The sequence below is a fragment of the Ostrinia nubilalis genome, chromosome 12, assembly GCF_963855985.1.
Source record: "Ostrinia nubilalis chromosome 12, ilOstNubi1.1, whole genome shotgun sequence".
Lineage (NCBI taxonomy): Eukaryota > Metazoa > Arthropoda > Insecta > Lepidoptera > Crambidae > Ostrinia > Ostrinia nubilalis.
In genome coordinates this window covers 4,928,783-6,057,273 of record NC_087099.1, presented here as the reverse complement: position 1 = coordinate 6,057,273, position 1,128,491 = coordinate 4,928,783, and the positions used below count along the sequence as shown (strand labels likewise).

At 36.6% G+C, this 1,128,491-nt stretch overlaps 21 protein-coding genes and 5 long non-coding RNA genes across 43 annotated transcripts; 11 read left to right on the top strand and 15 right to left on the bottom strand.

Annotated features, from left to right (window-relative positions):
* Window positions 1-158,450: 158,450 nt before the first annotated feature.
* Window positions 158,451-175,591, bottom strand: LOC135076492 (uncharacterized). Its single transcript, XM_063970949.1, has 6 exons — window positions 175,369-175,591; window positions 174,999-175,105; window positions 166,699-166,846; window positions 164,640-164,759; window positions 162,157-162,293; window positions 158,451-158,675 (listed from the first exon to the last, which is right to left on the bottom strand). Exons 1-6 carry the CDS (start codon window positions 175,402-175,404, stop codon window positions 158,507-158,509), a joined length of 717 nt encoding a protein of 238 aa, XP_063827019.1. The 5' UTR covers window positions 175,405-175,591; the 3' UTR covers window positions 158,451-158,506.
* Window positions 175,592-241,105: 65,514 nt separating this feature from the next.
* LOC135076834 (suppressor of lurcher protein 1) lies at window positions 241,106-422,782 on the top strand. Its single transcript, XM_063971304.1, has 11 exons — window positions 241,106-241,204; window positions 297,288-297,444; window positions 298,581-298,640; window positions 302,916-303,004; window positions 319,486-319,608; window positions 322,185-322,256; window positions 420,238-420,424; window positions 420,673-420,863; window positions 421,297-421,504; window positions 421,898-422,142; window positions 422,488-422,782. The coding sequence occupies exons 4-11, from the start codon at window positions 302,983-302,985 to the stop codon at window positions 422,556-422,558; spliced, it is 1,119 nt and encodes a 372-aa protein (XP_063827374.1). The 5' UTR covers window positions 241,106-241,204; window positions 297,288-297,444; window positions 298,581-298,640; window positions 302,916-302,982; the 3' UTR covers window positions 422,559-422,782.
* LOC135076832 (uncharacterized) lies at window positions 265,455-267,421 on the bottom strand. Its single transcript, XM_063971300.1, has 3 exons — window positions 267,312-267,421; window positions 266,609-266,785; window positions 265,455-265,604 (listed from the first exon to the last, which is right to left on the bottom strand). Exons 1-3 carry the CDS (start codon window positions 267,354-267,356, stop codon window positions 265,575-265,577), a joined length of 252 nt encoding a protein of 83 aa, XP_063827370.1. The 5' UTR covers window positions 267,357-267,421; the 3' UTR covers window positions 265,455-265,574.
* LOC135076491 (uncharacterized) lies at window positions 268,774-271,113 on the bottom strand. The gene is made up of 3 exons (XM_063970948.1): window positions 270,991-271,113; window positions 269,525-269,737; window positions 268,774-268,896 (listed from the first exon to the last, which is right to left on the bottom strand). The coding sequence occupies exons 1-3, from the start codon at window positions 271,033-271,035 to the stop codon at window positions 268,852-268,854; spliced, it is 303 nt and encodes a 100-aa protein (XP_063827018.1). The 5' UTR covers window positions 271,036-271,113; the 3' UTR covers window positions 268,774-268,851.
* Window positions 272,478-274,806, bottom strand: LOC135076490 (uncharacterized). The gene is made up of 3 exons (XR_010258272.1): window positions 274,721-274,806; window positions 273,948-274,148; window positions 272,478-273,238 (listed from the first exon to the last, which is right to left on the bottom strand). It is a non-coding gene; the product is annotated as an uncharacterized LOC135076490 (long non-coding RNA).
* LOC135076488 (acyl-CoA Delta-9 desaturase-like) lies at window positions 334,200-340,077 on the bottom strand. Its single transcript, XM_063970947.1, has 6 exons — window positions 339,854-340,077; window positions 339,449-339,579; window positions 338,755-338,960; window positions 335,366-335,548; window positions 334,888-335,074; window positions 334,200-334,437 (listed from the first exon to the last, which is right to left on the bottom strand). The coding sequence occupies exons 1-6, from the start codon at window positions 340,068-340,070 to the stop codon at window positions 334,228-334,230; spliced, it is 1,134 nt and encodes a 377-aa protein (XP_063827017.1). The 5' UTR covers window positions 340,071-340,077; the 3' UTR covers window positions 334,200-334,227.
* LOC135076831 (DNA ligase 3) lies at window positions 415,051-419,518 on the bottom strand. Its single transcript, XM_063971298.1, has 4 exons — window positions 417,702-419,518; window positions 417,329-417,482; window positions 416,630-416,893; window positions 415,051-415,830 (listed from the first exon to the last, which is right to left on the bottom strand). The coding sequence occupies exons 1-4, from the start codon at window positions 419,316-419,318 to the stop codon at window positions 415,097-415,099; spliced, it is 2,769 nt and encodes a 922-aa protein (XP_063827368.1). The 5' UTR covers window positions 419,319-419,518; the 3' UTR covers window positions 415,051-415,096.
* A 3,504-nt stretch (window positions 422,783-426,286) lies between the features above and the next one.
* Window positions 426,287-427,165, top strand: LOC135076487 (uncharacterized). The gene is made up of 2 exons (XR_010258271.1): window positions 426,287-426,333; window positions 427,061-427,165. It is a non-coding gene; the product is annotated as an uncharacterized LOC135076487 (long non-coding RNA).
* Window positions 427,166-430,711: 3,546 nt separating this feature from the next.
* LOC135076666 (cadherin-99C) lies at window positions 430,712-600,778 on the top strand. The gene is made up of 32 exons (XM_063971086.1): window positions 430,712-431,016; window positions 479,155-479,203; window positions 530,658-530,716; window positions 558,789-558,877; window positions 564,312-564,377; window positions 565,462-565,640; window positions 570,704-570,826; window positions 571,562-571,801; window positions 572,241-572,390; window positions 573,782-574,000; window positions 574,443-574,637; window positions 574,996-575,133; window positions 575,657-575,806; window positions 576,435-576,549; window positions 577,482-577,684; window positions 579,473-579,613; window positions 580,023-580,146; window positions 580,553-580,713; window positions 581,238-581,411; window positions 581,946-582,155; window positions 583,037-583,285; window positions 584,408-584,503; window positions 585,089-585,242; window positions 592,196-592,491; window positions 593,008-593,235; window positions 593,571-593,836; window positions 594,208-594,429; window positions 594,472-594,597; window positions 594,943-595,069; window positions 595,685-595,787; window positions 596,195-596,522; window positions 598,228-600,778. Exons 4-32 carry the CDS (start codon window positions 558,793-558,795, stop codon window positions 598,319-598,321), a joined length of 4,962 nt encoding a protein of 1,653 aa, XP_063827156.1. The 5' UTR covers window positions 430,712-431,016; window positions 479,155-479,203; window positions 530,658-530,716; window positions 558,789-558,792; the 3' UTR covers window positions 598,322-600,778.
* Window positions 439,524-439,895, bottom strand: LOC135076667 (uncharacterized). Its single transcript, XM_063971087.1, has one exon. It carries the CDS (start codon window positions 439,893-439,895, stop codon window positions 439,524-439,526), a length of 372 nt encoding a protein of 123 aa, XP_063827157.1.
* A 541-nt stretch (window positions 600,779-601,319) lies between the features above and the next one.
* Window positions 601,320-638,379, bottom strand: LOC135076833 (angiotensin-converting enzyme-like). 3 transcript variants are annotated; one of them, XM_063971301.1, is made up of 16 exons: window positions 638,246-638,379; window positions 637,886-638,028; window positions 637,508-637,610; window positions 636,930-637,056; window positions 636,566-636,713; window positions 622,205-622,409; window positions 618,995-619,159; window positions 615,795-615,879; window positions 614,974-615,108; window positions 614,370-614,546; window positions 610,305-610,402; window positions 609,937-610,225; window positions 605,789-605,945; window positions 605,041-605,217; window positions 604,638-604,751; window positions 601,320-604,551 (listed from the first exon to the last, which is right to left on the bottom strand). In XM_063971301.1, exons 6-16 carry the CDS (start codon window positions 622,400-622,402, stop codon window positions 604,377-604,379), a joined length of 1,770 nt encoding a protein of 589 aa, XP_063827371.1. In that variant the 5' UTR covers window positions 622,403-622,409; window positions 636,566-636,713; window positions 636,930-637,056; window positions 637,508-637,610; window positions 637,886-638,028; window positions 638,246-638,379; the 3' UTR covers window positions 601,320-604,376. The 3 variants fall into 3 exon arrangements, with proteins under 3 accessions (XP_063827371.1, XP_063827373.1, XP_063827372.1); XM_063971303.1 differs by lacking the exons at window positions 636,566-636,713; window positions 636,930-637,056; window positions 637,508-637,610; window positions 637,886-638,028; window positions 638,246-638,379 and adding an exon at window positions 636,261-636,288; XM_063971302.1 differs by lacking the exons at window positions 636,566-636,713; window positions 636,930-637,056; window positions 637,508-637,610; window positions 637,886-638,028; window positions 638,246-638,379 and adding an exon at window positions 623,889-624,032.
* On the bottom strand, window positions 636,561-638,295 carry LOC135076665 (protein TsetseEP-like). The gene is made up of 4 exons (XM_063971085.1): window positions 638,246-638,295; window positions 637,921-638,028; window positions 636,930-637,056; window positions 636,561-636,713 (listed from the first exon to the last, which is right to left on the bottom strand). Exons 1-4 carry the CDS (start codon window positions 638,293-638,295, stop codon window positions 636,561-636,563), a joined length of 438 nt encoding a protein of 145 aa, XP_063827155.1.
* Window positions 638,380-638,561: 182 nt separating the features above from the next.
* Window positions 638,562-639,227, top strand: LOC135076835 (uncharacterized). Its single transcript, XR_010258338.1, has 2 exons — window positions 638,562-638,757; window positions 638,945-639,227. It is a non-coding gene; the product is annotated as an uncharacterized LOC135076835 (long non-coding RNA).
* Window positions 639,228-639,882: 655 nt separating this feature from the next.
* On the top strand, window positions 639,883-642,814 carry LOC135076836 (uncharacterized). Its single transcript, XR_010258339.1, has 2 exons — window positions 639,883-640,152; window positions 642,713-642,814. It is a non-coding gene; the product is annotated as an uncharacterized LOC135076836 (long non-coding RNA).
* A 12,900-nt stretch (window positions 642,815-655,714) lies between these two features.
* On the top strand, window positions 655,715-685,331 carry LOC135076821 (zonadhesin-like). Of its 15 annotated transcripts, XM_063971274.1 has the most exons (30): window positions 655,715-655,877; window positions 656,940-657,125; window positions 657,608-657,796; window positions 658,322-658,525; window positions 658,994-659,167; window positions 659,352-659,537; window positions 659,829-660,023; window positions 660,296-660,490; window positions 660,990-661,184; window positions 661,939-662,142; window positions 662,514-662,687; window positions 663,793-663,972; window positions 664,304-664,507; window positions 664,881-665,063; window positions 673,890-674,087; window positions 674,497-674,697; window positions 675,800-675,922; window positions 676,132-676,308; window positions 676,648-676,836; window positions 677,406-677,582; window positions 677,876-678,076; window positions 678,626-678,817; window positions 680,160-680,330; window positions 680,813-681,001; window positions 681,156-681,353; window positions 681,694-681,888; window positions 682,704-682,847; window positions 683,471-683,656; window positions 684,005-684,208; window positions 684,886-685,331. In XM_063971274.1, exons 1-30 carry the CDS (start codon window positions 655,787-655,789, stop codon window positions 685,089-685,091), a joined length of 5,511 nt encoding a protein of 1,836 aa, XP_063827344.1. In that variant the 5' UTR covers window positions 655,715-655,786; the 3' UTR covers window positions 685,092-685,331. The 15 variants fall into 15 exon arrangements, with proteins under 15 accessions (XP_063827344.1, XP_063827348.1, XP_063827349.1 ...); XM_063971278.1 differs by lacking the exon at window positions 656,940-657,125; XM_063971279.1 differs by lacking the exon at window positions 657,608-657,796.
* Window positions 685,332-696,322: 10,991 nt separating this feature from the next.
* Window positions 696,323-701,274, bottom strand: LOC135076827 (venom peptide BmKAPI-like). 2 transcript variants are annotated; one of them, XM_063971296.1, is made up of 4 exons: window positions 701,155-701,274; window positions 699,608-699,799; window positions 697,411-697,593; window positions 696,323-696,931 (listed from the first exon to the last, which is right to left on the bottom strand). In XM_063971296.1, coding segments are annotated over exons 1-4 (438 nt in total). In that variant the 5' UTR covers window positions 701,216-701,274; the 3' UTR covers window positions 696,323-696,929. The 2 variants fall into 2 exon arrangements, with proteins under 2 accessions (XP_063827366.1, XP_063827365.1); XM_063971295.1 differs by lacking the exon at window positions 696,323-696,931 and having other exon boundaries at window positions 697,403-697,593.
* A 3,263-nt stretch (window positions 701,275-704,537) lies between these two features.
* On the bottom strand, window positions 704,538-725,386 carry LOC135076664 (zonadhesin-like). Its single transcript, XM_063971084.1, has 16 exons — window positions 725,301-725,386; window positions 724,960-725,112; window positions 724,497-724,688; window positions 723,942-724,142; window positions 723,417-723,605; window positions 717,789-717,814; window positions 716,869-716,989; window positions 716,309-716,452; window positions 715,772-715,960; window positions 715,081-715,278; window positions 714,525-714,722; window positions 713,430-713,576; window positions 712,810-712,998; window positions 712,270-712,467; window positions 705,413-705,610; window positions 704,538-704,753 (listed from the first exon to the last, which is right to left on the bottom strand). Exons 1-16 carry the CDS (start codon window positions 725,341-725,343, stop codon window positions 704,722-704,724), a joined length of 2,418 nt encoding a protein of 805 aa, XP_063827154.1. The 5' UTR covers window positions 725,344-725,386; the 3' UTR covers window positions 704,538-704,721.
* Window positions 725,387-730,065: 4,679 nt separating this feature from the next.
* LOC135076663 (zonadhesin) lies at window positions 730,066-734,083 on the bottom strand. The gene is made up of 5 exons (XM_063971083.1): window positions 733,960-734,083; window positions 732,401-732,598; window positions 731,861-732,058; window positions 731,364-731,561; window positions 730,066-730,091 (listed from the first exon to the last, which is right to left on the bottom strand). The coding sequence occupies exons 1-5, from the start codon at window positions 734,051-734,053 to the stop codon at window positions 730,066-730,068; spliced, it is 714 nt and encodes a 237-aa protein (XP_063827153.1). The 5' UTR covers window positions 734,054-734,083.
* Window positions 734,084-761,639: 27,556 nt separating this feature from the next.
* LOC135076486 (venom peptide CtAPI-like) lies at window positions 761,640-763,521 on the top strand. The gene is made up of 3 exons (XM_063970946.1): window positions 761,640-761,774; window positions 762,443-762,625; window positions 763,458-763,521. Exons 1-3 carry the CDS (start codon window positions 761,687-761,689, stop codon window positions 763,472-763,474), a joined length of 288 nt encoding a protein of 95 aa, XP_063827016.1. The 5' UTR covers window positions 761,640-761,686; the 3' UTR covers window positions 763,475-763,521.
* Window positions 763,522-793,319: 29,798 nt separating this feature from the next.
* On the top strand, window positions 793,320-904,150 carry LOC135076824 (suppressor of lurcher protein 1-like). Its single transcript, XM_063971291.1, has 15 exons — window positions 793,320-793,442; window positions 803,783-803,813; window positions 832,974-833,046; window positions 841,999-842,179; window positions 875,975-876,204; window positions 879,844-880,000; window positions 882,741-882,800; window positions 882,896-882,984; window positions 885,834-885,953; window positions 886,511-886,579; window positions 887,849-888,035; window positions 890,583-890,773; window positions 894,143-894,350; window positions 901,891-902,126; window positions 904,041-904,150. Exons 2-15 carry the CDS (start codon window positions 803,793-803,795, stop codon window positions 904,109-904,111), a joined length of 1,893 nt encoding a protein of 630 aa, XP_063827361.1. The 5' UTR covers window positions 793,320-793,442; window positions 803,783-803,792; the 3' UTR covers window positions 904,112-904,150.
* A 37,651-nt stretch (window positions 904,151-941,801) lies between these two features.
* On the top strand, window positions 941,802-948,128 carry LOC135076485 (collagen alpha-2(I) chain-like). The gene is made up of 12 exons (XM_063970945.1): window positions 941,802-941,886; window positions 943,713-943,732; window positions 944,222-944,246; window positions 944,605-944,624; window positions 944,708-944,755; window positions 945,387-945,440; window positions 945,823-945,855; window positions 945,930-946,008; window positions 946,335-946,436; window positions 946,605-946,792; window positions 947,361-947,567; window positions 947,951-948,128. Exons 1-12 carry the CDS (start codon window positions 941,835-941,837, stop codon window positions 948,098-948,100), a joined length of 978 nt encoding a protein of 325 aa, XP_063827015.1. The 5' UTR covers window positions 941,802-941,834; the 3' UTR covers window positions 948,101-948,128.
* A 629-nt stretch (window positions 948,129-948,757) lies between these two features.
* On the top strand, window positions 948,758-957,958 carry LOC135076818 (collagen alpha-2(I) chain-like). The gene is made up of 13 exons (XM_063971267.1): window positions 948,758-949,067; window positions 949,761-949,804; window positions 950,018-950,057; window positions 950,463-950,482; window positions 951,203-951,247; window positions 951,720-951,773; window positions 952,251-952,313; window positions 952,768-952,803; window positions 953,769-953,841; window positions 954,186-954,305; window positions 955,140-955,309; window positions 956,570-956,776; window positions 957,627-957,958. Exons 1-13 carry the CDS (start codon window positions 949,019-949,021, stop codon window positions 957,777-957,779), a joined length of 1,074 nt encoding a protein of 357 aa, XP_063827337.1. The 5' UTR covers window positions 948,758-949,018; the 3' UTR covers window positions 957,780-957,958.
* Window positions 957,959-1,013,231: 55,273 nt separating this feature from the next.
* LOC135076484 (uncharacterized) lies at window positions 1,013,232-1,019,905 on the bottom strand. The gene is made up of 4 exons (XR_010258270.1): window positions 1,019,642-1,019,905; window positions 1,018,883-1,019,097; window positions 1,017,955-1,018,182; window positions 1,013,232-1,013,745 (listed from the first exon to the last, which is right to left on the bottom strand). It is a non-coding gene; the product is annotated as an uncharacterized LOC135076484 (long non-coding RNA).
* Window positions 1,019,906-1,022,700: 2,795 nt separating this feature from the next.
* LOC135076662 (uncharacterized protein K02A2.6-like) lies at window positions 1,022,701-1,024,944 on the bottom strand. Its single transcript, XM_063971082.1, has one exon. It carries the CDS (start codon window positions 1,024,942-1,024,944, stop codon window positions 1,022,701-1,022,703), a length of 2,244 nt encoding a protein of 747 aa, XP_063827152.1.
* Window positions 1,024,945-1,029,957: 5,013 nt separating this feature from the next.
* On the bottom strand, window positions 1,029,958-1,032,680 carry LOC135076483 (membrane-bound alkaline phosphatase-like). The gene is made up of 4 exons (XM_063970944.1): window positions 1,032,137-1,032,680; window positions 1,031,661-1,031,853; window positions 1,031,139-1,031,311; window positions 1,029,958-1,031,025 (listed from the first exon to the last, which is right to left on the bottom strand). The coding sequence occupies exons 1-4, from the start codon at window positions 1,032,515-1,032,517 to the stop codon at window positions 1,030,120-1,030,122; spliced, it is 1,653 nt and encodes a 550-aa protein (XP_063827014.1). The 5' UTR covers window positions 1,032,518-1,032,680; the 3' UTR covers window positions 1,029,958-1,030,119.
* A 63,062-nt stretch (window positions 1,032,681-1,095,742) lies between these two features.
* On the top strand, window positions 1,095,743-1,097,199 carry LOC135076661 (uncharacterized). The gene is made up of 2 exons (XM_063971081.1): window positions 1,095,743-1,095,971; window positions 1,096,262-1,097,199. Exons 1-2 carry the CDS (start codon window positions 1,095,743-1,095,745, stop codon window positions 1,097,197-1,097,199), a joined length of 1,167 nt encoding a protein of 388 aa, XP_063827151.1.
* Window positions 1,097,200-1,128,491: the final 31,292 nt, after the last annotated feature.

Genomic DNA, 1,128,491 nt, shown 5'->3' with positions numbered 1-1,128,491 from the left:
CACCTGGAGGAAAAGTACCCTTAATTACTGTAAATAAAAAATTTTACTCAAAGAAAACATTCCTTCATTTTTGGGAAGAAAGAGAAAGTAACTGCATTTAAAGATTTTTGAAAATTTTTCGAATATTTACCCATACCATACAATTTTCTGTAAATAATTACAATAATATAAGATTTTATGGTTTTCCTTTCATTTGATTTATCATGTTTGTATGAGAGATTTCATCCTTATACTTAACCCTAACGATCGATGCAATAAAAATACAGGGTGTAATTTTTAACATATTTTAGTTGGTTCGATTCCCGGGTGTAGTAAGCAAATTTTTGGAAATCTTTGAATGCAGTTCTATTTCTTTTAAAAAATAAAGAAATGTTTTCTTTGAGTAAAAATTTCGTATTAATCGAGTAAAAAGTTAGTATTAAGAGTACTTTCCTTTCAGGTGGCATTACAAAATTCCACCCTGTATAGGACATTTTTTTTAACTATTACCTAAATATCAGGTATAACATAACAGGATAACCAAAGTAGGGTAGTGCTAACAGTAAGAGACCAAAACTCGCACATAAGCTATACTTCATTACTTATACGTAGCTTCTATCGCAGCTAGAAATCATAGCGTGGAATTACTCACGAACCTATTGATTGGACCCATCCTATTTTTCCGAAATCTCTCATATGCAGTAACAATAAGTCTTGGCCAAATAACGTTGCCTTATACTACAATATACCTATTCTATTTCCTTCATATTCATTTACCCTAGGGTTATTTGTCATACTCATAAAGCATATGATTGCGTCCTGCCCGATAAAGTACATAATAAGCTCGAACGCGATCTTTAGCTCGGGGTATTCTGAAACTAAATTCTGCGAAATAAATATAGGGTGTATGAGACTGGTTTTTGATTGGGACATAAAATTCACACCACATTTTGTGCAGTCAATAGCACTTCAGACTTAAATTGATAAATAATATATTGATGAGTAGACTTAACACACTCAAAACTCAACACTTATAGGTATGAAGCATATTATAATTGGGCCATTTGTTCATTACACTCTATAATATAATTAATATCACAATTATAATATTTACGATTTCAATAAATGATTGCAGTGGTCGTTTGTGCTTTAAGATAACAACTGACGCTCGTTAGTCGTTAGCCATTTGTATATCCCACCCACACAAAATCATATCACAGCAATAAAGCCTGATTACAGTTGCTGTAATAATCACCGCTAAAATTAGTCATGTCGCAAACTCCACCCTTGGCCTTGTGTTGTAGGGTGTATTACAGGAGTTATAATACGAGTTATGAAGTGAAATAGATTCAATAACACTCCTACATTATTTTAGCATTGGAACCCGGAACGTCTGAGAAACATAACTCGTAACTGGATACAAGATTAGGGCTGGCTGATATTGGTTAATATGATAGTTAATTTGACTGAAAATATACCTAGACATCTCTACGAGCTTGGGCTGAGGCCCTTGTCCAGCAGTGGACGTCATTTGGCTGAAACTAACGAACGAACTAACCTAGACATAAATGCAAACACTTATTTTCACAGAAAACGAATTGGCTAATAAAGATTCAAAGAAAGATTAGATCCAGAGTTCTTTCTACCAAAAGATGGCGTTGGTATAGAATAATTGAAGATGAAGATAAAAATAATCAAATTAAACAAATTACGAAAATAAAGATAAAAGCATTGAGTTATAATGTACTACGTACTAGAGAAGACATGTCAACGAGATTGTTTCTGGCACGCAAATTGGTCCGTGGACCGATCTTCAATTAGTATGTGCCCAGCGGTTGCTGTGACAACACGCCTGGGTGCAGTTTTGTTTTTTGAAAATATACCATCCTATACACGAAAATACTGTTCAAATAACTCCAGAAACATATTAAATAAAAATCAAGGAATGACTTTTAACCATTATGTTGTACATTTATGCACTTTAAAACACTAATTTAATTTTAATTTGTCAATTACAAGGCGTCACCGCGGCGGCAGCCATTTTACGAAAATTTCAAATATTAAAAATCGCAGACTTGACACTGACTCATAAATTACTATACGAAAGGAAGGTTAAATAAAGCAACAAAAAGATTTTTTTAACGATTATTAGCAATTTGTATTGCACAAATTACTAATAGTCCCGTCCAGCCCCTCGTGTTAAGCTAAATAAGCTTGGGTTACGAGTGGGCTCACACAATTAATAGTCGTGCGGCATCATGGATCAAACTTGTTCGAATCTCACTGCTGTTGTTCGTATGCGACTGGTTAGTTAGTAAATCACCCTAATTATTGACACCTAGCTCACGAGATAGGCTAAAATTATAATAATTATACAGTGAGTCTGGTCACCAGTGTCCGACCCGTTAGGGCGCAGTAATAATTATGATCAATTTTATCGACAAATCTACTGATAAAACATTTTATCCCTACTATTTAAAAATTACAGCTAATTTTAATTTTTTTATTTCTGAGTCCGGATGGATTCTTTTATTTAGCAAAATCTACCGATGTACACGACCTATAAATATAAAAGTGAATTCGTTCGACAGCTGAAAAAGTAAGCAATACGTTGTCATCAAAAAGTTTACCAAAAGCTCCCATTTATATTTCTCAGGAACACTTGAACGTTAAAAAAAATGATGCTTCTTTTTAGATTTCAATACTCAATACGTTTATTGCTTCCATAATAGTAATATAGGATTTTTCAATGTTACAAAAAAAATTAGAAAGTGAACTTACCTTTTTTCTATTTTTAGATGCACTAAGTCATTACCTAAAAACTGATATAATACCTTGGCTTTAAATCAACTAATCTAGGTGCTAGCTACACAGGAGATGCAGCGGTGTAAAGGAGAGGTGGGAATAGTCCCGTAACTTCTACCTCACTTTGTATAGAATTGAGGTACAGCTATTATACGAGTACTCAACCGCTGAGGAGCTCAATAGTTAACAATAGTGACAATAAAATAACTGAACGTCAGAAAGGTTCCGGAGTGGAGGCGTGGGTCATCTCTAGCTTTGTCCCTACCGTGACGAGTGGGAATTTTTCTAAAATCTCAAGATGGACTGACTAAAGATAGCAGGAAGACGCTGTGTGCAGGCCACTATCAACTGGGCGACGTGAAAATCATTGGAGGAGGCCTTTGTTCAGAAGTGGACGTCCAGTAGCTAAAATGATGATGACGATGTTTCCTTACAGTATCCAATTCAATAGGCAGAAACTAAACTTAAACGAAGTGTCGCCTCTGTAATGGTATCATTAGCTATAACTCATGATATTTCGTGCGCTGTTGGATGACAGTTTTAAACTAGAGATGGGTCATTTTTTTATCGAATTAGAAAATACCAGTTAACGATTCTCAAGGCGATTATCGATTACATTAGATTTTAATCGGGAAGAAAAATTATTAAAGGCTTAAGCATCAGTATGAAGCTCATACGCACTTGTAGCACAAGTAACACGATTAGCCACAATCCCCTCAGTTGTGAATTCGGAATCGCCAGTTGTAATTTTAAATTCGCATCACAGAGTGAAGTAACTAACACCAAAAAACGGCAGAGCGAAGTGATTTCGTTTCAACTGTCACGTTTTGTCACTTGTCTAGGAGGGCTAATATTAGTCTAAGGGAGGGGCGCTTAGATTACATTACAGGAAACGCACAATATAATAAAAGAAAATAATGTAAGTAGCTGAACATTTTTGCTATTGAGCACCATTAAAATTATAAATAACACAATTTAGTCGATTTGTTTATTTTCACAATCGATTCAAAATGTCTATGATGAGGCGACCGCAGGAACGTCACTATTCGCGCAATCCTAGCAATGAAGTACGACATTTTCTGGTGCAGATTTTATCGCCATAAATTATGAAACTTGATAGTCATGGATTTGACTGACAGCTGTCCGTCAAATTCCCGCCCCGCACCCCGCACTGCACATATTTTGTTCGCGATGTCTGTTCTATACGTAGTAATATTACTTCAATGGATAAAAGCTAAGCTTCTCAGATTAAAGTCATAGCATGTAAAATCAGATTAACTTTGAAGTAAACTGTAAGTACCTACGAACAAAACCTCTGTGTTCATCAATTAGATCCCGTTTTCCTGATTGCTACACTCCCCTGAGTCTGAAACCAGACCGTTGCGGCGAATGTCAGTCATACAGTTTCTTCTCTCACTCTCATTGCATGTAAACGGGACTATTCCCACCTCTCGTTCCCACCACTGCAACTCCTGTGTAGCCAGGATCTACAGCTTGACCGCCACAAAAACCCAACCAATGAAGGTCAAGTTTGTCGGGGGAAAGTTAAACTGTCATTTGACCCGCAACGAAATTAATCAGAAGAACATAGGAGGAGTTCGAAATTAAGGTTCGACTTCCCTCCATTGCATGTAAAGGTAAATTGCACAAAATCATTTCGAAATATCTCCACTGCATATTGTACACAACCGCAACCCTACCGCTGGCTTCGGTGGCAACGGTCCAGTGTAATCGACGGAGCAGCTGGCGCGTCACGTGGCCGGATATTGTGCCAGTTAGCCCGCGTCCAACTATCAACACTTACCGCCACACACGGGACCGCGGACCGCTTTGGTTATACAGGGTGTTTAGGAAGTCACTGATGAAGTCTAATTCATGGGTCTCATCGTGATATGCTATATTTCTAACAAATTGTTTACGTAAGAAAATTTTTATATGAGTTTTATATGACGTAGGTAAACGATTTTCGTCTTTATAAGCCTAGGCGCAGACCGCCTTCTGACCCACCGCACTACCAAACCACACTACCAGTAGTGTCGTGGGGAATATTTTTTCCCTTCTACACTACCAAGCCAGTAGTGTCGTGGGTAACTTACATCTTCATTCCCATCGACACTACTACCATAACTAAATATAAAAATTTTAAAATTTTGGATTGTTTTGTAATCATTTATGTTTATATGCAACCCTAACGTCTGTGCCACGGAATTTACTGAAAATAAAATATTGCTTCCCCACGACACTACTTGTGGTGTGGCTTGGTAGTGCGGTGGGTCAGAAGGGCCGCAGACCACCAACTTTTAGTTTAGTTGGCCGATATTTGAGTCGGGCTGTTAATTAGTATGGGCATGCATGAAAGTGTGCACATTTCACCGATTTGATATCGGCCGATTCTTCATACAAATTAAAATCGGGCCCAACTATCGGCCAACTAAAAGTCGGTGGTCTGCGCCTAGGCTTAAAGTTTGTAATTCTTCGTCTTCTTTTACGAGTAGTTGTATGAGCTGTAGCAGTCGCGGTGTCTTTTGAGCTCATATCCAGTCCTATAGTTTGTTTTATATAATAGACACACGATGTATTTTTATAGGATTTTGAGTAACATTATAACATTGAATCCAGTATATCCGAGTCGGGAATCTTAAACTGAAAATGAACACGACACAGTTAAAGCCTAAAGGTTGTTAAATCGTCCTTGTGTCCGTGTGTGTCTCTAGCAAATCGCGACGCGCGTATGTCCAACAGCACTATATTCAACGTGACGTGATGAGCGTGCTCGGCGAATATTGCTTGTTTTTACACCGACATGTTGCAGTGGAAGTCGCCTAGGGATGTGCGTGCATTCACACAATTTACTTCGACTATTACATTATCCTTCTGGCAGCAGTGTCAAACTTGCCGGTTTTTTGCTGAGATTATCTTTGTCGCGCTAGCGGTCAGTGGACGTAAACCCGTCAACGAGATTGTATCGCCGACGTGAAGTAATCGTTCATCAATTATTGATTAAAAAATAATCAGCAAAAGTATTTAAACATTATAATCCCCAGTTAAATTTCCTTGGACCTAATCCATAAAGTTTATATTGTGTGCAAGTTCATTTATTTGAGCACCATTAAACCTCAGAAAAGAAATCTATTAGAGACCACTGTTTTTTCTATTGATGTCTATCTATAGAAAAAACATGAGTCTTCATGTCATGAACGATTCCAGATTTCAGCACAATTTTTTACCATAAAAGTTAGTGCTTGTGACGTTTTTGTGTCATTGATCATTTGCTCACTACTAGTTCAACTATTTGTAAGTTCTGCCGTTTGCACAGCGTACCTAATGTTCTCGCCCTCGTTGTTAATCTGCGTTTTTTAAGCGTTTTTAACCTAAATCATTAACAATCTCTCAAATCTATCATTCATAAGTAAACAATTGAAAAGCTGAAAAGAGCCCGTTGTTACATTATACTACTTTAGAAATGTTTACGTTGAACTTAGCACTAAAGCTGTTTCACGAGATTTATCTGTGATTTCACAATGAAAGTTTCCGACACGAGATCACATTTAACACACGACCTCGGCTTAAAATTTTGTTACTTTTATCCAAGAACACAACAAACACTTACTCTGCACAACACAGTCACGCGAACAATGACGCCGCGCAAAATATTCCTCGCCAAAATGTCACCTATGTCGACTTTCTAACGTGAAACGTCGAAATTATGTCGCAAAGGCGTTAAAAAATAACACATTGTTGACTGCCCCTCCCGAAATAGCGTCGACTCTGCAAAAATGTAAAAGGCATTCGTGTACCTGCGGCTTGTTAGGCCTTTTACGCAAAAAATGACAACATTTTTTAAAATTCATTCCGAACGGTAGCAACTCGGTTTGTATCAGAGTTTAGGCAGTAAAATTTTGAATAGGGCGGTGCGGTACATTGTAGTTAATGAGGTAGTGTAAACCACATTTCAGTCTGTTTTGATATCAGAATTAACAGACACCACAATTCGCTTATTCAAAAGGTAGAGCGGATGTTTTAAATAATGAGCACGGCAATTGATATCATAGGTCAACAATTTCAATCATTTGACTAATGTTTTTGATTGTCTATATTTTATACGTGTCGATTTACAGTTAGTAAATCGATAATCGCCCTCGAAACCATGTCGTTAGAAGCAGATGTTATAATAAAACTTTATCACAGAAAAATACCAGTTTTGGTTTTAAAGCTGACAAGCCTTAATAACGTTTTAATTGTGTACGATTTACATAGTTTGGAACAAAAGTAGGGTGTATCACGCGAGTTTACTTTACAGCTTTTGAGTTTAGTCAAGCCAGTTGGGTGGATAGGTTCTTAGATAGCATAATTTCATTCGTGTCTTAATTTGTTATGTTCATTGGTGGAATGCTTGTAATTATGAACATGTTAATGATGAAATGACGTACATATTTTTCAAACAATGTTTGGTGATCGCTATAGTAATTAGCCAATACATAGTTATTGGCCAACTTGCCTAAAATGAACAGAAACAAGCGTAATGGAAGTTATTAAGACAGGAAAAGAGACCAATATTTTTTCTGAGCAATACGCAGTCCAATGTAGTAAATATTTTTGTCTCTTACAATATCCCAATAACTATGTATAGGCTAATTACTATAGCAATCACCCTACCATAAAAATAATCTGTTTCATCCCATTCAGAAATGTTAAGTTTCAATTTCAACTTGGTGGCAGACAACCGTCACAAATTTGGGAAAGAAATTAAAGTTAAAAAGTTCATATAGGTATATTTTGGTTACATGTTTAATTTAATACTAAAAGTTATCTCCCAAATCCCAAATGTTGTAACTACAGTTATCTACAATTTAGGGATTTCTTGACCAAAATAAATGTGTCGTTCTCGTGTTTGTAGCGCAAGTCAGAACACAGTACCCACATTAAAGTTTAAAATTAATCCCCTAGTGTAACGTATCAACACAAGATCCCTCTTTGCACTGACAATGTATAGGGCTGCCAAAAATCATGACTATGAAAATCACTATAAGAATGTCCAAATTGTATGAAGACTATAATTTTATGTCTAAAACGCCCCTATGGCCTTACACCTAACTCAATACCAAATTTTGAAAATCCCACCGAAATCAAAATGTTTATAAAATACATGTGAACCTGACATCTTGATAATACCATTTAGCTAAGATCCTGTAGAAGTGTTTGGCTTGCTTAAATTCATACTACGATTCAATCCATTGCTAAGAGCTACGATGCTTCGAGCTACGATGCTACGATTGTAATGAACGATGCTACTACCCTCTCTATTCGCGCTAAGTTTGCCGGTCCGTGGAATCTGCGTCTCTCCCAACCGCGATTAAACGCATTTAGTTAGTGATTAAACGCAATTAATATGTCTTATTTTACGCAAATACACAATTTTTATCAATAATAATAAATAAAAAATATTTAAAATATGGTTTGTTAAAGTTATAGACGCTACCCTTCGAGTGACGTCATATCGCCAGCGGCAAACTTAAAGCGAACGGATAGTACAATGCTTTTAACTCGTACCTACTAGTGCTTTTAGACTTAGTCGAGTCCAAAAAATTGTAGCAGGAATTTATTTATCAGGCAACCATACCAACCCTCGTGGCAAGGGAATCGTTCCCGGTCGTATTATGCTACTAAATAATCTACGGGACCTTCGTATAAAGATTATCTTCGTTCTAAGTTTTCGCCTCGGGCATATAAATAGCCGGGGTTGTGTACGTTCTGCAGAATATAAAAAAAACAGTCAAGTGCGAGTCGGAATAATTGTTTACTTGAGGTTCTGTACCTTCAGTCTTTTTATGGTCTCTTTTCATCGGTTCCATCTATTTTACCAGTTAAGTTTGATTCAAGAATTAATAAAATTGACTTTGTACTTAAAATATACTCTCTTTTATACGTTATAACTGCAACAATATGTTTGTAATGACAAACAAGTGTGATAATTACTTTAAATACTTACTTCGAGCCTTGAGTGCCCGAGCAACTGTACTGAGGACAATTTGATGAGTGCTGATGACAACGCCACTCTTGTGGCGGAGTTTTGGGCTGACACTGTGTAGGTTTGTTGTCGACACGAAAAGAAGAAGAATACTTACTTTACATAGCTTTTCTTGAATTTAGGACAGAGTCTACAAATTAATACATACGTAGTAACCAACGAAAGTACGACCATTGCTGCAAGGATAACAACAAAATAACTAAAACCCAGTTAATTTCTACGTAAAGTGTAATTATTTCTCGCTAATTCCCACTCACGCTATTGCAGAGTAGATTCGCTCCAACCCAGTGTTTGTAATTCGTTTAACTTTAGGCTTTGTGAGGGCGCAGTCAATTAAAAACAGAAAAATCATTGCCAGGACGAAAATAGATAAAGCGAGTGCACTCTGCTTTGCGAAAGCTTTCAAAAAATGATTACAGCGTACAATACCAGAAAGTAATTTACGTGAGAAAATGTTCAGATTATTTTAAAGACAAAAGTTGTTATTCAAACAATATTATAAATACTTTGTTCATTTTTATTACTCTACCTAACCGATTTTCAAAAAAACAAGTTTCTTTGGGAGAAGGTCTACTTTGACAATAATGTGACTAGGGCTTAGTTTAGTTGCTATTTACGTACTTTACTTAAACAGTGATAAATCGTACATAGAATTACGGTAACCTCTACTTGTATCTAACTGCTCTTAGATTTTAAATTTCTATGAACTATACTATAGACGATTAAAATAGTAAGACACGGGTTTTAACGCGTCTTACTATTTTAATTGAAATGGAACGCGAAAGTTTAAATTCTTATACTATACTTAATAGCCATTTTAGTTTCTGTTGAAATTACGGTGTTTAAACTATAAATGGGCAGGCTTTTCTAAATTTACTGTGGTAACGGGTGCATTGTGCAAAGCGAAACATGCTGTGTTAGTTGAATTGGAGAAACCGCCGTTTGCCAGTCAACTACACGCGACAAAACAAATTAGAGGCTCTATACGATGATTTTCAAGTATATTTTAACTAAGGATGAATCAAACTAAGTGAAGTTTGCAAGCAATTTTGCTAATTATAAAAAGGTTTTGACAATAGACACACATAGCCTTTATCGAAATAGTAGCTACAAAATGCACTAATGTTATCTGTATTAAAATTGCATCCTCCAGTGTCATGTGTGTTTGTAAAATTGTTTATGTTAATGTAATCTGACTTATTCTTCTTCAACTTATTTGTTTCGCTCTTGGCAGAGCGGTCGTGGTCGCGTTATGACGTTCACGTCGGTTGTAGAGGCGTATACAGGTCTGCGCACGATCTCCCGCCATCTCTTCCTGTTGAAAGTCTGCCTGGTGCAGTCAGATACGACTGATTACTGGATCGATTTCAAAAACATATTTTATAAATATTTTGGACTAATTCTTTTGTCCAACCCACCGACTAAAAGTCTGTAGTCTGTGGTCTGTCTAAAATCTACTATGCGAAAGCGCTGACCTTTGCTACCTTGTGCTAAGGGGCCGTTCAAGTATTACGTAAGCACCAAGGGGGGGTGGGGGGTCTCTGTTTTGCTTATTTTGGATGACATGGGGGGGTAGGGGGGTCTAGATGATGATTACGTCATCGTTAGTTATTTACGTTTTTTCGGGGATTCCCGCAAATAATACATATGCGTAGGCACTCGCTTTGAGAACTGATTAGGGGAATTACCGCACATTAGGGAAATTACCGTGCGCTATTCACTTGTCTAATAATTAACTCTCGTGCCGACACTGCCCATTGAAGTTTGAGAGTCGTAGTCCGCATATTATTACGCGAGGCCGGCCTCCCGCCGCGCGCGTGTTTTGTTTGGATACTAAACGTATTGTAAGCATTGAAAGTTATCATTTGTGTTTATGTTGATGCATAATTGATGCAATTATGTTTGTTATGTTCTTTTTTTCTGATTATATTTTTTTGTAAGTGCCGTGTGGGGACGGCCGGAAAGAATACAATTCCCCACCGCCAACAGGAGGCGTGTCGTAAGAGGCGACAAAATCCTGTAGCGCGAGATGGGCAGCAGCGTCTGCGTGCGAAACATATAAAAAACTGCGCTCGCCAACCCGCCTGCCAAGCGTGGTGAGTACTGGCAATTCCCCCACAATGAAATACACAAAAGCAACCAGGCCCCCAGTCTCCGGTGGCCCCGCTGTTCCTGGCTACGGTAGCGGTCAGGGTGACAGCGGGGCGGGGGGTGCTAAGAATCTCCGGAGGCGGACTGGCTACCCACACCAACGACGACTGGCCCTGGTAACGCATAATATACGCACATTGAGGACTGACGAAAGGCTTATAGAGCTGGAAGATGAAATGAGTAGGTTGCAATGGAGCATCATGGGACTATCGGAAGTCCGACGAGAGGGCGAGGACACGATCACCCTGAAATCCGGCAACCTACTCTACTACCGGGAGGGCGAACAACTGTCCCAAGGTGGTGTCGGGTTTCTCGTCCACAAGTCCCTCACTAACAACATCGTCACCATCGGAAGTGTGTCGAGCAGGGTTGCATACCTGATACTCAGAGTATCTAAAAGATACTTGTTGAAGGTAATTCAGGTATATGCACCGACCTCTACACACCCAGATGAGGAAGTGGAGGCTATGTATGAGGACATAAGTAGGGCCATACATACTACTAAAACCTACTTCAATGTTGTTATGGGGGACTTCAACGCGAAGCTGGGCATGCGAGGTGATGATGAGCTGAGAGTGGGGCAATTTGGATGTGGGCAACGGAACCCCAGGGGACAGAGGTTGGCCGAATTTCTGGAGAAGGAGGACCTCTTTGCCATGAACTCCTTCTTTCAGAAGCCGCCTCACAGGAAGTGGACCTGGATAAGTCCCGATGGTTCCACGAAAAATGAGATTGACTTCATCATGACCACAAAGCGACGAATATTTAGCGATGTCTCCGTGATCAACAGGGTGAAAACCGGAAGTGATCACCGAATGGTCAGAGGCATACTAAATATTAACGTCAAGCTAGAAAGGTCCCGTCTGATGAAGTCTACGCTCCGACCCTTAAATTCCCATATTCACTGCCCCGAGAGCTTTCAGCTCGAGTTATCAAATCGCTTTGCATGTCTGGAAAACTGCCAGTCAGTGGACGAGATTAATAACGGGTTCGTTGAAACTGTCCAAGCAGCTGGGTCTAAATTCTTCAGACCTCGTCGCAAAAACAGGCCGCAAAAGTTGACCGACCACACCCTCAACCTCATGCAAGAACGACGCTTAATGACACTGCAGACCTCCGTTGACGCTAAGGCATATAGGCAGCTCAATAGACAGATAAGGAAGTCCTTGCGACACGATATTCGCAACTTTAATACCAACAGTATTAAAGAGGCGATAGAGCGGAACCAAGGCTCCAAAGTGTTCGCAAGAGACAACTCTATTGGGCAAAGCCAGCTGACTAAGCTAACGACGGCGGACGGTAGTGTAACGTCAACAAAAGCCGAGGTTCTGGGTGAGATCGAGAGGTTTTATGGACAGTTATATACCTCAGTCACCAAACCTGTTGATAGCTCAACCACAGATCCAAGAGCTAAACTAACTCGACACTATACCGAAGATATCCCGGACATCAGCCTATACGAGATTAGGATGGCTCTCAAACAGCTAAAGAACAACAAGGCACCGGGTGATGACGGAATAACATCGGAGCTTCTGAACGCGGGTGGAACACCGATACTGAAAGTCCTTCAGAGACTCTTTAACTCCGTCTTACTCCAGGGAACTACGCCAGAGGCATGGAACAGAAGCGTGGTGGTGCTCTTCTTCAAGAAAGGTGATAAGACCTTGCTGAAGAATTACAGACCCATCTCGCTTCTGAGTCATGTCTACAAACTGTTTTCGAGAGTCATCACGAACCGTCTCGCGCGTAGGTTCGATGACTTCCAGCCTCCCGAACAAGCCGGATTCCGAAAAGGTTATAGTACCATAGACCACATCCATACGCTGCGACAGGTTATACAGAAGACTGAGGAGTATAACTTGCCACTATGCTTGGCGTTCGTGGACTATGAGAAGGCCTTCGATTCGATTGAGACTTGGGCAGTGTTACAATCTCTCCAGCGGTGCCGTATTGACTATCGGTATATCGAGGTGCTGAAGTGCTTGTACAAAAACGCCACCATGTCGGTCCGAGTACAGGAGCAGAGCACGAAGGCGATTCCACTGCAGCGAGGCGTTAGGCAGGGAGATGTTATATCTCCGAAACTGTTCACCGCTGCATTGGAGGACGCTTTCAAGCTCCTGGAATGGAAAGGATTCGGCATAAACATTAATGGCGAGTACATCACTCACCTTCGGTTTGCCGACGATATTGTGGTCATGGCAGAATCATTGGAAGATCTTGGCACAATGCTCGAAGACCATAATCGAGTTTCCCAACAGGTAGGCCTGAGGATGAACATGGACAAAACGAAGCTTATGTCGAATACCCATGTTGCGCCCTACCCAGTTTCAGTTGGGAGCTCAATTCTCGAGATTGTTGACAAGTATGTGTACCTCGGACAAACGATCCAGCTAGGTAGGTCCAATTTCGAGAAGGAGGTCAATCGTCGAATCCAACTCGGCTGGGCAGCGTTCGGGAAACTACGTAACATCTTTTCGTCCAAAATACCCCAATGCCTGAAGACGAAAGTCTACAATCAATGTGTGTTACCAGTGATAACTTATGGCTCGGAAACGTGGCCTCTCACTATAGGCCTTATACAGAAGCTCAAAGTTGCACAGCGTGCTATGGAGAGGGCTATGCTTGGTGTTTCTTTGCGAGATCGAATCAGAAATGAGGAAATCCGTAAACGAACTAAAGTCGCTGACATAGCCCGACGGATTAGCAAGCTGAAGTGGCAATGGGCAGGGCACATAGTGCGCAGAACTGACGGCCGATGGGGCAGCAAGGTTCTGGAATGGAGGCCGCGTACCGGAAGGCGCAGCGTGAGACGTCCACCTACAAGGTGGACCGACGACATCGTAAAGGTAGCAGGGAAGCGCTGGATGCAGGCCGCTACCAATCGATTAACGTGGAAAGCATTAGGGGAGGCCTATGTTCAGCAGTGGACGTCCTATGGCTGACATGATGATGATGATGATGATATTTTTTTGTTCCTTACTCTATGTGTATCAGTTAAACCTAATATTTTCATGAATTTTCCTATTTTAAAAATGACAATATAAAAAACATTTATAACAAAATGTTTACGTAAGCATAGGGGGAGGGGGTAAGTGCTTTGCTTACTTTTGATGACAAGGGGGGCGGGGGGGTAAAAAATGGTAAGAAATCTGTTTACGTAATACTTGAACGGCCCCTAAGAGACATTTCTATAACGCCCTTCATTTCCAATTAGCCGGCTGTATTATTTACGCTGTGGGACAGTTTACATCCTACATTTTTCCCAACCTGGCACGACTAGTTGACCTGGATTTTATGACTGTAATTAAAAATGAACTTAGATTGACTTGATAACGAGTTATGACTTGCCTTACTTTGAAGCCAGGTCTTTGATATTTTTATCGCATGAAACATACACATAAAAACTAACTACGCTGTTAATTTCAAATATAAGCAACGTTGCGGTGAACGGTGCACTTAATTAATTAAACAAGTTTAAGTAGGTTTAGTTTTGAAGTGAAAATTCGCGCTACAACACATTTAATATTTTAAAATTATTAACATCTGAGTTTGCTTGCTAACATTACGTCACAGTTTTTAATTAGGTACAAAAACTTGATTAAATAACATCTACTTTTAAAGAATAATTCGTTCAACAGGAAAAAATAATGTTTGTGGCCGTGGGAATCTAAATCGGGAATTTCGAAGTTTCATTTTCATTATTACTCTCACTAATGGAAAGTTATTTAGAAGCGTTTTGACCTACTCATTTGTATTTACTCTGCTTTTGCCTACGCCTTTCTACGTTACTGCTTTTTTGTGTGATTTATTTATGAGCGAAATTTTCCGGTATGAACAACCGGCAGGGTGACTCGTGTAGCTCTTTACGTGCTACACATCCTGTATGTTGACATCATTATTTATTAATTTATTTGAAACCTTATTGCACAAAAACGGCTACAAAAGGGAGATTTCATAATTTTGACTTAGATAAGTATAGATTGAACTTTAAAAAAAAAAGAAATAAAAAATGATTGTACTACCACCAAGTAATAACTTTGGAGAATGACAAGTTACTTTTGTCGCGAAAATTAAATTTTATACAGGTAAAATCGCGGAATAAAGCTAGTCTGCGAGCAAAAGCTACGTACTTAGTTCCATAAATGAAAGCATTTATTATTCTAATAATAATGATCTCGTCGAATAATAACTTATTCCGAAGTTCGTTTGAGTCGGTGTTTATTCTATTCCTGGATATAAAAGGGGTTATTTATAAATAGCTTCAGATCAGGCTTCGGACTCTCATCAGGGTGAAATATGCCGCGTCACTGGAGGGTCAGAATGAGCCTATTCGAAGATTTACAAGGCACCGTGACTCGTGAGAGGGTTAAGGCTCTATTAAGGGTCAATGTGACCGCACATTTGCCGTATTGACGGCTAAATTACCGGCAAATACGTGATTAGAAATTGAACTGATTCGGGAGCATGGGGTCATAGCGTAAGCATCTTGTGTGCTGGTGGGACGATGGGTGTTTTCGAACATAATAGCCACAAAATGTCAATGCAAGAATATAAGTAAGCACCCGTATTCTGGTATCGTGCGTTGCGCTGATGAAAGATAGATAAATCCAGTCAGGTTATAATAAAACTATACATAAAGGCTGGGTTGCACCATCTTACTTTAACTTTAACAAACGTCAAAAATCTGTCAAACTCCATACAAAAAACAGCGGTTAGCGTTAGCGCGGCATCGGCGCAGATTTCATAGAGTTTTGCAGTTTGCGGTTGCAGTTTGCGGTCTGCGACCCGTCTTGGTATTGTACCTTTAAAGTTACGGTCAAAGTTAGGTGGTGCAACACATTCAAAGACTTTGAAATGTTTACATTAAATTACTGATTTATTACTTTGACTCAAACTAACAAGAATGTTCCAGAATGTTCATTTCTATTCGCCTCACCATTTCTCCATCGGGCAACAACAGCGTTCCTTCTCTTTGAGTGCGGCCCTGTCCCGCTTGGGAGTGCACAGTACTACTCACAAGTAGGTACCACCTGCTGCTGGCAGGAGACGGGATGATGTAAAATGCACTTTATAGTTTATGTTATGTTTCTTAAGGAATTATAAATATATTCAAATTTTCATAAGTATCTACTCGTACTTGAGGGAAACAAACTATAGAACAGGCTTTATTTATGTGCGTTCCCTTCGAGAGGCCACTGTGGAAAACGAAGGTTTCGTATACATAAATATTTAGCAGAACCTCTAAAACAAATGTAGCCAGAATGATAAATTTGTAGGTGTTGTAAGTTGGACGCTACAACCCGCCGAATGTGGTCCCTCAGATGAACTATGTCAAATACCAAATTACTGAATCTGACCAAATAAGATGATTTTCATGAATGGTAATATTTAGGAGGTAAATCGTAGGGCTACATACGAAAATAAGAGCTCTGGATAGTTACTGCAAATAAAGAAAATCCAATCAGACGATGGGCCCTCAGTTCACCAGTGCACAAAATTTACTTTAATGCTACAAATTGGAACTTGAGACTAAGTTCCTTTGGTAAGGTTTTAATTTTAGCAGAAGTAGCCACAATGCTACCCTGAGAGTACAGGGTTTATATATTCTACTAGTACAGAATAAAAGCTCTAGTAAAGTGAGCCCTCGGAACACACGCTAAAAACCAATTCCATGATAAATATCTCGCCCAACTCATTGTTTGATAAAAATAGTTTACACCATTTTATGTACAAAATTTGCAGTTTAAAATTGTATTCAAATATGATTGCTGTATAAAGTATTTAAAGAAATATCTTGCTTCTTAAATTCTCCGTAATGATTTTGTGTATGTTAACCACATTGTCGATTTTTTTAGGAAACTCAAAACTAAAGTATAAGTAGGTATCCTAAGAGGTATTTTGAGATAAATCCGAGTCTATTGATTTTATTTTAATTAAATAGGTAAGTACGACGTAAAAATAATTTTATTTAAAGTACCTACGCATTGTGAGATACGGAATAGATTTAGAGCTGTGATACAACAAAATCGATTAATGCCGCGGTTCATTAATCAATAGCAGTGAATCGTTCGTTCGTTTCAGCCAAAAGACGTCCACTGCTGGTCAAAGGCCTCCCCCAAAGATTTCCACAATGGCCGGTCTTGTGCCGCTCGCATCCAGGTACCTCCCGCGACCTTCACCAAAACGTCGGTCCACGCCACGTCTTCCGGCTCGTCGTCGCCACTCAAGAACTTTCCTGCCCCAGCGGCCATCAGCTCTACGAGCTATGTGCCTAGCCCAAGCTGCCACTTGATTTTAGCTATTCTGCGGGCTATGTCAGTCACTTTGGTTCTCCTACGAATCTCCTCATTTCTGATTCGATCACGTAGGGAAACTCCGAGCATAGCTCGCTCCATGGCCCTTTGGGTGACCTTGAGCCTTCATAAGGCCCATAGTAAACGACCACGTCTCAGATCCGTATACCATCACTGGCAACACACACTGGTCAGTCTTAAATAAATAAAATAAAATAAAAGTATTTAGGTAATTCAGATAACAGAGATCCATAAATGTTAGTAAAAAATTAGGCTAATGTTAGTATCTTATTTCTAAAACCGACCTCGTCCTGCTGAGCATGTGGCCGATCAGTGGACAATCCCCACTTTCGGCTATCTCCTTCAGTACGCTGTGGCACAGTTCTTAAGACACTGCGGTATTTCGGACGTGAGAATATCGCGAAGCTTCCCGGCGGACGCTGCCCAGCCGAGTTGAATTCGACGATTGAGTAAAAATCGCCCTGTATACATGGTGATTTTGTTATCAGTATACTTTTTTTTATTATGTTCTATCTATAGAAATGTTTAACAGTACAACTTTATCTTGAATTTTTTTAATCATGGTATAGGTTGTGTAGGGACACTTTTTCTAGCTATCCATTAATTTTCTGATGTGTGGTTACCCTAATACGAATATTTTGTTCACACATAAATGAGTCCGTTTTATTTCAAGAAAGGAAATATTTACACACCACACAGATACTCAAGTTTGTACTACGAAATGACTACGTTTTTATATTATTATGTGTAAATTAATACACCTTCCACCTTGTCTCTAAATATGATAACTATTTTCTGAAACGTGTGGCCCGAGGGCTCACTTTACTAGAGCTTTTATTCTGTACTAGTAGAATATATAAACCCTGTACTCTCAGGGTAGCATTGTGGCTACTTCTGCTAAAATTAAAACCTTACCAAAGGAACTTAGTCTCAAGTTCCAATTTGTAGCATTAAAGTAAATTTTGTGCACTGGTGAACTGAGGGCCCATCGTCTGATTGGATTTTCTTTATTTGCAGTAACTATCCAGAGCTCTTATTTTCGTATGTAGCCCTACGATTTACCTCCTAAATATTACCATTCATGAAAATCATCTTATTTGGTCAGCTTCAGTAATTTGGTATTTGACATAGTTCATCTGAGGGACCACATTCGGCGGGTTGTAGCGTCCAACTTACAACACCTACAAATTTATCATTCTGGCTACATTTGTTTTAGAGGTTCTGCTAAATCTTTATGTATACGAAACCTTCGTTTTCCACAGTGGCCTCTCGAAGGGAACGCACATCTTTATTTACTAAAAATACCTTGAAGCAAAAAAAAAATCGATTTTCAATCTTTCATAAAAAGGTATAAAGTATGTACCACATGTTATATTCGATTTTCATTATGTACCTAAGGCTTCTGAATAATATCATGCAAATTACTTATAAATTCGGGTAAATGTAGTCAGAACTTTCTCGTTTCTGAAAAGAAAACCTAAAATTTCGAAAATAGTTATTTGGACGTGTGAAATAGTTTATGTAGACTTGAACGATTGAGTAAGATGTGTCAAACAACGCTATTCTATGTACCATGTACTTACCAGTTGTTTACTTGAGTCTAGCTCAAAAGCGCATTCTCTAATGTGTGTCTCAACGCGCGTCGCAGCTGTAGGCGCCCTCCCTGGAACGCTTGGAGGTCCCGGGAGTGCCTCATAGAATGTTACCGCTACTACGGTGCCAGTGACATTTTCACGAGTTCCTGGTTAAGATCTTTAACTCTAGTTTACCCATCTAGCTTATTTTTGCATTTTCACAGTCAGAAAATTCCCTTATTCATGAAAAGGCTTTATGTAAAGCTTCAACCACACCAACGCGTGCAGATCGCCATCGCCGGCGCGATCAAAGGCCAATGACAGGTCGCGCGACCCATGACAGTTCACGCGATCTGTCATTTCCCTAATGATCGCGCCAGTCATAACGATCTGCACGCGTTGGTATGGTCGAAGCATAAGAGATCAAGCTTTTAAAAAATATCTTTACTAAACAGTATTTTAGTCCAGTCATTTTAGTTTAAAAAAGCTAGTCAGCTGAATTCTCGTATAACCTTCATTTAGACGTTCTAAAAATTGTCTCAAAAGTAACATAAAATCTCGTGTCTACGTTGTAAGTTGTTCAAGGTCAAAGCATCAAACAAGAAGTTTCACTTTAGATAGTTTCAGGGATACGAGTTCTTTTCCTCATGGTACGGGCTAATGACAATACACCGTACTGACAATGCAACAGCTCTTGAATGTGTGCACACTACGTGAAATGAACAAGTTGCTCTTCTAAATCAACTTGTATAACACCATAGCCTAGAGCTGTGTGCAAACAATATAAAATTTAGAGAAACCGGCAGTCTCTGTGGCATTGTCAAGTCGAGAAAGAAATACAGGGAAATGGTATCACGATTTTGTATTGGTCGAATAAAATATAAGTTAGAACAAAATGGTTTTATATTGACAATCCATTAGAAGCAAGAATTCTGTAGAAATAAAGTTGTGACAGATCGTTATTTAAATAGCCTATTTTGATGTACAAACTGTAAAGTTTTATCAAAATACGATCAGTAGTTTCTCACCTTTTGAATGTATAAATATTAGTAGGATTAAATAGATATGAAAACGTACATCGATAAACTGTCAGGCCTTCAATCTTAACTTACCTAGGTATTTAAGCAGTTACTATAATTAGCCACTTTTCTTGGCTAATAACATGCCGACTTTATGCGTTTTCCGACTCTCACTTGGCTGGCATCTGTTGTTTTATAATTTCCATGAATTCCCAAAAGCTGACGTACGGAGTACGATTTCAATTTCAGGAAAATTCTCGTTACTGCGTCTGAGGTATGCCTGTAATTTAGACTTCTTTTGTTCTTTGTTTCTTAAATTTTAATTACGAGACATGAAGATTCTTATCACAAATAAAAAGATTTTTAATTAAGAAGCAGAGATTCCGAATCAACAAATAGGCTTTTATTTTAGGAGTTGGTATATTTTGTTGTCTTTTTTCTGTTTGATAACCTCAATTTGTTTTGAGCGAAGATATTTTATATGAGTACATGCCGTGGCATGATACGTGTATCATGTTGTCATTTTGAAATTGATTGTAACATTTTACATTTTAGGAAATAGTCGTTCTGTTCCAGCTCTGTACAGTTACATATTAAAGGTTTATTCCAGTTAAGGTCAGCGAAGATTTGCTATCTGTTATCTAGTCGAAGCTACAGCCAGTCCCATACACATTTCATAGAACTCGGAATCATCTTACAGACCACTTACCTTTATAGGTCATACTGAGAGTATCCCATTGATCGTTGTGAAACTGTATACCAATCTCGATGCCGTACAGTTGTAGGTACTCTGTTGGAATCGGTTAATTCCTAGCAAGGTATTAAGGGCAATGAAGCTAGCGTAAGGCTGCAGTCAAATGATGCGTTTGATAATTTTAACTTATGAATTCACGTTACGTCATGAGGTACAGTCACTAGCTGTGCTTAAATTTTTGAAGCAAGCAAAGTCACATTTATTACAATTATATTTTTATCTTACTACTAAATGTAATGTTAACTGAACGCTTCAGAATCATGACGCTGGATATTTAATTGAATCGACTTATCTATTTCAAATTCACGTTAATTTTGTCTTATAAGGTATTTGAGTAAAGCGCGCTGTGTGGTCGCAGCTTTACATAATTTAGTTAAGAGCCATAGCCATGCATTTACAGTTAAGCTTGAAACTGCATGTTCGAGTATGTATAATTGTTGTTTTGATTAGTGAAAATAAAACTCTTTATAATAGCTGCTTTTCCTACCAGGTACATTATTTGCTGTCATTCGACCTTCAAGGCGGGGCAAATTACCTGGTGGTACATTAATCAAAATACATAATAACCTATGCCCAACAACTATTTGCGGCATTAAGTCACAGCCTTTGTCACAACTTACCTACCTGTGTTAAATAATACTAAATTAATTAGTCAACCACAGTGCGTGCCAGCATACACAAAAATGGTTATAGTACTGACCTGCCATACTTGTTGTTAGTCACGCGAATGGCGCATAACTTACTTGGGTTGTCACCGAATTTTGGCCCTTATTGTTGGGGGAAATCATATTACAGAACATTAGAATTGTACAAAGGCTGCCACGAAAATAAAGCTATTGTTACAGTAGACGAAATCTTGAATCGTCGGGACTCGCTGTGTATTGAGATATATTCATTGGACGTTAAGTGTGGGTCACTGCACTTCATCCACTGTGCCAAGGATTAGCAAATCCAGATCTTGTTAAGTTGGAAATCATCCTACATTTGTAGTTAATATATTATTGCTATGGCGGGGCACATAGCTCGTAGAGCTGATCGCCGCTGGGGCAGGAAAGTTATTGAGTGGCGACCACGAGCCGGAAGACGTAGCGTGGGCAGGCCTCCCACTAGGTGGACCGACGATCTGGTGAAGGTCGCGGGAGGTGCCTTGATGCGAGCGGCGCAGGATCGGTCTTCGTGGAAATCCTTGGGGGAGGCCTTTGTCCAGCCGTGGACGTCTTTCGGCTGAAACAAATGGCTTTGCTTTAGCTTCACTCTCGTGGATTTCAATTTCAGTAAATAAGTACCTACTATTAATAATCGAAAGAAACACAGTCTTATGTGATACGGACGGAATAATAGCTTCCATTAAGTAAAGAATTTAGAAATGTAATATTTGTCAATACTTATTACTAGAAATACAACATTCTGATTTTGCTATTACTATCGAAAATGTACAGTTACTTACTTGTAATAACATTTAGCTTTCAAATCTCATCGCAATATTGCCACACTTTCTTATCATAAAAAGTGGTCTAGATTTATTATTAGAAATCGAACAGAATGAATCAGACAATTTTATTACATCGAGGTCCATTTTGTTCCGTATTATATTGCATTTCGCCTTGTCTACGATTTTCTCTCTAGAGAGGAAGATATTATGTCAGTGACAGGAACAAACAGAAATAATTCCTGTAACGTACATTCGAGACACGTAAAAGGAAATCTCACAAAGAACGAGTATTAAAACAATGAAATTAAAAGCCTTTGTTACAGTTTTTTAAGACGGTTATTAAGTGCTCGAACGTTACCTTATAAATTGTTTAAAATTACCTCTTGATACTTCTCAAGCACGAAAACGTTAAACCCGAACCCAGACTGAAAATTATGGTCTAAACTCAGCAATTTCATGTAAATTTACGAATAACGCAGCCTTTACAAAAATATAGGAACATACGGTTTGGATACATTAACATAATTCCATATTTCAAGAAATTGAACGAAAGTCAGGAAACAGAATTCCATTTTATTGGAAAGTCAAATGATTTATTGTCTTATGACAAGTAATTAAGTTATTAAAATACATTTTACACTAATGTAGTTACATTGTAAAAATAATTTCTTGAACTACCCACGGCTTCCGCTATGTGCCGTTGCTAACTAATTTTTACTTTGTCAATAAATCATTACAACATCATGGTAAAAAAGAACCATATGAATAATTTCCAGTTCATTGCGGTTAACCTGCTTTAAAAAGAAACCCACACAAACTCAAATAAAGCAAAAAAAATCCCCAAATCAAGCTATCATTTAGTACTTACTAATTTACCACTAGCGTAACCTTCTCTACAGCCTAAAGGGAAATCTTAAGTGCTCAAAAAGCCTACTAATAGGAGCGGACCGCGAGACCAGTCAGTCAGCCGCGGTTACTACGGAGGCCGGTCGTCTACGCCGTAGCCGCTACGAGCTACGAGCTACGAACCCGCTCGCGAACTTTATTCGACATTAAACTTAACTTATTATTTAACTACACTTAGTTTTAAGTAAGTATTATTTAATAGTGCGGTAAATTACAAGTTATTCAAACGTGAATGTTTAATGAAACAATGTTCAGTGACATTAGGGGAGGGCAGTGACTGAATAGTGCACACGGTAACCTACTTAAATGCATCGTTATAAAACGGAGGTAAGTAATGACTTCTACTATGTAGTTTGAAAAATATGACGGACATTTATTACTTTTTACTTTGACAATTTTTATTTTTATTATGCTGTTGGTGTTAAACACAAACATTTATTCAGATTAATACATTAGAAATGAAAACACTTATTCACAAGTCGTTATTCAAAGTAGCGTGTTTAATCTAAGAGTATTTTGAAGTCTGGTTTGCCTGCTTTTTCATTCATTTAGGCGGCATGGAAGACATGAATAATTCCGCTGCCTCTACGTTTTGTTTATGATATGTGAACATCATAACGCATTCGCGGAAGGACGTTTGAAGATAGACATGTTGACTAGAAATGTCTTGCGAAGAGAGATATTATGCATGTGGGAGGAATAACGTATACTGCGAAATGGACGTTAAAATTTTAGTTCCTTTGAATATCGTGAGGTATAATCATGTAGTTTCTATTCATGCAAATAAGATACATTTTGAGAATCATAGAGAAAAAGCTCTCAGCTTCCTACCTACTTATCTTAACATCTCGAGAAATCGTTCGTAATTCTTTTCCTAAATTAACCTCTTACACGTTGTATTGAAGCACAAATAACATACTAATTAAATTATTTATACAGGGTGTTAGGTAAATGGGTATATGAATATGATCCGACACTAGCCTATGTTAACATGGGCATATAAATGGTATGGTGAAGTCAGAAAATTGATATCTTCATTTTAATTATTTTAATTTTCATATAAATCGGATTTTATAATTTTTTTTGTATGAAAATTAAAAAAAATAAAATGACGATATCAAATTTCTGACTTCACCATACCATTTATATGTCCATGTTAACATGGGCTAGTGTCGGCTCATATACCCATTTACCAAACACCCTGTATAATCCGAGAATACTCATAAAACCCCGTTACCCGTAAAATGCGAACGTTACAAAGTTGAAATAATATTACGCCATTCCAAAGCACTCGACTCCACCGCGACAACAAAATGGCAAGCGACATGTCGTTAACTCGTATAAATTAATTACAACATGCACAGAGTGAATTACATTGAATTTATAACGGATACGATTTCTTGGGGGTAGATGGATGTGTGGCAATCTAATTGAGATCAAAGAGGGATGTCGTTGATGAAGTTAAACTGTTGGCTTCGGCAGCCAATGGATTGCTTCCGTGCCTTTAACGGTATTGGTGGCAATTTTGATGTGTCAAGCGATTTACTACTTTATTATATTCAGATCTAGGTATTCTTACTGTAAACTTCTTTGCAAATGAGTAGTTGCCTTAATTTATATCTGTATTGTAATGGTCTGTGGGCATTCTCTACAGTAGTATTTTTAAGCCTAGGCACATACCATCCACTTTTAGTTGGCCGATAATTGGGCCCGATTTTAATTTGTATAAAGAATCAGCCGATACCAAATCGTTGTAGTATAATGTACGCACGTCCATACATGCCCATACTGATTAACTGCCCGACTAATCAATCGGCCGACAACAAATCGGTAGTCTGCGCCTAAATTAAAAAGGGTTTCTGAATAAATAAACATGGATGACTCTAGTACTTAGTTTTATGAAATTACATAGTTAAACTATTAAAAAATCTTCAGATCGGAAAGGTTGTGCATCGCAATAAAACGAAGGTAGCTTGAAATATTTGCACTCATCTTTTGGCAGTAACCTATTGGTTATTGAAGATTGCTAGTCAAGTTCTTTATTTATAATTAAACTAGTTTTGCCCATGGTTTCATCCGCCTGAATTTCATTCTATGTTACTCAGAGATTAATGTAATATTCTAATTGTGAAATTATTTTCTAAATTCATCCAGTACTTATTGAGTTTATTCGTTACAAACATAGAAAAATATGAAAATGCCCTTTTTTATAATACTTTCAGTGACTTAAAGTTGCTTAATTGAGTGAGTGACTTAAAACGATTGATCTAAAAAAGCTGTGATGCTCACTTGTCATAATGTAAAAATAAGTCGTTACCGCTATGTAACTTTAGGTTGCATAGTTATAATAAGTTACGAACCGATCGCGATTTCAAATCGAAATCGAATGCTACCTTGTCTACTGTAGCGAGTAATTTTCTTTGGGTTTGTTTAAATAAGTATGTCTACTTATGTACAACTGGTAAGTAAATGTCCTCAAAGTTGATATGTACAAACGGTTATATCGAAAGGATATTATTTGCTTTCTTTGTGATAGTTAACAAACATTTTCACGCTCCAATGACAATATTACATCGATTGTGGCCATTGTATTCTAAATGTATTCGGGTAGATTACCCCGGTTCGATCAATATTGCGGTCGGTTAAGGTAAGGCTGATCTAATATTTATCGCTGGAACTAGTTTAAACTCCACAATTACGGGCTCCATTGATTTTATAATTAGGGCAACTCATAGCTTATGGTATTTATTCAAAATAAAATGATCAATTAAGCGAATAAGTTCAGAACGAAGGGAATTCCTCGGATATCTTCACGAACAATGCTTCGATCTTTTAAGCAGGGTTTCTTTTTAATTAATTGCCTGCTAGGAATCGGCCTATTTAATCTTCATTTGTAAATTGTGTTTATATTTTGGATGCTTTGTCCATTTTAATCGCTTTTCGTCCCAGGTGGATCAATTTGGGAAATTAACTTTCTGAATTAGCTTATCTTTCATGATCCTGTCACTGTTACGTCAGTAGCTTTTTAGGCCTGAGTTCTTTTCAGGCTATTGATTTTGTACTTATTATGTAACACCTTTACTATAAAATGTTACACACTTGTTGAACACTATTTTTAAATTGACATTTCCATACCAAACATCACATTAAAACACTGTTCAACGAGCGTTTAATTTTTATTAGTTAACTTACATTTATGGAGTAGAATCTTTATTAAGCAAAAAGTGCGTGCGATTTGGTCCGATATCAAGTTATGTATTAGTCAAATGGCCTAGTTGGGAATGGTTCCGTTAGCCGCAACAATTAAGGCTGAGTTGCACTACCTAACTTTAACGGTAACTATGACGATAACCGGTGCTTTTTGTATGGAGTTTGACAGATTTTTTACGTTTGTCAAAGTCAAAGTAACATGGTGCTACCCAGCCTAGGTTAGACAATTATTACAACGTTGTTATCTACTCAGTACTTCCGAAATCATTAGTCACTGATAGCCGTATAAAGATAGAAGTAAAAGGGGTGGTATAACAAAGATACACTGCAATCCCATGCTATCCACTCGTAACGTGAAGCGGGACAATATAATATGATCTATCGCCCGTATTCACAAACATAGGTAACCAGTTCCTCCGTGGTTGAGGATTCCGGGTGAAGTTCGCTTCCACCTTCGGCCTGATCATCACTCACCATCAGCTTCCTCGTTGTGGATAAGAAAAAAACATTACTATGAGGTCTCCCAGTGCGCGGAGATGCACAGGGTGACACATTAACCAATCACAGAGCTCTATTCAACGCTGTGCGTTCGCTGCTTCACTTAACAAGCATCGTTAATTGTGAATACGGGCGTAAGACTCTAAGCACTATTCAACGGGGCTCACTAATAAAGCGTTGATTATAACGACTTGAGTGACGATCGTCAAACATAAGTTATTTTCTGGAGTGCCAGTTAAAAATCGCAATATAAAGGCTGTTACTCGTACCCATTACTGCGCTAAATTGATATTGCCCACTGCATATTATGCATACGAGTGTTTTATAAATTGTTTTTATAACAAACAACATTTGGATTGTATGATCATTCCCTACAATGGGAACATTAAAATAAACGGTCCGTTTTATTGTCAAGCATAACCGGTTTCATTAATTCGGCAAACAAATAAACGAAATTACAGAACGGTGTACGAGACTGTCCTTAGATTCGGCACAGTAGAGGCGGATGCAAAAGGGTCAATTAAATTTAAGCGCGTGAAACGTACGCGAAACGTGTGATAAACATAGTGTGGAGTTATGTGAGTAATTAAAAGTAATAAATTCCGTAGTTGGGTAGATTAAGGAATAAAATACACTCGATTACTACTATAATACAATGTTATGTCTCAGAAACAAGATCGCTCATGCACTTCGTCAAGTTTTACTACTTGTTTTCGTTGGTTAATTTTATTGTAACCAAAAAATGCATAATAGAGAGGTGTAAATTTTCCTGAATAGTATCGTGAATATTATCATGTACACACGGTCACACTGTTAACTATCCATTTCTGCTCTCGCTCTCATCAAATGGTGATTATTTGCGATAGTACGAGATGACAATCATGACACGCAATGGGTAGTTAACACTGTTGCCGATAGTACCACAATATGTACGGTCTTTTTGTCATTTTATTTCTTTTTGTGTGACGTGATGTACCTACATGCGGCAGTATAAACATTGTGGTATCAATAGTAACAACTATAAATTTTGTGCCAAATGGCGGTTCCATGAAAAGTAAAGAAAATCTCTACTGTATTTTCTTATATTACGTAAAGTGAAGCTTCATTGCAATGTTGATTGTGATTAAACAATCTTGTTTGGCTTCGGTTTTACGTCGACAATGAGTCGAGCAGCACCAATTGGTTCGTAATTAACATTGTTTTGACTTCCTCTAGATAATTTGCTTGGATTTGTGAATACGCTTCAGATTTGCGAACGCGTTACGTAATTACGTCAGCTCCGGTGTTGCTATACGTCTAACGTCAATTAAAACCGTGTATTATCCCGGCAATAATTAATTAGTTCCCAATATGAGGCGTTGAATATTTCAGTAATGTTGGAAACAAAAGCAACACATGCTTTGTGCTGTGATTGAATACAGGAATAAAAAAATATGACTAACATAAAAAAAGTCATCAGATACGAGTCTAGATTAGAAAAATAAATGAAAAACTGAAACCTACCTTATCATAGGATACTTTATGTTGACTGACACTTTTTTTATTTTGTAATTATTTGAACATTAAATAAAAATCTTATACTTATACATTAAAACACCAAACACTGTAATTCCGAACAGTTTCCAAACTGCTGTAAACTAAATACACTGTAACGTATATCACAAACTGTTCCTAACCATAAACAGTTTAAAACTATTTTATAGCATAAAGAAAACTCCATTAAGCGTTGCATTTCTGAATTCTCGCGTACCTGCACCTAGGTTATTACGGCGGGAACTTGCAGTGCGCGGCTACCTGCCAATTACTCGTCGGCAGCGTTAACTTTGCGTGATACTATATGAGGGTAGGCAAATAATGGTTGGTAACTGTTACATTTGAAACTGTTATAAGTTTTCGTCTATTTTTTATTTTATTAACAGACTAGCTTTCCGCCCGCGGCTTCGCCCGCGTGGAATTTGTCTGTCACAGAAAACCTTTAACGCGCGCGTCCCTGTTTCAAAAACCGGGATAAAAACTATCCTTTGTCCTTTCCCGGGACTCAAACTATCTCTATGCCAAATTTCATCAAAATCGGTTCAGTGGTTTAGGCGTGAAAGCAAGACAGACAGACAGAGTTACTTTCGTATTTATAATATTAGTATAGAGTATAGAGGTATAGATTGACTCAAGCTAAAATTTTCGAAAGATGTCGGACCCAACCGATGTGGGAGTTACACTCATCAATTATGTTTAGACACGTCTCTAACTTTTCAGCCATCTTGTCTCCCACTTAGCTAAGGAGTAAAGTCTTGAATATTATTCTTCTAATTACATTCATCGCGAGTTCCAAAACAGTAAGCCATGCCGTCCCCGGGTCTACGTAGACCTACTCAATCTTCACTGGTTGGGTTTCACGGGATACCTAACTGTACCTAGATCCTGACTATGCAGGAAGTAGCGGTTGTGGAAAAGAATCCTGGTCTATACAATTGTACAATTGCAGGGTCCTTGTCCCACCACCAGCAGTGATTATACAGATATACTCGTAGATAAAGCTGTAACCACACCAACGCGCAATCATAGGCCAATGACAGCAGTGGCGGCGTAGCATGGGTTGGCACCCGGGGCGATTCACCCCCCCCCCATTCATCAGTCATTCCATAATAATGGCACCCCGGAATGGTCTGGTGCCCCCAGGATTTTTAGATAACCGATTCGAAGATGAAAGATGTTACTACGAATGAGCTATTGATGATACCTGTCATGACATATCATGACCGTCCATAACATGCAGATGCGGCGCCAGTGAGTACTAATCTGCGCGACTTTTGTCACCCCCTGATGCTTGGCACCCGGGGCGGACCGCCCCCACCGACCCCCCCTTACGCCGCTACTGAATGACAGGTCGCGCGACCAATGCCAGTCCGCGCGACCTATCATTGGCCCTACTCGTATAATCACGCTGGCGATGGCGATCTGCACGCGTTGGTGTGGTTGAAGCATAAGAGATTCCTATAAATGCATGTCGCTACTTTAGTCTTACATTGAGATGATCTCATTGTAAATACGTAGCCGTAAAGGTAGCTTTTATTGTCATACCTACAGCTACAAACCCGCCTAACTAACTTGCCGGCAACTTTGGATGTGGCAAAGCGGCTACCTGCCAATTACTCCAGGCAACTTCGGCTCATGCTATTTGTACCTCGGTTGATCGATCTGACTTGTTTTATTAGCGTGTTTTCGCTTTCCCTCCAAAAGGCTTCTGAACTTTTTATAGCAAAGGTGTAATGAAATTAACTTTTATTCTTCTAGTTGCTATGAGCACCAATTTTGTCTATCACAAATAAAAGAAGGGACATCTAATCGAAGGGATTCATTCAAACTATTCGGAGAAGAAAGCCGTAATCTCTATTCGCACAGAAAAGCCATTTTCCCATAACAAAAAACTGCGAAAACAAATATCCTACATTACAAGCACTTTGTTGAAACGCTAAAACAAGAGGCGAGCGAGACCAATCCACAGTATTATACCGTTTCCATTCCGTATTCATAGTGCGCCAAACAATTGCTGTAAAGAAAAGAAAACATGGCGATAGTGGTATTGAGTGCAACCGGAAGTTTGTTCGGAACTGCGCGAGGCTGTGACGCGTATCAGTGCTCGCATGATACTCGAACTTCCGAAGTGTGAACTGATCACACTCTAACTTGAAGCGCCAGAGGTTTATCCGCGATTGTTTAACACTTGATACTTGGTGCGGAACGTGTTTGCGTTCTGTGGTCGTATCGAAACACAATAGATAGAAATTTTGAAATCATTTACAAAATCGAGCTTTTAATTTCAGAAAGACTTGCCTCTACAGCGTATAATTAGTAGTATTAACGACAGTCCTAAAATACCTACTGAGTTAAGACATTGCAGGCTTAAATTAACTTTTTCACTGGCAAAACCTCTTACACCAGGGTTATAACTTCAGTTCTTACAACCCCCATGTCACGACAGGAGACGTTTTACTTTGTGTATTAAAGGTAAATAACATTTTTATGATATTTTTTTCTTAATGTAGAATAACCAAGCTGCAAAGCTGTTTAGCATTTGATACTCAACGCGGAACGTATTCGCTTACTATGCGGTTTGGAAACATTCGCGACTGGAATACCCGAGGAAATGATATTCATTTATCACGCCAAGTGGCACTGAATGCAAAAAGCATTTGTGTCTGTTAGCGTTGTGCAGTAATGTGTACGTCAGTGTCAACAGTCGGTGCAGATGCACTATTACATCACTAACGCCCGTATTCACAAACGCTGCTTGCTTAAGTGAAGCAGCAAATCGAAAGCACAGCGTTGAATAGAGCTCTGTGATTGGTTCGTGTGTCACCCTGTACGTCCACGCGCACTTTGAGACCTCATAGTAATTTTTGTGGATACGGGCGTAAGCCAAGTTACATGACCCGATTATTTTACAATACCTACTCTATTAGGATTATCAAAGGACGATGGTGATCTCTACCGTTAGTTAAGCGTAATCTGATTATAGATCTAATCACAATATTAATAATTAATAACGGATATTTCGCAAAAGACGCTAAATAGAGACGTTTATCGGGTAGGTAGAGGATGTCATTGATAGGTAAATTTTAATATACTCTTTGTCACACAAAACATTTAAAATCACAAAATATTTTTATGAAACAAACATGATTTGGATATAAAAATATTTACATTAGATCTTAGTATAAGTTGCTTTATTAAAACTGCGTACATTTTTCGTCTGCAATTTTTTGGGTTAGATCCACACGATGTTATTATCATTGTTTGCTCGTTATTTAAAATAACGAAGCATTCGCATAAATATTTATACAAAAACGCAGATCTAAAATAGCGTTTTAATCTGAAAACCGTTGATTAAATAGTAAAAACGATGATCGAGTGTACTGAGAAGTGTAACGATCCAATTAAGCTGTTATTGGATGGCACTGATCAGAACGACGTGTCATCAGAAACCTCATCGCGCCTGTCGATCGGGCGGATTGGGCGATTACACAACGAAATCATGTCACTTTCGTGTAAAAGCATGCAATTATTATGTGCATTCGATGTAAATGGTGATTTTGACTTATGGCACCCGATTCCCAAGTTTTTCTCGATCCCTAAAAGTGCAAGAGTATTTTATGGTGAAAAAGTTAGTAAAAAATGCTAAATCATTAATTTAAAAATCATCAATTAAACATTTATAGCCAGTAACTTTAAAGTTAACACCAATGAAAAAAAGCAACGACATCGGAAAATATACTTTCAGCTAATATCTACCATAAACACAATGTTAAAATATATATACTATGTTATTTTTGATGGATTTGTAAAAAGGAAGGAAAAAAGAAGCAACTCTCAACTTCGCGGCAGCAAGTTACGAGTACCTAGTAATAATTCTACTCCCAGCTTAGGGAGTGTCCCACACACCCTGTGTATCTTACCATAACGAGCAATTAACATGATTTCAGGTTAACCTTGAGAATGTGTTGACTTTAAACATAATTGAGGTCGGGTCTGATCGACCCCGCGTCGGTGACCAAGCACCTGGATTGTTTCGGACATGTTCGGACTTTGGCCTTCTGTTTGGACTTGTTCCAGCTTTTCAAAAGTCGATTTTTTAGTTAGACGATAAAAAGTAAAAACTTACGCCCGCTCTCAAAAGAAATCCGCGCGGTCTTCTCTTTTTACTATATTTCTCTCCAGTTTTGTCAGTACTTTCCAAAAAGATGGTTACCCTAACCTCGCGTTGGTAGCGTGTCGGGAATATTATTAATGACTTCTAAATTGCCTTCAAAGCGTGCTTCCGCGTGTGTCACTTACATTGGCAAATTGAAAATTTACATTAGCCGATTTGTTTACAAGGAAAATGATACTGTAACTCATTCGCGTGAATGTGAAAGGAGGGATTGTCCTTTGATTGATTCTTGTTTTTGTTTGGATAGGGTTACTTTTTCTACGTAAGTAGAACGGATGCGTGAGCCCGTTTCAAATATCCTAAGTCACAAGGAAAAAAAATCAAAGTAAATGTTCTGGCATTTTCAATACTGACAAATTTGATGACTGTCTGCTGTTAATGGGCTAAAATAATGCCACGTGTTTCGTACTAGTGCAACATTTCATAACTACGAGTATGTATTAACCCTAAAAATTCCACTGGAGGTGGACGATTACCTATCTCAGTTCTGGCCCCTTTTAGGTGTGATAATCTTACGATTTTCGCTCACTCGCTTACGTTCTTTTTCCACCGTATGTAATGTATTTTATTATGATTTTAAACGATGTTGACAATTTTGGAGAGAAAGTTTCAATTGGTCAATTTGACAACACTACTTTATTTCACCTGTAACGAGGACAACTATCGTAACTGTACTTTGGGTGTCACGAACTATTTGACGCTGACTGTACCTAGGCTCCCGTCCTGTCCTAATACCTATTTTAGCACCTTAAAATACAGCTTCCAACCCATACACTAAGGCCGCACCACCTTACTTTAACAGTAACTTTAACGATAACCGGTGCTTTTTGTATGGAGTTTGACAGATTTGTGACGTTTGTCAAAGTTGAAGTAAGATGGTGTAACTGGAGGTTTTACTCTTAGGCTTATGTATTCTGTGCTTAGGATAAGTGTAATATCTCGTACGTCCAGCTAACACCTCAATCGAAAAGGTTAATTACTTTCAGCTAGAACGTGATGTAAAAGCTTTTTGCGATAACCCGTCTCTCGAAAATTTATCCAATTAGATCCGATGACAAGTTAGGTTTTAAAAATTTGCATACGTAGATACTTGCTTCTATTTTAAACGACAAAGAAATATGCAGTAGGCATATTCATATTCCAGTGATCGCGCAACCTTATGGACGTTTGAAAAAAGTAATGATGAATTTGAGATATTTACTTCTTGACTCTAGCTGATAACTTCAAAATCCCCGAAAGTTACTGCGTATTACCACAGAAGTTTTACTTTGCGAAGGTATTTAAAAAAATGTATGCGTAATACTTCATTAATTTACCTCTTCAATGCTTTGTTTTATTGTCAAAAGTGTCCTTGCTTTCGTGTCTACTTTTGGAATGTTAAGAGTGTTTTGTCTAAAACTTCCAAATAACCAATTAAAATCAGGCGGGACAATTTGATTGAATAAATTCACAAATCAATTTTCATTTAACGAAACAAAAGACTGGGATAAACAAACTTTGTTAGCTCTGATTATTGAATATACAAATTGGGTTATGTAAATTGAGAGGCTTCCTAATCTATATTAATAACTTCCCTTTGTATTGTATGCTAATAAAATATTTTCGTCCCCGCAATTTGCGGTAAGGGGTTATTTTGAGTGGTATAATGCTTGTTATGACATGACTTTAGGCAATTACTTGGGTAATCTAAATAGGATAATTACACAAAATTAATAATAAATTATTCGGATGATCTCAAGAATCCATCAAAGGCAGTTTAGATGTATTTAGGTTAGGAGCTAGTTCAGTTCGTTTAGTTTAGTTTCGTTCCTTATTTCCTTGCAGGATTGTTCAGATAGCAAGGACTAAGTATCTGCTGTGACTCCTTTCTCCAGATTCCGAGGATATATTGGAATCTTGTTTCAGTGATCCATTGTCTTGGCTAAGACATTTTAGGAATGTTACTTAAGTGTTAAGCCATAAATCCATAAAAGTCTTATGGTGATGATTTGATAAGGAGCGTTAATTTGTGCAACAATAAAATACCTACTTAGAATATTCCGACAGAATAATTCAGATTCAGATTGGCCCATTACCTAAGTGTAGAGTTGAACTCAACGACAACGCCCCGAATAGAGCAACAAATGAAATATGACAATAACTAAGTTTCTCAATCGCCGCCACTTCGCAGCATGCCGAAACCCAAATTATCGCGGGAGTCACCGCGAGCGGAATCCACTTTTGCTTTGTTTCTATTATCATGCAAATTACTTTTATTTGCTCAATGGAACAAACCTCCCAAACCTTCATTTGCTTAGTAAGTCCCATTAATCAAAGAAATTCTTCGAGGGATTCCGTTTATTTGAAATACTTATTCCTTTCTGTTCCAATTCCCGATATTGCTAGAGCGTAATTACAGGAGTGGGGGGAACGGTCGTATGTATGTTACGTTTCTTTTATACCGTAAGGTGATGGAAGTAAGAATAAGTCAGGGCGAGGAAATTTCACTCGAGTGGTTTTCTTTTTGCTGAGGTATTGTTAATTTTGTGAACGTGTTTTGATCAGTGTCAGACGCTCGCGATGGATTGTTACGTATTTTCCGTCTGATGTAAAGCATCTTAGGGTAAATTGCGGAGGAAATTGGTATTGTGTAAAAAGATATAAGCAGTCATAAGCTCGATTGCGTCTTTTTTGACTTTCCACTTCTTTCTACTTGATTACACCAAAGGTACGTTCAAGTTGATATCCGACTTTTTATGGTAAGGATAAAATCATAATGATTATAACCGTTTGTAGGTATTTGCTGATTGACCAGTCTTTTAATACCTACATAGCCACTGACTAGATTTATTTTACTTACTGTGAAAGATACTTCGAAGAATTTATACGATTATAAGAAACCATCTTTGAGATGTAGGTTATCTATTTAAAATGAGTAAGTAAATCTACTTATAATCCATAATCTGCAGTCCGTAGTGGCTAGCAACCTGTAAAGATTTTACAAAAATAAACTGTATAAATATTATTCTTAAAGCTGAAAATAGATTTATGTGAATAAGTTTAGATCGTCACGTCAATGCCTCCCGCTCGAATATAAATGAAGTCACGTAGCTTTTTGGATAACGCATGCCAATTTTTTTATTGAAAATTTAAATTAGGGCTTTGCATATTTAGATATTTTTTACGGCAATTTTCAGCTTTTTGCTTTAAAAAATACTACGAGTAACTGTTTATTGTTTAGATCGAATAAACAAGGAAGTAACCACAAAACAAAATTGTGAAATATAAGCATTTTTGTAACACATTGTTTACAGCGAATTTCTTTAAAGTTTTAGAGGAAAATTCAGGAAAATCACTCAGCATATTACCTAGGTAGGCAAAGAAATTTCCACCTTTGATGCTCGCCAACGTAATGCATGCCACGTCCCCGACTCTAAGCAAATAAAATTTTCAAAGCATCACCGCTGGATGTGTTTACACATTAAATACCAGCATTTAAATTCTGCATTATTAAAGCTTGTAAAATTGATACAAGTTAATTAAATGTCGCTTAAATGATGGCTTATTAATTATTAACAAAAATATTTGTTGCGGTCGTGAAAGTGAAATATGAAATTGGCTGTTTAAAATGTAAATCACAAAGGACAATATTTATGACTTAATTAATTTATATTTTTGGAGTTTAGTCGGGATGAGATTTTAATACGTTGTATTAAGGCTGAGTTGCACCAACTTACTTTAACAGTGACTTTAACAATAACCTGTGTTTTTTATGTATGGATTTTGACAGATTTTTGACGTTTGTTAAAGTTAAACAAAGATGGTGCAACTCAGCCTTAAACTTCTAAAAATTAACGGTAACCATAACAGACATATTACGTTTTCAATATTATGACATTACCTATTCAATTTACCCACAACGTAATGTGACTGATATACCTACACTATGTAGGTATGTCCTGGGAATCCAACCCATACCCTCTGAGTCAGAGTTCAATTCTCTAACCACAAAGAGTTTAGTATCACTATGTAAATAAAGGCAGACCTATTTCTGTAGGAACAGGGATTTTATTAATGTCCTACAAATGTAACAAAACTTAAGGTGTGAATCTTTTTTCCTGAAACTTTCGCTTGCCATGGTCTACGCACGTTTTTGTTTTAGTTTCTGAAATTCGAGTAAGGAATTCTTTCTCAGAAGTCACCTTGTGAAGACATCGCAACATAATATCAAGGGAGGACAGTTGAAAGTGCAGTTTTATGACATTTCAGCTCACCAGGCTCTTTAGCACGTTGTTTTCTGGCATTTGGAACCCAGTTTGCGGTTGATTTGGCCCATAGCTCATTCGGAATTACGGCAGACGCGACCAACTGGATTCTACTCGAATTCGGAATCCTACGGGGAGCTGTATCGAATTCCTTGTGTGGTTACCGTCCGGTTTCCCAAGCCTTGTGTACAGTTTTGCTTGTTGAATAGTTGAAATGAATGAGAAACAGTATTTTCAAGAGATTCAAAACCTTTATTGGTGCACGATTAAGAATTTTATTATGACTATACTAACATGATACGTTAGGTGATCGTATTCTTTTACTCTTGTGAATAGATTGCTGAACATGCTATGTTCAACAGTGGACGTCCTATGACTGAAATGATGATGATGATGAGATTTAACCTTAGATACAAAAATTCAATTTATCAATGCTTAAATCGAGATCAGATCGTCGTTTCAAAATGTGAGTAAATGCAGCAAGTTTTATCGTATCGTGTCGTAATATTTATCGTAACCAACTGAACTGATCAGTTTACCTCACGTAATATTGCATTACAAGCCGATCATCTACGCCCTCCATTACTTGAATCTTACCACCCGACCGATATTCTGGAAGCGATCGCAAAATCGCTATGTCGAACGAGATATTGATATGTCACATTGTTGCGAGGTTCTCACTAACAGGATTAGAGGCACGTGACTCGGACGCGGCGCAAATCTAATTGAGAGTTCGCGTTCGATGATCGCATGCGAAAACACACGTCTGCTTCGTCTAACGAGCGCTCGTTCGCTGCCGTTTAAGAGCGATGCTGTAATTGGGTCAGTCCGGAAAGATGATCCAGACTGATTCGATTCTGAATCCGCTTGGAATTGAAAGTTAACGGCATAACGTTTTTTTTCGTTACAATTTTGGTACCCTGGCTAGGAATGGGGTCCGTTTTTACTCGTCACAATAAAAATTGGTAAGATAAAAGTAAGGACATTATTATTTTGTTTTACGACTGCCTAGTTTTGCTTGGTAGACTACGAGTAAATGTCATTTAGAAAGCATCTACCAATTACTTTTTGTATTTTTAGCTCAGATCAAATAATTTAGTCTGAGATTTTTACTTACAAATACGATGATTTATACTCTAGTGGGTGTAATCAACTAACAATATTAAAAGAACCTCTAAGAAGAACTTTCTGTAGCAATATTCTTCAAATTTTTACGTTATTTTCGTGTTTCAATATCATGATTCCTAGAACTATATTTTTCAGATAAAAGGCTAACGTTTCTGTGAAATGAAACACATTAATGAAGTTTAAGGCCACTTCTAAAGCAAAGTCTTTGACTAATATTACTTTAACTATTGAGATTTATGTTACGGACAAGTTTTAATCACGAACACGAAAGTTGGAAGAACCATTAAAAATATTATCACATAGATGCAATTCTATTTTATAATTGGGACGATCGTTTAATTTCATTATTTAAGCGAGCTTTGTTTACTCTAACTAAGGAGAAAAGAATTTGATCTTTTGCAACTTAATTACTTCGAAGTTTCTTAATTAGTCTCTTATAACTTTATACTAACTTACCTAGGTACTTACTAAAACTGTGAAGTCAAAACTGTCTAGCAAGGCACAAAACACTCCCTAAAAATAATTCTATTTTACTATTTACTCAGATTTACTACTAGATTGATGAAAACTTCCACATTTACACAATTCAGCAATAAAAATACGTTCTTAACGGGTCAATTTCCCAAACACATTTTTTGAGCGGCGTAGCTGAAAATCATATGTTTTTTATGACATAGAACTTTGATTTTTTTTTACAGGAAAATATACAGAGGTTCCATTTTGAGGACAACATTATTAATGAGTATTTTCTTTTACAAATTCGACAAAAAATAATTGAACTAAGCGTTTCTAATTTTGGTGCAGTGTCCACATCCTTAATTTCTTACAATATGTATTTTTTTAGCTGAAGATCAAAACAGAACTTAGGGAAAAAGTATATTTTTGGATTATACAATCTATCTATTATCTAAGATTACCAAATTAAGCAAGTTTCCCAAATAACTGTGATTAAGTCACGTCCTTAAGTTTTGTCCGCGAAAAATTTATGATTTTGGTGTCAATAATGAAATAGCTCGTCAGTTTCTTTAAAGATCAAACAGGATTTAAACACTCCCATCATTCGTTAGGTTTAGTACCGCCCCCGCGAGCAGTGACAGCAGACGGGTGCAAGACCTCTGCGTCTTCCCGCCAAAAACGTAAATGTGTTGTTTTTTTTTAAACGGACAACAATTCTGCAATTTTGGTGTTTTTTTGTATAAGATTTCTAAGCTATTCTTTTTAGTTGAATTCCTCGTATAATGTAAAGGAACTGTTTTCATACCATGTGTTAAAATGTTATTGTTATATTTAAAACAGATTTCATATAATTTAGCTTTTTCAACGAAAATCTAATTTTGGTGAGTCAATTTTGGTGTTTTTGGTGGTGCACCAAAGCATTTTTAACCGACTTAACTCCGTCAATTGTGAACCTATTTTCAAAATTCTTTTTTTGTTCTATAGGGTACACTTATGTGGTGGTCCCATTGTCACCAAGTCAGGATCTGATGATGGGATCCTAGGGAAATCGAGAGTAAACCTCAAATTTTGTAGGAATGCAATACGTTTTCTAAAGTTATTCAAGTAGTCATCATCTAATGTTAATGAAGTGATGATGGAAGGTAAAACTCCTTAACGCTTAGGACTTGGAGGATAATTCTTTAAGTATTTTAGGTAGGTATGTACATACAGTTGTATTATTTCAGGTATTTAAGATGAGCTGATGATGAAAGGTCAAACAACATAAGTTAGGAGTTAGATGATACTCAATACTCATTTGTTGATACATACATTGATACTTTTTAGTTGCCGATATTTAAAGTAGGGAGCCTGTATTTTGCTAGGAAGATTATTTACACTTGGATTGTGATTAAGACTATAATTTTCCATTACAAAATGGAAAATTATAGTCTTAATCACATTAAACATAGGTACTGTCCCTCTTCAGTGACAATAACAAGGACTAATCAACTAAAAAGCATGAAAAAAAATAATTTTAACAAAAAAATTAAACAATCACTTAAAAGTAGAAAATAAGTACGTCGTTATTTATTTATTAGGACAATATACCATGATTAATATTTTTGGAGTCGGTGCTGGTAAATTTAAAACCATTTCTTGAGCTTGGCACTAAGATATGACCGACTGACAGCATATTTTCTAATTTTGGTGCTTTAATATAAATTTTGGTGTTCTCTTAATTTTGGTGTAAGGAAAATCTAAAAAACTACTGGACAAAATTTAATGTCTTAATCATTTTAGAAACAGTATAAGTTTCCAATAAATTTGATCTATAATTAAAGAATAAAAATACACAAATAACAATTTCCACCAAAATTAGGCAAAAATATGCACTTGTTGAAATTCACCCTAACACACCTTTGTCTAACTTTTATTTATTTTAAGACGCACAATTCTTGCTTACCAGCGCAGAAAGGACTTTCAGGCTTTGTTGACCCAAAACTGGAGACAAATAGTCCTAAACAAACGTTTGTGACTAAGATTCGTTAACTGTCCTATCTGGGCCACAATTGTACTGGCTCATCATATAATATAAGTTCCTATATTTCAGTTGAGGGTATTATTTGAATCGCAACTATGAAAGCTTATTTACACATAGGCTTACAAGTAAAGTCCACGCCTAGAAATGATAATTATTCTTCTAATAAATAATGCCTAATAATATTAACGTCGTGCTTAGTAGGTAGGTATAGATCGTTTCATCCACGAAGACGCGCCCCACCATTCTGTTGCTAATGTTTGAGTGATAACGGTACACGCTAAATAATCCATGTAATGACGCTCGTATTGCTCGGATCAAACTCCCCGCGCTTCCCTCGACCCAAAATTGGTGGGGCGCGTCTTCGTGGATGAAACGATCTATAGATATCTTGTGATTGGAGTAATCATTGATTGTAAAGTGAAGTAAGCTGAGACTATAGACCTATACCTATCCAGGTTGAAAATATGATTATTATTATTATTGGTTTTTGGGCCTTCATTTGCGCCAGCTCGACCAGGTTTGATCTATTGTGGCAGCCCTTGTCTTTAGAGTTCACTGCTTAGTCCCGTTGAGTCTATAAATTTCCTGATTCTTTGGAGCGTGATATCTGCTATCTCATCCGGGTGCATGATGTGAAAATATGATACTTACATGAGATAAATTAAACACCATGCAATAATCTTTTGTGATGCCTCCAAATAAAATGCAGGATTTTACTACACTGATGAACATTGTTCAGAAAAAGTTCGCCACTTCTAGCTCGAGTGCTGCAGCAAAAATCTTCTTCTCAATCCTTCAAATTTTATCTAAGCATCCGAAGCCGAAATGCTTGAAGTTAAAACTTAAGAGAGATAACAAGAAAACTATTTCGTCTCTACGCTGTGGCGGTTAAACCACGCGGTTTTATTTTCTTCGCCAACCTTTAATGATTTCGAAACTTCGCTTGGGGTATTTTTAACATAGCTCTACGAATGTGTAGGAACGAACCTATCGAACTAGAGTGAGCACCTGGATGTCCATATGTTGATGTTTTGATTTGATTTTAAATAATAAATGTAAGTATTTTTTCAGGCTTTCTTTAGATATGATAGAAATTAATTGAAATAGAGACTAGACTGTCCTAGTGATTTTACAGAAACCCAATTCTTCTCGGAAAACTCTAGGAGTAAATACATTATTTTGATAGGAACATGTGCTCGAATAAAGCGCAAAGGTTTATTTTGAAGCCTAGAACGCTTATTTCTTACTTTGTGTACGAGTGAGAAGGTTCTGTAAAGGTTCTTAATAATAAAAATTTATTGAACTGGTTGAATGGATTTTGAAACATAATAACTAAGCACGTCAAATAAGACAACCTAAGCCTCCGTGAAATTTTCTCAGAATATTAACTTAAGTAAATTAAGCTTATTAGAGACAATGTAATTTGATTTAAGTATCCTGATAATTGGTTTTACTATTAATATTCAAGGAATAACCTTTTAGTTTCATTGTGAAACTGTGTAACAATTCAGATAAATTGTGTGTATAACAAAGGTTTGTAATCAATCATCATCGCAGATACATATTGGTAACAAAATTCAATTGATTTTAAACTCAATACTTTAAAAATTATATTCCAAACCCTATTTTCAATAATGAATTGTGAAGACGATTTTTCTACTATTTCCTATAATAGCTGGCTTGATGTATGTCAGTATGTAATAATATCATATTTTTCTCTACGTTTCCTTAACATGAATAGTAGTAATATTAGCGTCGGTTTCAATAAAGGTAATATCAGACTGATATAGAGCACGCCCCACTACTTTTATTCATAGAAGCAAAATTAATAGATTTTTTCTACCAAAATGTGTTTCGATAGCAACAGTGAATAGGGAAGTGTACCATCTATATTTGGAGGTCTAATATTTATTTATAGCACATTGAAATTAGCACTGATAACAAATAGTTTTTGGTCATCTTTATAATTTGTCCTTAGTAGGATTTGAACCAGTACTTAGTCCGTATCACTAGACCAAATGCCCGTCATAATATTGAAATAACCATATTTTTTACTTGAATAAAAGTGTTTTAGTAACTCCATACTGAATATAAAATTATTTTAGGTTTGCTTGTAAAATCAAAATGCTTTCAGCTTAGAAATATTTCAAACTAAAATTTTGTGGAGTTAAAATGTTTTGCATATGAGATAGTTAAGAAACATCTTGCTTTGTCTCATCAAAAACATTGTTATGAAAATACAGCTAGTTCAAACGATATTGCAACTTTTGAACGTTATTTTTTAAAGTTGTGCCAGTATTTATTAAAAGTTTCGAAAGTTTTTTAATAAAATTGAGAATTTTTTCCTTCCACTCTGTACTGAAAGGGCCATCAAATACTTGATGCTATCTTCCATGATTAATTGATCCAAGCTGACTAGTCGATCTTTGAAATACAAAAAACACCATAAAACCATAATAAATGTAAGTGCGTGACATATTGATAACCTTGTCCTTTTATTTCGTGATGATTGATACAAAAATAATATACTAGTAAATAAAATAATACATATGTATAATAAATATGAATAAATATTCTGAGCAAGCTGGTTTTATTAATAACACGTTTTAAATAATAGCAAATTGAACAAACATTGAAGCTTATGTTACTTTCATAAACAAAACCGTCACTGCGCCATCAGCATCCATTAGGCGGCCTATATCCATGTCGTGTCAGCACAGGTCAGTCTTTAGGTCACATGGGGCCCAACAGACAAGCCCACTCAACAAGCGTGTAGCGAAATTTTGGGCTGATACTGTGTAGGTTTGTTGTTGACACGACAAAAAGAAGACGGTGTCGATGGGCCCAGAAAATAGAAATCATATTTGAGAACCAAAAGTACAGTTTTAACCGTATCTTTACTCAACTTAACTTAAGTAGTTTAGAGAGTTATCTAGCGGCTGCTAATACAAACTAACCGAGAGCAAAGCGGAGATATCACAGACTGGTACACATAAGTATAGGCAAAAAGTAACTAAAAATAAAAAGAGATTCATCTGAACTGACTCTCTTTCTCTCTTCTTTTGTTATCTTGTGTCAATTACAAGATTCAAAATGTAAAGGAAAATGTACTTTTTACACTCTTTTATTTTACTAATTTTAACTTTACGATGGGGCCCCAAATTTGCCCCAGGGCCTCGCCATATATTACGCCGGCCCTGTTTGAGCACACTGTTTATTTAGCAATAAGTGTCTCGTGCAGCTATAACCGTTCCAGTTAGGCTGTTGTTAATCCCTTTAAGGCTTGGTATTTCTTCTAAAGTAGGTATTTCGCGCTGTCAAAATCTGCGCGCGCAATTCTTCGCCGAAAACAGCGCGTCAAAGAGCTCCCGCCACAATTTCCAGCTACACAGTATAGAAATACGCAGTTGGTTAGGTTACTTCCTTCCCTTCAAGCGTCACACTCACAACACTTTCTACTAGAAATCATATCCAAGTGATACAAATTAAAACACCTTTCAGACTTTTTGGGAATATATTCTAGAATCGAATAAATATAAAATATAACTGCAGAAGTAAACACGGTTCAAAGTGGCCGTGGCGTCGCCCGACCTTCTGGAAGTTCTGCGCCGGCTTAAAGAATTTCAAGATTACGTCACCCGACCTATCGGTAGGCCCTTGGGAGCTTGAGCGATTGGAATTTTTTATTATGATAAGTTACTCTTAGTAGCGATTATTTAGAGCTTGGATAATAAATTTAATTATAGTTGTTGCAATTCACGAAGCTTTGCATGTGGTTAATAACATTAATCAGTATAGGTACGCATCAATTTTGTTCAGTCTCTTTGTTTATTAATAAATAAAAATATCATACTAAAATTGCAGAAACATATTTGTTTGTATTGGTCTGGGTGTTTTCTTTCTATAATATGTATGACGTATGTACGGGGTTCTGTACCTATCGAAAATTGCTATGAGCATCACACGCGGTTACCTGCGTACCTCTGTGCACTCATGGGAGTTTAAGCAGAGGTCCCTAGAGTTTGACTTTGAGCTTTGTTTATAGTCATTACGAAGCAGACTGATGGGAAACTGCACTGTATTGAATTCGAAAGGGTAATTTGACGGTGTTTGGGGAATTCTAGGAATAAATACAGAGTCTCCTCATTGAGATTGAGACATTTCAATTTGAGATTTCACTTGACATTGAACACAATCTGAAATGGAGTTTTCAAACACTTGTAAAAATAAAAAGTAATTAAATCAAAGGCACTAAGTAGTATTGATATCAACTTCGAAGAAAATGACTGCCAAAATTACTTTCTACCCGTTCCACACGTCTTTCATGAATTATATTAAGGTATTGTTAAACTAAATTTCAAGTAGATTGAACCAAGGAATCACTTTGTCCCATACAAACTTTGCCCCCTTTTTTCACCCCCTCTATTTCATGACCCCATTTCGGAAAATCTTTTCTTATGAGATGCCTACGTCATAAAAAGAACACACCTTCCAACTTTCAGGTCTCTACGATATCCGTCAGTCATTTAGGACAAAGCATTTTTATTAGTTGTTCAAAACTCTATCGTTCCAGGTATGTCATTGACAGGAGGGCGCTACTATCTTAATGGGTTATTCATTAGTCCACTTGACATTTCAGAATCGTTTGACTTTAGATACCTAAGCGATTTGATATTCGGAGTCTTTTAATGAAATCAAGTTCTGAAATAACTTGAGGTGTTGTACCCGATCAAGCTTTTCATTGCAGGACAGTTAAATAGTTTTATTATTAGTTTCTTCTCTAAGTCTTAATTTGTCAGAGTAGGTAAAGGCTCCATGAGAGCAAAATTTAGCTTTATAATAGTTTTTAATTTTTTTCTTGAAATATTTGACGCCTTGTAATCTCTGGTTAATATAGGTCCACACAAATAAAGAATTTTTGACTTCGACTTTAATAATTATGCTCTTACATAATTATAAATAAACTAGCTTTCCGCCCGCCGCTTCGCCCACGTGGAATTTTTTGGTTTTTATATAACCTATTACACTCAGAATGATATAATGTGGCTTTCTATTGGTGAAAGATTTTTTAAAATCAGTTCAGTAGATCCCGAGATTACCCCTTACAATTTAACAAATATACAAACACACAAACTTTACCTCTTTATAATATTAGATTATAAATAGGTAATTTGAAACCCTATTTTGTTTTATTCTTTTTTTTATTTTAAATATTTCACGATCCAAACTAATATTTACTGTAAGTAAATGCTAAATAGTAAATATTAGTTTGGATTGTGAAATATCCTACTAATATTATAAAGGCGAAAGTTTGGATGTCTGGATGTCATGATGTCTGGATGTTTGTTACTCTTTCACGCAAAAACTACTCAACGGATTTTGAACTTTACAGTATTATTGTTTATAACCCAGATTAACATTATGACGATATGTGGCAAATAAATTTCAATAAATAAATAAAACGTGTCTAAAAGCGCCATCTATCGTCATTGGTTAAAATCTACAGCACTGGACAAACTACGGTATGACGTTCGTAAATATTCATTCGGGGGAAACCGTGAAACGCCATCTATCAACATGGGTAAAATGAGGTAAAACATCATATCTAACGGGGGTAAAACGAGGTCCACGCGAACGAAGTCGCGGGCAGCCGCTAGTTTATAATAGGTAGCTTTCCCTCCGCAACCTTATTGGTATTCCATGTATGTGTCTTTTAACTGAGTTCTGTTAAACATTTCATGTAAAATTTGTCCAATTATAACTCTATTTACATCTGCATCTGTAAGCAAGGATTCATGTTCTCCAGCCCAGATGCCGAGTAAACAGAATCGTCTTTCAGTGACGTGCAGCTACCCCTATATTTGACCCACTGACCTAATTTTTTATTATTTATTTGTGTCAGTGTGCTCTTCTAAAGAGTGAAGACGATTGTATGTAGGTACTATTAAAATGCAATTTTAACTCATTGGTTTTGTCTCATATTTGAGGAATGTACTATGTATCATGAGTAGAGTCTTCGTTTAAAAGGATGCCAACGATTTAAATTTCAATAGGTAGACAAAATTCAGAATTCTTAATTATCAAAAATTTTAGCTTTCTCCAGTAACACTGGTATTATTATACTGTGACTCATCAAAGTCATCATTGTCAAAAATATTGACAAATCGAGAACTGTCACGGCCAAAAAACTGGCACGCGTCCGTCCTCCGTAAGCGCCACCGCGCGACTGATTGAGATTGTCCAAGCCGTCATGGGCGATTTTTTCCACATTTTTTAACATAGTAACTAAATAAGACGCAATATAAAAATTTCATCCGTTAAAAGCCCTCAAGTTATTTCTGAACTTTAGTTTAGTAAAAGATTCAGAATCTCAAATCGCTTATTTTAAAAATAAAACCATAATTAGAAAACGAATAGAGGTAACTTTGGGAATTTATTCTATCGAGTCAACTTCATCAAATCGTGTTTCCATCCGTTAATAGCCCTAGAAAATATCCTCAACTATCCCCAAAAAAAATTTTAGCCTTTTATTTTACTGTTTAGTACCTCAAAAATGAAAAATGAAAACCTCATTTTCGCCATTTTCTCTGTTACCCGGCCTTAATGAATTTTAGCAAACATCCGGTTTCAGGAACTTGAGGCTAGCGTGTTTATATGTGCCATATATGGCCCTGTTTAGTGATTATTATATGAAATACAAGTTAAGTGCCACATAATGCCTAGCCTCAGAAGTGTTATCTCTTATGTTACACTCAATAGCATCTGACTGTACATTTTTATTGCAAAATGGCTCTTAATAAAACTACATAAGAAACTGCAGTGTTTAGCTTGTCGTGCTGTCATCTGTACACTTTGTTTGACAATGTTTTCTTCGTCATCCTAAGTACCTAGGTCGTCGGTCGTAGGTAGGTTAGTCGGTCACACTTTCCTGGATTTCAAATTGGCGAAGAAATACACATCTTTCGGGAACCAGGAAAATCTTTTTGTGTAGCCAGGATCTACAGCCTGAACGCCAATAAAAACCCAAGCAGTGACGGCTAATGCTAGTCCCGGGGGAGAGGTAGTGACGTAGTCTTACATTTTAGAAGTAGAACGTATAGTTTCTATAGACTTATAAAATGCATTAATCGTACTGATTAGTGTTTGATTAATTAATTAAATGTTAATAAAACTCCACCAACAGTTATACCAATACTCCTGTTATTTACGGAAAAACGACAAAAATATTCGGGTTTAAATATCGTAACAAAACATAATTGAAACGTCGAAACGTTTCATAAGGCGAGATTATGAAATTGGCGTAACGACTTTGTTACACACAAAATGGAATATTTTTTATTGGAAAAGGGATATTCTTTTTATTTTATCACACTCGGACTTACCCGTTATTTATTTAGCTGCCACATTCGCTGTGTAAAAATATATTTGTTTGGAAAAACCCATTTTACTCCCTGTAGTACCATGACCACAACTTCAGTTTTTAAAGTTTTTAGTAAGTCTAATTGATAAGTCAGGTCTTATCCAAAACATTTTGTGATAAATGTTTATTTGGATATTTGCATTTATAAAGCTAATATAAATATCTAGGGAAGTAGGTAGGTAGATATTTTTAAATGTGAAATCATGGTCCAAGTAAAAGTTTAGTGTTACCTACTCGAACGTATGTTTGGTATACAAAAAGTAACACGTTTCAAATTGATTAAATTTAAAAGGATGCCAAAGTTACCAGCACCCCTCTTTTTATGGGATAAATCTAACAAAATCAATTTCAAATCTCACCTTCCTCTTCGATTAAGATTATTAGGTTTCGCCAATGTAAATTTTGGGTCAATTTACGGGGAAAATACGTTTGGAAACATTGCAATCGAATCGTTTACCCCAATAATATGAAGCGTCAGATTAGAAAATTTACCATAGAAATCCTAAACTCAAGCCTTTTATATTGGGGAGCAGTTTTATTCGGGGTAATTCCAAATTTCCCCTTCGCCGTTCGAATTCGTCCGAGTATTTACGTATTTTGTTTGACGTTACATTTGAATCGATATTGCCGGATTTAAGATTTTACGACTCGGATTTTGTATTACAAGTGAATCTTTTGAGTACAAACTTTTCTATTGTAGTACTTATATTTGCTTGTGTTAATTGCTACCTACTCATGCGCTATGGTACGTATTTATTACTTTACAAAATGTTACCTTTACAACCTTTGAAAAGTAAGTTTAATGACATGTAAAAGTGACGTTACATGGTCTGTAAGGTGATTATTTTCACGTACCTTTCACCGCAAATGCTACTCATGTTCAAATAGAATCTACAATCGGTTGTTTTAATGGGTAGTAAATATGGACGACCCAAATTAATTTATGCTAACGATCTCATTACCCCAGACCAATTTATATTGCCCGAAAGCCATCAGCTAAACGAGTATTTTTCTAATCGGTATTAGTTTCTATATACTCATTTTCAACAACAAACACTGGATTAATGACGTCATTTGCGCGTACAAATGAGGATTGCATAGTGCCCCTACGCTGTGACATAGATGAATGAGAACAGCCAAATCAATACAAACAAAAATCCGTTCGCCAACTCTCGAAATGAAACTTATTTTAATAGAGACGAATGGCATCATGGTTTATAGACCTCACTCATTTTCTTTTTTTATGATTTAATGAAAATATGTGTAACACTATAAATAATTTGTTTCAAGTTACCCAACTTAGTGTAACCATGGTGTACAATATCATCAAATTACACAGTTTATCATCTCATCATCATCATAATTTCAGCCACAGGTCGACCAATGCTGAAAGGTTTCCATATTGACCGGTTGGTGGCGGCTGCATCTATTACCTTCCTGCTACCTTTATAAGGTCGTCGCGTCGGTCCACCTTGTAAGTCGGAAATTGCACAGTTACAGGGCGATATTTTTTGCGTGGGCTGTTTATTTTTCCTGCTCTGTAAATTGTGTGTACTTAATTTCAATCGACGACAGCGTGATATTTGAACGGGAGTCATTTCCTTTGAGAATTAGGATTATTTTTGCTTCTCCAAGAGTTTGAAGAAGGAGTACGGAACTGCCTGAGTAATGAAATTTCAAATTTCCAAGAGTGAAGGGACTTTACATTAAAAAGTAGGTTTCCTTGGTGTTTTTATTGAAGTGATACGAATATTCTTTTGTTTGTTTATTATTGCTTTTATAGATTTAGGCCCGATACATTATAATTTTAAGATATTTAAGATATGTACCTAATAAATTTCGTATTCCTATTCTTCTGACATATTTTTGCGCTAAACTTCACAAAACTGTACATTATTCGTTGAGTCTAAAAAAGGTCCACGTTTCGGCTAATAGAAAACAGGCTCGATGTAGAGACGACAGCACGTCAAGTTTAACACTGGTATCTTAAGTCGTTGTAATAAGGGCGATTTTGCCATAAAAATGTATAGTTTGATGTGCTTTCTCTACCTGAAGAGAAACAATTTGCAACTTTGTATAAGACTCTCGTGTTTTTCCTATTTCCGCGAGGGACGTGGAGTCTTGATTGTTTTTGTTGCCGTAAGAGGATTGCAAGAATTTGGGTGACCCATAATGCATATTGTTACCTTGTGTTCCGTATGATATTTTAATTAAAAGTGTGTAGCTACTTGCGGTCTTTGCGCTACCAGAATAGGTACTTATGCTGTTAAAAATTAACACTATCATATTTATTTTCATATTGACCGTTTGGTAGCGGCCTGCATCCAGCGCCTTCCTGCTACCTTTATTAAGTAGTTACTCGTATTTATTATCTGTTACAAAGTAATCAATCAGTAGAGGGACAAAGTTCATTCATATGAAAATTTCATACACTTGGCGAAGTCTATGTACTAGATCCAAAATGAAATGTTGAGCAAGAATTTTCTTTCTTTCCTTCAATCTTAATCAATTCAATAGATCCATTGACGTTCAGGAATGTTGAAAAGGTCTAGACGTATTCTATTCAATAATTTGGTCTGACTTAATTTTTCGGTTCACCACAAAAGCGGTAGGTTATACCAGAACCAGTATTGTCAAGCGAACAGAGATTTGAAATTAATCAAATTCCTCCCAGCCTGATATAAAATGTAATTTGCTTTATTGGTTTCCGTTGGTTATTTATGATGTTTACGACTATTTTATTAAAACGAGCTATTACCTGTTAGCCATTTATTATTTTCATCTGAATCACGGAACCTTATTTTCCTCTTCTATAAGAATGAAACGTATCTTTTTGCTACAAATAATTAAGTTTCATTAATACGAATGGGTTATAATGAGTAGGAATTAGGCTGAGTTGCACCACCTAATTTTGACCGAACTATAACGATAAAAGGTGATTTTTGTATAGAATTTGACAGATTTTTGGCGTTTGTCAAAGTTAAAGTAAGATAGTGCAAGCCCAGCCTTAGATTTTCTTATTACTTTTGTAGTTTGTTATGCATGAAGGTAGCTATGCCACTACTCTCTAATTCATTGGTTCCCAAACTTTTTTGAGACGCGCCCCCTTTCGACCATACAAAAAATCCGCGCCCCCCCCAGCGCCCTCTCCAGTCAAGATTATAATTATTTATTGGTCGTATCGAGCAGTTTGGAATGCATTCTCTCAGCGGTCGCAAGTTTTTTATACTAAGGTACACAGATGGCCCGCGCCTCCCTTTAAAGGGACCCCACTTTGGGAACCAATGCTCTAATTAGTGACGTTAATAGAACTCCACTAATTCTAGAATCTTCCACAATAGTTAAGTCAAAGATCCTATTCTAAAATGGATCTAACGTCCTTTGTCAGATTGTAAACTTTAAACACCAACAATTAGACACAAGTAGTGCAACAACAGTTAGCGCAGTAACCATTCCAGGGCTCCTAGTTAGTGCCTTCTTCTCAATTAGGACTCCTTGTTTTAACGATCTGGGTGTTTGCAGAGAGCCTGGGCAAACAGTTTGCCATTTAGCTTTAGTGGGTACGGATCTAATTCTAATATGCATTAGTTAACGACTGTTCGTGATTCCGTTCGTAAGGGCTTTGGTTTTTCTGAAAGTAATTATATCTCTAAAAACTGATCTCATGATCAGTGACTTCTAATTTTGTTTACCAAATGGAAGAAATATTTTCAAAATGAAAAATATGTTATCCTTTAAAAGTTTTATTAATACCTAGAATATAAGAATGAATGTTTTTTCACAGTCAGTTTCAGCTGTCAGTTGATAAGATTACTTTAGGGATCTTATACGAGAAACGTAGATGTAAAAAGTTACTTACGATTTTCATAAAAACGAACTCTCTTCTGCGTTTAAAGGTAGTTTAATATTGAATAAGTCTTGAAAGTATAGTCGTGTAGTAATTCGATAAGATTCGTTCGTTCGTTTCAACCAAATGATGTCCACTTCAGGACAAAGCCCTCCCCCAAGGTTTTTAGCAATTCTGCGAGCTATGTCTGAAACGAGCTCGCTTACTATGGGCCTCATGGGCTCAAGGTCACCAAAGGGTGATGGAGCGGGCTGTGGTCAATTTTGTCAATCTCGTGTCGATCAGTGCTGACATCATCATCATTTCAGCCATAGAACGTCCACTGCTGAACATAGGCGTCCCCTGGCTTGCATCTAGCGCCTTGCTGCTACCTTTAGTGCAATGCATGCTGTATAGTTTGCATTTTAAGTTTACACACAATATGGATCCAATGAGGGCTATCGTTTTAGCGCTCACCAGTTAGCGCCACTGTAGAGTAAGGTCCTGTCACTTGCTAGTAGCGAAGACAGTGGCGCCAACTTGTGAGCGCTAAAGTGGTAGGAGGACTATCGTATTTGCACTCATCAAGATGGCGCCACTGTAGAGTAAGGTCCTGTCAATCGCCAGGGGTGCCAACTGTTAAGTATAAAAACGATAGCCCTCATTGACAGTAAGGAGGTACTTTTACTAGCACCATAACATGTTGCTCGCATTCCCCGTCTCACTATTACAGTGAGTGGTGCCTTCTCATTAGCAGTCCTTTGTTTTAACGATCCAGGTATTAAGTCGCTGCCAAACGGGCTGCTTGCTTGTTTTATTCACTGTCTACTGCCCACACTGTCAAAAGAAGCGTCTCTTAAGTTTTTGGAACAGAAAAGTATTGAATAATTTTTAAATAAAAATCGTGAAAATTGAAGATTCTATTTGAATAGAAGAAAAGAAGACAATAAAATGCATAATCAATATTTGCAGAAATTAAGGTTAATTTAGGTAAAACAAAATACTTGCCATTATCATTTACGTAATTAGCAAACTTATAATGTAAACTAATTCAGGATTTAATAAGTAACTTCTAACGTACAATTAATCTATAAATCTTAGCTTGAAACTTGTTCTTTATCTTCATAATAGGAGAACAGTTACGCGAAGAGAATAACTTACTATGTTTGATCGGAAACTTTATTATTTGTTATAATTACTAATTGACGCTTGAAGGCAAGTCAGAAGTAGTTAGATTGGACTTTTCAAACTTTCCTGTATATGGAGGTAGGGGGTTTGAACTTTCACACAATACGTGGCTAAGGAAGGCTGAATAAGAGATGTAACATGTAACATTTCTAATATAATTTCACAATACATGGAAACCATTTTTTTATCTATAAAATTAAACTAATAAAATTATCGCGATTGCTCGAGTAGTAGTAATCGTGATACAAAAAGTATGGACTTTTTTATAAGATAATTTACATCAGATATTGTATACCACACAAAGATTGTTAAGTAATTACGACAATTAAAAAGTCAGAACGGACAAAACTTAGGCAGCCTTATCGCAACTAATATACTTTAATTGTTGAGTAATTACTCATTTCTTCTTTGTTAAGAAGGTCAAGGCCTCAGTCATTAGCGATAAGGTTAGTTCAGGCTGTGTTCTAGTTTAGTTACTCAATCAATATTAATAATTCAGGCTGCGTGTAAGTGAGCAGACACAAAGAAAACGATTCAGTGGAATCGGCAGACGATTTTGGCGAATATAGAACACGTAATAAAATAGAACTCACTCTATGTTTTGATTCAAATCAAATACCCCCAGGGGAAATCAAATGAAAATCCTTAAGTCATCTAGCTGTAACAGTTGCTTATAAAGTTTTAGACTTAAGTCAGCTATGTCATTGGAACTCACTTTAACTAAGAGGCAATTAAAGGTCCAAACTCTACTATTTTTAAAGTTTCAACCTCTAATAATTTCAGTCTATAAAACCACCACCTTCACCAAAAACCGACTAGTTTCAGAGAGGTTTATGTAACTGCCTACATAAACCCTCAATTCTGTGTGATTCTATGCTGAAATTGCTATTATAGTAATCTTGGTCCTTACTTAGAACCAATAGCTTTTTTCGGTCTCTATAACACGTGTAACAACACTTCTATGCGAGTAGAAGTTACATAAGAGCCCAGTAGTGGCCAGTAATCCCGTGTGCTTGTACCCGACCCTAATCGCCTTTAATAAGGAGTTCATTATTTATTCTTTGTACCACGCCTTTGTCTTAAGCTTTGGTTACTAAATTATTCAGTGCCCGTAAATATATTTTTCTTGCAAAGGAAATTTTATTAGGCCGTCAAATTAGAGCCTTCCAAGAAATATCGGTAACGGTAGTGCAGAATCAATTTCTACTTAAAGTAGGAACACAAAACGTTCTACGGAACTCATTATAATGGACTTAAAATGCAGTGTACAGATTAAATTGTCTGTCTAGTATTCTAGTACACTCAAGTGAATCTTATTATCAAACGAATGCATCGCCAAACTAAGTTAAAGCATATAATTTGGTATATTTATAATGACAAAATAGGAGAAGCTGTTACAGTTATACAGGAGGAGGTATAAAAAAAGCATCGAATTTTGAAACTTCAAATTATTTTCTTTTGATAATAAGTTTGACTTATCAAAACCTTTTCTACAGAAAATGTAGGAATTAGATCGTCACTTAATTTTATTCTGAAAAAAGTAATACTAAGTAAAAATCGACCCCAAGTTCATCTTCTTAACACTTTAAGGTTTAAAATACGGCAACTTTAAAAATTCATCATTCATCTTAACATTTCAACTCCCAGTGGTAATATACAAATGTTACGGCTATGTAAGGAGCAGTAATATCTCAGATACGACTTGGCCGGGGCGAGATGGTCTTGTTCCAGTATACATACAGGGTGTCCTTAAAAGAGTGCATCAAATCGAAAAGGTGCATAGCGGGGATCATTTAAATATTTTTTTTGACCAAGTAAATGTTGGTCCTATTTTCAAGGGATAAAAATTCATTTTTTTAAATCGAATTGAGCCTTATCTTAATAAAGATTAGATGGATGGATAGTCTTCATACAAGTGCTTCGTCTAAAATGGGGCAAAAATCATCATATTTTATCCAATGTTACATAACGCTTTCACTCGTGTTTGACTTTGTCTACTGTCAGAATGTATAGGATGGTATGGCTAGTTTTAATGCCTCACTATTCTAGCGATTTCTTATAAGCATAGAGCTAAAAAAATATCATTTGTAGCAATTTTTGTGACCAAAAATGTACTGCTGAACTTTAGGGACACCCTGTATATTTGTATTGTTGACACGATGCGCCTGTGACCCACAAAGTCACTGGTGATGCAGCGCGCCTGCAAGCGTTATGGACCACGTGGTTTTTAGAGCGGGGTGCCGTTTGATTAGATGTGCACTTCTTGTGAATAGTAAGAAGGAGCTTTTTCATATTTTGTTGTGGTGGCAGCTTCTACATATTTTATAAGAGAACTAGCGGCCGCCCGCGACTTCGTACTCGTGGGCTCCGTTTCACCTCCTTAGGGGTTGAATTTTGCAAAATCTCGTCTTAGTGAGCACCTACGTTCTAAAAGGAATCCCCATGCAAGATTTGAGACTCATGTAGACCCTTGTAGTTTCTTAGATTTCGTTATGAGTGAGTCAATCAGTCATAGATGTGTGGAATTAGGTCTGTTACAGAAAGCCTTCATTCTGTGATTTCTGTGTGGCTTATAAACTCGCACGTAAAACCGAGTTTATTCAGAAGCATGAGCAAATCGTTAACATTATTTTTTCATATTTAACAGTAAGATTTTCTGCAATTTTTTATCAATGGTAGCCACCGCATTTTTTTCTGCTTGACTGTAGAGAATGCCATCCAGCATTAAGTTCTCCTTTGTACAATATTTTAGTGCAAAAGTTTAAATGTAGGTTGGTAGACTTTTTTTCTGGTAGAACTTTTTAAATTTTTCTCAACACACATAATAAATTGGGTTCAGTGGTAGCAAATTCAACGGTGTTATTTTTTGCTTTGATACTAAACTACCGAATAATACCTATATAAATAAGTCCTACTAGATATGCATGAATCAATAGAGCCAGACAATAGTTACACAATGCAGTGCGCATCGCTGGGTCACAGACATACTAATTTCAGTTTGTACAATGATCTCCACGGGCGCCAAGTTTCATTCACTGAGCGTCGCGACCGTTCCAAGACACGTCGTATCTTAGGTTGGGTTGCACCATCTTACTTTGACTTGAACAAACATCTGAAATCGTTCAAACTCCATACAAAAAACAGCGGTTATCGTTAAAGTTACGGTCAAAGTTAGGTGGTGCAACTCAGCTTTAGTATTACGTAGGCGCATATTTCTATTAGAGTCGTTAGGAAGTTGTATTATCCACAAGCTTTAAACAAGCCTTGAAATAAGGAAGGACATGCCACATCCATATTTTACGCTTGGTCGGTCAGTGATATAATCGTACAAAGTGACATTTGGAACTCGGAAAATGTCACGCACGCTGTAAATTACTTTCGGAACATTAATAAAACATACACGCACGACTACATTTCTGTAAAACGATCTCGGAATCTTCAACGTGGAATGTGTTATAGTTATCTAGGCGGTGGCTGGTTCGAAAACAATATTAAAATGGTTACAAGTCACAAAAACAGACTGAAATTCACAATACAGGGTGTTTGGCGGAAGGTTAGACAAACTTCGTGGGTGTATAACTGTATAGGTAAGGTCATTTTAAGAATACAAGTTCGCCCATTAGACCCTAAGTGAGCTACTTTTTTTTTAATTGATATTTTTGATTTTATTTAATTTTTTCCGAAAGGATGATGGGCACTTTTCTATGGAATCTGGGCGTAAAACCAACAGAAATGTAACTACTATTATTTGTTAGGACTTAATATCAGAAATATATTTTCATATAAATAACTACCTAAAACTCCCGGGTTTGCTTGGAAATTGACATAATGTGTAATAGTAATAGGTGCTTTATTGCGCAAACAAAAAATATTATTAATTAATATACTTATCTACTTACATTTTGAACACATTAGTTATTTATCCATTATTATGTCCAACAGTTCAGGAGTGGGGCCAACAAATGGTATATTTAAACCATGTTCTACATTATATGCGTAGGACCATACCTAGGTACCATTTAGAGAAATGACATGAACACAGTCATGTTTCAATGGGATTTCTACCAGTTGTTGTGTTGTCGCATAATCGAACACGGATCGATTATTAATCGATAGTGCCAAATAACGATTTATCGATTAACAATTCAATTAATCGATTTTATTGATTACTATCATTTGATTGTTAATTCAATTCCTTATTTTCAGCAATGTAATGGATTGTTGCAATCGAATAATCGATTATGATTTATTCGGTATACATACTTACTAAATCGATAGAATCGATAGTAAGATATGATACAATACTCTCAATATGATCGATAAAAGCAATCTAATTGACCTAATACTATTTTTATTACCCTAGTGTGATGTGAAATACTATGGAAACTTTGCATATTCAACGACCTCTATCTCCGTATCCCCGAGTATTTCAGGATTGTTGTTATACTATGAAATGAAGTACTAGTATTAAGCTTTAATTTAGTATACTTTTTGTTTCTGTTGGTTTAACGCCCAATATGCCCATCATCCTTTGACCTAAAAACTGCTTCAATTTTTTTCTCGCCTCATTTCAACCGATTTTTTTATTTGATACTAATATCGAACAATCCTTTAGTCAAATAAAATAAATTTATACTCTATACATTTTTTTAAGCCATAAAAAGTTGTATCAATAATGTCGAACTCGTTGGTTGGCAAGATTGCCAAACTATAGGTGTAGCTCATAAGTCAGTATCTGCACGAGAGGGATAGTATTGACATAAATTGTGATGGTGCGTCCACACAGGGCGCACGGGCTCGCGCGGCACGCTGGTCATCCTGCTCACCTTGCTCTTGAGTGAGCAAGATGTCGAGTTTGCCGCGCGAGCCCGTTCGCCCAGTGTGGACGCACCATCGAAAAAGAGCATATAAAACTAAAGCACATTTGAAGTCTCGTTGACGTTTAACATCACAAAAAAGGTTCAGCCAAACCAACGCGATTAGCCGGCATGCAGCGATGGCGATCAGACTTAAGAACGTTTACGTCTAGGGGCATCATTGGAAATGATTCGCGCGCGGCGTTTTTTAATAGTTTTCAAATGTGTATAGAAAAATAATAACAACAAATTATATTATCTTATTCTTATTGTTGAAACAGGTACTGTGTTGATGTAGTGTCTGAGTTACCTCTACGTTTTCTGACGCTATCGTACCTACTCGCACCATTAGTATTATCAAATCCGAGCTCGTAATACGTCACGCACGCGTAACTCCCGCATCCATCACCCATGGTATAGATCTTGTCGAAACGTAAATCCTTACTATGTGACGTTTTTTGTTCAGAACGGTCGCGCATCACGCGAAAAGATAAAATATTAGCTTATTGCGAGCTTTTATAAACCACGTAATTTGTAAGTCCCACTGTTTTTAAGTAAAATGAACCAATTTAATTGCTATCTCATAATACAGTAAAATTAGTAAAATGTCACTGAAAAAACCACTTTTGATTTCAACTTGCATGTTCAAAAGAAAAGTTTTAAAATGTTTAATGTAATAGCAGTGAAATATAGATTAAAAGTCAATAATGGTTTAAGACTTATTAGATGTACCATAGTCAAAGCAATATCTTCATCACAACAACAAACAGATTTCAAAACTCAGATTGAATTTCTGTTGAAGGTCTAATTGAAACAAAACAATGTTACCACAATATTTTCGTAGAATCCAACTTGTCTAATTCGAAAACAAGAGAATAAGCAAATACTCGTAGACGAAGAAAACAAATAAAGTCGTTCGGCTATACATATACATATAGGGCTGCGGGTAGCAATAAAATGTAAATAGTACAGAAGTGTTAAAAGGAGTCGCGGTGGAAGTTTAGCTCACGCGAACTTAGCACTCGGTGGCGTCCCTTGGAGTGAGCGCGTGGTACAAGTCAAATTAAAATAATAGAAGGAACAATTATTATTTTTATGCACTTTTTTTAGATAGAGCTTTGATAAGGATTCGTTTAATGTACGAGTACGTAAATAGTTTTGTTTCAATCTTTCTAATTGGACTCAGTGTAACTTTAAAATTATGCAACGGCATACAAAATCTGACTGACGGAACCTGAAACGTTTAAAAAACCTTTTTCTCTAGATGTTTTAATATTTACCTGAAATAGAATGGATTTAATGAAATGATATGCTATTCAATATTAGTTTTTTTGGTAGTGGCACTTTATGCTCAGCTCAATCCGTCTTTGATGAATGTGTAGTAGTAAAAATAGACACATTCAAAAGTTCACTGCTCACTCTGTTTTTTCGGCAAAATTATGTTCAGTGGAGTGTTGTTGATAACAAATCCAAACGCTTCCAGTTTACAACTTGCACCAAACAGTATAAACGATTCCCGCTTTGCCGAGGAAATCCGCCGCAAATGGGCTCCGGGAGAAATATAAGTATCGGACTTATATTGGGCCGGAATTATGAGGCGCCCTTTAATAAACGTCCGCGCACATTTTCGTTTGATAGCGCTTGTAAATTAATATCCTTGATTTGAGATGTTTGAGTAAGAGGCTTTGCCTTTGCCTGTCTTGTTTCATAAGTTAAGTAGGATGTAAGAGGAAAAAGAAACAATCTGTGCGTAAACTTTCGGATCTTTGACGACATATTGCCGTGAGAATGTGAAAGGTGTGATATGAAGAATTAAATATGAAATGGGCATGACAAGTTCAATATGTACTGAGAAAATTATGATTTTGGGAACTGGTCTCAGATATTTCTCGTTGCTGCTTATTTTCGTTAAGATCTTTTAAAAATGTTAAGTTGTGTGTATGTAACGACTTATAAAATAAAAATAACGCCTAACAATGTAGTCTGAGTGGAAAGATTGCAATATGGATTGTGCCTTAAATTAACCATTTAATTAATGGTTATCCTTTCTGAAATTCTTCAAAACATATTTTCCGCATCATTAGTCTTTTATTTTGTTGTTAATCGTATTAATTAATTCCAGGAAAGGCAAATGCGTAATTGGAGTTTACTCATGCAGGGAAATGCAAAATATATCTTGGAACTCTAGTTAAAAATCCCATGATATTTTTGATAAGGCCTTTTTAATGGAGGATAACTTATAATGACAGGCCTAACAGTGATCATCATAGTTCGTTGATCGTTCGTTCGTTCGTTTCAGCCGAAAGACGTCCACTGCTGGACAAAGGCCTCCCCCAAGGATTTCCACAAAGACCGGTCCTGCGCCGTATCTTTACCAGATCGTCGGTCCACCTAGTGGGAGGCCTGCCCACGCTACGTCTTCCGGCTCGTGGTCGCCACTCAAGAACTTTCCTGCCCAGCGGCCATCAGCTTTACGAGCTATGTGCCCCGCCTACTCATCATATCTAAACATAATATATTTTCTTACTCTCGTCAATGTTATTAATTTGAACATATCAGAATGATTTTTGATTTTACAAGGTAAAGTGTCAACTCTGATTGCGAAATCTAAACATTGATAAATAGAATAGTCCAATATGAACTCAGAGAGAAATACTCGTAGTGACTAATGAAAATTTTGACTAAGTGACTTGTCAGGCGCATGATGTATCGGAAATAGAGTTGCCAACTAAACTTTTAAAATATTAGGACACTATCCCCCTTATTACAAAAACGTTTAGATACTAAATGTCAATTTAACCCAGAGTTCAACCAGTCAAACTTTTTGTAATAAGGGAGTTAGGTATTATAAAATCTTATGATCAATGTTAATTGCAATAAACGATTGAGTGTTGAATTTGAGTGTTAAATAAATTATCTAACTAATAAATAACTATAGGTACTAAGGTAACAATCAATAGTACTCGTAGGTAGTAGTTATTGAAAGTTACCAACGAGATGATTACTCGTAAATCGAGCTTAAGGTTTATTGTCAAATTAATGGAAAATAGGAGAGGATCTAATAATGCATTAAGGTAGAAGATTGTTCTAATAAAGGTGTTACATTATTATCCGAATCCGTATAGTATTACACAAAGTGGAACAAGTATCGTACCGAAAATGATGCAAGAAATAATGGCACTAATGCTCATTAGTGCTCCGAGCAGGATTTATAATATTCCCAGTTCTCATGCGGGAACTCGGTTAATTAAGGAAATGAACTGAACTTGTGTGTCTGGTTCCCTTCTGTTATTATACGAGCATAATAGCCAAAAATAATTTCCACCTAAACTAATTTTTTTCAAGTTAAAAAGCAAATAATTAGTTAAATTATTGACTACATTTGGCTTACTCCTAGACGCAGTCCTTATACATATGTATGTATAAGAGTCGTCTATCTTTATATTACTTATCCTATGATTAAAACAATAAATAGCCTTTAATAATATAAAATTAAGATAACTCTACAATCACAGGTCCGATTTTACAGCCCAAATTAGTATACTGACGTGATGGTTAAAAATTAATACCCACCTACTCGATCTACATAACATAGCAACAAGTTTTATCAACTTTCCAAACCCAAACCTTGAAGAAGTTGTATCACAAAATGCAGTTTTACAAAAAAAAGAACATTGTTTTTTCATTGTAATTTAGCCGTGCATCTTTGTGTGATGACACAACGAAAACAACATGACTCAACATAAACGATGACCTGACCAAGTGGGTAGGTAGATTCAGAAAATCAGGACGCATGGACATCCTACCCCAGCACCCCACTGGCCATTGTTCTCAATTTGGGCTGTGTGTAAATCCATGAAGCTAAAGATAAAATGGAGGGCAGAGTTGGAACAAAAACTTGAGTCAAATACCTACTTATATCTATCTCGCTCTCTGCGGCCCTACCTCTCTTTTTAGTGTGAACTGTAGTATTGCAATCTTCTGATTTAAATCTCCTTGTAAATTCTTCGAAATAGCCAATTCACTAACCAAATCAGAGGTTAAACAAATAAATAATTAATATTTGAAACTAAGATTACCTAGTTAAATAAAAAATCACAAAATTGTCGGCCATTTAGGCTTAATGTGTTGGCGAATCAGGGAATTACAATCCCAATTCCTGGGTAATCGGTACCATGTGGCAACATCGGCCCAATCCGGCCCATCATGGCGGTTGTTTACTATTTTGTTTATTAAGCAGTTAATTTCGTTTGAGATTGTTTACAGGAAATAATCATTGTTTTATCACAAGAATTGGTGCAAAATTTTGTAGTGCGTGGTTGCGGTAGTACGTGGTGTCCTGGAAGTGACATAAGATTCCACGCGTAAGTGTTTATTTCGTGATTTCCGACATTGGATCATTGTAAAAATTTTTCACATTTTTTACAGTAATTTCTTCCTAAAACGTTTTACCAGTAATTACACTTATCATTTTTAATGATACCTATGTCAAGAAATAAAGATTTTACATTGGTTTCATTGAATTTGAGCAATTTTATATTTTTTGTTTATTTAGAAAGAGCGAGTCTGCCCACAGAGAGCGAGATAGTGATACTTAGTTTGTGCTTCAAGTAGGTATTCGGAGTGTGGCCTCCATTTTTATCTGTAGCTTCATGTGTAAATCGCACCTAAATTGGTTTATTCTGTGCCATTTTTTACTTGGCAGTAATCAACACAATTGTTTACACGTCACACAAATGAAATGAAATTGCGAAAAATTTGCATAAACGAAGTTGAATTTTTCGCTTATTTGTGGCAAGGACGGGTCATTGTGAAAATTTGTAAGCGGCTCTAATTGCACATTATGCATAAGTGAGGCGTGAACGTTAACAAAAATGTTCAATTTAATTTAATTTAATAAATGTATCTTTCTTTCTTTCTTTCTTTCTTTCAATTTATACAGGGTTATTGTAAAACACCGACAGCCTCGTATGACTACATCTACTCGTACAATCATAAGCAACAACATTAAGTTGTCCTGACTTTTGGAAATTCTTTAGGTATTTTTCATACTAAAATAAATAATTATTTTACCGTTCTAATTTCTATACAATATGTAACAAAAACACCGTCCGATCCGAAAGGGTCATAAAGTAGCTTTAACAACATTACCAAAACAAGTATCAAAATTACGTAATTAATAAAAACAATTTTTTTATCGATTTTTAAAGTCAATAAGTTTAGCAATGATTTACCCTACAACGGGGAAATTTTCAAAAAGCGTTAACACTCTGTCGGCGCGCGGCTTTTTTTAAGACGCTGGGGGTCATGACCTTATGACGTCGCTACGCGTGCCGGCGCATCTCTACCCCTCCCGCGTACCCTCTACACTGCAGTTCGGATTGCCATGTAAGCTTTTTTATTTTTGTAAATTTTGTATTTATTTTTCATGGGGTATTTTTTTTATAATATTTTATGAAAATTATTACACAAATGGAATCTTAACTCGATACCTATTAACACCTTAATGGATCGGACGGTGTTTCCGTTACACATTGTATACACCACTAAATTTTTATCACCGAAAAAATTTAAACAGTTTATGTAGAAACGTGTGGAATATTGAAAGCAAAAGAAAAAGAAGTGGTTTTCATGAAGTTAATTTTTTTATTAAATTTTCGTTAATCCGTATTTCACGCGTCACAGCTGGGTCACTCCGCTGCTCGCTAGAGTAGTCGTACGCGCTCGCATATTGCCTCGATCTGTCTGTCTCGCTCACGCCTCGACCACGCTTCCAGTGTTATTATTACATACTTAGCTAACTTAGACCATTTTGAATTCTAATAAGTGTTACATTAGCGTACGTAAATAGTGCTCGCGACGCGTGTGTCAATAAATTACCAATTTTAGGAGGATATTTTGAGTCGCTTTATTTTACTCATTTTTTTGCACAAATGGGATCAGTATCAATAACTCATTACCCAGAATTTTTTTTTTCGGTGATTAAGTGGTGTATATAGGGCACCCGCGAGCAAATTTTTACAGTGCGCCAGATCATCGAGAAAGCGAGAGAGTTTAACAAGCCTACATATATCTGCTTTGTAGACTTCTCGAAAGCATTCGACTCGGTGAGGTGGCCAGTTTTATGGGGATTTTTGCTGGAAATGGGCACGCCGAAACATCTTGTCCACTTGCTCAGACGCCTGTACGAGAGCGGATTGGCATCAGTAAAAACAGATGAAACGCTGTCGAGTCATTTCTATCCGGATGCAGGAGTACGCCAGGGCTGCATTATTTCACCGCTACTTTTCAACATCTATACAGAGATGATAATGAGAATTGCCTTAGAAGATTGGACGGACGGAGTCGTAATTGGCGGTAAAAGGATCTCCAATTTGCGATATGCGGATGACACGACCTTATTCGCTACTGATGCTCGTCATATGGAAGATCTGCTGCACAAGATGGAAGCTACAAGCCGAGAATTTGGATTGAAAATAAATCGCACAAAAACCAAAATGATGATTGTCGACCGCGCCAATAACAACTTACCAGGGATTACACACATAGGGAATTGCGAGGTTGTTAAATCATACATTTATCTTGGGGCATTGATATCCAATGAAGGCGGGTGCATAGACGAAATCAAGCGACGCAACGCAGTCACTAGGTCTGCTATGGACAAAATGAGGAAGATTTGGGGCAACAGAAACATCACCAAGGCCACGAAAACCAGGCTCGTTTATTGCCTAATATTCCCCATTTTCCTCTATGCGTCGGAAACATGGACTCTTCGTGAAACCGAAAGGAAGAAGATTGACGCATTGGAGATGTGGTGCTGGAGACGGATGCTGGGAATATCGTGGACCGAGTTTCGTACCAATGACTCCATATTAAATGAACTCGGCATCAGACAGCGCCTATCAACCACGGTTCGGTCACGCATTTTAGCCTTCTTCGGCCATGTATCTCGGCGCAGTAATGACTCCATAGAGCGTCTCGTAGTACAGGGAAAAGTTGAGGGCACCAGACCACGTGGTAGATCACCAATGAGATGGACGGACCAGATCAAGGCCGCAACTAAGTGCTCGGTTAGCGAAAGTACCCGGAAAGCTGCAGTCCGCGAGGAATGGCGCCGTATTACGAGGAACATCACTCTGAATAGTGATTCAAAATGATGACCACGACCACTCTGACAAGAGTGTACCGACTGAGAAGAAGAATTTCTATAAATCTAAGCGCATCACCAAGATCTGAAAAGCCATCGTTTCCATCGTTATTTCGTAAATGAGACGCAGACATAGAAATAATTATCACGACAGTAGGTACTATAAAAACTTGGAAAACATTATTGTTGATTTATGTCAAAACTGCTCATCTTGAGATGTAAAACTCCTAGAACAACATTGTTGTATGTCAGTTATAGATATATTCTACTCCTGTGAGATTTTGTGTTTTAAAAATAACCCTGTATTTTCTTTTAGACATGGCTCTTATTTCATCAATTATTGCTCCATTTGGCCCCAGGTGTAATCTGTTTGCGTTTGAATTCGCAATAAAAAATATAGGCCATTTACTGGATAAAGGGTTTCGCGGAATTTATGAACAGAAAATTGACAACACATTCTTTGAATGGAAATGCTCCATTTCTTTATGGGTTGCTGAAAAACAAATGGATTGAAAATTTAAGGCTTAAATCCAACAAGATGTACAAATTTAAGAAAAAAATTTGGTGTTTCATTATTATGATACACTGCAATAATGTTTTAATTGTATATTTTATTCTAAAAGTTGCACATTTTAATTTGCACCATCTAAGTCCAAACTAAGCAAATGTAGTAGTGTAAGTTTAATGTAGTTGTAGTACAGGCAAGAGACAACAATTTTTTTTCAATAACTTCAGTGGGCCCATGTACCGCCATATCGTGTCTCGTTCTATCGCAAAAAATTACCATTTGATGAGAGCGAAAGAAAAAAAAACGGAAATGTATAGCTTGAAATGTACAATAATAAGAACACCTATAGAATAAAAATATTATAATTCACCATCTTTCCATACGGAAAATATTAAAAACAATTGATATTAACTCAACGAGAAAATAAGATTAATCGTGTTGAACAAAACACGATGTTAAGTTGAAAGCGACTGGCAAATTGGACAGTAGATAATAAAACCAGGTATTTTCAGGTTGCATCGCAGTTTTAACTCGGCTGTAATAATTTTATTAACGATATTAATGAGACGTGAAAGTTTAATCATAATGAGATTGGTAATGCTTGTTTATCCGTTTCGACATGTTTATAAATGGGGACAATAAATGGCAGATTGATAAGTAAATTTGTATTGATTCTTATTGTCTGTCTTTGAAGCACTTTGAGATAGCTGTAAAAAGCTGAATAGGTTTTTGTCTTGGAATGTCGTAATACTCGTGTAAAGAGTATTACCAAAAGTAAATATGAAGTTGCCAAAGGTAAGAAAATTCTAAGCCTTTTAACTGCTAAATTAGGACTTATGCAGTTAATTTTATCCATAGTAGGTAAGTATCTAAAATTTACTAGACATTATAAATTATCATATAAAGCCATTTTAGGATATTAAGAGAAGTAGAAAATTGATTTTTTTTTAATGAATACAGTAGATTAAAGCAAATACAATGTTATAATTGTTTTTAACTCTAGTGTTAGGTATGCTTCGTTGACCTGACATACAAAGCTTCGCAAATATCAATCGTGGCTCTCTGATGAAGCAAACAATTAAAATTTTCTCTCCAAACAACTACAGATAACTTATTTCCGTTTATTTGTTTTGTCAACTCGGCCTGTAACAGGCATCCATGTCAGTGAAATTCCGCAACAAAATATTGGGATGGCATTTTGGAGACCTTTATTTTTTTTTTGTTTGAGCGCTTTTGATGCGTAGTGCTAACAATTTTAAGCTATTTCGGGCTATTATTTCCAATTTGTAACCATTTTATTCTGTATTCTATTTAACGGGAGCTTCGATTCAATTATTGAAGTGTTATTGTTGTACATTTATCAATTTTACACAGGCATATTTCATTTCAAAAATAAATAAAAATAAAATAAATTAAACGAACTGAACACGTACTCTTTGCATTTTAAAAAGTTCTTCAAAATATTTGCTTTTAATCAAACTTAATTAAGTTTTCTCTAGTTTATATTTTCATTTTGCAGTCTTGGATTTCAGTTTTGATTGTTATAAGATGGAATTTGATAGCCTGTTGTCTATTAATTTGCTTGTTTGCTACTACAGAAACTTCACCAGCACAAATCGTAACTTGGATAGTTGTACAATTAAAATCACGAAGCCTTAATTGGATATCTTGAAGACTTCATTCAAAAATATAAAAGCCAGAAAGAAAGAATTAGCTAAATTAAAATAAAATCTAGCACAAAGCATAATAATGCTATCTATGCTCGTACTCTTTATCAATTCTATCTTCGTTAATACACGTGGTTGTCAAAACAGAAAATTTATTAATTCACATTCAATTTCGTATAAATATTCAACCAGCGACCTCGCAGATTAAAAAAAAGCTTCACTTTTTAGAATAGATATTTCCATAATGTCAATAAAAAGCGTCCAACTATAGACCGCGCTCAAATATTCTTCAACGGATTTCCATTCTCGTAGTTTTAGTTGTGAAGTGCAGAAATAGCCGGCTGTCCATTTTGCGTTGGGGAACGGCTGCCGCAATCGGAAGGTCGCAATTATATTCACTCGTTGACTATAACACCCGCCGGTACCACTGGTGGAAGGAATTGCTGGAAAAAGACTGGAATAGGCGTAGATTGTTGGATTGTAGCGGTTTTTGCTGAAGAATGTACTCGTAGGTACTTCCTACTTATGCAATTTTAAATCTAGCAAGCTCCCAGCATGAGTTTGTTTATTTCTTCTGTCCGCGGCGTCCCTTACGTAGACATTGTACACTTAAAAAGACTATGTTCATTTCTAGCAACGTAATTTTTGAATAATGAAAGAATTATGCAAATAAGTGCAATGCTTCCAGCTATTACCACTCTCAACTCAATTTAATCATAGGTATGCTTATCTTATCTCTTCTAACATACACCACCGTCAATTGTTTAAACTTACAGTTTCCAAGTCAAATTCATGGCTCGAGTTTCCTTAAGCGCATACTCTTATACATAATCCAAGAATGTATGAATAGCACTCATACAAGTGTGGTAAACTTATCTTCAGCTGAAGTATGGATCGCCACGATTCTATTAGCGAACCGAGAAACTTCTACTCTACAAACTAAATGGAACATGTAGTAGGGGCATTGTTACGCCTGAATGAACTCTCGCACCCCAGCGTTGACCGAAATAGCTGTAGTAATGTACTCCACTTTGAACCTTTTGGCCTAATTCTTAGATATTCTAATCGAATGAGCTTCGCCTAAATCACTAACTGTGCTAAATTGACCTTCGTACAGTCTTCACACTCGGATATTTTCATGGTGATTTGCGCTTGAAGTGATACCTCAGTTATGTTGAGAATGCCTCGCTTCACTTATAAAAGGGAAGAAAAAACTCACAGAATTTAATTTCATGGTCATTGGAGCCAAAAGTATTCCACTGCTGGATAAGCCTGCTTAAATATCACCAGAAAGCACGATTTCTTGCTGTTTTATACAGTCATCTGCCAGCTATCTTCAAACAAGTTCCTGGTCCACAGAGCAGGGTGGCCACTGCTGGACATATTAAACCCTTTTAAAAGTACTGAAAAACAGGGCAATGTCTCGCCGTTCATAGAGCCACTGCCCGCTATCTTCACAGGTCGTTTGTCAATTGAGCATTTATTTACCAAAAACATGTTAGAACTGGAAATTCCGACTTCGATTCGTCGAAACAAACCACAGGAGATCTAATCACGTACAGCGATCCGCAGCAATGTGCCGAAATATTGGTCAATAAATAGCGCCCCCACGAACGCTCGCTTGTTTACGAGTGGCAGTGGCCAGTGCGTGCACGAAATTGTCATATTATGTACCTACGCCAATATCGCAGCAATTCCAGCTGCAGTTTGTATCACCGAGGAAAAGTGATTTTGTGCTGCATTTGTCAATCGAAAAATACATTGGAAACGATAATGTACGTAAATTATAGAGTGATGTATTAGTAGAGGGGAAAGTAAGGATTTTGTAAATATTCTACATTCTGTAGAAGGTAGTAGCACAGATTGCTAATAAGATATTTTGTGTGCGTGTGCTTCGTGTCGATGAGAACTGAAACTGTGTAAAGGAAAGCGTAAGCTGTGATGATAAGATAATGGTTACTATGTTTAATGACGAAATAAATTGCTGCTAAATAGAATTTTCCAGCTGCCTTAATGATTGATCATTGGCGATTATTCCAATAATAAAGTTATTTCATCCCACCTGCTGCAATTCGGAGCACAGAACGAGAATAATTTTGTATTCCGTTTGTCACTCGCATTGACAAAATATTGGCCAATAAATAGAGCAGTCCCGATCGCATTGCTAGTCTAGGATAGGCTGGCGGTCTGTGGCTGGAACATGCACCAAATTATAACTAGCTAGTGCATAATATGCTTGCTTAAGTAAAGCTGAAAATCTAACGCACAGCGTTGAATAGAGCTCTGTGATTAGGTCCACGCGCGCTGTAAGACCTCATAGTAATGTTTGTGAATACGGGTATTACTCGTGTAAAGTAGTAAAAAGTAGTCTATGAAACATGTTATTTGTTCGATCGACCGTTTTTCAATGGGATAGGAGGCAAATGAGCAGACGAATCACCTGATGGTTTTCAGAGAAACTTACAGTTATGGACTGCCAACCATCTAAGTGATGCGGATGGAAGTGCTGTCGGGTAGATCGATGACGAAAAGTGGCGGCAGGGATAAGTCCGGACAATTCTTCGGAGCACTCTCCGTGATATATGCGATAAATTATATCATTGTGCTAAAACCTAGTGACTATATTTTGAAAGATTCCCCGTCTTCAAGCGTCCACAGATTTTAAGAAAACTGTGACGACGGGTAGGTACCTAATATCGATTTCTAACATGCACGTGAATTCCGATCTAACTTGTCCCTTTGTTATTATTAACTTGATCGTTAATGTGTCAATAATATGTTAGTAAAATCCGTACAATATCGATTTTATTCTACACAAACTTTCGCGTTTATAATATTAGTATAGAAGTATAACATTGAGTTGAATGAGAGATATACCTACATCAAGACCTCTGACATTCTTCTCAAAAATATAAACCACAACCTATCAACCTGTATACTATACCTACCCCTCACAACCGTGCAGAAGCTGTTTGCCCCGATTCCTTCCCTTTAACAATCCCGGTTATGGCTGAACGGCCATAAATAAAGGGAAACACGGCTGAACGTTTTATATGCTAATTGAAATCACTTTAAGGTTTTCTTGGCGCCTATAAAATAAGCTGTAAAACTTCTCAGTTCATTACAAAGATTTCAAATGGCTAAAGGGGAGTTGTTTTATTATTTGGATTGGGGAGACTTAAAGGGTAAAAGTAGAATGAATTAAGGTCATACAGTTTATCATCAGATTTGCTTCTGCTTATTTTTAAACCAAACCGAGCTTAACTAAATTAGTAGTCGCGTATTCTATAGACGAGAATTGATAATTTAGTTACTTTTACCTAAGCTTTCTAGCTCGTAGAACTGATGGTTGTTTGGAACAGAAAAGTTCTCGAGTGGCAATTACAGACTGAAGCAGACTTCCCACACGATGGACCGAGGATCTGATGAAGATCGCGGGAAGCATGTGAAATCGGGCAGTGCAGGAACGGTCATTGTGGAAATCCTTTGTCGTACAAAATTGCTAAGAATTTTGACCAACGTCCTAAAAAATTTTTAATGTTACAAAGAAATCTTGATAACCAAAATTCCAGTTAACGAAAAACAAATGAAAGTCATAAAAGTTAATGAACCCATCAGCTACAGTTCATGTGAAGATATTTTAATTGCCACTCCATCGGTGATGGTATCGCGGTGTAATAGCACAGTTTCATTTGGGCGGGCGGGGCACGCGATCCGCAACACTTGGAATAAAGTGCGTGAGTTGGGAATGCCCAGTGCAGTTAGAACAGCCAACTCATTATGCTTTGATACTACTGACAATAGTAAGTAGGTGTCATGTGTCTTTTGGATGTGTTTCGAGTTTTGTAAAATTACAATAAACGGCGATAAATTGATTAAAAATTATTACGTCAAGTTATAAATCAAAACTCTCTTTATCTCTTTTTCTGTCAATTATTTAATGAGTATGATAAGCTAGTTACATTTTTTATTGTAAAAAAATAATAAGAATTTTTTCGCCAAAATAGCAAACATGACTTCATTCATGATTCTGCTATGATTTTCAGTCCCAACAGAGTAGACAGAGGTTAAACAGTAAAAAACTAACAGTCCAGTGCTTGAATTAGAAAGAGTGACTCATTTTGATATTTTGAAGAAGGGCTGTTCTTTTTTTACTGTGTCTAGAATAAGGGAATTTTCACATACCCGCGGTAATGATACCGAGCACGCAACTATTCAGTGGCACTGCTGCCTAGTCTTCGGGTAATTCTTTAGGCCATTGTCTGCTAGATTGGAGCTAATAACTAAATAGACTGGTTAATAGGGTTTCTGCCAGAAAATAAATCAAATTATTCACAGATTTCTTCGCGATAATCTCTATTTTGGGAACTTGCTCGAGGAAAATAAACTAATTGGGGAAACCTACAAAATACGTCACAAGCTAATTTTAATAAAGGAGGTAAGGAAAACCTAACAATATTGATTCTGTGAATTAATTCATTTATCACAGTTATGTCAATGAGCTCATCATTTTGGTAAATGAATAAAAACACATGTCTAAAAGGAAATCAACCTACTGTGAGGCCATTGACAGCGCTAGTAGAATGAACTGATTTTTGTACAGTTCGAGTTTTTTTTTTAAGTTAAGAGAAATTTTGTTATTGCAATCATACCTTGTTTTGAAATTCCTGTCTGTGTTAGCGTTTTGCAACGCTGTAAAACTCTTGTAAAATAAATAAACAGAATGGTAAAATTACGAATTCTTTTTCCTCTAAGTATAATATAATTAATTTCAATTAACATTAGGTTACACATGAACCTTGCTTTGCCTAACATCAATGCGAAAACAAAAAGCATACAAAAATATGTTCTGTTAAATTTGTATCTGGAAATTATTTCAAGCAAAAACCGAGAGAATATCCCCAACTTTTATAATTGCTGAAAGTGTCGCCGGTGCATTTTTTAATTATATTTATTTTAATAATTCTGCGAGGGGCAAAAACAAATGAAATTAGCTTTCCGCTAATACGGCCAGAGTCAGCGAGGGGTAGAAACCGACTGTGTAATCACGTTAGGATCGTGTACACTGGTCTTTATTTATTCTGTTTGACGATTAAAATAAAGGGCAGACAGGTGAAGAGGCTATATTAACATCGCTCTTATATTTTGTTATTCTCCAGACTAATACACTTTAATATTTACAAAGAGATCGTTCTAACTCTATCTAGGTATTTGGATCCAGAATTGGAGCTGGAATTTGTTAGTTTAAACTATGTTCATGTCAATTAGTTTCAAGCTTTTCTTTGATGGGGACTAGACGGATGAAATTTGAAATATTATAAAAAAATATGAAATTATTTAACTTAGAAGTAAAGGAAATTTTAGGCAAACTACATTATACCTACTCGTAAATCATTGGTAATTACCATTTTTCTAATAGAAAATCTGCAAACATCAGAGCCCACAGTCTTTAAAAGCAGCTGTACTCTTTTTCATTAAAACGAAACATAATCCTGAAATAATTTAGTCCATTTAAGCAATTAATTAAATTATGTTAGGTCTATGGTTAACCATTAATTCTCGAACCTAAAAGCTAGCTGAAATATGAAAATTACATTTCATTTGATGCAAAGCGTATTTAAATGGATTAGTAAATTGAAATCAGAGAGCCTTTTAATCGTGAAAATCGGTAAAACCGTTATTTTAATAATTAATGCGACTACTTAGATCGTTTCATCCACGAAGACGCGCCCCGCCATTCTTCCGCTAATGTTTGAGTGTTATCGGTACACGCTAAATCCATGAGTGCACACGCACACTACAATAATGACGCACGGATTGCTCGGATCTAACTCACCGCCCCCGCTGTTGAGGCGCGTCTTCGTGGATGAAACGATCTATACTTATTTTAATTCATTCAGACCCAGTGTCCTCTCCATCAAAACGAGACACGGGAAAATTGAGACAATTAAGACCGTAATAAGTTCCTTAATGCAGTTAAACAAAGTTAGGTCCGGTCCACCAGTGTGCTCCGCCCTAAGTAGCTAAAGCAAATTCTAGCAGTAATTGGGTGCTAAAGTAAATATTTAAAAAGGTGGGCGAGAGAAACGTGAGGTTTTAACTTTTCAATTACGTCAATTAAGAGTGTCGGGCGCAGCTGTGAACTGAATTATTTGAAAAATAACCGCCTTTTAATATTAATTTTAGACTTTAGGGCGAGTGATGACGCAATTGAGCGTGATTTTCTTGAATCGTGGAGTTTTTACATTTACAGTTAATAAATCATGTTGTAGAGGGAAATAAAAGTCAGTAGTTTATTTGTATAATTAATATTCTTAATTGGTTTATTAATAAAGCTGTGGCAGGAGCAAAACTTGAAAAAAATTTTAGATAACATGTCAGGAGTTGTGAATTGAAAAGTTATTCTTACTTTCATACAAAACTTCAATAATATGACTGAAGGCATAAAAACGAAGGATTACTAAAGGTACCTACTATCTTAGGCTGGGTTGCACCATCTTACTATAACTTTGACAAACGTCAAAAATCTGTCAAACTCCATACAAAAAACACCGGTTATCGATATAGTTACGGTCAAAGTTAGGTGGTGCAACTCAGCCTTAGAAATGAATAGGTTTGAAGCATACACGTTTAAAAGGCACGCATCGATACCAAACTTTTTTGGTGTTTCGGGAATCATTGAGTGGTAGTGATTGTTTCGTGGTAGGTGAATGACACAAAATAGGTATACCCGTTTGACTTATTTATTGTAAAAAAAACATAATAGACAATCTCCTTTGTTCACCACAAAACTACAAAAGTTATAAACCTTAATCGACCTATTGAAAATACAAAGCGATCCATTTAAATTATTGACTAATCGTTCAACCCATAAAAGCGACTGTCGCTTTGTTGTGTTAGTGCCAAATTGATTTACATTTACATACAAAACGTTTTACCGCGATTACTTCGTCGAACGTTTGTAACTTTTCAAATGAGCCGTGAAAATATCACTTTAGGATTATTTTCGCTTATATTCCTTTAGGGATGTTCGGTTATGGATACGGTTACGGATATTGGAATAATATTATACCGGTTTCGGTTACGGTTACGGATATCTGTGCTAAGTATAGAATGCAATAGTGTAGATTCCAATAGTTGTCCAACACAGTTCATGCCTTACGAATAGAATGGGTACAGAAGATATTTCTTTGGCATCTGTCACCTTCTTTTGGTCTCACAAAAAAGCTTTTATCTTATGGGAAAAACTCATGTACTTTAAATTAAATCATTAAATATCCGAAAGTTACGGTTACGGATATCCATAACATCCCTGATTCCTATGAGGGTTATTTTTGTGGGTTGCGTGCAAACAAATAATTTGTCACGAATCAGCCTTCGAATTGCTTTCTTTAAATTAATGTAAGCGTGCGGGTTTGTTGACATGCTATTGAAACTTTGCTACTCGTATAAAATATTGTCTACTTATGGCATCATTTGGGATTTGATCTAATAGTATATTGAACGCCGTTTACGTATTTTGATTTTATAGGGTGCATATAATGCCATATATTTGTGCAAAAAGTTGGTTGATTCTTTTCAGTGAGTGTACAATTTTTAGCTATTTATTAAAAGCTTAAATATAAAAATAAATGGTCTCTTGCTAAATAGATATTTACAAACAGGGATGGCAACTAGACCTACAGTCAAAGGCACATTAGACTAGGTATACTTTATTGTTACAAATTACAACCTATTGCAATAAAATAAGAAACCATGTTTAACGCTGGAGTGGAGACCACGTACCGGAAAGCGCAGCGTAGGACGTCCACCGGAGGTGGACCGACGACCTCATAAAGGTAGCGGGAAGGCGCTGGATGCAGGCCGCTACCAACCGGCCATTGTGGAAATCACTGGGGGTGAGGCCTATGTTCAGCAGTGGACGTCCTATGGCTGAAATGATGATGTAGTTTAACGTGGTCTGCTGTCTTCTGTACTTTGAAAAAAAGAAAAAAAATGTTTGACTATCTATTGAAAACAGCTGAAGATCGCGACTCCTCGATACTATGCAAATTCTTCTAAAATGTACAAGTAGAAAAAACTCTTAGTTACAAGGACACGTCTAAAGCTGGGTTGCACCATCTTACTTTAACTGTGACAAACGTCAAAAAACACCGGTTACCAAAATCTGTCAAAAACACCGGTTATCGTAATAGTTACCGTTAAAGTTAGATGGTGCAACTCAGCCTAAGTAGTACGAAAAGGTTGCGCTCTAACAAACACTGGACAAGTGTAAATATTGTTCTTACAAAAAGAGCAAATATTTTCAAAGTACATTTTCCTGTGTCCTCTTCCGTCCTTATAGACTCCAGTGCAAATAAAATGGCCTTCACAAACACTTACACTTTTAGGAGAAAAATAGAGTAAAGTGAAACAAACTTAAACAAACAACCATATATTTCACATGCACATTTTAAAGGGATTTTACGAAACATGATTTTGTGACGATGCTTGCTATAAATCAGAAGATAATCTTTATGATAAAGATTTTGTCATGCATGTAAAAATATTCCATCAAAATAATTTAATGTTATCAGTCTCCTAGACTATAAATACTCGACGCAAGTTCGATGAAGCGGAAGCACTTACAGTAATGGAACGTGAAAATATCATTTGTAATATTCACACAAATTATACTTTTGTGTACATTTGCTGACAGTGATATACATTTCAAGCAGGTTAAACCACAGAATAATAATACTACGTACAGAAGTTTTACTTCGCGAAGGTATTTAAAAAAATGTATGCTCAATGTCATTAACAATATGGTGTAATTTAGCCTGTCTCAAGAGTCAAGCACCATTTTGTTGACAAACGTCAGTGATCGGCACTGCGCTGAAGCTATAGGGCTGACTTCGGTAAAATCATGTGACGTGAGGTGCCAAACTGCGGAAAATGGCGGAGGAAATACATGATTTATCATGAATAATATTAACTACTTATTTACCTCTCAGTGTCTTGAGGCAACTTAAAAAAGTACATTCTGTGTTTTTATTATTATTTAGGCAGTTAAATACTGCACAGTATTTAGTACACCATTTTCTTTATTTTCTTCCATCATACACAAGAATAGGTACACGTGCGTGAGTCAATGTTCGCTCGTATGTGAGGCCTTGTCGAATAGTATCCTGTAGGTGGGCCATCGTGCGTGTTTTGTTTTCGATGTAAACTCGCGGAGATGAACAGGCCTGGTTAAACTAAGGTTTTTGTATGCAATGCGAATATTTATTTGGCAATTTTCTTACGTTTGATGCTAATGTTTTCAAATTGATTTGAGAATAGGTATAAAAACGTCAATGAAACTATGAATCTTTTATTTTTTGTCATCAGAAATTTTGGAACACAATATTTTATTTATCAAGAGAAGAAAACAAATAAAAATGTAGTAAATTTTTCAGGCGAAAAACAAATTGGGTGTAATTGCGAAAATGATGGATATCAACATTCCCCATTAGAGATAAATTACATTGTCATTCTAAATTACTTATGATTGATGCTCATTATGAGAGACGTAAACAAAGGCGATGTAATTTTTCTAAAATATAATTGTCTTGTTAAACTTTTGCGCTCCTCTCAATTTATCATAATAATATAACATTTTAAAATAGGTGTGTTTTTTATAAGGTAATAACTAGAAGTCTTTAATGGCCATTAGCTAAACATCATTGTTAACCAAACATATTAGTTTAGTTAAATACCAATTTTATGCTAAAAGGCTACATTTTGGACCACCAAGTTGATTCAAGCTTGCATCGTCTACTAACCAATTTAGGATTGAGACAGGCCAGCTCTTGGCTGAATTTCTTTATTGTGAGATATAGGTACTTAGTATCCATCCTACATTGAACAATCAATAGTTAGGTATGTTTTGTTAAAGATAATGTAAAATTATGTCCAGCAAGACACCGACTTATGCAAGGAAATGCTATCAACCGGCTAATCTGGAAAAAAAGAAAATTCGGGGAGGCCTATGTTCAGCAGTGGAAGTCCTGTGGTTAATGATGATTTAAAATTATAATGTAAGTACTAAAAGCATAATTAACCGAGATATATTCAGTGATAAAGGCCCAGCGATATACGGAACGGACAGCTGTTAGCGATTAGGGAAATTGGATACACATTTTAAACTGTGACCGCTAATTCGTTTTAGATGCAACATTGGCGCTGTTTCGATAATTATAAAACCGAGTCTAAAGTTAGAACTGAAATTCCTAATGGGTAAATAGTATTTTTCAAGTTTTATCAGCTTTTTACATTACCCTTTTCATGAACTGATTTATGATTTTTCTTAATACAATAAACTTTGCCACAGCACGATTCTTGCAGTCACTGAAGACTAAAAATAATCTAATGATGATGAAAACATCTTCATTGATACATCGACGATCAAACGATTTGTAAAAGGTTTAAACCCGTTTTCACCATCAATTCCTAATTTTTAAGGGACACCTTTGAAAGCAAAATTCCACATTGTTACCATAGGGGTCACTTCATCAAAGTTGAGATTGATGGTGAAAACGGGCATTAGTCGAAGTTTTCATTACTGATGCCTACAAACAAAATCAGGAATCAATTCCAGGACATAAGAAGACACGTATTACATTACTCATAAAGTTCTTAATGCCATTTTAATGCGATGGAAGTGAGCATTGAAGCGTTTCTTTGTGTACCTACGTGCTTGTCAGTGCGCAACCCCCCTCCAAACAGATTTAAGTCCGTCAGTCAATACGTCTACTCAGCGCAGATAAATTTTATTTGTTCTTCCAAGTTGGGAAATTCTGAAAAATTGCCATCACAAGTGACAATGACAGCCAGCAAAAGTACGCGGGAATCTCTTCCTTTGGTTTTAGAATTTACTCAAGAATAACAAATGTAGCACACTGAATAAGTTGAATGTTGTTTCTACTAGAATTTCCAGACTTACGAACTGAAACAAATAAGGCTTGGTAAGCAATTATGTGCATAATTATCGTGTTTATAATTATTTTTGTCATTAATTTCTAGATCTTACATTTAAAATAAAACGTTAGTCTTGTAACTCAGTTTATGATTACTTAAAAGTGAAAACTTTTTAAGGACTAAGTATAGTCACAACTTCATCAAAATTCATCAAGTGGTCGCTGTAGTTACATCATCATCATCATCATTTCAAGGACGTCCACTGCTGAACGTAGGCCTCCCCCAATGCTTTCCATGTTGCCCGGTTGGTAGCGGCTTGCATCCAGCGCCTTTCTGCTACCTTTATGATGTCGTCGGTCCACCTTGTGGGTGAACGTCACACGCTGCGTTTTCCGGTACGTTCCGTAGTTACATAATTTAACCATACTTTCGTAGTTATTAGTCGAGTCCTAGTACTTTAGTTGGATTAATGTACGTAAGAACAACCCTGACAAGCGAGAGAGAGCTTCTAAACTTCTACGATTTTGTTTATATGTCAGCACCTACACAGTATTATACTATCTGTTTGTATGCTGTATTAGTATTTTATGTAAATGGCGCGACCTTTGAAATTCGTGAAAAGCTTAATGATAGATCGCCCGGTGCTTTGTCCTGCTGGAAGCTCTTCTGGAAGGACTGGTCTTTTGTTCTAAACGTCCTGCCAGAAGATTATCGCAAGTCCTGCCCGCAGTACGCAATTTGTACGTGTTTGCTTGCTGGTCCTTCCAGCAGTACGGTGACCTTCAAATTTGAACTCATCCTCACCAGAAGTAGTAAACACTTGGTTAGTGCTTATTAAATAAAAAGTCATGTCGTAGAATCATTTTGTTTAACCAGTATTTTACTTTTCTTAATATATTATAAACTTGTTTATCTTCTTTCAACTTAACTAATAGGAACTATAATAAGGAACTTTAAATTAATTACTTTGGTACGTCACTTTGTATTAGAAATTACACCTATCACTTACAAATACACTACAAATTAAAAACAAAAACAAGAAATAAATTATAAATGTTTGATTAGGCTGGAATACTTCACATTCATTATAATATTATCGCCAAAATGTTGCCGACTCCACGCCCGGCGCGTCAAAATGTGTCGCGCGGGCGCGAACGCGCTGCCCCCGTGTATACTCGTGCGCCATCGGGCTCCGACTAACGGTTAGTCGCGTTTTTCGATCTTGGGCACTATTGGGTGAAAGAGAGAGAAACACTCTATTTTTTCGTGTAAATTTGAAATTTGTACAATGTATACTTACGAAACTGTGATCTTTTAATTTTGCGTCCTACCGGAAGTACTTTAAGTCCTGCTGGCAGGACTCCGGGCGATCTATCATTAAGCTTGTTTCTCAATTCTCTTTGGTAAAACTTGAATGTGTGCGTACTTGAACAAACGACGGCACATCGAGCTTCACATCCTGGTTCTTATGTGGTTGTAATAGGTTCTATCTTGCAACAAAAATGTGTTGTCTGATGTGTAGCTGTACCTAAGTTGGGAAGAGATAAATAATTCGCGGCTTGAATGTATCAAGGAATACATTGGCGTTCAGATTTCAATGTAAAAATGTACACTGGTGCACACCAAGGTGTTTAAACATCTTTCTTTCTCTTACATTAGTCCAGTCATTTGGTACAAAATAATGGCTTTACCTGGAAAGTTTTCCGGGAGTAATGAAAATTGATATTTCTATAGATTTCGATGTGCTTTTTACGAAATTTCAACTTTGTACTGCCGTATGGTTGCCGCTCGCGCCGCCCATATTGGAAAAATGCTGCCTAGTAGCAGTTTTTATTTAATGTTTCCTTTCGGATTAATTTTCTGACAAAACATGCTTAAAGAAACTAAAACTAGTGATTTTTTTTTTAATGTCTACATAACCTTTTTGTGAAATCAATTGTTTAGGCGTAAGAAGTTTAGGTGAAAGAAAGATGTTGAAACACCTTGGTTTGTTGTCAATAATTTTTTTTATTAAAAAATATCTGTGATATTCTTTACGGTGAAATTGTAGAAAATACCTAATTTTTCACTTGATTGTTATCCATAGTTGCATTATTTTCACGGCTTTCTCACTGTACACTCAATTAAAAAAAAACATATTTAAATAAATGTTACTTTTGTTTCAGATACCTAGTGGATGATGTGATGCCGGACCGTCATGGGACGTCGCGGTAGTGTCATGGAGGTATGTAAAGTTCATATACACTCCACACCTTCTACGACTTATTACTTATACATTACTGCTTACCCGTACTGTGAACTATGGAGGGCACGATGGACAAATCCCTATCCGACTCCAACGTGAATCTCGCTGGTAGTACTCCTCCAGACACGACGCCAACTAACTTCGTCTCACAGCGACTCATTAAAAGGAAAAGATGTGGTGACGGCCATGAGGAAATGGACTCATTCAGGGAAGAAATGTTGGCAATGATTAAAGTACAGAATGCCCAACTAAGCAAAATCTCAGCTACTTTAGCAGAAATCCAAACAACAAATAAAAATATTGAAAACTCTATGGCATTTCTGGCATCACAGAACGACGAGCTAAATAAAAAAATAGATAAATTAGAATCGCAGTCGAATAAGGACAAAGAATATATAACATTGTTAGAAGAGAAAGTGGAAGACTTACAACGGTCAAACCGTAAAACGAACATTGAAATAAAAAATATGCCTAGGACACCCAAGGAGACTAAAGAAAATTTATTAAACATGGTAAATAAATTGGGAAAAGCTATAAATTGCGAGATTAACAAAGAAGATATACGAGATATATACAGAATTCCATTAAAGAAAAACGACAAAAATCAGAATACCCCAATTATTATGGAAATATCATCGACCATGTTAAAAACGGATATTTTGAAGATGATTAAGGTTTTTAACATAAAACATAAAGAAAAACTACGTGCGAAACACCTAGGGGCCACCTCCAACGAGGAAACCCCTGTCTTTGTCTCCGAACAGCTGACAGCAAGAGGAGCACGACTATACTTTCTCGCCAGGGACGTAGCAAAGACAAAAAATTATCGCTTCTGTTGGACTTCTTACGGACGTGTGTACCTACGGAAAGAAGAAAACTCAGCCATAATTTTAATTAAAAACGAAACCCAGGTACATAATTTAATGCTGTCAAGCTGACTAGGCAACTCTTACTGTTTGTATCTTAAAACACTTTTAAATAATTTGTTCTATAGTAAAATGTTAACTAGATATTTAAATATGCCAACAAGATTCACACATATTCCGAACACACACTCACTCGTTTATACTTTTACACACCACTCTGAGAACTCATACATATATAATTTAACCCAAAATCTAAATTACACACCTAAACTTGATTTCTGTGCACGCACTCACTTACATACTTTTTTACCATATCTAACCAAACTACATAATAATATAGTAACTAAAATGATTTCACTAGCTACGACTTCTAATTTTATAATGTTTTATTATGGATAGCTCTCTATCTAATATTAATGAAATAGACAGCACAGAAGTAGCGGTCTCTTTCAAGTGTCCAATAAACAATTTCTCACTTTTTCTAACAGTAGATGCATCGGACCTCACAGTAATATCTCAAAATATACGCAGTATTTACGCTAACTTGGATGACTTTCAACTAAATTTGTGTAATTTTAATTTTCTGCCCGATGTAATTATATTAAGTGAATGTAGAGTAGATCTTAACAAAAACATCCCACAAATTGCGAATTATGCATCATTTCATACAACCAAACACCTAAACAAAGCGGATGGTGTAGTTGCTTTTATTAAAAACACGCACAATGTTACTGTAAACGAGTTAAGCCTGACCCATGCATCTGGCTTACAAATTTGTGTAAACGATGTTATTATTATAGGCATTTATCGCTCACCATCCATCAAAAATGCAGATGAATTTATACACTCCTTGGGCCTACATTTAGAATCTATTGAAAAACATAAAAGCGTTATATTAACGGGGGACATAAATATAAATTTACTATTCAAGTCTGATGAGCCATCGCAAACTCGCTCAAATCGCATTCACTATTTAAATATGCTAGCTGTTTATGGTATGCTCCCGGGACATGTCCTACCAACAAGAGGCGAAAGTTGTCTTGATCATATTATAATTAATTTAGAACAAAATAAAACGGCAACCGTTGCTGTTCTTGATGCTACAATAACAGACCACTCCATGACATTCCTAAAATTGTCCAACCTTAGAAAACTAAATATTAATGAATTAAATACAGTTAAAACGTCAATTAATTTTAACAAAGCTTTGGAATCTCTTAAAACACATAAACTTAATGATCTGTTGACCTTAGCCGATCCCAACCTTATTGCAGAGCTATTTATAGGTACCATACAGAGATGCCTTAGGTCAAATACTATCACTACCCCAATACCTAGACAAGAACGAACTATTAAGCCTTGGATGACTGCGGGTGTTCTTCGCTGTATTAGGAACAGAAATGCTATGCAAAACAAATTGAGATTGGACCCAGGAAACCAAATTTTAAAAATTACGTATAGGCGTTATCGAAACTTCTGTACCAATATAATAAAGAAACTAAAGCGTAATTACGACAAGTACCAACTTGAAAAGGCTATAAAAAATCCTAGAAAATTATGGACTACCATAAATAATATTACCCAGCGTAAACCTCCAAAATCCCAAAACTCAGAGCTTTTAAATATTGCCAGCTCTCCAAAAGAATCACTGGATACAGTCAACGCTTATTTTGCTACCGTCGGTCAAAAATTGGCAGAAAATATCAACGCTAACATCTGCTTAACACAGGAAAATGAAAGTTCTAACATGTCCTTGACTTCGTCATTTGCCCTCATTCAAACGGACTCTGATGAAATGCTCTCGACTATCCTGTCTATGAAGTCCAATAGCGCCCCAGGGTGGGATAAAATCCCGACACGATTTCTAAAACTAGCAAGCAATGATATTGTGCCTATATTAGTACACCTTGTAAATCGGTGTTTTGAACTTGGTGTGTTTCCAACGGTTTTAAAACAAACTATAATTACACCCATACATAAAAGTGGTGCTAAGGATGATCCATCAAATTTTAGACCCATCTCTGTGATATCTGTGGTTGCAAAAATTATCGAAAAACTGATAAACACTAGACTAGTGAAGTTCTTTTCTAAATTCAATATCCTTTCTGCTTCACAATACGGTTTCCGTAAAAACTTATCTACTGAAGACGCAGTAATAGCGCTGACTTCCACTATAGTTGATAGCGTTGATTCTGGGAATAAGTGTTTGGCTGTCTTCCTAGACTTAAAGAAAGCGTTCGATACGGTCTCAATACCTATTCTCATACGCAGTCTTAATAAAGTAGGTATTCGAGGTACACCGCTTAAACTGCTTGAAAATTATCTCAGTAATCGGAGGTCTCGAGTCGGGGTGGGGTCGGAAATGAGCTCCGAACACACTGTAAACTATGGAGTGCCCCAAGGCAGTGTGCTGGGTCCAACGTTGTTTTTAGTATATATCAACGAATTATGTGATATGAAAATAAGCAGTGGCCATATCTTCTCCTACGCTGACGATACTGCAATAGTTTTTGCAGCCAAGGGTTGGGAGCGACTAAAAGTACTGGCAGAACAAGGACTAACTCAAATTGCGGGTTGGCTAAATAGTCACCTACTCACACTGAATGTTCAGAAAAGTAACTACATTTGTTTCACTAAATATGAAAACAGCCAACCGTCTTCGGACTTTAACTTAATTATTCACCAATGTCATTCCGATTCCGATGGACACTGCTCATGTGCTAAATTACAAAAGGTTTCCCATATAAAATACCTAGGCGTTCTCGTTGACCAACGGCTATCATGGCATAACCATATAGAATTGATTATAAGTAGAACTAGAAAACTCATGTGGACCTTTAAGAAACTGCGTCATGTAGCTTCAGAACATCTGCTACATCAAACATATCTTGCTTTAGCGCAATCAGTTATAACGTATTGCATAGCTGTATGGGGTGGAGCAAATAAAACAAGATTTCTTGACTTAGAGCGAGCTCTGAGGGCACTACTAAAAATGATGTATTTCTTACCTCGCATGTTTTCAACAGAGCTTCTCTTCACTGCTACAGGAACTCTATCAGTAAGGAAGCTGTACATCCTGAACATTGTCCTAGGAACACATAAAACGCTCCCCTATACGCCTGACACCAGCAACTCGAGACGCAAATTTAACGTTGCCAAAATACCAAAAATTAAATCAATCTTTGCTAAACGTCAACATGGAAACAGATCTGCTACCATGTATAACAAAATTAACAAAGAAATAAACATCTATCCATTAACGTATGCAAAGTGCAAATCAGCAGTCACCGAATGGCTACAAACTAAAAATTACGAAGAAATTGAATCTCTGATAGTGAGTTAATACAAAATCATACATACATTCACATATACATATATTACACATACACACACATTACACATACACACACATTACACATACACTTACATTACACATACACACACATTACACACTCGCACATTATATCTTTTACCTGGTTTCTAGTATTAATTAGTATTTTCGAATTAATTTAACTTTAATTTTAAAATTTTCACTTATAAAATTTTCATTTGTAAAATATTATAAAGTGTTCTTATTTATTTATTTTGTTCTATCCACACTAAACGCATTAAAAATTAAATTTGCCTACCTACTGTAATATTGTTATGGAAGAGCGGTGCTTCCTAGCACAAGTAACATCTGTTGCTTAACAGGAAGCTCCAACAACTTGTAACTGAACTAGGCTAAGTTAAAGAAATAAACGAATTTGAATTTGAATTTGAATTTGAATCTTCTTTTATCTATTGTACTTATAACAGCGAAATACCACTCACTGATTAATCACGAAAACTCAGAAACTATAACACCTACAAAATTGAAATTTGGCAGGTAGTTTCTTTATAGGGTGTAGGCTAAGAACGGATTTTACAAAACGCCACCCCTAAGGAGGTAAAAGAGACTCCACGCGTAAGAAGTCGCGGGTGGCCGCTAGTACACTCTGAATATACAACACTATATTACCGCAGTTTTGCAACGTCTGTGTGCATGCGCGCCCACAATATTTCTTAAAAGGACGATAAAATCTGGTTTAGTTGCAGTTTCTGGGCCAAAATGGCATTACACGGTAAGGACGCGAATTTATTCTGCTGAGAGTGTACTTTTCTGGCGCTCTAGATGTTATTAATAGAATACATTTTGATAACAAGTTTAATTATGAAACAATATTCGCTAAGTAAAGACAATTTCCGTCTATGCAGACAGATGTACTGAAGATAGATAGATAGATGATAGAATGGGGTATTTGAGACCCTTATTGTAATTTCATAAGTTATGGTTTCAAAGTAGAACCGATCTTTTAACAATAAAGTAGTCTTATGAAGCTTTAATAAAATATTCAAAAACATCTCACATATAATTTTGTAATGTATTTAGCGACAGTCAATAATCGATTCTGTTATTTATTTTGTATTGTGTATTAATTTGTAGTTTGCGAAACTTGTCAAATTGTTAACTTCACTTCTCATTTGTCACAACTAAGGGCGTTGAAAGAAAAACTTCATCATGGCATTTAAAAAAGTTTGAGGCGGAAAAATTCCGAAAACAAATTACATAAAAAGGGAAACTTCATAAAGAAGATGACAAAGCGGTTTTCATAGTTGTGACGTCAGTCTTTGGAACGGTAAAATATTTTGTTGCTGGTAATCATTTATTATTTTGACGACAAGTCACAATGCATTATACTTGTAACTTTCCAGAATAGAATAGAAAAGAAAACAAACAAGTTTACTTTGCAAAATTAGTTTCTTTATGTTTCCGTAACTGTAGTATGGCCGCCATTTGCTTACCAGAACTACCGCGCATCTGTGTTCTTGTCCCAGCACTTTTGTAACTGGGTCTGCGGATATTGTGCTGACGGCCGCTCTCGGCGGTTTATCGCGTTCTTTTTTCAAAACTTTGGAATGCTCGAGTGCAATGCTTATTATATTTATTATCTGTCCTTTGTTTTTCTCGTTTGTTTTTGCGGCCACTCTTGTTTTGTGGACGGTTGATGTTGATAAAGGGATGGGTCCCGTTGATAAAACAAATGAAATGCTGGCGACTACGGATTAGGACGCGTTTTTTATACGTTGGATGGTCTGTGGACAGATCTAGATTTGTATTTTATTTTGTTTGCTATTTTCAGTTTGTTCAAGTTGAACCATAAATAATGATTAGGCTAGTCTAATCATCTAGATGACAAAATTTCAATTATTTGTCCGTCAGACAGATAATTAGAAAATATTAGACTCACATTTTTTATTTTCTTTCATAATTAAATAATAACATTGCTACATCGAGTTGAAATGGCGCGATACGTCACGCTTGATAGAATTTTTACTCAAAAGTGACGTCACGCGACTAAATAGAATTTCGATTTCATTACCCAGTCATCATCCCTATTCACAATGTTCTATATTTAGAACGAACATTCCTATGCCTGTAAGATCAAGTTGTGATAAATGGCAAAGCTGTCAAAGTTTGAAGCCTGGCCATTTTGTATCGGTCGAATTGGACGGAGTCCGCTTGGACGATTAGTCCACTATTCGAAATATATCTCTGACGTATTTCAAAACTGGGCGACTGATCGGTGTTCGCAATCATTTGAGTGCTCGATGATGAAGCAAATGAGAGTGCTGCTCTGCAGTCAACTGCGCTTATTAAAAATATTATTAACAATTTTGTGATATATTTCTACTTTTATGTATTTTTCTTGTTATTTAGCTCTGTCTGCCCTTAAAATACGTATTTTATCTTAAATCCTGCAGATTTTCCATTCATTCTATTCTACCCCCGTTTCTCTGCAGCAACTCTATTGTTCACCCAAATTAATGTAACAATGTATAAACCCTGAAAACTATGCTAATTTAAAGTTTCCAGGAATTCAAAAAGGAAATGTAAAGTTAATATCACCAGAAAGTGTTATAAAACACTCAGTCAAAGTTTGAGTTCGGTCAGAATCTCATCGTGGCTGCATACAAAGTATATTAAACTAGTTATTCGTAACTGGCCGTTTTCCAAGGTTATTCTGCGGGCTTATTATGAGACAATGATCATACGTTTTTCAATTATACCGTTTATTTTTATTTTCTTTTGCGGTTTTCCGGCCAGGATTGTAATGGTTTTATGCGATTATTGTTTTTCTTGTTTTGGCTGTTTCGGTTAATAGTTTTACGCTATAGTGGTGTGGGGTCTTCAGCGATTTCAGATTATGAGTGAAAAACTGTAGAGTCGAATTAATAACATTTTGAAGAAACGTCTACAGAATAATATCATTTTTACATGACTTTCATTGAAATATAGCAGAAAATTGAGAGATATAATATTATAATGAGGGGTACGAGACGAGTGAACGGGGAATGGTTTGCGAACGAATGCAAGCAATATCTGGGTCGGGTGAAAAGTTATTGTGGGCAGTTAAAATTTCTCCAAAAAGAGTTCATAGTAAGCGGTCATTACTATTTTATTTCTATTGCTTATAATTATGTCACATAAATAATCTGCAATTTCATATCTCCACTACGCTACTGAAGTAGACTAGCTCACAATGATTAATAATTAAAGTTAAACTGGCAGGCAAAACCGTAAATTTGTAAATTAACGGTTCTATCTTTAAAGTAATCGTCCTTTAATTTTAATAAATATAAAAATACAGACTGATAAAATATGAAAGATAAATAAGTATTCACCGCAGTGACACGGTAAATTTGCCCAGATTTTATTTATTACTGCATGAATTAACAGCATTACGGTAAAATCATTCTTTATTAACGAAACCAACTGCATAAATGAACGAATGTATTTTGATCCGGTTTTTGTACTGCATTACAATTGACTTATATCTTTTTCCTTTTAAATTGCCATGAGATTAAAAGAGCCTTTCAGCATTACGTTTTCACTGATATCAATAATACTACGAGTATCATACAGAAAAGTACTTTTTTAAGCCGAATTGAAGTTTTCTTTTTACGAATTTTCCATCTTGTTACAAATTATAGCGTCAAGCTTTCAAATAGCTCTCTACGTAATAAATAATAGAAGTTTACTCAACCATTACGAATTAGAATGCTTGAATCATTGCATTTTAACGCCCGTATTCAGAAACATTACTACCTATGAGATCTCGCGTGGATGGCACATGAACCAATCACAGAGCTCTATTCAACGCTGTGCGTTCGATTTTCTGCTTCACTTAAGCAAGCATCGTTTGTGAATACGGGCGTAAAGATATTAAGTAAGTACCTAATTGAAACTCCAATCTTTCACTCATTGTCCAAAGATTTCTGATCAGGCAGTAGCGTTCCAAATCCAACTTTTTTCATGGAATGTGCCGGTCTCGATCCATTATTCATAGACGTTATGTAAAATTCCTCTCTATGTTATTTTATTTAAGTCCACCACTAACTCCGATATTATGTTAAGCACATTAAGCGTCCTTTGTGCGCTTTAGTTTTTATTACACAAAGCGGAATGTTTGGTTTAAGCTTACGGGGATCACGTATGCGATGCACATCAAGCCTAACATAGTGGAATCTTATGTGGTTGTAATACGGGCGATATTGCAACAAAAATAAATAGTCTGATGTGTAGACTGTACCTACTGTCGCATTTGTTTGTGGGAGATTACTTTGTTAAGCGATATTATACTTTTGAAATAGAGAATGTAGTTTAACTCGTCACGAATGAGGAACGTGCCGAGCGTTTAGATTTGCAGTGAAATGCATGTAAGTGCATGTCATAGTGGCTTCATATTACCTTTTGTTTAAGAGTATTCTTTGAAAAATGAAGTAGGTAAAAAGTTGTCGGTTAGAAATAAACATAGGCATTATCTTGGTGATAGAAAATTTATATGCCACAAGTGCTCGTTGCCACACTTGCCTACTCTATATTAGATAGAGCATTTGTACGGGCATCGCCAAGTCAGAGTTTTATGGCTAGTAAATAAATGACGCAAAATTAAAAATCTTTAAATATTTGAACTTTAAAACTAGTCTTAGTTTACAAATCTAATTTGTAATTATGGATAGTAAAAGTTAATAATAATAAAATTATACAAATTTAATCGTTAATTTAGTTAGACTAAAGACAAAATGTAGATATTAAATTGCCGTAAATTATTTTGGGGCGATTACAATGATTAGAATTAGGCGCAAACCGTCTGGAATCTTCTCAACTCCAGCAGACCGACAGATGTACTGAACTCCGAAAAAGTTTCGTGAATTAATTAAGTTTTAATTACCAGAGGGTTAATTATGTCAATTTGGGTTCAAATCAATACAAAGTTTTACGTGGGTTAAAGCTACGTCTGAATAGTTGAAAATAGTGAAATCTTAGACTTAAAAAGGTCTCACGGTCAACTTTGACCAAGTTCTAGTTAGACCATTCTAGATCAGCTCACAATTTATGGGATTTGCAATGCTTGATCTCTAAACAAATAGCTCCTAAAGGGAGCTATTGATGGTATTCATACATACTTATGCTGACATGCTTCCACTCGTCTCAGCAACAATAAACAGTTTAATGTTTCTACTTAAGAATTCCTAAGTACAAGTAAACTTATGGCTATCCATCCTATTGCCTGGTCATCAAGCCTTCGAGACCATTCAATATCAACTTCAGTAATTAACTAATTATTAGTACACTTAAATGGATAATGCCAGCACCTAACAATGTTTTCCAGACTCAATGTAAATGAGGTATTCCTGATAATTCCCTCTATTTATAAGTTCACCAGTTAATGTAATAACACACGCTCTAAACACCTTATTCCAGCGATCGCTTGCAGGTAATAACGCGGCATCAGCATATGCTAACTAATGCAATTCCAGTATTCCTGAGCATTACAACTGGCTCCGCCAATTCTACAGTTTGCAAACTAACATTACTATGCGAGAATAAAATTGTGATTATATTCATAATAAACGATCGAGTTGGATTTTGCGCTTACAAGCATCGGATTTTACGCCCGTATTCACAAACGATGCTTGCTTAAGTGAAGCAGCAAATCGAACGCACAGCGTTGAATAGAGCTCTGTGATTGGTTCGTATGTCACCCTGTGCGTTCACGCGCACTGTGAGACCTCGTAGTAATGTTTGTGAATACGGGCGTTAGACGTTTCAAAATTCGCGTAGAAAATATGTTTGTATTGAATTTCCATAAGATCACTTCCTGGCTTGAATCTAACCGTAAGTGTAAAAGCATACTTGAGCTGGTTTAGAATTAGAATGCGCCTGAGACGCATGATTTAGTTTAAATATTTAGATTAATCAAAGGACTAAATCTGCACTAGAGTTTGTGTAGTTTTGTTTGAGTATAGTCAAAAGTCAGAGTTCCATCCAATTTTGTATGGAATTTGTAGCAAGCACAGCGAGTGAAACTGTGTATGTGTCATGTATGAACTACTAACTAGTTGCGTGTTTAATTAATACAGCAAATAAGTTTCAACTGACCGAGCTCTCTGCTCATGACAAATTACACTTCAATTAAATGCAACTTTTTCCAAAACTGCAAACCCCGCGTATTTGCGAATGCTGTTGAATTTTCAGTTTTATTTGCGCCGCATTAAAGTCGAATGAAATTGTATTTATTTTTGGCGTTTAACAACGTTATACGGTTCACTTTCCCGTGGAAATTAACAGTGTTAGTGAACAAATTCCGAGCTAACTACGAGGTCGGAACTTCGATGTTGCATTATTCGGACACGTCACAGCGTGTGTTGTATCGCATTATATTTAGCGTCCAAATTGGTAGTTTGATGGATTTATTAATGGGTAAAACTTTTGTTTGAATTTGCGTGAAGTTTATTTGTGTTTGTATCTACGAGTAGGTACGAGTATATCGGTATCGCACGTCGAAGTCACTCTATCTATTCAATTTCAATGAGTTGTTTTGTTTAACTATGCTTTTTGATTTATGCCTGTGATTTAACATACAAATATGAGTATTCTGTCACTATTCCGTGTTTGATGACGTCAATAGTATATTTCTATCAGATGTGTTAGAACTGCTTACTTAAAATGTTGAGATAACTTATTTATCTGGTTTGAAACGTCGAGTGTTGCGAAAATAATAAAAGATCGTCGCCAGCAACCTTAAAACAAACAAATTAAACATTATTTAATATCGTATGAGCTGTCTGATCACTTTTGGCTTATCGCGCTCGACTAAATCTGTTCCAGATACTAATGCAAATAGCATTTCAGTGTTCTCAGCTAAGGAGCCCGTACGCTTGTCCGGCATTGCACAGTTTATGAATGGATGGCTTTGAATCTAAACATAAACGATTGGGTTATTATAGCAATCATTGAATACCTAGTCGACAAGAAATGTAGCTCAAACCTGATTTTGGCCTTTATCCATAGTTGACAAAATCGCTTAATCTAAAGATGTCTAAAATAGTGATCTGATTATACAATTTGGGCATCCCGTATTTTAGACTCACCCAAAAGTTTGAATTTACACGACAGAAGGTTCATACATCTTTAGTTAGAACCGAGTTTTAAGCACTGTCTCACAACGCGGCCTAAGTTCTATCAACTAGTCCCTTAAACTCCACAAAAGAATCAACCATTTCCCTGAAGCAATTCAAACTACTTCATTCAACCACTGCAAAGTAGAGCTTGTCCTTATTCCCGATAAATTAAGCGTCTAATCATTTGTATCGGGAATCTAGAGGTCCAATCTCAACCTTGGATTAAACTTGTCGGGATTAAGTAGTTTCTGAATTAGCGCGGGCCGGAATCAACTAAACAACTCATAGATTTTCTTCCTCATTTAACTTTGGCCTGAGATGTCGGATAAGTGGGGCTCTGTAGATGCGAGTTTGGGAACCGTTCGCTAACACATTAGTTCTAACTACTTAACTTAAAATCTAAACTACATTTAGAGCACTTAGTTATATATGTAGATCTTGATAAAGTTTGACCCCGAATACACACTAATCCTTAGGAATGATGGTCTTAGTTGACGAGTTGATAATAAGTATCTCATTATACGTGAATGAATGAACATTTTAGATACTTACTTAGTGTCTATCTTAGTTAGTTACATATCTGTTGATCGGGCCGCTAGTATTCAATGTCGAATGATAAGCATTAGATTTTTATTGACATAGGTAATTAAGTAGCAATAATAAATAAGCAATAAATAATTTGAATTTGAATTGTGTTGCATAAAGTCAATATAAAATTGCCATTGGAACCTATTTACTTATTGGTTTCTTCCAAATCATCAATATTTGGAAATAACTAAAGTATGTACGATATAATAATGTAAGTACGAGTTAGGATGTATTACAACATCATAATAGACCCATTAAAAGACAGCCGAAAAAACAAACCATGGCAAATCAGCAACAAGCGTTCGAAATAAAACAGACAATACAAGCTTTAGTTATTCCGACTGCACGATATTTTCGCTGCGCCGCAACTCCGAACGTGAGATATGAACGCCAGAGACAAGAAGACGTATGAAATATGGGATTTAGTGAAAACAATAACCGAGGTACTTTTGTTTTGTACCGTATTTAAAATTAATGACGTTCATTTACTTCATAGCTTACAAAAAAGCTCGGCATTTAACCGAAAATTCGAGCTGAGCTCGCGGCGGACTAAATGCAAACTATCTTATACATTTTGTAACAATACTCTAAAGTCTTCAGGAGTATTCAGTTTCAAAGAGTTATTTTGGATATAACAGTTTCTTTGTGGTCGCCAGGGGAAATTCGTTTTATGGATTCTGCCTTGTTAAATAAAGTGGGGCACGTAAACACCGGTGTATGAAATAAACAAAATTCATGAAAATATTTGACGCCCGTATTCACAGACATTATTATGAGGTCTCACAGTGCTTGTGGACGCACAGGGTCACACACGGACCAATCACAGAGCTCTATTCAACGCTGTGCGTTCGATTTGCTGATTCACTTATGCAAGCATCGTTTGTGAATACGGGCATTAATCTCTCTTGCGTTCAGTTGACCTAATGTCGTTAAGTTTTTTGTATTGTCACCGTACGATTTAAAACTTGAATCGTTAGTTAGATGTTAATGTTACGATTTGATAGACGATCTAATGTGCATGTATGATACATTTATGAATTTAATGTCTTTAAGGGAGTTTATGTAAATATTATTGAGCAAACAGTTAACTAGTTTTCCAGTCAATCGTCTCGTCAACCAAGACCATTATTCCTAAGGGACGGTGTGTGATAGAGGGTCAAGTTACATAACAAGATCTACGTTACTAAGTACTCGAAATGTATGTAGATTTTAAATCTATGTGAGTGAACGGTTCCCAAACTCGCACCCGCAGAGCCTCACTTATCCGGCATCTCGGCAGAGTAAATACAAATGAGTAGGTCATCTTCATAGAAACGCACCGAGCGCGGTTTGTATGTGAGCGCGCACGCACACACTGACAAAATTAGCGGGGATTAGCGGGGAGCTCAGATCATAAATGATCTGAGGCGGGGAGCCAGTCGTGGTTGCGCCGAATTTTGTCAGTGTGTGCGTGCGCGCCGCATACGTATATTGGCGCGCTCACATACAAACCGCGCTCGGTGCGTTTCTATGAAGATGACCTAGCTACTCATTTGTATTTACTCTGACATTACTAAGTACTCGAAATGTATGTAGATTTTAAGTTAACGGTTTGTGAGTGAGCGGTTCCCAAACTCGCATACACAGAGCCTCACTTATCCGGCATCTCGGAGACGGGCCAAAGTTAAATGAGGAAGAAAATCTATGGGTTGTTTAGTTGATTCCGGCCCGCGCTAATTCAGAAACTACTTAATCCCGACAAGTTTAACCGACCCGGATTAAAATTGGTCCGCAGATTGAACTAGCGATGTGCCGAGTGGATTTCATTCGGATAATCGTTTAAATGTTTAAATGACAATTTAATCTGCCGCTATTTGCATTATTTGGAACATTTTAGAAGATGGTATATTTTATGGTTACTTTTCAGAACAATAACATTTTTTTGCAATGACATTGTCATTTCAAAGGTATCATCATAATCCTCTAGAAGTCCACTTTAGTTAGACGTAGGTCTTCATAAAGGTTGACACTGGGCTATTTAACTTGTCGAGTGTCATCTTTCCACAGGATTCTTAAATGCTTTATCTTGCAGTCAGTGGTCGCCAATTAGATAACCTTCTTTTCTCCAAGTAATGTCATTCCTTTTCTTGGTAATAAAAAAAAAACATCGTGTACAAAAAATATCAAGTAGGTCACTGATCATCTTAAATAACTGATACTTATTTGCCGTAGTATAAAAAATCTAGACTAATGGAACCGGCTAAAGAATGAGAGGCAAATTTTACCGTTCAGATTTTCAATTGTTTCACTTGGTAATCGATGTGAGAAATCTCGAGAACATTTGGCACCGGCACAACACTATCGGGCCGATACGAATGGCGAGGCAATTAATTTATTGAGAATCCGAGAATGCGAGGGTACAGTCGACAGCATATTAGCTTATGCATTTTTATAGCAAAATTGCCAGTATCACCACAAAATATAACAGAAGACAAACTCCATACTAAACGCGCTCGAGCCACGCACACATAGACACCGCTCTAGCAAGACTGTCTTGGACGAATGCGAGCGCGACGTGGCGCGACAGACGTTCGCCACACGTTCGCTGTGGTTCGCTTGAGTCACGCGCCGGTCAACCGCCTGTGATATTATTTTGTTTGGCGAAATAAACGAAAATGAGTGAACAGAAAAAGTCGTATTATAATTTCAATTCAGAAATTCAGTTTGTCACAGATCGTCATAAATTATAGCCTATATGTTATTCTGGGTTATAAACAATAATACTGTAAAGTTACATCAAAATCCGTTCAGTAGTTTTTGCGTGAAAGAGCAACAAACATCCAGACATCCAAACTTTCGCATTTATAATATTATAGTTGGATAATAGTGTCAACCACTCAACTAAATACTAATTCCTTCTCGTGTATTTGTTTGCAAACTATTACTATAATAACGTACTAAATATAAATAAGTATACGTGGATATCTGTTATTGTCTTTCTTGCATAGTATTAAGAGTAACATTTTTCTATCATAACGAAATAAACGCAACACATGACAAGACAACCCTAGCGCGACGGCCGAGCGTGCGAGCGAGAGAGGTATGCAAAGCGAGGTACATACATGAGTTTACCTTCTGTTATATTTTGTGGTATCACGATGTGATAAGACGCCACTGTATTTAGTTTGATGTGCTGTCGCCTGTACTCCCGCGTCGTGTCGGCTCTTTTCTGCATGTTCGGGAAATTATTTAAGTTTGCCGATGTATGGAATGCAATTTACTTTTGAGAATGTTCTTGTGGTGTTTATTTTCTTTTAGAGCTAGAAGTACGTCTTATAAAACGAACTAGAGATAAAAAACGTTAAAAATTCAGAAGAAAAGATCATACTCGTAATATTTTATGTATAACTAGCGGCCGCCCGCGACTTCGTACGCGTGGATCCTGTTTTACCCCCTTTTCCCGAATTTTCTTTGCTATAAACCTCACGGAGCCCGAGACCTTTCCAACGAATGCAAAACCGTGGAAATCGGTTCGTGCGTTCTGGAGTTATAGCGTCAGGGAGGAAAACCCGACTTATTTTTATATAGTAGATTATGAGGGACAGGTTTGATTAATAAGGACGAAAAAGATTAAATTTTTTGCCGTGAAGGTACCACGGCGAAAAATTTCATCTTTTTTGTAACATCGTCAAAAAGATTTTGAAAAGATGTGATCGATATATCAATCGTACTTTATTAGACAAACAAACCTATTGTATAAGTAACATTAGTAGATATCACCTGAACAAACAGAGTCATTGTTTCAAAATAGGTACCATTTCGAAGCAATTCTGACTTAAGCAGTATTTTCTCACAGCTCACCAATTGAAAAGGAAAAAGTGACAATGAGCTCACTTTGATCTCATTTCGTTCCCTTGGGAATTCACATGTGTGAATTGGAAATGTACGTGGTCTGTGACGAAAACTTCGTGGTTTTATTAAAATTGTTGGGGTGTAAACGTGACAAAAAAGTATTAGATACTTTGGACATTAGTAATGAAACCTTAATACTGCAGCCTAGAACTCATTTCAGAATGTAGGGTACATACAAGTCTGTTCCTCACATTATAAAGACGCACAAATTAGACGGGGATTGTCTCCAATGCGTCAGTGTAAACTTAGAGCTTGTCGCTATAGAGGTTTCAGGATAACACTGGTTTAGGGTTGACATTTTCGTTAATTTCTCAGTAATTTACTTGTTAGGTACTGATTTTTGCATAAGCTTTTCTTTTTCACTAAGACACACTAAGTATCGCAGACGAGGTTTTTCTAATTGTAGCCCTAAGGGGCTCTCCCTAAGGGGGAGTACTAAAGGGGTAGAAGAGAAATATTTTTTATTGTTAATGGAAAAAAGCTGTTATTGCAACTTTAACCAGCAAACATGTTATTTCATTTTTCAACTAGTTTCATTGCGCACATTCTGCATTGTCTCAACATTTGTTAGTGAAATTAGTTTCTCTATGCAAATGGTAGTGGGAACCCTAACCGCAAGGCGGCGTTATCGCGTTGTAAAGCGGAGATTTAACGGCGCCTCAGGTACAGAGCACAGGCTGTAATAATATCCACCAGGACCCTCTGTGGCCTGTCAGGCAATGAATTTATGGACTCATACCTGAGAATTATTGAATTACCACATAATAGGGTAAGTGCCGCTTTAATTCATCGCGATGATGTCGCAGACGACAATGAGAAGAATAGTGTATTTGGTTCATTAGAATATACAGATGGTAGCGCATGGCAAGCACATCTAGTTAGCTAAACATTTTGGCATTTTATTTGGTTTTATTATAGTTTGCTGTCTTCTCTGATGTCCTGTCCACTTTATAATGGACTCTTAGGTATGATTATAATCAATCAAGTATCGTTCTTAAGCTCTTAAAAGTAGGCAATTTTCCCTCCCGAGCAGATCTACTGCAGCTTGCTGTTCCTGTAGTTGTAGCCTTCTAAAACCATCTAGACCTACTAGGTGGTCTTCTAGGTATACAATTTCCAAATACAGTTGAATGATTTTCCTAAAGATAGATATATTATATCGTTATAAAATTAGCAAAGAATTTTTTGTGTTTTAAGCATGAAAAAGAACGATTAAATTGTCATTCAATATTGGGCTGGGTCAAAAAGACCCAGTCAATGGTCGGGTCAAACGAAATGCTGATGAGTTTTGGTGCAAACCAAAGCTAGGCAAGATTTTGAATAGCCCCTTTTTAGGCCTCAGTTCTTTTCGGTTTTCCAAATTATATGGAAAAGATTTTTTATGCAATTCATTCGTAAATTGGATAAAAAAGTTTTCAACTTTGTTTTTTAAATGTTTTGATACTCGTATTGTCTCTTTTTAAAAAAATCAAAATATCATCTAGTTTTTTTGTATTAGCAGCAATGGTTTTGTACTTTAGACATGGTTCAAATGGACAGCCACAAATTATTTAAAGGATTTCATTCAGGTAGACTTGAACTAACCATATTACCTATCCACTAAAATGGAAACCACTACACAGTGAGTAATCACTGTGTGTTCCACTGTATGTGACAGATCAACTGGTTAACCACAGCACTACAGAGGCGTTCTACACTAGTGATAAGCCAAATTGTAGAAAGTACAATGTTCATAATCATGACTGCGGGTACAATTAACTCAGTTTCATCCAAGTCTTCATGTTCTGATCAGCTCATAATAAAGTCTGAATTGATAGGAACACAGATGGGAAAGTTTTATTGTTGACATATTTTTTTATAACAACTGAATGAATACCTACAACTACTACTTAGTTTTAATTAATGTGTTTATTTTATCAACAAATTGAATGCTACTTCCTGATTTATTCCTATTAATATTGTAAATGTAAAAGTTTGTGTTTGCAACTCGACGTTATCCTAAAAGTATTAATTGTTGAAACATTTAGCGGGGAATTGTTTGGGAACAATTAATTTGCGCGACCTATCGAACTTTTCGTTCAGCCATAAAACAAACTTGTTTACAATTACTCCATAGGCCTATTCATGGAGCAGACAATGGTGTAGACGAGTTCACGACCATCCAAAGGATAGCCGGAAGAGAACAGCCATTTCACGTTAGTACAAAGAAACAAATACAAATATAATAATTGACAGTATTAGTATTTAGTAAGCCTGAAAAAGTTGGTTAAAATGGTACAGTTTTATCCGTTCCACTTTTATAATAAGTCCTTTTCCTATGAAATTGGAGATTCAGTACCTAGCTATTATCATTAATTTTTATTTCATTCAATCATTCATTTTCTCAATCATTAATTTTCTCAATCATTCATTTTCTCAATCATTCATTTATTTATCATTCTCTTTTTTATTTGAGAATCTCTTTCCATCTACGAGTACGTATCTTTAGCGAGAGAGACAAATGAACGAAAAGCTAAATACTTATATGTTATGCGTTGTAGCTAATCGATGTTCCCACATTTCCACGTGGCTTACGTGAGCACTTCTGCTCGATTAGTTCCAACACCCTCGCTTTCCACGTGACCATTATAAAGCCTTGAAGATTAAGTCAGTAATACAGAGATATTTGTTTTAGCTTCCATTGTATCATCTCATCTATCTATCTTGGCAATGTAAATAATCAAAAATATAGAAGGTGTCCAGCAGTGGACGTCATTTGGCTGAAACGCACGAACGAATGGTAAACAGGATCCACTTCGATGTGGGAATCCGTGGCAAGGCCTTTGTCCAGCAGTGGTTGACATTTGGCTGAAATGAAGGAATTAATAATAAATATTGAGGACGGTGTCTGTTCTCTTTAGTCTTTGCCTTATCCTTCTGGACAAAGGTTTGATTTGGATCCATTATGGGAATGACAATTTGACCTGAACAGTCTTGGCCAATCAGGGACTTGATTTCCAGACATTTACTATAAGATCTAACTATAAATAGTTCTACTATTATCGTTTACGTTTAACGACTGATTGGAAGAGTTATAAGGAACCATTTGTGGTACCATTTTCTTAAGAAAATGTTCCTTATTTATTTATTTTATTTACTTATGTAGTATGCATTAATTTCATGTCTAACCCAATAGTAAAAGAGAGATATACATACAGGGTGTTAGGTAAATGGGTATATGAGCCGACACTAGCCCATGTTAACATGGTCATATAAATGGTATGGTGAAGTCAGAAAATTGATATCTTCATTTTAATTATTTTAATTTTCATACAAATCGAATTTTATAAAATTTATTTTGTATGAAAATGAAAAAAAAAATAAATCATGATATCAAATTTCTGACATCACCATACCATTTATATGCCTATGTTAACATGGGCTAGTGTCGGCTCATATACCCATTTACCTAACACCCTGTATACAAAAAATTAAAACAACAGTAACTATTAAATCGAAGTATTGGTAGTAAACACGTTACGGGACTATTTAAACCAGTGCAACTTCTGTGTAGTCATCTACAGCTTGACCGCCAATAAAACCCAACCAGTGAAAATTAAATAAAAGTTCCTAGGAGAGAGCTAAGCTGTTGTTTGACTCGCAACGAAAAAAGGAAGCGTTAAAAAATCCTATAATCTATCCTCTGATGTTTGTCTATTGTAATGTAAATTTTTGTGCTATCATTGAGTAGATGCCTTATTAATGTATAAAATTTATATAATTTTATAATGATTATTCCTATAATAAGCCCAGATAAGCCGACCACTGACCGATACCTTACCCAAATTTAATTAACTCCGATGGTAAAACTGCCTAATCCGCATCATTATATAAAAAGTGAGCGCAAACAAACACAACGGCTAATTTGATACGGGTCGGGACTTACCCGGATTCTTGGGCGTTCAGTGAACCCATAAAAGTTGCAGCCCATGGGACGGATCCCTAAATCCGGTATTATGACGGCCCACCCTGATTTATGAAGCAGCCTTTGAAAAACACCTTCCAAAGGATTATTGCTGATTTTGAATGCGAATCGGACGAGTTTTTGGATCACACATGCCTATTGTCAATCCAATGTTAATTTATTAAACTAAGGCTCAAATTACTTTAGATTAGAAAAAATAATAAGCAGCTTCATTCATTAATAGTATAGGTATAGGGTATATTACCTACATAAATGGGTATTATACCTAGGTAGGTTATCCGGTCTATCCACGTTGATATGCGTGAACGTCCGTCACGTAAACTCTTCCGAAAGGATTTTGATGAAACTTATAATGATATAGCTAAGCAAAATAGGGACATAGTAGTATTACATAAGGCTACTTCTTATCAAAACCTACTTGGACGAAGCTACGCAAAACCTAGCTAGCTAATAAAATGAACGCACCGTTAAAAGTAATCACGAACGAAACCGCGGCACCTTGAGTATTTCAGTATTCGCACAGCGTTAAGTGAACAGCATTATGCGGGAGTAAAGCATCGGCCAAACCAACGCGTTTAGCCTGCGTCCGCGATATATCCTTTTAGAAATTGTGTACTAAAGTTTTGGCGGTTGCCATGGCGATCGCCGTTTTGCTAACAATTTCTAACAATCGCTATTTTTGGCCAAACACAGCCAATGTGTTCACATTGACGCGTTCTGACGTTGGCCGCGACGTCCGATGCAGCGGCTGTGGCGATCAGATCGCGCTTGTTCTTCTTCTTGTCGGACAAACCTACACAGCGTCACCCCAAAACTCCGCCACAAGAATGGCGTCGTCAGTAGCCTTCATTAAATCTTCCTGCGTGCAGTTGTTTGGGCACGCAGGGCACGCGCTTGTTATTTTGACGTTTGTGATTTTAAAATGGTGGAATTTTGTCATGGTTAACGTCTAGAATGCAGTCTGCTATTGCGAACGCGGGTTGAACGCGTTGGTTTGGCCGAAGCTTTACGCATTCAGAAGGGCGCCCGCCCTGTGGCTGAGCGACTCATTAACTCATGCCTAATGATGTGCCGCTGTCTTAGTCCGTTAGAACTCTATTAAATCACTGCGAGGGATCTTGCGCGTTATTTCAGACCCTCCATCGAGGTTTTGCTGAGGTTTTTTAAAAGGGAACGAAGTGGCGTGTTACATTTAAACAACCCCTCAATGGTTATGCGGGTACCTTCTTCAACGTTAGATACAGAGACCTGATAATTTATTTACCTACTTATGTTCATACACAAGTGATATTAGGTGACGATTTCCATGAAATCAGATTGAGTATCTTGCTTCTGTATAATTTATTTTTACTTATCATCAAAATCAGTAGAATCTGGTGACACTGTATTTAAATTGTGTGGAAACGAGAGTTGCCAATTATTTCTTACCTAATTTGTACTCAGAATTTACGGTTTTATTTGTGTTGTTGGTTCTAATTCAGTTTCAATAACTGCTCCGTTTTTCAAGTGAGAAACTGAACATAAGTGATTCGACTAGTTTTTCGTGTGTCTAACTGAGCGTGCAAACAGTAGTTGCTAAAAGCAAAATAATATCACAGGAAAAGTTCCTGCAATCGGAAAGTGGCTGAAGCAGGAAACTTTTTCTAAACTCTCACACAAATTGCTACATGAACATTTGCAAGTATTTCCAGCTTGTAGGCACTAGGAAGTTTTTTCAACGTGTGTTTTAGTTTTACTTATTTCTTACGGCATCTTTCCCTTTGCAAAGATCTTTTTTTTTTTCATTAACAAGCACTTCTTTCTAATTAAAAACTTGATTTGGCCAATATCATTTGACGATTATATTAATAAATCTGAATAAATCTAGCTTGAATTTTCAATTGTTTCTTGATATGCACCGATTAAAAAACCATGATTCTGTGACTCGGAAAGGCACCTCAAGCTTTCAATGCAAACGTTGGTCAAGGTGTCTTGATCACGTCTAACAGTTATCCACCTTTTAATAATATTATAAGTACTACCTTCACTGGTTGGATCTTTTATTGGTCAATCTGTAGGCTACACAGGAGTTGCAGCAGTGGAAACGAGAAGTAGGAATCAGTCCCGTAGTACTGTGAAGCATTAGCCTAATACCTATTACTTTTTGGTGTATTTTTATTTCCTTACATAAACATTTTACTAGATTAATACATCTATACAGGGTGTTAGGTTATATGGGTATATGAGCCTACACTAGCCCATGTTAACATGGTCATATAAATGGTATGGTGAAGTCAGAAAATTGATATCTTCATTTTAATTATTTTAATTTTCATACAAATCAGATTTTATAAAATTTATTTTGTATGAAAATTAAAAAAATCAAAATGATGATATCAAATTTCTGACTTCACCATACCATTTATATGACCATGTTAACATGGGCTAGTGTCGGCTCATATACCCATTTACCTAACACCCTGTATATATAAAAGAAAGTCGTGTTAGTTACTCCACTTATAACTCATGAACGGCTGAACCGATTTAGCTGAAAATTGTCAGGGAGGTAGTTTAGAGCCAGGAGAAGGACATAGGATACTTTTTATCCCGTTCGAAATTAAAAAAAAAAAGTCTGCTTATTTATTGCCATTAAGGCGGAACAAAGTTCGCCGGGTCAGCTAGTTTTTGATAACTAAAGACTGATTAAAATAAGAGGAACTGCGAGCTCAAATAATTAAAATAAATACGTTTTATTGAGAATACTACGTGGCCGTGGACCGTAGTATCGGATTGGTAAATTTTTAATTAATTCTCTTTTACAGGAAGTTGTATTCGATACTTTTGCAATGTTCTAGGTTTAATACATACTTTACCCAATATCGAGTAACGTTATGGTAGCTTTAAAGCTGATAATACAAATAACTTGAGATAAAGACATACAAGTAGGATTTCTTACGCATAAAAAAAGGACACACAATTTGTACGTGAAATTATGCTATAGCCCTTGATCCTACCAATAATTACTAAAGGTTCGGACAAACCAACGCGTGCAGCGATGGCGATGGCGATGGCGACCACTGCGCGTGCAAAAGTTGTTTCACACTGCCACGACCGCGATGGCGATCACTGCGCGTGCAGGTTGTCACTGTCACCACAACTGTTACGCATATTGTCACTTTCGCTTATTGTCAATCACGCCTATTCGGCAAAATGGAAACTGAATTAAATGATTTGTTTGAAGCTTTTGATGCAATTGAGACAGTGGAAACACTTTTTCACTCAAGTTTATTCAGGCGGCCATATATTATAGAATGAGACAGGATTACATGCGGTATAGGTAGTAGGTATTGGTTACTCATAACCAAGTGTAACCAAGCTATATTTCTGGCTTCGTTTGTAGTCCCTAGAGCCCTAACAATACCTTTTAATTAGATTTAAAGAAAGGTTTGATAGGAAGGAGAACTGCACTAAGGCTTTCTTGGCCTCAGTGGGGGAAATGAAACACAACGCGGACGGTTGATATCTGGTTTATTACTGTTATGCTATTTCTATATACAAGATTTACATAATGTACACAATTCAATGTGTCCAGTCCACTGTGCCGTCGGTGTAGAGTGCCGACGGTGCACGTTCGTTCAGGGTTCATGGGCCAGTCGGCTAGTCGCGGTCGATGCTGACGTGCTCGTAAAGTATCATTGTGGGCAAGTAAGATTATAACCAACTAGCTGTGCCCGCGACTTCGTCCGCGTGGAATAATGACTTTGGGTAGGCACTTTTAATAATTTAGTCTAATTATTTTACAAATAGCTTTTGCCCGCGACTTTGTCCGCGGAGAAGTCGAAAACGTTCTCATTCGATTTTTAAATGTTTTTAACGTTATTATCTAAATGTTTGAATACTTATAAAATATAAAAATTTTAAAGGTTAAATTAATAAACATAAAAATAAAATTTTCTTATATTTTATGAATATGCAGCTCGGCCTTTGATCGGTGGTATTATCTTTTTACAACGAAATCGAAAACTACACCTACCGCAGTATTATTGGTAAACTTTTTTTTTATTTTCCTACAGGTGCTAGAATCACCAAGCTTCTAGCATGCCACTGGCCGTGGGAGAAGGAGCTTTTCCTCAAGACTACTCCCACTACCTCAAGGGCCTCCGCCAAAACTCTCGCGCGAAAATGAGTTTCTGTATACAGCGCAAGCAGGAGCCCGCGGCTTGACCGTCATGCATTACTATGCATTGTTAGGCGAGCGCACGCAGCGGGCACCAACTCCGAGGTTAAGTGGAGGCCCCTAGAGTATGATAGTCTTTAACATGACATGATTGTAAAAAAAATGCACTAATGAGTAATTAATATCAACTTTGAAGCAAATCACCACTAAACACCCTTTTTAACATAGTTAGGGGGTGCATTTCACTAAAATACGAAACACATCTTCCATTAATTCTGTTATAGAATGCTTATGCGAAATTTGAAGTAGATTGAATGAAGGAATCTCGTTATCCCATACAAACTTTGCCCCCCCTTTTTACCTCCTTAGGGGTAGAATTTTGGAAAATCCTTTCTTATCAGATGCTTACGTCTTACAAAGAATACACCGTCCAAGTTTCAGGTCTCTACGATCAGCGGTTTAGGCTGTGCATTGATCCATCAGTGGCGCGCGCAGTACTTGATCATTATTTTGCTGCGATGATATTTTAAAACTGCGATATCTTCTAAGATATTTATTGAAATCGAATGGTGTAAAGGCCAAGTATGTTTAAAATTAAATACTTGTGATGAATAACTTATTTATTTGGATAAGGATTAATATCATGTTTATGAAAAAACCTGCGCAAATAATGCATTAATTTAAAACAGATTTCTTTTGGCATAAAAAGGGTTACTATGAGCCAACCTTAAAAGATAGACATATGCTATCGCGGACTTTTTTTTAGAACTTTTAAAGGGGAACAATTCTGTCATACATGATTTTTGCGAAACTTTAACCGTTTACGCAGCGTCAGCTCTCAAAAGGAAAAAAATCACTGATTTGAAACATTCTTCATTGGTGCTCCGCTCCTATTGGTCTTAGCGTGATGATATATAGCCTAAAGCCTTCAGGAACTAACGGGCTATCCAACACAAAAAGAATTTTTCAAATCGGTCCAGTAGTTCCTGAGATTAGCGCGTTCAACCAAACAAACAAACAAACAAACAAACAAACAAACTCTTCAGCTTTATAATATTAGTATAGATTCATCTTTTTCCTTGAGGGAAAAAATTTGCCCCCATTACCTTTTACCATTGTCGTTCTTATCGTTAAATCGCACAAAACTACACAGAACTCAACAAAACATCTAGAGTGTTGTCATGCTGAACTGTCCCACCAAACTCAATGACAGGAGGGCGCTACCATCGTTCAACTATATGGTTTCCGACATGGCAAAAATCGGAACCAGCGATCCGGTATTGACGGTGGCGCCCCCCTGTCAATGTCATGCATAGGACAGTTCAGTATTTTGGAACTATATCAAAATCAATTTTCATTTTCATTTTTGGTTCAACAGTCATCTTGACATTTACTTTTTTTTAAAGCAAAGGAATTACATTATACACCCAAACCACAGAGTACATAATAGTCCAAATATCTTTATTGTCTTTAATAATAACTCAAAAATACAAAAAGACATCATTTTATTTATGAAGTTGAAGAAGCAGGTTCTCGAGAAAACTAGAATAATTTGTTTATTACATAAAAATAAATTCTGATATTGATACTTTATTCTAAAACCTTTTTTATTATTCAAGTAGGTCAGCCTAGTGGTATGTTATGATTAATTCATTTGTAATTGTGTAAAAACTTTTTAACAGATCCCTACTTACTATTTATTACATCGATTTTAAAAAACAGAAACGTCACAGTGACAAATGTCGCGATGATCGCTGATCGCTGCGTGCAGACGCTGCATAGATCGCCGCGACCAATGACAGGACGCGTTGATGTGAACTCATCGCTACAAATTCATACACGCTGTCTGGTCGCCATCGCCATCGTCATCGTGCACGCCGGCTGCACGCGTTGGTCTGGTCTAACCTTAAGTGTAAGAGAGAACCCTCTCTGAATTTGCACTCTCCTATCCTATTAGGGTTCGTTTCCACGGCAATCTAGTACAAAATGGACTGTCGTGTGAACACACATAAAGTGTGTTTGAAATTCGAATTAATTACAAATTCGAACGGATCGGCTTTTGGACACTGCAAACGGGATTTTCGTGTGAACGTGAATATTAAAACAGGATCCTTCAAAATAAAGTTCCTCCAAAAAGGGGATATCTCCGTGGGAACTAGCCCAAATAGGGGTACCCTCAACCCACTCTGAATTTGAACTCTCCTATTGTATGAGTTTGTCTCAAATAAACAAGAGCTACATCGGAGCTTGTTGCAACTTCATTACGTCTCTTTGCTTAACCAGACGATAATATTACTTAACCATTATGTTCAAGTCTTTGTTCTCACATAGAGTCAATAAGGGTGTCTCTCTACACAATACCGTTCGCTCCATTGTTGTAAGTTTACAGCTGCAGTAAAAATTTCCACTGAACTAGAATTATCCAATAAAACTTGGATGTCGCCTTTTACGTTAACTCTCGAACATTTTATAGAGTGTTTTGTGCGAGTTATGGACAGTTCTAGAACAATTTTATGCAAAGTGCTACTTTTTAATTTTTACTGTCTACGTGAATGGTAGAGAAACTCGAATTTTCAAATATTATCAGACTTCTTCTAACCAGCTTGCCTTCTAAATTGTGCCTGCTTTATATTGAACTACCTACTCATCTCGTGAAAAATGCTAAATGATTCTTTAGATATAACATAATTTATTTTTGTATTTTTCTTAATTCATCGTGTGCCGAAAACGCAGCGTAGAGTGAAAACACGCCCGATGGATAGATGGCTTGATGACTTTCGAACTACCTACTTAAGTAAATAAACAAAATCCATTAATGATGAAATTACGCTAACTTTATTTTAACACAAGCTCGGCACAATTTTTGGTCAGCCATCTGTTGTGGTTATCGGTTATTTATTAATTAAGTTTAAATATAGGTGCCATTAACTCCATTCTAGGTCTGAAGTCCCAATTGGAAATGCGGTTCACCATCAATACTCAAGCCGCAGACCGCGGTTTGATTCCAATTCAAATCTATGTTTACGATTGTTTTATCTCAATTAACTTTCTTTCGACAAAATAATGGTAGGTCAGTCAGGACTGATTTTAATTAACATAGATAATTGTACCAATTATTTTATCTAAGCCCGCGTAATTTCTGGACATTCTTTGTGAAAAATCTACCTAAGTGACAATCTTATTCTTTAGATATTTATCTAGTATGGATATGCCAGTCCTTTTTACTTTTCGTGTAGGTTAGTTAAACTGTTAAGAAATAAGTAGCATATTTCGATAAAAAATCCATATAATGAGAAACAATCTACAGTCTTTTAGTAATTAATATTTACGTAACGGGCATCCGTAATTATTTCATGATAATTGACTAATTTATCACCGATCAACAGCACGTTATTACCAGGCGTGTCATTTTAATTTGACAGCTTTCACGCCACAACACAGCCCTGTCAAATCGGAAGATAGTGTCACGTCACGCTGCGTCACACCACGACACTCACCGTGTTTGTTCGCAAAGCATTACACTCAACGTTAATATTTCCGATATCCGATGTGTTATTGCAAAGAGTAAAATAAATAAAACGATTTCCCGCCCTTTATTTTTGCGTTTCCTCCCTTTTTCCCAATAACGCGGGCTCTGGGCGCTCTCTAATAGTTTTTTCATAGCCGTCACGGATTGCCTTTGAATCTAACGGCTTTTTTTTTAACGAAACACGGCGCTACTGTCAACGAATGGGATTTGACTAGATTTTTTAAGGTATAGTATTACGGTCCGCCCCGGCGTGGCACGGGTAGATTAGTTTTTAAAAACAAAATCAGAAAAAATTTGGATTCACATGGTGAAAGAATTTTTCAAATCACATCACACTGTAGTTTTTGGGTTTATTCGTAACATACAAAAGTATAAATACTTTCCTCTTTATAATATAAATAAGATGTCAATTTAAATGTTCATTAATTTTATGCGAAGTAAAGATAAAATGTTTACTGTGTCCGCTAAAAATATTTTTTCACATTTTGAACGTGCGACAAAAATCATAAACGAGCCCCTCCATTTCCGAGTCCTAAGGTACACCGACCGCATTAAGAAGCATTAGCACAGCAACAAAGGGTGGAGTGACAAAGTGCCTTCCTCCGGGGCGGGGCACAATGGACTGTAGCCTGTTGTTACTGACTGCACGCGAGTCCAAGGCCGCAGTAAATGGTACTTTAAGAAAGTCACAATATCTTTTAGTTCTAGTAAGTAACTTCTTATGCAAGCAGACTAATCATCCATACCTACTTACAATTGGTTTCGGATTTGAGACTAAGCTTGAGAATGCTTTTCCCCTTCGTTTCGTTTTTATTCAGAATTCGAGAGTAATGTTATAAGTACAGCAGTAAAGGGTGATGTGACGTAGTGCCTTCCTCCGGGGCGGGGCACAATGGACTGTATAGCCTGTTGTTACTGACTGTACGCGAGTCCAAGGCCGCAGTAAATGGTACCTACTTTAAAAAAGTCACAATATCTTTTAGTTCTAGTAACGGTCCTTATGTAAGCAGTTAGTGGAGTAGTCATATTAACACCTTTGCTGCGGCAGTAACTTTCTAATACTTTCCATTCCTTCGGTACAAGGTCGGTAAACCTGGTATTAAAACTTACATTGTGGCGGCACAAGGCTTAAAGACCTTGTAATATTTAAGATATATTAATTTTATTTTTGGCTTCATGTTAATAGATATTGTGTTTTTTTTCTATGGATATTAATAATAATGCATTTATTGACATACACCTGAAGGCGTTCGTGAATAACTTGTTTAGTATAAAAATTATAGCTATATTCAAAATACAAGGCTTATGCACCCTGTGCCGCACTGAAGTAGGGAAGGCTGGTGGGTATTCTAGGGATGTGAAATACAAATATCGATAGTCTTAATTAAGTTTTAATAAAAATTTAAAAAAGTAACAAACAAAGATGTTTTAATAATTTAGTCTAAATATTTTACAAATAAGACATACGTGCATAAATACTTAAATAAGCTATATTTAAAGAAAACATATTATTTAATAACATTTAGTTACAACTTCAAATATTTGTCACGAAAAACTATTTAAATTAGCAATAAATCGTGTAGCAAATTAAATAATAATCAATTTGCAGTTTTGATTTTGTTTGTTTCTCTTGACGCCATGTCGACATGCGCGTTTCTTACGAATGCGAGGCAACACTGGCTGCACGAAGCTAGCGTGGGGTGCGGTACCAGGTGCGCAGGGTACAAGGTGCTTCGACCTGGTTTCGCATTGTGAAGACATTTTATTACTTCCGTGCGGTACCAGGTCTAAAAACCTGGTATTAAGGTAGGTACATCATTGGATTCTATTTTAAGAATACATCATAGATATATATTCATCACTTTCCTACACCGGACCCAATTGAAGTTATGCCTTTCGCACGACAAGGAAGACTATAATTTTCTTAGCCGCACGGTAAGCGAAACGTACACAAGGTCTATAGACCTGGTTTCGCACTCAACGTGTTAAGAAACATTAGTACAACAGTGTTGTAACCAAGCGCCTTCCTCCGGGACGTGGCACAATGGACTATACCCTGTTGTTACTGACTGCACGTGAGTCCAAGGCCGCAGTAAATCGTACTTTAAGAAAGTCACAATATCTTTTAGGTCTAGTAACGATTCTTATGTAAGCAGTTAGTGGACTAGTAATTTTAAGAAGCATCAGACAACTGTGTTGTGACCAAGTGTTTTACTCCGGGGCGGGGCACAATGGACTGTTGCCTGTTGTTACTGACTGCACGCGAGTCCAAAGCCTCAGTAAATCGTACTTTATGAAAGTCATAATATCTTTTAGTTCTAGTAACGGTTCTTATGTAAGCAGTTAGTGGACTATAATCATATTAATAAGCGTCAGTACAACAGTGTCATGACCAAAAAAATTAAGTAAAGATTGATGGAACCAAGTGTTTTCCTCCTAGACGGGGCACAATGGACTGTTATAATAACTGAGACTACATGAATTAAGATCAGTCACCTAACATTCATGTAAGAGTCCAGGTTGTACAGTGTACAAGGAGGCTAGTTAAGTAAAGCAATAAAATTTCTGTTATACTGTGATATACCGCTTTCTCCCTGTGGTGTGATACAAATTTACCCATTTGATACCCGCTATTAGAATGTCAAAATATTTATCAGTTAAATGTCTCAAGATAATGATGTAATTTTTAGGAGACTTCGTATTACGACAATGGGTGGTTTGACAAAGTGGCTTTCTCTGTGTTGGGTCACAACAGAGCGTCGCTTGTTATTCACTTCTATACACAGTGCAAGACAGTTAAGCACCCTGTGTGCGAGGAAGTCAAAACCATTTGTACAGACGATGTCACTTCACGTTAAACACAGTGGAATCTTAAATAATTATAAAAGGTGCGATTTTGCAACAAAAACGTGTAAGCTGATGTGCGTTCGATTGTAGTATTTAGGAAGTCGATTCAAATGATTTTCAGCAACGCAAAGGAACTTGTGGAAATCATTAGGGGAGGCCTATGTTCAGCAGTGGACGTCCTATGGCTAAAATGATGATGATGATGATGAAAGGAACTTCTATGAGCTAGGGAAAAATTAAAAAAAAACCTTACCTCAAGGACCATACTATAAATTGACACCCAAGTACCTATACAAAACTACGCTTAAGAACAGATTCAAGTCTGTAAATGATCTAAATGATGAAACTCAACTAATTAAAATCCTAAAACTATGCTTTAGGTCGAATATTTCATTCCATAATACAATCAAGAACCTTCAAAGAAAATACAACTGCGATTAAATCTTAAACTCAATCTACAAACAAACATCCGAACTCCGCAAACAAGTTAAAATATAACTTCATATCACGTGATAGGATAAATTGCTCATCTCCAAGGCTTTCCGGCAGTTAACGACTTAATGCATTGCCTCGTTACTTCTAGGAAAGGACGGAATTTGTTCCACCTGCAAAGCCTTAGGGGAGGTGTTAGCACGTATCTTCACCCGGTTTTTCTTGTAGCGTAATGTTTATGGCCATAGAGTTTCGCACGCTCTCTCTTTTTGCTCACGTATATTTTATCAAGTAACGTAAAAATGTGTGCAGTGTAAAAAGTGTAGATGTTAATACACAATAAATTTGATATTGAATTAAAAGATAGGTATATAAATTATTTTTGCATGCCAAGAGTTAATAAATTTATAAAAAATACTGAACTTTACAGTTTTAGATTGCGGCCTTTCCTGATGATGATGATCCATCCGACCGATTTCGGCCATGGCGACCACTCCGACTCCTAGCTGTCTTGGCGGCGCTGGTGTGCCCGAAGATGGCTTACGTAGCCTATTTTCGCGGTAAAATCCCTCGCGCATTGAGGGCATCTGAGCACGCCGCCAACATAGTTATAGTGAATGGCGGCCTTTTCTACTTACTTTGTTAACTCAATGTCAAGTTGGCGACAAATTGTAGCGACCACGCACATTGTTCGCTGCAAATCAAGTGAGGTAACTGAATGAGATGGCATTTGAAATGCTGAGAACTGCGTCATTACGCGCTGAAACACCATAAGTAGGGAGGCGAACTGAAAGTAAACAGCTAGCCACTTTTGTGAATTAGTCTGAAGTAATTTTGATGATAATTCAAGACAACTTTAAGCTGGAAATTACACGCCAAGGAAGTCCACAAATAAGATTCAGGGTACCGTTGTCACCTGGAAGAAAAACGCCCCTACATGTACGAACTTAAAATTAAATGCAAATTAACAATTGCGAATTACGCTCGCGATATCTTAGCGCAAATAAATAGCCATCCGAATCCCACTATTCGTACAAAGTGTTGGTGCTTGGGAGTTATACCGCAAGTTCGCTCGTTAAGCCCCGAGACACGGATAACTTTCAAAAGTGAAACACCAAACTTTCCAGTCTAAAATATATTGTCCGGGACAAATAGCAATTAACTTTTAATAGGACAAGACATGTTTGTGGACATTAATTAGAATGTATTATGGCTATGTAACATGGGTTAAGAGTTAAAGTCAAAGTCAAAGTCAAAATTTCTTTATTTGTTTGGACTAATAAATAGTTCTTACAAATCGTCATTTTGCTCTTAAGGAGCCTCTACATGTCTCATAATCTTTTTACCCTACCAGCGCTTCGAGACCAACATTTGGCAAGTGCTGAGAAGAAGCGCCGCAACAAACTCAGTCACCACTGTCTGCCTAGTTAGATACTATAGTCGCGCCTAAGTGAAACTCAGAGTACCTACTTACAGTTAAAGGCAGTGCGAATAATCTCAAGAGTATAATGATAAAATTTATTTGGCATTTGCCTTTGTTTACACGCAAAAGTCTGTTCCAAGTTTTACGAATTCTTGAACGTGGATTTAAGCCATTTGACAAAATTTGGCAATCAAACATTGGGTATATTTATTTCTACACGTGTAAGATGAAAATACTGATATATAGACCTTGGCCAAATTCGGTGAAGTCAATGCCAAGAAAGGACGAATTATTTAAATCTCATCTCACTGGTTTTCCTTGAAACATAAACGATAAAATGAGTCCACATTTTCCCGTCAAATTTAGGCTAAACATGTTTTTCTATCTGTATTGCGTCTATTAGGTCATTCAACTAGAGATAATTAAAAAGATTCGTTATCCAAATTGACTCGACTTCAAACTCAATGGGAATCCTCTGTGCCAGTTTCACGTCGTCATCGGGACGCCTAAATCCAAATGACAAGTCTAAGTGCCTTTAAGAGTTGCCCGCCATCTTTTAAGTAAGTATACATTTTTCCTCAAGAGCCATTGAGCCGATGCGTACTTCAAAGTTCTGTTATAATTAAATTCGGGGTTAAATTCGCTACGGTACTTTTTCGACCTTCGGACTTTGAGAACAAATAAATGGATCAAAGTTTACGACATTGATTTCGTGCTCAACCCAACCTTTTTGTGTTAAACTTGAACTTGGACTGTTTATCTAGAGTTGATGAAATAATTACCTATACTGATTGACTCGCAACAATTTTAAGTACGAAAGTAGGTAACATTCAAGTTGATCTTAGGAAAATACCTACACCAAGGATTACTAACATTGGTGGAATGATATACAAAACAAATACACAAATCTGTGCCATCTATTCAAGTATACCTAAGATCTAACCTAAGATCTACCTAACTAACCGACCTAAGATCCTGCCTTGTTATGCATTAAAAAAAACTAAAAAAAAATCTATACTCTAACTAAACAATTTTCTCAGTCATTGAATCATTTTTATTCTTATGTCATACAAAAATTTCAGACCCCTTTTATTTGATGGAAGATAAAATGAACGAGTAAACAAAAGTCTCTGGAAACCTCACCGTAATAAAATACAGCAATTAATCTAAACGAAGTCGGCGACAGTATAACACAATTATTATCTTTTATTATAGGGGTCAGTAAAAAAATTGGGCAATTCATCTTGCCCAGCCTGAATGAAATTTGAAATAATAATAAGATTTCACAGGCAGACGGTAAATGAAATTTGTTTCAATTTTATTATAATCACAGTTCAAAAGTTCAGGGACATTAGGTAATAAATTATGTTGAAATTTTTATCACCATAGACCAAGGTGAAGTTAACAAATTAAACGTTTTAACAAAACTTTACTGGTGTAATGAATTTTTAGTGCTAGGCTGTCATGTTATTTCGTAGCACTGTAAATAGATTCGTAGTAGTGTTTTAGACAGTTCGTAGCACTGTAGAGTGTTTTACATTTTGCTTGCAACCCAGCCAGGTTCTAAATGAGCTACTTCCGCTTTCTATCCTTATTTTCCTTCCTGACTCGAAAAGTAGATTCCAGTGCGGATATCATGCAAGCACCTCCATTTTGCAATCACGATTTCATTAACTCCTAGCTCTTTCTCGGCTAAAATAAAAAGTAGGTAAGAGTAAATCTGTTGTTCGCATAAATTACAATGTGATAAAGAAGGCAAAGTTGCTCCGTCTTTTTTAAGAATTGTCCTAAAAAGCTTGAAAGTAAAGTTAGAAGCGTGTCTGTGCATTCTTTAGCTTTGTGCATATTATGTTCACAATAAGAAAACTATGGGTAGTTTTGATGAACGAACACTAAGGAAAAAGTATCGTCTTTCAAAGTAGATAGCATTTCAGAGTCTTCCTGTGTTTCAATATTATTGGTGCCGACGAGTGGGGAACAGTCCCGATAGATTTTCATCTGTATCAGGTTTCAATTAGGTCAATTTGAAAAAGTAACTAATAATTGACTTGGGATCTGTCACCTTCTGAATATCAGTAAAGATGCCTTATTAAATAAAAAATACTAGACCATTGAGATGAAGTATATTTGGCAATTATTATTATAAATGTAATTGCTTTGGAAAAACTTAATCAGTGAATTACCGCCGAACCGTAAACCACCATTATTTTTCCCGGAAATGTAAGCCTGCGTTGGTTATTATACAAATTAATTAAAAATATCAAAGATGCGAAAAATCTCAAATTTCCTGGGAAGACCATTCACTAGTTTTTATTTAATGTAAAATTGAATTCACGCTTTCAATTTACCCAACCTTTATATAATAGGGGAGAGTTCGGTATATTGTACCGCCGGGTAAATTGTACCACCCTCATATTTCGTAAAGTATTTATTGAATGTCTGTAATTGCAACACTAAGCGATACACAACTAAAATCAATTAATATCGGCCATGTGGTTTTTGCCGTGACAACAAACACGTGTGTTTTATTTTGAAAAGAATTTTTTCATTGTTTTCAAGTAACTTTTGACAATACATGTTTAGTTTGTAATTTTGTTAAATTTAATCACAGGGTGTTTCTAATATATTATTTAGAAGCGTAAATTAGTGTGGATTACAATTATTTAAAACATTTTTCGGTATTTATAAGCTATATTTTTTACCGATTTTTTAAAAGCACTATCACCTAGTCGGCTAAATTGTACCACATCAAGTTGTATGGAACTTTACCAAAGGATTTTGAAATTTTTTTTAGTAAATCATATTTTGAAGTTATAATAGCGTAGTTATGTTTGACTAACAATAAATGAAAGCAAAAGACTGGCAAAGTAGATTAGATACAAGTGTGCGTTACGATAATTGGAATTACAAAACTTGTACTCAAAATCGTGATAACGTGTAAAACAATATTGATTGTCTATGTTATTAACTACTGTTCCTTTTCGTTTCCTAATTTGTTAAGAATGTATCGTATAATATTTTGCCATAGTTTTTTTATAGGCTTGAAATTTATTGAAATCCAATTTAGTAACCCTGTGGTACAAATTATCGAACCGGTTGGCTAAATTGGACCGAAGCTCTGAACTCGTACTTTGTTGATTTGTGCTAAATATACAACAATCATGTTAATTAATACTTATGAAATAGTAAGTTGAATAATGTATCTTTTATTATATTATACCATGAACATTAGCAAAAACAAAAGAAAACTATGTGTAAAATGGGATTGAAAAAAACTGGTCCAAATTAGCGGACTCTCCCTTATATCGTTCGTATATTCAATCTTCGATCATCAATTAAGAACATTAAAACAGATTCTCAAATTACATCTCGTAACTTCAAGACATAACTTCAAGTCTTAGTAACTCTATAAAACTTTTAATTGCTACCATCATCACAATGCACACTGACGGCTTTATTTCCATAGACATAAGGCCTCCATTCACCACCCATAGATTCGGATTAAAACTAGCCTTAGCTGTAGATAATAGTGGATACATGTTAGGTCACTAAATCTTCGTTAAGCTGGAAACGACATATGGTGCCCCTTGGCATTGCCACGAGTATAATACGTGCAGTCGCCAACACATCAGAGAGCATTTTCGTGGCAAAATGACACCTATGACCATAAGATGTAGCAATGTTCAAACATGCAGTGGCATTGTGCGTACACTTGCGGCCGCGTCCGTTATAATGAAAATGAAGGATATGACGCCAGTGTCTAGTACATGGTGGACGGATTAACAAAAGAATAGCGCTAATGAAAAAAGTATATTATTAAAGGATTTATCATAGACACAGGAAGTATTATAATTGACATTTAGATAGATAAATCCTTCATCAAGGCCTCACTTTAGTGTAAGTTTGTGTCTTTCGCGTTGCACGAAGTCTGAAGTTATTTTGATCGTAACATACTCGTAGCTGCTATAAACAGCAACAAGAAAGAGCTAAATATTTGACTTATGAAGGTTTGTGATAAAATTAAATGGGTTTTCATCATTTTCTTTTACCTGGCTGGAAGTTAATAATACTTTCTAAATCTCAATAACAAGTTTCCGTACTCAAAATATTAAGAGATACGAAACGAAATTAAATATCACATTACGATTAACCAGCTTAAATACTAGGTACCTCAGTATTTCATTTCCTTCCACTTGGTACTGCAGTAATATCAAATCTTTTTTTGTATCACAAGATCTAAATTACTCATAATATTTTATTGCCCCGTATCAGAAATACAACGAACAATCTCTTCATCAAAGTATCATTAATTACTGATATCAGTCAAGCCAAACAAAGAGACCTGTGTGCCTACCATGAGTTTACGTTAGGTGAGCTCGCTAGCGAATACGTCAAAAAATTATATGAAGATTTTATTTCTTTAAAGTAGCCGCTAGGGGCGCTGCACAATATGTCATACATTTAAATGTCATTTTTTTACGCAGTCGCTAGCGAGCACACCTAACGTAAACTCATGGTAGGCACACTGAACGCTAACAAGGGGAGTTACGCAAAAAATGTCCGGGCTTAAACTTTTCACGAGGCCTATAAATCCCGAGCAAAGCTATTACCCCCACTTTTACCCCCACTTCCCAGGCTATAAAGGCTGTTTGGTCACCGTCCTCCGTGATAAACCGACTTAAGAGCAAACTTGCTCATATACTTAAATTAGTGTAGGGGGCGACCGAACGTGTAGAATATTAAAACAAATGACGATTTATAGATCGGAAGACATTATTTTGTTTGTACAATTACTGTCTGAGACGTGACAATTGAAAGAGAATATTCTGGATACCTGCATAGAACCTAAATATCTACAGTGAGTCTTACTTACTTAGGCTAAGTTGCACCATACTTTGACTTTAACAAACGTCAAAAAGCTGTCAAACTTCATACAAAAAGCACTGGTTGTCGTTGTAGTTACGGTCAAAGTTAGGTGGTGCAACTCAGCCTCAGCGTGATCAGATATTGCTTTATGTAGACGAAAATTAAAGAAGCATTACAACAATATCAACTTAGCTTTAAATAACTAGTTCAGTAGCTACCGAGTTTAGTAAGTGATTTTCATTCCCAACTAGGTAAATAAATTAAATATTTTCTAGTATAATATCGATCATTTAAGAAATTAACATCACTAGCACAAAACTTGTTAGCTTAAAACATTTGAAGTAAGTCTGAAGCCAATGCTCTTATAATCTCGCCAAGTTCACGAGAATTATATAAATCTTGTTAATGCCCAAAAAGTTTCTAACAATATGGTAATAATTCCTTCCAACATGGCTCGCACCTCTTTCTATCTTCAAGTTTGTGTCAAGCTCAAATTAGACATAAAATATAGAATTTATAGCGTAATAAAATGTGCTGCAAGAATAATCATGTCCCTGCCTTGCTTCATTATTGTAAGTTTTATTATAATATCATCCACACAATGGCAGTCCACTGCTGGACATAAGACTCCCCAAGGATAGCCAAAGGGCACAATAAGTATCCACTCTCAGGGTTCAATCAGGGTTTGTTCCGGAGTTTATTCTCAGCACTTGCCATATTATGTTTGTCTCGAAGCGCTGGTAGGGCCCAAAAGATAAGGAGGCTGTAAAAGGCCTTTTTATTTTATTTTTTGACGTTCATAAGTGCCAAAATATTGGTCTAAACTGAATAAAATATTTTTGACCACCTACTGACCTTAAACTAGCAGTTATCTTCTTGAAGTCGCGTCAAAATATTTACTTTCTGAACATACGAGTAAGGTCCTCTCGTAAAATATTTTCAAATCATCATAAAAGATATTTCTAAGGCATAGGACCCGACGACAGGCGTTATTAAGCATTTAATACGTAGTAAGTATAAGTATTTTAGGATGGATAAATAGAGCAATTCTTGGAAGAAACTAGCAGCTTGGTGTAACCGTAGACGTTCTACCTAAATTGTTTCTATGAAAGTAACTAAAAATAAATCCTCTCTTGTTTTAGTGAGTGAGCTACCCATCCCACAACCACAGCGTAGGTTGCTCAAGGTCACTCAATTTCAATAAGTTCTTTCTATTAATTGCCTAATATTAACTCCAGTTCTCGCCAGTGACAGGTATTAGATTGTGCGTCCTTCGTGGGCGAGAAGATCTAATGAAGATATATGCCACTACTTCTGTGGAGTCAATAAATTAATTTGCTTTCCGTATTGCTTCATGCTTTGTATTGTCTAGTTGTTGAACTTCAATATTGTCACCCTAATCGAAAAGACATACGCACCTTTTTAGAGTGTTTTTAAACCCTATCAACTTCGGTAGAAAATATCACTTTTTGGAGTTCATAACACTTTGTATAAATATGGAAATTACTGAACTATGGGTCAAGGTGTCGAAGAGCAGATTCCTGACCTTTAATCACAGCAATTCTCAACTGCGACAGGTATTACTGGAGTGTCCTTCACTGGAGGTAGACCTAACGAAGATTTATATTCGCCGACCGGCTGTCGTTTAGCTCCCATCCAGTTAATAATTTAAGCCAGGGGTGGCGAACTGTGGAGAGTAAAAATAACTTGGTGGGAAATAAAAATGAATGAAAGTTACGAATAACTATAGTGAAAATTATGCCCTAACCGTAGTATGTTTATTAGAGACCCCTTCTTAAAGACGTTTGTCTATAGTTGAGAGACGTCGCACGTCTACATTAAGGTACAATCATGTAACAACAAAATTTTGGTATAACATTATCGGCACAAGTTAGAATTGAGCTGATACATCGTATTTCGCCAATATAAGAGAGTTGCAAGACATTTTGCGACTTGTGTTTTAATGTAGACAAGGCTTTATCAATAAGACGAAAAAAATTAAAATTACGCCCACAAGAAAAGTCTTCAGACTTCGTCGTCGTTCGTCGTTTTGAGAAGATTGCGGGACCAAATTTTATTATTCTTGAAATCGTTTGAAGTGAAGTGCTCCATGAAAGGTTACTAAAACCAACTTTGTTTCTCAGTTACATTTATTATCTACGTGAGTGGTCTTTAGTACATCAACGTACTCGTATAGTGTAATGGTCAACCCTAAATAAAAGACGAAGAGAGAAAGAAATATTAAGTAATCTAGATTTGTTAAAATAAGTACTAATTCTTAAAAAATTGCTTTTTACTAACACTGTCTCTTTCCGTTACAGTAAATATACTTTTGAAAAAAAGTGACAAAGCATTGATGCATTGATATGCTAACCGTGTTATATCTATGTAATTTATACGTATACAGCATACGGGCATGTGTAATTTTGTGTTAATCTCGTGCGGTATGCTAACGGTGTGCCACCCCTGATTTAGGCGATGCAGCGGCTGTTACCTGCCCGGCGATTTCCACCAGAAATTGTACAGACATTTTCTGTTTGTCCCCAAAAGTTTTTTGAGAAGTAATTTTAGCACTTAAGAGAACACTCGGGTCAGGCGGTTTTCTTTCTTTACACTATTGCTTAGACCTGTGGTTTTTTTGAATTCTAATAAATCTCGAGTGAAAAGAAGTTCAAGCTGAAAATACTCGTAAACATTCACAAATTGGAGATAAATTATATGATTGCCAATTAGCCTATCTGATGAACTAGAACTTTTGCTTTCACAGATATCAAACTGACAAAGTAACCGGTAATTACCAAACTTTATTTGTTAGATAGCGTTACAATATTGTCAGATACTTAGTGGCCCTTTATTAGTTGATTGCGGTATTGTTTAATAATTACGATTTGTGAATTATCGAGTAGGTACATTTTCAGCATCGAGATAAATGTTAAAATCTAATGCGCAACTTTTTTATCGTCAAGAAGTTGAAGTCCAAAGACTAAAGAATTTCTTCCAGAAAACAAAATCAACTTCTAACCCCTAAACCACCAATAAATCAGAGCAATTTTCCTAGTTCAATAGGTTTTCTCTAACTGAAAACAATCGGAGATAAGAATGTCACTCAAGACTGTCTTTCCAAGGCACTTACTCGGAGCACACATTTATTGAGTTGTCTTGGGTCTTTATTTGTTTAGTCCACCGCATGGGTGGAGTACTTTTTACCGCTGACTAAGGTTTTCTTGGCTTTGGATTGAACGATATTGAGAAAGATAAGTTATATTGACGGATCAGCAAGCTGAAGTGGCAGTGGGCAGGGCACATAGTACGCAGAACTGACGGCCGATGGGGCAGCAAGGTTCTGGAATGGAGGCCACGTACCGGAAAACGCAACGTGGGACGTCCACCCACAAGGTGGACCGACGACCTGATAAAGGTAGCGGGAAGGCGCTGGATGCAGGCCGCTACCAACCGTGCGATGTGGAAGTCATTGGGGGAGGCCTATGTTCAGCAGTGGACGTCCTGGGGCAGAAATGATGATGATGATGATGAAGTTATATTGCGTTGAATTTGAGACGTGGAATGTTGGTAAGGTTATTTTTGGAAATTGACAATCTATTTTCAAGCTTCTTCTTAGAATACTTGGTTAATTAGAATGACAAAGGCACCTTCCATTAATTTAGCACTTAGAGATAGGAGATAAGATATTATCATACCGAAATTCTAGTAAACGAAGCCGAGAACAAGGGCTTTTATAAATAGGTACGAAGGAAGCAATTGAGTACCTACAACTAATGATCCTTTAAAATAATCTACGTTTACCTTTATAAAGCTTTTGCTTTATGTACGCAGATTTGTAATCTTATAGTCATTATTATCAATTATTACATGTTATGACGTCACAAATCAAAGGTAATCAAACACAATACAAATTTCCGTATTATTTGATGACGAAGTAGTTAATATTATTCAGTTTTGACTGCGACTTGACTATTCTTCCTACACTTTACATTATGTTCTTTTACACGAGTATCAAATTACGAGGATTTTACTCTTGAGCTCCATAATAATTTTTGACTTAGTCCAAGATCTCACGATATACATTTACTAGCTTTCCGCCCGCGGCTTCGCCCGCGTGGAATTTTGTCTGTCACAGAAAAACTTTATCGCGCGCGTCCCTGTTTCAAAAACCGGGATAAAAACTATCCTATGTTCTTTCCCGGGACTCAAACTATCTCTATGCCAAATTTCATCAAAATCGGTTGCGAGGTTTAAGCGGGAAAGCGTAACAGACAGACAGACAGACAGAGTTACTTTCGCATTTATAATATTAGTTGGGATACTTATTCAATTTAGCATTTATTTACATGCGAACAGTTGCAAAAAGGGAGAAAAAAAGGTATTATGTCACTGAAGTAGGTGTCTTTTTTTCCAGATGTGTTTTGTTTCGCAAACATTTTTATCAATTTTTCATAAACGTTGGATTGTTCATATTCCCATCATTTGGCCATTTACTCAGCGGCATACTGTTCCCCTTTTATTGGTAAAGTTGCCTTCCCCGCCGAGATGATTTGTGGGAGGGAGGTTACGATACAAATTTGTTTGTACCACAGCCTGCTTAGTTCTAAACGGTTATTTTTCATTGTATGATCCTGGCAGTTGTTGCTTTTTAATTTAAATTCTGTAATATGCAGCTAACAATTTTTTGATTTTGTTTTTTGACAAAGTATCTTCAAGGGCTTTTTTTGCTTGAACATATTTATTATAGAAAATTACTTTCTTGTTTTCCAAAATGATTGCTTCAGATTAACTTACTCCAGTATTACACACAAGAATTACATAGCATCCTAATCATTGTTACTGGTAAGGGGTATTGGTATCCAATAATATATCTCGCCCACATATAAAAATCGTTGAGTATTTTAAAATCAAAGCGTTGGAGATCAGTGACCTAATTTTCCAGTCACCATGTCGACAGGAACCTCTCTCAGCCATAGCCTGTTCAGGAGTTGACCTACATCAGGAAATGAAAACAAACATAAGGCTATTATGATTAAAACTTTCCTAAGGCTATTGATATGATTAAAATTCTATAAAATGCTACGCATTCTTCTTCTACTGCGTGGGTGGGTTGCTGCGTTCCGGTTTAACAGTAACCATATATGACGCACCAATAGCAAACTAAAAGGAACGGCTTCACAGTATACATTGAATATACATATATGATAGGAGGAGGAGGTATAGGATTGATGTCACACTTTACATTGGTCACAATGTATATCGCAACATTATCCTTCATGAACTCGCAACCTAATGTCACAACTCATCTGACAGAAGTTATAGAATTAGTTAAATTACTGCAAGTCTACCTAATACCTAATGCATTAATTTGTAATTAATGGGTTAAAGTTACCCTGAAAAATTCAAATTTACCCGAGGTATACGCACACGTCTTCAATATACATTCAGGCATATATCACGTAGTAACATACAGGAACCCACCCTTACTGGCATGTTGAATTTAACAAATAGCTGCTATCTTTCTATCCCACCTATTCACAAGAACTGTTTAGATAAACAGCCCTCGACTGACGGCTGCCATTCGAAAGCTCGCTCTTTGTATCTTCGCCCTATCTAGGTCGTGGTTTTTATGTTTTGTTATCTTTCTTGTTTGTAGTTTGGTGGAACAATTGAAAGAAAATCATATTTTACACAATTTTTGGAACAAACGTCAATGAAATCTGAACATAATAACAGCTCTGGAAGATCGCTTACTCGCATTTTGTTATTAGTTTTCTTCGAGCATTCAATTAATGTAACTTAATCGAAGTAATTTAATTTAAAAGTTTATAAATAAAGTACTTTTACACGTACCAGAGTCTCAGTATTACCCTAACTCTACCATTGCTTAGGGACAATAAATGGGTAAGAGCTGAGAAGAAGCATCATATGAAATTCAGTCACAGTGTTATGTGAAAAAAAAAACATAAATTCATAATGTTCCTAGGAGCTACAATTCTAGAATTCAAGAGTTCACATATTCCAAAAAACATATGACGACAAAATTATTCAAATGAATAAAATAAAATTCAATTTCAAAGCGTAACTTTTGCATGTGCAGCTCGCTTAACATAAAATTGACTAGTGAAGGAATATTGTTATTCAAATGATGCCACTTCCACGTCTCAGGATCCGCTCCAAAGACATCTAATTTTACAGTCTGCCTGAAATCTAGTGACCTAATATCAAATCTATCGATCTGAACCAGAAAATGGCTGAACGAATACTTTTATGAACGCTTCTACAACTTTGTAGAAGTAATATAGAACTCTTTGTGGCTAAAGTCACCGCACTTAATAGTTGCCTGAAGAAGGTAAAAGTAACAGCAATTTTTTCTTGTGTAAAAATTTTACATGTTTAAGTAGGTAAAGTTTTACATACTTACAACCTACTACATGCATAAGTACTTTTGAATTACCTATTTGAAGAAAGATCATTTATTATTAGTATAGCCAGCTTAAGTGACATGACTCGAAGGGAGTTGTAGCTTAACTTACCTTGTTGTGTATCATCATCTGTAGTTGTAAGTACCATTCTATAAATCTAATCGAACAAAGCAATGTCCATCTGGATTTCATTATCATATCGTGCAGATGGTACTTGTCAACCTTCAAGTCAGTTTTTTCCATGCTTCAGAAGATACACTTTATTAAATCATTCAGTCTCTACAGACCCTCTACAATTTTACTAGAGGCAAATTAAGGATTTGGCTTACACTCCTCTTCCTAACCATACGAGGTGGGGAGACTCGATGACAGCATATTACTCTCTTAGTCGCCCCTTACGACATCAATGGAAGAAGATGGTCCTATTCTACGCCAGACTGCCGGAACCACACAACTAAAAAAAACGTCTAAACCAAAGTAACTGATTTATGTATCATGTCTGTCACCTTACACTTGAGACAAGTTTTTAACAACTTGACGTGTTCCGCTAAGACAATTTTATTCTTTCAGGATCCCAGGAATATTTCGAGGCAAATCGCGTTACAAAGTTTCGCGGCGTTGTTGCGCCCTGGTTCTGAATAAAGCTGCTGATGCAATTTCAGCTTTATAACCCACTTTTGAATTACTTACACGTCTCCATGATACATTGGTATTGCGAAACTTTTAGGGACATAGAGAGACCTTCACAGCGTTAAGGATGTCATAAACACCTGAAAGTATTGCAAAAATAATAAAAAAAATTCAAAGCTTGAACCTTATAATACGAATACGTGAAATATAATGTACTAAGGGCAGACTTGATGCTAAGAACATTCTCCGCCAGTCAACCTTTGGGTCATGCAGAAAGCAGTGAGTGTCATATAAGTTTAAATACGAAGTAGGTATCTTAGAACAAACAAGATAATTATCATTTGTTGATTCCTAGCAACAAAAAAATAACTTAACGTGATGTTTAAGCATCACGCTTTTTGAAAAATTTCGGCTAATTGATTAAATTAAGATTTAGCTTGATATGCCGTCATCCGCACATGGTAATTTCGGCCATGACGTACTAGCAGTGTAATATGACCGACCTTTGACGAGTGACGTGTGACATTATTGCAAATTAATTCAGCTGTTTGCGTTGGACAAACAGACAAACAGCCCGTGGGTGTCAAATACAGGAGAAACCTTGAAACTCATAATCAATGAACAGATATTACCCGGTATCAATCAATAAAGTTCAGACGATAGTACATCAAGCTAGGCAATAAAGTCTCTTATGTTGTTGGTTGTTGTAATAGGGGCAATTTTGCTGTTAACTGTAGGTACCCAAATAAAACTGACAAAGGTGACTGAGGTTCTTCCGCCACTTCTTCTCAGCACCCGTCCATAATGTTGTCCTGAAGTGGTGGTAGAGCATGCTATATTTGGGACGCGTTTTAGTGCCCTGAAAGGGGCCTGAGTATTATTTTGAATTTGAATTTTTTAGGGCAGGTATTTACATTCAGGGCATACAAATACTTAGGTAATTTTTTTCTGTAAATGGTTTTTAAATGAACTTCTTTATTAAGAATAAAGTAAATCCATTGCTCCAGATAAATCGTTCACTAACTTATGCAACGGTACTTTACATTATTAAATTATGATACCATCTTGTTCATTAACAACAATTCATTAAAACACCACCTACGTGTGTAACCATATCTCCCAAGGCACGTCTACCAGACTAATTCAAATTAATTAAACCATAATACCAATCTAGTATAGGGTAATCGATTATGGCCCCGGGGCTAGGGAACGTTTCGTCTCAATTAGAGAGACTGACAACTGGCTCCTAGAGTACGTGATCACGTCACTGAATTAGTTTAGATTTATACTAGTGACGTCATTGTTTGATTTTCCTTTTTAAAAGGGATAAATGTTTGTTGAGACTTTTTACTGGCTGGAAAACTTTAAAAATAATATTAAAAGGGTAATGAAGACTGCGAAGTGCAGCGCGGTGTATTTATTTGTAAAATGTAATTTAACTCTTTGATTGTGTAGAGCAACTTCAAATAAAAATATTAGTGACTTTTTGTAAAATTACTTAGGCTGGGTTGCACCATCTTACTTTAACTTTGACAAACGTAAAAAATCTGTCAAACTCCATACAAAAAGCACCGGTTATCGTTATAGTTATGGTCAAAGTTAGGTGGTGAAACTCAGCCTTACAGTCATGTTTGTAAAATCTTACGTTTGTAATATGAGGTTAAAATGAAAACAAGTGCCTATTTGTTCAGTAAATTACAAATGAAAGGAACTTTTCAATTGTTGTGTTTTCAACGAAGTACACCTATTTTGTATCTTAAGATAATGAACATTTTACGGTCTTCCTTGGTCCCAGACAAATCTTTATAAATGATCCTATTTTCATGCCTACATCCCTATTATAAATATGTCCTTAGAGAGATAATTATGGTATGATATCTACGTTAATTAGCCTCGACTTTGATTGGCTTCTATTGTCCCAGGGAATTGTTACAAAGATAATACGAATTGCGACATTTAGTAATTAAGCACCTCCTAATTAAGAAACGGTATCTTTCGGGGAAAATATTAGCTGTTGATAAGTACATTTATTGAAGGTCTTTATAAAATATATTTTTATTAGATAAAAGACAGAAAAAAATTTAGAAGAAATTCTTACAGCAAGTTAAAGATAACGTGTTTGAAATCTTCTTTAATCAATTTTACAATTTAAATGAAAGATTACCCTCGTAAACAAGGAAATCCTTTCCTAAAATGTTTATTGCTACTTACTTAATTGAGAGGGATTATTTAATAATGTTTTTCATTGCCTTTACAAGATTAAACCCTTTATAGCTCCACTCATGTTGCTGTCCCGGCATCGTCTTGGCAACGCCATGGCGATGGCATTGAGTTGCTACGGCGATGGCACGTAGAGCTCGGCATCATCGTTATTTATTTTGCTTTATTTCTTTGGAAAATTGACAGATTCCAATGGCGCTCACTTTGTTTATGAGAGAAACGTTTGACATGTTAAGATATGGCAAACATTGGCAATTAACTAGGAAGTTAGTTTTGTTGGACTTGGAAGATCTTTACCCCGTTTTGTGACAATCTTAGTGTACTTGTAAACTACTAGTGGCCGCCCGCGACTTCGTACGCGTGGATCCCGTTTTACCCCCTTAGTGGTTTAATTTTCCAAATTCCGTCTTAGTGAGCACCAATGTTCTAAAAGGAACCCCCATGCAAAATTTGAGACTCCTAGCATTTCGTGATGAGTGAATGAGTCAGTCAGTCAATCAGGCACTTGTAGTTTCTCAGATTTCGTGATGAGTCAGTCAGTCAGTGACCTTTCACTTTTATAGATATAGAAGATGATTGGAGATAATCTGTAAGATAGGCTATAAAATTTGAAATTTCTACCCAAAAGAAAGTTCTAATTAAAACAACCGTTCAGAAATGGCTTTTACTCGTAAAAATAGAAAAATCTGTGTCATGAAAGAATATTAGCGGGTTCCGTTTCCAAAGTTTAATAAACCTTTCCTCCGCATTTAAATCCTCCATTTAACTTTGTCCCGGCATAAGTCCGGGATTAATGGGAAGACACTGGAGTAGTCTTGATACCGTGCCCTTTTTAATCAGGATTAGTTGCACTAAATTTAAATTAAAACGGCTAAACGATTAGTTTATTGTTTATGATCTTAATTATTTGTGGGAATCAAATTGAGATTAAGGAGGTTAATTGTATAATTATATCGTTTTAAGGTTCTTCTTGAAACGCGCAGTCTTTACTAACCAAAAAGGTTATTAACTCTTTCAATTGAGCTAGCTCTTGATTTAAGCAATCAAAATTACTGCTTGACTCACTCCTGCCCTACAGCTTGACTTAGCTTTTGTGTATTTTGGTCTGTGACAATAAGTCTTTCCCACGTCTGATAAAATAACACGAACATTAAGGCCAGTATTCTCACATTTTTGCTTTCTAACATATTTTATAGACGTAGCGCTACAACACTAGCTCGAAGAAAGATTTTTTATTTGTTTCCTTCATACGGGTATTGGTGGTTCAATTACTTCACTTCAAACGTAACAAGCAAATAGACTGTTATAAAATATGTTCGCAAACATCAAAGTTTACCTTCTCATACCTCTACATTTATTAGCGGTGACATAATGTGCAGAACACCCGATGCAGGCGACGTGTATGGTGTCAACTAAACGGCACTTTGATTTACTATCTCAACAGTTTGAATGTCTAGGAAAATCTTTGAATATCTGGAAAATATTGTAAAGCTGTATCGTGAACTTGATGGATTTTGTGTGGGATCGGATCGTTGCCGGTCCAATGACAGTTTAACTCCCCCGGGACAAACTTGACCTTCACTGGTTGGATTTTTATTGGCGGTCAAGCTGTAGATCCTGGCTATACAGGAGTTGCAGCGGTGGGGACGAGAGGTGGGAATAGCCTGGTGGTAGTAAGTCAAACTGCTTGTTGTATTTTGTTACTTTATTGATTAATACTTGGAGTATTTTTTGTGTGTTGAGCACGAGAGTTGGCTCAGTGATATAGTATTCAAAGGATAATAAGATGATAAGTTCCGTCGACTGCTCGAATATTCGAATCTACTTCTAACACTAGCTTACTTGGAGGGGCTGGCAGGGGAATTTGTACAAAAATACTAGCTTTAAAAAACCTGTAATAAGTAAAAATGAATAGATTAGGACCCTTTTTTAATAAGTGGCATAAAGCACAAAATCGATTGCACGTTAGTAAGTAGTAGTAGTTTCTTTTTCAAGCATCCTAGCGCTCCAAAACATAAACACCGAGGACACATATTCGGAGACATATGGCCGGAACCCGGTGCACGTAGGTGTGTCAACGGGACGGTTTGATTTACGGGACAATGGATCCCTGCGGCTAACATGCTCTGCTCTAGGGATGTTATGGACATGTAGTTTCGGTCATGGATACGGTTACGGATATAGGAATAATATTACCGGTTTCGGTTACGGTTACGGATATTTTTTTACTTCGAATATCCGAAAGTTTCGGTTACGGTTCCGGATATCTGTGCTTTAGAAAACAATTTACAATACTTGTCCAACACGGTTCATTCATGGCCGCACACTTTACATCGATAAAAAGTAATAAAAAAAAATTGATACCTACTAGATGATTATAAAGGTAAATCAGGCTTTTATGCCTTTACATATAATGCTATACAAAAAACAATTTAAATTGCCTAAACCCGACACTATCCGAAACTTTTGAACGGTTACGGTTACGGTTTCGGATATTTTTTTATTTCGGATATCCGAAAGTTTCGGTTACGGTTACGGATATCCATAACATCCCTGCTCTGCTCTAACTCGCTTATGACTTAGCGCAGCTGGATAATACCAGTGCTTGTAGCCTGGAATGGGTATCACCTAAATATGGTGCACTTTATTGCGCTACTTCTATTTATTTTATTTTATTTTGTTTGGAAAACATACAACAAAAAATAAATGTGAAAGTCAAACACATCAATGTTTTGTAGTTTGGTGGATAGAACCATCGTGTGATAAATTAAAGGATTCGAGTCTCATATGAAGCAGTAACTTTTCTTAACTATTAAGTGAATAAGTTTAGTTGGAAATTTGGAATGGTCTTTAAACTCAAATATACGTTATCACCTACTTAATTAAAGTTACGAAATGCAAGTAGAGTTAATGACAACTGCATTTCGCTTTTATAACTGGAATGAATCCCTTGAGTGCCGTGTAGTTTCCGACTAACTTAGTTCATTAAGAATAGTGTAACTTTTTACTGGAGACGTAGCGATATTTTCATCCTAGACTGCACCTCACTTAACATCAGGTGCGATTGCCGTCAAATACCTGCCTTGTCATGCATAAAAAATAGGACTTCTAAAGGTAAAACCAAAATTGCCACATAGAATTCTAGACCAGACATACAACAAGTACGAAAGGTAATTTCACCATTTGTTTTTAACTTCGTTATCTGTCAAACGTAACGGTGAACATAAACTTCGTCGCGTTCGGTCTGAAATAAAACTAGAATTTGAACTAGCTGCTGCAACACTTTTGCCGCACATGCTCCTAAAGTTTGTTTAGAACTAACTCTGTCTAGTAAAAATGGTCAAGATAAAATATTTCCGATTTCCGAATGTTCTAAATGTTTACTTGAGCAAGTTTAATTTTGAATCATTATAAGGCTGGGTTTCACCACCTTATTTTAACAGTGACTATAACAATAACTGGTGTATTTTGTATGGAGTATGTTAAAGTTAAAGTAAGATGGTGTAACCCAGCCTAAGCAATGAGGCATCAGTAAAGCAGGATAATTAGTGTTTAGACTAAAACAGAGTTTGACTTTTTTTTATAAATAAAAAATATTTAGCCAGACCTGTTAAATTACATCATATTCATAAAACTTACATTTTCTTCCATTTATTTTAACTTCATACCATTCTTTCTAACTTAATATGAAAAGCAACTAAGATACCTACTCTGTAGAACTTAATAAAGAGTAATTTTTAAGTAAAACCTCAATCATAAATCAGAAACTAAACTAACAGTCTTGAATACCGACCACTCCCAGAGAATAGCATCAAGTATTTACTACCAACTAAATACATACTTTCCTCGACCCATAAACCGGAGAGCTACGTAAACCACCCAGATTATTCATTGAAAAAACCATGCTCAAGTCGGGATCTCGCGAAAATAAATTTAATTTTTCATTGTGCAGCACAAAGGGGAATTTTAATGCAATTTAGGAGATGCATTGTACCTGAGTGCTCGAGTTTTTAGTACACGACTTAAAATATGAAGGTGTCAGCGTAGGAGTGAATGGCGAAACAGGAATTGCGGGGCAAAATAGGCTTTAGCTTTGCGACACTGGATTTTTGCCTGAAAAAGCGAAATATTATGAAAGGTTTCTCTCAGGCATGTGGCGTTTTCGTGTTTTTAGTGAGGGTTGAGTACTAAAATGTTGTTACATTTTAGATTAAAAGGTGAAAAAAATGTGGTAGGAATTATTACGACAGCGATGGCGTAGTGTTTCGCACTACGGACTACAATCTGAGCAATTGTATTTCGTGCTCTAGTGAGGAATGTTATTGAAAACCTCATTTAAGTTATAGTCTATAGATCGTTTCATCCACGAAGACACGCCCCACCAATTTTTGGTTGAGGGAAGTGCGGGGAGTCCGAGCGTCATATTGTAGTGTGCGTGTGCACTCATGGATGATATAGCGTGTACCGATAACAATGGTGGGGAGCGTCTTCGCGGATGAAACGATTTATACGCTACTAGTAACTATACTGTGTTTTAATCTGTATTTTTTGTTCCAGTTATCAGCAACTCTGCTGGTTCTCCTCCATCTATCCATGAACGTCGTAGACGAGGGACACGCTGTCAACCCAAGTAAGTCAACGAAAATAGGTTTTGTTTTCTAAAATAAGACCTAATTGTTTATTTATACATTCTACTCACAGACTGAGAAATGTCACTGTCAGACTCTGACTACTAAGCCATTATTTGTTGTCTTAAGGTGAGTATTGACTAGAGCATTTACTTGTAACAGAACAACCCTTTCACGAACCAAACTTCGTACCTACATTTTACCTGTATTGTACCATTCGTCAGAACGTTACATTACATAGAAATGCTTTAGTCTATACTCACCCTTATATGAACGAGTAAGCTTTTGCGATGCGAATGTAGATTTGATAGGTACTTTAATTTTAACTTTCCCGACGTTATTAATTAAATGTTATTATAAAAAGTTTAGGCGTAGATTTCAGTGTATAATGCCCGTTTTCACCATCAATCCCTAATTCTTAAGTGACCCCTATGACAACAAAATTCATAAAATATAATGTGTTACCATACTTAAAAATTAGGAATTGATGGTGAAAACGGGCATAAGTTCCATAATAAAACATAAAACTTTATTGAAAATAAACCAATTCGTTGCTAAAGAGCAATGAGAGTACGTTGCTTCAATAAATAATTGAAACGCTGACGATAAAATAAATAAGAACTTAAAGGTTTCCTTTAAAAATAAAACCAGTCCATAAAAGAGACTTATAAAGTATATCCTCGAACAAATCTTTGCCGAGAATTCGCTTTCAGACTTAAATGGGCCAAGTCTATGAACTTAATTTAGTTGGAATGTTCATAATGGATAAAAATCTCAGGCAATGTATAAGCGTGAGTAGCTTAAGTTCTTGAAATTATTACGCCGTCTTAACATCCATCTACATAATTCATTACGTTATTGTTGCGTTTGTTAGTTGTATTACTTTTGTATTTGGCACGTTCATAGTCTTACTGATTATTTATTATATTGGAGCTAGAAGTTAGAAGAGTTTCTCGAAGCTTTTGGAAATTCTACTTGCTCTTCGGACTTATGACTAAACTGATCATACTTTAAATATCTCTTGCAATGATTTTGTAACAGATAACTTGTTTATAGAGTACTTATTCTCTAAAGCTAATTCCAGACCAAAGGTGATTCCATAATACGTCATACTAGATTTAAACTGTCAAATAAGATATTCAATAAAGAATTTATTATTATAGCCTAGAGTTTAAACTGTCAAATAAGATATTCAATAAAGAATTTATTATTATTATTATTATACTTTGTTTTGCACCAAAAAGTTCCGATACATTTTGGAGTTACCCATGTCCAATAAAAATGTCAGATTTAATCGCTTAAAGTGTATTGAACTCCACACGACCTTATTTCCAAAAAATATATGTTACTAGCTTTCCGCCCGCGGCTTCGCCCGCGTGGAATTTTGTCTGTCACAGAAAAACTTTATCGCGCGCGTCCCTGTTTCAAAAACCGGGATAAAAACTATCCTATGTTCTTTCCCGGGACTCAAACTATCTCTATGCCAAATTTCATCAAAATCGGTTGCGAGGTTTAAGCGGGAAAGCGTAACAGACAGACAGACAGACAGACAGACAGACAGACAGACAGAGTTACTTTCGCATTTATAATATTAGTTGGGATATTAGTTGGGATTATGCCTATAATATATCTGTCAGAACCATTCGCCTCATAAAGCTGTTCCATGAATTTGGGACGTGCAAGGTCACCTAAAAATACATTTTGTACGGAGTTCGTGAGGTACGAGTAACACGTTGGACGCAATATTTTCAGAACCATCACATTCAATTATCTTGATTAGAGAACTGCTCAGTGTAGTTAATATTTACTTTTATGAGAAATTCGAGAGCTGTTATTTTTGGTTGGGTCCATAAGATCTTAATAACTACCTTATATGCCAGGACGACATTTTCATTGACGTCCAAACTGTAGATGGATGACTGACAAATTAATGTTTTAATATCAGAATAATAATTACTTATTAAATAACCCCTACTTTAATTACTTACAAATTATTGCGTTGCGGTCCCTCCTCCTACCATTGTCATTGTAAAAAGGATTTGTTCCTTGTGGAAGCAATTCAGGTGAGCACGATGTGGCGATTGTTATAACGGGCGTCGTTTTGATTAAATCACCCTTTGCCAAAAGGTAGGTGACATCTATGCAGTTGGGATAAGGGCTATTTTGCAACAACAATTGCATGGACTGATGTACTTCCGTCTGTACGTGTTAGGCCTAGAGCTCATGCAATTACTTATTTTATAAAGGCTCTTTCAAACTCCTTTCATTTAGGTAGGAATGAAAGACAGGTATCGCATGTTTCGGATATTAAACTCACCTAAACGCCAATAAAACTAGTAAGCGCCGTTTAACCTTTTCCTCGCGGGCCGTTTGCGGTGTAAACGCCAGTGACAACTAGGCCTTAGGGTGAACTGTTCACGAATAATACTTACCAAAATTGTGTGTCAAACACCTAACGGTTTAGTTGTATTCAAGTAAACCCGCAGGTGGGGTCACCATGCGTCAGGATTTTTCCGGAATTTTTGACCGAACTTAGAACCCATTCGAGTGATTCCCTGGTTTGAAAATGTTCTTAAGATAGCCACATACCGCGTACCGGAAAACGCAGCGTGAGACCCCACCCACAGGGTGGACCGACGCCATCATAAAGATAGCAGGAGGCGCTGGACGCAGGCCGCTACCAACCGGGCAACATGGAAAGCATTGGGGGAGGTCTATGTTCAACAGTGGACGTCCTATGGCTGAGATGATAATGCAGATGATGAGCCACATAAATCTACACTTTCCTCAAGTTTGAACTAAGTTTTATTTAACAAGTGTGAATTACGCGAGGCATTATCGTCATCATTTCAGCCATAGGTCGTCCACCAGCGAGCAAAGGCCTCCTCTAATGATTTCCAGATTGTTCTGTTGGAAGCGGCCTGTATTCAGTAATTATAATCTGTCAAAAATATACTATAAAGCGTGTTTTTCATCAGGATTTTCCGTGCATATGGTAACCCTACCCGCAGATATATTGCTGCGGTCCCAAATTAGGTTACCAACGCTCATGGGTGACCGCCACGGCATTCCGTGCCTGCCACAACGGACGATTTATATGACGTATACGCAGGGTTGTTTAGCTAAAACAATTGTTTTAATTAATGATAAACATATAAATCTGACGTAATACTCGGCGTGTCATAACGTAGTATAATTTTAAATTATGTGTTAAACATGGTTTGTTTTGAAGGGCGATGATTTGGATATTCTCAACCTTGAATAAAAGTAAAACGTTCTTAAGCTACGAACTTATTTGTTTAATTCTTCATTACGCAGAATCAAGGTACAAAAGGTGAAATAAATGCCAAAGAGAATGAGATTATGATAGAATTAGAATTATATTCTAAGTAGGTACCTAATTAAATATTTCTTCAAATACAGAAATAAGTAAGTCAGTACTTATTAAATATGTATCTAAGCTAGATAAATAAATAATCAAAATACATTTTAAATTGTCTTCTTACTCACGTGTCCGTGTCCGTGTGTCCGTGTCCAACTATACAGGGTGTCCAGAATAAAATATTCAAACAGTTGTGGCTTTCGAAAACATAATAGCTTTCCCGCACGCACATTAGCGAACTTCCAAAAAGCTCCGTCAGAATCGTCGGAACGGGATGCATTTTTCAGTGGTGAAAAAACAAAAAACCTTTATTCGAGTGGTTCAGCGGGGGAACCGTTTCAGCTTTTTAACAGGTTAATGTTCATCACAGGAAACAAGGGGAACTGGGAAAAAAGGGAAAAAAGCAAAGTGCTCTTTGTAAATACAGCGGAAAGCTTTATACAGCTGCTGTTACTGTTTTCGGCCGTAGTTTTGAGTGGGGGCGACAATCTCGTTGAATGGAGTGGTGAAATGAACTAGTGGGATACCTATTGAGTTTTCACTACAGGTTTGTCGTGTTATTTTTGATGGAGAGTTTTTAAACTCTTTTGTGAAATAGAAAACTGAGGATAGTTTGAGTCGTGATGGATTGGTGGTTAATCTTTTTTACTAAATCACTATAATATTATAACAGTCACCATCGTGTTGATCCTATAAGAGTCGGCAGGACTTGACCTCTCAAACTTATCTCACCTCTCGTTTCATCCACTGCAATTCTCGCATTCTCAGGATCCATATTTTGATCGATAATGAAACCGAACCAGTGCATATTGAGCAGTCCCCAGGGATACCTTAATAATTTTGGAGCCCGCAACGAATTTATTCAGAAAAATAGTTCGAAGTCTAAAGTTGGTTGTATGTAGCTTCAATATCCGTCCACGCTGGATTTAGCAGGTACTTATCTAGTGTAGGTACAGTCAACCCCGAAAATGAGCGTACGATGCCCGCCTCTGAATAATGCATGGAAATGTGGCACATGGCTAAATAACGCAGTCAATAACCACGGATTGAGGGCACGAAAATTAACGTCTGTAATTTGATGGCAATGGACGGTGACAAGCGGTAACAACAATATGGCAGAAAATGAAATTGCTGGTCATTTAAAATTGTAAAAGTTTCACGCTGTAAACACCCTGTATGTTATAAACAATAAAATCCCACAGCCTGCTTGGTTGAGTATTCTCTCTATCTTTGATGCCCAGGTTTACACAAACTATTTTCCGTGTTACTTAAAATTGATCGTATACTATGTCTAGTATCGAATAACGTAACTTTATTATATCGTAGAGTTTAATCAATCGGATGTCGCAAGTTATGTTAAACCTATCATTTGAATAATAGAGAATAGAATAATGTTTTACTTAATAAATACGCATGAAGTTTTGCGAGTAAGTTTTCAGGAAGATTTAAAAACCCTAACGGTTAATTGTGATTATTAGTAGTTTTTCTAAAACATCCTGTCTCGAGCACTTTAATTAATCAACTCAGCAAATAAAACGGACTAATTTATGAAAGCTTTTTATACAACGAGTAAACTCACCCCTTTCATACTTTTTGTTGGGTTAGAAAACAGTCTTAGCGTTTTCACGTTAGCCATATTTTTCTAATTTCGCCGACCAAATTTTTGTGCTGCGTCAAACACAGCGTTATTTATTTGATTTATGTTCGAGCTAATTGCTAGTTCAATTCTTTGAATATCTTGAAGCTTAATTTCATAACAAATTTCGCAATTAAGTAAAAAGTTACTTTTTTCCAACAACCGTTACATGAGTCACAGTTTTATTTTAATTTAATATTGTAGTTAGTTATTCCTTCCTAACGATCGTAACGCTTGTACTCGTAGAATATGAAATGTAGTTATTTTGTTCACGCTCCATATAAAACCTCGTTTCATCATAATTTACATTAGGTATGATTGAGTTCAAACGCAAATTCGATATTTTTGTGAAAAAATAGCAAAAAAAAATTCTCGCCTTTCATTTGTTTACTACCACAATACGCGCTTCTCTAACCTCACTCATATTCAAGCAAAAAGTCCCCAAGCAGGCCCCGGTGTTCAAAGCTGGAGAAACCTGGCCCATCCAATGATCCCAATAAGAACTTAAGGGCCTTATTACGTCTCCGCGCAACCGGCGATGCGTGAAGCGGTGTCTAAAGTTAAATGTACAAGGGAGGAACACCAGATATAATGTATGTAATGGGATTTAGATACATATAAGAATAGACTCCAGCAACATTATACAATACAACAAAAGTGTAGGATGGCGAAAGAAAATTCATTAAAACTGTTCGTTCCAACCAAATGACATCCACAGCTAGACAAAGGTCTTCTCCTTGAGAATTTCCAATGACAATGACCGGTCCTACGCTGCCCGCATCCTTCAACATATCGCTTCAGTAACTTATGTTTTTATAAGAAAATTATAGTTGTTTTTAATTCACGCATTAGGTACCAATAATCCCGTTAACCCCTTCAGCTAAGCTAAATATTGCTTGTTAGTAGGGTTACGGATATTTATTTATTTCGGATATCCGAAAGTTTCGGTTACGGTTACAGATATCTGTGCTTTAGAATGCAATTTGCAATAGTTGTCCAACACGGTTTTTTCATGGCCGCACACTTTACATCGAATAAAAAGTAATAAAAACATAAAAATTGTTACTAGACGGCATTATAAAGGTAAATCAGGCTGTTATGCCTTTACTTAATAATGCTATACAAATAACAATTTATACTGCCTACATCCGAAACTATACGAAACTTTTGAATCGGTTACGGTTACGGTTATCGGATATCTGAAAGTTTTGGTTACGGTTACGGATATCCATAACAACACAACTTGTTAGGTGTAGATTCAACTTAGTCCAGCGGCAACGGTGTTCTAAAGTCGGAGTCGGAGTTCTTGAATCGGCAGTCCTGTTGACAAACTAACACCTTTTTTATCCTGTTTCGCGTTATAAACAACGGTAATCGTCTAAGTAACGAGTATCAAAATTACTTCCATTATGAATCCAAGATGGCTTTACAGCAGGTCATAAACCCACTCAATCGTACGGATCTGGAGCAAGTCGGTATGTGTTATTGGGCCAGTAGCCAAAGTAATTAGCCCTGGAAACAGATCTCGGAGATGAGCTCTAAGTATTATGTACGCCAGCTGTTACAATGTACATCAAGATTAATGCTGTGGCGTTTTATACGGTTGTTATAAGAGCGATTTTGGTGCAAAAATTTAAAGATACGAGTGAGTGATGATGTCTACTATACACTTTTAAATGGAGATAAATCCAAAATTCTTTTAGCAGCCTTTAAAAGAGTCCAATTACGATTGCGTAAAACGCGCAATAGTTGAAGTAATTATTAGTAGGTATATAATTACTGGTAGACTCTACTGTATTTCTGTATTTCTGGGAATTACCCTGGATTCAAAACTCCAGTGGGGCCCCCATATAGAAACTCTGGCGGGAAAGCTCAGCTCAGCGGCTTTTGCAATAAAAAGGATACGGTCATTAACCGATGTTTCAACAGCTCGCTTAGTCTACTTTAGCTACTTTCATAGCCTAATGTCATTTGGAATCATGCTATGGGGCAAAGCTGCAGATTTTGAAACAATATTTATTTTGCAAAAACGTGCGATAAGATACTTGTATAAAATGAAAGCAAGAGCGTCCCTTAGAGAATTGTTTAAAGAAATTGGCATTCTCACAGCCGCTTCACAATACATCTTAAACTGTATTCTATTTATTCAACAAAATATTAACGAATTCAAAAAGAAAAGTGATATTCACCAAATTAACACTAGAAATAAAAATAAATTGGCTATACCCGCTTTTAGACTTAATAAAGTGTTTGCCACTTTTATGGGACAAGGTTTTTATAACAAAGTCCCTGATAAATATAAAGAGCTACCGTATAATAAATTTAAAGGTATAGTTAAAGATCACATGCTTAAAAAAGCCTATTATACAACTCGAGATTTTCTTAATGATAAGTCATCCTGGGAGTAGGATTATGGTGCTCTCATGCTCGCACTAAAAAGAATTAAAATGAAAAGTAATATTGTATAATGCTTTCCATGTTGATCGATTGGTAGCGGCCTGCGTCCAGCGCTTCCCTGCTACCTTTACGATGTCGTCGGTCCACCTTGTAGGTGGACGTCCCACATCAATACCAATCGATCAACATGGAAAGCATTGGGGGAGGCCTATGTTCAGCAGTGGACGTCCTGTGGCTGAAATGATGATGATGATGAAGATTGTATAAACTAATAATAATTTCTCAAATGTTATAGTGTCATGCTTCTCAATCTGGACTGTTACTTAGCTTTATTATTAGTTTTTTTTAAAGAGATAACTTGGCATTGTCATTCTCACTAAAATGTCTCTGGGGTGGTGGCGTAGTGAGGCGGGTCGTTACATTCCCTCTAATATGGTCGAGTGAAGCGATGGCTGGTTCACTCGTCATGTCTGTGAACAGGCGCTGCTTTCGGGGACTGGTCAATCCAAGTTATTCAAATTTATGTATGCGAGTCATTTCTACTAGTACCTTAATATGTAAGTCTAGATATCAGCACGTCACTACCTTGTTTAATATACCTCGCAATCTTGTATACCCATTCTTATGATACACCATACAAGAATGCATGGTAAATTCAGTGAACTGCTCCTGAATCGAATGTACCTACTACTACTATTTCTATTTATTTATATTAACCGGCAGACAGTGGTGACTGAGTTTGTTGCGGCGCTTCTTCTCAGCACTTGCCAAATGTTGGTCTCGAAGCGCTGGTAGGGTAAAAAGATTATGAGACATGTAGAGGCTCCTTAAGAGCATATGACGATTTGTAAGAACTATTTATTAGTCTAAACAAATAAAGAAATTTTGACTTTTGACTTTTTTGACTTTATTATAATCTGTGTGCTTACCATGAGTTTACGTTAGGTGTGCTCGCTAGCGAGTATGTCAAAAATTTCTATGAAGATTTTATTTCTTGAAAGTAGCTGCTAGGGGCGCTGCACAATATGTCATACAATATAATGTCATTTTTTTACGCAGTCGCTAGCGAGCACACCTAACGTAAACTCATGGTAAGCACACTGTAATGTGGATAGATGTCACTAATCGAAAACAAACAACGAGAACTTTTTTGTAAAGTAGATTTACCTAGTAGGTGTAGGTAACATTGCTTCCAGTCTAAGGTCTGCAAAACTACATTCATGTTCCCATCAACATCCCTTTCAGGTTTGGCCTTGCCAATCACAGATGAATCGAATTGGAAAATCTAACACTTTTTCATATTCCAATTGGGCACTACAACCGTATGACGTGGAGTCTATACGTGTTGAATGGTCCGGACAAGCCGAGTCACGTCCTCGGCAGTTTTTAGCCGGATTGAGCCTTCGTCACATGGGATTTAGTTGACAAACTGTTAGCTTATGGCAATTAAGAGGAGTTAACTTCAAGTTAAAACTTTTGGTGGAAGTTATGAATGTAATTAGTGATGGAAAGGATCCGGATAGTTTGACCGGTTTCTTGGAATATGGGACGGCAATTATAAGGACTTACGTGGACAAATAGCCTCTTCTCATTATTCAAATATAGGTCGAGTTTGAAGCAGATAATCAGATCCTAGGTGTAATTAGGTTGATTACAAATATTTGCAGAGTGATTTGGGATTTAAAAAAACATAATTATTTTCGTTTGAATTCATCATGTCACAATACCATTACAATAAAGAGTTTTCAAAAAACTGTCAACCGGTATTTAAAAAAACGAGAGTCAACTCGGGAGTCTTGACGATCTAACGTTCTGGCTAAGTATTTTATTAAATTAATGTACTAAAAGCCACTTCAAAATTCTGGATTTAAAACGCGCCCTACCGCTGAATAAGTAGTCATGCCTACGAGTACAGCAGTGACAATGCCTATATGTATAACTAGTTAACTTGCAGACATATTACGTTAGAACTATATTTCATCTACGTGTATCCAACTCAATAAATAAAACAATATCACGTGCCGTGTCGTGTGTCGGATAAAACAAATGAATGTCCATAGCGCCGCGAAGTATCGCGCCTTTGGGACAAGATAATAATATGTAGGCGGCGAGCGTTAGCGCGGAAACGCATAGGTGTTAAATAATTTAACCCATTATGCTGTCCCTTTTTACAAATGGACGTTTTTAGCTTTGTGAATAAAAATTGAGCTAACCGATTCAGTTATACGAGACATGTCGGGCATATATCACATAAATGTTTCTGTAATTGAATATGATATTTCGCTCTAATGATTTCATTTAGGCCGTATACAGAAAGAAAGCTGGAAACTTATAAGCGCTTACCGGCGCTTGACAACACTGGTAACCTGCGCAGGAAAAAATATATATGAACGCGCGCCGATAAGCACTGAACGGCGCCGACAAGTTTCAACACGCGCTGGTCAGCGCTGGACGCTGCCATATATAATACCATTCAACTTGCTTCCTTCGTGGACGAACGGACCATCGCTGACAAGCGCTGGTAAGCGCTTATAAGTTTCCAGCTTTCTTTCTGTATACGGCCTTACAATGTGCAATGTTGGCGGCGTGCTCAGATGCCCTCAATGTGCGAGGGGGTTTGCTGCGAAGATCGGCTTCGTAAGCCATCTCCAGGCACACCAGCGCCGCCAAGACAGCTAGGAGTCGGAGTGGTCGCCATGGCTGAAATCAGTTGAATGGATCATCATCAACATTACAATGTACCAATCAGCATCTTCCAAAATGTTTTATGTTCCATCTGTGATAGTTAGATCTATAGGCACCCTAAGCTCAAACTTAGCAGAGATGATGAAGATAATTATACGACTGCTACACTACTTGTGTGTACTTAGTGAGATTTGAATCTTCAACTGTAAATAGCGTTGTAGTCCATAACATAAGTACTTAGGTGGTCGACATCATAAAAATGCCATTACGTATTATGTGTGCCATTACGTGCCAGTATTATTGAATAGTTTACGATAATTTTTATGTTATGGTACCCATATTGTTATTTATAAGAGCTCAATATCACCACGCGGCTCTACACTATATGCCTAAAGCGTACCCTCTGTTTCTTTGGACACATTATGCGGTCTCCAAGGCATTGTCTGGAGAAACAAATTATCTTGGGACAAATGGAAGGCAGACGTGCTCGGGGCAGGGCACCGACGAGATGGTCGGACGCGGTGAGAAAGACGGTAGGCGGGAGTTTGCATAGTGCGTGTGCGGTCCACACAGCTTATGACCGCAGTCTGTAGAGGAACACTATCTGTGGTCGCGATCCTCATCAGTGAGGGACCGAGGAAGAAGAAGACCCATATAGTATAATGACCATGATTTACATGAGCCAATTCAGTAACTTTTCTTATTTTAAGGTGCCTTTATAATACGATTACATTAAAGTTTTAATACATTGCGTATTGCGTACCCACTCTGGTGTTCTTAAGTAACTCTTCGTATAATCTGTTGATAAACAGAACTCAGTTCCAAACAAACAACTGCGAATCAACACAGCGATTGTTAAACTTTAGAAAGTTATTAAATTAAGGATTTATTTAATTTGGTAACATAATAAAACGAATCTGAGTAAATGAAGATAAGTTTGTCTTATAAAATTACAAATAATATATAGAACGGTATGAAATGTAACTAGGTTTTGTTAGTACAGAAAGAATTTATTTAACGATTCTTGCTTTATTCGATGTCGTTTAATTGCTTTAGGTATTGAATAACAGTTTAAAATGGTGGAAACTGCATCAAAATTCGTTAAATGGTTAAGGAAGGGTTAACAGATAAACAGACGGACGGGAAAAGCAGCCATGTTTTATTTATGTAGAGATACTAGAAAAGTAGCGACCCACCCTGATTTAGCCGGAATCCGAAAAATAGCTGTTTTAAGTAGGTACCCACTAACAACTATTTTATCTGACCAAGAAAACATATCAAAGGGATGATAGCAAAAATAAGTTTAATTTCTCTCTGTGAGAAATTAAACTTATTTTTGCTGTACCTACCTGTGGCAAAACAAAAGAAGCGAGCTGGAATGAACTTCAGGTATTAAGCTGAAGTGGCTGGGCTAAATTAAATATGAATGTCGTAACCTTAGCCTTTTCAATATGAGAAAGAACTGAGCTTTATCATGAAACTGCGATTTGGGATTAACTACATTTAAAGAGATTTTAAATTTGATAGAGATTTGGAGCTAATCGACTTCTATTATGTGGATTGTAACAACTGCTTTGACTTTGACGCTAAGGTCTGGACAGTTTTTCAGTTTCTCTATATTTTTTTAAAATTACGAACTTATAACATTATAACATACGAACTTATAACATTACAACATTATAACATACACTTATAACATACGATGATGAATCGTAATATCGGTTAAAGTGTCAAACACCAGAGATATTTTCATTAGAGGCTAGATTCAATATTTTACCAGTTCAATACTGAACCAAAACATAAGAACACTAGATGAAATAGAGATTCAATGTCCCCGAAAACATTTCCAAAGAAAAAATAACTTTGTCGACAAACAAGAAGTTTTCCCAGAAAATAAATCAACTGTGATCTATTTGATAAAGCATTTTCGTTAATTGAACAAACATAAAGAAATTACAGAAGGCAACATCAACTCATTTTAGATATTAGAAAACTTCATAAACCTCTTAAGATCTACCAAAATGAAACAAGAGCCCAGCGTTGTTTAATCTTACCATTTTTGCCGTTTCATACCGCTTTTATAGGGGGTTTTATTGCATCGGCGACGATCATTGCGACACCGAACTTCTGTCTTGCCATTAGGTGGCCATTTCCCGTTGTGTCAAGGCTGTATCGGAAAATCCTTTCGCTTATAGCTGCTATAAAGACTGCGTTGATATAGTTTTGCTCAAGGATACATTGAAAATATTTATTTATTTAATGAAAGAATCATACTGCTCTTAATATTTCATATAGGTACATGAAGAATTTGTTAATACATTAGCCAAAAAAGTTTCCAACGTTAGTTCGATATTGACGTATATTTTTGTAATTTTGTCTTAGCTAGGTACTATTAGTACAACGAAATTCAACGAATAGCTTCAGTTTTTGATGATTTAGTATCTCTGATACTTTAAACTATATTTAGGTCATAAAATAAAAGAGTCATTAAAACAAATACCGGAAATGCAATTTTAGTTTTCTTGAGACCACCACTTATAAACTCTCCATTTTTATGTCAAATAATAATCCCATAAAAAAAATATCATCTTTGGAGTCACGAAGTAGGTAATAAACTAGAAAAATGAACTTTTATCATAAAACTGGAACAAGGAAGTGCAAAAATTCATCATGTTCATAACACATAGCGCAAACAGAAAAGATATCTCAGAATTACTTGTAAAAACTTTTTTAATTTTAGTGGCCCTTTAATTAAAATTTGGTATAAGTATTTAGGAAATAAAAAGTCACGGTTTACCTAGTTCGGTATGTTAATGATGTAGAAAAAGATCCGTGGTAAAACTGACAGTAAATATAGCATGCTCAGTGTTTGCTGGTCAATTTGTACTGTCTGTTGTTTTTAAGACTGACTCTACCCAAACGTTTTTTAAAGTATTTTAGATCTCTTTATAGAGTAGGGTAGGAGACACATATTTTGTGCTAAGTGAAAAATGTTTGTAAAATAATCTAAATGCTAGCTTACTGAAACAAATGTCAATTTTCTTAGAGGAAGACGATCTTATTAATGATGCAGAAAGGTTTTTTCTTTGTATTTCAAATAAACGCCGATGAACCTTCATTTCCCAACAAGTAGGTACCTACTTAAATCTAAAGAAAACAAAATAATGCTTGGATTAAACAAATTTTAGTAGCGGTCAAACGCTACATTACGATGTTGAGCGCCACGATACTTACATAATAGAGTAAGTTAGTCAACAAACTGTTGAAAATAAAACGCGAATGAAAAGTGATGAACACAGTGCTTAGCGCCGAAAACACCCGCCAAATGAATGCAAAAATTCGTTATCCCGGTCACAAACAAAATAAATTATGCAGCTCGTGTCCATTTCATACTTTATCTTTGAGACACTGGTAACAGCCACGTGGAAATAAATTCGCTGGAAATACAATGTTTTGCTGAATTGGCTGGATCTCTCATAATTACGAGCTTTTGGTATTGAGAAAATGTAGGCTTTTATAGGACGCTGACTGTCAGACATGTCATGACACCCAAAGTGGCCAAAAAAATTGCGTCGTGAACGCAACCTTATTCCAATTGTGCCAAAGACGTTATGCGAAATTTTTGGCAATTTTGAGTGTCACGAACTATTTGACGCTGACTGTACAAACAGCATCCATCAAGGCATGCATTTCTGATCCTATTTGGTAGGTACTAAAACATAGGAAAAATTTAATCCCGGATTTTTAAAGGGGACACGTGCCCGAAAGTCTTCCTGTGACCTACGCGTGAGAAGCCACTATTAACGGTACTAAGCAAAACCATAACACTTTTTAGTACCCATTTCCCTGTTTGAAAACTAATTTAAATAAAACTTTATTGTCCTCCTTGTACAGTACAGTACAAATCATAAACAAAAAGTTTTTACATTTCCAAAGTATTTGTAAGTACATGTTTGGTATAATTTGCGACATAATGACTCGAATATTCAACGGCATAATTAAGGGAGAGTCCGCTAATTTGGACCAGTTTTTTTCAATCCAATTTTACACATAGTTTTCTTTTGTTTTTGCTAATGTCCATGGTATATAATAAAAGATACATTATTCAACTTACTATTTCATAAGTATTAATTAACATGATTGTTGTATATTTAGCACAAATCAACAAAGTACGAGTTCAGAGCTTCGGTCCAATTTAGCCAACCGGTTCGATAATTTGTACCACAGGGTTACTAAATTGGATTTCAATAAATTTTAAGCCTATAAAAAAACTGTGGCAAAATATTATGCGATACATTCTTAACAAATTAGGAAACGAAAAGGAGCAGTAGTTAATAACATAGACAATCGATATTGTTTTACACGTTATCACGATTTTAATTACAAGTTTTGTAATTTCAATTATCGTAACGCACACTTGTTCCTAATCTACTTTGCCAGTCTTTTGCTTTCATTTATTGTTAGTCAAACATAACTACGCTATTATAACTTCAAAATATGATTTACTAAAAAAAAATTCAAAATCCTTTGGTAAAGTTCCATACAACTTGATGTGGTACAATTTAGCCGACTAGGTGATAGTGCTTTTAAAAAATCGGTAAAAAATATAGCTTATAAATACCGAAAAATGTTTCAAATAATTGTAATCCACACTAATTTACGCTTCGAAATAATATATTAGAAACACCCTGTGATTAAATTTAACAAAATTACAAACTAAACATGTATTGTCAAAAGTTACTTGAAAACAATGAACAAATACTTTTCAAAATAAAACACACGTGTTTGTTGTCACGGCAAAAACCACATGGCCGATATTAATTGATTTTAGTTGTATATCGCTGAGTGTTGCAATTACAGACATTCAATAAATACTTTACGAAATATGAGGGTGGTACAATTTACCCGGCGGTACAATATACCGAACTCTCCCCTATAGTCCTGCATAATAATGGTCGATGGCACACATTAAAACGACCTTATGTCTATGACAACAAAGCCCTTGTTAATATTTTGTTGTTCGTTGTACGGAAGTACGGAATGTATTCTCAGCCTCTAGCGTTCTAACTTCCACACAAGTTAAATTTTCGCCTTGCATGTAAATTTTCTTAAATACTTGCTAATCTATGTGCGCGGTGACGCATGGAAACAAGTATAATGATTGAAAGTCGCTTAAAATATGATGTATGCAAATTAATGTTGTACTTATGTTATTGGTAACTTCACAAGTACCCTGTACTTCTATATAAAGTCGACAAAAACTAAAATACAAGACAAATAAATTTGTCCTAACTCAACAATTCTAAAGATTTTCCAATGGTTTCATAGCTCATTAGAAAAAGCAGTTAGACGGCTATGTTCGTAGATTCCCACACGACGTAGTAGATAGAGGTTGTTGATTTTTTTAAAATGTTAAATCTTCACTATTTTAATCAAATTATACATAAGACCCATCAGGTTTTTAAAATGGTTATGGTACCTACTCATTGAGTTCTTTTAACGTGTAAAGAAAGGCTTAAATTACTTTTGGTTTTTATTTTGTACTCGTATCAAAAGCAGGATTACCTTTTAGTCCTTAAACAGTGTTAAAATGCTACAGAAATCATAAATCAATTACCGTTATTCATTGAACTGTCAACAAAAATGGTAACTTATAAAATCCAACCTTAACCCTAGCATAATTCAAAAATCCCTCGATGGCAGTTATTCCCATTCTGCAAAACAAGTACCAGACCCTTAGCACTCTAAATGTCTCATCTAGCAAACATGTTAACACCACAGCAGGCTGATGAATGGCCGAATGGTCCCTAATTGAATATTAAATGCGGCTGTCTACAGCGGCAGACGGCATGACACGGGTTGGACCCCAAAATGCCCATGAAGCGGTATAATGAAACAGGGATTACGGTACAAGCTACCCCCGCTCTTATTAAGATTGCTACTGCAGGTGGGTTTCGCTTGCTAATTTTACTTAGCTTATTAATTTTGGCTTGTTCCAAGATGTACGGTACAAGGCTTTTTCAGTTGCTCATAGTGCTATGTTCTGGAAGATTGTTTTGTCTAACGATTTGCTGGAATTTCAAAACGTGATTCCAATACGAGGACTCTATACAGGGTGTCCCAGAATGGGTGAATCAAACTGCTAGAGGAGGTAGCTCTACTAATGTACTATCATATTTTTTAGGGATACACTCATATAAACTCTAACTTCTACTTCTTTACCATCTCAAGTACTATTTAGTCTACTAGTCATTACATGTTTGGAACTTAATCTAATTATTATTATTGTTAAGAAATAACAAAATCTTTTGTTTAATTTTCAAATTCGGTATTCTAGCTACTTAATCGTAGTTACAAAGTTATTTTCGGTGGTAATATAATTTGACGTAGGTTTGTCTTTGTCCACAAAACAATTGCTAAGCCCAAAGTCGCGAAGTTCCCAAAATAACAGAGCTCAAACTTATTATCAGTATCATAAATTACGGCAGATTAGTGAAATTACGTTGAACGTGCAAATTGCTCTGACTTTGCTTAAATTCTCCAATAAGAATTTCACCAGTTAAGGCCAAGTCGGAAAAAAAGTTTAATAAATTAAGCCGATTTTTTTCAGGCGACAAAAACGTTTTGAATATGTAGGTACTTACAAATCTAATACCTACTTAAAATAGATATCTGTTTTTATGTAGATGATAGAAGAAAATAATTCTAAGAAGCTTAGTTTCATGAAAAGGTATCTTGTCGCTAATCTAATAAAAACATAATTTTCTAATCCATCTCAAGAACACTTAATTCTTGGAAAAAATGTATCGATTTGTACCTACATTTTTGTGTCCCTCTTCTTATTTACTTTTTGTGTGTGATTATTAGGTCAACAATTACATGTGACATGCACTATAAATAACTAAATGTACCTACACATCTTCATAAGTCTTCGTTTCTCTAACCCAGAGATCAGTAGTTATCGATTCCAGAAACATTTTTCTTCTTTAATTGCCAATGAGCCTGAAACGTTCTGACAAATCCTTGAACCAACTCGTTGCGCCTTCCCCTTAATTCCATCGTTCTACCCACAGAAGCTGTTCACGAGCAAACTTCCATGTTAACCAGAGACTATAACCTCTAAGTGTGGGATTAACAATAACAGAACCCTAGACGCCATTAAAGCAATATAAGGTTCATATTGTTAATTATTTACGTGCTCCAATTTTGCATCCCATATGCTCGGGTAGATCATTTTATTGCTTTGTATAATTAGTTTTACTGGAGCAGAGGGAACATTAGTTCCTTATTATTTTACTGTTCTTAATTCATATTTTAACTCTTTATAACTAGTTTATCTAGAGAGTTTTAGTGACGATTTTTGATCCAATAAATTACATTACATCTATGAAACACCACCTTATGATCCAAAATCCAAGCCGTTAAAATTAGTTATGTCCCTATTTTGTGATGATTCAATTTATCCGCATTATTATTAGTATCAGTTCTTGTAACTCTTGTTTGATATTTAGTTACTACCTACGTAACATTTAGTAACGCTTAAATACTATTTCTGTAACTGAAGTACATCAATCGACTGTCATAAAGCCAGCTCAATTGTAACTTCTGAGTAACAACAGTCCTTTCAACTGTCAATAACTCGAATCCTCGTTGACCTGGGCTTGAAACTTTAAATGAAACCTATTTTGGATCTGCTATCGTAACCTGAAACCAATATCTTTAGGAGATAAGATTGATTTTGTAGGAACGGTATTAGTTTCATGATGATGCTCTACATTGGATATTTTGAACCAAAAAGACTTAGGTTACGCACCAAAGTCTTGGAGCCAACGTACAAATGTACTTACGTACGTATATGTATTGATCTTGAACCTAATGCTATTACATATCGCGGGCTTCAAGTCATAAGAATGTATAAGCAATACTAGGGCTATTTGCAATTTCTAAACTGGCAACTGGCAATTGCTTTTACACTGGCAAAGCCACCTAGATAATGCTTCAAAATAACTCTAAAAGCATCTACTTCATCTAAAGTATTCTAAAAACGAATGGGATAATAATATGTAACTACCAACGGCAATTATAGGTTATGAAATACCAAATACAGTAGGCTCGCTTGTTACTATGCATAGTGGTCATTGACACGTCCAGACCAATACATGCATAGATGTAAATAAGATCAACGCATACCACTGAATGAAGATGCTAAAGCCTGGTCCGTGAGCACGTAGAATTTTGTCCAATGTCGCGACTGTGCGACGGGCGCCCGCAGTGAGTGTGCGAGTGCGACAGCAACATAATTACGCGCGAGCGATAAGGATGGGTAGCTTGGTGTCATTGGACAAAATTCTACGTGCTCACGGACCAGGCTTTACCTGATCCAATACTTGGCAAGTAAGTACCTATTCGCTCGTGCCAAGAAGTTCAGGTGTTTGGGATGATATTGGAACTTCAGTGCCTACTGTTTGTCTAAAAAAGAGAGTAAAAAACCTTCTTGAGGATAGCAGAATAATTTGTTTCTGTTTTTTTTTATACAAGCATGCCTAGCTATCTAACCCTTAAAAATATGGAAACTAGCTTGATCAGTTTGGCCGATTTATCTTGTAGCAAAAAATGCTCTATACCAGTGGTTCCTAAAGTTGTCTGAGCTATGATGACTCATCTAATACAAGTTCCCAAACTCGGGACCCACCTATAGAAAATTTCGCCCGCTGTCCAGAGGTTGGATCGGTAGGGTGGTGTGTCGTTCTACAAGCAGGGCCCACACAATGTTCTTTCGTGACCCACCACTGGGTCGCGACCCATAGTTTGGGAAACACTACTCTAGATTTTTCATGACCGAAACCTAAATATCATCCAATTAGGTGCCGCGTGCAGAAGTAAAACAGCAAAAAGTTGTTAATACGCCTACTACAATCTGAACAAGGCAACGATTACAAAAGTTATGAGTGATGAGCCTTTATTACGAGTATGTCTAATTTTAGCAAAGAGCGAGGGACAAAGGAAGAAGACTGTTTATTTCTACTGTGACGTCCCCAAACTTCGCGCGAACCGAATTTGTGTTCGCAAACTAACTAACTAAAATTCGGAGATTCAGCCTACCATAATCCCACCCTTGAAACGGCTGCCGACAAAGATTAGTGTTATAACTTAGTTTAAAGTATCGTGTGTGCCCACCCTAACGCTGGGTTGCACCATCCTATTTTAACTTTGACAAACGTCAAACATCTGTCAAACTCCATACAAAAAGCACCGGTTATCGTTATAGTTACGGTCAATGTTAGGTGGTGCAACTCAGCCTAAGAGAAGTGCCCAATTAAATACCGCTAAAGTTTGGGACACATATCAGATTAATTCACAGGCGCGTTTCACCATTAACAACTAACGAAACTACCTACTTAACAATGGACAAAATTTTATCATTTCTCCTGTTTCATTATTTATTACTAATGGTAACATGACTATTATGCATTTTAGCTCACAGGTAGGTAATACAGTTTTAAAATAAAACAATAGAAAAATTACAATCACACATTGATTATGACAAGCTTAGGACGGAGAACAGAAATCAGTGGTATTTAAAACAGAGTAAACAGTTCTTATTCATAATATGTAAGAAAATCTCTACTAATGATGGTACATAGGAAAAATATAGGATTACAACTTAAAAAGGCTTAACACAATCTTCACCGAAAAAGTTCAAAATATCTTCAGAAGTGTATGATTTTGCGAAGTCAGCGATATCGTGCATTGAGTGTGCCCCATGATGATGATGAGCGGCGTACGGGCAAGAACCGTCATGCGTCATCTCCTTTATAAACGCCACGTTGTCTTTATCCCAGCTCAGTACGTAAGGATCGCCACCCCACTTGATGAACAGGAACGGATGAGGCCCAACTCCTTCCATGAATTTGCAATCAATTTTCGGTCTTGAATTTGTCACATCTCTTTTCACAACTCCACACTCGCAGAAAGCTGCCAGGAACACCGCCAAAATTAAACATGTCACCTTCATTGTCACTTGAATTGAGAGCACCGTTAAGTTCGGTTGCCAAGTAACTAATGTGATATTTAAGTAAAGCGAGTTTTATTTTATTCACAGCTAGATTACACGTGTAATCTACAGGTCACGTCGTGATATCTTTAGAAAGTTATTCAGAGATGTCACTATTGTCACTAATTATAATAATTTATTTAGTGTTTCTTATCATCTACTAACTACGCAATGAAAACAAATTGCCACCTTATCACCATTGTTGTTATAACAACTAAGAAATATTAACAATCATAATTTACTTCTAATTAGTAAGATATTTATTGCTTACATTTGAAGCAGATGAACATGATAGTAATGTAAAGTTACTCAAAAACGTTTCAATTCCTTATTCATCAAATCAAATATTATGACGACTGAAAGGTGTGAATCTTTGATAGTCTGCATAAATGTGAGTTTCACGAGTCACTATTAACTCTTCACTCACTATTAGCCGAGATTCATGCTGAAGTTTCTTCGAAGCAGTTGAAGGTGATAACGTTTTTAGAGTGAGTGAATTGGCTTCAACTGCGATGAAAACTCAACTGACAATTTTCACAAAATATCGGTTAACTTTCTCAACATCCTGGTTATATTAGTTCATAAAACCTAGGAAAATGTTGTCAAGGAAAAAAATATTATTTTATCTTGCTCATATAAAACAATAGTATGGGATTTCTTCTTAATTGATCAATCTCTTAATAGTTTTCGTAACTATACTATTCACGATAAATTCTCTGAGCGAATTTCTTATAAGGGTAGATCTACATTAGCACTTTTGGTGGTTCTATGTTAAACAGGCTGGATTTAGAATCAATTAGATTTTTCTGTCAACTTCTGTAAAATTAATCCTGCTTTAAGCGAAATAAGCGACACACACATAACACTGTTTATTAAAACAATCACATAAGGTAATTATCGATTAATCCCAAATACAATTAATATTTTAAAATTAAGCTAAAATAGCCACAAGGAAATAAAACAGACACCATTGTGTTTTCATATCCATTTAATCATACATTAAGACGGTCTTTTACAATCTTCGCGGAAAAATGACAGTACTTCTTCTGTCGTGTATGTGTCTGGTATGACAGTTGCATCGCTGAACGGGTCTAAGGGTTGTGATGGTGATCCGCCTGAGAGACCAGACCCTGGATAGGAATGGGTGACAGTGGGTAGCTTGAAGTCTTCATGTATTACCTCGATCTTTTCTGCAGTCCAAGTAAGGGCGGCGACTTGACCTCTCCATTTGATCATAACTGATGGGTACGGCTCAGCTACGTTTATGGTCCTCAGCGTGCAGACCAGTCTTGGTCTTTTATATTCAACATTGGTCTGTCCGCCTTCCACTTCAGCCTCGCTAGTAGCAACTCTGCTTTCGCAAAGTTTCGATAATAACAACACAAAAATAAAAATCGGTACTTTCATTGTCACAGCGGCACGACGTGATTGTTCTGTATCTACTCGCGAATACTCGGTTCACTTGCAATTTGTCAACATCTTTATAGAGGGCATAATGTCATGTTGTCTTTAGATAATGAATCGTAAAAGTCATTATCTTAATTAAAATAGCTATTAGTAAATTTCTTGACTGCTAAACAACAAAAAAAAATAGTTTTACACTAATAGGAAGATAGGGATTCATTTATTTTCATCGTTAGCTTATTTTAGTCTCCACTGCAGGAGGATGTCTCTAATTCACCAGATAGGTACAAAAGGGAGGGATTGATCCACACTCATTATTAATAAATTTCTTATTCTTATTCTTATTCTCCCCAGTCCTCAACCTATATAAGGGCTTGGGAGAGTTATTAGTCGCCTCTTACGACATCCACAGGAAGAGTGGGGGTTATTCTACTCTTCCGAAATCACACAATTATTTTTATAGCGAAAAAAATATCTGGCCATGTGTACTCCGAACCTTATTAAGTCATTTATTTATCGGGAAACTTGCCGAAACGTTTGCCTGGCTGGCCCCCAACTCTGTTTGTTTCCACTCGCCCTCGATATCTAATTGCTTTGGCTAATCGATCTTGACTTAGCACTTAAGTTTATTTGTTCGGGCATTTGTTTGCCGGCCGTTAATATTTTGTGTTAATTGACAAGGTATCGAGTCAATTTGTTTGGGATTAAAGCTAACAATAGATTAACTGGGTTTGCTAAAATTATTTAATGCTTCGAAGGATAAGCTTATTTTAATTTATTGCGAAATTGATACCTGTTTAAACTAAACTTTATCGATTTATTTTTGTGAGGAATCCTGTTTTTTAAACTGTGAGATTCTTTCTTCAATAGCCATGGTCAGAAGTAGGAGCTTCTGATTCATGTGTCACGAAAGAAGAAGACTTGTAGTTCAACAATTCTTGAGTTTGAGTTTTAGTTCTTGAGTGACGTAGGTTTGCACGCATTTTCAGTTTGATCGCTAACTTGTGATGACATGTCAGCATGACATGAGTGAGACATATCCTCGGTGGAGGAGAACCAAAAAAACATGCCTCGCATATCCTTGTCGTAACGCGGATACTACTCGTATAAACGGCTTTACACAAAATCACATTAAATATTTTTTTACCAAAGCAAAGTGGAGCGATGCGATTTGCTATATTTTTATGGGCTGGATTACTACTTACGTAATACGAAGCTCAAAGTTGCACAGCGTGCTATGGAGAGGGCTATGCTTGGTGTTTCTTTGCGAGATCGAATCAGAAATGAGGAGATCCGTAAACGAACCAAAGTCGCTGACATAGCCCGACGGATTAGCAAGCTGAAATGGCAATGGGCAGGGCACATAGTACGCAGAACTGACGGCCGATGGGGCAGAAAGGTTCTGGAATGGAGGCCGCGTACCGGAAAACGCAGCGTGGGACGTCCACCTACAAGGTGGACCGACGACATCGTAAAGGTAGCAGGGAAGCGCTGGACGCAGGCCGCTACCAATCGATCAACATGGAAAACATTGGGGGAGGCCTATGTTCAGCTATGGACGTCCTGTGACTGAAATGATGATGATGAATACGAAGCAAATATTTTCTAGCATCCAAAAAGACGGGCAGAGAGCAACAAATTGTTGTAATCCCTCTTCTTGAAGGAAATGTAATTCAAAGGCATTACGAGTGCCTTAGACGAGATAAGTAAACTAATTGTTCTAATTATGACCTGACTTTAGAAACAAGATTACCTAACCAGAGCGCCGTTTGCATAATTATTCGGGAATAAGATTAACGTGAAGAAATATAACGATAACGAGTTGTTACTTAATTTGCTAGGTAGGCGTTAACTGATAAAAGTCAAACAAAGTTTGATGTTGTTATGATAATGGAACTAACTTTCGTTCGTTCGTTCGTTTCAGCCAAATGACGTCCACTGCTGCTGTACAAAGGCCTCCTCAAAGGTTTTCCACAATGAACGGTCCTGCGCTGCCCGCATCCAGGCTCTTCCCGCGACCATTACCAGGCACGGCACCTAGTAAGAGGCCTGCCCACGCTACGTCTTCCAGCCCGTGGTCGAAACTCAAGAACTTTCCTGCCCCAACGGCCATCGTTCCTACGAGCTATGAACTAACTTTGGGTCTCGTAAATTCAAGGACAATTTCTAGGATAATAAATTATGTTGTGTTACCTTCGTCATTACAAATTACCACTTTATCCTCGTCAACATATACGTTCTGTAACGAACGTAAACGAATAATAACTTTAATATATTCCAGTACAATTTATTGGTTCTAATCTCTTAAACCTGGCAAGTTATCCACGGCCGGACGAGTTTCCCGGACTGTCCGGGGTGGAAACGTTCCAATTTCCGGCGACTAGACCGTCCGGGCCGGTGATTATTGACAATACCGTCCAATCAAACCAGATACTAATTATCAACGACGTCATTCTTATTCGAAATCCCGAAAATACTTGAAGCGAATTCGGTCTTTTCTGAATGCTTTAACAGTTTGTCGGGGATCAAGTAAATAATCAAATTATTTCCAGCGAAATATTTGTTACTATTCTGAGAATTAATAGTAGTCCATCAGCTATATTGTATCAAAAACAGAAGCTCTCAAGCCGAATTAGAATAGATATCTGAAACTTAACGCCCCTTTAGTGATTTATATACTGTCAAAACCAATCAGCTGGATTAGGGAGGAATGTTCGGAGGTAACTAAAGATTTCTCTTAAGATAAAACTCCATGTCAATTACAAGATGAATTTGTTGATCTGATTGAACAGAGGCCGTCGACAAGATAAGGCTGAATTCTGTTACGGCTAAATCGTTCTTGGAAAATGAATTTTGATTTGCCGAGTTCAAGTTTTCGGACCGCTTTGGAGTTTGGATTCAGTTCTTAAAAGATCACTTTAGACGGTCAATATTCCTGTCGGGCATTTAGGTGATATGTGAAACCATTCATAAATAAAATATTGATCAAAATAATACATTAAAATATTTTTTCTGTGTTGATTGAGTTTCTTGCGCTGCTTCTTCTCAGCACTGGACGTGTAAAAGTGCTTTTTAAAAGCCTATTTGCAAAAATAAATTAGTATTATAATGTAACTATTATGTATTTTGGATGTAGTAGTATCTTATGTTTTTGTCTTCTGAGTTGTAAAAATATAATTTATTGACCAGCAAACCTCGATGGCTAATCAAACATCAACCGTAATTCTCGGTGGTCAAAATTGCTTGTCAACAATTTTAACAGTCTAGAGGGCTTTACATGTAACCGTTTCTGGGTAGGACAATAATTTACAACCCAGTTCTGAGAATTACCAGCACATTCTACGTGTAACAATTTGTGGGGCACAAAGGTATCTGATCGTGCTGCCAGACAGTTTTATGGCAATGTATGTCCTTAAAACCTACTCTTGATTTCTTCAGAGGATTTAAATTCACGCAATAACAGATCTGCAGAACTCGTAACGAGTTAAAATTTAAAAATTAGTTTTAAGTAAAGAAATTCGAAACATATTAATTGAAAGAGGACCTTTCAGTACAATAGTAGGTATCTGTAATTTTATCTTTTGGAATTATTTTACTCGGCAGCTGCGATAAAAGCATTGTATGGAATGGAAGAAGATAAATTAGTTATTATTATGATTAATTTTATTTTTGTATCGTCGGGCCTACAAGTCAATGCCCTAACATCAGTTGCTATCTCTATAGCATATATACAGTCAGCAGCATCAGATTATACCTATTCTTATAATACTTAATAGCACTTATTACAAATACTTAAGGGTGCCACAGCGTTTCGCTCGATGTGCCGTCATCTGTAGGTACTATGTGTACGATAGATCGATTTTTCATTCTTCTTATGTATGATGACCCACACGTAACAATTTGGTCAACACCCTATTATCTTACATAAATATAGTACTTATAAACATATGCGTCTGACGTAGATCTATTGGATCTTCAACATAGGAAGATCTGCAAAAGTTTGCGATATTTTTTTTAGTTCAAAGAACGAACGAAACAAACCTAATAGTTGTCCCTTTCTCCAGGTTGCACGTGCATCCGCTTCACGTCTACGTACGGCAAAGAACGCGGCACGTTCAGCAGTCCCGACTACCCACGCCCGTACCCTGCTCACGTGGATTGTCTCCTCTACACATTCTTGGCCGCCCCGCACGAGATCGTCGAGCTGGTGTTCACTGACTTCGACATCTACAAGGAGCATCTCGAGTGAGTCAATAATACCTTTGTTTATAAAGCTTGCTTCAATCTAAAACATAAGAAAAAGAAAAATCGCCGTGCAAACACATAAATTTTCCTCTACACGTTCTTGGCTGTATTGCACGAGTTCGTCGAGCTGGTGTTCACTGACTTCGACATCTACAAGGAGCATCTCGAGTGAGTCAATAATATTTTTTTTTATCAAAGTTGTTTCAATCTAAAATTTAAGGACATGAATCTGCGTAATCGTCGTGAATAATTGACTAACTCACACATATAAATTTTCATTGTGCCGGCAATTACTCTCCCCGGCTGTAAAAGCTTTTCTTAGTAAAAGTTTTGCCATAGAGCGGGATGCACAGCTGGCTAAAATAATTTCAAATCACGTAAATAAACTGTGCTGTGCTCCTGTGGCACAAAACAGGTCACAAAACCGATACCTGTTTTGTGCCTGCGGTATGTCATGAAATTTTAAAATATCTTTCTGAATCATGAAAATGCCTGATACAACGTTATTAGTTTAACGAGATTGTAGAATCTCGTACAGAAAATGTTATGACGTAGTTTCAGGCAGCGTAATGTCATCATATACAAGCGCAGATTTCAACGACTTAATACCGCTTCAGTCGCTCGAGTAGTTCATACAAAACTATGTGCAAAGACTGTTAAATCGAACATCATCGTGAGCACGCAGCAGGTGGCAGGGTGCCGCGAGTTATCGGAAATATGCGACTGGCGTACCAACACTCTGGCTCTTGTTTTATCGATATAACCCCAAGTTGACTTTTGTACGTGAATACTCAGGCATAGTTGGAGAAGAACAGTAGAACATCTGTGTTACACATTGGAAAGGTGACCATGATTGTAAATGATTGTGTGTGGCTCAGTGTGGCTCGCACAGCGATACATCTACTGCACGAACCCTAGAATGCAAGAGATATTAGTTAATAGTTACTTTTGTATTTGATACAATTTACTCAACCAAATATTAAAAACTATAATAAAAACTATAAACCTATGCCCAAAATGACTACCAGCAAAATTAAAATCGGCTATCTTAACTGCCTTTGGACTAATATCACCTCTCACGTTACCATCACTGAAACTCCAGACTGAAAGGACTTAAACTTGGGTGTCACGTGTATGTTTTACTATTTTCTTTGAACTAGACTCTAGGTCAGCGTACACACATCGCTGCGCATGTGGTTCCCTACCATATATTTACCCAAGCCACGACTCCGTAAAACGGAGCTACTCCTGTATTCTGCATTAAAATCAACTTCGCCAGACTGAAACAAGCTAAAAATAAGTGTTTATAAATATTTGACGACTACAATACAGCTGTGAATAATAGAGTTAGTATATTTTTAAAGTTTAGAAGCGGTATGTCGGCTTCCCGCCGGCGAAGTTGAATTCGCAGCAGTCCGTTATTACTTGTTGAAACTTCTCTATTTCGCAAAGCCCATTTGGAAACACTCCATTTCTGAGCATCTCAACTTCGCTTTTAGAAAATTGCCAACTTCGAGTTAAATAATTAAATAACTGAATATAAATTTGGTATTATGACAGTAATCACTATATTACCTTTGCAAACGAGTTTTTAATTGAAGGCTCAACGCAAATTTGTGGGGCTTTATAGGATCCTGTTTATTGAATGTGGTCACTGAAATAGCGTTAACGGATTTAATTACCTTTTATTGCTTTAATGAGTTAGTTGAACAGGTGTATTGTTACTGTGGTTTTTTGTTTGGTTTTGGGAGGCCGGCGAGTTGGCTGCAAAAGCGTATGTAGTCAATCATTGTGTTGCCGTTTTTTTGGATGATGGGGGCATCGTTGAGCGCGTAGTCGGCTTCTTTTTCGGTGAAACGATCCCCGAACGTCATCAAGTCGTGTCGGATCCTGGAAAAAATACAGTTCATTAGTTATAATATTTTGTTATTCTTTGTACAGAAAAGGAGATTGAGGTAGACATTGTGGCAGACAGAAGTTATTTTGCTACAAAAATGCACAAGTATAGTTTGTTGTTTACAACAAATAAAAGATTTTCTCTACCCGTTTGAGAAATATATTGTAGCAACCGCAGAAGTGACTTGTAAAGAATGTATGTCATTGTTAAATAATGTTAATCCAATGATTGTGCTCCAAGTTATGCTCGAAACAATATCAGTAATTCAAGTGCCTTGGCTTGCTCCTATAAACTGAGGATTAGCAATGAAGACATGGTTATGGGACCGTTTGGTTACTAAACTTGTAAAGGGTATATCAAGCTAAACACGAGCATCTTATGTAGTTGGAATAGGAGTGATTTTGCATTAAAAAATTGCAGACTCAATCAGCTTATGTCTAATTGTTGGGAAATATGGGAAATTCCTAGTCAGGTTTGGGACATTGCATGCTTAGTTCAACCTCTAGTCCTAAAAATATGATTCCATGTTGGACCTAGGTCATGTTATCGTTGGTCTAATTGATGATCTATGTCAGACGTCAAATGTAGACGCCGATGGTCCTTCGAGCCGGATAAAGTTATAAAGCTCATGAGATCTGACACCAGGGCTGTGACCCCAAATAAAAATAAAAAAGGAATACAAATAGAAGTTAGACTTCTGTCCATTTAAGGTATGAAGCGAAATTATGACAGTTTATTTTGATCATCTCGTTAAAAGTTTTGCTTAAATTACCATACCAAAATATTATCTCTTGTAATAACTTGGAACTTTCGCCATTATTTTCAGTTTAAATTACGCTTATGAAACAGAAACTTTTAATTTGATGGACTAATTTGCTTCTCAATTATCTGCTACCAAATTACTAGGTATCTTTGAAATTCAAGCTTCTTGTAACTGAGGAATGTTTTCAGCAGAACAATGATTATTATTTCTTTTGTGAATGAATTCAAATGGCAAAGCATAAGAAAAACCGATTTAATTTTCTCTAACAACACTGACATAGGTAGTTCCACTAAGAGTATGCGCACACCGTTGATTTTTAGTTGGCCGATAGTTGTGCCCGATTTAAATTTGTATGAAGAATCGGCCAAATCGAATCGGCGTAGTATGCGCACTCCCATACATGCCCATACTGATCAACTGCCCGACTAAACTATCGGCCGATGAAAAATCAACGGTGTGCGCCTACTCTAAACGGGTTAGGTATAACCAAAGGCAAAAACAAAGCTTAAATTAATTCGACTTCTATATTGTTTCTAATCCTTGTCTCCTTAAAAAAATCCGAGGATTATCCGGGAATATTCCCGTCGTCGACCTAAAGTTGAGAGTTTAGCATAGTCCCTACTTCGGGAGACGAATTTTGTACTTTCGACTATCTCTCTCTCTCTCTCGATCTTGGCTCAATCAAAGTGTGAGAGAGCGAGACAAATAGGTCGAGCACGTTTAACAGAATATGACCTCAGATTATTCGGGAAATTTTAATAAACCTGCCCCTGAGATTTCCATGTACGCGACCGAGTAATCCGCTTTGTGCTGTCGTTTGATTTACTTTGAGAGTAATGTGACTTATATCTTGTGTCCTAACTATTTTGAAATATATGTGGGCTACCATGAATCGTAACCTGTCGGAATAAAATCATTTTTATCATCATCATCATCATCATCATCATTTATTCTTTAATGTTCTTGACTGCCTTTAATAGACTCGAACCCCCGACCTATTGCTTGCCATGCCATTGACAAAATTATTAAAAGTAATAAGAAAATCTTTATACGAGTATTGACGGAACGACACGACCCTAGTTCAGAGCTTAAAAATTTAACTTAACGTTGCGTTTCTCAAAACAAAATTGTGTTGGTTTTTAGAGAATAGCTGTGTCATGTAATTTTTCTTGCTCCACGTTACAAATTGTGAAATGTACAACGCCAGCCTAAATCATAGCATCTCAGGTTAACTGGCGAATATATCACCCGAATAGCAGAAAAAGTAATTTAATACCGGGCTCGGCTGGCGGCCGCGCCGTGTCGGCTACAGACTTTTTAACTTGCTACTGTTATATTAACCTTGTAACATTCATCTTCAATTGTTTTATTGGATACAAAGGATAATTATTTTATACATGTAGGTAATAAACCTGGATAGTCCTTTTTATTACTGTCATCTTTTTTCTTATAAATGAAGAAATCAATCAATGAAGAGGAAACAATTGTTCACTCCATTTTCGATGTTTTTGTCTTATGCCCGTTTTCACCATTATTCCCTAATTTTTAAGTAACTCCTATGAAAACAAAATGCCTGTTATGTGTTACCATATAGGAGTACATATACCATGATGATTATTGTGTAGGTGACCATGAAGTTTAAAACAATGTACCATAGCATTATTGTCTTATTTTTGTGTCAGTGCCCTATTCAAATAGAGATTCGTACAACTGGACAAGTTCGTAATTTCATCGCTATTTATTTACAGCGTTTTAAATGACATTATTTAATAGGTAAAATAAATAAATCTGAAATATTACTAATAAACATGTCACGTCTTGTGCCGTGAATTTCAGCTACCACTAATTTAACTTAAACAATATAATTAATGTAAGTTGTGTTATAGTTATGTGTATAAGTGGATCCTAGATTAATAAATTCAAGGGTGTTCGCTTCCAGCGGCGCACTTAGGGCCCAATGTAATTAATTTACGTAATCACCAAGTAATAACCACCACAAACTGCTCGAATAGGGCAACTTATCTAATCTCCGAGGTATTGGGTGCGCCAGAAAGTTTCCCTTCAAATTATTAACAATATGTTCCACGCCGTATCTCATGTTAGTTTACGCTAAAACTTTACAACTTTTGTTATTCTGCAGAGCTGGCGAAGATATTTGATCGAACTCAAATTAGAATAGTATTCTCAGTTAATACATAGCTGGTAAGTTTGAATTAATTGGTTTTCTCGAAAATGTCTGTAGTCGGTGTATCAAACTTGAGATCAAACCTGAAATCTATTCGAATTGATATTATGACCTAAAAACTATTATGATGACCTGTCCTAAAAATGAGTCCAAAATTGTCCTTTTCCCATTGTAAAGAGCTGCCACTAGAGTGTCCTTTGAGTCAAACTCATAAGTTTTGTGCCCGAACAGATTGACAAACTTGACAAAATCTCCTCAATTCCATTGAGTCAAGCTCTAGAGTTTTATACCCGAGCAGATTGACACAACAAACGCATCGATTATGAGACAAGGAATAGTTTAATGAAAACTATAATCACCTCTCCTCAGAAATAAGTCTCGAATTTTCCTTGTTCCATTGCGAAAGTGCAGATTCCAGTGTGTCCTCCGATTCAAGCTCGAGATTTTTATATCCGAGCAGATTGACAAATGTGTCGAAACGTCCATAATTTCGTTGAGCTATATAATAAAAAGCAACAATAATCACCTCTCCTCAGAAATGAGTCCCGAATTGTCCTTGTCCCACCGCGAAAGTGCTGCCACCAGCGTGTCCTCGGAGTCAAGCTCTAGAGTTTTGTACCCGAGCAGATTGACAAACGCGTCGAAATCCAGCGGATTAGGGGCCTGGAAAAAATATCCATTTATTTTACGCACCATTTAGAAGAGTTAGAATTTATTTGCGCTCTAACAACTTTCGGGTCGGGAAAATTTTGCCAGACATAATATTTACGTTACGAGCGGCAAACTAATGGCATATTGCTTTTAAAAAGATATAGAAATGCTATTGATAATATGGAAATATCTATAAAAAACTTTTTGAAATCTAATCAAAAATTGTTCGTTTGAGTTCCATTATCAGCCGTGTACAAACTCTTGCGATTAAATTAAGTTTAAGAAGCGGAAAAGGAAAAATACAAAACTGTTTATGAAACTCGCACACCCTAAGAAAAAGTAAATTACGATAACATTGTAAGGGAATTCCGAAAAATTGTGTCTACAACATGAATTGAGTGTAAATAACTTTTCTTTAGATTATTTTACTCCGCTACATTTTTACGTCGGAAAAGTTTGCACAATCTATCTATCAGTTTGTTGAGAGACAGCTACGAGTAGTTTCAGCAAAATATTATTTTTTATACGCCTGACTTGAGAATGATCGGCTCCCCATATAAAAAGCAAAGGACCCAAAATTAAATAGAAATCTGCAAAGCCTAAATCCTCTTAGGTATGATTCATCTCAATACTAAAATATTCATGCTGAAAGTTTGTGATAAATAAAGAGAAATAAATGTTTTCAAATTTACAAGTATTATGTTGCTTTGAATAAAAAAAAAATATATTTATACGGTTTTAGGAAAGCTTAAAGTAAAATACTTGACTTGCTTTTGCTGTTTAATATCGGTTGTTTGTTTAAGTAGAATAATGCTTTATTTATTACAATAAATAAATTAACTATAAGCTTAACTTGCCGAAACAGCAGAACGATTTTATGTTCAGTGTCTGTCTAACCGACCTTCGTCCAAAAGAAGTTCGTTCCTCGATGTGACATAACATGTTTTACTCTGCCGCGATGGTCGGTCGAAATTCGGAAGAATTCCGATAAATATTCTCTGTGAAAAGTTATGTATGCGACCACGTCAAAAAGGGAAATATCTGAATTATTAAATGCTTTCATTTATGAATTTGTGAAATTCAGTCGCCTCTGTCGTTGTTATAATTAAATAGAATCAAGGCATGTTTGGGATATTAAAGTATAATAATATTGCATTGTATCCAAGCTTTAAAATTTCAATATTATCTTACGTATTTTTCTATAAAAAACGGATATAATCTTTGTCTTATTATTTTACTAGCTTTTGCTAGCTGCTTCACCCGCATGAAATTTAGTTTGTCACAGGTCGTCATAAATTATAGCTTGTATGTTATTCTGGGATAAACAATAATACTGTAAAGTTTCATCAAAATCCGTTAAGTAGGTAGTTTTTCCGTGAAAGAGAAAAAACATCAGACATCCATACAAAGTTTCACGTTTATAATATTAGTAGGATAAGTTTTTTTTTTTTTTTTATGTGGAAAACCTTGGGGGAGGCCTTTGTCCAGGAGTGGACGTCATTTGGCTGAAAACGAAACGAAACGAAACGAAGTTTTATTTTTATTCATTTTTTTATGTATTTATTTTCACCAACTTAAGTTGTCTCGAAATTTATTATAGTCGTATATAGTGACAAACAAAAAACCAATTAAATACCAAATACACGTTGTGTCTATTTAATGACGCGTATCAGCGATTCAACTTTGAGCATCGTTTCATTGAGCCTTTGCTTAACCTTAAAAAACCATCAAAACACACCACTGTCTTGTGAAAATTCCGCTTAGAATATGTCTATGTAATAATGTTTGCATTGATCGTATCTATTTCAAAGGGTACCGGGTTCGATTTCCTGTCCCGTGTCACAGTGTAGATTGACATCGCTTTGGAGATAGGATGGTAATCCGTACCTTCTATTGAAGACGGTTACGTGCTTATCTTAGATTTGGTTTCAGACAGTGCTGGCATTGTGTTTAGATCTATCATGGTTTTTGATAAGTTTTATAATTTATAAAGATTCGTTCGTCCATTGCTGGTTATAGGCCTTCCCCAAGGATTTCCACAACGATCAGTCCTACGCCGCGGCATTTAGGCACCTCCCGCAACCTTCACCAGATCGTCAGTCCACCTAGTTATAAAGAATATTACACTTAATTGATTAATAAAACAAATATGCGAATAAAAATCTTCTCATCTGGCCAGGCCACATCAAGTAGTGAAAGCTAAATGCTTCATTTGTCTCTGGTGAATTACAAAATCTGGCCAGTGTGGAAATCATTGGGGAGGCCTATTTTCAGCATTGGACAGACAGCAGTCCTTTGGCTGAAATGATGATGATGAAATTGCAACCGATCCTGCTCCTGGTCAACTAAATGACCTACCTCAGACAGCATAATCCTCACAGCCTGTTCATCCACTTTTTCCCCAAGACTCACGAGGGTGGCACGAAGGTCGCTGTGGTCGATGCAGCCGTCTCCATCCAAATCGAATAGTAGAAATGCCTGCAAACACACATTCCAAGTAAAGTCGACGGCATATCATGCTGATCACTATATCATCAATGTAGTTATTATAGCAAAAAAAAATGCTAATTTACTACCAAAATGTAAAGGATTAAGATTTTGTAACAAAATTCATATTTTATTCATTTGGTTCTAAAACAATAAGGCTGGGTTGCACCGTCTTACTTTAACTTTGACAAACGTCAAAAATCTGTCAAGCTCCATAAAAAAGTACCGGTTATTGTTATAGTGACGGTCAAAGTTAGGTGGTGAAACTGCCTAATATGCCTAAACAATCGAAATGATCAAAATGCTCAGCTAATGCTTTAACAATTAACACTTATTATTGTGATTTTTTTCGACCTAATATTTCTAAGGTGGTAAACAGTAAAATTATTATTTTGAAGGCTCCGGTCGCAAGTACTCCTTAACGTCAATAAAATCATCTAAATTTCAAGGAAATATCTCATTTTACTTTGCGTAAAATCTAATAATATCATCAAAGCGTACCTAAGGATAGAAATTATTTTGTTCTTGGAAACAAACGTAAGTGGAAACTGTAGTCCGGATATTTGTCAAAACAATCTCAAGGTCTTGTTTGTGGTTCTTTCTTTGTTTCGGATTATCATAAGTACCTAGAAGGCTTTCTATAGTGTTTCCAAAAGATTTTCTTGGCTTATTATATCTACCACGGAATAATTTTCTGACCTTTTGGATGTTTTCCGACGGAAAAGTACCTATAAACTAAGCTACATAAATAACTGACTTTTCAGCTTCAATCTACAAAAATTTCATTTCCCAATTTTCTCTAAAACAAACCGCCCACCTACGCGTACATTTTCCTTTTATGTTAAAATAGTTGGAAAATTATAAACTTACGGAAAACTGATACATATTTTAGTAACTCTGCTACAAAACAATTAATTTTCAATTCACTAAATTAAGCCTAGATAGGTACTCTTTAAACAGGCGTTTGTAAAATATTTCTCTGTTAGTGGTGTTTTTTATTTTTAATAATCACATTAAGGCCTTTTAACTTTTTCCATTAAACCTGGTATTTCAGTATTTTAATAAGTCTTAGAATTACCTAACATATCGATATGGATAACCAGTATAAACTCGTAGGTAATTAAGACTTCATCATGACTAAGGATGTGTGTATCTGGATCAAAAAATTAAGTCTTTTGAAGCATGTATCTAAATTAAGACTGAAAGTCATCATTTCTATACTAGGATCAAACCTTCAATCGCTAAAGAACAAATATTAAGTTACTTACTTGTTACTTATATGTAAGCTCACCTTCCCATGTTCTCAGTAGGTAAATAGAAGCAGGTATCGTCTGAATAGGTATTATACTATCAGAGAGTGTAAGTAACTAAGTAGGTACCTAATAGGATTACAACGGTGTGAATGTAAGTACCTTCGGGAGAGGTGATACGGAGCCGTAGTTTTTAACAGTAAGAGAGATTTATTTTTATATGTTGAGCCTCTTTTTTTATGTCTCTTTCTCTTGATGTTGATGTTGATTTGTTTCGTGATGCATTAATAGTTACCGAATCTCTTCTGTTTTATTTATGAAAATGATGACTAATACCAATGTGGTATTACAAATTAGCGACCTGCATCCGCTTGGCATGGCTTGACTGGTGCAATGCATTATGAATCTAAATCTTCCTTCCTATTTAATCACTCTATCTATTGATGAAAACCGCATTAAAATCAGTGGCTTAGTTTAAAAATAAGCATACAGACAGAGAGATTTTTGATAGTAATAACATTAATCGTCTTTGATCAACATGATTGAGGTATCTTGATTACAGAATCTTTGTAGCTTCAATTCATTTCTTTCAGCGAATACGTTTGTGGATCTAGAATATCTTTGAGAACAGAGATAATCTATTAAAATATCCCTTAAGTGCTGAGATGTTAAATACTTACTTCTTTCAGCTCAAACAGCTTCGTTTCATCCAGCTCGGCTAGAACATTTGCGGGTATATGCAGAGCTTCCCTAGCCCTGGAGGCCGATCGGGACCGGGCTGGTTGTGGGATCGCTATTTCGTCGTACCCATTCTCGGACATTATCGTACTGAAAAGGACACAAATCGGATCAAATGAGAACTCTTTTACGACGAAAATTAACACTATCCAGAAGGAAATCTAATCCATCCACGATTGGGTAAATGAATTTGACCAAATAAGAACTCTTTTACGACCAAAATTAACATTACATCCAGAAGGTATCCACTATCCATCCACGATTGGGTGAATACTTGAGAAAAAAAATTGACATAGTCATAAGCTCCATACATTTTAAGTACTACGTCAAGTTTCATCAATCTCCAGGCATTTCTTAGATAGGTAGATGAGATGGTATAATAATTAGGCGTAAGATGATATTTTTGAATATTTCAGTCGTGTCAAAGTGTCAATTTATAATATCTATTTGAAAAAAAAAAATGATTTTATTTTTAATCGGCTTCCAAATAAGAATCAAAAACAATCTGAACAGCCATAGTTTATAAAAATCCTAAGCACTCCCAGATTATAATATTTATGGACACAATTTCTTGAAAAGGAAAAATATACCAAGCTAATACCATTAACTTAAGAAGTTTGTTACTCAAAAGCCGTCCTAAAGGAAGCGGAATAAAAATATGTTCGTCGTAGCGACACTATTCCTTTAAATGGAAGTAAAAATATCCTACTAATATTATAAAAGCGAAAGTTTGGATGTCTGGATGTCTGGATGGATGTTTGTTACTCTTTCACGCAAAAACCACTGAACGGATTTTGTTGAAACTTTACAGTACTATTGTTTATAACCTCGTCGTCGTCGTTTCAGCCGAAAGACGTCCACTGCTGGACAAAGGCCTCCCCCAAGGATTTCCACAAAGACCGGTCCTGCGCCGCTTGCATCCAGGTACTTCCAGGTATTAAGGTTTATAACCTAGAATAACATAAAGGCTATAATTTATGACGATCTGTGACAAAGTATTTGGACAATGTTCGTTCACCATACATTGTTCGCCTAAGAACCAACAATTTTGACATATTACTACCCGAAAGCGAAATAATACGATTCTGTGTGTAAGAACAATGATTCCTGATGGACACTTGCCATAAAATTAATGATTAAGAATATTAAATCACAGCGATTTTATAATATGTCGTTTATGACAACATGGCGTCTAATGTATTGTGTGAATGTATGAACACCGATTCGCGAAAAATGTTTTGTATTGTAGTCACGCCGAGTCGCAGCCAAATAGTATAAAATAATAGAACAAGTTTTAGAAATACAACTCGGCATTCCACTTTTATAATATGCCCACATATTGCACGTAAATAAACAACATGAATCGTAGGTTGTTTCCACCCTTGTCATCTGACACATGAAATAAACTCCTATTGTATTATAGATATCGAAGCCGAATCGTATATAGGTAATAATAGAATGGGTTTTGGAGATCACTCGGGGTTCCACTTTTATAAAATACCTACATATTGCATAAAAATAACACGAATCATGAGTTTTCTTTTCACCATTTACATCTGACACGAGATAACAAACTCCTATCTCCATGACTACCGTCGTAGTCTATGCCAAAGACTACAATATTTTAAGCAAGAAGTTTCAAACCTTAGCCAGGCCTGGCTCACTCCGCGCGGTACATCCGATAATTACCTACAGCGAAGCGCCCCGCCGGCGGGTATTATATCAGTCGAGTGTCACGCACGCGCCCGTCAGGACGCTGGCGTGCGTTGTAGTACCTAATTCTATGATCGAAGTATTATTACAAAATGGACATAAAGAGAAAGAAATATTATTGTGCGGCGTTCGGGTGTTTAAATTCGAAAAGAAATCTACCGGATTTATCTCTTTTTTCGCTTCCCAAAGATGCTGAAAGGTATGTTGGCCATGTAGGTAATCAATCATTCTTGGATAGTATAGGAACCTAACCTACCATGACTACTGCTCAGAATGCGTTCGTTCGTTTCAGCAAATTAATGACGTCCACTGCTGGACAAAGGCCTCTCCCAAAGTTTTCCATAATGAATGCGTACTTACCTACATAAGTACCTCATTACAAATAAGTATATTATTATTTTTTTACTAGACACTACTAGACAGCAACCCTAACAGCGTAAGAAGAGTTCAGAGGCACGCGATAGAAAGAGACAAAACTTGTAGGTGAATAAAATTGTAGGTACGTAGTGCTGTGCGAGCTGAATTCCACTGTATCGCGTCGTAGCAAGACTCGCATTTATTTAACACTAGAAGTGCCGAAGATTGCTACCCCCCTAAAAGCGCCGCTGGGTCAATTTTGTCCCAGCATATATTTTGTAACATTTTTTAGTTTCAGGCATGAACCTTATGGTTAAAACTATTTGTAGTATCCTTATAAAAAGGTTTATCTATTAGTTAAATCAATATGTATTTATTTCTTTAAAAATATAAATGTATTCAACTTTAATTTTGAATTATTAAAAGTTACATATTTTTGGTTCCTTAGAAAAATAGTCACATATTACATAGTGTTATACTGTATTAAAATTATGAAATTACTATTTTAATTATTTATTACTATTTTTGAAGGAAAAATAAATATCTTACAAATAATAGTGCACATTTTGCACAAAGTTTTTTTGTATGGTTTTTATGTCTCTCTGGTGTACTATGTGTTTAGGAATTTCTATAGGTATGGTTATTTTTCTGTTATTCGTATAAATACAGTGAAGTTTTTTACCAGTTACAATGAAAAGTATGTAGGTTTAATTTAAAAAAAAAATAAGTCACTCATTTTAAAAATGTATCAAATCATGCAATGTATGAACAGGCCAATGTCTAGAAGCCACCTTCCTACTAATATTATGAACGTAAAAGTTCATAAAGATTAATGAATTGAAGGATGGATGGACTGATGAATGGATAGGAAGGATTTATGGGTGGATATATGCCTTGAACTTGAACTAAGTGAGTATGGATTCATGGTTAGATTGATGGATGTTTTTTCACTCTTTTACGCAAAAAATACTAAGCCGATCTTAATAAAACTTTGCAGTTTTATTGTTAATACTTCAGAATAACATAATATAGGCTATAATTTAGAATAATATTAAGTTATTTGGTCAAATAACAACGATACGTGTCAAGAAATTAGGTCTTTCTATGATAAACTTAATTTCTCATGGGTGAAGTCACAGGCAAAAACTAGTACAATATATTTACATTTCTGTATTGTCACGAGTCTCCTAAATGCTCCTCACCTCTCCACTCTCGTATCTCTTCGAAACAAGGACTCTTCATCGAATTATTGTTACAAATACCAGGGTGGGACAAAAATGACCCAGTGGCGCTTCTAGGTAAAACCGATTTTAAAAAAAAATCTATGAATGTTATATTATCAAAAACATTAAAAAATGATAAAATTCAATAAATCAGAAAAAGTCAAAAAGTTTCATGGACTTTCGTTGAAAAATAAAAAAGTTAGAGACGATCAAACTCGCGAGTGGGACAAAAATGGGACGGCGGCCTTTCTAGTGTTAAATCGTCTTGCGGAGTAATCCTTCTGTACCTGTACTATTACTTATTCTGTGCCTTAGCGGCTACGGTAACCCCTGGGCCACATACATCATGATAACATTCGGTCGACACCGGAACGAAGTCTTGCGATTATGCAAAAAAGCATCGTATTCTAGTGCGGCTATATCACGTTCAACCGGGGTTTTAATTATATTATATTATATTATCCGTTGACTATCCATGAGTGTAAAAACAGAATCACAGAGTGGCTTAAGACCAAAAACTATGACGATATCGAAAACTTAGTCAAACCTTATACATAGTATTCACACACATTCACACACACACACACACACACACACATACACACACGCACGCACGCACGCACGCACACACACACACACACACACACACACACACACACACACACACACACACACACACACACACACACACTGACACGCGGTACAATAGAGATTTGAATAAGTTCTACTTAAATATTGTTAACACAAGAGCGGTGTTTCCTAACACAAGCAACTGTATGCTTAAAAGGAAACTCCAAACCCTGTATGTTATTTAATGTACTTTTGTAATGAAATAAAATATTTTGTATTTTGTATTATACTAAAACGTTTGTTTTTATTTGTATAGAGAACAATAGTGTCTAGACAAACCTAAAGAGGATTTAGGACGCTATTTGGATCAAATATGTAATTGCTCAATAATGAATAATAAATAAATAAATAAATAAATTCGACTAAAGTCCTGACTAAAGACTGGAAGAAAATACGCCGCATTGTATGAGCACTTCGTGTTCGTTAAAGCGGCTTCAGATCTAGAGCCCACATAGTTTTCTTTCCAATAATATCCGCAAGTAGCGCTGCATGATCTTTACAACAAAAACGGCAATAGTTATTAAGGTGCCAAAATTATATGATTACTTTGGCACGGTATTATACACGTTCGAAGATTTGTCATTTTCATTCATTTCATCATCATCATCATCATTTCAGCCACAGGACGTCCACTACTGAACATAGGCCTCCCCCAATGACTTCCACATCGCACGGTTGGTAGCGGCCTGCATCCAGCGCCTTCCCGCTACCTTTATCAGGTCGTCGGTCCACCTTGTGGTGGGTTGACATTGCAGAATATGACTTTTGATAGGTTCATCATAGAATTCGGCGGGGATATCCTCACGGAGGAAGTTCGTAAAAGGGCGGAACAAGATCTTATAGAGGCCGAAGCTGTAACGCGCGTGCTCCTACGTGTAATCCGGCGAGTATGCAATAAATAGTAATGTCTGGTAAATAGTGGTAATACGTATCGTTCGTTTGTTCGTTTCAGCCGAAAAGACGTCCACTGCTGGACAAAGGCCTCCCCCAAGGATTTCCACGAAGACCGATCCTGCACCGCTCGCATACAGGCACCTCCCGCGACCTTCACCAGATCGTCGGTCCACCTAGTGGGAGGCCTGCCCACGCTACGTCTTTCGGCTCGTGGTCGCCACTCAAGAACTTTCCTGCCCCAGCGGCCATCAGCTCTACGAGCTATGTGCCCCGCCCCGTCTATGTCTATATGCGCTACGATTACAGGGTATCATTTTGCATAGTCGCAAGACTTCACTCCGCTGCTGTCAAATCAATGTCGCATAATGTTATCGCAATGTGTGTGGCCCTTGGCCAAATCACAGAAGCCTATGCGAAGAAAGAGCACTTGAATGACAATGAAAATCAGGGTTACCATTTTATAAGATCTCCTCACTATTGAGGGTAACAAAGTAACATTAATAATCTAGCCATTAATTACATTTATTACCTATACGAGAAAGTAAAGCAACATGCGGTTTTATTTTAATTTGTAAAATATTTGTAACAGTTTGTTCCAAGTTTAGTTTTACAACAGTATTGCTGTTTCAGCTGTCACTGTGAAGCTTTGGGAAAATAAATAAATAGAAAAAATATTAACATAAATATTTATTTCAGTTTTTATGTTCAATATCATAATATGCCAATTTAAGTTACACTGTGTGACAGTCTTTGACACTAAACAAACTCTTCAGCTTAATAATACCTACCTACAGGGCGTTTTTATAGTTACTCTTGCTGATGAAACAAGAAGGGTTGATTCTACTACTGAAATACAACTACTTTTCTTACAGGACCAATATCAAATTCTCAAAAAAATTCACATCCTCGTGATGGTGATAATTTCTATGGAGAGGTTTTTTTTTATATTCGGTCTCTTGGGATAAGTTATTCCATTTGAGCAGTAGAATTAATCCTTTTTATTTGATCACATATAAAAATAACACAAGTGTTTAGGAAAACTTCTTCTTTGGTATGGTATCACTACGGAGTTATAATGTCGGCAACTCTGTACCACTGACTTGTAACTTTCAAACAGTATGAATAATAAGGGCACCACATTGGTTTTCTTTCTGAAAAAAGGCTTTCACTTTTAGTACTAACCCTTTAGCACTATTTCATTGAAATAAAAATACAATAAACGCACAGAAGACTGAAATTGAGTCAACTGACGTGACATTTATAATTTGTTGACATTATGACAGTTTGACAAGACTAGGGATTGAAAAAGTTTTAATTGAAAAAGTAAAATGACAATTTATTAAAACGATTCACAAGGATATAATCGATTAAAAATATTTATAAAATGTTCTGATACTTGCCTGTAGCGATTATCCAATCCTGGTTTCTACTGAAAAACTACCTCGTGGCAAGATTTTAATAAAATAATAAAATCTTTATCTTCTCTTTCACAATCTATAAAAGTTCATTTGGTCTATTATTATACATGTGCTATGAATGAGGGTTTTCGCGATTGAAAAATCCGCGAGATGGCAATACGTAGACGCGAGGTCCAAATGCTGCATGATTGGTGGATATCTGTCAATGTCATGTCAAAAATAACCAATCATGCAGCATTTGGACCTCACGTCTACGTATTGCCATCTGGCGGATTTTTCAATCGCGAAAACCCTCATTGGCATAGATTATGAGAGACTGGCAACTATACTAGGTTGATATATGTTTCTCACACTTCAACTGGCATTGGATTCAACATCGGATTCTGACACTTTTACAGTTATGATACCATGAATATCAGTTTATGGTCCTAATTATTTTTATTTTATGTACGACCTTCGACCAGTTGGACACTTTAGATAGCTTCTTGTAATAGTGTCAATATCTTTTTAGCTTTTAACGCAAATCTAGTCTTCAAAGCAGTTTAATCGATTTATTTTATTTTCAAAATCGATATTTTATTGTCTATGATGGCCGCAGGAACATCACTATACATGGACTCCCAGCAATAAAGTACGGTAATGCCTCGTACAGATTTTATCGGCAAAAATTATGGAACTTGATAGGTTTTAGACCATGCCACGCACCAAAACGTCCGGAAGTTGTAATAGTATTATAGAATAAACGTTGAAAGACTTATTTATTTAATTTTTCAATGCTTAAGTGTCCATTAGAATGAAAGGGTGCTTAATGTATTAAAAAAAATAGAAAATAATTATGATGGGTTAATGTTTTTGGGCGGTTTTTTAGGCGGTTTCTGACAATGTCCTTTCACGCGGGTGAAGCCCCGGGCAAAAGCTAGTTGAATATAATGCAATATACTTTTACTACGTAGCAAAACCTTGACCTACGAGTATGTACCTACTCGTACTATGAAACTTGAAAGAAAATGACATAGTAAAATGTTAAGACTTATTTTTTCATCATGGATATGGGAAAGAGTCGTTGACTATCCATAAAACTGCTATGAACGAAGTTACTTTAACATACAACTCCTTGAATTTTTTATTTCACTACGTACTTACATATAAATGTGTACGGAATAAGCCAAGAAAGCTAAAATAGAAGGAATCACGAATTAACGTACATAATATGTTCAATTATAATTAAATGTGGTAGTTAACCTTGATTTTTAAATTTAAGTCTACATGAGCAACCAGGGCAATGAACAATCTGGTGTACTCGTTATAATAAAAGTTCAAAATAATGTTTTTCATTTAAAAAAATATAGTATAAGTATGTTACGTAGGTACTGACTTACGGATTGTGGTTAGCCTATCCATTGAAAATCTTTTAGTCAAATCATTATTTAAGCAACTATCGTACTTCTCTTTAGGTGAAAACTTAATTAATTACTGTACCTAAGTGTATTAATTAAATCTCCCGAACTTAATTAAATCAACTCAAGTGTTCAACTTTACCAAAGAACCTGCGTAATTTCGCCACGCAAAAGCACTTGTTTTTTATTCCCAGTGGCAGAAGCGGGTAATGTGCGGGACTCCGGGATGACCGGGATAGGTCGGGAGCAACACTTTGCAGATTTGATTTATAGAAATATCTAAAGCTGTAACGGTGCACACTTTTTAAAATGTAGGTTATTTACAGATATTTACAGTAATTTGATTTAGTATGCACTGAGAGGGTCGCCCTCTTCAAAATTCAAAATTGGAAGTTTCGCCAAAGTAATTCTTTAATTTTCAACTTTTATTGAAAACTTATTTATATTGTAGTCTGTAGACAAAACCCAGGCTGTTTCATGTTCTGAATTATATTTGCATCTTTTTGTACATTCATGAGAAGTAAATAAATAATGTAAATGCGTTGAAAGAAAAGTTACCGAAAACATGAATTTAGTGGGTTAATATGACTATAACAACTATTGTACTTACTCTCCAGAAGCGACCGATTGCAGGAGGTTTTCCTTGAATTTCTTTATTTCATCTTTTCCTGAATCCATCTCGGGCTTGCTTCGTCGCCTCTCCCCTTTCGTTTTGTTCTGTTAAAATATTGGCATTCAAGTAATTGCTTACAACATCGCAATAACAAAATAACAGTGTACTAATAAACCGGAGCAAACAGGTATTTTATATTAAAAACGGGATCACTCTCGGAATGAGCCCTTAGAGTTTAATTGTCGACAAATTTTATTGGGCCCTTTCCTTCCCTTTGAAGATGCCCTTTGAACGAATATTCCCAACATAAAACACGAACATCAGAAAACACTCAAAGATGTATCGTAACGAGATACCCGACACTTACCTTCTGTTTCTCGCCATTATTATTTTCTTCTTCCATGTTTCGGGGGTTCCTATTTCTCTAACACACCTAAGTCTCCTTTACAGCACTTTCACATATGCGTGGTTTCCCACGACTGAGCGTTGCTGGCACTTAATATACGACATTTTAAATATGTTTGCGTTGGAAATGATGTTGCATTTGCTGAGATAATTATTTATTTCGCTCCGGTGCACGCAGATTTCGAGATTAGTTGGGATGTTTGCGTAGACTAATTAATCTGTGGGCAGAGAGAGACTGGTCTAAGATTTTCAGGTCAACGAATTGTTTGGGCCCCGTTCAGATTTTCCACTTGCCTGCAAGCGAAAGGGCCGCGATGGCCGCCGTCTGTTTGTCAGAAATTATGTGTTTTGCGCTTAATGAGTTGGATTGTTTCTGAATTTGGGAACGCCATTTGGTGGAACTCCGAAGGCTCCGCTGTTTGAGATGTAATTGCAAATATCTGGAATGAGACCGGGATGAACTTTTGTTATGGTTGGGATGAATTGTCATTTGTGTTGAGGGAATAGAATGTCTCTACGAAAATATGACATAACTTGTTTTTGATTCTTATTACTACGAAACAACACTTGAAAACTTAATCTCAGGCACAGATTGAGGTTTTGATTGACTGAAATTCAATATTTAGACCAATAATAAGCTAGAAAATACGAGCGAGATCTCAAGCCCTAAACACAAATTAAAAGTAAAGAAACGATAAAAAATTCTTCATTCCCTGACTTCCCGCACACATAATCACATTCAATTTGATTCCTCGCAAACGCAATCCCAAATAAACCTAGTCTTAAACCGCATTAATTCGAAAGTGCTAAGTGAAATTAGATTTCGCGCGTTTCAATAAATTAACCGGTAATGAACCGACGCAACGCTGGCTAAATTTACTAGCTAGTGCAGTCGGAGTTGAAGAATTTACGGTTTTCAGCTGAACGGTGCTTGGAAAGCAAACAACACAATTAGGTATTTAATTCTCTAGCTTACCTTTATCGTCTTTTCGAGTTGAGGATCGTTCTCATAAACGTTTAACTAGGTGTTGTATAATTGAATTTTACTGAACTTCAAAAATTGTATCACTTTTGTTCAGTGTTTGTTTTTATGGTTAGTAGAGTCACTTTGTAACGTCATATTGTTATCTAGATTGATATTCATGGCCTAAAACTTCTATGAAATATCATGAACTAAGTCTGCACTAAATAATCATTTAGGTCTAAGTCTGATGAATACTTTATAAACAAATTTATTTCACCGTAAGTTCCCGTCTTGACGTCTATGACGCAAGCGGCAGGAGTTAGTAACACTAATTGGGTAATTATACAAAATTATTATGTCGTTTCATTAATATGCGTACATTTCGCAAATCGTGTATCTCCCCAGGACTAAAATATTAGGATGAGTCACATTCATGATCCATTTGCCTAAGACTTTGTTGATTCAAAACTTTCAAAAGCTTACTACAAAGTTTATAATATTACTGTATTTTTCTTTCTGAAAGAGAAAAAAAGGTCCGATACATTTCGATCTGTGGAAATCTTACCGGGAAATCAATCAGTGGAAAAGTGAAGAATGTAGAGCGATAGACGTTCAAAAGTTCTTCATTATTTTACACTTAATATTATTCAACCTAATACTCCATACACAATTGAAACAATGAAAGCAGCGAACAGTATTTTAATTCAACTCATAATCCTTCCATTATCATTTTTATATCATTCAGCTCATTTCTTACTTACAAAAGCTGTTCAAATACTGCGACTGTTGCGCTGAACAGGCAAAATCTTATGAGCTCTTAGCATAATTGACAATGGCTTTATGTATCGCACTATCGAACTCAGAATTTTACATTAAATATTCAACGTCTCTACAAAAGCACGGGCGGTATCGCGCTCTATGCAAAAGATGGGCTTAGACCGGGCGCTGTGGAAACCAATGTGAAATCATTGAGTTTGGGAAAATGCATTTAATATTTTAGTAGGTTATTGGTACGAGTATAATGGTAGTTAAAACTTTTCTGGTGTGCTTTAAATGCCTGATGAAAAATGTAGAAAGATTCTTTTAATATGAAATTATTTTTTTAATGTACGATGTTTGTTGCTGAATTGGGTAGTAGAACTCAGATATTTATCTAGTCGCCATAGTATTATGTTCCGCTTTTCTGGTACTATAATAGTAGTATTTTTAATAGTTGGGACAGTTCAAAATCGACAAAAGATACAGACTGTCCCTAAAAATAGATCGGGTCATATTTTGAAGATTTAAGCGAGCAGCTTTTGTGCTACGACGTTTTAACATTGAATTTATTGGAATACAAATCTTTAAAAAAATATTCAGTATCTTTAGTGTCTAGTCTAGTCTTAGTGTATTTGTATTATTATAGTTGCTAAATGAACTTCAATCGATAAATTAGGAATAAAACCAAAAGTCTTTTAGTAGTGTTTCTAGAACTACCCATTTTGACAATGGTTTTCATTTAATTATATTATGAGCATAGCTATCACAGTTACGATATTACCTCCTAACGGCGCCTGAACATCAAGTTACAATATTCTCTTAATCGAAACTATATTCGAACATTGTCGCCATGTCATTTGGCGTAATTGCACAAGTAACAACCACTCCGACCTTCCGTTTTGCGTACAGCACTACCGTTGTTAACTGGCCAATTAAAGTAGACCCGCGACATCTGTACTCAATGTCTTTTTATCGCCATAATTTCCCACGACCCCATCGGGCGGGAGGTCTCCCTAAACTGGCGGACTATTCCGTTTCGGGACGAAAACGTTTCCCTACTCATTATCGTTAACAAAAGGGTTCGACTCGATTTACATTTCGTCGTAGTGTTCGTTACTATTGTGTCGACGTTTAGCCTGCCGCTCCCGATTTTCCTGTTTACGTATATTAATTAATCAAGTATTCATTACGTCTGAAGTCTGCTATTCAGAGGTTGGCCGTATCCAATAACCCTGAGTCAAATAACGGAACGTGCCGGAGCGTACGGTACGAAATTTATATTAGACATCGACATCGCTTGGAAAAGACAAACATTCCGTCTTTATGAAGCAGACACGGCATGTAATATCGAGATTTGTATTGAAGAAGAAGGATTAAGCAGTTATAATTATGCAAATGGCGTTTGGGGACGTTTGAGGGGATCGCACGTCATTGCTACCCATTCGTATTCGGGAAAACGGCATGATTTTATGATTTCCATTCGTCATATCGAATTCTTAAGCCGACGCCCAACCAGAATACCTAGAAAATTACACGAATGTAGGTAGTCTGGCGTTCAAAGGCAAATAGTTAATTTCGAAATTGGAACCACAATGATCTGTCAGCATTATCATTGCATTGAGCGTTATCGTCAGACGATTATGATTGCAATTTGAAGTGAACTATCATTATGGTACGTTTCTATACGTAGCGAGAAGACTGTCAAATTGCATGGAAAAATAAGCGCGCTGCGATCACTACTCACGATTTTAGTAAAATACCATTTTAACACCAAAGTCTTATAATCTCTTTTAATAAAAAACAAAATGGTGTTTGCTTCTTATTATAGCAGTTGTAATTATACCAACCTCAATACCTGGTTCTATGAAATTTAATACCCCCGACGATTATTAAGTTTCTGAGGACATTCTGATAAAATATTTTCGTGATATCACAAATTCCAAATATCTTGGTGTCAATAAATCATGCTCCGAATATTAATTCATGGCGTGAAAACTTTTCAACTTTGATGGAAAATTTTCCCTAAAAGAATAAGTTGTTTGAAGTGTGGGGGATGATTAATGTGTCTCATGCGCTACATTTTACAAAAAAAAAAGCAATAAAGATTATCGGATAGAAAAATGGCATAACAGCTATAGAGGTAGGTATTTATATCCGTTTGAAAAAGGTCGTCCTAGACTACTCACTTGTTTTTACACTGCCTATATAAAAATAAATATTCGAAGACGTGGACTTATAAGAAATGATAAAGTCAGAACCAGAAGTTAAGATCTGGTTTAAACTAATATCATTATCGTCGTACTATTCTATTCTATTTAGAAATTTCAAAATTTCAAATCATGATTTGTAAATAAAAATATACGATTTTATAAATGCATACTTATTTATGGTTACCTACTGCTGTTCTGGCTTTACCTGCTGTTCACCAGAATTTCTAGTGTCAAAACGTAAATTATTTTTTCCCGTGGCCTATCGAGTGCAGTTTCCAAAGATATATCAATGCATTTACCGTCCGTGCTCTCACGGCGTCCTCTATAAATATCTTCGCTTCCATGAGGGTTAACATTTTCCATTTTAGAGGACTCTAGCCCTGGGCATTAGGGACGAAATTCCAACTAACGATCTAACCACCCCGGGCTACAAGAGCTTAGTATGTTGTATGTTGCTGAAAATTATTCGATATTCCGAACTGTGGGTATTTGGAAAATGTGGAACGTGATCAAGTACTGAGGTCTAAATAAAAGTGTAAATATTTTTTTCCTTTTTATTTTATCAAAAAATTGTTATGTTGTACACCGCATAAGAACTGACTGTTTATTTTGAAAAAGAAAAATAAATACTGTTTTGTGTTATACACCACAGCGATTGAAAATGTTGCATCAGAATAATATTGCGTTGAAGATAATTTTGGTGCTAAAATGATGTTTTTTTTTTAGAAATCAAAGATCCCTCCGAATCGCGGGGTTCACAAATTGCAAGTTTTTCCTCGACTCCTTTTTCGACTTCAAACAAAAGAAAGGCTTGAAGGTAACTCAATCTGTCCCTCGGGTGCAGTTTTTGTACCCGACTGCGCTTGTTTAGTAATCCCTAATCGGGAATTTAATCTCCGCCTCTGCTCTACACTCCTGGTACTTAATTTAATAGAACGCCGCAACAACAATATTTAATTAGAATTACATTTTGTTACACTCCTTCGTTGTTCCCGTGGCCTATCGAGTGCAGTTTCCAAAGATATATCCTCCACTTGTTTTATGATTTGGAAGATCAATAGAAGCAATAGAAGTCACTGCTTGGGATAAAATATTGTTTTACGTAAATGTTCAGTTCATAGAAACTTGCATAATTAATCTATATCATACATCATCATACAAGACAGGTACATACTTATCACAAGATAATCAGTTTTTGGATTTTGCAAAACGTTTGGTGTTAATCGAGATTATCATACACCACAAAAATAAACATTAAGCTAAAGCAATTTTAGAAAACAACATTGGCATTTTTCTTCAGAGTCACAATCAATTTTGGAGTACAATCTTATAACCTTCCACTAATGTTGTTAATTCGACATAAAACTACCACTTGTAATAGAGAAATGGTTAAAAAATATAACCAGCAGAGCCTAAATTACTTTATCGCTACATCTAAATTAATGAGTCACGCGCCTTTGTATCTTGCGATAATTTAAAGCTCCATTTTGCAAGCTCATTTTTCAGGAAACATTACTGTCGTAACTGTAATATAAATTCCCTCTTTCCATAGTCCAGAGCCAGTAAAGATAATAAAAAATCTCGAGTCAAAATGGTAGACTGGCGATCCAACGAGGTCTATTTTTCTTTACTCCGTGGCTCTTAAGTTCAGTGCACACTTTGTTGTAACACTCGAGATACGAGTTATATGTTATTGATTATGATAAACAACCTGATAGAAGTATTTAACGTCGAAAATCCATTCATAGACGTTAAGACGTGTTTACTTAACATTTATAACGCGATATTTTTTGATTAATAATTTGTAAAATAAATGTAATAAAAATGTACTTATTTACTGAAAGTTTTTCATGGTTATATGTTTAGGTCTTTTTTTGGGTACCTATGCTTCATGGCACTCAATATTCGTCAAAACTAGAACACAACAAATGTTTTAAGATAAATATTTGTTGAAGACCACGAAACTTACAATGTAAACATAGAACTTTAAAACTTATACTCGTAGTTGTAGGCATCTTTGTGAACTTGCCTTTATTTAGCTTTGCTTTCTTTCTAGACCTAACCTATATTACCACGAGAACAAGATGAAAAGTTTCCAGATAGTTCTTTTCGGAGATTTCTAATTTTGGACGCCAAATGAAGATATGTAAAAATGTAACAATGTGTCAGTAACCGCTTAAAGATAATATAAGTGAAATCTAATATTTTTTCTGAACCAGAATTATAAAGTGGTGGGTGGTTCTTTAAGTTTTTCGTTTAATCCTTCAAGCTCCGCGAATCTAGACACAATAGATAATCAATTGTTATGACATTAATTAATGCCGTCTGGGACTCAATCGGTTAATATCTTATTGAACTAATATCATAATGCTTTCAAATAATTTAGTACAGACGCTAGCACATCAATATAAACGATGTGGTCTCTTACGTAGTTATAAAAGGTGCTCTTTATTACAAAATGTATAATCTGGGGGCGTAGTGTGAGTTTACATCAAATGCATTCGACTGCGTTAAAACCATATATTATTATGAAGATTTTAGTTCTTCAAAGTTTCCGTTTGGAGCGCTGTACAATCCGTCATACATGTCACTTTATCGGAGTCGATATCGAATGCGTTTGACGTAAACTCACACTACGCCCCCTGATTTGCTATCAACTGTTCTACTTTATGATAACCAACTAATGTCATCAATGGCGTGTATGCAGTCTCTCAGCATCCATATTGTATATACCACCTATAATTGCCACATTTCTCAGTTCTGCATATCAATCATAGTTAGCATTGTTCGGAACTGCATCAGAACCCTGGTTCCAACTTCCCAAATATCTCAATCCGCAACAATGGCGCACCATTAATATTGTGTTCTCTCTCACACAGCGTCATTAATCAGGGCTAATGACAGAGATAAAAATATCTCCCGCATACCAGTTTCATAACGATAAAATATTACGACCGTTTTCGGCTAGTTCTCTTGTGGTATCGCACTCTTGAATATAGGTTATGAGACATCATTGTTCTGGTTATGCAACGAACTTGGAAATGTCGTATATTACTATGCTATACATAATAGAGATAATAATAGGCTACATTGAAGCCATCATATTATAGTCATCAAACATAGAGAGAATAATAGGCGCTACATTGAAGCCATCATATTATATCCATCAGAAAAATGACAAAAAAGCACAAAAAAATCCATTCTGATTTTCTTCATTTGGTAAGTGACCGTTGTTATCATTGATTTTTAAGATGTTGATTTTCTCTATCATCAAATACCAATTCAGTAGTTAAGCCAATCTACATGTAGGGCATATAATTGAAACAAAATCAAAACATAAATCCCATACTATACTAGGCCTACCGAAAAAACTCAGACAGTCATTAATAGCGAGCCGAAAAGACAGAACCACAAATAAAAGCTGTGATATTTGGATTGGAGCGAGCCCACAACACAAAGTGGTTGTAATATTTGCTATGAGCCCCTCCACTTTATGTTCGATTTCTATTGCATCAAAACTTTTATTGACAAGCTTTCAAAGAGTCTTAGGTAATAGTTTCTTAGAAAACATTGAATATGAACAAAACAATAGAATTTAGAATTAGGGTTCTTTACTAGCTGATATCTACAAAAAAACCTACACTAAAAAGTAGAAAAATAATTACTAATTACCTACTTATTTATTAGGACGAATTAATATTTATGTAGGTATACCATGATTGATACTTCTGGAGTCGGTGCCAAGATTATGAAACATGTAAAGTTTGCCTGCACCGACTCCAAAAGTATCAATCATGGTATACCTACATAAATATTAATTCGGCCTAATAAATAAGTAGGTAATTAGTAATTATTTTTCTACTTTTTAGTGTAGGTTTTTTGGAGTCGGTTTTATTTTTTTTTTATAAAATTTTACTTATTTCTTGCTTTTTAGTTAACTATATGTGCCGGACGGTATGGGGTTGCAACCCTGTGCGGACCCTTGATACCGTACGCCGACACGGCGCGATGCGGGGTGCAGCGCGAGCGGGAGAGCGAGACGAAGGGGGCGGGGAGCGCAGAAATAATAACTCGGTTGTGGTTGAGACTGTGACCGGTTCCTCGGAGCAGTGGCGAGAGCTTGTTGTTGTAGCTTGTTGAGGAGAAAACGCGGAACTGACTGGGTCCGGATGGCACCCCGATATTTATTTACTTTCATTAGAGTGAGAAAACCTAGCTGCCTCTCGCTCTAATGAAACAGCAAATCTATTGCCCTCTCTTTCTAATTTAGACCCCCCCTGGGCGGCAATACCGTATAGAGAGCCTGTTTTTTATCTATTCGGTGACCTATTTTTTAACTATGACCTTGACCTAATTCTTATCGGATTCTAATTAGCTCTTCCACTATTCTTTGGAATCTATGTTATTTATTTTCAGACAAATTACTTCTTACTATTCGATAGGTAAATAAAGGTACACAGGTACGGGGTTAATTACTAATTAAGCATTTGTACACAAAATAGGGCTCATTTGGCCACACTATTTTACATTAATTGCCTTTATGGCTAATTAAGACTATCATCAATTAAAAGTAAATAACTATAAAGATCTACACATAATTATCTTTCTAATTTACATATTATAAACACGATCTGTCAACTATTACTAGGTGAAATCACCAATTTAAGTATCATACATAAACAAAGGGCTATTAAACTATACATTTTTAACTGTTTTCTAAAATAAACTATACATTTTAACTGTTTTCTAAAATAAACCATAATTTGACTGTTTTCTAAAATAAACTATAATTTATACATCTCCAATATCACATACATCTATTAATTAATTAATTAATTAGAGACTTTACACATTACTAACTGAGAACCAACTAAGAGAAAGTGGACTGTATTACGAAATTATCAAAATTAAAACTATTTACTATTTAACTATATAAACGAAAATAAAAAACGATACAAAATTGAAACAAAACGAAAACTATTTTACAACTATTATGTTTCGGAGGCCGTCCGTCGTGCACATTCTCCCGCCGTGTAGCGCTGGTTGACTCGGCGCTACACCTCACTCGGTGTCACGACGGTCGATGTGGGCAGCACGACGAGCTTCTTGGTGGGGCGGCGCAGGACTCCGGTGCGGGTGGCGACGTCGGCGGCGCGCACGATGCCATCGCGCCCAGGGTAGACTTGGACGACGCGCCCCCGGGGCCACACGTTGCGTGGCAGGTTGGAGTCGGCGATGAGCACGAGGTTGCCGATGTTGAGCGGTGCTCCGCTCCCGTGCGGCTCCCGCCGGTGTTGGAGCTCCGGCAGGTACTCTCGGACCCAGCGGTCCCAGAACTCGTCGGCTAGCCGCTGAGCTCGCCTCCAGTGGTGGCGGCTGGCGACGTCTGCTTCGGTGAACGTCCCCGGCTGTTGGATGCGGCCCGACCCCCCGAGTAGGAAGTGGTTGGGGGTCAAGGCTTCGGCGTCGTCGGGGTCCACCGACACGTGGGTCAGTGGTCTGCTGTTGACTGTGTATTCTGCCTCGCAAAGCAGAGTGGCGAGCGTCTCTTCGTGGGGGTGACGCTCGCGCAGGACGGTACTGAGGGCGTCCTTGACGGACCGGACGAGGCGTTCCCACGCCCCGCCCATGAACGGTGCGCTCGGCGGTATGTAGCGCCATCTGATGAGGTGGTTGGCGGCCTCCTGCCGGCTCGCCTGGAGGGCGGCCCGCTGGAGCTCGACGTCGGCACCACGCAGGTTGGTGCCGTTGTCCGACCAGATCTCTGATGGTTGTCCTCGGCGCGCCATCATGCGGCGCAGCGCGAGGACGGCGGAGTCGGTGGAGAGTGAGGCCGCGACCTCCAGGTGCACGGCCCGGGTGGTGAGGCATGTGAACAGCGCCACATACCGCTTCTGGTGTTGTCGGCCCACGGTGACTGAGAGCGGCCCGAAATAATCGAGGCCGGTGTAGGTGAAGGGCCGCTGATGGTGAGCGAGGCGTCCCGTCGGGTGGTCGCCTGTCGGTGGTACTGCGGCCACCGCGCGCCGAATTCTGCACTGCTGACAACTTTTGATCACGCTGCGCACGATGGGACGAGCTCGGATCACCCAGAAGCGTTGTCGGATTTCGTTCAGGACTGTCTCCACGCCGCCATGGTGTAATTTCTGGTGCGTCCATGCCACGTAGAGTTTGGTGTACTGGTGGTTTCCATCCAGCACAATCGGATGCTTCTGTTCTTCTGTGATGTTTTCTGCGGCCGTGATTCTCGATTCCAGCTTAATCACCGGCTCGCACGGATCGAAGGCCAGCGCGAGTGAGCGCAGCCGGCTGTCATTGGACACTGCTTCTGTCTTCTTTAAAGCTTCTAATTCGGCGCCGAACGCTTCCTGCTGCACGGCGCGCACCCACAGCTCCTCCGCCCACACGATGTGCTCGGCGGCCAACGGCGGTATGACGTCTTCTGTAAGGACGGCTCGGCGCGGCGTGGGCGGCGCGGTCGGCTTGGCGACACGGCGCCACGTCGGGTCGGCTTCGGTGTTTCGAGTTGTCCGCTTGTAACTGTTGACGTTGGCGCTCTGCGGGCGCGCCCGGCGCAGCGGGGCACGGAAGCGGTGTATCGCCTGGAGGACTCTCGCCGTGGCGCGTATCAGGCGCAGCCACGACGAGAATCTGTGTGGTGACGGTAATGCATCGGAGACTCTGGGCTCGACGATGCTTGATGCGACGGAGTGGGTCCTCTCTTCTCCGGTTGGGGCCGCCTGTTCTATTTTCTCGGCCGGCCAGCTGTCAGCAGGCTCATACAGGAACTTCGGTCCCGTGAACCACCGATGATGCTGCGTAAAGTTGACCGGCGCTCCTCTGGTGGCGTCGTCAGCCACATTCTGTTGGGTCGGCACCCACCGCCACTCCTTCGCCTGTGTGTCTTCCTCTATTTCTGCCACTCTGTGTGCGACGAAAGGCTTGAAAGAGCGGGGTCCCGCCCTCAGCCACGCGAGTACGGTTTTCGAGTCGCTCCAAAAGACTCTTCTGTCTGCTTTCAGCTGGTATTCGTCGGCGGCGGTGCGGGCCAGGCGGCAGCCCAGCACGGCGGCCTGCAGCTCGAGCCTTGGGATGGACGTCAGCTTGAGGGGCGCCACGCGCGCCCTGGCGGCGGCAAGCGTCACGTGCACTCTACCGTCTTTGTCTTCAGTGCGCCAGTAGACAGCAGCGGCGTAGGCCTTCTCGCTGGCGTCCACGAAGGTGTGCAGCTCGCGTCGGGTCGCCCGGCTGTAGCCAGGGTGACATCTTGGCAGGTTGACGTCTCGGAGCGCGGCCAGCTGCCGCACCCACTCACTCCAGCCCGTCGACAGCGGCGGTGGTAGGCGGACGTCCCAATCGACGCCTACGCGCCACGCCTCTTGTAGCAGCTGTTTCGCTACGATGGTGATGGGGGAGGCGAGGCCCAGCGGGTCGAACAGTGACATCACTGTCCGCAGAGCCTCCCTCTTCGTCGGAGTTTGCCCGCTGTCGACGTCAGGCACCCGGGCGAAGTTCAGATTAAATCCCAAGGTGTCGCAGGTCGGCCTCCAGGTGAGGCCCAGGACCTTCTCTTCGATGTCTTCAAGTGTGACGTCCCGAGTGGCGGCAGCTTCCGCCCGATGGACTTCTAGTACTTCGGAGCGATTCGAGGCCCACTTGGCCAAATGAAAATTGGCATCCGCGTGCACTGTGCGCACGTCGGTGCTCACTCTAACTGCTTCTTCAACTGTTTCAAAACTCTGGAGATAATCATCCATGTAGTGATGACGCACGATGGCTTCGGCTGCGTCCGGATGGTCGGCCCGATGACGCTCGGCGTTGTGATTCTTGACAAACAACGCCGTGCACGGTGAGCAGGCTGCTCCGAAGATGACCGACTTCATCCGGTACTCTGTGGGCGGTCCCTCCCGCCGGTGTGAGCGCCACAAGAAGCGCAGCGCATCTCTATCTTTCTCGTGAACTTGTATTCGCAGGAACATTTCTTGTATGTCCGCGGCGACGGCGACGGCGTGCTGGCGAAAGCGCATCAGCACCCCCGGCAGCGACTGCAGGAGGTCCGGACCCGACAGCAGGTGGTCGTTCAGGCACGTACCCTTCGTGCGAGCGGCGGCGTCGAAGACTGGCCTCACCTTCCCGGGCTTGGCTGGATGGAGCACCGGGAAGTGAGGCAGGTACCAGATGCGCCCGGTGGTCGATGGTGCGGTGGCGGCTTCCTCTGCGTATCCTTTTTCTATCAGCTGTGTCATCTGCCGCTCGTACGCCGCCCCGAGCTCCGGCTGCTTGTCCAGCTTGCGCTCTGTGCTGTGTAGGCGCGTCAAGGCCTGGTCGTAATTGTTGGGCAGCTCGGGGTGGTCGGTGGCCCAAAGTAGGCCCGTTTCGTAGCCCGCTGTCGGCAGCTTGATGGTTTCACTCTCCAGGATGCGAAGCGCCCGCTCTTCGGGGTCGGCGCGCGTTTTCTTGGGCGTCACGCCCAACGATTCGATTGCGAAATGCTTCTTGATCATTTCTTCTATTCTATTGTCGCTCTCTTCATTGAGCCTGTATACGTGGTGGACTGTGTGCCCCAGGCTCCGGCTGCTTGAGCCGTGGAGCACCCACCCCAGGGGTGTGCGGGACGCCACCGGTTCTGTTGCGGCGCCACGTCGTACCTCGTTGGCCAGTAGGAGTTCCCAATTGTCCTGCCCGATCAGGATAGTGGGCCGCGCCTCCGCATACCGCACTCGCGTTTCGATGTCTTGAAGATGTTGATATTTTGACAAGTCTCGGTCAATGTGCTGGGCCGCCAGTCGTAAGTTCTTGATAGTGCGGCCTCGCAGGGAGTGCTCTTCGTCCTGCCCTCGTAGCACAAGTTTCACTCGTCGCGAGTCGGTACGCGTGACTCGGGCCCCCGCTATAGCTTCTATGCTCAATGGGTCTATGGGTCCTGTAGCGCCCGCGCGCTTAGCCAGGTCTTCGTCTATGAGTGTGACTGTAGAGCCGTCGTCTAATAGTGCGAATGTGTCTATATTGGCCTTGGGGCCCACCACTGTCACTGGTAGAATTTTGAGGAAACTTACGGTTGACTTTCCAGATGAGTTTGCTGCTGTCACTGTTTCACTCCGGTTGGCTGGCACTTCGGGTTTCTTGAAGTGCAGTAATGGGTGGTGGGTCCTCTCACAGCCGTCCTCTCCACACTGACGGTCTTCACACTTATGCCCCCCTCTCCTGGGGTTCAGGCAACGGAAACATAGTCGATCCGCTTTCGCTATGCTCCATCGTTCACTGTTGTTCGCACGCACAAATTTTCTACATTTGTCGGCGCTATGGTTCGGTAAACTGCACACTGGACACTTTTCGCTTCTGTTGTCGCACTTTTCGCTGTCACTCCGACTGTTGTAGGCGCGCTGCGGCCGGTTGCGTGGCGCTGCGCGCTGCTGCTGCTCCTCGGCGCCGCCGACGAGCTCGGGGTCTGCGTACTTCCCGCACGCCTCCGCCTCCCTGGTCACGAAGCGGTGAAGGCGCACGAGGTCCGGCTCCTCTGGCGGCTGGTCCCGGCTGAAGTCGAACCACCGGTACCGCAGCGACGGCGTCAGCTTCTCTGTCACTTGCTTGACCACTTCCGGATTGTACATGTACTGCGGCTGCTGGAGTGCGCGGAGTGTAGCGACGCTGTTTTTTATTCGACTCGCGAACTGTATTATGTCCCGTGGCGCATCTGTAGGCTTCTGTACGTTGCGAAGTCGTTCGATCTCGGCGAGCGCAATCGTCTCCGGTCTGCCGAATCTTGTCTCGAGTTCGCCGATTATTTCCGCCGGGCTAGTGTTTACTATGAGTAAACTGCTAACCGCTTCCTTGGCTTTTCCTTTCAAAGCCCGTCGCAGGCGGGCTGTATTCTCGATTTCTGTGAAGTATCTCTCTGTTTCTTGATAGCCCGCTCTGAAGGCGAGCCAGTCGAGATGTGAGCCCCCGAAGGGCATCAGTTCTCCGATGAATCGCGGCGTGGCCCCATGTGGGCGCGCAGCCTGCGCGATGGCGGCCGCCAGCTCGTTAAGGTCGAATTGTCCCTCGGACCGATGATACCCCGTTGCTGCTGGCGGCGGCTTCGATGACGACGATTGCTTCAACTGTACGCTGTGCGGCGGCGCCACGCCCGATAGCGGCGCGGCGAGCTGCTGTGCGATCGATACGCCGGTCGGCAGCGCGTGTGGCGCGCCGGGTGGCGGCGGTGGTGCGTGTGACACGCCGGGCGGCGGTGCATGTGGCACGCCGGGCGGCGGTGCTACGCCTGTAGACTGTTGCGGTGCACTGAGCGGCGCGGCGGGCGGTGGCGGCGGCACTGTATTCAGCCACTCGGCCACTCGCGCCTGGCCCAGCGATTCACCCGATGCGACCGACTCGCCGTCCTGGCTGTCCTCCTCCAGGACGGCAAGCCTGGCCTCTTCCAGCTCCAGCTTGAGTCTGGCTATCTTCTGTTTAGCGCGCGCGATCCTTCGCGCACGGTCCGATTTCGTCGACGACGCTCTTGCTGCGTCGTCGTGCTGCTGTTGCGACGACGGTGCTGGCGGTGGTGGTGGCGCTTCCGACGGGGAGCCGGGCGGCTCGATATGCCGCACCGGTTCCGGCGCTGACGGCCTCGGGGCCGCCACTGACTGTGACGCGGTCGCGGGAGCGCTCTCCTCAGGGCGCTCCTGTGCCTCGATCGGCTCCGCGGGTCTGCCTCTACTCCGAGTCACCGGCATTTTACTACGCTCCCCTTGCTTCCGGTTATGAAGCCGATGAAATTTCCCACTCGCTTTTGCTGCCGAAGTGTCCAATCCGGCTCGAAGGACCAATGTGCCGGACGGTATGGGGTTGCAACCCTGTGCGGACCCTTGATACCGTACGCCGACACGGCGCGATGCGGGGTGCAGCGCGAGCGGGAGAGCGAGACGAAGGGGGCGGGGAGCGCAGAAATAATAACTCGGTTGTGGTTGAGACTGTGACCGGTTCCTCGGAGCAGTGGCGAGAGCTTGTTGTTGTAGCTTGTTGAGGAGAAAACGCGGAACTGACTGGGTCCGGATGGCACCCCGATATTTATTTACTTTCATTAGAGTGAGAAAACCTAGCTGCCTCTCGCTCTAATGAAACAGCAAATCTATTGCCCTCTCTTTCTAATTTAGACCCCCCCTGGGCGGCAATACCGTATAGAGAGCCTGTTTTTTATCTATTCGGTGACCTATTTTTTAACTATGACCTTGACCTAATTCTTATCGGATTCTAATTAGCTCTTCCACTATTCTTTGGAATCTATGTTATTTATTTTCAGACAAATTACTTCTTACTATTCGATAGGTAAATAAAGGTACACAGGTACGGGGTTAATTACTAATTAAGCATTTGTACACAAAATAGGGCTCATTTGGCCACACTATTTTACATTAATTGCCTTTATGGCTAATTAAGACTATCATCAATTAAAAGTAAATAACTATAAAGATCTACACATAATTATCTTTCTAATTTACATATTATAAACACGATCTGTCAACTATTACTAGGTGAAATCACCAATTTAAGTATCATACATAAACAAAGGGCTATTAAACTATACATTTTTAACTGTTTTCTAAAATAAACTATACATTTTAACTGTTTTCTAAAATAAACCATAATTTGACTGTTTTCTAAAATAAACTATAATTTATACATCTCCAATATCACATACATCTATTAATTAATTAATTAATTAGAGACTTTACACATTACTAACTGAGAACCAACTAAGAGAAAGTGGACTGTATTACGAAATTATCAAAATTAAAACTATTTACTATTTAACTATATAAACGAAAATAAAAAACGATACAAAATTGAAACAAAACGAAAACTATTTTACAACTATTATGTTTCGGAGGCCGTCCGTCGTGCACACTATAACTAATTATTACCTTGATGTTACCACTGAAGGTAGGCAGTACATTGACACCATATTCTTCATGTCTAGTGTAAAATAATATTCCCTACAAAATACAGGTTACCATATAGGAAACCTAAAAAGACCTTAAACCGTCAGCCCACCTTAAAAACATGAAAGAATACAACTGTTGGTCTATTTGTAACTATAATATTTAAATAATTATCCTCCAACTCTTAAGCATTAAGGAGTTGTACCTACCATGACCAGTTCATCACGATGAGATGATGAATATCTGATGTAAAGACTTGAATAACTTTAGAAACTATACTTATCTATAAAATTAAAAGAATTATCTTCCAACTCCTAAGCATTAAGGAGTTTTACCTTCTATCATCAGCTCATCAATATGAGATGATGATTTCCAGGAGCAAATACTTGAATAACTTAAGAAAAAGTTTGAAAAACGATATACGTGCCTATAAAATTTGAGGGTTGCCCTCGATTTCCCTAGGATCCCATCATCAGATCCTAACTTGGTGACAATGGGACCACCTCAGAAGTGTACCCTATCGAACAAAAAAAGAATTTTGAAAATCGGTCCACAATTGACGGAGTAATCGGTGAACATACATAGAAAAAAAAATACATACAGTCGAACATATAACCTCCTCCTTTTTTGAAGTCGGTTAAAAAATACAACAGTTGTGGGAATCATTTTTAAAACTAATTTGTAAGTAACTCTACTTTTTCTTGAAAACAGCGATAAAATAGTAAAAAATAATAAAGGTGAAAACTGTCAAAAGCACATAGTACTGCGTGTAACTTATAAAGCTCAAGCACCTAAAACCATTTTTGAATTTTGACCAATAAGGATTTGAATAATTTTCATACACTTAGGTTATTAATATGATAAAAATCAACAATATTCTCAAAAGAGAAAAGGGAAGGGAAGACGTTGGTATTTATAAGTTAATGCCAATAGATACGTAGGTAATGCATTAAGAATTAAAGATCACGAATCAATGAACCCTGTGTGCTTACCATGAGTTTACGTTAGGTGTGCTCGGAAGTCAAAAAAATTATAATAATTTTATTTTTTGAAAGTAGCCGCTAGGGGCGCTGCACAATATGTCATACATTTAATAACATTTTTTACGCAGTAGCTAGCGAGCACATTTAACGTAAACTCATGGTAAGCACACTGGTAGCAAAATTACTGCCTATAGAAATATACACACTGTCTTATTTCACCAGTAGGGTCACAATAAGGCTTTTAGCGGGTGGGGATGTCAACAACAATAAATTGTCAGTAACGCGCGAAGTTCATCTCGTGATGATGGAACTTGTTTCGTATGGTCATATCTTGTTATTAGTACCTAAAAGGGTTCTGATTTTTGCTGTAAAAGGTGTAAAAACAGAGATAAGATGGTTGAGATTGAGATGAGATTTTTTCATAAATAATATTTTTCGTAGTTGTATACAGGGTGTTAGGTAAATGGGTATATGAGCCGACACTAGCCCATGTTAACATGTTCATATAAATGGTATGGTGAAGTCAGAAAATGTATATCTTCATTTTAATTATTGAAATTTTCATACAAATCGGATTTTATAAAATTTATTTTGTATGAAAATTAAAAAAATTAAAATGATAATATCAAATTTCTGACTTCACCATACCATTTATATGCCCATGTTAACATGGGCTAGTGTCGGCTCATATACCCATTTACCTAACACTCTGTATATGCGATGACGATTTTTCATTATGAGCGTTTCTAAATATTTTGCTGGAATGCTAGCAAGTAAATAATTAGTATCAAATAAGTAAAAGGAGATTATTTATACTTTGCCATCTTAACCCTGAAACTTATTATTTTTTAAGAATTCTATCATACAACTAATTAATTAAAAATATTGTGAGTTGGCAAAATAAAGCCAAAATTCAGTGGAGATCTTTAATATTAAATATTCTTAGAAATTTAAGTAAAATAAAAATATAATATTCTGTCTTTTGTCTGATACAGACAGACAACTTTGTTAAAAACTTATTTAATCTCTTAAATCTCAGTTTTGGATTTTCGAATTTAATTTCTCAGAGTGCAAAAAGCTTTTAAATCCCTGAATCCCCAAACCGATCTTTAATACCGATTAAAACGGAGTCCAAAGGTTCACTTTGCAGGGGTCATTTGAAGATTTCGGACTAGATGGGATTGTATGCACTCTAGGGAGCTCAGTGCAAAATAAAACGTTCTCCGATTTACGTTAACATACACCACGTAGACCAAAAGCAGTCGTGCGCAGATTCAAAACACGTTATAGGGGTACAGGTTGAAAGAACGCCGTATGCAGCAAAGTGCAAAGAGAATTTATTTTCGTTTTGAAGTAGAAAATGCTGGTGAATCAATAGCACCTACCTGAATTTTTATAGTGAACAAAGTTGTAGAAGTGCTTGCAGTTATTCGATCCCGCATTGCCTGTAATTTTTACCAGATAGAAACTGGTTCTGTTGAATTAAAATCTCGGCCTATTGTGGACTGTGGAGTACCTATTAATAGCCCTTTTTTAAAAAGATGTAGATATATTTCGGTAGGCTCGTTAAGCCTTCACAATTTTGGAACATTCTAGTCTTCTATTAATGAACGGGTGCCTGATAAAGTCGTGCCCCGGGTGCCTCAGTCAGTACTCACTGGTGCCATCGTATGTACCTAGTTGTACTATGGCACTATTTCGTAACAAAATTGTTTATTGTATTGTGTTATCATTTTCGTGTGCACCTGACCCAGCTCTTACAAAACAATACAATTTGTTTGAAATTCTTGTTTTCGCCAAGTACTGGACAGCTATTTAAGTAGAAACTTTTTAAGAGACCGTAATGGAGTCTGACTTTGTAGCAAATACACGTAGATGGCGAAAGTTGTTGTTTTCGACTTTCGATTCATTGATCTTGCGATGTTATTATATTCTGGAAGTTTAATAACTGTTGGACTTCCTTTAATACTAAAATTTTAAAAATATTGCTAGACGATTCTCCTCAGTTAAGGATCCTCACGTATGTCTCATACGTGACTCATACGGGACGAGGAAGCGACGAACGAACTGTGAACGTTTGCGAGCGAACGCGCGCGAGCTTTTTGGTTCGCGAGCAAGCAATAAAGCTGGTTTAAAAAAGTTTCATAAATGCTACAAAATTTAAAGCTACTTTGAACCTTAATAATTTAAAAATACCGCTCATATTATCACTCATACCACACTCAAGCCTTGGAGGTCGCCAACCGAACGTGTAATGGAACATGTGTTTTTACGACAAACGTGTTTGCTGTGCACTTTATTAAAAGTGCTTTGCGCTATTCGGGGGAATATGCTCGACTCCAAGTGAATACTGGTTTCATTTTTACCTTCACTGTTTACAGGCCTCGGGGGACGCAACCGTCGCGTACCTTTACTCATTTTAACACATCTGCCTTATTAGAGATTGGTAAAGTGGGCTTGGTCCAAACAAATGAGTGACGTAGACGAACTATCGGCGTGCTAAAGAAGCACTACAACAAACTTAGTGTCAGTCGCCATTATATTTCGCTGTCTGCTCTTTTTGATTGATCTTTTTTATTTTATTGGAAAACTTATAAACTTTTTTATATCTGATGATTCTTCGGTCGATCTTGATGATTGGTTACTTAATTTACGCCGGTGAGTGCAGCAGTCATGGATCTACTGGTTGTTTTAGATGACGATTTTAGTCGCATTCGCATCGCTCGCGCTACCCTCTAAGTTCATTGTTTTCTCATTGTCTCTCAGGTAAATATTCAAAATATGAATATTATGGTTAAACAAAATATCAACTGTGACGGGTCGGGTAGAGCTGAAGGGTGAAGGTCAGTAAAATAACATTAGCAAGTTGTCCACGAGAGACAAAAAGTTTGGGGACCTCTGATATAAAGGTCTGGTGTAGTTCATTTCACGTCATGCAACCGCGTGAAATTTTTATGAACTTTTTTATGCCGAGTTTATAAGCGTATATTTTCAAGTCACTGAATATTTGATTAGGCACCGATGTGTTAAAGCATGAAATTGGATTTTCAGATCAGTTATTCGCGAGTAGTTTTTCTCACCTTGTAAATTCCAAGCTAACATTAATTAGTGTAAATGCTTTTTTTATTTAAATTTAATTTAAAATTAAATTTGTAAAGTAAAGTAAATTTTGAAAAATCATGTCAAGTACAAATTAATTTATACTTTTCCAAGCTTCCCAAGATATAAATGACGGAGAGGCATCATTTTACAGGCGTCCCTAAAATACACTACACCTTTAATTTGTCAGTGTGACATATTGTTAAGTGCACGTCACATAGCACCTATCTCATTACAGGCCCGTGTTAACAGATGGGGGCTACGATTTATGGGCTTGTTAAAAATTTCGCGAACACAGCAGTCGAGGGACTAAGGCCTCTTTCTAACTTGTCGGCGCGGCAGCGGCACGACATCAGCACGCTCGGCATAGATACGGTACCGAAAGCTTATCGAGCGCCTATATTTCAATGGAGCGTTCCTGATTGGCGCGGAATGCGCGGCAGCGACGCGGCACAGACTCAATCAGGAACGCTCCATTCAAATAAAGGCGCTCGGTAAGCTTCATAGAGTATAATTTTAGTAGGTAATCTTTGGCCGTTTCCTGACTTGTCGGTGCGGTAGCGGCGCGGCATCGGTATGCTTTGTATACGCTGTACAGAAAACTTACCGAGCGCCTATATTTCAAAGGAGCGTTCCTGATTGGCGCGGCATGTGCGGCAGCGGCACGGCACAGACTCAATCAGGAACGCTCCATTGAAATATAGGCGCTCGGTAAGCTTTCGGTACCGCGTATACAGAGCATACCGATGCCGCCCCGCTACCGCACCGACAAGTCAGGAAACGGCCTTTCGGTACCGCATTATGCCGAGCGTGCTGATATCGTGTCGCTGCCGCGCTGACAAATCAGAAAGCGGCCTAATGCTTCAGGAGACACTCGCCGGGAATGATACAGTTCTGAAGCAGATCATTTGTCTCTTGAACGGGAGAGAGATTGAGTGGTCTTATTTGTCGGGTGAATGTGATATTTTTAACGCGTGAAACCTAATGAGGCCAAAAGATCGGTTGGTGGTTCTGCTTTTGCAGAGTGAAACAAAGGGTGTTTTTGAAGTAGGCTACAAATGATTGCGAAATCGTAGGAGATTTCTGCTATTTCGTATTTGATTGAGAGCTTCAAATGTATGATGAAGATAAATTAAGTTGGCGAAAAGTTACAAAGGATCAAATAGTTTCACGATTTAAGCATCGCGGTGACTAATACCCCGCGACAGGGGAAACCGCGAACTTGTGCCTAGATTGATTTGAGTTTGAAACTTATGGTTCCGAATCTTGAATAGGCGTCAAAATTCGCTTCCTGAACACTATAATCTGGGCCTTTTCAAGGCGAGAGGCACTTGCAGGATAGATAATACCTATGTACCATCTTAGACTGCATCTCTCTTAACACCAGTTGCCTGCCTCAAATACCTGCCTTGTCATGCATAAAAAAACCTATCAGTCAGTCAATCATGAATATTAGGATTCATTCAGAGGGTGTCATCTGCATCGACCCCTGGAGAATCAAACTACACCTGACTGATTCTTCAAAACTTTTCGGTAGTTTTATTTGAAATATGAAGGCAAAAGGTTATGTTTACCTGCGCCTGTCCCAACAGGCCACGTGTGAATGTAAATACCACTTTTAGTACACAGCAGTACACGAAACTAGTGAACCATGAGGCAGTTTTTAGTACACGGGAAATAAGACCGAATTTTGCGGACGATTGTTTCAGTTGATGCCGCAGGACATCATGTACACATGGTGGCATTTTTACATTATAATAGAGGCTATTTTGCCACGAATTTGTTTAGTCTGTACTGTCGACTATACATGTGACTGGTTGACATTACGGACAAAAAGTTTTTCGGGTCACACGAGCGGTTATGTGCACGCGGTCCCGCAGGAAAAAGTGCGTGTAAAAAGATAATTTTATCAAGGGAATTGCTGGGCAGCCCGCATAATCCTTGTAGCGAACGGAAAAACTTAACTTGAAAGAAGTGTGATGTGAGTATTGTGAGTGATAGAAAAAAGAATTTTTTAGCGTTAAGTTAATTCTGATTTTATCAACAGATTCCTCATTTTAATATCAGATAACTTACAACTCATGACTTGACTTACTTGACTTATATGGTCCTACGAGTATGTCCCCTAGATGGGGCAGAGGGCGTCTACAACAGTCCTCCATAGCGTTCGGTCTTAAGCATCGCGTTTGATCTCGCTCCAAGTCTTGACGATTTTCTTCGCCTCGTCTGCTACAGTGCGCCGCCAAGTTTACTCGGAGCGACCACGTAGCACAACTCATACTTTCAACAAACACAATACTACTTTTTACTAAATAGCAAGAGTAAACTAGTGTAAGAGACAAATATTCTAACAATATAGTTACCTAACTTAGCCAATAACACAAGGAAAAGATACTTACAAAAGCCACATCGAGATTCGAACTAGCGACATTTCGCTATCACCCATCAGATCAATATTTGTCCATACACAGTATTAGCTACAGGGAACATACGTGAAACGCATTGTAATAGATACTCTCTTAGCGCTAATTGTAAAGGAGGTGAAAGGGAAGGCACAGTAAATAAACACAATCAGTAAGACATTAATTAAGTATTTAAACTTTATTGCACAAAGAAAAATGCAATCAACGGACTTCATACCTTACAGCAGTGTTTTTCAACCTGTGGGTCGCGACCCCCTGGGGGGTCGCGAAACCTCTATAGGGGGGTCGCGAGAGGTCGTAAAAACTACCTCAGTAAAAAAAACAGTAAAGTTTTAAAGCTAGAATTATCCGAAATCTAATTATGCAAATTCATAAATGTTGTATAGATTGAAGAATTCGGTCCCTAGGTACATCATCTTCGTAAAAGGCATGAAAACAAATAAGCTTGCCAACTGCGTAAAAATGATCTAAAAAGATAAAAACAAGACAACTTAGTGGTCACAAATGCAGTCGGAGACTGACTGAATCAATGACTAATTCTTTTGTTGGTGATATATTTGATGCCTCCGACTGCATTTGTGATCACTAAGTTGTCTTGTTTTTGTTTTTTTAGTTCATTTTTACGCAGTTGGGTTTTTTGTTTATTCAATAATAATTTTATTTTAATCCTTTTAGTCAAATAACGTGCATTTTTGTAAATTACTCAAAAAGCCCTTTATTTTGATACCTCACTCGATAAGTATAGGGGAAAAAAATTTTTTTTAAGACATTATGGATGGCGCCTAAAATCCGCCATTTTGATTTTTTTCAACTTTAACCTTTAACCGACGAGGTGCGGTCTCACAGACCGCTCCGGTTTTTGAAATTTCTTGATTGCTATGTTCTACTTACTCCCGTGTCCCGAGCGTCTCAGTACCTTCGAGTTTAGTTGCCCAAACGCCATTACAGGTAGTGGTTACATCGACGAGGGCAGTTTTAATAAGATAATTCGATTTAAAGTTCAACAGCGGTCTGTGGGACCGCACGTCGCAGACTACGTGACATTTTTGTACCATACTGAAACTGGCGTTTTTGTTTTAGACGACTAATTTTTCGTAAAAATGATGGATCCTGGGCCACCACAACCTAGGAAAAGACATTTCCTAATGATATATTCATATTTGCACATAATATTATGTAAAAGATGGTAGTCTGTAAAAAAATACCGCGAAACGGATGGTAAAGCAAACAGTGACATGTATTACATGCCAAATCAGCCTGATGTCATCGCACCAGCTGCAAAAAGACGTACATTTTAGTCCACCTAAATTGAAAACGAAATTATCTTACAGGTGTTACCTATGCATTCCGAAAATGTTTGGCATGCGGTAAAAAAAATGTCCTGATTTTGCCTGATGTTTTCCTTACGTCAATTTTTTTTTGTGCATGTAATTTACGTGTCATTTATTTTTATTTTATTCATTATGTTCACTATATTTAGGAAGATGTATAGTTTTTCTTGCTTTGATTAAAATTTACAAGTTATATAGGTATTATTGAGCTCTAGTGTAATTTCAATGAAATCAAGGGTCAAAAAAGTTTTAGCCATATTTAAATAAAAAATATACATTGATTCCTCGCAAATTATACGTATGTTTATTTGTAATACTATAATGTTCTCAAAAAATATAAAACCAATATACTTTTATACAAAAAAATATTACTTTTTGAGTAAACAGTATAGCGGTCCCACAGACCGCACGTCGCAGACGGCGTGACAAAAAAATCACGTCGTCGGTTAAAGGTTAATATAGCCAGTGTCACTCTCACGATTAAGACGAATCTAACGACACCACTCACGCTAAAATCGGTCAAGCCGTTTAGGCTGTAGGCCGTGCCAAAGAAATGTACATATACACTCGAAAAACATAACCCTCATTCTGGTGCAGTCGGGTAAAAAGCGAACGGTCGGGGGGGTCGCCAAAATTTTTTTCATGCTAGGGGGGTCGCGTCATGAAAAAGGTTGAAAAACACTGCCTTACAGCATTATCAACCTGTAATGTAGAGATAAGTCAAAAGTGGGCTTAATTTTAAATTATCACAAATATTATGACTGGATATACACATATACATATATACAAAGTAGATTTATAAATACGAATAGATAAATACTGAAGGAATACCGAAGGAAGTCAAAGGTAAGTGATTTTAATTTTTAACCTTTTTGCCGTTTACCTACTATGTTCTGATTACGATGGCTCCAACGTATACTGGCGTAAGTGAAAAAAAATAGATTTTACAGGAGAGCTATTTAAGTAGCCAGAACCAGACTGGCTACTGGAATTTTGTAGGTATAAAATCTACCTACTCCAGATTCTACCTTTACTCTAATCCTATCGAGTATAGGGATAAGTTACTGTTCACTTTCACTGTGGTCGCAAAGGGTCGGTGGGCCGGTATGCCCGTCACGTCGTAACTACTCGTCTAATGATTGAATTCGTCAGTTTTATCACACATCGCTATTCGAGGGTATACTCGGGCCTCCCACTTATTGGTTTGCTATTATATCGATTGTATTAATATTGCTTTGACTGGTGTAATTTCTTTCATCGGCATCTACGATTACTCTGTCTTTTAGAGACAATATAATTTTCTAAGACCTGGTCTTTGAATATAATTTAAAGCTATATTTAGCGACTCACTTTAGAACAATGCATGCTCTACCACACTTACGCCCGTATTCACAAACATTACTATGAGGTCTCACAGTGTGCTTGGACGTACAGGGTGACACACAAATCAATTACAGAGCTCTGTTCAACTTTGTGCGTTCGATTTGCTGCTTCACTTAAGCAAGCATCGTTTGAGAATACGGGCGTAAGGCTGGTTACACCATCTTACTTTAACTTTGATAAACGTCAAAGTCTGTCAATCTCCATACAAAAATCACCTGTTATAGTTATAGTTACTGTTAAAGTTAGCTGGTGCAACTCAGTTTTAAACTTAAAATCGTCAGTTCACCAATTTTTAGTCTCTCTACATTTAATTTAAACTTTAATCAGGTGACAATTATTCCCACTATTCTCACACTGCGAGAGTACAAAGTAAACAAACAACAAAGTTCCCACGCAGCACTAAAACTAAATCGAAGTAGACAGCTACATTTACGTAAACAGATGCAGTGGGTAAATGAAAAAGTTTTCATTCATTGAACGGATTCTTTCTTTCATTCAATTAACGTTCCGTTTCCCTCTGACCCCTTTTTCCAGTGGCAATTATACCATTATTCCATCGCAAATGTTAATCGCGCTTCGTTAGACCATCTTTAAAAATGTTTTATTCTTTATTTTACGATCGCTTGTAAAGGGTAGATAATGATAACTGCCAGCGTTTAGGTCCAACAATTGTTTTGAAATACGCTTTCGAATTGCTGAAGACTGTAATTTGGGATTAAAATATTAAGAAGTATGATACCCGGCAATTTGATGGCTCAAAAGATCTGGAGTATTTAGAAGTATTTAATTACTTATCATTTTTACTTGGAACGTCCACTCACAAGGTGGACCGATGACCTCATATAGCAGGTAGGCGCTGGATAACCGGGCGATATGGAAATCATTGAGGGAGGCCTATGTTCAGCAGTGGACATCCTGTGGCTGAAATGATGATGATTACATGGTACCATTCTATTTGACAAATGAAAAAGATATTATCGTGTGATAAAGAACTAAGAGTCATTAACCTTAAAATTCTTTATCGTCCATTAAGGTTAGAGTAGACTCTAAATCAATGTATACCGCTTACAATGGATGGTAAAGATCGTGGATCCATAAAATCCAGGCTTCAGCCCGATTTTCAACCGAACCATTAAGAAACTAGCGATTTATAGGACCGTTCGGAACATTATTTATATGGCGGATATTAGCAGTCACTTGCCAGTGATTTACATAAACTGAATGTTGTTATTCTGGGGCCAAACGCTTTGCATTTTTGTACGAACGGGTTCGCAATCAATCTCTCTGACAGTTTTATTTTTTATTTGTTCATAATGGCGCCTCGATGGCCAGGCCGTACATTTGAATATTATTATCATGAGCGGAATGATCTTTTGTGGTGATGTTCTTTTGTTTAGTGTGGAAGTTCATTCTTTCTCATTCATATTTAAGTCAGATTTAGATGTCTACAGTTCTCTACACACTAAGCCCGCTGACAAGCCAGCGGCTTAGTGTCGGCGGCTTTATTTCAAAAGAATTAAGTCGACGACAACTTGTACTTTCTAGTAGACTCATGTCGGCGGGTTTGGTGTAGAAGCAGGAAGTAGACTGCATTGTTTTACTTCACGGTAATTTATGCAACATAACTTTAGTAGGTGTATGATTCGTTATATTTGTTATTGAGCCTTAAAATTTGTCATAAATTAAACTTGGTTTATAACAGTAAGTTGAAAAGGGTCGACGGAATTTTCGCAACAAATAAGTTAAATTAGCAAGCCAAGTGGACCTTTTTGGTTTACAATTTATTTTTCTCTTTTATGACGAGAGGATTTCATGAGAGGTTCGTCGATCATTTTGATTGATTTAGAGGGTACAAGTACCTACTTAAGTTAAGATCGGAATACAAAAAAGTATTTGAAAATGTAACATTCCTTATTTTCAAAAGGCTTTTGTTTTTTTTTCATCCACAACGAGGAAGCTCTTGTCCTGCATCTCTGATGGTAAGTGACGATCAGGCCGAAGGTGGAAGCGAGCTTCACCCGGAATCCTCAACGGAGGATGCTATCTTACCTATAACTGCCGGAAAACAATAATGCTGTTAATATTGTTGTTATGCCGACAGACTTAGGTAAGATGGTGGTAGCTAGCCAGGCGGACTTAGAACAAGCCCTACCACCAACCAAACCGAACAGAAAATTCTGCTCGCACTGGAAATCGAACCCGGGACCTCTGCGTCTGAAGCAGGTGATCTCACCACTAGACCACAGTGGCGGTTGGTTGGTTGGTTGACTTAATGAAAAAATAACACCACGCATACCTAGTGGAAATTGGAAAAGTAATCACTCACTAAGAAGTGTCACATAAAACTCGCCCCAATCTACCTCAATGTCCCTAGTCTATAGTACCCATGTGTCACAATAATAGAAAAATTCCATGGAAGCCATAGCAACCACCATAAACCTGGCATCCATCTATTCAGGAGTCATTTATAACTCAATCTCCTCCGCCATTAGTCTTGATTCCGCGCTGACCAGCGCCTTCGTGCGTCTGAAATATGCATGAGTGCGATTACACGGGCCAGCTTGCATGGAATTAATATTATGTTACACGCTAAAAGGCTCTTGTAACGCTATTTGTCTGTTAAGGCGCGTATTAGTTAGTTTTGCCTGTCAGTTGCAGTTCACTGCTGTATATGGTTTACCCATAAACTATCACCCAATTTCTTCAGGTAGCTGGTGTAAGTTACTCCTAAATTGTTCTTCTTTTTCATTTATTTTGGCAACAATTTGGTTTTGAGAACCAAGATCTCGCCAATGTCACGTAAACAGCTTTGACAAAGTTACAGGGTTTTTCTAAATTGTTATTACGTTACGACCTATTGCCGGTTCTATGATTGTATTCCAGCTGTCTCCTTAACTGCTACATTTTTGGACAGTACTCATTAGGTTATACAATTACTTGGTCATTTTATTAGGTTACTTGGTCATTTCAGATCGAGACTAAAAGGATAAACCTTTCGATGGCTTTTAACCTTAGTAATAAATGTTACTCAATATCTAGTACCCTACTGCAAACATAACAAACATCAATGTTAACAGCATTGTTGTGTTCCGGCAGTTAGAGGTAAGATAGCCAGTTCCTCCGTGGTTGAGGATTCCAGGTGAAGCTCGCTTCCACTTTCAGCCTGATCATCACTTACCATCAGGTGAGATACAGGCCAAGAGCTTCCTTGTTGTGGATAAAAAAAAACTAAACATCTACTAAATAGTTACTCTCATTCCTTGCCGATAGCACAAATGTGACATAAGATCAAATAACCATTCATTAACATACCACTAGTTCCTCCAAAGTTTCCATAATCCAGCTGCCAAGATGCTGAGCACACGTGTGTACTAATTCTATTAGCCCATGCATCCGATTAATGTTGCATTAGGCGCCATTAATAAACTATGGCGGAGTTTGCGCGCTGCAGCGATTATCTTGAGGCATCCGCAGTCAGGTTCGAATAGTTTCGGTAGTTAATGAGCTTACGGTCTAAGCAGAGTTTGGGTTTTACGATATGTGTCAAAATGTCTAACTGCATTAGTTAAATATTGTTATTAGATTGAGTCATCACCTTATTTAACCGTAACAATAACAATAACCGGGGCTTTTTGTATGGAGTTTGACAGATTTTGACGTTTGTCAAAGTTAAATAAGATGGTGCAACACAAGTAGGTATGCTTATAATAGCTTTAAAGCTTTAAAAGTACGGAATGGATTTTGATGCAGTTTTTTTTAATAGAGTGATTCAAGAGAAAGGTTTTTAAGTATAATACATTGTACCTGTGCGAAGGGTAAGCGGTATATTTGAAACGATATCCTTTCCCTTCTTAAGATTAATCTTAAACGTCATTTAAATTATCATTCGATGTTTAGCAGTATTTTTAGGCTTAGCCCACACACTCTTGACATTATAAATAATTACCTTAATCCAAAAGAACTGGAAGAAGTGAATTACATAAATCTCGTAGTTTGCCCATTATTTTTAAGCATTTTAAGTCTAATTTGTCTAGCGACAAATTCAGAGCAAGTTCGTTCATTATTTATTTACTTCCTGCCTTATATTTATTCCAGCAATCCTGTAGTCGGGAACATTAATAATACAATAACGGGTCTTACACAATTCACCTACCCGGCAGGCCAATAACTTCTTCCTGCCTGATTTATTATGCACCAAGCTGTACCAGTAAAATTATATTGGGTTATACAAAAGGATTAGGCCTGCGTGTTCTAAGGCTTCAGCGTTAGGAAGCTAGCGTTGGTAATATTCTACTGAAACATACTAAACATTCGACTTATTTTTTGAAAAGCGACAATACCAGATTTTTTTCAGAAGCTAACAAGATTAAATGGATGCACCCACATATTTGTCCCGAAGCAGTGGTAGTTATTAATGGTAAAAAAAGGAATTTTGGGGTAGGTATGTAACTGTTATAAAGGCAACTTATTTCTTAGTTCTAAATGCTTTTATCTATCAGATCATTCTGTTCTGTCTGTCTCATAGTATAGTTGTAGATTTTTGGTAAACTATTGTAGAATTCAATTCGTAGGTTCTGAAATATAATGTGTATAGTTTTCTTTAAGCGAGCACAAATCTGAGAAAAGCAACAAATCACGTTGTAAACTTTCCTCTCAACACCATATTGAATTCTCGTGTAAAACTAACTGCAACTGGCGATAAATATTCGAGGAAAACAAAGATTTATCAAATTCAAATCGAATTTATCCGTCGGGTTTTCATTTAATCGTTTGCCCGCAACAAACTGCCGGATGTATTGGCAATTCTTTGCAGTTCTATTTTGCGTTTGCACACAACCAGTATATTCGTACATTTGTGATTGTTTCGTTTAGTGATGCTTTGTCATGAGTGTTGGCCTGTTTTGGTAATATTTCACCATCTGACTAATAAAAAATTACACATAAACTGAACACTGCATATAATGCGTGGGTCGAATCATGAAAAGGCGTACTTAACAAAATGGCGATATTGAGTTAAACACACCATGTTATTTAAAAAAACATGCATTTTATAATCTCACAAAATATCGTAACTGAATTATTTTTCAGGAAGCCAGTATTGACAGATAAAAAAGGCCTGAAATGAATTTTTCCATACTTCAAATTCTCTTTAAGCGTCGCTCCTGTAAAATTGATTTTAATCAGATAGACATTTTCGTGATTCGACCCACGAAATGTTGCTCTAAACTAGCGTCGAATTCAACGCCTGTGTAACTTTTATTAGTTAGGGATTGTGATAATTTGATGTCACGTTCGTTTTAGCCAAATGACGTCCATGCTGAACAAAGGCCTCCCCAATAATTTCCACAACGATTTCACATTTCATAAAATATTGATGTCACTTTGATGCCACATTTCATAAAATATCTACTGGATTTTAATTTACCAGCAGTGATTTCGATTTGACATAGAAATTCTCTATCTTTAAAATATTATTGTGTGATTGATGTCTTAAGAAAGATATGATTAAGATAAGATTGTCGGCCGTTTGGTGTAGTGGTTCAGAACGGACTATTATGCCGAGAGGTCTCGGGTTCGATTCCCGGCCGGGCAGAAATTGAAATGATGAATTTGAATTTCTGTGACGGGTCTGGGTGTTCCTGTGTATAATAAGTATGTATTTACAAAAAAAAGTATTTATATCCATTGTCTAGTGCCCATATGATAGTACAAGCTTTGCTTAGTTTGGACTAGAAGCGTAGTGTAAAATATCCAAGGATATAATATCTAATTCACTCTATAAAATTAGTACCTACTTTAACATCCTTTGTCTAGTTATTCCCTGACACCTAAGTTTATTTCATTTTTAGCTATGCAGGTAGTACGCATATTAAAGAAAATTTCCTTATACGACCCTCTCACCTGTAAAGCATAATATTTATCAGCAAAGGTTAACCGCAAATAACTGTGTGCCCATAACAAATTCACATCTGAAAATTAATCCGACCCGATTTCCCGAATTTCGTATTTATCGCCGGCCCGCCCCCGATTCGTCTATGCCGTAATATTTTTCGGTATTTCTATACAGGGTGGAATTTTGCAATGCCACCTGGAGGGAAAGTACTTTCAATACTGTAGATAGAAAATTTTACTCAAAGAAAACATTCCTTAAATTAGGAAAAGAAATTGAACTGCATTCAAAGATTTTCTAAAATTTTTCGAAAATTCACCACCATACCATACAATTTTCTGTAAATAATTACAACAATTTGAAATTTCATGGTTTTCCTTTCATTAGATTTATCAAGTTTGTTGGAGAGATAATAATTTTTAATAGATTTTAGTTAGTTCGATTCCCGGGTGTGGCAAGCAAATTTTTATAAATATTTGAATGCAGTTCTGTTTCTTTTCCTAAATTAAGGAATGTTTCCTTTGAGTAAAATTTTCTATCTACAGTATTTATTAAGAGTTACTTTCTCCAGGTGGCATTACAAAATTCCACCCTGTATGTAAAGAAAATCTACTAACATTCCTGAGTAAAATCTACGGGATATATTAGTTTTCTCGTCCCACGTGTGATTTATTTTTATTATTTTTTCCATGGTTCGTTTGTTTCTCGAAATGCTTTGTGCTCGGTAGTATCGATATTATTGTGTCTTTCATTATGGGGGTTGACATTAATGGCCAATTTCTTGGTACATCAAATAGAATTCTCTTTTTGATCTCTGCAATATTTTTCCTTCATATGTGCAATCGTTACATATAAAAATCACATCTCATCTTTTGATGTTTTTGTCAGAACTAACTTTTGCAAGCTGCTTTACCCGTATTGAGTTGGTTATTTAGTATGTTCATTAATAGGAATAGCAATCGTTAATAACCCTTTGATATTCTATTTATCAAAGCAAGATACACTTTTATTTTATGTGTTCTAAAACCAAACATGTATGCATTTTTCACAGCCTACTCCAATGTCAAATAGCCAACAAGCACAGTTTTTCCTTTTCTTATAGAAAGCTGGACCAAAACATTCAACACCATTGACCATAAAGCATGTCTGCTATCTATCTGTGCCCCGATCGGCCAGTGAACCCCCAAAAAGGGTCCCCAATTTACTGAACTTTCAATAAAGATCTCATTGATTTCAATAGCCCATAATATCCATCCGTAATATGGAACTTTATTGTGGGGCTGAGTCATATTTCCCTCTATTTATAGGGGTGCCTTTTGCGGTGCCTTGACAGTTCTTGGGAATATCCGATTGGAGTGAATTTATTCGATCAATCCATATTCAATACCTTAGGTGGGATAGTATAATATGGGATTTATATTGCTTTGATATAGCTAATAGGTATATTGGTTTTCCTTGTTAGATATATTTGTAGAATTCTCATTCAGCAATATCTAAAACACGTAGAACCACGTGAGTCCACGTACCACGAGGGAATGGTTCGTAATTGTTCGTTATTGTTCATTTAAAATGCCAATTCAGAGCTTTTACTATTGGCTCCAAAACGTGTTGTTATTTTAACTAGCAAAAAGCAAACTCAGCATTTTATAGAATCGTTTCTCGTCTTAACGTGAATTTTCCATGCAAAGGAATAAAAATCCGAAGCATTTGCAAGCGTTGCACTCGGCTGCATTCCTCCCTCGCCCATTGACGCGAGCTGGTATTCCCGCATTCTTCCCGTGACTTTACTACGTAAAAGATGTTATTGCTATCAAATATCGTTCAGAAACATGTAATTTCTATGCGTCTGATAGAGATTGATCATGTGTACACTGTAATTTTTTGTTTACGTAGGTAATATACACGAATCACTTTTTTTTTTGTGCAGTTTTATTCAGTTGAATAGTTGTTTGTCATCACTATCATTGACACTGGATGTAAATTAGTGACCGCCTAAAATATACGAAAACTTTCCATGCGTATTCTAAACACAAAACAACCGAATTTATGCCTTGACGGTTTTTAAAGGATGAAACTTTTTTCTTTGTAAAATTATGCTTAAATTTAAACGTACGAAAAGCTCATTTTTATGCGTGAACAATTTAAAATTGTTTTTTATTCGATTCATTAATTTTCTTTCAATTTATCGCAATTCAAATAGGTGCTCAAAGTCGAATACGTCTCTATTGTTACAATGTTATTTCATCATGAACTGGTCAAAACTTAAATTAAAATTATAAGTCCTGAGGCAGGTGATTTATAACGTCTTTCTTTGGGAACAAAGCTTCAATGAAACTATACAGCTTACCTTATTTAAACTTAAAACGAGAACCTTTGTATAAAGGGGACAAAAGTGCAAAGCGCTAGGTAAAATAATATTCAAAATTTCTAAAGAGTGAATAGCGAAGTCAGACCAAACAAGTACTTTGGACTGCCAATTTTATTCAGTAGGGACATTTTCATAGACTTTTGTTTAAATATTAATTACTTATAATAGTTACCTACTGCTATTATTCGCTGTTAGAATACAATTATTAAATGTTAATTTGGAGTTTTTAACTACACTAAAAGTTCAGCAGTGGACGTCCTATGGCTGAAATAATGATGATGATGACGCTAAAAGTTGTCTTTTTTGTGTTACTGAAGCGACCACTTGTAGTAAATAAATTATGTACTTATCTATGTTACTAATAATAATACTACAAAACGTAACTTTTGTAATAACAACTTAATTTCCAGAACTCATCTATAGGTAAGCATGTTCCTAAAAGCTTTTAATATGTTAATAGTGTTTGGATATTGTACTAAATCCGTGAAATATTAAATAACATTTTGATAACCATTGTTGCTGCTATGCTATGCCAGTAATACCACAATGAGTAGGTATATGTTGTGAATGTAGAACGAGATAATAATTAAAATCGTACAAAGTAAAAGTAAAGCCAAGTTCTGAAATGAACTGTGTCAGTTTAGTTTAGATCAACGATTGTTTAAGCCAACTTCTGAAATGAACTGTGCCACTTTAGAATACGACAGACTTAGTGAAGAGGTAGTTTCTGTTCCAATCGGTAGGACGATAGTGCTGGCAGTAATTTGACGAATGCTCTTGGAGCTCGACCAAATGGATAGCGCCTGCGTCCTAAAGGTAAAACCACACTTATCAACCCGGAAAGGGATCAACACCGTATCTTTTTTACTAAAAACAAGGCAGGTATTTGACCGCAATCGCACCTGATGTTAAGGGAGATGAAGTTTAGGATGGTACATACGAGTATCTGCCCTATAAGTGCTTATACACTCTCGCCTTGAAAAGGCCCGGATTATAGTTACGGTGCGGATAAGTGTGCGTTGCAGTACGAAGTTTGATACAAATACTGACCGTCTCGAGTTGACACGGTTACAATCCGTTTCCGAGTTGATAAGTGTGCTATGACCTTAAAACTGAGCACTTGATAGATTCACAACTCGGCGCGGGAACGCGGAGAATTTGTGCTTCGATGTGATTGCTTCGGAAAAGATTTGGATCGACGTCTTATTTGTTTTATTCTATTCTTGGTAAGTCAAATATCTTAACATTAGTTTCCTTTCGAATATTGGGTCTTATAACTTTATAAGACTCTCTTTAAAACCAGTGCAGCCAAAACTTCTGGTGTTAAGATCTAGGTGGCACTATAATACTACGTATCTTATGTTGATCTACTTGTTCATCAATTACTCCTTGTGTAAAAATGCCAATCTAATCATTAGGTATCTCTTGAAATTAAAGATACGTAAGATTAAAGAAACGTAGAAATATCATAACAATTTATGTAATGTATAAAGACCTATCTTGACGAAGTAATGTATCTACTACATAATATATTTTCTTATGTCTCTGACAAGGCATATTACATCGATCGTTTCAAAACCCATAACATTATTACGTATAGAAACATCACTATGCTATTTCCTATCTATCGACTTACAAGAGAAGACAATAGTTTCGATAGGATAGCACTGGCAGTAATTTGACGAATGCCTTTGGAGCTCGACCAAATGGATAGCGCCCGAGTCTAGCTGAGCGCTTGATAGATTTACAACTTGGTATGCGGGGATTTTGCGTGTTTTGATGGTAGTTTGGTTACGGTAAGGTGATCGGTGAGTTCCCTCTGTGTTGTATTGACTTGTTGAGATAACAAAGCAACTAGAATATCGCATTTAGGTGTAGCAAACCACGATTTTATCTTAGTGTTCTGTGATTGGAGTGATTGTGTTTTGTTCATTAATTACGAAATAAATCAATAAATATTTAAAAGTAACTCCCTGCAAAAGGATGGATGGAGATTCAGGAGAAATATTGCTTTTTCGTGGCAACTTAATTTATGGTATATTAATGTTTAATTGTTATTAACATCAAACCCTCGCCAAACGGTACTTTCATATTGAAAGGGAAATTATATCATAAATCATTGTTTGCATTTAGAGTTAAATCTCAAACCCAAACACTTCAGAATTTAACAAGTAACTTTATGTAAAATGTAGCTATTTTATGACACTCTATACCTACCACCGAATCCTCTTAGTATGTTGTTAGGAATAATCTGATTTCTGCGAACTTCTGGGAACACGTCACGTCACCGTAATTAGACTATTGATGATGTAGTTAGTGTTTGTCTTATTACAAATGACATGCTGCGTTAATCTGAATCTGGTTTCAGATACCTACTGTCAGTTAATAGAGTTATCTTCTGCTAGAAATTTAATACTATAATATAAAAATATAAAAGTATAAGTGGTTATCAAGTGTTATTAATTGTAAAATAATCAATTATGTAAACCCTGGTCTTCCTAATATAAATAAATAAATAAATAAAATACATGAACTAACGCCCAAAACTTTATTCAAACTACAGCATAGATCTGAACAACACATTATTGACTTAAATTCCATGATTGTAGGATGAATGTCAAAAATAGTTTAAAATTAAGACAACAAGGAACTGAATTTATTAAATTTTTTGGATTTATTTATTTAACAAGAAATAAAAAATAAGAGCGCCTTCTAAATATTTTTATCTACCTATTAAAATCCTATATCCATTTGGCTACAAAAATTGCTGTCAGTATTTTTTACTCTTATGCGAATACCCAGTTCATCCAAAAATTGAAACTAGAAACAAATTGCAGTTTCGCTCGCATCACAACTTCACAACTAAGCCTATATTTCAATACCAAATGCCAATTTGGTCCATTTTATCAAAGCTAGAAACGGTGCTTTTATTACACTAACCTTTATTATTAAAAAAACTGTTATACCATAAAAGCCTTTTGTCAAATATTATTATCTTAAAGTGAAAACACAAGTGAAAATGAGAATATCGGTCTACTAAATCTAAATGGAGAACTAAGCCTATACTAAATGCCAATTTAGTTCATTTTCGCAAAGCTAGAAACGGTACTTTTACTAACCTTTAATAAGGACTGGCCCTACGGACACATCCTGTTTTTAGTAGGATCCCGTTTATTAGTATACGTGTTTTAATAAGAACATTCACACGAACATCCCGTCTGCAATGTCCCGCAAAAACCGATCCCAATTTCTAATTCGAATTTCAAATCACTTAGGTGTTTGAAGATGCGTTTTGCGACAATCCAGTTTTGCGGGATATTGCATAACTGGATCATGAAAAATTGAATTACCGTGAGAACGTGCTCTTACTACACTAACTTTTAACATAAAAAAGCTGTTAAACCATAAAAGCCATTATCGCCGATTACCATAAGGGTGAAAATGGGAATTGAACTCTGCCAAATCCAACTGGTCCCAGAATTCCGCAGGTACTAGGCGTAGCGGAACTGTGATAGCGACGTCGGATGACGTATGACCGCTTTAGTGTTGAATTCCAGCATCCAGTTATTACCTAGATCCAGTTATTACCTGGTTCCCAGCGGCACAGTTTGAATTTGAATATTGCTAGATAGTCTCTGTCGTCTGAATAGACATTATGCTTACGACCGGAATATTATATGGGTTATCGTTTTAAGCTAGAACGGTAATTATGTGTAGATTTTCTCACGTGTCACTTGTAAAAGAATATTAAGTAGGCTTCAAATTATACAATGCCTTTTTTTAAGTCAGTCAACCTATAAAGTCTGAAATAAAACCAAAATAGAGGCTTAGTTAAAATCAAACAAAGTTGCATAGTAGTAGCGCTTCAGTACCATCGAATCGAGACAATAGAAATCAATTTGTAACTGCGGTCTCATGCGACCACTTGGGGTTCCATGATGAGTTATAATTTAACTATCAATTATAAAATATGTCATTTTGCCATTATTAAGTAATATATTTCCCTTAAAATACTGAATGGGTTACTTTCCAGTATTTGCTAATCCGTTCTCAAACGTTTTGACTTCAAGCTAAACGTGTTTATCACCCTCATCATAAATATTATGAAAGTATAAATTATCATGATTTAATCTCCAACGTATGAAAATTAGCACAACTATAAATACAGTGCGCAGGCGACCAAAGATTTATCTCGGAGGAATTCTTTGCTAGTGATTTAGGTCCGGCCATTTGGACGTTATGAATGTACCACGGTTCATTTAGAGATTTCAGCTTGCAAAAGATAAGGAAGACTGAATTAAATGACGGAAGTAATTGCAGTAAAACTAAAGAAAATTGGCATTTTGAAAGTGAGCACTAACTTTATAAAATTACGACTTTTAAATCTGAAAAAATATATGACGATAGAGTAGGTAGAGGAAACCTACATCAGGATTTATAAATCTACGTACGATTTTGTATCAACCAATTTATGTTTGAGAAAATAAACATACCTACTTAAAAAAATTAAAATTCTGTATTAAAATATCGTTCTAGCTACGAGTATAGATTGCTTTGTGACGTTTGTGAGTGGGACGTCCACCTACAAGGTGGACCGACGACATCATAAAAGTAGCAGGGAAGCGCTGGACGCAGGCCGCTACCAATCGATCAACATGGAAAGCATTGGGGGAGGCCTATGTTCAGCAGTGGACGTCCTATGGCTGAAATGATGATGATGATGATAGATTGCTTTATGTAGTTTCATTTTAGCTATAATAAAACGAAAATTTATCTAAAATAGCGATACAATACAAATACATCTAAAGTAGCGTGGTAGATCAGGGTGTTTTTCAAAAAGAACTCAGCCATTTGTAGAACTTGGCTGCCACACTACCGAGTGCTAACGCGGAGGTGCTCCTGTTGATTTCAAATCCACCTATAGGTGCCGCGTGCCTTTCAAACTGATTAATATTAATGATTTCCTCGCGGAACTAATTTGAGTGGTAAATGGATCTTTTTGTATCTGATGAAAAAGTAATTTGTAGACCCTCCCGACGTGAAAAGTGAGTGTTGAAATATTTTCTGGCTAATCATCACAACATGGGGATTATTAACCCCATTAAACCATTGCGTGGTTAAATCCCATTCCAAAATGAAGACTTTTAATCCGCCATTTTGTCAAAGTGAGCTTTGAAGAAGAAAAATGTAATTAAATAAGGAAAAGGGGGAAGTTAAGGAAATAAAATTATTACACTGCTTGCTTTTGCTCCAAATATTTACTCTTTGAAGACAAACTGGAGACCGTGACTAAATGTAGACATTTGATTTTTGCTTTCATTTTATAATGTAAGATTTTTACGGAGAATGCTGGTAAAAGAGACAAATAACAGACTACCAAGCTATTTCGTGGTTTAAAAAGATTTTGGCGTAACATAAATAAAGGAAAACTTAAATATAACTAAAGAAAACAAACTACGTCCACAAATATCCAAAGGAGACGGAAAAAAACTGCGACAAGCCACTAAATCAAACCAAAGCCACGCCAGTAACAAAGGATAAGCTGAATCTCAGCCGTTCTATTAGACTTAAAAGGATTTCGCGGGTAAACAGAAATTATTTTTCGATATCTGAACGATCTAAAGGCTTTGATATTTTCCACGGTAGGCATTTTAGTTTATCTTTGGTCTGAATAACGCATGATTTGGTAAATATTTATACATTTGAAGGCCTGATAAGGATCACGATCAAATGATTTTTGTAGGTCTTAGGTTTCAAAGCTAGCTACAATTTTCCTCTGAAATGGCTGGTAAAATATATTCTTGGCAGACCGAATGCCGAAGGTACTCGTGTAAAAGAAATTCTTAGAAATATAATAACCTTACTGCGTTATGTTTATTGAATGTTTCAGTGAGGATAAATAAAAATATAAATCTCTTTGATTTTTTAAACAGATATAGGGCAAAGGACTTCATGTGGGTTCTGATATTTTTCGAAAGGTAGCAAGAATTGGCATTATTTAATTTAATGTATCCGGATAAGAAACAATAACTAAGTTCTAATAAATCCAGACCCACAACATTAATGTCCCACAGCAATGATTTCTAACGAAAACACCAGAGCCAACAACAAAGTGTTGTTCAAAACTAAATATTATAACAAATATCTATTGGAGCAACTTTTCCAACTCAATATCTGCAAGTTCGGTCTCAATTTAGTTATGGATCCGGGACTTAACGTTTCGTCTGAGCTTTATGTAGGCGAGATTAATAGTTTTGCACATAAACCGAGTTCTATCGAAGTTGGGTTACACTCCAGTTTGCCAATTCGGAATTGAATCCATGCGGCAAGAATGAAAACTTGATATCAACTTTGAAAGTGTGGAACCAATGTAGCCTGCTGAATGCTTGATTTATCTCGCTGATTGAAAGTCAAACTCACACTTGAGAAGTAGTAGAGACCATCATTAGTAATAATGTCACTCACCTAAGAGTCTTCCAGCGCCTTGGCCCACTTTAAGCTTGGTCCCAAAACTCGACCAATCTTCTTTAATTGATGCTTACGTTTATTTGTTACTATTAGACACTTAACCCGCTTAACAGCTTCTATATCCTATTCTATGCCAAAAATTTCGCCACATTACGTTCTATTAACGGGTATGTAAATAAATGATTAGTAACAGTCTAAAGGACTCTACACACCATGTCCGCCGATAGTTTAGACAACATGTCAAAAGTCGACAACTCTTGTCGGCGGGTTGGTGAGTTTGGTATTTAGTCTTCTATTAATACTATGCTAGGTCACATTAACTAAAAATATTTTAACAGAAACATAATTTCACTTTTTTCCCACATAAAAACCAGAGTTTTCCCTGTCCCTTACAAACATTTTCAGCCTCGCTGAAACGAAAAAATCTCTCGTCAAAAAAGTTGAGATGAATATGTAGGAAAATCCTTTGTTAAGCGGAACGACAATAAAACTTTACGTATATTCTAAGTGATTTAAGTTGGAGCTCCGCATAAAGGCTGTGCGGCCGCAGCCAAGATCCTCTGCGTTAATGAAGGAATTCCGTTTTCATTATCCTGAAGTACATCCTGTCACATCCATCTTTTCTTCAGACCCTCGAGATGGGCCAAGACAAAAACCTTGAACGTTTTGTAAAAATAACAATAAAATAGGTACCTCATATTAGTCGTAACTCGTGGAAAATTTTCCGTTGATGTTGCTAACGAGAATAGCTCTTTTTAGCTCTCCCAAGTCGAATAAAAAACCAATATCACGTCTTTATTTTGTACAAAAATTTGTCTTCATTGTGTGTCAATTAAAAGTACCTACTTATCACATTCGTAGCTTTATAACTAAGAAATATTTATGTGAATCGGTATTTAGCTCAGTCTTAAAAGTGTGGTGTTTAGGCTAAGTAATTAATTGATATGAACATTTATTATTTAACGTAAAAGTAACGAGTTAAGTACTTTAAATACTACTTCCTACTATCCTACTAATATTATAAATGCGAAAGTTTGGATGTCATGATGTTTGGATGTCATGATGTTTGGATGTCTGGATGTTTGATACTCTTTCACGCAAAAACTACTGAACGGATTTTGATGAAACTTTACCGTATTATTGTTTATAACCCAGATTAACATATAGATTAGGCTATAATTTATGACGATCTGTCACAAACTAAATTTCACGCGGGCGAAGCCGCGGGCAAAAGCTAGTCTTACACATAATTCTAATTTACTCTGTACATTCTATTTCATAATAAAGTATTTTCATAAAGGAAAACATGCCCTCAAGGATAAAGTTAAAGTTCAGGCGATAAGCAAAACCCCGCTGTTCCCTCCATATCGGCTGACCACTAATACAATAAGAAACTTTGAATTTATAACAAACTTCACTGTATCCGAAGGAAAAGACGGCCAACGTAACAAATGCCGTCGGCGTTTTCCAGTTTTCTACAGATTTTTACTTGCCCCTTTTGTTGATCATCAAGAATTTTTAAAATATTTTTTATGCAACACAAAGGGCATCTGATGTTAAGTGAAATGCAGTCTAGGATGGAACATACCTGCCCTGCAAGTACCTATTCACTTTCGCCCTTGAAGAGACCAAACTATGAAAGCTTGTCAATATTGCATTACTTGTAAATAACTGCAAGAACTAAATTAACTCTGTGTTAATAATCTATCGAGTAATATGGGGTCTAGAAAAAGTAACATAGCGACGTGACAGCTTTAGACTGAGAGCCTGAGATGCACTACCTAACTTTAACCGTAACTATAACGTTAACAGTCTGCCAATTGAGAGAGATGGAGGGAGATCGTGCGGAGAGTTGTATCCGCCTCTACAACCGATGTGAACAACGCCTCAACGTGACCACGATCGCTCTGCCAAAAGCGTAACGAATAAGAAGAAGATAACGTTAACCGGTGTGTTTTGGGTATGGAGTTTGCCAGATTTTCGATGTCTGTTATAGTTAAAGTAAGAGAAGGTGCAACCCAGCCTTAATTTTCTCTGTAGAGCGATATCGGAAATCTCGGAGCTAATACCACTAATACTCTCATAAGTAAATATGTAGTAGGTAGTTTGTCTATAACGACAATATTCCCACCTCTCGTTTCTACCGATACAACTCCTGTTTCCTGTCAAGTTCCTCGTACTTTAGTCTAGGTTGCAGTCTTATTTGCTGCATTATGCAGGTAACCTATCTTTGCATAGACAATAATACGTCGTTGTAACTCCCAAATCCCACAGTCGTATTTGCCGTCAGCACTCAGGTATTTGTTGTATCTACTCGTATCTAAACCCTGTGTAAAGCGCTAGCCATTAATATGCAGCATCACAACTGTGCGATGTTGATCAAACACACGACTGATTTAATGTTTACTATCGCCTTTCCATACCTACTAGTCCTACTATACCAATTACGTAGTATACCTTCTCTTCAGTTAAATCTCGCTCACATCGGGATGGAGCCTTTAGGAAAAACTACATTGTGATGGCGAAGATGTGCTATTGTTGCACCACCTAACTTTAACAGTAACTTTAACAATAACCGGTATTTTATAGGTTTTTGACCCTTATTATCTTGGTTAAAGTAAGACCCAGCCTTGATATTATTAAGCGCTATGGAAAACGGTAAGATTAATAGCCACGATAGCCCAACGGTGAAGGGGTCGGAGTGGCCGACTCGAGATCCGAGGAACGCGGGTTCGAATCCCACCGCCGCTCGACTATTGTGGTGAGCCCACTCGTAACACAAGCTTATTTAGCTTTACTCGAGGGGCTAACGGGACTATTAGTAATTTGTGCAATAAAAATTGCTAATTAATCTTTTTTTTTAATAGTAAAATACTTATTTCAGAGTAACAAACTCTGAAGACATGGTCAGAATGGATTTCATTGGTCTAAGCATCGCTATCCATCCTCGAACAATCCACCAAGTCGAAGATCATAGTACTCCAGCTATAAGACTTATAAGTAACACAATGTTCCTAGAAACTCTACATAGTCCAGTCAATAAAGCATTATAGATGGAAATCCGTGGAACACAATTTTTGACTTCAGGACTTTATTTAGACTAGTTAGGAGGTGAACATAGCAAAAGTCCCCGCCCTTAGCCCTTGAGCCGCCGGAGAGAGGGGGGTTTAAAGGTACCACTTTTCGGTTTTTCGCTTAATCCTCGGAAACTATGCGTCCTAGTGACATGACTGCTATGAACTAAAAAAAGCTTATTCAATTTTCTACAGGTGAGATAGTCAAGTTTTTCTATATCTTGTATAGTTTTCGCGGCATCTGCTCTAGAAGGTCTGTAATATTGGAAATTTTATTTTTGTCTTACATGTTCCCATCATTAGAAAATCGACTAAATCAACATTGAGCTAATATTCTAGACATGCGGGAGCATGTTAGGCCTAGTTCCAGGGAGGGGACTGCACCGTGCGTATATTTAGACGAACCACTTGGAGCCACTTTTGACTCCTCATCACTCAAAAAGTACTGTGCATTAACACTTCAAATTTGGCTCATCTGTTGAGACTTGCAAGATAAACATCAGCTTCAAATTTCATAAACATACCTCAAACGGTTCTTTAGATATTGACGTCCAAAAATCTACATGGCTGACCTATAAGACCAAATTCTAACCACTTCTAGATGACCTTGAAGGTTCAAATTTGGCATCCAGATAGGTAGTTGTGTAAATACAAAGGAACAAATAAAAAATCAGTAAATTTTAATATTTCACAGGTGATAGATAGATTTTAGTGCCCTAAATGTCGATTTTTGAACGTCAATACCTAAATAACCGTTTAAGGTATATTTATGAAATTTGAAGCTGATGTTTTTCTTGCAAGTCTCAATACATGAGCCAAATTTGAAGTGTTAAAGCACAGTACTTTTTGAGTGATGAGGAGTCAAAAGTGGCTCCAAGTGGTTCGTCTAAATATACGCACGGTGCAGTCCCCTTCCTGGAACTAGGCTTAACATGCTCCCGCATGTCTAGAATATTAGCTCAATGTTGATTTAGTCGATTTTCTCCTGATGGGAACATGTAAGACAAAAATAAAATTTCCAATATTACAGACCTTCTAGAGCAGATGCCGCGAAAACTATACAAGATATAGAAAAACTTGACTAACTCACCTGTAGCAAATTGAATAAGCTTTTTTTGGTTCATTGTAGTCATGTCACTAGAACGCATAGTTTCCGAGGATTAAGCGAAAAACCGAAAAGTGGTACCTTTAAACCCCCCTCTCCCCGCCGGCTTAAGAGCTAAGGGCGGGGACTTTTGCTATGTTCACCTCCTAACTAGTCTAAATAAAGTCCCGAGGTCAGAAATTGTGTTCCATGGATTTCTCTCAACACCGTCGTTAAAGCATTCATTGACTGGACTAACAGTTGTATTTCAAGTGACCGCTAGATAACTTTAAAGTGTTAGTCGAAAGACGGAGAAGTGGCCGCGAACTTTGCGGAATAATGCGGAACTTAGAGTTTTCAAGTGGGTTTAAACCTGTATTAGTGGCTTCTACAGAATACCATTATTTTGTTCTGGGTTCTACCCTAGAGCATGACACATGCTGAGAGGTTGCCATTTTTGTAAAAAAAAATTCATGTACTACGCTATCTATTATTCTGATTTTAAACGATCTGGTAAAGATCGCGGGAAGTACCTGGACACGGCCAGCGCAAGGCTGGTCGTTATGGAAATCCTTGGAGGAGGCCTTAATCTAGCAGTGAATGTCATCTAAATGATTGGCTGAACGAAAAAATTTTCTTCTCTTTCTAATTTTCTGTCGTTGGTACAGTTATTTTTTCTTTAGGAATGTTAGCGGTAATATTTTTTCAACCTATAAGTAATATTACATGGCACTTCGCTGTTCGTCGCTTGCTGTACCTTTTTGTAGGGTAGCCACTTCTATCTTTTAAACTAGGAGGAAAGAGGGATCATTCCTCTCGAATTATATGGATGCCTCATGCAGTGTTCGAGTCCGACTTGCACTTGGGCGATATTTTTTACCAGAAATAAATCAGTAGATAGGACCAAGATTTTTTACCACTCTCGGAAGCTTTTGGCCTGCATTTCTATCAAGAAAGGGATAATCAAGCCAAAGATGGAAGCAAGCTTCACCCACCACAGCTGGCTATCTTGCCTCCAAACACAACAAGAATTATAATGCCAGAAAAAACTACATACTTTATTGAAATTAAAACTACTCTTCTCGATTCCTCATGGAGTTAATTTCAAGATACTGCAGTATTAAATTAACCGGCGCCATTCCGCTGCCGATACACAGTTTCATTTCCGAAACATCCGCCAGCGGCTGAATGCGACTCGTATTTTCCTGTCAATCGACTATCCTCATTATGGGTGTCACATGCCCACATTAATATTCACACTCCTATCACAGTTGCGAGAGAAAAGCCTGAACACTTCAGAGCCACCTCTAGTTCCTGATAATAACAGTCAGGCCTACGGGCAAGAGTTTGATATTTTATGCAGCATTAACATCTGAGCAGGGGAAATACCTTAGATACCGACATAGCTAAAATCAAGTGGCAGTTGGCGGGGCACATAGCTCGTAGACACGATGGCCGTTGGGGCAGAAAAGTTCTCGAGTGGCGACCACGGGCTGGAAGACGTAGCGTGGGCAGGCCTACTAGGTGGACCGACGATCTAGTAAAGGTCGCGGGAATAACCTGGATTCTGGCAGCGCAGGACCGTTCATTGTGAAAAACCTTGGGGGAGACTTTTGTCCAACAGTTAATTACATCTCTGTACCAGTAGGATTCCTGAAACCTAACCAATCTTTCATTACATTATCAAGAAAATCGGATCGCTAATCATATTTCTCTTCACTGATTACAACTGTCTACAGCATTTTTGCGCACGGGTTATGCATAGCTTATTTTTATTGTTTTAATACCTAGAAATAAGAATAACAACAAAAAATTGTTCTGAATTTGCTTTTATGTGTAAAAAATAGAAAAATTCATATCAATGAATGTATGAAACATGAAGATAGAGATGATTTTATTTGTTGCCAAATATATTTTTTTTCTTTCTTTTTTTTCACTCTTTCTAATTATTAAAACATACCAAGCATCCATTTAAGATTCATTCTTACAAGAGAAAATTTAAAATAGAGTCCAAATATTTATTAAAAATGAAAAGTTCTAATTTAATGTCATGTTCCATACAAGATTTTTCTCATAAAAATCTAACCCTATCATGCTTTCAGTTTACTGGCCTTGGTAACGTCGTCTCTCAAATCCCACTATATTTTGATGAAAGCGTGCCCCTTGTTCTTGCGAATTTATCTATAAATATATCCCAATGAGAATGTCACGTGCATCTTTAGAGACATTTTACTATAAAGATGGAAAATTCAAATCGCTGTAACTCTTTAAAAAGCAAATATTTTCGATTTGTAATCGCACTTTTTTATATAAATTTGCTTATATAATCAGAATATAATAAGTAAAATCCATGCGCAAAAAAAAATTTTTTTTTTTGTTGACCGTTGTTATTTGACACTTTTTAAAGCGATTCTTAACATGTCGGTACCTATATAATTGATGCCGAAAGTGCTTCTAATGTCGGTAAAGTTTGGTAAGTAATACTTATTGGGCAATCGAATGACTGTTTAATTCACGCTGCAGGCGACCAGAGAGCGGAACTAGCTCTTGATTTACCATTCACTATTACTGTGGTAATCGTAAATTTTGTATCCGTGCGGGCAAATAACGCGGCCATTTTAGAGGGAATAGAAAAGGGAAACTGCATGGCATTTTAGCGAAGTTGAAAGTTAAAATTTACCTTAATCTGTCTAAATATTTTTACAACTAATTTTACTATTAGTGCATAGTGAAGTGACTTACGCATCCTCATTGACGCAAATAACATTCATAGAAGAATTAAAACTCTTCTCCGTAGTTTAAGTTAGGAGGTATCTTTTATCAAAAGTTCTTCTATAATTAAAAATATGGCTGTTTGCATATGATGTACCTTTAATAACTGTGCTTGTTTATACTGACTTGGCAAATAACTATGTTTACCGCAACTTGTAACTCATATTTACCCAAACTGTACGAGTGTCAACAATCTCCTACAGCCATCCTCAGTAGTGGCATAGTAAAATGAAAGTAGTAAAACTTTACTTCAACTAAATCCTATGAATGCTCTAAATCACCGGCTCTGAAAATACACAAAAAAATACTAATTGTATTTTATCGCAAGGGGATACACGCTTGAAACACCGCTCACCGATCTGCCGCAAAGCAAAATTCTATGAGATTCTAAAGAGAAATAGCTTCATTCTTGCTCAAATGTGTCGTTCAAAATTGACACATTTGAGCAATAATGAAGTTATTTCTCTTGTATACAGATATTTCCTCATCAATCTATAGCAATCCACTGTTAGACATAGGCCTCTCCTAATACGCGCCTTTTTACCCTGTCTTTGGCTTGTGACATCCAATTTTTGGTCGATTGGTAGCGGCCTGCGTCCAGCGCTTCCCTGCTACCTTTACGATGTCGTCGGTCCACCTTGTAGGTACCAATCGATCAACGTGGAAAGCATTAGGGGAGGCCTATGTTCAGCAGTGGACGTCCTATGGCTGACATGATGATGATGATGATCCAATTTTTGCCAGTGACGTTTCGCAAGTGACCTTCCAATTCAACCTAGCAGCAGGGCTTCCTCTCTCTTCTTCTTATTCTTGCTAAGCTCTTGCCAAGCCGCCAGCCGCTTCTTCGATAGATAAAGGAAGATGTAGTACTATTATTTTTAGGGTTCCGTACCTCAAAAGGAAAAAACGGAACCCTTATAGGATCACTTTGTTGTCCGTCCGTCCTTCTGTCAAGACCCTTTATCTCAAGAACGCGTGAACGTATCAAGCTGAAATTCACATGAAATACTCAGGTCTATTGTCCCTTTAAGCTGTGAAAATATCAAACTTCTAAGCCAAGCCAATCAAAAGATACAGCCGATTATGTCGATATTTTCAACAAATTTTCGACACTCGCAAAGGAATCAAAACCTACAGGATACTTCCCGTAAACTCAGAATCTTGAAATTTGGCATAAAGCATTGTCATATAATGCAAATATAGGAAAAATTGCGAAAATTACATTTTTTTAGTTATATAATATAATAAAAATATTTTAATAAAATGAAACTTACTACCTTATTTCTCACGAACGAATAAAGGTATCAAATTGAAATTTATACCAAATACCTAGATCTATTGTCCCTTTAAGAAGTAAAAAAATCAAACTTCTAAGTTAACGCGATCAAAAGATACAGCAGTTTATACCGACACCTTAGACGAATTTCCGTCACACGCTAGGGAATCAAAACCTACAAGGTACTTCCTGTGAACTCAGAATCTTGAAATTCGGCACGAAGCAACGTTATATAGTACAGATAAAGGAAAAATTGCGAAAATGATAAATTTGAAAGGACATTGGGAACTTTAATATGAGAAAATGCCCCACGGCGGACAAAGATGAAACGTATTTTATTTCAAAGCTTTATACTTGTAGGTATATTCACTTAAAGCGCTATGTTGTGAGATATGGGAATTCTGAGATATGACGAGTCTAAGTTGAAAATATATTTGTCTAAAATGATTTGATATTTTTACATGTTATGTTGTTTGGCATTGCAGAGTAACCAATAAAAGTCAATAAAATAATATAAATAAATAAAAAATATAAATAAATTAATATAAATAAATAAAATATTATAAATACTTAAATTAATATTAGACAACATCTCATATATTACTCCAACCCAAAATAGTAGCTAAGGCATTTGTGTTATGGAAATCGGGAACGACGAACCACAACACACCCAAACCAGAGACAATGTGAAAAGATCGTTTTCTATATTATCCCGGTCGGGAATCGAACCCGGGACCTCAGGATTGGCCCGGCACACCTTGAAAACCGGTGTGTGCGCCTCTCCGCCACGGAGGTCGTCAAAAATGTTACCTAAATGTAAAATAAAATAAAATATTAAAACTTCATTTTCTCAATATTCCCATATAAGAGAGAAAAAAAAATGCACGGAAATTCATTGGATATTAGTATGTAGTATCATCTGTGATAGGTTTCGTTTGTGTCCGCTACTTTTCGAAAAGTGGGGCAAAAAGTTCCCAATGTCATTTAAAATATTATTTTTGCTTACATGACATAAAATATTTTTTTAATAATTATAAACTTACTACCTACCCTTTTTCACATGAACGCGTAGAGATATTAAAGTTGAAATTCATATCAAACACTTCTTAAATCTAATTGCCTCTAAACTGTGAGAAATTCTAAATCAACGCAAAAATTCAAAACGCTGAGGTAGGTACCTACCTATAATGCAAATATAGGAAAAATAAATAAATAAAAAATAATCATACCGCATATTTTTTTTATAAAACTCCGGACTTTGACGTAATTTTGGTTTAAGTGAAATGAATGGTGTCCATTGGCATAGCTACAGGTTTTACCTTAGAATTACTTGTTTTATATTTGTAGGTAGTTACCCTGCCTAAAAAAAAACCCTAGCTACGCCAAAGCTAGCGTTATTTGATAAGGATCAGATATAAACACAAAATAATCTTGCGTGCATACCAATGTTATTTATACCATTTTGCAAGGGGAAAGGGATTTGTGGTTAGCCCTGACTACTTAAGGACAGGAAAAAATCAAATGATACCGCGAGCTAACTACGAACAGCGCCATCTATTGACAACCGTGCGAACTACGTAGTGTCGTTGCTCGGTGATAGGTGTTGCTGATTGCAGCTCATTGTTACAATACTTTTTATTAAAATCGGATTTTATTCCGGAGGTTTTACAATTTCTTACTACTTTCGCAAATCATTACAAATGAAGAAAGGAATTTACGGTGTGGTACCCTCAATGTACAATTAGATTTCGAGCGATACCACTTTTGGGCATTCTCCTTTTAAGTAGTTACTTTCCCCATTGTAATGTTATGAATTTCATTTTGCAATAAAAATACCATAGTTATGACTCGATTGTCGTAATGAACGAACTTTGTAAACCTTGCAGGTTTGTACGGAACCCTCGGTGCGCGAGTCCGACTCGCACTTGGCCGGTTTTTTACTGTAGCCTTAGAGAAGCAACCGACTGTAATCTGAGCAGTAACCCAAATTCCTGTTTCTTATTTTCCCCATCGCCGGTTGTCCTTGCATTTTGTATGAGCCTAACAGGCAATTTATCTCGGGAATCAACCTCTTTCAGATTGTGGTTACATGGAATTAACCGGTCCTTTCGAAGCTTGATTAAATAAACGAGTGGGTTTTGTTTTCTTGGATACCATTTAATAATAATTACGACGTATTTTAGAGGCTTGTAATAAAAGATACCTTGGAATTCGTTAAGTATAAAATTTAAGTGGTTTAATTATTTTATACGTTTGAATTTTAATAGAGCGTAGATAAATATTTAACTAGCCGCTTAGCAATTGAAATAAAATTTAGTTCTTTTACACATTAAAATATACTTTGTTACTAAGCAAGTATAAATAAAGCAAACTGTGAACGTTTGAATTGGTATAAACTAAACCGGGAACGGGATTCTGACTTTCTATGTAATAGAATTTATTGCTCACGTCCTTCCTGTATTTGATCAGGTATTGTGTTTGTAGTAACTCCTGTGATTCTGTTTACTTAGAATACAGCAAAAATAATATTCAGACACAATTTTTACCCTGAATTATTAGCGATAAGTGAACCAGCTTATTAAAAGTTACTCACTCTAGTTAGTAGGTAGTTAGTACTAGAAAAGAAAGAAAGGACTTTGGCCAAATACTCTACACCTTAAGGCCCGATTTAACAAACTTTTATCCGAGGATAACTCCTGGTATAACTGGCACATTGACAGTTTCAGTATGGGAAATATACCAAAACTGTCGATTTATTCTGAGATTAATATTTACTCTTGTTTGGTCAATAATACACGCTAAATCGTTTTAATTTTTCACCAAGTCTTTTAAAATCTGAGGTACTGAAGACGGTAAAGGCAGGCTTTGGAGTTCTTACTCCAAACTTACTATTAATATTGATAGAAAAGTGGTAGGGTCCGCGTTCAATTTAAAAGTTATCTGTGCTTATTTATTTACCTTACCTACCAACATAACAAACCATTGACATTAAAAATATTATGCGCGTAACAATGGCTCGCCCGGTGTGTGACACCAGCCAGGGACAGCGTGTAACAATACCCGCTGTCAAGTCACTTATCTACCCTACAAAAGAATCTCGCCCACTGCCTTTACTATGGAACGTGTAAGTACAAATTTACTTTGTCTTTGCAAATAATGACTTTGTTTCACGAACAGACACGATTAACATCGATTGATTTCCGATTATTTAGGGCGAAAATTCATCGCTTCAATAAGAAAGGTTCTGAGAAATTTTATTCTACATTGAATATTACGTCAAAGTATTAAAACCCTATTAAAATATCCAATTTCACGGGCAGTGGACTCTCTTTGTTCGTTTTTTACGAAATGATCTAAACATTGTGCAATGTCATCTATTCCTTATTATTTTCAACATCCTGCCTGAGGAATTGGCACTATCAGAGATAATAAAGGTTTATAACTCGGTCTTTTCTCTATGTTGTATTTTTATCCACGAAAATCTCAAATATAAACATAGTGATATATGTATAAATACTCGTACACACATCACACCATAATTTGTCCCTATACGGAATATAAACATGAACAAATTGCGTTCTCTTACATTTTTTTATACATAACAGATAGGCAGGTATTTGACCACAATCGCTCCGTGTTAAGTGAGATGCAGTCTAGGATAGAACATAATATCTGCCGTGTAAGTGCCTATTCATTCTCGCTTTAAAAAGGCCCGGATTATTTATTAGACATATTATTATTTTCATAATTTCCCTTCAAACCCACATGTTAACAGCCACTTCATCCGATTAAACGCCATTATAATATAGGCTTATTTCGCAGATATTACACATAATTGTGCAATTACTGTGTGGCGGTAACATTGCCAGCGTTACAACGCACAGATTCGTGGAACGGGCACCGTTATGCTTCCGAACAAAGCACTTGAAGCTTCTACAAAGCTTTACAAACACTTGTCAGAGTCAATAAAACAATACAGGCTCTGTTTCTGAGAGTATCCCTCAACAATTTCCCTTGAAAGTAGAGTTTCATACGCTGTAAGACATTTTCAATAAGAATTTTGTAGAAAAATTTTGATGTTCAGTTTGCGGGTAAAAGCATAAAGGCAGACTTCGGCAAATCTAACAAAATCATTTATTTGTTTTATTCTCAAAAGTAATAAAATGGATTGGCCAAAAAATATTTCTGGCGATACTGAAAAAGGTAATCATAAGCTAATTCAATATCGTATAGTAATACCCTGGGTAAATGAATGACAGTGGGATATCTCCCTTGTCCATACCCTTATTCTTCCGGTCATAGATTATGCTGATGTATGTTATCCTGACCTAAACCAAATTCATGTCAATAAGCTAGACCGGCTCCTCAACAACTGTATCCGGTTTATATTCTGCTTGCGCAAATATGACCACATTTCCTCATTTCGGTCTAAGCTTCAATGGTTACCTATACCTTTTCGACGAAAAGTCAGAATCCTTCTAACACTTTTTTCAATCTTAAACAATCCAAATTCTCCTTCTTACCTAAAATCCCAATATACGCTCCTCAGTTCGACTCACTCTCGTCAACTACGTTCCTCTAATACGCTTCTTCTTTCCACTCCTTCTCATCGTACTGGTTTTCTTTCCAACTCTTTTCTTCTACATTCCATTCGTCTTTGGAACGGTCTCCCTGAAAACGTCAGGCAGGCTCCCAGCAAGTCCACCTTTAAATTTCATGTGCGCAAACATTTTCTCGCTAGTGTTTCATCTTCATGATTTCTGTTCAACCTCCTTTTTTTTCCCCTTTTTTTTCCTTCTCTTTTTTTTTTTTTTTTTTTCTCCCTTTGTCATCCATCCTATTATTATTATATGTATGTGTCTATGTATGTATTCATATGTTATTTATGTAATTATTATTATTTTTTTCTAAATTCGCAATTATTCTATACCGCCTACTTTATTCTCAGTTTGGCCCTAAGGTTGACTGGCAGAAAATGCCGAATGGCATTAAGTCCGCCTTATGTACACCGTTCTATGTGCATATAAGTTTTAAATAAATAAATAAATATCAGAAATTTTACGAGTTATTTGATGTATAAATAACATTTATTTCGGTTAGCATGCAAGATAAACAGAAATAAGATGTCCAGATTGAGATAGGTCAGTAAACGCAGCTGCCAGAGTTAATTAATGAGGGCAACCAACTCGCAGAGTGATATAATTAAATAAGTCATAATGACGCAGTGCACGGATGTTTAGAGCAATGTATCATGGAAGGTATTTACTCGTATTTGCTTATTTAACATTCTGGCTATGTATACTGAGCAAGAGAGTAAGAATTCGTGAGTATCAACCAACCCTGTATGTTTTACTTTAATTTTTCATTTACAATCGGCAATACGTGAGACTATACATTTCTGTTCAAAAATCGCCTCTACTACAACTACATAACGTGTCACAAGTTTACCTTAATGTGCCGTCGACTATAGTTAGGTAGTAGTAGTAGTCAAAAAGTGACCTAGAGATGATTGTTAAGTCCACGCGTGGACTCTATCAGCATGTGCATGTACAAGAATAAAATATTTCTAGATTAGAATATAATTTAAGCAAGAAATGATCATTATCATCATTTCAGCCATAGGACGTCCACTGCTGAACATGGGCCTCCCCCAATGCTTTCCATGTTGATCGATTGGTAGCAGCCTGCCTCCAGTGCTTCCCTGCTACCTTTGTGATGTCGCCGGTCCACCTTGTAGGTGTCCCACGCTGCGTTTTCCGGTACGCGGAGTAAGAAATAATAATGTCTAATGTGATTATTGCCAGCTACAAAAGGGTTAGCTGATGAAAGAAACTTCACGTTACTCCATTACGCATTGGACAGTGGAGTAAAAACAGCTGTCATTCGGAGACGTGTCATGTTCAGAGACGGACGGACGTGTGATTGATGAAGCTGGTCCCCGGGGATGAGGCCGATTGCAGATCAATCAAATTCCTTTGATTTTATCTCGGCCAGCCGTTATTTGTTATGATTCTTTGTTACTTATGGTATTTTAGAATTATGAAGTCTTCCAGTGACTTGGCCCACTTTTAGCTAGGTGGTTTTAAATATTTTTTGCTTCCAGCAACTGGGTCCACTCTAAGATTGTAGAGTAGATTTTTGTTGATATGGTGTTTAATTTAACTATTAATACAAACATTGAAGGTGAGTGGTGAAAAACTCATTCCAGCCACTTAGCCCGTGGACCAAGCTAAAATTTGGCAAGTGTGTGGCACTAGAAGACTCAACTCCGAGTCGAGTCGTAGCAATACGTGGACATAATGACATAATACATAAGATAATTTACAACTACAGCTACGGGACAATATTTTAATTGATAAAGAACTGAATCCAACACTGTCGTCATGTTGCAGTTTTTAGCATAGCAAACAAGCAAGCATTAAAATTACTTTCTGTAAAGCATCACATCTGACCTAAAAAGTGTGTTTAGAATACTTAAAGCGAAATTAAATATTATACTTTTATTGATAGAAAGCTACAATTCCCAAATTGCCAAAGGCTTCCTGAAATTTATACAGCTCCCGAGGGATACACGATAAAGTATTTCTTGGACAAAATGAAATCGAAGATAGAACAAAGGTTAGTCTACATTTCTACAATTTGTATTTCAATACCTTTTTTAAACAAGCAAGCAACCTGCAAGCTTTCAAGAGGAGAGCGTATCTTTACCTTAATAAAGGCCGGCAACGCACCTGTAACGCCCCTGGGTCTGCGGGTGTCTATGGGCGACGGTAATCACTTACCATCAGGTGATCCGTCTGCTCGTTTGCCTCCTATCACATAAAAAAAACAATAGATATACAACAGCACACAAGGATATACATTCTTGTGGCAAAATAGCACTTATCACAATGATATAAGATACCACAATGCTTAGCTTGATGTACTATCGTCTGTACGTTCACGTAAGCTTAAATTATTACGATGCTTACGAGGAACTTACCCCCCAATCCATTAGTTGGTACCTAAACTTTTCAATCTTTTCACAAAAACTAAAACGCTTCAGCGTAAGCTTCTAAGCAAGATGGATGGACGTTCCCAGTTCCATAATGCTATTTATTTTTAACCTCATCGCATTAGCCCTGGCAATTTCCTGGATCCCAAATGGAAATCTCAAAATCTTTCCCATCCCTAAAACGTGGAATACGCCCCGTTATTAAACTGTTCATTATCATTCTGGCTAGCTTTCTTCCAATTATTTGGGAGCACATTATGAGGGGTTATTACGGCATCTCAAGGATTCCAAAATAGCCTGATTCCATGTTATATCCGCTAATGTCGAGGGGAATGAAAAAATAGAGAACGACTGTTCGTAATAACGTTATGACCCTTTGTTGGTCTACGAGTGGATATTACTTTTTATTCTGATGATGACGCAATATGTCGATAGCATACCTACCTACTTCTTACACAATGGCATTACTTCTTTTGGCAGTATTCTTTACTGCCCATATAGTGTGGATTCAAGCTAGAAGATTTCATTAATGTATCCTAAGTACATCTTAGACACTGGCAAATGTTACACAAACTGTCACTAGCCAACGGACGGTAAAATCCGCAGTCGCTTATAAACCCACGTTTATGTGCAAGCGGAGCTGAGTGCAGAGCTCAAATTAAGTTTGATACTGAACTGAACTTTCCAACAACATGGGGGCATGTCAAATATTTTCATAATTAGCTAACTGTAACTTTTGTTTCTCGAATTGTTCATCATTATAAGCTCTCGCTTTATATACACGTTTTTGCAAAATAACTCATTATCTAGTCATCAGTAGTCAGTACTAAGATACATAATATGCCACCGTATACCGTATAGGTAATGCTCTCGTCCTTACACAACATAACCTTTTGGGGATTATTACAAAAAGATAAACACTTGTTAAATTGTAATTTAATAGTATGAAATGAAACCAATGTTCAACGTGTGCTTAACTTTTTTGTAATAAGATCCTTTATTTTTCCGCTCTGCTCTAGCTTACGCCTTACGCTTAGTTCGTGTGCAAGAACGTACCCTAAGCGAGCAGATTTCCCAGAAGCGTCGTTCGTCGCCACTCTAACAACTAGTCTAGTGTCGTCGAATGCTGAAAGTTCTTAAATCCCGCGGTGTGCCAGTTTACTGGTCTTATTTTAAAGCAAAGCCAGCTACATACTCTGCTATTAAAACTTAGTCAACTCCATAAAGACATTTGACATTATATTTTATTGCGATACAAAATAAAATCGATATTTTTAAAGCACATTCATGGCACGACTTACATTTCGACCGCAGCGACTCTTTTTTATATCCCAGCGATTTGTTGATGTTTCGTATTTGAATCAATTTGTTGCTTTAGAATAAATAACTATGGAACATAGACGTTAATAGGTACCTATTTTAGGATATGTATTATGTATGTATCTCGTATGTGACACGTATCCACGTCACCCAATTAGTATTCCGTGTACTTTTGTACACAAACCGTGTAACACATTCAATCGGGCATCGCTACACGAACGGTATGGACTGGTTTGCGACGAAACATTAATATGCATCAAGCGCAAACTATCGTCTCCTACAAACGGTATGCTGTTGGGCGACCGCCAATAGTCAGGATATTGTGTTATTGTAGGTACAGTCCTCGTAACTCTATATGTAGATGGATATTCGCACAAAACGAGAAAAAAGTGTATTTTGTATGCTTGCTTAAAAACAACAACAATACTTATGTGTTTTTTCCAAAACAAAAATGTACTGAATGATTGAATATCGCATAGTTGAAACCCCCCCAAAGAGCTCTCTTATGAAGTGTCTTGCTTTTCATTTTACACTCTTTCAATTTGCAGCACTTTGTGCAAAAAGTTGTTAATTGGACTCAGTTTTATTAATATCGTTAAAAGTGTGCGATTTCACCATAATTAGATCAACTCTTTACTGTAGACAAGAATTTTGTTTAATACAAAAGTTGCAATTAATATTTACTTATGGTCTTTACCCATACCAATGACAGTTTAACTTTCCCCCGGGACAAACTTGACCTTCATTGGTTGGGTTTTTGTGGCGGTCAAGCTGTAGATCCTGGCTACACAGGAGTTGCAGTGGTGGGAACGAGAGGTGGGAATAGTCCCGTTATGGTCTTTACCCAATGAACTCAATACTTAAAAAGCATTTTCTTTAAGTTGTTTGGTATCGTTGAATAAAAAAATTCATTTCATTTTACAACTGGATAGAACGGGACTATTCCCACCTCTCGTTCCCACCACTGCAACTCCTGTGTAGCCAGGATCTACAGCTTGACCGCCACAAAAACCCAACCAATGAAGGTCAAGTTTGTCCCGGGGGAAAGTTAAACTGTCATTGGACCCGCAACGAAATTAATCAGAAGAACATAGGAGGAGTTCGAAATTAAGGTTCGACTTCCCTCCATTGCAAAGCGGATGACAGGTGACAAATAAAGGTTTAAAAACCTTTAAGAAAAAGATTATGCACCACGGACAATAAATTAAATTAAGGGGGCCTATCTTATGAGCAATTAGCAACTACCTGCCAATAATATTTTTCACAAAATCGCTTAAAAGCACGGAAATTTTTCCTTGTCGCGACAAGATCGGTGTAATAAATTGCGGAAACAGATGTATGTTGTATTGAATTAAGCATTATATCACGTTCATGTTTCCAAAGATCACACTCCCACAAGATATGATGGGCAGACTGCTCATGACAGACATCATCAGTGGAACACTCGCAAAAAGGATAGAACTGGATAGAAGTACAAAAAGTTTCTTAGTTTTAGCCATAATATTTAAGATTTATTCGTTCATTAATTCATATTTTGGATGAAAATTAATCCTTCCTCCAAGTTTCTGGCATAGTTCCTACCCTACATAAGTTTTAGCTGTTGTTCTAGTCTAAAACCCATTACAGTATCTTTTTGTCTGCGGCGTTCTCCTAAACTGGATCCCTTATTAATATTCAACAGCTAACAACCGATCGAAGTCTGATCCGTGCTTATGTAAGACAAGTTTTTGTTACAGTTCTAGCCTTTCTGAAGGTAGAAGGCTTATTGACTGACAGTAAGTAGGCACTAAACATCACAAAAGCACTTCTAAAGGCTTTCAATTTAAGTGTTCTTAGGTATAGTAATGTTCTTGTGCTTGATATTCTCAATATTTTAGATTATCTTGTGTTGGGCGTGTTTTGTAGAAATGTAGGTGATTTTCCTTGTAATTTAAAGTAGGTAAAAGGTTAGCTATTCTTTCTTAAGTAAAAAAAATAACTTTGAATTATGCTGTAATTACAAATAGATAAAATCGTCACAACAAACAAACAACGAAAGACTGTTCTTTGATACTTGTTCTGATCCGATTTCTTTTTTAACATCATTTGGGAATAAATGGACTCGCTCAGTAATCTCAGTATTCCTGAGGTAAGATAGAGGATGAGGTTTTCCGAAAACTACATCAATGTTGCAGATTTGCAACAATGTCGCAGCGAATGTATCAAACTTGGCACAAAGAGATTTGTTAACTCAATTCTTGCTTAATCAAATGCTTTGCACGTGGATGACTCGACATGCTTCAATTTAAAGTTGCGATGTGATATTATTATGTAAAGTAACAACAAACTTCACAATGGTACTGTCAACTATTGCTACGAGTAAAATTTAACGAGACAGATTAGTTCGGTTTCGATACAATAGTTTGCTAATGCACGAGTAAACAGCAATGATTTAATAGTAATTTAAGACGTTTATAACGTGTTCGTTCATGTAGGTAGATCATTCTGCTAGTCGCTGCTCGCAACACGACTTGGTGACGCCTCTACCTATCTGAAATTTTCAAATTCTCACCTACGAGTACTTATTTGTTTGTCTCCTTCTTCAACTTTGAATGATTAACTATAATGTTATATTGTCTAAAAGCGTGGTAGCAGTTTTAATTATAAAAGCAGTGCCTGGCCAGTTTTGAAACTTGATAAGTATTAACTTTCCATTTAGACAGCGTTAATGATATGCAAGTAGTTGCACACATACAAGAAACAAATGGCCGTTCATCATTTGGCTCTCAGTGCGTACCCGAAATTGCTTCCCATAAAACAAAAGACAATTGCGCCGTGTTGATTGAGCCCGATCTCTGGACGCAAATTCCAGCGAACAACATGTTGAGCCGTCGATTACGGCGGCGACTGTGTGCCGCGCCACGCTGCGAATTGCAAATGTGATCCGAACTAGCAAGTAAATTCTAATAGGTACCTATTATGTTCATTTACACGTCAAGGTCAAAAATACGACGGTAGCTGCACACATGCAAGAAACAAACCCCGATAATTCATTTGGCTTTCAGTGCGTGCCCGAAATTGCTTCCCGTAAAACAGAAGACAATCGCGCGCACATTGCGCCGCGTTGATTGAGGTCGATCTCTGGACGCAAATTCCATGTGTGGACTCCAGCAAACAACATGTTGAGCCGTCGATTACGGCGGCGACTGTGTGCCGCGGCACGCTGCGAATTGAAAAAATGTGATCCGAACTAGCAAGTGAATTCTAATAGGTACTTATTATACACTATAGGTACACATACAAGAAACAAATCCCGTTCATCATTTGGCTTTCAGTGCGTGTTGCCCGAAATTGCTTCCCGTAAAACAGAAGACAATCGCGCGCACATTGCGCCGTGTTGATTGAGGTCGATCTCTGGACGCAAATTCCAGCGAACAACATGTTGAGCCGTCGATTACGGCGGCGACTGTGTGCCGCGGCACGCTGCGAATTGCAAATCTGATCCGAACTAGCAAGTGAACTGGGTTTCATTGTTACGCAGCCGTGAAATGCAGTTTGAGGGGTTAAGTTATGTCAAACTGCAAACACAAATGTGTATGGAAATGCAGCTATGTGATGCAGTGTAAACAGAAAAGCTTTGTGTTCAGGATTTGATAAATAAACTTCTCCTTATTTTTTATACTTGAATAAAACTAAATTCCTGACCTGAGTTAAATATAAATTCATTTTCTTTAAAATGGATTTATATTTTTTCATAAATGATCTCTCTTGGGCTAGGGCTAAGGCTTTTCGAAAAACCTAGGGCAACATTTATACATACTACATTAAAAATCTTTTTAAAGGTGATGTAAATAAAAAAATCTAAACAAATAAAGAAACTTTTGACTTGAATTCGCAAGCAGTCTCGGTTAAACACCCAACAAAGTTCCGCTCATAACAAACCAAAACAACATTCAAGCCATTTATACCACTCAATTGCGAGTGGACGGAAACTTTTTCCCGCTGCTACATAAAACATAAAGCGAAAAACTCAATCATTAATTCGAGGAGTTCCTTTAATAAATCATTTTGTTTCTACCAACACGGAGACAAAATTCTCACCTTGAGAACCATAAGTAACTTGTCATTTCTATGCGATTGAGTTATAGCCAAGGCACACGATCCGTTGCGGTGGCGCGACGATGCGACACGCCGCGGCCGGAGCGGTGTCGCTGCGTCGTCTTACATAGAAATATCTGTGGCGGATACACGAACAGTGCGGCGCCGCGCCACACGATACGGCGGAATCTTTGCGGTGCGCGGCAAAACGCATCATGTGCTTTGGCCTTTAGGTAGGGGTGCTCTTAAAAAATGGGCTGTCACCGGCATTACGATCGTCGATAAGATTGTACTAACTCGAGAGGCTGGGAGAAGAGGTTGTCTCTTTATTTTTTGCCTTTCAATCGATTTTGTGGCGCACTTTATTTGAACAAAGCTTTTAGTTAACAGCTTTGGTAAGTGGACGCTACAATGGAAACCATTTTTGTTTTAGGATTAAACTAAATGGACACAAAAATATAAGCCGGCCTATGTCGGAAAAATACAACGGTACTTAGTTATTTTATGACCATCGAGTTTATGTCAATCATTTCGGTTTGCTCATACATTATTAATTAATTAGAAATTTCCATTATACAACGCAAAACAGAAAATGAGTTTCTGATGTTTTTGATAACAAATTAGCGCATGCAAAGTGCGGAAATATGGATATTAATTGCTTTATAAACTATGCTTGCTACAACAGATATTAATAACATGTTCCTTTGTAAGTCAAAATTTTAAGCTAAATATTATGAGCCTGTAAACAGTACATACACGAGAATATAATCTTTTAGATTAGGTATTTTTAGGTAATGATTTTCCAAACCAACTGGCAATTTGATTCAAAATAGCACCATTTAAGTACAACTACCAGTTAGTACCTACTTATAGTCTTCAGAAATTATCTTGGTATGTCTTGGTGTACCGCAGTTTGTAAAAATAGTTGTCATTTTTCCTTTTCTTAATAACAATCCTCAACTAAATTCCAGTTGTGAAAGACCTTTTTTCATATACGTTCAAATGATTAGATGCAGGTCTCTATAAATCTTTCGCACTGAATATCAATAAGGGTGTCTATGAATTTTCAGTAGTGGACATTTTTTGCCTAAATATTTGCATTCAATGCGTAATCACGCATAGGACATAAGTCTACTTTATAAGTCAATTTTGTAATACAAAGTTTGTAATCCCTAAAAATAAAATAATTATAGGTGTTTATAAATGTTCAGTTATTGTACCTACGTTTTTTGTCACAAGATCTTTTCATGACTCTATTACATCATTTTTGACTCAAACTTTAAGTTTCTTATCTATTGCTGATTATTCATATTTTCAAAGGCAAATACTCCTTGAGGCATGAACCGTTCAACACCGCTTTTTCCGACCTTAACCCCTCAAGACAATCGCAGACAGAACATTCTCATATCACCCGCCATCAATCCTCAGATGTGGGTGTTTCTGACACTACCCGGGTAGTGCGGCTAATGGCCTCAATAATCCCTATGATTGCCCGGCCGTCACTAAGCGAACTTTATTTTCGGTTGTTCTAGTTATTGATTTATCGGACCGTGATTGATTAATTATTGTTTGATGGTGTGAGTTAAGTGAAGGTGCTTATTTTTCAGTATTAAGGTGGTAGGAACGATCTAATCTAATATGGCGCTTATGATTAATCACTAAAGTCCCAGGGTAGGTTTTTCTTTTTCGATTTGGTTGGTGGTAGGGCTTGTTTTAAATCCGCCTGCCTAGCTACCACCATGTTACCTCAGTCAGTCGCCATAATAACATTGTTAACAGCATTATTTTATTCCAACAGTTATAGTTAATCTGTGGTTGAGGATTCTGGGTGAAGCTAAAATCCTTCGGTTTGATTATCACGTTACATCAGGTGAAATGCAGATCAAAAGATTCCTCGTTAAAGATTAAAAACCATAATAAACTGGTAAAAGTCAGAAAATTTATTTGAGCGCTGATTTGCCACTTTGTTTAAGCTTAGTTACATAAACCTCCATCTCCAAGCTAAGTCTCGTCTTTAGAGCTTTTAGCAAATTTTGTAACAAGGCTGAAATATCATTCTTCTGAAAATAGTCACCAAAATAATTATGTTTTATTCATGTTTGTAAACATAAATTAATTGATAGAAGAATAAATAGTATATATCAATATTGAAAATTATAAACGGTCGGTTTACGCAGTCGAGTCGGATTTGCATACAGAATCGTAAATTGTCATCATTTTTCAGCCTTGAAATATTACAACCACCGGTAATTTTAGCCGCATGCATAAAATACATTTGCACATTCTGTATTCAGTATGCATATTAGACTAAGAGCTAGTGAACGCCAGACCTATGTCATTTTATAAAAGCGAAAGTTTGTCAGCGTATGCTCCCAATATAGGATATAATGTTGGTGAATTATGAAGTTTGGGTCATCGTGACTTTGGCAGCTACCCTAAAAAAACTGTCTGGCAAGGAGTTGGAACTGTCAAAACTGACTGGCTGTTGGGGAAACTACTTCTAATTGTTGCCCAAATATTATATATAAAAATCAGATTTTCCTATATTGATCCTATAGAGATCCTATATTGGGAGCATACGCTGACAAACTTTCAGCTTTTATAAAATGACGTCTGGCGTTCACTAGCTCTTAGTCTATATGAATTATCGATGGTTATCACAATTTAATTGTCAATAGACTATTGTAACTGTACAGAAAGTAATACATCTCTAGCGCTTAAAATTAAAATATTTCTCAAAAAATGATTTGCGTTTGACATTTGATGAATTTAGCAAAAATATTTTTAATAGTCTTCAAGGCTAAACAAATTCAGTAATGGTTGTAATTTCAACATTATAAATGAGTTTCATGAATGAGCTGACTTGAAATGAGTTTGATCAAGTTTCAAAGCGTTTGAATACATCAAAACAAAATTATACACAGAACTATTTAACAGGGATTATTCTTGAATAATGAAAACTAATTGGGAAAACAATATCTGTTTAGCTAGAGTACGAAATATTTAAACCCATTAAAATCATGATCTAAACATGATTTGCTCGCTCAGCTTTAGAAAAAAATTGTTTTACTTGTTACATACAACTGATAATTCTCTGGTGACAGGTTATTATGATCACTTTTATCGGCTAATTAAAAGCTCTAAATAAGCTATTAACTTCAGTGTGTATTCTACAACTTTACAATTTTAAAAGTGCTCTCGTTTGTTTCAATTTTCAAAATATCAAAGTGCATTACGGTGTTATGACGTTATTTCATAAACGAAGACTGTTTGAGTAACTTAGTAGTTTCATACAATTGTACTAGATGGCGCTGTTTGTCTTTAGCACGCGATATTAAAGTTTTTTTTCCGATCAATATAGGTCTTGAGAAATATTTGTACTTAAGTTTTGCAAGGTTGAATAAACACCTCATTTCGTATTCGTTCGTTTTATTTTTGGGAGGACCTCAAGTAGGCGGTTCAAAGACACTAAACCCTGCCTCGCGAGCGATTTTCAATAAACCATCCGATAGTGACGTTAATGCCTGTTCATTTTAAAATATTGTCCTTGAAGGCTGTGGGAATCCCGGGAAATTGTGAGTTGAGCCCTGAAATTCAATAACGAAATAGATTTTTAGTTTGCTTAGAATATTATTAGAGTCTAAAGAGTTTTTCATACCTCAATGGACCTGTGGTGAACATTGGTAACCTCAATCGAATTAAGGATTTTTCCATCTTCCCAATGGCATAACAAATGGTCATTTATCGTGTATGTCGTATTGTTTTGAACCACCACAATATCTAAAATATTACTAATGAATCATAATTACCTAATTTATTGTACTCAGAAAGAGGTTACACCAATTTTTTGTCTACTAATCTAATAACCATTTCCTTATATTTAATCCGTGATTATGGCGTATAAAACTGTGACTTGTGTTATGGCGTATAAAAAGTAACATGGAAGAAATCCCGTACATAGTTGTTACCTAACAATTGTAAAAACACAAAGGCTGAGTTGCACCACCTAACTTTGACCGTAAATACGACGATAACCGGTGTTTTTTGTATGGAATTTGACAGATTTTTGACGTTTGTCAAAGTTAAAGTAAGATGGTGCAACCCAGCCAAAGACATAAATTTTATTCAAGAAATTATCGTAGGCTGTCATTATCAAAATCAAAATGTCTATTCTGTCATTATCAAAAATAGTGTCATCTTTATATTAAAGCAAGGTGAACTTTCACAGACTCATTATTGGGCACATATTTTAATTTTCAGTCTGGCGACGTTTTGAAAAGGTCGTAGACTTACAAAAGTTTCAATCACAGTTGTTATTCAAGACGCTTTGATGGTCCAAATTAATATAGGCGCCTTTAATGAGTGTCGTTCTTATAACTACTTGATATTTTCAGTGCTAATTAAATGAAGATCATGTTTCTCTTGAGATATTTAAAGGTTCAATAAACATTTTATTGGGTACCTTTGTACCGAGTGAATTACAAATCTAAGTATAATTTTCTCTCCGGTGAGCACATGATTCTGAAAATGCTAAGCAAAGGGTATGATATGAACCTTTTTCAACGTCAGCCGTGTATAAAACAGGCACCCCGCTGCCTTCCTCTGTACCTTTGTTTTAGGTAAGAGATATCTCGTTGACTTTCCAAGGACGAATCTTATACATAGATAGTGCAACCTACGACGAAAATATCACGAAATTCATGTTACGTTCGAGTAAATCTTTTTGGAGAGACTCATTGACACTACTTATAAGTTACACTTCAGTTCTGTATGAAGAAATTAGATAAACCTATCAATAACTCTCTATCATTGAGAACCTTAGATAACCTAAGCATAAAAATGTGAAGAAAACTTTCTGGCCTCTTGGTGTCTTTCCCAACACTTTTTAGAGTTCCAGAGTCTCTTGAAAGTAGGAGTAAACTGCTATTACTGTGCAGATCTGATCTGGCAGATCTGTTTCTACTTTACCCCATTATCTATGTTACAGTCAAACCTCGTAATCGGTAAAAACCACTTTTTACTGCTAAAATCAGTCAAAAGTAGTTTTAACGGATGCTCTTGGTTTTGACCAAGGGCGTTAGTCAAAACCACTTTTGATTGCAAAAAATCATTCAAAGTGCTTTCGCCTGATTTAAAATTTTACCACAACTAACCTCCTTTTAATTGTTTCAGCTGCGTCCGCGGAGACTACCTCAAGGTGTACTGGGAGGTGCAGGGCCCAGGGCCCCCTGGGGCCGTCAGCGAGCGCTCAGCGTGGGCCCGCGAGCTCTGCGGGGGCCGGGCCGACGCGCCGCCGGCCCTGTACTCCCCCGGGCCGGCCCTGGTCTTAGAGTTCCACACGGGGCCCAAGCAGAACAACGCCACTGGCTTCGTGGGGACGTATAGCTTTATTGATAGGCGTGAGTACTTAGTTATTAATACATATTTTTATGTATAAATGATGCGGATGCGAGCAGGACCGTTCATTGTGGAAAACCTTAGGGGAGGTCTTTGTCCAGCAGTGGACGTTCATTTGGCTGAAACAAACGACGTAGAAATGAAGAAATACAATAGAATTTATGCATACTTCTGCCAAGGACGACTGCAATAGCTTCCTTTGGAGTTTAGTTTTAAATAGAGTAAACGTAATCCTAGTTCCTACACACTACTTTAAAATTTGTCTTTAGACCCTATCTTCAACTGATTTTTTCCACATGCCATGTTTTGGTTAAAATTCTACTAAACATTATAATATTAAACCTAAGCTACGTGCATAAATTAAATCGTAGCTATCTGAAACCACCAATATTCATATCAAAACACATATTGTAACGTATAAGCACTTTCATAACAGATGAAACTCATATACCTACCTACCTACATCATTATGATTTTAGTACGAAGCCTAACATTAAACACTAACATTTACCCAACGCCAAAATTTCTAGGAAATGACGGCTATAAATTATAAAGGCCACGCTGAAGTGTAAAATGGTTTCGATTAAATCTACCGTTGGCGGTGAAATACCCTGAAATGTTCATGTAAACATGCAAGGCACAATATAATGGAAAAGAGAAGGCCTGATTCAAGCTCAGAAACTAACCTCTGAATGCTCATACCACTACTGCGGCCGCCCGCGACTTCGTACGCGTGGACTCCTTTTTACCCCCTCCAAAATCCCGTCTTAGTGATCATCTAGGTTCTAAAAGGAACCGCCATGCAAAATTTGAGACTCCTAGCACTTGTAGTTTCTCCTTGCAAAAACCAAATGAACTACGGCAAATCAATACAAAACGTACAAAAACAAATGAACAAAGAAAAAAATATAATAGGAAAGCAACAAATCGATATTTTAACAAGTGAGCATCGAAAAGGGCACGGTTCGCGTCGAACTTTTAGAACCAAAGTTCATTTGTTTTTTTATTTTATTTTCGTGTGTAATCTAATACTGGCACAATGGAATTCCTATGCCTATAAAAGTAGCTGTCCTACTGCTCTTTCTTATTTATGATGGTATACCTACAAGGTGGCATTGTTGGAGTTCGATAGACGGAAATTTAGCTTTAAGGCACAAACAGTCTAACTAAGCCATGCATGCATATGTTGTAGGCTTTGGGGGTTATTGATGATTTCAGCTTGAAATACCTTAAATATTACTTGGTATTTTAGATTAGATGCATATTTTATGGTAGGTAGGTATACTTATTTAAAAATACTAGTACTTATAAAATATGTTAACCCGTAGAAATCAATCAATATTTTGTATTAATTATTACTCTGTAACTATAAAAAAAAAATAAGCAAATTGGGTACCTTTCGATAGAAATCTTGTCGAGGAAAACTAACCAACGCGATGTAATGAATTTCTATGCCCGAAATTATATCTAACTATACGTAATTACCTACATGTAAAAAAATATCGCACAAAAATATATTCAGCAAACCCGAACGATTAAGCGATCAATTCGAATTGATATTCGAAAATCAGCCGACCGATTATTCAATGATAGACGCGTGCCAACAATAAAGCCAATAGTGGCCCACAATTCTACTAGCCTTACAATAAATCACGCATTAAACGTCCAATTCGCTGACAATGCGAAAACTCAGCCAACGGTTGCGTATTTGTCAAATATCAATGTTCGTTAGGGTGTCGAACTCCCCACGGTCTAATAAACCTGCTCTAAAACTTGACAGAGATTCGCTTTGTTAGCCGCTGGGACAGGGCTGGATTAAGGGCTTAACCGAGGCCTAAATTGAGACTACAGTCTAACAAACAGGGACTGGGCTGCTCATACTCCAGTGTTATATCGAGTTAATTTTAGCCGCAAGTTTAGTTAGTTGTTCGTCTTTTCGTATCACAACCTGTTATTTTGGGTTAAATATAATTTGCTATAAATTATATTTATTTTAGCATAATTTTTAGTAGATTCTGGTTGGAAACGGTGTTAAAAAGTAAAAATAAGAAACATAACAATGATTATTATTACTAATACTACTAGGAAGGAATATAAAACGCTATAAAATCAAATGACACATCCACTCAAAACCCAAATATCCAGCGATATGGTTATAAATTACGCCTCAATTGTAATTGACTCTGCCTAAGTTCGAGCCTGCGCAATATTTCACGTGCTGACACACGCTTGGCCCAGTCCCTTGTCCAATCGCACGTAAGCTGATGAGACGAGGATTACACTTATGCGCGTTGTCATCTCGACCATTCGCCGACATTCGCAATGTTCGATTGAATCGACAATCAACTCTATGTCGTTTGACTTTATGCCTCTTTGGTTTCTATGGCAGGTGCAATGCTACATAACAGTGGATTGTCCAGTGTTATTGTTGAAATATGAACGCAGCCCTAAATTTGTTTCTTAAGTTGACACTAGGTGTCGCCACCTTTTTTTTCTCTCTGAAATACACGCCGCCATTGCTCGTAACGCTCCGTCTTTTATTCATAAATTCCCTATAATTAGTATCAGTTTAGCTCCTAATTAATACTTAAATAACTAGTTTTCATCAGGTTATGGGCCCAGACGCCCGGCTAACTAGGCTCGGTTAGGGAAAGTTGTAGTTTATCCGCGAAAAGTAATTTGAGGTTATAACCACCACAAATCCGACTCGGTCGCATATTTTAGGAGTTTTCAGGGATATTTTTTCAGCAAATGCTAATTATACATTAGCCATAAATAATGGCATCGAATGGAAATTTGATTAACATTGAAAAACTCAAAGGCCGTGACAATTATGGCACGTGGAGTTTTGCCGTGAAGACTTACCTAGAACATGAGGATCTCTGGAAATGCGTAGAGCACGATGACGAAACCGCCTTCACTAAGAGCGATGACACAAAAGCCAGGACGAAAATTATACTATTGGTGGATCCTATCAATTACATTCACATCCAAGAGGCAAAAAGTTCCAAAGAGGTATGGAATAACCTTCGCAAGGCTTTTGATGACTCAGGCTTGACACGGAAGGTAGGCTTACTACGAGAGCTAATTACTACAGATCTAGAAGGCTGTGGAAGTGTAGAAAATTATGTGAATAAAGTTATTACTTGTGCACACAAGCTTAGAAACATTGGGTTTCATGTTGATGACGAGTGGCTGGGTACGCTCCTCCTCGCAGGGCTGCCAGAATCCTACAAGCCGATGATAATGGCAATGGAAAGCTCAGGTGTGACTATAAGTACAGATTTGGTGAAAACAAAAATTCTTCAGGATGTCAAAAATGAAAATGACTCGGCAGCTTTTTATTCAAATTACCACAGAAATTATGCAAAGGACAACAAGCCTTCAGGCAGAGGCCCTAGGTGTTTTAAATGCAATAAATGGAATGGGCATATTGGTAAATTTTGCCGCACAAATCGAAGCTCGAGTCAAAGTTCTAATTCTAATGAACAGAGTGACAGGTCTGATGGGACCTCAGGATTTGTGGCTGCATTCCCTGCTTCTCCAGCACTGGAAAAGAACTGCTGGTACCTCGACTCAGGTGCTGGAATGCATATGACTAACAATAAAAACTTGATGTATGATTTTGAACCTGCTTCAATCAAGAATATTACTGTTGCTGATAGTAAAACATTACCTGTCAGGGGCTGTGGCAAAGTAAATATACAAAGCTATGATGGAGAGAACAAGAGATTTATTGGCACTGTACAGGTAAAAAATGTTCTGTATGTTCCAGATTTGGCAGTGAACTTGCTATCAATACATCAAATCACCAAGAATAATTGTGAAGTAAAATTTGATGAAAATTGCTGTAGAATATATCAAAACTCAAAGTTAGTCATGACAGGTTATGTGCAAAACAGTTTATATTTGATACACGGTGAGACATTTGCACTATTATCCACAGCTCATCTTTGGCATCAAAGAATGGGTCATCTAAACTTCCAGAATCTACAGAAACTTAATGAGTCTGCTGAAGGAATAGACATGAAAATCAATCAAGAGAACAATATGTCATGCAATACTTGTCTACAAGGAAAACAAACTAGACAACCGTTCAATAATGTTGGCACAAGGGCTTCTGGTCTTCTAGAGATAATACATTCAGATGTATGTGGCCCAATGGAAGAAAAGTCAATCGGCGGTGCCAGATATTATGTATCATTTATCGATGACTATTCAAGAAAGGTATTTGTTTACTTTATGTCTTCCAAGTCACAAGTTTTTGACTGCTTTAAAGAGTTTAAGAAACTCGTTGAAAATCAATTACAGGCCAAAATAAAGATATTACGAAGTGACAACGGCAAAGAATATGTCAATGAATCATTTGATAGATTCTGTAAAGAGTCTGGGATCAAACGACAGTTCACTGTACCCTATTCACCAGAGCAAAATGGTATGAGTGAGCGGATGAATCGCACTCTGGTTGAACGTACTAAATGTATGCTTATTGATGCCAAGTTGCCGAATAAATTTTGGGCAGAAGCTGTTTCCACAGCAGCTTATGTGATAAATCGCTCACCTACAAAATCCATAGATTATAAAACACCTGAGGAAATGTGGGAAGGCTCGAAGCCTAATCTGCACCACTTGAGAATTTTCGGCTGTCCGGCTATGATGCATGTACCTAAAGAGAAGAGACTGAAATGGGATTGCAAATCTAAAGAACTCATATTTGTTGGATATTGTCCAGAATCTAAAGGATACAGACTGTTTGATAAGGAAGAGGGAAAAATAATTCGCAGTAGAGATGTTGTATTCTTGGATGAAGTTGTAAGAAAGGATTTTGCTCTGATGCCGTTTAAAAATTCTTCAAATGAAGAAGAAAACAATGAAACTATAAATGAGACCATTGATAGTGAAGCAAGTTCATATGAAAGTATCAGCACAGTCAAGGGGGATGATAGTCTACCAATATTTGAAGATGACATTAATGATGAAGACTACATTCCTGAACGCAACGTCCACCTGAGCCCACCAACTTCTACAACTCATAATCTGAGACCCAGAAAGAATGGCACAATACCTACCTACCTGTGTAGTAGTAACTTGCTACATGATCCTCAGACTGTAAAGGAAGCCTTGCATGGTGAAAATGCACAAGAGTGGAAAAACGCAATGGACTGTGAATATAACTCACTAATGGAGAATGAAACTTGGACCCTCTCTGAGCTCCCTCCTGGTAAGAAGCCAATTCCATGTAAATGGGTTTTTAAAACCAAACTAGATGCCAACGGAAACATTGCTAAACATAAAGCAAGATTAGTCATAAAAGGATATAAACAAGTTTATGGCATTGATTACACTGACGTTTATGCACCTGTAGTACGTCTTACTTCTATCAGATACCTACTTGGAATGGCAGCTAAACTTCAACTGCAGATTGAGCAACTGGACGCTATCACAGCCTTCCTGCAAGGTGATATAGATGTAGAGTTGTACATGACACAACCACCATACTATGAAAATGGAGAAAACCATGTCTGCAAACTGAATAAAAGTATATATGGCCTGAAACAAGCAAGCAGAACATGGAATCTAAAATTAGATAGCTTTCTGTATCAAGTTGGTTTTCAGAAATCACAACTGGATCCATGTGTGTATTACATGCATAGTGAAGGAAACACATTGTACTTAACTCTCTATGTCGATGACCTGCTCATGTTCTATAACAATGTAGAGTTTGCAAACAATATCAAGAGGAAAATAATACAAGAGTTTAAAATGAAGGAGTTGGGAAAAGCTAATCATTACATTGGAATACGGATTACATATGACAACAATGGAATTTATATAGATCAAACAAAATACATAGAGAGTAGTACATTGGAACGATTTGGTATGGAAAATTGCAAGTCAGTGGGAACACCGATGGAAACAGATATTAAGTTTTCTCAATCCTCGGACAAGAACAATGTATTGAGTGAAATTCCTTATCAAGAAGCAATAGGTTGCTTACTGTATATCTCACAAGGCACACGTCCAGATATCTGCTATGCAGTGAATACACTCAGTCGTTATAATAAAACTCCAACTTTAGAACACTGGACTGCTGTCAAAAGGATTTTTAGATATCTACAGGGGACTAAAAATCTTCAGATATTATACAAGAGCAATGTAGATCATGAAATTACAGGATTCTGCGACTCTGATTGGGCATCGTGTACTGAAGAAAGAAAGTCCTGTACGGGATATGTTTTTATGTTCCAAGGTGGTGCCATATCATGGAACTCTAAAAGGCAACAAACCATCGCACTATCGACAACTGAAGCCGAATATATGGCAATCTCGGCAGCTACTCAAGAAGCTCTATGGCTGAGACAGTTACGTTGTGAATTGTGGCCCTCACCCAAGGCCACTATTATAACTTTGTTTTGTGATAATCAAAGTGCTATTAAACTTACAGGTAACTCTGCTTATCACGCTAGAAGCAAGCACATTGACGTTCGTCACCACTACATTCGTGACAAGGTCAAGACTGGTGACATCCACATCGAGTACATCCCTACCGGCTCGATGCTTGCTGACTGCCTGACCAAAGCCCTGGCGAAACCAAAGCATCACCAGTTCCTGATTGGCATGGGTCTACGTTCAAAGGGGGATGTTGAAATATGAACGCAGCCCTAAATTTGTTTCTTAAGTTGACACTAGGTGTCGCCACCTTTTTTTTCTCTCTGAAATACACGCCGCCATTGCTCGTAACGCTCCGTCTTTTATTCATAAATTCCCTATAATTAGTATCAGTTTAGCTCCTAATTAATACTTAAATAACTAGTTTTCATCAGTTATCAATCAATAGATTCATATAAAGTTTTTTATCTTTGCAGTATCCATCCATAGTGAGAATTAAAAATTAAACAGCAATATTATTTCAGTAAGAAGAGATAAGTAAGGGTAGTATAACTCCTCGCAGTTTGAAAATGAAGCGATATAATTACACAGGAAACATTTTAGTGAACATAATGGAGTTTTTCAACTGTTGCTTAATAATAATTAGCAGTTGTGAAACAAACAGAAACATTTTGTTTTAGTTTATTCAACTGCACCAAACTTTGTTTCAGCCTCTAAATATTAACAAAACATGGCAAGCTCCAACCAAAGTTGTCTTGCTACAAGTGCATTATCTATACCTATTATTTTGATTGTAATACTATTATTACCACTATTTAACATCAAGTTAGTGTGTCAACTACGATTTTGTGTAGTTAACAAATGTTCTTATTCTTAAATTAATTCGATTACCGCGGCAAGTCCCTTGTTCCAATTAGTCTCAAAATAATTATGGTGGCAATCAGGTACCTACTTACTTATAGGTTCCACCCATCATTCTACTGTCTATTAAGGGGAAAAAAATAACCCTTTAGGGTAGGCTAAAGCTAGGTTACACCATTGACTAACTTTAAACGTTAATCATCTAGCGAGCTTAGTTAGGAGACGGCTAAATATTTTTGTTGTACCTAACAATAATGATCTAGGAAATGAACATTCCAAATTTTCTTTTCTAATTTAGTATTTGTAACTTAACTCGATCACAAACTCTTTGTCAAAAAAGCCGGCAGTCTAATCTATTAAATACAACATCAATCACCTCCAAATTGACACCTCATCCATTCCGCTATAGTTGTGTGAATTATTTCATTACTGAAGCACTAGATATAATGGCCAGTTAATACGGCTATCATTTCTCGTTATGTTTATGATTATTGGCTCATTTGGGATTGAGTATAATTTATACGTAAGACCTTAATAGCTTGCTAACAGCTACAATAAATAATATTCAAGCAGCTGTCAAAATCACGCAGTAAAATCAGTTCTAAAATCAAAAATAATTTATAAAAACAATTGAACATCAAACATTTTCAGTTTTCTAAAATTAAATTCTAATTCTATTATTACAAGTGCATAGTTCAAATTGCCACAAGTATTCTACTGCACAGTGTATTGCAGTAAAATTGTTCTATTGAGCATTTTTTCCACAATTTTGCTATTGAATTGCGAAAACAAAAGGCGAAAGCCCTAAAAATCCCGGCATTGTCTGGATCTGTGCTAAGATTTCCTCTTTGAATAGAATAAAACGTCATGAATAATAAATCTTGTCAATTCAACGTTTAAAGCCAAAGACCTGCCCTAAGATACATATTTTAACTCGAAAATAGGGATGTAAACATCCTGGTTTTTAATTTTTGTATTTATTGAGTTATCCAAGCAAGGTTTACAAAGCAGTGCAAACGGTAGAGAGAGCTTACTAAGGCTGGTTTGCACCTTAACTTTAACAAAAGTCAAAATTCTGTCAAACTCCACACAAAAAACACCGGTTATGTTAAAGTCAATAAGGTGGTGCAGTTCGTTCAGCCTGAGAAAAACACTTCACTGGTTTCTTGGTGACCAAGGTCTTGAACGAATTCCCGAAATTAAAAAGATAAATAAGTACCAAGAAACAAATAAGCGTCATAAAAGTTATCGTTAATAATTTATAAGATAAGAAGAAAGATAATGAAATCAAAATACAATGTTTCGCAGTAGACGATCGTTGCTTTTATCTGTTTGAGGAATTTTTATCTAAATAATAGTTAGTTTAATAACAACTTTTATTTTCTACATAAACCTATCAAGCTATCAAGATTTATGTAAAACTAATTGACCCGGTAAATTTCGTACCGCCTAAGTTCATCAAAATTATTTCAGGATTCTAATAGTGAATGAATTTTTCAAATCTGTCCAGTACCTACTTTCGGAGCCTGTTCAATACAACCAATCAAATCTTCGTCTAATATTAGTTTAAAGTGTTTTTCTACCAATTTTCTTATCAATCAATCAACGTGTAACTAATATTTACCGTCATGTCACATCCCTTCCCTCAAATGTTATCTGTGTCTCAAATGCTGGATAACTCATTCATAGCCCAGTTAATGACATGATCAACAGCTTGAGACATTCATGACAGAATTGAAATTGAGCGTGCTAATCCAGGGGCTTTGGGCGAGCGTGTGTGAGGAGACGTTTCTGAAACTGGGTTGAATATTTAACAATTGTGATAGATACTCGTATGTCGAAAATGATTCCTATTTAATTGGTAGATATGCATTTTGCAGATGATGTCCGATTTTAGCTTGGTCCATTGGCCAAGTCGCTGGATTGTATATTTAAATATTTTTTCTCCCAACAACTGGGCCCACTCTAACGCCCGTATTCACAAACGATGCTTGCTTAAGTGAAGCAGCAATTGGAACGCGTTCACGCGCACTGTGAGACCTCATAGTAATGTTAGTGAATACGGACGTATGATTCTAGAGTAGATTTTATCGCCTTATTTCATAATCACATCGGTCAATCCTCTGTTTTTCATTCAGCTACTAACTACTACTATCTTTTGGAGAGTCGCGACTCTTCAAGTGTAGTGTAGAATACCCTCAGCTAGGTGGAGTGATGACTTATGAAAAGACGCTAGTAGCGATAAGCCGAAGATAAGTAGGGTATTATGACGAGTATTGGGAGAGTCCTATGTCCATAAGTAAACTGCTATAGATTGGGTGATAATGATATGAGTAAGTAGCGTTTAGCTTTAAAATTAGCTAGTAGTTATAATAGCTCCTTTTAATTTTCAATATTGTACCTATTACTTAAAATACAATACTAAAAGTATCGTAATGTAATGTACTATTACCAGTTGTTACATACGATTTGAGGTGTAAAATCGACACGCTGCCACATCTGTTTCCGCGCTAACTGAATAACTTAGCAAGTTTAAACAGCATTAACATGCATTCGACGCGTGCATCGCATTATCCAGAGTGCTAAGTAAATGTTACAAAGCTTTTATCTAGCTCGACACTTCCCATTCGTTTAAGGACACTTTTATAGTTCGTGTTTCACGTTGTTATTGAAAAAGGTCTCTTGGCATAAAGCACTTTTTATGAGTTGTCAAAATCGCCAAGTCTATTGAGTATACTATAAAATAGGTAGTACTTTTATTTGTTGCCAAAATTTAAAACGTGATTTCGCTATTGATTTTGTGACGTCACATAATATAAATAATTGATTTTCTCTTTATTAATTTCAAAGCAACATAATATCAAATTTTATAGTCATCTATGTTTAATTGAAAAAAAGCATAATACGTTACAATGATAGAAAATAAAAATTACTAAAAACTTATCAAAAATGCAGTCAATGTTTTTTACTATTATCACAGAATACAGAATAGTAGCAACTATTATACAAACTATGGTTAATTTACGGCTAGGTAATTGGTGTGATAGTTCAACATTTTATTATTTATTTAATCGGCAAATTACTTTGATTCTAGCAACACGCGTTGTGTTATATTGTTCGCGGTAAATACGCCCGGACCGATAGGTAACTTTAATCAACTTACGTTACTCGTAACTTAAGCTTGATGCACACCGAGCGCGTCATGAAATTTCAGGAAGAAGGCTGATTCTGGACATGGAATTAAAAAGGAAAATAATAATGTCACATTATGTTAATTCACACCAGTGCCATCATTTCTTTCTTGATAAACACTGATTGCATATAGCGGACTTTTGTTCTACGTAGTACTTCTGGACACATTCCTAAAATCGCATAAGCATAAGATGCAAGTATGTTATTACTTACTCCGAAAAAGCTTTCTGCCTTCATCTAGGCCTAATTTTTAGACAGTAGGTAAAACTTGAAGTCAAAGAATAGATACATAAAAATTGATGGTTCTTACTGCTACAAGTAGAATAAAACATGAATTAAATACATTACGCATTTACAATATAATACTATCTCCGCGGCGTTACTTTGATTTGTTCTTTTAAAAACATAATTATCTATATAAATAAAAATGAATTGATGTTCGTTAGTCTGATTAAAACTCGAGAACGGCTGAGCTGATTGAGCTGATTTTGGTTTTAAAATGTTTGTCCTAGTCCAGGGTAGGTCTAAACGGTGAGCAAATAAGTTTTTCTGTGACAGTCAAAATTCCACGCGGGCGAAGCCGCGGGCGGAAAGCTACTTTTTAATATTTTTGCGCCCTATGTGCCCCAGCCTTCCCATCCTTCAGTCCCAGCACTTTTGTTGGTTCTTGCCCGAGTTCGCCAACTTTTCAATTCGTTCCGTTAATGAGTTGACTCCATCCCGGCACGCGGTTCGTTTTCAAATTCCAAACATTATGTAGTTTGCTCCTTAGTGTTTATAACAAGGAAATTACGCGTAAGTATGCTGTTAGGAAATTGTTCGTAATTATTTCGTTGTTTATCTCTGAAGAAATGCTGGCATCAACCAAGTTTGATTCTTAGTGAAGTTGGCAGCGGTAATTTCACAGTGATTTCATTTATGTTATGCTGTGTTTGGTAAACAACGCGTCATGTCACCTTTGTTTTTAGTAAGTTTTAGGTGCAATTAACTGAAAAAGGCAACACAAGATTAATAAAATTAACTTCACCATAGTTAAGGAGATACTAAAAATAGGAAAACTAGAAATCTCAGAGAACCTGCACACACGGAATGCATGAGACTTTTTAGTTGCATTAACTAAAAGTTAAATTAGTAAGCCATTATTAAACCATTAATTGGAACCCACCCCGGTGGTTCACTGCCTATGCAATATTACATAGCACTATAGGAATAAGCACTAAAAGATTTCCTAAATTGGTTATGAATGAGTAATATACATTGTTAGTATCTTTACTCTACATAGTAAATACTAACTATCGAGGTAACAAAATGTAAATTAGTCTCATATCCAGAGACAGAGAACAACTATCTTTATTAACAGCAACTACATCCCTAAAGTAACAAAACGTTAGTTCTAGTCCAATTTGCCCAAACTGCTGTATAATGAGATGCAAAACTCCATAGATACTATCGCAGCACGTCACTATTCCACCGGAGTTTATCATATTGTGTCCGCTGTACAATAGAAATAATAGTTGAACCATTTTGTGCGCTGACATAAAATGTTTTAACTGTTACAACTCGGGAGTGCATGACAACTTTGTTTGTTAATTGCACCGGTTTTTGGGCTGCAAGTGCATGTTTTAGTGGAAAATAAATACGAGCTTGAAGAGATTGTTGATGCAAAATAAAATGAAGGCTCGAGTGTACTGTTAAACAGATTTAGTATTTGCAACGAGCATGTCACTTTTGGAAAAGTTTATTATACAGATGTCATGTACACATGGCATAGTTGTAATAAAAACGATTTTAGAAGACAAATAAGTAATATGATGTGCAAATTGACGTTTAAATATCGACTGTTTCGGTTGACTTTATGCACCTACAACGTCTTGCCTGTCGGGTAATTGCTAATCACTGTATTCACAAAATGAATAAATAAAATGACGTCAATCACACGATGTCAAATAAGACAAACGGCTCTACAAATCAGTAATGAATTTAACTTTTTTTGGATAAGAATTTCTAACCATCACCTCTCATTACCTTACAGTATCTTACATTACCTTACATTACCATACATTACCATACATTACCTTACATTACCTTACATTACCTTACATTACCTTACATTACACTCGTACTACACGTGAATTAAGTCGTGAACACATCCCAACAAATCAGCTTTCAATACACAATCGCACGAAGCAGTCAAAGCGAAAGGCATTCATGTGTGGAATCCAAGGAATCGTAAACGGTCCATCGAATCCGCAGAGGCACCCGCGAGCCCATCTATCTATATGATAATCGAACAATCGCTCGAAACTATTTGTATGAAAATTCCACACGACGCCAGGACAATGCATCCGAATGGCACATATACATGGACTAGATACTGTGCCCTATTTTAGTGACTTGAGTGCAAGAATAACTCTAGTTTACGTACTAAATTGATAGTCATTAAGTTCTAGAATATACCTCTGCAGCTCTGCAGATTACAGGAGATTAGACATTTAGACATTTTTCTTCTTTAACTTTAGGATTTAACCACTCGTTTTTATTTGGACTAGATACAGTACTGTGCCCTATTTTAGTGACTTGAGTTTTCTGAATTGACTGCAAGAATTACTCGAGTTCACATACTAGATTGGTAGTCATTAACTTCTAGAATATACTGTAGACTACGGGAGAATCTCAGACATTTTTCTTCTCTAACTTACGGGATTTTTCACCACTTGTTTTTATCTATAGCAATCTAGTAAGTATGTTACAAGCTAAACTAAGTTGCAAATTTCGATAGAAGTCGTTTAAGCTCCTTCATTTTCTTAAAACGTGCCTGAAGACCTTTATAAAACGTTTCTAAAATCAACCTTGAGGCTTTGTATTAGGAAAACATAGGTAGTTAAACTTAAAAGTGCACATTCACAACACTGTTAACTGTAAATATTTCACATAATTTTATTACCCACTAATTTGTGGCGGTCTTAAACAGATTTGTTTTGCATTCACCATTATTGTATGGTTTTAATTAAGGCATAAGTTAGTAACTACGTTAGAGTAGACTGTTACGAATTATTTCTAATTATTTCTTTGCTAATTATGGGATCTAATAAATGAAATTGCTGATTACTTAAAAACAAAAGTGAATCAGTTAAGTTGCGTGCTACACACTGAAAACTTTGTGTTACCATGTAGGTATTTTTAGTACCAATTTCCTAGTGGATGCGAACAAATAGAGCAATCTACTGGTAATGAATGTCGACACTCGTTTCCCGGTAATGAGAAAAGTTGGGCCCTAATCAAAGGTTACTTATACGAATATTTCCAACTTATCGTTCTGTGATATTCCGTAATCCACTTTCGTTCTGCGTCGTACTATAATTTTATTTGCTTGTTTTTCGGAATAGTAATGCATACAGAAAATTACTATTTAGTATGTATTCGAATCGGACGATAATCGTAAAATAAAGCGATAGATAAATTCTAACAATCGCAATTGCCTAAATCTAAACTAAACAGAGCGTGTGTATGGTGACTAGATAACGGATAAATATATTCCAATAGATGTACCCAAAAATATCTATGAACGATCATGAATTTGCATATTAAAACACGTCTCGTGCGAGATTTGAACCCGCGACCACAGCTAACATTACAATTCGGTACGCAAACCACCATGAAAATTAGCTTACTAAATTATTTAAAAAATATCATTAAAATTAAATATAAAATATTTTATGTCCTACGTAACAGACAAGACAGTGACGTGTTTCCTTAAAAGTCCAGTCCAGCAAATGTACCATCGATATTTCACTTGGCCAGGGCTCAATTTCCCGGCGGGAAATACTTTTCTTCCTTGTATCAAACCAAAAGGTAGAAAGTAGAAGTCCACTTTGTTATCCTTTCCAATAGAATAGTGCTTTGTGAATCCTCGAGTCAAGTCAGACAAATATTTGTTCAGGACTAGGGACGCGATCTTAACGAAAACATCGATGTTTTGTATAGACTAGATGTCCGGTGGAGCGTACAAGGGTACGGTGTACGGTGTTGATTAGATTTTCCAATGTGATATTACTTTACGCTTTTCTTGCTCTATTGTTTATTGTAGAGAATTTATTCACTTATTAATACTGAAAAATTGTACTTAAATTATGATTTCTTCTACGGCAGTGACTTGATTAGACTTTCACTTGAGTGGTCAAGCAGTCATAATAATTATTGAAATCCTAAAATTAACAAATAAAATAGATGTCATATTTTTAAACATTATCAAATCTATTGTTAATGTGACATTGCCTAAATTTTGTGTTTAAGTGCTTAGCCAGGCTGCACATGTGGCCCGGGGCGAGCGCAGCGCGTTGTACTCAAACATAATATGGAATCTTATTCTAGCTCTATTCCATTCACATAAATCTTTTTCCTCATATTATTTGTTTCGTCTTCACGCTATCTGCCCTAACACATTCACTCAGGCTTGCATATCCGATAATTATCTCGGCTCCTTAATTTAAATTTCGAACCCAGTCTTTAAATCGATATAAACATCGACGTTAATGACTCCTCACTATACGAGTTGGGCACCTGTGTCCGTCTGATATGTCACTGTCCGGAGATTCCTAGCGGTGACAATGATCGAACACGCCATAGATCTGGGCTGACAAGCTCCCATTGGTACCATTACTTATGACTAACATCGACATCCTTAGTTCTTATCCTGTAGGAATCCAAGGATTCTAAAAGTTCAGACACATTGATTTAGAAACAGCAGAATAAAAGGACTCATGCAGAATATACGTAAAGTCGTAAGCAATGGGTGGATAAGTGCATTAATTTATGGAGATTTATAAGTACGAGACTAATATAAATACTGATAGTAATTAAGAGATAGGACTACTTAGATATATAACATGTCGCGTCGCCATGAGTCCCAAACATAGCGTAACTTACTTGCACAGCTTATTTCGGACACGCAAATGTTTGTATTGTGGGGATAGAACCTGCGACTATGTTTGTATTGTGGGGATAGAACCTGCGACTTCTGAGCTAAATGTGAACAGTTGTCTAACAATCTTAGGCTGAGTTGCACCATCTTACTTTAACTTTGACAAACGTCAAAAATCTGTCAAACTCCATACAAAAAGCACCGATTATTGTTACGGTTAAAACAAGGTGGTGCAACTCAGCCTTAGGTAAGTAGTATAATTTAAGTGATTTTCATTAGAAAGTGTACAAATGTCCCATCCAACATTTTGAATTTAAATCTTCTCCTAAGACAAAATAAAGAGTATTTTATTCGTCCATCGAAACAGGATCTGGCATTATACATTTCCAGCCAGCAAATCTGTCCAAATAGGCTGTAGCAGTCCGCACCAAGCCGGCTTATCTCGACATGCATATTGAACGCTCTACCTTTCAGCTCCCTTGAAGATTTAGAAAGTAAGCCTTATTTGGCCTCCTATCGCTGTATTAAAGTAGGCAAGGCCAGAAAATCGGAGAATATTTAAAAATAATTTGTTCCATGCTAAAAAAATAACGAAAAAAAAAAGAAAATAAAGAATACTAGCAATAACAAACGTTATGACGACAAAATTAGTTTTATAATTGTGAAAGAGGATAAAAAATAATAATTTAGACGTGTTAACCTTTTACTTTTTATGACAGGTTGACGTACTAAGTAAGCCCTGCCAACATTAATAAACAAATACCCGTTTTCACCATCAAAATCTAATTTTTAAGTGACCCTTATGAAAACAAAATTCCTGTTAATAATTGTCACCTAAAAATTAGAGATTGATGGTGAAAATGGGCATAAGTTGAATTTTGTAAATAAGATTCTAGTTAAATGGTATAAAATCATCATCAACTTGAAAAGGGCAATCCATGATTTTCTATTCGATGAAGATAAATAAGTTTAACTTGTTCGTAATATCAATTCACCTGCCTGTCCACTTGGCACCATATTGATTTAATTTCAGGCGATAATACCCAATAAGCTAAAAGTAATAAGTGCCACAATGGCATGTTGGTGTAAAGCCGTGAAAATCCCACCTGTGAGCTCTCTACCACAGTAGATAAATCAAACAGTACGGAAGCTTCATACAAACGCTCGAAATCAGACTCACGCACACAGACGCACGCTTTACACGAGCTCTAAGCGAACCTCGCAGTCCATCCGTCGCGAGTGTCGCGCGCGTTGTGTTTTTAATAGGTAATTATTTTATTGCATGCTCTGTCCGCTGTATTTTTAAAAACATGCCACGAGTGTATTGCGTATTATACGGCTACGCGACTGCTTGAATACATCTTCAAAACCAGAACTTTCATTTTTTAAACTTCGTAATAATTCTGAATTGTAAAAATGATTAAATATTACTTTTTAAATAAAGTGCTTACATCTTAAATAACCTTCCTAATATGAATAAATAAATAATAAATAAATCTTTAGCTCATATATATACTGTGTCTCTACTTTAGACGACCCAACTGGATCAAGGTGGGCTCTAACGTAGAGTTGTGAATACCCTGTAAATACTCGATTAAATGGCTGAAACTCTAAAACTATAATTATAACAGTTTTGTTTAACAAACCATCTGAACTACAATGATTTTTGGGATGGGCTGATAGATAAAAATATACCTTTTCATGATGTAGGTATTAAAATATTTTTGTACCGTAGCTAAAAATCGCGTAATACTTTCAGTTTAATTTAGCGATCGCGTATAAAACACGTAACAGTTAAAAACTGTATAATTATCCGTATTTTATTTTTTTCTGTATAAAAATGCTTCTTTCTTCTAGCTTTGTTGCGTAAGGTTACATCATCATCATCATTTCAGCCACAGCCACTGCTGATCATAGGATCTAACTCCAATAATTTGTAAAAATATTTGTAAAAATAAAACGCTCTAAACTGTACGTTCTTCGTCGCAGATTGCTCGTGACTTTGGCTTTTCCTTTATTTGTTTTCTTAGTAAGATCTGTACCAGTAACTCAGATTATACCAACCCATTGTCCCGTAGTTACTTACTCGAACATGTAACTCAAGCTTATCCAGATTAAATAGTATTGTATTCGGCACAAAAGTAATTCTTGGTATACTAATAAATAAAGTGACTTAACTCCAAAATAAGGTCGGAATTCTGTCAGTCGCCATAATATGAAGCTGTACTGTAATTTATTTATTTATTGAAAGAGACCTACTACTTACTACCTATTTATAGAGTTTTTAATTACTTATTTCAAATATTACAAAGTATTGTTTGAACTGTAAAGAGTAGGTTTGTATCAAATAGGCTAATTTCCTAAAAAAATTTTTTTAGTCCGTAATGTTTAATATCAAAAAATATTGGACACATATATTTTTATTTGTCAATGTAACAAATAATTACATAGTTATGGTGCGTTGAAGTTCCGCACGACGTCACAACGTGCAGCACTTTTATGCACGCATTGACGTCACGGGCCTCTTCTTATGAACTTTGGCGCGCTTTATCTCTTTAAATTTTCATTAGTTTGAAAAAGTGAAAAATACGTGTAGAGTATTTTTTGATAAGTTAACTGACGGACTAATTAAAACTCTTGCTTTTTGACCCAGGAAACATCCCTATTGAAGCTAAAAAATGTTTGGAGCTTTATGTGGCTGGGTATAAAATTAAAGCTAAAATCTTGACAAGGCTAACTTAATAATACCACAGAGGAACTAATAGGTAGGCAGGCACCCACTCGGTGGGCTGACGATTTGATAAAAGCCGCGGGAAACACCTGGATACAGATAGCGCAGATCCTGTCGTTGTGAGAATTCATGACCTCGCTTTTGTCCACGGGACTATTCCCACCTCTCGTTCCCACCGCTGCAACTCCTGTGTACCCAGGATCTACAGTTTGAACGCCATAAAACCCAACCAATGAAGGTCAAGTTTGTCCCGGGGTTAAATTGTTTAAAGTTAAATTGTCATTGGACCCGCAACGAAATTAATCAGAAGAACATAGGAGTTCAAAATTAAGGTTTGACTTCCCTCTATTGCAAAGCGGATGACAAGTAACAGAAAATGCCAATAATATTTTTCACAAAATCACTTATAATTATGTTATTTAGTAAGTAGTATGACTTCTGAAGTTTTTCCAAATACAGCAGATCACAGATCCACTCGCGGGTCGAGTCGCGAGCGGCGCAAATGTGATTTCCGAACGGGATTGATCGTAGTCTAATTATATTTACACAGGAGCCTAAAATGTAACTTAATATTAACCTTCTGTGTATTCTTAGACTATGTTCCGTAAGTAGTATGACTTCTGAAGTTGTTCCGTATACAGCAGATCACAGATCCACTCGCGGGTCGAGTCGAGAGCGGCGTAAATGTGATTTGCGAACGGGTTTAATCGTAGTCAAATTATATTTATACAAGAGCCTAAAAGGTAATTTAGTAATTAGCTTTCTGGGTATTCCTACACAGTGTTCCGTAAGTAGTATGATTTCTGAAGTTGTTCCGTATATAGCAGATCACAGATCCACTCGCGGGTCGAGTCGAGAGCGGCGCAAATGTGATTTCCGAACGGGATTGATCGTAAATTAGTTTTTATTACGCAAGAGCCTGAAATGTTACTTAATATCAAGTCTTCTGTGTAGTCCTACACTATGCTCCGTAAGTAGTATGACTTCTGAAGTTGTTCCGTATACAGCAGATCACAGATCCACTCGCGGGCCGAGTCGAGAGCGGCGCAAATGTGATTTGCGAACGGGATTGATCGTAGTTAATTATGTTTACACAAGAACCTAAAATTTTACCTTTCTGTGTATTTCTACACTATGCTCCCTAAGTAGTATGACTTCTGAAGTTGTTCCGTATACAGAAGATCACAGATCCACTCGGGGGTCGAGTCGCGAGCGGCGCAAATGTGATTTCCGAACGGGATTGATCGTAGTCTAATTATATTTACACAAGAGCCTAAAATCTTATTTAACATTAAGCCTTCCGTATAAACCTACACTATGTTCCGTAAGTAGTATGACTTCTGAAGTTGTTCCGTATACAGCAGATCACAGATCCACTCGCGGGCCGAGTCGAGAGCGCCGCAAATGTGATTTCCGAACGGGATTGCACTGGAGACGGTTCAGCGTAACTTTATATCACCAACTCGAGGCTTATTTCGCCGTGGCTTATGTTTGCTCCCACATTTATCGTAACATTCGAGGAAATTGATTTAAATGTATTTTATTAACGGTAATAACATTATTGCAAGGTGGCACTTGAAATTTAAAATCATTATTCAAAATTACTTTATCTACGAGTATCTATCTACATAACAGAAATGCTTTATTTACGCTCTTTGGCTCAATAAAAAAAGTGTTTCCCACTTTTTCCTATTTTATAATATAACTCGTTTGGAAGCGCAGACAGAATGCATAGTTTCAGGCTTCTTATGCATTTTTACCTTATTTAAAGAGTGACATGCATTTCTCGAATTAATTAACATTCAACCTTTGTTCGGTACCTCGATTGTGGTTAACCATTCAAGCAAGCATTACGTCATTATCAAAGGTCACGTGCACGATAATAATTATTATTATGATCATAACCTTTGCCCCTTCTCATATCTCCGTGCGTGTTTCGCGATATAATCCCAGATAGGTGAACGTCACAGTCGACGAACCAGGGTGACCCTGTTATGTGCAAAAGGACAATGTTCGTTCTCCATACATTGTTCGCCTAAAGAACCAACAATTTTGACATATTACTACCCGAAAGCGAAATAATACGATTCTGTGTGTAAGAACAATGATTCCTGATGGACACTTGCCATAAAATTAATGATTAAGAATATTAAATCACAGCGATTTTATAATATGTCGTTTATGACAACATGGCGTCTAATGTATTGTGTGAATGTATGAACACCGATTCGCGAAAAATGTTTTGTATTGTCGTCACGCCGAGTCGCAGCCAAATAGTATAAAATAATAGAACAAGTTTTAGAAATACAACTCGGCATTCCACTTTTACAATATGCCCACATATTGCACGTAAATAAACAACATGAATCGTAGGTTGTTTCCACCCTTGTCATCTGACACATGAAATAAACTCCTATTGTATTATAGATATCGAAGCCGAATCGTATATAATAATAGAATGGGTTTTGGAGATCACTCGGGGTTCCACTTTTATAAAATACCTACATATTACATAAAAATACCACGAATCATGAGTTTTCTTTTCACCATTTACATCTGACACGAGATAACAAACTCCTATCTCCATGACTACCATCGTAGTCTATGCCAAAGACTACAATATTTTAAGCAAGAAGTTTCAAACCTTAGCGGCTACGGTAACCCCTGGGCCACATACATCATGATAACATTCGGTCGACACCGGAACGAAGTTTTGCGATTATGCAAAAAAGCATCGTATTCTAGTGCGGCTATATCACGTTCAACCGGGGTTTTAATTCGACTAAAGTCCTGACTAAAGACTGGAAGAAAATACGCCGCATTGTATGAGCACTTCGTGTTCGTTAAAGCGGCTTCAGATCTAGAGCCCACATAGTTTTCTTTCCAATAATATCCGCAAGTAGCGCTGCATGATCTTTACAACAAAAACGGCAATAGTTATTAAGGTGCCAAAATTATATGATTACTTTGGCACGGTATTATACACGTTCGAAGATTTGTCATTTTCATTCATTTCTTCATCATCATCATCATTTCAGCCACAGGACGTCCACTACTGAACATAGGCCTCCCCCAATGACTTCCACATCGCACGGTTGGTAGCGGCCTGCATCCAGCGCCTTCCCGCTACCTTTATCAGGTCGTCGGTCCACCTTGTGGTGGGTTGACATTGCAGAATATGACTTTTGATACGTTCATCATAGAATTCGGCGGGGATATCCTCACGGAGGAAGTTCGTAAAAGGGCGGAACAAGATCTTATAATAATGCAAGGCCGAAGCTGTTACGCGCGTGCTCCTACGTGTAATCCGGCGAGTATGCAATAAATAGTAATGTCTGGTAAATAGTGGTAATACGTATCGTTCGTTCGTTCGTTTCAGCCGAAAAGACGTCCACTGCTGGACAAAGGCCTCCCCCAAGGATTTCCACGAAGACCGATCCTGCACCGCTCGCATACAGGCACCTCCCGCGACCTTCACCAGATCGTCGGTCCACCTAGTGGGAGGCCTGCCCACGCTACGTCTTTCGGCTCGTGGTCGCCACTCAAGAACTTTCCTGCCCCAGCGGCCATCAGCTCTACGAGCTATGTGCCCCGCCCCGTCTATGTCTGTATGCGCTACGATTACAGGGTATCATTTTGCATAGTCGCAAGACTTCACTCCGCTGCTGTCAAATCAATGTCGCATAATGTTATCGCAATGTGTGTGGCCCTTGGCCAAATCACAGAAGCCTATGCGAAGAAAGAGCACTTGAATGACAATAAAAATCAGGGTTACCATTTTATAAGATTTCCTCACTATTGAGGGTAACAAAGTAACATTAATAATCTAGCCATTAATTACATTTATTACCTATACGAGAAAGTAAAGCAACATGCGGTTTTATTTTAATTTGTAAAATATTAAACCCCTCATATTTGTAACAGTTTGTTCCAAGTTTAGTTTTACTGTTTTGTTAACAGTATTGCTGTTTCAGCTGTCACTGTGAAGCTTTGGGAAAATAAATAAATAGAAAAAATATTAACATAAATATTTATTTAAGTTTTTATGTTCATTATCATAATATGCCAATTTAAGTTACACTGTGTGACAGTCTTTGACACTAAACAAACTCTTCAGCTTAATAATACCTACCTACAGGGCGTTTTTATAGTTACTCTTGCTGATGAAACAAGAAGGGTTGATTCTACTACTGAAATACAACTACTTTTCTTACAGGACCAATATCAAATTCTCAAAAAAATTCACATCCTCGTGATGGTGATAATTTCTATGGAGAGGTTTTTTTTATATTCGGTCTCTTGGGATAAGTTATTCCATTTGAGCAGTAGAATTAATCCTTTTTATTCGATCACATATAAAAACAACACAAGTGTTTAGGAAAACTTCTTCTTTGGTATGGTATCACTACGGAGTTATAATGTCGGCAACTCTGTATCACTGACTTGTAACTTTCAAACAGCATGAATAATAAGGGCACCACATTGGTTTTCTTTCTGAAAAAAGGCTTTCAGTTTTAGTACTAACCCTTTAGCACTATTTCATTGAAATAAAAATACAATAAACGCACAGAAGACTGAAATTGAGTCAACTGACGTGACATTTATAATTTGTTGACATTATGACAGTTTGACAAGACTAGGGATTGAAAAAGTTTTAATTGAAAAAGTAAAATGACAATTTATTAAAACGATTCACATGGATATAATCGATTAAAAATATTTATAAAATGTTCTGATACTTGCCTGTAGCGATTATCCAATCCTGGTTTCTACTGAAAAACTACCTCGTGGCAAGATTTTAATAAAATAATAAAATCTTTATCTTCTCTTTCACAATCTATAAAAGTTCATTTGGTCTATTATTATACATGTGCTATGAATGAGGGTTTTCGCGATTGAAAAATCCGCGAGATGGCAATACGTAGACGCGAGGTCCAAATGCTGCATGATTGGTGGATATCTGTCAATGTCATGTCAAAAATAACCAATCATGCAGCATTTGGACCTCACGTCTACGTATTGCCATCTGGCGGATTTTTCAATCGCGAAAACCCTCATTGGCATAGATTATGAGAGACTGGCAACTATACTAGGTTGATATCAGGTGATCCGTCTGCTCATTTGCCTCCTGTCACATAAAAAAAAAATATATGTTTCTCACACTTCAACTGGCATTGGATTCAACATCGGATTCTGACACTTTTACAGTTATGATACCATGAATATCAGTTTATGGTCCTAATTATTTTTATTTTATTTACGACCTTCGACCAGTTGGACACTTTAGATATCTTCTTGTAATAGTGTCAAACTGTCAATATCTTTTTAGCTTTTAACGCAAATCTAGTCTTCAAAGCAGTTTAATCGATTTATTTTATTTTCAAAATCGATATTTTATTGTCTATGATGGCCGCAGGAACATCACTATACATGGACTCCCAGCAATAAAGTACGGTAATGCCTCGTACAGATTTTATCGGCAAAAATTATGGAACTTGATAGGTTTTAGACCATGCCACGCACCAAAACGTCCGGAAGTTGTAATAGTATTATAGAATAAACGTTAAAAGACTTATTTATTTAATTTTTCAATGCTTAAGTGTCCATTAGAATGAAAGGGTGCTTAATGTATTAAAAAAAATAGAAAATAATTATGATGGGTTAATGTTTTTGGGCGGTTTTTTAGGCGGTTTCTGACAATGTCCTTTGCTATCCTGGTCCGTTTTACCATCAGTTGAGATAAAGGTCAAACACAAATTGAAGACGTATGCCTACTCCGACTGTACAATTTAGGCTGAGTTGCACCACCTAACTTTAACGGTAACTGACTGGTGTTTTTTGTATGGAGTTGGATTTTTGACGTTTGTTAAAGTAAGATTTAAAAGAAGAAGAAAAATATGGTGCAATCTAGCCTGAGTATTTAATTAGAAAAAAGCTTAAAGGTACGTTTGTTATTATGATCTCCTTGTGCAGCTGTCGATTTTATCTAAACCGCACGAAAGCCTAACAGAAAAAAAATTGTTGACGTCATCAACTTTACATACCTAACCAATCAAGCTGAATTCTACATATGACTTTATAAATAGGGATGTCTCATCCAACTCACCTTTGCGGTCGACTTGCGGTAAGTCAATATAGAATTGAAACAAATATAAAATACAGTATCACATTACATTTTTATTGTCTTGCTCTACAATTCCGATACATAGTTTTACAGCCTACGGTTGAGCTCAGTATGTCGGTATGGAGGCACATCAGTCTTTCATAGGAACATTTACTATTCTTTCTTGGGGCCGGCGTTGTCAATCTGCAAAGTAAAATAAAACCATCAGATATACGTCTAGCTTCAGCTACTACATTATTTAATTCTGTAACTAAGTCAAAAGTAGGCTTAATTACTTATTTTAACTCATCAATCCCCAACAAGCGGTCGCATATGACTTTTAACAATCAAAAAAATGTTGCCTTGCTTCAAGGGATAAAATGAGCTAGCATCCAGCAATATCTCCAAAAGTCCTGTCAAAATCATTCGTTCTCTAATCTCCCGGGTCAATAAACCAAAAGATGTCATGTGAAAATGTCTGAAAAACACATGTCCCAGCATCCTAAGACCTTTCTTATTAATCCCCTCTAAGTATTCTTTCGTTCACTAAACACTCACGTGCCGTGGAGTTACACGACTCAGAGCGTAGCTAGTTTTAGAAAGCAGTCTTTGTATGATAATCTGGCGACCGATTCATAGTCTTACGATAACTAATAAATTAATTAATAAACGGTTGTCGTACGATTCGTTACAAAAACATAAGTACCAAGATGACGAAATAAAATCAATCGTCTCCATCTATTAGTCATAGAATAAATCACTTTTATCGAAATGTAAATCTAAACGACTAAAGCTGGGTTGCACCATCTTACTTTAACTTTAACAACGTCAAAAGTCTATTAAACTAACTGTATAAAAGCACTAGAAAACCCGCAATTCAAACAGAAATTGAAAGAATGCTTGTTACAGAAATGTTTTTATAACCTAGATGAATATTTTAATAACTTTTGACATAATTTATTTATTGACATTTGTTTTTTATTATTATTTTAAATTTTATAATAACATATAATAATGTACATCTGAAATGGATAACTGTTGAAGCCACTAGATTATTGTTACCACCTTTTGTACACAGTTTTGACAATAAAATTATGATTATGATTATGAAAAACTCCATACAAAACCACTGGATAAGGTTATAGTCACGGTAATAAATAAAGTGGTGCAACTCAGCTTCAGTTATTTACTATTTTGCGATTACTTACAAATTTCTTAGTATTGTCAATAAAATCGTTGAAATTCTTCTTTATCGTGTCAGGGTCTACAGCCTCCTTCAATTTGCCGCCGATATCCTTGATTAACGCATCAGCCTGTTTTTGGATTTCTTGAAGGTAGTTCTCGTCAGTTTTCGCAGGAGCATCGCGTTTCACGAAAGCGTGAACCTGAAAAATAATTAAAAGGTCATTAACATAATCAAAACAAACGAAGATGCATATAAGGAAATGGATAAAGCACATTTTATTAGTCTTCGTGAATAGGTATACCAAAGTCATCATCATGAACATTCCATAACACTGAACTTTTTTTAACCACATATATTTTTCTATCATTTCTACACTATTTTTCTTTAGGTATCTACCAAACAATAATGATGATAATGTATTGATTTTGATTACACCGTGAGCTTCTACGACACGACAGCGTGTTGAACATTGCATCGTACCACGTGCGATGTCGTGTCGTGAACTTCTACAATATTGGTCGTAGATTTCCACGACACGATGTCGCATATTAAGATGTTATTTATGTTTTTAAATCCATAATGTTCTACCAAATCAAATCCAAAGACAAAGCTGTCAAAACGATTGGAAACTAAAACCGTGCTCTCGTCACGTTAAACATTCATGCCCGTACGAAATTAGTACTATTTTTTATCAACAAAAACAAATTGAAATTCAAAACACTCACGCTAATAAGGCACAAAGCCAAGAAGACGATCATATACTTGTTCATTGTTGGTCGGCTTTCAAACGACTGCACTGCTCAAAAACAAAATACGGACTGATGCCTCCAAGCGTGGGGTCACTTTTATCATACCAGATGTATTTGTCTTCCTTATCGTCTCCGGGTCGTAGTTCCAGGAATGCTAATTAACAAATGGGTTTGCAATCAACATTAATCGTAGTTTTGCTGTAGACCTATTATTCGTAATGCCTAGTTTCCTGTGACTACTTGCTCGTATGAATAGGCTATACATACATAATGCGTTATTGGTAATTAAGCTCGTAGCCGCGAGAGTGCTCCAGCCAAGTTGGGAGAAAAAGCAGCTCAATAGTTTTCTTAAAGACATTAAAATTTACCGTTTTTAAATTTTTGACAGCTTTTTACTATTAATAAGGGGAGATGGAAAGTAAAAACTAAAGGTTTCCCTGGGTCAAATCCAATATTATTAATATTGGTAGTCAAATTAGTTAGTCAACGATCATATTTATATTGGTTGAGTTGAGACCTAATTAATCGTTTAAATCGTCTCGTATGACATTATTTCCGGTAAAAATATTTATTGATGATAGATCCACCTTATATCTTGGGAGATATGCTTCTATCAAGAAATCAGCATAATATCCATAAAGGAACTAATTTAATACTTCCATACAATTTTGCATGTAATTTTAAATGTCATGTGCATCGTTGGAAGGAAACATTAGGAAAAGTTGGGAAAAAGCAAGATGACACTTGCAGAACTTGGTGCAAAACACAGAACGAGCGTGCTGCTAGTTTTTTCATGCATTTCACTTGGATAACGTAAAGTTTCTATAACTTAAAAAAAACTAATTTTGTAAGGTAATTAGGTAATGTATTTGTTGGTAGCTTGTTATTCCGAGTTACCGCCTCTGGTATGGCCATTGTGGCGATAGAATAATGATGGATAAAGACAAGAAGTTCTGTAAGGCCTGATTTTGCCGCCGTTGTCAAATTCTATAGAAAAATTAGTCCGCCCTACATTTCTCCGCTCTGCTCTGCTCCGCTCCACCTTGGTGGAAAGCGAGCCTAAAGATTCATACGAAGACGTACAGTGGCTCTTGAAGACATTCTACTATTCGCGTTTACTATGGTCAGGCGATCCGGTTAAGGTTAAAGAGCAGTCAATGAACTGATGCGATACATACAATAGAATGTTTGCTATCACAAATTCCTTTGTTCTAATGTTCATCAAATGTATAGGCACCATAAAACGTCGTGATTAGAAATTTTTGACTTTTGTTAATTATTAGAGTCACTGCCCTGCTTCCAGAATCAGTATTTATTACTATAAAACATTAAGGCCTGATAATTATGAATCATTCAATGACTGATGCTATTTAAACTGATTAGTTGGAAAATAATTGACCCTTTGAGATGTGAAAGAAAAAGATTTAAAAATAAAACATTTTAAAACATAAACATAATTTATTTCAACATAATTAACAACGTAGTTAGATAAATAAAATGGGTAATTGATTCTTGTTTACTTTTGAGTCGCAGGCTTGGTCGTCGCAGTTAAATCGTCGAACTGCAAAGAAAACAATTGTATTTAGAAATTTTTCTTAAATGACATGTTAATTATCGGGTGCAATACGAATAAAATGACAGGTAAAAGATTAAAAAACAAATATTATTTTGCGGTCTAATATCTCATCTCAAAAGATCTGAAAACTTCTGAAATCTCGGATTTAGAAAGCACCATCCGGTTTTCAAAAAAGTAAGTGTAAGTTTTGACATAAAACAATTTATACAAACTTTTGACATATTATCTTAACTATCTACTCGTAGACATCTAGTTTAGACTCAAAAGATCTGAAAACTTCTGAAATCTCGGATTTAGAAAGCACCATCCGATTTTCAAAAAAGTAAGTGTAAGTTTTGAAATAAAAACAATATAAACAAACTTTTGACATATTATCTTAACTATCTACTCGTAGATATCTTGTTTAGACTCGTAGATTTGTTTAGATATCTACGAGTAGATACTTAAGATAATATGTCAAAAGTTTGTTTTCCTTCATCCCTCTCGAAAATATAATAAAACATTATTATCCAAGCAATCGGAACTCCTCATGATCTTTAAAAACGTATTTTAGACAACTATAGACAGAGTTTGAGATTGATTATACAACCGAAGATAAAAATATATCACTTACTGCTTTTGTGAACCTGTTAATCGTATCCCCAACCGCGGAGAAGAGCGGCTGCAGTTGTTTCTCGTTGATCTGCCCCACCATGTTGGCTAGGCTTTGGTCTACGCAGTTCCGAAAGTGGTCAACATTCTTTTGCACATCCATAGCGAAGTTCTGGCCTTGCTGGAGTGGCTGGGCCATTTGTATGTCACGCTTGGCGATGGATGACGCTTTGACCTGAATGGTACAGAATTATTTTTTCGAGTTATGGTATGACTTTTTCAAATGTTATGATGATGTGATATCGACCATAGTATGAAAAAATATTTTGCGACCCCCCGACCGCTCGCTTTTTTTTAATGTTACAAAGATGTTGTAGAAAGCGAATATTTCAGTACATACAATATTAATTTTATGCATTTGCATAATTAGATTTCGGATAAATCTATTACTATACTGGTTTTTTTTTACTGAGGTAGTTTTTACTACCTCTCGCGACCCCCCTATAGGGCTTGGACCCCCCAGGGGGTCGCGATCCACAGGTTGAAAAACACTGTAGTAGAGGATCTATTATGGAGAAACATAGAACCTTGAGTCTTCCCCACCTATCTTCAGACAACGTTAAAAACATAATAGGTACTTAATTTGTAGCCACATTGTGGTCTTTGCTGTGGGCCTTAACCACTATGTATGTATTAGGTAGGTAATAACAAAGTTAAGGGAATGACGTGATGTTTTTGATAATTTGTACTAAAATGAAGTCGGTTTGTTAAGTAAGGTCTTACTGTTTCAAAAATGTTTACTTTTTATCGAAAGAAACACTTAAGGAAGTACTAAATTACAATTTAATTGGATGTGCACATAAAATAGACGTACATACATAGTAAATATTTTTTTACATAGAAGTGTAGTGTATTGTACACAGTAATAACATTGCAAAGAGTTATCCAACCAAAGGCATAATTTTTATAACCAATTAACTCCGGTAAATGCGGAAAAACTACATTTTTAAGCCCTGTCATATGTGATTTACCATAATAATGATTATTGGGTACAGCACAGTAATTTTTGTCCATTTGTTTCTCACATGTAATCTTGTATTAATTTAAGCCATTAAATGCGAAATTATTACATTCTACTGATCTATCTGCCTGATTGTAGTATAACTATTTTTATTAGGTACAGTTATTTTTATGCACGAAATTAGCACCCATAACACAAGCATATTAATTACTTACTTTGGGGCCAGATAGCGCTGTGTGAAATTGTCCAAAGATATTTATTTATTTATTATTATTCTTTCATAGTAAAAAATAATGGAATCGGAATAACAATCGCAATAATTATGACGAAAACTTAATTCAGGCTCAAGAATTGTCAATAAACATAAATAAAACTATTTTGAACTTTGTGATAATCTTTCCAGAATATAAAGAACAACGCTTCAAGGATTAGGTTCTCAAAAATAGACAAAATTTTATCACACTTACGTCAACCAGCAGAAGAATAGCACAAAGAACGATTATTTTGATCATTATGAATATTGGGTTTACTGTTTATCGCGAAGATACAAACAGAACTGTCCGACTTGTCGACAGTAAGTAGCTACTACTTTTGTAAGCATTGACGTATGTGTTATTTGCCTGTTAGCTTTTACCTGTATGGCAATAAAGATGAGCAGGTATACAGAAATGGAGCGAAGCGGATAGCGGGTATCGAAGATGAAATAGTGATGACTGAGTTTGTTGCGGCGCTTCTTCTCAGCAAATGTGGGTCTCGAAGCGCTGGTAGGGTAAAAAGATTATGAAACATGTAGAGGCTCCTTAAGAGCAAAATATTTGACGATTTGTAAGTACTGTTTAAATAGTCTACACAAATAAAGACATTTTGACTTTGACTTTAAAATGGCTGCGTCATTTACTCACGTGTATTTAAAAAAATCTTGGTTTTATTGTTACTCTTATAGCCTCTTACGACTTACGTGAAAATGACAGATTTCCGAGTTCAATCGCTATAATTTAGCCTTCGATTTATATCCTCTATTTTCTTCTTTTGACAAAACTTTTCGTGACTAATGTCAAAGATTTGGTGCTTAAGCAGGAAAGAATGAGTTTTTAACGAAAAAAGTCATGGAAGTAATTTCTTATTTGCTTTTAAAAATCACTTTTATACGATCCAATCAAAGCTTCATCCTATAATTGCTTCAGGAGAATTGCCCATATGCCAATGCATTAAAAATTAAAGCAGCCGTATTTCATTCCCCCTCATAGTGACACGTAGAATATCTCTTACATTATTCAGGTATGAAAAAATTTTATGAAAACTAATTATGTTTGTTTCTGTTACTCTAGAATCACCCTTACTGCCAATCGGATATTGCTGATCGAAGTTCATTTGAGTTTGCTCAGCATCGTCTTATTTTAGCTGTCTTGAGGTAATATGCATCACGTTTACTGGCCACAATAACATGTGAAACCTAGAATAATCGTAGATTATTATAACCCTCTAAAACATACATGTCACTCAAGATCTTCAAAATAAAACTTGGTCTAGAAAACTACTATGCGCAATTTTAGACAGTTTATAAAGTTCAATGATTGTTCTTCTCGAATTACATTGTTGAGCCTCCCAGGGGCTAAAGGGCTAACGGCGAAAGGGCTCACCTTTAAGTTTTTCGTGAGAATTATGCATAAATATTTTAAGACAACCTTTATGATGTCGTCGGTCCACCTTGTGGGTGGACGTCCCACGCTGCGTTTTCCGGTACGCGGCCTCCACTCCAGAACCTTGTTGCCCCATCGGCCGTCAGTTCTGCGTACTATGTGCCCTGTCCATTGCCACTTCAGCTTGCTAATCAACATGGAAAGCATTGGGGGAGGCCTATGTTCAGCAGTGGACGTCCTATGGCTGAGATGATGATGATAATGATGATTTTAAAACAAAAACACATCGCTTTGCTAAATTATTTATTGTCAGGCATATCTATAGCGTGCTATTGACAAATTATAAACTTTATTTATAGTTTAGTTATTTTGTTTATTATCTTAAAGGCTAGCTAATTTTATATCAGTAGCGGCAAAAGTTCTACCATCAACTTTACCCAACCCTCTAAAATCCAAATACCTATTCAATTCCAAATATTCAAGCACCAACCGTCAATTCTAGGAATGTAGATTGAATTCCAGTAAGGAAATTGGTCCTATTATAACAACCTCGGGCCACCTAGGGCTTGGTCATGATTAAGCCATTAGACCCAGTGTTATCATAAGGTCCAGGGCTGGCCACACAACCATTGTTCTTACGACAATCAGCACTTCGAATTTCTTTATGTATTTAATTTAATTGTAACTAACATTTTTAAAAAATATTTTGAGCATTATTTATTTTATAGTGATTAACATAAGTAAATTTGATAAACAATATTTTATTAAAAAAAAAAGTGTTAAAAGCAGTGGCACTTAAAAATGAATTAGTTGAATAATTAAGTACAGTATCAAAATCATCTGTACTTGATTAATGGTCAAATAATTGTATTTAATATTCGCGTAAAATAAAATATTATTAATTCTTACATTTAGATTTTGGACATTTTTAATTTGAAAACAAAAACAGCTTTAATAAAAGCCGGCTCCAAATATCTTCAGACTATTTCGCCTCTGGAATCGGCACCACTTCCACCAAATCGCACCTTATGTCATGAATATCAGTGCACATTTCATTTTCTTCCATTCCTTCAACCTGTGAAAAAGACAAGTTTAACTAACTACTACTACTGTATTCCAGTAAATAGAGGTGGAATTGTGTAAAGCAAAAAACTTAATCATTTGACAGTTCATAACGTACGATAAAGTCAGTTAAACAAAGCGTTTGACAGAATAATCGTACGTTATGAACTGTCAAATGGTTACGATTGCTTTACACAATCCACCTCAGGACCTCTAATTGCATGACAGTAAAGTTCAGTAGGAGAGAACAGCTACATTATACCTAGATCTGTTTTTTATTCGGAAAAGAAAAGAAAATTGGAGTCCTTTATAAGCCTATTACTAGTAAGTCTGTGTATTATTGTCATTAAGATAAAAACTGTGGAAATTCATAATTTTATTGTAACTTGCCCTGATGGCGTCCTTGTATAGCATAAATACAGGGTGTATTTATGCTCTTAGCAAGGTTTTTAGCTAAGTTTGATGTTAATATTTGCCGTTAATATTGTCAGCACTATAAATAGGAGCCAGTAAATATTTATTTTATTTTAGTGCCTGTTCAAAGGTACTAGAGTTATTCACCCAGTAAATACATCTACTATGTATAGTTCAAGTAGTCTTACAATGCTTTGAAAAATTTGATACCTTCACGATTAGGTACGTCATATTTCACATTTTTTCACACTGAACTTCAATAGATTGATTTTTAAAATTGTTTTATTCTAATTTCTTTCAATTCTTACCGTAAATGGAAAAGACTCCGAGTTTTCCAAGGCTTTTATGTCTTTCTCGTCCAAAGCAGCGAACAATTCAAAAATGGGGTACAAATAGCTCTCTATCGTTCTCGACATGTCGCTTACGAAATTAGCCATCGTTCTGCTAAACTCTTGCATTTCTGGGTAGTCCCCTCCAAATGATACATCTTCAGTTGGCTTACACTCACTCTACAAAAAGATATGAAGAGGGATTAATTCCTAAGATATTTAACGAAGTTTTCCCATCCCTATCACTCAAAGAGTGATGCTGGCATGAGTAAAAGTGACACATAGGGGAGACCGAGTTGAGTTGTAACAGAGGAGAGTTGTGACATTGAAGATTTTTGTTAACCTATTAACTATCAGCGAGCTCGCATCAGCGCGTATTTGTTAGCTCGAGACTTGAACAAAAAAAATGCGCACTTTTACGAACTCGCTGGTACATAGTTAATATGTTTAAAAAAAACGACAATGTCGATATGCTACAACTCACCTAGGTCTCCCCTACTCGTAGACCCAAACCAAAGTACACAAATAGTGCTAAAGGTGCGATGTTTTGTCCCATACTTTGGCAATGTGATTGTGCCTTTAAAGACTATTAATTTATTTATTTGTTTTGTTCATATATTTGTTTCTGTTTGTGTTACTTTAATCAACTACAAGGAAAGTAAACATCATTATTGTAATTGACATAGTAAATCGTCTCAAAAATATTGACATATTAGTAATTACGATGTAGTTAGTCAAAGGTTTCTACTTACTAAAGATAAAAGAGCCGCAAAGACAAACGCAAATTTCAAAAACATGTTTGTACTATTTACTCTCAAAAGACACAAAATAACTAAAAAATAGTCTTCCACCTGTTTATATAAATGGAGAAAATCTAGAGTTATTACTGAACTAGAAACGAAACAGTCACGTTTGTCTTGTTCATTTCGATAAGAGTTATCTTTTGGACGTGTTCAAAACCTGTCAAATTGTCTATGTCTACAGGTTTGTTATTTAGTTGGACTTTATTAATTGTATTGGTATGCTATACATTGTATTTGATTTGAACTTGAAAAAATCTACTGCCTAGGGGACACGAACTTAAAACCTTTCGCTTGCCGCGCGATTGCTCTGACCGGTGGATCAACAATCATAGTAAACCTGTGAAACCTTTAACTTTAAGTTTATTCTGATTTCAATAATGCAGTAAGTAGTTACCCTAAGTTTACACTCTAGGCTAGCCTGTTTTGAATAATGTAGTATTATTACTCTTTAAGACCCAACCGAAATATTTTTACCATCGAATCGAAACAATCGAATAGACTTAATCTTTTTATCTTCTTTCTTGATCAACCTTTGCATGAATAAATCTTGATAGTGTCGCGTCAACTATCAATTTATTCTAGTCCTCGTTTATTTTAGTCCTTTTCAGTCCAATGCATTTAATTTCATCGGAAGAAACAATTCGTCACGTCCGATATTACTAAACTTGTATTACACGTCGGATTCCCCAATCTTTGATATCGGTTCGAGTGCTGATGCTGGAAGAATACTAAGTGATCCTCGGTATTGGAGAAAAGTATTGCCAGATACTGTGCAAAGTTTGGCAATATTTTTTGTAGAGACAACAACTTCAAGCTAAACACTGACATTTAGAGCTGTAAATAGATGCTATTTTCCAACAAGTATAGTCTGATGCTATCGGTCTTCATTACATTCATCACTGAAATCTATTTATAAAGTAAAAAAATTGCTTTTTACCCGACTGCGCCAGAAGGAGTATTATGTTTTTATAAGCTTTTGTTTAGTTTCACCTGTCCCGATATTTATCTGTAATCAAATCTTTTTGTTATAAAGTTAATCAAAAAACTAGGCCCATACTAATTAAAGTAAAAACACCTAAATTAAGAAGTAATCGCGATGAATAAATAATTACATCAGAACTATCTAAAGAAGAGATGTGTCGTGACATTCCAACTTTACTTAGGTACTCCGAATTTTCTCAATTTGGGGAATGTTCCCGAAAGTTTATTAGCACAATTACACTAATCTAGAGGCCTTACTCTAGATATTACATATACAGGGTGAAGTAAATTATCCACGTGTGCCAATTTTGAAACCGCGCGCAACGGATAAAAATAATAAAATATGTTTTTTTTTTCTTAAATACCGATTCTGAGTCTCTCCTATTGGCAACTGTCTGCCAAATCACCCTGTATAAGCGTGATAAAACGAGACTATACCTAGACTAGTGGCAGTGGCCCTACTACAGCTGTTTCCCTTGTGCTATACCTACTCTCGGACTTGCAGCATGGCGATAAGAGTGTTTGTTGAATGACTCATTAAAACAACACGGTCTAATGGGCTCTTTGTTAGAACGTGATGGACACATGACTTGATAATGTACATAGTTGAGAATGTGAGAATCTATACTAATATGTATTATAAATGCGAAAGTAACTCTGTCTGTCTGTCTCGCTTTCACGCCTAAACCACTAAAGCGATTTTGATGAAATTTGTCATAAAGATAGTTTGAGTCCCGGGAAAGGACAAAGGATAGTTTTTATCCCGGTTTTTGAAACAGGGACGCGCGCGATAAAGTTTTTCTGTGACAGACAAAATTCGCGCGGGCGAAGCCGCGGGCGGAAAGCTAGTAAATAATAATAAATATCTTTGGATAATTTCACATAGCGCCATCTAGCCAATACCTTTTGTTTTAATAAATATCTATGCATTAACAAGGGTGCTAAACATGTGCGTTTTTGATATCTAAGATTACCTATGCTATATTATCACTTGTACATTACCTACTTAAGACATTTTTTATTAGAAAGGAGTCGAACTACACTCGCGAGCAAAACTATGGAATCACTTACATGAAGTTGTTTCCACGCGATCTTGTGTACTAACGAAATTGTTAGTAACAAAAAAAGTGATACCATTTTAAAGATTAAACTTTTAACTTTAAATTGATACCAAATTTATTTAAATCACATCAGTATTTAAAAAGATATCCCGGTTAATGTGAAAAAGTAAGGAAAAAGACATGTATCAACTCTTTGATACGTCGCGAGTTGCGGCCTATTTACCCCTATAAAAGCACATGTTTTCGGATTTTGCTTTTACACATGGATCCTTACACATCTCCGCTTCTTTTGACACTTTACCTGGGATTCTACACCTTCAGAAGCAGCACAAATCGTTGCACTATTGCAAGAAGAGCTCAGCCAGCAGGCTGTCGCACGTCAGCTCCACATAAGCCAGTCCTGGGTTTCGAAAGTTTTAAGACGCTTTCGGGAGACTGGTGGCTTTATCCCGAGACCAAGTTCTGAACAGCCCCAGTGAACATCGCAGAGGGATGACCGTTTTTTCATGTCAACCTCTCTATAAAATCATCATTTGACTGGTATCGACGTCCAGCAAGAGCTCAGAAATGTTCGTAGGATAGCTGTTAGCAAGTGGACAGTTCGTCTAAGATATAAGCAATAGAATTTGACTCCAAAAAGGCCTGCCACGGGCTCGAAACTGACGGCAGGTCACCGATAAGCACGCTTTCAATTTGCTCGTACACATCTCGATGGGAAGTCGAGCAAGCCACCCCTATAAGCCACTGTTTCAGCGAACCAGCACTGCACAAATCTCTCCCCAGGCCGCCTATAGACCCGACCTCTTCGACTGCTGCACTGCAAACACAGTCTGCATTCATCGGAGAACAAAACTCGCCTCCATTACTCGCCTTCCCATCAAAATAAGTGCGAGCTAATTGAAAGCGTGCTAGTCGGTGACTTGCCGTCAGTTTCGAGCCTGTGGCAGACCTTTTTGGAGTCAAATTCTATTGCTCATATCTTAGACGAACTGTCCACTCGCTAACAGCTTTCCTACAAACATTTCTGGGCTCTTGCTGGACGTCGATATCAGTCAAATAACGATTTCATAGAGAGTTTGACATGAAAAAACGGTCATCCCTCTGCGATGTGCACCGGCGCTGTTCAGAACTTGGTCTCGGGATAAAGCCACCAGTCTCCTGAAAGCGTCTTAAAACTTTTGAAACCCAAGACTGGCTTATGTGGAGCTGACGTGCGATAGCCCGCTGGCTGAGCCCTTCTTGCAATAGTGCAACGATTTGTGCTGCTTCTGAAGGTGTAGAATCCCAGGTAAAGTGTCAAAAGAAGCGGAGATGTGTAAGGATCAACGTGTGAAAGCAAAAATCCGAAAACACGTGCTTTTATAGGGGGTAAATAGGCCGCAACTCGCGACGTATCAAACAGTTGATACATGTCTTTTTCCTTAATTTTTTACATCAGCCGGGATATCTTTTTAAATACTGGTGTGATTTAAATGAATTTGGTATCAATTTAAAGTTAAAAGTTTAATCTTTAAAATGGTGCCACTTTTTTTATTACTAACAAATTCGTTAGTTCACAAGATCGCGTGGAAACAACTTCATGTAAGTGATTCCATACTTTTGCTCGCAAGTGTATTACAATAAACTCTTACGTTTCAACAGAGTAACCAATATCATGTTCTCATTCAAGCAAATATTGATCACATAATTTCCTTTCTATGTATGTGCTAATAAGCTGACATTCTTGGAATTTCAAACATCAAACTGCCATTATTCAAATATCGGATTATCAAATGCGTAGGCGGTTACCACCTAATTAATTCAAAATTATGATGAAAATACGACTTGATCCTTCACTCGAAGCCGGCCGACGCCAACTAAAAGATACAGGCTTACGAGCATCCTAAGTAAATAAAAACAGTGGGGCCTTGCTTAAATATTAAAAGGGTTTAATGTACGAAACGTGTGCTATCGTAGCCTCCGAAGAATTTTTGTTGTTCTCAAAATATGAACGTTGGAAAGGATTCTAACGTCGTTATACTGATATCTTTCGGTTACGCTTTGATATACTGGCCACTTGTAAATTTTTTATCTTTCTGTTGTGCTGTGAGTCATACTGGCCACTTATACTATGTTTTTTTTTTGTTTTTAACCGTGTTTTGTTTTAAAGGGCACTAACACTGACCATAACCATAAACTTCGCAGCTTTGGTTGGCGTACTGTCAAGGTTACATAGAAAAAGAAAACTTTATTGAGGCTTTTGAATAAAATAACAAAATGACTCTTTTATTGGCTTTCATTAACTAAGAATATCCCTCTCTTTCACTCAAAAAGAGAGGAATTAAATCATTACGGAGAACTCTAGTCTTACTTGGATATTTTTAATGTTGTGCCCTTAAGAAATAGACAGCCAACTGTACACTGTACATAATAAATAGTACTTATTTCTCGTTTAAACAATAATCCCCCGACGCTAAGCATCATTAAGTGAAATGAATTAATAACGGCTCCCTTGCGATTTTTCTTTGCTTTTTCTGAGAACCTGTAATGTTTTCATTCGCTGGTAAAAACGATACAATAGATCGCAGAATACTTTGGAAAGATACCAAATTATTGCTTAGTTTTTGGTTGTCTCCCTAGGTTCAGTGTGCTTACCATGATGTTTACTTGATGTGCTCGCTAGCGACTGCGTAAAAAATACAATGACATGAAATGTATGAAAGAGAAGTATGTAATGTATGCGCTCGCAGTGGTAACTTTCTATGAATCTATGAAGATTTTAGTTGTTGTCAACTCATGGTAAAGATGTGGTATAGCTACAGTTCATTCCTATTAATGTAAGAAACATAATTATTACATGATATTATAAAACATCGGATCAAATTACAGAAAACTGATCTGTCTGAAAAAAAATATATGAACAAAATCACATCCAAGTATTACGCCCGTATTCACAAACGATGCTTGCTTAAGTGAAGCAGCAAATCGAACGCACAGCGTTGAATAGAGCTCTGTGATTGGTTCGTGTGTCACCCTGTGTGTCCACGCGCACTGTGAGACCTCATAGTAATGTTTGTGAAAACAGGCGTTACTCGCACACAAGAGGAAACGCCCATAACATACGTAGCTAAAACAAAAAGTACTTCACTTTGCACTCTCTTCTCCAAGCATTAACAGCTAGCTACTAGTAATTAAAGAAATTCATCGAGCCCGTATGATACTCCAGCGAACCACTTCCAATTAACTCGAAGTCACTCGCAGGCGTACCCACTCGAGGAGTTTGTTCGATATTATCCTTAGGAAGGTATTGCATTTCTTTAGATACTTAATACGCTTTTTATGTTAGACGCTTTGATATTTTAAAGACTGTTCTGACATTTAATAATTTTTAGATAAAGAACAAAATATTCCTTACGTTCTGGAAATCACAGAATTTATAATCTTTTTTTTTCAGACATTATAATCCGATATTCATTTCTTGATAAAAATCAGTTTTGTGTTGTCGCTATAAGACCCGATGTCAATTAGGAAATCTTGGAAACGTTTTTTCAGGACCTTCAGAGACAACAAGAACGATCTAAAAAGTGAAGACCAATAGACCGAAAACTTTACTAAGCTAAAGACAGTAATAAAATCAATCATAGAGCATCATAAGATGCTTCAGATAAACCACTTTCAATTAACTTTTATGTCAATCACAGGTGTTTCCACTCGAAGAGTTTCCTCGAAAATAGCCTTATTATTTTACCGAAGCCTTTAAAAATGTTTGATCTTTTTAAATCTGTTACTGTAAAAAAATCTGTACTTCATTCTAAAAACTATCCATTATCATTCATTAAATCAAAAAGCTTTTTGTAATTCTCTCTCTGTATTTTTTGTACTAGTTCACAAAACAAGTTAAAATATTTAAAATAAAACCGTCCAAGTGCGTGTCGTGCCACGCGCAGTGTAGGGTTCCGTTAGTTGTCCTTCATTACCACATTTAATTTCAGAAGCAAGCAATTACTTCATCTAAAGTCACTTTTAATATTTTCTTCTAAGGAATTTTTATTAGGTATGAAATTTTATAATACTAAAACTAACTGATCTATTTTAACCGCTATAGTTTTTCTTGAAAGTTCATAAAATCACTAATATCATGAATTTTTCCAGAATTTTCAAGCCAACAGTTTAGATTTTAGAGGGGGGGCGTCCTACTCGAACAAAATTGACACTTTAAACTTTAACATTTTGCAAACGGATCCCTAAATCGAAAAATGGTCTTAGAAGCCATTTTAAAAGACCTATCCAACGATACCCCACACGATGGAGTAGAAGATGAAAAAAGAAATCATCCCCACTTTACATGTAGGGGAGCTACCCAAAAAAAATTTTTTTTCCAAGTTTTATTCTACCGTTTTATCGGCGTGATACCTCCACAAAATTACAGCTCTCTAGTGTCAGTATTTTCCAAGCAAAACCTCGGACAGACAGACAGACATATCGATTCGAAACTATAAGGGTTCCTTGTCTGACTACGGAATCCTAAAGAAACAATTACAAAATCTGTTGAATCAGCTTAAATACTTTTTCTTTCACAATATTGCTTTCATAGAAATTGAACTCGAAAGTAGATTTTCAAGTTTTGAATACTTTGTACCCTCGCCGTACACAGCTAGTTTTTCCCAAAACTATGCTACTAGTTTACTCGGTCATCTGCCAAACTCATTCGGGTCAAACCAAAACGAAACTAGTACTATTTTCGTATACACCACAATAGGGAACATTTTGGACTTGCTAGCTTTCATATTCAAAGTTTATATTCAGTAGACACATATCTTAGTAGCCGACGCGACGTTCTAGCGTATCAGTTCAACGTTTTGTAAGGGTGTAGTAAATTCATTATTGTTGGAACTTTTGACAGTTCTGACAAGCAAAGGCACTCACAGCTGGCAGTAAAACCTTCTCACAAGTGAAACTTTCTAGTTCTAACTAAAACAAGCTAGCACTGGACTATATTTCTCAGAATCCTATTATAAGTTAGTTACAAAACGTTTAAAAATACTTTTTATCCCTGACTAGCCTCAAATAATGTTCTCCTGATCAAGACTCGACCTTTTAATATTCTATTTATAAAGGAACAAAAAAAAAATCAGCCTATATCAAGGTGATGTCATCTTATAGGCTTTAAAAATAAAGTGGCATTTTCAAAAAATATTTCCAAGAAAACGGGCCCGGGAAGTTTATTATTATAAAAGCATCTAAAGAAGACGCCTTGGCCTTAGCCCGCATATCCTAAACAAGATAGCGATACTTTATGGCTCTATCTCCTCTATTGCATTATCCAAAATTGCTTTATAAAATCGTCTTCTTTTATATGTCACAATACAGAAATACTCAGAAAACTCGTAGTTAAAGGTATACTTCGTCACACCGCAGAAACTCTACACTGTGGCATCTAATGTATTTTAAATAAGTGTGAAGACTTTCAACGAATATAAGTAAGTGCTTTTCTCCATCCATATCCATAATTGAATCTTGCAAAAGCGAAAAGTCAGTTCCAAAAATTATGAAAAGTTGATGACTTTTTGCGACTTTTAACAGTAAAAAACGTGACGTTGTAACAGACGCCTGTTCCCTAAAAGTTCATATTTAGTATCTATTGTCAATTTTAAATTCTTTGGCTGAGGGTTTACGTGCACTAGTAATTTGGGTCTGCTCTACTTATTTATACTGTAGCCATACTGAGGCGAGCTCTGGAGCGCATCCAGCAAACTGTGTTGCGGGGCACAGGTGTGTTTGCTTTTCATTACTGGCTGCCTTCGGATAGTCACGAACTGGTGTTGCTGTTGATCGATATTGTACAGCGAGGCGAAAAAAATTCACTGTTTCGTACAGGCGAGAGCACAACACTAACATTTTCTTGCAAAATAACTCCTATTTTCAACAAGATAGGTGCCACGGTGTTGAACTTGAGGTGATCGTCTGTATTTTGCTTCTTGCGGTTCGAACTCAGGTGGTGCGGTGGATAGGTTGTTTGCAATTCGTTATTTTAGTGAGCAATCTTGATATTGCAATTGCTAACTGCAGGGGCGTGAAGTGTAAACAAATCTCTACGCTGATAGCAGAGTAGATCTTATAGCATAGCTTTTTGGCACAGATGACTAAAAGTTTAAGTTCTTTTTAAACTAAGGTTAACACGCATCAGCACGATGCACAAATGATACGTCTTAGGGAGTTACTCTGTAGCTCTAATCTTTTGTGTAACTTAAAATTTTTATTGATAGTTTTTCTTAATCTATACTTATAATAAATCTGTAGAGAGGCCAATTCTGTACATGAAATATATTTTCAAAATAAACTATCAGTGTGCTTACCATGAGTTTACGTTAGGTGTGCTCGCTAGCGACTGCGTAAAAAAATGTCATTTTAATGTATGACATATTGTGCAGCGCCCCTAGCGGCTACTTTCAAGAAATAAAATCTTCATAGAAATTTTTGACATACTCGCTAGCGAGCACACCTAACGTAAACCCATGGTAAGCACACAGGGGGTGATTAGTGATCGATACTGATGCCAAAAATGCAATCAGTAAAATTTTTGTCTGTCTGTCTGTCTGTCCGTCTGTATGTTCCTTATAGAAACAAAAACTACTCGACGGATTTTAACGAAACTTGGTACAATTATTTTTCATACTCCTGGGCAGGTTATAGTATACTTAAGAATTCCCACGAAAAAACTAAACCGCTTAAGTTAGACGCTTGGAATTTGGCATGTAGGTACCTTAATAAACTTAAAGCTTAGTTACAACAAGGAATTCCCGAAATTCCCACGGGAACGGGAATTAGCGGGAAAATCCTTTTGTATGAAAAATCTAAACCGCTTAAGTTAGACGCTGGAAATTTGGCATGCAGGTATCTTAGTAAACTTAAAGCTTAGTTATAACAGGATATTGCAACATTCCCACGGGAACGGGAGTTAGCGGAAAAAAACATTTGTATGAAAAAATCGAAACCGCGTAAGATACGAGTAGATGAAGGGGGTAAAACGGGATCCACGCGTACGAAGTCGCGGGCGGCCGCTAGTCCAATATAAATCTTGACTGTAAACCAATTTGGAGACATGCCTACTTAAAAGACCCGTTGAATATACATATTAGTTATCACTATGTGAACATTTCAATCCATAAATGTACGTTACCAAGTGGGTACCACGGGCAAATCTCGACACACAGGATCTATGTGTTTACGTTCCATTACGCACGCCCTACTCCGCCTACTCGTAGTGGCTCGCATATAGGTAGGTAGTACCTATCTACATAAGAAGGGGTCATTTTCAAAGTTGAAAGACTGAAATACGGATACCTAGAAGTTACAAAAGGCTGGAAAAGTTTCATTACCTTTCTTTCTAATGTGGTTTTATACATTTGAAGAACATACTTCGTTCGTTCTAAAACAGATAACTGGCTACTTTGTAGACTGAAAGGAAAACAGAACAATACTTATGGATACTCCAATAAAACTTGAAGCTAGGTAATTCAACTAGTGATAAAAAGTAGATTTAAAGAAATACATTGTTTGGTTTTGCTTGTTACGTGTGGTTTAGTCAATGTATATTACACGGAGTTGAAGTAACTTTGTTTTGAGCCTTTTAGTTTAAAGTCAGTATCTAAAAGGAGTGCTCTGGCAAATATATAAAGAAACCATACTTATTGCAAAATATTTTATTGATATAAAATATATAACATCGGTGAAAATATGAGGATTCAAAATCAGACATCTCTTCACTCTTCACTTCAAATGTGTTGGGAATTTAATAAGAAGTTTTGCTGAGTTACCCACGGCTATTATACAGGTGTTTGCGGTACATTATCACCCCTCTAAATGGTACAAGTAACTAACTGCAGTTGCATTATGTACACTTCGTTAACATAAAAGCGACGTATTCCACTTTGAGCAGTGCACCCGTTCAGTAGCTAGACTAAAACTAAAACTTCAACCACACCAACGCGCATAGCTGGGCATTAACTCGTTAATCCGTTAATCGTTAATTAACGAAGTTAACATTTCTGTTAACGGATTAACTTTTAAGTTAACTTTAAAAAATGTTAACGGACTCGTTAACTTCCGTTAAATTATCCTAAGTCCGTTAATCGTTAATCCGGTACCTACTATTTACCAAAAAGATACAGCAGGCACGCTCAAAAACGCGTTCTGACAAGTACGTTCGGGCTTTCATAACTTACAGAACAAAACAACAGTTTTTGTAACCAGATCACTAACGACACTTGTTAGTATGTGTGGGACAACTCTTGCAACTGAATTTAAGACCAGTTTTCCTGAACCGATTGAGCTGTTTGGTATACTTATGTAAGTACGATGACAATGCAATGTTATGGTACCATTGAGCTGGTCTGATGATGGAGTCATGAGGTGGCCATAGGAACTCCTAAATAAAACGGCGGCATAGCATCGAATTTGGGTTCGTTGGATTTGTCTTATCGAGCACTTTAGTACTAGATGATGTCCAAGGTCCTGATGATGGAGTCAGGAGGTGGCTATAGGAATTCCTAAACGAAACGGTGGAAACTTATCGAGTTTGGGTTTGCTGGATTTGTCTTTTCGAGCACTTTGGTGCTAAATTGTATTGTAATTGAACCAAGGCTCTGAGATTAAGATACTACAAAAAAGTGTAAAATAAAATTCATCATCATCATCATCATTTCAGCCATAGGACGTCCACTGCCGAACATAGGCCTCCCCTAATGCTTTCCACGTTGATCGATTGGTAGCGGCCTGCGTCCAGCGCTTCCGTGCTACCTTCACGATGTCGTCGGTCCACCTTGTAGGTGGACGTCTCACGCTGCGCCTTCCGGTACGCGGCCTCCATTCCAGAACCTTGCTGCCCCATCAACCGTCAGTTCTGCGTACTATGTGCCATGCCCATTGCCACTTCAGCTTGCTAATCCGTCGGGCTATGTCAGTGACTTTAGTTCGTTTATAATAATTAAAAAACTTTTTTAAAAAAGAAGCTTTTAGTCTGAAATGCAGTTGTACTAAAACGAAAAAAAAATTGTGTCTACTTATGCAAGGTTCAAATAATTTCGAAAGCTTGTAGCGCAAATATAAAAGAGGAATAAATTCCATGCGATACAATTATTTTTTTCGTTTTATTATCATGTGTTAACGGATTAACGATTAACGTTAACTTGCGTTAAATCTTGCGAAATGTAACGTTTTAACGTTTACCGAAGTTAATTTTTTTATTAACGGTTTAACGATTAACGAAGTTAACTATTTGATTAACGGTGCCCAGCTATGCCAACGCGTGCGGATCGCCATCGCCGGCGTGATCATGGGCCAACGACAGATCGCGCGACCCATGACCGTCTACGCGACCTGTCATTGGCCATATCCCGAAACTAAAATAATCTCAAACGTCGGCAATTTTATTGGTTAATATTAATTAACCCAGAACGGTTTAATGAAACGTTTATCTATCCGTTTTAAGATCATAGCACTCTTATTAACCACCTGGAAACGAATCAACACCGTATCGCTTTGCGTTGCACGGTCTACCGAGGCGAGGCGTTTGCGTTAGGGTGCGGATAAGTATGTGTAGCAGAACGGAGAATACTGACCGCCTCGAGTAGATACGGTAACAATCCGTTTCTGGGTTGATAAGTGTGCATTGTCCTTTAACGTACGATTAGTCGTAATGTTTTACCACATCTAAGGCGAACCTGTAATGTTTCTAAATCATGAAAGTTATTGAATCTCCGAGTTTATCTACCTTCAAATATCATTCTTTACTCAAATTGTACCATAAAAGTAGTGTGACTTTTGATGACATCCATAAAAATATTTAGTTTAGTCCACAAAAATATTATCTAGTTATCCTAGATCATACATATCATCCTATAAATGAAACGTAGACGTTGATATAAGTATCGCTATCATCTAGCGGTTCTAGTATGAGTGAAAGAGACCAATAAATAGTTTTCTGAGTAGACTCCTCATTTCTTCTAGACTTCCATTACACCTCAGGGAGTGGGTATTCCCATCAAATCTGACACATTAAATTTGTAGTAAACTCGAATCATCTATTACACACTTTATAGCTCGAGCAAAACACCTCTCGCCGTAAAGAGCTTTATGGGCAGAATAAAAATAAAAGTTTTCTCAGAAGCGTTAATTTGGGGGCGTCGTTACGAATAGTTTCACATTTAATACTCAAGTGCAGTAAAACAAAGCTACACAAATGGTAGAAAGTTTTTCTTATATCATTATTGTGTTGAGTTATTTTTTCATTAGGATACCAAAGAGAAACGACTTGTGAAAGCAGAAGTGTTTTAATTTTTCATTGTAGTACTTATAGCCTTAATAGCACCATCTTAACTTTAATCGTAACTATAACCTTAACCGGTGTTTTTAACTGGGTTTTAATGACTTTTGATGTTAGTTACTCGTATAGTTAAAGTAAGATGGTGCAACCCGAAGTTAGACAATAGACTTCTTTTTCTTTTATAATGTACCTAATCGAGTTTGATTTGTAACATGACTCAGTTATAACAAGGATTGTAAGATGCTTCAAACTAGCAATAATTAGGTATTATCCAAACCATTATTTTACGTTTTAAGTTGCGAAATACATTTTGTTCAATTTAATTGAAAGAATCACATATTTCAGGCTCAAATTAAAAGTGAACAAAATCGGATTACCAAAAACCAACGTATCCAACATTTTAACTATAGTAAAACAGTTTACGATCAAACAACAACATTTAATTTTTCGCAGACCATCCTAGCCAGGCCAACGGCTGCCATATTGAAAAAGTAATGAAAAACTCCAACGGCTCAAAACTCGGGCGTTATTGAAAAACTATTTCATTTCAAGAGATAAATTTCGCGTACACTGTCTCTTGGGTACTATTTATTTAGTTTTGTACGCTCATTCATTTGGTTTACACACGGGTTGTGCGATCTAGTATGAATTTATGCGGTTTTGGATTACATGGTCGGATTACTTCAATAGTTTGTTTAACCACAGGTTAACTATTAACACTGTGGTTTTGCGAATATAATATCTATATTGCGGTTTTACAAGTGAATAACTTTTACAGCAAATTAAAATAAATATTATCCACTTCATTAGTTAACTCGACATATTAAATTGAAGAATAAACCGCCAACAATTTCTAGCACCTAACACGGATGGACAATTTTCCATGATTTTCAATTCATTTTAACTTTTCCACCACCCATTTTTCGCACCCTGTATACGAGCAATGATTGTCACACACACACGAACAAAACCAAGACATACGTGACGTAGTTGGTCGAAATAAGAGGAAGTTTCCAGAAAATATCGAGGGCCAAATTGTTTTGAAGCTTTGTTCCAGTTTGTTGATGAAGTATCCTCGCGCGAGATCCTAAAGATGTAGATGGATATCTTGTTATTGAGATTCGTAACTTGTTATTATTATGACTGTGTTCGTTATATTTCCGAAGTCGTTAAGTTGCAAAAGTTGTCACCTAAATATAAATCATTTCATCCACGAAGACGCGCCCCACCATTCTTCCGCTAATGTTTAAGTGTTATCGTTACACAGAAAAAAATGTTTGGTTACTGCTTACCTACACAACAAAAGTGACAACCGAACACTGGTTATGAGGAACAAAATGTTGTATAAATTAAACAAATTATTCTGTAGTGAGCTACACTTAGTTTGGTTATAGTTAACACTTAGTTCGGTGGTCACTTTTGTTGTGTAAGCAGTAACCAAACATTTTTTTCAGTGTACACGCTAAATCATCCATGAGTGCACAGTGCACACTACAATAATGACGCTCGGGTTGCTCGGATCAAAACCGCATCCCGCGCTTCCCTCGACCAAAAATTGATGGGGCGCGTCTTCGTGGATGAAACGATCTATATGTTACGATTATTATGACTTTTTTTATTGATTAACTGTATCTACTACTAGATAAGTAGAAAATACTCCTTTAGATCAAGTAACAATCCTCGCCTCTTTCACTCGCCTCTAGTCTCACAGATCGGAGTCGAACAATGCCTTGGCTATTTGCTATAGACTCTACGGATGGAGAGCACTTACTTAAAAGCAAGGCTAACTTTTAACGTCATTTAACGAAAGGGAAAGTTTAAAAGTCTAACACTGTAGTCAAACGTTTTATTTGATTCCATATTCCTTCTTATGATCAATTTTGAAACTGTTAGTATGACTACTATTTTTCTGCTATGTATATTACTGGAAGAAAAGGACTCAAACTTACCTAAATTACTGGACATAGGCCTCCTCCAAGGATTTTCATAACGACCGGTCCTGTACTGCCCGCATCCAGGTACTTCCCGCGACCTTCACCAGAGTATCGTTCCACCTTTGTCCAGCAGTGGACGTCATTTAGCTGAAATGAATGAATCTAAATTGCAAATGTTTAGTTATGGATAGGTACATGTCTTGATACATATTAGTATTTGTACCATCACATTTAATTACCTAATTATCTCTATATCAAATAGCGCTGTTCCCTCTACCCCAATCGCTCCCAAGAGCCCTGATCGGAGGTGCGGAGGCGAACAATGCACTTAGAGTTTACTGTGGAGATTAGAGAGCACTAAGTTCTAACTCAGTCAGACCCTATCTCAGTAAGCACATAACTCAGTCAGACCCTAAGGTATAAGAGTGCAGGAGGGTGCTTTTGTTCCACGAGTATTTATATCGCTTCATTTCCACGGAAATCCCTAACAGTGTGCTTACCATGAGTTTACGTTAGGTGTGCTCGCTAGCGACTACGAAAAAAAGTGACATTAAATTAATGACCTCCTAGGCCCTAGCCTCTTGAAAGTAGTTTCAAGAACTAAAATCTTTATAGATTTTTTGACGCAGTCGCTAGCGAGCACACCTAACGTAAACTCATGGTAAGCACACAGTACCAGCAACAATTAATTCGTTTCGGTTGAAATTAATTAAGCTCCGTTAAATACCAAATATACATTGTTTCTGCCCTTTCCTTGTCATCCGTAGGAACACTTTAGTATACTAATAACAGAATATAAGACCTCTTATGTACCCTGAATTTGTAATGACGCACTGTTCTCGACCGTAATTACGACATCAAAGAAACTTTCATGTCATAATTATAATACTGAGATACAATTTGAAACTAGGAACTGTGGATTATACTCGTAAATGGCATGTTAACGTTAGTCAGTTGTATACGTTATACGTTTGTAAGTTACGTAAGTATTTCTAACTCTTGATCCTGTCACTTCTGTGTAGTCAGGATTTAGAGCTCAACAATAAATAAAAATACCTAACCAGTGAAAGCTAAATTAGTCCAGAAAAGTTAGTTAAAACTTTCATTAGAGACGCAACAAAATTAAGAAAACGCGGTGTAAAGTAAACAACAGATGACAAACGAAGTTATGAATATCAAATAACGCTAATTTTTAACCCTTAACTGGTATCGTGGGGGCCGCGCGGCCCCCACGCATGACGTTTTCTTTGATTTCTAAGAAGCTACGCAACGTGGGCAGCCAAAATTTTTGGTATTCTCATTTCGGCGCTACTCGCGTCTGGTGCAGGCGTTTCAGCAATGCATCATTCACCAGGACGGAAGATATGCACGTGTTGGGGTCCGCGCGGCCCCCACAATACCAGTTACGTTAGTTTTTTTTCATGACAATTTTTATTTGTTTTTTTGTAGTATTGATGGCTTATTAGTGATAAAACAATAGAAGATACCTAGAACGAAGTTTTTGATTCCAAATTAGTGATTAGTAGCATGTCAGAAGAAGGATATAGTGATAATAAAATTATAGGTCATTGTGAAGACCCAATCACCAATATTCGGTCGATAATGAGGATATTGATTCTGATTTTCTAGTTTTTTCTTCAGAGAGTGAAAATGAAGATGTTGTAGGACCTAGTCAATCCAGCTACTATGAAAAAATAAATACAAGTGGTCTGAAAATCCACCAGTACCTGCTAATGTTTGTCAACATAATATTTATGTTTTTATTTTTATAAATGCTTATTATTTTTATTAAACATTACATTAAAACGTTATTTATTATTAAGTTCACATTATTATGGATTAATTAAAATAATAATATTTTTGGTTATAACTTTCTAAACGTAGGGTTCATAGATATTTGTAACGTTAAAAAAGTATTACGTAAAAAGTTGTAACTATTATGTAATGTCTTGAAGTATTAATGTAATTAGATTCAATACAATAAAAACTAAATGATTACATAGAAAAAGCCTGATATAATATATCATTTATGAGCATTTATTCAAGTATATAGGTAAAACATGCTTGCTAGAAGCGAACATAGTATGGGGGCCGCGCGGCCCCCGCGATACCAGTTACGTATGTCCAATTTACGATACCAGTTAAGGGTTAAGTACTTCAGTCAGATGTTATATGATACTTACTCGAAACATATCCCCACAAATCGCCCAGCTTGCAAGGACAGGTCGTGCTTGTAGTGTTCCAAAACACTAAAATTTTCCAAATAAAAAAAATCGTAGTAGTGCCATAAACGTATGCCTTATTTCATAACTAAGAACGTAACTACTATCATCAGTTCAATTACTTCTTTTAAATTCCATACCCCTAGATAATTTCATAACTTCATTGGATAAGTGCGTACCTAATAGTAGTCCTCAATCTCATTACTTCCACAATGAATAACCTAAACTCAGGTTCTTTCATTCCCTATACATACAAGTGCCGTCTCCCAATTTTTTCATTTGTACCTATTTTTGTACAGCCGCGGGACAAAGAGCCCGTTTTGACAAAACTAGCCAAAGGCCGAATCTATACTTTTTCCAGTTCAATGGAACACGCGGACATTGTTTAATTAAACTTTTGTAAGGTTAGCAAAACAAAACTTTTTTGGGATATGACTGAAATAAATTATATGAAAAACTTATAAAGAGTGAAATTTTGGTTATTTCAAACTTTAATACTTCACTGGTTCATTAATACCTTACCTTTAAACGAGTTAGATTTTAAAAAATACTAGTTATTTTACATTGTTAGGTACATTTGACCGCAATCGTAACTGAGTGAGATGTTGTTTAAGATGGATAGAAAATAGAAATAAAAATACATATTTTCCATTTCATAAATATTTCAACTAGACAATTCCCTTAGCTCTACCATTAATAAATACCGTTTTTCTCTTCCAAACCATGTTTAAGAAAACTTTTAGGTATCCATCGAGCTCGATCTACTGCACCCACGGGAGATCCGACCAGTTTTAAAATTGTACTATTGTTGTTTTGCTGGCGGTACCCGCTGCGTCCGGGGAGGCAACTTGTTATAAACAAACTCAGTGGAGGACACTAGTTCGAATGTCACTCTATGAATAGGAATTTCAGACTTTATTTAGGACTCAATTGTTGTGTCTATCTAAATCTATTTAGTTACCAAAATCAACACTGTAAAGTTCAACTTATTAAAAAATCTGTTTGTAATTATTTAAATTTAATTAATTTAGAAGAGACCGTAGAAAAAGATGAAAAGAAAAATACATTAAACCAATAAGTACGAGTAGGCTATACCTACTTTTTCTTTGCGGTCCAGTGTAGTAAGTCTTACCTACCCCCTACCCTAGGTATTTATACTTTTCTAGCTCTTAAGATTTTCGCCAAAATATGCCGTCTTGTTTATGTATTTCTTTCTTGTCTTGTGTGGTGTACAAAAAAGTGTGTTCGATAGATAGAAAAAAAAAGATATCTACGAGTATTTACTACAGTTTGTTCAGATGCCTAAGTTACGGCTTTTAATATCAGCACGGGTATGCACGGATGTGTACGATACATAGAAATTGCGTGACATGCGAAAAATCAAATGTCATAGCGTAGCATATTGGCCATTTTCTAGGCAATAATACTCGTAGAGTGAATAAATTTTCCACCCAGTTGGGAAGACGGAATATAAATAGGTTTTTCTGTGAAGCGAAATTCAATCGAATGGTAAATTACAGAGAAAAATTAAAACATTAAGGTTTTGTATCTTAACGGCATCATATAAGTCAATTTAAAAATACAAAATTAATTCTTTTCACTAATAATATTGCTGTAATAAAAACAATGTGGTTAAAAAATTCTATGAAAATTAAGAACTTCAGTTGATTCATTAAATTAAGTCAACGTTACAATAAAGAATGTAATTATTCATTTTCGGCACCAACAATCATCATTATCGACTTTAAGTTTTACACCCAAACATTTTACTTTTATGCCACGTCATTAAATGAGGTTAATCCACTTTTTATTTCCTTGGCGGCCCGTTAAATGTTTATTTTCGATTTGATAGCACGCCATTAACTCCAGTAATGGATTTAACCTGTTAATCGTCAAGTGTAAATATCAAATCACGAGGCGCAAGGACAAGAAGGCTTTATACGGCCACTGTATAAAACGTACGTGGATTGCGTATACAGTCAGCAGACACCCCATATAAAATTGCCTTCGATTAATTTGGCACCGTAAACAGTATAAGTGAATCTACGAGATGAAAATAACGGGAAAATTTGTTTTCTGACAACCTGGCATATAGCCTTTATTTATTGTATTTCTTGTCTAAAAAAACTTTTAGTCCGTCAATCATAACAAAAACTATGGGACACAATGAAGAATGTTCACTAATTTTGTTTTTTAGCTTTTTGTATTCTCTGTTAAAAATAAAAAATACACGTGAAAGAATTATTTCGATACGTCAATTAGTTTCCAAGATATTGAATTTTAAAAGTGCGGGCGGCGGCCAGCCCGCCATTTTATGCGCGTGACGTCATATTACAGTGACTGGCTCATATTTGTATGGGTGGAATCTTGCAAGCTGAATTAAGACCCACTTCCAGGCAACCGATTAAGCTGAAATTTCGCAAACACATGTGATTTGGATGACCATGCAATATTATGATGACATGGAGCTGATCTGATGATGGAGCTGGAAGGTGGCCATAGGAACTCTATAATAAAACGACTTAAATGCATCGAGTTTGGGCTCGTTCGTTTTGTATTGATGAGTATTTTAATTCTATATAGTAATCAGGGTCTAATGATGAAGCTGGAAGGTAATTCGCAATAAAACGACACAATCGCATCAAGTTCGGGTTTGGTTCAATTTTAATTTCTGTGATGGGTCTGGGTGTTAATTAGTATAATAGGGTAAAGTTGCCTATATTGTACCAGTTAACGAACTTTACAAGTTGTCACAAAAACTATGTAACTTAAGAGCATTATATTACTAGAAATCAAAAGGTTGTTCTATTGGTGTTCATTTTTTATTACAAGAAAATGAAAAAATGTAATATGAAAAACAATAATTAAAGTTTTTAAAAAAGTCTGAAAAAGTACAATTTAGGAAACCGGTTTCCTTAATTGTACCATAGGTATCCTAAATTGTACTTCATGACCGAAATGAGGTTCAAGTGCCCTTTATACACTGAAATCAGTCTTACTAATATATCTTTATAAAAATATTATTTTAACGGGTTGAATATTAATAATGTAACTAATTAAAATAATCTAATCAACAACAAAACACAATGTAATAGAACTTTTATATAAAACTATTAAAGGGTTCTCTTATTCTACTTGAATCTTAATCAGTCTTAATAAAATCTTAACAGTTGGCCTGCCCTTGGAAATGGTTAGGATTTTTTCATATTTGTTTAAATTCTATAAATGTCTCTTTAAGGTGGGTTTAGGTACGTTGAAAATACGTGAACACTCGTTAATTCCCATGGATTTCTTTTCCAAACAATCTGAGGCTTTTTTTAAGTCATCTTGCGTCCATTTATAATATTTTTTATCCCTTCCAGACATCTGAAAACATTTCAATATAGTTAACAATCGAGTTGAAGAACCACCATACACCTAAATTGTACCGGTACATATTAGGCATACCCTACCTGGTACAAATTAGGCAACCCTAAGTTTTATTTTTATGTGAGCAGGTGCCATAACTTCAAAATGCTAAATATCAAAACTATATTCTCTGAAAAGTACACTAATATGCCTACTTTCCAAAAACATATATAACAGTTGCAGTGTACTTATCGTTGCCACAAGAAATCCTTAGGTAAACAACCATAAAATAAGATCAGGTCGCCGTAATAATTATTTTTATTTACTACACTTCACTCTGTTGTGACATCGAATCCAAAATAGCACTGATTGCGTCATATTGGTAGCCTTAGATTTTAGTGTTGTCAATTTAAAACTAAACATTACGGTTTGGTAGATTTTGAAGTGGTACAATTTACGAACCGGTACAATTTGAGCAACTCCACCCTAAGTTTGTATTTACAAAAAAAAATGTATTTAAGTATGTTTATATCCGTTTTCTAGTGAGCGGACACTGTGAATGTACGTCACGCGGGGTCACGTGACCGTCGGCGGGACTCAATATTTAAGCGAACTTTGAATGCCTATAAAATCATAACTACTGGGTATTTTTGAATGAAATAAAAACTAATGTATTTGTAAATGTAAAAGCTTAACTGTAACATAGGTTTCAAGTGATTTTGCATACCTAGTAACATTCTCAATTGCCTCCTGTCACATAAAAAAACATATTTTTTATTTGTCAATCAAATAAGTAATTACGAACTTAGGATGCGTTGAAGTTCCGCGTGACGTCCGAAAGTGCTACACTTTTAAGCACTCCTTGACGTCACGGGCCTCTTCTTTTGTACTTTAGTGCCCTTTATAAGTATCTTTAAATTTTCATTAGTTTGAAAAGTAACGTCGAGTATTTTTTGATAAGTTAACTGATACACTAATTCAAACTCTTGCTTTTTTACCCATTCCTATTAACCATCAAATATCAAATCATTCACATAATGGATAGATATGTTTTGACCAACTGCAATAATTTTTTACATTATGATTTTTTTATTACAATAGGTAGCAAACATTCTTTTTATGCAAGACAAGGAAGAGTGAAGCAGTGGCAATGTGTATTTTGTTATTCGTATTTTTAGTGAGCTACATTTGCATTTGGTATAAATTATGTCTATTATTTTGTGGTGTGAATGTGTATACTGGTGACAGACAGTGGGAACACTGAATTCATCTATGTTGTAGTCAAGTAGAGAGGTGAAGCTAATTTGCATGAACACAAGTCGTGATCATTTCCTTCCGATTAATTAATCATGGATGCATTGATATAACAACGTGTTAGCACGGCACTCGGAATAATCAGATTCTGTAACAATACATCAACGAAAACACCGTAGAGTTATGCAAAATAGCAGTTATAGTACTTGTAGTAAGTGCTGTTTCGGAAATATTTTTCCTAGACTCTTTGTTGACAATTCAATAGAATCGTCTACCATTATCATAATCATTATATCAGCTATAGGACGTCCACTGCTGAACATAGGCCTCCCCCAATGATTTCCATAATGATCGGTTAGTAACAGCCTGCATACAGCGCCTTCCTGCTACCTTTATGAGGTCATCGGTCCACCTTGAGGGTTGACGTCCTACGCTGCTTTTCGGTACGTGGCCTCCAGTTCTTTACGAGATCGTATCAGAAATGAGGAGATCCGTAAACGAACTAAAGTCGCTGATATAGCCCGACGGATTAGCAAGCTGAAGTGACAATGAGCAGGGCACATTGTACGCAGAACTGACGGCCGATGGGGCAGCAAAGTTCTAGAAAATCGTCTGTAACATGAAAGAATAAATAAAAGAAAGCCAACCTACTTATAAGATTGTCTTATATATTTGCGCAAATCTTCACATTAAATTGTTTTTTCTTCTCTGACAGATGTGATTACGTACATATTTTCAAGTTGGCAACTCCTGATTTTTTAATACAACCTGTAAAACCTTGGGACGTTGGTATGGCTCCTAGCAAATTGTCGAGCTTTCATTCTGGCTTACGTACACTGGCATTCAGCAATTAACCTGGAAACAACTGAATCGCCATAATTTAATAATACTAAAGGGTCTTTATGACCGCGCGGTGAAATGCTACGAAATGAATAAAGATTCTCCCGCCGGATGAAGGGATGAAGGTTGTTTCAAATACTACGGCTGTAATGGCAAACGGCTACAAATTAAAATTTAATAATTAACAATATCCAAGATAATAATTATCCCTTCTTTAGGGTTGTCACAAATACGTGGCGTTTTTCGCGTTTTTGGAGTCCCATTGTCATGATATTATTCAACTTTTATTTTCTGCACCTACGTGACAGTTAGTAGTAGGCACATCCATCAGAATGGATTATGTAAGTGTTATCAACCAACGACACTTTACAATCTACATAACTAAAAACATAGTTCTTTCAAACCATTTTTATATAAATATGTATTTAATTTCAAAGTAATCCCTCTGTTTCTACCTGAATAACCAAAGCAACTAACCCCACTAAGATGATAAGAAATTTTATAAGAAGAAGAAGAAAAAAGAGAAACTTATTGTACCAATGCAGGTTCCTCATTCTTCTGTTTCTTCCACAGGCTTGTTCGAAACTGACGGCGTGCGCGTCCCAGGAACAGAATGCGACTTCCAATTCAGCCGGTCCGGGAACCGGCCGACACACGGTCGGCTCTACAGCCCGCGATACCCGTCCATCTACCCCAACAATATTCGGTGCTCTTACCACTTCCACGCCAGGTGAGAACAAAATACTACAACTAATTAATTCAGTTAGACATTATGCTTCCTTAAAGGCGCCTGAAGGAAGAATCTCCCTTTTTATTTTATCCTACCCCCAAAACATAAAGTGCTCCTTACCATTTCCACGCCAGGTAAGTATAAGACTCCCTTTCATCTAAATGAGTCAACATCATCAACAGCTACAATCTAGACATAATGCTTCCTTAAAGGTATCTTAAGACATAGTCTCCCCCTTATTTGTTTCTACCCCAACAACAATCAGTGCTCTTACCACTTCCACGCCAGGTAAGAACAAAATACTTCTACTAATAATTGATTCAACATGAAGATCAGCTACGTCTGGACATTTATGCTTCCATAAAAGTATCTTAAGGCACATTCTCCCCCTTATTTGATTCTACCCCAACAACATTCGGTACTCTTACCACTTCCACGCCAGGTAAGGGAGTCTCCCTTTGATGTAGATAGAGAACGTCAAAATACAGTAAATAAAAAAGGTAGCACTTCACATGTCTCCTTATTTTTTGGGCCCTACCAGCGATCATCATCATCATGATCATCAGCTGAAGTCTCCTCTTTAATTGATTTTACCCCAACAACATTCGGTGCTCTTACTACTTCCACCCCAGATAAGAATGGATTGCTTCTTTACGACTTCCAATTCCAGAAAGTCCTGTGACTGAAATTATGATGGTGATGATGAGTCAGTGCTGAAAGCACAATTTCCACATTAGGTATTTGATTCTACCCCAACAACAGATCCCAATCTTAGCTTACACACACCCTAAACGCAAAACTTCTTCTTCTTCATTTGTTGATGGCGATGGACTTGTGTAACGCAAAACTTAAGCTGGGTTGCACCATCTTACTTTAACTTTGACAAACGTCAAAAATCTGTCAAACTTCATACAAAAACCACCGGTTATCGTTAAAGTTACGGTCAAAGATAGGTGGTGCAACTCAGCCTTAATATTATAAATAAATTGCCAAGGCAAAAAGATCCCTTTGAAATATCTGTTAAGTATTTGACTGGATATTTTTGATGATCACAGACTCGCAGCTCAAAAGCCTTTGATGTTTATTATTCCTAAGAAGTACCTACTTAACCGTAAACATAATTTAATTTATTTCAGACCAAAAGAACGCGTGAAAGTGGTTTTCGAAGAAGTTTCCCTGCAAAAAGGTGACATTAGGTAAGTTTGTTAACCTTTTAAAACTTTATTTTAGTATGTGTAAATAAATAGAAATAAATTGCTGGTGCAATAATTTTAGCCATCATATTTAATTAAATTGTAATAATAAAATATGGTTCTTTGGAGAGAAACAATTATAAAATCATCTGAGATTTTTCCATTTACGGAAAAAACTGAATGGTAATAAGAATTAAGCAAAACGAATTCTACAGAAGATATGCTACTCAGCATTTATGTAAATGTTTGTTAGAATTCAGATACAAATTATTGACATTTGGTCAGTACAACATCTGCTGGATCAGCCAGCACAATAATAACTTTAAAATTCATCATCCATTTTGCCTTCTCGTCTCTCTGAAAATAGGTCGGGCCGCGTATTTGCTTACCCTCAAGACGAACCCATTACGGGATTCGCATAAAATCACCGCCAATATCCGACGGCGGACAAAGCAATAAAATCGTTATACCTGCATGTCGTAATAGAATCCTTGATCTGAAATATTGAATATTACTCGACAAGCGCTCCCGCGGACGTTACCGTAAAATATGCCATAAAAATCGCTTCAATAGCTACTACAATGTACGCTCTTGTATGGATGGGTTTATGAAGTGGCCTGAGGGGTTTGGTTTTACGCGAAATTGTGCAGTTTGAACTACCTACATTTAAAGGAGTTATGCATTTTATAGAGCTTTGTTGGAATATATCCGCCGTACTTATTTGGGACATTGTGTAATATAGACAGATATCTTAAAGCGGATAGCCCGTGTAATTTTTAGCCGATAACTTTTCCACAAAGAATACTCAAAACAAGACGTGCGAGAGCTTAAAGGATTTGGTCGCCAGGTCAGGAGTTAAATAAGTACCTACCTATTAAATGTTAACTATCTAATCGTTAAAAACCCTTTTATCATTTGGGTTATAATAAGGTTAAACTGTACGGCAAACTTTACAAGACGCTATAGATGGCAGAAATGGCTCAATCAGAGCTTGACATATCTTTCAAAGTAGCCAATCGTATCTTTTTTAACAGTCTGGTTTATTTGGAACTTGCTATACTTATCATAATTAAAGTACTGTAAAGAAAAAATACAAAAAGTAATAAAATTCAACAATGAACCGCATAGACAGCTCTTCTTTTTTTAAAGCATCGCAACTGTAAATATTTAATGCGCAATTTTAACAGGTAATTTTCCGCACAGGTAATGGCGGTAGTAAATCAGGCATTATTAGAGGGAACGTGTAATTTCATGCAGTTTTCAACAACACTGAAAATACTGAAATATTGCCCGAAATAATACAGTTATTGCAAGATTCACAACGTTTATTTGAATTTAGAAACTTTTTACAATTAAAGTGAACTGCCTTGTTTTAAAATTAATAGTACGATAAGAATGGTTTGCGTAATATTCGATACTTTAATGGAACTATTAGGTGTTACTGCAAGCTACCCCGATTCTCACGTTAATCGTTTATGCAACTGAAATTGTGAGTGTGAAGTTGTGAGTAAATAAAATGTAGACTGTTTATGTAAGTAATGATTTCTTTCTGTTTGCTATTTATATCTAACTATTAAAATAAGTTTCAGTGCTAATTACTCTAAAAGCCTGTATGATTGATTATGTTAAACAATGTTATATCGTTTACGTATACAATTGGACTATTTGATAGAAATCGCTATTACTCAAATTGGCGTCTCATTTCGAAAATCTAGGAACTAGAAACATTAGGAACTAGTAGAAGTGCAGAGTGCTGATGGAATTAAGATTTAAAGAAAAAGAAGAGAGTGATGAGAGATAAACCATGTATTTTCAGACAGAGAAGTGAAGTGGCAGATATAAACAAACAGTATAAAAGTCACATTCAAATATAGCTATCAAAACATAGAATGTATTTCAGCCAGTTCTGGTTACTTAAAAAGCAGGTTTTTACAGAAAAAGTGAGATGACTAGTGGATAGATCCAAAAATGTTTGATCTATCCACCTTCAAAAGACTCGTTTTAGGGATTAGCCTCTGTTCGCTTTTCGTAACATCTAGTCTAACTCCAAACTAACCTCAAATTGTTCCCCAAACACCGTTCATCTAATTCGCTGTACAAACTTGACCGACTAATCACCTAAATCATCTCAAAATACCATTTCTCCGGCTAATGCCTGTCGAGTTAGCATAATTTAATTACGGGCATAATGGACAGCAACGCTACGTTAATGAGCCGGACCGTAAACTATATCTGCAGCTTAATTAACTAATAATGCATGGGTGCACTGCTCTGAATATGATTTACATTTCATCGGAAGTTATAGGGACTATTCAGTTTGAAAATTAGAAAGTAAATGAGTAAGAACGACTGGGTGTATAGCTAGGCTGAAAAGAAGATTTTTAATACTGTTTGATGTAATATGTACCATCCTAGACTGCATCTCACTTAACACCAGGTGCGATTGCGGTCAAATACCTGCCTTGTTATGCATTTAAAAATAAAAAACATCCAAAAAGTACTTAAACTTATATCAAACGTAGACCGTATAGAAGCGGAGTAGTAGAGCAAGTAACCTATATCTTCTAATAATACTAAGTCACTAGAAAAGCACATCATCTTCATGACAATTTTAGACATTGATAATTTTAGTAGTTACAGTGTTCCCTGTTTCATATAGCGCATTACAATTAGTAACTATGCAACTATAGCAAAGTGCCAGTAAACAAGCAAGTACAATAGAAGTTTTAACATTTAAGGCAAATTAACTCTTATTTTTAAGGCCAATTTAATAAACGTTTAGGGTTGCCCTAAATAAACCATTCCTAACTTCAACCCGTTCGTTTTAACGTAGAGCTAACTAAACCATATTTCGGGCTTAATTAACGATTAATGCACGAATGCGCTGCAGGATGGAATTTACATTTCATTGGAACTTTGGAAGTTTTACACGCGCGGTTGGATTTTGACTAAAGGCAACATTTTCAGTCGACGCGCAATTGACGGCTTCAATATGATGCGACACTTATTTATGGGCGCTGTAAATTATTAAAATAATTATTATGTAGGCTTTTTGGTGTAATGAGATTGAAATAATAGGCGGGACACCTATACCGGGACGATGGCCGTTGGGGTAGAAAAGATCTCGAGTGGCGACCACGGGCTGGAAGACGTACTTAGCGTGGGCGGGCTTCCTACTAGGTGGACCGACGATCTGGTAAAGGTCGCGAGAAGAGCCTGGATGCGGGCAGCGCAGGACCGTGCACTGTCAAAGCCTTGGGGAGGCCTTTGTCCAGCAGTGAAAGTCATTTGACTGAAACGAACGAGTTTGATAAAATCTTTTATTCCATACGTTGTACTGTCTAGGTTTGTGTTTAATTAAATTAAGTCCATGTACCTATGTTCACAATATTTAAGATTTTAAACTTTCGGGTTCCATTTCAATTAAAATAGAGAAAGAAACGCGATCATGAACGCAACATTTTCAGCGCTTTGTCACGTTGAGACCCTGTATTTCTCTATTATAAGTTTAAGTTTAGTTTGTCCCTCAATACAGTAGCAAAATGGATTTTCATTCGGTTGTTTCCTCTCCAAACACAAACAGGCATAGATAGGTAAGCATATCAAAGCACTCAGGATCCCAGTAAAACAAGCTAAACTAAAGCATGCTCCTAGCGCATCGGGCCCAGATAATCCTGTTAGGTCCCGCATACCCGTATAGTACCAAATTCTAAACCTGTAAGCTAGGAACGTTGTGGCTCTTAAAGATTTATGTGGAAATCTATCAACGAAATACGTTCAAACTGCAGATATTATAATGAAAACTTGGAATGATATCAGTTCTTTTATGCAAGGCAGGTATTCGCACCGGGAGTTAAGTGGATGAAGTTTAGGATGATACATATCTGCCCTGTAAGTGCCTATTCACGCTCACCTTGAAAAAGCCCGGATTATATCTTCGGAAAAGACAGCAGCAGGCAGCAAGTTAGGCAGGCTTAATTAAGTTTAGATGGGATGAAAATTCTGTAACCTGTAATACTTAGCTCACAAGTTCACACTTACTTAATATGTACATAATGTTCTGATAACTTAAACCATAACTCGCAGTTCTTGAGACTCTATGACCTTTGTTTGATGTTATCAAAGTATTAACTACCAATTTCTACTATTTTATCTAACTGTAACTTCTACCGATGTTCAAACGAAAGGTCGTGGGTCCATTTCAAATTATTTAAGTGAAAAATCATGTTCTAGGTAAGTAAGATCATAACATGATGTCGTTTAATTTTTTGTTTCCAGCTGCCTCCGCCGCGCTGACATCATCAAGGTGTTCGACGGCAGAGACACCACCGCGCCCGCCATAGCCATGCTGTGTAATGAGCTTACAGGTAACATTCATCATCATCATCATAATCATTTTAGCCACAGCACGTCCACTGCTGAACATAGACCTCCGCCAATGATTTTCCACATTGACCGGTTGGTAGCGGCCTACATCCAGCGTCTTCTGCTACCTTTATGAAGTCCTCGGCCCACCTTGTGTGTTGTCAGATAATATTACCATTTAATAATTTCTCATAAGGCAAGCTATTCGAACTCATATCATGTAATACTTCACATTTTAATGAAAAATACAAATCGGAGTAGGTACACATTTTTGGCACTTACTGACCTAACACCTATTTATTAGATACTCCGTTGTTAAGCTGAATGTGTCTTCAACATAAGCTATGCGGGATTACAATTTTACTGTGCGCTGATTCCTAAACGAATTTTGTCACCGATAAAAGCTTGTAACATTCGGATATTTCGGATAACTCCAATTCAAAAGCCATCTGTTCTAAACCCAGGTGATAAATTTTGGTTATCTGATCTTCTAAAAATAATGCCTACGATCAATCAACGGTAAAAACCCGTAACAGCACAATCGCATAGTTATCCGTACAAATGTACAGATGAATTCGAATACCATGCGGCTTCTATTCTGTTAACGAACTGTTAGGCCGGGCTTTGATAGAGTCTTTTTAAAAAAGGCCAGTTATTCTAGCTAAAATAAAATACAATGATTGGATTTGAAAGAGGCAGCCGTCACGCACGAGTGGTAGCGAAGAACTGGCGAGCCCGTGAAGCGGGCGAGCCAACTCGGGCAAAAATGCTGATGCCGCAGGATTTTCTGGGCATCAGGGGTTTTATGTACATCAGAGGGATGTAACACCTCCCCCCATCAAGAATAAACTTAGGGGTTAAATCTCCTAAGTTTATGGGTTTAAGTAAATTTATCTATAGATTCCTGCGAATTTTGGGGAATGAGGTTCCCGGGTTCTGTTCGGATTCAGATTCTACTTTAGATTTAATCGCGAGTTCGATTTGTTCGACATCGTGAATGCTGCCTGTTTTTATTTTAGTAAAATTATTATACTTATAGACTATTACAATTATTACAATTATGATTAGGAATAGGATAAACGACGAATAGTGTGCCCCGTATTTAATGATATGTGGTTCTTGAATAACTTTATTTAATTCGGTTAAAATATTATCATTAGTGTATTTTCCAAAATTTACTTTATTCAGATCGAGATCTTTTAACTTGATGTTGGGTACACCATCGGCCATTTCCTTGAATTTACGGATATTACAACAACTGTCATTAATCAAATTAAAGTCTAAGTTAGATGAAGGTAAAGTTATATTTAATACATTATTTTTTGGTATCAATTGGGTATCTTTACAATAAGCTTTACAAGATGTTGGAATTTCTATGATTCCGGTTCCTATAATATTAGTTTCTAACGTTTCGGAGTTTGAACAATCTATTGACAATTTACTCAAGGTGGATTGAACAAATATCCACTTATTATTCCGGAGTGGTTTCCAAACGTCCAAATTACCACGGATGAATTCCGTTCGACACTGATTAGGTAGTTTTGTTATTACTTTAGATAATAGTTCACTTTCACAATTGGGGTTTTCACTGGTTGGGAACACATTCACTGATTCACAGATATAGTTTTGTTTATTGGTATGTTTGCACTTTTCGAGGGAATCCAAGTTATTGTAGTGTAGTTTGTCCTTTGTTATAAGGATATACTTATGGCTAGGTATTACAACGCTGAATGAGTCTGGTGTTGTTAAGTTATGAGGAGTTGGTAACGGTATATTATTATACAAATAAAACTGGCGTGGACCTACTAGGGGCACTTGTAGTACAAACATTATCTTATTACTAACATAATAGCTAACTAAATTACTAAGATTTAAAATAACATGAATCAAATTTATATCTAAGTCTACGGCAAGTTCCAAATCACTGGGTAAGTGTCGGTAGTTATCGGCAAGCTCTCTATAAAGTTGTTGCGGAGTTATTACTGACGGATGAATGACATTAACATTACTAAATAAGATTGCATTGATTATGTCTTCGATCTGAAACGATAAGGTAAGCAAAGATGATTCTAAATTGGTGAAAATTTCATTTATTTCGGAAGTTATTAATAGACTATTGGTAGTATCAGAGATATTTATAAGTTTGGCTGAGAGCTTGTTGATAGCTGCACTGAGATTATCTTCGTTAATCTTAATTTTACTTAATGTTTCATTATAAGCGGATAATACAGATGTAGTGACTAATATGTGATCTTTCATTAATGAAGCCAATCTCTTTTGGTTGTTTTGTACATGTTTTATAGCCGCATCGTATTTGATAGCATCATCTTCGTCCAGAGTACCGAAGATCTGCTTCATAAGGGAGCCTATTCCGGGGATCCATGCGCTACGTTTTACTCTACTGTCTATTAAATGAGTTATTGAAGAATAATCTTTGATTATATCTTTAAAACGGATTGCAAAAGGTTGAAGGATGTTAAAGCACTCGGAATTATCTAGCGGTTTTATTTTTTCGCAAATGAATTTGACCTTATCCAGTTCCTGATTAATATTTTGTATATGCGGCCTTATATATGAAATATCTAATGGAATCAGTATCCTTAAATTTCCACTAATGATTTTGGCTTTTCCAATATAATCAAAATAGATGCCCGAACTTGTGGGTATCGGTGTTATGAAACTTGGCGTAGCCGTAGCCGACACGCTGAAAATAAACAAATTAAAAGTAAGTTCTAACGTCTAGTGATAACTAACCTATTATATTACTTAACTAAGGAGAACTGGGAAAGACGCCAGCTAATTTCACCTCGTCGCAGTGATGTTTGACGTGACGTCTATTGATTAAAAGAGTGAGGGTATTGTTGTTGTGAACAGCAATAACCTTGTATGGACCTTTCCATATAGGTGAAAGTGCTTTACGCAGTCTTACATGATTTTTCAAATATACAAAGTCTCCCACTTTGTATTTAACGGGACGAGTCTTGCTATCGTAGTATCCTTTGGATCTTTCTTTGGATTTTTCGATGTTTTCAACAGCCCGTTCCCAGGATAATTTAAGTCGGTGTTGGAGCATCCGGACGTAGTCGGGATAAGTAGTGAGGTCTTGGCTGTAAATGGAATCGGGAATAAAGGCCTTGTGCCCAAACAGTAGTTCGTACGGGGTGAAGTTCGTGGTACTATGAACAGCTGAGTTGTAAGCTAGGATAGCCGTGTAAACGTAACGGGGCCAATCATCTTGGTTCTCGTTAACGTAAGACTTCAGATATTCTTTAAGCGTCGAATGACTTCTTTCCAGAGCTCCTTGAGTTTGTGGATGATACGGAGTGGACCATATTTGTTTTATTTTGAGGAAAGAACAGGTCTTTTTAAAGAGGTCAGCGGTAAAGTTTGTGCCTTGATCAGTGAGAATTGAAACTGGGATGCCGAATAGGGAAATGAAATGGACCAGACAGTCGGTTGTTTCTTCGGAAGAGACACTACGTAAAGGATAAGCTACTGAGAATTTGGTTAGATCATCCTGTATTGTTAGTATATATTTAAGTTTTGCGGGACCTGATTCGGGAAGTGGACCTACAATGTCCAGGGCTATTCTTTGAAAAGGGCTAGTAGAAGTGGTGGTTATTTGCATGGGCGCCTTGTTTGTTCGTCTTAGGGCCTTGTTTTCCTGACAGGAAGTGCAGTTTTTAATGTATGATTCTACGTCGCTTTTCATTCCTTTCCAGTAATAGCGTTCTTGGATTCGGCTTAGCATTCGATTGCAACCCAAATGGCCAGCAATCGGGAGGTCGTGATTTTCTCTTAGGATTTTCTTTATTTCACTAAGGCTTGGATGAATTATATTGTTGTGGTAGATATTTACTGTAATATTAGTGTCGTGGAAAAGGTAGACAATGATGTTGTATATTTTAGCAAAAGAATGTTTTTGGAATGGATTTTTAAAGTCAGGTAATGCGATTTCGATTACGTCATCTGTTGATTCTAATAAGTGGTTTCTTACAGTTTTCAATGTTTGGAATATTTCTGGGTAAGTACACTCGTCAAAGTGGTTTACTTTAGGATAGATAAGATAAATTGATTTATTGTTAATGTCAGGGATTCTCTCGAATGAGTATAGTTGTTTTTCTGAATACAGTATTTCTTTGGGGTCTGTAGCTTGTTCAAGAATTTCGGAGATATAGGCATTCGATTCGTCTAAATCGATGGACGTAGGGACTAGTAGGATTTTGGCATGAGATTTCAATAGGGATTGATTATGTTCTAACACCTTTGTGTTATAATTTCTGTTTTTATTATTGATTTCTTTCAGGAATTTGGAGTAATCATCACCGAGGGCTACGTGTTCTGGACTTGAAGGTAAGTTGGGACTTAGGTTAAGTGTTTCAGGATCTTGCAGGGGAGAGTCAGGCGTTGGGAGGAGCTGAGGTAAGGTATCTTGATTTCCAGGTGATGGATCGGGAGCATCTAGGAGTGGCTGAGGAGGTAAGTTTTCTTGCATTTCAGGATTGGATTCAGCGGGAATGTTTTTACTTGTAGAAGGTGTAGGATCAGGAGTAGTTGTAGTAGGAATTGCAGGTTCAGGGGATTGAGTCGGGTTAGTTTCTTCAGGACTGGATGGGAATGTGATTTCACGATCATCATCTAATAGGTCAATGTTAGGTATACTGTCACTATCATTTTCAGAAGTATGCGGGAGCTGAATATTTAGGTCATCCAGCGTGAGCGGACTAAAAGGTAAGTCATTATTTCCGTTATCAGCGGATTGGACAGGATCAAGTTGATTTGGAGCTTCTAATTGCGGTGGAGAGTCGGTAGGAATTATTGGATTTACAGGATGTCGAGATAATGCGTCAGCATTGGCGTTTACTTTGCCTTTTTTATATTGGATATTATACTCGAACTCTTCCAGTTTTAGGCGCCACCGGACTAAGCGAGACCCGGGGTCCTTGCAATTAAAAAGCCATTGAAGGGGTTTGTGGTCTGTGATGATTGTGAAACGGGTTCCATAGAGGTAAGGTCGGAACGTTTTAGTGCCGAACAGGATTGCTAGGCATTCCTTTTCAGTTACACTGTAATTGCATTCCGCCTTATTGAGAGTGCGAGATGCGTATGCAATGGGACGGTCTCGTCCCACGGGACCTTGGGATAATATTGCGGATATCGCATAGTTGGAAGCGTCGCAAGTCAGAAGGAAGGGTTGTGTAAAGTCTGGATAAGCTAAAATCGGGGCTGAGACAAGTTTGTTTTTTAGGGATTCGAATGCGAGTTGTTGCTCGTTTTGCCAATTAAAAGGCGTGTCCTTTTTAAGGAGGGAAGTTAAGGGTTTAGCTAGTTTTGAGAAATCTGATATGAATCTCCTATAATAGGAAACTAAACCCAGGAAAGATTTCACGTCTTTTGGAGATTGGGGTACTGGAAATTCTGTTACAGCGTTGGTCTTGTCGGGGTTAGGCTTAACGCCATTTTCACTGATGATATGGCCAAGGTAAGCCACTTCCTTCCGGAGGAACTCACACTTGTCCGGCTGGAGTTTTAAATTGAAACTACGGATTCTGTTGAAGACGATTTTGAGGTTGTCGATTTGGGAAAATAGGTCAGGTGAGTACACGACGATATCGTCTAAGTAGACGAAGCATCGTGTACCCTGAAGGCCAGAAAGGCAGTTGTTCATGAGTTTTTGGAAGGTGGATGGCGCATTTTTAAGCCCAAATGGCATCCTATTGAATTGGAAATGTCCCTGAGGGACGGAGAACGCGGTTTTGGGTGCGTCTTCAGGAGATACGAGAATTTGATGGAAGCCAGAGGTAAGATCCAGAGTGCTGAAATATTTGCTCTTGCCTAGCTGGTCGAGGATTTCATGGATTTGGGGAATGGGATAGGTTTCGCCTATAGTGATGTTGTTCAACTTCCTATAGTCGATGACAACTCTCCATTTTCGTCTTCCTTGGGAATCTAGTTTTTTGGGAACTATCCATATGGGAGAGCTCCACGGCGATGAAGAGGGCTCGATAATATTTTGGTCAAGCATTTGGTTGATTTGCGATTCTACCTCCTGCTTATGGCATTCTGGGAATCTGTAAGATTTGGTGTGAACGGGTTCGTCGACTGTAGTTTTGATTTTGTGGTCGAGAGCAGTGGTGAAAGTTAATTGATCGCCTGGCAAGTGGAAGATATCTGAGTATTGGGAGCAGAGATCTACAAGAGCATCTCTCTCTTCTTGGTTCAAGTGATTTGCTCTGAGTGAATTTATAACTTCTTCAGTTCGTTTGGATGTCGTTTGTCTACTAGTATGGACAGGATACGCAGAGGTATGAAGAGGTTCCAGGTGAAGATTGAGATTTGTTTTGATATTTATTGGCTGTTCTGAAGTATTGGCGATTGTTATGTTAATTTTATCATTTTCCTTGACTTTTACTAAGCAGTTTGATATTAGTAGGTTCTGGGATATATGCTGATCTAGAATGACACCTTCTTTAAGGTCAGGATTAGAAACTGAACACTCTATTACTTTCTCTGAGCGTGCTGGAACGGTGTAATAAGGATCCGTAAAGAATAACTTCAGGATATGTTTTCCAAGCTTCAGGGCTTCGCGCGTGAAATCGATGCTGCCATTGAATTGGTTAAGGAGGTCGTTACCCACGATGCCGTCGTAGGGGAAATCAATGTCTCCCACTACGTGGAATTTGTGTTTGATGGAAACTTTGGGTTTGTCTTTTAAGTATAACGCCAAATTAAGTGAGCCCAACGTTGGGACGGATTCGTCAGCAGAGTTAAAGCCCTTGAGTTTGAGCTTTTCCTCGTTCAGCGGAGTTTGAGGTTTGATACACGACTTTTTGAGTAGGCTTATTGAAGAACCTGTGTCAATTAAAAGCGACAGTGGCATTTCAGAAGCGGCTGTGTTGATTACAACGTGTGGTAACGATTTGATTGAGGGATCAAATGATATTTCGTAAATTTGTGTGTTTTTTCCAGTTAGCGGAGTCGTCAGGGAAGGCCTGCGCTTGGGTGTAGTAGATTTTGCATTTGGTACAGTGGATACAGTGGATGCAGTGGATACAGTGGTCGCCTTTGGTTTGGCGGATACAGTGGATGCAGTGGATACAGTGGTCGCCTTTGGTTCGGCGGATACAGTGGATACAGTGGATGCAGTGGATACAGTGGTCGCCTTTGGTTTGGCGGATACAGTGGATGCAGTGGATACAGTGGTCGCCTTTGGTTTGGCGGATACAGTGGATGCAGTGGATACAGTGGTCGCCTTTGGTTTGGCGGATACAGAGGATACAGCGGTCGCCTTTGGTTTGGCGGATACAGTGGATGCAGTGGATACAGTGGATGCAGTGGGTGTCTTTTCGTTTGGAATCAGAGTTGGTTTGCGTTTTGGACTCGCGGGACACCGCCGGGAGTCCACTACTCGTTTAAATTTTCTGAGGGATTGAAGTCAACTTCGTCATGACCCTCGTCGTCCTCCTGTTGGTCCTGGTTGAAGTTGACCCTACGGAACTGAGGATTTGGGGTGTTGAATGGAGGCCTTTGACCCCTCATTCTGTTATTGTATTCTCGTTTTCGACAGACGTCGATAGTGTGCCCTGGGGCTTTGCAGTATCGACATACGACAGTGGAGTTGGAACCCGAAGGTTGAGGTTGAGATTGAGATTGAGAACTTTGTTGTTGGTTGTTGAAATTCTGTCGGGGTTTCGTGAATCGATTATTGTTATTGTTGTTGGGTCTTTGGTCGGGAACAGGTTTCTTGTACAGAGTCTGTTGTATCCTTTCTTCGGATACGGCGAGGTTTACGGCTTCGTTGAGGGTTGATGGTGAGCGACATCTCACTATATTGGAGATACGGGGATGTAATCCCATTAAGAAATGGTGAAGAGCGAGATCCTCCATTGCGGCTGTCCTACCAGGAATTTCTTTGATTTTAGTTTGCGACAACGATATCTCCGTCAGGAGTTGGGACAGGCATGTCTCGACTCGGAGCGCGTACTGGCTGACGTTTTCATTACCGCCCTGCTTACTCTCCTGGAGGTCCATTAGCAGGTGCGCATAATGTTTACGCTCACTGAATTGAGTTTTCAAGAATTCCTTCAATTGTTCCCAATTGGTGAATTCTTTTATGGAGCACGCGACTTCCGCTTTCCCTTGAAGTTGGCATAATATGTATTTAAAAACTATATGTTTTTGGGTCTCCGTGGCTAAGTTGTAGGCGTTGTTGCAGTTTATGATAAAAGAGTTTAAGGTTTCTCTACTGCCATCGTATGGCTTTATGAATTTTAGGAGGATACTGAGGTCTAAATTCATTGCAATAGTTGAGGGAGCAGGTTTTCTGCCCCTTTTTTCCCTTTGGACGTCCGCTACTGGGCTTGTGGCTCTATCGTCCTCCGACATTGGCAAGTCCACGTCTACCGGTACGGGGAGCACGTCCTTGGGTACTCTGAACTCTGATTTTGACATTTTGGATTGATGTAAAGTTAAACTTCTTAAACCGTAAATGATTACAAAAGGAATACACGATAAAATTGGTCACAACGCCACACAAAGAATTGAATCAATTGAATATAAGATAAGGTACAAAGAACAAAGGCCAGACTCACTACAATGTTACGCTCTAGTTGCGGTAAGCCGTGATTGCTTGCTCCATTCCCAATACCTAATATCCAGGTTTTCAGTAATGCTTTAGTGCAGAAGTGTTTATTATCTGTAACTATAGTCCGATTTTTAATTCGACGGAATTCTGACAGCTGTCATTTTTTGACAAGTCAGATGTAATAAGCCTTTTTTGCTTTGAATTAATAATAAATAATATGAAATGAAATTTCATCAAGTACAACTTACAAGAATGAACTATTGTTTGTTTTATGAATTCAATGTACACTAATTATTATGTACATTTTAGAGATTAAATAGAAAAAAACTTGTTTTTAACACAGTAAAACAACATATTATCATAAATGAAAATATGTATTGATCATCAATCATCATTATCGTCATCATAATCAAGTTGGATTATAAAATTGGCATCTTGTTAAATTGATTATTTTATGAAGCTAAGATTTTATTAACAAAATTATTTTAATAAAAAAGGTTTGTAACCCATGGATTATTGGCCAGGGAGTCCAGTAATAGAAAAATAATTTCCCAATTTTTTTTGTAACTTCGAAAATATGATAATAAAAATTCAAATAACCATTTTGAAATGATCAGTACATTTTTAAGACTTAGTTTTTCAAGTGAAACCTTATATTCAAGAAAGGATTATTTTTTAATTTGTGAAAATGCTCTCCCTTCTTAGTGGGAATGTTTCAATGTTGCCAACACTTCTGAAATGTCAAAAAATCAGAGTTTAGGTATAATAACATTTCAAAATAGAATTGTTTTTATCAATTTCAACGCTAATGATCCAATCCACAGTGTAAATCGGCAACTTGGTAAGTACAGTCAGCATCAAATTAACCGCCTCTGTGGTCTAGTGGTAAGACCACCTGCTTCAGACGCAGAGGTCCCGGGTTCGATTCCCAGTGGGGACAGATTTTTCTGTTCGGTTTGGTTGGTGGTAGGGCTTGTTCTAAGTCCACCTGGCTAGCTACCACCATAACTGTCGCCATAACAACAATGTTAACAGCATTGTTGTGTTCCGGCAGTTAGAAGTAAGATAGCCAGTTCCTCCGTGGTTGAGGATTCCGGGTGAAGCTCGCTTCCACCTTCGGCCTGATCGTCACTTACCATCAGGTGAGATACAGGCCAAGAGCTTCCTCGTTGTGGATAAAATAAAATAGTTCGTACCCAAAGTAGCCAAAAAGTACGCAACACGTCTGAATTAACGTTGTGTTGTCAACTTTTTGACCATTTTGGGTGTTACTTATTATTTGACGTTGACTGTACGTAAGACGTCACACTGCAGCATCTTTAGTATTTATATTAAGTGCTATATTGCAACTAAAGTAGCCAACTGTGCATGCCATGCACTTTTGATAACCGTAGAGTTCAAGGATTGTTTTTATCGATTGCAAGATGCATCGTAAAGGTCACGTCACGCGCAGTAAATGTTCCAGTGTGTTCCTATTTACAAATAACTATTGCAGATAACATTATCTACCAGTGTATATTGTATAGTAATAAATCGGTAGGTTACTTATACGAGAAGGTTAATGTTTGCTACCAAATAGTCACAGTATTTTCCAATTAGGTAAGTTTATAAATGAAGCCTTAGGAGGTCTTATCTTATCTTGGTTTCATTAGAAAATATTTATACAACACAAACCTCATTTTAAGCTACTTAGCTCATTTAGTCGTAAATGTATTGAAAAGTAAATTGTTTGGTATAATTTTAACTTGCTACTGCTCAGCTATTAATTAGTGTGTGTGGTCCATTAATAATGCACCAAATTGGTACTCGACACGAGGAATTTTTAGTTGCACTGGAGAGACATTCGGTTGACATCATGGCCATAAATGAGACTTGGCTCAGGGACGGTGAGGAGAAGCGGGCTCCTGCACCACCAGGCTACAGGCTCCGGCACATCCCGCGCCCGCCTAGCGTTCGAGCGCGCGGCGGGGGCGTTGGTTTCTACATTCGTAAAGGTGTCTATGCCCGACAAATCAAACCACCAAATATTAATTCAGTAGAACAAATGTGGCTGAGTGTTACTCTAAGCGGCCTCAAGTTTGCGATCGGAACTGCATACCGACCCCCGTGGCTTAACGTTGATACTTTTATTGATGCACTCACTGAGTCAGTTAGCTCTTTTTCCATGTTTGATCACGTTATTCTTATGGGGGATTTCAATATAAACCTACTTGCTCCTCACGACTCCAATACAAAGAAATTGACAGCTTTCCTTCAGTATTCTAACCTTGAGCAATTCGTTACGCAACCGACACATTTTACAGATCATTCCGAAACTTTGATAGACCTTATTTGTAGTTCTTCTAAAATTATTGATGTTTCTGTTGAGTCCATCCCTGATCTATCTAATCATGCTTTTATTTCATGTAGATTACGACATACTAAACCTAAAATATCTCCTAAGTGGATACATTACAGACCAATTAAAGACATTAACCCAATAGAATTTAACACTTTTGTAGATGCAATCCCCTGGGAAAAGTTGCTTAGTAATGATGTAAATGAAGCTGTGTCATCTTTCAATGCCTACATAACACATATCTATAACATTCACGCTCCATACATACGCTCCTGTGTTAAACATCAAAGTTACCCCTGGATAACACCGACAGTTAGGGAAATGATGAAGCTACGGGATAAAGCCCATGCCAAAAGTCGTCTTACAAAACAGGATTCAGATAAGAATTATTACAAAGAATTAAAGTCAATAGTAAACAAAGCAATGTATGCTGAAAAAGCAGCATTTTTTCAGCAAAATATTAATAAGAATAGTAAAAACTCTAAGGAATTGTGGAAAAATATCAAAAGAAACGTAGTTGATTTTAAAAGTAAGCATAATCCAGTTCCCCCTCATATTAATAACCCAGATCTCATTAATAATCATTTTCTTAGCCTTCCCGGAAGCAATAGTGTTACTATTTCAGACCTCACGTATTATGAATACAACCGTTTCAATTCATCAACATTTGGTCTCAAAACTGTCGATGAAGATTCCATTTTGAAAATCATTATGAATTTTACGTCCAATGCCATAGGTGTAGACGGAATCTCCCGTGACATGATTATGTTAACTTTACCACGAACACTCAAAGTAATAACGGCAATTGTCAATATCTCAATCCAGTCTGGCATCTTCCCCGATGTCTGGAAGGAGGCTCTTGTTAAACCAATCCCAAAAAAAGGCAATCCTAACGAGCTAAACGACCTCAGACCCATTAGCATTCTGCCTTTCTTGTCGAAAATCATAGAAAAAGCTATTTCTCAACAACTAACAGAGTTTCTTACTGCTAACAATATTTTACCACAAAAGCAATCTGGATTTCGAACTGGTCGCAGCACAGCCACTGCTCTTTTGGATGTGGTTGACGATATACTGGCGGGGCAGGATGTGGGATGTGGGTCTATTCTTGCTCTTCTCGACTTCTCTCGTGCATTTGACACATTAAACCATAACCTTCTGCTATCTAAAATGTCCTACTACGGTTTTGATTCTGGTGCATTAAGGTGGTTCTATAGTTACCTTCATTGTAGATCACAGCGCGTGGAGGTCAGTGATGAAAGTGGAATACCATCACTTTCACAATCTACCTTATTGAGGCGAGGTGTACCGCAGGGTTCCATATTAGGTCCAATTCTTTTTATTTTGTATAGTGCTGACTTGACTAGTAATATCATACATTGTAATTATCACATCTACGCAGACGATTTGCAAATTTATTTGTCTTTCAAGCCTCATGAAACTCTCGGCGCGGTGGGGAAAATCAATGAAGACCTTCATAGGATTAGTGCTTGGGCTAATAAAAATTGTTTAGTTTTGAATCCACTAAAATCCAAATTTCTTGTTCTTGGTTCCAACATACAAATAAATAATATTAACAACTTCAACCCTAATATCTCAATTAATAATGAGGTTATCCAACAGGTAACTGAAGCTCGTAACCTTGGAGTCCTTATGGACGACAGGCTTAAGTTTCACAGTCACGTATTGGAGACGGTTAAGAACTGCTATTATAGGCTCAAAGTACTATACCATGTACGAAATTACTTAGATGTGGACTTGAGAGTTAAGCTCTGTGAATCTTTAGTTCTGTCCAAGCTTAACTACGCCGATACCGTCATAGGCGACTGTATCTATGGTTACACTAAAAAGGTCATACAGCGGGTGCAGAATTCCTGCGCCCGATTCTGTTTCAATATCCCGCGTAGAGCCCATGTCTCGCCGTTTCTCAATCAAGGAAACCTGCTTAACATGAAATCTAGGCGTGCACTCCATTACGCGTGTTTACTGTTTGGGGTTGTGCGTACTAAAAGTCCGCCATATTTATATGAGAAACTTTTATTTTCCCATCGGAGTGTGAGGCTTGCTTCACGCCTTGGATGTCCAAGCCACAGTACCGCAGCATTTCGTGGTAGTTTCCGTTACTCTGCCACGAAATGCTGGAATAATATACCACCGCCTTTTAAAAATTGTCACACGTTAAATTCTTTTAAATTAAATTACAAAAAGTATCTTTTAAACCTTCAAAAGCACACATAATAGCATTATAGAAATACCATTCATATCATAAAAAGAAAATCGTAAGAACTAATTTCTGTGCATGAGTTGTTTGTTCATGGTTGTAGTTATTAATTTATATTTATTATTATTAGAATCTTAGCTATACATAAGTAATGTAATTAAATAATCTGTCTAGGCTATCTATGTTTAAAATTACTTGTTACGTTAACCGATTGTTCCTGGGCGAGCGCCCTTTACCTCAACTGGCATCCGCAGAATACCAGTGGTCGTGATGCGCTCTCTGCCGTCACGGCGTATACTGAGCTGATGCCATTTTGGTGCTTGTAGACGTTCTGTTGTCTAGTTTTAGTTATTATCTTGCTGTGTACCTACTTGCATCGAATAAATATTTTTCTTTCTTTCTTTCTTTCTTTCAAAATTATAACCAAAATAATTATTTAACCTTTGCATCAATTAGCTTAGTATACAATCGAACTGGTAATAACTGGTCTAATTATCATATTTGATATTAAATGAGTCTATTATTGCGTATATTTAGAACAAAACAGTAAGATAACCTATCTTTAGAACATCCTTACTTCCTACCCTTAAAGCTCATGAGTTTCTTATAGGACTAAAGGGCATGATAATACCACAGTAATATTTAGATAAAAATGGCAGCTATCACGTATGGCCTACATCGGAAAATAGACGTTATTCAGAGCACGTTTAGGGTGTAGGTATCTTAAACATCCGTTGCTGACACTAAGGATACCACACATGCCTATTTTTATAGGGTGACTCAGGTTCATGGAGATACTGAGACATTCTCATATTCTATAGTACCCACTACCCATAGTACAAACTTTGCCTAGTCTAAAACAAGACTTCCAATGTTGATTACTAAGTTCCTTTACAATTTTCTCTTGCCCTTAGAAGCAATAGAAAATCAGGCTATGTTTGTTCCAAAACCACTTACCTACGTAAGTACGTCCATCATACCATGACCGACAGTCATATTAGTACCTATAGTATAATACTTAGAAAATCATACCTAACGTATAGCTCTGATTTTTCAAGACTCATTTCTATGTTAATTACTACTACTAAAGATTCTAGAAATTTCCTCTTTACGTACAATATTGGTAGCTAGTACAAGCTGGTCAATAATATTTTGATGCAATTATTTAAAGCTACATTTTATTTGTAATGTTAGTTGTGCATGTTTACCTTCAATGATATCATTAATTGAAATTTGAAACCAATGAACCTCATTAGCGATTGTTTAGGTTACAATCAGTACATTCAAACAAACAGTGGTTTTCCATGATGAGCGTGAAATAATGCACTAGGTAGGCAATAAAGAGATATATGTACGTAGTACGTACATTTATTTCTAATCATGTATGAAAATATTAACGAACGCGGTTACATAATTAATAGGTAAACATAAAAAACATTTGCCACGAATTTAAGTTCGTAGTTAATATCTTAATTTTAAAAATAAACTTGATGAGTTAATTAATAGTAATTATTATTCAAACTCCAAAAAGAACTCAGTGAACTTCGCACTACTAATGGTATCTCCAATGGCACATCCATCGACGTTATTATGCTACACTAGAGGCCGCCCGCGACTTCGTACGCGTGGATCCCGTTTTACCCCCTTCATCTATCTTACGCGGTTTAGACTTTTTCATAAAATGAAATGTTTTTTTCTGTTCCGTGGGAATTTTGCAATATCCTGTTGTAACTAAGCTTTAAGTTTACTAAGGTACCTGCATGCCAAATTTCAAGCGTCTAACTTAAGCGGTTTAGATTTTTCATACAAAAGGTTTTTCCCCCTAATTCCCGTTCCCGTGGGATACTCATAAGTATACTATAACCTGCCCAGGAGTATGAAGAATAATTGTACCAAGTTTCGTTAAAATCCGTCGAGTAGTTTTTGTTTCTATAAGGAACATACAGACGGACAGACAGACAGACAAAAATTTTACTAATTGCATTTTTGGCATCAGTATCGATCACTAATCACCCCCTGATAGTTATTTTGAAAATATATTTCATGTACAGAATTGACCTCTCTACAGATTTATTATAAGTATAGATAAACTCTATCACCACAAAGTTAATTTCAGTATTTTCTACCCTAAGTTGGACTCTGAAAAAGCAATGCAGTTAGAAATCTCATCATCATCATCATTTCACGGACGTCCACTGCTGCTGAACATAGGCCTCCCCCAAGGATTTCTATAATGACCGGTTGGTAGCCACCTGCATCCAGAGCCTTCCTGCTACCTTTATGGGGATGTCGGTTCACCTTGTGGGTGGACGTAAAAATCTATCTCCAGCTAATTTGAGTATCTTCTAACTAACCCCTTATTCAGGTGTAAGATATGCATAGTCTTCGAAAACACAAAACTCATGGACACCCTACACCTTTAGGAAACACCACGCTCGTGTTTTGGCGGGCTTCTTTGATAGACTGAATTCGCAATGAGGATGTGTCGAACAAGGAAATCCGGCGGTATACGGAACCTTTGGATATTGTATTTCATTTTTGATACATTTACCGATGGGTGCGGGAACTGGGTCTTATTGAGACAGAAGGTAATTTCGATCTATTTGGAGAAGTAATTGATGCAGAAATAAACCTAATTTTCTAAGTACCTAAATAGCCTTTTTAAGTACCTAGCTCGGAGAATTGCTAAAATCAAGTGGCAGTGGGCGGGGCACATAGCTCGTAGAGACGATGGCCGTTGGGGCAGGAAAGTTCTCGAGTGGCGACCACGGGCTGGAAGACGTAGCGTAGGCAGGCCTCCTACTAGGTGGACCGACGATCTGGTAAAGGTCGCGGGAAGAGCCTGGATGCGGGCAGCGCAGGACCGTTCATTGTGGAAAACCTTGGGGGAGGCCTTTGTCCAGCAGTGGACGTCATTTGGCTGAAACGAACGAACGAACGAAGTACCTAGCTAGCCTTTCCAGTTGAATTAGGAGAAAAATTAAGTAATGTAAAAACCAATTTAAAGCCTGCGCCACTAAAGGATACCAAACAACGAATATAAAAAAACTTACCTACCTATAAGAATGCGGAATCAAAGCTGCAACCGCTGGCATTGATAATACTCGTAGGTATAGGTACCTACCTAGTCCAATATGGCAGATGGTCGTCTAATAAACTTTAACCACCTTCCCAATACTTAGAACAGCAATCAATCTAATATAGTCTAATAACTGAGGCATTTAAATCTCTGCGTCAAAATCTTCTCATTATACGTCAGTTCATAATATTTACAAAATCCATTAGCCTCAAATGTACTTGACTTTCACGAGCTTTTATTGATACCATATTTTCGTTTCAGGGTACGAAGTGCTGTCGACGGGCCCAGCACTGCTGCTACAGTTCACGGCCAACTCCGCCACAGCAGGGCAGGGGTTCGCAGCCACATTCCACTTTCAACCGCCTCCAGACTCAACAGCTGCTGGTTTGTAAAATTACCTTTTTAATTAGAGGTTTAACTTTAGGTGATCTTAGCGAATGAATTTCATTCGTTTCATTAAGACTACTCCCTGAAATGACTATGACAATTGACAAGAAATCTGTAACTCGCACTCTAACCCCCTCATTAATAAAAAGTTACACCTAGGATGAACTCTGGATTAAAATTACATTTCCATACTAATTGACAACTTAAGCCAGAGTTCAACTAGGTTGTAACTTTTAATAATAAGGGGGTAGGTAAGTGGATGATCAACAGGGACAAAAAGATTAAAAAATTTGCAAAATACTAGGGCACTATTTAAGTTGTGAGCCTCGACAACATAACGTGCTGTTAGACGACATCTAATACTTTTAATGAAAAGTTTGACATTTTTGACTACAACCTTATTTAAAACTTTTTATCATTTGAGCACGTTTTGTATTATTAACATTGAATTGAAAATTATCTTGACTACAAAAACGTGGAATTGACTTGCGGAAATTTTCGCACGAAGATTTATTATGACTTTCGACGTGGTAAATCAATACAAAACTGAAGCGGTCAGCTAAATTTTACTTTTGGCGATAAAGATCTGTTCTTTACCATTGTAAAACGCTAGTTTAAGAAGTATAATATTGTATGTCATTGGCTCACCAGTGAACTTTGCGAAAGTCGTCCAAAATGACTAATAGTGGCGGAAAACATTGGTGTTGTCAGAAAAATGGAAGAGAAACCTCGTCATGTGATGTATCGTAGGATTGAGATAATCCTAGGCATTAATTCCACTAGCAGTAATAAAATATTGTATGACCATATTATGGTTAATACGTTTTTTTCTCGCTGGATGTCACAAAATTTTTCAAACGCTCAATAGGACGCTTGTGTCGTTTAGTCCTTGGAAATGTTTGATAAATACGTTTAAAAAGCTTTAAAAGCCGTTTTTAAAATTGTGACAGTTGACGAATTAAGGATCTATACATAATGATCCTGAAAATAAACAGCTATCGACTATGGAGGTGTTTTAAGATGATCCAATTCCAACAAAAGTCCCATGCGCTCGGTACACTTTAAAACTTACGGTCGCTTATTTTTCCGAAATATCCTATTATATGACAGAAACGTCACTAGAGAAATTTAGAATGGTTAATTCTTAATAGTAAACAGCCACTTTTTTCCAAGTCTTCAGTTTAATAAGGGAAACTGACCAGCATAGTCGAATCGTCATTCGTAACGAAAATGTGAGCTTTTACACGTCTCGTCAAACAACTGACTATTTGAACACTCAAAATATGAAATAAACAGGTCCAACGCTACAAAATTCTTGCTTGGAATCTAAACACTTCTTTTGGTACCCATATATTAAAATTAAATGCGTGAACAGCGATTTATGTAGCCAGAAGCAACTGTCGGTGCGGTCAAAAACCATGCTTTGGAGGTGCCTCAAGCTGAGTGGAAAAAATGCTATAAAAAGTGTTTCGGACACATTAAAAAGTACATAAATCATGAAAGACAATACCAATAAACGCAATCAATACCATTTTAATAATAAACTACTTTGTTTTCATAGTTAGGCTCACAACTTAAATAGTGTCCCACGTATGTACTTAAAAGATGATGACTTTATCCATTTAGTAGCTATAGGTACCTGTCTGCCAATCATCCTTTTCATTAATCAATTATTGTTCATGAATCAGTTTAGTAAAGGAGTGAAATAGGGGTTATGTCGCTCTTCATGGGAATAACACAACAACTCGTTGGGCGCCACTTTGCATTATACAGGAAAGTGGCGCCCAACAAGTTGTTTTGTTGTGTTATTCCCATTATTCCTCTCGTAAAAAAAGGTTTGCAATCCAGATCATAAGACAAGCCTCAACCCTGAGCATGTAAAAAGCATCAGAATATGCTTTTTGATTGTCTAACTAGAGCTTCTGTTCAGAAATACAAATCACTAACAAAATATCCGTATGCGTGCTGCTTTATTCAAATTAATTTGTCGCGGCCAAGAATTATGATTTTCCCCAAATAAAATTGCCCGAGCTCTTTTTGGACGCTTGGTTATAAATGCGGCGATCCAGTTAAATTTGCCTAGCAGCCAACAAGGTATGAATAGAATCGTTGGCCGCCTTCCAGATGTTAGGCTGGCGCTTATTTCGTATGGCACTAGATGCCTATCTTGTTCCCACAATGTCACTTACTTAATACCGCCTAGCTTTATTGCTCTCCGGAAAATGCATTTGAATTTTGAATAAGTACCTCAGATCCTGCAAGATTGTTATTTGACTCTGGTAAATTACAAAGCCATACATTCATGACAAAATGTGTCAAAAAATACCTTAGATAATAAATATTTGCTTCGAAAAAAATAATTATATGAAAATATTATCAGCGCCATCTAGTCTGTTCACTTTGAACTCACGGAAGAAGCAAACTCATCTTTCACCTAGGCTAGGCGCTAGCACCAGCAAAATCAATTTAGCGCCATCTACATTTTTCTCAATGAACTACGTGAGTCGCTAGTCAGATTCCTCCGTGAATTTTGTGACTACCAACAGATGGCGTTATTCTATACTTTGTTTCAGATTCAGATCGTCTGCTGAAATTGAGCTTCGGAAAAGCGTTCGAGTCCCTTGGGCCTGAAGTCAGCGCCACAAGTAAGTGAATAGATATGATATTGATGTTTATGTATGTTCCAATTAGGTACTGCGATTCCAGAGGAAGTACCTAATTGATATTTCACGTGAAAGTAATGTTGATACGGCGTACACTACTCCTTTGACTACAAGGAAATTAATTTGTTCATTCGTCAACAAGATCGTCGAAATCCAATTTCAATATACTTAATATTATGCTTGTTAAAATGGCCTACCTATTTAAAAACATTTCTATGATCGTAAGAAGTATACCTACCTACCGTACTCAATGAAAAGCGACTTTTAATTGAAATACCTACGTGGGATGGGCTTAAAATGGTAGTAAATCTCTACGCCACTCCAATTAGTGTAAAATCATTCTATTTACTGTCGCCCACTGAACATAATTAATTAATGTGAATTTAAAACCAACCCTCACGATACCGAGTAGGTACCTACTCTCAGTTAAAAAGTTCCAGGATTAAGAAGTCTTTACAAGAGATTCAATTTGATCTAAAAACGTATTGAAACACGATCCGATCTTTTCAATTTACAATCAAAATACTCCAACGCCGACCCCCATTAAGTTAAAAAGGGAAAACAAGATTTCCCCAAATCGGGAAACCTTAGCTTCTCTAATAAAAAGACAAGAAAACAGAGATGATTTATTTGAAACGAATTCGGGCTCAACTAAAAGACCTTTGCCTATTTTATGCATAAGTTTTTTTATTACTTCAACAGAGTACTTTTAAAATTGACACAGAGAATAATAAAGTAGAGTTGTTCCAGTGAAGATGGGAGTGCATTATTACACTTTGTCGTATTTTCTTTTGTCATCGGTGTTTGAAATATCAAATGAACAAGATACGCTTTGTTCTATCATCATCTGAAAATATGCAAGGATGTTCAGGTTATAAAAAAAAATGTTCTTGTTACCTGTGTGGATGTCTACTTCTTTATATTTTATTCAGAAAACTACAATAGGTGCCTTTACTACACTTACGTATCTATTCTTTAATTGACGAATATTTTATGTGCTAAAAGAAAGTTACAATAGGTTTAACTTTAAGCCTCTACATACATACTCGTAGATACATTGAAAGACGTTTTTATTCACTGAAAATTGCTACCTACTTAATCCCTTTAGACACCTATCGATAGTAAAAAAAACTATCATAATCGTTTCAAAGCTTTTTTCTTTGCAACTTATTATCTTTTGTCGTAACTTCACACCTCCGCACTTTAAAGTTTGCTACTTAAAACTTATAACTAGGTCAGCGCTACAAGTTCTACCTATAGGGTATTACAGGAAAGTTGTCTTATCCAGTTAGTTTTAGTTTTCTTTTAAAATTTTCTACAAGCTTTAGAAGATACTCTTAAGAATTTGAAATATTTGTTACAGACTCTATTATACGGACTTACATAAATTATAATTAATACTTACTTAAAACTGATATGATAACTCTTAAGAGTTCGATCGTTGTTCATTAGTTTCAATCGAAAGACGAATCCAAGGATTTCCACAAAGACCGCTCCCGCGCCGCCCGCATCCAGGCACCTCCCGCGACCTTCACCAGATCGTCGGTCCACCTAGTGGAGTTCTGCCCACACTACGTCTTCTAGCTCATCTTACGAGTATAATAAAGCAATTTAAATTAAAAATGTGTGGTATTAATGAAAGTAATTATGAAAATTTCGCATTTATTTTCTTCTTCCTACTATCTCTCCCGCCCTGGAATTCAATTTCCTGCACTATTGTCACCACTTCCCTCCATATTGTGATAGGGTTGCCCCAGTTTAGCCTTTGACCTAATTAAATTAAATACGTTATGCATCTCATAACGAACAAACATGCTATTATATTCTTTTAACCGTATGGGTGCGGAGAAGTACAATAAAACCAGGTCGATGTCGTAAAAGGCGAATGACATATCCTCCCAACCTATCAGGCCAACGTGGGAAAGTGTAGGCCAAATCCTCAATTTGCCTGTTGTAAATTGGACCACGTGACCATGGGCCAGAAGACATAGTGTGGACAGGCCTCCCACTAGGTGGAAGGACGAGTGAAGAAGGTCCCGTCTGGGGAAGTACCAGGATGCGGTTATACTCCTGCAGTGGAGGCTAAATATTCTGATGATGGTCATTTTCTTTTATTTAGAACCTACTTCACTAAAACATTTTGTCGTATTAAAATATACCTACCTACAAGGAATTCTGTATTTGCCTAACACCCCAAACAAACTTCGACACCTAAACATCGAGCAAAATGCACGAAAAACGTTACAAAGTTAATAAATAAAGCAATTTCCCCGTTTGCAAGTTGCAGTGACGCTGTTAAATGCATCCCGGGCGGGTGACGGGGAATAAAACAACCGGCTAAATAAATGATCAAACGACCCGCGCCGGACGATGCGTTGCGGTGCGGACTGGTTAGGGTTAGCGATGCGATGATAAATCGTACAATTTAAACTTTATTTTTAGTTTTAGAACTGCGTCAGACAACGTTTGACCTCAATCACGTTAACGTAGGTAAAGATGATGACCCAGGAGAGACTGTGGTAGGTAGTGAAGGCTTTGGCCGGAATCCCACAGTTCCTTTTCAGTCAAAGCGAATAAAAAGGTAAAGATGATGAGATTCAACACGCATACTCATTTTAATTACGGATTATTGTTAATTACGCTTATTGCATTTTGATAATTATTTAATAGACAACCATTTAAGAAATTAGGCGATTATCACACTGCACCACACTCCGTCGTGATAATCGCCTTAAACTGCTTTGCTTCTTTAAGTATTTGTTGTAAAAAGTAGAGCCAGATTGCCTAGCGTTACTCCTTCTTAGTACTGCTCCGAAATAGTAGCCCTACCTAGGCTCTTGTTTAATACAGTGTTTTCTTAGTCAATTTTAATTAAATTAACGAAGATTTGAGCCGTGAAAAGTAAAGTTTCCGTAATTAATACTGTTCGCGCTGCTACATCAGCGCCACCACCGGCGACGCTAGCGCCCCCTATCATAATCAAGCATGCTCCATAGAAAGAAGTCTATGGAGCCGAGAGAATTTTTGTCTATGCGACGACCGCCAACCGAAGCGTCGCTTCCATTTTTTTACCGCCAACAAGAAAGGCTTTATTTTTCTGTAATGTACCTTAATATTGTTTAAACCGAAGTAAACCCCAATGTTCACCGAAGAATGGCTTATTATTGAAAAGGCCCCTATTTTCAAGATCCTACAAAACTACAAACTATAAACCTAAACTCCAACATGTTTTTGGCGACCGTGACAGGACGAACACGAAGAAAACTGCTGAAAAACGATGATTCCGATGAAGAACCGATGCTAAACCCAAATCCAGGCCTCCATCCAAGATTCCAAGCACCTATAACCTATTGCACGATTGTAATGCGCATGGAGTGTCGTAAAGTGTTTCATCCAAAGTTTTCATGTTAACTCGCTAAGTATATTTTCAAATTCTCCAAGCAACAGGTGGGTTCTTTTCTTGTCGCTCTTCACTGTCTTCCTGTTTGTGCCTTCGCTATTAGCTTTTGCACGCATTAAACACCACACGCCGAACTGTTTCAGTCTAATCGGGCCTACAACGTGGGGGTGCCTATCACGCGTGCTAACCTCTGAGCTGCCGATCTCCGCTTCTGCTGCGGGCGGCGTCAGGGCAGTTGTAAAGCTTCGGGGCATCGGGCTGAGGCTGCGACGCGCACGAGTTGCGCAAAGGACCGCTATACAAGTTTGACCTGCACATTTTATTTGCTTATTTCATTGTTTGTGCGCCAATATGTCTGAGAGTGATGACTATAACGAGAGTTCCGCCAAATTGGACCTCACTAAATTGTATAGGCAACGTAGTTCTATCAAAGGCCGTCTAACTTCAATTAAAAACTACTTGCAAACTATTAAATTGATCAACCCGAGTGACCTTAAAGGTGCAAAACTTAAGGAGCTCACTATTCGGTTAGAAAAATGTCAAGAACTATTTTCATCCTTCGATAAATTGCAAACTTTAATAGAAAATAATTCTGACAATTTAGACATTCAATTACAAGAGAGAGAATCAATAGAAAGTGACATGTACTCTGCCTTGTCTAGCTTCCAAGAAATAATTGAGTCTGCTACTCCAAATTCCAATTCAAAGTTTTGTGATGCATGTAGTGTTTCCAACGGCAGTCACTCACAACAATTCAATAATATCAAGTTGCCAACTATAAAATTGCCTACATTTGATGGAAATTACCTAAAATGGCTAGAGTTTCATGACACTTTTGATTCATTAATTAATTCCAATGATTCTATTCCGGCAATAAACAAATTTCATTATCTCAGATCATCACTAGAGGGAAGTGCTCTTGTTGTTATAAAATCTATTGAATTTACATCCAAAAATTACCTTGTTGCTTGGGAATTGTTATGCGAGAGATACAACAACAAAAATATTTTGATTAATAATCACCTAAAGTCATTGTTTTCAATTGAGATAATTAACAAAGAGTCTTATAAGGCATTACGCTATTTAATTGATAATGTCACTAAAAACTTGAGATCTTTAAATACTTTGGGTCTGCCCACCGATAGTTGGGATGCCTTGATAATATATTTAGTATCTTCTAAATTAGATACTTCTACCAATTGTAAGTGGGAAGAGCATAAGAGTACCTTACCAAGCTTGCCCACACTAGATAATTTCTTTCAATTTTTGCGAAATAGGGCTGCTATTTTAGAAACTACCTCTATAAATAAGGTAGAGAAGCCTGTCTATCAAACTAAAAGTTTTCAAAAGTCTAACAATAATACAACTAAGTCTTTTTCAGTGTCATTGGAAGACAATAGTGATGCAATTGCCACATCCTATACCCCTACATGTGTCATTTGTAGTCAATCTCATCCAACTTACCAATGTCCAACTTTCAAAAGGTTGTCTGTTGAAGACAGACTCAATGAAGTTACTCGACTAAAGTTATGTAATACTTGCCTTCGTAAGGGCCATATTTCTTCTCAGTGTAGATTGAAAGGATCATGTCGTATGTGCAAGTCAAGGCACAATACTTTGTTACATTTTGACAAACCCAATATTAAGGAAGCCGATAACATTACTGTTCCTTCCTTGCCTATATCTCTCTCAGCTGTTTCAGTTGGCCAAGTCCTCCTATGTACTGCTATGGTTGAGATTAAATCCAATAACAAATTGTACCAAGCGCGTGCTCTGCTAGACACGGGCAGCCAATCGTCTTTTGTGACTGATGCATTTATACAAAAATTAAGTTTGCTTACCGAGGACATCAACTCGATGAGTGTGTCTGGGATCAACAATGTCGCGTTTTCTATAACAGAACGTTGTAAGTTAACTCTAAAATCCAAAGTTAGTTCATTCAAGAAGCAGGTGCAGTGCTTAGTTGTGCCTGAGATAACTGGACAATTACCATCTATGAATGTCAATATTGAGCATCTTAACTTGCCTACCGATCTTGAGCTTGCTGATCCTCTATTTTACTGTCCCTCCACTGTCGATATACTTTTGGGGGCAGACGTTTTCTGGGATATTGTAGGTTCAAAGCGAATTAAGTTAGGATCCAACAAACCTATTTTACAACAATCCCACTTAGGGTGGCTAATTTCTGGGCCTATAAGTAATACCCAGCCTAATAAAGTAAACTAATTTCTGGGCCTATATGTGATACCCAGCCTAATAAATATTAATTTCTGGGCCTATATGTAAACCCAGCCTATAAATGTAAACTATTTTCTGGGCCTATAATGTAAACCCAGCCTATAAATGTAAACTATTTTCTGGGCCTATGTAAACCCAGCCTATAAATGTAAACTATTTTCTGGGCCTATTTAATACCCAGCCTAATTTATACTAATTGCTGGGCCTATAAGTCATACCCAGCCTATTCTACAATCAAATTCTAATGTTAATTGTTATTTCAGTAAGGAAATATATGATTCACTAAAGTTATTTTGGGAAATTGATGAATTTCACCCCGATAAGGTTTGACCTACTATGTATAGAGGAATATTTTGTGAAAGTTATTTTTGAAAATACTACTGACTAAAACTTAATTGCCTAATGGCCGATTTTCATTAAAAAGGTTACCTAATTTTAAACAAAGACAAGATATTTTAGGGGTAAGTTAGTCTCCTAAACTAGATTAATTGCATTTCAATTGATATCGATTCTAATTTGCCAATTATTAAACTTTTTTATGATTATTCTATTTTATGCATGACATGTAAATCTTTGACCCACTGGGACTATTATCTGCATGCACTATTAAAGCCAAAATTATGCTACAAAAGCTTTGGAGCCTAAAATTGGACTGGGATGATCCAGTGCCGCCTAACTTATCCAAAGATTGGTCTATAATTGCCAACAATCTAAATAAACTATCTTCATTATACATACCTCGCCATGTTGTTTGTAATGAACCCATATCAATTGAGTTGCATTGTTTTGTGGACGCATCACAGGATGCCTATGGCACCTGTATCTATCTGCGCTCAATTGACAAAGATAACAATGTTTCAGTCAAGTTATTATGCGCCAAGGCTCGAGTCGCGCCTATCAAACCTACAACTATTCCGCGACTGGAGCTCTGTGGTGGCCTCTTGGGAGCTCGCCTATGTTCTAAATTGATAAAATCTCTAAAATTGGATTTTAAACAAGTAGTATTTTGGACTGACTCTACAATTTTATTAAGTTGGATCAAAACACCTCAAAAATTACTAAAAGCCTTTGTTTCTAACAGAATTCAAGAAATTAACGAGCTCACAAGCGGTCACACTTGGCGACATGTTCCTACGGATCTCAATCCGGCTGATTTGGCCTCTCGAGGAGTCGAACCCCAAGACCTAGAACCCACTAGTATATGGTGGTCAGGGCCTCCTTACCTAGCACATGATTATGTAGAGTGGCCACAGCAACTTATTAATTTTTCTGTTGAAGTTCCTGAATTAAAAGTTCATTTAAATATTGAAAAACCTACATTTATTGATTTTGACAAATATTCGTCCTTTAGTAAATTAAAAAGAATATTTGCCTATGTATTGCGATTTGCCAACAATGTTAATAAAAACAAAGCTAAGATTACGGGCTCACTACAAGTTGAAGAGTTGAATAAATATCAAACATTGTTAATTAAATTCTGTCAATTTGAATCTTTTCATACAGAAATTAATGCTATTTCAAAGAGCCAACCATTGCATCATAAGTCTAAACTTTTACCTCTAAATCCATTCCTCGACGCAGATGGCGTCCTACGAGTAGGAGGAAGGCTAAAATTATCTAATCACGAGTTCGATAAAAAACATCCTATAATTTTAGATAAACATCGATTAACTAGATTGATTTTAATTGATGAACATTTACGTCTTTTTCACGCAGGGCCTCAGCTCCTGCTAGCTTCCATCAGGGACACCTTCTGGCCCCTGGGTGGCAGGGCGCTTGCTCGCAGCGTCACGAAGGCCTGCGTCACTTGCATCCGTTGGCGCGGCAAGACTATGCAGCCCCTTATGGGCCACTTGCCGGTCAACCGCACTAATGTGTCATTCCCATTTTATTATTGTGGCGCCGATTTTGCCGGGCCATTTCAAATATCCAGTCGTAAAGGACGTGGCAATCGCATCACCAAATGTTATCTATGTATATTTGTATGTCTTACAACCAAGGCTGTTCACCTTGAGGTGGTCAGTGACCTAAGTACTGAAGCTTTTATTTATGTCTTCGACGTTTTGTATCTCGCCGCGGCAAACCCCATACGATCCATTGCGACAACGGCACTAACTTCGTTGGGGCAAACAATGAACTAAGTAGAATGTTGCGGTCAAGTCGTCAGCCCGTATGCAATTTCACTAGTAGCGAAGGCATAACCATGAAGTTTATACCGGCATACTCCCCCAATTTCGGCGGTTTATGGGAGGCCGGCGTTAAATCGTCAAAATTTCATTTAAAACGGGTCGCGGGCAATAGTTCGTTAACATTTGAAGAACTTACTACGCTCTTCGCGCAAATAGAGTCAATCCTCAATTCCCGCCCCCTGTCACCTCTATCTTCCGATCCTCTTGACCTGATTCCTATCACTCCTGGCCACTTCCTCATCGGTCGTCCACTCATGTCGGTGCCATCTCATCCGCCTGAAGAACTGAAGTCTACCAATCGCTACCACATCATAGAGAGACTCCGGCAGCAATTTTGGGACAGATGGAGGACGGAGTACCTATCAGAGCTCCAGGTCCGAACGAAGTGGAGGACAATGCAGCATCAAGCCAAGGAAGGCGACCTGGTCCTACTCAAAGAAGACCACGCCCCACCTATGAAATGGCGCCTAGGACGGATTGTCAAACTCTACCCCGGACCCGACAATATCACCAGAGTTGTGGATGTCAACACGGCCAAAGGAATTGTCCGCCGTGCTCTCAACAAGCTCGTCGCACTGCCGCCTTCGAATGAAGTTGAAACCCAGTCACCTGCTTTCAACGGGCCCCAGTATGTTCGCGCTGCTACATCAGCGCCACCACCGGCGACGCTAGCGCCCCCTATCATAATCAAGCATGCTCCATAGAAAGAAGTCTATGGAGCCGAGAGAATTTTTGTCTATGCGACGACCGCCAACCGAAGCGTCGCTTCCATTTTTTTACCGCCAACAAGAAAGGCTTTATTTTTCTGTAATGTACCTTAATATTGTTTAAACCGAAGTAAACCCCAATGTTCACCGAAGAATGGCTTATTATTGAAAAGGCCCCTATTTTCAAGATCCTACAAAACTACAAACTATAAACCTAAACTCCAACAAATACTTCTCTATGTTAAGGGCATAAAAGTCAAAGGAGGCTTTTCCGTGCGAAATGACAAATAACTCCTTCTAACTATGCAAACAAGTAGATAGGTATTATAACCAGAACAAACAATAATAATTTTACGGTGTAACATCTTAGTACTAAACATTCTGGTTTCTAACTAGACGTCAGCGTATTCCTTTAATTATAAAATAATCATTAAAGTAATATCGTGCTAACCCTAATAAAAACAAGTGATGCAACATTGCAACCGCCAAATGGGAGTTTCGCGAAAGTCCCCGTAGAAAGTCGTTAAGAGCTGTTAATTTTCTAACAACTGACATTAAATTGCACCTACGTGCGCTAATATGTTGCACGCATATTATTAAAACTTTACCACCGCAGACAATGTTGAAATACTTAATTATCTACCAATTCAAATTCTTAAAATCAACTATTCCAATTATATTTTAACTAGCTTTCCGCCCGCGGCTTCGCCCGCCTGGAATTTTGTCTGTCACCGAAAAACTTAATCACGCGCGTCCCTGTTCCAAAAATCGGGATAAAAACTATCCTATGTCCTTTCCCGGGACTCAACCTATCTCTATGCCTTAATTTCATCAAAATCGGTTCAGTGGTTTAGGCGTGAAAGCAAGACAGACCGACAGAGTTGCTTTCGCATTCATAATATTAGTAGGTACAGATAAATACAGATACAGATTACACCGACTTAAGACAATAAAATTGATGGTAAAAAATTTTAAGGTAAAAAAAATCATGATTAAAACAAAAATTAAGTATTTAGTGTAAGGCAATTAGGCAAACTTAGAACATTGAGAATTAATCTTAGCTAGGTAGCTAACCAACAGGTTAGGTAACCTGATGAGAGAAAAAAATATTTTTAAACATTTTTTTTTATTTCTTCAATTACCTCTATCTCCAGTTCACCAATATTAAGTAAAGTAGCCGTAAAAATAAATTGACATAAAACAAAACAAAAAAGATTACCTTGAAAAGCGAAACACCTGTGACCTCAAGCTCGAACCGAAAGGTGAAAGAAAATGTGCAAGAATGTAGGTTACTTTCAAAGTTACAAAGCAGTGCCAACCCTAGTTTGTGCACACCGTTATTTTCACAGCGAATATACGGGCCAAGGATTTGTGGACCTAGGTGTTCCAGCAAAACACTGACTTCTGAATATTTAACTGCGACACAGGTTTGTGAACATTTTTCATACTGCTACATTCCGTGCTCGATTTATTTACGACTAGCTTTCCGCCCGCGGCTTCGCCCGCGTGGAATTTTGTCTGTCACAGAAAAACTTTATCGCGCGCGTCCCTGTTTCAAAAACCGGGATAAAAACTATCCTATGTTCTTTCCCGGGACTCAAACTATCTCTATGCCAAATTTCATCAAAATCGGTTGCGAGGTTTAAGCGGGAAAGCGTAACAGACAGACAGACAGACAGAGTTACTTTCGCATTTATAATATTAGTTGGGATAGTTGGGATTCGAGGGAACTTGGTCTACATCGACCTTGTGTTTGTTTAATGTATAATTCCAAGAAAGTAATCACACTAATCTTATAAAGGCATAAGTTTGTGAGTGTGTGAGTACATATGTTTCTTACTTTTTCACGTCTAAACGGCTGCTGGAGCGATTTTAATGAAATTTGATTTGGAGTTAGCTGACACCCACACCCTGGATTAACACATAGGCTACCTACGTTTTACCGCGGTTAACACGGCACATCTAGTGTTAAATATTCGCTCTAGATAACTTAGTGTAAATTAAAAATTGGTGACTAATTTTTTCACAATTCCATCCTCAGACTGATAAAAGTAGTCTTACAATAAAACAATTACCAGGTCCCTGGTTCAATACAAGAATAATAAACAGTAACATAACGGATAGCTCACAGATTTTGCAAATGTTTGGCTAATATCAGTGCACTGCACATTTGCAGATTAAAAATTCACTCAAAATCTAACATAAACTAGTTTGAGTGAATTTTACCTATTAGATAATTTAACCCAATGAAAAACACAAACTGCATCAGTGTCAGTGTCGTTGCTCCCCGCAAGTTAAATTGTCACTTTCTATGAATATGAAACTAACTAACAGAATTGCATTCTCGTGATACCTATTTTAGGAACGAACTATCATTTTAGTTGAAGTTCATTATACGTATTTTTTATTCTGCTGTGGAGATGATAAATTGAAATAAAATGGTTGTAGGTTAAGTATTTTAAATGTGTAAAAGAGCTTGTAGGTACCTACTATGGGTATTTGCGAGTGAGCTTTACATGTGTGGTGGCTCTCTACTGTTCGTTTTTTTTTTTTCAAAAGTTATGATAGACATTACACTATAGTTATGTGCATGTACACGTACACACACAAGTAAAGCTCACTGGCCTTCGTGAGTTGCAAGAACTTATACTTAACTTTAGTTAACTTCCGTAGCCCGATGTACCGTAGTGTACAAATGAGTAGCTCGACTAACAGTGCGTAAGTATTTCAAAGGCTAAGGGCAAGGGGGTGTTCACACTACACTTTGATAGGCGTTAGTGTTGAAGCTACAGGGTGTCCCGTAAGTAGTGGATTAACTCCATAATGATTATTATTATTATCTTACAGCGTTAAAAAAAAGACAAAAGAAATATGAAATTGAAACGACACATTTTTTTTTATTTAAGTATTTATTACATACCTATATTTAACCGTTACATTTTTTATTAAATAGTGTCTTAAAACCTCTAGCTAGAGGTTTGTCCGTCTACTATTGTTATCTATACAAATAGAATAAACGTTTTAGTATAAGCATCCACAACTTAATCTAAACCATGCACAATAGAAAATATAGGCATATACTCGTACCTAAAACATTATTTTAGTGAATTAAATGTCGGCCGTTTGGTGTAGTGGTTCAGAACGGACTACTATGCCGAGAGGTTACGGGTTCGATTCCCGGTCGGGCAGAAATTGAAATAATGAATTTTAATTTCTGTGACGGGACTGGGTGTTTTCTATGTATAATATGTATGTATTTACAAAAAAAAAGTATTTAACTAAGTATGTTTATATCCGTTGTCTAGTACCCATAGTACAAGCTTTGCTTAGTTTGGGACTAGCGGCGCAGTGTAAAAATGTCCAAGGATATTTATTTATTTCCAAGGATATTTATTTATATAAAAAAATATATATATACTTCAGCCAACACTTCTCTCTTCTCTCACGAGGTCTTCGCCGAATATAGTCTTCGATCCAACCACTCGTACGATTATTTCAGGGTCCTTAATGTTTCTGTAGGTGGGATTCAAGGGGTGCACTGGACCTACCGCTGTGACGAGAGACTTGCCCTCTTCAGTCCCAAAGCTGGGATGTGTTCCGTCTCCAACCATTTTGATTATATTTTTTACCTGAAAACGTATTAAAAGATGCAATAATCCAAAATTTCGTCAACGCGACTATTTCCACCTCTCGTTGCTTTTTTTGCTGGTAGCTTGAAGAGCTTTTCCAGCGTCGCCGGGCAGAGTGGGGAGTACAGAAGGTATTCTAGCCGTTTGGCGATCGTCGGTGCGCGTGCCGACGAGGCCGAGTGTGGGCTTCGCGAGGCTCTCGTTCCTATACTGCAACTCTTGTACAGCCAGGATCTAAAGCCGACCACCAATAAAAACCCAACCAGTGAAGGTCAAGTTTGTCCCGGGGGTAAGTTAAACTATCATTGGACCCGCAACGAAATTAATCAGAAGAACAGGAGGAGTTCGATGTTAAGATTTTTGTCAAAATATCGGCAGGATTTTTTTTATTCGGATTACGTACAAACAAAAGAACAACAATAAAAAAATCAAATTGTTATTTTTTCTTACCGTTTCTTTTGGGACCGTTTTCAAATCTGAGGCCAATCCGAGCTTTTCAAAAGTCCAAATAACAAGGGAAATAGCGTTGTGTCCTTCTGCACTTTTGTAATCCCACGGAAAGACGTGATGGAAGTTATGGCCTCCGTCACCCCAAGACAGAATGGTCAATGGCCACGAATCTATTGCCTGGAGATTTCTGAAAAAAAAACTTCAGTCTTAATAATAATAATATTTACTTACTTAGTTAACAGTCTAATCTGACATAGTGATCTATCAACACACAGCCCAAACCACTGGACGGATCGGGCTGAAATTTGGCATGCAGGTAGATGTTATGACGTAGGCATCTGCTAAGAAAGGATTTTACGAAACTCCATCCCTAAGGGGGTAAAACGGGATCCACGCGTACGAAGTCGCGGGCGGCCGCTAGTAGACAATTAATTTCTAAAACAGAAAAAACAGACTAAGATAAAAATACTGTACTCACTTATTATAAGGTCTTGTTCCAATAGAGTGGCTTAAAGCAACCACTAGCCCCGTGAAATGTATTTGAAACGCGTATCGGAAGAAGGAAGCCACCAGCACGGAGTTCCACCACGACTCGTCGAAATAACGTACCGGGACCCAGGCTATACTAGCATTGACTAACAATAATAAGGGTAAATAGTATCTGAAACAAAAAAAAAATAGTATCATTCACCGTAATAATAAATTTCATTTATTCAGATTACAAAGATCCAATTATGTTAGTAACAATGTTCTTACATCTATGTTAGTAGTAATATTTGACATTATTAATTATTTATATATATTTGCTCCTGGTTTATTAGAGCGGTGATCCAATGTCTTATCAGGACACTGTCCCACCTCCCCGCCAAAACCATTAGAATACTGTTGGGACTGTCGAGCATTCGGTTTTTAATGGATGTGATTTTGTTTCTCATCACGGCTTGGAACCCGTTTACGTGAGCGTCGGCAAACATACCAGACGCACTACAGAATCTCGGCAGTCCCAGCAGCACCCGGAACATATTATTATAAAGAACACGCAGAGCGTTGAAGGTCTTTTGTGTATAGCTAACCCACAGGCCGCTCGTGTAGAAGGACTGACAGTACGATTTAAACAATGCTATTTTTACCTCACTTGTACAACGCGCAAACCTGCGGGCCAGCATATTACCCCGTATCGACAACGCCCTGCGTTCTCTTCCCATATCACTGTCATCTTTCAAATCGCTAGTGACCACATGGCCTAAGTATTTAAACGTGGGCACTATGTTCAATTGCTCACCATTTAACCGGATTGGAGGTACAGGTTTTATGGAAACACCACGAGCCGCAAACACCACGATCTCGCTTTTCTTACAGTTGTACTTGAGCCCATGTGTTTTAGCGTAGCGTTCGCAGACACGCAGCATTTCTCTCAATGAACCAACCGACGGGCTCAGCAGCGCCATGTCATCCGCGTAACTAATGTTATTGATCATTTGACCATCTATGGAACATCCCGCATGCATGCTACTGAGCCCGACGATTAATTCATTAATATACAGGCAAAAAAGCTTAGGAGAGGTTAACCCCCCCTGCCTCACTCCACATTCTAACCGATACATGTCAGACGTCTCTCCTGCCCATTTTACACAGTTTTCCTGCCGTTCATACCAATATCTAAAGATATCAACAAGCTCCCTAGGCAAACCAGTAGTTTCCAGCTTCTCCCATAGGATTTCATAAGAAACCATATCAAAAGCCTTCGATAAGTCTAGAAAACAACCGTAAACTGGCGTCTTCCTGTTTGTGTAGTACCTGACGGTCTCCTTGAGGGCAAAAATTGCACTTTCCGTCGAGAGCCCGGCCCTAAAGCCAAATTGCGCATCATGTAATTGTATAAATTTACCCAGTTTTTGGTCAAGGAGCCCGTCAAGCACCTTTTGCAGTTATCGTGGCCAATGATATGGGTCTGTAATTGTTGATATCCGACACATCACCGGTCTTATTTTTTACAATCGGCACCACAACAGTTTTCATTAAGTCCGGGGGCAAAAAGGCATGTCTGATACAAAGGTTATAAAACATACTCGTACTAAGCACACGCGGGAGGTGGACACCTGCATGCTGTAAATGCTCAACGCTGAGGCCGTCATGACCAGGTGATTTTCCGCGAGTACTGCGTTTAATGATATTCCCCACTTCACGGGCTGAGAAATACACCAGTGTCCGACCAGACCCACCGTCGAGCACCCCCCTCCTAGACTCAATTCTATTAGTACTAACATTAGCTTTGACTCTAAAATGGTCCCTGAAATTATTAGCTATGCTTTTACTATCGCTGACATTATTTACACTAACAGGTAGGCTCGGCTTTGTGCACAGTCGTTGAGTGCTTTTCCAAAACTTTTTAAAATCTTTCTTTCTATGTTGTGAGGCTATAATATTCATTTTAATCTGATTTTCATTTTTGACACACCATTGCAACTTTGACAGTCTCATACATTAATTCGTAGATTTGACCTGACACTGGTTTCCCATAAAGTACCCATAAATCAAAACATCGCCGTGCCTCTGCGTGTGCTTCACTGACATGCAGGTTCCAACCTACCACTTTCCTTTTATATAAATTACCCTGTCCTTTAAAAGTCAAGATTGCAGACTCTGATAGAACATTAATTATTTTCAAATATAACTTATTTAAAATGTCTTTATGTTCATGACTGTCGCACATATGATCAGCACAATTACTAAACTCGGTGGGAAAATCAATATTACGTATACTTCGTAATAAGTAGGAACAATATCCCAACTAATATTATAAATGCGAAAGTAACTCTGTCTGTCTGTCTGTCTGTCTGTCTGTTACGCTTTCCCGCTTAAACCTCGCAACCGATTTTGATGAAATTTGGCATAGAGATAGTTTGAGTCCCGGGAAAGAACATAGGATAGTTTTTATCCCGGTTTTTGAAACAGGGACGCGCGCGATAAAGTTTTTCTGTGACAGACAAAATTCCACGCGGGCGAAGCCGCGGGCGGAAAGCTAGTTTCGTAATAAGTAGGACCTTTCATGTTCATGTTGCTTTGTAATATGTTTTCACACATGTTTATGTAAATAAATATCTTTATCTTTATCTTTATCTTTATCTTTATCTTTATCTTTCTTTTTAGCGGAGCCAACTGTGGGCTAAGCGTGAGTTTACATCAAACGCGCTCACTAGTGAGCACGTTTAAAAAATGTATGAATATTTTAGTTTTTGAACGTTGCCCGCTAGGGGCGCTGTACAATCCGACATACATTAAATGTCATTCTTTGACACGCTCTGACTAGAGCGCGTTTAATGAAAACTCACACTCAGCCCTCTGGTGCGAAAAACGATACACATTAATTTACGAGTTCAAATGTTTTACTTCCTTTACGTTTAGAACCGGATATATTACGGATGCTCTCTCTCTTTGATACTAACGCCCGTATTCACAAACATTACTATGAGGTCTCACAATGCGCGTGGACACACGAACCAATCACAGAGCTCTATTCAACGCTGTGCGTTCGATTTGCTGCTTCACTTAAGCAAGCATCGTTTGTGAATACGGGCGTAAGTTATCCAGTAACATAAAAATATAATTTTTCTGTAAAGCATAACTTTAAAAAAGTAGGAACCATTGCGAAAAACCAAGGTTTACACAAGAAAAGAGTCTGCTTTTTTCTTAAAAAGCAATTAATTTTAGTAAAGGTACGAAAAGTAGACTAAGCTTCAACGCCAACAGGCGCAAATAAGTAGTAATTTCTAGCTATTGTGTGTGAACCCACGTAACACAAAATAATTCCTAACTATTATTTGCTTCGCTAGAGTGGATTACGGAAAATTGATTAATTTCACAAACCTTTTTTGAAACATCACGAACTTATTCGCCATAAGGTCGCTCGTATTGACTTTTCTCCCAAGTTCCATCACATATTTGTTCCTCTTAACGCACAACCATCCGAAGTAGCAGAAGAAAAATCCACGTTTCACATTGTGAGGATCGGCGTCGGTGTCCGCGTACCGATGATGGAGCCTGTGGTCCGTTGCCCATCTGAAGACCGTATCCTAAAAATAGAAAATGCGTGGAAATGACAAAAAATAAACGAAGAAAACCTTAAGAGCAAATGCAACTAACAAGCTTCTTTCGGGTATCTTATCAAATTCTCGTTACAATAAGTTATTTCGAACTGTCTCTTTATTGCACATACATTTAAAAAAGTAAATCTACGACTTCTTCTTCTTGTCATGTCGACAACAAACATACAGTGTCAGGGCAAAAATCCGCTACAAGAGTGGCGTTGTCAGTAGTATTCGTATTCTTCCTGCGTGCAGTTGTTTGGGCACGCGGGACACGATATCATGTGCTTCGTCGACTGGGGAACACAACCTTTTAGGGTACAGTTGACTGCATATCGAACTAATAGTGTAGCCCTTCATAAAGTGCAACCCCGGAAGGGGGTGAAAGTACATGATAAAAATTGTTACAAATTTGTTAAATTTTTATTGATAAAATCGCCTGACCTTTGCATAAGATGCCGCAGAGTTTTACTTACTTGTCCAGTAATGGTCTGAAACACTATTAATATAATTTCAAGAAGTGGCGTAGCTTTGAACGATCTATGGGAGTAATATCTATGAACACCAATAGAGCTTCCAATGTAACTGAGATGTGCGATAGAAAAAACTGAAAAGATACAAAATTAAGAAATTATATCCATTATAAAGTCGTATCGTCATTTTCAAATATTTTGCTGTGCCTTCAAGTTTCATTGCGACAGTCGTTAATTTACCTTTAAAGTCTTTTTCTGAAGTTCAATCTCTAAATAAGTAAATCAGTTTAGCTGTATAATCGTGAATAACGTATTAGATAAACAGACAAGCAAAGCTGTTTTGACTTGCTAATCTGCTGTATAAAATGCTAAATTAAATCCAAAAGATAAATATTAAAAGTTACTTACTCCAATAAATAGTCGCTGAATAAACTTCTCCTTTCAAAATCTTTAAAAGACCCCATAATGCCAAGATATGAATTATCACCAGACGTCTAGTAATAGACCAATTAATCTTATGTTTATAATTAAGATTTGTTCCGATAAACTTTTCCACTATTTCAGTTGATTCAGCCTTTTCATTAATTAATTGAGAGTTAAAATTTTCGAAAACTTCGTTCGTCATGTTGAAAGATGACTAACTCTTTGAAAATGCCGTTGATTGAGTATTTATACTCGTACGTATGCAGCCAAATTAAAATGTACCTATTGTTGTTGTAAATATGTATGTACCTACCTTGGGTGCCTACGTATGCAAATGACATTAGAAATGTGTCCTACCTACGCGACGTCATCCTTTCGATATATTTGTACCGTGAACGGAAAAAACATACCTAAGTATATTTCTAATCAATCTAACATAAAACTAGTTGTTATTATGTTAAATAGGCTGAGAAGAACATACATAATATGTATGTACCTATAAAGCATGCTAATACTTCTGGTGACACTTCATAGTACCTATTGACTTCCTGGGCCCAAAACCGGAGACCCAGTGCAGTCGGTTTTTTTTATTAACTTTTTTATTTAGAGCCTCCACTACAAATCTTACCCAAGGGATCAGCCAAACCAACGCGATCACACGCGATCAGCCGGCGTGCAGCGATGGCGATCAGACCTAAATGCATTGATGATGCAACCTTAGACTGGGAAGAATAGTTATACAGGGTGTTAGGTAAATGGGTATATGAGCCGACACTAGCCCATGTTAACATATGCATATAAATGGTATGGTGAAGTCAGAAATTTGGTAACATCATTTAAATTTTTTAAATGTTCAAACAAAATAAAATTTATAAAATCAGATTTGTATGAAAATTAAAATAATGATGATAATATCAATTTTCTGACTTCGCCATACCATTTATATGCATATGTTAATATGGGCTAGTGTCGGCTCATATACCCATTTACCTAACAACCTGTATAGAATTTTGTACTCATGTGCCCCATTCGTTCTCTGTCGTTTTTGAACATACTCGTAAGTATTTCAAACCTAACTAAAAACTATTTTGTATTATGTTGCTGTACCTAAATAAATAAATAACTCTTGCAAGAAGTACCTACTCAGGTGTACCTAATATTTTATTAATTTTGTACTGAACATTGTTGTGTGTGCAATAAAGTCGTTAAATAAATAAATATAAATAAGAGTAACGAACCTACGAGGTTAGCTAAATATGAACCTGTTGACGTTATTGGCATTAATTTTCATACATTGGGCATACAAATGCTTTACGTGACTAAAAAACAAATCATATTTAAGGTAATTTGACAGTTAGTCAAACAAAGATAGAGCTCTCTTTTGCTGCTCGTTCCAAAGTTTTTGCAGTTTACTAGATGTCAATTTGTTACAAAATTCTTGTCAGATTCACACGAAGATGTCATGTTTTTAATGAAAACTCACGTGTTTTTTCCGGTGATGCGGATTTTGGCACGCGTGCGAATCTGCCGCATACTTGTAAAATCACGCTGCTGGTTGCAGGGATGTTTCGGTTATGGATACGGATACCGATATTAGAATAATATTATACCGGTTTCGGTTATGGTTACGGATATGAAATAATTTCGGATTATCCGAAACATTTCGATTACGGATATTAGAATTTTAAGAATGTAAAATTCAAATAGCAAGATGCTGCGCGACCCACATAGCCACTTTATGTACCATAACGACATCTATGATAAAGGTTAAACAGGCGGGGATATTAAATGGTGCCAGGGAATCCCAGACAAGTAACAAATATTAAAAAATATTAAAACTTTGACTCTGCCTTTATCCTTTTGAATCGGTTACGGTTACGGATATTTTTTTATTTCGGATATCCGATAGTTTTTATTACGGTTCAGGATAAAGATTTCGTATTATGTGCCCGCAAATCGCGTTCCGCATGCGTGTAGGTAGCCCGCGTAATAGGAAAACATGTATGAAATAATGAAATGCGGGCAGCCCGCATGCGCATGGGCGCAAAATCCAGGAAAATTACACTAAATTGACGATAACAGATATAGACAACCAATACAAGTTCCCTTCGTCCTTTAGAGACACAAAGCTAACAAATAAAAACTGAAACAGCATATTCACAAAACTGATCTAGAAGTCGCTGCCATCGCGTACGCAGACAATATAAACCAAATTGACTTCAACAGCAGCAATTGGCGTAAGGCAAGCTAGAAAAATTCAAATTGCATCAACTTGTTAGCCTATACAGATAGGTACAGTACAATTCCAAGCGCTTCTGCCATCGCAGATTCCGGGGTACACAATAACTCGAGTCAACAGTGCCACGGTGCATCTAGGTCGCTGCAGGTTAATAATTGAAATCACTGTGACAATACTAGTGAGCCAGTCAACATTCAAACTGGTTTAACTGGCCAAACAATATCATCTTAGTAGCGTCAGTTAGTAATCAATAAACATGTTTATCTTAACATGACTAAATCGATCGGTGACGAACTGGCCAAATCGAGGTCCGAGAAACGTGGGTTCGAACTCCGCCGCGGCGCTGGACTACTTTGGTGAACCCACAGTAACGCAACCAACCAACGCAGAAATAGGCTAGTTTCCTAAAAAAAATACTTTTAATCCATCAATTACATCATCAAAAATATTGGACACGTACCTATATTTTTATTTGTCAATCAAACAAGTAATTTCGAAGTTACGATGTGTTGCAGTTCCGCGTGACGTCACAAAGTGCTACACTTTTAAGCACGCCTTGACGTCACGGGCCTCCTCTTTTAAACTTTGGCGTGCTTTATCTCTTTCAATTTTCATTAGTTTGAAAGAGTGAAAAATACGTTTCGAGTATTTTTTGATAAGTTGGTTAACTAATTCAAACTCTTGCTTGTTTACCCAGGAAACATCCCTATTACCGGTTACTGATATTCTTTAATAAAATGGTTACAATACAATACACATTGGCAACTTGATTATCTCTTAGAATTCAGGTCACGCATCGGAGACGATAAATAATTGAAATCACTATGACAATATCTCATAAATTGAGTTATAGAGACAATAAATCGGGTTGTAGGTTTTATTTGCGGATTTTGGCACTCAGTTTACTGAATCCAATAAAAAATAACATACATACATCTATATACAGTACAATAACTACTTATAAATGTATCTAGGTCATGCTTCGACCATGATAATACAACTCTTCTAAAATAACACAATATTCAGGCCCTGAAACTGTAATAAAACATGTATATTTAGCATATTTGACATCGATTTATTAAATAATCAATTGAGTTGGCGAAAATGACGTCATAGCTTACAAACAAAATAATATGTCATTTTGACAGCTCTTTTGAAGTATATTGATAGCTACTGACAACTACCTTATTTCAAAGACAACAACTCAAATGACTCTTCAAAACATTGCCAGAAGGTTGAAAGTAGGTATGTATTACTTTTCATAAATATTAATTAGCTTACACCCGCTAATTACGTGGCTCATCTTCAAAATGTATGAACCGTGCCGTTTGGCCTGATGTAACAATTAGGTGACAAACCCCTCGTCACAAGATAATTTGCTTCTGAATGGTAAATTATTTACCATAACTTAATTACTATTTTGTTTGTCGAGTTCAGGGTGTTGACATTTTTGTGTACGTTGCAGCGTTGCGTTAGAACGTGTAGGTACGAACTTTTGCTTAATTTCGTAGAAAAATAAAAAATAGGTAGTTTGCTTGGTTTGATACTTACAAGAAGGCAAATATTATCTATCGAATGCATCGTCCGGTCTACATGTCCTATCTACTTCTACTCGTAATATAAACTCATGCATTTGATTTATAAACTCAAAAAATTACACTACAGTCTGGTAAACTAAAATATAGTTACAACAGTAAGAACTATAATAATATCATAGTGTTACAAATCATATTATTTTAAACCCAATCCTATTATAACTCAGGTAGAGACAAAGTAATAAAATTTTGTACCACTAACTTTCCACCAGGTGAAATGCAGGCCAAAAGCTTCCTCGTTGTGTATTAAATAAATAACTGTCGAAAAGTACAGATTCATTTTCATACATTTCTACCGTGCCGTCTTCAGTCAAAAATATTTTATTTCAGTATTAATCATTGCCTACATTTTCTCATTATTTTCTCTTCGAGTACAGAGCACTGTGAGAGATTTATGAATGTGCCCCGCTGCAAAGTGGGATTGATACTAGTACTGTAGATGGCGCAGTGCAACAGCATCAACAGATGTATAAATAATACCTCAAATAGACCAGCAAATTGAGGCAAATATTCCTCGTTGAAATCATTACTTAATAAACGAAGTTGTTACGTTTGATCTATCAAATCATCGAACAATTTTCCATTTAACATTTCTAAATTAAAAGATTTTCGCGCTCCAATACTTTATTATTACTACTTAGCTCCCTAGTATAAAATTATTGAACGGTCATATTGAAAAATAATAACATTACTCGTAAATAAATAAAATAAAAATTAATGTCTTCATTTATTCGATATTTTTTGTATATTTATACTAGGAAACTGGTTTGGTGTACCTATTAACTAGGTAATACTAGGTATACATATAAATTTCACTAAAAGTATTTGGTAATGAAATTAGGAAGAGCAATTATAGAAAAAATATCCGATTACGCGATCGCGGCATCGCGAAATACTCGTAGTTTGACAAAAATAAACTGTAAAACTTATACGCTTGAAACTTTAGAATAGCATCTGGCCTAAACACGTTATAAATTACACCCAAGTTCACTCAACTTCACCGCCATAACCATTTTTATCTATCTCATAACACTCGCACATCTGTCCTGATAGAAAATCCTCTTAAGCCTTGCCAAAGCCGTTTCGCATGGACATAAAACTATGAAAATAAAACTGCGCTCAGCGTATTAAATATTAACTTTGTCATTCTAAAATTGTTTATAAATTCAAAGGCTTTTAAAGCGTGTGAGTGAAAACATGGGGAAAGTTTAGTTTAGGATACAGGGTGGTTTTTCTGCGCAGCGCTTGGTTGCCATAGGGCGCAGAGCGGCGCTCAGTCCGGCCTCGGTGGTTGAGAGCTCGTGACCTTTAGGTTGCAATCTCGCAATCGACACGGCTCCGAGATCGCAACGAAAACGATGTGAAAGTGCAGTTCAGACGTTCAGTGGCGGCCTGATTATTATGCAAGTTGCATAGAAGCAATGATCAGGAAAACTTGCCAGGGGTTTTTCTTAAGTTTCATCTCGATCTCCTTCTGCTGCCAAATCACCGAAACTATGGCTAAGAGCGCCAGTAGATTTATAGGTAAGTAGTACTTTGATTATAACTTTGATTAATTGCGTAGCACTTTCAGTGATACATCTTCGTTCGTAAATCAAACTTGAGTGAATTTAGATTTAAGATAGAGCCTAAGTAAGTTACTTTAGATTGTAATGAATCAATTTGGAAGTTTTGATTGATTGTTTTTGTTACATTAATCTTTTGACTCTATCTTTGAGTTGCGAATAATATTGAATTAAATTACAACAACGTACTATAATTAATTTTAACTATCGTTCAGGTTTATTTTGACCCGAAATATAACAATTATTTTATTCGAAACATGTGCTCACTTAAACCTTTATAGCTTTTAGCATAATTTTGTCGTCTAATGGAAGCCTATTACTTTTTACAGCTGGTAATTTAACAAAATAAATGCTTTGACCCTTAAATAGACGTACTTTGGTGTATTTTTGGAGCTTTCGCGCACTTATTTTTTTCAATTAATTCAATGACGCGTTTTTCATGTTAAGTGAAAATAACTTTCCTGAGTGGTAACTTCTGAACATGATGATGCTACGCATGATGTAGCATACCCATACTTTTTATAGCAGTGGCTAATTGTTCCCTCCGCCATATTTTGAACTCTCACTCAGTGAAATAAAGTTAAAAGTAGTGGAAAATGTTTTTCTCTGTGCTGGATTAAAAACTTTCTCGCCCGTGTTCACAAACGATGCTTGCTTAAATGAAGCAGCAAATCGTACGCACAGTGTTGAATAGAGCTCTGATTGGTTCGTGTATCACCCTGTGCGTCCACGCGCACTGTGAGACCTCATAGTAATGTTTGTGAATACGGGCGTCTGTATCTGAATATCTGAATTATCGTGTTTTACTCGTATACTTGATTGTATTGTAATGAAGTTAAAAACCAAAGATTTCTGATTTAATTGCTGGTGTCTCCAAGCTTATTTGAAACGAGTGCCATAAGTTTCAAATATTACGACAGTATATGGCTATTCCTACTCATTTCCAGAGCAATACTAAACTGGCACCTAGGTACACCCGTTTATTACTTTAGGTACCCAAAACACATAACACTATGTCATAAAAATTGCTCGCAGTACTAGACATTCCATGAATTCACAAAAGCTACTGCAGTGGGTTACTGTAGTATATGAGTTTATTTACATGTGTATCGTATATTTGGCTGAAACGAACCTACATTTATACATTAGTTAGGGGAGCCTGAAATAGTATTGTATGTTGTATACTTATGTGAAGATTATTTTTTCACGTTTTTATCTATAGTTGTGCTAAAGTCTCTCTCGGATCCGTTCAAATATTGCAAAATCGGCCGACGTTTGCCTCTTCAAATCTTGGCGTATCTTTCCAAACCTTCGTGACGTGAATTCTTTCTCTACCCTCCTCTTGCATCGACTGACTTCGAGAGTCTATTTAGCAACCACTTAACCACTCATTCATATGATAATGGTGATAAATAATAAATCTAATATCTATAAAATCGAAAGACTCATCACGAAATCTCAGAAACTACAAGTGCTAGGAGTCTCAAATTTTACATGGGGGTTCCTTTTAGAACGTAGGTGCTCACTAAGACAGGATTTTATAAAATTCAACCCCTGAGGAGGTAAAACGGTGTCTACGCGTACGAAGTCGCGGGCTGCCGCTAGTTAATTATAAGTTTCAGTGTTATTAAGCCTAAAACTACGGTTTGTAGACTAAAATTAATAGATGCAGATGAACAAAGTTCGAGTTTCGAATTTGTACTGTTTTTATGCCGTACCATTAACCGTACTGTGAATTAGGTAACTTCAGTACACCGCTAATGGACGCATGCCAAACTGGTGTTTGCACTTAACAGTTAATGAGTGAATTTGTTATACTTACGAGCATATTCCTGCTGGAATACGTTTTTGATGGGTTTTGTTTGATTAACAGTTTATTTGTCCAGCAGTGGACGTCATTTGGAGGAAGGAATTTCAAAGAACTAAATTCTCCATTTTACACTATTAAGTCTCATACTCCTTTTCATAGACAGATAGTATATGTATGTATAAACCATATAAGAACAATAGTTATAGTTATTATATTTCCCTAATTTCTGATATTTATGTAGGTTTACAATAGTACAACATTTTCACCACCTTATTCTCTACCATTCACGTGCGTCTTCCTTCTTTTTTTTTTCCTTCTTTTTTTTTCAAGCAAGAGCTGAAAATCAGTGTTCTGCTCATTTCAGAGCAGTGTCTACACTGAGCTCTCTGCTTTTTTGCATCGCTGCGGCACACTTATACCTTAGCGCGCAGGATTTTCTTTCTTTCTCTTTGTAATGTACTATATCTTTCCTGCTACTCCTGTGTTTATTAATCTTACGTTTTGCTTCTAGTGTGTCAATGTGTTTTGCAAATAAACCATTTATCTATCTATCTATCTAAGGAACGAAATACTTTGGTAGATAAATTAATCTAAGTATCAATAATTTATTAATGATCATCATTACCATCAGATCTTTTGGTCTCCATTGCAAGAGCGCGACTGCACAGCAGTGTATACTGCAGTAAAGGTTTTAGCCTACAGTCCTCTCGGAACTATTCTTACCTCTCATTCCTACCGCTGACAATAAATCCCATGTAGCTAGGATCTATTGCTTGACCGCCAATAAAAACCTAACAAATGAAGGTCAAGTCTCCTACTATTAAGTATTTATTCAAAAACCAATGACACTGAAAAGTACCTACCTATTAATGAATATTCACAACTTACTGAAAACAATTACCAACAAATATTACTCATGTAAACAAATTAATATACCTACACTTCAAGGTGTATCATACAGGTGTCAAAGGCAAACATCGAGATACTATGCAACGTCAGAAATTATAATTGGCACTAATATTTGCCTCTGCTGATTGTCTACATAATTTTAGCACGTGTTCGTCTTCGTCAGCCCAAAACTCCGCTACAAGAGTGGCGTTGTCAGCAGCATTCATTAAATCCTCCTGCGTGCAGTTGCTCGGGTTATATTATATTATATTATAGCATGGGTTAAACGCCCACGTAATTTAGATCTCAATCTAGTATTAAAATGTGCAAGATAGGTACTGGAAAGCCGTACGTGTATAATATTACATTTAGTAACTTTACCTGTATACACGCCTGCTTTACATTCCCTGACTATGCTGCAATAATTAATATTTAGTTAAAGAATGAAATTCACGAAAATCTAAACTAGGTAGGTACTATAAGAAGTTCGATAGAGGCAACATTCGAGTAGTCCACTGCTAAATCGTACTTTTTTACCCAGTACGGAGAAGCTTTTGACCTGTTCTCATCTGATGAAAAATAAGAATGACAGTGACACTTAGGCCGCTTGTATACGCTAAGAAAAGTCGTCGAGCCTACACGTAAGAATTCGTGACGTTTTTAAACACGAACCGTTGTAGGTACATTACTCCGGCGCTGACCAAGAAATACTCCTTGTCTGCGCTAGATACGACAAATTTTCGTAGCTAGGTCCGACGAAGTTCTTGTCTTGTCTACGGCAGATACGGTGAAATTTCGTATTAACGTATGAATTACATCTGCGTTTTGTAAAAGATAAAGGGTCATTTAAACCCAGAAAATTTCAGTCCCTGAATAATGCACGAAGTTCGCAGTAACTTTGACGCATTTTATTTATTAATCGCTATATTATATCAAATTGCGACTTCAGATTAGGTGCCACGGTTATTTGAATGGCCCATTTCATCCCAAAACTTCGAGATTATATTGAACAGTTTAAAGACCGCTTAAATTAAAGGTAAAATTAAAGGTCACGAAGTCAAACATACTGATCCTGACTCTTTGTGAACTTTTAAACAATACTTTTGTATTTTTCTTACATCTTTTATATCTGAATAATCCGAAACATTGCCTATGTTTACTTCTTGCTCGGGAATTCTGTCTTAAAACGGGTAATAATCATAACTGATAAAAAGAGAAAATGTGTGACGCAAACTTAATTAACTTCAACCCGATTCGTGAATAAAAAGCAGCTAGAAAGAAAATAACAGAGTACGAAAAGATTTTAGTAAACTTTAAAAAGGTTGCTTGACACGAGCCACTGCTACTCGCAAATAATTTATTTATAAGTAACACTTGCATTTCAGATGCAAGTTTTATTACTTGACTTTTGTCCTTGCTCGAGTCTTTATTTTTTATTAGACCAGCTACTGAATAGAAAGATGGATCATCCACAATAACTTTAACCTTATTTTAAATTCAGCTTATAATTTTCTCTCAATAAACAAAAGTAATCAGCAGTTTTCGCAAGGAAATTAGCATTTAATTAAAACTATCTCACACCCCGCAGAAGTCCCTGTAAAAGCGCCGACAAAAACTTTATTATGAACGTCATTAGCTATAAAGGAGATGCCTTTGAAACCCACTTGCTTTCACAATGAGCCGTACTGAACAGACTTCAAGAAAGTTGGTTGCAGTTTAGAAATACCCGTCTTACATGTCTGCCCTAATGGCTAGTTTCAAGTTAACAGTTAACGATGCCAAATGTATCGTTTTGTAACGTTGACAATGGTCAAAGATTTTATTGCAGATTGAAAGTCTTTTAAATTCTGCTTGCACACAGCTTCAAACGCGACGCGACGATAAACGACGCTACGTAATACGGCTTTTACAGGTCGCATTTCGTGATTTAGTAGGTACCGTATAATGCTGAACGCTACAAGCAGAGGATGACGTTAATTTGGCGATTGCGACAAAATTAACGTCATCGTAGCGTCGCGTTTTTCGCTAATGTGGAACACTATGCGAATATTTGAAGCCGCAGAATACAGACTTTTTGTCGGCCATAGTTAGATTCAGCTATTGATCACTTGATCAGTATGACAATGTATAGGTAGAAGTGCGCACTCACTTCTATTTGGTATCGGCCGATTCTTCATAAAAAAGCCAACCAATCGACGGAATAAAAGTCTTTTACTCTAATCTGCGAGGAGTCTAAGGCAAACCAATTGCTGATTATGATTCTATCTTCGCCCTATTTTGTTTATGTTGTCGAGGGGCTCGTTTTTATATAAATTCACGGATTACTTTGTCTACTTAATATTATATTCTGGTTCCAATATCGAAGGCGCACTCCCATCTCATCCTGTTTGCATTTAACTATTCCAATCTTTTATTTTCCTGCTCAGAGGTGGATTTCGCGGTATTGAGGCGACTTAGTGTCAGATTTATCCGACAGGGATTAGTTTAAGCTGAAAGCTTCCTTGTGAAGAATTTGGGGATGCTTTAAAATAACTTGTCAATTCTTAGATATATAGGTTTTCTTGAGCTTGTTAACATTGTCAGAATGTGCTTACGACTGTTGGAAACTGTGATCATATTACCCCTTTTCACTACATGTTTGGTAAAAAAAGATATACAATTAAATGCCCAACAATAATAAACAGACCATCTCGTCAACTTTCCTTGTAGGTATTTTATCCTCGAAGTGTTTCAAGATAGAACCAACCCCGAGTGATAATCTTAACGTTACCTCTATAATAAAATATCAGTACGTTTCGCAGCATTTCAGATGCAAGTAAGGTGCTAATCGCTTAAAGATATTTGAAAAAGGATCTAAACTTAAAGCAACATTATACTCTACAGAAAGATAAATGGACTATCTTGAACAATTTTCCGTGTATTTTATTCTAAAGTGTTCAGGAACAGTGCTGCAGCGTCCGATAGAACAGAAAATGCGGGCCGTATTACGAAACAAAGCTTAAAACTGTAGGTCTAGCGCTTAGTAACTCAGTTCCGAGTTCCGGGTGTTTTTGTGACAGTCAACGTCAGCGAGAATTCAGATCACTTTCAGATTTTTAAGCTTTGTCACGTCATAATTTGTCAATGTCACCCCTCCCTCGCCGCTCACATACATCAGACACTAACCGCTGAATTTACCGCTATACCGGTGGAAAAGTGTTCTGCTTTTATTTGTGATACTCTCTACAATAATTATTGTGTTAATTTATACGTACTATATTTTATTTACAGTTATTTACAATTAATTACAGTGAACTTAAAAATTAAAAACTATATACAAACGCTATACCTATAAATTACCTAAGACCCAAGCTCAATATAACCTTTTAACCACAACACAAGTAGCTTTTTTAACCACAAGGGTAGATAGCTCTTGACCTGCATCTCACATGATTGAAAGTGATGATCAGGGCAAAGAAAGATGGTAGAATTTAGAGACCATGGTGAGAACAGAAGAGGTATATTCTTGGGTTCAATCGAGGATCGTTTCGTAATACAGGCCATGAACCAACCCCTAGGGGTGAGCTTAACGCCGGCTCGTCTTCAATCGAAGCTCAGTTCCACAGCATCGATAAAAAGTTCAGTATCGAAAACTCATTTTATTTATGAAACGTAGATTTGAACTTTGATATTTCTTCCGCAGAATGTTCGATAGTAAAAATGTCATCTGATATTCGTAAGTTTGTGGCTCAACATTTCCTTTTACGAGAAAGTTCTTAACAAGTAGGTACCTACCTAAATAAATAAAAATTAAATATTAAGTACGATATGGCCAGATGAATGACAAAATATGTACCTAGTACGTATAGACAATATCTTACGCTACATGGTAGATATAGGTACGACATAAATTAGTAGTTATTTAGGTACATCTGACAACAGTGGAAAGTGAAACGATAACGAACTAGGATTTATCAAAGTGTCATTTTAGGTGGACCGACGACCTGATAAAGGTAGCAGGAAGGCGCTGGATACAGGCCGCTACCAACCGTGCGATGTGGAAGTCATTGGGGGAGGCCTATGTTCAGCAGTGGACGTCCTGTTGATGAAATGATGATGATGATTTTTGCTAGCAAGGATCTTCGTCGTATTGTTAAGTTAAAAGTTTTTCACTGTGATTCAACCATCTAATTACCAACCTGAATTATTTTCCAGTTATCTTCATATTCCACACAAATGGAAATATAAATTGCATGAATCAGAAGTACCTTTTATGTAAAAACGAGGTCTTAAGTATATTTTTATATTCATAAACCTCGAGGATTTCCAACAAACCTCACCATTCACAAATCACCCAATTTTCGGGGAACACATGATACCCAAAAAACAAGGTCCATATCAGTTTATGTAATATTTATGCTGGCCCAATTCGCCCGTATAAGTTAGGCTTATGGCCCCTGTGAAGCAGATTTTGTGCCCAAATGAAATACTGAAGGCCGTTATTTAATTATGGTTGTATCCTGTACCTTTTTACGTCATCAAAAATCTCGGACTTTATCTGATTTACGCTTTTTAATTCTGAGTATTAAATGGATTTAGCCCTCTTATAGCATTTATGATACGCTGATTATGATACTTGGTCTTTTTTTAATACTGCCACTCCTCTGCAGACACTTGACCGATACTAAAACCAAACAGATTAGTCTAAGTACCGTAGATTATGGTAGAAAACATTCATTGTTAATAGTCCAATTAATTACTTTAACCAGTGACACTTATTGGGAGTCCATATAATATTTACACTGGTCTCTACTCTACTGGCAAGTCAATATCATCGAAAAACCACATGCACAACCACAAACATCGAATTTCAAACCGACTCTCCCGAATGCATTTGTCTTTGATACACTGAAATTGGATTTGGAATTAAAAGATCTGCAGCCATGATTAAACTGTCGAGCTCAGTCATCCATTGCCGTTAGAATATGTTTTCTTCATTTGTTTGGGCGGCCACATGAGCATTCGTGTTGGTTCGTGATGAAAGAGAATATTCAAGCGACAGAAAGGGCCACGACAGCTAGCAGCGTATGTTACCGCATTATTATTTCAAAGAGCCGACGACGCAATTTTCATAAAGCTCTAATTACAGTGCGGAAAGGAGAGGGACAGAAATGTGTTTACAACAATAATGCTAACGTTTCGCTTACGATTTCGCACGAGGTTTGAGTACCTTATAGCAACTTTGGCAATTCGTTAAAGTTGAATTAAAAACAGGATAACTTACGGGTCAGGTATCTGGGTTCAAAAAAAATAGTATTCAGTCTTTCGTCAAATGTGTGTGTACAATGAAATGACCAACGCATTGCATTTTACAAACTATAGGTTTTCCGACTCGACTTCCTAGAATTTACCTTCCTATTTTGTTGTTTCCTTCGATGCGGTATTACTGACTGAATTCAGTGTGCTTACCAGTTTACGTTAGGTGTGTAGCGACTGCGTAAATAGTGACATTAAGGCTGAGTTGCATCATCTTACTTTAACATTAACAAACGTCAAAAATCTGTCAAACTCCATTCAAAAACATCGGTCATTGTTATAAGTAGTTACTGTTAAAGTAATTGGTGCAACTCAGCCTAAATGTATGGATAGGGTACACCGCCCCTAGCGGCTACTTTATCGAAGGAAACGAACATCTTCATAGATTTTTTTTGACGCACTCGCTAGCGAGCTCACCGAACGTAAACTCATGGTAAGCAGTAAGCACACAGATGACGTATTCAGCTTTATACTCTTACTAGCCTGACCAACTATATTCCGTACCTAACGAAACCACTTCATAGGTATACCCTGTGTAAAATACCTTTCCAACGGTAATATTACAGCCATTTACATACATCTTTAAGTCTAAGGCTAAACAAAACAAGTTGTTGTTGCTTAGACGTTGGAAAGCTAACAGAACTCTTTGAAGGGGCTTTGTAGAAGTCTATATGAGAGCTAAAAACAGTATGTAACATTTATGAAACTCCTCCAGCTATTTACTATGTGGGCGGCGTGTTTGTACTTTCTACCGACAAGCATTATACTTATTATAGCGATTCCACGTTACAGAAACGTACCCATGTTTTGTTAATATTGTTTTCAAAGTCAGTAACCTTTTCGTGGGTGTTCCATAAGAAGCTTTCATGACAAGTGTGTTTTGGTCTCGTATCTTTTAAGAATTAATCAAAAAAATCAGTAAATAATATTACCTGCTCCTTCGTGGTCAATGCTTTATTTGAGACGTGTATAAGCGCCCTGGAAAGGACCTAAGTACTGAATAAAAGCTTTGATTTTGAATAATGTAGTATTTTTATCGAGTTAGATATAGGCATTGGTTATGTAAATATATTTTTTACATTGAGTTAAAGTTTTACATCAAGCTTAGATTTTTATGTATTTTGTCACCTTAATTTGTGGTCTATTCCACTTTGATCACCTGGCTTTGATCATCCAGGTGATCAAACAATTTGGTGTCCTTTGATCACCCATGGATAAGAAGACCTGGGTGATGAAAGTGGACTGCACATTAATTATTATTTTAGTTTCCTTTGATCATAAACCCGTTTGTTGCAGTTTTTAGAAAATATTAAAAAATGTTACAAAACAAAATATGAAGTACAACAGTTTGACTATTCAGAGGAGATCTGATTTATTTATAGGTGATCGAAGGAAACTAAAATAATGATTTAATTGGAGTTCACTTTAAAATTACCCAGGTCATCTTATCCATGGGTGATCAATGTACACCAAATTGTCGCTTAGAGTCCACTTTGATCACCTGGGTGATCAAAGCCAGGTGATCAAAGTGGAATAGACCTAAGTTGTTACTTTGATCAGTTAATACATTTTGTTACTTGTACTTATTATCTTATTAGACTTAGCGTTTGACAAATTAGATAAAGTTTAATGCTACAGAGGGCTGACTAGCAAGTTACAATGTCATTATCTCGCTCGTCTTTCAATATAACGACCTTAATTTTGGTGTCAGACTCAGTACAGCACATTGTGGCTAAACCAAACGTGTCCTATTCATTAGATATTAATCATTTTCAATGCTTCTTACCCATTACCTAACTATTCTCGTAGCTGTCTTTGACTTAACAAGCACTAAGGCTGAGTTGCACCACCTTTAACCGTAACAATAACAATAACCGGTGCTTTTTGTATAGAATTTGACATTTGTCAAAGTTACATTAAGATGGTGTAACTCAGCCAAGCCTTTAGCTTTTAGATGTCTGAATTTAGTGTGAAACAGAACCCAATTATACAAGCTACTAAGGTTAGTTAATTAGTTATGTTCCCTATTTTATGAAATTAATAATAATCAGTTTCTGAAAGTCTAGACTTGCCACGTTTTTGTTAATTAATAATTATTATATTTTCACAGATGTCGCTTGATAGATTTTACTTTAGAGCGACGCCTAACTAATTAATATTATTAATTAATTGATGGACATTAACTTAATTTCTAATAGAATCTTTAATTTAATAGAAATTATGTAAATAAATATACAGTTTGACAAATGGCACTACTGTCTGTTCGTAGCCTGTAGTCTATCTGAGACAAAACCTTTTAAAATCTATATCTATAAAAGCAAAAGGTCACTGTATTACTAACTCACTCATCACAAAATCTCAGAAACTACAAGTGCTAAGAGTCTCAAATTTTGCATGGGGGTTCCTTTTCGAACGGTGCTCACTAAGAACGGATTTTACTAAACTCCATCCCTAAGAGGGTAAAACGGAATGCACGCGCCCGTAGTCGCAGGCGGTCGCTAGTAAAGTAATAAAAGAAATTTTCCAATCTGTTCGACGGTCCTGAAATTTTGTTACTTACTTAACTCTTCACACACAGAACATACAAAATCTGCTCTTATACAGTCAGATAAATTTTAAATGAATATTAGCAAAGATACACAATATGTTTGAATATTTCAGTCACTGCAATATTGTAGAGATGTAAGGACATGTCGATCGCCGGTGTCCATTATTTCTCAGCAATTTTTAATCTGTCTGGCATTTGATAACATAAAATTTCATCCACGATAAAATTGCATTGTTTTTGGACTCGTATTCGAGTCCGAATGAAATTGATCTCTGGATAAATGTTTCAATTAGTTTCTAGAGCAGAAAATTTGGCTACGGCTGACTAGATTTAGTGCTTTAAGGCTGGGTTACACCATCTTACTTTAACTATAACAAACGTCACAAATCTGTCAAACTCCATACAAAAAACACCGATTGTTACGGTTGATAATATAATTGGTGTTTTTTGTATGTACCTAGTTAGTTTTGTTTTAATTGAGAATCTATTTTGCAGTTTTAATGGATACAATAATAAGTTTGTAGCTAGTTGTAATATTTTTTATGTTAATAAGATGTTTATAACAGCTAGATTTAAATAGTTCTAATATGTTTATAGTTCATATCTTTTGATCTCCTTACTAATAAAATACTTATCCTACGTCACTAATCACTACAAGCAATATTTTTACTTCACAAATTTCTAAAAGGCATTCCGGCTAGCAACTTAAACACGAAGCTCAAAGGTCTTGAAACTATTTCAGTCCACAAACACTCAGGAATTAGCTTCGCCACCTATCTACAGCAGTTTTCTTTTAGCGGGATTTTTTGATAAACCAGCGTTTTTCTTTAGACTTGGATCTGCAGTAAACCTTTTCTTGGTTTCTAAAAAGATTTAGAACGTTTTCAAAAAAGGATTTCGTGTAGCGCGAAAAGTTGTAAGATAGATAACAATTGAAAATCGCCGCGTATAGAAATTTTCTTAGTGGCCAGTTCGCACGTCTAAGGAACTTGATTACATACAAACTCAACAGTCTTCGTAAAGATTGTTGAATTAGTGTCAATTAACGCTATCAAAACCTTTACCAGTAACACAAAGGATTCAAGTCTTTTAAAAATGCTTCAAAACTTCTTCTAAAGCAGAAATATAGCAGCTAGAATACTTAGTAAACTTACATGTCCCATAGCAACAGAACTGTTCCTACGGTAATGTGTTTCTTAAGAGTTTGAAGACACAACAAAAGTCTACTTCGTCTTCATCTCAAGCAAAACTTTAAATCTTGTGCAGGCTGGCGCGACAGGCTGGCTGGAATGCCCACGAAATCAAAAATCAATTTAATTTGATCTCCAGTTTTCTTGCAGGAACCTACATATTTTAATCTTCCAGGAACTAGTAGGTACATAATTAATTTTGTACCTCAAATTGCTCTACGTTTGAAACACTTACTTATAAGTCCATTGATATTGTCTGTCCATTGGTTCTTTTGCAATGACCCATGACGACACGTCAAACTTAACACTATGATTGTGAGTGGTTAAGTAGTTGTATTAAGGATCATTTTGCAACAAAGATGAGAATACAGTGTGATATGCTGTCGTATGTAACTATGTATTACTCGTAACTCATTATGTTTTGAAACGCTCCCAGCGGTTTCGTTTGTGTGATTTGTGCACGCAGCGCATCCATAAATGATTGTGCTGGCAATGCTGGTGCCTTAATAATTTCTAGTTTAGCCATTTGCTCTGCAACATTAATGTTTGAATTTACGCTAATTATGAACGAAAAAAGAATAATTTATAAATTCTTTAATCGCTAGAACTGTACTACATACAACACGCATCTTGAACGACAAGTCAGTGAGGAAAACAATTGACAATAGCGGCTGAAAAAACATAAAAAGTTTCTTAGTGGCCAGGTGCGCGTCCAAAGAGTTTGATTGAAAACGGCCTCGACAAAGTCGACAAAGTTCGTAAGGATTGCCGTATCGCGCAACGAAGGTTGAGGCAAACACTATACAGGGTGGAAACGATAAGTGATCTCACTCGATTACTTCTAAACCATACAAGATATCGAAAAACTGGTTCCTGATCCTGAAAGTGCTTTACAAGCTCTTTCAAACGGCACCAATAACAGGTTACAGAATAAACTGGATCTATCCGAAAATTCAATGTTTCCGGCTTCCATACATTTGGTACAGCCTCATAATATTAAAAACTACAGAAGGTATCGTAAAACTGGTTACTGATCCTAAAAGTGCTTCACGAGCTCTATCCAACGGTATCAATATTAAGTTACAGAATAAACTGGATCTATCCAAAAATCCAATGTTTCCATCCCCCATACATTTAGTACTACCACAGTCATGGCACTCATCTCTTGATACTTGATACAACACTTTATAGCAAGTAAAGCCTAAAACTAATTTTTTCCTTGAATAATTTTAAATAAAAATGCAATTTACGAGTTTTTTTTAGGTTCATTATTTAATTTTTAAAAATTACACTTAATATTGTGTGGTTGGCATACATTTAGTATGGAAGCTGGAAACATTGAATTTTCAGATACTTCCAGTTTATTCTGTAACCTGTTATTGGTACCGTTTGAAAGAGTTCGTAAAGCACTTTCAGGGTCAGTAACCAGTTTTTCGATATCTTGTATGGTTTAGAAATTATCGAGTGAGATCACTTATCGTTTCCACCCTGTATATGTAATTTGAATGAAAAACATACACACAAATCAGAATACGCATTCCCGCTTCAAATTATTTGCTTGCATTGATCGCTTCAAGTCTTGCAGCGCCAATACCTTTACAATGCATAGAGAAGGCTAGAAGTATATACCAATACTTGTCTTTTGCAATACAAATTACTGATATTCTTAAAAAATATATTTATTTCGTCAAAAAAAGACTGCGCATAAAATAAAAGATATTGCAATTATTTAATTACTCTATAGGGTGCACTGTTGCATATTATGTGGAAGGAATAAGGATTAGGTTCAGCTATAGACAGTTCTAGCAGCTGTATTAATAATGGATTGTTCAAATTCTAAGCGATTATCCCTAAAACCGATCCCTTCTCTATTTTCAAAACGTATTGATATTTAATAACAGATTTTATAGATTTTAACCCAAATCCTCTCAAGAGACTACCCATCCAATCTGTTACAATAAATTTGGACCTCCGGCTACATTTGTCATTGTATGAGACGTTGTCCACCGCAGCAAATGGCTCGCATTCGGTCATCTCTCACGCCTTTCGATGTTACAAGAAAAGTTTTGCTACACAAATGGATGCTTGTTTGTTACGAGATATTGCTAGTAACGTTAGTTTAACACGCACCACTTACGCAATTTCAGCGATCGATACATCATTTAATTTTATCTTGTGGGTCGAACATGGACGTTGTATTGTAACCCTATAACAATCAGTTTAACAAATTGCTAGGTAGTTTAGAATATCACATCCCACAAATATAGAATCCACAGGAACAACTGGAAGCTTAGAATACTTATAATGGTCACAACACGCACAACTCTTACATTTTTAAACAAGGAATAGTGTTTAAGAATCTCTACATCATGTTATAATATAATCTGTAAAGAAATATTTCGTATTTTAAATAGTAGTAGGTAACTAAAGTATGTCGTCTTAAGTCATTAAATATGCGTAAAATACCTAGTCACATTTCAACGTGTGAAATTGTTTAGTTGTTTGTACAAATTGTACAACAGAAGATAAGTTACTTCAAAAGTTCGAAGGTTAAATCTTAGAGTAAACAAAACTATTGAGACTCTCTGGGGATTCGTACTTAAATAAATTATCTTTGGTCAAATAACTAAGTTTTCATATTGAAAGCAAAGTTTGATGCCATCTCCATTCGCAATCTCTAATGCACGTGCATTAGTCAATGAGGTCACATTCTGAAACCTATTATCCGTGGAGCCGTTAGTTTGCTTTTGTTAGGAAAGAATGGAACGAAGCCAAGCATTTACATAAACTAGCATTTTTCGCAAAAAAATGAAACTTTGAAAATACTGAAAATCGAAACGCTTCGCAAAATAGAACGCGTACCTAAGGCTGAGTTGCACCACCTAACTTTACTTTGACTTTAACAAACGTCAAAAATCTGTCAAACTCCATACAAAAAGCACCGGTTATCGTCATAGTTACGGTCAAAGTTGGGTGGTGCAACTCAGTCTAATGCCCGTTTTCACCATTAATCTCTAAGTAACAAATAACAGGAATTTTGTTTACATAGGGGTCACTTAAAAATTAGGGATTTATGGTGAAAACGGGCATAAGTATCGCCGCGTATAGTAGAGTTGCGTACTGCTAGTGCCGGCGCTATGTTTGACATAAAACTATCCTTATTCTATTTGTCCAATACTGAACCGTCCCAGATATGACATGACAGGAAGGCGCTACTATCAATACTGTATTACTAATGTTCCGATTTTTGTCACTTGATGTTTCAGAATCTTTTGACTATACACAATTCGGCGCTATAGCGCTACGTCAGGCTAACAATCTAGCGCGCGCTAGGTACGCATTCTATTTAGGGAAGCCTTAAAAAAATACTGCGTAAATACTGCTCCAAGAAAAAAAATCCTAATAAACATAAAAACCACCACGCAATCAAGAATCTTTCCAACAGCAAAGTTGTCTTCAAGCAAGGTACAAAAAATGTAAACATCAAATGAACTTTCCCTTGCTTTTATTCTATTACAAGACATATTGTAGGCTAGGCTAGGCTCAAGGTCACCCAAAGGGCGATGGAGCGGGCTATGCTCGGAGTTTCCCTGCGTGATCGAATCAGAAATGAGGAGATCCGCAGGAGAACCAAAGTAACCGACATAGCCCGCAGAATTGCTAAAATCAAGTGGCAGTGGGCGGGGCACATAGCTCGTAGAGACGATGGCCGTTGGGGCAGGAAAGTTCTCGAGTGGCGACCACGGGCTGGAAGACGTAGCGTGGGCAGGCCTCCTACTAGGTGGACCGACGATCTGGTAAAGGTCGCGGGAAGAGCCTGGATGCGGGCAGCGCAGGACCGTTCATTGTGGAAAACCTTGGGGGAGGCCTTTGTCCAGCAGTGGACGTCATTTGGCCGAAAAGAAAGAAGAAGAAAGAAGACATATTGCCTTAGAAAATGTAGGAAACTTGTGAAACTTTTGCGTGTCGCAAAATGGGAGTGCTTACTGTGCCCAATAAATAGTGGAGGCACAAGAGGCTACTCGTCCGCAAACGGCGACAACAGTGTAATAATGTAAATGGATTCAGTAAGTCTGCTCCGCAGTCATTTTCATTACATGTTTCTTGAACTGAATAAATAAACATATAATATTAACAACTTTTATGTTATTCAGAACTTGGCATCTTAGCATAGGCTGAGAGGAACCCCACACACATAATTAACCTACCCTATCACCGCATTCAATTTCATGCATTTTTTTCCCGGACAAAAGTACGGAACATCATATAATTTCATTAACAGTTTAAATGACAATATTTATTGTAAATGATGCGCTTTTCAGTTGGTGATTCACTTTTCTTTTCCAGTCCTATAATCCCCAAAATTTTTCAAACATTCGTGCTTCCTTCAAATCTTATGCCTACAACACATTTAGCAGCTAATATACATATATACAGGGTGGAAACGTTAAGTGATCTCACTCAATTATTTCTTAACTATACAAGATATTAAAAAACTGGTTACTGATCCTGAAAGTGCTTAATGAGCTCTTTCAAACGGTACCAATAATAAGTTACAGAATAAACTGGATCTATCTGAAAATTCAATGTTTCCAGCTTCCATACTAAATGTATGCCAGACACACAATATTAGAAGTGTAATTTTTTTAATTTAATAATAAATACTTAAAATAAACTCGTAAATTGTATTCTTATTTTAAATTATTAATGAAAAACATTGGTTTTAGGCTTTACTTGCTATAATATTGTCAAGAGATGAGTGTCATGACTGTGGTAGTACTAAATGTATGGAAGAAGGAAACCTTGAATTTTTGGTTAGATCCAGTTTATTCTGTAACCTATTATTGATACCATTGGATAGAGCTTGTGAAGCACTTTTAGAATCAGTAATCAGTTTTACGATATCATATGTAGTTTTTAAAATAATGTGACTTTACCAAATGTATGGAAGCTGGAAACGTTGAAGTTTCGGATAGATCCAGTTTATTCTGTAACCTATTATTAATACCGTGTGATAGAGCTCATGAAGCACTTTCAGGATCAATAACTAGTTTATTGATATCTTGTATAGTTTAGAAATAATCGAGTGAGATCACTTATCGTTTCCACCCTGTATTAATATTCAATTAAGGGTGTGTAGCAAAAATAACGCCGGTATTCACAAACATTACTATGGAGTCTCACAATGCACGTGGACGCACAGGGTGACACATGTACCAATCACAGAGCTCTATTCAACGCTGTGCGTTCGATTTGCTGCTTTGCTTAAGCAAGCATCGTTTGTGAATACTGGTGTAAGAGTATCTATCGTTGGTATAGAGGCGATTTTACTACAGAAATAATAGCTTCATTTTTGTCCTCGAAAATTACCTGAAATACAAACCACAATACTCTGTCTTTCTACACTGTGGCAGCAGTTTACATGAGCAACTATTTGTAACTCAGCCTTACGGTTACAAGGCCGCAAATCTGCCGTGTCTCCAGCATCGAAGTTTGCGCCGTGTAAATGTTTACTGGATGTGACTTGAGAACTTGACGATGAGTTAGGGAACGGTGTCACGCACACACATTTACATGAATTAACTACGCTGAATTGTTCAGTGGGACCTGGTTTAGTAACGCTGTCCACCAAAAAAGCAAACATTATGGGACTTAATACAAAAAAGTTCTTCCAAAAGTTCCATACTAATTGATAATTTAAACAAGTGCTCAACAATCGTTAACTTTTTGTAATAAGCCATTAAAAATCTTTAGATCTTATCATCTTTTGACGATTTTCTCATCTACTGACACTTTGAACTTGTGATAACTTAAAGAGATAGGCTTCGAATGACCTCAGCTAACTGTGTCTATGTTACGGTAAATGTGGTAAATTGAACCTTATTAATAATTACGAGGAAAAAACTTGTATTTATAGGTAAAAAATAGAGATTATTTTTTGCTGGGATTGTAAATAACTAGACTGTGCAGTATTATTAAACTCAAATGACAAAACAATGGAATATCTATCTTCTAACTACCTACGTAAACACATGGATTCGACAGAAATGTTTATTGTCATCATATTATTATCACAAAGTTAATTATTTAAAAAAAAAAATTCAGTTACAGCAATCAATCAAAAATTGTATAGGTACAATGAGTTACTTGAATAAATTATAATATGGCACGTTAGAATGTGCTTTGTTAAAAAAAATTAAGTTGTGACGTCATATTTCTGTCAACTCAATTGAATAAAATAATTTAAAAATTACAAAAAATCTAATTTTACAGACAACTGAAAACCAACTCGGTTTTCAGGGCTTGAAATAAGTGGTTTTGTTAGCTACTCCGTCCCTTCTAACTATAGTAAGTCGCTTCTAAGTCTGGGTTGCACCATCTTACTTTGACTTTAACAAACGTCCAAAATCTGTCAAACTCCATACAAAAAGCACCGGTTATCGTTATAGTTATGGTCAAAATTAGGTGGTGCAACTCAGCCTAAGTGTAGACATAGTTACAAACTAAATACAATGTGCATGAAAAACCGGCAATCCGTGTCCCATCCTAATGAACGAAGCATAGACAATAAGGTTATTCAATCGAAATTGATAGTCTCAAGTAGGTTTTGTCCCAATTGCTAGTCAATACTCATTACTTAATACTTTATTGCTTTACCACATTAGCACATTAACAGCACAATGCGGACCCAGTAGGGCACAGCAACTTTTGGAAGGAGGCAGAACAAATATGAAAAAATATCATGCTAAATCTTGTTAAATGTTTAAATGTCTGATTAATTAAAAATACGACTATCTTAAAAAACTCATTTATTTTTGCAAATAGGCTTTTAAAAAGCACTTTTACACTTCGGGACAATAAATGGGCCAGTGCTGAGAAGAAGCAGCGCAAGAAACTCAGTCACTATTGTCAGCTTCCTTTTCAAGGATTTACAGTCTTTAAAATATACAAATTATAGTCAAAAGTATTGATGCGAGCAAACATTTTTATCTTTTATGTAATCATCAATCTATGATTATCTATCATATACAGGGTGTTAGGTAAATGGGTATATAAGCCGACACTAGCCCATGTTAACATGGGCATATAAATGGTGTGGTGAAGTCAGAAATTTGATATCATCATTTTAATTTTTTTAATTTTCATACAAAATAAATTTTATAAAATCTGATTTGTATGAAAATTAAAATAATTAAAATGAAGATATCAATTTTCTGACTTCACCATACCATTTATATGCCCATGTTAACATGGGCTAGTGTCGGCTCATATACCCATTTACCTAACACCCTGTATAAAAATATGAGTCTATTCTAGATGAAATATAGATCCTAGCCCTTCGAAGCGAAAGCCCATAGTTTAGGGCGGTCTCGTTTCGGGGTCGACGTGTTAGTTATGCATGGGCTGGAGTCCCAGACCTTTGTTAATTATGACGTTGGTCGTACTCCACTCGAAAATTGGATATTTAGGGTTGAATAGCAGATTTTGCATTATTTTATAGCGCCCCTAACGACCTCACTTGGCCGGGTCGGATATGTTTTTCAGTTACATTTGTGTTAGGCTGTTGTTCCTATCTTTGAATGAAGAATGTTCACTAATTTTGTTTTTTAGCTTTCTGTATTCTCTGTTAAAAATAAAAAATACTCGTGAAAGAATTATTTCGATACGTCAATTAGTTTTCAAGATATTGAATTTTAAAAGTGCGGGCGGCGGCCGGCCCGCCATTTTATGAGCGTGACGTCATATTACAACGACTGGCTCATATTTGTATGGGTGGAATCTTGCAAACTGAATTAAGACCCACTTCCAGGCAACCGATTAAGCTGAAATTTCGCAAACACATGTGATTTGGATGACCATGCAATATTATGATGACATGGAGCTGATCTGATGATGGAGCTGGAAGGTGGCCATAGGAACTCTATAATAAAACGACTTAAATGCATCGAGTTTGGGCTCGTTCGTTTTGTATTGATGAGTATTTTAATTCTATATAGTAATCGGGGTCTAATGATGGAGCTGGAAGGTAATTCGCAATAAAACGACACAATCGCATCAAGTTTGGGTTTGGTTCAATTTTAATTTCTGTGATGGGTCTGGGTGTTAATATGTATAATAAGTTTGTATTTACAAAAAAAAAATATTTAAGTATGTTTATATCCGTTTTCTAGTGAGCGGACGCTGTGAATGTACGTCACACGGGGTCACGTGACCGTCGGCGGGACTCAATATTTAAGCGAACTTTGAATGCCTATAAAATCATAACTACTGGGTATTTTTGAATGAAATAAAAACTAATGTATTTGTAAATGTAAAAGCTTAACTGTAACATAGGTTTCAAGTGATTTTGCATACCTAGTAACATTCTCAATTATAGGATCACTTGCTTAGTGTACTATAGGCTTAATATACAGGGTGTTTGGCGCATCGTGTGCCAAAATGATTTGGCGGATAGAATGGGTCATTTCCTATATTTTCAGCCCCCATAACACGTTCCATGCCAGGCGGCTACTTTTAAATAATTTTTTTTAGTAATTTCACCAAAATACCCAAATCGCATCATTTAATTTCGATTAAAAAAAAACTACTAGGCGCAGCCCTAAAGTAAATATTTTGTTTTGACGTGCATTAATGTAGGGTTGCATCAAATCTAAATTTACTGGCAAATATCATCTAGTTTTTTTAAAATTCAGCTTTGAAGTTTTCAGAAAAGTTAAAAATGGACTGAACATTTAAGTTTACATGGGTATAATTTTCTTTTTTAAAAGAGATAGCGATCTTCGGATTTTATCAAAACTTCTCTAGTCTATCCTCATTCAAACGGTATACTAATCTTGTTTAAATAATAACAACAACTTCACAAATTACTTAAATTAGTGCATTGACTCTACTCGGACTGATTTGCGAAATTTGTGTTTATAGCCCCTTTATGTGTGAATAGCACGTTTAACACCTACAGGTAAAAATTATTTATCTTATGCAATGTAAAAACCTTTTCCCAATCGTTTTTCAATGTGGATTTCTTGAATTTAAAGACGAAAATAATTATTTTGATCGTTTATTAATTATTACAAATTTTGTTCAAAATGGCCTCGGCAACGTATACACTCACGACATCTTCTTCTAATTTTCTCTTTTTATTACTACAAAGGCGTTTTCTACTCGTGGATTGGAAGAGATGGCCCTATACAGTGGCCTACACGTTCCCCAGACCTAACTCCGTTCGATTTTTACGTCTGGGGACAAGCTAAAGAACTGGTGTACGTAACGGATTCAAACAATAGAAAAACTACAACGAATAGAAAACGCCTTATTAGTAATAAAAAGAGAAATGTGGCTGCATACGACAACAGTCGAAATTAGAAGAAGATGTCTTGAGTGTATACGTTGCCGAGGCGGACATTTTGAACAAAATTTGTAATAATTAATAAACGATCAAAATAATTATTTTCGTCTTTAATTTCAAGAAATCCACATTGAAAAACGATAGGGAAAAGGTTTTTACATTGCATAAGATAAATAATTTTTACCTGTTAGGTGTTCTACGTGCTATTCACACAAAAAGGAGCTATAAACACAAATTTCGCAAATCAGTCCGAGTAGAGTCAATGCACTAATTTAAGTAATTTGTGAAGTTGTTGTTATTATTTAAACAAGATTAGTATACCGTTTGAATGAGGATAGACTAGAGAAGTTTTGATAAAATCCGAAGATCGCTATCTCTTTTAAAAAAAAAAATACCCTTGTAAACTAAAATGTTCAGTTCATTTTTAACTTTTCGGAAAACTTCAAAGCTGAATTTTAAAAAAACTTGATGATATTTGCCAATAAATTTAGATTTGATGCAACCCTACATTAATGCACGTCAAAACAAAATATTTACTTTAGGGCTGCGCCTAGTAGTTTTTTTTGAAATCGAAATTAAATGATGCGATTTGGGTATTTTGGTGAAATTACTAAAAAAATTAATTTAAAAGTAGCCGCCTGGTATGGAACGTGTTATGGGGGCTGAAAATATAGGAAATGACCCATTCTATCCGCCAAATCATTTTGGCACACGATGCGCCAAACACCCTGTATTTTTGCTGAGTTGTACGAATTAATTTTGATGTACTCGCTTATCCTAACATCACCTATCCCACAGCTGCAGTTTCAATTGTAACAGTCTTTAGTGTCTTAGTTTTTGATATACAGCAATGGCTGCAAAATGCTTACTATGGTCATTCAATGTCGTCGGTTCAACGTTACAACATACACAATGTTGCAATGTTAATTTATTGTTGTGAGTTCTAAATATTACTACCTACGCCATTATTAGTAAAAATTTCTTTGTTTCGCCCGTTATTTATATCTCTATTTTTCATCTTTTATTAAAAAAGTCAGTACACAAGTAAATGATCAGAAAACCAATTAACTTTAATTTAGGTTTTAACTAAAGGCTTTCCGCCTTTAACATTATGTTCATAATTCAAAATAAAACAGTTTACATGATGCTGAACAAAGCTCTCGGATTAAATAAATATTGCTGTATAATATTTAGGTAGTTTTATTATAAAGGAATACAAATAACGTACGCCATTGTGTTCCAGGAACCCAACAGACATCAATGTCAGAATATTCAATTACAAATTCTGTGTAAACAACATTTCTATGTAATAAATACGAATATAAATTGAGTCCTATAGTTTGACGTATTTCCCTTGGGATTTAAACTATTATAATTCGTAACTTCAAAATCTTCATTACATCGCCGTGAACTTATCGATTTTAGATGTCAAAATGTATGGGAAAATTCGATAAAGTGGCGTGAAAACCGCTTATAGGCCTACTGTACACTCATTTGTATCACATTCACCATAAGAAAATAAATGACGGACCCGTAACTTTATGTGGGTCTACATAGTTACACTTATTGATAGTTAAGGAAGTTGCATTCAAAATCATCCTGATCTAAATCGTAGGTTACTACCATTTGCCGTATAAGCTACAACGTACATACCACAATGTACGGCCTCAGGGATGCAGGGATGCAACTCGCACATTTATCTTGTCCGCTCTACATTTATCTCGAAAAGCAGCGATGCAGAGACTGTATAAGCAGCGGTGAGCGTAAAGGTCATAGCAGACTTATCAACTCGGAAAGGGATCAACAACACTCGCCTTTCGCGAGCTGCCATCGCATCGCCTTTTGCGCGAGGTGAGGCATTTTACATTAAGTGTGCGATGCAGTATGGAGTTTCATATAAAGAATACTGACCGCCTCGAGTTGGTACGACTACGATCCCTTTCCGGGTTCATAAGTGTGCTGCGTCCTTTACTCAGCACCAGCCAAGTGAGCGACAGATCGATCTCAACTTGACTGATCCAGCACTATTCATAAACGTCAGTCAAGAGTTAGAACACATTTATTAGGATCAACTTCAGCTTTTTTAATTAAAGTTAAAAAGCGCTCTCCTAAAGCCTAATGAATCTAAGATTCTTTTTGGTACCACGACGGCGCGGCTACTTTTCTTTTTACGTTTAATTTGTCTAACTACACTGTGACTGTTGACTGTTCAAATTGACCCAAATAAGCTCGAAAAATTTTAACGAGTTGGGTATGTACTAAATCTCGTAGCAATATTTCTCATGGAATGACAAAAAGACAACAAAGTTAGACAGGTAAAGCAGAGAATAAATGTTAAAGTTAGTCGAGTGGGTGCTCATACGTAACATACGTTAGTTTATAAACTGGATCGTCACGAACATAAAACTTACACAATAGAGTGACGACATTATGAGCATAAATAACAATAGACAGGTGATACTTGTATGTAGATACTATCGAACATTCTTTATTCGTTTCAACCTGCTAGACAAAGGCCTCCTCCAAGGATTTCCATCGAATACCAAAACGTTACTTCTGAAGATTCTCACAAATACTTAATTTAGTATCAAAACTCAGAATATTAAATTAATCATGTAATAAATAAATAAGTATTTGAATTAAAAGTCACATGCTTTTCCTAGAGCTAGGAGTTACAGAGGTACTATCTAATCGGTTACTTAGTCTGTTGACATTTTCTAATGCTTTTAACGCCAACCAGGATCACCTGAGGCAGTTGATTTATCGAGTGAACATTTGTTTTATATCATTACTAGCTTTCCGCCCGCGGCTTCGCCCGCGTGGAATTTTGTCTGTCACAGAAAAACTTTATCGCGCGCGTCCCTGTTTCAAAAACCGGGATAAAAACTATCCTATGTTCTTTCCCGGGACTCAAACTATCTCTATGCCAAATTTCATCAAAATCGGTTGCGAGGTTTAAGCGGGAAAGCGTAACAGACAGACAGACAGACAGAGTTACTTTCGCATTTATAATATTAGTTGGGATAAATGCAAGTACCCCAATACTCACTGACACTCATAATATTAGTAACACGAACTTGCGCGAACTACATAGGATTGTTTCGTTTGTTCAAACACAAAGCTTTTCCTGAACAAAACGTATGGCTCTGGGCGTAGTTCACCAATTGTACACTTTCCTTTTGAAATAAAGTACGAATACGGTGTAATTACACAAAGGTACCGCAAATTATAGTACCTGTATTCAGGTAGTTGGAAATTACGAAGTAAGTGTGTCGCTGAGTAGATTAAAAACCCGAATAAAAGTTAAGTTACCTGAATTGGAAATAAAAGTAAAGTGCTGAAAGGATCAGGAACTGTTTGGGATCGATTTTAGTGAAAGCTTAAACTACATGCATCAACATTTATTTATTATATTAGCTATGCAAAAATGATATCATTATTTACTGTAAAAAATAATTCATATTTTATACCTAGCATCCTAGACATATTGTACCATCTGTGATTGCGGTCAAACATGCGTCCTTTTTCTGCAAAAAAAAATCACGATAAGAAACGGATTATTTATTTATTTATTTATTGATAAAGGTACACCAACAGCAATACACATTTAAGACATTCACAGTATACAACACATATTAGGGTTTTAGTTTTAGATATCAACAATTTTACTACAAAGTAGCAATGACAGACCGTTGTTGTGGTTTGTCATTCCTTTTCACACAACGCAAAAAACGCCATTGTGAAACATCGGAGTCACATCCCCTAAACGTTAATGGGAATATTGGCTATTTTAGTCCATTACGTCCCGAAAATTAGCGTCCATTATAAAGCAATAAAAGACAGTAAAAGCTGCTTTAACTTTGATATAGGCGCACGTGACTTAGCAAGTTAGAGGCGGGTGTTGCGTCACAGCTAAAAAGAAGCAGACAGATAATGAGGATTTCATATTGCGCTCGCCAGTTGGCGCCATTGGTTAGGAAGGGAACTTGCTTGTGGCTAAGACAGTGGCGCCAACTAGTGAACGCTCAATCATCGCATTTGAAAGCTATCGTTTCAGCGCTCACCAGTAGCGTCATTCAGGTAACAAAACTTCAACGACAACAAATTGCTGAATGCGATCCTATCGAGTAATCGTTCTATCGAAATGACCCTTAAGAATACGGATTTAGAACTTTTTTTCAATGGGACTACGTAACTAAACGTCAATGACAACAAATCGCTGAGTTGCGATCCAATCGAGTAACCGTTCTATAAAAATGACCCTTGTGAATACGGATTTAGAACTGTTTTTCAATGGGACGACTTCTGAACTTCATGCGTCAGCGAGATCTTGTCTGTCAAAATACGTGAATTAGGCCACAGTAATGTCACGGGTAAGGTCATTTCACTCACCAGTGGCGCCAACTGGTGAATTGGTGCTAAAAAAAAGGTCGTAACATTGAAATGCGTCCAAAAAGGCGCCGCCATTCTATACATGAATGAAATACTTTTTAATCTAAACTTTACCCATTTGGTTAAGTATGTCTATTTTCTCGGTGATATTTCTGTATTCCTTGAACTACACTGGCAGAGATTTTTCCCATCGCCCGACGAAAACCGAGTTTGTTGTTTGCCAGCAAACCTCCTCTATGCTTAACTCGATTTGGACTAGACTGTAATTTTTCACTCGCCGATTCTAAGTGAAGACTCAGTCTTAAGCTTTTGATAGCTTTCAGTCTAAAGATTTTACAGTTACATTAAAGTTGAACATTCTTTAGGATATTATATTTTTTAATAAGTCCGCATTCTTCACCTTATCTACAAAGTTAGGAAAATTATAATGACTTCGCTAGCTAAAGATAGAAACAGTTACAATTAAATGAAAATAATGCACCCACAAGGTGAACCGACGACAAGATAAAGGAAGGCACTGGACGCAGGCCGCTATCAACCGGGTAGTATGAAAAGCACTGGGGGAGGCCTATGTTCAGCAGTGGACGTCCTATGGCTGAGATGACGATGATGATGATGAATGCAAACAGGAGCTAATGTTGTGCATATTGGAAGTGCCAATCTAATAGACCTGATACAACCCCTGCTATGGACCGAACTCAAGAAGACAGCTGACGGTACTTCTAGTTGATGATAAAAGCGAAAGAGCGTGATTTATGGCGTTTCTTAAAAATAAAATTGAAATAAATTTAGGGAGGCCTTTGTCCAGCAGTAGACGTCATTTGGCTGAAACGAGCGAACGAACGAAATATACATAGGTAGGTAGGCATTACCGGGAATACACTTTGTCCAACAGAATTTCATTTAATTAAATAAAAATAGAATTTATTTTTTATTTGAAATTATGACTAAACATTTAAAATGATTCCTCGGACGACCTTTAAAAACTCCGATTTGTTGTTTTATAATTTTCTCGGAAAATTCACAATCACAATTCAGTATTTTATTCATTCTTGGAAATAAGAGTACAATTAATAATACCCCTGGGTAAAATTTTATTATAACTTTATTCAAAATTGACCTGTTTCCCACATTAATGTTGACCTGATAAATTGGAAATGACGCGTTAAAAAAATACTTGAATAAACTTAATGATTAAATATAAAACCATGAAAACCAAACTAAACCTGAAGGTTGGTGTTATTTAACATCCAGAGAAAGACTCCCGATTGTCAAGCACTAAAAACAACTCATTGAATATTAAAATAGCTAGACATTCGTCATCCAAAATGGGTTCTGACCATTTCTACGAACATTTTAACGAAAATTGTTTTAAGTATATCTAACTAAGGTCATGTCACAAAATGAATACAAAAATAGTAGGACCCTTCCTTAACCAGAAAAATGTCCAGCAAAAGAAAGCGGTTGCTTTATTTAATTATTCCCCGAGAAGGATGTTATTTCTAATCGGGAAATGGATTCGAGCACTTGAAAAATTGCCTTCTGGAACAGAACAACAGAAATCCTAATTAGACGATGTATTCGCATTGAGATATTCGTAGTATTTAGTTTCTTCTTCTTACTCGTAACCTCATGTCAAGTGTCTTTATAAGTATAGTAACTTATTTAATAATCTGGAGCAGAGACGGTAGGCAGCAGATTAACCTGGCAATGTCAAAATTTTCCAATCATCTTTCTTCTTCTCGGTCGTTACACTCTTGACAGAGTGGTGGTGGTCATCATGGGTATTTTTTGTGGTCAAATGTTGCTCGCATTACGATGTCTCACCATCTTTCCCTATTGGTGGTCAACTCGCTGCACTCGTATAGGAGAGCGCCCACAGCAGTTTTGATCGGGTTTAAAATCGAAATTTTACATGTACCATATTGGGTACCTATTAAATCTGATCTTCCGTATATTCTTTTCCGCCATCCGACCTGTGAAAGAATCAGTTTTACAAAACTATTGTATTTATTTATGCTGCAGTTGCACTAAATTCAATCCAAATGTAATCACTTTTAGTTGTTCCTCTGCAATGCCTAATCCGAACTCGCTTCATCAGATAAAACAAACATATTGCGATGCAATTAGTTGCCAATACAAAATATTCCATTCGCAGTGAATAGCCTGAAACTAAATGTTTGAATAAACTTTTAACTTATTCCGGCTATTTTGCTGAACAACTAAAAACATAACGTAAAATGCGCACATTTTGGGGTTAATTAAAAATAAATAAACTTCTATAATGTAAGATTTTTATGTGATTACTTTGTATAAAATGTTATGGGTATACGTCAATAAATAAATAAATATTTATTGCAGCAAACGTCATTAAATTACTTTGCAAACCACGAGACTGTGTAGAGACATAAAAATGCAGTAATTCTCAAGTAGGTAATAAACAATTCGTTGTTTCCGTCACTTTTCCCCAAATTAGGGGATCGCTTTAATAAAAATACTGGGACACAATAAATTTTAACGCATAAAACATTGTATCGTCGTATTTTCCTTTTTCTACCGCTAATTAAATAAATTACGAGCGCCGAGGGCAATTAGTCTCGTTCCACCATCAGAAATGACGGAAAGCCGGGAATTTCTCTTAAAAGTCCTTCCCGCGATCTGCATAAATAAACACAATTTGCGTACGACATTAGCGAGCAGAAATTAGCAAACTTCACTGTCTTCATTTTCCACTAGCGTAGAAGCTCAAATTTGTCAGAAATGGTTGATTGTGATTTAATTTTAAAACTAACGAGGGATGCATGCACATTGAGTCGATGAACACGTCATCATCAGCACTGTCACATTATAAAGGGCGTAGCAGGATAGTCTTGGAAAAAGTGCCCCCAAAGCCTGAAGCTCGAAACTGTGGTCAAACGATACTTCGTATAAAGATAGTATATTGTGCAAAATTTCACCCCCCCAACACCCCCCAGGGAGCCACGCCACCCATCTATACCTAAAACTGTTTTATTTTTCTCTAAAACTATGTAACTGACGAATTTAAATTTTTGCACAGGCATAGTTGTGTCTCATAGTAATAATATAAAAAAAACAACAGCTCTATAACTACCTTCCATGATGGAAAAAATAAAAAATAAAAATTGTAACACCCTGTATAATGATTTCCTTTGGTAGTACAATCACAGATTTTTTTTAAATGAGTGCCAACATTCAACCTACGTAATCCCAAAGTTTTGTCTATCTAGCTAAGGTGCAACATAGCCTAATTAATTATAAATAAAACTCTTAGGCCATATTATTTTGAACAAGAATCTTGTTTATTTTTCTTAACTTAAAAATTTTATTTAGTGGTGTTCTTATTAATAGCGACGTTTTACCTGAAAATAAAACGTTTATTAAACATACTTACCTTATTCGAAGCCTTTATAATGAGAGTAGTGTCTGTCTTTTCCTGTTTGAGTACTAGTTTTGACGTATAATCTGCCCACGTGACTTCCGCTCCGGTCCCCCACCGCCTAAGCACGCCTCAATTAACGACACTAGCGCCACCAACGGTAGCTCGAAACTAGGTTTCGATATTCTCGCCATTGTGTTTTATGACACCAGGTAGATTTAAAAAGTAGGCTTCGAATAAGGTAAGTATGTTTAATAAACGTTTTATTTTCAGGTAAAACGTCGCTATTAAACAGTACTGTACCGTTATTCGAAGCCTTTATAATGAGAGACGTGTCTATTATCTCCTGGTGGCGCTGTGTAATCGCCAATGTGATCAATTGAAGAATAAGACATTGATCAGTGAGAAATGTTATGAATTAGTTAGAACTTTAGCTTATCTGTCTACTGAGTGGTAATGTACTGTGTGTAGGTACATTATAATATTTTACAGAACGCAACCTGCATCTGCATCTCCGTAAATTCACGTCTAATGCATCGTTTATTAACAACTATGTAATAATGAACTATCGGTTACTTTACGTCATGTAAAAGGCGCAAAAGCTACGTCCACCCTCACTCACAGTATCAGACCGTTGGATGAATTTAATAAGCTTCGGTAGGAGTGAATAATTATTAGGTATGGATAAGAATATTCACTGGTACAGTTAAGGTCGCTTGCCGATAGCGGGCGTTTGATGATCTCCAACATTTCCCACATTTAGGTATCAGCTCGGATTTTAATATTTATAAACCTTTACAGGACCGTAGCCTAGGTGGACGGTGTAATGAATAGGTGACAATAGCTAGCCGGCTATGTATAGGTACGATACTTTTGTATTGCCTGAGTATTCCGCGTTATCGCTGTTCGCTAGGGATAGCGAAGTTTGAGTCGGAATTGATAAAATTTATAATAATACAGACTTTCCTAGTACAAACTTAGTAAACTTTGCGGTTTACAAACGTCGGTGCTGTGGTAAGACTGTGCGACCATTATCTTTAGGGCTAACAGTGATAACTTGTCAGCTAGATCAGCTTATTGACGGTTAGTCAACCAGCTTAATTCAGAGCAATCTTAATATGTAATTATGTATTATTGTAATTACAATTATAATAATAATGTTATAGGGCTGAACAAGAGTTTGTTTGCATCAACACAAAAACTATCTTTGTGTTGGAGTCCTTTAACCACGAATTCTATAAAATCATAATAACATCATTCTACCACCAATAGTAGCGGAGCATCAATAAGAATGTTGCGAAAGCGGGAAAAGTTATGCAAACGAAGTCGCAAGCACAGCTAGAATTAAATGATAGTTTCGTAGCCGATCTAAACCTTATCAGGTTGCATCAAGGCCCTTAGGGTGGGCATCGGATTTAATTTCGAATGATTTATTTTCATCACCCTGAATGCCGTTGGACGATCGCTCATTTGCACGATGTAATAATATTTATGTAAAAATATTTATGTAATGATGTTTGTGTAACACTAAGTTTTATATCATCGCCAATGTCACTCATGATTCATTGAAGTGTACATACTAAGTTGCCAGTAGGTAGGTAAGTACTAATTTTTTGTGACAATAGTCAGCAGAGACAAATTACTTTATTGACCTAGCGAGTCGGGTAGGTATTAGAATATTTCACGAGGCTGTTGTACTTAAAACAAGTTAACTCGTAAACAGTTGTGTGTGCCACAACATTTTGCTTGTGACTACCTTCGTTACAGCATAATAATTGATGGATTTAAATCACATCAAATACGAATTTTGTAAATTGTACTATGTAGGTAGGCGAAGGACTTTCGGCCCCAAGCAAAGAGCTTAAGAGTGCGGCACATTATCCAAAATTAATTCCAACCATGTTTATGTACTTCTGCGTGACCCTAAGGTCACAGTGATAATTGGAAAAATCAGAGTTAAATTACTTTCTTGGACTGAAGGTTTTGATTTATTCCCTTTAACTCCTCGTAAAAGTCGTTCATATTCATACGACAATTTTTATTGAACCACAGAGGTGCACAAAAGGTCGAATTAACAATATGACATGGTGTCATATGACATTAATAATAAATTATATTTATTTACTTAAATTAAGTAGACAAGACGTAGTCATTGACACTATAATAGGGCACACGGAAAGTTCAGTTAAGAGACTGAAGACTTGTGTGACTTTTGGTATGCAATCTTTTCTCCAACGAATGTAATGGCTTGTGTAAATGAGAAAATAACAAATTGTAGTAGGTAAACCTGCGCGGTTTAATATATATTTAGTAAGTACGGTTTACTAAAGTCACTGTTTTCGTTGTACAGTGAAATTCAATTGCGAAATGCGTTACCATGCAGCGTGTCCAATTTGTTTTAAGCTCAGATAAGCTTCATACTTTTGGTTATTGTGGATCATAAGTACTTGGTATTGGGTGCCATGAGCGCCTCAAGTTGGCGGTTAAAATGCTCTTTGCCTCACGCAAATCATGAATTGTAGTGTTATAACATGAAAATAGCCAATGCTTTAGGATTTGTAACGTTACGTGACTTGATCTGCATGTTTTTGGTAACCGAGACTCGGTTAGACCATTTTGTATTTATGGAGTTCACCTTTTACTGTTACTAGTTTGTAGGACTGTTATTATTTTGTTTATTTATTTTATATAGGTAAGGACCGACTTCATTGTGTTTATTATCCAGACTTGTATGCTTTTATTACAATAGGGGCATGGGTTATATCTAACCCCGAAGCAAGGATGGGTCCTGAGTTACCCCAGAATGAAGTCGTCCAATAGGTAAGGGCGCGAATGTCGCGACTCTTTCTGTGCGAATCAATTGCCGTCAGAACATTTGCATGAGTCTGTCGGTGTACTATAGGTATGTATAGGCAGAAAAATACTTATTTTAGTATTCAGTACTTTGTGGTACCCGCCAAGCGTCTATGGATGTATAACCTTATTTAAAAGACTATCAGGTCAATAGTTGTAACTTTACTATGCAGAGGCTGCATAAAGGCTTAAGTTTATTTAATTTCTCCAGGCGTTAACTGTTCGGTACCAAAAATTCAGAGCGCATAGCTGCGGCCCCGATTAATTAACATCCTTCAAGATTCTGAAGGTTTAGGGCGATGCCCTCGTATCATCTCGACAGTAATGAAATAAGCCAAATTGACACGAATCGAGTCATTTTTGCGTAATCTCATGATCTCTGTCTCCACCTTTTACCCATGGCAGGTCTTAAATAGCTTACTTTTGTCATGAAATAAAGCATTTTAATTAGGGTTCCATAACCCTTGAAAATTATGAGGATTTGGGGCGATGCCCTCATGTCCTCCCGGCAACATCACTTTAATTTTGCCGTGCAAAATAGAATTTCAGAACCTTTTATAGTTATGCGGATTTAGGGCGAAGCCCTCATGTCTACCCGGCAACTTTACTTATTTTCGTTTGCCGTGGAATAAGGCGTTTGGGTTCTTTAACTCTTCAAAATTATGAGGATTTAGTTTAGGACGATGCCCTCATGTCTTTGAACCGCAAATACAAACGAGCGAGGTTGCTTGGCTCGGAATGTAATGATCTGAGTCCGATTCTCCTTGGGTAATCTCCTATCCCAGAGGGATGAGGGATAACATGAGAGTTTAGAGCGATGCCCTAAGATCTCTCGACGTAAATAAAAATGAGCGAGGTTGCTCGGCTCGAAATGTAGTGATTTGAGTCCGGTTCTCTTTGGGTAATCTCCTATCCCAGTGGGATGAGGGATAACATGAGGGTTTAGAGCGATGCCCTAAGACCTCTCGACGTAAATAAAAATGAGCGAGGTTGCTCGGCTCGAAATGTAATGATTTGAGTCCGGTTCTCTTTGGGTAATCTCCTATCCCAGTGGGATGAGGGATAACATGAGGGTTTAGAGCGATGCCCTAAGACCTCTCGACGTAAATAAAAATGAGCGAGGTTGCTCGGCTCGAAATGTAGTGATTTGAGTCCGATTCTCTTTGGGTAATCTCCTATCCCAGTGGGATGAGGGATAACAAGAAGGTTTGGACCAATGCCTTACTAAGACCTCTCGACGTAAATAAAAATGAGCGGCGTTGCCTGGCTCAATATGAGACTCCTTGAGTGTTTGAGTTTTCTCCTATCCCGGTGGGATGAGGGAGAAAAGGTTCTGGCTCCTGGTTTTTCCCTGTTTGCTCCAAGAGAACTTACCCTCGCTACAGGATTATGCTGCTGCGTTTTGGTTACACTGCCATCTAGCTTGCCGAGTAGCCAGTTTGAGTTTTCCACTGTAGGTATTTATCATAAGGCGAAATCTCAGATCGATCTGCGGAGCAGAGTTGCGATCGTATTGCTGCCGAAAAATTTTCCAGACGCCGCTAGCATCAAATAAACTGCGTATCAGGCTGAATAGACGATGTTCATCCTTCACCGTTTATTACACAGACTCACTGTTTATCTACACAGTAACAGCATAGCGTTTTCCTGAAATCATAGTTTAAGAAAACCACAAAGGTGTTATTATACCTACGTACCGTATCCTAATAGGACAAACTGCACACTTCACTCTTGGGTTATAAGCCATGCGTTAGACTTCCATAATGGCGGTAGAATAAGTACGTCGGTACGCTACCCTACCTAGTGGAAGTTTTCATACTTTCCCCGGATGCATATTGATAAAGGTAGTTTACCGTTTATTTATTTTGTTGATTTATAAATCAACACAATCCGTCCGATGGAATTCGTATGTCTGAAATGGTATTGGTAAGTTGGTACTTACAGCTTATTGTAGCAAGCAATCACATCTTGCGACTGTCACATTACACCACACCATCCTTTGATTTGACCTCTACGCCAACTCTTGCTCCTCTTCTGCACGTGGACATAATATTTCCTCTTTCCTTTTGAAAATAAAGACATCTAACGGAAAACCCTTAGGAACAAACACAGCTAAAAAGGAGTGTTATACCGTTAGGAATGAACATTGCTAAAAAGGAATATTAGTTTTAAAACACATCTAACGAAAACCGTTAGGCACAAACATTGCTAAAAAGGAATGTTAGTTTTAAAACACATCTAACGGAACACGCCGTCAGGTACGAACATTGCTAAGAAGAAAAGTTAGCTTAAAAACATATCTAACGAAAAACCGTTAGAAACAAACATTGCTAAAAAGTAATGTTACTTTTAAAACACGTCTAACGGAATACCGTTAGGTACAAGTATTACTAGAGAAGAAAGATAATTATTTAAAATTACACTGAGTTAGATTGAATGCAATCTACCCCCGAACGGTAACACCGTTGTAAAAATAAATTACACTGCGAAATAAGTAATCACAGTATTTTTTTTTTATAAGTTTTCAGCCAGTACATAATAATTTAGAAGTACTTACATTATGATGGTAATATTTTACCTGAATCACGTCACGACTAGTACCTGTGAGATGGGTCGCGAACTAGCGGAGCTAATTCTACGACCGTCTCGAACGGGAACTAAAACACCAATGGCGAGAATATCGAAACCTAGTTTCGAGCTACCGTTGGTGGCGCTAGTGTCGTTAATTGAGGCGTGCTTAGGCGGTGGGGGACCGGAGCGGAAGTCACGTGGGCAGATTATACGTCAAAACTAGTACTCAAACAGGAAAAGACAGACACTACTCTCATTATAAAGGCTTCGAATAACGGTACAGTACTGTTTAATATGCGTACTTTTATGTTATTCGGGTGTATCGTTTGACCACAGTTTCGAGCTTCAGGCTTTGGGGGCACTTTTTCCAAGACTATCCTGCTACGCCCTTTGTATACGCTGATTGTTGGCAAAAATGTTTCATTTACCTCTATTTTCTTGTAGACAACTCGCCATTATACATTACTAGCTTTTGCCCTCGGCTTCACCCGCGTGAATATTTATTTTGTCACAGATCGTCATAAATTATAGCCTACTAGCGGCCGCCCGCGACTTCGTACGCGTGGATCCTGTTTTACCCCCTTTTCCCGAATTTTCTTTGCTATAAACCTCACGGAGCCTGAGACCTTTCCAACGAATGCAAAACCGTGGAAATCGGTTCGTGCGTTCTGGAGTTATAGCGTCAGGGAGGAAAACCCGACTTATTTTTATATAGTAGATATGTTATTCTGGGTTATAAACAATAATACTGTAAAGTTTCATCAAAATCCGTTCTGTAGTTTTTTCGTGAAAGAGTAACAAACATGTTGACATCCATACAAACTTTCGCATTTATAATATTAGTAGGATTAGTAGGACTACTTCGATGTCAATAACGTCAGAGCATCACCCTTAAATTATGCATTTCCGTAGGAAAATCCACAAGTCACAATACGCCTTTTCAAATGTTTTTAAAATATTGTCCAACTAAGTAAACCAATTTGTCAGAATTAAATGCAATTCGAAGAGCAAAATGGGACGTATCAAGTTTTATTTCGCTGGTACAGCCAGGTAGGGGAAGCCCGGGCAAGAAGCATAATGTGGGTAAGAAGAATAATCGATTTTACTAAAAACCTACAACACATAGCGCTACTGGACGTTTGCGGGTCTGTAAAACAGCAACACAGCCACGCCATGATAGTTCCACCAAAACAATACGTGCGTGAACTTTTTGTCAATTCGAAATCAAAAGTTTTTGGCTGTTTTCTTACGATTTTTGGCAAGGTATGTGTGTTGATTTCTTGTATTACGTATTAAGTGTTGACTTATAGACTCTGTTTAGTTGATTACATGTTAAATTAAGTTTAATTTGTGTGTGTTGCTTTTTTTCACCGGTAGAAATTTAACGGGTGGGTATACAACTTTGCAGACAAGACGGACGACGGATCAGCAAGCTGAAGTGGCAGTGGGCAGGGCACATAGTACGCAGAACTGACGGCCGATGGGGCAGCAAGGTTCTGGAATGGAGGCCACGTACCGGAAAACGCAGCGTGGGACGTCCACCCACAAGGTGGACCGACGACCTGATAAAGGTAGCGGGAAGGCGCTGGATGCAGGCCGCTACCAACCGTGCGATGTGGAAGTCATTGGGGGAGGCCTATGTTCAGCAGTGGACGTCCTGTGGCTGAAATGATGATGATGATGATACAACTTTTAAATATTGGTGCTTTGGGCAAGACGGATATGGGCAGAACGGATAGGTAAAGACAGCCATAACTGAATAGCAGACCCTAACAAAACCACACATCTGAAAACAAGAACTTCCAAACAAGACTAGTCAAGAGGAAAAATGACCAAAAACAAAAATCAGCTGAAGAAAACAAAACATTTTAAATGTGGTGTGCTCAGAAGAATACACTGAACCACCTACCGAGGATTGGATAGAGTGCAATCAATGCAAGAAGTGGGCACACGAGGATTGTACCTTATATTCAGGCATAGGCAGTTATTATTGTGATGATTGCAATGATTAAAGCAGTTATTACTGTACATATCCGTCTTGCCCAGGGGGGTCGGGCAAAATGGATAATTGGAACATTTTTTTTAATGACATTTTTATTGTAGAATTTGTTTAAGTTTCTAAGTTTATTCTTTACAATTCCAAAGATGATTACCTAAGATACAAATTATTAATTAATAGACTGTTGTTGATTGCATATTTATGTGGTTTTTTTGCCACTTTTCTTAAGGTATTCGTGCTGCCCGGGCTTCCCCTACATAAATATATGGCTGTGCCTAATGTTTCAAAATATTATAGCGCAATCAATACGTATATGATTTTTAATTTATGTTTGAGTTTGTATTGAAATAGGTACTCGTATGTGATCATTAAAACGCTAACAATATTTTGAAACATTGGCATTGCCAATATATTATTATGAACTCGACAGTACATTTAAAACACCCGATACGATGTATCAATCAAATATAAGCTAAAATTTTTAAACGATATGTTATGCTGAAAATGTTTTGTTTTTCTCCTTTTTCGTACTCGTAATTGGCGCTTTTTGAACACTATTCTTTCATATCAGCATAGGCATAACCTACATTATGAAAGTGTTTTCTATTTATAGAAATATTTACCGACATTTTCAATCTTTTGGCACTTATTTTCGCGCAGTTTAACTCAGACCTTCATTACTTCCATTTTCTCAGCAAGGAATCCCTTCCGTTCCATAATTTTTGCTCTTCTCAAAGCGTTGGAGATAGCGTTTCATTTATCACTTCTCATATTTACTTAGTCCAAACACCGGCAAGCCCCGCAGAAGCACCGTAAAAACCGCAGTTACACTCCCTCCCAAATACAAAGACCTGCGGAAATTCCTTGCACTAAACTGATGGTATCTATGTCATCGGGGTACAGTTTACTTTTGAATAACAAAGCGATACTAGCGCCAGCGGTCAGAGTTCCTATTTCGGAGAAGTGGCTAACTCGAGTAGCGAAATTGTCACAGGGCGGACTGCGGTAGTGAGGAAAACTTCGAAAACTTAGCCAAGTTGAGTTTCCAACCTCATTTGGGCCAATTGTAGGATCCAAGTGGATGTGCGGGTGGAAATTAGACTGTTGAATTACGCGAGAGACGTGACAGATATGGCTCGTATAATTTTAGACAATGGCCAATCTTCGGAATATTCTTTCTGGAAGGATTCCCGGAGATTTATGAATGGATGTAAACTTAATTGAATCTTTAAACTAAATTCCTTTTAGGTTGAAGAACAGACTACGGAAATGAGGGTAGCGTTATTTTTACCCAACTACGGCAAAGCAAAAGGAGGGTTATGATTTTGACAGGCTATGTATGTATGTATGTATGTATGTATGTTCATGTGTTCCCTCGTAACTTCTAAACTACTTATCAGAATTCGACAAATGACATATCATTAGAAGCGTCTTAATTGTCCGCTGGCTATATGGGGTTTCACAAAATCTAATGTGGCGCCCTCTAGCGGACAAAACATACAGAGTAAAAAAATAAAATTAAGATAAATATGCCGTATTTGGTATCATTTGAAAGCGCTTTACTAGTAAATTTTAAATATATATATGTTACGGCTAAAGATAGATGTGAACATAAACTTAAGATTAGCCGGCTAAACTTAAGTTTATCTTCGAGATGCGGCTAAAGTTCGATAACATGTTAGTTTGCGTCGTGATATTCCATCTTTAGCCGGCTAATGTGCACATTAGCCAAAACGAAACGGCTAAAAATGTATTCAATGGGCGCGCCAGGCCGGCGGAGGGCTTGAGGGGGCGGTGGGGAGACAACGTGCATTTTGTAATTTTAAATACCTACAGAAGATTCTGTAATGACCAAATGGTTCCTTATTATTTTATTTTAATGATTAGGTAGATATTGTTTTAAGTAATTAATATTTTGTTACTGTAATAATTGTAATTTTGAATACCTACATAGGTACATAAAAGTATGTGTAATGAAAGTGACTATTTTTTAATAAAGTTTTCGTGTCATAATAGTAAACATTATTACATTGTTTTCTTTTCCATTTCCTTCTACATTTTTAGCCAAGGGCCTGCGGTTACACTTAAGTTTAGCCGGCTAAAGATAGAAGAAACTAACATTAACACCTCATCGAAGATAAACTTAAGTTTAGCCGGCTAATCTTAAGTTTATGTTCACACCTATCTTTAGCCGTAACATATATATTACTAGCATTTGCTTGCTTGCTTGTGACTTTACCTGTATCAGGACCCTGGACATCATCTAGCACTAAAGTGCTCGAAAAGACAAGTCCAACGAACCCAAACTAGATGCAATTCCGCCGTTTCGTTAAGAGTTCCTATGGCCACCTCCAGACTCCATCCAGCTCAATGGTACCATAATATTGCATTGTCATCGTACTTACACAAGTATACCAAATTTCAGCTCAATTGGTTGAGGAGAACTGGTTTTAAATTCAGTTGCAACATTTATCCCATACTAACTAACAAGCGAAGTGCTTGTAAAAATGGTACGCCTATCTTTTTTGCGACTAGGTTTCTTAGAGTATTATACCATTTTGGAATCTCGGATAGTTGCGTCAACTTTATAAAAAACTTGCCGCAGTAGTGTTCATACATTTTTTTTACAAAACGATGAGTCAAAGTGGAGTGAAAGTAAAAATCGTTCAAAATTTTAGGGAAATAACATATTTTGATTAACTTTTGTGTAAAAACTGCAAGGATTCTGGGGGTTTTAAGAGTTGGGGTGGACAGCAACACTACTTAAGTTGCCGATACAAACAAAAAAACAGAATTATTTGAAAAACGGCGGTCGTGGTAATGTAAAATATCATAAGGGGTGTAAATTTTCGGAGAATTTCGTAATTTATTGTGTAACTTAAAAAATAATTGAGATAGATTTTTTTCCTTATTTTTCCTAAAGTAGTCATGACTATGTCCATCCTGCGGCGCCGGCTTATCCTTGAATTTTGGGACACGTTGTATAATTCACATCTTTTCGTTCGTAGCTTCTTTACTACTTATTAGTTCATCAATTTAACTTTTGTTAATATTATGCGCCACAAATACACTTTATCACCAAAATAATACAAATAATAAAAAGTAAAAAAACTAAAACCCAACTACGACAAAAAACGACGCTGAAAAAGTATAAAACAAGATTTTCAGAATACTGAACTCAACAAAGTTGCTAATGTAGTTGCATAGTAATTTTCATGTTTGGAAAGGCGTAGTCACACGTTACATATACCTACCGTAGCACTTTGACAACGTGTGACTGCGGTTTTCCAAACATGAAAATTACTATGCAACTACATTAGCAACTTTGTTGAGTTCAGTATTCTGAAAATCTTGTTTTATACTTTTTCAGCGTCGTTTTTTGTCGTAGTTGGGTTTTTTATTAGGTATTTTCTGTTATTAGTCTATTTTTTAATTTATGACAAAAATAAAGTAGGTATTCTCAAAAAACCTAGGGGCTTAGTGTAAATTTCAAGCGTATTCGATATCGACTGCGTAAAAAAATGACATTTAAATGTACGAATATGACGGCTTGCGTTCCTAGCAGATACCTACTTTCAAAAACTAAAGTCTTCATAGACTTTTTGACGTACTCGATATCGAATAGGTACGTTTGATATAAACTTAAACAGCCCCCTGATTTATTTTAATACTATTTCATTCTGAACATTTCCGAAATATTACATTGAATGCCATGATTTACTTTTCGAATATTATTGCTGTCAATCCCGTACTAAAATCAAATACCTCACATTCTTAAAAAATAGCTTGAGTTGTAGAAAATATCTTCACATTCGCGCAAGTGCTTTCGTCCATCCGTTTTCCGGAACTAATATGCCGTTTACGTAGTGACAGAATAGATTTTTCGTCTTCAAATGTATTATTAAGAGATCAGCCGGGAACGTGGGTGGTATAGAAACATCCACTACGGCACAGCCCAGCTGAAAGAGCCATACCGCCATCACTGGGAAACGATCTCTTACAAGTGGAGTTTTCTTATACTGAGAGAGTTTTGATTTAAACAAAAAGGAAATATCGGATTGACATTACAGCCTACAGCTTTAATTAATTAACAAATAAAATTTTTAAAAACTTTATACATGTGTTTTGCATCGTATACCTATAATACAAAAAATAAAAAGTGACTAATTTTCTTCCGCCACACATCTCAGCACCAGCCCATACGTTGTCCCGAAGTGGTGGTAGGGGAAGCTATATTTGGGACGTGAATCCCTGGAAAGGGCCTAATACTGAATAAACTTTGATTTTGAATTTTATTTTACACAAAAGAAAAAAATATAAGAAAGAGAACCAGGGGGGTTTCTGCTTATGCCAAAATTATTCCGCCAGCTAAGTCCGTGGCTGGACACTGATTTTCAGCGCCTGAGAAAAATGACTCAGCTTATTTCTGTGAACTACAACTGTCATCCCACGTCGTTACGAAATGCTAATGAAGTGACGCTTTGTTTTGTTCCCAACATGAAATTTTCATCTGCAATTATCGGATACAACGTGTATAGTTGTGGGATTTAAAGATACCTACCACAATAAGGAAGCTAGGGTGGAATTGCTTCCTTCCGAACGGGTGCTGTGCTCGGGTATCGAGGTTCAATTGTTGGTCATCTCGGTTTTCTATTTAGGCAAATCTTAATAGAAACTCTGATACCGCGATGCAGGGTTTGCAGGCGCGGTGGCGTGTGCCATAGTAAGATAGGTGTCAGCGCCATCTCTTGTGTGATGACTGTAGTGGCGTGTCGATAGCTGATGTCGCCACATAGTCAATGCAGATATTCTTAGTTTATGATTATGCGGATTTTGTTTGTTTAACTTTGTCCTAAGGCGTAAATGCTTTGAACATCCTTCTCTAGGGGCAAGTTGTAAATCATTTTTTTGTACTTTTTTACCCACCAATTAATTGATGGTCACTCTGTAAATGAGCTAGCTTATCTCTATGAACTACAACTGTCATCCTACTCGTTACGAAATGCTAATGAAGTGACGCTTGGTTTTGTTCCCAGAATCTCATCTGCAAGTATCGGATACGCGTGTAGCCAATGCAGATATTCTCAGATTATCATTATGCGGACTTTGTTTGTTTAACTTTGTTGGTACGAATAAGCATACCTAATCCCCAAGGCGTTTTGCTCTGAAGTGAGTATATGAAGCTACTCAAATTAAAAAGTTTGTATGTGCTCTAACAACGCAAATACACTGGACCGCAAAGAAAAGGGTTCGGTTAGAAAAAATTCAATATCTTCTAAAGTACGTGACCTAGCTTTATGAAACAAAGACTAAATTAATTCAATTTATTTGTAGTTAGTTTTTTCAGTATATTTTGTTTCATTTTCTACCCGACCATTTTTCTTTGCGGTCCAGTGTATTTGTGGTATTTTTACGCTTCAGTGCCTACTGGATAGGTATTCTTTACTAAAAGACTGTGATAAAAAAACAGTTTAATTTTCACTTTGAGTAATAAAAGTCGTTTGATCAAATTCATAAATCAATTACGAACATAGCCAGCCAATTAATAATGCAATTTAATAAAGTAAACATTTAATAAAATAATTTGACCTGCCTTTGATTTTGCAGGCAGAGAATTATTATATTAATGTATTCTGCAGTATATTACAAATTGTGCGAGCTTTCATCTCTAAAGCTTGTTAATTTATTTGGAAAGTAATTAATTATGTAAAGCAATCAGCGCTGCCCAAATATCTATGTCTCGCATTTCAACTAAGGGAAGTGGATATTATGGAATTCTTTCGACTGTATGAGTGTCAATAAGTGTCATAAGACACCACTATCTACCATAGGTATCAATCAATAGCAATGATAAGACGATTTTCAAGTAAAATAAGTAAATACCTTTGGACATTTTTACACTACGCCTCTAGCCACAAACTAAGCAAAGCTTGTACTATGGGTAGACAACGGATATAAACATACTTAAATACGATAATGCATTACTCACGAAACTTACAGCAAATGAAACAGCACATTTTTGATGAAAAATAGAACCTATCAAAACTACGTAAGGTAGCCCAGTATTTACCTTGTGATATCGTGAACACACGGTTTTTTTACTGAACTATCTCCTAGACTCAGACCCGAGGTGTCGAGGATTAAAGGATTACAGTTAATTTATAAGACCTCATATCGCGATTCCTTAGCAACTGCACTGTATTTTGTTAGGTTCACTCGGAATAAAGTCCTTAAAGTATTAAAGAGTGTCTGAGCTTCTCCTGAAAAGGTCTTGGACCAACGAAATTGTCGTGTTGCATGGAGAATTTAACGAAAACTCATTTTCAGTGCAAACTTAATTGCAGTTTTCTTTTCTAGGAATAAAAAAAATATATATGAGACAATATTAAGCTATATGATTAGTTATACCTACATGAATAAGAAGTTAGAAATTAATAATTAAAAAAAAAAATGATTGATGAAAAATGCGAGAAAATGGGGAAAATGTCCATATTTTCAGCACTGAAAATTGCTACCTGAAGCTACTAGTATACAGTTTTATTGATCTGAGGCCAGATAATTCAGATGCAAGGCGCGCTGCAGCTCGCCCGGCCGTGGATATTGCTTCCTTACCGCTTCTACCATATGTTACACTAATGACTTGGTAATTGTAATTTGCTTTGGATTTCGTATATTGTATAGCGAATAATATGTGGAAATTTGAGGAAAAAATCTACAGATTTATAGATTTAAAGCTAGAGATTCACTTCAAATTACATAAAACCTTAACCCCCTTATTAATAAAAAGTTACACCTAGGATGAACTCTGGATTAAAATGACATTTCCATACTAATTGACTAAGGCCCTAAGGGTTAAATATGTAGTTTGCATAATTACAGTTATTAACCAGACATGACTTAAAGTCAAAACATACCTATATCTGTAGACAATAAAAATTCAAGCCTGCAACGTCCTAACTAAATCAAATACACCAAGATATTTTACATCAATCAGTCAAATAACAGTTAAGTCAGAGTCTCACTCTTACCACTAGACCACGGAAGCTGTATGCAGTAACTATAAAATTCCAAAATTTACAGCAACTTCTGTACCTGGTTTATTGATTCACATAATTCTGATGCAAGATGCACCCGACAGGATTCGCTGTGGTGTTGAAATATAGCGGCGGCTACGTTTTATTGCCGACGCGATATTCGCAGCGATATTACCCTGTTGCTGTATGTTTTGATTATACAGGGTTATATCATGCGCTGTAATGAATGTTTAGAAGCGTACTGAAGTTGAGGCAAGCGCGTGTTTACCTTTTTCGCGGTGCCTAGGGCGGTTGGTGCATATGTGCATAGGTAAACCGGCGCTTACTGATGTTTGAAAGTAGCTTAACTTACCTAGTTAGGCACTAGGAAATAAAACGGCAATAATCGAAATATCCTTGTCTTATAAGCTACCTCACTTATTTACTTAGTACTGTACTTTAATATGGCAATAAAGACATTATTATACTTATCAGTTTATCGGATCAGTAAACGAGATGCAAAGATGATTAGCTTGCGTGCGATTGCGCTCCCTACTCTTGTATCGTAGGTCTAAAGTGTTTTTTCACTTAATTATACTTATTTCGTCACTGGTTTGATGATACTTGAATTTCATTAAGAGCGTTGTCACATTTTTCATGCAGAAATCGAGAATTTGGCAGATTTCGAAATGATTTTAATCATATAATTTATTGTTATAGCTTCTTTTGACTTATATCATCGTAATTATCATACTTTTTTACGGAATGTCTATTGACAAAATCTCGTTCAAATTGGATTTTTGCCTACGAAAACAGCGAATTTCGAAAGCCCGATTTCCAGGTAACTCGCAAAGGCACAACTTTGAACTAATATTACAACAAATTTATTTCTAAGTAAGAAGATAGAATGTATTCATTAGAATAAGCATACCCTGAAGAAGGAAGTGTATTGAGAAAATTTTGATGTTTAATTCATTAAAATGCATATTTATCATGTCTAAGATAGTCAAAATTCGAGAAAATTACTGCAAGAAAACAGGTCACATCTCATAATCTAAGTCATTTGGCGACATAAACTACTTTATACTTAAGAAGAAAGATAGTACTATTAATGTGTGAAAAAGAAAAAATATCTATCTTCAATCTTCAAATGAAAAATTAATTTGAAAATACTATAAAATCGGGTGCATCAAATGGCATAAATCAGTCGTGCTTTGGCACTCGTAGACGCGTAGACGCCGGGTCTATGTCAGTTGACTGCCCACTGACGTATATGCGTCACGCGTGATTTTTTCGTAAATTGTAGTATGATTGAGTACTTTTGATCCGCAAGTATTTTTAATTTATTTGTTTAGGTAAATCGGACTTGTAATTTCTTTCGTTTCAAACTTTTACTATTTTACTTACAGAATATGTGTAGAATAGACAAAAGATATTATTATGGTATCTGTTTGGTCAGGAAAAAATTAATGAGTAATAAACGACTTTAACAGGGTGTCAAAACATTATTTTATGCTATTGAGTTTCTACCAACATAAAATATACTCTTCCTTACTAATAAAAGTTGAATAGCGTCTTTTTAGGGTTCCGTACCTCATAAGGAAAAAACGGAACCCTTATAGGATCACTTTGTTGTCCGTCCGTCCGTCTGTCAAGACCCTTTATCTCAAGAACGCGTGAACGTATCAAGCTGAAATTCACATGAAATACTCAGGTCTATTGTCCCTTTAAGCTGTGAAAATATCAAACTTCTAAGCCAAGCCAATCAAAAGATACAGCCGATTATGTCGATATTTTCAACAAATTTTCGACACTCGCAAAGGAATCAAAACCTACAGGATACTTCCCGTAAACTCAGAATCTTGAAATTTGGCATAAAGCATTGTCATATAATGCAAATATAGGAAAAATTGCGAAAATTACATTTTTTTAGTTATATAATATAATAAAAATATTTTAATAAAATGAAACTTACTACCTTATTTCTCACGAACGAATAAAGGTATCAAATTGAAATTTATACCAAATACCTAGATCTATTGTCCCTTTAAGAAGTAAAAAAATCAAACTTCTAAGTTAACGCGATCAAAAGATACAGCAGTTTATACCGACACCTTAGACGAATTTCCGTCACACGCTAGGGAATCAAAACCTACAAGGTACTTCCTGTGAACTCAGAATCTTGAAATTCGGCACGAAGCAACGTTATATAGTACAGATAAAGGAAAAATTGCGAAAATGTTAAATTTGAAGTTATATAAAATTTAAAATATTATTTTTGCTTACATGACATAAAATATTTTTTTAATAATTATAAACTTACTACCTACCCTTTTTCACATGAACGCGTAGAGATATTAAAGTTGAAATTCATATCAAACACTTCTTAAATCTAATTGCCTCTAAACTGTGAGAAATTCTAAATCAACGCAAAAATTCAAAACGCTGAGGTAGGTACCTACCTATAATGCAAATATAGGAAAAATAAATAAATAAAGAATAATCATACCGCATATTTTGAAATTCGCCACTACTCGCAACGGAATCAAGTAAGTAATTTGATTTAATACGTCATAAATTGTAAACCGCTACGTTTGTACGGCGGAACCCTCGGTGTGCGAGCCCGACTCGCACTTGGCCGGTTTTTTCCGAAAGTCCAATTACTGACGACTGAATGAAAGAAATTGGTGCGTAACTATTCATCTGATATTAAACGTTTAGTAATAAAGGGGTAGGTCAGGTAAATGGCAAATCCACCAGCGGTCACTCGATGACACTTAGATAAATCTAAATATATAAAAGGAGAAACTGACTGACTGACTGACATATCAACGCATAGCCTAAACGGCTAAACGTAGGCACTTGAAATTTGGAAGGGACGTACCTTAGGTACCGTACAGGTGCACTAAGAAAGGAATTCCCGAAATTCCCACGGCAACGGGAATTAGCGGGAAAATCCTTTTGTATGAAAAATCTAAACCGCTTAAGTTAGACGCTTGAAATTTGGCATGCAGGTATCTTAGTAAACTTAAAGCTTAGTTACAACAGGATATTGCAAAATTCCCACGGGAACGGGAGTTAGCGGGAAAAAACATTTGTATGAAAAAATCTAAACCGCGTAAGATAGAAGGGGCAAAACGGGATCCACGCGTACGAACTCGCGGGCGGCCGCTAGTAGTTTTATAAAACGTCAACTAAGTTGCTTAGGTATTTGTATTGTAGATACTTATACAAATGAATATATAAAATTTCACTTGATTCTTAATTATACAAGATATCGATAAACTGTTTACTGTTCCTGTGAGTGCTCCACGAGCTCTTTAAAACAATAACAATAAATAGGTTAAAGAATAAACTGGATCTATGCGAAAATTCAATGTTTCCGAATTTCATACTAAATGTATGCCGCCAGCCATACCTACCATATTAGAAGTGTTAAATTTTTTAATTAAAATTTTTAATTGAATAATGTAATCAAACAACAAACTCGTAAATTGCATTCTTATTTAAATTATTTACGGAAAACATGATTTTAGGTTTTACTTGCTACAATATCATCAAGAGATACTAATTTATAAATACTTAATAAACAGATAAAAGGGACGGCATTAAGGCACTCAGAATTCTCAGAAACCATTGATTTCGTGTTTGTTTGCAACTGTATTAAATGTATGAAAGCTGGAAATATAGATTTTTTTGAATAGATTCAGTTCGTTCTTTTAAACATATTATTGATGCCGTTTGCTAGGTCTCGTGAAGCACTTTTTCAGTAAGTAACCATTTGTTCGACATCTTGTATACCTACTATAAGAAATATTCGAGTGAGATCACTTATCGATTATTTTCGTCATCCTTATTTGTATGAAATTTTATTAAAGTACTCTAAGGCTAAGATGCACCACCTAACTTTGACCCTAACTGACAATAACCGGTGTTTTATGTTAGACAGATTTTTGACATCAAAAATTTTGATGTCAATGTTAAAGTAAGACGGTGCAACACGGTCTAACAAATGTATCGTGGACAGTACTTTTTATTTTCTTTGTAAATCTTTCTTTTCTTCGTAAAGCTATCTACAAGCTTTTAATATATTTGACATCTGGAGTCGTAAAATCTTGCAACTTAAAATTTACTTACTTCCCGTTTTCCCATTGAGCTGAAATTTTACATGCCTACACAGGCATGCAAAATTTCGTTTCGTTTCACACTAAATAATTTAATTTACACGTGTTTTCATGCGATGGCCAAGTCAATATATTTATGTAAAACTTTAAAGATTTCCTGGACAGGACTTGGTATTACATGGATCTAACAACTTTTTACCGTAGAACAACTGAGTAGCGAGACTTGGTTTTTTGACAAGTATTGTTTTTGATGGGTTTGTATTACAGAACGTATGTGTACCTAATGGGATAACTGTTTAAAAACAAGATTAGATAAATTTTGCTCTATGGATAAAAATCTTAAAGTTACCACTGATTTTTTTTTTATAAAAGCATTATACGACCGTGTTTTATAATAATAAATTCTATAAAATCACAATGATATCAGTATTTACCTCTTTGATTTACTGACTTGTTTACAAAAACTAAATATTTATTATTAACTTTTTGATAATAATGTGAATGGCGCTTACGATGTTTAGTTACGAGCTCTCTGATGAACACAGATATTATAGATATCGTTTGAAAAATGGCACGCTCGTTTTCATACATTTCATTATATTTATATGGAAACGTCACAAAATCAGAATACATTTTAATTTTTGCATCCCTCTTCATAAAAACTAAAAAGTCAAAAGTAAAATTTAAATAGTAAATATTTTTCATAAACAAGCTTTTGATGCTCTAAAAAGAATAAAATAAAACATAAATTCTTTCAAACCCATCAACTTATTTACTCAATTTAAAGATTAAAAACTTGTCGCGGGATTTACTTGTGTAAAAATACATTAATTACGTAACTTGATTTTGCTAAAAGTCTGATCTGAGAAAAAATCAAATAGGTAAATTATACATTATTTCTGTATTATTATGTATGACGTACTGTCTTAGGTACGATACAACTACGGATTCAGATCGTTTAGTCGACGCAGCGTTGAAATTGTAAAGATAAATGCAGTTTGCGCACTCACTACGCGACGTCGAGCAATAAAAACCTAAAATTCGAACGCCAACTTTTTGCTACAACGCTCTTAAGAGCTATAAGTAGTACTAGGTACTTATGTATTTAACCTAAATTTCCAAAAAATATTACAGTAGGTAGTGTAGTTAGGTGACTTGCAAAAAATACATCTTATTCTAAAAAGAAAACGCGTCAGTATGCCAGAGAAAAGGCATTCAAATCTGCTATGAAATATTGTTCCCGCAGATAAACTGTAACATTGCGACAGTAACATGTTGAAGTTATTGATTCAAGACGTACACAGGAACGAATAATGTTCATACACAATAAGTTTGTGAGACACAATATTCGCATCTATATTACTTTGCCAAGACGATATGAATTCGGAATATTAAGCAACATGATTGTAGAGTGGGGAGATAAAAAATAAAATATGTTGAGAATTACGCCCGTATTCACAAGCATTACTCTCTCTCTAGCTACTAGCTCTGCGCGTTCGATTTGCTGCTTCATCGTTTGTGAATACGGGCGTTAGCCTAGCTGTCATTCTTAGTTCGAAACTTCTATTTCTCGGGCTTAGGTAGTAACAACTGAGATCACAAACCTTTTGAACTACTTATCACCTTTTCTATTCGGTTTGGTTGGTAGAGCTTATTATAAATTCGCCTGGCTAATTCCCCACGTAAGATGGTCTGTCGTCATAACGATGTTTCGGCAGTTTGAGCCTCTGGGTGAAGCTTGATTTCACCTTCAGCCTGATCATCACTTCATCATCAGGTGACATTTTAACCAAGAGCTTCCCGTTGTAGGTAAAAAACGGAGAATTCGAGTAAAATTTAGAATAATTAAATTTCCACATGGAGTCTGGGTTAAAAAAGAAAGTAAGTCTTCTATGTAGGTCATATTCTGTGTTAAAACTGATAGTTAAATTAATATGCAATTTAGCTTTGACGTGTCTGGTTAAATGATTAATTTTATACGACAAAGCAAAATATTATCAGCAATTTCGTACAAAGTTTTCATTCCATTTTACTTACTTTATTTTATGTTAGCGGTTGGCTGTATTTTGTTTAATTGATGGGTAATTGGCTTTTGCACGTGAATTTAAATGCCCATTAGTCTTCACGGTTTATGAATAATTTAAATGAATATGTCGCATAGAATCGCGTATGCAATAAATAAGTTGAATTTTGTTTCGTATTTAATATGGAGTCTACACTCCACGTGGAGTATGGATATCTTTCACTTCAGAAAGGAAAGTATGTGGAGTTCATAACGATGACAGCAAGTATTGTACAGATAAAACTAAATAGGTGAAAGTACAAGAATAGTGAGCTAATTATTACATAAAAACCACCCAAGTGAGAGTTATCTAGCGTGCAGAAGGTTAGAAACATTCCATCATGATGACATGGTATTAGTACTTCTACGGTAGGTGTCTATTCTTAGAGTAGGCGCACACCGTTGATTTTTCGTCGGCCGATAGTTTAGTCGGGCAGTTGATCAGTATGGGCACAATTGTATGGGAGTACGCACACTACGCCGATTCGATTTGGCCGATTCTTCATACAAATTAAAATCGGGCACAACTATCGGCCAACTAAAAATCAACGGTGTGCGCCTACTCTTAGATCATAGCAAAAAGTTTTTCAAAAAAATATGGTGGGGGGGGGAAACTAAAAAGAGAAAGCGTAAAATAAACTTTGTAGGTATACAAGTTAAATCTAATTTCACATCTGTATTTAAAGTTAAATGAACATTGTAATTAAAAAAATCTTTAGGTTATTTTTTAAAGATCACTCCAATTTTTTTTAAAAATAGACTTATTTAGGTAACACATCTTTCTTAGGCTGTTTCACGGTATTTTATTAAAAACCCTCTCAATATTACCAAAAATTATACTAATTTACGTAACACACCTTTCTTTTAGTTCTCGTTCCCGTCTTTTATAATGGTTCCACTACACAATTACAATTTGAAGCTAAATCTCCTTCAGTCCGAACAAATTGCTCTCCTAATTGATTGCCCGCAGATATTATTTTTCTAAATTAATTATAAAACCCATTTGTTTGTAGGAAGACTCCAGTATAATTGTTTTAGGTTAAAACAACATGCCTTGTTCCAAGGCTCCAATTATTTTCAGCAAAATATAAGCGTTACAGATATCGATACTCGTGTTTTGAAACGAGATGAATTCAAAACCATTCTTTGTTGATTTATGAGAAAAATAGATTACGCTAGTATTGAAAACTACCACAAATAAATTCAACGTTAGGGGACTCTCAATGGAAATGCATACTAAATTAACGGCCATATAACGGTATGGGCCGTTATACGGAACCTCTGCCAAAGGACTTACAACTAATGCTTGAAGACCGATATCGGTCCATCAAGCCCCTTATAATCTCCCAAGATGTATCGATTGGCTGAAATATTGGCCGAACAAGAGCCGTATGTGCACTACTTGATTACCACCAAACTGTTGACTGGGGTGCGATCCATCACTGCCGATGAGCTTACGATAAACAAACGAAATTGTTACTTAGCCGTGATGTATAGCATGATATCTAATGCATGAGTATTGTATGTATTTTTGTATTATTCATACGAGTTTTACTATATGCATAATTTTCCACAAAGTTTTGTAGAGTTTGACGATGACACTGGCTTCATCATCATCATCATTCAGTCTCTATTCTCTAAATCTGTCTTAGAGCAGTGAAAACAAGTACATATTTTATGTATAAGATTTCTCACGCTGGATGCGGTCAGCTGCGGTCAAGTCAAATTGATAAGTCAAGTGGATTCCTTTATATCTAGAATTGTGAATTTGCATTTGAAATATTGGTAGAGTTAAGTACACATCGTTTCAGCCAAATGACGTCCACTGCTGGACAAAGGCCTCCTCCAAGGTTTCAAATAAAGAAAATAAATTACTTTTATACTTTTCATGTATGTATTTGTCCTTATTTTAGTTTGTTTATTCGTTATCTAGTCATCAATATACAAACTTTGCTTGATTTTAACATACCTCGTTGGTAGTCGTACAGTGGACTAATGCAGGTTAGATGGATGCGCTCTACATGGAAAGCTTCCAAACGCTGCGTTGCAGAGAGCAGGTGAATTTTTAATGCGAATTAACTACCACAGAATGTAGTTTAACACCTAACAAATCACGTGGAGTCTAGTTGTTTAAAATTTGCTCCGTTTAAAGCTGAAACTGAAAAAGCACATTTTAAACAACGCTATGTAGAACAACTAGCCAACGTAAGCGAGAACGAGTTTATTTAATAGGCAATGATGGACATAGGCGTTAAATTGGATCATCATACGGGTACCAGTCAATGTCAGTCCTCTACTGGACGTAGAAAAGTCTCAAAGAGCGGCTAAAGAGCGATGATCCCCTGCTTTTTTCATTCAATTTAATGCCGATAATTTGAGGTTGTAACGGCTGATTCAATTACTTGGCTGAGACATTATAGTCGTCAATTTTACTTCTTTCACGACAAGTTGAATCATCAACATCTTCTTCAGTCAAATCCACTACCTTCTCTTTCGGTCAAGGTTTTGTTTTGGATAAAAATCCTCACTGACAGTTGCCGAGTTAAAAAAAAAGTTATGAATGTTCATCTAGTCAATTCTAGTTAGTAAGTTGCATAGTTGTGTAATGTAGGTCTTCTTATTATCAAAATAATGAAGGTAATTTAACATTTTAAATGTATCTGCCACTTTTCTACACTGCTCCGTAGCGGATTATCACATACATATTTCTCAGTGGCGACGGGTTTAAGGAACTTACGTGTGCATTTACGATGCCTATCGGGAAAATAAAGGAGTTTGATGTGCATAAGGACGATTGGAAACTGTATATCGAACGAGTGGAACAATATTTTGTGGTAAATGAAGTGTCGGACAGATTACAAGTGCCTACGTTAATAACGGTCATGGGGACAGAAAGTTACGAGTTGTTAGTGAACTTGTGTACGCCAGTGAAACCTAAAGATAAAACTTTTGGTGAAATCGTGGACATTATGGAGAAACATTTACAACCAAAACCTAGTGAATTGGCGGAAAGATACAAATTTAGACATCGTACACAAAAAAAGGGCGAGGGTATTTCGGAATACGTAGCAGTGCTGAAAAAAATGTCTAAATCGTGTGACTTCGGCAGCTGGCTTCAAGAAAGTTTACGGGATCAGCTCGTATGTGGTATCAGCAGTGAAAGCATTCGACAACGACTATTCGCAGAGTCCAAACTAGATTTCGCGAAGGCGTACAGTATTGCCGTTAGCATGGAAGCGGCAGAAAAAGACGCGGCCGCAGTAGAAGGTCATAGGTCACCGAGCGAAACCACCGTGGAATGCCAGGCGATGTCGGCGGGAACGAGATGGCGCGGCGCAACGGCGGCGGCCACTCCGGGACGCGACTACGGCGGGTCGGCACGGCAGGGCGGCGGCGGCGCGCAGCGCTTCAGGGGCGCGCGCGCAGCGACCGCGCCCGGGCCCACCCGGTCGGGTGAGCGGGCGCAGCGAGGCCAATCGTGCGGTGTGTGTGGAGGCTCACATGACGCTTCGAGTTGCAAATTTCGGCGTTACGTCTGTCGTGTTTGTAATCGACCTGGGCATTTGAAACGCATGTGCCCTAAGATAACGGACCAACACTGTTTGCAGACCGACCGTAATGAAGATAGTAGTGAAAGTGACAATAGTGAAGAGGTAATTTTTATAGACTTTAATAAAATAACCTTAAATGATTGCAAACCAATATTAATTTCACTCATGATCGATAATAGGTCAGTTAACATGGAATGTGATACAGGGAGTGCCGTATCTTGCATTAGCCAGGAAATGTATTTAAAAAAATTTAGCCATTTAAAAATAAAACCTTGTAATTTAGTTTTGAGATATTACACGGGGGAAACAGTAAAACCAATCGGAATGTTACAGCCATGTGTAAAGTATAAAAACTGTACAAAAAAATTAGATTTGTATGTAATTAAAAATGGCAAAACGGCTTTAGTGGGAAGACAATGGCTCGCTGAATTAAATATTCAGTTGCCCAAATTTGAATATAGTGCCTGGAATGTATTGAGCGGGGAGTCATTGTTGTCCGATCTCAGTTCCAGATTCTGTGACGTGTTTGCGGACGGCCTGGGCCGGTACACGGGCGGGCCGGTGCGCATCCACGTGCGCGAGGGCGCGCGGCCCGTGTTCCTGCGCGCGCGGCCGCTGGCGTATGCGCTGCGCGCGCCGGTGGAGCGCGCGCTGGAACAGCACGTGCGGGACGGCATCCTCACCCCCGTCGAGCGCTCCGACTGGGCGACTCCCATCGTCCCAGTTGTGAAGAAGGACGGTGATATCAGGATTTGCGCCGATTACAAAATAACGTTAAATAAAGTCATAGAAATTGACCGTTATCCATTACCGAGGGTGGAAGACTTATTAGTGCGATTGCATGGGGGTCAGCGCTTTAGTAAAATAGATTTATCCCAAGCGTATGCGCAATTAGAGCTAGATGATTCTAAGAAATACACTGTTATTAACACACATAAGGGCCTATTTGTATATAATCGTTTGGTATACGGCTTAGCGTCGAGTCCGGGCATATTTCAAAGACGGTTAGAGGAAATGTTTGCAGACTTACCTTGTGTGGGGGTATTCTTAGACGATATAATAATAACGGGTAAAACCACAGTCGAGCATACAGATAATTTATTTAAAGTATTTGAGCGTTTGCAAAAATATGGTCTTAGAGTAAAGAAAGAGAAATGTGAGTTTTTCACTGAATCTATTAGCTATCTCGGTCATGTCATAAGCAAGGACGGAGTGCATACTTGTCCAAACAAGATAAAAGCGATTTGTAATACACCTGCACCGTCTAATGTGTCCGAATTGCGATCGTTTATAGGAATGATCATGTACTATGCCAAATTTGTACCCAATGTAAGCACATTACTAGCACCATTATATAATTTACTAAAAATCGGTGTTAAATACGTATGGGGTGAGCAGTGTCAAAGAGCATTCGAGGAGCTCAAGAGTAGGTTGGTCAGCAGCGAAGTGTTGTGCCACTACTCGGCGGAGCTGCCGCTGGTGCTGACGGCGGACGCGAGCAGCGTGGGCGTGGGCGCCGTGCTGGCGCACGCCACGCCGACCGGCGAGCGGCCCGTCGCCTACGCCTCGCGCTCGCTCACGGCCGCGGAGCGCCACTACGCGCAGATCGACAGGGAGGCACTCGCTATAGTATTTGCTGTACGTAAATTTCACCAGTATTTGTATGGAAGGCGCTTTGTACTGAGAACTGATCACAAACCGTTAACTTATATATTGGGAGATAAAGTAGGTATACCGGTGATGGCGGCATCGCGTCTACAACGCTGGGCTGTTCTTCTATCAGGGTATCAGTACGATATTGAATATGTTCCCTCTAAGAAAAATTGCGCCGACGCGTTATCGCGATTACCACCGAATTTAGGTAAACGAAACACGAATAATATTTCCGTTGAAGAAATTACTTATAGTAATTTTGTAGAAAATTTTTTGCCAGTAACTAATGAGGACGTCAGGAAAGCTACCGCCACAGATAAAACACTGGCTAGGGTTAAGGTTTACATTGAGTCTGGTTGGCCATCGTCTTGTCCAGAGGAAACAATTAATCCGTATTTTACAAGACGTAACGAATTATATTTAGACAATGGATGTGTAATGTGGGGATATAGAATGATAATTCCCGAGTCGTTAAAATTAATTGTACTAAAACAACTTCACATTAGTCACATGGGTATTGTCAAAACGAAAGGTTTAGCTAGGAGTTACGTCTGGTGGCCGGGCATCGACCGCGACGTGGAGGAGGCCTGCCGCGCCTGCGACACGTGCGCGCGGGAGGCGGCGGCGCCGGCGCGCGCCTCTCCGAGCCCGTGGCCGTACGCGCCCCAGCCGTGGACACGTCTTCATATCGACTTTTTAGGGCCATATAGAGGGTTGTCGTACTTAGTATTGATCGATTCGAGTTCGAAGTGGCTCGAAGCTTTCGAAATGAAACAGAAAACGGCGGTCAGTGTCATTAAAACGCTTCGAAGTACTTTTGCCCGATTCGGTCTACCTGTTGAACTGGTGTCAGACCAAGGTCCACCGTTCACTAGCCTTGAGTTTGAAGTATTTTTGAAAAATAATGGGATCAGACAATCATTTTCACCCGCTTATCATCCGTCATCAAACGGGGCGGCTGAAAATGCGGTTAAATTGTGCAAGCGGGCAATAAAGAAAGCATTACGAGATAATGTCGATGTTGATGCTGCTCTTCAAACGTTTTTGTTAACATATAGGAATTCCATACATAGTACTACTGGTGAAACTCCCGCTAAATTATTGCAAAAACGTCAATTACGCTCGAGGTTCGACATATTACGCGGTCATTACGATGTAGAAGACCGAGTAAGACGAGCACAAGAGAATCAAATAAAATTTTCAGGGGGTAGGGAGCGAAGTTTTCAAAACGGCGAAACCGTATGGGCCAGGGGTTTTGGAACGCAGGATAAATGGATCAAGGGAAAAATAGTTAACAGTGAAGGGTCGCGTAGGTACGTAGTGGGAAATGGAAATGGTCAATTTAAAAGGCACATAGATCAGATTCGGCGCAGGTCTCGATTATCGGACGTCCCATTCCATGAAGAGCCGGCTGAAAATCGCCAGAAAGGCGTGGAGGGGGATGCCGTCATGGCCGAAGCTGCGGTGGTGGATGGGAATAGAGATACTGTAGTAATAACGCGCGAAGAGGAAAAAGAGGTTGTTCAGTCATCGCAAACTCTTTCCCCGAAACCTGCACCCGCACCTACCGCAGAGTTTGCGGAGCCAGTCGCTTCCCAAACACCCCCGCAGACCGAGCCTAGATACTCTAAAAGAGTGCGCAAACCCGTGGTACGTTGGGGTTTTGAAATAGATTGATAAGTAGTTTACTCATAAAATAATTAAGCTGATCTTTTGTTTATGTATGTTATTGGATATGTTTATATAAATGTAATATGTTTATAGTTATATATATAGTCTATAGTTCCAACCTGTAAAATTCATTTAAATGTGTGTGAGCTCTATTTAGAGTGGAGGTGTAATGTAGGTCTTCTTATTATCAAAATAATGAAGGTAATTTAACATTTTAAATGTATCTGCCACTTTTCTACACTGCTCCGTAGCGGATTATCACATACATATTTCTCAAGTTGTTAATTCGTATTAAAAATTCACGTGTTCACTGCAACACCCGTGTTTGGGGCATTCCACCCCATTCCAAATCTGTTTTTGGAAAATGGCCGTACATCAGGGAGCATGGTCGCTCTGCGGGTTGCGGCTTACACGGTTCTTTAGTAGTGACGTGCTGCGTAATGTGCCCGTGAAATACGGTGAAATAATTGCTTTTATTTTGTTGATCCATTATTACGTAAAATTGGGATTTACTCGTAGATCCCAATTTTTCAAGCGTCCTTTGTGTTACAAATTCAATTTTTTGTGGCTTAATCAGGTAACTTCTCCGTGGTCTAGTGGGCTTAGAAATTCGCTCTCCTGATCCGAGGATCCTGATTCATAAACAAATTAAAACTTTGTCTATGTCTCACCAGTTTGGTTATTGTAGGCCTGATCGTACCTTTGCAGCCTTTGACTGCCGACAAACAAGGTCCCACAAAAAGAAAAACTTTGTCACTAAATATACCAAATGAAATCCTGGTTGCCAACACTTCATTGTTTCCACTATTCAGATCAATGTATATCTATCTGATATCTGACTCTTGCTACTCAAGAAATCTTAATATTTTATGTGACAGAATTCGATAACACCTGTGTTACGAATATTGAAAATATGTGTTATAGATAAATCCAGCTTTAACCTGCGTAGGGCACGTACTATACAGTACCTACTTACCTATTTTAGTTCGCCGCGGTTCACTCGGCACGCGGATCAGTTATTCATGCCCGGGGCCGTACTTTGCAAAACGATTTCAATATGTTCTGATCTCTCACTTGCCTTACGAACTTTGAACAAGTGATAGAGACGCATGATATTGAAAAACTACAACTGTTACGTGAAAAGAAAAAAATGAAACCATCCAACTATCGTGTTTTGGGAGGACATTTTCGCCCGTATTTACAAATGACACACGAACCAATCACAGAGCTCTATTCAACGCTGTGCGTTTGATATGCTGCTTCACATAAGCAAGCATCTTTTGTGAATACAGGTGTTTGAGTCCTTCTAATACATGATGCTTTCATTTATTTACAAAGACAATGTTTCTTGCAAAAAATGTCTTGAAGCATTATCTATTAATTAGATTTACTAGGTAGGTATTTAGTTCGTCTTTTTTAAACATTTACAAGATCTACCCTGGAAACTGGAGACAGTCTTTGACAAGTCCCAACGACACAAAGCGACTGAAACCATTGGACGAGAGAGCTGATAAGATCTGTCTGTTAAGTCGCGTCTGACTTTGAGAGGCTTCATCCACGTTTCCAATCAAGAACTAACCAGACAGAACTTGAAACTTAGCACTAACATTTAGCAAAACTGCTGGGCATTTCTCGCGTAGATTCTAGTTCGTCACGTTTAGCCAGGGCAGTGTTTTTCAAGCTGTGTTTTTCAACCCCCCCCAGAGGGTCTTGAAGCCTCTATAGGGGGTCGTAAAAACTACCTCAGTAAAAAAATCAATAAAGTTATAAAGATTTATCCGAAATCTAATTATTATGCAAATGCATAAATGTTGTATGGATTTAAGTATTCGGTCCCTACAAACATATTTGTAACATTATAAAATGCATGAAAAAAGCGAACAGTCGGGGGGTCGCAAAATATTTTTTCATACTAGGGAGGTCGTGTCATGAAAACAGTTGAAAAACACTGAACAAGGGAAACAAAAGTAACGTAAAGTTGACTCTTCGACTTGTAGCGATAGCGCAAAGCGGCTGAGGCCTAGACAAGAGGGTCGATAAGATCTGTCAGTATGGCTTCAGTTTGAGAGGCTTTATCTAGCGTTGGCCGACCACGAACTAGCCTTCATCAATGGAAACTTAGCAGGGGCATAAACAATAATAAGTATAGCCTTTTTTCACTTATCTCAAAATAAATATGTTTGATGAAATTCGGAAACTGTGCATCACTCCATCTGCGAGTGAATTTTGTTATTTTGTATAATCCCGACTGATCCTGACCACGTTATACTAAAAATTCGCGGTATTAACATAACAGGAATTTCTGAAAATGACAGATAAAGATATTTCAGAAAAGTGCGCGTACAAAATACGTAACAGTAGTATTTTCAAATAATTATGGACATCAAACTTAGCACTTATGTGTCAGTGTAAGTAAGAATAACTTAGATCGCAAAATGGAAAACATACAGTCCAATCTCTTTAAATCACTACACTATACATATTATTTTAAAAAAGAAGTTGAACTATGAGACCTGCCCAAACTTTCTGGTAATAACGTTCCATATTTGGCAACACTGCAACATAGGTAAACCTCAGGTGAACAAGTTATATTAGTCACCATATTAACAAGATTAAAATATTAACAAGAGTGGTTCAGAACCCCTGGTGCAGTTCATATAACGAGGGGAGCACAACTTTCAGATTGAATCACTCGCACCATCGCTCACTAACGATGTGTGCACGTTGAGGTGCACGTATACTCGTATTTATCTATCTATCACTATTCGTTATAGTGTCACTCTAGTATTTTTGGAAGTTCGTGGAATAAAGCTACGGATAATTGTGCTGCATAACGCATACTAGTATTGTGTGAACTGGATTTTTTATTATTGGAATTCTGTCATGTCAAAAATGTAACAGTGACGCTTTTTCACGGGGATCTGTGAATAAAAATCCATTAGTTGTCCAAAATGTAAGTAAGGTAAGGTATTGTGTACTTATAACACCCACGTTTGACATAAAATGACACTTTTATTTCAAGTTAAACTGGACCCAATTGTACAATATTGGAAGAAATTTGGAGCAGAACAAAGTCTAAGGTCTTCCAACACAAAATTTATTTCCTGGGACAACACACGGACATTGTCCAGGGGCTATTCCTGAAAGTCCACACCGAAATGACGCAATAAATTTTATTACCCTTCTCAACCGGACATCTCGCCTAGATCCAACTCGAGATTGGCACAAATGGACTTAAAATATTGCTTATTAGAAATTACCTACAATAATTATGTGCTACAAATGATTAAACCCTCTTTGGTCATAAAAAGCTGAAACAGTTTTCATTAAAACGGTGTTAAGTTGTGTTTAAGACTTTTTTTTTTATTTATTTATCACTAGCTTTCCTCCCGCGGCTTTGCTCGCGTGGAATTTTGTCTGTCACAAAAAAACTTTATATTCAATAGGGACGCGCGCGATAAAGATTTCCCGGTTTTTTAAAAAACCGGGATAAAAACTATCCTATGTCCTTTCCCGGGACTCAAACTATCTCTATACCAAATTTCATCAAAATCGATACAGTTGATTAGGCGTGAAAGCGAGACAGACAGAGTTACTTTCGCATTTATAATATTAGTATAGATTTGAAAAAACACAGTACATTGTATTATATCGATAGCCTATAAAAACCACCTGGGTTTATTCTTAAGACTATCTTAAGATTATGAGAGGGAAATTAAAAAGGAATGGTGATAATTGAAGTTAAAAATAAATAGTTCATTATCCCTGAAACATTTTGTGACTCAACCTTCTGCTACTGCATTAAAAACTGTTGTACCAGGGCGGTTGTTTATTTTCTTTCTTTCAAAGGTAACCGTCAAAGGAGTTACTGCGAAAAGTCTAAAAAACTTCAATTAACTTTTTGTTCTTTACTCTTAGTGCTGAAGTTTAAAAGAGACGCTAAAATTTCGTGGAAATACATATTCACTTACTGACAAAATGCAAGCAAAACGTTAATTAAAACAAAACACATTTGCAAACTGCATTTCCTTTACTCACTTGCGCATCTTTTGCATCGGGCGGAGTTTTGATACTAGTCGAACTGCGAGTTATTTATTTCTTACTAGCGGCCGCCCGCGACTTCGTCCGCCTGAAATTCAGTTTGTCACAGAAACACTGACTTAGGCTGGATTGCACCATCTTACTTTAACTTTGATAAACGTCAAAAATCTGTCAAACTCCATACAAAATACACCGGTTATCGTTATAGTTACGGTCAAAGTTAGATAGTGCAACTCAGTCTTAATGAGGGCTATCGTTTTAGCACTCACCAGTTGGCGCTACTGTAGAATAAGGTCCTGTCACTTGCCAATGATGCCGCTTATAACGATAGCCTTCATTGATACTACCTTATCCCTGTGATTCGGCCAATAGACTCAATATGGCCACAGTTCATCAGAATAATAAGTTATTCTGATGAACTGCGGCCGATGGGGTAGCAAGGTTCTGGAATGGATGCCACGTACCGGAAAACGCAGCGTGAGACCTCCATCCACAACAGACCGACGACCTGATAAAGGTAGCAGGAAAACGCAGGATGCAAATTGCTACCACCTGTGCGATGTGGAAGTCATTGGGGGAGGCCTGTGTTCAACAGTGGACGTCCTGTGGCTGAAATGATGATGATTATTCTGATGTAACATTGATACCTATATCCATTGAAGAGTAAAAAGCATCCACCACAAACATTCGAACATTCGCATTTATAATTTTAGCAGGATTTTAACGTGAAGTTAAATCGCCGCTCACGACAACAATGCCTTTTCATCAGCTAACTAGTTTCGAAGCGATGCTATTATTAAGTTCTACGTTGTATCGATTCAATTAAGATCTGTTTAATAGTTTCGGCATCTTTGTGAAATCACTTGGAATATTGATGGTGTTTGCAATATCTTCAATAATTGAAGTTATTTGGCAACAGATCTGTAGGTGTAGCCAGTGTAACTACGAGTATGCCACAGAATACTTAATATTAGGTACAGGTAGCCGTACTTTTTCATTTCGTTCGATTCAGCCAAATGACGTCCACTGCTGGACAAATGCCTCCTTTATTATTTACATCATTATAATTTATACGAATATCTTAGCTAGTTTTGACTACCTACCTTTTTACACAATAAAGGTACTGCTATGTAGATTGTAGGTAGGTACTTAGTAACGTAAAAACATTTATATTCCTGTAAGGTATCCTTAAAAATTTAATTTATTTATCGGCCGACCCAAAACAAAGTAAAAACCATTTCATATTACAAAACGAATCCCGGTATTCCCGGCAAAGACGCAATTCCACGGGCGTCCTTATTCTGATAGTCTCCATTGCCCGGGACTGTCGATGGGGTAATTTAAAAAACTTAGGTACACCCTACGTAAGACGCAAACGGTATCTCTTATAAATATTTGATACAACCAAGCAGGGATATTTGCCTTCGCATTGGCCGCGTACCGCCCCCGGCGCTATAACCTCGAATTTCTGTTCCGAAGCTAATAGAATTTTCATTTCAATAGCAAATCGGCGAATGGGGAATATAGAGCGAATATAAAGCCATTCTCCGACTCGTGATATAATTTAGCTTTAATTGAAACGACCTTCTGAGATTAGTGATTGCGTTGCTTCATTTAGATCGACTGAATTGATTTTCAATATTTAATGAGCATAAACCTTACTGGGTCGGTTTGTTCCCATATTGTAACGTGTCAACAAAGCGCTAAATGTCGGATTGTGGGAACACCTAATTTTCCAGCTTAGTAAGCAAATGTAAATTGAGCCGATGCGAAGGTTTCGAACGTAGGTAAGTGTTCCCAGAAAGACCCTTTTACTATAATAATATAATTTATAGCAGATTTTCACTATCACCACACCTATTATAAAACAAAGTGCTTTTCCTGTCTGTATGTCCCTATGTAGATATGCTTAGATCTTTAAAACTACGCAACGGATTTTAATGCGGTTTTTTTATACATAGAGTGAATCAAGAGGAAGGTTTTTAAGTATATACATTGTACCTGTGCGAAGCAGGGGCGGGTCGCTAGTAATAAATTGGTGTTATAAAAGCTCTACTACGAATTACCTTACAGCAACTAAAGAGCAAACGGTGGCTTACTGAAAGCGCCAGTTAAACATTAATTTATTAATATAGGAAGGCAAAGTTACCTGAATTTATTATTATTAAGGTGAAATTCAGGCCTAACTTTATTAAGCTCAACTGAAACAATGCTCAATCGATTTTAACAATTATACCTACTCATAGATTGATTATATTCCAATCTTTAGACCAATCACCGACCTTTTCAATATTCATACTTACATACTACTGTAGTGTCGTTTCATCACCCGACTGTGCCAGAAACAGATTTATGTTTTTTACTCTGTAATCAAACTATCGAAATTAACTTCACTGAGCTACTACATACTAGGTACAAACTCGGGTAATATGTCGATTTTCGGCAGCAACTACAGGAGCCCATTAGCAGACTGAGGTTGGTATCTCAGATTACCTAATAGATTTGTTTAATAGTTAGGTGTAGTATGCTTCAGGTTGGAGAATAATTATGTTTTAACAAGATCCTGTCATTTTAGTGTAAACTGACTGTAATATTACTTATATTATAGGATTGCCATTATTCAGTAGATAGCATAGGTAACTCAGTACCTCTCTCGCCTCGTCTCGTCTCGTTTCAGCCAAATGACGTCCACTGCTGGACAAAGGCCTCAGTACCTACTATATTACGATCTTCATTGGTTGGGTTTTTATGGCGGTCAAGCTGTAGATCCTGGCTACACAGGAATTGCAGTGGTGGGGACGAGAGGTGGGAATAGTCCCGTTACTATATTACGAGTATAATAGGGGAGTAGACACGCTAGTTAATCATGATTTTATATTTTCATTTTGAGCTGTAGCTGTTTCACCTCACTCACCCATCAACTGAACGAATTATTTCTAATATAGGTAATAGAAAAAAAATATGTTTATTTATTTTTAGTCATTCAAAAGTCGTAGTTTTTTGTAAAACTTATAAGTGTGTAAGGTCAAGTTTAAAAAAAAAACTTTCCTCGTATTCGTAACTAACGCCCGTATTCACAAACATTACTATGATGTCTCACAGTACGCATGGACGCACATGGTGACACATGAACCAATCACAGAGCTGTGCTGTGCGTTCAATTTGCTGCTTCACCTAAGCAAGCATCGTGAATACGGGCGTAAGAGTGAGTCCCTCCAGCTCATCTCCTAAAATGTACAAATTGAAAATGTTTCTTTGCTTATCTGACTACATTTTCAGTTTTCAGCAATTTCGTTCGACGCGTACAAAAGCCGGACAGCGGAGTATGAAAATGTATTTTAATTTACTCGTTTACAATCTCATTCAAGGAGTGGCCCCGCATAAGTATAGTAATTAGGACGCTCTTTGAGATACATTTGGATGTGCCAGACACATTTTATCTCTACAAATAATAATATTTGTATTTTAACGTCACAGCTTACTTTATCTCTGCAAATGTTTGTATTTTAACAACACAGCTATTATTTATACAGGTTGTCCTAAAAAGTAGTGTCAAGCAGAAGGCCAGAGGTATAGCATCACTACAAACATAACTCGAAAACTATCAAAAGTAGTGGTGATTCGGGTAGCCCTAGTGATGCTCTACCTCTGGACTTCGGCTCGATGATACCTTTTGTGACACCCTGTATGTGGTTTAATGTGAGAATATAAATCATCATCATACGAAACTTCCACTACTGAACAAAGGCCGTCCCAATGATTTCTAGATTGGGCAGTTGGCAACGGCCGGCATCCAGGGCCTTCCTTATGAGGTCATCGGTGTCCACCTTGGGGCAATGTTAGAATGCAATTATTTTGTTGTCGGTGTATTGACTGTTCTTAATACACCCTTTACATTAATATGGTACACACATAAAGATAGTATCCCTATAAATAAATAGATTATACGAATGTAATTGGTCGGTAACACCTTTTTAACATTCATTGTTCAACACGGTTCCTTAATTAACTTGAACACGATATAACATTTTATTCGGTATTGTTTCAGGCCTCGGACCGGGCCTTTGTATTATTGTATCCGTTTTATTTTACATTCGATATAGTCATGATAATACCGACCTTTTACTTAATTTATTTAAACAATTGAAGGGGTAACTAGACAAAGGTGTTATCTGACAAAACTGAAGAATTGACTTTTTTGCATGAACAATTGAACATAGGTTTTAAGTGATGATAAAATCGACTAATGAGCTCAAAACACGCAAATTTTGTTACGTGTCAAAAATAGAGACCTTAACAAAGGTGTTATCTGACAAGAATAGCTATTTTGATTTTAAAATTTAACATTTTCAAACACTTAACTCATTTTGAACTTTTTGTTAGTTAAGACCTTTGTCCACTCAACCCTTCAATTGTTAATTGCAAACGTGCCAGTACTAAAGTTATGTAAACAGTCGCTAAAGCCTATTACCACTGAAAACTTAAAAAAAAACAGTTTCAAGTGGAGTTTCATTATAATCGACTCGCCTCACACATTATTCGTCATCCCAATCTACTAGAAACACAAACATTTGCTAGTAGTCGCTTTAATAACAAGGACAGGTAATAATCGCAATGTTTACCTAAACCGTTGCTTATTATACTTCCAGGTAAGTACATAATCCATGCCGACGTTCCCTCCAGCTGAGTGAGGGAAGTCGAGCCCGCGTGTAAATAATTAATTAGTTTTTGCACACTAAAGCTGGAGTACTTGGCCTGTAGCGGTGATGTTGAAATTTTAAAACGCAACACGATCCGCGCTCCGTGGAAATTCAGCCGCTTCAGCGGTTCGCACAGCGCTTGTGTCGGCCGCTCCACCGCACCGGGCCGCAAGAATACATAAATTATTAGGCCAGCTTATTTGTCAACTAGTTAATTTCACGTGCTGTATTATTACAAGAAAAGTAGGTGCTTGTATTAGGCGGGAGCAGTAAACTGTAGGAAAATTATAATTATAAAAAAATATTTTCTGTAAAGTTTAAGTTGAAAGATTTTATACTCAAAGTTTTTTAAAGAAGCCCTACTGCTATATGGATATTAATGAAAAATAAACGGCAGTTTTATTGTAATAGCATTAAGCTTTGCTTTGAACACTTTTAATTGTGAATTTTTGTAGAGTTTGTTCAATCGTTCAAATACTTACTGGAATTACTACGAGCTGCCACATTATAAATGACCTTTGATTTCAACTGCTTTAAATTTAGAGACTCGAAGTTCAAAATACATTGTAAGCCACATATTGCGGTGCGGTGACTGACGTGTGTGGGTAGTACGTCAAGTAGAGCTCCATGATACCACATTACGTGGCATTGGTTAGTTACCTTGCAATGTAACGAATTTAACAATTAGTATTTGTTTATTTAAAAAATAACAAGGTTACAATCCCTTACACTGCTTTCCGATGAGCATGGACTTTTATTGGATGAACCGACTTGTAATACAAGCAGCATAACTAGATTTTAGCTTAGGAGTTTTAGGAGAAACTGATTTTTTACTCATTGTAGGTATTTTTACTCCCGGTCACTTCATCATCATCATCATCTCAGCCATAGGACGTCCACTGCTGAACATAGGCCTCCCCCAATGCTTTCCATGTTACCCGGTTGGTAGCGGCCTGCGTCCAGCGCTTTCCTGCTACCTTTATGAAGTCGTCGGTCCACCTTGTGGGTGATCCCGGCCACTTGGCCACAAATTGCTTAATTTGTACACCACAAAACTGCTCACTTGACTTCAAAACGTACCTTCTATCATGTAAGATACCTACAAAGTACAGACATCTGGGGGCACGGCAGTGCCCCCGCCAAGTCGAGCGCGAAGCAAACACTGCCGTACCATCCTTTACTGGAACCATTTCGCCGCATTTTCAGGCCTCTATTTGAGAACCTCTGGATAAGACCAGAACCCTGAAATTTTTGTTATCTAGTAAGCTATAATCACATACTTAAAATCCAAAATTTCAAGTCTGTAGGTCATTTAGTTTCAAAGTTAAGCGAAAGCAAAGTTTCGCATTTATGACACTCACTCACTCACTGATGATCATCAAAATAGAACTAGTACTTCCCATAAACTCAGAGAGCTGAAATTTGGTACAGAGTTAGGGTTTAATGACTACATAAAGGGAAAACTATAAAAACTAGGAAAATCGAAGATCTGGAGTAACACCACATTCATAATCAATACTACTAGCGCCACACCGGCACCGTGGTGTTCGCCTATACCGCTCACCGCTAGATGGCGCTAGCGTGAGCGTCATTTTTCTGCACCGCGGTGTCCAGATATTTTTTCCTTTCTAGATCGCCCCGTCGATTAAGTTGAATGTTGTGTAAATATTTGAATTTCGTTGAATTCGTTTATTATATGGTGAGGTTGGCTAAGGTTAAGTTATTAAAACAACTTCTGCTTTGTTGTCCATTTTAAAGGTCGTTTAGTTTGTTTGTGTTTAATATCGTAAAAAAAATGTCGATAATTTTAAAAGAAAAGACGACGACGTTAAATAATTATGCCACTTTCTACAAAAAGAAGTGAAATCCCACCAAAAACATTCTGTAAAAAACTAGCCAAGTCTCGATGGAGCTGCTTGTTTATCTCTAAAAAGTAATGAAATCTAGACAAAGTCGTGCCAAGTCTATGGTTCCTTACTGCAATTTCTTTATTATTATAGTTAATGTTGTGTGACTTGGCCGTTGAACAATCTTTATAAGATAATCATACATAAAGTATTATTGAAATACGCAGCTTTATCAAGCCTACTTGATTAGTTATTGAATCAACGTTTTCAAAGTGGCAATTTTCCATCGTCAATGGGTAGCGGTTCTGGCGACAGATTGGTGCAATGGTGTCATGGAGCACCTGGTTTTGTACCCTTCAACGGCCAAGTCACACAACACTAACTATAATAATAAAGAAATTGCAGTAAGGAACCATAGACTTGGCACGACTTTGTCTAGATTTCATTACTTTTTAGAGATAAACAAGCAGCTCCATCGAGACTTGGCTAGTTTTTTACAGAATGTTTTTGGTGGGATATCATTTACGGACTTAACCAACCCACCCGAAGACGCCGCGGCGTCTTCGGGTGGGTTGGTTAAGTTGGTGGGTTGGTTCTGAACGAACGGCGCGCCGTTCGTTCAGAGAGCTCGTTTGCCAGACCATTCTAGCGAACTAAATGCGTTAGTTAGACTTATACATAGGTATTACAGAACTAGCGATAACATCTTTTAAAAGAAGGTCTAAGTCCCAGAACTGGTACTAAATAATGTTACAAAGTTTGTAGGTTGTCAGAACTTAGTTAACCAGCCTATAAACAGACTGAATTTAGTCAGAAACTTATAATTAAATATTGTAAATGCACCTACAGCGGCTAGGTGCGTATTAATTAACAAAGTTTTACTGGTTTCTAAAACTACTTAATTGGAACACTTATTTCGAAATAATATTTAATTATTTAGGTAGTACTTAGGCCATTTCTAAGAAATTACGCTCAAAACAGATTGAAACACTAAAGCCTTAGATTGTAGTTCTATAAATATTGAAATTCTATCAATCAAAGGCTTAAATCTAAGCCCAAGATTGAATTGCTTTGTTTTGAAGCCGTAGTTTATAAAAAAATATGCGTAGACACAACTAGGTCCAAGGATATTTATTTATTTAGTTTACTATTATTTACTGTCCTCCTACCTATATTGCCAACCTATTCCTTGTCAACAAATTATGTGGAACATTATTACTAATATTATTTTCTTCGTACGAAAGTCCTGAAACGACCTGAAAACGAAGTGATTGAGTGCTAAAATCTGGGAAAATAGTAAGGTCTCTACTTAGAAAATAATACAAGTGACGTAGGTACCTACCTATATAGGTACTAAATTTATTTTTATTTTGTTTTGTACTTGCATCGAATAAATACTTTTCTTTCTTTCTTTCTTTCTTTCCAATGCTATAGATAGAAGTCTCTAAGTACCTACCACCTATTAATTATTGAATACCTACTGATAGATAACTTTGAAAACATGCAAGTTAAAGAACGATGACGTAATGCATTGGACATTGGACCCTCTTATTATGGACCCCTTTTAGAAAGAAAAAAAAAAGACAACGTCTGCATTTTGAGACCTCTTTTATGTGAGGCAGGTGCTATGGACGCGTGACCCATAATATGCCCATGTAAAAAGATCTGACTGAGTCTAATTCAGGATATTTTCAATATATTGTGGATTTAAGATACATACGGGTATTACTGATTATCTCTAGTAGTTCGTAATTCAATTAGCGCTACGCTGACTGGGCTTCCGAAACGTCTAAATAGCATTTAGTAAAAAGTCGATGCTCCTAGCAAAAAAATAAAGGCAATGTTGCAAGATAGCAACATCACGAACATTTACTACAGTATCTTGTGTTACTTAATTGACAAGACGTGTATGGTGGATCAAGTTAGGTTACGAGTTTAGGTATTATTACATAATTTATTTCTCTAAGTACTCCAACTCACAAATAAAAATTTGGCGTTTCGTAAGGTCATTTTAATACGAATCTTGAAGTTATCCAGACTAGTCTCTGATATGAGTAATGTTAGTTGTTCCTAAACCTGAAATAACTTACAAGACACCCACTTGGGTAAATACTAGCAATGAGTTTCATAGGCAAAGATGTACGGTGTCTGCATTGCAGCGTTTGAACTGGGTGAGATAACTTAGATTCTTATCGGGAAATTGAGTTAAGAAGGATCCCGATTCTAAAGAAAGGCGTATACGATAGAAAACGGTGTTTATTTTGTTCATCTACGGTTATCAGTTGGTAGTTTTTTGGTGGATTCTTTTTTTGAGCAATGTTTGAGAAATAATCTATTACACCACGGTCGCGGGTTTGAGTCTCATACACATAGGCACTTAGTCTCTCAAAAGCATAAAACTTTAATAAATACTAGTAGGTATGTACTGATTGGGAGGCATATTGTATATTATGTCAGTTAGGATTGAACCCGGTACTTCCAACTCTAACCACTGAACAGTATTAGAGTTGGATATTCAGGGATTTGTCATACAAATCCCTGAATACAAGTTCCTAGTAATATTTTTTTTAATGACCACTTTCATAAATTAATTTACTCAGTCTTTAATATTCCTATCAATCTAACTAGGTATTTTTAATCTTACAATAAAAAACATAATTAAAAGTAAAACAATTTATTTCATTTAACACTAACAAGCTTTGCAATAGGCAGTCAATTCATAATTCCAGGAAGATTTCACAATTACATAGTATGACTAATTATTTCAACAATTTACATGGATTAGATACATTACAAACATTATTATCAGCATTTCTAATGATTATTTTCTTATCGATCACATAGAGATTCAGTAAAAAAATACTTATTAACATTCGATTTATGGTTCAATATAAACTGGATATTTTGCAGTATCATGCAATTCTACATCATTGATGCATTTGATTAACCAATATTTATTAACATGTCTCACGCCATCGGACATTTTATTTTTTAATTTTTGCATCTTTTTTAACCTAATTACGTCTTCACTGTGAACCAGGTAATCAACATCTGTTGATCTGATAGATTTGACAATCGTACCTCCATATCCTATCCAATGCCTCTCAAAATGCCATCTCTCCTTTTCGGAAAAGCTCAAAAAGTCTGGATAGAAGCCCAATCTTTTATCTTTGAAAGGATCAGGCAATGGATTTTCAGGGAACAACTCGCACTTAACATTTTCTTTGGAGTCATTGTCCTCGAAACTTGTATTACAACTGTCCTCACTTCTAGTCTCAGATTTGTCATTAGAACTGTCTAAATCTTCTTTCTTTACCTTCTTCTGTTTAGGCGATTTTTCTTTTGTGATGAAGTCGTCCATTTTCTTATTTTTAGTGCTTTCTTTTGGTTTCTTTTTGGGTGGTTCAGATGTAGAAGTATCAGACGCTACGTCTGCCAATTTGTTAAGAAGAGACACATCGGTCTTTTCTTTAGACGTTTTGTATAAGTGCTTCAGTTCTTCTAATGAGGTAGCTGTTTTCCAGTCTTTGTCATCTCTTATCCGCGTCACTCTAGGGAATCGAACCGATATCCCATCAGCTGTATGTAGGTTTGCTTTAGTTAACTCTGTGCCTGAAAAATAATATTGTAAATTGTAAGTATTTTATACACATCACCTTTTTTTTTTTTTTTTTTTTTTTTTTTTTTTTTTTTTTTTTTTTTTTTTTTTTTTTTTTTTTGAAGGGACGCGCGCTGGTAGCTTGAGGAGCTTTTCCAGCTTCACCGGGCAGAGTGGCGAGTACAGAAGGTACTCTAGCCGTTTGGCGATCGTCGGTGCGCGTGCCGACGAGGCCGAGTGTGGGCTTCGCGTAGCGAAGCCCAGGCTCGTCCGCGTCGGCCGCAGACCGACGTTCGCGATCGGGCCGTATCGAGCGCATAAGGCGCCCGATCAGTGGCGAACCCAACTAGAGGGTTGCCCACCGCGGTGTTGGACCCAAGTCCAGCCTACGGCGGGCTCACTCTAGTGGGCCCGATCGAGGGGACTACGGACGCGGCCTGAGGGCGCCACGGTAGGCTCGGACCTCGGCTCAGGCCGTGTCCGGGGGACGGATAGGGGATAATATGGGATACACATCACAGATTTTTACACCAGACAAATACAACTCGCAATACCTATGAATCAAGTAAATTAATGGTGTACTCTTTAGTATAAAATACTAGCTTTTGCCCGCGGCTTCACCCGCGTGAAATTTAGTTTGTCACATCATATTGTCATAAATTATAGCCTGTTATCCTGAGTTATAAACAATAATACCTTAAAGTTTCATTAAAATCCGTTCAGTAGTTTTTGCGTGAAAGAGTAACAAACATCCATCCAGACATCCAAACTTCCGCATTTATAATATAGTAGGATAATATTAGTAGGATTTACCTGTGATCTCCCAAACAGGTTGGTTCTTGGGGTCCAAAGCAACAAAATCGGGTACCATTCCTTTATTGCAGTCCAACCAATTAGGTACCCTATTATATTCCTGAGATATTTTAGTCATAAGCGGCCCTAGTTCTTTTTGTAGTCTTTCTAACGTACTGTCGTCATGGCCTGTGTGAACTTTGGTTACTGTTACCCATATGTTACGTTTTGTGTCCAAACAGCCCATAAGGAATACTGACATCATTCCACCCTTTTTACCAGTGCCTGAAAATGAGTAATAGTTTTGTGCATTGTCGATATATTTTAGGAATATTCATCTTATTAAATAAGGGGGATTCCCTACACTATTGTACCATCTAATAATAACTAAACCAATTTGTAAGTAAACTATGCAACGTCAGAAAGTTTCAGGTACAGTACAGAACCAGTTGTTCAAAGTTAAGAATCTAAAATTTGGTTGTAATTTTGTTTGCTTAAGTTTAGCTCTTCAATGAAGTTAGCTTGTTAAAGTTTCAGAAATATGTAAAGATACAATGATGTGGATAAAAGCCCAAATTAAATACAGAATAAATAAAAGGTAACACAAAAAATATTCGTAATATTATATTTAGGAGTTAAGTTCGCCTTTTGTACTGCAACTTTTTTTTGTATTCAATAATTTTTTTAAATTAATTAATTAATGTTACTCAGCATACTAACCAAACCAAGCTCCAAGTACCACAAGGTCTGCTGTGTCAGCCATAGCTCCATCAAACAAATAGTCCTTCTTGACCTTCAGCCAATGTCTTTTGCCTGGCTCATAGGTTGACTCCAAGTCTTTTAACACTAGGCCCTCAAGACCTAATTGTAGTACCTGGAATTACATAATCATTATCTTTTTAATTCAGTTTAAAAAAAACCCCTCTCAATTTACTAGAAGTGAAGTTTACATTAAAGGTTTTAATATTGTCTTGTTTGTGAACAGTGAATGGATTAATTGATATTTAGGTACTTAATCAAATTAAGCAGCTTATAGATTAGCTGAAATTAAAAATTAAGTTTATTTCTAAACATAAGATAAAGTTTTAGTTACCTCTGCAATCATTTTTGCCAAATCAGCTGGTTTTTTAATCAACTGCTGTTCTGAGAACATAACATGGTTTTGAACTTCAACCATATGATCATGAAGAATCTGCCTCCTCTTCCTAATAGGCAGATCTATTAAAACTTTTCCGTTATAATATAAACAATCAAACACAAATAAACATACTTGAGCATCCTTAAATTTGGATTGCTTGTGTATGCCTAATGTACCAAACGGTAACGGTTTCCCAGTTTTTACATCAACCATCAACACCTCTGCGTCCAATATCATGTCAACGCCTTCTGGGAATGCCTTTGGCAGGTAATCTTTAAAATGACTCACTTTATGAGGCATTACTGGTTTCAAAGCTCTGGAGAAATACTTGAATTCACTGCCCTGTTTGTGTACTTGGACTCTTTCTCCATCATACTTGATCTCTGAAAACATTCCGTTAGGACATTTTTTCATGGCCATCTCAACAGATTTACAGGCTTCAGCCAACATGGGCAATACAGGGGTCATCAACACCAATGTAGCCTGTACACTTTTCTGCGTAGCATCTTTATGCTTAACTCCAGTGTTGTCTTTCATAACTCTATCTAAAACCATATTCAAATCACGTGAAGTTTGAAATACATTGTAAGCGTCAGGGTGAACTCCATCTAAAATATGCTTTGGGCCAGCATTTATTCGAAGATCACCTTTTATCAACCGAATCAACATTAATATATCATCTGAAGTACATTTTCTTACTATTTTCTTGAATTGATATATTTGCTCCTCTTCTCTAGTTAGCCGTGATAGTTCTTCAAGGAAGTTTTCAACGTCATGAATAGTTAATGTACTATCGGTTGCTGGTTGTATCGTTTTGGACCGTGAAAAGTAATGCTGAATAGTTTGAGCAACGTCTCCTTGCTCTAGATGAGTTAGCATGTCATCATGATCACAGCCGAATATTCTTGAAAATAACTTGACTAGCTGCTTGCTTTTTAAATTGTACACCCTTTTTGTAACCTGAGGTAATAGTAATTTACACCACAATGCTAAATCTCCTTTGAAAGAGTTCCCATCAGTGCCTTTTCTAAAGAAGTTATTGACTGTTGAAGTTTTATCCGTGTATGCATCGACCCTGGATATTTTCTTGCATAATGAGAAAAATGTAGAAAACTTGTCATCATCTGTTTTGACGTCTTTTTTGGTATCACTGACACCTTTTTTAGCATTACCTGGACTAGATACGTTGGAAGAATTGGAAGTATTGGCGTGAAATGGCGATTCATTTTTCAAAACTTTTGCTGTGTATTTTCCACTGTTTTTCTCAGCGTAAACTTTTTCCATTTCATTAATCTTTTTAAGTATGAACTCTTGGTCATCTTTGCTCAAAGTTTGCCAGTTTCCGATGTCGTCTATTGAATCTATGCGCTTCGTCGTAGGCCGCTGCTTCAGAAGGATATTCATTAGACAATCGATGTGGTACCATGACTTCATTTGCTGGTTTTCTCCGTAAGGACTTGGAACCACTTTTGCCATACGAAGCTCGCCACTAGGACAGTTACCTTTACAACCTTTGCACGACGCCCGGCCTCCTTTTGCACGATCAACGAAAAAAGGTATAGATTCCGTCATTTTACAAGAATCCTTTTGTCGGTCTAGGAAAGTTACGTTATCACTGTCACTTTTTCACAATACGTTCTCACATTATTGTTTATTGAAATAATTTTACATGTGCAACATTGTGTATTATCTTCTACATTTTCAATCAAAACAAACAAAAACACGTTGAGGAGGAGACAACACACTCCATCATCATGGCATATTTGTCATTGTCAGTGTCAAATTGACATTACTAGTGCAACGACAATCACCCAGTCACAGTTAAAGGTAACAGTTTATATTCACGTGAATATCACATTACTTTCATGTATAACAAGAATAACAACACAAAATTAGTTATGTAAAAACGAATAATTTTATCAATCAAAATGACACAAGAGATTAAATTCAAGAGTTATGGAAATATTTAATATTCAAGTGTTAACATCGACATATTTTAGAACTCCACATCAAATCCTTACTCAATGCTAACTGATTAGAATTTAAATAATTTTAAACAAATATCCATCCATGTCACACACCTGTTATTAGAATAAATTTTTATCAACGTTAAGATTTTTTAATATAAAAATTACCCTGCTGGCCAAAGAACTAGTATGTGTATTCTGTGTCGAACAGCTAGGGGAGTGGCTCCCCTAGTTATTGACGAATCAAATTGACGCATGCGCGATGCGCGATTTCATATATGCGCAGTTCACGTGTTGTCAAACCATGCAAAACTTGTTCGGATACAACCCCCGTAAAGTTTGCAATACCAGAAATGTATTTTTTCTTTTTCTTTGTTTTAACTTTTTATGGTTCCGTACTTCAATACAAAATGAATAAATAATCTTTCATGTGTACAATAATAGTTTTTAATTATTACTTTAGTTTACAAATGTAAAACAGCTATTAAAATAGGTATTTAAATGATTTCTTTTCTTCTTTACAGCTTCATCATGCCACCAAGAGTTCAACAGCGACGGCACCAAACACGGGACCTTGACTTCGCCGCACTACCCGTCGCCTTACCCTCCTAACACTCACTGCCACTACGAATTCTTCGGAAGAGGAAAAGAGCGAGTTAGATTAGTATTTCAAGACTTCTACTTACATAAGTCAGCAGATGGCTCTTCAGAGTAAGTATCAGAACAATAACTGTCGGCTATTTAGAATTAAATTCTCGAGTCACGATTTTTATCCTGGTCAATAACTAAAAAGTCTTAACCCTCCTTCTGGCGCAGTCGGGTAAACAAGAATGCACATCGAGTTTTTATTTTTATTACTACATCAATAAAATATAAATTGATATCATCAAAAACGATCCCAATTTCACCTTATGGTAAATTGACTTCATGGTAATCAAAATCAATTTCGTTGATTCCAGCTGCACAAACGTGGATTCACTGCAAGCGTTCATCTACGTCGATGGGCGACTGGAGAAAGTGGACATGTTTTGTGGCATCAGCCTTCCCAAGCCTATCATGTCAAATGGGCCCAAGTTGATGCTAGAATTCCGGGGGACCCAGTCTTCGAGATACGCTAGAGGATTTAAGATATCTTATTCATTTGTAGAAAGTGAGTATTAGATTTAGAACTTTGTCGTAGTTATAGTGTTAGCGATACAAAATCGGACTATGTCACTTATGGTATACTATTACTTATTCTGTGCTTATGGCAGCAGAAAGGTCATCCCTTAGCACAGGCAGAAGCCTTAGCAATGTTCTCCTTTGGGTTGCGTGGTTTTTTAAATGCTTTCATCTGCATCACTTAACGGAGAGTCTAGTTAAAATTATCTAAAAAGCATAATTAGGAATTTGTATTAGAAGACAAGTGAACATAAGAGTAATAACATGCACACCGCTCAAGGAAAGCCACTGAAATCGACTTATTAGCAACTTATCTAGTCATCATTTCAGCCAGTGTAATGCGCAGCTGTATTATGTATTAGATCATTAGGTGCCTACTTGTCTACGATATTAATAATGATTAAAAATATTTTCAATTCCAGATTTCGGAATCAGTACAGGAAGGCAGCTGAAGGAGTTCCCGTGTGCGTTTGTGTACAATAGTAGTGAGTCGCGCAACGGAACCTTCGCCTCGCCCAACTCTCCAGGCCCGTATCCACGTGACACAGAGTGCACGTACTTCTTCCACGGCGGGGAGACAGAAAAAGTTCACCTGCACTTCACTAGCTTTGAAGTAGAAGGAGTTTCACCGTAAGTTATATTAATTAGTAAGTGAGCTAAATTAATTTTGTCGACAAAATAACAAACTGATATCATTCACGACAAGGGCAATGCAAGCAGAGTTATTCGTCGCTTCAGTCCAATAACGTCCACTGCTGCCCAAGGCCGCCCCCAAGGATTTCTACGACGAACGATCCTGCACTGCCCGCTTCCAGTTACTCATTCAAGCCAATCACATAACTTGTAGAAATAGGACTTGGGAGAAGTTCAGTCAACTAACATTATCTGAAATAAGTAGTTCCAGTTCCTGAAGTTTGTAGTTTCTGAGTCTTAACCCTCAAACGTTATTATATGTGTCTTGCTAATTCCGTTCTTTGATTATACTATAATATACATACAATGATGATTTATTTTTTGTTACAGATGTGAAGCCGTATCTGCTAGTGACTACGTTGAATTTTCAAACTCCATGACTGAAGATAGTAAATTTGGAAGATATTGTGGACAAAGGAAAGAGTTCCATGTAGAGTCAGAAAGAAACTTTTTCAAAGTGACGTTCAGGTCAAACGATAGGCTAGACGGGACTGGGTTCAAAGCTATTTATCAGTTCTTAGAAATAACAGACAAATACCAGGCGCCAATGCAAGAAGAAGCTTCAAGCTCTATGTGTAAGTTAATAAAAAAATAACATAATAATATATGTACCGTCTAGTGGTAAGAGCAGCTGACTCAGATCCAGAGGTCCCGGGTTCGATTCCCAATGGAAGCAAATTAAAACTTTCCGCTCGGTTCGGTTGGTGTTACAAGGGCTTGTTCTCTTAAAATTAAATTTGCATTAGATTCGATATGCTTTATTAATTTTATTTACATGGAGTCTCGTCGTCGTCTTACCTACTATGCAAGTTACAGTAGCATTTACAGGACTATTATTATATTATTTGACATAGGGCTCCTAGGTTAGTTAGGACTACTCTAGGTTAAATTAACCAACAATATATTTTTTTTATTCCCAGGTATACTTGGTCATCGTTTACTGCTGATCGCCGTGGCATTAGCGCAATTGCATTACCAATTATATCATTAAATAAAGTGATATTAGAATAATTGACATAGTGTATAATCCTGTATATTTTGTATAATAGCATGTGCCATACACCTGTAATTACGTAGAAATGCAATATTTTCTATAATGTTATTCTTTAAGTTTTTCTCTATACTATTACCAACTAAAGCAATACAATATGGAACACAATAAAGATTTTATTAATAAAGGCACGTCGTAACAATGAAATTAATAATTTGAAATTACGATGCATTTTTCATTTTATTTTCCTACTGCTTAAAATTATGTCCAGTATTATAGGTGGCTCAACGAAAGTTGAGGCGAACACGTACTCACGCTGATGTAATATTTGATTTTGAATACAACACAGTACACATTCAATTTCAAATTTCGAACTACCTCGCTCTTGTTTTAATGTCTGCAAATGAGACAGAAAAAGCACTTGTCAAGCTTTAAACCTACAACAGATACATCTTTGCTGTGTTGATTCAAGTCCCAAGTTTCGTTGCGCGACCAATAGAACCTAGTAAAACATAGACAGAAAATATAAAATATTCCTATTCCTCTTGTCTACCTATTAAAATAATTTAGCAAAAAATGAAAATATTTTTATAATCTCCGGCAATACTTCTTGGTAACGACAGTTGGGTTCGGTGGTGAGTATGTATTGTATCCGAACGTAATTTTGGCTGCAAATTTTTTTTGGCGGGAATTGAAATTGGACGATGTGGATCAAAGGGATCAAAAAATCGCCTGGTTGTATTTCACTTAATAAGTACGTGAATTCTCATTTAAGTACTATTTATCTAGTTGAAGTCTACAGACTACAGTTTAGTCTACTTACTTAATCAAAAGTTGAAATCAAAGTTTTTATTCGTGCAAGGAATGGAATGGACGTGTATAAAGTCATAATCACTTAACCTATGTATTAGTATTAGATAAGTATTATTCTGTATTTGTTGCAGTAGAAAAAACTCTTGCTTGGTAATATTGTTACAGTTGGTGCCGCTCCCCTTGTGTATGTTGAACTTGGAAGTAGTCAACAGTATCCGCCATTATTGTACTAAGTATTTAAGTCATTAAGCAAATGTAAGTAGGTATCATGAATTCAGTACTTGTAAAATGACAAAACAATAGTGAATAGTGTGCCGCTCAAATTGAATCTATTATCTGAGACTAACCTTCTGGCGCAGTCGAGTAAAAAGTACCTAGGCTATAATCGTTCCTACTTTTACAGTTCCTATTTTACAGTTTGGTTTTTCAAGGCGCGACGGCTTGGGTAGGTCCCATCCCGGTTTATTCCCGTTGTCCCCACCAGGCTTGCCCACTGGTAAAAATTTAAATTATTTCTTATTCCAATAGGGACACCATTGGCCGGAGGAGTGGCAACAACATGAATAAAAAAAAAATTAATTATTTTATTATGGAAATCCTTGGGAGGCCTTTGTCCAACAGTGGATGTCATTGGCTGAAACGAAGGAACGAACGAATTATTTTATTAAAGTCCGGTTGTCTACTGTATTAAATTATTGAGGGTGGGTCAAGTCTAACTTCGCCCGTCGACTAAGCTAACAGCGGGCAAAAGGAAGACTCGCAGGATCGAACCCGCAACCTCTGGCATTGTAAAAACTCCGGTGAGTAAACTAACTAGGTACCCCACCTACTAGGCCGAGTAATCGTTTGCTTAGTAAAAGTCGACCTAAATAAGCTATATTTTTTTAAATTTAGTAAAAACCGTGCTTGCGTGCGGGAATAAGACTGAAGATGAAATTACTTGATTAGAGAAATTAGACATGAAAATACACAAAAAGGTTCAAGTCAAGGTTGGTAACTAATGCAATTTAGAATTTATAAACTTTTAAATTAAACACAAAAATAAAATTTATGTGCAAACTGCAAACTTCATATAAAAATTAATCACGATAAGTGCATCACAAAAGTGATAAGAAAAGAATCGGAGGCGGCGCGGCGCACGGTGGTCCCGATTTAATAAAACATGGACATTGATGCTAGAAGCACGAAATTTTTTTTGATGGTTACTGCTATGATAACTAATAAGGCAAAAAAATATTACAATCCTACGACGTCTATTTCGTAGTAAAAAAAAATATATAGATATTTTTTGTATGGAAGAAATTACGTTTCTGTAAATTTTTCGAAATTCTTAAACGATGTCAAGATGCCGATCACACATGTTATAAAACAAGTGATTCTGAGTATTTCATGCGAAGATACTTGTCACTTATCTCTGCGTACTTTTGAGTTATCGAGGGTTGAAAAATCGATTTTTTTTATATTAAATATTTTCACGAAAAATTGCCAAAATTACAATATGGTGTATAAGGGACACCTTTGATGACACATAACAACGATTCGCACTTGCGCGCGCTCGTATGCATCAGCTTTTAATAAAATAAAATAAAAAATTAAGGGAAATACTTAATACAACGTTGTATGTATAGGTCCGCTGGCCGTCAAAAAGTAGCTTATACGAGAGGTTGCCCAATTTACAATATGTCCATCATTGATAACTCACACAAATATCATCTCTCTCTGAAGGATAACAAGTTTATTTTGTTTCCAGAAGCTCTTGATAGGATGGAAGCTCATAAATACTCTCTGAAGTGAGAATGAATCTCAAATTGCGATATTGCCATTTTGACAAATTACATGATGTAACTAGCGCTAACGTTTATCTTCAGGTAGACACAGTTTTAAGTTAAAAGATTGTCTACTATTTCACACTGTTTTTCGTTTTGGAACAGTTCTTTGATTATAGGTAGTCGTTAATTTAGTTTTGTTAGACTCTTTCAGTTTAGCACATAAAGCGTAAACTAATTCCTCCTCAGAATGATCTAAAAGTGTTAGAGAGCGCCTCTTCTTCTGCAGAAGAAGAATTTTGCATAAATCTTCAAAAGGTTTTTTATTTATACCAGAAGTCGATGGTTGCACATCTACTTCCGCAGTCTCATCAACTGGAGCGTCTTCCTCGGTGTTAACGTTGTCTATGCGTTATGTTAACTCGGTAAAAAACATTTTTAAAATCTATATTTTTACATTTCGGCCAGACCATTTCAGACTAAAATGACGAACGTATTGGCATTGAATGGACATGGCGCACAATTTTTGTTGAAGATGCCAAAAAAAACTACAAAAAATTAGAATGAATACTGTATTTTTACTTTTTTGATATCTTTAAAATTGACTGAAATATTCAAGCTCAAAGTGCGCTCTTCCGCTAGGAGCGATTTTCCGCGCGGATTTAGAAAATGTGACGTAGTAACATGAAAAGCTGCATGTAAGATATTATCTGTGTGCAATGGTTAGAATGGTTAGTAGGGGAGCCGAAGCGGGGATTTCGGGACTTACTAAAGAGTGGCAGACTAACATACAAGGAAATACTTTGTACCTGGTTGATTACCTCTAAGTATGAATTTTTGATATAAAACGGCATTAGTTCTTATGCCTCTCACCCAAAAAATACCTCAATTAAGCCCAAATTTGAGACCGCAGCCAAACTTTGAGTGACGATGGAAACTAGCCTAGATGGAGGTCACATGAAATTGAACTTCTGCTTCTTCATTGATAAAGACTTATCATTTACCATACCTTATCATTTTGTATTCCATTTTCAAGACACTTTTTTTTCGCTTACTGTTTAAACAAAACGTGGGATTTTTTTAAATCTCAGGTCTTTTGAACGCACATCTGAACGATGTCTGGTTTTAATATCTTCAGTTACTCCGTGACCATGGCGCTTGCAACAGTGCCGAAATATTGGAAACTCAAAACTAAGGTACATGGTAGCAATCCCGTCAGTAATATAATAGGAAAATGTCCTGAAAAATAAGTAAATCGTATATTACTTTATGTAACTAATTTTATTATGTATCATACTTATAACTAATCACTTCATTCAGAACTAGAAAACGATTCCAAGGATTCCACTTTTCTTCAATAGATGATCAAGATAAAGAGTTATTTATTATAAATTGCTCTTCCACCATTTCAATCATTCTATCTTACATCTTACTTGATGAAATATTTTTCAATTTTATTTACATGGTCATAACATTTTCACCATTCCTCTGCACCAATTTGTGAGGTACACCTGAAACCCCCGATAAAGCAGCTATTATAAGAATAATATTTAAAAAAACCTTCTGACGCAGTTAGGTAATAAACTAAATGTATCCAATTTCACTCCAACTTACTGTCAACTCAACGACGCACTTTAAAATCAATGATTGACTTTGAATTATGCCTTATTTTACAATACACATTGAAAACAATATTACTTGCTTGAGCTTTTTCGACTTTTTCACAAAAATAACAAATAGGCATGAAGAGATTACAAAATTTCTGCAGCGACTGACAGTTCACTTGATTTACGTTGACTGGTGACAATAAAGCCATAGACATTTGCCATATGAAAGACACACTTTTCCAATATTTTTTTTGCCATGAGATTCTGGTACACCTATACCTATCATTTAATGAAAAGATAAACTAAATTTTTTCAGCACAACGAAAATCTGCTTTGGCGCGTAGCAATGCAACGTGACAACTACAGTTCGGACTTCTTTATGCGTCCACTACACATAAAATAAAATTCGAACTATCGCACATTTTTTCTTTTTAATTCTAATTCAGTAAAAAATGTTTTTGAAACCTTCATTCAAAATTCAAAAGTTATTATCATAATGACAGAACTTATGACCAGACTATGTACATTGAATAAAATATTTTTCTTTTTATCATCAAGCTTAGCAGTCTAATAAGTTACTATGACACTCGAGTTAATCCACATTCAGCACCATAGCCTCCCCTTCTACAAGGCCCTCTACAAATGTCAAAACGTCACTTAACCCTTTTAGCACCAGTTCTTTTGTTTTTGAGAAGATGTACCCAAATTTTTATATCAATTTAATTATAGTCCAGTCGTTTGGTACAAATTAACGTGGTTACCTGGAAAGTGTTCCGTGAGTTTTGAAATTGGTGATTAATTAAATAGATTTCGCTATGCTCTCTGTTAGTCTGTTAGTTAAAAGTGTGATTGCCGCGCTCGTTGCGAAATTGGAAAAATGCTGCCTTAGAGAAGATTTTTGATAGTTACATTCTTTCCTATTTCGTGGTTCCAAATGACGTTCACTGCTGGACAAAGGCGAGAGGCCTTTGGGTTTTCCATAGGTTTTTCATAATGAACAGTCCTGCGCTGCCCGCATTCAGGTTCTTCACGCGACCTTTACCAGATCGTCGGTCCACCTAGTAGGAGGCCTGCCCACGCTACGTCTTCCAGCCCGTGGTCGCCACTCAAGAAATTTTCTGCCCCAATGGCCATCGTCTCTACGAGCTATGTGTCCCGCCCACTGCCACTTGATTTTAGCAATTCTGCGTGCTATGTCGGTCACTTTGGTTCTCCTGCGGATCTCCTCATTCCTGATTCGATCACGCAGGGAAACCCCGAGCATAGCCTGCTCCATTACCCTTTGGGTGACCTTGAGCCTTCTTATGAGGCCCATAGTAAGCGACCACGTTTCAGAACCTTAAACTTTCCTATTTATATCACGACTAGCTTTTGCCTGCGGCTTCATCCGTGTGAAATTTAGTGTCACAGATCGGCATAAATTATAGCCTACATGTTAATCTGGGTTACAAACAATAATATTGTACAGTTTCAACTAAATCCGTTGAGTACTTTTTGCGTGAAAGAGTAACAAACCAGAGACACAGGAATCTTCCTAGTTCAGGTATCAACCCACCAACATTCTTACTTTTTGTTTTTCCTGATTGTTTGTTATCATTATATTATCTGTTATGTTGGTGAGAAATAAACATTACTTTACTTTATTTTAAACTTCCAGACATCCAAACTTTCGCATTTATAATAATAGTAGGATACAATTATGTAATGTAGAAACAAACAAGACAAAAAAATGTATACTTCAGCAACGCGAATTTTTTTATACTTCAGCATATTTAGGACACCCGGCAGCGTGTCCTGCCATGATCAAAGAAAAAAGAACTCGCAATTTAGCAGGTACATTAATCTGAGTGTTTCACAACTCTAAATCTATTTAACTTACATTACATGAAATTTATCACATTTATCAAAGCTTCTTAGCTTGTCTATGTCCCAAAAATTATAAAATGAAAAAAGTAGTTGTCAAAAACCTTTTTAAGGCGGATTTTTTTCAATAAGGCGGGCGCGCGCGCAGCTTTAAACGAGGTCACAAAATTCGGAAAGAACATAGCGAAATCTATTTATTCACCAATTTTCAAAAATTCCGGAAAACTTTCCAAGTAAAATTAACAAATAACTGGACTATTTACTCGTTATTGAGCACAGAGACACAAACTTGGTTATTTTTCCAGAAAAATTATATTTAAGTGCATAAATGTAAAAATGGCTTCATAGTGCACAAAATTGGCAATAGGTGGCATAATAATGGTAACTTTTATAGCGCCTAGTTTGAAATGTGATTGAACGATGACAACTAACAACAGTTGTCAGTTAGGTAAAATTTTATTTTAGTTGGAAAAAGACAAAAAGTGGTAAATGGGTTAACGTGCGGGGGCTGCAAAATCATGTTGTGACGTCACGCGCGAATATTGGAAATTTTTGAAAATTTTAAAAAGTCCGTAAACTTCTCGAGGTTATATCTTCGGTAATACTGGATGGATTGAGGTGAAATAAAAACTAGTGTAATGTGTGTGATCTAAACTTTAAATTAAGTCATAATTTAACTTAATATTACAACTTATGCGTGTTGTCCATTGTCTTCCGAAGATTTGAGTAATTATCAAATTATTAAGTCGTAATTTTACAAGAAATATATCAAAGAAGATATGGTCTGCTTCCAGCAGAGCCCAAAAGACATTTTTGCACCAGAATTCGCATTGGCTAGACTCTGAAATTGTCTGGCCGAATTGTAAAAATATAGATTTAAACAATGTTTTTTACCGAGTTAACACAACGCATAGACAACGTTAATACTGAGGAAGACGCTCCAGTTGATGAGACTGCGGAAGTAGATGTGCAACCATCGACTTTTAGTATAAATAAAAAATCTTTTGAAGATTTATGCAAAATTCTTCTTCTGCAGAAGAAGAGGCGCTCTCTAACACTTTTAGATCATTCTGAGGAGGAATTGGTTTACGCTTTATGTGCTTAACTGAAAGAGTTTAACAAAACGAAATTAGCGACTACCTATAATTAAAGAACTGTTCCAAAACGAAGAACAGTGTGAAATAGTAGACAATCTTTTAACTTAAAACTGTGTCTACCTGAAGATAAACGTTAGCGCTAGTTACATCATGTAATTTGTCAAAATGGCAATATCGCAATTTGAGATTCATTCTCGCTTCAGAGAGTATTTATGGGCTTCCATCCTATCAAGAGCTTCTGGAAACAAAAAAAACTTGTTATCCTTCAGAGAGAGACGATATTTTGTGTGAGTTATCAATGATGGACATATTGTAAATTGGGCAACCTCTCGTATAAGCTACTTTTTGACGGCCAGCGGACCTATACATACAACGTTGTATTAAGTATTTCCCTTATTTTTTTTTATTTTAGTAAAAGCTGATGCATACGAGCGCGCGCGAGTGCGAGTCGTTGTTATGTGTCATCAAAGGTGTCCCTTATACACCATATTGTAACTCTGGCAATTTTTCGTGGAAATATTTAATATAAAAAAATCGATTTTTCAACCCTCGATAACTCAAAAGTACGCAGAGATAAGTGACAAGTATCTTCGCATGAAATACTCAGAATCACTTGTTTTATAACATGTGTGATCGGCATCTTGACATCGTTAAAGAATTTCGAAAAATTGACAGAAACGTAATTTCTTCCATACAAAAAATATGTACATATTTTTTTTTACTACGAAATGGACGTCGTAGGATTGTAATATTTTTTTGCCTTATTAGTTATCATAGCAGTAACCATCAAAAAAATTTTCGTGCCTCTAGCATCAATGTCCATGTTTTATTAAATCGGGACCACTGTGCGGCGGAGAGATTGGTTGGGAAGCTTGCTTAGAACTTCCGATGCACACCGCCACTTCACGATGGCGCTAGTTTCGCTTCGGTGCTTTGATTGTACACAGCCTTCGCGTCGACAGGTGTGGTGGCGCTACTCTCCCGTTCTTATTGGCCGTCGCACTGCCCCCTGCCGCCCCCACTCCTTCATTCAATTCGAATCCGCCGTGAAGTGTGCCGGTCGGTTGGTTGTCCGTTCGTTCCGATCGCGCGAAACTTTTTTACGCTAAAAACTACGCAAGCATCAAGTTATTTTATGTTTATTACAAGTGAAGTGAGAACCTTGTTGGATTAAACTTGGCGTGTGATACTGCGTTGTGTTCGTACTGTGAGTGTGTTGTGGTCACAGGTGTCGCATTCCATAGGGGACGCCGAACGCAGCCTCTGTACCCGAACCTGTAGGCAGGTGATCCGTTTAACTGCTCTATTTGTGGTGAGTACTTTTAAAATTATTTTTTAAATAATTTCAAATAAGGAATGGCTTATAAAATGAGGCTGTGCGCAGGTACGTAACCTGCGAGTTGAGTAAACTGGTTTTATGAAAACTCAGCGAAATGGACGAGGTTGATTACTTGGCTACTAGTTTTTTATGTTAGACAGATAGGCAGGTAGGTATGGTTAGTATTAACGCAATCTAGACATGTTAACAAATTTAAAAACCATAAATTAAGTAGGTAAAACAGTTAACTCTTAAGTAAGTACCTACCTAAATCTACTGCTTTTGCTTAACGAAGGTAGGTACTTAGGTAGGTACTAGTATCTACCTACTAAGAGACTAAGTAGGAGACCTAATAGGTAAAAATATTATTTATTATGTTAGAACAACGCAATCAATAGGGGAGAGGGGGGCAGCTTTGAACAATTTTCATACTTTATTAAATATCTTCCAAATTTGAACGATTTCATTATTTTTTTCTTCCTAGATAGAGGTCATGGTTATCACACAACAAAATAATGATGTTCTTCTTAATTATTCATGAACGCTTATTAAGATATTTAGATTTTTGCACAGACCTGTAAACGTTCAAAACTGCCCCGTAGTCGGGGCAGCCTTGAACACGCCTGGGGCAGTTTTGAATTAGTATTTTTTTTTTCAATGAAATAACACTGAATATTTATGAATGTGTATTTTTAAAATAATTAATAAACAAAATTTTAAATGATCAGTGTCATTTGGGATAAATTTAACATGTTTATTTTATTTTACATCACTCTGTACAAAGTAACACAAAACTTAGGGATATTATTAAAAAAAAGTAAATATAAGATATATCAATTAACTAAATAATAATAAACTTTCTGTTTAATGACACATCAAAGACAAAACTGCATAATTTAAAAAATATCAATCAACTACTAAAACTAGCTTTTGCCCGGACTTCACCCAGCTTGAAATTTTATCTGTCACAGTAAAGCAATCTGCTTATTTTTTATGTAAAAACCTTCTACGAAGTATTAGAAAACTTAAGGTTTCATAATACCACTTAAAAAAGAAAATTTATAAAGTTCAAAGGTGCCCCAACCATTTCGTTCAAAGCTGCCCCATGGGTATATTTCCAGAAAAAAACATAAATTTAATAACGTAACATACTTTTATATGGGTCATTCCATAAAAATCTGTATATTTTCGACGTCATTTTGTCCGTTACTTTTTTAAGATGCTTTTGAATACTTTATTAGTGTAAATTATTGTTTATTAATTAATTATGTTATGTCTAAAAGGGCCAGTCACTTTATGCTTTATTTTAGGAGAAATTATAATTTTCAATTTTTTCATACTACATTACTCCTATATGACTTCTAATAAAGTATAAAACTTTTAACCTTAACATTTATAGATAAGTTAATACACATAATGTAGTTGTTTTGTTATTATCACTATATAAAAAACATCATTCCCTAACTAGTAATTTAGTCCCAAGTGCCGTTTAAAGCTAGGGCCTGACGCTCTAGGGACTGACGATTTGGAGTAAAACTTAACACAAATGCAGATTAACTTTATATTATAAGATGCTTAATACGATGTGCCGAAAATAGCCAAAAAACTACACGTAAATACTATTAAATTATATACAATTTCCAATTATAATCAATAAAGCTACTCAACTAGGGACTGACGAAGTGACTGGATTAACACATGTTTCGGTAACAACTGGCACATTTGCACTAATTAAAAAAACGGCTACCGCAAAGCCAGTATGGTCTAAGGATAACTTCGTATCGTACTTTAAACTCAACTAAATGTCATTCACTCTAAATACATATTAAAGCGCAAAATTATAAAATCAGTGCGTGGCGAGGGAATGACGCTAAAAACTGTAGACTCTTTTTCAACTAAAGAAAATCAAATTATTGTTTATTGAAACCGCAAAATATTAATAGAATTTGGTGTAATATACATTTAAATAGATTATTCGTTAATTAAAACAAAGGATAAAGTTGATGTTTTTATAAATGTGGGTCCCAAAACACAAACTTTTGGAGTACGGACATGCCTAGGGAATGACGTTTTGGGTCATTCAAAAGGAATTTAAGATGTTTTAAAAATAGTTTCAAAAAATATAAATGGGTGATGAATAAAGCACATTGCGAGCTGTTATTTAACAATTTTGGAATAAAATATTAACAAATATTTCATGTGAAATGTGGCGCGGACTAAGAGTTGACATATTTTTGTGGAATGACCCATATCGCAATTTCTTATCAAATCTTCATTGAAACTATTTAAACTTCCATATAGTAAACAAACCACTCACTATTTTTTAAAACTACGTCCACAAAAACCTTAGAACCAAAATAAAAAAGTGCGAAATTGGCAGTCAAAAACAAAAAACCACTTTTGCCGGTTAACCTACAGTTAGATATTAAAAATTAGATGTGACGGCTATGCGCATCAGTGCTGGCAATATAAATTATGATTTATACCATTGTAGCCTAAACCAGTGATTTTTAAATTCATTTGTTCTAAGCTGCCCCTGTCCAAAGCTGCCCCCCTCTCCCCTACGTCGCACAGTGTTTTAGAAACGCTCAAAATCGGACATGATTAAGTTAATGCCATCAGTCGATAGCGTCTTATGTTTCAATCACAAGAGTGAAACTCACGTGTGCTCATTTTACTTGGTTTTTGAGAAAAAAATTGTGAAAGTTGGCCGTTTTTAAAATTCCTAAAAATGAAAAAAAAAAAAATTTTTTAATAATTAAGAGGGTTTGTAAACTTGTGATATAGCTGATTCGATTGATCATTAAAGGACGCATGTATTGTACTTTATTTCATTTCTACAAGTCAAGTAGTTCCAGAGATTTTAATTATTTTTCATTATTTAGACTTTATTTTTTTTCTTCCATCCTAAATGGAATCCGCAATTTTATTTCATACTGAACAATACTTTGGTATAGCCTCTATATAGAAATGTTTTTATCTTTCGTGGATCGTGTCTTGTACCAGAGATATATGAATTTCTTTTTTTTTTATTTTCGCCTATACCATTTTTTATAGCAATGTTTCATCGACGCATTGGAATATGATAAGGCGTTTTAAAGAATAATTACAAGGGGACTTCGTCGTCAAAAATACGTGTCTCCCGTGCCAAATACATTGTGTCGTTTATATTATTATGGACTTTTCATCCTCTGTACTGTGTTCGGTATCTCCAGTATCTTCGGTGTCTTGGTGTTCGTGTTGGCAAGGTTGAAGTAATGAAAGTACTGCTTTAGAGAAAGGTATTCTTTTCAATTTAATTTGCTAAATGGGTTTTAGCAATCTCCCTACGAGTGTGGACCCCTTCCCGTGCCACACACAACCCTTCATCGGAGTATAGTTAACGTCAGATTATATTTCAATGCGTAGATGAAACATTGCTATAAAAAATTGTATAGGCGAAAATAAAAAAAATAAAAATTCATACATCTCTGGTACAAGACACGATCCACAAAAGATAAAAATATTTCTACATAGAGGCTATACCAAAGTATTGTTCAGTATGAAATAAAATTGCGGATTCCATTTAGGATGGAAGAAAAAAAATAAAGTCTAAATAATGAAAAATAATTCAAATCTCTGGAACTACTTGACTTGTAGAAATGAAATAAAATACAATACATGCGTCTTTTAATGATCAATCGAATCAGCTTTATCACAAGTTTACAAACCCTCTTAATTATTAAAAAATTTTTTTTTTTCATTTTTAGGAATTTTAAAAACGGCCAACTTTCACAATTTTTTTCTCAAAAACCAAGTAAAATGAGCACACGTGAGTTTCACTCTTGTGATTGAAACATACGACGCTATCGACTCATGGCATTAACTTAATCATGTCCGATTTCGAGGGTTTCTAAAACACTGTGCGTCGGTAGGCTACCTACCTACCTAAGTAGGTACTTACTTCTTTAATAGGAAAAAACATACAACCTGCCGAAGCTACGATCGCGTAAATCAAAAGCACGGCTGTAAGCTAGGTTATGAATTTATCACTGTTCTAAAGCACTGCGTCGATCCCGCGGCCGAAAAGGTAAGCGAAGGGAGTCAATGGTCTTCGAATGTCGCAAATATTTTGGTAATCGATTTTCCATGCAGGTTTAATGCACAGACGTAGAATTCTTTTTCCGCGATCAGTTTGGTCATGAAATGGAAAAATTTCATTACTTTTAGTAGATGAGAATGAATAGCATAATTTAAATCAGACGCTTTGCTTGCTGCGGCTCAACTACCTAGGTAGGTAGGTACCTACCTACTTTACCTAGCTAGGACCTACCTACCTACTTGGTGACCATTGCTTGTTGTTTCAAAAGGAGTCTGATTGTTCGAAATGAGTAGGTACCTACCTACATGTTTAAAGAAGGAAAATTAATCAGTTTAATTCGGTACAAATAGGTAGGTATTTTGAAAATGCCAGCATTTTCGATTTTTTTCGCACTCGCGCACGCACGTTACTAAGTAGGTACCTATGTAGGTAGTTACCTAGTAATTAGGTAGGTAGGTAGGTACCTACCTACTTGGAAAATAATTATTTTATCAATGTGGAAATGCAAAGTAAAATGTCGTCATAATAAATCTCGCACTGCACTTGAATGAATGAATGTTGGAGAATAGGGTGGATACAATAAACATGACATCATCCCAATCAAATTCAGATATAGGTAAACCAATGACGTCACTGCACTGCTATTATTAATTGTATTCGTGTCGAATTTAAATTCATTAGCCTATCTATTGTCTTCATATCTATTAATAATATGAATAATAGCCAGAATAAAAGGGTATTTGTTAGACCGATTTTTTGCTAATTATTGTCTAAGTTAATACGCCTAAAATGGTTTAAAATAAATTGTAACCACAGTGTGAGAAAGCAGTTTGTAAAATAACCTCCGAACAGAAACAGAATTACAACCAATCAATTGACAAGAATTCTTCAACTATACTGAAAATTATGGTTGTTTTTAGTGACAAACAACTCACAGACGCAGTCTCATGTCAATTCCAACATTGGACCTCATCTATGACGATTTAAAGAGGGGTTAGTGCTGTCAAAGGCCAGAGAAAACAGAAGAATAAGTGTTACACATACGTTAATAAATGATTCGTTGACAGCGACTTCCACATGCATTTATTTCCTACAGCATTCTCACGAGAAGACTGATAAATGTAGGCAATTGTGCAAACAACACACATAATAGGTACCTACGACTTTTTGTCATTAAAGATAACAATACAGTCATCGAACAATACCAAAGTAGTGCCTGCCTTTGCTTCTTACTTCTGTAGGTAGGATATAATATACCAAAGAAATTAATACGAGAATCTTAATATAATGTGTGTCATAATAAAATTAAGCGTGTCTTGGCCAGAAAACCCTCATGCTCATGAATTGCTTGAACGATAGACCATAGACTCATTGGATTATTAGTTTTCGTAGACTAAGGCTAGGCTGCTATGTGAGATCGCTTCTTAGCTATAAGACCGCCTAAATTGCGCGGTTTCCATAATAATATATTTCTAGTTGTGTTGTGTACGGGTCATTCCACAAAAATATGTCAACTCTTAGTCCGCGCCACATTTCACATGAAATATTTGTTAATATTTTATTCCAAAATTGTTAAATAACAGCTCGCAATGTGCTTTATTCATCACCCATTTATATTTTTTGAAACTATTTTTAAAACATCTTAAATTCCTTTTGAATGACCCAAAACGTCATTCCCTAAGCATGTCCGTACTCCAAAAGTTTGTGTTTTGGGACCCACATTTATAAAAACATGAACTTTATCCTTTGTTTTAATTAACGAATAATCTATTTAAATGTATATTACACCAAATTCTATAAATATTTTGCGGTTTCAATAAACAATAATTTGGTTTTCTTTAGTTGAAAAAGAGTCTACAGCTTTTAGCGTTATTCCCTCGCCACGCACTGATTTTATAATTTTGCGCTTTAATATGTATTTAGAGTGAATGACATTTAGTTGAGTTTAAAGTACGATACGAAGTTATCCTCAGTCCATACTGGCTTTGCGGTAGCCGTTTTTTGAATTAGTGCAAACGTGCCAGTTGTTGCGGAAACATGTGTTAATCCAGTCACTTCGTCAGTCCCTAGTTGAGTAGCTTTATTGATTACAATAAGAAATAGTATATAATTTAATTAGTATTTACGTGTGGTTTTTTGGCTATTTTCGGCACATCGTATTAAGCATCTTATAATATAAAGTTAATCTGCATTTGTGTTAAGTTTTACTCCAAATCGTCAGTCCCTAGAGCGTCAGGCCCTAGCTGTAAACGGCACTTGGGACTAAATTACTAGTTAGGGAATGATGTTTTTTATATAGTGATAATAACAAAACAACTACATTATGTATATTAACTTATCTATAAATGTTAAGGTTATAAGTTTTATACTTTATTAGAAGTCATATAGGAGTAATGTAGTATGAAAAAATTGAAAATTACAATTTCTCCTAAAATAAAGCATAAAGTGACTGGCCCTTTTAGACATAACATAATTAATTAATAAACTATAATTTACACTAATAAAGTATTCAAAAGCATCTTAAAAAAGTTACGGACAAAATGACGTCGAAAATATACAGATTTGTATGGAATGACCCGTACAGTAAAAAGTACCTGTTTACTCGTATCTTATCTTTTAATGATATTTTATTAAGAAGACAGTGTTCCTGTACTTACCTTATAATTTCTGTTGGATATAAAATCGATCTCCAACCATTCCGAATGCGAACATTAAAGCGAACGAGGTTGAAGATTTATTAAAGCGATCCGAGTACGCTGAAACTATACAGCTTATCTAATCGCCGATTTATCCAGAGCTATCAAGGCATTCGTTGGGGAAGCGTCTAATGAAGGGCTTTGCAGGAAGTAACATACAGCATGCAGCATAAAACAGAGCTCGTAAAAGTTACCCTGTCCATTTAATTTCGATTAAGCGCTTGTTTCAAGAGTGTAAAGGCGAAAATCCATTGCGGAAAAATTATGGTTACAATAATTCGTATCCTCTTTCTACAGTATTACTTAATACTTAAATACTGATGTGGTTAATCTTCCCAAATGAATTGAACGGCAAAACTAGGGCTGTATTTAAGAAACAGATAAATGCTGCGGTACTTATTTATAATTTAAAACTTACCTGGAATTAAATGACAAGATTTTTTATTAGGTTAAAAAATTGCTTGTGGTCCAAAATCCGAATCAGCGATTGAATTCCTCATTCTCAGTGTTCGTCTTTTACTTATTTTCGAGTCTAGTATGTCATTTCGGTATCTATATAAAAATAAATTCGTTTTAGGACCGCAGAAACTTAATTTGGGATGCCTTGGCCATAAATTGTTAAATATCGCAATAACAATCTAAATAAAGAAACTTCTAAATGGCAACCCTTTCTGCCTAAGACGACGCAGGGTTCCGTTTAATCAAAATGGAGGGATTTCTTCTCGGGCAGTTTTTCCCTTCAGAAATAAAACGTATCTCTGTGTGGGACGCCGGGCAGTTATTAAGTAAATAATGAGCTGCGAGCTGAGAAGCAGCAAGACAAAAAAGGTATCTGTTGCCATATTATAAAACGCATTCTTCGCAGTGTTTCTTCACCTTAGAGATAATTAAATGCTAGGTTCTAAGTTAGTAGCATCAAGTGAGCAGCTTGGTAATGAGCGCTCGGGTTCTTTTTCTTGAGAGAAAATATAGTCAGGTATAGAATTCTGTAAATGTTTTGCTTACCTTTGAAAGAGGAATGTTAGTGTATTCAAATTAAGCTTCTATGTTACCAATAATTTGTTACGTAACTAACAAAAGATTTAATTGAAAATCTGTAGGTGGTAGGTAAAACTGGCTTGCACCATCTTACTTTAACCGTAACAAACGTCGAAAATATGCCAAATTTACAAAAACACCAGTTGTCGTTATAGTTACGGTTAAACTTAGGTAGTGCAACTCAGCCTTAGACATATTTTGTTAGGTTACCCAAGTATTTATACGCCAATTAAAAACCATTTAATTTTTTTTCTACTCGCTGCTAAATAGTTAGTGACATATCTCCTTTTTTTTTTTTTTTTGTACGTGGAAAAAATGCATAAAACTGCATACCCGCCGCTGTGGCCAGGCGACGGGTTATGTGGGGCTCTCCATGCCAGAAGGGCAAGGCCTACCCACTAAAACAACCACGAATGTCCTTCTTTCTGGGCATAGGGGAAATGCCGGTATAGCGAACCTTGTCCCGATTTCCGCCTATGCCCAGTTTGTCCAGCAGTGCGGACCCACCTTTTGTGCCACGGACATCGAGTGCGCTTTCGCGCATACTATGTACAGAACTATACAAACATACAGAATATATTTACAATAAGATATTATTTACAATAACAATTATTTACAATAAGATCCAGTCAACAGGTGTAAAGAGCCTGTCGACTGGCGCTCATTAGTCCTTTCCTAGTTAACTGTCAGAGACGGCGCGCAAAAGCCCGCCGCCTCTGGCCCACCCTCTTGCGGCGTATGGGATCGGCAGAGGGATCCTCCTCCCTTTCCCGTTCCGCCGCCTCCTTTGTGGCAATCACAGCTTCGCAGAAAGCCTTGACCGCGTCCCATCCTGGTTTGCTGCCAACCATGGCCTTGATCATTGCCGGCAGTGTAATGTCCAATCCGATTGCCGCTTGGAGCCTGGCTCGTTGCGGCGCCCACGCGGTGCACACCTCAAGCGTGTGCTCCGCCGTATCTACCGGGTCATCGCAGTGGTGACACGCGGTGGTCCTCTCGCGACCGATGCGGTGCAGGTATTTCCCGAAGCAGCCATGTCCGGTCAGTACCTGCACCATCCGGTAAGTGAGAGGACCCTCTCGTGTAGTGACATATCTCCTACCTCAAGCGTTTCAATGAGGGACATTTAATTACCAACCATTGTTGCACCTGTCACACGGTATCTGCAACTTGGCGCAATACTCCATTCTCATTTGTATTACTTAAAGCTTGGCATACATTCAATATTTTTACCATTGCGTCACATCCTGACATTTCAAAGCACCCAACCTTTAGTACTACAAACATCTTGACGTCTCGCGAACAAGTTTCGTCGCAGCATCCATTCCATAAATTCAATTACGGACAGTTACAATAGTAAAGTTCGAGTCGTGAACACCCGGCTTTAGCTTAAGCCGACCTTACTTTAAAGTCACACTGCATCTTGCAACAGGTTTCGAGTTCTTCCACTAAAAACAAACAGTTTATGATCTCATCGCGATGTGGCATGTCGAATTCGGAGACTCATTAAAAAGTTGATTTTAATTTCCATTTCGGGATGCAAAATTCTTGTTTAAGAATAAATTTACGTGTTAATAACTCAATCGACTCAGTCGGTTACTAACTCGATGATTTTAAAAGCAATGTTTCCTTCAATTTTATATCATCACCATAAGCCACTGTTTTTTAAGCACAGCATGCAGGTAATCAACAAATTCTTCGAATCATTAGGCATTTGGCATCGGTTGTTTGCTACCTTGGTCAGAGTTCTACATTACCTAGGATCGCCACGTCTGACTGGACATGTGTCCTTCCTTCACCTACATTTAAGTCCTCTACCCCTCACCACGGCTACGGAGGTGTTTTGACTTCATATGACCAGAAAAATCTTTCTGCCTATCACATGAATTCTTAATTTCGTAATTGCATTTTGTTCATCCCTATTTTACCATTGTTAAATGATAAGACATGTGACTTAAGTCCTCCAGCTATTATCTGTGGACATCGTAGCGTTAAGTAAGAACCACAACGACTTGTAATTACTTGCGTTTAGACAAATTACATAGGCGTTTTAAAATTTGCTTAATTATGTTTTATTGTTTAATTCCTTAGACAATTAACTCCTAATCAATTCTCATGCACACTTTTCTAGGTCTATGACATACTAACTGTGGTATTTGCAATATTTTGTACCCTTGCACTATAAAATAATCGTGATAGACAACAAAGCGCTTGATTATAAATTCTAATCTGACATCTCTTGTTAGACACGCGCTCTATTGAATACTTGAAATGACTTGAATATCGTCAATTTACACATCAATGTGATATGTTGGTATGGTATGGTGAATGTAATTTGGAACAATACGAAAGAACTGACTAAAATTAATTATTGAATGTATCATTATTGAAAAAAATGCTACTCATAGTTGATAGAATACAAAAACAAGTTTGGGGACATAAATCACTTAATAAAAAGACGCATAAGAAAAGTTTTACATTGAAATTACAGATAGCATAATAAAAGCAAATCATTTGCAATTGGATCATAAAGTATGGCTCGCGTATTGAAATTACCTAGAATTGTATCGACACAAATCATCCAATAATACTGGAGCACAGGTTCACTTATACCCATTTAAGTCGGCGAGCAAAACAGATAGTATCAAATGTACGACAAAAAAGTATCAACTTATGGGTTTCGAAACTGCTCGGGCTGCATGGCATAAAACTTAATTGTAACTTCTCTAAGTCCTCGCAATAAAGTTCATAATTGCAAGAGAAAAATGTTAACAACGCTATGAGATAGGCCGACTGTTCCTTACGTATGACTATCATTACATAGATAGTTTAGATAACTTTACTACATATGGGGCCATAGTAAGAACCGCTGTAGCACTTGAAACGGTTCTTTTCTATTCTGGCATTTCTAATAGGGTAGTTTGAGACTGAGTATGAGTTCAGTACTGCACTAAAAGCTCAGGGAAATAAACGGATAAGTGGAAAGAGAAAAGAATTTCTATCGTTTCGTTTTATTATTCTCTTCAAATTGCTTGTTAATGATCAGGAAGAAATCCTTGATACCACTTAATTGCATGCATGCGTTTGGAATTGTCAGGATTTTTGAGAGGACAATTAACTATTGTCTGCTAGCGGAACTGCAAAAATCTACGGAATACTAATGCATCTGGTTTCATCTTGTCAGCTTTAGGATGAACCATAGTTAATCCCAACTCACGGGAATTTAGAGTGATCTATGCAGTTACATGTGGTAGGTACTTAAATAGGCTTTATTTCAAAGATATAAGGATTATATTACGAAAAATGATGCTGGTTGGAACGCGAATAGAGGATGACAAATTGGATAATTAGTTTAAAATCACGATGCTACGTACACTGCGGCTTTTATTACGACATTCCTGGTGAGATTCGTTAAATGTCATTCGATGGTGATTATCACGAAACCGTTAAATAGGAGTTGAGGAAATTCCTTGCGTTTTCACGTTTTTGCACTAGGAAGTTTACCTAGTTTTGTAATGGTGACCGTTTATTGAAATTTTGCACTAATAGCGGAATTTGAACCACGCGGAGTTTGTCACTGTCAAATGCTTATATTATGCATTATGCCTACCTACTATGTTTTGAAAGGTACCGACCTCTACTTTGCCTTTAGCAGGAATTATGGATTCCGCATTTAGTTTAGTCTGAATGTGCTTTAGAATTCAACTGGACATGGCTTTTGATCTCGATTGAACGCCGTAAATCTAACATTTAGTAGGTACAGTTAGTGCTATAGAAGGCGGTATACCTACCTACATTTGCTGACGAGGTCGATTAATAATCTAGCCTCAGTATTATGCATATTAAATAACAGCCTTCATTGATCGGTACTACGCACGCAGCTGATGTGAACAAATTTAATATTGATGTGCTACTTACATTCTACTTTCACAAAAAGGCGTTTTTATTTTATGTCTAGATAAAATAATAAAAAAATGTTTCCATCTGCCAGGAAACAGAATTATCTATCACTTTTTTTGGGAAGGGTAAGACTCTGCAACCTTACAAAAAAGCTAATGGCATACCACGGAGAGTACGTCATGTCCAATGGTCGTGGTATAATCACAGGTGAAGAATTCGGCAGCGTCATATTGCGTCAAAAATATTGTTAAACAAATAAATTCTTCACACAATAAAATATTTTATCAGGTTCGACATGTCGTGACTCCGACTGAAATATGAGTTATGCAGGCTGACGTAAGTCTCCAAGTTAACCCTTTAACAGGCAGTGACCAGTTCAGAGGTTTATTTTCGACTTATAGGGTCATAATCGAAATATTCTAAGTAGGTGGCACGGTTTGCGCTAGACAGTTTGTGAAATCCATAATATTGGTCGAGTGGCCACCTTTGTTTCCTTGCGAAATACGGAACCTATGTAATAAATTCAGATTAAGTTGTATAGTTCAGGTTTGACTAATAATCTTTTCATTATAATAAGGAGTGGCACTAGATCTAGGAAAGTTTCTGACGTCATTATAAATAACAGATGCTGTCTCAAAACTTTCTGCTATAAAATTGATTTTTCACATTTGATTAAAACGACATCGTTTTAAAGGCATCATCATTGTAACTTAATTTGTATCAGACGTTAATCGAATTGGATTTTATTAAAAAGGGTATAAGAGTGCTAACAGGAAAATAGGACTAAAAACCTCCTTTTCGTTTTAAGTTTATTTTTGATCCGAGATTAAATGTAACTTAAAAGTAACGTGGATTCGAAGCTACAATGTTGCTCGATTGTGAGTTCGATTGGAACGTTCATCCTTATCGAGACTCGAGACCTATTTCACATTTTAATTTATCATCATCATCATTATCTTCATCCCACTTTTAACCGGTCTATTGATAGAGATAGATTCTGTCAAGCGTCAATGTACTCCGGCTTTTAATTCTTTATCATGAACGTCAATCCATTGCAAAATTATTATTCGACTGTAGCTAAAAGTTTCTGATTAAATTCGTTTACGAAACAGTCAGCTAGCTATCTCTAGGATTATTCAATCTTGGCTGAATTTCATAGGCGGCCTAGTTGAAAATTCAGGAGTTACAAATACAATAGTGAGAACGAGAAGTCCAGTTTAAGAAAGAGGGTTTTTAGATCATTATAATATGTATTTTGCTAAAACCACTTTACTTTTGTTTCTACATAAAAAACGCTTCCGCCAAGCCTTCTTTCTTTGACAACTGGCAGGACCCAGCACGTACTTTTGCCAACTTGCTTTCGCAGTAATCGGTCGGTAACTTCAAATAATATGACCATGTTACGAGCTACTATTAATGGTTTTTATACGCAGACATTGACATTTGAAACTGCTCACGACCGCGACATTGATCAGGCGACAGGCACAGCTGAAGGGTCATGACAAGAGCATTAGGTTCTATCCAGCATCAGGTAGGCGCGATAAGTATTTGCCTACGTGTATTAATTAACGTAATCACCCTTTGTTTCTTCGGTCATGGTTAACAATTTGGTGCAGTATCGAGATTTTCTCAGGAGATTCACAAGTACAATTGTTAAGATTTTGAATCAATGGTTCTAATCTAATTAGTAAAATAAAGTCCTGAAAGTACAGTCTACGCTACAATTTGAAGATCATCTTTGCAGGTTCAAGATGTTATCATTAGATGAAATAGTAAATCTGACTGAACATGTAATATTTACTAAACTTTGCTAAAGCTAAAAGTACATAGAACTTAATTTTATCTTTATAAGTTGCTGCTACATCATTTAGTATGCTGATAACGTGATCCGCCCAATGCCTCCACCTGCGGTATTTGACGCACAATCTGTCAGAAGTGACAGTGTACCGAACCAAGGTGTCAGACTTCTCAAAACCAGTTTTGCAACGAGAACGGAATGGGCTGTATCTAAACACCGACAAAAGGAATGTATAGACAAAGGCTAGATAGTTGTTGGCCTCAACACAGAGCGAGGACGTTATGTAGTGTGAGGACGGACTTTTACCTCATTATAAAGTATTGGTTTTCGACATTTTCTGAACACAATAGGGATGATGACTGGGTAATGAAATCGAAATTCTATTTAGTCCGTCAGACAGATAATTAGAAAATATTAGACTCATATTTTTTATTTTTTTCCATAATCGAATAATTACAGTATTATATTGAGTTGAAATGTCGCGTGACGTCACTTTTGAGTAAAAATTCTACTCAAGCGTGACGTATCGCGCCATTTCAACTCGATGTAGCACTGTTATTATTTAATTATGAAAGAAAATAAAAAATATGAGTCTAATATTTTCTAATTATCTGTCTGACGTACAAATAATTGAAATTTTTTCATCTAGCCTATTGTATTGTACCTACATTGTAACAACATTAAATTAGAAAGCTGATAATCGATTTCAATGACTGAAAAGAGAAGTGCAAAAAGTCCGATGTCGCGGTTTGTAATACGAAATGCAAAATACTAACGCGGCAAATTTACATCTGTCTGCTAGCAATAGTTGTTTCTTTTCCGATTATAATTCTCAATGCATTTATTTTTCAATAGATAGGATTCATAATTCAGGGTGAATCGTTAGTACTCATCTAAGTACTTCGTAGTTTGTGAACACCCACTCTTCTCTTTACACAGAATTATTTAATTACCCACTATAGACCACATGATTATTTTATGGTCATGATGATGATTAACACCGACCATGTTAATTGGAAACTGTTCCATGAGAATAAATTAACAATTTCCTATCGCCGCAAATGTTTCCAATCGATGGGAATAGCAATCACAAGGATGTTGGCAATATCCATAATAGTTAAATTCATACTTTTAAAGTCTACAGAACATCGCACTATTCAATTCTGTCGCAAAATAGCAATCACACAACAGCCCAAATCTGAAGTCCTGAAAAAAGGAGTCGGAAAAATATGCAGTTAGTGGACCAAACCCGAACTTAGATATAATATTTGATTGAACCACACGACACGGTTGAACTTTAAATAATAAATATTCTGAATAACAGACATAATTGACCGTTAATTAGTGTTTTTTTTTATAGTTTTCCGAGTCATTGTACCTACTCATAGGTGATCTCAAGTCAAACCAATTATACACGTATTTTAACGTCGAGCAAAACAAAAAGGTCAAGACATTATAGCAGGATACTGTATTAAAAACTAGCTTTGGTTTTTTCTAGCTTTGTGAGTATCATGTCCTTGTCAGCATCACACACAAATGGTTGCACACTGCATCACACTTGGTGACTTTAATGACAAATTAACTACACTACACTTTTTCTCTCTGCCACGATTATCAATTTTATTAATTTGTTCAGTACCAATTCATTCCAATCGAGTCTCACGTTAATTAAAAAAAAAATGTTTTCGTAAAAAGATGATCAATCGAATTCTTAGAGACTCGTATACTCGTATAACTTTATCTGTACGATAAAACGTTATTTAGCGCAAAAATATCTATTCATAGACGCTGTTAACGTCTTGACAGCTCTTGTGGGTCATCTCATACCACCTGTTCAAAACACCACCCTACCCTTTAATATTGGCTTAAGGAAATCCAGTTCAAAACTCCTTTTCATCGAGAAGGTTTAGTATTGATTGTGTAATAAATATAATAATAAACATAAACACATCACTGACTCATAAGATCCGTGATTTGTGAAGATTATAATTAGGTATCCATAATAATTTATCAATCATTTAAATGTCAACATTCAAATTGCAAAAACTTAATGAAAAAGTCTGCAGAATTAAAAAGAAACTGATTCGACCGTCTCATTGCTAGTAAGTTAGTTTCTATTCAACTTTTTGCTGAGAAATAAAATTACTGTCGAAGATTGGTTACAAAAGAATATTTGGCGGTTTGCTTAGCGTTATTGCGAAACTGAATAAGGTGGTTATTATTATAAATCATTTGACACGTCAAAAGTCTGTCTAACTCCATACAAAAACACCGGTTATCGTTATAGTCGGTGGTTCAACTCAGCCTTAGTTTAATGTTTGAATTTGAAGATATAATGACAATATTTTATGTAATTGGAAAGATGGCCCAGGCAGGACGATTGGTAGGTAAGTGGATTTCCCATTGAATGGAATGTAATAAAAAAAGTAATTTGTTGGAGATATGAAGTTGGTACGTTCACTCTAATGAAAATTTCAGTATAGTGACCAGCTCCTAATTAAGGGATGGACAACAAAAATGTTTTAATTGCCAATCAATGCATTAACTGTGAAACAGACGACAAATCACGTTTACAGTCTAGCGAGCAGCAGTGACCGACCAGTTGTCTTCTGGTTCATTGAAGTTTAAACCTTAATACCAGGAATTAAGAATAACAAAACCTGTAAAACCTACATTTTATGTCAGTCTGTACTCCGTCCGCTCCGAGAGTTCCTTGACGTTTGATCAGCTGAGCCATAGATCCAATAAGTTCTTAGAGGTTTCAAGAAATGTAAGGTTTCTAAATTTTAAACAATTTTTTTTTTTTATCCACAACGAAGAAGCTCTTGGCCTTTATCTTGTAAATTGTTTATAAACACGCGATGTATCGTTGAAATAGGGTGTATTGTTATATGTATTATTTTTTTAGGTTTCTTTATTGTAATATCATTTCGATTTTTTAACGTAAGTTAACTTATTTTGTATTTATTTTATTTTCGATTATGATTTTGCATGTAGCCTTAAAACTTTAAAGTTCTTCCTTCAACCTATCAGGTTACAATTTTTTATTTGTATTTCATTTCGGAACAATAAGAAATGGAACCACCTGTTCACGTCCCGTCTCTACCACAATGAACTCTATCCTGCGGCTTCTTTGAGTGCGTGCGCGCACCGTGTCGCATCTCCCCTCCCGAACCCGAATCCCGCGGTCATCTTTTGTTTGTTAAATGCACTACAAAACCAACAAGAACACGGAGTAGGCTCGGCTGTTTTCCTTTTTTAATTGAACAGGCGATCCATTGTGTGGGCGCCTTTATTTTATTACTTTATTGTACGAGAAAAAAGTGTGCAGTGAGATAAAGCGGTGGTATAAATAAAAGTGAAGTTTACGCGCGTTGCGGTAGTAAGTGTTTAATTAAGTTTTAATTAAAGTACATACTCCTAGCTACTATTTTAAGTTTATGAGCGAATGGAGACTGGATGCACATTTAAGGAAAAGACGGGAACAAAATAAAAGAAGTATGCTGCAGTTTTTTATGTCATTTTCTGAGAAACATCCAAACTAAAGTATTTAACGGGCAAACACGTAGTTGTTCTTAGTGACTTTGTTTGGTGTGATTGTAACTGTCCAGTGTCCAGTTTGGAAGAAACATTGCCTACGTCCCTCCGAATGACCGACGATCAAAAGAGGCGTTGGACCGGATAATCGATCTGCAATAAAACAGGTTTGCAATTTACCGCCGTCACCAATACTGAAATCGTTTGTCGACTCGTAATAATACCTAGCATTTCTAAAAAGTTTACACAGTTTCGTCAAGCCAGTCTTGTCGTTGTTAGTGTTAATGGTACTTATAGGCTGTAAACTGGTGAATAATTCGATAACTGTTACTGGTGCACAAGAAAATCATTACCCGATACCGTTTGAGTCGTCCATCGAAGATAATGTTGCAACTTGCAATCGACGGCTTTTACGATAGTAATTAGGAAACATTTGTCTTAGGAAATAGGCCTCTCAAGATATCCGTTAGAACTTAGAACGCCTTCGACTGCCACATCTAAACGCATCTTGGGCATAAATCACAAAATAATTTCGCAACATCGAGCCATTAGCGAAGCGGATTCTGGTTTGTTAATTCCGTTGACTAATTGGATTTCCGATTCAATTTGGGTGAATACTAATGAGGTGCACCTGTATGCCTAGCCGTGTCTGCCGATGACATCATGCTGGAACTGCTTTCACAGAACCGCGCCCTTGTGGGCGACGTATTATTTAATAAGAGCGTAATTGCTTAGATCCCTATCATTACTGCGCGGACTCATCGAGATAGCTCCCGGCGATGGGTGCACCATGGAATTTTTTGGTCCATAAAAAAGGTAAAGTTGGCGTGGGAATTTGAACGACTTTGTTTCGTTCCCTATTATCTGACGACTCAATCGGGATCGTCGATTGCTTTTCTTGTTGTTCCCTTTTGGACAGTTCTTGTGGTTGATACCATTGGATATCTCATATTACCGGTTTATGATACAAGTCACGAGGTAGATAATGTATGTATGTTTCAGATTATTTTACTCGCAAAATACTCCCTCTTTTTATCAAAATTACTAGTAGTCTCGTAGATACCTACGTAATTGACTGGGCCAGGAGGTCGTCAAGGTACGAGTAATTTCACGGGTCTATCTCAAATGCGTCTCAAGTCAACAAAACCGTCACCAAACATAGACTTGCATCTGTGTAGTGCAATACAAACCGGATGGTGACATTCGGTTGCATTTACAGAAAAGACTTACACCTGAGTTGATGCCATCTGATGTGTCACCTGGCTACTCTCCGGATGTGGGCTGAATCCTCACGTTACAACTCAGCTCGCAAACCTGTTTGGCCGACGAAACTTTTTTGTCTCGCTGTATCTTGTCCCATTTGTTTGCGATCGCTGACGGTTATGGCCATTAGGAGCTCCGGGGAATATTTTGATATAGCATTAGCGGTCGCCATCATTTGTATAGAGATTGAGCGGACTTGCCATTACGGAGAACTGCCTTACGTGGCCTAATGAGTTTTTGAAGTCGGCAGAAAATATGAACCATTAAAGTCTCTTAAACCTGATTAGTCTTTTGTTGTAATTAAGAACCCTTTCGAACTGTGCTTAGAGTAATATCAACTGAAGCCGTAGTTATTTAAGACTCTGAGATTTACAGATGTGTACCTAATTGCTTTATTACGAGTAACTTCAATGTCTTCTGTCATTGCATTGAACTTCGTTTCACATGTTCCATATTCCATCTCTCCCACGTCCATCAACATTAGATGCACGCGATGTTCAGTAGTCATATTATTCTACTTTTATACTGTTAGGTTTATTCTTTATTTGTTTAAAGCCTTTTTGTAATTCTAATACCGTTTGTAATAACAGTTTAAGAATGTCAGGTGGTTTTAATTAATTAATTCAGTATACAATAATTCGTAATTCAGTCAATACAGTGCTTGAGATCGGGCCGCAGATAGCGTGTTTATTTTTCTTACTTATCAGATTCATCAAGATTCATTAATAAATGCAACTTGAAAAAAGGGTCTGTTGAGAAAAATGTTACAAAAAGTAAATTCGAAAGCACAGGTCAGAAAGAACAGGGTGGTAAATCTCGTCATTTAAAATTTAATCGGATGAAACCGCTAGTAGACTCATTGAAATACAGCCATGCTAATAGAATGGACTGGTTTGAACATTTGAATGGAAGCAATGCCTTTGTTTAGATCTCCCACGAGTTGCGTGTAACGGAACGTTACAGCTAAATAGTGGTTAAGAACGTCGTTATGGCAGGGCTGCGGCACGCTCGGTGAAGTGGGACGCGTCCCGGTAGGAAATAGGTGTCATAATAGTAATGGTCGCAATTTTCTTCAACTCAACACAGTCTAGCTCCTTTTTTAATAGAGATACAAAGAATTTATAGAAGGCTCAAGTACATTTTATCTGGTGAAGGTCGCAGGAGGTGCCTGGATGCGGGCGTCTCAGGACTGGTCTTTGTGGAAAACCTTGGGGAGGCTTTTGTTTAGCAGTGGACGTGTTTCGGCTGAAACGAACGATATTTTGTTCCTTAGGCGAATAGAGAATGAGCATTGCTGAAGACAGGGTCGTTAGATCCACATCATACATAGCAGATGAAGCTGGCCTCCACGACTACATACGATTTTAATCGCATTACCAGTCATATGGGAAATTTCCATTGACCAATGTCCATCGTATATCGGGACATACTTGTCCCAATTTGTCCCTCATTGGACCGCCATACGTGCGAATATCCTCTGCGACACTATTACCTTGTGAGAAACAAATTCAATACTTTATGTAAATAGTAAACGCCAAGACAGATGAGTCATGTGTTTACAGCCTTTTTGTACCGACACAGTTTAATGACATTCAGCTTCTAAAGGTGATAAGTATTCAGGACACTTGCCTTGTACGTAAATGATAATTCTGAAAAATACAACTAACAGTACGACTGCAAACATACATATTGCAAATACAGTTACCTATAACATTAGCGAATATTAATCTTTAATGGCGTATATTTTTCAGATCTTCCGATCGGATCCGATCCGTGAAGTTTTTGTGACTTGTATCCGCATTCAAATCAAACTTAAATATTCATCAATTAACATGACTTATGTTTGTAATTAACAAACTGCCTTCCATGGTTCACAGAACCGAGGTAGGTCACATGCAAAACCATTAAAAAATATGGTTCCACTCTAGAGAAATCGACTATAAACCGTTCTGGTGTAAAGAAATTAATCGTCTTCGTGATTGTACCCAACCTTTTAACAATTAATTGCCATTTAGACAACAATAAAGAATTGAGAATCATCAGAAAATAAATAAAGGTGAAAGTCTCTAGAAAGTCGCACTTCAAAAGTGTCACAACATTTACTTATAAATCAGTGATGTACTTCCTTTGTCTGCGAAGGTGTTATTAAAACCAAATTATGAAATTAATAACCGCTATTCGAACCGCTTTGAAAATATTTTGGGATTTAGATAACTCTGCGGAACCAATCAGATAAATTGGTATTTGGCGAAAACTGTGATTGTATGGAGTTCCTGCTTGTCCCAAGGAAATAAACCTCGATTTGCTGTGAGAGGTTTTGTGGTCTGGAGTCCATGATGTACCTGCATGGTTCCGGGTGCCGTAATATTGGCTTTCATAACGGCGAACTGTACTTCTATAGTTGGATGACTGCAACTTATGTATTATTCCATTTATAGGTTTTGTGGCTATTTCAATTTAGTACGAACTACAGGACGCCTTTTCTTCCAATACATAGGTAGGTACGTAAATATCTCATTTATCCTTGACGAAACACCTTTTCAATGTACAATCAGTAGCACATCTGACTATACATTTTTGTTGTAAAACCGAACCTATTACAACTACATAAGAGGCCACAGTGTTATGCTTGATTTGCTGTCGCAATGACACCAGTAGCCTGTTTGTACCGGAAATATTAACCATGTGCGAAGTGCGATGTGCATTGCATGTAAATGAAACGATGGCGATAATGGTGCCCCATTTGTTTTACATTTCTTCCTGGTGGTTATGGGAAAATGGCTGTCGTTTACTGGTCTTTTAATGTTTCATAATCAGGCCTCTCTTTACTACTGGACTCGTGCACGTGCCCAGGGCCCCGCGATCAAGAGGGCCCCGTCTCTCAAAGAAAACCTTTTTCAAGATGAAAAGGGCCCGTTGATCCTGAATTGCCCAGAGCCCCTAGTAAGTTGAAGAGGGCACAGGCTCTTGGATCGAAAAGGTTTCGGTGAAGTGTTTTTGACTGAGTGATTAGTCTTGTTGATGCTCAGTCGATGAGAATTCTTCTATCGAGTGGGTTGTAACATTGAGTTCACTGCTGGTGTCAGATTTTATAAGCCGTAGGCTTATTATTAATAGACATAGGCATGTGACGTGGGTCAACCGGTCCGGGGGTTTAAGGTGACCATGAAGAGAATCATATTTCTTTTCAGAATATCAAGTTGTGTAAGTCTGCAAAAGCCGATGCAAACTGAATTGTATGATTTGTAATCGAACCCAGGGCCTGTGAATCAAAAGAGTCCAACGAAACTACGGATAATAATGTTGTATTACGAGATTTTACGGTTACATGAGATTTTGTTGTCAAAAGGCATTTTCTAAGCTCCCTAGGTAGATTTCAGATTTTATCTACTTGATGACAGATAAAATTGATGACTGCTGCAGTTGTAGTTTGATCTTTTGAAAACGTAAGTTATGTTCAATACCGCTAAAGGTATCACTGGAATGAATGTTCAGTATCTAGACATCCCACCGCGTCGTGCTGAGAATTGACTATTCCCCAAATATGGGCTTCGAAGCACGGATCCGCCTCGAACGATGCAGCTAATAGAGATATTATTAAACGGCAAGATACAACCCGGTTGCGTAAGCCTAATGACACGTTGTTCCATCAAAATTATCGTTTCGATCGGCCCTGTCGTAAGCATAGAAATACTATGTCATTTTCTATGCGTACGCCTGTTATTTCTTTGCGGTATGCGGTTATAATTTATTAAGTAGTTGGACTTAAGTTTTAGTAATGAAAGTAACTGCAGGCTATCATTTTAAATGATGTCTAACGGTATTTTATTATTCTCTTCTTATGTTTGATGACCCACCTGTTTGTGTAATCTTTTGTGTGTATTTGCAATGTTCCGTAACTCTTCTATTAAGCAGTCAGTCACCTTTACATAATGTTGGTAAGCATTAAAATGGAAACCTCTCGTGTTTTGTATTTACTTAACTCTAGAGTACAATGCTGTACCTGTAAGCAAACACCTAAGAAGGCAAGACATATTATTGTGCATGACGTTTATGTGCTATTTTAATATTGTTACAAAATTTCAGTTTCCCAAACATCGTTAGCTATTTCGAACCAAAAAACGCACCAGTGTTACGTCAGCTATCAGGATTTCCAAATAACACGTCATCTGCACCTGCAAATCGCGCATACATCCGCCTCAATCTTGTCAAGAAAGTACGGTAAATGCACACCTCCGAACAAATCGTAACACCAGCTCAAAGCGAGCTAAGGGCTCTATAAGCCGGCGTCTTTGTCTCAAACGGCTATACTTACCGCGCGGGATGCGGAAGCGATAAACCTGCCAGCCGAGAGGGGATCAGATTATTGGCGTCAACCGCGCCAAGATATTGCCCGAGCTGCCGCTGAATTATCGAGGCAATCGAGGTCTGCTTTGTTCGTTTTGTCCTTCATAAGCCCTCATTAGAGACAGGTGCTGTTTATATTTCCTTGCTTTTTTAGTAACTGAAATAATATAAGTTTAGTCGTTTAGCTCTAGAGGTAAAGTAGCGTACTTAGAATGAGTTATGTGTATTTGTATGCACTCGAGGGAATCAGATTATTGGCGTCAACCGCGCCAAGATATTGCCCGAGCTGCCACTGAATTATCGAGGCAATCGAGGTCTGCTTTGTTCGTTTTGTCCTTCATAAGCCCTCATTAGGGACAGGTGCTGTTTATATTTCCTTGTTTTTTTTAACTACATAAGTTTAGTCGTTTAGATTTAGCTATTTAAGCACTACTTTAATGACTTTTTGTTTACATTTCAGGTAAGTACACTGCTCACGCGTAAATAAGGAGTAAGTAAGTGGAACCTGCGTGCTTCATCCATGGTATAAGTGGGTGTTGTAAACATGGAAATATGCATGAAGAATTTCCAATTTAGGTCAACACCGCATATTAAGTTCCCATCATAAATCATCGTTATTGATATTCTTAATAATACTTAACTATCGACGTCGACAGACTATCGTTAAAACAAGGCCCGCGATACTATGATCGAGTATAAATCAACACCTGCTTCTTGATGGTAAAACGAAACAGAAACGTTTAAGTGTTGAAAATCTTACTAAACTACAAGTAAAACTAACTCACAAATTCAAAATTCAAATAGTTTATTCAGTACATAGGCCCTTGTCAGGGCACTTAAAATTATACACGTCCCAAAAATATAGCTTGCCCCACCACAACTTCGGGACAACATAATGGACTGGTGCTGAGAAGAAGTGGCGGAAGAAACTCAGTCACACACTTTAATTAATTCTGATAGTTCAAAAAGATGGCGCTGAAATGATGGTCGCCAACTCCATGATTGATCCTATGGGTCTTTTAACGACGAGATGATACACGTTTCTGATTCCATCAATATCCCATAAAAACGTAACTGTTTTAATTCAACATAACTGTAAATCATTTTGCCACATAAAAATGAAATAATGACACTTCATCCGTTCGCAGTGAGGACAGCTAGTTAGAGGAAAATCTAAGAATTGAAGCAAAAACAGAGCCCTCAAGTAAGTCGACTGAGCAAGAAGTTACCTCCGGCTGTCTACTGCGAACTGACACATCTAGCCGTCAGCATAAAAACTGAATCGATCATTCGATCCACTTCAAATGACCCATACTGAGTAAACCACGTACAATAGGGACGGTGGTATTCATAGTTGTGTCGATATCGATAAATTGGTTATAATTGTGAAATTGATTACAATTACTGATGTTTCTAATATCGTTAATCTTGCATCTAGAAAAAATGAAGTAAATTGAGCATTCACTTATTTTGGAAAAAACAAATGCATTTCTTTGTCTAATTTTTATTTTTATTAAAGTAAAGCTCTGCGTAAAGAATTATTTATAAGTAGGTACAAAATATTGTAAAAGTTATAGAGTAGCATTTACCATTTTATCGATAGTTTAATCTACTACAACGTGTGTAATCCCGGACACTTGCATTCGACGCACGCGCACACATGCGTTGACATGCATACCACGTACCACAGATAACGTCTACGTTGTTTTAAATTATGTACCTTTGATGTATTTATAAGGGATTATTGAATTACGCACTTATTTCTATTCTCTTCAATCGTTCATGTTTTATTATTTTTTAACTGTAAACCGTGTAAGTACGCTGTTTGAATTAATTCACCCATTTATTATCCAGAACATACTATTCAGTGTAAAGCCAAAAAATAAAATAAAAATTTGTTATCACAATATTTATTTGAACTAGCACAGTTGCGATGCCCTAAAAAACGCAAAGATTTGGTGATTGGTCTCAATAAGTTGAGGAAAGGCAGGCTCCTACAAAAGCGTTATTAAGGCGTCAATCTTAGATGACAATGTCATCCACGTCGGTATAAATGCGCTATGAATGAAGCCCGTTTCACGGTGCCACGGTTTGTCGGGTCAGTGCCCGTGAACCCGTGCATTTCCTCTGCACTGCATGCCATGTCCGAACATTATTTAGGGCGTGAACGAACACTTTCGACCATGTCAAATCGCTTGTAAACGGGGAACAGACATTCTGATTCATCTTTCTAACTTAATTGTTGATTTTAACGTCCCAGTTAAAGTCACGGACGTTTTGTGCAAAGTTTTCTCACAAGAAATACTTGTACAGCTAACTGTATGATTTTATCATCAAAGCCATGACCAAGTCTAAGAAACAAATGCATTCCGGTTGCATTATATTAGAAAGAAACTTAAGTTAATCGCAGAGGAGCATCGAGTGCCCATGTTCTCACGGAAAATAAACTGCAAACGGAGCGATACAAAGTTGCTTTAAATTGAGCACCTTACGCCTCAAATAATAGAATACTAATGCTGTTCAGTCGTGCTCTTCGCTATAAAGATGTTCTGCTTGGAAATGTCATCACCTCCGCATTCCGAATTATCGTCCAATTAAAGGTTGTGCTTCGGTAGATCGGGCGCAGAATCACTTGTGGTGAAACTTGTGCGCGCGACCTTTGGCATAACATCCAAGATGGCTGCCCTGCTGTCAAACTGAAAACTCTTACTTTCGGTATCTTCTAACGATCTCTTTTAACGTTGCCACTTCGGATAATAAATTGTGCCCAGCCCAGATGATCTATTGTCATGGTTGTGGGTTATATTTATAGAAGCAGCTTTTCAACTTGGGAGGTACAGATGACAGCACATCAAGTGAATACTGTGGGATCTTATTTAGTTGTATTAAGTGCGATTTTTCAACAATATTATACTCTCACATGCTGTCATTTTGTTTAATACAATAATGGGCAAATCGACTCGTTGAGCTCACAATTCGGATGTGTAACTAATGATTGATAGCGATAGCGAACACGTAATCGAAGTAAGTGAGCGTGTCTTCTCCAAAACCATATTTGGCCATGCTAAAACGCATTACTAATTTGTAAATAATGGCAGTTGTATCTATTGTTCCGAACGATTTAGATAAAGACACGGCGTATTATTTGCGATCATAAACGTTAAGTAGCGCGGCGAATCGGACACACTTAAGTTTAAATTGTTACTCGACGTGTAGGGAGGTTATAGATATTTTATCTATAGATTCGTTACATCAGGTTCCCATTATGTGGGTAATGTATTAGATGTTGTAATTTTGGCGTAGAGCATGTGTTGGTGAGAATAATTGCAGAGCTAAGTTATTATTTAAGTGCGAGATTTCTACATCTTCTCGTTTGAATAGGCAGGTTGCATTTGCTAGTTTCATGAATACATAAAGTGAACTTTAAAGCATGTAACCAACTGCACTAACCCCTTTTCAATGTAAAGCTTTTCAAGCGTTTGTGGCAATGTAGGAAATATCTTAGCTACCACATAACTTAGCCGTTTAGCCTCATACGCATATTGTACCTGTTCCGCCTGACTAAATTATTATCTCTTATCTACACTAACGCTGACACAAAGCCTGGTTAACAATTCGAACGGTCCGAACTCAGAAAGTGAATTTCCTAAAGTGGTAAAGGGAATTCTGTACCCGAGAAATTTTGTCAATGATTATCAATTTATAGATTATATGAGTTATGTTTCTGTTGGTTTTCATTAGAAAGAAGAACTATGTAGATAATGAGACAAGATAATAACATCCTAAACTTTGTTGTTGATGCCGGAACATTGGAAACTATAGGAAAAATTATACAATGTCATCATCACTTTTTACATCAAAAAATATTAATATTAAAATCGTTTCATAAATGTATTCGATTTTAGGAACCGAAAACTGAAAGCATATTTTCAATCGAACACTACACTAGTAAATACTATCGTGCACCACGTCTCGAGAAGTGGGACTCACTTTCTACTTTGGTAATAGCGGCCCCTCTGATGGTAATTGGCTCCTAAGTAAGGCGCAAAGGTTACCATAATATTGTTGTTATTCAGTCGTGAGGTTACACTTTAGTTCCACGTTTTGTTTTGATGTTTTGTTTTATTTTTTGACAGACGGATAACGCTGAGAATCGCCCTTAACGCAATCCAACGTGGGATGAATATTTTCTTGAACATATTTTATTATTTTGATTTCTCATGGCGTCTAGGTGTGTGAGGAAGCTTTTATAAAGAACGAGACCTGAAAGAATTGAAACCAGACTGGTTTTATCGATATTGCTGATTGACGTTTGTTACACTTTCTACGCACCTCACTATTAATTAAAAGTATGTAGGTCTGCGACACTCACTTTTGTTTGTGGTTGTTTATACCCAGTTACTGCTTGTTTATTTGTCTTCGTTATGAAATTGAAATCAAATTGTTTGCCCAATAAATTGCGCAAATAATCTTTGAAAAGGCCATATTAGATTTAGGCTTACTGGACAACGTTACGCAGTCTAAACTTCTTATCTGGGTTATTTACAACTTATCTATCTCTGGGAACTAAATCTGTACTTTCATAATAGGAATTGTGAGACTTGTAATTTCAGAAATTAACTCCTATAATAAAGTGTCATTTTAAACCCACTGCTTTAATAAAACCCACGTTTTATTAGTTGAAATAGTTGCCAATCTAGAGTCAAAACCCTCAATTATAAAACTAAAACAGCCTGTTAACTGTTATGAATACAACAATGTTTGTCTTATTTCATTCCAACAAAATAAGTTGTTTAGCAATATTTTAATTTTTAATTAAGATCTAAGAAACAGTTTGGTCTCATGGCATTGCATGTGAATAGGGATGAAATGCTGCAAATCTTCTTTTCTTTTTAACCAGAAGACGTCCACAGCTGGGCTAATGTGAGGCCCAAGAATTTGCACAACGTCTAGGCGCTTCCCGAGACCATCACCGGATTCTTCACCATCATCATCTTCCAGTTCGAACTGATGTCTGCTGGACCTCTAGGTTGCGACTCAAGAAATTTTCTGCCCAAGAGCCATCGGTTCTCAAAGCTTTGTGCCACTATACTGGAACCGTTAGACAATTTTTCGTTTTTCTAACCAACGTTCACAAATATAAAAGCATCCCAACAGCAAATCGTAAAAGAAAGGGACAGATCGTAAACAATATACTTTCTAATGGCTGCAATAAGTGGAGGTAGGTTCGATGTAAATAAGTGTCTCGCTCAGGGCAAATACAGGAGTGTAACAACAATGTTCAGAGTTATCGCTAGGGGTGACAATGATTTTGTAGACAAAGGACATTAATCACCTTACAGCTTAAATATACATTAAGCACTTTCGATAAAAAATCATTGCGCAAGAATTTGGTTTTTACATGGTAATAATTGATGAATTAATTAAGGCCCATTTGAATTCATAAAGAAGGAAGTGATATCCTCACAACAAGATAGGTATTTGCTTCTCGACTTCACAGACATAAGCCACTGAGAGGATACAACTTAACCTGACGGTATAAAGCTTGACTCGATATAATTGAATGACGTCGTATTATTATCAATCAAGAATTAAATACCAGTCGCCAAGTGAAAGGCTAAGCAGACAATGCCAAGTAATACCAATCCAAGGTTACAAGTTTATCATGCATACGCGATCCTGGCAACCCTACTTGAGATACAGGGAGCGTGTGATTTACTAAAAGACACGCCGCCCCGAGCGACATAGTTTCCAAGAAGATCCAAAGATTAAGCCGCATTGTACGGCTAGCAAGTCCAGCAACTGAAGTAGATTACCAATTTTCACCCTTATCACCAAGAAGAGAAGGGAACGTATAAAGCCGCTTTCTTGCTGACCATGCCAGATCAAGAACACCGCAAGGAAGGATTTCAGACGACGTGAAATCCAACTCAACATAACATTCGGCTTCGATAGAACTAGGGATAACCGAAGCCAAAAATAAAAAAGAAGCAAAAAAAAAATGCTAGATACGGCTAGTCTGCTAGCAGGAAATTCCTATCATATGAGTAGCATAATATCGCGTAGTCAATAGAAGAACCAAGCATTTGCATTTTAACTTTTATGTAGATAATATTGTATTACAGTGATTGGTTAATGATTGAATAAATTATGAAAGGTGAGGTTTTAACGATAGCGTTTTGTTACACATGTGGTAGTTAAGGATAGGACAAGGATAGAATTAAATGGCTCCCAGTGAATTAACGGTTATTAAGAACACTAAACACGGTAAATGACGATGAACATAAAAGTTGCCGTCATAGTTGGAGAGATATAATAATGTAAAGTCGTAAACGAACTTATCGCCATTAGATGCCAACCGTAAAATTTGCCTGTTATCAATTTACCAAGTATAGTACGAGAACTATGAAGCTGGGAACCAGATTCGTTATAATAGTCGATTGTCTGACTATATTTGAATTGAAATTCGTTATTTACATCGTAATAAAACTGATCACGGTTCAAATGTTGGCATTTATATCCGATGTAGTTTAGGACCCGAAAAGTCCTTAAGCGTTAAATTACTGAAGCGAATTATTCTACCATTCACCCTTGAATGGAGTATCTGCCTACTCGTTTGCAATAAACGAGAGCCATGAAAAAGACACTGTATAGCTTTAGGCCTGTGTAAACATAACTAGTGTAAATATTAAAATAACCAATTTACGACCTTGTAGCTGACTAGTAAATTATAATTTATCATTTTCTTTTAAGGCCTTATAAATAATCGTTATTTCTATTCCATAAACTTATCGGAACTTAAATAAAACTTCATAAATATCACTATTGCACATCCTTCGAGACCAAACGGTGATTGCAAGGTTAATAAATTTTATTTACAGAAATCCTTCAAAATTAGCAGCACATTTAAAAAAAAATGGATTTAAACAATTACTCTGACCATAATTAAAACTAAGACAATTAGTCGTATATCAAATTGTAAAGGTTAGTTGTCTGATTAAGATTCTTAACCAGTTCAATCTAGAGCAAAGTATCACAGTATATCTTGGCTGTAATTGCTTGCAACACCGAAGTGCAGCCATAATAAATCATCCAGTTATTCAACATATCACCTGAGTACCCGTTAGTCAGATCGGAGACCGCAAGTTGCAAGTTTTCGTTGGAAGGTGTAAATCAAATCCTGTACTTCCTTCGTTGTTCGCTGTCATACGCAGAGAGTGCGTCATGTAAATTCTATTTAGCACACCATATGTATAAGGTAGTTACATTTATCCGTTATATAAACAAGCTAACAGTACCTTCGAGTAGCTTTGCCGGCGCGGAAGTTTTCATTTCAAAGGACATGCCGACCTGAGTACTGAACCTGTTCTCAGAGGAATATTTTTAAAGATAATAGTCGTTAACACTATTTTATATAGGTATAAGTACTGACAGTTAAAAATGCTTTAATCCTACTTTACTATTTAAGTAGACGCAGCATTTAGTTGCAAAATTTTAGAAAAATTCTCACCTAAATTCATCATTCATTAGATTAACATGAATGAAGAGCCTTTGAATGGTATTGAAGTCCCTCAAATATCTGAAGCGCATCACACTTTGCCACATTCAGATAAGACAATGAGTTTATTGACTTTAACAGACAGCAAATATGTACGAAGTCTATTACTTTATAAATTAGCAAAACATGTAAAATGCCTTTTAAACTATTATGTTGCATTTTTTACTATAAAATTATCACTTCACGGGATTTATTGCCGGACTGACTGTACCACTGACGAAAATATTGTGCAAATGCGGGTGGGTGAAGAAAACTCATCGCGCCGGAGCGGACGACGCCGCATCTCTTCAGTCTGCCCGCGACCATGACTCGTGCAACCGAGCCGAAACGTCGGGAGGGTAAATATTATTTACCGTTAAAATAGATATTGTTGCAATAAATCCCGTGAAGTGATAATTTTATGTAAAATGCCATTGAAGATAAGCAAAGCTAAACCAGTATAGATCGTAATGACTTCACTAAGCAAATTCTAGTAAAGTCAACCTCTGACAGAAATGCGTTAAATCATGCCTATGTGCCGGTCAAAACAATAGTTTAAAATGTAATAACGCCGACGACAGCTGGCGAAACAGGATATTCCTCGGCCATCTCCGTTACTATCCTATAAATTATCCCTTTGCTTCCATACGGTACCGCTGCGCCGGAGTCGAGCGAGCGCTTTGGTGCAAGCGATAAGATCTTCCGACACGAATTTGATGAGTTATAATTGGCAACAGCACCTCAAATAAAAAGAAAACTTTTTGGCTAGATGATCTAGCAGAATTGGAAGTGTAAAATAATTTTCAGCTGGTATATTCGAAAGGTAATAAAAGATTTATCTTTTTCTTGGTTCAGAGATTCGTTTTAATGGATTTATGTCAATAAAGTTAACTTAAAATAATATGAAAAAGAGTAATCCAAAATGACAAATATAGAAAATTCAAAACATTGGTATTTTTAAACGGTTTTATTGTGGTTTTATTAAGCTTGCCCTGTTTGTTCACCAGCAAGCATTAACATAAACATGTGTAATGATGAGTTAATGATAATCATTATCATCATTACACATTCCTACTTGTATTGTCAATGTGAGAGTAAAATAAGAACAAAAATTTAATGTAACGTATTCATCATCTTACTCTTCCAAACTTTATAAAATATTCCGGATATCCGATTCATATCCTTGGAGACCATGTTCACGCCACTCTCACTCAATGACTGTGCAAATCGAACTTTTATTTTCAAATCAACAGCTTGTTACTTGATCCTCGCCACGTAACTAATGCACGCCCATTTGCTGTCAAGTCGTACATTGCGATAGGTGTGCGGATACTGGACTGGTTGACGTATGTACCCTATTAATTATAGCCTCAGAGCAGGAGTGTGTTTAGTATCAAAAGCCAGAGAAAATTAATGGTGATTTTGCTTACCCAAGAGAATCATAAGATGAGCTGCAATGCAAATTGGTAAGCTATGGAATTATGCAAGCAATTTGCTCGTGCACTTTACGTTAACACCGGAACGACGAGACTGTAAAACTTTAATGACGTTTTCTCGTTATAGTTAATGGACTCGATTCTGTGTATTGTACGAATGATGCTAAATCATTGTGTTTGCCAAATTGCTGACACTGAAATGCACGCTTTTATGTACCCTAAAACGATGTTCAGTGAAGTAATTTATTTATTTATTTATTTATTTTATGGAAAACAAACAGCATATATGTATTATTAATAGATGAGGCGGTTAAGATCAAAAATGCCTTACATAGTTTTCCAGTAATCATGCTTATTGCTCAAGACGGAGAATCCTTTAGTTCCACACTGCAATTGCCTTTACAATTCCAATGTAGGCTAGATTAGGGCCAACGTATTATAAACGGGCTCTCCTCTCGTACGCAACTATATCGAATCGAATTCATAACGATTATTGCGTTACCCACACGGATGTTCACGCCAGAAATCTTGCAACCTGACTCACCGATAGTCGCGTTTTCAAAATTGCTAGCTCGTGACACTGTTTCTTGTACAACAGCATTATTGTACTATTGCGTTATGCGACGTTAAATTGCTATGTGAAGCTATGATACATGCTCACGCGTGAAAATAGCTGTAGCAATATTATGTTAGCAGTTTAGCACTAATCTCATGTCTTATCTTTTGCAAGAATTTTCTAACGGCTCGTCAATTCCTAAATCTTCTTTTTATTCTATTCTTTTGACTCCTTATACTATGTATGCAAAAGCTTAACATTCTCATCACTTTTTTCAACGGTAAAGTCAATAGTATTATGAATTCGAAACAAACTACTTGCGACATTCGCTTTCGAGACCACGCGTTTTGCTTTCAGAACCATGCCATTATCATGAATTACTTAACGTTATGTTAACAGTACGGTAACGTCTTTACTTTTACTGTAACACCGGTCGATGGAAACATTTTTAGCATATTTAAAACAAAAAACAGTAGATTAGTTTTCCAAGTTTGTATTATGCATTAACCTAGTTTAAATTTTGCTCTGACATCATTGAAATTGAATCCGTTCTAAGCCTGCCATTTGCGTTAAACATTCACATTAAACGGTTGTAGATAAAATACTGATCCCGGATAGTTGACAGTCAAATCGCACAACCGAGATTGGCATTACATAAATTCAATGAGAGTTAGCGCATATTTCGCGATCAGGCATCTTTGTCCATTCGTCTTGTTTGTAGCCTTCATTTTAGGTATATCTATTAAATAAATCACCCTAGCAAAGCCGCCGCGAAACTTTTTACCTTTCGAGATATATCAAAGGGCTATAAACATACAATTTATTGTGATGCGCTAATCTGCTTGACACACAGCCGCCCGCTGTCCCCCGACTTTGTAAACTTACACATATAAATTATTAAAACGACTTCAGAACTTATTAGGCTGATCGAAAATCGTTTCTAAATCGAGAGTTGTAAAGTTGTATTTGAAATGTGAGCTAATAAAAGATGCGTCGTCGATGTGCGCGCGCGCCTGTTCCGTTAGCCGCTCACCTGCGCTTCTCTAGTTATGCTAATGGTTGAACGCGCCTTGCTCTTAGTACTAAGTAGGTACTGGGAAACATGAAATAGGTTCACTGGAAAGGTTTCCAGCGCATGACCTTTTTCGTACTTGGATTAGCAAATTGAGATACATATTGTTAGCAAGAATGGTTAGGTTAAGCAAAGCATTCAGTTTACCGACTGTTCGAGCGAAAAGTAATTTTAAATCGTTTATTATCCATATCAAATTAGGTGGAAATTGTTGTTCACTATTGCTGATCGATATTGAAGAACCCTCTCAAAATCCAGGACATTTCCACCCTATTTACATCCTACTAACTCCAGACTTTCAAATCATAGTCCGAGTACTACTACTGAACCTTTCTGCATTCGTTGATACGGGAACACTTAGTCCAGTAATTGCGCTGACTGACGCTATCTCGGGTCTGGCTAATTCACTCTACGTCCGTGTCCCGACGTATGGTAATATTCCACTATTTTCGCTCCAACGGGACCGTGGGTGGACGCGGGCTTAGCGGAAATCGATTCGGAGAACGTGCTTGAATCGAATTCTCGACATCGGGGTTAAATGCCTCGGTATCGAATGAGATGTTCCTTCCTAGTCCTTGTACGGACAGACCATAGATAGAATTTATACCGCGATGATAGTATCACGTAGAAAATACTGGTTGTGGCCTCAGGAATCTTTATGATACAATTCAGGTATTTGTAGAACTACAAATAACTCGGTGTGGATGGCGAGCAATTTCATTTCTGATTATGGAAATTCTAAAATAGTTAAAATAATTCCCTTTCGTAAGTTACAACATTACATATTGTGTAAAGTAAAAATAACAAGTATTAAGAAAGAAAAGAGCAAACCTATCATTTATCACGTTTTATTTAAGTCGAGAACTGTAAAAATATTTTGTAAGATTTTATATCAATAAAGATTTTACTCAACAAGAGTAATTCTTGTGACCTTTATGTCCTGTCAGGTTTACAAACTTGTATCGCTACTTGAAAATGCTTTAGCTAGAGACAAAGCCTTGTCTTATGTTATTGCGTCATTTCTTGCCATTTCCAACATATCGTCGATGGATGTACACTCTATTGAATACTTTTTAAATCATGACTAGCATATTCATTGCGTTGGTTTCACAAAAGTCTGCTTTGTATATGGTTCTTTGCTACCGGCGCAAGACCGACATCTTAATGGATCGTCGTGTATACGCTTATTGTCGTCGTATCGACATCACGAATCGTCTCTCGAAATCCATCATGGATTGTGTGTGCGAACACACATTGTGGTTATCGTGATGTAACATTTAACACTCGCGTTTTTATCGTATTACAGCTGACTATTTATTGTTACAAATGTTACCGTTATTACTGTTGGATCTCAATCATGTATGACTAGTGCGTGTATGTTATCTGCAGCATGACTTAATCTTTTGTTGTGTTGTAGCTATTGTATTCTATCTGTTCTATTGTCAAAAATAGTGTCGCAATCAACAAGATTTGAGCCTTGATTTTTTCGGACATCTTGGATTTCTTGCGATTACTTTCATCCACGGCTTTCCTTTGCTTTTGTATTTGATTCGATTAGCGGCATCATTGCTCTATTGTCACCGAAATAGAACCGTTGGATTTCGGAATTTGCTTGAGACACGACCGACGGCAAATTTCATGGCACGCTCATGAGTAGGTACATGACCGCTCCTACAAGTCCAATGATTGGAAACTATTATATTTAATTGAACCGAAATACACGCTAGATTTAGACGTGACTCGTCGTCTCTAGTTTTGATACCGTTATTTTCGTATTTGTGATTTCCATCACAGTCAAATGTTGTAATGACGAATGCCGTGTAATAATAACTTTGGTTACAATATTCGTAAGTATTTTATACGTCATTTCCAGTCTATTGCGTGCTTCACGGAAGCTATTATGATCGAAGGTTTCTAGTTTTTATAGTCTTGTTATCTATATCGCCGAAGGGCTGCAGTTAGTGGGTGCGGTTACTTTTTGCATTCGACTCGATTTTCTTAGGAATTTTGTAACAGGTATTAGGAATTTATAATGTTGAAATTATTTATCATAACCAGACTACTGTTTGATAGTAATTTGCGCAAATGGACTATAAAGATTATTCAATAAATATTGCGAATTGGATTACTTATCATTCGAATATAGTTCTCACTGCAACAAGCGGGTTGAATATTTAGTAGGAATTTAACGGCGAGGAGAATGTATGAGGCATTATTAATGGTAGCGCAGTAGATTTAGAAATTAAATGAAGTGGAAAATATTCTAACTAGATTCCTGTTCATCCAAAAGCAATCAAGGTACCTACCTACAATTATGAATTAAGATGATCTAAGATCGGACGGAAACCTCCGTCTACCGCGCTCGGGAATGTCCGGCAGGTAGTCGTCAATCATCGTGACTGGTTCGGGGATGTCGTGCGCGCAGCCCACCCAGCCTGCAGCTAACAGTATCAATGCAATGGTGCAAGTTAGGAACGATCTGTGCCGATGCTCTAATCTGACTTATTGTTTCATGCACCTTACCGTTAGATGCGGTCCGCCCAGGAATATCGATGCAATTGCTAATAAATCCGCGAATGGGAATAGGGTGTGTTCCAAAGCTGTTGCGAATTGCGATATATCAATCTTGGCATCTCTTTTGTCGCAAGATTAGAAAGAGACAGAAATATGTATTGTATCAAAAATGTTTGGCTGGGTACCTACAATAGTGAATATTAATACATTATAAGGTACATCGCAGTAAATATTTGTTGTGACAGACTTATCTCTCCAAGCAGCAAATCTCAGTATTATGCGTGCAAAAGCGATAAGCTTACCAAGTTCCTTCATTTGGTTACCTATCACAGTCCCCTGAGCGCTATCGGCGTGGGATGGTCGTTTCATTTTGCCTATTACTTCACAATTTATGACGTTATTTCTCTTCTCCGTTGTCATCTATATCGTTAGCCATAATTTTATTAATTAATTCCACTGCCGTCTGTTTCTTGGTTTCAATTCTATGTGTCAGTTGTCTGCTACGCATTAGTTTTGTTTAGTTTATTAATCCAACAACAACTTCAATTTGTTTACGTGTAATATTCATTCATCAAGAATGCCTTCGGGCATTCATCGTCGGAGAAATTGCATGTTCGAATTGAAAGTTGTATGTAGGTACAATGTGATATTGCATAGAATGATGTATCATTTATTTTAATTTGTTTCACTGGTTCTTTGATATGAAATTCTACTCGGTTTGTACTACTAGTAGAATCTTATAATGCAACAATTCCAACGTCAGCAGCATTTACATCATTTTGCGACGTATCGCTACCTTCTACGATCCATCAAGCTGATCAGCTTGATGGAAAGAACGAGTGAAATATGTGTACGAGACTCTAGATCCCGTAGCTTTGTGAATACACCTTTAAGGTTCAGCCCTCAGAGACCGGTTATCACCGCTCGTTCCTGGCCCCGTTTCAGAGCGCGTGAGCGAGAACAAAACGCTATGACGGATTTGTTGCGAATAAATTCGTTATTTATTACTGTCAAGAGTGAGGAAACTATTGTTTATGGGTTACTTGGTCATTTGTTAAGTAAACAGTAATTGTGATATGTGCCGTGTTTTGTCTGACAATGACTGATGATGGTTTGTAACCGAATGATAATTTTGCGGAAGTTAGGTGTAGCAGATCTGAGTTGTGTATTTCGAAGTAGTTTATTTTTAAGACCAAAATAAACCCAAACCTTTGCATTACCTATCTAATTAATTGTTCGTCTTCAAGGGCTATAGATGTAAAACCTACTAAAGCTTTAGTATAGTAATCATCTTACTCAAAATCAGACAAAAAGTTTAAACATACTGGTTAACGTTGACAAAACGGTAGTGTATAACCGTGCTCACAATTATTGGGTATTTTTATATGTAAATTGTTGTATTGTGGCGGGTTCACTCACCTCATCTGAATTAAACAGCTGCCTAATGTACTATGCAAATGGATCATCTAATTTATTCCAGTCACAGCTTCAACTGTAATTGTAGGATTCGATTGGCATTGCGATTTATATGCTAACTGTTGTATGTTCTAGGGAGATTTTGTTTAAAATATCCCTTCTTGAGACAGTACTTGACGATGTGCCTTATTCGTGAATTATTTAACATTATTACTAGGCGGCATGATAATAGCAGCAACGAGGCTGTCGACCTCCATTATAAAATCAAGGCAACGCAATGATATGTCGTTGACATTCATCCCGAAGCTGTAGGCTGAGTCGATCGTTTGCGTTGCGATATCGTGAATTTATTTCTTTTGGCTCGGTTTCTATAGAATGTGGAGAGGAGATCCGTTATATCCACATCACCTCTCTGCTCAGCTTCAGTTCGGAAATCTGATAGGTTCTCAGATCATAGAAGGGATCCTTCTATGTATGATCTGAGGATAGGTTATTCAAACATATGTATCTCTCTTCTCCGCTTTGGTGGAAACCGGGCCTAACGCCCGTATTTACAAACATTTGAACATTACTATGAGGTCTCACAGTGCGCGTGGACGCACAGGAACCAATCACGTAGCTCTATTCAACGCTGTGCGTTCGATTTGCTGCTTCACCTAAGCAAGCATCGTTTGTGAATACGAGTGTAAGTCCATTATTCCCTTTTATGAAAAAAACTGGGCTTCAATAACTTCTTGACCGACTCATTCTCGGTCATTCTACGTCTCATTTCTCTACGTTTCGCATCCAATTAAAAAGTGGAAAGAGCTGCGCGGCACAGTAGTTTGATTTTAAAAATAGGTGGACATACGATCGAAAGTCATAATTTCACCGAAACAAAAATTGTTTTGGATAGCATTTTGAATGCTGATCAACATTTGTCATTATGCATTTTTCGATAAAACGAGCCTTTCATGCTTAAAAAAAACATGACAAGAAAATTTGTATGGAGAAAAATCTTTTTTATTTTTTTTCTGGCTACTGTTGCAAACTGTAGCGGTCAAACCTTATGCAGTCGTAAGTACCTATGGTGCCTAACATTACTACATAAATATTTTTTGCGGGCACGCGCGGCGAAGCGAGTAATGGACATGCAAAATTTTAAATATTTTTATTTATTCATTATTGATTTTAATGCACTTAAAGTAATTATTAATAGATAAATATACTTAGTCTAACTTACTACAGCCCCCTATTACCTCATTTCACGCTAAAACCTTTCAAACTAGAACCTAAGTTTGTAGGTCTAGGTAGTCTAAGTTGTTTTTATTGTCATTATAATATTCACTACTGGTCTACTGGTCTACTGGTTATCGTGTAAGATAGATTAGGTAGATATCAACCCTTTACCTAGGTATATACCTACATCTTGGCACTTATAATACCGACATACATGATTAAAAAAAGTCTTCAAGCAAGAACCCTTGACTTCAATGGTTATGAAAGATTTTTTAACTTTCTAGAGTAGTCCTGAATAGATCCTTAAATCATTTTGACTGTCATAATCGATTACAGTAGGTAGCGGGATAGTTTCAATTTTGATAGAACTGTAATTTCCAGTTCTTCTGTTGAATAGTCTTATACTTTCGCAAAAATATTCTTTTTTTTTGGCTTCTTTAAAGTGGTGTAAGTTTCTTTCCCTTCGTCTTAAAAGATAACGTACATAACACCTTTATAAGTAGCCTCAAATATAAAGCATACCTTTACCCAATCATCGAACTGAGAAAAATCTGAAATCCGACATTTATCACCTTCTTCCATTCATGTCTTCAATTATTATCTTCGTTCGAAAAACAATCAAAAAAAGATATTTTAGCCTATTCACTTATCTTGATCAGAGTGTTCAAAATAATCAAAGTCACTCACATACTTACTTTTTCCGAAAGAATCCAATAGGCAGGTTTGCAGTACACCAAAATGTTATCACATTATCTGCACCATGTATCAGCAGTTTTTGTGTACGTTAGCTGGCATATAAAACTATAGGTAGAGGTGTACATAATGGATCTGCAATAATGTGTGGCAATACGGCTCGGAAACGTGGCCTCTCAATATAGGCCTTATAAATAAGCTTAAAATTGCACAACGTGCTATGGAGAGGGCTATGCTCGGTGTTTCTTTACAAGATCGAATCAGAAATGAGGAGGAGATCCGTAAACGAACCAAAGTCGTTGACATAGCCCAACGGATTAGCAAGCTAAAGTGACAATGGACAGGGCACATAGTACACAGAACTAATGGCCGATGGGGCAGCAAGGTTCTGGAGTGGAGGCCACGTACCGGAAAGCGCAGCGTAGGACGTCCACCCACAAGGTGGACCGACGACCTTATAAAGGTAGCAGGAAGGCGCTGGATGCAGGGCACCACCAAGCGGCCATTGTGGAAATCATTGGGGGAGGCCTATGTTCAGCAGTGGACGTTCTATGGTTGAAATGATGATGGATGATGAATAATGTGTAGAAGAGGGTTACGGATATTTCCATTTATGATGGAATTATTTGACTAACTGAATGGAGAGCCATAAAAATGTATTGTTTACTATATGGGTTGAAACCCTTACTAAACCCACTATCTACTGTAATCGATTATGACAGTCAAAATGATTTAAGGATCTATTCAGGACTACTCTAGAAAGTTAAAAAATCTTTCATAACCATTGAAGGCAAGGGTTCTTGCTTGAAGACTTTTTTTAATCATGTATGTCGGTATTATAAGTGCCAAGAAGTAGGTATATACCTAGGTAAAGGGTTGATATCTACCTAATCTATCTTACACGATAACCAGTAGACTAGTAGTGAATATTATAATGACAATAAAAACAACTTAGACTACCTAGTACCTACAAACTTAGGTTCTAGTTTGAAAGGTTTTAGCGTGAAATGAGGTAATAGGGGGCTGTAGTAAGTTAGACTAAGTATATTTATCTATTAATAATTACTTTAAGTGCATTAAAATCAATAATGAATAAATAAAAATATTTAAAATTTTGCATGTCCATTACTCGCTTCGCCGCGCGTGCCCGCAAAAATTATTTATGTAGTAATGTTAGGCACCATAGGTACTTACGACTACATAAGCTTTGACCGCTACAGTTTGCAACAGTAGCCAGAAAAAAAATAAAAAAGATTTTTCTCCATACAAATTTTCTTGTCATATTTTTTTTAAGCATGAAAGGCTCGTTTTATCGAAAAATGCATAATGACAAATGTTGATCAGCATTTAAAATGCTATCCAAAACAATTTTTGGTTCGGTGAAATTATGACTTTCGATCGTATGTCCACCTATTTTTAAAATCAAACTACTGTGCGCGGGAGACGCGCGCGCGTCTGATCTTGTGCCATTGACCCACTGCGGGTTTTTGTTCGCATAACGGTCTGGCACACTTGATGTTTATTGATACAATAGCCGATGATTTTGGACTGCACATCGAAACTTGTCCCATTGTCGTGAGTAATTAAATATTTTATTTAACAGTTATTCTGGACTGGACCGATTCGATTTTTTATCGAGTTGCAGCAGCATCGAGTCGATCGATGGAAACGATCATTCAAACTCGTCACGACAGTGCTAGTTGTCAGGTTTCCGACTGCGACACTTGAATTTCACGCTTCAATCGGGTTTACTTGTAAGTCACGTGGATGAGTGGTAACAGTGAGTGATTTACGTTTCGTACTTACGTTTGAGAGCATTTCAGACAATTCTTACTTCTCATAATTACAACTGTTGTATCTACATGAGCCTAGTTGTTAATTAATATAACAACCAGTGAAGGTTAACTTAGTCATGGGAAATAGTTTCTTTGGCCTGCAAATAATGCGGAAGAAATTAAGACAAAAGCTAGCCTCTACAAACATTTCTTTGGCCATGGGACATTCCCATTAGTAAAAATTCGAACTAAAGGTATGCGTTTATTTTCTCAAACAATTACATTTTTGACGAGCGGATGCACCTAATGGAGCTGAACGCAAACAATATCCGGAATTAAGGTTCGATTCATCAAAATTCACACGAAACAACAATAAATAACCAGTTTTTGACCAGTAATCTGACTTATTGCCGTTTTGATCGGGTTTAAACCTTAACAAAAGGAGGAGTAATCGATTATACCGTTAAAATCCTTTATAGATCGTAATAACAGTAAAACGCTATTACGATTACAAAATGAGTTAACATTAAATCGAGAATCGTAGAACATTTCGTGGTTATCTCAATGTTCCTTAGAAAAGATTTCAACGCACAATATTGAGTTATTATTCTTGTTGAACAAGTACATTTAATATGTGAACAGCCAATTGTGAGCCGAGCCAAGTGTGTTTTTTGTTGTTCAACTGTTATTACTGTCTTCTTTTAATGATTTTTAATAAAATGCTAATAATAATTAACTTTAGTAACAAAACTACTTTTTATAAGACTACTTCAAAAATAAATGAGTTTTATGAGGTTTTGAACAGTCTTCTGTAGTAGCACCAAACTCCAAAGATGGTCAGTCATCTCAGTATCATCATCTTCGTCGTCGTTCCATCCATTCAGCTGATAGCATGATCTCCACTAGAGAAGAGAACCCCTTTAATTCAATTTTCTATAGACAGACATTCTAATGGTGTAGAGTCGCAAAACAATTAATTTTCTGTTTATAACGACGCGACTGTGTGATCAGGGACATTGATATCTAGGTGTTCACAAAAGCCTAAGTGGTCACTTCCTCCTAAAATTAGGTGGTCGCCATTTTTAAACTAATTACAGTCGATCAAAGCAATAATTTGAAGCAATTTCCTCGGACTAGTATTACAAGCACGTGTTCGTACCTATAACTGTTATTATTTATTATTACACTATTTTTCGTATTTCTTGCCTCCAGACTGTTATTTTGATTGTTGTGGGCAATTAAAATGTTTGTCTTTATGTTCTTTTTTTTTTTAAGCGGGAATTTAAAACATTTTAAAAATTATAATCTTAGAAATGTATGTAGGAGTTATTATCATACACATCTACCTGGGAAAGTTTGGATAAGTAAACAAAAATATTAATAATCTTCCGATTTCAATAAGTTGACATGGTAATTAATTCAAATCGGAAGATAAATATACGAATAGAAATAAAAAACACGAAAGAACGCAATGAAAATAAACAGATGAAGAGTTTCGCACTGATTACATTAAAATATATTAATAATATTCCTGCTGTGTTATTTATTAATAAAGCTGTCTAAAGGTACATGTCGTAGATTATAACACCGATATAACACTGCGGTTTGCCCGTAAACCAATATGAGTGACTCAACCGTCATACAAAACGTCTAAGGTGTTATGTTTCGTTAATTCTGCGCTACCTTTCTCACTTTTGTCGCAAATGGCGCAATATAAGTACAGTCAGATACTTTTTTTTTGTAAGGAGCCTGTATGCGTAATTATTTCTAAAGTGTCTCTTTTCTAGAAATGTTGTAGTTTGTAGAAAAATGCTCTAACTTGCTAATTACATAATTGTAACTGAAATTAACTAACAAGATTTTCTTCAAAAATCACTAGGTCTCCTCACTAATTTGAACTCTTCTGTGAACACCTGGCTAATGGATGTCGTCTGATTTAATATTTTTCTTAATAATACAATATTATTGCTAATAGTTGACGTTAACAAGGTGTATGTGCATAATTTCGCACTTGACTGTACAATTATGCGACTCTGCAGTTAGGTAACCTGACCACAGACCCGATCAATACATTAAACATCGTATTACCGTTTTATGTTTGTTGGAAAACATGTTGTATATCCAATTACATAGTGTCTAATTTTAATTATGCCTTGCTAAGTATCGATTGGAAGTCAATGGAATGTTAATTCTATTATAAAAGGGATAGAACTGTTTTTATGTGGTTCAAGTGGCTATTGATAAATGGATCTCTGTGAGAATGAGATGCCCTGGATACGCGGATTTCCATGCAAAAAAGGTAATATTGCCTGTACCTACAGTAGTAGGCATTTCTTCCATTGTGCTTGACATAATTAGGTACTGAGTCTGACCATTATACTGCCTGAAAACTTTTTACAGCTTCTTGACCTCCACCAAAAAACTGGCAACTTGTTATCCTCCCATTAAAATCAAAGAAGCGTTTGTGATGATTTTCAAATGCTTTTAAGCCCTGTTAATTATGTCCGTCTAAGTCAGAAAACGGAGTTACTTCGAAACTTCCTACTTGTAGATCCCATAAAAAATACCTTCTAAGACCAAGGCTTATCGCCAACCCAATAGTGTGTGAAAACATATTTTTTGATCTCGAACCTTTCCTTCCTATTGTCTAAGAGCATTAATGCAGGAATTACAACAGTTGTGTATTATACATCATCGGTAAGTGTTTTTGCTTGTTAGAAGCGATCACAGATTATCAGTTGCACCGGTCGATATCATTGTTGTTTTGTTTTCTCATGTAGCTTTCGTGTTAGGTCAATTTATAATTACTGATTGAACGGGAAGGATGCTTTTTAGTCGCATTCCAACGATGTTCTAACAGTTTTGAGAATCAATTAATCTATACGATGCTAAAGAAAGAGGATAGGACAGTAATATTACTCGCTATTGTGCTTATTTTAGACATTCTTGAAAAAATCTTCATCGTCATCATCAAAAAGCTTAAAAACTTTCGCTTAATGTTCTGTGACTACTGAGATTCTATCATCAAATGACCTATGCTCTTTCAAATGAATCAGTATCAATGCAAAAAACCTATTATCATCGTATGTCTTCGAAACATAACCATTAGCATCGTATCACTTTCCAACAACATGCAAGTGAAATAACTTGAAAGTCTAAATGACCAGTCATCACTCATCACTGATTGCAGTTTGAACGTACAAACCAACATACATAAATACACTTGTCATAACCTTTACATAATGCGTTGCTTTACTTGTCTGACTGATGAGTGACCTGGCAGAAACCAGAACATTACGGTGTTAATTACATTAAGTTGAGGTCAAAAAAATTTTACCTTATAAGGTTGCAGGTAGGCGTTGGATACAGACCGCTTCGTCTACCAATTTAGAAATCATTGGGACAGGCGCTCAGATCATAGAAGGGAAGGCGGCAAGCCTATGTTCAGCAGTACATGGTTTCTGGCTGAAATGATGATGAGGTTAAAACAGATAATTTGTTCTACAACTCCTACTCTTTATGCGATTGAGTTACTGTTACTATATTACCTTATCTAAAGTATCTATACTATTTATACTTCTATACTATCTATCTATGGATGCGAAAGTAACTCTGCCTGTCTTTCTCACTTTCACGCCTAAACCACAGAACCGATTTTGATGAAATTTGGCATAGAGATAGTTTGAGTCTCGGGAAAGGACATAGGATAGGTTTTATCCCGGTTTTTGAAACAGGGACGCGCGCGATAAAGTTTTTCTGTGACAGACAAAATACTACGCGGGCGAAGCCGCGGGCGGAAAGCTAGTAGAAGATAAAGTAAAAAGTCAATAATCTCATTTACTATTTTCTTTGTATAGTGTAGTAGTGCCTAGTCATACAAACGGCATAAAATCTTTAGTGCCTATAAATTTTAAGTCTATGGCTATGCTATTGGCGACATATAATATCTATGTAACATCAACATTTCATATTTTACATTACCAATTATAATAATGCAATGAGTACGGGAATAATGTTACATACAGTTACGTTTAAAGAATGGTTTCCTGTTGCAGTCGTAAAGTATAGCAAGCAGACATAATAGTAAATCAATTAGCTGAAGCTGCACGATTTTAAACAATGTTTTTAAATGGCTATAAAAGTCAGATACATTGTTTTAAGTTTTCATGGTCGATTAAATAAATATAACTTGTAGTTATTAAGTTCACTTCTGTAACTTCTACCTCTTAAGTTTGCAGATAGATTTCTTCGCTACGGCTATCATAAACTTTTTCAACTTTTGAGGTTAGATTCGATTTATATTATCTATTCAGTTTCATTCAGTGTTCAGGATCCATAATATCCATAATTAAGTGTAATAATTAATAAGGCTGAGTTGCACCATCTTACTTTAACTTAACAAACGTCAAAAATATGTCGAACTCCGCACAAAAAAACCGGTTATCTTTATACGGTTAAAGTTAGGTGGTGCAACTCAGCTACTCAGCCTAAAACTATGATATTTTTCCTATTGCTGTAATATAGCTCTAAGCTGTATAAATATTGGATCGAATTAAACCTAGACATGGAGTCATGCAGTCTGTTGCAGTGTTGTTAATAACACAGACATTTGTTTACTGAAATAACAAAAGCACGAACTTGAATCACGTAACACGTTTTACGTTCGTCATGTTTATGACACTACAGCAATAATTATTATTATGGAATAGTTGTATTTACCTAAATTAGAATAGAATAGAAACACGTTTATTTTGCTGCCACATGGAAACACACACATAAAACACAACATATAACAGTCAACATTACAGAATCAGTAAAAAAAAAAGAAAAATTACTTTATAGGCGGCGTAGCAGCAGCAAAAAGGTCCTCGTCTCAGCTTGTGTCAAGTTCATAAACCACATGACATTATGTTCCATGCACATGACGCTGATTTTGCGCGTCGAATATTACGTAACTATTTTGGAAACCTTAGTAAAAAGCTCCAACTTTTTACTAATGTTAGTGGCTCAAATTTGGCAGAGAGAGAATGTCTTATTCCCATGGCATTGAGTTGGATTTTGTACTTTGTTTCTCTAAAATAGTTGTAAATAAATAAATAAATATCACTCAGCATATTAATTAATTGTGATCTTATCCTATAGTTACTGAAAGAGATATCAATCTGCAATATTTATGTGACATGCAAACGAACTGAACGTGTTCTCAAACTCGATTCTAACTCCAGTGATTGGATGAATTTCAATATTAATCTAGAGCAGTGGTTCTTAACCTTTAAGTCATGAGGGACCATTTTACCAAATTTCTGTCTTGTCAGGGACCACCTCATAATCGATCAAAACCAGTTTGACTGCAAAAATCAGTTAAAAGTGGTTTTAACCAAGGTGTGCAAGTGCACTTCGTGGACCACTTGGAATGTCTCCAGGGACCACCGGTTAAGAACCACTGATAGAGCTATCTCAGGCTTGAATCTATTCTTGAGTGGATATTAAAACTTGGATCTCATTTTAATAATAAGACAGACCATAATCTAGATTAACTGTATCTAGCTGTGGGTCACGTAAATAAACATGAAATAATCACTTCTATAACACCGGTCAACAAAAAAATTTTTTTTTTTTGCGCATGGATTTTACTTATTATATTCTGATTATATAAGCAAATGTATATAAAAAAGTGCGATTACAAATCGAAAATATTTGCTTTTTAAGAAGTTATAGCGATTTGAATTTTCCATCTTCATAGTAGAATGTCTCTCAAGATGCACGTCACATTCTCATTGGGATATATTTATAAATAATTGTGGGGGCTTATTTGCAAGAACAAGGGGCACGCCTTCATCAAAATATAGTGGGATTTGAGAAACGACGTTACCAAGGCCAGTATACTGAAAGCATGATAGGGTTAGATTTTTATGAAAAAAATCTTCTATGGAACATGACAGGAAATTAGAACTATTCATTTTTAATAAATATTTGGACTCTATTTTAATTTTTCTCTTGTGAGAATGAATCTTAAATGGATGTTTGTTATGTTTCAATAATTAGAAAGAATGAAAGAAAGAAAGAAAAAAAATATTTGGCAACAAATTAAATCATCTCTATGTTCATGTTTCATACATTCATTGATATGAATTTTTCTATTTTTTACACATAAAAGCAAATTCAGAACAATTTTTTGTTGTTATTCTTGTTTCTAGGTTATAAAGCAATAAAAATACTCGTAAGCTATGCATAACCCGTGCGCAAAAATACTGTAGACAGTTGTAATAGGGAAATTGTGGTATTCGCACCTATTACCGTCACTGCAATCTTATAACGGTCGTTACGGGTGCTATAAACCGGATATCTGTCCTATAGTGTCTGTATATGAGTATTTGTTCTGTAAGCCGCGTAATTGTGATCACGAACACACGACCAGGTTCCTCGTCTTGATATACGACTGCCATTTTGCAATTATTTTGTCATGACTTAGTTGTATTATTTTGTCAAAATTATGCAGTATACATTTTCATACTATTATCTAGGGTTTGTGTTTATGATGACGTAATCATTTATTGTATCAATCAAAGTTTTTACCCTAAAGTAGCTTTGTAACTTTCACAGAAACATTGAAATAGTTTAATCGCTGTTTTAGTAGGTTTGAAATTGAGATTGAGACTCTGTATCACAGAGTGAAATGAAAACTGACATACTTTTAAAATATAACTCTACTTATTATGATACATAGACATGGACGAATAATTCGTTCAAGTACATTCCCCAAGTATGATTTAAATACAATTTCCCCCCGTTGTATAGGCATCAGTGTGAGCCATATGTCTTCGTATGACGTTCAAAGAGAAACCAAAGCATTCGATGCCAAAGTTCGCATCAAAGCAATACTTGGGATACGTTTATTGCTGCATCGAGAATCTTTATGATTTATTAGAGGTACAGTACAAAAACTTGCTCCTTTACTAAAGGGCCTAGTACTTATAATGCACGTTGGAATTAAATGGTATGATTTACTTCAAATGCCATATAAGTTAGCACATTTATTCAGCCACATCTTTCCCACAATTCTAGTATTTCGTATGAAGCATGAAATTTATAGGTAATTTTATTTATATTGCTGTTGTAAAACGTTTTGCTCATAACGTTACATGTTTCTTTTAATTTTAATAGTCAACCTTTATTAACGTACATTCTGGTACAGATAGAATTATGTTTCCATTTGCATATTATGTGATTCTGATTGTTTTATTTTTGTTCTCAGGAACAATAATGGCGGTGCGATTATGAGGTTACCGGCAAACCACTTTCAGGTGAGTTTACTATGTAAATGTTATGCAGATACGTTAAGGCATAAGCACATAATGGGTTCATTCTTGCATTTAATCGACAGGCCGTATGGACGAACGTTGCAGTCAGTGTTGCCACACCGAAGGGTGTGCCAACGGACTCAAAAGGGGAATTAGTCTACTACCCACGCGTTAGCTCACGGAATAAGACATTAAATTATTTTGACGCGAACGCCTTGATGATTTAACTGATCTACATTCCTTGTAAGGGTATGTGTAGGTTAAAGCAATCGATGTTTCTAACAAGAGCTAATTATTTACTGCGGCAGACAAACCCAGTTGGTGGCAAGGTGTTTTGTTGCAATATATTCCTTGTCTTGTTACGGACTTGGTCTAAATTTGAATAATGAGTTGATATAGCTGACAGTTTATGTTAAATTACATTTCAGAAGTAACTTATTTTTCCCCAACCAACAATAAGTCGTAAGAAATAAGTAATGCCCGGGTGTACTGACATTTGAGATATTTCTTGTATGCGCAGTTCGACAGCATTGCCATTCAAAGCGGTGAAATGATAAGGTTGTAAATCGGTGCGTGCGCATGGAATGCAGAATCGAAGTTGCACAGATCTTCGCCCAGTTTCGAAATGTTCGATCGAACTTATGAAGAATAGTGAGGGCTATATCGACAGGTATCGATATTGAGAGTGCGTTTATTGAAGCTAGACTCAATTTATCGATGCTGTCAAAGAGCGATATATTCTTTTAAATAAGGGTTTCGGAGGCAAGGTATGTAGTTAGTCCCGAATTCCCGATCTGCTCTTCAATAGTTCTCGCAGGGAAAAAGCTTAATTTTTTGTCAGAGAGCCACAATATACGAGTAAATAGTGATAGAGTCGAATGGTTTAAAATTATTTACCATCGATACCTGTACTATCATCGATGTAATCTGACAAGCCACATCCCTGATCTAAACGCACCTTTTGTAGTCCATTGGGCAACCCTTGGCAGCTTTAAAGCCTACTTTGTAGCAGGTTGTTTATTGGCGCTATTTGCTGTCATAAACGTCGAATTTAAAACAACAGTGTCGTACATATTTATAGAATATTTATGATTTACGATAGGAACAATTCAAAGGCCCAACATATCACTGTATCCGCATTGAATTGGAATTTTCTGCACGTTGAATATGTTATTGGAATTTCATGACAGTCGTGTCGTGAGAAGTGTATGTGTTCCTCATAGATTCAGGTGTATGATTTGTTGTTAGGTTTGGTACAAGCGCGAAAACATTTGTTATAGGTCTAGGGGATAACTCAGTCAGTTCCTATAAGGTATGGGAGCGGCTAGGGTTGCCAAGTGTGGCTTTTTACGGTCTTGTCCGAACAAATAATATCTTGTCCGGCCTGTCCGGCTTTTTATTTGGCTGCCGCGCCAGGCGCCACAGAATAATATGAAGCGCACGCATCAGGACATTGGGCAACCGATGATGATATTACCTACTCATTCGTGAGCTATGACACTAATTGACCCCCCCCCCTTTATGAACTTTTTGTATTAAATAATTAGATTTCGACTACTGTATAGGTATAGGTACTATAAAATATTTGCATGCATTCTTTGATGAAGCAGAACATGAGCACATTTCAACATGTAACACCGATATTCAATTATGTATACCATGTTTTAAGCAAATAAATAAATATCTTATCTTATCCCCCCCGTCACATGTCCGGCTTTAGGGTAAAATGTCCAGCCAAATGAAGCACAGAGTCCAGCTTTTGTGTTTTTGGACCTGGCAATCCTAGGAGCGGCACGGCCATTTGTATACTCTGTCACGTCATATTATTATGTCAAAATGACCTCTCCCGTGCCGCTCCCATACCTCAGGCGCGCTAGACTTATAAATGCCTCGGTAAATCGTACAATCAAATAGCATCCTAAAGGTAAAGCCCGTCAGCACGTAGAATCCCGTCCAATGACCCCAAGCTGCCCATCCTTGTCGCTCGTACGTAATTATGTTGCTGTCGCGCTCGCACACTCACTGCGGGCGCGCGTCGCACAGTCGCGACAGCAATACATATGTATAATTACGCGCGAGCGATAAGGATGGGTAGCTTGGGGTCATTGGACGGGATTCTACGTGCTCACGGACCAGGCTTTAGAATCAGATCTGAATTCGAGCAGTAAGTAGCCGAGAAAGGATATCACAAGTGCAACCGTTAAATCTGGATGAAAGTTGGACTTTGGATTTATGAGTCATCCATTACCTGGAGCTATTAATATCTGTAATACACGATCTGTAAGGCTTTTGTTGCCAATAACATTAAAATTAAATATTTCCTCAATGCTAATAATAACCTTTATTGAATTAGAGTCGTGCTCTTGTAGTGGAGTCTAAATTACCTGACTATGATTATGATGATGATGATCAATAAAAATGGCTATTTATACAAATATGGAAATAATTCGAAGAGTTTTAAAAATCTAATTAAACACGATGTTTTTCGACAATTTCTTAACGTTTCGGAGTGTATTTATTTAGTTTTGATTTACATTTAGAAGTGTTCATTCGGATTCGTTGTAAGTTGATTACCTCTGGCATTTTTACAGCTTGTGTACACTAGGAATAAGTTACGGCAGCCTAACTTAAAACGCCTTTTGAATCACTAATACGAATCCACCATCAATATGCACATTTGACGATACCGTTGATCTTTACCGTTCGACGATGTTTCTTTGACATGCAAACATTTTATGGCTTACAAATATTGGATTGGCTAAAATTGGTGATTTATTTACGTTTCGGTGACAACTGGCCAGTGGGTGACATTCAAAGACTATCAAGAATAGGGAGACCATATTAATCTGATCAAAAGTTGACATTATTGGATATGGTGCCAATTAACAGAAATATAAAACAAGGTGTGTTTACCATAGTTATGGTAATAGCTGTGTTAGCTAGCAATAAACTTACAACAATAAATATACTTCGCTAATGTCAATGACCACAAAGTAGAATGCTCATTTACTGCAAAACTTGGTTATACATGCTAAAAACGTACGAACCATACGGGCAGAGACATAAATTCTAAGTTTATTCATGTGGCATTTAGCTGATTAAATAACATCGTGTTTCTGATGTCATAGGTCAGTACAAAAATATAGCAAACAAACCGGATTAATTACAATGTTTATGCATTAACAAACGTCTTCATCAGATTCATCATGTCCATTGACCATTAAAACGTCAGTAGGCAAAAATACAAGAGATCAAAGATCGGCTCGAAATAAACATTCTTATGCGCAATGACATTTGACTTGGACCATTTGATTTAGATAATCATTGCACAACCTGCGTGTTTGACCGGTTAATGAGCGCAAAGTGAACGTGGATAATTTGTGGTCAAACAAAAAAACATACAACTGGAAGTTGCAAAACACTAGTGTAATGATCATTTTCAAACATAAGTTTCCAGAAGATGTCCCAAAAATGTCTAAACCTATCCCTTTTTATCCCAAACAATTTCTATTTTAGACATCATTATGTAACCTTGCTAATGGTCATCTAAAAGGTTTATAAAATATCCAAAGACTCTTCAGATACTTCAACCATCGATGTAAACTAACCTGTCATGCAATTGGAAGATAAATTCAAAATCCCATCGACTGTATAAGCACTGACTACAATACCGTTAACAAAGGACTCATATTATATTCGAATGACTCTAAATTTTAGTTATCGCCCATACCGTAAAACCGCTGGCGCTGGCAGACGCATTGTGCATATTGTGATTGCTTAGAACTCGATTCAGTTCAATTACTTCCAGACCTCTAGGCGTTGAAATGTTTTAGCTAACCACTGTTTATATTCCATAAAATAACGATTATTACTGTATAGAATCATCAAACGTGTCAGTCTTGATTTAGACGTCTTACTGCGTTGCGTAAATCAATTTACTTTCTAGTAATCCATCAACTTCTTGTTTCCCCGATCATTGATTCGTTGCTAACGTTGTACTTGGCTTGTAATGTCAATTAACATTATATCTACTATTCTGTGAAAATAACACAGCATTCCGTAACATTCCGTATTCACAAATTCAAATGCTGCTGCTAAATTCGCAAAATCTTCTACTGTTTCTAACCGGTATATTGGTTTTACCTAAATAATTGGCTCATTGACTACCAAATCATCGGCCACACGTAATTCTACACGGTACGCTGAAATCGCATTAAATCTTCCGGGGCTACACGGCCCTTTGCAGCTAATAAGGTCTTTACAACGACTACAACAATTCCACCGGCGCGGGCGCTTTGAAAATATTAGACGCGCCATTAGGTTTTGCTGAAGATTTCGAGATTAAAGTCAGTATTCGCCTATTAAAGAAAATCGGATTGACGATAATATCCATCCAACTTAGATGTTGATCAAATTCTAATAAACCAATCAAAAATGATAAAGTCTTCAACCAAAATATGACAATGAACGATTTCGTAGAAGTAAAATAAATTGCATAACCAATTGATTTTGGCCGTTAATTTTAGCCTGACGAATTTTACTGTGTTATCTTCAAAGTGCGTGTAATTATATGATGACAAATAAAAATGTCTCTGAACTTTTTTGTGTTTGCAATTGCACAGAATTGTCTACCCCGCGTTTCCATTTTCAAGTTACTTTAAAATAACGGTATGATTCCAGTGCTGCCCCCATTCTGTAGTGATAATACCTTTGTTACACACAGTCCACTCGGGCAGGGAGCAAAGGGATTTTATAATTGGATCGATAAATTGATTCTAGAAATTGATCGTCTACACCGGGGCGGGCTGTCGTTGGGTAATTGAAAATTGAAGCGGATATCGTTATAGTTTCAATTATATTATTTGAAATCAAGATCTGGGTCGGTATAAAAGGTTAGTGTATTTGAATTGCACTCTTTGGTTGCGTTTATGTAAGAGACACCTATTTAACGAAATTGGGTGCACTCTCGTTGAATTGATCCGTATCATCGATTATTTTTCTTATAACGCCTTCTGTCACAAAAAGTGATAGTGCTCTGTTGATAAAACTCGATTACAACGAACTGTTGACATCTACCGTTAGTCCAAGAGTTACCTACATTTGTGTCATAATATATTTTATTACACACGTATATCGTGGGAGTAAAGCTGGATCTTCAAAGCTTTTGTGTCTGAAGATTCGCATCCTCGTTCTCAAGGCTTACATTATGAAATCTAATATATGTTCGTTCAGCGTGTGTCAGTATACGTCGTCTCTACAATCGTATCTTTTGTCTCTGTCAGGGACCGCCGTCATCAATTCTTTCGCTGCCACTCTACATCTCTAGTCTATTCCGACTTGGCTCCGTTTCATATATTTATCTGTATTCCTCACATGTTTAATGCCCTTTTCATTTCCTCGTGATATTCCCGTGCATTTTCAAAGTTCATTCAGACTTATGTTCGTTTGAAGTACTGTTTTATTTAGGAGTTAAATTCTTTAGGCATGTCAGCGTCTGATTGATATATCCTGTGGTTATCGTTTGTTAACAATCTTAAAATTGATTTATTATTATCATTACGTGAACCTTGAATACTTAGCTGACATTGTGCAAGCGCCGATTGTTTGTCTAAATGATTACTATGAAATCAGCCATCAACCGTTACTATGGCACGATCGATGGTTGACTCAACCGTTATAGTTTCGTCTCGTCTTGACGATTCATCTACCTGTTTTTAATTACGACAGCTACGAAATGGTTAATGACCCCTATTTCGATGTTTCTTTGATTTCCTATGCATATTCAGATCGTTCCAGTATCTAAATGATACTGAGTGTAGGGAACCGTTAGTGTCGAGTGTTTATAAAGATATCTCCCCGATAGTGTATATTTATGCGTCAGTGTACCCGTATACCCAGTTTACGGCGTGGTGGGTCACGCCGCGATCTGACCGACTGGAAGAATAGTTCTATGATTTAATCTTGAAATGTTGATATTGAAATACTGCTTATACCTACATCTGACATATTTACAGCAAGTTCGAGACTCAAAAGAACGAATTCGCTAAAGTTTAATCAGGTTGTAAAAAACCATTATCCCCAAGACAAGACGTAATCGAATGAGTCACCGACCGATGTCCCCAAATCGAATCGAACATTAAATCATCGTCCCGTAATCGTAAGTTGTACAATATAAACAATAAAGTGTTGATTTATCGATATCGATCAATAAGAATTATGTATATTGAAGCAAAAAATCGAGAATAATTGGCACGATTGGCTTCGATTTACGCAATCAACCGTTAACAAGACGTATAGTCGGATGCAAAAGAATAAGTTTACTCGCAATGAAATTAAATGCTGTAATTCTGCAGTAAGTGGGACGGCCGTGTGATAAAAATTTGCATTTTGAAATGTTTCTTTTTGCTTTAGTTCTTTAAAGTCGACTGTACCTGGGATCCAGATAATACTCAGTGTAAAAGTGTTTGTACCGTAATCGGTTGCATTACACAACGACCAATGAAGATTGAACAATCAACTTTCTTTCACCAACCTCTTTTATTAAATTTGCTACTAAATAAGTAGGCATACGCTTGATTGATTCTGTACAAAGATAAGATTGTCTTGTTCTTTAGTAACTTATTGGTTAATAATAAATTAGTATTAGTCAATCTTAGACTCTTAGGCTGGGTTGCACCATCTTATTTTAACTTTGACAAACGTCAAAAATCTGTCAAACTCCATACAAAAAACACCAGTTATCGTTATAGTTACGGTCAAAGTTAGGTAGTGCAACTCAGCCTTAGACTTAATAAATAGTTCTCTTCAAAACGGATTTACTAGCAAGTTGCTAAATCCCATCATCATTTGTCTGACCTTTTCACCTAAATTACTTCTTAGACACAGTAACCTTGTCTGGTAACTAACTACCTATCTAGCTTATTTGTTGGTAAATAATCCCTGTGTCGTGATGATCAAGCTCCACCAAGCAATCAATCATTTCGAACGGAGCCGATCAGTTTATTGGCCGTAATCAGCGACACGACACGACCGATATACAGTTTTTTCTTCGAAAAGTCGCTTTGGTTTTATAATTAATGCCGCTTACTGGCCCAACGAGTATTTGCGTCCCAAATTTGGAACAACCTGTACACTGGACCGAAACGACTCGTGGGTACCATTTATGGCACCCAACACGTGTTTTCATGCTATATTCGTTGCTGTATAGTGAATGAACCAGTTTTTGTTGGTATAATTTTGATAAGCTCTACAAATCATGTGCGTTTCAATGTGGAGACTGCTAAATCGTGGCCCTTAAGAGTGTGGTCATAAGTTTGGTTTTTATAACGGTATTAAAGTCACTAGAAACAGCTGTAATCAGTGTAGGCGTTGCTAACACAGCTTTAGTTCTGAAATCAAGTATCTCAGATTATTCTATAAATCTTAGGTTAACTACAGACCGTTAATCTTAAGATCAATAAAATTACCGCAGAACGTAAGACGTAACCTAAATCTGTGATGCTAAAATTCGCTGCAGGCGATCCGATGAGAAAATTCCCGAGTAACTGATTACCCGTAACTGTAAAACGGAACACATCTGACGAATTCATTGACCATCAAACTGATGGCGGGCCTAAACTTATCTCTAAACGGGCATTGTATGGCGATGCGCTGCATAGATTTCCTCGATAGCACCGCTAAATTCCAATCGTGGCCGTTTCGATAACGATAGGAAACGATCTCGATTGTCCAGTCCCGCTAGTGCGGGTCTATCGTTAAATTATCGCTCACGCTTTGCTACCGCGGCGCTCCCTGGCTCGGTGATAACGAGTGAAGTTAGCGAGGTGACACGATCGCGAGTACATCTTGATGTTCTTAGACTTTTCGGCGAAGATACTGTTTTTTTTGAGGAATTCAAATTTCCGATTAGTATTATTGATTGGTCAAATTGTCATATGCTTTAAAAATGGTTGTATTTTTCGTTAAATTATATCATTGTTAAATTATTTCAATAGAATGCGTTCTTCATCAAGCATTAAGTTTACTTCCTGAAATCGTGATACTTCTTGCTTTAGTTTCAAACACAGTTCTCGAGGGATAGGTTAATTAATTGGGGTATTTTTATCAAACTAGTTTCTGTTTAGTTACATCGTGCGTTAAAATCTACGAGATACGCGATTCGAAATTAAAGAGGAACCGTAGGGTAGAGATAGACGTTACCGAAAAGAAGAAGAACATGAATAAAAAGTTATTCCTACAAAACGTATTGGGAGCATTTGCCACAATCGAAGAGGCTTTACTTTGCTGAAACAAAACAATGCTGGTCAGGTTTCCAGTGGGCGAACCTGTTAAAATTGGCGTAAACAACCTCAGTTATCGCTGACGTTACGGACTTTGTTTTATTAGCCGTTACGCCTCCGTTGATTCGTAACGTTGATCCATTAATTCGTAACGTTGGGCCGGTAATTTGTAACGTCCCTGTTAATTTATATTACGCCGGTGATAACCGTTAGATGTTATTTGATCTTGGAACGTCGGATTACCACCGCGGCGCGGTCACGTAATATTGATAACGGAATCATTTTAGCAGCTTGTCATCGTGTGACTCGTAATGGGAATTAAAGTTCTTTTGAACAAGCTCCGAGAAAAGAAATTACGTTGTTGGGCATTGTGGTGTTGGCATTATAAGATAATATAATAAGTATTATAAAATTGTATGTACAGTCGCAGAATGAAAAGGTTCGTCACCTTAGTGTCGGTTTTCGCTTGCACTAGGTACTGTAAGAGTCAAACCTGCCAACATAACCGTGCAAGAAACAGTGCTGCTAACATTTAAATAAATATGACGTTTGCTAACAAATAAGGTTTTGCTTGTTTATTTTTCTATCCCATCAGTGCAATGCAATGATGACATTGACCAATTGACAATAGTTTTTTTATTTAATAGAAATAATAATGGCAGGTTGAACCAACAAGAAGGTTTTAGTTTATCAATCATAATAATCTTCTTGACAAGATAAATCGTCAAACAACTTTGATCTGAATAATTTTGAACTTTACTGACGAACAGTTAAAGATTATTTTCTCTAACTCGAGATTATTCTGTAACATAGTTTCAAAAGGTAATATGTGCTCGCGATTCGTTGAAGGAATCAATTTGAAAACTGACGAACCTTTTCATTCCGTGACTGTACAAAGAAATTTTTTTTACATTTCTGCAAAAAGTTGCTCGAATTCGCAAAAGCTTTTATGTCATAACTGTCTTGCTTAACATTTGACATAACTATCGCTACTGTCAAAACGTCAGATTTAAATTGATTGAAATTTTACTACTGACACTTATCGATAATTATCAGTGTTTAATACAAAAGTAGTGCAGTCGATTTCATGGTACATTTAAAAACAATTAAATAACTTTTTTCTTTTTTAATTTGGTAGTCGATTAGAAATTGAAACTTTACTACTTGACTGGTTTTTGAATCAGCGAGTGTTCAATTGCTCGAAACCAATTTTAAATCGCTCTAGTGATCGTAAAAGATTTATCAATCGTATGATCTAGAGACGGGCTTTTATTTACTTGGAGGTAGGCACTTCGAACTTAAAACAACTTACTCATTTTCATTAATAATGAAACATCTTTAGTAGCTCGCCTTTTTTGCTCTACGGCTGAGAGAGATGATTAAGCAAGGGTTTTCTCTATTTCCTAACACCGTTTCCTAATCCTTATTTTAATGTCTACTCATAAGTCACCCATCATTCTCAAATTAGTCATACCTACGGATATTCGTATTTCTTTTTTTAAGAAATCGAGGCAGGCTCTTAGTAGATAAAAAACATGGAGGTAGAGTACATTATACTTCAATATAAAGTGGTCGTACAAGTGCTTTTTTACAACGTCAAGTACCTAGTCAAGTGGTTGAGTGTTGAATGGTATTTTACTGCATTACTAAACAGATTTTGATGGAAATTCAACATGAGCACTACAGATTAGTTACTAGTTTAAAAAGCTCAGCAAATCTAAGCCATTATTCCACATTATCCCCACAATTTTGAGGTGATTAGCACAAAAGGCATGTAACAAACCACTTGTTACACGTCGGCCCTCATTTCCTTACGTGCATCATAATTGCATATTCAATTCGAGATTTGCATTTAGCGGGACTTCGATGTAAATCGTTGTATACATGCGCTTGCGCCGGGATGATTCACACGGCATAGACAGCGAGCATGATTCTAAATAACGAGCAAGTGGGTCGCTGTCTTCGCTTTCGGGCTCGGGTGCGTAGCCAATAACATACTGCGGTTAGATACTATGTGGATGTGTTACGGTAAGAATGAAATGTTTGTGAACAATAAATCTGTGAATAAAAAACAATGGCCACATGCCTGAAGTAAAATCACTTGCGAAAGGATTACATGAGGGACAAACTTGACCTCCACTGGTTGGTTATTTGCGGTCAAACTTTAGGTCCTGGCTATAAGGAGTTGCAGAGGTGGCAACTAGAGGTGGGAATAGTCCCGTTGCAAAAGGATTGACCGATTGGCTGTTTAATTTTTTGCTGTTTTATAATGGTCAGAAGAAGGTCACTAGATCAGAAATTCAGATTCAATGAAGAAACAAACGTTTGATAATTAAAGTTTCACCTGAAAAGAAATCATAAAAGTTACAACTGAAATGAAACAATGAACAACACAATACTGTGCTAGCATGGTGCCAGCCAATAAAACTTTTATTACAGATCATAAACAAATAGCCTCGATTACTTCTGTTCTTAATTTTATGAAGGCAGTAAATGCATTAAAGGTTATTCAAGAGATATTACGATTAAATAGATTAAGTATTTTGATTAAACTCCCAATTCGATCACGATACTGCGACATACTGACTCGAGTGTAGAATGTAAATACGCCGCTTATCCTCTGAAAGATATCGTGTCTCGTTTTGCATATCGCCAACGAATATCTAACGTTCCTGGCTGATCAAATATCTAATGAATCAATTGGCGATTTGATTTTGTTCCTTGTGGCCTTATACCATATGCAGAAGAGATAAGGTTGCATAATGCAAGTTACGTGTGCTGCAATGTTTTCAGCTTTCAATTTTAGGGATGAACATTTTCTCTTACACTCTACCTACCTCTTACAACAACTAAAGTCACAATCTCGTCACATCATGAACCGCAATAGTGACTGAGTTTCTTGCGCTGCTTCTTCTCAGCACTGGCCCATTTATTGTCGGGTCCATATTCGGTTGCATAAAAAATATTGTCATAATTTAAGCAGGGTTCGAGGATATATATCAAGGGATATATATCAAGATATATATCGGATATATATCCGATATATATCAAGCCGGTTTTGATGATATATATCAACTTTTAAAATTTGTTACTGTATTTGTACTTTTTGACATAAGATTTTAATTTTTTCAGTTGATTTTGCCGTATTTCAAAGATATTTTATGTTTTTGCTTTATTTGTCTGATTTTAAGTTTTAAAAACATTAAAAACATGTTTATGTAACACATATGCAATAGTATTCATGAATAATACAATAAAATAATACTATGGCTTTCATACAAATTTGATATATATCGGATATATATCATAAATATCCGATATTTTGATATTTATAATAAATATCGGATATTTTCGAACCCTGAATTTAAGAGCGCATAAAGTTATTTGGCATACTCATCATTTCGCATAACGTTCATACAGAATAAATGATAAGGCATAAATTTTTTTGCCATAACCACTTTTATTATAATAATATTTTAGTATATATTTTTTATGTATTCTTGTTTTTTTAATAACGATTTCTAGGCATAACATTTATTGGCATCTAAACCAATTCCATAAATATTACTATTCATAATATACAAAATACCATAATGTTAACAAATATGAAATATAAAAATGTTATACATATAAAATATAAGTTAACAAATATAAATAGACAAGCAAGCATGCAAACAAGCATGCAAGCAGCAAGCATGCAATCAAACAGCAAGCACACAAGCATGCAAGCAATCTGCAAGGAAGCATGTAAGCATGCATGCAAGCAAGGTTGCAAACAAGCAAGCAAGCAGCAAGCATGCAAGCAAGCAGCAAGCAAGCATGCAAGCAAGCAGCAAGCAAGCGGCAAGCAAGCATGCAAGCAAGCAGCAAGGAAGCATGCATGCAATCAAGCAGCAAGCACGCAAGCATGCAAGCAAGCAGCAAGCAAGCATGCAAGCAAGCAGCAAGCAAGCATTAGGATTGCCTTATCTCCGGCGCTGCGGGAAGTGCGGTCCTTCCGCTCTGGCGTACAGCGAGCGAGGACCGCACTCCCTCCGCGCCTCCGGCTTTTAAATTACACTCTAGTATAGGGCAGACTAGTACCACGTGGAAGAGACCACGGCCAGTCGGGATCAACATAATTTCAGACCAGGCAAGCTTAATGTTGTAAAAGAAATGTGGACTGTATAAGAGGGATTCGAGATCAAACAGAATGTATTTTCACGAGCTTAAGTTTTCTAAGAGACAGGTCAAAAATTAAGAACAAAAATGACAATGATACAGAGAATTTTAGTTTTTGCAAATCTATAGGCCGAAAGAGTATAAAGGTGGAAGGAGGATCGTTCGTAACATCACAAATACATAATTATTTACTCTTCAATGTTGGTTGCTCTTATAGACAATATTTTATGACATTAAATGTTATAAATAATTAAATTATGTTTGTAGTATTTTATTAAAAACAAACTTTATGTATATGAAAATTATGTTCTTTACATTTATGATTATTTAAATTATGGTATTGAAAATTAGATAAAGTTATTATTATGCCTAAGAAACCATTATGCATTTAGAAAACTATGCATATCAAAGTTTATGCGAAAAAACTTTATGCAAATACTGTTATGCCAAACTAAATTATGATGAAAAATGTTATGCGTCTGAGAGGGCACCCTTTATTGTCCTGAAGCAGTGGTCAGTTAATACTGGGACGTGTAAAAGTGCTTTTTGAAAGCCTATTTGCCAAAATAAATGAGTTTTATGGCATGAGCGTCTGACATGGTTCTAAATTGACCCGAAGGCCCAAAGACCAAAAATTTAGTTTGTCGATATAGAAATTCAGATTTTAGATTTTACACTATTTGATCCTACTTATTGTGTTTGTAATATAAATAGCTATACGAGATGATTAGTTGTACAACGAGGAATTCTACGCCGTAACCTCAATATCCCAGTGAAACTTTAGAAACCAAACGGCCAGATTTTCACAACTACGAATAAATAATAAACACTACACTATCCTTTTGCACAATTTAGCTACAATTAACCGCAAATAACTTCAAGATACCAGTAACTTTCTTGTAAATTATATGCAGAAGCAATTCCGCCACCATTTGCATTGTCAACACCTGTGAAATGTATAGCTTAGCTTTTAATCCGATCCTTTTTAGTGAATCTAAACGGGCTTAACCGCACGCCTACGTAGCAAAGTCGCTCTATAAATCCCACTTCGTTATAGACTCCGAAGGACAGGTGGGGTCCCCGACGTTTTCCTGTTACTCTGACATAATTGTGCTTCAGTCTTCCACATACCACTAACGGTCCCACTAATTAATACCGTTTCGAAACCAGTAACAACTAGATTTCAAGATCTGTAATTACAAACAGCAAATGCCTTCGCATTCCTAGAGATTGACAAATGGATAATACCTCCTCAGTTACCACCTTTGCGATATGATAATCCATTCACGATAAGGCAATTCCATTCCCCGCGCATATAAGGCGATTATATAAATCTCCCGTTTTTGTCTCTCGATATACGATCACTATAAACAAGCTGGGAAGTCTACCAAAAGGCGTAAGAATTAATTCAATGGCTAGACAAACTAACCAAATAACGTTACAGACCAATCCCCTTTTTCACTTAGCGCATATTTATTGACGTTTCTGAGGCAATCAGTATGGTTTATGACGCCGTTTGTCTAGCATTGGGAACCAGCATCGGCCCGGGCCTACAATGGTCTTCAGCTAAATAATGCTGATTATGTATAGCCGGTTGTCTAGTATTTGCGATATGCCGTAGGCGTAGTCAATTCTCACGGTTGATTTTGATAGGTAAAACGGGATATCGGTGCTTAGGATCTATGCATATTGGGTGTGATTTAAGGTGTTCGCACGTGCAGGCTATCTGAGTATGAATGTACAAGAATGCAGCTTTTATAAAGATGCCTATAATTTGAAGTGTTCGAATTCCAATTGGAAGACGAATGTGGGACTACTGACGTTTCTGTATTTTTCGGGCTTTCGCTGTTTCTCTGTCAGCCATTTTTTGAGTGAGAGGAAAATATGGATAAGGTTCATTTTGGGGAGCAGACTTCATTCAATTATGTCTTTTATTTGTCAATTAAGAGCACACTCTTACAAAAGTGAGTATTCTTACCACATTCTTAGAAAATCATTAACCTGTATAGAATTTGTGTTCAAGATAAAGTAGGTACGAAAGTAGCTATAGGATATAATAGGATCGTGCAAAAAACAAGTTGCGCCACGATCTGTAACGCCCTTTACTATCTGTAAATTGGCACAGGCGTTTTCAGATAATGTTGTAGAGGATAATGAACGGGTCTTTCTAAGTGTTGAACTATCGAGATTTTAAGGTTAGATAGGTCACTCGGATGCCAGCTAGATTCTCATTAATCTGGCTCTAGCTATTAGATCGTTTAGCATTGCTCTGGCTTGGGTGGAAACGGTCTTATCAATGGGATCGGTTAAGGCGATTATGTTATAAACATGGCTGAACAATATTACTGATAAAATTAATCAAAAGGTTTTGTTCGTTACTTTCACTTTCAGTTGAGTCTCTAAGTTATTCTAGTAAGTTAATTTAAAAAATTGAAGCCTAAAATAAGCAATGTAAATAAACTGACTTTAGCGTTGCCGGTATATAAGTTAAAGTATACATACAAATACTGTCTTATCAAAGCACAAGCCAAAAATCTTTGATAGTTTGAAACCAAAGAGCAAATGGTGTCTCTTTTTTTACTTTTATAACTAAGTTAATGTATTTCCATACTACAAAACAAGTGACTGTCGCTGTGAGACTGTGGTTTGCCAGTTTCCCACTCGCTATGGTTTGTAATAAAATATTTACTGTTACCACTAATAGTTTGCCCCTACATGGAAACAGAAATGCGTTCGTCTATTTTTATTCATATTCCTAGTGCGGGTCCATTGAATATGCATTTCTGTCGCTTCCAACCTCATGAAATGATTCATACCCTGCCCAAGTCACCGTGTTTGGTTAAGAAATTTAAACTGGGGGACTATTCTGAATCGATTCGATGTATCGTTTCTTGCATGCAACTCGGTAGCTAGGACTTGAACCTACCACTATCGATCACTTTGAGATTGTCTGCCACTTTTATGAAAATTGTTTTCTGTAACGCAAATCGACAGCATATCATACCATCCAGCTTGTTACTGCATCATCAAAGGTTCATCATCATCATCATTTCATTCATAGGACGTCCACTGCTGAACATAGGCTTCCCCCAATGCTTAAAGCTTAAAGCAATAATATCCTGATTATGCCATTTATACAACAAAGTGGAAATCACGATTTATCAATTCAGTCATTAACAATTTATTTATCAACCGAAATCACTCACATTTTTCACAACTTTTGAGTGTAAGAAAGGAATTTAAAATATAATTTACCCAAGTAAATCGCACTAAAACCATTTAGCATGGTAGGACTTGATTTGAAACCATTGTATGAATTCTCCTTATTACCATAGAAGCGGGACAATACATATTGTGTGTGTACTGAAATAAATTACACTCAATAAACCATTCAACTACCCTTATGCTTGCGATTCGACAGGTTTTCATTCGCAAAGATTTACGACTGTGAAATAGAAATAATAGTAGCCTTGAATAAATGCATCGGTTTATTCTGTTTCAATTAATTCCTTGATCAAATGCGACTTTCTATATTAGAGTTTTCCCATGGATCTAGTTCTAGATAACGTTCTAATAGTATCTTAACAATACCTTTTGTATGACCTTTTTGTAGCTGATATTTAGATTGCTTCACATTACTAACCTATTTTGCTATTGCTGTTTCAATAATATAACTTAAGATTGTCGTTTCATAACAATACTACGCTCCTTTGAATTGACGGTGCTTAAATAATTTAAACTCGCGAGAAATAGATTTTATTTGTAATACAACAAAGGTGGAATTTAATTAATTGTTGCTAATTAAAGAACGTGCGTGACTTAACATGGCTGTAAAGATACTTAGATTGGTTTATTTGATGGGTATTAGTTGTGTCATAGGTGTCCAAACTTTAGAAAAACAAAGATAGAGTTGATTGATAGTAGCTAGCTGCACCTCTTTTTAATTTAAGACCACATATATTTTATTGTACAACATTATCTCTGTGAATAAATTATCTTTGAATCTAGGTCTTATTATTTTAGAAATTGTCTATGATGATGTGTAAAAGTTTTAATTCTTGCTAAGTCACTGGTCTACGTCTCTTATTATTATGTTGTGATCATCTCTTATCATAATGTCATCGTTTAATAGCTGTTATGCAGTTTATATACGGCAAATCAGTTTCTATTGGACTAAATCAATATAATCCGAAGAAGACCTACATAATTTATGCTTCTGGCATCTGCACGACAGCTATGTGGCGTAGCATATGCGATACGTATTCGACTTTAGTATGCATAATTATGGCCTTTTAACGCGCACAAAAACGACGCTTATACGAGCTCTACGCTTAGGCTGACTTGCACCATCTTATTTTAACTTTGACAAACGTCAAAAATCTGTCAAACTCCATACAAAAAACACCGGTTATCGTTATAGTTACAGTCAAAGTCAGGTGGTGCAACTCAGCCTTAGAGTTGATCTACAGTCACGAATGTTGAGAACAGCTGAGAAATGCCACAGAGAAGTTAGTGGCTATGGTGGGCCCAGCGGGAGGCAATACTCATTGGCTGGAGCCTAACAGGCATCTCGAACAATTATCGTTATAATACACGGCCATTTGTCTAAAAACGTAATTAGATGTGGATTTACTGTATGTGTTCGGAGGTCCATTTGTAAAGCAAACCTGTATCGAAATTGATTATTTGTCGAGGTGCTTTTGAAGGCGGGAGTAGTGATCATCCATGATCGGGCAATGAAGAAAAAGCGGGTCAGAGCTAAATGTGTGTTTATTGATATGTATGATGATAATGTAGAGCTTAGAATGTTATCCAACTTTACAAGTTTAATCTTATCTTGTAGGAAAGACATATTTGGACTATGTAGCTTGAAGGCTTTCTTTTGTCATGTGAAATGTTTGTCTGCAAAGCGAATGTCAATTGTTTGTTAACTTTGTTACTTCATTTTGTCTCTTTTACCTTTTTGGCTTCAGTCTTCAGCTTGCAGATTCGCTTTTTCGGTCGTATCCTTTCATTTGCATTTCTCTTCAAAACTCTACTTTTCATCCCAAATTGCACCTTCTTTCGCTTTAAAAAGATAAAAAAGCTCTTATTCATTTATGAATAGTAAACAATTCTACTTCCACCGACGTATTTAACTAACATAACGTAACGAATAGCAGCTATTGCAGCGCTGATTGTCTCAACAAGAAGCAATTACAAAGGGAAATTATTGTATATTCCTGGTTTTAATATTCAGAACTGTCTCGACGCAGTTGCGGTTACTTTATTGGTTGGCTCGTTGACAACGTTTATAGCCTATGATTCTGTTAGTTGAGTAGTGAAATTCTAATCAAATATAAGGAAGATTGTCTGGGTACTAAAAGTTAGATATGTACGACTAGCTTTATGCATTGAGTAATACGGCTTACATCATTTTGAAATGCACACATAATATACAAACGTAATGCCTGTTTTCACCATCAATCCCTAATTTTTAAGTGATCCCTATGAAAACAAAATCAAAATCAAAAATCAAAATCAAAAATATTTATTCAGTTTAGACCACAAGTGGCACTTATGAACGTCAATAGAAAATAATCAAAAAAGAAAAAGGTAGCCCTTATGGGGCACTTTACATGTCTCCTTATCTTTTGGGCCCTACCAGCGCTTCGAGACAAACATATGGCAAGTGCTGAGAAGAAACGCCGGAACAAACTCAGTCACCACTTATTGCCAGGAATTATCTAACGGTAAGAATAGTCAAATTTAAGTACATCAAATATGTGCAGACTGTACTGACCACGCATCCTTGTCATCAATATAGTCTCGAACCTTGTAGTACCCTTTGGACATAAGGGTATTTTTTATATGTATCTTAAATTTGTTTATTGGCAATTCGACAAGGTTGTGTGGTATTTTGTTAAATATGGTAATACATTTCCCCAAGAATGAATTACCTATCCTATGCAACCTAAATGATGGAACAGCAAGTTTATTCTTATGTCTCGTGTTAAATGAGTGGACGTCACTTTTCTTAGTAAATAAATGTATATGTTTACGGACATACATAATGTTATCAAATATGTATTGCGAAGCCACAGTCAATATATTGATTTCTTTAAAAACTTCTCTAAGCGAGTCACGTGGTTTAAGACCGTATATTGCCCGAACAGCTCTTTTCTGTAAAATGAAAATTGATTCTATGTCTGCTGCTGAGCCCCACAGTAAAAGACCATAAGACATAATACTATGAAAATAACTAAAATATACAAGCCTTGCTGTTTCAACATCAGTCAAGTTTCTGATCTTTCTCACCGCAAAGGCAGCTGAACCAAGTCTTCCCGCCAAGGCAGCAATATGGGGGCCCCATTGTAATTTACAGTCTAGGGTAATACCTAGAAAGACAGTAGAGTTTATCAGTTCAATGCGTTCATTATTTACTGTAATATTAGTATTAACTTGTTTGACATTAGGCATAGTGAATTTTAAACATTTGGTTTTTTTTGCGTTTAATAGCAAATTATTAGTTGTAAACCAGTCTAATACTTTGGAAAGAGCATTATTCACGTCGTCAAATATTTCCTGACGCCTGTCAGTTTTAAAAATTAAAGAAGTGTCATCAGCAAATAATACTATCTCACAAAGGTCCTTTGAATAAAAAGGTAGATCATTTATATAAATCAGAAAGAGCAATGGTCCCAGTATTGAGCCTTGGGGCACTCCCATTTTTAGGGGGGCGCCCGAAGAGTTAGTTCCGTGAATATTTACTTTTTGTAATCTGTCTGAGAGGTAAGAGTGTAATAGGCTTAAGGCCTTGCCTGATACGCCATAATGTTCTAGCTTAAATAACAGAGTTTGATGATCAACACAGTCAAACGCCTTCGATAAGTCACAAAATACACCAATAGCATCTTTTTTCTCCTGCCAAGCATCGAAAATGTGTTTGATAAGAGCAACCCCTGCATCGGTCGTACTTTTCCCTTTTGTGAACCCATATTGTTTTTCATGAAACAGTTTATTTAAGTTAAAATGAGACAGTAGTTGATTGAAAATAATTTTTTCAAATATTTTACTGAGCGCAGGTAGTATCGATATAGGTCTAAAGTTGGATGGGTCACTTTTGTCTCCTGCTTTAAATAATGGTATGATTTTACTATGTTTCATCAGGGTGGGGAACTGACCTTCGTTAATACATTCATTAAAGATATGAGCTAAATGGGGAGCTATAAGAGGAATGATGGGTTTTATTATGTCTGTTGATATGCCCCATATATCCTCTGTCTTTTTTATATTTAGTTCTTTGAAAGTTTTTATAATAACTATGGGGTCTATTTGTCTAAATTTTAATGGGCTATTGCAAACATCAACACAACCCTCGAGAAGAGACATTGCCTGATATGAACATGAATTAAGATTGCTTGTTGTTATGATTGGTACATTTGAGAAGTAACCTTCGAATGCGTTTGCTACCTTATCATTGCATTTAATATACTTATTATCAATTTTTAATGCGAATGTGTCATCCCGAGATATAATTCTACAAGTTTCTTTATTAATACAATTCCAAGTAGCTTTAATTTTGTTGCCAGAGTTTTTAATTTTGTCACGTATGTAAATAGATTTTGCCATAGTACAAACTTGTTTAAAAACTTTTGAGTATTTTTTTACATATTCTATAAAGTCCGGGTCGCTACTATAGGCTTTTCTACCATATAATTCAAACATTTTTTTCCTACTAATATAAATACCTACTGTAGCCCAGTCACTGAATTTAGTTTTATTGTTTTTAATAATAATTGTTTTCTTAGGAAAAATTTTATTGAACTCATTTTTAATTAATTCAAATAATTGCTCATATAAAATATTTATACTACAGTTAAAGTAATGCAAAAGTGGGACCTTATTAGATATTTGAGATTTAAATTTGTCTTTCTGGGATGCAGTGACTGGTCTATATTCTATTTCCTTGCTCGATGGCACAAAATGGTGTTGAAATGACGCTATTTGACCGCAATGATCAGAATTAACAAAATTTATTATTGATTTCTCTAGCACTAAGCAGTTACAGAATATATTGTCTAAGCAAGTAGCTGATGTTGGAGTCACCCTAGTTGGTTCAGAGAAAAGATTTAACAAGTTAAAAGATTTGAATAAATTTAAAAACCGTATTGAAAGAGAGGAATCTTCTATTATATTGATATTAAAGTCTCCACATACAACTACACTCGCGAGCAAAACTATGGAATCACTTACATGAAGTTGTTTCCACGCGATCTTGTGTACTAACGAATTCGTTAGTAACAAAAAAAGTGGCACAATTTTAAAGATTAAACTTTTACCTTTTAACTGATACCAAATTCATTTAAATCACACCGGTATTTAAAAAGATATCCCGGCTGATGTGAAGAAGTAAGGAAAAAGACATGTATCAACTGTTTGATACGTCGCGAGTTGCGGCCTACTTACCCCCTATAAAAACACGTGTTTTCGGATTTTTGCTTTACACGTTGATCCATACACATCTCCGCTTTTTTTGACACTTTACCTGGGATTCTACACCTATAGAAGCAGCACAAATCGTTGCACTATTGCAAGAAGGGCTCAGCCAGCAGCCTGTCGCACGTCAGCTCCACGTAAGCCAGTCCTGGGTTTCGAAAGTTTTAAGACGCTTTCGGGAGACTGGTGGCTTTATCCCGAGACCAAGTTCTAAACAGCGCCGGTGCATATCGCAGAGGGATGACCGTTTTTTCATGTCAACCTCTCTATCAAATCATCATTTGAGTGGTATCGACGTCCAGCAAGAGCTCAGAAATGTTCGTAGGATAGCTGTTAGCGTGTGGACAGATCGTCTAAGATATAAGCAATAGAATTTGACTCCAAAAAGGCCTGCCACAGGCTCAAAACTGACGGCAGGTCACCGACAAGCACGCTTTCAATTAACTCGCACTTATTTTGATGGGTAGGCGAGTAATGGAGGCGAGTTTTGTTCTCCGATGAATGCAGACTGTGTTTGCAGTGCAGCAGTTGAAGAGGTCGGGTCTATAGGCAGCCTGGGGAGCGATTTGTGCAGTGCTGGTTCGCTGAAACAGTGGCTTATGGGGGTGGCTTGCTCGACTTCCCATCGAGATGTGTACGGGCAAATTGAAAGCGTGCTTATCGGTGACCTGCCGTCAGTTTCGAGCCTGTGGCAGGCCTTTTTAGAGTCAAATTCTATTGCTTATATCCTAGACGAACTGTCCACACGCTAAACGCTATCCTACGAATATTCCTGAGCTCGTGCTGGACGTCGATACCAGTCAAATGACGATTTCATAGAGAGGTTGACATGAAAAAACGGTCATCTCTCTGCGATGTGCACTGGCGCTGTTCAGAACTTGGTCTCGGGATAAAGCCACTAGTCTCCCGAAAGCGTCTTAAAAATTTCGAAACCCAGGACTGGCTTATGTGGAGCTGACATGCGACAGCCCGCTGGCTGAGCCCTGCTTGCAATAGTGCAAGGATTTGTACTGCTTCTGAAGGTGTAGAATCCCAGGTAAAGTGTCAAAAGAAGCTGAGATGTGTATGGATCAACGTGAGAAAGCAAAAATCAGAAAACACGTGCTTTTATAGGGGGTAAATGGGCCGCAACTCGCGACGTATCAAACAGTTGATACATGTCTTTTTCCTTACTTCTTCACATCAGCCGCGATATCTTTTTAAATACTGGTGTGATTTAAATGAATTTGGTATCAATTTAAAGGTAAAAGTTTAATCTTTAAAATTGTGCCACTTTTTTTGTTACTAACAAATTCGTTAGTACACAAGATCGCGTGGAAACAACTTCATGTAAGTGATTCCATAGTTTTGCTCGCGAGTGTACTTTCTTTGAACTATTACACACTCTTCTAAGTACCTCTTCCATTGTGGTTTCAAATAATTCATAGTTACTAGATGGGGGTCTATATACACATACAATAACATAGTCGTCCAGTTCTGCACATGACAGCTCAATAGTTCGCTCAACAGAGAGAGATACAATATCTTTACGCTCTTTACATTTTAATTTATCATTGATTAATATTAGTGACCCTCCACGAATAGCTAACTCTCTAGTGAATGAACTAATAAGCTTATAATTATTAATGCTCAGCATTAGTTCATATTGCCTGAGCCAATGTTCCGTTAAACATAAGACATGAATATTCAATTCTTGGATAAATAACTCAATTTCCAAGTCTTTGCCGGAGAAGCCTTGTACATTCTGATGCACTAAATTAAAACCGTTAAATTTCTTTGTACCCGAATTTTGTATGCCAGAGTTATCCTCTATTGTCTTACGATGTAATTTAAATTATGATTTGGAACAGATTCCAAGGGTCGAACATCCATGGTCTGCTCAATAAAAGCAGTTTGGCTAGCCAAATTAATGGCTAAATATTTAATAAAATATGATAGCGAATTCGCTATTCGTCTTTTACAATATTTATTCAGATAATTATATTTATCTATTGTCAATAAACATTTATTTTTTAAATAATTGTTAATGTCAATTACATGGAATTTGCATTGATTATATGTCAGTGTATTCAATGTCAAATTCAATTTATATCTTAAATTATTTTCCTCCTGTGGCAAGCTTCTACTGTAGGGGAATGTGAACAAAATTATTTTATCTACATTAAGTAAACATAAGCTATCAAACATATTTAGTAGGTCTTTTTTGCCTACATTGCCCCTATTTCCTATTAAAATTACTAATGTGGTATTTATTGAGAACGAATAATTTGTTATTTTTCTCATAATTTGTAAATAGGAAGCACCAGGTAAACAATGGTTGATCACACTTTGTCCCAAATAACTATTAATCAGTTGGCCCATATTTTTGCCTAACTCATCACTGAACATTACCATGTTGGTTTTTTCAATATTTTTAGTTGGGGAGCCGCTGGTAAATGTGTGTGATATCCTAGGACAGTAGTCTTTGTTTAGGGTGTTTAGAGTAGGTGGTGACTCACAACCAGACTGAAAACTATCTGTACAAGATTCATCCAATAGGATAGAATTTTGACAGTTGCAATTAGATATAAATTTTTTCAAAGCCTGGAAATGTTCATCACACTCTTTTTTTGTACATTGATACCGTTCAGACATTGTGTTCAAAGATTTCTTAAGATTACCTAATTTATATTCTAGGTTTTCGACATCATGTTCATATTTCAGTACACTATTCTCTAACATTGTGGAACATATGTCAAGCTCATTCTTTAGACGCTGTCTCTCATTTATATAGTTTACTTTGTTGTATAAGCATTTTTGTTTTTTAATCAACTTATTTGTTTTTTTAATATAATTACTAATTTTTACATACTTTTTAAATTTATTTTTACTGCATCTGACAATCTTACCACATACAGGAGTATTGTTTAAAGTATTATCACAAGTTAGGTCTATGGTAATTAATTGTTTGTCAGATGCAGTTTGGGTCAGGCTGGGCGCACTACCGACTAACTCGTCAAACATGATTTGGGTTTTGGTGGCTGTGCAGGCTTCTCTTTCAGCTTCCATTAATTCGATATGGCTGTGAGCATCATAAAGGTCTTGTTTCATGATGGTCATACGTCTGAGGTTGTGTACGTACTCTTCATTGCACTCACCAAACCCGTCAATGATTAATTGTAGCCTATTCCGTTCCTCTACAATTGTCTCATAGTTGGTGTGCAGCTCAGCCATCTCTTTCTTTAAATGCTTGTTTTTATCCCACACATCCATCAGCTCCCTCTCATTGTCCTCTCTTTCCCTATTTAATTGCTCAATCAAGTCTTTGGCTGCCTTCAAATCTCTCAAAGCCAGTTGGAGTTGGGACTCCTCCCGGCGAGCGAAGGCTTTACGTGTAAGCATTGTTTCTTTTGGTAAATAAAAAAGTATTAAAATGTAAATGCCAAAGGATCAATTGATCAATAATTGGAGGTTAACAAAAATGTAGGTAAATATAACCTCTTACGCGGGTGACAGTATAAGGTCACAATAATAGTATTTCGTTTCTAAAATATGCACTACTGTTGTAAATATAAAACAAATAGGTACCTGTTTCGAAAGATAGAACAATGTTAACAAAATCCAACGTAATATTTTCGTAATTGCACTGTCAAATCGGTCCTAAGTATTTGCACAATTTGCACCATAAACACAATGCAATACACAGATTTAAACGTTATTTCACTTATAATTACATAAAACAGTAACAGTGATGAGTTTAGAGACCTTTTATGATATTAAATTAAATAAAAATCAGTAAATAAATTGGGACAAGTTCAAATCAGCTGTTAGCGGTAGTGTTGCCACAGGAAAAAAAAAAAAAAAAAAAAAAAAATTCCTGTTGTGTTACCATAGTGGTCACTTAAAATTATGGATTGATGGTGATAAGGGCATAAGACACAATTTTTCGACGATCCGAAGATCATGTCTCATTATAAGGTACCTCTGTCTACTAGGCTATTGAGATATCTATTGTTTTAATTATTCGGCATTTTATCTTTAAACAGTGAATCGTATAACTAGAGCGAATTTAATGCAAAGATCAACAAATAAATCTTACACAATAAAATAAATAACAGCCCCGAGAAAATGAAGTTACAAAGGTGCGGAAGACCTAAATGGTAACGTAACGCCTATGATAGGTACCGTGACTTGTGGTAGTAGGGTCATTCCATGACAAATGTTACCGAGGGTGAAAAACTAAATATGTTCTTTTCGCATTAAATCTGATGAATTTTGAAAGTAAACATTCCAAATTATAATGTGCAACAAAAAAAATCTCCAAGAAACAAGTAATTTTTAAGTTATTAGTCTTCAAAGTCTATACTTAAGTCAACTGTCGAATGATCATTTTCTCTCTAATTATTGGTAATACGATTTAAAAAAAACTATCAATCTGTGAAACGTTTTGCCACTATATGATTCGAGGGTATTTATCATAGTACTGGTAGATAGCGTCATAGTCCCAAAAAAATGGATAATTATCAAGTTTTAAGTGTGTTTTCTTGTTACTTCGGCGTTGTAACACCCGAAACAGAAAAACAGGTATTTGTTTTATTGTTGTACCTTGCACATGGATTAGGGTAACAATATTTGGTAAAAGTAAGGTCATGGTAGTAATGATTTCAAATACTAACTAATATCTGAGCATGATACTAATTTAGTATGTTTCTTTCTTGATTAAAAACTGTAACACCCGAAACGGAAAGGGTATTACATTTTTATTTATGTGTCGATAATGTGTGTATATTGCTTGGAGAAGTAAAAAAGTATTACTGTGAGGGTCCTTTGACCTCCCACTAGCGCTGGCATCGGAAAAGGAGTCATATTTCTCAATTTAAGACTTTTTTGAAATGTCGACTTAACACTAAAATTAAGGTATTGCTAAAAAGTGTCGATGTTTGACATTTCCAATAAATATCGTAATAAGAAATTAAAGTAATGCTATTTCAAGCCAAAAACAATAGAAAAAGCTATATTCTGAGGAAAAATTAAACTTCAACTTTGTATATTTTTTAAAAAAAGCTGCTTCGTAATTTCAAACCAGAATTCGCTCTATTTGTGTTTATTTGTTGTACTCCTTATTTTGTAGTACCAAGAGACTAATAAAACACCGATTTTATCGATAAAACGCGTTGAATTTTCGTACTCGTAACACCCGAAACAGAACCATTGTAACACCCGAAACAAAGAAAAAATTTATAAAAAAATAGTAAAACGTTTTATTTAACAGTGATTGTATGTTACATGGTTTGTAAATGTCATACTTTAGAAGTCCTGTAAGTTTTAGGTATGATTCCTTAAGAAAATTCGCTAAAATTCCAGTAAATGCAGCAACAGTCAGAACATAGAGGCAAAATCTCGTAACGCCCGAAACGCACACTTTTCGACTCATATTTTCGTTATCCTACATTCTAAGCTGTACAAACTTTATTATTTAGATAAAACAACTAAAAACGGACAGATTAAGGCACTAACATTATTAAAATAATATTTCAAAATACATGAAATTGTTGAATATGTGTGTACGAACGTAACACCCGAAACGATGGAATGACCCAGTAAATAATTTACCTCCTGGACTTCTATTGAATTGAAGGTTATTGAAAAGAGATCCCGGCACTTTGACGCCCGTATTCACAAACATTACTATGAGGTCTCACAGTGCGCGTGGACGGACGGACAGGGTGACACACGAACCAATCACAGAGCTCTATTCAACGCTGTGCGTTCGATTTGCTGCTTCATATAAGCAAGCATCGTTTGTGAATATGGCCGTGAGTGTAGTAAGCAGCCGCCTACGTACACTCAGGTGCGCATTATGTCATTCGTCATTATTCATTTTACTCGTATGTGATAGATTTAAGATTGACGATTGATAGTGGATGGTGTGCGAATAAAACAGTGCTATAGTCTATAGAGGGTCGTTATTAATATTATGATGTGGTTATGATTATTCCTGATAGGCTTGATTCGAAGTTATTTTTTAATTGACTTTAAACTTACGTAGTAGATACTTATTTAGAAATTATTCTCGATACTTGTGAGGTAACTCTCTTACTGCCCCGGGGCTCGCAAAAACTGCCTGCCCGGCGGCCATACGAGTAGGATAATAAAAAGCTCTTGTGAGGCCCAACTTACACGCATTTATCTTCCGCGAAAAAACGTGTATGACAACCTGATTAGCCGAAAATATACGTCACGTAGTTCTACTAACTAGTTTCTAGGACCTAATAAAACTTGACTAGTTTTAATAAGAGCCATTTTCGTGCGCAAACGTTATCTGATATGAATTTTCGCAATGATGCGTGCGTGCGTTAAATGTATCCCAGATTTACTAACGGGCTATTACACTCACTTAACGAAGGATTTATTAACAAGTCAGCTCCTTTCCATCAGCTATCTGTTTCGTAAGCGGGAGAAAGATATAGAATTAACAATTTAATTTGTCGACTGTACATTTTCAGTTCTGTCAAGAAAAGCATTAATGTAGCTGATAGAAGCATTGGCTACTTATCTATGCAAATTGATTGTTCTTACTTGTATTTTAAACTCCCGTAGAGTCTATTTTTTTGTATTAAAATTTGTCTTTGAAATTGCGAGTAAATAAAGTGTGATTAAGTGCTTGTCGATGAGTTTACTACAGTGCATTTGAGATGATGACGTTTATGATTTATTTACTGCCCCATGGAAATCCTACTAATATTATAAATGCGAAAAATGTCTGGATGTTTGTAACTCAAACGCAAAAACAACTGAACGGATTTTAATGAAACTTTACAGTATTGTTGTTTATAACCTAGAATATATGACGATATGGGACAAACTAAATTTCACGCGGGTGAAGCCGCGGGCAAAAGCTAGTCGGTTATATAAATCACATTTATGCATCAGTTAGTCTCATGGTCTCCTTCAATTAACGTTATTTAATTAAAGTTCTCTCTCATCCCATGTAGTTTAAGATTAAATTAAAAGTGAATTCCAATCAGTCTACAAGAAGCAGTTTGCAAGATCGTATTCTGAAGACGTTCAAAACTCGATTCAAACTTAAACCTAGGTTCAGGCCTGTTGTCTTATTGGTATTCTACAGGGTGTTAGGTAAATGGGTATATGAGCCGACACTGGCCCATGTAGGGCATGTAATATCGGAAGGTTTTCAATTCCGATATTGGATTCCGATATTAGATCTCAATATCGGAATTCCGATATTAATATCGGAATTGAGTTCATGTGCTATAAGATTAATATTTGGTTATATTCGTAAGAATTCTGGATTGATTACAATAAAATAATGATTTTAATCAAAATCTTTAATTTGGTACAAAACAGCACTTCATAAAATGGAAGTATTTTAAAACCATTTTTACGTTATGGGTATCCATTGCATTTGGTTTTTTATGTGACAAGAGGCAAACGAGCAGGCGGATGACCTGTAGGCCTAAGATGCGCGCCGTGATAACTTTTATCGACTTCAAAATGTATGGACAAAATCGATAAAATGGCGTGATAACCGCTTATCGCGGCGCGCATCTTAGGCCAACTGATAATCAATGGTTACTGATATTTGCTATAAAATCACAGGTATCAAACAAACTTTTACTCCTTCATTATATTACTCTGTTCTATGTTGGCGGAACGAATTTTAGAGTCATTCAAATCACGTGTTACAAAAATTGTAGAGAGTGGTAAAAACTTGAATATGCTTGAAATTTGTTCCTTTTTGATTATCGATGTACAACTCACAAAACCACGAGCCATCATCATCATCATGTCAGCCATAGGACGTCCACTGCTGAACACAGGCTCCGATGCTGATTTTCACAATGGCCGGTTGGTGGCGGCCTGCATCCAGCGCCTTCCTGCTACCTTTATGAGGTCGTCGGTCCACCTTGTGGTTATGAATCCTACGCTGCGCTTTCCGGTACGTGACCTACACTTCAGAACCTTGCTGCCTCATCGTCCGTCTGTTTTGCGTACTAAGGCAGAACCGTTGGAAGACCTTATCAGAATGCTCGAAGACCTTAATCGAGTTTCCCAACAGGTAGGCCTTCGGATGAATATGGAAAAAACGAAGCTTATGTCGAATGTCCGTGTTGCTCCTTACCCAGTTTCGGTTAGGAGCTCGATTCTCGAGATTGTTGACAAAGTAAGTATGTCCATCTCGGACAAACTATCAGCTAGGTAGTTAGATGCAATTTCGAGAAAGAGGTAAATCGTCGAATACGAAGACGAAAGTCTTCAATTAGTGTGTGTTACCAGTGATGATATACGGCTCGAAAACGTGGCCTTTGAATATACGGCACAACGTGCTATGGAGAGGGATAAGCTTGGTGTTTCTTTACGAGATCTAATCAGAAATGAGGAGCTCCGTAAACTAACTAAGGTCGCTGACATAGCCCGACGGATTAGCAAGCTGAAGTGGCAATGGGCAGGGCACATAGTACGCAGAACTGACGGTCCATAGTCCAGTAAAATTAATGTTTGAAAGGGAGTTGAGATGTCGTTCTTTGTTGACCAAGTACCTATGGCAAATGCTAAAATTGATTTAGAACAAGTTAAATTAAACATAAATAGTAAAGACTAGCTTTCCGCCCGCGGCTTCGCCCGCGTGGAATTTTGTCTGTCACAAAAAACAATATCGCGCGCTTATTTGCTCACCGTTTGGACCTACCTTGGACTACGACAAACATTTTAAAACCAAAATCAGTTCAATCGGCCCAGCCGTTCTCGAGTTTTAATCAGACTAACGAACATCAATTCATTTTTATTTATATAGATATTAAAATATTTGCAGTGGAACAAAAAGTGATGGTGAGAGACATGAGAAAATCATTGGTCTTTGCCAATCATGTACTTTGGGCTTTGTGGCAGGTTGTGGCGAGCTTAAACACTTTGTTTAAAATCTCAATTAAAACTTTTATCTGATTCCGATATTACGATATTGGGTCGCTCAATATCGGAATTGAAATATCGGATCCAGCAGTCCGAGATTCCGATATTACGAGATTCCGAGATTCCGATATTCATGCCCTAGGCCCATGTTAGCATGGGCATATAAATGGTATGGTAAAGTCAGAAATTTGATATCATCATTTTAATTTTTTTAATTTTCATACAAAATAATTTTATAAAATCCGATTTGTATGAAAATTAAAATAATTAAAATGAACTTCACCATACCATTTATATGCCCATGTTAACATGGGCTAGTGTCGGCTCATATACCAATTTACCTAACACCCTGTATATTAAGGCCAATCCTAAGCAATCCTAGAGAAGTAATAAGAAGGAGAAGGGCGTAAATCCCATAAACAAAATACCCAAGTCAGCACTCGCTGTGAAAGTCACTGTTTACCCTTGTACTTTACTTGCTGACATTCTTTATTTTATTTTACAGTCGGGAACGTTGTCTTAATGCATTTTCACTTTGCATTGACAGCCGTTTATCATGTTACTTAGCTTGTTTTGGCTCAATAGTCACTATAATTTCAATTCATCTGAACTTTCAAATTGCTGACGTGTACAAAAATATAAGCAAAGTGTCGGTCCTTTTTATGTAGGCTTCTGATTGACGTGATGTATGAAATGCAGATTTTATGAGATACATAAACACATATCTACGATGTATGTATATTACATACTATTGAAAGTAACTCGGTTCTGTTGTTTCTTCACGCCTAAACAAATTTTGAAGATTATGATATTAGTATTAGAGATAGATTGAAATATTTGTAGGAAGAATAGGAGGAGATAATAATTTTACTTGGGTTATCCAGAAGTAATTAATTAACTTTATTTAACGTTAAAATCTACAGTATATACAAAACGTCATTACTGTCTTCACGTCACGAGTTTGAGTGTCCATTCTTATTTTTAAAAAAACCGGCCAAGTGCGAGTCGGGCTCGCACACCGAGGGTTCCGCCGTACAAACGTAGCGGTTTACAATTTATGACGTATTAAATCAAATTACTTACTTGATTCCGTTGCGAGTAGTGGCGAATTTCAAAATATGCGGTATGATTGTTTTTTATTTATTTATTTTTCCTATATTTGCATTATAGGTAGGTACCTACCTCAGCGTTTTGAATTTTTGCGTTGATTTAGAATTTCTCACAGTTTAGAGGCAATTAGATTTAAGAAGTGTTTGATATGAATTTCAACTTTAATATCTCTACGCGTTCATGTGAAAAAGGGTAGGTAGTAAGTTTATAATTATTAAAAAAATATTTTATGTCATGTAAGCAAAAATAATATTTTAAATTTTATATAACTTCAAATTTATCATTTTCGCAATTTTTCCTTTATCTGTACTATATAACGTTGCTTCGTGCCGAATTTCAAGATTCTGATTTCACAGGAAGTACCTTGTAGGTTTTGATTCCCTAGCGTGTGACGGAAATTCGTCTAAGGTGTCGGTATAAACTGCTGTAGGTATCTTTTGATCGCGTTAACTTAAAAGTTTGATTTTTTTACTTCTTAAAGGGACAATAGATCTAGGTATTTGGTATAAATTTCAATTTGATACCTTTATTCGTTCGTGAGAAATAAGGTAGTAAGTTTCATTTTATTAAAATATTTTTATTATATTATATAACTAAAAAAATGTAATTTTCGCAATTTTTCCTATATTTGCATTATATGACAATGCTTTATGCCAAATTTCAAGATTCTGAGTTTACGGGAAGTATCCTGTAGGTTTTGATTCCTTTGCGAGTGTCGAAAATTTGTTGAAAATATCGACATAATCGGCTGTATCTTTTGATTGGCTTGGTTTAGAAGTTTGATATTTTCACAGCTTAAAGGGACAATAGACCTGAGTATTTCATGTGAATTTCAGCTTGATACGTTCACGCGTTCTTGAGATAAAGGGTCTTGACAGAAGGACGGACGGACAACAAAGTGATCCTATAAGGGTTCCGTTTTTTCCTTTTGAGGTACGGAACCCTAAAAACGGAACCCTTATAGGATCACTTTGTTGTCCGTCCGTCCGTCTGTCAAGACCCTTTATCTCAAGAACGCGTGAACGTATCAAGCTGAAATTCACATGAAATACTCAGGTCTATTGTCCCTTTAAGCTGTGAAAATATCAAACTTCTAAACCAAGCCAATCAAAAGATACAGCCGATTATGTCGATATTTTCAACAAATTTTCGACACTCGCAAAGGAATCAAAACCTACAGGATACTTCCCGTAAACTCAGAATCTTGAAATTTGGCATAAAGCATTGTCATATAATGCAAATATAGGAAAAATTGCGAAAATTACATTTTTTTAGTTATATAATATAATAAAAATATTTTAATAAAATGAAACTTACTACCTTATTTCTCACGAACGAATAAAGGTATCAAATTGAAATTTATACCAAATACCTAGATCTATTGTCCCTTTAAGAAGTAAAAAAATCAAACTTCTAAGTTAACGCGATCAAAAGATACAGCAGTTTATACAGACACCTTAGACGAATTTCCGTCACACGCTAGGGAATCAAAACCTACAAGGTACTTCCTGTGAACTCAGAATCTTGAAATTCGGCACGAAGCAACGTTATATAGTACAGATAAAGGAAAAATTGCGAAAATGATAAATTTGAAGTTATATAAAATTTAAAATATTATTTTTGCTTACATGACATAAAATATTTTTTTAATAATTATAAACTTACTACCTACCCTTTTTCACATGAACGCGTAGAGATATTAAAGTTGAAATTCATATCAAACACTTCTTAAATCTAATTGCCTCTAAACTGTGAGAAATTCTAAATCAACGCAAAAATTCAAAACGCTGAGGTAGGTACCTACCTATAATGCAAATATAGGAAAAATAAATAAATAAAAAATAATCATACCGCATATTTTTTTTTTATGAAACTCCGGACTTTGACGTAATTTTGGTTTAAGTGAAATGAATGGTGTCCATTGGCATAGCTACAGGTTTTATCTTAGAATACTTGTTTTATATTTGTAGATAGTTACCCTGCCTAAAAAAAAACCCTAGCTACGCCAAAGCTAGCGTTATTTGATAAGGATCAGATATAAACACAAAATAATCTTGCGTGCATACCAATGTTATTTATACCATTTTGCAAGGGGAAAGGGATTTGTGGTTAGCCCTGACTACTTAAGGACAGGAAAAAATCAAATGATACCGCGAGCTAACTACGAACAGCGCCATCTATTGACAACCGTGCGAACTACGTAGTGTCGTTGCTCGGCGATAGGTGTTGCTGATTGCAGCTCATTGTTACAATACTTTTTATTAAAATCGGATTTTATTCCGGAGGTTTTACAATTTCTTACTACTTTCGCAAATCATTACAAATGAAGAAAGGAATTTACGGTGTGGTACCCTCAATGTACAATTAGATTTCGAGCGATACCACTTTTGGGCATTCTCCTTTTAATTTCCTTTTGAGGTACGGAACCCTAAAAAAGATGTAGACACTGCAGACTGCTATTATGGGTACCTACTTTGTTATTGGCTGCTAACAAATTGACTATTAAAATTTAGATACGCACTATTTGTAATTAAGTTTCTCGTATTTGTTATTACGAACGGAGTTGGCCTAATTAAAGGTAATGGGGTTTTACGTAACTATTGCATAGATTAATAACCGTGTTTAACTAATTGTTAGATTGTATGTGCATCAGTTTCGACCTTCTTTTGAATGGTTTATTCTTAACTCAATAATTGGGCGAGGTCATGGCCGATGATCTCTTTGAGCTATACCAAATTATAGTTAATAATAAACAAAATCTGAATATTCGTGTTCAGTGATCGGTTACTGTACAGATTGTGTAGTTACCCAATGTCGACTATAAACACGGTTTACGACTCGTTTTAAGAGTAACTTACGTAAATCTGAAAGTTATGAAGGTAATTTAATATTCATTGTAGAAATTCAATCTGAATATTTTTTATCGCTCATTGCCGTTGCTTAATTTTTCTTTAAAGCGGAATTTTGTGTACTGGCTTACATAAATTCATTCGGACAATAAGTCATCTCGTTTAAAGTTTGATAGTTGTGACGTGAGTCGTTTCATAACAAGGCAACGAAAGCGAATGTAACAAAAAAGAAAATACAAAATGGCTTCCTTATAGGGACAAGCGTAAAAGCACACTTATCAGTCATGAAAGCGTGAAGTCGATACTCTATTATTAGTTCCAGTGACATCTGTTTACTTTTTCACTTTCCAAATCGAGTAAAGTCGTGTAAATCTGAAATGGGTTACTCAACTTTGCTCTCAGATAAGGAGTCAAGGCTGGCCCTTTCACTCTCATTAACCTTTAATGGTTGCCCCCAATGTTTGCTCTTTTATCAACAGTAGTTCATTATTGAAGCAATTTCGAATAGTGATTACTATAATGCCTATTTATTTGACCCTGTAGATGTAACATCGACCGGAGCAAAGTTTCGCCATCGCTTCGTCACGACACTGAATTCAGATACAAAAATATAGATGGTGTTACTACACTCTACACTTAAGTACCTATATTGAAAGACGGAGCTTGTCTAAATCATTTTAACACATCAATAAATCGATTTAAAATGCAATCGATAACAAACGTTACGATTCGATCAGATCCTAGCACTAGTACTTCTTGTTGACTTTTCCAGCAATACCTCACGTCAACTAGTCTCTATTTAGATACTAGTCTGTCCAGTCCAGTTCTAAATAAGTCTAGTATAATGCCTTTTTATTGGATTAATTAATACTCGGCTAGTCTCGTTAGGCTGCATTTAATTGCGTAATAATACTTTATTTAGAAAAGCTTTTAGGTTTTGAGATTATAGTCATATATCTTGGCCATATTCTATGCAATATTACCATAACCCGCTTTATTTAGTTTGGGTAAATAATTTTATTCCAGGCCTGTTAAAACTTCGTTAAAATCTTGTCATAAAAGAGTGTTGTCTAATATTTGTATCCTCGGCTTATGACCCAAACCATTTCATAAACACCAAATAAAACAACTGTGCGTGCGCACTCTGACCCTAATGCAACGATACAAAACCGCGTAACTCTCAAAATTTGAGAAACTCCCGCAAAAAACTTCCTGACCGCTTCATTTCGTCACCAAAATTGTGGCAAAGCAAATTATCCGTCTGAATTTCGTAGTTTTTGCTCGCAAATGTGATTTAGAACAAGGCGCGTGACTTTCGCAACCGGTGACATTACCGTGCCGTGGCTGGCCAAAACTAAAATGGTTTGACCTCGTCTCGAGAAATTGCACGGTTTATTGGGTGTTAGTTTTGTATATTTGTGTCTTAATGTGACTTATGAGCGTTGTTTAGTCGGCCATCAGTCACAATTTGTCTAATGCAAGTTGTCTTAATGCCTGGCGTACTTATGAATTGTAGTTTATGTTTACTTACACGACAATTAATCTGTCATATTTTGTAGTAAGTATTAAACTAGTACTACAGCTAAAGCTCTTGATGCCGAAATATGTTTGTAACTTTTGTAAGATATCTTTTTAGAACTAAAATGAAGTCATTTGCGTATTACAATGTACCGCGGGTCTTGAAAGAATAAATTCTCAATGGTTGAATCATTGGTCATTGGCTGATAAAATCTGATGGAAGCAACTGAATAGCTAACTAAGCTTCAACAGCCTGTACAGTAGTGTACAGTTCACACAAAAAACCGGCCAAGTGCGAGTCGGGCTCGCACACCGAGGGTTCCGCCGTACAAACGTAGCGGTTTACAATTTATGACGTATTAAATCAAATTACTTACTTGATTCCGTTGCGAGTAGTGGCGAATTTCAAAATATGCGGTATGATTGTTTTTTATTTATTTATTTTTCCTATATTTGCATTATAGGTAGGTACCTACCTCAGCGTTTTGAATTTTTGCGTTGATTTAGAATTTCTCACAGTTTAGAGGCAATTAGATTTAAGAAGTGTTTGATATGAATTTCAACTTTAATATCTCTACGCGTTCATGTGAAAAAGGGTAGGTAGTAAGTTTATAATTATTAAAAAAAATATTTTATGTCATGTAAGCAAAAATAATATTTTAAATTTTATATAACTTCAAAGGACAATGACCAAAAGTGGTCCAAATGTCCACCACTAATGAGACCTATAATGGCTTATAGTTCATTAAATAGAGATTAACTTTCAGTATGGAACGAAAAAAAAATAAGCTGTCAGTAAAAAGTTATGACTGTATGAAAAATTGTAGTAGTTTACGCGCTAATCTCAGGAACTACTGGTCCGATTTGAAAAATTCTTTTTGTTATGGATAGCCCATTTATCAAGGATAGTTTTAGGTTATATAACATCACCCTACAACCAATAGGGGCGGAGCAGTAAAGACAAATGTTGTAAAAATGGGAAATATTATTCAAACTATTTTCACGCGTACAAAGTCGTAGGCACAGCTAGTATAATATATTATGTATAATATAATTCATCTATAACCCCGCGCCAGTTGGAAATAACACTATTTTTACCCCTTTCGCATTATTCCAAGTATTCCAATATTGTTGTCTTTCTTCTGAGCTTGTTTTTTTTTCTTTTAGCGAGAACCTAACACGGCGCACTAAGCGACACGACATAACATGCATAGATTAGTCCAAAATGTGTGATGGATAGAATGATATCAAGAACATTTTTCAGATGAAAATGTAAAAAACATGACTTTTCATTCAGTCATAACTTTTTACTGACAGCATATTTTTGATTTCGGTTTGGTTATAATGAATCAGTATTTAGTAGACTATTTTACTACATAGGTCTCGTTAGTGGTGGACATTTGGACCACACTCCATACATTTTTGGTCATTGTCCTTTATCATTTTCGCAATTTTTCCTTTATCTGTACTATATAACGTTGCTTCGTGCCGAATTTCAAGATTCTGAGTTCACAGGAAGTACCTTGTAGGTTTTGATTCCTTTGCGAGTGTCGAAAATTTGTTGAAAATATCGACATAATCGGCTGTATCTTTTGATTGGCTTGGCTTAGAAGTTTGATATTTTCACAGCTTAAAGGGACAATAGACCTGAGTATTTCATGTGAATTTCAGCTTGATACGTTCACGCGTTCTTGAGATAAAGGGTCTTGACAGACGGACGGACGGACAACAAAGTGATCCTATAAGGGTTCCGTTTTTTCCTTATGAGGTACGGAACCCTAAAAAGTACCTGATTGATATGCAATCTAATTTATAGCAGCTACTAACATTGAATGAAATACTCTGTATTGTCTATAACATCTATATAGTCTATTATCTTCGTCATTTTAGCCACAGGACATCCACTGCTGCTACATCCATAGGCTTCCTCCGATGATTTCCACATCGCCCAGTTGGTAGCGATCTGCATCCAGCCCCTTCCTGCTACCTCCATGAAGTCGTCGTCGGTCCACCTAGTGGTCTATAATCTTTGATTGAAAAGTTCACACCATTGAGACAGTTCTCTCTGTCATAATAGATTTTTCTTAAATAAGAAACTACCTAATGTTTCTGGCACAGACTGTACAAACTATCAACACAGCCTACATCTGTAATCGTGACCGAAAAAGGTTGTGACTTACGATTTCATTGGAAAAAGATCTTAATCTCAAGTCATTATCGTCTGTATTCATACGGTATAAGGCTATCGGATCTAGAATGCGCTCATTTGGTAAACGAAATCGACTGTGGGGTCTCAGATGTGCCGACGTGTTGGACATAGATTGGGTTTTACTTTTAAATTGATTCTTTTGAATACTTGATGAAAGTGTTCAGTTAAGTGTGCTACACACTAGACTCAGTCGACTTTAATTGGCGTACAAATGACGTTATCAACTTGTGGCAACACTGTCATTTTATTCAGTTGTATTAAGAGCGATTTTGCCACAATATTGTATAGTCTGAGTCTGATGTCGACGATACAAATAAATAGATAATAATCAACAATACTGCTGAACGGTATTGTTTATTGTAGCGTAAATAAAACAAAAAACTATAATTTCATACGTCGTGTGTTCTCTCTGTGCTTATATCGATCAACAATTGACGGAAGTATCCTATTAAAGTGAACGCAATGATTTGCATTCTAAATAATTTCTCTGTCTCTATTACAGCAGAGATTAACTACGTAATAAATCTAATCACTTCTGCCATTCATATTTCGCAACATTCCCATAAAGCTCCAGATTTCTATTAAATCTTAACAGGAAACATTACTAATATCAATATTTCATAATATCCTTTGCCACTTAATCTTATATTCCGCCTGTTGTCCTAGATTCATTAAAAGAGCGAATACCCTAATCACGAGACAATCAAGAAACATTAAAAGCCAAAGCACATAATGCGTTGCGGCCCGCCACACTGCAAAGATTTTGCGCACCGCTCGTGTGCCCGCCACAGGGCCCCGATTGCGGTAAAAATTTGCAGTTGCAACCTTGCTACGCTACTGGAACACAAAAGTGCATAAATCCGTTGCTTCGTCTTTGTTTACTCGTGAACTCTATCGCGATACTGAATTGCACATCAACTGGAATGACATTCGAGCGCGACTGGAGATGAAACGCGAATGAATTGGAGATATTACAAATATTTCTATGTAGACGACGCAGCGATACCGCTCCGGCGTCGCACCGCGCGCCGCCGCAACGTATCGTGTGCTTTGGCTCTTACAGGTTAATAAGTAAAACTGTTCGTGAGCTGCTCGTTTCCATTTCTGTACGGTACTGTAGTTGGACAACTGATTGTGTTATCGTAGCGTTGATAAATATGCAAGCCACCCTCTAATTGTTAAAATCGCTAACGAGGCAATCGAGGTAAATGCCAGACAACAATTAAAGTTTATTCTCTAACTTTGATAGTGGGTATAGTCTAAGATTATTATGGGTTAACAGCGAAGGTATGTTACTTTAACATAACAACATTGTAGTTATATGGTGCAATAAACAATTTAAAGTTCTCGTAGGATGGCTTGAAATTATAAGATGAGGATTGCTGATAAAGAAGTTAGAACGAAGATCAGACTCAAAGTCTATTGAAAATTTTAATAGAGGGAAGTGGCTTTGTGATTACATGTAGAAGATTTTTTTTTTCTGATGTTTTTTTGTAAGATTCAACACAAGTTAGCTATCTCCTGAAACTATAAAAACATTGTACCTTGGTGTCGAGTTATTTTTCATATGTAGCATTTTTTACATTTCTACCCCTTGCTTATTACATCACTCTATTAACGATTCAGCAAGCTGGCATCTCATGACACGCTGGATAGATTCCGATCAAAAATTAACAATAATTAACGTTAATGGTACCAGGTACAATAATTCAACTCAAAACATGCATTGAAATACAGAGATCAGAGGCACATAGGTGTATCTTATGTATATGTAATACACAGATAAAGGCTTCAATCTCTAACATCGCTCTTTTTAATAAGTCGCATCGAGGCTTAATAATAAAAAGGCAGACTTATTAATTGTTCCCATGATTTTATTTTTGCAATATAAAACTTGAGCGCTGATTTAAAATGCAAAACACGTTTTACAACAAATGTGCATTCAATTTTTTTTGTAAGACGTGTCGATCATAAATGTCAATGCACTCTTCAAACTGACCGTTTTAACCGTTATCGCCCATAAGTTTATGGCGTTTCCGCGAACGCTTTACGACCTAAGTATTGCAGTTGATCTACAAATGGACATTATTGAAGAACTATCATTAAACTTAGTGTATATGAACGCATTGCTGCATTATAAAATGCAAGGAAGGATTCGATGCCCTCGGCTATTGTTCGAAATAGTTATTTCTCAGACTTCCTTATAGCATCTTATTGATATCGCTCAGGTTGTCGTGCGATATTCAGACCACGACTAAAGTAAATTAGTTATAAATAATTTATAATTTATGGTTTGGATCGTTGGAGTATGTTACTGAACTTTTAAAACAGGATGCCTTCAGGGGATCTTAGCTGATCCGTAACGTTTATGTTGTCTGCGATGTTCTGATTTTGAATTTATTGAACAAAAGAACTGGCTAGTAAAGATATTGATGAGTTAGAATATGATGCTGGCAATAATTGAATTATGATAAAGACGATAAAAACAAAAGAAGTTCGCTCGAAAAAGTAAAAAACAAAAACGCATCAGAAAATGACGCTGCAATGGAAACTCGCTCGACCGTGCATCCCAGCGACGCGGGCTCAGTGACGCCCCCTCGTGACGTTAGTGTTCCGATAACGGATCCCAGAGACCTTGACTGGGAAGGTTTGAACTTTACCAGACCTGTGAATCATGCGCCGGTCGGCTGAATGGAAAGTATCTGCCTAACTCGTCTCCAATAGTACGGTTTTGATGTCGAGAGCGCTATAAATATGATTTAGGTTGCTCAAATTCCGTTTTTTATTCAATCTAATAGGATTAATGTATGTATTGTTGTTTTAAATGACAATGTGATATCATTATGCTTATTTGGGTATTTGAGAATCTAGAAAGAGAACTTAGTAACCCGTGCGAAACCGGAGCGAGTCGCTAGTTGTGATATAAATTGTAAATTATTACCAATGAAATCTATAAATGTAGAGTAGATACTAAGATAGTTATCTCACTCAATTAAAAACTAATATTTTTTCCTATCTGTAGTAACAAAGCCCGAGGCAGTAATATTTTGTTGGTTAATAAATAATAGCTTTTTTATTACAGCCACTTTCAGGCTCTTAACTATAACGACACAGACAAAAGTGATATTATCAAATTGGTTTGATGCATTTATACTGCAATGAGTTCTTACTTTAGTTAGGGAATAAGCCACACTGTTAATTTTTAATACATGTGTTGTAATTTTACAGAATAACCTTTAACTGGTCCAAAAATTGCATGAAACATCTGCGACTGACAATTTTTTAGTTTGTGGCACACACAACTAACTACATAAACAATTTATTGTTGTCCCAAAACGACTAATAGCACGAAGCGGCATAACAAAGTGTACAATGTGTCATTACAGCGTTCAGTGATTGTTTATTTGCATAACCATTTCTATAAAGGGTGTTACCACAAATGAAGCTGTAATCCTAGGTCGGATTGCACGCGGATGCGAAATCCAGACATTGTCTATTACTTCGAAATGCCATCGGTTAAACGTGGGAGATTCACATTTTGCCGGCAATCATGGTTATGGTTATGTAAGGTTATCTTTGTCACGTATTTTTGTACTTGTAACAAAGGATTCACTTGCTACAAGGAAGTTGCGGTTGCAATTAGAGGTACGTTTTACATTATTAGGTTTGAAAGTCGGTCTTTATTTCCAAAAAATGTATGTATATACCTACTTGGCGACTGGACTAGTATGTGAATGTGACCGACATATTTGCTGAATATCACCGACCCAACCGTTATGCTCAGAATAATCTGCGTGTATAAATTGCTCATCGTTTATGACAGGTCAGATACATTATTTAAATCTAATACATGAATGAGACCAAAAAGGTTAAAGATAAGAGTTAAATGTGTTTACAAGATTCCTTTGGATGGAAGAGAAGAGATAGAGGGCCTTTTATTGCTCAGGAAATGAAATGCAATTCTTTCCAGGAATGTCTCATGTAAGCTCGTTAAAGTTAATGAAGAATACTGAACATAAAAGCTCTACAGGGTGACTTTTAAATCATTGGCATCCTTTTAAACTAAGACTACTCATGGTACACAGTACATTCCCTGAATATGAGACAAATCCAATGAGTTAAAATTTCAAAAATTAAAACCTTGTGCTTGTACAGACGACAGCATAAACTAAACACTTTGGCATCTTATTTCGATGTAGTAGGCGTTAATATGCAACAAAAATGTATAGTCTGATGTGTTGTTAACTTTACAATCGTTTTAAAACTCTTTTTATGAGCACACTAATACAAACAAATAGTAAAATAAAGACAAAAAAAACTCATTCGATTTGTCTCATATTCAGAGAATGTACTATGTATCATGAGTAGAGTCTTAGTTTTAAAGGATGCCAACGATTTAAGTCACCCTGTATAAACGGTAATCTTGCCTATCTTGAAGCAATAGAATTTCAATTACTCTTCACTGAAAAGTAAAAGTGAAACGGGTGTCCATGATTTAATAATTATTTATGGCATTCTAATTTTATAGCTCGTCGGCGACAGAATTCATTAGTAACGTCACCTTTTTAATTTCGCTTGTCAGTTGACTTGTCATTACAAGCTTAATTTTGTTAGCGCTCTTAAGGCGATTAGAGTCCTCAATCCGCGTCAAATGGGCATTTTGTAAAGCCTACTCCTCTTTTACTGCTGGTCAGAAATATTTGAAAAAAATATATGTTATACAACAGTTCAAGGACTACATTTGTGACGTTTGAATTTTCGCTACGTCTCTTTGTTTTGGATTAAAAAAATAAATACGGGACATCGATTTTTTACTTAAATTCCCTACTCCTCCAAAACGGCTATGTTAATTTAAAAGATTTTTGCACGAATAGATTGGGAATTCTTTAATCTTTAAATAACACGTTGCGTTTTTCAATCGAACATTACTTTCATTCATAAATTTTACTTTTGATAAATTCCGAACGTTTTGCTGTTGAGGGGGCCTTCGCGGGGTGCGGGCGGCAGTCGGCCGCTGGCCTTCAGACGGGGAGGTTGTGTCACTCGCTGCAAACTGACATTAGCGATCAAAATGATTTTTTTCTTTGGCTGAGTTGCACCACCTGACGTGACCTAACTTTGACCGTAGCTTTGGCGATAACCGGTGTTTTTTGTATGGAGTTAGACAGACTTTTGACGCTTGTCAAAGTTGAAGTAAGATGGTGCAACCCAGCTTTTGTTCCACAATAGATTTTATGTCAGAATTGTTCATAGAGTACGTGCAGTCAGACGATACAATTGAATTATGACGCGCTCAGACGCTATTTTCTACCTCAATAGAATCTATTAGTGTAAAAAAACTATAATTGACTCCAAAACAACTGCACTAGATAAATACAAGTAGAAAAATTATTACGTTCTTTATTTACTAAGCCTTTGCAATCAGTATCCAAATTAGGAGCTAGTCAGAATCTGTAACTTAATCGATTTACGTGAAGAAAACAATTTATATTTTTCATACTTATTAGAATTCGATTTTCAATATGTTTCTTCGCGAAAATACCACAATTAAAAATAACACCTGTAACGCCCCTGGGTCTGCGGGTGTCTATGGGCGACGGTAATCATTTACCAACAGGTGATCCGTTTGCTCGTTTGCCTCCTGTCACATTAAAAAAAATTAAGATAAAGTCGTATTGAATTGTTCTATAGAGCTTATTAAAAATTTTGGATACAGATTACAAAATTAGCCATTTTCGGAGTCGGTGGCAGCCTACCTTTTGGTGATTCGTTTTGGAGTTGGTTTTAATTTTTAGTGAAATTAATTTATTTCATGCCTTTAGTAGACTATAGGTACTCAGTAGACCTTGTTGTTGCCACTGAAGGTGCATAGGTACTCAGTACATTGATACCATATTTTTCATGTTAAGTGCAAATAAACTTCCCTAAATTACCAAACCATGAAACGTACCTATATTATTAAAAAGTTTCGCAGATAAAAACTGAAATCCTCTTATAAGGTGATGAATTGAGCTTGTTTTAAAAAAAATCTTTTTATTTATGATGGGGAATTTACTGCGGCGTAGTAGCAGAGATTTTCCGTTTGTAGATCGTAATAATTTCGAAGAATAGGGATGTTTCGTGGATAAAGATGATTTAAAGAGATGAAGCGCACCAAAGTTCAGAATATGAGGCACATGACGTCAAGGCATGCTTAAAAATGTGGCGATTTGTGTCGTCACGCGGAATTTCATCGCATCATATCTTCGTAATTACTTGTTTAATTGACATCATTAAATCCTGTGTCCAATATTTTTTGATAATGTAAAATTGACGTACCAAAAGTCTTTTTTAAAGAAACTAGCCTATTCCTATGGCCACATTCCAGCTCCATCATCAGACCCTGCAGTTTCCCTTAGAGAATTGAAGACTCATGATTTTCAAAGTAGCGTACTTACATAACATTAGGTACTTGCTTATACAGGGTGTCCCAAAATCAATGGATAACCCTTCAACCATCGATAGGCCTCGCCATGGTCTCCCTAACGTCCAATTTTGACCCCAGTAAAAATATGACCGTTTTCAAGATTTTTAAGTTTTTGTGCATTTTTAGAAAATTGTAATGAAATTATTTAGGTATAATAATAAATAAATACAAATCAAACGAGCCTAAACTCAATGGAATCGTTTAATCCCGGAGTTGCTATGGGGCCACTGGCATTCCAGCTCTACCATCAGATCAGCTCCATGTCATCACAATATTGCATTGTCACCCGAATTACCTACATGTATATCCGAAATTTTAACTCAATCAATTGATGAAGGATTTCTAATAAAAAGACAATACATTTTCAGTTTATTCTTCATAAGTGACACAGAGAGAATGACAATAGACAAAAGCAGAAACATTTGCTTTTTTAGGCCATAGACAATACTAGGTAGGTACTAATGCGTTCCAATAGGGATGATGACTGGGTAATGAAATCGAAATTCTATTTAGTACGTCAGACAGATAATTAGAAAATATTAGACTCATATTTTTTATTTTTTCCATAATCGAATAATTACAGTATTATATTGAGTTGAAATGTCGCGTGACGTCACATTTGAGTAAAAATTCTACTTAAGCGTGGCGTATCGCGCCATTTCAACTCGATGTAGCACTGTTATTATTTAATTATGAAAGAAAATAAAAAATATGAGTCTAATATTTTCTAATTATCTATCTGGCGGACAAATAATTGAAATTTTGTCATCTAGCCTAGTTGTCGTCAGGAAGTTGGTCTAACTAATTCAGCTTGCATGATTCCACCCGAACAAACATTTATGTAATTACCTACATACATCATAAATTGCAAGCTAAATAAAAGCTTGTAATAAAGTCGTTTTTGTTCAAATTTCGAGAACGACTGAACCGACAAAAGCATTAGAAAATTTACGAAAAATAAAATAAAATTTTATCCCGTACAAAATGTTCATGGATTTTGTTATTTTTATTAAATACCTTTCTTTACGCCTGAGTTAAATGACACCGACATCAAGGTTCATCAATTTAAGTTTAAAATAATAGGCAGTAATGTATGAAGAAAGAGCTTCTATTCTGTATCTACCTATGCCCGTGTATTTTTGATCGGTGTCAAATCGGAGTTTTTGGTGCGGGGTACGCGGGTGTTGCTCGCGGCGTGAAGGTCAAACGCCCAAGGTCATTGAGGACTCTAATCGCCTTAAGCATTTTTTTTTGGTTTCTAAAATCAATCATACCAATTTATATGAAATGACAGTCGGTTTTGAAAACGAGTTTTTGTAGTCGAGTATTGATTGAGATACTTGGTTAGGTAATTGCTTTAGGGGATGAAACTTAAAGTTGGCTCTACAAAACGTAATGTGAAAGAAAGCTGGTAGCGCCTGTAGATAATATTTTCTATTGTGTCTTTACGGACACCTTCTTTTTGCGAAGGTTGATTTTGTCTACACTAATATTATAAAGAGGAAAACTTTGTTTGTTTGGTTGTAATGAATAGGCTCAAAAACTACTGGACCGTTTTTAAAAATTCTTTCACCATTCGAAAGCTACATTATCCACGAGTAACATAGGCTAAATTTTATTTTGGAAAAAAATAGGGTTCCGTAAAATATGTAGATAATGTAGTCCACGCGCGCGAAGCCGCGGGCGGAAAGCTAGTAGTAAATAAAAACACCTAATTATAAAGAGTATGTAAACGTACTCTTTGCTTCTTTTTATTCTTATTTAAAAGGGTCAAAGAAGTGAAAGGGCCAAACTTGAAAAGTAAGTGGACAATGAACATGGTTTGACCTTAATATTTGACCTTAAAATCTTGAAACTTTGGGAAATACTGTTATCTATCCCATTATTAATATTATGCCATTTGGATGTAAATACTCTAATTTTTGTGATTTATTTTTTTGCTAATTTAATAGGGTTGTGCGTTGCCATGCACTGTAGTGGAATGTCCAATGTTCTTAAACACTTAGGGTGGGTTGCACCATCTTACTTTAACTTTGACAAACGTCAAAAATCTGTCAAACTCCATACAAAAAGCACCGGTTATTGTTATAGTTACGGTCAAAGTTAGGTGGTGCAACTCAGCCTTAATATCCTTGAGTAGACCACACCTTGCGACAAAAAATGAGTCCAGACTTCGGCAACTGTTGGAAACAAGAGAACGCGAACGGCCGATAAAATTCCTTTGACGGAAATGTCACTGGGTTACACAGAATCCAATTTAAGTTTTTGCCCGTTTAACACGAGGCGTTAATAATGTAACCTATAAATAGCAGACAAACGTGAGACAACTAGGCTTGACTCGTGTTGCGAAGTTGTCGATATTTTCACTATCAATGGTCGACCTCGAAATATATTCAGGCAGGATATCAATTGTTTTATTCGATAGGGTATTTTGAGCAATAAACTGCTAGAAATAACAAAAAAAAATCTATCGATCCTACCATCTTGGTTTTGGTTAATGCTTTTAGAAAAATACAATAATATCGAGACTTTCGATCTTTTTACTTTCAACTAATGGAGAGTATCGATCGGACGTAAAACTATCGCTAGTATCGTTACTGTACACATGGCAATACTATCGATACTATTAGATTGGCCTTTACTATCGATATTGGACTGCCGATAAAACAACACTAGGCTTAACTATCGCTCACCATACCACGCCTTCGAGCCGACAGCACGTCTGGAAATACCTTGTAAAAAATGCGTTCACAATCTACTACCGTCATATCAAGGTAATGAATTATTTATATAATAAAACGATATGTTTACGCCACGATCACTGATAACTATCTTACACGAACAATATGGAAATTATAATAAGCTGACCATAATTTTAAAGTCAACAAAAGTCTGTTGATATACTCGTACCTAGGTGAAAATTGCTTGAACGTTGAAAAGGTGCCTGAACTTTAAGCTATTTATCTTTTATTTCCAGTGAGCAGAAACAGCGCCTTAACTGTATTTTTATGACCCGTTCAAGATCTCACATAGCCAGCAGAAAGAGATTGTTTTCAGATGCTATGGCTGTTAAAGCCTTTGTGGCATTGACACCGTCCAGTTAGCCAGACTGATTTAACTCTATTTTCTGAATGGCGGTTAAAAGATCAGCCTCTCGATGGTTTATGGCCCGTTTAAATCAACTGTTCAGTGGACAAACAAAAGGACTTATAGGATTGTTAACGCATTGTAAATTGTCCGAGCGTATTGATCGAGATCAAACCGTTAGGTTAGGAGCCGGATAATAGGATCTTAAGCCTTTTGTATGGGATATTTAGTGTGTAAACATGCACGTAAAGTTATTTTATGACTCAAGTATTGTACATACTACATAATATCGTCTCCGCAAAGGTGAGCTCTCACTTTTGATTTATCTATGGCCTCAAAACGATAGCTGGCAGAAGCTGAATTAATTTTGTAGACACAGACCGTGATCCCTGAAAAAATCGTATCTTATATCTAAATGTTTAACTGTTTATTTATCTATCTCTAGATCCATACATACAGGTACTGCCTTATCTCTACATTCCTATCTATTAAGGATAATATGAGTCAAATCAGTTCACATACAGCTATTTTAAGACAAAGTAATTCCGAACAAAAAACTCGGCAAACCTGATTTGATTGCATCCCTTGCAGCATATCTGGAATGAATTTTATCGCTCTGCGCGGGCGCAAGGAGTTTACTATCGACAACTTTAATAGAATCGTGTTCGGGTACTAATCGTAACGACTATGTCTTGCTCCTACCATTCCGTCGAAGTTACTGCCCACTGCTGAAGGTTTATTAGCATTAAAAATACTATTTTTGCAGTTGAATAAAGTTGTAAAGCGAACTGTTTAAGATTACTTGGAATGGACTTGTATAGAGCAGGTGAGAATATAAGATCTTTTATTTTCAATGGTGACTCAGACTTGAATATAACTAGTCGTATAACAGTTTGAATGTGGTATTAACGGTTCGTAAATGTAAAGCGAATCGTGAATCTATAAAAATGTTCTCGTGCATAATTTCGCGGTTATCTTTTTTCTTTTCAACACTGGTCTTAAAAGGCTTATTTATTGCAACGTGCGTGCTAAATATGTTATTTGGCAACATAGGTTAAATAGGTACTACAAAACAATACAGTCAATAACTGAAACTGCTCTTGCATAAGAATGACTGTGAACCGTAGACGTACAACGCGTGAGACGAAAACGAAATTCGTGAGTGATGTATTACTTTTTGACACGTTTGCAAGTATTCATCATTGTGTGACAACAAAACTTGCTACTTTGTGTGCAATGATGGCGAAATAAGTTTTAGGACTGAGTTTAGTAGATGTATTACATTCACAACAATACTTTTTCAAATCGAGCTTATACAAAGAAAAAGTTTTAGACGAATCAAACACAAGTCATCTAATCATCTTCTTTGCCTGGCCGATTCCCATTTTATTTGGCGTCGGCCCTACTTATCATGCGTCTCCAGGCGGCTCGGTCCTGGGTCGTCTCTTTGTAGACTTGGGCTTCTTAGACAGCATACAACACAAGTTATCTTATTTAATTATTTTGCAATATTTTTCATCAATTAAATTTTAAGGTCTCTGTTCTTTTCTTATTTTGCCTTGCTCGTTCCGTTTCCCAGCCTTTTAAACTTTTAAACTATAATATTCGTGTCGCCGCGCCGATATGTTTGCTACAGTTATGTGCCTTTGTAAATAAACGTTGTAAACTGTAATGCATTACGAATGTATTTGCCTAGTTACAATGTTATCATTATCAGTGTTACGAAATTCATAAATGTCAATTTGGCCATTGCGACTCGATTATTCATCGTGACCAAAGGTTGTATCGATTAATCCAGAGCCTCATAATGGACAGTACTCGCTGAAGTCGACACGCTTGATTTCTCTGGTTTCGAACTTATATTCGACTGGCTTTTGCCTGTGACTTCCCCTGTGGCCCTTTGTAGATTCCGGTTGTCAAAAACACAGTAGTAATTGTAATGATATTTCAACCCTATTTCGGATGGTTTTTGGAATAATAGCTATCCTATGCTCTTCTTAGACTCTTAGAGGATATCAAACTATATCCGTTCCAAATTTCACCTGAATCGGTGTACGTAAGTGTGAAAAGGCAATAGACAGACAATTACTTTCATATAATATTAGCATGGTTGTGGATGTAGTTTATTTATTCAACCTGTTCGTGTTTAGTTGACCGATTTGGGCCAAGCTACTCCCATCGCCCACGCGGTGGCGAAAGCCCAGCACACAACGACACACAATTCTGATCTCTATTCCATTGAATATAAAGACACAAAAGACCGATAACTAGAGTACTATTGTGCAAATAATGAGAAGTGCTTTATTATGTTTTTTGTTCTACGATTCGTCCCCTACATGACTTGATTCACTGCATAGTTGAATCGATTTCTTATACAGTTACATTGATGTCGAAAGGCTGAATCGATTGTTGTATTCTCAGAAGCTGGTTTGAGTCTTCAATCAGTCTAGTTTTTATGTCATTGATAGGTTTTTGCCTAAACTGATAAATCTATTTCGAGCCTTAAAACGGATATAAAAATGAATAGACCTTTATGGATCGATGTTTTTATCAAATATGTTTTACATAGATCATCAATCATTTGTTTTGTCTCTATCGCCATGTCGATTTGTCTAGTTAAAAATATTGTAAATGAAGCGATCCACTTAAGACCGAATCTGATCAGTGAGTCACGTGTCTCGGAGACCGGTTCCCACACCCACTCTGCGCCTACGCAGCGGTCAGTTGACATCACTTATGCAAGGGGTGCCATTTTACTTTACTTTATTCGTTGCATAAGTACTGGCGATTTGCACCTGAATGTGTTGAAATGCTTTTTTTATGCTAATTAGAATTGCTGCTTTCGCCAATTGACTGTTTGAAATATGACTGTAGCTAGATCAGTTTTGCACACTTTTTTAACCACAAGCACAAAATTAATTCTACACTGGACAAACTGGACATGAGTAGAACCAGACAGACACACAAGCGTTTATTCTTTCATTAGTCCTACAATATTTTCTAATTTAAATAACTTCGGAACTTCAAAATTGTTTTTTGGGTCACATGTGGTGAACACAAAAGCTTATTTGCTTAATATCTAGTGAGATTGATCAGATTGAGAATCTGTAACCTTAACTATGGCTTAACGTGATTAAGTACCTACCTACTGACTGAAAAAGTTCAGCCATTTTAGCTTTAGAATAGGCGCGTAAATAAAGTTCAATGATCATGTTATAATATGTATTAGCACTCATTTGCAAAAGTTGTCTGTCCTTTTCCGTAACGACTGAAGATTCCAATGAAATCCAACAAAAGGTACCGTTAAATTGGAAATCCTAAAGTGACGCCCACGCTCCTCAATCACATCATTTCTCGTGAACACTCGTATGTGACAAAACCATATACGGACACACCGCAAACTGAGCAGTCCCTAATTATCCAAGGTGATTGCAGCTCCATTTGACTCCGAATAAGGCACCATCAATTGCGCGTGTTTGGTGCATCTGTTTTATTTGTTTTGCCAATCGAAAACAATACGGCTCGAACAAATATTTAATTGGCAAAGCTAATTGTCGACCGTTCCATTGTCTCGGATTCTTTCTAACAATCGGCATTGTAGTCGGACAATGTTGGGAGCTGACCTCAAGGAACACCGATGCCTTTTTGTGACCATCTAGGAAGAGATCCGATCTCGTACGTCGACACCGGAGGTACAAAAACTGAATAATGATTTTTTGTACTGACTCTACATTTCTTTTTGCAAAATCGCGCTTAACAAAACTACTTAAGGTGCTAATGTTTAACTTCATTTGCCGTCGTACTTAGAAGTGGAATTACGTGACGGAACAAATGACTGCTTGATAAAGACTTAACTTTTTTGAGTCATTCTTTTTCATTCATGCGTGTGTTCACACCGGTCTAATAAGTATTTACCATTCCTTTAAATATATTATGTTAACGACTCTATTATTATTCCTAACGTTAGATTTTTTGTTTGGTTTTTAATCTAAGTTTAATGAGCAAAAAGCCGTGGATAAAATTAAATGTCCCAGTTGTGTTGTGGTGTAGAGTAATACTAAAATAATTTGACTTCAATTTTTATTTGCAGGTCCCTAATTGACTAATAGCAATAGCATCTATAATATACGTCTATACTTAGACCATAATAGCCATTGATTTTCTCTTCGCCTTTGTAAAAACGTCGCCGACAATTTATAATAATAATTTCACCCGCAAAAACAACAATAAGTCCACACGTGTCTTGTTAGAGTTAATTCAGATAATGTACAGTTGAGCACATTATGTACGTGTGTTTCTTGAAAAATCGCTTCTATTTCATACCACATAAGTCGCCAGTATTTAGTCTTGTGGCTAGTTTCTCGTTAGTAACAACTTGCTTTTGTTGCAGATGGACAACTGGAACAGATAATTTGAGTAATGCGAACACATCGGAATTGTAACTGCTGGGTAAGTGCTGCTGAGTTCTTTATTTTTTGTACAACAACAGACAGGTTCATATTAAGGGTATAAAGGCATCTTCACACGACCGCGAACGTGTTTCATTTGTTTTCTTCAACACTGCTTGTATGCTCTTAACAATTGTATGCAGTATGCAGTGGTTCTTTAAACATAGTATGCATAGGGAACGCCCCGCGCCCGTCCCTTGGGTGGAGGAGGATATACCTTAACAGTAGCCACGCCTAAAACGATTGTCCATCAGACAGAAGTGACAGAACATTTCTTACTTCTGAATATGATGATTGTTGTATTGACACAGCATAAGTTCATTCAAGCTCTTAAACTAGTTCCTAAATACACAAAAGTTATACCTTATTAGCATTAAAAAAAAACTTCTTCATCAGAAAGTGAAATTAGCGGCAATGCTATAGTAAAAAATAATAATTCACGCTACAGAATCGTATGCATGCGAGTACGTATGTACTTTTTACGTAACTTAATAGGCGGTTTTGCTCGACACATCGTTTTGCGATTAACCACGCGCACTTAACGTTTAATAGCTGTTACATTGCTGCGCTGATTTATGTTAATAACGTAAATGCGAGGAAAAGAACCAGTCTAACTTGATAATTAGGGTAATGCCACACTTTGGACCCACAAAATTTTTCATCCAAAGCTGTGTGATTGATATTTAGTGGCCACACGCGCTGCTCATTATCGTTGTGTTCTAAAAAAGGTTATGTATTTTAATCTTGTTATAATAATCTTTTATATTTTTTATCTTGCTTTAATAAAGTAATTTTTATGATTGTGCTACAATAACTCAGCAGTTTCGAGTACTTCCCTATTGTATTCTAAACTACTATTAATAAAATCATGGTTTATCTTTGGAATTGGTTGGGATCATAGAAACTAATTAATTAATCAATCACGTCATATTATTTCACAAACGCTTTACTTTTAATTTAAGTATATTTTGTGTCAAGCATTTGGTTTATTTTTACACAAGAATATAAATTGGTTGATTTAATTTTTGCTAGCAACTGTACACAGTTAACAAACGAGACAACTTTATCTCCGAACGTCGCTTTACTTAAAACAAATTAAGAGGCTGCTTAAAACCTCTCTATAGATACTTTATGAAACCTTAAACCAGCATTAAGTGATACTATTTGTAACGCGTATAACACGCTTGAGATATCGTGGGTGTCAGAGATTACATATAAAGATATACCCAACACAAATCGAGAATTGAGAAATAATTGATGCGCCGTATGCTGTATTTAAGATTATAATTACTAAGTTGGGGTTATTAATTTAAATAAATGATTAATCTATTCACACGGTTCTACTTCCTGATATTAATTTTGCGAAGGCACTTATGAGGTGAGATTAAATCAATTTTGTAATGCAAATTAATACTTCTCAAATTGTGCCACGTGTGTTACTTTCATATTGAAAGGTCTCTGAAAGGTCAGTCATGGATTGGCAATGCCCCATATGTAAATTTCCATGATGACGTTAGTCACTTTTCCTAAGTGAAATACTTACGAGTGAAATACTACGATAATTACTTTTAGATATTCTGCTTACGAGAATTATTATACATTAGCTTCTGCCTACGTCTTGGCGTTCCTGCATCTGTCTGCCCGATGCATAGACAAAAAACCCTTTTACTAATAATATAATTTACCTCTTATTAGAGTAAAACAATAAAATTTCGACATTACGTTTACGTCTGCAGATAACTTGCCACTAGATGCTGATAGCATGATAAAATCACAAAGCAAAAAATATTGGGCAAACCTATTACAATTTTCAACTCGCAGCTTTCCATCGGCTCACGTCTCTTAAAAAAGGAAATGCTATAAATACCTATCCAATTGAATTTGAGAACAAAAAAAGGAATTGTTAAGATAACATAAAGCACCGCTTGGAATTTCTTGCAAAGAGTGAAATCACGTGCTTCAAAGGCATTTGGAAGGTCTGAATAGATTTGGACACTAAAATCGAAACACCTAAACGAGCTCTGAATAATATAAACATATTTCACGCTTAAGTAGGCACTATCGGAGTCGTTTTCCTGCTTACTTATCAAGCACTTATTAGCAATTGTGTTTCATTACTCAACAAGATACTCAAACAATTTGCAATGCGGATCAATTGTTTCCAACAACAGCGTCCAGCTTAAGATTTATCTTGGGCTATAAAACTCCCGTTTTATTACCAGCTGTATCGGTGCAAGTGAAATCATTATTGTAGCTTTTTAAGCACTTCAGTACACGAACCGAAAAAGAACGTAACTTGGTGATCAAGGTTTTGGAATGTGTTTGGCTCATAAACGTTTATGTGCTCTTTTAATCTTTAGATTCTTTGGGTTTATTGTGTTTTAACTAAAACGAACCAATTTCAAAACCATAGCATTGGTGCTTACTTATTGCAAAACTATGATTTATAATCGCGATTTTTCGGTGACGTATTTCAATGAATTACCTTATTAAGAAACTTGGAATACTCATTTTGCTATTTTCTATCGGTCTACAAAAAACCGGTACTATCTACTTAGTACAAGCTTTGTTGAGTTTTTTATTTTAATTTTTATGAAAGAACGAGGCAGTAGCAACAAGTAGTAGGCCTAACAGTGAAAGCTGCAGTTTTTGCTGGCTTGTTAGGAGTTAAAAACGATTTCTGCTTTAGTGAGTTAATAAAAACATTCCATTTCCTTGATAAAAAAATATATCTTAGAATGAAAGTTGTAAAGAAAATTTACCCATTGGTGATACTCGTAGTTCAGCTTTCTAAGAATAAAAGACGGATTTGGTAAAAATTAGCGGCTATTCTCATTTCGATTTTGAATACATCGATGAAGGATTGGTATCAAAAAAAAATATTTTTCCTTCCAACAAAAAACTAAATGAACACAACTTGTCATAAATAACGGGTTTTTCTTTTGCCGGGGGCGTCTCCCAACACACCAAACTATAATGATTCCATTTGATGACGTAATTAAAACCTTGTTTAACAGATATAAATTTTAACCATTAAAAATAAAAGTGTGATATTGGTAATATCATCTGATTTCGTTTTGATAACCCATGTGGTAAATGTAAAATACCGCCTTGATTTCACGATGTCAGAACCACCAAACCTGGTAAATGAATACCGATTAAATTCCCAATCGGAATTCTATCCATCCAATCTATCGAGTAACGAAACCGATATAATTCACCGACGCCCACCGACATCTACGAGCGAAATAAGTTATTGTGTTGCAATTTCGTAATTAAGATAAGTGAACCAACGATTTGTTAAACTTTTAGTTAAGTATTACCTAAGACGATAGTAGATAAGTTTAGAAAATTTGGGTTTATGTGATTAATATCTGTTGTCAATGTACATGTATCTCATTAGGTATTAATTTATTTTGCGTTTGAAGTTTCCGAATGAACTTACGCGATTTCACGATTTCACTACCTTTGTCAGTTTTGTGTGATAATTATATAGTGAACTTAATTTTTATGAAATTGATGAAATGAACAAAAGGATTTAATTCATATTTGAAGGTAGATCCTTTGGATCTTGAAGAATATTTATACCATTGCTAAAATCAGTCTAAAATCTCTTTGCCTGTTTGATTTTTCATAAATTCTTTAAAATTTAAAATTCCTTAAAATACAGGAAGCTATCATTATGTCAGCGAAAAATGTTAACAGAGTTGTATTTTGGCTAAAATTCCCATATATCCCAATCAAAAAAGCACCGAATCACCAAGCGGAGAAGGTAATTTGTAACAAAAACACAGAAGTAAAAAAACTTCGGTTACGCTGTGTAAAAAGGAAACGCTTGCACCTGCCTGCCATAGGTGGGCTGCGCCGGCGCAACGGGTGGCGACCGGACCATCGGGATTAAAATATGTTTGGCACATCTCTGGGCCCATGTTTGTATTATATTACTACCATATTGGCGGATTACATTTAAATAAGTTAATAAAGATTTTATGACCAAACTTAAGGTAATACCTAGTTTATTAGTCCATTTCAACCGATGGGAAAAACGTCACTAGTCATTTCCTAGTTATGCTTCCGGCACGAAATGGATCGTTAGGAATGCCTGTGAGCTGGATAATTGTATGCTGGATAATGGGAAAGGCAATGACCATTCCAATAGAACAGTCAAAGGGCAGTATCTACGCTAGCAGGTAGTTAATTCATACGTGCTTATGTAGGTACATAGGTAACTAAAAAGTTTATCAAAAAAAATATATCGTTTTTTTTTGTCATTTTAAAATGCAGACTAAAGATATACTATTAAAATGTTTCTCTTACCATTTCAACGTGGATTACAACCTGAAGTGCCAAAACTTTGCGTAATGCTCTTAAAATTGACCATTTAATCCTAAGACACTTGTCTGTTGCATTGCATTTATACAATACCAAAGCCTACAACTAAATCAGCATTTTACATGAGACAAGTATTTTGATTTTAGTTTCACTTAAACGCAATATCAACTTCTAGTTTCACAGGCGTTGTCAATATTGCAATGATATCCTACACATAATCTTTTAGCTGCGGTTCTCGTGCGCAGTTCGTTCCAGTTATCAGTGCGCTTTAGAGCTCGTTGCCAGCTCCGTCCACCATTATGCAAATATAATTAAATAGACAAATATCATGTTTGATCAGTTTTATTACAATGTTGATCATAAACCCAGCGGGCTGTGGCCTTTGCGTTTCGTCACACTAACCGCCTGGGCCGCATTCCAACTCTCGTACACCAAATACAGCGTCAACTTGTCTCACTCCTCCATTATTATGATACAGATTTATGTCTAGCATTCAACTAAGTACAGCCACTACTTTGTCAAACCGAGAAGAATGCCTTTACGGGCTAAAGGAATGTTTTTTAAGATATAATTACCAGATTTCGTGACTTACTGTATTTTTTGTCGTAATTTATTCTTTGAATTGTTCTTTTGTGAGTAACTCGTTAGATTCCCACTGTGAGTTTACTTCCAAGGACTGCAATATTTTTTGTTTTAGATGTCGATTATGGTTGCTTCATTACTCTCAATATCGTATTATGTTTATCTCTTCCATTGGAATGAATGAATGTATAAAACAATTTCAAAATAGCATAATTCGTTATTTTTATCAATGATGATTTATTAAAACTGAGCCCATTGGTTAGTGATGGTGAAACGTATCTAGCTGAGAATTGGATCATCTGTAACTCTATCAGTGTAAAGATTCGAACCAGTGAAACGTTACGTTTCGATCATTTGCATCAGCAATTCTCAACTACAGCAGCAATAAATCCTCACTGAGATTCATTTATAAAAATCGCGGAATCATTAGCCTACTTTTGTAGTGCAATATAAATGAATTTAAATCTCCAGTGAAGCTGTGAAACTCAATTGAAAGGTCGTCCTCGGTTTCAAGTTCAAGTATGTTTTCTACCATTCCACTTTCTCACATAACCTTTACGCCTCTTGCCGACTTTCCTCTACCTTCGTTACGCAAAATGTGTAAAATAACGTTTGGTATGAGTTAACGAAAGAACAAATATTTTGCAGTATCACTCAAATCATAAACTCAACATTTATTAAGAAAAACGTCTACTTGTGGACCAATCTAGATTGTGTCCAGTAAATTGGAGCACGTATTTCTTTTTTTATCATTCACGGAGATTTTTCATCAGACGAAAGCGAATGAAACTGTGGTCAACCACGAGTTGAACTTAAGATTTGCTTTTTTAGTAAACTATGAATTTTGTTGGCACGACTGACCGAAATGTTATCCTTATTGAGATCAATTTTGTATTTTTTATTCTTTTAAACTAGATCTGCGACTTCATACTTAATCAACGGTTTTTTTTATTACTTTTAGAGTAAACACAATCTAATTCACAAATCTGGGTTATACTGTGGTTATACTGTAACATGACATTTATTGCCCTGCTAATAAGATTGAACGATTTATTACAACTATTTTGATTGATGATAATAATATGCAAGCTTTGTGTGTTTTAATTTGTATAATTAGTTATGTTTTCTCAACAATATTTCGCGATATATTTATTTATAATAGAGTAGAGCATTAAATAGCGGCTTGGAGTTCTTTGTCTTAAATTTTCGACTTCGTAGGAGTTAATGTCACATAATTTTCTTTCTTAAGACAAAAATGCATTTTTGTTAACGAATTATGAGTCATAATAACCTTCCAAGAATGTCTGATGTTGCAGTATAAAGGTGCTAATGAAATTCTTGCTTAACACCGGTGACACGGTATTTTCTTTGGAAGTATTTCTTCGCTTTGTTGGTATTCCTGGAATCTGATTCCATCATTTGAATGACGTTTTTTCGAGAATGTGCACTGATTGTAATTGTTGGAAATAAATGAGTGTATAACATTTTCCATGAAATCTCACGTTCACGTCCCATAAGTATCAATTGTAACGTAATTATTCTGATTTGTCTAATTTTGTATGGGAATTAGCTAGAATAATATGGTGGATAGTACTTTCTTGAGCCGCTAGAATCCTGCTTGGGGGCTTACTTAGAAGTGCTATATTTCCCATTCGAAAATAATTGATCAGGAAACACTGCATTTATCAAATCGTGTGTCATTTGCTTCTTGCTGATTGTCTCACTAGCTAATTAGTGTGATGATGCTATTCGCTATTCTGACGCATTATTGTATTCCGGTTTGAAGGCATGAGAGTGTAATTATATGCAGCCATTATCTTAGTTCCCAAGGTCAGCGGCATGAACTGTCACTAGCTCACAGGGCAGGTGTGCGCATTCCTTTCCCTTCTGTGTACTTGTATAAAGGTGTATGACACCAATATGGACAAATGATGATGGCATTTTTTATACCTCGTCATTAAGTATGTTTATTATTTACACAACATTCAGTTGATCACACACTGTTTGTGATCGCAGAGTATTTGCGATTTCTGTTTCAGTAAATTATTACAGAAATACATTTGCAACCGTAGCTTGTACATATCTATCCTAAAAACGTGCAGCAACGACCATTATTTTTTGCTGTAAAATAGTGCATATTACAACAGCATTAGATTCCATACACAATTAGACATACTGATGTGCCATGGTCCGCTCACATAACTCTTAATCGAGGCTGACATCCCATCGTAATCGTAGGGCTCGATAAAGGACATTGTCAGAAACCGCCTAAAAACCGCCCAAAAACATTAACCCATCATAATTATTTTCTATTTTTTTTAATACATTAAGCACCCTTTCATTCTAATGGACACTTAAGCATTGAAAAATTATATAAATAAGTCTTTTAACGTTTATTCTATAATACTATTACAACTTCCGGACGTTTTGGTGCGTGGCATGGTCTAAAACCTATCAAGTTCCATAATTTTTGCCGATAAAATCTGTACGAGGCATTACCGTACTTTATTGCTGGGAGTCCATGTATAGTGATGTTCCTGCGGCCATCATAGACAATAAAATATCAATTTTGAAAATAAAATAATCGATTAAACTGCTTTGAAGACTAGATTTGCGTTAAAAGCTAAAAAGATATTGACACTATTACAAGAAGCTATCTAAAGTGTCCAACTGGTCGAAGGTCGTAAATAAAATAAAAATAATTAGGACCATAAACTGATATTCATGGTATCATAACTGTAAAAGTGTCAGAATCCGATGTTGAATCCAATGCCAGTTGAAGTGTGAGAAACATATATCAACCTAGTATAGTTGCCAGTCTCTCATAATATATGCCAATGAGGGTTTTCGCGATTGAAAAATCCGCCAGATGGCAATACGTAGACGTGAGGTCCAAATGCTGCATGATTGGTTATTTTTGACATGACATTGACAGATATCCACCAATCATGCAGCATTTGGACCTCGCGTCTACGTATTGCCATCTCGCGGATTTTTCAATCGCGAAAACCCTCATTCATAGCACATGTATAATAATAGACCAAATGAACTTTTATAGATTGTGAAAGAGAAGATAATGATTTTATTATTTTATTAAAATCTTGCCACGAGGTAGTTTTTCAGTAGAAACCAGGATTGGATAATCGCTACAGGCAAGTATCAGAACATTTTATAAATGTACCATCCTAGACCGCATCCCACTTAACATCAGGTGCGATTGTGGTCAAATACCTGCCTTGTTATGCATAAAAAAAAAAAAAAAAAAATATTTTTAATCGATTATATCCTTGTGAATCGTTTTAATAAATTGTCATTTTACTTTTTCAATTAAAACTTTTTCAATCCCTAGTCTTGTCAAACTGTCATAATGTCAACAAATTATAAATGTCACGTCAGTTGACTCAATTTCAGTCTTCTGTGCGTTTATTGTATTTTTATTTCAATGAAATAGTGCTAAAGGGTTAGTACTAAAAGTGAAAGCCTTTTTTCAGAAAGAAAACCAATGTGGTGCCCTTATTATTCATACTGTTTGAAAGTTACAAGTCAGTGATACAGAGTTGCCGACATTATAACTCCGTAGTGATACCATACCAAAGAAGAAGTTTTCCTAAACACTTGTGTTATTTTTATATGTGATCAAATAAAAAGGATTAATTCTACTGCTCAAATGGAATAACTTATCCCAAGAGACCGAATATAAAAAAAAACCTCTCCATAGAAATTATCACCATCACGAGGATTTGAATTTTTTTGAGAATTTGATATTGGTCCTGTAAGAAAAGTAGTTGTATTTCAGTAGTAGAATCAACCCTTCTTGTTTCATCAGCAAGAGTAACTATAAAAACGCCCTGTAGGTAGGTATTATTAAGCTGAAGAGTTTGTTTAGTGTCAAAGACTGTCACACAGTGTAACTTAAATTGGCATATTATGATAATGAACAAAAAAACTTAAATAAATATTTATGTTAATATTTTTTCTATTTATTTATTTTCCCAAAGCTTCACAGTGACAGCTGAAACAGCAATACTGTTGTAAAACTAAACTTGGAACAAACTGGTACAAATATTTTACAAATTAAAATAAAACCGCATGTTGCTTTACTTTCTCGTATAGGTAATAAATGTAATTAATGGCTAGATTATTAATGTTACTTTGTTACCCTCAATAGTGAGGAGATCTTATAAAATGGTAACCCTGATTTTCATTGTCATTCAAGTGCTCTTTCTTCGCATAGGCTTCTGTGATTTGGCCAAGGGCCACACACATTGCGATAACATTATGCGACATTGATTTGACAGCAGCGGAGTGAAGTCTTGCGACTATGCAAAATGATACCCTGTAATCGTAGCGCATATAGACATAGACGGGGCGGGGCACATAGCTCGTAGAGCTGATGGCCGCTGGGGCAGGAAAGTTCTTGAGTGGCGACCACGAGCCGAAAGACGTAGCGTGGGCAGGCCTCCCACTAGGTGGACCGACGATCTGGTGAAGGTCGCGGGAGGTGCCTGTATGCGAGCGGTGCAGGATCGGTCTTCGTGGAAATCCTTGGGGGAGGCCTTTGTCCAGCAGTGGACGTCTTTTCGGCTGAAACGAACGAACGAATGATACGTATTACCACTATTTACCAGACATTACTATTTATTGCATACTCGCCGGATTACACGTAGGAGCACGCGCGTTACAGCTTCGGCCTTGCATTATTATAAGATCTTGTTCCGCCCTTTTACGAACTTCCTCCGTGAGGATATCCCCGCCGAATTCTATGATGAACCTATCAAAAGTCATATTCTGCTATGTCAACCCACCACAAGGTGGACCGACGACCTGATAAAGGTAGCGGGAAGGCGCTGGATGCAGGCCGCTACCAACCGTGCGATGTGGAAGTCATTGGGGGAGGCCTATGTTCAGTAGTGGACGTCCTGTGGCTGAAATGATGATGATGATGATGAAATGAATGAAAATGACAAATCTTCGAACGTGTATAATACCGTGCCAAAGTAATCATATAATTTTGACACCTTAATAACTATTGCCGTTTTTGTTGTAAAGATCATGCAGCGCTACTTGCGGATATTATTGGAAAGAAAACTATGTGGGCTCTAGATCTGAAGCCGCTTTAACGAACACTAAGTGCTCATACAATGCGGCGTATTTTCTTCCAGTCTTTAGTCAGGACTTTAGTCGAATTGAAACCCCGGTTGAACGTGATATAGCCGCACTAGAATACGATGCTTTTTTGCATAATCGCAAGACTTCGTTCCGGTGTCGACCGAATGTTATCATGATGTATGTGGCCCAGGGGTTACCGTAGCCGCTAAGGTTTGAAACTTCTTGCTTAAAATATTGTAGTCTTTGGCATAGACTACGACGGTAGTCATGGAGATAGGAGTTTGTTATCTCGTGTCAGATGTAAATGGTGAAAAGAAAACTCATGATTCGTGTTATTTTTATGCAATATGTAGGTATTTTATAAAAGTGGAACCCCGAGTGATCTCCAAAACCCATTCTATTATTATATACGATTCGGCTTCGATATCTATAATACAATAGGAGTTTATTTCATGTGTCAGATGACAAGGGTGGAAACAACCTACGATTCATGTTGTTTATTTACGTGCAATATGTGGGCATATTATAAAAGTGGAATGCCGAGTTGTATTTCTAAAACTTGTTCTATTATTTTATACTATTTGGCTGCGACTCGGCGTGACGACAATACAAAACATTTTTCGCGAATCGGTGTTCATACATTCACACAATACATTAGACGCCATGTTGTCATAAACGACATAATTATAAAATCGCTGTGATTTAATATTCTTAATCATTAATTTTATGGCAAGTGTCCATCAGGAATCATTGTTCTTACACACAGAATCGTATTATTTCGCTTTCGGGTAGTAATATGTCAAAATTGTTGGTTCTTAGGCGAACAATGTATGGAGAACGAACATTGTCCTTTCCAACACGCCAAGTGGTCAGCACTCCTATATCCGATTTCGCAGCAAATATTTCATTCTATATTATGTTAATTTCTCAAAGCTTCTGTTGACTTTTAAGGCGGACATGCCACATTTATGGTTTTGGTCTCTTTAATAGCCATGTTATTGCCTTACCGCGTTTGGATTTATTATTATGTTTGTTTCGTAACTTACGTTCTCACTCTTCGTCTAATTCATCAGTTTTGAAATATTGACTTATAAGAATAGTATCATATTACATTGGCTGCCCATGTGTCTATTGTGGGTCAAGTTTATTATGCATTTATTAATGGTTATTATGATTGACTACCTCAGATTTTTTATTCATTAACTTTTATTGAAACTGCATATGAATAAATGAAAGCGAGTTTTCTAAATATTTATGAAGTTGATAGAGGCTTTACACTAGTCAATTACTATAAATCTCCAACATCAATCGAATAGGTATTATACCAAACATTAACTTCACTTAAAAAATGAGCACATAAAACGATTACAACCAAAACAAGATTATTAAGAGTAATATAAACCCGTCCCATTCAAGTTAAAGCGAGCCATTTATTTGAATTTGATCCGATAATGACTTAGTTTATTTGATTAACATATTTGGAAACAATGTCGCTTTATTTATTGCTTCATTCCGACTTAAATTGTGAAGACAAATGGCAGATTAATTCGATTTGTATCAACAAACCCGACTGTTACAAATGGCGAAACAGCTATCGTATGGGAGAATTATTATAATAATTCACATTGTATTCAAAAATTCTGTGGCGTGTTAAGAAAAAAACATGGCCTCGGATTTCTCGTTAGCCATTGCGTGCCTCGGGGCACTGTTCACACTTTCTCACGAGTTTAAAAATTGTGGATCTCATAGTCTGTGTGTCGATTCGCGTTTTTTCATTCTATTTTGTGTGTGTTTCGGACCGAGTTGATCTGCATTGTGATTTGTGGTCTAATTGTTTATAGCCATACTTCCAAGGTTTCTAGCTGAAGAATCTAGCTGAAGTATTTTAACGGGTAATATCGTAGTTACTTTAAGGCTGAGTTACACCATCTTACTTTAACTTTGACAAACGTCAAAAACCTGTCAAACTCCATACAAAAACACCGATTATCGTCAAAGTAACGGTCAAAGTTACGTGGTGCAACTCAGCCTAAAAGGTGCTACATCTCCACCATCAATTAAAATTGTAAGACTATTCTTTATTGCGATCGCATTAGGTAGGTAAGTAGCTATCACATTTATTAAATATTTCTAACATAAGTGGATTGCTAATAGCTATTATGATATTCCTCTGAGAACCCGTTTTATAACGAGCTGGAAGATATCTATAATTCTCATTTCCCAGTATTTATCGGTATCAATAACTCAATATTCTAACCATTCGCACGATGAAAATAACCCATCTAATTACGTAATTTATTCTTAGAATCTAAACACGTATGCTTGTGAGCTTGTCTGCTAATTATAGTACAGTCCGCCTCAAAAACGTTAACATCCTTTGTATAAGACAGTTAAAAAATAAGTATTCTAAGTATTCCAGTGGGTTGTTAATATTAGCTGTTAGTGTTAAACTACCTGCTCTAGCTAGAGCTACGTGAAGAAGATCTCAACTTAACATTAAGCTTTAACCGCCTCTGTAGTTTAGTGGTAAGACCACCTGCTTCAGACGCAGAGGTCCCGGGTTCGATTCCCAGTAAGGGCAGATTTTTCTGTTCGGTTTGGTTGGTGGTAGGGCTTGTTCTAAGTCCGCCTGGCTAGCTACCACCATCTTACCTAAGTCTGTCGCCATAACAACAATATTAACAGCATTGTTGTGTTCCGGCAGTTAGAGGTAAGATAGCCAGTTCCTCCGTGGTTGAGAATTCCGGGTGAAGCTCGCTTCCACCTTCGGCCTGATCATCACTTACCATCAGGTGAGATACAGGCCAAGAGCTTCCTCGTTGTGGATAAAAAATAATAATAATAATAACTCCTATAAGTTATCGTATTTCAGTATCTGAATTAAAAAGTGAAGGAACTTAATACAAACCTCTCATCTTAGTTACTGAAATCTTGATTGCTGATTTTTCGTCGGCCGATAGTTTAGTCGGGCAGTTGATCAGTATGGGCATGTATGGGAGTGCGCACGCCGCACACTACGCCGATTCGATTTGGCCGATTCTTCATACAATTTGAAATCGGGCACAACTATCGGTGTGCGCCTACTCTTAAAGTATCCGTCAATGTCAATTAATTCGCAATCAATGCAGTGCAAATCTTTGTCACGTCTTCGTTGCTATTTCTGGGTCTTGACTGTACTCGTACTAGTAAAACATGTTCTCTTGTAGTTCTATTGTTTCGAATGTAGCGTCACTCCGCCAATTACGGTGCATGTTGTTAAGAAGCTAGCTAATTTGCACATAGGTTACTTACGTACTAACGCCCGTATTCACAAACTTTACTATGAGGTCTCACAGTGCTGGTCACAGAGCTCTATTCAACGCTGTAAGTTCGATTTGCTGCTTCAATTTAGCAAGCATCGTTTGTGAATACGAGCGTTAATATTTGAGATCAAATTATGAAACATTTATTTCGCAATTAACACCAAAATGAGCAAATAAAAGATATTTTATAATAGATTGATTGACAACTTACTATATCAATAAAATGATTTAATAAGTTTTGTACACGGTTATTTACTTGTAAAAATAATTTATTGATTGTTTTGTCTCTTATTACGACAGCTCAAACGATCCTATTATTTCAGAAAGTGACAAAAACAATGTTCAGTGTTAACTAATTTGACCGTTAGTTTTTATTCAGTTGGTTAGTAATGATAGTCATGAGCTCATCATGGCGGATTGAATCTCATTTTAATATGCATTAAAAATTAATTGTCAAAACTAGAAGCTATGAAAAAAGTAATGGACGGTTTCACTTACCAGCCTTCAGGCGTTAAACAGGTGCTAGTCTGTAATTATGTAGATTGTTCTGTGATATTGAAAATGAGTATCAAACTGGATATTTGGCGTATCGGACGCCCACACACTATTATTATAAACACCAATTACTATTAACTATCGGCTTTAAAGATCTTTTCATAAACTCACGTCAATTATACCGTTTTTGGAAAATAGTAGATACTGTAAAACAAATTAAAAATTACACGCTTTGACGCTCCCGCGCGTAAATGTGCTAATAGTGTTGTCCAAAAAGATACGGCACCATCGATATCGAGGTTACAAGTATTAGCACTTATGACCACATTCTCGCTTCCTGTAGAAAGCGTACGCAAATAGTCAAAGCAAATAAGAAACGTATCTGCTAATGAAGCCATCGACAATTAATGACGGTAGAGTTACAATACCATTACTTATTCGCATGACAACCTCTAGATTACATCTCGTCTGTAATTACTTTTGAAGTTATTCATGGGAGGATACCGGCTGGCTTGTGAGCGAGATGCGTGCGGTAAGCTCTATAATAAGCCGAGATAAATCATGGGGCAAACACGGAAAACAATTAACTGAAAATAACAAACAATTTGCTTGACCCGCGCCAACAAGATATCAATCTTTCAATCAGATGTCGAACTATTTTTCAAAGTGTGGGCGCTGATAGACTTGCGCAAAGTTCACGAGCTTATTAGAGGTTGGTAATAAAACATAATGATGTTTATGAAAGTTATCGACAGTATAGCTAAAGTGTAAGTACTTCGTAATCTCGATAAGTGCTCTACAAAGTGATCTTATTAGAATGATACAACCCGAGTCCGAGCACGAAATACAGTGGAACAGTCAGTCTGAAAATTATTATGTTCCCGGATGTGATAATTATCTACCATAAAAGATTCAGAAAGAAGACATCTAACATAAATGTCTCAGACGCACTTCAAAATGCCTAGGATATTTTAAAACTGCCTCCTTACTAGTATCATGATATAAAATGGTCAAAATATTGGATCAACTGATATTATCTAGCGTTCTTTAATTAAACAAACTATTGAGTAATGTGGGTGTGGTTACAAAATTACCTTATAATGAAGTGGTTGTCTCATAATGAAATCATTACACCTGTATTGTTATTATACTGTTTCTAATAAGTTTCGTTGGCAGATCTGATTCGCGTCCTCATTATCTTGTGTGCAATGCACCTTGTGTAATTAAACAAAGCTTGTTTTATTCGGCGATTGGCACAATCAACGAATCTTGCTTAAAGCACGTGCTTAATTGTTTCGTTTATTATAGCTGCACATGATCAACCGTAAAGCTTCACAAGTATTTCTTCGAATCCTATTCTAAGGCCCTGGTAAATACGATAGCATCGAAGGATTTAAAATGGTCGGAGCCGTATAGTTGCATACCACGACATAGTGTAGTGGGACAATAAATTGCCCATTGACCAGCCAAGATTATCGATAACTCTGACAGGCCACACTACTCTTCTTATTATTTGCTGCTTGATTAATATTATCTTTACAATTATTCCCGCTGTTTCATAAGTTATAAGCTAGTGTTTTATCATATTTAAATATTCTGCGCGCACATTCAAACAAAATTATGATCGCTTATAAATATTTATGTGAGCTCTCACAAAACATCTGGTCGATGTCATTCATAAATGATCATAATAAAGATAAATTAAGTTAGAAGTGACTTAGCGGATCAGAATATGGAATTTATGTTAATGGATGCAGGTTGACCCGATTGTTATTGACTTTACATATAAGGTTGTTGATACATTTGCGAATAGCTAACTGTTTTGGGAAATATTTGCTGAACCATAATGTAATAACGGAATAATCTAAATTCTGAACGCAGAAGTGAAAAAACGCTGAAATGAAAAAATATGGAACAAGATTTTACTAACATGTATAATGTCTTGAATCAGATTCCTAAGTACCTATAACGTAAATTGCATGTTTTATTGTGCGATACTGTAAAATTCCATCCATCTCAACCAAAAAAGGTCACGAGGAAGGTTCCGCGTCCTCGTTACAGCAAGGAGGTTTTCTAGTTGTAAAGTAAAACGGACAGTAAAATTTTAAGGTAATGTGCATTTCTATTCCATGAATATCCTAACCAGAACTTATGTCCTCAAACATGTTCGTATCGTTTTGAAATCGAAACTGGTTCCGTTTTGCTTTCAGTACCTACCCATGTCTTCTGCCACTAAACCAAGCTTTCTAAACCTAACACCAGCTTGTGTTAGGTGCCTGCAAATAATTTGTCCCTAAACAGTGGTTTTGACCTTTAGATGTGATACTACTATTTGTGCAGGATGAAAGTTTGTCAAATATGTAATTTTTTTGAGTCTAGTGAATCGTTTTCTGATGGTGTGAAAATTCTAAATCTACAGCGTAGCCATTTTGGGTAATTTATAGCCCAAGAGAACTCATTCGAGAAAACTCAGAGCTTTTGTTTAAACTGCAGAATTAACGTTTAGAATAGATTTATCTCCTCATTTTCTTGTGAGCTCAGCTTATTCTGGCTCTGAACTCTTCCTTAACAGAATTATTTCAGTTTCACATTGATTTTATTCCAGTTCACTCATTCAGAATTGATGTTTTGATTATGTGACGCTCATTTAAAACTGATGTTTTGAATAAGTTAAATTCTATTAGGCCAAAAGTAACATTGGAATTTTTTTATGAGATAATATTGGCACTAGTCTCAAATGAGAAGAGAAGTTATAAAGCAGGGACAAGTACAATCTAAATCCAGAAAACGACAATCACTTCTCGTATTTACCGCGTGGCTACATCATTCAAATTTATGTATCTCGATACGTAATCACAGTCATTCAATATGTGTGTAACGGTGTTCCACTAGCTAACACACGTTGGCCTATTTCGATACTGCAAAATCGGATGTTAACGTTTAGCGTACTTTGTAAAAGCTGTTCGTTTGTTTATCGATTATCTTTCTTTTGATTTGATTATAATTATAATGTTTAGAATATTATCTTTTCCATAATAGTGTACGCTTACTTCACAACGTTAAAGTTTAAGATTCAAAATCTTGTAAATACGTCCATTTAAATATGTTAACGAGGAAAAGAAACACGGGAATTCATTCCCAATTTAATTTACATATCACATAATATTTTCACACGGAATCGTAGCTAAAAGCAATATGGCGGCTTTATCTGAAAGATGCAAATCTGAATATTACTTACTTGGATTTGCAAATGCTTTCTTTTTGTCGTGCCGTATTCTCTCATCGGAGTTTATATCGTGAGGTCAATAATTCCGTAGATATGTGTATTTGATTGTATGTCTTCTATTCTATCAACTGAATCTTTTCTCTTTAGCGGTATATCTGGGATTGTTTCGAAGAGATATTTGTGTTAATAATCTTCATTCTTAGTACGTTTTGTTTTGTCTTCACTATTCATAGCTTACAAACGCATACTTCACTCCAATTGGTTTTGTGAGAAAGAATAGGGAAAGGACCGTTCCTCCTTCGGATATTTTGAAGAGTATTTTATTCGTATTGTATTCAAAGTTAACCGAATCCGACTACGTAATAACTTTAAAATAAAGTAAGTAGTACTTGATCTTAATGATAAAAATTGCATAATTAATATGTTAATCTCATGCGCATTTTAAGTGGTACCCTAAAACTAATTAACACTATGCATTTAGTGATCATTAACTTGTGTTTTACGTAACTTACGTTTTATTGGAGGAATCTGATTTTATGTCTTTTTGGGCTCGCCTAAACCTGAATGTGGATTAGTATAATGACACGTGTTAAACACGCCTAAAGTAGAACAACTGCCCAATTAGAAACATCAAATCAAGAAATCGTTAATAATTAAGTTTGAGTTAAATTCTATCCAGAATAATAAATACTTTATGAATATAATGTAGTTAAACATCAAGAAACTTAGGTAACGAACGAGCCTATTAGAATTTATTATAATGTAGTCACAGTAATTTTAAAATTAAACAGATTCACTTACAGAGCTTCTTATATGCCTTGTGGTGGTTCAGTTCAGATAATTTTCGACTTTATCAATGGACTAAATAACTTGCCAAACATTGTGCTTGCTCATTTTGAGCTGTGCCATTCGCCCAGATATCTATAGGACTTGGTTCCAACATTACGTGCTTATCCAAAGTTAACCGGACTGCATTCTTCTAAGTAGAGCATAATTACGATAGCCCCAACCGTCGGGCAATAATGGTCTGTCTAAAACGCCACGCTACCTGTTCCTAGCGTAATGACTGTAACTGGACTGCTTCTGGATACGAAATGAGCTGAAACGAAACTGAACATGCAAGAAGATAACTGTTCTATTTGCTATTGCCGAAGCGATAACGTGCACGCCTCTAGCGGGTGAAACACATTGATGTGAAAGTTTAGCTTAGTTTGCAACAATGCAATGAAGCGAGTATTAACATTATGTTATTTAGATAGTTACAAAGAGTTGCATCTCAAACTAAATTTGAAATAACTCGAAGAAATCGGAATTGAATTAAAAATGGTGATTTTTGTTTTCTTTTATTTATTAAACTAAATAACAGCATTGAACTGTACATACATGTGCAGAAAGATACTACTTAAAGAAGTTTCTAAGAAATATGGTCATTATTCATTATAACATTCACTAAATTTGAATTTCATGGCCCGAAAATTTATGATTAATTCATTTAAAGCCTTGTCTATAATATTATTATGTATTTCATTAAATGCCAATAAATGATTACGCATAAACATAAAATCTGCAAAGTTTCCAAATAAACATTGATTGATTAATTAAGATTTTGATTAATTAATTTCGCGGAAGTGATTGATTCAAATTGAATATTTATAGTGTTACATCGTAACCGATGCGTGAAACTTAAAAGCTTCAATTAAGTATTGCTTAATTGGTTTATTCCATAACTCATAATGCTGAAGAATTGAGTGCGAACTTAGAATAAGGTGAATGGCAATCTTCTAGTTCATTTTGTCCACAAAAATAATGCAAGAGTTTAGTTTCCAATCAGTGATACAGGTTATCATCTCTCTACAACTACATAGAAAACTAGTAAAGCAAACTTTTTGCAACCATAGTGCTTAACTAAATTGTTAACCATCACCGTCCGATTCATCCTTACTTATCTGCGTTCTTCCAGACATGCCGCGAATGCTACCACGTCGTCCATGTAAATGTGCCTATCCTGTGGAATTAGAGTAGGGACTAGGGATGCATCGGTTGCTCCTTTATTAATACCGGTATCACCGGTTGATATTTTTAATTGCCACATCCTTTTATAAAAGTAATTTTAAAAATATAGTTAAAACTTCTTTACTTCTACCGATTAACGAGGATTACAGACAATGTTTATGACCCATAATGTTTTTTTTTGAAAATTATATATGTAATTACATCTCTATGTAACTAGTGCCGCCACCTTTGTGAAATGCATCTGCTTTTTTGTGATAATAAGTTATGTTTCTTTTTTTTCCATTGTAGATCAGACGAAATGGTGATAAAGTAACCTAAACAAACCCTGATTTATTACCCTGCGAAAAAGCAAAGATAATTTGTTCTAAATTACATGGAATTTTATAGAACTGAGTGTCGGTATCGGTATCACCAGTCGCATCCCTAAATTCAAGTTGTTTAATCGCGTCTGGATTGCCGTTTTACATTTGGTCAGATTGTACGTTGAATATGTAGTTGCTGGTAAAATGTTAATGGATCGCTTCCTTATGAGGCGAGAACTCGAGCAGGAGCCTGGGAAATGTCCGTGTTTGTATAGAAGGGCACTATTGTGAATTGCTAATATTCTTTAGAGCACTGACAATTATTTGGTTTTGGTAAGGTATCTATCGATATCGATAGATACCTTACCAAAACCAAAACCTCGACCTTTGACAGAAATCGAACCTCAATAATATTATTGAGGTTCGATTTCTGTCAAAGGTTTCATCATAATTTTACAAAACGCACATACGCTTGTTACCTACTATCAATATAGTAAAAGAAAACGTCAGAATGTTGATCATCATATCAGTCACAGGACGTCCACTGCATAACATAGACCTCTCCAAATATTTCCAAATCGCCCGGTTGGTAGCGACCTGCATCCAGCACCTTTATGAGGTCGTCGATCCACCTGTGGGTGATCAAGTTCACTCTAAAGTTATGCTTTTCTAGTAATAAATTATTACTTGTAAATTGACTATTTAGTCGGATCTAATAACTCATCATTCCGACGATAAGCGACAAGTCCATATATTCTCTAGATTTTATATCATGTCCTTCGCTTCCTGTTTCATAAATCTGCGATTATGCTGCACGCCTAGGGAACTTATTACCTATTTAAGCTTGACCATTACTTTTAACGTTTCATCGACATTTGCATCGGTACAACTCGTAAATGATATTCAACCATTACTCAAATAATTTCACAGAAAAACAGCTTCTATTTTAACGTGTGAAGTCACATGATTTGAATGCATTCGTCGAGTTATCCGATGACAGATGTTTATCCGATACCCATAAAGTAGGCATGTAAATCCTCAAGCTGCGAACAAGATTTGTTTAATTTAATAGAATTAGTTATGGCATTGCTGTCACATTAGCAGGCTGATTATGGTCTTAATTTCTGCCCTATAGGGTTAAGCTGCGGCCATCTTCAATCTGAGCTATTTCTTGCTCTATAAGCGATAATCTCTCACGCTTTCAAGATTGTAGTATTGAACCATTTGCTTGCAAAATAAGACTATTCGCAGCTCTATTTATTTCACTTCCAATAAATTTAGTTCATCCGACTGGTCACCGTTGAACTTCTTTCTTTGTATCATTATGCTGTCTAAGAATGCAAGTGCATGTGCAAATAGAAATGATACTGAATCAAGACTAGGAGCTGATTCAATTTAAGAGTTCCAGTGGCGGTGTCACGTCGATAGCATCTAGATAGCATCGGTTCGCGTGCCGATCGCATCAGCGCGTTCCTCTTTGGCTATAGTTGGTGACAAGTAGTGCAGCGATAATGAAACTATCGAGTCAATTGGTCTTGTGATGATAGAATATCGAAATACTTATGAATATGTATCGTTGATACATTAATTTGGTATTTTCAACTTGATTCTGTGCCGTTGTACCGCTAGAGAAGATGCTTGTACTTCTTGGGCTATCAATAAACAATTTTTTATTCATTATTTTACTAAGATCAGATACCATTAGCTCTGTGAACAATAAAAATGTATAAATACCCAAGATAACGTTAATTCATTTTTGATGATGAAAATTGATGTTTAATTCAGATATCGAAAATCAAGAAACATCACTAGAATGACCACGAACATGACCGTTGCGTTTAATGTTAACTGTTTATTAATTCAATAATGATGTTATTGGAATCATTGAATCTTGTCCAGTCAATAATAGAATTCATGTAAAATTATTGGCGTTTTTATTAGGAAATAAAGCTGGTGAATTTTAATATAATATATTATGGTTAGTGAAATTAATATCTCTGACTACAACGTAAATGGAATAAATGTATGCAAAAATAGCATCATCATCAATGTGACTAATAGTGAAAGTTTTGTATATAGGTACATTGACCCTGCTATAAATATGGTAATTATGAGATCCTTTGATATATCCGGTGGGAAATATTTAATAGATTGAACTAAGATACATTAATTTTAAAGTTACATAATTATTTATCTAATGAAATACACAGTCACTGATTCCACGGCCCAGTAATATGTTTCAACACCTTAAAATGACGTAGCGTGCTTGAGTGATACCCATATACATCATTATTATGTAAATATTAGCGTATTTATGAACAAAAATTATCGCAGTCATAAACCATTTCGAGCACAGCAAAGCAATTTGTATGCAAACTGCGGCGATTAACGTTTTTAATAATGGTCATCCCATTCTCACCTTTGAGGCTTTAAATTACGACAAAAATGTCTGGTAGGAAGTATTAATTGACTGATTAAGGATAAACGAATAAATATTTCGCCGCCTCTTTTCATTTTTGTCGAAGGTCATTACTCTAACTTCTAAGTTTCTAACCAAAGATTTTCACAACCAGTATTGTCTTATTGACTTTTTTAAACGCAGAACAAGGCAAGTATTTGACCGCAATCGCATCTGATAGTAAGTGAGATGCAGTCTAGGATGGTACATAAAGTCTCTAGCTGTTCACATTATGATTCTTAAATGTATCGTCCATGTATGTAGTAAGTTCTCTATTCTAAAGCTTAATTGATAAGTGTGTTCCTGTACATTGTCATCTCCCAACCGAACACAAGATTCCAATTCGACCCATGTACCAGAAGTGCAATCCTCGCACTACCAAATTAGGGTTTAGATGTTCGCAATTATGAAGTCTTGTATACTATGATAGCTCACGACTAATGCACTGACCTTTTGCTCTCAGATGAGGGTATTGCGTAAACATGCAAATCGTTCGAAGATGCGCCGAGAACCTCTTTATGTAAACACTTTCACGACCATAAACTGATGGGGAGATAAATTCATTATTTCTAATACGTAATGGCGTAGCTTTAGGTGTGAATATGAGTCGTCAATTGTTTGTGGTTTGGATTTCACGAGATTGATGATGATCTTTTTGTGAAGCTATTGAATCATCACCTGTCGTTATGTAGTCCATCGTGATTAGCGACTAACAATCGTGAGAATTCTAATGAATTTGGATTTTTTAAGCTAGATGCGCAGTGAAGGCGTTTCGTCAGATGCTTTTTGTAACTATTTTAACTAAGGCTCAGATTTTCTTTGTTTTGTTCACATCAAAAGATTTAACATAAAATCTCGAAAGCTACTTGCAGCTGAAATAGTACTAAAATATACTTCATGTGAAAATCCGTTGTTGATATGAGTAAGACACCGTTTTTGAATTCTATGGAAAGAAGTTGCCTTAACTTGTATTATATCTTAAATCTTTAATACATCCCGAAGCAATAAATCACTGTGGCGTATTCATTTGACTTCCCATGAAGATAATGCGCCTTAATAACGTAAATTTAAAATCAATGAAGACACAGCGGAAGACATTACACAACGGCTGTCCTTAAATGGTGGTTTATGGGGTGTACCCGTCAAACTATGCAGCATGTTGCATTGACGATAGCATCAGAAAATTCAAGTCACCCGCCTGATCACCTGATAGATACCCACTTACAAGAGATAACCTAACCTCATGTCTAGCCGTATATTTATTAGTCCCCCTTCTACTGGGTGGCTTTTTCTCTCTTCCAACATTAGCACTGAAGCAAAGTTGAAGATTTTATTCAGGACTAAGGCCCTTTCCAGGTCGCTTATACGCGTCCTAAGTATAGCTTGCCCTACTACCACTTCGGGACAACTTGTGGACTGGCTGAGAAAAAGTAGCAGAAGAAACTCAGTCAACTTTATTAAAAAGCAAATATTTATAACCCTTTTACGAACGAAATTGTTGCCACTTTTTGTTGAGAAATACACACTCGTGTCTTGAACGTTGAATGTGACGAAATTGCACGGGAGTTTGCTAATAAAAGGGAACTTAAATCATGTCGGCAGAATTCAAAGGAATTTCAACTTTATGCTTGTTGTTTTACGATTGGAATTCCAACAGTGAAACGTTCAAGTTTCTTACACCTGTCTCTAGTAAAGGATCAAGAAACATTAATCTGGCTCATGACTGCGGTTAATTTGAAAAGGTTCCATGTTGTTCCCACCGTCTCTTGTACGTAGGGCGTTGTTCGAGTAATTTAATTAGATCTTACGATAAAGCTGAAATGCCAGGTTGTATGAGACCCGTTTTAGTTTGACAGTAAACTTTTATTAGAATTGTGAAAAAGCTTTGGTTGCTTTATGGACTATTGTTTAATGTAACAACCTGTTGTAACTCAATGTCAAAACGTTTATTGTCGGTGTATAAGGGCTCGTTCCCATGGCAAACCATTTTTGCGGGATTCAGTAACTCAGAATCGCGCGAAACTCTACTGTGGTATGATCACACCAATTTTATTTATTTATTTATTTATACTTCAATGCCAATTCACACGTGAGTTTGAAATTCGAATTCCAAACTCGAACGGATCGATTTTTTGCGGGACACAAACGGGATGTTCATGTGAAAGTTAACATTAAAACACGTATACTATTAGACGGGATCCTGCAAAATACGGGATGTCTGCATGGGAACAAGTCCTAATACGTGACAAAACTAAGATTCCTTTTTGTCAATAAACACAAGCGCTCGGCTTTGAAATTAATTCCGTCTCACGCATGTTATTGTAGAACGAAATAGATTCACGCGCGTGTGGCCATTACAATAAACCATCGATCATGGCTGCGCTTGCGCCGCTCATCGCCGTTAGCAAAGCAAATCGAGAGGAGGATGCGGAAACAGATGGGAATGATCTGTGAGATAGCTTCAGCTTATCGGGCCGTGATTCCTTACAAATAGCTGTGGAATTCTAACGAATTGATTTCGATCCACTCCAAAATAAACATACCTGACACCTGCTTGAAACGCTTCAATTTTGTGTAGTAGTAAGTGTAATAAGGATAATTCCTGGGTAAAAAAGTTCGTCAATTAATTCATGAAAAAATACTCGACACGTATTTTTCACTTTTTCAAACTAATGAAAATTGAAAGAGATAAAGGGCGCCAAATTTCAAAAGAAGAGGCCTGTGACGTCAAGGAGTGCTAAAAGTGTAGTACTGTGTGACGTCACGCGAAATTTCAACACATCATAACTTGTTTGATTGACCAATAAAAAAGTGTGTCCAATATTTTTTAAATAAGTATAACTGACGGACTAATAGTATTTTTTTTTAAGAAACTAGCCTATTTGATCTATATCTTTACGTTTATCATTACAAACATCTAAGTCTACTTTAAATACTATTAGCACTTCAAATCAATTATATGAATATTAAGCAAGTCATTTAAATGAAATTACTAACTGAACCAATTTTATTGTTGAATCATGATTTTATCTTCTAAGTAACATTCAGTTTTATGCAACAAGTGATTATATTTGAATTAACAATGCCGTTTATTTGATTTGTACTATCGTGTGTTTGATTGAATAACATTATGTAAGCGATATTCTACAAAGGTTTTAACGTCCAGTTTAGGGATTCTAAATTCCTTATCTAATCTTACGTTTCACAGGAAGAGCATGCTTACATTCGTTGGGTGTTCCACAGTATTGTGTTCAGCGAACGTGCGCAGGAGTGCTCAGTCCGTTAAACAATGGCGATGGGTAACTGCAGCGGTATTACAATACGAATTCCTAACGAAAATTATAGTTTTCCACGCCTGTCTGGTCCCTTTTCATTATAATGCCGTGTGCAAATTGCTGATGGGCACACGTTAAATGGTAAGCTTGCGGTATTAATACAATGCAGTGTCTACAAACTTGCTATTTTATCTTACGTCTTTCGCGTTCGGAGAAGTCGTTAGCCATTTCTCGCGGTGCCAATGACTTTATGAGTTCCTGTTCTGTAAATACGGGCGCTAATAAAGGGAAAATTACGTACATAAACAAAACATCTGAAATCATTTCTCAAATATTAATCATCTAAATAATTACTGGTAACAAACACATCATTTTAGATTGTCCTGCCACAATTACAAACTAAGACCGCGGCTCAAACAAAATGTGCTCATTTATGCAGATTACTTCTTTAAGTCGCCTCCAGGCTCCATAAAGATATAACTGGCGCTCCAGTGGTACTAGATTTGTATTGCATTGCTCGTTAAATATGTAAAAACATGGTACGAAGCTGTAATAAACCATAAAAATGACGTACGCAATCGCTTGCTAGTCCTGTACGTACATAGTAAAGAACTTTTACTGCTTGACACTCGCACAATAACTTAATAGCTGCTTCAATGCTTAATTTATAGTTGCGCTTAGTCCGCCTGGATTCTTTCACAGCTGCGACATGAAACATTAATGTTCGATCTTACAGAAATGTTTCTTGTTAGTTTTTAGTCGGGACATTCATAAAGTCTTATGACTCAGGCTTCATTTCATCGTTACATTGTATCTAATTAATGGATTCTGGCCTGTTTTATACCGCCCATAAATTCGATATGAAATAATATGAATATTAGAAAACCGTATTATAATTACAAATCTGCTGTAATACCCTACTTTCTACATTATGAGAAACCATTCTAATAGGATTAAGGCTTCCATCCACCTGTGTGTATGGTGCCCTAGTGATCGTAATGCTGTTAACGGCTTAGTTGGACTGTGATCAAGAAAAAATATAATCATAATTTTTTGCTTTTCTTTAGACTTCGTAAATGGCTTTCACCACATGGAAGTACTATAATGATTATTAAAATTATATTCTGTTTTGACTTATGATATCAATAAATTATCTCATTTGAGTTTTTATGTTCTTAAATTTTACCTATTTCATAAGATATCACTCAGCGACTTTTTAAATAAATTATCTTCTTAATAAGTGGCATAATTTTTTATACATAATAGATGACTTATTCATTTTTGTTTTTGCCAAAGGTGTGTTTTTTCTGTTTCCTTTTTGCGTACATGGTAAAATATGTCTTTCTAATCTTACCGACGCTACGGGGTATGCAGCTAGGCTCACAGCTAGACCCTTTGGTGTGCTTATCCCCGGCGTGACATATTAATTCAGTGTTCCAAACCCATTATTCAATATGTTCTAAGCTAATCGAGTAGATGTAATCTGATGATCCCCTAACTCCAACTCGTTAGGCGTTTACAGCATCGTCACTTATCTTATTTATTGGCGACCCCTCCCACTCAGTGTTAGATGTTCCATCCCGAGGAGGTGGTTTCTTTTAACTAACGTTTTCCTATGATTTACTGGAATTATTCCAGATAATGTCGATGGTTAATTCACTCGGACTAGTTTTTGCCATGAGTTACGCGGACAACTCTCAACCGGTCTGAGGCGTGTACACGGTCTATAAGAAAATAAACTAGATAAGAGACGAACGTAAACGGGATTTAATTTAATCTTCCGTGTGGAGAAAATTTCAATTTAAAGCAGCCGTAATGTCCTTTCGCAGTGAGGCCATTTAGGTAATATATCTTTAAGTTTTTAAAGACCTAGGTGGTCTATGTGGTTAATGAAGCGCACGATCAGTTAAATTGCCGTAAAGCTATTAAATACCAGTCTATTAACATGATAATAAACCCATTGATGTAATATTGATGACTATCAGTGCCATCCATTTTAATAATTGTCCTTGATGACAGTTCGTTCGCATCATTAAATTTTAATGACAAAATCATACAAGTGTGTCTGAGAAAAAATAAACCGATGTACCACCTACGAACATAAAATAGTCCCACCAACATGCCTGCATTGCATTAGCCCTTCTTGTAATAGCAAAATCACTCAATAAACTTCTATATTTAGCACTCAGCTACTTAAATGTCTTTCCTAATTAGCTTGTGGTCATTAGTTTCTAGTTTTGTTCAACATTTGTCTCTTAATGGGATTTATTTTAATTCTAATTCGATTAGGTTTGCAAGAATAGAATCGTCAATGTCCAATTCAATGTCATTAGAATGTTTTTGTGCGAATCGTATTATCTGCACTTTTATTCGTAGTGTATAATTCCGCCATCACATTCGTATTTGTCAGCGATTTCCTGCCGTTAGCATTCAGGTATAGATTTTCTACTATAACCTGCTTGTTCTAGTGTAAAATAGTGTTACTAATGAATGGTACAAAGGGAGGTGAAATCTTAAAAATTTAGTGAATAATATACAGGGAACTGTTGGCAATTTTTTCAATGGTGAGTGAGGCTTTATGAAAAAGTAAATGGCAATTTCAGCCGGAAAATTCACGCTATTTTTTATGCCAATTTGGATTTAGGACCGTATATTGGACCATAAGGATGAGAAATGAATTAATTCAACGTTTTCATTTAATTTTCACGCTAACGAAGGCGCGTTCAGGATACACATCTCAGTTCGCAGATACTAACTAACCTGTCTCTTATCCTGCAGTACTTCCTCTTCCTATTAATTTGTTATCAGCAGTTTTTTAATCTCACGCGATGTGTGAACATCGTGTTCTAAACGCTAACTCGATTCTGGGTTCTAAATCGATTCTAGGGAGTTCAACTCTCGAGTCGTGGGAGATATATCCGATATACGTGGGTGATTTTGTCGATATATTTATTTATGTAAATATTTGTATTGTTACAGTGAGATGGCGCGGTGGAGCGCGCTGGTGCAGCATGGGCAAACAATCTGGTTTCTGTTCTGCATCCTACACACAGTATGGGCGACACCTGGTGAGTAAATACAGCATTTTTATACTGTCTAGGTACTGCAATCACTTGTTGGATTCGACTACATTTGATGAGATATGAACCCTTGACTACACGTCACTGCTTTACGCTGATGTATCAAAGCTGGCTAAGACCCGGTTCTCACCAAAGCGGAGAAGAGTGATGTGTTTGATGAATAACCATCTCTCCCTTCCCTTTAGTGGAAACCGGGCCTTACAGAGTAAAAATCACTAAAATGCTCAATAAGCAACGTCTTGTTATTTGAGTGAACGCCCAGAAAAGTATACATTGTGCTGGTTAATCGTAGCTGACCTAAGACAGTCAATTAGGTGATAATTTAGCATCATAAAAATCATAACCATAAATTAATGTGTTTTCTATTAAAACAGGAATTACCCAATGACTTGCCCACCCACGACACCAGTATTGATCTCTTACTATAATACTTAAATAAATAGTTGCTATTCCAGTTTCAATGGACTCGTTAAAATTTAGTATGCGCTACTCTTGCTTTTCCATATTCAGTTACTTTACACTGACAAAATGTAGATTAAATGGCGCAAGTACACTATGCGGGAAATTGTGAGATCGAGACGTATAGTGGAAACACGCATTTCGGTTAGTTTAGCCGTGTGTCGCCCATACTTCGGTGTGCTTTGCGCTTCGTATCGGTCAATTTGCCGCATAGTGTCATCATCATCATCATCTCAGCCATAGGACGTCCACTGCTGAACATAGGCCTCCCCCAATGCTTTCCATGCTGTTCGGTTGGTAGCGGCCGGCGTCCAGCGCCTTCCTGCTACCTTTATGATGTCGTCCCGCATAGTGTACTTGCGCCAAAACACCTGAGTCTTCCAGTGACTTGTCCCATTTTTATCTTGGTCTACCAGCCAAGTCGCTGGATTGAATTTTTATATATTTTTTCTTCCAGCAACTGGGCCACCCCTTCAATGTTAACAAAAACACACCAAACAACACTAAATTAACTAAAATCTACTCTAGAATGTTAGAGTGGACCCAGTTGCTGGAAGAAAAAGTATTTAAAAATTAAATCCAGCGACTTGGCCCATGGACCAAACTAAAAGTGGGCCAAGTCACTGGAAGACTCAAACACCTTACGCTAAATCCTGTGGGCACGAGTTATTTTCTAATAGAAATGGGACCATTGGATTGCGGACAATAATGACGTGTCTCATTCATTTCCATTCAATGGTAATGTTTGAGAATTGCTCGGTGCATAATAGTTTGTTTGTTATGAACAAACATAACAACGCACGGTTCCGTTTGACTAAATTATGATGATGTCAGTGAAAGTTTCGATTGTGATCTTCGGATTGATCGTTTAATAAGATGAATTGTAACTTTGATTACAATCGGATGTTATGTTTTTATAATGTTTGTCTTCTCGTAGTGAGTGCATTTTTTCAATGATTATTTTATTTGGCAATATTACTTTGTGGACGAATTTCTGACCAAAATTGAGTTTCCATATCCGTAATTTTCACTCTCTTAATACTATTGCGTTCTCCTTAAACTCATCTCTATGCTATATCATGCCATCTCTATGCTACGCCATGTCCATTGCTGGATAAAGGCATCCCCCAACCTGAATACAACAAAGTGTTGGTCGTGTTTGTAAATATTAGTATGGAATGGATAGCCATAAACTCTTCGGTCACTTTTAAGGTAGTAATCCAACAGAAATGCCACTGTCAATCTCGTGTGTTCAGCCACTTATACTGAACCTAGTATGCCGGGCTACATTTTAATGTTAACAGAAAATATCGAAGTGATAAATATAGCAATGAAACGTAAAGTTATGTATCCACTCTATCTAACATGTAAGCAGACATTTAAAGGCAGTAACTTACGCAGCTAATTTACACTAATTACGGAACTCCACTAATGTTAAAATGTGCACAAAGTATTCAATATATCTGTCAAAACAACCAAGAACTTACTTTCCAATTGAAACAGTTCGTATATGGTTCCATGCAGTAACCTGCTCTACCTTTTTGGATAGAACTAAAATATGATGCTATTATTGAGTACAAGTGTACTAATTAACAGTTCTATAAGGTCCTGCCTTATACTTTATGACCGCTATGGAGACAAATGAGTTCTTAATTGAATGATTCTCAGGCACTCCCTAGATTGGAATTTAAGACTTTTACGGCTTCGGCTTACTATCTAAAACCTATACCGTATAAACTACCTAATGAACAAACATTGATCTTGAGTCTACGGGGTGTTTTACTATCTCAACGTATGTGAGTGCTCATATTATTATCATAGTGAACAGAACATCTAAGTAAAAAAGTCGTCAAACTATTCTCAAGTGATGCTTCCTCATAAAATCCTGTGACAGTTAGATTTTATTTAAATAAGATTGTCTATCTATGTATTCTGTTATCTTTAAATGTGCAAGATAATTTTATAGAAAAGAACCTAAATGTTTTGAAAATAAGTTTTTTTTATCTTTTAGTTTCTTTGCGATTTTAACTGAATAATATTATTAGAAAACTGTCACACGGTAAATCTCATTTCACACACTACACTGGGAATAGTGTCTTTATTTACAATTTGATATTTATTACAGGTATTAGACATAAAAACCGGCTAGATTATTGCTTTAGATAACCATTTGTAATTTTATTACTTGCATTGGACTCCACATAGATTTCAGATTATAACTTTTATGTAGGGTCGGGTAATATCTTGTCTAGTGATTGCTTTAATACCAATAGGTACTCGTAGTAACTAATGAACTAAAAACGAATCATGTTGATGGACATTAAAAGTTTATTGCATTTCATTCTAAATTATATGATATCCATATTTCTTCTTCCGCAAGTAAAACGTAAGTCATCAGGTGAGATACAGGCCAAGAGCTTCCTCGTTGTGGAAAAAAATATCAACTGTTTAGATTTAGTCTTCCGAAAGGACATTCGACAGCATATCAAGCGTTACAATTGCACTGCAAAAGTAGCCTTATTTAGTGGATTATAGTGGTGATTTCAGTATGTACGAGTACCTACCTAACTCTCACTACAGACACTAAGGTTGTGTGCATAATTTTGATCTTTTAACAAGAACGGCTAATATTGAAAGAAAGAAACATTAATTTATTACAATGGACATCACACAAATATAACAGGCCACATGCCACATGACAGTGGCACATAATAATGGAAGAAGAATATTGCTCCTTGAAATCTATGTAGGATCAAGTACATTTTAATACATTCTCTTCACTTTCTTAAAATAATTTATATCCTATCTGTAACACAGAAACCACAAACATCAACTATGAAACCGGTTATTGGTTATAATAATATAAATCTAGTAAATCGAATCTACTTAGATTTAGCAGGTTGTTGCAGGAAAATGCTAACTTGCGTGTTCACTTACTGTTAAATAATATTGATTACAGATAAACCACGAGATCTATGAGTTAATGCACCCATTAAGTTAATGACTATATTGAGAATATTTACTATTGCTAATATTACGATAGCGTAGAAAGGCACTAGATGATAATCATAGATAGAGACTCTATCTATTCCGAGATGAACGAACGGTTTATGTATGTCTCTTTCCATTCTAACGCCCTTAAAAGGGACAGAAATAAAGCTGTCGTTTTCATTTTTAGTTAAATTTTGTGTCTTCTTCTTTTAGAATTATGAAGATTTTGAAATTATTTCTGTTTTCAAAACGTAACATAATAATAATAATATCATCAAACTAACTCCACAACATAATTTTGCATCACCAATAGGTGTTTCACCACCAAGGTGGGCCGACGACCTGATAAAGGTAGCAGGAAGGCGCTGAATGCAGGCCGCTACCAACCGTGCGATGTGGAAGTCATTGGGGGAGGCCTATGTTCAGCAGTGGACGTCCTGTGGCTGAAATTATGATGATGATGATGAATAGGTGCTTCGTTGACTATTACAGCCGATAACGTTATACCATACGAAATCACCCTTGTTACCTTATTTGGTTAGTCTATCTACCTGCTATTTGGTTAGTCATTAGCACATTTTATTATCTCATAAATAAGCGTTAGAATTTGCTCTACATCCGCGACTCACGAATTCATTTATCAGGGAAACGATTCTATTCATACGTCTCCATGTAATGCTTGTATTGAGGGTAGTCTGACCAAATCGGCGATTCTGGTTGCATATGCCAATTTGCGTAAACGCAGAAACTTCCTCGAGTTAAATTGCTTGCGCCTCATTTTCAGCTCAGTTTGCTGTCTTACCAAAATGGCGGACTTGTGGATTCAAGCCTTCGTTACAATGTTAAACTTACTGCTCATAATATTCTTACGACTGTTTGCACACTTATCTACCATACTTGTTTATTGCAATTTTTATTGCACATAAGCAACAGTATAAAAGTTAACCTTATGCTAAAGAAAAATATTTACTAGACAGTTTCTTTTATCAAGATGATTTTCCAAATGTTTCTCACAATTGAAGATTTCCCATATTGATAATGTTAGTAATTCAAAGGGATATTTAGATTACTATGTGGTTAAATCATAAAGTTTTTGTTTGACCTTAAAATGAAACATCTAGTAGATTGATAGTTAAAATCCAGTTAACTGTACAGCCAGATACAATCACTCTGTAACCAATGAAACAAGATCTAAACCTTTCCACAGGTAAACGTTTATCAATTTATCTGGTATTTTATCTGCTGGTTACGATTGCTGATCAGATTATTCATCTAGTCTTTCCCAATTGCGCATAATGATTTCATTGTGGACTCGTAAGGTAAACAATTATCGAGCCGAGATGAGGAAATCCACTGAAGTGTTAATTAGGGACACAGCCTAACGAAGCCCTAGCGAAATTTCGCTGTACACCTGCCGATTCTGTTATTTATGACCATTTGTTAGTACACGATCCTATTCCGTTCCCGGCTAGAGCTTCCGTGGTTGCATTCGTTACAAATGGACTCTTGCTTCTACAATTTAATGTTAGTTTTTATGGCTTCCTGCACGGAGTCAATATCTCTATGTTCGACTAACGCGCCTGTCACGTTTGAACGATTATTTGAGTTGGTGGTTTATGACGGAGAGATGGCTTTTTCATTTTACATGACAGGACATGGTCGGACAATTAACATGTAACTTTCTGTTTGAAGACGCCAGCTTTGAACAAGTTTGTTGCATTGTTTACTTTAAATGTTTTCATTACGTTGAAGATTACTACTTGAAGTACATAAAGGTAGCAGGAAGACGTTGGAATATATGCAGGACGCTACCACTACCAATCGCTCATTATGGAAATCATTGGGGGAGGCCTATGTTCAGCAGTTGACGTCCTATGGTTGAAATGATGATGACGATGAGACACGAGTGGTTTGATAAGGTTGTTTATTGGTTTATATTATAGATAATGACAGTAACTTATGTTTGTTCCAGGTCCATGTGAAGTGGAAACAGGCCAGTCCAGTATCATAGTAGACATAGAAGAAAGCAGAGGAAATCGTAAGTACATTTTACTTGTAAATAAAACAGAGCTTTAAACTTGAAAAGTTGAAAGTGAGCTTAATGAGTTTAGATATTTAATGTCAATGATGATTTCACTGTGGTGAATAGCGACAGTTACAACTGTTTTTATTACAAACGGTTTACCGTTATTGGTACCTTACTAAAGTCCGAAGTAAAAGGGCTTGTCAACATCGTAATGTCTCGCGGAATTTTACTAATAATCGCAGTGACAGTGCTATTATGTGCAGTAGTAACAAACGGTTAGTATTGGCAGACAGCTTGACAACCAGATGATTGGTTGCCCCAGGGTTCATTAATTAGAAGTATGTGCTAGCTCGGGGCCAGCACTTGCTGGGCTCTGGTAATTGGAGTGTCACTGTTCCTTTAGATTTATCTCGTTTTATATCCATTGATAGAACTGTTATTGGACGTGCTATTAAGCTTCCTCGCTTGCCGTTTGATTGGTGGACTATTATTGCGGGCTCTAAGGGTCTTACTAGTTGACGTAATTAAAGGAGTTGCCCTAAGGTCCGCGTTCTAACGAAGCAGATTGTTCCTTTGGATTGGATGTGTGCTTTAAGATGGATGATAGATATATGGTATAGTTTGTTTGTACGTTTGGTAAAGTGCACTAGTTAGTAAAGCAGATCGTAATACTAATACCTACTATGTACTCGTATGTATGTATGTATATGTATAAAATGGTTCATGTTTTATGTACAAACTGATAGGATACCTACAATTAACATGTTATGTAACTTTCTATTGCAGTCGATATGTAGCGATATGATTGTCGTAATTGACGAGATGTTTTATTATGATTTCAAAGTTCAGTTTTTGTATTACTAATCTTTAGGAAAGATTTTTTCAGTTTTTAAAAACATCTGAAAAATGCAGCTAATTCCAATCCGTATTTTGTCCATAGAAATCTTCTCTAATCTTATTCTCAAATCTTCTTAAAATCTATATTATATTCGGCTATGGCCGTATAGTGGCTCAGTAGTAAACACGATGGCTTAACGTTCCCTAGGCACTTCCACCGTAAATTTTTACATCATCCTTAACATCTTCAATTTTGCAGAAGTAAACCAAAGCACAGTACCAGCCGAGCTGCCGATCGTCGGCGAGCCAGATGTGGACGTGGTGTTGTCCACCGTCTTTCCAAAAGGCCCGACGCTGTTCCAGCTGGATGGGAAGCGGTTACAGCTGCTCCAGCCCTTGGATAGAGACGCTGATAACCTTTCGCATATGGTCTTCCAGGTTAGTAAGATTTAACTTTGGATGTTGAGTAAACGTGTGCCTACGGGTATACTTAGTTGTTACAAACATAGTTGGGAGGATCGATGGTGAAGAAGCACTACTTTTTATACAACGATATTATCGAAATTAAATCTTAATCTTACCTATCTTAATTTGTGGAGAGGGGGGCATAGTGGAAGGGGTGGGCAAAGCGAAAAATTTGATTTTACCCACACTCTTTCACCCAACGGCACTCGTGCTTCACGTAAGCCAAGCACAGGGCCGACCAAGGTCATTGACCAAAATCAGTCCGGCTAGCGCCACCGAGCTGGCTACATGACTGCGCGATGTAGATCGTGTGAGTTTCTTACGAAATTCAAGGATTTTGGAGACTGGATATTATTGTGAAAAGTGAGTAGTGATGGTATTTTTATTATTTAAATCTAATATCTGTTTATCATAGATTCCTTTGACATTTTGTAGATTGAACAAATTTTAATACTTTCTTAGTTATCAATTGAAAACTGTAATTATTATCAAAAAGGCAAAGTGGAAAAAATTACAAGGGGGCAAAGTGGAATGATTCCCACATACATATAAATATTTAATTTGTTTTTTCAGATGGTTCATAATTATTACAAAAGTAAAACGAACCAAGGCTCATGGAGAGAAGATCAAATGAGAAGAGCGACGCGATGGAGGAAGCGAGTCTTACTACGATTAGTTCGGCATCAAAAAATATGGTATCCTAATTGGAACTCTTCATTGTAATTTGAAATCTGGTGATGCATCGAAGAAGATTGATAGGTTTCGTCCAGTATTTAAAAAAAAAAACTGGAGCAAAAAATATATGATCTTGCAGTAGTAAGGGACAAGGTTTTTTATGGCCTAAAACAGTTCCTAATTACTAAATAAGTTGTTTATGTTATTTCATTTAATTGACCTCATTAGCAAAATGCTCAAATACAGTAGATAAACGCTTAATAAGTGCTTTTTTCACTTTGCCCAAAGTTCAATTCCACTTTACCCTTGTGATAAGGGCAAAGCGGAAAATTATAGACTATAAAAAAAACTTATTTTATGCCAAAATAGTTAATAATTCGTAATTTTTTTTTAGAGTTATCTATAATATAATACTTGTAGTATCATTTCGATTAAAACTAGTCTTCGTAACTTATCTGGTTCTTGTTATTTTTTCGATTGAAGTTAAGTACTCCACTATGCCCCCCCTTCCCCTAGTTGTTACAAACATAGTTGGGAGGATCGATGGTGAAGAAGCACTACCTTTTTATACAACGATATTATCGAAATTAAATCTTAATCTTACCTATCTTAATTTGTAGCAGATGGCCTCTGATCGTTATTTTTACGCTAAAGATGTGCGGTAGATCTATGGTGCGGTAACTCGCTAAGCACAAGGTTTTGTAAAGCCCCAGAGGAGTCAATTCCAGAAACTGGAGAAAAGATGGGTCATTCCACTTATCCCCGTAGACTTGCATCATCAATTTATAAAAAAAATCTTCTACAAATCCTAATTCAGTTCTTGTGGATTTTCCATTGCTGTAACTAAAAGAGCAGAAGTCGAAGTATATTTTATTTGCGATAGTAATGCGCAAACAGCTTTCAAGAAAATGTACGATCACATTACATAATCCAACACGGCTGGTTTTTGTGCAGATATTGTGGATAAAGAGAGATCTCGTTAGCACAGGTGACTAAACAAGTTTGTTTAGTTACACGAATGATAAAATATGTATTGATTACATATTCCTTACAAGGTGAACTCTAATTTGTTCGTGTCAAACGTTAATTGTGATTGGAACTGATTCAATGACATTAAGTTGGAATGTTAATTACAATAAATTGCTGTTTTATTTTTTGCATTGAAACTTAGAAAATTGACCCAGACAAGATTGCTTCATGTCAAACTATTGCTTGGGCATTTGCTTTTTTGAACTTTTTTGCGGGCTTAAGATCAACAAAAGTAACTACGATGCTAATCTCAAGATCATTGCAAAAAGTGCAAAAGTAAAACTCGGTAGTGAATTTAAATATAGCTGTCTAACTAATTCTAAATAAATATTTTTCAAATGTTTTGAAAGCTACGTAGGTAGGTACTTGCCTACATAACTTCTTGTATGTAATGTGATCTCAAAAAGGAATGTTTTATCACAGTATACACCACTAAATTTTTATCACCGAAAAATTTTTAACAGGTTATGTAGAAACGTGTGGAATATTGAAAGCAAAAGAAAAAGAAATGGTTTTCATGAAGTTAATTTTTTTATTAAATTTTCGTTAGTCCGTATTTTACGCGTCACAGCTGGGTCACTCCGCTGCTCGCTAGAGTAATCGTACACGCTCGCACGCTGCATCGATCTGTCTGTCTCGCTCACGCCTCGACCACGCTTCCAGTGTCATTATTACATACTTAGCTAACTTAGACCATTTTTAATTCTAATAAGTGTTACATTATCGTACTTAAATAGTGCTAGCGACGCGTGTGTCAATAAATTACCAATTTTAGGAGGATATTTTGAGTCACTTTATTTTACTCTTTTTTTTGCACAAATGGGATCAGTATCAATAACTCACTACCCAGAATTTTTTTTTTCGGTGATTAAAATTTAGTGGTGTATATCTATCTACTGTGGTTTTATTGTAGGTATTTTCTTCATTCACTTTTCCTGATCTTTTTAACTGCCACTTATTTAAATTAACTAGTAACCAGCATACCGTTTCCCTTTCAAATAAGGCTTGAAATGCAAAGCGTTGTGATCAAAAAGATAGCATCACAGCCATTTTCTTTTATCATCATAGCTCTTATCACGCTGATATCACAACCGCAATTAGATACGCAAATTGGGCTGTCATCTTGTAATCGTAGATCACTTTTCTGCACTCTTTCAATAAGTATGCCTCGGGCATTGGCGATGCTACGACACATACTGGTGGCGTCTAGAGCTATAGACCGTTTCATCCACGAAGACGCGCCGCACCATTCATCCGCTAATGTTTGAGTGTTATCGGTACACGCTAAATTATCCATGAGTGCACACGCACAATACAATAATGATGCTCCGGAAGGAAATTTTTTTGCACTTTTGAACCATGTAAGCAAAAAGCGCATGTAAATAATGACAACTTTATATCGCTCTCTTGAAACTACATGAGAATTAGTTAGTTCACCACAGCCTAGCGATAAATCTGCTCCGTTTTGTCGCTTGTAATCGACTAAATTAGGTTGTGATAGGAATCACAGCATTTCGTGAGAATTATTTTATTTCAGTACACTTCAGGACATTATATCTACGAGTAGTGCCGTATAGATGTTAAATTATGTAGGTATGTAGGTCGTAGGTAGGTACTTAGTAATTATAATGTCTGTAAATAATTTCGTTAGTTCATAAGTGTTTAAAATTCATAAAAATTGTCTCAAATGTGTATGATTAGATTTCAAACCTATCATCTGAGCAGTATAAATCGTTCGTATGCGCTCAACCAACACGCCTCGAGGTGAATCTTTGTACTATGTTAATTGAACCCGAAGTGCTTGTGCCAATTAATAGTATAGCCCGCGGCTGTCGTCAGCCATCTTGCTTTCGCTGGGAAAGGATGGATGCGATAAGAAAATCGTCGGAATTAAAATTATCGAGATTTTGAATTGGAGGAATCTGCGATCAGAAATGAGACATGATGAGCAAACTGAAGACACGGCGGGGCACATTTACAGTAGGCGCGCGAGTTCATGTCCATCGGGGCCTTACTTACTTACTTATTTACTTATACTTATACTTACTTATAAGTTGCAAAAAATATGGAATAAGTAGATAAGGTTGACCTACTTAATTGGTAATAATTATCGATATCGACATTAGCATAATTAGTTAGGTAACAGCACTACCGCATTCCTCAGGATGGACATGAACTCGCGCGCCTACTGTAGAATTCTTTAAAATCATGAATTTGTGTTACTTTAATTGGAATTTAAATGTAATAGACGATTTTAAGAAATAATCTCCTAATCTGGTAAATAATAATTTCATAACAGGTATCCTGAATTGCTAAGCTCATCACTTTTTGTCAATTTGATTACAAACCAGTAGGTCATCAAACTTATTGTTGAGAAAGTTGCAAGAAAAGGAAATTGTGACTGTTGAAACTATAAAACCACAAAATTAAGTAAAGTGCGAATAAACTCACGACTTTGTTTGTCTTCCGCCTCCTGCCTTTTGTTTACGTTCACTCTTTCATAAAAATAAGTTTCATTTTTACCTTCAATAATTTATGGAATGCCAAATTTCATCTAATAGTCTAACTAGCTAGTACCTATAAAGTGGGCAGGAAGGTTGTTTATATTTGGATTTGATTATCAATTTTCCATAGCTATTCAGAATAAATAAATATCTATCTATTAGTACAACTATTATTTACAGTAATTATATGCTCCAGAAAACCAAGACCAGGAACTTAATAGTAACTCCGGTTTTCTTGTTTTCTTGCCGCGGGCGTCTCCTAGACTCACTCGCAAGCCTATTTTAAAAAGCCATTTAATTCACCACGCTTATGCACCACCGGGTTTAATAGATTAATAGAAAAGCTGTATTATTCGCTCTATTTTTCCTGCTGATTTTACATAAGTGGAGAAACTGTGTAATTGGTTAGTTGACACCATTATCCAATAATTTCAAAACACATCTTCAAAACATTTCAATCTGGCCCTGAAAATAGATTCTGTTTTCCATTGAAATCAATAAACAGTCACTCAATTGAATTCGCGTCCTGCTGGGCTAGGATGCGCGCCATGATAAAATTGTATCGATGATTTTAGACGACAAATGTATACGTTTATCGCGTAAAATCTATAAAATGGCGCGATAAAAGCTTATCGAGGCGCGCATCGTAGGCCTAGTCCTCGTTGCCTTATAAAATCCATGGTAGAGTCGTGTTTTAACTGCACGAAAAGTAATTGAATTGACTAGGGATCACTTACTACCCTAATATGTAGCGTAAACTCTATCTATGTAGATCTCTACTTTGCTTTTCCAAACAAATAATATAAATTCTGTCTTATCTCTCCACAGCTCGTGTGCCAAGTGAAAGCTACTAAGAAGAGGCGGACAATACCGGTGATAGTCAGGGTGTCAGACATCAACGACAATGCGCCGGTCTTCCAGGGGCTCCCGTATGAAACTAGTATATCTGAGGTGAGAAAAAATATACAGTTCTATATGATAATAAATAGAAGTCTTTAAGAATACCTTCAATGTAAGACTTCAAAAGCTGCGTTTTCCGTTCTACCCACGAGGTGGACCGACGACATCATAAAGGTAGCAGGAAAGCGCTGGACGCAGGCCGCTACCAACCGGGTAACATGGAAAGCATTGGGGGTGGCCTATGTTCAGCAGTGGACGTCCTATGGCTGAGATGATGATGAAGACTTCAAGCTGGTGAAGGTCGCGGGAGGTGCCTGGATGCGGGCGGCGCAGGACCGGCCGTTGTGGAAATCCTTGGAGGCCTTTTTCCAGCAGTGGACGTCATTTGGCTGAAACTTATGACTTCTATAGACACAGTGATTAACGATCAAACAATTATCTTAGCTTGTGAAAGAACTAGATTATTTTATAGATTCTTTAGGAGATCATATGAAATTATCTTTGTTTTGCATCTACAGTTTTCATTAAAGTGGGAGTAATTTATTTGTAGGGTCTCAACATTATTAATTTTTCTCAAACCAAATCTAAATGACTATTTGGGTTTCATTGATTGCCGTGATTCCATAGCCTTTATGCCCGTTAAAGAATACAATTGGAAGAGCTAAAATAGCTTAGTTCTGGGTCTACAACAGGCAATACAGTATTCACTATACAGCAATAAAGTAGGCTGTCATATACCTATCTACATACGTATCTCTTTAACGTATCCCAATTTCATCTTTCCAGCTGGTACCGATCGGCACAACGATATTCGACGGCATTCGAGCGCTCGACATCGATGCAGGAGTCAACGGTCTCTCAGAGTACTTCATCATACCAGGAGACAACAAAACCCTGGAGACCACGAACGCAGCGGACGGCTACGGGTACTTCGCGATACCGATACCCCATCAGGGACAAGTGACAGTCAACAGGACCTTGGATTACGAACGCACGCAGCAGTATCTAGTCACTATTGTTGCTTCTGTAAGTATTTTTGCTGTAGGTATTTAACATTACGTGAAGTCACGACAAGTTTGCGAACTTACAGTGACTATGTTTTGTAACGTTCAGAAATAATAATTAAAGTATGTAATTTATTTAGATTACAAGATCACGACACGGCAACCCAACACAACAGAATACTTTGGAACTGTCTCAGTGGTCTTACTACTAATATCACATGACAAATAGAGATATTATGTTCTTATTAGATAGTCACATACGTTATTAGAAAGTGCATTACATTTTGAGTGCTGTTTAGGCTCACTACCGTTTAGGTTTCCTAGAAGTTCGTTTTCAGTTTCTAGCTACGTCTGGGCAGCATCGAGTGGACAGAATGCGTACTTTTATTCTACTCACTTACGAGTATATTCCATGTGTATTACAAAACTTTTTAATGTACTCATATTAATTTTGTTTCCAGGATCGTGCGCGCGATACCAAGAGAAGACTGTCAAGTACCACGACGTTAACTGTCAATATACAAGATGATGATGACCAGGATCCTTCGTTCATTTACAAGGGATGCACGCTGCACGAGGGAGCTTGCTTCAACCCAGAATATTCAAGTTATGTAAGTATTACGTATTGTTAATGAAACATATTATTAACAAAGTTTAAACAACTTCTTAGATTTACACTAACTATTAAAGATTTTTTTGGATAATGAAGATGAAACAAACAGAAAAAAAAGTTAGTGTATTTTATTTAGAAAGTATTGATCAAAGAGACGGCTCATTTACTTTATTTGCCTGACTAAAAATATAAATAAACGTAATTCTATTTTCTAAATATTTTTGAAAATTATACTCTTTGTAAAAGTTATTAATAAACAGGCATTATAAGCTTTAAAAGACGTATTAGAGTAGGCGCACACCGTTGATTTTTAGTTGGCCGATAGTTGTGCCCGATTTTAAATTGTATGAAGAATCGGCCAAATCGAATCGGCGTAGTGTGCGGACTCCCATACATGCCCATACTGATCAACTGCCCGAATTGTCCTGAGGGGGCAGAGGCCGGCACTCGTGCTGCTGACGAAGGCCTACCGGTCTGTCAGCACGGCCGCGTTCCCGGTCTTGGCCGGAGTGTTGCCCGCCGACCTCGAGGTGGAGTATGCTGGACGGACGGCTGTACTGAGGACGCGCCAGCTCGCGACCCTGGACGAGATGAGCAGTCGAAAACGCGATATACGGGATTCGGTGATCGTATTTTGGCAGCAGCGTTGGGAGCAGGAGACCAAAGGTCGTGAGCTCTATCAGTTCTTCCCGGAGGTGGCTGGTAGGCTCAGCATGCGCTGGGTCCAACCGGACTATGTGACCTCGCAGATACTCACTGGACACGGGTGCTTCAATAAAAGGCTGAGCGACATGAAGCTGCGAGAGGGGAGTATGTGTGAGTGCGGCGAGAGTGAGGAGGACAGACACCACGTTCTGTGGTACTGTCCTCTGTATGAAGACCTGCGGTGGGAGATGCTGAGTGGGATAGCGCTCTCGGAGGGTTACGGTCCTGCGTGGTACCCCGATCTTGTCAGCTCGGAGGCGAACTTCGCGCGGCTGCGATGTTTCGCGCACGCGTGGCACAGGAGGCGGAACGGACAGACGCCTAGCGGCCAGGCACCGGATGGTGCCAACGTGCTAGTAGAGTCCATGCCCCAGAAGGGGGAGAGTGGCAAGGGACAAATGGACAAAGATTAAAGAACTTGTAGAGAGTCAAGAATTGCGCGCGGTGGAGTGCAATCTGCCGTAGGCAGCCGCAATTCCGCGCGCATCTCTCAAGATTCGGCCACAATAACCGCGAGGTTGGTATGGCCATGGGTGGTGATGGGATTTGATCAACTGCCCGACTAAACTATCGGTCGACGAAAAATCAACGGTGTGCGCCTACTCTTAAGGAGCGCCACATAACTGGCAAATGTATTGAAAAATAAATAATCTTAATTTAAAAAAATATACACTATATTTCCAGGTAAACAGCGGCGTCCTAGCCGGCATTCTCACCATCGAACCTGAGAAGATCCAAGCTGTCGACATGGATACCTTAGACGCCAAGATTCGTTACACCATCGAGAGTGGAGAACCAGACTCCTGGGCCACATACTTCTCTATAGATCCCAATAGTGGGGCCGTGAGGCAGCTGATGCCTGTTGATACTAGCATTGCGAAGAAGTTCCAGCTTGTTATAAAGGTAAATAATCGATCTTTGTTTGTTAAAATAAAATACTAGAGTTGTGGTCATAGCTTTTACAACGGAAGAATAAGGAAAAATAGGCATACTGAAACCACAACCCAAAAAGAAATTGTAGGTATATCCTGTTAGCTTTTTAATTCATGCGAAAAGTCACGTAATCTCACATTTAATTGTGCGATAAAGTCGCTTATGCATTGTATAACATAAGAATGTAACTTACTAGCATTTCGAACTTGAAACTTTACAGTTACATTATTAGACGCTCTGCCAGAATCTTGACTGTCTCTCTAATGAATGATTTAGATGCTGCTAAACTTTTGAATGCGACAGCTTTATTTAGGTCACTTTATGTACCAAATCTATTATGGCAGTAAAGAAAAAGTAAACAAATGAACATCTAATATGTACTACTAAATCCCTTTCTCTCCCACCGTTCCAGGCTGAAGAAGTGACAGAAGCCAAGCGATTCACCACAGCCAAGCTGACCATAACAGTGCGGCCAGTCGACGCTAGTCCACCAGTAGTAGAAGCATCGTCAGATGAAGGGCAGGTTGAAGAGAACTCGCCTAAAGGCACTAGGGTGCTGGATGCGAGTGGAATGCCGATCAAGATGAGCGTTTCTGATCCTGATTTGGTAAGTTTGATTCATTTTTGTGAGTGATTTGGGTCTAAAATAGTAAATAGATAGTGGTGGTGTGTTAGTTTCATCAACCAACTGCTGATAAGCGATCCTGCGCTGCCTGCATTCAGGTGATTCCCGCGACCTTTGTTAGATCGTCGGCCCAGAGAGTGCGATATGGTAGTAGTTTCAGAGATTTTAGAAATGTTTGAAGTAAAACAGTAAAATAAAATTTTGAAATATTGCTGTCTACATACGCCAATACTGTGCCAATACTTTGCCTACTGTAGTTACTGTAGTCATTGACAAAAATGGATGATGATTTTATACTTGCAATATGATTGTGTCATTGTTGTAATTTATTTTCTTGCAGGGTCCCGGTGATCCCGTACCAATCTACACGTTCGAGTTGACGACGAACTTCTTCGACATCGACAAAGATGGCTTCTTAGTAGTCGCTGAAGAGAACCTCGACCGCGACCAGCCTAACAACGGCAAATTCAGATTTCAGGTAAGTAAGCAATTTCAATTGTAATTATTATTAATCTGCATCTGCATATGACTGGAGTTTTACACAAAAACACAAAATAGTCAATATTTTGTAAGATATTTTTTGTTATAAGACCAATTTAATGATTTTTGATACTCAATAAAAATATCAAAACGAGACCTAACTTTTGAAGAATCCAATTTTCACTCAATGTCACATTTCATTGAAATAATATAACTTTACAAAAACGACTGCCCCAGCTGGTCATATCTCTAGCATTATTATGTAGTATTGTAAATAAACAATTAACTCATCAATCCTTAGCGGTCGCATATGACCGAGTAACAATTGATTACTTGTCTATTGTGTCTCCATTCGCAGATCTTGAAGGACTAATGCCCATTTTCACCATCAATCCCTAATTTTTAAGTGATCCTTTGGTAACACATAACAGGAATTCTGTTTTCAAAGGGATCATTTAAAAATTAGGGATTGATGGTGAAAACGGGCATAAAATTGTAATATTTGTAATGATATTTTCCAGGTTGTCGCAAGAGAAGCGAACGGAGGCGCTGCGTCCGCTCCGCTTTCTTTGGCGGTACAGTTGCTGGATGTAAACGACAACGCGCCTGTTATACCCAAGACGCAACCGATCATAGTGCCGGCGAGCTTAGAACCTACTGCAGTACATAAGGTAAATAATAGTTTCAATCTAAGCACGTCCACGGCCGGACAAAGGCCTCAAAGATTTCTACAACGACTTTAATAGTTGCTTTCCGCGAATTTTACCAGATCGTAGGTCTACTGAGTGCGAGGCCTGGGTCCTACTACGGCTAAGGTCCTTGGTCACTGGAGAACTTTTGTACTCTAACGGCCATCAGTTCTACGAGCTATATGCGTCACTGTCTCTTTAGTTGGCAATTAAGGTGAACAATAACTCTTTATAATTTATTTTTATGATCTAGTAACTACTAACTGATTATGTCGTATTTCGGTCTTAAAATAGTCTGTTTAATCATGATGCAGACAATGTCAAAACAATTAGTATACATTTTAATTTAGGAAAATTAGTTATTTTTATTGAATAAATTACTAATACTCCAGTTAGCCCCTCGTACTAAGCTAAATATGCTTGTGTCATGAGTGGGCTCACCACAATAGTCGAGCGGCGGCGGGATTCGAACGTTGTCCCGATCACGGATCCCGGATCATTATAACCATGGCCGTCTCTTTTGTATGATAAGTTAATATAGTATAACATTAAATAGTCCCATTAAACTAGCATAACTCTTGAATACTAACACCTTAAATTGCCATTCCAGGTGGAAGCATATGACATCGACGAGGGTGAGAACGCACGTATATCGTACAGCATCTATCACGTGTCTAACAATGGAGGAAACAAGTTCACTATTGACCCTAACACTGGTGTTATATGTAAGTTGCACTCTAACCGCACTTGTAGTTTGTATTGTTTTATTATTGAGAAATGTAGAGGAGAGCGAGGTGAGTTGTCACAGAGTAGGTATAGTTGTGACATTGTCGTTTTTTTTTTGGAACTTATTAACTACTAGCGAGCGTGTGACAGTACGCGTTTTTTAGTTCAAGTCTCGAGCTAACAAATACGCGCTGTTGCGATCTCGCTCATTTAACATGTGGAAATGCTCCTCGGTCTCCCCTACTATAGATTTTCTACTTATTTGATTTTCCCCGGCAATCAGTAAAAATGGAGGCTAGATTGTTGATCACTATTCACGTTTATTTTAGGACAGTTGAAGTTCATTCTTATTTGATTGTATCAAAGATGAAATATTTAAAAAATATTTTAATTTTACAGCAGATGTGTGCAGTGTTTGAAATGTGATTTGTTAAGTATTTGTAGTTAATTTTGTGTGTGACATTTTTGAGTTTTGCACTGTGTGAGTAGTTTTGTTTTTGACTCACTGTTTGAATGAATCACTTTATGTAATAACTTTTTGTCATCTTTATTCTTCAATGTAGTTTTCTTGTGACGTAAAAGCAAAGACGTTTATCATACTGTTAAAATATTGTCACATTATCACGTATTCCAAACGTCCATATTTGTATTTGGGCCGTAAATAACCCATAGACGGATCACCCCGTATCGCAAACGTGGGCATTCTATTCACATAGAATGCCCACGTTTGCGATGCAATATGAACATACTTTAATGGCGATGTATTCCGTTACCTATGTTGTACAAATAAATGATTTGATTTGACGACTACACTATTTCTAGCGCATCATTTGTAACTTTTATTCACTCGTTATTTACTAAAACTTCCACAAAACACTTAACATTGTTTTATAAAAAAGAAACTTTCTAAAATTAACCCATTTTCCCACAGCGAGCACCGGTCGCCTACAAGCGGGCGAGCAATACAGCGTCACGATTAGGGCTACCGACGCCAAAGGCCTGAGCTCCCAAGGCATCGTAGAGCTGTCTGTAGCCCCCGGGCCTAATACAAGGCCGCCGCAGTTCTCTTCGAGGGACTACTACGCTCCCGTGTCCGAAGGCGCTGCGATTAATTCTACGGTTACCACTGTTACTGTGAGTAAAGATTATAAATCTAAAATATAGCACAATGTTAAGACTAGGGCTACAAATGCCAAAGGCCTGAGCTCCCAAGGCATCGTAGAGCTGTCTGTAGCCCCCGGGCCTAATACAAGGCCGCCGCAGTTCTCTTCGAGGGACTACTACGCGCCCGTGTCCGAAGGCGCCGCTATCAATTCTACGGTTACCACTGTTACTGTGAGTAAAGATTAAATTGAATCTAAAATGTAGCACAATGTTAAGACTAGGGCTGCCGACGCCAAAGGCCTGAGCTCCCAAGGCCTCGTAGAGCTGTCCGTAGCCCCCGGGCCTAATACAAGGCCACCGCAGTTCTCTTCGAGGGACTACTACGCGCCAGTATCGGAAGGCGCTGCGATCAATTCTACGGTTACCACTGTTACTGTGAGTAAAGATTAAATCTGAAATATAGCACAATGTTAAGACTAAGGCTACCGACGCCAGAGGCCTGAGCTCCCAAGGCATCGTAGAGCTGTCTGTAGCCCCCGGGCCTAATACAAGGCCGCCGCAGTTCTCTTCGAGGGACTACTACGCGCCCGTGTCGGAAGGCGCTGCCATCAATTCTACGGTTACCACTGTTACTGTGAGTAAATATTGTATTAAATCTAAAATAAAACACAATGTTAAGACTACTGCTACCGACGTCAAAGGCCCGAGCTCCCAAGGCATCGTAGAGCTGTCTGTAGCCCCCGGGCCTAATACAAGGCCGCCGCAGTTCTCTTCGAGGGATTACTACGCGCCAGTATCGGAAGGCGCTGCGATCAATTCTACGGTTACCACTGTTACTGTGAGTAAATATTAAATTGAATCTAAAATATAGCAGTGTTAAGACTAGGGCTACCGACGCCAAAGGCCTGAGCTTCCAAGGCATCGTAGAGCTGTCTGTAGCCCCCGGGCCTAATACAAGGCCGCCGCAGTTCTCTTCGAGGGACTACTACGCGCCCGTGTCCGAAGGCGCCGCTATCAATTCTACGGTTACCACTGTTACTGTGAGTAAAGATTATATTAAAAGTAAAATATAGCATAATTTAAGACTAGGGTTGCCGACACCAAAGATCATAACTCTTAAGGCTTTAGGCCTTCAGAGCTCTTATTGACTTCTGATCCCAAAATATAGCCATAGTTTCACGAGTTCCTTGTGACATGTTTGAAATCATTTCATCATCATCAAACATAGGCCTCCCCCAATGCATTCCATGTTGAAATCATTTATTTAGAGGAATTTAATAAAAGTTAAAAGAAAGCATGATTGGTGTTTTATCAAATGCACAACAAGATTCCATCTTAGTTTATGTGCAACTAATGTTCTGCAATTAAGTGAAAGGAGTACTTCAAAGATTCTGATAAAAGAGAGTAGTTTTGATGAAACCATTTCAAATATTAATGAACACGAAATACGGGACTATTCCCACCTCTCGTTCCCACCACTGCAACTCCTGTGTAGTCAGGATCTACAGCTTGACTGCCACAAAAACAAAACCAATGAAGGTCAAGTTTGTCCCGGGGGAAAGTTAAACTGTCATTGGACCCGCAACGAAATTAATCAGAAGAACATAGGAGGAGTTCGAAATTAAGGTTCGACTTCCCTTCATTGCAAAGCGGATGACAGGTGACAAACAAAGGTTTAAAACCTATAAGAAAAGATTATGCACCACATCTTATGAGCAATTAGCAACTAACTGCCTAATGAACACGAAATGTGTCAAATGTGTTTTACTCAATTGTTTCATATTTATAAACTACAATATCATTACTGTTTTTTTTTAGGCCAAAGACCCAGAAAACGAGCCAGTCACGTATTCGATAGTGTCCGGCAACGACCTCCGTCAGTTTGCGATCGGCGCTACCACCGGCATCATCATGGTCATCAGAAGCCTGGACAGAGAAGTTCTGACGCGGTATCAGTTGGTGAGTTGTCTTTAAATAAAATATGTTGCCATCATAAAGTAACCTTATTTACTTATTATAAGATTGCAAAGCAATGATTTTTAAAATCATGCTGTGCCCAGTGTTAATCGTTCGTTCGTTTTAATCAAAGGATATCCAATCCACTCCACTGCTGGATAAAGGTCTCTTCCGACAACGATCAGTCCTGCGCTATCCGTATCCAGATGCTACCCGCGACCTTAATCAAAATAAATAAAGCAATAGCCGTAGAGCCAGTCACCAAATCATTTGGCAGAAATTGAGTAAAATTCAATAAAGTACATAACTTTTTTTTGTGCCCAATCAGGAATTTGTATCTCAGATTCAGGACGAAGTCTAACTAGTATTTTCTTTTTTATTATGCTATAAACATGACTTTTCCTTTTTACAGATGGTGAAAGCAGAAGATCCCGGCAAATTAGCGAGCACAGCAACTGTGAATATCAAAGTCACTGACATCAACGACAACAATCCCAAGTTCGACGAGGATTCCTACCTATTCCATGTAAAAGAAGGTATGTAATTCATTCATTATTTTGAATTTTGGGAAGGTTAGTGTAGACTAGAGCATTTCTATGTCATGTAACGTTAAATACAGGTAAAATGTACTACGTTTGACTTGTGAAAGGGTGCAGTTACACTACATATTTCATACAGCGGCTCGTTGTTCTGTAAATGTTTTAGTCTGTACTCACCTTAAAGTGTAACGAACATACGATACAATAAACCAATAATTATAATCATCCCGCTTAGCTAGTGTTGCGAGTTTAGGTCAATTCCTCCTCTTTGTTCTTGATAAATGAGAGAGGGGTTGTCATCCTGCAACGGATACAAAATGCCTGATAATGGCACCTTTAGAGTTTAATTAAAAATAATTTTGTTAAGTTTGTAAAGTGTTAACATTATTTTGGTTATTTACAGGCGTGTCAGGCGAATTCGTCGGCTACGTTCACGCCACAGATATAGATGAAGGAGTCAACGCTTTAGTCAGCTACAGCATTCCACCTCATCTTCCGTTCAGTATCGATAATGCCACTGGATTGATCAGTACCAACACTAAATTGGACTATGAGCAGACTAAGGTAATAGTGAAACACTTTGTCCGTTCGTTTCAGCCAAATGACGTCCACTGTTGGACAAAGGCTTCCCCCAAGAATTTCGATAACGACTGGTCCTTTGCTGCCCGTATCCAGGTACCTTCACCATATCGTCGGTTCACCTAGTGGGGGGCCTACCCAAATTAAGTCTTCCGGCCTTCTTCCTATCTACCTGGAAACACTTCATTGTAGCCTTATAAAAATCGAGTAGTAAGTAAACTAAGGCCGAGTTGCACCACGTTACTTAACGGTAACTATAACAATATCCGGTGTTTTTTGTATGGAGTTTGACAGATTTTTGACGTTTGTCAAAGTTAAAGTAAGATGGTGCAACCCAGCCTAAGTAAGCAATCTGTAAAAAATGGGTAACTGACCTCTTTTCCACGCCAAATTACGAGTATACAAACAAAAACACAACGTTTTAGCTTTTTAAACAGTCTATTAGTTTCATTGAACTGTTAAACTAGATTTTGAGTTGCCTATAAATATTAATTCTTTCTCGATCACAGGATTACGCGTTCGTAGTAACAGCCACCGACGGGGCCATTGACAAAAGGTTCGGGACCGCATCTGTCACTGTTCAAGTTGAAGATATTCCGGACGAAGTGCCTGTGTTCCCGCAATCTTTGTACTCGGTTCACGTTCCCGAAAATGCGGCCAACTATCCTGTGGTTAAAGTTCACGTGAGTACTTGAGTTATGTTAGCTCTTTTCTTATCTTTTAGCAGATAGATCAAGAATCATGTGCGGAAAAAAAATAGTTTTGAATTTTGTAATGAACTCACTATAAAATACTTTTTGAACCCAAAAAGCTATAAGGTGGTAATAATTTTTGAAATAGACAGTAGATACACGCCCGTATTCACAAACATTACGATGAGGTCTCACAGTGCGCGTGTACGCACACGAAACAATCACAGAGCTCTATTCAGCGCTGGGCGTTCGATTGCTGCTTTACTTAAGCAAGCATCGTTTGTGTATACGGGCGTAAGTCTTCATCAGTTAATAAATAAAGCAATGTAGACATTCACATTTGGAAAATGATAAATTTGCTCAATTTCATTGAAAAAAATCAATGTTTTAAAGTTTTTTAAGCGCCGAAAAGTTTGCTGATTATAGCTAACTATTGTAACTGTGCTCGCCACTTCTATAGTGGTGCTAACTGGTATCGCAAATTATAGTAACTTTTATTCATACAATTTCTTCAAATTATTCCAGGCGGAAGACCCTGACACCACTCCCGAGATAACCTACACGATAGTGATGGGCGATACAGACTTATTCTCCATCGAGCGCAAGTCAGGCATGATCCGGACGCTGCGGCCTTTAGACCGGGAGATGATGGCGCGACACGAGATTATAGTCGGCACTGAAGAGAATAGCAGCGAGGAACCCAGGGCTACTACTACTGTGGAAGTGTTGGTCGATGTGAGTATTACTTTAGACCTTATTCCCTTCTCTTAACGTACACTTTAGTGATGGGAGATAGACTTGTCATCTATCGAGCGCAGGCCTTTAGACCGAGAGATGATGGCGCGACACGAGATCATAGTCGGCACTGAGGAGAATAACAGCGAAGAACCCAGGGCTACTACTACTGTGGAAGTGTTGGTTGATGTGAGTATTACTTTAGACCTTATTCCTTACTGTTAAAGCAAACTTTAGTGATGGGAGACAGACTTGTCATCTATCGAGCGCAGGCCTTTAGACCGAGAGATGATGGCGCGACACGAGATCATAGTCGGCACTGAGGAGAATAACAGCGAGGAACCCAGGGCTACTACTACTGTGGAAGTGTTGGTCGATGTGAGTATTACTTTAGACCTTATTCCTTAATGTTAAAGCACAATGGGAGACAAAGACTTAATCCATCGAGCGCAAGTCAGGCACGATCTGCTTAGTGAGAGTTTACACCAATCGTCATCACTAGCGTTCGTTAATTCTTTCGTTTCAGCCAAGTGACGTCCACTGGTGGACAAAGGCCTCCCCCAAGGAGTTCTATAACGACCGGTCCTGCGTCATCGCTAGCAACTACGTAAAAATCATGTAGCTTTACCATGAGTTTACTTTAAACGTCATCGCTAGCGAGTGCGGCAAAAAACATCTATGAAGACAAGTACCCTGGACGCTGCGGCTTTTAGACCGGGTGATGAATCATTTTCTGTGCTCTTTGACAGCATCTTGCAATTAAGCTGATTTACTCGTATTATTAAAGTATCAGGCGCTGTTCTAATTATTAGCAGGCCCAAAGATTGTCAGGATACAATGCTCTATAACATTAGCTTTATCGTTGTATTTTCAAATTACAGGACAAAAACGACAACGCGCCAATCTTCACATCGGTCGTCCGTCCGATCACGATCGAAGACTCCTCTCCCATTGGCAGCCTAGTTCAAACCGTCACCGCAGTGGACGCCGACGCGACCGCTCCTAACAACCGCGTGCGATACAAGTTGGTTGGCCGCGGGAAGGCGTCTAAATACTTCCACGTGGAGCCCGATACGGGGGCGGTGCGGGTCCGAGACGATCTGCGGAAGGAAGCCGATAGCGAATACACTGTGAGTGTCCTATTGATAGTCCAGTGGGTCTAGACAAAGTGCAAATTATAATCGCAAACCAGCCGCAAAGTGTTCGAAAAGCCCCTTTTTTGTATGGAGTTTTGACGTATTCGATTTTCGATTCGATCAAAAAGTGCGTTTTGTCTAGGGGGGCAGTTTTGTAGTCACCTACGTATGTAAGGTCTACAACTTCTTCGTGACGTCTGTGTGGCTAGTACACACAGGTTTTTTACTCTATGCGCGAATGAGTCTGACAGCTAATATACTGTAAGTTTTACAGATTCCATTGGATGTCCATTTATAGCCTACTGTAGTATCTTCTGGATGGTTCGTAGTTTTATCAGCCACTACCACTACATCCTGACATCAGTCTGTGTGCCTGGTATTGGTTGAAATAGTCCATACAGTGCAGCACTAACAACGTCGATTATACCACAGAATACGTACAGAAGTTTTAATTAGGTATTTAAAAAAAATATGCTCAATGTCAATAACAATATGGTGTAATTTAGCCTGTCTCTTGAGTCAAGCACCATTTTGTTGACAAACGTCAGTGATCGGCACTGCGCCGAAGCTATAGGGCTGACTTCGGTAAAATGATGTGACGTGAGGTGCCAAACTGCGGAAAATGGCGGAGGAAAAACATGATTTAGCATGAATTATCATGAATTACCACTTATTTACCTCTCAGTGTCTTGAGGCAACTTAAAAAAGTACATTCTGTGTTTTTATTATTATTTAGGCAGTTTAAATACTGCACAGTATTTAGTACACCATTTTCTTTATTTTCTTCCATCATACACAAGAATACGCGTGCGTGAGTCAATGTTCGCTCGTATGTGAGGCCTTGTCGAATAGTATCCTGTAGGTGGGCCATCGTGCGTGTTTTGTTTTCGATGTAAACTCGCGGAGATGAACAGGCCTGATTATACATAATCTTATCGTTAAAGTGTGATAGACAAAAAGTGCACGTGACTTTTTACTCCTACAAGTATAACAAAAAAAAGTCACGTGCACTTTTTAATTCATTAACGCATCTTAAGAGTTGTTGGATATGATATAACATAGTCTCAATGGTTGAGTTTAGATTTCCCAATCTTAAAGAAGCTTTATTGTTTGCAGGTCGACGTGCAAGGGTTCGACCAAGGCGAGCCCGTGATGTCTTCAGTCACCAGCCTGACTGTGTACGTCAGTCACTCCGCCACCGTTCCTCCAGATGTAAGTATCTGTAAATACTTTATTAATATAAAACATTCTCATTTAAACGACACTAATCATACCTCATCATGTTTAACAGTTTTGAAATAATATTTATAGATCGGTTCATTCACGAAGACGCGCCCCACCAAATTTTGGTCGAGGGAAGCGCGGTGCGGAGAGTTTGATCCGAGCAATAGTGTCATTATTGTCGTGTGTACTCATGGATAATTTAGCGTGTACCGATAACACTCAAACATTAGCGGAAGAATGGTGGGGCGCGTCTTCGTGGATGAAACGATCTACATTACATTACATATTTTAAACTTTTACTTGTTGTATTTTTCAAATTTTACATTTATCAATTATTTTAGTTATAAGTTCTGTGATCATAATTTGTTTCTTACTAATTTCGGCTATGGCAACCACTCATACTCAACTTCGATGTTGTAAGTACAAGATTTTAATGGTTATAACTACTTGTACATAATCATCTTAACTTTCCCGTTAACATCAGCTATATTAGCCGGGACACTGTAAATATAACTTTAAAACCTCCGGCTTAAGGCTTATTTTACACTCTCGCAAAATCAGTTACTATTCCAGGTGGGCCTCGGGTTCGCTGACACGCTGTACACTGAACACGTCGCTGAGAACTCGCCCAACGGGACGCTGGTACGAGTGCTGCCTTTGCTGAACAAGAGGGAACATTCGCCGGACATACCTTTGAAGTGCCGCCTTACGGAGTCGTCGCAATCAGGTACTTTATTTGAGTTAGAGTTTTTTTTTTTGCGTGATCGGTTAGAGGCTCTTATTCGGTGTCATTTTTCATTAATTTAGATTATTTATGCTTAGTATGGAGTACTGATTTGTACGTGATTTCTAAATTTCGAAATCCAAGCAAAAATTAGCAAGTTTTATAAGAAATAGCGGCTACCCGCCCGCTTCGCACTGATAGTTTAGGTATTTAACATAAAGTTTGGATTGTTATGGTGAAAGATTTTTGAAATGGGTACAGTAGTTTCGGAACCTATTCAATACAAACTGTAGGAGATTGGGATAGGAATGGGATGGGATACCTTCGATTGAGCAGACTCCACAGGACGGTCCAAGCTTGGTTCTTCTTTCACTTTCACAAACACTTGAATTTTTATTGAGATGAGTTTAGCGCGCGATTTGTGTTTATTTGAATTGGTTTATTTTGGATACTTATTTAGTATTAACGCCCAGATAGGTAGGCGAAGCGGCGCGTTGCGATGCGAGAGCGAGACTGAAGGTGGGAGGGAGAGGATAGGAAAAGGACTGTCAGAATGAGTGATAGAATAGTGTGACATGAGTTTGAAATGTATGAGGTTTTAATGCTGGCGCGTACAACTCCCCCGGCCTAGAGGTCTTCCTCTAGATTGAGTAGCGTTTGTAAAAAAAAAATAAAGTTAAAAACGCAAAAAAGCATGCGTTAGAGAGAACTAAACGAGTTAAATTTGAGTTAAATGAGCGTTAAAGTTGAGTTAAATTAAAGTTAAAGTTGAGTTAAATTGAAGTTAAAGAAAAATTAAAGTTAAAAGCATTATTTGAGTTACTGTAAAGGAAGAGGACAAACTCTAACTACAGGCCGAACATAAATACCGGTTGCAGTGCGAATCTTTAAGGTGCGAATGATTTTGTCCTTTCCGGGATATACTTCCACAACCACACCCAATGGCCAACAAAGAGGATGCGCATTGTCATCTTTTATAACAACAACAGAGCCCACATCTATCGGTTTGGTCACCGTATTCCACTTTTCACGGCGTTGTAGAGAAGTTAAATACTCCTGACTCCAGCGACGCCAAAAGCTTTGCACTAATTTATTGACTAACTGATAACGCGTTAACCGATTGTCAGAAATATCAGAGACATTCTCTACTGGTAAGAATTTCAGTGGAGTTATATTGAGAAAGTGATTGGGAGTGAGAGCGGATATATCAGATGGGTCAGAGCTAAGAACACACAATGGTCTACTATTCAATAAGCCTTCTATTTGTACAAGTACAGTGTTGAACTCTTCGTATGTTAACACTTGAAGACCAATAACTTTATAAAGATGCGTTTTTACATAACGAACATTTATCTCTGTGATGCCGTTAAAGTGCGGGCCATATGGTGGACTATGAAGAAACTTAATGCGTTGTTCAGCCAAATGTGAACTTAAATAATTTTTGTGAGAGTCAGATTCTAAAAGAGCGTAAATTTCGTCAAGCTTGCGTTTAGCGCCAATGAAGTTAGTACCTCCGTCGCTATATATCATGGAAACGGGGCCTCTTCTACAAATGAATCGACGAAAAGCGGCGAGAAATAGATCAGAGCTTAAGTCTGAAACTAACTCTATGTGTAGAGCCTTAGTTGTAAGACAGCAAAATAAACAAATATAAGCCTTCTGGCTTTTAACACCTCTGCGGCGAATGTGAGTAATAAAGAAGGGACCTGCATAATCGACCGATGTATAAACAAAGGCTTTAGCTTCTGAAACGCGAAATGATGGCAAGTCGCCCATAAGAGGGTTTGTAGATTTAGGGTTTAAACGAAAACAGATATTGCATTGATGCACTCTTTGACGTACTAAGTTACGTGCGGAAAGTATCCAAAATTTCTGTCTAAGCAGACTGAGTAGAAGTGAAGGACCAGTATGTAAATTACATACATGAAAGTAATCAACTAAAAGTTGAGTGAAGCGATGTTTAGGCGATAGAATGATTGGATGCTTTTGTCCATAGTTGAGTTGAGAGTGAGTGAGTCGACCTCCGACACGAAGTATATTATCAGAGTCAATGAAAGGGTTAAGTTTGAGAAGCGATTTGTTAAAGGGTTTATTATTTTTAATTGCGTGCATATCTTGAGTAAAAAATAGTGCCTGTATATGGCGTACTAAATAGAGTTCAGCGAGTTCTAAATCAGAGGATGTAACCACTCCGTTTGAACGTAGTATTTTAGCGAAGCGTAACACGTACACAGTAGCGCGTAATAATTTTGGGTACGTGGAAATGCGATCAATTAATCGATCGAAAAAGTGAGAGTTCGATTGAGAGTTTGTCTCTGAAACAAGAGCGATAGTTTTCTCTTCCAGTCGAACACTGTTAGATGAAACTTGAAATGGCTCGATAGGCCATTGCGAGATTGGCTGAGCTGTCCATTGAGGAGAGTGAAACCAATTTAATTGATTTAATAACGCTTTAGGAGTTACAGGTCGCGATATTACATCTGCAGGATTTTCATTTCCATTAACATGATGCCAAATTTTTGCGTTGAGTTTCGAATTAATTTCAGTAATTCTATTCGCAACAAATGTGTGAAATTTGTACGCGGGAGAATGTATCCACGTGAGAGTGACAGTCGAGTCTGAAAATGCGTAAATTGAGTTAACAGGATAACGATTCTCTATACTATCGCGAACCGATAATAAAAGATTTGTCAAGAGCAGCGCTGCGCACAGTTCAAGCCGCGCAAGAGATATTTTCTTTAAAGGCGCGACGCGCGATTTGGATGCGATAAGAAAGACTTCACCGGGTGAATCTGCATCAGAGCTCACGCGCACATAAACCACAGCTCCGTAGCATACTTCGCTGGCGTCCGCGAAGCCCATGATAGTGACGTGGCAACCCGCGGTGATTCCTATATGACGAGATATTTTTAATTGCGATAAATAGTTAATCTCACTATCAAACCGATTCCATTTATTTTTTATTGAGTCTGGAACTGGCTGATCCCATTCAAGTTCGCGCTGCCAGCATTCTTGAATTAAGAGTTTGAGAAACGCTGTCACAGGGCCTAGCAAACCCAAAGGGTCGAATAATCTAGCGGTTGCGGAAAGAATCGTGCGTTTTGTGCATTGGTCAGAGTTAGTAGAGTTAATTTTGTAAAGAAAAACGTCATCATTAGGTTGCCACTGCATGCCTATGATTTTTGTCGTAATTTCTGAGTCAGTGTCAAAATCGACGAGCTGTGGATTTTTATGCGAATCGGGAATCTTATTTATAAGCTCAGGGTTGTTCGAGATCCACTTAACCATTTTAAACCCCCCGGCCATGAACATCTTAACCATTTGATGGTAAGATTGTTCAGCTTTTTCTAACCCGTCCATCGATGAGACATAATCGTCCATATACATACAGGATTGAGCTTCAGACGCGGCGATAGGATAATTCGCGCGCTCGTCCTCAGCGAGTTGGCGAACGACACGCATAGCGAGGTAAGGCGAGCTAGAAACGCCAAAAGAAACCCTATTGTATTGATAAGTATCAATCGGTGATTCAGGATCAAATCGAAATAATATGCGTTGAAACGGGTGGTGATTTTGATCAAGCTTCACACAGAAATACATCTTTTCAATATCAGCAGATAAAGCGACTGAGAAAATGCGTAAGTTAATTAAAAGATCAAAAATATTACTTTGTAAGTTTGGGCCAGTGTAAAGAACATCATTTAACGACTTTCCAGAGGTTGTTTTACAACTTGCATCTAAAACGACTCGAGTTTTTGAAGTGAGTTTATCTGGTCGGTATACTGCATGATGAGGTATATAATAATTTGGAGTATTTTCCTCTGAATTCGATGCGTTTTCGACTTTTGACAGAAAACCGCGATCGATACAGTCTTGAATATTTTCATTATAGTTAGTGCGTAAGCCCGGAGTTGAGTCTAACTTTTTCTCTAAGTTATAGAAGCGACGCCTAGCAGTAAAGTAAGAATCGCCGAGTTCTGATGGGTCGAGTTTAAATGGCAAAGAAACGGTATACGTCCCAGAGTCGTCGCGAGAATGAGTTGATTGGAAAATGTTTTCACATATATCATCGTCAGGGCTGATGTGTCTCTTAGTAGGTACACTTTCAAGCTCCCAAAAGCGTTGCGTGAGTGATTCTAATGAGTGCGAGTCTACATTGCAAAAGAATGCTTTATTATCATTGCGTGAATGAGCTGAGTAGCACTGAGCGCGTCCCATAGCGAGATATCCGAGCGTGGTTTCGATGGCGATGACAGAGGATTGCGGTGAAGTTATTTTATTACTACCTAAAAGAAGCGGGAATATCTCATTGCCTAACAAACAATCGATTTCAGCAGGGATATCGAAGCTGTCATCAGCCATAGGAAGACCTTGTAAATGCGATAACTGGGTTATGTCAACCCTTACATTAGGTAAATAATCGGTTATTGTATCAATGACGCGTGCGTTAATAGTGTATTTACACCTGGGATCAAAGCGTGAGGCAATTGTGAAAGATACATATCCCAGCGACACACTTTCAGACTGACCTATGCCCTTAATAGTGGTAGGTAGCGGATTGACTTTGAAGTTCAGTCGCGCACAACATTTATTTGTGATAAAGTTGCTCATCGAACCTGTGTCTAGAAACACGCGTAATTTTTGACACGTCTTATTATTGTCATAAGTATACACTGACGCGGTGGGTAATAAGACCGTGGTACTAGATTCATCAGCGATCGACGGCGTGACTGCAGAGAGAGACACATTGTTGGTTGGCATCGATTGCAACGGCGGCGTGACCGGACCGGGCGCGGACATGGACGCGTCGGTCGGCGAAAGCGTCGCGCTGCAAGTCAGCTGTTGTGACGTCATAGGTCTATTCACGTTAAAATTATCTATATGAATAAGAGTGTGATGTTTCCGTTGGCAAACTGAGCAACGATTTTGAGATCTGCAATCTTTAATGTTATGAAAGCCTAAACAATTGAGGCAAAAGTTACATTTAGTAACTAAAGAGTGGCGAGTTGGCGCATTTTTCGAGCGAAAATAACTGCATTTGAATAGGGCATGTTCAGGTTCCGTCTTACAAAGTTGACAATTCTTGCGTACAGCGGATGGAGTGTATGAGCCTTGCGAATTCGGTAGAGATTGGAAGTAATGTTGATTGGGTTTTACTCCAGAAGCTGTATTAGAAACAAACGACTGTGTCGGTTTCGAGTTTTTAGACTGCGATGCGAAATTCGTTTTATTATTAACGTACGGCTTATTCTGCGTAAAAGATGAGCGTAAAGAATGGATCTTATTCTGTTCTTTTATAAAAGTCTTGAGATCATTAAACGTAGGCATTTTTACGTGCTTAATGGATTGTTCAAATAAATTTAGAGTGTCTTTGTCTAATTTACTGAGAGCAATATGAGTCAAAATGAAATCGGAAAGGTCCTCAATCTGTAAACGTCGTAAGGCAGCTTCAGCTGAGCAATACTGTTCCAAAAATTCATCTAAAGATTGCGATTTGAAGTTTATTAATTGTTCCAAATACATAGAGGCTTGTACTCTTATGTCTTGGTATTTTTCTAATAGGTTGTTCCAAATTATGTAATAGTTCTCACCAGTAGGTGGAATACCCGAGCAAATTGTAAGTGCTTTTCCGGAAAGTTTTCCTATAAGGTATTGAGCCTTTTCACCTGGAGACAAACCAGTGTTCTCATGAATAAGCGTTTTAAAATTTTGGTAGAAAACGGGCCACTTGGAAGGGGCTCCGTCGAAAGAGACTAGTTCTAAAGGCGGTAATTTTTTTACGAAATCCTGTTTGCGACGCTCTGTGCTGGCCTTTAGTTGTGCGATGGAGCTTTGCACCGAAAGGATGTTACAGTACAAATCGTCAAACGAGTTGAGTGCGGCAAATGTAGGTTTGAGTTCCTCATCATTTTTCATATAACACAAATTAAGTTCGTCAATGGTATCAAGAAAATCCGATCTCGTTTTTTCAATCGAATGCATGCGAGACATGAAAATTTGTTCAATCTGAGGGTCGGAGACCTTTAGGCTGAGGTCGTATAGTTCCTGAACCCTCTGAAAAAGCGCTTCTTTTTTAGCTTCAAGCAAATTAATTTTGCGTTTTACTCCCTCCATTGTATTGTAGGTGAGCAAACACACGCACGAGAGCTAGCGTTAAAAAATGAGTTGAGTTGTGCGTATTTATTTATAATCCAGTAGGAAAATAAAATGCGTAGCGTATGTAAGCGAATTTGAAATTGAATTGAAATAAAATTTTAAAAGATTGAATTTAAAAATACACGTGTTTACAAACAACGAGTTGACGTTTGAGCGAATAGTAATTTCTAGAATGTGTCAAATATCAAACGAATCGAACTTTCCAGAAAGAATGTGTCAAACGAGCGAATTTTCTAGAATTTTCTAGAGAGTTGTCAAAATGACGGATGCGTGAAAATGTGTAGTTGTGATTTTCTGTAAGTGTAAAGGATAGGAAATGAACCATGCGGCTCGGTAGGACCAGAAAGGAGTTGTAGGAGATTGGGATAGGAATGGGATGGGATACCTTCGATTGAGCAGACTCCACAGGACGGTCCAAGCTTGGTTCTTCTTTCACTTTCACAAACACTTGAATTTTTATTGAGATGAGTTTAGCGCGCGATTTGTGTTTATTTGAATTGGTTTATTTTGGATACTTATTTAGTATTAACGCCCAGATAGGTAGGCGAAGCGGCGCGTTGCGATGCGAGAGCGAGACTGAAGGTGGGAGGGAGAGGATAGGAAAAGGACTGTCAGAATGAGTGATAGAATAGTGTGACATGAGTTTGAAATGTATGAGGTTTTAATGCTGGCGCGTACACAAACATACAAAAACTTTTAAGTGATGTTATGATAACAAATGAAGTAAAGCATCTTTATCGAATTTTTGAAAGATTTATTATAATTTTCTCGTACCTATATCAACATTATTTTTATTCCAGGAATATTCTACGTCAAGCTAACCGAAGACCGAGACTGCGCGATCTACCTCAACACAAGCTCACTGGACTACGAGACCCTCTCCGAATACTCCTTAGAAGTCCAACTGGAGTCCATCCAGGGTCTCATAAACCCGGAGACCAGTAAAGCAGTTGTAAAGGTCCACGTGACCGATGTCAATGATAACGCGCCCGCGTTCGTGTTCAAAGAACAGAGCACGATAGCTGGTGCTGTGGGGAAATACTTCGCGATTGTTACTAAAGATATGCTGCTGGATACGAATGTGCTGCAAGTCAAGGTTAGTAGTTTAATAATTAGCGCTTAACTGAGTATTTCCTGAGGTAGTGAGAGGTGTGAACTTCAGTCAGAAGTTACGTCATACGACGACGTTACGTGACGTCACTGTTACCTAAGCTCTCTGTTACTGTTACTCTCTGGCTCAGGGACCTATAGATAAAAGACGATTATCAATTTCTAATACTTTCGTTTTAGAAATTGATAATCGTCTTTTATCTAAAAATGTACTTTCTGCCAAACAATGCTCTCTAAGGGTTGTGTCTCACTTAACACCAGGTGCGATTGCGGTCTAATACCTGCCTTGTCATGCATAAAAAAAAATCTGAATCTCCTCTCCTAACTCATAGAAAACCGTATGATTGGTTGTATTTCATACATGCTCATTCATACATCCATACATTCATACTATATCGTCAGGCCTTAATTCGGTCCTGCTAAATTTCTAAACATTTAAGATTCTCCGTTTTCATATCTTCTCAATAAGTATCTTTTTAACTTTTTCATTATAATTTCACAGGCTAAAGACAAAGACAGCGGCGACTACGGCAAGATAGAATACCACAAGCACTCCTGGCCCAAAGCAGCGGAGGAATACTTTGCACTGGATGCTGACACAGGAGTCATAAGCAACGTCAAGACGTTTGACAGCGTGCCCAGTGACGTGCTGCCTTTCAAGTTCAGCGTGACAGCGAGAGACAACCCTAGTTCGCCACAGGATTATAATATTGCTAGAGTTTCTGTTGTTGTGAGTATTTTATCACATTTTTTTATTGTTCTGCTTCCATGAAAGTTCGTAGTGGACAGAGGCTATGTATAAAATGTCAGTGAATTTCGGGTTTTTCCTTAACTTGAACATACATTATTACGAAATAAGAAGCCTTAAGGTTCTAAATGTTAGGAAACTCTTACCTATTTAAAATAAAGATTTGGAATTCACGTTAACCACTTAGGCAATTTGTTAATAATAGATTTGTTCTTTTGCGAAATTATTTTTCTTTTACTGTTACGAAATTATTTGTAACACAGTTCTCGTTCAAATCTTTTATGTGAAAATATTTGATAAATTATTTTTATTTTCAGGTAAATCTCCTCCAAAAAGAAAACCAACTTGTGGTAGAAGTTTCCAATGTCAACACTGAATCTATGGGCCGCCGAGCGCGTAGCGTCCTCGCAGCCATAGAGAAAGAGAGCGGGCTTGTCGCTGGTCTAGAGAAATTAACTTATAGACATTACCTGGGAGTAAATGGCACGTTAGAGAGTGATACTAAAGGAACGGATATGTGGCTATATCTGGTCGATCCTTCTACAGGGAGGATATTGACCAGAGAGTCAGCTTCTGCGAAGAAGTAAGTAATAAAGTCATTAATTTAATTTTGGCCCAAAATGATCCAATGTAAATCTGATTTTAAGAAGATATTGGAATAAAATATTTCTCATTTTGTTGGTACTGCTGAGACCTAAACTAACTATTCCTATAGGCTGATCTATAAACGTATAATCAAATCGAAAATCTTAGCAATCGAAAATTATTTTAATCTGGTGTCTAATAAAACCCTTTATTGTTGAAAATCTTAACTATATACAACTACCTGCTGATAGTTGAACTGTTAACACCTTGAACTTGATTGAGATGGAATACGTTTTATTTCAATGATAAAAATTCAACCCTATATTGGTTAGGCCTCTTTGTGCATTTCTAAACCACCACTTCTTTCAGGGCCGTCGAAAGCGGCGTCCACAAAGCTGTAGCAGCCAGTCTACAATCGCCAGTTAGTCAAGTGCGAGCGCCGTTAGTGCCCGCAGAGCAGCCCAGAAGGCCGACGCATGTGGCCGCGGCACCTTTAGCTACGGCCTTACCGGCTGCCTTGATAGCATTGGCGGCTTTGGTTCTAGTAGCAGCAACTGCAGCCACGATATACATCTGTGCTTCTTGGAACAGGTAAATACCCTAATACATTTTGTAAGACGTAAAATAGCTCAGAAGGCCGACTCAGAAAGTCATAGCCCTTTTAGCTACGGCCTTACCGGCTGCCTTGATAGCATTGGCGGCTTTGGTGCTGGTAGCGGCAACTGCTGCTACGATATACATCTGTGCTTCTTGGAACAGGTAAAATTAGTCTTAAGCCACATATGACTACGTAGAATTCTATAGCAGCGTTACAACGGTGTTACCAGCTGAATTGAGTATTGAGCTTTGCACTATAATGAGAACTTAAGTGCTTCTTAGAAATCTCATAAAACAGCTACAAAGGCTGACTTAGAATGACTTGTGGACCTGCCTAATCACAATCCCTTTAACAACGAAGAACCTTCATGTAGTTCTTGGAGCAAGGTAAAATTCGTGGTCTCACACAAACGTCACGTAGCAATGTGAATATACATTGTCTCTTCCCAGTATTTTTATTTCGTATTTTAATTTCAGTACTCTAAATTAAATTGTTCCTTTGTCCAGGTACAAGAAACACAAAGAGCAAGCGATCCAGCAGTACGGGACTCTTAGTATGAGCATGCCGCCTCCCAGACCGCCGTCGGGATACGAGTCAAGTGAAGACGAGCCCGCGCCGAGATACGAGACTCAGGTTAATTAACAAAATTATCCTGTCAAAGTGACAGATAGATAGTTAAAAATAACCAGTGTCGTAGTAACACTGAGGCTGTACCTATGAGTGAACAACAAGCGGATACACTCGACCTTTACGCCCGTATTTACAAACGATGCTTGCTTAAGTGAAGCAGCAAATCGAACGCACAGCGGTGAATAGAGCTATGTGATTGGTTCATATGTCCTCCTGTGCGTTCATGCGCACTGTGAGACCTCATAGTAATGTTTGTAAATATCAGCATTAAAGATGTTACTGGATGACAACACATTCCGCACCGCATGTGGGTGGTTCCAATGACTAAACCCCATTGTCTCAGACAGATGATCATTATTGCCATTGATAGAAAAAAATAAAACCGTTTTTGCATAATAAGTACTTGCGTCATCAACTATTGTACATCTTAATCCACTGTAGAAATGTTTAATTAGTAAATATAGTGTTGTTTACGCTTAGTTACTCTTGCAGAAAATATTGTTGGCAAATATATTTGTCAATATTTAAGTCAACATTCTAAACAATCGACGTCACTTAAAAGCAAATGTTGTGGAATCTTACGTGGTTGTTATAGCGTCTATTTTCCTTTGCCCACAGGTTCTCAACATGGCGGTGGACGATGCAGACTTGCAACTGGACTTCAGTCCAAACAACCACGCGTTCAACATCCACAGTGTGCAATATTTATCCAAAGACAATGGTATGTGAATTTAAATTGTTTACTATAAACAATTTGTTTTTTTTTTTATCGACGCAACTTTGTACACAAATGTTGACAGCAAAAGAATAATGGATGTCTCAATTAAAACAAATGAAAAGTGCATTGTCATTGAAATAAACATCTACTCATATTATAATAGTATTTCAAACTCGAGATAGTAATTTCAAACTCGTTTATTACCTGCATTTCTTTTTTTTTTGTTACGGCAGCCAAACCTCTTTAAAAGATATATCTGGGCTAATAATGCCCACCTTTAAATTAAAAAAAATTGCAACTTTTTTATTAACGCAACAAGATATTTGAGCTATTAACAAAATATACAACCCCCGCTTATGTTTCATTATTTATAAGTGCATTTTAGAATACATATTTTTTTATCTTATCAGGAGAACGCAGCCCAACTCTCTCCGAAACAGCCACCACCGCAAGAGCGTCAAGCGTCAACGAGAACGGTGGTACGCTCAACAACAGTCACTTCGACACTTTGGCGAACAACTCAACCATCGCTCGCAACACTCAGACCCTCAACCGACGAGTGCCTAACAACCACGCATTGAACAACGCTCTAGGAACGTTACCGAGAGTCAACAACAATAATGTTGGTGGGGGATTACTAGCAGCGACGCTTGGGAGGAAGATAAACGGTGGGAACAACCATAAGAAGAAAGCCTCGCAGCCGATCATGGCTTATGATGAAATTCCGGGGCTGCAAAGGTGAGACTTTATACAGTGCCATCTAGTTTTACTAAGGAATGCTTGTGCTATGGGAACTAGACATACGTTTATAACATACATAAATACGAGTACTATGCAAGGACTTATTTAGAAAACGCCCAGGCCAAACACATTAGTGTTCAATAAAAGTTTGAATTGAGTCTCTGGCATAAGCGCCATATTAACGTTCTATTTTTTGTGTCTGAAATGATGATGATGACGATAATAATAATGATAAAAACGACCTTTTACACTAGATAATTTCATCTATACTTATAACTAATATTATAAATGCAAAAGTAACTGTCTGTCTTGCTTTCACGCCTTAACCACTGATTTTGGTGAAATTTAGCATAGAGATAGTTTGCATCCCGGGAAAGGATATATAGGACATTTTATCTCGGTTTTTGAAACAGGGACGCGCGCGATAACGTTTTTCTGTGACAGACAAAATAGCACGCGGGCGAAGCCGCGGGCGGAAAGCTAGTTTGCAATAAAATATCGTATCTCCAATGTAAATTTTACTAACCAAATAGAGAAAAGATTAGGTACTCTGTAGTCTCCGCGGTAATATTTAACTCTTAATCTATTTAAACAATAACCTTATTTCATAACCTTAACACTTACATGAAACATACCCACTATTTAATTAGTTCACACACCTTACTCATTGTACACTCAGTCAGGTCAAACTTACTACAGTGGATGTTTAGCCGTATGTCTTTCTCATAAGGTTTAAAATTAATTAACGAATCTTGTCGCTATCTGGCAAGGTTTATGTGACTACGTTTATTACTGTTTGCTTTGGCCGAGCCATTTCTTGTTTCTCTTTGATATTTTAGGTCTGCTATTAATGAAACAGGGATCCATTCTACTTTTGATGTTAGTTAACGTTATAATGAGACCCTATCACGTGCACGAATAATTTAAAGAGTATTTATTTTAAGTGAAAACACGTTAGTTTTAGAACAAGCAGAGGTTGTATCGTTGTTAGGGTTCGGACAAACCAACGCGATCACACCGCGATCAGCCGGCGTGCTGCGATGACGACCAGACCTAAATGCATTGATCGCCATCGCTGCACGCCGGTTGATCGCGTTGGTTTGGCCGAACCTTTACTATGACAGAAGCTGGGTTCAATGTATCTTTTTGTATTGGCCTGGTTTAAACAGAAAGCTGTAAGCTGTTTATAAAAAAAAAAACTTAGTATTCATCAAAATCGGTTCAGCCAGTGCAGTCGCATGCATGATTACAGTCATCAAGTTCAAACAGCTTTAGGCGATTATCACACTGCGCCGCGCTCCGCGTGATTTCATATAAAAAATCCCGCGCGCAGACGCGTTGTGAGTGTGTTGTGCCGCGCGTGTTTTCTATACAAAATGAGGTATTTGCATACAATGATTAAATCTGTCATCCCGCGTACCGCGGCGGAGCGCGGCGCGCTGTGATAATCGCCTTACTGGTTTCTGATAAAGTTTCCAATAATACAATACATAGATTGCTATCTATCAAATAAAAGTTGTTCTACAGTGACTTGATTAACGTTGTAGTTTTTGACTGACAGTTATCTTCAGGGACATAATTACCAGGAAGTGTCATCAGACCCGGATCAAAAATAAAAACATTTTTAATCAAAAATATTTTATTCAATTTAGACCACTAGTCGCACTTATGATCCTTGTACTGATATAAATATTTTTCACAGGGCATCAGAGAACGACAACGTCACGTTTGGCAAAAGAAACTTCACGGGTTTCTCGTACGACCAATCACCGGTGGAGACCACGACGGAGCTATAGTGACACTTTAATAAAATTGGAGTAGGTATTTTAATGAAATGGTATAGGTAACATAAATTTGCTTTACTTTTTATTTACTCATGTTTTTTTGGCTTTTCTGGCTCCCTTTAATCCCTTTCCGTGAACTTGAAAAATGTAATTACGTTTATTTAAAAAATCCTGCTGTTTTTTAAGAAGATATTGTGTCAAATAAGATTCTGTCTTTATAGTAACATTATTATAAACATTGAATATGTCTAAAATGAAGACAAAACAAACAAATTTATGTTATCTGTTTGTACGGTCGTCAGCACATCAGCCTATCCTAAATTCTCAATTGATTTTCAACCTTTATTCTAATGGTGTAAAGTTAAAAATGTTATTAAAGATGAGTGATAGGTTGATCTGCTGTTTTCGGTACTTTTAAGAAAGTGAGAGTAGATAGATCGAAAAACAATATTGAAATGGTGAAGGCGATGGAATAAGTGTATAGTGACTTACCATTTGTTTTAAAGAAGTGAATAACATAGACTAAAAGTGATATACTTTCCGTCCGTAACACAGCACATAGACAAACTATGTGTTGAGTAGTTAGCATAATATGTGTTCAACGAATGTTAATATATTTTAAGTATGATATATCGCCGACTGAAAATACTTCAACGTGATGAAAGTTGATGTAAATAACGAATTTTTTAAATATTTTTGTACGTAATTGTGTATGCACTTACTTAGCGATGGCTAGTCTTTTATAATAATTGAACAAATTGTGCATAATGTAATAACTTATGGATGTGTATATAATTGAGGCATTACACAGTAGTGTATATTAGGTACCTGAGATGTAAATACAGGTACAAAATAATTTTGTATAAAATGTCATTGTCGAGTCTTTGTCATGAAGCTACAGATAAAAATGGAGGCCACACTCTGAATACCTACTTGAAGCATAAACTAAGTATCACTATCTCGCTCTCTGTGGGCAGACTCGCTCTTTCTAAATAAACAAAAAATATAAAATTGCTCAAATTCAATGAAATTCATGTAAAATCTTTATTTCTTGACATAGGTATCATTAAAAATGATAAGTGTAATAATTACTGGTAAAACGTTTTAGGAAGAAATTACTGTAAAAAATGTGAAAAATGCTTACAATGATCCAATGTCGGAAATCACGAAATAAACACTTACGCGTGGAATCTTATGTCACTTCCAGGACACCACGTACTACCGCAACCACGCACTACAAAATTTTGCACCAATTCTTGTGATAAAACAATGATTATTTCCTGTAAACAATCTCAAACGAAATTAACTGCTTAATAAACAAAATAGTAAACAACCGCCATGATGGGCCGGATTGGGCCGATGTTGCCACATGGTACCGATTACCCAGGAATTGGGATTGTAATTCCCTGATTCGCCAACACATTAAGCCTAAATGGCCGACAATTTTGTGATTTTTTATTTAACTAGGTAATCTTAGTTTCAAATGTTAATTATTTATTTGTTTAACTTCTGATTTGGTTAGTGAATTGGCTATTTCGAAGAATTTACAAGGAGATTTAAATCAGAAGATAGCAATACTACAGTTCACACTAAAAAGAGAGGTAGGGCCGCAGAGAGCGAGATAGATATAAGTAGGTATTTGACTCAAGTTTTTGTTCCAACTCTGCCCTCCATTTTTATCTTTAGCTTCATGGTCTTTGTTACCTATTTAAATCTTGCATTTTTGAAAAAAATTATTGTATCTATCACATTGATGACAGTTTATGTTTCGACATACATACTTGCCAGTGTTAGGGCTGTATCACATTATAGTTGTACAGTCGCCTTTATATAAACCTAAATAAATGTCTTCGATTGATTTCGAACCTTATGTTAATAAAATAAAGTTCATAATACATTGAAGATTTTTTGGTGTGTTGATATTTAGTTGACTGTACGCTAATCATTGAAGCAAAAGGTAGTTTTTAATGTATATTTTTGTAGAAAATATAGCTTCGGTACATGAGCTTTACGTGTAAGATGTTATTTTACGTGTAAATACGTTCGCATAATACCCTAATGTATGATAGAAAAATATATTTTCAAGATCTATGTGTGGTTCAGTCCTAACGCGTTTGTTTTCCGTTTTTATACGAATTTTGTGCCAGTTATTGTTAAATGTAACTTTAAGAATACAGTTTTGTACTTATCATAATAAAATAAGAATGCTCATTTTTTTTTTTCTAAATATTGAGAAGCGGATTTGTGCCAAAAGTTTTATAAAATGATTTTGATACGTTTTTTAACATTTGTATGTAATTATTGGCTAGATAAATAAAAATGTTACCTACCTATTCTATCCTTTGTAAATGAATTGTAAATTTTAATATAATTTTTATTCCACTGTGAAAATGAATGTGTAATATAATTTTTTAAATAGATTGTTCATATTTTTGTGGAATAAATTAATTTTTATTATTATTTCTTAATGTGTTGTTACTTTATTTAGAAAAACAAACCTTCACAAATGATATTAAAATTAAACTTGTGAATTAACTAAATATTGATCTACACTTAACTCGGTCAGTGTTCAGGCACACTTATGGGAGCGGCACTGGAGGGTGTTTTTGTAACGTCAAATGTCAGTGAAACTTCAAATCTCCTTCAGATTTATATTCTTCAGATAGATTGTCACGTTATAATAATATAATGTTTTCAACATCAGGAAACTTCTCTATTGAAATGCTTGAAGAGCAATTTATTTACAATACCTCTTTATCTTGATCATCTATTGAAGAACAAGAAATGCAAGTGGAGTTCTTAGAATCGTTTTCTAGTTCTGAATGAAGTGATAAGTTATAATTATGATACATAATAAAATTAGTTACATAAAGTAATATACGATTTACTTATTTTTCAAGACATTTTTCTATATTAAAAACCCGATATATAACCGCATTCTTCTTACACATACCTAAAATGTGTATTCGTACTTCATGTTCATTAATATTAAAGTCATAAAAGTAAAAAATTAAACAGTATCAAGATCGTTTAATCCAATTTACCCAGTATTGCTCTCAACAAAGTTTATTTTCCCTATTTGCCATGAGATTCTGGTACACCTTATAATAGATACACTTTACTACAAATAGTGTTAAAAATCGGAACCAGCACTTCGGTAATGATGGTGGCGCCCCCCAGTCAGTGTTACGGGTAGGACAGTTCGTTTTAGTTCATCTATTTATGACATTTATAGGAGGGCGCTAATACATCTTTGCCTCGATGAAATTTTATCGCAGCATATTATTTATTTTATTAGTTAAGTCCATGTGAGTGATCAGAACAAAAACTTATTAACAAAATATAGGTTATTATTTAAAAAGTACACAAATCAGAGGCTCCTAGTCTAAAATTCTTATAATCGAAATTAAATGATCTAAACTACAAATAAAAATGATTCAAACAGTACTTTAGACATTGAGACGCGTAAGGCACGGCGAAATTACATCTATTTATATTACATAATATTACAACTAATAGACACTCTTGGTAACAATATTTTATAAACTATCTTGCAAATCGTGATATGTACAAAAATATTTATTCCATCTTTCTTTACTATCTAGCTCAGTAATAAATATAAACTTTGTACTCAAAAACGAACATACAAAAAATGAACACGCATAAAACTTTTAAAATGCTGTTCTGTGATGATATCGTATAGTTAAAATGCAGCATTTAACCTTAAAAATAAATAATAGGTAACGTGCAAATTAGTAATCATAACTAAGCAGAATACACGAAACATATGCTGCGTTTACACTGCGCGGAAATTAGCCAAGTCAAGTCAAAAAAACAGTGGAGTGGGGATGAATTATGAATGAATTTCATCCCCACTCCTCTGTTTTTTTGACTTGACTCGGCTAATTTCCGCATAGTGTAAAAGCAGCATTAGAAATACAACACTTCAGAATGTAATTCACTTCACAGTATTGGCACCAGTTCACAAAACTGTTTCTTTCATATCGGTTAGTAGAACCGATACTCTTCAAATCAGGCACGCGAGTTCTCTCTTCTTTGCTTTTCCAGGTGTTTTCTGTGGTTGTGTCTTTTCCTTGCGATTACTGCTATTAGTATCACGACAACAGCCAACGCGACTGCTATACCTATCCACCAATACATGTTGTAAGATTCAGTCAGGTTAGGTTTTGATTCTAAAATTTTAACAGTCGTTGTCTCTACCCCGTCCTCATCCCCAGTATCAATAATATTGATTTTCGGCGATTCAGATAGATCTGGTATAAAATATGTTCATCGGATTCGACAGCGCTATTTTCGTCGAAATTTGCATCGAAATCGTACGTAAGGTCTTTCTCGTTTACGTTAAGTTCAGCAGGATCATAGCGATCAAGCGTCTATTCATTCGATATTGTTTAACACCTAAGATGTTTTTATAGTATAGATACGTTATACCCGCTCAAGACTGGCAATGCAAAAGTAAGCCAATTGTACTGCTTGCATTCAGTCGGGCATGATCGGTTGCCGCGAACAGCCACGAATGCACTTCCCGATTGCCTTCCTATAGTCTTTTTCACGTAAGATGATCCGTATGACACTTCAAGGTTATCCATATGACGCATACTACATATGCAGAATATTTTTGAAAAAATGTTTGTATTTTATTAGCAATATAATAAAAAAAAATTAACTACTTGTCTTGAAATATATAGTAAAATCTGAGTCTATTGATTATATTTTAATTAAATACGATGTAAAAATGTTTTTTATTTAATGTACGCAATGTGTGAAACGGAATAGATTTAGTGCTGGGGTATTTCTTGTATAATAAAATCGATTATTTCCGCGGTTCATCAATCGATTGCAGTGAATACTTAGTTATTAAAAATATCACAAAAATCAACTATATTTTTCGATTATTGACTGTAATAAACGCATTGAAAATAAATTAATAGTTTTTAATTTAAAGAAACAGAACTAGTACTTTTTAGGAATCGTTTTTTTGAACACGAACCTAGAAATTTGAATATTATCAATAAAAAATTGTTACAATAATATTTGTAATTAAAAAAAACATGTTTTTTGTTAAATAACACCTATACAAAATATTTCTCTAAAAGTAGGTTTTACTAACTCTTCGAAAAAAATCGATAGATAAATCGCTATGGTTTAGTTATGTGACATCTCTAAATCTTTCAAACTCGAAACGTCATACGGATCATCTTAGGTGAAAAAGACTATAATTGATTGTTAATATGCTTTCTTGCGTTTTTTGTTGGTGTACAAATTACACTGCCACTATTATGTACCAGAAAAATGTGTCATTTCATTCGTAAATACAGTTTTTTTAGTAAAATATTAAATGTATTTAATTTTATTCAATTTGACAAGTGTTGACGGTTGAATTTGACATGTGGCCACTGCCAGGGGAAGTTGGGCGAATATGTATCACTTATGAACTCTGCATTTTAAACTCACGCAATTTTTTTTCTTTAGAACAGAATATATTCCTGTGTTGACGTATTCATCAGAAATCCATCAATGCTATGGCTATTATTACTGTATGATTATAATAATTAATTTATGATCAAACGAAGAAGACTCACTTGAGAAACAAAATTATAGCGGAAACGAAAGTGCTAAAAATGCAGGTTGGGTAAAATATAATTCTACTTCCCGACCCCAAAAAGATTGCAATTATGTATAAAGAATCGAATTTTAGTCTTTTTTTAAAATCGCAATGACGTGTTTTTGTCGTTAATTTATATGTCGATAATTCGACTTTTAATCTCAGAGTACACCTCACAAATTTTGCACGTTGCTATACATAAAAATAATCCGGATTTAAAAACTCATTTTTTAAGACAAAAAAACAGACCTAAGTTGGTTTGAGGGAAAATAATAAGTTACGTTTTGTCTTGCTTTTCTTTAAATATTAGTTTGATAGTTCATTCGAAAATTCACTCTACCCCATTCTCCTTTCCTGTGCAAAATGTCTTAACGCATAGCTGTCATAAAATAGGACTATTTGCGCCATTTTAAAAGACAATAATGTAGGCGTATAACGTGTCTATTTATATGATATGCCATTGTTTATCACAGGATCGAATTGATCGTCTAAATATTTTTCTAACAATCGGTAGTAGTCAATTAGACCGGTGTATTCCAGGCCATTTTGTTTCTTGAATAGCAGATCTCTGACGAGTTCAGGCCATTTAATACTGAAGCCTTGGGACATTACGTCACTGGAAAAAATAATTCAGTATCATGAATCACGCAATGTAAACGAAACTGTAAATTGAATGCAGTAAGTAGTAAAATGTCTTCGTACCTCAATCGATTACTGTGTTCAGCTATATGTTTGATCAAATCAGAATCATCAGACTCGAGTTCTTCAGCGAATGAATGATATATCTGATATTTTAGGATGAGACCCATGAATTTCCTGAAAATTAAATATAATTTTTCCTCAGTATGTATAGTAATGTATTGTAACTTCCTACTTTTTTATATTTTTAAACCGGCAGTCAGTGGTGACTGAGTTTGTTGCGGCGCTTCTTCTCAGCACTTGCCAAATGTTTAGCGCTGGTAGGGCAAAAAAAGAATGAGACATGTATAGGCTCCTTAAGAGCATTTGACGATTTGCAAGTACTAATTTAATTAGTCTAAACAAATAAAGATAATTTTGATTTTAAAATTTTAGACAACAACAAGGTTTCTAGTTGCACGCTTACCCAATAAAAGGTTTGTTGAATTGAACGTAGGAGTCACCTAATAAATCTGTATCCAAGGTTTCAAGTTGGGAGAAATTTCTTCTAAATTCGCTCCAACTTGCAGCTGTCTTCGAAGAAGGCGTATTCCCCGTCAGTACTTTGAGTCTCCATTCATCAGCTGCCAGGTAGAAATTTAACCTGCAAGTTAAGTAAAAATTTAAAACCATATTCTTTTCACTTTATCAAAGGTTTCTGAAAAGTGTTTCATTCGTTTTGTATTGAAAGCACGTATTGAATTTGCTTCGAAAACACCAATTCATACGGCATACCTACCATTGTATCGAAGCCCTTTGTTACTATTGCCTACATAATTATTGGAATAATTATAATTGAATGCATGACTGCTTCTCTTCCTAATGATGTAGCACGCGTTCCAATAATGTGAGCGAAGTATTTTCAGAATCGAGTTTTAAATTAACGTGAATGTTGAGAGTACCTACATACAACTTATCTATCAATTTGATTTTTCTTTGGACTAGGTGTCGAATAGTTCACTTTTAATGAAAAATCCACTATTTTTATTCGTTGTTTCTAAATAAGAGATTGTCATGATCTCAAACCAAACTAGAAAAAAAAAGTTATTTCTTTAGAGACACTTGTAAATTTTTCAGAGATTTCTACTGGTGATTATAAACAGCTGTGGGAAAACGATTTTCAAAATGACCCAGTGTGTGTAATGTTGATGCAATTTTCGTCACAAATTACTTACTTAGCTAAGTCCCTTAGGGCGAGTATTAGCTGCAATACCATGCGATGGTGGTTGCTGTTCCGATTGAAGAGCTCGATGTTAAACAGGTCGTTCCTCGCCAAAGCGTGCGGGCTCAATGCCAGCAACGATAAGAACCCTGGGATGGCTTCGTATATTGCTGTAAAAAATATAAGAATTAGCACGAACCGATTGCATCAAGCTAATCATAGTGGCGAGTTATGTCGTTGTAACAAAGGCTATTTAATCAACTTTAACTTCAAAATTATAATTATAATTATTATGTAACAACATCTGAAATAGTTATAAACCTAGGGTGGAAGACGCTGGCAGCTGTGACACATTGTATACTAGTAGGTACAGCTGTCACCGCTAACCTCTTTGAAATAATAATGTTGTTCAAGCTCCATTATGTACTTATAGCCCGAACAGGAACATAAAAACCCTCGCCATGTTGCGGAAAACTAATGGTACTAATTTATTTTAATGGCAACAGTAACTGAAAACTTCATTGATATGTCACCTTGCATGTCAAAATTAAACTGTCTATTGCTGTCAAAGTGTAAACAAACTTTATTTTAAATGTGTACAATTGATTTTGTGAATTAAATTGCTTAAAACTTTTTATAGTCGTGAAAGAAAAGTGGTTCACAATGTGTTAAAGTATTTGTCGAAGAGAAATACTAAGGGTTCCTACAATATTTTCATTGAATAATGTTTCCGACAAGGTTGTCAAATTGACTGACATGTTTATCGTATAGTACAGTCCACTGTGAAAATTAGCTGTGATTTGTTTCAACTACCTATTGTAACACTTTTTTTTCTTGGCGAGATTAAATACTTACCGATTTCCACAAACAAACATTCCTTTCCAACTGACCTAGGTCGCATACTAAAAAGTGTACAGTATTTCCTTTGTCACTTGATTGTGTCGTTAGAGATTCACTGAATTTAGATTAACTTCTGTTAAAAATTAATTACATTGTTTTGGTAAACAGAGCAATAAATAACCTCACTTTTTGAATGTCTCCGTTTGACAGATCAATGCGTTACGTTTCATTCTTTTAGTAAAGAAGACGTGTATAGCGAAATTAAATATTCAACACTGAATTTTTATAAAACTTAATATATAGGCTCTTTAATTTAAATTCTAGCTATTTCTAGTACTTTCCTCAATGTTTATATTAAAATAACATTATAATGTATCTTGATTGATCATGGATTCGGAACGTTCTAGAAATTTGACATATTCTGAGTGAAACGAAACGCGCGGGAGACGTTCCGAATACTGCTGGTGGAGTTTCTTTTATTTCTAAAAGTTTAATTAATTAATTAAATTTAAATCAGAGGAGCAGTTTTGTGAGTTCTCATATCGAAATTATTCAATAAGAGGCTAGTAGACTCAAATAGAAGTTATTGAAAATAAAAATAAAAATGTGATACATTTATTGATTGTTGTTGTTGAGGAGTTTGAATCGGACCTCGAGTCACAGGTGATGACCGACGCCTTTTTGAGTGTCCCTTTGCTCTGCTGGCCATGCTCGTGAAGAGAAGCTTTGTAGTGTGTGGTGTTGTGGCATCCTGAGTCGGCCTTATATGTGCCATTCCCAACTCAAACGGGCAGGGTACGCATATTATTGTGGTCGAGATAAGGGAATTCCGGTTGAACACCGAAATCCCGCTGTTCGCCGATTTTGTGGACTCACTGCCACGTGCTGAGTTTTATTACTGAAGGTAAGCAGGACCTATTCCAAGGATCACCTTTAGTTTCTTCTTGTTATTTTCTTGTTTGCATTGGCGGCATTGTTAACCAATGCACGTGGTTGTTATTTGCAGATTGTGTGTGGTTGGGCAGTGCTCGGTGGCGAACCTCTGCGCTGTCTTGTGTTGCTGTTGCTGTCTGTTGTTGCTGATGTTGCCTCCATAGCAGGTATGTTGTGGTTTCTTCTTCAAACTCATTCACCTCTCCGCTGAGTTAGGATGAATTAATAGAAACGTGGCACTCGGCCACGGGCTACCCTACTTCATAGGTTGGCTCCATTTCTATTGAGCTTGTCAATTATTTTAGTTTACTTTGAAAAAGTAGATTACCCATGTAATAATTACATTTTACCAAAATGTTACTTCCTAAATAGATTTACCATTGTTATGTATTATCGATGGATTTTGTTGTGTTAACTATTTTTAGTTCGCTTTGTAAAAGTAGATGATGTAATAATTACAATAATTACATTTTACCAAAATCTTACTTCTTAAATAGATTTACCATAGTAATGAATTACCGATGGATTTTGCTGTGTTCACATTTGCTCCATCCTCGAGAGCGATGGATTGTTGTTTTTAAATTGTTTTTATTATTATGCTGTTTGTATAATTTTTTATTGTACAATAGGAGGTGTATGGTACCGGCTGTTCTGTATGTTACCGGCTGTTCTGTTTGGCACCGGCTATAAGGTGTTTGGCACCGGCTGTCCCGCAGTGCCAGACGCTTGCTGCACCCGACGGGTGCGGAGGGGGTTGAGCCGAGTGGTGGAGGTTATTGTCTCACCCACAATAAATTGTTATTGATTCAAATAATTATTTTTATTTTGCTCCGGCAATTTTTTTTATTTACACTATTTTAAAGTTTTTTGTCACTTTGTAAGTGTTGAATTTTATGGAATTGGGAAAGAAGTACCGAGTTTGAAGCGTTAATGAGCAGACATTGCAGTTGAATATTCAAGTTCTGAATTTGATTATTGATAAATAATAAAAAAAATCCTACTAGCTCGATTGATGGTTTCATTTAATTTATTTAAACCAGGTTACCTATAATATAATCTATTTTTGTTAATTTATGAAAATATCAAATTAGCCCGTAATCCTGAATCCTGATAGTTACATAAAGTTAGCTTATTAATTTAACACAGGTACGACTGTACTCAGTGTCGCACTATCAAATGAAATTGACGCGCCTCTATGCCAGGGTTTTTATTTATTTTTATGTTCCTGGTCAGGCTATAGATTAAGAGATTATTGTAAACAGGAGTATATAATAAATTATTATTCTTCTTTATTCTTACTCTTTATTTTGCAACAAAAATATAATATAGTCTGTTGTTACTATCGACTGACCACACAGAAGTATCTTCCAGGGATTTTAATAATTTTAGTATCTGAAATTTTATCAGATCAGAATATTCCAAACTGAAAATCGTGCAATCTCAATTAAATATAATAATTTATTATCACAGAAAACATTAATAACAATTACGAGTATATTGTGTAACAAGATCACGAGCTTTTTAAACTTATCACCTACTTGGCAATCTATTAGAGATAAAGATAGGCACTACCTGGCACTACTAAAGTCCCCAAAATTAATTATAAAATGAATCAGTTGAAAAAGTAAGAATTTATTTTAACAACTTTTACTAATCTTAAAGTTATTAAAGGGTTTGGCCTTAAGAACGTCTTAGGTAAACTACAATTTTATTTTAATTAACTAATCTAGTAGATACCTAAATAGATTCTGATTTCTAAGCCTTCCAAGAATTGTTTGAATTTCCAAAGATGAATGCTACTTCATAAGGACAAGGGCTAATTAGTTAACTTTAATTAAAAAACTGGGGATTATAACAACAGTATCAGTTACAGTCTCAAGTTACCTTCTCTTATCTTTTCCAATATTAGTACCTATCTAAATACTTTATTTAAAAGCTTAATGGTACACTGCTATGGGGCGTGCGCAGGTCGTACGATTTAAAGACTCGGGTAGGTTTTTAGCCGGGTCGTTCTACGCTTTCCTGCAAATGTTATAAGCTTCATAGCATTTTTAAACACCTAACATCTTTAGATAAGTTTATCTTAGCCTAGATATTTTATCCTAAGTTTTACTGAACCGGTGTTTAAACGGTACATTTAAATTTTAAATACCTATTTTACTACAAATAAGAATTTTGCCATTATAAGTTCAAAATAGATTTTGAATTTCATTAATAGACTAGTTAGCATGAATTTAAGATAAAGGAAGTTGTTTTAACATAATTTTTACTCAATTTTAGAACCGGAATTTTCAGGTTGTCTGTCGAATTACGAATACGAATGCATGAGAAACTAAATTGAAAAGGGACTTAAAAACTTAGGGTCCTTAGGATTTATATTACACTTACCCGAGTAACGTGGGGCTTCCCTCAGGATAAAAGTGTTGTTACTGTACGAAGCAGTGAGCTGCTTGAAAGCGATCTTCATGGCAGTCTCGTGCGCATCCAAATAGTTTCCTATACTGACGTCTTTACACGTGACCACCTTCATTTTGTTGGGTTTGCAGTAGTCAACGAGGACGGGAGGGCAGGAACTGTTGAACACTGATATCTGCCATATCTCTGGCTTGATCTCACCAAGGTTCAGTTCTTTGATGAGGTTAGCTGCCGCTTTGAAAGCGTTTTCTCCGCCGAGATTCTGTTGAAAGAAAACAGTTAAATTAATCATCTATTTTTTTACTGAGATTAAGAAGTAAATTGACTTCGGCATACCTTACCTTTATTTGCAGATTCGCAGTAACTTTCCGGTAAACTGCTGGGTGCTTGGGCAACAAACTGTCTATCACATTAGACCAGTCGTCACCATTTAGCGACCCTGTAAAAGAAATTACATTATTTTGATACGTATTTTATTAGTCGATGTTGTAAAAATATACAGGGTGTGGTTTTGTAAAACAACGCCCATCTTAGGGGTGGTATACACGACACTCATGCCAAAAAAAAATGTTTTAAATGTTCATGAAAAATTCAATGAAATCAGGAAATGGTATTATTACGCGGGCGAGCTATCGGTTAGTCTCCCCGCTCTCCCGGAGCGGCGGCCGCATGAGCTCGGCGGTGAAGCGGGGCACGCGGGGGTGGTGCGGGCGGTAACAAGCGCCGTCTCGAAAGTTTTAGATGTTTGAATAAGTTTATTTACTAATAAAGTAATAGATAAAATTTTATTGATATATTTTTCTTGTAATTACTTTCATAAATGTACTACTACCCCTGTGATGGGCGGCGTTGTTTTACAAAACCTCACCCTGTATACATATTTACTACGCTACGTGGCATGAGCTCTTTGTATGAAACATGAAACGGATTACAAATAACCGGGCCTCACTACGGTTTCACGCCCCACGAAAGCACGGTAATGGTGCGCATATACCTTTAAACTTTAACAAAAACCAATCAACATTATGCATCGATTCATTTATTCACGCTCATGCTACCCGTTCTATACAAGTTTTAGTAACCATTTAGTACCATTTATTCATTAGCGGCATCCTTATTTGTGTGCCAAAGGTTACCGTTCCCTGGCACAAGAAAATTAGGGATAGGACGTAGCAGAGGGAAGTTTGGCAATAAAACGGCGTAACATCCCTGGGGCGGGTTAGTGACGATATTTATGTTAGAGCCCGACCAGGAACATAAAAACCCTGGCATAGAGGCGCGTCAATTGCATTTGATAGTGCAACACTGAGTACAGTAGTACCTGTGTTAAATTAATAGGCTAACTTTATGTATCAGGATTCAGGATTACGGGCTAATTTGATATTTTCATATGTCAACGAAAAAGATTGTATTATAGGTAACCTGGTTTAAATAAATTAAATAAAACCATCAATCAAATTCAGAACTTGAATATTCAACTGCAATGTCTGCTCATGAACGCTTCAAACTCGGTACTTCTTTCCCAATTCCATAAAATTTAACACTTACAAAGTGACAAAAAACTTTAAAATAGGTAGTTGAAACAAACCACAGCTAATTTTCATAGTGGGCTGTACTATACGATAAACATGTCAGTCAATTTGACAACCTTGTCGGAAACATTATTCAATGAAAATATTGTCCGAACCCTTAGTATTTCTCTTCGACAAAAACTTTAACACATTGTGAACCACTTTTCTTCAAGACTATAAAAAGATTTTAGCAATTTAATTCACAAAATCAATTGCACACATTTATAATAAAGTTTGTTTACACTTTGACAGCAATAGACAGTTTAATTATTGACATGCAAGGTGACCTGTCAATGAAGTTTTCAGTTACTGTTGCCATTAAAAGAAATTAGTACCATTAGTTTTCCGCAACATGGCGAGGGTTTTTATGTTCCTGGTCCGGCTATATTATGCTTGACATGGAAAATCGTTACTGCTAGTTTCTTTGGTAACGGCCAAAATTCGCTGTCTGATCTTTAGTCTGATCTGATGATACCGCTTATGTAAGTGGGACTGATAGGAATTTTAAGTGTATGAGTAACAATAATTGAGATTTCTAAGGTTATCGTAACAAAACATCAAAAAATAGTAATAAAGCTTTAGTAATGGGTTAATTTAATTACAGCTAAACTAAGCATCAAATATCAATATTGTTTTATTATGTTGGGTTGTTACTTAGGTAATTATCTTTTACGGAGATTTAACTTATCCATTTAATAATTTTTACATGAAGCACTAAAAAATAAAAAAAACAGTGTTAACACACGAACTTGTGCTAACGAATGAGCTACGTATAAAATTAGTTATTTTTTTCTAGTTATACTTTGGGAGATGTGTGTTTCACCGGCAGGCCATTATCACACCACACGTCATTACGATGACATGCTAGAATTATTTAGGTTTAGCAGCTACGGCAATAAACCTTGAAGGAAAGTCTATAATACACTCGCGAGCAAAAGTATGGAATCACTTACATGAAGTTGTTTCCACGCGAACTTGTGCACTAACGAATTTGTTAGTAACAAAAAAGTGGCACCATTTTAAAGATTACACTATTAACTTTAAATTGATACCAAATTCATTTAAATCACACCAGTATTTAAAAAGGTATCCCCGCTGATGTGAAGAAGTACGGAAAAAGACAAGTATCAACTGTTTGAACGTCGCGAGTTGCGGCCTATTTACCCTCTATAAAAGCACGTGTTTTCGGATTTTTGCTTTCACACGTTGATCCATACACATCTCCGCTTTTTTGGCGCTTTACCTAAGTGTCAAAAGAAGCGGAGATGTGTATGAATCAACGAATTTGGTATCAATTTAAAGTTAAAAGTTTAATCTTTAAAATGGTGCCACTTTTTTGTTACTAACAAATTCGTTAGTACACAAGATCGCGTGGAAACAACTTCATGTAATTGATTCCATACTTTTGCTCGCGAGTGTATACAGGGTGACTTTTGTATCAGTATCCAAATTTTAATATAATAATCTATGAAGCGAAAGACAAAACACGTATTTTTTATTTTTGTATCGTCCAGTACAAAAATGTCAAAATAAAGCACCCAGAAACAGTCTGAAAAAACACTTACACCGTGGTCACGGCTCACTCGCTTACGCACGCACACACGTACGCGCCTGCCCGCGCCGCATTTCATTCATTGCGATACGATTTATAAGTTGTCGATTTTCCCTTCATACTTTCACGGGCTTAGGACCGTCAAAATGCAAAAGATTTCAAAGTGGTAATTAGTTTTAATTAAACAGACTTACTAATTTATGGTAGAAAAATTAAATACCTACGACAATAATTACGCTATCAAAAAGAAAATAAAATCACCGAGAGCGGTAACACTACTTTTCTTGTGTACCTAATTCGGGGGTATTTAACGTTATTTTCTTGTGCAATAATTGAGATTGCTTACCAAACCTACCTAACATAACAACAAACTAACAAATTATGAGTAGTTATTTTAATAATTGCCCAAAGTGCATACCATTTTTCTCCAGACAGACTTGCACGCTTTTGTACATTGTCTTTGAGTTTATTTAAAACTACAGTGTCATTTCGCACTTCGCGTCTCGTGTAGGTACTTACCTACTTGCTCGCGGATCTCGCTTCAGTTTGCCGCTAAAATCGTTCACCGGTTTGGCACTGTTGGGTTTAGTCCTTGGTTACGAAGTCGAGGTATTCCTCTGGGCCCGGTTCAAACTCTCTCCACTTAAAATGTAGCACCGAATCATTTCATAACACTCGCGCTGCGAATACATCGTTACGTTGACCGCACGACGGAACGATCGGCGCGCGCAGCGATACGCGCGTCTCGTAATGGGTTGCGCGGGCGACTGATTGAAAAGCGCCGCGCGGCCAGGCCGGCCGGTCGAGCGTTGCCACACGTTGCCAGCTCTCCGCTCGACCAGCTCTCCCGCAAAATGTTTACGCGCTAAGCGCGGTAACCACACTACGTGATTAATTGGTTAGGAAAAAAATAGTTGATGTTAAAATTTGACCTACCTATTTTTTATTAAAAATGTCATCTATAAACGATACCTAATGTCAGGAAAAAATTTGGATACTGATACAAAAGTCACCCTGTATAAAGTTCGATTTCTATATTATAATAAAACTCAAAGGTACTAGTAGTAGTAGTACAAAGTAAAAGGACTGACTGACTGATATAGTGATCTATCAACGCACAGCCTAAACCACTGGACGAATCGGGCTGAAATTTGGCATGCAAGTAGATGTTATGACGTAGGCATCCGCTAAGAAATAATTTTACGAAACTCCACCCCTAAGGGGGTAAAACGGGATCCACGCGTACGAAGTCGCGGGCGGCCGCTAGTCTTTTATATACTCACTTAACAAATGAACCGGTAAGTTGCCCCCAACCCCCTTGTCGCCCAATAAGCTCAAGGCCACGTACTTATGTAGCTTTACGTACAAAGGCTTCACCCCTTCCCAAAGCTCGCGGGCTTTCTGTATGGCGCCCTCGTATTCTACTAAAGAGTCCCAGTATTCTTCCACAGTCTTATAATCTGGAAATAATGGCTTGGTTAATAAATAATGTCTGTGTCTTACTATTTATGTTGGTTTATTAAGAAAACAACGGAATGTAACGACATTATGGTAAAACTGAAAAAACTTATGACAACATGTGGTATAGCTAAATAAAAGCTTCTAGCTTTACATAAAAATCAACAGTAGGTACGTATTTTTAACCGACTTCTTAGATTACATAGAAGTAAAATAAAGGGTGTTAAAAGAACATGATATAGGAAGAAATTCAAGATAAATTTTATCCTCGTATATAGGAAAAATTTAAGTGTCATGAACAGTGAAAACAACCTTAGCTTCTAAATTGGTAATCATTGGAAATGTTTCCCCAAATATTTGTGACTTTCAGAAGTTACAAAATTGCTGTAATGGTAACTACAAGTTGTAAAAGTTATTGTTTTTCTGTACCTTTCGATGCATTTCCTAGAATAGGCAGGATTTGTTCTACATATTCGTTGATGTCTGGCAGGTTACTCTCCCATGATTGTTTCATTTTCTTCAACACTGCTTTATATTGTTTCTTCGCGAAACTATTGTGGAACTCTGTCAAAGATAGAATTTATATCATAAAAGATATCAGACATTTAAAAACAAAGAGATTGAAGAAACAGCTTCAAAAGAGGCCTGTTTGTTTTTATTGAAACGTGTCTGTAGATTTTATTTTATGAATTTCTGTAATAACTGTGAATAGAGTGTAATCAAAGTGCTGTCTCTTGGGATTCGTGGGTGTTTTAGTGACGGATAACCGAATATAAAAATATTTGTATTACTGATCAATGTGATTAATTTTATTGATACCTACTACGTGTGAAGTGAAATAGCGCGCGTTTTAAAAACAATATCTAAAGTGTTTTATAAACATGCGTCCATTCTATATCCATATTACATGCTTAGTTTGTTCATAGATTGAGGCTCCAGATTAATAGTTTGTTTCCGCCAAATGACGTCGACTGCTGGACAAAGGCCTCTTCCAAGGGTTTAAACAACGACCGGTCATGCGCTACCCGCATCCAGGCACTTTCGGCGACCTTCACCGGGTCGTTGGTCCACCTGGTAGGGGGCCTGCCCACACTACGTCTTCCGGCCAGTAGTCGTCACTCACACACAGAACTTTTCTGCCCCAGCGGCCATCAGCACTGCCAGCTTACTTATGTGCTTTAGCACTTTCGTAGATGATTGATCTAAAGTGAACTCTAAAAGCTCATGTTAAAGGTTAATTTTAAACTTACCTCGCAACGCGCAAGTTCTCGACCCACAGTCGTAGTTGGTCGCAAACCTTACTTTATTCTGCGCCTTATCCGCAAACGTCACCAGCTGTAACCAACATTTTCTATTAATTATTATTGATTTCGACACCCACATCTAAGATTTACTAGATTTCCTCTTCTAAGTTGACCCGCCTACGTAGGCATATAATATTTACGACCGCTTCCTATCAAGGGGTCTAGCCTAATATTAGAATTAACATTAATAATTTATGTATGAAACTTAAGGTTCTTAGACAAATGAAAAATATTTGGTATATAAGCTTCATGATTTAGGACGCCAAAAGCGTCACATAATTTCGTGGCTACGAGTCATGGGAGTGCCTAGTATTTATATTAATAAGTTCTTGTAAATAAATATACTTTGAAGGTCTAACGCTTGACTCAGTGGCTGAGGTATAGGAGCGGCATGGGACGGCGTTTTTGAGACGTCAACGTCAGCGAGACTTCAGATATGTTTCAGATTTTTAAGATAAGTATTCTTGTCAAATCTTAATATGTCAATTTCACCTCCTGCGCCGCTCTCATACCTCAGGCACTGACAGAGTTTAGCGCTAAATATATATATAACTCAATCTAAATTTCAATATTGACAACATTGACATGTAATATTTAATTTTTTGGTTGCGCCTGTCTTGAATAAAAGCCTCATGAGATTATTGTAATGTAAGATGATAAAGCAGAATATTTGTGTTATACACATTACACAAATATTCTGCTTTATCATCTTACATTACACCTGTATTCTAATTTATATCAGTAAATAAATTCACAAAATATATTTTTTTAATAATAAAGATTCACTTCTTTTAAAGCCTGGTCCGTGAGCACGTAGAATCCCGTCCAATGACCCCAAGCTACCCATTCCTATCGCTCGCGCGTAATTATACAGTGTGAGTCACGTTAAAGTGTACATATGAAAACAGATGAAACTAGACCTATTTTTATCGATAAAAAAGAGGTCAAAAAATTTTAGATTTTTTTTAAATTTTTTATAGAATTTTTTTTTCTTCCAATTACTTATTGTAAAGAAAACGTAATAACTTTTAAACTAAGCAGTATATCCTGATAAAATAAAAACAGTAATAATGCTAAATAACAGGCAATACTAAAACAATACATAAAATACACAAAAAATGCCAACAAATAATAAAAAATGATATACTTTTTGAAAAAAATCTGCTTAAAAATTCGTATTTTTTTGGTTATTTGATAAATTTCTCCAAAAAATGCCCCTATAACAGATGGTTTTTATTACTTTTTATTATTCTCTATCGTATTACTTTTGTAAAACTAAAAATCGCGTGTCTCTATCCCTATCACAACATTTGCTATGATCGTTTGAACAAAGGCCTGCCACCACATTTTTCTCCGCTACAGGTAGAGACAATTTTAATTTTAACTCAAATGCTTATTTTACTTCGAAATTTTTTGTTTTTATTTAAAATCTAACTTGTCTTTATCAAAATTACAAATCTAGAGTCACTTTCAGTTTCGTTGTTAACGAAGCGTTGAATGGCGCGCCCGTAGAGGCTTAGTTCAAACGATCATTGCAAACGTTGTGATAGGGATAGAGACATGCGATTTTTGGTTTTACAAAAGTAATACGATAGAGAATAATAAAAAGTAATAAAAACCACCTGTTATAAGGGCATTTTTTGGAGAAATTTATCAAATAACCAAAAAAATACGAATTTTTAAGCAGATTTTTTTCAAAAACTATCGTTTTTTTATTATTTGTTGGCATTTTCTAGGTATTTCATGTATTTTTTTAGTATCGCCTGTTATTTAGCATTATTACTGTTTTTATTTTATCAGGATATACCGCTTAGTTTAAAATTTATTACGTTTTCTTTACAATAAGTAATTGGAAGAAAAAAATTCTAGAAAAAAATAAAAAAAAATCTCAAAAAATTTTTGACCTCTTTTTTATCGATAAAAATAGGTCTAGTTTCATATATTTTCATATGTACACTTTAACGTGACTCACACTGTATTGCTGTCGCGACTGTGCGACTGGCGCCCGCAGTGAGTGTGCGAGCGCGACAGCAACATCATTTTATTACAATCATTTTATTACAGGATCATAATGAAATTGTAATCAGTAGATTTGTTACACAGCATGATGTAATTTAAGTAGCAGTCAGTAGAAGTCTGATTTAAGGTCAATGAAATTTATGAAAGTTGCATTAGTTAAAGAAATACTGTACTTTTATTGTGGCTGTAGATAACCTAACTTTAATAAGACTCAATAAATACTGACCCGGTTTAAATTGTTTGATAGCACATTAACTAACTGAAAATTTGGCTACATTTTAACTTACTCATCAGGTTTCCATACTACATACATAACATAGTATTTATTTTATTTATTTATTTAAACTTTTAGCACATACATACATACATATAATGCACTGTGACGGACTTAATGCCGGATGGCATTCTCTGCCAGTCAACCACGGTACCACTAACTAACCACTAGTATCACTTTTATTTCTATTTTGAAATACTCCTCCAAGATTAAACTGGTTCATCTCATTACTTAACATACTCATAATATGTGGACAACTTTTTACCTTTACAGAAATAAATAGGTAAGTCTACCAAAGCTAAAAATACATGAAACCTGAATCTTTTTGTCCTTCACAAGTAAGACTACTGAACCCATCTTAATTGTAAGACCGTGTACTCGTAATATTTATCACAGGTAAATGAAACGGTTTCAGAATTTTGAAATGCTGATCTGAATTTTAGATGAAAATACATGCGAATGGCAGAAAATGAACAGCTCTTGTAGCTTTGATGTTTAACTGCAAATTGCTCTTTTAGTAAAATAAATTCAAATTCCAATTTATAAAATTTCTGCATGTGAAATGTAGATACGTTAATGTACGTATAGGTACTATCTAGAATAAATAGTTTTAAAAAGCAACTGTTACTGACTGTCTGATCTATCGACATACATTTAATTGATAGAAGTCCCTGCCGGTGAAGCCGTGCTGGTATCATTTACTCCATCATCATCATCATCATTTCAACTATAGGACGTCCACTGCTGAACATAGGCCTCCCCCAATGAATTCCAAAATGGCAGATTTGTGGCAGCCTGCATCTTCACTTATAGGACGGAAAATAAGTATTAGCGTACGAAAACTAATACTCACTCTTATCCATTGGTCGCTGTCCAACAAAACATCACCGGGCTGCAGCAGTAGGTGCACTTTACGCTTCAGCAAATCATCAGTCTGTGTCCACGAATGCCTCGTGATAGTCTTGAGGTCTTCAAGGTTCTGCTTTACGAAGGTCTTGTATTCTTTGTCGCGCTCCAACTGTGAAAAATAAATATTTATAAATCATACAGTTTAGCCCATAGGGTTAAGTAACTAAGGTATAAAAATAACTGAGCTTTTTGGTCGTATTTCATAAGTATTTTTTTAGTAATTATCTACTAAATTTACCTGATTTTTTTGAAAGCAAAACAGGACATCTCGTAGTTATGATTAAGGCCCGATTCGACCAAACTTTTATCCGAAAATAACTCTTGGTATAACTGGCACATTGACAGTTTCAGTATGGGAAATATGTCAAAACTGACGACTCTTGTTTGGTCGAAACCACCCTAAGTCCCATTAGTATAAAGGCGTGTATATTGTAAATACTGCGAAGCTGCTCACGAGTTTACCTTGTTTGAGCAGTCGAGAGTTTAATGTTCAAACTGGCAATGTCTTCAGGATTCAAGTCTCAAGTCTTATGACTTCAAGTAGGTACCAGCGAATCGGGACAATAGAAAACTATTGTTGGCGAGGCTTCATGCGACCACTTAGGGTTCCACGAGTTAAGGATTCAAGTCTCCAGTCTTAAGACTTCAGGACTCAAGTCTCTGTAGGTCTCAAGCAGCCTCGTAATATCGATACCTTTACAACACTAGGCTGTGAGGAAGTGAAATGCGATCCTAAAACGCTCAGTTTGTTTGCCACGCGTTAATGATAGTGAAACATAAACGTTGCTATTAAACGAAATTCGGAGAAGTTGTTAAATGGTTTCGTATCCGTGATGTTTCAGTGTGTAATATTATCATGCCAATATTATTTGATAGTGTATTCACGCTTAATATTCATATTAGGTTTCAGTTTAATCTACTATATGATTACATGTGAATTGACATTATTTAATAAATTTTAACCGTCACACTTTAGGCTGGGTTGCACCATCCTACATTAACTTTGACCAACGTCAAAAATCTGTAAAATTTCATACAAAAACCACCGGTTATCGTCATAGTTACGGTCAAAGTTGTAAATATTGATTATCTTCCAGTGTATGTCTTGTTGGTTGTCCTATTAAATAAATAAAATAAAATAAAATAAAGTTAGGTGGTGCAACTCAGCCTTAAAGAGCTATTTATTGTCAAAGTACCACTCTCTAGACTTTTTATGGCAAAAATAAATTATTAGTATAGCGTGTTACTTTTTTCCAAATAAGTTGATTTAGCTTAGTTTAATATTAGATTTGTACTAAATTATACTTATGTATTTCCTGCGAAACGTAATACAGTTTAATTTAGTCAATTAATATTTTTTCTTATAACTTTTGTAATCTAAATTATTTGTAAAATCTATTTTGTATTATGTTGCTGTACCTAAATAAATACACTCGCGAGCAAAAGTATGGAATCACTTACATGAAGTTGTTTCCACGCGATCTTGTGTACTAACGAATTTGTTAGTAACAAAAAAAGTAGCACCATTTTCAAGATTAAACTTTTAACTTTAAATTGATACCAAATTCATTTAAATCAAACCAGTATTTAAAAAGATATCCCGGCTGATGTGAAGAAGTAAGAAAAAAGACATGTACCAACTGTTTGATACGTCGCGAGTTGCGGCCTATTTACCCCTATAAAAGCACGTGTTTTCGGATTTTTGCGTTCACAGGTTGATCCATACACATCTCGGCTTCTTTTGACACTTTACCTGGGATTCTACACCTACAGAAGCAGCACAAATCGTTGCACTGTTGCAAGAAGGGCTCAGCCAGCGGGCTGTCGCACGTCAGCTCCACATAAGTCAGTCCTGGGTTTCGAAAGTTTTAAGACGCTTTTGGGAGACTGGTGGCTTTATCCCGAGACCAAGTTCTCAACAGCGCCGGTGCACATCGCAGAGGGATGACCGTTTTTTCATGTCAACCTCTCTATGAAATCGTCATTTGACTGGTATCAACGTCCAGCAAGAGCTCAGAAATGTTCGTAGGATAGCTGTTAGCGAGTGGACATTTCGTCTAAGATATGAGCAATAAAATTTTACTCCAAAAAGGCCTGCCACAGGCTGGAAACTGACGGCAGGTCACCGACAAGCACGCTTTCAATTAGGTCGCACTCGGAAGGCGAGTAATGGAGGCGAGTTTTGTTCTCCGATGAATGCAGAATGTTTTTGCTGTGCAGCAGTCGAAGAGGTCGGGTCAATAGACGGCCTAGGGAGCGATTTGTGCAGTGCTGGTTCGCTAAAACATTGGCTTATGGGGGTGGCTTGCTCGACTTCCCATCGAGATGTGTAGGAGCAAATTGAAAGCGTACTTATCGGTGACCTGCCGTCAGTTTCAAGCCTGTGGCAGGCCTTTTTGGAGTCAAATTCTGTTGTTTATATCTTAGACAAACTGTCCACTTGCTAACAGCTATCCTACGAACATTTCTGAGCTCTTGCTGGACGTCGATACCAGTCAAATGACGATTTCGTAGAGAAGTTGACATGAAAAAACGGTTTTCCCTCTGCGATGTGCACCGGCAATGTTCAGAACTTGGTCTCGGGATAAAGCCACCGGTATCCTGAAAGCGTCTTCAAACTTTCGAAACTCAGGACTGGCTTATGTGGAGCTGACGTGCGACAGCCCGCTGGCTGAGCCCTTCTTGCAATAATGCAACGATTTGTGCTGCTTCTGAAAGTGTAGAATCCCAGGCAAAGTGTCAAAAGAAGCGGAGATGTGTATGGATCAACGTGTGAAAGCAAAAATCTGAAAACACTTGCTTTTATGGGGGGTAAATAGGCCGCAACTCGCGACGTATCAAACAGTTGATACATGTCTTTTTCCTTACTTCTTCACATCAGCCGGGATATCTTTTTAAATACTGGTGTGATTTAAATGAATTTGGTATCAATTTAAAGTTAAAAGTTTAATCTTTAAAATGGTGCTACTTTTTTTGTTACTAACAAATTGGTTAGTACACAAGATCGCGTGGAAACAACTTCATGTAAGTGATTCCATACTTTTGCTCGCAAGTGTATATAAACTTTTTTAGGCTACGTTTATTTTGTTAATCACGTGAACTTGAACATTCATGAATGGCATAATAGTATTCAAAGAAAAAGTGTGTCACTAACCTTAGTTTGAAAGCCCTTAGGGCTGCCAATAAGCGCGTCCCACGTTGCCGACGCCCTGTCGGCACAGTTGTCGGTGTAGTCGAACTCGACTAAATCGATTACAGAGGTCAACAGCTCGCTGTCGTTGCCGTTCGACAACGTTGCAGAAAGAAGCAGCACGAAGAAGTGGGAGAAGCGAAGTGAGATTGTCAGCCTCATTTTTGGTCTGTGGACAATGAAAAAACACATTAAAATTTTTGATGATTTCATAATAATGTGAATCGTCTCATGAAAAGTAGTTTCTCGCGAAGTAGGTACCTAGATGTTAAAAAACGCAGGTTCTATTATTACATTAATCTTGTCACAGTTTCGAGACTAACGCCCGTATTCTTAAACTCGCTTAAGGGAAGCAGAAAATCGAACGCACAGCGTTGAATGGAGCTATGTGATTGGTTCGTGTGTCACCCTGTGCGTCTACGCGAACTGTGAGACCTCATAGCCTCATAATGTTTGTGTATACGGGCGTAAAACCTATGCCATTGCTGAGAAGAGGCAGCGCGGCGCAAAAAACTTTAAATGTCTGTCTATCTACACAATATGATCTACAACTTATTCATAAGATGACGATGGATTGATAACTTTACTCCTTTACGAAAAAACTACAAGATGGATTTCGAAACTTAGTATCATTAATTTACATTTAACGAAACCCATGCGAACCAAGATGCGAGCAGAGACCTATTCCATTATAAATCACTTCTCTGTAGAAATTCAGCTGTAATAAAGTAATATTTTCGTAACTGTCGGAAAGTTTTATGTTAAACATACTTAAATACTTTTTTTGTATGAAATGTATGAAACTCGTGTCTCTTTTTTCTTCTACCAATATATAATTTTATTTACATATTCAAATTCAAATTATTTATTTACAATAAATAGGTTTATATTAGGAATTATTTATACTAGGTCCTTACTTATGAAATTAGCGATTTGTATGCAGAATTTTACGAAAATTGATTATTTCCATACTAACATCTTTTTGCGAATTTTTAAGAAACCACAAATTTAATTTTTATAAAATTTTGTGGGTAGAAACAAATTCAATTTTTTTAAAACTTAGTAAACCAACATTGTCCTAACCCTAACCTAAACTTGTCATCTAATAATAAATTATGGCAACTATTTCCTCATAGTTTGAAAGGCAAAATGTTTATGTTTTACAAAACTTTGAAGAGCAGATATCTTGAAAACTATACAAGATTTAGAAAAACTTGACTTACAAATTAAATCAATTTTAATTCTCTAGAAGTATTCATATCGCTAGGAGATGCTTGGTTTTTTATTTAGATAGTTTTTGACAAATAAGCGAAAAACCCAAAAATGGGAGAACTTTTAAAATTGTCCATCCTCTAACTAGCTAATCCAAACAAAGTTACAATGTTGTAAAATTAGTCATAATAATTGTTGTTCTTCATTTGACACTTTCTTTGGGATATTTAGGTGGCATTTAAAAAAAGGTGAATTAATATATTAGAAGCCTTTTAATATCCCGTGGCTTAGTTATACAATCTGAGGATAGATAGATGCCGTGGCAAAAAAATGTATCTGCGGCTTGACTTATTATAATTCGCCATTACTAAATAGCTAGAAATCTAGCTTTGTTTTTTAATATACCTAATTAAATATTAGTAGACAGTTTACATACCAGTATAATAACGTCCAGGTATTTCGGCCACTCGACACCACAGATGAATATAAAACTCGGGTAGAAGTATAATAATTTATTGCACTTTACACAACAATCCTTACGTCTAGCACACTTCACTCTTTAAACAAGAAGAAGCGAAAGCTGGCCATAACTCCGCTTATAAACTCTTAAAAATCGCGGGAACTCAAACGTTTCGATTGGTTGACATAGTCTGCCCATCACATCTTGTGGGAGTGTGATCTTTGGAAACATGAACGTGATATAATGCTTAATTCAATACAACATACATCAGTTTCCGAAATTTATTACACCGATCTTGTCGCGACAAGGAAAAATTTCCGTGCTTTTAAGCGATTTTGTGAAAAATACTATTGGCAGGTAGTTGCTAATTGCTCATAAGATAGGCTCCCTTAATTTTTATTTATTGTCCGTGGTGCATAATCTTTTCTTAAAGGTTTTAAACCTTTTTTTGTCACCTGTCATCCGCTTTGCAATCAAATGGAGGGAAGGCGAACCTTAATTTCGAACTCCTCCTATGTTCTTCTGATTAATTTCGTTGCGGGTCCAATGACAGTTTAACTTTCCCCCGGGACAAACTTGACCTTCATTGGTTGGGTTTTTGTGGCGGTCAAGCTGTAGATCCTGGCTACACAGGAGTTGCAGTGGTGGGAACGAGAGGTGGGAATAGTCCCGTACCTACTATGTGTTCTGCCCATTATCACTTCAGCTTGCTAAAACATCGTACTATGTCACCATGCGACTTTAGATAGTATAAGGATCTCCTCATTTCAGATTCGATTGCATAAAAAAACCAAGCATAGTCCACTCCATAGTATGGTATGCAATTTTGTGGTTCGTAAGCCTATAGTGAGAGGCCGCTTTTCAGAACAACAGACTTTCATCTTATGGCACTAAGGTATTTTAGATGACTCTACCGAGCTGTATCACTTATCCAAGCTATCGTTGTTAAGACGTCCACCCCAAGATGAAGAAGGTGAGATGAGCTTATAGAGGTTGTGGCAATGGCAATCAGTTAATCTCGAAATCATGGGAGGCCTATGCTCAGCAGTATTATTATATGCTATGAACGCCATAAGTGTAGCTGAAATAATAATAAAAATAAATATTCGTTGGGCAATTCCATACAGCGCCATTTAGCCATAAAATAAGCAACAAATATGCTTGTGTTATGGTTCCTAGCTTAACGGATATAGGGCAAGTGACCCGGTTGTGGCCACCGACCCCTTTGTGGCCATTTGTGTCACTTTCGATCGGTTCTTTTGTCAAAACAATATTGAATTGTCAGTATCTACAAATAATCTTTAAAAATATACTTAAAATTAAAAATAAATAAAATGACATAGCTGATTTAACATGCCGTTAATTTGACCTACATGAAGAATAAAAAAAGTTTTAGAATAGAGTATCGATAAGAGATTTTTTTTTTCATACATTAAACAAATCCATTTTTCTCGACAATCCTGCTAGGTGTAAGCATCTAATAAGTACAATAATTTATGCCACTAATAAGGTTTTAAATGGCATAAGTTTTGTAGCAGTACAAAGAACTTAGTACCTGTACCAACCCTTCATACAAAGTGTTGTTGTTCAAAAATGAAAGTGTTTTTTTTATTGTCCTGCATAGGGTAATTCCAGGATACATGCCCCAGTGGGATAGGTGCCGCGATTTTAAGTACACTATGTTCCAAGCAACTTAGCCTAAAGTTATAGTACGTATAATAGAAAGGGACCTCCCCGTACCACTTTTCGCCTCGCAAACCATCAAAGAGTGCGTTCGTTTAGCCAGTGAGAGCAAAAGTCTTCCGCGGCCAAACCTTAGCGAGCGTCGAAATAAAATTGGTAAGTATCTTTTAATGGATAATTTTTTTGTCAGCTGTAAAATGAAGCAGATTTTTATATAATTTGATAGACTATCTTATAAATTACACGGGATAGCTATGTTTAATTCGATTTTTAGTGTTATTATATTTTTTATTAAAAAAGGCACCTATCCTATGCTAAAAGGATAGTTGCCTAATTTTTTTTTGGTATAGATGCCCTTAGAGCCATGTCCCATGCACCTAATGGCATCTATCCTAACCTGCTCTTTTTGTTACAAGTAGCAAGTAAGAAGAAAAAAAGAATGTAGTACGGCTAACCTTAGGAAAATAATAAAAACGATTCGATACGAACCCTTCTTCGAATTACCTTTTTACCCGACTGCGCTAGAAGGAGGGCTATGTTTTTCGGGTGGATGTACTATGTATTTAATAACAAACAATCTTAAATAATAATATGTACTTGGCTTGTTTGATTTCAAAATGCATTTGATCCTTCGAATTCAAAAACTGTATTAACGTGTCATCTATCCCCGCATCAGGCTTCTATCCTTTGAAGCAATCATACAGTGAGTCTTCTATCCCCCACATTAGGCGTCTATCCCACTTTTTAGAGGTCAATTAAAATGGTACTTACTCAGAATCGGTATAACTTAAACTAAAATAATTATAGTAATATCATAGACGAAAGACCAAAGTTTACAGATGCTAAGGTCAAATTGTTGATAAAAACTTACTGACTGAGTTACATAGCTGTTTCAAAAAGTGGGGCATCTATCCTGGACTTACCCTAATATAAATTAAGTAAAATAAGTTAACGATATATATTTTAATTAATAAACCGTTATTATCTTGCTAAAAAGTTGATACATTTGCAAAAATGCATTGCATAATTACCATGTTTCATTGCGCTACCGTTATCCACATTTTTTTTCTAAGTCCGAGCTTTACTTGAGAACCATGTGACGTACACTAATCTTGGGAGCCGCGCGGGTCAGCTTATATTAATTATTGAAGAAATGCTGTCCATCGGCTCAATACAGAGGTTTGAACATAGGTCTGACTCGCGGTCATCATTGTCCGATGCGGCCCGAACGGAAAGTTAAAGTGTCGCCCATCATTGTCCCCCATGGCCCGAACGGAATAGTGCCATTTTTAGGCTGGCAGCGAAGGTGTTAAGTAAATATTACGTGGAGCGTAGCTTAAATCTATCAGTAAGAACTAGAATTAGAAACTTGACTGTTGTTGACCTTTCCGACGGTCTAGATAAGAACACCTCTAACTAGGTGTCTTAAAATTTAAAGTAGATTAGACATTCTATCTAGATACCAAATATCTATCTCTTTCACTTATACTGGACTGCACGCCATGAGTGAATGAGTCAGATTCCATCTGTCGCCTTTGTAGCCGGACAAACTATCACAACTGTACCTCTAGCACGAAAAACTTATCTTCGAATCGTTTGCTCATTCGACAATTCGATACCCAGCCTCCAAATTCAACGATAACGCGTGCGTGACCATCTCGATTGTCAAAATTAGTTTCGTGCTACTATTTCTCATACTAAGTTCGATTTACGTCATATTCACAGGGGCGCTGTTTCTAAATCTTTTGATGTCGATTTGAATACGCAAACAATTTGAAGTCGAAATTTTTTCGTGCTAGAGGTACTTGCACGTTGCTTTAACTTGCAGTTTTAAATTCGAAGTTTTCGAAGTGAAATCTACACTCAACATCAAATAAACCGCACCTTCCGCGACGCGAACTTTAAAGATTTTCTTCTGACACAATCATGGTACCCCAACAATATTGGTGTTATTTGCAAGCCCAATAAATATCCTTAAAGAAAAATACATTTCATTTCTAAATAAATGATTAACATATACCATAAATGTGACTTGAAAATAGACCTCACTTTGGGCTCACCTCTGGGATCAATTAGACCAATTTTTATGGTCATAAAACCAAATAAAGATCTCACGTGTCCTCTTTAACAGATGGATAGCGATTAATCCCAACTTAACAGTTTTATAGTCATAAAAAATGGCTATAGCGTAACTACCTATTTTTTGAAGAAGTGACTCTGGATCCTTGTAAAGACACATTTTTGGGGTAAAATCCTTTCCTTTAATGAAATGACGTTTAGAACTAGGCTTTCAAATGGTACCAATGTTGGTGGGAAGTGGGCATGCATACGTTTGATAAGTGCTTGTCGCGGGAGGTGCGATTTATTTGGTGCCGAGTGTAGTTCTTAGAGTACACGTATGTGTAACTTACCATATCGATGGTAAATAAGTGTAAGTTGGAAGGTTGCACCTTGGGTTTCGGTTTTCGTAGAACTCCTATCGTTCGATCTTAGAACTTAGAAGCATTTAGGTATTAGATTTAACGGTTTCACGTTTTTGGTTACTTGCCTCAGTCGAGGCTTAACCTTTTGTGTATCTAAACCGCACCTTATAACTAGTGCTGTGTATATGTTACAGGAAATGTATGAAATCCGTCATTGTATACAATTCCCAGGAATTGTGTATAAGTCCTAAAATCACCCGGAAATGTGTGATGTAAATTATATTAGACACATTTTCTAGGAAAATTATACATTTCCTAAACAGCAATCGGAAATGTAATTAAGATTTCAATGAATACGCGTGGACATGCGGTGCGAGGGGAGGATATTGCATCATCCGATTACGCGGGGTCTCTATCGAATCGAATATGCTTATCTGAAATTTGTGGTTATTAATCAACCGGATCCTAATTTATTAATTACTAAAAACATCAATAAATGTACTTGTGATGACGAAATTCTTATATTGCAAAATAATATTAAGTTACTAGAATATAAAGTCGAAACTCTAACAGCAAGTCTTGATTTTCATATCAAACGGAATATCCCAAAAGTCCGATACGATAACACTGTTGTTGTGCATAATAACGTGCCTAGCGTGAAACCAAGTCAGATAAGCGATTCAAGTAACGAGGCTAAAAATATTAACATAACGATAAGACCTAGCGATAAGGAGGTGAAAAACACTTTGTAAATGAAACGAATAATATACTTGTTAAACCATATTTATTTCTTTTTATTTATTAAATCCAATTCCCATTTTTCAAAGTTAAAATTCTTACGACTAAGGATAGTCGTAAGAATTTTAACTTTGCTGAAGTATTAGGTATAACATCCGTGTTTGATAGAACAATAATAGGTGTTCTTTGTATACTTGCATCACCCTCATATTTAATTCTTGCTGGACATGTATCTCCTCCAAATAACAATTTCAATACCTCTTCAGATCCAGGCTCAAAATTTGGTTCATTCCAAATTAAAATTCTACGTTGAACTACATTACAGTACATTTATTGATGTTTTTAGTAATTAATAAATTAGGATCCGGTTGATTAATAACCACAAATTTCAGATAAGCAATTAAGTACCAAAGTCTCGATTCCTTTGTGTTAGATTCTGTATTTAAAATAAAATCATATGTATACAATAAATCTTGACCGTATTTAGAAAAAAAAATTATAAGTTCTTTAACTAGGCGTACAAAAAATTTGGCGATTCGATAGAGACCCCGCGTAATCGGATGATGCAATATCCTCCCCTCGCACCGCATGTCCACGCGTATTCATTGAAATCTTAATTACATTTCCGATTGCTGTTTAGGAAATGTATAATTTTCCTAGGAAATGTGTCTAATATAATTTACATCACACAATTCCGGGTGATTTTAGGACTTATACACAATTCCTAGGAATTGTATACAATGACGGATTTCATACATTTCCTGTAACATATACACAGTACTAGTTATAAGGTGCGGTTTAGATACACAAAAGGTTAAGCCTCGACTGAGGCAAGTAACCAAAAACGTGAAACCGTTAAATCTAATACCTAAATGCTTCTAAGTTCTAAGATCGAACGATAGGAGTTCTACGAAAACCGAAACCCAAGGTGCAACCTTCCAACTTACACTTATTTACCATCGATATGGTAAGTTACACATACTTGTACTCTAAGAACTAGATTTCACTTCGAAAACTTCGAATTTAAAACTGCAAGTTAAAGCAACGTGCAAGTACCTCTAGCACGAAAAAGTTTCGACTTCAAATTGTTTGCGTATTCAAATCGACATCAAAAGATTTAGAAACAGCGCCCCTGTGAATATGACGTAAATCGAACTTAGTATGAGAAATAGTAGCACGAAACTAATTTTGACAATCGAGATGGTCACGCACGCGTTATCGTTGAATTTGAAGGCTGGGTATCGAATTGTCGAATAAGCAAACGATTCGAAGATAAGTTTTTCGTGCTACAGGTACAGTTGTGATAGTTTGTCCGGCTACAAAGGCGACAGATGGAATCGGTCATGGGAGAGGGCTGCAAACAGCGTGCCGCAGAAAGTGTTTGCGATACATCACAAAATTGGTATGCAGGTCTAGCGCAAAAAAGGATTTCACTCATCTGACTCATTCCCCCTTCCCTCCGGACCTCTGAGGCGATCAGACGTGTGTTTAGTTAGTGTCAAGAAATTTTTAAAATAATATTTTAATTTTTGCTAAGTTTAACCCGGCCGAACTACCAGGAGCGCAGCAACAAGTGAAGATCGCCGCGCATTGGGTGAGTGAAACATCCCTATGTGCGTGAGTGCGTCCGCTATACATAACATCGCCTTGCCGTTCAAACCACTCCTACGCATCTAGTGGGTGTGCGCTAGAGCAAGCCCCGCCCCTTCACCAATTCATTTGCCGTCGGCTCCGTGCGTCATTTAGGCCTACGAGAAATTATTCATCTAACAATGCCGAGAGTTCAACGTTCACCGCCTCTTAACAGCGCTTCGGCTATCAATGTCGAACCAGAAAAACCACCCTCTCACTACGGATCTGACTCAGAATTAAACTTGTCATCATCTGGGTTAGTGAGGCATGATAGTGCGGTAAATATCTCAAAAAGAGTGAAGCGCAGGCTCGCAGACACGCCGGACCGCCCAGATGAATTTTTATGCGAGTTCAAAACTTCAAACAAATGTTCGACAGGCTGCACTCATATCAGGAGGAGAAAATTATTTAATTGAACAAAATGCCGAAATCAAAAAGTCAATGGACATTATGTCGTCCCAATATGATGCTCTCGTTAACAAGGTTGAGTCACTTGAAACGGACAATCAGCTATATTTATATAGCTGATTTATCTCATATCAAGTCGCTTGAAACTAAAATAGATATGTTGGAGAGAGATTCAAAGTCTGCGTCAGTGGAAATACGCAACATCCCGAAACTTGACCAGGAAAATAAGAAATCTCTGTGTGACATTGTACAAACCTTGGCCTCGGCCATAGACTTAACTCCCCAAGTTCAAGACTCCGAGATCCGCGACATTTTTCGTATGAAAAATCAAACAGTAGTAGTGAATTTCACTACCACGTCAAGGAAGGAGAATTTGGTTCGAAGATTCAGGGAGTACAATAAAGAAAAACGCCTGTCCAATAAAGCCACGATTGACATCTCGACTCTTAAGCTTCCAGGTCCAAGCAAAACTGTGTTCTTATCGGAAGCCCTTACAGCGAAAGCCCGTCGAGTATTCTATCTCACAAGGGAGCTGTTAAAGATCGTAAAATTGCGGCCACCTGGACTTCGTTTGGGAAGGTATACATCAAGAAGGACGAAGATCAACCCCCAATACGAGTGAATGAAGAGAGCGAAATTCCAAAATTTTTTTTATGATATTTTTTTGTCTATTTTATATTTCTTTTTTACTTCTGCCAATGTATTTCAATGTTTACAAACATTCCGAAGCTGGCTACCAATTCTTTTGCCATTCTCAGTCTTGTTTGTTATATGCCAGCCGTACATGGCCTACTTGTATACTGTTTCCGAGGTATGCCTCACCAAATATAATTTTCTGATTTATGTTTGTTTATTGTATAATGATCTGCAGAATTACGTCATCTCAACATACTGCTGCTGTCTTGCACGTATCTTATTGGTATTCTACATATTTGTTTTTACAAAACAATTTCTTTTAAGCTAGGAGTATTAACACATACACACACACACTCACATAACTCACTCAATAAACACCACACTACAAATTTCGTTCATGCGGGGAGGGAGGGGGTCCTGATCACGGTTCTAACCATTCTATTTATTTCTGTCAGTCACGTAAAGTTCGTGACGCAATTACATTGTTTCAATAAAATCACCTATAATGCAAAATATTAACACCTTAAACCTTGATCTGGACTCCCTGTCTCCCTCCTGTGTGATTACGTGTGGGGTCGGCGACGTTAAGGAAAAGATATTTACTGATAAATTATCCTTAAATGTTCTAATGCAAAACATCTGCAGTATAAACTGTAACCTAGATAACTTCGAAACACTCCTACAAAGATCTGAAGTGGCCTGGGACGTATTGGTATTGACGGAATGTTGGCTTCCAAAAACTAATATTGTACCTAGTCTAAATAGCTATGTTCATGCAGCCAACTTAACCAACCTCACACAAAACGAAGGAGCTGTAATATATCTCAAAGACCACTTAAAAGGAACCTTCGAGGAACCGAAAGTCGAGGATTGTAACTGCCTACTATTAAAATTCAACAATGGGACCTGTATTATTGGTGTCTATCGACCTCCAGGCTACAAGGACCCTACCAATTTCATCAACTCAATGGACGCTTTACTCTCTAAATTAACTACTTTTAATTAACTTTTAAAAAAAATAAAACCGACTTCAAATGCGTGAACACAAAAAAAAACTAAAAATTAAAAATATTGCGTATAAAAAAGTTCATCCCCAATTTTCCACCCTTGGGGGTGAAATATTTTCTTCAAATTCGCATGAAACCACCCTTTTGATAATACCTATTCAACAAAAAAATAATCGTTCAAATTGATTTATAATCGGCGGAGATATTGCGTATAAAAAAGTTCATCCCCAATTTTCCACCCTTGGGGGTTGTTTTTTCTATTATTAAATTTAAATGGGACCACCCTTGAGGTATTACCTATACGCCGAAAAAAGATTTGTTCAAATCGGTTCATAATTGGCGGAGTTATCGCGTAACAAACATAGAAAAAAAAAAAAAAACATACGGGTCGAATTGAGAACCTCCTCCTTTTTTGAAGTCGGTTGAAAATATTTTCCTTTGTGGTACATATTAACATTGATATCTCACCAAATAGTTCTGACAAATATTCCAATGATTATCTAAATATGCTGGCTGCCCATGGGATCCTCGATGGGCATTCCGAAATTACTCACTTTCGAACCTGTCTCGATCACATAATGATAAAGTCCAAACTTGAAGCTGCCTGTTAGCACTGGAGACCTCTATCACTGACCATCAATCGGTAGCTATAAGCATAAACCTCAAAACCCAACTGAGCTCCCATAAGAAGTATACATCTCACATCGACTTCCAAAAATTAGATCAACTGGTCCAGGAGATTAATCTTGGTTCCGTACTTATGTGCAAGGACCCTAACAGCGCGGCTAGCTTGCTGGTTGAGCGATTAAACACAGCTATCGTGGAAAGCTCTTACACTAGAAAAACTCCAAAAAGACAATTCATTCACAGGCCATGGATAACCAAAGCCCTGCTGCGATGTATGCGAAACCGTGACAACTTATTTAAAAAATACAAATCAGATCCTACTAACGAGATTATTAAAACAACATACAAACGCTATAGGAACTTTTGTACATCTTCTCTGAAAAAAGCTAAGAGAGCGTTCGAAAAGTCGCAGTTGGAATCGGCCCTAAATAATGTGAAATACCTCTGGCACATGGCGTGGCGTAAAAAAGTAACCGGCTCAGAAAAAATTGTCAATCACTCGTCTCAACTTCTCGACCCGGCAGACCCACGGGAAAGCATCAATGAAGTGAATAAGTTCTTCGCTAATGTAGGAAAAAATCTGGCTGAAAAAATTGACTCTTCAAACCAAACAACGTTTTCTTCTGTCCCTAAAATGTCTTGTGCCGTCCCATTCTCGCTTGTAATGTCGCCAGCGGACGAAGATGAGGTTTTAAAACTCATTATGGGTCTGAGGGATAATTGTGCGGTGGGAATTGACCTTATATCTTCTAAGATCACGAAAAGGTATGCGGCGCTATTAACATCTCCTCTCTGCCACATTATTAACCTCTCAATTACCAATGGAGTGTTTCCATCGGTCTTTAAAGTGGCCTTATTAAAACCTATTCATAAATCGGGTCCTAAAGATCGCGTGTATAATTATAGGCCAATTTCTTTACTCCCTACCTTCTCCAAGATTGCAGAACGTATTATGAACGATAGACTCATTAAGTTCTTGGAGAGTAAAAACCTACTGTCGCCTGCCCAATATGGTTTTCGTCGTGGCAAGTCTACGAGCGACGCTGTTCATGAGCTTGTCAACTCTGTCATAACATCTTTAGATGCGAAACAAAAGTGCCTAACAGTATTCCTCGATCTAGCCAAGGCCTTTCCGCACCTTCTGTCAAAGCTGGAGAATATCGGAGTTCGTGGTACTCCACTCAAACTCTTCGAGGACTATTTAACAAACAGAACTCAACGTGTCAAAATTGATGCCTGGACTAGTGAGGAGGTCGATATCGTTTATGGCGTCCCCCAGGGCAGCATTCTTGGGCCAACGCTATTCCTGGTGTATATCAACGACTTGTGCCAGCTGCCCCTGCATAATGGAACTTTGTTTACCTTTGCGGATGACACTGCCCTGTTCTTCAGTGGCAAATCTTGGCATGACGTCTTTATGCATGCCCAACAGGGACTAAACTTGGCGGGGGAATGGCTCAGACAGAACATTCTTACCCTAAACATTGACAAGACAAAATATATTACCTTTGCCTTCCGCACTAACCTACTGCCGAGTCATGACCTAAAGTTGTTCGTACACAGTTGTGCTGCTGCTGATCCTTGTTCCTGTCCCAGTCTCACTAGAACAAATGAAATTAAATACCTTGGGATTGACCAGTCGCTCTCCTTTAAACCTCACATTGATACACTCGTCGTTCTGTTGCGCAAACTCATTTACATATTTAAATCTCTCAGACACGTAGCCGATCGTCGGGTGATAAAAATGGTCTATACTACCCTTTGCCAGTCGGTTGTCAACTACTGCATATCTTCCTGGGGTGGGACTGACAAAACACACCTTTTAGAAGCGGAAAAAGCGCAGCGTCTCATCTTGAAAGTGGCTGCTTGCCTTCCACCCCGCTACTCCACTGAAGAGTTGTATAAGAGCTGGGCCGTCCTCTCAGTCAGGCAGTCCTTCATCCTCCAAACAATCCTTAAAAAGCACTCTCAGCTGTTGTATGACCCGGATCTAGTTAAAGACAAACGCAGAAAAGGCAAAGTCTGTCCGAAAAAACTATACAGAACCGCTAAATCACATAACTTTTTCTGTTTTCTTGGTGACTACTTATACAACAAACTTAACAGTTCCCTAAATTTCTACTCGTACACAAAACATAGTTGTAAAATCGCAATAACCAACTATCTTTACACGCTAGATTACTATGCAACTGAGAACTTGCTCAATATCCCGGTCTAAGCTAATACGATAAAATGATAATTATCATAAATTATAATTTACCTCTGTCTTGTTTATCGAGTTTTCATTATGTACAAACTAGCTTTTGCCCAAAAGCTTTTTTGTGAAATTTCGTTTGTCACAGATCGTAATTATAGCCTATATGTTTTACTCGGTTATAAACAGTGATGCTGTGGTATTTCATCGAAATCCGTTCAGTAGTTCTTTGCGTGAAAGAGTAACAAACATCCAGACATCCAGGCTTTCGCATTTATAATATTAGTAGGACTATCGCTTCCTACTCACTTCCATCAGCGAGCTTTTCTTTCACCCTTCCTTTTCTTAGATACGCACCTCATATGCCTCACGCACACACACACACTCACACACACCCACTCACACACACACAAACTCACTCAGTCATTCTTATTTACTAAAAACGGGTCCGCCACAGAAAGTTCCTTTTTTGGCCATGACGCGCGCTGCGATCGTTTCGTGGTTCCCCCACCTTATACTTCGCACCCAGCGAATAGCTATTGTTGTATTTTTTCCTTTTTGGAATCCAAATTGGTTAGTACTTAAGATATTATTTTTATTTAGATATGCTGTTAACCTTTTTGCTATTATCTTCTCGAATAATTTAGAAAAGTTAGGTAATAATGCTATAGGTCTGTAATTTTCGTGTTCGTCCTTTGGTCCTTTTTTGTGGAGAGGTTTTACCAGAGCTTTTTTCAGATCATCTGGAAATATTCCCGTTTCAAACATTAAGTTTATTATATGGGCAAGAGGTTCAGCTATAAAGTCTATACTGGATTTAATTAATGTCATTGGTATTTTATCGTAACCTGTACTTTTTTTGTTTTTTTAATAAGATTAAAGAATTTATATTTTGATGATGCTTGAATCAGTCAATTTGGGCACATTTGGGGATCCAAAGTTAGAAATTTGTATGTATGTACTTAGTTTAGTTGTGAGTTATAGGTCGGTATAGTATCACCGTTCCAATGTCTCCCTTCAAAGCATGATCAGGATCTCAGAACTTAATTATGATTACTTTAATTAATACTTTTTGCATAATGGAATCAATTTCAGTCAAGCTATTTGGGACGTGTATAAGCAGCCTGGAAGGGGCCTAAGAAAGAACTAAATAAAATTGATGACTGCGTATTATGAACTGGTGTGAATAGAATAATTTGTTGAATCTTTTCAGATTGAAATAAATATTTATGATGTCTCACCCTATAATAAGATAATCAATGAGGATCTGCATATGAAGAGTAAAATTACATAAGTGTGTCTAACCTGGTTGTTCCCCTGGGTTCAACAGTGCTGATTCTGCCGTTTGGTCCTGTTCAGTGTTAGACACGTCCATTGGCTCCATCGGTGTCTGTTGTGGTTCTGGCGCCGGCTCTGGCTCTGGTTCTGGCTCGGGCTCAGGTTCTGGCGGTAGCTGTGGATAATATTTTCTTGTTTATACAATCTGGATATACCAAAAAGGGGATTTCCGTGATTCTGTGATGTATGAATTCTGTGAATACTGTGGCAGTTTTCACTGTGAAATGGTAGGTACAACACAAGGCATCACTGAGCTCGTATTATTTGCACGCCGCGTCTCTGAATACAGCCTTTGTATAGGAAACAATTGATAATAATATAAATTTCAAACCTCTGGAGCTATCCTAGGTGTCTTCCCAATTTTGTGTCTCACACTGAAGGGCAAGTCAATCACAAATTCAGGATGGTGCAGACTCAAGTCCTTTCTGGGCACCACATCCAGGTCTGGGCAGCCTTGCCTGAAACGTTAATAAATAGAACATTAAAAATATAGTTTATAGCTGAAAAAATATACAACACTAGTAACAGATACTAATATTTAATAAGGCAGATTTTTTGTAAGAAATAGGTACAGTCAGTGCATGTCCACGGAAGACCAGCGTCGTGGCATTATCTGCTGAGATGCTATGACACCATGCTGAGTTCACTCATTAAATTATGTTAAGTATTGTAAGTGTATTGTCGATGATACTGAATAAACATTTATTCTTTCTTCTTTCTTTCTTTCAGAAAGGCACATCAAGCTTGACACTGAAGCTAAGTGCAATTTTGCAACAAAATAAATAAATAGGAAATAATCTTTATTCACAAATATCATTTTCTAGGATGTAAAAACCACAACTTCTGCACTAGGCTCACAGGCCTCTGATTCCTTAACAGTAAACAGTCTGATATGAAGCAATATCTTACCATTTTACCAAAAAGAATAGACTGCTATTATGCAGTTGTGCTGCTAAAATCTTCTCTGGAATCCTCGCAATCCTCTATCTATGCCTCTAGGTTTCTCAATTTCCTAAAAATTTAGTAAAAAATCAACAGAACAAAAACTTCATTGATATTGATTAAAATTATGAACCTGTAAATCAATGATATAGATAGACTGTTGGTAATTTCCCATGGCATACTATGAGAAAAAAATGTGTACGCTAAAAAATTTGATTTAGACTCAGTTTTTGAATTGAGATTTCTAGCTTGAAAGTGACCATCTTCTCCATAAGGGTGAATTTAATTTGAAAGTTTGTAACAGACTCAATAATTATTTAAAAATCTCAATTTTAAGTTTCTTACCTCAACTCTTTTCTTCCTGTCTCTTCTCCTCAAACACTTCCGATGATGCAGTATCTTTATCTTTCTTTTGCTGAGCATCATCGTAAGTATTTGTCAATTCTGCACCACCCAGATTCTCTTCAGGCTCCCAAGTGTTATCGTCACTAAAGAAAATACAGAAACATAATTGAGTGAAGTACTAGGTATGAAAACAATAATAAAGACTGAGACTATACGAATGTTTAATTTGATTAAGGACCTTTAGACAGGTGGTTGATGCTGGAAAATGATGTATATTTTCAATCCCTAAAATAGCAGTAGAGTGGAACAGGAGTAATGCACAGAAAAAGCTGTAAATACAAGATAACATTTTGTCAATACCTGGAGCCTTCAAGGTCTGCAAGATCGAAACCGTTCTTCTTTCTTGGCATTTTTAATAATAGATTAATTTAATTTATCAGCCAGTAGAAGTAAAAACCAACATTAACAAACAATTTCAACAACTCCAAACGCAACAACAGACGCGGATTCACTGGGATTCACCGGCTATTTTACCGATCGGATCGGACAACCGACATTCTGTCAATGTCAGTAATGTCGTTCTACAATATCGATGTTTTAGAATGTTCAATTGAATTTATCGATACTACGTGGCATAAAAATACTCGAGTGGCGACGAAGGGCCGAAAGATATTGGCTCTGTGCACGATTACAGCGCCAACTAGCGTCCACAACTTTGTGGGCTCTGTCACATTGACATTTAGGTCGTTTAATTGTGAAAAAATATCGAAATGAAAAGATAACAAATATTTTCGACTAATAAATTGTTGTGATATCACGATTTGGGTGGAAAAAAGGTTTTGAAATCATTTTGGTCATTCAAATCAAATGAGGTAAGTCCTAAAAGTGTGTTTAATTTTGATTGTGTCAGGGTTTGTTTACTTCATTCATAGTTAGATTCATAGTTGTAGTTTTACAGTAAAACAAAAAGATAAAGCTTCTTTAACGGTTTCATTATATAACAGTAAATATAATTAAATGTTCCTGTATCGCTAGTAATAAATTAAATATCGTTTTCAGATCGAAATGAGTATTGTTTTGAAGACCGGGTTTGTGAGTGTTACAATATCAAATTCCAACCACAAACCGTATTTAAAGGAAAGTTGTTGGTATTGGCTGGACAAGTCCGAGATGTAGAAGAATTAGGAACAAAACAAGGGCAGAGTTCAATAATTCACGCTCTCATCATAAGGCAAACATCTGTGCACAACAACTACTGTGACTCATTTTTGTACTACCACGTTGTATAGTGTAGTTATTTCCAAATTGTAAACGGCTATTAAACCAGCCCTATCGAAATACAGTCCACTCTTTTATTTTAGTTCCTAGTAGGACCCTTTTCATGCGATTATTTAATGATATTAAAATGTATTATGTAGAATCGCTTTGCCATTGACAGATACATCTGATGACAGAGCTAACATTATTTCTACTTTTGACCACCATGAGCGCTGCGATAGATTATGTTACCCCCACCTAGTACTTCGCACCCAGCGAATAGCGTGGGCACGGGACTGGGCACTGATCTGGTGAAGGTCGCGGAAAGAGCCTGGAGCGGGATGCAGGACCGGTCGTTATGGAAATTCTTGGGGAGGCCTTTGTTCAGCTGTGGACGTCATTTAACTAAAACTTATTAATTTTATTAACCTCCTCCCTAATACCATCACAAGTATTAATTGATACCGAAGAACAATTAATTATAACTACCTTCATGTCCTTGTAATTAGATTCATGATGATTTTGGATGATTGAAAGGAGAAAAAAATGTTTCTGATTTCTTGTAGGCCAGTAGAATTAAACACAAAAATAAATCGTTTTGTGGCGTCGAACCTTGGACCAGACATACGGATACGGCTAAGCAATGCAGTCTTAAAGGAGGGTACAAGGAAGAGGGGCAGCCATAGTGGATAAAACAGAGTCGTTCAGAAGAGTGCAAGTAAGAGGTGCAGCAACTGTAGTAAAGTATCGGCTGGGACGAACAAGGATAGGCGAATCCAACTCGCGAGCCTTGATAGGGTTACTCTGGTTGAGGTGGCCCTTTACAAGGCTGGGGAGCCTGCGGGTGACGAGATATTGGACGTAGAGAGGGTTATTAAATTATACTTACATTTTCCATTTTGTCGAAGATAAGCACGAGAACAGTTTGTCCAAAACATAATATGATTTTGGTCTTATTCAATGCATGATTAAATGCCCTTCAATCATCATGAAGACCACTTTTCGATAGGGTAAGTCCTAATGATGTAAAATGAAAAAAAAAATTGTTTTTTTTTTCAGTTTTTTGAAAAAAAAAATATGAAAAAAACTTAGCACCGTTGTTTTTTTTTATAAATTTCGATGGGTGCCGGGAATGAAGCCACAATCGACAAAACACAATTTTACAGGAGAAGAGATTTATTTTAGTGTCAATTTTGAATAATTCTAAACTACGAGGCATATCAAAACGGTTTGTACCTATATCAAACGATGCATTATTTTTTCTGGAATAACATTTATATACTTTAAAAAAGGTAGAAATACATATTGCCGCTTCATACATTGAATGATGATGACGATAATACTAATGATAAAAACTACCTTTTACACATAATTTACTTGCAATCAATGATATTATATAAAAACAATTAATATCATTGCTTGCAATAAAATATCGTATCTCCAATGTAAATTTTACTAACCAAATAGAGAAAAAATTAGGTACGCTGTAGTCTCCGCGGTTATATTTAATTCTTAATTTAATTAAACAACCTTATTTCATAACCTTAACACTTACATGAAACATACCCACTATTTAATTAGTTCACACACCTTACTCATTGTACAGCCAGTCAGGTCAAACTTACTACAGAATGATAAATTCCCCCAATGGATGTTTAGCCGTATGTCTTTCTCATAAAGTTTAAAATTAATTAACGAATCGTGTCGCTATCTGTGACTAAGTACGTTTATTACTGTTTTGCTTTGGCCGAGCCATTTCTTGTTTCTCTTTGATATTTTAGGTCTGCTATTAATGAAACAGGGATCCATTCTACTTTTGATGTTAGTTAACGTTATAATGAGACCCTATCACGTGCACGAATAATTTAAAGATTATTTATTTTAAGTGAAAACACGTTAGTTTCAGAACAAGCAGAGGTTGTTTCGTTGTTACTATGACAGAAGCTGGGTTCGATGTATCTTTTTGTATTGGCCGGTTGTTTTCTATTTATTTATATTTATAATATTTATTTAAAAAATCAGAGGATACTCTGTTTATCTATACCATAAGCTAGTAAATTCATACACCTACCTATCTTAATATTAATCAAAATCGGTTCAGCCAGTGCAGTCGCATGCATGATTACAGTTATCAAGTTCAAACAGCTTTACCGATCTCTGTTAAAGTTTTCAATAATACAATACATAGAATGCTATCTATCCTTAGATTAATAAAACCTAGATAGATAGTCAGTGCACGAAAGGTGAGGCAGATTTTAGTAAGCCAGAATGGCTTACTCGTAAACGTCACATGAACTGTCAAAGTGAAAAATTGGTAAACACGTCCGACGACTTTTAATTAATTAAGACGGTTTGTGCTGTGAAAGGGTGTCTAAATACATCAGAAAAACTAAAGAAAGTGACCAGTGTTACATTTCATAAGTAAGTACTACGATTCGACGCGTATTTTGCTTGAATTTGGCTTTCAAAAATTAAATACGGGAATGATACCAGTAACAAGAAAATTTATTTCCCAATTGTTCGCCGTACAAATACACTTCCTTTTTTATGAAATCGAGACTTTTCAGTCGATTTATCTTATTGTAATTAGGTAGGTACTTTGAATTCAATAAATAAGTAAGTACATGATGCGTTTTGTTTTTGTTAGTTATAAAATAATTAAAAACGTATTAAAAATTTCCCTACTTTCGGGGAAATCGCCTTCACTGTCTACACTCCCCAACAAAATTGACACTAATGACATAAGATTTTTGCCTCACTCTTGACGAAGCGTTTGTATGAAGACTATCCATCTAGGTTTTATTAATCTAAGTATCTATCAAATAAAAGTTGTTAACTACAGGTGACTTGATTAACATTATAGTTTTTGATGACTGACAATAAAATTATCTTCAGGGACATATTAGGGATGATGACTGGGTAATGAAATCGAAATTCTATTTAGTTCGTCAGACAGATAATTAAAAAATATTAGACTCATATTTTTTATTTTTTTCCTTAATCGAATAATTACAGTATTATATTGAGTTGAAATGTCGCGTGACGTCACTTTTGAGTAAAAATTCTACTCAAGCGTGACGCATCGCGCCATTTCAACTCGATGAAGCACTGTTATTATGTCATCTAGCCTATTATAGTTCCAAAATACTGAACTGAGCCCCGATTACGGTAATTTTTAACGTCAACAATCCAGACACGCTTCTCGATTCTGCGATACGATTGGTCGTTCAACAGCGTATGTCAGCTGTTTTGACCAATCGTATCGCAGAATCAGAAACGCGTCTGGATTGTAGACGTTATAAAAGTTACCGTAATCGGGGCTCTGTCCTATGCATGACATTGACAGTGGGGCGCCACCGTTAATACCGGATCGCTGCTTCCGATTTTGGCCATGTTAGAAACCATATACTTGAACGATGGTAGCGCCCCCCTGTCATTGAGTTTGGTGGGACAGTTCAGCGTGGGTCATCTATACCAGGAAGTGTCATCAGACCCGAATCAAAAATATTTTATTCAATTTAGACCACTAGTGACACTTATGATCCTTGCTGATAAAAATATTTTTCACAGGGCATCAGAGAACGACAACGTCACGTTCGGCAAAAGAAACTTCACGGGTTTCTCGTACGACCAATCGCCGGTGGAGACCACGACGGAGCTATAGTGACACTTTAAGGAAATTGGAGTAGGTAACTATTGGTAATGAAAATTAAATGATATATAGGTAACATAAATGGCAATGCCAGATTTTGTATGGAAGGTGGCGTCTTTTTTTTTTCGCACCAAACCTTATTTTTTGATTACAAAATAGTGTAATAAACCAAACTTACTATGACATGTATACTTCTAAACTCAGTCTGAACTGAGTTACGAGCATTAGAAGTTTGATGATTTTACATACTAGATTTGCTTTCTGCGTGCAAGCTTTGTAAGAAATTGCAACAAAATAGTGACATTGTATGTGTAAACAAACAATAACATCAATTATAGGCTCCAGTCATCAGTATGGAGAAGAATTAGCGCAATAAAAAAAGACATCACTATTTTGTTGCAATTTCTTACAAAACTTGCGCTCAAAAAGCAAATCTTAGTATGTAAAACATCAAACTTCTAATGCTCGTAACTCAGTTCAGACTGAGTTTAGAAGTATACATGTCATAGTAAGTTTGGTTTATTACACTATTTTGTAACCAAAAAACATGGTTTGGTCGATGGCCGCGCGAAAAAAAAAAGACGCCAATTTCCGGCATTGTCTTTTGCTTTTCTTTCAGAGCATTTTATAAAATATTATTTTCAAAAAGTTTTTTTTATTGTTACTCATGTTTTTTGGCTTTTCTGGCTCCCTTTAATCCCTTTCCGTGAACTTGAAAAATATAAATTACTTTTATTAAACATTTTCTGCTGTTTTTATACAGGATATAGTGTCAAATAAGATTCTGTATTTATAGTAACATTATTATAAAAATTGAATATGTCTAAAATGAAGACAAAACAAACAAATTTATGTTATCTGTTTGTACGGTCGTCAGCACATCAACCTATCTTAAATTCACAATTGATTTTCAACCTTTATTCTCATGGTGTAAAGTTAAAAATGTTATTAAAGATGAGTGATAGGTTGATCTGCTGTTTTCGGTACTTTTAAGAAAGTGAGAGTAGATAGATCGAAAAACAATATTTAAATGGTGAAGGCGATGGAATAAGTGTATAGTGAGTAGTGACTTACCATTTGTTTTAGAGAAGTGAATAACATAGACTAAAAGTGATATATTTTCCGTCCGTAACACAGCACATAGACAAACTATGTGTTGAGTAGTTAGCATATTATGTGTTCAACGAATGTTAATATATTTTAAGTATGATATATCGCCGACTGAAAATACTTCAACGTGATTAAAGTTGATATATGTAAATAACGAATTTTTTAAATATTTTTGTACGTAATTGTGTATGCACTTACTTAGCGATGGCTAGTCTTTTATAATAATTGAACAAATTGTGCATAATGTAATAACTTATGGATGTGTATATAATTGAGGCATTACACAGTAGTGTATATTAGGTACCTGAGATGTAAATACAGGTACAAAATAATTTTGTATAAAATGTCATTGTCGAGTCTTTGTTACCTATTTAAATCTTGCATTTTTGAAAAAAAATATTTTATCTATCACATTGATGACAGTTTATGTTTCGACATACATACTTGCCAGTGTTAGGACTGTATCACATATAGTTGTACAATCGCCTATAAATGAACCTTTTATAGAAGTATGAGTTCTTCAATTGATTTCGAACCTTATGCAAAGGAAAATAAAGTTCATAATACGTTGAGGATTTAATTTTTTTGGTACGTTGATATTTAGGTGACTGTACGCTAATCGTTGAAGCAAAAGGTAGTTTTTAATGTATATTTTTGTAGAAAATATAGCTTCGGTACATGAGCTTTACGTGTAAGATGTTATTTTACGTGTAAATACGTTCGCATAATACCCTAATGTATGATAGAAAAATATATTTTCAAGATCTGTGTGGTTCAGTCCTAACGCGTTTATTTTCCGTTTTTATACGAATTTTGTGCCAGTTATTGTTAAATGTAACTTTAAGAATACAGTTTTGTACTTATCATAATAAAATAAGAATGCTCATTTTTTTTTCTAAATATTGAGAAGCGGATTTGTGCCAAAAGTTTTATAAAATGATTTTTGATACGTTTTTTAACATTTGTATGTAATTATTGGCTAGATAAATAAAAATGTTACCTACCTATTCTATCCTTTGTAAATGAATTGTAAATTTTAATATAATTTTTATTCCACTGTGAAAATGAATGTGTAATATAATTTTTTAAATAGATTGTTAATATTTTCGTGGAATAAATTAATTTTTATTATTATCTTAATGTGTTGTTCCTTTATTTAGAGAAACAAACGCTCACAAATGACTTGAAAATTAAACTTGAAAATTAACTAAATATTGGTACTAAATATTAAATAGCAATATGGTATTAAATAGCACTTAACTCGGCCAGTGTTAAGCCACACGTATGGGAGCGGCACGGTAGGGTGTTTTTGTTACGTCAAACGTCAATGAAATTGTTGTGTTGTATAGCCTGACCAGGAACATAAAAACCCTGGCATAGAGGCGCGTCAATTGCATTTGATAGTGCAACACTGAGTACAGTCGTACCTGTTTTAAATTAATAGGCTAACTTTATGTATCAGGATTCAGGATTACGGGCTAATTTGATATTTTCATAAATTAACGAAAAAATATTATTATAGGTAGCTAACCTGGTTTAAATAAATTAAATGAAACCATCAATCGAGCTAGTAGGATTTATTTTATTATTCATCAATAATCAAATTCAGAACTTGAATATTCAACTGCAATGTCTGCTCATGAACGCTTCAAACTCGGTACTTCTTTCCCAATTCCATAAAATTCAACACTTAGAAAGTGACAAAAAACTTTAAAATAGGTAGTTGAAACAAACCACAGCTAATTTTCATAGTGGACTGTACTATACGATAAACATGTCAGTCAATTTGACAACCTTTGTCGGAAACATTATTCAATGAAAATATTGTCCAAACCCTTAGTATTTCTCTTCGACAAATACTTTAACACATTGTGAACTACTTTTCTTTCACGACTATAAAAAGATTTTAGCAATTTAATTCACAAAATCAATTGCGCACATTTAAATAAAGTTTGTTTACACTTTGACAGCAATAGACTGACATGCAAGGTGACATGTCAATGAAGTTTTCAGTTACTGTTGCCATTAAAAGAAATTAGTACCATTAGTTTTCCGCAACATGGCGAGGGTTTTTATGTTCCTGGTCGGGCTATACAATACAAATTGATAAAAATCTTTTAAAAAATCTTCAAGTCTCCTTCAGATTTATATGCTCTGTCACGTCATAATATGTCCCATACCTTAGGCACCAACTGAGTTGGGCGCTAAACCTTTAGGTAACGCACCCCTTATATTATTAAATATTGTTCGCATGGGTTTAACACTAATAAGTAGGTACTCCCAGTTTTATTTGCTTAGAATGTAGAGCAGCTGCAGTATCAAGAAAAAAATCAATCAAATTCTACATCTTTTTAAAGAACGCAAAATAAATATCTAAAATAAGCACTCGCAATACAGATCGTAGAAACGTTTGACTATTTAGAATACCACTGAACAGTAGCTTCTGTCAAAAAGTATTTGCACCCACCTCATAACACGTAACCCTTTGAAAGTCTCCTCAAATATTTTCGGGAACTCCCAGCAATCTCGCCCCCTGAATTTTTAAATTTAATATCTCTTTGTGCGAGTCCCGAGTGAGTGTTACATCGTGCAAAATTACAGAAACGCCGGAAAATGTAAAATTCTACGTAACGTACGTACTAACTCAAGTTGGGAAAAACGAAAAAGCTGTTTAATCTCGCTGCGGCTATTGTTTGGAGGAAAGAGGTCGCCTATTTCGACGGTAACCCGTTTTAAAAAAAGGCTTCAATGTTTAGATTTTATACTCACTACAAGATACAAGGCTTGGAACATGTATTTGTAATTGTGGTAGGTTTAAGTTCGTTTTAAAAACTCTGAAAGATTTTACTTGACACTGGCTAAATGGGCAAATCGCACGAATGCAGCCGGCCAGAATTTTCATAATTTAGACAGTACAGTTATTTTATCGAACTATAGTATTACTTTCATCTTTCTTCTTTCTTTTCAGCCAAATGACGTCCACTGCTGGACAAAGGCCTCCCCCAAGGTTTTCCACAATGAACGGTCCTGCGCTGCCCGCATCCAGGCTCTTCCCGCGACCTTTACCAGATCGTCGGTCCACCTAGTAGGAGGCCTGCCCACGCTACGTCTTCCAGCCCGTGGTCGCCACTCGAGAACTTACTTTCATAATTTTCTCCTTTTCCTTTGAAGGACTAATAAATTGAGTCCGGAAAACTAAAAGCGAGAAGGCCTATATAGAAAACACCTAAAATATCTTATTCAGTTCTACAGTGTTCCCTAAACAGTACGGCTGATGACCTCCAAGGTCAATAAAATAGGCAGTTAGATCCCACATAAAGGGAAATTACCTTAAATTACCTAAACATTTTTTCATGTATTTCTTTTGCCTTCGTTAGCAAAAGAATTCGAGTTGTTCCCAAAATCACTTAATTAAAACCTAATTTAACTGATCTGGAGTAGGTAATTGAGTCGAATTTGTTTACAAATTAAAGCTTAGATAAGAAACGGATGAATTAAAATACCCATTTCCTGTATTATGTCAATTTAGGGAGAAGGTATAGGCTAATTACCTACTTATATTTACTCGTACTGGTTAATTAAGGCGAAGATTGAGTTTCAAATAACTCTTCTCCTCATTTCAGTGAGAGCATGTAACTGAATTTTCAACATATTTAATTAAAGCAAAGACCACGTCATCGTCTAAATATTATGTTCTCAAAAATAAAAGCACCGTTAGAGCGAGCGAATAAAGCAAGACCATTGAATAATTAACTATAACCCACCTTGTTCGGTCCTTTAGACGGGCCGTGGGTACTTGGGTAGGGCTGCCAAATCGAATGACCCTATTTATTTATCAGTATAAAAAAAACAATTCTTCGGGATTTTGGGACTCAGGAAAATGAGAAACAAAATAAAATAAAATTAAATTTAGATATCAACAGCAACATTTAAAATTACTGTTACAATTTTCGCTGCGCTACCGATAGAAATATCTTTAAAAATAAATAACAAAAAAAGGAAAATAATTTTCCCAGGATATTACAATAAAAGCATTTAATTTTCTAACTTCCCACATTTACTTTGTATTAGCTGTGGTATTAGGTACATTTCTCTTTCACAGGTTAAGCTAGATGCAGAACGTTCGCTTGACGACATTCTGTAATTCTGAGTTAAAAATTGTTTTCTAAAGCAAAGTTGTTTTTCGGGAGATTTTTACTTTTATTTGACTTTGATCCAGAAGGACATACAAAAGTCGGGAGAATCTCATCAATCCCGACCATCTGGCAACCCTAGCCATGGGTCAGACATTTCTAAAAGGTACACTTTAAGCTCTTTACGACAAAGATGCAACATGAGGTTACGCTCCCAAGTTTCGGGCCTAAAACCGCTTTAAATAATTAACAGCAGGCCTCAATAAAATGTGTGCAGCTGGATCTAAAAGGACTAGGACGGATTTCTATTAAGAAACTGTACTTGGGACTGGTGTAACTAATTTCACGTCTCACACTGATTAAACTTTACTGAATTTAAAGCGTCAGGAAGGATAGATGGTATCATCCACAAAGACGCGCCCCACAACTTTTTGGTCGAGGGAAGCCCGAGGTGCGGGGAGTATGATCCGAGCGATCCGAGTGTCATTATTGTAGTGTACGTGTGCACTCATCAATAATTTTTAGCGTGTTCCGAATACACTCAAACATTAGTGGAAGAATGGTGGGGCGCGTCTTCGTGGATGTAACGATCTATTTTTGGGAGTCTTTCACAAGTGACTATTTTTCAATAAAAGAAGAAAGCATTTTCACGCCTTAGTTACTAACGAATAATACCTACTGATTTATTACAGACAGATGCCAGATGTTTTTTGCATTATGAATAACAGATACAGTTAATTAAATACATCAATTGGGACTTATGCTAAGTTGAAAAACATGTTCTTTACAATTTTAACGAGTAAATAACAAAGGACCAAAATAGGTAATTAAGAACATTTTCTTCTGTTGTTACCATAAAATATTTTAACTTAAATTATGTAGTTCACTCACATACAAAATTTATTATTTTTTGTCGCACGTAATGTTACTTTGCTAGGAACTGGGGGAAACTGTGATAAGAGGCAGTAGATAAATAAAATACTGAATGAATTACTGACACTGCATGTTTAATAACCAGCTCCCTCAAGATGCCAAAACAACATGGCCGTCTTTTTCAGTACCATAGACAATGAACACAATCATAGACTATTAAAGAAATCCAAAGATGATACAACATCTCCCCTTTTTAGAAACAAAAATGCTAAGATAAACTTAATACATTAACACAAGTATTACGGCTAATGACAATAAATTATGCAGCTAATTTTAAGTTAATATAAGTACACAACTAATACTTCTGTTTTGTTACAGTATACATTTATGTTAAACAGCAACATACATAACACCAACACAAAATAATACTTTCATGTTTTGTTACAATAAACTTAGGTTAAACAGCAACATTAACCACTATTTTTAAGTTTCATAACATAGCTATTACATTCTATGTACTTAAATAATTGTATTGCCTAGTTACTTGGTTTCAGCCCTACGTAAATAAATACTTGGGTTCAGTGATTTGTTACACTGCTGAAACCAAGTTTAGGTAGAGGTTTACATCAATTATTTCTATTTTAGTTAAGTTACCCTAGTAACACATATAGTCATTTAGATAAGCAGGACGCTTTACAGATCTTTTAAGTCTGGTATTATTTTGTTCAAATCCAGTTTCCTCCGAGCTACTAACATTAGAATTAGAAGGATTAACTTCAATGGATTCTGCAGAATCAACAATCTGATCCTCAACAGGATTTGTAATATCAGCAGAACCCTTACAATGCACCTCATCTAAAATTACATTTTCATTTGTGACATACCCTCCTACCGTTGGTGAAATAGTTTCAGTAGGTGCCAACTTCAAATGCCATCTATTTCTTCTAAATTTCCCTCTTTCAGTATTAATTATATATGATCTAGGTTCCTTACATTTTGATGCAACTGTTCCATATATTTTCAAATCAGTAACCCACACTCTATCATTAGTATTCAGTTCTGGCAGGTCCCTTGCTCTATGTCTCTTATTGTAATAACACCCATTTCTATGTTTCTTTTCCAACATCTTTTGTTTGAATTCTTGACCTAAGACTACTGGGTTATCAAGTTTACTAGATATAATAGGAAGGTTATCTCTAAGTTTTCGGTTAAACATTAATTCTGCTGGACTATAACCTATCTCAGAAGGGGTATTTCGATAGATTAGTAAAGCTAGATAAATATCCTTATTTTTTGTTAGAAGAGACTTTGCAATCTTTACTCCGGATTCGGCTAGACCGTTACTTTGTGCATAGTAGGGACTACTAGTTATAGACTGAAACCCATACTCTTTGGCAAAATTATTAAACTTTGTTCTAAATTGTGTACCACAATCTGACCTTACTACCTCTGGAATTCCATACCTAGAAAACATTTCTTTGCATTTAACTATTACACAGTCTTCAGTCAAATCATGTAGTTTAAATATTTCCAGATATCTAGAGTAATAGTCAACTGCAACTAAATACCAATGGTTTGAAAATTTAAATAAGTCAATTCCTATTTTCTGCCAGGGTCTATCTGGTGGTGGGTCTAGTACCATGGTCTCTTTATAATTTTGTGATGTTTCTATACAGTTTGAACAAGTCTTAACTTTTTCCTCAATTTGTTTTGATAGACCTAACCACCAAACTGACTGTTTTGCACGCTCCCTACACCTTGTAATTCCTAAATGTCCTTCATGAATTCTATCTAAGATTTCTTGTTGCATGTTGTCAGGTATTACAATTCTTGAATTAAACAAAAGAAATTCCCCTTCCACTGAGAAGTTGTCCCGATACTGATAATATGGTTTCAAATTACCTAACAGATGTTTTGCAGGCCACCCATGAACTGTAAAGTCTATAATTTGAGTGCATATGTTACAGTTTCTCTGACTGGATTTTATTTTGTATAGAATGTTCTCTGACACAGTTTCACTGACAAGTGAATTGATATTGAATTGTAACTCCTTTTCCTTATCTGAACTAAGATAAATTGGCAGTGGCTGTCTGGACAGGGCATCTGCTACTACCAATTCTTTCCCAGGGATATACTTTACTTCATAGTCAAAACGAGTCAACCTTAATCTAAATCTTAAGAGTCGCGGAATAAGGTCATCAAATGGTTTTGTTTGCAATATTTGCAGCAAAGGTTTGTGGTCAGTTTCTAGTATAATAGGAATACCTAATATATAATCTCTAAATTTCTCAGCTGACCATGTCAGAGCCAAGCATTCCTTTTCTATTTGTGCATAATGCTTTTCGGATTCTGTTAATGTTCTACTAGCATACATCACTACTGATCTTTGGCCTTTTTTATCTTCTTGTAATAAAACTGCTCCTAGCCCAAAAGAACTACTATCTGCTGAAATAATTATTTTCATTTCCGGATCAAAATGTGCTAGAGTGGGTGACCTTAGTAAATTGTCCTTTATAGTTTGGAATGCTTGTCTCTGAAGGTAACCCCAAATAAATAGCCGGTCTTCTTTTAAAAGCTCATGTAATGGTGCAAGGATTTGAGACTTATTTTGAATGTACCTTCCTACAAAATTAACCATGCCTAAAAATTGTAGTAATTCTTTTTTATTAGACGGATTTTTAAATTCACTAATGGCTTTGATTCGGTCTGGATCTACTTTTATTCCTTCTTTGTTAACAATGTGTCCCAAATAACTTACCTCCTTTACCCCAAACACACATTTACTTTTATTAATTGTTATCCCTTCATTATGCAATCTTTTTAAAACTTCTCTAAGTACCTGATCATGGGATTCCTTAGTAGGTTCAAAAATCAGAATGTCATCGACATGTATTGCTACGTTTAGGTCTTTCAGCAGATTTGAGAACTTCATACTGAAATATTCAGGTGCGCAATTAAGTCCAAATGGTAAACGGTTGTATATATACCTTCCAAAAGGTGTAATAATGGTTGTCAGCTTTTTAGACTCCTCATCCAGACGAATTTGATGAAATCCTGAAGTAGCGTCGATTTTAGAGAAATAATTAGCACCTTTCAGTCTACTTAATGTATTTTGTACCTTAGGAATTGGATAAACTGGCCTCAAAATATTTTTGTTTACTTGTGTATAGTCACCGCAAATTCTCACTTTATCATTCTTGAGCACTACCACAATTGGTGACACAAAATCAGTAGGTTCCTCAATTGGACTAATAATACCTAATCTTTGCAATCTATCCAGTTCTTCCTTAACTTTGGGCAAAAGAGGTATTGATACACTGCGAGGTGTTGCCTGGACATATGACTTAGGATTATTAATTAATTTTATGTGAAACTCATCTTTGAAAACCCCTAACTCATCAAAGATTTTTGGGAATTCTTTTTCTACTAAAACATTTGAATGTGTGTCACTGATCTGACTTGAATTTGAGATAGCACAAACTTTTAGAATATTCATACTATCAATTGATGGCCTGCCTAATATTGCTGTACTAAGATCTTTGATTACATAGACTTTACCTTCATATATCCTGTCCTTATATTGTAATTTCAGTTGCACCGTTCCCAGTACATTCAATTTGGTCCCATCTGGCCCTTTTACACTATCACCTGATTTCACCAACGGTAGTTTGGCCTTCACTGCAACATTTTCTGGTATAGCACTTATATCTGCTCCTGTATCAATTAAAAAAAATATTTTATCCACAAAGGATGATGGGCACAAATGTATGGAAAGTGGTACCCGCTCCAATAGCCATAACCAATATATATTTTAAAAGGCCTTTAGATGTAGGAAAATGTCTGCTATGGGGCCAGTTCTAATTCACGTTTTGAAAGCAGTAATTCCACTAAGTATTATAATGAAAGTATAACACAATCATCCATGTATACGAGTATGTATTATGACTACAATCTATTAATATAACTAAAAGAAGCATTGAAAAGGAAAGGATTATACCTACGATGAACTACCCAAGCTATTAGCCATTTATTCGCTTTCATCATCATCATCGTGATTATTTTAGCCATAGGACGTCCAGTTGAACATAGGCCTCCCCCAATGATTTCCACAATGGCCGGTTGGTGGCGGCCTGCATCCAGCGCCTTCCCGCTACCTTTATGAGGTCGTCGGTCCATCTTGTGGATGGACTTGTTGGGTCTTGTGGGTTTATTCGCTTTAGCGACCCATAATAAAACCCTTAAGAAGTAATAAAACTTTAACCCCTTTATTAATAAAAGTTACACCCTAGTTGAACTCTGGCTTAAATTGTCATTTGGTATGGAAATGTCATTTTAATCCAAGGTTCTTCCAAGGTGTAACTTTTTATTAATAAGGGGGTAGTACTTCTTTAAATAAAAATATTTATTTCACAATCATCCCCATCAATAATTATAGAGTTAAGGAAGGATGCTGGAACAGTAAACCCTTCCTGACTCGCATAACCTAAGTACCATACGATGGACACGTATGATACTTCTTCTTTTTCTTTCTCGGTCCCTCACTGATGAGGATCGCGACCACAGATAGTGTTCCTCCACAGACTGCGGTCATAAGCTGTGTGGACCGCACGATGCAAACTCCCGCCCAGCACCGTCTTCCTCGCCGCGTCCGACCATCTCGTCGGTGTCCTGCCCCGAGCGCGTCCCCCTTCATACTGTATGATACTTAGGTTACACAAAAAGTATCTTTATCTTCGAATGCAACCAGATCTGAGGCTGGTGGCCATAGTAAATGTTGTTCGTCTTGGTAAGACCTTTCAAATGACACTACAAACATTACTATTGGAGCCGGGTACCATTCTGCAAAAAAGTATGTATATCTTCGTACACAACCAGATCTGAGGCTGGTGGTCATAGTGAAAGTTGTTCATCTTGGTAAGACCTTTCAAACGATACTAGACTCATATCTATTGGAGCCGGGTACCATTTTGCCCATTGTCCTTTGTCTGAATTAAATATACAAACATTTAACGTATACTTCCCACCTTGTATCATACACACCTCATACTCGTTTGAATCCTCTTTTATAATTTTAACTGCTTTAGACCGACACAATTTAGCAAAGTGTCCCACACGTTTACAATTGTAGCAAGTTGCTTTTTCCGCGGGACATTTTTCTCTTGGATGTCGCTCCTTCCCACAAAACCAGCAGTTTCCTGTCTTTTTTCTTTTTTCAATTTTCATGAGTTCTGTCACTTCACCCCTCATTTTCTTAGTTTCTTCCTGTGGGTCTAGACAAAGTGCCATTATAATCGCAAACCAGTCGAAAAGTGGTCGAAAAGCCCCTTTTTTGTATGGAATTTGACGGATTCGATTTTCGATTCGATCAAAAAGTGCGTTTTGTCTAGGGGGGCTGCTGTATTTCAGATTGTCTTCCCATTTGTATGGCTTCTTCTAATGTAAGATCTGGTTTGAGTAGCATCCTGTCGCTTAGACTTTTATCTGCAATACCAACGACAATTCTATCTCTGATAAGATCAGTCTTCAGAACGCCGTATTCACAGTGCTCGGCAAGTCGGTGTATTTCAGTGACAAATTCGTCAACCCTTTCGCCTTGTAGTTGCACCCTGGCGTTGAATTTGAATCTTTCATAGATTACATTTCGTTTGGGAGCGAAAAAATCATCAAATTTTTTCAATAGCTTAAGGTAGCACATGGCGTCCTCCCCAAACTGCAATATTACGTCTTCTGCCCTTTCTCCCATGCAATAAATGAGGCAATTTATCTTTTCTTCGTCGACGTTGTTGTTTTGACCTGTTAAACTCATGTACCTCATAAATCTGGTTTTATACTTCGGCCATTCTTCCGGCACAAAACTGAAAATTCCGGGTGGCGTCACCTTGGCTTGGTGGCCTCTTCCACCCTGCTCTGCCTCCTTCATGTCTGATTTATGTTTTTTCTCCATTTATTACTTTTACCGCTGCCACCATGTGATAAGAGGCAGTAGATAAATAAAATACTGAATGAATTACTGACACTGCATGTTTAATAACCAGCTCCCTCAAGATGCCAAAACAACATGGCCGTCTTTTTCAGTACCATAGACAATGAACACAATCATAGACTATTAAAGAAATCCAAAGATGATACAACAGAAACCCCTTTTATAATAGTAAAATAATGTAGGTATGATGACTCATTCATTACCTAACACCTTTTGTACTGGTTTGCTGGGATTCCCTGTATTTAAATTTGTGCTTGGTCGGATTACCTTAGTTCAAATTCAAACTCAGTTAGTTCAATTTGGTGAGAATCAATTCTATCACATAAATATTTTAATAATTACTTATTCTGTGATAGTAAATCAAGTTACGGGAAGGATGTCCCTTCGACTACGTGGAAGTTCGTAGGTAAAGTTTTATTTTTGAACCGTACATACTACATAGTAAATAATAGTTAATAATGTTTAAATAAACAAAAACTTCATGAAAGATTTTTATTCTGTTGCTCCAGAGAACCGAACCCAGGATCTAATTTGTTGCTCTAAAAACTAGACTGTTATTTATAAATTAGGTAGGTACGGTCGGCTCTATTATTAAATAAGATGGTACAGGAAATACAATTAATTATCCTTAACAGAGGTCACGGCTAATCAACTAATACGCTAAAAACAAAAAACAAAATTTTCTGCGAATCCACCTGTACTTATTTATTGTTGTAAATAATTTATTGACTTGAATATTTGCACAAGTGCGCTCTTTCTTTTCATTCAACTTGCTTTGATATTTTTTTATCATTATGTTCTTATTATTTTGTTTGATTATGCTAAGTGGCGACATTATAAAGGCGACTAGTTGTTCGGAAAAAACTTAGTGTGTGGAGAGGAGAGACGCAAGCATGGCGTGGTTACTGAAGACGATTATTCTGTTCGCGATACTGAGCTTCTGTGCTGGCACGTCGCCACCGAAGAAAAAGCCGAAGTGCAAACGTAAGTATATATGTATAAAATATTTTTTTCTTTTTAACCGACTCCAAAAAATGGAGATAATTAAGAATCTCTTCCAATTTTTGTCTTATTTTTTTAATGTAGATTATTCGAAGACGTCGATTTGTTTTTTTTTTATTTATGGAAAAAAAATTCAAGATGTCATAAACAAATTCTGTGAAATTTGAACTTATTGTGGTTACCTCTCTCACCATACCTGCTCACTATAATCTGTGTATCCCATTGACACGGGATTGCAATCTTGTCTCTATCTCATTTACGATTAATCTCATTTCACATTTTATTCGAATAAAACTCATCTACACTCTTGCTATTCGCTATTCAATAATTTATAATCGTCCTACACTACTTCAGCCCTCGGCTGAACGGGCTGCTTCTTATTAGTTAAATGTTCATCAGACGATTTAATGATATTCAAACTTGTTCAATGTCCTTAAATTGTTTGAACATCATGAACACATGTGTCTACCAGTCACGTTTCTTAGTCACGAATAAGTTTTGATGTAGGTAAGTAAGTATGAACACAACAATTAAATCGCCAGATGTTTAATGTGTACAAATTAAATATTTGTTTCTTTACTTTGTATAATCCACTTACTGCCAGTGAAAATTATGGACGTCATTACAAGTATTATTTGAAAATGTATTTATATAGGTACCGATTTATATTAAGTTAACCATGTAGGTGTACCTATTATACTCGTACCTACTTGGTAACAATTGAAATACCTATTAAAATGGAAAATGTAGAAGTACCTAATTGCATTATTAAACAGTTTGTTTCAAGATGTTTTTACAGCTACTACATTGCAAAAACATCTTGTTTTTCGAACTGGTTTCTTTTAAAATTTTCATGATAGTTTAACTACTTAGTAATACTGAATTACCTATTCTTTTCTTGACTAAAGATTTGTTATAAAAAAAATGGACTGAAGAAAGATCAGTTTTCACATTAATTGCATAGAAAATTCATTTTGCATTTTCCTCTACTACTCACTGACTCCTGGGGAATTTCTCGCTCATTGCATCACCTTTCATTCATAGCACCTAGATGTAACAAAAACGAGCATTACGTGGTGGATTCCGTCGCTTGTGAGAAGACGTGTGCGAACCGTAAGCACTATGACACCATGGGTGCGTGCAGGCCTTTCTCGAAATGTGTCTGCTCGGGTGACCTTATGCGGCTAAATGACGATGCAACTGGACCTTGCGTTACTGAGGATCAATGTCGTGAGTTCATAATTCATATCTACACATGATGTTTATATTAAACATAATGTTCGGTTCTGGGAATTCTTATTTTTTTGAGTCAGGTAGAGTCATAAATCTTGTCATTATTATCAGTAGGTAAATGTGCTTAGATTCTACACATTCAAGAGAATAATTTCCCCTTATTCATAAGAAAAACAGTAGTTGTTGCAATTCACGAAGGAGAGTGAGCTTTACATGTGTGGTAGCTCGCTACTGTTACGTTTTTCAAAAGTTTTGTAGACATTACACTATCGTTATGTACACGTACACGCACAAGTAAAGCTCACTCACCTTCGTGAGTTGCAAGAACTAAGAACAAACAGCAGTAAAGTTAAATATAACTAAAAAGCAGCAGGCAAATAATGAAGGAATAAAAAAAAATCGTATCGTTTTACCATTTACATTTCATAACATTCAGCGTAAAATTTTAGTAATTACACATTTTATAACTTCATTCATAGCATCTTCATGTTGTAACGAAAACGAGCATTATGTTGTGGACTCCAATGCATGCGAGAAGACATGTGCCAACCGTAAAATCTATCATTTGATGGGTGCATGCATGCCTGCATCGAGATGCATGTGCAACGGTGACCTTATGCGGCTAAATGATGATGCAACTGGACCTTGCGTTACTGAAGATCAATGTCGTGAGTTTATAGTTAAATTATGTAGTAAATTTGCAGTTCGTTCGTTTCAGCCAAATGACGTCCACTGCTGGACAAAGGTCTCCCCAAGGTTTTCCATAATGAACGGTCCTGCACTGCCCGCATCCAGGTTGTTCCCGCGACCTTTACCAGATTATCGGTCCACCTAGTAGGAGGCCTGCCCAGGCCCACGCTACGTCTTCCAGCCCGCAGAAATTTGCAGTTACAAGAGATTTTAATATAAAAGTGGGACAGCTACCTATTTCTTTGAGTTTGGTGCTTGGTAATTTTGCCGATACGTTAGCCATTCATGACGAAACATTATTATTTGGCTTGGAGTACTATCGGTTCTTTCTCTCAGTGCACTCATATTTAACACCTTTCATTCATAGCACCTACATGTAACGATAACGAGTATTACGTGGAAGACTCTAACGCCTGCGACAAGACATGTGCGAATCGTAAGCATTTGATGGACAACTTTTAGGAAACCATAGTCTCAAATGACGATCTATGATTTATGAATAGATTTAGGAGGAGACGACAGTTGTCCCGACGGGGACAGGAATGCAACGCGTCAAGAGTGCGCGTCGTGGTGCCAACCAACATGCTCAAGACCAGTGCCTGGAGAAATCTGTCCTGCAGCGTGTTTGCCCCGTGGTTGTGTCTGCAAGGAGGGCTACATACTAGCGGCTGACAGCAAATGCATAGCAGTGGAAGACTGCCCTCCAGGTTAGTTTAACACTTAGTTATCTAGCTCCGCAATTTGCTTTTCTGGTAGAAATGAGTTTAGGAACAATGGAGATTATCGTAATAAAAGATTATTGTAAGAGCAGTACAAAAACAGGTATCAAAGTCACCTACGTATTTTTGAAATACAGAATTTTAATTGCAGCAGTTAAAAGAGCTCAGTAGAAATGATGATTTATGACTCCAAATTGTTTTTTTTTACGCAAAGCCTTTTCTATATTTTTGGTGTGCGCATTTGCTGCTAACCTTAATATCTCCTAACTGATCAGTCCTACAGGTTGGACCATGCAATATAGCGTATTCGTTTATGCAATATAGCGCAACTGCTAGGGGGTGCAATTTTCAAAGTGCCTGCTTTGAGAGAAAATCAGACCGTTGATTTCAGCGCACGAGATTTCCAATAGAGCCTTCTAAACTTCAATATACATAGTTATTATTTGATGTGTTCAGGTTGCAATGGAGACGCAAACGCTACGGTAACAACATGCACCACAGGCTGTCCGGCCACTTGCACGCCGAATGACCGGGTGTGCCCAGCAGTATGCGGACCGATCGGCTGCGCTTGCCTTCCGGGATACGTGCTGTCTGATGAGGGCAAGTGTATCCTCAAGGAGGACTGTCCAGGTATGCCAAAGTCAGTTACAAGAGATTTTAATATAAAAGTGGGACAGCTACCTATTTCTTTGAGTTTGGTGCTTGGTAATTTTGCCGATACGTTAGCCATTCATGACGAAACATTATTATTTGGCTTGGAGTACTATCGGTTCTTTCTCTCAGTGCACTCATATTTAACACCTTTCATTCATAGCACCTACATGTAACGAAAACGAGTATTACGTGGAAGACTCTAACGCCTGCGACAAGACATGTGCGAATCGTAAGGTGTTTGATATAATGGGCGCATGCAAACCTTACTCGAGGTGCATGTGCGCGGGTGACCTCATGCGGCTAAATGATGATGCAACTGGACCTTGTGTTACTGAAGATCAATGTCGTGAGTCCACTGTTATGTACCATATTTCAATAAATATCCATATCTATATACAAAAATATTATGGGCAGAGGTCTCTGAAGAGCCAGAAGCTATTTAGACTTGCGACCAGGGTAATTTTTCATTAGTTCAAAAACTTGATTATTATTCGTATTTCTTAATCCATTGAACATGGGGCTTGATACGTTCGTCAGAAGCAAACTTCACCATTCATTTAATTGTAACATTTTTTTTTTATGTGGGTAGGTAATAATAATGTAATGGGTAATCTGAACTAATTTTTGCCCTTTTAAGCGCCCAGTTTAGAATGTGGTCTGAATGAAGTAGCATCAAAGGACAAGATAGTCTGCCCGCCCCAGACCTGTGAGAGTATCTATGCTTCGTTCTACTGCCCCCCTCGTGATCCTGAGCCAGGGTGCAATTGTATCAACGGTTATCTTAGAAACCGCAGCAATATTTGTATACCAAGCGAGCAGTGCCCTGATTTGAGTAAGAAACTCTTGTTTTATTTTTTGTATAATTAGTAAGGTCATATACATCATCATTCAGTTGCAAGGTCAATCTTAATGTATTTTGAACATTTCCCACATTGGTTAAAAGAACTCCTGGTATTCGTATAATAATTGAACTATCGGATAGAATTCCTCAAATCGTGTTCTACGGAATTATAAACTTTGTGTATCGACCTGTAAGTATCGACTCACAACACAAAGTAGCGTTTGTGATGAACGTATATTACTCAACGGCTACTTTTTTTTTAGCAATAGTACTTCCGACCTGCGGCCCGAACGAAATTGCTGTACAAAAAAAATATGAATGTCCGCCTCAAACCTGCGGGCGGGATTTGTCATTGTACAACTGCGATGACCAACCATCTCCTGCGCCAGGCTGCATCTGTATTAAAGGATATTTGAGGAACTCCACTGGCGATTGTATACCCAGAGATCAGTGTTCCAGTAAGAATTTCTACTTTGGGTTGCTTTAAACTTTAAATACGTCTGTGTGACATTTAAGTAGATATTCCTATATGGCTTAGACTAATGCTTCAATCACACCAACGCGTGCAGATCGTCAACGATGGCGCGATCACAGCGCGATCATAGGCCAATGACAGGTCGTGTGAACTGTCATGGGTCGCGTGACCTATCATTGGCGTTTGATCGTGCTAGCGATGGCGATCTGCACGCGTTGGTAGTCTACACAAGAAAATCAATCTTAATGTTACTATTTTCAACATTTCTCACATTGGTTAAAAAAAGAACTCCTGGTATTCGTATAATAATTATGAACTATCGGATATAATTCCTCAAATCTCATTTAATTTTACAGAAAAAACGGAATATGTACACAAAGTGTGTTCTGCGGAATTATAAACTTTGGGTATTGAGTTAGACTCACTACCCAAAGTAGGGTTTGTGATGAACGTTCATCACTAAAAAGCTATTTTTGTTTTAGCACCAGTACTTCCAACCTGTGGCCCGAACGAAATTGCTGTACAAGAAAAATATGAATGTCCGCCTCAAACCTGCGACAGCATCTTGTCATTGTACAACTGCGAAAACCAACCACCCCCTAAGCCAGGCTGCATCTGTATTGATGAATATTTGAGGAACTCCACTGGCGATTGTATACCCAGTGATCAGTGCCCCAGTAAGAATTTCTACTTTGGATTGCTTACGTCTCTGTGACATTTAAGTTTGTTAATTTGTAGATATTCCTTATGGCTTAGACTAATGCTTCAACCACACCAACGCGTGCAGATCATCACGTCGTCATCGCCGGCGCGATCCATGATAGTTCACGTGACCTGTCATTGGCCTATGATCGCGCTGGCGATGGCGATCTGCACGCGTTGGTGTGGTTGAAGCTTAACAGAGCTAACTGAACCTGATGGAATGTACTCTTTGGGATCACAGGATAGTCTTTCATCAGATCAATTTGAATTACTTTATTTATTCCATTGATGTAGCTTTACTTGGATTTCTTAGTTTCCTTATGTAGCCGTTGACAGGCGCTACCATGCTTGGTAGCGCCTGTCAACTAACTAACAGCTGTTCTGACTTCTGTTAGGTGAAGTTGTAAAGTATGAATAAAGGACAAAGCACACTTATCAACCCGGAAACGGACCGTACCAGTATCAACTCAAGACGGTCAATATTCTTTACGGGACTATTCCCACCTCTCGTTCCCACCACTGCAACTCCTGTGTAGCCAGGATTTACAGCTTGACCGCCATAATAACCCAACCAATGAAGGTCAAGTTTGTACCGGGTGAAAGTTAAACTCAATATTCTTTGTATGAAACGAAGGCGATACGGTGTTGATATGTGACCTTTAATCTAGCATTTGATTGATAGCTTTTAGGAAACCATAGTCTCAATGACGATCTATGATTTATGAATAGATTTAGGAGGAGACGATAGTTGCCCCGACGGGGACAGGAATGCAACGCGTCAAGAATGCGCGTCGTGGTGCCAACCAACATGCTCAAGACCAGTGCCTGGAGAAATCTGTCCTGCAGCGTGTTTGCCCCGCGGCTGTGTCTGCAAGGAGGGCTACATACTGGCGGCTGACGGCAAATGCATAGCAGTGGAAGACTGCCCTCCAGGTTAGGTGAACACTTATCTAGCTGCATAATTTGCTTTTCTGGTAGAATATATAAATGAGTTTGGGAACAGTCGAGATTATCGTAAAAGAACCGTACAAAAGCAGGTATCAAAGACACCTACGTATTTTTGAAATACAAAATTTTAATTGCAGTGGTTAAAAGAGCAGTAGAAATGATGATAATATGACTCCAAATTGTTTTTTTACACAAAGCCTTTTCTAATATTTTTGGTGTGCGCATTTGCTGCTAACCTTAATATCTACTAACTGATCAGCCTACAGGTTTGACCATGCAATATTTAAAGTGTCTGCTTTGAGAGAAAATCAGACCGTTGATTTCAGTTCAATATAGTTATTATTTGATGTGTTCAGGTTGCAATGGAGACGCAAATGCTACGGTAACAACATGCACCACAGGCTGTCCGGCCACTTGCACGCCGAATGACCGGGTGTGCCCAGCAGTATGCGGACCGATCGGCTGCGCCTGCCTTCTGGGATACGTGTTGTCTGATGAGGGCAAGTGTATCCTCAAGGAGGACTGTCCAGGTATGCCAAAGTCACTTTAACCCTTTTAGATGGGTACTCACTCTGGTACACCAGTGAATAGAGACACAATAGAAACCAATTTTTGTTATCGCGGTCTCATGCGACCACTTAGGGTTCCAAGACTTCCAAGCATCATTCTCCCTTTACTTTGAAGTACCTAGGTCAATTGATTGCTTGATCAAATTCTTAGTGTCAAGATCTATTACCAATATTCTCCTTATTCTGACATGGCTCAAAATCAGATGAGACAGTTTAATGTGTCTGTATAAATACAATGATCGTGATAGGTATGTTTTCAAGTGAGCATTTTCCTAACCAAAACTAACAAAAGGCTGAGTTTAATTCTGTGCTAACCTAAAACTTACACAAGGAAGATGATTTTACATAAAATTTCCATAATTTTTTAATCCATTATTGTTTAGATAGATCATTAGATTAATCACTGGTTGGTTTAGGGACATGGTGGGATAGGTAGTTGAAATAATTTGTTTATATTTATCAATGGTGGATGACGTCTTACTCGGGGGAGAAAGTAGACCCCTTGCAAAACCCAAGTTCGTGATCCTGTGATCAAGATGAATGATTTACAAGGAAAACAGCCGCAGGAAAACATTAACAAAACTCATGAAACATACCTAATGAATAAAGATTTTCGATAAGTACTACAACATTTACAAGCGTGTCTGCTATTAGAAAAGATCGTTGCTCGATTTAATGATCTTAAAGCAAGTAAGTCGAGGGTAGAAATGTGCGTCTTATCTGACAATACCAAAGATCCGGATCCGGTCCGGATCAAGAGAGACCAATTTGTCTAACCCTGGACCTGGCAGACAAAAATATTGTTAAATGTAGAGAGATTTTAACAATAGGACAGAACTTACTAATGCCTTAGTTAGAAGGATAAACTGACTATAACACCCTTACAAAGGCTCCAAGCCATCCGCAATCATACCTATACATGCAACTGTGTCGAAAGAAAAATTATCTAAAAAGAAAAACCAGATAAGACAACAGCAGAAAAGAAAAAGTAACAGGCACCACTAAAATTTTCCATTAAAATCACTAGATTTTTCATTTAATCACAAAATTAACCAATAAATTATAGATGTTGCAGGATGTGGCGGAGACCCGAACGCGGAGTTAACTATGTGTACGTCCGGCTGCCCTCCCACTTGTGGACAGAGTGACATCGCATGCCCAGACGTATGCGGACCACCTGGTTGTCAATGTAAATCAGGATATGTGCTGTCAGACGGCAAGTGTATCCTGCCGCAGAATTGCCCAAGTACGTGATTTTTTGTGAACACTTGTGTGTCCACAATAAATGCATCTTGATTTGAATTTTGAGTTTTAATTCATGTGGTAAATTTTATTGTTTCCCAAAAGATAGTTTAGTACCTTATCATAAAAAAATATTTTGTGGAAAAATGTCTTATTTCTGGTGAGTAATTCATACAAATAACAAAAGCTAAACATTACACTTATATGTATTGTATACTCATTAAGAAAAAGTTTGTCCAGAAGAAGGTTGCAAAAGAGATAAACATATGATGCTGAAGGCGCCATTCTTAGGCTACCTACTACTTTTTGTAAAATGACAAGAGTTTCATTTTTAGTTGATGACAGCTGTCCCGATGGGGATAAGAATGCAACTCGTCAGGACTGCCCGTCTTCATGCCAACCAACATGCCAGGAGCCTATGCTTCCAGATGGATACTTGTGCATAGACGCATGTCTGCCTCGGGGATGTGTGTGCAAGTCGGGCTATATTCTTTCGAGTAGCAACGGCCAGTGCATTGCTCAGGAAGACTGTCCTCAAGGTATACCTACCTTGGTGATGTATGTTATTCGTCAGTAGGGTGCTTCTTTCTTAGTCAAAGTTGGTTTATTTGCCTGTAGCACTATCCGTATGACTATTATTTGACATATGATTTTTGCCCATGATCCGTGGACTATTCAGATTTTTCTATGGCAGATTTTTCCCTAACAGAGTCTCTGACAGTGGTTGTCATCTACCACTTTTGTTGTATATTGTAATAATCTACCACTTGGAATCCCTGGGTTTTGTTAACATTAAATGAATTACAATATCTTTGTCCTTAATTTTGGTTCGTCTTCCTCATACCTAATGTCTTATTTACTTGCTTTTGTATCCTTGGTATTTTCATTCCTCTCTTCTCCTTATTTATCAAGGTCCATGTGGGTTAAACGAAGTATACTCCAGCCAGAAAATAAAATGCCCTCCTCAAACTTGCGAAAGTATATACACTTCATACGAGTGTCAGCTCCAACTGCCAGAGCCTGGATGCAACTGTATCGACGGATACCTCAGGGATGGAAATAATAATTGTGTGCCTAGCGATCAATGCCCGGGATGTAAGTATTTTGTGAATTAGGATCGTTTTACATACGCACAGGTGTGAAAATTGTTTCAAGTATCTCTACCACCATCGTGCCTTTAGTATTTGCCCAACTATTATTTTTCTAGGGACTTTCAACGGTTTGCATGGATTATATTAACGGATTTTTTTTATTATTGTAAGTATTTATTGCCTTTATTGCCAACAGTTTTTACAGGCTTAACCATCTTTTATTACCCGACTGCGCCGGAAGGAGGGATATGTTTTACTATAACCATTGCCGTTACCATAGCTGGGCACCGTTAATCAAATAGTTAACTTCGTTAATCGTTAAACCGTTAATAAAAAAATTAACTTCGTTAAACGTTAAAAAGTTACATCTAGCAAGATTTAACGCAAGTTAACGTTAATCGTTAATCCGTTAACACGTGATAATAAAACGAATAAAATAATTGTATGCAAGGTTCAAATAATTTGGAAAGCTTGGAATTTATTCCTCTTTTTATTAATGTTTGCGCTACAAGCTTTCGAAATTATTTGAACCTTGCATACAATTATTTTTTTCGTTTTAGTAACGTCTCTGGTCTGGCGTTCACCAGCTCTTAGTCTATAGTATTTCAATCTCAGAGCCTTGGTTCAATTACAATACAATTTAACACCAAAGTGCTCGAAAAGACAAATCCAGCAAACCCAAACTCGATAAGTTTCCACCGTTTCGTTTAGAAGTTCCTATGGTCACCTCCTGACTCCAAACAAGTGGAGTCAATATTAGTAAAGCTTGTAAATAAATAAAAAATAGCATTTTTATATCGTTTCGTTCTGGTTACAAAAACTGTTGTTTTGGATTCTAGAAGTTCTGGAAGCCTGAACGTACTCGTCAGAACGCGTTTTTTTAGGGGAGTGCCTTCGGCAGCCGGCACCACCGGTCACTGATTCGGCAGCCGGCGCCGGTCGCTCATTTGGTAACCGGCGCCGGATGCTGGTCCATACTTTAGTAATGTTACATTTGTAGGTGGGTACTTCTCATCGCCATGGTTCTCATCGTCACCTTCGTGGCGAATTTTATTTCTAACTTATTTCAACTTTTTGTAAACAAAAATTGTAACGCTTGATGTGAAGATTGTATTCTCAGTAAATCAGTCAAATAGTGAGTCTCGTTTGGACGCTTTAACGTTTTGAATTTTTTGATGCCACGAAAGTGATTCTGTACTTCACAGCAATAATTTTTTCAAACTTTACTACTGTAAATGACTCTTAAGTGTTTATAAAACATATATTTTGTCTTATTTTCATAGATAAATAGCAATAACATAATATAAATAGGTACCTACTTAAATACAAGATAAAATTTTACCGATTACGTCACCTACTAAGTTACAAGATTCTTCGCAATTGGTTTTAAAGGTGACACTGGTGGCATTCTGAAATGCTAAAGAAGCAAAAAACGGATTATCAGTACCTCAATAAAAAAAGAACTCTAACTGATTATTAGTCCCTCAACAAAAATATATTTTTTATTTAGGCCAGAGGGCCTCGTATTTTTGTTGTACAACTTTTAACTCAAACTTCAGATTAAATTTATCTTACAAACAGATACACAGTCACATATACAGACATACATACAGTCATACAGACAGACAACAAAAATTCGAGGCCCTTATTTTTTTATTGATGTACTGAACTCTACTTAGGCACCACGTATAATTTATTAGTTATTATACATAATATTATAAAAACATGAACACCAGTCACTATATTTTAAAATAAACCAAAGCAAGAAATCACTTTCGTGGCCTAAAATCACCTTCGTGTATAAAACACCACGAAGGTGACGAAAATTTTAGTTTTTTATGAATTATCCTTAAATTTGAATTTAACGGTTCAAGTCGAATACTACACAAATAAGTCTAACATGTTAAGTTTTCAATGACAAAGTTTCAATTAAATTGTTTAAATTTTAGAGGTAGAAAATATTGTTCAAGCAAGCGACGGTATGTCTATGGATAATCACAAAAAGTTACGTATTTTTTTCGCGGAGCGACGATCGACCTATCTCACCTCCCCGATGGTCGAAGCGCGACTGACGTTAACCGAATAGAACGCTGTGATTGGTTGCTGGTGTTCGGTTTAACGGCAATCTTGTATTATTACTCAAAATGTTAGGTACCTAAAATCGTGTGACCAACGTATTTCGCTTTCTCAATTCAAAATAATTATAAGAAGATATTTTTTTGACTATTGTGTGGAAAGTATATTTAATAACGATGATTTTAGTATATGCTACACACAAATTGAATGAAAATTGTGAATGCAGTAACCAAATGTTTCATTGCAACCGAAGGTGTGACACGATGAGAACGCGAAAAATGACCCCGTTTTTTATCGTTTCATGTGATTTTTTCATATTATTTTTGCTTCTATTACGATAAAATTTATTTTGTATGTAGCTAAATAGATATTTTATCATCTGATTTCAAAGTTATTGTTCTAACTTATACCGTTTATGAACTATTATTGTGTTACCATCAAATTTGAGTGTAAATGAGAAGTACCCAGGTATTTTTCGACAAGTCCTCCTTGATAAGTTGGTCAATTAGAGTAATTTTGCATCCAGTTTGTTTTTTAATTATTTTGATCTAATACATTTTTTATTAGCGCCTGCTTTTAAACTAACAGTGCCTGATCTTTAACAGTTTTTGGCAATTTTAATCTTTTGCTGAGAAAGATGATTGAAGGTTGTGTTTTTCATTCAGTTCTACTTTTAACTTTAAGAATTTTTTGAGTGGCACTCAGGCGGAGAAATATAGTCTAGTATTCGTTGTAGATACTGTTTTTATATTTAAGCGTTTTCGAACTCTTCTTAAGACGAATATTCATCACCGACTTTTATTTTTATACAAGTGTATCAAAAACATGTAGAAACACACAAACTCGCAGCTGTCGAAAAACAATACAAACAAACTTTAAAGTAATAAAACCGGCCAAGTGCGTGTCGGACTCACGCACATAGGGTTCCGTACCATTGATTTATGAATTTTTTTTTTTTAATTTAAGTTATTTGTATGAAAGATTATGCGGTAATAAGCGGTTTACGATTTACGAGGTATTAAAAAAAACTACTTACTAGATCTCGTTCAAAACAATTTTCGTTGGTAGTTTTTATAGTAATGTACATCATATGTTTTTTTTAGATTTTTCATTTTCTTATTTTAGAAGTTAGAGGGGGGGGGGACCAACTTTTTTCCACTTTGGAAGCGTCTGTCACGCAAACTATTCGGTTTAGAAAAAAAGTATTTTAGAAACCTCGATATCATTTTTGAAGACCTATCTATAGATACCCCACACGTATGTTTGATGAAAAAAAAATTTTTGAGTTTCTAAGTATGGGGAGCCCCCAATTTTTTTTTTTTTTTTGCATCAAAATCATAGTGCGGTTCACAGAATACATCTACCTACCAAGTTTCAACAGTATAGCTCTTAGTTTCGGAAAAAAATGGCTGTGACATACGGACGGACAGACGGACGGACGGACGGACAGACAGACATGACGAATCTATAAGGGTTCCGTTTTTTGCCATTTGGCTACGGAACCCTAAAAAAGTACGGTTTCGGAAACTAGCTTTTTGTACTTGACTTGAACCCTCTGTTGCCGGTTGCCTATACCACCTATACTGAGTGCCAGCGCCGGCAGCCGTTTTGACTGCCGGCAGTGTATCACGTGGTATCACCGCCGGTTCCCAATGGCGATATTTTTGGAAACCGGCACCGGCAGCGAAGACACTCCCTTTTTCTAGTGTTTTTCAGCGTGCCTGCTGTATCTTTTTGGTAAATAGTAGGTACTGGATTAACGATTAACGGACTTAGGATAATTTAACGGAAGTTAACGAGTCCGTTAACATTTTTTAAAGTTAACTTAAAAGTTAATCCGTTAATAGAAATGTTAACTTCGTTAATTAACGATTAACGGATTAACGAGTTAATGCCCAGCTATGGCCGTTACATTATTGCTTAATAGCAACATTAATATGTTAATTTATTAACAAGTGGCAGCGTGTCTTTGTGACCAGCTGCATCCACTCTTCCCTTATTTTAGCTTTTCGTTGGCTTGTTATTTTTGGGTCTAACATCTATTTCTTTGCTTTCCTCTTTTTCTTTTTATTTAGAATCTGGGATTCTATTTTGTTATATCCTACGTTCATTTATTTTCATTTTATTTGAGCATTATGTTCTACCACCGCCACTTATGATTCATTGTTTTGGTCACTGAATAAACCACGGATACTCTCGGCGCATTTAAGGGACTCTTATCTAGGTTTAAATAAGACGTCAATATATAGGTGACAATTTATTGCTTGACACAGGTTGTCAATGGTTCACAATGGTTGTCAAAGGTTCACAGATGTCAAAATACTCCAGGTATATAAAGCCAGGGAAAAAAATCTGGACACCGCGGTACAACTTTTCGTCCCTCAAAGAGCAGTGACATCTCTCGGCAAATAACACAAACAAGTTTCATGGTAGGTTTATACATATCGCCCACCAAGGACCGTCCAAGGTCCTTAACAACAGGAAAATTGAAAAGAAACCAAATGAAACTTATGCGAATGCATCGCCCACCATGAAACAGGTTACGGCACACATCAACAATAAAATTAAAATAAACTATGTAAAAAACCATTGCACCGTAAAATAACAAAACACATTCAATATACTCAAAACATCAAAACCTTAAAACTAAATAAACTAAAATTATCTAGCTTTAGGAAGGAGACAAATTTGTTACCCTTGAAACTAACAACTAGAACATCATCGTTACCGGGATGGACCACAATCACCCTGCCACTAAGCCAAGACCCGTAGCTAGTTGTCCACCGTTAGGACAACTAAATCACCAACTTTTAGGTTGATGAATTTGCAAAGTCCATCTTTATGTTATTCACCTTACGACGTTCATGAAGCTGTGAAGTACAAGTCTCCAACCAACTCTCAACAGTTCACATCAAGAAAAGGATTCAAGAAACGGAGAAAACTACGTTAGATAAGTACACACTTTTTTACATTTCAACATCAGCACTAAAATTTTCAGATTGGCATGCAACTAACTAACACAACCCATAGCCTTCTGTATCACTACTGATGTTGTATACCCGTCGCGTTTCTCAAGCGTATCCTTTTATATTTAACTTTTCTTTTTGTTTCAGTTTCTTCGTAGGTCTGCACGTCGACCTTGTAGCGGTATACATCTTCACTTCGGTTCCAGGTAATACCACCACTTTTTATAATTTTATCAGCTTTCCTTTTCAGCCCTTTTTCGTTTCCTTTCCGTTGACTTACTTTACCATCTTTCATTGCCTTGACCAAATCTTCATTATTAGTAGTCAACTTTTGCAATCCAAACCCCTCTTTACCTAACGTTATGTTCACCCCTCTGTAAAGTTGAATCCTCTGATCGATAGTTCCGCAACCCATCATGAGATCGTCCACATTAAAATCTGACAATATCTTTTCAGCCGCCGTTGGAGAAACTTCACCATGATCCAAATTCATGCTAACATATTCATTAGAAACCTCTACGTATTTCTGTTTCAGATCGCCGTTCTTCAGTCTTCGTTCTAATGAATACGTTCTTTTTTCAGATGTTTGCCAGGGATTCTTCACATCGGGAACTTCATTCTTCACCGGGAGACGCTCATTGTATCGACCAGTGTCATCTCCTCTACGAGTAGTTCTGGTAAAGTATCCTTCGCGTGTCTTTTTATTTTCTGAACACGTTCCTTTCTTTGGCAACGGAATGTCATCTTCTAGCTCCCTAAATCTTTTTAGAAGCTGATTATCCTCCACGCTACAATGCATCACATTTATTGGTTCAGAGGGCTTCGTGGGCGTGTGAACAACACCAGAGAGAATCCACCCCAATGACGAACACTGAGCGAGTGGTGAACCAAGCGGTCCCTTGATGACTCCGTTTTGAATAATCCGGCTATATACTTCTGACCCTAACAACAAATCTACACTGTTAGAAGTATAATAGCTCGGATCCGCGAGGACAATGCCCTCAAGCTCCTTCCATTCCTCCGCTCTTATTTTTCGGTTAGGCAAAAGCGTTGTGAAGGACCCTAGTACGTAAGCTTTCACTGTTACAATAAAGTTTGGATCAACCCGTGAAGCTATTTTTATTTCAACCATAGACCTTGTCGTGACCCCATTCGTGCCACCTACTCCTACCACCTGCCCTCTAGCTGGTATCTTCTGCAAACCCAATAACCGTACCATTGCCTCGGTAATAAAAGAAGATTGGGACCCTTGATCCAGTAGAGAACGAATCGTGTAAGTTTGGCCGTTTTTAGATACAGTATCTACAAGTGCCGTCGCTAGCAATACCTGGCTACAATCCACAGTGCTTCTTGTAGACGTGCAGGAAATAACAGCACCAACTTTCTTGGTATCAGCCGTAGTAACCTCCCCGTTTTGGGGTTCCTGAGCAGCAATCTTGTTCGTAGGATGCAGCAGAGTGTGGTGCTTCCTCCTGCAGATGCGACACTTGTACTCACTGCGACAGAATTTGGCAGAGTGATTGTTTCCGAGACAACAAAAGCACACATTGTGAGAAGCAACAAATTCGCGACGTAAATCCACAGACGTATCCCTAAAACCCTTACACGTGCTCAATTTGTGCTCCTTCTTACAAAAGGGACAGACTAACGTGGCAACGTGCATGGTTTTAATTTGACTAATAGGCAAGGTTTTATTAGGCATCGGTTTGGACTCTGAACTCAAAAATTCAAGGGCGCGGTAGCGATTGTTAAGAAACCTTTCGAATTGGTCGTAAGTAGGTAGCTCAGTAGTGCTACTATCCATGATGCTAAATTCCCACTGCCTTTTTGATTCAGGGTCCAACTTCAGCGTTAATATGTGGATTACCAGCACGTCCCAGGTACTAGTATCTATGCCAATGTTAGACAGAGCTGACAAACAATCATTTGTGGTGTCCATCAAACCTTTCAAACCACTAGCCGACTCACAAGTTACATTTTTCTGGCTCAGTAGTCTCTTCAAAATATGATGACAGATGTATCGTTTGTTGTTATACCTCTCGTCTAACAAACCCCAGCAATGCTCGTAATTACTATCGGTAATTGGAATGTTGCATAAAAGTTGCTCGGCTTCACCCTGTAAGTACCCCTTCAAATACAGCAATTTTTGAGCATTTCCTAATGTCTTGTTCGAATGTATCAAAGACTGAAATAAGTCTCGGAAGGTGTTCCATTCCGAGTACTTCCCTGAGAAGATCGGAATATTTACTTTTGGTAGTTTGACATTAGGCGCCTGTAGAGAGGGCTGGTTAGAATCAGTGTTGGAAGAACTTGTGATTATAACGTATTTAGATAAACCCGCTTTTAATTTACATTTATAATCAATATAGCACTCTTCTGTTTTGTCATAAGTGTCGTTTTGCATGTAGGTCGACTCGGATAATAATTTAGGTTCCGTAGTGCGCAACAATTCCTTATGGCCCAACAGAAACTCATTCCACAAACCTTCAAGTAGTTCCAACTTGCCCTCTAAATACTCCTTTGTCAAACGATCTTTCAGAACTTTTTGGAAATTCGTCTTAGCTTTTTCTATCCTTGACGCAAGGTCAAATTGACAATTCTCTAATCGTTCCATCATAAATGATAGTTATATAGACAAGTAAACAAACTTCCAAAAATAATAAAAATTTCTAAGTGTTTGACAACTCTAACAGAAATCGGGCATAGGTTCCCCGTAGCAACCGCTTTTTAAAAACTATTCTAAGTGCTAAAATATCAATCTAAAATTTTTCTAAGTCAATGTAAACAATTTGAAATTTCTAAGTTAAATTACTAGTGTAAAGTCCAAAATCCTTCAACTTTCTTCTCAAATAAAATGCCAAAAGAGTACTCACAGTTGTATCCGTTTCACTCACACACTATCACAATAGACGGCGAACTCTTCATCAAACACGAACTCCTTCGGGCTCCGACACGAACTGCTTAGGGCTCTAACACGAACTCCTTAGGGCTCCAGCATGAATCCCGTAGGGCTCCGATCGTGTCTCCACTAGATGGCGCCACTTCAGCGCAGCACCACCGTCATCATCTCCTGATCTTCCTCAACCAGTTGGTTGCCCTGACAGCACCATAGCTGGTACTGTCAAACTGATGTCAGCAGCTCCTAGCTGACCCAGCTTCTTCACCTGTCCTGTTTGCGACAGCGATCCACTGTCCAGGACGTCACCCCCTCCAAAAATGCACAAAGTGTAGTCGCGGCACCTGCACCGTTACCAGTGCCCAATGGACATCAACTTCCTGATGATATCCGACTCGACAGGACCATGAATAAACCACGGATACTCTCGGCGCATTTAAGGGACTCTTATCTAGGTTTAAATAAGACGTCAATATATAGGTGACAATTTATTGCTTGACACAGGTTGTCAATGGTTCACAATGGTTGTCAAAGGTTCACAGATGTCAAAATACTCCAGGTATATAAAGCCAGGGAAAAAAATCTGGACACCGCGGTACAACTTTTCGTCCCTCAAAGAGCAGTGACATCTCTCGGCAAATAACACAAACAAGTTTCATGGTAGGTTTATACAGTCACATCGTCTATTTTCGTTATGTGTCTTATTTTCATTGGGTTTGGTGGTTTGCAAGGATCGTAATATGGAAATGGATCATAAATTTGCCCTATCAAATGAATCATGGGATTTGTATACAAGCAAATTTTCTTGGCCAAGTTGCTATGTCCTCGTTTAAAGGATACAAGTTGTTACTTCCATCATTAATTCAAGAAAGCAAAATTTCTACATTCACAGCCACACCAATTTGCGGTGAAAATGAAGTGTATACTGATAGAAAATACACATGTCCCCCGCAATCCTGCGACAGCCAATATTTGAACTACCTTTGCGCCCAGGAAGAGCCAAGACCAGGATGCGTTTGTAAAGACAATTATCTCCGAAATGGAAGTGGAAATGATGCTGTTTGCATACCTATCAAGCAGTGTCCTCCAGGTAGGAATGTTGAATTTGGTATTTGGTAGTATAGGTTGAGTGATTACTTTCAGGCAACGCCACGAAGGTTAACGAGGTTTTGTAGAATGAATGTTGGCAATAATATGTTCGATTTTGTCCTGTTAACAAATGAAACAGATGACTTTAATACTGACAGTAACATCTAAAAAGTGAAGCGCAGCTAGATATTTAAGATAACTATTGCATGACTAATCAAACTTTTATTTATTCTTGAATATTTCTACTATTAATCTCATTTCTCGACGTGAACGCCTCAATGTAACCACGACCAGTCTGCCAAGAAAAAAGACGAAAAAGAAGAAGAATTTCATTAATGTTTTGTACTAATTATTGTTGGTAAGTATTAAATCATCGTATACAAATAAACGTTAATGTAAACTTCCACCAGGTCCCATCCAGTTTACCGTCTTGTGCGGCGAGAATGAAGTAAAAACAGATAACAAGAGGTCATGTCCGCCAGAGACTTGTGAAAGTATCGGAAGACTGTACAAATGTGCAGCTGAAGAGCCTACTCAAGGATGCAAGTGCATCGATGGATACTACAGAGATACTAATAATAAGTGCATCCCTAAAGACCAGTGTCCCAAAGGTAAATTAGAGAGCAAAAGAAAATACGTCATCCCTCGTAGTGCTACATAAAAATATAGATAAGCGCATAAAATATCTACTTCGCATTGTGGTGGATGGTTTACCATTTTCATTTATCAGAATACTAAGGATGTACAAATGTACTGCACTACAGAAAATAGTTTCAATGTAATGCAACAGTGTGATCTACACTTGTTTACTTTAAGAGTGGGAAATATGGACTTACAATTAACATTTGTTGTGGTTACACGTGCGTGGTGTTTGTATTTCCAGCGAAATTTTAAACGTGTAGTGTGTGATTCATTGCATTTTATCCTCACAACACGACTTTGGTAAAAAGGTGCTTGTCTCATTTTTATTGCACTTACACGATACATGTACCTACCAGAGGTGTGTACCGCACCTCTTTTAGTGAAAACATAGATATTGATTAGGGTGGTCCTTATTCCTACGAAAAAAAATTTTTTTTTCTTATATTTTGCGGGGCACCACGTAATTTGAATATATACCATATGAAAGTCTTTCATTGTTTTTTTTTTAATTTTTAAAAGACATTTAGGGGTCGCTGCCAAGGTTTGAATTTTAAGTAAAAACAAAATCTGTATTTGTTAGATTCATTTATTTTTAAAGCCAAAGCCAAATAAAAATATTACAAAATTATTGTTGTTGCTATGAACTAAGATAGTTATTATGTACAATGTACATATTTGAATCAATTATTTTTAAGATATAAGAGTTTACTTGTTAGTATCTCGACGCGTCGGTACCATGGTCGGTATAGAAGAGGGGTTGAGGGGAGAAGGGGACAAGAAGCGATTGTCTATTCTATCTATGCGATGTTCATTTGCACGTAAAATGTGATATAAACACTTGAATAAAAAATTTATGAAACCATGATTTAAGATTTTCAAAGCTTTTGTAAATATTTTGACAGCTGGTAGCGACCTCTAAATCTTAACTAAAAAAAAAAAACAAAAAAGCTAATTTCATATTTAGAGGTATATAATCGAATGAGAAAGTGCCCCGGGGATAATTCAAAAGTCGAAAAATAAGGACCACCCTAATATTGATTGATATAATATTATTATAACTTTGGTTTGCAGACGGTGCAATTCCTTCCTGTGACGAGGAATCATCAAGCTATGAAAGATCTGAAAGATCTTCGTCGAGTTCCCAAAGCTCTTCGTATTCATCATCAAAATCATCAACAAAAATTGGACCTAAAGGTGTACATCTATTAACACTGAAACTATTTTCTGTAGTTTGGCTAGATTAAGAGATGCTGCTTATCTAACTGTAGTAATATGTGAAATTATTATTTTACTATTATCTTGGCTGAAGTAAAGAATAAATCCTCTCTTGCCTCTGGTAAATTCGAGAGGGTCGTCCTTCTGCAGTGGAGGTGAAACGCCCTGATAATGATTTCATATTTTAGCCTGCAAAGGAGACAGGAACGCGACTTACACGACCTGCACATCCAAGTGCCCGGCTCGATGTGGACCGTCGTCGGGGCCTTCGATTTGTCCAGCTGTATGCGGCCCCCCCGGCTGCCAGTGCAAGAAGGGATACATACTAGCCGGGGACAAGTGCGTGCTGCCAAGGGATTGTCCACGTAAGTGAATGTGGTCAGAAAATTGGTAACCTACCAAAATCAGGTCACGGTTCTATGGCTCTTCTTTAAAATAATATGCATATGAATCACACAGGAATTCAGTCAAGTACTGCAAGAAGCAAAAACTCAAGCAACTAGTGTAGTTTGTTGTGGGAAATGAATAGTTTTGACTCTCGCATTGAATCAAATATACTAGTGCTACAAGTACACGAGTATGAGGTTTATTTTAAAGATTGTTTTGATACCAATCAACAAATTCGACTTGTTGAGAGAGGGAGAGAGAGTGGGTTTCAGTGTATGCTACTGCTTATTCGTTAAACAAAACTCTCGTTATTCCAGCAACACCAAGCTGTCACGGTGACAGGAACGCTACTTACAAAGTGTGCCCATCTATGTGCCAACCGACTTGCAAGCAACCGGTCTTGAATGTAGCATGCGTTCAGGGATGTGCTCCTGATGGATGCGTCTGCAAGCCGGGCTATGTGCTGTCTGATGAAAAGAAATGCATTCTGCCGAAAGACTGTCCAGGTAACTTGTCAGTGTAGTCATACCCAGTTTTAGAGGAACAGGTAGTAAGTTAAGATAGCTAATATTGATGTCCAAATTGTGTGATAGTCACCTCTATCCTTGAAAGGTAATTCCCCCTATGGGTCAGATTGGGCCGGAAAGTCTTAGTTGGCTAAATGTCTTGGAAATTAGTTTACGGTCTGTCTCTCTATCCATAGCAGCCTTTAGGGGGCCTTCGAACATAGGCCTCCTCTTCAACCCTCCATCGACTTCTATCCCTGGCCACACGCATCCAGTTCACTCCAGCCTGCTGCCGGATGTCGTCTGTTCACCATTTAGGTGGTCTTCCCCTGCCGCGAATATTTGGAAAAACAGACTAATATAACTTATCCATTAAATCATAGACAAAGCATTTATACCTTGGCAGTATGGGTAGTTTGATTCGGACTTTCTCATATCCCTCAGACTTAATCAGTCAATAACAAGAGAAGAGACCCCATTATCCTATGCAGATCCATTGAAATAGTCATAGCATGAACTTTGAAGGATTATCTTTATCCACTAAAGGCTAATGCAATGCATGTTCTCAGGTTGTAAAGGAGACAGGAACGCAACGCTCCAGGAATGCCCCTCTTATTGCCCCCTGACCTGCGAGAAACCAGTCGATACTGCTCCGTGTCCAGCTGCCTGTGCTCCTGAGGGGTGCGTGTGCAATAGAGGGTACTTGCTGTCTAATGGGCAGTGTGTGTTACCAAAGGATTGTCCAGGTGATTAAGGCCTTAATTTTCTCATTTTTATTTTTGCCGTATAGCGTTCTAATGACCAGAAAAGGTACAAAGATAGTTTTTTAAGACAAGAAAGAGTTGTTAAAGGTACTAGCTGGCAATGAAAAACTTTATTCAATTTAGACCAAGACTTGGCACTTATGACTGAAAATCAAGTAATGCTGTAAAAATACAAGTTGGGAAAAACTGGGTACAAATGTGTTCAATAGACTTCATCGATGGTACAGCAGAGAGAGCTCCACGTTAATATGGAATGAACTCATGTCATTTTTCAGGAGGATCGCCAACCTGTCCCGCCAATGAGCAATACGTCAACTGCCACGTGGAGTGCCCCAATAGCTACTGTCCAGTGAACGACAACCGGGGCATCCTCATCTGCGATCCTCCCTTCCCTTGCCCCGCCGGCTGCTCCTGCAAGGCTGGCTACAAGAGGAAGAGTTATGAAGACAGAACCTGCATTGAATATTCTTCTTGCCGTAAGTAATTTTAGTGTTGTCATGTCTTTGACATCGAGGTCCATCTTGCTTGTTCAAACCCTTACAAGATCTTGGTTCACGAATTTAATTTCATTTTCGTAGGTATAGGTTCTCATGATTTGCAATTAATATATTAGTATATTCTGTGTGCTTACCTTGAGTTCACGTTAGGTGTGCTCGCTAGCGACTGCGTAAAAAAATGTCATTAAAAGGCGATTATCACACTGCATCGTGCTCCGCCGCGGTCCGCGTGGCGACATACGAATCCCGCGCGCAAACGCGTCGTCAGTGTGTTGTGCCGCGCGTGTTTTCTATACAAACTGAGGTACTTGCATATAATGATTAAATCTGTCGTCCCGCGTACCGCGGTGGAGCGCGGTGCAGTGATAATCGCCTAAATGTATGACATATTGTGCAGCGCCCCTAGCGGCTACTTTCAATAAATAAAATCCTCATAGATTTTTTGACGTACTCGCTATCGAGCACACCTAACGTAAACTCATGGTAAGCACACTGATATTAAGGTTTCATCGAAGCTGTCTCTTCTAGCTCCCGTCAACTGCACAAGACCTAATGAAGTTTGGAATCCAAAACCACCCAACTGCATAGCCGAAAGATGCGAAGACGCAACAAACCCTCAACCTTGCAACAGGCCATACCCTAACTACACGCCACAATGCGTCTGCAAGGAAGGATACTACAGGAACGCATCTGATATCTGCGTTAAACGCTCAGAGTGCCGTAAGTGATAGAAACTTTTCCATATTTTGGTCTAATGACTTTTGTGTTACACTATTCGAAAGACTAGTCGACATAACAATTAAATAGGTACTTCGATTATTGACTCATCGTTTTTACTTTTTTCTGGACAGCTTATAATAGTTGAATACTTAGCTTATTTTAAATTCATTTGAGAAATCTAACTACCAGGAAAGGTAAGATAGCAATATTTAGTTTATTCAGACAAACCTCTTCTTGATCATTCAATAGGGAACCAAGTAAAATGATTTCGATCGGCTTGTTGTTTCATTTAAATGGGCTTTAATGAAGAGGGCGTGACTAATCTTATCTTTATTGTCTCAAGCATCGTCTTGAGGCTCGCGACAGAGGTATTCGGTCGTAGATCTCACAATCTGTGTTTGCAGATTGTGAGATCTACGACCAAGTGGGGTTTCCAGAAGTTCGAATAAAGCCTTTTATTTTATTCAGGATATTAAACAGTTGTACAAATTGAATCAAAATGGGCATGACTCTCATTATAGTGACTTCTGTTATTGTTTTACTTATTATCAGCAATTAGCCCACTATAAAATAATGAATTGGACGAAATGGACTATGAATTTATACTTATTTTAAAATAGAACCTTTTTCTTGAATTACCAGTTTTACTGACGTTACAGTTTTGTGATTCGAATTACTTAAGTCCATAAGGATCATAGCAAATTTTGAATGGGTCGTTGTTATTTCAAGACCCAAGCAAAAGTCACAATAAATACCGTAGTTACGATTTAAAGTCAGGATATCTCTACAGAGCAGGTAAACATGTCTTTGCCTTCGGATTCCATTGTGCCAAATGCCCCGAATCCTTTGTAGCACTACACAGAACTGAAAAGTGGAAATAAATCCAGGATCTACAACGTTCGCAATGTAAAGGCTTATTTGAATTTCCGAGCGAAGTTTTTTCATGGTTGAGTAAATTTAATAGAAAGTAAAACGGAGTTTTAGTTAGGTAAATGTTTAACGCTTTTAGACTCGAAAGTTTTGATATTTCTAGCCTAAAAGTTGGATGTTTTAGTAGTAATTTTAAGATTAACTTAAGGTAGATCGGTACTAATTAATTTTGAGCAATGATGAAAATTCGGATACATTTTGTTACCAGACGTTGAAGCTACAACCAATTACAAAGAAAATTAATTAATAAGAAGTTTTAAAATATTATTGATCATTTTACTATTCCGGTAATCGTTATTTTAGTTACTTATTATAGTTGTACAAAAACAAGTATACACCTGAGAACATTTTAGGAGAAAAAAATAATAAAGGGCATGTAAAATTGTAACGATCACTTATACTTTTGCTCCAGCTGTTCAGTGCTCGATTCCAGTAAAGTGTCGGCCGACGTGCGCAGTGCCAAATCCACGAAACTGCTCATCTAGATCGCCAGCCGCCGCCAACGTAGACGGTTGCGAATGTCAAGAAGGTTACATTCTATCAGAAGTTGGAGGAAAGTGCATCAAAATTGAAGATTGTCCACGTAAGCTATTCGTCTTTTGTATTTTACTCTTTTTTTTTCAACCAAAACCTCTCTCTCTCATCAAAAACGTCTCACCATCATCATCACTTCAGCCACAACAGGACGTCCACAGCTGAACATAAGCATGATTTCTATATTTATTTCCCGGTTGGTAGCGACATTGTATCCAGCACCTTACTGCTACCATGATGAGTATAAGATCTATCATCATCATCATCTCGCCATAGGACGTCCACTGCTAAACATAGGCCTCCCCCAATGCTGTCCATGTTGCCCGGTTGGTAGCGGCATGCGTCCAGATCTATAAAAATGACCTCCAAGGATTGATATCCCCAAGATTCCTTATCGACCAATGTTTGTTACCTACTACTTGTTTATATTTCTACATGCACTTCCAACTTGTGATCGACTTTCTCGACTTAATTCATTAAACACCATTCGACAGTTAAGTATTCAATTCAAGTTTTCTTCTTATATTGCAGAAGACCAAAGCTGCAACGGAGATCCCCACGCAAGGATCAAACCCTGCCCCTGGGCGTGTCCAGCCACCTGCGATTCACCAAACGCCTCGAACTGTGACAAGAAATGCGGACCCGTAGGATGTGAATGTCAAGAAGGATACATATTTTCAAAGAAAGACGGAAAGTGCATTTTACCCGATGATTGCCCAGGTAATGAAGGGAAAGACTGCTCAAGCTAAATTCTGTGGCATCTTATGTAGTTACAATTGCGATGTTGCAACAAAGTTGTATCTGTAGTTTGCAGTCGCTGTATTATTTTTTAATTTTAAAGACTGAAGTAATAAAAAAATGTTTTTCTTTTGAGGTGGAAACCCATGTGGCGTAAACGGTACATTCGTGGACTGCGGATTCCGTTGCCCTAACCAATACTGTCCTCAAGACGACAGCAGAATCCAGATCGCCTGCAAACCTGGCCGACCATGCCCACCAGGCTGCGCTTGCAAAATCAACCACAAGAGATTGAGCTACGAAAATGATATTTGCATTGAAGCCGCAGATTGTCGTAAGTATTGTCATATTGATCTGGAGCTAAGTAAAATTCTAAGAACATAACTTCTTATAAATCAGTAATCGATCAAGTAATATTTTGTTCTGTTTTAAATTCTTAGAAACATTGGGAACTACTTAGTTTTCTTCCATCCATACGAAGACAGAATTTTTAAAATAAAACTTGATTGCTTGACTTGATACTCATTTAGTGCAATTAAATAGTTTCTAGGATTATTATTGTTAATGCATAATTTCCTTAGAGTTCATGTGCGATAGCGTCTCTACGTTAAAGGAAACTTTTATCATTATGTCTTGCGATTCTAAACTATCTTCCATCAATTGCTTCCTTTCAGCTCCAGTAGACTGCACCAGGCCAAACGAAGTGTGGGATCCTTGCCCCTCAGACTGTCTTGATGAAGACTGTTCAAACGCGTACAACCCTGTCGCCCCTTGCTATACCCTGCTCCTCAACTGTCAACCCAAATGCGTATGTAAGAAGGGTCATTACAGGAATGGCAGTGACATTTGTGTTCCTGCTAGCGAGTGTAGTAAGTACTGAAGTTTGGGCATCTTGGAAATTACGTTTGTAACTAATGTCTTGAAATAAAGTGGTTGAAGTATCAATTTGTGTACTTATTTTAATTGTGTAAATGTTGGTGGTTGAACGGCGTAAAAACTAACATGTTGTTTGTGTTATTCGTTATTATAATAGCTAGAAGAGTTAAGACAAAGTTACTGTTACTGTGTCCATTGAGCCATGTCAGATACCTAGGAATTCATTAAATCTGACACCATAACCATAAGCCTATGATCTCAGTTGTTACAACCCATATGAAGGAAGAAGAGGATTTTCCATTTCAAGTAGGTTCCTTAAGCTGCAACTTCTGATGATGATGAAGTTGTGATGTTTCGAATATTTTATGTACATCATCATCATTATTTCAGCCATAGGACGTCCACTGCTGAACATAGGCCTCCCCCAATGTTTTCCATGTTGATCGATTGATAGCGGCCTGCGTCCAGCGCTTCCCACCTTATGATGTCGTCGGTCCACCTTTTGACCTTGTGGGTGGACGTCCCAAGCTACGTTTTCCGGTACGCGGCCATTCCAGAATCTTGCTACCCCATCGGCCGTCAGTTCTGCGTACTATGTGCCCTGCCCATTGCCACTTCCGCTTGCTAATCCGTCGGGCTATGTCAGCGAATTTAGTTCGTTTACGGACCTCCTCATTTCTGATTCGATCTCGTAAAGAAACGCCGAGCATAGCCCTCTCTATAGCATGCTGTGCAACTTTGAGCTTCTGTATAAGGCCTATAGTGAGACGCCTTTGATGATTTTATGTACATTTGAAGCAATTTCCAGATGTCCCAAATGCTTGTACCTCGGACTGTGCACCGACGTGTGCCAACCCAAACCCAAACTGTTTTGAAACACCACGATGTTGCGAGCCTGGTTTGATTCAATTACATAAGGGAATTAAATGCACCAAGATTGAGGATTGCCCAAGTATGTTTCACTATTTGTTTTATTTATTTAAACTTTTAGAGTACAGTGGCGGACTTAATGTCAGTAGCATTCTCTACCAGTCAATCACGAGAAGCTAAGGCGGCGCAAAAATTAATATACCTACTTACATAATAATACATAAGAATATAATAGACATACACATAAATACATAAACATAATAATATTATAGATGTACACATCACTTATGTCTGAGATAAGGACAAAAAAAATTAAAAAAGTCTTATTCTTGTTTTGAAAACAACCATTCTATGCTTACAAGTAAAAAGTGTTTGAATGATAGAATTAAGTTCACACCGATCACTATCTCCCCAAATTAAGCATTGTGTTATATTATATCAATGATAATGTTATTTAAATTGATAATACCAACATTGGCCCTTGTGAGATTCGAACCCACATCTGCAGCCGACATTTTTGCCAAAGCTTCTAAGGTTTACATACACTAGTAGGAATGATAAATAGTGATGAAAGGAAAAAAGCAAGTCGTACTTACACATTTATAAAACCAAATTTGACATGATTGTAGACTCTAGACTAGAATTTATAGAGTGCCTATGAAGTACCAATGATAGCTTCTAATACAAACTACTTTTTCTTTAAAGAAAAGGGATGCAACGGAGACCCCAATGCAGTAATTAAGTCATGCCCAGCTCCATGCCCTTCTACTTGTAGCAGACCAAATTCTATTCCGTGTAGGAAGGCTTGCATAGAAGTCGGATGCGAGTGTGCCCCAGGATACATTTATTCGGAGGACGCTGGAAAATGCGTCAAACCTGACGCGTGTCCAGGTAAGAAAATCAAATACAATCATTTGCAAACGGTGATAATTGAATTTACATTTTCTGCTCTATTTTAGGCTGCATATTAATTTTCCTACTAAAATACCTACCTATTTTGAAACTACTGTTTACTAATTGCTTTTGTACTTAGCTCTAATTTATTGATAGCTACGACAGAATGCTAAGGGTCTATTGCAAAGGACATCTCGAATCTCGATTGGCACTGGCCAGATTACTTTTTCTTCTTATTTCTTCCTTAATTATTATGTTACCAAATCTGTGTATTGCCTTTGCTTTATTATAAGATTTATAGGTACATTGACTTCTTCTTTAGTGAAAATACTTGTGGAATTTTAGGTGGAAATCCCTGTGGTCCCAATGGGATGTTTGTTGGTTGTAAGAACAGTTGTCCTACCGACTACTGTCCAGTAGACGACAGCCGTGCTACGCCCATTTGTGAAACGTATCCGTTTGCTCCTTGCAACTCTGGTTGTGTCTGCAATTATGGATACATAAAGAACAATAGACAAGAAGACAAATGCATTCTTCCCAATAAGTGCCGTAAGTAGCTGGGTTTTTAAGAACTAGTTACCTATCTGATGTTTTTATGAATGGAAACTACAAATTTAGAGTAGCTTGATAGACCGAAGGTCTCAAGCAATGAAGCAATTAGCTAGCTGTAAAAAAAGCAAGAGATTGTGCTTTTTGTGCTCCGTCCGTAGTCAAGCGACTATTTTATCGGACTGGCTGATTCATGTTACCTAATATTTATTATACAGAGCTCTGAAAGACCAATGGTGACTTTTAGGCTATCTGAAGCGTAGTAGAACTATGCCAACGCTCGGCTCTAGCACCACACCTTCTAATCCCAACTAATATTATAAATGCGAAAGTAACTCTGTCTGTCTGTCTGTCTGTCTGTCTGTCTGTCTGTCTGTTACGCTTTCCCGCTTAAACCTCGCAACCGATTTTGATGAAATTTGGCATAGAGATAGTTTGAGTCCCGAGAAAGAACATAGGATAGTTTTTATCCCGGTTTTTGAAACAGGGACGCGCGCGATAAAGTTTTTCTGTGACAGACAAAATTCCACGCGGGCGAAGCCGCGGGCGGAAAGCTAGTGGTTAATATTGGCACAACGCTATACCTACGTTACTTCTTTTCCACTCTAGTGGACAGACAGCCTTAGGTTTTTCAATCGACTAATAATTCCCTTCTCATCTATGTATGTTACTTTCAGCACCTGTGAAATGTAAGAGACCAAATGAAAGGTGGGACTCCTGCCCATCGGCTTGCTTAGCCGAGGGCTGTCAAGATGTCAATAACCAACCGACCACTTGCAACACTTTGGTCGCAAACGTCTGCCGACCGAGATGTGTATGCAATAAGGGGTACTTCAGGAACTCTACCGATATATGTGTGCCAGCATGCAACTGTGACATCTAATTGTTGCTTTCCTTCCCTGTTTTTCTTTTGAAGATCAATTTAATGATTTTGTTTATCATCATATTTTTTATCAGTTTCTGTAAATTTTTGTTTAGAACTTTTTTGCTGTTTGTATTCAAAAAAATATTTTTGTGTAAAATACTCTACCAAGACTGCTTGTAAACTTTGTATATGAACCAAATTGAACCTTTTGCTATGTAAAATTTTCTACTTTGTATTATAAAATTAATATAAAATCAATGTCTTTGTCTCATTTTCAGGTAAATGATACATTTTATATGAAATTAAGTAAGTTAATAAAGTATAGGCATGACTAATTAATGAATCAATCGAAGGTCTAAAATAGCTAATTCATTATTACTACCCTATATCCGTGAATAGTTGTTAAAGCAGCTTCATTTTCGAGATTTAGTGGTCAGATTCAATTATGGTGTGAATTGTACAGTTTTCGTGAAAGTATTTCTCTAAATTCTGCCTAAATTGCTTTCTATTGAAGAGCTCTGGATTCAATCAAGCGTTGTTAAGGGCTTAGGTACAACTGAGTCACATGCAGTAGACATACCTAATTATTAAATTGGTTTCTTTCTATCCTTATACGTCCACTGCTGGACAAAGGCCTCACGCAAGGATTTCCACAGGCACCTCCCACGATCTTCACCTGATCGTCGGTCCACCTAGTGGAAGGACTGCCCACACTACGTCTTCCGGCTCGTGGTCGCCACTCGAGAACTTTTCTCTATGCGAGCTATGTGCCCCGCCCACTGCCAGTTGATTATAGCGATTCTGCGGGCTATATCAGTCACTTTGGTTCTCCTGCGGATCTCCTCATTTCTGGGGGATGCCTTTGTCCAGCAGTGGACGTCATTCGGCTGAAACGAACGAACGATCCTTTTATACAGGGTCATTTGTAAAATACCAGCAACCTCGCGCGACTAGATTGCTGACATCATAAGCAACAACATTTTTTTCTACATGGAAATGCTTCTATCTGTAACCATGTCGAAAATTCCGTTTCTTGAAGTAGTTAGTACAAACCCACTGTTTAAACCTCCTGTGTAGTTTAGGAGTAGGACACAATGCTGAGATACTAGTTAATTTAGTTTTTTTGTCTTTTATACCAAAAGGTGGGGACATTTTCTGATAGGCACGTGACGCACAATAACAAATAAGAACTTAAACTGAATAACTAAAGAACAGCTCTATTTTTTTTTAATGACAGTAACGAAAATAATTTAACTCTACTTACATTACCTAGGTACGAGTATAATATCATTGGCGTCTTTATTTTTATTTAATTTTATTCCCCCAAAAATCAACGAAATGTTTTTGTTATAACACAAAAATACTCTGTAACAAGGGAATTTTCATAAAAATATTTCAACAAACTAGAGGTTCTAGAAATGCAGTGGAGAGGGGAAGTCAAGTTAATAGCAAATAACTGCGGCCGCTGTTATGTTTACATTACTTTCCCATTATCTTTCTGTTGCTCTATCTCTAATTGTGCCTTAGTGGATGATTATTATTCTTTATCTATTATTCTTAATCTATTAGCTTGTACTTAAAATAGAAATAAAACACAATGTTTCTATGAGAAGAATTAAAGTCAAGTGGGATTTACACTCGTTTGATCATGTATATGTTACTGTAAAAGCTCGAATTGCAGTAAATCCTAAGATATTCCAGTAAAACCTAAGATCTACCAATGTCTAATGGTAAATGTCCCAAAAGGTTTGCGATTCGAACTCTTACCACCATTTCGTTGGTAAATCTTAGGATTTACATTAATGGCACGGTAAACGTTGAAAAACAAAACATGTCATAACGTGCTCAGCGCATCTCATCATCATCATCATCATCAGAAATTACTTCAATTGGAAAAAAACGAATCTATCTTAATATTGAAGTTGCCCTCTTTGTATTTCTAGTCGCTCACTTAGTAATCGCACGGACAGAATTTTAATATCTAAAATGGATTAAACATAACCCACTTTTTGTAAGCTCGTTCTGCATTTAATTATATTAACCTTTAAAGTCCCAGACGGCATACATTAATGCCATAACAATTGATTATCTATTGTGTCTAGATTCGCGGGCCTTGAAGGATTAATCAATATTCGTCGTTAGTTAAGTTAATTTTTCGCTTACTCAAATTCATACCGCTCAAGTTATTAAAACAGTAAGTATGCCATCATCAGTCGCTAAGTTATTTTTTAGTCGATCGTGTTATAATTTCCCATTAAGAATTACTCATTGTTTTATTCCTAAAACCAACATCTACCAGCTGACAGAGGTAAAACCTAGCATATACTGAATTCGAATGGTAAAAGCTCGAAAAAATCATCGTATTTTCAGAAATACTTACATTTACCAACTCATGTCGGTAAATCCTAAGACTTACACTTAAATCTTAAGATTAACCGTAGTTCGAGCTTTTACAGTAACATATAGATCGTTTCATCCACGAAGACGCGCCCCACCATTCTTCCGCTAATGTTTGAGTGTTATCGGTACACGCTAAATCATCCATGCACACGCACACTACAATACCTAATGACGCTCGGATTGCTCGGATCAAACTCCCCGCACCCCGCGATTCCCTCGACCAAAAATTGATAGGGCGCGTCTTCGTGGATGAAACGAACTACCTATATCAAGTTATAAAAGGAACTTAAGTATTAACGTAACAATGACTAATATTATTTAACTTCAAAATAACTACTGACATTAGTTATAATGAAATTATCAATACCAAAAAATGTTATTTCGTCTGATTTATTTCCACAAACTCTTAAATTATTAAAGTTTCATCGTAAATGACTGTAAATTTTAACTGCAAAGCATAAAATGGGTATTTTAATGTCGCCTTGTTGACGAATCAAATTTTCAAGCACTCGAATTGTTCAAGTTTTCGCATAAATAAGACATAAATACTTCGGATTGATATATTTCTCTGTCTACCTCCGCTGCGAGCATTGTAATTTCACACTACACTCGTAAAGTTGACGTAGTCCACTTAGAGCACCCGCCCAAATAGCACCTGCACGAATATCGATAGGTGCTCTTCGTGGACTAAGCCAGCCGGGCTAGGAAGACCGCCATGATAAAATTTTATTGATGAGTTTAGAGGACAAACGTATGGGCCTATCGTGAAAAATCGATAAAATGGCGCGATAAAAGCTTATCACTGCGTCCCATCCTAGACCTACAGGTGCTATTCGTGCGGGTGCTATTTGAACGGGTGCTCTAAATGGACTACGTCGTAGAATACAGCAATGCCAGTGTAGAAGTTCGCTAAATTCGTAACTTTGCTCTAATTCGTAAACTTACTTGGGTTTGTCTTGTAAACTTGTAAGTTCTACTAACCAATGTCCTTTGAAAACTAAACAGTCCGGTACACCCCAAGAAATTGGGGGTTTTACCTTGCAAATACTTTTAAAAACTAAGAGCGCTTGTAGACGTCCGTTTTTTTCACCGGATAACGGACCGTGTTTTTTGCCGGATTTAGCGGTGGTGTATGGTTTATAATGAACGTGTGCACATGCATCGGACATAGGTCCGGCGAGAAAATTGACAGCAAACAAAGGATATCCGTTTTTTTACGGTCCGTCGTCCGGTGAAAAAACGGATGTCTACAAACGGCCTTACATAATCAAAATGTAGGGGAGAGCGGGGCTGAAAGTGCCGGGGGTAAATTGTTCCGATGCAAATATCTCGACAACAGAAAGAATTAGATATTATGTGATCGTATTATGTCGCATAATGCCTAACAGTTGGCCACATGCGACCTCCCCTACTTTTATTTATATTTTTTCCGTTTTTTCTGAGTATTTTTGGCATTAGATAACCTTTTTCTAGGTCTGGAAATTCAGTTTCAAAATCCTATCAATATGATGAAGTTTCATTTTACTTTGCGACTGAGAAGAAAAAGAATACAGAATACTACATTTTAAAGCAAATTGCCGGGCAGTTAACTACTTCGTAATGATACCAAAACAAAATACAATCACTGATCATTAGCGAAGCGTGCAAAAACATTCCTCTGACCATTTTCTGCCTAACAAGGAAATAATTACATAACCCACGTTAACATAGTTATCCGCCAACAGGAAACTATAGTTCTCGTCCATTGGAGCTATAAATCAATCTCGCGCCGCCGGGATTCCCCGAACTTTTTGTTACGGCGTTCAAATGCAGATACCCACATTTATCTTGAGTCGATAAAAACTAAAACTACTCTTTTCAACTTGATAGGTGCGAACTTAGTAAGTGATGTATTTTTTCCTACGCTACATAACATATTAAAAGTAGGTACCTTAGTGAAAAAGGTCTACTATAAAGTCGTTGATTATTTAAAAGATAAAAATGTTTGGGATGCGTTACTGCCTAGCTCGCATAAATATTTATAACTTTTTACATTTTAAAGCCTGTAAACCTTTGAAAAAGAGGCTGACAATAGTGACTGAGTTTCTTGCGCTGCTTCTTCTCAGCACTGGCCCATTTATTGTCCTGAAGCAGTGGTAGGGTTAATACTGGGACGTGTAAAAGTGCTTTTTAAAGCCTATTTACAGAAATATTTTTTTATTTCACAGGTAGCCTGCTCTCAACTCTTAGATGAGATTCGGATTGCGCACAGAGGGAGATAGATGTTAAAATTGTGTGAGACTCATGCCCGTTTTCACCATCAATCCTCCATTTTTAAGTGTCCCCTATGTTATCACCAAACAACTAAGATTTTAGGCCCCGTCTCTACATTGCTTAACTTAATGGACTATTGGAATAAAGAATGTAAAGTTTCATAGAGATTACTTAGCCAGCCTTCATATTAAATGGCAGGCCAATATGTATGATCACAGTCTACTATGCCAAATTAATATTTTGTTTCCATCTAGAATCTTCTAATGATTCATACAACTTTTAGCTTTACTGGGAAAATCTTACGACTAAGACTTGATTACGAAATACTTTTTGTTCATTACTTCCTTATGTGCAAGTATTAAAATAATAATTGCCTATTTTTGTGTCGTTGGGAAAATCTCTGTGGTTTTGATTGTTATGACCGTTAAGTGGATGGATAAATTATGCAATCGGTGAATAAGGATAACATTTGGCTCTCATATCTATGAAGTAAAATAAAGAAGACGGCTACCTTTAAACACCGGTCTCCAGTGATTCCCGGCTATTAATCTGTTTATTGAATAAGTTAAACATGAATTATAAATAATCTCTGGGAATCACTGGAGACCGGTGCACCGGGAAAAACACAGCAAAACCCAACTGACAGCTCCGAGCTTTTTGAAACCGGTTTGAAACGCATTGCATTGGTCGCGTCATGAGCGGTCTCTCTTAGAATATGATAGAAACTACAGTCGAAACCTAAGTCGAATACATAGGTTGAAGACAAGTGCTAGTCGGTACTAAAAAAAAGTAAAATATGGGGATGTCAGGGTTCGAGGACAGTAAATATATACTTTATACGGGACAAGAAAAACATGTTTGTAAATAAATAAAAGTAAAAAAAGAAGTGCAAAACGCAAAAAGGAAAATAGCGGGATTTTGTGATTTCACAGAGATACGAACCGACCTCCGTGAGATTAAGTGAGATTAAGTTAGGGGTTAGGATTTAGGCAGGTTGATTTGCATTCCAGAGGACAGGTTGCTGTAAACAGATATGGTAGGTATCATTTATGAACTGTTTTGTTGAAACAAGTAACGCCCGTATTCACAAACATTACTATGAGGTCTCCCAGTGCGCTTGTACGCACAGGGTGACAGATGAACCAATCACAGAGCCCCATTCAACGCTGTGCGTTCGATTTGCTGATTCACTTAAGCAAGCATCGTTTGTGAATACGGGCGTAAATCTCTATGGTAGAAACTCAAATGAAACTCTAACTAGAGGTTGCAGATTCATTCCAGTCTGTTCTGGGCCTAACAGTAGGTACCTACTTTAGTACCTATCATTTTCATAATTATCAAGATGGATTTAAGCTTTACTTATTAGTTTGAGCCCAAGTTAATATTATCAAGTTCTATAATTTACTGAATACCAGCTTAACGTAGTTTAAAAGACCTTTTTTGTTTGTAAATGGTGTTTAACTTAACTGTAAAATACGATCTTAGGCAGTAAATATCGAGCTCTTGTAGAGTAAATCATAGTAATAGCTAAGCCTAAGGGAATATTTAAAGAGGACAAAAAGCAAAGTTTTAATGCCAATCCTAAACAAACAAGCAGAGTTTAATTTAAATTCGTTTAGTTTTTGCACCCGTTTTTATTCCAGCGCAGAATCTTTAAATAGAACTATTTTACAGCTGAAAATGGAAAACTTTGATACTTGCTGGAACTACAGCAGAACATTTTCAGACTGTCTGTTTGTATGTAAAAAGTTTAAGAGTTTGTAATCTTTACATGGTTCTTGTTTATCAAGGATTTCGTTTGTTCGTTTCAGCCTAATGACATCCACTGTTGGACAAAGGCCTCCTCCAAGGCTTTAACATACCTATATCACCTCTTGTAGAGTTTGACTATGATTTTAACGTGTAGGTAATTTTATAATTTAGGAGCCGTAAAGTTTAAAAATACAGTTTATATGCATGTTTGTTATCTATGGTTACAAAAAACTACAAAATATTTTGTTAAGTACAAAGCTTTTATTATAATAAAAACTAAGCTGGCTGAATTAAATTGTATGCAGATTCTGAGACTTACCTAGCTTCACCCTACCGCAAATGAAATATTTTGATTGATAGGTGTATCTGGAAGTTTTAAACTAGGTCCTATTTCGGAAAAGCATTTCCACGTACAGTCAGCGTCAAATAGTTTGTGACACCCAAAGCAGGCAATAAGTCTTCTTTGTTATAATTGGAATAAGGTTGTGTTGTCAACTTTTTGGCCACTTTGGGTATCACGAACTATTTTTGACGCTGACTGTACGAGTCGCATACAAGTTTCACAGGTAGTGCAAAATGAAACCGACAGAATCCGCAATCCCAACTCAGTCTCATTCCAATTTGTCTTAGGGCCGAGTTCACCAACTGTCATTTAACCAATGTTTGAGTAATCGGCCGATTAATTTTTAAACGTCGGTTACGCAGCCGGTTAACTATTCGCTGTTCACCACGAATATTTTAACCGTGATTAGTAAATCGGGGAATCACCATCCGTTCAGGAGTGAATGAATGAATGCTATAAGTTTACTCAATAGAGAAGTCACGTCGTTATATTTAGTTAACACGAGTTTTGGTGAGATTTATATTTAGTAGCATAATATAAAACACTTTCAACTTGAGAAGTACGAGAACGCATTGGGATCATTGTGCTAGCCTGTAGTGTTCAATTTGGACGGGTAATAACGTCACGGTGCTGTTACTGTCAAATGTCACTACTAGTGCTAATTTTATTCTTCGTGTTGATCATTGAGGGTGTTAATGTTATGTTTGTTTGTTGTGAATAATTGGGATGATGACATTGATGATGACTGGGTAATGAAATCGAAATTCTATTTAGTCCGTCGTCAGACAGATAATAAAAAATACTGGACACGTATATTTTCATAATTGAATAATTACAGTATTATATCGAGATGAAATGTCGCGTGACGTCACTTTTAAGTAAAAACTCTACATAGGCGTGACGTAACGCGCCATTTCAACTCGATGTAGCACTGTGAAAAAAAAAGATAATATTTTTGAGTCTAATACCTATTTTCTAATTATTATCTGTCTGACGGACAAATAATTGAAATTTTGTCATCTAGCCTCTAGGTCGCCTTGGTCTGGTCTCTATATCTTCAAGAATTTCAAGATTTTCAAAAAGGCTATGTAGTGATCTTCGGCCATTCTCAGGTGAGCTAGTTTTTGCGTGTCCGGGCTGTTAAATCGTTAAAAATGACAAATTAGAGACATGCAAGTATTTTTATATGTTACTTAACAACCCCATCCAGTTGTGCATTAAATCATAGGCCTCTATTTTAAGTATTTGTGACTTAATTAATTTCATGAACCTCTGTTCTCTAATTACCGTTACGCGTCCGCACACCGACTTAATGTTAAAACTTGGCTGTAATTTTTATGTCGTATAGATTTGGTTTACTCCATTCAACATTTTAAAGAGTACAAAAGATTGTCTTGCGCATAGCAAAATATCTGTTCAATAGAACCATTCTGTAAATAATTAGAATTAAAAAACTGCTTGTCCGAGCGAAAGTCCTAATTCCCGTGACGTTTTCTGTTTTTGGGCACACAAGCCTAAATAATAATATTTGACACATCATTTACGCGCGCGGCGCGAGCCCTTAGTTAGTTCTAAGACCTGTTAGCAGGTAGACATCTATTGCGTTGGCGTACCTTCGATGAATTGCGTAAGAGTATAATTACCATATCTTTGGTTTTCAATTTTTCTATTTACCATGTCCTTATTTTTATACTCGATTTTTGAAGGTAGATCCACGTTGTTAATTTAAATAGATTCAGTACTTTGGCCTTCATACGTTGTAGTAAGACAGTATTTGCATACGCTGAAGATTTTGGAAATTTTGAAGAAAAACCAACGTTTTATAATTTCCATGTACTAATTACCGTATATTTATAATCACCGTTGTATGAAATTATTACCTACAAATTGCACTCACGATTGAATAAGTATGATGATAAAATATGAAATATACCTAGACTTTCGCATAACAACTGTACGGACTTTTCTTCCAATCTGACCATCAAAATTTTCAAAAACTTTCGTTAGAGTAACCTCGAAATAGATTCGATTTCATGACGAATGTTCAGCTTCAGTTGCTGCATGGTTGTTGGATTTAAGAGTATATTTTAATCCCTAAGTTTACCTGGAGTGAAATCGGGGCTTTCTGATGGCCAGGAGATGTCACCCCTGCATGAAACATGTCTCGTACCAGATATTTATTTTTACTATTAGTATAGTTGATATTAACATCTTAAATCATTAATTAATTCTAATATAACCATTAACATCTATCCATAATACCTTTGCCCTAAGAAGATGAGATTTTCCTATTTATAAGAAGATGAGATTTTCCAACAATAACACTTACCTGGCGTGATCACATTAAAAACAAAAGAGAACCAATCAACAGACAATGGGACTTTTCAAGGCAAGAGTGTATAGGCACTTTGTACCATCCTAAACTGCATCCTACCTGCTTTGTTATGCAATGGGTACTGGACAGAAGAAGCTTGGAGAACAAACTATATACAAATGGATCCTAAAACCCATGTAGACATGGCATCGACTTAGCCTCTCAAATGTAGAAATATTTTAACGTTTTCAAAATAAAGTTTTAAAAATCTTGAGCTGTGCACCTTGGTTTACAAAGTCCACTGAAGTGATACCAAACATCAAAGAGGGTGTGGAAAATCCTGTAAAGCTTACAACCAAAGACTAGACCTTCATGCAATCTATTTGCTGCATCCCTTCTAAATTCTAAGAATTCTGCATTTAGGTTTAGGAGAAAGCGAATAGCGTCAATCTGAAAACTTATTGTAAAAGAATCGAGGTGACAAATCATGGGATATGCTGAGCTGGAACTGTCATTATTACAAATTCAATTTAATCTGGCTGATGGCTGATGGCTGATCGCAGAACGATTAAAAAGAGGAAAAATCACTTAAATCTTTAATTAATTTTTCGATATAATTATGCTTATCCGAAAAATCAAATTTGTGAGATCTACTGATCCATTATCTGTACGTTAAATCGTTTGTACCACATTGAAATCAAATAAATGATGATTAAGATTCTGATGAAATGTGACACGTAGCCCCTTCTGGCCGAAACTAAGTGTTCCTGTTATAGCCTCGATTATTGCAGTATACTGAAAATATCTTGATACAATAAGTAATAGAAATGAGTGTTTTTCTTTTTTCAAAGGGTTATTAAGTTTACCTACAGCGTTTTTTATGCCGCTATATATTTATATACAAATTTATCAATGCAAGATATTGTTTTCTTGCTATTTTACATATTTTTTCTAATTACCGTTAGATTAAGTACTAGCCTTATCTAATTACCGTGACCATAAAATTTTTGGGTCTCATTTACGCGAAAACCGCTTGGAATAATTTGACGCCTTAACGATTGTTAAATTCGTACTTTTCATGTGTTTCATATTTAAATGCGTTTAAGTCAATTAAGCCAAATTTCAAAAATGATATGGTAATTAGGCTGAGAACGCCTAATCGTGAGAATGACCGTCTTGATAGTTACAATTAATACATTGAACACTGACTACATGTTTGTTTATTTATTCTCAAAACCAGCGAAATTCGAAACAATGGTGCAACTGTTGCAGCCAAACTCATAGAAAAAATGACATGTGTCCAACAAATGGTACTAAACGACGGTTAAACGATGCTTTGGACCTCGGTTATAATGATCGGCTGTTTAAGGGCTATAAACACTGGTTAACGTGTGGTGAACATTAAACATGACTTGATCAGAAGTTTCAGTGTTAAACAGCCGTTTTAAAAGTCGGTGAACTCGGCCCTTATTAGTTAACCAATCGAGTCGCCATCAAACGTTGTTCCGAACTACATAATTGGTTAGGAAACATGTTATTCTGTTCTGTAATTGACTTGGCCAGTGTTTGTTCTCGCTAGTTTGTCTTATATTTCGTCTTCATCACTATTTGCGGACTTTTTGCTATCAGCAGGATAGTGATGTGGAAATGGTGCATCATTAATCTTATCGATAGTAAGAGTAAGTCAAGCAACAACTAATAATTACGTATGTCACAACATGCATTCAAAAACGCCATTCAAGATTATCATTATTGTGTGTTCCAATTTACTGAATTACAATTACTGAAAGTAAACTGCAATCCAGAGTCATTTTACCTTTTGGGTTATTTATTTTTCCCATTATGTATGATCAATATTTTATGAAGGGCAAGAACCACTACGTTTTTAGTTGTTTCAACTTCACACAATAATACCTACCTACTTTTTTTTACTAAAGTTTTTTTCCAAATTTATTTTTGTATCGATATCGATTAATTTTGTAACATACACTAGTAGTCTTTGGTGGTGCGTCGTGCATTTCTCTGATTTGTTTTTTCTGGAAGATTTTCTTAACCAAGTTCACAGACAAAAGAATGTACCTTTACAGTTCTGATTAAGAAAACTGATTTAGTTAACGCCCGACAATGTAAGTTTATGGGGTGCTATGAACTTATGAAGACTTTGTATTAGCCCACAGGAATGAAACATTTTATTTTTATAGCATTTATTCTTAAAAAACAGTCTGAAAGTATTGCACATACATTTTACTTTATACTACAACTATCTGCATCGTTTCTAACATTGTTTTTTATTATTACTTTGTTTGTTTTAGCTGATCTTTTTTGATACTGCTGCCAGAATGGGACTCTACCATGACCTTTAATGTCATTTCACTAGTTATTAAACTAAATTGAGCAAGTATTGACTTACTGATTTTAAAGCTACTAAAAGTTTAAAGCAAATTGAAAACGAGACTTCTTCTTTAAAGTAAACACTTCGTCTTGAAAAACAATGTTTTGTTGATGGTGTTAGCTACCCAATTCTTAATGATAATAATTAACTACTAAACTGTAGCTCCTAAGCTGGTAAGGATACCATGCTCTGTCCAGCAGTGACTTTGGCTGATATTATAACTTAAGGACAAACCTCGTACAAAAATAAATCACTGACACGCCACGCACCAACAAATTTAAATAAAAAAGCTATTGTGTTTTTATAAAATTAAGATACCTTATAAGAAACAACGTTGACATTCTTTGATATTTCCATTTAAGGTCCAAATTTCTGGGAATCGTCTTCTTGTGTTCAGTCTCTTCCTAGAAAAAGGAAAAAGCAATTTTAGATATTTTTCTTTCATCCATAAACGATATACCTAGCTTATTTTTAGAAAACGTTAAAAGTACCTATAATTTTATGAGTTACTTTTGAAGTTGTAAAAAGAAAATAATGATAATAAGCAATAAAGATATTATGATTATTATGTTTTTGTCGCCAGGCTAAATTTAAAAGAAGCTAAACATGTAAAAAATTTAGGTAGCTAGGTAGTTCTTGTTTTTACCCAAGTCTCAAACAAAAAAGTGTGACATATAAAGGTTCGCGATGGCTCGCGATGGCGATCAATGCGTTTACGTCTGATCGCCATCGCGCACGCGAGCTGCACGCGTTAGTTTGGTCGAACCTTAACAGACTTTCGCATTTAAAAAAGTCTTTTATTTTTTGCAAATAGGCTTTTAAACGAACCAACCACTATAAACACTAAATTACACAATATTATTAGTACTGGTGAACTACTTACAACAATCAACAGGCAGCACGCATTTCTTCAAGCTGTCATGGTAGACATATCCTTTTCTGCAGTCACAGCTGTTGTACCGGCAACCAGTCAGGCAGGTCTTGTTGACTTCCTTGTAGTCTGAGCAGGAGTTGCCGCAGTGGTTCCCGCAGCCGGAGGTGGCGTTTCTGTCACCTCCGCAGCTGGCTGAAAGAAGGACATTATTTTTAAAATCTTAATTACAGAGTGGAAACTATAAAAGTGATCTCACTCGATTATTTCTAAACTATACAAAATGTCCAAAAACTGGTTACTGACCTTGAAAGTGCTTCACGAGCTCTATCCAATGATACCAATAATGGGTTACAAAATAAACTGAATATATTCGAAAATTCAATGTTTCCAGCTTCCAGTGTAGGATGCGTTTTGGGGTCAGAGGTCAGGTCAAAGTGAAGCAGCATGTATTCGAACAACATAAACGGTCTACACATTTTGTATTGATATAATCTGGCAGTGCGGGCACGAACAAAAAACGCAAACTGACAGGTGCGGGGAGCTGCGTTTATTTGACCTGACCGCAGACAGCAAAATCCATCCAGTGCACAATGTGACAAATGCTCTAATAGGCTTCGAAGAACTATTAAGTGAAATGTTAACGTCTAACTCACGGGTACAAACTCCTGAGTTGTAGAGGTAACCATAAATCGATCATGTTAAATTGGCACCGGTCTGCGTTCTAGGAACGCCAGTTCCATGAGTGTCGACCTCTGGAGTTTAGGTCTCGATTTGCAATTTTACTGGTAAAACTCACTGTCTTTCAATAGTAAGGCTGAGTTGCACCACCCAAATTTGACGGTAACTATGACGATAACCGGTGTTTTTTGTATGGAGTTTGACAGATATTTGACGTTTGTCTCAGTTAAAGTAAGATGGTGCAACCCAGCCTAAGACTAGATTGGCAGATACTGCGTAATTGGCTTGTTGCATCGCCCGCTACTCCCAAAGCAAAGTTCCTGGGATTGGCAAAAGATGAACGTGCATTTTTGGAGAGGTACAGTTTTGACTGACATATCTAATTGGTTTCATGTTACGATTTCGTGCCTTGGGCAATATCTGATGAGTTGATGGCCAACAAAGTTTAGTTATCCTCTTACTGCTTTGATTAGAAACAGACAGCTCTGTTTAGATCAATAACATGAAAATACAGATCACAGTCAAACAGAGAAAGAGCACTAAGACTCTTCGTAAATAAGGTATTTTTCCCCTCCATCTAAGCTAACTTTTAGGCTCGGTTCAGTCCACCGGACGACGGAGACCATACTAGCGAGCCTAGACATCTAGTGTTTCGGCACGGACGGGGCCGTCGACGCACACGCATTCCGGCCGGCACAGAGCGGTGCCACCCGCACACGGCACCGACTCGCCTAGCTCCTCGCACCGTTTAGGACCGCAGTGCGTGGCACAGCACAGAAATATTGTGACGTCATTTCACAGTTTCCATTACATCAGTAGATATTTTCGATGCAGACGCATTCCGGCCGGCACAGCGCGGTGCCACCCGCACACGGCACCGGCTCGCCTAGCTCCTCGCACCGTTTAGGACCGCAGTGCGCGGCACAGCACAGAAATATTGTGACGTCATTTCACGGTTTCCATTACATCAGTAGATATTTCGTCCGTATAATTGACAACGGACAACACACAATCAGACTGCATAAGATGACCTAGTGTTTGATTTTTTAGGAATTAACTACCTTTTATGATTGTGATACAACGAGCCACTAGAATCGGCAGTAGATGCTGACCCCGCTGGGAAAATTACAGAAATAATGCAGACAAAACTTACGGCATTCGGTTTTGACTATACACGAGCCGTTCTCGGCTCGGACGGAGCCGTCGATGCAGACGCATTCCGGCCGGCACAGCGCGGTGCCACCCGCACACGGCACCGGCTCGCCTAGTTCCTCGCACCATTTAGGACCGCAGTGCGTGGCACAGCACAGAAATATTGTGACGTCATTTCACGGTTTCCATTACATCAGTAGATATTTCGTCCGTATAATTGACAACGGACAACACACAGACTGCATAAGATGACCCAGTGTTTGTTTGTTTTAGTGATAAACTACCTATGTATATGCTTGTATTCTAACGAGCCACTGGAATCGGCAGTAGATGAATTTGCTGGAAAGATTACAGAAATAATGCAGACAAAACTTACGGCATTCGGTTTTGACTATGCAAGTGCCGTTCTCGGCCCGGACGGAGCCGTCGATGCAGACGCATTCCGGCCGGCACAGCGCGGTGCCACCCGCACACGGCACCGGCTCGCCTAGCTCCTCGCACCGTTTAGGACCGCAGTGCGCGCATTCGACTTGCATCTCGTTCGCCGGGCATGATGATCGCTTAACCACTAGAATATTGCAATAATTAAGGCGTATTCAGACCTAAGCGGTATTCGCTACCGTCTACCTCTACCCACAGCGGCAGCGAATATCGCTCAGGTCGCTCTAGCCGCGATACTTGATACTAAATACCTGAGCGAAACCCGCGCGGTATGTACCTCTACCCACAGCGGCAGCGAATATCGCTCAGGTTTGAATAGGCCTTTAGAGGTAAACTTATCTTATCAATGGGTGGGATTATTAGATCCTTCTTACGTTCATAAGATTCTTCCACTACGAAAATGTTTTAATTAATAGTTTTTATCGTCCTCAGTAACATTAGGTCTCTACTTTGAAAACTTCAAATACGAAATACTAATATACACAATGTAATAACTACTTTAATTTTGTTTTTAATGACCAATTACGTGATCCTCCGTTTGGAGAATTGTGTAAGTAGGCTGTCTAAAATACACACACGCTACAACACACTCATAACGTAAAAGATAGATTTTACCAGCCTACTCTCCGCCTATTAAAACGATATTTTGTTTTTATAAGGTTCAAATAAAGAAAATAGAAATGGAATGATTAAGAGATTTTAGCCTGACTAAAATATTATTCCCTTCAAACAACAAGATCAATCCAATCTAAATTGTATTTTGAATACAGAAACAAAACAAATGCAATTTTACACGCCATTTTTGCAATTACTCAATTTATTTGTGGAACCGCAGCCGACTTTCAAAAAGTTAAAACATTTATTTTGTCGTTTGTTTTTTTCTAGATGTATTATTAATCTCGGCTGAACAAAAGAGATCAAAGATTGAATACAAATTAGTATCACTCATAAATATTCGATGCTTCAAACGAGAAATGGGAATACAATGCCGGCGAAAAACGTGCATCTAAAAACACGGACGAACTTTGAAAACCGATTTCGATTTTAAAGTTCTAATCGTCTCTCTCACTCAACCAGGATTGCAGGTGTTAGTAATAGAGTCAGCTATAACCCTAATACTAATTATGCTGATAGAACCGATATTGTTTTACAGATTTGACCCCTAGTTATAAAACGGAACGCAATCGATCAATCTGTCCGTATTTTTTGGTTTCGGCAGAACTTTGTGTTTTTGTAAAATTAAATTTAAAATATAAATTAATTAGCACTTTACCATTGTTTTTACAAGCACATTCTGTAAAATATTTGTTGAGCGAAAGTCAAATTAGTATTTTTAACTTTGGTTAAGTCATGGCTGTTTGAATTTGAATTAGATTAATGATTTCAGAAGAAAGTCTAAAACAGAGACACCTTTTTGACCTAAAAATATTTGTTAAATTAATTTATTACAAAATAAAAGTAAAGTTAATATGTTCTGCTTACCTTCGCTTCTTATAAAATAAATCCAAAAAGTAACTATGATTAGCACTGTTAATTTTGACATGTTACACTTGTTGTCACAATCACACTTCTCGACCGACTAACTAGAAGTTTTGCATACAGTTCCTTACTTTTTCCTCTTTCCACTGGAATCGCTAATTCATTGATTCATCAAGCATGCTGCGAACAAAACATATGTCTTATTTTAAGGATAATAGAGTCGAATGTACAAGGTTTTCTGTTTCGAATTTTCCTTATCCTCAGCTAAGTAAATTACACCATGACGTGGCAAAGTGACATCCCAATTAACAGTTTTAATAAAAACATTGTGTTAAAAAAGTAATTAGTTCCTTCCCCTGTTAGTCATAATTATGTAAACAACTTTATCTCACTAGTGCTCGTAATTTTGTTTAATGTTGACGAATTAATCAATGATTTCAATATAAATTGTTCCTACATTCCACAATGTTCCATACTGTTAGGTTGTCATTGTTTATTATTAACCAAATCTGTTTTGAACCAAAAAATGCTGATTGTCGGTCCAGAGGTGGAATTGTGTAAAGCAATTTATATTATTCTGTCAAACGCTTTGTCTAACTGACTTTATCGTACGTGATGAACTGTCAAATGTTTACGATTGCTTTACTTAGGTACACCTGTCATCCGCTTTGCACTGGAGGAAAGTCGAACCTTAAATTAACTTCGTATTCCTCCTATGTTCTTCTGATTAATTTCGTTGCGGGTCCAATGAAAGTTTAAATTTCCCCCGGGACACACTTGACCTTCACTGGTTGGATTTTTATTGGCGGTCAAGCTGTAGATCATGGCTACATAGGAGTTGCAGCGGTGGGAATAGTCCCGTGAGCAGTGAGCAGAGCATTATTGTTTTAAAACACATTTCTGTGCAACTTTTTTTTACACAATACCATTCCACCTTACTGTTGTCGTAGCTTAGATGTTGCTTAAAAATAGTAAAATCTCTCAAAATATACTCGTCCACTGGACGTTGAAAAGCTTTCGGTGCAATGTGCGCGTGCACCATGTAGAGAATAGAAATTTGCTATTCCCACGCTCTTTGCAATACAGAATACTGATGATGCATTCCAGTATAATTCAACAATCTTGCAAATAGTGAAGAAACTGTCACTTTTAAATTAAATTATCTACTTCTACATTAAAGTACCTATCGAGCTGTTAAGTTACATCAAGGATGTAGACAGAGTTAGAATGTTCAAAACATTGCCTTTGCCCTTATTTTCAAAATACGGAGTCTTAGGTAAATCGTATTATCAAGCTGACACTAGCTTACCAACCATTTACCGAACACCCTGCGCGTGCACCATGTAGAGAATAGAAATTTGCTATTCCCACGCTCTTTGCAATACAGAATACTAATGATGCATTCCAGTATAATTCAACAATCTTGCAAATAGTGAAGAAACTGTCACTTTTAAATTAAATTATCTAAGTACCTATCGAGCTGTTAAGTTACATCAAGGATGTAGACAGAGTTAGAATGTTCAAAACATTGCCTTTGCCCTTATTTTCAATATACGGAGTCTTAGGTAAATCGTATTATCAAGCCGACACTAGCTTACCAACCATTTACCGAACACCCTGTATAAGATTCTAGTATTTGAAATGAAAAGATATCGATCGACCGATTTCTGAATACTTTTAAATCTGCGATGCACTCCTCATAAAGTTATTAACAAAAAATGTTGTTGAAAAGTGTCTACTTTACGGACGCCCCTAAAGTCGCAGCTTCGTCTCCCATTTTCCCCGGCTGCCTCCGTATTCTTTCAACCTCCATCGGATTTCGCTTGGAAAGCCTCTTAGCCCATTCTCCCCTCTGCGTAAGTTTTGGCGCTAGATGGCGTTTGTGTGTAGATTAAAGTAGGCGTAAACCAACATGATATACTTGAAGAAGTGTGTAGCTAAATAATACTATTTATGGTATGTTGGAAATTCCATGAGTTATAAAGAAAATTTAAACAATCCCCACCAATCAAGGAATTTTGCCAGATTGTTATTTGGATCACGTTTCGGATCCATATATCAACACTGGCAACACACACTGCTCGAAGACTTTTGTCTTGAGACACTGCGGTATTTCGGACATGAGTATATGGCGATGGCTATGGGCCTCATAAGAAGGCTCAAGGTCACCCAAAGGGCGATGGAGCGGGCTATGCTCGGAGTTTCCCTGCGTGATCGAATCAGAAATGAGGAGATCCGTAGGAGAACCAAAGTAACCGACATAGCTCGCAGAATTGCTAAAATCAAGTGGCAGTGGGCGGGGCACATAGCTCGTAGAGACGATGGCCGTTGGGGCAGGAAAGTTCTCGAGTGGCGACCACGGGCTGGAAAACGTAGCGTGGGCAGGCCTCCTACTAGGTGGACCGACGATCTGGTAAAGGTCGCGGGAAGAGCCTGGATGCGGGCAGCGCAGGACCGTTCATTGTGGAAAACCTAGGGGGAGGCCTTTGTCCAGCAGTGGACGTCATTTGGCTGAAACGAACGAACGAACGAACGTTATTTGGATACATAGACTTATCACTCACTACTTATGCCTTGTCCATCACTGTATTTGAACCATAGTCTTAGGCTGGGTTGCACCATCTTACTTTAACTTTGACAATCGTCAAAATCCTGTCAAACTCCATACAAAAAGCACCGGTTATAGTTATAGCTACCGTTAAAGTTAGGAGGTGCAACTCAGCCTCAACAAAACTCAGACAAAAAACGTGGTAGGTATGTACTTATCGATCGATTTTGAATAAACCTTGGACACGTGAGTTATGGTTATGTCTAGGTGGCCAATGCCGACCCGCGTAGTGTTGATTTTGTACATGATTATACTCGTAGGAGATTTGTAACTAATCTGCTAAGATAATCATTGGCTAGTTTGGCACCATGATAACACCAAATGCATGTAGTTGCAATAGGGTGCTACTTTTCAACAAAAAAATAAGGTCTGACCTGGTATTGACTGTAGGAACAAACCAATATAATTCTAAAACAACGTACTTAATGCAGTAGATGCCTAAAGGTAAACAACAATATTTAGCCAGAATAGCTAAGTTGTCATTTTCATACCCACTCTTTCTTTCAATATTTCAAGCTGTCCCGAAGATTTGTTTCTTAGACTTTTGTGAATTTTGCACGTTTGCCAAGAAAATGGTAAAATATTTTAGAGGTGACAACCAATTCGGAACCCTCTAGGGACTGGTTTTTATGAAGGTTTTACAGACACAATTTTTAAGACTAAATATTGTTTTTATTGATATCAATAAATATTAAAATAAGAGTAAACGATAAGCTGTCTTTACACTGTATTTTGATAAAGTGTACAAAACAATAGAGGACAAAAGGAAAGACAGATCTAGATTAATCGTTTTATTGACATCATGATAAAAGCAAATAGTTTGTTTCCAAGTAATTCATTAACAAAATGATTCATCAATGAATAATTTATTAACATCCACGGTTTAATACAGTAATCAATGAATCAACTGGGAAAAATAATTTAAATAAAAACGCTTATAGTTTTAATTGGAATTTTAAATTTCATTGGGGTAACGACCCGCCGCAGTTTTGAGCTGAAACAAAAATGGAATTATAATGTGATTATAAGATGATGAAAGTGTTAGTTTAAAAATTTTATATGACTCCTAATTGCTACCGGGTTAAAACTTAAAATCGCAAAAATGAACATAAAATGCTTTAATGTTGAATTTTTTATCATTTTGACGTTGAAAAACATTACCTATCAACACTAGAAACATTTGTTTTCAATGCGATGTAGCCTAATTCACGTATTTTGAAACAGTCGAAATGTTGTTGACGTTTAGAAGTCGTCCTATTGAAAAACGGTCTTAGGCTGGGTTGCACCATCTTACTTTAGCTTTGACAAACGTCAAAAATCTGTCAAAATCCATACAAAACACCAGTTATCGTTAAAGTTATGGTCAAAATTAGGTGGTGTAACTCATCCTTAATCAATATTCACGTGTCATTTCGATAGAACGATTACTCAATAGGATCGCAACTCGAAATAGGTAATAGGTCAATACCGCGGAGGCAACAATAATTGAATATGGATAAAAACGAAATCAAAACAAAATCGGGTGACTAACGCGTGAATACGAAGTGACAAATTGCTTGCATGTCGTTTAAGTTTTGTTACGTGATCAAAGATAATATCTATTTTTTGTGTCTGAACCTAATACAAGACTTATGTTAGACTTATGCTACTTACGACATTGTTCCCCAGGAATGCAAACGTCGTTTTCATCCCTGGCGTAGCCAGGCTTGCAGGTGCATTGCGGATAGCACTCTGGCTCTACGAGGGTGTTGCACACAGGAGGTGGACTGTTGAAGGCGCTGCAGCTTTCGTCGAAACAAGGTGAAGGGCAGCTATTCCACTCCTCGTTGGGTCTGGTGCATTTCACTGGAGCTGGTGTTGAGATTAAATAGGTTTTAGTTGGGTAAATGGAGTCGGTACCGTAGAAGTTAAATGTTTGGTAATAGGTAGATTAGACATTTGCATAATAAATGATTAATCATTTACAGTAAAAGGTATTTGAAGTAATTAGTAACTTTGTAAATTTTTGTAACCATCAACGAATACACAAAGAAGGAAAATACTAGTAGGAAATTGTTTTATGCCTACTTGAGGAGCACTTGCTAAATATTTTCTGAAAAGCTTAAACATATAAACTTTTCTGCATTGGCATTACCTTGATGTTGTCATCCTGAACATTACACAAAGCTTCATGCTAAATTCCAGTATCTTTTTATCACAGAAGCAAATGTAAGTAGATGAACTTACGACATTCCTGTGCCAAAATGCACGTTCTGTCCTCTTGGCTTCTAAGTTGATACTTGTATTTGCAGACGCATCCGGAAGGGCAGGGGTAAGGAGGATCACAAGCAATCATAGCCCGAATATCGTTCACGGCGCAAAAATCGTCAGGGCAACTAAGACTGCATGACACAAATGTCCTATTGACACCGCATGGATTGCCACCTAAAATGTGAGTAATAAATTCTTTAATGACTACAATTACTTTAAGTGTGTATTATTCGAATTTTACATTAACTATATTAAGCCAGCATAGCTTAAAATTGTATTTAGTTGAACTTTTGATTTGTTATTTAATTACATGGTTAGTATCATCATCATCATCATCATCATCTCCACTGCAGGAGGATAACCTTATCTGATTTCATCATCATCATCAAATCATTAAGTCTTCACTGCAGGAGGTCTACATAATTAATTATGTAATAAGGTTAACCTGTGTGTGTAATTAAATAAAATAAATATATAAATAATTTATCAAAGACAAAGTGAATATTATTTGTAGTACACTTACTACGCTAGCCCAAATTGTTGTATAAATTCGGAACTTGTTTGTTCTGACAGAAAATCAGGTCTATACTATACTAAAACATTGATAGATCATTACCTGGGCACTGGTCTGGGTCGATGCAGGTTCCTTCACTATTCAAGATGTATCCATTCTTGCAGGCACAACCGACAACCAATCCTAATCTCTTGCAATGAGGCGAACCATTTGAGTTGTCACATGTCGATGGGCAAGCAGGTGGTTTTTCTATTACGTAGGCGTTGGGATCACCATTGCAGGGTGGGCCAACTGAAGGTCGTAAAAACTTTGTTTAAGCTACCAATGGTTGCTAACTTTTTGGGACAACTTGACCCAACTTGATCCTTGGTTGGGTTTACAATGGCGGTTAAGCTGTAGGTCCTGGCTATAACTCCTGTGTACTGCGGGACTATTCTCAATTCTTTCTTAGCTCTCAGTGGTAGGAACGGGAGGTGGGAATAGTCCCGTTTTGACTATTTTCTTTTATGAATCGAAATGTAGAGCATTATAGGTACATTTATAGAAGTGCCGAAGAAACCATAACTATGTGTGTATATATTATGGGCAACTTAAAAATAAAGATTGTGATATTATAGATTAATAGATGGATTGATTCCCATAAGTGATTAGTCTAGGATTATTATTAATTTTTTTCATAGTTAAATGTGTACCTACAAAGTAAATAACATAAAAACTTACATGGACATTCGTTTATAGAAATGCACTCGCTGCCATCTGATGACCAGATTTTCCCCTCTTTACAGTTGCAGTCTGAGTAGAAGCTGCTGCTGCAACTCTTGGGGTTAGGATTTAGGCAGGTTGATTTGCATTCCAGAGGACAGGTTGCTGTAAACAGATATGGTAGGTATCATTTATGAACTGTTTTGTTGAAACAAGTAACGCCCGTATTCACAAATATTACTATGAGGTCTCATAGTGCGCGTGGACGCATAGGGTGACACATAAACCAATCACAGAGCTCTATTCAACGCTGTGCGTTCGATTTGATACTTTACTTAAGCAAGCATCGTTTGTGAATATGGGCGTAAGTTACTATGAGGAAAATAAGTAGGTAAATAAGCACTGACGCGTTGACGTCTCAAAAACAAAGAACAAAATTGACCAGTTGGAGCGTAATAATTACTCAGTATGTTGGCTTCGAGCCTTATAGTAGGTATAAAATCATACGAATATAAGTAATAAAGATGGTATTGAAAAGAGTATTCCACGAATATCCAAGAATCTTATCCACAAATCTACCAAAAAAGTCCACGAGATCAGAAGATCATGGAAAAATAAATTTCAAGAGAATAAAAAAAAACATTAAAAATACCTGCTTTCGGTGAATCGGCTATCGTGCCTGCTATTAATAGAGAAAACACTAGTAATATCATGGTGCCAACACTTTTGGAACCTGTTTCACACCTCCGTCTTGGCTGCCGACAAATACTTGTCTGGTGAGCCACTGTTTTTTCAAAAGAATATAAAGTCGAAAAACAGCTTCGCAAATGTATTACGTTGCAAGTCTGTTATCTGTTGTTAACTGTCATGAAGAGATTTTGTTGTTCACATTTAATTTTGTTGTTCTTTCATTGCCTTTTTAAATGCAAAAGAAAAGTATTTTTGTACGATATTTTACTGAGAGAATGTATGAATCACTAGATGATTTGTTAACCATGATGGTTTACCCGTTTGGGTTATTTGGGTTTGATGAAAAGTTATCAGTTAGGCTAAATTACTTTCTCTTTTGTTTTTATTCTACCTAATTCATACTTACGACATTCTTCCCCAGGAATGCAAACGTCGTTTTCATCCCTGGCATAGCCAGGCTTGCAGGTGCATTTTGGAAAGCACTCTGGAAGAGGGAAGGTGTTGCAAACGGGAGGTGGACTGTTGAAGGCGCTGCAGCTTTCGTCGAAACAAAGTGAAGGGCAGATATTCCACTCCTCGTTGGGTCTGGTGCAGTTTACAGGAGCTGGGGGGTCGAGATAAAAGAGAATTTAGTTGGATTCATTAGAGTATGGTACTGTACAAGTTAAAATACATGTTTGGTGATTGCTAGTGCAGTAACATTTGCTTAAACATGCTACGAGTGAAAGATACGTTATGAACTGTCAAATGATTACGATTGCTTTACTTACACCTGTCATCGGCTTTGCACTGGAGGAAAGTCGAACCTTAAATTAACTTCGTATTCCTCCTATTCTTCTGATTAATTTCGCTGCGGGTCCAATGACAGTTTAAATTTCCCCCGGGACAAACTTGACCTTCACTAGTTGGATTTTTATTGGCGGTCAAGCTGTAGATCATGGCTACACAGGAGTTGCAGCCGTGGGAATAGTCCCGTGAGCAGTTTTAAAACACATTTCTGTGCAACTTTTTTTACAGAATACCATTCCACCTTACTGTTGTCGTAGCTTAGATATTGCTTAAAATAGTAAAATCTCTCAAAATACGAGTATACTCGTCCACTGGACGTTGAAAAGCTTTCGGTGCAATGTCTCGCGTGCACCATGTAGAGAATAGGAATTTGCTATTCCCACGCTCTTTGCAATACAGAATACTGATGATGACTACTAATGATGCATTCCAGTATAATTCAACAATCTTGCAAATAGTGAAGAAACTGTCACTTTTAAATTAAATTATCTACTTCTACATTAAAATACCTATCGAGCTGTTAAGTTACATCAAGGATGTAGACAGAGTTAGAATGTTTAAATCATTGCTTTTGCCCTTATTTGCATTATACAGAGTCTTAGGTACAACTAGCTTACCTACTATTTACCGAACACTCTATGTAAGATCTTACAAAGAACAATAACTGAACAGTTATTGTTTTAGTATTAGAAATGGAAAGATGATTGACCGATTTATGAATAATTTTAAATCTGCGATGTACCTCCTCCTCTTAAAGTTATTGGCAAAAAATGTTGTTAAAAATATTTCGTTTATATGGAAGCCCCTTACAGCTTCGTCTCCAATTTTCCCCGTCTGCCTCCGTATTCTTTCGACTTCCATCGAATTTCGCTCGGAAAGCCTCTTATCCCATTCTCCCCTCTGCGTAAGTTTAAGCGCTAGATGGCGTTTGTGTGTAGATTAAAGTAGGCGTAAACCAACATATTCTTTAAATTATAAGGAAATTTTATACATGATCAAATTATATTTGGAACTAATCTGTAGAAGATAATCATTGGCTAGATTGGCACCATGATAACACCAAGTGTTCATGTAGGTAGTTGCAATAGGGTGCTTCTTTTCAACAAAAAAATATGGTCTGATCTGGTGTTGACTGTAGGAAAAAACCAATATAATTCTAAAACAACGTACTTAAGCAGTAGATGCTTAAAATAAGGTTAACAAAAATAAAATTTGGTCAGAATAGCAACATTGTCATTTTCACACCCACTCTATCTTTCAATATTTCAAGCTGTCCCAGAGATTTGTTTCTTAGACTTTTGTGAATTTTGCACGTTAGCCAAGAAAATGGTAAAAGATTTTAGGTGACAACCAATTCGGAAACCTCTAGGGACTGGTTAGATTAATGTAATTTTTATGAAGGTTTTACAGACACAAATGGCAATGCCAGATTTTGTATGGAAAGTGGAGTCTTTTTTTTTCGCGCGGCCATCGACCAAACTTTGTTTTTTGATTACAAAATAGTGTAATAAACCAAACTTACTATGGCATGTATACCTCTAAACTCAGTCTGAACTGAGTTACGAGCATTAGAAGTTTGATTATTTTCATACTATATAGATTTGCTTTTTGTGCGCAAGTTTTGTAAGAAATTGCAACAAAATATTGCGCTATTTTTTTATTGCGCTGATTCTGCTCCATACTGATGTCTGGAGCCTTTAATGGATGATATTGTTTGTTTACACATACAATCTCACTATTTTGTTGCAATTTCTTACAAAACTGCGCGCAAAAAGCAAATCTAGTATGAAAATCATCAAACTTCTAATTCTCGTAACTCAGTTCAGACTGAGTTTAGAGGTATATATGTCATAGTAAGTTTGGTTTATTACACTATTTTGTAATAAAAAAACAAAGTTTGGTCGATGGCCGCGCGAAAAAAAAAGACGCCAATTTCCGGCATTGTCTTTTTAAGACTAAATCTTATTTTTATTGATATCAATAAATATTAGAATAAGAGTAGGTATACGATATCTGTCTTTACACAATGTTGGGTCACTGGCAACTAAAGAGAATAACTTTTGTGTATTTTGATCAAAACATTTAATTACAAAAGGAAAGACAGATCTAGATTAATCGTTTTATTGACACCATGATAAAGCAATAGTTTGTTTCCAAGCCATTCATTAACAAAATGATTCATCAATGAATAATTAACATCCACGGTTTATTACAGTAATCAATGAATCAACTGGGAAAAATAATTTAAATAAAAACGCTTACAATTTTAATTGGAATTTTAAATTTCATTGGGGTAACGACGATCCGCAGTATTGAGCTGAAACAAAAATGGAATTATAATGTGATGAAAGTGATAGTTTAAAAAAAAAATATGACTCCTAATTACTACCGGGTTAAAATCGCAAAAATGAACATAAAATGCTCTAGAAGAATTTAATGTTGAATTTTTTATCATTTTGACGTTGAAAAACATTACCTATCAACACTAGAAACATTTTTTGTTTTCATTGCGATGTGGCCTAATTCACGTATTTTGAAACAGTAAAAATGTCGTTGACGTTTAGAAGTCGTCCTATTGAAAAACGGTCTTAAATTCACGTGTCGTTTCGATAGAACTTATTACTCAATAGGATCGCAACTCAGCGATTTGTTATTTGACGTTTAATCACTTGAACGAAATCGAAACAAAATCGGGTGACTAAGGCTGAGTTGCACCACCTTACTTTAACTTTGACAAACGTCAAAAATCTCTGTACAAAAAGCACCGGTTATTGTTAATGTTACGGTTAAAATAAGGTGGTGCAACTCAGCCTAACACGTGAATACGAAGTGACAAATCGCTTGTATGTCGTTAAAGTTTTGTTACGTGAATACGCCAAAGATAATCTATTTTCTGTTTCTGAACCTAATACAAGACGTATGTAAGGACTTATGTTAGACTTATGCTACTTACGACATTTTTTTCCAGGAATGCAAACGTCGTTTTCATCCCTGGCGTAGCCAGGCTTGCAGGTGCATTGCGGATAGCATTCTGGCTCTACGAGGGTGTTGCACACAGGAGGTGGACTGTTGAAGGCGCTGCAGCTTTCGTCAAAACAAGGTGAAGGGCAGCTATTCCACTCCTCGTTGGGTCTGGTGCATTTCACTGAAGCTGGTGTTGAGATTAAAGAGGTTTTAGTTGAGTAAAATGGAGTAGGTACCGTAGAAGTTAAATTTTTGGTAATTGTTAGATTAGACATTTGCACAATAAAAAATGATTAGTCATTTACAGTAAAAGGTATTTGAAGTACCTAATTAGTGACTTTGTAAATTTTTGTAACCATCAACGAATACACAAAGAAGGAAAATTCTAGTAGTAAATTGTTTTATGCCTACTTGAAGAGCACTTGCTAAATATTTTCTGAAAAGCTTATAAAAATATAAACTCTTCGTTAATGTTGTCATCCTGAATATTATACAAGGCCAAATATTCATGGAATTATATTATGCTAAATTCCAGTAACAATTTTTTATCACAGAAACATTTAAATGAATGAAACAAAAGTAAGTAGTTATAGGCACTTACGACATTCCTGTGCCAAAATGCACGTTCTATCCTCTTGGCTTCTAAACTGATACTTGTATTTGCAGACGCATCCAGAAGGGCAGGGGTAGGGAGGATCACAAGCAATCATAGCCCGAATATCGTCCACGGGACAAAATTCGTCAGGGCAACTAATACTGCATGACACAAATGTCCCATTGACACCGCATGGATTGCCACCTAGAATGTGAGTAATAAATTCTTTAATGACTACATTTACGTTAAGTGTGTATTATTCGAATTTTACATTAACCTTAAGCATAGCATAAAATTGTATTTAGTTGAACTTTTGATTTGTTGTTTAATTACATCGTTAGTATCATCATCTTATCTGATTTCATCATCATCATCAAATCATTAAGTCTTCATTGCAGGAGGTCTCCATAATTCACCAGAGACAAAGTGAATATTATTTGTCTTACACTTACTACGCTAGCCCAAATTGTTGTATAAATTCGGAACTTGTTTGTTCTGGCAGAAAATTCAGGTCTATATTATACTAAAATATTGATAGATCATTACCTGGGCACTTGTATGGGTCGATGCAGGTTCCTTCACTATTCAAGATGTATCCATTCTTGCAGGCACAACCGACAACCAATCCTAAACTCTTGCAATGAGGCGAACCATTTGGGCTGTCACATGTCGATGGGCAAGCCGGTGGTTTTTCCATAACGTAGGCGTTGGGATCACCATTGCAGGGTGGGCCATCTGAAGGTCGTAAAAACTTTGTTTATACTTCCAATGGTTGCAAACTTTTTGGGACAACTTGACCCAACTTGATCCTTGGTTGGGTTTACAATGGCGGTTAAGCTGTAGGTCCTGGCTATACTCCTGTGTACTGCGAGACTATTCCCACCTCTCTCTCACCTTTTAGTAGTGGGAATGGAAGGTGGGAATAGTCCCGTTTTGACTATTTTCTTTTATGAATCGAAATGTAGAGCATTTTGTACATTTTTATGAGTGCCGGAGAAACAATAACTATGTATATGGGTAACTGAAAAATAAAGATTGTGATATTATAAATTAATAGATGGGTTAATACCCTTAAGTGATTAGTCTAGCTAGGATATTTATTCTAAGAACTTTTTGCATTATCTTCATAGTTAAATGTGTGCAAAGTAAATAACATGAAAACTTACATGGACATTCGCTTATAGAAATGCACTCGCTGCCATCTGATGACCAGATTGTCCCCTCTTTACAGTTGCAGTCTGAGTAGAAGCTGCTGCTGCAACTCTTGGGGTTAGGATTTAGGCAGGTTGATTTGCATTCCAGAGGACAGGTTGCTGTAAACAGATATGGTAGGTATCATTTATGAACTGTTTTGTTGAAACAAGTAACGCCCGTATTCAGAAACATTACTATGAGGTCTCATAGTGCGCGTGGACGCACAGGGTGACACATGAACCAATCATAGAGCTCTATTCAACGCTGTACGTTCGATTTGCTACTTTACTAATAAGCAAGCATCGTTTGTGAATACGGGCGTAAGATACTATGAGGAAAATAGGTAAATAAGCACTGACGCGATGACGTCTCAAAAACAAAGAACAAAATTGGCCAGTTAGAGCGTAATTACTCAGTATGTTGGCTTCGAACCTTATGTTATAGTATAAAGTTATACGAATATTTAGTTAATAATATATACATAGATAGACGGTATTGAATAGAGTACTTTATTCCACAAATCTCCAAGAATCTCGTCCACGAGTCCACCAAAAGTCCACGAGAGTCAGATCATGGAAAAATCAATTTCAAGAGGAGATTATAATATGAAAAAAAAAAACCTGCTTTCGGCGAATCGGCTATCGTGCCTGCTATTAATAGAGAAAAGACTAATAACATCATGGTGCCAAAACTTTTGAAACCTGTTTCACACCTCCGTCTTGGCTGCCGACAAATACTAGTCTGGTGAGCCACTGTTTTTTCAAAAGATTATAAAGTCGAAAAACAGCTTCGCAAACGTATTACGTTGCAAGTCTGTTATCTGTTGTTAACTGTCATGAAGAGATTTTATTGTTCACATTTAATTTTGTTGTTCTTTCATTGCCTTTTTAAATGCAAAAGAAAAATATTGTTGTACGATATTTTACTGAGAGAATGGTATGAATCACTAGATGATTTGTTAACCATGATAGTTTACCCGTATATGGGTTATTTTGGTTTGATAAAAAGTTATCAGTTAGGCTAAATTACTTTCTCTTTTATTTTTATTCTACCTAATTCATACTTACGACATTCTTCCCCAGGAATGCAAACGTCGTTTTCATCCCTGGCAAAGCCAGGCTTGCAGGTGCATTTTGGAAAGCACTCTGGAAGAGGGAATGTGTCGCAAACGGGAGGTGGACTGTTGAAGGCGCTGCAGCTTTCGTCGAAACAAAGTGAAGGGCAGATATTCCACTCCTCGTTGGGTCTGGTGCAGTTTAATGGAGCTGGGGTTGAAATAAAAAATAATTTAGTTGGATTCATTAGAGTATGTCCTACTGTACAAGTTATAATACATGTTTGGTGATTGCTAGTGCAGTAACATTTGCTTAATTAGACACGCTACGAGTGAAAGATAGTAATAATAAACAAAGTAAGTAATAGTTACTTTTTGGAACCATCAACGAGTACAAAAAGTCAAATACCTGCTTTGTTATGCAAAAAAAGGAGGAAAATAATAGTAGGAAATTGATAATTTTGAAGAGTGTAGGCGAAGAATTTTGCTAAATTCCAGTAGCAAAATTAAGTGTCATGTCATTACACTAAATCTTTGTTGTTTCGTTGCAGAAACAATAATGTACTTACGACATTCCTGTCCCAGAATGCACGTTCGATCCTTTTCGCTCCTATACTGATAATTGTGTTTGCAGGCGCATCCAGAAGGGCAAGGATAAGGAGGATCGCAAGCAATGACGCCCCGACTGTCATTCACGGGGCAAAAATCGTTAGGGCAGTTGGCATTGCATGACACAAACGTCCCGTTGACACCGCATGGATTACCACCTAGAACGTGAGTAATACTTTTTTTATATTCAATCCTGATTCAAATCCGTCCATTAACTGTCAATTAATTTCAATATGTTATAAAATATCTACGGTTTTCGATGTTTTTACATATTGATAAAAGACTAAAACTAGTTAAGTGTCAAAAATTTGGGTATTTGATCGAAAACAGATTCAAATTTGACAAAGATTGAATATGGGTAACGAGCGTACGTCTACGATAGACAGGCCAGTTGAATAGCATTAAATTGAATTTTGTGGAACATTTGTTTGTTACCTTGTTGGTATCATCATCATATTATTATCATCAGGTCATTTAGTATCCACTGCAGAAGGACGACCGTCTCCAATTTTATCATCATCAGATTACTTAGTCCCCGCAGTAGGAAGAAAACTCTACCTATTTCATCAGAAACCAAAAAGAAGATTTGGCTTATAATTCTAAAAAGCAGATAGAAAATTCAGGTCTACTGAAATATTGAAAGATCATTACATGGGCACTTGTCGGGGTTGATGCAGTTTCCTTTACTATTCAAGATGTATCCGTTGTTGCAGACACAGCCGACAGCCAATCCCAATTTCTTACAAAGAGGCGCACCATTTGGGATGTCACATGTCGATGGGCAAGCCGGCGGTTTTTCCATAACGTGGGCGTTGCGATCACCATTGCAGCTGGGGCCATCTGAGGGTGTATTATAGTAAGTTTTTTTTCAATGGTTGTAAAGCCTCAGACGTTCGATGGATGATAACGATAAAAGATGAATCTTTTTTTAAGAGTCTAAATAAAGAGCAATGATAAAGGCTAGAAGTAGGCATTTTAGTAAAGTTTTTACGAGTAACAAGGTCATCATTAACTTGAATCAAATGAGTGGCTTATAAACAGAAATGTATAAAATGATAGATTTATTAATTCCCTCAGGTGAATTAAAAAAGTCTAGGATTTTTATTCTATAAACAATGCAAAATCTTTGGCAAGTTTTTTGCGATCCCATCATCGTCGTAGTGTGTGTGTGCAAAGTAAGTTACTTACATGGACATTCGCTTATAGGAATGCACTTGCTCCCATCCGATGACCAGATCGTTCCTCTTTTACAGTTGCAGTTAGGGTAGGAGCGGCTGCAGCTCTTGGGATTTGGATTTAGGCAGGTTGATTTGCATTTCAGGGGACATGATGCTGTAAACAGATAAATTATCATATGAACTGTTGTTAGTTGAAACAAGTAAGTTACTATGAGAAAAATAGGCACTGAACGCGATGACGTCTCAAAAACAAAGAACAAAATTCGCCAGTTGGAGCGTAATTACCCAGGCAGTTGGGGAAATTGAACCTTAAATGACAATATAAAATCATATTCAATAAAGACGGTTTTGAAAATACAATTGAACACAAAAATGTTATTAACTTTTTTATCAAAATGGATATTTTAAGAATCTTTTTTGGGTTAAATACTCGTTCTTTGCTAATTAAAAAAGATCAAAAAGTATTTTTCCAGTCCACAAAAGTCCACGAGAGTCAAATGAAAATCGTGGAAAAATCAATTAAAAGAGAAGAATATAATAGAATGAAAAAAAAAACATGATTAAAAATACCTGCTTTCGGTGAATCGGCTATCGTGCCTGCTATTAACAGAGAAAATATTAATAATAACATGGTGCCAAAACTTTTGAAACCTATTTCACACCTCCGTCTTGGCTGTCGATAAATAGTTATCTGTTGAACCAATATTTTTTCAAAACAATTTAAAGTTGAAAAACAGCTTTGCAAACAACTGTAAGGCTGAGGCTAAGAACTCACGGCGCGTTTTTTACCCGCACTCGCGGCGGTTGTGGAATTGCGGTTTTATTTCAAAACTCACGGGAGCGGTTATTTGCGCGGTTAGGCTAAGAACTCACGGCGCGATTTTCACTCGTGCCACAGCCACCGCGGGTGCGGGAAAAAATCACAGTCACTGGTACAAAATGGTCGCCCGCCGATCGATCGCAGAGCGCGCGGGCGAAAACCGCCGAGGCTGCGGTTACCGCGGCCCGCGCCGGTGCAGCGGGACCCGCATACAACCGCGCACGCTGCGGGCGCATACCGCCGCGTGAGTTTTGAATTTTTTTTTATCTGCATTCTACAGAAGCTGCGGGCCCTCAACCGCCGCGGGCGCGGGTGTAAATCGCGCCGTGAATTGTTAGCCTTACTGTTGTTAACTGACACGAAGAGCTTTTATTGTTCACGTTTGTTTAGCAATAAATTTATAGTGTCCTTTCATTGCCTTTTGAAATGTAAATGAAAAATAAGTAGTAGTGCGTCACTCATTTGGTTACTATGCTGACTCATGAACGATTCAATCTAACAGAGGATCTTGATGCAAATGTTGTTCATTTGATTTCTCTGTAGAAATTCAGAAGGTAGTAAGTACCACCTACTATTGTGTTATATTTTTATTTTTACCTTTTTGATTTAATGTAAGTAGGTAGGTACGATTTGGCATTAGATAAGGGCATTTTTTTCCATGCAAACATACGACTTGCGCATGTCTGCTGGCGTTAACTGTCATGAAGAGTTTTTATTGTTCACATTAATTTGTTTAGCAATTCATCATCATCATCTCAGCCATAGGACGTCCACTGCTGAACATAGGCCCCCCTCAATGCTTTCCATGCTGCCCGGTCGGTAGCGGCCTGCGTCCAGCGCCTTCCTGCTACCTTTATGATGTCGTCGGTCCACCTTGTGGGTGGACGTCCCACGCTTAGCAATTAATCCTACTAATTTTATAAATGCGAAAGTTTGGATGTCTGGATGTTTGTTACTCTTTCACGCAAAAACTACTGAACGGATTTTTATGAAACTTTACAGTATTATTGTTTATAACCCAAAATAACTTAAAGACTATAATTTATAGCGATCTGTGACAAACTTAATTTCACGCGGGTGAAGCCGCAGGCAAAATTCTGTACCCCCAGTGAAAACGGAGTTAAGTCGAAAATGGTGATTTTTGGGAAATCGCATTTGAAGTTAAAAAAAATCCTGCTTCGTCGCTATTAGAGATAACTTGGTGAAATATTTTTTAGGTGAAAGGTAATGTTAGATATAATTAGGCAGTGTGCCAGTTTGGGAAATATAGCATGTAGTTTTTTCGTAATTAAATAAAAACCTAGTTATATCGCCATGCACGGCAACTTTACATTCGTGTAAAGTGATGTAATGGGACATAAATCATTTTACACCACACTGAATTGACCACCCGCTAACAAGTGTAAAGTGATACATTTTACGCCATTTCTGTTGATATTTTTTTGTTTCTTTAATTTTAGAAAAAGTTGTAAAACAAACATTAGTAATTACACTATGAGGAATCATTATTTCAGGTTATTTAGGGTAAATCGTCCAAAAATTTCTACTTATATCAATATACACCAATTTTGTGATGAGAAAAAAAATGTGTAAACTGATCTAACTAACATAATAGCGATCTAAGTATCCTAATAATTATGTGTAAAGTGATATAAGTGGCGATTGTAAAGGAATAAGGCTAGAATTTTAGAGTGGATTCTAATTATTTACTCCTTAAATGTTTATTCTGATCTGAAACTACTATTTTATTAATTATTACACCATATACCATGAATGATATCGGCCTAAATCACATACATTATCTCCTATTTTAAAGTAAGTATTAGTTGAAGCAATTGGGTAATAAAGACCAGAAACAACAATGGTTTCACATCAACTAATTAGACAGGAGACAGAGAAAAGTTTGTTTTCTACAATTACCTTATTGGGAATCAAACTCTGGACCAGAGATGATGATGTCAAGCTATATTGATTGCTTTTTGGCTACAGAAGGATAATATAAAAGTAAAGTCATAAAATGCATTTGTTTTCAACAAAGAGGCTTTTAAAAAGCCCTTTAACACGTCCTAGTATCACTTGAACCCTACTTTTATTTTGGGACATAAATAGGTCAGTGCTGAGAAGAAGCAGCGCAAGATATTTAGCCACCCTTGTCAGCCTCTTCTTAAATCATAAATAACTTGAAAAAATCGAACTGCCTAAGACGGGAATCTTCTTAGATCAATAGAGACATGATTAACAAGACATGTTATACTTGCGAGCTAAGCAGATAAAGTCCAGCAACACATGCCATTTACATAATTATTTACTTTATACATAGTATCCATTCATAAGGACTTACGTAGTTAGTTTTGCAGGGCAATCGAATATTGCACTTAACCTTTTGATTAGACCATTGTGCGCTATTTGATCTTCCTATTCCAACCGCTCCAGATCCCCCCAGGTAGCAGCAGCCTATCTAGGTCTCTACAGGCCTTCTGCAGCGACCCTGGTGATTGGAGAATTTGAGCCTGTTGATCTGCTACGCTTCTGCACTCTTTGTGCACGTGCTGTGGTTTTTCTTCTGCCTCCATGCATCTTCTGCACATCAGGCTGTCTGTACAGCTATACTGTGTAGGTGTTTGTTTAACATACCTGTTATTAAACTTAGGACCTTGCGGATGTTGTCCCTGTTAAGTCTTATGAGTCTTTAACTTTTTCGATATAATATCCACAACTGCATCTTTTGTTTGCCTACATCTTTCACAATCTTTCCATTCTGTGTGGTGTTATTTTTCTATTTTGGAGCGCAGCCAGGTCTTGATCTGTGCTTATGGTATCGGCATTATAATTGTTCCGGACCAAATACCGTCGTGTACGATCCCCTTCTGGCCAGTTCATCTGCTGCGTCGTTGCCCAAGGAGTTACTGTGTCCTTTGATCCACTTCAGGAGTGCAGGGTAACGCCATTTGCATCTGCAATGACTTAGGAGCGCGTCATGGCATTCCAATATAAGTATTATAATGTAGTATATTAAGTTGCTTTGTATTGCTTGCACTATCTGAGATTATTTTTATATTCAGACCTCGGATGTCTATGGTTGCAACCGCCTGTGCTGCTCTGATTGCAATCTGCTTGGAAAATTGTATTGTGTTTATCAAGTGTTGTTGATATTCTTAGTACTCGTATATTTAGGTAATTCAAGAAGACACCAGCTCCCGTACCTTTTTGGGTTTTGGAGCCGTCAGTGTAATATCCTAACTTCATTGATTCCAGAGCAATCTTGCGTTTCCGCTGTAAGCTGGATATTATATCTTCAGTCGAAGAGTGAACACAGGGAATTCTGCCGATAGGTGCCTCGGTGAGAGGTATTTCTTTTATTAGGGTTTTGTGCAGGATCGTGGAATGTCCTGTCTCCTTGTTTTGCTTCTATATGCCGTTCTTACCTTTAAGTCTTAGAGCGGCTGCTTGCGCTTCCTCCTGAATGATGAGGTCTAAAGATCTGCGATTCAGAAGGTACTCAAGTGATGTCGATGGAGTGGTTCTCATACAACTAGTGGCCGCTATGCTTACTAGGCGTTGCAGGCTTTGGAGTTTTGATCTTGCTGTTGATAGTTGTGTTCTGTGCCACCACACAAGTGATCTATAATATTTTGTGTAAGAGGGCCATATAACCGACGTGTAGAGCCAGTGTTATCTTTGGGTTGAGACCTCATCTACTACCAATGAGTCTCTTGCACTGATGGAATGCTATACAGGCCATTTTTATTTTGTTCTCGACATGACTCGCCCAGTTCAATTTATTGTCTAAGGTGATGAGTTTTGTTTATAAAGAGTTCTGGTAGTTGGAGCTCTTGTAAATTCTATAATGCACTTATTAAGTACTTTTATTGACAACGTTAGGCACTATGAATTCAATTATATGTTTTACTAGTAGATGTTAACCATTATTTATTAAAACTATTAACTAAAGTTCTTTGATTTATAAACTACGCATTATGTTTTCCTTTAATCTGACAATTGGGCTAAGTTATATCATTTTACACCAAATAATTAACCAAATCATTAGTTGCGATTTTCAAATGTTTTTGATCTAAGTAACTGATAACATTTTACACATGTACGAAACTTTTGTGGTTAATGGTATTAGTCTAATTGAATCATTATACACAAAATAAATAATCATTTGTCTTTTACTTTTTGTGATATAAATTAAGTTACATTCTTTTTCACCAACCAACAATACATAGTTTTTTTGTGTATATTAATATGAGTCATCTTATATTGTTAATCACAAATTCAATCTGAACAACTTCAATCGTGTAAAAAGTAGTAACACGAGTCGTACCTCTTGACACAATAAAAAATTGAAAGAAGCCTCCGGTACACTTTGTTAAAAGTAGACATGTATCAATATACACGAAAGAAAACTCAAAATTGGTTCACAAAGCCTTACTTGTATCATTTGGCACAAAATTATTTTCTTTTCTATACGTCGTAGAAACATACCGATTAGATACAAAAATAGCTAATTTTTCAGAGATTCACATTATGTTATAAAGTCAATTTTGATCTAAGTCGAGTTAGATCCCTTTTCACTGGGGGTACAGAATTATACATCGTCTTTTTAAGAATAAAAGAAAAAATATTTATTGTCTTAATATGATATTTTACTGAGAAAATATATTAATCACTATGATGTTAACGAAGGTGGTTCACATTTATCTCGATAACAGTTAGGCAAGGTAATACCTTAATAGTAGATACCTATCATATTTTATTTTAATAAACTTCAAATGACTCTGTGTTTAATATGTTTTTATTTTACCTAATTCATGCACCCAAATGAATAATTTTAATGATTTTATTTTCAAATAAATATTAATTTTACCACTTAATCTTTACTCAAAGGATCATCTATACTAATATTATAAATGCGAAAGTAACTCTGTCTGTCTGTGTCTGTCTTGCTTTCACGCCTAAACCACTGAACCGATTTTGATGAATTTTGGCATAGAGATAGTTTGAGTCTCGGGAAAGGACACAGGATAATTTATATCCCGGTTTTTGAAAGTTTTTCTGTGATAGACAAAATTCCACGCGGGCGAAGCCGCGGACGGAAAGCTAGTAGTTAATATTTTATTTTAAGATGGACTCTAGCATCAACAGAGTGGAAAGGACCAAAGGGGAAGAGAAATGTTGATGCCCAAGAATGCCCAAGATGCCCAAGGAAAGGTGGGCTGATGACATAATGAGAACAGCAGGCAACAATGAGGGTTTTCGCGATTGAAAAATCCGCCAGATGGCAATACGAAGACGCGAGGTCCAAATGCTGCGTGATTGGTGGATTTTGATATATCTGTCAATGTCATGTCGAAAATAACCAATCCTGCAGCATTTGGACCTCGTGTCTACGTAATGCCATCTGGCGGATTTTTTAATCGCGAAAACCCTCATTGGTTTGAATCTAGCCCAGCACAGGCAAAAGTGGAGCAAAATGGAGGAGGCTTTTGCCCACATAGGGTGCCACAAGAAATTTTAAAAATATATTTTTAATTAATTCATTTTATTGTAAAGCCTGGTCCGTGAGCACGTAGAATTTTGTCCAATGACCCCAAGCTACCCATCCTTATCGCTCGCGCGTAATTATGTTGCTGTCGCGCTCGCACACTCACTGCAGACGACCGTCGCACAGTCGCGACAGCAATATAATTACGCGCGAGCGATAAGGACGGGTAGCTTGGGGTCATTTGAAAATATTCTTTCTACGTGCTCACGGACTAGGCTTTAACCAAACTGTTTTTGTGGAAATAAAAGGTTTTTATTTATTTTATTTCAGTCTGATCACGTGTGTGTGAATAAGGTTGTGGTACGTTCAATAAATAAATTAGTACGTATTATTCCAAATAGGTAGTCTTTATTGAATGATTTCTTATCAAATGTTACAAAATTTCACCAACGCCTTTCAGGAAGGTTTCTGCAAAAGAATGTGAACAATAATTACTCGTAATAAATATTTAACAAAATCGTTTGTTTGTTTTTTTAATTAAAAGTAAAAGATTAAAATTTAAATTGACCCCGACATTTACAGACTAAGGCTGAGTTGCACCATCTTACATTAACATTGACAAACGTCAAAACTCTGTCAAACTCTATACAAAAAGTACCGGTTATTGTTATTGTTACGTTAAAAATAAGGTGGTGCAACTCAGCCTAAAAGAATTTCAATATTCTTCCACTTGACACTGGCACAAAATAAACCTTTTTGTTTTGATTGCCATTAAACAAAAGAAGAAAAAGAATTTAATTCTTCACTTACAACATTCGCACTCCGGCACGCACACATCCTTATCGTTTTTGTAGTAGCCATCTTTGCAAGTGCACCGAGGATCGCAAGTCCTTACGAAAGGCGGTGAGCAATATTGGCCGACGAAAGAGCAATGTTCTCTTGGACAAAATGGACGGCACCCGAAGAACACCTCATTCGGCCTGGTGCACTCAACTGGAGCTGAAATAATAATATGGACGTTAGTTTAAGACCCGAATGACTTCAAATAAAGGAGGGTATAATTTTTAGTATCATTAATTTCATTAGGGCATACTAATGGGTAGTTTCTAAAAGTAGTAGTTACCTGAAAATTTCAATATCTACCTGCAAAATGTTTGATATTATTACTGTTGGACTACTTGTATAATCTAAAATCTATCTTATTTAACATGTAACTTGATATATTGACTTGTAATTGTCATCAAATCTCATGGGACTTGATCTCATAGTTTATTCAAAATTAGTCTATCAAGTAGCATTACTGGAGTTCTTGATATTTTTATTGAAGATACTTACGACAATCCTCTGCTAGGATGCAAGTGTCATTACAGGTGCTTAACCTTCTATAGTTGAGTTTGCAGACGCAGCCAGAGTCGCATGGCGATGGGAAGTCGCAAATGGTGATTCTTTGTACGTCATCCGTTGGGCAGAATGTAGGCGTGCACGATACTGTACACGATGAGTATTCCTCATTGGGCCGGTTACAAGGGTTGCCACCTTGGAACAAAGATTAATGTTAAAGAATCTATGTTTGTCTGCCTGTTTCGTTTCAACTTCAATTTAATTCGACTTTTTTGAAAAAAGGTGAAGAAGTTATCAAAGTTCAATTCATAATAGAGACATGGTACAAGGACTTCCGAGAACTTGCCTGCCAGGAAAATATCTAAAAAATATTCATAGGTCGAAAATGTTACGTTAAGTTTCATAGTTACCGTATTGCAGATGTATACGTATTTAGGATATAATATGGATGAACAAGGCTTACTAGATTTACATGCGTCGTTAATTTAAGTACTTTGAATACTGCTCAAAGTTATTGTAAAACTTTTCTTTGGTCAAGAAGTTACTTACATGGACAGTCATCGGGTAAGATGCACGGTCCGTTCTCTTCTTTCCGAATGTATCCATCCTTGCATTCACAACCCAATTGGCATTCTTTCTTACAATTCGCCAGCTTTGAATTAGGCGCATCACAAGTGGATGGGCAGGGCGATGGACACCGTCTTATGATCGCATTGGGGTCGCCATTGCAACCTTGGTTTTCTGGAAAAGGAGTTTAGTACCTATGTCAATCAAAATATTTCATTACTTACCGCTCCAAATTTTTCGTGGGTGTCGTACTCGTACAAGGCGGCTATGGGACAAAATAAATATGCGAACATCAGGCCTCCCTAACTCGTTTGGGTAGCGTAAGAAGTGTATTCTAGGTACCATTTGTTTCTGGAGAAGTAGAGGGTTTTGCTCCAGAGTGGGAACTATGATCTGATGATGAAACATTTTTCTTGGATGTTCTTTGAACTGTATAAATATTTACCTGGACATGACTCAATATATGTGCAATTTCCTCCTTTTTCGGTTAAAACAAACCCGTCTGGACATGCATTTGGGTCCTTTGGACTTGGAGGTCGGCAGCCTTGAGGGTTGGGGACGGCACAAGTAGGCCTACAGATGGGGACACATTTTTCACCTGGAAAAGATTTACTGATTATTTTCTATTTAATATATTGAGTTCCTTTTTTCGATGAGAAAGTAATTTAGTTTGTAGAAAGTAATGATGTTTAATTCCAAGGAAACCCCCTTCCAATAAATTATTTATATTTTCAAAACAGTTCTAAAAATTCGCAAAAAAAATAATACAAAATAATGATAAGTTACCGTAAGCCAGGGCAAATAATACAAAGAAAGTAGCAAAGAACATGATAACAACTTGCAGAATAACCACTGTGCATACAAAAACCTATTTTATAAGGACGAGACAACACAGTTTGTTTTTCAAAACAATATCGCTATAATTATTTACTCTGCCTTTGACAAACGGCCAGGTGTTCAAATGTATGTCTTTGACTAAGAAATGAACGTGATATATTTTTTAATTTTATTATATTTTTTAGTTTTATTATTGTTTTTATTGTAAACGTGTTTCAAAATGTTGATAAGGACATAGGTGCAAGTAAATAAATATTCTTTGTCATTTGTTTTTTGTTTGCAAATATCTGCATTGTGCATGTCCTTTTCATTAGTTATCCATTATTTGGTTAAATTATATTATTTAGTTAGACCAACCACTTGGGCTTATTCATATTTGCAAAGGACATTGGGAACTTTAATATGAGAAAATGCCCCACGGCGGACAAAGATGAAACGTATTTTATTTCAAAGCTTTATACTTGTAGGTATATTCACTTAAAGCGCTATGTTGTGAGATAAGGGAATTCTGAGATATGACGAGTCTAAGTTGAAAATATATTTGTCTAAAATGATTATTTTTATATGAATATTTTTACATGTTATGTTGTTTGGCATTGCAGAGTAACCAATAAAAGTAAATAAAATAATATAAATAAATAAAAAATATAAATAAAATAATATAAATAAATAAAATATTATAAATACTTAAATTAATATTAGACAACATCTCATATATTACTCCAACCTAAAATAAGTAGCTAAGGCATTTGTGTTATGGAAATCGGGAACGACGAACCACAACACACCCAAACCAGAGACAATGTGAAAAGATCGTTTTCTATATTGTCCCGGCCGGGAATCGAACCCGGGACCTCAGGATTGGCCCGGCACACCTTGAAAACCGGTGTGTGCGCCTCTCCGCCACGGAGGTCGTCAAAAATGTTACCTAAATGTAAAATAAAATAAAATATTAAAACTTCATTTTCTCAATATTCCCATATAAGAGAGAAAAAAAAATGCACGGAAATTCATTGGATATTAGTATGTATCATCTGTGATAGGTTTCGTTTGTGTCCGCTACTTTTCGAAAAGTGGGGCAAAAAGTTCCCAATGTCATTTGTAGAGTCGTCAAAATATTCAAATTAAACCAATTAATAGAACTACAGTTAAAACAGAACTGTACAAAGCGAATCACACAAAGATTGATTAAAGAACACCATGCAACGTACTACGTAAAATCCCATTTGTATGCAAAAACCGGCGTAAATGTCTTAGCGATGCAAATCAGTTATTTTTTTACACATCGATATTATCTTTTCGTTGACAAATCAACCTTGTTTTTTATGTGTGAATTAAATATTTTGATTTATCATTATGTGGATTTTTATTGTTATGTAGTTTTATACACGGTTGATAGTTAAGCAATAAAAACAAATTTAATGTGTTGAAATAAACATGAATACCTATAGAGGATTCATGGCCTGCTCCTGCATTTGGATCGGAAGGAAGAGCAGTAAAATAGTCGTAAACTCTGATTACCCTCAATTCACGATGATCATGACTTGTTTACTTATTGCTACGATGGTGAGTAATCATTAACGTAAACATTTATTTACCTTTGGAAAATTTCTTTTGCTAACGCTTAACTCATTCAGTGTCCGAGGTATGGGAGCGGGGTGATTTTGACATATTATGACAATGACATGACAGATCATATAAATCTTATGAGAATCTGAGGTGTCTTTTTTGCTTTAGGTTCGTTCGTTCGTTCGTTCGTTTCAGCCGAAAGACGTCCACTGCTGGACAAAGGCCTCCCCCAAGGATTTCCACAAAGACCGGTCCTGCGCCGCTTGCATCCAGGTACCTCCCGCGACCTTCACCAGATCGTCGGTCCACCTAGTGGGAGGCCTGCCCACGCTACGTCTTTGTTTTAGGTAGGTACACAAATAATTTTGCTTATTATTAGAAACGTTAAATATTTTTGTTTTTTGTAAACCCTGTTACTTTGTCAAAACTGTTTACGTGACATTGGCGAAATCATGGTTCTCAAAACCAAGCCGTTGCCATAACAAAAGAAGAAGAAGAGAATCTGAGGTCTCGCTGACGTTTTTTTTAAGCTAGAACTATAGCATCCAAATCAGCTCCTAATTAATTGAGTAGGTAATTGAATGTTATAGATGGTGCTGTATTCACTGTTTTGTTTTATTTACAACTTTTCCTAACTTTTATTTTCCTTTTTTGTAAATATTGTATTTTTTTTTGTATATAGTTTAGTTTGTAAGTTACTATGTACATTGTACAGTCGCGGAATGAAAAGGTTCGTCAGTTTTCAAATTGATTCCCTCAACGAATCGCGAGCACATATTACCTTTTGAAACTATGTTACAGAATAATCTCGAGTTAGAGAAAATAATCTTTAACTGTTCGTCGGTAAAGTTCAAAATTATTCAGATCAAAGTTGTTTGACGATTTAAATTGTCAAGAAGATTATGATTGAAAAACTAAAACCTTCTTGTTGGTTCAACCTGCCATTATCTATTAAATAAATAAAAAACTACATTTTGTAACATTGCACTGATGGGATAGAAAAATAAACAAGCAAAACCTTATTCGTTAGCAAACGTCATATTTATTTAAATGTTAGCAGCACTGTTTCTTGCACCGTTATGTTGGCAGGTTTGACTCTTACAGTACCTAGTGCAAGCGAAAACCGACACTAAGGTGACGAACCTTTTCATTCCGCGACTGTACAATATTGTACATATTACTAATAACTAATTTATCTATGTAATAATCAGTAGAGTTACAATCAGTTATATTTTGCAATTTAATAGTAACTTTTCCTTATATTTAACTAACCTAAACGTATTGTTTGTCATCGGGAAGTCGATGCTTACTTTTGTAAACCTCCTGATTTTTTCAGTTTAATTTGTTTTGGGTCCAATGACATTTTAAATTCCTGTCTTAAGTTTCCTTGCAAAGTTTAACGTTAAGGGAATTCCCCAAAATTTCTTAGTATCCACTTGCGTAGCAAAATAATAAATAAATAAGTTACGAGGTCTACTTCAGTCCCCAAGATACAGGATTAGCTAATTTGGGGAATACTAGTAAGCTGTAAGATATTGCAATTTTGGTAATAGGGTACTTCTCATTTACACTCAAATTTGATGGTCACACAATAATAGTTCATAAACGGTATAAGTTAGAACAATACCTTTGAAATCAGATGATAAAATATCTATTTAGCTACATACAAAATAAATTTTATCGTAATAGAAGCAAAAATAATACGAAAAAATCACATGAAACGATAAAAAAACGGGGTCATTTTTCGCGTTCTCATCGTGTCACACCTTCGGTTGCAATGAAACATTTAGTTACTGCATTCACAATTTTCATTCAATTTGTGTGTAGCATATACTAAAATCATCGTAATTAAATATACTTTCCACACAATAGTCAAAAAAATATCTTCTTATAATTATTTTGAATTGAGAAAGCGAAATACGTTGGTCACACGATTTTAGGTACCTAAAATTTTGAGTAATAATACAAGATTGCCGTTAAACCGAACACCAGGAACCAATCACAGTGTTCTATTCGGTTAACGTCAGTCACGCTTCGACCATTGGGGAGGTGAGATAGGTCGATCGTCGCTCCGCGAAAAAAATACGTAGCTTTTTGTGATTGTCCATAGACATACCGTCGCTTGCTTGAACAATATTTTCTACCTCTAAAATTTAAACAATTTAATTGTAACTTTGCCATTGAAAACTTACCATGTTAGACTTATTTGTGTAGTATTCGACTTGAACCGTTAAATTCAAATTTAAGGATAATTCATAAAAAACTAAAATTTTCGTCACCTTCGTGGCATCACCTTCGTGGTGTTTTATACACGAAGGTGATTTTAGGCCACGAAAGTGATTTCTTGCTTTGGTTTATTTTAAAATATAGTGACTGGTGTTTATGTTTTTACAATATTTTAATAACTAATAAATTATACGTGGTAAAGTAGAGATCAGTACATCAATAAATAAATAAGGGCCTCGTATTTTTGTTGTCTGTCTGTATGACTGTATGTATGTCTGTATATGTGACTGTGTATCTGTTTGTAAGATAAATTTAATCTGAAGTTTGAGTTAAAAGATGTACAACAAAAATACGAGGGCCTCTGGCCTAAATAAAAAATATATTTTTGTTGAGGGACTGATAATCAGTTAGTTCTTTTTTATTGAGGTACTGATAATCCGTTTTTTGCTTCTTTAGCATTTCAGAATGCCACCAGTTTCACCCTTAAAACCAATTGCGTAGAATCTTGTAACTTAGTAGGTGACCTAATCGGTAAAATTTTATCTTGTATTTAAGTAGGTACCTATTTATATTATGTTATTGCTATTTATCTATGAAAATAAGACAAAATATATGTTTTATAAACACTTAAGAGTCATTTACAGTAGTAAAGTTCGAAAAAATTTTTGCTGTGAAGTACAGAATCACTTTCGTGGCATCAAAAAATTCAAAACGTTAAATCTTCCAAACAAGACTCACTATTTGACTGATTTATTGAGAATACAATCTTCACATCAAGCGCTACAATTTTTGTTTACAAAAAGTTGAAATAAGTTAGAAATAAAATTCGCCACGAAGGTGACGATGAGAACCGTGGCGATGAGAAATACCCAATAAAGGTTTTTATTTATTATTTTCTTCACATGTAAGGAAGTACGGTTTATGAATTGTCTACAGAAGTTGGAACTGAAATTATTCAGTTAACACAAAAAGATACTATTGACCGTATTCACAAACATTAGTATCAGTACTCACAGTGCGCGTGGACGCACAGTGTGACACATGAACCAATCACAGAGCTCTATTCAACGCTGTGCGTTCGATTTGCTGCTTCACTTAAGCAAGCATCGTTTGTAAATACGGGCGTATGTATTGTTATGTTATAAAAACGTCTCGTATTAATGAAAATTCAATTCTGCATGTAAGTGAAATTGAGATATTCATAAAATTATAAAATTAAGCATTTGTATCTCAGAGGACCGACTAAAATTTTTTTGAAGATATACCTACCAGCTATTAAAACTTAGCAATTAGAGTCGCTTCTCAAACTATTGGTTCGATGCCTTAGGCAGTTCGATTTTTCCAAGTTGTTTATTTGGATTACTAATGTTTGGCCAAAAAACGTTTCCCAAATTATCACATCGCAAACAACGTTTCGCAAATTTTCATTTGGCAAATTCTTATTTGGCAAAACAACTTATTGCAAACTTTTAATTCGCAAATGTCGTTTTTGGCATATTATTGTTTAGCAAATTATTGTTTGGCAAAGTATGTTTTGCCAAATGTTTCATTTGGTAAAAACATTTCACGATAAACTATTTACAAAACAATTTGATTAGTGCATAGAATGAAATACAAATTAGCTTGTGGTTATTATTTTGTTTATTGGGTAGTTAATATAAAATTTGTTCTAAATTAATTTTAATATTTCATTCTTTTTATCGAAATTTCAAAATTATTCATTAACAATAGAGGTGATTCTAGCGCTCGGCGGCCGCTGCCGCGGCACGCTTCGCTCGCCTTCGCGCGTTAAGGGTCACTGTTCTAACCTAACCTAACCTACTATTTTCTGCAATACCTACTTTCTGCAACCATACTGTTTTCTGCATTCTCTTTGTTTTACAGAAAATTCTTGTGAAAACCACGATCATGTGCCTTATGCTTTGATTTGTGGGTGACGGTGGGTATGTGAAGTGTCAATTTGACCAAACAAATTATTTGGGATATAATATTTGGCAAAATAAAACATTTGCTATACAAACATTTGCCAAGTAAAATTTTGCCAAATGATAATTTGACCAAATGAATTAGTTGCCAAAAGTACATTTGCTAAAAGTTCATTTGGGAAATGAAACTTTGGCGATAAGTTGTTTGCGAAGTGAAATTTAGCGAAAAGTAATTTGGCCAAACGGAAGGATACCTGTTTATTTACCTATATACCAGTGTTCAAAAACTCACCAGGCAAAGGGCAGTCAGTGTTGATAATGCAGATGTTGTTGCAGTCTCTCAGATAGTCTTGCCGGCAGTTGCACCCTGGTTGGCATTCATGTGGCAGACATAGATACTCTGTGTATGCCATTTCGCAAACTTGTGGCGGACACACGAACGCGCAGCTCGTTGGCACTTCGTTGAAGCCACACTTCTTTGGTATAGGAGCTGGAAGAATTTCCTAATGAAATACTAGAAGATAATATTACAATAATTGATGGAATGAACGGGGAAGTGACATATCCCTGATAGCAGATGCACCAGGTCAATATACCCTAAGGATATTCATGGTACGTAAGCAAACTGATACTGATGAGACTAAACAAATAAAGGCTAAACAAATTATAAGAAAGTGATAAGAAGAGGCAATACAGATGTTATGGGGCCTTAGAACGAGGGGGATCTATCCCAAATGAAACATAACAAGGCACAGAAGAAGAAGGAAAAGATACAAAAAAGAGACTTACCGCATTTTCTTACAGGTATACAAGTCCCAGTTGCGTTGTCAAACGGTCTGACATATCCCTCATTACAGGCGCACCCAGTGAAAGGATCACAAGGTTCTTCAGGGTACGTGAGCAACCGGTTCCCGCAAGTCTTCTGGCAGATTGTCATGTTGATCACTGGATGCTCGTTTACTTTACATTTGATGTTGTTATATTGGGCTGTAAGATGAAGATGATTATGTTTAGAAAGATTGTGCCTCGTTGTTTCAAACAAAATACATTTACTACTGGACAAAGGCCTCCCCCAATGATGTCGACAACGACTGTTCTGCGCTGTCCGCATTTAGTTGCAAACTTCACCAGCCAGGCTAGGACGCGCGCCGTGATAAAATCTTATCGATGATTCTAGACGACAAACGTACGGGCGCGATATAATAAGCTTATCGCGGCGCGCATCCTAGGCCTGCTGATCGTCAATCGGAGACTTGGGGTTCCACGAGCTAGAAATTCAGAAGTAGTTGAATATTTCTTAGGTCTTTTATTGTAAAGCTGTATACATACGGCAGTTCTCTTTCTTCACGCAAGCCCACGTTTTGTCATTCCTCAGGTATCCATTATCGCATTGGCAGGATGGAGTACAACAAGGTGTTGGTAAGCAAGATTCATTATGGCGCAGAAGAGATGAACAGAATTTGGGGCATCTATCTGGGCATTTCTCATAGTGGGCGTGTGGGCCACAGTAGGGAGGATGGATAGATTCTGTAACACACAATGGACAAGTTTCCAATTTTTTTCCTTTAATAAAACCTGAAAATATAAGTAAAATAATAATAATTGTGAAAGAATCATGAAAATATCTCTACAAATACAAAAGTTACCTTTTTTGACATATCCAAGACCTGACCATATTTAAAAAGAAAAAGAAGACTTTGACATTATAGTGTCATTCTCAACAATGCGTTAGGGGTGGTATAGTTCCAAAATACTGAACTGTCCTATGCATGACATTGACAGTGGGGCGCCACCGTCAATACCGGATCGCTGGTTCCGATTTTTGCCATGTTGGAAACTATATAGTTGAACGATGGTAGCGCCCCCCTGTCATTGAGTTTGGTGGGACAGTTCAGTGGGTCTAGACAAAGTGCAAATTATAATCGCAAACCAGTCGAAAAGTGGTCGAAAAGCCCCTTTTTTGTATGGAGTTTTGACGGATTCGATTTTCGATTCGATCAAAAAGTGCGTTTTGTCTAGGGGGGCAGCATGGGTCATCTATAAGCATTGTGATTGATACTTGAACAGTGGGTCTAGACAAAATGCAAATTATAATCGCAAACCAGTCGAAAAGTGGTCGAAAAGCTCCTTTTTTGTATGGAGTTTTGACGGATTCGATTTTCGATTCGATCAAAAAGTGCGTTTTGTCTAGGGGGGCAGGTGGCCTGACGCCACGGCACCGCCTATGTTTAGGTTCCACGCGAAAATATGGAGGTAATTTTAATAATTAATTTCTCAGCCATTTTTTGATGGATTTAAATAATAACTTCACCGGCTTTGTACTTTTGGTCTATATTTTAATCCCATTCAGTGAAATCTAATGTTTTCAACATCACGAAACTTGTTCATTTTATTAAATTTTATTTGTCACATCTCCAGGAGAGCTACCCTCGGAGATGACATCACCTCCTCGTACCTCGTCAACGCAACCACGACCACTCTGACAAGAGTGTCCGACTAAGAAGATTTATTTGTACAATAATAAGAATAATGATAACACAAATTGTAGTCCCCACAGATTACACACTTTTTGTCGGCCGATAGTTTATTCGGGCTACTAATAAGTATGAACAAGTAGTATGTTACTCACCCAAATTTACAAGTCGACCAAACTATCGATATAGAGTCTTTAGTCTGAGGGGGACTTAAATGTTGCATAATTTCCCATAAGACAATAACAATAATGTGTCGTTAGCTAACGATATAAACAATTTACCATTGTTGCAATGTTTACAATGTGGGCTGAAGAATAATATGATTTGTACAAAATCTACATTCATTACCTCTTTAGAAAAGAGCTTATTGTACCAATAAAAGATGCTTAAGTATAAATTGTTATAATTAATTACCTTTAGAGCCTGGACATATTTGCGTAGGTGTTTTCGGTGGAGATACAATGACAGCACCAACAGTGTAGAAAAACAACGATAATAAGAAAAACATTACACTCGTATTGTTCTGTTACTAGGTACCTATGCAGCCAGTTCTCCAGAATAACTAACAATGTTGGCTCGTTCATATTATATGCAAAAACCTCTATTTACCAAGAATTTATTAAACCGTTAATTACTTTCTTCTTTGTTAATAAAGCAACTGTATTTATTTAATGTACTATAATTTATTGTATTTCCCGTTTAGAGGTATAATAAATTTTGCTATTTGTATGTTCATGTTCAATAGAAAACACACACTGCACTGCATTGTACATTATTACAAAGGATCCATGTTATAATATCGCTTATTTACTTTCACTTTACTTCTTGTTTACTGGTGTTTTATTTACCTGACGTAGGTATATATTTCCACTGTTCGTGGTAAATAAAATGTTAATCAATTGACGATGTGTAGTGATGTCAGTTTCGAATTGCTAACCAAAACTACTGCTCAAAACGACACAGTAACGTAATATTTTATCACATCTGAATATTTCCCTCAACCACTTTTTCCCAACTGGAATAACCTGGTCAGTACATAAGCGCTCCGTCAGCGTTTTTATTCCAAAACTAGGTCGTTACAAAATTGCATCACTAGACGCAATTAAAGACGGATCCGACGCAGCGAAAAATCCAACTCGGCTTTCAATATGAAACTTTATTATGAGCGATGAAAAGTTTTAATAATCCCCCGCGACAAGAGGCGTCTCTGTCCAAATCGGGTGAAAATTTGCGTCACACTGGATGGAATTTGTGAAGTTGGATGTTGAATATTGGATTTTATTGTAATTCGGGTGAATTACACGCCGCCTTTTTGGTTCGTAGAGGTTTAACGTAAGCATGTTTTAATCTGGTTGTGGATTGGAGGTAACTTTTTGGGTGTAATTGAAGCGATGTTTGTAACTTTTAACATTTTAAGCGTTATTTATATTTTTAGGAGAGTTATTCATGCCTCAGTCAGAAGAATCATTCGCAAATAAATACTACAACTTATATGTAACTATTTTGAGTTTATAAAAAAACTAAAGTCACTCCTGAACAACGGACAATTGCATCAGATAAATCATATGGAACGTCATTCAATATTTTTCATATATCAAGAAGAAGTTAATGCATTTTCCCATCAATAGTACAATAATAAATAAATCAAATAATCTGCCAGTGTGTTTCGACAGACCCACAAAGTTACTGAATGGCGGACTTCATCTCAAAATGGTGGGCGGTGAATAACAACCGTAACTAGATCTGTAGTTCTTCGTAACTCCGTTTAACAAGTTAGTTATTTCTTGCTCAACTTGTTAATCGATGGCGCTTTCTGCTCATTGTTTATACGATGCCAAAATTACATGTAGTGTTTCTTTAGAACACTGGTGCTCTCCTACAGATTTATCAATCATTGTTTAAAAACAGTTTGTACAGAGATTTACATAATAATATTGCGTACACACACATATACGTAAACCCCTATGTTGAACGACTTGTCGTGCAGGGGAAGGTTGAAGGCAAAAAGCGCGAGACAGGTCGCCCATGCGTTGGACCGATCAGGTCAAAACCACACTCAATGGTCCACTCCACGAATTTACAAGAAAGGCTGCAATACTGGAGGAATGGCGACGGATTGTGAAGCTTGCCACCAAACCAGGTGTGACGACCACGACCACTCTACCAAGAATGTAGCGACGATTTGACCACAATCGCATCTGGTGTTAAGTGGGATGCAGTCTAGGATGGTACATACCTATTCACTCTTGCCTTGAAAAAACTTGGATTATAGTCTTCTAGAAATACAGCAGAGCAATTTACTTACATATTACTATGCAATTTTACTTCTAAAAATCTAGTTACTGGAGCAGTCTTTCCAACTTTCTACTAAAACATCTATTTGTTGATTTAATTTTGAACGTTATCCACATCAAACATTTCATTACGGATCTTAACAGTTCTAACCGCGCTCCCCGCTGTAATTATACGCAAAGTTTAAGCCGCACAATTTGTGTGCAAGAATGAATGAACTTTTGTGTGTGGTTCAACCTTCGTGTGGTCTGGCGATTACACTAACTGCATACCGGATAATAAGTTTTGTTTGCGAGGATTCTGGGTGAAGAATGCTAACTATTTATTACTATTGGGGTAGTGTTTGGTGACGATCTGATGGAGCTTCGATGGAAGTTGGTCGTTGCTTTCAAATGATCCCCCATTCATTAACGAATGCATCGTAGGTTGCATAACTTTAACGGTCACTATCAAAGTCTGCTACTGAGCTAAGGCTTCCTCCAATATGATCCATTTTACCCTGTCCTTGTAGGACACACCCACAAGGTAGACCGACGACATCATAAAAGTAGCAGGAAGGCGCTGGACGCAAGCCGCTACCAATCGGCCAACATGGAAAGGATTGGGGGAGGCCTATATTCAGCAGTGGACGTCCTATTGCTGAGATGATTCTGATAATGATGACACTGTCCTCGACTTATCCGCACCCTTTTATTGCCAGAGCGATCTCTTGCTTTCAGAGAGTCTAAAATCTGAACTGTATTTTTGTTCCTAGACCCAAAACTCGCCACAAATTAATTCCTCTGTGCACTACAATATCCTCGTACGTGGTTCTGCAGCTGCATTCAAATGTACGAATACAAAAGCCCTCTCTAAAATACGCATTAACTGCAGTAATAACCGACCAAAATGGGTGGTTCATAATAATTCAGCGAACTCACCGGTCTGCAGGCGACCGCAATTATTCAAGTAATTGCCCTATTACAGTTCTGTTGGAGTTGAGATGGACTTAATAGCATGATTGTACTTTGGGTTAATTAATTTTAGTGAGTTTCATACAAACTTGTTTCTACGAATGTGCTTGATTTTACCAGTAAATGATAATTCTAATTAATCTCATAGATTAAAGTATAAAAATATCTTAAAACATGAACTATTTAATCATAATAGTATTTACCTTTAAAGGGTTTCCCATTGCTCCTAGTAATGTCAGGCAATATTGTCCACTGTTTTGCTACCTATGCTCGCAGTGTTTCATAAAGTATCTACGTAATTAAAAAAATCTTTGTCCAGCTTTTTCACTTTCAAGTTGCTAAGAATAAGGGAAAGAAGAACGCTTTAGTTTTTGTCCAATTAGCGCTTTGAAACGAAACGTTTGGTGTCTGGAAAATGCCTCACTGTTCGTAGAGTTTTTACACGAGTATAAAAAGAAGGTATATCCCAACATCCCTAACTCAAAAAGGGTAAATAATTAATTCCAGAAGTAATCTGTCGTGGATGGAACCTCCTTTATTTTTAATCTTTCATTTGTTTTATGGCCAGTTCTGTTTTTTGTCTTGTCTTTTTTTGCTTCCTTGTTTGTAGTTTGGTTTTAATTTTTTTTATCCCTGAAATCCTTATTACCTTTTCTGTCCGTCACATAATGTATTTTGGTGTTTATTTCTATGGCATTAAAACACTTTTTTTTACAAGTTTGGAGCACTTTTTTTTACAAAGCGAAGAAACAAATCATTTTTACTATAATAGTACAAAACATTCTTTCCTAAAATTTCAGAAAACAAATACAGCTTATACTTACCAAATGAATTCAAATTCTATAACTCCCAAGATTAGGTTTGAAATGGTTTGCGACAAACTTCCCCATTCTGAAGGTATTGTTTCATTTTGATTAGTGGAAAGGCTAAATAAACAGGGTACATTGTGGTTTGATATGATGTTAGATAAGCCTAATATATGGGCGCTTGGATCTTGATAGCCAGCTATACAATGGAGGATGAAAGAGTAGGCGTTTTTAAACAATAATTTACTATGATTCTTATTTTTGGAGTTGGTGCCAGCAATTTTTTTGCCAAAAAGACTCCGCACCTCAATGAAGCGATTTTGGAACACAGTGGTTCATCATCATCATTTTAGCCAAAGGAGGTCCACTGCTGAAGCTGAACGTAGATCATCCCCAATGATTTCCATATGAACCGGTTAGTAGCAGCTTGCATCCAGCTAATTTCTGCTACCTTTAAAACGTCCTCTGTCCACCTTGTAGGAGGAAGTCCCACGCTTTGCTTGCCATTCTCGGTAGAAAGTAATAGTGGGCATTTCGCTAGTTTACAACGCGAAGCCTACTGTGCCCAATTCAGTTATGTCACATGTATAAATACATGACATGCAAGTGGAAATAATATTTCGTTATGTTATCATGGAAAAAGTTTTGAAACTTGGTCAGTAATAAGTTTTGTTTTTGATTGCATTTATCCGCCTCTTCAAAAACATCGTCGTCACTTTAATATGTATCTATTGTTTACAGGAAAAATAAGGGAAAGTGACTCTTAAGTATTGTTATATTTATCTATACCTACTTATAATAAATCTGTTCTGTAGAGAGGTCAATTCTGTACATGAAATATATTTTCAAAATAACTATCAGGGGGTGATTAGTAATCGATACTGATGCCAAAAATGCAATCAGTAAAATTTTTGTCTGTCTGTCTGTCTGTATGTTCCTTATAGAAACAAAAACTACTCGACGGATTTTAACGAATCTTGGAACAATTATTTTTCATACTCCTGGGCAGGTTATAGTATACTTAGGATTTCCCACGGGAACGGGAATTAGCGGGAAAATCCTTTTGTATGAAAAATCTATACCGCTAAGTTAGACGCTTGAAATTTGGCATGCAGGTAGCTACCTTAGTAAACTTAAAGCTTAGTTACAACAGGATATTGCAAAATTCCCACGGGAACGGGAGTTACCGGGAAAAAACATTTGTATGAAAAAATCTAAACCGCGTAAGATAGATGAAGGGGGTAAAACGGGATCCACGCGTACGAAATCGCGGGCGGCCGCTAGTTTAGAAATAAACTGTACTACTTTTGATTTAAATACGAGGATAGAAATCACAATGAGACATTGAATGTTGTTTTGTTATTTAACTGAATGAACTGCTAATGTTATTATTAGGTAATAATATTTCGATAAGCTATACACGTGGCCATTGCAAGAGAGACACCCAGTCTCGCGTCATCTCATTAGGAACATCCATATTGAAAGTGGTTTTTTTTCTCTTTTTTTGGGACAACAAACACGTATCTAGCATTTCATACATTTTCATTGGGTTTTCTAGCAAATCAAATTACTAAGAACGAATACCTACCCAAGATATTCGTAATGTAACAATGAGCAACTAAAACCTGGTTGAATTTGCGGTTTAGACATGAAACTTACCTACTATAGTGAGTAATTTCTTTTGCATTTCCAATATTGAATGATTTAGGTAGGTAAATACGATAATTCCATTGCGTTATTAATTTTAACGCTACCTATTTATGTATTGGCAAGTTCTTTAATATACCTGCAAAATAGGCATTACAAATTACAATTTATGACGAATATTAATATCCAACAAAGGATACCTTAGGGAGTGTATAATGAAAACCTAATTGAAATTTTTCCCAAGGTAAGCTAGTGCCCTTTTATTTTCTTAGGAGATTTATTAAAAAGTTTCGTCGTACTAGTCTCTGGCGTCCGACGAACTGTCGTACTTAAGTTGGGAACAATTTTCTTACTATATTACATTCGCATTTTTTTCCAGTCATGAAAAAACACTTTTTCAACTGAAAAGTAGAAGGCTTAAGATTTTCATTTCGTTCTTTTTTACGCTTTCTTTGTATATAGGTATACTTGGAATACTAGCGTTTAAATTAATATTTTCACAATGTACGAGTACCTATTATACTAACGCATTTGAGTTTCGTATAATGAACAATAACCCTCCTTTTGGTGCAGTCGAGTAAATACGAGGGCTAGGTACGAGATCTAACAAATTTGACTCCATTATCAAAATTATATTTCATCTTTATCTTGTGTTTTGTCAAACTTCTTCTGCCATTGTTTGTGACGAACGCTTTGTCAAGTCCCAAAATGTTCTACTTTCCTCTAAGATTTGCTGAGCGAAATTGACACTAAGCGTCGAAGATATAAGGGTGAGGATAGCATGGTAAGTGTAAATTATTTGTGGTCGCATCGCTACTCCTTGGGAGGCTCTCAAAGCTTTGACTAGAGACAAGTAGAATTTTGTGCCGATTCAATACCCATGGGATATTTGTTGTAAAGTACGTCATCAGAATAACAACAGTAAAATTATGTTTTTGAGTGTCTTTTATAACAAGAGCAAGTGGAGTGTTGGAAAATTTTCCCCTTCTAATGGGTGATTTCCAAAATCATAAAGATGATATTATTACACCTTTTGTATTTATTATAATTGTTTTAAATGATTTATTATACAATAAAAATGAGTGTTTATCTATTTATCTGATTATGTCCATTTAAAAGTCACAATTCTCACTCATCTACGAGTATCAGCCTAACCTTTAATGAAAGATTCCATAGAAACTTTGAGCAGCTTCCCCCCCTCCTTAATTCAGCCCTGTCACATTAATTTTTTGCTGACATATCCTGCCAACCTGTAAACCACGTAACTGCTGGCTTCATAGATAAGAACTATTTCCGAGATTTCGTGATATAGGTCAATATGTAAATAAATTAGTGTACTTTTGCTTGGAAAAACCGCGTGACCTACGACAGGTCGCGTGACCTATATGACCTGTCATTGGCCTTTGATCGCGCCGGCGATGGCGATCTGCACGCGTTGGTGTGGTTAAAGCTTTATTCAGTCAAGTGCTTCAACTTTCACGTAAACTTCTATGAATAAGGCACATAAATAAATAATTTGTGAAATTACGCAATAATTATATTCGAGCGGAATTTCCTAATTATGTCGGTTTCTCCCGCGTATATGTTGTAATGAAGACAAATTATATTGCCCACGGAATATCCGTTACTTGCGTGAAGGTTGTTTAGATAAGGTAATAATTTCTAGGAAAGGATGTGGATATTTTAATTATAACTAGCCCCAATCCAACCCTAAAGTTGGCTTAAGAATAATCCAACTGTAAACTTGTGGTTCATTTGGTATTTCGGATTAATGGTTTTTAATGCCAGCACCTACCACTAAAGAACGCTATTCCTAATATGTATCGCTATCCCGACTTTACGCTACTTACTAGTCTAATACAAGTTGAAGTGCTGACAATATTTTTTAAGTCAATATTTCAATATTAACCATCCACTAAGGGCACCAGACCCCAATCCGACATCCAACTTAACGTACACCTGAAGAAAGTCAAAGAGTCCTTGCAGGGATCTGTGAACCTCTTGACGAGATGTGGGAGGCAATACGTGTACAAAAAAAATAAAAAATCAGCAATCAAAACACCTTAACATTTTATATCAACCTTTTATTTCGTGAAAGCAGAACGTGGTCTTCTAGTTAAGCTCCATTAAATTCCGTCGACACAGTTTAACGTTGACACCTGACAATGTTGACAGTTATGCCGGGAACATCATATTTTTATTCTTCACACGTCACGGCCCCAAAAACAAAACAGCGTCGTGGGACCCTGCTCCGAGTTTTTTCCGTGGGCTCATGTAGTCCATTAGTGAAATGATATTCCTTTTAATGCGTCTACCAGCGACAAATTGTAGCATATGGAACTATAATAAGATATAACTAGATGTGGCGCAGGTGAGTAAACGTGAATAATGAGAAACAATGTGACTTAAATTGATACATACGAGTAACTCTGTTAGTCAGCAGATTGTATAACTCATTTCTCAAATTAAGCTCAGCCTAAGCCGTACCTACTTGTTTCATTTTGAGATTTGAAGTATATAGGAGTTCGTTATTAATAATCTATGATTATGCCTTTATGTATAAACTTAATCTTATACTGTAAGTGGAAGCAGGTGAATATACTGATGAGATTTTAATTTAGTTAAAGGTTTATCAGTGAAAGTAACACGAAGTCATTTATTATTGCATTATTGATACCTACTACGTGATAGGCGTCAGCTACGAGGACCTGTAAGAATACACAATGTTTAGCTTGACTTAAGCTACAGATATTAGATATAAATTCTGACCCTTAATGCTTATGAATTAATGCTTTTTCAGGACGTCCCGAACCGAATTTCTTTCAACTAGCCAATGGAGAAAACCTTTCAAGCTATTGTTACTTGACATTTTTGCTATGAGCTAGCTAGTGCTCTGCATGTATTTCGATTGAGATTTTTTTTAGTAGATTATTCGATTAATGATCTTCATTCAAAGATGATTGATCAACCATTGAGATAATAAATACAGTCGTCTACTAGACAGGTCTCTTCCAGCAACAATTGAATCCTCGTTTGTCATAACACTAATGGATTTTGCCGAAGAAATTGCCAAGTGATACCTACGATACCATTATTGTGTCATCTTCTCCAAGATTGCAACTTTATGTAAGAATTCGCTTGTTATTTTATTACAAACGCGTAAAGTAAGTTGTAAAACTCCGTATCATCCCTTCTGTTATAATACGGGGATTATTTATATGGGCGCGCGTTCATAAAAGGAAAAGTTAAAGAGTAACTCTATTTTATGGCATGAGACTTGTTTGAGCAAATTGATAGTCGTATAACATTGTTTTTCTTCATTATGAAGTTGGTGTGTCGGTGAAATATTTTTCTTGCTTGGCTGGCGCGTAAGTTTTTCATTATTTTGTTTGCTTATTAAGAGATTACCCGAGCATTTTTAAATCTAAGAAGATTACATAGCAATCTTTGCACTGTATTATGTCGTAGTATAATCCTTCCTACTAATATAAATTATAAATGCGAAAGTTTGGATGTCTGGATAGATGTTTGTTACTCTTTCAAAAACTACTGAACGGATTTTGATGAAACTTTACAGTATTATTGTTTATAACTCAGAATAACATAGGCTATAATTTACGACGATTATGTGACAAACTAAATTTCAAACGGGTGAAGCCGCGGGCAAAAGCTAGTAAACTCATATTTTTAAATATTGTTGAGTGTTGAATGAATTCATGGATAGGTATATAAATATTATGAATGAATGAATAATGAAGGTGTCATTGATTAATTTATAGGAAATCTGACTGAATGCTCTTTCAATACTCGTATGTACCTACTTTATTTTGTTTTTCATCAGTGAAGTAGACAACATCCGATTTTGCCAGTTTGCACCATCCTGTTAAACTTTAAACTGACTGGTGTCTGGTGTCGAGAGTTTCGTTATTAAAAGACATTTTCTGCTTGAAATAACACTGTGACTACAATCTGGCACATTCGTGCGTACTAGGTCTAAATATTTTGTGTTATTCATAAACTGTTGTGGCTGGCCAGCTATTTAAATTGCTTCATGAATACACTAGTTTGCGCACCGTTATTCCGCCTGCGGCCATTTCATAAAAATATTGTGAAAAATCCCTCTACATTTTTAAGATGTAATAAGTAATGTACCAAAATCATCTGAGACTGACTTGGGTGATTTTCTAATTGAGTACCTAAATACCTTTTTTATAGTAGCTTCCTCAATGACTCAATATCCAGAAAATTGGAAAATGGAAAATGTAAATGTTAATATTTATTACAGTCCGTTTACAGTCCACTCCTATGACCCATTCGAACCGCCACTTTTTTGGTCCTTCGAGCCGGATATTTGTGCATATTATGGTGAATGGACGTATGAATATTGATAAAATTTTGTTCGATGATCCACGTACGATTCAGTAAAAATGCGTTTGCATTTTGCATGAATGTTAGAGGTAAAACAGCAGGCTTTAATTAAAACTGAATCCCTAAAGTACTGGATCGTGTGAATGGGACGGACGCATGGATTTATTTGGAACTTAACTATAGGATTACTTTAAGCTGAAAATTCACGAATAGTGAATGTAAATAGAGTTTAATAGAGTTTAGTGTGATTTAAAGTTATGCGATGAAATGGCATAAGTAACATTTTCAGTATGAAATTTTTATAGGCTACTGTGTTTAAATGTAGTCATACGTTTTCGTATGAGCTGATCTGCAGGTGACATGACCCATCAAAAACCATTTCAAAAACAGACTTTTGAATTAATAAGCTTTTTTTTTCAATCCCGCAAAAGAAAATTCTTAATAATTACAAGAGCTACGAATAGCAAAACTTTTTAAGTTATTTTATCTTTCATCAAGATTTTCATCAGCAATTCACATTTGCGCGTTAATTTTCTTTTTTTCTACAAATTGTCAAATAACATGAAACAACATAAGTTCGTTAGTAACTGCACAGTTTTATTATAATGCATTATGAGGACCGACGACCTCATAAAGGTGGCAGGAAGGCGCTGGATGCAGGCCGCTACCAACCGATGAACCGAGCGCTGTGGAAATCATTGAGGGAGGCCTATGTTCAGCTGTGGACGTGCTGTGGCTGAAATGATGATGATGATGATGCACAGCTTTTATTTTTTACACTTAGGGAAAAATTGTGTAAGAAACTTTTGACTTATTCCTAATCAAACTATTTTCCGTCAGTGCTTGTTGGCATATCACGTTGTTTGTATTTAACTGTGAAAACTTATTTGCGTCTAATTATTATTATTGTGTTCTGTACCCTCATATCTCGTTACAAACGATTATTTCAAAGACGGCTGTAAGGACTAAATCTTGTACATTACCTTGTTGGACCTTAACTCATTTGCAGGGACGAGGGAACAATACTTAAACCCTTTACAGTTAGGGCTGTCACTTGAAGATAGCCTGTTCCTCTATCGTTGAGGATTCCGGGTGAAGCTCGCTTCCACCTTCGGTCTCATTATCACTATGTGTATCATCTGAGATGTTTGCCAAGAGCTTCTCGATTGTGAATAAAAAAATAAAAGTAAAGACATGAGTGGAGGGAGGTTCAAAGCATTGCATGTTTTACTTTACACCTAGTAGAACATGCAATTTACCACTTGGTAGATTATTATTTTGTCAAAATATTTTACAAAATGAAGCACATTGTATATTATGTATAATATAGTGTCTATAATACTATGATATGTTCAGAAGTGGACGTCGTATGACTGAAAATGATAATGATGATGTAGGTATATAATATTCCAAGAAAAAGCAATGTCTCTAGGCACAGGCTTCTTTAAGCATAATAGAAGGCATCGATCACTACTTGATTTTAGCAGTTTTCTTTCTATCCTTCTCATTTAAAGCGAGTTGCAAGTATAAAAGACAGAGACAGAGGGACCGCACGGAAACAATTAAAGACTAGCGCCACTGAACTAGTTTCATCCGGATTCAACTGGCTAGAGCTAGCCCTGTTAGAGGTATTATTATTACTTAAGCTTTAAGTGAACAACAAATTCGGCTTACGCTTTTATTGCTCGTAATTCGTCCTGTTTGACTTCAGATCGGCCGGAGCCTTTAATTAAATGTAAATATTAAAGTTACAGTCTTAATACGGGCCAGTCAACATTTTTTTGTAAATATTATGAACTGACCAATTTTCTGTTATGTACAGGCTTTTCTTTGGAAATAGGATGTTTTTTTTTACTATTCGATTAGGCAATAGGCTATTGACACCAGTAAATTGCGTTATAGCTTTTTGTCATATTAATTATCTGTCAAAATGCGAATACAACAGTACGAACCTATGATGACGTCACTTCTTTGCCAACTCAAGATTAATACTATAAAGGGCTAAAGTTAAGTGTTTTGGAAATTTGGTATTGGAGTTACTAAGTAATGATGCCAAAAACACAATGGAAAATTAAGCTTTAAGAAAGCTAAAAGCTTTATTTACATTACTAAAGCTACATTATGAAACTTATGAGATAAACTGTATTTTACCCTCAGTTTTATTCTACTTTTAATGTTATTACATTACATTATTACCTACAGAAACTAGTGAGTGAATGGATTTTTGTGCGTAACAAGCCCTATCGTATCATTTTAGACATGGTTGGTTGGTTTTCCAATAAATCTAGCCAGACCCGGTTTTCCATCGATGAAAGAAAGTAAAGAATACTTCCATCGTATTTTCTTCTATTTGCTACTGGATCTATATTTGATGATAAATGGAGAAATGATTACTTAGGGACCGTGACATGAACCTGCATCTAACAATAGATTTAGGTTAAGAAATTGGAATTAAAGTAATCACAGAGTTAAGTTACAGCAGTCTCATCTCATTTCATAAGGGGCTAAGAAAAATTAAAGTTAATTATTTTCATCCAGCATCTTTCAATATCACAACAAATCTGCTTTTATAAGTACGACTACTCTCACCTCACTTGGAAGTGACGCAAACTGTGTGTCATAATTATGATTAAGTTTATAATACATGATAGTAAATATAATTTTATTACTTTTTAGTGCTCCTTCGGAGGCTTATGAAGCTATAAGGCGAATAATGCTGTTGAATTATTGAGTCATTTTCTTTTGCAACTTACACATGCGAAAATATTGCGGGCACAAAATATACAAACATGTCAAAGTATACACTTTAATCCCAAACAAATAAGGAAAGATTTTCATAATCTAATTACGCCGCAGAAAGAGCGCCTTCGCTTGATAATCGCGTAACTTGACCCTTCTAAGCGAAGGTAAAACCAGGTAAAGGGAAACGGCAGCTTTGTTTGTGTACTTAAGTATGTTTGGGACAAACTTCAGATATAAGTTAGAGTGAAGATCAAAGGGCGAACAGGCTTATCTTATACGGGCAGTGAGTACTTGGTTAGAGCGTTTACGCAGTTACGTCGTTTTACGCCGCTTTTCTGCTTGGTTCCGTTTGTTTATGTTGTGCGTATTAAACGGTTATTTCATACTTTTACCCGTTATCAAGCGCAATATAACGGGTAAAAGTATGATGTTATTAATTTATTCATCATTCAATTGCAATGGTGACAAAATCATAGTACGTAACTAAACACGAGTAATAACAAAAATTTTCCTGTAACTTAGGTGTCTAATCACTTTATGACTTTTATAGTAACTATAAAGTAACTTAATTATTTTGAAAGCTACTTTAGTAAGCGGCTCTGTGGTCTAGTGGTAAGGCCACCTGCTTCAGGCGCAGAGGTCCCAGATTCGATTCCCAGGGGGGGCAGATTTTTCTGTTCGGTTTGGTTGGTGGTGCTGTGGGCTTGTTCTAAGTCCGCCTAGCTAGCTATTACCACTATCTAACCAAAGTCTGTCGCCATAACAACAATGTTAACAGCATTGTTGTGTTCCGGCAGTTAAGAGGTAAGATAGCCAGTTCCTCTGTGGTTGAGGATTCCGGGTGAAGCTCGCTTCCACCGTCGGCCTGCTCGTCACTTACCATCAGGTGAGATACAGGACAAGAGCTTCCTCGTTTTGGACAATGTTGATTGTTTAGGGAGGTATTCATCCCATGTATATGTCACCGTAAAATTGTGAATTCTGTCAGATTATAATCTGACGTAGTTAAATTACAATCTAACCTAACCTAACCCACTGTTAGTTTACAATCTAACGCGTTATATTATAAACTGACAGAGTTCACAATTTCACGTTGACATAATATAATACAAGTTTGTTGACTATGCCTTAAAATGTCTAGGTAAGCACAAAAAATATAAGAAGTCAAAAGAGAAAAGTCATAAGTTCTACAAAAATAACAATTGTACATACCTGTTGAGTCTCATTTTAATACAACAAAATACTAATAATAACCCAGCCGTACTTCAGGAAAATAAATAATTTCGCAATGTTTTCAGTGTCCTCTAAAATGAAGACTATCGCAATACTTGTCTTCATCGCCGACGTTATGTATTTGTTTGTGTCAACAGCACAGACCAAGATTTATTATTGCTGTCAGACCAACAGCTTTTACTGGATGTGCCTTATTTTTTGTTTTTGTTACTTTTCATCACCAACATTTCAGCCTCAGACGTCCAGCGCCGAACTTAGGCTAATGATTTTTAGGTTAGCCAGTACTTTTAATTAATTGATTGATGCTTATAATGTGAAATATGTAGAGCATGATTTTTAACGCCAAGAAATGAATTTATCTGTCATCCAATGGATAAATTATATTGTTCTCCCGACTGTCAAGAGTTTCTGGGTTCAATTTAGTAATGTGTAAAGTTAGGCTGAGTTGCACCACCTTATTTTAACCGTAACAATAACAATAACCGGTGCTTTTTGTATGGAGGTTGACAGATTTTGGACGTTTGTCAAAGTTAAAGTAAGATTGTGCAACTCAGCCATAGTGGTGCAAAATACTGTGTTTATTTATTTTCAGCGTGGTTAATTTGATCAATACAAATTCCTATTAATATTAGAGATGAAACGGATAGTGGTTTGGCCGGATACCGGATACCGGATATCCGGCGAGCTGCTAGGCCGGATAGCCGGATATCCGGCGGCCGGATAGTTGGCCCATTGTCTCGTTTTATGTCGTGACGAGTTTAGCGCCGGACAGGTGCTTCGAACGCGATCAGTGCGTCAAGTAGACTAAAAAAGTCACACTTTTCGAAAATCGAATCCGTCCGAATAGAATGTCAGATTTTGCCACTTGTTTAGGGGGCAGATCAATTCGGACGATTTCGGTTGCCATAGTGAGTGTGTGGTTGTATAGGGAAAATTATATTAGTTTACTTGCTGCGTAATCTGACTGAACTACATCATTTCATCAGACCATCAGTGAAAACAAGATCGCCTATTTTATTTGGCTATATTTCGACATAAACAGATATTTATTTATTTAGTATTCGTCCTTAAACTGAATAGCCCAGAAAAAGAAATTAGTTTTTTGAAAGGCCTTAATATGGCTTTTTTGGACTTTAAATAAAAGTCGTCATTATTATAAGCCTTTTTAGGGTTCCGTAGCCAAATGGCAAAAAACGGAACCCTTATAGATTCGTCATGTCTGTCTGTCTGTCTGTCCGTCCGTCCGTCGGTCCGTCCGTATGTCACAGCCATTTTTTTCCGAAACTATAAGAGCTATACTGTTGAAACTTGGTAAGTAGATGTATTCTGTGAACCGCATTAAGATTTTGACGCAAAAATAAAAAAATAATAATAAATATTGGGGGCTCCCTATACTTAGAACTAAAACTCAAAAAATTTTTTTTTGTCAAACACATACGTGTGGGGTATCCATGGATAGGGCTTCAAAAATGATATCGAGGTTTCTAAAACATTTTTTTAAACCGAAAAGTTTGCGTGACAGACGCTTCCAAAGTAGAAAAAAGAATGAAAAGGTTCGTCACCTTAGTGTCGGTTTTCGCTTGCACTAGGTACTGTAACAGTCAAACCTGCCAACATAACAGTGCAAGAAACAGTGCTGCTAACATTTAAATAAATATGACGTTTGCTAACAAATAAGGTTTTGCTTGTTTATTTTTCTATCCCATCAGTGCAATGCAATGATGACATTGACCAATTGACAATAGTTTTTTTTATTTAATAGAAATAATAATGGCAGGTTGAACCAACAAGAAGGTTTTAGTTTATCAATCATAATAATCTTCTTGACAAGATAAATCGTCAAACAACTTTGATCTGGATAATTTTGAACTTTACTGACGTGCGGTGACGGCAGAGTAGAATACATTTGTTACACCAACCCCTACTCTTCCCGTGGGTGTCGTAAGAGGCGACTTAGGGACTACACATCAAACAGAGAATGGGCAGCAGCGCTCTCTGAAAAACTTAAATCTTTTAAACTGCGATCTCCAACCCGCCTGCCAAGCGTGGAGATTATGGCAAAACCCTCCACTATAGTGGAGGAGGCTCATAGTCCAGCAAAAAAAAAAAAAAAAAAAAAAATTCAAAATTTCTTTATTCTCTTATAAGACACATTTACAGGGGTTGGGTGTCTCCTTTTAAGTTTAGAAAACCTGTATTAGGAGACGCCCGCTCTTTCGATCAGTTTTATATAATAAGAAAATAAATAAAATTACATGATTTTTTACTTACAAATTAATTCGTACCAAAAAGTTGTGTGAGTATGAGATATTGTGTGTGTGAGTTTGTGTGAATGTGTGCATGCGTTAGTTGTTTCTTGTGTTTGCTTGTTCCCTAATTGTGATTTATCTGTATAAGTACCTACAAACTGAACGGCTACTTCTGCGGCGAGGAGGTAGCGACCGCTTTACCGCGAAAGTAGCTGTTCAGTCTGATCATAATCAAGTTCCTTTAACCAATTTATTAAAGTCTGTTTACACTCATTAGAAGACATTGTATAAATATGTTTTAGTCTGTTTACTTTATTATATATAAATATGGATTGTACCAAGAATTGCTGTCTAGCAAATAGTGTTCTAGCTGGAGGTTGTTTTATAACAGAGTATGGATTTCGCTTTTTGAGAATATCTGGGTCTATATTATAGCTCTTGTGAACTTTGAGAACAGATTGTAGTATAAATAATTGTCTGACTGTTAGAACATTTGCATCCCTATATAATTTAGATGTGCTATACATTTTTCTCTTTTTTAGCATGACTTTTAGTATACTTCTTTGAGCTCGCTCGATGCTTATAAATCGAGACTTATAAGTACCTCCCCAGATTGTTATACAGTACAGTAGGATTGATTGGACAAGGGCTGTGTAGATGTAAGTTATAAGTTTTTTATCAGCAATATTACGCAGGTGTTTAAATAACCAAGTCAATTTTCTAGCTCTGTTAGCAACTATCGTTAGGTGGGGGTACCATGTTAATTTTTGATCAACTGTCACGCCTAGATATTTAGTGGTAGTGACCCTTTCTATTTTTTGACAGTTGCATCCTGTTGATCTGTTCTTACATGAATGGGCAGTTATATTTAAGTCACTTTCAGGTTGCATACAATCTTTAATGGAGAATGTGATGTAGTTTGTTTTATTTGTGTTTAAGGAGAGTTGGTTTAGATTTAGCCATTCAATGACTTTTTGTAAACCTAGTTCAGCATCCTGAAATACGGTCGACCAGCTACTATTTTCAAAGAGTAGTGCGGTATCATCTGCGTACGATATAATTTTTCCGTTGTTAAGTTGTAGATTTGTCAGATCATTTATGAACATTAAAAATTCGTTGTGAAGTCGTCACTACAAGTGTTGGCATCAAGTTTCACACGCTGTGAACGGTCAGTTAAATAGTTAGTTAGTAGACTTAAGAAGGTACCTCTGATTCCCATCTTTTCTATTTTACGAAGTAGAAGGGGAACAGAGACGGCATCAAATGCTTTTTTTAAATCGAGGAAAACACAGAGCGTTTTCTTTTTATCATCAATGTTTTTAATAATATTTTTTGTGAGATTATGGATGGCATCTTCAGTACTCAGGCCTTCACGAAAGCCGTATTGACAAGTTGATAGTAAGTTAAATTGATTGAGGTATTTGATAAGACGAGAATTAATTAATTTTTCGAGAATTTTTGAAATGACTGGGAGCACTGATATTGGTCTATAATTATTGATGTCGTCTCTGTTCCCACTTTTGAAGATAGGATGTATTATCGCTCGTTTCAAGAGTCTAGGGAAAGTTCCTTGTCGGAAAACCATAATACAGAGATATGTAATTATTGGAACAAGTTCTGTTTTTGCCATTTTTATAAATGAAGTGGGTATACCATCCCAACCAGCTGCGGATTCTGATTTAAGGTTTGATATCAAAGCGTCAACTTCAGAAGCTTCCGGTTCTATAACACCTATAGAATTTGGACTTGACGGTAGCTTATTAAAATAATCATTTACTACTTTGACATCCGTTTTGAGTTGTTCAGCAAGAGACCTTCCAACGTTATTAAAGTGCGTATTAATGTAATTTGCAGATTCTTCCGGACTGCTTTTAAAAGTATATAGTTCTTTATTTAGAGTTTTATGTTTTTTTAGATTAGTAATGTCTTTTATACAGCTCCAAAGTGTTCTATTGTTTGATTTAGCTTTATCTAAGAGATCCCTTTCATATTTAATTTTGAGTTTTTTAATCAAATTGTTGCAAAAATTTCTATAACGACGATAAGTTATTTTAAGAATTTCATTTGTATCATCTAGCCTTAATTTATGTTGTAAATTATTCCTGTTTTTAATACACTTTAATATACCTGGTGTAATCCAAGGTTTTAAGATTTTTTTACTATTTGGAATAATAACTTTTTTAGTGTTTTTATTTAAAGAGTCTGTAATAATATTAACAAGTTCATCTGTAAGATATTCAGGGTCTTGAATATTGAATAAGTCAACTGTTATTTTAGTTTTCAAGGTTTTCAGAGCATCTACGTAATTTGTAACTGATTTCGTTTTGACCGTTTTCTGGTATCTTAGTTGATTGTATATAAACATGCTAGCCATTTTATGGTCAGTTATAGTTGTATCGAGAATTGCAATTGTAGCTGTGTAGTGTATTGGACTTAGATTAGTGATAATATGATCCAGGCAACTGTTTTTCCTTGTGTCAAATGTGTGGCCTGGCAGAAGACTGTGCGTTGCTAACATGTCTAGATACGGATCAGAGTACCTTCCGTTATTACCTTCACATATATTTATATTAATGTCGCCTGTTATTATAATATTTTTGTTTTTTAGGTATGTGGAGTTTAAATGATTATTAAGAGAGTTTATGAAGTTAGTAGGGTTTGGTTCAGATGGTGGACGGTAGATACATATAATGTTGTATTTAGATGTAGAAATTTCTAGGCATGAGGCTCCATTAAGTATTACCTCTTTGACAGAGTGTTCAATTGAAGGGCTAATAAAAACCACTACCCCATCGTTTTGGTTAATTTTATTTGTAGTACAATAGCTAAGGTAGTCAGGTTTGTGAGGTAGTGGCCTGTCAGGGTTGATTCGACATTCCGTCAGGACAATGATGTCGATCTTTTTCTTTAGTAGATTAAGATTAACATCTAAGTCATCTAGATTTGAGATTTTATGTACACTTCTTATGTTTTGCGTTATAAGTGAAAGGTTGGGAATATCTGACGGTAGATACTTATCTAAGTGTTCAATATGACATTGTTTAGCAGTTATATTACTTGTGACGTCTAAGTCTTGTCCTATATTGTCTGGCTTATTCATGTGGGTAAAATAAGAAATCAAGGGGATATGTTATTTTCATAATTTGTGTTTGAAACTGTGACAATATGGTTGAGATCGTGTAAATATAAAGTGCGTGTTTAAAAGTTATATAGATACCAGCAGTGGACTGTAAAGGGCTGTTGATGAAATCAATGGTACGGAACCCTCGGTGCGCGAATCCGACTCGCAATTGGCCGGTTTTATTGATATTTACCTCAAAGATTAATATATTTCATTTTATTAAAGGAATTTGTCGTAGTTTTTTAATATCCGGTATCCGGCCGGATAGTAAATTTAGGCCGGATATCCGGCCTACCGGATAGTTACCGGATATCCGTTTCATCTCTAATTAATATGTTCAATTATAAACAATGTTTTTTTTTTCAACTAGTAGAAAAAGGTGTGATTCTTTATTAAATTGCTATGATTTGATCAGATGATTGATATAAGAGAACACCATTATTCCATTATGAAAAAGAAACGTGGAAAGTAGAGCACCATTAATAAGAAGCAGGAAAAAATACGTAGAGTGTTATTTCCACATACTTTAAATTCGTGTTCCGCAAAGACACCCAAAGTTGTCTTCAAGCTGAGATATTTACTCAGTCGACTAAGAAAGAGGTTGCTAAATTTATGGGCCGTCAGGTGCAGAGCTGTCTAGTGGCAGCGAACAAAGGTGTAGTGTGTAGTGCTCAAGTAGTTGTAGTTAACTATAGTTTAGCTAGGTTTCCTAGAGCCGGGAAACGGTTAACGCTGCTCTCTTGATTAAAGTCATGTGAAATAAAATAACTGTTAAGTAAAAAAACTTATTTGAAGTTTCTGAACGTGATAAATCATAAACTTATTAGGTACTGTAGATGATATTATATGATTTATCATAAACTTATTAGGTACTGTATTACGTTCAGAAACTTCAAATAAACTTTGGCTATGTATGTATGTATGTGAAATGACCTACATTTCATCCACGAAGACGCGCCCCACCATTCTTCCGCTAATGTTTGAGTGTTATTGGTACACGCTAAATTATCCATGAGTGCACACGCACACTACAATAATGACGCTCGGATTGCTTGGATCAAACTTCCCGCACCCCGCGCTTCCCTCAACCAAAAATTGGTGGGGCGCGTCTTCGTGGATGAAACGATCTATAGCTGTCTTGATTAGCCATATAATTTTCATAATTTGGCATTAGCATAATTTATGATACTAATCAAACGTTAATTATTCTATTCCATGGTTTACAGTTAAATACTGTTCATGAGTGTAATTAGATAGAAAATTACATTAGTGATATTCAAATACAGTAAAAGTAATATATTTATTGGCTATTAGAATTAGTCATTAGCTACTTCATAATGAATCATAATGAAACCATTCATTTCAAACCGCAGATTTGGCGGATGCTGTTGGCAACCGCATACTTATATTGATTGCTCGGAAAATTTATACCATGGTAGTTGGTGGTGTACAATAGATGTTTGTTTTAGTAAAAAATTGACATAAAGATAAGCATTTATCACGTCACTGAAATCTACAACAACCAAATAATAAAAAAAAAAATTGTACGAGGTCTTTGTTTCATTTCAGTTTTCTATATAAAAAACTATTTATTTATTATCCATTAGAAATAATGTAGGATTCTATAAAAAAAAAATTATCGGTTCAGTAGTTTTGGGGCCTATTCAATACAAGCAAACCAATAATAAAATCTTTATTCTTTTTAATATTTGTGTAAAATTTCATTGTAGAATATTTCGCAAATTGTTACAAAACTAATTTTCCATTCCTATAATTATAATTCCTGCGATGAGCAATAATACCTCAAAATGTATTACTGTCTTTTACACATAATTTTCACATTGTTATCTCGGAAAAGTTATCCCGAAATCCGAATCCATTAGAAGGTGGCAGTAATTTTCCAAAACTTTTAATTCTAATTACCTAAATATCAAGATGTGAAATTATGCGACGCCCATCATAATTATTAAGGGAAAGATTTTTAGAACTTTGACGGTTCTTGCAAATGGAGGGTATGTTTGACATGTTCAGATGTTTTGACAGTTCTATAATGTGGCAGGCACTGGTGGAGCAGCGTGACATTTGCGTACAATTTGACGATAAATTTTTAAGCTTTTTTGCATGTGTTATCTGTATAAGTTGTTCAATACGAATCGCCTTATCTTTGCTTACGCAATCTCCTTTTAACGCTGATTGGCCTGTATACCATTGGCATTAGAAATTCCGATATCATTTAGAGACTAAGAGAAAAAATTCTTACAGGACTATTTTTCAGATCACGAGGAAAATACTTTAGCAAATTAAATCTTGAATCTTTTATCTTCATCTACGGCATCTTCATGACCCAGGATCGTTCACAAAACATATTATTTTAATCCCGAACCTCTTGTCCTTGGATCCACAAACTTGCTGATCGCAGCAAATCCATCACGGTTTACATACGTGTGCCTTTACCTAACTAAACAGTCTCGAGTGTATAGAGCCTTGTTTGTGTTTAGGCTGCTCAAGAAACCTTGTTCGGGTTTTCTTGCAGGGTTGTCACTTGGGAAAATGCTGGCCAATTTTGGAATTTCACAGTTTTTGTTAGTTTGTTAAAAACGTGAACTCTACGTTTATATTTATTAATCATCATCATCATCATCATCATTTCAGCCATAGGACGTCCAATGCTGAACATAGGCCTCCCCCAATGACTTCCACATCGCAATGTGAATGTTTAATCCTTCAACTACACCAACGCGTGCAGATCGCCATCACCGGCGCGATCACGGCGTGATCATAGGAAAATGACATGTCGCGTGAACTGTCAGCGGTCGCGCCAGCTGTCATAGGCCTTTGATTGCGCCAGTGATGGTGATCTGCACGCTTTGGTGTGGTTGAAACTTAAACGCATTATTGATGTAAGTCATAATTACTTTCGTGTCCCGTGGTACATTTGAGCCATGACTCATAGCCATTGTTACATCCCTGTTGTATCTAATTGGTGGACATATTTAATATACAAACGACAGCAGCTACACACTTTGGCATCTTATGTTAACAGCATTGTTGTGTTTCGGCAGGCAGACGTAAGATTGTTGTGTTTCGGCAGTTAGAGGCAAGATAGCCAGTTCCTCTGTGATTGAAGATTCTGGGTGAAGTTCGCTTCCACCTTCGGCCTGCTGATGACAAATAATCAAGAAAGTGATGACTTTCGATCAGGTGAGATGCAGGCCAAATGCGTGTATAGATCGTTTCATCCACGAAGACGCGCTTCACCAATTTTTGGTCGAGGGAAGCGCGGGGTGCGGGGAGTTTGATCAGAGCAATCCGAGCGTCATTATTGTAGTGTGCGTGTGCACTCATGGATAATTTAGCGTGTACGAATAACTCTCAAACATTAGCGGAAGAATAGTGGGGCGCGTCTTCATGGATGACACGATCTTATATCGACATTTCGAGACTGGACACGGTGTATCAAACGAGCAAGCTCACTAGCAGCCTCGTACCGCCATAAGAGTTTCCTTGTTGTGGATAAAAAAAGTAAACTATCAGTAGCTAACCCTGCTTCAGCCACTCGAACCTATGCTCCACAAACACATTGTGCCTCTAATTGTATTTGCCCTGGGAAATAAGTTTATTTGAACTGATAAAAGGTGTGCGTTGGATCCGGTTTCTTAGGAATTATCCGAACCGATGGTTGTAGGCGAAAAAGTACTGCCAAGCATGAAAATTAAAATGTAGTGTTTTGTACGTGGCTAGGTTTCTATGTTCTTTTTGTACTTTAATAATTAACTTTTAAAAAAAATAAAACCGACTTCAAATGCGTGAACACAAAAAAAAACTAAAAATTAAAAATATTGCGTATAAAAAAGTTCATACCCAATTTTCCACCCTTGGGGGTGAAATATTTTCTTCAAATTCGCATGAAACCACCCTTTTGATAATACCTATTCAACAAAAAAATAATCAGTCAAATTGATTTATAATCGGCGGAAATATTGCGTATAAAAAAGTTCATCCACAATTTTCCACCCTTGGGGGTTGTTTTTTCTATTATTAAATTTAAATGGGACCACCCTTGAGGTATTACCTATACGCCGAAAAAAGATTTGTTCAAATCGGTTCATAATTGGCGGAGTTATCGCGTAACAAACATAGAAAAAAAAAAAAACATACGGGTCGAATTGAGAACCTCCTCCTTTTTTGAAGTCGGTTGAAAATAGATTAATGTTGTGAACTAAATAAAAATACACAATGACATAAATACAGATGCCATGATTGATTGATGATCCCTTCAAATAAAAAGGAATAAATTAAATTAATTATCCACTTAAGTGGCAGTAGGCAGGGCAGTATCCTCGTAGAGCTGATGGTTGGAGAGGAAAAAATCTCGAGTAGCGACCATGTGTCGAAAGACGTAGTGTGGGCAGGCTCTCACTAGGAGAACCGACGATCTGATGAAAGTCGTGAGAAGTGCCTGGATGCGGGAAGCGCAGGATCCATGGTTGTGGAAATCCTTAGGGGAGGGAGGCCTTTTCCCAGCTGTGAAATATCATTTGGCTGAAAGATAAATTAACATTAGACAAACATTAGACATAAAAATCTTAAAATTAAAATTTTGACGCCATAACAGAGTAGGTATCTGATCATGAAAGAAAAAAAAAAAAATACTAGTTGTTTAACTCAGACAAAATAAAAGAAGAAAGACAATACGATACACGTAAAGATAACCATTACAGCGCTTACAAGCTTTAACATAATGACAAAAGTTGTTATATCGTTAAAACTCCTTACACGAATGTTCAACGAACAACAAAACGTTCTACAGAAGTGGAAATTAGCCCCAACAAATCTGTTTCGAGCGATTTAAAACCATAGTGGATTGGGTACAGTCCGCCTGAATTACAGCGATGCTGAGTCGCGATAGAGGTTGAACTGGTACTGTAAATACTAAGACGGAAAAGAAAAGTCGACTTTATTTATAAAGCTTTCTCACCATTGACGGCGTTCTATGAAAAACATTTCAATTAGTCAAGGCGGCGCGTCATTGGATAGCACCTTCTGCGGAAGATACTATTCGAGAGTTTTGAAAGGGGGCGCCCAAGTATCTTTATTACTCGTTATAAGTTTCCCCTTTTAGTGCGAAAAGGTTTTCTTTTAAATTAGGACGTCTGAATAGGCGGGGAGTGGCGTGAAAACGTTTTGTAAGGTTTTGAATTGTAAAGCTTTGCTAACAAAAACTTTTGCAGACTGTACAGCTTATTTTTTATTGCAACCTCTTTTATTTATGTGCGAAGTTATCGTGAGAATTCTTCGTGTCTCTGTATAGAGTACTTATACACACTCTTATTACAGAATCATATTCTTATTGTTGGGAATGCTAAAATGGTTTACAACTAGATATACTAATGCAGCAAGGTTCTAGAATGGAGGCCGCGTACCGGAAATCGCTGCGTGGGACTTCCACCCACAAGGTGGACCGATGACATCATAAAGGTAGTAGGGAAGCGCTGGGCGCAGGCCGCTACCAATCGATCAACATGGAAAACATTGGGGAAAGCCTATGGCTCAAATGATGATGATGATGATGATACCGATGCATAGGGAGGGTTTGTGACTATACCCAATCGATTCCTGCGTTCTATTCCCTGATAGGACTTTTTAATGGAAGAAAATACTTTATATTAATATTGGGTCTTTACCAGTACTTATTGATATTACAAAAATATTATTCCTCTACAGAAATAGCTTCACCGTTTTCTCCACCGAACACCGGCACCTTATTGGACTGTAATAAATATGGAAAGGTTCGCCAATGAGAATTTTTACTTTACGACCAAACCACAAAGGGAATGGTCCAAGTGTATGATGAACCCATTTTACCTTGCACTTACTGTGGTTACGTTGCTCTTTGAAACATCCATGAAGAAGGTAATTGTCGATAAGTTCGATAGCTTTTTGTTAGCTTTGAGTTGTAGCGAGATAATTATGAACATATTTTAAGTGTATTTTATAGCGCTTCTAAGTTCCAAGCGCGACAAGATGTCTAGTGTTGGTCAATCAGACCCAATTTTCCTAACATGTGTTTAGCTAGCCTTGATTTTATAGAAATTCTGGGTCTGAAAACTCTTCACCTTCTTTGAATGTACTTTGCAAGTAAAAGTTACGTAATTTATAGTATCTGTGCGTGTTCTGCACATGAGACTGTCGTATGACACAGCTACATACGAGTATATCTCACGCACGGTACAGTGTGAAACCTTATACCCTTTCGTATCAACTAAGTACATAGCAGAAGTATCGATAGTTTTCCATCACTATCGGATACCCTAATAAATTGACCTCAAGTCAACGGGGTCGCAGTATAACGGTGGATATTCTTTTTTATCTCCATTGAGAGGAAATCTATGGGCTTATAATTTGGTCGGCATTTTCCGATACGCTGGTGCTATCTTATCGCTTAAAACCGTTTTTAAGAAAATCTATTACGGAGTAAAGAGCTTAAAAGCTTACTTTGTGTTGTTGTTAATAGATTTTTGTTAATGCCAGGCGTTGTACTTATTAATAAGATCTCAAACTACGAGTACGAGTATGTTTAAAGTACTAAATCTTTTGCCTGCTAAGAAGCAGTAAATGACATAGGAAGAATCTTTAGGTTATTCATAAAAATAAAACCAGATTCGTTAAGAAACTGAGTTGCACCAGCTGACTTTAACGGTAACTATGACGATAACCGATCCTTTTTGTATGGAGTTATTTTTGACGTTTGTCACAGTTAAATTAAGATGGTGCAACCAAGCCTTAAATTAACTAGATATAGATTAAGGCAATTAAGTTTAGTTTAAAGCCTTATCTATTGTTTTAATCTCCCAAAAGAAATAGCAGTTCTAAAGTCCTGGGACTCCAATTACCCTTAAGAATAACGTCTTAATCTGAATTAATAGTTTAATTAACCGGCAATTGTTACAAACGCGTATAATTATTACACATTCAGTGTTTTATTTCAATGGTCGCAATTAGTGAAATTGGTCCGAATGACCACAGTGCAGAAAACCTTCTTCAGTAAGTATATTTTTGTTGTATTTTTCATGTGACGGATGGACCAGTAGTCGCGTGTTCTATTTGTGAAACGATGGCTCATAATTTTCAAGAAAAATCTACACCTACTATAATTTTCACTTTAATTCCCACCACTCAACTCCTGTATTAGCCGGGCTCACAGTTTGGTTTCTAACGAAACCCAACCAGTAAAGATGGGAGTGAAGGGTCTTGGAATGGTTTATTGTCGATTTTCCACAAAAACGATACATCACGAAAAAAGTAAGGGTGTAAATTCGTCTATATTCGTCTATATAAATATAAGGAATGGGTAAAGTGTGGATTGGCGAATCGACTTTGCGGCAAATCGACATTAACCTATTCATCTCCAACGAATAAAAATAGTAAAGCTATTAAACCTTTCAAATAATTATTTATTTATTTATCTTTACCAATATCTCTACCACCTTGTTTTATACGGAGCTATATTACTGCTAATCTATAAGCTGGTACAAAGTCTAATGTTATTAGGCAGTCAGTTTTCAGGACACGTATTTACCGTGTACCTAACATCTTGTATGTATTGCGGTGAACATTATACATATTAGGCACATGCCTTGCTAATAGCAATATACATCGAAGAGGTAATGAGAATGATCGTTAGTCTGGTCTTTTCGATTTAAGTTGAAGCAAAATAATTGTTCATAGTTTTATTTAATACGATAATAATATTACGTCATTGCTTAAGGAAGATATTAATATCCAATAGTTTTACGCCCGTATTCATAAACATTACTTTGAGGTCTCACAGTGCGCGTGAACACACAGGGTGACACACGAACCAATCACAGAGCTCTATTCAACGCTGTGCATTGGATTTGCTGCTTCACTTAAGCAAGCATCGTTTGTGAATACGGGCGTAAGATAATATCTTAATGCTCCTTTATGTCAACATTTATTTAGTATCCTATAGATTACCTGAATATACCTAATTGGTTTTGGCTTGGTTGCATAAAAAGTTGTTTATGTTCGTAACCAAATATTAAATCGAAATTTAATATTTCGATCCATCAGTAATATGTGGTAGATAAGAACTGATAAATATGCATAATTGGTTATATCCCTGACGTCATCGACATAAATAGATAAGCTTGCCTCTACAATTACGTACGGTCATTAGTTGGTCTCATAATAGGAAAAGGGTCAGTGGTTTTTCAATCGTAAAATATTAGCATCTGTATTTCCCGAGCATTATAATCTGGGCTTCTTCAAGGCGAGAGTGAATAGGCACTTACATACTGGGCAGGTATGTAGGTACCATCCTAGACTGCATCTCACTTAACATCAGGTGCGGTTGCAGTCAAATACCTGTGGCCTAATAATTCACGTATTTTGACAGTCAAGATCTCGCTGACGTTCAGAAGTCGTCCCATTGAAAAACAGTTCTAAATCCGTATTCTCAAGGGTCATTTCGATAGAACGATTACTCAATAGGATCGTATTCAGCCATTTGTTGTCGTTGAAGTTTTGTAACTTGAATAAGTCTACTGCTTCATAGTTACCTATGCATATTTTGACTTCAGAAATTAGTGGTTGTGGACCTACTCTATTTATCTTATTTTATGGTTTCTCACTCACGAACTTATATATTATGTATGAGGTAAATTTTTTAGTTTGTTTTCTACTGTGATCCGTCTCACATCTCCCATAATGATATTTCGTGTGGTATTTATTTGTTTATTGGCGGTACTTATTAATGCTGTCAACTCAGCACCGCCTGAGGAAGCTAAACCATTAAGTATGTTATTTTTAAATTCTAATACACACTAATAATATTATAAATGCGAAAGAAACTGTCAACTTGTCACGCTTAAACTGCTGAACCAATTTACATGGGTAAACAGATAATAGCTGTGATAAAATCTATACTTCTATACTAATATTATAAATGCGAAAATAGCTCTGTCTGTCTGTCTTGCTTTCACGCCTAAATAATTGAACATTTGATTTTGATGAATTTGGTATAGATATAGTTTGAGTCCCGGGAAAGGACATAGGATAGGTAGTTTTTATCCCGGTTTTTAAAACAGGGACGCGCGCGATAAAGTTTTTCTGTGACAGACAAATTTCCACGCGGGCGAAGCCGCGGGCAGAAAGCTAGTAATGAATATTTTTTTCCTAAGTAAGCGATATAATCAAAGTCACTTTTCACAAATCACTTTTGTATCAAGTAAACTGTTATAAATATTAAATATTCTCTGGAATGTGAAGTTTCTCATCTATAAAGCCGAAAATAACCAAAAAAGTAAATTACTTTACTAAACGAACACCCACTTGGTATTTTTACCTGTTATCATCTTTTTTATTTCTATTTTTAGAATTCTATTCTATTTCTTAAATCTTGTCGCCCATTCCATGTATTTCTAGACGTCATAATAAGATTGTTTTAATTTATTCTTCTTTCAGACTGCCCAGCGGGCGAGTATTATGAAAAGTGCAAGATTGCTGTTTGCTATAGAACTTGCACGGATGTCCAGAAACCACCTCCATGCCCGTCCATAGCTCCTGGATGCTTCATACCTGAGTGTCTTTGCAACGAAGATACATACCGGAACAAGGAAGGGAAATGTGTCACTTATGACGAATGCCGTAAGTATTATTAGTTCGTTCCATAATCATCATCATCATCTTTTTAGCCCCTGGACGTCCACTGCTGAACGCAGGCCACCCCCAATGACTTCCACATCGCACAGTTGGTAGCGACCTGCATCCAGCGCCTTCCTGCTACCTTTATCAGATCGTCGGTCCACCTTGTGGGTGGATGTCCTACGCTGCGTTTTGCGGTACGTGGCCTCCACCCTGACACCCTCCCGTGCTGCTCCCATACCTCAGGCACTGACTCCGTTAACTAGACCGCACTAGACCTATAGTTGGCTAAGGATATGTACAGCCTCCCCAACAATATTACATTTATTTTACACTTTATGGAACGAAGCAAGCTGAAGTGGCAATGGGCAGGGCACATAGTAAGCAGAACTGACGGCCGATGGGGCAGCAAGTTGGGAGTGGAGGCCGCGTACAGGAAAACGCAGCGTGAGACGTCCACCCACAAGGTGGACCGATTTACTGATAAAGGAAGCAGGAATGCGCTAGATACAGACCGCTACCAACCGTGCGATGTGGAGGTCATTAGGGGAGGCCTATGTTCAGCAGTGGACGTCTTGTGGCTGAAATGATGATGATGATGATGAGCAAGTTGAGTCATACAAAAAGCGTAGCAACTGTAAAATGGCTATTTTCCAAAACTCTATTCTGTTCCAGATTTACTTTAATTAAACAAGTCTTATTAAAATTTGATACCTACCGCTGCTTTTATTAGGATTCGTTGGATAGAATTTAATAACGCAGATAAATACCGGCAGGTCGTTTCCCGTTAATATCGTTTTATATTAAATTTAATAACGAAACTTTTTTTTTTCAGTTAAAATGGAGCACTGACTGGCAAGATCGAAGTAATTACTTAAATAATAAATCGATTTATACAATTTTAGTGTTACATTATTTTGTATTAATTTTCCCTAGAGTTGAAATAAAAAAAATTGAGAAAATTTGAATTTAAGTAACATTAAAAAACTCATTTATTTATGTATGTAGGCTTTTTTTTCTTTCTTTGTGTGTTGCCATGTGGGCTTTTAAAAAGCACTTTAACACGGCCCAGTATTAACCCTACCACTGCTTCAGGACAATAAATGGGCCAGTGCTGAGAAGATCAGTGGGATCGTACAAGATATGGATAAAAATGCTTCACCTACATGCCGATTGAATTATAAACAGTAAAGACCTAATTCGTATTCAAGCACTCTTAACACAAAAACAACAAAATGTAGACTATATTCCTAGTTCAGTTCCATTTATATTGTTCTTTTCATATCCCTCAAGGCATAGCTCCAAGTTTTGCTAAGTACTTAGCAACTCCATAAGAACTATGTTGGGAACTCAAATCCCTCCCCAACCTTCCACACTGGGACAACTAAAGTAGATATAGTAGGTTTTTACAAAAACATTAATTCCGAACAAAATAGTATCCAAAATTATGGTTTTTATAATGTGGCTTTTGGTCATACTATATTACGCAATATTCATTAACTTGACATGATTTTCTATTTGACAGATGATGCAAACTGTCTTTCATTTCGACTTCAAGTTTTTTTTATGTGATAGGTAGGTAAGTTGCCAATAAACAGTATTGCCTTGATCATGAAGATTTACTCTCCGCAGAGTTGGGCCCCATTCTAATTTGTATAAAGAATCGGCCAATACCAATGTGTGCACTTTCATAGATGTCCAATGTCCATACTGATTAACAGCCCAACCCAACTATCGGCCGACTAAAAGTCTGTTAGATTTTATTTTTTATCTGTAGGATCATAATAATATTTAAAGCAGGCAACGCAATATTGGGCGAACCTTTTGCCCCAACGTACAATGTGACATTGCTGTTCTTCGTGAAATAACGTAAATCAACATTAATAGAACCCAAAACTTAGTAATTGAGTGCAATATTGTCTGCAAAGTCGTGTGTTGCTGAACTTCTGGAAGTCTGTGCACAATATGTTATGCACAGAAGTTACATTTCTCGGTTTTAATTTGGGACACTGAGATACAGAAAACATTTTCAATTAATAAGTAAATTAAATATTAAATTTTGCCTTTTCATTCGCTTTTTGGTTGCCATTTCGTATTTTTTTGAGGTCTGTCGGTCTGTTTCAAACAATTAACCGAGTTGATGTAGAATCGAATGAGCTGGGCGCCGGGCGATTATGGAGTCAGATGTGGTAACAACAATGTGCTGGGTGCCGGGTGATGATGGAGCCAGATGAGGTTGACAGCAGTGTGCAGGGTGCCAGGAGTGTTCGAGTCTGAAGTGGTCGCAGCCGGGAGAACCCTAGATGTGATGAGTCCCCGTGCAGTAGTTTTCTCAGTCCAACTTAAGCAGATAAGCAGGTTTCCAAAGATAGATAGAGTTTTTCAAATATTTTAATTTATAACTTAGGGTTAAAAGGAGCACTTAATTTTACGATTATACTAAGTAGTTGCAATCTGCAGTACTCTGTATGTGCTCGTTTCAGTCCCCGAGGAAATCTCCAAAAGATGTTGTGAAAATATCCTACCTACTTACTTTGTAACAACTTGCTAAACTTAATGTGCAACTTTGAATGATGTCTTAGGGGGCTCTGAAACTCGTGGTTTTATAATGATTTCCACTTTTGTGGCTAATATTAATTTCATAGATGAAGCAGATGAATAAATAAAAGAACAAGGAGGAATACAAGAAACTACTAATTACTACTGATGGCCGCTGGGGCAGGAAAGTTACTAAGGCACTAGGTGGACTGACGATCTGGTGAGGGTCGCGGGAGGTGCCTGGATGCGAGCGGCGCAGGACCGGTCTTTGTGGAAATCCTTGGGGAGGCCTTTGTCCAGCAGTGGACGTCTTTCGGCTGAAACGAACGAACTAATTACTTCTACACACATCACTAGTCTAATCTGGAAACATGTCTTATGAAACGTGTGATACGGAATCCTATATTTACATATTAATAACTAGAACTATAAATACGAGTCATGCCCGTATAGTTCTAGTGCTTAACTTAGTGCCTGAGGTTGAGGCATGGGGGCGACACGGGACGTCAAACGTCAGCGAGACTTCAGATGTGCTTTATTTGTATGCTCTGTCACGTCATAATACGAGTATGTCAATGTCACCCCTTCCGTACCAATCCCATACCTCAGGCACTAACTGACTATAGCGCTAGGCCTATAGCCAGTTATATTATGTTTTCTTGACATTTATGAACAACGTCATGACATAAAAAAAAACTAATAAAAACAGCACTATCCAGCGATATCTGAAGGTGATATTTTCCTACAAATTCTAAGAACACTTATAGAGACATTAAAATCGTTTTTCATCTCGGAATGTTGATGTGTGTCATCAAGAACTTCAAAGACGTATTACCTTCATTTCGAGTTACTTAAGTACTTTAAGTTATTAATGTTTGACGACTCTATTTGGAAGGGACCCAAAAGTTAATTCAAGCCTATTCATTAGACTTACCCTAAATGCTTTAATATTTATTGAAACTGAAATGGTACTAGACTGAGCGTATCTAAGTACATTTTTCAATTTAGCAATTGGATTTTAGGAGATGTAATCTATACTCTATACTAATATTATAAATGCGAAAGTAACTCTGTCTGTCTGTCTCATGTCTGTCTGTCTGTCTAGCTTTCACGCCTAAACCATTGAACCGATTTTGATTAAATTTGGCATAGAGATAGTTTGAATCCCGAAAAAGGACATAGGATAGTTTTTGTCCCGGTTTTTGTAACAGGGACGCGCGCGATAAAGTTTTTCTGTGATAGACAAAATCAAAAAAACAAACAGACAAAAGCTAGTTTTATTATAAGAGTGGATTGTTTTTTTTTTTTTATTTAACAATATCAATATTTTGTTATATTTAATGGGCTTGATGACAGTTTTAACAGATAGAGTTAGATAAAGTGAGTTTGCTCAGAAGATACTTATTTACTGTAGAAGGTGTAGCTTTTTTTGTGGACAGTAATGTGGACAGGGAATTTCACTATAATACGACTGTTGCACTGCAGTGTAGCACTAGGTCAATACAGTTTTTTAAAACAAGAGCATTTTATAAAGTTTATCAAGTTTGAACACTCCTTAGTGTTCAACCTATAGGTACGAATCAAACAGTAGTAAAGGCCAGATAAATCTTCCACCGCTTCTTCTCAGCATCAGTCCATACGTTGTCCCAAAGTGGTGGGGAGGACACCGTCAGGTTTTAGTGAGTAGGCCCTGCCCATCTGGCAGGGAGAGCCTCACATAACCCACTGGTTCCCCCGAGCCAGTGGGTATGCAATTTCATGCATTTCCTGACGAAAAAAAAGGGCAAGCTACAAAAATGCCCTTAAAAGGGCACAAAATTTAATTTTAAACGGCCTATGCACAAACACCTTAAGGAATGTTTAATTTAAGATTCTCAGGTAGGTTCTTGCTTAACTTTATAAGCCTTAACCCAAAGACATGGCCCTTGACATCGCAAACCAAATATTCCAGCTAAATCCTTTTAATTAATCCGAACAGTCTGTCCTTTGCAAACAGATAAATTATTTGCAAGCTCCGAACTTTTTCTTAGGGCATTCCCTATCCAAATTTATGCCCAACAAAGGGTGTGGGAGGGGGACAAAAAGTGGATTTTATTAAAAAAGTTCGCTCTAAAACACGGTCGAAACGCAAATGACCTTAATCAGAGAGTTCAAAGGTTTAAGGAAGTGTAGATTTATAACGTCGACATTATTTATGGTGCTATCAAGCCTTAAACGGTTTGGGAAAACATGTGAGCTTATTTACATCTTGTTTATAATTTTTGTAAGAAGAAAAATGCTCTGGTTGTTTTTGTAAGCTTATCTGGAATCTTAAAACTGACGTGATCCGAAAGATAATTTTCAATATCAACATAATTATCTCGGTCATCTCAAAACCGTGACGTCATCGAAGTTTTTCGAGACTCGCGATTTCCACTCCAGGTGGTTCCTTTGGAGGCACCCCTTGTGAAGCCACGCGACAAATTTTAACGAACACCACGCAGATAAATCATTTAAACCGTTATAGGGTTGGCGATTTTTGGTAAAAATTTTGATTTGCAAATGCATCATATTTTTTGTAAAGTATTTTTCTCGTTTGCATCATTTCTCATTGATGTACTGCTTCTAAGGATTGGAGCGTGATGTTATTTAGCCTATATCGTTCCTCGATAAATGGACTTTCGAACACTTTTTTTAATTTGGATCAGTAGTTCCTGAGATTAGCGCGTTCAATCAATAAACAAACTCTTCAGCTTGTTAAGCTTCAACTCAATGAAGGCTTACTGACAAAGTCACTCGTGTAGCGAAGTTTTGGTCTGACATTGTGTAGGTTTTTTGTCGACACGACAAGAAGAAGAAGAATCCTTCAGCTTGGCGGTTCATAATGACTGACACGTTAAATGCTGTAACGAAAAAGTTGAGAATGACATCAAAAGATGACGTGATAAGTATTATCTGGCTAGTGACAACCCTAAACAGAAGTCGAAACACTTGACTCTGGTACGTATCGGGTCCAATTATTCTTACACACTAATTGCGTTTTCAAAACTACTTATACATTAATGAATTTGATGACGTGTCTTGTAAGTGAAACAACCACAGGTTTGTTGTTTGTCAGTGTGTCAAATATCAGTAAGACTTCAGATTTGTACGCTCTGTCACGTCATAATATGTCAATGTCAGTCCCGTGCCACTTCCATACTTCAGGCATTTTCTGAGTTAAGCGCCAGACCTCTAAGTTAGATTATAATTGAATTACACGTGTGATGGTAAATGTGTCTAGGTTTCTATCATGATTTCATTTACTTACTGGTGGAAATTATGTAAGCATGTAAAAGTAAGTAATTAGTGGATTGTTGATTAAATTTTGTAATCACAGAAGTTACAACTAAAAAGTTTATTATTGAATAGAAGTTTCAAACTCAATAATTGACTCAGGCTTGTTAATTAAACTTATCAGTCTTTTCTTAAACTTTTAAAAGGAGAAAATAAGTTAAATTATTTATTATTATTGCTAGGCGGGCAAATCCCTATTTGATCCGATGAGATCACATTTAATAACATTATTATTAGAGATGGAGATTCACGTTCGTATTCACAAATTTAATGATGCCGCAGGCCGCTACCAACCGGGAAACATGGAAAGCATTGGGTGAGGCCTATGTTCAGCAGTGGACGTCCTATAGCTAAAATGATGATGATGATTCACAAACGATGCTTGCTTAAGTGAAGCAGCAAATCGAACGCACAGCGTTGAATACAGCTCTGTGATACTGTGCTGCATCCACGCGCACCTCAAAGTAATATGCGTCAACCTTTCTGTATTTTGCAATCTTCATTTATTTTCCTTCTTTTCACGCAAATCGTTAAATCCAAAATCACTCTCCCCCTTTGAGCAATAAATTATAATTTCTAAATCCTTACACAACATGTTTACAGTGTTCGTTCATTATTGTTTACTAATGTTGGAAATTCAATAACGCTAATCTGAAGATGTCGGTATTAATAAAATCTCTTGGCAAATATTTGCTTGTGTAACAAATTTGATAATATCTCATTTAAGCGACGAGGAAAGTAAATATCTAACTGCCGGGGCGCATTAAACCGATCCGTGTGATGCTTTGTGAAATATCTCATAAAATTTCCACCAAAATTAAAACACTTGAGCATTGTTACTTGGGAAACAGTGGGGGTTGTCGTAATAGCGTCATTTTTAAGGGGTCTTAAGGGTGAGTTTGATTGTTAGAGAAACGCGACTCGGTTAAGATTTGGGTCGTAGCGGCGAGCGGTCGACGGTATGCGGCAGCGGCATACTGTAGCGGCGAGCCTCAAATAAAATTGTCAACTCAGAGAGTCAGAATATATGTATAAATCATCTCATCTTCACTCAATCAGGGTCATTTAGCGATCATTTCAGGAGCACGAGTCTCTGTCTACCAGAGGTAAATGGGGGATTTAACTCTATGACGATATCTGGTTGGGGCCCGATGTTCCCAGAGTTTTTCCTAAAGGAAAGAACTCGCGAAGCGATCTTCACCTGCGCCTGCCACCGTTTCTTCACCGCGATTTCGCGACTGTTACGTTACGACATCCACAGGAGAAAATTTATTATATTTTGGTTGCACGAAGTATCACGTCACTTCAGGGTGCTGTCGTCAATGTTCAAACGGTACTTCATCACAAATAAAACCGTTATATGGTAATGGTATACTCCGTAATGAAAATTTACATTTTATTCACCAAATACAGCATTATCTCTTGTATAATGCACATTTTTCGTAGGCAAATTTAATGTCCCCTCCAGCGGTGTATGCGTTTAACATAAATTATTATAATGTTCATAAGTAGAGGTATATTTTAGTTTAGACTCACACAAATAATGACTGTCCTTTTTTCAAATAGTTTCTTTTTTCCTAGTTTCGAGAAGTCAGAATATTTACGTAACTCACAAGTCATACAAAATACAACATATAGGATCTTATACCTAACACACTTTGTAATCCTCTTAAGAGATAAACTCTATTATTAGTTAGCATCTCTATTATTGTTCGAATGCAACTAACTCTTTATTAATAGAGTCAGCTAGGTTTATTTATTAATGGTAAGAATATACATAACGGTATCAAAAGTAATCCAATCAACTCAGATGGAAACGAAAATAGCTATTGGTGACCCTATTAACGTAGGCTTAGATCTCATTATGTCAATAGCAAACATATCAGTCCAGTCACGATAGAGTAATGAAATCGGATTGCTATGAGATTTGTCTTGTCTAATATAATTGAATCACGCCTAATTGGAGCTAATAAATAATATTACATATTAGAAAGATTGAACAAATGTTTGTTCAGTAATTATTATTAATTCGTTTGGATAAATCTGTTCATGTAGATTGTTAGGTTAGATTATCTATTAAATGTTTTTGTAGATTTTTACTCAGAAGAGCGCTGAAACACGTACAAATTAAAATAACAGTTTTGTTCTTACTTGTGTAGAGACATGTATATGAAGTTACACACTTTTACATTACGAGTTTATTCACCGAATCCGACTTAACTTGAAGAGTTTATTCACCGAATCCGACTTAACTTGAATTTGTATCCTGTGTCATAACACTGTTTCCGTATTTTAGATTGAATCCACCTCTTACATAGAAATAAAGATACTGGCATTAGTGACAACGACAAATAGACCAGTGTCCTTACCATGAGTTTAAGTTACGTGTGCTCGATAGCGACTGCGTAAAAAAGACATTAAATGAATGACAGATTGTACAGCGCCCCTAGCGGCTACTTTAAAGAACTAAAATCTTCTTATATTTTTTTGACGTACTCGTTAGCGTAAACTCATGGTACGCACACTGAAAGAACGGCGTGGTTGTTAGGGACTCCCTAATAGGGATAGCCCTTCACAAATAGGTAGATCAAAAATGGTTTTTAAATACTCAGTCGCATGGTAGCGTTCAGAGAATCATGTTTTAAAGTGAAATGGCTACATAATTATATTTGTTTTTACACTATTCACTTTATTATTTCAAATTGAATTGTCTTCGGCTTATATTCCGCCAATTTTCCATTTGCCTCAAATCTGTGGATAATCCCACTAGATTTGGAGCAGTCAAGAAAGTTAAATCTTAGTTCTTAAGTATGTTCCAGTTTTAATAGTTGTGAACAAGTAAAGCTGGGGAAACCTAAAGAGATTTCGGCTGAATTGAAATTGCGATGAGGGAAAACTTTTTCGGTGATAAAGTTGAATAATTAATCACTTTTTGTACTTTAATCCCCTCGCTACTAATCTTATATTAAAAATGACACCCTTAGGTATACAGTTAGTGGTATCACAAACTTTTATCTTGAAATACATAAAGTAAGTCCATCCACGAAGACGCGCTGCCGCACAATTTATAAACGCAGTAAGTAACACGTGAACAGTTTCGAGAAAAACGCGATCAAAGTTGAAATTTTATTTTGAAGTGTCTACAATTAGTTACGCAAATATTTGTAAAAAAAAATGATATATGGGCTTATAGAGCTAAACTCAAAGTTTATTTTGATATGAGGTTTTTGTATTTTAATTAATATTTTGTATTTAAAATTATTAAAAAACTGTTTATGTTATGGATTAACTAAGTTTTCGTTCGATACTTACTACCCATGAATGCAGTATGATTGTTCCTTACTGCGTTTATCAGTAGTTTTCGTTACTTACGGTACATGTGTTAAATGATTGATTTAAATTTTAGTTCTTACAACGTAATATATGCGCCGTATCTTTACAACTTACTGCATTTATGAGTGGGAGTGTGAATCAAAATAATTTATCAAAACTTTAAATGTGCAGTAATAATACAATTATACTGCGCTTATCATAAGCCAATAACGCTTTCATGTTGAACTTTCCCAAATAACCAAGGGGTAAATGAAACAAGTATTACAAAATAATTGCTGAGATCGCTTGTTATTAAATCAAAAATTAAGATATGGCACCCACTTTTAGATCTTAAATATACCAATCTAATAAAATAAAGACTCGGTCGTTCGTTTCAGCCGAAAGACGTCCACTGCTGGACAACGGCCTCCCCCAAGGATTTCCACAAAGACCGGTCCTGTGCCGCTCGCATACAGGCACCTGACGCGACCTTCACCAGATCATCGGTCCACCTAGTGTGAGGCTTGCCCAAGCTGCGTCTTCCAGCTCATGGTCGCCACTCAAGAACTTTCCTGCCCCAGCGGCCATCAGACAACTTATAGTGTCTCCAACCTTCAGAGGAATGGGTACAGCACGGCATTTGACATGATTTTTGTCTTGTCCATTAAAGACCCATTTGTTAAGAGGCTCTATTGAGGCAATCGAGGATTGAGCTTAGATCCTCCACGTTCTCAGCCATGAACGATATCGTCCGCGAATCAAAGATGGGTGATGTACTCGCTGAAGATATTTATGCCCAATCCGCTCCAGTCCAGAAGCTTGAAAACATCTTCCAGAGTGGTAGTGAACAGTTTTAGAAATATGACATCTCCCTGTCTGACCCCTCGCTGCAACTGAAGTCCTGATCCCGGAGACGGACTGACATTGTGGCCTATTCGTACAAGCCCGTCAACGATTATACCTATCTATAATAAAGGCACCGTTGGAGAGACTGTAGCTTGAAGAGAGAAGTCTTTCTCATAGACCACAAATGCCAGACAAAGTTACTGATTATTCTCCTCAGTTTTCTGCCATATATAAGTATGTGGTCTATCATACTAAAGCCTTATCGGAAACCGATTTGTTCGGGAGGCTAGATGTCGCGTGAAACCAAACATGATGACTCTCAAAAACAGAAGTGAGATGGGTATAAAATAAATTCTTCAACAAGGTTTTGTTGCCTTTTTTGAAGAAGAGTATCACCACACTTCTGTGCCATGCCGTAGACGTTTTTCCCTCAAGGATGACGGAATCGAATAGCTTCTAAAGAGCCTTTAGTACCGGCGTTCCGCCTGATTTCAGAAGCTCAGCCGTGAGCCCGTGATTCCATCATCGCCCGGTGCCTTGTTGTTTTTCAGCTGTTTGAGAGCCATTCTAATCTCGTACAGACACGTCCGGGATATCTTCGGTATAGTGTCGGGTCAATCTAGCTCTTGGGTCTTCGGCTAGATTTGTCATTTGGACAGGTTTTCAACTTCTTCCAATAATGTAAGAGTCAGCCACTGCGTTCATAACATGTTAACACCTATGCAGCACTCTGACAATCCTTAGTATGTACGCAGTATAATTGTAATTACTGCATTAATATTAAGTACAAGTCATCTGTTTTTCCTATGAAAACATAATATCAGTGTGTGTTTAAGTGGAATTACTGCACATATACTATGTGCAAGGTGAACTTAACAATTGTAGAAACATAATAAGAATGATGTAATTGGCACATACTGCACTATTACTGTGTAGCAAATTAAATAAGCGCGAGTATTCACGTAATATTAAGTTATTATGTGCTCTTACTGCTAACATAGTATGTGAAGAAACCTAAAATATGCTCTAAGTAGTGTGCGTGTGCACTCATGGATAATTAAGCGTGTACCGATAACACTCAAACATTAGAGAATAGTGGGGCGCGTCTTCGTAGATAGATCGATCTAAACACAGACATTTTAATACAGAAAATTTTATGGTCATGGTTTAGAACACAATAATATCGTTTGTGTTATTCTACACCATGTAATTATTATGTCCGAAAATAATGATAACACGGTGACTATTGTGAGAGCTGTATATTTGGCTAGGTAGCCGGAAATCAAGTGGCCTAACCTCAAAACAAACATGTGAATTGACATTGACATTTAAAAGTAAAAAGTTCCACAGATTAATACATGACATATCTCCCCCCTAAGTGAATATCAACATTACCAAACTAATAAATTATCCCCATGAACACTATGTATTTAAATAACAGTAATTAAGTTAGGAAATTTATGTAAAGGTTATCATCTGCTGATGCGGAGGCATCAGGTCTGTCATAGGGGCTTCTAGAATGCAAATTTGGTTTATTTTTTATCTTTCCCAGAGCCGGTGTTGTAGTAGCTTGGCTTGGAATGCCCAAGATGTCAGCCCACTTGTCTGCATCTGGTATCTCTATGATATCGTCAGTAATCAATTCCGGCGTTCCTTCTACGACTGCATCTGTATCATTTGTTACTCTGGTAGTTATCTCCTCTGCTGCTGTTGTTTTGATTATTTGATCAATATGACGATTTACTACTCCGCCACCATTCGTCTCTATTTGGTAGCTGGAGGGTCCGTTCTTATAAGTAACTGTGCCCCGTAACCATCTAGGGCCATGGTTGCTGTAGTTTCTGTACATCACTGATTGTCCAACATTCGATTCTCTTCCTTGTCTTTGATTGTTTTCTTCAATTTGTTGCTCAATTCTCTTATGTTGAATATTCTCAGGATGTACAGTATCCAGTAACGTTCGTAAACGTCTTCCCATTAGCAGTTCTGCAGGACTTTTGTGTGTTGTAGTACATGGAGTAACCCGCAGGCCTAGCAACAAGTTTGGTATTTTGATGTCCCATGATGAATCATCCATCTTTCTTAGTTTGTCTTTCACTGTCTGTACCATCCTCTCCGCTATCCCGTTTGTGGCCGGGTGATAGGGAGCCGTGGTGACATGCCGGATGTTATTAGCTTGTAGGAATCTCTTCAATTCATCTGATACAAAAGATGTACCATTATCCGACACTAGTACGTCGCACAATCCGTGTATGGCAAAAGTGTTTCTTAAAACTTTTATCACTGTAGCGGAGGTTATGTTATTTACTACAAACACTTCGGGCCAACGAGAGTATGAATCAACCATTATCAAAAAGTTTTTATTGTAAAATGGGCCTGCAAAATCAACGTGGATTCTCGACCACGGTCTGGTTGGTGTAATCCATTCATGGCTGGTCTTAGGTGGCATATGTCTGTGTTCCAGGCATTTTGAGCATCCGCTCACTAGCACTTCGATGTCTTCGTTAAGGCGTGGCCACCAAACGTAGCTTCTAGCCAAAGTCTTGGTTTGAACAATTCCAGTATGTGTTTTATGTAAAACACGTAGGATTGTTGGACGAAGGGACCTCGGCACTACAACTCTGCAGCCCAGTAGTATGCAATCATTTTGTATTGAAAGTTCTGCACGTTGTAACCAGAAAGGCCTTAACTCAGGATCGGTTATTTTAGCTGGCCAACCGCATTGGATGTAATGCATGACTCTAGATAGGATGCGGTCGCCTTTCGTCTCGGAAGCTATGTGTGACACATCATAAGGGAAATCCTCAGGTTTTTCAGCCATCAGTAAAATTTCGTAGAGTGGTTCTTCAAGTTGATCTGGTACCGGTTGAGGCCATCTACTCAAACTGTCAGCACTTCCGATCTGCGGCCCAGGTCTGTATGTTATTTCATAGCTATGTGAAGTCAAGGCTATGGCAATTCTTGTCAAACGGGGTGAAAGCATACTAGTCATTGGTTTCTTGGGGTTGAATATTCCCAATAACGGCTTGTGATCAGTCACAATCCGAAAATGTCGTCCCATCAAGTAATTATGGAACTTTGTTATTCCAAACATAATTGCCGCTGCTTCTTTATCAAGTTGTGAGTAGCGTCGTTCGTGAGAATGCAGAGTTCTTGAAGCCATGGCTACTGGACACTCATTATGGTTCTCGTCTTCATGAGACAGTACCGCTCCCACACCGTACTCTGAACTGTCACAGGTAAGGATCAGCGGTTTGTTCACATCGTAATGGCTAAGTGTCAGATCAAAAGTCAGTAAGTGCTTTGCTGTGTCAAAGGCATTTTGTTCCAATTCAGTCCATTTCCAGGTACGTGCTTTGTCTAATAACCGATGTAATGGTTCAAGAACTGTGGCCTTGTGTGGAATGAACCTTTCATAAAAGTTGTATAGTCCGAGAAATGCTTGAAGCTCTTGCTTATTTTTAGGCTCCGGTGTGTTAGTTATGGAGTCCACCTTACTTGGTGCAGGGTGAATGCCTTCTGAGTCTATTCTAAAGCCTAGAAACTCTACACTGTCTCTGGCAAATTTGCATTTGGTCTTGTTAAGTCGTAGTCCTGCACGTTTAATTCGGTCTAAAACTGTGTCCAGTCTGGCCTCCATTTCCATACTTGAGCAACCAGAGACAATTATGTCATCAATCAGGACTGCAACTCCAGGGATGCCTGCCAACAAGGATGTCATAAGGCGTTGGAAAATTCCCGGACATGCTTTAACTCCAAAAGCTAAGCGATGTACTGTGTAAAGTCCTTTGCACGTATTGAGTGTGAGAAGTTTTGACGTTTCTTCATCCACTACCACCTGTGTGTACGCTCTGTCTAAATCTAGAGTTGTAAAACATTTCCCTCCGGCTATGGTTGCAAATACCTCATTAGATGTGGGCATGGGGAAAGTGTCTGATTCGGTAGCTGCGTTTACAGTACTGCGATAGTCTCCACATAATCTAATCTCTCCTGTTTTCTTAACTATTGGCACTACTGGTGTAGCCCAGTCGGAGAAAGATGTTGGTCTTAATACTCCTTCTTTGACCAGTCTGTCTATTTCACGTTCTACTCTGTCTTTTATTGCAAAAGGTACCGGCCGAGCTTTCAGAAATTTAGGTGTCATACCTTGTTTCAGATGTATCTTGACTGGATTACCACGATATGTACCTAATCCATCTTGAAAAACTTCTTGGTGTTTTGATATAATCTTGTCTATCAATTTGTTGTCGCAAACAAAGTTGATATTTAATGATATGTGAAGCGGCGTCAACCAGTCACGACCCAGAAGGTTAGGTCCTTTTCCTTTAGCTACTATAATACATAGATTCTGCTCCTTGTTTTTATAGTAAACTGACAAAGTGACTTGTCCCAGCAATTGAACCGGTGTCTCCGTCCAAGTGCGTAAAGTGAGTGATGCGGGGCGTAGTGCGTCGCGCGCAAGTCGTGAGCGCAACACGTTCCAGGTGTACTCGTTGATGATGGAGAAACTGGCGCCCGTGTCCACCTGCATGCGGACTGGGACACCCGCCAGTAATACGTCAACCTCGTATGGCGGTGTGCGACTAGTACTTTGCACACAGTAGATGCCGTTCAAACGATCACTCGGTTCACTAGTGAAGTTTACATCGCGACTGTTCTTCTTCTTGCTTAAACAGATTTTTTCTAGATGTCCTTTTTTCTTGCAAAACCGGCAAATTGCATTGATAAAACGGCACTCTCCAGGGTGACGATCACCGCAACGATAGCATAGACGAGTTGTTTTCGTTTGAACCGCGTTTACGTCCATCGGCTCCGCTACGGGCTGCTCAAAGTAGGGCGCCGCTGTTGTGGTGGGCATCGACGCCGCATTCGCAGCGTCTTGAATCATGCGCACGTCCCGTCCGGCACTTTCCGATGATAACATGGCGTCCACTACGTCTTGATAACTCAAATTGTCACGTTTTAACAGTTCGTACTGTAATTTGCTATCACTCATACCGCACACAAGTCTGTCGCGTAACATTCGTTCTAAGTCATTAAAATTGCACCCCGAACTTAATTTTCTTAATTGTGCGATATAGTCTGACGCTAATTCACCACGTCCTTGATCACGTTTGTAGAATTTAAACGACACCGAAATCTCATTCGGTTTTGGACTATAATGTCTTGTAAGAACAGTCACTATCTCACTGAAAGGCAAATCAGAAACTTTCCTCGGTGTAATTAACGCAAGTAATGTCTCATACACACGCGCACCACACACTGTCACAAAATTAGCCCTTTTTGCCGCGTCCAATATGACGCCATTAGCCTCGAAACAAAACTTTAACCGATCTAAGTAAATGTCCCAATTGTCAGTCTGAGGGTTGAACACATCGAATTTCACTGCTTTTGTATCCATTGTTCACTGTTTTAACCATACGTCGCCACTATTATGTCCGAAAATAATGATAACACGGTGACTATTGTGAGAGCTGTATATTTGGCTAGGTAGCCGGAAATCAAGTGGCCTAACCTCAAAACAAACATGTGAATTGACATTGACATTTAAAAGTAAAAAGTTCCACAGATTAATACATGACAGTAATCAAAAACAATTTACACCTATTTAACATTTTAACACGTTAACAGTCCCCATATAAAAAGGACTCACTACCCCAGAGCTGCCAGTCCTTTTGGACACAAATTTAGTTCTTTTGAACTAAATTTGTGATAACATTACCAGGAACAATACTTTTAATCATATGCAAGTGCCTTAGAAATAGGTTTGTTTTTGTAGGGTTTAATAATTCGATATTAATAAGGATCCCTGATTAGCACTGAACATTGAACAAAGTGTTTGTTTTCCCCAACAATTTTCCTTTCCAATACTAACATAATGTGCCTAACACTCGATCACCAGTAAAACAATAAAAGTTGCATTTCCCCACATCTAAGATACAACTACCCACAATACTACCTTGCTAAAGCCTTATGGTTAAGACATAAGGGTTAGAGGAACGAACTAAAAGGGCTATTGTACGAACGTAAGTTTTATGGGAGCCCTTATTGGGTAGAAATGGCTTTATTGTGATACGGATCTCTGGGTTCCGTTGAAAAGACTCTGAATGTATGTAATTAATTGTGGTGAGGTACCTAGCTGAAATAGGCGAGGGAAGAGGTGCTTTTGGAAAGGGATTTGTTTTGAGGCTTAGAGACGATTTTGGAAATTTTTCTCTAAATTGGTTTGCGAGTTATGGTGAAAAAGATGATAGCGTTGATTTGGCTTCATGGGTTTTAGAATGAAAGGATAATGAGACTTAATAATCTTAGTAGAAGTGGAGTAAATATAATAGATCATACTTATTGCTTTTCTTCAGTAGGTTTACATGTGTGGTGGCTCGCTACCACATACCTATTATTTTTCTTGAGTAGCTTTACATGTGTGGTGGCTCGCTATTGTTCGTTTTTCAAAAATTTTGACGGACATTAAAAACATTACAATATAGTTATGTGCATGTACACGTAAACAAACAAGTAAATCTCACTCGCCTTCGTGAGTTGCAAGAACTATAGAAGAAGATGATATTTGCGTCAAAAGGCGTGAATAACAGTCTGTTAGGCTGGGTTGCACCATCTTAATTTAACTTTGACAAACGTCAAAAATCTGTCAAACTCCATACAAAAAGCACCGGTTATCGTCAAAGTTACGGTCAAAGATAGGTGGTGAAACTTAGCCTTACAAAGCGAAACGATATTTTATTGATGAAAATCAGTAGTCTCATGTCTGTTTATTCAGATGACAGTTGATTTAATTGTTACTGTTGACTCTACCTTGAAATAACCTTAAGATCGCTACATTTTATTACATCAAAATTTTACTATTATGATTACTGCATTGAACTAACTGAAAACCAATTGAGACAGTTAATTCACTGCTTTTCCAATAATGTAAGTAAAAATTCCTAAAAATAAAACATAGATCTATCAATTACTGCAATGCAAATAGAACGATAAAGTTGAAAATTATAACAATGTCCTTTCATAGTCCAACTATTTTAATTGGCATCATGAACTTTGTCCGGATTACGTGCTTTGCTATGCCAATTTGGCAAATTGATCTCTATCGAATGGTTTCGATGGATTTTCGTAGAAAGTCAGGGGGTGTACTCCCAAAACCCTATCTTAAGATTCGATATTTCCTATCCCTTTCACGCTTAGCGAGATTTATGCACGAGCGACAGTGACAGATATACTAGAAAGTACGTAAACGGAAATAGACGCGTTAGGGTGTAGCTCTCCAGCTCGGCGAAACCCTCTTAACTCGATCTTTGTCTTGTGTTGCAAGAGAGCACGAACTACAGCTGTCTCAGCGTAGATTTGGAGTCCATCTTTGGTACAATTGATACTGGAATGCAATCCCACTTACGCGAATAGGTTTATACGATGAAGGATTTATATCGATAGATTTAAGTAGGTTCTACTTTTGGGTATGGCATAAAACGTACAATTTAAACCATAAAGTTATTGTTGTAGTTAAAAAGAGTGTGTTACTACTAAACAAGGCTTTATCTGCATCATTATTCAGGCGTAGGTTTGATTAAAAGATAAGTAAACTAACTTCTTGTAACTTAAGTAAAAATTTTTACTTTCCATCAAAATTAATTTCGTAATTTTTAGGTAAAGGAGAAATATGAGTAACGGTCTATGTTCATAAACTTTCGCGGCCAAAATTTTAGTATCGGATTTGAGTACCAAAATTAATAGTGAAACAAAGAAACGTATCTCGTTTCAAACTCATAAAAAGTATTGAAATGCCAAAACCAATACTTATCACGATTATAACAAGCTCCAATTTTAAGCAAACATTTTCTTTGTCTAGTTTGTCAAAACATTTATAATTAAATTAAACACAAACTTTCAAAACAAACTGGATTGAAGAACGGGATAATAGAAACTGAAAATGAATATAATCCAAATAAATTAATTTCAAATCAAAGTTTCTCTTGATGTAATTGGATACCGTGTTCAATGAAATGAAAATAATATAATCAGCCTCTGACGTCAGACAAGTTTCTACTTAAGTTTGAGTGCCTATATTAAAGAGGTATTTAATAGCATAGCAACTGGAAAAATAACACATTTTCTTGTTGGGAATTTGGGAAAAACTAGAGCCAAAGTATCATCAATCATCGTCTTATTTAACATCTAAAGGCGTGTTTTCTAGAACAGCGAGAGAATAATAGCACTTTATTTAAAGATGTTATACAGGTATTAGGTAAATGGGTATATGAGCCGACACTAGCCCATGTTAACATGGTCATATAAATGGTATGGTGAAGTCAGAAAATTGATATCTTCATTTTAATTATTTTAATTTTCATATCGGCAAGGGATTTAATGAAGAGAAAAATTGCGCGAATAAAACCTTTTTTTTTCTCATTTAGCTGTCCGGTAAGCGATATGCCTATTTTTTTTTAATTTCTGGCCTTCAAATCGTCAGCATAATCATCATTCAGTTCCAACTGTAGAGCATGAGTTTCTCTTATTTACCAGAGGCAAATGGAGGAGAGTTTAAATATTTACACTTAACTCGAAATAAATTAATGACGTAAAATATAAAGCTCGTAGCCCTGCATTGTATTTCGCTATGTGGAAAAATTATTTTGTAAAACTCTTAGATTAATAAAGCCTAGATGGACAGTCTTCATACAAACGCTTCGTCAAGAGTGAGGCAAAAATCTTATGTCATTAGTGTCAATTTTGTTGGGGAGTGTAGACAGTGAAGGCGATTTTCCCGAAAAAAGGGAAATTTTTAATACGTTTCTAATTATTTTATAATTAACAAAAACAAAACGCATCATGTACTTACTTATTTATTGAATTCAAAGAACCTACCTAATTACAATAAGATAAATCGACTTAAAAGTCTCGATTTCATAAAAAAGGAAGTGTATTTGTACGGCGAACAATTGGGAAATATCAAATAAATTTTCTTGTTACTACCATTCCCGTATTTAATTTTTGAAAGCCAAATTCAAGCAAAATACGCGTCGAATTGTAGTACTTACTTATGAAATGTAACACTGGTCACTTTCTTTCGTTTTTCTGATGTAAGTATTTAGACACCCTTTCACAGCACAAACCATCATAATTAATTAAAATTCGACGGACGTGTTTACCAATTTTTCACTTTGACAGTTCATGTGACGTTTACGGGTGAGCCGTTCAGGCTCACTAAAAGCTGCCTCACCTTTCGTGCACTGACTATCTATCTAGGCTTTATTAATCTAAGGTAAAACTACAAAATAATTATCCCACATAGCGTTGTTTGATACAGCTTCGCTATACGCTGTAATTGGAGACACGACTTCCAACTAGAAAAATGGTTTTGCAATATGACACATTAATAACAACTAATGCTACGTCTACATTCTAAGGCTTTGGTCACCATAGAGATTAAGAAATATGCCAACTAATGCGCTGAGTTCGAAATTTAGTGTCGCATTAGAACTATTCGATCTCGATACGAAAGCAATTCACAAAATCTCTAGTGCTTTTGTTTTTTAGTTGTCATTACGACCATAGGGGCGCTGTTTAAGTTTTCACACTAAATCTCTCGATGGCGATGCGAATACGCAAACGATACGAACTCGAAAGTTTTTCGTAATAGGGGTACAGGATATGTAGACAGAGATATCAATGATTTCTTCATGATACATCTAGTTATTAACATTGTTGTTAAATTGATTCAAGCAGGACCGTTTGAATGCCACAAGTTAATATAGTTTGAACTATGCGAGAGCTAATTGTTAAGTTGGGGTTCTGCTGAATCGAGGAACTATCCTAAACTTATGCAATTATTAGGCAACTGTATTCAGTATTGGATAGATTGTAGAAAGGCAATCGGGTGTAGTAGATTTCGTAATCAATGAAACTTTTTGAATTAATTAATTTAAGAGGGATAAAATATAACACTAATTCCTTTAATAGAAGATTCTACTCGTAATCTCTAAGAATGACGATTTTAAGGATGTAAGAATCCCTGAAGATTATAACAAAAACTTTCACGAAGATTCTTTATTTAAGCATTCTAACTTTTCTAACACACGCAATAGACGAAATCAAATTACGAAGAAAATCACTTCCATCTCTCATCCCGAAATAATTATTCTGTTACCGTGATAATCTTTTAATGCTTCGGGAGCCTAGCCAAAAAAGTTTCACAGAAATCTACGTCAAAAACTGCCATTATACTCAGAAAAAGCGTTATAACAAACATTTCCATTCCATTACGAAAAAAAAGTTAGAAAATTCACGTCCAATAATCCAATTAACAACAGAAGTGAAAAAATGGCAGCTGCTAAGATGGAATCGGGATCTTCAGAGTTCCGTAGGTAATTTTCGACCTTTTTTTTTAATAAAAGAAGAATATTTTTAAGGGGACTTTGCTGAGTGGCAGAGAAGCCCTACTGTTGTCCTTTAGTTACTTTATTATAATTTAAACGATTTTACTCCATGGGTAGAGCCTACCCATAGTACTCATCAATACTTATAAAAAGACTTTATTAGTGTAATAAATCGTCGTTTCTCAGTTTTATATGAGGTTACGTTTTAAAGAATTCAACAGGACTTCGTCTATTGTGCAGGAGACTAAAATAACCTGTGGTGGTTAATTTTTTATCCATGACAAGGATGCTCGTGGCTTACATCTCATTTGATGGTTATAATATAAAATACATGCCATGCCATGCAACCCGCCTGCCAAGCGTGGCGAGTATTGGCAATAATCCCCCTAATGGAAATACATAATGTTTCAAATAAAAAAGTCTTACACAAATACTACAAATCTGTCGCATATACCTTATTTATGTTTAGCAATCCTTTTAAGTGCTTTCTTAAATATTTCGTTGTTGGAGGAACCTTAATTAGATCCGCCATATTTGATTACCTAGTTACAGCTACTGATTGTTTTGTGTAATTAGTTGTGTTATACGTTTCTAGAATATTTCTCGTTAGGTCTTAATACCCAATTTCGATATAAGTTCCAATAAAGAAAACAAAATGAATAAGTCCTTGTTGTTATTTAGGCTTTGTCCAGGAGGGCGAATTCGCCGCGAATGTCTTCGCGCGAACACGAGCGTATGTATGACGCGATTTACGCGCGTTTTTTTTTTGTTTTGTGGACGGAATGTATTGGCTGTTACCTAGTATCTCGCCAACGTGCGTATGATTCTACGCGCGTAAGATTCGCAGCGAATTCGCCCTCCTGGACAAGGCTTTAAGTGTAACTTAAGTTATTACTGAAGAATTCATCCCTGATCCCCAAATGACTAATCCAAAAGCTAATTCTAATAAGAGGCTTTAAATTCCCAAAACTGTTGATGAAATTGAAAAGTATACTTTTTACTTTTCATTTGAGTAATTGGCGATTCGGCTGCTGTTTGCAAAGGAACTGAGGGACTCACAAACAGCTTTGTTGGTTCATTCAATCCATTCAATAGGTGCTGCGTTTCTGTGTAATAATTTGAGAGTTCTTCCCGTATTTGGGTAGTGATGGGATGAATGTTTGATTGAACATTTTTGTGAATGCGCCTTTCATAGCGAAGGTCAGATCTAAGTGAATGTTCCTGATAATTTGTTTAATGTACCATTCTGATAATGGGAATGCAATTCTATAAGTGTGATGCTTTCAAATTTCCCTCCCTATTTTATTTCGGATATTCTTTAGATTAATAGCATTGAAAAAAAAAGAAGTAAATAAGTATCCATTTTGGAATGTTATTTTTATCAGTTAATCTACTTATTATCTCAAGGGTTCCTGCAATATTACCTCACCTAGTCATAAAATAATCAATTTTTTTTTACTATTAGTTCTTTGGGAACTTTGGGTAAATATATTATACACTATTTGCGTACTGTAAAATTTACACTACATCAAAATGTTTTTTTTAAAATAATTACGTAGGTAATTAAATAGGACACTGCAATGTTAATAAATGTAAGCAACAGAAAAACATTACAGAAATCACAGAAATGAACTGTGTAACGTGCAATCACTATTTGAAAACGTGGAGCTGGTTGAGACAGTGTATTTTTGTTTGAAAGGCCCTTTGAATTAGAAGCCCTCTTGAAATAGCCTCGTTAATAAGACCCTCGGAATTTGGACGTCAATAGCAACAGGCAAGACATTTATTGGAAACTCCTTTTTGGATTTTTAATCGACTTCAGAAAAGGAGGTTCGTTTTAATGTTAATGTAACTACGAAAAAATTAAATTGACTCAAAAAAAGATGCATAAAAAGTAGAACATACTTTTTAAATGAATTAATACCATCTTTTTTCGAATCTTGGATTAGTTTGTGAGGTTTTTGTGTCAATTTGAATTCAAGGTATTATACAATATTATCTCTACGTCTAAATATTTTAATTACATGCTAATTATGACCTCTAATAATGAAATCGTATTGGCCATCGGTGTTTACGGATCGACCGTCTGTTTGTGGTTTGTAGACAGAACTGCCACAACTAAAGTGCATACAGTAAGTTCAAAAAGGGTATGAAACAAAAATTGATATAACAACGAAAATACGCATCATGACTTTTCTTGGTTTCCACAATGCGTTGTGGCCGTTTTCATAAGCAGCCGTATGCGTTGTGAGCTGTTCTTTCGCTCAATTAAGTTCTCGGTCTGTATTTTATTTTTTATTTTTCTGCAATTACCTATTATTCATTAAGGGCCACATTTACACATTTACTGACTTACGTAAATTATACTGTCAGTACCTAATTTAAAAATAAGACAAAGTTTTATAATTACAAGATCAATGGGTCTCAGTCAAGCCACGCTTGACCTGTTGCACATTTTCAAAGTAAGTAGACCTACCGAGGTACCTCACCTGAATTGTGGTCTGCGGTCTACAGAACTACCATTTAGATTTATTCGGTTTTCATACGAGATTTACGAGTACCATTTATTATTCAGTATCTGCCGTAGAATCAGATTTATTACGCACTTTTTGCTATGGATTTATTCGTACACACTATTTATTCGGTATCGCGGTTTCAAGAATTATCGGAACGTATTGCTTACCTTCTGCAAAATAAACATAAATAGTGTGAATGTAAGATTTACAGAAATATCTCTACATACTTAGTTTTTCTTATAATATTCTTTGGCACTTTTATCCTTATTTATACGTAAAAAAAGTTACCTCTCGGTCATGATAAAATAGTGCATAGTTTTAAAAATATAGGTACCTCACTAGTTTCGATTATTATAGAGAGTAGGTAAAGTGTTGCCTTTTAGACGAAAACTCGGTTTGTGATGCTTGAATATACCACTACTAAGTCATGACTTAAATTAATATTTATGTGTTGATTTACAAACAAAAAAGTTCTCAGCTTATTTTTAATCTTTGCCCTTTACTGTAGACCACATTCAATAAACCTTCCAGCCCTCTCCCTATAGGTGGCGCCTCACACTGGTTTGAAGCTTTTAGATAGTAGTAAACCTAATTTCCAACGAATACTCGGGTAGTGATGTCGATGGTTAAATAAATCGTTAGTCACAATAAAAATGATGTATAAAAGAATAAAACAAGTTGTTAAGAATTTCATACTATGTATGTAGGTCTCACAGGGCGCGTGGACGCACAGGGTGGGTGTAACGAACCAATCACAGAGCTCTATTCAACGCTGTGCGTTCTATTTGGTGTTTCACTTAAGCAAGCATCGTTTGTGACTACTTACTAAACTACATCAAAAGTTCGCTCGATTCTTACCAATCATATTTACAAAAGACATTTTCCGTGCATTGTTAGTAAGATTATCGTTTGATTCTCTGGTTGTACAGTACCGACTGCTGGCATTAGGGTTGTGCTTGTTAATAGGTACTCAATTTTGTTAATCGTTTTGTAAAATCAGATGCAGTTGCAACGAAAAACATTTTAGAATTTCAATGTGTTTGGAATTTTGGCGATTAACCGCATTAAACTTACAGCACGTGTCCTTAAAATAAGTGTTTTTTTTATCACGATACAAATCTGATGTTTTTAATAATGTTTGTGGTGTGGAAAGGAAATTGGGCGGTTACCTCAGTTGTATCAATTTGCGACTTTGATTTACACCAACAAAGAGAAACAATATTTTACAACTGTCGACACTATCGATAATGTCCCATCACTACCTAAACAAGGTTCAGACAGCGCAAGTTTTACTTTAGCACGTAATTGGCCCAACAGGCCAGTGAAAAGCGTAGTTATGTGGACATGTTGCAAATCATATCAAGTGTTGGCGGAGTAAACGTTAGAACTTGCATTGACAACTTTGTCATAGAATTAGGCCTAGTTTTCACTAAGGCGGAGCGATGCGGAGACGAGAGGATATGTGCGGCGAAGCTGGCAGGCTATTTCCAAAGCGGAACGGAGAAGAGCGGAGCGGTGCGGAGATGAGAGGAGATGTGTGAGCTGTGTGTAGCTGTCAGCTGTCAGTCTATTCATCATCGTCATCATCATCTCAGCCAAGGACGTCCACTGCTGAACGAACATAGGCCTCCCCCAATGCTTTCCATGTTGCCCGGTTGGTAGCGACCTGCGTCCAGCGCCTTCCTGCTACCTTTATGATATCGTCGGTCCACTTTGTGGGTGGACGTCCCACGCTGCGTTTTCCGGTACGCGGCCTCCATTCCAGAATCTTGCTGCCCCATCGGGCGTCAATTCTGCGTACTATGTGCCCTGCCCATTGCCACTTCAGCTTGCTAATCCGTCGGGCTATGTCAGCGACTTTAGTTCGTTTACGGATCTCCTCATTTCTGATTCGATCTCTCAAAGAAACTCCGAGCATAGCCCTCTCCATAGCACGCTGTGCAATTTTGAGTTCAGAACAGTCTATTGCTATCTATGAATGAAACACCGCACATCATCATCACATCATAGAAATGGTGTGGAGATGTAAAAATAACGGAATCTGATTGGTTATAAAAAACCTTCTCTGCTCCGCTCCGCACCTCTTTGCCTTGGTAGAAATCGGACCTTACGAATATGTTCGAAGGAATTAAAGCCTTTGACTTGAGTGCATCATGGCGCGAACGCAACGTAAGTTAATTTGACAGCTATTGCCTTGCGCTACGTCATGATATAATGTCAAATAATATGTAAATGTCACCGTTTATTTTGGGTGATGCCAAAAACCTTCGTGGAAACTGGTGGAAAAAACAATATTTTTGGAAGTTTGACTTTTCAAATTTTCAAAAAAAAATTGATTTTATAAAAACAACTTTATATTTTTCTGTATTAATACTGATGAGAGGATGAGGGGAGCATTTTCCCGTTAAAAAGCAAATCGGTTTTATAATGTATGTATATGTATAGACTATAGGTGTTTACCAATCTATACTAATAAAATAAATGCGAAAATAACTCTGTCTGTTTTGCCTTCACGCCTAAACCACTGAACCGATTTTGATGAAAGGCATAGATATAGTTTGAGTCCCGGGAAAGGACATAGGATAGTTTTAGCGGCAAGCCGCGGGCGGAAAGCTAGTCTACACATAAATAAAGAACAGAACTATCTCAAACATCCCACTCTCCAGATATTCTTTCAAAATTATTCCGCCATATATTATTCAGTCACATCTCACGACAGAGCCGGGATGAAAACACATCGCACTACTGGGATGCGGCCCGCATTTCGACTTTATCAATTGATTTCCCGTCATTCCCCGGAGGCTGTGGTAGCCATTTTTATTTATGTACAGTCGACAACACATTAGAATACATAAAATACATTTCTGTAGCAAAATAGACTCCAATACAACACAATATGCCACAGTAGGTACTTAGCGGGACGCGCCATTGCGTTAATGTGCGTCCAAATTATGTAACATGTTATTTATCGTTTGCTATAATTACAACATTGTTACAAACTGTCTTATTAGTAGTAGATACGGCTTGCATACTTAATAACATGTCATATAACTATGTTTTATATTGTGTTATGTCTGGACTCACCTTTAGGTAAACACATGCACAGATGCACATAATAATATAAGAGATGCCGGCCAGGTGGTGCATCTCTTTTCTGAGATTTCGATCCACCTATGAAGTGCAACAAAAATGTTTGTCTCGAAGCGCTGGTAGGGCAAAAAAGAATGAGACACGTATGGGCGCCATAAGAGCATTTGACGATTTGTAAGTACCTACTAATTTAATACACAAATAAAGATAATTTTGATTTTGATCATCACTCTTGTAAAAAAACTAAAAAGAAGGAAGAAAGCTAAGTAAGCTACAAACTATTTGTTACTGATAAAATTATTTAAATTTAAATATGGTTAGATAGACGGAGGATAGACGGCTCTATAGCCGTCTTGGTACTTTGCATTTCTGTAGCACCGTAATATGGTATAACGTGCTCTTTTCGACAAATTGTAGGTATGGGTAGGTAAATTTTCTGTCGACTGTACTTAGATTTAGGTTATACAAGTAATATCAGCTGAAACGCTTATTGTGAAAATTTCACAAAGCGTTTGTTTCCGAAATTTAACAGTTCAGTGAAATTCGACGACACGATCCAGTTGAACAAACCGTCGCCATTCACGCTTGGCTCTGAATTTATATTGAACTAGAGACAACAGATACCAAGCGATAGAATACATCTGTTACAGAAAATATTTCGTCATTTGTCACAATAGGGGATGGTGAGATTTTTGTATTTATTAGGTTTCTCAGCGTAAATCTTTCACTGCTAACTTAATAAAAACTATTGAAAACTTTGCAGTAAGATGATAAAATTAAAACAAAAGACATGATATTATTTTATACAAAATTTTCTTTTTCAACCATTTAATTTAACTGAAGTCGACCAGAAAGTAATATGAAATTTTGATCTGAGATCTTAAAGCGCAAGCCGCAGATTTTAATTAACGTAAGCTTTATTCAGTGCTCTTAGAACGTTCTTCATGCTTATTAATGCATACCCTATAAAGCACTTAAGGAAATAATGCATTAAAGCCAGCTTTTGACGCGTGTAATAAACAAAATACACTCTAATTTCATACAAGACCTATTGAAAGATGGAAATTCTCGGGCACAAAATGTAAAGTACAATTTCTTTTTTCGTTAACAAAGGAATAAAATAACATGCCTGGGCTGGGCGTATTGTAGAGCACCAGGTGTAAACGTGTCTAGGTGTGAATAAACGTGTCACTCAGGTATATTAAAAACGCTGTTATTATGAAGTCCGCGAGATTAATTTTCTGGGGAGCATGAATGAATGTACGAGAACCTCAAGTTGAAAACTATGCATATAAATAATTTTACTCGACGATCGTTTGGGTGATGTTTTTATAAAATGTTTTGACTTTTAACCAAGTGAATAGTATTGAGGGTAGTATAGTAAGTGACATTTTTTAAAGGAAATAATAAGAATTGTTCTTACTAAGGTTTAACAAGAATGAATTTAACCGAGGGACACATCATAGGTTTGTTTGGATTGATACATTAAATTAAGATGGGTTCATATTTAACCGACTTCAAAAAAGGAGGAGGTTATATGTTCGGCTGTATGTATTTTTTTTCTATGTATGTTTTTTTTACATTTTAGTGTAGTAAGTAATGATTTGATCATCGTTATCTTGTATAGGTGCCTTAGTTGGTTTTTATCATTCATGTATATTGAAAAGACTACATCAACATAATTTATATGGTCCTTATAGGATAATATTTTTCAACCGTCATTCACCTGAAAGGGATTTCAGTAACATTGTACCAGCATGCGACTCATAAAAAATTCACAACAGCTTCAGCTATGAAATATAAAATGTAAGACGTATCAAATCTTCTTAGTGCAGCTCTGCAGACCTCAAGATTTTACAGTATGAAATATTCCATGCAAGCTTAAATAAAGTTTTCTACAGAGCTTTAATTAGTCGTACACTTTTTAATCACAAACTGCAATACTACACGAGCGTAATGACTGGACTTGAAATTTCATTAACACATAGGTACCTAGCAAATTGTACGAATTACATCTAATTTATTATCAAGCAGTGAGAGTAGGTTTTTGTTAGGCTATTAGTATGAAAAGAGTATAATTTTTATGATTTGTATTAACACATTGATCTTAGTTCATTCATCGTCAACGTACTGATAGTTACAATAAAAATACGAAAGTAATTCACTATCACTTTGTTTATCATCGGTTTCTATTAATAAAAAAATTAGTATAAAACTAGCAAAATTCCGCAACTACCGTCATGAGTTTCAATTTCAAGATGAATCCAGATATTGTAATATTTAGGACGCTTCATCCACTCCACTACTCTTAAATACAATAGAAAATAGCAACAGTATGGTCACTTGGACATAAGGTTGTTTGTGAATCTATACTTTTATACTAGTCTATACTATCTTCTATACTAATATTATAAATGCGAAAGTAACTCTGTCTGTCTGTCTGTCCGTTTTTCTGCTTGCTTACACGCCTAAACCACTGAACCGATTTTGATGAAATTTGGCATTGAGATAGTTTGAGTCCCGGGAAAGGACATAGGATAGTTTTTATTCCGGTTTATGAAACAGGGACGCGCGCGACAAAGTTTTTCTGTGACAGACAAAATTCCACGCAGGCGAAGCTGCGGGCGGAAAGCTAGTTATTAAATATTTTATGTCTGAAACCCAATTGAGTTAACTGCGCATCACGCTGGAATTCAACTCTCCTTCCCATTTACCCGCACACTTCCCCTCGTTTACCCCGTCCGTACCAGAGCGTCGATGTGACGTCACGGCTGCCAGGTGCGCAGTTAACTCGACCGGTATTTCCCGAGTTTGTTTCTGAGCAATTTCACTTGGGCCTTTTAGAATGTAGACTCTACATCGAATGAGATATGTATGGTCCTTAACAGCATTTGACGATTTGTAAGTAGGTACTATTTAATTAGTCTAAACAAATAAAGATAATTTTGATTTTGTTTTTTTATTTATTTTGATTTTTACATTATACCTTTTTGTGAGGAATGATAACTCCAGGTAAAAAATCTAGGCACTACTGTACTTAGCTAAGTTATGTCTGAACTAAAATATTTAACCCTAGCAGCGAGGCGTATAGTTTGTGGTTTATGAAATTTGATATCGCTCACGAGAAAAATGGCACATTTCCATTAATGTTTCTACTCTGTTTTATGTTTTACATGATTTCATAATAATAACGCTTATTAAATGGATTTCAGCTCAAAACGAAATTTGAGATAGATTAATAAATTAAATGCTAATGTGATGTAACAATGTTAATCTATACTAGGTAATATTATTACGAGGTAAAGTTTGTGTGTTTGTATATTTGTTAAAGTGTAAGGGGTAATCTCAGGATCTACTGAATCGATTTTAAAAATTCTTTCACCAATAGAAAGCCACATTATTGGTGAGTCTCACAGGTTATATAAAAAACCGAAAAATTCCACGCGGGCGAAGCCGTGGGTGAAAAGCTAGTCATTTATAAAACCTTGTTCTTAATTAGAACATGATAAATAAATTATTATTAAATATTTTAAAATCTTTGTGAAAATATAGTGCATCAGTCAAATTGAATCAATTTATCTAAATAAGAACAGTATAAGCCTAGTCAAGTCTTGCCTTTGTGGCTGTGTAATTCATTTTAGACTAAACATATAAGTACTAAATACTATTCTTTAGTATACAAAAGTCTATGGTAAGTATACCAAAGATACTAAAAATATGATCACATGCTCTATATTTTTTGAGTAAGCATCTCAAACGTGTAAAAATAAAAAGCGTGTAGAAAAGCCGCATATTTTACGTTTTCCTAACAATACCTAGTACATTGTGAAACTTTCTATTTTATGTATCAGGTAAAACACCGACAATGAACCTTTCACCTGTCACGTCACATTCATAAATCTCGCTGAAGGTCGCCATATTGTGCCTACGAGCACGTCAAGCTTCACACTATAGCACCTTATGTGGTTGGAATAAGGGTGATATTACAACGAAAATGTATAGTCAGGTGTGTTCTCACCTGTGCCACGCGTGCCTAGTTTATAAATATAATAACGCAATAAGCTAAGCAACCCTAAAAAGATTAAACTTCTTACTTACATACATATTTTATGGTAAGAAAAAGATATTGCCGTGAAAACTGAGAATATTACGTGGTGTTGCTGTGTATTTTTTCTAAAATGAATTATCATAAAAGATGTAAGCGAGTAATAAATTGTTTTTCAGTATGCTAGTAATATCATTATGATATCTGTAATTTTATAGATCCAATTTTTTTAAAACGTATAACATTGATTCTAAAAATCACATCAAATACGAAATAGAGAGCTAATCGTAATTATAAAGTTAACGTAAGCAAAATTAGTTTTTTTTTTTACATTTGGCTGCTTGAAATAATGAGCTGTAAGAATAACGTATTAAGAACACTCATTGGATTAGGTAAATCCGCTATTAATCTTATAAAAAGTGGCACGAAGCCAATCGCGGCTAAATATCACGCGACGACAAGCGTGACCTTTAGTAACTTCTAGTTAATTATTAAAATAACTTTCACTACGGAAAGGTCCGCGAAAATGTTAGAATAACACCTCAGGAGATGAAGAATTCACACCTCATAATATATCCAGTCTCATGCGAAATTATCTCGAGCGAGTTTCGCGCGGAACCGGCAGTTCTCGCGCGCTTGTGCTCGTAGTAGGACGCCTCCGTAGCACTGTGAAACGTCGTAGCGAGTCTACGAACCTTTCGTAGCGTATCACTTATTTATTAGTAGGTGTTTGTTATTAGTGTTGTGCTGAATTAAGTTTTAAGTCCCATGTAAGTATAAAATTGTTGTATTTTTTGCATTGGAAATAGTTTAAAGTTTTTGTTTGAGAAGCAAAGACCGGGCATTCGGATTATGTACGCGAGTGAAAGTAAACATTTCCGTATTCAGGTTCAGTAGTTCATGAATATTAAAATGTCAAATTAAATTTTGTGGGTGCAAGCTCCGAGTAATATCTATTCCTTTTTTCACGCCATTTATTTCAAGCATACTTGTAATGAATTTTGAAGGGAATTCGCCTGAGGAAAAATGTGAGAAAAGGGTCACAAACTCATTTACATTAATAAAATTCAGTTTCAGTAGTCGATTTTGTTTCTTTTTCATGATTTTGATGTGGGTAAACGGTTCATGGTAAAACATTTATTATATTTTTTATTTGATTTTGATAGTCATTGAACTATTACGTTTTTTTTTATTTGAGCAGCCTGCTACTACTTCTTGATGATGACGGTACAGTTTAAAAGCAAACATTAGAAAATCTTTTTTCTTATTTTGTGTAGATTAATAGAGCTAATTAACATGTAACGTGTCCTTTTAAGTATTTATTCATACATTTTCAGTTAATCACATTAATTCAAATCAGCAATTTGTTAAAATTTGTAATTCTATACACAATGTCTGTATGATGACTGTAGCGGGTTTGACTCTTATAAATGTTTAGGGTTCAATTTACACTTAACGCATGGTTTTTAAGGTAATTGCGGACATACTTTTATTTATGGATACTAAATCTCCAAAAGGCTCGTTATTCTAGATGAACGAGCGCAAAATAGTGTTTAGTCATGACACAGTAAGTATACTTACTAGTAGATAACATAACTGTCAAATTACTGTCACATAAAAGATGACTACCCTCAACACAGCCCGCCTCATTATTTTTACATAATTTTTAATACACTCAAAAAGGTTTCTACTCAAAAATAGGTAGTTAATATTAAAATAGGCAGCGAAAGTGGGTTATAAATAATGAAAAAGGTAGACCAACTGATAACACTACACCCAGGTTTTAGCTGTTGTTGCAGTCTGAACTCTATTGTAAAGCTTTAAGGCGTGTAATGGCGTGGCCTGAATTTTGATATCATGACTTAGTTAGCACAAAGCTTAGAACATTTGTAAGTATGAGCACAAAATATAGAGATGTAGAAGGTGCGGGTTAAATAAAGGTAAAAAAGATAAGTACGGTAAAGAGAGTAATATTACTTCAATGGGTAAATAATTAATTTGCGGACTAGACCAAATCAAGTAAATTACTGTGACACCAGAACATCAAGATAAAAGTGAATTTTATGTAGTTGTAATACGAGAGATTTTGTTCTGAAGTTCTGTTTTGTATATGAGGATACCTCTATCTGCTCAATTTGGACGCAGTAATTCGTATAGACAAGTTTATTGGTTGATTAGATCTGTGAATGTATTATTGACTAGCTCATGTCCACGGCTTTGCTCGCATGAAATTCAGCTTATCACTAGGTATTTGACAGAATATGGCCAACTAACTTCTACTGCAGACTTCTATAAGGACTGGGGTGTTCTGACTGTACGACAGTCTTTCATCCTGCAAACAGTCCTAAAAATGCACTCCACTCTACAATACCAACCTGATTCCCTGAAGGATAAGCGTAGAATCGGAAAGGTTTGCACACCCCTTCGCTGCCACACCAGTCGCTCCCTTCATCTATTTCATTTCCTTGGTCCATACCTATATAATAAACTCAACACCAAATTAAATATATACCCACTATTGAGATTCCACTGCAAGCAATTAGTCACAGCTTTTTTAAAAACCTTAGAATACGAAGATACTGAAGGGTTACTAACTGTTGCAAATATCTAGCATCCAGTGGTCATTCAACATCATTTTAATTTTAATTTGACCGATCGGAATACATACTTCCCATATTTATACCCGTATTTTGTAATAATTAATTTAATGGTAGTATTTCGCTTTTATAATTTCTATTTATTTATACTGGCTTTTGCCCGCGGTGTCGCCCGCGTGAAATTTATTTTGTCATGGATCGTCTTACATTGTGGCCTATATGTTATTCTGGTTAAGAGCGGTAACTCTGAATAGATACGTCAGGATCCGTTCAGTGGTTTTTGCGTGAAAGAGTAACAAACATACATCCATCCGGACATCCAAACTTTCGCATTTATAATATTAGTAGGATTTATATTTGCTTGTGGACGAAAATTGGTCTCCTCTCTTGACTCATTATTGTTACTGTCCTTTAGCCTAGTCACGTGGGTGTCTCCCTCTTACGCTCTCCCATAAAGGCGCTCTCTCACACTCAACACACACACACACGCACACACACACACACACACACACACACACACACACACACACACACACACACACACACACACCTAACACATCACTCTCACCCAACAAACACACATACACTTTAGCTTAACTCTGGAAATTGTTTAACAATGATATAAGTAGTATCCACTACAGGCCACAAATGTAATTATGCCGTGTGTGAGTCCCTGGTGACCTGTAATACAGGCTCTTTCAGAACCTACTTCAGGCACCAGTCTTCACAATACGGGTATATGATATGCCAGGCCAAAGCACCGATTAGCACACTAGCAAATAATATATCACAGAATGACAAACTATCGTATCTTTCCTATGTGCTGTCGTGTGTACCTAATATCTTGTCAAATATTGTCTCAACAACAACAAATTGTAAGCCCATTGTGAAGAAAATAAATATTTTTATTATTATTATTATTATTACACCTTTATGTAGCTCTCATCAACTTAGGTAAATGTTGCATTTGAATGGCAGGATCAATCTTTTTTGTTTGATCCATACTTAAAGGGACCTTTGGATTGAAAGGGATAGAGTCTTATGAATATTAGTCAGTAACCATCAGGGTTTTCTTAAATTGTAATTCTTAGTTTGTGTCGTTTTTCTCTACCCTTAAAATGTTGTTGATTTACAAAAAATATCAAGTTTTAAGCTTTAATGCCGTATAAGTAATTGGTACATAAGGCGAACTTAATGCCATCTGGGCGGGCATTCTCGGCCAGTTAAACTTTGGGCTAGACAGAAAAAATCGTTCAATACTCATTCTGTAACATTTGCTGTCACTACTCTCGTATACAGGTATATTTCGTTTAATTTTGCATCTCTGCTACCATGGTACACGGTAGTTTTGGCTTACCAGCGTACGTAATAGCCGTGTCGTATATCTGGATGCAAATCTTGAATAATGGCCTTAGTGCAAAATTTATTTGTAGCAAGGTAACTTAGATACAGTTTTAGAGCCCTTTTTCACGGTAATCCAATTTGCAGGATCCAGTATTACTGGATTTGTGTGATCACACTACAGTGTCCTGTTTTTTGCAGGCAGTATAATGTACGGTTTTTTGCGGTACTGTTGTTTGCACAAAATGTATGCAAGAAGCTGCTAGTGGGAACACTTCTATTAAACAATACTTGTATTTAAACTGGATCATGTTTTTTACTGGTCCAGTAATGACGAAACCGAATTCCATATTCCAAGGGAACGGTGTTTTTACGGGACGCTGCAAATGGGTGAATGTTTATATTAAAACATACCTACTACTAAACAGGATCTCTTAAAAAACACAACCCGCAGAAAACGGGATGTTTTCAGTGGGAAAGAACCCTTAGGCTGAGTTGCACCACCTAACTTTAACAACCACGATAACCAGTGATTTTTGTATGGAATTTGACAGACTTTTAACGTTTGTCAAAGTTAAAATAAGATGGTGCAACCTAGCCTAAAATACTAAAAGGCATCCTGCAAAAACACAACCTGCAAAAAACTTGATACCTCCGTGGAAAAGAGCCCTTAGTATTTCCACATACCGACAGAAATGGAATGCAGCTGGATGGACGATATATTACAAGTCTTTCCGAATTCATGGAAACGGACTACGTACGACGGTAATTCATTCAGTGATGCAGAATTTACATCGTTCCTCGAACTTGTAGATGGACGAACCGAACATGCATTTAGTTTCAAAATCAGCTCCAAAATTATTTAAAGTTAGTAGAAATTATTTTACTAAATTACAACGTGCTCCTTTTGATTTCCTGAAATTTTAGGGTATATTATATTAGGGTTAGGGAATAAAAAATGTCTGAACAAAAGTGACAGATACACTTGGACCTCCTTACAAATTCAGTATTTTTATCACATCTCCTTATCTGAAGACTGAAATATCGTTGTGAAAGACTCAAATTGCCACAAAGATTATGCAAACCAGCCAATATAGTGTCTAGTAAAAATACCTTTCTACCCTTATCAAAGCCCGAGTGAGTAAAGGTCCGATCACTTCTAATTCCGTTCGGATATTTTAGGTTTGGTTCCAATAAAACTCCGTCTATTTCACTTTGTTTGAATGTGAGTGCTAACTATAGTGGAATCGCTTTGACGAGTGCTATCGGTTTTAGAGCCAATCGCGATTTTTTTTTATGCGAATCCTTTGTTATAGATAGCTTTATATTTTGTGGATATAGCGAGGTCTTAAAATAACTATTTTATAAACGTTGCTGTTGATTCAACAACTAATGACGCATATTGTAATGTAAGTCCAAGAGCTTCTTCGTTGTGGATTAAAAAAAAGTCGTCGCTAGGTTAATATTTTTTAAAACTACTATTATATTATATCTAGAAGTAACGAACTTCTAATCTTTTTATTTTAGTCATAATAGCTTACTAGAAGAATTTTCAAACATAACTACTTTGCAGCATCGAAGAATACTTCTGCGGTGATAGCCAACACTTCTTCGCTCTTTTTCCTATTTTCACTCCAAATTGTTAACCAACTGTAAAATATTGAATATCTTAATATCCTCATTTCTGATTCGATTTCACCAAGAAACACCTATAATAACATTTTGTATTCTTCGAGTTGTTAATATCATTATAATCGTTGTAACACAATATTTTTCCTAAAAGTCACGCATGATGCCTCATTACGCTTGCAAAAACGTATCGTGATACACGTGCGCTTTGTTACCATCGATATAAAAGCATATAATATTACGAAAAAATACAGCCAAAGCAATTTGTAAAATGTAATAGAAATTTAAGAATTTGATGCTCATTAATTAAGTTTTTTTGTTACGATTTACAAAAAAAAAGTGACTTGCAAGTGGGTGCAAAGTCCATCACAAACATTTTGACAAAGGAGAATAGCTAAGATCACTCCCAATCTTTCCACATCTTGAGTCGAGCTCCTGCGGTAGAGACAAACTCTACTTATATGTCTGTTACTTATCGTCGGTCTATCTGTTACGTTTTCAAGCCTAAATTGCTGAACTGATATAGATGAAATTTGGTATAGAGATCTCTCGGTTTTTGAAACAGAAAAAATCACTAACGAAGAATATCTTCATAAGTAGAAATTGAACGCACTTTAAATGATTTTCTGACTTAACTGTTTCTGCTAAACTTAAAAGCGTGTTAAACGGTGTACCAAAAACGTCCATACAAGTAGGAATTGATAGCGTTTCTATTTCACTTTGCCAACTGTGAGTGCTAACTAGCGTCCGTGCCGCTTTGACGAGCTAAGCCAGCGCTTTCAGAGCCGACCGCACTGCGCCGGCCGTTATGGTGATACGTTTAAATCTGCGAATAGCGCGCGTCTGGTCTGGCAACACATACGCTGTAGCGGAAGAGGGTTATTAGATTATAATAAACTAGCGGCCGCCCGCGACTTCGTACGCGTGGATACCGTTTTACCCCCTTCATCTATCTTACGCGGTTTAGATATTTTCATACAAATGTTTTTTCCCGCTAACTTCCGTTCCCGTGGAAAGTTTGCAATATCCTGTTGTAACTAAGCTTTTAATATACTAAGGTACCTTCATGCCAAATTTCAAGCGTCTAACTTAAGCGCTAATTCCCGTTCCCGTGGGAATTTCGGGAATTCCTTTCTTAGTGCACCTCTACGGTACCTAAGCTACGTCCCTTCCAAATTTCAAGTGCCTACGTTTAGCCGTTTAGGCTGTGCGTTGATATGTCACTAAGTCAGTCAGTTTCTCCTTTTATATATTTAGATAGATTAGATGACCGTGGCGTGGCTAAAGGTGTGTGTCGACATTTGACGAAGACAAGTAGGGGTGGGTAAAGGGTTCCGGGACAACAACGGTTTTAGAGTAGACTTCCCTAGATCACGTAATTTTACTCTCCACTCCAGGAACGTGACTTTCTAATTTACTAGAGGCAAATTAAGGAACAAAATTAAGGAAAGAAAAACCTATATTCCCCACGTTGGACAGACGGTTAGATGGAAGTTCCCTTAAAAAAATATTTTGATAAACTATCTGTCCAAAAACTTTTTCACTTATTGCACGTAATTTTATGTAATCTTAATTAGTTTTACTTTTCGAGTTTTAGGTAAATGCATAAGCGTTAATTTTCGCCCACTGCCGCTTGTGAAATAAAATCAACATCATCATCATTTCAGCCTCAGGACGTCCGTCCACTGCCTGAACATAGGCCTCCCCCAATGATTTCCAAATCGCTCGGTTGGTAGCGGCCTGCGTCCAGCGCCTAACTAAATAAAATAATTCGATTTAAATTTTCTCCCGCTACCGCTTGTGAAAGGCCAAATTTCAATACGATAGCCGAGACCCAGCTCAAGAAAGATAGGCGAGCATCTCACCCGTGAGTTCACGGTCCACGGTGCTCACGAGATCAGAAGTGACTTCCTTTGCCTCTGTGACGTTTTAAAATAAATTGGATTTGTATTTCAAAAGTGAAAGATCTGAGTTGAATCAGATTTCATGGAAATGAAATTGTTGTAACGTTGCGTCACCGATAAGTACTCGTAGGTATGTATAGTCCTTTCTCAATGTCTAAGATTTTAAAGTTTTATTGATATTGATCGTTTCAGGAGGGATTTACCTTAGACCTCTAATCCTACGATTTGTTCAAGGAACTATAGAGACATTGGTTTCTCTGTCTAGCGTGTAAATAGTTTCAAAAGTGGACCCAAGTTTCAAGTTTAATTTGTGTTTATGCTTTCAACAGTGTTTAAATAATAAACGTCATTGCAGATTCCTTACAGCAGGTTTCCACACATATACTCCAACAGTCTTATAACATTAATACGAACTAAAACTTATAAGAAGAATGCGTTGCATTATGCTCTACTTCAACGCTTCTAACAAACTTTCGTTTTACTACTTGCGAAACTACGGAAAAATAGCTACTTTAGTAACTAAGTCTTAAGTTCAATCCGCTTTGGTTAGACCGACTTTTGACAATGTTACTGTTTTTAGTGTTATATAGGTCGAAATCTCTAAAGTGCATACTTAGAAATTATAGCTGTTTTTGATAGTTGGACCAATATTATTATAGAATCGTACGTAAAATGAACATTTCTGCTGTAACTTGGTTAATTACTTTCATTGAACTTACTTTTATTGTACCTCAGTAACCGTTAACGAACTCACGGCGCTGACACAGCCCGATGTAGTAGCAAGCTGAAGTTGCAATGGCCAGGTACGCAGAACTGACGGCAAGCGCAGCGTAGGACGTCCACAAACAAGGTGGACCGAGGACCTCACAAAGGTAGCAGGAAGGCGCTGGATGCAGGCTGCTATCAACCGTTCATTATGGAAATCATTGGGGGAGGCCTATGTTCAGCAGTGGATGTACTTTGGCTAAATGATGATGATGATGATGAAGTAATTTAAGTCGATTCATGAATAACAAAACTTTCTGCGTCCTATTTCCATCAGTTATTTAAAAACAAGCCAAGCAAAAAACCTATCAAAATTCAATGTAAATAGCGTAACATTACAGAATATCCCATTAAGCAAACGCTAACACCTAAAAAGGGCATTACTCGTATAACGGTCCCATTTTAATAATATCCCCTGAATTCACAATTTTTTCGTCTCCCTGAGTCAGGCATCGCGTCGGTCATAAAAAGCAGTAGTCGATAATCAGGCGATTAGAATGCCCAGCGCACTGATGACTGTCATCCAAAACACCTGTTCTGGTGCAAGTTTAGCTGGGATGGTGATGGGATTTAAAATGCTTGTTTTTGATTATGAATAATTGCTGTAGGTCTTTGTGGCAATCCTTGGGGGAGGCCTTTGTCCAGCAGTGGACGTCTTTCGGCTGAAACGAACGAATTGCTGTAGGTACTAATGGATTTTCGGTTAGCCAAGAAATATTGCAACTAGACGGGTTACTTCGAACTTTATTCGAAGATTTAAATCAACTCAGTTAACTCTTATAACGACACTCTAGGGATTGAACGTTAATTGGAAAGATACACTATAGCGAATAAAAGCATGGTAAACCTAATGAAGTCAGGCAGATTCGAGGTTTTAAGGTCATCATCATCATCATTTCAGCCATAGGACGTCCACTGCTGAACATAGGCCTCCCCCAATGCTTTCCACGTTGATCGATTGGTAGCGGCTTGAATCGAATGATGAAATCCGTAAACGAACTAAAGTCGCTGACATAGCCCGACGGATTAGCAAGCTGAAGTGGCAATGGGCAGGGCACATAGTACGCAGAACTGACGGCCGTAGGTGTTTTAAGGTGTTTCTAGTTAAATCGAGTGACGTTATAAAGACTACACTGAATTATCAAAGATTACCTATATTATTCTAACTTAAGCTATGTTAGATGCAGTGTCAGATAGACCTGAAACTACGTTATATTAATTTTTTGCATTAATTTGTGTCATAAAAATGGTCGCAGCATACTTTTTCGAAGTACAAAAGAGAGGTATTCAAAAGAGAACAGAAGAGCAATTAACCAAACTCTGTTATTCAAAAAGCTATCAAAAACAATTACACCTACATCGAATCTTCCTGAAAAGGCTCGTTTGATCAATCACCCTGTATTATGTGTGAAATTTAGGACAAGTCTTTCACAGTCGCTGTTGACTGACCGCGCTGTGCGGTGATCCGTGGTTTGATGACGTCACTTACAGTCGTGCTCGTGTACAGGGTGGGAGTTTTTATTTTTTTTAAATATAATAATAAAATTAGTGCTTTAATGCAAAATTTAAAGTTGTGTATTTTTGAGATTGGTTTCATAATGAAAAAAGTCGCTGTCTTGTATTTTTTTTATTTGTTAGTTTTGTGTGGTGTGTAATAAATAATATTTATTTATCTTATGCATTGAGAAATATAGCACTAATTGGATAAAAGGTAGAGTTCTAAGTTTCCAGTTTTCATTCTACACCAGTCAACCTATGGTCAAGCAGAGATATTACCCAAGACGGTATAGCCAATGAGATAAAGTATTTCACCATCAAACAACACATTGAAGAGGATAATATCTAAAAGAAAGCAAAGATTACCATACAAAGAGACCTGAAATTATTTCGTTCACAGATAATATCCGCAAAATTGATCCATTTAGAAAATATGCCCGAGTCACGATGAAATTAGACGCGGGCTGTAACATTATTAATGAGTTTCCGATATTGCCTCCACTCTGCCCCTGAATTTAATAACCTACCCTACATTTTAGGAATGGACGTTTTTTTATCAGCGTTTTTCAATTTTCTTCGCTCTGGGAATTACCGTTTCTATGATTCGTGCGAGAAAGGAGACTGTACAAGTACATGCAATGACACACGAAGGCTCAGTGAACAATTTTAAAGAAATAATAAAGTTTCTATTTGAAAATAAGATAGGAATTCGGTAAAAAATCAAATTCAAACGAAAATCTCATATCAAGACAATAACACAGTTTTCAATGAAATAGGCTCTATTTTGTTAAAAAATATTTGTTGCTTAGCTAAACACGCTTTGTATAAATTAGTTAATCCCTCAAGTACTTCAACTAATAAAGCATAATAATTATAATTATTGTCAGTATTACGAGTTACGAGTCCACTAAATATAGACCAGCGGTCATCAGTGGTTGAACTAGTGCCCCATCGAAACAACAGATATCTACTGCCCACAATTAATGATTATTATCTTCAACGAAATTTCTAAACCAGACTTTTCATATAGCTTAAATCTTGCTCTGTACCAAAAATGGACTTGCACCTACATTATTTTACGATATTCTTTTATTTTATCCCGACTTCCTTATACTTACGTAGTAGAGCACTTGCACATGAGCACAGGTGTTTACACTCAATTTTTCTTCCCGCTTTTGAGCAGAATAAACTTGTGTTTTCTCCACTTGTTCAACAAGCGAACGTCTTGTTATTATGATGTAGAGATTCGTTTGACAAGTGAAGAAAATGCAAGAAATTCGATATGGAAACAAAATATTTTGTTGTTGTGCTGTACTTTTTGATATTCGTTTTATCTGGGTACTAAGTCATACTAATTGTAACTTAATTTTGTTTCAGATTTAAGCAAATGGCCTGCAAAACTATGAAGGTATGTACTTTTCACGAAGTGATTTTTAGATATTAAAATTTCTAAGCGATTAGAGTCGCTTCTCAAAATAAATAAGAAATAAATAACTTGGTAATAGCTACATTATAAAAACTTGTATTAAAATTTGCTTACCGCGAAAAAACCGCTAAATAAGAAAATTTTACTTTGTGAAAAGGCAATAAAAGTCGCATAATTAACAAAATAGTAACCCGCAACTTCATCACATTCCGAGGTAAATCATTGACGAACTCGTCACGCAATTTATTCATAATATCCCATCATTTATTAAAATACGACGCCATTGCCCATGTCGGGGGAAAGTTGGCAACTTTCGCGGGAAAAATTTAAATGACCGCTCATGGAAATATGCCCATTACATGCATATTTTTGCCGCGCGTTTTTGACATTACTCCAAAACATTTCATTCAGGTGGGGCACAGGGCCGTAACTGCCAGGGGAATCCAGGTTTAGTGTGGGCCCTTGCCTAAATAATTTCAAGTTTCTAGAATAGTGCTTAAAATAAATTGCAATTACATCATTACATATCTGATGGTGAAATTAAAGCTATATTTAAATTGTGATTTATTTCTGTAAAAACTTTTATACTACTAACTTGAATTTTAATGGTATCATTGATTTCTACCTTTTAACTTATTCAAGTTCGATTAAGCAGTTCATGAATAGTCCATTAATTAAGTAAATTATTCAATAGTGTCGAATGAACCTGTAATATAGTACTTGAAAAGAGGGTAGTAATGACACATACTAGTCTATCTTTATTATCATCCGTGGTAATAAAACATGCAACGAAACTAAATAAACTTAATCAGACTTAAAAAGCGCATTCAAGACGAAAAGTAATACTTACATGAAATTAGTAGAATAGGACTCGAGTATTAAACATACTCGAGTTCTATAGCATCAGAATACGGCCCTGGTACAAAAAACTTTCAGCTCACTGTTCGTGCGTAAATGATAGGAATTCTTATGGGTTTTGTATGGGACCTTGCACTTTATTCGTCAGTCATCAATCACGTGACATTATGTAATGCCAAAGGGTAGGCTTGTTCCAGTTTGGTTACAAATAGGAGCACAATGTATTTGAGCCAGCAATAAAGATTAAAAAGGAATTCATGGCCCGGAAAATTATTTTTTCGGAAGTATTATAAAAATGTAACTGAAGCTTCTTTTAATAATACAATCTCTTGAAAGTTGATTCATGAAGAACATTTTTCACTCTTTATAAAGATTGCATGTTACTTAATTTTGTACTTTTGTACAAATTATTAACTTTACCACGTAACATGATCGTAGGTAGTAATTTATAGCGAAAAACCCTGGAAACACATACTTTAGGTATATACCTAAAGAATACCGATGGGCAGCAAGGTTCTGGAATAGAGGCCGCGTACCGGAAAACGTAGCGTGAGACGTCCACCTACAAGGTGGACCGACGACATCGTAAAGGTAGCAGGGAAGCGCTGGACGCAGGCCGCTACCAATCGATCAACGTGGAAAGCATTGGGGGAAGCCTATGTTCAGCAGTGGACGTCCTATGGCAGAAATGATGATGATGATGATGATACCTAAAGAAAGAAAGTAAAGAATATTCTTTAGTATGATAATTTCTAAGGTTTTATTAATGTGTATAGAAGACACCGTAATTATTCCAACGCACGCCCAGAAATGCCTCTGTAAATATTTTCTTTATGTCAGCGTGTTTCGTAACAGAATACATTAAGTGGCCCTTAAAGTAAGTATGTATTACTTATAATAAAACTATAGAAAGTTATATTATTTACGGATATTGGAAAATATGGTACGGTACAGTTAAAAAAAAAATAGTTCAAAGAAACCTACTTTCTTTAAACTTACTTTCTTTTTGAGGTACTCGTACTTAGGTCTTAGATCTACCGTTCTTAGCACGTGTAACTTATTTATAGCCTAGCTAGCAGCCTGTCCCGGCTTTGTATGGGTGGAACAATTTCTGTCTTTATCGGGCTTTGACAATTCATTTAAATGGTGAGTCTTTAACAATAAGTACATAACTCCCAAAATTCTCACGCCCGTATTCACTAACGATACTTGCTAAAGTGAAGCAGCAAATCGAACTCACAGCGTTGAATAGAGCTCTGTGATTGGTTCGCGTGTCTCCCTGTGCGTCCACGCGCACTGTGAGACCTCATAGTACATGATGTTTGTGTCAGTCTCTCCTAACACTTAGTACCAGACGTGGTGTGAAATAGCACGAAAGCCCTTGACTCGCGCAAGTAACTACGAGTAGCTTATTACTAGGTCGTAATTATGACCGCACTGCATCAATATGGCACATAATTTGTGGCACATAATTTTGTGCCACATTTGCTGTGATACCGTAAATTGGTATCGTTCACACGTGTACAGTCAGCCGCAAAATTGACTGGATTCATGACACGAAAATGGTTTTTGCTCAATTATATTAAGTAACAACAACATTGCAGCGTATCGTATACAGGGTGGAAATGATAAGTAATCTCACTCGATTATTTCTAAACTATGTATAGAAGACATCAAAAGTCGGGTGAAAGTGCTTCACACACGAGTTCCTTCAAACGTTATCAATAATAGGTTACAGAATAAGCTGAATCAATCAGAAAATTCAGTTTTTCCCTCAAATCTACTCTATTAAAACAACAATGATTTTGCTACTTAGGACAAATTTTCAGATTTCCAAATACCGTTATACGGAATAAAACTCTCATTAAGAACAAAATAACTTTTTATCACTCCATTTGTGGAGTTCATTTATTTTTCTGTCTCTATCATATTTTTTGCTCAGAAAAACTGCTTTAGATGGGACTCAAACCCACGCGGTCGCCCGTCAAACTAACTAAATGTCACATTTTTAACCCTTCAATACCTTCAAAGAAGAAAGTCAGTTTCTTTAAAATGCGAAAAGCCACGGACTTCAAAAGGTTGTTTTGTAAAAATAAATCAAAGCATGGGATAGCATTTCTGGCATTTACTTGTCTAGACTTAGCCTAGCTGAGTTTCACCATCTTACTTTAACTTTCAAACGTCAAAAATCTGTCAAACTCCATACAAAAAGCACCGGTTATTTTTATTGTTACGGTTAAAATAAGGTGGTGCAGCCTAAGAGTGTCATTTATTATCTAAATCACATCTAGATACGAGTTCATGTGTAAATAAGTCTCACAACGATCCTCAAGTTAGTAAAATTCCAAAACGTAATGTTCCAGGACAAGCCATTCATTCCACACACTCATTCCAGCTAACGGCCAGTTATTCCACGATTACGCGTTAATTCCGCGCTTGTTGAGGCTAATTAATGCGGAGACAAAGCTGTATAATCAACACTTAATTGCGCGATGTACGCATTCTGCACTTTCTATAAATCACAAGGTTTTAAGCATGATTTTAAGAATTTTTTCATCATCATCATCATTTTAACCACTGAACCGCTGAACATTGAACATAGACCTTTCCTCAATGCTTTCCATATCGCGCGATTGGTAGCGGCCTGAATCCAGCGCAATCCTTTATGAGGTCATCGGTCCATCTTTTGCGTGGACGTCTTACGCTGCACGTTTTTGTTATTTTTTCAAATATTATGTAACGGATGTTCGGCCCATCTACTCCTGGTGTCAGTGTGATGTACAACATCCTGTATTTGTTAAGGATTATTAAATATCTAAAGTTAGATTATTTAAAGGGAAGAACTTAATGTGAATTATGAAGAAAATGTAGGATATTAAGGATATTTAGGAACAACTGAATGTGGCGCTGTCTAATGGAGTAAATATGGAGGACATTAAACCATCTTTGGAGAACACCATCAGGTTTTAGTGAGTAGGCCCTGCCCATCTGGCAGGGGGAGCCTCACATAACCCACTTGTCCCCCCGGGTATGCTTGTATGCAAGTTATAATGTATTTACTGACGAAATTTACTGCAACCAAAAGTAATGTGTACATCCTTATTCTAGGTTCATTTAATTAAATAAATCAATAGAAGTCTTTTCAAGGTTTAGGAATGAAAACATGACTTACAAACAGATAACATTGAATATTCTCTTTTATAAAAGGGAACCAAGATCACACATTAAGGGCTTACATAACATTACAGAATCTCTTGACAAATCTAACTTGCAACGTGACGTTGCCCACGAGCGGTGTACAATAGCCACTTCAACCTCAATGGGACATCCAGCCCTTAAGAGTTTCTCGTAAAGTGCTTAGGAAATTATATTTTATCTCTACACAAACTTGACTTCTCTGTCAAGCTAACGGATCGATATGATGCGAAGATAACTAATTGAAAGTACTTTAACGCCCGTATTCACAATCGATGCTTGCTTAAGTGAAGCAGCAAATCGAACGCACATCGTTGAATAAAGCTTCGTGATTGGTTCGTTTGTGACCCTGTCCACGTGCACTGTGAGACCTCATAATGTTTGTGAATACGAGCGTAACTCGCTAAAGATTTTCTTAGAAAAAGATTATAACGAAATATTACCGATAATCGAATTGCGACGATGATTCTCGGAATTTGATAAAAAACTGTGAAATATTTTTAATAAAATTCAGCAATTTATTTGTTTCATGAAACAGATAACCAAAGTGTCACGAAATAAAAACAGTATTGTAACATTGTCTATTAATAGACCCGTTTCTTTGAAATTTATGAATCGCACTTTTATCAGCACGCAAGTTAAAAATAAATATTGTCTCGGTGATTTTTCCCAATGAATGGTTCGGAAATAAAACGTTTTGACATACTTTTTATACAATACCTGTTTTTATCAATTGAATATCGTCTCTCTACAAATAAAACACTTCCTGTTGGGCTGTGATTTTACAACCATGAGATAGTGAGACTGGCTTTTGCCGTGGCTTCGCCTGTGTGAAATTCAGTTTGTCACAGATCGTCATACATTTTAAACTTTATTCTAGTTACACTTTAGTTAGGTTATTGTGATGTGCATAAAAAATATATTGTAAAGTTTAATCTAAATCCGTCGGGTTTTTGTGTGAAAGAGTAACAAACATAAATCCATACAATAACATCTATCCCCATAAACTTTCACATCTATAATATAAGTAGGATTTTGTTTTCTCTCAGCTTGTAAACGAATTTGTTTGCACACTGAAACTATAAATAGTCTGTCAATAGCACGTAAGCCTGCGTTGCACCATCTTACTTTGACTTAAACAAACGTTAAAAATCTGTCAAACTCCATACAAAATACACCGGTTACCGTTATAGTTACGGTCAAAGTTAGGTGGTGCAACTCAGCCTAAGTATTTTTAAATTGGCTGGCATTCCAGAAAAAAATATTTCCACCTCAAAAAGGTATAATATTGAGATATCATTTATTATTTTTCCGGCTTCAGCATTAGGAAAAATGCAAACCTTTGATGTATTTATTTGTGTAAACATATGTGTAAATACAATGAGGGCTATCGTTTTTATACTCAACAGTTGGCACCCCTGGCGATTGACAGGACCTTACTCTACAGTGGCGCCATCTTGATGAGTGCAAATGCGATAGTCCTCCTACCACTTTCGCGCTTACAAGTTGGCGCCACTGTCTTCGCTACTAGCAAGTGACAGGACCTTACTCTACAGTGGCGCCAACTGGTGAGCGCTAAAACGATAGCCCTCATTGAAAGGATTTTTCATATTGAAAGGATAAAATTCGCTAAAAAATAGTCTCATTGATAAAAAAATATTATTTACTAATAAGTATGACAAAAATGTTAAAATGCACAAAAAAGTATTTATTATTATGAGCTTATAGTGGGGTGTTATAAATAGAACAGTAAATTACCAACATTTAAATAATTTTCTCTAGCTACTGGCCTGTTAAAAAAGTTTCTAATAATTTTTATTTATCATCAAACATTATAATTCTTCACAAAAATCTAATCACCATTTGTGAATGTTAATTAGCAAATGATGAGCAGTCCCAAAGCACCTATGAATAGAAATATTCTGAATAATATCCACTGGCATTTGTGGTGGGACAACAGCCGTGAACACGGACATTTTCACTCTGGAAAATCTAAAAAGGAACAAAACACATTGTTGTTATGTAAATTGTCCAAACGGCCTTCTTCGAGGAAAACTTTAAATTTTTCGTGGCCACAGCTGAAAAGGGTGCAGTAAGGCTACTATGAGGTGATTTAAATAAATAGTATTCCAACTGCAATATAGTGTTATACAAGCTTCTCATTTTCTGAAGCAACACTTCAAGCTAGATAACATTCTCAAATGGATTAAGACTCAAACAATTTCAAACAATCTGAAAGTGTGTTTTTAAGGGTGTCTATGGGCGGCGGTAATCATTTATCATCAGGTGATCCATGTGCTCGTTTTCCTCCTCACCTATAAAAAAGACACAAAGGTTATCTTTGTAACCTGCTATACCCTAGTAGCTAGAGAATCTTACATTATACGGTAAAAGCCAGAAGTTCATTATTCACCACATTTAAGTTATTAATGTGGTACATAGCGACACTATAGGTACTCCCTTCAAAATGGTCCAAGCCAAAAGGCTGGGAAAAATCCACGGGTGCGACTATGTAACGAATGTATTCTGTAAACTTCGATAAACTTAACTTACTCTTTACATTTCCACTGTGTTCTGTAAGCCTTGTCAGAACAGACCATTGTCTGCGGAGAAAATGACAACAAAGTTACAAGTTTGTTCGCAACGCCCAATAACCAAGGCCCGGTTTTCACAGGCTCTGGGTTTCAAGTTTGTTAAGACTTGTCTACGCCAAAACATGAATTTCAATATAGGTACATCTTCAAAATGTAAATATAGTAATTCAAAACCAAGTAGGTACAATGTACATATTGTGGTTTGGTGTTAGGTAATATTGATTTTGTCTGAGTGATATTAGCTCACATTTACGTAAAGTTATTCTGTAATTAAACGTTTGTGCACTTACTTTATTTAAACTGTAATTAAACGTGATCATCTCTAAAGTTTCGGTATTATTTTTAATTTAACACTTTCAATCCGTTCCGTGCCAAAAATACTGTAAAAAACGCTCTGAGTATAAGTTTATCTTCTATTAAATCTGAAAACAGGATCAAAGTTTCTGTAAGTGTAAAATTATCTAAAACAGTATTTTTATTGAGAAATGTGGACACGATAAACCAAAAATTTTTAATTAAGCAAAACCTAGTAAATGTTGAGCTCTCTCTCAATTTCTATAGAGCTCTACAAATGTAATTTGCTTGTCAATATACAACTTTATCGTTGAAAATAATTAAATCTACTTTAATGATCTAACTTCGAAACAGACAATGAGTTCATTAGCAGAATTGAGCGTCCGCTAAATTGTAATTATTCTAAACTTATTCCCGTTACTAGCTAAGTAAACGGTTCAAACAGTCGTTAATAAGCTGAAGTAATACTAAACAACTCACACCGTTGTGTTCAAAGTTAAGGCAGCTCCAAACTTCAGGCAACTTTAAAACTACTTTATTCTGCCAACGATTTGGTTCAACAAAGGTAGTTCTAGGTAGTTGCCTTTACAAATGGGCATCCACTGGAATTAAATGATGTAGAAACGAAGGCAAATTTTTAGCTCTTGTTATGCAAATACAGACTCTAGAGATGACAAATTTTGATGCACTTCTGACGAAAATCCAACATCCAAGACATGCTGAACAAAATAGTCCAGGAAACAACGAGGTTCCCAAGCGATTTAGAATCATTTCAGTGGAAAGTAAGAATATTCCCGCTTTTCTTGAGCGCAGTTTACATTTTTATGAGAGTATTTACATTCGAATTAAGTTGGTTTGTTTCCAATAAAAATCAACGTGAAGAAAAAGGATCTAGAGCTCCCAAGCGCACAAGTTTTGAAGTTACTTTAGTTTCTGATGAATAAAAATGGACTTGGAATTTGTGAGAGTCAAGTTGTGATTATTTAAGAGTAGAAACAAAAAACTGGCTAACTTTGAGTCATAAGGATTCCGTTGTGTTCTGATTCGTCTTTCGACATCTCTACCGGTTCTCAAAAAGAGTCGGACTCACCTGCTTCGCTTTGGTTTTCAATTTAATAACTTTTAGGGTTTGTTGGATTTTTTTATCGTTGTTTGAAACTAAACTGACTGAAAAATACTGTAAAATAATAACTTTAAATTATGTAGGAACATAACAGACTTAAATCGTAGATCAAAAAAGTATTTTGACATTTTGCCAGTAGGTAGGTACCATCAACCTCAGTGCTCCATAAACCAACTAAAAGATCAACTTTCTCACACATTACGCATCTAAATTATGTGACTCATTAATTTTGGCGCAACTTTTTCACAAATTTCCCGCCGTTAAATAGTCTCCACAGTTGCGTCGTTTGTTATTCAACTCTCTGGTTTCAAATATTTTTTCAACTTTATCCAAACATTTTTTACTCTGTAACTTTACGCTTGCTTTGTGAGTTCAAACAAGGATTATATTACTGAGCTAGATAAATGTGATATTTTAGAATGTCGCGAGGTGTGAAAATGGCTTTATTAACAAGATAGCTGATATAAAGCGAATTACAAATCTTTCTTTCGTCTTGAACGATATTTATCACACATTTTCTGCGTAAGTTTCGAAATACTAAATTCAAGAAAAAAGTTTTCAATACTCATGAAAGATTACGTACGTTACTTATAGATTCTGAGAATCTTTTTTCTGGATTCTACCATACTTTATGAAAAATATCCTGATGATTCTCAAAGAGCCGAAAAACTTGTTCCATCTCAATTTTGAAGAATCGTGTCCCTCGAGCCTCGACATGGTTAAGAGCATTGTCGGTGAAAGTAGTTGGACAAGTTTTGAATACACCGCAGCTTTGGCAACCCTGAAAGTAAGGTTCGCGATATCATTTGAATTTTTTATACGAGAACCTCGTATTTTCTTTTACGTTGACACATACGAGTTTTTAGGATACTGTATCCTCTTTGACGTCTCAACGGATTTGTAGTTTGTGAACAGACTTTTTCGCAGTTTTTTTTGGAGACACTTTTTTTCGCAAGAAACATGTTCTACAGAAAATTTTTATATACTTGAAGCAAGCCTATATTTTTCTGTGTAGTCGAGTTGATTTTAAACAGTTGGACTATAACGATCTGGAGGGCCCTTACACTGTTCCTCTATTTGGTTTCAAGCTTGAATCAGTTTGGCTATCCGTAATAATTTTGGACTCCGGAGAACTCCTTTAGCGGACATTAGCCTAGGCGCAGACCACCGATTTTTAGTTGGCCGATAGTTGTGCCCGATTTTAATTTCTATGAAGAATCATGCCCATACTGATTAACGGCCTGACTAAACTATCGACCGACAAAAAATCGGTGGTCTACGCCTAGACTAACGAGATATACAAGTTTTGTATGCATATTGCATATTGTCTCACATCGGGATTGTGACTTCAATTGTTTCAACCCCCACGGTATAAGAAGCCTATCTATTTCCTCCCTTATCGTACTTAGCAACGAAAACTTTATAATTTCCCAAACGAATGCGAATCACACTAAACATCCAATCAATTATTAAAGTCAAAGCAACGCATGGCACGCACAATATTAGGATTCTCCGGATTCCGCGAATCAAATTAAACAATTAAAGATGTGGGAGTTTGTAACTTTGGCAAGATCGGGGAAATCACGTTTCCCAGTTTCCCCGTTTCCCCACCTCCCTGTTTCCCTATTTTAACTCGATCCGAGGTAATTATTAAAAGTTTGACGAATTATGTACCTGTGCGATACGTTTTAATTAGAATTACTGAAATTCAACCCAGTTTGAATTTCCAAACCACACTAAATAAACCAAATATACATGTATAACAAACCGTGAGTACATAATGTAACTCATTCATAAATGTCGCGTTATGTCCCGTGTCTTTCTATTTTAGATGATGTAGATTTTCTACTATGTAATTGGCAACACACAAACATAGGAATACAATATCTATAAGTATTTTGTTTATAAGAGTTTTCTACCATGCAGTATGTAATTAAAAAATAGTTTCAAATAGGGTTAAAGTTAGTTTTGAAATTACAATTAAACCAGTAAACAAAATGATATTTTTTTCTGCTTAGTTCAGCGGATTTTAAGTCATAATACTCGTATTTTCTCTAACAAATCTTGAATTTCGTTCAAGTATAACGTTTGTGCAGAGCTGACATTCTCCAGCAGCCGTGTTTAATGTCGAAATTCTTTATGTTTAGCTCAGTTAGACCGTTAACGGGTAAAGTGGATATAAAACACGAATGCACCTGCATAAGTATAAGTTAATCTTAGCTTTTCATGTCCAGAATAATACTCGTATGTCTTGTGAATTTTACCTGAAAATGGCATAAAATAAAGCACAGAGCGTCATAAATTCTTATTTAGGAAGTTCATACTAAAAGCACACAAAATTAAATCTATTTCAGAAATATTGGCATTCGATGAAAGCATCTATAATTTTGTCATTCATTCCTTTTATCCCTTTGAATCCTTTTGAACTCTTCACGCGAATAAATCTAATATCATGTTAAAATCATGTGAAAATTCATCAAAATCGATTCATTGAATCATAAATTATCTGTACACACTCGCTTGTATTGCTAAATTGAGTGAAAGGAACAAATTGGCAACATTTTAAGGGTTTGCAACCACTTTGATCAGGTAAATTTCCATTACGTCTTGATATATCGGACGAGTTCCGTGTTAGGTCGGGCGAGTAGAGAAGCGAATCAGCGTTGAAGAAACAACAGTTTTCCAACTTTAATGTTGATGTGTTGTAAAACGTTAGTCAGTACATTTTATTATAATGATCACATAAACGTTATCTTTAATCAATATTTTAAATAAACGTAGGAACGAACCGATTTTTTCTAAAAGTCATATACCCTAACTTCAACTCCAGACAAAATAGTAAAAGCTCAATGTTTTGATAAAAGTTTTAATTAAAAAATGCAGTTCATTTAATTTTTGTTTCAATAAATGATTTCAGGAATAATTCTAAATCGCATGTTCTTTCACGAAAGAGCCAGACTGGTTTGAAAGATGTTTTTAAAAAGGGCATCCTTTTGCTTCTCCGTCCTCCCGGACTATCATCTCGGTGTCTGTAAATCAGGGAGCGCTGTTTGTATTTTCGATACGAACCTTTTTATTTACTGCGAAAAAACAGTGATATTTTCCGTGCCTGTTATCGGGGTCTTTGGAAGTAGTGGAACCTGGGAATGGGAAAGAATGTTGTATTGATGCGATAATATTCATGGGAAACCGTCGGTGTGTTTGGGCGAAGTTTTTATCAGTCATGGAATATTTTATGTTGTTTTCTGTACAATAGGCAATTTAGCGAACTGAACATGGTTGGGTGTAATCGCTATTACAAAAGAATGCGTTTTTCTAATGTGTTTCTGCTAGGATATAATATTGATGACATTTTGTATTGTATGGAAGATGTGTTTCGTATGGAAGATAATCTTAGATTTTTATGCAAAAAACTGAACATAAAGTAGTAATGAAGATAAATAAGTACCATCCTAGATTGCATCTCATTTAACACCAGGTGCGTTTGCCTTGATATGCAAAAAAAAATAAGTATTAGCTATTTAGCTATATTTTTGCACAATTTGTTCAAGATATCAAAAACATTGTTAAAGCCGCCGATACGAGAAAAAAAGAATACACTTCCAATCAATTCACGCCTTATTTTCATACTCAAAAAGTTTCAAAACGTATTGAATGTAGAATACGGAAACCGTAAGAATCGTATCATGGCACCCGAGGCGTGCCAGCCAACATACGTAATCCTCTTATACTAATATGTGCACAGGCTTGCAAAGAGAATCTCACATAATTCACCCCAACCTTATTAAGACGAAATAAGGTTCATATTACTCAAGGATATTCTTAACTTCTTAGGTACCTTGTACATGTACATATCGTCACCGTCGTGGCAGAATTAAATAACTGACACTTTTGGCAAAAACCACTTTTTCCACTTTTTGTATAGTAGAAAGTGTTACCTATATTTTGATCTTACTCTCGTGGCAATATCTATGATATTTCCAAAGATATCTTCAGTTTAGTGAAACTATTGACCATAAATTACAACTCTGTTTGTTGTAGAATTTACGTGGCAAAACTGAATAAGTGATTTTATTTAATTCTGCCACAACTCACTGCGAACGTTGCTTCAAAATACTTGTACTAAGAAAGTCAACAAGTGACTTTATTTAATTCTGCCACAACTCAATCCGAAACATTGCTTCAAAATACTCGTACAATTGTGTTTTTGATTTATTTCATTTTTGTAACATTACTTTAAATGTTACTTTTAATTTCAATGTTCATTACTCAGATGTTGAATCTGGATAGTTACAATCATCATTATCATCATTTCAGCCATATAGGACGTCTACTGCCGAACATAGGTCTCCCCCAATGATTTTCAATATGACCGGCTGGTAGCGGTCTGCATCCAGTGCTTTCTTGCTACCTTTATGAAGTCCACATTGTGCTTTCCGGTACGTGCCCTCCACTCCAGAACCTTGCTGCCCCATCGTCTGTCAGTTCTGCGTACTATGTGCCTTGTACAGAAAAACCGAGCATAGCCCTCTTCAAAGCACGCTGTGCAACTTTGAGCTTATTTATAAGGCCTATAGTAAGAGGCCGCGTTCCCGAGCCATACATCATCAGTGGTAACACATACAGATCGTAGATTTTCGTCTTTAGGTACTGAAATATTTTGGATGAAAGGATGTTGTGTAGTTTCCCGAACGCTACCCAGCCGACTTGGATTCGACCTCTTTCTCTACCTAGTTGAAACGTTTATCCGAGGTAGACATACTTGTCAACAATCTCGAGATTCGAGCTCCTAACCGAAACTGGGTAGGGCGCAACATAGACATTCGACAAAACTGACAAAAGCTTCGTTTTTCCATGTTGTTCACCCGAAGGCCTACCTTTTGGGAGATTAAGGTCTTCGAGCATTGTGCCGAGGTCTTCCAGTGATTTTGCACTGACCACACAATATCGTCGGCAAACCGAAGGTGAGTGATGTACTCGTCGTTGATGTTTATGCCGAATCCTTTCTATTCAAGGAGTTTGAAAGCGTCTTCAAATGCAGCGGTGAATAGTTTCGGAGATCCGGAGATATAACATCTCCCTCATGCCACGCTGCAGAGGAATCGCCCTCGTACTCCACTCCTGTACTCGGACCAACATGGTGGCGTGTATAAGCACTTCAGCATCTCGATATGTACCGATACTTTTCAGAAACCGGCTTGTTCGGGAGGCTGGAAGTCATCGAACCTACGCGCGAGATCATTCGTGATAACTTTAGAAAACAGCTTGTAGACATGACTCAGAAGTGAGATTAGTCAGTAATTCTTCAGCAAGGTTTTATCCCCTTTCTTGAAGAAGAGTACCACCACGCTTCTGTTCCATGCCTCTGGCGTTGTTCCCTGGAGTAAGACGAAGTTAAATAGTCTCTGAAGGACTTGACTTTAATATCGATGTTCCACCCGCGTTCAGAAGCTCCGAGGTTATTCCGTCATCACCCGGTACCTTGTTGTTCTTTAGGTGTTTGAGAGCCATCCTAATCTCGTATAGGCTGCTAATGCTGATATCCACAATATCTTCGTCGAGGTATATAGCTGTCCATAAAACTTTTCAATCTCACCCAGAACCTCGGCTTTTGTTGACGTTACACTACCTTCCGCAGTCTTCAGCTTCGTAAGCTAGCTTCGCCCAATAGAGTAGTCTTTTGCGAACACTTTCGAGCCTTGGTTCCGCTCTATCGCCTCTTTAATACTATTTGTATTAAAGTTGCGAACATCATGTTGCAAGGACTTCCATATCTGTCTATTGAGCTGCCGATGTGCCTTAGCGTCAACGGAGATCTGCAGAGACATTGAACGTCGTTCTGCTATGACGTTGAGGGTAAGGAATCCCTATGGATCCCTAGGGAGAGATCCCTATTACAGTTTTATTGGTTTTGGATTATTTTAATTTTGACATTCATTTCGATGTTGGTTCTTTTAATTGTATTTCAATGTTATAGGAATCTGATGTTGATGGTTACCATACCAATTTGTTAAAAATTTATAAGTATTAAATAAGTAGTTATATTCTAGTATTATTTAACAATTTTACAGATTTTGACTAAAATTGCATTGACAAAACACATAAAATAAAATGAATAAATCAACATTTAGGTCAATAAAAGTGTGGCAAAATTAAACAAGTGTACTTATTCAATGGAAATATTCGTTTTTGTAATACCTTGGTTGAGGCAAAACTAAATAAATGACATACAAAAACTAAATAACTGCAACTTAGTTGTAAAATACGGTTGTGGCAAAACTAAATAATTACATTTTTATTTTTTTATTTAAAATAATACAAAGTAACGTCATCGAATACTATTGAATTAATAAAGGTAAATTTGCTGTATAAAATATCAAAAGACCGACAGTAAAATATTTTAACCCTTAAAAGTTATCGCCATTTTTAACGAAAAAAAACACAAAAACGTGAATATCTCGCAACTTTGGTTTTGTCAGTTATTTAATTCTGCCACGACGGTGACGATATATGAGAAAATTGAAGCGTTTGAATGACTACGTATCAAGATTTTCAATACGAGTTCATAGGATTTAAGATTTAATTAACGTTCTAATAAGAAGTTCAAAGCTTCGGTATAGGTTTATTAAATCTTGTTATGATTAACACAGCAAATATAATATCTTGGTAAATAAGTACACTTAGACAAATTATTTGGTTCAATAACTTCATTAATGAAGAGATTATTGTTTGCTGGGGTTATTGACTATGCTAATGAAGGACTATGCTCTAGTAAGAGACCACGTACTTACCACGTTGAAACCTACACAAAGTAAGCGGGTGTCTATGGGTGACGGTAATCACTTACCATCAGGTGATCCGTCTGCTCGTTTGCTTCCTGTCACATAAAAAAAAACACAATAATAATAATTCTCTACCAAAATTCGTGACTTTGTATGTTGTCATTAGCTTTACTATATCATTCAAATCACGTGCAGATATTATTATCTTTAGTTATCTAAAGTGCTCGATGCACCGATGACTTCAAGAAGAAACTAACTTATAGAAGGTATAATGTCTATTTTTAAACTTGCTTATAAAGGTACAAGTTTGTTGCAAGGTTTCTTCACGAGTTAAATGTTCGTCTTAAAAGAAAAATGAGACATGTAAAAGATCTCTAAGAGCAAAATTTATGAAACTTATTTGCTTTTTGCGATTTTTTAACGTTTACTATTCTTATACATATTTTATCTTTGATGTAAAGCCTCATATCAAACAGTTGGCAATTTCTGAACCCATCCTGCAACTCAGAGTGGAAGCTGTAGTGCATTGGAGCCCTAATCGGCTTTCAAGGGATTGGAAAAAGAATCCGTCCCATTTCGACACTCTTTGGAATTCGTTTAAAATCTTCCCGAAGCTGGAAAATGAATGAAGGATTTAATAGCTGGGTATTGGTATTGAATTGGAATTAGTATTACTGAAGTATTGCGTTTGTGAAGTATTCTTTATAACCCCACCCCACAAAATAATGTTAATCTTATACATAGTACAGTCACGTCAAATATGTAGTTCACTCAAAGTAGCCAAAAAGTTTGCAACACGTCTTTATTAAAATTGGACACACCCTGTGTTCTTTGGGTGTTATAAATTAATATTTGATGCTGACTGTACATTAACTCTGATATCTGAATCAATTTTTGTAACACGTTTGTTTGAAATCCATAAAAAAATTTGGAAGGCACACTTTAGGTCTTACGAGTCTAGGAAAGAAGTTCATTACAATCTACGGAGTGGACAGTTTTGTTTGCAAAAAAAGGAAAGAAGGTGGAGAAATTTAAAAAAAGGCTATTTATGAATACAAAAAGAATAATAAACTACATTGACTACATACACATGGTAAATTGATATTTTGTTAACTGTGTAACTTTAGAATGATTGTAATGTATGAAAAAAAACTATTTTTCGCCAAAAACAGTTCGTAACTGAGTGTTGATAGAGACTAAACCGTAAGCTTTTGGGATTTGAAAGCAGAAAATATATCCTGCGTACCCTAGGGGAACCAAAAAAGGGAAAAGTGAGGAAGAAAGGCTTTTCTACACGAGAAGAATTTTTTAACTAAGAGTAAGAATATACTTAACACTTAAAAGCTGAATTACACCATCTTACTTTAACTTTAACAAACGTTAAAAATTTGTCAAAATCCATAAAAAAAACAGCGGTTATTGTTATAGTTGCAGTTAAAGCAAGTTGGTGCAATTCAGCCAAAGGATTTAGTTGCTTTTGTATGATTAAATAAAATATATTTTGAAGATTACTGATACGACCAAGACAATCATCATCATCATTAATACTGGGTGTACTAACGGTGATATACCTACCAAAGAAGACGGCGCAGCAATCAAATAATTGAGTCTTGGCCTCCGATGATAAGAATCTCCACTTCGGTCTGTTTTGCGCCAACTCTCTACATCAGTGTTTTTCAACCTTTTTCATGACACGACCCCCCTAACATGAAAAAAATTTTTTGCGACCCCCCGACCGTTCGCTTTTTTTCATGCCTTTTACGAAGATGTTGTAGGGACCGAATTCTTCAATCTATACAACATTTATAATTAGATTTCGAATAAATCTAGCTTGAAAACTTTACTATTTTTTTTTACTGAGGTAGTTTTTACGACCACTCGCGACCCTCTATGGAAGCTTCGTGACCCCCCAGGAGGTCGCGACCCACAGGTTGAAAAACACTGCTCTACATCAACCTACTGCTTCGTTTCGTTCGTAGTTGACTGCATCAAGCATGTTTTTCGGAGAGGAAAAATAGATAATAGCTGGAAAAAGATGAAAGTGGCTTGAGACTTGTACAATGTACATGTATCTCAAAATAAAAGTTGTTTACCTTTCATTGCATAATAGACTAGACTTAAGTTTCAAACCAAAATACCGAGAAAAAGTCTAGCTCTGCTCATATTTTAAGGGTTCCTTAAACCTAGTTTTAATTTATGTAATTCTACATGGGAAACCCAAGTTGGTAAAATCCACGAATAAAATTCCTCCGCAAGTTTTATCTAACTTTAAATATTTATTGCGGCATACGAGAGGAGGTACGATTCCAAAGATTTATCTTTGCATATTCGTGTTGCAGAAAGTTAACAAGTTCCTGATTTTTTTTGAATGTTTCGCGGATTGGATTTATTAGATTTACTCGTGGTAAATCATCGAAATAAAGTATTTGATTGTAAAACTACTTTGCGAATATCCATAATAATAAATAAGTGCTATCAGTCTCAAATTTTGCATAGGAGTTCCTTTTAGAACGTAGGTGCTCACTAAGACGGGATTTTGCGAAACTCCACCCCTAAGGGGGCGAAACGGGATCTACGCGTACGAAGTAGCGGACTGCCGCTAGTTTATTACCTACAATATTTGAAGTTTTTAAACTATTGTTTTATATGCCATACTTTGAATTTAGTTTGTTTAAACAGGGTGTCACATTAGTAGTAGTAAGTACTGAACCATGTTCCGCAAACTTGTTTGCGATATTTACAACCTGCGTGAAACTCCTTTTTTCATGTTGGATTTAATCCAAATTTTCTTTCACAAAGTTTTAGTCCAGATGCCAACAAACTCAGTTATCCCACGCGCTTGTATATTCGTTATCTCAACCACGTACTAGAGCCCATCCGTCACAGATGTGTGCACTGGGACAGCTGTCCCGGGACGGGATTTGTGACGCCCAATATCTTGTTTGATTTACCTTTGCATGCATGCCTAGTATTCATACTGATAGGCCTTGTTAGACAGTTTAAAATGGGTCCATATTGGCTCACCTAAAGTTATTTACCCGAAATTGTTCTTCCTAACGATTTTAAATCCGAATGATCACTCTTCCTAAAATTTTTCATCCTAAAGTTTTCATTCATACTATTTGTAGTGCTACCGGCGATGTTCATAACACTCATGTTTCCTATCACTGTTTTTTATCATAGCACTTTTATCCCTAAACATTACCATAATATTTTCACTCATACCATAGAATAATAATAAATACTACGTACAGAAGTACGTTCTTCGCGAATGAAACGTAAGGCCACAGTTCTAACCTAAACCAATAATAATGAATAGACCGATTCGTTTCTGGAACTTGACTGAAAAACTGGAGCGGGACACTGGCTTTGCTCGCTCGGCTCGTGCGTTGTGGTCACAGTTCTAACCTAACCTAAACCAATAATTATGAATAGGACCGTTTCGATTCTGGAACTTGACCGAATGACTGGAGCGGGACTCTGGCTTCGCTCGCTCGGCTCGTGCGTTGTGGTCACAGTTCTAACCTAACCTAAACCAATAATTATGAATAGGACCGATTCGTTTCTGGAACTTGACTGAATGACTGGAGCGGGACTCTGGCTTCGCTCGCTCGGCTCGTGCGTTGTGGTCACAGTTCTAACCTAACCTAAACCAATAATTATGAATAGGACCGTTTCGATTCTGGAACTTGACCGAATGACTGGAGCGGGACTCTGGCTTCGCTCGCTCGGCTCGTGCGTTGTGGTCACAGTTCTAACCTAACCTAAACCAATAATTATGAATAGGACCGATTCGTTTCTGGAACTTGACTGAATGACTGGAGCGGGACTCTGGCTTCGCTCGCTCGGCTCGTGCGTGGTGGTCACAGTTCTAACCTAACCTAAACCAATTTATGAATAGGACCGATTCGTTTCTGGAACTTGACTGAATGACTGGGGCGGGACTCTGGCTTCGCTCGCTCGGCTCGTGCGTTGAGGTCACAGTTCTAACCAAACCTAAACCAATAATTATGAATAGGACCGATTCGATTCTGGAACTTGACTGAATGACTGGAGCGGGACTCTGGCTTCGCTCGATCGGCTCGTGCGTTGTGGTCACAGTTCTAACCTAACCTAAACCAATTTATGAATAGGACCGATTCGTTTCTGGAACTTGACTGAATGACTGGAGCGGGATTCTGGCTTCGCTCGCTCGGCTCGTGCGTTGTGGTCACAGTTCTAACCTAACCTAAACCAATAATTATGAATAGGACCGATTCGTTTCTGGAACTTGACTGAATGACTAGAGCGGGACTCAAGTATACGTGCTAATGCCAACAAACTTGAACTTTAATATATCGTCAAAGAAAGAAATCTAAACAAAAAAGATTTGAATTTGAATACTAGTGTAAAATATGGTTATGTTGAGAAAATCTAGGAGAACAAATAAAAGTATAAAATATGTTTATTGCTAATGACATTTTGAAGTTGAATGATTCGGAATTATGAACATTAGAGACAGAGTAGTTAGGAATTGTGATTGTTAGGATGAAAAATTTTAGGAAGAACATTTTCGGACTTCCAATTTTCGGAGTTGAAAATTTAGGTGAACTTTGGCGCACCCGTTTAAAATATAACAAACGCTAAACGTAAGAACTGGCTATCGAAGAAACTTTATTTTAATAGCAAATGACAAAAAGTTAAAACATTCCTGTTATCCCACTATTTTGTCTAGCTAGAGCATTAGAAGAATTGCAGTGAATTTTCGATGGTCCTGCCAATAGTTCTACTTATGGAAAAATTATAAATCATCAGTAAGTATGGAAAGAGAAACTAGATACCCGATAAAGGGACTTACTCGAAGAATAAACTAAAAGGAAAAGAAAGTGAGACCACGTAAGTCTACTTAAATAGGATTTGTAGTCACTATTAATAAGTAAGCCATATGCCATTTACTAGGTACTAATAAATCAGTCTAAGTTTAGTATTCAGCGTTTAAACAACATAAATCTTAGAACATTCATGAAATGTTTGTTATTTCAAAAAACTACTAGTAAAACCTCGCATAATGTATTACTGGCACACTCACAAGAAGCCGTATAAACGCGAACTACTCGTATAAAGCCGAATAATCTCATTATAGACTTGAAACAGCTGAGAAAATATTGGCTCAATTTTCCCGTTGAATTTATTTGAAAATTATAAGCGTGTGAGGTACTGATTGGCACCATTTTTAAGTGTGTGTGTGTATTCATTGAATTTTCGGATAGATCCAGATTATTCTGTAACCTATTTTGATACCGTTTGATAGAGCTTATGAAGCACTTTCAGGATAAGTAACTAGTTTTTTAATATCTTTTATAGTTGAGAAATAATCGAGTGAGATCACTTATCGTTTCCATCCTGTATACTGTACCAATTTAGAGAAATTTAGTTAAAAATCGTTTTTTGAATGAGGTAGGTATTTGGTATTTACGCGTCATAAAGTCTTACTGTGACAGTCTTTCAGATGCCGCGGTCAAAACTTGTCTTGACATAAAAATTAAAATCTCAACGAAAAGAAAACTTAAGTCGCCTAAGTTGCGTTTTTCGTCAGCAGATTTCAATCAACGCCAGATATGTCCTTGTAACAGATTTCGATATTTATGCAAAACGTGATCATAAATCATGTTAAACCTCTCATTTTACATAACGACGTATCCAAAGTTCCAGGCATTTTGATCTGTGATGTTTGAGGAGAGATTACCATACATTATACACAAAATTATACTAGCAAATGCCTCTTAGTCTGGAGAATAGATTAATCTATTTAAAGCCTATTATTTACTAAACACCTTTGATGTGTAAAGATAAATTATATTTGATCAAGTTTAGATAGAACAATCTAGATATTCTTTCGGAAAAGCTGGATATTAGACATAAACAAAATTTGGTGCTAAAATAGCAATAGTGTATCTACTTCTAGGTCGATGGACTGATAATTATGAAGGTTATGGGAAGCGGCTTCACACAATGTTAATATCAAAATGCATGTTGAATGGGAGAGGCTATGTCTATCTGGAATTCTAAAGGCTGACACTGATAGTGATTTAAAACTGAGAGTAACGGGACTCTTAGGCCCAGAACACACGGTGAAACGCAATTGCAACGAAACTGCAACATCTAGTTACTTTTGAGTTGCATCTAAGTTTCTGCCATAGATTCCGTTGAGACCACACATGACGCGACCAGTTTGAAACCGGTTTCAAAACTCAAAATTAACTAGAAGTTGCAGTTTCGTTGCAATTGCGTTTCACCGTGTGTTCTGGGCCTTACACGACATATTTTTGTCCAAGTAGTATTTGACCCAAAACTCACAATAACGCATTTATATATTTTTCAAAAAAGTGTAGTTAGTTTTCAAGTTTATGCTTTTAAAATCATTTTTACCTGTTGCACTTAGTTAATAATGCAACGTAATTTGCATTTTTTGTTCGAAAGCTGTCGTGTTGCTTATTCTAACAGGCACTTATTTATATTGACCTATCGCGTTATTAATGTGATTTTTATACGTCTTGTACTGTACAATAACTATCGAGCTAACGTTAGCCCGTTATTTATTATCTAAACAACAAACCATAAAAGAAAACAAGCCACTGAAAAATTTCACCATTAACTATCGCTTGAAAATAGCATTCTCGCTTCGTCATCTGAAGCACGGAAATTACGAACTCCTTTATATTTCCAACACGTTCTTCGCTGGATACTTTCTTTAGAAACTTCGCTTTTATAAACCTAACGACGCATGTAATTACGGCAAAGAAAAATAAGAATCTTTTTATTTATACACAGACGATAAAGGTGGAAGTTTATTACAGTTTTAGAAATATTATCGTTACTAAAATTTAATATTTTGTCTATACTTAGATCAGTTTAGATTAAAAACTGCCGAGAATATTAAAAACTTTGTTAGGTACTATCGCCAAATATTTGATGTTGCTGTTAAAGTTTATTAAATCAAAGTTCAAAAATAAAAAACCAGCTTAAATTTTCACATTAATTAAAATTACTTTTTAACTTTGATCTTGCAAAGCAATGGGCTTTGGGACTTGATAATAAAGCAATATTTCTCTTTCTAGAAATTACGTCCAATTTGATAACCGGTGCTTTTTGTATGGAGTTCAAAAGATTTTTGACGTTTGGCAAAGTTAAAGTAAGATGGTAAGACTCAGCCTGAAAAAAAACAGTTGGTATATCCATTGTCAGGAGCCTAAAGAGTAAACTTTGCTCGGGCTGAAAACAGATACAGTGTGTGTAAAACATCAGTTGTTAATATTAATTTCAATACGCCTAATATTATTATAGTCTTAATATAAACCGATGTAAGATGCGAATTGAGATTCTGGATTACGACACGGCGTTATCCCAAATTATGTAACGCGAATCCTTCCATTTCATCACGGAGCCTTCAACGTGTCTTAGCAAGAGACATTTAATGCCTACATTCTCTAAACACCCTGTATTACGCGTATATTGTTGATTATTTTAATCCATACGCAGATGAGCCATATCCGAAGTTTGGTGCGAAAATTTGAAGGATATTGCCACCCAGTGATTTGGTTCAATAATAAAAAAAATATTGTCATAAAAACTTTTGTCAATTTTTATTTAGATTTTGCGTTTCATAATTTAATAAATTGCATAACGGGCTACCTTTTCTTATTTATTTTTTACTACATTTTGACGTTCATAAGTGCCACTTGTGGTCTAAACTGAATAAATATTTTTGATTTTGCAAATACAGGTAAGCGCGTATTGCGCTTATACCTGTGTTTATCTTTGTCAATAATTGTTTTATTTTTGTAGCGTACTCAAAAAGCGTAAGGCCCGTTTTCGGAGACAAAAATCGCAATTCACTTACTACCTACCTCTTTAAAGTTAAAACAAGTGAAATAATGTTATACGAGTTATAGCGGTATTATGATTACAATGGCAATCTCTGAAGTGCATTTACATGCATTCAACCTTGCACTTGGAAAAAGCTGAATAGCAGCGCTACAACATGTCACTTCACTCAGCGTTTCAACTTACTACTGCTGTCAAAGTTGCAACAATTCAAAATGTATTTTCTTACCGAAAAGCGTCTATTCCGAAACATGTTTAGTTAAGTTCAGCTCTTCTTCCCATCTCTTTTTTTCTTATACACGAATGAGAGAGAAAAATAGAGCCAGTATTCAAACTTATTGGAGAATATAACCCCACAATCAGACTATGTGGTTAAGGTAAATTCCCTCCGACATGGCTTCTGCCGACATAGATAACAGATTGTGGAAAATTTGTATCGTAATACGTACATGTTGTACGGCGTACGCAAATAACGCACTGTTTTATGCGTGTACAGTCAACAGCAGAATATGTTGCGGAAAAGTTTAATAAAACCAATTTCAAGGCGAGAGTGAATAGGCAAGTGCCTATTCACTCTCGCCTCTCGCCTCTCATGTAAGTACATGGCAGATATGTAACATCTTTGACTCCATCTCACGATTGCGGTCAAATACCTGCCTTATTACGCATAAAAAATGCATTAATAATGAATAAGGTACGAGTAGGTCGGACTATGTGTATTCGAATTTTGGTATCTTCCTTAGCTTTTTCGTAAGCCTCATTGTGGTAATTTTGCGAGCGACGGAGAGCAACGTAATATACATGTCTATGCAAAGAATGTGATGAAGTCTAAATAGGACGTTCGTTCGTTTCAGCCAAATGACGTCCACTGCTGGACAAAGGCCTCCTCCAAGGTTTTCCACAATGCACGGTCCTGCGCTGCCCGCATCCAGGCTCTTCCCGCGACCTTTACGAACGTACCACGTACGAAATAGGACGTACTGGGACGCACCTACCTACATTGACTAAAATAATAAGTACTTGGCTTTATTTAGTTTTCGATATGATATGCTAAATAAGTCAAATCTAAACTGCAAATTTAAAAAAAATATTATTTTAAAATGTGATGTTCATTGTCTCAAAAATGCAAGGTCCTTCTAGAAATCAGGATCTTAGATCTTCTACCAGAGGCTCTACAATAACCTAGACTTCTTTAGTACTTCTGAAAAACTAGTACCTTTGGGTAGGTAAGTACTCATAATTTTTAAGCGTAGTGTAATGTCCAAGGATATTTATTATTTTATTATTTAGTAGCTTTCCGCCCGCGGCTTCGCCCGCGTAGAATTTTTTCTGTCACAGAAAAACTTTATTGCGCGCGTCCCTGTTTCAAAAACCGGGATAAAAACTATCCTTTGTCCTTTCCCGGGACTCAAACTATCTCTAAAATCGGTTCAGTGGTTTAGGCATGAAAGCGAGACAGACAGACAGACAGACAGAGTTACTTTCGCATTTATAATATTAGTATAGATTTAACAAATTTATGATGCTAACTGTACCAGGGTAGGCGGAATGAAGACAGAGTACGGTATAATGCTTCAATGCGGCACGGTTTAGTATGGCGTTCGCAGTGTTAACACTGGAAAGGACAATGTTCGTTCTCCATACATTGTTCGCCTAAAGAACCAACAATTTTGACATATTACTACCCGAAAGCGAAATAATACGATTCTGTGTGTAAGAACAATGATTCCTGATGGACACTTGCCATAAAATTAATGATTAAGAATATTAAATCACAGCGATTTTATAATAGGTATGTCGTTTATGACAACATGGCGTCTAATGTATTGTGTGAATGTATGAACACCGATTCGCGAAAAATGTTTTGTATTGTCGTCACGCCGAGTCGCAGCCAAATAGTATAAAATAATAGAACAAGTTTTAGAAATACAACTCGGCATTCCACTTTTACAATATGCCCACATATTGCACGTAAATAAACAACATGAATCGTAGGTTGTTTCCACCCTTGTCATCTGACACATGAAATAAACTCCTATTGTATTATAGATATCGAAGCCGAATCGTATATAATAATAGAATGGGTTTTGGAGATCACTCGGGGTTCCACTTTTATAAAATACCTACATATTACATAAAAATACCACGAATCATGAGTTTTCTTTTCACCATTTACATCTGACACGAGATAACAAACTCCTATCTCCATGACTACCATCGTAGTCTATGCCAAAGACTACAATATTTTAAGCAAGAAGTTTCAAACCTTAGCGGCTACGGTAACCCCTGGGCCACATACATCATGATAACATTCGGTCGACACCGGAACGAAGTCTTGCGATTATGCAAAAAAGCATCGTATTCTAGTGCGGCTATATCACGTTCAACCGGGGTTTTAATTCGACTAAAGTCCTGACTAAAGACTGGAAGAAAATACGCCGCATTGTATGAGCACTTCGTGTTCGTTAAAGCGGCTTCAGATCTAGAGCCCACATAGTTTTCTTTCCAATAATATCCGCAAGTAGCGCTGCATGATCTTTACAACAAAAACGGCAATAGTTATTAAGGTGCCAAAATTATATGATTACTTTGGCACGGTATTATACACGTGCGAAGATTTGTCATTTTCATTCATTTCTTCATCATCATCATCATTTCAGCCACAGGACGTCCACTACTGAACATAGGCCTCCCCCAATGACTTCCACATCGCACGGTTGGTAGCGGCCTGCATCCAGCGCCTTCCCGCTACCTTTATCAGGTCGTCGGTCCACCTTGTGGTGGGTTGACATTGCAGAATATGACTTTTGATAGGTTCATCATAGAATTCGGCGGGGATATCCTCACGGAGGAAGTTCGTAAAAGGGCGGAACAAGATCTTATAATAATGCAAGGCCGAAGCTGTTACGCGCGTGCTCCTACGTGTAATCCGGCGAGTATGCAATAAATAGTAATGTCTGGTAAATAGTGGTAATACGTATCGTTCGTTCGTTCGTTTCAGCCGAAAAGACGTCCACTGCTGGACAAAGGCCTCCCCCAAGGATTTCCACGAAGACCGATCCTGCACCGCTCGCATACAGGCACCTCCCGCGACCTTCACCAGATCGTCGGTCCACCTAGTGGGAGGCCTGCCCACGCTACGTCTTTCGGCTCGTGGTCGCCACTCAAGAACTTTCCTGCCCCAGCGGCCATCAGCTCTACGAGCTATGTGCCCCGCCCAGTCTATGTCTGTATGCGCTACGATTACAGGGTATCATTTTGCATAGTCGCAAGTTCACTCCGCTGCTGTCAAATCAATGTCGCATAATGTTATCGCAATGTGTGTGGCCCTTGGCCAAATCACAGAAGCCTATGCGAAGAAAGAGCACTTGAATGACAATAAAAATCAGGGTTACCATTTTATAAGATTTCCTCACTATTGAGGGTAACAAAGTAACATTAATAATCTAGCCATTAATTACATTTATTACCTATACGAGAAAGTAAAGCAACATGCGGTTTTATTTTAATTTGTAAAATATTAAACCCCTCATATTTGTAACAGTTTGTTCCAAGTTTAGTTTTACTGTTTTGTTAACAGTATTGCTGTATCAGCTGTCACTGTGAAGCTTTGGGAAAATAAATAAATAGAAAAAATATTAACATAAATATTTATTTAAGTTTTTATGTTCATTATCATAATATGCCAATTTAAGTTACACTGTGTGACAGTCTTTGACACTAAACAAACTCTTCAGCTTAATAATACCTACCTACAGGGCGTTTTTATAGTTACTCTTGCTGATGAAACAAGAAGGGTTGATTCTACTACTGAAATACAACTACTTTTCTTACAGGACCAATATCAAATTCTCAAAAAAATTCACATCCTCGTGATGGTGATAATTTCTATGGAGAGGTTTTTTTTATATTCGGTCTCTTGGGATAAGTTATTCCATTTGAGCAGTAGAATTAATCCTTTTTATTCGATCACATATAAAAACAACACAAGTGTTTAGGAAAACTTCTTCTTTGGTATGGTATCACTACGGAGTTATAATGTCGGCAACTCTGTATCACTGACTTGTAACTTTCAAACAGCATGAATAATAAGGGCACCACATTGGTTTTCTTTCTGAAAAAAGGCTTTCAGTTTTAGTACTAACCCTTTAGCACTATTTCATTGAAATAAAAATACAATAAACGCACAGAAGACTGAAATTGAGTCAACTGACGTGACATTTATAATTTGTTGACATTATGACAGTTTGACAAGACTAGGGATTGAAAAAGTTTTAATTGAAAAAGTAAAATGACAATTTATTAAAACGATTCACATGGATATAATCGATTAAAAATATTTATAAAATGTTCTGATACTTGCCTGTAGCGATTATCCAATCCTGGTTTCTACTGAAAAACTACCTCGTGGCAAGATTTTAATAAAATAATAAAATCTTTATCTTCTCTTTCACAATCTATAAAAGTTCATTTGGTCTATTATTATACATGTGCTATGAATGAGGGTTTTCGCGATTGAAAAATCCGCGAGATGGCAATACGTAGACGCGAGGTCCAAATGCTGCATGATTGGTGGATATCTGTCAATGTCATGTCAAAAATAACCAATCATGCAGCATTTGGACCTCACGTCTACGTATTGCCATCTGGCGGATTTTTCAATCGCGAAAACCCTCATTGGCATAGATTATGAGAGACTGGCAACTATACTAGGTTGATATCAGGTGATCCGTCTGCTCATTTGCCTCCTGTCACATAAAAAAAATATATATATGTTTCTCACACTTCAACTGGCATTGGATTCAACATCGGATTCTGACACTTTTACAGTTATGATACCATGAATATCAGTTTATGGTCCTAATTATTTTTATTTTATTTACGACCTTCGACCAGTTGGACACTTTAGATATCTTCTTGTAATAGTGTCAAACTGTCAATATCTTTTTAGCTTTTAACGCAAATCTAGTCTTCAAAGCAGTTTAATCGATTTATTTTATTTTCAAAATCGATATTTTATTGTCTATGATGGCCGCAGGAACATCACTATACATGGACTCCCAGCAATAAAGTACGGTAATGCCTCGTACAGATTTTATCGGCAAAAATTATGGAACTTGATAGGTTTTAGACCATGCCACGCACCAAAACGTCCGGAAGTTGTAATAGTATTATAGAATAAACGTTAAAAGACTTATTTATTTAATTTTTCAATGCTTAAGTGTCCATTAGAATGAAAGGGTGCTTAATGTATTAAAAAAAATAGAAAATAATTATGATGGGTTAATGTTTTTGGGCGGTTTTTTAGGCGGTTTCTGACAATGTCCTTTAATAACGGCATGGAACACATACTAGATTTTAAGCACGTAAAAGATAAAATAATCGTAAACCTATTTTTGTTAGAGTTGAGAAAAGAAAAAATATTTTCTTAACTAAATAATTTTTCCCACTAAATAATTTCTGTTCTCTGCAAGTCTTTACCATTATTGTTTTCTATTGATATCCATTTCAATGTCAGACCATTTGTACCTACCTACAATATAGGATAATATTTATTTAAATTTTGGTTACGAAATTGCTGGTACGAAACACCCTGGTCCCTGATGGACTGAAAAGGTGATATTATGGTAACATGCGTACAGCAATGTATCGCCCTGAAGTGAATATAATATGACTTGACACCTGCTGAAATTTTATTTTATTACACTCGTATTACCACGCAATAGGTTCTTTACTGTGGTAATGAAATCTTCACTTAAATAGAAAAGCCTTTAGGCGATCGATGACTAAAGCATAAACGTTTAGAAATATTCAACGAAACTTAGAATTTCAAATTACTTTCACCTCATAACTAGGCTTTCGTCATTCGAGTCAGTGAGCTGTAAAGTATTTCCACGAAGCGCTTTAAGCATTTGAGTTTTCAAGGAAAAGATAATAGATATGATAATCCGGTTTTCGAGAATTCAAAATTTCAAAGTCGGAAAATTCAACTCACATACAAATGTTTGACCACGTTTAAAGTTTAGAAAATAAAATTAATGATTTCATTTGAATGTTTAATTCTACGTGTTTATTACAAAAAGATTCCCGACTTAATTTTGATGATTATGATGATGATGTACCTTATTGATCGACTCTATTTCATTTATTTTAATGGCAATATAGACTTGGTCAGCTTAGTTTCAGCCTCAAATATGTACCTACTTTAAAACTATAAACTTAAATGCTTCTAAGGCATGAAGAATAGAAAGTAATTAAACCTAAACCTACCTACCTATCCTATTAACCGGGGAAAAACTCGTGAACCAAATGCATCCCTAGTGGAGTCTACGTCAAAACACGTACTTTAAAAATTAAAGTCCAACCGTATATAATTTCAAACCACATAAATCCGACTTCATTACTCCGCATTTAACGGTAAATTTTTTTGCAGACGTCAACAACGCTCATCCTGCTGCTCCACTTATCTCTGCACACGGTTGATGAAGGGCACGCCGTGAATCCGAGTGAGTATTAACTGTTTTATCTAAGTGACGTCAGTAAAAAGACCGTTAGGGTCTGTGCACACTGCTGACGTCAGCAAAATCTAAATATATAAAAGGAGAAACTGACTGACTGACTGACATATCAACGCACAGCCTAAACGGCTAAACGTAGGCACTTGAAGTTTGGAAGGGACGTAGCTTAGGTACCGTAGAGGTGCACTAAAAAAGGAATTCCCGAAATTATCACGGGAACGGGAATTAGCGGGAAAATCCTTTTGTATGAAAAATCTAAACTGCTTAAGTTAGACGCTTGAAATTTGGCATGCAGGTACCTTAGTAAACTTAAAGCTTAGTTACAACAGGATATTGCAAAATGCCTACGGAAACGGGAGTTAGCGGGAAAAAACATTTGTATGAAAAAATCTTACCGCATAAGATAGATGAAGGGGGTAAAACGGGATCCACGCGTACGAAGTCGCGGGCGGCTGCTAGAGTAATATGAACTTTGAACATAGGCACTATTCATTACATACTAAAACCTAATTACAGTGCTAGGCTCACTGTAACTTTAGTATTCACGCAGACCACCGATTGTTTGTCGGCAGATAGTCTGGCTGTTAATCAGTATGGGCATGTATGTAAGTGCGCACATTACACCGACTTGATATCGGCCGATATTTCATACTAATTAGAATCGGGTCCAACTATCGGCCAACTAAAAGTTGGTGGTCTGCGCCTAGGCTAAGTAGTAACTAGGTAAATGAACGCACATCAAACACTTGTGGCATCTAAAATAGGTGATATTTAATGTTTCGCGCAATGAATGGCCATAAATTATTTCGGGTTCAATTGGTTAAAAGTCTGTTCCCAGTCATCTGCAGGTTACTTGTTCAAATTCCTGCCCTACAAATATTTTAATAACATACTCTAAGCAATTTTGCTTTCCGTAATACAAAATTTTAATTTCTTTCTTGAAAAACTTGACAATCGGCGAAGCGGAAAATTTCCATTCGCTCTCAACTTCTCATTGGAACTAAATTCATATTTTTTGGCTTGCATTGTGCTGTAAATCGCCATCGAAGTTGTAAATGTGAACACACTCTTATGAAATCTGACAAGTTTAGTCTGACATTAATTTTGGCTTGAAAAACGGCCCAAGTTTCAACTAGCGACTTTTTCAATTTGATTACTTTGAATGAAACGAGTTTCGTTATGACATTTACAAACCATGTTTCGTTTAGATATAAATATTTAAAACAATATTTTTGCACTTGTTTATGTTTGTTTATTTATTTCTTGCTCTGTAGTTTTGTCAGTGTATATTATTTTGGTCTGTATTTTTTCGCGCGTTTTGTAAATTGAAATTTTATTTTCATCTCTATTCATTTGGCAAAATTCTTATAAAATATTTTGTTTCGAATATTTATGAATAAAAGTTATTTCAGTGTCTAAAACTGAAAGAAATAAAATAATGTTAATGTTATTTATTTTGTTCTTGCTAATACATTACACATTTTGAAACGTTTCTTCGGAGTTCATGATTGTTTCATGTTACAAAAATAATGACTTAGGGTTGCCATTTCACTGTCGTAATTAGACGTTTCGCTCCAGATTCCTTAATTTTGCTTTTGTGGTGTATTAATTCGTGATACTCGTGTATTTGATATATCAAAAACAATGAATCCATGAATTCAAAACGTTGTCTTCTTATGTAATTTGATTTAGTAAAGGTTCTTGAGTTTCTAGTGTTTTTTCATTTACTTTTTAATTTTAACATAGGTTGTCAAAACAATTTATTCAAACTTTTATAAACTTAGGATACTTTTTTATGATTCAAAGCACAATGTTCTATAAAGTTGGTGTAATTCTTTTTTGACACTAACATTTTCAAGTTACCTTAATAAAGATAAAACTTCTTACTCAGTATTTCAGGATTTATTCAAATAACGAAAAGTGATTGAGATCGTAATTTTCAATATAAATTTACGTATAAATAACTTACCTATCTTTCACTCGCAGGGTTGCTTTAATAAAATTTATTTGAACCGGGGACGGTTACTTTCCATTTCGTCGAAAAATGGCGTCTAGAGATTAGATGGATGCAGGAGCTTAGGTAAAATTTCTACCTAGCTAGATCCAGACGGGTGGAATGACCTAATGAATGAATATGTTACGGTCAAAGTGATAAATGTGAAAATTATGAATAATCGCCGGTTATTATGAATAATTACCGCATGATTTGGTAAATGTGATTAATATGAGGTCTATTATGTGTTTACAAAACTAAATAGGCGGCTTAGGGGTGGCCCAAGGACCACCCCCGCCGCACCTTAACCTATTTTTCACTTTAAATCAAAACATTATTTTATAGGCATCATGGAAAAGTAATATTATGCAAGAAACATTCCAAACTCATTATGCCAAATTATATTAATGATATCAAAACGTTCAAAAGTTTGGCTGTACACAAGATGTTGTTCTCTTTTATGAAATTTGTTAGTACTAAGGTTGATTTATTGAATAATCACTGTTAAATGTGATTAATTTATCACTTTTACCGCGACTGTCGGTAATTATTCATAATAAACGGTTATTATTCATAATAACCGGTTATTATTAATAATTTTCAATTCATCACATTAACCGTAACAAATACATTACAAGATAAATTCTCTTTTCACGGAGATAAGCTATGCCTCCCTCGGAGTGTGTGTTGATTACTTTAACAATCTTATTTATTCTGTATAATTCACACGTTTTAAAGAATGTTTTAGAAGATCTAGCAATTAAGATAAGGTGCCCTACCTGTGCCTGTGATTAGGTGTTTTCTTTCACGAATGTCGCTGATCCAGAAAAGAAAAAACGTACAACAAATCGTCACACATAATTTTAGCACATAGATTTTTTAGCATTAACAAATCGAATTGCCAAAGATAGGAATCGAACCCACCTTTCCCTTCCCTTCGTTTGCTAGCAAAGTAATAAAATTTTTCAAGTTAGTAAAAATTTATTTATTTATTTTATTTATTTATACTTCAGCACACAAAGTAACAAATGCACTGTGGCGGACTTAATGCCGGATGGCATTCTCTGCCAGTCAACCACGTCACCATTTAATATTTACTTCTAAAGTCATTGTGACCATAATGCATAATTAATTCAGTTGCAGTATTTTTCTAGTCTTGGGGCTCCCCCAAAGATCGCTAAAAAGCACGGTCTCCCGTTTTTTAAGGTCGTTAGTTCAAGCGAAACACGTCAGCGAATATGTTTTATGTTCATCAACAACATGTGCAGCACAAAAGTAACGTACATCTTCGGTGAACCCAGCTGTTAACATGCTCTCTTTGAAGTTTGGAGCAAAATTGTTGCGCACAGATGGTTCGCAAAAACTTCTGATATAAGTAAATGTACTGTAACTTTACGCTTGTAACTGTGTGCTTTAGCGACACCTTATTGGTTATACAATTCACAATTACATGGACTTGAACCTGCAACTCCGCTATACTCCGCTTAACTCAGTCAGGGCCTGAGGTAGGTATGGGCGCGGCATGGAAGGGGTGGCATTTGCATATTATGACATGACAGAGCATACCAATCGAAGCACATTTAAAGTCTCTTTGACGTTGACGTCAACAAAAACACCTTCATACATGACAGATCATATCAATCGAAGCACATTTAAAGTCTCTTTGACGTTGACGTCAACAAAAACACCTTCATACATGACAGATCATTTCAATCGAAGCACATTTAAAGTCTCTTTGACATTGACGTCAACAAAAACACCTTCATACATGACAGATCATACCAATCGAAGCACATTTAAAGTCTCTTTGACGTTGACGTCAACAAAAACACCTTCATACATGACAGATCATACCAATCGAAGCACATTTAAAGTCTCTTTGACGTTGACGTCAACAAAAACACCTTGCCGCTCCCATACGTGAGGCATTGACTGAATTATGCGCTATACTATACTGTCCTGCCATTTGGTCTAAGTCTGCATCTTCTAAATATACATATACAACTCGAACTCAATGGTGACTGACTGACATAGTGATCTATCAACGCACAGCCCAAACCACTGGACGGATCGGGCTGAAATTTGGCATGCAGTTAGATGTTATGACGTAGGCATCCGGTAAGAAAGGATTTTACGAAACTCCACCCCTAAGGGGGTAAAACGGGATCGACGCGTACGAAGTCGCGGGCGGCCGGTAGTTTGAGAATAAACTAGGTAAGTAGGTAAGTATTAATATAAATGGCTTATCTAATTTAAGATCTTCGTTTCTATGTACAAAAATTACCATTAACGTCTCAAAATTGTAGCCAAAGGTTTTAGCTTGTATTTAGCCGACTTTCAATTTGACCAGACAAATATCCCCGCTTTTTCATCTGACCAGGATATTAGGTAGTTGTCGTGGCTTACTTGAATATTCATTTGGACGAGACAGCCTCGTAATGTCCGACACTTCTTCTTGGAACGGTTCATTTGCTACTTCGTTTTCATTTCGGTGTCTGGGTGAATCCCCGGGATAGATGGGGTTGCTAAAGTATAGTCACTTTGTTGGGTTAGACTTGTGATTTGTTTTTTATTCAGTATTATAGTAATAAGTGGTAGAATAAATACGTTACAAGTACCTGCCCTAATGCCCTAAGGAAGACTCTGAACGCAGGCCGCAACTAATCGATCAACATGGAAATCATTGGGGGAGGCCTATGTTCAGCAGTGGACGTCCTATGGCTGAAATGATGATGATGATGAAGTACCTGCCCTATGTTGCGATGATGGAAAATAGTATTAGTACAAGTTTCGTATAACATTTCAATCTAAATAGATTTTATACATTCATAGTTAGTGAGGAATTTAATCAAATGTGCCTCGGACTTCAGGTAACCTAGAAATGTGCACTAGCTTTCGACGAATGGGAATATTATGAAATTCTGCCCAGGCAAAACCATATTTGTCAGTTATTCTAAAGAATTTCTTGATTAGTTAGTTGTTATTTTGCACCTATCATATTCTACTTTACATAATATCCCAGATGGTCTCAGGTCTAACTTACGTATTAACACGTTTACATCTAGGGATCGTATTGATAACTCAATAATCATCAAAGGTCTTTGCACGTAACAGTATAATTGAATAGACGTCCAGACTAATTTAAGTTCTTGCCAAAATGTGCTAACGCATTAGTTACAAAAGGTATACATTACTTATTAGTGAAAATGTTTGCGTGCGCTGCAGAATAAATTTCCACAAAATCAATAGCCAACAATGAAAAATGCCATTTAAAGGTTGGCGTATCATACATATGTGCCTCTTTAGTGTCTGTATGATTTTACGACTTCAGTGTGAACGGTTTCACACAAGTTCAACGCTATTATACATACGGCAAACAGTAACCTAAAATAAAAAACTCAATAAAAACTCAATAAAACTCATTTATTTCTGTAAATAGGCTTAAAAAAGCACTTTTACACTTTTACACACTAAAGTTCAAATAAAGTTCAAAGAACATTTATAAAGTTCTGAAGCCAAAATTGTAGAATATTTCTGCAAATCCTGTCACATTAAATTTGTACTTAATCACCTGTGTCATGCATGACGAACATTTTGCCACAGGCTAGGCACACCTTGTTAAAGGTCAATATTGAATCCTACCTGCTGGAGTAAACAAATAACATGAACTATAAATCAGTACATTGCCCTAAGACTACGCCGTAACTCAGCAGATACACGCCAATTACCCTCTTGCATCTTGTACAAACTTGGTCCTGTCCTGGTTCCTAGCACTACCACTGAATTTATTAGGCATTGGCGAGATAGAGGTGAATATTTGACAATAGACTGGCCGCTCTTTTGAATGTAAAACTTCTTTATTTCAGAAATGCTGTTTTTAACCGCCTCTGTGGTCTAGTGGTAAGACCACCTGCTTCAGACGCAGAGGTTCCGGGTTCGATTCCCAGTGGGGGCAGATTTTTCTGTTCAGTTTGGTTGGTGGTAGGGCTTGTTATAAGTCCGCCTGGCTAGCTACCACCATCTTACCTAAGTCTGTCGCCATAACAACAATGTCAACAGCATTGTTGTGTTCCGGCAGTTAGAGGTAAGATAGCCAGTTCCTCCGTGGTTGAGGATTCCGGGTGAAGCTCGCTTCCACCTTCGGCCTGATCGTCACTGAGTGAGATACAGGCCAAGAGCTTCCTCGTTGTGGATAAAAAAAAATGCGATTTGGTAAATCAGTTAAACGTTTACAGTTGTAAGCTCATAGCAAACTTATCAACTCGGAAAAGGATCAACACCGTATCACCTTTCACGAGCTGTCATTGCTTTTCTCGCGCTGTCAATCGCGAGGCGAGGCGTTTACGTTACAGTTCGGATAAGTGTGCGTTGCAGTATGGAGTTTCATACAAAGAATACTGACCGCCTCGAATTGATACGGTTACGATCCCTTTTCGGATTGATAAATGTGCAACGTCCTTTAGACGCCTTTTGAAAAATTTTGAACGAGGGCGTCTACTTTTTCATATTTATGATATTTTTTCTCTCTTATATTTTCTTCTGCTCCTATATTTTTAAATTTTACATTACATCGATTACACGCCTGCCTATGTCACTACAATATAAAACCTGCTAAGTCCTGTACCTTATTAAGACCACTACCATTTGACCCGTCAATTCTCGACATTTCCCATTCATTGCGAGCCGTGAAAGGGTTAAATTGGGGGGTCAATGTAGATTGCTTTGTCAACATTGAGGTCCAACGAAGAGATAGAGGGAATATACTTGTTCCTACAATGGTAGTGCTAGAACTATTCATTCTATTGAAGAGTACTGTGAATAGAGAGTGCGTATCACGTTTGATTGCTCACGCCCGTATTCACAAACGATGCTTGCTTAAGTGAAGCAGCAAATCCAACACACAGCGTTGAATAGAGCTCTGTGATTGATTCATGTGTGATACCTTATAGTATTGTTGTGAATACGGGCGTTATTCTGCTTACCATGGGTTTACATTTAAGTGTACTCAATAGCGACTGACTAAAAAAATTACAGTAAATGTATTATAGATTGTACAGCGCCTCTAGCGGCTACTTTAAACCTTACGTAAACGTTAAACGTTTTATCTTTGTTGAACGACAAAGTAAAAACAACGTGTATTTACGATCAAGTTCAAAGTTAGTCGCTAACGGCTAACGAAACACAACTTGACAACTAACTTAACTAACTAGTCTTGGAACCCACAACGTATTTTGTAAGAGGAAGGTATTTTGAGTACCTATAAGTCCTATGCACATAATCGTTAGTTAACTTTTGTCATGCCGTAGTAAAGCTTTTATTTGATAGGTACTAGCGTCCGCCCGCGACTTCGTACGCGTACCCCTTAGGGTTGGAGTTTCGTAAAATCCGTTCTTAGTGAGCACCTTCGTTCTAAAAGGAACCCCCATGTAAAATTCGAGACTCCTAGCACTTGTAGTTTCTGAGATTTAGTGATGAGTGAGTCAGTTAATCAGTGACCTTTAGTTTTTATACATTATACAGGGTGGAATTTTGTAATGCCACCTGGAGGGAAAGTACTCATAATATTGTAGATAGAAAAACAATCTCAAAGAAAATATTCCTTTATTTTTGAAAAGAAATACAACTGCTTTCAAAGATTTCCAAAAATTTGCTTGCCACACCCGGGAATCGAACCAACTAAAATCTATTAAAAATTACACCCTGTATTTTTATTACATCAATCGTTAGGGTTAAGTATAAGGATAAAATCTCTCTAACAAACGTGATAAATAAAATGAAAGGAAAACCATGAAACCTTAAATTATTTTAATTAATGTACAGAAAATTGTATGGTACCTACTATGGTAGTGAATTTAAAAAAAAAAATCGAAAATTTTTGAATGCAGTTCTCTTTCTTTTCAAAAAAATGGAATGTTTTCTTTTGGTAAAATTTCCTATCTACAGGATTAAGAGTACTTTCCCTCCAGGTGGCATTACAAAATTCCACCCTGTATACTTAGATTTTGCCATAATTTAAAAGTAGTTGCCGCAGCACTTATGAGAGTTTAATAATATTCGTTATGTACCAATTTCCTACCAATGTATCACAACACAACGTTCTTGACATTCCCGTAATACCGCCTATCCTGCATACATGTCCCGGTATCCCATATAAATTCAAATTGATAATATTATCCCAACTAGAATAATTTAATCCACAACGCGAGCCTAAATCACATATGTAAGCCGTTTGGTTTAGGCGGATTATAGTAAATTAGTTTTAAATCATGTTTGCGAACTGTGAATTTTGAAATGATTTTATTGAAGCAGCATTTTTGAGAAACCAAAGGTTTAGTAAAGTTTTTGGATTAATACCTAGATGTTGTACATAGATCAGTCTGTTGATTTTGACTCTATTCGTAATGATTCAAATCAAAGCGTATATCGTAGCAAAAGTTATAAAGACTCTACACAGCAGTCAGCCCAGCGACTTGTTCTTTCTATGACTTTTGACAACGTGTCAAGGTCGATGACTCTTTTGGGTTTGGTGTGAAGACTGCATTAGTTTTTCAGGGTAAAATAACTTTTGCCACTGCAAGTGCTAAGTACCTAGTAGTTTTCAGTGTCACCATTTTGTCGTTTACATAATGATTTGTCTTTTTTATTTTTTATCAGTAAAGAAGTACCTATCTTTAATAATAGGGATGTTTCCTGGGTAAAAAAGCAAAAGTTTGAATTAGTCCATCAGTTAGCTTACCTTTCAAAAAATACTCGACACGTATTTTTCATTTTTCAAACTAATGAAAATTTACAGATTTCAAAAGAAGTCCGTGACGTCAAGGCGTGCTTAAAAGTGTAGCACTATGTGACGTAATAAGACAACTTCGTAATGACTTGTTTGATTAAAATTTTTAGATTATGTAATTGAAGGACTAAAAGTTTTATTATTGTAAACACTTTTTGCACAGGTTGTTCCTGCCTCCGCTTCACCTCTACCTACGGCAAAGAGCGCGGCACGTTCAGCAGTCCCGACTACCCTCGCCCGTACCCGCCGCGCATCGACTGCTTACTCTACACCTTCTTAGCAGCGCCGCATGAGATCGTCGAGATAGTGTTCACTGACTTCGACATCTACAAGGAGCATCTTGAGTGAGTCTATGATCTTAACCATCCAGGGCCTACGCACACGGCGACTTTTCGTAGATTCGATTAACGCGCGTCAGTAGCGATGCTGTCGTTCGTTTACGAAACGCGCGACAGCATCACTACAAAAAGTCACCGTGGGCGAGGGGCCTAATGTAGCTGTTAAAACCACTTTCCTATTTGCCTAAAGTTGAGGTGTTGGCTATTATGAATATGGAATAGGTACCACATGCTAAAGATGTCGTTTCCTCACCATGTTACTGACTAGTTTCGCATTCCCAAATATTCTGGATCGCAGGATTTAAACTTAAAAAATATGTTTTAAGAATCCGCTTCCATAATTTCCTAGACAAAAATGAACTTTAGGTAAATATCTCATTCGAATATCCGATCACTGGTGATAACTTATGTTACTTACTACTATCATATAGCCTAGGTATAGGTATTTTTATCCGTACCTCTTACGTTTACGGTGCGAGAGAGTAGGTAAGTTAACTTTTGCGACATCATTCTGAATCCATCAAAGATATTGGTAAGAAAGTTATACGCATATCATTTTATCACCAAAAACTGTAATATTGTGAAAACCCTATAAACCCATTTGTAGATGAAGATGTATGTAAAAGTAAGTAGGTATGAGGAGACCTTAAATTGTAAGTTATGTAAATATTTTATCGTATATCGATGTTGTCTGAAAATTCTTGGTGATGGCAAACCGATCCATTTCAGTAGAACGCTGAAACTGGCAACGAATGAAAAACTAAACCAGTGTCGATAGATCCGTTACCCGTTAAAAACGATTCTGCAAAATGGAGTCCGCTTTGTGAACGGGCTCTAAGAAAGTCATAGGATGCTTTCCGTCAGCAGAATTTAATTTAAAAGGCATAGAGCAACTCCTCAGAAAGAAACTCCTGAACTCAGAAAAATACATGGCATATCTGTAGTAATATTATAACGCTGAAGAGTTTGGTTGAACGAGCTAATCTTAGGCACTACTAATCCGATTTGAAAAAATAATTTTGTTTGGATAGCCCATTATAGGGAAAAGTTTTAGGCTTTACCATCATGCTTCAACTAATAAGAGCGGAACAGCAATGAAAAATGTTGCAAAAAAACGGGACTAACTATTTTCATGCGTACGAAGTCGTGGACACAGCAAGTAATGTAAAAAAAACCCAAGAACAACATACTTAGTAGGTAATTGCGTAGAGTGTACCTACACCATACAAATTATGTCATCCATTTGCCAAGTGTGGTGCAGCTACAAAAACTTGTATTGTATTTTCCCTATAATTTGCCAATTCCATCCAATATATTCCGACAGGGCATGTTGACACGGTCTCCCAACCCAACACTGCATCGCGCAGTTAATTTACAGGGCACAAACATTGCGTTGTACTAAATCAGCTCGTGGCGGAATCACTCACTACTCTGGAACTCTAGCTAAGCACGGTCATTGTCTATTTAGTCTCATGAATAAACCATGCCGAATTAGGGCAGTACTTGGAGTGAATCGAGGTATTTCTGGCTCGTTCGCTGGATAAGCGGGGGTCATCGTAGGCCGTCTAATGACGGACTTTTCCTTTGTTGGGGATATCAGAATCGGGGGAATGGTCTAGTTATAAATAGTTATCATTTTGGGAAGACCCAATGTTTGGTGGAAGTTGCCCAGTCACAAAGATATGTCTGGATAATGTGGTAAACGACATTATCGGAAAATACTAGCAGTCTGATATATTGAATGTTCTCATTAGAGCCAAAATTACGTACCATGTTCATGCTGCAAACCATTAGAAGGAAAATAACACCGTAAAAATAGACGTATTTTTCAAATAATTTAACATACATGGCAGAAGCACCGCAGCACTTGCCCAATAGACTACATACGATACATACATTATCGATACATAACTACATTATGAATTCAAGGGCAGCTCATTTCTTATGAATTCTATTCAAGTAAATATTATATCGCAACAGTAAAATGTTGCTTTCTACGCTCAAATAACGTATAAAATATCAAATGAACAACTGCTCTGACCTTTGACTCGGTAAAATCCCGCCAAACACTCAGTTCCCATTTACATTTTCGACACATTTGTCGTAATAAAGTAGACCATGTAAATGTTTAAAGACAGCCATTGTGGAGGCAATAACGTTCATTTTGCCGTAAGTATCCCTGACTATGCGACTCCCGGTCTACATCCATTTTATTAAATTGTTAGGTCTGGTTTACATGATCTTGCGAACACCCTCTTTTTAATGCCTGACGCTGAGAATTGTGGGCCGTTATAAGATTTACATAATATTATAATTTATTTTCTTACCTTATTCAGATCTTTGCTTTATAGTCGTGATACGAATACGAGACTGATATTCTTACATTATTTATTCGCATTTCTATGTTTTATGTAGTGATGATGAATTACGTTAACATGTAGGATATTAAAGGAGTTAAACTTGTTCAACTTTTTTTTTAAACTGGCCAGTTATTTTTCTTTTTCAGTCCAAACCAATCTGCTACTCGTTATTTAACCAAGAATATGCAACAAATAGCAACTATTTCTAAACGACTTGTCATCGCACACAAGTGAATACCATTTTTGTTCTAGCGCCATCCAATCTGGTACTTAATTGAAATGTTTTTTACAATTCGTTGCTCTTCTGCTAATGGGTGTGAACTAATCTTTCAAGTGCTATGCCGTTGTTACAGCTGTTATAAGAGCTGTATAAAACGCCTCGCTTCTCTAATGAATTCTTTACAAGAAATACAGGGTTTCAAACGTTGCTTCTATTACTTTGATTTGTTGTTCAATGTTGCTCTCACAGTAAAAAAAAACTTTTTTCGTGTGGCAACAATGTCACAGCTCTATGTCAGGCTTTATTAGACACCCTGTATCTGACTGGCTCTGTAAGACCGACGGCTTAACGTGTCTTCCGATGCATGGAACTATTTTCACCTACAATAGGTTAACTAAAAGATCATGGAAGTGTTTTTGTATTGATTCATTATGACATCGGTCGATCCGTGGCCGCCACTTGAAGGACAACGTAGTGTAGGCGAGTCTCACACTCGGTGGACTAACGAATTGGTGAAGGTTGCTGGAGGCATTTTTCAAAACTTGACGGAATCCGGCTGAAAGGATTGGTCGATAGCAATGCATATTAAAATCTAACATTTAAGAACCTTGAGAGTTTCCAGCGAATGACCACATGTCATTAAACTAGTTGTAAAAGTAGTTCGAAAACAAAATATTCAACTGTGTGCAATAAGTGTTAGTTCGAATGGCCCTTCAATATTTATCGAACGAAAGTTTTAATGTGTTCCACGTTTGGCTCGTGCATGTATTCTGGCCATTAATTTTAACGACCTGGCCGAATATTGGTTTGTTGTCCTTTAGAAGTCGAAAGTATCATTTTATTTAGAACTTTGGCTAACTTTTTGATAGGGGTTTTAATATTTGGTCTGATATTGCGTGCCTAGAACTTTTTGTTGGAACCGGCTGAGACAGTGCCCTTATTTTTAAAGGTTCCGTATTTTTCACTAAAGTCTGTATGTCTTTCACAATAGACACCTGATAGAAATAAAATAATGTCGTTGGAAATTGCAACAATATTAATTTTGGGTTCAAGACCCATTTATGTAAAACCTTTACTGCGATAAAAGGTAACTATAATTTAAACCATTTCTAGCGATTACGAGGGCTCATCGAGTTTAACACAGATGGCATCTATGGTGGTTGTGATTGTGCTATTTTGGTACAAACATATTATACTGATATAATCTATACTTATAATAAATCTGTAGAGAGGTCAATTCTGTACATGAAATATATTGTCAAATTAACTATCAGGGGGTGATTAGTGATCGATACTGATGCCAAAAATGCAATCAGTAAAATTTTTGTCTGTCTGTCTGTCTGTCCGTATGTATGTTCCTTATAGAAACAAAAACTACTCGACGGATTTTAACGAAACTTGGTACAATTATTCTTCATACTCCTGGGCAGGTTATACTTAGGAATTCCCACGGGAACGGGAATTAGCGGGAAAGTTGCGATAAATCGTATTTTTATTAGTATTGACGACGACGCGTTTTAATTGAGAGATTTATATTTATGAACGGTCTTTTTTCAATAGTCCCTAGAGAATTCCAAATTGAGTAAGTTTTTCAACACCAAAAATTCCCTGAGTGACAGATAGAGGTAGGTACAGCGTTAACTTTAAAATAAAATAAAAATGAATGAAAGCAATTTGAAAATTGTATTTACCCCCTGGTGGCTGCCGTATACATTTTCAATGTTGTGTCTTATTTTTGTCTATCTAGGCAATTTCCTATTTTGTTTGTTGGCTCTAATTTGTACAATCCTCCTTTCAATACGATAAGTAAACTACCGTCATGGACAGAATCTTGTTTCCAATTTACATTCTGTACTAAAACTGCAAAGAGCTTTCAAAGTAGGTATCGAGTGTACCCGTTGTTCTTCAAAGTGTTACATCGCATCAGCTATTCACTTTGCAACTGTTCATATTGTTTTTAAAAGATGTTGAGCCATTTTCTTGCAGCAAAAATGATAGTTTACTTACGTTTCTCTTATCCCATCTTACAGAAAAATACCAAGTATAGCATTTGGATTTCCTGCTACTTAGTAGGTACTTTTACTGACTAATGTGCTGTGACTTGAACAGTTGTTACATATTTTTAACTACAATAATGTAGCAGGTAAAAGACGTGTAGACGGACCGTATAGTCTGGGCAAACCGATGTCCTGGTAAAAGTCGGTGAAAACTCCTAAATGCGAGCAGCGCAGAACCGTTGAAGTCTTGTCCTTAAGTGGACATCATTCGGCTGAAAGAAGAAACAGAAGACAGATGTTGTGTGATAAAGAAAGAAAATACAACGTTGGCATCTCTTACCGTACTGTGCGCCTAAATAACTTTATACATGCCGTCAGCCCAGCTTGGACCGACACCAAAAATCTTTTAAAACAACTCGAACTTTCTATGCCTTTTGACAACATGTCTAAAGTCGACCACTCATGTCGGCGAGTTAGTAGATCGACGAGCTTGGCGCCTAGACTGCATTAGCGACACATCTAGGAGAATCAGAGGTAGCCCATCCAAACTTACAAACTATCTTCTGTTTGTTCGTCGTTTGTCTCTGTCCGCGCGCATCTATTGTTGGCCGTAAATATACGCGTTCACGTGGAACAGAATTACAAAAGAAATAGGTACTACAGTAATGTCAGCGCAAAAGAAGAAGAACACTAACGCCCGTATTCACAAACATTACTATGAGGTCTTATAGTGCACGTGAACGCACAGGGTGACACATGAACCAATCACAGAGCTGTATTCAACGCTGTGCGTTCGATTTGCTGGTTCACTTATGCAAGCATCGTTTTTGAATACGGGCGTAAGACCCCGTTTCCACCAAAGCGGAGAGAAGAAGAGGTGTTTTCGAAAAACCAATCATATTTCGACACCAACTCTCCACTCAGCTTCGGTTCGGAAATTGGATTGTTTATTTAAACACCTAATGCTATGGAGAGGGCAGCAGGGAAGCACTGGACGCAGGCCGCTACCAATCGATCAACATGGAAAGCATTGGGGAGGCCTATGTTCAGCAGTGGACGTCCTATGGCTGAAATGATTATGATGATGATGATTTAAACACCTCCTCTCCTGTCCACTTTGGTACAAACCAGAAATTACATATTCTGTTTCGTAGCTACCTACATAATATCTATCAATTATGTACGATTGTGTGGAAGTGGGAGGAGCTGAGGTACCTACTGATAACTGACCAAAACAATGAACTGCGCTACTGGTAGGTATAGCACGTTTGTTGTAAGCTCAACATTTGTGACCCTATAGCGTAATTCACTTTTACTGTTATTGTATGTAAAGTTGTAAAAGCGAACTTACTTGTCTTGGCTCATGCCAAAATAGTTCTTGAAGCAAATGCGTGCTAAACGCTTTATCATCACTCGTCTGATGGATGAATGACCTAATTGATGAAAGATGGCGAAGTGCCAAAATATGCAGGTTCCTAAACAGCTGGTGCAGCCGTTCAAGATCGATAGCATGGAACCCTAGTAATATAATGAATGATTGATTCATTCTGAGCCTACTGCATTAGTATTTGTAGTGGGGTTGAAATGGGGTTATATTTTTTGCGAGACATGCCCGTTTTTCAAAACTGTGGCTAATGTACTAAAAAAGCGTTGGAAATGACAAGTCTGTTTCGGTATGGTTGTACTCCGAACACATGCAATCGTAAGATAATCCGAAGTTCTTGTAGACCATAGATAGATCTTCATTATATTTTAGGGTGGGATATTTTTGATCAACTATTAACACTAGAAGTGCCGAAGATTACGACCCCCCTAAAAGCGCCGCTGGGTCAATTTTGTCCCAGCATATATTTTGTAACATTTTTTAGTTTCAGGCATGAACATTATGGTTAAAACTATTTGTAGTGTCCTTAAAAAAGGGTTTATCTTATAGTTAAATCAATATGTACTTATTTCTCTAAAAATATAAATGTATTCAATTTTAATTTTGAATTATTAAAAGTCAGATATTTTTGGTTTCATATAAAAATAGTCACATATTACATTGTGTTATATTGTATTAAAATTATTAAATTACTATTTTAACTATACATTATTATTTTTGAAGGAAAAATAAATATCTTACAAATAATAGTGCACATTTTGCACAAAGTTTTTTTGTATGGTTTTTTTGTCTCTCTGGTGTACTATGTGTTTAGGAATTTCTATGGGTATGGTTATTTTTCTGTTATCCGTACACACACAGTGAAGTTTTTTACCAGTATCAATGAAAAGTATGTACGTTTAATTTAAAAAAAATTATAAGTCACACATTTTAAAAGTGTATCAAATCATACAATGTATGAACTGTCCAATGTCCGGAAGCCACCTTCCTACTAATATTATAAATGTAAAAGTTAATAAAGATTGATAAATTGAAGGATGGATGGACTGATGAATGTATAGGAAGGATGAATGGGTGGATATAGTCTTGAACTTGAACAAAGTGAGTATGGATTCATGGTTAGATCGATGGATGGTTTTTCACTCTTTTACGCAAAAAATACTAAGCCGATCTTAATAAAACTTTGCAGTTTTATTGTTAATACTTCAGAATAATATAATATAGGCTATAATTTACAATAACATCAGTTATTTGGTCAAATAACAACGATAAGTGTCAAGAAATTAGGTCCTTCTATGATAAACTTAATTTCTCACGTGTGAAGTCACAGGCAAAAACTAGTACATAATATTTACATTTCTGCATTGTCACGTCGTCACCTAAACGCTCCTCACCTCTCCACACTCGTATCTCCTCGAAACAAGGACTCTTCATAGAATTATTGTTGCAAATACCAGGGTGGGACAAAAATGACCCAGTGGCGCTTCTAGGTAAAACCGATTTTTAAAAAATTTCTATTAATGTTATATTATCAAAAACATTAAAAAATGATAAAATTCAATAAATCAGCAAAAGTCAAAAAGTTTCATGGACTTTCGTTGAAAAATAAAAAAGTTAGAGCTGATCAAACTCGCGAGTGGGACAAAAATGGGACGGCGGCCTTTCTAGTGTTAATGTTTTATCGATATTAATTCTAAATTGTTTTTTTTGCAATTCTCATATCAATAACATTTCAAACTCAAATTACTACTACTAAAAACTACCATTTAAAACGGCGATAAACACACGATTTAACTTTATATTGCTCTCAGCTGCAGCTTTTCCCGAATTTTCATTTAATTTTATATCTTTAGCGGTTCAAGGAAATAAAGTGGAAATAAAACTTTTGCCATTTAAATAAACAAACCTGAACTTGCACGAACAGTTAAGAATACTGTTAACATGCATTTTACTCGTATGTGGCTCCACGGACACTTGAAAGTGTTTTAAAGTGGAACAGCAAACAATTAAAGTAATAAAATAACCGTAAAAATATCAGAAAATTTTGAGACGTTTCTGAGGTGAGGTAGGGTCGTGTCACCTATTTTCGGTCGATCAATTACCGTACGTAAAATATATTCACCAAAACCACAACATTGGGCTTATTGTAAAAAAACAGATGCCAGTAATCTACAAGCTTTATGTCGGACTTAAGCAGTCGCTAAATGACAGGACGTTTAACTACACATGTAATTAGTAGGTAATTCGAAATGTAGAGTAAGAATTTATCATACCTTATAATATATTTTACACACGACCATTTTAATATTAATGATCTATAAGCGTTAATATAAATACAATCAAAATGCTATTTGCAACTCATTTCCAACTATGAATATATTTTCTACCACGTTCCTCCATTCATATCAAATTCACAGCTCACTGGATATAGATCAAGTGACGCGTACTCTAGTGACGCCACCGACAACCGGGTCGGAACTAATAAATAACAGAGTACGTTTCAGGCAGCCGTATTTTAGGGTCTGTCACTTAGAACGTTGGGAGATTGCATTATGTATGTTTTTTTTGACGCGTTTTTTAATTCGGCATATCAAGATAACTCTGCATCTTACCTTATTTGTAATATTATGTATGTGTTCTTTTGTAATATGTTAAATTGCTTGCTGGCGACTGTAATATGACTTATTTTGCCACAACAAAGCGATACAAATACAACAATAATTTTGCATAAAAGTGTAAAATGAAATTGTGAAAACTGCATTTCGACGCCTTAGATTGAAAACTTCTTAGATGTAAAAGAAGTATTTTCTCCGCTTTCATATCCAGAATTGTTATTATGTAACATTGACTGAAATGCATAAGTAGGTATTAAAAAAAAGGCATTCCCGAGGTTTTCACTCAAAGGCGACGATTTAATATCATGTGTAGAGTAAAAGTAGCTCGCATTAGTCTTATAGAGAAACCATAAATATGAATTATAATAATCTCACCAAAATAATAAACACAGTTATTATTAACCATTCATCAGCCTCCACAAACCCTCTGTTCTGACAATATCACAACAGCAACAAAAGGTGCGATATATGGTGCGTATCATTTGTTAATGCCGCGCGATTAGGCGCGCGACGCAGTCGTCGGTCACGTGATTTATAGAGGCAGAATGGCGGGAATTGATTTCGGCAGGTTATGTAGAAACGACAGGTAGAATTGATACGTACATTTGGTTGTTTATTGTAAATATTTTGTTCATCTTCATCATTATCATCATTTCAGCCACAGGTCGTCCAGTTCACTGCTGAGTATAGGCCAATGACTTCCACATCGCCCGGTTGGTAGCAGCATGCATAGGTAGCGGCCTACATCCTATAAAAGATCGTCGGTCCACCTGCGCTGCGTTTTTCAGTACGTGGCCCCCACTCCAGAAACAAGAACCTTGCTAATGCTTATGCGATTATTCATTTCACAATCTTCACCGATAAAAGAATTGCTATCTAAATGGTTGCCTAGTCTGAAGATTTATGTTGACTTCTTTACACTGTCATCATTGCGAAAAACCCTCAAATTCAATGCCGTCTGTCATACTATTCTGCTGGAGTATAATCCGTTATATTCCGGATATCATCACGTTCCTTTTCACATCTTCCTAATATCATAGGTCCGGCAAAAAACTAACGCGTTTTTTCACCAAGTCCGAGGCAGTGATTGATGTAAACTCGATTGCGGATATCTCTTTGTCTAACAAATCGTGTAACGTGTACGTTTGACATTGACAGAATATCAGATGTCAGACACCATTGTTCAGTGACATTGGATGAAAAGGATTTCCGGCAGGACGACTATAAGCACCCATCTTGGACATTTGAAAGGTTAAGATTGTTTGTGTCATTATGTTAACGTTATACTTGATATCATACGCTCGAAAAATTTGTAGGTCTGCTTTTATAGGCGTCTATCTAAGTTGTATATTAACCTATTGAAATACCTAATGGATTAGCTTATTGAAAAGGTCTGATAACAATTATTAAATGTATTATTATCTACCTCTGGACGTTTCACATGATGCTATCGAGTGCCAAATAAATCTTGTATGTTCATGCATTTGTGATTTTCAGATTGTCATTTTTATTGTGAGAATGCAAATGCATAAGCAAGGGTTTTTACTCCAACAAACAATTTTACAAACGAAATTCCACGACACTGAGATATCACCTACTCCTAAACATCTATAAAGTGGATGGAACTATTTAAAATGCTAGCCAAATACTCCCATTACGAGCGTTCCGTGCAGTAAAACGAGCCTATTAAAACGTACCCTTCATGTTACATTCAATTTTCCCGCTTGACTCGGAAAATATCCTCGAATGAAATCTAACGGTGCTAGTAATATGACGAAAGCAATATTATCTTTAGTGGCAAACTTTTTGGTTTTCGGGACTTCCCTTTGGGATCTGGTTATGGGGTTGCCATTTTCCATTGTCTTCAAATCATGTGGATTGTAACAGCTGAGGTTAACTGACTCTGAATTTGATGAAAGACTTCACACAAAATGTCTTATGCTTCAATATAGTTGAAGAATTTATATGCTCTCGGAAGAGATCACTATGTGTCACTATCATCATCATTTCAGCCACAGAACATCCACTTGACTGCTGATTATAGGCGTCCCCCAAAGATATCCATATCGCCATCCAGCGCCTTCCCGCTACGTATTTGTGTGGGTGGACGTCCCACGCTGCTCGAAAGAGATATAATTTTAAAAATAGGATTGTCATTTTAACCAATTTGAGGATTGAATTTGTCCCAACTAGGATTTTAACTCGGGCGATTCCCTCTCGTTTAGTCGTCTACTTAGTACAAAGGCGTGTTGCATCACGTATAGTAATACATAGTAGTGTTCCCACATCCTCAATTATTTTTATCTCAACCCGTTGGCGCTTGCACATAAATTCCCCGCTATCTTTTTTGTTTAGCTTCCCAATTTTCCGTTGAAAACTTCTTTTTTAATTTATAGCCCGGGCTCAGTGTAACTCAAATTGGCAACGGCATCACACCCACTGGGGCGTGGGACGGGCTTTTATCTAACACGTGAAGAAAAAACGTACCGCTTGCTTGCAGCGGACAATAGATTGCAGGCGTTTTGGAAAATAATGTTCTGGAAGAAAATACAGGGCAAAGTTTTTTGGGATTTCATACATTCAATTTAGAGATTTGTTTATTCTTAAAAAGACTGGATTTTATTAATATAATTTCAGCCACCGAAAATCCTCTAATAGTTTTGATAAAAATCCTTCTAGGTTCTTATGTCTAAATTAATTGATTCAGTGGTTTTGGCATGAAAACTTAAATAAATCTATTTGGTTTGAAACCTTTTAGTTGATGTGATGTTAGAGTCAGAAAGAGCTTAAAAAGGTGTTAAAAATGAAAAAAAAACTTCAAAACAAACTTCACTTGTTTTTAAAAACGCTCATTGCAGTCCCGTTAAGGCTTCACCCTTTTCAGTAGACGACGGCACAATGGCAGTGAAATAATTTAATTTTCAACAACTTAATTGTGGTGAAATTGGTGTCAAGAGAGCAGCGAATGAATTTTCTAGCTACAAAGGATTTCTTTCGACATTAATTTCGTTGAAGCGTCGCGTTTCTAGAATAATAACTCGAGAAAAATGGACTTGAGTTTAATGATAATAAGTATTAATCTACTTTCGTTTTGTGATTTATGGTAATTGGAGTTCTGTCTTCAGTGCGTAATAAGAACCGTTCTGGATGATTTATGGCAAAGAAATTCTCAGTTGTAAAAAGTCTCATAATGGGTAATTCTCAATTTGATGCGTAAAAGGGAAAGTTAATTAGGATGCCAACAAATCCAATTTGCGTTTTGAGATACTGTGGCTAGATTGTCTTATTAAATTGTTGCATTCGAGCATGAGACTCGACCTTTTATACATTAACTAGCGGCCGCCCGCGACATCGAACGCGTGGATCCCGTTTTACCCCCTTCATCTATCTTACGCGGTTTAGATTTTTTCATACAAATGTTTTTTCCCGCTAACTCCAGTTCCCGTGGGAATTTTGCAATATCCTGTTGTAACTAAGCTTTAAGTTTACTAAGGTACCTGCATGCCAAATTCAAGCGTCTAACTTAAGCGGTTTAGATTTTTCATACAAAAGGATTTTCCCGCTAATTTCCGTTCCCGTGGGAATTTCGGGAATTCATTTCTTAGTACACCTCTATTGTACCTAAGCTACGTCCCTTCCAAATTTCAATTGCCTACGTTTAGCCGTTTAGGCTGTGCGTTGATATGTCAGTCAGTCAGTCAGTCAGTTTCTCCTTTTATATGTATATTTAGATTTGGTAAGTAATGATACTACACTTTGAATGGGACTGTTTCATCATAATAGAGCAGATATTAGCAACTTTTTGGTTGTAACGTCATTTAGTATTTATAGAGACAATTTACAGAAGATATTACATCAGTACGGCTAGCACGAAAAACTTTCGAGTTCGAATCGTTTGCGTACTCGAATCGCCATCAAAAGATTTAGTACAAAAACTACAACAGCGCCCTTGTGAACGTGTCGTAAAGTGAACTTAGTGTAAGAAATGGTTGCACGAAACTTATTTTGAGAGTCAAAATTGTCACGTTATCGTTTAATTCGAAGGTTGAGTATCGAATTTTAACGAATACGCAAACGATTTGAAGACGAAAGTTGTTCATGCTAGAGGTACAGGTAACAGTAGTTAAATATTCAAATGATAGTTTAATGATCTTATCACAAAAACAAGTCAAAATTGAAAAAAAAATCTTCAAATGCAAATGCATTATCTTGCCACGTGCAAGGATTTAACTCAACTTGAAATGTAACTGAATTCTAACTTCACTGCAAATGCAATATCTAAAGGAAGCATCGAAAAGTATATTTATCTAAAGGTAACCGAACTTGCTAAGAATAAAAACGTGACGGCAAAAAGACGGACCAGATTCGGTTGTTGATATTCACCGCGGGATTGTACACGAATATCGCATATTGAAACAACCACGTAGTGAGATACTCCGTGTTTACTTTGATACCTTTTTCAATCGGCGTTCATGGCTCACCGGTCACGTACTCGAACTGATGTACAGTCACGGAATGAAAAGGTTCGTCAGTTTTCAAATTGATTCCTTCAACGAATCGCGAGCACATACCTATTACCTTTTGAAACTATGTTACAGAATAATCTCGAGTTAGACAAAATAAATCTTTAATTGTTGCTTAGTAAAGTTCAAAATTATTCAGATCGAAGTTGTTTGACGATTTATCTTGTCAAGAAGATTATTATGATTGATAAACTAAAACCTTCTTGTTGGTTCAACCTGCCATTATTATTTCTATAAAAAAAACTACATTTTGTAACATTGCACTGATGGGATAGAAAAATAAACAAGCAAAACCTTATTCGTTAGCAAACGTCATATTTATTTAAATGTTAGCAGCACTGTTTCTTGCACTGTAATGTTGGCAGGTTTGACTCTTACAGTACCTAGTGCAAGCGAAAACCGACACTAAGGTGACGAACCTTTTCATTCCGCGACTGTACGTACACTCTACAGACAGCATCAGACTTTACAGTTTTGTTGCAAAATCAGTCTTATTGCAACTACGTTAGATCCGCCGTTTTTACCGTGTTATTGAGTTATTTTTGAGTTATAATTTGGTAACAGATCTATCTATATTTATACAAGCGAAAGGTCACTGACTGATTGACTGACTGACTCACTCACTCATCACGAAATCTTAGAAACTACAAGTGCTAGGAGTCTCAAATGTTGCATGGGGGTTCCTTTTAGAACATAGATGCTCACTAAGACGGTATGGGGTATATACCTTATGGGGGTAAAACGGGGTCCACGTGTACGAAGTCGCGGGTGGCCGCTAGTTTATCAATATAAAACGATTTCGACAAAAAGATCCAAGAATGTCTGACCGCTTCTTCGAGGAAAAAATGCTAGTAAATAATTAAAACCACGAAACCATTTTCCTCAACCATTTTGAATTAAGGAATAAATTAGTTCTATTTTTAGGCATTTTAAGAATACATAAAGCTCAAAACTCATTAGATACGTTATATTGTGTATAGTTCTTTAGATTGTTAAGGTTGAATATTTTAAAAAGAGTGTTGTAATGCAGCTCTATTTAAAAAGCAGGTTCTCTTTATTTGGCTGCAGCTTTACAATTTGTTCCCCAGCATAGATAATGGCCACTACGAGTGACATTGTTACCCAGAAACACAAAAATATGCAAATCCTAACTGCCCCGCACGAAACAATTATAATTCATACACACAGATAATAGTGGACTTATGGAATAACTACTGCTATCACGGACTCCACAAAACAGAAAAAGGAAATTGTAGTGGAATCTAAATTAGCTGCGAGAGAAAAGAAGAACGAAACATTACAAAACGGTCATGGCGGCGCTGGTGTCGCAATGCAAAATGAGCATTATAGTATAGTGAACACAGATGAGTTTAATTCAGTTTCAGAAAATTCAGCTGAAATCTCTTTCGACGGGGTTACAAAAAAATGTGATCACTTCTAAACTTTATTTGTATGAGCGTAAGGTTGTGTTGAGAAACTTTTTAGCTTGTTTCAACGTTGCTATAAAAATAACGGAATCTAGCAATTTCGCGAACACAGTGAACAAGCCAAAACGGTTTTTGTTCTAGCTGTATTTTCTCTAAACGCATTTTGTACAACACTTTTGCCTAGTCCAAAATTTAAAAACATAAGTATTGAAATATTTTCACTCGGAAATACTTGCAGAAAAATCCCATATGAAAGAATAAGTAGGGCTAGTGCCGAGGATTATCTTCTTACACCACCATTTATATAGAAACGTAGGTTATGCATACCTATTCAAAAACTAACTTTTTACAACTCAAGCTATGACTTCTCATTGCAATACCCAACTTCTTGATTTTCAAATATTACATATTTGGTTAGTAGGTGGGTACTTCTCATTTACACTCAAATTTGATGGTCACACAATAATAGTTCATAAACGGTATAAGTTAGAACAATAACTTTGAAATCAGATGATAAAATATATATTTAGCTACATACAAAATAAATTTTATCGTAATAGAAGCAAAAATAATACGAAAAAATCACATGAAACGATAAAAAACGGGATCATTTTTCGTGTTCTCATCGTGTCACACCTTCGGTTGCAATGAAACATTTGGTTACTGCATTCACAATTTTCATTCAATTTGTGTGTAGCATATACTAAAATCATCGTAATTAAATATACTTTCCACACAATAGTCAAAAAAATATCTTCTTATAATTATTTTGAATTAAGAAAGCGAAATACGTTGGTCACACGATTTTAGGTACCTAAAATTTTGAGTAATAATACAAGATTGCCGTTAAACCGAACACCAGCAACCAATCACAGCGTTCTATTCGGTTAACGTCAGTCGCGCTTCGACCATTGGGGAGGTGAGATAGGTCGATCGTCGCTCCGCGAAAAAAATACGTAACTTTTTGTGATTATCCATAGGCATGCCGTCGCTTGCTTGAACAATATTTTCTACCTCTAAAATTTAAACAATTTAATTGAAACTTTGCCATTGAAAACTTAACATGTTAGACTTATTTATGTAGTATTCGACTTGAACCGTTAAATTCAAATTTAAGGATAATTCATAAAAAACTAAAATTTTCGTCACCTTCGTGGCATCACCTTCGTGGTGTTTTATACACGAAGGTGATTTTAGGCCACGAAAGTGATTTCTTGCTTTGGTTTATTTTAAAATATAGTGACTGGTGTTTATGCTTTTACAATATTTTAATAACTAATAAATTATACGTGGTAAGTAGAGATCAGTACATCAATAAATAAATAAGGGCCTCGTATTTTTTTTGTCTGTCTGTATGACTGTATTATGTCTGTATATATGTGACTGTGTATCTATTTGTAAGATAAATTTAATCTGAAGTTCGAGTTAAAAGTTGTACAACAAAAATACGAGGCCCTCTGGCCTAAATAAAAAATATATTTTTGTTGAGGGACTGATAATCAGTTAGAGTTTTTTTTTATTGAGGTACTGATAATCCGTTTTTTGCTTCTTTAGCATTTCAGAATGCTACCAGTGTCACCCTTAAAACCAATTGCGTAGAATCTTGTAACTTAGTAGGTGACGTAATCGGTAAAATTTTATCTTGTATTTAAGTAGGTACCTATTTATATTATGTTATTGCTATTTATCTACGAAAATAAGACAAAATATATGTTTTATAAACACTTAAGAGTCATTTACAGTAGTAAAGTTTGAAAAAATTATTGCTGTGAAGTACAGAATCACTTTCGTGGCATCAAAAAATTCAAAACGTTAAAGCTTCCAAACGAGACTCACTATTTGACTGATTTACTGAGAATACAATCTTCACATCAAGCGCTACAATTTTTGTTTAAAAAAAGTTGAAATAAGTTAGAAATAAAATTCGCCACGAAGGTGACGGTGAGAACCGTGGCGATGAGAAATACCCAGGTACCAAAAGTTTATATAAAACTGCTAAGTATAACAACAAAAGTTTCTATTACCTAAAGATATAACGGTTATTTTTGCCCTTCAAAAATCATTAGCCGTTCATGACCATTCCGGAATTTCCTGTGTAATAGTGGGGGACGCATTTTCAGGAATGGGAACAGTAAGACACATTCCCGTAAAACATCCCGGGAATCGCATTATTACATTTTGGGGGTCTACCCCGCACAATTGCGACAAAGCATGTACGATCAGATAACCGAGTGCCCTGAAGGATTTCTTTGAGATAGCTTGTTGTCCTCGTCATTACAAAGACATCTTACGGGCTCATTATTGGGGAAGTTACTGATTGTCCGCGAAATACTTTTGTTGCAATTATTTTATTTGGCCTATTTACGGGAATATTAACTGGTCAAGGGTATACCTATACCCTTCTCTATTGTATGACAGTTGAGTTCATTTTGTACCTTTATGTCTTATAGAATAAGTAAAAACTTCGTCAACCTCATCATCTTCACAGGACACGTTGGGTTGGAATATCTACCTCTATATCGTAATTTATTTTTTATTATTACTAGGTTTATTTATTTATTTATTTAAGGACAACCAACAAAACATACACCATACATTCACAGTTTCCTTAAAAATAAATTAAGCTAAGGTGTTGCCTTAATTAAAGGTTGCCACGACATGCACAGAATGTTGGATAACAATGAAGTTGCCAAAGTGACAGGATGCAACAACTAATTATTAAGAGCCATTTCACAAAAATATTCCGCGCGAATTTAGGTACAAACTGTCAACGCAACGTCAAAAGAGTAAAAAGAACGCCGAAATGGACAAAAAAATCTTGAGCCGTGACCGTATTAAGACTTGATATAAGTTATTAATTTTAAAGTAGAGGTTTTAAAACTTGATAAATTAATTTAAAATTTTAATACAATTTATTAGTCTTTCAAAGATTTTTATATTTCGATTAATAATGAAACACGAATAGGTGTAATATGAAAAATATATATTAAGTACAAAATAAAGACAGTCACATGGTGAAAAAAAAAATTGCCCCCTTACAGATCCATCATCTGACCCTGGATATCATTTAGGGATGAAGTATTCGTCAAGGCGAATCTCCTAGGGTTCTATTGTTTTGTTACGGAGTTGCAATGGAGGTGGCCATTGCAACTCCTCCAGATCCATTATCAGACAGAGCTAAGAAATGAATAAATTAAAATTATTATCTTACTTCCTACTAGTCTTACTAATATTATAAATACGAAAGTTTGTGTGGATGTCTGGATGTTTGTTACTCTTTCACGCAAAAACTGATTCACTTCAGATTTTGATGAAACTTTACAGTATAGTACAGCAGTACTAGGCAGTCTGTGTTTAACTATTACTCGGGTCGGACGTTCCTATCGCAAAACCGTTGGTTCACTCAGTTCCGATACGACTCTAATGCTGTGTGTAATTATTCTCGTGAATATGTTACGGTCAAAGTGATAAATGTGAAAATTATGAATAATCGCCGGTTATTATGAATAATTACCGCATGATTTGGTTAATGTGATTAATATGAGGTCATTTATGTGTGTATAAAACTAAATAGGCGGCTTAGGGGTGGCCCAAGGGCCACCCCCGCCGCACCTTAACCTATTTTTCACTTTAAATCAAAACATTATGTTATAGGCATCATGGAAAAGTAATATTATGCAAGAAACATTCCAAACTCATTATGCCAAATTATATTAATATATGATATCAAAACGTTCAAAAGTTTGGCTGTACACGAGCACGTACACAAGATGTTGTTCTCTTTTAAGAAATTTGTTAGTACTAAGGTTGAATTATTAAATAATCACTGTTAAATGTGATTAATTTATCACTTTTACCGCGACTGTCGGTAATTATTCATAATAACCGGTTATTATTAATAATTTTCAATTTATCACATTAACCGTAACAAATACACTGAGTTTATTAATTTCTACGAGTGGATTTCATTTTGCCTGAGACCTACGCCATGAACCCTGAACCAGAAGACCCTGTCGCCAGCGACAGCGACGCTTATCCATCCCTAGCGTCGACCAGAATTGTGCGCATACTCTTGAGCATGCTACATACAACTGGCCGTCGGAAAAGCATAGATTTCCCTTAAGTCTACTCCCGCTACCATATGGCACTCCGCTAAAACTTGTGAGGGCGCCATCGAAAATTAGTATGAGCAGCGCACGTGGTTGCCCGTTGCAGGCTCTATTCAACCACGCTATTTTAAACCGTGGCCCCTAAGCATGAGATGGGAAACTGCACTCTCTTGAATTTGATGGTTTTAGGGGAAACCTAGGAATGAATACAGACTTTTCAAAGGAATCTCCTCATCAATATTGAAATATTGCGAGTTGCAATGCAATGTTACGTTTTCGATTGTTATTTTATTGCAATCTGACCTTGATTTTTCAAACACATGTCAAAATAAAATAATAATTTAAATCAAAAGCACTAAGGGATATTTAATTGATATCAACTTCGAAGCAAGCACAGATCAGATCACAGAAACTAAAGGGAGATGTGACAAACTAAAGGGAGGTGTCGCAACAATATGCCTAAAAACAGAACATAATATTATTGCTTGTGAAAGCAATGATGACAGCAGCGACGTCATAATGTAAACAGTGTAAATTGCTTGCATAGTACTAAAGATTATTCGAACGTTAAATACTAATACAGTAGTGGATAATGAGCACATATTTTGATTTCTTTGTGTGTGTGAATTTCAAATGCGACACTGAGTTTAGAACTCAGCGCATTACTTAGCATCTCTCTATAAAATATCTCTATGGAAGCTAGTTAACTCCAAAATAACATTCTACACCTTTTTAACCTAGTCAAGTAATAATTTTAATAAAATACGAAGCACGTCATCTATCAATAGGATATTTATTTTAGAAGTTAATAAATTATGCATAAAATATAAACACTTTAGTTAAATCATAGAATTTCTGAAAAAATAGTACTAAAATCGTACTGGAAACAAAAAAATATATTTATTAATATGTTATCTAATTTATTTTATTTATTTAATAGGACAACTAACAAGATATACACTAGAAGACAATAAATTTTAATATTTACAACGTATTTAAACTTAATCTGAGTGCTGCCTTAATTATAGGTTGCCACGGCATGCAAGCAAGGCAGGCAAGATTTTGGACTAAAGTTTTTGAAAATAGTTTATAGTGTACATAGAAAAAATTTAGGATTCTAATCGTGAAATATTTTTTTAACAACAAAACTTTCCTCTCGAAACAAAACGCTTCTTTTTCTTCTTCACGAAATAAAACTCAAAGTGGATAAATAAATAAATAAATCTTTGGACAATTTCACAGCGCCATCTAGTCCCAAAGTAAGCAATTAATATGCTTGTGTTAAGGGTGCTAACTTAATGGATATACCACTTACATCTTTTTTATAATTTTTTAAATACATCTATACTTATAATAAATCTGTAGAGAGGTCAATTCTGTACATGAAATATATTTTCAAAATAACTATCAGGGGGTGATTAGTGATCGATACTGATGCCAAAAATGCAATCAGTAAAATTTTTGTCTGTCTGTCTGTCTGTATGTTCCTTATAGAAACAAAAACTACTCAACGGATTTTAACGAAACTTGGTATGATTATTCTTCATACTCCTGGGCAGGTTATAGTATACTTAGGAATTCCCACGGGAACGGGTATTAGCGGGAAAATCTTTTTGTATGAAAAATCTAAACCGCTTAAGTTAGATGCTTGAAATTTGGCATGCAGGTATCTTAGTAAACTTAAAGCTTAGTTACAATAGGATATTGCAAAATTCCCACGGTAACGGGAGTTAGCGGGAAAAAATATTAGTATGAAAAAAACTAAACCGCGTAAGATAGATGAAGGGGGTAAAACGGGATCCAAGCGTACGAAGTCGCGGGCGGCCGCTAGTACATAATATACATAGTTACATCAGACCCGTCAAAGAAATTAAAATTTATCATTTCAATTTCTTCTCGGCCGGGAATCGAACCCGGGACCTCTCGGCATAATTATTAGTCCGTTTTGAACCACGACACCAAACTGCCGACTCGAAACAGGGACCTCTCGGCATAGTATCAAATGTATTTGGTCGCCGTATAAATCACCGCTTCACGACACGAACGCACGTAAACGTCATGGCGGGAAAAATGACACAGGTCCTGCCTTGACGGGCGCTCGCGCCATACTAATCGATGTCGGCTTGCGCATTGTAATTTATACTGATATTCACATCAATATTTTGACAAAGTGGTTACTAATATTTAAACAATAACTGTAGTAATCAATTCTACAATGAATATTCTTTAATTTGGGATACTTTTATTGCAGTTATTGCTGTGTTTTTGAACCACGATCAAAATGTGACGTTAATCTTCAAATTTGCCAAATTATTTTTAGATTTTACTCAATAATGGTAATGAAATTCAAGAATCTATTTCATTAATGGACTACAAGAATATATATCCGATGATTACTTTATATTTTTAAGCTTATTATATGAGCATAAATAATAGATACAGGACTTTGAAATAGAGTCTGCGGCAATATTTCCGTAAAATGGTTGTGGGAGATGGGGTACTGAGAATTAAGCAAAAGAGTTTTAGTAAATCCGTTTCATTAATGGTCAACACCAAGGATTGACCTATCTTTCGCAGTTATTAAATAATCTCTGGGTGTTGCTTAAGATAGTAAATCATGCTTCCAAAATCTTAGAAATTCGCACGAAAATGTAAAATGGCTCTTAACTAACTGACGGAGTATACAATTCAGAAATTTGTTTTTTGAATTTACGTAGCGAAGATGACATATCGACGCTGGCCCCGGATGAGCGTGACAGGTTACTAAATTGTGACTGAATCCTGTTGATAGAGGAGAAATGACCTAGGTTCGTTTAGATAGATATAGGAATTAAAAATGTTATTTTATTTGTTGTGCCTTTTAATTTCCAAGGAAACCAGAAAGGCTAATTACACTTCGTTAGATTCTTAGGATTTTATCATTCATTCAACAACAGAAAAAGTGGGAGGCAAGGCCACTAATGATGCTGAAAACCTAGGAAAAAGCCACGGTTGTAAATTGTACCAGTATGTAGCTAATTAATTGTTGAAAGATAAGATAAATATAGACGTACCTACTCCTACTAACGATATACCTACCTGATATTTAAGGAAGCACAAAGTTTGGTTAGCAAAAATAACATTGTAGATTTAAGTTCTTACCTATTTTGGACGAGACAGTGATTCATATTTGAACGACACTCAAATATGACTCTATACTCGGCGAGTTTCGACTCCAAGAATTTCAATCAATTTGTGATCGAATTCGACGGATGGAAACTGTATGGTAAAAAAGAAATATTTAAAAACTTCGTTGGCCTAGTAATATTAAAAGTTAATTCACCCACCATTATTATAAAACGTTAAAGCAAACTGCGCAAAACTATTACACAGTTTAAAAACTGAATTACAAAACTTAGTTGCTTCTCGATATCGGTTGAAATTATTCTTAACTAGCAACTTTACAGTTTCACGGAAGTTCTTTTTAAAGCTCTCTTTTATTATTTAAAGAATATCAGGAATAGCTATTCCTTCGTCCACGACTTGAATTTCATTTTCTACAATATTTAGAATTTTATTGCGTTCTACTGGAAGTTGGAATTCAGACAATGTTAATGAAACACAACCATGAAATTTTGTTCTTCTAGCTAGAATAAACATTTTAGGATTTCCACACATTTTCTACTTGTAACATCCTCATCTGATGGTTTTTTAATAACAATGCAAAAAAACCTAAACATTTAAATAACTCTATTATTTATTTTATTGAATAGACTCTACTCATGTTAATGTTCTTTTTTAAATTAGCTTGTATAAATTGCCTAATTAATATAAATAATTATGAGTCTGGAAGATTTGAATAAAATAAAGATAATGTAAAAAGCTATAATAAATAATCACTATCAGAATCCTTCAAAGTCTATACAGTCAAGGAGTAGGTAACGAACATCCTCCCAAATCGGCACAAACTGTCACATTCATTGTACTTAGATTTTCTGCCAATGTTGTTATCTATCTTATTCCAAGTTTTCTTAACATAGAATCTTTTATGTTTCTTCAAAACTAGTTACAGCACGCGCTATCTAGAGGAAAATGTTCGGTGGAAAAGTGTTAATGAAGGCCGACGACATTGCTTCGCCAGGCTCCTCCGCGGCGCATCAACGCAACTCGTTAATTCGCTACACACTGTTGAGTGGAATGGAGAACATTCGTTTTGGTTTTGAAATGAATATAGGGAAACTACAGTCAATAATGTCGAAATTAAAATTGGTTTCCAAAAAAAGGGTAAAATTTGAGTTTCACCATCAAGAGAAGCTGGACGGACACACGTGTTTCCAAGTCTCTTGTCTCTTAAATTGGCGAAAATCCCGGTCACATCCCATCCCAACTAATATTATAAATGCGAAAGTAACTCTGTCTGTCTGTCTGTCTGTTACGCTTTCCCGCTTAAACCTCGCAACCGATTTTGATGAAATTTGGCATAGAGATAGTTTGAGTCCCGGGAAAGAACATAGGATAGTTTTTATCCCGGTTTTTGAAACAGGGACGCGCGCGATAAAGTTTTTCTGTGACAGACAAAATTCCACGCGGGCGAAGCCGCGGGCGGAAAGCTAGTAATATATAAAAAAGAACACTGACTTCTGGTACTGCTAAATGTTAGTTCGGTAACTATGATTTTTAACGAAATAATATCTTCGTCGATATCAAGTCCATGTATAGAAACTAGGTAAACAAAAAGGCGACAAGTAAAAAATGATAAGACAGTTTTTTTTGGAATTTATGCTTCCGATAAACAAGTCAAATTATATGAATTGAAGCCTGAAAACGTGTCCATGTAACAGAAAATCTACTTATACATTTTTCTTATACAATAAGCATAATGATATGCCATAGAGTTTCGGAAGCTTGTCAAACTAGTCGTCAGTATGTACAGATACGCACATAAGCCGACAATCACCATCTCACCAGATTACGACGTTCACTCCACCCTGGGGTACCTCCAGCAAAATTCCACTCATAAAGAATAATGATTTGTTCCTTCGACTTTATCGTACACCACTTTACGTTACAGCTCTGCTTAGCAACTGCTCTAAAAACGTTAACCTTTACCTAACCACATGCCAGGAGTCTCTCAGACTCCGGTGAATTTGTTTCTTGTAGTAACTAGTCGCGTGAGCTGTAAGAGATTTATGCCCGTTTTCACCAGCAATCCCTAATTTTTAAGTGACCCCTATGGTAACACATAACAGGAATTTTGTTTACATAGGGGTCATTTAAAAATTTTACGCCTTTTTTACAGTGTTTATTTAAAAATATATATTTAAATGAACACTGTAAAAAATATTTTTTTTTTTACTTTTTGACAACTTAGTTTTTTGTTTAGAGTCCTGAGAAGAGAGGAGTCTGAGAGACTCCAGGTAGGTGGCTAAATGACTGAAACAAGAGGTAGGTGGTTAAGGGTTAATACGAGGGTCAAGTTATATGCAACAAAACGACGCTTAAATACTTTTCCTGAGGTTTTTTATAGCTCTATTTAGTTTATAACCCTGTCAAATGAGTACAGATTTCTTATCGTCCAAACCCTTTTCCTGTTACAGTCTTTCTCTCAGAATTAATGGTTTCACGACACTTTGTCTATCTACCTCAGCGTTGCCAGACGTCCCGATTTTGGCGGGACGTCCCGATTTTTAAATAAAATTAATATGTCCCGCGCGGGACAGGCTCGGTCCCGCTTTTCGGAGAGAGACATTAACTTCACCAGACTATTGTTTGAAACGCCATATTATTCTAAAGAATAATTTTTTTTATTTCGATTTTGGTTTATTTTTTCTTTTTTTATTCTAAAGACGAATTTAACGATAGAGTAAATCTGATTTAAAATATTATTTTTTTGTTAAAATACATTTTCTATGGCTACTTTTGCTATCTATTGTCACGTAAACGTAATTTTAAGTCAAATAAAAAGATAAATATTTGAAAACCTTTGATTGTATACGTTTTTTTTACTATGTCCCGCTTTTGACGGAAGAATCCCGCTATTTTCACTCAAAAAGTACCTAAGTCCCGACTTGGCGAAAAAAAAAACTGGCAACGCTGATCTACCTAGTGATTCGTTATTTCAACTTTTTACTAGATACTTAAATACATTGATGTAAAACCACAGAACGCTTTATGTTTAGCGTGGTCTTCATTTTCTTAAGTCTTAGGTCTACTTTTGTGCCCAAATTTTCTAAATACATAAGATGAAAAATATTAACATTCATTTTCTCAGCACAAGGTAACACAACATAGTGGTAGGTACTTACCTAATCTGCTAATAGACAACTAGTACGTTATAGAAATATAAATATAACATTTCTTCTCGTACAAATTGACAGATGGAAGTTAACATGATCGAGTGTTATGCGAATACAGTTCCTTGGAATCGCCAAAAGGCTTTCAAAGAAAAATATTATGCTAGTTACCAAGTTCTTTTACGTAGAAAAACTCTATCCACAAATTACGCAAAGCCTTATTTCTCCACAAACTACTTAATTCAAGTCTAGAAAATGTGTTAAGCCTTTTTTTTCGCCGAAAGGACATCCCATTGCGTGTGAATGAAAGCCCAGGCTAAAAGTCCTTTCTCATTATTTTTTAAGACATTTTTTGCCGTAAATGTCAAATGGTACATTACATCTGTATAAAATTAAATTCACTTGAAATTAATATTTTTAGTAACACGCTTTCAGGCTAAACAATGGCAGATTAATGAGTTTATTTCTTCCTTCGATCAAACGTTTCTCAGAATCATTTTAATGTTATCTATTAGTATTTAATTGTTGTTATCACGCCTGAAATTAGATTTGGATCCAAAATTCTAGAAGTAGCGTTTTAGTTATGTCACTGACGGACGACTGAGGACCATCCGTACTAATAATATGTATAAATGCGAAAGTAACAGTAACTGTATCGATTAATATGGAATTTGGTTTAGACATACCTAGTTTAAGACTCGCGGAGAAACTAGAATAGGTTTTATCCCGGATTTGAAAACGGGGATACCTACACCCGTGATACAGTCATTTAGTAACTAACAAAAACTAACGGAGGAAAAGCCGCGAGCAAAGGTTAGTGTAATATAAATCAATTCAGCATGCAACTAGTAGGAACGGGCTCTTACTCTATTCCCTGAGCGTTTTCCGACCATTAGCAGATTGCGGAGGTTGTTCAAATTATACATCTTCAGGGACACTAACCACGTTGATACGGTCTTCCATCACTGCTTAATCCAACTGGGCATTGTTTTGAAATCTATTGGGCAGAGGATACAATATTGTTGAAAGTTAACTAACATACGAGTACTTTGCCTTTTTGCGCCTTTTCATTTTGCCGCCGCTTTTTGGCTAACGGGTACAAAAATTTAGGCTTGTGTTTGTGTATTGCGTTTCGTGTTTACATTTTGGACTAGAGGTACTAGAACGCAATGTGAAAACAAGATTAAAAATACGTGATCAGTCCGATATGGTCGGAGTATCAGCTGAAAAACGAAAAGTTAAAATTGCGTTCGTCCAAACGCGGTGTTGGTCCGCACGTAGCAAATTTGAAAAGGTCAAAAAGAAACTAATATTAGCGTGGCGTGTTATGAGATTAAACCGTCCCTACATGTTTTGTTTTACACGAGTTCTATGTTGTTTTATGGTCACGTGAGCGTGTTGTTTTCTAATTAACTTTAAAGGGTTGGCCAGGCACGCTGCACGCTGGATAGACGTGATCTCTGGAATTATTGGTACACTCAACTTTGAATGAGATAGGGTACTACTTGCAACATGTTTTTTTAATTTTACACGAAAACATTTTGAAATAGGCAATGAAAATGTATATTCATTGTTGTTGAATAGTATAAAAACTATTGTCGCCCTCTAAAGAGGGAGGGCTTAATTATGTCGAAGCTTTCAGATTTTATTAAAAAACTGACTGTTCTCTCTAGAAAGATGAAGCTACAACTTAAGATACATTATTATCATGTCTTACTATCCAACTTAAGATAAAACGTCATCAAAAAAAAGTTTAAAAAAATAAAAACTCGGTTAATTTATTTTAGGCGAAAATTAAACTACTCTGTCTCCAAAACTAAGTGAAATCTGGGGTAGATTTCACTTAGTTTTGGAGACAGAGTAGTTTTTGTGATTAAGCTTCTTTAAACATAAAATTGGGTTCGTTCTCCACAACTGACTGAAGTTTCTTAGAATATTTTTCAGACATAATCTTAAAAAAACTTCTACCTCTTGGCATGAAACCCCATAAACATGTCTCATACTTCAAGGCTGAACTCTGGAATTTTTGTGATTTTAATCTCGCAAAGTTAGTTGAAACTTAGACGTCAGTAAGTTCTGAACTACGTGCGCTTGCCTTTTGATTGGTGTTTAAACTCGTCTTGTGTTTGCTTGCTATCTTTAGATTTTAATTTTGCTGCTATTACCCCGTTAGTTGAACAAACATTGACTAAATAGTTCTTGTTATCTTGTTTATTTGACAAAATACTTCTAAGGCTGAGTTGCACTACCTAACATTGACCTAACTTTAACGATAACCGGTGCTTTTTGTATGGAATTTGACAGATTTGACGTTTGTCAACATTAAAGTAAAATGGTACAACCCAGCCTTAGTTTTAGAGCAGCTCGCAGTTTTAGAGCGATGTAGATTGTAAGACCAGCTGCTTAGCGTAAATAATAAAATGCTTTGCATTTAAATGTCTGTCTTAATTCTTTGGAAGTAAATCGTCCACCTCTCATTCTAAGATCAATTTTTGTGCATTTGCTCCCTGCTATATTCGAACCCGCTTATGTATCTTTCCAGCTGAAATTGTAGTCCTGTATTACACACCATCAGGCTAAGCAGCCATTATGATTCATCATCATCATCATCATCTCAGCCATAGGACGTCCACTGCTGAACATAGGCATCCCCCAATGCTTTCCATGTTGCCCGGTTGGTAGCGGCCTGCGTCCATCGCCTTTCTGCTACCTTTATGATGTCGTCGGTCCACCTTGTGGGTGGACGTCCCACGCTGCGTTTTCCGGTACGCGGCCTCCACTCCATTATGATTACGTGATATTATCAAATTTGACGTGTCCGATATTTTATAATTTTATACACAATTTACTTTAAGAAAATCTATACTTACTATAAAGCCGAAGAGTTTGTTTGAACGCGCTAATATCAGGAACTAGGGTCCAATTTGACAATCTCTTTCAGATAGACTATTTATCGAAAGGCTAGGCTATACAAATATCATCACGCTATGACTTGAGCTGAGTTGCACCACCTAACTGACCGTAATTATAACTATAAATCGGCGTTTTTTTGTATGTAATTTGACAGATTTTAGACGTTTGTCAAAGTTAAAGTAAGATGATGCAACCCAGCCTTAGTAACTATTCCACACGGACGAGGTCGCGGGCAGAAGCTAGTAGAGTATAATTTTGAAAATCTTCCAAGCGTAACCTTCAAGACTAACTTGAGCTAACTTGTGTAGGTGTAAAGCTATCCGTTTGAAAGTTAACGTGTTAAAGAAGTTTCCACCTCGCACTTAATTTATCGTTTCATTACCCACAGCTTGTGTCCCATCCAACCTGACTCACGTGGTGGCATGTACCTACCTACAAATAACACATGTTAGTTGCATTCAAGTATTTATTACTTTAGTTTAGTGTCACAGATCGGCATAAATTATAGCCTATATGTTAATCTGGGTTACAAATAATAATACTATAAAGTTTCAACAAAATCCGTTCAGTAGTTTTTGCGTGAAAGAGTAACAAACATCCAAACTTTCGCATTTATAATATTAGCAGGATAAATAAGATGCTACAGTGATCTTGACATTCTATCGTTCGTTTTTCTTCAAAGTTTAATTGACGAAGTGGACTTCTCTGGGACAAGAGAGGCCCTCTAATGAATAGACTAGAGGCGTTTTTGGACCTGGATTTCAATGATCCCATATTTGATTAAAAAAAAATTAGACATCGTTCTACTAATATTATAAAGGCGAAAGTTTGGATGTCTGGATGTCTGGATGTTTGTTACTCCTTCACGCAAAAACTACTGAACGGATTTTGTTGAAACTTTACAGTATTATTGTTTATAACCCAGATTAACATATTTATGACGATATGTGACAAATTTTCAATAAATAAATAAGACGTGTCTTAAAAGCGCTATCTATCATCATTGGTTAAAATCTACAGCGCTGGACAAATTACTGTTTTTGACGTTCGTAAATATTCATGCGGGGGAAGCCGTGAAACGCCATCTATCAACATGATATCAAACAACAGATTTTACGAACTAAGGGGTAAAACGAGGTCCACGCGTACGAAGTCGCGGGCGGCCGCTAGTCCCAACTAATATTATAAATGCGAAAGTAACTCTGTCTGTCTGTCTGTCTGTTACGCTTTCCCGCTTAAACCTCGCAACCGATTTTGATGAAATTTGGCATAGAGATAGTTTGAGTCCCGGGAAAGAACATAGGATAGTTTTTATCCCGGTTTTTAAAACAGGGACGCGCGCGATAAAGTTTTTCTGTGACAGACAAAATTCCACGCGGGCGAAGCCGCGGGCGGAAAGCTAGTTACAAATAAATAAGATGCTACAGTGATCTTGACATTCTATCGTTCGTTTGTACTTCAAAGTTTAATTGACGAAGTGGACTTCTCTGGGACAAGAGAGGGTCCCTGTAACTAATGAATAGGGGTTTTTCAACCTAAAGGTTTTGGATTTCATTGATCATCATCATCATCATCATCATTTCAGCCATAGGACGTCCACTGCTGAACATAGGCCTTCCCCAATGCTTTCCATGTTGATCGATTGGTAGCGGCCTGCGTCCAGCGCTTCCCTGCTACCTTTACGATGTCGTCGGTCCACCTTGTAGGTGGACGTCCCACGCTGCGTTTTCCGGTACGCGGCCTCCATTCCAGAACCTTTCTGCCCCATCGGCCGTCAGTTCTGCGTACTATGTGCCCTGCCCATTGCCACTTCAGCTTGCTAATCCGTCGGGCTATGTCAGCGACTTTGGTTCGTTTACGGATCTCCTCATTTCTGATTCGATCTCGCAAAGAAACACCAAGCATAGCCCTCTCCATAGATATCCAGAAGCCGCCTCATAGGAAGTGGACATGGATGAGTCCCGATGGTTCTACGAAAAATGAGATTGACTTCATCATGACCACAAAGCGACGAATATTTAGTGATGTCTCCGTGATCAACAGGGTGAAAACCGGTAGTGATCACCGAATGGTCAGAGGCATACTAAATATTAACGTCAAGCTAGAAAGGTCCCGTCTGATGAAGTCTACGCTCCGACCCTACAATTCCCATATCCACTGCCCCGAGAGCTTTCAGCTCGAGTTGACAAATCGCTTTGCATGCCTGGAAAACTGCGAGTCAGTGGATGAGATCAATAACGGGTTCGTAGAAACTGTCCAGGCGGCTGGGCTTAAATTCTTTAGACCTCGTCGTAAAGACAAGCCGCAAAAGCTCACCGACCACACCCTCAACTTCATGGCAGAACGACGTGCAATGACGCTGCAGTCCTCCGTTGACGCTACGGCATATAGGCAGCTCAATAGACAGATAAGGAAGTCCTTGCGACATGATATTCGCAACTTTAATACTAACAGTATTAAAGAGGCGATAGAGCGGAACCAAGGCTCCAAAGTGTTCGCAAGAGACAACTCTATTGGGCAAAGCCAGCTGACGAAGCTAACGACGGCGGACGGTAGTGTAACGTCAACAAAAGCCGAGGTTCTAGGTGAGATCGAGAGGTTTTATGGACAGCTATATACCTCGGTCACCAAACCCGTTGATAGCTCAACTTCAGATCCAAGAGCTAAGCTAACTCGACACTATACCGAAGATATCCCGGACATCAGCCTATACGAGATTAGGATGGCTCTCAAACAGCTAAAGAACAACAAGGCACCGGGTGATGACGGAATAACATCGGAGCTTCTGAATGCGGGTGGAACACCGATACTGAAAGCCCTTCAGAGACTCTTTAACTCCGTCCTACTCCAGGGAACTACGCCAGAGGCATGGAACAGAAGCGTGGTGGTGCTCTTCTTCAAGAAAGGTGATAAGACCTTGCTGAAGAATTACAGACCCATCTCGCTTCTGAGTCATGTCTACAAACTGTTTTCGAGAGTCATCACGAACCGTCTCGCGCGTAGGTTCGATGACTTCCAGTCTCCCGAACAAGCCGGATTCCGAAAAGGTTATAGTACCATAGACCACATCCATACGCTGCGGCAGGTTATACAGAAGACTGAGGAGTATAACTTGCCACTATGCTTGGCGTTCGTAGACTATGAGAAGGCCTTCGATTCGATTGAGACTTGGGCAGTGTTACAATCTCTCCAGCGGTGCCGTATTGACTATCGGTATATCGAGGTGCTGAAGTGCTTGTACAAAAACGCCACCATGTCGGTCCGAGTACAGGAGCAGAGCACGAGGGCGATTCCACTGCAGCGAGGCGTTAGGCAGGGAGATGTTATATCTCCGAAACTGTTCACCGCTGCATTGGAAGACGCTTTCAAACTCCTGGAATGGAAAGGATTCGGCATAAACATTAATGGCGAGTACATCACTCACCTTCGGTTTGCCGACGATATTGTGGTCATGGCAGAATCGTTAGAAGATCTTGGCACAATGCTCGAAGACCTTAATCGAGTTTCCCAACAGGTAGGCCTGAGGATGAACATGGACAAAACGAAGCTTATGTCGAATGTCCATGTTACGCCCTACCCAGTTTCAGTTGGGAGCTCAATTCTCGAGATTGTCGACAAGTATGTCTACCTCGGACAAACGATTCAGCTAGGTAGGTCCAATTTCGAGAAGGAGGTCAATCGTCGAATCCAACTCGGCTGGGCAGCGTTCGGGAAACTACGCAACATCTTTTCGTCCAAATTACCTCAATGCCTGAAGACTAGAGTGTATAACCAATGTGTGTTACCAGTGATAACTTATGGCTCGGAAACGTGGCCTCTCACTATAGGCCTTATACTTTCATTGATCCCATACGAATATTTGACAAAAAAATGAAACATCTGTATAATCGCTTCCAGTTTAGTAACGCCAATATAACAACCAGAAAAAAAAATATGCACAGGATGTTAATTTAAAAAGTATAATTCAATTCACTAAAATAAAATGTATTATGATAAACATATCAATGCATTCGCAAAATCATCGTTACTTCCTGGAAAATTTGCATGTCCATTTTCGCTGTATTCTGTTCTACTCATTTTTGTTCTAACCCAAAAGATGCGCTTTCACGTTTTGAACAATATCGCAGCGCAAATTTTGCATTTCATTATAATCTGGCTTTGTTAGCCTGTGCCGTTTGAGTACTGCCTGTTTATTCCGTGACCGTTTATTCTGTGGTCGTTTATTCTGTGACCGTTTGTTTTTGCCGGTGTGGAACAGAAGCAATATTATTGTGTTTTTGTCTGAATGAAAATGAATATAAATTATTCTGCTGATGAAAATGAACTGCCCAGTGATCAGTTAAATAATAAATAAGGTGTGAATGAATGCAGTACATTTTGTTAGTCTGGCAGTGAAATTGCTTTATTTGTGACGAATTTTATTTTGATGTCAATTTAAAAAGTAAAAAGTATTTATTTCTAAAAGATGTCACATGTACAATTTATTCTGGCGGTTTCTGCACTAAACTAGAAAGCTTGTATCGCAGCGGCCAATTCAAACAATTACCTTTGTATTGACATCGGTCAATTCAGTAAACATACTTTTAATGACGATTTCAAATTGAAGAATTCAAACATTTTTAAGTATCCAATTGGCTTCGATTTAGTCTTTATAAAATAAAACATAGTTAAATACATTTCTTTGCCAATTATATTTAAACAACAGCGTCTATTTATGAAGCGACGTTGTTATATCGTTTGTGAAAATAATTTTATAATGTGAGCAATATTGAAAAGACCACCTGTTACGTTATGCCATTCGAAGCTCAAAGGACGTCCTAATAAAATGTAGTTCACATTGACTAGTTATTTTATTGAATATTATTTACTATTGTGGGAAGAAAAATTGTCGATAATACTTGAGTACTCATTAAGAGCACCTATTAGACCAGTTCTTCAATACGTTATTATAACAATCTTTGGACTTAAACTTTATAAGCCGCCAAGCGGAGCATGGCTCAAAGAAATTACTCGAACCAATGGTTAAACATTATCTCTATTCAGATATTTCTACCGAAACTATTTAATATTACTGTAATTATAGTGAAAATATTTCAACACTGTGAGAGACCTCTTCTGTAGATTGTTATTGATCTTAACCCTCGTATATTCTTCATCAGCTATCAACCATACTAAGATTAATAACATGGATAGTTATTGGCAGTTAAATTAAACAATAAAAGGCCTATTGGTAAACACATAAACCCATGCGAATCCATAAATTTTCCAACCATTAAACAAAGCGGGACAGTAAAATTATCCTAACTCCCAAATTTAATCTGTATCCAATTCTAAAACGAAATTGTGTACATTTTGTTGGACCAACCCATAGTTTATGGCGTACCGATTCCACTAAATGTGTTTAATTTATCAGCACCTAGTTGTTTTCCAGTGTTTGTGGCGAATTTAATTAATTATTCGATTATTTATCACGAGCCTCTTCGTTAGAACAAGACGTTCTTGCGGAATGTTTAATGGCGAATGGCGGGTGCAAAATGGATTGAGACTGTTCGGAGTTTGATTCATGGATGGAGTTGTTGTCTTTCTTAATGACTACTTACGTTGTTGTTAGAACAGTATTCGGATGTTTGCGGCTTTCGAGGCATCTGGAGCAATTTTTCACTGGCAAGCAAGATTGTTAGGAATAATGATTCGAAATGGATGATATCCCTGAAGTTGAACGTTATGTTTGATGCTTCCAAGATTTTAACAAGATTCAAGACGATATCTGTTTCTTTCCATTCTATTTTCGTTTCTTTTTCTTAGTTAAGTAATATCGTCATTAAGATAAATTGACACTCTTATGTAGTTATATTCTTAGATTTTTGTGGAATACAAATTAAGCCTCGTCAGTTAAGTATATCTTCTTCAGAATGAGCACTATATTTTAGACATCACAATGTCTTATATTCTAGATTTACTAACAATAACATTGTCCACAGATGCACTCGAGGGGACCACCTCAAGGTCTACTCCGAAGGTGGGACGCACGGGCCAGGTCCTCCCGGAGTCAACGAGTATTCGGCCTGGTCCAGAGCCATCTGCGGGAACAGGGTTGATGCACCACCAGCCTTGTACTCCCATGGACCGCTTCTAGTATTGGAGTTCCACACCGGGTCGAAGATATCCAATGCGACTGGCTTCGTGGGCACCTATAGGTTTATAGATAGACGTAAGTTTAAATAATATAAGTGTAAGTAGTGCGTTGAGTTGATCACCAACAGGGAAAGATGGCAAGATGTCGTAAGGCAAACAACATTTTTCTACAATAAATCTGAACGAACATGTAACGAATGAGAAAAAGAAGAGACATTAATAGAATAATCGTCACTTGACCTTTTCCCCTGGAATAAACTTGATCTTTACTAGTAGGATTTTAAATGACGGTTAAGCTGCTAATCGTCGCCAGGTAAACGAAACTCCGAGCATAGCACGCTCCATCGCTCTTTGGGTGACCTTGAGCCTTCTTATGAGGCCCATAGTAAGCGACCACGTCTCAGATCCGTACACCATCACTGGCAACACACACTGGTCAAATACTTTTGACTTGAGACACTGCGGTATTTCGGACGTGAGAATTTCGCGAAGCTTCCCGAACGCTGCCCAGCCGAGTTGGATTCGACGATTAACCTCTTTCTCGAAGTTGGACCTACCTAACTGGACTGTTTGTCCCAGGTATACATAATTGTCAACAATTTCGAGTGTAGTGGAGTTGCAGGATTGGAGATGAGTAGTGGAAATGAGTCGTTTACATCATGGCTATGCTTTTGGGCTTTAATCAGTAATAAAACCAAACTACGGACTTCTCCGAAAGTACTTACCTAAGTTTTAGGACAAGTAAGAAGTCGTGGGCGCTATTATAATTTTGCATTTCTGTTTCGAACAAAGCTTAATCCGTTCATTCAAAGAACCGACGGAACACTTGAAGTGCTTTTACATTGGAATGTTCATAAATAATAAGCACACTCAGGGATTGCCCGGCTCATAAAGTACCTACCTCAGCTCAGATTGAGTAAGACGAAGGTGTAGTAAGTACTATAGTACCTACACTTCTTTCATTCTTTGAGATTCTATTGTGTTTTCGAGTAATTTAATGTGCACGATTATTTTCGTAGAGGTATACCTCAAATTATTTACTTAGGTACCTATAATATTAATAAAATGTAAGTAAGTATTAGATAAAAATATTTTTCAACATATAAACATGAATTCGACTCATTTTGTCGAGAAAAACAAGTGACAACGAGAGTTGACCGTTTTTAATAGAAAAATTCGGTAGTTTTGTTTGTTCTCAAGCAAATAAATACGTAATTAAATCACTAATTGATTTTCCCCTCCATAGATCTCACTTAGCTCATTGCTGGCCCTCTTCGTCTTAGTCTAATCAAATCAGTAGCCTTAACGAAGCAATAAACTAACAATTAAGGAGTAATAAATGGACCACAGGACAGTTCCAGATACAGTCTTGTACTGGAATAAAATGTTAATTGCCTCCGAACGAAGTAGCTTCAGTTTATTTTATTGCGAAATAGATCGTTTAGGAGATTGACTTAATTAAGTTAAAGATTTGATCGTAGTTCAGAAATAGATAAAATTTTAATAAGACGACGGTGCTGAAGCTACGTAGGTACTCTGGCGTCTTATATTGTTAAGTAATATCAGGCCTGTTCATCTCCGCGAGTTTACATCGAAAACAAAACACGCACGATGGCCCACCTACTACAGGATACTATTCGACAAGGCCTCACAAACGAGCGAACATTGACTCACGCACACGTATTCTTGTGTATGATGGAAGAAAATAAAGAAAATGGTGTACTAAATACTCTGCAGTATTTAACTGCCTAAATAATAATAAAAACAAAGAATGTACTTTTTTAAGTTGCCTCAAGACACTGAGAGGTAAATAAGTAGTTAATATTATTCATGATAATTCATGATAAATCATGTATTTCTTCCGCCATATTCCGCAGTTTGGCACCTCACGTTACATCATTTTACCGAAGTCAGCCCTATAGCTTGGGCGCAGTGCCGATCACTGACGTTTGTCAACAAAATCACAAAATATAACAGAAGGTAAACTCATGTATGTACCTCGCTTTGCATACCTCTCTCGCTCGCACGCTCGGCCGTCGCGCTAGGGTTGTCTTGTCATGTGTTGTGAAAAATGTTACTCTTAATACTATGCAAGAAAGACAATAACAGATATCCACGTATACTTATTTATATTTAGTACGTTATTATAGTACTAATAGTTTGCAAACAAATACACTAGAAGGAATTAGTATTTAGTTGAGTGGTTGACACTATTATCCAACTATAATATTATTATTATAAATGCGAAAGTTTGGATGTCTGGATGTTTGTTGCTCTTTCACGCAAAAACTACTGAACGGATTTTGATGTAACTTTACAGTATTATTGTTTATAACCCTGAATAACATATAGGCTATAATTTATGACGATCTGAGACAAACTAAATTTCACGCGGGTGAAGCCGCGGGCAAAAGCTAGTTATCCAATAATTCCTAAAACCTCTCTAAAACAATTCGATATTCCTAATAATTGAGTTGGCTTTCAATTTCATTTGAAATTCAAATAAATAACTTACTTACCTCCCCGAATCAACTGGTAATTTAAAAAATGAAAATTCGGTATTTAATGATGAGTTTAAGCAACCAAATACCGAACAATTATAATACAACTTTTTCTGTTCACTCATTTTCGTCAATTTCGCCAAACAAAATAATATCACAGGCGGTTGACCGGCGCGTGACTCAAGCGAACCACAGCGAACGTGTGGCGAACGTCTGTCGCGCCACGTCGCGCTCGCATTCGTCCAAGACAGTCTTGCTAGAGCGGTGTCTATGTGTGCGTGGCTCGAGCGCGTTTAGTATGGAGTTTGTCTTCTGTTATATTTTGTGACAAAATGGTGCTTGACTCTTGAGACAGGCTAAATTACACCATATTGTTAATGACATTGAGCATACATTTTTTTAAATACCTTCGCGAAGTAAAACTTCTGTACGTAGTACTTATTAATTATTCTGTGGTAATATTAATTATTATCAGAACGGAATTAGTGGTATCGGAGAAATGTTCTTTGGCGAAATTCAATACGTCCAAATTATCCAAAACACAAATAGTTTAGTAGTAACAATACAAACCGTGACGTCACATCGACATTCTAAACGCGGGAGGTGTGCGTGCGGGTAAGTTAGGGAGATTGGCATTCCAGTTAGGTGCGCAATTAGCTCCACCGGGTTGTACTAATTAGTACTTATTAAGAACTAGCAGCCGCCCGCGACTTCGTACGCGTGGATCCCGTTTTACTCCCTTAGGGGTTGAATTTTGTGACATTTCGCGATGAAGTGAGAGAGTCAGTCAGTCAGTCAATCAGTAACCTTTCGCTTAAGGGATGTTTCCTGGGTCAAAAAGCAAGAGTTTTAATTAGTCCGTCAGTTAACTTATCAAAAAATACTCTACACGTATTTTTCACTTTTTCAAACTAATGAAAATTTAAAGAGATAAAGCGCGCCAAAGTTCATAAGAAGAGGCCCGTGACGTCAAGGCGTGCATAAAAGTGCCGCACGTTGTGACGTCGTGCGGAACTTCAACGCACCATAACTATGTAATTATTTGTTAGATTGACAAAATAATAAAAATATATGTGTCCAATATTTTTTGATATTAAACATGACGGACTAAAAAATTTTTTTTAGGAAACTAGCCTATTGTACTGTTTTTATGTAATATCCTTCTTTGTATGTTTCTCTGGCCGATTAAATAACTATTATTATTTTTCCACCAGGTAACTTCGAAACAGACGGAGTTCAAGTGCCAGAGACCTGGTGCGACTATGTCTTCCACTCACAGCCGAATCGACCAGCTCATGGCCGTCTGTACAGTCCTCGGTACCCTTCGAGCTACCCCAGCAATATACGGTGCAACTATCATTTTAATGCCAGGTGAATTATTAATTTAACTTTTAAATACGAACAGCTAGGGACTGGCATTCGCTGCCTGTTGCTGTCTTTCCTGAACACTTTAATCCGGGCCTTTTCAAGGCGAGAGTGAATAGGCATTTACAGGAGCAAAAAAAGCTACATTTATTTGCCTGTACAGTCATCGATACCCTTTGAGCTACCCCAGCAATATTATACGGTGCAACTAGCATTTTAATGCCAGGTGAATTATTAATTTAAAATCATTTAATTTTTGTTCTCGGTAAAAAATTAGGGTTTTTTTTTGCAACTGTACTTACATTTCAGAAGGTAAGCTACAAATATTTATTAAAATAGACAGTAAAATAATATTTCTGTACATTATTTAGACGGCCGTTTGGTGTAGTGGTTCAGAACGGACTACTATGCCGAGAGGTCCCGGGTTCGATTCCCGGCCGGGCAGAAATTGAAATGATGAATTTTAATTTCTGTGACGGGTCTGGGTGTTACTATGTATAATATGTATGTATTTAAAAAAAAAAGTATATAAGTAGTATATCCGTTAAGCTAGCACCCATAACACAAGCATATTAATTGCTTACTTTGGGGCTAGATGGCGCTGTGTGAGATTGTCCAAAGATATTTATATTTAAGTGTTGTGAATGCTTATACTAAAACGTTTGTTTTTATTTGTATAGAGAACAATAGTGTCTAGACAAACCTAAAGAGGATTTAGGACGCTATTTGGATCAAATATGTAATTGCTCAATGATGAATAATAAATAAATAAATAAATAAAATAAATTTATATTTATATTTTATTATGAATACTGAGTAAATACCAGTATCTTTTAGACAAGGTCAAATCGCCATGAAAATAATGTCAGGTTTTAACGAGCTCTGAATTATGATTAGGTTAGAAATAGAAAACTAAAATTCTCTTGTCTGGAGTATAGTATAATGTTTTAACGAAAAACCAAAACTTTTTAAAATGACACTTCTAGATTAATTTAATAAGAAAATATTTTTCACCTTTTTCTAGTAACTTATTAAGGTACACGTTCCCCGAATAAGCTTATTCACAGTTCTGAAACGTAACAAGATATAATAGACATTGTTAAATATACCAAAGAAACCACTTTGTACTTAACGCAAAATGTCTGAGAAACATCTCTAGCAGGGTTGCCGACGGGATATTATTATGCCAAAATCCCCAAAAGCATTGGGGAAAAGAAAATTTTACAAACTATTAATACCAGTGGCGTAACTACAGGGCAGAGCTGGCAAAATGCCACAGGCCCCCGACCCTAGGAGGTCTGGGGTCCAAGAGGCCGAGCTCAGAAAAAAACTGTAATTTTTTACAAAATTTGATTTAAATAAATGCACACATTTAATTGTTTGGGTCACCGATTCGACGATGATACTGTTAAAAGTCATTCATAAGCTATAATACAAATCACACAGTTCTAGCATGTTAGGGCCTTCTAGGATGGTATAGTTAGTTACGCCGCTGATCATAATAATATAAATTCCTGTTTTGAGTAATATTTGTAAGAAATCAATCAAGACTAGCAGAAAGATGTTATATTGCATGCTTGTGTTATACTTAAAATCCCCACATTTCCCCCCAAATCGAAGCTCTCCCACACATTCCCCAATCAGCTTCGCTTTCGTTGAGTCCGGGGAATTCTCTACAAATTGGCAACCCTGATTCTCCAGTCTCAACATTCTGTGAGAAAATAGCAGAACTCTTGTACGAAACAAATAAATCAGAAGTTTCACTCGGAGCCTTATTTAACGATGATGGAAACAGAAATAATGGATTTCACTTTATTCAGGGACTAAACAAAAGAATTGTTTTCAATAGCTGTTGAGCTTGTCAAAATTCATTTTTGTAAAGTCAATTCATTATCAAGGGTAACGAGATTTGAAAATGTATTTTTGTTCTACTTTTAGTAAATAATTTATTAATGAGAAATAAGACGGTGGATCTGTCAATAGCACTGGACCAAGGGTGATTTACTGTCTGTACTCCAAATGACTGTCGTGTCTACAAAACGATCAAAATGGCGCGAATATTTGTTATGCGCAACTTTAGGGCCCTGTAACTTTTGTATTTGTAGAGATATTTTCATGATTCTTTCACAATCATTATTAGTTTTACTTATTATTAGTGGTACGGTAAGATGTTAAGCCTAGTCAGAGCCGACTATCTACTGTCATTAAGGACTTTACAAAGAGTGCTAAAGGGTGATAATGCAAACTATCGCCCGTATTCACAAACATTGCTATGAGGTCTCACAGTGTGCGTGAATGCACAGGATGACACACAAACCAATGACAGACCTGTATTCAACACTGTGTGTTCGATTTGCTACTCCACTTAAGCAAGCTACGTTTGTGAATACGGGCGTTAGTTTCTTATGCTATCTTATTGAGATCACAGGCTCACGTACCTAATGATCTTTGGTAATAATAATAGACATTATTATAATATAGTACATTAATTTAATTACCTACCGTTTTCCTAATTCACATACGAGACAATAAGATACTCAGAAATGTATCACAGCATAATTAAGGTGATAAAGTTTCCAAAATCCCTTTATGTAGATAAATCTTGAATGTTCTGTATCAATCGAATTACATTTACTTCAAATTCATTACTAATTGAACACAAAGACTTTTACAGATAATTTATTAATTAGTTTTCAAGTTCTTGTTACTTTTAGTTGATTGGAATGATATTAATCGCTTGTTCCAGACAACATGAAAGGATCAAACTAGTTTTCGAGGAATCGTTTCTTCAAAAAGGCGATGAAAGGTAAACGTAGCTTTACTATTCCTAATATCTATTTAAGCGTTTTATTATTCCTCTATTTAATTGATCGTTTCTTGAAAGTAATATTTCATTTTCAGTTGCCTAAATCGGGCTGATATAATTAAAGTGTTTGATGGAAGACTAGCCACCGCTCCAGTTTTGGCCATGATCTGCAATGAAGTCATAGGTAAGTTTCATTGTTTTGGACCTTATGATAAGAGAACAATGTTTAAATTATAGTAGCAACCTTGTAAAGAGTTTAATACTATTGATGTGCGCTAAACGTTTTATTCTCGAATAAAAAAAACACATTACTATACATATTTATAAACTGTTTATCGCATCATCTATATCCGTTATGCATAAAAACAGATCACTAAAACATTTCAAATGATGTAATTTTGTGAAAAAAATATACAGATATGTAGGCACAGTCAGCGTCACATAGTTCGTGACACCCAAAATAGCCAAAAAGTTCGCAACACGTCTTTGTTACGGATTATTAATGGAATAAAGTTGTGTTGTCAACTTTTTGGTCACTTTGGGTGTCACGAACTACACTCAACATCAAATAAACCGCTCCTTCCGCGACACGAACTTTAAAGATTTTCTTCTGACACAATCATGGTACCCCAACAATATTGGTGTTATTTGAAAGCCCAATAAATGATAATCCTTAAAGAAAAATACATTTCATTTCTAAATAAATGATTAACATATTATACCATAAATGTGACTTGAAAATAGACCTCACTTTGGGCTCACCTCTGGGATCAATTAGACCAATTTTTATGGTTATAAAACCAAATAAAGATCTCACGTGTCCTCTTTAACAGATGGATAGCGATTAATCCCAACTTAACAGTTTTATAGTCATAAAAAATGGCTATAGCGTAACTACCTATTTTTTGAAGAAGTGACTCTGGATCCTTGTAAAGACACATTTTTGGGATAACAAGTGCGAGTCGGACTCGCGCACCGAGGGTTCCGTACAAACCTGCAAGGTTTACAAAGTTCGTTCATTACGACAATCGAGTCATAACTATGGTATTTTTATTGCAAAATGAAATTCATAACATTACAATGGGGAAAGTAACTACTTAAAAGGAGAATGCCCAAAAGTGGTATCGCTCGAAATCTAATTGTACATTGAGGGTACCACACCGTAAATTCCTTTCTTCATTTGTAATGATTTGCGAAAGTAGTAAGAAATTGTAAAACCTCCGGAATAAAATCCGATTTTAATAAAAAGTATTGTAACAATGAGCTGCAATCAGCAACACCTATCACCGAGCAACGACACTACGTAGTTCGCACGGTTGTCAATAGATGGCGCTGTTCGTAGTTAGCTCGCGGTATCATTTGATTTTTTTCCTGTCCTTAAGTAGTCAGGGCTAACCACAAGTTCCTTTCCCCTTGCAAAATGGTATAAATAACATTGGTATGCACGCAAGATTATTTTGTGTTTATATCTGATCCTTATCAAATAACGCTAGCTTTGGCGTAGCTAGGGTTTTTTTTTAGGCAGGGTAACTACCTACAAATATAAAACAAGTATTCTAAGGTAAAACCTGTAGCTATGCCAATGGACACCATTCATTTCACTTAAACCAAAATTACGTCAAAGTCCGGAGTTTTATAAAAAAAAAATATGCGGTATGATTATTTTTTATTTATTTATTTTTCCTATAATATTTGCATTATAGGTAAGTACCTACCTCAGCGTTTTGAATTTTTGCGTTGATTTAGAATTTCTCACAGTTTAGAGGCAATTAGATTTAAGAAGTGTTTGATATGAATTTCAACTTTAATATCTCTACGCGTTCATGTGAAAAAGGGTAGGTAGTAAGATTATTATTAAAAAAATATTTTATGTCATGTAAGCAAAAATAATATTTTAAATTTTATATAACTTCAAATTTATCATTTTCGCAATTTTTCCTTTATCTGTACTATATAACGTTGCTTCGTGCCGAATTTCAAGATTCTGAGTTCACAGGAAGTACCTTGTAGGTTTTGATTCCCTAGCGTGTGACGGAAATTCGTCTAAGGTGTCGGTATAAACTGCTGTATCTTTTGATCGCGTTAACTTAGAAGTTTGATTTTTTTACTTCTTAAAGGGACAATAGAACTAGGTATTTGTTATAAATTTCAATTTGATACCTTTATTCGTTCGTGAGAAATAAGGTAGTAAGTTTCATTTTATTAAAATATTTTTATTATATTATATAACTAAAAAAATGTAATTTTCGCAATTTTTCCTATATTTGCATTATATGACAATGCTTTATGCCAAATTTCAAGATTCTGAGTTTACGGGAAGTATCCTGTAGGTTTTGATTCCTTTGCGAGTGTCGAAAATTTGTTGAAAATATCGACATAATCGGCTGTATCTTTTGATTGGCTTGGCTTAGAAGTTTGATATTTTCACAGCTTAAAGGGACAATAGACCTGAGTATTTCATGTGAATTTCAGCTTGATACGTTCACGCGTTCTTGAGATAAAGGGTCTTGACAGAAGGACGGACGGACAACAAAGTGATCCTATAAGGGTTCCGTTTTTTCCTTTTGAGGTACGGAACCCTAAAAACCTTTCCTTTCATGAAATGAAGTTTAGAACTAGGCTTTCAAATGGTACCAACGTTGGTGGGAAGTGGGGATGCATACGTGTGATAAGTGCTTGTCGCGGGAGGTGCGATTTATTTGATGCCGAGTGTATTTGACGCTGACTGTATGGTCTACTGTGAGTGAGACCGTTATATTGCAACCTACGGACTTCAAGCTAAACATTGTGGCATTTTACGTAGTTATAAATGTGAATTTGCAACAAAAAAGCTACTGTTGATTTTCTGTCCACTCACTGACTCCATTAACTTCAAATCTAGACTTACAACCCGGTCAAGTTTGCGCACCTAGCGGCCGTGACGTCACATCGACGCTCTGGTACGGACGGGGCGCTGGTTTTTTTTTTTGTTTTGATTCTAATTTAACAGGATAGTAAAACCCATCCATCAATGATAATAATGTCTCTCAACAGGTTACGAGGTGCTATCAAGCGGGCCAGACCTCTTAGTGCAGTTCACAGCTAACTCCAACACTCCCGGTCAGGGTTTCAAGGCCAGCTATCAGTTCCAGATGGACGACTCATCTAGCACAGGTTTAGTAAGCATTCTGTTAGGGTGACCAAGAGAGGAATTTTAAGGGGTAGAAATATTTCATTAGGGTAGTTAGAATAGCCGTGTGTTTCCGAACATTCGCGAACATTATGTCAACAAGACGGGTTAAGGCGTTCTTGTTGACCGAAGTTTAGAACTAGGCTTTCAAATGGTACCAATGTTGGTGGGAAGTGGGGATGCATACGTTTGATAAGTGCTTGTCGCGGGAGGTGCGATTTATTTGATGCCGAGTGTATTATAGGTAGTCGTGTTTAAATAAAGCACGTTTGTATCAACAACCTACGGATTTTCTCGTCGAAACAGACACATCGGCAATAAAAGTTAAATATCATTCAGCAATATTTTCTCAACAAACAAAGCAATTACGTCTTACCCATACTCTTTCTGTAAATAATGACACGTATAATTGTCGCAAGTCACAAAAGAATCCCACGCAAACAGAACGATAATAGAACAAACCCAAAACACCTACAAATCGTCGTTAATGCCTCTGATAAATCATCAATACCTACGCAATAAAGAATATTTTCGCTCGCAGATCCAGATATTAGAAAATCCAGTACGACAGAAGCAATATCCGGGCTGGGTCCGGCAGTCAGCGCTGCGAGTAAGTTATTGTAATTTTATTTACTCTAATATCCGGATTTTGGCTTTTGAAACTCCCCGATCTGCATTCCAGCGAATTTACCAAAGTGCAACGCCTATAAAATTATGGTGGGAATTTGGCGTTGCGATAATATTATAGGTTCTTGAGAATCAGCCGCTTAATATCTAACTGAAATTTGATTTCATCAGCTGGATTAAATTTGGGATGTTTTAGTTGAAGCAATTTTAGTTGGAAATGCCAGACGTTTACTCGAAGCCATATGGGGTCTAGTTTGGATGAAAATAGCATTAAAAGTGTTTTTTTTACAACTTTAATAACATGGATTTAATACTTTTTTAAAAACTTTCAGTCATTGGACAGAATACAATAGAAACATATTCATAGAACCAGTTTACTGAAACTGATCGAGCGATTTTTCCCAGAATCCTTCAAAATTTAAAAAGCATAAGACACTCTGCATAGTGTCCAAGTCGAATAAAAAAAATACAGAACAAAATTAATAATTAATTAACAGAATATTATTACTTCTTGGTGTTGAGCTTCTTGGTAATTGCCTCGCATCTTAATTTTATATCATTCCATGTACCTACATGTGGATTACGTGGTGGGATGTGTTACCGCATATAGTAAATAAGTCTAGTGGATAAGTTAATTTCTGTAACACATTGTTTGTAATTCCTAAAAATAAAAATAAAGTACTGCGTCCAATGACTGGAAGTTTACCCTACTTTTTTTACGACAAATAGTACCTATATCCGTAAGACTATCCGGATTAAAATTCACCACGTCACTAGATCTGATTATTGAACTAGAGGGGTCCATCAATAAAAGTTCCAAGTCACATTATTTATTGAATAAGTCCACCATTCTAACACTGCGCACGCTCTACGCTTTTAGGGTTGTCAACATCACGAAATTCACTTATTATTTCTTGAAAAAAGAAATATCACGTAGCACTTGTTAAGAAATGATGTCCATTTACGGTATAGCTGTTTCAATATTGCAAAGTGAATGATTTCACCAATAAACAGAACTAAATTAATGTAAAGTATGAAATCACACAGAAACTTAAAAAAAACCTAGTTATTTCTGAAACAGCTTTATCAATTTTATTCAAAAAGTGTAGTGAGTTTATCACGTCCACACAAAATGATTTCCGATGTCCATTCCCTCCTGTCGCCCCCAATAAGCCGTCCGACAACCCTAAAAGCGATAGGGCTTAATAAAAATTGAAAGCGGGCACAAGTTAAGTGACACGGACCGTTCCAGCGTCATCCTGCGATCAAGTATTCAGCAGCGATAAAAGCAAGAGTGGGAAGGTGACGTCACCACTCTATCCGAAGCCGTATTTGCCGAAGACGCAGTGTCATTACGACTTCTTGGCAAGGGGCAGAGAGAGAGTCAGACTGGTGTTCGAAGACTTCAGTTTGCAGAGGGTGACTGAGAATATTATTGAGTAAGTGGTAGTTATGATTTTGTACTTAACAAAATAACGGATACGACCTGCAAGCTTTCACGTTGATTTTTCGTCGGCCGATAGTTTAGTCGGGCAGTTGATCAGTATGGGCATGTATGGGAGTGCGCACACTACGCCGATTCGATTTGGCCGATTCTTCATACAAATTAAAATCGGGCACAACTATCGGCCAACTAAAAATCAACGGTGTGCGCCCACTCTTAAAGGCCGGCAACGCACCTGTAACGCCCCTGGGTCTGCGGGTGTCTATGGGCGACGGTAATCACTTACCATCAGGTGATCCGTCTGCTCATTTGCCTCATATAAACAATAAATAAATAAAGGTTGGCAAAAATAAAACAGGAAACTCAGATCACGAAAATGAAAATAATTTAACTGTAGCAAATATTGAATTTTTTCCCAAATTTTTTTTCAAAGTTTTCATTCAACTGAATGGTCTGAGCTCTTTTTGAAGTTTAGCCAACTTTTTAATTACTTTAAGACACCTACTAACCTAATTATTATTATTAATATCATCTTATCTTTGCTTATGTTAGTCATACAAATATACTATAGGACAGACTCAGAACTATGTAATACTTTTATTAATGAAATCAGCTTGTTGTTCGTGCACTTTTTGAAAACCACTGCATTACAAATAAGTTAACTTAATAATTCTAACAAAACCACTTCATTTCATTTTTCATAGAAAGTTAATAACTTAGAGGAGCATAGCTAAACCATAAGACTAAATCCCTCCGTACTATATTTGTTTGTAAAATTGTCTACTGCAGGTCCAGAGCATGTTTGCATTTAGTTACTAGCCCGAGCAAAATGACCTCCCAGGGGAGTGCAAAATATTAACTACGTAAACTCAGTCTGCGATAGATAATATTGTTAGATGTAAGTTACTCTACTCGCCCTGTGTAAAGGTCCTTAATAATTCATGTTTGAAGAGACAAAACCTAACAATGTGTTGACAAAAAGCAAATAAATTGGTTACACAATGATCATTCGTAGAGCTACGATAGCCGAACGGTGAAGAGGTCGGACTGGCCGACTCGAGATCCGAGGAACGCGGGTTTGAATCCCACCGCGCTCGATTATTGTGGTAAGCCCACTCGTAACACAAGCTTATTTAGCTAACGGGTAGTTTGTGCAATACAAATTGCTAATAATCTTTTGTTTAAAAAAATACACAATTAAAAAGTGATTTATGAGATTTGTTTCTTAACATATATCACTTTGGAATCATTATAAAGATAGAAATGGCCTCAAAAGATTTCTAAGAGAATGTTAAAGCTAAATACTGTGTCATCTTATAGGTATGATCATGAAAAGTGCTATTTTGATTCAAAAATGTTAAGTCTGATGTGCTGTAAGGAATATCTACCAGACGGTAGACTCTTTTAGGGGCCAATAAACAAAATTCTAGATCCGAATGTGCAATCTTACAAAATCTCACCCTTTTAGAAAATGCAAAATGGCGTTGATAAGGTGCTCACGTAAACTTTCAAAGTGCTAGTATTCATATCAGCGCATAAGGTATCAATTTTTATCCACCCCAGCTGTTGCCAAACGTGAAAACTATAGCATTTTCGAAAGAATCATTATGGCGTTTTGGCAAGACGGCAGATCAAACCATTTTACATTTCAAATATAAATGGGTAACGTGCTGCGCTAGAAATCTATTAGTAGGTAATCATGATATTTATAAGTATTTTTAAAGTGCTGTAACGAAATAGGTCCCATTTTAGTCAATGGATTGTTTTCCCAATAAATTGGGATGTAATTGATTGAATCACCAACTTGAAACCGAAGAAAGTTTTGTAATTTGAGTAACGAAAAAAGTTACAAGTCTAAAGGTGAACTTTAAAATAGAAATAAAAGGTATAGTCTAATTAAACACAGTCTTGTTAATCTTAAAGTTTTATGCAACAGCTTTGACTGTAACTTGGATGCAAATGCAACTCGGTAACAAAAACTGTTACACCTGTTTATTTGTTGGTTAATTTTAAAGTTAGAAGTTCAAGTTACAATAGTTTGAATTTTGCGAATTTTTAATTTGAAAACATTTCCTGCTAGCCTGAATCCAACGGCATGTTTTTTGTGCAACTTTAACCAGAACACAAGCAAATTAAGTTGGTATGCTAAAGGCTTAAAGAGCATAATGTCAACAACCTGATTGAAATTGTAATTAAAGTTAAATACATATTATAATGTACGAGTAAGCTCATATTGAAGATGCGTATTGCGTTTCCATGATCCAGTGAGAGCTTTGACGTCATTTTCCTTACCATCATTTATTACGTTTAACCCATAAGGCGGTTATCACACTGCGCTGCGCTCCGCCGCGGAGCGCGTGCGCGGACGCGTTGTCAGTGTGAAGTGCCGCGCGTGTTTTCTATACAAACTGAGGTACTTGCATACAATGATTAAATCTGTCGCTCCGCGCTCCGCGGCGGAGCGCGGCGCAGTGTGATAACCGCCTAACGTTAACGTTTGGAGTTACGTTACTCTTTTTCACTCGACCTTCTTTTGTTTCAGCTGCGAGAGCATGGACTCGCTAGACATATTTTTGTATGTAGATGGCCGACTTGAGAAGATGATATCATTTTGCGGCAGTGAGCTGCCGAAACCAATCATGTCGAACGGACCAAAATTGTCTATCGAATTTCGAGGGATGTTCTCCTCGAGACACAGTAGAGGGTTTAAGATAGCTTATTCTTATGTTGAAGGTAAGTCTCAAGTTTGAAATAAGTACCTATAGTTTATGCTATTCGAAACTACATAATATTATATCGTTCTATGTGTTCGTTACGTTTTCCTCTACACCTTAGTTAGTTTGAGAGTTAATTATACAGGGTGGAATTTTGTAATGCCACCTGGAGGGAAAGTACTCTTAATATTTCGAAAATCTTTGGATGCAGTTCTCTTTCTTTTCAAAAATAAAGGAATGTTTTCTTTCAGTAAAATTTTCTATCTAGATTATTAAGAGTACTTTCCCTCCAGGTGGCATTACAAAATTCCACCCTTTATAATACGATCACCGATCTCCCTGAAACGGCACGGCTTCATATAAATATACAATTAATTTCTCTTTAGTTTATAAATAATAACCGATAAGAAAGATGACTTTCAGCTTTGTAGGGCACGTTTAAATTTTCAAATAGTGGCATCCCTATATTGCTTATGTGACCAATTAGTAACACAGAACATTAATAATACGACTTGCAGACGTACCAGCTCACAATTACGTAGTGAAATACACGAACATGAATTATGCACCAGTTGGCTACATTTCAAAGTTCTGGAAACCTAACAATTCCAAAATTTCTAACAATTACGAGTAGCTAGGTGTGCTTATTGTTAGTTCTTAAGAAGCGCTGCTGCATTGTCACCGATTTTCACCTATTTATTTCATCAACATCATCATCATTTTCAGCCATAGGAGGTCCATTGCTGACCACAGGCCTCCCCCAATGATTTCCACAATGGCCGGTTGGTGGCGGCCTGCATCCAGCGCCTTTTAAATTGTAATACATTTTACTGTAGTGTCTCGTAGTCGCAGAAGTTGCTTTTTGTAAACAAGAATCGTGAATGTAATCTATTCATGATTTGATTTTACAAACTTGCTAGCTTAGAACTAGCCAATCGGTGTGCTACTCACACGCTTGTACCAATTTATTATTGACACGCACGTGGAACGGAATAGACGAATAAAGGTCGGAAATCTGAAAGGGATAACACCGTGTCGCCTTATGCGAGCTGTCATCGCCTTATGCGTGCTGTCAACCGTGAAGTGAGGCATTTACAAGTACGCTAAGGTGCGGATAAGTGGGCGTTGCAGTATGGAGTATCATACCTATTGTACTGACCGCCTAAAGTTGATACGGTTACGATTCCCGGTTGATAAGTGAACTACGTCCATAAAGTAGAAATATTTTCTAGCGGAAAGTGAACACCATGCATAGCAAAGGTAGACTGACAGATACACGTCGATGATTTACTTTGATGTCACGAATCCTTTTCTAAGTGAAAGTCAAAAACAATCCTTACCTGTTCAAAATTAACGTTTTCTTTTAATTAAATTAAACTTCCCCAAGCATGACCGTTCACGCCTCAACTTCTTTTTATCATAACGACGTGATTATAACTCCAATTATTTCTAGGCAGTCGATTACAAAAATTAACCGTTCCTTTGCAAACTTTCCGGTGAACGCGAAATGAAAATTTCATTCGTCCGTGAACGGTAGCCAGTTGTAGGGTTGCCACCGACGAGCAGAGAGCGTTTTTATGTTTATTTTGATGGAAAACAAACGGCGTAAGTGAACATCTTTCATGGTTTACACTAAAAATAACTAATATAATGCTTATTTTAAGTATTTAGTTAATGAGGGAATGAGGGAAATGCTTGTATTCTAAAATGAAGCTCAAATAACTGTGTATTCATACTCAATTAAAGTCAAAGAATCTATGTTCAAAAGAAAACTACAGGCTCATTGATGACTTACCATGAAATAATCACAAGTTTTTAAATTTTTGTTTGTGACTGTGAAACATGATCTATTTTATAAGAAGCAAACACTAGAATAATATTATTGGCTTGTGAGTCAGTTGCACTTATGTAACAGCCCCGCAGCAAAGCGGCAGCTAGAATATTTCTAGACAGGTTATCTTCACTGCGAGTCTCGCTAGTTATCAAAATACTCTCTAACATGGTCTTAACAACCTTTTCAAATAATCATACCTCTTTTGAATAGGCCCGTAAATCTAAAGGATATGAGAATTTTATTTTTACGTTAAAATTGCGAAATTGAATTTTCAGTTGGGTTAACATTTGTCATTTTTAATACCTAGGGACACTGCTTAGCGGTGAGATTACGTTTTTGTGAACGTTTGTTACAAAAGTATTTTTCACTAAAAATCCTATTTGTATGAGCAATTTAAAATGCCTCTTTGATATTATTTTAAACACAGTTTTTTCTGAGTTCTCCATGATTTTTGGTCGTTTTGTTAACAATAACCTGCTATTTGAAATACTTACTTGGAGCCAAACCACACGACGTGTTGTGACTCTATCAAGACATTCATGCTAATAAAATGTGTTGCGATGAGCAAAAATTATTGGTAACCCTACAAAAATTGTCCGATCGCGCTTTTCTTCGCGAACAAAAATACTTTCAACAAGAAATCTGCTTCATAGATCAATCTTTCCGTTCAATTTAGTTAAGGAAATGTAAATACGATTTATTGGTTCCCTCTACCTGTTTTTATTAAAAGCTACCCCCAGTTTGCCCCTTGAGCTTTTGTTTATCAAGATAAGATTAGCTTTTAAAATCTTTTAGGCGTTTGAAGTATCAGTTAATGGGTTTTTAATAGTTTATTTGAATTAACGTGGGATTTCTTTGGCGTTTTATAATTTTAGTTATGGTAGAGTGTTTTACTTATATTCCTGCTTAAATCAGCAAGAAACAGGAAATAATATTCCTGTTTCTTGCTAAATAACGTTAATTAATACAGAGTTTTTGGATGATTATATTTTGGAATAGTCAGGCTCAATTGTCAGACTTCATTCAAATCAACGTGCCCTCCGAAGCTACGTTTTCCTTTTAATGGTTAATTAATCACAATGTTTGTGCGCGATCAATGTTAAAATGAAACCAAAAATATTATATTTTCTAACCAAATCACAGTCATCATCCCATAAAATGACCATATTATAGGGGTAGAACGGTAAACAAACGGATTAAATCACGGATTTTTCTTTTTATTGGCTATCCAGGTGTTATAGAGTAAAATAAATATTTTTTTATTTAGGTTAAAAAAAAACCAATTTTATCAATGACTAGCTTTCCGCCCGCGGCTTCGCCCGCGTGGAGTTTTGTCTGTCACAGAAAAACTTTATCGCGCGCTTCCCTGTTTCAAAAACCGGGATAAAGACTATCCTGTGTCCTTTCCCGGGACTCAAACTATCTTTATGCCAAATTTCATCAAAATCGTTTCAGTGATTTAGGCGTGAAAGCAAGTCAGACAGACAGACAGAGTTACTTTCGCATTTATAATATTAGTTTAGATGCATCTAACCAATGAAACTTTTCTTGCAGATTACGGTATAACAACTGGGAACCAACTATTAGAATTTCCATGTGCCTTTGTATACAATAGCAGCGAGAGGCCTAGAGGGGTGATGACGTCACCGAACTACCCCGGTCTCTATCCACGGGATACGGAGTGCAATTACTTCTTCTACGGCCACGAGAATGAGAAGGTTCATCTACACTTTACGCATTTTGACGTGGAAGGGGTTTTACCGTAAGTAATTATATCATTTACTACTTATAGAAAAACATCAATCTTTTAAACTGCGATCTCCAACCCGCCTGCCAAGCGTGGGGATAATGGCAAAATCCTCCACTATAGTGGAGGAGGCTCATAGTCCAGCAGTGGACTGTAAAGGGCTGTTGATGATGATGATGATGAAGTACTTATAGTATGAGAGAGACGACGTACGGCACATCAATCTAGCCACTATGATATCTTTGTTCGTTTCAGCCAAATGACGTCCACTGCTGGACTAAGGCCTCCCTCAAAGATTTCTATAACGACCAGTCCTGCGCTGTCCGCATACAGGCATTGCCCGTGATCTTCACCAGATCGTCGGTCCACCTAATCCTGTCCTGTAGTCTGATGTGCTTGTGACAAAATTAGAAATAGGTACAGATTTTAGGCGGACTAGAACATCTAGGGAAATAGGTCTGTCAAGTATCTGTTTCTTTGGAATTTGTACTTTTTCAAAGAACTGTACTAGGGTAAACCACCCAATTATTGGCACTTTAAGCAGCTACTTCACAAAACCGGTAAAATTTGCATGTAAAAATATGTTTTATCAAAGAAAAAAACATTTATATTGGTCTTTTAATCTTTGTAGAATATTATAAAGTACTTATCATTAATAAATTAAATCATTTATTCAATATAGTGTAGCTTTTAAAAAAATACCTCAAAATACCAGTTTCTGGCATAGCCAAACCTTTTATTGGCAGTGATAATTACCTATTATTGGCACTGTTCTCGCAAGATTGAAAAATAGCTGCTAGGTCTTATGTAGAGGTTTTAAAGAGATTCATGATAGAAATAAACAAAATAAAATCCTTTGTTATAAGAAAAGTAACATTTATTTGTATAGGAACATACCATATCAGTTCAAACGCTTATATTTAAATATGGTTTTAAACTTTCCATAAACACTTATTATCAAATCTTCTTTTCTCTTCGGAAATACTTTTTCTGCTACTGATTTTTATTTTATCCAGTCAACAAAAAGCTGTTCTTCCTCGTCTGTTAAAATTGTGAGCGGACCGGGCTTAGATCGATGATCAGGATGTTTCAATCTGAATTATATAGTAGACCGTGGTACCACCTTTAAAGCCTTTCAAAGGCTTATTCCACTAATCCCGGGGATTAGTGAACTTTTTATTCATTAATCCCCGCTAACGCCAATGGAGCTTATAATGGGGATTAGGTAATGAACTAAAAAGTTCATTAATCCCCATTACTTTATTTTATTTTTCTATATTCAGAAAACTACGTTAAAAAATAAAATACTAATGTAACAATCATGTACCTTCTATTTATTATTGGATAAGAACTCACTTATTGATTATTTTTATAATCAAATTAAATTATATTTAAGCCTGAATACAAAGCTATTAATTTACACCATTTTTATCTTGTTACATCTTGGCCCAAATTAGTATGTAATCATTTCCATCTTCTTTTAAATGATGAATGGGGAATAACGATTCAATATCCATAGTGCTTTTGGTTAATCAGGTAAGTGTAAAATTTGTTTAAGTATTGTAATCAGTCTTAAATTTAATTTAATTTGATAATAAAAATAATAAGTGAGTTCTTATCCAGTAATAAATAGAAGGTACCTGATTCTTACATTAGTATTTTATTTTTAACGTACTGGGGATTAATTAACTTTTTAGTTCATTAATACCCATTATGAACTCCATTGGCGTTAACGGGGATTAATGAACAAAAAGTTCACTAATCCCCGTTGACGGGGATTGTCAACGGGGATTAGTGGAATAAGACTTTGAAAGGCTTTGAAAGTGGCTTAAAAGATAATATTTTTCATTGGCACCTTTTTAACCAATGTTTGACACCCGTGCCAATAAATGGATTTTATATAATTGGCAGTGGGCCAACATTAGGATTGGTGTATCCAAAACGTTAGAAAATATTTTAAATGAAATTTAAACTCAATTTTGAGACAAACAAGATATAATTTTTAATAAACTCAAATTATTTTAAAATACCCTTTTATTGGCATGTGTGCCAATAAAATGGATAAACAGATTTTACGCATACCAAATGTTGGCACACCACAAATAATTAAAAGTTGGCGGTTAAATTATAAAATAATGTTTTAAAAAGGCAGTTAATATATTCAATAATAAGAAAAAATGATTATGTATAAGAACAACAAGGTAGATTTGCATTTTTTTCAAAGATTATGATAGCTCTTACCTTAGTAAAAAACGAATATTTCGATTGTTTTTTTCGCTTAGGTGCCGGTTTGTCAAACAAATGGTTGATGCGCCGCGATGTTTGAAAAAATAAAAAACGTGTGTAGCCAGTTGAGTAATAAATGATATTACTCTACAATTTCTACTAAAAAATATAAGGTTTGGCTACAAACAACCTTAATTTTCTTAAAAAACTGGAGCATGCCAATAAATTGGTAGAGTGCCAATGATTGGGTGGTTTACCCTACTCTGGTACCAAGAAAATTGCTTCAATACATGAATCCAAAATTGTTATGTAGACATTTTAATATCATTTGTTATTCAATGAGAGCTACATCTGTTTTATTATTTGATCCCCAACTCCGTTCTTTATTACTTTTTCGTGAGAAATAATATCTCTAGAGTTACAGCTGGATGCAAAAGTGAGGGTATTAATTTTATTTATAAAGGGTTTATATTATCACACACATTTTGTATGAAACAATGAGTCACCTGAGGGGTATTTGCATTTATAATATTATTTGATGATTGTATCACCTGTAAATTAAAATGAAATGGAATAATCTCGGCATAGCAATTTTTTTTATCATAAAGTATCATAAAAATAAGGTCCAAAGTACTCTTCTGCTCGGCATATCTTCCTGGAGATAAGCAAGATCCCACTGAAGAACTGACTAACGTCCTGGAATACTCTAGAAGACAAAAGTCGGAACTGATAGTGGGATGCGATGCTAACGCCCACCATACCATCTGGGGAAGCTCGGATACCAACATGAGAGGTGAGTTACTATCCGATTTTCTTCTATCTAACTGTCTACAGGTGCTGAACAATGGCCACACGCCAACATTCGTAACAAAAACCAGACAGGAAGTAATAGATATAACATTCGCAACAGAAAATGTGTCAAAATGTATAACAAAATGGCACGTCAGCAGCGAGAACTCAATGTCTGATCATAGACATATACGTTTTGATATTTCAGGGCTGGTAGAAGCTCAATATCCAAGAGTAAGGAATCCAAAAGACACCTCCTGGGATATGTATATAACCCTGCTCAGTGAGAATCTAAAGGATATACCCAAAACTATCAAAACACCGGACTCTCTTAATGCCGCGGTCAAAATGCTCAATAATGGCATAATCAATGCCTACGAACGAAGCTGCCCCGAAAAAGAAGTAAAATCTAACAAATCACCAATGTGGTGGAACAAGAAGCTAGAAAAGCTCAGAGCCATCACACGTCGTATATTCAACCGTGCCAAACCGTGCGACTGGGACAAGTACGGAAAGGCCCTAACAGAATATAACAAACAAATCAGAAAAGCCAAAAGAGCCTCTTGGCGACGCTTCTGTGAAGAAATTGCACAAACTAACAAAGGAGCAAGAATTCACAAAATCCTCGCTAAGACCCCAAACAACTATCTTGGACTACTAAAGAAGCCAGATAACTCATTTACGAACACCGAGATGGAGACTCTGGATCTCCTTAAGTCTTCACACTTTCCGGGTTCGTACCAAATCAATACACAAAGCAATACCCAAAGGAATGATGAACTCCATAGGGCTAAATGCTCAGACTGGAATAAGGCCTCCAATATCTTTAGGCCTAACCAGATTAGATGGGCTTTGGAAAAGTTTAAACCATTTAAATCAGCGGGAGAAGATGGCATCTTTCCTGCTCTTCTACAAAAAGGTAATAACTTACTTCTCCCGCATCTGGTAAAAATATTCAGAGCAAGTTACGCCTGGGGTATTATACCAGAACCATGGAATTGGGTCAAAGTTCGTTTTATACCCAAAACGGGGAAAAGGGACTACTCACAACCCAAATCCTTCAGACCCATAAGTCTAACATCCTTCCTGATGAAGGCCATGGAAAGGATATTAGACCAGCACATTAGAGCCAAATACTTAGTGAAAAGACCACTAAGCATCAACCAACATGCATACCAAAAGGGAAAATCTACTGAAACAGCCCTGCTCGATCTGTTCGATAAGGTGCAAAAATCCCTAGAGGATAAGCAAACGGCCCTATGTGCTTTTCTCGATGTTGAAGGTGCATTTGACAACACCCCTATAGAAACCATTCTAAAAGGAATGGAGGCAAAAGGGATTGATATAAGCACCATCAGATGGGTAAAAAACATGCTCTCCAACCGAGTAGTAAACATAACCCTCAATGCTGCAAAGCTTGAATTTCTTGCCACAAGAGGATGTCCACAAGGAGGCGTACTATCCCCACTTTTATGGACACTAGCAGTAGATCAACTTCTTGCTAAGATGGCAGAAAAAGACTATGATACTCAAGGCTATGCTGATGACCTAGTGGTTATCATCAGAGGTCCCTGCCTGAGCACAATTTCAAGTCTAATGCAAGGCGCTCTCAACACCATAAGTAGGTGGTGTAGAGAAAACGAATTATCTATTAATGCGGATAAAACAGTGATAATACCATTCACGAGGAAGAGAAAACTGGAAAAACTGGTAAATCTGAAATTAAACGGAAAAACTCTTCCTTTCTCAAGCGAAACCAAGTATCTAGGGGTAACTTTTGACCAAAAGCTTACTTGGAATTCGCACCTAAACAACATCATTCAAAAAGCCAAAATGGCTCTGTGGAGTTGTTGTCGAATGGCAGGGTCAAGATGGGGACTAAAACCCGCAATCGCCCTATGGCTGTACACAGCGGTCGTGAGACCGATAATAACCTATGCCTCTGCCGTCTGGTGCAGCAAGGTCAACCAAATGACAACAATACAGAAATTGAGCAGCCTACAACGGCTAGCCTGCATCACAGCAACCGGAGCACTATCAACGACACCAGGGGCTGCATTAAATGCTCTGCTTGATCTTATACCACTGCATATGCATGTGCAAAAAGAAGCCAAGCAGAGCACATATAGAATCTGCACCCGCACGAAAGTCAGATGGGCTTCTCAAAATCTGATAAGACTCAAGGAATCAGTACTTGAAAACAAACTTCTGTGCATGCCCAGTGACGACATGCATACGGAATGTAACTTCACCAAACTATATTCCGTAAACATACCTCCTAGAGACAAATGGCTAGAAGGCCAAATGTCATTTAAGGAAGGTAGTCACGTCTGGTACACGGACGGATCCAAAAAGGAAAATAATGTAGGTTGCGGGATCTACGGAGAGAGGCCTAAGCTCAAAGTTAGCCTAAACATGGGGACTGAAGCCTCAATCTTCCAAGCCGAGGTCTTTGCCATAAACAAATGTGCAGAGATAAACTTGGAAAGGAAGCTCCAGGATCAACACATCTACATCAACTCAGACAGCCAAGCAGCACTGCTGGCCTTAACATCCTTCGAATACACGTCAAAATTGGTGCAAACATGCACCGAGACACTGAATGCACTGGGAAATACCAACAAAGTAACGCTTACATGGGTACCAGGACATTCGAATATAGAAGGAAACGAAGTAGCAGATGAACTCGCCAGAGATGGAGCCGATAACCCTCAAATCGGCGTAGAACCGTTCTGTGGCATTACCAAACAACGAGCCACCACGCTACTAACCGCCCTCTGCAAACAAGAGGCTATTGAGTGGTGGAAGTCTACATCGGGACAAAAACACTCAAAAGCACTCATTCAGGGATATAGCAATAAAGTAACTAAAGAACTGCTAAAGTTCAAAAGATACAAAGCCTGTGCAGTGACTAGAATACTGACCGGCCACTGCAAACTAAACAAACATAAATCGAACATGAACATGACCGAGGAAACTCTGTGCAGATTCTGCCATACAGAAGAAGAAACGGCCATGCATGTTCTTTGCTCATGCTTCCCGCTTATGAGCAAAAGAAGTATCCATCTCGGGCGACACATCATGCACCCGGATGAGATAGCAGATATCACGCTCCAAAGAATCTGGAAATTTATAGACTCAACGGGACTAAGCAGTGAACTTTAAAGACAAGGGCTGCCACAATAGATCAAACCTGGTCGAGTTGGCGCAAATAAAGGCCCAAAAACCAATAATAATAATAATAGCAGAATCATAAAAAGGAGATTTAGGGAAATTCCACAGGCTTTATTTATTTATGGCTTAAGTCAGTCCGGTACTAAATAATCCATAAAGCATAATCACCTGTTTCTTCGAATTATTACCAGCCATCATCATGGGTCGTCGGTCCATCGACAAGGGGGATGAGGAGGGATGTCCTATACGTTATTACCGAGATTATGAGACTCTAATTTCTTATGGTATACGTCGTCTCATCTACTCTAATTTAGAGACGACCGTATTCACATACATTATGAGATCACAGTGCGCCCGGACGCACAGAGTGACACACGAACCAATCACAAAGTTCTATTCAACGCTGTGCGTTCGATTTGCTGCTTTACTTAAGCAAGCATCGTTTGTGAATATGGGCGAGTCTCTTAACCGTTTACCTCACCTCCTTTTCTGCGACATTCTGTATGGGCCATGTATATTCCTTGACTGCTAGTTTTCATATCCGCCTAATATAGTTCAACGGGCGTTGAGTATGAATTACTGTGGGGACATTCATCAACGTCAGCAAGGCAATATGTTTCCTCGTCACCTAGTAATGTTTGTATAATGAGATCAGGATGGGAACTGACGTGTGCTGTTGCCAGTTTCATTTCATACGATTTTGATAGAGTTCTGTAAGCTATGATTTATTTTTTGGCGCATAATGTTGATGAATTTACTGGTCCAGTTCTAGGCGTGAAATCAATAATTTACAATGAATGGTTTGATTAATTACTATACCTTCTTAAGTAATACCCTTCTTCTCATCTTTAGCCATTCATTGATTACAATTTGTCATTAACGATGTAATTTATCTGGTCTTGTCTGCCGTGTTGTGGTAGAAATAAGGCTCAATTTGACCAATTCCTTTTCTTTAGTTCGAGCACATGAAATGTCTCTGGTGGGTATCAAATTCTTCACAAATACACAGTTCAGACTCTTAGCTGCTAGTTATAAAGGACTCAGGTTGAAATTTGAAGTTGGTAGTACCGCAGGAAAACTGTTGTGATCGAGCAGGAAAATTACTCTATACTTATTTAGAAGACATTCCTACTTCCTACTAATATTAAGTAAAAGTATGTGAGGACAGAAAAGTTTCTTGCTCTTTCACGTGTAACCTACCATTTTGATGAGGTACGTTGAGACCCCGTGAAAAATTAAAAGATAGTTTTACCAATTGTTGCTCCACGCGCGTGACATAGATTCTGTTGCAAATATATGCGAGAGAAGCTACAGAGAAAATAGAAAGGCTTTTTACGAAGACACCTAAAACCATTTTTTTCTCCAGATGCGAAGCAGTCTCTGCGAGCGACTACGTGCAGTTCTCCAGTCAAATGCTTGACTCTGACAGCAATAGACACTGCGGTCTCCTCAGAGACCTCCGGGTGACTTCTGAGAAGAACTCCCTAAGGGTCACCTTTAGGTCCAACGACCGGTTGGACGGCACAGGGTTCAAGGCTGACTACATCTTCTTGAGGGACTCTGAAATGCATAGCATGACTATGCCGGATTCTGTTGAGAGCAGTGAGTATTATAAGAACAAGAAATAGATCTCAATTCATGTAAATTTTTTCATGAGAGTTTTCTACGGTCCTGTCAAAAGAGCTCTCATTTTAAACGGAATATATCCACCGGAGGAATCAAAAGCCCTCCGTTTTTATTCTTCCGGGCTTTTAAAACTGAAACAACGTCTTAATTACTCGAAACATTATATTAATGAGAGTTATGCTTACCCATTAATTTTTTCATCAAAAATGTAATTATTTTATGAAGTCGAACAAAATTAAGGGAAGGCTTTTAAAAAGATATCAGAGATGTTTGGCACAGTCCATAGGATATTTTGGCATTTCGACAAACTTATTAACCCTTTAAGTACCAGCGAAGTGAGACACAATAGAAATCAATGGTAACCGCTGTCTCATGTGACCATTCAGGATTCCACGAGTTAGTCAGTAAACTAGTGTGGGCAGGCCTCCCACTAGATGGACCGACGATCTGGTGAAAGTCGCGGGAGGTGCTTGGATGCGGGCGGCGCAGGACCGGTCTTTGTGGAAATCCTTGGGGGAGGTCTTTGTCCAGCAGTGGACGTCATTCGACTGGAACGAACGAGTAAAGTAATACAGTAAATTCGTGTTGCTTTCATTAGGGTGAGTATGGATTAGAGCATTTTCTCGAGCATTTCTATGTAATGTAACGTTCTTGCGAATGGTACAATACAGGTAAAAAGTACGACGTTTGGTTCGTGAAAGCGTGATAAATTAGAACATATCATAAAGCGGCTCGTTGTTCTGTTAAAAGTAAATATGCTCTAGTCCAGGGTTTCCCAATTTTTTTTTTCCAAGGAACCCTAATTGATTGTTATACTTTTCCTAGCGGAACCTCCGTACTACTCCGCCCGCACGCCCTGCCCCTCCCTTGTGCGTAAACAAGTCGTTGCGAGCGAACAACGTCGGTAACGAAACGTGGGATAATATTTTTTACGGAACCCTTGCGGCCTTTCCACGGAACCCCAGGGTTCCGCGGACCACCATTCGGGAACCGCTCTAGTCTACTCATCTTTAGGTTGTTGTTTTTTTCAGAACTGTTAAATATTTTTTCGGAAACAAAAGCCAAATTTTCCTTTAACGATTCTCGTTCGTGTTCTGCACACCTTTTCACGTGATGTGTCGCTTAGAAATTCATGGAAACCCAAATTATAATTAGCGCCGTGTGTCGTAATTAATAATTGGATTCCCTTTGTTGTTGGGGCTATTGTCTCGTTGTACTTGCGAACGAACATGATCGAGTGAAACAATGTCGGGAATGTGTGATTCGAATTCCTGAATGACAGTCTTTTGTTTTGTTGTGCTTATTTACTTTGTACAGATAAGGTAAAGAGGTTTTTTTTTTAAATTTTATAATGATTTAAGTATAGTCAAAGTTTTATTAAATTAGGTCTATTAAAATTTTACACTAGAGTCTAGACCACAGTCTACTTAAAAATATTAGATAATCTTGAGTGATTTCAAATTATGTTTTATGCAAGTTTTAACAAGACTAGAAAGTAAGTGTATTGTCGATGATACTGAATAAACATTTTTTCTTTCTTTCTTTCTTTAAAAAAAAACTAAATGGTTCAGTGGACTTACCAGACCTCCAGGACGACTGACATTCCGTAGAAACTGATTTTCTCTGGTAGACACTGCAATCCAGGGCCCCCTGTAATGCAAAAAAGATGTTTATAAAATGTAGGTATTTGCGGATTTTGCGGTATAGATAAAATATAAGTACTCAATGTTGCAATTTGTCTTAACTAATCAACTTAAATTTTCTCCTTGGTAAACTAGAAATAAATAATAATGACATAAAAAAAATAGACCAAAATAAGTGCCCTTTCCAGAAAATAGAGCTCCTTACTGCAAATTATTCACGAGTTTAAATGTGTTTTCTTTGTTCCAGGTTCTACGCATCATGTGCCCGCGCTGGTGTTCCTGACTTTCCTATTCGACCTCGTTCTGGCGATCAGATAATCAAGTGTTTGTAGCTGAAATAAATTATCACTGTTGGTAGCACTTGTTTCTTTTACCTCACTATCGCCCTTATTATAGTCTTTTTCACGTAAGATGATTCGTATGACGTTTCGAGTTTGAAAGTTATAGAGATGTCACATAACTAAACCATAGCGATTTATCTATCGATTTTTTTTCTAAGAGTTAGTAAAATCTACTTTTAGAGAAATATTTTGTATAGGTGTTATTTAACAAAAAACATGTTTTTTTTAATTACAAATATTATTGTAACAATTTTTTATTGATAATATTAAAATTCCATGGACTTCGTGTTCAAAAAAACGATTTCTAAAAAGTACTAGTTCTATTTCTTTAAATTAAAAACTATTAATTTATTTTCAATGCGTTTATTAAAGTCAACAATCGAAAAATATAGTTGATTTTTGTGATGTTTTTAATAACTAAGTATTCACTGCAATCGATTAATGACCCGCGGAAATAATCGATTCTGTTATACAACAAATACCCCAGCACTAAATCTATTCCGTTTTACACATTGCGTACATTAAATAAAAAATATTTTTACATCGTATTTAATTAAAATATAATCAATAGACTCAGATTTTACGATATATTTCAAGACAAGTAGTATTTTTTTTTATTATATTGCTAATAAAATACAAATATTTTTTCAAAAATATTCTGCATTATGTAGTATGCGTAATATGGATAACCTTGAAGTATCATACGGATCATCTTAGGTGAAAAAGACTTATATTAAAAAGTTGCACCCTAGTTGAACACTAATTTAAAGTGACGTTTAGTATGGAAATGACAATTTAAAACAGTGTTCAACTACTTAGTGTGTAACTTTTTATTAATAAGGAGGTCGTATCTGCTGTTGTTTCATAGGAATTAGGACTTAACTACGCTGAATAATAGGTTATACTCAATATTACCGCGCGCTAATGCGAATTAAAAATATAGTTTAATATCTGCTTAAACTATCGGAAACACTGATTTGAATATTTCATACAGTTTAGATACCTCTGAGTACCATACAATTTAAACACAAAAGCCTGTAGGTAGCATTTGATTTTGATAAATAATAATTGTAATCATTTCAAATCTTTTAATAAAACCGTTGGCATGTAAACCTTGCATTATTACAGCGTCTTCCTTTGCCTAATAATTTATGGGGGTGCCGCCCGCGCGTGCCAGTCTGTTTTCATTCGACATTGACTTTCAAGACCGTTTACTGTCACTGCTATGAGAAATACATACATTATTATACTCGAAAAACAAAAAACAGTTTAAAAATTATGTCTTCTAAACAAATAGAAAGTACAGCAAATTAGACACAATCAAGAACAGAATGGTCAGCAATGCATGCAGCAGGCAGTCGATGCCAATATTGATGATGCAAGTTAAATTACAAGTACCAAACGATATAATTGAAACTACACTCCGAAAAACATGATTTATTTTAATAAATATTATTCTTAAGGTAATTTTCATTAGGTAAGTATTACCGGGAGTAAATTAATAAATACTAAGGAAAACAAATTACTATACCAAGACTGACTTTCATTGCTTATTTACATCTTTGATCAAAATTCCCTATTACGGTTTACACCAGCAGTATAGCTGTATTTATTTTGACAACGTATGGTCACTACGCAAGTAACATTCACATCTTTGATCAAGTACACAGATGGTCACTGCTCTCCACAGTTGAAACGATCCATAACATCCTGCATTCAATGTGGACAAAGATAATTCGTGCGTGAAAAAGGGCTCAAAGGGGCAAGAACTCACGGAACGGTTTTCAGCCCGCGCCCGCCGAGGTTGCGGCAGCTTCTGTAGAATGCAGATATGTTAATGTAAAACTAGCGCCCGAATTTACAAACGATGCTTGCTTAAGTGAAGCAGCAAGTCGAACGCACTGCGTTGAATAGAGCTCTGTGTTTGGTTCATGTGTGCGTCCACGCGCACTGTGAGACCTCATATAGTAATGTTTGTGAATACGGGCGTAAGTGACGGACACACTGTGTGCCCGCGCTGTGTGCGATTGTTTGAAAGAAAGAAAGAAGAAAGAAAAATAAATTATTTGGTTCAAACACAGTTTATCACAACATCAGATATTTGACAGAATTTATTGAACCAAAATGGCACCCAATTAGCGTGTTTCATGCTTCCCCGTCTGGCAACTTGTAGAATCGCGCGGGTCGCGGTTACCGTAGCCTAAATGGGTTGCTCCCGCGCGCTCTGCGATTGGTTGGCTTCCGAACATGGTACTTTTATTACCAACCGCCAATCTTACGATAAGTAATAATCAGCCAAGTTTACGGGCGAAAATCGCAACCGTACCGTAACCGTATAAGATATGAGTTTTGGAACAAAACAGCTGTCTCACAACCGCGGCGGGCGCGGGTGACAACCGCTCCGTGAGTTCTTTGCCAAAGAGGTAGGTAAGATTCTTCCGGGCTGTTGACACACATCTCTGATGTGGGGTGCTAAGCGGTTTAGTTAGGACGGAACGATCCGACCGCGTTGGCAAACAAGGAATCGCTTTTGTCATAAACCGGCGTTGGACGTTATTAATTTGAGCGTAATAAGTCACCGTTTTTGTTAAATATGCCCTAATTTATCTTGGCTTGTAACTGATTGTAACAAAACAGTTCGCCGCGTCAGCCAATGTTGTCCCAAGTTGTGGTAAGGCCTTTTCAAAGCACGATTAAAAATGTTCTATTTAACGCTACTATCTTCAATGGTTATTACGTTCGTGAAACCAATTAGGTACGAGTAAATCATACTTAGCTGTTAAGAGGTAATCCATCCAACTTAGGCCCGATTCGACCAAACTTTTATCCGAGAATAACTCCTGGTATAACTGGCACATTGACAATTTCAGTATGGGAATATAATATCAAAACCGGCAGACAGTGGTGACTGAGTTTGTTGCGGGCGCTTCTTCTCAGCACTTGCCAAATGTTTGTCTCGAAGCGCTGGTAGGGCAAAAAAGAATGAGACGTACTAATTTAATTAGTCTAAACAAAATAAAAGATAATTTTGATTTTGATTATTGATTTTGATTTTTGATTTTTATTTGATTTTGACGATTTATTCTAAGATTAATATTTACTTTTGATTGGTCGAATCCACCCTAAGACGGTCAAACTTGCTACACTCAATTGTATGTAAAAACATATCGAATTCATGAATCAGCACAGACGGCGAGGTATTCAAGAAGGTTATTAAAACTCTTACTATCAAAAAATCTTTATGATAATAGAATTACAATGCAGTAGAACTAATTAGGTATTATACATACATATTTACTTGCTGGTTAAAAATATAAGTCGTGCCTTCGTTGAAATGCCAGTTTTATAATGTGAGTGAGGTAAGACTATAATTATACTATGCGTAAGTAACTATCATAATCCCCTGTGATAATAATATATTTACTCGTACTGTAGGTAAGTATCATAATCCCCAGAAGGAACGAGCTCAAAAATATAGTAGATATCTACGTGTATCAGAAATTTTTTTGATGCTCTGACAAATAACATGACGCTTTGAAAATTTTCGAGAGTGGAGCGAGACCACTGTTCTTTCTTACATTATTTATTATTACAAACCTTAAGAGATGAAAATCTTTAGTCAAGTGTCTCAGCACAAGTAGAACCTGGGACTTATCTAGATCCAATATGTGACTTGATGTTTTTGGTGATATATTTTCCTTATTTCTCTTATATTACTTCGCTTATCATTAAAGTCTTTGTGAGTATTACTGGTTTTTGATAAATGAAGGTCCCAACCCAAAGACCTTCTTTACTTCACTATCATAGTCTATTGGAGTATTTTATTCTTCATCTCTTTTATCATATCCACCTCCTCCATTATCATAGTATTTTATTCTTATTCTTCATCTCCATCATGATGGACTTTGATGTTTTATTAATAACTTCAGTTAGAAACCATACAATTAATTTCAGTCGTCTCACAATATATTCCTGAATCGAATACAAAAGGCATTGTCCCGTCTTTGATCACGACATAAATGATATAATTTCGTGACAAATTGCTTTTTGCCAAATTATACTTATTAAAAATTCCATGATTTTATAACGATTTCAATTTGATAAGATTTTTCTTCACAAGTATTACCTTCTAGATACAATGAAAGACTATTATTTACATAAACAGAAGTCTAAAGTTTCATATAATCTACATGTTTCTAAATACCAACCAACATGTGTATATTCGCAAGAGAATAGACATATTCGCGTTATGTCTATTCTCCTGCGAATAATGTTCGACATAGAGAATATTGATGGGCTACAAAGTTATAAACAGTAAGTTGGAGAATTCACTGTAAATACACGCTAAGAGCGTTAACAGGGATTGATTTTAGCGATGAATGAGAAACTTTCAGTTACTTTAATAACCATTTCTAAGGAAACTGAAAGAAAGAAAACATGTTTATTCAGAATCATCGACAAAACACTTAGGCTGAGTTGCACAACCTATTTTTACCATAACAATAACAATAACCGATGCTTTTTGTATGGAATTTGACAGATTTTAGACGTTTGTCAAAGCTAAAGTAAGATGGTGCAACCCAGCCTTAACCTACAACTGCGTGTAAAGTTAGAAACTTTTAGACTAATCTTATCTAAAAATCCACTATCGATTAATAACTTCCACTAGGATAGGACTAACCTAAGCTTTTATTGCGCCATTTTATCGATTTGACGCGATAAGCCCATACATTTGACGTCTAAAGTCATCGATAACATTTTGTCACGGAAATCACTCGTACTTAATATCTACAGCATATACGATAGTTAGATACTATTGATAGAATCGTTAGTGGAATACTTGATAGCATAATTAAGTGATTGGGGGCCCTTTGATACATTTTTATGCAAGCCCAAGACTAGGCAAGATACTAAAATGATTTAGCCACCTTTTCAGTTAGGTACTAGGAAAACAATCCCATAAAAATCGCTCTTTATCTACGCCAGAAGGTCGATTTCCGATCGCAGGGTTCAATATCAAGGTTGGTTACTCCTCTGAGAGTGCGGAACGTACAATAGAACGATATTTTTATGACTATTAAAATTTATTTGTTGCGTAGTGCTTTTCAGGGTTACTTACATTTTTATCTAGCTAAACAGACACGAACAAAGGAATTCTCGATTGGCTGTAGGTATGATTATTATAACCTACTTCTTACTAGTTGATAACTACCCGAGAGCACGGTGAAGCATCATCATTTCAGCCATAGGAATTTCACTGCTGAACATAGGCCTCCCCTATGATTTCCATAACCCACTTAATTTTAAGCTGCATGTATCAAACAAGGCTGCATGTTTCTTTAATATAGATAAATAAAATAAAATAATGACCTGGTAGATGAGACATTGGTAGCGACCTGTATCCAGCGCCTTCCTGCTACATTTGTGAGGTCATCGGTCCATCTCGTACCACTGCGCTTTCCGGCACGGCGAGTAAGTAAGTATAATTCTCTCGCTGTCATTACAAGACTTAAAGTATACGGAAATGTTTGAAATAGTCGAAGTAGTTCAAAAAATCTTGTCGGACATTTGAACATAATCATCATCATCATCAATAATGAGCCACAGGCCGTCCACTGCTGAACATAGGCCTCCCCCGATGACTTCCACATCGCACAGTTGGTAGCGGCCTGCATCCAGCGCTTTCCTGCTACCTTTATCAGGTCGTCGGTCCACCTTGTGGGTGGACGTCCCTCCGGTACGTGGCCTCCACTCCAGAACCTTGCTGACCCATCGGCCGTCAGTTCTGCGTACTATGTGCCCTGCCCATTGCCACTTCAGCTTGCTAATCCGTCCGGCTATATCAGTGACTTCAGTTCGTTTACGGATCTCCTCATTTCTGATTTGATCTCGTAATGGAACACCGAGCATAATACATACAGAATAATATACATATGTATAGGCTATAATTTATGACGATCTTTATGACAATTTCACGCGGGTGAAGCCGCGGGCAAAAGCTTGTTACATAATACATTGAACATAACACTATCACAATCCCCATAAATGTCCATATCGTTCTTTTACACTAATTTATAGAGTAAGTAGGTTACCTACCTATAGATTCAACATTATCTTAGCTAAGTCCCTGGAGGATATTAGCTACTCCCCCATTCTCTTGGTCTCAAACTTCGCGAGCCTCATCCATCAGCGTTACAGGCCATCAGAAACCAGTTAGTGCTTTCTAAAGACACCAATAACCGTTTTCGGTAACATTGTCATCAATACAATGTGGGTTCGGGTTATCGCGGACAATTGTTTGGGTCGCAGTATGAACTTTGCTGAACTGGACCCAATGAACGGGTATTCAGTGAAATACTTTGAAGATAAATAGCCGTTTCTTTACTATGTAGAGCGTGAATTTGATCCGTTAAATCATATTAGTACTGCTTTATTACGGTTGGTAAAAGATAGTAAAGACCCGTTATAAAGAAACGATGTTTAAAAACATAGTTAACATCAAGCTCAGATCATCTGAGACATCAAGCAACATACTATTTGGTTGCAGGCCGCTACCAACCAACCATGATGGAAATCATTGGGGGAGGAAAATGTTAGCAGTTGTTGTTCGTTGTAGCAGTGGACGTCATATAGCTGAAATTATGATGATGACATACTAACTTAGGTTTATAATCATGATTGGTTTTAAATTTCATTATTTAGATACGCCAATCAGGAAGCGTTTTTTCATAATATTTTTATGTTACCCTAGAGACTTCATTATGTTCTGTGCCAGTCATGAGGTAAGTTTATTTGTTTTATTTTTAACTCCAAAGTACAGATAATGGTACCTACGTCAGGCTAAACACTGTGGGATCTTATTACTAGTAGTAATAGAGGCGAATATGCCACAAAAAATTATAGTCTATCTGATGTGCTGTCAACTGTACTATTATGCTTGAGAGAGTACCTTCTGAGCCTAGGATTGCTTGAATTTAATTTTATAAGCTCTCAGATTTATTCCAGAATGTAGATTTATTACCTATTGTCGTTTCTTATTACAAGTCCACGTTTTGCTATTAATTTTAACCTTCATGTGTTCTTGAGTTAAGAAGGTTTTGAAAGGCAGACAGTCTTGGTATTACGCAAGCTTTGTTCAAGATATTAGTATAAGTACTCAATATCGAAAGTACTTCATTTTCCACCTGGATTAATTTTGTAAATTTCATTACATTTTATGACGGTTTTCTTTGCGGTAGGCAGTAATTTTCTTTTCTTTGTTTATTTTTCATTTCCTCGTAAAACAGAATCTATATTACGCTGCCACAAGGTACGTTCATTGAGTAGGGTCTCAAACATGAGTTGATCTTAAGTGCACACTAAAGATATTACATTCTTGAAGAGATCTTGTCTTTACTAAGATACTAACCAGAGTAAATACAAATTGTCTGTACTAACGCGCGATCTACCTCATTGCGCCTAGTAAGAATAAATAAACAAATTGAATAAGTAAAGAACAAATCGATATCGAGCAATTAATCATCATGTTCGATTCCCAGTGGGGGCAGATTTTTCTGTTCGGTTTGGTTTGTGGTAGGGCTTGTTCTAAGTCCGCCTGGCTAGCTACCACCATCTTACCTAAGTCTGTCGCCATAACAACATAGTTAACAGCATTGTTGTGTTCCGGCAGTTAGAGGTAAGATAGCCAGTTCCTCCGAGGTTGAGGATTCCGGGTAAAGTTCGCTTCCACCTTAGGCCTGATCATCACTTACCATCACGTGAGGCTAATTAGATTATGAATCTAAATAACCGCGATAATAATCATGTTTTCAGAGTGCATTATGAAATGAAATTGCACAAAGTTTAGCTAACTATGAATGGTGAATTATAGCTTGTATCCCAATAGGCTTAAAACCGAACCGTGGCTGTCATAAATTACTGCGTTTTACTTAATGGTCCATACCATTTTGAAATTAAGCCAAACATTTTGTCTATGGCCGTTATGGACCAGTTTTCTATGAATGCAACGAGCCTTTTGCATCTGCCTGTATTATGAGATGACATTTTATTACACACACACGTTTATGACAACCTGGGAATGTAGCCTATGATTCGACTGAGTACATAATCTTCTTATGATATAAGAGTATGTTGGGGATACGGGAATTCTTTATTTCTTTTGTTATGCTGACCGTGTGAGCCCTTACGGCACTTATAAGAAAGAAAGAAGACATTTATTCGATGCAAGTACACAGAAAGATAATAAATAAAACTAAACAACAGAACGGGTACAAGCACCAAAATGGCATCAGCTCAGTATGCGCCGTGACGGCAGAGAGCGCGTCACGACCACTGGTATTCTGCGGATGCCAGTACGTATACTAATGTGTACGTATAACTCGTATGTCTGTGTTATTAAGGTGAAATATTTTGGCTAGTCTGCAAGTGAAGTTAATTTAATATCAACACTGTTAGATCGTCATAGATTTGCTATGTCCCAAATTAAGTAATCTCTACTAAACGAAATGTATCTGTACGAATGTGAACTAACAATCGACTGTATTTTTCAACTGGTAAGTTTTTAGTCGTTAATTGATTGAAATTTTCACCTTATACTCGTATAATATTGTTCGTTTCTATATAGGTATATTTAGATTCACAAGCTTAGAGAAAATGAAAGCGATAAACAATAAAATTTATAGGTATGGGGCTGCCTATTCGAGAGTTGATAGTTCTAAACCAGTCACATTGCCACCCACTTCTAACACAAGTAATAGGAAGTACTTACTACTACTACTACTAAAAAAAACTTTAAAAATATGACTTAACATGTGAGAAATAGCGTAGTAGGTACTTGACCGATTCTCAAATTAAATCCTAAGCAACGAAACTCCAGTGACATTTTCAGATCAAGACGAACTAAAAAGATGTCCCTCTCTCGGCATTTGTTTCTAAGCTAATTTGCCCGGTTACGACCCGGAAAACGCTTTTACCCGGCTCCGGAAAAGCGAACAAACAATATCTAAACGAGACCACTTATTTTGTATGTTTTCTGGCCTCAGAGGAAATGTATCAACGGTCGCCGCTGGTAATTTTATTTTGGCTACAGCGATTTTTATGTTCGTCTCATTTACACATTTATTTTGATAACGTGGTTGCTGGTTGGTATGGAGTTGAATGACAGTTGACTGTTGGATTGGAATCAATCATTTCTCTTGCTTTTTTCAGAAATATTGATTATATTGTGTTCAGTTGGTAATAAATATTATAATCATTGGCGACCCTTGACGACCTCATAAAAGTAGCAGGAAGGCGCTGGATGCAGGCCGCTACCATCCAGGCGATGTGGAAGTCATTGGGCCTATGTGGAAGCCTATTTTCAGCAGTGGAAGTCCTGTGACTGAAATGATAATGATGATGTATATAATCATGTAGTGTCATAAAGTGCTGTAAAATGATAAATATTTTTATAACAGTTAAGAATTGAAACCGAATTCGAACGTATTATCGATTGTCAGTCAAACGACTTTTCAATTGGACACTTTGGACCCAATGACATTATCATGAAATGAAATATAATACCTAAGTGAGAAGATTGACCATTTTTTATAAGAGACTCGATTACCAGAAAATAAAAGAAATATACCGGCGAATAAATGAACAAAAACCGTAACAGAAAAATAATTATAATTAAAATTTGAGTTTACTGAAACTCCTCTTTTATTACCTTTTATTACTTTCCCAAAAAGTAATTTCAGCTTAATAGATATCACAAGCCATATAAATAAAGCAACTGAAAATTGATGGTTGTTTTTACAACTTGCCTTTGTTTTATCGTCTCGTAAAGCATCAAATTAAAAACGAAAAACCTCGACCTTGTTAAAAACAATGAAAATGAACTTCTACTTAAAGCTGTGAGGGGTTTTTTCTTTTCTCAAACACTCAGCGCGAGCTTTATTGCCTAGTATCACATTCTGTAGGGTGACTCCAATTTCATTACCTTTGATTTCAAAGTTATTTTCAACAGATTCAATATTAATCGGGGGAGGCCTAGGTATGTTCAGCCGTGGACGTTCTATGGATGAAATGATGATGATGATGATGATGACAATATTAATCCGGCTCGCCTCCCGCTAGGTGAACCGACGATCTGGTGAAGGTCGCGGGAGGTGCCTGGATGCGAGCGGCGCAGGACCGGTCTTTGTAGAAATCCCTGGGGGAGGCCTTTGTCCAGCAGTGGACGACTAGACGTCTTTCGGCTGAAACGAACAAACGAACAATATTAATACCTAATGTGTCGCTTCGTATTGAAAATAATATAGGATATAATGTTGGTGAATTATGAAGTTTGGGTCATCGTGGCTTTGGGAGCTATCCTAAAAAAAACTGTCTGGCAAGGAGTTGGAACTGTCAAAACTTTCTGGCTGTTGGGGAAAATACTTCTTTCTAATTATTGCAGGTCTGACGACGTTCACTAGCTCTTACTCTATTTTATAAAATGACTAGCTTATATTAACGGATTTTTAATAAGTATGTATGTCACTGGTTGATTCGCTTTAAGGAATTATCCTAATTTTCTAAAATACAATGCTCACCATACAAGCACGTGCCTAATGGATTCACTAAAGGAACTTCATTGGTTGATGTAACCATTATGTTACATTCCACACTACATTGTTAACCCTAATGAAGACTAAATTGTGATGTTAATTTAATTTACTTCTTGGAAAGGATATAAGATAAGAGGCCGGATTGCAAGATGTTCAATTCAATTCAAATTACTAAAGGCGTTTGTGGATAATCGCGTCTTTTTTGCCAACATTAGAAAGATTCTGCTAGTATTTTTTGCTAAAATGATTGGTTTACAGGCTGGTAGCTTAATCTAAGGGCATTTTGAAGTGGTTTGTTGATGGTTAAGCTTTAAAATATAGATCCTGGCTTCATATTTTTTTTAAAGTAAACACCATTCACTAAAATGTGAGTAACCTTTCATAGTTCGGAAAATAGCTTTGCAATCCATTTCATTGAATTCTTTATTGCATACCCAAATAAATAAAGTACATTAACGGTCTACGCCTACAACAAGTGAGAATTCCAGCGCTGCAAAAGTATCGGAAAACTCAGAATATTTCACTAAGGGCCCCATTAAGCGGAATGTCCCTTCAGGAGGCAAAGTTTTCCGCATTTTATTGAAAGTTCGCCCATAAGGTCAGGCGTGGTGATAAAAAATAGATATTCTTCGTATCTAGTTTGGCGTGACATATCAATAAGTATACGGTCGGGTGGGCCCGAGTTGATATGTATTTGTCGCCAAATACGTTGTGATGTGGGCTGGTCAGTGAACCTGAAGTTGGAACATACTTACATGGATTATTAATATAGGACTTTACTGGAAGTTATTTCTGTTCAAGAGTTTCAGAACTATGCTCCCACTATGGGTTAGATCCCCGCCAAATACAGACATTTCTATTTGTATTTATGAATAATACCTACGCTACGTATAAATTTTTGTGCCATTCCAATGTTTCCATAAAAGTGCATTTTTTGTCTCTTTCTTTCCATAAGCATTGTGCTGTTCTTTTGGGTACTCATTCTTTTACTTTTACTCTACGTTGAGTTTTATTTACGGTAAAGCTTGCAATATTTAGACTGCATACTTATTTGTTTATACGTGTTTTGTATTTTCAACCACGGCTGTTATTAATTTAATAGCAAATCTAATCATAACCTCTGAAATTGTTGCGCCTAACGAATCATTCCGTGTGCACGAACACACAGAATGAAAAACATTTACATTAACATTCAAGCGTCGCCTTTTTTTGACCACGCATTTTTCTCATTTAGATTGTAATCCACTGTAATTGCTTTTGTACAATGTTTCAGTTTAATATTTTTCCGTTAAATTTTAACGAGAGCTTTGTAACCGACGCGATATCTGAATCTTAATTCGTTCGTTCGTTCGTTTCAGCCGAAAGTCTTCCACTGCTGGACAAAGGCCTCCCCAAAGGATTTCCACAAAGACCGGTCCTGCGCCGCTCGCTTCCAGGCACCTCCCACAACCTTCACCAGATCGTCGGTTCACCTAGTGGGAGGCCAGCTCACGCTACATCCTCCGGCTCGTGGTCGCCACTCAAGAACTTTCCTGCCCCAGCGGCCATCAGCTCTACGAGCTATGTGCCCCGCCCACTGCCACTTGATTTTACCGATTCTGCGGACTATGTCAGTCACTGGTTCTCCTACGGATCTCCTTCCTCATTTCTGATTCGATCACGCAGGGAAACTCCGAATCTTAATTACTCGAGTATTATTTGTGTAGGATAAATGAAGAGAATTCAACTGAGGATGTGGAATGTAAGGACGCCTAATATTTGCTTGAATCCTGAAACATATTCATATTTCACGGGGAACGAATTCGCTGAAAGTGTTATTCAAGATTTAGGTTCATTGATCATTAAAACTTTTCTTACTGAACTGAGTTAACACACTGATTAACACCCTTCTAAAACCATTTTCTTTAAAATATATTTTAATGGTATTCTATAGGCTACCTATTCACCTATGCTAAAATGTACACGTACCTACATTTAATTAGTCTAGTGCTTGTGTTTAAAAAATAACAGAGCAATAGTAAAATAAAAACAATTGAATATCAAAGAGATTTACTTTTGTTTTATGTTTGGTAGATTCGAAATTTTAACTTCGAATCTAGTTCAAATATACTTATTTACTGGCAGGTATTATAATCGAGATTTGCGCAGCACTCGATAATAATCGATTTAATCGCTCGATGTGTGCACAGATCTCGATCGTCAGCGTGTAGTGTCTTCGAGATCGATTCTCGTGTTTCAATCGGATTGGCAAACACTTGGTGTATTCGATCCGTATTATCATACATTTGAGGCGTGATTTGATATACAATCGTACGTGATAAATATAGCCACAATCGGAGCGCAAAATAATCCATTTTCTTTGTTACGATGGTAGGTAAGTATAAGCCATGGTTTGAAATAGGTAATTTGTTGCTTAATCAAGTCAATAAGAATTGAATTGTAGTACAGTTATTTTAAAATCAAATGGAAGTTTCTTAAAGATGTCTTTGATTTTTTTTCCATGTCAGTTGCCAAAGTACGGACGACGGCATAAAGTGGCGTTTTATCTCTATGTAATAAACAGGCTATTATACAACAAATATGTACAGTCTGATGTACTGTTGACCGTACCTATTACTAATGATATCAATGTGAAAATAATAACACAGATTAACAATATAAAGTTAAGACAATATAGAGCGCAGATACAATAACAAGTGACCTCTGAATATTATGATTTATGTCTCAAGGCAGTGTTGTCCGAACATACAAAGAAAACACAACATAGAAATGGTGATTTTATTCTTCCGAAACACAAAAAGCTCATGTTTCATACAAACGCAGAAACTTCTAAACATTATCATGTTTATGCTAATGATAGAAGCACTTTCCAGCCCTTAGGGAGAACACCTGTTGATAGTCACAAAAGAATAAAGAAAAAAGGTAAACAGAAAAACCCGTAGGAATTTTATTTGGTTCATTAAGCAAAGGTAAGGCAAAAAACCGGACAATTGCAAGTCGGACTTGGCCACCTAAAGTTCCGTACGTGGCTTAATTAAAATCTGTTTCGTAGGCTAATGCCAAAGAAGCCCTTTCATACGATAGGTACCATATGCTTAGCACGGTTAAATCAATTTGAAATTTGGACCGCGCCGCGGCGCCGTTCCACGCCTAAATACCCTGTTTTTATGATTTGATTACAAATGTATAGTTTTTCGACTTTTCCCTCTTTACTTTCTTTGTTGTATGACGGTATTACTTGCTCAATTCCATAGTTCTAGGTCAAGGAAAAATACCTTTTAAATCACTTCCTTGAATTTCGAAATATACGTTTAGCGATTTAAACTTCCGTAGAGTTTTCCTGCGCTGCCCGCATCTAGGCTTTTAAGGTACTATTACGGAACCCTAAAAATGAATACGGAACCAGGCGATATCCGAATCTCATTTTCCATCCGAATCACTTTCGGAGTTGTGTGCGAAGACGGACCTTTCATCTTATCTTAGTTCAATCAGTAATGCTTAATAAATCTTAACATTTACACGAGTTCAAAATGCTCATTGAATCCGAATTTTTTAACAAATAATTTTATTATACTAAACCCGTGCGTAATAAGTTAAGTTAATAATTGTCTTCTTGAATAAAAAATGGGTATTGAGACTGTAATTGGAACTTCTTGGCTGACTCTTGAAAATTTGATTATTTGTACGAATCCAACAGAATACTGAAAAGTACTTTAAAATTCGATTTTGCTGAAGGAGCCAACAATTAACATGTCATGGAACCTCTGTAAATCATGCATGAAACGTGGTGAAACGTCATTTGGCATTACGCAAACAAACAAAATAATCCCCTCATTGTCTTTCTGGGAGCCAGTTCATTCTAGTTTGGTCCGGATCGTTAGTCAAGGCGTTAAACGGGTTTCCACGGGTCGACTCTTACTTTAACTTTGACAAACGTCAAAAATCTGTAAATTTAAATACAAAAAGCACCGGTTGTTACTGTTACGGATAAAATAAGGTGGTGCAACTCAGCCTTAAAAAATGTGTAAAAACGTTTACAGTGCCTTTTCCCTGTCATGAGGATTTCGGCACGCATGTGGGTCTATTCATGTTTTTCCTATTACGTTACACGCACGCAATCAGCAGCGTGATTATTATGTAGGTACGCCACATATTAGAGAGACCAGACCCGCATCCGTATCAGAGTAAAAAGGAACATAATTGGTACTTAACATATTTTCATAACAAAGAAAGAAAAACGCAAACGTCGCCCCAAGCAAACTTGACGGCGCACTGTGGCAGACGAGGCGAAGAAGATCGGCAAGACTTGGAGCGAGATCAAACGCGAAACTCAAGACCGAATGCGATGGAGGACTTTTGTGGACACCCTTTGCCCCATCTAGGGGACATAGGATCTTAAGTCAAGTCATAACAAAGAACTTTATCTAACAGTTGACTGTTGAGAAACGGCTGTCTGGAAAGCTCGGCTTTCGAAATTGATAGAAACGTGTAAACCCACCCCACGAGCAGGAAAGCCAGAAACATCCAAGATTAGAATAATAAATGTGTGCGCGGGTTTAGTCGCACATTTATTTTAATTTGTATTAATTTATTTATACGTTTACTTAATGGTGGACACTTTCTTCCTCCGAGAAAAGGAATATATAAATAAGATTATTTGAATTCTATGTGGACAACGTGTTTGTTTGAAAGTAATAGTTTTCAGCGACCTTTTATTATTTTATTATTATTAGAGTAATCATCACTATTAACAAACAACAATAACCTGTCTTTAACATAACTGATTGAATTACAAAATAATAAAATCTGCTGCTTTTTTCACTGATCGTACAAACGTCTATTAATGTAGCTAAACAAAAAGTATGATCAACAATTTATCTTCCCAACTTAATTAACGCAAAGTATTCTAATCTGGCAACTTAATAATTAATTCAGGGCGAGTTAAAAACATAATCTACCGTTCCTCAGAGATCACCTCCGCTGGATAACATCTGCTTTGAGGTTTGGACACAATGGCTTGCCCGCATGCTAACTTTTGGACTAGGTAGGCGCTGGGGACGGGCTGCGGGAAGTTAATGCGACGAGTTTCGAAAAGCTGAAAGTTGACAAACACAAAAACCGGTGTGAAGATTTTTACGCGTTCTGCTCGCGTTGACTTATTCATTTGTTTTTAAGTTTTTCTTTTTCTGATTTTCACTTGTCTTTTCGCAGTTTTTGGGATAGGCGATTCGTGGATTTCACTTGTTTCACTGATGTTCATTTGTTTTTCTGGTGTAAATGATCACAATATTTTCAGATGATTTTTTTTGTTATTTAATTTAAAAAAAAAAAAAAAAAAAAAAAAAAAAAAAAAAAAAAAAAACAATTAAATAATAATGTAAGTATTATCACATCAAACAGGTTACCTTTCAAAGAAATAATGTATAGGCATTGAATCATACTAAATCTAGTCTTCGTAAAGTTTAGGTCAAACGCTGACCGCTCCAGCGAAACTCATAATAATTATAGTAACATGTACAATTAAAGTCAAACGCAATTAAAAATCGTTTTTAAGTTATTAATGAACACACATCATGAACATTAAAGCAAATTGAAATAAGAGAAAATGGCGCCTCAAATCACACTCCCACACCACTCTTAGTAAAAATAAATACATACCTACTCATGAAATATATTTTCTTCAAAATAACGATGTCGCGAATGCCTCAGCCGAGTTGTAATTTCAGCCAAATCATTTGAGAGCTCTTATTTAACCTTACGTAATCTCCCAGGTGTACAGTGAAGATCTGAGAAATATTAATTTGAACGAGAAACGTCATGCATGAGTATAGGCTAAGAGCTAGCGAACGCCAGACCTACGTTATTTTATAAAAGCTGAAAGTTTGTCAGCGCATGTTCCCATAAAAGGTAAGAACGTAGGTGCATCATGAAGTTTGGGTTATCGTGACCTTGGCAGCTATTAAAATGATTGTCTGGCAAGGGGCTGGAACATCTAATTATTTCACAAATATTATACACTCGCTTCAAAGAATTCGCACCTCCCGCGATAATTACTTTTAAGATTTCCTCTAACACAAACATGGTTCTTCATCAATATTGGTGTTATAAATAAACTTAAAGAAAAACACATTTTAAAATCAGCTCTCGTTCTTATCTGTGGTGGGACTGACTTCAGCTTTTATAAAATAATTACGTTGGTGTGGCGTTCACTAGCTCTTAGTCTATAGTGCCTTTGATATCGAATGAGCTTCATAAACCCAGGCCTGAATTAAATGTATAATAAATATTAAAATCGCACATTTTATAACATTGCATTAAAATTCTCAAAGTAAATTAATATCAGGATGTTAAATTATTCATATTTATTATGTAATGCATATTATTTTATGTAATTTACAAGTATCAATTTCATCATCATCATCATCATTTTCAGCACTGCTGAACATGGGCCTCCCCCAATGATTTCCTTAATGACCGTTGGTAGCGGCTTGCATCCAGCGCCTTCCTGCTACTTTTATGAGGTTGTCGGATCCAAGTATTAATTAATTTTCTTAAAAGAAATCCTTGATCGTAAAATAGAAATGTAAAAAGCGGGTTTTTTAAATCATTTGAACTACGTCTTTTAGTAAATTTTCTACCATTAAACATCTACTTAAGTTACTCGTAGTTTCCAGGAATAAGAAAATTGAAGTTAAATTGAAAGTGGTGCAAATTTCCATATAGATATGCATCTTACATCGAAACTAGGTGAGCTGGCACGGGATTAAACTGTCTACGGTGCATATTGAAACTGAAATATCGTTCGTTTCAAATTGGTAGAGTTGGAGCCATGATCTGAAAGTAGTTTGTTTGAGAAGTTGCTGCAGTTACAGAAAGTTTAACGAATTACTTATTGTCTGTATTAATATATTATGTAGGTATATTTCTCACTTCGTGACTTTATTTAGACATAGCCCTACGGGCGGGGACTTTTGATAATAATGTCCACCTCCTAACTAGTCCAAACAAAGGTTTGAAGTCAAAAATTTTATTCCAAGCATTTTACTCTATACCGTGTTTTGAGCATTGATTGACTGGGCTATTAAAGGAATAAAAGAACTTACAATCTTTTCTGTCTTTTCAAAAGAAGAGCGAGAGAAAAATTAAGTCCTTTCTTATTAATAGAAACTTGAGCCCAATTCAATTGACCTGACCAGTAATGAAACCTAATTTGTGATTTGTAATCGGCGTTTTAACTCACTCATTTAATCGAACACAGGTCCCTTGGACTTTTCTAACAATTGATAAGCTTTATTTATTATAATACCTAAATCTGTAGTATATCTAAAAAGTACGCTACAAGCGCTAGATTCACTTATTAAATCCGACTCGCACCTTAAACTATTAACCTCAGCAAATGCGTACTAACTCCACCTAAAAGCGTATTAAATAGGCTTTCACGGTATAGCAAGTTAGTTCCATTATGGACACATAATGTTGGTAATATCATTAAAATCTAATGTAGGAACAACAACGCACTTAACATACTTATGTGGTGACCTAATTATGGTGGGTGGAATTTGTGGGCGCTCTCCTTCATAGCATAATTAGATGGTATCGAGTACCGAACAGGCTAGGTAAAATAATTAATAATAATAAATATCTTTGGACATTAATTACACTGCGCTTCTAGTCCCAAAGTGAGCAAAACTTGTACTATGGGTACTAGACAACGGATATAGGTAAAAAGACACTTATATCACGGCCATGCATTAAATTCGTATGAAGAAGGTATTTATAGTACATTTTAATTAATTAATCAACTTTTTGCTTTGAAATTACTAAGACCAAACTACTATAATTTTACCGCAAGTATTGGAGAAAAGCCTCGAAATTTAATTGTTTTCATTGTACAAACGACAACACTCAAATTATACATTTTTGTTGCAAAATCACCCTTATTGCAACTACATAATTATTAGGGTGCCACAGTGTTTAGCTGTAGACTTTACATTGTTTCCGAAAAGATGTGCGAATTTTCCATGATTTCAGATTCAAATCCAGAAACGAAACAAATTTTAATATGGATAATGTATTATTTCAAATGAGTATGGTAAATAATTGAAACAATGTGATGCCATCTCTTTCAAATTCCTGAAGCCCCATTGAAATGAGGGGAAAAACAAGTCCCTATCAGAATCACAGTCTGGAAGGGGTTAATAGGCCCGGTGATAGATATCCCGCCATTGCCCAGAGAGGGTTAATATCGAGATCGTGCATGATGGCAATACGATTATTTTGCTTCTTTCGATTTGAGATTCCTGAATTCGAGAAAGAAAAATAGTAGGTGTATTGTTTTACAAGCTAGTAGTAGATTGTAGGTACTTACCAAATACTTATCCTAAAAAGTATTTGGTACTACGCCTAATCTACATATCACGATAATTTGTGTAGCAGCACACACTTCGTCATCATCATCATCATTTCAGCCACAGGACGTCCACTGCTGAACATAGGCTGACTTCCATTGAGTTAGTAGCAGTCTGAATCCAGAACCTATTCTATCTTTATGACGTCATCTGTCCACTTTGTAGGTGGACGTCTCACGCTGCCCTTTTATCTATTCATTCAATAGTCCTTATAATTTATCTATAGCGTTAGTACGCGCACTTGCAATTCCTCACTTTTAACTGCATCGAAATGCTCTCTATTTAAGTACTTTAAGCACTCGAAAATAATGTTTATCTGTGTATTATTCGATAAAAGCATTCGATAGCCATTCGGTACGGTTACAATGAAAGTCACGTGTATTGTCGCATATTTATGTGACCCTTATCGTATATTGGGATTGTGGAAACGGGAACATAATGGTTTGTACAAGATTTTTGGTATACCAAGAAAACCCCTTATACAATGGAATGGAGAAGTTAATTAGATGGGAAAGTAAATGTATTTTGAGCAGTAATTTATTTATTATAGTTTGTGAACAGTCTACTTATTAATAGGTAATTTATTTTCTCCATTAGCCTCTATTTTCTTCTGATTAATTTCGTTACGGGTTAACTTTCCCTCGGGACAAACTGGTTGGGTTTTTATTGGCCGTCAAGCTGTAGATCCTGGCTACACTGGAGTTGCAGCGATGGGAAAGAGAGGTAGTAATAGTCCCGTAAAGCCTCGTTATAAACAAAAGATGGAGACATGGAATGAAAAATAGTTCAACAATTTTTGTAATCAAAGGACATCATCCATTTTGGTCCAAAATCAAAAGTGCCGGCCAAAAAATAAAAGTGCTGTATTCTGATAGAATACGTCCGCCTTAGCATTTATTACTATGGCACCAAAGCTGTAGCACCACTGTGCATCGTAGTATTTGAGTTCTAAAAATATATGAAACGACTGACTTTGATCTCAAATACTACGACGCACAGTGGTGCTACAGCTTTGGTGTCATAGTAACAAATGCTAAGGCGGATGTATTCTGTCAGAATACAGCACTTTTTTTTTATTGGCCGACATTTTTGATTTGGAACAAAAAATGTATGAATCGTCGATGAATTTTAGATCTCAAATACTCGACGCACAGTGGTGCTACAGCTTTGGTGCCATAGTAACAAATGCTAAGGCGGACGTATTCCGTCAGAAGACAGCACTTTTTTTTATTGGCCGACACTTTTGATTTTGAACAAAAAATGTATGAATCGTCGATGAATTTTAGATCTCAAATACTCGACGCATAGTGGTGCTACAGCTTTGGTGCCATAGTAACAAATGATAAGGCGGACGTATTCTGTCAGAATACAGCACTTTTTTTTTATTGGCCGACACTTTTGATTTTGAACAAAAAATGTATGAATAGTCGATGACTTTTAGATCTCAAATACTCGACGCACAGTGGAGCTACGGCTTTGGTGCCATAGTAACAAATGCTAAGGCAGACGTATTCTGTCAGAATACAGCACTTTTTTTTGTTGGCCGGCACTTTTGATTTTGGACCAAAAATATATGAAACGTGGATGATGTCCTTTAATGTAAAGTGCAATAACAGATAAAAGTCTTGACTAAAATATAGCGGCGCACTGAAGTAGACGAGGCGAAGAAAATCGGCAAGACTTGGAGCGAGATCAAACGCGAAGTTCAAGACCGATCGCGATGGAGGACTGTTGTGGACGCCCTCTGCCCCATCTAGGGGACATAGGACATTTAGTCAAAGTAAGTCAAGTAAAGCTTAGAAATATTTTTTAAATTATTTAGCACTTAAATAGAAAGACACGGGTTTTACCGCGACGTTTATTTATGAGTTACATTATGTACTCACTTGACATTTCGGCTGCTATGCTGCTACCGTGGTCACAAGCACACTTTTAAAATCTTTTTTTTTTATCCACAACGAGGAAGCTCTTGGCCTGTATCTTACCTGATGGTAAGTGATGATCAGGCTGGAGGTGGAAGCGAGGTTCACCCGGAATCCTCAACCATGGAGGAACTGGGCTTACCTCTAACTGCCGGAACACAACAATGCTGTTAACATTGTTATTATGACGACATGGTGGTAGCTAGCCAGGCGGACTTAGAACAAGCACTGCCACCAACCAAACCGAACAGAAAAATCTGCCCCCGCTGGGAATTGAACCCGGGACATCTGCGTCTGAAGCAGGTGGTCTTACCACTAGACCACAGAGGCTTTTAGCACTTGATAACATTTTTGCTTGATGATGGTTATTCAAATGCTACGTTTATAATTTTTGCACGTCTACCCACAGTGTAACGTTTCATGGGTGTGAAACAAACTGTACCCACGTTCCCTTCACACGGGCATCTTGTTAAAATCCTTATTTACTCGTAACAATGAAATGTACATGCACAAGTAATTAATAACCCGAATCCCTTGCTCCTAAAACATCCCATCAAAATTTATTTAGGCCGCTACACTAAAAGTACAGTCACAATTAAGATAGAGGCAGAAGGTATGTTCATTACGCAACAAAACAAAAGACGGACGATGGTCAAGAATTCTTTATCTATCTAATTTTTTAAATAGTTTGACTTGAGCTGGTCACCCATGAGATTATTTTGTGTGTAATTCACGAACGTAAGAATCTATTTTAAAACTAGATTAGGGTCCAGTTCTAAAATACAAAAAAAAACTTTTAAATATTATCCTTTTCTTGTTTTGGAAGAAAATTTAATGTAGGCAAATTGTAAATCTAAAGCGAATTTTTAAATTAAGCACGCTGCCCATGTAAATCTTTAAATGACAGCGTTTTTAGCACCTTATCCATAAAAAAAATTTCAACCTGAAAAATAATGCATACCTACCAGACTTTTATAATATTAATATTAACATTGCGTACTAGCACGACTAAAGTACTATAAATAATAAGAATTTAAAAGAAACCATAAACCTACTGCCTGTATTTTTGTTACAATCGTCTCTAGTGTACTTATCCCGCCATATTGGACTCTATGTCTATACAATTAGGAATCTAAATTACCTACTTTTAGTGCCAAACCACGTCTAATGGCGAGGCGTTAAATTAGTTAAAACTAACGCCGAAAGCACATTAATCCCTTTAAAGTGTAATTATAACAAAATTTGTCCCGGAGTCGCGTTGAATGTGAGAAAACTATTTACTTACATATTATTACGTAGTACGACTCTAAGGATCGACTTTTCTTAAAAGATTATTTCTGTTTCAGTATAAGCACAGTATAACCTACCTAATAAATAAATAACGGGTGTACGAGTATAACCTACCTAATAAAGGATTTGACTTGAGTGTTTTCTAAAATTGTTATTAAATAGTCAAGATTGTTAAATAGTGAAGACCTTAGCTCTCTTTATTGATGTGTTAATAAGAAAACCATCACTAAGGCGTCAGATTAACACGAACTTTTATTGTTTCCAAAATATAATCTTATATGAATGGCAACTTAACTCGTATATGAAACGTCGCCTCAATATCGCGCGGAAGAAATATATGACGCGTATATGCGGACTGACGACAAAACAATAAAGGGATCTGACAACAGGGCTGGATTTGGGTCAAATATTGGATTTTATGAGAAACAATTGCTGTGTATTTATAGGAAACTCTAAGGGCCCTCGCCCACGGTGACTTTTTGTAGGGATGCAGTCGCACTGCTGTAGGCGTTAGTAGCGCATTGGCATCACTTCTGTAGTGGGTTGCAAATGAAAAGTCGCCGTAGGCAAGAGCCTTTACATCGTCTTAGGCTTGACCACCAGTAAAAACCCAAACAGTAAAGGTCAAGTCTGATTATGCAAGTTAGTACTCTTCGCAGGGAAAAGATTACAAATAACAATCAACGGAATCGTTGAAGAACATTAGGTTCACGAAAAATTCAAAGAAACTCGTAAACTATATCATTTTATTTCGACATCGAACTTTGTAATTAATCATGGACAGCTAAAGGCTCAGATTTACTCTTTTGTTGCAATGTAGCATCTAATTAAACTGCACAAAAGACCTTTTTAATGTACAAAATGTTTATTTTGATGTACTTTAGTCTGTATGTATAAAGAGACAGAATTAGCGCTCCAAATATTAGTTTAACAATCAGCTCCACCATAAAATCCACTAACCGAGTTTGATGTTCGTAGAACCGTTAATCTCTTCTTTAGGAAATTTATTCGTCAAAATCCCGGCGATTATTTTATCTGTCCACAAATTACTTGCTGAAGTATTATGCTGAATATTTCATGTCGCTACAGACGAAGCACTTCAAGTTAAGTGGCACCTTATCTGATTCTGCAGGCAATCTGCAACAAATGCAATAAACATGCCTGCAGAATTGCTAAAATCAAGTGGCGGTGGGCGCGGGGCATATTGGTGAGGGTCGTAAGTGCAGAAAAGTTCTCGAGTGGTGACCACGGGTCTGAAGACGTAGTGTGGCCAGGCTGGGGGGCCTAGGTGGACCGACGATCTGGTGAAGGACGAGGGAAGAACCTGCGGGCAGCGCAGCGCAGGACCGGTTGTTATGGAAATCCTTGAGGGAGGCCATTGTCCAGTAATTGACGTCATTTGACTGAAATGACGACGACATTAATCCCGAAAACAAAATACAGCACATCAGTATTTTGTTTTCGGGATTTCCAAATACGTCCCTGTACAGAACAAGCCAACACCCAAGGGAACAACAAAATTCGCCTTGGTAATGTCGTATCAACAAGAGATTGATTGATATTCTTACAGGGCCGCTTAAGGTCCGTTTATATTTTTACATTTTGGAGTCGTCGCTTATTCAGTTGTATTTTATTCGTGACGTCATTTTTAACATTCTCCAGTCTGGTTAATACTCTAAAATACTAAGTAAGTAGGTAGGTAGTTGCTGTTTCAAATCCCACAAGGGCCAGGATTAATGGATTATTGTCAAGGGTCTGCTTTGTCCAACCTCTACTTACTTTATGTAAGGTAAATAAGAAATAATTATCTCATTTTAAATAAAACTAGCTGATGTAAGAATTGTTGTTTAGTAATCGAAATCATGGTTTTATAATGAAGAATAACAAAAAAGAAGATTACTATTGTTAGTAATATTATTCATTGCAGAAATTCGTAACATCGATTAGATATTGAACATAGCCTATTCTTGTTTGAAATAATTACCTAATATTATAAGTCACCAATTTTACCAGACGAGTGCCTCTTCTGCCAATTTTACGGCAATTTCTACTCAAAGGTCAGTAAAAATAGACAAGAAATGTATTATTAGACCACCAATAATGCCCGAACCTAAATTTCAATTTGCCAAATCGCATTAGGCGTTTCAATTTTCGCAAATCCGTAGCAAACAAAACAATTTATCGGTAACCCAAAAATAGTTTCCTTGCCATCAATATTCCTACGTCAAAATAAGCCTTTGCCCGCAAACCATCAAAAACAAAGAGGGGATTGAGGAAATCTAAACATTTCTGTCCCTAATAATCCCCACTTCGGCTTCCAGACAACTCTTGACAATAGAGACCAACAGACCTTTTGTTTTAGATCTTGTAGTAATCCCTGTCCCTGCGTGATCGAATCAGAAATGAGGAGATCCGTAGGAGAACCAGAGTGACTGACATAGCCCGCAGAATCGCTAAAATCAAATGGCAGTGGGCGGGGCACATAGCTCGAAGAGCTGATGGCCGCTGGGGCAGGAAAGTTCTTGAGTGGCGACCACGAGCTGGAAGACGTAGCGTGGGCAGGCCTCCCACTAGGTGGACCGACGATCTGGTGAAGGTCGCGGGAAGTACCTGGATGCAAGCGGCGCAGGACCGGTCTTTGTGGAAATCCTTGGGGGAGGCCTTTGTCCAGCAGTGGACGTCTTTCGGCTAAAACGAACGAACGAACGTAGTAATAGTTTTGTTTCAGCCACATAACGTCCACGGCTGGACAAAAGCCTCCCCCAAGGATTTCCATAACGACCGGTCCTGCGCCGCCCGCATCCAGGAACCTCCCTCGATCGTCGCTCCACCTAGTAGGGGCTGCCCAGTGCCTTCTTCCGGCCCATAGTCGCCACTCGAGAACTTTTCATAAATTGTGTCCTCATGAAGTCGCGCGGTTTTCCGCTACTGGATTGGACCAGCTCTAATACTAAAATTCTTCCACCCGCGGTTTGCAAATAAAAATATATCCCCTCGGATGGGTTCGGAGGTTGAATTCCAACAAGAATCAGTCAGAGTCTTGGGTCTTTTGGGCAGAGTTGCATCAACTTACTTTAACCGTAACTTTTTTACCGTAACTATAACAATTACCGATGCTTTTTGTATAGAATTTAACAGACTTTTGACGTTTCTTAAAGTTACAGTCAGATGGTGCAACTCAGCCTTAGTAATGCGGTATTTATAAAGTTTATTAATCTATGTTTGGGCCCCACCCAAATAATCTAAGGCAATATATCAGCGCTTCTTCTTTTTATTTGTCGTTGCCGATCCTCAATCAATTCATATTTACCATAGCCCTTGACTTTGCTGGACTCCTGTTAGTTCTTTTGTTGCGGTCTTAATTTAAAAATATCATCGATGTTGCTTTCTGGGGAGACATTATTTTCAAGCTCACTTAAAAATAATAACTACAGAAGAAGCGTAGGTTTTAAGGAAAACCTCGACATAAAACGTATAAGCGACGAAAAATATTGTGTTGCAGAAACTGATAGAGGAGAGATTCGACTTATTTAGTTTTCATGGACTTAATATTGACATGAAAATAAATTTTGAAAGAGCACATTAGGTTAAATATTGTCATCTTATTGGCTGCTATTTTACATCAAAGGAAGTTTAACGTACTTACTTCTCGCGGTTAAAGATATGCCGAAACCCATGCAGACGAAGCCGCAGGCAGAAGTTAGTAACACAAGACTAATTTTAGATTTAGAAAGTTGAGATGCTTATAGATATTGGATCCAAAGGTAATATTGGTATTGCAAAAAGAAAAATGGACGGTGTAGTAACATTTACAATCAAATAGCCAATATCGGATTGGTCGCAGACGGAAATTATTTTACTTATTAGAAATAGGATCTCTAGTCTCTACCATTACCATTAGCATTAGAGGATAGTCGGCCAGTTGCTCAAAGAGCTTAAGGAATTTTAATAAAAGGCTTAACATTAGACCCGTTCACATGTAAAGTTTAATTTCCTGGCAATAGCTCCTTTGAGCTCTTTCCTTTGTCTTTGTTACTTATTGAATTTACTCGCTTTGTTCGTACCATGCATAAAGCATTCGCTTGTTTTGTGCATTCTGATTTCTATGTTGAACGTGTTTTAGAAATAATAACGGCGTTCATGTGAAGAATATTGCTTATCAGTGCATAATATAATTAAAGCACATTAGTTAGATACAGTATTTAAATGTAATATTTTATAGTCTCCTCTCTTTTCTCTATTTCTTTTTCGAATCACTAAAGGTCTGCACAAATAAGTATTAAAGAGTAACCGGCTTTTGCCCGTGGCTTCACCCGCGTGAAATTTAGTTTGTCACATATCGTCATAAATTATAGCCTATGTGTTATTCTGGGGTATAAACAATAATACTGCTAAGTTTCATCAAAATCCGTTCAGTAGTTTTTGCGTGAAAGAGTAACAAACATCTAGACATCCAAACTTTCGCATTTATAATATTAGTAGGAAAAGGATTTGATTGTTATGGCTCCGAAAGTACTATGCCGATTTGAACTTTTTTTTCATCATTAGAATATTATATTACTTTTGATGAACATAGGTGGTATAAAGTTAGTTGAGCCAGTTACTTTTACTCGCGCTACTCGTAGAAGTTACGATTGTAATAAACAATAATAATTTAGATACAATAATTATTTAATTTTAAAAATTAATTCGACCTTATCTGAACCCTAATTTAATTACTGGCTGGCTTCCCTGATACTTGATCTTAAACAACAATCGACTTCAAATAACTTAAGCCGAACTTCGACAAAGTATCCCGAAGTATTCTAAGAGCATTAAGATGTAAACTTTGTACCTCCAAGTTATTTTTGTATATCGACAGTGACGAATTTCCTGTGAACTCGTAATTCTGGTCAAAGTAATTTCAGATATTTTGAGAATTTTAAAGTCAGTAATGCCATCAAGGCAGTCGTGTCATCTAAGAGCTTTGGGTATTTGTTCATTGAGATTTTGCTTGTTATGAACAGTTTTTTCCATTATCTCGTGGAACCATAAGTGGTCGCATAAATTCACTGTAAAAATTGAGTTCTATTGTGTCTTGATTCACTGGTACTTTTAACAGAAGTGTAGAAATGTACATGACCAGTTTAGATCTTCTGGATCTTCATTTAAGTAATAAATAACCTATTGCATTCAAAGGGGGGCTTTCAAGCTGCTATTCAACACGTCAAACATTAATTTAACTTTACAGTCAACCGCACCCACCTTAAGCTGCATTCAACACTTAACTAATTGGATTAGTTCGTCTTAACCTTGACTATAATCTGTGTCCACCCACGGCGCAAGTAATACATTATTCCGTGACTGCCACACACGGGAACGGTAAAGTTGAGTACGACAGGATTGTCGGCAGTCACACAAATGGAACTGGTTCAGTAGGAAATTTATTCGCCTACTGAAATATATTGCACATAAACTTGAACAAGCGCAGACTTTAATTGAGTTAAAACAATGATCAATAAATTGAGGAATTTGACGATCACTTAGGCTGAGTTGCACCACCTAACTTTGACCGTAACTATAGCGACAGCCGGTGTATTTGGTATGGATTTTGACAGATTCTTGGCGTTAGTCAAAGTTAAAGTAAGATGGTGCAACCCATAATTTTGTTTTTCTTTTAAAGTCATTTTGATTACAAAACTATAGCAATATTTTCTATTTTGACGTTACGTAACGTTCCTTAAACACTTTATTTTCCCCAAAATTAGTTAACTATGGTGAGTTTGTAAGATAAGTTCTTGTAAAATTATCTTTCTGCGTGTTCTCCATCAATCAGACATTAAACTTATTAGTGTTCTTACAAAGAGTTTATGAGATGACGAAACAAAATTTAATTTACGGCATCTACTAATTATATTCTGTGGTACGGTGGTCATTGAATTCTTCATCTTCCTCATTCTTTTTCATCTGTAAGTCTACTGAATCTACTTAAATTTGGACGGGACCATCCGCAGGGCCGTGCTATGAATAATTTAGCCGGCCCCAGCAATGCTTGTGAAATATTATAAGGCGCCGGTATGCTTTGCTATGCAATGAAGGATGCAGCGCTCTCCAGTTGACTGCTTAGGACTTTAGAAGCTTATCTCTAGGGACTATGTTATTGTAGTATTATCTATTGGCATTCCTTTTCCATTCCTTGGTTTATTCGGAGATTAATAAGTATTTCTTATCTTTCAATCAATTGAGTATTGCAGCGCTTGTTATCAAAACAGCTCTCACTAACACTGGTTGATTTGATATTAATAATTTTGAAGAGACAAGATGATTTAAAGTTTTATTTAAGTACTTCAATAATTACATAACATGATCTACTTTCACACACTGGAGCTGTCCCGATATCTCATTAAATTTTAATTAAAGTTAATGCATCTAATCAATAATTCACTTATCTGTAAAAGTGTCCAGACTCTCAACTACCATTAATTTTGGCATCCGACTGCCGATTCAAGATTCCAGGAACTCTAGTTCGATTATTTTCATCCACATTTTTATTGGACTACCACTGATTCTGTTACACAGATGCCCTAATCCCTAATCAGCTGGAGCCATCATTGTTGGCACATTGATTGACGCAGGTGGCCACGACAAAGGTCATTAGTCGAACGAGGCATTTGAGTCATTAAACTGGTCGCTAACGACTGAGGCCGATTCAATTCCATACGTACGCGCCACTAAATATGGGCTGGTAGCAAAGGGGAAATTTTCACATAAATTAATGGTTATTTTGCATTTATAATGCTGAAACCAAATTGCCAAACTTGGGTGGTGCACATAGTTCGTAGAGCTGAAATGGACGTTTGGGTAAAAGCTGGGCATCTGGGCAAGCCTCCCATCTACCTATATAGGCCAACGATCTGATCGTGGGAAGTACCTGGATGTGGGTAAGTAGTGCAGGACCAATGGTTGTGGAAATCTTTAGGACGGCCTTTGTCCAGTAGTGGCACCAGTTTGGCTGGAATTTAATGAACGAATGCTAAAAAGGTTTATACAGAAAAATAGACTGATCGAATGTTCTTTTTGCAATAACTTTGACATCCGAAGTAGGTAGATGTGAATAGCTGTTATAACCTTTTATCATTCTCTTGCAACCAAAAGTTTAAAAGCTTATAGAATTCAAAGTAAGTAAATCAAAGCTTAAATTGCCAGGATAACAATGTGTCAATATACAAAGGTAATTGTTTGAATAGGCCGCTGCGATACAAGCTTCATGCTTAGTGCAGAAACCACCAGAATAAAATTGTACATGACATGTGACATATTTTACTTTACTTTACTTTTACTATTACTTAAGGCAGTAAAAATGTAAATTTATGTAGATCTAACTAGACTTACCTAAACGAGAAGACTCCGACACAAAATGAATTGATTGAAAGTCTAGGAACCGCAATTTAATAGGAACTTTTAGTGCAAGTTTCATTTTACATCCATTAAAATATTTGCACAGTGTTCGAAATTTACACAAATTAAATGCGAAGTTCCTCCAATCGTAACATTTCTCGGCATTGGCGAGTAAAGTGATAGAAGATAAACATGGCCATCGGAATCTAGACATTTTAGTTTGAGTAATTATTGCAATGTTGTTAGGTGGATAAATTAATATTATATTTATTTTTGAATAAAAGAAAGATAAACGCGCACATCTTTCTAAGTACCTATATAGACATTGCATTGCAGACCAATCCTTTAGAAAAATGTGTGAAACTAATTAATGAACTCTGATCTTCTTTAACCACATTTACAGCAATAATCTTTACATTCGCGTAGGTAATCACAATAACCCCCCTGTTTTAATTAACATGGTTAAGTAACTAGTTGGTATCTGTCACAGAGCATGGAATTGCTGCGGTGCCCGCTCCGTGGTATCTTTTTAAAAGTTGGATAAAACAAATATTGCACAGGATACAAACGTCTCTATTCTTCAAGTCACTTTACTAAATCCCAAAAAACGGGGTCAAAACTTAATTTATTATAAGAAAGATGCAAACGATGTCAAAACCAGGGGTGGACTATGCAAAAAGACAAGCAATTAGGCTCGGACTGCGATATATCACGCGGACAGGTAGCGACATGTTGTCCCGATGGCGCTTAATGCGCGCTAAGCACTCACCATAACTAAAAAATATTGCTTCAAACGCCAATATTTTGGGCATAATTAAAATCGGGGGTAGATTTCGACCTGACTGTTCGTCGATTTAATATTACACGGAGGAAATTGCCACGGAAAATTATGGAAATGTTAATATTATGCGATACATTAAACGCATTGGTATCAGTGCTTGTAGAAAATATAACATTTATCATCGACTTAGTTAAATAAATTATTTTCATCATCTTGTGATTACAAACAAACTTACAAAAATCCTTACAGTTGGCATTTAATTCATGAAAATGCCAATTTAATTCCTTTGTTTGTACCATTTTATTTTCTTTCACTAATTTGCCAGGATTGGCAATTTTGGATGTTGGTCATGTCTTTTTTTGACAAAATAATGTCTTTGTAAGTACTTTTCGTATTCATTGTAATAATACCTGTATCCGTAGCTGCGGCTTTTGACTTGATTTTCAATATGACATTAATTTACTCAATTTCTCAGACTCGAACTTGTTCTCCATTACTCAAAGATCTTAAGCCTACTTACCTTCAAAATAATTATCTTAAGGTGCTTACGTATAATGTCTCCCGATTTACCCAAAATCGATATCTTATTATTAAGATTGCTACAGATTTGAGCGACGGTCGCTTAATGAAATCATTACTGCGTAACGACTTAAATCATTTATTATGTAGAAATATGAATAATAGTAATAAAGGCTCGCTAACGGGCACCGTGAGAGATCGTTGCAATTTTTCTTTAGGGTGAAAAGGGACGGGATATTATGACGATGAATTATGTAATTTGTTATGCTTTGTGTCCTTCGTGGACCTGCAGTTTTATCGGGCTCGGTACAGTCTTTGCGGGATGTCCACGTGAATCTATGTATATACGGGTGGAATTTTGTAATGCCACCTGGAGGGAAAGCACTCTTAATAGTACCCATAGTACAAGCTTTGCTTAGTTTGGGACTAGAAGCGCAGTGTAAAATGTCCAAGGATATTTATTTATTTATTATTTATTATCTTAATATTACTGTAGATAGAAAATATTACTAAAAAAAAACATTATTTTATTTTTGAAAAGAAATAGAACTGTTTTATAAGTCACTGGCTGACTCACTTATCACGAAATCTCAGAAACTATAACACCTACAAACTTGAAATTTGGCAGGTAGGTTCCATAGGGTAAAATGGGAAACCCTAAGGGGGTAAAACGGGATCCACGCGTATGAAGTCGCGGGCCGGACGAAAGTAACTACAAATAGGTACAACAAAATAATCAGTGCCATTTTTGTAGGTTAGCTTCCTAAATCGTTTGGCCAGGGTGAGAGTGTAGGCCGAGTTATCCATTTGTCTCCGGTAAATCAAGTGGGATGTGGATTTATCGTGAATAACAATTTATCATGTAAAAGGGGAAAATTCTCTAAAATTGTAGTCTAATGTTCTGCTAAATGAATGAAGGTTAGCATTATCAATTGTATTATTGTTTTGAATTTTACTTATCAGGTTTCTTAAAATGGACAGAAAACTTCATTAATATAATGTATTAAATTACTTAATTGGATCAATAAAATGCTTTATGTATTTTTGGGTGATATTACATACGTAACCTATAACCTCTATACCACCAAAAACCAATTTTAAAGATAAAAAGCTTTGCGTCTGAGTAGTTGCACCCTGGAGGATACATTTATTAACATAATAATTATAACGAGGTATGCGGCAAGTGCGTAACATACAAAAAATAATCTTCGGCCGTAAATAAAAATGTGAAAATACATGAGTGTTCATAAAGGCACATAAATAGTATTTTTTGTTAGTGGATCTTTCTGTCAAAGAGTTTTGGAAATTTCAGGATAAAGTGTGGAACGCGCGTGAAGAAATGTCTGACTACTCATTACATAGACAATTTTTCCGTGATAGATAATGCCTAAGCACTGTTGAGCTCCTCTCCTACACTCAGTTATTATGGCTTAGCACGAGATTTACCAAAATTTCGCTTCAATGTTGAAAATGTTTTTGATTATATTTGAATGTGTATGCGTAAACGGTGTGTTTGGTTATATAAAATATTTGTAATTAGGGCTCCCGTATTAAACACTCACTAGGTTAGGTACTTAGTTGGCACCAAGTCCTTACTCTAACTCTCAGAACCTTACTTTGTTTCCATCTTAGTAAGTGCAAATACCTACGATAGTCTACCAGCGCTCACCAATCGGCGCCACTGCTTGGCCACTAGCGAGTGAAAGGACCCTACTCTATAGTAGCTCCAAGTGGAAATGCGATAGCACTCCTATCGCTTCAGCGGTCACCAGTTGGCTGCCACTGTCTAAGCTGTAGTGAGTTAGAACTTACTCTAAAGCGGCGCTTACTACGAAAAGTGAGCACAAAAACGGCACATATCCTGATACACCAAGTCGTTTACAATTAATCTTTAAAATCTAATTTACACTATGAAAACATGCGCAATAATTGTAATTGACTGATTATTATGCACGACAAATAGTAAAAGAAGAGAGAAAAGATAATAAAGTTAAGCTTAAATTCGTTAGTTTCAAGTTTTGTTTGTTGATTAAGCTATTACCCAACGAAATTTATTAACACAAAGAATGGCTCATAAGCGGAGCCCAACGTGCGATTCCATCAGTTTTCATTAGCTATGCTCTGTGTTACGCGATTAATAGCATATGAAGCCTTTTGTTGTGAGTCATTATTCAATTAAAATTCAGGACAGGCGTGAACCATTGTTCTGGTGATTGTAATCTGAACGTTTTGTACTGACATGAACACGCATACATTGAAGCCACGTAGTAAAAAATACTAAAGTTTTGAAAATAACAATTAATTGAGTACCATGACAGGGATTTTTAATCCATAGTAATCTCACTTAACACCAGGTGCGATTGCGGTCAAATATATGCCTTGTCAAGCATAAAAAAATTGAAATATTTTATTGTTTATTTGTACCAAAACTTTCAAAGGTTAATCCTCCACGTTCAACAATACATATAATTAAGCACATTAAGCATGTCGATCTAATTATTGAGCTATTTCATACGCCTCTATCAGCTCATACCTACATCATAGCAATTTCTAAAACCAAAGAGAATTGAATTCATCCAAAAATAATACCGTACCGCTAGATGACAAACATGCGACGCTTAATATAAAGGAACGATTGAACGTGATGCAGGAAAAGAGTTCTTAGTACGACTTACAACATTGTATTTCAGATTTCCCGAAAATATTATGCGTATTGTAATTCCCACTGCGCGAGCCATGAACAAGAAGACAGTGGGCATTAGTGAGGCGGTTGCAAACAAATTTTCTTTTTAGGGATACCTAGGATAAGGTCTGATAATCTGATTTGTACAATTGGGTAGTTACTGTAGTTGTACGTTAGGTGAGTTACCGTAAAAAGTAGAAAAAAGTAAAAAAATACATTAAATGTATGACATATGGTACAGCGCTCCTAGCGACTACTTTCAAGAACTAAAATCCTTATAGATTTTTATGACGTACGTAAACTCGTGGTAAGCATTGTGGTCATTTTGTCTCCACTGCAGGAGCATCCTGTAATTTAGGTACCAGAGGCAAATGGAAGATTCGGCATTAGGAAGGCCTGATGTTTGCATGATATTTTATCCGTTAAGTAGTCGCCTTTTAAGACAATACGGTTTCCTATATTGTCTTAATATGAGCACAAATCTAAATTATACAGGGTGGAATTTTGTAATGCCACCTGGGGGAAAAGTTCTCTTAATACTGTAGATATCAAAATTTACTGAAAGAAAACATTCCTTTACTTTTGAAAAGAAAGAGAACTACATTCAAAGATTTTCGATTTTCTGACATAGTGATCAATACACAGCCCAAACTACTGGACGGATCGGGCTGAAATTTGGCATGCAGGTAGATGTTATGACGTAGGCATCCGCTAAGAAAGGATTTTACGAAACTTCACCCCTAAGGGGGTAAAACCACGCGCACGAAGTCGCGGGTGGCCGCTAGTACGGTATAAAGTTTAAAAAACGTTTCTTTTAAAAAATATGGTATACGGAACCCAACCTGCAAATGGAAAATGCCATTGACCGTTTTTGTACGTGATCTGGAATGGCAAAATTCAGCATGATATTGTAGGCTTTACGAGTATTGCCCAAATGCAAATAGCAGTTACTATTTCTATGTAATAAGCATTGATGGTTCCGTGGCTACTTATTATGAGCTAGGTACTTTTGTATAAAATTTATTAGGTCTTATATTATTTTAAGACACAATTTATTAGAGCTAATATATTAAATAGTGACTGAGTTTATTGCGCTGCTTCTTCTCAGCACTGGCCCATTTATTGTCCCGAAGCAGTGGTAGGGTTAATATTGGGACGTGTAAAAGTTCTTTTTAAAAGCCTATTTGCAAAATTAAAAAAAATAACACGCGACTGTAATGACCTAATAATAAATAGCAAAAGAAAAGTGAAAATGGAAATAGCATTGAACACAAAGGGTTAATGAATCTTTTTCTATTCTGTTTGAAGTGGCAGCTCACTTGTCACGCAATATTCGAATTTGGGCAGCCATTACTAAAGTTACTGGGGCATAAAATTATTTTTCAATTGGCACGATACGTTTTTGACATTCTGTAGAATTGGTGAATGAATAGACGAACTGAGAGATTTTGGGTCAGTTTGGAAATATTCTGTTGTTACAATTAATAAAATTGGTAGTGTAAATTAATTAGCTTAAAACACAGTCTACACACAAAACCCGCCGACTCGTAGACATGAGTCGTCGACTTTTGACATGTTGTCAAAAGTCATATAGTTCCACTAAACTGAACTGTCCTATCCATGACATTGACAGCGCAGCGGGGCGCCACCGTCAATACCGGATCGCTAGTTCCAATTTTTGCCATGTTGGAAACCATATAGTTGAACGATTACCTATAGTGCCCCCCTGTCATTGAGTTTGGTGGGACAGTTCGGCGTGGGTCATCTATAGAAAGTTCCAGTCTTCGATATGATACTTTTGAAATAAAGCCGCCTACATGCCGGATGGTTTGGTGTGTAGAGTACCATAAATGGTAAATAAGTAAAGTTATAAACTCAAAAATATAGTATTCCAATGTGGGGTGTCGATATTTTGGTTAACATGTTGGTGTTTTTGTTATTTATCACTATCTATTTATACCAAAATATTATTATTACTTTCCGGTGACGATAATTTGTACAAATATCACATAGACCAGGAAAACCAGTTATGTGAATAAGGATATGGATTATACGAATACATAATATTGCCGTAATTAAACACCTTATTTTAAAGTAGGTAATTAGAAATAAGAGTTACTTAAACTACTAGTACGAATAGCCAGTGTTTAGTTTCTTAAAAACTATGTTATTCGACAACGTTTCTGTGTGTGTATTTTATGTTAGTTTAAAGTATTGGTTTAATGGTTATTGCATTCCATGTTCTGCATTTTATAAGGACTTAAACAATCTTGATAAATTTTAATATACTTAGTCCCGGTTTGGATACCTACCACAATAGAATTTCAGAAAATATTGTAATAAATACTCCTCAACATAATATAAAGTTAGTTTTATTATACCTTTACATTAACTTATGTAGCTAAGGTGCCCAGTTTTCATACAGACAATGTCCTTTGGTAGAGACTGATCCCACTGTGCAGCATCTATTGTGATTCAAATGTAAGTTACAAACAAAAATAATAAAACCGCCCACAGGGCTGACTGAGTTAGATAACTGGGAACAATAGATGTTTTGATACGGTGATCGACTTCCCCATAGATTAAAACGCAAATTTGACACAGAAGGGAACTTTATAAGGGTGCAAGTGGTCAGGGACAGAAGTCGGTGGAAGGTTGAAGAGAAGGCCTATGAGAGATGTAGCCCAGGCGCAGACCACCGACTTTTAGTTGACCGATAGTTGTGTCGGGCTGTTAATCAGTATGGACATGTATGAAAGTGCGCACATTACACCGATTTGGTATTGGCCGATTCTAAGACCGACTAAAAATTGGTGGTCCGCGCCTATTTTTAAAAGGAAACAAATAATTTTAAGTAAATAAAAGGTCAAAATATTCACAGATGCCACTGCTAAACCACTAAACTTTATTCAATTTTAGAAAGGTTTTATTTACGTTTTATAAAAGTACGTAAACTCTTGCAACTTTTGACAAAACATTGCCATTGGTGCAATTGTGTGAAGCAATCGTATCTGGTGACCGTTAACAATAACAATTATTATTATCATAAATTGTATAAAGTGGTGGAGCAGTGACCTCTGTGAATATTTTCATCTTTGCTAAACCATTTCAGGCAATTGAAGGATTTCATTTATTAAGTCCCAAAACCAGAACCTCAGAATAATATTAAGTACTACGTACACAAGGTTTTCTTCGCGAAGATATTTAAAAACTGTATGCTCAATTTCGTTAACAATATGGTGTAATTTAGCTTGTCTCAAGAGTCAAGCACCATTTTGTTGACAAATGACAGTGATCGGTACTGCGCCGAAGCCATAGGACTGACTTCGGTAAAATGATGTGTGACGTGAGATGCCAAACTGCGGAAAATGGCGGAGGAAATACATGAATACGATTAGATATCTCAGGAGGTGTAGTCGCGCGTGTTTTGTTTTCGATAAAAACTCTCGGAGATGAACAGGCCTGCCAGAACTAATAAACCAGTAGTGATAGTAGCGCCCTCTTATCAATTTCATAGCTGGGACGGTTCAAGTGTTGGATAAATACACAAATGACGTTCCTGTTTGACTCATCTCAGTCAGTTATAAGGGTGTGTTTTACGTAACAAAATCATTCATCATCGGGTCATTAAAAAAAAGGTCATGAAACTCATTTTTATTTTTGCAAGTAGGCTTATAAAAGCACTTTAACATGTCCCAGTATTAACCCTTCCACTGCTTCGGGACAATAAATGGGCCAGTGCTGAGAAGAAGCAGTGCAAGCGCATTTAGTCTCCACTGCAGGAGCACGACCCTCTATGTAACTTAATGCCAGATGAATATGGAGGTTTAGGTTTTTCCAGCGGCTTTGCACGTGTTAAATTAAATTCTCCGTAAAAATACCAAGAATAATATTTAACAACACTAGCGCGTTCAAGCTAACTTGCAAAAAAATAAACTCTTCGGCTTTAAAAGTAAAGATGAATTCAAATGTCCAGTATGAGCGCAGTTTTACTCTAAAATACCTGTTTGTAAAAGGAAATCGGAGCAGAACCAAACCACAACAGTGAGATAGTGAAAAATAATACAAGGAAAAGGTGGTTAATACAATAAAATTTAATAAATACCATTTAGTTGGTCCCAGTAGTCCGCAATGATGACCTGGAAACTTTTAATATGTGTGTTCTTCTTGCTTGTGGAATTTGGTAAGCTCTTTTTGGGAACTAATAGAATATGCATCGCTTTTTAAAGTTAATAAATTAAGGTACTTGATACAAATAAGGCCTACGTTCTAATAAGGCCTATACATCAGAAAACACAGATAAACAAATCCAACCGGGATAATACTTCAAGGACACGTACTCATATGCCCTACAACCCGGTAGAGTGCAAGAGCGTCCCGATCCACGATCCCAGCACCAATTGGCACGCGTTCTTCTAAGGTGGTGGGTGATTTCGTGCTCGCTTATAAAAATCTGGCGATTTCATCTTAAATTTTCGGTAAAATAACGCTGTTTTAGATTAAGCTTTTCTTAGTAATCGTTTCTAAATATTTCTTACTAGCTAATAATTACCTTAATTTGTACTACTGGCTATAGATGCATTATTTGTAAATTTTTAAAGACAACAAGAGCGAAATATCTAATAAGGCCTAGGCCTTATTTCAGCATGGTAGGCCATATTGGATACTTATGTCAACACCTGATTACGGACAAATTCATTAAACTAAATGAGTCAAAGAGTAACTAAATATTTATTTAATAAGAATGTTACTAACAGCACAGAAAATAAAAAGAAAACAGAGTAAAAAAAAATACTAAACCTGTAAAAAAAAGAAACAAAATACAAAACCAATAAAAAAAAAGAAAAAAAAGCCGTATGTATAATTCTAAAGGATTAAAGCTGATATTATCATGCCTGTCTCGAAGACAATGTAGCAGATATGCGACCATAAAGGACTGCTTTTGGTGGTATCTTATAGATTGTGTAGGAGTTCGTAAAGATGATTCAGAAGCCTTTTTATGCCCTGGTTCTAACAAAAATTGAGTTCTCATTTTGTTTACAAAAAATCAAGACTAAATGATGTTCCTAAACTGATTTATTTAAAAGGTTTTATGTGTAGGCCTTATTCGAACACGGTGTTTTAATAAGCCCTATACAAAAAAATAATATTGTTTGTTTTTGATATTTTTTTTGATAATTTAAGTAAGGAATCATTACTTTGTTACTATGAATATTTAATTTTATCTATAATTTATGTATTATTCTTAATAAGTGGAATTTAAGTTTATCTAGAGATATACAGTATATTTCTGTTTAATTGGTATGTAAAATTTTGATAACGCAAACAAATCGACGTGTTTAATGTTATAAGACCGCATTTTGTTTAATACAACCTCAATTTTAAGGTCTACAGGCATTTGAATCATGTAGGCCTTATTCCGTGTAGGTGATTTAATAAAGCCAAAATCAGTGGTTTCGTAAATTGCTTATTTTGAATAGATTTAGTTAAAAATTGTGTTATTTTTTGTAATATTGCTAAAATTAAAGGATGGAAGAAGTTAATTAACCTTGTTTTTGTTGACTAGCGTTAATATTTATTGAAATATAAGCATTTAAAGTTAGGTAGGCCTTATTTGTATCAAGTACCTTACATATAAATAAACACTAGTTAAATCATAGAGTTTCTGAAAAACAAGTATAAAGATCCCGCAAAATTCCGAAACAACGCAAATTTTAAATATTTTTTTATTAGTAATTTTATATTCAAACTAGCTGTGCCCGCGACTTGGTACGCCTGAAAACCCGTTTTCGCAAAATTTTTCATTGTTGCTCTGCTCCTATTGATATAATTATATGTAGCGTGATGTTGTATAGCCTCGAGATATGGGCTATCTAACACTGAAAGAATTTTTCAAACGCGTTCAAGTAAACAAACAAACTCTTCAGCTTTATAATATTAGTACAGATGCGTGAAATTTAATCATTTACAGCTAATTTCAACCAGTAAATATAAATATTGTTGTTTCAGGTGGTTACAAAGCCGATGTGGTAAGAACAACATAATATTTACATGATATTAATTTTATCACAATAAAGGTCATTGCAGACTTATCACCTCGGAAAGGGATCAACTCCGTACCCCTTTCGCGCGTTCTGTCAACCGCGAGGCTTTTACGTCACGGTGCGGATAAGTGTGCGTTGCAGTATGGACTTTCATATAAAGAATACTGACCGCATCAAGTTGATTATGGTTACGATTACGATCCCTTTCCGTGTTGATAAATGCTACGTCCTTAAGGCTGAGTTGCACCATCTTAACTTGAAACGTTTCTATAACTTTACCTAACTTTTTTTGGATAGGTTTGACAAACTTTTGACGTTTGTTTTAATTTAATTAAAATGGCGCAACTCATTATGATGATGTAGAGTCATTGTAATCAAACCGCATACAAATGAATAAAATGCATGCCAAAGATAAATAACGAATTTGAAAGAAAATAATTCATAAGAGTTTTAATACTATAAATTGGTTTTCAGGAAGTTTTTGAAGATAAAGCCGTAGGTAAGTTTTTCTCGGGTCTACGAATGACGATACAAGTTAACACAAAGCTACAATGTGTTTTATGGAAGGGCTCAATTATTCTAGAACTAGCTGACCAGACGACCTTCATACTGCCTATGTCCATCAGAAATAATGTAGGATTTTAATGGGAAGAAATTTTCAAATCTGTTCTGTAGATTCGGAGCAAATCCAAAACAAAGAAACAATCAAAATCTTTTCTTTTGTAATATTAAGTGTAGATTTTATTGTACTACTAGGTCGGAGGTAGGTTGGTTTCTAAATACAGAGTGTAAAAGTTCTTGTTTACATATTTTCTTATATCAAGAAATTAAGAGACATTCTACTCTTTTTATTTCAGGTATGTGTACGGTAAATGCTGTAAGTATATTTATTAGTATTATTATTTTTTCAATTTTTTGATATCTATTACATTTTATTCAATATATTTTTTTGGGTTTCAGAATGAATTGCATGATGTCGTAAGTTGTGTTAGAGAAAAAGGTGACAGAGTAAGTGTTATTGCCAGTTAAATAAACCAACTACCAACTGTTTTTAACGAATAAAGCCAGTTTTTGCCGTTTTCTTTGGACCTTAAAACAAGGAAATAAGGTTAAAAATGTCGTGGGATAGTAAGAGTTTTGCTCTTGTAAACTTGATGGTATATTTTTACCGAAAGAGAATTCAAAGTTACTTTTGTGGTGTGTCTACTCGTGATACAAGCATATTTATTTTTGCTTACAATTTTTTTTATTTATCATCTCATAAAAGTTACATAGATTTTACTTAATACTAATTTGCCAAACTGCTGTACCTCTAGCTAGCATGAACAAGTTTCGTCTTCGAATCGTTTGCGTATTCGACAAAATTCGATACTCAACCTTCGAATTAAACGATAAAGTGACAATTTTGATTCTCAAAATAAGTTTCGTGCAACCATTTATCATACTAAGTTCACTTTACGACACGTTCACAAGGGCGCTGTTGTAGTTTTCGTATTAAATCTTTTGATGGCGATTCGAATACGCAAACGATTCGAACTCGAAAGTTTTTCGTGCTAGCCGTACTGAACAGTTTGTCGGCAGTCGGTCTCGTGCTAACTGTATTTCTAATATTATTTTAAAAAATGTCTCTAATTTACAGGGGCTAAAAGGTGATAGAGGAGTTCCTGGATTACCTGGAATGCCAGGAGATATAGTAAGCACTATTCATGATTTTTCGTTACTAGATAAAAAATCTAAAACTATTACTCACAAAAGATGTAATAAGAAGATAATAAGGATGTCAGTCTTTTTGTATCGTATTAATCTGGCAATTAATATTTTCATTAACATTTTTATAATATAATGTAGAACCATTGATAATGTCGTCGATTCGACATTTGCAATATGTCACATTTTGTCCCTGTTTTTAAACCGTTTTGCGAATTATTTATACAAATACATAAAAGTGTATAATTATAATTCATATACCTACTTAACATTTCGTATCGTCTTCATCGCTAAATATTTTGACAAAAATGAAGTAATGCCGATTGTAGTGTGACATAATTATTACTAATAAGCTATTTTGGTCACAGGGTGAAACCTTAAAGGGAGAAAAAGGAGACCAGGTAAATTCAAAATTATCTAAACATTTCATTAAATTAAATATTAATTTATTTATTAACCGAGCTCAAAATTTTAGGGCCCCAAAGGTCCTTCTGGAAGCCATGGACTTCACGGGACATGCCTCCAAGAAATTAAAGTTGAAAATGACGACCCAGGTAACATTATTGTGATCTGCAATGTTGATATTTAGCATCAGCTTATTTTTTGGGATAATCTATTATCCTCTTCTTTTACGATCTGATTCTTGATTACTTGAACCTATTGACGAAGTTTTTCAACCTTAAAACTACCAAATAGTAGGAATAATTAAATACTAGTAATATCTAGATAACCACTTCATCGACACATTTCTAACAATTAATGTACCTACCATTTTGGGATCTTGAGGAGTACCTACCAAATATATTTTTTAAATACCTGTATGATCGAAACTTAATTCGAAAATTTATATAAGTACCTACCTAATTTTTTTGTGTTTTAGATGTCACATTAAGTACCATTGGAACTGCCGAAAATCCCGCAAAATTCATTTGCAACACTGTATTCTTTATTGAAGGTGAAGAGGAAGAAAAAACTCTAACAGGTGAGCATTCTATTTCGTTACTTAATAAAGCCACTGACTTACTACTGATTACCGTAGCGTACAGTCTAATGTATACTGGTCAAATTGGCTTGTGGATGCAAGCGTAACATTAATAAAAAATAATTAAGAATAGTAAACAATGTACTTTTAATACATTCCCCTTTTTAGGAGATGTTTGGGTTTATCCTGAAGACAAGTTTAAAGTAACGTGTCAAAAAGATACAAATAGAACTTGTCTTATACTAAAACCAAAGAAGGAGGAGGTGGCTCATAAAGAAGCTATAAATTATGCGGCTGAAGAAAGTCCATTTTGGCTTAGCAACACAACGTTTGATTTAACAAAATTCTACAATAATGTGAGTTGAAAAAATTTAAACATTATAATTTGACAAGAGCGTTGTTCAATTGATTAAGTATCCTAATACGTCGCCATATTATCAAAATATTATTCGAATGAGACTGCTTGTTCACAAACACTTGGAAAATTAAAGATTAAACTCTCACTAATTTTTTTTATCCACAACGAGGAAGCTCTTAGCCTGTACCTCAACTGATGGTAAGTGACGATCAGGCCGAAGGTGAAATCGAGCTTCACCCGGAATCCTCAGCCACGGAGGAACTGGCTATCTAACCTCTAACTGAAGTCGTTCAGCTATAAAAAATAACTACAGACAGATTCAGTTCGATTGGTACTATGATAACACGCACTTAATTAATTGATAATTTTAACCCAATGCAAGTAATCTCTATCTGATTTGCCATTTGCAATCCTTTATAGATCACCCATCACTGCAGATTTGAAACCTGTCATCAAAATCAATCCTACAAACCTTGCCACCATTTTCATATTGGGTACTCGATTAATATTTTTGATAAAAATAAAAAATGAGTCAAAATAGTCTAATACATATAAATGTTTTTAAGGTTACAATGAATCAGATTGAATGGCTCCAATCAAAATCGAACCAAGTGATCCAGAAGATAAAGTACCACTGTAAAAACTCGTACGTTGCGGAGTACAAGGAGACTGCACTACGCATGTTGAGCTGGAATGATTTGACAATCGGCCCATACACGACTGATTTTAGTCCATTGAGCTATAGTTTACCGCCAGCAAGTCATGGATGCACGGTAAGTATTTATGTTCATTGATAATAGACCAAGGTGAACCGACGGCCTCAGAAAGGTAACAGGAAGGCACTGGATGCTGGCCGCTACCAACCGGTCGTTATGGATATCATTGGGGGAGACCTATGTTCATCAGTGGCTGAAATGATGATGATGATGATAATGATAGACCGTGATTCAAATCCAAATACTTTATCAGGGCTGGTGCTGAGAAGTGGCTGAAGAAACTCAGTTATAAATAAAAGCTTGTGTTAAGAGTGTTTAGTCTAGCGGTTGATGTGGTTTGTCTAACTATACATATTATAATTATCTTGACTCCGCAGTCTGATGCCGAAACCGTTGTGTTATCACCGCATTATCATTTAACCTTATACTTTTGTTTCCAGGAAGAAGCGCCCAAGACGGAATGGGGTTACACAGAAATTGTTATGACAGGTAGCTCGAAACGGCTACCAGTTACTGACTTCCGTATATCAGACGTCAGAAGAGAAGACCAAAGATTATTTTTGGAGCTAACCGAGCTCTGTTTTGGTTAAATGTTAAATAAAATTTGTAAATGGCTTATTGATATTTTTTTGCCCAATTTGTAAGTAAATACCTACTGAAAGGCAACTAAGTATCTACTTAGTCTTTAAAATATGTTCAATAGAATAAAGGTTAGCCAGAAGACAAACCCTTATAATAATATGCATTCCTACACAAAATAGCTTTCATGATAGATTGAATTTCAAGATCGCTTCACAGGGCAAAGTAAATGTAAAGATTCGGTCAAAACAACGCGTGCCGCACGCGTGACCGCGCGACCTGGCAGGCGATGGCAATTTGCACGCGGCGTTGTGTGATTGAACCTCAAAGGTAGCCCTTTCGAACTAAGCGTCACAGACGCAGCGCGAGTTAGTGACGCGGCGTTGGTGGCACAAGCTAAAGACGCTGCATCTGTGACGCTTAGTTCAAAAGGCTACCTTAAGCGACAACGCAGGAGTGCGGGTGTTTCACGTGTACCTATGAAGCGCAAACGAACTGTAGCTATGTACTAAAAAAACATAGAAGCGACTCCAAGTTGCCTGATAATGCTTAAAGACAAATAAATGATAAATTATGCTTAAAGCACATAACATGAAACCAGATGTTATTATTTTTTGTTAGTAATGAAAGGTGATGTTGTTGGCTTGTTGGCGATATAAAAATAAATGAAGATTAAATTCACGGGAAGTATCTAACTATAGTACAATACTAAAATGAAAACTGCTTTACAATGGGGGATTCCATTTTCATTCAGTCTGTGTAACCACACCTTTAGTGGCAAAAATAGGAGCTTGCATGTTCATCATCATCAGGAAAATATTTATTTCAATATCATTTAAGGAAAATAGTTACATTAATCGTATTTATATTATGTTGAACAATCTGGTGCGCTTCAGTTGTTATTATTGAGTACAAAAGTGACCATCATTATGGACGCAAATATATTATTGAGTGTGTTCATTGTAATATTGACAGTTGGTAAGTTTTTTGTAATGACATGTCTTGATTATTTTTAAGAAAGGAAGTAAAAAAATTCAAACGTTGTACCTACGTAAACAGTAAATATTTTTTTATTAAAAAAAACATAAATCAGTCATTGATGCAAGTTTTAAAATCAGGTGGCAATGCGATTGCAAGGAAGGGGGGGGGGGGGAGGGGACTATTTTATGTATGATGAAACTATAAGTGTAACATGTTAAACTTATTACAGTTTTTATCAAGAATTGAGAATGTATATGTTTGTTACTCTTTCACGCAAAATAAGCTATTGAACGGATTTTGATGAAACTTTACAGTATTATTGAAAATTAGACTAAAGCAATTTTTTACTATCATGTATATTGTAATGTATTGTATACAGGATGTTAGGTAAATGGGTATATGAGCCGACACTAGCCCATATTAACATGGACATATAAATGGTATGATGGTGAAGTCAGAAATTCGATATTGGTGATATCGAATCGATTATCGATTTTAATTTTTTTAATTTTAATAGAATATATATTTTTTATAAAATCCGATTTGTATGAAAATTAAAATAATTAAAATGAAGATATCAATTTTCTGACTTCACCATACCATTTATATGCCCATGTTAACATGGGCTAGTGTCGGCTCATATAACCATTTACCTAACACCCTGTATATATAAAAAAATAATATCCACAGGTATTTGCAAAACTGCTGAATTCCCCCATGGAAGTACTGTAGCGGTAAGTTTTGCTGAGAAGAACAGATACTAATTAATAAATCACAAATTTATAAAAAAATAAAACAATTTTACCAGTTAGGTACAACCTTTGTAATTTACGTCAATAACATTGGACAGTATTGTCAAAAGGCCCATCAACATTTACACCAATTTATTAAAAAATAACAAACAAATAAATCACTCAATTAACATGCATAGTAAAATTTTCTTTCAGGAAATTTTCGATGGACACAAAAAGCATCCTGTCAAAATAGGTAAAATATAAGTATTTTCTCTATGCTCTGCTACAAGTTTTTTTTATTATTCAATTGTTATTGATACCTAATAATATCTAAATATATAAATAACTCGAAGGTGACTGACTGATTGACTGACATAGTGAGTGATCTATCAACGCACAGCCCAAACCACTGGAAGGATCGGGTTGAAGTTTGGCAAGCAGGTAGATGTTATGACGTAGGCATCCGCTATAGGATTTTACGAAACTCCACCCCTAAGGGGGTAAAACGGGATTTTCGCGTACGAAGTTGCGGGTGGCCGCTAGTAAAATATAAATGTGTGACACATAGTAGGTAAAATATAAATATTTTATTTTGTTCATTATTTGATAATAACATTGTGGCAACTAATTGTATATTATTATTCTTAATCTATTACAGGCACGTGTAAATTAGATGCGGTAAGTTATTTCAGTATTTTATCCTCTTTCTTTGATGTAATTAATTAATTAATAATAATAATAGGAGTGACGAATTTTCAAATGTTCGTGATAAATTGGAAATAGTAACGTGATGTAGTAAATTGTATTATTATGTTAATTGAAATTTAAAAATAATATTTTATACCGTATGTTTATCAAGAGTTCTAAGACAATTTGGAACGTGTTAAAGAATAGGGGTACACCCTTATTCTATTATTGTTTTTCTGAGAGTTTATATTATAGAATGACCAAAAATGACATATTCTTACTTTATTATCTTTTTTATTTAAATTAATAAAAAGTAAATATTTAATCCATAATATCACGTGATCACAAACATCAATCATAGCGTGCGTGTGACGTCACGATCTTCTAAACAGTGTGTGACAGTGACATTATGATGTAAACTGCATTTATGCTTACTATGAAACAATGTTGATGTTTGGAGGATCGTGACGTCATAACGACTCCATGACAGAACTTTAGCGTTTTACCGGTAGATTATAAAACGAAAATTAAGTGTTTTTTAAATTTAAGTAAGAGTGTATTTATTTTTTATATTTTTTTTATAAGTGTAATAAATGTACATCTGTAAAAAAATATTTCCAAAAAATCTACACCCCTATTGGTCATTATTAAATGAGGCGCTGTGTGATGTTTCTATTTTTAAAATGCTAACAATACACTCTTATTTTTCAGAGAGATATAAAAGATTGGAAAATTATCGGACAAAAAGGCGAAAAGGTGCGTAAATTCTTCAGCACAAATTGAAACAGAATGAACATGTACATATGTATAAAGCAAAGTCAGTATTTTTTTATGTAAGTAGTTTCTAAGTGCCCTAAAAAGAGCCTAGGTACTGAATAAACTATTTGAATTAAAATTTAAAAGCCTACTTACAGAAAACGAATTAATTTCTTTTTTTCTAAATTCAATGGCTACTACAAGCACTTTCAACCTTCAAAAAACAAACAAACAAACTTTTTAGCTGTATAAATTATAATTTAATTTGCATTATATATAATATTTAAATATTTAAAAAAAAATGTATATAAGTAGTATATCCGTTAAGCTAGCACCCATAACACAAGCATTAAGTTGCTTACTTTGGGGCTAGCTGGCGCTGTGTGAAATTGTCCAAAGATTTATTTATTTATTATTATTTATTTATTTATTATTTATTATGGATTTTTAATCCGTTTGCAATATTGTTCAGGGAGACACAGGCGAACAGGGCGAGCAAGGACTTGCTGGAATACGAGGATTAAAAGTAAGTACATACTTTTTAGGCCCCTCGCCCACGGTGAATACCCATTTTTGGGTTGGGAATTTGGGTTTGTAGCGATACAGTAACGATTCTGTCGCGCGTTCGCATCGATACGTCAATCGTGATGCAAACGCAATACTGTCGCGATGCAAACGCGATTCATTACCCCTCCCTCCGTTCTCTCCCCGATGTCGCCCGACACGGTCGCGCGTTTGCATCGATACAGTCGCGCTGCTGTAGCGCGTGAGTAGCGCGTTGGCATCACTTCTGTAGCGCGATGCAAATGTGACTAACGCGCGTTAGTAGCGTTGCTGTCGTTGGTTTACCTACGAAACGCGTGACAGCATCACTACAAAAAGTCGCCGTGGGTGAGGGGCCTTATGTGTTTACTTTACATTTTAAGACTTTTCTTGGCGTATTTAAAGTTGGCAACAAGGCACATTAAAGTAGTGGGAAACTAAATTTTTTTTTTTTACCCAGGGACCACCAGGACGAAATGGACTACCAGGTGTAAATGGTACAAAAGGAGAGAAGGGTGATACTGTAAGTTTTTTTTATGTCACTATTTTAATCTACAAATTGCAGGTATCACAGTATGCTGGGTTCAGAAAATACCTATATGTAAGCAATTCGTAAAGCCGGGTCCAGACCGGTGTAACGCGTAATAAAATGTATCGTGTATTGAAATAGAAATAATATGGGAGGCACTTTACATGTAATGCTTTTAGTGCCGTCCACACGTAGAATTCGTGCTACATTACACGTAATCTTACATTACACATTACACCCATGGACCCGGATTAATGTAGTGTATGGCGTAATGAAATACGAATAGTTGGACGGCACTGCGAGTGCGAACGTCAAGTGATTTTTATAATCCTACTAGCAAAAATCTTATTCCTTCTTTTTTATGAAATTACAAAAGTCGTATCCTGAAATTATTAGTCATTGTGTCAACTCAGTTATAGATTTAAAGAAGTTTATTATTTCCTTCTAGGGTCTTGATGGTCCGATTGGTCTGAAAGGAGAGCCGGTATGTACCTATTTATTGTCTTTACAGTGTTTGGACACACATGTGGCAACTTTAATGGTGAAAAATATCACATTGCTAATACCAAAAAATACAATATACAATCTCCGCTGCCATCCCTATTTTTTGTGATTCATCATCATCATCATCATCATCATCTCAGCCATAGGACTCCCCCAATGCTTTCCATGTTGCCCGGCTGGTAGCGGCCTGCGTACAGCGCCTTCTTTGTGATTCTTCTTCTTTTCGTGTCGACAAAAACCTACACAGTGTCAGCCCTAAATTCCGTCACAAGAGTGGCGTTGTCAGTAGCATTTATCAAATCCTCCGGAGTGCTTTTTAGTATCTTTGTGATTACTAATTAGGTATTGTTTTATTTAGGACAGTCAGCGTCAAATAGTTAGTGACACCCAAAGTAGCTAAAAAGATCGCAGCACTTCTTTGTTACAATTGGAATAGGGTTATGTTATCAACTTTTTGATCACTTTGGGTGTCACGAACTATTGAATAGAAAAGTAAAAAATAGAAAAGAATAGAACGCTGAACGGTACGTGCTGATAATTATGTTAATTTGAAACAAAAATCAAATCAAATAATAGCGGGAGACAAAATTATAGGAATATTCAAAAAAGAACTGAACATTACCAATATTCGGTGCTTACTTTGTATGTGAACCCACACATAATTATGAAAATCTTTTATTTGAACTAGCTTTTGCCCGCGGCTTCACCCACGTGAAATTTAGTTTGTCATTGTCACAGATCGTCATAAATTATAACCTATGTTATTCTGGGCTATAAACAATAATACTGTAAAGTTTAATCAAAATCCGTTCTACAGTTTTTGCGTGAAAGAGTAACAAACATGTGACATCCAGACATCCAGACATCCATACAAACTTTCGCATTTATAATATTAGTAGGATAGTAGGATCAACCAACCTAATTTTTCTAATGTGTATTTTACAGGGCAGCATAGGCCCATCTGGAAATCCTGGACTGGATGGGAAGTGCCCAGAACGTTGTCCTTACCCTTATCCTGGTAATTTAAAAGTATATTATACTTAATAGTTCGTTCTTTCGTTTCAGCCAAAATAAATGACGTCCACAGCTGGACAAAGGCCTCCCCCAAGGTTTTCCACAATGAATGCATCTAGGCTCTTCTCCCGACCTTTACCAGATCGTCGGTCCACCTAGTAGGAGGCCTGCCCTCGCTACGTCTTCCAGCCCGAGGTTCGAGAACTTTCCTGCCCCAACGGCCATCGTCTCTACGAGCTATGTGTCCTGCCCACTGCCACTTGATTTTAGCAATTCTGCGAGCTATGTAGTAAGAAAGTATTATAAGTTTAATTCAAGAATTTGACGGCTATCACTTTCTTTTTTCAGAACCTTCTTTGGGAAAAGGGCCTGAGGGCAAAAATGGTATAGGCACTGAATACCAACCAGCTAATAATTTGTGTCATACAATTATTGATCCAATAGAAGGGGGCACTAAGAGTATTGGAGGTGAGGCCATAATATTGCGTAAAATGATAGCAATAGCATTATTGCATGGTGAACTAAAATGCAGGTGGTAAACATAATCATGTTGAGTAGGTATCTACCTATAATAAAGGCGAAAGGTCACTGACTGACTCACTCACTCATCACGAAATCTCAGAGACTACAAGTGCTAGGAGTCTCAAATTTTGCATGGGTTCCTTTTAGAGCGTAGGTGCTCACTAAGACACGGGATTTTGCAAAATTCAACCCATAAGGGGGTAAAACGAGGTCAACGCGTACGAAGAGCAAAATATTTGACGACTATACAAATAAAGAAATTTTGACTTTGACTTGACTTTGAAGTCGCGGGCGGCAGTCGCTGTTAATAAAGTGTATATTTTTGGGCTCATTCCCACGAAAAAATCTTTTTCAGTTTCTGCAAACTGTTTTCTGCACGTTTTAATATAAAAATTCACACCAACATCCAGTTTGCAGTGTCTCGCAAAATATCACCGATAAGTTCGAATTTGGGATTCGAATTTAACGCCCGTATTTAAAAACAAGCAAGCATCGTTGTGAATACTAGTGTTAAACACAGTTGTAACACAGGTTGTAACTCACGACACGACACAACAGAGGGCTTAGTGTGAGTTTATATCTTGAAACCCGCTAGGAGCGCTGTACAATCCTTCATATATTTAATGTCATTTTTTACGCGCTCAGTGACGACTTGTGATGTAAACTCACGCTCAGCCCTCAGTCCTGAATTACATATTCTGGCAAAACTGGATTGCATGCCGTGGAAAAGGGCCCTTTATGACCAAAAAAATACGTAATTAATTCTGATTATATTTTTAGATACAATTTGGGTGCGACCTGAAGACAGATTTCAAGTAAAATGTGACAAGGTCAATCATATGACGTGTCTCCCCTTATCACCGACAACAGAACACGACAAATACGTTGTTAATGAAACCGAACCGTTTTGGCTAAGTAAAAGAAATTTTGATTTGAAGAAATTTTATAATGTAAGTAATGACGTAATATTATTATCATCATCATCATCATCATCATCATTTCAGCCATAGGACGTCCACTGCTGAACATAGGCCACCCCCAATGCTTTCCATGTTGATCGATTGGTGGCGGCCTGCGTCCAGCGCTTCCCTGCTACCTTTATGATTTAGTCGGTCCACCTTGTGGGTGGACGTCTCACGCTGCATACAGGGTGGAAACGTTAAGTGATCTCACTCGATTATTTCTAAACTATACAAGATATCGAAAATCTGATTACGGATTCTGAAAGTGCTTCACAAGCTCTTTCAAACGGTACCAATAATAGGTTACATAATAAACTGGATCTATCCGAAAATTCAATGTTTCCAGCTTCCATACATTTAGTAAAACCACATAATATTAAAAACTATACAAGATATTCAAAAACTGGTTACTGATCCTGAAAGTGCTTCACGAGCTCTATCCAACGGTACCAATAATAGGTTACAAAATAAACTGGATCCATTCGAAAATTCAATGTTTCCAGCTTCCATACATTTAGTACAGCCACAGTCATGGCACTCATGTCTTGTTAATATTATAGCAAGTTAATCCTAAAACCAATGTGCTCTCCTAAAAACAATATTGTGAATGCTTATACTAAAACGTTTGTTTTTATTTGTATAGAGAACAATAGCGTCTAGACAAACCTAAAAAGGATTTAGGACGCTATTTGGATCAAATATGTAATTGCTCAATAATGAATAATAAATAAATAAATAAAAATAAATAAATAAATAAATGTTTTCCAAGAATAGTTTAAATAAGAATGCTATTTACGAGTTCATTTTAAGTGATTATTTTTTAATAAAAACTTTTGACACTTCTAATATTGTGGCTGGCATACATTTAGTATGGAGGCTGAAAACATTAAATTTTCGGATAGATCCAGTTAATTCTGTAACTTAATATTGGTATCATTGGATAGAGCTTGTGGAGCACTTTCAGGATTAGTAACCAGTTTTTCGATATCTTGTATAGTTTAGAAATAATCGAATGAGATCATACAGTAACACTTCGCCCCCAGCCGAATACGATTTTAGATTAATAAATAATACTTTATTTACAATCGAACCCGCGATCTCTGGATCTGGGAATTAAAAATAGACAAGAAAATCGCAAAGCACGTCCAGAGGCGGTAAGAGAGGTTATTTCATACTCTCATTCAGTAGGCCGTACAAATTATTATTCGCCTTCAAATAATTTTCAATGTAATTTTTCATTTATTTCAGATGTCTATGGACCGTATCGCTTGGTTACAAAAGAGATCTACGCAAGTAAAGCAAGTAATAAGGTATCATTGCAAAAATTCATACGTCATTGACCAACCTGGGACAGCTTTAGTTTTAAAGGGTTGGAACGATATTACTATAGGCCATGAAACGACTGATTACAGCCCCTTGACATACGCTTTCCTAAATGATAATCATGAATGTACGGTAAGTAAAAAATAGCACGAAATTAATTATCTAATTTATGAAAGAAAATACAGTTTTCTGGCAACAGCTCCTTAGACGACATTTTTGATTCAACATATAATTATTATGATGGCTTTGTGATGTCTGTTCAACATTCAAGCAGTTTTTTTTTTATTTTATCTCTAGAACTTAAATTAATAAAGCCTAGATGGATACTATGGATAGTCTTCATAAAAACGCTTCGTCAAAAGTGAGGCAAAAATCTATAAATTATTATAAACTAGCTTTTGCCCGCGGCTTCACGTGACATTTAGTGCCACAGATTCGCATAAATTATAGCCTATATGTTAATCTGGGTTACAAAATAATAATACTGTAAAGTTTCAACCAAATCCGTTCAGTACTTTTTGCGTGAAAGAGTAACAAACATCCACACAAACTTTCACCTTTATAATATTAGTAGGATATATTTAAATTAAGGCGCTTTTTTTCGAATATGAGATATTTTTATCCACATTTACCTTAATAAAATTATTTAATAGGTAAGACATTTTAAATAAAACAATAATGTTTCAAGCGGAAGTTGCCTCACTTTTCTTGCGCTTATTATCTATCTAGGCTTTATTAATCTATGCTCTAGAATTGCTAAAATTTCTATTTAGCAAAACCTTTTTTAAATTTATATTTATAAGGGATATAACAAAAATTCGTTGGACCGACGACATCATAAAGGTAGCAGGAAGGCGCTGCGCTGAACGCAGGCCGCTACCAACCGGGCAACATGGAAAGCATTGGGGGAGGCCCATGTTCAGCATTATGGCTGAGATGATGATGATGATGAAATGATAATATAACAAAAAATATTTTTCAGCCTGATGCCCCCAAAACGGAATGGAAACACTCGGATATTATGATCAAGAGCAAAATTGCTCGCCGTCTGCCAATTATTGACTTTCGTATAAAAGATATCCGCAAAGAGTCGCAGAGCTTCTACTTGGAACTACGTGAATTGTGCTTTGGATGAGTGAAAAAATCTAGTGAAAATCTAAAAAATAATCATAATTGTGACTAAACTGTTCGATACCCGCGTTTTGTTATGTCTTCGTGCAGTTTGCATATTTTAACTAGTGTCAAGTATTTATTTATCATTAATCTTTAAAGTTCTTCTACTTATGAATAAACAGTAAACGATAGCCTGAAAATGCGGCGAAATGGTTCCAGTAAAGGATGGTACGGCAGTGTTTGCTTCGCGCTCGACTTGGCGGCTTGACCTTGTCAGATTTTGGAAATTAAAATTATGAGTTTCAATTTTAAGAGAATAAGTTACCAATAATAATTTAATTAATTTTGCCAATTACAATAGTATAAAATTGCCAAATTAACATTTCACTTCCCGCCAAGAAATCCCGCAGTCACACTCAGACTTGGAGTTTGAAAATAATAAAACTAACGTCATCTATGTTGTCCCATTTGAACTGTTTTGTCTTATTACACTTCATAGAAATGCTTGAATAAGGTAACGCCATCTAGTACCAACGTTTGAAACCAAAAACTAACCTGCGCCTGTTTTCCCATCTCCGCAACTTACTGTTACAGTACTAAGAACCAATGCTAGATGGCGCAAAAACGTAGTCTTATTATTTTATTAATAAAACCCGAATTTTTGACTTCACCCACGTGAATTTATAAGTAACGATTTAAATTATATTGTTATAATTTTATTTTTTAGACGTAATAATACATTTTTGATTAATAAAATATTGTTTATACAATAAATTAATGTGAATCGTCGTTTTTTTTTTCAAGGTTTTCAAAGCCCATTTCGTAATAGCAGTACCTAACAGTAACTAGCTTTCCACTTGTTTAACGCGTAACTTAGGTAAAGGTACTTATGTTACAAAAACACTTTCTTTAAACAAAGATTTTTGTAATGCAACTATTAATATAGTAACTATTAATAGTAATAACTTTAATAAGTATCCTACTAACAATCGCATAGTATAAAAATTGTTCATTTTATTACATTTCATTAATTTATCTCAATCTGAATTACTTTTCAGGCAGATTTCATAGCAAGTTTAGGCTTTTCGCTTATGATTTCCCTAAGGAGACCGTACTCACTTCACATAAATAAGGTGTCTTATGGGAAGAAGATTAAAATTAAAATAAATTTGATTAAGGTAAATACACTAGAAATCAAAAAATAACACCTCCCGCGATAGTAACGTCTTGTCGTGTAACACAAACATACTCCACTAATATTAGTTTCATAATTTGAAAGGCCTTTAATTTTTTTTAAATACGAGGGATGTTCAAAAAGTAATGATAATGGATACCTACCAAAGATATTGTTTATGACTAAAAATCTTTTGATTTATTAACATGCTATCTTATCTAAACAAAACACTTAGCCAACCATTTTCTCTAGACAACGTATTATTCTGTATAAAAAAAAGTTTTTCTTGACTCTCCAAAAAGGCCTAAAGAGGGCAGTGTCTCGACAATTTCGGTCCCTTAACTACTTTTTACGTCGGAAAAAGAACTGTAGGTACACGTAGCTAAGAGTCAGATCTAGAATATAAGATGGGTTTTTGAGCATTTTAAAGCCCAATTTTTCCGCAACTTTATGGTCAGATCTAGAATATAAAATGGGGTTTTCAGCATTTTAAAGACCGATTTTTTTTGCACCCACCGCAATTTCAGGGTTGTGTAAGGGTGCGTTGGCCAAAGAAAACAAGGACTTTCCGACTTGTCGTGTTTAGGTGACTGTAATTCTTAAACGCAACGGTGTAGGTACTTACTTACTTAAATTAATTTATTACCAGTTTCTAGTGAAGAGTTAAGCTACCTACTCAATTTTTTTCAAGATTTTTGTGCTAGAAATTAATATCCTGTTATCATTACTTTTTGAACATCCCAAAATATTATAAACTAGCGGCCGCCCGCGACTTCGTACGCGTGGATCCCGTTTTACCCCCTTCATCAACCTTACGCGGTTAAGATTTTTTTCATACAAAAGTTTTTTCCCGCTAACTCCCGTTCCCGTGGGAATTTTGCAATATCCTGTTATATCTAAGCTTTAAGTTTACTAAGGTACCTGCATGCCAAATTTCAAGCGTCTAACTTAAGCGGTTTAGATTTTTCATACAAAAGGATTTTCCCGCTAATTCCCGTTCCCGTGGGAATTTCTAAGTATACTATAACCTGCCCAGGAGTATGAAGAATAATTGTACCAAAAATCCGTCAAGTAGTTTTTGTTTCTATAAGGAACATACAGACAGACAGACAGACAAAAATTTTACTGATTGCATTTTTGGCATCAGTATCGATCACTAATCACCCCCTGATAGTTAAGTATTTTGAAAATATATTTCATGTAGGTACAGAATTGACCTCTCTACAGATTTATTATAAGTATAGATTAGTATTAGGTACTAACCTGGTCTTACTCGAGCAGCATTCCAGCTTAACACAAATCACTTCACAAACTTTACCTCGATACGTCTGATCACAGTGGAGGTTGGATATCGACTGATCATTTGACACTCGAATCATAATAAGGTTAGTTCACCTTAGTAGCGAGTGAGTAATTGAACTTGAATGAGTGAGAGATTGAATGAATCAAGCGAGTGACTGTACTCGTACTAAGCGAAATGTTTGTAATCTGACGTCAGTCGATCCGAGTACAAATCATTATTATCACTGGCTTTTTTTGCAATTGCTTATAAAATTATTTTTGCAGTTTCACCACACTGTAAATAATTTTGTAATCATCTGAAATTCGTTTCTATGAACTTTTCTGTTACCTATTATGATAAGTTTCAAAAATATTAATCTAACCTTGATTGATTTTAATATTATATCAACAAATAGTTTTGTGTATGTATTTAACAAATTTAGTTCAAAGGTCATGTTTTGTATGCAACACCCATCGATAACTATACAGCCAGAAATGCGGGTAGACTTGGAATGAATGGGAATGGCGTTCATTAAAATATATTATGGAAAATAGCATTGTTATTAGAATACCTAACATAACATTTCATGGAATTTGATCATTCAATCCTCTTATCAGGTTTCTTCAAACTTCCAGTATAATAAAAATACAGATTACTTAGGCACCATCTTACTTTGACAATTTATTGTCAAAAATCTCTATAAAAATACCGGTTATTGTTAATGTTACGGTAAAATAAGGTGGTGCAACTCAGCCTCATAGTTGTTGCAATTTATGAAGGCGAGTGAGTTTTACATGTGTGGCGGATTATGATTTTAGAAAACTTAATCCTATAGTCATTATCTACTTGTGATTCTGTATATTAACTTGACAAAAGAAATATAGGATCAGTGTTGTCCAAATCTATTCCTTTTTAATGTAGAACTCGAATTTTCGATATACCTACCCTCTACATAAGGCAAACTGAAGTGAACTGGGAAAAGCACATAGCTCATAGGCAGGGGCAGAAAAGTTCTTGAGTGGCAACCACGGACCGGAAAACGTAGGGCAGGTCTCACTCGGTGGACCGACGATCTAGTGAAGGTCACTGGGACGTCCACCCACAAGGTGGACCGACGACCTGATAAAGGTAGCGTGAAGGCGCTGGATGCAGGCCGCTACCAACCGTGCGATGTGGAAGTCATTGGGGGAGGCCTATGTTCAGCAGTGGACGTCCTGTGGCTGAAATTATGATGATGATGATGATGAATAATCATGTTAACTCCTCGTGGTTTACCACGAGCTTACTAAATTATAACTTGAGTTACGAGTTATCACAATAGTTGAGCGGCGGCGAGGATCGAACCCGAGTTCCTCGGATCAGTTAGCTTGACACCTTCAACCGTTCGGTTATCGTCGCTTCATGATGAATAGATTCACCGGCAACGAAATATTCAACATATAGTCAAGTATATCGTCAAGTTCCAGTAATTCACACCAAAGAGATTCCAAGAGCGAGCAAGAGAGAGCAATAAGTATCATGTTTTTGTGTCAAATGCCTAAACGCACTTAGGATTTTTTACATATTATTATATAAAAGTTACTATTTTAGATATTGTCAGCAAGGGACTAGAGATATTGGTTCTCGTACTATCTGATGCAACCGAATGCAAAATTTATCGGACCATAATTTTAATCCGCCGATAACAATAGACAGTTAATGCACAAAGGCTCCAATAAAATACGATCCATATGGATAAAATAATATGTTGAGCCTTTTAATTTAGAAATTAGGTGGCCAACTGTGTTTGCATATTGTAGTTTATTCAGTATTTTCAGGATTAGGTACTTAACTAAGTCACGGATACAGAAACCAAAAGTAGGAAGAAAAACAATTAATTTTATTCCAGGAAAAGTTGGTACCTAATTAATGGACGTTAAGCATCTCAGACTGAACTAGGTCTGAATAAAGTTTTAAAAGTGTAAATTAATACTCAAGGTATTTTTCAAACGATAATTTTTAAAATGACACCAATTTTAAGAACCATCATTAATTCGGTTGACCCCAAAAGATATGAAACCTCACCCTCAAAAACATTTGGTACCTAGTTATTTCAAACCAATAGAGTTAGCGTAAAAAATCTTCAGTAATATCCGAAGTGGCCCTCTGCCTTAAAAGATATGTCCAAACAAATTCATGACCCCCTCTAATACAAAGGAGAAAGTTAAACAAGGGTCACAGTATAAGTGCTGAATATCCTCGCTACAGGCAGAGTGTTCACGAGATTAAATGTTGCGTATAATTTAACGGTACCTCTAAGGGAAACAACGTTTTCTTTATAAGGGGAAACAAAAATTGATATCTATTTTGTATATTTCGCTTCTGTTTTGTATTAAAATCTTTGCATCTTGGAGTCTGAATATTTAAATTTTTTGTTTTGTTTTTCGTACTTTTCTTTCATTACGAGGTAGTTGTTATATCTTGAGCCATGTGTCAGATAGATAAAGGTTTTTGTATCCTTCTTGGAATTATTTATCCAAGGGCTCGGTAAAAAGGTTCAGGCGAATCCCAAAATAGTTTCTTATTTTGGCTTGATCATAAATAAATAAGATCTATTTCTTTCAAGGTCGTTAAAACAAAATCAAGACGATAAGCACAAATTTGACCTTCTTATAATCTTATAAGCAAAAAATAATAGTCAGCACTTTTCCCTTAGTCTAAAAAACGTATTTTATTATACAAATGAAAATTAAAGGGTATAATGGGGGCGTGTTCGCGTTAGACAAATAGCAGAAATTACATTTCATTTACCCAAGGAGAGTAAATGTTTCCTCAACTTAAGTAACGAATATTTTTGTATAAAGTTATGAAAGTTTTAGCAAAGAGCTATAAATACGTTTATTAGTCTAAAAAAGGGAAGCCGTCGTTACTGAAAACAATATATTATTATCTTTTATAATTAAATATTTGAAATGAGTACAATTTGGTACCACCTACATTTAAATAGTCGAAATGCAGAAGTTAAAGTAAGTTTGAGTCTAAGACTTACTCATTGCTATTGGTAAAATGTATCTGACAATAAGCAAAGTGATCAAGCCTGGCACATTTTAAAATTTCAATAACTTAATTTTATTAACTTCATTCATTGCTAAAAATATCATTGTCTCACCAATCTAGGAACAGTAATGTAGATTAAAGCTTTTTGTTTAATTTATTTACGTTGTTAATGGAACCAACTACAACATGTTATGTTGTATTTTGTCTACAAATAATCTCAAGTGTAATATTAAATAACATTAATATATTTTATTAAGATACAGCAAAAGAGTTTCATATCTGTCGGCAGTATAAAATGTTACGTCATGCACTGATTCTGGCCTAAAGCCAAGGGTAGTGAGGCCCAGGTACTATAACTGCGGAATGTCGATGAGTAGATTATATTTAGTTCGACATAATATTATGTAATTCTAATAACATAATAAAAAAAGATCACAGTAAGTTGACATTACGCTATTTATCAAAGATACACTAATCAAACGTAACGTAAGAAAAGGTTAACACTTAAATAATTTTCACCAGATAATGTGTTATTGATTCTGATTTGAAATGTGTTATTGATTTTGATTTGAAATGAGGAGATCCGTAGGAGAACCAGAGTGACTGACATAGCCCGCAGAATCGCTAAAATCAAGTGGCAGTGGGCGGGGCACATAGCTCGTAGAGCTGACGGCCGCTGGGGCAGGAAAGTTCTTAAGTGGCGACCACAAGCCGGAAAACGTAGCGTGGGCAGGCCTCCCACTAGGTGGACCGACGATCTGGTGAAGGCAGCGCAGGACCGGTCTTTGTGGAAATCCTTGGGGGAGGCCTTTGTCCAGCATTGGACGTCTTTCGGCTGAAACGAACGAACGATTTTGATTTGATAAAGTAGCACTGGGACTACAAAAAATAAAATGTATCAATTACAATTTGTGAAAGAGGCGATAAAGAAATTAATATTAATGTCGATGAATCCAATAGACTAATTTTGATGTCGACTGACAATGACTCTCTTTCTCTAAAGGGAATTGAAAAATAACTAAAACCTCATCTCAAATATCACAGCGGATATCGCTCATCCTTACTCGGCTCTGAACTTCAGATGTTGCCAAAATTACTTAGAAGGCATCGTTGTTTTCAAAGGGGACTTCCTTTAAAATGATATCTTGATATTGGGAGACCGCCGTTACAACTCTGTTCAATGGTTTTGCTCTGATAATTTAATATTAATATCTAAATTTATGGTATAAAGGAGCATAACTTTGGTTTTAGGAGCTGGTATTAGATGCTATGAAATACATTACGTTATTTAGTCAGTGCATTTACTAACAAAATATGCTAACGATTATTCTACCAGCGGCCGTTCCCGTTTTACCCCCTTTTACGAAACTCCACCCGAGTTTCGTAAAATCAGTTCTTATAGTGAGCACCTCTGCCATGCAAAATTTGGGATTCCTAGCACTTTAGTTTCTGAGATTTCGTGATGCACTCATTCAGTGACCTTTCGCTTTTATAAATATAGATTTATTTACTAACAAGGACATTTTTTCTTAAAAAATAGAATATAAATGTTGGAATGTACAAGCCTGTGTGGCAGAGGCATCCAGGGCTGAAATTCGGGAGCTGTTGCAGTGATTAAATTGTGAGAGTTTCTTAACTTAACGGTACATGTTTTGATTCCCCTAAAGAATTTCTACCCTACCTAAAGAATCTGTATTTTGATTTTAATAATATTGTTTTACTAACAGCTACCTATTAAAAAGAGGAAATTAGAAACGTGAACGAGTATTTCGGTCGAACTCAATGATGTTAATAAAGTTTCGTGCATATGAAAGTTGACATTTTTCAGTTTTTAAATGTTTCCTTTATTGTTTCTAATTTATTTAAAATCTCCATTACTATTCGTAATCGTAAAGAACCTTAATCAGTATCTAGCATCGCCGTTTCTCATAATAAGCAAAGAAATAAAACGGCGAGTGAAGGAGAGAGTAACACATTCACCACTTTATTGCGAAGGCTTTTCCTAAAGATTCGCAAGCTAAGGGTGGAAACACACCTTCGATTTCGTTCGTTTGTTAATGCCAAATGACATCCACATCTGGACATAATATGCAGACAACAGGCCTCCCAAGGATTTCTAAAACGACCGGTCCTGCACTGCCCGTATCCAAGTAGGTACTTCCCGCGACCTTCATCAGATCGTCGGTCCGCCTAGTGCGTCTTCTGAACAGATCGATTTAGTACTTGCACACTTAGAAAAAATGTACTTCCGCAAGTAATTCGCATTACTCACAAGAGTGCAAGTTACAAAGCTTACAGATAGAAGTAGGTATTCATGACCCGGTTGAGATAATCTAATTCTCTTAGGAAACTACTGAAGCAATAAAACAAATTTTAACAGGCATTGCAACTTCATTGTGGGAAGTATATTCCCACTATCTGATGTACAAACCATTTAGTAAGTAAATAGCCTAAAAACATAAGTAATACTTGCCAACTTTTTTAAACATAGGTACCTCACGTTATGCTCTGAAAAGTCGCTCGTGTGTGATCAACCTAAATTGTGACCGACGTAAATTATACTTTACGATGGGTTGAAGCTCGAGAGTGGTTGTAAATTTAATCTTTACTGTTTGTATGTGAGCACAACGGTCGCTTGTTCACAGTTCATTACAATATTTCTGTAATGATATTACACTCGGCGTCAAAGAAATCGCACCTCCCGCGACAATAATTATAAAGATCTTCTCTGGCACATTCATGGTGCTCCACCAATATTGGTGTTATTTGAAGCCCAAGAAAAACGTTATTTTGTTTAGAAATTATTAACAGATATCGTAAATGTAACTGAAATAAGGCCAATGTTGCCCCTCACCTCTAGATCTCACGTGTCCTCTCTAACAGATAGATAGCGTTAATCCAATTAGTCCCTACTTCTAACTAACTACCTGTCGCTTTAAGAAGAGACACTGGATCCTTCTAAAGACACATTATTGGGGTAACCTGAAGTGAAGTTTAAAACTAGGCTTTCAAATGGTACCAATATTGGTGGGAAGTGGGGATGCATACGCTTGAAATGAGGATCAGTACTGTTGTAGAAAATTCAATAAAACTAGTATCTAAGTTAATCTTTAAGACATAAGAAAGATATATCTTTTTGAATTATCCAAATCGGACCATTACTTACGAAGATATTAAGTAATAAACATAGGCCGTTTTTGCCGCTAAAAGACAACGTACGCAGGGCCGCGTGACGTCACTATATCCGAATCGAGCGCAGCCGGCGTACTATTGGGATGGAAAATATTTTTTTCCAGCTAAACTATCAGTTTTAGAAAAAAACTTTTAATAACATTTATTCATCAAAATAAAGTAACCTATCGACCAGTAATTTTTAAAAATAAAAATTGTGAAAAATAAGTATCGCTATGTCCAAAAACCACATTTTTATACGATTCGATGGAATGCGGAGAAGCGGTTGGGGTGAGTGTAACTTTATGATTGTTTGTTTTGAACATAATAATACATATTATGAGTGCTAATACCCAGTTTCTGGCCTGGGGGGGAGGGGGGGAGGGGATAAGTCATACCCAGCTTATAGCCTGGGGGGGAGGGGGGGGAGGGGATAAGTCATACCCAGCTTATAGCCTGGGGGGAGGGGCAAGCCTTACCCGGCTTCTGGCCTGGGGGGGGGAGTCATACCCAGCTTCTAGGCTAAGATTAAATAGATTTCCAGAAGGGAGCAGCTGGCCCGCCCATGGGAACGGCGAATAGATAGGTAGGTACGTAGGTTTAACTCAGAAAAACTAAATAACAGGTAGGTATTGCGTGTACATCGAAATGATCTTCATAGCAATGTCTTGTAGCCTAGGCAGAGTGTATCTGCCTCAGCTATACTTATTGTTAGAAGTAAATAAAATAATATTTATACATTTTTATATTTTACATGGACGAAGATATGACTCTAACAACACTTATGAACACTTTATTTGAATAAATCGCCAAATATACCATCGCGGAGACCCTAATCGCGTCTCCGCGTTCCATTGAATCGTATGAGCGTATGGATTTTTTGCGATATTTTTCACAATTTCTATTTAAAAAAATTACCTATCGATAGCTTACTTTATTCTAATGAATAAATGTCATAACAAGTTTTTCTCTAAAACTGATAGTTTGGCTAGAAAAAAATATTTTCTATCCACGCAGTACGCCGGCAGCGTTCGGATCGGATATAATGACGTCATCGGTCCCGCGCCGGGCGGTCAGTGAACTTTTTTAGTAATTTGGCCATAACTTCGTCAATTTTTGTCGTAGAACAAAAATTTTTGGACTGTATATTAAGGATTTCTTAGACCTATAAATCTGCATTCACAGCTAAAAATCGAAATGATCCTCATTGCTTTTCGCGGGAGGTCCGATTTCTTTGATGCCGAGTGTAATACAGACTGAGCGTTTGAGCAGGAGCCTAATGGATGCTTTTAAACATTTGATTGCGGGCAGTAAAAATTATATTTGTTTGTTTATAAGTAGGAGCTGTACGAAACTACATCAATAAATATTTTTAGACCTTGATTCTTAAGACGATTTTACAAATAAGATACTAGGGCGTCATCAAGAGTCGGTCGTAAAATTGATTATATCTACATACTGGGAAAAACTTGGAAAAAAAGACAAGTTGTTTCACATCATGATTAATAGTTTGGATGAAAATATAATTCTAATGATTATAATTTAATTCATGAAATCATCATCTTCATTATTAAGTGATAGTACTTTTAGATTCTTAAGAGGAGGCTCATAGCTAGTCCAGCAGTGGACTGTAAAGGGCTGTTGATGATGATGACTTTTAGAGTACCTATCAAGTACCTATCCGCACATTACAACATCCAAGAAAACTATTCACATAAAAGCTTTCATAAAAATACAGCTGAAGAAAAGTGCTTTGTAGTGAAGCCGTTTGAAGTAAATCGACGTATCCCTTGTTGTATTTTTCAAATCTCATACATTTTAAATCTCTTTGCCAAGAATACGCAGCATTAAAATTCATCGGGAGACGTAGAGCATCTTTCATGTGAGATTTATCGTGAAAACTGTTAGCAGTAGAAATAATAATAAGAAACGCAGTGTAAGAAAATCTACTGTATTTGATAATGTATGTGTCAACGTGAAATTGTGAACTCTGTCAGTTTATAATATAACGCGTTAGATTGTAAACTAACAGTGGGTTAGGTTAGGTTAGATTGTAATTTAACTACGTCAGATTATAATCTGACGGAATTCACAATTTTACGGTGGCATATGTACATGATGTTAAGTGAGAAGCAGCTTAGATTCGTAGCTTTAGCTTCAAGTAGTTCGTGACACCGAAAGTGGCTAAAACATTGATAACACAACCTTATGTCAATTTTATTGTAACAAAGACGTGTTGCGAACTTATTGGCTACTGACTGTACGACCTTATGATCAAAGACGATAAATATAACTACCTTTTGAATAATTTTGGAATGTAGGTTCATTTAGGAAATTGCATTAAATCGGTTTGGCTTGGTTAAACGTGCAAAATACCGTGAAAACTTAAAACTTTATAAGGTACGTTAAAAACAGCTTGGAAAAGGGAAACATTGCGATTTTTCCACCAGGCTAATCGTGGCCATGCAGGAACAGAACATAGGGTTAGCAACAGATCAATCTTATGCTTAAAGAGGTATTTCTGATCTCTATCGCACTCTCTCTCTATCTTTATCAGACACTAGTTCAACTGAGAAGTCTAGACTCTTTTGAGACTCTCAGCAAGTTACGGGTTAAATATACGTGTTGACACCACCAATCAATTGACGTACTTTTTAAAACTGTCAATACCAGACTCTCCCATAGATTTTGTATACAAGCAAGTGACGTCACTACTTTATCAACTCATTTATACTACTTTTTCAATTACAATGCAACCAAAAATCTTAATTTACATGTAATTTAAAATTAATTAAGTTCTTAAGACCAGAATGAAGTGTCTTTTAAAAAAGTTGTAATATGAATTACCTATTGGGGAATGGTGTCAAATAGTCTATTCCCAGGTGTGATTGCCATACAATTTAAGAGTAATCCCACCTCTAGTCTCACAATTGGATTTACGGTATACTCGTACGTAGAATCTACAGCTATAGATATAATTTTTATGACAATGAGAGTAAAGATTATCTGAAGAAATTTTCATGGAACCTATTTATAACGAATATATTCAGAGGAATATAAAGCCTACCGCATAAAGCCTAAAATGCTTTTGAAAAAAGTTTAATACGAATATGTATCAAGGTTCACATTTCGAAGAACTTAAATATATGTATTTTTAGATTTTTACCACAGAGTTGTATTTTTGAGCAATTAATGTAGCAATGGCTACAACTGACGACTAATATAGTTTTGATTATTTATGTAAATGAACAGGCTTCGAAACTGATAAGAAAAAGCTAGTTATTTATAATTAAAAGCACATTCAGCGTCAACCCTATTCCGTTCGAATTTAAGAGCGCCAGTATTTTTAGGGTTCTACGTAAAGTAGAATCAACTGTGACTTTTTAGGCAGTCAGCTCATATCCAGGCAAAGTGTCGCTCTAAGCACGTCCCAGCAAAAAGGCCTAAAAATCGGACTTCCCCACTTTGGCGAGTTTCCCTCCGCCACTAACTAGAATTCCGTGCTAAACGTTTTTTTCAGGCAACGTTAAATCTAATTTACATTTTGGGCTTTAAGGTCACGTTTTGACCTTTGACCTTCTGAGTGATCAAAAAATATTTTGATCTTACATAGTTCAAGGAAAGTTGTTCATAATTTTAATCGATATTACCTAAATAATGTTTACATCGATAAATATCATTCATGATTTTCTCACAAAATGTGCCATTATCAATCGTCGACTGTAACAACAAGTCTCTCAAGAGGTTTTCATTTTACCAATACAGTCAAATCGTTTGTGAAGCAATATCTTCCGTCAAATCCTTCAGCTTTTATCGGAAAATATTGAGTACACTCGCATCCATCAACGAGAACAATGTGCCCAAAGCTCACACCACTCCCAGGCGGTTTGAAAGAGGATTTATTATAATACAGGTAATAGCCGACAGCTTACGAGGTCTATTTATATCAGCAAACTAGGAAATGTGATGAAATCAATGTGAAAAAGTAGAAAAGTGACTGAGTGACGCCACTTGACCCTCTGAAGTGGTAGGGCAAGCTACTCGAATTAATACTTAAGTATCTGGGTCGTGAGTAACGAAGTAAGGCTCTACCAGGATAAAAAAGATCTTTTGTTTGATACTTCCTAAAAAAATTGTTTGTCTTCAAAAACCGAACTGGCCATTTCAGCCGGATATAAAAAAATGTGTACTTGAAATATAAAATAATGCCTTAGATTGGAGCCAAAGCACATGACACTCTTATCTTATTGTTTGTAGAAAGAAAGCAACAAACAGCATGGATACAGGTTTCCCAGGTTATTTAATTTGACACTTCCTGTTGAGGATCCCTAATGGTACGCACCGATCTTTTTACTGGAACCCGAAAATGTCCAGTGTTAATGATTATTCGTTAAGGTTGAGATCTTTACAAAAATAAACGTTGAGCCGCCACTTTTCCTGTAAATTAGGCAGGACTTCGGGAAATCACTAATGAGTTTCAAGGTTTTCGTAAAACCTTAGACATATTTAAGAAAGCGTAATTGTTTTGTATTTACAAAATTTAGCTTTATTAGAGCCAAATTTGGCTTCATTAGAGCCAAATTGGACTATGTTTCCAACGCCTACACAGTGATGTTAGCGTTAAGGAGGTAAGAAAAAGACTATTTAATTTGAGTAAGGGCTAGTTTTAATCACCAATCTTAATTAATTATGATAGTAAATGTTAGCATCAGAACTTTCTTTAAGACTCCTCACTCTTTGTACTTTTTAGTACTTACTTAATAGTCTTAATTAAAACGAGGTCAGTCGAATTTTCCGGCCATTAAGCACTTTTTTATAGACTTAGGTTTCCTTTTATGTCCTGGAAAAAGTTTGAGCCCTTATATTTGAAAAGCTTATAAAAAATTTATCGTACCTATATTAAAATTCAAACAATAATTATCATAAACTTTAAGTAATCTACATAATAATCGAATTGAAGATGGCTAAATAATCATAACGCCAATTATTGCAGTTTTAACTTGGAGTATGAACCCAAGCTTAAAAAATTAACTACATACCTACTACTTTAAAAATTAACTATTGGCCAACTAAAAATCGGTGATCTGCTCGTAGGCTTATAGTGAATATGTCATTGTGTACTTACATTGAAGTTTACTACATTATGTTTTATACCCGTACTGTCACTAGTCCGTTGTTTAATTAATTATTTGGGTAAATACATTATTTATTATCTATGAAGTTAAAATGAAATTTAATGTACCTTTTTCAGCTTCATAATAAGTCTAGTTGTATAATAGCCAACTTCTGGAAATTGCCTAGAGCATTATGCTGTGAGCATGGATATCAAATTCCTGGAAGCTTAAAATAATGTTTGTATAACCCATTCATACAATAACATAAAGCATTGAAATTGTGGCCAGTTTAGATCATTCAGATATGCAATTTAGCAATGTCTGGAATACGTTACAAGCCATGTTGTAGAATATAATGACTACTGAGTACTTAGTAGATATATCAAATCAAAGTCGCTAATCGTCTCTTTGTTGAATAAAGTTATGATACAATTCCAAACATTATTTTGCCAGTGTAGTATATTAGTTTTAATAACATCAGATTAAAAACAGTCATTTTTTGTGAATAAATCTTACAAAGTCGTAAACCTAATGGGGTACCTATTCAACAAAGAAATAAGAATTAGGTATCACAAGGTAAGTACCTATAGTTTTTGTGTTACAGTAAAAATATTAAAATATTTTCTTCTATTTCTTATCTCTCCTTAAGGCTACTTAAGTCTGGTTGGGATTTTTTGACAAGCAATTATGTTACTGCAATTCGGGACCTTAATGCAATCTATCTAAAGTAGAATACGCCGTGTCAATATATCAATTTGTGGCAATAAATTATCAGCAGAGCTACATGCTTGGGCACGCGCGCATGACATGACTGAATGCTGGACCACATCGAACGCTTATGTGACGTCATTGATGACGACTGATGTTATTGGTTTATGGATTTAGACTGAGGTATTTAAGGGTTTGGGAAATCTCAAACAAATGCCGTCCGCTGCTCAATGGGATTTCTACGTGACATCGAAATGTGCTATGTTGAATGTCGCGGCAACGAAAACCACCTAACTTTGTTTACCGTAACTATGACGATAACCGGTGTTTTTTTGTATGGAGTTTGACAGACTTTTGATGTGTGTCAAAGTTAAAGTAAGATGGTGCAACCCACCCTTAGAGTCAAAGGACACGATGAGTTTTGGCTCCGTAAAGATTTCATCGTATTTCGCGACCGCACCGCTCTCGTGCCCGCCACAGACATTTCTATTTGAAGACGACGCAGCGTGTGACGTCCACCCACAAGATACACTTACGATCATAAAAAGGTAGCAGAAAGGCGAGGGATGCAGGCCGCTACCAACCGGGCGATATGAAAATCATTGGAGGAGGCCTACGTTCGACAGTGGACGTCCTGTGGCTGATATGATGATGATGAACGCTCCAGCGTCGCACCGCCGTCGCAACGCATCTTGTATCATCCTGCTACGTTTTTGATCCACTAAAGAATTTTCCTGCAAGAAAGGAAGTTAATTTACAAACTGATCATCAACATCTAAAGAACAAAATTATGCAAACTTTAGGCTTCCTCTTCTCGTCTGATTAGCGTGGGGAGTGTAGGACAAATCCTGTCTTTGCTCCTGTAGCCTTAACAAAACTTCAACGACAACAAAACTGAGTGAACACGATCCTATCGAGTAATCGTTCTATCAAAATTACCCTTGTGAATACGGATTTAGAACTGTTTTTCAATGGGATGACTTCAGAACGTCAGCAAGATCTTGACTGTCAAAATACATGAATTAGGCCACTGGTATATTAAAGACGTGTTACATTGAAGAATAAATAAAACCTGATGATGAAAATGGAAATCTAAAACGTCTTCTTTTAAAGCTTTTAACGATTTTTGTAGGCACAACTTTAGTGCCAAGGTTTTGTACGTGACATATCGTCTTGGCTCAGACGTGTAACAATAACAAAATATGCCACTTCATAATAACAAAGCAGCCACAAAGAAATAAAGTTCAAAGGAAATGGGCTTTATTTATACCTCGCCTTCAGTTTTATCATTCGTTTTTGGTACTTTTATAAGACATTTTTGGTTGAAACGTTTTCGATAGGAATATTAGCCTACTTATAACAGTAAAGGTGTTTTTCTTATTTCCACATAAAATGCGAATTGTTTCATAAATGTAGTTTATTTAAATCAACGCAGTTTCCTGTGTTCGACTCTACATTGGAATTTAAGCTTAACGGTATTGTACCGTACACTGTGAGACCTCATAGTAATGTTTATGAATACGGGTGTTAACCAATCGTTTAGCCATAAAATATAAAATCCATAATTATAGGTAACACGAAATAAAGATGTTTTCATATCATGTTTTAAAATTTAGTTCGACTTCCTGAGGAAAAACAAGTAACGGTAACAGCTATAGAGTTAAGAAAATAAATTGTGCTATGAATTTCGAAGAATACGAATACTCCAGCAATTCCATAGGTAAGCATCTAATATTTGAATGCAAATATTATTTCGCAAACAACGGGACGTGAACAGACAAAGCATTGTAAACGTAAGCCCAAGTTCGAGATTCGTTAAAACTTTTCGTTGAGACGGAAATAAAATAACGAAGCAAAAATTTTCACACCAAAACGTAGCTCGGAGAAAAAAGACAGCACGTTTAAATTCTGCAACAATGTTTTTTCTTTTCATCATGATTATTTTATAACCTAAAATATCCGTTGTCTAGTACCCATAGTACAAGCTTTGCTTACTTAGTTGTTGTTAGTCCAACGCTGCTACGTCACTCGTGTGCTCGTCGATACAACAAAATCTTTGTGGTGCGGCCCCATAACGCATCATGTGCTTTGGTTCTGAGAGCCCTTACTTAAAATATTTTAAATTACGGGGTGGTGCTTGAAAGAATAATTGATTTTGATAAATTATTAATATTTCAGTTGCCGCAGAGTTGAATGTTTCGACACAAATTGATAGCTCCTTCTGCTGTTCTGCCAGAATTTCAGCTAACGCATCCTTATTGGTAAGACCGTTCTTATTGTGCTATGAAAGTCGTCAAGAACGCCGTAAGTGGGATTTGACATTTCCGCGTCAGTAAGTTGTTTTCGGTCCTTAACAGCCGTTTATCTGGCATTTTGGACACCCTAATTGTCTCTCATAATTACTTGGAGTCCGGAAAATGTGTTTGAAATGGATAAGTGATTTTTGTTGGGAATCGTGACTTTACTAGTAATATTAGGAAAAATACTTTATAACAAGGAGCTTGGGAAGAGATCTCACCGCCGTAAAGGGTAACATAGTTAAGTATTAAAATAAATAAATATCCACGGACATTTTACACTACGCAACTTAGTCCCAAACTAATAATTATACAGCTAATATAAACATAAATTCATTAAACATGATAAACCATGGCTGTTGCAATGCATGAGCTGCTAAGGCTGGGTTGCACCATCTTACTTTAACATTGCCAAACTTCAAAAATCTGTCAAACTCCATACAAAAAGCACCTATTATCGTTATAGTTACTGTTAAAGTTAGGTGGTGCAACTCAGCCTAAGTGATGTTGACGTGCATGCAGCTCTATAAGATCCTCCGTCTCTATAGTAAGCAACATCTCTCACAATGATGCACGCCCCGCGATTGTCACGTATTTGATACACCTTTAACCCATCAATACTGAATTCGTTACGTTTACGGAAAACTAGTTTTAACGCTATTCGGGCGAATTTCGGCTCGTCACACAACGGCTAATGGTTCGGCCATCGTTCGTCCCCCGGGAACGGGCCTATTTCCGGGCCTATGGCATTAGGGACTTGTATCTATGAAGTAATTTTGAAAGCGGAATTTCCGAATATAAGTAGACGGAATTTCCGAATATAAGTAACTACCTAGTGTAGGACAATATAGGCAAATTTTTTAAAAAGTCTAGAAAATTGCCCAGCAAAAATATAAAATCATTTCAATTGGTGACCAAAAACAAATGCCTAAGATTTACTGTATGTTTGTGTAAAATAAAAACAGAGCTTGACTCTAAAAATATTTTTTCATCAGGTTAGCACACACATTTCCAAAATGGTTCATAAGTACCTTGAATCATGAAAATAATTTTCGTTTTGGGCAAATCACTCATAATGTAACAGGAGAACTGAATTTGCCCCATATAATAGCCCGTAGTCCATTTTGGGGCAAATCCGAATGCATCCTTTAGCCCCATTCAGTTTGGAGCAGCCCCATTCTATTCTTTCTCTACTAATTTAAAACAGGGCTATGTTAAAAGGTGAATTATTGAGGCAAACTACCTTCCGCAGCTGCTTGGTAACTAAATAACAGAATAGAATACAGTAGACCCAGTAGTTTATTATTTTTTCCTATTCCAACGCTTGACTTAGAGTAACCATTTTCATTTGACAATATCTCCGAATAGACGGACTATTTTGACTATTCTCAGAGCCTACCTAGGCTTGGAGTTAACATAATAGATGTATGTATTATGTATACCTACCTACTTAGTCCCAGAGAAGAATGGAACCGTAGGTGACTCAAGGCAACGGTATCGATACTGGCGAGTCGTTACTCAGCAGTAATATGTGTACTCGTAGAGGCAAGAATAAGGCTAACGTTAACAGTAACTTGAAAATATAATATAAACAACTTGAAAAAATCGAACTGCCTAAGGCGAGAATTGAACCCACGACTTTTCGCTTGCCGGGCAAATGCTCTTCCAACTGAGCTACTTAGACACTGGATGAACCCGTCGAAATTTTTAAGTGTAATGTTGTTGTTTAACAGTAACTATAACGATGACCGGTGTTTCTTGTACGGAGTTTGACAGACTTTTGACGTTTGTCAAAGTTAAAGTAAGATGGTGCAACCCAGCCTAAGTAATTTTAGTAATAATTTATTAAATCATATTATGCCCACTGTATCTCTTTCCATTGTGGTTACAGTTTGAATTTAATGGGCTTGTCGACTTGACCTGAGTGAATGCAAGAGCTATTGTTACATTGTTAGTGGTTTTAATTGTCTTTTTCTGTGTTAAATGATAGTTAAATGTCGAGGGGACTGCAAAAACAATGCCTGCTGAATAATTTGTTTGGTACTGATGCAAATTTTGGTACAGCATTCGCAGGCTAGGCGGTGCGTTATGGCGTTGGTATAATATAGTATAGTACATATAATTAAGGTTATGTGTGGCTCAGGCCATATCAGTACGAATTGATTGAGAGGTAGATGTAAAGTAGATCTAACCTACATCTAACTAACAGGTTTTATACAACCCCCCAAGGCCTCAGACTAAGCTTAATACTAATAAAAAAATAGCCAAGCCACTTTTTTGAATTGCCTTTTAAGCCATGGAGATCCTTGTGATAAATTCTACTGAATGTAGTCCAAATGGTCACCAATCCACGGCAGAGTAGATCTAACTTTGGTGATTACTAAGCCAAAAGTACCTCTGTATTTATCCACTAACAAAATAAATACTAACTAAACTAACGTGAGTTTAATTATACCGCCACTAATTCAACTCAAGCCTCGTACGTTCGAACATCACATCAGCTGTATATTTTTGATGTAAAATAGCCTTTACCACAACTAAATAAGATCTCATGTGTTTAGCTTAACGTGCTGGTGCCTGTTCACCGTGTCGCCTGTTACGTTGACGCTCAAGAATAATGCCAGAACTCAGCAACGCTAGGCATCCCATTAAAAGTTCGCGGCAACGAGTAAACGCTAACTTAATTATGTCGCGGGCAAATTTACTAGACACCACTAATTCCCTTTAAAATTTTCTTAGTTTAATTTCGCGAGATGTATTAATCCACGCCAGCACTTTGCAAGAATTCCAATGAGCTTAATGACACTTTGCCAGCCTTTTTTGTTAACGCGCTCATCTCATTTTCCTGAATTGAAAATGGTTAAGCGAAAGCTACGTTACTGAGGTACATTAGGATTAACAATGACTTCATTCCACAGAGAATGTGGAATATCTTAAGTATACCTACTTAAAGGACTTTCTTAAGGTCAACATACTTATAGGTACTTTACCTCGTTTGTTATTTTGTAAGTTAAGGGGGTTATATGCTGATTTATGAGGCAGCAAGGTTCAGCAGTGGAGGCCACGCACCGGAAAACGCAGTGTGGGATGTCCACAAGGTAGACCGACGACCTCATAAAGGTAGCAAGAAGGCGCTGGATGCTACTGCTACCAACCGGGCGTTGAGGAAATCATTGAGGCCTATGTTCAGCAGTTGACGTTCTGCACCATGAAATTGATAATCTATCTATACTTATAATAAATCTGTAGAGAGGTCAATTCTGTACATGAAATATATTTTCAAAATAACTATCAGGGGGTGATTAGTGATCGATACTGATGCCAAAAATGCAACCAGTAAAATTTTTGTCTGTCTGTCTGTCTGTCTGTCTGTCTGTCTGTCTGTCTGTCTGTCTGTATGTTCCTTATAGAAACAAAAACTACTCGACGGATTTTAACGAAATTTGGTACAATTATTCTTCATACTCCTGGGCAGGTTATAGGATACTTAGGAATTCCCACGGGAACGGGAATTAGCGGGAAAATCCTTTTGTATGAAAAATCTAAACCGCTTAAGTTAGACGCTTGAAATTTGGCATGCAGGTACCTTAGTAAACTTAAAGCTTAGTTACAACAGGATATTGCAAAATTCCCACGGGAACGGGAGTTAGCGGGAAAAAACATTTGTATGAAAAATCTTAACCGCGTAAGATAGATGAAGGGGGTAAAACGGGATCCACGCGTACGAAGTCGCGGGCGGCCGCTAGTAAATAATAAATAAATCTTTGGACAATTTCACACAGTGCCAGCTAGCCCCAAAGCACAGATAATATAATACTAGTACAGATGCATCATCCCATACTCGAAATGTGGCCGACCTAAGTCTTGAAACTGCTCGGGCCCGCTTGGTTTCCTAGTGGTGATAACAGATCGCGCTAGTGTGCCGCAGCGGACTTGACCGTCCCGCGGTTTGCGACCCGCTAATGCTTTCTATTCTAGCAACTTGAGCGGAGTATTTATTTGGCGTGCTATATCAAAAGATGGCGCTAAAGCCAATAAGTTTACTGCTTTGTTTATGAAGGCATGTAACTAAGCAAAAAACAGATTAGAGACGCTATTGAAAATTTCGACACGGTATAATAATGTCCAAGTAGCACAACGATCACAGCCGACGCTCAATATCCAGCACCGTGGGTTCGTATCCCGCTACAAATTATCATCATAAAACTCCATTTTGTTTTATTTTATTAGGTATATAAAACAGGAAAATATCGAAACATGCAGTAATAAAGGTAGATATCAATAAAAAACTTATTTTTTCCATAAAAATATTCAGAAATAATTATTATGTAAAAAAAACATAACCCTCCTTCTGGAGCAGTCAAGTAAATATCAAATGAACTGTTCGTAAAAAATACAAAATCCAGTTTTAGTTTTTCGTACTCGTATCGTAGTTTATTCAAAAATATGCCTACATTTTAATCGACTTGCACATACAGGTTTCAATTTGAACCAGTAGTTTAGGAGTTATAACGGGTCAAAGTTACTTAATTTTGTCACTCACTGACTCACTGACTCACCGATCATCAAAATTCTAAGGCACTTCTAGCAGACCTAAGCTTCAAATTTGGAATATAAGTAGTGTTTGGTGTATGAATCAAGGAAAAACTTAAATATTTGGGGGCACGGTAGTGCAACCGCCAAGTCGAGTAAAATTTTTCAATTTCGGTCCAGTTTTCTAGATACATAACTGCTGTCTACAAAATACAAAAAGAAATGAGATTTGGGGGCACGGTAGTGCAACCGCCAAGTCGAGTAAAATTTTTCAATTTCGGTCCAGTTTTCTAGATACATAACTGCTGTCTACAAAATACAAAAAGAAATGAGATCCCATCAAAAACAATACTTGTCAAAAAAACCAAGTCTCGCAACTCAGTTGTTTTACGGTAAAAAGTTGTGAGATCCATGTAATACCAAGTCCAGGCCAGGAAATCTTTAACGTTTTACATAAATAATATTTAATAGGTTTTTTTGACAAGTATTGTTTTTGATGGGATATTATTTACTTATTTAATTATTATTTTACTGATGTTTTATTCCTTCTCTCTCTCTATTTATCGTCGCCGAACACGTAGAATTTCGTCCAATGACACCATGCTACCCATCCTTATCACTCGCGCGTAATTGTATTGCTGTCGCGCTCGCTCACTCACTTTGACGGCCCGTCCCCGTCGTACGGGCTCGGCGACCGGACTACAGCATCATTTTCGATTCACTTACACGTGCTGCGTGAATGGCTGGCATGCATACCTACTAAGTATATTGACGTTACTGGGATCGGGAGTAGCCCCAATGGATGGGTACCTGCCTACCAAGCTTGTTTTCATTTAGCGCGCGACACTGGTCTTTTTAAATAAGTAGGTAGATAAGATTAATAATTCATAAATTAATCGTGTGCGTTACATCAGCGACATGGTGACGCTGGTCGGGATGTGCTTATGTGGAGGGGTTGGTGCCTTGTATCCTGTAAATGTGTCGAGAGTCTACCATTTGTACCTACCCGGTAAGGTTGCGGAGTACTTAATTGGTGAAAATGGGATTCCGCTGCGGTAATGCTTCTTATTTTCTTCAATTACTTCGAAATCTTATTGGGCAAAAATGCTAGATTCTCGTCTCGGCACATTTACAGGATTTAAGGCTCTACCTTTTCCATGACATAAGCACATCTTGATCAGCGTCACCATATCGTCGCTTGCCTCTCTAACTGACGTAACTGACATTTTGCAAAAATTTCAGGCGATTAGATAGATCGATTCGTCTTGCGAAATTAATTAAGATGGCGTAGATAACTCCGTTTCGAAAAAAATGTCAGATACGTCACTTAGAGAGGCAAGCGACGATATCTCTGAGGTAACGCACACGAATGAATCTGCATTTTGATTTTAAATAAGTGAAATACAACTTGATGCAGACTGACATGTATTTGGGAGAGAACTTGCTTAAGGATAATTACCTACTGTCTACCGTAACATTCGCTGCCTGCCGCTCGCGCACCCTGCTTCTAATTTCAAGGACGCCAATCCAATGTGCCGCGCGGTCGCGTCTCGGCGTGGCCAGCTAGTAGGTAGGTAAATTATGATGCGTCGCCGCAGAGTAGCCGGCTATGGAGCGTGCGAATGAGACAGCAAAGCTCTCACTTTGTTTATGTTTTGGCCGAATTTAATAATTAACAATGGAATTAAACAGGGGATTAACAATGGGTTCACTTTAATAGGTACTAGGTTAAGATTTTTTTTTATTTGCTATACATATCTTAAAATAAATTAAATGAGTAAAAAAAACATTAACTGCACCTCTGCACCGCACTTACCTACTAACAGCTCTCTGCGTGGCTGAAAGGTTGACTGGCGGATAATGCTCTTAACATTATGAACAAAAGGTGGACCTTAAACATTATTATCGGCAATACAGTTTATAACCGACTACACCAGAAAAAGGGTTATGTTTTTCCAGTGTATGTAGGTCTTTAGATTAAGATTCGTCTTAATTATTATTGTGAGTGACACTGGGTAGGTTATCATAATTGGAAGGAAAACAATCGAACCTTTTATAGCCACGATAGCCGGACGGTGAAGGGGTCGGAGTGGCCGACTCGAGATCCGGGGAACGCGGGTTCGAATCCCACCGCCGCTCGACTATTGTGGTGAGCCCACTCGTAACACAAGCTCATTTAGTTTAACACGAGGGGCTAATGGGACTATTAGTAATATTTGGAATACAAATTGCTAATAATCTTAAAAAAAATAATCAAAATTGTCGATTTTAGGCGCCACAATGTTAGACAAATTATAGCCAAACTTTTGTAATGCTAATTTGTGTTTCTTTCATTTTTATTTGAATGTAGATGTTTTTTTTTGCATTTTACAAGAAATATGACAATTAATAAAAATAATAATTTGTTGCAAAACCAAACCTATTTTAGTATTTTTATAAGTGACGAAATAAAACAGCAGCGATGAGCGCCATCTATTACATCATTTGTAAACTAAATGCTACTTCGACAGCGCCGCAAAAACGATTGCTTAAGACTTCAGTTTTTACTAAAGATAAAATTTTATTATATGAAGAAATATTGTTTATTTCAATCATTCACTGTGTTTAAATGAACAAATTAATGTGTAAAACATTTTTTCATTATAGTTTACTGAGCATTAGTGACTTTTTACAAACGTCTTCAGAAATTCGATACTTATGTCGCCATCTAGTGAGATTGATTTGGAATGATTCAAGATTTATAGGCATCGGGTTCCCGTGCCCAAAGTAAGCAACTTAATGCTTGTGTTATGGGTGCTAGCTTAACGGATATACTACTTATATACTTTTTTTTTAAATACATACATATTATACATAGTAACACTCAGACCCGTCACAGAAATTAAAATTCATCATTTCAATTTCTGCCCGGCCGGGAATCGAACCCGGGACCTCTCGGCATAGTAGTCCGCTCTGAACCACTACACCAAACGGCCGACTAAAATAATCTAATCACCGAAATAAAACCACAAAATATAACAGAAGGTAAACTCCATACTAAGCGCGCTCGAGTCACACACACATAGACACCGCTCACGTACTCGTTATCAAGACTGTCTCGGACGAATGCGAGGCGCGACTGCGTTCGCTTGAATGACGCTGCTCACGCGTTTGTGAAATTATTTTTTTGTGCGAAAATGAGTGAACAACAAAAAAGGGGTATTATAATGTTATACAAATGCAACCTTCAATCATCTACTTAATAAATGTTTGTTAAGTAGATGGTTGCTTACACTCAACATTAAAAACTAAATTTTCGTTTTTTAAACTACCAATTGATTCCGGGAGGTAAGTAAGGTATTTATTTGTATTTCAATAGTTCGTTTAACGTTGACAAATTGAAAGCCAACTCAATTATTAGGAATATCGAAGTGTTTTAAAGAGGTTTTAGGGATTATTGGATAATAGTGTCAACTACCCAACTACATAGGTAGGGGAACCTGTTGAACCTTGGACAGAGTTGTACCTAAAACAATTGTATATATTTTTTAAATTATGCGGTTTTATGAAAAGTTGTCTAGGGTATTACATACGTTATTTGTCAACATTAACGTGAAGTTAGCTAAGATTCGCCGACGCCGTGCAAGTACAAGAAAAAATGGTAATTTAATATTTTACACTGACGCAGTGAGTTTTTGGAGGTTTACTTCATGTCAATTTATGAAAAATGTTGCATGTTTGACAAAACGGTTATAGTTAGAACATAATCTTTATATATCTAGCTACTGGACGATATGAGTTTCAGATCCTAAACTCAAATGGAAGTGGGTTTATTATGCTTATTAAGTGAAGTAGTCGCAATGTTGTACCTTGACCACCCAACTAGCGATGTACCTTGGTCACTGATTTTCATTACGTTTCAATAAGAATTTTATTGTAATAAAAAACATATTATGCTGTTATAGATACAATGCCCCTAAGACCTCAAAATAGCAATTTGAAGTCTGTTTTTGATATAATATATTTTTTTCATTTCTAATGTTTAATGTATCTTCATATGACTTTTTTAAGATTATTTTTGTTGATAAAGCGGTTTTAATGGATATTTTGCTAGGATTTATGTTAAATGATAAGAAATAAAAAAACTAGATTGCAAGTTAAAGCCACTCCAGCGCGTATTTTGTCCTACACGACATAACATATCAACATTCAACAAAATTTTCAAAAAAAAATGTTGAATATTGTCATGTTTTTGTTGATTCTGTAAGGCTAAACATGGACTGGAGAGCCGGCTTAAACTTGATTTGTTGCGAAAAAATTGTGAAAAATAATTAGTACAAAAAATATGGATGAGGATCTTTTTTAAAAAATACTTTTACTTAGATATTGTTGCTAATAACTGTAATAATTGGTATTTCAAATAATAATTTAACAGAAAATTAACAAATTGAAGCGAATATAAGCATTTATTTAAATTTAAATAGGTACAACGTACACGGTCCAAGGTACATCTGGTTTGTTGTACCTAGGACAGTTTTCCCTTTTTTTTTCTAGCAGCTAGTATGCCCAAATTTTTAAAATTATACACAATTTTATGAATGAATTATGTAGTTAATTAAATGATCTTTAAATATAACTGCACTAGACAAGTTTAACTATCACCATTATTTTTCAAAAAATCAAAATTCGAAAAACTGGCCTAAGTACAACAGGTTCCCCTACTACGTCATACTACTTCCTTCTCGTGTATTTGTTTGCAAACTATTACTATAATAATAACGTACTAAACATAACTACATAATTATACGTGGATAATGTGGATATCTGTTATTGTCTTTCTTCCATAGTATTAAAAGTTTCATTTTTCTATCATAACGAAATAAACGCAACACGTGACAAGACAACCCTAGCGCGACGGCCGAGCGCAGGTATGCGAAGCGAGGTACAGTCGCGGAATGAAAAGGTTCGTCACCTTAGTGTCGGTTTTCGCTTGCACTAGGTACTGCAAACCTGCCAACATAACAGTGCAAGAAACAGTGCTGCTAACATTTAAATAAATATGACGTTTGCTAACGAATAAGGTTTTGCTTGTTTATTTTTCTATCCCATCAGTGCAATGCAATGATGACATTGACCAATTGACAATAGTTTTTTTATTTTATAAGAAATAATAATGGCAGGTTGAACCAACAAGAAGGTTTTAGTTTATCAATCATAATAATCTTCTTGACAAGATAAATCGTCAAACAACTTTGATCTGAATAATTTTGAACTTTACTGACGAACAGTTAAAGATTATTTTCTCTAACTCGAGATTATTCTGTAACATAGTTTCAAAAGGTAATAATATGTGCTCGCGATTCGTTGAAGGAATCAATTTGAAAACTGACGAACCTTTTCATTCCGTGACTGTACATACATGAGTTTACCTTCTGTTATATTTTGTGATAAAACTGTCATGTCTATGTTCCTTTTTTCTCACGCCTAAACGCTGAAGCATGGAATTTTTATCATAATCTGGAAGAAGTCAGAGAATTTTTGAAGCAATAAGATCTTTTATCATTATTACTTGCACTTTAACTTGCCGCTGCATTCTCAACAACAAATAGGTACGCTGTTTCAAACTAAGTTATTTCTATGACGCGAGTTGAAAATTAAGGACAAATTAATTACAGCAGATACAAGCAGTCTTAATGAGGTAACCGTGTACCAGAGTACGTTTTAATATTGTTGCGAGTCACCCGGGAGATGAGATGTACAAGATGTAGAAACTTTGCATAGTTTAAAAGATATCTGAGGGTACAAGTATGCGTTCATGTACTTCACTAAGCGCGGAGAGAGAAACTAGGAGACAGACATCAAATCATCATCATCATCATCATTTCAGCCACAGGACGTCCACTGCTGAACATAGGCCTCCTCCAATGACTTCCACATCTCTGCCACTGCATCTCACTTAACACCAGGTACTATTGCGGTCAAATACCTGCCTTGTCTAGCATAAAAAAAAACACCCGGTTGGTAGCAGCCTGCATCCAGCGCCTTCCTTTATGAGGTAGTTGGTCTACCTTGCGGGTGGAAGCCAAAAGCTTCGTTTTCCGGTACGTGGCCTCCACTCCCGAACCTTGCTGTCGGCGGCTTCAGTTCGGCAAAAATTGTATACTTATTGTTTATAGAATGTATAAACAATAAGTATACAATTTTTTCTGTTTTTTTTTCCTTATAATATCATTTTATCTGCATGATTTACGTTTATTTTTTTACTACAACATACCTGCAGATGCCACATATAGATTTCCGATCGCTAGGCTTTTTTTGACACATTAATTATGATGTAATTATTTCCCTAAGGCTGGGTTGCACCATTTTACTTTAACTTTGACAAACGTCAAAAATCTGTCAAACTCCATACAAAAAGCACCGGTTATTGTCAATGTTACCGTTAAAATAAGGTGGTGCAACTCAGCCTAAATCTCTTGCACAGTGGGGCGCCGCTGTGATCTCTTCACACACTTGTCATTCACGGGGTATATTATTATTATTTCTGACTATTTTCCGAAGTCCGATAGTTCGTTAACTTTTGTGGTTGATTATTAGGAGATTTGTTCCTTGTTTTGACATGTCTGATGTAATTCTTCCTCGTGGCTGCTGTTCGTACACAGACACTGTAAAAAATAAGCATATTTTTGTTATTATAAAAATAAAAATAAACCCTCTGGTTATCCTACACATTACTAAGGCTGAGTTACACCAGCTTACTTTGACCGTAACTTAACGATAACCGGTGTTTTCTGTATGGATTTTGACAGATTTTTGACGTTTGTCAAAGTTAAAGTAAGATGGTGCAACCCAGCCTAAGACTGTCACCTACCTTTTTTACCCGACTGTGCCAGAAGGAGGAGGAAGTCTTTGACATCTACGTAAGAATGAAAAATAATCTGTGGTGAACCTGTTTGGAACTCCGCGCCAAATTCCGCTCGTGTGTGAACGTGACCTTAGGAATCATATCGTTATCTTGATGCAGGCGCTCTTACAGTTAATTAATATCTTGTAGCTGCAATATGAAAGTTTAAATAACTTTAAATTTGAGTATCTTTAACCTTTGCCTAAGTCAAACTCGCTTTCATTGTCCTTAGACTCTGTAATTAATTACACATTCTAATTTTAAGCTGATCATAGAATTATGTTATGTATGAGACATTGTCTGTGTTTAGGGATGTAACTAAATATAAGAATGTAATTATTATAGCATACCTGTTACTATCAAAATTCAGCAGCTCAATTAATGGGGAAAATTAAATTTGGAGAAAGTACCTTGTAGTTTTTATTAGGCTTAGATATTAAGAATGAAAAAGAAAAGAAAAATTCGTCGTATGATAATGGTAAAATATCTTGATCGCTCATTCTACAACTAACTTAAGCATGGTAGTTTGTGGTCTCTGTGATAATTTAGGCTGAGTTGCACCACCTAACTTTGACCGTAACTATAACGATAACCGGTGTTTTTTGTATGGAGTTTGACAGATTTTTGACGTTTGTCAAAGTTAAAGTAAGATGGTGCAACTCAGCCTTAATGTTTATGTTTTAACTAGGTACCTAGATCTTAATTCCCCCAATGAAAGGAATTAGTTCCTATAATGTCGTGAGCAAAACCCAGCTTCTTACTAAAGCCGGTCACCCATCAACCCGCCATTTGTCGGCATCAATCAGTTCTGACGGGGGCGCGGCTGACGTCACGATCGGGGATGTGCACCATAAGCACTGTGACTGCTAGGTCAAATATTGGTACGTAAGTATACTAAATACTCAGTAGGTATTACTCAGGCACATCAAGCTGCGCTGCTTCTTCTTAGCACTGGCCCATTTATTGTCCCGAAGCAATGATAGGGTTAAGTAATACTGACACATGTAAAAACGCTTTTTGAAAGCTTACTTGCAAAAAATAAAGGAGTGTTATGAGTTTTTTTTTTAAAATAAGGGAAATGTAGTTCGTTCGTTCGTTTCAGCCAAATGACGTCCACTGCTGGACAAAGGCCTCCTCCAAGGTTTTCCACAATGCACGGTCCTGCGCTGCCCGCATCCAGGCTCTTCCCGCGACCTTTACCAGATCGTCGGTCCACCTAATAGGAGGCCTGCCCACGCTACGTCTTCCAGCCCGTGGTCGCCACTCGAGAACTTTTCTGTCCCAACGGCCATCGTCTCTACGAGCTATGTGCCCCGCCCACGGCCACTTGATTTTAGCAATTCTGCTGGAAATGTAATATTCAAATGTAAAGTCTAATATGATGTTTAAAATCTTTGTTTAGTTGAAGACTAATGTGCAATGTACAATGTCCAGTGGACTTGATTTATTTAGATACAAAAATTCTCACACCACAATGGGACACTCTTTTTTAAAACTCTTTTGTATTGACCCATTGAGGGTTTCTGTGATCATTAAACCGAATAACTCTAATAAAACTAAATAAATAACTATCAATAACTTTCCAATAGCTTCTCCATTTACTTAGTTGATAGGCAATAACCACATTTCGATGAGGTTTCTCTCAAAAACATTTTTACAAATTGAGCAGCAAAATATTTGAATAGACTATGCTCGTGGAACTCAAGTGGGGTCTTTTATCCTATAGAATGTAAGCCTTCGCTAAAATGCTTCCATTTTGCATATAATTTAAGTAATAAATGTGAAAATGCTTATAAACTTTTACGAATCAATGTATGAACGTAATACATTGTGTATTAATAAGCCACTGAAAGACATTAATTATTTTGCAAAACGAACAATCATTATATTCGTATGAGTTATTGATTAATTGTGTAAAAAGCCGCTTACGTATGTAGGTCTACGTATCATTGAGGTTTCAATGCATTTATCAACATAATTGTCACAAAGTTACTGGAAATCTGTTAAATCTGGTATTGTAAATATTATCTTTTACTGTAGATACTTTCCTACCGATATGTGCGCTGGAATACATTCAAGATGTGTAAATCGATGTTGCACTGCACACTGACGTCACGAGGGCAAATGTTTGAGAATGTCTACGTATTCTCAAATGTTTGCGACTTTTGACATTAACATACGACGTATTTTAGGTACTCGGTATCCCAATTTCGAGCTTCGATATTCATTACTACAAATCCAAGAATTCTCTAGGATTGAGCATTTGCTTAAAATGCTAAATAATCGCATATTATTTGTCTGTGCTTTAAAAATGAAATAAATAAACTATCCATATTACACTAATCTAATCTAAATACATATATAAAAGAAGAGACTGACTGACTGACAGACCAACGCACAGCCTAAACGGCTAAACGTGTAGGCACTTGAAATTTGGAAGGGACGTAGCTTAGGTACCGTAGAGGTGCACTAAGAAAGGAATTCCCGAAATTCCCACGGGAACGGGAAATAGCGGGAAAAAACATTTGTATGAAAAAATCTAAACCGCGTAAGATAGATGAAGGGGGTAAAACGGGATTCACGCGTACGAAGTCGCTGGCGGCCGCTAGTAAGTATTATATTAGCAGTGTTTTGACTTCGGCTTCTTTTGTTACACAATTTTATAAGTTGTAAGTGATTCTTATTCTAAGACGATTAATCAAAAAGCTACTTGGCTAGGAAAAAGCACAGCTTTTAATTGCTTGAATGGTGGACTCGGTGGAGGACAGTGCAAAAAGGGCAAGAATAAGATTAAGTATCATCCCCACTTTATTAAATACAAAGACAAATGGTGTAACTGCACTTCTAATATAAATACAGCGTGGACAGTATTTACACAGGGTGGAAGGTTGGTTGGGAAAAAGATAAAACCATTGTGCAAATACTCCAGTTGTAAAACGACCAAGTACTAGTTTTTGAAGTTATAAAAGTGAGAGATAACGCACTTTGTATTTACGAAACTAATTTATAATAGGACGTAAATACGTAATTAAGTGTCAATGGAATTATTCGCTGTCAAGTTTAAAAAGCTACCTAATTATAATCATATTATGAAATTCAGAAATAGGTAAGTATTAAATTTTTTGCCCAACTGTCCCTTATCTTTATAAAAATATTTTCAATGCATATGAAATTACTTTACAATTGAAATTACTTAGGTATTATGCAGTTGTTTTGATTGGGATTACGTTTAACTTCCAGGTACTGTTGATGCAGACAATAACGATGCTCTATCAAGCTAGTACTTAACTACGAGTAATTGGCAAACTTAGAAATGCGTTAGTTAGAGTAGTACCTATTCTTCATTGCACCAAACGTACCTAATTCAGAATCTAAAGCCACGTTTTCACTGGAGAAAGAAATACTGTAACTAGTATCGTCCAGATCGTATTACACTTGAAAACGACCAGTGTCTAAGTAGCTCAGTTGGAAGACCAGTCGCCCGGCAAGCGGAAGGTCGTGGGTTCGAGTCCCACCTTATTACGATGGCTCCTACGTATACTGGCGTAAGTGAAAAAAGTAAATTTTACAGGAGAGCCATTTTAGTGGCCAGAACCATATTTTTGGGTCATATCTTCTGACCTACTAAAACGAATTTAATGAAATTTTTCATTTAGCCTTAACATGTAATGCTTTTGCTACTGCTGTTATCAATTTTTATATTTTTCTTATATATTTTGAGATTTTACGCATTGCCCTTTTACGTCGGCATATTTCTATAATTTCATGTATATTGTTCAACGTAAAGAGACTTAAATGACAACGTAAATATAATATTTTGAGCGATTACTCTCTTTATTTATGCATGTAATTATTTTAATTGTTATCATGTGCTATATCAATAATAAATCAGTTAGAAAAAGTCGTTTAATGTACCGTTTTACGTTTTAACGCAAATACGCCCATATACTGTGCTCGAGATTTAGTTAGGTCTTTTAACATAATGTGTCATATTTTAAAAAAATATAAATAACTTGAAAAAATCGAATTGCCTAAGGCGGGAATTGAACCCACGATGCCTTAGGCAGTTCGATTTTTTCAAGTTATTTATAATTTTCAAATTAGTTTGAGATGCGACTCTTAACGCTAAAAATTAAATAACTATATAATGTGTCATAATTTATAAATAAAACAATTTGCTAAATATTTTCATGGCTTTATTTAAGATTTGGATTATAAAAAATATATGTTTATGTAAGCAACTACTCGTATAGATTGACGAATCGTATGATTGGGCTTTATACGTGGCGTAGTTTTGCACATACGCCTATTTGCCTAAAATTTTATTTTGTATCTAATGGAAAAAAATTTTTTTTTTCTTACTGATGTTATAGATTAGAGCAAAGTGAAATCATTGCTTAAATATTTGGAAAAAGACGTAAGCGGCAGTTTCGCCCTTATACGTAGGAGCCATCGCTAGGCAGTTCAATTTTTTCAAGTTGTTTATTTAAAATTTAGTATCGTCATACCATTGGATGGACCACCTTATTTGCATCAGGCTAAAAATACATTTCACTAAGCAGCAGGGGCTGCATAGTCATACCCATTAGCTTATAGGCTTTGGCCAGAAGGACCTATGTATTAAAACCCAACGGATCATGGCGAGAAGGGCTTTGAACACAGAACATATAATGGCTTTGAAGGTATCTTAGGTATCTAGGCAGCCAATCACAGGTATTGTCTATTTCTAATCTTGCAAAGGCAAGGCCTTTCGATATTGAGCACTACCCAAATCCTGACCTCTGTGTCCTGCGTAGCGTTACTTAGTAATCATTCCTATCCGCTCCCATGTAATATCTCCTGATCATTACTTTCTATCAGGTGAGATGTAGGCCAAAAGCTTAAAAAATAGCTATGGCCCTGCCCTATTTTTAACCGACTTCAAAAAGGAGGAGGTTTTCAAATCGACTGTTTGTTTCAAAATTAAGGTACATGGTAGCAATCCCGTCAGTAATAATAGGTAATTATCGACAGTTTGTATTTTAGTTTATATGGTTACAAAATATAATGGCGCTGTAGTGGAAATGGGCTTACAATATCTTAGAGATTCAGGTGTATGTGATTTCGTCAGTATAATATTCCCGTCTTAGAATCTAATTCTTGTCGACAGATCCCGTCATTGTCACAGTTCTCGACTCCGAGAAGTTGAACAGGTAATCTGAATACAAAGTAGTTTTGTTGTTGACTACAGATATTTCCGTAACAGTTCATTGAAATAGGTAAGTGGCTTGTTATAGTTTTGTGATAGAAGCAATAGAGCTTTGAAATATACCTATAACCTTCGGTTAACTAGTGGTTTCAGTCAATAGATTTTTATTCTAAATCTGTTTACTATTAACATACATTATGTACAGTTTTGGCTACCTACTAATATAGAGAGTAGTGACCAGCTGCTGGTGAAAAAATGCACACATATTTAAACCAAACATAAAAACCAATGCACAATTAACCATTAGCGCCCGCCATAAATTATTGGGATTTCTTCATAAAAAAGTCTTGACTGCTGAATTTCTAATAAGAAAATCTAATTAATGAGAAACTAGTGGGACAAAATATGAGTGGGAACAAGTACCTTTTAGTGGTCGATTCGATCTTTTTAGTTCGATTGGAGGACAACTTGCGTATATAAAATTGTCCTTTTTACAGAACATCTGGTCTTTATTAAACGCAAAGGCGAATTATCATGTGCTTTAGATAAATACGGGTCCTTCGAAACGGCCAAGGACCCTCGTAATTTAAGTAGCTAATACGTCTTCATGCTGAAAATCGCAGAACGCCTTTTAAAAATTCAAGCAATCCAGTCGCGAGTTGCAGACGAGCTTTATGGTTGGGACATATGGACAATTTATTTAGAGAGCAAACTTACTTTCAATAAAGGCTATATTATCATTTGTACGAGTAGTAAGTTATACCTTAACCAACTTGTAACAATTGCTGTAAATCTGCACAGCCCGCCAATGTAAACAGATGTGAAATTGTTGTAAAAATAACTCCGTTACAAAATCTTTCATATTCATTCTAGAGGAAAGACTGAGATTTATCCGCCATTTCTGTTCAGGACCAGCCCATATTATGTTTTCCCAAAAAGGTGGTGGGCAGGCTGTATTTGGGACGGCTATAAGTGCCCTGAAACGGGCCTACATAGTAATAAATATTTTGATTTCGGTTTGTTCGCTTTCAAGCAATAAGACCATCAAATTGTGCATTCTTTAACACTATGAGTTTCAGTTTGGTATACATTATGATCTATTTGATTTATTTTCCCAGCACCATCTCAAAAACTGTGACATTCAAATACACTACTTCCTATTTCTAGGTGTTGCTTGCTGAACTTCGTAGCCGTGTGTATGATGAGTCATTTAAATATTTCGCGACCGTTGGAAATAAGAGTCGGGAATTCCTCGTTGTTAAATAAATTTTTAATGTTTACTTAAAACGTTGTAAGTAGATGGTGATAGTAGGGTTGGTTAGAAAATTTTCTTTTGATAAAAAACTAATATTTTGCTTTGAAGAATATTCTTGAGCTTTTAAAATTAACCGTGTTTTAATATTTTTGCAGTTTATTTTTCATTTCGAGCAATATTTTCTTGCTAAGCTTCATAATTCTGTGTCGCTGTGTGTAATGAAATATTATTATTACAAGTTGTTTTAAAACATTTCCTGGAGTTTGAGGAGATAAAATTGTGAATAATTCAATGTGTTTATTATGAAGGTACCTATAATATTTTTAATGTTTATCATTGCTTCTAAAAATGTGGTCTAGATAGGTTACCTACCTACTGTTGGAAGAGCAAATTGCTCTTTTCATGAAACGTGAGGAAAAGCTTGAAAGAAATGATACTTAGAAAAATATCATATTCATAAACCACACGTACTACCCAAAAGTTATTTGAAACCATCAATAATAATTGAAATTTATTGAAGGGCTATTAACATTTACATTTCGGTAATGATGATGAATGGTTGATTCTTGAAACCACTCCATTGTTTATTGGTCTACAACACTAAAAGTGCAGTCGCTAGCTCGTTAAGTAAGTGGAGTAAGGTTCAAATTCGCTGTACCGTTCTGATGTTGACAGGCCAATAGTGAAAAATTGCAAGTGACAAGTAAAACGTGGTGAAAATGTAACGAAAATAACGAGCTGTCGTTAATGTAACACGTGCAATGAAATACTGTAGCGTTTCGATGTACTTAACAGTCGGATATTTAACACATTTTTGACATAGCTTAACTAGGTAGGTACAAGTAAATATTTTTTCACTTGAAGTAAACAAATAGTTGCCAGAACTGTAGATTTATGGATGCATTTTTTGCAATAATCTCACTTATTTACGTGTAATGACTTTAGCAATATTCAAATGAAAAAATCAAAATTATCTTTATTTGTGTAGACTTGTAGACTAAGGCTGGGTTGCACCATCTTACTTTGTCTTTAACAAACGACAAAAATCTGTCAAACTCCATACAAAAAATACTGGTTATCGTTATAGTAGTTACGGTCACAGTTAGGTGGTGCAACTCAGCCTAATTAAATTAGTACTTACAAAATCGTCAAATGCTCTTAAAGAGCCTATACATGTCTAATTCTTTTCTTGCCCTACCAGCGCTTCGAGACAAACATTTGGCAAGTGCTGAGAAGAAGCGCCGCAACAAACTCAGTCACCACTGTCTGCCGGTTTAAAAATATAAAAAGTTGGAAGTTACAAACATTCAGAAGCATAAGTTACTTATGGGTTCCCGTTGATAGAAGGTGGCCTTAAGTAAGACTCTCATCTAGTACGAGACCGCGTGGTTGCGCATTAATTCAAATCAATAAATGCTCTTTCTTAGTTCCTAACCCGGTTGAAAACCAGCGCTGCACGGACCTAGTCCTCGTCACCTTGTTTTTAAATAAGTAATCTTGTTATGTTTGTTTTGCTTTTCTTGCTGTTTAGGTGACAATAAGGGTTTATTTATTTATCTAGTAATTGAAATAGACCTGTCATTGATATCAAAGTTAAATAATGCCCAAAATACTCACAAACAATTGCAAAATTCATTATGCGGAGCTTTTTATCAAGATTTTTGTAATTTGTATTAATTCAACAATAGGAAAAAACATTATATTGTATAACTTTTGGTGCAGTTTTTTAGAAGATTCTACAAATTATCCCAGATCGAGAGCCTTGTTGACTGGACGGACAGTCTTTACATTTTAATTAGGTTGTCCACGTATTTTTCACTTTAACAGTAATGAAATTCACACTCCATTTTCCACTTTTGTGCCCGTGACACAAAGTTCATTTTCAGTTTTCTTTTTTTGGTCAAAAGCATAACGATTTCAGCCATTTAATTATGGAATTATCAGTGACGGTAAATCGGTTAATTATCGTGGATAATGATATTATTAGCGTTTGTGTATATTCAAGTACATTCGGGATTTGTGGTTTTTTAGTAAAAATACTTAATAATGCATGAAAAAATTATTACGTCTTTCACGAAAAACAGCAAATGTGATTTAAATTATCGTGATAAAAATTTACTTTCTTATAACCCTCTTTTAGACCCTGAAAAAACGTAATTTAGTTAAAACTTACCTCTACATAGGAAAACCAAAAACATAACCCTCCTTTGGGCGCAGTCTGGTAACCAATCATATGTTTATGAACTATGAATCTTTCATAATATCTTCATTAAAATCTAATATTTTAAGCTGTTGACTATTTAATGTCGTGGCTTAATTTTTGAAGCATAAAATATACTCGTAATACAGAGTAACTTTCCACAACGTTCACAACACCACGAAAAAGCAATCTATTCCTAAATGTCCTTATGATTAGACGCACAAAGTTCAAAATTGGAACACTTTTCCGAAGTGAAATGTTATACCAAAATTGTTCGTTTGAGTGCAAATCCTCTTTCCGACGGCTATTTACCGGTTACAACCGGTTTTTACCGCTTTCAACCGGTTTTTACCGCTGTACCTAACAGCATGACCGCCTCGTAGGGGAAAATTAAATTTTTGATATTATTCTTAGCTGGTTCTCTCATTATGGCGGCTTTTAACGAAAATTAACTCGTTCGGTAATACTACCAAGTTTAAACTTGGTAGTATCGTTTCTAACTAGCGAGTGTAGTTAAAGTAATAACAGTTTACTGGTTAAGTGGCTTGTTTGCATTCGTTCAAAACCTTAGGGGAAAATTAAAGTTAGGCACATAGAAAATTGTGTTCGGCTTTTAGAAAGTATTTAAGATGAAATGGGACAATTTATGATAAAACTGAGTTTAGAACTTTAGACAATGCTCATTATTATTGTAATGAAATAAGCAAAAATCTTGTTTCCCTCATATACTTAGAGAGTTACGAAAATGCAGATCTTAAACTATAAATATAACCTATAATTTATGTTTCATCGCTTAAAATCTGTTGTATGAGTTTCTCATGAATATATTTTTATTATCAAAATACATCTAAAGGTCATGGCAGACTTATCAACACGGAAAGGGATTAACACCGTATCGCCTTCGCGAGCTTTCATAGCCTTTCGCGCGCTGTCAACAGCGAGACGAGGCGTATGCGCTACTTATATCATACAAAGAATACTGACCGCTTCGAGTTGATACGGTTACGATCCCTTTTCGGATTGATAAATGTGCTACGTCCTTAATACCTGTCACACGCCTACAAAACGAACATCTTATTACCATCTATCGCGTATCCAATCCCAATACAAAAATGTCACTACACAAAACATACATGTCGTATCTTATACATAAAACTAAAAGAACATTACAGGCATCACCGACTTTCCCCGGGTATTCCCCGGAGAGGAAAGATAAACACATTCTGATGGAAACTTTTATCCGATTTCGTAGTTTTGTGGAGCTATAGATACTTATTTTGGTTTAAGTTAATAAGCAGTATTGTTCAGCGGTGTTACTTTGTCACGAAAAAATTTTGTGTCTTTGTTCCATAAAAAATCTTCTTTATTTTGCTCTTCAAAAACTAAACTAATACTGTGTATTTCAAGGCTAGTTACCAAAATGTTTTTATGCTGAACCAATTTCTATATTTGTAGAACTGGACTTTAGAAGCTGACTTTTGACACAAAAATAACTTAACATACACCTAGGTATCAAAAGGCCTACATAATTTACGAAGACAATATTATGCAATAGGCATAATATAATTTTGTTCGCTTACAAAACGGTATGAATATGAATGTTGAAGAAACTTAATTCTTCTGGCATAATATTATACAAATATTAAATATCCTTAATTTAAAGTGAAATATAGAGTCATAAACAACTTCATTATTTCTGGAACAAAGACAAAGAGTATCCTTCAGGTTTAATTATATTTCCCGAAACAACCCTTCATTAATCCTATATTATAAGTAGTTTAAAATCTCCTATCTGGTTTCTAGAAAAGTAAATAAGTAACTAGTTTATAAAAGTTGAAATCTAGCTTCTAGTGAGAAAACAAGAGTTTTGCTCTTATTTTCTTTCAATTAGTTTCCAGGTATACTCCGACGACAGTTCTTGGAAATAAATCTCCTCAATGGACGTTATCTGAAGGAGCTCAGGACATTCGCCGGTCTCGTGAAAACTATGGCGGTGTTCTTGTTTGTTTAACAAAACTCATTATTTTCAAGCTATTTGCTGCGCGAAATCAACCGTTGTTATAGTCTGGAGGCGACGTAAGACCAAAATAACTTGTTATTAAAATTAAATGGTACGTATTTGATAAGTTATAAGTTTGTGGTGGATAATTAAGTTTTAACGCGATACGCAGACAGGTAATACTGAAATATTACCTGTTTTGCCTGACGTTTCGACCGAGTTGCACCAGCCATAGGCTGAATCACTAAAGCATCGAGTGCGATCCGTATGGTGGAGTAGAATTAGATGACTCTACCCACATGTTATTATTTCTTCTTCAAGTACCGTCACACACTACACTAATTAATTGTGCCCCTATTCTATATATTATTTGTGATGGATAGACCATAAGATCTAATCATCATCATCATCATCATTTCAGCCACAGGACGTCCACTGCTGAACATAGGCCTCCCCCAATGACTTCCACATCGCACGGTTGGTAGCGGCCTGCATCCAGCGCCTTCCCGCTACCTTCATATACCATAGATGGAAGGCTAAATGCCATAATAAGTATCATCACGCTACGATCTACGATAGAAGTAGAGAATCAATGGAAGAAATGTTGCGAAAACGCGAAAAAATATTCGAACCATTTTCACGTTTACAAAATTGCGGGCACAGTTAGTTTCTACAAAAAAATACTTATCTCGATAAGTTGTTTTTCCGCAAAAATTGTGTCAATATTTTTCAATTCTGTCTAAATATAGCAAATTAGTTCTAAGAGCCTCGCCGTTTTGAATACCGATGTAGATAAAATTGTTTTGTATCACAGAATACTTCTGAAATAATTGGCGCTATCAGTACAACAAAGGAATGGCCTACATTCCAGAAATCAGGTTCCAGTCAAATATTTATCCAGGAAATTGTTTGAAGCGAAAAATAGCTGATTGCGTTGTTAAATAAGATTCGTATTGATGGAAACTGAAACCATCTTGGGAGGGAATGATGGATGAAAGGAAAAATGTCAAGGCCTTCCATGAAATTCGAGGTATTCTCAACCTTGTTATTAAGGCCAAACGAGCTTTGCAATTTCCGGAGCTATCATCCTTAAAATACTGTGGAAACAAATAGTCAACAAAGTCATAAATATAAACAATGTTGAACAAATAAAACAATGCACCAAAAGCATTTTGGAACTAACATAAATAGGCACTACTTTTAAGTAACTTTTTGTGCAGGTTTGATAACTATTTATCATCATTAAGTATGATAGTGTTAATGGAATCCTGAAGCACTAAAAATATAAAACTGAAATGAAAATCATGTTTTTATTTTTGAATGAAAACGCAAACCAAATAATGCTCAATGCAAAAAGCAATATATCCGTGTAAAAATTAGTAAATTGAAAAGAGCCTTCTTTTTAATGAACAACACAAAACGTCTAGTTTACTAAAATTTAAAAAAATCATAATTGGAGATATTTTGATCCATGGATAACAACTAAATTTTTTATTATCTGGTTATTTCAACATTTTAAATGGTAAGTCAAAGCAGATACGGACTTGAAAATTATCACAAGTATTTTAATTAAAAATTGACTAACAAAAATACTTAGACTGGGTATCCATCAATCTTACTTTGACTTTAACAAACGTCAAAAATCTGTCATGCCATACAAAATACACCGGTTATCGTTATAGTCACGGTTAAAGTAAGGTGGTGCAACTCAGCCTTATTGATATAATGATCATTATGAATTTACAAAATGATTGTACTTTATTACGAAGTGGCTGCGTTCTACTTAGCAATTTGCTCAAGACGGTAGAATCTCAGAAATAATTCTGTAGGCAGCTTAGTGCATGAATAACTAAAACAGAGTACAGCTAAAATGCTACAGCCACAACGTTACAGCATTTTTATGGATAAAACCATTATGATAGAGTATCACTTAGCGGAGTGATGGAAAAAATATTATCTTAAAAAATCATAAAAGAACTAATTATTAAACAAAAATATAAAGTGATAACTTAATATCATTTCTTATTTCTTCTAAAAGTCTTTTGACACCATCAAAAGATGTAGAGCTGTGAATTCGCCGAAAATAAAAGTGTGAAAGGTATTAAAAAAAATAGCTTTCTTTAAGCTTTACTAGGCTCTTTATTTTATTATACACCACAACAAGAATAAGAACAAAAAAAGAAACACGCGGACAAGTACAATTAGGCTTTAAAATACAATTAAAGCTTTGTGTTTACTTGCGCTTAGTAGTCGTTTACTTTGCAGCCATGTGTTGGCTCATTTTAATTAGCTAAAGAATGCTTGATTACACATTAATATAGGGCAATTTCCGCATGATGTTACATCAAAATTTTCCAAACAAATCTAGGCCTTTAAAGCTGATAGAATCTATAAATAAAGACCAATAAGCTCTTCAGTAAACCTAATCGTTTGTACTGGATACAATTTAAATAACTCAAGTCCAAAGGTTTGAAAAGGTCAGATTGTAATCGCCACCGTAAATCGACCAGATGTCCTAATCCTAAAAACGAATTCACAAACATCTATCCGACTCTTTTATATTCAATAAAAATTCAAATGTGCAAAGGAGACCCAATAAGTACGCCTTTATACTTCATTGAGTTTTGAACAATTTTATTTTTAAACGAATTTCATAATACGATCATGCAAAGATTAGCAAAGGTCATAAGGCGTAGGCGTAAAACAAATGAAGGGCGTACAGACAGTACCTAAGCACGATGTTCCATAGAGGGTTATTATCACCACTATTACATTAGAATATTCACTAGGCAAATTAAGTTGGCTAATGTAGATGATTTTTATACATATAGGAGTAATTTTCAGCGTAAATTATTCTGTTTTAAAATATAACTATAATGATATTACCAATTAAAACAAGTTTAAAAGCGTCTAGGATAGGGTTTTTAGAGTGCTCATTTTCTTTAAATAATGTAGAGAAAAACCACTCTGTTTAATTTGTTAAAATATTGCAGTTTTTTGGTCAAATAAAGCAGGATATTGAATCAATCATATTTTCTGAAAAACCAATTTATGATTCCGTGCTTAAAAGGGCACGGTAAACTTTCATTCGAGCCAAATCAGACCCTTATATCGGCTCATTAGGTCGGACATGACAACGCTATACAGAAAAGATTTTCTGCCGGGCTAGGAAGCGCTGTGATAAAATCTTATCGAAGATTTTAGTCTTTAATAATGTATTAGGTACATCGGAATTAATTTGCTTTAAACTATCCGGGTTTATCGCGTAAAATCCATAAAATGCCTCCATAAATTTTATTCGCATCCAGCAAACAATTTTGCGGAAAAAATCCATATTTTTCATAAAATTAAATAATAATATTCGTCGTTTCAGCCAAATGATGTCCACAGCTGGACAAAGGCCTACCCCAAGGTTTTCTATAATGAACGGTCCTGCGCTGCCTGCATCCAGGTTTCCATAGTTCGCAGAGACGATGGCCATTGGGGCAGAAAAGTTCTCGAGTGGCGACCAAGGGCTGGAAGACGTAGCGTGGGCAGGCCTCCTACTAGGTGGACCGACGATCTTGTAAAGGTCGCGGAAGAAAACAATATACGAATCGCTGTAAATTATTCCAGCAAGTTATGCTCATACCTGCTGTGACTTCTAGCCGACTCAGCCGTACAGCACACAGTCCTACACAAACATTGCCAATGAAATCAACTACAATACAGCGAACAAGTCCCAAGTAGTAAGTCAATTTGTCGGCAATTCGTGTAAACACAAGCGCTCGGGACTTGCACAACTATTCGCTGGGATTGTCCAGTGAACTCTAGATTGTCTTAGCCCGAAAACTTGGCTTATAGTTTATAGTTTATATAGCCTAGTTACAATTGACATACTTTTTAAGTTGTGAAAAAAGGATTTTCTCAAATTCGACTCCGAAAATATCAATCATGGTCTAGACTAGTATTTTGCTTAATTAATAAATAAGTAACGTAATAACGTTTTTCTTTTCAGTAAAAATTTGACGGTTTTTTTTTCTAAAAAAAAAAACATTATGAGTAGTGAAAACGCGACCTAACGCGATATATCAATCATTCATTGTATTCAGTATCCAGTATCGTAATACTAAAATAAAATATACTAACAATATTTGGTGACTGGTCAGAAGCACAATTTCAGTCCCAGAAAAACTAAAGATAAGGAATTATCCACCGGATTAAGTGAAGAATCGTAAAAAAACACCTTCCTCTAACAAAATCAAGTGAAGCACTTCCGTTTAAATGTAGGGTAGATTTACAGGATTACCCAGTTAAGTAAAGATTATCGACGACTTATTTTGTTTGGATAGAGTCCTTGACAATAGCGATTAGCGGAAAATGTATAGTTTTCATTCATTTTTATGTGTCACAATATTGATATTAAAAAAGGTCGAGTAAATAAATAATTTATTTTTGCCTATTTTTTAGTGCATTTTCAAGTTTTCATTGGTTTATTCGTTAGAAGTTATAATTACTTAAAGATTTATTTACATCATAAAATAAAACCATAATACTTATTTTTCAAACACTGCTGTTTTGTGGCAACCGTTGCGTTTCCTGAAAATATGTTACAATAAATATTTTCACAGATGGACACAAAATATTTTATGTATCCTACTGCATAATGTCTAATACATATTATTATGATGTGTAGATTAATATAAATTTAACCTGTTTAAAAAATAGGAATAATTTTCCAGGTATGAACATTTTTCTTTCATAGTAATCAATGTTTTAGTACAATCGCATTTGCGTTTTTCGGAACAACAAGTCTAATACTTAATCTTCACATAATAATATGTATTAGACTTGTTGTTCCGAAAAACGCAAATGCGATTGTACTAAAACATTGATTACTATGAAAGAAAAATGTTCATACCTGGAAAATTATTCCTATTTTTTAAACAGGTTAAATTTTTTTTTTATTTTTTAAATAAACAGTAAAAAATCGAACTGCCTAAGGCGGGACTCGAACTTGTAGAAATTTTAATTACGGGTTAAATTAAATTAACCCTTATCTATTCAAGACAACCGCTTTCCTCGAGGACCCACCCACTTCCAGTGGACGTTGATTGATGAACGCTCCGTGTTGCTAAGATAAAGTCCTTGAATTATACCCGTCTACGTGTTCGATTACCCGCTGTTTATTCTAACGTTAGTCCGGGACTAAGTGAAACTTTCGCTTTGATGAAACTATTTCAGATACGAAGGTAAGCTTAAGTTAAAAGCGTGGCTTGTTGATAGAACCTTGGTCGGGACTTTTGCGTCCAAAGGGTAGTTTCTGTAGTTCTAAGAACTGAGGCATGATTGAAATAATCGGGTTGCTCAGGTTTAAAAATACAAGATTTCTGAGTATTATGTAAGTTTTTGACGACAGTAAATTAAGCAAGTATGAGCGCTTTTTAAAAGCTTATTTACAGAAAGAAAATTAATGACTTTTATAAATCTTATGTTTCACTATTTTCAGATTTTCACCTTTCATTATTTTTCTAATACTCATACTTAGATCTTCTTTCTTGGAAAACACAAGATGTTGTTATTTATTAATGTGATAATTAATTTACCGCATAATGTTTTTCACTTCATTTACGTAATTATTTTTATTTTCAAAAAAACTATAGACATTGGGTGTGTACCTAAGTATCTGTTTTAATTTCAATACGCAGTGTAGGTTTTCACTCCACTCTCCTGAGAAAATACTTTTGACAGTGAAATACCTACATAACGACATTATCTTATTAGAGTTTCTTCTTTTCTATTAAGGTAAATACGGAAAATTAAAATGAAAATAAAATATAATTTTAAAGGTCATTCTTGGTCTCTAATAATAGAATACGAATATACTGTTACGTATTTTCACCAGACAGAAAAGCATAATAAAAATGCAGCTAAAGATTCTACACTAATTTAATTGGTACTGCATACCAGATTTCTTTCACGTTTAACGGTTCCATTGACTTCTCAATTATTGCTACCATTAAGATTGAATAGTTCAATGCACGATTAGGTAAGTGTTGAACAAGCAGTAGAAACAGAATGGACTGTTCAGTAATGCTTTGACCTAACAGATTTCACAGTTGGGTGCTCTGGAATTGACTTGGATTGTTGAACTATGTTAAATGTACGGACAATTTGAAAATTGGGTATGTAGGATCGCTTTTGTCGACAGATGAAAATCGTCGGTAAATTAAATGCATGCGTTCGTGCTTTGTGTGAGAAAGGAAAAAAACAGAACATAAAGTTCCATAATTTCTTAAGAAAATCCATTCTAGAAAGTGTTTATGAAAACGTTCCGCAATACAAGAATTTTGTTTAAAAATGTTCAGTAATCAGAGATAAAAACATTTTAATAAAATATAATCTTAACATTTTGATTCTACCAGAGAATGAAGGATTTTACCTTTACTCTGAAGAGACTAGCATATTTCTCCCTTAGTCGCCTTTTATGACATCCATCGGAAGAGTGAGGGTGGTCCTATTCTATTCTGTTGAAAATAAGTAGTTATTTCATCAACAGTTTTATTTCATAAAAAGTTCCAATAAATGTTACATGTAAGTATGTAATGCGATAATGCCATTAATTAACATTAGTGCAAAAAATTTCATTAGATGTACTTACAGTGTTTTAATATTTATGTGTCGAATAACCTGTCGAATACGTCTATCCGACCTTATTAGTTAATTACTACATTATAACCTTGGTGGTTATTGTGCTGTGTGCTATTATTACCAAATAAATAAATTTTGAAATTTTGAAATTTGAAATTTTGAATGTCCAGTGCTTGTTTATAAATCAGTCAAGTTGTAGCTTTTGGCTCTAGCCCAGCTGTTTACTGAGATTACGCCGACATTATGTCCGTAGCTGACTAGAACTAAGCCAGGTCCCTAGTGTAGTGGAAACGATTTTACAGCGGCAACGTTGTTTTAACGAGCGCTTTGGAAAGCGCTTTAGCGTAGCTTTTGTTGATATTTTTATGTTAGTCTAGTTAGTTAGTAGAAGTTTTGATTGTAGGGCTTAGCTTTTGTAATTTATTAACTTATTTTAATGGAATACGGATTTATATCTAAAATGAAAATTTAAAATTTTACTCTAGCCAAAGCGCAAAGTAAAGAAAAAATAAGATTTTTAATTTAATATTAAGTTTAAAGCTAGGCAAAATTAAAATTTCACAAAAAAGGTTTTTATATTTATTTATAGATTCATTTTACCTAATACTGTATTATTACTGTGGTAAAGTTTAGTGAAGTACAATACTGTAGAGTTTAAGTTTAGATTTTCAATATTACCTTTAATTGTTATCGATTAACTTCAATATAAATTTCATCCTACATTCTTGGATCTTATGCATGCTTTTGAATTTTCTGAATCATACGTCATCAAAATTCTAATAATATTACATATCTATCTACAAAAATTGTAAATAAAACGCAGTTTTCTTCATAAAATCACACAAACTGTTTCTGCTCCAAATATACCCTAAATTGTTCAGTTGTCCGCATCAAAAAACATTTCGCTACTTTGTGCGGTCGATAGCACATCACACTACAGAGATTTGTTGCAAACTCGTACTTATCACAACTACTTAAGATACATTAGTGATTATCTTGACGTGCCATTGTCTGCACAGTCAGCTTCAAATAGTTCGTGACACGTGACAAAGTTGACAACACAAACTTATTCCAATTGTAACAAAGACGTTGCGAACTTTTTCGCTACTTTGTGTCACAACTATTTGACGCTGACTGTACGACGCAAAAATGCGTGGACCGTCAACACGGTGTGATTTTATTAAGGCCTTTGTTGCCATTGAACAATAGAAACACGATTTATATTTATTTTCCAAAGAGCAAACGTTTTCGTCTTCACTTTTAGTTATAGGCCAAGAGCTAGAAGTTTCCCAGCAACATTAAAATAATTCTTACCAGTGGAGGCCAAGTTCGCAGGAGAAAAATAAAACTATACCTACTATGCTAATTATAGTTATTACTGGCTTTGTAAAGTTATTTAATGTACAGAATATGCCGCCATTTTGTGTATCTTCGAGTATTTGTCCTGAAGCAGTGGTAGGGTTAATACTAGGACGTGTAAAAGTGCTTTTTTAAGCCTATTTACAGAAATAAATGAGTTTTATGAGTTTTTTATGTAATCACAGACTGTCAGAGAGCTCGATACTATTTCACTTTACAACCAAAAATATTAAGTAAATCACAAGGGACATACATACATAGTACCATTTAGTGTAACCCTCAATCGGTTTGACTTTTTTGCGACATTTCATAGGTAACATACTAGTAACAGTTACAAGAGAGACAAATATCTTATCACCACTATCCGTTGGCCTACAAACAAAAGCTCTCACTACTTTAGCCTAAAACACAGTCGTTAAAATGTTTTGCCCCGATGTTATCTCCCGCGAGCGTACCGGGAGTTTACCCGATGGATGCCGATAAGGGTGAAGTTTCATGTAGATATTTTGACTCTAATTGTGATTATCTGGCAATGGAATTAGAGTAGGAAAAGTTGAGTAAGTTAGGTAATTTATACAAGGAGAATTTATGCAAGTAAAATATCCGAAAAAAGATGAAATATTACCGATATCTAAACTAAGGTAGAACAAGGGCACAATTCAAATTCAAAGTCATTTATTTTGTAAGTAGGCTCTTAAAATGCCCTTTTACTCACTATTAATCTCTTTCTTACAAAAACATTAAATAAATAAATAAATTAAAAAAGCAAAACATTGATTGTACCTATTTCTTGATAACAACGTGGCAAAAATCTCTATTTTAATTCTTGCAAATGGGAAAGAGAGTATGAGAGAGCAAATTTAATGGATGCTGTAAAAATTCAATACTTTAATTTTGAGCCCTTGTTCTACCGAACAAAGTGAGTAAACACAACGTCTCATAATAATTAGCAAAACTTCCCAAACATGACTATTCCTTTTTTTTTACCTAAGAGCTTTATTTGCCATATTTATTTGATCAAATCTTTCATAATACCTCTGAAGGTTTTCTCTCCATAAATAAATTTGCCGTGGCAAGGTTCACAAGTTTAGGGTATAAAATGTCAATACAAACGAGACAGTACTACGTGTGCGGAATTGTGTTATGTTTTGTCAACTGAAAATAAGAATGGATGTGAACACACGGGTAATAAATAAAACTACAAAAAATTGGCGACTATCAAAAAAATAAGAAGAATTAGCTTTTCATTCATAAAAGACGTCTGAAAAATGTGAATTAGGCTTACCTAATTAAACTTATTAAGCATCCTAAAATGATATAATCTAAAACCCAACGAATTGACTAGTTAGCGGTTGGATTTTAACTCATTCAACTTGGCCAATTAGAAAAAAAGCATTCAAAACTAAAGCCTCATAAACTAACCAATTCGTTTGTTATGGCGCAAAGTTTTTTCTTTGTTAATTAACTTCATAATGAATAACGACTTTAATTCGCACTGGAAAGGATTTCTTTATCATAAAACTCCCATTTCTGACGTAGCTCATGAATACCCCATAAATTGGAATACCAAGCGGTTAGATAGCTTCAAAATAAAATTCGTTATGCCCGTAAAATATTGAAGATTCAGCGTTTTTTTACGTCGGAACTTAAATAATTTGTCAGAATTCGCCTTCCGCAAACTCGTAAACTTGAATAGCTTGTTCAGATCCATTGGGCATATTTCTCTTATAGGTTTGGTTTGGTCTGATATAAATTATTTATCTATCTGGCCGACCTTTTAAGCGTTTTTTTTCATTGCCTATGAACCGGACGTTAATGACTGAAGATTACGAGGATTATGACGTCGACCTTATGGCCCTTGAAGCGGCGGGGCAGTCCGCAAAAAGGAACCGTATGTTTTTACACTAAAGGATATTTTCACCTGAGCCGCCGGTGGTTCCGTGACCGCATTGCCAAAGCGTGCTCATATGTTGCCCATTCTCTAACGGTACGTGAGTGAAATAAACTTTAATACAACTTTTACTTAAGAAATCCTCCGGTTCTCGGGTGGTTTACAAAACGGATAGATTGGTAAAAGATTTGTACCCTCTAGGTTTTTCTGTGAAACTAGAATTTTGGCTAGCATTTTTATTTTATTTTGCACTAGCTGGACCAATTTACATCGTCGTTCTGCCATTACCAATATTTAAACGAAAAGGAGGTTTAGTTTACCAATTTTAAATGATATACCTATAAGTAAAGTTATCCAATTTTTTTTCATAAAAACTTTTCTCGGTCACAATTGTAATTTTGTTATGAATTTAATTTATTATAATCATTACTTTATTATGCTTAATTGTTTAATTTTAGACCTTACGTAAAACACTTTTTTTTGCTTTGGATTGGTGCATTTCTGAAAGCCACGAAACTTCTTACGGCGGTAGGCAGCAGTGCTTTCAAGTTCCAAACTGAAAGTTTTAACGATGCATCCGACGTGAACTTACAAGTTTTCTACTTTCGCCTGATCCCGCAATATTTTCGGCAAGTAAATTTATTGCTTTAGTTTAATAGTACTTACTTGCTAGATAAAGGTGACTTTAGCATTTTATTGGTAACATGAATCCATGGTCCACCCACCAGGTGGACTGACGACCTGATAAAGGCTGGATGCAGGCCGCTACCAACCGTGCGATGTGGAAGTCATTGGGGGAGGCATATGTTCAGCAGTGGACGTCCTATGGCTGAATTAATGATGATGAAGATGAATCCAACTTTTTACCCGACTACGGCAAAGCAAAAGGAGGGTTATGATTTTGACAGGCTATGTATGTATGTGTATGTTCATCTGTTCCCTCGTAACTTCTAAACTACTTATCAGAATTCGACAAATGACATATCATTAGAAGCGTCTTAATTGTCCGCAGGTTATACATATATAGGCGTAGTCACACATTACATACGAGTATACCTACCTACCTACCGTAGCACTTTGACAACGTGTGACAGCGGTTTTCCAAACATGAAAATTACTATACAACTACATTAGCAACTTTGTTCAGTTCAGTATTCTGAAAATCTTGTTTTATACTTTTTCAGCGTCGTTTTTTGTCGTAGTTGGGTTTTAGTTTTACATTTATAGTGAACTAGCGACCGCCCGCGACTACGTACTCGTGGACCCCGTCTTACCCCCTTAGGGGTTGAATTTTGCAAAATCCCGTCTTAGCAAAATTGGTGACTCCTAGTAGCATTTGTAGTTTCTTTGATTTCGTTTCGTGTCATGTCACTAACTTAAACTAACTTACACTTTTTTTTTGTTTATTCACCGTTCGTGGTGTGATGAAAAAAAATTGTGATTCTTTTTATCACGCAAAATAGAATTCGCAAAACAATTGAAAGGGGAAAATCAAAAGGAAGTGAGCAAGAAATGTCGAAGTATCATTACCATAGGTCAACAGTTCTCACCTCGTTACAGATTCAGTGGAGCGAGAGGATTGTTACGAGTATACTTTGCTGCTCGGACTGGTCGAGGCGACGTGTTCGGAGAATTTTAAACTAAGGATAGAAACTTTTAAAATGTTTAGTTAGGTACATTTTGTTTGCTTAACAAAATATCATTAATTAATTTTGAGTACATACGAACGAACGAACATACAGTATTCTCATCAACTGGATAGCTATTACGAACAGCTGTTCAATGTTCATTCTTGTCAAATATTATTTAATCAAGTACATAAATCAGAAAAAAAAAACATAAGTCTGTCGCCATAACAACAATGTTAACCGTATTGTTAGCCAGTTCCTCTGTGGTTGAGGATTCCGGGTGTAGCTCGCTTGAAAAAAATGGTAATTAGAAACTAATTGGGATTTAAAGGATATAATTAATTTAAGAGACATAATATAGCTTTGGAACTATTGGCCAGTTGAGCCAAATGTCTAAATTACAGAACATGTAAAAAAAATATTAAAAAAAATACATGCCCTTCAAAGTAGAGTCAAAGTTTCAGGACTTTTCAGTTCAGTTAACCACTAAAGTATCCAAATATTGCAATATATCTGAGCATCACATCTACAAATCTGCTTACGTGTTGTCGATTCAAAAACGGAACAGACCTGGCAGAACAGTCGCCAATCCTCACGGCAAAGGGAATGACAAATGTATTCGTGCGACGTCTACGTATCATTAGCATAGGTCAACTTCTCTCGTTGCCGACTCAGGACTGGATTGTCACACTCCGGAACTCAGTTCAAAGGTTAGTTTTGAAACTACAGATTTGACAGCAAATTCCAATTTGGGATTTATTGTTAACTAGCTGTACCCCGCGGTGTTACCTGCGGTAAAATGTAGCCTGTGTGTTAATCCAGGGTGTCAGCTAACTCCATACCAAATTTTATTAAAATCACTCCAGCCGTTTAGACGTGAAGAAGTAACAAACTTACACTTACACACTCACACACTCCCAATAGTGTGATGTAGTTACGAAGTTTTACTATCATAACATGGGCTGCCGCTATCTTATGTCAAGACGAGGGTGAATAGGCAATTAGGTACAGGGCAGATTATGTACTATGACTATAGACTGCATCTCACTTTTAACATCAGGTTCGATTGCGGTCAAAATACCTGCCTTGTCCTGTAATTACAAATGTAGCAAGCAAGCATACAAAGAAAATATGCGACTAAAAGCCTACGATACTTTAGATGTAAATTACAGCATTTCAATAAAGGCTAGAACAAAGATGGCATGATAGGGCGACAATAATTAATTTTTAGACTAAGTGAATACTTTCAAAAAACTTTTTTTATGATATCCTGCTGATAAGCTTTTTAATCCACCAACCTCTTACCGTAACAAAGTAAGCTTTACTCCGTATCTTAAACAGACAGCAATGACGCGATGACGGTGATTTTTGGAGTAAGTACATAAATTATTTCTCTTTTTTAAGGGACGTCAGTGAAAAATGAAAATAAGCCGTGACAGGTCAAACCCCGCCCCGGAATGTTCAAACAGACATTTATCATCGTTATCGTGTTCCGGTGTGAATCGGATTTACGGTCACTTTGTCAAGTATCAACCTCAGTTCTTGTTATAAAATAAAAGAAGATACAGTAACACTGTTCCAAGCACTAAATGAGGACCACAATTAGTTCTATGGAGTCGGTTACGGACTGCTGACACCTCTTTCTCAAGCCGCTTGATTTTTGTGTGTGAAACTAAGGGTTAGGTAGAAAATACTCAAATAATTCCGTATCTTAGGATAATTTGCTAAATGGAAAACCTATTTTGCACCTCAAGAGATAGCACAAAACTAAACCGAAGAAAAAATAATAATATGCTATAGGATTGGAGTCTACTGTGTTATGATCTTTTATGATTTTGTGGTGAGACCTCAGTATTTTAAGATCTAATTAGAACTGATTTTTGGTGTGAAATCGGGGTTTTAAATTCATCCGACGTACCAAATTATCTTCTAAGGCTTGGTTGCACCATCTTACTTTAACTTTGACAAACGTCAAAAATCTGTCAAACTCCATACAAAAGCATTGGTTATCGTTATAATTACTGTCAAAGTAAGATGGTGCAACCCACCCTAACTTTCTGTATTTAAGATTGTTTTAAATTCGGTTAGTTAATACGAAGCGACGCTCCAAATTATTTGACTCTGGAAAATATAGGTACAGCATAGACACACTTTTGCTAATTGTGTTTTATTTAATTTCTTTTAGTACAACCACTTAGAAAAAATACTGTTTACGCGAATCTCCCTAACTGACCGAAACGTTTCAATTTATCTTTCCCCAATACCTAATCAATTTAGCATCAAATTCCTTTACGAGCTGAAGAGCTTTATGTTTGTCGTAAAATTCGTGACAGACCCAAGGAAACCCAAATTAAAAACAACTTTAACAAAACGACTCGGTTACAAACTGGATGTTTGTTAATCAGATTGTTTTAGATAAATCCTTGTATCCACCGTATTTTGAAATAGCATAACAGAAAGATGGATTGCGATTTTTATAATTTAAATACGAGTAGGTATTTAATACACGTAGTACAAAATTTTTAACGTTACTTTAGAGGCTTAAATAAATTATTAATATTGTTGGTTCGAGTAAATACGAGTATATAAAATATGTTTAAAACAGTCATGTCATTCAAAATTGTATAATACCTACTGATGATTTTATACACTCGTTTATTGTAATTTATTATGTAAAAAGTACGAGTAGATGCATGAAACACTTATGTTGTCTAGTATTTGATTAAGCTTCTTAAATAAATAATAAATAAATAAATAAATCTTTGGACAATTTCACACAGCGCCAGCTAGCCCCAAAGTAAGCAACTTAATGCTTGTGTTATGGGTGCTAGCTTAACGGATATACTACTTATATACTTTTTTTTAAATACATAAATATTATACATAGTAGTCACACCCAGACCCGTCACAGAAATTAAAATTCATCATTTCAATTTCTGCCCGGCCGGGAATCGAACCCGGGACCTCTCGGCATAGTAGTCCGTTCTGAACCACTACACCAAACGGCCGACAAATCTTCTTCAATCAATTGATCAGTTTTCGATAATGAATTTTTTTTTAACCATAGTAATTCAGAGTTCAGTGGGCTAATTCAAATGCATTTGTCGAGAGTAGAAATCGTCTGTCAAATAATTTTCTAGTAATCAATTTTGAACTGATTGTCAAGGTAATACAGTTGAAAATTGAATATCAAAGCCAGACTACGCCTAATGTCAGATCAGCCGATGGTAGATGCCAAATTTCCAATATCGCGTACGAAGACGGAGAACTTTGTCAATATAGTGGTACATAAGGGTCATAATTAGTGGATGCCGACGATTTTCGCGCTGTCATCTCAACGACTGCCCACCCTTGTCGTTAGAGCAGTCGACTGGATAGAAAGCATGGAATTAACATGGTGATTGATAAACTAGGTGCAAATAAGCATAGGTATTTTATAACCACAGAATGCTTTTTGCTTAAATTTGAAAATAAAGGATATTGTTCTGCGTCCATACATCGTTCGCCCCAAGACCCCCAAGCAATGAAATAATGATTTTTATATGTGAAATTACTTAACGATTGTCACCTTATACTCCACTAGCTTTTCGCTCGCGGCTTCGCGCGCGTGGCCTACATTAGGTACCTACATATTTTACGGAACCCTATTATTTTCCAAAATAAAATTTAGCCTGTTACTCGTGGATAATGTAGCTTTCGAATGGTGAAAGAATTTAATAAAAACGGTCCAATAGTTTTTGAGTCTATTCATTACAACCAAACAAACAAAGTTTTCCTCTTTATAATATTAGTGTAGATACTTAAAGCACGGATAAGCGGGAGATTCGTTACAATAGGAAAAATGCTTCAGATTTTGAGGTTATTAGCATAACAGAAGTACATTTCCATTTTCTATCTTCTATAGGTACTTATAATAAATCTGTAGAGAGGTCAACTCTGTACATGAAATATATTTTCAAAATAACTATCAGGGGGTGATACTGATGCCAAAAATGCAATCAGTAAAATTTTTGTCTGTCTGTCTGTCTGTATGTTCCTTATAGAAACAAAAACTACTCGACGGATTTTAACGAAACTTGGTACAATTATTCTTCATACTCCTGGGCAGGTTATAGTATACTTAGGAATTCCCACGGGAACAGGAATTAGCGGGAAAATCCTTTTGTATGAAAAATCTAAACCGCTTAAGTTAGACGCTTTAAATTTCGCACGTAGGTACTTTAGTAAACTAATTCCCACGGGAACTGGAATTCGTGGGAAAATCCCTTTGTATGAAAAATCTAAACCGCTTTAGTTAGACGCCTTAAATTTGACATGTAGGTATCTTAATAAACTTAAAGCTTAGTTACAACAGGATATTGCAAAATTCCCACGTGAACGGGAAAAAACATTTGAACGAAAAAATCTAAACCGCGTAAGATAGATGAAGGGGGTAAAACGGGATCCACGCGTACGAAGTCGCGGGCGGCCGCTAGTTGCTAATAAAACTATTTATTGTCAAGAATTATATGTATAATAATGCGAATTCCCGTTCCCGTGGGAATTAGTTTACTAAAGTACCTACGTGCGAAATTTAAAGCGTCTAACTTAAGCGGTTTAGATTTTTCATACAAAAGGATTTTCCCGCTAATTCCTGTTCCCGTGAGAATTCCTAAGTATACTATAACCTGCCCAGGAGTATGAAGAATAATTGTACCAAGTTTCGTTAAAATCCGTCGAGTAGTTTTTGTTTCTATAAGGAACATACAGACGGACAGACAGACAGACAAAAATTTTACTGATTGCATTTTTGGCATCAGTATCACCCCCTGATAGTTATTTTGAAAATTATATTTCATGTACAGAATTGACCTCTCTACAGATTTATTATAAGTAGGTATAGATATGTAGGAGAGACGTCTTAATTACACTTTAAATCGTAGATCGATAAAGAACCCCTTTGTCAAACCGTATGAATAGCAGCAAATAGAACTTTGCGTATTGGAAAAATAGGAATGCCTACGGAAAAGCCAAACATTTTTTAAAAAGAAGTTAATATATTTTACTTACATTTAAATCCAAAAATATCTTTATTCCGACCCAAGGGTAAGTAGGCAGTTATGTAGGTATAAATGAAAATACGTATGTAGGTACTTATTATTTATTAATGGTCATGTTCTACATTTTCTATTAAATATGGGCCCAATACATCAATGATGTCGCCATCACAACAAAGTACCATAAATGGTTTAACGAGATTCCGATATTTGTATAGGGAATAAGTTTTTTTTTTTGGTATGCATAATTGCTACTTTTTTGCACATAAATGTATGTATGTACCATCCATGATGACAATAGCCTTTCTTTGTGGTAAATCGTTTCCTGGCTTCCCGAAAAGAGACTGGAACATAAAGGTTTCTTTGGGCTACTTCCTCTCTACTAATAATTATGTTGTAACCCTAAATGTGCTGGTACAAAATGTTCCTCCATCATACTGCGTGCTTTCATTACATATTTTGTAAGAGTACTCCTTGAAATGCCAAGTAATGTAGCTATTCTGTCATCTGAGTCACCGGTCCTCAGCTTCATTAAATAAGCACCAACTGTAGTAATTCGTGCTCTCTGATAGTATCTATGGCAAAGAAGATCTGAAGGACGAATCTGAAAATAAAATAAAACATCAGATTCACAGTTCAACAATAAGAAGAGCAATATTTATATAGGATTAACGACTTTTGTGTGTAACGGAATAGTAAGATGAGTGATGAAAGATAATTTATGATTTGAACGCTGAATGATGAGGAATGATTGGTCTATGGAGGAAACGAAAGGGATGAATGAGGAACGAGGATTGAGAGTGAGAATAGTGGTAGTTTAAAAGAGTAGTCTGTTGTTATGCAGGAAGTATAAATAAAACTTTACTGAGTTTATTTGGCTCAGGGAATTTTTAACTGGCTTTATAATAGTAAAAATTATGTTTAATATTATGTAAGTAATAATATTGCAATATTTTAATAATACAGTGTGAGTCACGTTAAAGTGTACATATGAAAATAGATGAAACTAGACCTATTTTTATCGACAAAAAAGAGGTCAAAAAATTTTTGAGATTTTTTTTTAATTTTTTATATATTTTTTTTTCTTCCAATTACTTATTGTAAAGAAAACTTAATAACTTTTAAACTAAGCGGTATATCCTGATAAAATAAAAACAGTAATAATGCTAAATAACAGGCGATACTAAAAAACCGGCCAAGTGCGAGTCGGGCTCGCACACCGAGGGTTCCGCCGTACAAACGTAGCGGTTTACAATTTATGACGTATTAAATCAAATTACTTACTTGATTCCGTTGCGAGTAGTGGCGAATTTCAAAATATGCGGTATGATTATTTTTTATTTATTTATTTTTCCTATATTTGCATTATAGGTAGGTACCTACCTCAGCGTTTTGAATTTTTGCGTTGATTTAGAATTTCTCACAGTTTAGAGGCAATTAGATTTAAGAAGTGTTTGATATGAATTTCAACTTTAATATCTCTACGCGTTCATGTGAAAAAGGGTAGGTAGTAAGTTTATAATTATTAAAAAAATATTTTATGTCATGTAAGCAAAAATAATATTTTAAATTTTATATAACTTCAAATTTATCATTTTCGCAATTTCTCCTTTATCTGTACTATATAACGTTGCTTCGTGCCGAATTTCAAGATTCTGAGTTCACAGGAAGTACCTTGTAGGTTTTGATTCCCTAGCGTGTGACGGAAATTCGTCTAAGGTGTCGGAACTGCTGTATCTTTTGATCGCGTTAACTTAGAAGTTTGATTTTTTTACTTCTTAAAGGGACAATAGATCTAGGTATTTAGTATAAATTTCAATTTGATACCTTTATTCGTTCGTGAGAAATAAGGTAGTAAGTTTCATTTTATTAAAATATTTTTATTATATTATATACTAAAAAAATGTAATTTTCGCAATTTTTCCTATATTTGCATTATATGACAATGCTTTATGCCAAATTTCAAGATTCTGAGTTTACGGGAAGTATCCTGTAGGTTTTGATTCCTTTGCGAGTGTCGAAAATTTGTTGAAAATATCGACATAATCGGCTGTATCTTTTGATTGGTTTGGCTTAGAAGTTTGATATTTTCACAGCTTAAAGGGACAATAGACCTGAGTATTTCATGTGAATTTCAGCTTCAAAGTCAAAGTCAAAGTCAAAATTTCTTTATTTGTTTAGACTAATAAATAGTTCTTACAAATCGTCATTTTGCTGCAACAAAAAATTTGTTAAAAGCTTCTGCTACATCTTTATCTGCAGATATCAAATTATCGTGAACTTTGAGAGAAAAGTCATTATCTCTTGGTTTTAGTTTACCAGTCTCTCGGTTGATAACATTCCAAGTTTCTTTTATTTTATTACTGGCGTTTCCTATCTTGTCCCGAATATAAAAAGACTTAGCCATGAAGCAAACTTTCTTAAAAATTTTTGAATACTTTTTCACATGCTCAAGAAAAGATATACTATTATTATACTTTTTCATGCCATAAAGCTCATATAACGTATTTCGACTTTTGTATATTCCCTTAGTAGCCCAGTCACTAAACTTAGATTTGGTATTTGGTTTTAATGGCTTTACAGTAAAAACTTTGTCATGTTCGGTTTTAATACATTCGAAAAGGTTATTGTAAAGAGCATCTGGGTCTCCCTGCACGTACGGCACTAAATGCAATTTATTTCCAAGATTATTCTTAAAACGTTCTAGACGACTAATGGTTACAGGTCTACATACGGCATTTTTGTTACTTGTATTATTAGAATTATTAAAAATAAATTCTACTTTAATACCACAGTGATCTGACGTAAGATTGTGTATGACAGCTTTTTTGTCAGGGACACAGCTAGAGAAAATATTATCTAGACAAGTAGCTGTGGTTTCCGTAATTCTAGTTGGCTCCTTAAATTGACTAAACAAATTAAATGACTTAAAAAGGGAAAGTAGTCTTACAGAATATGATGATGAGCTATCTAGTAAATTGACGTTAAAATCTCCACAAACTAAGACCTTTTTGTTGCTGTTACAAGTTTTATTAAGAGCATCCTCAATAGCCGCTTCAAAAATACCAAAGTCCCCAGAAGGGGGTCTATACACACATACAATTATGTAACTCTCAAGCTCGACACAGGAAATTTCGATAACACGCTCAACTGATAGCCCTACTACATCTTTGCGTTCTTTACATTTAATATTATTATTGACAAATATTAAGGAGCCTCCGTGAATGGCAGACTTCCTGTAAAACGCGCTACATAACTGATAATTATCTATGTAAAGAGAGCTTTCATATTTCTTAAGCCAGTGTTCAGTAATACACATTACATTAATGTCAAAACTTTTTAAGAAAAGCTCTAATTCTAAAACTTTGCTGGTCAAGCCTTGAATATTTTGATGAACAATCTTGAATGTTCCAGACTTGGCCTTTGTCGAGTGGCTTGATACGTTCACGCGTTCTTGAGATAAAGGGTCTTGACAGACGGACGGACGGACAACAAAGTGATCCTATAAGGGTTCCGTTTTTTCCTTTTGAGGTACGGAACCCTAAAAATACATAAAATACACAAAAAAGGCCAAAATAAAATAAAAAATGATACTTTTTGAAAAAATTCTGCTTTTAAATTCGTGTTTTTTTGGTTATTTGATAAATTTCTCCAAAAAATGTCCCTATAACCGGTGGTTTTTACTACTTTGTATTATTTTCTATCGTATTACCTTCGTAAAACCAAAAATCGCATGTCTCTATCCCTATCACAACATTTGCAATGATCGTTTGAACTAAGCCTCTCCGGGCGCGCTATTCAACGCTTCGTTAACAACGAAACTGAAAATGGCTCTAGATTTGTAATTTAGATAAAGACAAGTTAAATTTCAAATAAAAACAAAAGATTTCAAAGTAAAATAAGCATTTTAGTTAAAATTAAAATTTTCTCTACCTGCAGCGGAGAATAATGTTGTGGCAGGCCTTTGTTCAAACGCTCATAGCAAATGTTGTGATAGGGATAGAGACATGCGATTTTTGGTTTTACAAAGATAATACGATAGAGAATAATACAAAGTAATAAAAACCACCTGTTATAGGGGCATTTTTTGGAGAAATTTATCAAATAACCAAAAAAACACGAATTTAAAAGCAGATTTTTTTCAAAAAGTATTTTTTTTAATTATTTGTTGGCCTTTTTTGTGTATTTTTTTAGTATCGCCTGTTATTTAGCATTATTACTGTTTTTATTTTATCAGGTTAAACCGCTTAGTTTAAAAGTTATTACGTTTTCTTTACAATAAGTAATTGGAAGAAAAAAAATTCTATAAAAAATTTAAAAAAAATCTCAAAAATTTTTTGACCTCTTTTTTGTCGATAAAAATAGGTCTAGTTTCATCTATTTTCATATGTACACTTTAACGTGACTCACATCACAGTCTATTTGTATTATACAGGGTGGAAACGATAAGTGATCTATAACACTTTTAATATTGTGTGGCTGGCATACATTTAGTATGGAGGCTGAAAACATTGAATTTTCGGATAGATCCAGTTAATTCTGTAACTATTTACTGATACCGTTAGAAAGAGCTCGTGAAGCACTTTCAGGATGAGTAACCATTTTTTCGATATCTTGTGTAGTTTAGAAATAATCGAGTGAGATCACTTATCGTTTCCACCCTGTATAACCTGTATGGATGAGAGTAGTGGCAGATTGAAAGCAATGGAAGGAGTTGAAGGATGGGAAGGCTGATTCGGAAAAAACCTTTTTTATTATTATAATAAACCGGCATAATTATTTTTATGTATTATAAAACTGGCAGGGCTCTTACCTCTCTGGGTTGAATCCAATTTCGAACAATGTTTAATATATCTTGATTATTCTCTGTATCCAAACAATGACTTCAAGTTCGCAATAATGAACAACCACATCCAACACAAACTTGTTGGTGACCTACCGGGGCACCGGTTGGCATATCTGTAGAGTCTTGTGATGTAGGTGTGGTATCTCTTTGCAATAATGAGTGACAAGCCCCACAGATGTAGTCATTTGCAGTAACCTGTTTAAAAATAATAATAATTAGAAATAAGTTTAAAAAAATTATCAGTTTTTAATGTCCCGCACTTAAATTATTTTATTTTAGTATTAATTTACAGAAACCAATAACTTTACAAGAATTAGACTGATTGTATAGCCAATAATAATAATAATATAATAATATAAGCCTTTATTACTGGATTACAAGGTATTTTTACAACATTAACATTTCATTTTACAATTTAGTTGCACTCATCTCCAGTTTGTCCTTGGACATAGGCCTCCTCCAATGATCTCCATGCTTCTCTGTTTCTAGCCATTTGTGGCCATAATGGCCCTGCTAATTCGCGGATATCGTCCTCCCATCTTTTCGCTTGTCTGCCTCTGCTTCTTTTTCCTTCACGGGGATACCATTCCGTTACGGCTCTTGTCCATTTCTCTTTCTTTTCCCTCATTAGGTGTCCCGTCCACTTCCATTTCAACTTTCTAATTGTTGCAACAACACTTCTGAATTTGGTTTTTGATTTTATTGTGTTTAGGTTTATCTTGTGTTTAAGTTTCACTCCCAATACACTTCTCTCCATACTATTTTGGCATACTTTTAACTTTTTAAGTTGTTGCTTAGTTAGTGACCAGGTTTGGCAAGCATATGTGAGGCAGGGAAGTATACAGGCATCAAATAGTATAACATTTTATTAAATAAGGACTTTAGCGTGCATTACCTCTAATGGAGTTAGTCGTTCCACAATTATGTTCCTGATGTTAATATGATGTTGAGTGTTAGTTCTCAGGGACATGAGCTGATGTGAACGTGTTCTAGGCTCTAGTGTTCTACTGCAAAGCACACATTTTCTGCTAAGATTTGAAGTAGATGCATTTGTGTTGTATCTTGGGCTTGGGTCCAACATGTTGTGCATATAAGATCATGAGCTGTAACCTGTAAAAATAAATAGATTCATTGCATGCCATGCCACACATACTCCTGTGCGTTGAATAAATTGAGCCGCAAACCATAAAAAAAATGATAATTCAATATTATGTGCTGTTAGTAGAATTTTGGGTCAGAGGGTAGGGTTAAACAGCTTTAGTAAATAAGCATTGTTGTTATAATAATTAATTATGACGTGTTACAAACTTAGTTACAAAAAATAATAATCTAGTAGTCTTAGTTCCAAAAAACAAAACAAAACAAGCTTTCATTGAGAGCAGGGAGATAGTGTCAAAGTAAATAATTCCTTAGATTTACACCAAAACCAGCTGGATTGTCAACATAATTGTTGTTTCGCTCATGCCTCCATTGCGCTGTACCATCGACTAGTTTCTTACAATCGAATCGGGCCTGGCTGTCCACACTCCAGGGTTGAACCACAGATAATAGCGGAACATTCATTTCAAGACAACCCGCCATGAGAATGGCAATTCAAAGTTTGGCAAGGCTAGTACTTATTCATAAGATTGCAGAGCAAAATGTAGGTACTTACCGATCGAGGTGCTGCCCATTGTTGTGTATAATTAAGTTGCTCATTTTCTAACACCATAGAACCACCAGCCGAGCCTTGGCCGAGCCACACAAAAACAGTAAATCCCAGGCTGAGTATGTCGTTATTGCAATCAATCAGAGTCCGTTTGAATAGCCAAGTTTGTAGTTAATAAAGTTCCGAAAATAAAAGCTAAAACACAAACGAATCACAAAGAAGGATCAAGCAAGACAGCAACACAGCAAGAGTGAGTGAGAGAGAAAAGGTGATGCGAGTGAATGACAATTTGACTAACAAATAGGGATGTCCATTTAGAATAGACATAATCGATTAAATTGATCGTTTTTGAAAAATTTTATTTTTAAACATTGTGTTGCTATAAATATTTATTTTATTTATTTAATAGGACAACCAACAAGACATACACTGGAAGACAATCAATATTTACAACGTATTTAACTTAATCTAAGTGCTGCCTTAATTATAGGTTGCCACGGCATGCAATAGTGGACTTATACATAAACAGTGTCTACACTTAAAGAAAAGAGTAAATATGTAAATGTAGGTAAATAAATGTGATTAAATATACATAAAATGCAATAATCCACTGAAGCGCTGCGGGCGCGGCGGATCTGCGCCCGTCTAAAGGTCTAATGATTAGACTCTAGTCTAATCGATCATACCATTATTTACTTAAATCGAATTAAAAAAGCGCATCTCTGTCTCTGCTCTGTCAATATGTCGGTGACTTTGATTTCGTTTAAATACTTTTAAAATATTTTTTCGAACTGCAACTTGTCCGATAGGTTTGGACACTTGCAAGTAAATAAATAAAATATACATAAAATTATGGTACATACTAAGTCTTTGAAAATCTTAGAGCGATTTTTATCAATGTCCTTTGTCTGCTCGATTGCATTGATGGTAAGGAGCAATGGTATTATCTATAATATCATTGGTAAGGAGGGACTGTTCTAAATACATATTATGATAGTTGAGATGGTTGAGAATATTTCCGGGTCGATCGCTTCCACCTTCGGCCTAGATAGTACCTACCTACCTACTTATACGCCAAACTATCTTATGATTGTTATGCATTGTTAAGTAGGGTTATAATACCTAATTATGATTGTTATGCATTGTAAGTAGGGTTATAAATAATTATAATTTACATAAGCAGCAGGTCGGTTATTTTTATTTAGGCAAATGTAATATTTTAAAAGACAATACGTACGATCAGATATTAAGATCAAAGATAAAGATTTCTGCTGTGAAAAAAAATATAAAACAGCTAACTTCTATATCAAGTTCCAACGTCGCTATACGTACCTACCTACTTAATGCTACTGGATTATACGTTCATAGCTCAGAAGTTTAGTCCTTTTTCAGCAGTGTTTAGTAAGAATATTATTACAAATGGGCTTTTAGGGATTTTGTTCACATGGAATAAACGACAAAGTTCTTAGTTACTTATCCAATAGGTAGTAGTAACATATATATATGTAGAAAACAGGAACTTAGATGCCAACGAAAGAAAATAGGCTATCAAATGTTGTTTTGGGGACTTACCTTTATAAAAATATCACATTTAAAAATTCATACCATTTGTTGTTATTTAAAAAACAATGTCAATTTTGACGATTAACTGAAAGTCTATTATCTATGAATATAGTAGCGATATATGGTATCCAGCGGCAATGGCAGTGCAAAATTTTGACAATGACTGTAGTTATCATACTTCGAGTTTGTCCATGGAGACGGCAAAAGTCCTTTAGTTGGCCATAAAGTAAACTTAACGGAAAATGTTACTTAATTGATACCGAGGCGCAACCTGGAAGCATTGCTAAGTGTGCTCCTCGTTACTGGTTCATCGTTCGTCATCGTCATTGTTCGTAAAAACCGGGTCGCGGCAGGCAAATAATAAAATTAGTCTTATGTCTTCTCCCTTATTAACTTCGATGGATAAATAGCTAAACCTCCTTGCGCGTAACTGACGTTTGTTGGAAAACCGATTTTTTCAGGCCATCGGATTTTAATTTCAAAAGTCATTGACCAATCCCAGTTCATATAATAACTATTATGACGTTTTCTATTGGCCAAAAGATTTAACTCTCTAAAAATCCGCGTGCAACCATATCCTGCTTAAATATTGTGCACTTTATTCAGCACAGATTAAACAAGCTAAATGACAAATAGAATAGATTGAAATGACAGATTGCACTTGAATTACCATACAGGTCTACCTACCTGTACACAAATCAATAAACTCTTTAACATTATTTCAATAGAGACGTTTTATCAACACTTAATAGTCCTGTAACTTGGCCATAGCTTTGAAAGTACTTCACAAACCGAGCATAGCACTGGATTTACTAATGAAGTACTATCATACAACTCCAAGGCACGTCCGAAAATAATTGTACTTGAACAACAGGTGTCTTAATCCTTCGTTAGGACGAACCCTCAACTTATTGTTTAACAAGAAGACCTAATTTTCTTTTCATTACAGCCCTCTTCCCTTCGTGGGATTAACTGATTATAATTTTCTGCAGTGTGAGATAATGTTGTGGAAAAATGGGTATCGACTAATCGATAGCATTGGTCTCTACTTGTTTTATGACAAATGATAATAAATAATTAATTCATCATTATCATGATTATTATGTACCAGTCTTTTGGGATTTAAATGAGACGCGTGTGTGCACTACAAGATTTATTTCCGAACTGGTTGACATACAAAGTTTGCTTGCTACCCACTTATATTATTTATAAGTAAACTACCCAATACCTCCACCCTTATTTACTAACTATTCTAGAGATTATATTTAATTAAAGTACAGTAACCTTTTTCGTTATCAGATATGTCTTACATGTTTTCCAGTGTCGTGACTGGACTCCGTGTGTACTTGAATGGTATACATAAAGATAAGTCGGTCTATATTTATTAATAAGTAATACATTTAGGTACATTTACAGTAAACATATCTAAGAGGAGCCAGTCACAAAACAATTTCTTAATAACTAAACTACTTAGTTCTTAACTAAAATACATACAATAAGGATTATTCAAAGCCATATCGTGTTGGAGGGTGTCGCTCTCTGAGAGGATACCTCCTTGGAGCGAGCTGAGGGGCAGGCGGGCGCGGAGCCGGCGCGGCCGAGCCCGGGCCGGCCGCGGAGCACTCCGCCGGTCCAGCCCCCGGCAACCACAACCAACCGGGGTTTCTCTGTTCCTTACTTTGTGTTACTTTATCGTCCTGTGCAGATCCACCAAACCCCTTACATATTTTTAGTTGATCAATATGTCTATGTATACATTGTCCGTCCTTTAAACTGATACGATAATCGGTATCGCCTAACTTTTCTATGACCTTACCCTTTTTCCATTGTACATCGTCATTATAGTTTTTAAACCATACTTCCTCACCTACCTTAACTTCCCTACTCACTCCTCCCGCACTATTTTCTTGTTTTTCTTGTAATTTTCCAATTCTTTTCTCGCGATCCGGTTTGAGACAGTCTAGTCTAGTACGTAAATTTCGACCTAACAACAGTTTAGCCGGACTGTCTCCCGTAGTATTGTGAGAGGTGTTCCTATATATTAATAAAAACCTATACAAAGCTGTGTCTACGTCCATGCGAGTCATAATTGCTTTTTTAATTACTCTTTTACATACTTTTACTGCGTTCTCTGCGGCTCCATTTGAAGAAGGATGATACGGAGCTGTAAATATATGATCTATTCCATTATTATTACAAAATTGTGAAAATTCGGAACTCGAAAACGGTGGCCCATTGTCACTGACTATTTGTTTTGGTAAACCAAACCTAGCAAAAGTGTCTCTCAGTCTTTCTATTACTTTACTGGCCGTGGTCTGATTCATCTTAAAACATTCTATCCATTTAGATGTTGCATCTATAATTACCAAGAATTTCATACCTGCTATAGGCCCTAAAAAATCTATGTGAATCCTAGACCAAGGGCGTGTGGGCCAGGGCCACGAGCGGGGCGCGTGCGCCGGCGGCGCGCCGCTCAGCGCCGCGCACACGCCGCACGCGCCGCACTGGCGCTCGATGGCCTCGTCCAGTCCGGGCCACCACACGTAGCTCCTGGCCAGGCTTTTCATTTTAACTATACCTGTATGTGTGTCATGCAGTTCTCTCAATACTTTGTCTCTGCAGACATTAGGGATTACTAAACGATGTCCCCACATAATGCAACCCATTTCTAGGTATAGTTCCGACTTCCTATTAAAATATGGTTTAAGTTCTTTAATATCAACATCGGCAGGCCAACCATCTTGTATGTAACTTATAATTCTACCTAATAATGGGTCTTTTTGCGTTTCTTTTTTTATAGTTTCGTTACTCAATAATAATGCCTCGGTAGCAAAGTGTAGATAAGTTTGTTCTATATCCCTGTCCCCTGAACTATCACGGCTTTCCTTGTGTGCGGCTATTAAACGTGAAAGTGCGTCCGCCGTATTCTCCTCTGATTTAATGTACTCTATGGAAAAGTCATAAGCTGATAAAATAATGGCCCACCGTTGTAATCTACTCGCTGTCATGTTAGGTATGCCTAAATTCGGACCGAATATGCTCACGAGCGGTTTATGGTCGGTCCGAAGTGTAAATTTCCTACCATAAAGATATTGGTGAAATTTCTTCACCGCGAATACTATGGCCAAGGCTTCCTTGTGGATTTGGCTATAATTGAGCTCCGCTGGGGTGAGCGCGCGCGAGGCGTAGGCCACGACGCGCTCGCGGCCGTCGGCGGCGCGCTGCGCCAGCACGGCGCCCAGCCCGCGCGGGCCGGCGTCGCACGTCAGCACCGCGGCGCGCGACGCGTCGTAGTGTGCCAGCACGCCCGCGCTTTTCAACAGGCCCTTCACCTTTTCAAAAACTCTTTGCTCGGTACTACCCCATGACCATCTGTTATTTTTCTTTAACAAGTCAAACAGAGGAGCCAGATAAACGCTTAAATTTTTAATGAATTTACCGTAAAAATTGACCATTCCTAGAAAAGATTTCAATTCCGACACGGTTGTAGGTGTTGTCATCTGGATTATTGGTTCCAGTTTACTTGGATCTACTCGCACACCGTCCCTATCTATTACGTAACCTAAATATTTTACTTGGTGAGAAAAAAATTCACACTTCTGTTTCTTTATCTTTAACCCATTTTCCTTTAATATTTTAAAGACTTTTTCTATGCTTTTTTCGTGGTCTATTCTAGTAGTATTTGAAATCAGGATATCATCTAAGAACACAGTTACGTTTGGTAGCTCTCTAAACAGATTAGTCATTATTCTTTGGAATATACCTGGGCTAGACGCTAGTCCGTACACTAATCTTTTATATTTGAACAAACCTTTATGCGTATTAATGACCGTTAGACCTGTACAATCATTTTCTTTACTGTCATCTAACAAAACTTGATTGTACGCTTGCGCTTGTGATAAGTCAATTTTTGTAAAATATTGACTGCCATTTAAAAGAGTAAATAAGTCTTCTATTTTCGGAACTGGATATTTATCTACCAACAAAACCCTGTTTAAAGTAGTTTTAAAATCTGCACAGAGACGTAAAGAACCATCCGGCTTGTGTACGATTACCAGAGGAGTGGCCCAGTCGGAGTGCTCCACGGGCTCGATGACGCCGCTGGCCAGCATGGCGTCGAGCTCGGCGTCGACGCGCTCGCGCAGCGCGTACGGCAGCGGCCGCGCGCGGCAGAACACCGGCTCCGCCCCCGCCCGCAGCCGCAGGCTCGCTCGCCCTCCCGTGAAACACCCGAGTCCGGGTTCAAACACTTCTTTAAATCTGTAATTGAGATTTTTAACAAATTCATTTTTGTTCCAACCGTCCATTAAAGGTGTACTAATTGTATTTATACAAATTTTAGGTACAGACATCTCCAGCTCGGCTAACCACTGTCGGCCTAATAAACTAGTTGTACCTTTATTTATTACATATAAATCTAGCTTTTTTGTAACGCCCTGACATTGTACATCAACACTTATGAAACCTAACGGTTTTATGTTACTTCCATCGTAGAATGTTAAAACTAATTGGCATGACTGTAAAGGTACATTTATAAATTTTTGTTTATACACTTTATCATTAATACATGAAATTGCCGATCCCGTATCTATTTCCATATTAATTAAAATTCCATTAATTTTTACAAGAACGCTCACCGGTCTATACTTTGCTAAGGACATCTGGAACATGGGTTCTTCATAGTCACCACTCTCCTGGTCCGCTTCATCGTCCTGGACATATTCGGTCGACATGCCCGTGACGTCACCCTGCCGGTTCCCGGTGTCCCGCGAGTCCGACCGACCCGCCGCCGCCGTCGATGACTTGTTCTCCGTGGCTTGTCCCATGTAGAATTGTCTTCCGCCGCCCCGTGCTGCACCGCGGCCCCGGTAGGTGCTCCGAGCGCCCGCTCGGCCGCCGCCTCTCGATGACGTAAACGAGCCGTTAAAGGTCGTTTTACGGTCACCGTCGTTTACCTCCGCCAACGAGCACATTCGCCGCAAATGTCCTACATTTTTGCACCGACTGCACACATAGTCCCGAAATTTACAGTTTTCCACCTTATGTCGAAAATCTCCACAGGCCACACAACACCCCGTTGTTCTTCTCACCGGCGGTTTTTTTATAAAATTAACGCCGGTAGTTTCAACTGCCAAAGCGTCCCGTTCCGCCGCCTCTAACGATAACGCGATCGCCGTTGCCGTTGAGAAAGTCAATTTTTTTTCCACAAACAGCCGTTGTCTAATACCGTCACTGCACAGCCCGCACACAAACTGGTCCCGCATATTACTGTCGAGTTCGGTCCCAAAGTCACAAAAACGCGATAATTTCTTTAACTGTTCCACAAATTGAGCAATAGATTGGCCTTCACATTGTCTATATTGGCGAAACTTAAACCTCTCCGCTAACATTGACGGGGTAGGTTGTAAATGCGTAGACATTAGTTCCACCACTTCCTTATAAGTTTTTTCCGCTGGTTTTTTAGGTGAGCACAAATTAACCATGAGTTCGTATGCGGCTTCACCCACGATTGAGATTAATGTTGGTAACTGTAACTTATCGTCCACATTGTTCACCAGAAAGTACATTTGTAACCGATCACAATATAACTGCCAATTTCCACTTTCCACATTAAACTCGCCCAATTTTCCGACCGACATTTTTAAAATAATATTATTAATGTAATGCACTTAAAACCCAGTCCTGTCGCCACTATTATGTACCAGTCTTTTGGGATTTAAATGAGACGCGTGTGTGCACTACAAGATTTATTTCCGAACTGGTTGACATACAAAGTTTGCTTGCTACCCACTTATATTATTTATAAGTAAACTACCCAATAATGATAATGGATTACCAGTCTATAGGTACGAATTTTCTGCCATAAATATTTTTTTCCCTTCTAAATAAAATAAACCTATTATGTGGCAAAACTGCGTCATTACATTTATCATTATAAACAACAATGATACTAATATATTTTGCAATGATAATTACGTTCTACTCAATAATTAAACTCAGAATACATCGTTATTAGATATTCAGAATATGGTAAATTCACCTGCCAATTAATGTAGCAAGTATTTATTTATGGATGCATTGCATGTAGAGATGGGTAGTGGGTAAAAACCCATTTCACCCGATTGGGTTAAAACTGGGTGATTTGGGTAAAAACCCGGTTTTTACCCATTATCACCCATTCTGGTGGGTGAAAACAAAAATAGCGTTTTTTTTTTTTTAAGTGAGAAGTGGTATTTGTTGCTAAGGGGGCGTTCTAGTGTTACGTAATGCAATCTGGGGGGATTTCAAGTTTTTAAGCAGAAGTACTTTGTAGTTGGTGTTGTTATTTGTAACTTTATACCGTAATGTCATCAAAGAGAGAGTTTGGCATCTTTGGCATCCCCCCCCCTCCATGTCCTTGCCATGATCACAAATTATTGTGTTCCTACTAAATTTCTTCTAAATCGGTTCAACGATTCTTGAAATAACACCATTTTATAAAATAATTGGTCACATCATCATAAAGTGATCAATTTTACGATTTGGCCACGATATAAATGCATATTAGTGTTAAATTTGACTTATTACTTATTAATCAATAAACCTAAATGAGAAAAATTCGATAAAAATAAAGAAAAGATACCAATTGAAATAATTATAAAATTATTTGTTTTCACCCGGTGTAAACACCCACGGGTGGAATGAAACGGGTTTTTATTGGGTTTTTACCCTCATGTGGGTTTTTACCCGGGTGGAAACCCATCTCTAATTGCATGCATTTATTTAGGAATGGGTCATTATTATAATTTTGACTGACGCAGACGTAGAATTTATTTAGTAATAAATAATTAAATTATTATCGATAGTGAGTTTCTCACAAACCTAAATTTAAAAATCGTCAAAACTCTTCAATTTAAAATACATTACGTGGAGCCCAAAACTGGAGTTAATTTCGTCGGAAATTATGCAAAAGAAAACTTATCTGACATTTGAAAAAAGTCACCCCAATTTATAAAGCGTAGCATTTGAGCGCGAGCAAGTGAGCCATTAAGGTTGTGAGAAATTGTGAAATAAAACTGGTCCTTTTTTCATTGTGAACATTTTCATTATGCCTTCTTGAATTAAAAAGAAAGCCGCAATTAAAATTATTATGAATAACGCTGTGTTTGTCTCATTTACACTTAGCGTAACAACGATAATAATTTGAGTTTATAGGGGAATTTTAATTAGCTCTGCGATCCTTCAAATTCAAGTCAACAAAAAGTAAGTACATAATCTTTAGCTAATCAGACATAAATACCTTTTACGTCTTTTTGGGAGAAAGAAAGAAACCTTTTTAACAATTTACTTTTTCTTAGCGATACAAGCATACTCTTGTAAGATACCGCGAATCTAAAATTGTAAAGACATCTTTCAGAATACATACACTTTACTTATTTCTCTTACGAAGGATAATGTGTGTGAGTGGATTCCACTTATGATGTGTATTCGATTGTAATGTAATTAATCTTAAGCAAGAGGAAAATCATTCATGAAAGCATTACCAAACAAGGCAAAACAACAACAAAAATTTAGTCCATCGACTTGCGATCAGGGTATGAAAATGAGGCGTAACTAAGACTCGTTGCAAGTCAAAGCCATTCATTTGCAAGTTGTTAAGGATTGTATCTGGGAATATGATAATCTGTGTGCCCAGAAACAAAAGCAATCCAATCTTTGGCATCGAATAATTGATGCTGCGTTTAATCACCATTGTAGATTTGTCTTCGTTGCTCTTTCTTTTGTTAAAGTTTATCAGTCAAATGGGAGGGAGATCTCTTATTGTCCGTTCTGTTTTCAATTGGCTTTTATTGCGAAAATATGGATTACACCAGTGAATAGAGAGGTGTATTTAATTATTATATTTTCGACCGATCCAAGGCTACTAGCTGCGGCGTTTCTATAAAATCCATTACTGGACTTCCAGAGTGTATTAAAAAGAACATTAATAATCTAGTAGTGATATTTAATAAATGATATTATGCCAAATATTATTTTATAATTTAATCTATCTTATTACGTACGCTATAGAAAGTATTTGTCTTCTCATTGACAAAGATTTTTCCATTTTTACCACAATGATCGGGACCCAACCGTGTTAATCGTATCGTACCTACACCTACATAGCTTTCACCTTTTCTTTCAGCTGTTTCTCATTACCGAAACCCGTAATCATTTCGTAGAAAATACCACGTAGTGACTTTCGTGATATTTTTAATGAGGTTTTCTTTTAATTATTTCTTCCATTAACGTTGCTTTCATAATCACTTGTATATTATTTACACATATATTTTTGTTTCGGTAGCAGACTCAGGTATAGTTTAAAACTTTGACAGGGCAAACAAAACGATCGGACGCGTTATCATCATTGCCTCAATTTGTAAAAATTACGGACCTACATCACGGAAAATACGAATTTGACGGCCATAAGTATCTCGCTCGCAAATGGCGGATTTCTTTTCGTTGCCGATTGTCTTATTACGGCAATTTCCTTAAGTGGGAGCCATCTTTGAGCAGTTTTCTTTCTTCCGCTTTCAACAGAAATGGTATCTGCTCCGAATGATAGGAATTTGACAATTCAATGTTGTTATTGTTCGCTGGTTATTCGGGAAAGCGCTGAGTGTTATATCACTTTGTGAACGGAGCTATTAGTGAATCATTCAACCTTTTGTTCTTGTTGTTAGCAGAAATTCTGAAGTAATTTTATATTATAGGAATTTTAAGTAATACTTATGATGGAATTCATGAAGAAATGGTTTATTTCTTTAGAAACTTAGTCTACATTGAAGATCCGTTATTAATTAGTTTGGCCAAAATGCTAGTCTAACAAGGACGTTGAACTTTGAAATGATTTTAGCAAGCTGAGTCGTTTCTGCTTAACTACGAATACCTCCATTTGTCTCTTATAGTCGTATTTGATATACAATTAGTATACCCAATAAAAAGACCGGGGTGTGTGCCACTGGGCCAGCGTTACAAGCGTGTGGGCCAGGGCCGAAGCAGCCGGCGTACGCCATCAAATACGGCAGCTGGCTCTCTTCGTAAACGCCAGAGAACATATCATGGTGCGGTCCCCGAGCAAACACACCCACGTCATCACCACCGTGCCTTTCATAGGGAATTGGAACATCTGCATGCGATCGCCATCCTTTTTTCCTGAAGTTTTCCTCTTCTGTCAAATTACGGCGGACGCCTTTCACTTGCATCCGCGCGCCCGGACCATTCGCGTATGAGAGCGTCATATAGGGCATTCCGTGCCAGTCCTGACTACCAGAAACCCCGAGGATATCACCACCGCGAAATGCATAGCCACTAAAAGACATCACGTGCGCGTGGTCGGCTGTAACCACGATCAAAGTGTCCTCTTCGGGCAGCAACTCGGTGGCGACCTTTACCGCATCGTGCATGCGTATGGTCTCATCCAGCGCATACTCCACTAGGTTGCCATGGTGGCCAATGTCAATACGCCCGCTCTCCACAAACAGAAAGAAACCCTTCTTATTGCGTCTTAAAGACTTTATTGCTATTTCTGTCATCTCCGCGAGGGTGGGCTCGGTTATATTGTCGGCTTCCAAGTGGAACTGCATATGACTGCTCTCGAATAGACCCAACAGATAGTCCGGCAAGGACGTTGACAGGTTCATTAACTGTTCCCTATTCCAAACGTAAGCATAGCTGGCGTTTTGTGACGCTTTGTTTTCCTCCCATTCTTGAATTAGATCGCGATTGTCGTGGCGTAAGCCGGGCGAACCTTCCTCATCGGTTACATTGACAGGTAAGAATTCTCTTCTTCCGCCTCCCAATATTACCTATAGAAATTAACAACGTATTGATTCTGTAACACGGTAAATGATATGACAAATAATTAAAGCCGGTCTATTTTTGGGTAGATTTTACCGATCGATAAAGTGCATTTACTTACCTTGAACTGATTCCCAGGGCTCATATTGATCAGCTGGTGCGCTATGTCAGGGCAGCGCTCGGGGTCGCCGCCATCTTCAACGACACTCGCATCGTTCTCCCACATTCGGTTGGCCACGTTGGCGTACGCGCCAGCTGGAGACGCGTGTGTAACGCGAGCCGTTGTCACTATTCCTGTAGCAGAAACACACATAATGAACAAAACTAGACCACCATTCGTAGGTAGAATAACGAATACATTGATATACATTGGTTGAGACATGTACCATTCACGCCACAGTGACAGACACAGGGCTTCGGCTTGAACTATTTTTTGGGACACCCTATATGGACTGTTTATTCCTACTAACAGTCTTGTCCACACTTGGTAACTTGATGATTACCTAGAGGACTATCGACTTCCCGTGTTAGCTTCGGAAGAGGCATTGTGGATTAATAGGACTCGCTTCTGGCGGAGAGAGTCCCATATCCCCTGGCTATCCTTTGATCAGCATTGGTACATATAAGAAAGAGACAAACATACCTGCATCTCGCCCATCCTTCAGCGCCCAAGCCGCAATAGACTCGATATGGGTATCAGGGTTGGCAGACGCTTCGCAGTCTCGTCGCATCACGTCGCCGTTCAAGCAGATATTACCCAGGTTAGTCTTCGCGCCGCAAAGGTACGCTGTCGCTGTGCAAGCCGAATCTGGGATCTGGCCGTCCAGACAATACGTCTGAAATAAATGTTTAAGGTGTTTCACAAATGTTGATGAAATCATTCCGCAAATAATAACTTGACAAAGCAATTATAGTTCTAAGAATCATAGATATGCACCAATCTAAAAAAAACTGGACTAGTTTTGATATGTTTTCGTACATACTCGTAAATTGATTTCAGAAAAGGATTTATGACGTAAATATGGAATCAGTCGAGGTCTTATGTTGAGAATATAATTATGTCATCCACTAAGGAGAGTAAAAGCTAGTATCTACTCGTATTAAATACCAGATAAGCACCTTAGTAAAGCCAGTAGTGGGGAATGTTTCGAAAGAAAGCTGCGCCTCTTCACCGGTCTGGCCGTTACGTTGACCGAGTAGAATGCGTGCGGCCGCTATCGTGGGGACTGACATACCGTCACCGAGAAACATGACGATGTTGCGCGCTACATTGCGGTTATTGCGGTGCCGTAATCGTTTCTCAATACCAGCCGCTGCGTCGTCAGCCCAGTGCTGGGGATTGTGCTCGACAGCGGACGACCGTATGCTCAGTTGTGGGTGCTCGTACTCGTACGCACCGTCTGATTCGCCGCGGTCGTGAACCGTTGCATACGCTAACGCCATCATCGCCAACAATACACAAGGCATTTTTGTACCGCAGTCACTTCTCGCTAATATCATAATAATGTTATTTAATCACTTAGTAAATCGATGGTTAGGAAAATTATGATGTAATGAAACTGTTTTCTTATCTGATAGCCATTATTATTTATCATCCCTAGTCAAATATACTATTTATAATAAGATATGGGATAATCACAATATTTCAAATATCGATGCAATAATAAATAACTCTTACATTAGCAATAATTACATTGACGTTAATTTTTAATCAGGTAGCCCGCGTATTCAACCAAAATCACGTAGGTTGAGTGGTTTCCCATTAAATTCTCAAAATTACACTAATAATGTTCAGGAGGTGTTTGTCCAAATAATTGGTAGACTTTCATAATTTTCACAGTAAAATTATTTTTTCATAAAATATCTGCTAATATTAAGGTTTGAACCAATTTCTTTAAACCAATCCGACCAAATGTTTGTCATAAAAACAAACGGGGCCAACTTAGATGGGAAAGTGGGGTTAACTGGGCGGAAATAACTGACCGAGTTCGTTGTTCCCTGATTCCCTCAGGAATATGGAACTGCAGTTGCATGCCTTCTTCCGAACGTGTGGTAGTTTCCTGGAGTCAATTATCTAAGTTCTACATGTATTTGACCGTGGTCACGTGGGTAAAATTAATATACTTTAGAACAAACCATGGGCTGGTCGCTGGTGACATTATTATTATCTAAACAGAGACCAACGTTAATTGTAATAGTGTATTTTAATATAAAGATATTTTTATTAAATTATAATAACCGCCTCTGTGGTCTAGATGTAAGACCACCTGCTTCAGACGCAGAGGTCCCGGGTTCGATTCCCAGTGGGGGCAGATTTTTCTGTTCGGTTTGGTTGGTGGTAGGGCTTGTTCCAAGTCCGCCTGGCTAGCTACCACCATCTTACCTAAGTCTGTCGCCATAACAACAATGTTAACAGCATTGTTGTGTTCCGGCAGTTAGAGGTAAGTTAGAGATAAGTTCCTCCGTGGTTGAGGATTCCGGGTGATTTGATTTTGATTTTGATTTTGCTCGCTTCCACCTTCGGCCTGATCATCACTTACCATCAGGTGAGATACAGACCAAGAGCTTCCTCGTTGTGGATAAAAAAAAGAAAAAAAAATGATGAACTCTTGTGTCAGGTAAGAAATTATCCCAACTAATCCCAACTAGTCCCAACTAATATTATAAATGCGAAAGTAACTCTGTCTGTCTGTCTGTCTGTTACGCTTTCCCGCTTAAACCTCGCAACCGATTTTGATGAAATTTGGCATAGAGATAGTTTGAGTCCCGGGAAAGAACATAGGATAGTTTTTATCCCGGTTTTTGAAACAGGGACGCGCGCGATAAAGTTTTTCTGTGACAGACAAAATTCCACGCGGGCGAAGCCGCGGGCGGAAAGCTAGTGGCTTATAATTTCATTATCAATTTAAAAATAAAAAAACTTGTGCTTTTCATGTCTAAATAAAAACAAGTTTGCGAAATCGTATTTTACTATACCGAATATAAACAATACACATAAAACGAATAACTTCAAGAAACTCCCAATAACTTCTCATATAAAAACCAAAACACCAGTAATAGTATTAATGTACTTCCTAGAGGATGGAATTATTCAAAAACATAAAAACTCAGATAGCAGTTGGCAGTTAAATTCATAAAACTATGGCTAGTGGCGACGTCTGTGGTAGATACCTCCACTTTACCAGTGTAATAAAAACTGCTCTCTAACTTTTAGGCTGAGTGCACATCAGGTGTTACGCGTGATTTTATTTTAAGGTAGGCTAGGCAAGTAAAATCTTCAGGACTTGACACCCACGCATCCAAGGATACCTTCAACAAAGCTAAGTTTTATTAAAATCTGCTTAGTAGGTAGGTAACAGTTTTTGCGTGAACAATAGGGATGATGACTGGGTAATGAAATCGAAATTCTATTTAGTCCGTCAGACAGATAATTAGAAAATAATAGACTCATATTTTTTATTTTTTTCCATAATCGAATAATTACAGTATTTGAGTTGAAAACTTGAAATGTCGAAAATTCTACTCAAGCGTGACGTATCGCGCCATTTCAACTCGATGTAGCACTGTTATTATTTAATTATGAAAGAAAATAAAAAATATGAGTCTAATATTTTCTAATTATCTGTCTGACGGACAAATAATTGAAATTTTGTCATCTAGCCTCAAACTCGTAGTAGGTTCAGTTAGTTATCACGATGTTTGCATTTAAAATACTAAGGCACGATTCGATCCGAGAATAACCCCTGGTATAACTGGCACACTGACAGTTTCAGTATGGGAAATATGTCAAAACTGACGATTTATTCTAAGATTTTACTCTTGTTTGGTCGAATCCACACTAAGTAGGTAGATATAATATTTGTAACTAATATTATAACGTAACATATTCCAAAAATCTCAAAGTTTTGAGAGCTTCATTCATCTATGTATTGTTGGGTTTATAGATGCCTCCCTTCCACTTTCTGTTTGTATAATGCTTACATTTAACGTCCATTAGTCACTTGCCAAGTCGCTAGTGTAACCTTGGCCGTATAGCTCAGTTTAAAGCGGTATGAGACATTCATAAAAAATCTTTTTTTCACGTGACGCGCCTTTCCGAGCACCGTGATTTATGTGTGATAATGGAAACTGGTATGTTTCACTCTTTTTTCAAACAATGAATGTGTAGGTGAAAAATATTCATATGAAAAGTTAGAGAGTAAAGAGTGTGAAAAGAATTAACATGTCGTATTGTAAGACTGGTTCCTGAATTTTAAAGAGTAATGTATCCTTGAGACTGTTTCTATTCATTTTCTTCAACTTTCTATTTTTTCTAAATAAACTCAGGAGCTTATCAAAACAAAAAGCTAAACTGAATAAAATTCAAACGAATAAAACTAAGTACCTACTTACTACCTGTCCTAATGGCTGATAGCATGAATATCTAGCAATTTGAAGCACTTATCGATTGCTGAAACAATTACCGCAATTTATTGTAATCTCTTCACTTATACTTAACGAGGATTGCTAAAAATAGCCAGTGTAATCGCACCCCTATTTAACACACCTTTTATCCACAGAACAAGCCTCGTGCCAGCACGTAGTTTTTGGGAACGTAGGAAACTTTACAGACAGGCTTTTTAACCAAAACGTAAGCAGATGTGTTTCAGGGGTTATGCAGGGAACGCCAATTGCGCAGAAAGAGTGTAATTTTTCTGAACTTAAAAAGTTTAGATTACGGAACTTGAAATTTTAAAGTCCTTAGTTAAAGGTCTCAAAATGTAAATTTTCTGAAAAAGCTTTGAGACAACTATCAACTTACTTCGGCAAATCAACGTTACAATCACGATTGCTTATTTTAGAATTCCTATTACTAGGTATCGTTGTTTTCAGATAAACGACCTTTAATTAATAATTAGAAGTTGACTACACGTGCCATCGTTCAATAGATGGATAATACCTACTAATTACTTAAGTGAGTGCCTATCTAAAGGATCATCATCATAAAAGGATTAATAATCGAAATTTTCGAGTAATATACTTTCGCTAAACATTTTCTCTTGAATTCGGGATTAATATTTTCTCTCTTCTTAAAACGCTGAGCAAGATAGCTTTAATATTAATACTTAGGTAATCCAATCTAAATAAAGATTGATTAGATGAAAATAATTGAATCAGAAGCGGAATCTCCGGAATATTTCTTAAGAAATAAAGGTAAGTATTTTCCGTTTATATTAACATTCCAAGCAATAGTCCAGCCATTTGGAAATTTTCCGAGAATTTTGAAAATTAGTCCTTGCTTAGATTTCGATGTGCTCTTTACGAATTTCACCACTACATTATTATCTTAGGAGGATCTTACTATTTGACATTCTTGCTTTGGAAAAATAATCGTTTACAGACCTCACAGAAACGAAATTCACACCCGTATTCACAAACGATACTTACCTATGTGAAGCAGCAACGCTATGCGAAATGAGACATTTCTCAATGCGTTCCATATGACAAGCCTTTCAATTTATAAACAATACTTAAACGACCCTTGACTATGCAAAATCAGAGTGTTGAATAGTGCTCTGTGATTGGTTCGCTTATGTTACGCACTTCACTCCGCTAACTGACATTCCTATCAAATAAATATGGATAAAACTACAACTATCATGTTAGTATGAATACTTCGATTTTATTGTTTATTTTCATTCAATAATAAAACACTGTCTTGAGCAGTAATAAAAATAGTGAAAATCATGTGTTTCAATCATTGAGGTAGTAATATTACTTCAATGGTTTCAATCATTATTTTTCAGATCAAAAAAGCTGCCGTTTTCTTCTTCCGAAAGAGAGCTGCTGATTGTAGCTATAATAAGAGAACGGCCTATAATTGAAGACAAGCATACCTATTATTATCCTCTCTGAAATATCGAGTTGAATAAGCAGGCCTGGGAAAATCTAACAGTGACTTACAATTCTCAACCATATTTATGTTTCACAAAGGCTCATACATCAACTGAAAACCTGCTGGGATAATTTAAAGACCCAAAGAAAGAAAGAACTTTCTCAGGAATCAATCAAACGTTCTCAACACCCACTAGTAAGTAATGTTTTTAAAATATTAGTAGGTAGATTTATGAGGAATAACTAAGCAGAGTATACTCAAAGGAAATAAATTCATAATTTGCTTTTCAGGTATCAAGAAGAAATTAAGATTATAGTCTATCCAATATAGCTTGATTAGAATGACGGCTGTCAAACGAATGTGACTAGTGATGGGTATGTTTCGTACGGTTCACATAGATGTATCGATAAGTTTTCGAAAAAATGATATGAAAAAATGCACCCAATTTTTCTTCATATTTCTTTATTCATAAAAATGACAATTATGATTTAAATTTAAAGACAGTAAACCTTAGTAGATGTACAACCTAAGTCGTAGTCATTATCATCAGTGTTCTTCAGTGGTTTTTTCCTCTCGCTAGAGGGCGGTGGGCATCTCTTCTGAGCAACGGTGCTATGAATACCCAAAAAATTACCGGTGATTGATTTCCGATGTTTGATTATTTAAGAATGAAATGTTTTTTGGTTTTTAATAGTGAACATTTAGAAAAACGTATAACTTGACTTAAATATGTTAAAAATTTAGTTAGAAAAAAAATTTGTTAAATAATATGTTAAAAGAATAGTTTTAATTTAATATGACATTTTGTCGATATGTCCCAACACTAACATTTTTGTAACTCGAGATAACCTTGTAGAGACGTCGTTAATACTCTAGCTTGATTTTTATGATTTCGAATTACTACTTATTGGTGTAATTTAACGCTGCATTTACACGAAATTATAATTTTTATTGGAAGCACTGTCGTCGAAAATATTGTTTGTAGGTCAGACGTGAATTATTTCTTGTCCGCCAATATTTAACTCTCATTGATCGCTACTATAAAGTTATGTCGTTACTTTTGATGACAGCTGTCATTCTAATCAAGCTATATTGGATAGACTATAGTAGTAGCAAGAATGAAGATTAAGACAGAAACAAGAATCAAACGCACCACATTAAATAATATACAACAAGATCAGGCTTTGCACGAGTTGGGGCTACAAAGAGAAAAAAAATTGATAGCAAGAGAAAAGAATTTTTTAGAACATGAAAAAAAGATTAACGATTTACAAATACCTACATAAAATTAAATTAGCCATTGAAGATTGATGAAAATAAAACTTCATAAAAATTTTTGTTTTATTTGCCACTAGCAACTGATACATATGTAGGTATATAGGTGGCACTGGAAGGCCTCTCGCAGTTAATTTCCTCAGGTCTTCTTTTATCAGTGGTAAAAGTATGAAAAGTACCCCAACTTTGGAAAACCTAAACTAATTTCGTCTGAATTGTAATAATCAAAGGGATTGTGGGAATCCCGTATCACTTTTCTGGTACTTATTCCATTCAGGGACTGGGTAGTCAAAGCGAAAAAACGCTCAACGGTTGAAATGTGCAGGTGTCAAAATGTCCATACGGACCGGTTGTTAGTGTGGCAGAAAGTATGAACGTCAAAAAGTCCCAGTGCCAAAATGTACCTTGTTACCATGGTTACAATGGTTTAGTGACAAATGGTACACATCACAAAATATAAGTACAACAAAAGGTGTGATAGATAATTAATGATCAACTGATATATTGTGCTCATGAATAAATTAATAAAATTAAATGTCAAAATGTTTTTTTTTTTAATCTGTTTTTATTTAGGGACTTTTGTTTGAAAACATGTCAGTCCCATCGAATCTTAACCTACGCTTACAACATACAACATTCATTCACTATTTAGAAATAAATTTAATCCTGCGAAACCATATCCACCACAAATCTTGCAGCTTTGCTTGTTGGGTTAGCTAAAATATTAAGAAAACCTCCTACATCGTACGCGTTGATGTGAAACTTTCGCAGGATTCAATCTCTTTCCTTTTTAAATTTCACACACTCTACTAGGATGTGTTGAACATCCTCCACCTTATCACAAATATTACAATTTGGAGAGTTAACTTTCTTCATCATAAAAGCGAACTTATTTCCAGGATAATGTCCAGATCTCAATCTATGAAGAACAACAATGCACTTTCTATTCAATTTAAAGTTATAAAACCAAGGAATCCGAGGAGGCTGACATTGAATAGTTTTAAACCAAATACCTTTTTCTTTACTTCTCTCATCAAAATACTCTTTAAACTTTTCATAACAAATATTTTTGAATTTAGTTAATACCTCAGTGTAAAACGGCAATATAGGAAACTCTAGACCTTCTGTACATGCTAAAATGTTCAATGTTCTTGTAGTCTAGTCAATAAAGTTTTTTTGGACATTTTTACCTTGATGCATTTAAACACGTGTTCACGTTAGCTATTATACAATAAGACGCTTGTTCAAATAAACCCGAAGACATTTTAACTTCAGATCATTTTAACCATTGCTCATTTCGACGTTCATACTTTTTGCCACACTAACAGCCGGTCCGTATGGACATTTTGACACCTGCACATTCCAACCGTTGAGCGTTTTTTCGCATTGACTACCCAGTCCCAGAATGACTTATTCTACTTTGCTCATTGATAAAATTATCAAATTACTCGTCACTACTGTAATCCATTGTAAGATGATATTAATCGAATACAACCATAAATAAAGCAAACAAACCTCAAAAACGAGAATAACCTAAAAATGTTGACGTAAATAGACACTATGCGTTGCGTAATACAGCTCCCTGTCTACCTTAGCTTTGCGTTCATTCTAAGGGACGCATAGTGCTTGTCACCACTGAAGTATCGTCTATGAATAGGTTTTTGGGACCCTGTGCGTCCACGCGCACTATGAGGCCTCAAAGTAATGTTTGTGAATACGGGTGTTATTAAAAAGGTAATTAATGTTAGAGTCGCACTATGATCAATATTAAGCAAACTAGGGAAATTTCAAATGTAAATAATAATATAATATTTTTATTGCAACTCAAAATTGCGTTTGCCAAAGACTCAAATATTAGACTCTTCAATCTCCAAGACATTAGTTCAATATAACATATTTTTAGGACAAAAGAAAACCTTCGCCCAAGATCGTCGCAATTCATTTTCGTATCAGTAACAAGCGGCCATTTGCAAAAAGTATACTGAATTCAGGTTAAAACGGGGCCGCTGGTTTCCTTAATACCGGTATAAGTGTAATTTTCCAGGTGCTGCAAAAACACAATGCCATAATCCTGGCCATTCACGAGAACAACGTACCCTCAAGTTGTGGAATATTTTTTATTTCAATTTTTGTCGTTACAATATACGGTTCAATTAATTTGTCTTTTTTGTAGATTTTTAAAGGACAATTTCATTGTGCGTTGAGATTAAAAGTTGAGATGGGTATTCAATATCTCGTAGCGACAGTATAAGCTCAGCTAGCTTAGAGTTACGGAAGTAGTCTTTATTATTAATAATTTTGTTTGATTTTCGTAAAACGTATAAAACTCCATACTGCAACGCACACTAATCCGCACCGTAACGTAAACGCCTCGCCTCGCGATTGACAGCGCGCGAAAGACGATGACAGCTCGCTAAGGCGATACGGTGTCGATCCCTTTCCGAGTCTTAATGAGCTTTACTTGTAGCGACCAGTAAAATCTCAGCTAAAGGGACGGAATAAGGAAATTTTCCCTATGTAAAATCTATATGAGTGTTGAGTGCCACCACCAGGCGTGAACTTTACTAATCCTGTACCAATATTTTCGTTTTAAACAATGAACTGCATTTATGTTTCTCCTGCAATAGTGAATATAATACGCGTAGATCCCGTTTTACCCCCTTAGGGTTGAATTTTGTAAAATCCCGTCTTAGAGAGTACCTACGTTCTAAAAGGAACCCCCATGCAAAATTTGACACTCTTTGCACTTGTAGTTTCTGAGATTGCGTGACGAGTGAGTCAGTCAGTGATTTATACGCAGAACAAGCCAAGTTGCAATGAAAAATCTTCCTCATTTATATAATTTGGTGGATTCTAAAAATGAACACAGGTGTCCTAAAGGACTTAATAATAGCCCGCAGTGATGTGTAAAGCGAGCAATTACTCAACATTAAAAAAGGCATTAAGGAAAATTATGAAAAGGAAGAAACATTTACCCTCAGATCATAGAAGGGAATAGATGTGAAACGGGGGCGTGGCGCGTGTCTCCGCGATATGCCCAGAAACGAACATCGCCCGCGACGCCAGGTTAGTCGCGATTCAGTCGTACTGAGGAAATGTTCTCCGATATTGTTGGATAATGCGTCGTAACGTGCAATAACATAAGTGAAACGAAGAACTACAGGAACAATGAAGTCATTTACCACATGTAAGTATTGCAAATCCATTGGTATTTTGCTTATAAATAAAAAAAACTAAACATTTTTACGAACGAATTCAGTGCCGTGACATTTACTGCGATATCGAAATTAGTGGTGATAAAAATTCAAACACGTTGTACATTGACGATTTAGTTAGCAACCACTTTATGTCATGCGTAACTACTGCGCAATGTATTTTATTTCTTCCGATATCCACTGACGCGTGAAAATACACAGTACGGCCGCATGTGCCGGTCGTAACATAGTGCAGGGCTCGTGTTCTAATACGGTTTCCTATTATCGATAAATAGAAGTAAATTATTATTTTCTATTTTCTAATTTTGAATGAAAAAATCATGAGTTGCTTGCGATTTTTAAGTTTTTACAAAAACAATAACAATAGTAGAAGGGATTAGTAACTGTCAACTATGTAATTACTATAAGAGCTAGTTGAAAGCCTAATATAGGCATTATTTTTGATAAACATAGGCGGTACGAATTTCGCCATAATTAAAAAGTTAATGCGCGATAGTAGTTAATAATAATTACAGTGATCCTGTTATTATTATTAAAGTAAATAATAATATATTACCAATATTGTAAGTACTCCATCGATAACGACATTGAGCTTTGGTTGGGGTAAATTAATATAAGGTAACTTCATTTAGTCCCAATAATTGATTCTGAGTTTTTCGTCCATACAAAATGGAACTGAATCCTTTATGCAAAAATCGTTAAAGAACATAATAATCATAGCTGGGCATTAACTCGTTAATCCGTTAATCGTTAATTAACGAAGTTAACATTTCTATTAACGGATTAACTTTTAAGTTAACTTTAAAAAATGTTAACGGACTCGTTAACTTCCGTTAAATTATCCTAAGTCCGTTAATCGTTAATCCAGTACCTACTATTTACCAAAAAGATACAGCATGCACGTTGAAAAACACTAGAAAAACGCGTTGCGTGGAGCTGTATGCTCAATGTCATTAACTATAATATGGTGTAATTTAGCTTGTCTCAAGAGTCAAGCACACACACAGGCTGACTTCGGTAAAATAATGTGTGACGTGAGGTGCCAAACTGCAGAAAATGGCGGAGGAAATACATGATTAAGCATGAATTATCATGAATAATATTAACCACTTATTTACCTCTCAGTGTCTTCAGGCAACTTAAAAAAGTACATTTTGTGTTTTTATTATTATTTAGACAGTTAAATACTACACAGTATTTAGTACACCATTTTCTTTATTTTTTTCCATCATACACAAGAATACGCGTGCGTGAGTCAATGCTTGCTCGTATGTGAGGCCTTGTAGGCTAGGTAGGGGGTGCCATCGTGCTTTTTTTGTTTTCTAGTTAACTCGCGGAGATGAACAGGCCTGCTTATATTGACTTCACTTGTTAGTATGTGTGGAACAAATCTTGCAACTGAATTTAAGACCAGTTCTCCTCAACCGATTGAGCTGCAATTTGGTATACTTATGTAAGTACAATGAAAATGCAATGTTGTGGTACCATTGAGCTGGTCTAATGATGGAGTCAGGAGGCGGCCATAGGAACTCCTAAATGAAACGCCGGAATCGCATCGAATTTGGGTTAGTTGGATTTGTCTTTTCGAGCACTTTAGTACTAGATGATGTCCAGGGTCCTGATGATGGAGTCAGGATGTGGCCATAGGAATTTCTAAGCGAAACGGTGAAAACTTATCGAGTTTGGGTTTGTTGGATTTGTCTTTTGCACATTGGTGCTAAATTGTATTGTAATTGAACCAAGGCTCTGAGATTGAAATACTATAGACTAAGAGCTGGTAAACGCCAGACCAACGTCATTTTATAAAAGCTGAAAGTTTGTCAGCGTATGCTTTCAATTTAAGTTAGAATCTTGGTGGATTATGAAGTTTGGGTCATCGTGGCTTTGGCAGCTATCCTAAAAAAACTGTCTGGCAAGGAGTTGGAACTGTCAAAACTGTCTGGCTAAAAAGAAGAATAAATTCCATGCGCGATACAAGATTTCGAAATTATTTGAACCTTGCATACAATTATTTTTTTCGTTTTATTATAATGGGTTAACGGATTAACAATTAACGTTAACTTGCGTTAAATCTTGCTAAATGTAACGTATTAACGTTTAACGAAGTTAATTTTTTTATTAACGGTTTAACGATTAACGAAGTTAACTATTTGATTAACGGTGCCCAGCTATGATAATAATAACGTATAATAATAAAAAGGTTTTCATACAAGCATTTTTTAAACCAATTTCGAGCCTTGCCCCCAGGATTTAAAGTATCGATATCTTATCGACTCCATTTTATCTTTCTTCTCTCTAATTGCTTTTTTCAAAGTGTGCGTCACGTCACGCGGCCATTAATTGGCCATAAGGCACGCCTTCTGGCCAATCACAGCACTTTTAAGCCGGTTGCACATGTTGTCGTAGACTCTCAGTCGCTTTGTTTTTACACAGTTGAATGTGTGTGTGGGAGCTGTGGTGGGGGAAATGTGGGGACACTGGTTCTCGTTGTAGTTACGCGTGACTTCATATCTATTCTCTTTCTATGATCTGAGGTTTTTTCATAACTTTGTAGTTAGTTTGTTTGTGTAGGTATGTAGGTACTCTAATTGCAGCAAAGTTGTTAATATATTACATTACTTATCAGCAACTGGGCCATAATTTATGAAATTGTAAACTAGTCCTAGAAAGATCTCTAAAGAAACATGAAATGAATAAGGCTTGCAAAGAATTAGGTATAGATAAAATTGTACATCCATGTCACCGTTTTTACTTATAAATGGATAAAGTTTTAAAATCCTGAACCTATGAAGTACAATAACCTTTTTGAGAACGAACGATTGCGTAAAAATTTTCCATTTTTCAGCCAAGTTCGAACACGTCAAAGGAATTTCCACAGTCTGAATCAAAAACTATGCACCAAACATTATTCCACGTCAGGTCGGTTATACCTTCGTCCGTCAGCCTGTAACACAGCGGTTCCCAAACTTATTTAGTCTACTGCCCACTTTGAGAATAAATTATTTTTAGCGCCCCCCATTTTTGTAGTCAAGAGTCGAGCTCAGTCGGTGTCTAAGAGTCCTCCTAGTAGATGACGCCTCCCAAGCCTCTACACAACGTCCCGATTTTTTTTTCTGGGTCTCTTTTTATTTTATTTATTTATTATTCATTATTGAGCTTACCGCCCCCCTTTAAGCCTGCAGCGCCCACAAGGGGGCGTTATCGCCCACTTTGGGAAATACTGCTGTAACAACATCACGTGTATTCATACCGCTTCAAAAATGCACGAGAAATAGATTTTTTGAGTAAGCACAAGTTCTATAGCTTGCTGATACTCATAAACAACAGGTGTTGAATTAAACGGGTTCCTAAGTGAAAGAGTTATTGATTGGATTTCCTGGAAGTATTTATTTTCGTTTGTGGCCCGCTATAATTTTATTCTTTCTTTTAAGTAAAAAAGAGACTAAAAATCATCCGAAACTGCAAGAAATGAAAATTGCAGTCCAGTGATGAAAAGTCACTACGTCATATTATCAGCTTTTTAAAGTTCTGCACCCAAATATAGCTATCAACTTTAATTCACATTATGGAATACGCCCTGTGCACTGATTTAAAGAAACGATAGAGAGAGAAAGCCTCATAAAAAATCTAAATCCAAAATGACTTTCAGAGATGGAGGACAAAAAAAGAATTGAAACACGGTTTCTCGTGTAGATTTTAAGTAGGTAGCACATCTAAATGACTTTTGTGTTCATAAAGTTTCGGATATCAAAGATTTATTATTATGCCTACATCTTATTACGTTCCCGGAACCGTGCAAACAAAACAAATTAACGTAAATTTACAAGACCTCTCATAATTTGTCCCTTTATGCAAAAATGCAAGACCACCTTATCCTCCTAATTATACAAGTCCCGGCTGAGCAAAAAACGCACATTACTTAAAAATGTTTAGACGCGCCTTCTGAACAAGTAAAGGAGGGTACTCATTTGGAGCATTTACTGCGAATTTAGTTTTTTGACTTGTTTTGTGAGCATTTGGTTTGTCTGCGGAAAGGATCATACTTTCGCAAACCAACTAGTTAGTGGAGGTGTCAACCCAGAATACCATACTTATCTGCAGTATTTTTCACTATCGCACTATGGTTTCTTTCAAATTTGACGTCTTGGGACGGGCGTTTATCATCCGTCTGCAAGACCGCTCACTTTCTTGGATTTTTGACTGTGATTTTTATTCTAACGCAGTTGTCATACAATTTTCAGTGTCCTGCAAACGGACGACAAACATTCATCTCAAAACGTCTAATCGAGCTCAGTCGTGGAAAAGTATTACGAGACTATTCCCACCTCTCATTCCCACCACTGCAACTCCTGTGTAGCCAGTATCTACAGCTTGACCGCCATAAAAAACCCAACCAATGAATGTAAAGTTTGTCCCGGGGAAAAGTTAAACTGTCATTGGACCCACAACGAAGTTAATCTGATCAGAAGGACATAGGAGGAGTTCGAAATTAAGGTTCGACTTCCCTCTATTGCAAAGCGGATGACAGGTGACAAACAAAGGTTTAAAACCTTTGAGAAAAGATTATGCACCACGGAAAATAAATATCAATTAAGGGGAGGCCCCCTTAATTGATATTTATTTCTATATCTTATGAGCAATTAGCAACTACCAGCACGGAATTTTTTCCTTGTCGCGACAAGATCGGAAAAGTATTAGTGGTATTCGTTCAAAAATCGAGAGACGAGAGGCAAACAAAAGAATAACCAGCAGTCGTCGATAAAATAATGATGTTTTTGAGTTGCCAGTATTGCCCAACCAAGGAGTCTGTAACAATTTGCGTTGTGAAAATAATAATATTTATGCATCTATAATACTTGTGTAACGAATGCTCGCGACCAAAATCACGTAGCGAATGCTCCCAGTGAGAACCGTCTTAAACGTGAACGTCACCGAGATTGTCATGACAAATGCGTTGCCCCAGGAAACCGGAGTAGAGTTTTGAAATTGATAAATTCGTGTCCGTGCCTTGGTTGAAGATTTTTGAAAGTTGCGGACAATGCCGCGAAGTTGGCTGCCATCTTTTTGAGTTGGCGGGAAAGTCGATTTGGTAGAGGCCATTGTTAATCACAGCAAGGTATTCATCTAATAATAACTTCAGGTCAGGAGAAATTGTTTTGCAAGTTACAAGTTGTACAGGAATTACTCCTAAATAATTATTTGATACCACACAGTAGACTGCGTACTGCCATTTTTTTCTTTACATAACACAAATCATTATCTCAATGTTTAAACCTAGACTACGTCCACTGGTAGACTCGTTCTACAACTGGACACACATTTTAAAACCAAAATAAGCTAAATCGGCCCCGCCGTTCTCGAGATTTAGCGTGACCTATCGAACAGCAATTCATTATTTTTCTAAATTTAATATTTTACTAAAAAGAAAACTGTTAGGTTTCATGAATCCTCTATAGCTTTACTACGTCAGTATCGTTACCTAACATATCAAACACGGTAAAATCTGCAGTTCATCCAGCATACAAAATACCTGCACTATTGGTCTCGGATATTTCCCAAGATAACAACAGAAAGGGAAGAGTAGACTGAACGGAATTATACGGAAGGGTGTTTTTGTAACGTCAAAAATCAGTGAGACTTTTTTTTATTTTTTTTTATTTAGTGGCAACCAAACCTACCTGAAATACCTGAATACCAGAAATACCTCCCAGAGGGAGGTATTTCTGCCAATGTCGAGTGAAAAATTGACATAATATTATCAATAGAACGTGGGTGTTTCAGTTCTATTGATTTTTCATGGATTCCGTGGAGTTAAGTCTGCCCGTAAGCAGGTTTCAAGACGCCACCGGGTCCAAAGCGGGTTGTTCATACGACAACCCACTCGATAGGTACTCGATGTGCGCTCAAATTCGAAGTGTGTTAATATTTTTTTTTTATAATTTATCACTTCACTGCACTTAAGAACACAAAATAACACTAAAGGACATCATCCACGTTTCATATATTTTTGGTCCAAAATCAAAAGTGCCGGCCAACAAAAAAAAGTGCTGTATTCTGACAGAATACGTCTGCCTTAGCATTTGTTACTATGGCACCAATGCCGTAGCTCCACTGTGCGTCGAGTATTTGAGATCTAAAAGTCATCGACTATTCATACATTTTTTGTTCAAAATCAAAAGTGTCGGCCAATAAAAAAAAAAGTGCTGTATTCTGACAGAATACGTCCGCCTTAGCATTTGTTACTATGGCACCAAAGCTGTAGCACCACTATGCGTCGAGTATTATATATATACACTTTGGGAATAACACTGTGAACGAATAAAGTGGGTTATTAAGTAAACGTATTTTCTTTGAAGGTTAGTAGGTAATATTCACAATATTTTGAAAGACTTGATTGGAAAGGATAAAGAAAAACGTTATGTAAGTACATCAATAATTTGGGTTATTCCGTATTCGACCCATGACATCTCTACCCATTTCTTCACTCATCCCAAATTAATATTCCTAGCTCTACCCATAACATAATTTCGTTATTCTATCCAAATGCATTCCTTTTTTTTTTGTCGGGAAAATACATTGATTTGTATACCCACCAGCCGCGGGGGCAGTTAGTGGGTTATGGCCTACCCACTAAAAACCTGACGTTGCCCTCGGTAGCCATATGAGTCGGGAACGCGGGCCATCACTATCGGCGTTTTGCCTCAAGCATTCGTCCGCGTTCCCTGCTCGACATTTCACTCGCTTAGTGCGCAGCCCCAAACCAAGGAAGGCATTATTACGCCTTCAACCTCCTGCGAGCGGCACGCAGGACACGTCCTGCGCCGTCGCGGCCTCTTTAGACGCCACCAGACACCCCCGTATCTGATGGCCGAGGCCTATTAGGAAGGGGCAGATGGAGGTCATAGAGCCTCCTTCTGTGGCAATGGGTGCGTCGGGTGATGCTTCCCGCTCCCTCTCCGCCGCTTTCTTCTGTGAAATGACTGCTTCACAGAAGGTGAGAACTCCACGCCACGCCTCCTCTCCGTTGGTCATATGGTGGACTAAGATCGGTAGAGAGAGGTCATTTCCTATGCATATATTGAGGGCCGCACGCTCATCCGCCCAAGCTGGGCATTCTTGGTGCGTGTGCTCAGCTGTATCCACTGTGTTAAGGTTGCAGTGATGGCAGCCTGGTACCTCTTCTCGGCCTATTCTGTGAAGGAAGGCCCCGAAACACCCGTGGCCTGTCAGTAGCAGGGTCATCCGGTAGGTTAGACGACCATGCCGACGTCGCAGCCACTCCGCTAGGACAGGCAGAAGTGCCTGCACAGTGCGACGCCCGACTTGACTAACGGCCTAGCGTCCTCTCCAGCATTCTTGGGCCATCTCCTCCAGCTCTTCTTTTTTAGCCTCAACCTCACGGGGCGCAGGCCTTTGCCCTTCAGATTTTTGGTCTCCCCGCCACTGGTATACCGCGGCAAGGACCTTGGCGTTCAGGTCCCAAGGCATGCTCCCAGCCAATGAGAGGGCTGCGTCTGCAGATATTGTGCGGTACCCGCGGACCACCCTCAAATCCAAATGCATTCCTTACTCAACCCAAATATACCAAAAATTAGCTGATAAACTAACGGGGATTCTTAAGTCGGTTGAAAATTTTCAGAACTCATGGGTTATTTCAGAAAGTAAGTAAAAAAATATATCTAAAAATGACGGATTTCAAGTGATAATAAAATACCTGTCTAATATCGGTTATGCAAAAAATTCGCTGTAGGAAGTCGTTTCGTTGCACGTGCCGCAAGCAGTTTAATAATTTTATATGAAACTTTTGATGGCATAACTAAAGTCCAAAATTGCTCTAAAACTTCTTCCTGAAGACTGTAAAAATCTCTAGACTATTAGGTTCAATTTGCTCTGCCATAACGTGGCCTGTAAGCCTTGAAGGAAGCCGCACATTTCGCTATTGCTAATTCCGAAAATGGGTCTTTACGGAACAAGTCTTTGACGGATTTTCTTATCACGGTTAGTTGAAGGCGATATTGCTCGTGTACTAGATAATGGTTTGGAATTTAATTTACGAGGAAAATCTATTCTTACTAATATTATAGTAATATTAATGTTATAGCGAAAGTTTGTATAAATGTATGGAATGTTAGTTACCCTTTCACGCAAATAATATCTTGACATATAATACATAATAGAGACACTTGACATAATAGAGAATATCTTGACATAAAAATAAAAGAATCAATGTTTGACTGCTAACTGACGACTCAAGAGGGATATGTGACATTGTTGTATAGTAATTAAGAATGCGTAATAATAATGATTTATATAAGTATGTAGACATCGATTGTAATTACCTATGATTTATAATATTTCTACGCCAACAAAATACGGCAGAATATGTAGAACTTTATCATTTTAAGAACTGTTGTAACCATATTCTTTGAAATAAACTATTCTATTCTATTCTATTCTATTCTAAAAACTTCTGAACAGATTTCGATGAAAATTTACCTACAGTACTTATTATGGTTTATACATCAGAATCACATATTTATAACGATCTGTGAAAAGCTAAATTTCACGCGAGTGAAGCCGTGGGCAAAAGGTAGTCATTGAATATAGAATATACTAATCGCTATGTATAGGCTGGAAGCTAGAAAAAAAATATCACAAAATTAAATAGACTCATTTCACAAAAATCATCACGTCCACTCTTTGGGTCTCTCTATACGAGTAGTATTTGATGAAATAAAGAAGGATAAATAGTTATTTTGTAAGTTAAATTACATAATATAGGCAATGCGAACACAGAAAGTGCGATGTGGAAGTCATTAGAGGAGGCCTATGTTTAGCAGTGGACGTCCTGTGGCTGAAATGATGATGATGATGATGATGATGAAACGCAAAAAGGTAGGGACTTTTTACTATGCTTAATGTGTTTTTTTTTTTTAGTTGTTTATTACCATAAAGCAACCGTGTTTCAGTGACATAGTTGCAAGTAAAACAATATCTTGCTTTGTTTGCTATGCTCGTTATCGTAACAGCTTCAGCTAGCGTGTTGGTTGTATGCAATGTTCACGAAGGTGAAACTACAAACAACTAGCTATGTATGTAATTATTTCAAAGGTTGAAACATCACTTTGTTCAAATTGGTAGTTATTTGTTATACTATTGTTTAGAGCACAAAAAATGGAGAGCTAAGGTTGAATATTTTTGCTAAATCAAATTATTTACCTGTAGGTTTTCCAAAAGTCAATATTACTGAAAGTAACTACATGTTTGTAGCGAACAATATTCACCTCATCAGTTATGATCTTGTGTACCTACGAGTACTTAATTAATATAGTTGAGTTACTAAATACGAAATTTATTTCTAGAAAATCGATAAAATAGATTATAACTTTGGAACCCATTTCAAACAGTCATCATTTACCGCCTTCATGTCATACAGTTTAACCCCTACTTACAGAATAGGAAGAAAAGTACCTACGAGTAGGTACACAAGAACATAGACACAGATTTTAAACAATAACGACGGACCCAACAAAAAGGTTCGTGTGCTCTGTCTACTCTATCTTGTTACGGTGTTTGCCCCCGGCGTCGAATCTCTAAGTCAAACAGTCACACTTCAAATAGAAGGGTCCAACCTTGTTAAATAATATCATAAGATTCTATTCTATCCATCTCTGTCTCTCATAAAGGATGCACAGAAAGGTCCGACCTTGATAAACTAAATCCAAAGTTTCCACTCTATTCAACTCTGTCTCTTAAGGCATGCTGTCATGTATGAGACGTGCACTTACAGTAGCCTCTTTTGTCTAACGGTAAGGTTATCTGATCTAAAGCAGATACAGGTAAGAACTCGAGAAACGCAGTTCGATTCCCAATGGGGACAAAATTATCTGCTCGATTTGGTTGTAGGGCTTATAAACTAAGTCCACCTGGCTGGCTACATCAACACAAATAACACAACAACAAAGTTAACAGATTTGTTGTGTTTCGGCAGTTGAATGTAAGCTCAGATCATAGAATTCCAGGATCTGAGAATGTAAGATAGTTCTTCTGTGGTTGAGAATAATTCTGGTTGAAGTTCACTTTCACCTTCGGCTTGGTCATTCGTTTTTATCAGGTGAGAGCTACCACGTTGGGGATAAAAGAAAACTTCAAAAATATAAAAATCCCGTTACAGAGTAGGCCCTCAGACCCGGTGGGATTTCCCGTCTATGTTTTGGGCCTTTGTACGATTCTTTTTTTACACGTCACAGTTTCTTGTAAGTTTGTGACAAAAGAAATGTTTCTTTTTTTTGTAATATATTGCTTTTTAGTTGTAGAAGTAGGCTACTTATATTAAGAAGTGAAATCATAGAAACGTCTAAATATGTCGCAATATTCGTAAAAATACTCAGTAGGCGTGTTGATGTGCATTCTTCTAACAAGAAATAAATGTGATCTATTCATATTATTTTGGGAAGATTAAAAAGCTACTATTCCTAGATATACCTACAGGTTCGTTCATTTCAGCCAAATGATATCCAATGCTGTACAAAGGCTTACCCCAAGGATTTCCTCAACGACCGGTCTAGTGCTGCCTACATCCAGGTACTTTCCGCAACCTTCACCAGATCATCGGCCATTACTACGTTTTCAGGTCCACCATGTTGACTAGAAACATTTAAGAGATCATCATCATCATCATCATTTCAGCCATAGGACGTCCACTGCTGAACATAGGCCTCCCCCAATGACTTTCATAATGACCGATTGGCAGCTGTCTGAATCCAGCGCCTACCTGTTACCTTTATGAGGTTTTCAGTCCACCTTCTACTCCAGAACCTTGCTGCCACATCGGCTGTCAGTTCTGTGTACTAGGTGCCCTGCCCATTGCCACTATAGCTTGCTAATCCGCGGAGCTGTTAAGACGTCATGTTAAAATATATTTTATGGCATTAAATTGAGATAAAAAACTACATCATTAAACAGTTTTCAACTAAACATTCACTATGAGTTCAGAATGACGTCATTATACACTGCATTTGCCCACACGTTACGAACAACCAAACTTTTCCTGCGCAACTTTACACGCTGCTCGCTGCGAATCGAGTTACTGCAGTTCGGAATCAATTTATTCACATGTTTTTAAATAAAAGTGGACCATTAAAATGTAAAGTTAGGATTTCGATTTAGGTTTTCAAATGTATAGTTTTTAAATTTCGTTTTGTGAACCGCTCAAGTGATTTGGTTGGAAGCCAACATTAATGTAGTCAATGTAACACTGTTGTAAATGATCAATAATACTTATGTATCATTATCTTAATAAAGATTGTTCAACGGCCAAGTTACACAACATTAACCTAATAATAAAGAAATCGCAGTAAGGAACTTATACGGTTCATCAAATAAATGAGAATGTCCGATTGTACAGTCTCATAACATACTGTGCATTGTTTTTATGGTTTTACTGTCCCGATACGCGTTGCTTGCCTAAGTCAATAACTACGCTCTAGTAGTGGAACAAAGTGGTCGTTTTACAGAAAAACGCGTCTACTCTCTATAAAACGCTACAAGACCTTGCTCTTGCCACCCGTGCAGCATATAAAACCACTCTTACCGTTATACCCATACATTTTTCTTACAATCCCGACAATCGACCTCAATCTGAGCAGGCTTTGCAAGTAATAGAGGGGAAGTTACAGGTCGCCATCAATTCTTATTTGCACCTTATAGGCCTTATCTTCAGAATGAAGCGGCAAGTTGTGGAATAAAAATAAACCTTTTGGTTTTGGACTAGGTACCTAGTAATCTACAATAATATTACAAAGAGGAAAGATTTGATTGTTTGTATTGAATAGGCGAACTAAAGTCACTGACATAGCCCGACGGATTAGCAAGCTGAAGTGGCAATGGGCAGGCAGGGCACGTAGTACGCAGAACTGACGGCCGATGGGGCAGCAAGATTTTGGAGTGGAGGCCGCGTACCGGAAAACGCAGCGTGGGACGTCCACCCACAAGGTGGACCGACGACATCATAAAGGTAGCAAGAAAGCGCTCGACGCAGGCCGCTACCAACCGGGCTACATGGAAAGCATTGGGAGAGAAGCAGTGGACGTCCTATGGCTGAGATGATGATGATTTCTGATGCACATAGGCGGTTCGAAGTTCGCCGGGTCTGCTAGTATTACAAATAATTTTAGAAATTTATTCCAAAGCCGTTGTCAGCTGTATACCTAGTCGCTATTTTTTATTTATCTACATAATACCATTCGGACAAATGAAATAGTGTGTGTGTGTGTGTGGACAAAATTAAATGAATTAATTAGAGACCTTTCAATATAGTCACAAGCGTAGATTATGTAACGTAAACTCGACGATATAAAATGCGTTGGAATCTAGACAGCGGTAGCGTGTCAAGCCAAGTTCAAGTAACAGAACTGGCGAGCAGCACCGTGTGTAACACGAACCATTTGGAGCCACTTATGATTTGTACCACGGATTACATTGTTGTAAATAATTAAGTTGTAAACGCTACACACCATTACATATAGGTTATTAATTACATTTAAAATATCCAGCGTAATTAGAGTGTAAACGTTTTAATACTAAGTTTGAAAGTTGAGCTCAACTTGAGAAGTTGCTCTCACTTAGGATCGACGATAGTGTCAGTTCGGTACGGTCGATGGAAAGATTTTACCGAAACGTTTCGGCCTTGGTCGCAGTTGGACTGGCAAAGATCAACCACACCAACGCGTGCAAATCGCCATTGCCGGCGCGATCTAAACGCGTTGATGTGGTTGAACCATAATGGTTTTTGAATATTACCTAATTATGTCTTTATTTTTGGACTCACAATAAAATGAGAAATAAATCATAAGTGATTGTTTTTCTCCTCAACTAGGAAGCTCTTGGCCTGTATCTCATTTGATGGTAAGTGGTGATAATCAGGCCGAAGGTGGAAGCGAGCTTACACTATCCTACTATCCATAAATAAATAAATAAAATAAAATAATACCACTACTGTCGGAAGACAACAATGCTGTTAACATTGTTGTTATGGCAGAAGACTTAGGTAAGATGGTGGTATCTAGCCAGGCGGACTTAGAACAAGCCCTACCACCAACCATACGTAATCACGTATCCGTTAAAAATAGTGTAAGTACTTACACTATTTTAAGTTTATCTATAAAGTTTTGTTACATATCAATACTATGGCCAGTATCCATCACATTTAATAACTATCAACAACAAAATCCTTCAAGACTAAGTGTGAAAATACAAAATGCTATTGCTTTTTACATAAAACTCCGAATCAAAATTAAGAAGTAACTGGGGCATAAATTTCAGTAGAAATAGTAAACTGAACACCCCACCAAGACTAGCAACTTTGTTTTGAACTGGTAATTAATTAACTCGCACTGTTCCTAATTAGTTCAATCATTTTTGAATAAGGCAAGGCAGGGTAAGGTCGATAAAGTCAAAACTATTAAAATATTGATAAAGCAATTTCAACTTACACTTTGATAATTTAGTCTTATACCTACCGAAGAGATGATTATTTTTTAAGTTTCGTACACTTGGTATTTCAAAATTATCACTTTTCAGTTTACTTTATACAATCAACTGTAACTTTTATAATCGACGGGGCTTAAAAAAAAAGAAAAGAACGTACTTTCGTACGAACGTATTACAGTATCCATTTTGCAAGCATCCAAATGTGATGTTGTAGATGCCTCGACTCGAGTTGTGACGTCATAAACGATTTTTCTATGATATTATTATTTGTTTGAAAATTAAAACACGTACGATGAGTAATACACAGAATTTTATATTTTCACACATCGTTCTTGAAGGTAGCAGAACATTTTACCTCCAACATCAAACATGTTACGGGCGGAACTTTTTAACTGGTTGCGGGCGCGCTACTGTCAAATACACGCGCACATCAATGGCGGATTGGGATCGTACTAAGGATTTCTGATACTAAAAATGTGAATCTGAAAATAATCCAGAATCTCCCGAAGGATTGGAAAAGTTGTGTTTTTTTTTAAGTTTACATGAGGCAAACGAGCAAGCGGATCACCTGATGTTAAGTGATTACCGTCGCCCATAGACAATTTCGTTGCATATTATCATGAATCTTACAACATAGACCTTAAAAGAAGATAGATCTTAAAATATTTTTATTTGTATCTTTTTAGTTAAATAACATGCATTTTAGTAAGCTACTTAAAAAGCCCTTTATTTTGATACCCCACTCGATAGATTTGAGAAAAGAATTTTTTTTTTGGAAGACATTATGGCGCCTAAAATCCGCCATTTTAATTTTTTTCAATTTTATTATAGCCAGTGTCACTCTCACGATTAAGGCGAATCTAACGACACCTCTCACGCTAAAATCGGTCAAGCCGTTTAGGCTGTAGGCATACATATGTCGCAGGCAAATTGTATGTTTCCGCATTTTACAAACGGCGTCGTCAATTCACAAACGTTCGCTGTTTTATATGCCGAAGGCAAAATGTAAATTGCCTTGGCACTTTATAATATGTCAAAACATTTGATAGCCAATTCAATCGCTGTTTACAAAATGCCGCGGCAAATTGAAGTATTTAATTCTTTTTCAAAAAGACATTTATTATACTTAGTGAATTAAGAAAATTTTACGATTCACAAATAGGAGCAGTGAAAAAGCTATGGAAGAATAAAATAGTTTTTGAAGTTATCCGGCACGTAAAACACGCTAAGGTGACAATGGAATCTGGTGCTCGGAGGACTGCTGCGGAATATATTGGTATAAAAAATATTGTGTTATGTCTTCTAGACTTCTTCTTATTTAATGTCATATTTTTATGTACCTACCTATAGGTACGTCAATAATTAAATTAGTCTAGTGTTGTTTTTGTTACGAAAATATTTTAATTACTTTAGGAGTAGCAAGTATTTTAGGTTTGTCTTACTTGAATAGATACCTACCTGATTTATGAAATTATGTCTGATTTGTCCAACATGTGTTTTATAATGGTCACCCTATTGCAACAATCATAGTCGAAATTTTATCAATTGAACGAGTTGCCAATTTGCCTTCGGCATTTCATAGAACAGCGAGCGTTTGTAAATTGACAACGCCGTTTGTAAAATGCGGAATCATACAATTTGTCTGCGACACATACATACATACTCGAAAAACATAAGAATAATCCTTCTGACGCAGTCGGGTAATAAGTCTTCTTTTATCGCGTTCTGTTAATAATCTTGAAGTTATGGATTTATTTATCATGGCACATCCTGTGAATGCTGCCGAGGCAAAAAGTATAGTAGCTTAAATTAATTTAGAAGTAGCTTTTGATTTGTGATAATGTTCATCATCTGATCAATGGGAGTTATAGCTGTGAAGATTTTCAACCCTAAATGATCAAAATAAAAATATTGCGAAATAAAAACGAGTTTCATTCGAAAACTACGAGTACCGCTTCAGACAAGTTTTCTTCATTTTTACTTGTTTTATGGGAAAAGTTCCTGTAACTCTCTTTTACTATTTTCGGTAAACGGCAGAGGAACTTTATTGATCAGAGGACCAAAAATTCAGAGGGATTTGTTTTTTTCCGATTTCCAAAACCTGTTAACTACAAACTTACCTTCTTCGGCTGTTTAGCAAATGTGGTTTATGTCTCGTCGAAAAAAATATCTCATTTGAGAAAATGTGGTCGATTCAAGCCATAAAATACTTAGACTGACCGGTACCTAAGACACAAAAATAATACCTCATAAAAATGAGTTTCAATTTTTCAATCTTGCCAACAAGATAATGCCAAAATTAAATGCCTCTCAGTTATCTCATATCTACTCGTATTTCAATAGGAATAATGACACATTTTAAAGAGAACATTATATTGATGATTTGAATAGCGGATTTCTCTAATACAATCTATTCTCTTCTCATGTCTCGGATGTGTATTTTTAAATTCTCTAGTTTAAACATTGAGCTGATCCCAAGAAATTGTTTTAAACTTCCAAAGGGTCTGCTCAAAGGCAAAACTTCCCTCTAAGCTATTATTGAATATCTTCTAGGAAACATTGTTGTCCGCGTAGTTGTTACTTTAAAATGTACCTTTCTAAGTAGACATTTATTGCTAAACTAGTGGCTGCCCACGACTTCATACGCGTGGACCCCGTTTTACCCCTTAGATAGATAGATAGATAGATATTTATTTGCATCACCATTCCGTTCTTAGCGGACGTCTACACACACCCTATAAAGGAACCTACCTGCCCAAGTTTATTGGTGTTACTTTATAGTTTCTGAGATTTCGTGATGAGTGAGTCAATCAGTGACATTTCGCTTTTCGCACGATAAATAGATCTTTTAGGAAACATGGTTATCCGCGTAGTTGTTACTTTAAAATGCAATACCTTTCTAAGTAAACATTTATTGTTAAAATTTTTTTGCTACAAGTGACAACGCATCAAACAAACTTACTAGACCCTAGTAGTAGTAGATAAAAAGTCGAGTAGTAAAATTTACGTGGAATTCAATTTACTACAAAAACGGTATCTAAGAAACTGAAGTAAAAATGAATGACTGAATAAAAGTTTATTCAGCACAATACAATATTAAATTACAGAAAGAATATCACTACTTAGCAAAATTTCTCGAGAAAAGTTCGTGAATAAACAGAGACCTTTAGTAATTAAAGAAGATTTAGCCTTAACTGGAAATTTATATTTTTTTATTTGATTCGCCGAATAACTGATATCACGAAAAAGTCAAATAATAAGTTCAAATATTATAACGTCTATTTATATCAATCAAAACTTATACCATTAAAATTTAATCGTTAAAATAATAACGAGACAGTAAGAAGCTAAAGTTTGATTCCACTTTAGTCCGATGACACGCTTCAACGCTTCACAGAAAATCTCGTATTTTTAACCACACTACATCTACAAGCTTCATCCCACATTCAATACCATATAATCATTTTCGTTCGTTCGTTCGTTCGTTTCAACCAAATGACGTCCAATGCTGAACAAAGGCCTCCCTCAAGGATTTCCATAACGACCGGTCCTGCGCTGTCTTATCCATGTTCTTCCCGTGACCTTCACCAGATCGTCGGTCCACCTAGTGGGGGGCTTGCCCACACTACGTCTTCCAGTCCGTGGTCGCCACTCGAGAACTTTTCAGCTCCAACGGTCATCATATATCGGAGTGCAAATTAATTGTTAATCTTTGTTCAATGTACTTTATTTTTAAGCCATGATTTGCAATCTGTTGCTGTACCTTAATAAATAAATAAATAAATATCTACGAGCTATTTATAATTATTTATTCGTTAAAATAACAAAGAGACAGAGGTTTCTTCCACTTTACATCGATGAAACGCTTCAATGCTTCTCAGATCTCAATTTATTTTTAACCCCACTACATCTACGAGCTGAAAGCTTACTTAGTAACGATTCCCACATTCAATATGTTTAAAGTGCGTTCTGTGAAATGGACCGTAACGTCTCAAGTAAATCCTTGAGCAATCCTTTCAGGATGACAACGGTTGACTTCTTTTCTTTGTTGTGGTAATTTGAATCACTTACATTATCTTTTAGTCTCGAGTCGTTGGAGTTGGACTTTGACGTGAATGAAATAAAGTTTACATTTGTGCTGTGATTATTATGTTAAACTTTCTTGAAGTGAACTTGGTGGTGACATTCACTTTATTTTAAGGTGGTTACTATCCACGCACTACACTTACTACTACCACAGAATAATAATAAGTACCTACCTACTACGTACTACTACGTAGTAATAATAAATACAATTAAAACTATAACTGATTGTTAAGGTAGTTTTCTGTCACTTTTTAAACCTTTTTATCAAGAAACTAACATTCCAGAGAAAATGCATAAAAGTTTTTAAGTAAATATCATTGAGTTATAGTAATATTACTTCAATGGTAAATATCAATTGAATTGAGAACCTCGTCCTATTTTAAAGTCGGTTAAAAACAAAATACGCATTACCATGTCATTTGGGTTTTGTAAACGTTATTGCTTTTCTTTATGTAACTGCGCCCGCAGCGGTTAACAACAAAAGAGTACACTCAGACCCGTAACAATCCCTTAACTCAATAAATGCAAATAATAACTCCCAAAGAAGCGAGGTGGATCGTCAAATACTTTGCTAGTGACGCGCGTTAGAAGAAACTTGTCGATAAAAAATAAATATAAGAACATACAATTAGCGAAATTAAACAAATTAGCTAAAAAAATATGTAAAGTAAGTACGATGACAGTAAAATTATTGTTCCGCCTCTGGTTTCATGTAAGACAGCTTATCAATCTACACTACACTACATCAGAATACCCATTCTTGTTGTAATCTGGCCTCTATTATCTACACTAATATTATAAAGAGGAAAACTTTGTTTGTTTGTTTGTTTGTTTGTTTGTTTAGTTGTAATGGATAGGCTCAAAAACTACTGGACCGATTTTAAAAATTCTTTCACCATTCGAAAGCTACATAACTCACGAGTAACATAGGCTAAATTTTATTTTGGAAAAAAATAGGGTCCCGTAAAATATTTAGGATTTTCATAAGACGTGGAAAAGCGCCATCTATCGTCATTGGTTAAAATCTTCTTGCGCCTGACAAAAATTTTTGAGGTACGTAAATATTCATGAAGGCAAAGCTGTCAAACGCCATCTATCGACATCATTAGTAAATTAGTAACTAAATATTACATGTATGAATAGCGCTGTTCGTAAATAATATTGAAAATTTAATAAATAAAGATATTTTATGTAATTGAACCATTCACTGTATGTACCTTTTTGAATCATTCACTGTGTTTAAACAAGCAAATCAAATTAGTGACTTTTTACAAACTTCCTTGCAAATTCTTACTATGTGCCGCCATCTACTGAGATGAATATTAGGCTACGGTTCAGCGGCGGACAAATGGGATGGGCGCGTGGGCGATTGAGAATTACTTCGTTTTTATTTTCTGTATGTAATTTGTAAATATTTTGATAGGGTCTTTATTTTAATTACTTAGGTTGGTAGGTACTTACTTATTTGATTTTAATGATAATTACTATAGGTACGTATAATTTTAGTAGAAAGAAAGGTCATTGAATGACTAAGTGACTCACTCACTCATCACGAAGTCTCGGAAACTACAAGTCTCAAAAGAGTTCTCATAGGGGTTAATGGTCTATCTATTCCACTTTGATCACCTGGCTTTGATCACCAAGATGATCAAAGTGGACTCCAGTTAAATGATTTTTTTAGTGTTCTTTGATCACCTATAAATAAATCATACCTCTGAATTGTCACATACATGTCCAATTTGTTTTTAGAAAACATCAAAAATGCTACGAAACAAAATATTATTATGTAGTACAACAATTGGATATTCAGATGAGGTGTGATTTGTTTGTAGATGATCAAAGGACACTAAAATAATAATTTAACTAGAGTCTACTTGGCTCACCCAGGACATCGTATCCGTGGGTGATCAAAGGCACAGAACAAATTCAAAGGACACTAAATTGTCGCTGTAAGTCCACTTTGGTCAGCCAGGTGATCAAAGTGGAATACACCTCCTTTTAGAACGTAGGTAGTCAATAAGACGAAATTTTGCAAAATTCAACCCTTATGGGAGTTAAAAAGGGGGTTAGAAGTTTGTATTGCAGTTCTCGGTTTTTAAAGTAAGAGACTTGAAAGTTAAAATGTAGGTATGCTCACTATGATCTCTAGATATTGTGGAGGTGTACATATACTGTTCGGTACACGGTGGTACTGTGTACACATCGGTTTGCCGACGATTGTGGTCATGCCAGAATCGTTGGAAGATCTTGGCACAATGCTCGAAGACCTTAATCGATTTTCCCAACAGGTAGGCCTGAGGATGAACATGGACAAAACGAAGCTTATGTCGAATGTCCATGTTGCGCCCTACCCAGTTTCAGTTGGGAGCTCAATTCTCGAGATTGTCGACAAGTAGGTATGTCTACCTCGGACAAACGATCCAGCTAGGTAGGTCCAATTTCGAGAAGGAGGTCAATCGTCGAATCCAACTCGGCTGGGCAGCGTTCGGGAAACTACGTAACATCTTTTCGTCCAAAATACCTCAATTCCTGAAGACTAGAGTGTATAACCAATGTGTGTTACCAGTGATAACTTATGGCTCGGAAACGTGGCCTCTCACTATAGGCCTTATACAGAGGCTCAGTTGCACAGCGTGCTATGGAGAGGGCTATGCTTGGTGTTTCTTTGCGAGATCGAATCAGAAATGAGGAGATCCGTAAACGAACCAAAGTCGCTGACATAGCCCGACGGATTAGCAAGCTGAAGTGGCAATGGGCAGGGCACATAGTACGCAGAACTGATGGCCGATGGCGCAGAATGGTTCTGGAATGGAGGCCGCGTACCGGAAAACGTAGCGTGGGACTTCCACCTACAAGGTGGACCGACGACATCGTAAAGGGAAGCGCTGGACGCAAGCCGCTTCCAATCGATCAACATGGAAAGCATTGGGGGAGGCCTATGTTCAGCAGTGGACGTCCTATGGCTGAAATGGTGGTGGTGGTGGTACATATACTGAAAATGTATCATTAGAAATCAACTACGGGGGCTAAGCAGATAACAGGAGGGTTGAACGTTTATATTATGAAAGTCCTATGTGTTTAAAGTAAGAGAGTTGAAATTTAAAATGTATGCGCTATAGATGCTAAGAGCGGATTTTACGAAACTCCACCCCTAATGGAGTAAAACGAGGTCCACGCGTACGAAGTCGCGGGCGGCCGCTAGTAACATAATAAAATGCCACAGCCACAGTCTTTACCTTGATTTGTTGTACTATTATAATGGTTTTGAAACCAACATTACCCTGTTGACTACAAAATAGTCAGCCTAGGTCAGGATTCATCATGAAATAAACTAAACACAATCGAAAATACATGAATGTAACATCTCAAAAGTCAGAATATCTAAATGAGATGCCATCGACATTGGAACGTCACTATTTTTTACAAGATTGTTAAGAATTTCACTGGATTTTTCCACTGTCTTTATTGCTCCTGCATTAGTGTAACACGTTCACGCAATTTGGTAACCATTACTGAGCGCCAGGGGGCGTTTTTTAGCTCTCTTTTAACTCTATGTTATAGCACTTTTGCCAAGCTAATTTAAGATTTTAAACTCTATATTTTATAGTAAATTGCAGATACTTAAAATGAAGAGCGTTTTTACTGTGCATGGCTACTAGGTACCAAATTGAGATGGTATAAATAAGAGGAAGTAAGATACATAATTGATAAACAAACTTACAAGGATTTGAACGCAAAATTTGTCCCCGACGGGATTCAAACCCGGTTTCACTTCTGGCTTTATATCCAGTCTACCACCAAGCCAGGCCATCTCCGCCGTTTTAATCGTAGCTTACTATTTTTCGTCCATACAAAACCGTGCCATCAATTTAAACTGTGCTCGGTCACTTCCACCCGGGTGGCTTTGCAGTCATGTTTTTAGAGGGTTTTAAATTTCCCTTTTTTTCTCTATTTGGGAAGCTACACTCTCGCATGACCGATAGTTGAATTTTAAAATGACTGTTTTCGTTTGTTGTTCCATGAGTTTATTTGGCTGTTAACAATGTGGTAGCTATGGCAATGTCAACATTTTCCAGCCTCTAAAATAGGGATTGCAAACCGGGTCCGGCCATTCTTACCGGGCCCGGTCACCGGACCCGGTAGGTGAAATAATCTGTGTTGTTTATACCAAATCTACCAAAGTTTATCTATCTATCAAAGTTGTTATGACACGTTTAGTACTTCAAGCTACGTTATTTGTTTAAAACTTATAAAAATGAATAATTACTAATACTAATGTTACTTTTCCGTCCATAGTGTAAAGTAATCAATTCTGTTTTAAGTGTGATTTTGTTACTTGAGTAATATCATTGTCTTTTTCCTTTCATATACAATGTGTTCCTGGAAATATCCTGTAACTCTAGGGTATTAGGACCACTTCAAAGAATCGAATGGCTTAATTTTTTTTGTATAATTAAACAAGTTCTTTCGCCTTATTTTTTCATACAACATAATTCTCTCTCTCTTCTGCCTCGCCTTATCCCGCGTTACATGTGGTCGACTTTCCCAATCATGCGCCGTCCATTTGATTATATCTTGAACGCATACAATAATTCGCCATAGTTAAATAAATTATTTACATAACTTATAATTGAAAATTATGTACAAAGACTGTGTGAAAGAACTGGGTGTCAATTTTGGTACAACCTCTGATAAGATGGATGATTATCTTCGAAAATATGCGTGTAGGAACACAAATGTTAACTAGTTTTTATTCATAGGATAGCCTTAAAGTTACGGGAAATTCAAAGGAACACGTATAGAAATTTTCATAAAATACTTTAACGCCCATATTCACAAACGATGCTTGCTTAAGTGAAGCAGCAAATCAAACGCACAGCGTTGAATAAAGCTCTGTGATTGGTTCGTGTCACCCTGTGCGTCCACGCGCACTGTGAGACCTCATAGTAATGTTTGTGAATGCGAGCGTAAAGGTTTCACCGTTAACACACAACCCGGCCGGGTCCGCCGGGCCCGGCCAGGTTGGCGACAAATGCAACCGGGCCGGGCCGGGTTGAGAAACATACCGGGTTGCAATCTCTACTCTAAAACAAAAGACGAGGCATCTGTTATTGCTGCTTTTATGTGATACACATACTAGAACGAAGACAAGTAATTTAAAAATAAAATGTACGAAAAAACGCACTCCATACGATTCCCAAACCACTTCCTATGCTAATCTTGGAATAGGAAACACTGCATTACCTCAACTCCAATTGCATACTGGAACCCTCCACAAAAATGGTAGGTAGTCAAAAACTCATTTACCTCCTGCCATTGCCGTACAGCACTGGAATTATGTAGGCTCACATACGGGCCAATATCGGCAACAAATTACATTGTCTTCATGAATATTTCATCACGAAGCTTCAGCAGCTGATATTTATCTGGAAATTAAACGTGACTCTGGCGCAAAACAAATTCAGGATTTTTTTCCTTAAATCAAATTTGCGGGGATGACTTTACGGTGGTGAGGGCGTTTACCTTTACCTTATTCGGAGAAACTAAAGCAACTGTACGACACCATTTTATTACTTTTCTGTATTTAAACGATATTCATCTGTCGATTCATCATAATAATTTATTGTTCCACAATAAAAATCAATAGTAATTTAAAAGGAGTGCAGTCAGAGTGCAATATTTAGTCCAAAATTATGTATGTACACCTTCTTCGAAATAAAACGCACGACTGTGTTCCACTATTCAGTAACGTGCCAGGTATTCGTGTAGCAGGGTTTTGAATACACGATATTATACATGACGCATGTCTGTCCATGTCATACTGTCATGTATTTATTTAATAGGTTGTAAATACAGCGGGTGACGTGAACAGAATTAAAAATTATGTGAAAGCACATTTCTTTGATAATATTATATTATTTTTAAAACAAAAATGAAGGGAAAATTAATGAGCCGCAATTTATAATTTACTTTTTGTCACAAAAAGGTCTTAAAATTTAAAGCAAATAGGTTAGAGGGAATCCTAAAGCTGATGATATTCTACTTCATCATACTATCACACTGATATTGATGCATACCTATATCTTTTCCATGTCTTTACTGACTTTATTTTTATCCACAACGAAGAAGCTCTTGGCCTGTATCTCACCTGATGGTAAGCGATGATCAGGCCGAAGGTGGAAGCGAGCTTCACCTGGTATCCTCAACCACGGAGGAACTCATCCACCAGTCGAGTCCACAAGTCTTTAGAGATGTCAAAAACTCATTTTTCAATGTTCTTTTCCAAATCCCCTATTCGCTGTACCGCTCACTTATCCCCAAATAACGTTTTACAAGGTTTGGGCGTCTCACTATTGTCTGATAAGACTATTATATTATCTCGCAAACGATTTGTTAGGGCGAAATTAGATTTACTGAAAATCCCTGGCGATATTTGCTGAGAGACTTGCTCCGGATTTGGGAACATTATCAGCAAGAATATAAGATATGAAATTAAGCATTATACTCGTAATCTACTGGATTTAAGTTTCATTAATGGCTATAAAATCAGTTTTGATCGAAAATATTTAAAAAACAATTTTTTTTCATAATTTCCTGGATACACACAACAATATACAGGGTGTTAGGTAAATGGGTATATGAGCCGACACTAGCCCATGTTAACATGGTCATATAAATGGTATGGTGAAGTCAGAAATTTGATATCATCATTTTAATTATTTTAATTTTCATACAAAATAAATTTTATAAAATCCGATTTGTATGAAAATTAAAATAATTAAAATGAAGATATCAATTTTCTGACTTCACCATACCATTTATATGACCATGTTAACATGGGCTAGTGTCGGCTCATATACCCATTTACCTAACACCCTGTAGGTACATTTATTGATTCATTCACGTCTTTTGAGTTTCAAATAGGTTGCCTTAATTGATTTATCTTAATAACGGTTTTATGCTTTTTAGGCATTACTTTAACTATAAGACTGACTTGCGGATGCAGGCCACTACCAATCGTGCGAAGTGGAAGTCATTGGGGGAGGCCTATGTTCAGCAGTGGACGTCCTGTGGCTGAAATGATGATGATGATGAAGACTGATTTTAATAATCAAAACAAAATACGAATAATAACCAAACAAAACATTAATGTCTCAACATCAAATAAAAACTTTTAATTAGTTCCAACGACGAAAATCTTCCATGAAGTTTTCATTTAAGTAAGTTTAAGTAATCATTACTTAATAAACTAAACGATCTCGTTAACAGCGCAGACGTTAAATACGTTTAGGAGTCGATTAATTTACATTTTAATTAAATTATACATTGACTAACTAAGAATACCTGGGCTGATAGATAAATTTCCCAATCAAAACTAAATGGAAGCAATTTAATGGTGTCAATGGCAGATATTAGGGAAAGTAAAGTTGGAAAGCAAGAAATAAATTCGGAACGGAGTAAAATTGGACGGTGAAAAAGCATAGACAAAGCGTTGTGGACTTCTTTCAAATATCCCTGGGCGTCTAATTAAGACGTGAGGAAGCGCTGCAGTGGCGCCACACTACTATTTTTATAATTTCTAGAAGTGCAGTTGCAGCACCACTAACTTTTGCGTTTGCCATGGAAGTAGGCAATAACTAAGCAAGTTCTGCTCACTTGCAGTTTAATCTATATTATTCGTTATTCGTCCAGTTCATTAGTTGTCACTTGGTGTCGTCTATCTCTTTTACTTTTTAGTAGGTAGTCATTGTGCAGACTTTTAGTCTAACTGGCGTATTTTCTATAAATTTAGGTATAACAAGCTTTTTGCATTCTGATCACGACATTATATCTTGTTGTTTTTATATTTTTTTCTTAAAGTCTCTTCTAAGTTTTTATCGTTCGCTGACTAAAGGTAGAATAAATAAAGTATGGGAATTTTTAACAGGAAATGGGTCCGTTTGTGTGAACAATTTATTTCCTATATTTGCTTTTTGGGAATGCATCATGATTTTTTTAATTCCTTGTCTTGCGTCACGCATTTGCGTATCCCTATTGCTATACAAATAAATCTATGTTATTATGACAGTGGACACAATTCCGTGCAATCTTGTTCCTGAATAAACATTGAGAGAGCTGAGCAATGCCTGAAACAACACGGCTAGGTACATCATTATAATTAGTATTGTCAGACAATAACAAATACTTACTTGTTGTGAGTTAAACACTTTGGCAATTTTATATTGTTAAGTATATTTTTTAACAATACAAATTAACAAAGATATAATCAAAATAAGCGTTATACATACACACTGTATAAGTCTTTTACTGGTTGCATTAACGAAGAGGAGTTTTTGCGTGTTTCACATGTTTTTTGCGTGGCACTTCAAGCTGAAAAAGAGCTATTAGTTTTCCTCACACCAGTCAGTTCCATACTAGTCTTTATTGCCTATCAGTGGAGTGCAAATAGTAAATAGGAAAGCGCGCGTTTTACTTTTTAAAATTGTATAAATGATACAAACTGAATTATTGTGTTGCTTTTAAATATTTTAACAGTTTTTATTCTTCAATAGGACTTCGCTAGAAGCTCTTATAACTCATAAAATTCTAGTTTCTTGTATTTCTTTTCACTTCTACAGTAAGCTGATAGGAAACAAAGTCGTTTGTCCAGGACGTCGACTTTACATTAAGTATGAACGTGTCCGTTTTGAGATTTATAGCACAAAGAATTTCTAGATCTTTCAGCACATTTCCTTTGAAATTACCTACATGTTAGTGTAAGGTAAGAACGTTCTAGTTTTAGAACATAAATTATGTCTTCCTTCAGAGGAAAGGTTAGCATCCCATTTTCTAAAGGTACGACAGTGCGTTACTAATATTAGTGAGTAAAGGACATGACTGACAGGAATTTATGTTCCTGTCCTAAATTTGACATTAAAAGTCCCTTTTCGCGGAAACCTTTAAAACTATTTGGAAGGAAGACTCAAGTGACAGACCAAACTTTAACGCGACCTTATTTCTAAGAAAAAAGGTATTGTTTACTGTAAATCGTTTTACCAGCAATACAAAATTGTTTTAAGTGTTTGATCGCAGGTATCATCAATAGAGAAAATTCCACTAAAACAGAAAAACGATGGACATTTTGTGGGAAACCCCTCGACAAGTAATCAAATAACAGATGCTACGTAAATGGGTTCAGTCTCAATATCTCAAAGGGATTTTAGGTATTTAGGGGAGGAAACAACCTGATACTTGCTTTGAGAAAACCAATGGGCGGATGATAATGTGGGCGTAGAGGTAATGGCCTATCATTGTATCATTTCTGGAAACTCTGGGACTCATAAATGTAGTTGCTAGTAAATGAGAGTGAAATGTCAACATCAAACTAAATACACGCTCTATACGGTATTCAGCCCATACATTTTGTTCATATTGGACACATTCTTATTTCCTGTTACGAGTTCTTTCATACAAATTAAATTCATACAAAATACCTACTCGGTAGGTACTTTTGCGTAAATCATCCGATAGACATGTATACCTTACCTGAATTGGCAACAACTGACAGAAATCATAAATTATTACTGCTACGAGATTTTGCAACAAAACATGCCATGTGCAACCGAGTGTGCGTTCCTTGAGGCTTTTATCTAACAGTGGACTAACGCCCGTATTCACAAACATTACTATGAGGTCTCACTGTGCGCGTGGACGCACAGGGTGACACATGAACCCATCACAAAGCTCTATTCAACGTATTCAACGCTGTGCGTTTGATTTGCTGCTTCACTGAACCAAGCATCGTTTGTGAATACGGGTGTAAGTATGGTGAACTGACTTATGTTATAACAATTAAGTTAAACCAAAACTTAACAGTAAATCAATCAGTTACAAAATCTCATTGGTCCGATGACACCTCCGTTAACTCCCAACAAAACCCATCGATCTAACCGTGTTCTAATTAACCGAACTTGTCGAGTTCCCGTAATTATCTCGGCGATGTCTGAGGAGACGTCCGGGAACACCATTCGTAGAGTGACCAAGAGTCAAAATTTTAAAGATTATTATTCCTACTATTGTTATGACAATACAATACAATACAATGGTTAAAATAAAACGAAAAAGACAAATGCATGTTAATAGGGCGCCCGCTCAGTTTTAGTTGGGACACCTTGTAGGATGTCCCAACACTGATTTTCAGCAGGAAGCCCTATCAGCTACTGCGCATCCCTACCGGCGAAGCTGGTGTTAGAAGAAGAAGTAGAAAAATAAATTAATGTATTAATTTATATTTAAAAATTAGAACAGCACAGAAGGGATACGCAGTAACTATTAGTCGCGGGGTACGTGGACACGAATATAAACTACCAATAACCAATACATTAAAACACAGACACAATACACACGAGACAGTTACAAGGAAGAAATTATTTAAAACATTTAACATAATTTTTTAGAATAAAACCCCACTTCTATTTACGTACATAACCGACGTACAGTCCTATGCCTTCTCCACTTCACGCGAGGCAGCTCAAGGACGGTGAGAAAAAAAAATACAAAGAGAAAGGAAAAAAAGAGAAAAAGAACTGTCATGTCATACGTGACAGTTCGTCGTTCAAATAGCAATGTTGAATGTATTTATCAAAATTATAACCTAAAACCACCGTCAGAGTGAAAAATTATTATTTTCTTTGGCTACCGTTATGATTGCTACCTTCCAAGCGAAAAATGGAAAAAATCAAGATTGTCCACGTAGTAATGATGTGGCAAGCATATCGCACCTTTAAATTTAAACCGTTACTAAACGAAATTATGAAATTTTGCAGGAGAGCCAAAATAAGAAAAAAGTCAATGTTTTTTTTCAATACAGTCAAAGGAAATAGTAATTTAAGGCTTCTTAATGAGTTATATGATAGATATGTGCTAACGCTATGTTATGTGATTTACAAAAATAAAATATTTTATGTATAGTATTATTTATTTTGATTTATATAATTATAGTAACACTTTACCATTTACTATTTTTTCATTTTTAAATAAATTACTATTCAAATTGCAGTCCAAATAATGTTACTATATTGAAAACTATTTAAATTTCAATGATAATGGTGATATTATTATACATTTAAATTTTATATCATAGAGTAGGTATTTGTGATGATGTTACAATATTAAAAAAATAACAAACATTCGAAATCAACAATATTTTATTACAAATTAAAGATATCCATACAAGCATTTAGCCTAGTTATTTATTAATCAGTCTTAAGACATTTTGTACCTTTAAATCATAGGAAGTATAACTGATAACGAATAAGAAAAAAACACACCTAGCAATTACAAAAAATACATAAAAAATATATTAAACTCAAGTAACAATACTAACAATCTCAGCATTATATACCCTACCCTCGAAAGGTTGTTCACATACCTACCTTAAATCACTTAATAATAAAAATAATGAACAATATTTTGTGGCCACTGCTCAGAATGGATGTAAGGTTGAGTCTCGTGGTACTAAAGAGCTCCTCCTCATAGACATAACCATTAGCCAACAAGTTCGGCAGAGCAGGAAAGCTCTCTCTGCTGCCTGGATTGACTATAAGAAGGCCTATGATTCGGTGCCTCAATCATGGCGGGAGAGGATCTTAGAGTTGTATAAGGTAGATGCAATGAGATCCTTTTTACGCTCATGCTCATGCATGGGGCAGTGGACTACAGTCCTTCGGCAGCCAGGTGGTGGTGAGAGGTCTCCTGATCCATTGAACTTCATAAGGATTGAGCGAGGCATTTCCAGGGTGACAGTTTGAGTCCCTTGTGGTTACCTGGAGCAAATAAATGCTTTTAATGTATATTTTATTATAGACTAAAAAAATGTTTCACTATTGTAACTAGGCATACCTATTATAAAATTTACTCATTGCTTATTGAAAAACTGTAATTAACGAAATAGGCACCCTTTAGTGATAAATATTATTAGATAAGTACCTAAAAAAATAAAGGCAAACTGTGACTATACCAACTGTTACCGTTTACCAAAGAAATTTTATAATGAATTGTGTATTTTTTTTAAACGAAAACTGTGTTTAAACATATAGTCACACTTTACTCATTAAAAAAACTAAACAACTTACCTTTTTTGTGACGAACGGCCGTTACTATCCAAATAATCACACTATGAATTTAAACTTTCGTCATCACTCCGCAACAAACACGTTCTTACTTGCATAGACCCGTTATTGTATTTAGCGAGCCGTTCAAAGTTTGGCTTAGTAACGTTATGCTTTAACGCTAGATGGCGTTAGAAGGCAATTTTGAAGAAGTGGTCTATTTTATCTTGTAGTTTACGTGTCCTTTAGTAAGATGGCGTTGATAACTCATTTTTGCGAAAAATTCGTTTAGTAACGGTTTAACTTTAAAGGTGCGATATGTCCTGAGGATTAACGTTCTCACACCAATGGTGACGATAACAAGAACAACCCGTTTAAGCGTGGCTGGGAACTGTACACGACTGCGTCAAAGATTACAATATAATATTTGGGCTGCGCACTAACTTTAACAAGATAAGGCCGCCAGTGACGCTCAACAACCGTTCGCGCAGGAATTAAAGGTATGTGGAGTTCATTGTTCTACTACTGTTTTGGTGCGCGCACTCATATAGGCATTTTCAAGGTGTATAGGTAGGTAATAATAAATAATAAATATTCCTTGGACATTTTACACTGCGCTTCTAGTCCCAAACTAAGCAAAGCTTGTACTATGGGTACTAGACAACGGACGTCGGACATAAACATACTTAAATACTTTTTTTTTTGTAAATACATACATATTATACATAGAAAACACCCAGTCCAATACAAACAAATATGTTCATTCACACAAATGTTTGTACTGTGCGGGAATCGAACCCGCAACCTCCGGAATAGTAGTCCGTTTCGAACCACTACACCAAACGGACGACAAAGGTACCGAGGAAAAGTAGCTTAAGTAGTAATATATTTTCTTTTTCTTTTCCTTTGCTGTGGTGGTACATTTTGATTATTTTCTCATAACACATCAAAAAGGATTCGAAATCGAACTGCCCAAGGCGGGAATTGAACCCACGACCTTTCGCTTGCCGGGCGACTGCCCTTCCATCTAAACTGCTTAGACACTGGATGGACCCGTCGAAATTATAACAAATTTTAATGTGCATTTCTGACACTTCATAATCGTATTTCCAAAACCAACAGCTTTTTTCTAAAATTAATTTATAGCTAAAACTTATCCAAGCATGGCAAATAACAGGTTTTTCTTCCAAACTAACGCCCGTATTCACAAACATTACTATGAGGTCTCATAGTGCGCGAGGACGCACAGGGTGACACTATTCAACGCTGTGCGTTTGATTTGCGCAAGCATCGTTTGTGAATACGGGCGTAATAGTGCGTAGAATATTAATTAAACAAAGTTAAATTAAATCCCAAATTAAGTGATTTAAATCCCAAATCAATCAAGATACCTGGCCACATCAGCCATTAGTCTGATCGCGTCTTATTAGAAGTTGGTCAATCGGATATCTAAATCCGCAGTTCGCACTTCTTGGAAGTTCCTTCGAACCTGCGTCTTAGTTAGTACCAATTAAATAGAGGGTTACATTTGTTAACGGCACATTAACACCTTTGCTGCGGCAGTAACTTTCTAATACTTTCCATTCCTTCGGTACAAGGTCAGTAAACCTGGTATTAAAACTTACATTGTGGCGGCACAAGGCTTAAAGACCTTGTAATATTTAAGATATATTAATTTTATTTTTGGCTTCATGTTAATAGATATTGTGTTTTTTTTCTTTGAATATTAATAATAATGCATTTATTGACATACACCTGAAGGCGTTCGTGAATAACTTGTTTAGTATAAAAATTATAGCTATATTCAAAATACAAGGCTTATGCACCCTGTACCGCACTGAAGTAGGGAAGTCTGGTGGGTATTCTAGGGATGTGAAATACAAATATCGATAGTTTAAATTAAGTTTTAATAAAAATTTAAAAAAGTAACAAACAAAGATGTTTTAATAATTTAGTCTAAATATTTTACAAATAAGACATACGTGCATAAATACTTAAATAAGCTATATTTAAAGAAAACATATTAGTTACAACTTCAAATGTTTGTCACGAAAAACATTATTTAAATTAGCAATAAATCGTGTAGCAAATTAAATTATAATCAATTTGCAGTTTTGATTTTGTTTGTTTCTCTTGACGCCATGTCGACATGTGCGTTTCTTACGAATGCGAGGCAACACTGGCTGCACGAAGCTAGCGTGGGGTGCGGTACCAGGTGCGCAGGGTACAAGGTGCTTCGACCTGGTTTCGCATTGTGAAGACATTTTATTACTTCCGTGCGGTACCAGGTCTAAAAACCTGGTATTAAGATAGGTACATCATTGGATTCTATTATAAGAATACATCATAGATATATATTCATCACTTTCCTACACCGGACCCAATTGAAGTTATGCCTTTCGCACGACAAGGAAGACTATAATTTTCTTAGCCGCACAGTAAGCGAGACGTACACAAGGTCTATAGACCTGGTTTCGCACTCAACGTGTTAAGGGGCATTAGCATCTTCTATAATTGGAAGAAGAGCCAGTTTACAACGTAAATGTGTAATTAGAAGCGCTATTATCGTCCATATTGTACAGATGATAGCTTATCAAGGAAATCTGTGGGTTCATAAGATTAATACATAAGTATTACTAGTTATTTTGAAGTACCTATGCACAGTTATACTCACATTTCAATCAAAATCTGCTCTGTAGTTTTAGCTTGAAAGAGTGTACAACGACGACCTTACAAACAAAACTTACAATCTTTCACATTTATAATATATACTAGCTTTCCGCCCGCGGCTTCGCCCGCGTGGAATTTTGTCTGTCACAGAAAAACTTTATCGCGCACGTCCCTGTTTCAAAAGCCGTGATAAAAACTATCCTATGTCCTTTCCCGGGACTCAAACTATCTCTATGCCAAATTTCATCAAAATCGGTTCAGTGGTTTAGGCGTGAAAAAGAGACAGACAGACAGACAGAGTTACTTTCGCATTTATAATATTAGTATAGATTAGTAAGATGATGGCGTTGGACGCAGGCCGCTATACCAATTGATCAACATGGAAATCGAAAACGCAGCGTGTAACGTCCACCACCCAAGATGGACCGATGTCCTGTTAAAAGATAGCAGGAAGGCGCTTGATGCAGGCCGTAAACGTGCGATGTGGAAGTCATTGGGGGAAGCCTATGTTCAGCAGTGGATGTCCTATGGCTGAAATGATGATGATTATGAAGTAGTTATAGTAAAAGCAGTTTTACATGCATAATCCTAACTCTCAACGTAAGTACAATTATTATAAAAACATTTCTTCAAATTTTGTTAAAATTGTTCTCAATCAAGTGATTCGTGAAAGAAAGTTCTTTCAGTACTGAAACAGCAAAGAGAAACTCTAAATGCTAAAGTCTGCAGTTGTCATCATAACAAACTGCGTCGCAGTCGGCGGTTTATTTAACTGGAGAAGTTTTTCTTTGACGGCACTTTCTTTGTCGGTTAACTACTTTATTTACGCAGTCGGATTTGAGGGTGGAGAACTGTTAGAACACCGTTTAAGGATTATAGGCCAGTAGAATTAAACACAAAAATTGATTAAATCGGAAATAATTCCTACAAAAGATTTTTTTGCTTTAATGGCTTCATTGGTTGCCCATTAAGACTCTCCTAAGTTTTCGACTTCGACGGAGTTGTGCTTAAGTGGTGGGGGCCCCCGAAAGGGGCGTTTTTTCGGTTTTCCGGTTATACCGCGTAAAGGACTTACCCTATCGAAAAGTGGTCTTCATGACGGTTAAAGGGCACTTAATCCTGCATTGAATAAGACCAAATTCATATGTTTTGGACTAACCGTTCTCGCGCTAAAGTTCGGCAAAGTAGAAAATATACGTATAATTAATGACCCTCTCCACGTCCAATGGCTTGTTACCCACATACTTCCAAGCCTTGTAAAGGGTCGCCTTAACCAGTGTAACCCTAACAAGGCTCACGAGTTTGATTCGCTTATCCTTGTTCGTCCCAGCCGTTCCTTAACTGCGGTTGCTGCACCTCTTCCTGGCACTCTCCTGAACGACTCTGTGTTACCTAATGTGGCTGCCCCTCTTCCTTGTACCCTCCTGTACGATTTCATTGCTAGCCATATGCCTGGTCCAAGGTTCGACGCCACAAAGTCAACTTCGTACGAGTGAAAATAGTTTAAATACTATTTCCCGTGCTTGCAACATTTCTCTTTACTGCTTCGCCTCTATTAGTCGTAGAGTGATTGTATATATCCTATAGCCTTCCTCAATGTATGAGCTATTCAACACAAAAATAATGATTTCAATCAAAGTAGTAATTCTTAAGATTAGCGCGTTCAAACAAACAAACAAAAAACTCTTCAGCGTTTTAATATGAACTTGTTGTTGTTGATTTTTTGGCGTCGAACCTTAGACCAGGCATACGGCTAGGCAACGTAGTCATGCAGGAGGATACAAGGAAGAGGGGCAGCCACAGTAGGTAACACAGAGTCGTTCAGGTGAGTGCCAGGAAGAGGTGCAGCAACCGCAGTTAAGGAACGGCTGGGACGAACAAGGATAGGCGCATCAAGCTCGTAAGCCTTGATAGGGTTACACTGGTTGAGGTGGCCCTTTTCAAGACTTGGAAGCCTGTGGGTAACAAACCATTGGACATGGAGAGGGTCATTAATTATACGTACATTTTCTACTTTGCCGAACTTTAGCGCGAGAACGGTTTGTCCAAAACATATGAATTTGGTCTTATTCAATGCAGGATTAAGTGCCCTTCAACCGTCATGAAGACCACTTTTTTATAGGGTAAGTCCTTTACGCGGTATAACCGGAAAACCGAAAAAATGCCCCTTTCGGGGGCCCTCACCACTTAAGCACAACTCCGTCGAAGTCGAAAACTTAGGAGAGTCTTAATGGGCAACCAATGAAGCCATTAAAACAATAAAATCTTTTGTAGGAATTATTTCCGATTTAAAAGCTAATTCTACTGGACTATTAAAGGTTTTATAAATGTGAGGAATGTTTAGGCTTTACGAATATTTATTTCTATTTAATATTACATTTTATTTTTAACTTCTGTAAATAATGAGAATGTTAGCGTAAATGAACATTATTTCCTTTGAATGTTCAATTACATTTTAGCACGCAAATATGCACTAATATCTCCATTTTTGACACAGCGGAATATCTCCATTTTTGAAATTTACAGGTTTAATTATTTCATTACTGAGTGAAATATTGTCTTTTAAAGTCCAATTTCACCATAAGAAATCAAATTCGTATTTTTTGCAGTTGCGCCATTATACCGCTGAATGTACGATATAGTTTAAGTAATCGTAAGTAAGTTGTTCTTAAAATGAATGAAGTTTATCGTATTGAGGTAAACAGAAGTAGGTAGCCCATAAACTTACTTTGAAGGAAATCCTACATGCAATGCGGGATCACTTAAATTCCTTATTCTTAGGAACTTCTAACCCAGAATGGGTAGTAAAGTTTATGCTACACGTTATTGAAAGAGTTGAAATGGAACTACTATTTCAGTGCAGTTCGAGGCAAGTTTATTCGGAACAGTCTAGAACTCGCAAAGATTTGTTTCTAAAGCTTCGGCCGAAACGTTGGAACTATGTAGACGATACACTAAATCGGAGTTCGCTTAAAGTAAAGAAGAAATAGAAAATGTTACTGAGACACGTGCAGTTAGTATTTGTAGAAAAGCAAAGTAAAGAGGCCCAATTTAGTTAAAGGGAGGAGGTAGTAAAAAGAGTAGTAAAGGCAATAAATTAGCTTACCCAAAAAACTTCTTAGTTACTGGAATATAGATAAAAAGCTTGTAAAAATAAACTTTATTGCACACCTCATAAAACTGACTTTCCTACCTATTCGCTCAAAGACAATAAAGTGAGAACAGTCCACGCCCCACAAGTCCCACAACGCGTTGTACTCACTGTAAAACATTCACATTGCATCGCTGAGTTGCACCATCTTACTTTAACTTTGACAAACGTCAAAAATCTGTCAAACTCCATACAAAAGGCACCGGTTATTGGTATTGTTACGGTTAAAATAAGGTGGTGCAACTCGGCCTAAGAGCGCTTTCACATTAGGGCGTTAGTAGCGCGACAGCAGCGCGGCAGTGGCGGTTTTGTAATGTGAAGGGAGGCATCAGCTGAAATTTTCGGCAGCGCGTCTGTCACGCGTTTGTCGCGCTGCTAAATCGCCTAAATGTGAAAGTGCTCTAAAAGCGAATCAAAAGCTGCCATGACAACGCTAAGCCTCGTTCAAACATCGCCACAGGCTTTAGATTAGCCTCTTTTAACAAACATTGACTATTAACCCATCTCGTATCGAATTACTTAAGGGTCCTGCGGCAGACAGGCCCCTCGCATCTACCGGAGTACCTACCGACCAGCAATGTATTTTCCGGATGAGTGCCCTTACCTCCTTCTCTCGACTTTCCGGTCCCGGAAAAACAGTCAGAGGTCATTGAAATTCAAAACATGTTCCTGAAAATTATGTAACCGGATAATAAGGTGAATTTTTAAATGTTGATGGTAGTCTTTTACAATGCTCGGTTATATGAATGTGAATCTCATTTGTGTCTATAAAAGCGAAAGGTCACTGATTGACTGACTCACTCATCACGAAATCTCAGAAACTCAAATTTTTCATGGGGGTTCCTTTTAGAACGTAGGCGCTCATTGAGAAAGAATTTTACGAAACACCACCTAAGAAAGTACGAAGTCGCGGGCGGCCGCTAGTGTGATAAAGTTTAAGTGCGATTTTGGTCTCCAGTGATTGTTGATTATAGCCTGACCAGGAACATAAAAACCCTCGCCATGTTGCGGAAAACTAATGGTACTAATTTCTTTTAATGGCAACAGTAACTGAAAACTTCATTGACATGTCACCTTGCATGTCAGTCTATTGTTGTCAAAGTGTAAACAAACTTTATTTTAAATGTTTGCAATTGATTTTGTGAATTAAATTGCTAAAATATTTTTATAGTCGTGAAAGAAAAGTGGTTCACGATGTGTTAATGTATTTGTCGAAGAGAAATACTAAGGGTTCGGACAATATTTTCATTGAATAATGTTTCCGACAAAGGTTGTCCAATTGACTGACATGTTTATCGTATAGTACAGTCCACTATGAAAATTAGCTGTAGTCTGTTTCAACTACCTATTTTAAAGTTTTTTGTCACTTTCTAAGTTTTGAATTTTATGGAATTGGGAAAGAAGTACCGAGTTTGAAGCGTTCATGAGCAGACATTGCAGTTGAATATTCAAGTTCTGAATTTGATTATTGATGAATAATAAAATAAATCCTACTAGCTCGATTGATGGTTTCATTTAATTTATTTAAACCAGGTTACCTTTAATAATATTTTTCGTTAATTTATGAAAATATCAAATTAGCCCGTAATCCTGAATCCTGATACATAAATTTAGCCTATTAATTTAACACATGTACGACTGTACTCAGTGTTGCACTATCAAATGCAATTGAAGCGCCTCTATTCCAGGGTTTTTATGTTCCTGGTCAGGCTATAATTCAGATGTTTTTGTTTAAAATAGTAATTTCACTTCTATTATCTTTCAATTAAACTTGTTTTGGAACCTAATGAATATTTAGAGCGCATCTTCAAAGGGAACAAACTAGTTCTTAGTTTAACACAGTCATATAAATCGACCGTAACAAGCCAGTCGTAAAACGTAACATAAAACAGAGATAGAACAATACTTGAAGGTTTTACTAACGTTAATAATACTTTTATTGCGGTCCTCTAAAATGTGCATATGATATCGCACTTTGTTTTACAATGTATTACATTTTGTATCTTTGAAACGTGAGTTAGGTAGCTAATTCTGTTTATGTAGACTCGCTAGATAAACAAAGGTACCACCATAATCCGCCACAATAAATAAAAAGCTCCAGCATTGTTCTTTGATTTCCACATATTCTACCTCTCAGAAAAAGTTGACATTCGTTTACGACTTTTGATTATAAATCACTTCGTTTCGTTTTTTTTCTATGTAACTCTTTGATCAACAAAGATGTAACCACTTCATTAGAGTAGTCACTCAATAATGAAAACTTTTGGTTATGGATGCTCAGATTTATTTGCAGTTGAATCGAATCTTGAATTCGTGCGCTGCAGATTTTGTGTAAGATTCATGAATTTTCATCTACCGTCGGATTGTGTTTAAATTATTGAATTGAACCCACTGTAGATTACATCTATTAGTAATGTGCTCAGACCTTGGGCTCAGATACATCAAAATAATTGGCTGAAATATTACAGTTACAGGTATCTAAGTATTGAGAATTCAGAACAAAATAGAGTACCTACCAGTTTTAGCTTTCAGGCAGAAATGTGGTTTCTATTCTAGTCGTTGGTTTTGTGGTTGGTTTGGCTGGGTTGCACCATCCTACTTTAATTTAATTTTGACAAACGTCAAAAATCTTTCAAACTCCGTACAAAAAATACCGGTTATCGTTAAAGTTACGGTCAAAATAAGGCCCTTCCCTAGGTCTCCTGATCGGTGGACCGACGATCTAGTAAAGGTCGCGGGAAGCACCTGGATGTGGGCAGCGCAAGACCAGTAATTGTGGAAATCTTTGGAGGCAACCTTTATCTAGCAGTGGACATCCTTTGGTTGAAACCATTCCTTAATTACCCACTACCTATATGCAATTTGATTTTGTGTTACCATGGTATCTGTTCTATAAATGTTTCCCCAGATAAACCGCGATCAGCCTAATCAGACACCCGCAAAGCATGTCGCTAGCTACGTACAAACCCCTGTATTTACTATTGCCACTGCGCATGCATAATGTATGAGCTGGATCACATTTTCCTGCCGTGGATATTACGTCTAGCCTCGTCATAGTATTAGCCTGTATTGGATACCAGCACGTGATACTTTGTTGTTGTAAATGGGTTTTTCGTTATTTGGTACAAGAGTTTTTTAGAGCTGCAGTGTTATACAATAAGGCTGAGTTTCACCACCTAACTTTTACCATAACTAAAACGATAACCGGTGTTTTTTGTATGGAGTATGACAGATTTATTTTGACGCAGCCTAAGACTGGGTTGCACCATCATACTTTAACTTCGACAAACATCAAAAATCTGTCAAAGTCCATACAAAACCCACCGGAAATCGTTAAAGACGGTCCAAGTTAGGTGGTACAACTCAGCCTTAGGCTTTGACTGTAACTATGACGATAACCGGTGTTTTTGTATGGAGTTTGACAGATTTTTTATGTTTGTCAAAGTTAAAATAAGATGGTGCAACCCAGCCTTAGTGTATAATTTTTTTTAACAAAATAGCATCTATTACAGTTGCAATAAAATGAAGTGGAGTAGAATTACTAGTAAGTAACGGGAAGTACCTGGACAGCGCAGGACCGTTCATTGTGGAAAACCTTGGGGGAGGCCTTTGTCCAGCAGTGGACGTCATTTGGCTGAAACGACGAACGGGAAGTACCTGGATGCAGGCAGCGCAGGACCGGTCGTTGTAGAAATCCTTTGACCTTTGTCCAGCAGTGGACGTCATTTGGCTGAAACGAATGGCTCCACTTAATTTTACTGCAACAGTATATTTTTATTTATGACTTATCTCAAAATGATTTTGAATTAAGCAAGACGTTTTTCGTTTTTGAATTTTTATAAATCTCGTCTACCGCTCAACATCATCATCATTATTTTCAGCCATAGGACGTCCACTGCTGAACATAGGCCTCCCCCAATAATTTCACCAAAGGCCGGTTGGAATCGGCTGGCATCCAGCGTCTAGCACATTCATGTATGTACTTCATGGAGGCAAGATATTATTTGCTACTAATATTTTCTAAGATTTGAATATTAAGTACAAATGGCTGAAAATACTTCAAAAACAAATAAGTATAGGTACAACAGTAATGTATCCTGGAACCGTTCGCTAAATGCTATATAAGGAAAGGCTTATGAAGACATGTTTGTTGAAAACATGAAAGGTTCTTGGAAGACTCAGTACTTAGGTATATTGCGAGTAAATAGCTACTGGAAAATACGATGTTTATCTAAGAGCATGTTTATTGCCTTACATATTTTATACTAGGTAGAGTAGAGTTCATAAATACATATGTTGTGTATGTGCCAATGTTTAAATATTGTTAGCGTTTTAACGATCATATATTTCAATACAAACTCAAACATCAATAAAATGTAATCATATGAACTATTCATTTTCTAAAACAAACTCAAGCATCAATAAAATGTAGGTAATCATAAGAAACTGTTCATTTTCTAAAATAACATGAACTGTATAGGTACAAATATTTGTCACTAGCAGAACTCAAACCCAAGTTAGCGTTTTGGACTTGGATAAGCCCCTACAACTCACGACGTACTTATGTGTTAACGCTGAAAAAAGGTCTACCAAGTCCAATACGAATGGTCTCAAGTCTCAGATTACAAATTAGGCGAATCCATTATACTGTTTATTTATATCCAGAAATCAAATACCGTTGTTTGTTAATTCGTCCCTACGGAGTTTAGTTCCAATACGATCGAAACTTTGCTCCTTCGTACATTCAATTTTCTTTCATTTCCATTTGAGTTTCAACTTTCAAAGATCATCCGATTCAAAATAAATTGACTTCTTGTGGAACTTTCGCGTTTGCAATGCCTTATCCATAACCGAAATATCGATGAATTTACATTCCAAATCGATTTAGTTCTGAAAAAGTTTTTTATTAGCATTGACAAAGACCAGTGAGTCTCGCCTTTTATTTCGGTTGTGTGATCAATTCAATTCGGCTATTGCTATTATCCATCAGCCTTAACTTTCAATCTTACGAGCTTGGAATAAAGGGTAGTGTACACTCATCACTAATAGATATTAACACGATCACGGTGGCGATAACCTCCACCAGGACCCGCTAATTTGCTTATCATTTTACACTTCGAATTCACAAGGACAGATGAACTCATAAAGGTAGTAGGAAGACGCTGGATGCAGGCTGCTACCAACCGGCTTATCTGAAAATCATTGGGAGAGGCCTACGTTTAACAGTGGCCGTTCTGTGGCTGAAATGGATTGTGATTAATATGGAATTCAGTAAAAGGCACATTTATTTTAATAAATTAACTTGTCTATTGTTTGATAGTAAAATACAAAAAATATATTTTCTGCAAATAGGCTTATAAAAACGATTTTACATGTCCCTAAATGTAAATTTAATTTTAATCCTATCGATATCGCTGCCTCAGCATGACAAGGTAGGCTAGTGCTAGTGCTGTGAAGAAGTTGCGCAAAAACTCAGTCACTTTTTAAGGGTTTCATAATTATTAAAATAACTCAACAGTATCGTGTGAACTGACCCTTGCCCTTCAACACCAAACAAGCCAATGTCACCTTTACCTTCAAAATAGATTTACTCCGAGAGATTATCTGTGAAGATACTACGGACCGCACAGTATTAACTAAGTGCGATTTGCGCAGAACTACAAAGCCCAAACAGAACAAACTAGTCACTGTGAAAGTAAATCCTGTTGATAAAGAAAAGTGTAAGTCCCAGACGATGATAATTTTAAAATAAATATTTATGCAAGTAAAGGTTTCAAGTTAGATTTTCTTTGTTAGTGCGTTTCAGCTGAATGGCCTCCCCCAAAAGAGTTCCACAACGACCGGTTCTGCGTTAGAGTTCAAAGTTAGTTAGATTGAATAAATTCAAATAATACTTTGTAATCCAACTCAATAACTTATGCTTTCTTCAATAATTACTTCATATTTTTTATAGTAAAACATCACGTCGTCGTCGTCGTTTCAGCCGAAAGACGTCCACTGCTGGACAAAGGCCTCCCCCAAGGATTTCCACAAAGACCGGTCCTGCGCCGCTTGCATCCAGGTACTTCCCGCGACCTTCACCAGATCGTCGGTCCACCTAGTGACCACCTAGTGACTAGTGACGTGAAAACATCACGACCACATGATTATTATGCATACCTACAGACTATTATACAGAGGTCGTGGGATCGACGATTGCTCGATAAAAATATTATAAAGTATAATTTCGGACTAGATGGCGCCAAAATATGTGGCTGTGTAAAATTGCCCATGTAATATTTATTATTATTTTGAACTTGCCGTTTTATTTTTACTATATTAGCTGAAACTTCATCACAAGGACGTCCCTATATTACCCATGGGGTTATTGTACGAATATAGAAGCCAATTTTTCTCATAATTAATGCTTTTGCCAGATTGCCAGACCTTTTTTGTAATTTGCAAAGACATTCGGAGAAAATTATAGTTTTGCATACAATTCGCGTTCAGACAGAATAAAACTACAAAAAATAATCTCATATTTTGGCTTTAGTCTGGAATGGTTTTAGTCTAGTTTTAGTTCAAGAAAGCTTCATGATGTTTACACAAAAATCCTTTGAAAGATAAAACTAAATACAGTTTTTCTTTTTACTTACGTAAGCTAAGAAATATTGATAAAGATATGTCAATTTTTGAGCCTAAAAATATTTATTCATGAGAACCTTCTTATTGAATTAAACATTTAGTTACGAGCACAGATAATATAAAATAGTTACGAGTATTTATCTTAGACAAAAATAGAATGTAGATTTTCTAATATACTCGTATGTTGATTGTGCTATCCTTATGTTTTAGAAGTATGTATGTATGTGATGTACCTTTATTTATACATACATACATTTTTTTTTTATGTGACAGGAGGCAAACGAGCAGACGGATCACCTGATGCCGTAGCCCGTAGAATTGCTAAAATCAAATGGCATATGGGCTGATGGCCGTTGGGACAGATAAGTTCTCGAATCGCGACCACGGGCCTGAAGACGTAGTGTGGGCAGGCCCCCATTAGGTGGACCGACGAGCTGGTGAAGGTCGCAGGAGTTGACTGGATGCGGGCGACACACGACCGGTCGTAGAAGAAATCCTTGGGAAGGACTTTGCCCAGCAGTGGACGTCATTTGGCTGAAACGAAAGAACAAACATTTATTTAGAAACATAACTTTTTAAACAGTGAAATAATCACACGAGCACATTATACTATCCTTGCCCTACTAAGCAATCAATTTTGTGTAATTACTAACATCGTAACGTATCTACTGTGATTGATGCATACAGGCATTAGTCTGAAATCTATCCCCAGGCCCTAACTTAGGTTTCAAGTTAGTCCTGCCAGTCATCTCATTGTACTAAATGACTTTACGGAATAGGTAATATCTGATATGAATTTATGATTGATGGTTTATAAATCCATAGGCGCTGAATTCACATAACCTGGAATTTTTATGTTTAGCTTATTTTTAAGTTACTGTCAATGTTAGATTTATGATCCTTATTTATGAAGTAGGTAGATACAATCGATAGTACATCAGTCTTAAATTAGTACTTAATCCTTTTACATAAGATTCCAGAAAGTCTTATTTGATGTGCTTTATCCGTTGCCTACAAAAGAAGACAATAAATCAATAAAATTAACATTGCTTGTTTATTTTTAGGATTTACGCGGTAACTGGAAACGTACGTGGAAACCGTATCTGATATTGTCGGAATAAAATATTTGCATCACCAATATTTAAAGTTATTTCTCATTGAGTGGCAGGCACTAGGCAGGTATTAACAGTATGTAGTAAAATATAATTCTGCGCAATTCCCATTTTTAACCGACTTCAAAAAAGGAGGAGGTTTTGTATGTTTATTTTCTGCATGTAGAGAAATTATCGAACATAATTGGCAGTCGGCTCGTTAGTAATTCGTTGTGATATTGTATCACCAACATACATTGTCTAACCCATTCACTCAAATCTGAGGATTCCAAATTATATCTACCCAGAAATTACAATGGCAATGACATTCCAAGCTTGCTTTGGATTCCGTAAGCGGCACTAAAAGCCTTGGATCTACAAATCTCTTTGCCTTCGCGGAATATGACGTTGATTGATGTAGGAGCGCTATGATGAAGAATTATATGATTTGCATGAAGGTTCTGGACCTTCTGGTAACAGCATCAAGCTACATAGAAGCTCCCTAAGAGGTCCTACCTAACCTATCACAGTGCTATTTTGGAATCCACTTATATCTATATCTATAAAAACGACAGGTCACTGATTGAATCACTCACTCATCACGAACTCTCAGAAACTACAAGAGCTAGGAATCTCAAATTTTGCATGATGGTTCATTTTAGAACGTACGTAGGTGCTCATTAAGACTGGATTTTTCTAAATTCAACCCTTAAGGGGGTAAAACGAAGTCGCGGGCGGCCGCTAGTATAAAGAATTACAGTATAATAATATGTACTCGTATAGTTTGATGTTGACTACTTTGTGTGATTGGACACGAGGGACATAGCGCTTTAGTATAACTTTAGCGTTCGTTTTGCAGTCCTTGTTCACGGTGTGTCGCATACATTTTTTTATTCTGTCAGCAACAGTATTACTAGTAGCCTTTGTTAACAGTGTTTCATCTTGAAAAAGGCAATCTCAATTTGGGTGTGGTTTTCAATGGAAAAGATTTTTAGTCAAAGCAGAAATTCGAGAGGTGCTATAAAGACATTTTTTAGAATACTTCATGATAGCATGTGTTCATGATTATGATGATTCACCAATGTAGTTAAATCCACTTTCTATCATGTACACCATGTTATGAAGTTAATATAACCTATGTAGTTAAATACGTTTTCCTCGTAGTACTTTCAGCGTCTATCCACTCTGTAGCGACTAGCGGAGTTGTTCTCAGAAATTTAATGACTTGTTTCCCGTGTATTACTTATCTGCAGAGGTTTACAGTGGAAAATCCTTACTATATTCTTGAAAAAAAGACATTTAAGTATAAAACATTTTGAATTAAGTATTTTTACGTCTAAAATGTCTTTTATGTGTGTTTGTTAGGTTGCTGTTAGTAAAAATGTGAATTACGCTCAAATTGTGCTCTAACATTGTTTCGATTTCTCTTCGTTATTCTAGACAACGAGATTTAGTTGATGATTGAAGTTTGATGAAATTAATCTTGCGGACTGTCTTGTCTTGTGTAAACCGGCAGACAGTGGTGACTGAGTTTGTTGCGGCGCTTCTTCTCAGCACTTGCCAAATGTTTGTCTCGAAGCGCTGGTAGGGCAAAAAAATAATGAGACATGTAAAGGCTCCTTAAGAGCATTTGACGATTTGCAAGTACTAATTTAATTAGTCTAAACAAATATAAAGATAATTTTGATTTTTTTATTTTTTTTGTCATTTCTCCTAAGATGATTATGATGGACACGGAATGAAGCTTAAAACGCTCGATTAAATCTCAAGTATAGACTGAGGTTTTTGAGTGATTGAACTTCAATATCTGGGGGCACGGCAGTGCCCCCGCCAAGTCGAGCGCGAAGCAGACACTGCCGTACCATCCTTTACTGGAACCATTTCGCCGCATTTTCAGGCCCCTATTTGAAAACCTCTGGATAAGACCAGAACGCAGAAATTTTCGTCATCTAGTAAGCTATAATCACATACTTAAAATCCAAAATTTCAAGTCCGTAGGTCATTTAGTTCCGAAGTTAAGCGAAAGCAAAGTTTTGCATTTAAGACACTCACTCACTCACTGATGATCATCAAAATAGAACTAGTACTTCCCATAAACTCAGAGAGCTGAAATTTTGTACAGAGTTAGGGTTTAATGGCCACATAAAGGGAAAACTATAAAAACTAGGAAAATCGAAGATCTGGAGTAACACCACATTCATAATCAATACTACTCGTACTAGCGCCACACCGGCACCGTGGTGTTCGCCTGTACCGCTCACCGCTAGATCAGCTAGATGGCGCACTTTGAGCGTCGATTTTCTGCACCGCGGTGTCCAGATTTTTTTTCCTTTCTAGACGCCCCCGTCGATTAAGTTGAATGTTGTGTAATTTGAATTTGGTTGATTTCGTTTATATCGTGAGGTTCGCTAAGGTTAAGTTATTATTAAAACAATTCTGATTCGTAGTCCATTTTAAAGGTCGCTGTGTTTAATATCGTAAAAAAATGTCGATAATATTAAAGGACGACGACGTTAATTATGCCACATTCTACAAAAAGAAGTGAAATCCCACCAAAAACATTCTGTAAAAACTAGCCAAGTCTCGATGGAGCTGCTTGTTTATCTCTAAAAAGTAATGAAATCTAGACAAAGTCGTGCCAAGTCTATGGTTCTTTACTGCGATTTCTTTATTATTATAGTTAATGTTGTGTGACTTGGCCGTTGAACAATCTTTATTAAGATAATCAATAATCATGCATAAGTATTATTGAAATACGCAGCTTTAAGCCTACAATTGGACTGGTTATTAAATCAACGTTTTCCAAGTGGCAATTTTCCATCGTCAATGGGTGGCGGTTCTGGCAACAGATTGGTGCAATGGTGTCATGGAGCACCTGGTTTTGTACCCTTCAACGGCCAAGTCACACAACATTAACTATAATAATAAAGAAATCGCAGTAAAGAACCATAGACTTGGCACGACTTTGTCTAGATTTCATTACTTTTTAGAGATAAACAAGCAGCTCCATCGAGACTTGGCTAGTTTTTACAGAATGTTTTTGGTGGGATTAGTTAGACCAGTCACAAGATAGAATCACAGACAGTCAAACTGAATAAGTTTTGAGCATTGTCTTATACTGGGTGGCGCAAAAGTAAAGACCCTATTTGGTTCAGCTATAACATTTTTTCTAAATTAGAAAACTAGATTTAGGTTTTTTTAAATGTATATTTGTGCCATTAAATTTCGTACCATTAGGATTTAAAGATGATGTCTTTTAAATGGTGACCTCCAGAGTTGATACACATTTGAGCCCTATTTATGACATTTTGCATAACTTGCCGTAACACTTCCTGCGATATGTTCGTTATTTCTTGACGAATGTTTTCTTTTAGAGCTGCGAGACTCTGTGGCTTGTTCACATACACCCGAAATTTCAAAAAACCCCAAAGAAAGAAGTCTGGACTGGTCAGATCGGGTGATCTTGCAGGCCAAGGCAAATCGCCAAAACGAGAGATAACTCGGCCTGGAAAAGCGTCCGTAAGAACATTGACACAATTATTCCACGTTCTTGGGGAGTAAAACGGTCCATGTTTATTTTCAGTGTATTTTACATTTGTTCACTACACAATTTTCAACAACAAAATGTCAGAAAATGTCATATAAAAAAAAAAGTATTTTCTTTAGTGCCAGTACTTTTGCGCCACCCAGTAAATACGGGTCTGATTCGCTGAGACGTGAAACTACGGCTGTCATCATAAATCAATACCCAAAATCCGATAGAACCAAAGCTAGTTGAATAACGAAATCCTGCCGAGTGTAATTGGGGACGAAACGGAACAGTTTGACTGTACACGTCAGGAATTAACTAAAGGTTTCAAGTCACGCGCCCGCGGTCCACGCCTCGGCAACTTTGCAACTTAAGGGCGGACACACGTTGGACGGGACAATAGCAAATGACAGGTAAACGCATGACAGCCAACTGTTAAATAGCTACTAATGTAGGCGGCCACAGGAATTGGGTAAAGGTTTCAAGTCACGCGCCCGCGGTCCATGGCTCGGGATCTTTGCAACTTAAGGGTAGACACGCGTTGGGCGGGACAACAGCAAATGACAGTTCAGCAGGTACTCCTTCTTCCATTTGGCTATTCTATGTTTACCAATGCCACGAGAGCATAGACATGACCAATGCAACTCATGCGCAGGTTTGCGATTGCAGATCAGTCACGTTTCAATGTTAGGTAGGGTGGCAAAATTGCAGGTTCCAGGATCATATTATATTTGTCCTAATAAATAACGTAATTATTTTTATACCTTTCAGTGGTCTTTTTTTTGCAGGTGGCTTAGTTTTTGAAGTCGGTTTTTTTAAACGTAGTTTTTTTTATCAATTCTTTACAATTTATTTTTTTCCGGAAACTATAAAATTGAAAAATTCGTACCGGCCGCTCAATGAGAAATCTGCCTAAATCCCCTGTGGACGATTGGAATCGCGTTTACTGTTACCGTACTCCAGTTTGAAATTCAGCTACAGTCTGATTTTACGTGAGATACTACAATGAGATCTAACTAATCCAATAAATCGCAATCATCAATGATTTAGATATACATCTATTTAATGATATCTATTATCTTGTTTAGAAGGAACATAATGACTCACATTTTATTTTATGATGTGCATTATAATTCGGCCAATCCAAAGATTCGAAGACAATGACGTCACAAAATAGTTCTTTCATAAAATATCCGAAAACTGACCTTGTCTTCTTCTCATTAATTTAACCTTTAGAATAATTTTTGGAACTGTCCGGCCGGCTGTAATGGTATATTTTGTAAAATTTAGTCCATCTTGTAGCCAGTACCTTAAATATTGTACGGTTTCGCATACGAAACCCGTCCAAAACTTAGCCCCGAGATAATATTCTGTAATATCATCCTCCATTCTCGGACCGCCCAAAGCATTCCGAGTTAACCAAAACGTACATTGTTGGGACCACTTTCGTACATAAAGTGCATTTTTCTCAAAAAGAAATATTGTCGCAGTTTTATCATTTTTGCTGACAGCCAGAGCTGTAGAACTCTAAATATGTCTAGCTGGCCTGAGGCAGCAAAAACGTGCAGAATTTAGTAAAAAAATATTTTATATTTTTGACTAAAAGTTTAAAGTTAAGTTAGGCTAAGGTTACTAACTATATAAATTCATACAAAGTTCAATCAACCCCCAAAGCTGGAGATTGCATTCTCTTAAAGGATCTCGATGTCTTAACAATAAAATTATTTATCACATTTACCTACCTGCCTACACTTCTTAAACAATGTAAGCATTTCCGGTTTGCAAGATTTAAAATGTTTATAGGTTTTATTTGTCGTATTTTTTTTTATGCAGAACAAGATGAGATGCCGTCCAGGATAGCAGATATCTGCACTGTGTATCCAACAAATGATGTTTTATAATTTAGATACACCTAATTTCTGAACTTGGGTGTAAAAGAGTGAAAATGTAAAAAATATTTTGTCACAAGTTCACAACAATGTTACGTTTTTTATTATTTTAATATCTGCCTCTCGCCAGTAAACATAATTTTGCAGCTCCAGTCCCGTGAATATTTCTCTTCTCAGCGCGTTATAGGATAAGAAACAGTGTCAACATACTTACAATACGGTTATGGGAAGACGCCCTCGTAGACAACATTTTGATGTAAGCTGCGAGCTTTTTATCTCTATTTGTAAAACTATGTTTATTTGCTTCCACATGGCTGTTTACAGGCTTACAGTTGTATTACATTTCACACGTGAATAGAAACTTAATTTAAAAGTAGAAAATTATATTTTATAATTTCATAAAACGCTGGATATTTTTAAACACTCACGAAAAGACTCGCGCGTTACTCACAAATTGTCATCTGTCAATGGTCAATAAAATTGATACTGGACAATGGGCTATGATTACAAATATTTAAACATTCAGATTTGTGAGGGTAATAGGTACTTGCAAGTACTTGGTAATCCATCTATGATACCAAATTAAATTGACTCAGCCTGATAGGGGCCAAGGTACAAAGGGCATTAAATCTGTAATTAAGTCATAAAACATCATGCATACTGCTGTTTCCTTATAATTAATTGAATAGGTAATGTTTCATGTTCGTAACAAATGGCCGAACAGAAAACGTAAAGCGGAATTGTTTGGCCGAAGATATATCATAAGCGCAACAAAAATAAAACAAGCCAGCATATAAATCTTTGTTAAGCCATGATAAGTGAAGCCGACACCCCCATTTTGGGGATGGGCACAATAACTTAGCTGGCTCCTTTACAAATGATGTATCATTTTGAAAATGGTACTTTGTATTGATTTTGGAGGGAAAGCAACGTTCCCCTCATCATTTTAACGACTGTGAAGGCAACTTTGATTTAATCGGCCATATTTTTTGGAAATGGAGGTGATTTTGCAATATTTTAGGGAAATATTTTCTTTACAGAAACTCCAAATAGATTGGAAATCTAAGGGTCCAAATTCGATTAAATCCCAAGCATAAAGTTAAGTCCGTAATTGGTTGATTTTCAATATTTGAAGCAGTTAAGGCATAGTCACTAGAGAATTGTTTAGGTTTTAATCTTTTGATTTAAAATTAATCTTTGGATTCTACACAGAGTAAGTTTCATGACAGAACATAATGTAGCTTTGAAAATTCACAAAAGTGTAACTATTGGAGCTTAGTATTAGGATTTTGGATACCGAGAACCTTAAATATTTTATCTACCTTCTCAAGATTGACAATACCATGTGTAACGAGGTGTACCAGTATCAATAGATTTCTCGATAAATGTTTTATTCTCTACCGAATGAAGTAAGCGGCGATAAGTAATAACGTTTCCTTTTATTTATGTTTCCGTATTTGTTTCAACGTAAGATTGTAATGACGTATCGTATACAATGTCGTGATGGAATAAGCTCCAATCACAGATGTAATACATTTGGGGGATATTTTTCGGATCTATTATGAAAAGCAAAATGGAACATTGAATTTGGTAGTAATTTGTTTCCTCTATTACTTGCAGATAGATTCTGATATTGATAAATGTAATAAATACCTGCCTACTTACTTGATAGTCCCATATTCAAACAAAAAAACTAAAATGGAGCAGTGGGTACGCTGTGTTGGTTTCAAACAAGTTTATAGAGAGTACTTACTTTTGCTTTGCTGAAACATGTTGAAAATTTAAACGTTTCGCTTCAAAGATAGGGCATGTTAATATTTAATATCACGTCATAAACTGTCGGTACAACTCAATCAATGCACGCGTTAACATTAATAACTAGTTTGCTTGCTTCCTTCATAGCTCGTAGGAGATGCAATATGCTTAAAGTTGAGCATTCCAGCCATCTTTGCTATCATCCAATGCGCATAAGAGCCAAAGCACACGATGCGTTGCGGCGTCGTATCGCAAAGATTTCGTCATATCACGCGAAGCTGCGCCGCACCGCTCGTGTGCCAGCCACATATATTTTAATGTAAGACTAGCGGCCGCCTGCGACATCGTACGCGTGGATCCCGTTTTACCCCCTTCATCTATCTTACGCGGTTTAGATTTTTCATACAAATGTTTTTTCCCGCTAACTCCCGTTCCCGTGGGAATTTTGCAATATCCTGTTGTAACTAAGCTTTAAGTTTACTAAGGTACCTGCATGCCAAATTTCAAGCGTCTAACTTAAGCGGTTTAGATTTTTCATACAAAAGGATTTTCCAGCTAATTCCCGTTCCCGTGGGTGCCCAGGAGTATGAAGAATAATTGTACCAAGTTTCGTTAAAATCCGTCGAGTTTTTGTTTCTATAAGGAACATACAGACAGACAGACAGACAAAAATTTTACTGATTGCATTTTTGGCATCAGTATCGATCACTAATCACCCCCTGATAGTTATTTTGAAAATATATTTCATGTACAGAATTGACCTCTCTACAGATGTATTATAAGTATAAAGTAGATGACGCGTGACACCGCTCCGGCGTCGCATCGCCGCCCCAACGAGTGGCTCTTATTGTGTCTGAAATCGGCAAGGGATTATCATTATTATGTTAACACGGTGTTTAATCCAAACAAGTTAAGCTTTCCAGAACTGAACAAAGGAGATCGTAAGATCAGAATCTTTCCGAGAATCTTCAAATTATACAATCATACTTGAATCTGAATTCAATTTGCGTCCGAAATCTACGAATTTACATCGATATCGAGATAAATCTTTTCTCAGGGCCATTTTGCTGTACTGGGAGCCTTAAAATGTAAGGGCAAGTGCGTTTTCGTAGCTCTACTTGGGTGTAAGAGGAGCCTTACGACCTAATGCCGACTGTTCGGCGGCTAAAGTTCAAGGACCTGTTTATCCTCGTCTATTGACTTAATAATATTCCGAGATAATGATATGGCTGCGGCAAAAGCTCAACTTAAGAATAAAGCTTTGAGGTATTCTCACTTTACAGAAATAGGTTGGTATTATTCATTAATAACCATGAAAGTAGATCAAAATGATTTACGGTTTCTTTCTCACACACAATTTCTCGATGGTTTTTGTTTTTTGATAAATATTTATGGTAAGGTAATGAAGGCATTATAGAAACTTAGTTTGGAACATTGGATAACTTATTCTGGAAATTAGGCATAAACTGCCCACAGCTATTTCTGAATGAGGGGTAGAGCACTTATTTAATACCCAAAATGGATTTCTATTAAGGCTGATAATTTTACAAATATGAACCGGAAATAACGAATAAACCGCCCACTTCTGTACCTACTTCTATTCTTGTACCTTATCTAAGATAGAGTTAAGAGTGTCTAGAATCTTTTCTGACAAAATATTTAGTGCAAAGTCATTAATCAAGTGTCTGCATGTTGACAAACTTCGTCGGTAAATCTTAACAATGGCCATTTTTTATACAGTTGAAAATTTTAAATACCAAATTTCTTACAAAATGATAGTCGTTACTACTTGAGACACGATTTATTCCAACGGCATAATACATAAATGAATCCGAAAAGTATATTAATGGGCATTTTGGAGGTGGTCCGTTGCTTTCCCAAGAAGCGTGTACTGAATTTATAATAGCGACTTGTATTCCCACTACGGCAGGATCAGTTGATTAAAATACATAAGAATTTAGGAAAGAAAGAATGAAAAATATTTTTTTAGTACACTTAAATTTATTTGGAGTGGAGGCCACATACCGGAAAACGAAGCGTCTTAAGACGCCCACCCACAAGGTGGACCGACGACCAACGTGGACTAACAAAGGTAACAAGGATGCAGGCCGCCACCAACCAGCCATTGTGGAAATCATTGGGGAAGGGCTATGTTCAGCAGTGGACGTCCTATGGCTGAAATGGTAGAATTATGAGTGTAAAATGTTACAGATTTTTAAAATAAAATTGTACCTATGTTTATATTCATTCTGGTACATAACTCTATTGATTTTAGTAATAGATATCTTAGTGTCATTTGTATTGTTAATTTAAATTAAATGTAATATCCATTGAGTATTTATGTTGTGAGTCTAGTTATTACAACTAGTTTACTTTAGCGCAGACAATTGCGATTGTAATGCTGTCATATATCCTCACCTTTACGGGAATCCTTCAATCATATTACTTTGATGTTGGACAGCGATCGTACACTTCTAGTAGTAGAGGTCAAAGTTTTACAGGAATATTTTTTGAAACTCTTTTGTAATCATAATCAATCTTCCTTTGAACATTACCACTGAAGTTGAAAAAGGACACATTGGAACTGATTTTGAAAATCTTACTTCAAGAAACAAAATAATTATTTTTATGATTATTTAGATGTCAATATTTTTCATTTCCAATCATAATCTTCATTTTTTAAGGTCCACTTGTGTAGGAGGAAGAATTTAAGGCTGAAATTTCCGACGATACAGTTTCAAAAATAAATGGGTTGTTTGCTCAACAACGCAACGCTTTTGCAAAAACGCTACTTTTCCGAGAAACGTTAGAGATTACAAGCGAAAAGTGACTGTATTTTCGTTAAGGTTTAGTAAAAACATAGCAATTGTGGTATCCATCGTTGTTTGATCTATATGTATCCTATCATCATCATCATCATCATCATCATCATCATCATCATCATCATTTCAGCCACAGGATATCCACTACTGAACATAGGCCTCCCCCAATGACTTTTACATCGCCCGGTTGGTAGTGGCCTGCATCCGGTACTTTTATGAGCTCGTCGGTCCACCTTGTGGATGTATCCTAAATTTTACCAAATACATAAAATTATAGTTAACAGAAATAAAAGAAAACGTGATAAAACGACAAACGGGCAGTTTTCTCGGAAACTTTAGCATTTATAATATTAGTAGGTACCTAAGTATGTAAGTAAATTTTCACTCGAACAGATAAATTTTGCTAAGCTTTTAATTAAGTAAGAGTAATCTGAAGGATTTCTAACGAAGGTCATTAGTTTGTTTCGGTTTCGACATTGATTCATAGATTAAGTAGAACAGTCAAATCATTTTATCCTAGAGAGAAGTATTAATTACTTTTCATCATCATTATCAATGTCAGATCTTTTAATTACAATTGCAGGAGCACGAACTTTAGCCAAATGGCAAAAGACGGAACCCTTATAGATTCTAATTTTACAGGAGACTTATATTTCCCTCATGGGTCACATGCCTAGCATGTAGGTAATCTACACATATAATAATAATTGTCACCCAATCCTCTTTGCACCCCACCGTCAAAAATCAACGATGGTTTGAAGATCACTTCAAATATTAAATTAACTGAACAGGCTGTTATATCCTGGATGTGGCCGATATCCCCAGTCTTCAAGCAAATTAGTGGTCCGTAAAATTACTATCGACTGGCTTAATTAATTAACGTTCAAGTAATCTTGACAACTGTCTTTACTGAATCAATTTAAATATTATACTCGTGCTTCGTCCTCGAGATTAGTATAACATAGATTATATAACACAATGTAGTTTCGCATAGTCACTCCACTTTTGCACTGTTGTTTAAAGAAAAAAATAAAAAATAAAACATTTTGAGGGTAAGCCTGAAAATGTTTTTCTCTCCTCTACCGCCGATATTTCCTATGGCGGGCTCACTCCACTGGCGTCATTCGCAGTTTAGTGCTCGACCACTTCGCACGTAAACCAAAATGCCGAAACGACGTAGTGAAAGTACCGTCGAATTTTTATCAAAAAAATTGAAGAAATTGGAAAGTGAAATTAAACGTTGTCGTCGGCCGCGTCGCCGCCGGCTACCATCCAGTGCATCCTCGTCGACCAGCTCGTCGCGCTCAAGCTCATCGAGTTCATCGCGCACCCGGAGCGGGCCCCGCGCGCGCTCGACGTCACGGGACTCAACGCCTTCGGAAAAACATTACGGTTAGTGTTCACTGTTAATTATTACGCGACTTCAGGACGTATGCAATCAGAATAGTCTGCGGGACTACTTCGCTGTATTTTCCCTGTTGTAAAATGTCGCAAAATATATGCAATCAGAATAGTCTGCGGGACTACTTCGCTGCATATTTTCATTGTATGGTTGTGGCTCTGTAAATAAATGCACTCAGAGCAATCTGTGGGATTGTCTCGACGCATAAAAGTTCGTTATTACTCAGAATTGTCTGTGGGACTTTTTCGCCAATAACGAACCGATTTTGGTCGGATTTCAGACCGACATGCAACAGAGCCCACGTCGCCTGCGACGCCACAAGAAACTGCCGCCGCCCAAGAACCGCCCTGCGCCGCCTCGCCGCCCGCCCAAGCTGCTCCTGTTGCACCAGGGACGCCACACATCGCCACTGCCGACGTCGTGCCGCCACCTGTGCTGGCTACGGAGCAAGCAGATCCGCCGTTAGATCCTGAGATTCTGGACATCTTGGGCGATGACCCGACCGCTGTGCAAAAGTTTGGTGCTAACATTAACAAAGACCTGGCCAACCGGTTTAATCATATAACCACTGCGGGTTTGGACAAGGAAGGTCGGAAATTACTGATCGAAAAATATCTTATCCCGGCGAATTGTTCAAAGATAGCCGCTCCTCGGCTCAACCCGGAGATAAAAGCGGCGGTCCCAGACAGCGTTGTGAGACGCGATAAAGCGATTGAAGCTCGACAGACGGAGATCGCTGCCGCTATTTCGTGTCTAAGTCAAGCGATATCGAATCAACTCGCCGAAAAACATACAAATCATGAATTGTTAAAACGACTCATGGATTCGGCGCGCCTCATGTGTGACATCCAGTACAGTGAATCTATATCAAGAAGAAACTTCACTTTGTACTCTCTAAAAAGAGATATTAAGGAACAATTGACGAACGCCAAAATTGATACGTTATTGTTCGGCGAAGATCTACCCGAGACTATAAAAACGGCGAAGGCCGTCACAAAATCCAGCTCCGACCTCAAAATGGACGTTCCTAAGAAAACGAACACTCAAAAATATCCTTCGAAGACTTTAAACTGGAAGACGGGGTCCGGCAACCGCAAGGCGGCGGCGGCGGGCCCCAGTCGCCGCCAGCCGCCGGCAGCAGCGAGCAGCCGGCCGCCCGCCAGCTCGTCGCGCAGCTCGTCACAGCCGCAGCGGAGCCGGCAGCCGCGCCGCCACTAGCAGCGCCGCACACCTCACAACAACCGGTACGCCTTGCTGGCAGACTTAGCCTTTTTTACGACCAATGGTCGCTCATCACCCGTGACCAAACGTTATTATCGTGGATAAAGGGTTACGTTATAAAATTTAATAGTCCTGTACACCAGTCTGCTTCTCCTGTCACAAAAATATACACGGAATCTGAAAGAGCCCATTATAATGATGCTATTAGTCAGTTATTGTCTATAGGCACAATTTCTGAGTGTGAACCTGTCCCTGGACAGTTTGTGTCACGTGTATTTTTGATCCCAAAACCGACTGGCGATATGCGATTTATATTAAATCTAAAAGCCTTAAACAAGTTTATAGACACGCAACACTTTAAATTAGAGGATCTTCGTACTGCTCTTAAGCTTATAAGTAAAGATTGCTTCACTGCCACTATAGATTTGAAAGATGCGTATTTTTTGGTTAACATACACCCGGATTGTAGAAAATACCTGAGGTTTATTTTAATGTATAATGATGACCCAAATACCAGTAAAATGTTTGAATTCAACGTTCTTCCATTTGGACTGTGTACAGCTCCCTTTATTTTCACAAAAATAATGAAACCTGTCATTAAACTGTTACGCTCATGTGGCTTCTTATCGTCTATTTATTTAGACGATCTATATTTAGTAGGTACATCCTACTATGAATGTCAAGAAAATATTGAAGTTACTCAGGCATTATTAAGAGCTCTCGGTTTTATTATTAATGAACAAAAAAGTAGCATGATTCCTTCTCAATGTTGCAAGTACCTCGGCTATATGATAGATACCCATGAGTGGCATGTACGGTTACCTTCAGTAAAACGAGACCGAATAAAAAAGGAACTTCAGTCTTTTCAACTTTTGAAACGTTGCACTATTAGGAAATTTGCGCAGCTGGTAGGGCTTCTTGTATCGGCCTGTCCCGCTGTAGAGTACGGGTGGTTGTACGTAAAGGAATTAGAGAGGTGCAAGTACCTTAACCTGCTAGGTAACGATGACTATGACCGAATCATGACCATCCCAGATAATCTATTAGGGGACTTAGCTTGGTGGGTTAACGCCATTGATGATTCTGTACACAGAATCAGAAACGATGAATTTGTCCTGGAATTTTTTTCTGACGCTTCAACTACGGGATGGGGGGCTGTGTGTGAAGGGCAGACAGCTAACGGCCAGTGGTCTCCTGCCGAAATGACCTTGCATATAAATCATCTCGAACTCTTAGCAGCTTATTTTGCTATTAAAATTTTTGCAAAAGATTACCGTAACTGCTGTATACTTGTAAGAGTAGATAACACCACCGCAGTAAGCTACATAAACCGCATGGGCGGGATTCAATTTCCTCACCTTAATAAGGTTACTAAGCAAATTTGGCAGTGGTGTGAGTCTCGTAGAATACTCGTCTCAGCATCTTATATTAAGTCATCTGAAAATATCATCGCGGACAAAGAATCGAGACGTTCTCATCCAGACGTGGAATGGGAATTGTCTGAGACCGGCTTTAGACACGTTACAAAGGTGTTTGGTTACCCACAAATCGACCTTTTTGCTAGCCGTATAAATAACAAATGTGCTAAGTATGCTTCATGGCACCGAGACCCTAACGCATTCGTGATAGATGCGTTTACGATAAACTGGTCGAATTTTTATTTCTACGCCTTTCCCCCTGTAGCAGTAATTTTAAAGGCGCTAAGAAAAATTATTTCAGAACAAGCAGAAGGCATCATGATTGTGCCAGCCTGGCCATCTCAGCCATGGTACCCTCTGTTTAGCCGCCTAGTCTCATCTACTGTGATTACATTCAGCCCAAGTGATGTCATGTTTCCCCATTCCAGCAACCGGAACCTCAACATTACCCTGGTGGGCGCAGTATTGTCCGGACGGCGTTATTGCGAAGAGACACACCCGCATCAGCCATCGACATAACGTTGGCCTCCTTGTCCGACAACACTATGAAACAATACGATGGTTGTTTCAAGAAATGGTTCACATACTGCACCAATAACAAAATTGACATGTTTCAACCGTCTATTCCTGTCATAATAGAGTTCCTTGCCGAGGTGTTTAATAGCGGTAGCCAGTACGGCACAGTAAACTGCTACAGATCCGCTATATCGTTGCTAGTAGGCCCGATAGCTCAGGATGAACGACTCATGCGATTCTTTAAAGGCGTGTTTAGGTTACGACCACCCCTACCTCGCTATAATATAACATGGGACACCAGCTTACTCCTAGACTATTTAGCAACGCTGTATCCCAATGAAACGTTGACTTTTGAGCAACTGTCAAAAAAGTGCAGTACCTTACTCGCTATTGTAACAGCTCATCGGGTACAGACCCTCTCTAAGATCAGTATCCTTAACATAAATGTTTCTGCTGATCAAATCGTAATAAAAATTCCCGAATTAATAAAAACTTCAAAATTAGGCCGTCCCCAACCAGTTTTATACTTACCATATTTCACCGATAGACCAGAAATATGTCCCGCTAACGCCTTGAATTCTTATATGGAGAAATCTAAAGAATTTCGCAAAAGTGAGCAACTGTTTATTGGAGTTAGAAAACCCTATAATCGTGTAACATCCCAAACGATAAGTCGATGGATAAAATCAACGCTCAAAGATAGTGGAATTGACGTTTCAGTATTTTCTGCCCATAGCACCCGGCACGCCGCTACATCCAAGGCGTTCAAGCAGGGTGTCAGCTTAGACCTGATATTTAAAACCGCAGGCTGGAGCGGCAATTCCTCTACCTTTGCCCGTTTTTATAATAGACCCATCGCTAATACCAATGATGACTTGTCTGTCCTGGCTAGAACTATATGTTCATCTGCAAATTAATGTCAAAGCTTGTGTAATTTCACAATAAATTTAGAATTTAATTTTGTTTAAATTATAATAAGAATACAAAAAGTGATTGATTATTTATTTCTTTTGTAATTGATTAATAAAACATTGATACACAATAGTTGAAATTTAATTGTTCAAACAATTGTTCTATGATATTTCCTAATCTCTCAACATCTACATTGTGTTATATAATCTATGTTATACTAATCTCGAGGACGAAGCACGAGTATAATTAATGATTAAACGAACTTACCTGTACGTGAAGTTCAATCATAATTATACGAAGTGCTTCGTCCGAAGAGATTAGTATGTATCACCCTCCCACCCATGATCTATTTCTTTGGTAGAAATAATCCCTAAAGACTACGGAAATATCATACACCTACTCATCTAGCTCTAAACTAAATGACGCCAGTGGAGTGAGCCCGCCATAGGAAATATCGGCGGTAGAGGAGAGAAAAACATTTTCAGGCTTACCCTCAAAATGTTTTATTTTTTATTTTTTTCTTTAAACAACAGTGCAAAAGTGGAGTGACTATGCGAAACTACATTGTGTTATATAATCTATGTTATACTAATCTCTTCGGACGAAGCACTTCGTATAATTATGATTGAACTTCACGTACAGGTAAGTTCGTTTAATCATTAATTATTAATAACGCTTGTACAGGCGACCACATTAACCTAAACTGGCTACTTATACCGTTGTATTAAGGGCGTTGTAGCAACAAAAATGTAGGTAACAGGCCTGATGTCCATACAAAGTACAAACTGTATGTAACACTACTGTGCCAAATTTAGTAGAAGAGACCATAAAAAATTATGGCTTAGAGCCAGTTTTTTGGTCCTCTGTCAACTCGACTAATGGTTAAAGTTTGTTCAAGCTCTAATGATTAAATACTATTAGCAAAACGCTTTTATTACACAGCGGTTTAGTAATAACAAAAGAGGTTTTTAAAACGTTAAGTTTCTATCAGTATAATATTAAAATATTGGATTTTGTCGAACTTTAACCAACCATTAGTAACTTTGATTATTAAAATTATTTGTCTATCTAAAAAATTACCCTATTTCAGATATTATTTAACTTTTTACTTATTTTGATATTTATTTAATCCTTTTCAGTTCTCTACCAAACTTATCAATATCAAATAACGACGTCACAAGCCTTCATTCTATTTAATTAAGCAAATGTTACGTCATTACTACCGATAAACTTCATCAAATTCCATTGAACGAGCGAACTTCATAAATTCTGATATAAGTTACAATAATGCATAAGTTATACACAATAACTTCTGTGTCGCTAAGGTAATTATAACTTTTGGAATTGCCCAAGGGTATCGGACAGGGTAAAGGTGCGTTCTTGAGTCAAACAAAAGTAAATTAACAACAAAGATAATATTATGGTCAGGTGGTTATCGTATAAATTGTTCAAGTAATTAAACTTTAACTATTAGTAAGTTTAAATTATTCATAAAGGATTGCAGGAAGGCGCTGGATGCAGGTCGCTACCAACCGGGCGATATGGAAATAATTGGGGGAGGCCTATCCTGTGGCTGAAATGTTGATGATAAATTTTTAGGATTCTCGAATCAAGATTGAAACAGGGATTTCTTAATCATAATAATTAACCCTTAACTGGTATCGTAAATTGGACAAACGTAACTGGTATCGTGGGGGCCGCGCGGCCCCCATACTATGTTTGCTTCTAGCAAGCATGTTTTACCTATATACTTGAATTAATGCTCATAAATGATATATATCAGGCTTTTTCTATGTAATCATTTAGTTTTTATTGTAATTAATCTTCTTACTTATATACTTCAAGATATTACATAATAGTAACAACTTTTTACGTAATATTTTTTAACGTTACAAATATCTATGAAACCTACGTTTAGAAAGTTATAATCAAAAATATTATTATTTTAATTAATCCATAATAATGTGAACTTAATAATAAATAAAGTTTTAATGTAATGTTTAATAAAAATAAATAAGCATTTTATTAAAATAAAAACATAAATATTATGTTGACAAACATTAGCAGGTGCTGGTGGATTTTCAGACCACTTGTATTTATTTTTTCATAGTAGCTGGATTGACTAGGTCCTACAACATCTTCATTTTCACTCTCTGAAGAAAAAACTTAAAAATCAGAATCAATATCCTCATTATCGACCGAATATTGGTTATTGGGTCTTCACAATGACCTATAATTTTATTATGACTATATCCTTCTTCTGACATGCTACTAATCACTAATTTGGAATCAAAAACTTCGTTCTAGGTATCTTCTATTGTTTTATCACTAATAAGCCATTAATACTGCAAGAAAAAAAAAAACAAATAAAAATTGCCATGAAAAAAAAACTAACGTAACTGGTATTGTGGGGGCCGCGCGGACCCCAACACGTGCATATCTTCGTCCTGGTGAATGATACAGTGCTGAAACGCCTGCACCAGACGCGAGTAGCGCCGAAATGAGAATACCAAAAATTTTGGCAGCCCACGATGCGTAGCTTCTTAGAAATCAAAGAAAACGTCATGCGTGGGGGCCGCGCGGCCCCCACGATACCAGTTAAGGGTTAAGTAACATCTACTCAAGTATATAAAAATGATGTCTCAAAACTCAATAAATGTTAAAGTAAAATATACTAGGTAATCAATTCAAATTAAATCAAAGAACAACAGTTACTGCGTAAGCATAAAGAAGCAATGGTTTCAATGAGGAAGTGCCTTAAGGACATAAACACCGAAACAGGGGAACAAATATAAAAGTGATTTGACTTTGGATTTCATGGGAATAAGGAAAATATTTTCAAGGTTTTTATTATAAATCAAGTTCTTTAGATTAAAATTAGTTTTTTAGTGAATATTACGTATTGCGATTTTTTTATGCATAACAAGGCAGTTATTTGACCACAATCGCACCTGATGTTAATTGGGATGCAGTCTAGGATAGTAGGTACATAACTGCCCTGTAAGTGTCTATTCACTCTCGCCTTGAAATTTCAATGCGATATAAGCCTCTGTAACGTTTTGGATGTTTAAAATATGTATAACAAGTGCAATAAAAACATTAATATTATTCACCTTTGAAGCCAAAACAGGAATAAATCGGGGAACAAAATGAACAATCTAAATAAATTGGAATCGCAGCTTTGGAATCGCGAGTTCACGTGTCAAATATATTTCAATAAAATTTCTCCACTCCAGTAAGCCAGCCGAAATTCCGTTGAAAATTAATTGCCAGCCTTATGTTGGAATAAAAAGCAGAATAGGCCCATTCAATAGATCACGAGAATTTGTTCTCGTCTACGCGCACGGTAGTGCAATAAATGTTGCGCTAAGTTTGGGAAAAAGCCGTGTCCCAAATCATAACAAACATTTTTTCATTGTAATGTAGGATTGCTTCTTTCGATTTTCAGATCTAGTCTCCTATTTTTCGTATCCTATCACTACCTAAGCTTTTACTGAATGGGTTAAGAGTATAATAGCGGTCAAATTGGAGTCTGGCTATTCAGAAATCCCATTATTAGTATAATCCCGTATATACTAGGTATTATGAATGAGACATTAAATATATTTGAAATTGAATGTGAAAATGAAACTCACAAAACAAATTGACAAGAGGCAAGTTGAAAATTTGAAGCACAATTCTAGATTTGGTAGCATTCATTCCATTGGCAGTTCGCGGCAACGGTTACTGAGAATTGACGTCCGCTGGGGCAGAAAATTTGTTAAAGGGAGACGCGCACTGGTTGGTTAGTTAGAAATGCAGATTGACCTTCCGATTTAAGTGATATTTCAACTATTGGAAGCAAACGTATGGATCGGAAATCTAACTGCAATCTAACTAAAGCTTTAGAATTAATATTGGTAATGGTAGGGTTTGCAACATAAGGCTTTTACTTTGGTTTTCGTGGAGTTTACATCTATAGACCAAATTACAAACAAGTAAATAAGGTCTATCACTAATTAATGGTATCTATTTCTAGAGATATGCATAAACTTTCTTTTTATTTATGTTGAAATCGGTGAGAACTCTTTTTCGATAGATTTAGAAGAGCCGATCCTAGATGAATAATGATTATAATATGTAAATTATACCTAATCCTATATCGTTATACCTAAACCTAATCATATTTTATGCTTTCATACCCTCGCATACCGTATAATCGTCAAAGTCCATAGATCTTCATTCCCCATTCATTACAGCGAAGGACAATCTTGGCCCTATGTTTTCATTAATGTTTTTACGTCGGATATTATTTACGACATTATTTGTGGGATAAATGGCGGTTATATTTTATGATAACCCGATTACATTCGACCCTAACAGAATGTTGTGAAATTAGAGACGTTACGTGTGAACCGGGGAAATGGCTAGCGTTGGAATTGTTTTATGGTGCGGAAATAAAGTTGGAATAATTTTGAATTATTTTGAAACAATATTAGACCATCTTATTCATTTTCCAGAGATAAACAAATATCTAAAGGATTTGCCACATTGGATTTGTTCTGCGGTCTGCGGTCAGGCCAAAATGAACGCAGCCCGCATCAAGTCTTAACAACATTATCAATCTCTTTACTCCTACATTTTGTATTGATGCGATCTGACAGTGCAACAGAAGAAAAGAACGCAAACTGACAGGTGAGGACTGCGTTCATTTGGCCTGATCGCAGACCGCAGAACACATCCAGTGTAACAAATGCTTAAAATGTTTTCGCTGTGTTATATGATATTTCCAGACCTAAACCTACTCAGAAATACAATTCAATTAAAAGATAAAGCATGACTCCACGAACAGTTTGTTTTGTACCAAAAATAGGCACAAAAGCTACCTTTTATTCTACCTGAAATATACAAATTGAAAACATGGCTAATTGTATCACTGTTACATTTATTCTACAATATTTCTCTCTGTAGACGATACAGCTTTCGATTGGAATTGATTGATTCGATTATCCATTGAGTTTATTATGCAAAACAGTGTTTTTCCCAGTCGATTCGTTTTATTTTATTCGGAGGCAATATTTAATTTGCGGAACAATGTTACCTGGATGTTCGAATTTCTGTCTTGCTCGCTTATTTCCATTAAAGCCATTTAAAATCAGGGAATTAATCATTTTAAATCTTTATTTTTTGGTAAATTTACAAATCGATTTTAAAATGCATGTCTCTGTAGGCGGGCTTCGAAATGCACATTATAGCCAAGCCGTGTCCAATTGAGCCACGACAAATGCAAAATATGGAAGCTAAATTGCTAGATTTAACACCACGGGTCAATGGACCTACGATAGTAAAATAATGAGGAGATGTATGGACTTAATATCAAAATAATTATATTCTATCCGTGTTACCCGACAAATTCTGATTGACCAGCAGATCAAGCGCCGCAAGTAAAACTGGATCGGCCACACTCGCCGCAGGGACCCCGATCACATCCCCAAGCAGGCTCTGGATTAGAACCCCCAAGGAAAACGCAAACGTAGTCGCTCCAAACAAACTTGGCGGCGCACTATAGCTGACGAGGTGAAGAAAATCGGCAAGGCTTGGAGCAAGATCAAACGCGAAACTCAAGATCGAACGCGATGGAGGAATGTTGTGGACGCCCTATGCCCCATCGAGGTGAATATGACATTAAGTCAAGTAAGTGTTACCCTGTGTTACGTTTGCTACAAGTTTCTTACTTATACATCAATTTTACTACAGTAAAATGCTAACCTGATTTTAAGCGACATGCAGTCTAGAGTAGTACCCACATCCCTGCCCAGTAAATGCTTATTCACTCTCTATTAGACTTGCATACGCCACTGAAAAATGATAAAAGCACTCTGTTGTAATTTAATGATTGGACGATTGTTATAGATTCACGCTTCGTTAGGTGGAATAGTTGACCAGTGTTGACTTCTGTGCAAAATAATATCAGCATTTTTATTTCCATTTATAATTAATGGGTACAAAACAAAAACTCTTTTCACACTCAAATACTGTAGTAAATGAGTGACCACTTTTCTTTTTAAATTATAAGTAACTGGTAAATAAAGTTCTTTATTTTTCCGTTTAACTTAAGATTTCAGTAAGAGAATAGTCGTTTATCATAGCAATGTAGTACGATTCCCCAGCTTTTATTATTTAAGTAAAAAACTACCTTCCCACAAGATAAATAACTTAGGCTCTTATTTGAATACCCTACAAGCACTTAGGTATTTTATTCAAGTGATAATGATGAATGATGGCCACGAAAAGGATTCAGAAATAATGTTAACGGGAGTCTTGAGAAAGGTCTTTGCGAATATTAAGATTAATGATGGACCTTAGGGCAGGTGAATAAAACGTTAGTACTAACCAGTCCTAAGTTCAAGTGGTCCTTACAAATTGTTTTTAATTTGTATTCTTGTCACAATCAAAAGAAGTCGACTAACGTATTATGAAAAGCAAAAAGTCAATGCTCAGGAAATAACTTGAAACTTCAAGGAAATAATGCTCAATTACATTAATTAACTTATGCAAATCAAGACAGCTAATTTTCCAGAAAAACAAAACGCTGCATGCAATATAATATTTAGTTTAATCCTAACTGGACGTAAGTTTAAACCTTTATAAAATGACATAAATGTATCGTATACTGGTCGAATGATGAAGTTATTTCTCCAAGACACCATTAAACGATTAAAATATATGCGTAAAGCTTGTTTCAGTTTCAAAACTCATTATCAGATTACATGATTTTCTCCTAGCACATACTTAAGTTCCACTATCAACACAATTTCCCTTCAAAATAGGTATAACAAAAAGTTTTGTTAAACTTTTTAAAACTTCTTATTTTTAAAGATAGCCTCGTAAATCTGTCAAACGGGTTGTGCCACGTTCTTTCCTATTCTAAAGCTCCCAGGTTCAGAACAAAAGCACCCAAGAGCTTTTAAGCACAGCTGAGCTAATGAGTGGAACTAATGCAATGTATAAAGAGGGGTCCTTCTACGAAGAGGCCGTTTTTTTGTTCAGGTGAAATTACTTGTAAAATAATTTGTCTTCGTTTAGTTATGAACTTCTATAAGCAAAAGTGTACTTAGTAGCTTCAAAAAATATGTGAAGAAACATAAAAGACATTTGTTTTATTAGATTTTTTCTGCCGACAGTATGTGACATATCACGCTCTGTCGACTGTTATGAACACGGCTTTTCATGTTTGCATACCTGCAAAAAAAAACCCGTTCATTAAAATAGGATGACAAGTCGTGATTAGTAAACCAGACATACTCAAGACTATATGTATTAAATATCAATAAATTTAGATCTGAAAATAAGAAACTACCGACGATTCTACAACTGTTATAAGATTTTTGACACACCTGTCGACTATTGAAGTTTCTACCAAAAGATGAAGAAAATTTAATGGTGGGAACATTAATTTATATTTTATGACAACCCCTTAACCCACTTGTTATTGTACAGAGACATTTTTTTCTGCAAAGAGAGTATTGCACCAGTAAATTATATTTTAAGAGTGGTTCTACATCATCTCAAAGTTGAAGTGTCACTTCTAAAAGACATATAATTAAAATATGTTACTTATTAGAGATGTTTTTATCACATGCCCTTGTTCAAATGTGGAACTATTTACTGTGCCTAGATTATTTACAATCTAACTGCAAAATTAAAACCACAATTTTCAAATTACTTCAAATTGTCATTTCTGTCTATGTCACACTTGTCTATGGTTTTGTCGACGGAAATGATATATTCATGCTTTTAATATTGTTTTCAATTCCTGACTCAAACAGAAGGGTGTTTTATTGTGTGTGTGATATGTACGTATCTGTCTGTGACATCGTGGCACTACAATTATCCATGCTTCCATCTAAATTATTAAAGAATTTTAAAATAGCGCTATCAGACAGAAACATGATTGTTTAACTTTTTTCTGCCAGTTATGCATAATTATTACGACTTTAGGGCTCGATATTTGGTCAAATCTATCAAGAGAGCGTTTCGTTCTTTGAAAATTATTCAATAAAAACATGATTGTTAGCAGTGAGAAATTGCAAATGCAATTACTTTTTATAACATGAAACATTAGTGATTTCAAAATAAAAAAGAGTAGTTTGTGATTTTTTTTGTGCTATATTTTTACTTTTTTTATAAATTTTATTACAAAATCGGTAGAACGAAACGTATTTGTTGTGATCGCTCTGTTAATATTGCCATGCATGAAGATAGCATGCAACATTTTTTTTATTTATATAAAACATTTCTGAGACTCAGTTTGAAGTATTTGACGATCTTCCTAATTTCGCAAAACAAAAACGCATTCATTTAATGTCATCGTCTAGTGATGAGGCTATTTTTTGATTCGTCGACAGAAATGATTTATTTTCTGACGACATTGTTTCTTATTTTTTTAATTCTAAACTATTGATTACCTTGAATTATTTGAAACTGAGAACTAGTTTTTAACGTTAAAGGCTATAATATTACGGCTTGATTTTGTTTTAATTTTTATATTCTTAGGACCTACAACACAAAGTGTCACATTTGTCGATTTTAATGTCACTTCTGTCTATCTCATTATTTAAAAAAAGTTCATTTTAAAATTGAATAATTAAGTTTGATCTCTGTCGTTATTTTTTATAAGATTCTTTATGTAAGACAAATATTTTTGATACCGTAAATAATTAAAAAAGTGGATTTTACTTTTTTTTTCTTTCCACCTACCCTATCGTAGAATGACCCAGAGACAAAAGCACTCAAGAGGCTAGCTTGAGGGGTACCCGTATATTTCTGCGACCTTTCCAGAAAAAATGGGTCTAGACTTTAAATATATCTTTAACGTTGGTATTCTAAAAAGTTATTTATCTACCGTTGAAGATCCCTTATACCTACCACAATGATGATGTTTGTAAACAACGCAGGCCGCTACCAACCGGGCAACATGGAAAGCATTAGGGGAGGCCTATGTTCAGCAGTGGACGTCCTATGGCCGAGATGATGATGATGATGATGATGATGATGATGATGATGGTATACAACTACGTACACAGGTTTACTTATTCAGTAAGATGACTTTAAATTTTACATCACAAAATAATACACGTACAAAGTCTCGCAGCGTTTGTTGTTTGTTTTGGTATCATTTTGTTTAACTTTTACAGGAATACCTTCAAATTGCAAGATTTTCTTTTTCGTTTCTTCATTTTTCTTTTTTACTTATAAAAATGTCACAGTCATTTGATATATTATTACGATTATTGTTATTATTTCTTCATATTTTTGCACAATGAGCCGAAATAATATGTCCAATAATGAGGAGAACGTGCCTCAATCCTAATTGAGCCAATTGATGAAGTACCTACATAAAAGGTGAGAGGACCAATCATTTGAAAAGATGTCTAACGCGTCTAAAGAATATTGGAGCAATATACATATAAGTATGACAAAAGTATACCGAAACACGTACCGATACCGATATGTTATATTTATTTTATCGTTTGGGTTATTTAATTTTGATTAAAACGGTAAAAAAGTAATGTTGATAAAAATTCAAAAGTTCAACTTCCAAATACAAGTAAATCCGATTAAAATTTATTTGTAAATCTAAACAAAATATCTAAATATTTCTACGGCCGGCTGTTTTATTATGCGTACAAAATTTGTTTTTTCAGCTCTATTCAATCACGATAAAAAAGAATATGGGAGAAATGAATAATCTGGTAATGGATTCGGTATTTTGCTCAAAAATGGTAAAAGTATTTACAAATAAATTTAAGATACATTTTTGTGCTCTTAAACAAAATAATATAAGTTTCAACTAATATCTCTGCGCCTATTTAAAAAGTGTTTTTGTTAACCGTATAAAGTTCTCTTCTGTTAGTTTTATGTTTATAATAAACAAGTAATTAAACTGCTTAAAATTCATTTGCGGATAACAGCTGGCAGTATCTCAACCAAAAGTTAGTAAATAGTTTCAGTATGGGGTCGTTCAATAACTTTTTATTTACTATTTTAATTTAACCGCATATCCCTAAATCTGACCCATTGATCCGTAAAGGACAAGGTAGATTGCTTCCGGCGAGTGATGTTGAAGTTCACCATAATATAAATAGGAACAGTACCTAACTGCAGAACTCATTTTTCTATGTCTAGAAGATTTAAAAAAAAAATCAGTCTTAAAAATTTTGCTTTTTCAAGTTGAGTAGGTATATGCAGAATCTTACACGCCTTATTACTTGCTGCAGCTCAAGCATATTAGCCTGAAATACGTAGGTATATTTTTACATCAATATTTTCATTTTCTTTTTTTTTCAGATATTCAAAACCGATGATTAACGGTTTTAATATCTGAAAAAAAAAGACAATGACAATGAAAATATTTACTGCCAGATCAACTAGTACAAAACAAAAGACAGAGACCTCCTCACTAGGCATTGCCTGACCTATGGAGGAAGGAATCTTTGTAGAGTGTAATAAATATGATTTTTCCTTTCTACCTAAAAACATTTATTACATGACATCGACTGACGTTTTGCTGTCGGCATCCAGGCGCTTCACCATAACCGTGTTGATTATTGAATTATACTGAGAATACGGCTACAAGAGAGTATTCTAAACCTTCCTATTTTGTGTATTGTCATTGGAGTGTCTATTTTGTCCATGCCACTACAGTTCTCTACACTATACACCGTATAGTGCCGTACAATGTGACCGCCGATCACACTTACGGGCTACGAAGGGACACAGTCTATGTTTGTCACCTTTGTAGGTAGTCAAATAAAAATATAGTGAAAACCTATCGTTAGTAAGTTTCTAAATCGGAATGACGATATTTCATCGATATGCCCCGTCGTTAACATCACTGTTGTCAAAATATGAAGTTTAAGCCTACTGATTAAGTTTTTATCTTTATTTAGTAGGTTCTCATTGGACACATAGCGAAACAGCTGTAATAACGTTATACAGGTTGGAATTTTGTAATGCCACCTGGAGGGAAAGTACTCTTAATACTGTAGATAGAAAATTTTACTGATAGAAAACATTCCTTTATATTTGAAAAGAAATAGAACTACATTCAAAGATTTCCAAAAAATTGTTTGCCATACCTGGAATTCGAACCAACTAAAATCTGTAAAAAATTACACCCTGTATTTTTATTGCATCGATCGTTAGGGTTATGTATAAGGATGAAATCTCTCTAACAAACTTGATAAATCAAATGAAAGGAAAACCATGAAATCTTAAATTATTTTAATTATGTACAGGAAATTGTATGGCACCTATGGTAGAGAATTTCCAAAAAAAATTCGAAAATCTTTGAATGCAGTTCTCTTTCTTTTTAAAAAATAAAGGAATGTTATATTTTAAACTATTATGTTGCATTTTTACTATAAAATTATCACTTCACGGGATTTATCAGCGTGGAATCCGGTGATAACGAAGTACAAATCGCGTTCTAGGCCGTCTCAGAGAAACCCGGACACTGTTAGTGTAGTTTGTCGGACTGACTGTACCACTGAAGAAAATATTGTGCAAACGCGGGTGGGTGAAGAAAACTCATCGCGCCGGAGCAGACGACGCCGCATCTCTTCAGTCTGCCCGCGACCATGACTCGTGCAACCGAGCCGAAACGTCGGGAGGGTAAATATTTTATTTACCGTTAAAATAGATATTGTTGCAATAAATCCCGTGAAGTGATACTTTTATAGGAATGTTTTCTTTCAGTAAAATTTTCTATATACAGTATTAAGAGTACTTTCCCTCTAGGTGGCATTACAAAATTCCACCCTGTATAAAATTTCAACATTGTGGAATCTATTGTTTATACAATTTATGCGAATAAGGGTTTGTTAATCCCTACTTTATGAACCACAACCATGATCACCAACAATCCATTGGTTCTATGCAATTTGTTAAATCTAGTAGAAATTTGTTGCAGCGAGTGTGTAATAAAATTCGCATCCCCCAAAATATTGCAACGGCACGCGCGCCGACATAACTTACCAACGAAAATAGAACATGAAAATTAATATGCAAACATTTTTGCTTGTATTTGCTGTTCTAATTCTACTGCAGAATAAATTATTTATAAGTTAATCATGGATTTTATGAAAATAATTTTACTATCTACAAATATGATAATTTCGGCACCAAGGGTGTAATGTATTACCTAAATGTAGGTACCTAATAGATATTAAAATAGTTTATTTGTGAAACTTTAGACACCACCTAAACATATTGGTCTTATTTTCATGAGTCCTAATAATCAAAGTTCCATAAAATATGGCGATCACCAGGTGCCATATTGACAATGAATTAGGTTAAGTATTACGTGAAGTATTTAAGTAGGTATCTATTTATTTTGGGATGGAACTTTAGGGCTGAGTTGCGCCATCTTACTTTAAATTTGACATAAGTACGACAAAAATCTGTCAAACTCCGTACAAAAAGCACCTGTTATTGATATTGTTACGGTTAAAAGCCTAAGAGTCCCCGTTTTTAAATATTCAGGGACAAAAAGTTCCAAGTCTCCAAACTTCATTTTCTAAATTAAGCCTATCGCTCTAACTTTTTCGCTGATCAGACTAAACTAGACTGTGACCACGATACGCGTTGGTGTGAAAAAAGTCGTTTAAAAGGTCCCTTATAAATCCCACCTAAGCGTCGACCCTTTCGGATAAATTGAACAGTAGTGTCGCGAAGACACTTCCCGGGATAGCCTTAGCTTGTACGGTTTATTGCTTTGCCTACCGATACAGTTTCGTTAATAGGGTAATTCCAGGATAGATGCCCCACTTTTTGAAACAGCTCTGTAACTCAGTAAGTAAGTTTTCATCAACAATTTGACCTTAGTATCTTTAAACTTTGGTCTTTCGTCTATGATATTACTATAATAATTTTAGTTTAAGTTATACCGATTCTAAGTAAATACCATTTTCATTGACCTCTAAAAAGTGGGATAGACGCCTAATGTGGGGGATAGAAGACTCACTGCATGATTGCTTCAAAGGATAGATGCCTGATGCAGGGATAGATGACTCGTTAATACAGTTTTTGAATTCTAAGGATCAAATGCATTTTGAAATCAAACAAGCCAAGTATTATTATTTAAGATTGTTTGTTATTAAATGTATTAAAAATGAAATTTAATATTTTTTATTAAAAATAGTACATAGTACATCCACCCGAAGTCGGGTAAAAAGGTAATTCGATCAGAAGGGCACCCTATTTATTACTTTCCTAAGGTTAGCCGTACTACATTCTTTTTTTCTTCTTACTTGCTACTTGTGACAAAAAGAGCAGGTTAGGATAGATGCCCCTAGGTGCATGGGACATGGCCCTAAGGGCATCTATCCCCAAAAAAAATTAGGCAACTATCCTTTTAGCATAGGATAGGCGCCTTTTTTAATAAAAAATATAATAACACTATAAATCGAATTAAACATAGCTATCCCGTCTAATTTATGAGATAGTCTATCAAATTATATAAAAATCTGCTTCATTTTACAGCTGACAAAAAAATTATCTATTAAAAGATACTTACCAATTTTATTTCGACGCTCGCTAAGGTTTGGCCGCGGAAGATTTTTGCTCTCACTGGCTAAACGAACGCACTCTTTGATGGTTTGCGAGGCGAAAAGTGGTACGGAGAGGTCCCTTTCTATTATACGTACTATAACTTTACGCTAAGTTGCTTGTAACATAGTGTACTTAAAATCGCGGCACCTATCCCACTGGGGCATGTATCCTGGAATTACCCTAAAGCTAGACGATTTTTGACCTTTGAAATTGGTGTGTCCAATCAAAGGAGTTAGAATTTTCTCTTTGGTTTGGTGTGGTTTGAAATTCATGCATAATTTGGAAAAGCAAACATTTGGTAGATGGAGTTTAAATTCACGTGCATGATTTTAAACACAATGCGAGTACCTACGTCCTACGTATTAGATAATTTTGAACTTTTCTCTATTTCATCTTTGAAAAAAAATACCACAGTGTTCGTACTTAGTTTTAGTACGAGTAAGTAACTGTAAAAATTTGTAACAGTTCTAGTCTAAAATTTTTTAACTAGGGTCAACTCGATCTAGTCTCTATTTCTATCTATCGCGAATCGCGATATAAATGAGCAACACTTTCACGAAATTCGTGCGAACAGTAAAAAAATATAAGCAACGCCGAAATAAAGTACAGGAACCGTGATTATTGCGTTAAATATTAACAGGACAATCCCAAACGATTTGTGCCCGGAAACGGGAGTGAATTTATTAATCCGAATATTCCGGATACGCGGGAAAAAAGGTATTAAATGGTATTAAATTGATGTTAAAATCCTCGCGAAAGCTTGTTTTAACAAATCAAAAAAGTCTTCAAAATCTTGAAGCAACTTTGCTTTTACATTTTTGTTATTATGTTACTTAGGATTATTTTTAAAGGATGCATTCATCCATAAATTTATATAAGCATCGCAGATCTAGCTTTTGTAGCCCGCGTAGCGGGCGACCAAAGCTAGTAAATTTATATAAAGTTCAATTTTACACGTATTTAAATGCCTCCTTCAAGAAAGCTACATATTTCCTGGAACAAATTTCAAACATTGAAAACTAAATTGATTTTTTGCCAGAGAACAAATAGCGAGTGACGTCACACTCGATTGAGTAAGTATAATAATTTATTAATTTCAAAGCAATCAAAAATACACTCGACGTCAAATAAATCGCACCTCCCGCGACAAGCATTTTCAAACGTATGCATCCCCACTTCCCACCAATATTGGTACCATTTAAAAGCCTGGTTCTAACCTTCATTTCATTAAAGGGAAGGTTTTTACCCCAAAAATGTGTCTTTAGAAGGATCCAGAGTCACTTCTTCAAAAAATAGGTAGTTACGCTAGAGCCAACTTTTATGGCTATATAACTGTTAAGTTGGGTTTAATTGCTATCCATCTGTTAAAGAGGACACGTGAAATCATTATTTGGTTTTATAACCATAAAAATTGGTCTAATTGATCCCATAGGTGGGCCCAAAGTGAGGTATTTTTTCAAGTCACATTTATGGTATATGTTAATCATTTATTAAGAAATTAAATGTGTTTTTCTTTGAGGATATTTATTGGGCTTTCAAATAACTTCAATATTGTTGGGGCACCATGATTGTGTCAGAAAAAAATCGTTAAAGTTCGCGTCGCGGAAGGTGCGGTTTATTTGATGTTGAGTATATAATTGCAAAGTTAATTGAAAAGTAATTGGGTTTTCAGAGGTAAAATTAAGTGGCAAGGTAAGTAATTAAATGGCCTTTGCATTATTGGTTATGGTGTCAGCCTACTTAATTATTATGAAGATTATAATTCTTACACTATTTCCTTATTAATTTATATTAGGTCGAATCGATAAGATTATGAGCATTCGTTAAGGTTTCTTAGTTTTGGTGATACTTATGATAATAATTATTTTAACCATTTGCTACGTGTTGGAAAAACTCGGTTTACAGTTTTGATATCAGACTTGAGGAGCTTTCTAAATCTGATATTTCCAGACAGATAACAGCCAAGAAAGGAAGAAAGAAAACAGTTTATTCACTAAACTGCAACACAAAATGATAATTGATTCTGTCATTAAAAAATAAAATACGGAAAGGGCACACCCCGACACTGGTCTTCCGTAGGTACCTGTATGAGTATGAATGGTAGTGGTACTGAATCTTTTTATGACCGAAACTAAGGAAAGTGGAAAAGGAGACGTAGTTCTAGATTTAAGAAAACCGGATTCACTCTCCGCCCAAACCACAAAATAAATACAAGTTGGTACCTACTACATTCAAAACATCAAACACGTTATTTGAAAATTGGAAATAGTCCTGAATGCCAGCGCCTCAAAGCCTATCCGTCAGCATCCGTTTCCGGTTGAAACGGACGCTGTGGCGAAGTTATTATTAGTTTTAGATTAAAGTTTGTTTTGGCCCGCTATTTCGGATGAGGGATGTACCATTTAATATAAATATCGATAGTTATACGATAGTATTAAATACTAAAAACTTTATTAGCACAAAATAAAAATGAATTCTATCAGGTATAAATGTAAATCTTGAATTAAAATTTAACCCCTTTACCGTACCAGAACTAACCTTGACGTGAAAACTCTTGAAACTGGAATCCACATGATTTGAAATGGACGGCACAAAAACTACGCCTCTGTTAAAATTTTAAAATTGCAATTATTTTCACCTTGCTTATTAAGTAATAAAAACTCAGAAAAAAAAATCGAAATATAGACGTAACCTGAATAAAAATAGTAATAACATCAACCAAGTAATTGGTCATAATAAAAATAATAAAATTATAAAAGTTATCGATAATAAACTTACTAACCAACCACATCCCTTATAGGTACTACGTGTGTCAACGTGGCAATGATTGAAACAGGGATGAAACAGATTTTTGTACTTCGCTTTCTTTTAAGGGGTGAAATATATTTCACTTTGATCTTGATAAGATCGTACCTAATAAAGTGCTAAACATACCTTGGAAATTGTAGGATAATGATAGAATCTAGGGTTTATAAGTTATAAATAATAACTAATAGCTGTCTTAAATGCAAATGCCTAATGGTTAAAATAGATCAATAAGTTATCAAGACACCGGAAGGATGGCTAGCGATAAATATCGAAAATCAATCCCAGATTATTGGACACTTTATTTTGTTGTATCGACGCCACTCATTATGTACCTAATATTCGGACTCTGAGAGTGTGTAGTTAATATTTTCGTTTTTTTTACGATTTAATTTTATTTGGGTAGGCATTAAAAATCTTATTTTTCTATCTACGTCTCAAATACTAGTTCGTAGGTATTCCTGGTTACCTCTGAACAGCAATCTCGTAATGTCCCTAAGTGAATTGGTGACCAGATTCCTGTAAGAAATACCCGCGTTTCTTGTAAAATATAAATCTTCTGGTTGGAATATTAATTTAAGGAATGGCTCTCGGAAATTCGAAATCAAAAAGTTTTTGAGAAGAAAACTGCTTTTAATATTTTGAAAAGTATTTTTAGACTGCTTTTCGGTTTGGACTGTGGATTTTTAATAACTTCTAAATACTCGATAATTATTAAAAAGACATCAAATAACTTTTATATTAGATATTAAAGTTAACGTGAGTAGTGACATTTGTTTTCTATGAAACCAGATTTCTCAAAATTTTCTTATTTAACTATAACTGTTTGTAAACAAGAAGCAAACTCCATAAAGCTTACTTTCAAGCTTTAAGCTCATTTAAGGTACAATTCCGTACACACACACATACACCATATTACTTAGAACAACACATCATAATGTGAATTTTTGTTGCAAAAACGGCCTTATTGTAACCACAAAAGATTCTACACCATATCTTGATGTACTATAGTCCGTACACTACATTTCAGACTTGCGTACAGATCCCTTGGGCGGCGTATTATTTATTCACAAGCTAAGAAGCTGAAGATATAAGCAGTGGTCTCCGCAAACATATAGTTGGGAATAAAATTAATCTCCGTAGAGCGTCTCGGTTCGCCCCGGGCAACTTCTGTTTGCCAATTTTGTATAACTTCAACCAATTTTCTCGGGGCAAGAGACATTTCGGTAAATGGAATAAATTCCAATATTAATTACGATACCGTATTGTTGAACAATTGAGGACATTGTAATGTAGATACTTTGGAAAGTTTTGTAATTTGCGAATTCGTAAATGAACCGTGAAAAGTGAACAATAAGTTTGATAAAACTTTACACTTTAGTATTGTGATGAATGGTTGTTGCGAGTTTCTTGTCTTGAATTCGGAGATCCGTAGCCTGGTCTCATAAAGACTTTGGTAGTATTAATGAACAATATTATAAAAAAACATCATCATCATCATAATTTCAGCCTCATTTTTCCCCAATGATTTCCAAATTAACCTATTGATAGCGGTTTGCATCAAACGCCTTCCTGCAACTTTTGTGAGGTCGTCTATTCACCTTGTTATAAAAACATAATATCACATTTTATGTATAATATATCAATTTTTGAATAAAATAATCCTTACTTATCCTTTTACTAATATTCTAAATACGAAGGTAACTCTGTCTGTCTGTCTGTGTCGCTTTCAAGCCTAAACCACTGAAGCGATTTTGATGAAATTTGACATAGATATAGTTTGAATCCCGGGAAAGGACATAGGATAGTTTTTATCCCGGTTTTTAAAACAGGAACGCGCGCGATAAAGATTTTCTGTGACAGACAAAATTCCACGCGGGCGAAGCCGCGGGCAGAAAGCTAGTAATGTATATTTTATACTACTCCATTACGTACCTGCAAAATGTTCAACTCATGGAAAAACTTGCAGCAAACACGTATTTTGCTTACAAAGCTATTCCATTTCGCAATTTAGGATTTCACGTTTAACTCCAAACTTTATACTTTAACCAGCAAAATATGTAAGTTTGAGATTTTCCATTAGATGAATCCAATTTTGCATAATAGCTAGGTACAGACTACTATCTCTATGGAAGTTTGAATATTTACTTTCCTTGGTACTGGATTTCTGTACAAGGTAATATTATTAGCTAAACTATTTTCAGTATTAATCAGAATTAGAATTTCATTAAAATAAGTAAATTCTAGCTAAGACGAAATAAGATAATCTTTTTTACCGAATTTTTATTAGGTAATGTTTGGTGTAAGCAATATCTAATAACTGTATCCAGATAGTATGTATGCCAGTTCAAAGAATTTTTGGTTACAAGAAGCTTCGTATTCTCTAATTTCATTAGAAATTAATATCAGAGCTGAAAGCGTTTTACAAATTACATATTTACAAATTTTAAAAATTTACAAATTTGATGGACCCAAATTCTGGTGAAGTTTGCTGGAAGCACCTGGATGCGGCGGCGCAGGACCGGTCGTCTTAAAAACCCGTGGGAGAGCCCTTTGTCTAGCAATGGACGTTGAAACGAACGATTAGTCTTTGGGACACAAGAATTTTGGAAATCGGTACATAATCGATGGAGCTCTGTGGTAACATACATACAAAAAAAAACATACAGTCGAATTGAGAACCTTCTTTTTTTAAGTCAGTTAAAATTAGAACAACCTATAAATCTAGCTAACGGTGTTATACCAATTTTAGCCAATAGTTTTCACTTCTCGCCTTTTAACTTATTTATTTTCCTTAGCAGTTATGAAATGAAATGGCGGAAAAGTTTCTCACGAACTCGGGATTTTAAACGAACAATATAAATTGCTTTGGATTCTACTAATGGTTTTAGTGTGGAAAATAAATTTTGTAAATTGTGATGTATTATAATTATCAGATATTAAATCTAAGTCTATAGTGCCTACCTAAGTATAAGGCAAATTTTTCAATCGTCAGATATTATATTAACTGCAGAATAATATTGTCATTTCAACATATTATTATTTTTCCCATGCTGAGATACTGTCAATGTGCCAAACTTATTCTAACATGTAAATACGAAGGTAAGATGAAAAAGGTCAAGGTCAAAGGACAAACATTGTCCTTCTCTATGATTTGACCCCTTGTGGTAAACAAATACTTGAAGTGGAAGTTTGGGAATGAGTGTTTGTATAAGAAACCCAACATTTCTCAAGTCAATATAACATGGAAAACCTAAAGTAATCAATTTCATAATATCATGGTATCTGTGACTAAGACCATCTTAACCAAATATTCGCTACCTCTGTACCAGAAGAGCTTCTTTGACCCCCAGGTTTTTGGTTTAGCATGTATTCATTAGGCAACATTTGTTGATAAACACTGTTTATAAACTGTTCATAAACAATGTTTCATCATCTCTGTAAACAGTTTATAAACAGTCCATAAACATAGGTGATGAAACATTGTTTATAAGTAACCTTTAATACTACGTATATTATGTACATGTACCTATATGATAAGATGTTACTCGAACCTTTTGTTTGCAGACTAAGATATATCAAATGAGTTTTCTGCACACATCGATATTTATATCGTTTCCAATATAAAAATATACCCTAAAGTTACCTTAGTAAGGTCCAAGGTTTGATTAACGATGACTATCTGAACGACTTAATGCCACTGAGCACGGCTCTAAGTTTCTCATTAGTCTTTATTATTTTTCCTTTCAAGATACTGTCGGGGAGAAATCCTTTTATCTCGATAGGGTACTGTGAAAATGAGTTGGCTTACTGGCAAATGGTTTTAGTGCAGTCAACAGGATGTATGCGATAGAACACAATATTTATTAAACAAAAGGAAAAGCCAAGGAAAAAGTCTTCCAGTGACTTGGCCCACTTTTAGCTTGGTCCACGGACCAAGTCGATGGTTTGAATTTTTAAATACTTTTTCTTCCACTGACTTTTTTGTTGATTTAGTGTTTAGTTTATTAATAAAACATTGATAGTGGTAAGTCACTAGAAGAAAAACTGTTTAAAAATTCAAACCAGCGACTGCCCGTGGACCGTGGAGTTTAGGGTTAAAAAAGAAAGACATTTCGCTGGCCTATTTATTGTTCCAAAGCAGTGGTAGGGTTACCTATTGTTGGAACGTGTAAAAGTGTTTTTAAAAGTTTACTTGCAAAAATAAAATGAGTTTAATGACTTTTTTATTAATTTTATAAGTTTTAAAGTGCTTGTAATATTATTATCTAACGGTGTGTCAATTTAATATTAGAAATTAAACCCTTTAATGTGACATGTAATTATTAAGACGCAAATTAAAATTAACATTAACTATAATATTGCTGGCCAATTCCGCAAAATGAATTAGCCCATTCGTAATTCGATCAGATATGGCCTTTTCCATTAATTCCCCCGAAATCTTTTGTGCAAACTCAATATGTCAACTTTAGTGTCCACCACGAAGGTTGTTAGCAGTTCTTTTGCAAAGTTAGCCAGTCTGTCTGTTACCGCAGTGCCACCAGAAAATTGTGTGATGTCATTATTTAGTTTCCTAATGAAAAAGTTACGTGGGGGAATGTAAAGGCCACGGATATTACTTGTCGTGACAAGACAACCACGCCTCCTGAATTTATTTATGTAGTATGATCTAGGTTCTAGCAGTTTTTATGAAGCGTATGATATTTTGCCTTCATTTAAATTAATCGTCGTCGTTTCAGCCGAAAGACGTCCACTGCTGGACAAAGGCCTCCCCCAAGGATTTCCACAAAGACCGGTCCTGCGCCGCTTGCATCCAGGTACTTCCCGCGACCTTCACCAGATCGTCGGTCCACCTAGTGGGAGGCCTGCCCACGCTACGTCTTCCAGCTCGTGGTCGCCACTCAAGAACTTTAAATTAATAATGGCATCATTTTTCAAGATAAATACCTACTTTAATCTTATTATTACTAAGGCTGAGTTGCACCACCAAAATCTGACCGTAACTATAACGATAACCGGTTTTTTTTGTATGGGAGTTTGACAGATTTTTGACGTTTGTCAAAGTTAAAGTAAGATGGCGCAACCCAGCATAATAGTAGGCATGAAACTGACAATTTTGTAAAAGCTCGACTCAAATAGAGATTGAACTCTCTGTGTCCTAACCACTGTGCAATCAATAATAGTAAAAGCTCGGTGTCTATGTTATTCGACTTTATGTAGGTATTGCAAAAATTTACAGTTTTAATTTTTAATTCCTCGGTGATTGGAAAACTTATTTCAACGGATAAAACTACCCTACTTAAATTACCCGACGGGTAAATCCGATACTTTCCCGAAGTGGGTGTCTGTTTATCCAAAACTTTAAAACTCGATAGAAAATTTTAAGCCAAGAATTTCATCTTTTTTTTCGTGGTTTTAGCGTTACAAAGCTGGTGTTTACGACGAGAATTTAAATTTAAAGCAATAAAATATTTATTACACGCTTTCACAACAAAATTAGGACCATAATGAAGAATGTTCACAAATTTTGTTTTTTAGCTTTCTGTATTCTCTGTTAAAAATAAAAAATACACGTGAAAGAATTATTTCGATACGTCAATTAGTTTCCAAGATATTGAATTTTAAAAGTGCGGGCGGCGGCCGGCCCGCCATTTTATGTGCGTGACGTCATATTACAGTGACTGGCTCATATTTGTATGGGTGGAATCTTGCAAGCTGAATTAAGACCCACTTCCAGGCAACCGATTAAGCTGAAATTTCGCAAACACATGTGATTTGGATGACCATGCAATATTATGATGACATGGAGCTGATCTGATGATGGAGCTGGAAGGTGGCCATAGGAACTCTATAATAAAACGACTTAAATGCATCGAGTTTGGGCTCGTTCGTTTTGTATTGATGAGTATTTTAATTCTATATAGTAATCGGGGTCTAATGATGGAGCTGGAAGGTAATTCGCAATAAAACGACACAATCGCATCAAGTTTGGGTTTGGTTCAATTTTAATTTCTGTGATGGGTCTGGGTGTTAATATGTATAATAAGTTTGTATTTACAACAAAAAAAAATATTTAAGTATGTTTATATCCGTTTTCTAGTGAGCGGACGCTGTGAATGTACGTCACACGGGGTCACGTGACCGTCGGCGGGACTCAATATTTAAGCGAACTTTGAATGCCTATAAAATCATAACTACTGGGTATTTTTGAATGAAATAAAAACTAATGTATTTGTAAATGTAAAAGCTTAACTGTAACATAGGTTTCAAGTGATTTTGCATACCTAGTAACATTCTCAATTGTAACACTTAGTTTGGGTTGCACCATCTTACTTTAACATTGACAAACGTCAAAAATCTGTCAAACTCCATACAAAAAACACCCGTCAACGTTATAGTTACGGTCAAAGTTAGGTGGTGCAACTCAGCCTTAATTAGCGGAATTACACATCATTACTGTATGTGTCAGTAATTAACAGAAATCAGTAAAACGATACGTAGAATGGAATCGCACTTCGCCTGGGAAATGTAAAAGTAGGTATATTATCATTGACAGCCAAATAATTAATAAGTTATTTAATAATAAAATAATTTATTTACCTTTATTGTTATTAATTAAATATTCTGAGTGGCTGTAACGTTTTACTGCAAACCCTTTATAAGCTGTTCTATAGTAAGTAGACAATCTTTATCCTAGTTAGTTTTAGGTTTTGAGGCTGAGTGGCACATTACATACATTAACCGTGACTTTAACCATAGCTATCCGGTGTTTTTCGTATGGATTTTTTTTAATGCATAACAAGGCAGGTATTTGACCACAATCGCACCTGATGTTAAGGGGGATGCAGTCTAGGATGGTACATATCTGCCCTGTAAGTGCCTATTCACTCTCTCGCCTTGAAAAGACCCGGATTATAGTCTTCGGGAAAGACAGCAGCAGGCAGCGGATTCCAGTCCCTAGCTGTTCGCATTATAAAAGAGTCATCGAAACGCTTAGTGCGAGCTGGTGGAATGTTAAAAATATAGGGATGGTAGATACTCTAACCTGCGTCTTGACATTGAATTTGACAGACTTTTGACGCTTTTTAAATATATTTAAAGTGTGGTTAAAGTAAAATGCATGCAACCCAGGCTAAGTTTACTTAGTTTTCGATACGTTTAAAAATTTGTATTTCTGTCTTTTCATCCTTCACTGTCAATATTTTAGGCTGCTTACATAGTCATTTATAGGGGTTTTAATCAGGGCACCCACCTGGCGTCACCTGGCTTTCACCCCAGTTATAGTGGGGAGTTCATTTTATCGCCACTTCTCTTTACGACACTGTTTTAATTATACATTCATAATTTTAATTAAGTTTTCAACATTTTAATGTCATAGGTATATGCTTTAGCTTTTGTTTGCTTTATAAAATTCTCGTACAGCCGTATTATAGTATTCTGTAGTAAATTAAGGTGTTCTTTAGAATCGAAGTAAGAGATAAAAGTGGAAACTTCTATAGATACCTTCAGGTCATTATTGTTACCCAACTTTCAAGGATAAGAACTGAAGTTGTGAATAATAAGGTCAAATCCCTAAAAATTGTATTCAAGATAGAATAACCTGAATTATATTTGTCTTAGGATGTAATGACAAATGAACCGCAATCAATTAGGTGCGTGACAATAAATTTATTAAAGTAAAACGGGCAGCGCAGGACCGTTCATTGTGGAAAACCTTACGGGAGGCCTTTGTCCAGCAGTGGACGTCATTTGGCTGAAACGAACTAACGAACGAAAACTCTATTTACGTTTTTCTGTACAGCGTTTTGAAAATAGGATTTTCCTTTCATACCAAATCCCAAATCATTAGCCTAGTAGGTAATTAATCAACGTTTTCATTTAATGTTAGATTAATTAGTTATTGTCGCTCTGAGGGCCGCAACAAAAACAAGCAACGTGCTACGCAATAATGTCACAAGAAGGGTCGGAAGCAGTGGTATTGCATCAGCTGTTATGAATTAATAAAGCAAATAATAATTATGATCTCATTATTCAGCCATCTTTTACTCACATAATAAATCAAATATTAGCTTAGCTATTTTGTAGATAGCTAAAAGTTCACCTGTAAAGTCTTTTCACTATAGTGACGTCATAAAAATATGTGTGATACAAACATGAGAGAGAACGTGTATATTTTGATGGTTAGTCTTTGCCCAACTGTGGACGTCATTCAGCTGAAACGAACGAACTGTACCTATAGCTTCAATAGGTTGTATTTTATAACAGTGCCTAAAATCTGGTGTGCTGTTGACTAACAGATAAAAAATACCTAAACAAAGGTCCAAAACTCCGCAAAAATATTAACAACACCATTTTTTCAGGCTCATCCTTAGTTTGTGATTTTGTTCATTTAAATTTTCATCATTATTTCTCGTCAAGATGAAGTGAGCGTAAATAAAATACCATTAGCCTATTAATATTCTTACCCTTTTGACGGTGAGCGCCGATTTCTGCAGAATAATGTTGTAGATTGTTCGATATCGATATCTTGATCTTCTATTGTGCCGCCTGTCGCAGCCACTTGAGATGGCTGGAACAGATCGCACTTCCCGAAGCAAATTATAGTCTTACTTTCTTTTATAACAATCACAAGTTCACAACTTGATTAAAACTGAAATTCACCAATCAAACTCACACACCAACCAAACTACACTTTTATTTTGTCCACCACCTCACTATTGTGGCTATAGCACTCCACAAACTTTTTTTCTTATGTACTTGGTATCCCACTGAAGTGCAAAGAGGGCCACGCACCACGCGCCACTAATTTTACTTACGCGAATGCCAATGTTGCCAGTAATTTAAAATAAACCAATGTTAAGTACAGAAAAAAAAATGAAACATTATAGCTACAATATTTTTTACTATATTTTGTCAAGTTGGTAGGTTTTTGTTAAAACGATATCTTTAGAAATTGGTTTGACTGTGGTCCAAAATAAAAGGTAATTAAAATCGATTTATCGATATTAAAAGCATCGACTGTTGACACGACTATTATAAAATCGAGGAAGTTTTAATTGGCATCGTCATCTATTTGGATTATCGCGCTGTCCAATCTTTGTCTGTCGAGACAACCTTGGAAACTTTTGTAATTGATTAGGTTAACGAAACAAACAAACGTTCAAAAAATTTTTGGAGTTGCCATCGATGTTTTTTACGGAAAAAGGAAGTTGTCATGCCTAAAACTGAAAATTGTTATTGACTTTTTGTAAAGTCTGATGAGCTAGTTTGTTTCCACAGTTTGTAGGTATGTATGTTATTTAAGAAGTAGGTACATAATAATAATCAAGTCATGTCATGAAAATGAGAAAGTTTTTCTCAAAATGAAAACGTGTTATAATGGAATCTTACAAATATTTTTCCAGGTACCTACATGAACAGAAGGTAGTCTTGAAATTATTTTCGTAATTTTACCTACAGTAAAAAAAACTGTCGCAAAATACATTTTTCATATGGGTTTCAGTCTTCTAACCCATTTAACGATCGTATTTTGAATTTATTACTTTTACAAATTAGCATAGCTGGGCACCGTTAATCAAATAGTTAACTTCGTTAATCGTTAAACCGTTAATAAAAAAATTAACTTCGTTAAACGTTAAAACGTTACATTTCGCAAGATTTAACGCAAGTTAACGTTAATCGTTAATCCGTTAACACATGATAATAAAACGAAAAAAATAATTGTATGCAGGGTTCAAATAATTTCGACAGCTTGTATCGCGCATGGAATTTATTCCTCTTTTATGTTTGCGCTACAAGCTTTCAATTTTATTTGAACCTTGCATAAGTAGAATTATTTTTTTCGTTTTAGTACAACTGCATTTCAGAATTAAAGCTTGTTTTTAAAAAAAGTTTTTTAATTATTATAATTTATTTTACACTTTTTAGTAGTATCTCAATCTCAGAGCCTTGATTTAATTACAATACAATTTAGCACCAAAGTGCTTGAAAAGACAAATCCAACGAACCCAAACTCGATAAGTTTCCACCGTTTCGTTTTGGAATTCCTATGGCCACCTCCAGACTCCATCATCAGGACCCTGGACACCATCTAGTACTAAAGTGCTCGAAAAGACAAATCTAACGAACCCAAATTCGATGCGATGCCGCCGTTTCATTTAGGAGTTCCTATGGCCACCTCATGACTCCATCATCAGACCAGCTCAATTGTACCATAATATTGCATTGTCATCGTACTTACATAAGTATACCAAATTTCAGATCAATCGGTTGAGGAAAACTGGTCTTAAATTCAGTTGCAAGAGTTGTCCCACAAAAACCTACTAAAAAGTGTCGTTAATAGTGATCTGGTTACAAAAACTGTTGTTTTGGGTTCTGGAAGTTCTGGAAGCCCGAACGTGTTTTTCTAGCGTTTTTCATCGTGCCTGCTGTATCTTTTTGGTAAATAGTAGTACTGGATTAACGATTAACGGACTTAGGATAATTTAACGGAAGTTAACGAGTCCGTTAACATTTTTTAAAGTTAACTTAAAAGTTAATCCGTTAATAGAAATGTTAACTTCGTTAATTAACGATTAACGGATTAACGAGTTAATGCCCAGCTATGCAAATTAGTTACACAATTTCATTTAAATCACTCAATTAACTTTCTACTATTTAGTGTCCCTTTTAATATTGCGGAGAATAATTATTATACCTAATAATATCAAATGATCCTAGTGAATTAGACCTTCAATTCAAACGAACTAATTCCGTTCGATTGGTTTCCTTTTCGTTCACAAACAAAACGCTGGTTGGATTATTAATTCATTGAAAACGCTGGCAGTTATACCCTTTGAACGGGAAATTTATTAGCTTTACTTTTAGGAACGTGTAATAGTTGGGATAACTGGTATAGGTAACACCTATTCATCTCTCGCAAATTAGGTATGTGAAAAACTAAACTAAATAACAGCGTAACGTAATGTCAAAATAACAGCTTTTTAAGAATAAGTAAAAATTTGAGTCGGATTTTCGCATCTGGATGATAAAAAATGTCATATTATTATAGCCTAAGAACTACAACCCCTTTTTAGGGTTCCGTAGCCAAATGGCAAAAAACGGAACCCTTATAGATTCGTCATGTCTGTCCGTCTGTCCGTCCGTATGTCACAGCCATTTTTTTCCAAAACTATAAGTGCTATTACCTATACTGTTGAAACTTGGTAAGTAGATGTATTATGTGAACCGAAATAAGATTTTGATGCAAAAATAAAAAAAAAAAAAATATTGGGGGCTCCCCATCCCCATACTTAGAACTGAAACTCAAAAAAATTTTTTTCATCAAACACATTGGTACGTATGGATAGGTCTTCAAAAATGATATCGAGGTTTCTAAAACATTTTTTTTCTAAACCGAATAGTTTGCGTGACAGACGCTTCTAACGTGGAAAAATGTTGGTTCCCCCCCCCCCCCCTCTAACTTCTAAAATAAGAAAATGAAAAATCTAAAAAAAACATGATGTACATTACTATAAAAACTACCAACGAAAATTGTTTTGAACGAGATCTAGTAAGTATATTTTTTTTAATACCTGTAAATCGTAAACCGCTTATTACCGCGTAATCTTTCATAGTTACTAATAACTTAAATAAAAAATAATAATTTTAATTTCATAAATCAATGGTACGGAACCCTCGGTGCGCGAGTCCGACTCGCACTTGGCCGGTTTTTTTAGGGTAATAAATTATGGTTCCTTTTAAACCACAATATTGTAAACAAAATGCTTAATACCAAAATCGACGCGAGCAAAGCCGATGGCACAAGCTAGTAAAGTTTAAGTGATAGAATTTAGAGGATTAGATCAGTAGCCATAATTTAGCCGAAACTTTTTTGGCAAGTTCCAGCCGATCTGCAATTTCGTTGCCAATTTCAGGAACTTATCAATCACTTAGCTGATCCATCAATCGGAGGGTCCCTAACGATGTTTCCTTTTTAGTGACTATTTTTTTACTGTAGCAAGTAATTTATGTCATTGTAACAAGAAACATTAATGCAATAAAAAT

What these genes read in the sequence shown, in the direction of transcription:
- LOC135076492 (XM_063970949.1), bottom strand. Translation starts at nt 175,404, where the DNA reads ATGGAAGAAGAAAATAATAATGGCGAGAAACAGAAG. An exon ending in AGCTGTTTGAGCTGAAAGAA is followed by an intron (nt 164,760 to 166,698) that starts GTAAGTATTTAA and finishes GTGTGTTTGCAG; the next exon opens with GCATTTCTACTATTCGATTT. An exon ending in GGACTCATTTCTGAGGAGAG is followed by an intron (nt 158,676 to 162,156) that starts GTGATTATTGTT and finishes TATTTTTTCCAG; the next exon opens with GATCCGACACGACTTGATGA.
- LOC135076832 (XM_063971300.1), bottom strand. Translation starts at nt 267,356, where the DNA reads ATGAACAAGTATATGATCGTCTTCTTGGCTTTGTGCCTTATTAGC. An exon ending in TGGCTTTGTGCCTTATTAGC is followed by an intron (nt 266,786 to 267,311) that starts GTGAGTGTTTTG and finishes ATTATTTTTCAG; the next exon opens with GTTCACGCTTTCGTGAAACG. An exon ending in TTGACAATACTAAGAAATTT is followed by an intron (nt 265,605 to 266,608) that starts GTAAGTAATCGC and finishes TTTACTTTGCAG; the next exon opens with ATTGACAACGCCGGCCCCAA.
- LOC135076491 (XM_063970948.1), bottom strand. Translation starts at nt 271,035, where the DNA reads ATGATCAAAATAATCGTTCTTTGTGCTATTCTTCTGCTGGTTGAC. An exon ending in CTATTCTTCTGCTGGTTGAC is followed by an intron (nt 269,738 to 270,990) that starts GTAAGTGTGATA and finishes TGTACCATTCAG; the next exon opens with GTCAAAGCGTCATCCATCGC. An exon ending in TTAACAGGTTCACAAAAGCA is followed by an intron (nt 268,897 to 269,524) that starts GTAAGTGATATA and finishes TTTTCTTTGCAG; the next exon opens with TTCGACGATTTAACTGCGAC.
- LOC135076834 (XM_063971304.1), top strand. Translation starts at nt 302,983, where the DNA reads ATGCTGTGTAATGAGCTTACAG. An exon ending in GCTGTGTAATGAGCTTACAG is followed by an intron (nt 303,005 to 319,485) that starts GTAACATTCATC and finishes TTTTCGTTTCAG; the next exon opens with GGTACGAAGTGCTGTCGACG. An exon ending in TCAGCAGATGGCTCTTCAGA is followed by an intron (nt 420,425 to 420,672) that starts GTAAGTATCAGA and finishes CGTTGATTCCAG; the next exon opens with CTGCACAAACGTGGATTCAC.
- LOC135076488 (XM_063970947.1), bottom strand. Translation starts at nt 340,070, where the DNA reads ATGACGAACGAAGTTTTCGAAAATTTTAACTCTCAATTAATTAATGAA. An exon ending in TTCAGACCATTACTGGACAA is followed by an intron (nt 338,961 to 339,448) that starts GTAAGTAAAACT and finishes TTCTATTTTTAG; the next exon opens with GATACGGTCTTCAGATGGGC. An exon ending in AAACGGTCCCAAAAGAAACG is followed by an intron (nt 334,438 to 334,887) that starts GTAAGAAAAAAT and finishes ATACGTTTTCAG; the next exon opens with GTAAAAAATATAATCAAAAT.
- LOC135076831 (XM_063971298.1), bottom strand. Translation starts at nt 419,318, where the DNA reads ATGACGGAATCTATACCTTTTTTCGTTGATCGTGCAAAAGGAGGCCGG. An exon ending in TGGCAAAAATGATTGCAGAG is followed by an intron (nt 417,483 to 417,701) that starts GTAACTAAAACT and finishes ATGTAATTCCAG; the next exon opens with GTACTACAATTAGGTCTTGA. An exon ending in GGTACTTGGAGCTTGGTTTG is followed by an intron (nt 416,894 to 417,328) that starts GTTAGTATGCTG and finishes ACTCATTTTCAG; the next exon opens with GCACTGGTAAAAAGGGTGGA.
- LOC135076667 (XM_063971087.1), bottom strand. Translation starts at nt 439,895, where the DNA reads ATGGTGCAGGTACTGACCGGACATGGCTGCTTCGGGAAATACCTGCAC.
- LOC135076666 (XM_063971086.1), top strand. Translation starts at nt 558,793, where the DNA reads ATGGCGCGGTGGAGCGCGCTGGTGCAGCATGGGCAAACAATCTGGTTT. An exon ending in ATCTGTGCTTCTTGGAACAG is followed by an intron (nt 594,598 to 594,942) that starts GTAAAATTAGTC and finishes TCCTTTGTCCAG; the next exon opens with GTACAAGAAACACAAAGAGC. An exon ending in CGCCGAGATACGAGACTCAG is followed by an intron (nt 595,070 to 595,684) that starts GTTAATTAACAA and finishes CTTTGCCCACAG; the next exon opens with GTTCTCAACATGGCGGTGGA.
- LOC135076833 (XM_063971301.1), bottom strand. Translation starts at nt 622,402, where the DNA reads ATGAGGCTGACAATCTCACTTCGCTTCTCCCACTTCTTCGTGCTGCTT. An exon ending in TCTAGGAAATGCATCGAAAG is followed by an intron (nt 614,547 to 614,973) that starts GTACAGAAAAAC and finishes CATTATTTCCAG; the next exon opens with ATTATAAGACTGTGGAAGAA. An exon ending in CTGCGAATCTGCAAATAAAG is followed by an intron (nt 610,226 to 610,304) that starts GTAAGGTATGCC and finishes TTCTTTCAACAG; the next exon opens with AATCTCGGCGGAGAAAACGC.
- LOC135076665 (XM_063971085.1), bottom strand. Translation starts at nt 638,295, where the DNA reads ATGCCAAGAAAGAAGAACGGTTTCGATCTTGCAGACCTTGAAGGCTCC. An exon ending in GCAGACCTTGAAGGCTCCAG is followed by an intron (nt 638,029 to 638,245) that starts GTATTGACAAAA and finishes TATTTTCTTTAG; the next exon opens with TGACGATAACACTTGGGAGC. An exon ending in CACCTAGGATAGCTCCAGAG is followed by an intron (nt 636,714 to 636,929) that starts GTTTGAAATTTA and finishes TATTATCCACAG; the next exon opens with CTACCGCCAGAACCTGAGCC.
- LOC135076821 (XM_063971274.1), top strand. Translation starts at nt 655,787, where the DNA reads ATGGCGTGGTTACTGAAGACGATTATTCTGTTCGCGATACTGAGCTTC. An exon ending in CGAGCAGTGCCCTGATTTGA is followed by an intron (nt 660,024 to 660,295) that starts GTAAGAAACTCT and finishes CTTTTTTTTTAG; the next exon opens with CAATAGTACTTCCGACCTGC. An exon ending in TAGCGATCAATGCCCGGGAT is followed by an intron (nt 665,064 to 673,889) that starts GTAAGTATTTTG and finishes CTACATTCACAG; the next exon opens with CCACACCAATTTGCGGTGAA.
- LOC135076827 (XM_063971295.1), bottom strand. Translation starts at nt 701,215, where the DNA reads ATGTCAAAATTAACAGTGCTAATCATAGTTACTTTTTGGATTTATTTT. An exon ending in TTATTTTATAAGAAGCGAAG is followed by an intron (nt 699,800 to 701,154) that starts GTAAGCAGAACA and finishes GCAATATTCTAG; the next exon opens with TGGTTAAGCGATCATCATGC. An exon ending in CATAGTCAAAACCGAATGCC is followed by an intron (nt 697,594 to 699,607) that starts GTAAGTTTTGTC and finishes TCCTTCTTTCAG; the next exon opens with CCAGCTGCGGAGGTGACAGA.
- LOC135076664 (XM_063971084.1), bottom strand. Translation starts at nt 725,343, where the DNA reads ATGTTCTTTGCTACTTTCTTTGTATTATTTGCCCTGGCTTACG. An exon ending in CCAGCAGACATGCGCAAGTC is followed by an intron (nt 716,990 to 717,788) that starts GTATGTTTGCAT and finishes TTGGTTCAACAG; the next exon opens with ATAACTATTTATCGACAGCC. An exon ending in CATTCCTGGGGAAGAATGTC is followed by an intron (nt 713,577 to 714,524) that starts GTAAGTATGAAT and finishes ATCTGTTTACAG; the next exon opens with CAACCTGTCCTCTGGAATGC.
- LOC135076663 (XM_063971083.1), bottom strand. Translation starts at nt 734,053, where the DNA reads ATGTTTTTCTTATTATCGTTGTTTTTCTACACTGTTGGTGCTGTCATT. An exon ending in AATATGTCCAGGCTCTAAAG is followed by an intron (nt 732,599 to 733,959) that starts GTAATTAATTAT and finishes TGTGTGTTACAG; the next exon opens with AATCTATCCATCCTCCCTAC. An exon ending in CGTGAAGAAAGAGAACTGCC is followed by an intron (nt 732,059 to 732,400) that starts GTATGTATACAG and finishes TTCATCTTACAG; the next exon opens with CCCAATATAACAACATCAAA.
- LOC135076486 (XM_063970946.1), top strand. Translation starts at nt 761,687, where the DNA reads ATGATATTTCGTGTGGTATTTATTTGTTTATTGGCGGTACTTATTAAT. An exon ending in TGAGGAAGCTAAACCATTAA is followed by an intron (nt 761,775 to 762,442) that starts GTATGTTATTTT and finishes TTCTTCTTTCAG; the next exon opens with ACTGCCCAGCGGGCGAGTAT.
- LOC135076824 (XM_063971291.1), top strand. Translation starts at nt 803,793, where the DNA reads ATGGCCTGCAAAACTATGAAG. An exon ending in ATCTACAAGGAGCATCTTGA is followed by an intron (nt 842,180 to 875,974) that starts GTGAGTCTATGA and finishes CATTGTCCACAG; the next exon opens with ATGCACTCGAGGGGACCACC. An exon ending in GATCTGCAATGAAGTCATAG is followed by an intron (nt 882,985 to 885,833) that starts GTAAGTTTCATT and finishes GTCTCTCAACAG; the next exon opens with GTTACGAGGTGCTATCAAGC.
- LOC135076485 (XM_063970945.1), top strand. Translation starts at nt 941,835, where the DNA reads ATGATGACCTGGAAACTTTTAATATGTGTGTTCTTCTTGCTTGTGGAA. An exon ending in CTGGAATGCCAGGAGATATA is followed by an intron (nt 945,441 to 945,822) that starts GTAAGCACTATT and finishes TTTTGGTCACAG; the next exon opens with GGTGAAACCTTAAAGGGAGA. An exon ending in GGAAGAAAAAACTCTAACAG is followed by an intron (nt 946,437 to 946,604) that starts GTGAGCATTCTA and finishes TCCCCTTTTTAG; the next exon opens with GAGATGTTTGGGTTTATCCT.
- LOC135076818 (XM_063971267.1), top strand. Translation starts at nt 949,019, where the DNA reads ATGGACGCAAATATATTATTGAGTGTGTTCATTGTAATATTGACAGTT. An exon ending in AAAGCATCCTGTCAAAATAG is followed by an intron (nt 950,058 to 950,462) that starts GTAAAATATAAG and finishes AATCTATTACAG; the next exon opens with GCACGTGTAAATTAGATGCG. An exon ending in TTGTCCTTACCCTTATCCTG is followed by an intron (nt 953,842 to 954,185) that starts GTAATTTAAAAG and finishes TTCTTTTTTCAG; the next exon opens with AACCTTCTTTGGGAAAAGGG.
- LOC135076662 (XM_063971082.1), bottom strand. Translation starts at nt 1,024,944, where the DNA reads ATGACTAATCTGTTTAGAGAGCTACCAAACGTAACTGTGTTCTTAGAT.
- LOC135076483 (XM_063970944.1), bottom strand. Translation starts at nt 1,032,517, where the DNA reads ATGATATTAGCGAGAAGTGACTGCGGTACAAAAATGCCTTGTGTATTG. An exon ending in CCACTACTGGCTTTACTAAG is followed by an intron (nt 1,031,854 to 1,032,136) that starts GTGCTTATCTGG and finishes CATTTATTTCAG; the next exon opens with ACGTATTGTCTGGACGGCCA. An exon ending in GCCCTGGGAATCAGTTCAAG is followed by an intron (nt 1,031,026 to 1,031,138) that starts GTAAGTAAATGC and finishes TAATTTCTATAG; the next exon opens with GTAATATTGGGAGGCGGAAG.
- LOC135076661 (XM_063971081.1), top strand. Translation starts at nt 1,095,743, where the DNA reads ATGCCGAAACGACGTAGTGAAAGTACCGTCGAATTTTTATCAAAAAAA. An exon ending in GCCTTCGGAAAAACATTACG is followed by an intron (nt 1,095,972 to 1,096,261) that starts GTTAGTGTTCAC and finishes GTCGGATTTCAG; the next exon opens with ACCGACATGCAACAGAGCCC.